The sequence below is a fragment of the Alligator mississippiensis genome, chromosome 6, assembly GCF_030867095.1.
Source record: "Alligator mississippiensis isolate rAllMis1 chromosome 6, rAllMis1, whole genome shotgun sequence".
NCBI lineage: Eukaryota > Metazoa > Chordata > Crocodylia > Alligatoridae > Alligator > Alligator mississippiensis.
Genome location: NC_081829.1, coordinates 6,819,113 through 7,972,545, shown reverse-complemented (window position 1 = coordinate 7,972,545; position 1,153,433 = coordinate 6,819,113). Strand labels below are relative to the sequence as shown.

At 46.1% G+C, this 1,153,433-nt stretch overlaps 2 protein-coding genes and 6 long non-coding RNA genes across 13 annotated transcripts; 3 read left to right on the top strand and 5 right to left on the bottom strand.

Annotated features, from left to right (window-relative positions):
• Positions 1–181,994: 181,994 nt before the first annotated feature.
• Positions 181,995–320,271, bottom strand: LOC132251122 (uncharacterized). 3 transcript variants are annotated; one of them, XR_009462936.1, is made up of 4 exons: positions 320,128–320,271; positions 319,749–319,896; positions 191,995–192,088; positions 181,995–183,069 (listed from the first exon to the last, which is right to left on the bottom strand). It is a non-coding gene; the product is annotated as an uncharacterized LOC132251122 (long non-coding RNA). The 3 variants fall into 3 exon arrangements; XR_009462934.1 differs by lacking the exons at positions 181,995–183,069; positions 191,995–192,088 and adding an exon at positions 294,957–295,259; XR_009462935.1 differs by lacking the exons at positions 181,995–183,069; positions 191,995–192,088 and adding an exon at positions 311,186–314,065.
• Positions 320,272–320,327: 56 nt separating this feature from the next.
• Positions 320,328–442,537, top strand: LOC132251123 (uncharacterized). Its single transcript, XR_009462937.1, has 4 exons — positions 320,328–320,621; positions 326,973–327,046; positions 427,479–427,710; positions 441,739–442,537. It is a non-coding gene; the product is annotated as an uncharacterized LOC132251123 (long non-coding RNA).
• Positions 415,740–438,888, bottom strand: C6H1orf94 (chromosome 6 C1orf94 homolog). Its single transcript, XM_006267951.4, has 6 exons — positions 438,582–438,888; positions 422,936–423,606; positions 421,554–421,723; positions 419,344–419,418; positions 417,365–417,549; positions 415,740–416,038 (listed from the first exon to the last, which is right to left on the bottom strand). Exons 1-6 carry the CDS (start codon positions 438,824–438,826, stop codon positions 415,966–415,968), a joined length of 1,419 nt encoding a protein of 472 aa, XP_006268013.3. The 5' UTR covers positions 438,827–438,888; the 3' UTR covers positions 415,740–415,965.
• Positions 442,538–444,421: 1,884 nt separating the features above from the next.
• On the top strand, positions 444,422–1,095,939 carry CSMD2 (CUB and Sushi multiple domains 2). 4 transcript variants are annotated; one of them, XM_019487966.2, is made up of 72 exons: positions 444,422–444,854; positions 500,269–500,485; positions 557,229–557,341; positions 639,352–639,546; positions 669,489–669,696; positions 788,237–788,349; positions 789,644–789,712; positions 800,473–800,550; positions 809,794–809,881; positions 811,066–811,190; positions 820,669–820,790; positions 832,453–832,556; positions 839,891–840,003; positions 862,077–862,259; positions 882,742–883,068; positions 887,590–887,784; positions 892,083–892,221; positions 893,261–893,448; positions 895,138–895,326; positions 896,236–896,352; positions 905,345–905,560; positions 908,999–909,187; positions 920,736–920,905; positions 925,119–925,275; positions 925,898–926,089; positions 928,528–928,654; positions 939,244–939,446; positions 943,976–944,167; positions 949,430–949,568; positions 949,955–950,142; positions 965,233–965,427; positions 966,414–966,530; positions 970,197–970,310; positions 972,178–972,273; positions 981,139–981,342; positions 981,673–981,797; positions 987,155–987,251; positions 989,077–989,181; positions 996,736–996,854; positions 996,994–997,063; positions 1,001,279–1,001,395; positions 1,002,386–1,002,595; positions 1,005,765–1,005,953; positions 1,011,580–1,011,757; positions 1,013,575–1,013,720; positions 1,020,671–1,020,751; positions 1,022,091–1,022,204; positions 1,023,942–1,024,130; positions 1,025,049–1,025,195; positions 1,027,924–1,028,112; positions 1,037,329–1,037,514; positions 1,038,459–1,038,653; positions 1,040,158–1,040,331; positions 1,040,776–1,040,949; positions 1,045,101–1,045,274; positions 1,046,698–1,046,886; positions 1,050,742–1,050,915; positions 1,054,587–1,054,769; positions 1,064,473–1,064,649; positions 1,065,205–1,065,384; positions 1,067,929–1,068,102; positions 1,068,937–1,069,110; positions 1,076,206–1,076,279; positions 1,077,599–1,077,710; positions 1,079,956–1,080,135; positions 1,080,799–1,080,864; positions 1,081,617–1,081,778; positions 1,082,530–1,082,642; positions 1,084,361–1,084,448; positions 1,089,722–1,089,860; positions 1,091,420–1,091,597; positions 1,092,649–1,095,939. In XM_019487966.2, the coding sequence occupies exons 1-71, from the start codon at positions 444,698–444,700 to the stop codon at positions 1,091,577–1,091,579; spliced, it is 10,863 nt and encodes a 3,620-aa protein (XP_019343511.2). In that variant the 5' UTR covers positions 444,422–444,697; the 3' UTR covers positions 1,091,580–1,091,597; positions 1,092,649–1,095,939. The 4 variants fall into 4 exon arrangements, with proteins under 4 accessions (XP_019343511.2, XP_014460500.3, XP_019343521.2 ...); XM_014605014.3 differs by lacking the exon at positions 789,644–789,712; XM_019487976.2 differs by lacking the exons at positions 809,794–809,881; positions 811,066–811,190; positions 820,669–820,790; ... (1 more) ...; positions 839,891–840,003; positions 862,077–862,259 and having other exon boundaries at positions 444,424–444,854.
• LOC109283300 (uncharacterized) lies at positions 715,595–717,036 on the top strand. Its single transcript, XR_002090413.2, has 2 exons — positions 715,595–715,900; positions 716,318–717,036. It is a non-coding gene; the product is annotated as an uncharacterized LOC109283300 (long non-coding RNA).
• Positions 1,095,351–1,103,703, bottom strand: LOC132243299 (uncharacterized). Its single transcript, XR_002090411.2, has 3 exons — positions 1,102,719–1,103,703; positions 1,096,578–1,096,638; positions 1,095,351–1,095,511 (listed from the first exon to the last, which is right to left on the bottom strand). It is a non-coding gene; the product is annotated as an uncharacterized LOC132243299 (long non-coding RNA).
• Positions 1,103,704–1,108,251: 4,548 nt separating this feature from the next.
• On the bottom strand, positions 1,108,252–1,111,699 carry LOC132251246 (uncharacterized). The gene is made up of 2 exons (XR_009463202.1): positions 1,111,482–1,111,699; positions 1,108,252–1,109,112 (listed from the first exon to the last, which is right to left on the bottom strand). It is a non-coding gene; the product is annotated as an uncharacterized LOC132251246 (long non-coding RNA).
• Positions 1,111,700–1,126,975: 15,276 nt separating this feature from the next.
• Positions 1,126,976–1,129,333, bottom strand: LOC109283299 (uncharacterized). The gene is made up of 3 exons (XR_002090412.2): positions 1,129,222–1,129,333; positions 1,128,400–1,128,687; positions 1,126,976–1,127,853 (listed from the first exon to the last, which is right to left on the bottom strand). It is a non-coding gene; the product is annotated as an uncharacterized LOC109283299 (long non-coding RNA).
• Between the last annotated feature and the right edge of the window lie 24,100 nt (positions 1,129,334–1,153,433).

Here is a 1,153,433-nt window from a genome sequence, read left to right as displayed (position 1 = left end):
TCTTGTTGAAAACATTAATTTTAATTAAACTATATATTTTATTTGGAAGTTCCATGCCCCCCTGTCCCTCTCCTCCATGAGAGATATTTCAGCCTGCCTTATGAATGAACATTTAGGAAAAATAAAGTTGGTTTACCAGAGTTTTTCCAGCCTTGCAAAACACTCGGATCAGACTCAACTTGGGGGGTGGAACAAAAAGAAGCAGAGCAATTCGTATTCCATTTAATCTCACCATTTGGCATGAACTGTACTATTTATACCAGGCATGAGCCACTCAACTTCGTAATTACTTAAGTTGTGCTGTTGCCGCTTACCGCCCTCATTAGCTAGATGAGATTTACAGCCTCACTCATTATGCCTAGCTGTAAATGGTCATCAAGGCAAAATTCCTCTTTTGTCCGCTGATTGGAAGATCAATTAAAGCAAACATATAAAATAAAGGTGATCAAGTAGCTTTGGACAGGATCAAATGAGAAAGCAAGCGGTGCCTTTCAAGCACAGCGTTAGCTGGGATGGTGGGAGATCATAGAAAGTTAGGGTTGGAAGGGCTTCAGAAGGTCACATCTAGTCCAACCCCCTGCTCAAAGTAGGACCAGCCCCAACTACATCATCCCAGTCAAAGCTTTGTCTAACTGGGTCTTAAAAACCTCCAAGGAGGGAGATACCACCACTTCTCTGGGGAGCCTGTTCCAGTGCTTCACCACCCTCCTAGTGAGAGAGTTTTTCCTAACATCTAACCTGTGTTCACTTCCTAAATCTGCCCTGGTGTGACCTTCAGAAGTTACTTATGCTCTCCAAGCCCACGTGTACAATAGCAAGAGACATTCAGTGGACTGACCAGCTCCATACCAAAGGGCAAGGCAAAATGCATGATCTGTTCCTGATGGAGAAGCAAGGCAGAGAATGAATTATCTATTCAAGATCACAATCAGGTCATAGCAAAAGTAGGACTGGGGGCTACATTTCCCTAAGCAGTGAATAACCACAGGATCATCTTGCTTATGTGCACAAGAAGCCCTAACACCCACATCACTGATGAGGGTGGGGGGGGGGGAAGATTCTGTCCCATGCCTGAACATTCACGTTTTAATGGATCACGAATGACCAAAAGGCTGGTCAAAGCCAGTCTCTTGTGAGAATCTGTTCTCACCAGACCTCCCATCCCGATCTGCAGAGCCAAGACGTGCACAAAGAAAAAGAGCTCTGACTGCCAATGGCATTGTCAGGGATGCTTGGATAGGTTACGTCTGTCTGCATACAGAGTGCTGACACAAGTGGCGGCCCTCCAAAAAGAGGTGAAACTATAATGATACTGAATACTATGCAATTGGTAGTCACATCAATGCCTGAGGGACCAACATGGACCCAAAGTCCCCCTGCAGTTACAAAGGGGTTGTAAAATCCTTCAGAGGGATTGACCGATATCCCGTCAAACCCTCGGGTGTGTATTGCCCATTGTAAAATCAAGATGATGCACAGAAGTCTTCATGTAAAAGGATCCTCACACCCCAGCACAGCACCATACCTAGACTCCTGCTGGCTCTGGGTGAACTTTTAGTATTGGGCCCTCCTTCGCCAGAGATAATGATAATAATAATCATAAAAAATTTACCATTTTCAGGCCTCCTTTCTATCTGGGTCCCAGGCAACTGCCTGGTTTGCCCATGCTTGTGTCTGGCCCTGCCCCAGCAGGGCTCCCTTCCCCTTGTACCATGCAATATGTTGACACCTCTAGGGCATATCCAGTGTCAAGCCATCCCCATCTGCAAGTCAGCAACAGTAAGACAGGAGAAGGAAACCACCCATCTAAGTGAGTGAGGCAGAGAAAGGGCACTTGCAGTCATAACCACAATCCCACAGCTGGGATCAGAGTCTTTAATCACTGGAGACATTTGAGGCCTCATCAACCCATTGCCTCCCTTCATTTACCCATGTGGCAGCAGAGGAAGAACTGATGAAGCCACCATGACACCAGCATCCAGAAGCCCGAGTGAGTCACACAACATATGACACATCTACCCGCCCTTTGCTGAACTGGCCCATCCGAGAGCTGAATTCTTAACCCCGCTTAATGATCTCTCCTCCGCTCACAGCACAAGAAGTTGAGAGCCAAAGGTGCAATTCTTGTTCTCAGCTATAATTAGCAGCCAACTGGTAGAGACATTGTGAAAAGGTCTCTACCATCTGACCTCTGCTGCCAGTTCTTGCATCCTTCATTTTCTTGACAACCCTCCTTCCTGCTGGAAGAGCAGGTTGGAGGAAAACATCAGGACTTTGGATGTTTTAGGTCATGCCTCTATTGCTTCCCTTGCCAACCCCAGGATTGCAGTCAAGAAAGCCTCACCTACCCCATCCCAAAGAGGTGCCCTGGCACAGGAAAATTTTTCCCCTGAATGCACATGGAGAATTATCCCCCCTTAAACTACCCTTTGAAATAAAAACATCTGTTTCAATTTAAAACAAGAGGCGTTCTGAGTGAAAACAGGATGGCTTTCATCCCAAACCCCTCCTGTTCTCCAAAAGAATCCCCTGACACACAGCTCTGTTCACAAGAAGTAGTGTTGAATTAAAGAAAAAAAATACTTTATAATTGATGGGTGCAGTGTAATGTGCAAATATAGTCTCAGAGGGCCTGATTTTCTATTGCCCTGCAATTCCCCACACCCCATTGTACCGGTTTGTATGACAACATGGAGAGCTGGAGCATGCAAAGCCAATCTGGTGGAACAAAGGCTAAACTCTGGAGTATGTCAAACTAGCAGGGGTTCATTTAAAGGATTTCCTAGGCAGACACCAGATCTGTCCATATTACTAGCAAGGGCAGCCCAGTTTTTTGGCAGTACACTGAAAAGGATTTGGAAAGCAGAACAGATTACAGCAGTGCTGGGACAGTCTTAGCATGGCACGTGCCGAAGAGCAACACAAATGTTATTTTGTGGTGTCGCTGCTGTCATTCGTGAAAGGTTCATGTGAAGGAAGCGCCATGAGCTCATACCACCCAAGTTAACTCCGCAACATGGCTACATGCTTCACCAGCATACCCACCCTGCTTCCCTAGTGCTTGTGATAGCACCACCAAGAACCATACCCTGGCCTGCCCAAACCCTCTATATGCTGGCTAAACCCAGAATCCTGTACTCGAGTATGCCATTTAAAGCAGCATTGAGGACGTGCCCTCCAAGGGCTTTGCTGCCTCATTTTTAGGCTGAATTTGTTCAGTTGGAGGGGAGTGAGCAGGCCTATGCTGCCTGGTGGCACACCCAGGATTATGAAGTAAGTAGTATAGGCATAAACTGACTTGTGAGCCATTCATTTCCAAGAAGTCCTGCTTTGCCACCAGCTCAGGGACTGAGAACAGTGGTGGAATGTAAGTCAACTTGGGGTCATGATATCTCCAACTCTAATCTCCATCTCCAGTCTGTGATGGTGCATATCTACCCAGCCTTCATATGGACCCCAGTACAGCCTGCAAAACTCACCCAAGAAGCTGGGCCAGCACTCAGAGACCTAGTCAGCTCTGAACTCTGCTGTGCTGCCAACTCGTTTCAACTGAGCTTCAGCACATCTACACAAGCTGCCAGTAGTTTAGTGGCTGCACCACAGCACTACCCTAAACTGGACTGAGAGCCAATGGCTCTACAATACAGATATCACTATTGAAAAGGGCACTTCAGCTTCCAGCAACTCAGACACTTTGAAAGTACCACCCTGGAGATTTTGGCCGAGAGGAGTTAAGCCGTGTAGATATGTTGGTGCCTGATCAGGAAGACAGGTGCCTTTCCGCAACATGGCCCTCTTGCTTTTAAAGTTTCCTGTTCTTGAAGGGTCACATACATCACTGTCAAAAGACCCCAGCTGTTCAGCAAATATCTGGCTGCAAGCAGGCGCTTTAGTAAAACCTTCTCCTAACCCCCAACACGTAAGTTAATACAAAGCACTTTTTTTGTTTTTTGATCACAAGAACCAGAAAGCTGACCTGTTAGCCATCTCAGTCCCTCTATTTGATAAAAGTAAACCATGCCAGCATTATTCTGTCCTCAAAAGTTTCCATTGAGATGGGATATAAAAGTTGGCTTGGCTTCCTGCCTTGTTGTTTCTCAGCACATTTGGTTCTTCATTTCCAGACTGCATTTCCCTGCACCCCCCTCCCCTCCTTATCTCCAGAGAGTCTGAGACTTTTTTTCTCCCTTTTTTTTGTATCATGAAAAATCTCTCTTTCTTCTTCTTCTTCTTCTAACTGCTGCTCTCTTCAGTCACTCCACTATCCCCTCCTTTGGATTATGCCTTCCCTTTTTCTATAGAACAGTGTTGAGGACAGCAGACCTTAGCAGATCTCAGAGGATGAATTAGATGCTGGCTCCGTCCTTCTGCTAATCAGGATTGGTAAACTGACGCATAAGCAGGCTATGTTTACTCTGGAGGAAGTTAAAAGAAGGCTGGTGATCTTTTAAGGCAAAGTATAACTAGTCTCAGGTGACCATGCGGGACTGAAAGCATATGATTGTCTCTGATCTTGAAAGCTCAGCATCCTCTCACCAGTGGTACTTGGATAAGATAGCACCTTGGCATCCCAGATGCCGTAGGTACAAGCCAAGGAGTTGTGGATGAACACTTGGCAGTTGTAGGAAAACACATGAGAAGTGAGGCTTAACTTGGTCCCATGGCAGGACTGGGGCATTGCTTAATGAAAATAATTTAATTTGTGTACTGCAACATCCCTCTACCTGCTTGCAACCAGGACACCACAGAGCTGTGCTACTGATTAGAAACAAACCAGTTTGGCTTCACTACCAATGTCCTGCCAAGCTGGACAGATGAACATAGCCTCATTGGTGTTAGTGGTAGGATTCCTGGGCTTTACTGCTTTGCATCTCCAGACTAGTGCCAAATCTTCCCACTGAGCTCCCAACCAGTAGACACTGTGCTTTATAGTGATGATTGATAAAACAAGACCCAGCTTTTGCAGAAAGTTTTTTAACCCAAGAATCCAGTGCACTGAACCAGAATGGACAACCTGGCAGATGGGATCTGGTTCCTGCTATCAAAGGCACTGCATTATATCATCCTCGCAAACGTATCAAACTTCATCTTAAAAAATTTGGGCTTTGTCACTGGTGCTGTGCCAACCAGCTGTGTCACCCAGATTGGGCTTGTCAGCCACAAGTGGATTCATCAGGCATCTGATTAGACCTCTTATGTGTACAACAGGATCCAAAGGATCAATGGCTCCCTACTATACCAGCCAGAAGGCTGTTCCAAGACCTCACTACTGCTAATTAGTCTTCTAGTTTCCAGCCTAAATGTATTCATGACCAATTCAGACCCAGGTTCTTGTGCTAAGCTTTTTCTTGAGTAGTTCTTTTCTCTTCCTGGTTCTGGTACATTTGTGGAGAGCAATCACATCCTCCTCAGCTTCTCTTTTGCTAGGCTAAACAACCAAGGTCTTTTCATCTCCTCCCATATGGTAGACTCTGAACCTGCCTGTTCATCCTAGTAGCCTTTCTCTGGAGCTCACAAGTGATACACAGACCCATGCAAAATAAGAAACACCTGTAAGCCAGGTTACTCGCCACATCTGAGTATTTCTTGAGCCCTCTCAGTGTCATTCAAGAGCCCAGATCCCTGCACACCTTCAGCTCAAACTTCTCCTCTTGTTCTGGCCTGTAAAAGAGTGCTCCTCCTGCTACACCTGATCCTTTTATAACTTCCAGTTCCCTCTGTCATGTGATTCTCCTGATCAGCCTCAAAGACCTGACTCCTTTCAGGTGATAAAGGTCCTCTACCAAGTCATTTGTTGCTTGGTTGCCATCCACCTGGAGTCCAGATTTGGAAAACTGGGTTTTACCTAAGCAGAGGGTTTTTTTTTCAGTAGTTGATGATCCTTCAAGGCTGTCCTGCCCAGAGGCAGCAAGCCTAGAAGTTACTCTTCCTCCTCTTGCAACAAGGAGCAAGACAAGAGTTACAACCACCGTATCATACAAAGAGCTTATCATCATATCAAATATAATTCACACACCATACATGGACAGTACCCTCAGACTCTCCCAGTGGCATGAGGAACATCAGGTCCACCACCCATTAAACTGGGTGTCTAAATCACTTCAGGTCCCATGACAGCCTTGCTGCAGTCTGATAGCTCAAGGAGGGAGCCCTATGCTATGAAGCTGGAAGTCTTAGGGTCAAATCCCATTTGAGGCATGTGGTGGGTTATTGTGAAAAGTGAAGGTAAGGGGCCTAGGTCTGTTTTTCTACCAGCATAAAGGTCTTATAGATGATAGAGCAAAGCTGTGGAGAATAAACCTAACATGGGAAAAGATGATAGTTTTGTGGTATGAAGGCTACAGGTTGCAGTCCTGGGGCTAGAGGCCTCTTGGTTTGTGCAGGTTAGAACAGCTGAAAAGAAAGGTGAAGGGGTTTAAACTCCTTTCAGCTTTATCAATGACTTGTGCATATGTACACACATACAGAGTCAGAGCCTATGCCCTTTGGCATTTTCCAGCTCAAGAAAGGCAGGTCTGTCCAATGGTTACAGAGCTGATGTGCTGCTAGATTCCCAAAGCTCAATTCTCTGCTCTCTCTCATATCTCTTGTATGGGATCCAGGGCAAGAACTAAGGCCCTAAAGAAATTTAGGCACCAGAATGTCCATGGAAATCAATGGGACCTGAGCATCTACAACACCACCTCCAGTCTCTCTCTGGGTCCCAGTTTCCCACCCATACAACAAGGTAAATAGCCCTTCCCCTCCCCATCAAGGGTGCTGTCAGGATAAGTACCCTAATCGTGACAAGGAGCCCCATGCTAGGGCAAAAGGCCACATAATCCCTTTCTGTGGTATGAGACGATTCAGAGGCTGTTTTTCTAGCTGCAAAGAGGAAAGCTGCATATAAATCAGCCTAATTTTCCCCAACATATAACAAGGCCATAAACTCTGGGGCTGAGTGGTGATGACATTCGAACAAAAATAAGTGTGTGTTGCCTGCTGACTGTAACTAATGCACAAGAAGCCTGGACAGGGATTTCCAGATGTTCAGCCCAGATGATGACGCCATGTGTGGATCCATGGTGTAGTATGCAAACATGGGCGGATCTGTGGTGCAGATGGCTAGGGATAATGCCTTAATAATTCATAAGCCGGCAGCATCTGGTCCTGTCCTTTGCTTGACATAGGAGTTTTTGACAGATTTGATGCTTCCCCTCCTTTGCTGGGGATGGCAGGTGTCCCAAGTGTGCTCAACGACAGAGAGCCTGGAGCGGTGGCTAGAAGCAGTTCAAATGCTTGGCAGCGGATCTGAAATGAACCCCCACCCCAAATCTTCAGAAGCTGACTAATTACTGCAGATCAGCAATGGGGAGTCCACAGTCAGTTTTGGAGCTTCAGTAACGATCTCTGCTTAAATGAAGCTCTAACAGAGAGCCACGGAAGCAAGGGGGTGTAAGAGGAGATAAAAAAATACAGCTGTGCAGTCTCAGCTCTGCCACGGACCCTCCCTGAGATCTATGACATGCCACATCCCTTCTTTGTACCTTGGTTGCCTCCTCCCATTCTTTGTCTTGATGCTTTAGCCTCTATACAACACATGGGTTGCGCTGCACTTGCACAGTAGGGCCCTGATCTCAGCTGGGACCATGCGATACGCTGGGAAAGCAATTAATAAATAATTTCGGGGAATGTGGTGTCATTAATATCCCGCATTTTGTAACCTCAGCAGCAGCGAGAGGTTTAGCGCATTGTCTAAAGTAAGCGTGATTTATTATGACAGTGATCAAATGATCTTAATGACTTGTCAAGCAGCCGTCATATCCAAAATCTGTTTATTATGAGGACTGGAAAGTGAAAGCAATCTATTTAGTTTGTTTACCATCCGGCTGGTCCGGACGCCCCAGAGTCATTAAAAGAAGAAGAGGCATCTCGGAAGAGTTAGAGCTGTTTAATTATAGCAGGCGGCACGAGCTGGCTTTCTCCAGCACAGCAAAGGACTTTCAAAGTGCATAAATCAAAAACTGCAACAGCGTGAAATTTGACCAAAGCAAACCAAATTAAGTGTCCAATCCTGGACATGAGGGTTTTTCCTTAATAGCCTCTGTGGAGGGGGCTTTTTTGCATAATTCCCCATGGGAGCAAGTCCTGAGATGCAGAATGCACAGGTGGGTTCAAAGGAAGGGACTGGGTGGGCATGAGGTAGCAAAGAGGGGAGGTGTACTTCAGCTGTGTCCCCAGGGGAAATGCAATCACAGGAAGGCAACCTGTGAAATCCAATCCATCTCTCCTGGGTGATGAAGGCCTGTGCTGGAAACTGGAGCATGGTCTTGGGAAGTCCAGAATGAAGACAGATGCAATCAACGGTCAAGGCTCAAGGAGGACTTCAGCAGTGGTGGAGTCGTGACAATTTGGTGGATGTTGTACTCACTTGGATGGTCACTCTGGCCATCATCATCACCTCTCCTATCGCTATAATGCAGATCCCTGCTCACATTTCCACTTTATCTAGACACCCCACAATCCCCCAGGGAGTCAGAGCAATGCTACCAGTGGTCACCAAGAAATCGGGTCACCAAGCAATTAAGTGACTCCCCCAAAGTCCCACATACAGACTGTAGCAGAGCTGCAAATTGAATACGGGTTGCTGGAGCAATTTGCACACGTGTGTGCGCGGTGGAGGGGCAGGATACGTTTGCTAGCAGATTTGCTAGTACAACTCCCTAGCCACAAGAACCCCCCAGCCACCATTGCAACCTTCCCATTACCTTGGCTGTGGCTCCCTTAGATCCTGGCTTTTGCATTACACACTACAAGAACCGAGTATCTTCCCGAGGATGGACACACTCCAGGGAACATGGACCCTAAGCACAGAGTCCACTCAGGTCTCCTTCTGGTTTAGTCAGGCAAACAGAGAGAGGTATGCAATGCATAGCAGGTGCAGGGGAGTAAAGGAAGAGGGTCTGGAGGCCCAGAATTGAGTTGAAAGCCTGATGTGCAACACAGCAGAGCCAAGCAGGAAGCTATTTCTGCATCCTTTGAAATTTTCTCAGGTTTCCAACATGCTTCCATTCCCCGTCAGGACAAAGGTGGGCTTTTAGTGAAACATCCCAGAGAGACATGCCCACTCCAGCAGTCAGGACCTTTGCCTGGGATGCTGGAGGCACACGATCAGGTCCCCGCTCTGTTGATTTCTGCCCATGGATTTCAACCCAAGTCACCTACCTCTTGGATGAATGGCCCTGCTGCCGGACCATTCTGGTGCCCTGCCCCTCCACCACACACACACATGTGCACCATGAAGATCTGATAAACCTTTACAGATAGATGAAAGTTTGCTGGAAATAGCAAAACCCGATACAAAAAAATCTCTCAGTTCCAATGAATTGCCATCACCCGGCATTAAAAAAAAAAAAAAATAATCATTTTGACAGAAAACTTCCGAGGGGCTCAGCGACACAAGTCTGACCGAGAGAAGGTTCATAAATCTCCACCTCATCTTATATTCCTTATAAATGATCTACCATCTTTAGGCAGGCTTAGCACCTCCAGCGCTGTATCCACGGCAACAGGAGCTGCCTGGGGGGAAAAAAATGGAATCCAGAAAGATATTAACACACAAAACACTTTCTGAGCAAGGTAGAGCTAATGAGAGCATCTTGCACCCATTCTCCAGGCCACGTGGTGGCTGCCAGCCATCTCCTTCCTGGGTGACGCTCACTGGCCTGTTACCAAGGGCTGTGCTTGGAAATGTATGAAGGCACCGAAGGATGCAGAGAACCCCTTTTAAAAACCTGATCCAAAATCCAAAGCCCTGAATGGTCAAGAAAAGCAGCCTCTGTGAGCCAGGGGCCCTCCTGGATGGACTAAGAGCGATCCTTGGAGATCTCTGAATTTGATGTTTTTATTTGCAATGTTTTATTTTTAAAATCACAGTCAAACTGCAAAAAAGACACACTGCAAAATGCCCTGTTGGCTTTGAAACTAGTTTTGTTTCAAACACAGCAGCACCCCTGATGCCACACGGAAGAGCAAAGCCTTATGCACGGTGAGGGACAAACGACAAAGGTTGGAAGAGGAAACGTGGACAAAGAGGGGTGAAGCAATTCATCCAAAGCCTCACAGCGCAGTAGCAGCAGGGGATGCAATTGGCTTCCTCACTCCCAGCCAGTGCCCCATCTACCAGGCAACCAGACTCCCATGGGAGGTGAATATAGAAGGGGGAATACAAGTTTGCTGGGACCACAGCATTACCTCCCATATACCTCCCCTCCCATACAGAAGGGCGAATACCAGCTTGCTGGGACCACAGCATTACCTGTAGCAGGCCCTCACCACACAGGAACTCTTGCCCACATGCCCATATGGCAATATTCATTAGGATCATAAAGAATACCTTTTTCTCAAGGCTTTTTTTTTGCAGCTCATATTCCTTGATTAAAGAGACACACAGCTCAGGAGCAACATGAGCAGTCAGTATTAGCAGAACTGCAGCAGTATATGGGGACCTAAGGGAGTTGTGGCAAACACTCCTGTCAATAGAAGAAAAAGCTACAGTGCACTAAGAAACAGATGCCCAGACTAACAAGGAAAAATACTTGAAGGGTAGTAGGCTGTTTCAGTGTTTGCCAAATGTAGATATGTGGATGCAGTACTAATAAATAACTAAATAAATGAAACAAACCTTTGATAACGTTTTCTGCAAAGAACCACAGATAAGTTTAAAAGCTACTGGTGGCTTGGGAGTCACAATTTGAGTATCACCAGTGTGGTATTCACTCCATTTTTCATCCAAAAAAACCATAGGTACATAAGACCAGAAGGGGCCTCTCAAGTCACCGGGTCTAGTCCCTTGAGTCCTGGTGGAACGGTCTTATGAACTGTCTACTCCAACCCCACACATTCATCACAGCTACACGGCACCAGGAAGCCACCCCAAAACAGACCCCAAATACAAAGTTGGGCAGACAAAGGCACCACCAATGTGGTGCTGCTGGCTGAGAAGTGTTTTCCTACATTCATAGACATTAGGGGCTAAACGGGACCTCGCAAGAATGAGTCCAGCCACCCTGCCATAGATACGCATCCGAACGCCATTTGAATGAGTCCAGAGTAGGTGCTTGCACCACCTCTGGGGGGAGTCTGCTCCAGACCCTGGACACTCGGACCATAAAGAAGTTTTTCCTTATGTCCAGTTTAAATCAGCTTTCCAGAAGTTTATGGCCATTAGACCTTGTTATCCCTTGGGGAGCCCTGGCGAACAACTGGTCTCCCAGATCTTGGTGCACCCCCCGCCCCGATGTACTTATATGCTGCCACCAAGTCCCCCCTGAGTCTTCTCTTTGCCAGGCTGAAGAGTCCCGTGTCCCTCAGCCTCTCCTTGCTCTCTAGGCCTTTGATCATGCAGGTGGCTCTCTTCTAGACTCTCGCCAGCTTATCCACATCCCTTCTGAAGTGGGGGGCCCAAAACTGGACACAGTGCTCCAGCTGCAGTCTCACTAAGGCTGAGTAAAGCGGGAGGATGATGTCCCTGGTTTTGCTTGAGATGCATCAGTGGATGCACGCCAGAGTTTGGTTTGCCTTGCCAGCTACAGCATCGCATCGGTGGCTCATGTTCATCCTGTGGTCAGCCAAGACCCCCCAAGTCTCTTTCGGTCGCGGTGCTAGTGAGCGTAGCACTACCAAGCCTATAAGTATGATGCTGGTTTTTCTTCCCAAGGTGGAGCACCCTGCACTTCTCTGCATGAAATGCCATCAGGTTTTGGTCCGCCCACCTTGCGAGCCTGTCCAGGCTGGCCTGTATCCCCAACCTGCTCTCCACTGTGACCGCCTTCCCCCATGGTTTAGTGTCATCCGCAAACTTTGCCAGTCTGCATCCGACACCCAAATCCAGATCATTTATGAAAATGTTGAAGAGTACTGGCCCATGTACTGAGCCCTGAGGGATACTATTAGTCACCTTGCTCCACGTTGATTTGCTCCCATCAACCAGTACTCTCTGGGTCTGACCCCAGAGCTAGGTCCCCAGCCATTGGACCGTGAGATGGTTGAGGCTGCAGTTTTCCAGCTTAGCCATGAGGACATCCTGGGAGACCAAGTCAAAAGCCTTCTTGAAATCCAGATATAGGAGATCAGCCTAGTCTCCCTTGTCCAGGCAATGCATCACCTGGTCATAGAAGAAGTAGACGAGGCTGGTCAGGCAAGACTTTCTAGCAACAAAGCCATGTTGGGTGGCACTCAGAAATTTGCTTTCCATTAGCCTGTTGCTGATGGAAACCTTGATGATTTTCTCCAGGATCCTCCCAGGGATGGATGTCAGACTGATTGGTCTGCAATTCTCTGGGTCTTCCCTCCTTCCTTTCTTGAAGATTGGGACCACATTGTCTCTCTTTCAGTTGTCTGGTACCTCTCCCGAGCACCCTGAGATCTCAAATACCTTTGCCATAAGGCTAAGCCACACTGCTACCAGTATCATACAGGGGCTTGATGCTCTGAATGCCTATGATAACAACACAGGCACTGGCTTTGCAACAGGATCACTGATTGGAAGTTATAGGTGAGGGGCCAAAGGGAATAGGAGTGATGGATCATAGTCTCTGCTCTGCATACTAGGCTAGGCTGTAGTGCTGCAGTAATGAATCACTTCCAAGTGTGCGCAGGTTGCTGGAAGTTTTAGAAATCCCAGGGTTAGGACAACATGTCAGAGCACTCGCTCTCTGCATGTGCCTGATGTGAAAGGAAACCTTCCTGGCATCAGAGTGAGAAAAATGATTTCAAAAGGGATGCGTTTTGCCTACCCCGAGCCAAAATCCTATAGACCACACACAGGACAGTTTCCTATTGAATCCAGCAAAGAACAGAAGTGCCCAGCAGGCCCCAACCCAAGCTCTGGATTTGTCTTTCCTTTCTACCTCTCCAGAACACAGGTTTCAAAGGATGGGATTTGCAAGGAGACAGACTCCCTCCCCTCTCCCCTGAGGCTTCCCTCCTACCTGAGGAAATTACATATTACACTTAGACCATAATACATGCACTTACAATGCAAGCGTCTGCATGTTAGAGCTCATGAACTCACATTAAATGCCCTCTGAGCATCTCGAAGTTATGCCACTTCAGGCAAGGGCTACCTTTGGGCTGTGCGAACTAACTCCTCCTAGTGTAACTTCAGTCTACTCCATGGAGATAAAATGAGCAATCTGCCATCCTCCGGCATCCCAGGATGCACCACTCCCCCCCACCCAGATCAGGGATAGAGCCCAAGTGTCCTAGTTCCTAGCTATGCTCCTGCTTGCCAGCCCTTTAGTGTCAACTTAGAGCTGGGCTGTTGGTTGTAGCCATGTTGGTCTAAGGATATAGGCAGGCAAGGGTCTTTGGGTAGATGTGATCTCTTTTATTAGACCAGGTGAATAGCTGGAAAAAAAAGTTCTTGGCAAGCTTTTGGGTGCAATCACCCTTCTTCAGACATAGGGAGTCTCTGTGCAGTATTAACCCTTAACGTGCAACTGCTCACAGCATCAGCATCTACACATGCACTACTACACAGTAGCTAACATGCAGCTAATCTACTACCTGTATTTACACCCCCCCTCAATTAGCCTATTTTACTGTGCAGCAGCTGCTGTGCATGGTTACATAGTGAGCTTTACTGATGTGTCCAGCATGTTTTAACTTTAACACAGCTTAACATCCCTGATTTGTCTAAGTGCAATGTGCAACTTCACCCCGAGTGTGGGGTTTCAGATCTCAGGACAACCTGCCAAGTTTTCTTGAGTCCCAGCACTTCCAATGAGACATCATGTGCTTTGAGGCAAATCCATCAACTTCATCTATGCTTACTCAAAACCAAGGCTGGTTCAGGTGAAAATGAGCCCAGGACTGGGGTTTGCTTCAAAGGCCACTGAAGTCAGTAGAAAATCTCCCCAGTGGATTTCTGTGGGCTTTATATCAGGCACTGAGTGACCACAGTCTGAGTTGCTAGCTTTCAGGGGGTAGACATGGTGGGATGGAGGAAAGTGGGATCAAAGGGGCTATTTACACTGGGCCATCGTTTGTTTGAGCCAAGAAGCTGAAGGTACCAGTCCACAGCACCTTTCCCTAAAGCGCACTACCCATAGCAAAGTCCTCCCCCCCCAACCAGATATACCTCCCCTGTATGGGAGGGGACATGAAGAATTTGCTTCATTTCTATGAAAACTTCTCTACTCCCCTTCCACTTCTTTAGGTTGGAGTTTTGTTGCAAATATTTCCAAGTGTTTGTGTTACTTAAAATTACCAATAGCTCAAATTAAGTACGAGACCTCAAAAAGGGGATAAGGCAAAATGCCATGTTTATTGATTACAGGAAACAGATACATGAGCTTGGACACATCAGTCATACAAACAGACATACCCAAGCATACATACAAACAGTAGTAGACACACACACAGACAAAAACCACTCCAGTAAGATGTTATAGTTACCAGCAGATGTTACTCAATATTAGCACTGGAAGGCCGGGTCCAGGCTTATTGAGGATATGAGCTTATGGTGCTCCATGGGGTTGCAGAGAGTGGGTTCCCCATCTTGGCTTGTCTGCATCCCACTTCTATAGGGATTTCAAGTCCTGGTTCAGCATTGGGGTTTTTCCATGCTCAGTCTTTAATGAGAGGTTGTTTCTTCTTGTTATCTCAACTTGAAGTCACTCCAGTAAAGTTGGTTATCTCCGCTCAGGTCATTCCAGTAAAGCCGGTCATGTCCACTGAAGCACTGTGTCCTTGATCTCTGTCTGGATGCATTGTGTCCTTGATCTTGAAGTGCAGTTCAAGTGGCAGGATATGCAAAATTCCTTCTTCTTTGCACCAGATCACATAGTTCCTCAGCCATCCACTAATTAGCTTAATTAGTTTACTGTCTGGTAACTTATACATTGGTGCCTTGTTGCTTACACAATCAATTAAATCTTTTTCTGTTTCCATGCAAATAGTTTCCATTCTTTCACCATTCCCCCTCTCACACAGACACTGGGTACGCAAGGCATACAAAGTTCATCTACCCACGTCAAGCAGGGAAACAAGCACAAAATGGAGTTTCAGCTGTTCATAAAATCATAGTGGTTATATCATCATTTAAACCTAATAACTAATATGCAAAAAAATCATACTACACTTGCCTAGTGACTAGGATCCCAACTGATTCTGGTGAGTATTGTCTGTTGAGCTATGTTGGTTAGAGGTGTTTGCTCTCATACTAGTAAGACCCCTAGTACAAGCACACTTATACCATTAGAAAAAAAGTGTTCTCTCTTTCACACACATTTTATTCCAGTTTAGGAACCAAAACAAAGCATTAGCACATCTTTATACTGGGATAACTGGATCTATTTTTACTCATATAATTGTCAGCGGGGGGAAAAAAAATCACATATCTAATCAACATAAAGTCAAAGCAGTATTTTTTTATTTTTTTTTTTAGAGTAAGCCAGCCTCAATTCAGAGATGGCAATCGAGTCATTTACTGAGTGGTTTTCAGGACACTTTTGAACAAATTGTTCAACAAAGAATACATTTTCATTCCTTATCCAGCTCCTGCTGTGAAGACAATCAAATTCAAACTGAAGTTCATAGCTAGAGCTGGTTAAAAACAATAAGGGAAATGGCAAACATGTTTAACATCTTTTCCCTCTCCTTTTTTTTTTTTTTAAATCAAATATCAATATTTCACCAATATTTTTGTCAACATTTCAACATTCAGGACATGCTGCTGGTTCGAAAAAACAAGGACAACAAAACCAGATTGGAAAAAAAAAAGCAGCAGTTTTTTCCCTTGGTTTTTCCCTCTTTTGGAATTTAAATTGTTGGTGAAAATCTTTTCCAAATCCACATCTCATTTCATTCATACCAAGGAGGGGTTGAGACACATCCCTTGGGAAGTTCAAGCTCAGCTTCCCTTATCATAAGCTCAGTGGTCAACCCATCTCAATTTGCTCTGATGACTGAAGGATTGAGGAATGGAAGCAGTCTGTGATCACACAGAGATGCTCTGAAGGGTCAAGCCTATGTTTGTCCTTTTTTTTTTAAATCCTCCTGGACATGGGAGCAATTGCTGTGTGTGGGTGCACACCCACACACACACACACATACACACACACACATGTGCATGGCAGTCTTCATCCTTCCTATTTCCTCAGCATTCTCCCTTGGCTGCTGGTTTGTACGGCGGTTTTCTCTCTCACCCCTCTGGCTCTTCGGGGAGGAGACAGGCAGTGGCAAAAACTTGGGTAAAATCGGCCTTTTGCTCTTGTTTGTTGATTTTTTTTTAAGCCAGCTTGTCCAAAAGAGATGGCAGGAGATCGACTAAGCCCCAGTGTTGCCAATTCCCATGATTTTGTCTCTCGGGGTATCTGGTGTCTTTCTTAAAGCACCTGCTGCTAGAGTCATGGGATTACCTGAGATTCCCAGCCTTTGCTTAAGAAAAACAGATCTCTAGATGCCTCATTTTTTCACTCTTCTGCCTTTAAGGCCCTCCCCTTACCCCACTGACAATGCAGCACCTGATTGCTAACTTATTCATTGCTTCAGCAAAACATTTCACCATATGCTTAAAGTCAAGCACGTGCCTATGTGCTTGGCTGGCATAGCTCTGTGGCTTTTAGAGAGATTACATTAGCACAATCCAATAGTCAGTCTGACCTCTTGATGCAATTTGAGGGAGGGCAGCTTCCACGAAGCCCTTGGCCCCCCAAAGAGATGCATTGAGGACTGCCCGTTGGTGCTCATGCATGGCTGTTGGTATCAAAGCAATGAAGGCCTTCTGGGCACTGCTATAGCTCACCACCAAGAAGAGAGCGCTGTTGTTTTAGGAGATGGCACAGGGGACACATTTCAATTCCTTTCGAAGCATCACATTTTGAAGTTACAAAATAGCATTTCAGAGACGCTTTCCAAAGCTGTAATGAAGCTTCCGCTCCATTCAGCCAAGCCCCTGCTGTTTCCATTTCAAGGCGAGCGAAACAATAGGTAAGATCAAGTAATGGGAGTTTATGTGTATCCAGGACATTATATTAAATGAAGGATCTAAACTCAAGATATAGCGTCAGTGCAGAAACATGAATCCCTGGGAGAGAAACAGGGCCCACTGCCAGGCTGTAGGACTCAGGCTGGCTACCAGGATGTCCTTCCTAGCCAGCCACTGGGCAGTAGGAGAACATTTGGGGCCAGCACATCCACTCCCAGTGCTTCTGTCTTCCCCAGGGGGTTTACACAGAATAATCTGCTTTGTGAGCTGCTCAAGATCTATTGAGTACAAGTGCAACATAAGAAAAGGGATTATTAGTAGCTGGTTATTATCCACTCCAGGGTCTCTTCCTTTCCTTTATTTCATATTCCTCTTATAGGAACTTCCCTCCCCGCCCCCCACAACTCCTTTTGCACAAATCTCAGCTCTGTGCTTTTGCTGCATGAGAAATTTGCCTGATCCACACATAGTTGCACAAGAAACTCAAAAGAGAGACACAAGAAAAGCTGTATCGGAATCCACGGGCTGTATCAACGGACCTTATCAAGCACAGATCATCCCTATTAATGCTAATAAATGCATCGCTTGTCTACACAAGGGCACCTCTGTAAGTACCGAGCCACCAAAACTGCTCGAAAGATGGACATTTGTAATACCAGCAAAGGGGAGCAGACTAACCTGGGAACAGTCAGTTCAGAAAATCCTAAGGTGCTGAATCCTCCTGACAGCAGGCAACTGAACTACAGCATGGTCCCAGGGAAAAACCTCTTTTTTAAAGTTTTATTTGTGATCTTGCTTTTAAACCTGATGCTTTGTTTCCAGCTGAAACTGAACAGCCCCCAAAGCGATGCATCACGCCAGGCTAGAAAGGACAATCCTTTCATTCAAGCCCCTTCAGATCCTCTCCCGCTTCTGAAAGCGAGCACCTGACAGCTGGCTCAGCCTGCAAACAGATGCTCTTTTGCTTCTTTAGACTTGCCCTCAGACGTATCAAATGGGAAAGGTTTGTTTAGAAGACAAGCTATGGGGAACTTTCCATTTGCTGCTGCAAAATTACCGTCCCCTTTGCTGTTTCTTGCAGGAGACCGTGCCAGAGTAATGCAAATCAACCTCTCAGCATTATACTAGGTCTGCCGCAGCCTAGCATGGTTTGTATCCCAGTGCATGGGGCTCTTTTTCTGCATTTTGCCCCTGAAGCCTTTGCAGTGGGCTAAGGCATGCAGTAGCACTGCAAGGGGGCAAATTGGGATCACTTATACCTTAGTATACCTTAGCTTGATTGCAGCACCGAGATGACGCATGTCCATGCAACCCTAATCAACGTGGAACAAGCATTGTGCCTTTAGGGGACTGAAGTAGGAATGGGCTCAAGGTCTTAACTCCCAGGTGGTCACAAGGCATGGGAAGCCCCTGTGACTCCAGACAGCGTGCTTATGTGATCCAAGCTATCTCTGGCCATGTCTTGTCCCTTCTGCTCTCAGGGCTGCAGGAGGGCAGGTATAGACTGGGCCGGGTCCTTGCTGGAAGAGGCTGCTTAATTTGCATCTTGAATGAAAAGGAATGACACAACCTCTTAAACTCTGCAACGAATATGTAGGCTACTGTGCTAGGTAACACGGAGGAATGACCAGAGGAAAGGGATATCCCAGCAGTCCAGCTCTGCTGGACCACCATTGCAGCAAGATAAGGAATGGGGAAAATAGCAGGCCCTAGGCTCGGCACACAGGCACAGGGGCTCCCTGTGGGTGACAATCCTTTTCCAGCACATCCTAGGGGACTCATGGGGCTTGGGGACTGAGCAACTGCAGGGAATGCACTCTCTTGCTGTTCCTCCTTACTCTGCCCGGTGTCTAGCCCAATGCTGTTTCCCCACACACGCACTGCTTGAGTTCATACTTCAGGCACCGGGGAAGGAGCAGAGGGCAAGACAAGTTTCTACCAGCGGGTGAGACAAATTCACTTGACAGGGCATGTCTACACATGCATTTGCACCCGCTTAAATTTACTGCACAATAAGTGGGAATAGGCTGGCGTCTACATGTGCAGGCATTAAAGCACATTAACGTGATGTGTGGGCTGACGTAGGACTAAAGTTAGTCCCACATCAGTCCACACAGTGTTACCACGCAGTAAGGCTTCTACATGTGCGTTACTGCGCAATAACTAATCAGGCATAAATTTGATGCAGGTATCAAATTTACGCTCAAGTTGACATAAGTCACCATATTTACTGCACAGCCTGGGTGTGCATGTGTAGACATGCACTTGTACTGAGCAGTGATTTCAGTTACTGCGCAGTAAATGTGCATGTGTAGATGCACCCGCAAAGGCCACAGTTGATCACTGCTCCACCAGCCCCTATCCGGGTTCATTCCCACTCACAGCCAGAGCCAGCATCAGCCTCTGCAGCGCGCTCAGCACCCGAGCTGATGTAAGCTCGCCCAGCTTCATTGACTTCCACAGGGCAAAGCTAATTTGTCCCTGAGGCAGCTCGGCCACTGGATGGGTGTTTCAGAATGAGGGTCTGGGTCTCTCCTCTGAACAAGACTACTTGCTGCTAGTTCCACTGGCAAGTAGGTGTATACAAAGCGGTTAGTATTTGCTTCGGATTCGGCGATTGATTTGGTGATTTGAATCACTGTCCTGATTCGATTCGTCCGAATCTTTGAATCAGCCAGGCCAGGCCCATCCTCCACCCCTCTCCCAGCCAGCAATGGCTGCCCCACCTGCTCCAGCTCCCAGCACTTGAGGAAAAAAAAGCTCTGGCTCAGCAGGTGCTGCCGGGAGGGGGGCGATCCCCACAATGCATGGGGGGCTCTGCATGAGCCCCTGAAGCCTCCCCCCACTCCTCCAGCCCCGCCACAGGTGCCCTGCACGGGCCAGCTCCAGCCTTTTAAGAAAAAGAAACAACCTGAAGAAACCCCGGGACCACTCCTACTAGCGGGGGGCGATCCCCGCTGCCCCACGCCATGCGGTGGGCTCTGCACGAGCCCCCAAAGTTGCACCAGGAGTGGCGAGTCCCAGGGCCTTCCTTGGCTTTTTTTTTCCTTAAAGGACCAGAGCCCTGGCAGGTGGGGCAGCCGTAGGGGGACTGGGGGAGCGGGGGGTGGGTGGATCGAGGGGGCTTGTGCAGAGCCCCACCATGCAGAGTGGGGCAGTGGGGATTGCCCCCCACCCGGCATCACCCAGTGAGCACCAGGGTTTTTTTTTAAAGGACTGGGAGCTGGGGCAGGTGGGGCAGCCATGGGGGGGCTGGCAGGGGTCCCCCCATGGTCCCCTCCCCACTCCTCCAGCTCCCCCTCTCCCACCCCTAGTACTTACCAGCTCAGAGTGGCTGCAGCTCCCTGCTGCTGCCACTGGGGACTGCCTGAAGCAAAGCTTTCCGAATCTGTGCCGAAGATTCGGAGAGCTTTGAATCGATTCGGACCTTTAAATCAGTCCTGATTTGATTTGGATTCGGACATTCAGCCACCAAATCGGGCCGGATCTCCTCCAAATCGAATCACCACCTGAAGCTTCTCACAGCCCTACTGGCAAGTCAATGAAGTGCCAGTGAAACCAAGAAAAAAAGATGCGTCCATACCCTTCCATTGCATGTCACTGAGGTCCCGGGAGAAGTGTTTGCTAGTCAAGACTTAGGGAGGATTGGATAGAAATGAAGCCTATTTTTGTTGAGTTTGAAGCCGGAAACACCAGGGGCAGCTCTGCGGAAAGCCTAATGTCTGGGAGAATGACCGGAGTCATCCTCCTGCCCCACATCTAGGAGGCTCCAAAGGAGCCAGGGGAACTTTTTCCCCTGCCTCGTCTCTGGAGAGAAACAGGAGGGGAATGCATTTTTTTTCCAGATGTAAATAAGGCAGACAGGCTAGCAATCAGGCTGCGATCCCTGGGATGGCATCTTTGCAGCTTATTCCCTTCGCTGTGGGGGTCTGATGAAGGCAAACTTTCCCGACTTGCTGCAGCGCATGCAGAAAGAATATGTTTCCAAGGAAACGAGGATCTTTTTGCATGTCCAGCATGTGGCCGGAGCCAGGCAAAGATGGTGAAATCAGACCTTGGCTTTCCGCACAGCTGATCTCTCCCTCCTGACTAACCCCCACTTCCCCATTCTTCCCAGTCTGGCAGGCTAAGCTCCTCTGACACATCCCTGTTCTATTCTTAATGAGTATTATCAATCTGGAGGCAGAGACTGTGTATCCAGAGCATCTGTCTGTGCAAATACATTCAAAGAAAGCAGCTCACAGAGAGTCCTGCAATTTTTATTTCAGTTTGGAGAAAGGAAGGGGGTTGGGGAGATTATGATGAAGATTATTTACACTGCAGTAGCACAATAGGCCCTAGAGGTGCTGTTGTGGCAGGAACTTTATCCACATACAACGTGCAAAGGAACAGAATTGTCGCTTCATCCTGGACTCGGGCTAGGAACAGACCTTGAATTTGTTCTGGGACAAGTTGTGCCTGCATTTGTCTTGGGCCAGAAAAATCCCAAGATTGGAATGTAGTGAACAGCTGAATGAGCTGCTGCTTTTCTGCCGTTGATTTAATGCAAGCCTGGAACCATTCAGACACGTTTTGCAACCCTCCCCCCCCCGAACAAAGTGTTAGTATGCCTAGCCCATGAACCCTTTTAGGACAACAGACATAGATGTCTGAACAATTGCATTTTGTCTTGAGATAAAACAATTCCTCCTGGGAAAATTTGATGTCTGTTTGTAGCCTGCGAGTTGTCCATGCAGCTTAGAGACCAAGCTTCTCCCCAAGCCATGAGCACATGCCTGTACAAGAACTGAAATGCAACCATGCACATGAAGCGGTCTGGTGTCTGCTAGCATGAGGCTTCCTTCAGCTTGAGGACCACGGGCTGCTCCTTTTGTGTCCTCAATGCCCCCAGTGGGCCAGGTAGAAATCCTCAGAACAGCCACCTGGAAGCCTCACAGTTTCCCAAAGGATTATTTTGGGGTGTGCTTGAATGAGAACATGCCCTTCATGTCCAGATCATAGACTGCCTCTACAGGGACTGCACTTTCAAGGGATGTGAATGCCATTCTCCCAGAGAAGAGAGTGGTATGAAGGAAGAGGAGAAGCAGTTTGCAATTCTCCCTGCCCACACCTCCATAGCAGTTCATGGAGCTACCCTAAAGAGGAGGGAGACTGCTCCCATGGGTCAGTCTCTGGCCAGGCTCTCTATTCCTGGTGCAGCTTGGGCACATGCCTCAGTTTCTCTGTACCTCAGCTGCCCCTATTTGTAAAATGGGTTTAAACTACAGCTTTTTTGCTGGCCATGACTACAGAGCCCATGCAATCTCTTAGGCAGGAACTCAGAAATCAGCTGGCACAATGGAGCCCTGCTCATTGCTCACAGCTGAGACCACTCAGTGCTCTCTGATGGTACAATTTTCTTTACACTTTATAGGATGTCTACAGATGGGCTCAAGCCATGAGAGCTGGGAGCATCCCTGGAAGTCCCCAGGAGTTCTCTTATTTATTTCAATGAGGCTTAGGCTATATAGCCTCAAAGTCAGGCCATTATACACCAAACGATTCACTGCAGTTTTGGAGCCAGATGATTGTTGAAAGCCCCCTAAAGTCACCGAGGCTGGTACCCAATAACAACAGACTCCTTTCATAGGGCTTTCCTCCCTCTTTGTCTTGCTTGTCCTCCACAGGGTATGGTCCAAGAGCTGGCCTTGAAACAAAGCCAATGTGTTCCACTGAGAGAAACGAGCAGCTCAAATCTCCATCTTCCCTCTGAGACATGCAGCATCCAACCACTCTGAGCACCAAGGGATCCAGGGGAGAATGGGATAGACCAGACCAATCTAAAGCAAGTGAAAATATGCTTTGCTTTGAGCAAACCGCACCTAGTAGACTAAGTAGAATGCTAGATTCATAGGTTGCAAGGCTGGAAGGGACCTCAGAAGACCACCGGGTCCAGCCCCCTGCACCAGGAAGGAAAGACAACTGGACTCAGGAGCTACTTCCCCTCTTATTTCCTAAGACTTGACGTATGCATCCCGATCTCTCATGCCAACTTTGAGTATCTTCCATGATCTTCTGTACTTCAAAGGGGCTTGCCTTTTGTTTTATATTAGCCAGGGGTGGGCAATTATTTTGGGTGGAGGGCGCTTACTGAGTTTTGGCAAGCCAAGGGCCACATGACAGGGAGCCAAGGGCAGCTAGATATTAATTTTCTAAATTTTTTAGGGGCCGCATGGGCTGAATAGAATGGCCTGGCAGGCCGCATTCGGCCCATGGGCCGCATTTTGCCCACCCCTGTATTAGACTGTAGCTGTAATATAGGCAGAACAATAGCAGGCTCATCAGCCCAAATATAGCTGTCCATGGGTTTATCCGTGGTGCCGTTCACTCCGTTGCAGTGGAGGGCTTGGCATCCCTGCTAGAAACAGATCTTTTTAAGGGGGTTAGAACTGAGATCCAAGAATTTGTTCCGCATTGGAACAATCCATCTGGCTGAAATTTTTTTTTTTTTAAGTCGGAAGAGCATGAGATGAGAAACAGATGCCAGTTTGCAAAGCTAGCCTTCTTTTCTGCTGCATGTGTGGCTCTCCTAAAAACCAAAAAACCCCCGATGTGCATTTTTGAAGGAAAATTTAATGACCATTGACATATATTTAGAACTTTAGCTTGAATGGTTTGTATTTGCGGTGGCCCAACCACGAGGGAGACCTCAACGGGCCCATAGCAGTGCAAACACAGCAGAGCAGAGCACCTGCCCCCCCACAAAAATTCACCATCTATATAGACAACAGAGATGGGAAGTAAAACAGTTGATTTGCAGCCCCAGTAAGAAAACCAAGAGTAGGGAGATATTATTCACCCTACGTTACAACAGGGGAAGAGAGGCACACAATGTGACAACACAGGTCTTCAAACTCCCACTCAGTGTATTAACTACACTCCCACTCTTCCTTTTGCCTGTGGAACAAAACAGAGGCACTCTATTTTCTCACGTATCACATGTCCCCCAAATAACACCTGCACTCTGTTTTGGGAAGGCAGCATGAAGCAAAAAAAAAAAAGATGTTTCCAGGATAATGGCTGAAAGCTGAGCATGTGAAACAGCTCGCTTGGGTTGCCCACTACTTGCTTCAGGCAAAAGCTGGCTTTAACCCCCTCACAGCTGCTGCTGAATTGGCAGCAGCTTTTGGCTGCTTAGTCAAGAGCTACAGAGGCTGTGAGAGGGTTAAAACTGGACTCCATCCCCAATGAATGCTGGTCGCAGAGCAATGGGAGGGAAACAGAGCCCTTGGCAGCCATTACAGTGTCTTCATGCTTCTATTCCAGTGTAAAAAAAAAAAAATCAGCCTCTCAAGACACACCCTGATTTTGGAGGGCTAATTTGGGTTGGGGGATGGTGCATGTTCTGCACGAGTAAATTAACCCTTCCAGAGAAGACAAGGAATAAAAGGTTTCTACCACAGCTGTAGAAAGTGAAGTGCAGGGAAGGAAAAAGACTTGTCCTCGGTCACATCAGGAGTTGGGGCAGTCGACCCAACTCTCAGGCCATACACTTACTACTTCCACATACACAGGTTCTCTCTTTACTCATCTTTCATGCCTACTTTTTCAGGCCTCTGATTCCTTAGAGGGTAACTTGAGACCAAAGCTACCTCTGCCTCCCTGGGGGCTGAAGCAGCAGTGATTTATGTTCTCTTGCACTAGGAGATTCTTGGATGAAAGGCTCCGCGCATCTCTGAAGTGGAGCCACATGCTTCTGCAGCTACACATTTTCAGACCCTGCCAGTAGTATCTATAATTAATTAATGTTTGCACAGTACTTCGAAGATAAAGTGGTCTAAGTGCCAAGTATCATCATTATTAGATCCATCCTGATTTAAACCCACTGAAGTCTGGAAATTGGGAGTTAAAAGTCTGATGGTCTGGACAGATATTGCTGCTTTAACTCATGTATTTGTGTATTGCGTTTCTGCTCAGCGGGTAAGTGAAATCGCAAGCATCAGCGGTGGATTTTCAATCTTCCTCCTGAATGTATTGGCATTTGTGCTCTCAGAGTCACTCCGTGAAGGGCATCAGAGGGGCTTGTAAAAAACCCTTAGGCAGCATCTAAGGCACATTTTTGCATTGCTCCCCGCCAATCTGGACTGTACTTATTACCCAGCGCCCCTAGGAGGTAGAGGAGAGATATTCTTTCCCTTTCACAGATAGGAACCAACAAGCTAAGTGATTTGACAGAGATTACAGAGGGCATTGGTGGCAGAGCACAGAACTAAACCTGGTTCTCTCAAGCCCTGGGCTAGCATTGTCACCAGCCTTCCCCTTTGAAGGCCTTGAGGGTGGGTCGTGCACTAGCATGGGAGAGATTCATATGCATGGTAAGAAGCCCTTGCTCTTCCACTCCCGGTGCAAAAATCCACTGTGACCGCACAATCCCAGACCATTTCAATTGTCACTAGCACCAAATACTTCTTCACTGAGGGAGCAAAGGCAGCATCTCTCCAGGCAAATTAAAAGGATGGGGTTTGGGATTAGTGGAAGAGACTGTGGCTTTGAGGGTAAAGAGGCCAGGTTTATTCCAGGTCAGATGGTCTTGGGCTTTGAGTTGCATCAAACAAGGCATGGAACAGTGATTTACACCTGCAGCTTGAATGGCAACGAACTCAAATGAGCCCAGATAGTGGCTGGAAAAAAGTGTTGACTCAGATATACTACAGAAAGTTAGTGAAGCAAGGGGCTTGCATGGGATCTCAGAAGAAAAGACTTTGTCCCAGGAGAAATCCAGCCTCTGTGTTTTGCCTCACTCATAGATGGCTTCCAGTTACAGAGTGGGCATGTCTACATGTGTAATTAATGTAAAGTAATAAACTCCAGAGCTTATTGCCCCAAAGTTTATTGCTCTTAAATATGCCGTGGGAATGTGGTCCCAGGACTGCAGCACATCGAGCCAAGTTGGAGCAGCCCCAGCTGGCAGGGGGCCCTGGGGGCCAGTCTGCAGCTGCTCCCCACTGGTTCAGTATGCTGCAGAGGGGCTGGTTGGGCCATGAGGGTGCTTCAGTGCAGGGCGAGCTAGCAGGCAGACCCTGCACTGCAGCGCCCTCATGCCCCGCCAGCCAGGGCAGCATCTACACATGCACTGCTGCAGAGTAAAAAACTCCACAGCAGGCAGTACTTGTATTTACAAGTATGATCCTGCTGTGGAGTTATTGAGTTAACGCCAACCTAATAGAGGCACACATGTAGGCACATGTTTACTGTGCAGCTAATTAGTCTAATCCACAGTAAACGTCTTGTGTAGACGCGCCCAGTGTCTCAATTCTCACTCTGTCAAGTGGAGATGGCAGGTCTTGATCTCTCTTGCCTAGTCCAGCCACAAGGTGCTTGGGATGGGAGCTAGCTATTACCATGAACAGCATCCTGCAAAACAGAGGCCTGATCTTGCTGGGGCTCTTAGGATACTGCAGCATGAATCACATTAACTACCTTTAGACAGAACAGCGAACTGACTACATTTGGGCTGCTCTGGATACAGAGACTTCTTTTTTTTTTGCCTCCTAGGGTAATGTGCCCACTAGCCTGAGAAGCAGAAGAGATGAGAGATGGCTTGGCTGGCACGGCAGGGAGCAATAGCATCCCGAAACAGCTTCCGAGTGGCTGGGGATACTGGTACTCAGAGCAGACCACCCTTGGAGCTGGTTGCCCGACTACAGAGCCCAATGGCTCTGTGGGACTCCTGGCCTGAAGTCTCCTTAATAGCATAAGTAACCCCTGAATCAGCTACCTCCTTAGCTGGCCTAAAAACACAGAACTGGATGATGCTGGATGTGCCAGAGTCCAGTTCTCTATTGTCATATAGTCCCTTGTGTCACCCAAGTAGGTGCCACCTTAAAACTAGTGATGGGTGTTTTTGCTCCAACTACAATTAACCTGGATGTTGTTCCAGACCATCCTCCAGCTGGAAGCAGCAAGGGCAAAAAACCCAATGTTGTTTTAAGATGGAGCTTACTCAGTGTCTGATTAGTATTACACGACAGGGTTGCCAGCAATAGTAGGGGTCTAGAGGCAATGGCCCGGTCTGGCATCCCTATCAGTCCATGTGAGGTGGACTCAGTCACTAGCAGCCATCTATTCTAGGGCCAAGGTCCTGTGGGGCATCACAGAAGATGAGTTGGGTTGCAATGATTGAGCCAATGCTGTGAAGCTTTTCCTCTCAGGGATGCCTTCCATCAATGCTACATCCACCCATCAAGAGGAGAGAGCATGGGCAGGGAATCAGGAGTGCTCCAAAAGAGACCAACCACCCAGTATTTCTTAGTTATCCCTACCTCCCCCCAGGCAAGTTTAAACAAGTTTAAAAGACCAGTAAGAGAAATATTTATTTTCACAGAGTTCATTTTAAATGTCATCCCTTGTGGGTTGGGAAAAGCTAAATAGCAGAGGGGGAGGGGAAGGAGGATGTAGGAAACTATAATTTCGCCTGGTGCAGCCAACCCTGAAGTGAATTCAGCACTTGCCATTAGCTACATTGCCTTAATTTGACTCCAAATGTTAGTCAATAAAGCTAACAAATGGGGAGATGCCAACACAGTGAGTATTCACACTGGCCAGGCCCCGTCGGCTCCATGCAGACTGATAATTGGGGGCTAACTGGGTGATGCAGTGGATTAATGGCCCTCTGTCCAAATAGCCGCTGACAGCTTGTTAGGCTGGGACCCAGACCGTGGCATGCCGCTTGGAGCCTCTGCTGCTCCCATCGGCATGCCGGATGATTCATGGGGTGCAGTAAAAGCGTGCCGGAGACTTTGTGTAACTGCTCTTGCAATCAATGGTTTTCCTCCTCGTGCCAAGAAAGGGCTGGCTCAGGACTGAATGAAGACAGAGGCAGTGCTGCCCTTCCACCACAAGCAAGGTCAGGAGATATGAGCTGCAAAGCCTTGGGAGCTGGTGCCTGCCTTGTGCCTCGCATGCTATTTCCACCTGGTCAGTCCGAGAAGAGAGCAATTTATTTCCTTTGTTTCCAGAGCTGCTTTTTTGTTTTGTTGTGGGGGAACATCAAAGGCACACGGGCATCACCCATCTCCCTCTTCATCCCACTGCAAGCCTCAGATCTGCAGCGACTTCTCATCAAAAGGAACGAAACGCACAGCTTTTTTCCAATACTGCATGCTCTCTTCACAAGCTTTTCACCTGTTGCTGGTTGTGGCTCATGAAAAAGACATTTCTAGTGAACTTTCTTTCAAACAATCTTTTTACTTCCAGGAATCCTGTGGGAAAGCCAACTCATTAAAGCACTGGTGGTTCTGACCAGGGCAGAAAGTCTACCCCAGACCAAGGCAATTTTGTAACTTTAACACTTGGAAAGAAACTTTTATTTTTGCTGTGACATTTGTGACGTTTGCCATGCGACTGGACCCCTGAAAGTGCACTACAACCATGCCCTGACAGAAGTGCTCAGCTGCAGAGAGCTTTCAAAGTGCCCGATCGTGCGACAAATTAACTCTCATGGAATGAGAGTTCAGATGAAGACACTCCAAAATAGAGCACCTTCATTAACTACTGTCAGTCCCATCATTCCAGCCCCACCCCCAGTGATATCTGTAGGATGGAAGAGGGGGAGAGGGAGGGGAGGGAGCTCCAAGCTCAGGTTTTCCCAGCCTGAGCTGAAAGGGGGTGGGGGTATATTGGAGTCCCTCTCCAATTTTGGAGCCCCCTCCCCAACTTTATGCCCCTCTCCCTCCAGCTCAGGCTGGGAAAACTCCAGCCCAGAGCTCCCTCCCCTCCCTTCTCCCCCCTCCCATCCTGCAGATATCACCAGAGGTGGGAGTGAGGCAGGGGACAGAGCTAGGAGAGACAGACTGCAGACAAACAGTTCCTCTGCTGGACTGGTTCCAAAGTGGAGCTTGAAACCCATCCCCTGATCCAACAGTGAATGTCTGTTGGGTCAGGGAGTTGCTCTAACTCCTGGCGCTTTCTGTAAAGCACCATGAGTTAGAGCAGGGAGCTGCACATCTGGAAGTGCCCGAAGAGAGACTTGTCCTATCCAGGCCTGGGTGGCATTTTAGTCAAATAGCTTCAGTCACATTTTAAGGATCCAGTACTGGTCCCTTTTTTCTAGTTAGTGAAATTTGGTTGACACCAAGACGAACATGAGTCGTCAATGTGATGAAGTGATCAGTAAAGCTAACCGCACTTTATCATGCGTTAGCAGGTGCATGATGAACAGGTTCAGGGAGGTGATATTTCCCCTCTATGCAGGCCGCAGTTGGAGTACTGCGTCCAGTTCTGGGCACTGTACTTCAAGAGGGATGTGGACAACCTTGAGAGGGCTCAGAGGAAGGCCACTCATATGGTTAGGGGCCTGCAGGCAAAGCTCTACGAGGAGAGATTGAGGGACCTGGATCTCTTCAGCCTCTGCAAGAGAAGGCTGAGAGGTGATCTTGTAGCCACCTACAAATTTATCAGGGGAGGGGCTGGGCAGCAGGGATTAGGAGATACTCTGTTTACCAGGGCACCCCTTGGACTAACTAGGAACAGAGGCCACAAACTGATGGAGATCAGATTTAGGTTAGACATCAGGAGGAACTTCTTCACGGTAAGGGTTGCCAGAATCTGGAACGGGATTCCAAGGGAGGTGGTGCTCTCCCCTACCTTGGGGGTCTTCAAGAGGAGGCTAGACATGCACCTGGCTGGGGTCATCTAACCCCAGCGCTTTTTCGTGCCCAGGGCAGGGGGTCAGAGTCGATGATCTACTGAGACCCAAACATCTATGAATATGTCCTGTCACTGAAGGAAGGGGGCACGCCTCAGGATTCCTGGGCCCTGTTCCTACTTCTACTGTTGACTTTGTGGGTGACCTTGGGATGGTACACTGCATCCACCAGAGAGGCTCCTAGTTTGGGATGCTTTACATCTTGAGGGCTTGGACCCACAATTCTAATTTTCAGAGTTTTGCTCCCGTTAATCTTGACAGAGTTCTCAATAGATGCTTGCCATATCATAGGCATTAGAAGATGCCACACAATTTTCACAAGGCCTGGAAGTACAGGCTTAGGAGCAGAGGAGTTTCAGGTGTACTGATAGATCCATAGGCAAACCCAAGACAGGGACAGCAGGTGGACAGTAAGTCTGAATTGCAGTGCACAGGTAGATCCACGTGGGGAAAGCTTATTCTATACCTGTCTTTACTGAGGTCAGGCTCCCTGTCGTTCTAGGTCTATGTTCTCTACCTGGCTGCACTCAGGCCAGGTCACCACCTCACATCTGACCCTTGTAACAGCATTTCAATGGGAATTATGACACTACTTTTAAATGCTAAGAGCCCCACTTTGGGAAACATAGACCCTCTGCCCCTTCCTTTCCTGAACACATCATTTACTTTCTTTTAAAAACAACTACCATCAACACCACCACAAAGAGAGGTTGGCTGATAACCCCTGCCATCTGCTGATGTCAAAGTTATACAGTGCTGGCAATTGGGAATGACTCAACCTATTGACAGATTAGGAAAACTGAAGGTATGGCTGGCTGCACTGCAATTTAGATAATGCATGAGCTAAGCCTGAGCTCCTGGACGTATCTAGGTGCCTGCTAGCCCTGCATGATACAAGGCTTGGGCTAATTCCCCATGTATCTTCCCAGCCTTGTGGGTAGGTTTTGCAGTCTGTTATGAACCCTGTGCTGTTGCAACCACACTGGTGCTGTTGCCTGAGCTAGCATGTGAGCTTCAGTTGCTGCAATGTAGATATGCCCTTACACGCTGCTTCCCCACGCTGTACTCCAACCACTAGGAACCAGATGCTATTACATCTGAGCATTACTTAGCCACCCTACAGCCGGTGGTTGGGTCCTGCTCCTCCTCACTGCCCTTTTGTGACTCTAGGGTCAGATGACTGTGTGTTACAACTGCTGACGCCACTAATGGATGGATTTTCAGGACTTGAACAGGCTGGGATACGAAAATACTTAGGCACTTCAGTCCACTTAGACACCCAATAGGCAGAATAGAATAACAGCAGCTATTTCTCCTTGCACACTGGACCTCTTGCTCTGTACTTTTACCTCCCTCATTCAATTCCAGATACCATCCAGGAGGCCTGGAGAGATGCAGTTTCTTATAATCTCTCTTAACACTTCCCTGAAACTAGCCATTGTAACACAACCGAGAACTACATCAGACAGGCAGAAGAGCTGACATTTAAGAAGGCGACAGTGTCACCAGGTAATACGTTCCTCTGACTCTCTCAGGCAGGCTGGAAAGGCCGATTGTAACCCAGGTGACCATGTTTTCTTAAAGAGGGGGAAAAAAATAAACCAACCCTTATTCATTTTTATGCACCTGATTGTGAAATACAGCTGCTAAGCTGCTCACTGTCATTAGCTCTTCCATTAATAGCTTCACAGTGACAGCCACAGAAGCCAACACCTTTTCTCTGGACATGCCTGGAACCGTTCAGCATCGAAGGGCAGTCTGCCCTGTACAGATGGGCCTGGCATATTACTTGAATGTATCCAGAGCCTTAAGTATCACACAATATGAAAATACCTGGTACACAAAGGGATCTGAGGAAGGAGGACGGTCCTACTAGCACCTGCAGCTGCTGGCTTGCATGACTAGGGTAACCGAGGCACAGAGAAATGAACCGAGTTGCCCAATCAGTAAACTGAGGGTGCAACGGTGACCATTCTCTCACCCTTCAGCTGTCTTGCCTATTTAGAGAGGAGGTGTTTTATGGCAGAAAAAAAAAGGCTCCTGCTGCACTTTGCACAATGGAATCATGCTCTTGGGTTGGGCAGCTGGATTGTGCTGTGTGGGAAATAGTTACACTTAGCCCTCCTGAGCTTGCACTCGGTCTGGAAGTACCAGCGCAGTGAGCAACCACGCAGTCCCCAGTACAGGGGCTGGAAGGGCATCTAAGGATTACAGTCAGGGAGTGAAAGCCAGGCTGTCTGGCTTCTACTCCTACCTCTGCCATAGGTCATCTCCGAGAGAAGCACAGATCTGAGGGGCAGAAAGGCCCTTGCAGTTGTATAGTTTGACCTCCTGCAGTAAAACACAGCGCACAGAGCTTGACCCTCTCATACTTGCACTGACCCAGACAACTTGCGGTCAAACCAGGGTCCAGCTTTTAGAAAGATTGCAAGGTTAAGTGTTGGAGAAAGAGGCACAGTCCAGGATTAATTGCCCTCACTGTTAAAAAAAAAAAGCCATTGCATCTTAGCTTGGGGCAAATCATTTAAATTTCCCCATTTATCTTGCTACCCAGCTGGGGAACAGATCTTTTAAATTCCTACCTATACACCATGGGTATGAAGTTTGCCTGCCAAACACTAAAATCCTTCAATAAATGTGTGACTTATTGCAAGCACAAAGCATTGTTATAGTGGCAGCTAGATTCATGTCAAGTCTTCTTCCCTCTCTTTCTCTGGCAAAGGCTATGTTCTGCTGATGCACCTGTTTTTGTCTAACCTTTTATCTGCTGGAGGGTGGGAAATGGTTTTGGATGCAGGATGTGAAAACTGTTATAAAAGTATCAATACAATATAATTTTATCTACCTGCAGAACTGACAGGCATATTTCAACAGTGGTATATTATCAATTATAAGCCTAACAGAGCGTGGTCTCCCATCTGATTGTTGGAGAAAAATCACTTGTCAGAGGCTGCTAAAGACCACAGCTGTCTTCTTCCTATAGACAGCAGTGTAAGAGGTGCACAGCGTTGGAGTTACAATGCTTTTTTTATTGAGAGGATAATAGAAGAGAATAGAATAAGGCAATTTCTATAGTCTCTTTTATACCTAAGGTATTTTACAAAGCAATGAGTTAGATACTGGCCGTGCAGTGACAATGTTAATCGAACAACGCAGTCATTGTGGGTGCAAATACAGCTCACATCCATCAGCTGGGAAGAGATTTGCTTAACGCAGCAGGAGCAACCCCCTTCCCCAGACACCTTTGAACAGCACGGCAGGACTTGTGTCACTTCCCATCTCAGCCATGAAGGGCCCCCAGTTTGGAAGAGTCCTCTCCGAGTCCAGTCCCTCACTTCACACAGTGCTGAAATGGGCTAGAGCTCGGCATCCCCAGAGAGCGCTCATCCCTTCTAGTTAAGAAACATGGTGCTGAGATTAGCAGCACATACAGAGCCTAGGGGAGGAAGCACAAAGGAGGGGACTGGGAGACCAGGGCTCTATCCCTGGCTTGGCTGTAGCCTCCTAATGTAACCTCAAACAGGGCACATCCCACCCTTTGCCTCAGTTTCCACATCTGCAAAATGGGAAGAGCAATACTGCTTTCATTTATTTTTTTTAAAGTCAGGGGTGGCAAAGCTGAGACAGGGCAGAACTTACTCCTGTCAGAGAGCACATGTGTGTTGGGGAGCTCTTTTTGATTTCATAAATGAACCACTCACAGCTCCCAGAGTCCCTTGGGCAAGGTGGCAAAGAAAGCAGAGTCAAGGTCGAATCATGGTGCTTTTCCCCATGCCAAGTTTCCAGCCTATTCGCTGGCTCATAAACCTACGCCTTGCCTGGCCTCACCAGCTGAATCGTCCTGCGCTCGGCAGCAGTTTCCCCCCAGCAGGATCAAAACAGTTTACAAGCTAAAAGTGCAATAAGATTTTCCCTCTGAAGCTGGTTAGGTGTCAAGTTATACTTACCCCTCCTAATGGCCCTTGAAACAGCAAAACACCCTATTCATCTTACCTTTCCTCCCCTTGGACCCATCATGTCTCATTTACCTGGAGTGTCTTGCCTTTCGAACCACAAGTGCTTTGGTGGAGAAACCATCACTTGTACAGCACCTAGGGGCCCCAACATGTCTTGCCCCTGCCTGCTATTTGCACTATTAATAAATGAAGCATCTAATACTTGCTGTTCTTGGCAGAGGCTGAACTAAACTCTGACCATTCCCTTAGTCCACTTTAGTTAGTTGCGCTAGAGGAGACGGCTCAGCGTGTAGAAAAGCAGGCTCTGTACCTCGTTCCATTTTATAAAACCTCTCCTCAAACCACAATGCATTAATGATATAATAAGTCCATCCCTGGCGTTTCATTCAGAGGGAACTAATGAGAATAAATTTGTCATAAGCACAGGTTCACTTATTACCAGCTTGCTGCTCTTACACACGAACACTGGAATGTGTTTAATGCCAAGTACAATTATTTGCAGATGGGACAATTATTTTTATTTAAAAAAAAATGCATCATGGTACAATAAAAGGGACGGGGGAGGGGATCGGAACAAGTGTCGGAGTGGCCTTGAATTTGTAAATCTGTTAACCTTCCTGTAATGGCCAGGATGGTGTTCTTGAGATTCACAAGAGGTTTCCAGGGGCTATAACCTCGGAGAGATTTATTCCTGCTCCCTGCAGCAGCTTAAGTCTCTTTTGGAAGCACAAACCACCAGCCCTGCCCCTACAGTGTCCCCGAGGAGATATTAATATTAAAACAATTCCATTACTGTGACTTGTTGAAAACATGGCTCCTGCTTGCTAGGCCATGCTGTGCTGGCCCTCTCCTTGTGAGCAAAGAGGTGCCTGTCCTCATCTCCTACAGCTGTTTTTCCCAAGAGGCCTAGTAGGAAGCACAGCTGATCAGAAGGAAAGTATTTTGCTTGTTCTAGCTACCTGGCCCTCATTGCAGGTGTATATTTGATCATCTCAGGTATTAACCCCATTTTACTTGGGCTCTGACCTGCAGAAACCGGATGCATCTACACAGGACATTTACTGCGGAGCTGGCTAATTAGCCCCGCAGTAAAGTCTCAGCATCTACACATGCGGTCCTATTAGGCTGCAGTAAAGTAATTAACTCTGGCGTAGATTAGTACTTGTAAGCACAAGTACCGTCCTATGGTGGCATTCTTTAGTGCACAGCAATGCACATGTCAGTGCTGAGGGGGCTGGCTGGGGCATGAGGATGCTTCAGCGCGAGGGCTGCCTGTTGGCTAGCCCCACATTGGAGCACCCTCATGTCTCTGCCAGCCCCTCTGCAGCACATCGAGCTGGGTCGGAGCAGCCCCAGGCTGGCAGGCTGACCTCCCAGGCTCCCTGACACCTGGGGCTGCTCTGACCAGGCTCAACGCACTGCAGTCCCAGGCACACGTGTAAATGCGATGCCTGGGAATAATAAACTCCGGCACAATTTGCACCAGAGTTTATTGTGTTACATGAATTCACATGTAGATGCACCCACCATGTTCTGCACGCATGGAAGTGGCCCTAGGATCTGTCTGCTTGGGTCTGTGAAACACATGCTTTATGGAAAAAGCTGGGGAACCCTCTAGAGCAAGAGCTTATCCATTTGCAAAGGGCAGAAAATTTTAAAGGATCCACACATAGAAGGGGATGGGTGAAGAGAGAGGTGCTTTGATCATCTCCGCGGGGCGGGGGCTCCCACATTCTACCACTGATAAGGGAGAAAAGGATACGAGGCTGCCAGGGTCCCCCCTTCTCTCAGCCACCATCTCCCACTCATGACTATCCTCTCAAGGCCCCAAGCCTCTGCTCTTGCACCACCTGGCCTATGACCTGCAACCCTCCCCTTTCTCCTGTCAAATCTCAGCCTCCCTATTATCCAGGGGTGGGCAATTATTTTGGGCAGAGGGCTGCTTACTGAGTTTTGGAAAGCCATCAAGGGCCGCATGACAGGCAGCCCAGGGCAGATTAATATTCATTTTCTACATTTTTTAGGGGCCCCATGGGCCAGACAGAATGGCCTGGTGGGCCACATCTGGCCCCTGGGATGCATTTTGCCCACCCCTGGCACAACCCCATATCCCACTGTCCTTCCCCCACCCTTTCCCCAGTCCTCACGACCACAATGCTGCCCCGTCACTGCTCCAACTTATTGTCCTCTAACTCCGCACCAAAAGAGTTACAGGATTGCAAGGGAATGACTATGCTGCAGTCATGGCCATTCATGTAGACACCCTTGAAACAATTTATGGACTAGCGAGCTTGGTTACATCCCCAGAAATGGCAACGATTGCTGCATAGACATATCCAGCGAACGTTCAGATCTTCTCCCGTTACGGGGAGGTCTGTGTATCAAGAACACCTTGACCTTCACCATGCTCAGGTCCATTGTTCTGGAAACCCAATTCCATTATCCATTATCTTTCATCCTCCCTCTCCTTAATCAATGTTAATTGATTAAGCAAGGCTGGAGCTCTGCTATAATACCACTCCAGGTGGAAAAGCAGCAATATGCCCAGCAATTATTCTCACATAGCTGAATCAAGGATGTGTCGTTTATTATGCTTCAGAAAACAGACTGAGCCCCTTCTAAACAAGCTGTACAAATTAGCAGGGCATGTTTCCCAAAAGGGAAAAAAAAAACCCTTGAGAAAGGCAGACAGTAACAACATGCTTATGGATCCTGTGCTGATGCCTGCTAATGGCAGAAATACTTTGCATGGTTCTAGCTCACATTTAATGACATCAGCATGCCCCCTGAAGCCACCAAATTACTGTGACGACAAACTATTTGCAACCCCCCTCACCCCAAACCTCAGGACCTGAGCATTTAGCCCATATTATTGTGGGGAGCCAACTCTTACTTTCATAGCATTGCAATGCTAAGGAATGTGGATGCCGTGTATTAGCTGAGATAAATTATGAGCCACTCAGATCATTTGGAAACTATTCAAAGCCATAATCTGAGATGCAGGTGTGCACAAAAAAAAGGTTGGACGAACCCTTTGATTCTATAAAAGGGATGCTGTTATTTGGGTTGTAAGAAGACCCCCTTACCCAAATGACCCCCATAGTGGGTCCACTAGTCCTATTCAGCACCAGTTGTTGAACTAAAGGGAAACTAGTCTACAGTAGAGCTGGGGCCCGACTATAATAATGAAGTTCTTGGCACCCTCATGTCATGTACTTGAGCAGGATTTGCAAAAGAGTGCCTTGACCAGCCACAAGAAAATCAGAGGGCCAAAGACCACTGGGTTACAGAGAAAAAGGAGGGCTTTGCACTTCAAAGGGGACATTATCTCCTTACTTTGTGAGATCATAGAGAAGAAGGAATAACAAGGCTAGAGGATAGATTAACCTTCTCTTCTTCCTCCCGGTTCCTTGTTTCATCTAACCCATCCTTCCCTCCTGAGTTTGATTAAATACAAAACAAGAAGCCTAAGCAGGGAAGATCAGTCCAGCCTGACATAAGAGATTTTCTTGTGTTTCAAACAGCTCAGACTCCACCTACGGTCACTTTGTTTTCCTGGCTCTACAGTATCATCGCATCTGATGACATGCAGCACAGAAGAGAAAGAGAATGGTTTGAACTAGTAATTGTGACTCATGGCCTAATTCTCTTGATAGCTACAAGCCCTTATAGCTAGAAATGCCCTTTCAGAGAAGGAAATAATTCATGGACTGATTTAAGTCTCCTTCAAACTTTCCCTTCCACGCTGCCCAGTAGGCTCCCCTGCTATTTAATCGTGTCAGCCAAGGGATCTAGAATACAGCGATGTGTCCTGAAAGCCCACATCCAAGCATCACATAGAAGGAAAGAAAGTTTATTTTCTATGGCAAACTCATTGCCTACCACTTTCCACAAAGAGCACCCATAAAGACAAGGTCATTTCTATCGGGTTTGTTGTCAGGTTTGTTGTATAACCTGAGATCTACCAAAAAAAAAATCCCACCCTCTTTTGAAATGAGGCCTCTGAGATTCTCCAGAGCCCCAAACCCACTGAGGATGGGAGTCTGAACGATAATGGATTAGAGATGACACCAAAAAGGGGGCATGTCTGTTTTGGAGGTAGGAAAGGGGTTACCCACACGCAGAATTGTCCCGCACAACCCTATGTCTGCATCCATAGATCAGCACCTGCAATATCCAGGGCTCTCAATATCAACAGCTGTACATGAGAGAGGGGGAACGGAACAAAAAAACCAACTTCACTTCAATAGGAGTGTTTTATCTTTTTCTCTGCCTCTGAGGGATAGGAGAATGAAAGTTGCAATGTGCATAGAGAAACTGCCAGCAGAGGGAAGGAAGGTACCAGTGAGGGAACATCTAATTTTCCCTGAGGACATTGTTATTTTTCCAGCCTTCCAGCCCAAATGAATGCCTAGGGTATGCGCCAGCAGTCTGCAAAAGGATAAAAGACACCTAGGAATAATCTTTCGGCACCGTGACAGAAACATCTAGATGGCAGGAGCAGATTCAGGGTGCTCGGCCTGGGAAAGGCACAAGACGGTAAGGAGGTGAACTGAACACATCTTCAGACGCATGTTAAGGCATGACTGACCGCAACCTGAGTGCAGTCATAAGAGCCAGGCACCATCCTGACACGGACTCCTGCGCTCTGCCTCGCCTTCACCTGTCTGCTTCTTCTACAGGTAACAGGCAGGGGCGTTGCTGAGATGTAGTGGAGATGGGCTCAGCAAAGACATCTGAGTGAATCAGGATTGTGCAAGTTCATAGGTGAGCTCTGTCCTGAGCCACACTGTGGTCCCATTGTGGTGCCCCTGTGGCACCCCAAGCGAGGAATCTTTCACTACCCAATCCAAATGTTACACTTGCATCTCCTCCAAGGATACAAAATCCTCATCTCACACAGGAGAAAATGGAAGCAGAGAATAACAGACTTGACCAAGACTACATGGCGAGTCAGTGGCAGAGCAGGGAAAGGCCCCTAGGCATCTTGACTTGGAATCATAGAAAATGAGGGTTGGATGGGACCTCAGGAGGTCACATGTAGTCCAACCCCCTGCTTGAAGTGGGACCAGCCCCAACTAGATCATCCCAGCCAAAGCTTTGTCTAGCCGGGTCTTAACAACCTCCTATCTAACCTAAACCTCCCTTGCTGCAACTTGAGATGGTTTCTCCTTGTTCTGTCATCTGCCACCATGGAGAACCATCTAGCTCCATCCCCTTTCAGCCCTCCCTTCAGGTAGTTGAAGGCTGCTATTAAATCCCCTCTCAGTCTCCTCTTCTCTGGACTAAATAAGCCCAGTTCCTTCAGTCTTTCCTCATAAGTCATGTCCCCAGCCCCCTGACTATTTTGCTACCCTCCACTGGACTCTCTCCAATTTGCCCACATCCTTTCTGTAGTGGAGGGCCCAAAACTGGACATGGGACTCCAGATGTGGCCTCACCAGTGCTAAATAGAGGGGAATAATCACTTCCCTTGACTTACTGGCAACACTCCTACCAATGCAGCCCAGGATACCGTTAGCCTTTTTTGCAACAAGGGCACACTGCTGGCTCACATCCAGCTTATTGTCCACTGTCACCCCCAGGACCTTTTCTGCAGAGCTGCTGCCCGGCCAGTCAACCCCCAGCCTGCATCAGTGCATGGGATTGCTCTGTCCTAAGTGCAGGACTTTCTACTTGTCCTTGTTGAACCTCATGAGATTTCTTTTGGCCCAATCCTCCAATTTGTCTAGGTCACTCTTTATCCCACCCCTCCCCTCCAGCATATCTACTACTTCCCTCAGCTTGGTGCCATCTGCAAATTTGCTGGGGGTGCACTCCATCCCATCTTCCAGGTCGTTGAAGACATTGAACAAAACCAGCCCCAGGATGACCCCTGAGATGCTCCACTGGATACCGACTGCCAACTAGACATTGAACCATTGAGTACTACCCTCTGAGCCCAATGCTTCAGCCAGTTTTCTATCCATCTTGCAGTCCATTCATCTAGCCTGTACTTCCTTAGCTTGGCTGCAAGACAGTTGTGGGACTTCCATCCCTGAGCCTTAACTGCAGTCTGTGCTTTCTCTTTTAAATCTAAGTGCAGTGCCAACAAAGTAAACCAAGTAACCAGCTCTCAGATGGTCAATACAGTGCGGAGAAGAGACTCTCCCTCTCCACCAGGGTCCTTCCAGCACTCAGTTGGCCTTTCCAAGCAAGAGCTCTGCATCACTTCGAAGGTTTGACTTAACTCCCATTAAAGTCCATGAGAAATCTTCTGCCTTCTGCACAATGCTTAAAGTTCCCATCTGCAACTGTGGTCTCACTGTGTTTCTTTTCTTGAACTACTCCCTACACAAGACAAACAGTGGGAGGGAATTAAATGAGAGATTAATGACTAAGTCTAAGTCACACAGCAGGTAAGCAGGAAGAGCTGGGACTAACGAGCTGCATATCTTCTGAATCCTGGGGTCAGCGTACCATGCTAGATCAAGCCCTGGGCATAGCTGAATAGCCAACTGATCACTGGTATATGGTCTGAGCAGGAGAAAGGAAGTTTGAAGCTGTTTACTTGCTAACCGTGAGCTATCTGTTGTACAAAATCATTATCATCAATCATCTTTGCTCCACACAGAAAGGTCATTCTTTCAGAAGCCAGTAACCACAATTATAATAATTTTCCCCTGTAAAAAAGCCCAGTCACAGCAAAATAACAATAATTAGATAAAATCAAAATCCAATTAGAAATGATTGAGAGAGTTATTGACCAAAAAAAAAAAGAAACCCAACAAAAAAACTTCTTTTCAATTCCAGTGACTCCATCAAAAAAGCCTTTTTTTCAAACACAGGAGTGCAGTGCATTTTGATCTGACATTATCATTTGCCAGCTCCTCCTTGATCCACTTGTATAGCAGGCTGGATAGCAGAAGTGTGTGTTGCACAGGGTCCCACTGCAGACAGTGGGAGAGACTGCAAGCCAAAAGGGCTCGGGTACAGGGTTCCTGAACTTCCAGGCCATGTGGGTTGTGGGGTTGGGAGCATTCCCGGTTCCCTGGTCTATAGTTTTGCACCAGCATGGAGCAAATAGCTCCCTGCATTCACTAGCTCAGTAGGGTTGCATCTGAGGATTTGCTGCCCCAATTTCTACCAGCCCAGGCAGAAAAATGAGTCAGGATCATACATTAAGCCAGCCTTGAATGCTGCAGCCAGGGATGCTGTTCTGGGAAAGCTCCACGAATTACATAAAGGCTCCCTGAGTTTTCTGAGCATGCCTTTCCTCACCATTTCTGATACCCCGTCTTCTCCCCCTAGCCCCTAGGCTGGGGCTTTGGAGAGCTTTATTCTAATCTCAGTTCCACCCTCGACTTGTACAACGACCCTGGGCAAGTCACTGCTCCTCGGTTTGCCTTTGTTCCCTTTTCACTGCCTTGCCCTTTTGGGCCTCAGTTCAGAAAGCACTCAAATGAGCAATTTAATATTGCACACATACTTAAGTACCACTGACTGCAGACTGAAGCGTGTGCTTAAGGCCTTTCCCAAACAGCAATGTTTTCCGGAGATGAGCCTTAGACAGTAAGCATTTTGGGCCAGTGCCTATCTCTGATACATGTATGGCTCCGAGCACGATAAGCATCCAGTTCTGTTATGGTGTTTGCACATGATTCGGGAATATAGAAGAGTGGCTATAACAACACTGGCTCCGGTCCCATTGCACAGATGTCATCTGCTGAGCTAATTCTGCTGTCTTGGACATTGCTGTGACTCCACAGACTCTAGCAGTGCTGCTCCTATGTTCACCGGCATTAGGGAATGCGGAAAAAGGCCCATTGATTGCAATGTGGCATGAGTGGGTCACCGAAGGTTGTTACTGGGAAGTTATGGCATGGAAAACAAATGGCTTGATATTGGTATGGGGGGTGGGTTGGAAGGACCTTGTCTGGCACTGAGACAGAGGTGAAAAAACCCACCGAAAACTGGGAGCAGGTTGCTTATTCATCCTGAAGGTCTCCCTCTCCACTGCCCTGTCTATTAAAGACTCATGCAGAGTAGGCGCGATGTGCTACCAACCCAGATCAATTAGAAATCTTTGTCCCCTTTGTGCAGATAGATACCTCAGGACGGAGGGCAGAATCTGCCCTCCTATGCCTCAGTTTCCCCACCTGTAAATTGAGGTAATGATGCTTTTTGAAAGAAGTTTGTGACCTTTGGAGAAGAAGATTTTCTATGGAAGTGCAGTATCATTTCTGATACAAATGCAAGCACGCCTTCCCTGTGTGCTGGCACTTGAGCCATCTGGCTATTGTCAGGGAAGCCGCTCCAGAAAAATGACCTCTCCCCTTTTGGATGAGATCGTGCTTATTTATGAGCCAAATCCAGAGTTTTCTATCATTACCATTCAACCCAGGATCTCCCGTTTCAAGCTGTGCTTCAGACCAAGGCTGGAGCTTCTGAAAGGCACAACAGGATTGAAGAAGCTCTGCTGGCTCAGCAATGCTGATAGCAACAACTACAAGAAGATCCGAATATGAAGACCCCTTTGCAGAAGCAGCTTGTCCTTGCTTCATCTTACCCCCCTCCTACAAGTCGCTTTCCCTGCTCATGTCTGCTTTTCTGCCCTTTGCAGAATGTAAATGATGCTCTTTTGCACACCTGATGAATGCCAGATTGGTATTAATTACACTTATGCTCTGTATAAATCACAGCTAAATTTGTCCCAGAGACTTATTATTAGTTGTATTTTCATAGTTCCTACAAACCCCAGCCCTGAGCAGGGGCCTTGTTATAGATTCATAGGTGTTAGGGTTGGCAGGGACCTTAGCAGATCATCCAGTCAAACCCCCTGCCCTGGGCAGGAAAGAGCGCTGGAGTCAGATGACCCCCCAGCCAAGTGCATGTCTATCCTCCTTTTAAAGACCTCCAAGGTAGGGGAGAGCACCACCTCCCTTGGGAGCCCATTCCAGATTTTGGTAACCCTTACCGTCAAGACGTTCTTCCCGATGTCCAACCTAAATCTGCTCCAACCTACATCTAAATCTTATCACTGTACACCCTCGACTCCAAAGAACAGACTGTTTAAATTGGCAAGTGAGAGGTGCAGAGAATGAAGTGACTTGGCCGAGGTGACATAACACAGTATTGGTTGAGCTAGGGATTAGCATCTAGGTCTCCTGACACCCACCCTTGTTCTTGATCCATCCTGCATTTATGGGGTCTTTATGAGCTCACGCATTGTGTTTCTGAATACAGCCCAGAAGAGTCACCAGATTTGACCCTGATCTTGGGTGATGCTGGTATCCACCAGGAGCAAACCCCCAGAAGCCAACAGATTCAGACCCAGCCCTCTCTGCTTGGTTGGAAGGGGGAGCTTTGCATGCGTCTGAATGCATCTGAACTGCCCCCAGCCTCACCTAGAGGCATTTGCTATTTTGAGTCATCTTTGGTTATTTTGAGCCTCTCACACTAACTCACATGAACACGTACAAACCATTCTCACAGTTCCCCAGTAGGTGAAGCTGTGATCATTTCTATCTGCAGGAGACACTTCCCTTGCTTCAAAACCAATCAAAAATCCTTCCTTGAAGAATCAATTCAGTTTCTGTTAATTAACCTTACCTTGAAACCTCAGATATTCGCTTTATACAAAGATGGTATAGTCCTTCAATAATATTTCCTAACTAGTCCTGGATCCACAACAGTCCTAGAAACACAAGTGCACTTGAAAGAGCTCAAAAAATCCATCTGCATTTCCAGTGCTGAAAATTAAACTCTTCAAACCCTTTCTCAATGGCTACCACTGAAACGTGATCCTGTTTTATCCCCCGGTCCTCAGTGGCTTCCCCTGACTATTAGGCATAGATAAATATATTTAACACGATTGCCTACCACAGACCTTCTTGCCTTCCAACAGCTCATGCTTTTGCAGATGAATGATGCTCTAGGTTTTCTAGAAAACTTCACTGAGGACCTGAGCCCAGGTCTGTTAAATGTAACAAGAGTCTCATAATTGATTTCAGCCTGGTTTGGACCCAGGTGACCAAGGTGTGTAGATGAGTGCATAGATAGAATAAAATCAAAGACTCCCAGGACTGGAAGGGAACACAAGGTCGTTCAATCTGAGGCCTTGCAAAGATGCAGCATGCGCTATCCCACCATGGACAGATAGTTTAGTGGTGACTTAGTTTGATAGATACACAGCTGGGGCTTGTATGGAGGTAGATGGATCCCACGCTGCGATTCAACCAGAGCCCACGGTGGTTAAAAGAACTGGTACAAGTTCTAACCAAAGTTTTCCTACCTGTGTGTCTGAAATTGAGACCTTGGATTCAAAATGAGGTGCCTCCATGAAAGGATCCTCACTATGGCGGCAGGTCTACACCGCAAAATTACCCCAGCAGGCAGCGTGCTCTGATTCACCGCTCTTCCCCTTGCAGACCAGAAGCACTGTACCCACTCACGTGACCTTGGGGGGCAGTCTAATAGCTCTGCCTTTCAGACGTCTTGTTAGCCTGCTTATCTGCCTACTTGGCTTTCTACCTGTTGTCTCTTGTCCTATATTTAGATTGTCAGGTCTGGGGCGAGAACCACCTTTTAGCAGCATCCTGGTTCATGACTAGGGCTTCCAATGTGCTTCTGCAGTATCATAACCCATCTACCCATGTATCCAGGTATGCTGCTACCCATCACAGTAACTTTGAGGTGCTCTTGTGCCTTGAGAGGGCCTTACACACACAACTGTTCACCATGCAGCATCTGAAAGGCACCTCTGAAGTCATCTTCCCTGCCTCATTTTTGGGTTTGGGGTGGGCGAGCACAACGTGCTTCTCAGTGGTGCTCCTAGGAGTAGCAATGTAGACAGAAATGCCATTGTCAGAGACAGGTGAACCCCGATTGATTGAGGTATTTCCTATGGTCCACACTAGGGGTTAAGAACTTAGTTGGCCCATTGGGTCACACCCAGGCTTGCTTGGCCCAGCATCCCATCTCTAACAATGGCAGTGGTGTTCACAGAGGGCTATTTAATAGGCAGGACGTCATGGGGGGCAGTATAACGCAAGGACTCTGCAATGCAATATGGCCATGCTCAACTGATGCAGCATTGATGGCCGCCAGTAAAAAATCCCTTTGCAGGCCGCATGCAGATGTTTCACAGACCACTAGCGGCCCCTTGGTCCCCTGTTTAGAAACATCTGGCCTGCCTAAAGACAATGCTTGCTCCAAATGTCTGGAAAAAAAAATCAGGCTGCTTTCCTTTTACTGCTTAAATGGGGATGTAACAGCCCAGCTTCCAGAGGCATCGAGCACCTTCAGCTCCTGCTGAGGTCACTAACTACAGGTACCACGCTTTCAGTCTCAGGGTAGACTGGGAGAGGCATTGGCCTGTATATGCCTAGGACCCCTCTTCACTGTCTACTCTGCCCATTGCCAGGGTTAGGTATACACAGAGCAGGAGCAAGTGGACAAGGATTGATGGTCAGTTGAGGCAGGATAGGCAGGGAGGCACTGCAGGGATTTTAAGTGCATAACTTCAAGCCCTGAGTACCTGACCCTTCTTTTCACCATCCTCTCCCTATCTGTGCTTTCAAGCCCCTTATTGTTTTCAAGGCTTGCGAGTCTCTGTAATGAATTCAACCTCCAGCTGATTTGGTTCACAGCCTTTCTTTAGACAAAATGTGTTTTATGATGCTTGACCTTGCTGACAGTAATCTATCTCTGGGATCCTTGCTACACATCCCATTTTCCTCCCCTGCTTCCGGAAACCCCTTGCTTGTAGTTGTCATCAGCTCTAGTTTCCCACCAGACAATGTCACCAGTGAAATGTTGAGCTCCCTCCTGGTCTCCGGAAGATGCTTGCCAACCTATTTGGAGGCTGGCAAACAGAAAAAAAATTGAAACAACTTTGGAAAACAGATGAAGAGATTCTTGTCTGCACTAACAGGAGTCTTTGAAGTGCGGGAGGGAGAGCGAAGCACCGTTCCGTCTTCCAGACTCAACAGCTGGAGCCCGCCGCAAACATCTGGGAAGTGACAGCATTGGTTTTCTGTGAGATGAGTCACTATTTATAGACAGCATCTCATCAGTTAGTCACTAAAGAGAGACTTTCGCTCCGAGACAAACCTTCATGAAAAGGGCGCAAGATAGTTGATGCATGCATCTCGTACTTACTTGGTTGCTTACCTACCTGGCTTTCTGTCTGCTGTATCTCATCTTATACTTAAGTTGTAAGCTCCTTGGAGCAGAGAACTATTTTTTTTTTGTATTTGTACAGCACTCAAGGCAAGAAGGTCCTAACTGATGGCTGGAGCTCCATATAATGCATCTTGTCTCTACTGAACTCCCTAACAACCTGTCTTTCCTCTTTCTTACCTGTCTATGTACATATTTAGCATCTACCTACCTTACCTATCCTATAACATGCAGGATTTGAGTGATCAAGCACTGGAACAGGCTACCTAGAGAACTGAGGCATCTCCATTTCTGGAAATGTTCAGCTCAGACTGGACAGACACTTGGCTGGGATGATTTGGTCAGGGATGATCCTACCTTGAGCAAGGGACTGGACTAGATGACCTTGTGAGGTTCCTTCCAGCCCTACTATGATCCTATGCCTCTGTTTGGGGTACCTGGCTGGCAAAAGTTACAAGAAGCACTAAACCAGGGGGAGGCAACCCCTGGCATGGGTGCCAGTGTGGCACGCAAAGGCATTTTGCTTGGCACGCGCATTGCAGGGCAGATGGCAGGGAAGGGGCCAGGGCTGCACTGCCACCACAAGGATTGGGCCCCTTGTGGCTCCCCCGCCATGCACCCCTGGCATGCCAACATCTTACAAGATGAGTTTTGTACTCTGCCCCAAAACGTTGCTGACCCCTGCCCTAAACTATGAGTTTACTGCTTTGCTATCACAGAAGGTGTGATAGCACTCCATCCCCATTCAAAGCCGAGGTGAACCACTGGAACCAGTTTCCCCATCCCCTCAGAGTTTAGAAAGCCTGAGCCCACTAACGATGCCGAATCATTAATGAGGATGGTCTCATCTGTGAGTTTGTATCATGCCTAGAAATGCAAAGGCCTGAGGCAGATCAGGGCTAAATACCATATTTTTTTGCATACCGTACACCCCCAAATGCAACACACACCTTGTTTTAGGAAGGCAGCATGAAGAAAAAAAAAAAAGAGAGATTTCCAGAGTCACAGCTGAATCCTGATGGCAAGGGGACCTGATCCCATGGCTGAATCCTGACGGATGCTGCTCAGCCACTGGCATATAGGCAGCAGCTGTTGGCTGTGTAGTCAAAAACTATCATCACGTCCCACAGCGGCTGTGAAAGGGTTAACAAGGGTGACTCTGACCCTGAAGGGTTAACTCCACCCCACTGTTTCCTGAGGTTAGCAGGGGAGAAGCACATCCTTGCTTAGAAAAACACCTTGTCTGCTTTGGACATGCACCCGATTTTGGAGGGCTGATTTTTGGGGAAAGGGCGCACGTGGTACACGAGTGAATAGGTACGAACTGTAAAATAAATAACAACAGAGCACGCGTCTGTGCCGATGCACGTGTGCGCCAGCATGTTTGAAGCTGCGGGTATTGGTGTTCAGGGACACACAAGACTGCCCTCTAATGAAATGCTAGAGAGAAAGAGCCGTGCATGCCCACGCTCATTCACTTCACTGGGGCGACTCACCTCTGCAGCTTGTTAGACAGAATCTTTATTCAACAGCTTTGCTGGAAGATGAAGGACAATGAGATATTTTAAAAGCAGAACACATGCTTGATTTGGCGTTGCTGGAAAAAGCAAAAGGAACTAAGTTGAATCACGGATACCCAACGTCATAAAAGACAGAAATCTTGGCTACAGATAAGTTCCATATCAGATCACAGGTGGGAGCTATACACAGACCGATATAGGGAGAGAGAGATACAGATATAGGTATAATTTTATAAACAACAAAAAAATCCTCCCTCAAAAGAGCTTTTGGCCTTTTCTTTGTACTCTTCTCTCTCTACTGATTTCCTGTAGAAGACCAAACCAAGATACAGGACCTTATCTTCAGGATACTCAATAGTCTGCAGCCAGGATACCTAATAGATCATTGAAAGCTCCAAGTAAAGCCTAAATTAACAGCTTTGCTTCTTTAGGCAGTCTGGGATTTTATTTTATTTTTTATCAGAAGGGAAAAAGTCATCTTGGGAGCTGGTCTTATTGTGTGGGATGATGTCCCCTAAGAACTAAGGAGTAAGGACTTTTGCAAACCTAACCATCTCAATACAAGGCACACTTTTCCAACATAAGTCTAGCATAGACAAAAAAACCCCCATGTCAAAACAAATCACTCCCCTGCAATACTATTCTCTTCTGGAGCAGGAGGACTGAGTGAGAGAGAAGATGAGTGAACCGCACTAACCATCACTTCAGGCATTACTGAAAGGTGCTCAGATACTGTGGTGATGAGGGCAATATCCAAACCTGCACAGAACAGAACAAATTCACAGGATAGGAGCCTGTGCCAGCAGCACATGTTTCCAAGGCCTATACCTGGAGACCAAGGACAACACTTGCTATTTATACTAAGATTTCACCTTGAAAGTGAAAATCCGATTGCTCCGAGATTGCAAAACCAAACTGAAGCAGGTTGCACGATGCCATTGCCATCCATTATGGTGAGATTCACACCCAAGTAAGGAACAAGTGCAAGGCCTATGCAAACACATAAGTCCTCAAACAGGATGAAGAGACAGTTGAGTGTTTGGGTTGGCCTAGAGCTTATGTGCTACGGATGATCAAGGAATTAGACCTAGCCTGGGGACAATAGGGAGCTTTATATACTCCTCTTGGTTGCATGAGGGCAGAGATATTGCTAGCCACAGTCACCTCTTGCGAGTGGAGGGAAGGGCATGGCCTGCATTATTGATGCTAGTATCATTTTTCTGACACTGTCTGGGTATACTGGAAGAGTCCAGTACTGGGACCCATGGTAGAGAAGAGCAAGAAAGGACAGAGGAAATAACTAAATCAGCTTAACCTCTTGGGAATTCCTATGCTGTGATGATGAGTGTAGCTTGAACACGCGGACGACAGATTAGACAGACAGAGGGGAGTGGACGGGGATGAATGAATATCATTCAGCAAAAGTAATGCCTCAGTGTTCAGACTGGAAATATTATACATTGGAGGCAGGCAAGGTTGCCTGTCTACAGCACTGGAGGAAGAAGAGCAGCGAGAGGGGGTGGTACGGATAGCAGAAGGCCGTGGGAAGAGAAAAATCAGTCAGAAAGAGGGCACAAGGGGAGAGAGGCGAGGCTAGAGGGAAAACAGAGCTGGCTCAGAGGTAGGGGGTTGTGGGTTGGGCAGGTCAGGGCTGGCCGATAGAGAACAAAAAAATCAAATAGAGCAAGGCTCTTATGACCTTCATTGCTGGTTGACTTAAGAATCACAGCTTTTCATTCCTCCCCGAACGACTTCAGCGCAAAATGGCCCGTTACGAATGAAAAATGGGGATTTGGGGATCTTCCTTATTGTTACACCAAAAAGGAGGCCAGACTAAGCAGCAGGACAGGCCTGAATATCCATTTCAATTGCAGTGAGCTGCCTCCTTGCACTTTTGCGCTTGTTGTTCCTTCGCACTTTGAACAGATGAGGGTGGTTTACAGGGGTGAATCCTAAAATCCTTTCCCCTGAACAAGGAACTGAAGAATTCAGATGTCTCTGCTACGTGGGTGTAAGGGAACAGGCCACTTACAGGGCTTGGGGATCTCAAGAGCTAGAATCGTCCTCCCATTTTTGGCACAAGCCTCTCTGTGCTGGGTGTCTGATATTCAGGTTTAGAACTCATGTCTACACGCACAAATGCTATGAGCTGGGTTTACTCTAGAGTAAATTATTCTAGAGTAGTTTACACTAGAGTAAACCCACCCTGGGCAGGTGCTTACACGTGTAGGGATGCAGGAGCAGATTTGCTGCTCCTGGCAGCAGTCTGCTCCCCCCGCCACCAGCCCCCTGCATCAGCCACAGGGAGCTCTAGACTTCCCCTGGGTGCTAGCAGGGAGCAACACACAGCTAGGAGACAGTCAGCTATCTCTAGGCTCTGCCACTGGAGCTTGGGCAAGGACAAATGTCCCTCTGCCCAGCAGCAGGCAGCTCTTGACCCCAGCTCCCCAATCAGGGGCAGGGCAGGGGGCTTGGAAAGAGTGGCAGGGGAGGAGTAGGTCCCAGCCTCCTGCCCCAGTCCATCAGTGGGGCAGCTAGCAATGAGCCCCCACAGACTGGGGCAAGGGACTGGAACCTGTCTCTCCCCCGCAGCTCTTTCCAAGCCACGATTGCCCGATTCCCTGCCCCAGACCAGGGGATTCGATTTGGATTCATAGAATCGGCCTCCGAATCATTCGAATCAGGAGACGAAGGATCCTTAGCTTCTGAAGAACAGATATGAGTGCCTAACTGGGAATGTAAGGTCTCTGTTCAGGTCCCTAAATCTGAGAGGAAAAGAAAGCCTGATAAAGTTGTGGACACCTTTCCCCATTAGTGAGAATTGGGCGCTGGAATCTTGTAGGCAGCTTTAAAAAGCTCAGATGGAAATACTTGCCTAAATGGCCCCCATAAGCTAAATTCTGCATTTATTTATATCCTCTGGAGGCCCAAAGCCAGTATAAGTCAGGGCACAGGTGAGCCCAATCAATACTGTGCATGGTAGCCCATTAGACAGGATCTATATTTTAGGATTTCTGCTCTTTGCTTTCAAAGCAAGTCCAGTCCTATTGCCCTAACTTTCCACACAGCCTCTTCAGAAGAAACAAAGGGCCTGTCTATAGCACTTCCACGGGTGGGGGGCAGACACAGCACTGCCAACAAGCATGTCCTGCCCTCTCCCTCCCACAAGGCATAAGCCAAAGCCTGGAAATGAGGTAGTGCCACAGGTTGCATGCAGCCCTATCGTGTCCAGAGCTACTTTCAAGCCGTCTTGGGAGTGTTTCCTGGAACGTGCTTAAGGCCACATTATAAAATCAGTGACACAGTGGCTGCGTCTACATGAGACACTGACTGCGCAGTCATTTAGTACTTGCATCCCCAAGTACTAAATGACTGCGTGATGACCAGTGTTCTGTGCAGTAGTGTCCCCGCACGGCTTCCCGGTGACGCTGATGGCATAGTAGCTCGTTACTACTGCGCAGCAGCATCACGTCATGCTCCGTGCCCTGTGATACGACTGCCCAGAAATAACGAGCTACTGTGCTGCCGTAACGAGAGCCTGTGCAGTCAGCATCTCATGTAGACACAGCCAGTTTCATGTCCAGGCTGTGATGCTGACTGAGACGAACGATTGGGAGGGCCGTGTTTCATAGCAGTGCCCCACAATCTGCCACATAGACAGTGTGGATCTATCCAAAGAGATAGATCGCTGAGACAATGGCTGATCTTGGATGTTTTAGAAGAAGGGGTGAATCTGCTGCATAGCACAATCTTCTTGTACATCGCCTCTCCCATGTGGGAAAACTCAGCTCAAGGAAATTCAGCAGCAGGGCATCCTAAGGGTATATTTTACAGTGGAGGAAAAGTACTCTCCTTGAGCAAAACCAGGAGGCCGATTTCATTCAAGCAGCTTGCATGAATCCTTTGTATGACGTTTCTTCCCCCACTCCACCCCCTCCATGTACAATCTGAAAACAAGGTAATTTTATTTAATTCAATAAGTATTTCATTAAACTGATTAGCAGGGGAAATCCTATCTGGTAGGCTGATACTTCCACATGCACAGAGCATCTACGGCACAGGAAAACCTAGTGGTCTCTCTGTGAAAACTTCTCTTGGTCAACACTTTAGGCTGAGCGTTTCAAAGGCTTCAAAGGGAAGCCAGCACTGGACCCCCATTGGAAAGCAACTGGAAACGGTCCCTAAACTTTTTTGGAATTTTTTTGAGACTTTTAGGCTTAGGACAAAGTCCAGGGAGGCACTGGTCATGCCTCTAATTTAGGCAGCATAATGCCTGAAGGTAAAGTGCCTGGCTTTGGTCCTATAGTTCAAGGATACAGAGTTAGGTGCCTGAGCTCCATTTAGAGTCAATGTCCAGATGCAGGTGAATTTAAAAGACAGACAATGAACAGAGAGAGAGACTGAAAAGCGGTGCCATCACTCACCTTTTATGTGACAGCTTCGCGATTGATTACAGCACTTCCCCAGCAAGGGGAAGACCTAGGTTCATGGATGTCCTCAGGTGAGGGGATTTAAAACCACATCTCCCATCTTCCAGGAGCGGTCTCTGACTACTGGGTCATGGACTAGGTTGGGTGGGGGAGCCCTACACCCCCCTGTTAAATTTGGGTCACTGTGCAGCTAGAAGTGCAGGAATCTCAGGATAGGATGCAAAGAGCGCAAGAAGCAGGGATGGTGGGGCAGGGTGAAAATAGGGGTGAATGACTCTGGTATTGGGTGTTGCTCTGGTATTGCTTGGGGCACTCAGGTGGAAGGAGAAAGACCTGGCCCCTGCTCCCAGGACTGGCTATGCATTTTACCATAGCCACTAGGTAAAACCGGGAAATATTCCTGAGAGCAGGGATGAAACCAAAGCCTCTCTTTGCCTTGCTTTTAGTTTCCAAAGTGGAAAGAAATTCATCACACACTCATTTCGGGGGTGCATAGATTCATAGATATTAGGGTTGGAAGGGACCTCAGCAGATCGAGTTCAACTCCCTGCCGCGGGCAGAAAAGAGCGCTGGGGTTGGATGACCCTAGCCAGGTACATGTAGAAGACCTGCATCACTCATCCAGTTGGACTGGATCATCAGTGATGGCCTGGGAAGATGCAGACTGTCCAGAGCAGTTGGGACCACAAGTGGGGTGATACGTGGCTGGCAACGGCACGCTGCACTCTGAGCAGCCTCGAGCAGTCAGCATGCAACACCTTGCTGCAATCAGGGTTAAGAGAGGCAGTGGTGGTGAGGTTCAACGATAGCTCAAAATCCCCTTCTGATATTTGTATTGAGAACAATGAGCATTTCACACCGCATGGCAGGCCGCCACGTTTCCATCCCTCTCTTGATGAATCTCCATACAGCCCATTTCACTTGGAAAGGAGGACGAGATAATCAATTGGGGCCTTAATCAATAACTTCCAGAGCACTCCCTCAGTTGGGCTATTTAATTGGCATCTCAGAGACACATGGGAGGTGAAACTAGGTCTTTGAAAGGGAAGGGAGGAATAATTCCCTTGTTTTAGACAGAAGAAAGGAAAAGCAAATCCCAAAACTGAGGTTTTGCTCAAGGCTGGAACATAAGGTAGTGGTAGGAGATTTATAGAGTTACAGACTTTCCCATCTGGGATAGCAGTTCTGGTCCAATTCTGGTAAAAAAACCCCAACACATCTGAACTGTTTCCACTTTCAGATAGCTATACAAGTGCTTAAAAATTTTTTTTTTTTTGCAACTTTTATCACGGCATGTTCTTAATCTGGACCTTAACACCTGCACGTTGCTTGGTAAGATATTCCCTTAATAAGTCTAGCTGTATTGAGAATCTTTTGTCCACGAGGACTCATAGGAATTTCACAAAACTGCTGCTCATTTCAATCAAAAAGTCATTTTTCTTCATTGGAAAATAAGCTTTAAATAAATCAGGAACCATTTCATTAAGACATTTAAGGCCTTAATTAACTTTAAGAAAGGTTGTTAAGTCCCTCCTGGTCTAAGTAAGCATTTAACCATGCAATTACCACTAACTTGAATGCACAGAAGGACAAGCTTAAAATTAAGCATGGGCTTAAGTGCATTGCTGCCTCCAGGCTTTACAAAACAGAGCAAGATCCCCAAGTGGGTGTGAATTAGCCTAGCTCCACTGGCTTCAAATTAGTTGGGTAGCCCAATTTATACTGGCGGAAGATGAGGCTCGAACTCTTAATGAAGCAGTAAACCCAGAGTAAGCCTTTCATTCATTACCAAACCGCAGTACTTGACTGGCAGCAGTGGAATGAAGATGCTGGTAATGTTAGCAGTCCCTAGTTCTCCTAGTTTGTCTGTACCTTCTGATTTCATTGCAACTTCATTAAGAACGCACCTGCCAACAGCAGTGCCGAAGACACAGTCCACTGCCCCTGTATTTCCACCAAATCACGCTACAACCTCAGCTCCCAGATGATGCAGTGCAGGAACTTGTCAAGGTGGCAGAGTTTTTAGTGTTTACAGATGCCTTGCTCTGCTTAGCTTGTCACTGAAGACTCCACCTGGGAGATAAATAGGCAGAAATTAGAGGCAGATAGAAAAAAAATATCTTAATATATCAACTTGCCATTGGGAGGCAGGTTTAGAGGGCCTGGAGACAGATTGTCAAAGGCTGTCCCTGGGTAAACATACTCCATTCAACTTCTTTGCACTGATAAGTACGGGGGGAACTCGATCTGTCGCCGGGAGGGAATCCGAACAGCTGGGTCTCATGCAAGACTATATTAACTCCTCCACGATGAGGGGAGGAAACGGAGGACATTATACAGCTGGGGACATCTAGGGTGGGGAGGGGCTGCACATCAGCACTCTCATTTGTAAGCAGCACAAGGCTGTGTCCCTGATGCTCTGAAAATCGAGCATCTGAAAATTGATGCTCTGAAAGGGTGAGGAACCTTTTAGGGACTATAACGGGCAAGCAGGAGGTATAAAAGGGGTGTGCCCAGCTGCTCAGCTCTTCTTATGGGACAGAAAATCTAGGATGGGGCATCCTGCTTCGATGTAAAAAGCATAGACATTAGCAGGGATCCTGGTTTTCTCTGATAAAAAGAATCCCCAATTTTCAGATTTAAAAAAAGTAATCACAAATCCATATTTTTCCATGATTAAAATGAAACGCCACTGGTATATATCTATGCATATAGTGGCGCTTCATTTTAATGATGAAAAAATGTGGATTTTGGGTTACTCTTTTTAATTTGAAAATTGGGGATTTTTTGTTTTTTTAATCAGAGGAAACCAGGATCCCTGGTCATTACTCATGTCCCTCCTCCACCTGCCCCGTGTTTCTCTTCTCCCCAGCCAGTATGCATTAGGGATGTGCGAGGCTTCGGACAGAGCTTCAGATACGGAGAAGCTTCAGACGCTTTGGGGTCCAAAGCAGCACGTTCGGGTCGAAGCGCTGCCTTGTTCGGCTTCCCGAAGCAGTTCGGAGCCGCCTCTGAGCCGCCTCCGAGATCCGGCCATAGGGTATAATGGGGAAACAATAAAAGATCTATAACTTTGTTGTTTTTTTGTCCAATTTGGATGAAATTTTCAGGGGTGGTAGACTCTGCAGAGAGGATGAAGCCTGCCAAGTGTCAAGATGATCGGTGCAGGGATTTGGGGAGAACGGCACCCCAAATGCTTGAAAGCAAAACTCCTGTCACGTCCATGTGTTACAACACAGGGGGTTGAAAACTGCAGGGGTGGTAGCTCTTACTGAGGCCACAAAGCCTGCCCCGTTTCAAGAAGATCGGTGCAGGGGTTTGGGGGGAACTGCCCCGGTCCGGAGCTCCGGATCGGATCGTGGCCATCCGAAGCAGCTGGACCTGAAGCTGGATCAGATCGCTGCCGACTCGCACAGGCCTAGCACACATCTGATGACCTAGGGGAGGATTTTCCCTAACCTCCTGTTCACTTCTCCCCTCACCCGTGTTCCCATGGCTGTATGATTATTTGCAATTTTATTTGCTTAAGTTTTCATCACAGTGCACCATGTAGATACAAACGGCACAATGAGGATACAGGTAAAAATGAACAATAAATACCCAGCACTAATTGTACTTCTTTACAGAGACATGCATTTCACCCCCACTGAGAGAATGCTTTTCTACCAAGGGCGCCTCTGTCTTGACCTAGAGGATAATGGTCTCTTAACTTGAGGCACTGCCTGCTCATCTGCCAATGCATGTCTAGTTAGAAAGCCCTTAAAGTTTGAGGAAAAGCAGGAGTTGCAGGTTCCAATTAAGTTGTATAATCACGTGGTGCATTTTGTGATGGAAACAACAACCCATTGAGGAGTAAGATGGGGAGGTTGTTAGGCTAATGAGATCCATTTGCAAATGAACTGCACATGAGCGTATTCTCAATGAGGTCTCTTTGCAAATGAAGTGCACATGCACACACTCTCAAGGAAGTCAGTGGTTGGGATGTTGTTTTAGTTATAATAATTAGTATTTGTATCGTAATGCCTCAAGGACTCAGCTTCTGTGTGCCACACAGGGCCCTGCCCTGAAGATTTTACAAACCAAGGGTAAGATGTAAAAAAATGGATGAAATGCAGAAGTCGAATTAGGAGAAGAAACTGGTGCAATGACCACGATAACTGTAAGGTGCTGTTCCCACTGCCCAGACCCTCAAAAGGTAAAGGAGGTGCCTAACTCCTACTGAAAGCCAAAGGATTTAGATGCCTGAATACTTCCAAGGGCCTGGGTGTAATCGGCTATGCCAGCTTTTTTATACCCCCGAGGCTGAAATGGGTTTTAAAGTGAGATAAAAAATGGATTTTTTTGCTGGAAGCTTGACCCAATGCAGAATGGTTGTTACGGGAGAAGACATGAAGGGGTTTGCTGCCTGGATCAGTGGCAAAACAGAAGAAGGGGTGGATGGCACTGTAGCAGAGACCAAGCAGGATGGGGATAAGTCACAAAGGAACTTAGGAGTGAAAGCAGCCGTGTGTGTGTGACGGGATGGAAAAAGAGGACCTGGGAGAGGAGCAACATAATCACTGTAGTAGGCCACTGGGAGGAATTTTGCACAAGTATTTAATTGGATTTAAGAGGGCACAACAAGGTTACTTTTATCCAGGTCAAAAAGACATGGATTGTATTAAACAAGACATAAGGTAAAAAGAGCCTAGGTAAGAGCTTTGTTTGATGTTGTTTCCCAAGTGCTCGAAAGGATACAGTCTAGCCCAACACTACCGCATACCGATTTAAATGACAGGGATCATTAAACTACAAGAGAATGAGTCAAAATCATTAACCAGCCACTGCATTATTTTTAGTGGTGGAGCCGTCTATCCAAGGAACAGATCTGGGCAAAGCGAACAAGGGATACTTTAGGAATGATTCATGTCTTCTCACTGAGTTCATACTTAATAACACGCATGTGAGTCTGGTTCAAAACAAAATCATGGCTCTGCCTGCGTAGGTTGGTCCTCTCTCAGTTACTCTGGTATTCAGCAGCACCGTGTTCACAGGTCCACTGAGAGATGGCACTGACTTGACCTTGAACTCCTAAATTTAAAAAAGGCCTAGCTGTGGGTGGAAGCAAGCTTCTTTGCCTGTACATTACTTCTAGGATGACTGCCAATACAGGCCACCGGCCTAACAGCAAGAACAATATTTAATAGGAATGAAGGTAGGAGGATCTGGTTGGGGAGTCACAACCCCATGTTCAAATTCTAAGCCTGTGGTGGGTGACCCTCGGCAAGTCATTCAGGGGCAGAGTCTGTAAGATGTATTTTTGTCTCAAGAGGTAAACTCCTAGAGAAAAGCTTCATCTGAAGCTTCATCCCCTTGTTGTGCCCTCTAATTCATCTGAAGCCCCAGGATGGAGAGTTGCGGTTGTAGGATACTTGCCAGTGGTAGCACCACGCAGACTTGAGTGATTGAGCTGTGCTCAGCCGATAGAATTTGGAACTGATTTAGCCCAAGATACGATTTTTCAGCTTCATTGGTGCTTCACTGCTCTGGGAAACCCTTTGAGGCATCTGCCCACCTCTTTAGACACCTAAATAATTAAGAAACTGGCTCTAAATCCTTTTCTTACTTAGTTTCCCCATCTATAAGACAGTGATATAGTGACAAATCGTGCCTCAATGTTCTACGGTGCAGGAACACTTTTCTACTGTGGCATAACAATCCTGCCCTCAACTATAGTCTTTGGGCAGTACTGTAATATGAACACTGCTTTTTTGTGCATGGCATCCGGGCATCTCAAAGCTCTTCACAGTCACTGAAGCTTCATAATACCTTTAGGCAGTAGATAGTCATTTCTTATTTTCCAGATGGGGAAACCGAGGCATAGAGACTTGACTAACGTTAGGAAAGACAGGCTGTCTTTCCGGTCGTGCTACTGAGTCCCAGGCCATGCCTCTTAACCAACCCCCTGTTGTAGAAGCTTATTGCCACATGCCTCAGTTTTTGCCTTGCTGAGCTCCAATGCAATTTTAACAATTGGAGAGAAGGAATTATTTATTGGTGAGCCTATTGTATGGTCTGGCATGATTTATTTTAATTCTCGCCATTAAACATCAGAAGGGGAGTCTGTTTTTCCAGCACTCACACCGCGGAGCACTACAGGAAACAATAACAGACCCTGTGATTGTTATTGTGGGACTTCTCCTGCCAATTACGTTGAATTATAAAGTTTCAGTTAGGGAATATAAAATAATTAGTTTCATAAGGTCAAAGAAAGATTGCTTGCTCTATATGAAGAATCTTCTTTCTTTGGGTTATATGCCAGTGCTGCATGTAACGATCGCAATAAAGAGAATCTATGTATTATGCAGACTCCGTGGATGAGCTGATTCTTTGCTTTTCATGCTTGCTGTAGCCTTCTCTCACTGGGTGGGAAGAAAGGGCCGTGGCAACGCAGGGGAAGGTAAATTTCCGCTGCCCCTCGCATCTCAGTGACAAAAATGCCGATTACCCAGGACGACGGTGTCATGACTAGACATATTTAGCAAAAGCTGCCCGAGTCCTGGCATGAGAGCCTTAGCTTAATGCAAAGAAAGGAAGATGTGGGTGCCACCAGGTATTCAAAACTTAAATCAGAAACAACAAATTCACCTTGAATGGACCCGAATGGAAGATGCAACTAAACAGGTCTCTGAGAGCAGTATGGCGACGCATCAAAAACCAGATGGAGAAGAGGAGGAGGAAGAAGAAGGGACTGTGGGGAAGCCTCAGCAGCTGGTGCTTTTCCAGGATGTCTTTTGCACTCTGGCAAGCTCGCTCCCCTGATGCAGCTGTGTGGAGTCATCAGAGATGTTTGCATGAGCCCACGCTGCGGTGCCTGGTGTTGGTGGCAATGGTCTGCCAGATCTTCTCTTGGCATGGGCCGAGAGGTGCATCGCAGGATGAAAAGATCATTTTCTTAGGAGTTGCATTTGGCCAAAGCTTCCTCTGCACCTCTCATCCCTTGCCTAGAGAAGATTGTGATGCAGTCTCTACACAGTCACGAATCTCCCGAGGTGACTACCTGCGATAGCAGTAGCATCGACTTGATGACCTAGGAGACCCTTTGTAGTCGTATGACTTGCATGTTTTAAGGAAAGGGGGGAGGGGAAGACCCACAAAAGGCCATTTTCTTAGGACTTGCATTTGGCCAAAGCTTTGTGCACACCTCTTGTGCCTTGCCAAGAGAAGATCTGGCAGACCATTGCCACCAACACCCGGCACCACAGCATGGGCACATGCAAGTCATAGGACTACAAAGGGACTCCTAGGTCATCAAGTCGATGCTGCTGCTATTGCAGGCAGTCACCTCGGGAGATTCGTGACTGTGTAATTAGAGACTGCATCGCAACACATATACACACCATCCCTGCCTTCATTAATTATGAATTCAAGTGGGCTAATTTTCAAGTGCTTGACTTTTGCATCATGAACATCACTTCCATATAATGCAGGGGTATTTGAGCCTGGGACCTACAGAGTAAACACAGCTGAGCTCTTTCAAAGCCCTGCTAAAATTTTGAAGTTGCCTAAAGTTTTAGGTGAAGGTTAACTATTGTGTCCAAACTGGGTTGCTTAGCCATTAAAATGGAAATAACCCACCTCCCCCACTCTCTTCTTCCCGCATTAAAGGAAACAATAGAAGCCACTCTATTTATTACCGTAAAGTATTCTCCTGCTTGATGTACTTTAAAGAGCATATTTCCTTTCTTGCAGAAATGTCACGGCAGCACAGGGATTCAGGAGGGGAGGGTTAATATGATAATGTTCTGCAAAGGGAGGGGGGGAAAAAAGATCAAATAAACCCTGAAATGGAAATGCTGGCATTCATTCTCAACAGCACAGTGTCAGAAAAAGATGTTATAATTACCTTTAAATCTCACAACAGTAAACACACTTCTCCAAGGGACCTTCACCTCCAGAAATTAAAAATAACCTAGATTAGCGGAGGTTGCTCAATTAACCTTATACAGCCGATGCCTTTATCAAACAAATACTGAAGAAATATAATACTAAGCCATGCAATTGACTTTGTTTTCATGGCATTTCCAACCTGATCAGTGGCAGATATTTATATGGAAAGTAAGTCATCTCTTTGAAACCTGAACAATATATGAGAAATAGCAAGGACAGGTGAATAGTGGTACTTTGCAATGCCGTCAATCTGAGGATCTTGAACCAAATTATAAGCATGTGAGTGACATTCATCCCAGGCAGATGCCAGCATGAAGACCTATGGATCATCTGCGTTCTTCATGAAGCCCAGAATAAGAGGTGAGTTTTTCCCAAGCCTGGTTCTAACCCTGTTTGCTGGATTGAATTTCACTCCCTCAACACACTGAAGCATGCAAAAGAATTGACATTTCATATATGCAAAAGAGTACGTGGTCATTCAGACATTTTTCCTTCATTGCTTCGATTAACTGGGGGAGGTGCGGGGGGAGGATTGAAGGATTTCTCTACCTCCCCTGCAAAAAAAAACTAAGCAGCAGAAATGGAGTTTGGAATAAAACAGGCACACCGACAAAGCACACTTTTGCTTTGATAATGAAACAATGCTTCTGGAAAAGATTAGGGCCATAAATTCAGTTTTTCCAAGCCTCAAAAACCTTGGCTGTGTGTCCACAGCTATTCAAATTCTTTCAGCTGGAAAAATTGGGAGAGGAATCAGGGGAAAAAAAATAATCCTGGGAACTCAGCAGGCACTTCCTATTCTGACCTGATACAGGGAAAAAGTCTGGTTTATAGGATGCTTAATAGGCTTCCAGGGACCAGGATCCACGTCTGGTTTAGCTCCAGTCTTGTTGTGTGATCTTAGACAAGTCAATTATTCTATTTTGTGCCTTCTGGGCGATGGATATATAACACTCACTGGCTTTTCTAGAGGCATCGTGAAGATAAAACTCCTGCGGGACTGTTGTCAGGAAGGGGAGTCCTCACCCCATCTAGGAAAAACTCAGTTAGGATCATGGCCACAGATGTACTTAGCAAGGGCTGCTTTTTCACTTGGAGGTCCAGCTGAAACCAGGCAGCATTACAGGCTTCTGTTGAAACATTAAAGAAAAACTCCCTTGAACATTTCTGAGCCCTAAAAAATGTTGGTTCCCCGATCTGGTTCCAACAATGAAATGATTCATAAGCAGCTTATTTTTTCCTCAATCACGTGCACACGTTATCTCTCTCATATCTGTCCATCCACAGTTACATTCTCTCCTATTAGGAGATGTCCAGAACTGGTGCAATTCACCTTGTCAGCTTTGAAGAGGTCTCTCTACCTCTCCTTGACTCTTTGGATTCCCAGAAATTGCTGCATTATGAATCTGAGCAGGCTGCTTTGTCTTCTACTTATTATAAAGTTCATGACAGGAACAGCTACACTAAATGGGCTCTGTCTGGTTTATTAAAGCCCTTCAGCATTGCAGATATAATTGAACTGGCATTGCCATACCTCACCTGCATGCTGGAGGAGCACAGGAGTGGGGGGTGACGGTGCATCTCTGATGCCCAGCCATTCAGCGCACTACATCTGGTTGCAGATTCTCACGGTGTTATTTGGGGTCTGGCAGAGGAGATACCACCACGAGGTGTTTTTCAACCTAGGTGGCTTTACCTACCTGGCTGGGGTGACACCCTTCTTCTTAGCCTTGAATGACTTTGTATAGTTAGAGGATGGAGACCTGTCCATTGCACTAGGGGCAGGCACCCCTGCAAGAGGCACCTGCAAATAAGGGGATCTCAGCTACACAATTTATGGTGCTGGGGGATCATTTTGGGGCTCTCCCTCTACCTTGCTCCTTCAGTCTTTTGGCTGGGGGCAAATGAGACTAGGAGGCATGTGAACTCCAAAGCCTCCAGGCTTGGGGCTTGCATGTAGGATGCTTGCTATGGAATTGGGAACATCTGAAGCCCTAGGATGAAGAGTTGGGGAGGTAGGATACTTGCCAGTGGTAGCACCAAACAAACTTGAATGACTGAGCTCTGCTCAGTCGATAGCATTTGGAACTGATTTGGCCTGAGATATGATTAGCTTTTTTAAACAAAGTTGTTATTTGGGGCCCTGAAAAAAGTCTAGAATATAGTCAGTAAAACAGCAACAACAACCCAATAGTGCCAGCATCAGGTGTTCAGAAGAATGAGCCGAGTCCCCAGAAAAATAATGAGACAAACTTAAAATCATATATATATATATATATATATATATATATACACACACACACACACACACACACACACATTCATATGTATATACATACCTATACATATATATACATATAAATACATTTTTGAGGCTTTTGTCCAGGCTTGCATCATGTTCTCTAGCTTTTCTAGATTAGGAACGTGTTTTAAAACCAAACAAGGTGTTTACCCAATTACATTCTTCCAGGAGCAAGAGCTTTAAGAAACCTTCCAACTATAAAGAGGCACCAGAAAAACTACAAAATTGAAAATGTGTGGTACCAATGATTATGCAAGCTGAGAAGGAATCCACAGACGCTTCGAACTTGGGGCATGGCTACATTGTTATTGGGAACTAGGACTGCAGCAGATGTATGCCTATCTCCTCTTGCTTTCATCTAGCTTCACTGGCTGTCCAAAGCAGTAGTGGCACAATGGTACGGACCTCAGGATGGGGTGCTAAATCAGGCAGCCAGCCAGTGCTAAAGACTAGGATGCCATGTTCTTGTTTTGCATAGGACTTGAGCTGTTTAATAAAAGGAAAAAAGAAAAAAGATAAAAAGGAGGCATCTATGAGTGAAGGCCTTCAAAAGGTATGGTGTGTACGATGAAAATATTTCCACAACCCGTTTTAGATTCAGTGACAGCTGCAGTAGATAGAACACTGGGCGTGTCTACACATGCATTTACTCCGGTTTACATTTACTGTGCAGTAAATTACTGCACAGTAAGCAGGAATAGGTCGGTATCTACACGTGCAGGTGTTAAAGCATATTAACACTGTGTGTGGACTGACTTGAGACTAAAGTTAGTTCCAAGTTAGTCCACACACACACAGTGTTACTGTGCAGTAAGGCGTCTACATGTGTGTTACTGCGCAGTAACTAATCAGGTGTAAATTTGATATGTGTATGATGCAGGTATGAAATTTCCACTCAAGCTGGCATAAGTCACCATATTTACTGTGCAGCACAGGCATGCACATGTAGACACATTCCCGTAGTGTGCAATAATTTTGGTTAGTACACAGTAAATGTGAAATGTGAACCCGCAGACTGGAAAAGAAAAGAATCCTATAGACAAAAAAGGATAAAAGTTTCTTCCCTCAAAGATCTTCCCATTGGGAATCTAGAGAACAACCTAAGAGACCAGAAAGATTTTCAAGAACTTGTCATATCAAAAAACTTTCACTAAAAGAAGTATGTATGAATACTCTTAGCCCTGTCATGAAACCTCAGAATGATAGATGCAGCTCTTTATCTGCTGAGCCCCCAAGGAACATGTTCATGTTACATGGCTGTTTGTCAACCAAAACAGTGTATTATTCAATGGCAAATCTACAGAGGTTATTTTTTGTGGCAACAACATCCCTATGATGTTAGCAGTAGCACAATGAAATGTTCCTATTGTCATTATAACCAAGGCTGAGTTTAACTGATTATTTGATGGTATTCTTCTAATAAATTATTTGATGAATACTTTATCTTGCAATTCCCTCATGGAGAAAAGCTCGGGTTCTCCTACCGATTCTATAACTTAAGGCAGAACTTTTAAGATCAGCAACTGTGAGGCTGTTTTTCCCTTTTCTGACTCAATTCCAGCCACAAATGTGGTGGTGGAGGATAAACTGTAACCCTAATTTCCATCTTCAATGCCTTGTGTGAATTCTAACTCCATTAACACACATACCAACGGATGTTTCCGGGAACTGGTAACCTTCATAATTTCTTACATATCTCCTTTGACTTCTAAGCCTGGTCAGTGAGTTAGGGCACATCTACATGTAAAATTAATGCAACACAATAAATTCTAGCACATATCAAACCAGAGTGTATTGCTCCCAAATGCCATGTTTACGTGTGTGCCTGGGATCACAGCACATTGAGCCGGGTTGGAGCAGTCCCTGCTGGCCAGGGATACAGGGGGTCAACCCGCCAGCCTGGGGATGCTCCGACCTGGCTCACCATGCTGTGGAGGGGCTGGCTATTGCACAAGGGTGCTCAAGTGCAGGGTTAGCTGTCAGACAGCCCCCACACAGAAGCATCCTCATGCCCCAGACAGCCCCATCAGCAACTACACACGAACTGCTGCGCACTAAAGAACCCCATTGTGGGATAGTACTTGTGGTTACCAGTGCTAACTTAGGGCAGAGTTAATTAGTTCACTGCTGCCTAATAGGAGTGCATGTGTAGATGCAGAGACTTTACTGCTGAGTTAGTCAGGCAGCTCCACAGTAAATGTCTTGTGTAGATGTACCCTTAAAGTGCTATCTTGGGCACATATCACAGATTCACAGGAGTTTAAGGTTGGAAGGGACCTTGTGAGATCATCAGGTCCAGCCCCCCTGCTCTGGGCAGGAAAGACGGCTAGGGTCAAATCGCCCCAGCAAGGTGTGCGTCCAAGTCTCCTTTTGAGGATCTCCAGGGTAGGTGCCTGCACCAGCCCTGCTGGGAACCTATTCCAGAGTCTGGTCACATGAACTGTGAAGAAGTTTTTCCTTATATCCAGTATGAAACCTAGGAGTTTATGACTGTTGCTCCTGGTTTTCCTTTGGGGCACTTTGGCGAATAATTGTTTGCCTAGCCCCTGATGTTCTCCCCTGATATATTTGTAAGCTGCCACAAAATCCCCCCGAAGCCATCTCTTTTCTAGGCTGAACAGTCCCATATCTTTCAGCCTTTCCTCGTATGGATTGCTCTTCAGGCCTCTAATCATATGGGTGGCTCTTCGCTGCACTCTCTGAAGCTTCTCCACATCCTTCTTGAAGTGCAGCGCCCAGAACTGAACACTGTTCTCCAGCTGCAGCCTCACCAATGCCAAGCTGAGCAGGAGAATAACTTTCTTAGTTTTGCTAGAGATGCATTAGTTGATGCATGCCAGCATATTGTTTCTTTGCTAACTGTAGTGTCACACTGGTGGCTCATATTCATTTTATGGTCAATTATGACTCCCAGGTCCCTTTTGGATATTGTGCTAGCTACTGTAGCACCACCAAGAACATCTATAGGACTGTTGAAAACCAATATTTTACTTGTGGGTTAATACAAATGCATGCAAATGGTCTGAAGCCACATGACCCCCATGTAAATGACCAATAAGGCAAAAAAATAGCGTTAAATATTATTCAGGTGGTTTCTGGTACCCGCAGTGTTAGAAACTCATAGGAAACTGCAGTCCTCTCCATCAGAGGTTGCACATCTATGGAAGGATCTGGGATGAAATTGAAAAGGCAGCATCATAAGCATGGACCCACCAAAGGCCACACCTGGCCCCTTATGTGAACACAAAGCTGCAACTTGCATCTTTGCAGCACTCAGCTACACTCTCAGAAAGGTCTTTTGGCTGGAATGGAGAAATTGGCTCACTTTCCTGTCCTCCCCCAACCAAAAACTTTGCTCTCTTGCCTACTATTGGTTTGAACAAACCAACAGGCCTCCAGCCATTTTCTCATCCTGGGATGCATCTCCACACATCTTCCCAGTCCTGCACTTTTCCATGAAGCCTCTATGTATTTTTCTTCTATGGCTTACCTCTCTCTACTTGTCACTACTGCATGCCCATTGTTGTTATACAACCTGCTGCTGTAGGATTATGTGAAGGCAAATAGCTTGGGGAGTTGCAGAAATGAATGAGACAATTATATGAATAAGAACAAAATCTCCCGTTACACTTGTTAGGACCAAAGCCAGGTGGGTCATCCATTCCTGTGGATCACTTAGCTTGTTTATCGTAAGTACACAGGTTTAATCCACCCACAATCAATAGTCTATTGAGGGGTGCTTGGGTCTAAAAAGACTGAGAAGCACTTGTCTGGAAGCAGGAATTGATTTGGTATCATGGCCAGATTTCTCATTAAAATACAGTATAATGTATTGTAGTTTGGCCCAGTCACTCAACAAATGCATCTTAAGATGCCTGCAGGGTTGTTGGTTGTAGCCACATTGGTTTAAGGACATAGACAGGCAAGGCTCTTTGAGTGCCTTTTTTATTAGACCAACTAAATAGCTGGAAAAAAAATTCTTTGCAAGCTTTCAGGCACAAACACCCTTCTTCAGGGATTGGGAGCCTTCGCTGCTGTTCTGTGCTCTCCAAGGTGGAAAAGAAGCTAAAGTAAACAAGAAGTCTGTGAAAATGCAAATGAGTGGAACAAGAAAATCCCCACAAATTGCACACCGTTATTTATGACATACCATCCTTCCCTGGAACCTATATGGAAAATCCTCAACCAATTGCAACCCATACTAGAAGACCCAATTATTAAGGAGATCTTCTAAGAACCACTCATCTTAGGCGTTAAAAAAGCACCAAACCTTGTTACCCTCATCACCAAAAGCAAACTTCTTATGACCCAGACCACACCATATGGATCCAGACCATGCCAGGACAAGAATGTAAAACCTGCCAACACATCTCCACCAGTCCCACAATAAGCACACCCCAAACAGAACTATTACCATTGCTGGCTCTTACACCTGCACCTCCAGAAATGTTATACATCTCATCCAGTGCACCAAGTGTCTTGATGGAAAACATGTAGGAGAAACCAAACAACAACTGCATGCCAGAATGAATGCACCCCGAAAATCCATCACGGACAAAACATTTCCAATGACCTGTGGGTGCCCACTTCTCACAAGACAACCACTCCCTCTCTGATCTCAGTTGTAATCCTCAAAGGGAACTTAAAACACCTTTCGTAGACAAGCCTATGAACTTCACTTCATAAATCTACTGGATACAAAAAATCTTGGACTAAATATAGACGTTGGATTTATAACATTACAACCTGCCTGATATCTGACACACCAGGTAACCTGCCTCAAGCTGACCACTTGTACTCCTTCACACATGTCCCTCCCTTCTCCCACTCCAGGGGTGATTGGTGCTTCCTGAGTCGGGGTGGGGGGGAGGAACCATTTATGGGTGGGCCTGGGGGCAGGCCAAAAGCCCCATATCCAGTCCTATACTTCTGTGCTGCGGCTTAGTGCCCCACCCCACAACATGCCACTGGCCCACGCAGCAAACAAACTGCCCCGTCCTGAGTGGTGTCAAGTCAGGGGCCAATCTTAGGATGGGCACGTGCCCCCGCTACCAGTTGCCTGTGTCCCCCTCCCCTCCTAGCTCTCTCAGGGGGGGCATGTGCCCCCTGTGCCCTCTCCCTACCAGTCGCCTGTGTCCTCCTCCCCTCCTAGCTCTCTCGGCAGGGGGCATGTGCCCCCCCCCACCAGTTGCCTGTGCCCCCCTCCCCTCCTAGCTCTCTCAAGGGGGCATGTGCCCCCCCATGCCCTCTCCCTACCAGTCACCTGTGTCCCCCCTCCCCTCCTGTCTCTACCCGTTGTCGTCCTAACTTCCACTCATTTGCATTTTCACAGACATGCTTATTATAAATTACCTTCTTTTCTACCTTGGAGAACACATAACACCAGCAGTCTCCCTATCCTGATGAAGGGTGTTTGTCCCCACAAGCTTGCAAAGAACTTTCCCCCAACAATTTAGCTGGTCTAATGAAAGATATCACATTTACCCAAAGAACCTCGCCTCTCAAGATGCCTCAAATTACAGAGACATTTGTGGACGAAAAGTGAGGCTAAAAAGTGAAGGTGAGAGACAAAGAAATGCAAAAACTCCAGAACTCTTGGTTCAGAGATGAGAAAAGGGGTTTCTAGACCACTGTCCATGTGGCAAAGAGATGCAGGGAAGCTGATCTGGACCTTTAGGCCTGCAGAGGAGAAGGCTTTCTTGCCGATGTGGACAGAATGAAGGAGAGAGAGAAAAAGCCAGTGGTACAGGAATGGAAAGAGGATGGCCATAAGAGAATGTGGAACCTGTCGCTTCATTGAGGTATTCAGTTCCTGCAGTAGTGGAAGGCAGTCTGAAACCATCCGGAGACAAGGAGGCAGATGAGAACAAAGCTATTCCTACTATCTGGAGCAACTTTGCAGAGAACTTTTAACTACCAGGACAGCCATTCTGAACCGGATTCCCTGGTGTCTGACAGACGGTTGAGACGCCTAAGGCCATTATCAAGATACCATCCCACTGCATGCAACAGCCTTTGTCCCATTTACAAACAAAAAAAATCATTTGCTCTTTTGGGCATTTCTTCTTTGCCCCAAAGTTTCTGGCAGATGGGAAGTATCCATTTGCAATGCAGCTTTGTTTCCTATTTAGGGTAGCATCTCAGTTGCATATTTATTGGGTGCTTTTGTTTTCTTTTTACTTCATAGTTTGCAGGCACTCGGCACATAAAAATGCTGCCTGCCTTCTCGCAGCTGTGTGTATTCTTCCCCCCACCCTCTGACAAGCTAAAATAATTATTTTCTTATATTAAAACAAAAGTTTAATAAAATGTGTTTTATTTTTTATTTTTTTTTGTACCCAGACACCTGCTCATGTTCTGCTATTCCACAGTATGAAACAAATTCCTGAGAGGGTTCTTCTGAACTCCAGAGCCTGAGAAACTTTTCATTCTGTAATCATTTTTCAGAAGTAAAGGCAAACAAAATACATAAAACAGACAAATGGAAATATCACTAATCCTATCATGGCCACAGAGGAAAGGGTAATAAAGAGAAATATGACTGAGGGGAATTTTTTCCTGTTATGACTTCGTTCAAGTTCTTTGTCTCCTGAGCCTCACGGACCAAATCCTCAGCTAGGGTAAAGGGATGTAGCTTGAATGAAGTCAACAGAACACAGCTGATTTATACTAGCAAAAGATTTGATTCTCTCTGACTTTATTGCACATTACATTTTACATTTACATGCAAATAAAGCAAGAATATATTGGGGGGGGGGGGGGGGCTGGAGGGAGGGAGGAGGAGATAGAGACTGTCCAGGCTGCTTTCTTTGAGCACACACAAAGATTTGTGGAGCTGCTTAATTATAGAAAGGTGTTGTTTTGGGGTTTTTTTAAAGTACGAAGGAGATAATCTAATTTAATAATGACTAACCTTGCTAACATGAAAACACAGAATGTCAAATGTTAAATCTATATCTTGCTGTGCAGAATAAATGGTGCAGGACTGCTTTTTTAAGCTCATGTTGTCTTATTTTATTCCTAGGTGCAAAAGTTATTGGAGGGGAGTGGGGTGCGTTAAAATTGGTGACACAGGATAGGAAAGCTGCTTCCTTTTCAGCATGCACAGATCAATTCTGCAAGCCCACCCTGAAAAGCCAATGTGAATTTTGCACGCTAACAAAATTTTGGATCAGAGCAAAGAAGATGTTTAAAGTTAAGGTTGCTTAAGTGCATTAGGGCCAGCTCAGCCAAAAATGTAAGGAGGCACTTACATCTCATTGAAATAACACTAAAGTTTGTTGCTCAATAGCACTGGATTTAAGCAGAGGGTGACCCTTCATCCTGGACTGGCCGGGACAGTCACAGATTTCATAAACCATCCCAGTGTCCCAGTGGATCGGTGTAAATTGAAGCAGAAGTCCCAGATTTGGGTGCTGCAGGCAGAGGCAGACACTGCTGCTGCCTGTAGTGCCTGGCCTGGCTCCTGCTGAGCAGCAGCCGGAGGCTGGGGGGCTAGGCTGGCCATCTCTTCTCCTGCCTGGGGCAGGGATCGGCTGGGGCTCAGGCACCTGCACGGGTTGAGCTGGGATGGCCGCCCACTGCTGGCAGCCTGGTTCTCAGATGCTGCAGCTGCTGCCGAGGCCTGGGCTGCACGTGGTGCCCCAGGTGGCTGCCAGCCACGAAGGTGAGGTGAGGGCCAGCTCCTAACTAGGTCCAGCCTTTGCACATGGGGAACAGTGCCCAGCTGCAGGCCTCTGCATTGCATGTGCACGCTTGCATGCAGGGGCAGTGCCGCCTCTCCCAGACTCCCTGTCCCAGATTCCCTCCACCATGATATGGTCACCCTATTTAAGCAGGTATGTACAGCGAAGCACATAGTAAATTGACTTGATGAATTCAGGGCCTACAGACAAACAATGCATCAGAAAGGGATGCACATTATTTATTTCTTCTCTACTAAAATGCTTTTGGTTCAGATGACTCATATAGCAGAGCTTAGGATTCACTCTCAAAAACTGGCATCCAGAAAACATAGCAGGGGCGCACAATAATGTTTTAGAAAACCCAAAGATCTTTATACACCAGCGGTCTCCAACCTTTTCAAGTAGGAGGTTACTAGGCCTGCGTGAAGTGGCTCATATTCGCTTCGGGTTTGGATTCGGTCAGTTTGGGGGACAGTGATTCGATTCGGTGATTCGAATCACTGTCCTGAATTGATTCAGCCAAATCTGATTTGGAAGTTTGGCTGCTGCTAAATCAGCCAAGTCACACAGGCCCATCCCCTGCCCACTCTCCCAGCCCCCCCGTGGCTGCCCTGCCCGCCCCAGCTCTGGCCCTTTAAAAAACAAAACAAAAGCCTCGACTCACTGGTTCCTGTACGGCAGGAGGCAATCCCTGCTGGCCCCCACTGCCCCATGCTGGGGGGGAGGGGTTGGAAGGGGGCTCTGCATGAGCCCCCAGAAGCCCCAAGGCTGCTGCAGCAGCCAGTGAGTTCAGGGATTTTTTTTTTTCTTAAAAAGGGCCAGAGCTGGGGCAGGTTGGGGCAGCTATGGGGGTGAGGGGGGGGGGGCTGGGATAGCGGGTGGGGGTCAGGGAGCTTGTGGTGGAGACCCCCACGTGGCGTGGGGCAGTGGGGGGGTAGTGGGGATCGCCCCCCACCTGACAGCACCTGGTGAGTGGGGCTTTTTTTTTTTTTTAAGAGCACCGGGAGCTGGGGCAGGCGGGGCAACCATGGGGGGCAGGCAGGGGCACCCCCATGGTCCCTACCCCCCTCTTCCAGCCTCTGCTCCCCCACCCCCTACTTCCCAGCTCTGAGTCCCGGTCCAGCTTCCTGCTGCAGCCACCAGGGACTGCCCAAAAATCGCTGAAGCTCTCCGAATCTTTTCCAGATCAGTTTGGAGAGCTTTGAATCTATTTGGACCTTTTAACTATTCCCCAAATAGATTCGGATTTGGGGATTTGGCCACCGAATCGGGCAGAATCTCCTCCGAATCGAATCAGTACCTGAAGCTTTGCATAGCCCTAGAGATTACCTTTGGCATTTAAAAGCAACCCAAGATCTAACATGCAGTGCTGCCACTCCCCCCCCCCTCCCCGCAGGTAAGTCTGTGGGGAGGGGGAGCAGATCGAGACAGAGAGATAAAAAAATTATTTGGGGCTGCACCTCCCCAGCAGGTGCCTCCCACCTGGCCGAAGCCCAACTCAACTTTACCCCTGCTCCTGCTGCAGATCCACTGGTTGGCGACTACTGTTGCACACACTTTTCCCACTCAAAAGTTCAAAAAGGGGGGAGGGGGGGAAGGACTTCAATTTTCTATGCAAATTACTCTCATAATCCCCAAATGCACCCACAACACTAGCCAGGTATTTTAGCTCGGATTATAACAAGAAATCTTTAAGTATTATATTTAATCTGGCCTCAAAAGGAAGATACTTTGAAATAAAGTTAGCTGGGAGATATTGTACAAACTTGGTCATTAAAGGGATCTGTTTCAGTGGGTAAAAATTAACATTTTATCTGATGCGAGAGAAAAAACATAACTCTTGCTTCAGAAAGTACATAAAAATTCCCACGGGTACAAGTGATTTATTAGCCTCTGTGCTCTCTCAGACTCCTCGTCTGTAGAAATGAGTGAAGTTTTAGCCCTCTGAAAATTAACTGCTGACAACTTCCTCCTATGATGTATATCTCCAGAGGTTTTTTTTGGCAACTAGTATTGCAGTACTGCACATCTGTACTAAATACTGCCTGCCAGCCATAAATCCTGTCTGCTCCCTTGGGTCATACGCACTTCTGTTGTCCCATATATTTCCAAATGCAGATGCATGCCAATAGGGAAAAGATAACTGTACAGAAGTGCCATCTTTCTATGCTCATCAGTGATAAAACAAGGCCCCGCGCCATGCTTTCTGCAAAGGAGGGAGGGTGGACAGGATAATGAGAGACATTTGTATTGATCATTGGCACGTGACCATCAAAAAGCTCATGAGCAAGCCAAGCCCCATGTCAGCTCTACAAGGTTTACAGTACCACTCAGGGTATGCACAGGGATGTTTTACACCCTTGTTAAATCAGCTGCTGCTAAGGGAACAGATAAAGGGCATCATATGGGACCAGACAAATTGTCCATCTCCCCCAGTATCCCATCTCCAATAGTAGCAGCTGTGGATGCTTTAGAGGGGGAGGCATATGAGCAGGGCATATCTAGAAGAGTGGGGGCCAACCTTTCAGCCAGGCGTGCCACAGATTAAGCCCCACGCCATTCCTACATGTCATTTCAGACCCCTATGCCTGCTCGATCCCTGCCTTGTACTCCCTCCCTCAATCTGCTCCCTGCCTATGCACCACTGTGCTGCCTGCCCCTCCCTGGCATGCCATGTGCCACACACACAGGTTGCCCATGCCACGGGTCGGCCACCCCAGTCTAAAGCAACCTATCCCTTGCTGTACCCTTCCCAGCATCGACCATCATTGGTTTATTGAATCAATCAATCATCCATTAATTTGTCTAGCCCCTTTTTGAACCTGGCTGTGCTATCTGCCTCTACAACTTCCTGTGGCATTGCCTTCCACACACAAAATATTCTAGTGTATAAGATATCTAGAGTGGTGTTGAATGCAAATAATACAAAAGGCAAATCACTGAGATTTAGAAGACAGCTCACTCCCCCTGGCTCCCACATTGTGACAAGGTAGAAGTCAGTGCCATTTTGCAGAATAAACTTGCCACATTGTGATATGGGGGAAACTGAGGCTTAACAAGGAGGACTTGCCTATGGCCGGAGTGGCAGCGCTGGGACTACAGTGCTTCACCCACCAGGAAACATTGCCTCTAGTGTTTACATGATGCACATACCAAATTCCTCCCATGAAAGCCACGTCAGTTCGAAAAATTAAATCCAAAGATGCAGAGTAAATCCACATCAAAAAGAAAGAGGTGTGAAGAGTCATAGGAAAAGATTCATTAGCGATCAGTCCCTTGATATCTAAAACACTACAGACCATTAGAACTTCCCAATCATTATAAGAAGTTTTACATTTCAATATTTTTTCCATAAAACACGTCCAATTTTGAGAAAGGGGTTGGTGGAAATTATGAATAATGCATCTAATTGGAAATGTGGTGGGGAGGGAGGTGGGTGGAACGTAATGAATAGACATGAAGTATGGGGAAAGAGTTTTCTTTTGCATAAAGTTGTGTGAAATGGCAGAATGCTGTCCCCCACTTGTTTTTACTTCATCTGAGTTTCCCTCAGATATTTCTGACATTTCAGATGTGTCAGAACTGAATACTTTTAGCACACACTTTACTGGAAGTTATACACATCCTGTAGGTGAGCACTTTGTTTTTATATATTATTAATGCTGATGCATTCTCCCAATTTAGAGCAAATCTGAATTTCTAATGGGAATTTTGGCTATATAGGAATTTGCCCAGAGTGCAAAAAGAATTAGATTTAGTCTTGAAGAAAATTCACCATACCATACGGAGGACCACAGGCGTTTAAGATTTTTGATGACTATCTAAAAGGTGGTGCAAAGAGAAACCCAAGGACACAACTGCCAAACATTGTAACCACTAGCTCTGTGCTAACTCAAAAGGTAAGAGTGCAACTTGTTAAATATATGAACCAGGCTCCAGAGTCAGAGGGGAGGTTTTCCCAGGAGCTTTCATCAAATCTATTATCCCCTGCTTTTGATTCTGAAGTCAGCGTATGGTTATGCTCCTTTATTTTAGGAGTGTGAGAAAACAGTAGCAGCTCGAAAAACAATCCACCTCCCAGGCATCCCCAAAAAGAGACAATTTCTGGCAGCTCGGGCTCTTATGTTCCTCCATATTCTGAGTTTCAAGGCATAGGGCCATAGGAAAGTGGAAGTGCTTGATGCACTGAATATTGATACAAATATGGCCCCATGGACTCTTGAGAGACCCTTGTAAAGTTTGAATTGTGGACATGGCTTAAGACTTTCCATCTCTGTCATAATTTCAGTTCACTTTCTTGTCCTGCTGTCATGACAAAAGCCATTTCTGACTTAAGGGGGAAAAAAATATATGAGCAAAATTCTGCTAAATTCCCTGCTCTGAAGTTTCAGACACCTTCTTTCATTCCTTTGCATGGGGCACAAAAGGAAGCAATCCTTTGCATGGGGCACAAAAGGAAGCAATAAGTGAAAATGTGCAACACAGACAGTATTGGTACCCAGGAAGCCAAGGTGAAAGTATAACTACTGGATAATAGCTTCAACCAGTTCTGCTCCTCCAGAGCAGACATCTTTTTTTCTCTTTCATCTCAATCACATTATTGGGCAAGCGTAATCCCTATTAATTTGATGAGAATCTCAGAAGCTAAAGAGAAACCAGGGTATAAAGATTTTTGGAGTCTGGAGGCCGTGATAGCATCCATCACTTGCATAGATTTTAGCTAACCCATTGCATCAGTGGGAATGGGCTTGATGGCTAACACTCAATATTTCACCCAGTCAGAAGGAATTGGGAAGTCAATACCAGGTATTCTGACACATCGGTATCCTGTTGCCTCCAAATGCTATTCTAAATACATTGCCAGCCTGCACTTGTAGCTCTGTAGTTCCTTCCTAGTGGAAGCCAAACCAAAATTTTGCTGAAAATAAAAGATCTCTATATCCAGTTAGGCTGCAGTCATCTTTCGTTTTGCAAGTCAGCCATGAGAAATGAAAATCTTCCTTCACTTTGAGCTCATTCTAGGGATAAAATTTTGCATGGAAGTCTTTTGCCTCCAGGCAAGATACGTCCCTTGAAAACTACATGTATCTGAAATGCGGAAAACATCAAACAGCTCCTCTGATTCCTTAGGTTGTAAGCGGGGCAAGGAGATGAAAATCATGCCAACTTTGGCAGATTACCAGAGCAAACTGAGTGGCGTGATCTGCTGAGCTGTGGCATAGCTATCATTCAAGTCATTTAAAAGGAAGGTAAGGAAATGCATCTAGAATGATGTAAGGACAGCCCAAGACTGGGGGGGGGGGGGCGGGGAATTCAACGAGACAACTGCCCACAGGTCACTGCTATCTAGTGATAATTCAGTGGGGTATGTTGATAATCTCTAGTCAACCCCTTATGGTTCAAATTCACAAAATCCACCAGGACAACTAGCATTGTATGGAGCCTTGGTCTCAAGATCATTTAGGGCAGGTAAGAACCAAAGGGATAATACAGATGTCAAGTGCATGAAAGCGCTGTTACTGTGCACTAGGGCTGTGCGAGGCTTCAGACCACGCTTCAGATCCGGAGATTCGGACGCTTTGGACACCGAAGCAGCATGGCTGGATCTAAGTGCTGGCTTCTTTAGGCTTTCCGAAGCAGTTTGGAGCTTTTGAAGCACTTCGAAAAAGCTTCAGAGCCGCCTCGGACATCCGGCCATAGGGTATAATGGGGAATCAATGAAATATCTATACCTTTATTGTTTTTGCCTGATTTGGATGAAACATGCAGGGGTGGTAGCCTCTTCTGAGAGCATGAAGTCTGCCAAGTTTCAAGAAGATAGGTACAGGGGTTTGGGGGGAACTGCACCCTAACTTCTTGAAAGCAAAACTCATGGCACGTGTATGTGTTACACCATAGGGAGGTGAAAACTGCTGGGGTGGTGGCCCCTGGTGAGGCCCTGAAGCCTGCCAAGTTTCAAGGTAATAGGTGAAGGGGCTTGGGGGAACTGTACCCCAAAGTCTTGAAAGCAAAACTCATGTCACTTGTGTGTTAAGCAGCAGTGGGGTGAAAACTGCAGGGGTGTTCACCCCTGCTGAGGCCACAAAGTCTGCCAAGTTTCAAGGTGATGGGTGAAGGGGGAGTCTGGCTTCTGAGGCCCTGCACCTCTGGCTGCTAACAGGCAAAACTCGTGACATGGGTGCTTGTGGGAGTGACTGTCTCTGTCTTGGGGCAGTTGATTGTATTGATTCTTTCCTCTCAGTCTGTGGTTTTGCAGGGGTTAATCCTTGCTCATTAACTGGCTACATTAGCTAGCTACTGCGTATTGAGCGGGTCCCTGAGCGAATCATGATTGATTGGTAACTGGTAACATGGTAGCTTAGCAGCCAGGCCTGCAGTAGTCTGTCTCCCACCGCTGCCCATGCCCCAAGACAGAGACAGTCAGTTGCACAAGCACCCATGTCATGAATTTTGTCTGTCAGCAGTTAGGGGTGCAGGGCCCCAGAACCCAGAAGCCTTGCACCGATCTCCTCAACAGCTGGCAGGCTTTGTGGCCGCAGCAGGGGCTACCATCCCTGCAACTTTCATCCCGCTGCGCCTTAACACACACAGGGTCATCTATGTCACGAGTTGTTTGTCTGCAGCTTGAGGGGCAGTTCCCCCCAAATCCTGCACCAATCTCCTTGAAACTTGCCAAGCTTTGTGGCCTCACCAGGGGCCACCACCCCTGCAGTTTTCACCCCCCTGTGGTGTAACACATACACGTGACATGAGTTTTGCTTTCAAGACTTTGGGGTGCAGTTCCCCCCAAACCCCTGCACCGATCTTCCTGAAACTTGGCAGACTTCATGGTCTCGGCAGAGGCTAGTGCTCTTACATGCTTCATCCAAATCAGATAAAAAAAAACAAAGTTATAGATATTTCATTGATTCCTCATTATACCTTATGGTCAGATCTCTGAAGCAGCTCCAAAGCAGATCAAAGCAGAAACCCGGTCTGGAGCTCTGGATTGGATCACTGGCATCTGAAGCAGCCAGATTTGAAGCCGAATTAAATAGCTGCCTACTCGCACAGGCCTACTGTGCGCTGCTCACAGTGGACAACAGTAGACACTGTCAGCCTGACGGATGCTGTTTTTCAAGAGCACCAAGGAATATATCTATCTATTCAGTTTACACACACAACACACACATCACTCTTAACACAGTAGGTCCTTCACTGAAGGAGACGTGTCTAAATGCCCATTGCCCACCTATGGGTCACTCCGTAGTTGCTGACCTTATTTTGTGTAGACATAGGTTGACATTTCACAATGTGCTTATGGACACAATGCACTCAAACAACATTTCAGATGCAGAGGCTGGGTCGTTACCACTGCTGGAACATGATATCTGACTAATTTAAGAGGAAGTGAATTAGAAAGACTGCTAAAGCACTTAAACCAGCTTGCAGCATGGAGCCAGGATTTCTTGATTTAGCCAAGCAAGAACTTAAGCACATACTTAAATATAATGAGTAGTCCCCTGGTCACTTCTGTTGTTCTGCACTTGTACAGTGCCTCCCACGATCGAAGCCCCAGTCTGGGCCCCATGCATGATTGCTACACTGATAAATTATAAATAAGATTAAATGCTTAAGTGGTTTGCTGGATAAAGATAGACATTCACTTAAATATTTTGGTGTACTAAAGCAAATGCTTAACTTGAATTCATTTTTAAGTTTTACTTTGTCCCATTCAAGCATAAAACCAGGACTAAAACTTGTATTGAAAAGGGATGCACCCGCTGATTTGATTTACTAGACGGCCCAGAGTGTTCAGCACTACACAGGATGTAGCCCAAATAGAATTTGCCGGCATAAAGATAGAAATGTGATGTATTAACCCTTCCAGGCAGATTTAAAAAAAAAAAATGTTTTCAGCATTCCCAGAGGGGGGAATCCAGGGAGGATTTTTCCCGACAAAGAACATTATTTTCATTAGTGCAAGGCTCAAGACATGCTTTAAAAAATATGATTTGATGCAGGAAACCTAAGGTCCCAGGACATTACTCAAAGGGAGATTAAATGGTAATGTATTAAGGAGTAGTGGGAAGGTAAGTATGACCCACAGTTCTCTCTCTGTTTCCTCTGTTCTGCCCTGACCTGAAAAGACAGCACTTCAGTACCCAAGAAAGACTACTTGGCTTCCTAACTGCAAACATTGGCATGATATTCTCCAGCACAGTTATGTCAGGAGTTGTAAATTAAAACATGTGATTAGAGAAAGAAGAAACACAAAATGGTACATTTAATTTTATTTATTTAGTTTCTCCCCCTATGCAATGGCAGTACATCAAAAAAAAAAAAAAAAAAAAAGCCAAAGCAGAAGACTGGAATATGATTCCTTAATAGAATAATAAAAATAGGCAAAATTCAATGCAGAGTCAAGTCATTTCAAAAGCAATAGCTACAATTATCTCTCTACCATTATGAAAACATGCATAACTTTAGAATATAGAAATGCTAGATTATTTTGTGGGCAAAGTAATAAGAAAGCAGCTGGCACAGTCTATTTGCTTTTTTACTGGTTAGTTTTCAGAACCAAATGAGTCAGTGTGACGAGGTTAATAGAGCACTGTTCATGCTATAGGATGCCAAAATGTTTTGCAAACTATGGGGAAGGGAGATCATACACAGCAAGGTCCAGAATGTGGGGATGATACCCAGAGAGTAATGTCGCTCTCTAGAATCTGATGCAGAATCTTTTTTTTGTTTTGTTTTTTTTTTAACTCTGAAAGGAGCAATATCAAGCCTAAGTTCAGTCCTGTATTGAGTATTAAAAACAAAACAGGCTTCTCGCAAGCGAAGATCTTTTAAAAGATGAGCTATTGCTCAAATGGAAATTAGAGGCATAATGTAAAAGGTAGCTCTTTAAGACTAGAAAGACCATTATGGAGTATCTAGGAAGCAATATAGCAATTTGCATTTTTAATATTACACATGTTCAATTTACATAGCTACTTTCATCAGCGATCTCAAAACCAGTGTGCAGATAACAATCCAGCCTTGTGACTTGTACCTGCTCTGCAAGAAGGGAAGGGCTGTTATTTCCCTTTTACAGCTGGGAAAACCCAGGGTCAGATATGGATGTGAAACTTGCTCCCTGGTATAAGTGATTGAACCCAGGTCTCCTGCCCATATACTTCTGTAGGAGTTACTCTCTGCCTGAGCAGGGGCGCTGGATATGTGAAAGTTTGTGATAAGAAACAGTTGCATCCAGCCCAACTTCCACACCAAATATTTTGTTGAATTTTTTCTTTCAAGACATGGGAAAATTTGCTTTTTAGCTTTTCACAGTTTTTTTCTTACTTATCAACCTTGATCTCCTTCCCAAACTTTTGACTCTGCTACCTTAAGGTGTAATGCCCGATTCGACACCATTGGAATATATGGGAGCCGTGCCACTTGACTTCAAGAGGGGAAGTATTAAATGCCCTTGGTGCATTCAAATAGCAGTTTATCACCTCCCTTCCTGCACCTTACTGAAAGAGAGAAGAAAGTGGATGGGAAAGAAAGAGGTAGGGGGAAACACACACAACTGCCCCTGCACACATTAGCAAGTGAAAAGGAAACACTATTTCTTTCTTAACAATGAACAATTGCAAAACATAGAACGACAGCAACAACCTGAAGAAGAGTTATTATTTTGAGTTTTTTCTATATCAATATCTTTGCCGTTCTTCCTAATACTTCCTTCAGGCTTCTTATAGCGTTACCTGTGGGAAACAAGCCATTACCCCTGCTCTGATTGACAGCTTTCTTTCTAGTCTAGGAGGTCCGGACTCCTCCGTCCATTCTGTTCCCCGTGGAGTGTGTAATAGGCCAACGCGGTTTAAGAGCTTGGCTTATTTATTTGGTTCAAAATCCAAAGGAGTTACAACCACTGCAATATGCTTAGTGAGAGAAAGCAGAGGCAGCCGTAGCGTGCTGTGGCAGGAGTTTTAGTAGCAGACACGGCCAGCTCTGCTTATCATAGGGGTTCTCTGCAGTGCACCAGGCTTGCTGCCATTTTGCCTTGTACAACACTGCAGGAAGAGAGGTGATAAACTGCTATTTGAATGCGCTGAGGGGGTTTAATGCTGCCCCTCTTGAAGTCAAGTGGCACGGCTCCCGTATATTGCAATGGCGTGGAATTAAGCGTTCATACCACGTTCTAGAGCAAACCCGAGAACTGCAATGGCTTTGGAGAAAATTTCACGTGTCCTAAAATAAGTTTTTCCTCTGCTGATTTTGAAAAGGATTCAATGCAGGAACGTGTCAAAGGAAAAAATGTTTGGGTGTTTTCTTCCTTTTTCCCCCTACCTTTCCCTCCCTCCATGTTCCATTTTGGTGTTGAAAGAGCGGCAAGGTGGCCAAAAAACCCGAGTTAGATTTACGGGTTTCCCTCGCTTGATGCTGTACACATGCTCCTGGAAAACAGTGCATAACTTCAGTTTGCATAAAGGGAACCCACTTTACAACGTAACAAATCAGGATATGCTCCAAGACCTCGACTGAACTGACCCTCGGGGCCCATTTCTCCCACTATTACAAGACAATTTTGGTACACACCATCAGCAGACAGTACATACAAGCAGAGCTGCAGCTCCAGAAGCACCAGTACCAGCTGCCCCGAGTGGCGGGTGCGGGTGCTGCTGCTGGACAGCTTCATGGCTCCCAGCTCCCAGGGCGCCGCACTGACGGGACCGGACCGAGCCTGGCTGCAGGGGCCAGTGCTGCAGCCCAGTGTGGGCACCATCACCCAGCTCAGCCCCGCCAATAATTTTTTCTTCCTTTGCCTATTGCGCGGTGCATTGTGGGAATCACGCCAAGCAGCTCACTGTGTGCTTCCACCACACCGGTCGCATAAGAGTGAATTTAACTCGCATATAACAAAAGTTTGGTATAAAATGGGTCACCGCATCAGAGCGAATTTGCATTTACAGAACCCACACAAAGTGAGGGAAACCTGTACTTTGCTACAAGAATCATTTGAAAGAAAAAAAAAGAAAAAAGCCAACTTCAGTGACCTCTTTATGGGGGGAGAAGCAGGGACTTTTCCATTATAATTATGCATTTCAGAGCGGCTTAATGACTTTTGATTTTATTAAAATCCACAAAAAGCCCTGTTTGAATGACCTAAAATGAACAAAGAAACAAGATTCAGAACACGTCTTTCTAGAAAGGCTTAAACCTTGTAGGGCTTTCACTCCAATGAGAAATTATGCTAAATCTCAAAATCTTTTGGGAGGGAGGGGGAACACTTCCATCCTCTTCTACAGCTGCAACGCGGGGACACTTCAGGCCTGCAAACTGTTCGCTGCAGCTCAGCATCATACGTCACTGTAATGCTCCAGCTTTCAGAGTGTAAAAGAGCGGGGGTGGGAAAGGCCTTGAATTCCTCTGAAACCAGGTGCTCCAGGCAATTTATTGCATTTCAAAAGGAACAAACTATATCAAAAGTGGGGTGGGGGGGTGGGAAAGAAAAATCAATGAACCTAATTTGAGGAATGGCCACAAGTCATAAATCCTGTCTTCCCAGGAGAAGTCAAGTTTGCAACTGTTCTGCCCCTTTCCACCTTTCTTCACAGTTATCTGGTTCTTGGGCTCCTCTCCTAGAGATTGGGAAGAAACTGTAGCCACAACAGGCCAGTTGTGTCCTCACTCCTCTCATTACAGTCAGGTTTAAGGAAAGCCAGGCTGACCACAAAATAGACCACTTGTCTCCATGGTCAGAGCGCCACTACGTCATCCAAACAGTACCTAAGGCAAAGGGCATGTTCCTCAGGACAGCAGCAGCAACCGGCGTACGGCAGAGCACGTAGGTTGCCATCGTGTATTTGTAATTAAACTCCTAGAGCAGGGGTGGCCAATTTGTGGCTCTGGAGCCACGTGTGGCTCTCCAGAAGTTGATATGCGTCTTATTGAATCTTTGCACAAGCTCATGGTGACCAGCTTCCAGAGCCGTTACGTCACATCGTGTGCTTGTGCAAAGAGTTAAGGAGATGCATATTAATTTCTGAAGAGCTGCGTGTGGCTCCGGAGCCACAGGTTGGCCACCCTGTCCTACAGCAAGCTTTTCATAGACGTAGATATTAGGGCTGGAAGGGACCTCGGAAGATCAAGTCCAGCCCCGTTATCTGCGTTATCTGTAGCTGTCCACTCCCCGCTCTACACTATCTTCTTGGGTACCGCTGTTCATTCTTTATACTGCAGTAGCACCTAAAGGCCACAGTAAACCCCATTTGTCAGTCCACAGAATATTTTAAGAAGCATTTTATAGTTTCATTAGCAGTTGAAGATCTCACAAGACCAGAATTAGAATCCAGACCTCCGGTCTCTACCCCGGTCTCATAACCGATTCCCAAGGCAACCCTCTCTTTCCATTTTGCTAGTTATCCAAAAAGATTTGCATGTTTAAAAGGACTCTCTCCCCTCCTCCCGTTTTTCTCCTCCGTTCCCATGCAATGAGGCCAAACATGCTGAACATGCTTATTGTTACCCAACAGGCTACACATGGTTTAATGGGCTTTATTACTGGATCTAGCAGAAATGGATTCTGGAGAGGAGTTTCTTGAGGATAAAGTACTTTAGTGAAACAAAATATTTTCAGCTACAATGGAGAGAAAATGAGACACTTAAAAGCCCATAAGACGTTCTGCTAACTTTGTATCATCTTTAAGTGACCGAGCGTGCAGGTCCTTTTATCAATCCCCCTTATGGTTGGTTAACTAGGGTATTGTCTTGTCTACACACAAAAGCACACTAGTACAATCAAGGCAGTTCAATGCCTTCTATCCCAATCCCTTGTGGAGGCAGTTACACAGGAACGCCCAATGGCCAAAGGATGCTGGTATAAAGTACTGTGTATTGCTCCATATTAAGACTGGTATTGGTATAATATATTACTAAAAGGTCACAGTCCCACCCAAATTGTACAGTGTAACTCAGGGCGACTATAGCTGATCAGAAATTTTCCAACACATTACTTTGTTCACCCTAAATGAACGGGAAGTTGGTGAGGGGAGGGGGAGAGGAGGTGGCATTTTGAAAAACTGCTGAATGGCAGTTTTGATAAGAACATTTTACAACAAACTTTGATTTGGAAACACTGTGTTTTCCTAATACCAAAGTAATATACTTGTTGAAATGAAATGAGAAAGTCAAAGCAAGATACTTATCTTCGAACAGTTTCAAAATTTCTCGGGGGAAGTCAATGCCTGCTGTATGTTAATACCTTCCCACAAATCATTTTGATTTCAACAAAACAGCATTTTTTTCAAATAGATTTGTTCTGTTGCGTATTTTTTTCCACCAGCTCTAGCAGCAGTGCTACCTCTGTCACCTGTAGATGTGCATGCATTTTTTTTTTAAGGTGCTCTCTTAACTTGAATAAAGGGGGCAGTGACTTGTCAGTAAGGCAGAAGCTTTGCTTGAGTAAAGCTATAGCTAAAGACTTTTGAGATGGCGACCTAGTCAGACTAGAATGTATCATAGGAAAAGGAGCCATGATATGATTAAAATGCTTGTTGGCGGCTCTATTTCTCATTGTAAGACCTTGCTCATAAGCAGTATAAGTGACCTTCCAAAGGCTTGGTTGAAATCAGCACTGCCCTCCAAGTCCAGGCATACTGCTTTGAACTTGCTGGTTTGTCTGTCCACCAGCTATCCTAAAATACCCCTTGCAATGCAATGCTTACTTCTTCCAGATGTCAGGTATCAGGTTGTAGCCATATTGGGCTCAAGGAAAAAGCAATCACCTTTACAATCTTTTCTGCAATGCCTGATGGAGGGTGTTTGTGCCCAAAAGCTTGCAATGAAAGAATTTTTTTTGCAAAAATCTTGTTGGTCTCATAAAAGATATCATCTCTACTATGAGTCCTGATTACTTCTCCCAGAGGTGCTCAGAGCAGGGAGTTAGTCCACATGGGCAAGCCAAAAAGGGATAAGGTGCCCAGAGCAGCAGGGGAAATTTCAAGCACGCTAACATCCTCTGCCGAGGTCAGGGAATTAGGGACCTTTACAGAACGTATGAAGGGCTGCGCATGCAAAAATCACCCATTCTAAGAGGTAACTTTTAGAAAGCTCAAACCACTCAATTTCTGCATTCCTCACATACTTGCAATATCTACAGCGTGTTGCCAATCAGTGTCCAGGGAGAATATACTTCTGCATAAAGAGTGGCCCATTTCCAATGAAAAGTTAATTCCAATATGGGAAGCATCTCCTCTGGAATGTGAATTTTTATATTCTTCATTAAAAAAAAAAATCCCAAGTCCCCAGATTGAATTTCAGGGAAAAGCAAGAGCAGATGTCACACAGTGAGCACTTAGGCAAAACAACACCAGTTTCTCAGAGGCAAATTCCTCAATTTTGCAAGCAGGGAGGCAAGAATAAGAGAACATCCCCTATGCCTACTAATTCCTAGTCCCCTCTATGCCCATTAGCTCATTCTCTGGCTCTAAACTCTGAATGAAATCAATTTCAAGACCTCTGTGTGTGTCTCTTAATGGATAATCTTTGACTACAGCTAAAATAAGAGTTACAGGGAGCTGGGGAAGGGAGAGTAAAGATGGAGGTAAACAATTTCTCTGCCAATGAACCACCGTGAGAAACTAGCTGAAAAGGAATAAAGTTGAGAGGCAATTATCAAGCACCCAAAAGCATCACAGGTCATGTGAGAGGTGCCACTTCCAGGCTTGCTATGGGCAAAGTGCATGGAAAAGATAAAGGATTTGAAAGGAAATAAAGTTGGAGACAGTGACAACCCACTATACACCACCTTTGCAGCTGAATAGTTCTGTACAATGAGACTTCAGCTGGAAATAGCTGCTAGGCAGGATTACAGGGGTTTTTTTTGCAGGGGGAATGAATAGGGGTGTGTAGGACTTAAATGCACTTGTCTTTGATAAAAGGCTTTCCTACTTAAGCCAAGATGCTGCATTGTAGGCTCATGGATTGATGCAGAGGAGCCTCCTTCCAGGATGGACCCTGCCTGGGGAGGAAGAGAAATGTCTGGAGTGTTACTCCTTAAGAAAAAAAAAGCTCTTTGGAGGCTTCTCATCACTGGGTTTATAAAGATACAGTCAGCATGAATGAGAAGAACTAAACAACAGCTTTTATTGTGGAGCAGTAGGCAAGCTTCGGAGGGCCCTTTCTCTTTCTCTAACTGGCTACTACTTGATTGAGGAATCATGTCTCAATTACCAACTTCCTCGGTCTCCTCAGTTAGGGAGCATCTTTAAAATTAGAACTTCTTTACTATATCTGGGAAGAAAATTTCTAAAGGGAGGTCGGGGGAACAGAAGGGCTGCATTGCAAAATCTTTCCCTTTCCCACTGTAGGTAATAGGAGATAATGGTGTTCAGCATCTCATAGCTTTGGGCAGTAAAGGAAGGTCACCAACTCATTTAAAAACACATCAGCCTTCCTTAATGTCAGGCTGCTTTTATGGATTGGTCTGGGAACCTGGGAGCTCTCATGCTTACTAGATATTTTCCCTAGAGCTGGGTGGTTTTAGCCAGGACAAAGTAATGCTGAGAGACGTGATAGTTTGTTGCATGATCAGCCACTGACAGAAGAGCATAGCTGCAGAGTGCTTCAAAAATGCCCGATCACATGACAATCTGAACCCTCATTATATGAGGGTTCAGATGAAGGTGCTCCAAAGTGTAGCGCCTTCATTAATGTCTGTCAGTGTGGCTGGGAGCAGGGCTTGGCTGACACAGCTCAGCTCTGCTCTGTGCACTATCTTCAGAATGGGAGAGGAGGGAAGGGAGGGGAATAAATTAAGTCTGGGGGTTCCTCAGCCAGTGCTGGAAGGTGGAGCAGATAGATTGGAGCCCCCCTGAGGTGGGAGGTTTCAATCCACATCCTCCTTAGCACATCTGGGGAAATCTCAGAACAGACAGACCTCCTTCCCTACCTTTCCCCCCCTCCCATCTCAAGAGAGCATGACAGCTTGGACAGGGGGGCAGGGCTAGGGGATACAAGCTACAATCCCACAGCCTCTCTCCCTGGATCAGCTCCAAAGGGGAACTTGATCACACACCCTCCCGATCCAATAATGAATGTCTGCTGGATCAAGAGGGGCCATCTAACTTGTGGCACTTTTTGAGAAGTGCCATGAGTTAGATTGGGGAGCTGCATGTCTGTCAGCACCCAAAAGAGGTCTCTCTGCAGCAGCTGAGCTGAAGCTGCATTGCAATTCCTTCTCTCCACATTCTGCAGTAAGCTATAGTGGCCTCACAAGTCTGCAAATTGTCATGAAGAGCCATGCTTAGTCATATATAACAATGCAAAATGCTGTAAGCTACAGTTAATCCTTGGTCTCCAATAAAAGCACCTTCTTTTTTTAGGAGACACCACTTTTCCATTACAACACTGACATTTAAATGAATAATAACAGACTGCATTACGTTTTATAACTGGCTTTGCTTTCAGTAGCCCCCTGATCCTCCAACCTTGTGCTCTACTATCACCTTCAATACACGTGCTCGCTTTCCCCATTCTGGTCATATTCAGAATACACTTTATTCTCACAAAGGCTATATAACATCTTCCACCTCCTCGAGTGTGTTGCCAGCCCCTCAATATTTTTAGGACTCCTTAACAAACAGGAATTAACAAACAGGAATTATACCTCACAACAAACTGGATGTTCATGGTTGAATTTCATCTAAAATAAACTGCAGCCCCCTCTGATGTGGGATACTACAGCTGTTTAACCCCATGTGGTGACACTGAACAATGTTTCAGCACTACTACCTGCAAAGGCAAGCTCAAGTTAGTCTCATTGAAGGACTTAGGTAGCACTGATTCAGTCGACTTGTGTATGTGGATAGGCAGGTGGTGGTTCAGACCTGGTCTGCTGTAGTTAAAACTTGCCCTGTCTTTCAAAGTACGTGCAAATCCTGGCCAAAGAAGATGAAGTCAAGCTTATTAAAGCAAAACAGCCTTTGCTGATGACCCACTCAGCATCAAAACCACATCACTGTTAACACCACACATTTTGCCCTGCACTCTTGGATCCAACTCCTACAGCAAGCATATTGAGACAGCTGATTGTTCCTAATAACATCATACCCTGAACAACAGCTCATCTAAGAAATTAAAGAGGATTAAATGAAATTGCAGGATCTTGGGAAGTAGAGAGGCAGACTGTCATTACCCCAGTTGTATTTTGCTTTAAACATCACTTAAACATCCCAGATGACTAGGCGGGTTAACAACCACAAGCCAAGACGAAGGAGGTTTTACATCCCAGAGGCAGAAGCTCCTAATGCGCCTAGCTCATTATGAACTGAGGGTGGAAACAGACATCATCTGATGCCTCATTTGTGCCACTATAAACATTTTTACGGGGGCGCAAATGCTGAGCAAATAGACGTTGATCCCTTTTGTCACTCCACATGAAAGAAAAATCCGTGGTGTGACAAAAGGTGATACTAGGCTCTGCTACCTTATTGCAGTTTGCTTCTCTGTGGTCCTCCCCTATTCCCTGGACAGTGAAAGCAGGGAGATCTCATCGCCCTCATCATCATTGACAGGACAAGGGGCAATGTGCGTTTCACCCAGTGAAGTGGATCAGCCGTGCCGTGATGTACCGCAGCACGGCTGATCCACTTCATTAGACGACTTCTATTTCTAGCCTCATGAGAGGAGGCTGCCTTACTTAACAACTCACCCACAGAACTACCTTACAGAAGATTTCCCTTTAGTTTACTCTAAAGGATGCTTCACTTCAGCTTAGGGAGAGAAAGAGTTAATTGTGCATGAACATGGTTAACAAGCTAAGTCCAACTCAAAATATTTTGAGGGGCTTGGGTTTTTTTTTAAGTTTAAGCTTACTTAGACATCTCTCCCACCCTCTTTCCAGCAGCAATCTCTCAGACTGCTCCTGCGATATGCTGGGTCAAGTCACCCTCTGGTAGCCGTCAAAAATACAGGGCAGACTGATTCCACCTAACAGAGTGACCGAGATGGAGACACAATAACATGTGCTGAGGGAGCATAGGCCCAAGGTTTGATTCTTGCAGGGCTTTATGACATTATTTCAGCTCTCAGCCCATTTATGCATTCAGGAGATACGGTTAGCTTAGCATGAAAATGTGAGATCGGTGTGACAATGTTTCTTCTCATATCTCCCTCCTCCATTATCTAAAAACAACAATAATATTCAAACCAGCATTGCCTCTGTCCACAGAAAGGGCCCTGGGTCTATTTCTGGAACAACTGATTGCCTCTTTCTCCATAAACCATGAGCTAGCCCCACAATTACATCACGTCTAGGACTTGATTTCAATCACAGACCTATTTTCAAGTACAGCCTGAGCTATTTTTAGAGGCTAAGCAAGTAAATCGTACATAAATAGCTTCTTGATTCTCAGCGGTTTATGTTGATATCATATGCCCTACTTTTCTTCTCTAAATTTTGCTTCTCCCTGGTGTTAATATGCCACATTGCATTCTGCCCTTACAGGCTTTATAGAAGTAACAGCCTTTAGTTAAAGTGCAAGAGGCAGATGAGAACTATTATAGGCGCTGCTGCCGCTGCAAATATGGATGTAAGAAAAACAGCATACCTCTCGAGTGCAGCAACTTAGTGGTGCCCACTGCAGCTCGAATGGGGTGGCATACTTTTTCTTGGGCAAATAGTAAGTTTGTTGGAAAAATGCAGTTGTGGTCACCCTAGAACTATTCAAAAACTTCAGGTTGAGTTTGCCTCTTGGTTTAAATTGGGGAGAAAGATTTGGGGCAAGATTCACTCTACCAACACTTCTTTGACCTAGCATCCCACAAGTTAGGGGGCTCGCTCAGGAGGTGACATTCCCAGGTTCAAGTCATAGATTCATAGATGTTAGGGTCGGAAGGGACCTCAATAGATCATCGACTCCGACCCCCTGCATAGGCAGGAAAGAGAGTGCTGGGTTCAGATGACCCCAGCCAGATGCCCATCTAACCTCCTCTTGAAGACAGAGGAAGAAGCCCTTCCTCTTCAAGGGCATTTGCAACCATGAGGAATGTGTCCCAGCCACCCTTTGAGAGTCTCTCTCCACAATGTCCCAACCAATCTCTGGAGAGGTGCTTTGTTGAAACAAGCATTACCTAGACCAGAGACTAGCACCAAGGTCTTCCACCTTGCAGATAGCAATCACAACCCTCAGGCAATAGCAGGGTCCCTCATGAAGTGGGGAGAAGGGGATCCCTCAATCTGACCTGTTGAAGCCATCCCACTTTGCTGGAAGTCCCTGCCTATTCATGGAGTTAAAGCACAAGGTCTCTCTACCCACTAGGACTGTCCACGGGCAGTACAACGTCTATGTTCCAGCCTCTCAAGAAGCCAAACATTTTCCACAAAACGAAACACTTTAGAATTCAATTCAGATCAACGAACATGCATTTTAATAAAAGACAGAAATGTTCTCCTCTGCCTCCCCGCCCCAGCATTTTGGTATTAATAACAAGTTTCCAAATTAAACGAACAAAAATAGTTCTAGTCCAACCATTTCAAAACAGGACACTGGCATTTTGGAAAAAGGCTCCTTCCCCTTAAAAAACTAAATTTTGAATCCTCCAATTTTGCAAAAATTGGCTTTCATTTAAGTGGCATTTCCCCAAAGGAAAACTCATCGTTCTCAAGAGACAATGGTCAGAAATCTTTTTTCAAATCCCTACGGGCATGGAAATAAGCTCGAGGGCCTTGGTTTATTTCTGTTACCTTGCACATCACATTTGTACAACGCAAGGCATATGAGTGTTCCCCCCACCCCACTTCATCAGAGCCGTTGTGTGTTGGCTGCAGCCAAGACTGGAATGCAATCAAAACTGATGCCAACTGCATGGCAGGGCAGAACATCCCAAACTTCTTGTGGGGTGGGGGGGATTGACTTTGATATGTCAACGTGTCAAATCTTTTCTGGAATACAAATAACAGTGGACACCTTGCCACAGCCTCGCCAGTTAACAACCATGAACTGCCACAGTCTCCTGTTAATACCTTTAGAGCATCCTCCCCTCTTAGTGCTATGTATATGTCTTGCAAAAGAAGGCAAAAAAAAATCCTTCCCAGCCCCCATGCAGCAACGAGCAAAGCCTAAAAGCATGGGTGATACCTATAGGATAGCATAGGCATGACTACTAGATCATCCCTGACCAATGCTTATCTAACCTCTTCTTGCTCACCTCCAGTGATGGAGAGTCCGCAACTTCCCTAGGCAGCCTATTCTGCTCCTCACTGCTGTAACACTGAAGAAGATTTTCCTGATAGCCAATCTAAATGTACTTTGCCTCAATTTCAAGCCATTGGTCCACATCCTGCTTTCTGCAGCAAGACAGAAAAGGAGTTCCTCTTCATCTTTGTGACAGCCCTTCAGATATTTGGAGATTCCCATCATTTTGCCTCTTAAGCACCATTTTTGCAAGCTGGATATGCCTATTTCCTTCATCCTCTCTTCATATGACATGCTAGTATTAATCCAGTCACTTCGCTGCAGTCTGTGAAGTGCTTCTGCTTTTTCACACATGTACCTGGCTTTACACTCTTACTCCTAACCTCCTAAGTACCAAGCAGTCCCCAGCCCCTTTATCCATCTTATCTCTTCTTATCTACACGTGCACCTTAATCAACTCCGCAGTAATTAGCTCCGCAGTAAAACATCACCATCCACACGTGCACCAGTATTAGGAGGCAGTAAATTAACTCTGCTATAAGATAGTTGAGTAATTAACTGCAATCAAACACTCATGTGAATGGTGACCACCAGGCACAAATTGTGCCTGGTCAGCTGAGCCAGCTGGGGACCAGACCCCCAGATCCCGCCAGCCTTTCCACCACCTGCCGCCACCACCTGGAGCCCAGGGCTGACCCCCTGTCCCCTGATAGCCTAGGGATGCTCTACCTTGGCTCTAATTGCTGCAGTCTTCAGTGCACGTGTAGACACTGCACCCAGGAGCTATTAATTCCAGCACAAACTGCTCCTGAGTTTATTGTGTCACCTTAATAGCATGTGTAGATGCATCCACTGCATTCAAATGAATCCATTTTTAACATCCTCTTTAAATATCCATGAGTAAGGAACAAGTCACTTTTCCCCACTGAGAGCCATTACTCTAAACCAGCCAGGGTTCGGCTAGGCTTGCTACTGCTACTTCCTCAGGAAGGAAGAGCCAATAAATGCTAACCAGCCTCTAGATTTGCCCAGAACTGGTCTCCTGCTGAAGACACATGTGATGCTTGTTTAAGTTCTCTATCTGTATTGTCATCATCCCACCTTTTCACATTTGAAGAGGGGAAAAAAAAGTACAGATGTAAACAGGACAATAAAAATGTAAATGCAGCCCTCTTTTTATTCTTCCTAGCTGAGCAGATTTATAATTCCCTTTAGTTAAACAGTATAAGTAGGTGATGTTCTCTATGAGAACAAATGGAAAGATGTTTCCCAGGGTCACATGAGTGACTCATTATATAGAGGAGCAAAAGCAGGGGCTTCTCAGATATTGCTGGCTATCCCCAAAGGATAAGATTTGGTCCAAGTCGCACACTCTCTAGGCAAGGAGACAAATGGGACACTGGGGAGGGAGAATAGCCTTGTAGTTAAGACACTGGTGTGAAATCCAAGAGCTCTAGATTCAATCCCTTACTGCCCTAGACACATATTGTGACTTATTTAAGTCACTTAATTTCTCTGGGCCTAAGGTTTTCCCCAGGTGTAAAAGATAATAATTCTTCCCTACCAGAGCTGGCAGAAATCCTTCAGGATTTTTAATATGCTCTGACTTGTCACATAATATAAATAGTATAGAGAATTCTCGTTACCACATTGACATATATTTATGCAAAAATAGGCTTGAATCAACACAGGGGATCCAAGCACCACAGCTCTAGATTTTCCAGCGTGCTCAGCATTTAGTATTTAAATGTTGGCCCTAAATCTCCCAGGCTGTCATAAGATCTCATCATTTAGCACGTCAATGCCTCAAAGGAAGCTCAGAAAAAGAACTCCTAAAACTACGGAAAAAAAAAAGTAGGCTTGATCTAGGCTTGGATTCATCTCTAACCCTAAACTTCTTATGGGACTTTAAAAGGGTTCGGACCAAGAATCAAGACTTGTTACAAACATAGATATGAACCTGCTGCTTTGCTCCTTGCATTCATCGAGACCAAGCTCATTGGCTTTCCCAGGGATATTCATGCATTCAATAAGTGGATCATGAGAACGAGGAACACGGGTCAGATTCACATGCAAGATTCATGCCTGTAGGATTGTTACAGGCAGAAAAGATCTCTTCCTCTTCCTTACATCACTGGTTCACTGAGGAAGTAGAGAAGAGTGATCTATTTTTTATTGGACCCAAGCCTCATTAATTCAAAGGCAAGACAGAAAGGAGCACAATTTGGGAAACTGTACACCATGCACTATAGAGGGCATGAACTTGTTGTGTGGGTCCATTACTAATAAATGAAAATCACTCCTCCCTGCAAAGGGGCCATAAAAGGCCTATTTGCCACCCAAACCCTGAAAACAGCCTCGAGGCAATCCCATGGTGCAGTCTCTACAGTTCATTGAGAGAGTCTGCAGTGCCCAACAGCAGCATTGCTAGCTCTTTTTTGGTGAACGCTTTTCCTAAAAGGCCTCGGAGTTGGAGCCACACAAAAACAGGAGAACTTGACTTTGAAATGAAGAGTGAATAGATTCCCAACGTTGTGGATGTCAACAACAACTTTAGAAGCTCCAAATCTAGATGGCAAATAAGCAGAACTCAGACGTAGAGATGGTTTCATTAAAAAAAACAAAAACATAGTGGGTGCATCTACATGTGCACATTTACTGCGCAGTAACTGAAATTACTGCATGCTGCAGGCACACATCTATACGTGCATGCCTGTACTGCACAGTAAATATAGTGACTTACACTAATTTCAATGTAAATTTGATGCCTGCATCATGCAGGCATCAAATTTACGCCCAATTACTTACTGCACAGTAATGCACATATAAATGCCTTATTGTGCAGTAACACTGTGCGCACTGACTGATTTAGGACTAACTTTAGTCCCAAGTCAGACCACACAGTGTTAATGCTTTAATGCCTGCACATGTAGATGCTGGCCTATTCCCACTTAGTGCACAGTAATTAACTGTGCAGTAAATTTAAGCTGGCGTAAATGCACGTGTAGACATGCCCACTAAGTGTTATTCCCTTCTCAGGACATTTGAGACACTTTGGTCAAGCTCTAGATAGGCAATTCAGCAGACTTCGAATCTGCATTGAGTTTTTATGAACAGCTACCCTGTGTTGTTCAGTGGAAACCCCTTCAAAGGCAGGGAAACATCTGCAAGCTAGACATGCTTGCAGACAAGCAGGATAGCCATCACTCTTTTTGTCTGTACCTTACTTCATGTACACCTATGCAAAGCGAATGAAAAGACTCCACCAAGCCAAGCCACTCGCCTGTACGCTGGGACAGCACATAATGATGGAGCAGTAGGCTTTGGAGTTAAATAAAACAGCAGCAGGATTAGGAGTGCTACAGACACATCACTGCTTTTATTTCTAATCCAAGGCTCCTTCTGTCCCAGAAAAGGGTTATCAACAGCGCCAAGTGACACAACTTTATGTATTTATTTCTAAGTAGAAAGCTATCCAGGAGAGGTGGCAAATGACATTTTATTTGGTCTCCTTCTTAAGCTGTAAAGGATCCTTCTGTAGTCTGCAACTAAACGGAAGACATTTCCTTGTCAGTGAAGGGTGCAAGCCTATTTAATTAAAAGCTGAAGCCAGGGACTGACAGTTGAGTGGAGCCGCCTTTTTTTTTTTTTTAAATACCAAATGGAGCCTGCAATGGGTTTAAATTTTCGATAATAGTCCCATATTTATCTCCAAGCAGGAAAATAGGAACAGCTTTAAATTGCATTTTATACGGTGACCACAGGACAACGGACTTAAAGCAGGGAGGTTTAGAATAATTCCACGTTGCATTAGCTCTTCTCTGGGATGTTTGTTTTTACAAGCAAAATGCCTAAGGCGCCTTCTACCCGTGTCAAGTTTAAGAAGCGCAAACCTCTCTCTCAAATACCAAATGCATGAAAGTCAATCAAACAAATGTATGGGACAAAACATCTAGTAAACTCTTTCCCAACTCACCTAGTGAAGTATAGGATGTGCCAGGCTGGGCATTAGTGGCTGGGGGTGTTGCAGGTGGGTCAACAGTCCTGGAGAGGGGCTATGACATTTGCCATAATCACAGACCGGGTCAGGTGTTAGAGCGAAGAATGACACTTGTGTATCCCCTTTTAAACTCGTTTATAGTAGTAACCATCAAAGCTCACTGCCTTGTGCTTGTACAAATGGATGCTCTGCATTTCTACAGCAGCTCTCATCCAAAGCTCCTAAGGCACTTTGACAATAAGAGATGGCATTCTTACAGATTTCCCATTACAGTAGAAATAAAGGCTGTGTCCAGATGAGCGGGGACGTTTGCAGTGGTGGCCTTAGGGTTGTTGGGGCCCTGGGCAAGACAGTCATCTGGGGCCCCTTAAAGGTTTGATTTTGATGACCTACAAGCAAGTTGGACAGTTTCGATTTCAATTTCATTGTGCCCTCTCCATGAAACTGCAACGAAAGTATCTTAATACAATACTGATAATACAAATATTCAGTGTAATTAATTTTTATTTTTATAAAGTGTGGGGCCCCAGGCAGTCCTCCCCTAAAGCCACTACAGATGTTTGGTTCCCCGGGCACAAGTAGTAGCAGTGCACCTTGCACCACAGCTACTTGTCCGCGGGGAATGCCCGTGCCACCTGCACTTTGGCACGCAGCAAGTTACCCCGGGGGCAGTAAGGGAGGCTGGGGCCAGCACTGTGCCCCCCAGGGCTGTAGCAGTGGCAATCCTGCCGGGCAAAGCCTGGCTGGCAGCTGTAGCGTGGCTCTGGGCAGCCTGACTCTGCTTTTCAGTGGCATGCACTGCTCTGTTTTTTCTAGGGATCAAAAAAATCCCAGAAAAGCACACACACAGGCAGTGCACCCTTGCAGAGTGAATAATACCTGACTGTGCAGTATGTGTTACCGCAGTCGTGTTTGCAGTGCCACATACCGCACGTCTGCTCTCATCTACACGTGCCCAAAGAGCCTTATGGGTATAACCTCCTCCTCCTCCTCCATGGTTCAACCATAAAAAAGGATGGGAATGACTGGTTTTAAGAGCCACAGTGGTGGAGACATACCTATTCAAAGCAGAGGTTCTAGGTTCAAACCCTGTTTCTAATCCAGAGTTGAGAATCATTAACCCAAAGAACCCATATTCAGGTGACCAGCCCTATGAGGGGAAAACAGTCTACAAGGTTTTAAGTAAGATGTTTCTCTAAACTTGGGAGCAGTTTAAAGTCCATATGAGACAGAAAAAAGTATTTACCACGCAGCTCTACAAGAGCGACTGAAGAGTTTTCCTATTCTACACACACACACACACACACACACACACACACACACACAGAGCAAGATCTTGACTTCCCATGATCACAGACCCTTCAGTCTGTCTTAAATTGTTTTTTACTTAATTTTGTTTTGAAGTGGAAAACTGGATTCTCATTTTGAGATTGGTTAAATGCACAAGTTTGCATTCAAAAAAAATAAATTAAAATCAGAAGCAAGCTGTCCCTGCAAAGGGTCTGTTACAATGACCTGGTATTTTGGTGCAGTGGGCTTGGGCTCAGAAGAGCTTAGGCTATACCTCTTCAATTTAGTTTGTTAATATGGAAAGATCTACTTTGCATTCTTCAATATAACCACCTTTAGTGGGAATATTCTCTGACCAGTCCTAGTCCCATTCTGAGCTGGAAGGCAAGGGGAGAGACAGTATATCAGGACAAAAAAAAATAGCTGTGAACTCTAGCTGACTTGTGTATGTAGTACAGTTTGGCAACAGGCACTTGCAAAAAGGCCTCTTGCAACAGCTCTCTAAGTACAACCTAATTGAAACATAAAACTGTATTTCAATTTTTTTATAGCACATACAAATATTGTTTCTCCTACTGGAACATTTGAACACCCAGAATGGGAAGGTGGATCGATAATTCTTCTATTAGATAATTGAAACATGCCTCTTGATTTACACTAATGCACTTGTTAAGCAATAAGTAATCAGGCCACAGGCAGGTCTGCGCTACTGAAGCACAGATTTGATTTAACAGTCTGAGAGCAGCACAGGGCTGGGTCCGACGTTGGCTTTGCCCACTCTTCCTTCAGGTGGCTTTGCTCGTCTGAGGTTTGTGTGAATCACATCCAGGGCATTTACACCACATTGTAAGAAGGGGCGGAGGGGTAGGGGGGTAACAAATCATTAGATGGCAGAGATTTTCAGGCAATTAGTGCAACTCAGATGCGTCAGTCATGGTTAGAGAGTAGAGACCCAACTAGACACTACTTAGTGGAGGGAGAAGGGGCTGTAAAGGGAAAAAAACCCAAACTTTCAGCATCTCTAGCTCTGAGATCTAACCAGAATCTCACAAAAAGCCCATAAAGTTTTGCCTGAAAGTTTAAGCTAATGTGATTTTTCTTCCAGCAGCCAGGAGGAAGAGGAGGAGGCCACCATTGCAGAAGCCAAGAGACAGGGTCCCAACTGCAATCCTGACAGCAGCTTGCATGATTATGAGCATAAACAAGGTCACACGGGCACTGTGCCTCAGTTTCCACATTTGTAAAAGATACAACCCATCCCCTCTGAAAGGCTGAGTAAGTACAACCAATTTACACGTGCAAAGCAGTTAAAAAGGCACTTGAGAAATTAAGGATTAAATCAGATGCAAACCACAGGTATGGACAGGTGTTCTGTAGAGAGCATTCCCCACAGAAGCAAACCAGACTGCTGCCAGGCTGCCTGCACAGGCTTCCTGCAGAGCCGTGGAGCTGTGCGGAGCCCGATGCTTCGCTCCGCGGCTGTAGGGGCAGCAAACTAAAACTCCTCAAAGGAGTTAAAGTTTGCTGCATCCTGAGTCATTTAAGGTGCATTACGCTGCCGAATTTCCTACAGAGGCTGGAATTAATATGCAATACACTGCCGAGACGTGCAAACACCAACACTATTAAAACGGTGCAAAAGCATTTAGCCCACTTTACAGTGTCGTGCACACATGCCCTTCATTTCGTCTACACACGATCTGTGTCTTTAAAGATGAAGATTGGAATTATTTATCTTGAAATTAATTCACGGTTTCAGTATGCCAAGCCTCAGGTTCCTTACTGCTTCACTCTACAAATGGGTCCCTTGAGCTCCACCACCAGCTGGGAGGCCCAGTACAAGTCCTGCCTGTCCACTGCTTGAGTGAGTTTCCTTCTCGATTGTCTCTCTCCCCAGAGTGCTTGGGGCACCCTGGAAGCTATAACTTCAAGGGCTCAAAACAGTCTGTTCAGCTCAGAGTTGCCATCATTGGAGGGCCAACACGCGGTAACACTGCATTGCATTTATTGCAGACATCAGTCATCCAAATCAGCCCCCCTCAGTTCTTTATCAGGCAGCTTCACCCCAAATGGCAAGAACTGTAGTGAAGGTGTGAGCAAGCCATCAGCCAAGGCTCTTCGGTCGAACAAACCTTGGAATAATCAGCCATCGCCATAGGGGTCCAGTTAGTTTAGAGACAGAAGCCAAGGCAAAATGCGGTCAGATAAATTTGTTGTAAATCATTCATTCAGCTCTATTACCTGCCACATTCAGAAACCTGGGGAACTTCAAATAGTACAAGGCTGAGAGGCCTTGGCAAATGCATTTACGTAAATAAAGTTGCTAAGATCAGATCCAAAAGGCTATTTCAGTCACTTGGGTTCACCCTGGGCTTCCTTTCTCCTTGTTTACCCAGCAATTTCCCTGTAATCGAATTGGATAATGGAGTAAGTCTCTTTAATTACGCTTGTTAGAGCAAAGCGTTAGTGACCTGCAGTGCACAGCTCTCTCCCCTTCGCCTGGAAAGTTTGTCAGCATCTCCTATGGAAGAACGGAGTCCAGCCACGTGAGACACGCCACAGGCAACAAAATGAGCAGAGACTGGGGAAGCATTACTGCGCTGCCCTGTGACTAATGAAGTGCCAAAGTAGCTGAGCATTAAGGTGAGGCTGCAAAAACAAATCACAAGCAGCATAATTAATCCCTCACTTGTTAAAATGGTGACACCTTAAGGAAACGCTAATAGAATTCCATAAGCTGTATTGACCAGTGCAGCCAGCGGTACAGAGTCATTGCTCAGGTAGAGGATATCACCCCACCCTGCTTTTGGCTTGTAATTTTACGTCAAGAGCAATTTTAGAGTGCAATGAGTCCTCCTCCTTCTATTTTCCCTGTAGCATGAGGACGAGACACCATAGGTCTGTTCACACCAGCTGGAGAACTGACTCAGACACCCAACCCCTTTACCCAAAGCCAACAGTGAATGACAGGCTCTGCATCTAATCCCCTTCCTCATCTCTCAGTATGGAGAATGAAATGACCGATTTTGCTTTCTTTTCCTTGTGTGCTTCTGCCCAGGTTTGCTTGCGGATGCTCACGTACTCTAGCAACGCTGAAGTACTTGTAACTGCGAGCGCTACAGGTGAAGTTTCTCTGCTTAAAAAAAGAAGTGGGATGGAGGTAGGGTCGTACTCCACTAGAAGAGACTGACACCACTCTCAGAAGTCAGGCTCAGGGTATCTTTAGCAGGCTTTCTATTATGCTGTCAAGACCAAGGACCCCGCTGGCTTAAGCAATGGGAGCTCTGACCTGGACTACACACTTATATGCATATAAGCAGATATCACTTCTCCCTTATTTTCTTGCCATCCAGGCCTTGGTGACTCATATTCCCAAGTGAATGCGACTCCCTGAAGCATCTTCTGTTACTAGAATTGCACTCAGACTTTGCCCCCAGCCCATCACCCTGCTCAGCTGCAGGAGTAATTCAGTCTCCAGTGATATAACCCTGAATCTTCACCTCCTGCTGGCTGCTGCCTTGTGGCAAGCCCATAAAACGGAGGTTTGTGGAGGGTATAAACTTCAGACTGGAGCGCAAGCTCATCTTTTGAATACTAACTAGCTATCTGCACCCCCTCCGTAACATTACAGTTGCTCTGACTGGGAAAGGAGGTGGTGTTTCCAGGAAAGCAAAGTGATTAATGAGAAGTTTCTTGAGGTTCATCTCACCAGAAGGCCTTATCTTTAAAGCTTCCCATACAATGACTCATTCACACAAAGAGTGTAGAAGCATTGAGTCACGAGGAAATAAGGCTGTGATTAGCCCCTTTCAAAGATCCTCAGGTAAGAGAAGATACAGGAGCAGGGAAATACACCCCTTCATCACAAGATATTTTGCAGAAAAACTGGATAGCTCCAAGACTGCGGTTGTGCAAGGCACTGTGTCCAAGGGAGAAAGCCGAGCAGAGCTGGGAGTGTAACGGAGAAACCTTGGCCTCCTAGGGAGCATTATCCATGAGGACACCTCTGCCTCCTGCTAGATGCCAAGTAAGGATCCCTTGTCATGAAAATAAGAGGCCAAGTAGACTTGCACCTTACAGCCAGTAAGGCCAAATGTAACACACAGCTCTCTAAAAATAAGGACCTTAAAAACAGCCTGATTTTCAGGTGTCCAAAAACTCCAGCATCCTCTACACCTGGGGCAAATGTATGCTCAGCACTTTGTCACCACCAGGTCAGCCCGCTGCCTTCAGGAACTTGATATCATGGACAGACTTGAAAGGGTGGAATTTCTTCTGTATTTAATGGGATTTGTGCACACATGTGCACACACACACACACACACTCATTTTGACACTTCATTTGCTGGAGTTACTTGTAGTTGGTGAGGAAGCACCACCTGCCTCTCTGCCAAGGGCACAGGGTCCAGAAATAGCTGTAAAAATGCAGTTACTCTCTGGTCATCCATAAGATCTGAGCATGGTGTCCTGCAAGTAAGACAGGCACATAGGTCTGTCCTTCCAGTGGTTTATAAAAGCCACGCTAGAGGATCTGATGAGCAGACAGAACCAAGGATCTTCCAGCACCATTGTCCCCAGACGCTCAGTTTCCTCAGCACTCTCCTACAAGGATTTCCCACAAGGTAGCAAGCCCAAAAAGTCAGCATGGAAGACATTATGATGCCTACCCACAAGGCAACATGCTTTTTGCCAATTCAATTAGATGCTGTGCCAGTGCCTTGTCGTCACAAGCAGGCAAATGCGAAGGCACTCGACGGGTTAGCAGCGGTGCTAAGCTGACCCATGACTGGTACAGCTTTCCCATTTTATATCCAGTGGTCACATGAATTCAGTTCATCCCCTGTATTAACACATCCTTAATGTTACATTTGCTTGTTGTATCGTGCACTGACCTGATGTAACCAGACTTCTGCAATCACCCGGATGCTGTTTCAGCAGCATTGCGTTCTTGCCAACTATGGGTGTTCAGCTCCTGGTAGCCTTGAAGTCAAGCTCTGCTCACACAAGGTCCAGAGACAGATGGCAAAGGTAGAGCCAACAAAATGAAGGTGGTTACAGGTCACAGCTCAAGGAGTGCCCAGAGCTGGAGTAGCAGGGCATGTGGCACATCAGGTCTGAGATGTACCAGCACCTCGATATTTTAGTTCAGGGTTGTATATTTGAGAAAGAGGGTGTCCAGGGTCCAGAATGAGGTGCATCAGCAGACCTGTATGTCCTGAGAGTGACAACGGGTGTGAGGGGGCCGTACATTTACTTAGATGGGAAGATCTCTAGAGTGATGAGCAATTCAATGGTTGGTGTCTATACAGTGCCAAAGCCTGGCTCCTAGACATCACTGCAATACCACACTGCTTGGGATCAAACTGCCCAGGCAGAGCTGTAGGAGGACCGAGCCTGGAACAGCAGGCTGGCATTGCTCTGGACTGGATGCTGCTTTGCCATGCCCCTCCTGCTGTCCAGTGCCACCATCCAGCAGATGGAAAGTGCTGCTAGATCTCTGCAACTCGCACTGAGGTGAACAGTGACATTTGGTGCAGGGGAGAAGACGTTCAAGCCTTTCTTGCATTTCAGACCCTACTCACTACATCTCTCCAGCTATTTCTGTTAAAATATACCAGCCCTTCCTTGCCCTCTTCTTTCTGCCAAATCTGGCAGGGCTTGGCCAAGCCCATGTGCCACCTACCTCAATCATTCCTGCTTTAAGAGTCTTGTATTCCATGAACTTTCTTCAGCATGGCCACTAGCTTCTGTTTGCAGATGCTGGGTCTGTTCCTGCGAACTCACAAGCATCCCCAGCTTTTCCAAAGGCCAGGGGAGGGTCAAGTTGCCCGAAGCTCCTCTGAAACCTTTGGGTGGTTTGTTCTGCCACCTTGATCCCTACCAAGGAGCTGCCCCTCCAAGGAACACTGTGTGCCTACCTTTCACGTGGGAGACTAGCTGAATGCTTCGGTCCTCGGAGGTCTCCACAGCTCATTGTGGAAAGGAGGCTCTGTCAAGACCTGGCTGCTCTCCCCACTCAATGCGAGCTGACATTGTGTCTGCCCACATTTTCCTCCCCGCCACATTGACCGACCGAAGGATAAAATGAATGTGTCAGGCAGCACAGAGCACTGGGTAAAGGGCAGAAGCAGGAAACAGCAACCAGGCTTCTGATTCCTGCTGCCTTCATCCTCCTAATACATGCTACCTCCCAGCCTTATCCTAATAGGTATGTCTCCACAGCCCCATTCAATGAAAACCCGCCACCTTAATATCATGGGAGGCCATGGGTAGCTGCGGTCAAGCCACGGTTTGCCAGCATGGGGTCAGATCGCCAACTATTGCATGATAGCTTACATCCTTGGATTTCAATGGAGTGCTGCTCATTGACCCCAGTTGGAGACCTGGCCCAGGGTGCCCATTACACTTTAATACACAGTCAGCCTATGCTCAAAAGGTAGTGGGGTCCTGCCAGGCTTTTCTACACCATGCAGAGTGCGAGTGTGAGTGTGGGTGGCCTGATTTGTAATAGCCAGAAGCTCCCATTTCAATACTGAGGTCCTGAGTTTCCAGAGAAAACCAAGTACCTGGAGTGCTACATTGTGGGAAAAAGACTGGCCTTAAGTGTCTCTACCTCTGAGGTCAAGGCCCTTGTTGCTGGTAGCAGTACAGCAAGCTGTGCAAAGAAGACAGCTAGACATAGAGGGGAAGGCTCAAGAAAATAACTCCTTCAAAACAGCCCACTGTTGCCAACCACTATTCCCAAGAGTCACCGCCGAGAGCAACACGGAGCAGCAGTGTGAGGACAAGGGAAGACAGCTGCCACCTGTGTATTCTCTGCAGACACACTGATGCCAGCTTGACATTAATTGGACTCTGGTTTTTTGGGGTTTTTTTTAGGGACTGTGCTGCCTGACATTGTGGTGATCTGAACTCACTAGGGAGCAAGGAAAAATAACACATGAACCTGGACGAACAAAAAACCACGGACACAGCAAAGCAGGGAACCAGGTAAAGCAAAATGAGCAGAGAGCAAAAAGAAAAAGAGCAATGGTTTGCTGCTACGTTTTCTGCACTGGACAGCGAAGGCTGCTAGACACCCTGGCGATAGGGACCTTCCCAAACAAATCACACAAGAAGACAGTAGTAATGGTGATCTGAAATAACTTCACCGGTGGTGGGGAGGAGGGGAGAAGGGGAGAAAGCAGCTGTTTTTTTCCCTTCCTCAAGTAAAGGCACAAGGCTTATTCGTTTCAAGGTTCTGCTTTTTTGGTGCACAGACATAAGGCACAAACCTTTCTCCACCTGCCCTGGGCCTTGCACAGCTTCACACAAGAGAAAGCAAAAAGGCTTTTCACCCCACCCCGGCTCTATAGAGCCTTGTACCATGTTCACACCAGGAATAGTGTTTTGCATCCTCCCTTGGTTTGCTGCATTTTTATCCAAGCCATCTTTCACCCTTGTCCTCAGGGCTTTTCCAGGGACTCCCATTCTTCCTGCCAAACCTTCTCTAATAAGCCACCTTAGGCTTCTTCCAGCACCTTCTCCCTGTAACAACTTCCCCTCAATCCACCCAGCTGAGCCTGCTCACTGACTGCAGCTATTCCTCATCCACCTAATTATCAGGGCAGAGAATCAAAGGTGTGCTGGACCCCTCTCCCCTTAAAGGACCCAGCAGGAGCCTAGGAACACAGGCAAGTTCAAAGATACTGGTGCGGAGAGTCATGTGGACGCAGTTACACAAAGCAGGATTATTTGATTTAGAGCAGGCCGATAGGAAATAGGTTGAAGCTACAAACCCTTCCATAGCCGCAAATGTTCGCATTGGTTTCACTGGCCTGCTGCGTGTTTGTGTGCAGATGAGGCTGACACACCTCTGCAGTGCCTGGCTCTTACAAACAGAAGTCATCTTTGGCAATCCCTTGCAGTTGAGGATAATTGTCTTCTGTAATTGTCTTATACGTGGGTCCAAAGATGGCTGACGAGGCTGATTCGGGATCATCAGGCTCCACAGCAACTTGGGCATGTGTTTCGGTGTAGGGTGGGTGGCTCCGGACACTTGATTCGGTCCACAACACGCTGTTTCTGCTGCTCCCACTTTTCCATCTCCTGTTGTCATCATAAGGTTTCAAAGTACGGAGATTCTTGCAGCAGACTCTTCCTCCATTTGGGGTAGTCCTGGGCAATAGTCTCCCACAAGTTGATGTTGATGCTGCATTTTTTTCAAGTTGACCTTGAGGACGTCCTTGAAGTGCTTTCTTTGCCCTCCTCTTGAGCATACACCTTGACTGAGCAGGGAGAATACAACTTGCTTCAGGAGGCTGGAGTTGGACATCCAGATGCCGTGGCCAGCCCAGCAAAGATGATGTCAGATAATCATCACCTCGATGCTCATGGTGTTTGCTTGCAAGAGGATGCTAATGTTGGTGCATCTCTCTTCCCACTAAATTCAAAGGTTCTTCTGCAGGCAGCATTGATGGTACTTCTCCAATTACTTGAAGTGTGTCCTGTATGTTGTCCACATCTCATCTCCATACAGTAAGGTGGGAATCACTACTGCTTGATAAACCATGAGCTTGGTGTCAGATCTGGTGTCACAATCTTCGAACACCCATTTCCTTAGGCCTCCAAAGGCTGCACTTGTACATTTGAGGCCATGTTGCATTTTTTCACTTCTGTCAGTCTTCTGGTGGCAGAGCTATACTGCTACCCAGTGCATCCACAGGTGATGGATAGTGGAATGACCTTCAGGGAAGGTTAGCTGCAAAATTAGCAGGGGTAACTAATAAGCAGTCATGGACCAAGCAGTGCCAGCACCACCAGGATGTGATGAGGACAGCAGATGGCAAAGCTTTCCCTCCTGGGAAGCCACATAGATCCTTTGACAGCGCGGTGACATGGAGAGTACAGGTTGCCACTATTATAAGCCAGGACAGCCCCCAGCCATGGGCCTATGAGTCCCTAATGGCGAAGCAGGCAGATGATGCCCGAATCTCAACAGCTGCAAAAGTGGATGAAGGCTGCAGTGGAAAGAGATCTCCAATTGTCTTGGCCTTCTTGCCACTGGATTAAGATCCCGTTCGGTCAAGAGCCGCACAGAAACTGATGTGCAGCAGCTTCTCCACCATAAAATGAATAGAAATATCAAAGGCTTTTCAAGAGCTGGCTAGAGAATGGGGCCAGTTGCCAGGCCAATTAAAATTAATAAGAAAGGCCTGTTGTCTTGGCTGGGCTTTGGCTCAGACCACAAGGCCCTGAGGAGTTTTCTGTGGACGTGGTATAGGAAGCTCCCCCGCCCAAGGCTGACTTCCTTCGAGAGCCTGGATCCTGCAAGGACTCATGTGCATGAGTATTATTACTCCTGTGAGTCGTACCAAAGGAGTAATTTCTTGTCTTAATGATCTAAAGCTCAATCTGTTCAGTCACTTGACAGCAGGGGTGCTCAGCCCCCAGCCTACGGGACTCCCCATGGGTCTGAAAATTTGGTGGTGGAGGAGAGGTGATGGTATGCATTTGCCCTCCGCTGCTGCCAAAACTGTGGACCTGTGAGGAGTCCCGTGGGCTGGGTAATGCACAATACATTGCACGGCTGAGTCAGAGCAGGGATGGATCTGGCAGCAGGTTCAGGGCCTGATCCAAGCATAAGAAGCCCAATCCAAGTGCATGGGCCCAGCGGGTCTGGTCAGCACAGAGCTCAGCTGGCATGTGGGATCCAGCCCACGTATGAGCCATGCACCATTCATTCAGCCCACAGAACCCTGAGGTTGGTACCACTGCTTTACAAGATAATAAAACAGGGGCTAATTCAGCACAGGGCAGGAGAGATTCATGCAGGATAACCAAAAGCACACGATTCCCTCCCTTCCTGCTTTACCGTCATTCATCTCCTGTCCAGAGCGGCCCCCACGCAGCGTTGATCGCTCAGGACATGAATGACAAGACAAAGCATGCTCACAGCAGCTGGTGGCAGCGAAGGTGAGTGCTTTTCCATCTGCGCAAGCTGGGCGAGTAGGCGCCTGTCAGTAATTCTTCACCCTGGTGGGGTGACCTGAAATGCTTCTGCGCCCGAACCATGTTGTTCAGCTCACTTCATAAGTGTTGTTTGCATGATACTGTCTCCGGCAGGCATATGGAGGTGCAGCAACCAGAGACCAACGCAGCAAGTATATCCTTAACTGGGCTATGATACTGTATGCGGGAGCCAGGCATGATTGGGATGCTAATGTGCTAGGCACTGTACGTACCCATGGTGAGTGACAGGTCCTGGCCAAGACAACATTCAGTCTAAAATGGGGGGGAGGAGGGGCGGGGTGTTAAATTTACCCGCCCCCCCTGGGCTGGATCTGGATCTGGATCTAGATCTGGATCACAGGGCTCCTCACAGGCTGGATCTGGATCTGGCAGCTGCCACCTAAAGGTATCCCCTTTAGATAGCCTCAAATTCTATGGAAGCCCCTGAATTCCCAGACCTGCCAGGAACCTGCAAGCAAGGGTATGGCTCCATGGGCCAGATGTGGTCCACAGGCCACGTGTTTGGTACCCCAGGTATAAAAAGACAAAGACAGCTTTGTGAGCTCTATTATCCAGATGTGAAGTGAGGCATAGCGAGATTAAGTGACTTCTCTGAGGATGCAGCGGGAAACTGCGGCACAGCGGCAAACAGAAACCGAGCATCCTGCATCCTAGGCCAGCTTCTCGCTGCAAAATGTATCACGAAGGAACTGTAACATGCTCCTCCCCCAGATCTGAAAACAGTGCTGGTGCCCAGCTCCCTGCTGTATCCAGTAAGCCAGTGGTACTCAATCTTTTGGTCCCACCGGCCAGGTGAGTGGCACGGAGCTGGTTCAGAGACTGGATCAGGCCCCTTGCAGCAGGACAGGATCCCACACAGCCCTGCATGCTCAATCTAGCACACAGGGCCATGCTATTCATCCCCTGGGGCCCCACAAATGTGGACATTTGGCCCATGGGGCCCCACAAAACTGGACATTTGGTAGCAAGGGAGCAGTGGCACTGTTCCCCTGCCACCAAATTTTTGGATCCACAGGGAGTCCCACAGCCAGAAGACACAATGCCAGGAGCTAGAACTGAGCACCCCTGTATTACACTGTGTCTCTCTCCCAGATCTAGAGCCCAAAAGTCTTAGCTCCCAGCCCCTGCGTTGACGACTAGCCGATCCACTGTCTTCCAAGAACACGAGGACTTTATATAAAGAAGTGTGAAAGCATGGTTCACATTGCTTCATTAGGGCATATTTCTTTGAGTTAAGTAAGCGCATGCTAATGAAGCAATTTGCATGCATAAATAAGCAGGTCTGGGCTGTAATCAAATGGTTGGGTATGGGAACAGTCTCATCAAGACTTCTTTAGAAAGTCATCTGGTGAGCCATGGCTTTGTTTCGTGCATCCCCCTGCTTGATCAAGTGGCCCATCAGTTCTCTCTCCCACTCTAAAGATATGATCATACTAATAAGCAACAGGGAGTCTATTAGTGGCCTAGTTGAATGGCACTGCGGGGGAAAGCCAGCGTATTACTTCCAGCAGGCAACAGAAGAACGGATCGTCCTTCCCGGAGACCACCTAATGACAGCAACGGCCCACTCTTCCTGGGCTCTCTTTATTAATACAGCAGCCTGAGAACATCTCCTATACTCATTACACTGATCAAGAGCCTAGAAGCCTTACAACCTTCACCCTCCCAATTTGACATGTCCCACCCAGAACCCTTGAGCAAGTGGTAGTCAACATCTGCAGTCAGACATGAGGAAGTCTCCCTTCTCTGATGTCTAGTGGCCTTCTCTGCCAATCCTCCAGGCTTTTCAAACAAAGCCAACTCCCTCATTAATTGGCACAGGCATCTCTCTGGTACTGAGCTGCATCTCTCCATCCCCTGTCCTTCTATTTGGTCCAGAAAAGCCCAGATCCTTTGAGTTTCAGGGCCAGATTCTGCTGTGGGGCATGGGAGGAGTGGAGGCCACGTGCATCTCTCTCATGCTGGAGAGAGACGGAGAGGTTTCTGGTATAGGCTAAGGCAGCCAAAGTTGCACATCTTGCTTCAATTTGGCAGCCTCTGTTTCCAGAAGGGCAGGACAGAACATCTGGCCACACCTTCGCTAGCATCCCCCACCTTCCCCTGCCCCGTCGCAGCACCTGAGGATGTTGTGAAGATCTTTGCACCAGGCGCTACGGCTCTTATCCTTTTCACCCACCTAGTTGTTCAGTGATTAAACAAGGGACCTTACAAATTCCTCCCAGCACCGTCTTCCTGGACAGGATTTTGACCTTTTTTCATTCCGCACATCTTGCTTGCATTTCTGTCTCTCTCTCCCTGTTAGAGAATTTTACAAAATAATAGCTAGCGGAGTCATTCATAAAATTAATGAAGAGTGTGTGAGAGTGGCATTGAATCACTCTTATCCTCTGCACACAGCGATAAATCAGCCGTCCGCTGTGCTGATCCTCCAAGAAAACCCCATTTCTAGAAAGCCTCTACTAGCATTTTTCCTGCTGAACTCAGGGAAAGAAAGGGGAGGAGAGAGCGGGGGAAACAACTGATCTGAAACATATTCCAGGGCTCCTGTTCTTTGTGGGTTCACTAACCCCTCCTGACCGAACGCTGAACCAAAGCTTGTCCATGGGGTGGGGAAGCAAGAGATGCAAAAAATCAGACTCTTCAAAGGTAAATAGGACATCAATTAAACAAGAGTGCACTCACCTGGATGAACTGTGCAGGGCATCAAAAGCAAGAACCATTGATTCTGCTGTTTGATGGTCCTGACCTGTTTATCACGTGCTGAGGTTATTATCGTCCCCAGAAGATAAGGTGCCTAAAGTCTTCAACGGAAAAAGCCTGTTTCCTGATGGGTTGTCTGTTGGTTTGATTAAAAGGAAGAAAAAAACAGAGACACTGCACTTGGTAGGCTGAAAATGTATATGATGATGAGTTTCAAGAACAACCGTAACAAAAAAAAGTGCTTTGCAGCTAGCCTAAATTTTAGCTGGTGGGTATCGTTTTAGTGGAGCAACACTGACTTATACACCAATTTATACCAATTAATGCTCTACTTCCCAGGGTTTCAAAACCCTTGCTTCTTCTGGAATAGGCATGACTTCTTCCATTTTTACACATAGGGAGCAATGGTGGCTTAGAGCAGGGGCCGTTATGTGGTGATTCAGTGCTTGGGACATACCCCAGGAAGCCACACATATGCCGGCCCTTTCCCTAGTCACCCAGCTGATGAATGCATGTCTCAAAGTGCAGGCTGAGTGCGCTGCTGGAGGTCCCAATATCATTGTGAGCACAATATTGCACAGAAATTGTGTGTTGCATCTCTTCTCCGAAGTCTATGTGGCCGCCCCGTTGCTTTGGGGTATGACTGTAGGTGGAGCTGTTGGTTGAGGAAGCTCTGCATGAGTTAAGACCTAGCTCGGGAGTTCTGCCTTTCTTTCTATATGCTATTGCAACAGTTAATGCCAGCTAAGGAGATCTTACTAACAGTCCCTGGATTTCAATTATCTGGGGACTGGAGCTAATTGTTCTAACCAAAAACATCTCTGTTCCCTCCTGCTGATGGACTAATATCTATTGATGTTTAAGCACTGATTTTCAAAGCTTGCTAAGGGATTTAGCCCCACGTCTTAATTGGTGGAGTCAATGTGTCTAAATCCTTTAAATGGCTTGTGAATTCTAAACCAACCTCTCTGGCCTGAGTCGGGATAAGATTGAATGCCAGGGATTCAGGCCCAGCTTGGGTACCTGAGCATAACTGAACCCGTACTTAGGGTGGTAGCACCCCTGGAGCTCCTGCTGACCTCCAGCATCTCTGAAAACCAGGTGGTGTCTTATTCTATCTGGTGGAAGGGGAACCTTTGAATGTTAATGTTGGCCAACCAGGCTTTTTTGTAACCAAACTCTGAGCAGAGCAGGAAAGGGCTAGGATTTAGCATAGCTAGACTTTGTTACTATAACTCTGCCATTGCCATTTGACCGTGTCCATTTAGACCAACTAATCCTTGGGGCAGAGACTGTCTCCTACTTTGTCAAGCCCTACCATTGGGTCCCTAGTGTCCGCTGGTGCAATGACGTGCTACTGTAAGACTCATTTTTAAAACCTTAAGGAAGTGGTTTGCATTGCAATTGCTGATGGCAGCAAAACGTGCCAGGGGTCTGATCTCAAACCTGCTGACGTCAACAGAGGGACCTGAGAGGAGTTCAGTGGGTTTCTGAATATGACCAGTGACAGCCCCCTGTCTTCGGAGAAGTAAAGGATGGCAAGTCAGGAAAAACAGTGCATTTGCACATTTCCATCTGCTCGCAACACTCGATAGGGCAGCTCCTTCTCAGCTCGCCCGAGATCAATCATTGCAAATGCTAAAAGCTTTTACAAGGCATCTCCTTTAAGTCATTCATCAAGTGGGGATCCAGCCCTTTTCAGACCTTTTACTAGTTCTGCTTATGAGTGAAATTTCTTTGGAGCCCTTCCTTAATGTGGTGAGCACGAGCGCAGCACATATTTCTGTGGGAGAGATACCCATTACTCACCCCAGTGAAGAGATGTGAAGGGGATTTAATGAAGTCCTGGGATGTGAGGAAAAGTGCTCCCCCCCCACCTCCCCATCTTCCATTCCTCATGGGTGCATGGATTTCCCTGCCTTCTGCACTTCAGGCTCAGCTTCTTTTCAAAATGACTCACTTGAAATGGATTGAAGGTCACTATAAACCAAGCCCATGGGTTGCAAAGTGAAGAAAAATGTGCATTTAGCTCGACACATCTGTCACTGGACTGAGTCCCCCGTTTCATCAAATAGTTTCAGGTATAACAGGATGGAAAGTACTGAGATGCTCATGCTGCTTTGGTATTGATTGGTTGTAACCAGGGATCCTCGTTTCCTCTGATTGAAAAAAAAAATCCCCAATTTTCAGTTAAAAAAAATGTAACCCCAAATCCATATTTTCCCATGATTCAAATGAAACACCACTATATACATATATCCACATATTAGTGGTGTTTCATTTAAATCATGGGGAAATGTGGATTTGGGGTTATTTTTTTTTAACCAAAAATTGGGGATTTTTTTTAATTGGAGAAAACCAGGATTCCTGGTTATAACAGGGATCTCTCATCCCATTCTCGTTAATAAATTAAGTGACTGCAGCATTGATGCCTGCACAGTTGGATGGGTAAAAAACTGGCTGATGGGGCGCACCCAGAGAGTAGTGGTGGACGGGTTGTACTCAGCCTAGTGAGATGTGAGCAGTGGGGTCCCCCAGGGCTCAGTCCTCGGGCCTGCACTGTTTAACATCTTCATCAGCGACTTGGACGAGGGGGTGGAAAGCACGCTGTCCAAATTTGCTGATGACACTGAGATGTGAGGCGAGGTGGACACACTTGAAGGGAGAGAGAGGCTGTAACTAGATTTAGACAGACTACAAAAGTGAGCAGATGAGAATAGGATGGGGTTCAATGTAGACAAATGCAGGGTGCTGCACCTTGGGAGAAGGAATCCACAGCATACATGCAGGCTGGGGAGTTCCCCTCTTGAAAGCACAGAGGCGGAAAGGGATCTTGGAGTCATTATTGACTCCAGGATGAACATAAGCCACCAATGCCAGACCGCAGCCAGCAAGGCCAGCCATACCTTGTCATGCATCCAAAGGTGCATTTCAAGCCAGTCCAGAGAGGTGATCCTCCCCCTCTATGCGACTTTGGTCAGGCCGCAGTTGGAGTACTACATCCAGTACTGGGCGCCGCACTTCAAAAGGGATGCGGCCAGCCTGGAGAGGGTTCAGAGGAGTGCCACCCACTTGGAGAGAGGACAGCAGGACAGGCCCTACGAGGAGAGACTGAGGGACCTGAACCTGTTCAGCCTCAGCAAGAGGAGGCTGAGGGGGGACCTGGTGGCTGCCTACAAGCCCATCAGGGGGATCAACAGCAAATAGGTAGAGCCCTTTTCTCCCCAGCTCCACCTGGGGTGACCAGGAACAGTGGTCATAAGCTGATGGAGAGTAGGTTTAGGCTGGAGATCAGAAGGCAATATGTTACAGTTAGGGTGGTCAAAATCTGGAACCAACTTCCCAGGGAAGTGGTCCTCGCCCCTACCTGGGGCAAATTCAAAAAGAGGTTAGATGATCACCTGTCTGGGGTCTTGTGAACCCAGCATTCATTCCTGCCTGTGGCAGGGGGTCAGGCTAGATGATCTGTTCAGGTCCCTCCTGACCCTAGCTACTATGAAACTATGAAACAGGGCAGAGCCCAGAAGCTCAACACAAAAACACGGCTGCATTGTACTAAGTACTGCACATAAGCAGAGCCTGCCCTGAAGGGCGCACAATCCAAAGAGGCAAATGATGATTCCTCAATTCATTGTTGGGAAACCGAGGCACAGGGAAATTAAGTGACTTGCCCAAGATCATACAGAAAGTTGGTGGCAGAGGTAGGACGTGAACCCAGATCATCAAAGATCCAGGGTAGTTCTTTGATTGCAAGTCTTCTGTCCACCTGCGCCTCTATATTTCTTGTCTACTTATATTGCAAGGCTTTTAGGACGGGTGCTTTCATTTACCACGTGGTTATACAGAGCCTAGTACACAGGGGCCTTGGCTTTTTGGGGATCCTTAAATGCTATCATATCGAATCACAGAAAATGAGGGTTGGATGGGACTTCATAAGGTCATCTAGTCCAACCCCCTGCTCAAAGCAGGACCAGCCCCCAACTAAATCATCCCAGCCAAGGGCGCACGCTACTGTAATGCAAAATGAATACGAGATGGTAGCGGGAGGGTGGGAGGAATGCAAAATACAGGCCTCATCTGCATGAAACTGTTCTTCAGTTGCTCATTTATGTCTTTGTAGCTCTTGTTGCTGCTTGACAAGGACACACATCTCTCTCCCTCTTGCATGTCAAGATCAGATGACAACTGAATTGTGCTGATGAGACCTGCAGGGACAGGACACATGTTTGTGGTCGCTTTGGGCAACCAGCTGCTGAGGCCTTTAACTGCCATCTCTTAATATTCCTACAAAGTCAGCCTCTCAGCCTGCCTGGCACTTTGAATTGTGCTACCCACAGTGTTTCGCCTTCCAATGATTTACGTGTTTGTGTGGGTGTAGGTCGCTCTAACCTTCTCTACTGTCTCTTTCTTGACTGACATTATTTTTTCCGAGGCAAATAACAACTGCTGCACAAATGCAATGGGAGAAAGGTGTTTGTGGATAAGTGCTAACTTGGGGCAAACAGCTACACCTGTCTGCAAAGGACTTCTGCAGGGCCCGTTCTTCAGCTCTTGCAAATCTGTATAACTCCTTTACAGGGAAGACGAGCTATGCTGCTTGATTTCACCCAAGTTGGAGCCCTGCATATCCCTCTAACTAAATTAGGAATATCTATAAAATGCCCTATTGCATTTCATTTCAGTTCCCAAAAGCTGGGAACTGTGATGCCCTGCCTTGCAAAATATGACTCCTGTGAATTGTCCTTTCTTGTGCAATTATCTACTGAGCTGCATGGGAGTAAGTGTGTGAGGAAGGGCTGTGTATATGAACAAGATTTGCAGTCAGCTCTGCCCAGCTAAGCACTTAAGCAGGTGCTTAAATGCAAGCATGTGAGTAATCCCATTGAAATCAATGGGACCACTCACCTGCTTAATATTAAGTGGTGCCTACTGAACGTCAGTGTTTTAGGGTGCATCTCTAGCATGTCCCTGGTATATTCATGAAGGACTCTCTCAAACATACTCAACTCAACCACCCACTCCCAGCGTGTGCTTCAATGTGGTAGTGAAGCCATGCAGGGGTTCTCTTTGGGGTTGATTTTGAGCATACTGGAGAATCAGGTCTCAAGAGGAGCTGCCAGAGAGGCTTCATCATCACATGTCTAAGTCGGCATGTGTAAGGAGGAATGAGAGGTCAGGTTGCTTGGGAGCAGCCTTGAGAGGACATAGCATAGACAGAGGCCTGCCTCATGAGTCTTGCTCCCTGGGCAAAACCCCTCTGGAGACGGGAGTGAGTCCTGCCCCAGGGACCTGCCCCAAGGACTCAAAGACCCTGGCTGCTGCTGGTGCATCGCTGTCTGCCTGCTTCTGCATGTTAATACCACAGTGCCCCTCTCTAGTGCCCTGCTTACTTACCTACCCCTAGCTATGCTACTGGGTGCAGAGTGCAGACATACCCTTGGGGGCATTTGCATAGGAGGCATGGATGGACTCCCAACTCTGACTCTCCTCTGCTTTGCTCACATCCCAGTACTCATTTACAGTTGTGCAAAAATGACAACCAAGTACTCACTTAAGCCCTGCGGTAATACTTATGCTCGCTTTGCACCCGTGTAGATGCCTGTGCATGGTTTCAGGTGGAATGGCAGGCCCTTGTAGATGTTCCCTAGCGGGAACACTTTGCAGATCACTCCATAGCTTGGCTGGAGACACACTAGCTTTGGGAGAGGAGGAGGTCAGGCAGCTCCTTTAACTAAGACAGTGGGAGCCAACCTTTTAGGCAGGCCTGCCACAACTAAGCCCCGTGGCCTCCCCAGGTACCACTCCAATCCCCTACCCTGCCCAATCTGCTCCTCTGCTTTCTACCCCCCTGCACTGTGCTCCCTGTCTGAGCTGCCACTCTGCTTTCTGCACTCCCTGCCTGAGCTGCCGCTCTTTCTGCTTCCCTTCCTATTGGCAGCTGTGCCTCCTCCCTGATCTGCTGTGCGCCCCACACGGAGGTTGCCTGTGCCACTGATGCCAATCCTGTCACAGGTTGGCCACCCCTGGTCTACGAGAGCAGCAATGTGCCCTGGAGAGGTGGTTTTTATCTGCAGTGGGAGGCTGGCCACCCCAGTAACAGAAAGATGAAAGAAACAGCCTTTCAGGGAGAGGTTACAGAGCAGTGACATGTAGCAGCAGTAAGAAAAGGGATCGGAACAGCAGGTACTAATGCACACGCTTTAATCAGAAATAAAATCATGAGATGGAAGCAGTGCCAGGGGCGCTCGGAGCAGGTGGCCTGACTAGGCGAGGAGAATAGAGAGAGATGAATAAGGTCCTCATCAAAAGGTAAATCCATCACATCCCTGAGAATGGAAAACTGTCAGATTGCACATGCATCAAGAGAGAATAGAACGGCTTATTATTTTGTAGTGGACCGTGAAGGGACCATCATGAGGGTATTAGTGACGCATTTATAAAATGGCTTAGCATGTAAGCATCTGAAAGTAGAAACCAGGAGTCCTAGCCGTTTCCGGGCTCTGGTTTCTAGATCAGCGGTTCTCAACTTTTCTAGACTCGCAGCATCCTTCATTAGACTGACATCCCTCCTTTTTTGACTACGGAAAAATAATAGAACAATGTTTCTGTTGCAAAGACCTCAGGAAGCCCAGAGAAGGGCAGAATATTTTTGACAATGTGGATTCCTGTTTGAAATCTCTGGGTTTATCTTGTGAATCATATGTAGTAGGCCCGTGTGAAGCAGCTAGTAATTGCTTCAGATTTGGATTCGGCCGATTTGGGGGACAGCGATTCGATTCGGTGATTCGAATCACTGTCCTGAATTGGTTTGGCCCAATCTGATTTGGAGATTCAGCTGCTGTCGAAACTCTGAATCACGCAGGCCCATCCCCCGTTGGCTCTCCCAGCCACCCAGTGGCTGCCCTACCTGCCCCAGCTTTAAGAAAAAAAAACCCAACAAAAAAATCTGGTTTCACTGGTTCTTGCCTGGTGGGGGGTGATTCCCGCTGCCCCCACTGCCCCATGCCATGTGGGGGGCTCTGCACGAGCCCCCTGAAGCCCTGAGGCTGCTGCAGGAGCTGGTGAGTCAGGGGCTTTTTGGGGGTTTTTTTTGCTTTTCTTAAAGAGCCAAAGCTGGGGTGGGTAGGGTGGCCATGGGGGGTGGGGGGGGGGTGCCTGGGAGGGGGGGAGATTCAGAGAGCTTCAAATCAATTCAGACCTTTTTATTGGTCCCCTGATTGGATTTCGATTTGGAGATTCGGCCATCAAATCGGGCGGAATCTCCTCCAAATTGAATCACCACCCAAAGCTTCGCACCGCCCTAATATGTAGGCATTTGGCAGACACAGTTCTCTGGGTAATTCTGATATCTTTTATTAGACCAACTCAAATAGTTGGAAACAATTTCTTCTTTGCAAGCTTTCAAGCAGAAACACCCTTTGTCAGGCTGAGGAAGCATCTGCAGTTTGATCTGTGTAGTTGGTGTACACATGCCGGCATTTGCACACTAACAGAGCTGCTATTGTGCAGCGGCATGTCTCACCCTTTAAGGGATCTCAGAGCAGCTCCGAGTGCTGCAGCACCTAGGTGGAGTATCACTGCTCTAGATCACTTTCCCTTTCCCACAGCAGCAAACCGAGGAATCCTAACAGCTATCCTCCAAGCAATTTCCCTGAGGTGGAGGAAAAACCCAGGTGTCCTGCCAATTTAATTCTTACTCAAACCATCCAACTTCTCTCCATTATTGCATTCAGCTCCCATCCAAAAGGATGCAAAAAGCCATGGTTTTAAAAAAAGGTAAGCTATCCTAGGCCTGAGACATGGGCACAAAACATGCCATGCACAAAACCCATATGACTGTCTTGCATAGGCTAGCTTGTTGATTTATCCCAGGGTGCACAGCGTTCTTGTCAGGCTGTGAACAAAACACTTAGGCCAATTAGAGAAGTGAATCGGTTACTCTAATTATTATTATTAATTACATTTGATTACACATACTTAATTACTAAATAAGCCATCTACAGCATGAGTAATCCTTGGATATTTCATAGATTCATAGATGTTAATTGGAAGGGACCTTAGCAGATCATTGAGTCCGACCCCCTGCCCTGGGCAGGAAAGAGCGCTGGGGTCAGACGACCCCAGCCAAATACCTGTCCAGCCTCCTCTTAAAGACCCCCAGGGTAGGGGAGAGCACCACCTCCCTTGGGAGCCCATTCCAGATTCTGGCAACCCTTACTGTCAAGACGTTCTTCCTGATATCCAACCTAAATCCGCTCTCTGTCAGTTTGTGGCCATTATTCCTAGTTACTGCAAGGGATGCCCTGTTAAACAGAGCATATCCTATTCCTTGCTGCGTCCTCAACCCCCGATAAATTTGTAGGCAGCCACAAGATCACCCCTCCCCTTTTCTTGCAAAGGCTGAAGAGATCTAAGTCCCTCAGTCTCTCCTCGTAGGGCCTTGCCCGCAGGCCACATGAGTGGCCCTCCTCTGAACCCTCTTGAGATTGTCCCCATCCCTCTTGAAGTGCGGCACCCAAAACTGGATGCAGTACTCCAGCTGCGGCCTGGCCAATCCTGCATAGAGGGGAAGAATCACCTCCCTGGACCTGTTTGTCATGCGCTGGCTAATGCATGATAAAGTGCGGTTAACTTTACTGATCACTTTGTCACCCTGACAACTCATGTTCATCTTGGTGTCAAAAATGACTCCGAGATCCCTTTCTGCTGCTGTGCTGCTGAGAAGGTCCTCCCCCAGCCTGTAAGCATGCTAGCGATTCCTTCTCCCCACGTGCAGCACCTCGCACCTGTCCTTGTTGAACTGCATCCTGTTCTGTTCTGCCCACATTTCCAACCTGTCCAGATCCACCTGGATTCGTTCCCTACTCTCTAGTGTGTTAATTTTACCCCATAATTTAGTATCATCTGCGAATTTGGACAGAGCGCTTTCCACGCCTTCATCCAAGTCACTGATGAAGACACTGAGCGGGGAGTTCAGCTGGCTGGGTTCCTGGAGGGCTATATACCTTGGACCTGCAAAATCCCCCACTTATGCTCTTATAAAAGAAAGAAAGAAGGCATTGAAGGAAATTATTATATTATATTATATTATATTATATTATATTATATTATATTATATTATATTAGGGAAAATAAATGTATTTGTGGTTCCTCTATAAAGTCGTTTTGGAGATACCTGAATGTATTGTCTCCTCACAGACATTTGATCAGCACAATAAAACAGCAGCCCCACCTTCCCCACCAGCCCCATAAATCAGAGAATGGAAATAAGAGGTTTATTGTTGCTGTGATGATAGTTACTGAAGGATTTTATGGTGCACTAGAGAGATGGGGGAGCTTGTTTATAGGCATGTGGTGCTCTTTTGAAGGACTGTGGGGCTGTGAAACTCCAGCTGCCACCAAGCCCCTGATTGAAACAAAAACTGTTCCCCTGACTCGTTCTCTTAGCAACACAATCAGAGTCAGCGATGCTCCTGCCCTTTTGAAATAGCCCAGTTCATTAAGAGACTGATCCAACCCCTATCAAAGTCAATGGGAAGCCTCTATAGATCATTGAGCCTAGTCAAGAGAGCAACAGTTTTCCGATCTGCATGCAAACACAAGTTCATGCCATTTAGTTCACACGCCTATACCTGAGGAAGCTCTAAAGCTCTGATCTCTGCTTTGATATTTTTACTACTACTACTATTACTGAAGATCTGTGTTATAAAGAAACACCTGAAGATCACAACCAAGCCTGCGGCCCTACAGCATGCACTGAACATACACAGCACTGTCTAAAAGACCTATTTACCAACTACCTACCCTCCCTGAGAGAGTTGGAGAGCCATCCATGTCCTGGCTGTCTGTCTCAGACTGCACACATCTCTGTGTGCATCTATGTGCGTGTATGCGCATGCGTCCATGTATGCTTTCACTCCATCTTTCACCAACACATTCCTTAATGACCTTTTTTCAGCTTCAGAACCTCTAAGGAGATGATGTCTCCTACCTGGGGCCATAAATAATGCTGGGATGCATCAGGCTGGGCTGTATAGCAGTAATTTTGAGCGATGGCTTTTAGGTCTAAATGTTCCTTCGAAAGCCTATTCTTTTCCAGACTGGTGCTAACACAAGCCATTGGCTGCTGTATTTATGTGACAGCAATCAGCAAGAGCAGGGAGCTGGGCGCATTAATGAAGGGATGTTTCATGGGTATTTCTCTTGGGCTAACACCATTGCCTACACTGTTTTTCATCCTCGCCCTTTTGCATTCAGGAGATATGTATTTCCCTTCCTCCTCCTTTTTCTTCCTCCCAATAGGATTTATGGCAAATTAGCATTTCACCCCTCAGAGTGATTCTCTATAGTAGATTGTTGGGTATCTTACCACTTGGACATGACTTTTATTTTATGGGAGCCTCCTCTGTTGTTTTATAGCTTCTCTGCTGACTGGAATCGCAATAAAGCTAGAGGGGGAAGTGGGGGGTGGTTTCGGCAAGGTACTGAGCTGCATTGATTTCCACTGACTCAGCATTTTGCAGGAGGGTGCTCAGCCTCCGACAGGACTGAGCTTTCCATTTTTCTCCCACTCTCATTTTCTTATGGCATAAATTAAGCCTCATACCAGAGGAAACGTGCAATGTTATTCAGGGCAGAGCAAGCCGGAGAACAGAGCATCGTACGGGGAGAATGGCTCTTCCCACCTCCTCCCTTTTTGCATTTTAATATTAGATCTTTTCCAAAAATAGCCATCCTTCTCAGCCCTATTAATATGGCCTTCACAAAAAAATGCTCTTAATGAAAAGATCCTGAAAGCTCTGCTTTGGATTGAATTACCTGGGCAGAATGGCAATTGGTCTGAGATACACCATGGATAAATGATCACCTTCCCCCCCTGTGTTGGAGCTGAAATGGGATTCACTGGTGGAGAACACAAGGCAAAATGGGGGTAGAAACAAAGGGAGAAAGGGCATCTCAAAGAACTGCTGGGTTCAGGGCACTGACTTGGGAGTTAGGATGCCTTAAATAAGTTTTCCCCCTCTCTGTCCCATAATTCCCCAGGTCCCTGTAAAATGGAGGGTACCCAGAATTCCATTCTCCGTCCTGTCTATTTATATTGAAAACTCGATGGGCAGTAACTCTCTCTTGCTAGGTGTCTCTACAGCCCCTAGCACACAGCGGCCCTAGCTGCCTTTAGGAATTATTGTAGTAAGTATTACGACTCCTTCTGTGGCTACAATTATTACTATTACTACTACTAAAATATTAGTAAACATGGGTGTTACAATAATAAGGATAATAAAGTACATGGCTCTTGGGTAATTCATCTGCAATTCACAGTAACTGTTTTCCAACCCGGACCACTACGGGAGAAATGAAGGGAAAAAACCCCACAGAGGGATGTTAGATGAACTGAGAAATATGCACAGTGAAAAAGCATTTGAAATCCAGACTTGCAAGGAAGGCTCTGGCTGCTTTCCACCAGGCTCATTAATTACAGCTTTGTGTTAGCAAGATGCCATGGCAAATGAGACTTTGTTTCAAACACACCTAGCGCTTCTTACAGTGGGGTGTTTCTTCCCTGCCAAACACTATCAATCCTGCTAGGATCTCATGTATGTTTTAGGCTTGTGTATCTCAATGGTGTTACTCTTGACTTACGCTGATATGACTGGGGAATTGGGCCCAACAGTCCCTCTTCCCACTGCACCGGGCTGAACTGACATGCATGAATGCACATAAACAGGCCCACACCCACTGGGAAGAAGGATCAAATGCAACCCTGGTGTAAGGTTGAAGTGGTGATGGGGGGACACCTACCATATTCACTTGCATACAACACACCCTCAAAACAAGTTGCTGGGTGTACCAGGGAGACTTGTGCCCTGTTACTCTTAGAGGAAAAGAGAAAGAAACTTAACGTAGACGGACAACGCCGTCCGCCGTGGATGACGGGCAGACGACACCTGAAATAAATTAATTATAATTACTTACTGGAAATGAAGAGGATCCCATAAAAGGGACACACTCCTGGTAACCAATCTTTGGAAGGGGCTTGCAGTAGAGACCGTGAGACGTGGTTGAAGCAGCCTGTGTGGAGGCACGGGAATCGTTGGGGATCATTGCAGATCGTCGGAGAAAAGCCTGGGAGTGCAATGCACCAATGTTACACTCAAGGTATTTGCCAGTTGGACTGTGAAAAGTAGAATCTCTAATTTTTCTATAAAGACTTATTGATGGGGAGTTTGCCCCAGTTTGTTTTCTGTGGACTATGTGTTGTGTTTTATGAGACGTGAGGAATAATCGCTTAAGGTGAGACCGGCTGACTGTTGCTCACCAGACAGAGAAACTGAAGGAGTGATTTCTGCTGCAGAGAGACTCTAAAGAAGTCACAAGCATTGTTTATGTTATCCTTATTTTGAGTTGTTGTAAAAAGGGGAAGAGGAAACCCAGCTGATATAGGTTGAGTTTGATCTTAAGTATTGTCTTCATACGCTTATTTATTTACTTCTCCCATCAAAGGTGTGGCAGGCGGGTGAGCGGCAAAGATTACTTAATTTAAATAGATCCCTGTAACACCCTACAACACCAGGAATCAGAGTGCACATTATATGTAAGGGAATACGACAAGAGCACTTTCTGCCACTTACCCGGCAAAAGCAAAAATAAAATCTGCACAGTCCACAGAAAGAAGAGCAGGCTTAGCTCCCTAGCAGCTGCTACTCAGTTGCTTACTACAAGGAAAGATCTTTTTTCTTCATTCTGCCTTTCCAAAATAAGGTGTGCCTTTTATTCCAGGATGTGTTGTACATAAAAAAATATGGTATATTGACTTCAATTTGGAGGAACATCCAAACTTTTTGGGCAGACTTTTCACAACTTTTTCTTCCCTGAGTTCCAAACTTCACAAGAAACCAAACAGTAGAGACAGAGATGTTAAAACTAGAGATGACTATGCCGATCTGCTTAGCAGCTTAGCATGGGCCAGAGAATTTCAGCCCATGGTTCTTGCTATCTTTAGGTTTGAAAAGTACACTCACATGCAAATTTCTATTCTCAACAGCATTTTTCACTAGTCAAAAATAACAAGAGATGCTTTGGGGTTTTGAAAAGTTTTCTCCTCCTCCCCCACACAACCCAGTTTTCGGAATTCCAGTGGGAAAAAAAACCCATACTCCATGAAGAAAAGGATGAAACAATAAATACCACCCTGTAAAACAAAAAAAAAAAAAGCAAACCTTGCCACACAATGGTTTTTGTTTTGTTCACTCTGGAATTTTTCACAGAAAATAAATTAAGTTTCCCAACCAGCTCTGCTAGAAATTCCCAACCAACTCTGGTAGAAATTCCCAAAAGACTAAATTACGCCCAATCTTTTAGAAGAACTTCTGCTCCTGACATAGAGACATCAAGCTGTGGAGAAGTCAGCCCATCCCTTGATAACTTGTTCCAGTGATTTATTATACATAATAGTAAAACTTTGCATCTTCTTACCGATTTATTCCTATCAAATGAGGCCAATGCTGAAATACTGTCTCCAGTTCATCATTTTTAAAATGTTGTGGAAAAACTGGAGATGATGCAGAGAAAAGCCACAAAAATGATTCGTGGGATGCAAAAAATGCTTCAGAGTGAAAGATTTAAAGTGCTCAATCTGTTTGGCTTATCATAAAGAAGATCAAGAGAGAGCTTGATTACAGTGTAGAAGTACCTTCACAAGGAGAAAATGCTAGATTCTAAGGACTCAATCATGTAGCAGAGAGTGGGCATGTCTACACATGCAATTAATGCACCTGAATTTTCTGTGCAAAAAATTCAGGTGTGTTAAACTGTGCCTGGGTACACATCTGTGAATAAACTTGCTCCCGATGGGAGCAGTTCAATCCAGGCCCGCTCCAGCACTGCTCTGCCCCCCTGCAGCAGCCAGGGGGAGCTTCAGGGGACAGGGGGCACTGGGGCCAGCCCCAGGCTGGCAGAGGGCACTGGGTATCAGGCCTGAGCTCCAAGGTGCAGGAGGAGGAGCTGGGGACAGCTCCCTGCCTGCTCTCCAGAGCACCTCCAAGCCACATGGAGCTCAGAGCTCCTGGGGATGGGCAAGGAGCTGAGGACAGTTCCCCACTTGCACCCTGGAGCTTTGAGTTCTGCTCAGCTCAGAGCTGCTTTGGGGAGCAGATGAGGAGCTATCCCCGCCCACCCCCCAGAGCTTGGAGCTAAGCTGTGGCCCCCTGCTGCCTGGGCTGACCAGGAGCAATGTGCTCCCGGTCAGCGTCTATATGTGCACTTCAGCACCTTAGTTAAATGCACCATTTTATATTACCTGCATCTACTGGTACTAGAAAACAGCACATTAGACTAATCTACCGTGCAGTAATTGCTGCACACATATAGATGGTGATGCTTTACTACACATTAGATTAGGCTAATGCACAGTAAGGTATCTCATGTAGAGGCATCCATTGGGCATGTCTATATGTGCATTTAATCCAGCCTAAGTTTACTCTGGTGTAAACTAATCTGGTGTAAGCACTTTCAGGCAGGCGTCTACACATGCAGGAATTAAGAAGCAGATTTACTGCACTTTGAAGCCCTTTGCCTGAGTGCCATGGGCTTGGCAGCAGTACAGCAGAGTGGTTGGCCTGCAGGAAGAGAGGGGAGGCAGGTGCTGCCAGGATCCTGGCCTATCCCACCCTGGGGATGGGGTGGGGGAGGCAGGCTGCCTGTGGCCAGCACCCAGAGGCTTGCTGGCTGTATGGGAGCATGTGGGGTTGAGGGGCTCAGCTGGCACCCACCTGGGCCCAGGCCTGCCTGACCAACTTACCATGGTCCTTGGGTACCTGTGCATGCCCAACCCCAGATCTGAAGCCAGGCAATGCATGGCTCCTGGTATAGAGCATCTTATCTCTGAAATGTTGCAAACTCTCACAAAAAACTTCTGTCTCATGGCTATGCAGGGTCTGCATCTAGATACAGGGAAGAGGCCATACTTGGCAACAGGGATGCAGCCTCAGGGACATTGGTGCCCACAGTTGGGGTGCTGCAGATGTGCCAGCTCTGTCAGAGGCACACAATGATCTGTACCATCCATAAATGACATAGACTTGTGTGCATGGCTGGACTGATGACTGTGGTCAGTCATGGTGACTCACTGTGCCCTCAAGTCCTTGACCCTTAAGTAGCAGTGCTGCGCAGATCACTTGTACCCTTGCTCCTCCATTTGGCATGACAGTGCCTCATTAATATTCACACTGGACGCCCACCATGCTCAAATTTGCACTGCACTTCTGCCTCACCCTACAGCACCATGAGGTCACAAGTCTCCTCCTTGGTCCATTTGGGGCCCCGGGTAGAGGGCATGGGGTTGGGCATGTCCATGAACAGAGAAGAGGCCATGGTGGGTCCCGCAACGGCTCTCTGGGCCCCTGTGCGGCTATCCCTGAGTTGTTGGGTCTGGACAGCTGCCAGCAGTGCCCAGCACAGGGCCATGGCATGGGACAGTCAGCTGCGCAACACAGCCAGTGCCCCACAACAGCTGCAGGTGCTGGGGATATGCTGCAGACAGGTAGTACTGGCTCTGTTGGCCAGAGGCTGCCTGCAGTTGGGCCTGGGGGCTGACAGTTCTGGCCAGAGGAAGCAGCCTGAAGCACTCTGTTGGCCTGGATGGCACTGTCCTGGCAGCTGCACAGCAGTGTGGTTCCAGGCAGCAATGCTGGGGTGCTGGCAGGCAGGCACAGTTAGGCTGTAGCCTGCCCAAGGGGACACAGGGGCCTGCAGTGCACTCAGGTTCCCTATCTATGTGCCCCAGGGTTCAAAAAGTCTGCAGACTTTTATAGCCTGAAGACAGGGGCTGCCATAGAGGCAGCCCAGCCCTGGGCAAGAAGATGCTCCTGACCCATAGCCCTGGAACTGGCAAACTTGCTCCTGGGTTGAATCTATACACGTGCTGCTATGCAGTAACTAATCTTGCTTAAATCTGCTATTTGCATTTTCAAGTAGCAAATTTAAATGAGATTAAGGATTTTTACTGTGCAGTAAGTGCACACAGGCATGTAGACATGCATGCTTCCTGCATAGTAAATTATGCTAATGTTTATTACCACATCTTGTGTTGATGCGCCCAGTGTGTAACAAGAAGCAACTGTTGGAAGTTAAAGCCAGACAGCTTCAAAATTAAAATCAATTTTAAAATGAGGATAATCAATCACTGGAAAAAAACACCAAGGGAATTGCCTTTCTCAGTGTCTTCAGATCAAGACTGAACATGTCTGTGCTACAAAGGCAACTCCTGTGCTACACAGGTCAGACTAGATCATCTAATGGTCCCTGCTGGCATTAAAAATCTATGGATCTCTGAATGTTTCTGACTTTTATCTTGGAGCCATTGGCCCTTACCATGATAAAGAATCTCAAAAAAACATGAGGAAGAATGAGCTATTGGGCAGAAGAACCCTTCAGGACATAAACAGTTAATTCCTGACGCACTGCTCCACTATGGCCAGATTCGATATAGCATAACAGAGAAACAAAGACAGCTTGACAACAGATGAACGCTCTTCACATCAAATTAGCAATTCTAGTTTGGATGTTCATTGGCAGGAATAACCTTTGCATCCCTTGTAAAACTCCTGGGTGTCTCTCCCTTGAATTCAGATATCATATCATTTGTTTAACTTACTGAATAAAGTAATTAATACCAGGGAGCCCGGACTGCTTGGCAGAATATATTGTTACAGCTAACAAATTTTATGTCTTTAGGCTTTGCAGAAGAATTTGATTTAATTTGTCCCAAGGTTAAGAAAGACAGGGAGAGAATTTGATGTCTTGTAGATCACACTTTCAGCATAATTTACTATCCTTGTCATGTGGCGCAGACAGACACCATTTCCAAATTAAGTCAGCCTAAGTTTACCCAGTTGTCTTTGCTTTACAATCCCATGCATTTCTTGTTAGCATGGCATGCCCAAACTCCAATGAGTCTTGCTGCCTTTGGCAAGGAGAATGACTTCTGCATGGCTCATAACACTTGGCATTTGGATAGATCCCTTGCCATGGGAATGTCCTGGTCTTACAAGCACTGGTTAATTAAGACTGAGAACACCTCTGATGGAGGCCAGGTACATCTCTCCACTAGGGCTGCTCAAAAATGTCTGCCTCAGTGCTGGTTTGACAAGAAACAGAAATTGGGTAAAAAGATGTTTTTGGTAAGAACATTTCCTATGGGAAAAATCAGGTTTAGTTTTTCTCTGGTCTGTCTGAATGCCCCAAACATCTTTTCTTCAGATAGCTGCTGTGGGACCTCATGAGAACAACAGTGGGATTGTCTCCAGTCCCCATTTTTCTTTACAAGCCAGACTCCCCTGTTAAACTATACCCCCCCAATCCACCAATATCAGGAAATACCCACTCATCTAGGGAAGCCTGTGATTCAGTATGTGATATGTAGTTGAACCAGGGAGATTGGCCAGCAGAGAAGAATGACCTAAGCTCCCTCGAGGCAGCAGGACAATATCTCCACATCAAGTGTTTTGGTCTTTTGGCCAATACATTTTAGCCCTGGAAAAAAAAAATGCAGGAAATGTTTTGGTTTCGCCCCACATCTGTCATGACTACAGCACAAAAGGCATAATGATCTGATCTTTCAGAAGCTCTGAACACCACAGCTCAGCTCATATGGGGTTGCAGTCACACCTGCATTGGGGGTCACAGCACACCTGTGCCTACTGAAGACCTATTAAAGCCCTGCTTTGAGGACTTGCACAGTGCAAAGACTTCTGCATGGGGGCAACTTCCACCCAGCATAGCAAATGAAATGGTGCTCTCAGTGCTACCTGTAATTCCTCCACGACTTCAGAGCAAGTTAGCAGTGAAGCCAGAAGCAGAAACTAGCTACTTTGTTCGGGTAATGGGAAACATGGCTTACTGGTCAGAGGCCAGGCTCTAGGAAGAAGGATTCTTAGTGTCTGACCTCTGACCAGTAAGCTATACCTCCCAAACATAACAGCTACAGCATTACCATGCAAGCTCACAAGGGAATGGATTTAAACACAATTGAGGGCATGGCTTGCAACCAGTGTGATGCTGTAATTACATTCCAAAGAAGCACCCAGACGTGCTGTGAATAAGGTAGCAAAATGCCCCATCTCTTTTTATTTGTTGTCGCCTTTTCAGGAAATGAATTTTAAGCCTGATGCTCTATTTTTAGATGTTAAAAAAAGGGAGGAAATAAGGTTAACAATTTTCCAGCATCCTGGGCTGGGTTGGCCTCTTTGCTCCTTCTCTCGCTATGGCCTCAGGGTAGGGTCACCCTGCGGGTGGAGTGGCAATTCCCTATCCCTGGTGTGTGCACTGTGGAGGAAGCAGGGTTAAGTGAATGGGGAACAGGTTACAAGTCTGAAGAGGGAGTCAGAGCTGGAATAGGGCAAATAATTCATGTCTCAATTTGGTGTCAAACAGAAAAACGGTGGAGAAAAATGGGCTTGGGTCAAACCAACACAGAACTCAGGAAGGTGAAACACAACATTCATTTTCGTGCAGACCGCTATGAGCTGGATCCAAGTCTCCACGAGAAACAACAGACTTCAATGCACGGGGCCAGGCCACATCACAATGATGCACTGCTTGGACAAACAACCTGCACAGCGAATGAGTGGGGACTGTGGGCAGATCCTACTCTCCTTTACCCCAGTGCCAACGTGGAGTAACTCTGCTGACTTCAACGGTGCCAGTGGAGATTTACCTCTCCAGTAACAGAGGTCTGCTTTTGGCCCTGTTCTGTCTTTAAGGCAATTTCTTCATTCCTTTAGTCAAGTTGTCAATAATTCACTGGATGCCTGGAGAGGTACATGGCACCTACTGGTGAGATCTGTCTAAAGGTTTATTTTGTTCACAAGGTTGTTTTCTGCAGTGGACAAGAAATGGTTTCCACACAACAGGGCTGTACATTGAATTCCTCTGAACCACACTAGGAATACAGTTATTATTATAGATTTGTAGATGCTGGGCAAGAAAGGAAGGACAAATACTATAAAGCACAGAGCAGAAGGTCATACAAAGTGCCCTGAGAAAACTTTTGGGAGTGGAATTTGAACGCGGAGCCTGGAGCTCTGCATATAAACAGGACTAGTGGCAAAATGCAGGCGAATCTCTAAAAAAACTCTTAAACCTTGTAGTTTCCAAACAAAGGGCTTGCTCCTACATTGGTATAAGGAAGGGGTGATTCTACCACACTTCTGGACAACTGGTGTGAAAGGAGAATTTCCCCCTGCCCCCAGACTGCCTTGGGTGTCTCTCCGTCTGTTCCCATAGTTACACATTTATCTCCGTTACTTCCCATGACATCCCTCCATCTCACTCATCTCATTTTAAATCAAGACTAAATTTGCTGAAAGGAAAGGATTTAAACCAGTTAAAACTGCTGAGATGGGAGCATCAGGCTTTCCCTTAGTGCTCCGCACCTGCCTAATACTCTTCCAGTCACCTCTTCCTTTTATATTCTCACTTTCTATTCCTTCCCTTGGTTTCTCTCTCTCTTCATTCATTTTTTTTTCTTGTCTTTCATTTTTCATTATTCTCTTCTGCTCTGGTGATGGCTCCTGTCCTTTCTTCCAGGAAAGGCCTGAAAACCAGATGTCCCCATGAGTTCGGTGCGTTAGTGAAGCGGTATAACTAGGGGTGGACCAGGGGGGCACCAGCCTTGGGCTGTGCTTTAGAGGACTGCCCTCTGGACCCTGCATGCCAGCGGTAACAGGAACAGTGGGTGGTGTGCGGGGAACCTGCGTGACAGCAACAGCAGCGATACCAGCTTGTGTGCGGGCAGCCCACGTGGTAGGGGTGGTGGTGTTGGTGGCAGCATCCCTCAGTGTGAAGGGAGACTGCAAAAGCTGAGTCTCTGAATCTCTGGTAAGACCTCCCCACCATGCACACTCAATACTGCCCCACTCCAGTCCTGTGCAACCCTCCAACCTCCCCGCTCTGGCATCTGTCTGGGACACCAAATTTGCTGGTTATGCCTCTGACCCGCAAGCCCTTGAACCGTAAAGCCCCATGATGAGACTTCGCGCCAGTGAGGTAGCACTTCTTCTCTTTATAAATTGAAAGGCTAAGCTTTTGCTGCTGCAGAGCCCTGAACAAGTCCTCTACACGTGACCTCCCAAGCGGTCACTCTGATACTGCAACAGAAGATCAAGTATTTCATCAGGACTGCAGGCTCCATAATTCATACATGCCAGAGCCAGTGGAAGCGTGGGCTCAGGATCCTGACTCTAATTACTTACGCTGCTCAGATAAGGGAGTTCTTAGCATGATTTATTCGAGAGGCTATAGAAAATGACTATTGTTGATCACTTAAAATAATGGTCTTTCCTAGCTTCTGGAAGTTTAAATGTAAAGGAGGGTGACTGTGGTGCTAAATCCTCAGCTGCTGTGAAAACCAATAGCCATTCAGTGGAGTTATGCCAGTTTATACCAGGCAAGGGTTTGGACCAAGATAATTTACCTCCCAAAAAATAAATGCCCATTGACAATCAGTGCAAGCATCACTTCCAGTGATTTGGAGAGAGCTGGGTGCCTGCCATTTGCTTCTGACTCTTGGCATCGCATGAAAGAGGCGGCTGGCTGGCACAGTGGATGGTCTGATGCAGAGAGAAACAGGTCATCAGTTACTGTAGAAATTCTCTGCAAATTGCCTTCTCCTGAATCTCTTGCAGAGGACGAATGCTCAGCGGGACTACGGGGAAGGAAGATGTGAAGGGGCATCGTGAGAAGGAAGCAGCAGTGTATGCCAACAGCCTTATTAACTCAGTTCTTTGTCCTTCTCTAATGACCCCCTTCTGGGGTCATTGCTTGAGATAAGAGCTTACATAGATGTGAGTTTGGATGTATAGAAATTTGAGCTCTCTTCAACGGGGCTTTGTTATCATTGCCCATTAGTCCAGTTTTCCCACAAGCCCCTTTGTGTTTTCTCCCTAGAGCCTTCGATAACTCCTCTCCCCCTCCATGAGGAGATGCTAACACCAGAAAAAGTGAAGCAGCTGGTGTACTATGCCCACAGCTCATCGTTATAATCATGTCACTGTTCCTACTCACCTGTTGGCTTTGCACTGGTAGAAACATGGGAGGCATACACCACGAACAGCCCTGCACTGGTGCAAGTCACTCTATTCCAAGGCACAGCTATCTCTTGGAAAAGCAGGAGTAACTACACAATTATTGTACCCCAAGTTACTTGTGTGTATGCATGTCCTCAGCTCTATCAGTTTTGTCTTGGAGTATCTATTTTGTCAATGCAAGCAGGCTATTACAGGCTTTTCTACTGGCAGACATGCTACAATAGCACATACTGTGGACGCCTACAGAGCTGGTCTCTGTATGCTTCAGACATTACTGTGACTTAGGGACAAATGCAGTGGTGCCCAACCTTCCAACCCCCTGGGCAGGATGAGTGGTGTGGGGTCAGTTTGTAGGCTGGATCCTGTGCAAGTTTGGTGTGCATAGTCACTCTGTAGGTGTGATCTCACACACTGGATTCGGGCACATGCCAGCTTGACCCCACATGCTAGATCTGGCCGTGCATTGGCCAGATCCCACTGCAGGCTGGCCTGATACTGCACCAAACCCTACATGTCTGGATCTGGCTGGTGCCCAGAGGGCACCCCACATGTCCAGAAATTTGGCAGCAGGGGAGCAGCAATTAACACTATAACCGCCCCCCCACTGCTAATCTTCTGGATCCCTGGAGAGCTCTGGGCCAGATGACATGGCTCAGAGAGCCAGATTTGATCCACAGGCCTGAGCGCCACTGGGTAAACCAACCTAAGTTACACTGGTGTAAGTATATCACACGCCTGCCACCCTTACACTGAAATTTATTTGCAGCAAAGAGTGTCTTTTATGCATATGCATGTACAGCACCTAACACCGTGGGCCTCCATTGCTGGTGCAGACAGCAAATACTAATAATCAATAGAGCTGGGGCTTGCCTGGCCAGTTTCTTCCTAAAAAGTTGGCGCAGCAATGCTACATGGTTGCGGATAGCCATAAAATACTAACTCCTCCAATACATGGACTTGTCTCAGCTTGTGAGGCTAGGAGGGAAGGAAATGTTAGCAGTGAACAGTATTTTATTATCATCATAAACCCCAAGAGCAAAGTTTGTGTCACTGGGAACCACAGATGCATTTGAAGGCTTAATTTATGTTTGCTATATTTTTAGCAAGGGGACAATATTATCCATGGATCATGATAAAGTCTCCTGGTGCCTCTAAAATATGTTAAATACACTTTCGGCAAAATCCACCCTTGGGCAGAGGGAGAACCCATGCATTGGTTAAGTCTTATGAACTAGGGCACTGTGAGATTTAAATGGTTTTCATTATTATTTATTATAGCTGTGCCATGAAGCCCCAGCCCGGCTCTTTGCTGCGCAAGTGCAAAGTAACGGTCCCTGTCCTGAAAAGCTGACTGTCGACATAAGCAAAGGGTGGGCAGAGAAATAGGCACAAAACTGCAGCATAGTGTAGAGAAGCAAGGTAAATTAGCCCAGGTTGAGGAACATGCTGCTGCCAGTAGATTTGCTTCTGGTGCTGGAGCTAGCGCATTTGAAAGGAGCTGGGGTGTCTCTCTGCAGCCCCGCACTGCACAGGGGCGGCAGAAGTGAATATGGAAGTGATGCATGGAGTTTGGTGCAGGCTCTCCCTGCAGGGGTCTAGTTCTCTATGGGCCCAAAGCCTCCACCGCTGTGAATCAAAATGGCCCGTGGGGATACACTGATTTACACTGGCCAGCTCTCATTGTGCTTGTTACTGAAAGCCAGAAGAAAGCCAGAGCCCAGACAGATGCCTTTGCGCTAGTGCTGGCCCACCCTGGTCTAGCTGCAACAACACTGTCATTTCACGTGATTCTTTTTTTGGTGATTGTTCAGGCTTATGATGCGGTTAGGAAATGGATACTGTAATAAGATTGCAATCAGCCATTGTTCACCAGCAAATTACAGCTTTCCCTGTATTACAAAGCATTTAACTACCAGCTGCTTATTATGGTATATTTATGTGGTAACAACTCTGCAGACCAAGTTCTGGGTCTATTACAGTGCTGTTAAACCTCCACAAATACGACCTTAATGACCAAGTGGCATTTACTTAAGCTGCTGCAACCTGTCCTTTACAATGGATCAAAATGAGATGTGTAGGTGAGCGTGTTGATGGCATGTTTAAGACAGAGCAAACAGAGGACTGTGTGCTGACCCAGCTGCACGGGTGGCTTTGGGAGAGCTATTTTACAAAGCAGAGGATAATACACGTGTGTATAGTGGAAGCTTTTGTGCAGCTTGTGGCTAGGCGCAGATTGAGCAGTATTCAGGGCTCTGAAAGTTCAGGATAAATAAATCTCATGCATCATGGCATAAGCAGATGCCTGCAGGGGTCAGGAAGGAGTTACTTTCCCCAGAGGAAGTTTGCCCATGAGCCTAGACTACATAAAGCGAAGTCCAGGATGATGCCAGTGCAAGCACTTCTTCTTTCCTGGCAGATCTTAGAGGCAGCGTAGCTAGTGTATTCTGCTTCAAAGAGGAAAGGAAACAAAAAGGCTTTAGGCAAACTTCTTGTATATCAGGGAGCTGAATGCCTTTGAGTCTATGAAGTGGAGTGTCTGGGTAGGACAAGGGATGGGAGATTGGGGAAACAGCTCAGGACTACAGTGATGGCTATGGAGCAAATGTGCTGCCCTGCCTCGGCCTGTGGGGAAAGGTGTTTCTCCTCCTTGTTCTTGTAGATCTGCTCTTCACCCCGCCTGGACCAAGTCTCAGTGGGATCAGCAAGAGTTGGGCCAAGCTCTCAGGATGCAATTCTCTGAATGCAGGGCCCCGACACTGTGTAAGCCCTAGGAATGATCATCAAAGAGGCGCGGACCAGAGTGTGCATTGCAGATTTAGAAGCTACTATTGCAGGATACAGATGTTGCCCAGGATATCAGCAGGTCCTCTGCTCAGGCCCGAATGCCATCAGAGGCATAGATATAGGAGGGCAATGGCCTCAGATTCACCCACCACTGCAGGCACCCCACTTTACTGCAGGGCACCCACCTAGTGGAGGGAAGCATGCCTCACCCCAGAATACCTACCCCTGAAATGCAAGCTAATTCTCTCCAAAATCCACAAAACCTGCTCCTCTTCAATCAGTTCTGAATCACACCTCTCCATGGGCCGTTCTAGGGATTGAAATACCGGATCTGTTCAGCCAGCACTTCAGCCCACCGCATCCAGCCTTGCGCTGCCTGGGGGAGAAGGCCACCGTGAAGAATGGACCAGAGCATGTTGAAGCTTTCTTTGTATCATCAGTAGGGGTAGGACTGCCCATGACAGACCAGGACCCTATTCTTCTACTTTGTAGGAACAGAATAGAGAAACAGCTCCTGCCCTAAAGAACCATGCACACCCCCACATATCCCCACTAGCTCTCCCTCCCACATCCACCCCCCAGCCACCCCGTATCCACACACATAAGTGCTGGGGCAGACCTGATGATCTGTAAGGTCCCTTCCAGCCCCTAACTACTAGGAAACTCTCAGCCCATGGGCAAGAAAAGCTGCAGCAGGTGGACTCAGGCAAACAGGGAGCTCAAGAAAAGCGTGCAGCAGTGCTGCCCAGCACAGTGGCCTGAGTGCAGAAGCCATCTAACTGTTTTCAAGGGTTTTTTTCTGTAGGCGCCCCGGCAGAGGAGTGTTCGAGAGAGCGATTTGCAGGAGAACAATGGAGTAGCTCTGCGGATATTAACGGGATGCTCTTCCCAAGTGTGAGGCGCTTTCAAGCTGATCCATTTTCATGGCCGCCAAGCTGGGTAACAACAAAGCGATTTAGGTCAGCTTGTTCCTTTCTCCCGTCCCAAATAAGAAAATAGCAATTTGCAGCATTTCTTTAATCTATAACTCAGGGGAAGAGGGCCAGGGGGTGGGGGAGAATTAAACGCACTTTTCTCGCAGCCTGAAATTGCCAATAATGTTCTTTTTTAAATGCCTCATTGTGGAAAAGCATCTTCTCTCACTTCCATTTTCCTCCCTTTATAATGTTAACGTCTTTCCCTTCCCTTCTCTCTCTCTCTATTTCACAGCTTTTAACCTTGCCCAACTGTCCCTCTTAAATACTAATTAGCTTCCTAGCTCAGCCAGGGAAGTGTTTTAAAGCTTTAACAATTTTATTTTCTAAATGCTTCCATGGGAAGAGGGGATGGGGGGGGGGGAGGGGGAGGAAATAAAAGGGATCCTTAATAATTGCCCTCCAGAAGAAACAATTTCTTTCTTCTCTCTGGTAAAAGGCAAGTTTTCTTACCAGATCAGCAGAGGGATCCTGCAGTAATTGATGGCGGTTACAGAATAATTAACCAACAGAGACAAATTTGAAAAATTAACTAAACAAATGCACAAGGCCATTCTGCTATGCTACTGGAGAATGGACTTTCCCAACAGATTCAGGACTAGAAACTGAGCTTTCAGTTTGTTGGCCATCATCAATACATGCACACATTAGTATACACACACACCCACCCACAACAATGCGTGTGTTATGTATCACCAAAAATCACTCAACTGTCCTCATGACAGCAAAGTGCAGGAATAACCTACTGGGACCAGCGGCAAAACAGGGTGGCTTTGCACCCTGGACTGTGGCAGTGCAGAGGGCACTGCTGAGTAGGGCCCGGGGAGCTGGAGAGCAGTGGTTTTCAGTCTTGTGATTAAATCACTGGACTAAGTTGTTTCGGGTATCAACCAGCCACTGCTTGAGGTGTCACTGATTGTGTGACTCAGGGCAAGTCATTTAAGAGCTAGCTTATGGCACTGTCTCCATTCTCCTATGGCAGTGTAAGACCTGCTTTCCTGATCTCTGGGAACAGGATGCGTGACCCAGTAGCGAGCGTATTTTAAAGGCTCACCACCATGCTGGATCTGCAGAGGACAGGGGGGTTACATGCAATTAGCACGTACCAATGAACTCCAGTGCAGTTCATGCTGGATTTTATTGTTCCCAGGCACAGGGTTTACATGTGCACCCAGGACTGCAGCACGCTGAGCTGGGACAGAGCAGCCCCAGCTGGCTGGGAGCCTAGGGGGTTTGCCTGCCAGCCTGGAGCTGCTCTGCCCACCAGCTCAACGTGCTGCAGAGGGGCTGGCTGGGGCATGAGGGTGCTACAGTGAGGACCTAGCTGGCAGGCAGCCCCTGCACTGTAGCTGACTTGTGTCCCAGCCAGCCCCGGCCACAGTCTACACCTGTGTTTCAGTGCATTTAACTACTCTGCTGTAGGATGGTACTTGTCCTGGACAGTATGATCCTACAGCAGAGTTACTCAAAGTACTGTGCCCTAATACAGGCACACATGTAGGTGGTGATGCTTTACTGCAGAGATAATTAGTCAGCTCCACAGTAAAGCACACATACAGATGCACCCTTTTACTTCCCCAGCCAGGGAGTCATAGCAGCTCAGGCTTTTACCTTCAAAGGTGCCCTGTTTGGTCTCCAATGTGCCAGCTAAGGGAAGCAGGATAAACTTTATGCATCCTCTGCCCAACCCTTCCATGCAGAAGGAAGCCGAAAGCATGGATCTTAGCACCAGGCTAGGAAGGGGGATATCCGTCTCTCATAGACGGGGGCCTTACCAGCAAAATGAAAGGCAGCAATGAGCAAGGACAAGAATACTCTGAATGTTTTCCATCATCCCTGGTGCTCAGAAAGGAAGAGAGAAGGGCGATGGAGTTTAAACACCTCCGTGATGGTTCAGAGCAAGGTGCCACCCACCGAAGAGACAGTAGAAATTGAACTTTCAGAGAACTGCCATATAATCTCAGCAGACACTGGAAGAAAATTAGGATTTTTTTTTAAACTCAGTGAATCAGTAAAAAATGATGTCACTCACAAGGAAGTGACCTCATAACTCAGATACTGCATAAGGCAGGTGCGTCCTAACATCAGGTCGATTTTATGCCACGGCTGGTTCCAAGACTGAGCGCTGAGCCAGACAGTTAAGCGCTGCTGCAGATTTGCACTGTGCAGGGTACGGGGAGCTGAAGTCTAACACTGAAGCCACACGAAGAGCGGTTGCCTTGCTAGCTCCTCAGGGCTAAGTGCAATGTCAGATATTTCCAACAAAATAAAATCTGGATGCTGGTCAAAAAACCTAAGAGCAATGGTGTGGGGCCTGCAGCCTCTCTGTCTCAATGTGCCTTTTTGAGAGCATACAGCAAGGTTGCCAGCCATAAATAATGGAGATAATACTTATTTTAATTATAACTGGACAGAATAAATTATAAATTCAATTACAATGCCATTTCACTGAAGAAGAATTCAAAACATTTGGGCTCATAGTTACAGAAATTATCTGCAAAGGACAACAATGTTCATGGGGATTGACCTCCCGCCCTAGTTTTAATGAAAAAAGCCAGGGTCTGGAGCTCGACAGAGCTGATTTATGCAAAGGACTAACCCTGCCTCCTCTAGCTAAGCTCTTTAGATAAGGTGTCTGCCTCCACTTTAGCATTACACAAATAACTAACTGGCACCCGTGAAAAATTCCTGCCTTGGTGGATATAGGACAGAGGTAGCTCCTCCTTCCCATGCCATTTATATACCACGATTCTATTGGTTAAAAGACCTTTATTCACACATCCTGGAGATATTTCCTTCTTTCTCAATGCTTTTTGCATTCAGTTATTCTACTGGTTAAAATAAGTCACATGGCCAGCTCTGCCTGCTGTTGGGTAGACACTTATAAAACTCAGAATTTTTTGCCTATCAAAATTTAGCAAGACCAGGATTCTGCAAAGCTCCCAACCAGCCTGTTTCAGAGCTGGGCTGGGTTTAGTGAATTGTGGCTAGGAGGAGGGGAAGAAAGAGGTGGCATTTTTTTTCCATTTTGATTTAACTCTAGAGTAGTGGCTTTCAACCTGTGGCCCACAGACCCTGGGGGATCCACAGACTGGGTCTAAGGGGTCCACAAAAGATGACTCTGATCAATCAAAAGTATATGAATGCCCACACTTACAGAACCCTTTGAATTGTTCCACCATTCAAATTTATTTAGGGGTTCGCAAATGAAAAAAAGGTAGAAAGCCACTGCACTAGAGCACTTATTTTCCTTTACCTTGAACCTTATGGGATTCAGCCTCCAATCCTAGTTACAGAGTCAAGCAACCCTCCAAGCCAATCTTCTTTCCAAAACAATGGTTTCAGAAATGCGCAGAACCAAACTTCATAAAACTACCCCAAGTTCACTCAGAGCAAGGCCCTAATTTGCTCTGAGATCCACGAACCCCAAAGACTCATCATAATTGTGGCCTGAGTTTCATGCACACTTTAAACTTCCATTACAAAAGCAGCTCCTCATTTCACATCAGGACAACGTAGCCCAGATAGGCATCCCTCCCCCACCTAGTGACACAAGGACAACAGGCCACTGGTGCAAGTATTTGGGGGTACAAACGGGCAGCCTGTTCATTGCCACAAATTGTCATAGCTTCATTGAGTTGAGAGATGTAGCAACCAGAAGGTCAGTCAGGGTGGTACTTTAGAGACTAACTGGTTCAGAGAGGCATAAGCTTTCATAGACAACAACCTGCTTGGTCAGATGCTGGGTGTAACAAGCTATTTTTATTGCCCTGGGGTACAGCAGCCGTTCTTGCACCCCTATCTAAATAGGTGCTTGGAGCTGATGCCCTGCTTCCCCGCTCTGGCTAATGCAACAGAGTGATTTTCATCGAGCGGTAACAATTTGCAGCATCTTCAGCAGCTTCTTTACATTAAAACTGGCTAAAAAACAGGAATATTAGCAATTCTTTTTCTTTCTTTTCAAGCAAAATCTCAAGGTTTATTATCATTTTTTTATTTCAAACCTGGGGGGGCAGGGGGAAGTGATGGCCAGTTATACAGCCAACTGGAAGAAACAAACACACATGACAATTTTGGCAAATATATATTTTCCATGGGTTTGTGTGTTGGAATGTGAGAGTCCAACCAAATATGTCACAGAAAAATTGAATTTCAGAAAATACAGACCTTCTCTTCTTTACAAGTATCCCCAAGGTGTCCGGCTATATTGATTTTATTGTTTAGTGAAAAACACACCCCACAAGCAATGGATTGTGTGTGGTTATTTCTCTCCCGGTGGGGCTAGAGGAGAAGACCAATGGCTTTGGACCAATATAACTAAGAGCAAGATCTCAGCCCCTGATTTTCCACTGTCTTTTATCTAGCGGCTGATAACCCTACTAGCTATTGTTTATTAAAGCACATTTCTCCATGTTTCATCCCCTTACGGGGTCATGTCCAAAGAGTTTCTCTCATCCGTTCTCAAGACCTGACCCAACATGAATAATGCACAAGTTACCTGTGTGTCAGCTGCTTATTGAACTGTGGCCAGCCAAAGGGCTCTCTCAACAGACCAAAGCCGAAGCCAATCAAGTTCATTTCAATATTTATATTAATCCTCCATATGAAAATGATAAATATTTAAATCTCTGCTCTTCCTAGGAAAGAGAAGCTGAGGGAGCGGATCAGACAGGCGGACTCTTTCATGCTAATTGGTACCCAAACGTACATTGCTGCACAGAGCCATTAATATTCTCCTATGAGCATGACTTATCTGCACGCATCCTCTGAGACCCTGCAAGTCCAGAGGTCAGAGCTGAGATCCACAAGTAAAGCATTAAAGCAGGTTTTATTCCAGAAGATTGGGGGGGGGGGGGGGGAATCTTCCAATCCTTGCGTAATGTTGAAGGGACAAAATCTATGTATCCCAATATGCTTCTGACAGGACTCCAGTATCTTGACACCCTGCTATTCAAGCCCTGGCTTTCAACACACACCACCACAATCCTGGCCTGCAGCATCTCTAGCTATTCCATCCCCAGACAGCACTGCCAATTAGGGCTGTGCAAAGCTTCAGATCATGATTTGGATTCGGAGATGTTTCGGAGGTCGAATCTACAAATCCGAATCGAATCGCAGGAAGCTTTAGGCTTTCCGAATTGAATCGGACAAAACCCAACAAAGTTACAGATATTTCACTGATTTCCCATCATACCCTATGGTCGAATCTCCGAATCGGCTCCGAAGCTTCAGAGCCGATTCAACCGAATCAAAGTGGGAAACCAATTCGGAGCCCCGAATCAAATCGCTGGCACCCGAATCGGCCGAATCCGAACCCAAATTGAATAGTTCCCTATTCACACAGGCCAACTTCTAATGCCCTCCTAAGACTAACTTTCACCCCAGCAAAGCCAGGCTTGGTTGTCTTCATGGGCAAACATCCCTAAGTGCCATGCTCTCTCTCATGCCACAAGGCAGAGGGGTAGGCAGGTATGTAGGGCCAGAGATAATTCACGTGATGCATCAGAACAGGATGAGTTTCCCAACCATTGAACGCCTACTCACGTGCAAAAAGGTGAGGAGGAAGGCAACAAAGGAGGAGGCAGAGATGGATGGAAGATCTAAGAGAATAAGCTGGACTGTAACTCATAGCTGTGAGCAAAACCCACCTGCAGGTTTCCTTAATCATGATTTAAGGACACACGGCCCATTTTGAAAGCACAGCATTAATAACAAAGACTTTTTGACAGCGCGTCTGTTTTCCAGGTAGAGCCATTCAGTAAGTTTTACTCAGGAAGTCTCTGTTCCCAATAAAGACTTAACAAAGTTAATTAGACTAAACAGTAATTATCGTGTCTCTTCATTGTTCAATTATCTCACTGAACTGGTGTTTCCTGATTAATTTTCTGATTAAAATGTATTAAACTGAAAAGAGCTTGCAAACACAAGATGACAGGGTCTGCACCATTCAGCGAGATTTCAGGCATCCAGGAAAGTGGCGACAGGGCAATGCCAGTTTAGGAGCCAAACAGTTTCTGGACAGGATGTGGAGGGTATTTCAGGCTGAGAAAGCACAGGGATTGGTTGCTGGGAGTGTGAGAGAGCACCACAAAGGTAAAGAGGGAACCCTGTTTTATGCTGCTCAGATGAACTCAAGTGCAAGTGAAAGAAATGGGATGATAAAAGAAAGAGACTATGCAAACTTATCCTCCACCAAATGCACCTTGCACCAAACCTGTAGTAACTCAGAGCATCCCAACGAAATCCATCATCCCCTGCTATTGCAGTTTTAAGCCCAAACACTACCTAGGTCAAAGCACGTCAACCCTGAACCATCTCTTGCTTGTGTGGTCCATGCAGCTCAGCCAACTCATCCATCTCTGCCTCCCCTTGCTGCCCCAGCTCTGGGTCTTCACACCGTTCTCCCAAAGCGCTTCCACTTTGGGCTGACCCACTCGTTCCAACAGCACCGCTCTCCCGACTAACTTAACTGCACCCCCTACTCCAGACCTCAACAGCCCCGCAGTCTCTTGATGAGCCCAATATATCACGTCCATGTGTGACCCAAACAATAGTCTGGATGTATAGCTCGTCCCTGGAGGTGAGAACCTGGCTCCTTAATCTATCCGCGCAAGACATCTCCACAGTCATTGCTCCGAAGCCTAAAAAACAATGCTTTCCATGGGAACTGTTTTAGTATTCACTCTTAGCAATCTGGTAATCACCAGCATTTTGATCAGCTGTTGATACCATTTGCATATCCTTTATAAGACAAATCAGAAAATGGGATTAATTTGTCTTTCTTTGCTTAAATATCACCTGTGGCTGGGAGAAAATAAACAAATTCTTTGCCTCCTTCCCCAAATCCTCATGATTAGGTTATTAGAGCCCAAGACTTATTATAAATTATGGAAAGGATGCTGCTGAGCCCAGGTCTCACAATGGGCTTATTTTGTCTTCCATAATGCTTGTAATTCTTGATTAATTCACCTCTAGCATGAGACAAGAAGGATGAGAGGAATCGTGGAGGCTTCTGGCATGATTAATACAAGAATAGCTAGTTTAGCCGGGAATGAAATATTCAGATCAATGCACAGTTGTGCATGGAATCAACACCCTCCCTGCAGAGAGTTTAAGAGATACAGGAGAGGGTAGGTTGTTTTTTTTTTCGTATTTGCTTCTTTGGAAATGTCATAAAAAACCAATAGCTGTTAGGGATAGATCTTCAGCAATCACAAAACAGCAGGATGTGATTGAACTCAATGGACTGGTATGAATTTAAGACAGCTGAACCTTATAGGTGAATCCAATGCCAGTGAAAAGAAGGATTTGGGGGGCACCTGGTGTGAAATGCAGGGATGCACAGAGAACCGGCACACGGCATAAGGTGGACTCTGCTCATGTGCAGGACTTCGACCTGTCCTTCTGCCAAGGGATGCAGCGTGGGCATAAACTCAGCAAAGTCTCCTCCCGTGCTGACTGTCACAGGGTGTTGGCAAGAGGCAATTTCATAGTTGTTAGGGGCTGGAAGGGCCCTTACAGATCATCGGGTCCAGCCCCCCTGCACATGGGCAGGAAAGACTGCTGGGATCAGATGCCCCCAGCAAGATGGGCATCAAGGTACTTTATGGAGATCACCAGGGTGGATGACGGTACCGCCTTGGGGGAGCCTGTGGGTGAAGTTCTTAGGAGTCGGACACACTCAGCACCTTGTCAGAAGAGGCTCGGCAGTTGAGAGGTTGGACAAAGCCTTTGTCGATGCCTCCAAAAAACATCAGAAGTGACAGGTGGTCTTGTGGAGAAAGTATTTGGCCAAAATGCCCTGGGTTTAATTCCTAGCTCTTTTACAGGCTTTAGGCAAGCCATTCAGCTTCTCAATGTATAAAAAACAGATTGGTAATGCTAATGTTGTCTTATCTTTCAATCCACCTTTGATCTATTTGGGCCTCTTGATGCTTCTATAATGCACAGAATAATAATAGGGTGGGGAACTGGGAATCGAGAGTCTTTTAGGTTCAATTGCTGGACCTGTTCCTGGCTTTCTGTGTGACCTTGGTCGAGTCACTTTGCCCTTTTCAAATCGTTTAGTCTTTTACATTTGCATACTTTTAAATTCAGTTTAAAGGGACAATGATGTACTTGGAAATTAGTCTTGAAAATAAAAACCCAATTCACTAAATTCTTTCCAACTTGACTTGAAATTACCGATATTAATTTTAAAATAGGTTGGTACTCAAAATGCTACTTGTTCCTTTTGCTAGAGGCAAGGACTTCTTAGGGGGATATTTTTATCGGACAAGCTTTCCAAATGCCAGACATTCATCAGACCTGAAGAAGAAAAAAGCCAACTTTCAGTCATTTTGCGCACTGAAGCCAGACTAGCAAGTTTCTGGTTTTCTTGTAATCAGTTTTTAGCAAGTTTCCCTTCCAGGTTTTCACACACCTTCCTGGCATTGTTTCAGGTTACAAATGCTGCAGGGAAACGCTCACTTACAAAAATAATTTTCCATGAGCTGTAATATTAAAATCTCGCTTTTGCTATTCAGCTCTGAATAAGAACATTAAGAGTTTCAGGGAAAATTCATCTCTGTCCCTTTTATTCACTCACTACCATAGGCAGCATCTCTGTGCTTATGAATGATTTTAGTCAGTCAAAGGGAGACTTCAGCAGAGATTCAGATAAAGAGCTAACTTTGTCATATTCTCGTCTTGCGAAGAGTGCTACATCGCAGTTAAGAACAAGTATCTGCTTATTCTTTCAGATAAAACCGATATAGAAAGACCATCTGCAAAAGGGCTATCCAGTAATGTTACGCTTGATACACTTTACAAGCATTTCGCATTCAGAGCGAGTTTAGCTTCATTCAAAAGGCTGAACCCCCCTCCCCTCAAACTATTAACCAGAAGAGCTGAGATTTGTTTTTATTAATAATATAGTTAGGCAATGAATCAAACTGCCTTGGAGTCCTTGAATATCAAACTATTGTTTAGCAAACTACAATTATGAGAACCCAAACTAATCACCGCATTTTAACATGGCTCCGTGCTTACTAGCTTACAGTAACATTCATTCTGCATCAAGCTGAAAGGAAATGTCCGTAGGGAGCTAGCTGTGAAATGTTTGATTTCAAAAGCCTCCGGCAAGTTGATTCATGTCTATTTAATTTTTCCAGGCAGTTTCACTGGAATGTTATATATAAATCAAATGCAGTGCCAGCAGCACAGTCTAACCAAGTTGTGGAATACTGTATGATTTTAATTAAACCCCATGCACATTTTGAGAGAGAGAAAAATCCTATTAGCCAGGTTAAGCCAATTTTTTTGTGTGCAAAAAAGACCCCCCCCAAGTATCTATTCTCCATTAACAATCCACTTCTAAAACCAGTGTTTTTTTTATCTCTGCTGATATTCACTGTATAATCAATTTAAATCTGCGTGGAAGAGTACTTCAGCACAGAACACAATACACACTGCAGCAGAAGTTAATTAGACTGAAGTAGCTAAGCTCTGTCTTGCTGTCCCTGACTTTACGGGCTATATGGAGCAGAGTTCACTCTCTGACAGGTTAACTATGCTATAAAGACAATATCACTATACAGTACTCAGCTAACAGTTCCAAGGCCTTCTTCTATATCTTCTCAGTAGGGCTGCAATGCAATAGTCAGCCAGCCTTTGACAGAAAAATACGGGCCCTGATGCTCCAGTCTAAGCTACCCTCATCTCTGGACCTACCTAGAGCCCCATTCAAAGCGCTGGCCATAGGGTCTGCCTGTGAAGATCCAGATACAGGATGGAGAATTTATTGGGAGAAAGACAACAATGCTACAGGAACGATGGGACAGTAGGTATGGTATGCAGGACCAATCCAGCTGGAGTCCAATTCTCTACTGCATCGCAGACATGTCGTGTGACTTTGGGTTAGCCACAAACCTTCCCAGCTTCAGTTCCCCGTCGATGTACTGGGATAACAATACTTATCTTCCACAGAAAGCTGTTGTAAGGATTAAAGGCCATGAGATGCTCAGACCCCATGCCAATGGGAGAACATAATCACCTTCCCTCTCTTAGATCAGATCCTTATGAGTGAAGTGGCACACAACAGGACTTGGCGCTGCTCAGCAGCTGCGATATCACACTTCACTGAAGACTCCAGGCCGGCCCTTCTTTTACCATGCTTTCATGTTAAACTGGGATGAGGCACTATGGTGTAATTCTAAAATAGCTCCTAAATGCCTGTTGATACCTGCAATTTGAGGCATCATAAAACACGTAATAAGGGAAGGTCCCCACACCATAGAGCATATTGTGTAAACAGGAAAAAAAGAAAGCAGGGGGGAGAGGCATGCACAGACTGTTGACACTGGAGTTGGACCCAGCGCCTAAACCTCTGCTGTGGGCGAGCACAACCCACAGACCGACCACAACAGCTGCTAGTTGATAACAGGCAAAAGCAACAATACAATCAATAAAAAAATCTGTATCTATCAATCCTAGGGCTGTCATCAAAGTACATTGGGTCAGGATGCAGGCTCCACTCTGAGCCTCTCTCTTAGGTGTCAGCAGTCTGGAGATGGGACACCAAGACCCACAGCCCCGCTTCAGTGGGGTGCATGAGACAGGCTGCTGGTGTGTGCTGTCTGTCCATGGTGACCTCAGGGACCCTTCCCAGGGGATGGGGACGGGGACCCCTCTCAGGGAGCAAAATGGGGAAGGACGGGAGGACCTGTTGGTAATCTCAAATCTCTGCTTTTGCATTCTCCTTCCCCCTCGATAACTCCTGATGACTCTTCATCCGTGGCTATCCCTGGTTGGGTCCTCTGTGTGGTCACACATCCATGTAGCCTTCCGGGCCTTGTCCTAATTTGGTCTGTTCCCCCAAAGCCGGGACTCGGCTCACCTGCAGCTCTGGTGTCACTTGTGTTATGGGACAGTATGGTACGTACTTCTTTGGTTCCCAGGCTGTGTGTCCTTGTTTGCCTTGCTGTGCTAGACACCCTGTCTTCCTTGAAGGCTGTGATCTTGCATTATGGGATGCCCCCACCCTCCAATTCTCAGGCTGTGTCCGTCCATTGGCCTTGTTGTGCTAGACAGCCCATCTGCTCTCAGGGCCATGAGAAGCTGTGTGTGTGTCTCCCAAGCTCTTTAGAAATCCATTTGACCCCTGCTGTCCATCTTGACCTCTTATAATGCATATATCTATACCTATAAGCCAATTCCCCCCCAAAACAGGCTTTTAAATACTGTTTCTAAGCCAACACAGATCAGGAAGTGATGTGGACAAGGCCATATGGCACATCAGTGGCAGAACTAGGAACAGGCAGACAAAGTTCTTTGGGTAAACCCAATATCTTTTATTAGACCAACTCCAATAGTTGGAAAAATTCTTGCCTGCCTATGTCCTTAGACCAACACGGTTACAACCAACACCCCAAAACATGGAAGAACTAGGAACAGTATCTCCAAGTATCCCATCTACCTGCCCATGCTGCCGCCTTGAGAAACTAGCAGCAACTTAACAAAATCATTAGTACATCACCGATGTTCACTTCCAAAATGACCTCATTCATAAAATCCAAAGTTTCCCGAAAGAAGCCAAGTGAAATCGTTTCACAAAACTTCTCACATACTCACAAAGCCTTGCTCTGTAAAGGCTCACCAATCTTGTGTGGAAGTTCAGAAAGAAATATATTATTGATCCATTTTGAAGTTAAAGGGCATGTTTTTCATCTCTTTATTTCGTGACACTAACTTCATATGCAAATATACCCATGGGCTGGCACCCAGGAGAATTTTTTCAGTGAAAAATGAAGCACTCCAACATGTTTTGTGAATTCATTTTGGCTTTGCCAAAGTATTCATGCAAAAAAAAATAAAAAATGGAAAATAGTTCTCAAAGTCTAAACATTTCTTTTTAGAGAAGATTGAAATGAAGACTTTTAATTTTTTTCTATTGGAAAAAAGTCATTTCAACAATTCAAAAACATTTTTTTTAATTTGAAAGTTTTTGTTTTAGAAGGTAAAAACTTTTTTTTTTTGGTGAACTTTTCAGTTTTTAATTTCCTATTCATCAGAAATCTTAAAACTTGTTATTTGCATAGCTTTACCTGAGAGGTTTTTTTGAGGGTCTAAACAAGCGGATATCAACCTTTTTTGGACTCAAGGCACCCCTCATTGGAATTGAGGCACCCCACCATACCTTTTCTAAATTAAATGGTGCCCAACTTAAAAAAATAATATTTTTTATATAACAATGGGAAGTGGGCAAGGGGGATCGTTTAGGCAGGAACAAGTCAGAGACTTTAAGTTTATCTGTTTAGCTCTCTGCTTATCTCCTCACACTTCATATATCACCCTTCAAAGGCTGGCAGCACCCCAGAGATCCCCAGCACCCTGGCTGTGAATCCCCATTTCCCAGCACCCTGGTTGAGAATCACCAGTCTAAGCTCTTGTACAGAAAGGACACAGACCAGAATGGAAAATATTACTTCTAAAAAAATATATTCCAGTTTTTCCAAGGAAGCCCAGAGCAAATGATGAACCAAAGTAAAAGGGATCCCACCGAGAGATGTTTTGTCTTATAATTATACCACAATTTGCTGCATTGTGTCCATCCGGCTTTAGTAAAACCTTACTGCAGTGGTTCTGAACCTTTTTCAGTCGATGTACCGCTTGGTCTCAGAGTGAGACTTCATGTACCCCCTTACATGACTGAGTGATGGGTGTTCGGAGCAACGTTTCTGGTGAGAGATTGAGGCATGGAGCAGGAGTAGGTTATCTACAGCAGTAAAACCCCGGCAATTTCAAATTGTCAAGACTTTTTTTAGGCCCTTTGACCTGCGTTAGACAATGTATGAAATATATCTCATGTTCCTTCTGATGAGGCTTCACGTACCTCCTGGGGGTACATGTACCCCCAGATCAGAACCGCTGCCTTACTGCATCATCAATACTCCAGCCATGATCCCCTTTGCATTTATTTGCTGTATGTTCATGGATCTATCTTGCCCAGACTCTCATGGCATATTGGCAGTGCACGACAAACATCAAAGACATGAAACTCTGTTACACCTAACAATACGATCTGGACACGAATAATGCAGCGTTTTATTGCCTATGATTGTTGTTGTGTTTTCCTTTAACAAATGCATTCGAGGAGGGACTCATTAGAAGGGGTCAAGTAGCTTAAGAAAGGGCACCGTGGAGCTTAGAGTCTGGAACGAAGTAGGATGTGGAATTAAGAGCACTGCTTGTAAGCTGCTCAGCACCCCGTATCATCACCCCACATCAACTGCAAGCACCAGTGCCTGTGTCTCCCATTCACCGCAGCACCAGAACACGTCCGAGAGCCTGGGCTGGTGCTTGTGAATAGCGAATAATACTGCTCTGTGAGGTGCTTTGCTATCTTTACTGCGAAAACAAATAGGGCTGTAAAATAGAAGAGGCTCTCATAAAAAATACACTATTTGGAACTCTGTATTTTTTTTTTTTTTACTCTTAAAATAAAACAAGCCCATCCCCCAGAATGCCTCCAGTTGGTGGGATGGAGTGGAGCCAAGCTGCCTTCCAGAAAATGTTTGCAACCACTACGAAAAAAACCCCAACCAACCCTATTGCTATAGCATAGCAAGGCCGAAATCCTGAAACAGGCTAGAGTTTCAAAAGAGCATTTGGAAAGCCTAGCTACCTCTCCTCCATGTATTTTTTATAAGCCCTCTGAAAATTAGTTGAACTATACAAGGGGGATCTTCCATTCTGGAGCGCAGAGCAGCTTGGTTTTACAAGGGGGTTTCACCCACTATACAATTCAGTGGGCCTGATTTGCATCTCAGGCCAATTCTACGCAGGTTGACAGAATTACCCCCAGTTTCCACTGGCATAAAGAGGAGGGGAATCAAACCCAGTGGCTTCCCACACACTTCAGAAGTCAATGCCTGCAGCCCCCTTTGTTTGCTGAGCCATGTCTCAGTTTCTTCTTCTATTCAAGGGACACGGTACCTTTGTTGGCCCGTTTAAATAGTAAACTCCTTTGGGTAAGGACAGCCTCTTATTTTTGTGCAGCACCTAGCACAATCTGTGTTGCCCCCACCCCAGGTACTCCTGTAATACAAAAAGTACAGCTGCAACTAGAATGATCTTACAATTTAAAAAACCCCACTTGCTCCTCTGACCACTGCAGTGCTGCATGCCATAAGCCACAGATACGATTAACAAGGATAAAGGAAGAAACGCTATTTAATAATGGAGTTTCCTGGTGGACAGAGAAGAAGAATGACAGGTAGCCGTGCTCCATCCAGAGAAGCCATTAGACAAAGGAATAGCTTAATAAGGAACAAAACCTCAAGGAATAAAAGTTCCTAGTGTATTTAATAATGATGCTCCAGCCTCCGGTGTATGTAAAGAGCAAGGCAATTAATAAGGTATATTTAGCATACTAAGCTGAGGTGCATAGCTCCCATAGCAGCTGAGATACAGCAATTTAAATAACATTTATCTTAAAGATCAGCCTGGCTGTGACTGCAGCTGGAAGTAGTCTGCTGCTCTGCTAACAGGCCAGGCTACTTTACCCCCCAAGACGACGTTTCACTCCCAGCCTCATTAGCCTCTGGAATACCTGTGGTATATAGGACCGCCCATGACTAAAGGCAAAACCCAAAGCTGGGGGTTGGGTGCAAATGGTCCCACTCTGGGGGCAGCTGGATGGGGAATGATCTGCTGGCAGATGCGTTCCCGTTCTCGCGCTGAATCAGATGGAACCAAGGATACATTTTCATGGCATGCTGCAGAGATACTCAGAGCTAGCTCTGCACATGCTAATGCCAGATCCAGAAGCAGGAAAGCCACATTAACAGAGCTGTATGGTAGAGACGTACCCCAACGCCATTCCCTTTCTCTTCCTCTCAGCACCCCCCCAGCTGCTCAGGGGTGAGGAAAAAGCAGGTTCCCAGAACTCATCTACTTTATAGTACCTAGGATTGGCACCTGATTAGACCTCCTAAGTGTACATCATGATCCAAAAGATTGACGGTTGCCTAATGACAGCATGGCAACCTCTACATACTAGAGATGCAATGCCTGCAGCAGAAAGTTTTCTTATTGGCGTTAGCTACATCACATCTGCAAATGACGTCAGCAACACCAGAGGAGGTGCTCTTGCAGTAGCATGGTTGCATCTGCCTTGGGCGTTTTGGAAGTGCACATGTGCTTCTATGCTTTGAGGCGCAAGGTGACCACCAGTGCGACTCAGGAAGGAATTTCTCCTAGATTATTTATCATTTCCCATCGGGACGTTTTCTTGCACCTCCCTGTGAATCACCTCAACGTGGCACTCTCGGAAGATAATGAAGACCTCTTATCTCACAATGACGACAGATGTTCAAAGCCATCTAGGGGAGGCAGGTACCCAAATCCCATTCATTTTAGTAGGAACTGGACATCCCAAGTCTTCAGATTGCTTTGAAAAAAAATCGCAGCCTCAAGCCTTTTAGTCAATTCTTTGAGTCAATTTTTCCTCCCCTAGGCTAGCTAGCACCACATCCGAAAGGGACCTGGGCGTCATAATTGACCATAAAATGAATGAGCCACCAGTGTGAAGCTACAGTTAGCAGAGCAAACAATACGCTGGTGTGGATCAACTGATGCATCTCAAGCAAAACGAAGGAAGTTATTCCTCCACTCTACTCGGCATGGGTGAGGCCGCAGCTGGACAACGGTGTCCAGTTCTGTGCGCCGCACTTCAAGAAGGATGTGGAGAAGATTGAGAAAGTCCAGAGAAGAGCCACTCGTATGATTAGAGGCCAGAAGAGGAAAGGCTGACAGATATGGGACTGTTCAGTCTAGAAAAGAGAAGACTTCGGGGAGATTCGGTGGCAGCTGACAAATTTATCAGGGGAGAGCATCAAGGGCTAGGCGAACAACTATTCACCAAAGCGCCCCAGGGGAAAACCAGGAGCAACGGTCATAACCTCCTAGAAGAAGGTATCCGACTGGATATAAGGAAAAATTTATTCACAATTTGTGTGACCAGAGTCTGGAAGAGACTCCCAGTGGGGGCGGTGCAGGCACCTACCCTGAAGATCTCTAAAAGGAGACTGGACACATGCCTTGCTGGGGTGATTTGACCCCAGGCGTCTTTCCTGCCCAGAGCAGGGGGCTGCACCCGATGATCTCATGAGGTCCCTTCTGGCCCGAAACATCTGTGAATCTGTAAATTCTCTTCCTATATGACATTGCATCCTGGAAATCAGAAGCTGCTGTTGACTGTGGTTCATAGGTGCCTGTCCAGCAGCCCCGAACCTCACCTTGCAATCTGTCAAGTACGCCTATCTAACATTAGACTTCTTGAAAAGGTAATCAGATGTTGTATGGGAAGTGAAAAACCCCCAGAATCATCAACATGAGTGACAATAAGCATTTTAAAAGGGATAGGAAACTTCATGCTTTGGGACTGCAACTACTATCTCCCTTGGAGGAATTAGGAAGAGATCTGTATATGGAATAATTAGCCTATGTCTATCTATGGCCAGGATCTCCCCCCTTCCCTTTACAGTCTCTGGTTGTAGCTGGTGCTGGAGATGCAATTGTGGACAAGCCCAGCCAGTGCACTGTATCCAGTATAGTCCTAGGCTTTGCCTCTACAACATCACAACCCTCCTCCATCCAACAATAGCAGCTGTTCCACCCACACCGATACCCCACGGCCAGCTTCCTGATCCAGCACGATCCTTCCTTTGCCCATATGCTCTTCCAGCAGGTTCTGCCCAGGAGAGTCAAGCACTGCAGAGGTATTTATCTCCTCAGTAATTTTGCCCTTAGGTCCCTTGTGGGCTGTTTATACCAGAGCTGCCTTTTTATTGTTTGCAAAAGAACTGCTTGTCCCTCATGGGTTTCCAAGTAAAAATAAGTACTGTAAGTAAATAATTTTTTTCAATTTAATATCGAGTTATTGGAGCTGGAATAGCCTCCAGGATGACGTGACTTTTCAATCTAACCTTGCCCACTGTCCAGTGCCAGCCTGCAGCCTTCCCATCTAAGAACAGTGCCCCAAGTCTCAGCTACATTAAAGGAAGCCTTCTTGCAGCTGGCTAAAAAATAAAAAGCCTGTTCAAATAGGCTTTATTGCAAGCCCCATCCTAGAAGGGGAGAGTAGGGAAAAAGGAAAAGACCTGATCTCAGCAAACTCTGTATGCAAATGATTGGTTAAACTCCCAAGTCTTGACATTATGGTCCTGGAAGCAAAACATATGGGAGTCATCGTACCAAGCTTGGTTTCTGAAACAAGATTAAGGCCAGAAATGTATGGCTTTGGGGTTGTTTTATTGTGATTTTAACTGCCTGGCTTTCCAGCAATAGCAGAGCCTCGAGCATGACTGATAACCCATTCTTGGTTTGTATAGCCTCAAAGGCAAAAATCGGAAAACTGGCTTTGGCAGGGAGGGGTAAAACTGGAGAAATGAAAGGAGGAAGGGAATGGACTTCAGATAAATTGAAGGAAGGGAATGGTGTCAGTGCCTCATTTTAAGGCCAGCTTTAAATTGCAAAGTCATTGGTTCTGGTCTTTATTAAAACTGCAGCAGCTGCAAGTTGACAGGTGTGTCTGATCCACCATGTTACCTTGTGTTGGGATGGTATGAGAGCTTGCTAGTAAGGCCAGGCTGAGAATGGCAATGAGAAATACTGCAAAGGTCTTAATCCCAATCCCTTCCATGTGCTGTCTAGTCTCATGGTAGCAAAGAAGATTTGAAACAATAAGCTTCAGGTAGATGACTGCAGGGTCCCGGGTTTAACCCACCTTGGAAATCCCTCTGTTCCTATTAAGGGATGGAGGTTAGTTTTTCCTCACTGGTCAGCTAAAGACCTAAAACACTGTCCACTAAGTCTCACGATCATAGGATCTTTGGAAAGTAGGGCTGGAAGGGACCTTATGAGGTCGTCTAGTCTAGTCCCATGCTCAGGGGCAAGATCATTCCTGAATAAACCATCCCAGCCAAGTATCTGTTCAACCTCCTCTTGTAAACTTCCAGGGATGGAGAGTCCACAACTTCTCTAGGTAGCCTCTTCGATGCTTAACTGCCCTCAAGATGCACAAAGGCTGATGGTGGGAAATGCACTCTAACTTTTACAGCATAACTGGAAGGTGCTGGTCAAGCCAGCTGAGGGATCATCCGTTGCTTGAGAGATGCCTGAGGACTTTTCCCTTCTGCAGGAATATGCTAGTAGTTATGAAAACAACCCCAAGGTAAGCTGGGATCTTGCACCCAGAACCCTGGGTTCAAAAAGCAGCCAAGTCAGGTTCACAAGTCACAATGTTTTAGGTCCTTCGTGGCATATTTGGACATTGTTCCCATCGGGGTTTTAGTCACCGGTGATTTTGAACAGTTGCAACCCCTGCACCTGGATACAATTTAAACTGGAAAGGGGGTGAGGCTCTGCTGGCATAAATCACAACGTGCCCTGTAAACTGCATCAATCCCACAGGTTTTGCTTGCACAAATACATCTACAAACCATGAGTGAAACCCTGGCTCCACTGAACTCAAAATCCTACTGGTTCTGATGAGGACAAGATTTTACTCCCAGTGCAGGGGACATCCTGCTCTCTGCAGCATCCTTCCTATTGCTGGTTGCCGTGTGGGAAGTGCTCTGTCCTGCTGCTGAGGCTACTCGAGCGCGTTACCAAGGCTGTCCCCACGTGCATCTTTGCTCAGGCTTGCATGCAGCTTTTGCTCCTTCTCCAAGCACTGTTGCAAACAAACCTTGGCTGGCCTCAGCCTTCATAGGCCTGTGATAAAGGAGGGTCACAAAACACCAGCCAAGTTAATGTGTGGTTTTTATATCAAACAAAGAGTCCCAAATATTTTCTTTTGCCTTTTGAAGTATTTTCCCCAGCTGTACCCGGTGGAAATGAACAGCCACTTTTCTTGTGTTAAAATCACTCCTGCAGCTCCCGAGTTTGCAGTCTGTGGCTGACCTTAGCCCTCTGTTCCCCCAGATCTAACAAAACTATTAGACTTCCACTGAAATTGTAACAAAACATCTGTCTGCCTTATAGCTGCTACCACCTGGAGGATACAGCGCAGCGAAGGCTGTCCTGACTTGCCAGCTATTAGCGTTGGGGGAAACTATGGCACATCTAAAAGCAGCAATAAGGCGACTTTGCACTTTTCCAGCACCATTTACCAAGGGATTTTCAAATGTCTTGCCAGTAATGAACTAATTCCAGAACCCTTGTAAGAGATTGCGTCCATTTTACAGCTTTGAGTACTGTGACATGGAGCGGTAAAATAGTTTCCCCATTATCTCCAAGCAAGCACATGGGAGCTTTGGAAAGAAAACCCAAATCTCACAATTCCCAGGCTGCTTGCTCTAGTCATGACGCGCCATTTCTCATCTTGGGTGAGGGAATGAGAGTAAGGCATCCTTATTCCCTTGCTCTGGTGCTAGGGGGGAGGCAGGCTGGTTCGCTAGGTCTGACCTGGGGCTTTGGGTTCTAACCCGTATATAACAAACAGACCAGCCGTGCCACCCTTGGCAAACTGTTTCCTCTCTCTTTCCTCTCCTGCCCTTAGCCTACTCATATTGTAAGCTCTTTAGGGCAGGAGCTGCCACATATCATGCATCTATATAGCACCAAGCACAATGGAGCCCTGATCTTAAGTGGTGCTTGTGGGTTCTACTGAAATAAGGCTATATATATATACCCTGTCCCAGCTCTATGAAATGATTCTTGATTTCCAATCCCTTGTTCCAGTCACTAGCTATAAGCCTTTCACTTCTCCTGCAATACACTTACAATATAGTACTACCACTGCTACAATCAGTGCTGTCATATCCTCCTAATATTTAACCCCTGGGGACTAGTTGGAAAGCAACAGTGAAAGAACAGGGTCTGCTACTTCATAGGAATTAGCTTTTTAAAAGGAGGAAAGAACAAAAAGAAAAGAAGAGAAGAGAAATCTCTAGGTAAAAAAAAAAAAAATCAACCCATTATAAAGGAAAACAAAAACAGCTATAGTTTAAACAACCAAATAGACAATGAAGACCAAAAATATTCTTTACGGTGCTGTGACAGATAGACAGGAGGCTGAAATAATTAATTGTGTCCTACTGTAGCTGAATGAGCGACCAGATGCAAGTGTTGACAGAACTATCTTTTTTTTTTTCCTTTGGGTGGCAAGTGGCAAACTGCGTAACTCATCATTCCTATAAATTTAAGGGAAAAAATTGACACATTTTACTGCCCTATTCTACTCCCGTGTTATAGATGGCAACTTTTCTAGGTATGAGGTTATTGCCAGAGGGAAAGAAGATCTGCTTTTAGAATAGAGTTTGGAGTTGTTGTTCCATTGCAAAACTGGTGAGTTAATTGTGCAGAATTCGGGATTTTTCTCGAGGGGTGAATTCACATGAGCTGGGGGTGATTTTAGAGACACCCGTTTATTACTGGTACCTCTGGGAAGATGCTATGAATGCCCCATGAGAAGACTTCAGCAGGGCAAGCTTTAGTGAAACTAGAGAAGTCCTGATGTTTCCCATATTCAGCTGCCAACTTCCATCACTAATCTCTAGAGATCTGCATTCATAGATTTCATAGACATTAGGGCCGGAAGGGACCTCGTGAGATCATTGGGTCCAGCCCCCTGCCCCAGGGGCAGGAAGTCAGCTGGGGTCAGATCACCCCAGCAAGGTAAGCATTCAAGCATTTCTTAAAGGTATCCAGAGTAGGTGCTTGCACCACTTCTAGGGAAGTCTATTCCAGACTCTGGAGACTTGGACGGTAAATTTATTCTTCCTTATGTCTGGTCTAAAATGGTCTTCCAGCAGTTTGTGACCATTAGACCTTGTCTTCCCTCGGGGTGCCCTGCTGAACAGACATCCTTCCAGTTCCTGATGCACACCCCTTATATACTTATAGGCTGCCACCAAGTCCCCCCTGAGTCTTTGCTTCAAGCTGAAGAGTCCCTTGTCCCTCAGCCTCTCCTCATAAGACCTGTTCTCTTTACCTCTAATCATGCACATGACTCTTCTCTGGACTCTCTCAAGCTTCTCCACATCCTTTCTAAAGTGTGGAGCCCAGAATTGGATGCAGTACTCCAGCTGTGGCCTCACCAAGGCCAAGCAAGGCAGGAGGGTGACTTTTTGGGTCTTGCTTGAAATGCATCGGTAGATGCAAACGAGAGTTTTATTTGCTTTGCCAGCTGTGGCATTGCATTGGTGGCTCATGTTCATTTTGTGGTCAATCATGACTCCCAAGTTTCTTACGGTCATGGTGCTAGTAAGTGTAGCTCTACCAAGCCTATAAGTATGATGTAGGTTTTTTCTCCTGGGGTGGAGCACCTTGCATTTCTCCACGTTGAATGCCATCAGGTTTTGATCCACCCACCTTGCGAGCCTGTCCAGGTCAGCCTGAATTGCCAGGTCAGGCTGAATTGAAAAACTATGCTCTAGTGCAGTGGTCTCCAACTTTTTAAAGTAGGAGATCACCTTTGGCATTTAAAAGCAACCCAAGATCTACCGTGTGCCGCCATCACCCTCGCTCCCTCTGCCCAGCAGGTAAGTCTGTGGGGAGGGAAGGGGGCAGGGCAGATTGAGGCAGAGAGAGAAAAAAAATATTTGGGGGCATGCCTCCCCAGCAGGTAAGGCCCACCTGGCCAGGGCCCCACTCAACTTACCCCTGCTCCTGCCTTTGCGGCGCTGTCCCTCCCCCATGGACTGACCTGCTGGGCTGGGGTGCATGCATGCTTGTACGCGGGCACTCAACCACCCACTCCAGCCTCGGATTGACTCCAAGAGGCTCCAAGTTCTACCGCAAGAGGCTCTGAGATCTACCGGTGGATTGAGATCCACTGGTTGGTGACAACTGCTCTAGCATGACTGCACTTCCCTATAATTTGATGCCATCTCCGAACTTAGCCAGTCCACTTCTGACACCCGAATTCAGACCATTTATGAATATACTAAAGAGTACTGGTCCGAATAGTGAGCCTGGGGGATGCCACTTGTCACCATGTACCATGTTGACTTGGTTCCATCGACTATCATTCTCTGGGTCCGACCAAGGAGCCAATTCCCTAGCCATTGGACTGTAAGCTTGTCGAGACCACAGTTCCCCAATTTTACCATGAGGACATCATGGGAGACCAAGTCAAAGGCTTTTCTGAAATCTAAATATATGATGTCAACCTGTTTTCCTTTGTCCAGGTGATACATCACCTGGTCACAGAAGGAAAAGGGGTTAGTTAGGCAAGACCTACCAGCAATGAAGCCATGTTGGCTATCTTTCAGAACGTCGCCTTCTGTTAGCCTGTTGTTGATGGTCTCTTGGATGATTTTTTCCAAGATCTTTCCAGGGACCAAGGTCACGCTGATAGGCCTGTAGTTCCCTGGATCTTCCCTCCTTCCTTTCATGAAGATAGGCACCACATTGACCCTCTTCCAATCTTCAGGAACCTCTCCTGAGCACTACGAGTTCTCAAATATCCTCGCCATTGGTCAGCTATGATGCCAACCAACTCTTTTAGCACTCTTGGGTGCATTCCATCCGTTCAACTTCTCATCTAGCTCACCAACAACGTGGAGTCCCCTTCTCTCTCCCTTTCCCCAGAGATGCAAGCTCAAAAGACACGTGGTGGTTTAGAATGGCAGGTTCTTTCCATGCCGGAGCAGCCCAAGGCAGCGATAGCAGGAAGGGCTAAAGGAAAGAAGGCTAAGAGTCACAGGTAGGCAGGTAGCCATGGAAATTTTCAAGCTTCTTCCACAGGGAGGCTTGAAGTGCTCTAGCAAAGTTGTGTCTTGGGGCTAGGGATGCTGCAGGGCCAAGTGCATGTAGTATTGGGTGTGGTGGACCAGAACTGGAACAGGAGTTGCTCCATGGAGGGGTTCATGGAATTGGAATAGGAGTTGCTCCATGGAGTTGCTCCATGCATTGGCAAGAGCTGTGTAAGAAAAGCTTGCACAATTCTAACTGGCAACAGCACTCTGGCTTTTCCAGAGATCAAAGTTACTCAATGCATGTCCCATGTCAACATCATGTAACTACTGCCCTTGAAACAGCTAAAATATAGCACCCACAAAGCCAAGAACTCTGCCAGAGTTATTCCAGATTGACAGAGATGAATTAAAACAAACTCAGGGAAACAGGTCTGGGCTTACTCTGGACATTGCTCCAAAATAAATCCATTAAGATTACTCCCCGGACATCAGGTGTGTTGTGCATCCAGACTAACAGCACTGGGCTTGATTTCATTTACACTGATGTAAATGCAGAACCAGAATGTGGCCTTTGGAGACCAGCAAGTTTCTGGGCTTGTTGAACACACACACACACACACACACACACACACGTCATTCTGCTCTCCTTCATTTGCATTTCATACAGTAGAAACGTCCGCTGTCAGTGCTCCAATCAATAACAGCCTTAAACCCACCTGCCACCTGCCCACCTACATCAGCCCAAACGCCATTCACCAGAGCCAAGACAACACCTTTAATTGCAATTAAAGGGGCAGCGGCAGGGAAATGCTGGAGCTGTAAATATTCATCTTGCCTCTAGAGCCTCCTTTGCTAAAGGTCATTTGAGATTAGATAAACAGGCTGTCACCGATACTGAATGATTCTGCCTGCATTTGGGGGCATTGTAAGACACGGACTTAATGGACCCAGACAGGGTAGGTGATTCACAAGTGCCGTGAGTCTACCCATAATGAATTCCTTTCTTGCTCCCAGCCCTGTTCCTTCCAGGACTACCCCTAACACCTTTAATTTAAAAAGTGCTGCAATCTATTTCCCCAACTCTTAAAATTGAGCTGATTTCATCCTCAGTGCTCTGCAAATACACCGTTTGCCACTGCACTTGCTTTGCTTTTTGTTTGCCTGCCTTTTGGCAGTGGAGCTGCAGGTCTGTGTTTTTGCTCTGTTCTTCCTTTCTGTCAAGGTATTTACATGGTTTTCTTTTTCTTTTTTTTTATTTCCCCTAATGCACAGGAGAGGCAGAGCCTGCTGCTGCTTGCTGGCACGCTCCTATCAATCCCAAGCAGCACAAGGGTGTCGGTTCCCACCGTGCAAAAAAGAAATTAAAACAACACAAAAATCAAAATGACACCGGTGGATTTTAGCAGCACTCAGGAAAGAACAGGACTCGCGTCCCTGGGATAAGTCACGCTGATCACACCGAGCCAGGTCTGCAGATGGTGAAAAGAGCAGAATTTCAGTGGTTTCTGATTCATGCCCAGCTGTTGGTCAATCCCGATCGGGTCCCCAAACCCTTGTTGAGGCACTTGAGCACATGGCTTGCTGTTCTGAATACCTGCAGCTCTGATGGACTTCTCGGATACTTGTGGGTGTTCGGCACTCTTGGAAAAAAAAATCAGGCTTCTGCTAACTTAAGAGCCCAACCGTTGGCCTTTGAGACTGTCCGGTGCATACACAGTGAGTCAGTAAGACACCTGGGTTTAGGTCTCAGGAGTCCGAGACTCCTCAGCTCCTGCCATGACTGCTCGATCCCCAGGTGGTTTCCCAATCCAAGTGAATGGGGCCGGGCAGGAAATGGCCTTTCTATTCCACAAGTCTTAATTTGGAAAGAATAGTCAGTATTTTCAAGGCTTTTGCAATCCAAGAAGATGGAAATAATGTTTAGTTCATGGCTACTGATGCATTTCACTGAAATAAATCAAAAAGAAATGTGTTGACATGTGAATTTTTTTTTGATAGCGGTGGCGGTGAGGGTAGGGGGTAGGGGGTGGCCAGTCTCTTTTTTCCTACATGTTAGGACATTTAGGAATAAGACATCACGTTGACTCAAATCCAAACCTTTGTGTTGAAATAAGTCAAAATGGGACATTTTGATCATTTCTAAACAGCACCCCTCCGTGTCCTCCCCAAATATTTGCAAGTCAGAAGAGTTGTCAAAAGTGACCCTATTTTTTTATGTAGCTTCACTTTCAACAAATTGGCATATTTCAGAAAGAGAAAGTTAATTGAAAATTTCCCAACCAACTTTACTGACAGCTGACAATAACATTTCAGCTCCGTTGGGAGGCTGAGCTCCTAATCTCCTGCTGTAACCACTAGATGCGACATTGTTCTGGTATCGCAGCAGAAGGGAGCAGGCTGTAAACAAAGAAAACTAGAAAGAACTTTTTTTCCCCTGATTGAGCATGCATTACCCAGTGGAAATCATGAGCTTTCGTTACAGGGTGGCTATCATAATTGATGCCATGTAAATGGGTTTTGACGCCACAGAGAGAAGATTGCTCCCTCCAGTTTTGAATAAGCAGTTGGAACAGATAAACACTTTTGAAGCAGAACTCTTGTTTCCATGCAAATATTCTCAATAATGAAAGGATTGGGGAAAGAGATACAGAAAACCCCATTTGTCAATACCTATGTAGAGTCCCTATTACATAGAAAATGGTTTTGTAACCTCAATGAGGCATCTAATCATTGGTGTTTCTTCCTAAACCTCTTTTAAAATTGCTTCAACATACTTGGATCTTTACCTTATCTTCTCCAAAGTTAGGATTTACAAAACGGCTCAATACACTCCACCCGAACCAGGTTTTCCAAAAGTGCTGTGCTCCTTCATTAAGATGTGCAAAAATAGAGGCCAGATTTCTGGAGGGTCTTAGCACGTTAAGAGGATCATGGGTGCTGAGCCCATTGGAAATTCAGGCCCCAGTTCTTTCAGAAATAGCCTCGTTGGTTTTCAGAGATCACTCTTACAACAGCTTTAAGGAGGGTGCACCAGACCCATCAATATTCTTTGGCTATTTTGGAGGATTTGGACAAATTGGAGAGAATTATGGACAAATTGGAGAGAGTCCAGCGGAGGGCAACAAAAATGGAGAGGGAGCTGGGGGACATGACTTATGAGGAAATATTGGGGGAACTGGGCTTATTTAGTCTACAGAAGAGGAGACTGAGAGGAGACTTAATAGCAGTCTTCAACTCCCTGATGGGGGGTACAAAGAGGATGATGCTGGACTGCTCTCAGTTGTAGCAGATGACAGAACCATGGGCCATGGGCTCAAGTTGCAACAAGGGAAGTTTAAGTTAGATAAAAGGAAAAACTGTCTCACTAGGAGGGTAGTAAAACACTGGAACAGGCTACTCAGAGAGGTGGTGGAAGCTCCATCCTCGGGGGTTTTCAAAACCTGGCTAGACAAAGCTTTGGCTGGGATGATGTAGTTGGGGCCGGTCCTGCTTTGAGCAGGGGGTTGGTCTAGATGTGACCTCCTGAGGCTCCTTCTAATGCTCATTTTCTATGATTCTATGATTTTGGCCAGGTAAAATGGTCTGAAATACAATTTAACCAATCTCACTTTAACTGTTTCAACCATGGGTCACAAACTCATCTGGCTCTGCAAACTGGATGAGTGGGGTGGGACCAGTCCATGGGCTGGATGACCAGTGTGGGGGCAACCCTGTGGGCTGGATTAGGCACATGGACACCCTACTTCCCCGTATAGCACATCTATCACCTGCAGCGCCAGCTCCAGATAGTCCTGGACTGGTGAGAGTGGGTGCTGGAGCTGGCATGTGGGGGAAGGACCAGGAGGGAGTTCGCAGACTTGGGCACTGTATGCAATGCATGTTCTGAGCCCGGCGTGCAGGGCCACTCCAGTGCACACCGTGCGCTGAGTGTAGGTCACATCAAGTCCTAGAGCCAGCATCGGAGGCTGGATGCTGGGGCTCCATGGGCTGTACCTTTGACACTTCTGGTTTAAGCCCAGCCTAAGCAGAGAGAAAAGAAGGCAAATCAAAGTGCTAGAAGGCAATTCAGAAGTAAAGGTGGGAGATCACATTTTTGGCAAATAAAAACTCACTAAAAATGCACTTTTGGGTAAATGAGAATGACATGATCATGGCTGAACAAAATGAGAAAAATTAAACAGTTCAACAGTTTCATCCTGGCATTTCTAAAACAAAGCATTTCAAAAGTAGCTGTCTTTCATTTAGGACTAAATGACCGATTTAGCTCCCGTTTACCAGGGGGGTGAGATTGTGCCCATGGGTAGCTACCCTGGGCAATAAAGTCTGGCCTCTTTTAACTCTGAGCTAAACTGTTTAGATGTCCTATCCACACTTTCTCTCTGCCTTAGACTCTCAAAGATATTTGAGTGAGTAACCTTCACTGAATCAACACAAGGTCAAGGTATATGTACTAGGGCTGCGCGAAGCTTCGGGTGGTGACTTGATTCAGAGGAGATTTGGCCCGATTTGGTGGCTGAACCTCCAAATCTGAATCAAATCAGGGGACCAATTCAAAGGTCTGAATTGATTCAAAGCTCTGTGAATCTTTGGAAAAGATTTGGAGATCTCTGATGATTCGGGCAGTCCCCGATGGCTGGCTGCAGCAGGGAGCTGCAGCCGACTCTGAGCTGGGGGCAGAGGGGGGGCAGGGGGAGGGGACCATGGGGAGACCCTGCTGACTCCCTTGACCCCCGCACTCCACCAGCATCCCCTGACCCCTGCCTGCTCCCCCAGCCTGCAATGGCTGCCCCACCCTTCGACCCAGCTCAGTACTTAAAAAAAGCCCCATTTCCCTGGGTGCTGCCAGGCGGGGGGGCAATACCCACTGACCTCCACTGCCCCATGCTGTATGGGGGGCTCTGCATGATCCCCCTGACCCCCCCTCCACCCCCAGCACCCCCACGGGTGCCCCATCCAGGCCAGCTCTGGCCTTTTAAGAAAAAAAATCAAACCAAGAAAAGCCCTGGACTCACCACTGCTGCAGGAGCCTTGGGGCTTTGGGGGCTCATGCAGAGCCCCCCACATGGTGCGGGGCAGCGGGAGGCAGCGGGATCATGCCCCGCTGGCAGAAGCGGTGAGTGCAAGGGTTTTCTTGGTTTTTTTTCTTAAAGGGCTGGAGTTGGTGCAGATGGGGCACTCATGGAGGGGGCTGGGGGAGCAAGGGGGGGTTGGGGGGCTTGTGCAGAAGCCCCTATGCAGCATGGGGCAGTTGGGAGCACCGCGGATCACCCCCCACCTGGCAGCACCCACTGAGTTGGGGCTTTTTTTCAACAAGTGCCAGGAGCTGGGGCAGGTGAGGCAGTCATTGCCGGGGCTGGGAGAGTGGGCAGGGGATGGGTCTGGCCTGGCTGATTTGGAGATTCGGCAGCAGCCAGATCTCTGAATCAGATTCGGCCAAATCAAATTGGGACGGTGATTCGAATCACCGAATCGGCCGAATCCGAATCTGAAGTGAATACTAGCTGCTTCGCACAGGCCTGATATTTACCTCTGAGAAGACAGGTCACTCTGCCTCAGTTCTCCGTAAGTTTTAACAAAAGTGACTATTCATATCTTCTGTTTCCCACCTTTTTTTTTTTTTTTTTTGGCTTTTCAGATGGTAAATTCTTTGGTTCAGGGGTGGTGCCTCACTATGCATCTGTGAAGCTCCTAGTACTAAGGCTTCAATTGGGGTCTTTAGGTCCTACCATAATACACATGCTAAGCAATAATAGTACCATCTCTCTATTTTATTGCAATTTTGTTTGTTTCAGTCATTTTACAAATTCTTTTTAATTTAAGCTTGCCTTGATATTTTAGCCAAGTTCAAGATTTGCTTTGTCCAGACAGTTCAAGATTTACATTGAGACCTTCACACTTGGAGCCAATCTTTCCAGCTCCAATGTAAATCATGTGAAATTAGTGTTAAAACAGAGAAGAATCAGGACTATATAAGCTGATGTACCAAATTTTTGAAACACTTAGTAATGTGGGAAATCCATCATGCAAGTAAAAGACTTGTCCACATTTGAAAAATGGAAGGAGTGTAAGCGTGAATTGATAGCACCGCAGCTCTTCCAGATTTCCTCCATGTTACTGCAGAATGATTCTGTGCATAGAGAAGGTATTGCAGTTTATCCTTCAGATTTTTATATAGAGCTGCCCTGGGTATTTGGGACCCGATTCAGCAGTCACTCAACTCAATATTGCCCATGACTGCCAGACTGAATCGTTGTTCTTCTGTGGCACAATCCATCTTTCTAAATTTCATCTTGAACACTAATAAGGAAAAGAGACAATTGTGATCGACACAAGCCCTGGTATTTCAGTCTTCATCTGCAAAGTGTAACCAGCACATTGTACGATGTGAAACTCCATCTGCTCCCCAACAGGGAGGCAAGGTTCTTGCTTTGCACAGATAAATCCAAGGTGCCTACTTAAACTTCACACTGAATGTGGCTCGTGTCTTTGGGAGATTATTTGAAGTGGTTATTTTTATGCCCAGAACCTTCAAAGACGGAGTTATTAAGTGTGTTTAAAAGGAAGGACTGGTCCCGATAATGCTAGGATGTAATTAGTTACAAGCTACTGTACTTTGATGACAAAGCAGCGTTTAACATGGGGAATGCTCGCTAACGGGCTCTGTAGGGTATGCTAATTACTGATAGCAGTCGTAGAAAGGAAAAGTCTGACGCTGTTCTGATAAAGGCAGAGCTGATACAAGTCAACCGCTTGGATTTAACTCCTTGTGTTTAACTCGCCCGCCTAAGCCTGGACGTTGGCAAATGCTCTTTACAGTTAACGTTTTATTTTAAAGCAATGAATATAGACTAGAACCGCACGGAAGAAGCCAAGAGACTCCAACCTCCCTTGCAATAAGGCAGCACAATGGAGATCTTCCAGAGCCCGGACATCTGGCGAATAGCTGCAACACAGGGGCAGATATCATAAAAATAAATTGGTTTTACTGTGCCCCCTTTCTGCTGCCTGCAGTTTGGGCGTTGGGAAGAGACATCAAGCCAAGGACTGCAGGATCTGGGGGGATTTGCTAATACCTAGATTTCTGACCACTCTGTTAAACATCATTTATTGGATCAAGGCCTTGAGCCAAAGCCTACTGAAGTCAGGGGGTGTCTCTCCATTGGCTTTACCTCCAGGCCCTAATGGTCATATGCTGTTTTGACAAGGAGAAGATAAGCCATGGAAAAAGTTTGTATCTGGGAGGGAAAATGGAAATGGGTAGCATAGTGGGCAGTCCAAGAGAAGGTGTCTGGATAGGGAAGGAGTGGGGTAAGCGGGAGCATAAAAGCACACGTTGCTGGGAAAGCAGCAAGTAGATGGGAACGGGGGTGATGCTCGCTGACCCGGATAGAAAGAGACAGCATTTCATGTCTCATGAGTTATGGACCGCAGCCCTATCCCTCCTGAAACACTGCAACCTGAGCACAACACATGACAATAACCATCCCTTCATCAACTGCCAGGCTCCGGCTGATGGATGAGGAGCTGGTGACAGATGAGGCTTTATTCTCATTCTCCATTATATCTCCTCAGTGTGCTATTAATGCCATTCCAGCATTGCCACGTTCATCCTCTGTTCCTCCCTGACCTTGGCTTGATCCCACTCAAGTCTGTCACCTCACTCTGCTGACAGGCGGCTGGACCCTGAAATGAGGTGACACCTCAAGATAAGGCAGGACTCTGGCATAGCCTCGTGGGTCGTAGTAACATCTAGGCGGTCCACAGCACTTTGCTCCTTCAAAGCACCTTGCAAACTTTATATAATCAATAGGCAACAGTCCAACCAGTCCACAAAACAACGGTGGACATGTATTAAACTTGGAAACAATTGTGCCATGGAGACACGGGGACATTCAAATGATCAGAGAAATAAAAGTCACCTCTGCTTTATTAGAAACAAAAAAGCTACCCACCTTCAGGATCGATATGACCTTATTTTATTCCCAGGCAGGGCAAGGTAGCATTTTGACCCCTGGAACCCTTGCTCTCAGAGCTGATGACCACAGGGTGATAAAATGAAATGATATTTCTTTTCTGATGTAGGGGTGATTTTTCTACTTATCAGAGCCAAGGGCTCTCATTACATTTTTTGATAGATCTGAGTTTGTTTGGTCCCTTGGGGAAGACCTGAGGGTCTAAGATGCATCTTATTACTCAGTTTTATGTCTTCAGTTTGCTCTCTGTGTCTCTCTTTCAAAGTTTCAGCTGGTATTTTCTCTTTCAAAGCTAACTTTCTTGCCAGCAGATTCAGGTAAAATGGCCCTCCTTTGAAAACAGTGCTATCTAAATCCTCCATCCAAACCCCCCCACCCAACATTTAAGGCCAAATTGGCAGCTGGTCTACATCCATGCCACTCCACTAATTTTAATTAGGCTATACTTATTTAAACCAAATAAGGATCAGGCCCTTGGACTCATAAATGACTGCTTTGCATACTGGCAGACTGGATCATTCAAATTCATTGCACAATTGGAGAGATGCATTATGGATGTCTTTTTTTTCCCTCTTGCTTCTCTACAACAGCTATTGATCAACCCGTACCCCTGATCTGATCAGGGCAAGAAAAATACATGATGCTAGTATTTCCATACACCATCTTCTATGGCTTTGGACACGGAGAGAAGCAGCAGGGTACAGAAGATCCACGGTTTTCCATGGGTCTGAGATTTTAGGAGGGGGGGAGGCCCTGTACATAGCGTAGAGGTGGAGATTCTCAAATGTTGGGGGATTTTCTGGGTCATGTTTGAATAGGTTTATGAGACATTAAGATTCAACAACAAAAAGTTTAAGCTTACTTCTTCGGTGAAACATGAAATAATTTCACCTTCAGATTGACTTGTGTTATGGACCTGACTCTTTCTGTTGTTATCAAAGGCTCAGGCTGCCAGATGCTCTTGGACAAGTTTTACTCTCTCTTCAAAAGTTTTGCGTGCTGTCTTTTCTGGGGAGACCAGACTGTGCTGCCCATCAAAGTCACCGAAATAGCTATGTGTTTCCATGAAGAAAATCTCATGTCCTTCAAAGAACTGCTCCAGTTTCTCAGTATTCAAGGCGCCCCCGGGGGTTACAAGAAATAATGGCCACAAGCTAGCAGAGAGCAGATTTAGACTGGACATTAGGAAGAACTTCTTCACAGTTCGAGTGGCCAAGGTCTGGAACGGGCTCCCAAGGGAGGTGGTGCTCTCCCCTACCCTGGGGGTCTTCAAGAGGAGGTTAGACGAGTATCTAGCTGGGGTCATCTAGACCCAGCACTCTTTCCTGCTTATGCAGGGGGTCGGACTTGATGATCTATTGAGGTCCCTTCCGACCCTAACATCTATGAATCTATACATGGGCCAGTCTTCCTGGGCACAATCAAAAGCCCCAAATGCTCTGATGTAGCCTACCATTTCTCTTGTCATGATGGTTTCAGCAGATACAGGACCCACACTTGTGACCTTTGGCTGATCTGACACAAGCCCCACTCCTGGCATAACATCCTTGTCATTGTATTTTCCCCAAAGTGTAGTAAGAAACAAACAAAAAAACCCCTCTTCCCTATACCAGTGGCTTGAGTCATTGTCTTGCTTCCTACATTCGGGGAGAATATGACAACTTCACTTTTGGCTCATTTGATAGAAATATTTGTGTAAGCCGAAGGCCTGCGATTCACATGCTGGTCTCCCATCATTCAGAAATCTCCAGGACAAATACAAGTTGCTCTCCATGTCTTCTTGAATTCCCTAAATCCAATTACCTCCTCCCATAGCCTGCTCCTAAAGAGGTCGCATTGTTGATCTCGCTGATGAATGCACAATTAACTGGCTGATCAGAGGCAGTGACAATAGATGTTTTTGGAAAATGAGCAAACATTAACAACAGAGGCAGCAAGCGCCAATAACCCCTCTTTGAGACGCTGATGACATAGAACAGGGATGACTAATCTCAGGAACGGTGAAGGAAGAGAGGGCGGAAATGGAATCCATTTCCATATTTATTGACAAATTTAATTTACACCCTGAGTTTTCACTTTAGAGAGAATATATTTTCACTTTAATGTATCAGTCTTTAACAGTCAGCCGGGCAATAATGATTTCTGTGCCTGTAGACACTAAAACTGGGATCCTGAATTTATATGTAACACTTTTTAAAGAAAATGGTATTAAAATTCACCATTTAAGATTAAGTTGTAAATTAACTGTAACCAAGAATGGGGAGGGGGCAGGGGGAGGGGGAAGCAACTTTTTAGGATAGCTTCTAGCATAAAGTTGCATTAGTACAACATGTCTCAGCTGAGTCCTGTATTAGCAAGCTTTTTTCTTCTGATGCTAGCCTCGTGCTGAGTTCTTAGGGATCCGTGTCGAGAAGGCTACAGTGTCCGGCTAGGAGATAATAAAGTTGAAACCTAGTACTGTGCTTATGGTTATTATGGCACAGGGGATGTCAAGACGTCCCCTGTGTTATACCAAGGAAGGATTGAGGTGCAAGAATCTCAATGGCAGGTACAGAGCTAAAATGAAGTCAGGCCACCCTCTTGTCAAACTCACAATTCCCATTTTGAAGTGAGTGAAAACATAATAGAGAGGAATGGTCTAACGTCTGTCATCAGCCCATCTCAAAGCACTCGATGACCAACAATTATTAAAGAGACACAACCCGACTGTGAAACAAGGAACAGTCTCTGCTTCCACCATATCACCCCGAGGACGGTCACAATCGGTGGGAATTTACTAGCACAGGGAGGTTTTCCGGGGACAGAGTGAGAGTGAGTACCTGTGAAACAGGAATTTCAATCATTAAGTTAAACCACATTGGAAAATTGAAGAAGTGGGGGAAAGCAAAGCCCTGACCCGCCTTGTACCCCAAAAGCAGAGTCTGATACTTTTTAAGCAAAACCGATGTGAACCTTTTTAGACCTTTTTGTGGCTGTTTTTTTATGTAAACACTTCTTTTTCATCCAGGTATCCACACAGGATCAACAGCCCATTTCAAGCAAACCCATGGGGATGAGTCAAAAAGTTCACAAGCAACTGCCTGAAAACAAAAAAGCATATATCCAATGGAAAAAAACACCCCAAATTACCTGGTGCACTTATGTATGAACAACCCTACAATCACACCAGTGCCCCAACTAGCAACACTACAATAACAAATCTCAATGAAGGCAGGGCCATAATCAACCCTATAAAGAAAAGACTACATAATGGGGCAACCCCACCTACAACAAACTAATATGCACGTGCAATGCTGAGCAAACAACCTAGGTAAGTGGGTAAAGGACCTGCTAAGAAGACATCTATGGGTCTTGTGCTCTGCATTGTTACCATCTCAGGACCTTAGTACAACTCCTGCGTTATTTTGTTCTTCCTAAAGCAACAGCTCCTGCATTATGTAACATTCGGGTCCTCACAGCTGCAAATCAAACTCAAAAGCAGGAATGAACCCCAAAGACCACAAGGCAAATAAAGAGAAACCTGATTTAGGCTGATGTCTTGATTTTGGGGCTTAGACTCCTGATTTATGAGTGCTTGGGGTAGCCAGGAATGAAACCAGATTTTATATATCTATAGCTATATCTAGATCTAGATATATAGATTTCATATATATCTATGAAAATAGATTGTATATATCAATATCTAGATCTTGATAAGCTATAGAGATATACAATCTGTTTTCATGCCTGGCTGCCCCAAGCACTCATAAATCAGGACTCAAAGCCCCCAAATAATATATAAATATAGATATATCTATATACATCTCTATATAGGTATCTAAATATCTATCTATCTATATATAGATACATAGAAATCTATATATAGATACCTAGATATATAGATAGCTATCTATAGAGATATATATGAGTACTGTGTCTATGGTTATATAGTTATACAGATATATAGATATATGGAGAAAGAGAGAGATTATATCTATAGATATAAATGTATATAGCTATCTATAGACATAGATATCTAGATTTATAAATATCAATACATATATATCTATATCTAAACAATAATGGGCAGATCCTCAGTAGGTGGATGCTGGCACTGCTCCTGCGAGGTCACTGGAGCCAAATTTCACTAGCTCAGGATCCACTCCTGTGACAAAATTACCCTGTTCATTTCCATCATGCTTCAGGAGGAGACTTTCATGCATCTTTCTGCCCACACACACTGCAATTTATAGCTCCTCTCCCTGTCCTGGCTAATAGCCATCTCATTTCTAGAACATGAGTACAGTACTTCAAATTCCAACAATAACTGTAAAAGCTGAGGTCACGCAGGGCAATCCTAACCCACTCTGTTTCCTAGAAGTATATCTCACTGCATCCTTCTTGGCGCATAAGAGGCCTATGGAGAACAATAACCATGGTGAGCTAGAAGCAAAAGACTCATCATAACAAACAGGCCTTAATGGAGATGCGGTTTTCTCTTCTAGGGGCTGTTCCTGAAATGGAGGAATCCATCACATGGACACATGGGCACAGGAGGAACGAGGCCTCAGGCACCACTGATGCAACATGCCCTATGACGCCCGCTTCCCAACCACATTCACTGCTTACTGCCCCATCTTACCTGCCCTCACTCAGCTAAAGGGCCAGTGCACACTTTGCTGGATAGCCTTTCTGGCAGATACTTCATACGTCATTAGGGCAACAGCTATGAAATACATTTCTCCTTCACCTGAACACCCGTCCTCACTTACCCTGGTATAAATGGGTAAGACTGGACATTAGGAAGAACTTCTTCACAGTTCGAGTGGCCAAGGTGTGGAACGGGCTCCCAAGGGAGGTGGTGCTCTCCCCTACCCTGGGGGTCTTCAAGAGGAGGTTAGATAGGCATCTGGCGGGGGTCATCTGAACCCAGCACACTTTCTTGCCTATGCAGGGGGTCGGACTTGATGATCTATTGAGGTCCCTTCCGACCCTAGCATCTATGTATCTATGTAAATCTACAACAACACCATAAATTTGCAGTTAATGAAACCTGAAGTACTAATAGCTCTTCCCTGCCCATTCTGTTCTCAGTTACATTCATGTGAAGCCCAAAGCACCTCCACTAGGTCTGGAGTAACCTCACTCGCAGTCACACAGGTGTAAACTACAGCAACTCTATCAGTCTGGGGTAACGTTATTCTTAGATTCAGCAGTATTAATCTGGTGCGAGGAATACAGACCACCATCTCTCATAGTTTCATAGATGGCTGGGGTTGGCAGGGACCTTGCAGATCATCGGGTCCAGCCCCTCTGCACTTGGGCAAGAAAGACTGCTGGCATCAGATGATCCCAGCAAGATGGGAGCCCATCTCCCTGGAGAGCCTGAGAACCAAGCAGGCTCCTATCCAGCCACGACTGCCACCAAAGGAGCATTTTTCAATAGCTTTGCTTATGACAAGCATGCTTGCAGCAGACATCCCTTCTACTCTGTAAATGCTACCCTCTCTTCGGAGGTATCCTTCCTCAACAAACGTTTGAAGCATTCATTACCGCTGCATTAGGGCTCGAAGTGCCTGTTCCTCTATTATCATGGGGCAGAGAGGAGGCTACAGGAGCACTCATGGTTATAAACCAGAAAACAAGTTACCCAGGTTTTACTAATCAGGACCGGTGGAAATGTTCTGGTCTCGGAGCCTGCCATTCTGAGGCACTCAGAAGGAACTGCCAACATGCTCCCTGTAGCGTTTCCTTTAACTGATAGCGAGATGTATTGTATACATTTTAGCAAGAAAGCAATTATCAGGTAACCTTACCACCTACTATTTGTTTCATATCAGTATTCATTTAGCTGTCTCTTTGATGACTGGCCATGTAGCAAATACAAAAAGGAAACCTTAAACCTACCAAGAGATTAATGACAGGCTCCAATGGAACAGATGTATATGAATAGCAAATGAGGCCACTGAAAGCTTCCTATAAAACTAATGACAGGAGTCTTTGCTGCAGTAGAATATACTAGTGGAGATGTGAAAGCTCGTCTCACAGCTTACCAATTAAGCGTGGCTTGGAGCAGGTTGAAGGTAACCCTGCAATTATGTTCCACAGGCGAACCTTATTTTACATTAGGGGCCAAGTTTCCTCTCTTTCTTATCCATTTATGGCACTATATATTCCCAAACCCTCCACCCCCAGACTGTTACGTTCCTCCTGTGAGCTTCAATGTGCTGGTCCTGCTGTTCTCGCCTGGCTCCTCAAGAACGTCCTCAGGGACTTGGTACACATTGCACTTTGAGCTGCTTAAATGTTGATCTATGTTAGTGCAGGCGTGAGTTTGGAGCACCTTCAGGCTAAAAACCTTTTTCTCTGACTGTCCCCCACCTGCACAGCTGTGAGTTGCCGATAGCGGGCTGGTGAGCAGGGGCTGGACTAGGAGCCGTAGCTGTGAGTTGCCCCTAAAGAGCTGGTGAACCAGGCCGGGCTCCTATCCCTGCTCTTTCCAGGTGCAGGTGTGAGAGAGATGGATTGGGGGGCAGGAACATGAAGTTGGGAGACGGAGAGTTAATGGGATGGGGTAGAGAACTGAAGTCAGCCAGCCACTGAAGCATAAAATAAAAAGAAGTAAAAAATAAAAAGTATGTAAAGAAGAGGTGAATTCAAGAAAGTCTCATGTTTTAATAAATTAGGATTTGGAATTGGGGTGCAGGTTCTGCTTCCTGGGGAGGCTGGGAGGTGGGAGGGAAGGCACTTTTGGGGGAGCTATTGCTCCTTCCCTGGAAAGAAAGCCCCAGCTCATAGGGACTTGATCTGGCCCCCTGCTTTGTTCCCCAACCCCCCAAGGCCCTGCTCCTAGACCCATCCGTGCCCTCTGACCTGGCGAGCTGGCATATGCTCTGCATGCTGTTTGCACAGGATTGCATTCCTGGAAGTGGGAAGGACGTACTCTCAGGGGTAGGAGGGAGATTTCGCTTGGTGCCAGACCAACCCCTGGGCAGTAGAGCTCATGGAGTGGAAAGTTTGTCCATGCAGAACAGGAAGATGAAGGAAGACACACTGCATCCTGGGATGCTGGAGGATTGCAACTTGGGCAGCTCATCTGTGGGGAGTAGCCACACATTACTGGAACACAAGCTGGGTAACCTGGATCAGAGATAAACCTGCTCTGCATAACTTTAAGGTGCCTCAAGTGTGCTTACAACTGGTTTCAGTGGTAATGTGTGGACAATCCAGGGGTTAAAAGCTCCAAGAACCACCTAAAATTAATATGTAACAAAGCCTTCAGGCTGATCTTTGCCCCCACACAGACAGGCTGCAGAGTACCCGGTCCTGTCTTTGCCCTCCAGAATTTTTTCCAGCCCATCAGCCATCAGTGAGGAGAAAGCAGCAGACTATATGCTCAAGGATGAAGGGAAAGAAGATGTCTGCCATGCTCTGAAGAAGAAACAGAAAAAAGTGCTTTGCTTCAGAAATGAGCAGCTGAGTTTAAAGACTGGATTGCAAAACATAAGGATCCAGAGTCAGGCATGCACGCACCACATGTCTCGGTGTCATTTTTTGTTAGAAGTAAAGAGGTCAGTGCCGTGAGAAAGCACAAGAACACGTAGAAACATCAATTGTCAGTGCAAAGAAATCAAAGATTGCTAGCAAAAGGATGCTCCTGGCAAGACAGTGGTCACGGCTGATGAAGGAGTGGGTACCATGCATATGTCCATCTTCACCAACAAGCTACTTGTTGCTTGATTGGGGGATTAAAAGTTCAGTCAAAGAATGACTAGCTGGAGGACAAAATCTGAGCGCGCTATGGAAAATGTTTTGGCACCCTATTCACTTGAGATGCTGTTGGAACATCTCAAAGACAGTACATCATTTTCCATTGGCATTGATGCTTTCCAGATGAGGGCAACATTAAAAAATATGTTTTTCCATTCATTGGTGTCGGATAAAGTTTGCTTGATTTTTTTACAAAGATCCTGAAGAAACAGCCAATGCTTTCAGCAAAAACCCCCTAAAACGAACAAACAAACAAGCTCGCTTTTGAATGACAGTGGTCCCAAATGGATAACTTAGTGTCCTGTGGGGCTGACTATGCATCCATTAATTATGGGGGAAATTGTTCCATATTTTACACCTTGAAGGCAAAACTTGCTGCAAGCAAACTAATGCCCATGTGCTGTATAACATAAGCAAGGCTGTAAGGGAATGAAATATAGTGTCAGGAGCCTGATGATCAAAATGCATCATTAGTTTTCAAACTGCTAAAAAGAGGATGTTTTGCATTCAAGGAGGTAGATTACAGCAGTCTTTTGCAGCATACTTCAGTAAGATGGCTGTCACTTCTCTCAGCTCCTGTGAGCTTTCTGAAGAGCTAAAAAACTGAAGTGTACTTCATTTCACATAGGCAAGAAAATGCCACATGCTGACACAGGGCTTTATCACTGACCAATAATATGAGCTGACAAGTGACAATGTTCTCTCTCTCTTCCCATATATAATTTGCAGCAAACTGTTTGGAAGTGATGCAACTCAGGCTACAGATATATCTAGATACAGATATACAGATATAGCCATATCTGTACAGTTATCTATCTATGTATCTATCCGGAGGAACTGAAAAGCTGAAAGTTGGAATTGAAGTTTAAAGACCAGGCTATGAAACAATTTTACGGTGAACCAGAATTTGAGGAAGTTGGCTGCTATTCTTCACCGCTTTTAAAGGAGATGCACTGAGTGCAAGACACAGTGACTTCTTGGAGAAATAGTTGATTGAAGTCTTTGGACCATTTGTCAGTTCTTAGCCTTTGTACCCAGTTTATGTCTGAAGATGGACCACATCAAAGTTGCAAAGTAGACCTGCATGGAGAACGTGGTACAATGAACTTTGTATAACATGAAGAAAAGCTTCAGGACAAATAGATCCCAAGTGCAAGTATCATGATCTTCAGGAGATAGTGGGCTGTGTGTTAGCCTTTGCCTGAGAGCAATCCTCCAGCAGAAAGAGTATTCTCCATGAAAAAGACTCTGTGGACAAATAAGAGAAGTAGGATGAGAGCAGACCTTCTTGATGGTCAATTATGTGTTCAAGGCCACTTCAGAAAGTCATGCACTGAGTTTTACAAATTCACCCTTGGAAGAAAGGACCTTCTTGACAGCAGAAAAAAGCAACAGAAGGAGGAAGAGTGCCCAGCTACTACACGTATTGCCAGCTAGGAGGCAAGAGTGAAAATGCTTTTTACCATCTTCACTGGTTGGTGCATTTACCACCGCAACCTTTACTAAGGGGCATTCAGTCATGCCTGTTCCTTCTTTGGCAGGTAAAAAGGTGGCAGCCCTAGATGGAGCATGAAGAGGCCCTAATGGGGAGGGCTAGGGGCTGCTAAAACCAAGGGACAGGGAAGTGACCCCCAAGAAACTCATGGGGGAGAAAGCCTGGCTGCAAGCAGTGTTTGAAATGAGCTCAGCCTGCTGAAGCTATGAGACATGCAACCCCAGCAGCGTAACAAAGGACACCTTAAATTTATTTGAGCTTGCTCAGGCACTGTAGGCAATCTGAGTCTGTTAAGGAAGACATAATGGGTAGTAGCAGGCATTTCCAAATCTGTGCCTCTCTGGCTCATAGCTAAGGGCACCGACAGCATAAAAAAACCCAAGAGATGCAATTTAACAGCATCCCAAGCCCTGTACACAACGCCTTGCTTTTACCATTGCCTGTGGAAAGCATAAAGTCCCTCCTGGGGTAAGGGATGGGAGAATACACTGAAGCCTGGCCTATGCAAGCAAACGCTGAATGCTTCTCCAAGGCATTCAGTTCAGAAAGAGATGAACAAAAATGTCAGCAGTTAGCAAAAGTATCATCCCCTTGCGGATCATCATGGCTACGCGCTTTGAGATCTTTAGAAGAAAGGCCATAAATATAAGCACGGAGTAGTAGATATGGCTTTTGAGAGCTGCACTAGCCCCTTCTCTGCTGCAGGCTTTTTGTTTCTGTTTCTTAAATGTATACGTTGTGCATGTTCGCACAAACTAGCACAGAAATGCATTCCCACTGAAATACAAATTCGCGCACACGGAGACTCTGTCTTGCATGTCTCAGGCACCCGTGATATCTTTATTCCACAAGTCAGTCATTCACACATCATGCTTCTGGTAGCAAATACACTTTTGGAGCATCCTGCCATGTACTGAAGATGATATTTCCCTTCTCAAATGGAGCCCTATGTGAATTTGAATGCTGACAGGTTGGAAAATGAGTGAGCACGGGGAGAGAAAGAAATGTGTGTGCAGTTGCTTTGTCTGGATCCGTGTCTCCAATGTGACACCTGAGACTTCATTTGCAGTCACAGTAATTTCAGCCCCATGTCCCAAACTCACTCAAATGCCACTGCAGCAATACACCCTTTTGCACACTCGGTGCTTTAGCATCTGAGAAAGACATTCGAGGCAGGGCAGGGATGTGGATTTGTTACCGGAGCTTCCCTTTTCATGCTGTGTTCAAAGACTGAATAGGGTATATTCATCCCTCCATCTAGTGCTGGAAAGGAGGCAGAAGGAAAGGGCTTAGTGGTCTGGAGACAAAGCTTTTAAAGCATAAAGAGATGAAACATCAGGGTAAAGATGTCACCAGGTGCCTGGCTGTCTTGAACAAGCCGTGACTCGGGAAGCAGAGGGAGTCTCTACTCAGACACACCAGCATAAAACTGGCATAACTCCTCCGAAACCGTGGACTTGCCTTGCATTTGAAGCCGCGGCCCTGCCAAATGCTGCAGTTTTATGGGGTTCTCACAATATTTGATGGGAGGTTTTTGTTGTTGCTGTCCTCATCTTCCCTTACAACTGTGGACTGTGGAGTCAGGGGATGAGATGAGAACGGGGCTTTCACTCCCCATAAAAGCGAGCTTTCCAAGTCTGCTGGTCACACAGGCAAGCTCCAAAAGGCGACCCCTCCCTTAAAGCCTCAAACGTGGATGGGAAATATTAGATAAGCAACTGTGCCGATTTGAAAAGCAACAGCGTGATTCCCCGGACGGGGGAGGATTCACGGTTTCAAAACACCAGGGGGTCGGCGATATTGTTTTGGCATCCCTGGGATCAGAATGGAGGAAAAAATGAGAGAGAAACGGAGAGAGAGAAGAAGATGATCAGTGTTGGGTTATGTCCTTTCATTCAGCTGTAAAAGGTGAGGTTTAAATTGCAGCGCTCCAGGAGGCATCATGGTCCAGGGTTCAAATTCCTCCCCCATTTCTCCTTTACATTGAGCAGCAGCAAATTACAACCCAGCCCTGGGTTGGCCTGGGGGCTCTGGGCAGTGTAAGGAGCAGCATGGGAACTGCTGCATTCAGGAAGCCCTTTAGAGAGCCCATCACCTGGCAATGTTATTGGGTGTAAAGCCCAGAAGCAATGCTGCATGGTCTTGAGTGCCATCTTCTGGTACCTCGTCTATTAACTAGTTACCAATGTAAAAGACTTGGCTATTACCAAGCCGTCTTGTAACAAGGGACCCATTGGAAAGATAGGGCCGAGCCTCGATTTGCTCCACTCACAACTCTGGGTTAAAATTTCTTACCACAAAAATTGACCCTATAGAAACTGGGATTTTTTGTGTAATGCAGCCTTGCCTTCCTCCCTTCGCCACCCCACCTGCCCCGCAGGAAACTGTCTTTTTTATTTTTTGGGTGTGCACATGTCAAAATGAAATCAAACGTTTCTCTTTGTTTCGTTCTGAATGGCTTTGGACCGGTTTCGATTCTGTTTTCAGAACATTTTAAATAGTCAGCTTGCGGGAAACAAAAGAAAAAGGGAATGTCTATTGAAAACTCAGATGGAAACAGGAAACACTTGTTGCTACACTTGGAAACATCCTGTTAAATCAGGGTTTATTTCTCACAAGGAAAACTAATGACTGGTTCAACTTTCCAAGTCTGCACTCCCTTGAGGAACAGAGGAAAGGCGCACAGCTTTCACTCGCTCCAGCACAACTGTAGTTCGCTGATTGGTGCTGTCTTACCTCCTCCGTGAGATCAGACCACTGGCTTTTCATTGACTTTTCAGGTCAATGGCCAAGAACAAGTAAAAATCTCAGATGAACTACAAACATTTGTTTTTCCTGGTTTTCTCAGAGAAATAAAACAGAGAGCAATAACAAAAAATAAGTACAAATTTGAAGTGAAACAAACATTTTCTTTTCCCCCAAAGCTGAAAAGTTCTATTCTGTTTGCAGTTTTTTCCCAGCCCTTTCCTAAGCCTTTTTTCTCATGAAATCTTAGAAATGTTCAAGTCAAAACAAGTTCAAATGCAAAAATCAGTGCTGCGGAGCAAATGTTGGAATAAAACGTTTTGACTTTTCAAAAATATGACTTTTTCAGCCAAGTGGCAAAAAGGTCATTCTTCCATCCCACGCCTATTTTGTGGCAAAATACACTGTCCTGCATTGCTTGTGACAGTGAAGAAGCACATGGGCTAAGGAACAGGCCAGCCTTTTAGTTCTCACTCTGCAAAAAAACCCCAAAGGTGATGGGGAATGAACTTTCTTAAGTGAAAGAAAGAAGAAAATGGTTTCAGTGAGTGGTTGTAATGCCATATAGGTCTGTTTTCTTTGGGTACATAGAGGTTGCACCTCTTCTCCCCTGAAGAAATATGGCTGAACTTAGCACCACACTGAGGCTGTGTCCTTTCCCTAAATTCTTTCTAGAGGAGTTGGAGCAAACTGCTAGAACGAAGATGCTAGCCCAGAGCATCTACTGCTCGAACTGCAGTTGAGCAGACAACGCTCAAACTACAGTTCACATCACTGGGCAGCTGTTGGGGCATCCAGCATCCCAGATGGTCACAGCTCTACTAGTTTCAGGGGAGCCACATTGATTTACACCAGCTACGGTTGGTCCCCAGGGCTCGGATAATCCACTGCCACGCGATTTGTGCATCCATTACACCGTGAAAACCAGCAAGTTGGATCCAAGTTGAAATCCTCTAATTTGCTGGCTTCCTCTGGCTCCCACTTTATCTAGACATCAGTGACCACATGCGGTGCGTGGAGTGGAGAGTCAGGCCCTCTCTCACACAAAGGTGATTATGCCCAGATGCCACGGATAGGAAATCATCGGAGAAAAGCCTAAAATGCAACAAGGAGCAGTGCTGGTGTTTTGGTGTATAGAGCTGTTTTTTTTCTTCTCCCTGGCTGTCATAAAACTAAGCACCATCTGAGTACTTCAGATACTGGAGAAGGTTTCTAGTACAGCAGGGACAGGCAAGGTAAGGAAACCTAGATGGACATAGGCAGACAAACTGTTAGTGGGTATTTAGGAACCCGCCGACTTTTTCAGCTGGAGAGATCTGTAAAGTGCAGGGGGTGAAAGCTGTTAAGTGAGAGATTTTGCTACAAAGTTAGCTGGAGACAGCAGGCTCCCCTTCAGGACAGGAAGGTAGATAGTAATTACTAATTAGCAGACTCTCTGGCCAGTTCCACCCCGGCCCCTATAACCTTCTCCTTTCGAAAAATCAAAATAAAGAGGAGCAAGTAGTAACAGGAGGGAAAGAAAAGGCTGACACATTTCGCCATTAGACTGAAGGTAGTTTCTGGTTATCATAAAAGATGTTGCCCTGTGAAAATCATCTCTCGGCGTTTCACATTTATGGCCCTGTCGCTGACTTGTGTCTCAAGTCGATTCCGTTTCAAAAGTCAAAACGGGATCTCCCTGCCCTAAAAATATTATTGATCACATTATAGCAAGGACAGAGCAAGACCTTAATTAGATGCCTGACACAAGACCTGGCTTTGCCCGTGCATTTCCAGTCGGAGCTGACCCAGTGTTGTAACGCCAGTGGTGTACGCACTGCCCGTCTACAAAGGGCCGGCTGCTCAGCTGGGTTATACTGGCACGGCTCGGTTTACTTATGAGCTCTGCTACAGTAACATCTGCAAAACCCAGCAGGATCACAGCCCCATTGTGCTGGGCGCTGCACAAACACACAATAAGAGGCAACCAAAAGCACAGAGATAAAGTGGCTTTCCAAGGGTCACACGGCACGTCAGTGGCAGAGCCAAAATTTAGGACTGCAGAGTTTAAATCCAGTGCCCTACCTAAACAGTCTTCCCTGTGGGCCCTGCCTTGAGAAGTTGGGCTCTACCTGAGGATCCAGGATCATGCATGAAACGATTTTACGCACATCCCCCAAATCCTTCACCTCGAGGTCCCTTCTCACCAAACAAATATGTGGGGCCCCATGTTTAAAACAGCCTCTGACCGTATTCATACAAATGATTGAATGCATGAATGCAGCAGCCCGGATGGGGGATTTAAAAAAAATGTCAGCCCTAATTTATTAAGCATCAGCACTGCTGTGCGGTACAAAAGGGTCATTAGCCCCTTCCACTAGACTGAAACAGAGCCAGAGAGGAAGGGATAAGAGACGTACGGTAAAATATGAGAGAGAGCGAGCAAAACCAAAACTAGTCCCATCAAATGGGACATGTTTATTGATTACTGTTTTAACTGAAAAGAATATAAAAGCAGAGTCCTTTGTGCTTAGACTGAATGGAAGAATTGCTCTCCTGTAACAAGATGATCACAGTGAAAGATCCACTACCCAGGGTTTTCAAACCAATTATTATTTGGGGGTGTGAATCACCCCCCCCACCAGACTGCCTCCCTGCTGGAAGCAGGCAGCTCCTTCCCCCAGCTGTTTCCTTTAGCACTGAGCTGAGACCTGGGCTGGAGACATTCCCGAGGCAGGGGGAACCGGCTCCCTTCATCTCAGTTTCCCATCCTTGCTGGTCATGTCACTAGTTCTCCTACCTGGTCAGTCTTATGTCATTTGGAAGCACCGGTCAGCAGCCAATGGGACTGCTTCTGGTGAGAACTTAGTGATGAGGTCACAGCAGAGATCTGCAAGCAGAGATCTAGTTCCTGGAAGCGGAGTGGACGGAGATATGCTGGGACACTTACACAGAAACGTGCACGTCTGCAGCTCTCTTTCTCTCTCAAGCTGCAGAAGTGAGTCAAGTACCTACAAGTTAACTAGAAATGTAGTTTACAGTAATCTAGAAGTGGATCAAATGGCTATCAAGCCAGTTCTGATTGCTCAGGGTTGTTCTGTTGCTACTTCTCTGACTCGCACCCCTCCCCATGCCTACCCCATCTACCCAATGAAGCTATCTACTTTAGCAAGCTTCGTGGTACATGCTTGAGAGGGATTGGGCACGCCTATATGCTCCCTTTGCTCAGATGACTAAGGGAGGCTACTTTCTGTGCTTCAGGTTAAAGGAAGCACCCCAAGATTTCACAGTGGGTCAAGCACCCTCAAGGTCTACAAGGCCTGTGTACCCTGCAGGGGCACAGGGCACAGACAAAGACCAGAGCCCGGGTGGTGGCAGCTGTTACCCCAGACTTGCGGGTGTGCTCGAGGAAGGGGACCGGCCAGAAGTTGGTGCCCCTGGGGAGGCATCCGAAACTTGGTTTTCAATGGGCGCAGTGAGGCGGGTGGTTCAGCACAGAAGCGCCCCCTACTGGCCCACTACAGAGGGTGCCTCAATTTCCAGGTTGACAACCCAAGGTTCCTTAAATACGTCTAAGTCTCAGAGGGCAGGGGCTCGGCACTGACTGAAAATCAGGCCCACAGATGACATCTCAAGTTGGGCACCCAACATCACTAGTCACTTTTGAAAATGGTTGTCACCCCTTTTTTGTACCATGTCAAAAAGCCACCCCTCATGTAGACCTACAACGAATTAATGCCACTTACGGCACTCTTTGATGGAAAGCCATGGGGTGGAGCCTCAGCTGATTTAAGTTAATGTACCTCAGGTCCTAAACCTACTTTGATAGAAATGTTAAGGGCCTGCTTCTATTCTGAGGTAGCCGTTTGCTCATGAATAGGCAAATACTGGCTCCTTGGCACCTAGTTTGAAGATGATGGAATAGCACCTACTGGGGGGCTACTCTAGGAAGGTCATCATTATTGATGTACAGACCACTGTGAGTAACACCAGCGTTCATATATCAGGTCTCCAGACCCTCTGTTGACTTCAGTGATGTGATACCAGGCTACAACAGCTGACAGTCTGGCCCACGGTACCCCTAGATCTTCGTTCAGTTCCCATCACAATACAGCACCAATCCTTTCTGCTATGACATTACAATGGATTCTCACAATTTCTTTCCTCTCCGAGTCTATCAAGCTCAATGTAAGACCTGAACATCAAGCCAGGTTTTATCCACCCAAAACACATTTACCAGCAATTATGCTGCTGAAGTCAGAAGTTAGCCTTCAGTTTTGCTGGTGATGAATGAAGCACAATAAAATGCAGCTCTCACTTCTGCAGCTAGCAGGGCTCTGCAGTGCAGGCAGCAGCAAGGAAGCTGCCCTTGCCCATAACCTCCGCTGAGAGGCTGGGGAAACACACAGGAAGCCTGAAGAGCTAGCAGAAATACATGCATATATTAGTGATGTTGGTTTGCATGGGGTTCATGCCGATCTGTGATCTGCTCTGACCCATGGAGATTCATGAATCACCCTGTACATTTTAGAAAGAACCTACAACAAAACCTCTGCCTTTTTTTCTTGGTGAAGATTAAAACCAGGTGTAAAATCAAGCATGCTGAAGTCAATGGGAGATTTGCCAGTGGCTCCTAAGGGAACAGACTTTTTACCACTCTGAGCAAATTCTAGCAAATGTATGCAGAGCTAGGACCCAATGCCTGCAACTGGATCCATTCTCATGGCTGCGCAATGCTCCAGTGGGATCCAACTTCAGGATCAGTCTTGGCCTCCTAAGCAGTTGGCATGCAGCTAATCCTTAGCATCTGCCAAGCTGGGAGACCATGTATTGGCCGTGCCAGATGCATGACAGGGAAAAGCAACATCCAATTATAACATCAAGGTAAAGGTGAGCACGGTCCCGGGGCAAAGAGCCTGAGAGTTCTCTAAAGAGAGGGAATTTCTCACCCAAATATAAGAAAGAATCGTAATGTATGGGCCCACTCAATGAGAAGTACAGCAACCAGCCCTCGAGGAGGCAAGGACGCCTGGCTGTAAACACGTCCATGATGCAGGCGCTGGACTTCTATGTTACTCTTGAGAAAATGGACAAGAGCCGTTCAAGTGGGGAGGAAGGAAGGAAAATACAATGGTTCTCTAAGAGGGAGAAAGAGAAAAAGCGGCTCTCAAGAAATGAAAATTACATTGCTCATCGCCTCTTCTTTCATGGCAAGAAATAGTTTTGCGCAGTTATTTCACCCGCGTTTGTGTCACTCTTGTCTGAGCCAAAGGAATCTCAGCACTTCAGCTTGACTTGGCAGCGTATTACAGGTGTTGTCATGGCAATGATTTATGCAAGAATTAGTCACTGCAGCACTTCTACAATAGACCAAAGAACAATGGGAAGAATGTAATGTTTGGAAGCTCTTGTGATACCGAGGTTGAGGGTTGGGGGAGAGATATCGTATTTCCTTCTCCCGTAAGATTCTCTCGGTGACATTTATACAGCTCTGAGAAAAAAAGTTAGTCCCCGATCAGAAATGTTATTAATGGTAATCTGACAATACACTCAACTTCATATTAAACCTTGCCAGCAGCTGCCATTGTCTATTCTCTAATGGTCAATTTTCATATGAAATTTGGACTGGGGAACACGCAGAGCTGGGGAGGAAATTATAACACTGGCACGGCTGTAGAACAAGAGGAAATTCAAACTCTATCAGCAGCGTGCAATTAGGGTAGGGCGACCGAGGCAGCCACCCCGAGCACTACTGGTAGCTGGAAAATTGTGGCTGCCACCATATGATTGCAGCAGTGGCATGATGGCATCCACAAGTCACCGCTTCCCCTGGGTGTGGCAGATGGCCTGGGCACCTGGCTGTGTTGTTTCACCTCTGCACATCGGCATGGTTGACAGAGAAAAAGCAACATGTAATTGCAAAAGTGCCTTTGTTATTCACTGGTACAGATCTGTCTGAACCCCCGACTCCTGGGGCTAGCAGGGCTTTGTTGGGATATGTCTGCAACCCTTCCCCGGTGCTCTGCCTTCCAGCCTCACATACTTCAAACTCAGAAAGGAGGCAAGGAAGCCTCCCTGAGGTAGGACCTGCAGCCGCTACTCTCAAGATCTCCATCTCCAGCATACTAGAGATTGACAGTCAGGTACCCTCCAGCTGGCTGCACCACTTCAGTTCAGGGTTTGGTGCATCTGAAGAGGAAGTATATGGAGGGAGGCTTTACGTTTGAGACAGATGCCCCAAGGAGCACTGGGGAAGCTGCACGCAGATTTGCCCTATATGTGAGCAAGTAATAATTAGCAATGGGTGAGCTGCAAAAATGCTTGTGGCTTTCATTTAGCTCTAATTACCCACCTCCAGTAAAAACACAGCTGTAGGGAAAGAAAATCATGGATGATCAGGTGAATGCTGCATTAGAAAGTGATTCAACCCATGCTACCGGCAGTGCTTGCTTCTTTGCGTCTGCAAAGGGCCAGATCTCTAGCTGCTGTAAAACATTACCCATCCATTTTTTTTCAAGGGAGCTCTGCTAATTTACATGAGCTGAAAGAGGTCAGTTTAAACAACAACTGCACCAAAAAAATGGTAATTAAAGGAATGTCAAGGTTGCAAGAAGGAGACCTCCAATATTAGGAAATGCCAGAATGCAAGCTTTCTTTGCCACTTAATTTGTCCCCCTGTGTGTAAGCATTATAATACAATTTTAATGACATAATCAAATGCTATTACAGCAGAGTCATAAGAGCCTGAAAACAGGGTTTTTATCATGGGACATACAAGGCAAACCTTAATAATAGGCAGAGCTGCCAACTCTACCTGTAATAAAGAGAGTTCCACTCTCACATGCACCGGAGTAAAATGTCACGGCACCAAGACTAGACATAATCCCCAGAATTATCGTCTTTATTGCGCCTGTCTCTCTGGAGCTAATGCAGAAATGTATACCCATAGAGACAACATCAACAGTGGGCCCATGGCATGGGAAGTGAAGCAAAGAAAAGGTTGTTGAGTGGCCAGGTTTAAAATCTCTGTCTCTCTCCCCTCTGCCGTGCTCTGCTTTTTTTTGTGTGTCCTCAACAAGTTAAAGCTGTGTTGCCTTCCTAGAATTCCCTGCCTCAAATGGCATTATCCCCTTTTTTTTCTTGTGGGTTTTGATCAGACTCTGATGGCTCCATGTACACATTTATCCTGCAGCTCCACTCACTGTTAAGACCTATTTCAGGGGAGAGAAACCCAAGGAAGCCAGTCCTACCCCTTTCTACTTTGCTGTCAAGCCACAGATACCAATAGCTCCCCCAAGCACAGCCCCTTCCTGAGGGCAGATTTTGCAATTGCTTTCCTCCTCTTCCCCTCTTATTTTATTTTGTCTGCCTGGCAGTAAATCTTTAATTTCATAAGAGTTTTTAAACACAAGCGTTGTCATATGGGCTTTACCATCACCCGCTAAGCCTGGTTTAAGCCTCAGAGACACAGAAAGGATCTGCACAAATGATGTCGGTTTGCATGTCTGTCTTTGGAGACTAACAGATCCATACCACTTGCTCCTGCTCCGAGACAGTTTTTTTCCTGCCTGTTCATAATTCGGTTTGCCTCGGATCATGCTGAAAGGGGCACACGGAGGCACGCTGTCATTGAAGACATGTGGAGAGGTGGCAGGGTATGCCCAGGCTTCATCGCTGTAAAATTCAGGCCAGAAGAACATGGCATGGAGTCAGAGGTGTTAAGTTTTGTTCTTCTCCATTATTCAACTCTCATGTAGACTTCGGCTCTTCTTGGCCTCCCGTCAGCGCTCTGGCAGCAAGGAAAATGTGAAGACAAGTGAGCAGCTGCCGAGAAGGCAAGAATCAGAATTCAAAAGGGATGCAAAATTGACTTTTATTTTTATTTTTTTTCCCTTGGAAATTTCCCAGCTCAGGGGTTTCCAGGTTTTCAAGAAGAAAAGACCCTGACGTGCAACAGAGGACACAAGAGCAAGCATGCAAGTAGTTATGAATTCAAGTATGCATCCAGGAGAAATATATCCCTTACTGAGCGTTCTCGGAGACCGTTACCTAGAAGTCTTTCAAAACTGATCGCATAAAATACCTATTTAACATTTAGATTGCAGGAGCTTCTACAGGTCCCATTTGGGTTAGAGTCATTGGTCTAGAAATTGCACAACCATAACACATGCAAGTCTCCAAACCAAGGACTTCATAACCAGAACTCAATGGAGAACAGCAGTTTCATTGCACCAGGGATGTCAGGATTTGAGTGCACTCCTATTCAGAACGAAACTTCCAAATTCTCCCTGAAATGCAATGGGAGCCCTGACTCCAATGGGCCCCCAAAGACCCATGGACTAGGGCAACCTGGGTTTCCAGGTACTTACTTTTATATCAGCCCATGAAATAGGCTGCCAAAAGGGATGTGGATGGTCTGGCCAGCAAACCTTGTCTGGGGCTGATCAAAACCTGCCTGGCAGACAGGCTTCAAAATCCGCCTGACCTTCTGCAGGATGTTGTCAAAAACCAACCATGTGAAACATTTGTGATGAATCAGCCAAGTCTGATGAAAAAAGAAAATGTTCCAGAGTAACTTCGCTCATCAGTACCGTTTGCAATATAGAAGACAAGATGCATAATGAAACGTATCATTAGCACCAGTGTACGAAGATCCATAGAGAGGGCCTTCTGGCAATGAGAGACACATGCTGGCCATCTCTGATAGAAAATGCTGGCCGTGTCTGGTGTGGCGTGCGGTTCCGCTGATGGCAGAAGTCCCATTGCTAACCAAAACCTGTTGAGGAACTAGCCCTATACAGTTTGCATGTTTGCATATATTAACAGCAAGGCATTGCACCAGAAAACATTTGCAAGCAGCAGGATGGTTTGCAAAATTGTTGGCCACCCTATAGCTTTCAAATGCCCGGGAAAACCCTCTAGCAGCTGATTTACGCAGTGCTTATCAGCTCCTAGGCAGCATCTTTAATGGGGCTGATGACTAGTACAGCGAGAGTTAAGCCAGGGCCATTCCCAGGCTTTGTCTCTGATGAGCTGTTTAATAACATCTTGCATCTGCACTTGACTGATTTTTAATGTTTAATGCGTCAGCTGAAATATCCTTTATTTACCTGCGAATTTCATGCTCAAGGAAGTGAAGGGATAACTCGCATCCTCAAAAGCCAAACACGATCCAGGCAGGGGGCTGCATAAGCTATCCACACTGCACAAACTCTCTCTGCATGCATTGGCTCCAGTTTAGTTAATGCCAAGCAAACCTCTGTGTGAACACTCTTATTTGTTATTTGGCTTAAGTACGGCTAATTTCAGCTTAGTTTAAACATGTTCCTAAACAGATTAAGCTAATCAGAAATAAGCCTAGGTTAAGAGTGTCCATATGGCTTTCACCACTGTTTTTAAAAACCCAGCTAGACACAGCCTTGGCTGGAGTGATCTAGAGGGGGATGGTCTTGCTTTGAGCAGGGGGTTGGACTAGATGTGATGTCCTGAGGTCCCTTCCAACCCTCATTTTCTATCATTCTGTGATTTCACTTCATTAGTTAAAAATGACCCCATTTGTTAAACCGGTGCAACTATGCACAGACAAGCCCTCTGTCCTTAGCTGCAGCATCCAGCAATTCCAGTCCTGAGCCTCGGTGCAGTTTCGCTGATACAACCGAGCGCTGGTCAGGAGCTGGCAAGAATCCCCTCCCTGACTTCTTCTATCCACCCCACCGGTCTTTGCAGCCTCAACATCTGTTAATGCACACAGCTCTGCTCATGCTCTTTCCTTTGCCCCTGATTTCCTGCATCTCTGCCACTCTTGCATTCTCCTCTGACAAAAAAAAGCCAGCTTTCAACTCCCACCCCACCTTGTTCCTGCTGTAGGTTTCCTAACCTGTCCCACTAAGCTACTTCTGTTCTGATTTTGTTCCTGTCCTGACTGTTGTTCCTCTGGGATCCCTCTGCTTGACTTTCCAAGTAAACCAACATGAAAATGCAGTAGCCCAGCACTCCTCATGGGGGGGAACAAAGGTGGATAAACTCCCAGGCACTCCCGTCTCACAACTATCCCCAAATCCAGCAGCCATAGACATGCTGTCAGTGGGCTCTTTTAGGATTTTTTTTTCCCCAGTTTCATTAGATGACTTTAGCAGGTGCCCTTTGTGGAAGGGCCCGGGGATGTTTCCATGCTGTGTTCCCAACCAAGCCTTTCATTGACTGTAAGGCCAGAAGGGACCTCGGAAGAGGTCAAGCCTTTTGAACCGCCAAACAAAACTCTTCAGTCCCAGGTTTTAGATGAAGTCCAGCATTTGTGGGCACGGGGCTTTAGGAGTATAGTCCGTGCTGACAGACTAATTATGCAGTGAAGATAGGAGAAATTAAGCTCACAAACCTTCACCTTGCTATTCATTCCTACAGGACAGTGGCAGCTATGCACCCTGACCAACCTTAGGTCCCCGTTGTGCTGAGTGTGATACGCACCAACAGTACGTTTCAGACACACAAGTCTGGGTTAGCAACTTGTTTAAGCGATGGGGAACTGGAACGCAGGAACAATGCAGCAGAGTCAGGCGGCAAGCTTGCGTCCAGGTGAGATCTGACCCAGCTTGCCCAGGTCCTAATTCCACGGCTACCTGCCAGACCGATCTTTCGTCCTTGCAGTGAATGACTAAGCGTTTAAAGAGTTTGTCCTGCGGCGTGGTTGGGCAGAGATGTGTGCGCTGAACCAAGCATCATCAGTCCTTTAAGGATTTGCCAGCCTGATTGGGACTTCAGGGGACATGAACAGAGCGTGCACTTCACGGCTGGTTCCATCCACAAAATAACAGCTCATCTGGATTTGACCTATATCTCAGTTTCTCATCTCATCCCTGTTCCTGAATATGGGTAGGAAGGGGAAGGTGTAACCAAGCGTGCCGAACTTTTAGCTTTCTAAGTTGCTGCTGGATGAGGCTCCACGTCGGCGTCACAAAAGATCCCCTGTTTGTCAATGGGTCCCAGACAAGCATTACTGGTGCGGTGCCCTGGGGACTTCAGGGGTAGGAAACCTTTCTCCTCGTGTGGTGTCACAGCCACTTTGATTCTCCCAAGCTAGTGGCGAGGTGCCTTTTCGAGCAGTGGGCTAGGTGTCTAATATGACCAGGCTCCATCACAGGCCCCCATTCCCCTTTGATTGAGGGGGGAGAAATCAGGAAAGAGGAGGGTGCCCATGTCAGAGGGAGGGGAGAGAGAGAGGAGGGAGAAGGAGAAAGGAAGATAGCGTACCTCCTGTAAGCAGCACCTGCCAAGGGGCGCGGGGAAGGAGAAAGAGAGGGAAAGGGTACAGCACCTGCCGTAGGGGAGAGGGAGAGAGCAGGGAGGGTTGCAGAGGTATGGTGCAGGGCAGGGAAGGGGATGAGCCAGACCGAGATGCTTGCTGCTGGTCCCCAGTGCCACGGGCTGGATCCACTCACTGCAGGAGCCAGATCTGGCCTGTGGGTCATAGGCCGAGCATCACTATCCTACGCTGCTTTAATTTGAGTGACTTCAGGACAAATCTTAAGTGACAAAGGTGAGAGAGGATCAGCGAGAAAGCCCAAAAATATTCCTGGGGCTAGCCTTGAATGACACTTATACATCTCATGGCACAGCCCAATCCAGTGATTCTCAACCAGGATGCGATGGCACCCCTGGGTGCTGTGAGGGTGCTATGGAGTGCATACGCTTATATATGATTCACAAGAAAAAACCTAGACATTTCAAATAGAAATCCAAAACGCCCCAAACTTTTGTGACCTGCTGTGGTCTCTCTCCATAGTTTGCTACAGAATCGCTCTATTCTTTTTTCTGTATGCAAGCAACTAGTGAAAGCAAAGAGCTGACATTTTCTGATGGGGTGCCTTGAGTCTAACAAGGGTGAGACTCACTAGTGAGCAACCCATGGGCTCAGATAGCTCAGCATAAACCATTTGCTGAGCAACTTTAAGCAAAAAACTAGCTCCTTAAAAAAAAAAAAAAAAAATCAAAGCTTGTTCTCAACTCATTTTCCAGCAGAAATCAAGGCTGATTTTATGGATTAGCTTTTCATCAGCAGGTCACCCAGCTTTTTCTTTGTCACTCTAAGCACCATTATTCTGTTAATCACCAGGGTAAAATCACATGTCCAGTGATGGAAATAGGAGCTTTTGACACTCATTTCAGTGGGGCCAGGACTTCAACCCTAAGGCCTTTGGCCTTCAAATTTCTCCTGTCCTGTTGGAAGGGAGTAGGCTTTTTTGTAAGTCTGCCTTGAGCATGCGGTAGAAAGCTTCCTCACTGTGGAAGCGGATAGACAACACTGAACTCCGTAGTGTCAGGGCTCAGTGGTGCCATCAAAGATATAAGCATAAGTAACTATGGAGCACTTCCAGGTGGCTTTATGCCTGACAGACCCCCGACCCCAGGCACTCCTGAGCTCCCAGCAGCCTGCTACTTCCCTAAGCCAGCTGCAAAGTCGCCCTGCACTGGCTGCTGCATGGGGGCAAAGCAAAAGTTATACCCTACCTCCCCCTCCCCACCTCAACCACCTGCTCTGTGCACAAGATGCTTATTCCCGAGCGGTCCAATCCCAGCTATAGGTCGTCCCCTTCCCCCTCCATGTGGGTGTGTAGCCAAAGTCCCGGTGTAGTCCCATGGCACTTCCTACAATACTCAGAGAAAATGTTTCCTCTTCATCCTTGACTGTGTGACGGGTCACCTGAGACGCATGGCAATGCCGTGGCTCTTTGGCCAGATGCTTGGAAACACTTACGAGGCAAAGGACTCTGCATTGGGTTGTCTGGAAAAGAACAAGGGAGTATCCCAGTGTATTTTTTTGCCTTTAGGAACAGCACATCATAGGAGTGTTTTGAGACATTAACCACAGTCCTTGATGACACCCATTCCCTGCCACTGCCTTCTGAAAAAAAGCCTTCTCCTCACTTTGGCTAAGTTGGGAATAACTTCCTTCCTCACTTACTGCAACAAATCAGCATGCAGCTGATTAGCTTCAAGTATGGCACCTTCCGCCCTTTGATATTACTCTAGAGAGGAATCGGCATCGGAGGCCCATTTCTGACCTTCTTTGAGTGCTCGAACCCCGAGTGCATCAGGCTGATGGAGGGCAGGGATGCGCCCCACTGACAACAGCAGCTGTGTTCAGCGGTACCAAGGAAGGATCCTTAGCCTCTCTCTCTTACATAACTGCTTCTTACATAGTGGTGACCGCTGCAACCAGCTGCGTCGACATTTGTTCATCTACACGAATAACAAGTAGCCGAGTGGTGGGGTAGCAGCCATTGGAAGGCAGAAGAAAGGAAGGCTTGGCTGTAAAGACTGACCAGCAGGGTTTTTATCTTGTGCCTGGAAACCTGCAGTCCCAGACATGCCTGAACAGACAAACGAAGCCGTTGATGCAAGCAGCGCATTCGGGTGGGAAGATCTGACGTGCACAAATGAAAAGCTTTACTTTGCCGGGCAGCTTTCAGGGATGGCTCTGGGGCAACATCCTAGGGCGAATAATTGTCAAGGAAAAGGCAAAAGGACTGTAATGATGAAGCAGATGAGGCTTGGATGTATTATGCATGGACTGTGAATGCTTCCAGGAGGCTTTTCTTCCCCTTCGTGCCCTTGCCTCCTTCTGAACCTTGTGCACTGGCATTACGTGACAAACTGTCAGCTTCTCAAAATGGTAGGTGAAAGGGAGGCCTTGCAGGCAGCCCGCTTCCTGGAGAAAGCATTTTGTCTCTGGACCATCAGCTAATCAGATAGCTGTGGGGTGCAGAGACAAACTTCAAGTGCTGGCCAAACAAAAAGGATCCTCTTTGGAGCTCCTCAGAGCCGTGGTCAAATGCACGCATCTTTGGGCAGCAGCCGAACTGCAGGCTGCCTTTGCAAGAGAGCACAGGGCTGGTACTAAGATATTTCATGGCCTTGGATTTGCCTGGCGCATGTCAGACAGTGTTCAGATGCAATCTGTTGCCCAGCTGTTCCTAGGCTGAATGCAGCAAAAATGGGCAACAAGGTAAACCAAACTATACTGGCATAAATCAGCACATTCCCATTGATGCCAATTTACCCCTGCATGGACTCTTCCTCCTTATTGTCTTACTCTAGTCTTCCCTCCTCAATCCTTTTGCCCTATCTTCTTTCTCTGCATGAATGTTTTCCTTCATTTCCTATGCTTCCCTTCAACCCTATCACCAAAAAACTCCCTCCAAAGGGGTGCATGTGCATGCACAGACACAGAATACCAGACATTTGACTGTGCAGCAGTATGCAATATAGGCTTGCAGGCACTAGAGGGGGCAGAGAAAGCAAGCTGGAGGACGGTTCCTATATTTATGTGAACTTGCCTAGATAAAAACTAGAGCTGGGCAAACATTTTCTACCAAAGCTAGGGTTGATTTTTTTTGTATTTGCTTCTTTGTTTTGGGGTGTTTTTTTTTCCCCCTGGTGGAAACCTGAGTTTTCAAAAAGCAAGTTTAGGGTTTTTTTAGAGAGAAGTTCTGGCTTGCACAGAAAATTAATTTTTTCTCTCCCCAAAAAGGCCAAAAAGCTCCACACAAATGAAATTCTGATTCTGCAATACTATTTCAGTGCCTTGTAGGACCTGAAGTTCAATCATGGCATCATTCAGGCGGAGTAATCACACAGTCCTTACCCTCCACACCCATTACAGAGGATGGACACTACTAGGGAGACAGTACCGGTAATAAGGGCAGTCAGCCACTATGGGAAAACCAAATTACAATCAATGAAATGGCTGTACGTCTCTCTTTCTCTCTCCCCTTACACCACAGCTCTCTTAGGAGCTGTATCCTGCAGCTGGACTTCATCTCCTATGCTTCACCCTGGCTATGCAACTTCCACCGTGCACAGCTTGCTGTCTCCAGGAAGGAAACCATGGTACCATGGTTCATGATGAGAGAGAGAAACTAATCCTGCAGCCCACCCGGTAGAGAAGGGAGCATAAAGGCACCTGACATAGACTTCCCAAGCAACACCGTGGCAGCATTTCACAACCTGTGCATGCACGTATGTGTGCACGTGTATGCACGCGTGTGTGAGGCAACATATTTTAAAATTGTGGTGTCTAGCGGAAAGCTCAACATTTATGTGGGAGCAGGAGAAGAACAGGGGAATGACATTTTCCAGACAGCTCTATGAAAGGCTAGTTGCTTATGTGATGCTCTGTTGTATTTTTACTGATCTAGATGGTGAAGTTTATATACTGCACTGTAAGAGGTCAAGGTCAAATGTCTGTCCAAGAGTAGGTGGCCCACCAGACTGATGTGATGGTAAGGCATGCTATTTTCTGTGTTCAGTAGCACACAAGACTGTCATCATTTGACAAGGATTCAAAGCCCCTTTTGAACCCTTGGCCTGAACAGCCAGGTACCCAAGGAGAGCTGGGTCGAATGGAGGTGATCTTTAGCATAACTCCAGACAAAGGCTCAAACCCACATCTCTAGATAGGTAGCAACCTGTCCCAACCATTCGGCAACGGTGTCATACATTGTGCTGTGAATGTGTGCACGGGCGTGTGCACCCATGTGTGATGGGGGTACATCTCTTGGTATGCAAAGAGAAACACTGACACAAATGCAACAGAAATGTCTCCATGAGGAGACACCTTTGATGGCGGCAGTATCTGTGTTTTGGCACAGAAATAACATGGCCTGGGCAGTGGCCGCATGACGAGTAAATCTACACGGGACAACACAGTGCCCTGCAGGAAACAGGGCTAACTCTGAACAAGCTAGGGGAGGCAGCAGAAGCAATACACAGCACTACTCTTGTGGTCCTACACCAGGGGTGGGCAATTATTTCGGGCGAAGGGTCACTTGCTGAGTTTTGGCAAGCCATCGAGGGCCACATGACAGGCAGCCAGGGGCAGATAAATATTAATTTTCTAAATTTTCTAGGGGCCCCAAGGGCCAGATAGAATGGCCTGGTGGGCTGCATCTGGCCCCGGGGCCCCATTTTGCCTACCCCGTCCTATACCCTACCTCCTGAAGCTCTGTGCTTATATGTTCAAGCTACTTCTAGCTTGTTCAGAGCTACTTCAGGCATCCCTGCAGAGTGCTATGCAGCCATACCCTACATTTTTTTTACGTTGTCCCTAATTTTGCTCTCAGCAAGGCTCAGTGGAGGAGCACCAGGCTCTGTTGTGCCTCATGCTAATGAAGACATTTCTTTAAGGACAAAAGATCATTTCAGTACTACTGCAGTGTTGGTAGGATCTCGTAGTACTTCCAAACTGGGCAGCTTCTCATCTGTAAATCTTTCTGCAATTTACTCTTGGGCAAAGTTGGAACCAGCCTATCACTTTATGAATGTGCACAATACCACCCACGCAGGTAGGGGAGGAGATACCCCCACTGGAACAAGCCAGCTAGCCAACATTCAAATCAAGTTGGAAAACTTATCAGCCAGCTTCCTGATGATGAACTGAATATCATGTGAGCAGTCACATGCAGAGCTGCATTCAAGAGAAGAGACCAAAGTGTTTCCAGACCTGGGAAATACAAACCTACCTTCGGTGGTGGGTGCAGTCTGCACATTTTGGGCTGTAGTGATTCAGGACTAGTGTTTCATATGGAGGGGAGAGAAGGATGTATATATAATAAGGCTCCATCTTTGAGCAGTGCTCAAAGGTTTAGTTTAAAACAGGGTTTATGATCTTGCTGGGTAGTGTGTAACCACGGTTTGTAGTCCACGCTCCATCTCTTACCGTGTTCACTGGCTGGATTCTGAGCCCGTGGCATGGGACTTCTGTCAAAGCATCCAAACGCACATGGAAATCATCCTCACGAGGCTCCCAACCACTGAAAATTAACAAGAAAACAACTGGTCTAATAAAAGATATCAAATTCACCCAAGGAACCTTGTCTGCCTATGTCCTTAGACCAACACGGCTACAACCTACACCCCTGCAACAAGAAAACAACACATTTTCCTGTTCAATAGTGGGACAACAATGAGAAAATTGTCATGATAATCCCTTCTGTCTGGCCAGTCAAAACATGTAATTTTGATCATTCCAAGATACTGAATATTAAAAAAATAATAATTTCTAAAATGGGATTTACTATAATTAGCTTTCATTTCAAATAGGAAGGTTTTTTCAAGACGAGAAACTTTCATTTGGAAAAATGTCAAAACAACATTTTTTGACAGTTATGAAATCTTCCCCCCCTCACATTTGTTCAAGGTAAGAAACTTGTTTAAAGCCATCTTTTCCCACAAACTATTTTACTTTCATGAATTGGCATTTTTGAATGGAAAAAGAAATCTTTAATTCAAAAGTCTTTAGACAGCTATAAGTACTATTTCTTTCCCTATCCTACCCGTCCCCTCTCTTTACTGTCATTTTCATTAAAAAAAACAAAACCCAAACCATGCATTAATTGTCCATTTTTGACCGTTTTTAGAAGCAAAAGAACAGACCTGTGACTGGAGTGACTTATATAATATAACTCCATAGAAGACAACTGCTGGACACCATAGTTGCATTTGTTGATCCAAGCAGGAGGCAATGTGCAGGAATGGAGTCAGATCTACAAAGGCCACTTCAGTGCAATTTTCTGCCAAAGGTGCATGCCCTTTTACTAGAGCCCTGTGTTCCAGTGAGCTAATTATGGACACAAATGTATCGAATGTATCTTTTGCACCCTCCATGTCCTAATTTGTACGGGCCATCCAGGTCATCGGGCACACTAGGTGCATCTACGCGTTGCACCTACGGCGATGTAGCAATGCACTACATCGCTGGACGGCATGCTATAGCAATGTAGTGATCATGCAGGTCTACACATGATCGCTAGCTACGTCACCGTAGTGGCGCGCTACCTGCTTATTGCACGCCGGTACAGTGACGCAACAGAGAATGGGTGGTTACTGCACCGAGCTTTCGTACTTCCAGAAGGTACTGAATTCATCTCTAACTGCTTCCAGAAGGAAGTAACAAATCACAGCACGGTAACAACATCCCCATACGGCAGTGTGTAGACGTGCCCACTGTGTTTGAAAACCTGCATCATAGTTAATTATTTATTCTGGTATTTGCTCTGTAACGAAAAAGCAAATGTTTGCATATGATGGCTTCCCACTGTTCCCTTAGACAAAAAAATAATGACACCTCAGTACCTCCTATACTTCCCTGTAGTCGAGGGATACCCCATATATTAAGATACACAGTTTTTATTGTTACTGTTATTATTATTTCATGTCATTCAAATTTGCTAGACTTTTTCCAGACACTTGAAAAGACAAGTCCTGGGGTCTCTAGAAGTCATTTAGGGAACTTCCTATGCATTATTATCCAAGGCACTGAATAAATTCTAGTACATTGACTGTACAATATACAGTTGCATATGCAAGGAAATGATACACAGTCTCTAAGGATAGACTAGATTATTAAAGCAAACTTCACTAAACCCTGGTAACATATTTTCTGAAGCAGTTCATCTTTCACCAGTGTCGCTTGGGGTAGCCCCCTATTCCATAAGATATGAAATGATCCCTCCAATACAGAGGAATGTCTACTCGGCAACACCTCCTTAAACTGCTCCTATTTATTTTCCAGCAGCTTACTTACCCCTCCATCTGTTATGATGGGTAATGATCAGCCAGACCTTGAGTAATTCCAATTTGAATTGCAGAACCACCTACATTAACCTTACTTTATATTGTGCCGGGGGGGAAATGCCACCTTGCACCAAGCAAAGAGAAGTCAATAAAGTGATGGTCCATCTTAGCAACACAGTGGTGGTGAGTTGTGCTGCAAGGTGTTCACTGCACCTACAAGACCCTCTTTAGCCAGGCTGGGTCAAGGAACCTGCTGTTGCCCCTAAATAGCTGTTGCACCTGTCAGTTAGAAAAACTGCACATTTCCTTTAAATCTTACCTTAACTGAGGGCTGGGGACCACAGCACAGTTCAATGCGGCTAGAGCCAGAAATGTGAAGTAGCATTTGACACACCTTGTACCCAGAGGTCATGCAGATAGGAAGTTTAGAAATGGGTGGGTGAGTTGGGTAGGTAGGTAAATGAACAGATGGATATATCTCCTTGCTGACTGATCTGCATGCTATCCCTCAACATTATTATTATGACTCCATGGTGCAGCTTTTCCTTACACTCAGACCTGAAAATACCCTACCTTCAAGGAAAGGTGGTGCCTCAACTACCTTGCTAACAGGGGATCATGCGATCCACATCTATGGAGAAGGAAACAATTGTTCCTATAGATGTACTGCTCATTTCCTTTTTTTTCTACTAATACTGCTCCCTTCCCCTCTCATTTCTCTCTCTCCCCACTCCCTTTTCTTTTGTATTTTAATTTCTCTCTCCTTCTCATACTCTGCTTTCTGCTCGCCCTTTCACAGCATCTAATGAAGTGAACTTGGGCCCATGAATGCTTGTGCTCTCTCTATATTTCTTATTTAGTTAGTCTATAAAGGCACGTATCTACCCTACCTTGTGACAAACATGTCAGTCCATGAACTTGATTTCCTTGCATGACTCTGTTCATGGTGGAAACTGGATTTCCAGGCTGAGCAGTGGAGAGTGGCTTAGAAGCCTACCTTGAGAAGTCTAGCTCAATGTGGCCCCATTCAGCATCTGCTTGCTGTCTCCGCGAGTGAGATCCTGAAGAATTACTGTCTGCACGAAATGACCCTGAACTCAGCGGGCATCTTCCCAACACTTTCAAAGAGCTAAGGATCAGGCCCAAAGCCTGGCTGCAGACAACACTAAACCTGGCTCATCTGTGTGATCACTGAATTCATCCCGAAGTGAAGAACAGAGCTGGCAAAGTGTTCAGTAGCTGCCTGGGTAATTAGCCCTTTGCCTTTTCCTGCCACTTTGCTGCCCTACAGTCAGCCAGCTCTCCCGCTAGCTGTCTTCAGGGGCAGGTTCCCGTTCCTGTAGCAGTGGTGACACTTTACCCTTGTACAGCATCTTTTCACTTGAAAATATGTTAGAAACACTCATTTGGCTCCACGAGTCCCTGGAAATGATTAGCCCATGTCAACAGATGGGGAAAGTGGGATGCAGAGAGGTTAATCAACTTCCCTGTGTCTGCACAGAACATGCATGTACTCTCACCTCACTTCCCTTGAAGCCGCCAAGTGTTTTATATGAGCAAAATCCAGCCCCAGGGTCCTGATTCAATTTGTACTGAAGTCAACAGGAGTCTTTCTAAAGACTCGAGACAGTCTGGAACAGGCCTCCTATTTGTAGGAGATATTCTGGAAGTCTTCGTTTCCCATTTCCCATCAGACACCCTTTCCCAAGCTGGAAACAGACTGCAGAAATCTGGCTACACTCTAACTGATTGCCCGCACTCCCTTTCCAGAGCTGGGCATCCAAGAGCTTCACCTCTCGTTCCTTTGTTAAATCACTCTTCCAACTTGGATGAAGAAATGAGGCTGTCAGCATGAAAAAAAAATAATAAAGGACCTGTTTGCTGAAGGAAAACATATTTACCTTCCTTTCACTGAGAAATAAATCTAATGTAATCTATACAAGCGATTCAAAAATTATACAAGCTATAAAAGTATAATTACATTTGTATTAATGCTTGAAACTCAGCCCCAGCCTTCAGCAAGACAGGCTGGCATTGGACCAAGAAGTTATAGCAGCAAGGTGATTAGGGGCAGGTAATTGCTAAAAATATATAGCGGTATTAATTAATAATTCATAGTGTAGGTAGGACTCTGCAGAAAACATAATTAACACTGAGCAAACCTGGTGGAACTCTGTCTTGTTAAAGGCTAATGCAAGCGTTCCGGTATTCTCTAAGATATAGTTAGGTTTTAAAAACTCACATGGGGTCAAGCTGTCTACTGGAATAAATCTGTATAGCCTCAATGACTTCAACAGAGCTATGTCATCTTACCATGAGAAGCTAATTTCGTGGTATTTTCTGAATATGTAGAATATAGGTGCCATATATATATACCAATATCTACACATACAGACACATATGGGTGTACATACACTATATATAGCCTTTATCATTACAGTAAAAAATGTCATTAAAGACCTCACAGTCCTTTATGAACATAAGTTATTATTATTAAATCTACTTCATTCTGGGTGACTGGAACCACAGACAGGTGAAGCAGCTCACCTAAGGGTAATACTGCAAATCACCGAAGAAATAAGAACCCAGGAGTCCTAAAGCCCAGCCACTAAGTAGTATGTCATCTAAAAGAAACTATTCATTCCTCTAAGTTGGGTTACTGCCTATTAAATCATTGCAACCTATATTCACAACCATCCCTAGAGTTTTCTTCCGGAGCCTAACAAACCTTAATAGCCAAAGGAAACTTTCTAGTGGTCATGAAACTCTTCAGTGTAATGGAGCTTTTGTCCCTAGGAGGAGATTTGAGGTTGGAAACCACAGGCCACATCCTCAACTGAATTAAATAATAAAGAACAACAAAAAATACCCAGCTCTCATAAATCAATATAACCCCACAAAAGTCACTGGAGCTATCCTGATTTTATCCCACTGAGTATTCTGCATTATGACAAAACTGGAATGAAATGACTGGCAAAATCACGCAAGCATCACCATGACCCAGAAATCACCCAACAAGGGGCCATGATGATGTGCGATGGATATGGTAGAAGTCCCAATTCAGTTAATCACACCAGCTGCTCAAGCAATACAAAGCCAGCCCCCTCATGCTGGTGGCACACCCTGGAAGGCTTCTAGTAAAGATAAAATCATATTTCTCTCCTGATAGGAAAATTAGACAGGGCGCTGTTACAGCAAAACGTCAAAGGGCTTTCTTTTATAGCCAATGGAGGCATCTGCCATCAGCATGTGCTTGCTGAATCCTATAGGATTTAAGAACAACCTTCTTGCTCTCTCTGCTCCAACTATGGTTGTAAAACTACTCCAAGAGCACCCCCAAAACTGGAACTTGAACGAGTGTTGAAAGGAGATATCACCATCCTTTAATTTGCACAGGGCAACAAAGAGAAGGAGTCCTACGTGCCACTTACATTTCTGCCAATGACTTTGCTTCGTCCTTGAATGGAACTAATTAATCCTCACCACAGCCTTGTGAGGTGTTTATTAGGTAATGTTTGCAAAGTGATTTGAACATGAAAAAAACGTCAGCTCCCGTGTCTCTGTTTACACATCTGTTAAATAAGTATCATAATACCTACCCTAGAGGGGTGATGGCAGGCTTAATTATTTCATGTTTGCAAAGCACTCCTAGATCCTAGATAAAGGATGGTACAGAAACACCCAGCATTGTTATTATGAGCACTGCAGCAGGCAAAAACTCAGAAGTTCCCAGCCACATCTATGTTTCTGGGAAGTTTGGGGGGAATCCAGAACTGTGATTTTGATTTGGGTTAGATCTGCATCCATAGAAAGAGATCAGCGGAACCCATATGACTGCATCATCTCCATAATATAGGTACAAATAATCTAACAGCATTCTACATTTGGTTTTCTTTTTCATCACTTGCAGAAAAAAACCCCATCATGCATCAATTGACTATTTGTGGCATATTAGCAGCTCCAGGCTTCACCCAGCATCAAGGCCTCTTTGTACTGGGCGCTCTAGAAACAGAACTGAGCTCAGAGAAGGGAGTGACAAAGGCCGCACAGGGAGTCAATAGCAGAGCTGGGATGCCATGCTAGATTTCCTGGATCCCCAGCCCCTTAACCGCAAGACTTCACTTCCTCTCATCGACGAACTGTCTGGTTCCATTCTTCCCTGATTAAATGAATAACACCAAGTAAACCCATTTCTGTCAATGCTGCCCTGAAATGCACCTCTTGGGGCACAATGCAAATTATCATCAAGCTTCAGCAACACAAGCTCTGGTGTCTGTGCCATTAGAAGGGGATAAAACGGGACATCTGCATTTGCTCCCTTAGAGTAACATGGCATCTGAGCCATGTGGCTTTATTTTAATTACCGTCAACAAATGGATGCCCAAAGGTGTTTGTTTCCATCATTTGGCACAGCCTTGTGCCTCTGAGCTCCTGGAGTGACCAGTGATAAAATTAACCATGGGAGGTGAGTGGCTGGCTGTCTGTTGTTCTCTCTCGCTGCAGTGAAATGCATCTCTTTGCTGGAGCCATCTTATCCCACTGAATTCTCCTCTCCTCGGCATAATAATTAGGGCATTGCTCTATGCAGGGAGTTTTTTGACAGGAGCTAATTATGCTGCACAGAGGAAAGGTAGCACACATTGTTCGTGTTTTGGGTGGTCCGAGAGGGTTTAACGGGATGGCATTAACTCAGAATCATTTAAAATGATCTTCGCATCAGACTACATCTCCTAATAGTGATACATTCTATATGATGCATAGGGAACTGCTGGGGGAAGCAATGAAAGGTCCATTTAAAGCAGTCTGGGTAGCCAACAATGAGTGAGGATATCACAGGGAACAATCCCTCAAAGGCAGAATAGTTCTTATTCATCGCTTCAGCCTCCTAAGATCAGTTCTTGGGGTCTTATGTTTCAGAGGAAAAGAGTGACAACACATGTGTGTGTGTGTGGGTGGGAAGAAAAAAAAAATCTGGGTGCTATATGCATAAAGTGAACGGCACCCCTGGGTGCTTGAGACAGGAAAGAAATGACTTGGGAAATAACTGTCTTGTGTTCAGCACCACGGAGAAGGCTCTGTCCAGACTTGGAGCCTGGACGCGCAACCACCCGGTGAGCCGAAAAAGAGCAAGGGATAGTTTTTGTGTTTGCCAAATATTTATTCTGGACACCCAAGGGCATGGTTTGAACAGGGAAGGAACAGGAAGCCTCAATCCTACTCCCAGCTTTTAAGAGTCTGACCTAATGGTTAGCATAAAGCAGTGGTTCTCAACCTTTTTGGACTCAAGGCACCCCTCCATAAACTTTTTAGTGTAAATGAATGGCACCCAAGCCTAAGTCTGCACTTATCTGATTTTCTACACACCCCTCACTTATCTCCTGGTGCCCTTCAAAGGCTTTGGTAGCACCTTAGGGTGCCACAGCACCCAGGTTGACAATGACTGGCATTGAGGGATGGGGAACTGAATGCCTGTGTACTATTCCCAGTTCTTGTCTAGAGTATTAAGGAAGGGTCTGAGAGACAGGGGTACACAAGTCAACTAAGAGAAAGCGGTGATGGGTGTTACTGAAAACACACGAGAAATATTAGGAGCCAAATTAGGATAGGGTTCAGGAGTCTTGACTTCCAGTTGCCAGCTCTAGTTACTCCACCATGTGCCCCAGTCCTGAGGAAAAGGAGGAAGGAAGACTTGACTAGATGACTCGAGGGGTCTTTTTCTCTCTTCAGTATCTCTGGATCCTTGGGAGAGATGGATCCTTTTTCTTTTTTTCCCTTTGCTCCCATTCTCTCTCCAAGTCAGGTCACTCTCTCTGCTCTCAGAAACACATAGTCGTCTAGCTAGTAATAATTGTGCAGCAGGAACAAATCCCACCTATTGTTCTCTTGCCATTAAGCATCTCTTGACAAACTCCTTTCCTTCCTCTTACAACTCACAAAAGCAAATCCATGCACTGGAACCACTGTCCCTCTGGCTACTTTATGCAGGGCACGTAGGTCATGTTGATCTTCTCTTGTCCTTTAATGAAAGTGCTTTAGAAACACTTTTACACTTCTCCCAGGTTTCAGATGAACTGAACCTCCATAGGAGCTTGCAGAGCGATGTGAATTTAAGTGATCCTGGGACAGGCTTCCAGAAAGGTTGGGCCTAATCAGCAAACAGAGACTAGACTTTTTATGGCTTTTTTGTTTGTTTGCTTGTTCCTGTGTTTAATAATGAAAGACAGAGCTGTGCATTTGGATAAGGGAGGATTAGAAGGGATCAACCCAACAAGCACCTCTTAATAATCTCACCGCCACACACCAGTATCAACTTACCTACGGGCAACTTTTATGGTGTCAATGAATATGGATTCCTGCTCACTGGCTAATGATGTGACATGAAGAAAACATTATTTCTTTGTATTGCAGCATCCCAACTGGAATCAGGGTCATCTTGTACCGGATTGCATACATATGCATATTATAAGACAACCCCCTGAGCCGTACTTTCTGCTGTGGACAGGACAGGCCTACAGCAGAACACAGTGTTACCTCCATTTTACTCTGTGCGTAGCTGTGGCCCAGAAATATAAAGGACCTGATTTAGGGAGATCCCAAACACCTTCTTGAAACCCTTCATTGGAAAAGTCCTCACGCGCTAAGTTGAAAAGATGTTTATCTGCAGCCCTACACTACAATGGGTTGAAGCATGCACTGAAGCAAGGGTTTGGCACCTACAGGCTGCAGGCCAGATCCGGCCTGTGGGCCTGGGGGATTTCAGCAGTGTTAAGCAGCAGTGGTGCACTGCAAGGGAGGCTGGGGTGGTGATTGTCTCCAGCTCTGGCTCCGTTTTGGCTCTGGCCTGGCTCCAGCTCCATAGGAGGCAGTTCATGCTTGGCTCTAAACTGTATTCAAAAGCAATCCCCTGCTGCAAAATGTTGTCAACCCCTGCTCTTAAGTGTCCTCTGTGCATAAGGATGCTTTCCTGTGTCACAGCCTCAGGGGTTTCTCCCAGGTCAAAACAGGAACACATGGCAGGGAAACGAAGTGACCCCAAACCTCCTGACTCCAAGTCCTTTTAAACAAAGGGCCACCACCTTCATGCATGAAAGGGGGTCTGGTTGAATGGAGGGCCATCAAACACCCCTGTTGCTAAGGTGAGGTTTTCACAGGATAAAGGTGAGTGTGGAGAGGCATCCAGGGCAGCAGCCACTTACCTGGGCATGGGCAGTGGCCCGAGTGGGTGCAAAAATAGCTACCATTGCAACTGGTTCCTGGATGTGCCACCACCACTAACAGCCCTCAAATCAGTGATCCCCATAAACCCGAAATGCCCATGTTACACCTCTGATAAAGATGGGCAGATGAACCAAAGAGGTTGTTCTCAGGCTGTGTGCACCGCAGTGCAGGCTTTTTGCCCGAGGTTCCCCAAGGCAGTCTGCACGGATGTCTAGAAACCCCCAGCGTATGTTAGCAGCTGCCAGTCCCAGCGAACAGCAGTGATCATAAAGAGTCTAAGTGGAAGAGTGAACTTTAAAAAAAGAAAAGAAAAGAACAAAAAAGAAAGAAACCTGGCTGGCAGGGCCCCGGCAGTAGAGTCAGCTTAAGACAACCTGACAAAGGGAGCAGAGTTTGAATCCCAGCATGTCCTTCTGCGGCAGGGTCTCAGCAAAGGCAGGGAAAGCTGCCTCTCATCCTCTGTGGTTAGAAGCTGACACATGCAGCGCACAGCTCTGCAGAAAGGTGAGTGGTGCTTTTATTATGGAGGCGCTCACACACACACACAGGGACCTGCCTTCATCCGAGTTGTGTGCTGTCCTTAGTCTCAGCCGGGCAGAGCAGGGAGGGAGTGCCTCTCTGCATTTCGGGCTGGAGACGGGAGCAAGGCAATGAAGTCCCCTCTTCATGGTCAGCACTCTGCAGGGAGGGAGCGGAGTTGGCAAGGGGACAAATATTATCTCAGGTACTTACCAGGCCTCATTACTGTAGGACCTGGCTCCTTACCATATTTGCTGCATTCAGCCTCATGATTAGGGACCTTCCAAGTTACGGTGAGAAAAAGGGTTTTTTTGCAGCCTGCTCACAGTGCGCTGCGCTGATTTTGCAGGCATTTCGCGGCAGCCCCCGCCCCTTGCTGCTGATTAGCAGAAAGTGTCTTCACTCAGTCTATGTCACTGCCACTTGTTTTTTTTTTGCCCTGCTTCTCATTTCTGATTGGTGGAGGGTGCCTTCACTCAGTTTGTCATTACTGTTTTCTATTTTTTGGTTGATTTCACAGGAAAATACAGACAATGCCGGACACGGGTGGGCAAACTGCGGCCCGCGGGCCGGATGCGGCCCACCAGGCCATTCTATCCAGCCCGCGGGGACCCTAAAATTTTAGAAAATTAATATTTATCTGCCCCTGGCTGCCTGTCATGCGGCCCTTGATGGCTTGCCAAAACTCATGAGCGGCCCTCCACTCGAAATAACTGCCCGCCCCGATGCCGGATTTCCCGGCGATTGCGGTGATGGTGAACAAAGCTGTTTTTTGCAGTTTCTGCAAAATGCACAAAACTGCGATTTGGGTATGGCCCTACCCATAATCCCCCTATGAGACAGGGTAAGGCTATTATCCCCATTGTACAGATGGAGGAGCTGTAATTTTTCCAAAAGCCACGCGAGAAGTCTCTGATGGAGCACTACACAAAACACAGGTGACCCCAGACTGGGACCAGTGCTGCAACTACCACCCAATCCTCCCTCAGGCTATTAGGGTATCTACAAGACACCGTTTTGAATACACTCGGTGGGACAGGACTATACATTTCTGCCTAAATAAGAATTAATGATACTAATAATGAAGAGAACCCACAAACCTCCAGCGAAACCAGTAAGTATTTTGGGAGACAAATGACTCTATTACTGAGGAAGCTCTGAACCAGATCTTCAGCAGCCACAAATCAGCCATGCACCACTGAGGTCAGTGGAGCTGGGCCAACTGAGGCCAGCAGGGATCTGGCTCCTTTCTGTCCATTCTGCTATGGTCACTCCACTCAGATTGCATTTACCATCTCGGGAACTTCACAGCGAACAGGAAGCATCCTAATTTCCTTTGTACAGGCTGGAGAACCAAGGCAATGAATGATTACAGGACTGGAACCTAAACTTTCTTTTTCCCCCCAAAAGCCTAAGTTATAATCCATGCACCTGATGTCACGAAAGCCACCAAACACCATCCAACAGCAGCAACTTTTGAATCTACCTCTGTTATTTCAGACCCAAGAAAGGTAGGCAGATTCTACGGGGTCTGGTTGAGTAGGGAGGCATAGGAAGGAGCTAGTACTCCTTTCTCCTCATTGCTTTTCTCCCCCAACTCTCTGAAAACTTTCACATGATGCATCAAGCTCAAAGCACCGATTCAAAACTCACGAGTAAAAGCCTCCTTGCTCTTACATCCCCTAATAACCGGAGAGGTTTTGCTTTAAACTCTGCATGAAAGCAGGGCTCCAAATGCATGCTATGTTTCCCCACGCAGAAAATTATGCAAAGCCACCTCCTTTTATTTTATGCCGCTCTCCGCTGCTTTGTCATGCAAGTCTCTTGATCGCCAGATAAGTGACAGGCCAGCCGAGAGACAGGTGACTGCAATTGAGCTCCTGTCCCCTCTGTTGAAAGGGAGGTTGTGGTGAACAGGGTATTACCCTGGGGTTTCAGCTACGAGATCCGCTCTCCTTGCTGAAGTCAGAGGAAGCCACAGAGGCGTTCGCAGTCAAAAAAAGGTCCAAGGTCATCTTGAGCCTAATGGCCTATGGGATTAATACGATAGTGTCTGTGTGTGCTGCTGGCTATAATGTGGCAGGTATCACACCTAGCTTCCCTTTGATGCCCCAAATCAAATGAGCAAGTATCCTCTTCCTTTCACACTCAGGGAGGAAGATGGCTGAACCATTCTGCCATATGGGCTTGGGAGTGATCCTGCAACAATATATTTGCACCACGGTAGCCTCTAGCTGCCCGAACAAGGAAGGATCAGAGGGGTGGGATGGGCGACACTGTGCTGGGCATCAGGGAGAGACATAATCTAATATGCAAGAACACGGTATGTTCTTTGGCCCTGCTCCCAGGCGGGTAGGCTGTCAGGGATGCTCCGAGTCTGTTGGATTTAATTCCTGGTGGCAGAGGAGGGATGGTTCCCACCTGTGATAGACAGAATTTGATCCTCACCATTCCTGTAGCTTTTCACCCAATTTCCAAGCACTTTGAGGGCTCGTGATCACAGCGCAGATTGTACTGAGAGCTCAGACAGAGACTCAGCCACAGCCAGTCCTGCGGCAGGAACAGAGCCCCATGCCCCGGCTCTGTCGTGATATACCCATCCCATCACTAACCACCAGCATCCTAGAAGGGGCTGCTTGCCTCTTGTGGCAAAGGGGTGGGTGGACGGCTGTTTCTCCCTTCAGCCATCCAAACCTAAAGGCAAGTAGCCACCGAGCTCCTCCTTTTTCGACTTGCTAATGCGCCTGCCTGTGTAAGGGACCGGCAGGGGAGGAGGGAACCTGACCGCTCTCTGTACTGTTATAAAAATAACAAAAAGTGATGAATGACCCAGCCCTGCACAGAATGGGAAGAAGCTGCTTTTTTCAACCCGAGATAAATTGCTCCTGTCACAGTAGGTAGCGTAGCGATTTACCCGCAATATACCTAGGCCAGCTCCTCGGTGACCTGGCTTTCCCTGCCTTGCTTTTTTCATCACCCAAGATTTTGTCTTGCTTAAAAGCAAAATGAATGCAATTTGGGTGCAGGAAGGGGCGGGAGGGAGGGCTACTCTAAATGACATCGGGGGCTGTGCAGGCCCAGGCGGTGAGGGGCTGGGATCACTGGTGCCCTGCTCTCAGTGCAGCTATGCACGTTCAGAGCTGATGCAAGGAGCTCCCAGAGGAAGCAGTTAGCAGTGCACGGTAATGACAACAGACTGCAATGCCCCTACCGAGAGCCAAACATGGCGGTGTATTCAGAGAACCATCTATTAGCATCCTCTCCTTGTTACCAACCTACAAGGAACTGAAGACCGGTCCCTTCACCATTCTCTCCAATGCAAAGAAGGGGATACATGTATCCCCGCTGCCCTGCACCTTGCACAGTCACATTGCCTGGTGGCTGCAAGACTTCACCAGATCAAGGCAGCTTCATGCTCCTTTTGCCCCAGAGCAAAGCACAGCAGAAGGCATGCAATAGAAGAGAGGTGAAGCCAGGGAGCACCATGATGGGGCATATGAGAATGGACCCCACGTCTTCCCGAGAAAAGGGATGTCCCATTCACCCCTCAAATTCCCAGCTCCCCCACTCCTTGACTTTTTATGGGTACCCCATGAAGATCCAGCAACTGTTAGCTAAGGAGCTAAGCAAGACCGTATCAAATAATTATTCACTATTTGCATTGCCTCAATACCTTAGTTGTGGAATACAGCCCTACTGGATTAAACCCTGCACAAACACAGTCCTTATCCCAAACAGTTTATACTCCAAATATATAATATAAGGGATGACAGATGGATCCAAACCAGTGATGGATGGATCTCAACCAGGGTACTTGGAGATGCTGGGGTGCCATGAAATCTTTTGAAGGAGGCTGCAAGTGCAAGCTTAGGCTTATCCCTGCCTGGCTTCTGCTCTCACCCCACTGTCTGGCCCCTATGCAAGGAGGCTTACCTGTAACAAAGACATTATTTGGGGGAATGGGGTGCTTCTCAATTCACAAACATTTTGGAGAGGTGCCTCAAATGTAAAAAAAAAAGGTTGAGAATTACCGAGCTAGACAGACAAAGAAACATTGGTCAGCATGATAGTATTTAGAATGGGGATATGAGCAACCTAACCATCATCATATATATATAATTATATAAATAAGGAAGCTTTTGTGGATCTTTGCGGATGTTTATAGACACATCTTTCCAAACTGTACAATTGTGGGTCTAGGTTTGCACAGCACCTAGCACAGTGGGGTCCTGGCCCATAGCCAGAGTTGCTAGGCACTCCTAGACTACATATGCTGAAGAATAATAATAGTAAAAATTGAGCAGTGACTGTAAAAGCTGTGACTCAGGTGGAAGGGCCAGCAGCTCACAGCAGATGCAGAAAAAACCCCTTCCTACCCACCCCATTCTGGATTTAAAAGCGTTTTAGGTTGCACTTGGAATACCTATTATCTATGGTCTCCTCCAGGCAGCCGGCCCACTGTGCTGTCTAATGGATTCATATATGCAAGATGGGGGATTGATAGCGGCTTTTTTGGATAAGCCGCCTTCCCTGAGCTACAATTCTCTTTTCATTAACATGCTGATGAAGGAATAAACTTTTAACTCCAAGGATCAATCCTGTCAAATGAGAGACTTTCTCTCCCTCCCAGTCTAAAAGAGAAGTGAGCCTGGATCTGCACTGGGCTCTGATGTAAGGCAGCAGGCCTGCTGGGCAGCTTTAATAGGCCTGTCACAGCTGATCAGAAGCAAGAGGAGCATTGTTTTCTTGCTTTTGAACCTGCCTCCCATGGGAAGCTCCTGCCATTAGGATGCGTTGCTGTGTTTTTAATTTATTAACCCACCACATTCAACACCCGTAATGTAGGGCAAAGGCCCAGAAAAACGATGCTAGGGAGTTAAACAGAGGAAAACTCTAAAGGAGGGGTGGAAGGCAGAAAGAGAAAAAAGAAAGAGCATGAAAGAGAGAGGAGGAAGGAAGGAGTTAATTCTGCTGTTCAGCTGGGTTAATAGGGAGAAACTTAGTGGGGAAGAGAAGGGCACAGGCGGATATGCTAGATGGCAGCCTTGAAAAGGTTAATTTGGATGCCTGACCTGGCCAAGACCCACTGCACTGTAAATCGGGAGTAGCCTTTTGGGAGTCTGAAGCATTATACAGTTATGAAAGCAAGCATGGACTCTGCTGCAGCTAGAAGCGGTGGCCTGATCCAGATCGCAGTCATCCCAGATCAGACCCTGTGTCATCCCACCCACTTCCCGGAAGCTACGTCTTGCTCAGGGAGCTAGTCAGAGGCTGTGCTGATGAATAGAGGGCCTGCTTCATTGACCCATCAAAACCAAAAGGAAGAAAACCAAGTCCTGTATTTCCAGCCGGTGGGAGCCCTGCAATGATTTTCCCCCTCTGCATACCCTCGACTCCCCAGATGTCTACTGAAAACTACAGCCTTAACACCAAGTGAGGAGACCAGGGTGATTTACTGCAGACAGAGCGTGACAGGCAGGACAGTTGCTTTATATTCGGTGCCAAGCATGAGATGCAATGCTCAATAATTTATTGCCCTATTTATCTGCTAATTCAATAAGTCTCCATCAACACCGTGGCTGTTTCCTATTTTTACTCTGCATCTGCTAGTCTTTATTTTTGTCAATAAATCCGGTTGCTTGTAAAAGTATAAAATAAAGCTGTGACGAGGTAGGCAGAGTGAGGGTAGCTGGCAAAGGGCACACTCCCTCCCAGCCAGGGTCAGGTTAGGCTCGAAAGCAAGCAGGGCAATTGCTGTGAGGCTCAGGCCTCGCTTAAGCTAAAGCAAGTCACAGTGGTGCAAGGCAGTCAGCATCTGAGTGGGAGAAGAGAGAGACCCACACTTTAGCCTCTGCCCAGGACCCCCTCCAGTCAAATCCCATGGGCTCCTCTGCTGACCCACACTGCTCTGGTTCCCCTGCTTCTCCTCCCTTGAGTCTTCCCCTATAGACACGGCTTTACTAGTGACCCTCAGCCTTGACCTACAACCTTGTGCCACGTCCATGCTCAGCTCCACTCTGCAGCTTGACCGAGAAACTTCAATCCAAACCGAGATCATCCCATGAGCTGTCAGGATATGGCTCTCCACCCAGATACACAGGGCTCTGTCGACTCCAAACTACGCTGCTTGCTATTCCAGTCTTCGATTTGCCCCGCTGCCCCTCAGTCATGACCTGTATTCCTCTCCCAATCACTTAGGCCTGTCCTGAATGGAGACCATCAGTTGTAGTTACTCTTACTAGTAACTACGGCTCAAATGGATGCTTTTCTTCGGCAAATCTCAAATAGGGTCATTGAGAAAAGTAAGCATTAACATTACTATTATATACAGAACGGGAAAGTGAACCCTAAAGTGGGAAAATCACTTGCCCTGAAGCCTGTAGAAAGTGGGGGTAGAAGTATCAGAAGTGGAGCCAGGAGCCTTGAACCCCAGGCCAGCTCCCAATGCAAACCTCCTGGGCGCTCTTCTTTTTTTTTAATGAGTCTATATACTGGCAAAAGAGCAAGCTAAAGACCAGCTCCACAGTTCAGTGAAGTCCATGGGAGCTCTTCCAGGTATTTCACTGAACAAAGTCAGGCCCTAAGAGACCACTGCAGTTGTTCTCAGAGGCAGAGTTTGATGACTCAATGGAAGGTCAGGCCTGCCTCCCAACCCTCTCCTGTGATCTCGCAGCAAATGCATGGACTTTATGCCTCATTACAGTAAGCAAACAAAAAATCTGTTAAATTAAGCCATCCAAACTGAAGATTCTGCACAACCAAGCTGCTCCATCCAACTTTCCAGCTATTCATAGATGCAAATAGTCCTTTTCATGCCAGGCTTGAGCTGTTTCCTGGCTTTTACTCATATACAGAGAAAAACCTATCTCCAATTTCCTGCCTTTTGCATATATATATAAAAAAAATGACTTTCCCAAGTTTACTTTCACGTTTCCTCCATTTACCTGTACACGTTATTTTCCTGGTCTACACACACACACACGTGCACACACACGTGCACACACACACACACACACACACACACACACACACACACACGTGTGCGCATACCTTGAAATAATTTCCTTCCCTTATCCAAACACACCCAAGTTATTTTCCTGACTTTCACTCCTAGGTGCACACTGGTACACACAAGCTCTGCTCCTGAATCTGCCATACACATGCATTCATCTTCATAAGTAAAATATAGCGTGCATCTAAATCAAGTCTCACTGAGATCTATCAATGGTGCACACAGTCACTTCTCAGCCCTTTCTCCCTGCTAAGAAGGTACATGTAGGTACCACAGTGAGTCATCAGGAAGGCAAAAGATTCTTAGCATACAAAGCATTTAACTTGTCCTTATGAATCCAGTACCCTCCCTCCCCACCGCCAGCTCTTTTCAGATTAACATCTTTAGGGCCAGATGATGAATATGAGTGCATTTAGAGACCAGCCAAACTTTGATCGATAGTACTGTTTGACAATAAACAAGCAGCTCATTTCCAGTTTTGCTCCAGACCTTCCCATCACTGGGCAATAAGGGCAAAACCCGCAAAACCCTCTCCCAAAGGGTACCTGGAAAATGACAGTGCTGCTACAGGCTGACATCTTGCATTTGGTTCTCGAGAGCACATAAGGGACACCCCAAGAGATGTGGGGTGCAGTTTCAAGAAGTATTTTAAACCTGATTGACTTAGGCAGAGTTGATTCAAATTATTCCCATGCCTTGGGCCTGTAAGAGCATTCTGGAAATCTCATTCTTTTTCTGGGAGGCGATATGAGAACCATGTACCATGAATGTCCCAGTGGTTCTTAAGTGATGCATAGCCCTATTACTGCTGTCCTTGATACTTATATAGCTCCCAGTAAAGTAGCATTTGAGCACTTGAAAAACACTAGTGCATTCTCTGTCCAACTTCATGTAAGGCAGTGATATCATCACCAGTTTACAGATGGAAAACTGAGGCAGAAGGAAAATAAATGACTTGCCCCACAGCGCACACCCCAAGTGTGCAGTGGAACAAGGTTTTGTACCCAGGTCTCCCAAATTCTAGGTTAGTGTCCTAACTGCTGGAACATCCTCCGTGCCCTCTGCAATAAGGAGGTATTTCATTCCCAGTGAACAGGTTTAGTAGCACAGTCTCCAATGGTTCTAGGCCCTGGCTGGAAATGCTACAACCTACTGAAAGCTAAGATGATTCGGGCAAGAACACAGTAGTGAGCAAGATAGTTGGGGAGAATAGAGCTTTTTAACTGATTCCAATGGATGGTCATGCCAGAAGTGGGCAAAGCTCCTTGTTAGATCTGTGCAAAACTCAGCAAGTTGCAATTCTCACAATTTCAAATTCACCCGGACGCACTCCAAGTGTCTGCGTAAGATATGGGTGCTGTTGATATGCAAAGCAAAGAAAGAAAGAGAGAGGCCTGTGAGCAAACCTAGACTGCAACTCCTTGAACCATCCCTGGGGTCAGGTCGAAACCCAGTTCAATTTTTGCTCCATGACAAGTCTAACCCAACTGCCACAAATTGTGGGGAAGCTTCAGATTTGCAATGCCTGTATTTAGGGGAGGCAGGGGGAAGGGGTATTCATTTGGTGTCCTGGGTTTGGCCCCTTATAGACGTACAAGGCCAGACCCTCAGCTAGCATCAAGCAGAGTAGCTCTACTGGAGCCAGGAAAACTGCATTGAATTAGATGAGCTGACAATCTGGCCTGTGACGTTTGGCTCTGACTTGCCCAGGCTTTGACTTCTTTGATAAGATGACCACCAAGGGGAAAATCAATGCCCAGCATGGTGATGGTTCCCTGGTGCAGACATCTCTCCAAGAGGAACTGCTTAGAGGCCACTAAATTATTGTGCATGGGGTCACTGAATGGCTCCATAGATCCCAGCTGCTGAACCAAACTTCCCCACATTACTCTACAATTCAAGCACTCTCCTAGACAAGTGCTGGTTTTTGCATGCATCCCTGGACCAGCACAGCCTCCGACTCCACAGGTAACTTCATCCGTTAGTTTGTTCTGAAGTGCAGAGCCCCAAGGCTTTATCATGCCTCTCTCAACCTAGCAGGGGCAGGAAGTTCTGACTCTCTTCGGTGCGGCAGGAGTCACCAACGAAAACAAATCGATTGCCTGAACAGAGATCTAACACATCAGACGTGGCTCCAGGTTGTGTGATGTATGAATCAGAGGACAGGGAATGGAGATGAGGCCAAGGAGCAAAAGACTAAGGAAGAGAGGACAGCAGGTGCCCGTTGAGATGCAACAGTACCGGCAGAAGGGCAAGCCAGGAGATTTCAAATCAATGTCCTAGTCGAGACAAATCCTTCCTGCTGGAGGGAAACAACGTCCAGAACAGGACAGAAAAGGGGAGGGCAACAGAAATCTTCTTTTTGCTGGGGGCCCACAGCTTGTGCAACAAATAAAGAATGGACTGGATAATTCAAGAAGGTCGTGTCTGTCTAACAGATTTCAGAGAACCACTGGATTTATTCACGCACTCCATGGGGAAGCTAAATGCAAGCCCCTCCAGTTTAATCAGCCTTTTCGTGCCCACTGTCAACCCTCATTCCTCCTGAGCAGCAAGATGGTTTTCTGGCACCGGTGCATCTAGATACTGAATTTCAGTGAGTAGTGCCCACAACATTATTATAGCTCATGCCAGGAGGCCATTAATTGATTAGGCCAGTGTACCCAGGAGTTTGAGAGACAGACTCCATCTCCCTTATTCAGAGTAAGGAGTACCATAGCCCAAGAGGAACCCTGATGAAACAAAGGGAATTAACTGTAAAGTCTGGGGTAGAAGGAGCAGGGGATGGAGCCTGAGCAGACTCTGGCCCTGGGATCCAGACAGAATAACTTCCTCCTCCTTGGCAGAATTACAATGGACTTGAAATGTCAGGACTGGGAGCAGAGTGTGGGGCCTGATCCCACTATCGGGGCTTCGGTGGAACTCGCTCTGCTCAGGGATTGCTACCCCAGTGCGTATGACAACATCATTGCCCGGGGCAAATAACGTCTTGGCAGGGTAAGAAGCTCACAGTGCGGTCCATGACTCCGCCAGCACTCCTCAAGATCTCAGCAGAGCAAATCAAGCAGTGACATAGCTTGAAAGTTAAGATTCCTCATTGCCCTATACCTTGGGCAGTTATTCATTTTTTTAAAAATTACAAAAACCCAAATCATTCCCAAAAAAATGTCAATCAGAAAAGTAGCATTCTGCATTGGTAGAAAGGACTGCATAAGGCAAGGGGCTAACGAGGGTCCAGACTGGGAGTAACAGTGACAGAAGTGGGCTCTTTTGCAGCTCAGCAGACCCCCACTTATGACAACCTCTGTTTTCCAAAACTCTCCACCTTGGGTACGAGGTATTTAGCCAGATCCAAGGACCAGAGCGCCTTACATCAAGGGTCTTTACATTTGGTGTAGTTCTACTCTTGGTATCACTCTGAGGTACTGCAATGCTGGTATCCCCATTTTCTAGGAGATGAACTCGTGCCCCAAGAGACTAAGACCCAGATCCACAAAGGTATTTAGGCACCTAACACCAAGCTGGGTGTCTCGATCCTGCGGGAATCAATAGTAACTTGGTGCCTTTGTCAAAGGATGGAGGGGAAGTCTGACGACCTGAACCCACATTTCCTGAGTCCCAAGCCAGTGATATAACCCATAAATCATGCTTCCTCCCTATGACCCCAAGCCTTTCAATAACATGAAATCCGTGGGAGTCATTAACATGGGCAAGCAGGAGCTTCCTTTGCCTAGACATCATGTTAATGAATTTGATATTTAATCTCATTCTATACGCCATGTCACTGGGAGCCAGATTTGACCGTCCTACGATGGAATATGAGTACAGGTGGAAAAGACGTCTATCCACAGCAGGTTCTCCCAATTCCCTCCTATCAGGGCTTAGGATCCAGGGTGGGTTTTAAAAGGAACAGCACTAGATGGCAGCATCGCAAGCTTTTCTGGGACTGACTGCCAGCAGCTTTCGTCCTCCCTTCCTTGCACTGTGCCAGCATGCAACCCCGGTTGCAGGAAGAGCTGGGGTGATGAACTGGGAAGTGACAAGCTTAGCAAGGGCTGAGTAGTTTTCTGCCTGTTAATATTGCAAAAATAAGGTCAAAGATAAATCAGCCTCAGGCTTCAGGGCATACACCAGTCACCACGAGGGTCAGAAATGGAGCTATGAGTATGGTAGTATACAGTTAGTCATAGTCATGTGTGCTATAGTGGGGGGAGTTACAGCTTTCACCCAAAGCACTGAAATAATAGCTTTGGACACTGTGTTTCCAGGACCATCAGCATCTAGACTGATAGATTACACTGTTTAAATATTGCTAATTAGGATTATTTATATTGCCTTAAGCACCCCAGGGCTCCTACCGCAAGCCTCGCAGTCCGGCGTTGCACAGACTCATCACAAAAATCCCCTGTCTTCTCCAAAGAGATAACAGCCCAACCATCACTGGTTGCTAAACCTTCCTCCTGCCAAATCTGGAAACACTTTTGGGGTTAGATGGGGTTAGACCCAACACTGATGGGGTTAGACCCAAGAATCCTTGCATGTTTTGGCCTCTGGGGTCCCACGAACTCTTTTATTCCTGCAAAAGTGGGAATGACAGAGATGCTGGAGGAGCTGAAAGCCTGATCTTCCTGAGGATATTATGCTGCAGCCTTAAGCTGCAGGGTGCTTCTACATGGCTTACTGCAGTGCCGTGCAGAGATACAGAAGCTAGCTCAGACACCAGAACTAATATAGCCATGTGAGTGTGGTTCTCTACTGAGAACTATTTCACAGTGTAAACACACCATATATGTGAGACCTGACGAACCACTCACATCCCCGTAAATGATGGTTTCAGTGGGTTTTTTTGTCCCTGTACAAAGAATGTGGAGAAGGCTATAAAATCAGAGGGTTTTGTAACAAGTGTGTGACAGTGTAAAATACAACACAAGAGGAAAAGCAATGGAGAATCCAGCCCAGTGCAATTATCAAACCGTGTTGCCCTAGGAGCTCTTTGAGAGCAATAAAGAATTAGTTTTGATTAAAGGAAAAATTGTACTAGGCCACACGGTCACGAGGGAAAAATACAGCGTATGATCCAACAAAAAAAGGCCCCATAGCTATAATTAGGTACATATAAGGAGCCATAAGTTGAAACCCTGCCATGGGATTTGTAAACCTCAATTAAATGTGCAAAGCAAGCAACAAGCTACTGCCCTGACTGGCCCATAAGTAGCCAGAGTGGGACAGACCCTGGTGAAACTTCTTTGCCAAATATTTATGGAACGTTTCTTGGGAAAAATTTAGCCGGAGCTTCTTGCAGGGCCAGGCCTTCAACTGATTTATGCCTGGGAAGTCAATGGACTCTGGCAATTAATTCCAGCAGAGAATCTGGCCCGTAATCCAAAACGTAAAGCAGGATCATATGACACAATAAGGAGATGGGAGGCATTAAGATTTCCCTTGAAAAAAGGGAAGAAAAAGCAGCTATGCAAATATCAGCCATGCACCCACGTTACACCCCACCCACCCATCACCCTGGTATATGTAGGGCATGGAGTCCCCACTGGCATTTTGTCACTTGGGCATTCATTGCAGCTTTCTTCTGCTTCACAGCTGCCGTCTGCCCTGCATTGTATCATGCAGACATACCCGAGTGCTTATTAAAGACATGCTGCTCACATGGCACGAGCTTGCTTTCATTTCAGCCACAGCAGCACAGAGCCTGGCACAAGTTAATGGTGCAGATATATTCCCAGCTTCTCAGGTGTGTTTTGGAGCCATGCATGGTGCCATGTTATCTCCTGAATCCCTTGCTGGTAATATTCAAGCTACCTACTTTAATGAAGCGTGGGCTGCAGTCATTGCACTAACTGCAGCACGGCCGTATCCTTCATATGCAGTTAGTATATAGCAGCCAGTGCCTTGGAAAGTCATATCTGAGCGTATTGGACATCCATCTCTTCATGCCAATAAGGCAATGAATACAACCACCATAGGGCTGGAGTTCTGGGAGTCCCTCCCTACCTCACTGCCCTCTGACAATCTCTGTCCCACCTCTCATGATGAATCTTCATGGAAAGCCTCCCCCAGGTTTTCTTCAGATGCATTTCTTGCCTTATTTACCTTTGTTATAGAGCCCAAGGCCAGGTGGGACCATTGCAATCACCTAGTTTGACCTCCTGCCAGTGGTGTAACTAGGGTGGGGTGAATGGCACAATAGCCCTGGGCACCCACATAGAGGAAGAGGGGGGCACAAAAAAAAGGGCTTCTTTTAGCAGCCTCTGAATTACAATTAGGACCATGCAGCGACCAGAAGTCAATGCTGTCCCTGTGTCCCAGCCTCCCTGCTGCATCCCTGCACTACAGCCTCCTGTATAGCCTAGGAACATGGGAATGCCTTCTATTAATTCCCATTTGCACTAGAGCAAACCTCTTAAAAAAAACATGTAGTCTTAACTTAAAAATTGGCAGTGATGGAGAAGCCATTGCAGCCCTAGTAAATTAGTCCAAGTGTTAATTGCAATTTACTGTTAAACATGCACACCCCATTTCTGGTTTGAATTTATTAAGATTCAGTTGTTGGAAACTGGTGCTAAATGTACCTTTCTCTCCTAGATTGGAGACCTCCTTCCCATCAGTTTTCTGTCGAGTGTGTAGCTACTCACAGCCCAGGATCAAGTCAGCCTCTAGCCTGATCTTTGATGAGCTAAATCAGTGGCGCTCAACCTTTTTGCCCAGCAGGCTGGATTGGCAATGCCCAGTTTGTTTGCAGACTGGATCCAGCTGATGTTTCCAATCCAGCACCTGGGTGGGCATGGAGGGCACCATCTGGCTGTGTAGATGGGGCAGGTTGGTCCGAACACAACCCCACAGGGGAAAGGAGCTTGACCCAGCACCATGGAGAGGGAAGGGGATGACCCAGCCCTGCAGAGAGGGAGGGAGTGTGGCCTGGCCCCAATGGGAGGGAGGGGACATGGCCCAGCCCTGCAGGGGAAGGGGGCATAACCTGGCCCCAACCCAGCATTGTGGGGAAGGAAGGGGGCATTGTGCACCCCAACCCAAAGGCAGGGGGAGGGAGGTGTGGCTCATCTCTGGGGGAGAAGGGGGTCACTGCCCAGCCCGGCCCCAATCAGCCACATAGGGCTTAGGGTTGGGGAATCTGACAAGAGAGAGCCACCAGTCCCCTGCCACCAAATTTCCTGACCCATAAGGAGCCCTGCAGTCCAGATGTGATGGCCCTGTGGGCTCCATCTGGCCCACGGGCAGGAGGTTTGAACACCCCTGAGTTAGACAAACCAAGCTCTTCAAGCCTTTCACTCCCAGGCATATTTTTCAATCTTTTAATCGTTCCCACCAGGGCTTTTCCCTGACCCCTCTCTAATTTTTCAACGTGTTTTTGGAATGGCGAGCACCAGACTTGGACAAACTATTCCCCCATCTGTCACACACAAGCACCAAACACAAAAGTAATATACTGTCCTTACTCATACGCAGCGCACCCATGGTCCTTGCAGCAGGCACTTCAGTTCACGGAATACCCTTTGCCATCCAGCAATAAGTAAAACAGAAGTTGACACTTCCATCTGGTGCTCGCTTGATATACATCAGTCTGGAAAGCGGTGTGGGGGAAAGAGTCTCTTGGGCAGTCATCTAAAAGGGAGACTTGTGGAAAGTCGCTTTGTTTGTAAGCACTGAAAGTCCTTAGCACAAAACTGCAGCAAACGTGGTAGCCACCAGGCAAGGTCAAAGCAGCCACAACATAATTAGATGAGTCCCAGAGTCCTTGCAGTGAAATGTTTAGGAGAAGAAACCAAATTAACAGCAAGGAATTGCTTCAGTTAAAGCTTAGCTGCTTTCCTATTGCAATCACTGGTGCTGTGCAGAGCAGGGAGAGATGCCTGATGGCTTTAACAGCTCAGATGGCAGGAGAGAAGAGGTGATATGGGCAGTGCCTCACAAGAACATCAACCGAAGGCATAGGTACTTAGACCTGGCTGATAAGAAGTCACTAGGTGCATGTGCACATCGCCCTATGGCAATGTAGCAATGCACTATGCCACCATACGGCATGCTATGGCAATGTAGTGATCATGTGGGCCTGCACATGATTGCCAGCTATGTCACCACAGTGGTGTGCTCCCCGGTGATTGCGTGCCAGTACAGCGACGTAGCAGTGAAATCTAACCATACATTGCATGAATGCTGCAGTAACCACCCATCCTGCACCAGGCTTTAGTACTCCAAAAGAAAGTACTAAAGCATGGCCCCAGAGCAATGTCACCATACAGCGCCATGTAGACGTGCCCAAAAGCACCGATTCAGAAGACTGAATGCTATCAAGAGCCCGTCCATACTGTATGACTGTAGTTGATCCAGTGTAACGACTTGAGCGTAAACTCCCACTGTACAGACACTGCTGTTGTTGGAGGATGTTTGCAGCAATGAGAAGTTCCTTTTGATTTGAACAAGTAACGTAAAAAGAGAATTAGGCCAGGTGTATAAAAGGAAAATCAGCCACATTGGACTTACTCCCGATTTAGTAGGTTAGCAGGAAGAGAATGAATCCCTCTGATTTATAATGGACTTACTCTCGATTTATTCCAGGCATATACATATAAGGGGCATGTGCTCAAAGGTACTAAAGAAAGTTAATCTAAATTTGTTTTTAAAGTGTATTAGTTAAAGTGCATTAAACCACCACGTGGACGAGCTGACTCAGAATTAATGTTCCATTAATTCAATTCGATTCTTAATTCATTTTCCAAGGGAGGAGGAGAATCAGCCCCCTTGGTGCTTCTTCTGGTTAATATTAGGTAAGTAAGGAGAGAGTTAATCCCGTTGATTTACAGCAGAAAATGTTCCCAATTTAAACCAGCATAAGGGGGAAGAGAATTGGACTATTGACTCCGGGGGAGTTACTCTTTAGGCATAGTAGGTAAGTGAGAAGAGACTCAGCCTCCGAGGCTTGAGTGGAGTTACCTCTGATCTCCAGCACCACGAGGGAAGGCGGCACTTGCAGCCTTCATTTGATTCAGAAACACTTGCCGTTCTGGGGGGAAACCGGAGTTTATCAATGCATGAGCATGAACGTATCAGATACGTACTGTTTCCTCCCAGTTTGTTCCCTTCCTCCCACTCCATCTCTTGGTGTCCCTGAGGCCATCCCAGAAGGCTGGGGAAGGGGAAGGCAAGGGAAGAGGGCATTAAGTCTCACTTGCATTCCCTGTCTATGGCCTTCTCTGTTTAGCTGCTTGTTTTCTCTTCGTGCAGCTTTGCTTTGTATTTGAAGGAATAAAAAAGCTGTGGGAAGGGACAAAGCACAGAAGAACAGTAACCATGACAGGGAGCTGACTGAAGGCCCTTGGAGAACAGTTGCTTCAATGGGAAAGGTGTCCACAAGCATGTCACATCTTTGCCTCCCCCCCACATTACAAAGATAATGCAAATGGGAATCAAATCTGAAGCAGGGGTTGGGCAGCTCTGATTAAATTCCAAAGGGAAATACTCTTTGTGTGGTCCTCTCCATTCAAAATTCATCAGTCCTGGAAAAAAAACAACCCAATTATCCAGCTGCCTCCAGTTGCTCTCCTTGGGGCAGACCGAGAGTAAAATTCAGCCTCGAGCAGAGATGTCCTGTGCAAATTCCTTGCCAAAGGGAGAAGGTCAATGTCTGGGGCCACCAGTGATATTCGTGTTTGGAATGAGCACATCTGGAGCGAGCCGTCGCCGATGGCTGGTTACTCATGTGAAAAGCAAAGCCCTGGCAGCAGGGCCAGGGGTCAAACTGAAAAGAGAGACATGAGACATCTGAAAGATGGAGCCCTGAGCCCTGGCTTCCTACTGAGTGTGTGAAATAAAGGGCTTTACTAAAGAAAACTACCCTTTTGCTCTCTGGCATACATGTTCTTTTGCTTTTCACATGCTCGCTCTCGTGTTGGCATGTAGCTGGCATGATGGAAAGCTGAATTTCCATAGGGATGGGTTATATGCACACCCATCCAGACCTGCCTCTGCCGGGTCAAATTTGGGCACTTGTCCAAACAGACTGTCAGAATAACCCCTAGAGTCCCTTAGACCATTAAGTCCCTGCCTAAAGGACAGGTTATGGACCCTGATGGAGGGCACGGCTGAGATCAATGCAATGTCTATTTTCCCGTGAAGACAAGACTGATAGTGCAGCATGTGCTGGCATAACACACCAACTACCAGGATGGGATTGCTCATTGCCACCTCCTTTGAAAACCTGGCCCCAGATAGGTCTTTTCCCAATGGCTGAGCCACTGCACAACCATCTCATCCTCATCTTGCAAGGCAGCTGCACAATTACACACTGTCTGATTACTAACACAGTGGGTGCAGAGAGACAGAGGGATCCAGCCATGTGTTAATAAAAGGCCTGGTGAAAAACAAGGCAAACTTGCCAGTTGCCATGAGGAGATGCTGCTAGATAAATAAAACATGAAGTCATGAGCCCATCTGTAGCTGTGTATGGATCGGAGGCTTCCCATTGTCCTTCGCAGAGGTGAAATTAGCCCTTCCCCAAAACGGGTCTAGCCCCTGGACTTGCAACATAGGGCGTAGATGGTGAGATGAAAATGAAAACTCAGTTTCTTCCCAATCTGCAACATAGATTCATGCAATCTATGGGCTTCAAGAGAGACCACTTCCCCTACTCACTCTCTTGTGGGGATGCCAGGGCCCAATGAGCAGAGCTACAAGAGTGAGAGACTGGATGGGCATGTAGTGTCCTGTATTTCTCCCACCAGAACTGCTGTAGGCTTTTCCTGACTAGAGACTACAAGCGGTATTCACTCAAACTAGCAACCAAGAGTCACGTGGATACTTTTCATCAGCAAATCTCAAATAGGTTCATGAAGGAAAGCAAGCACTAACATTCCTATTATATAGATCGGGAAAGTGATCACAGAATGGGAAACAGAATTGCCCAGGAGCATGCAAGAAGTGGGGGCATAGGGATGAGAATGAAACCCAGGAGTCCTGAACACCAGGCAAGTAGCTAATGCAACCCTCGTAGGTTGACTTTTTTTCTTTTTGTTTTTTTTTGACCAGGATAAATGTTGACCAAGCCTTGTGAAGTCAAAGAGAGTCTTCCCCATTATTTCAGTGAGCACTGAATCATGCCCTAAGAGACGGTTGGGATCACTCTCATGTCTGCTGAAGGACAAGAGAAGACCTTTAGAGAAAGACGCTAAATCAATAGTAAATCAAGCCTGCCTTCCAGTCATACAGAGCAACCTTCTCTATGGCCACACATGAGCCCCATGCCTCAGTACAGGTAAGTGGGAAAAAATCTGCTAAGTAATACAATCCAAGCTGAAGATCCCGAATGATCAAACCATCCCATCCAACTTCTCAGATGTGAATGCTCCTTTTTACACCATGCAGGAGCTTTTTCTTACACTTAAAAAGTCACAGATATTATCACTTTTCTTTTGTTGTGTATTAACACATACAGAGGTGCGACTGAACGGCTGCCTGGCCTTGCATGGTCCCAGCTGCTGATCTGGAGCCTGCTGCATTGCTGTACAAACCAAGCACGTGTAGACGTGCCCACTGTTCATGAACTGCTAGAAGATATTTCCTTCCATATCTTCTCCCTCACGCCCAGTAGTCCCCAATCTTACTTGTATCCAGTATTTTACTCCACTGCATACAGTGACAGTCTTTCAACTGCCATTACATATTTGGACTCCTTCTCTGAATCATTACAGCAGCTAGAAACTGAAGTCAGTCCCTTTGCCTTTTGTGCCGTGCAAATATTGAAGGATGCGGCATTCCCTGCCTCGGTGTTCCCCAAGCAGTTAGGCAAGATAGGCAAATTGGAAAGCGGGAAACAAGTGAAATCAGCTCAGATTTACCGATGGGGTACGGAGGCACAGAGGAATTGAAGGCCTTTTTCAAAGCCCAGGAAACATCCTAGTTCCTTTTCAAAAGGGACTGATCCGAGGTCATGCAGAGAAGCTGTGAGAATGGGAACCAGTGGATCCCCCATGCCCATGTTTTACCACTAACTCAACCTGCCAGGATTAGGGAGGAAGGAAAATGTAAGGCTCAAAGCAGGCAGATAACACCCCCGCACACACACACACTGCAACACAACACAACACAACCCCCAAACCCTCCCATAAAGCCTCTATTAGAGGAACACGCCATTCAGCTGCTATTTATCCACGCACATCCAGACCTGCACATCTTTGCTGGTGTGCTGGAAAACAAATGCTGGAAGAGGCCACTTTATTGCAGAGGAGAGGATGAGTTTTCATCGGGGTTTCTTCCTTCTCCCACAGCCACATTACTAAATGGTCTTCTGCGACTTTCAGTGACTCTGTGTCCAAAGCAAATTACCTCCGCGAACAAGCCACGGGGAGAAATGGGAACTCTCCTGGAAGATATAAGTGAAGCCTTCTGAGTCCCTAGTCAGAATTGGTTTGTCACATCTTTATGACCGTCTCATTAATGGCTCAAGGGTTTCACTGACTCACAGTAATTGCTCAATCATTCCAAAGTTATGAATTCCAAATTATTAGATATTAATTAAAACAACCTTTTGATCTCAGGGCAAGCAGCCATCTGGGAGCTTGGCACGGTTGCGTAGGGATCTTGAGCACCGCAGAAAAGCAGACCACTCGTTACTCTGCAGAAAGCTGATGTCAAGGGATCTCTAACTGGCCTGTTTGCATTGGCTTCAATCTGGTTCATACTGGAAATGGTCGGTTTAGGCAAAGGCTTTTTGGCTATTAAAAAAAGGGGTGGGGGACTTAAATGAACTATGTAATTTTGTTGCCTTGCTTACACAGCACGGTATATGCACATTTCTCACGTACAGGCCACGTACCCCAAGTACCACAGCATGTCTGTATGATTTTAAGGCTATCTTCTCTCAATGTGACTGTGACCATGATTAAAATTAAACCTACACTGTTGCCAGATTCAAAGTGAATTCATTTGTGAAGTGTCATGACATTCATTTTTTTTCTCCTAAAGCTGCAGTTCCTCAAGTTCTCTTATTTTTGTGAGAATCTCAGCTTTCATGGAGGCAAAATGAAGTTCCTATCCACTGTAACTGCATTAAAAAATGCTCAAATATATTCTGAAGCTCACAAAAATTAGAAAGCAAATACAAGAGACTAAAATGCTTTACTTTTTTTTTCCCCCTAAAAAAAACCCCTTTCACTTTTTAATGCCAAATGCATGATTCTTAGGGTGGTCTCACTCATAGATTTTTAATGTGTGATACCAAACCTGTTTTTGAGAGCTCTGCTAGATTGAAGCTGGATAATATGCCAATGGATCTTTTAGGGCTGAACCATCTTTTTATCCTGTGTTTGTGCAGCAACCTGCCTAGCGGGGTCCTGACCCACGAGTGAATCTCTTAGGTGCTACCATGCTTGTAAAAGTAGCTAATAATAAAAACCAGAGCACCTTCCCCTTCAGGCTTTGGATAAAATGGAGCCCAGATCTTAACAGCAAAATCCTCCGTGTTTGTGGTGCTCAAAGCTTAAGTAGGACTTCAATGTTGCAAAGGCCATAAGGGGCTTATGAGGGGTGTTAATGGTGCATGGGTCTTGTTCTGCTCCACTGAGTTGGGGTGAATTTCACCTTCATTGCATTATAGCACAATTAAAATGTGTCTTTTTTTTTTTTTTTTTAAATATACTGCCTAATTGCAATCCAACTGCAGTAGAGCCCAGCAGAAGCACAGCCGCCCGGCAATATCTCTCAGCATTATCTGTTGGGTTATGAGCAACAGCGACATTTATGGCCCCATCCATTTCCAGGATAATCACATAACTGACTCCATCCATGCACCATACTTCCTCAATAATGGTCTTAAGTAGCACTTATTAGCCTGGTCATCCCTTGTAAATGGTGAAGGCAAGTAGTTCATGATGTTCTAAGGGGCTACAGCCTGCTCTTATGGGGCTGTCCATAGGGGAAAGACGTGTGAAAGCTCTTGATGAGTAATAGTTCAGGAGGAGATTTGCAAAGGTACAAACAAAAACGAGACTTCAAATTCCAATCAGATTTGAATGGGATTTCAGCTTCTTAGTCACAGTTGTTAATAAATGCCCTGTGAATGTCACAGGTGCTTAGGGGCATGGATATCCTTAAGAGGAACAAGCCATACCAGCTCAATAAAAAGGTGCGTCTTCAAATTGCTGTGTTCATCCAAAGGCCGCACCAGCTTCCAAAGTGCAATTGAGCCTGATTCTAGACCCCAAACTTATGCAAGAAATCCATGCTGTGATAACCAAGTAAAGCTGGGGAAACTAAGGGGAGAATCAAGTCCAACATGTCAAAATGGGCGTGTAAAGTCATAGGAAAGTTTCTCTGTGGAAAGAGGCAGCACAGCTTCCAATTACCAGTTAAGTGGGGCCTCCCTGGTTTAGAGGCAGTGCTATTGCCCCACCATATACTATCCAACAGTACAGGACTATCCTGAAAAGTTTCCAGCCTATGGGCTTGACCATTGGCCATGACTGATGCTCTTTGTCACCCAAGATCACCTAGTACTGCTTTTGCTCCCTGACTGTATGAATGACCCTCCCCTCCCGACACACACCCTTTAGGGAATAGCAAATGAAGTATTGCCTGGATTTAAGCACCATGCCAAAAAAACATGAATGTGACTCTATGGATTAAGCGTCAAAATGGGATTCAGGTGAGCTGGGTCCTATTCCAGCTCTGCAATTGGTCTGCTGGATGAGCTTGGGTGAGTCCCATCAGTTTTTTTATGCCTCGGTTTCCTCATGGGAATAACTGCACAGACATGTGTTGCAACTAGTTAAAAGCTTGGCATTGTTACGATTGATGCTTGCCTCCTAGCAGCACAGAAGAGTTTCTGTTTGACGACCTCCTTTATCCCAGGAACGCTGTAGGGCCAAAGGACAAATCCTTGAGAATATCTAAATCTCCATATTCCCTTAATTTACTTTGGTCAAGAGTGATTAATACTGACAAACACAGGCATGTTTTGGCTGTGGGAAGGGGAAGTGTCATCAACTAGCTATATCAGTGGACCAGTAGCTCTGACATGAGCTTCAGTCCTGGTTCTTGGAGACTTTGAACCAGTCCCTTCCCTGCTCTGTGCCTCAGCTTCCCAACTGAAAAAGTGAAGCTAATACCGCTCACCACCTTTCAAAAAGGGCTTTAAGAACTACAGATGAAAAGTTTCATGCAAAAGCTAAGTATTCATACTGTTAATGAGACATGGCTTCCCTCCGTGGTTTTGAACTTTGTCCTTGGGAAACAAACTCTATGGCAACAGCCCATTGGAATATGTGTGCTGTTAAAGGCTGGGTCTCCAGCCTGCTTGGCTGCCCAATTACTGGAAGCAACACATCCCAGGTGGATCCTGTTTAATTAAAAAAGAAAAGTCATTTGCAATTCAAAATGAATTGTTTGACCTCAGTGGCGGCTCCCTGGCCCACCTGGTGCCTCCCCTTCCTTTACAGATTAACACATGGAGAGAGAAATGTTTGACACGGTGCTCTGAACGGAAGATAACGTTGCCACCTGCTCACACCACCAATTAGTTGAGGGTCGAGGCACCCCTTGTTAATGGCAGGCAAACAGCTGGTGTTGTGTTTCACCCATTGCTGTGGCAATGTTTCACCCACTGTCCTATCCTAATGGTTCCACCCAACGTTTGGTGCGTGGCTTGAGACTCTGGGCCCTGCTCTGACATCCCTATTACCTTCTGCTGGAGTTGTGGTCAGCCAATACCTCCATAAGTCAGGCACCAAAATCCGAGCGCTCAAAAACTATAGCATTGGGGTATGCCTGACTAACATTTGGTGGCAAGATCTACGCATGTCTGTGAGACTTAAAGATGTATACTAGCCTCTCTACATTGGGGTGCATTCCACTCCCTGAGTGTGTCCCGTCTGCTATCAAAGTCAATGGCACAGCAGCTTGCATGGCATAATGGTCTCATCTTTTTAAGTGGAGTTTTAGACCAAGGGGCTGGACCCCCCAGCTGGTCATAACAGCTTCATTAAAGCCAATGGAACAACAGTGATTTACAGCAGTGGAGGGGCTGGAAGGACTTGTACAGTTTTCTACAGCACCGGTGGGGTTGTCAGTTCTTAGCCAGTAGCGTACAACAGTACTAGAATCCATGCAGTAGTTACAAACTGCGTCTACACTGCCTCCAGACCAGGTGACAGGGCTCCATACAGATGCATAGCACCCTCGCTCCATGCACACCATCCCCTCCAAGCATACCATACTGATTACAGGTCCAGGCTACTTATTGCCCCAGGCTGCACTAACGCACCTAATTCCCTTCCACTTGAGAGTGTTGCCTTTAATCAAGCAGACATGCAATGTTTCAAAGTAGCACCCCCTGCCACAATCAAGATGAGGGCTGCACTGTGCTAGGCACTGCACAAATTCACAGTAAGAGCCAAGCCCTGCTCTGATGAGCTTAGAGTTCACATAGAAAAGACAGGCAAAGGGATGGGGGGGACAGGGGGGAAGCCAGGGAATGAGGCAAAGTGACTTGTGTCACAACAGGTTAGTGGCAGAGCCAGGAAGAGAACTATTTGCCCTATTGCTAATGTTGGTGCTCACTGGCACAGTAAACAGGCTGCACAAAAAATCTGTGCAGGGTCCAACTCGACTTGTTATTAAAATTACATTCGGCAAACCCTCAGTGTAGGGAACAAGGGGAAGGAGTGGTGCCCTTCTCCTTTTATCTTAATTGCCTCATAGGCTTCCCACTGCACCACTGTCTCCCTTGATTCAGTCTCTGTTTAGCCTCTGTTTTGTACTCAGCAGTTCTTGAAGCCAATTGACCCACTGTCCCGCACAGCACTCATGCATGGGGTGAGCACTTTTCCTCTCCCTGCTTGGCATTTCCTCCTGGAGCGAGGAGGATGCTGTTTGCTTCCCATTAGCAATAATCAGCTCAGCCACACTTGCACATCATTAATCCAAAGGAATATCAAGAGAAACAGCGAGCATAATTATACAGCCATGCTTGAGGTTTAACCCCGTGTTAATTGATAATACAGAGCTCCACCCTTGAAGGGCTTGGTGGTAGTGTTTGCTGATGTTATAGTCCTTTTCACCTTGAGAGGGGATGATGGTAGGGCTCATACGTGGATGGCTGTTAGTTTATGAATGCCTGTTGTGGAAAAATAAAACTGAAGAGATTAATCTCAGCAGAGCAATGACTATTTTTGAGGAGGATTCCCTGCTAGGCTTACGAACAGAGTGAGACAAAGTGCTGTCACTGCCAGGGAGCGCGCTCTTTAATTTTTGGTAACTTAAGGGTAAATGCAGAGAAAAAACAGGTGAAATCAGTAGTGTTGCCCCAGGTTAAAGCTGGTGCAGAAGAGGGGAGTCCAGCCCTGTGATTTTTGGGAGGTTTTATATTTAGTGAAGTACAGTATCCCATTATGTTCACAAAGAAGAACCAATCCTACTCCTGCTGAAGTCAATAGCAAAACGTCTGCTGTCTGTGCTGAGAAAAGGATTGAGCTTAAAGCCAGGTGGAGAGGAAGCATGGCCTCGTGGTTAAGGCTTTATCCTAAATCTCAGGCAAAACCAGGCTCAACTCCCAGCTGTATCATAGGCTGCCTGCGTGACCTCCAGACAGTTGCCTCTCTATGCCTCAGATCCCCATCTGTAAATCGGGGTAATCCGCTTTCCTTGCTTCTGCCACATCTGTATAGATTGTAAGCTCTTTTTGACAAGAACTACATGTAGAGAGCAGGCAGTGCGGTGTGCCCTGATCTCTGGTGTTAATAGCAATAACACAAATGATTGCTCAATCAAGGGGTTAGATTTGCAAGGAGCAATCTCAGCTGGCTCAGCATGGCACCCCTTAGCTTCCAGGGAGTTACACCAGTTTAGACTTTGCAAAACAACTGATCTGTGCTTTCCTTCTCAGCAGAAGGAAGAAGAACAGAGAGGGTCACGAGGAAGAAGCTGCCTCCTTCTCCCTGTGTGGCAGTGTCGGCCGCTACGTCAGGTGGGCATCTCCTGCATTCCCCTGGGGACTATTTCTCAGGACCATTACTGTCCTGGCAAATCTGACAGCTCTTCAGTGAGCAAGCCTCTTTTTCTGCCGCCAGAACTGTTTCTTTTCTCCTGAAGCCGCATGATAAATCAACCTGACACGTCCCAGCCTCCATGAAGCCTCCTCGGCCGCAAGAGCAGTGCCACGCAGTGTGTTGTCTGCCTTGCTCCGGTACGTTCTCAACATTTAACTTCTATCTGCGATATAGTGACTCGCACCAGCCAAGATGGATGAGGCTGGGTAGCTGACCCCCCTCCCCGCCATCCACTTGCAGCTGGGAAACCTGTCCTGTCTGCGCCACTCAAGAACATCACAGAGCTTGCAGGATCAAACCAGAAATACTCCCACGGGGAGATCTGTGCTCTGACTCTGCAACCCTGCATATAATTCTCTACATGAAGCAGACTACACTGTCTCTGGAAGCACTGGGCCAGGTTCCCAGTTGCTGTAAGGTAATGTAGCTGCTTTGACGCCAGTGAAACCACTCTGATTTCCCCCGCTGAGGATCTGGGCTAACAAATCAAATCCTTCTTTCTTTCCTCTGGAACACATCTGCGAATAAGGCCATTGGCTCTGCTATAAATATGTAAAGGACACAGACTGTTTGAAGCAGGGCAAAAGTGGTGCATACATACAGGTTGCATCAGGCTTGGGCATCACATTGCAAAAAGGCAGGATTCAGCTTAAAAGACTTTTTTCAGAGAAGAGTTTCAGTGGTTTTTTCTTCAAAAAGCAAGCAAGCGAGCAATCAGTCAATACATTGAAACTGAACCTTCTTGTGTGTTGTGCTGAGCCCACCAGGGCCCTAGGAAGAACCAGAACACAAATATTAATAATGCAGCAAGATAGCGAGCCCAATGCCAACGTGCGCAGCACATCAGAAATGTTTCATTCGCAGAGTTAGCTCTCAGGCAAGCCTATCAATAGCAAGCCAGTATTCACAGTCCTGCTTTCCTAAGCACTAATGAACCATTAGGTCAGGCATGGGCAATTATTTCGGGCGGAAGGCCGCTTACTGAGTTTTGGCAAGCCATCGAGGGCAGCATGACAGGCAGCCAGGGGCAGATAAATATTAATTTTCTACATTTTTTAGGGGCCCCGCGGGCCATATAGAATGGCCTGGCGGGCCGCATCTGGTCCACAGGCCACATTTTGCCCGCCCCTGCATTAAATAGTACACGTATTCAGATAGTGTGGACAGGCCCATGGGCAGGAGCCAATACAAGAACTGAGACTGAAGAGCTGAGGCTAAACAACTGAACCTCCAATGCTTAGGCTAGTCTTTCAACGTTCATTTTTTTTTTTCCAAATTGAGACAAAATGTAAAAGAAGATATATTCAGAAAATAAGTAGCACAAAAGAATTTGCAGGAAAAAAAGAAAAACCAAAATGCAAAGCTCAGCGCTCTGGGTTGGGTCAATGTTAGAGCTTGCACCTGCCTGAGCCATTGAAGTGCTTCACGGAAGGACTTCATGGGTGTGCTCATTCTTCCCTGTGGGTCCCAAGCCCCAGCCCTGCTCCCTCCCCAAAAATGCACTGCAGCCCCTCTCTGGCAGAGCTTTTGTGGTGAATCACAGGACTCAGACAATGCACCATGGCAGCAAGGAGAGAGCCCACCGTGCACCATGAGATGCAGCCACCGGGGAGCAGGGCCCGTAGGAATAATGGGAGCTTGTGGGACCCCAAACCTCAGTTCCCATGTGACGCCATCGCAGTTCAGACTGCTACAAAGACCAATGCTGACCTGACTCACCTGCCTGCTTACTTACATATTCCTGAGAAAAATCCCAAGAAATAGTGATTTTGCCTGGAAAATTGCTATTGCTATTAAATTCCATTTCTCAATATGAAATGCAAAACCCTAGCACTCTTGCTTCAGAGATGATACCTTTATTGGACCAACTAAGACATTGCAAAACCACCCACAAAGACACTATACATATTTTTTATTTCTTGGTTGGTCCAATAAAAGGTATCATCTCTGAACCAAGAGTTCACGAGTTTTGCTTTTCTTTTTGTCTCAGACCAACACGGCTACCAAATATATTCCATTTCTCAATGAGAAAACGTTTGCTTCAACATTTTCCAACCAGCACAAATGTAGATAGACAAGAAAGAATGACGGCGTGAATGAGCAAGCTAAGAACGGACAGATAAAGGGAGAGAGGGAGAGACAGACGGACAATCTCTCCTGGGCAACCCTGGAGCAACAAACCCATATACACAGTCAACACAGTCTTGATGAGATTCCCTTCAGCAAAGCAACTATACAGTCAGGCATTTAAACAAGTCTCCCCAGACCAGCCGAGTTTCACTGCACTGTTTCAATGATACTGCCCATTCTGGGTCCCAAGGGGCTTGATGCACAAAGTTACCAAACTTTCTTCTCTTGTTCTTTCCTCAACCCATGCTCCAAAAATATAAATTAAACAAGAACATTGTTAAATCCAGCACGTGCATTTTAGATTTTTCCCCCCTCTACAGTCCCACCTGCGATACAGAATATTTTCTCAATAAATCGGCAGCTGTGTGTTCCCGTAGTCCCTTAATCCCCTAGTGGAAGATCACCATGATCAATCTAGTACAAGGCACATTATTAATGGATTATATCTGCAGCAGGTAAAGGTCATTGTTAATGCTTTTAATGATGTAAACCCAGATTTCCCTTTCAGATTTGCTGTTTTCAAGGAGCCTGGCTGTGCAGTCCCCACCAGATACATAATTTGCATCCCGAGGTGGAGACACATACCTGTTTAATTCTCCAGTGTAGGGATGCAGCATCAACAGCATAAGCAGCCAACCCAGAGTTTCCAAATAAAGATGTAACAAGCCAGCCTGGACAGAAATTAGGGGTCAGATTTTCAAAAGAGCTCTGAAACTAAGATTGCACCAATTTAGAGCAATCTCCTGATGTCACATCATCTAACCCTCTCCTAAGTATACGGTGAGCTGCTTTACATGGGCAAATGCCACTCTCTGATGTGCAAATATTACAGAGCATTTCCTGAATACGTTTAGGCAGCAAGCGGCAGTCCGTTTCCCTGCCCTGCCTGGTGCTTGGATTATGTATGACGTGTAATAAATATCAGACCCAAAAGAAGATTCCCTGCGTGTGCTCAGCATTAGCAACCCTGCTGAAGCAACACGCTATTGTAGGAGAAACTAGAAAAGATACTAACTTTCTAAGCCTGGGTCCTGTGATATAACCCAAAGTAGTCTTCTGATGCAGCCTTTAGAGCTGAGCAGAAATGGGGATTTGTATTCTCTGGGCAGTTTGCTTTTCCCCCCAAACTGGACTCATTGCAAGTCTTGAAATGTTCTGAAGTATTCCTAAATACTTCCATTCAGATGTGGTGACATTTCATTCCTTTGTTTCCCCAATCAAAAGGAGACTTCGGCACTTCTCTGTCATGGTCGTATGCTGGTTTGTCAAGTTACCCTGAGGAATTCCCCCTTGCAAAAAGCAGAAATGGTGCTTGGGGCATCCAGGTCCACCCCCCAAGACGCCTACAGAATAAGCCTGCCCAATGCAACAAGCAAGGTGGCTTATAGGCCACTGTCGTACTTCCCCAGACCAGATGGACTTGCCGCCACGTCCGAGTCCGTCTCAAGGTTTTGTTTTTAGAAGAAAACCATGGCTCAAGGAAAACATGAGATCTAATGGTTTTTCCGCATCCCCTCCACCTCTCCCTGAGGGTCCTTCCTTCAAACCCTGGCCTATTTCAGGATCTACTGCAGGATCCACCTATAAACCTCTGCTGCTGCTCTTTCAGTCCCCCTTGGTTATAGCTCCATCCGCATGATTAAGATGCAGAGCAGCTCCCAGACTCCCAGGCATTCAAAGGGGCAGAATATTATTATGCAGCCAAAAGTTGAAGTCCTCAGGGCTGATCCAAAGCCAATTTAAGTCTACAGGAGTTTTTTCCCCCCCATTAACTTCAGCCAGCTATGAATTGGGTCCACTCTCTGTTGGCAAACTTCAAAACTGAAGGATCCTACAAGCACCGAGGACAAACAGCACATCTTTCAGTGACAGGCACTGCACTGAAGTGACTCATTAATAGGAACCATGCTTTTCAGATTCTCACACGAGCCGTTAACTTGTGAATGTTGAAGCACTTTGCTTTGTAAAAGATTTGAATTTTTTTCTCTCTCTCTTTTTTAAACTTTAAACCCAGCTACAACTCCGTTCTAAAGGCAGAGACAGAGAAACAATCTAGTCTTTATTATCAGGCACCACACAGCTCCCCTAAATCGCACTTGGTCTTTCAAGTATCCCCAGTCTTTCTTCTGGATTGTGTGGTACTTTCACTGCTCCAAAGCAATAATAGGAGCTGAGTCTTTGATGAGGAATCCTCCTGCTCCTCATTATCGCTGCTGATGGAGTCAGAGACATTAGCTCTGCAGCCCAAGTGACCTAGCTGCCAGATGCCAGGAAATGACCATGTGCGTGTTTAAACTGGGAGCACTTTCAACTCTGCACTCTGCTCCATTTCTTGTTTCAATGGCAGAGGACACCAGTCTCAGCGGAGACTTTTGCCTTTCTGAGATCTCGGGATCAGCACCTCTCGCTCACCGAGGAGTGCTGGAAAGGCCCAAGTTTCACTCCTTGCCCCATTGCTGACATCCTGTTGGACCCCGAGCCAGTCATTTAGTCTTCCTCTGCAAGGCACATGGAGGTGATGCGCTCCAAGTCGGTCCGACCAAGTTACTTGTAACCTGTAATGCCCATCAAAGCCATTGGTGCAATGTTTGTTAAAGGAACGAATGAAAACTTCAGTGAAGCACATCTTTTGCAGGGGTGGGGATAAATTCAATTTTGATTTACATCCTGGATTCTGCAGCTGAAGGCTGTAGCAGACTCAAGCCCTCAATGGAGTGAGCGCAGAGGGGGGACATGTCATGCCTAAGGACAGGTGAGTTCCCATGTCATGCTGGAGTGGTACACTGCATCCGTGCCACTTATTCTACAGTATGTACACCAGGGGGTTGTAAGAGCATGGCACCAGTGCCAAAAGCCATAGCGTGGACACGTCCCATGGCGCGCTGCATACTGCCTGGGGTAACCGAACCCAATCGAGAAGCAATGAAACAACAGCAGCCCCTCCTCAGCCTCCGCACACGTTAGTATTTGATTGCATTCCTCAAAGCATCTGCAGCCGAGCATCAGGGCTTCTCTTTCTTAATTGGGCACTTCGGCCCCCTCCCCATTCAGGGGCATCCACTGGCAGCACGATTCATGCGGAGTGACTGGAAAAGTAATAACAGGGGAAAAATAATAAGACGACACTCTGGGAAAATTACCCTGAATTGGAACAAAGCAAAAGCAAAAACAAAAAGGAAGGAGGGAGAGGAATTGAACACCGTGGCTCCGTGTGCTCTGTGCCTTTGAGAGCACACGCCACCCACTGCACAACTGGAAAGCAACAGAAAAGCTCATTAAAAAATCCATCTCCAAGTAACAGTATCGCAGCCGCTTCATGGCACCTTTTTATGGGCTGAGCCAAAGGAGGGGGATTAGCTACAAAGTAGAGCCGGGCGCCCTGCCTGCTCTCCAGGCTTTGGAATTGGTGGATTATTGCTGCTGGTATGGGAGCATCATAGGACTGCAGTCAGGACTTGGGATCCCGCGGGCAAGATACTTTCTAGGCTAGCAATAAAGAAGTTAGTCTCTGCTCAGGACAGCTCACAGTCCCAGGGGCCTTATTCATGAAGGTACTTCTTAGCATGTTAACTAGAAGCATATACTCGAGTGCCATCAGCTTTAATAGGATTGAGGCACGTACATCCTGAATTGAAAGACTAGGTGGGATTTTCAACAGTGCCTGTGTGATTTGGGAACACGAGTCAATGGGACGCATGCCATTAAGTGACACCATGGACAATCCCACCAGTTTTCCCCAAGTAAGGCGCATTTTCCATGGAGACTTTGACAGCAATACAAAGTACATGGCATGGTTTAGCATTTTATTAGCTTCAGGTGAAAGTAACTCTTTCGCAGACATGGTCTATGAGCCTGTGACTACTCTAGCACATCACCCAGCACATACCAAAGTATCAATTCAGCTTTTTCAGATGAGACATATTTACAATTCTGTTCCTCCCGTGGCCCTTGCATTTTCCCCCATCTGCCGTGTTCCTCCAAACCGTGCCTGATGCTCCCTGCCAGGTGCCCATTCCCCATCCCACCTTCATACCCTCCCCAGCAGATAAAAGTGTAGAAAAACCCCCAGTTTGTCTTTTTTATTTATTTATTTATTTTAAAATGCATTCCCTCCCCTTCCCCAACCATTTCTGACTTTTTCTCTCCCTCTCTATTCCCTATAGATAAGTACAAGTAAGCTAAGATGTAGGATAAGCTTTAACATTTTATTTTAGGTAGTAAGTTTTATTTTTGCCTCCCCTCTTTGCAAATAAGTTCCCTGCTATTTTGATATTGATACCCACTGTTTTATAAGTGATAATTATTATGTCTGTATTGCTTTTATAGTGCGTGATTACTGTTTTAGGCCTATATATGTAAGTTAGCATAAGCCATGACAAGTTTCCATTTTGTAGGTCAAGCCTCCATCTTGTGTCCTCTGCCTGGCCATCCCCTGTGTTGTAACTGTATGATTCATGTACCCCTCCCATGTAAATTGGTTCCCGGATGAATGAGAGTGATTGGGAATGACTGAAATACAATGGTAGCAGGCCTCTACTGAATGGCCTGTAATAACCAGGCCATCACCTCGCATTGATTCATCCAGGAACCACGGACCTCACCCAGGAACAGAGACAAGAACCAGCATTTGCAAGACAAAAGACCCTGCAGAGCCAGCAACTCTACCATTGTACCCCACCATTACAGACACCCGAAACTGCACATCCCTGCATGGAGCACACATGCTCAGTATATATATATGTCATTGTGTGCATGATATACGAATTAGTGATCTGCGTCTAACTTTTGGGGTATACAGTGTATGTGCTTGAATTGGTGATAGGTATGCATGTGCCTAGGCTGGTTTGGATGTGTATGCGCCTGAGCTGGTAGTGTGTGTGTGTGTGTACCTAATTGATTTGTGTTTGTATATGTGCAATTGTGTCACACCCTCCTGTCTAACAGCGCAATATTGAGAGCCTGAGACTTGGCCTGACCCACAGGGCAACATAAGAAATTCAAGTAATAGACTGTGAGTGACCCATCTGTCTGATGGCCTGCTGCTTGATGCAGTGTTGAAAAGGCCGAGAGCAGACACTCAAGTTCCAAAGAAATATGGTTATCCATTAAGTTGCATTTAAAGTTGAAACCCAAACCCTTGCATCTGGCAGTGAAAATGCAGGGTTACTACAGGAGGGTGAACACACCCACAAGGAGGTTACTTGCATGTCTAAAAAATGGGCAAAAACTGATGTGGCTAACAGGATAACCAAGGACATGGTATCAGTACAGAAACAGAGATGGGAAAAATGAGGCTGTTCCACAGCTCATTGAAGTCAACGGCAAACTCTCTTGCACAGGTTTCAAAGGATTTGTACAGGCTTCAAAGGCCCCTGGATCAGGCTCGAGTTGCAAAATCCTCCCCAGTCAGGATTTATATTGCAGAACCAAGCACAGTAATGGTTCAGAATCACCTCCCATTTTGCCTCAGCTTCCCAACTCTGATCCTAATAATATGAATTTAACAGCACCAGACAAACCCAACTCTGCTAATTCCTCTGGAGCTATTCCTGCTCTGTGCAGGTATGGCTCAGAGTGGAGCATGGTGTGAAAATTTCAAGCAGGCAGAGCAAGTAGGGCAAATGGTTGAAGCTCATCTTTGCTACAGGTGCTTTGTCGGTGGAAAACTCACCAATGCTGCCTGGGGTGGGGGGCTAGATTTTTAACGGGTGATTTCAAGGAGTTGCATTGATTTACACTTGAAACATGGCTATCTAGTTCAAATGCAAGAGGGTAGATTCGGGTTTTCAACAAAAAAAAATGGAAACCAAAGAAAATGTAGCCTAAGCGCTCCATTTAATCCTAGCTAATTAAGTTCAAGGAGGGTATGCACTAGCATACCACAAATAGAAGTGTGAGATTAAATGAACATGCATCGCTGTCAGACTACAAAGGTCTTTCTGCCTTCTCAGCTCAGGCAAATCCCCCTCACCCCCACCCCCAATTTAGGGGTCCTTTACCCAGAGACAGCATCTTCAGACTGTTATAGGGAGGAATAATTGAACTAGTATTCAAAGCCTGAATGGACTATCATTAGTTTTTCTTCCAACTTTCTGCAAGCTATTGTAGCCCGGGTGTACACGGGTTTGTACTTCCCTCTCCAATTGAGGGGATCATTGGCAGGGCAGCATACTGTGGAGGGACACAACAGCTCAGTGGCCGCCTCCATCCCCTATAGAGTCAGGTCCAGTCAATCAATTACTCAACTATATACAGATTTATTATCACAGCAAAACCATTAAAGGTAAGGACATATATGTTCAAATTTACAAAACAATAAACCCTATTATATATATACAGATATACACACACCCAGTTATCATTTAAAGTACAGATGAACCATAGCAAAAAACAGACCAAAGTATATTTGATTGGGCAACCATATAACTCTGTTCATATACAAACTATTACTTCAGATTATTCACATAAACTGTAAGGCACAGTCCACAACTATAATCAGCAGTCCTCAGACTACCTGGGTGCCCTCCAGGGCAGGGGCCCCACTCCCAAGGTACCACTACAGGAAAGGAGGTGGGGGGAAAGAAAAAGGAGAGGAAGACCCCAAAGACTCCTAAGCTCCTCCGCTATCATCCAGGAGCGGCCCACGTGGTGTCCCTTCGCAACCCTCAGGGGGTCCTTTCCCTGTGGGGACCCTCTCTCCAGGGCAACTTACTACTGCTCTTGTTCTCCGGGTCGAGCTCTGTTCCCTGCCGGGTTTTCCTGCCGTCCGACTCTGCTGCCACATGCACCGCTGTGCGTAGTGGGCACTTCGCCTTGTGCTAGGGGTTGGAGGCCTGGCCAGCCTTGTGCAGCTCCAGGGCTCAGTCTGCTCCCAGACCCTCTGGGCAGCGTCGTCTGCACTGAGCTGCTGCCCCGTGTCAGCAGCTGTAGACCCGAGCCACTTCAAGCAGCTCCCGGGGTGTCTCACCCTCCGTGCAGCGCCTCCTGTACCGAGCTCCCATCCTCGTTCTGGGGGTTGCGGACCTGAGCTGCCCCAGGGGCTCCAAAAGATCCTGCTCCATGCACTGGCCTGTGCATCGTGTCTCTGGTCGCATGCCAGAGGTTGCAGACCCAAGCTGCTTCACGCAGCTCCCAGGGTCTGGATGCCATGCTGTGCACCGAGAGCCTAACCGCTGGAGCCATGCCCTGCTCCCCACTGATCAAAGTCTTCAGGGGCTCTTCCTGGGCTACTGCTTCGCCTTGCTGAGCTCCGCTCTTCTAAGCCCCACTCTTCTCTGTTCTCTGTCCCCCAACCCATCTGCCCCTGTGCTGGGCACGCAGCTCCTTTTATACACTCCAGGGCTCTGCCTCTGAAGTCTTCCGGACCTGACAGTTTGCAGTCTTCAATCAGGTCCAGCAGAGCTCTTTGCCCACCCCTCCCCACAGGAAAGGGGCGAGATGTTATTTCTCTTGCTGCCTCCTGATTGGTGGATGGGCTCCATCAATCAAAACAGCAGCATCTCAAGCCTAGGACTCAACCCCAGCTCTGACAGCTAAGCCTGCCACACTATTTTGCTTGTACAGACCAAAACATGACAGATTAGGCCCCAGGACAGCAAAGATTTTGCTAAAGTCCGAACATAAATTACAACTAATGGCCAGACTTCACTCGGAGGTGCTTTTGGTTAAAGAGTCTTCGACATATTAGTTAAGTTGTGAATTCAGAGCTCATAAAAGATAAGAGCTCAGTCCTGCAGGAGACCAACTGCTCTCAGCAGAAACCGAAAATACAGAGCGCCTTGCAAGGTTGGACCATGACAGCAAAGCCCATGGGGAAAGCTTATCCTGTGGACCAGCTCTACTGATCCAGTTCAATCCAGACCTGCAACACCCGCTGCTATTCCAGTGCCTGATCCCTCTTTAGTGTTGAGCCAATGCCTCTTAATCCTGACCTGAAGGCCCTCTGCAGTTATGGGGTCTCCACACAGCTCTGCTAATGCATTTCCAACCACCCAACAAAGCCCCGTTATTCCAGCCCATCTCTCCCTCTCCATTCAAAGCAGCTAGCTATGTTCACTAACACCTGCTCAGGTTCTGGCCCACAATAACTACCACTTTGCCTAGCACAGTCAGTGCATTACCAGTAAATTTACCCATTATTTCAAAATGCTTCAGAATTGCTTTATAAAGCGCATTGGGACAGCTGGACCATGAATAGTGCTGGAGAAAGAAGCTATGCTGTTTTGTTCTCGGCTATCATTTTCTATTATTCATAACAAAATCATTTAGTATTAAGTACAATTGTATGCCGTTTTAAATGGAAGGTGTTTTAAAGAAAATGAAATCTTCTTATTTAAACATTTTCTGGCAAACACTATATAAAAAATGGTGTAATGCACCATTTCTATACAACAATCCTACCGGCTATTATTCATGTTAAACTATCGCAAAAAGAGGGATCGTTTGAGCACAGGTATCTCATAAAAATAAAAATACGTTGCACTCAGACAACTTCTTTTATTTTACAGATCCCAAAATGCTTTACAAGGGTTCATAGTCTCGTTGGGTATTGGCCAGGATTGAAAAGACAGTGAACAAGCAAAGATTTTTTTTTTTCTGAAGACCAATGGACACTGCAGACAACAGGGCCAAACTAAGGTCTAAGACCATCAACAAGGCTTTCCAATGGGCTCAGCTCCCTTTTGGGCTCTTAATTCAGTGGTCAAGTTTTCAAAAGAGCCAGTGGCATGGGACGAGGACCAGCATCTGTCTATTAGGGTCACCAAGTGACCCGATGTTGTTTTTTACTGGCCTTCCTAAATGGAGGCAGAACACGTGGCAGTCTGAGAAACCAGGGGTCAAGCAGGATTTCCCACTTGTGAGTATGCAGAATGCCAAACTGCTTCTCTCCATGCGCATATGTCCTTAAAGGGAGCCAACTCCCAGGAAACTGAAGTTTGGAGGGGAAAAATAGCACAAAGAGACCTAAAACAGGGTCCAGATCCTCAACTGGTGTAACCAGGTAGAGCTCTTAGAAGATGCAATATAAATATGGCCTCTTTCTATAGCATCACTCACTATCCACGTGTCTCTGAGCTTTCTGCAGTGCAATTATTAAGCCCGTTGCTGATGTGATGCAAGTCACCCCTGCAGCGTAAAGCAAATACAATAGTGAGTATGGGCCAGATTCTGAAGCTGCACCAATTTACATCAAGTGATGATTTGGCCATATAAATTTAGCAAACTCATATATAAAAAGAAAACTGCTTCCCTCAAACTACTTATCCTTCTGCCTCCGTCACCCAAGCCAGATAGCAGAAGTCAGAAAGCATCACGTTTCCTGACAGAAGAAAAGTTACGTAACAAATCTGTTCATTCCCGTGTCCTATACTTGGCAAATAACCATTGCTTACTGGATGCATGGTGATAAGGTTACAGGGGGAAAAGAAAGAAACCCAGCGGTTCTGTGCCGCAAATCACATGGCCAATATTATCAACATGCTGCGGATGGGAGTTCAAACCGGCCCCGATAATGAGTTTTCTCCCTGCGTTCAGATTTGTCACTGCAAAAACCTTTTTTCCCCCCCTTATTATTTATTTATTTTGAAGCTGCAAAGAGAGATTTTTCAGGACTGTGGGTTACTGGATGTGAACTTTTCAAGACGGATGAAGGGGCTATTTGTAATAAGGAAGCAGCAGCAAATGTTACCAGGAGGATTGCTGGAGTGACAGTGCAACCAGCTACGGGGCGGTATTTGTCTTTCCTAAGGGCCTTGTTAACATGGTAATTTGGGGAGGCTCCTGGAGCTCTTAACCCCTGGACTGCCCACACATTAACACCTTAAAGTGGCTTTAAGCACTCATTATGTGGCTCAAAGTTACACCACTCCATGGCAGGACTCTCTGATCCAACTCCTGTTCCATTAAGGTGTGAACACTCCCCACGGATGTGTGGCTCACCTTGAAGTCCTCCAGTATCCCAGGAGCTCTCACCCCCTGCCTGCACGGCTCATAGAGCAGGGACACAAGCCTGTCCTGGCTCCCCGGTCGTCTAATGGCAACTCACATCTCCAGCTCCTAGTCCAGCCTCTAATCACCAGGCCTCTCATGTCAAGTCACAGCTGTGCAGGTGGGGGACAGTCAGGGAAGATTTCTAGACTAAGGGTGTTTCTCCAAACTCCAAGCTAGCACTAATCAATATTTGCATGGCTCACATAGTAAGGTCTAACAAGGCCCTAAGAGTGCTGATGCTAAGCCCCAGGTTAATACGGTGTTTCTAAACCCGTTTGGTCCTCTAACTCCATGTTTTATAACTATAAGGATTAAGGTCCCTTTCATGCAGCCACAAAAGGAGTATAGTTGCAACTAGGGCTGGATGAAAAACGACTGAGAAAAGGTTCCCATTAAAAAAATTATGAAATAAAAAACATTTTTAATGTCTTTGCCAGCATTTCCACTGTCCCAAATTATTTTTGAATTTTCTTTAGGAAAAAAAAATCTGTTTTTTATTTGATCTGCTGATTGTCTTTGGAAATGGGACCATTGCAGTGATTGGGCAAACACTTCCGGTTCCCTGAGCACTCTCACGTGGGATGCTGACATTTTTTTCAGATTGCAGCTGCTAAAAACAAAACACAAGTTCAGGTTGAGGCTCTTCAACCAAACCCCTCCAAAAAATGGCAGTTGTGCTTTGATGTAAAATCTGCGGAGGGTTTTTTTTTGGTTGGAAGAAAAAAAAAAAAAAGTGTTTCCCATGAAAAATGACTAGCACTTGTAGTTGTGATTTCCTTTTTGCCATCCTCCGTAAGGGTCAAGCCAGCCCTAAACTGAGAAACCCACAGTTTGGGAGGGCAGAGTTGGATAAGGCATCCCAGTGAGAAGCTGGGTAAATTTTTTTTACATTTGTCCATATGGTGTGGCTTAACAGAGAGCCACCAGACAGACAGATATCCAGTGTCGACCCCAAAGAGACTTTGGGGTGGTCTCTAAAGGTGAAGTGCGGTTGGGAGACTCTGGGGAAAGAAAGGACCCCTCTCCATGCCTTTACTAGATATAGTTACAGGCCCAACCATCCAGCCACATTTATTTACCAGCAACACCCCCTCAGCATCCCAGCTCATGAAAGAGTGATGAAGGCAGATGATAAGTAGGATGCAGAAGGCGCCGCTGGTTATTTAAAGGAGTATTAGCCAGACAAAGCAGAGAGAGATTTCTCAGAACGATGCCTTCTGTTCAGAGAGCTGCCTTAAAGAGATTTTTATAACCCAAGCACAGCGAGCAAATCCATATTTGTTTGCTGCAGAGCAAAAGACCCAATGCCAGACAGCTATCTATAATAAGTACTGCCAAACCACATTCAAGGCCAGTTGATTCCCGCAGACTTGAGACAGTGGCCAAACATGACATGTCATAACCTGGACTGTCTGTAATGGTTTGAAAAGCCTTTTTAGGGTCTAACCAACTCACAGGTTCAGCACTCCCAGTGACCCTGAACAGCTAGGGTTTTCTTAGGTCTGTGGCTTCCTTATGCAAGATGAAAGCTATAGAAAAATGAAGTTAATGAAAAAGAAAATCATTCCAACTTGTGTGAGCATCATTCAGCAAATGTAGCTTTTCCCTTCCCTGCAGCAAGCGCTTTGCTAGGGTTTTTTTTTTCCCTTTTGGGGGCAGGGGTTGTGGGGGGTGGGGGCTCGCTTGGGGGGTTTTTTTTGTTATGTCTTCTTTTTTTTTTTTTTAGCAAGTGTTCAGGAAAGAATGTCGACAAATAATCCTCTTTGCAATCATATACAACTGTGCAAGTGTCCTGTTCACCCACCCCACACTTATGCTTTCTCTTTTTGTAGAGCTTACACCTCTCAACAGACACTGGGTCACTACACTACGTGCTGGACAAACGCATAGGAAGAGACAGCCCTTGCTCGGAAGTGCTGAAGTTCATAGCAGACAGGTTTAAAACCAACAAGAAAAAGTACTTTGTTATGTAACGTGTGGTTAACTATAGGAATTAATTGCTACAGGAGACGGTAGAGGATAGCATAGCCAGGTTCAAAAAGAGACTGGATAAATGCACAGATCATAGATCTACGAACAGCTACTGAACAGACTGATTGGAGATGATTTCTCTGATATCTCTGCACCACTAATGGTGGATGCCAGGGCGGGTATTGAATAAGGGATAGATCGCTCCAGAGATGTTCGGTTCAATGCTCTCCCTCTGTAGCATCCATTTCTGCTACTATCAGAGACATAATACTGGGCTAGATGGATCATTGCTCTGACCCGGTATGGCACTTCTTATGTTCGTATTTACAATCTAAATAGACCAGAAGGACAAAAAGTAGAAGAAAGGCAGGATTATTTGTCTCATCTGCCAGATGCAGAAGCGACTCAGAGAGTTCATAGGACTCACTCAAATTCACAGCTGGAGCTGGTAGCAGAGTTCAAAGACGACCCCAGGCTTCCCGAGCTCCTGTCCTGGGCCTTAGCAGCAATACCATCCCTCACATTTATAATCCTTCCTCGATACGTACTTCGTTCAAAAGGGTCCCCACTGCAATGCCTTCAGTCTAAATGGAGATAAATCATGACCCCGACACTTCTCTGATTCATCTCCAAGTTGCTTTACTTTCTGCAATCTGTACATGGACATACCCCAAGAGCAAAAAGGAAGCTTGCTCTGTGCAAGAACCTGGGGGTCTGACTCACTGATGCCATTGCTCTTCACGTGGCGATTTACACCTGGGAGAAGGGGGGTGCAGAACATCGCTCCAGGCTGCCAAGAATCTGATGGAGACCTGGGGGAAGAAGTGGGTGATGGTGGTACAGTCATCAGTTCAACACCAAAGAAACCAAGCTCTTTGCCCAGCTCTGAGCCTGCTGCATGAGGTGGGCAAGACCCTTCCCCCCCCACCCCCCGTGCCTCTGTTTCCCTTTGCATGCTTTTTTGTCTATGTAGACTTGCAAGCTGTTTGGAACAGCCCAGCACAGAGTCTGGATATCAGCCAGGACCTGTAGGCTCTAGAGCAATGACAATGAGTGTGTTGGAGCTATCCTGCCTGCTCTGGAGTGAGGACAGCGGGAACTAGTTGATTTAATGCTTCTCTGTTTCTGCTGTCTATCGTTTATTAACTCTCTCTCTGTCTAGCCTGACTCTCAAGGGGAACCGGGAGAGCACAGCACCATATAAGATCATGTCTATACACAGCTGTGTTTAACACAGCTCCCCATAACAATTACATTCCCTGTATAAGGCACAAAACCCATCAGAGCAGTTTCAATGAAACAAAAATACCTCCATGGTGCCAACAATATTCCTCGTGAGTCTGGTACTTGGACAACTATCTGGTAGTGCAAGGTTTAATCTGAAGAAGGAAAACACTGAGAGAGAGGGCAAATGTCATTCTTTCCTTGCACTCAATGTGACAGAGGCTCCAGGAAATGTAGCATGCTAAGAGGCAGTCTGGGTGGACTTCCCAACAAGAAGAGCAGTAAGGCTAGACCCCAGACCCTCGGAAGGGCAGTTGTAAGACTGCTACCTCTTTACTGAACATAGTCCTTTATGCAAGCTTTTGTATGCAATAGAGCTGTTTGCACAACCCTCAACAAGGTACTGCAGTAAGTGTGATCACAGCTGAGAAGTGTGTAAATCTGTGTAGCCAGGGAGTGGGGTGGAAATGCTCAGGACAACTGGCGCTCCTGAAAGAACAACGATCCCCTTCCTTCACTACCTTCGAATCAAGCCCAAATTCCTTCTGTGGACCAAAATCCAATGGAATATTTTACCTTTATTACTGGTATCAGCGTTATGGAAGCACCGACTGGCCCGAGCAGGGCACGTATGGTACATACATGACGTAAGAAGCTGCTCGGTGAGCAATGCAGATAAATAGTACAGGAGGAGAACAATGAACACAGAAATGATGGATTTATCCTAGGCCCCACAGCAGACCTGGGCAAAGCCAGCGACAGGTCCCCATTCTAGAGGTACACGCAGGCATTACATTTAGATTGACCTCGTGAAAAAACTCCATCCCAGCCCTTCCTTTTGGGTTGTCCATTTTCCTCCTCTCTCTCTCAGCCCATGTGTCTATCAACCCGGTCGCTAGGCAAGCACTTGCTTGCCTAGGGGATCCCCTAGGGAGGGGGAAATGCCCTCTCCCTGTGGCCAGGTCTACTGTTAAAACTTCCCACCGCTGCCAGTCATGTGGTTGGTCATCTCACCTGGTAGGGGCTGAGGTCATTTGAAAGCACTGGTCAGTAGCCAATGGGGCTGCTTCTGGTGGGAACTTAGTGATGAGGTCATGACAGGTGTATTTAAGGTCCCTCCATGAGGAAGGGAGGCAGAGATGTTTTGGAGCACAGCCAGCAAGCCTTGCAGCCTCCAGAGCGAGCTCAATTACACTCTGGATGTAAATGTGAGTAACTTACCTAAATTTTAGCTAGTATCTTAGGATGAAGTGTTTTAGAAACGTATCAAAAGGCCACCAAGCCACTTCGGTTAGCTCAGGGTTATTCTTTTGATACTTCCCTGACTTGTACCCCTCCCCTCCATCTCTATCCAATAAAGCTATCGGTTATAGCAAGCCTTGTTGCACATGCTTGAGAGGGACTGGGCAAGCCTTTTTGCTCCCATTGCTTGGCTGATTAAAGGAGGCTACTGTTAATGCTCCAGGCTACAAGAAGCACGCCAGAATCCCATGGTGGGTCTACAAGGCCTGTGTACCCTGGGGGGGCACAGAGCCCTGACAAAGACCAGACCCCAGGTGGTGGCAGTGGTTACCCCAGGCATGCGGGTGTGCTCTAGGAAGAGGGTCGGCCAGATGTAGGTGCCCCAGCGGAGGCACTCGAATCTTGGTTTTGGTCGGGAGCAGCGAGGTGGGTGGACCAGCACAGGAGCACTCTCTACTGACCTCTCCACAGACCTAACCCTGATCGTGCAGGTGTTTCAGGTGGTTCAATTTGGCCAAAAAATGGTGCACCTGATCTAAGTTAGTGTACCTTAGGAGGTATAGACTGAGAAAGGGTTAACTCAGTCTTGCAAACACCTGCATGACTTGGTAGTACAGCTCCAGGGCTGAGAAAGTCCAGCCACTCACCCCAGCCCCAGGATTGTGTTATTCCTCCCTCCCATCCCCGCCCCCACAACAGACCCTGACCGGCCTATTTTTAGCTCCCTGACCAGACAACCACCCCACCAGGAGCCACTGCCACAAACCCACTAGTCACCCAAGACCCACCAAACTCTTTGCAGACCTGCCAGCCCACCCTAAGTCACTTATATTAGGCTCCCCGAATCACTCCCATTAGCAAATGGCTGCAGCCACTGCTCCTGGCAGCAGTGAACTTCTGTTTGTACTGCCCTTAGTCAAAGTAAGCCACCTAGGTGCAGCAAATGTCACACCCTAGGATATCAAGACAGTGCTGCTACTCATTAGGACTGCTCTGCCATCCTACAACCAGTCTCGTCTCCCAATTAATTCTAGGACAGATCCTGCCTCCCTATCAAGCTCGCACTGCTACATAAACGAGAGTCCATGCAGCATTGTTTATGACCTTGCATCTCTAAAGAGCCAGCTGTGTGAGAAAAAATAATGGTGACCTGGCCTCAAGTGCTTTGTTGAGACAGGATGCTGAAGACATGGATACGACAGTGGCTTCCTACGGGATGCTGTCACAAACAAAGGCAGCCTTGGGAACTGCTTCAAAACTTCTACTGGGGGATCTGGACATGTAGCTGGTGTGGTTTCCCCTATCCCCGGCAAGCCAGACAGTAAAGGATAACAACACGGACCAAGCCTTCCCCCCTTCTATAGGTGCTTTTAAGTTGTGGATCCCGCTCACATTTCCTGAATGAGAGACTGAAGAGATTCTGTTAACATGGATGTGACCATTTTCTGTAGTGATGACATCTCATTGCTTCATTATCACCAGGCAAAAGTCCAAGTTACAGGAACTCACTGCTCTCCTGGAGAGCCGTGGCAGATGGCGGATGAACCTGTTTTGCCAGGTATGCCACAAATCAGCCCCACACCTTCCGAGTGCCACTCTGATCCCCTTCCCCTGCCTGATCTACTGCTCTGCCTTCTGCTCCCTGCTCCCTCCCCAATCTGCCGCATGCCACACACAACGACTGCCTGTGCCAGTTTTGGTATGCATGCTGTGGGTTGACCACCACTGCCATCAGCTTCTGATGGCAAAGAGATCTGGCCTTTCTGAGGGTAACAGACACAAGAAAGTAAGTATATCGTTCACTCCCCTAATTATTAGGGATGTGCGAAGCGGGCCCTATTCAATTTGGATTCAGCCTGAATCGGGGACAATGATTCAATTTGTTGATTTGGATCACTGTCCCCGATTTGATTCAGCTGAATCCAAATCTGAAGATTCGATGCTGATTTGGAGAATCAGCAATTCAGACAGGCACAGCTTTAAATGTTTTTCATACAGACCTTGAGGTATGCAGCTCATGAACACTGCGATGCTGGGGCACATGGAGCGTCCCACAGAAGCGCGGGGACGACTCCCCACGCGCTCTTTAAAGGGTCCTCCGATTCGATTCGGATTCGGAGATTCGGCCATCGAGTTGGGCCAAATCTCCGCCAAATTGAATCAGGGATCGAAGCTTCGCGCAGCGCTACTAACTATACATACTGTATTTTCACAGAAGCCTCCAATTTACTCAGGGCATGCACTTCCATTCGTGCTTTCAAACTGAATAAACAGAAAAAGAGAAACGTGTTTCCTTCAAGAGCATTTTTTCCAATTGCTTAAGCTCTCACCTAAATTGCTTGTTCTTCTCTGCATGCCCCAAGCAATCCATATAATCTGCATGTGAAATGAGATGATATCACCAACCACACTGTACCCCAGCTACCTGAACTTATCTGCCTCGCTAAGGAACTCTTTAGGATGATCTCAGAATAAAGCATTTAGGGTCGCTGGAAAGAAAGAAGTAAATTGAACCTGAATTACAGGCTCAATCTTCAGCTGACGTAAATCAGTGCAGGCCCAGCAAACATAAGCTGAGAAGTTGACCCTATATTCCCATTTCATTACTTTAGTTTCTTGTACCAAAAAATCCTGCAGCAAAGAATCCTGATGCTGAATTTCAGGCAGTATTTCCCTTCTGGCCAGAAGGAGCTGTTAATGCTTCAGGTCTAGAAGGTCTATATACAAGGAACATCACCGGTATTAAGTGCATGAAAATTGAAATATCTTCTCCTAGTATCTGGGATTTTGTGGAGATGTTTTTCAGCACTCCTTTTGCTTTCTCTTCCCATTCATCACACTAACTTTATGAACCCTTCAGCTCAGCTTCCTCCACATTGTACTTTGCAATAAACAACAGTGAGCAATAATGCAACATTTCAGACTCTGGATGTTTTACGATGAACCATCTCAGGCATGTGTATTTTCAGCAGTTGTGAGAGATACTCAGTCAATACAGTTGCTCTTCTGACAACCAGACAGATATTTTAAGTTTATTTTATGGCTAGACAGAAATCAGTTCTCGGTCTCATATCAGCAAAACAGAAAGAGATGCCTCAAAAATAAATGCACTACAAGATCACATCCTTGGTCTCTCTTCATTGAAATACATACAAGATATCTGACCTGTCTGTCTGTCCTTCTACCCTTTGCTCATTTGTCAGACAAACCGATGGGTAGATAGTCTTCCTAGATGAATCTTAGAAGTTTGTAAGGACCTGTTCTTACAAACCTTTAATCTATAGTTCCTCAGCCAGGCGTGCAATTCCCAATACCATCAATGGCATTGATGTTTCTCTAACTACTCCAATTCTCTCCTGTCTATCTACATATATCTCCTACCTCTCTACACTATGCCCCTTCTATCTTGTAATGCTGGTCACATCACTGCCTCAGGGGCCACCTCTTATGAAACTGGCATGCCTTAACCATTGTAGTCCGGTGGGTTGTTCATCTCTCAATGATCTTTGATCTACCTACCTACTTTCTCATACCTGAACAGTGCCACCATACCACAGTCCAACAGTCCATCACTGCTCCTTCCCTTCATACACTTGATGCCTCTCATAGTGCCCGTACCAGCTACACCATCTTACGTCTCCTTCTGTAGCCGTGTCCTCTCTCCAGGGGAGAGAACAATGCAAGGTCCTGACATCGCTGCAATTATGCCGTGGCATGACAATAAATACCTTTGACTGTGTTTCCCATCCTCACTCACTCCATGTCTGGGAAGAATAAAACTTTACGATTTGCCGGTAGTAGCATTCGCTTGCATTTTGGGCTGGTGTGTCAGGTTTTCAGAATAATGTATGGGATTGGCATAAGGTGCAATCCTGGCTCAGCATGTGATTAACAACTGTTTCTGCTGCTATGAAAACAAGAACTTTGGTGAGTAATTATCGAGCTAATAGAGATGTTGGATGTCTCAGCAGGAGAGGGTAATTTATTGCATTGACACTTTAAAAGTAATCGCCTGTCTAAAACAAAGTGGTCGCTAACATTCAGTACCTGGAGGACAGGTGTCCACTCCACGTACGCACAGAAAACTATGCTTACGCCTGTATGCAGGTGGATTTTTTAGCCAGGTCTAGACATTGGATCAATTCCTTCCAGGGAGGGGAGTGGAGGGGATGTGGGGCAGGGGTGTAGATCAGCATAGACCCACTGGTTTCTGATTGAGATTAGTTGAAGATTTTGTTAAGTCCATCTACTCCTACATCAAGTACCCTCCTGGGGATGTACCTTCACTTGTAGCTTATGTAACATCAGAAGAATATACTCTCCCCTCCCATCCTAAACTTTCTTCCCACACCTGGTTGTCCCCTTCAGGACCCTCTTGTGTCTCTAACCTTTGATTCCTCTGATTTTGAGGCACACATACCTGAGCCTTTAGTATCCTCATTGGAATTGATACTCCTGGTCTTCTTAGATCCCGGCCGAGTTCAATCCAGGTATGGGAATTTATGCCAGTTAAGGACCAGACCATAGGATTGCTGGACCAGCAATAGTAAGAAGGTCTCTTTCTTGGATTAATGCAGCATTGCTGAAATCTGTTATTAACAAGCCTCTGAGCCATGCTTTCTACATTTTTTGCATAAGAGCATAATTTAGAGTGAGGTGCCTTCCCTGTGAAATGCAGTGTCGCATTGTTTACGGGGCAGTCACATCATGGAGCATTCATTACAAGTAGCTCTACCCTACGCTCGCATGATTTAAACCCTTTTAGAAGTGGCCATGCATTGAATCACTTGGAAGGTGGAAAAGCCAGGTTGATATATATGTTTTTGGAGAAAGAGGAGCACCTGGCTTCAAATAAAATCTATAATTGCCATGTCAAGAGTGACACGTTGTGTAAGAATGAACATTCACTGACCTTAATGTCACTTAAAAATGTATGAATACTTGCCTATGTCACTGAACCACTGTTCAGACGCTTGGCGTGTCAGCATCCCTTAGCACAAAGGTCCTAAGGGGGGGATGATGGATTGGAGCCACTCCTCCTCATCTAGTTATTTTTTTGCCTATGGACTCCATGAAAAAAGCAGAGGGAAATCATGAGATTTTTGTTGGTAAAGGATCTCAATTTCAAGCCCTAATAAAGAGAAGACATCACCATGATAAAAATCATAAACTAAAAATGAATCCTTGGGAAAATTATTTCACTTTTTACTTCTGGGCCTTTGTGCATGTGTGTTCATGCGTGTGGGAGGGGGAGGTCCTTTAAACTTTTTTGTCCATGGCTCCTATCAGACTAAAATTAAACATATACTATTTAGTTTTACTTACTGTTTCTGGTTCTTATGCATTAGCCTCCCAGCCTTTTTTTCTGTATTTGGTTTTTTAGAACTACAGGGGGAAAATGTTGCAATGGAAAGAAGGAAACTTCCTTCGAGTCAGCGTGACCTTGGATTTATACCAACAGAACAGACATCTAAATCCATCCAGGTATCTCAAAGGTACAGAAAGCACTGCCGAACATCTTGTACAATTGTCCACGCTCTTATTCTCAACACCAACCGCTAAAAATATTCCAGCAATAAAATACCACTTTCTGCTCCAAAATAAGAGCAAAATATTTGACCATCTTTTGAAAAGAATTCAACCAACCAGACATCTGTCCCATTTTAAATTTGTGATATACAACTGCACTGGCCCATGGTGGAGACTCCTACATTTTGTCCTGTGCCTTCTGTAAGATCTGACATGGTGAAACTTTCAAGAAGCAAGCCATTGCCTTTCTTCTCCAGGAGTCTAGATTTCATAGCTTTCATAGACATTAGGGCTGGAAGGGACCTCTCAGATCATTGGCCCAGCCCCCTGCCCAAGGGGCAGGAAGTCAGCTGGAGTTAAACGATCCCCACAAGATAAGCATGCAAGTGGGTCTTAAATGTCTCCAGAATAGGTGCTTGCACCACTTCTGGGGAGAGCCTATTCCAGACTCTGGGGACTTGGGTGGTAAAGAAGATTTTTCTTGTGTCCAGCCTAAAATGGTCTTCCTGGAGTTTGTGACCGTTAGACCTTGTTTTCCTTTGGGATGGCCTGCTGAACAGACTCTCCCAGTTCCTGGTGCACCCCCCTTATATACTTACAGGCTGCCACCAAGTCCCCCCGAGCCTTCACTTCTCTAGGTTGAAGAGTCCCATAGCTCACAGCCTCTCTTCGTAAGACTTGTTGTCTTGCCCTCCAATCATGCGCGTGGCTCTCCCCTGGACTCTCTCAAGCTTCTCCACATCCTTCCTAAAGTGTGGAGCGCAAAACTGGACACAGTACTCCAGCTGCAGCCTCACCAAGGCCAAGTACAGTGGGAGGATGACTTCCTTGGTGTTGCTCGAGCCAGGGTTTTGTTTGCTTTGCTGGCTGCAGAATCACACTGGTGGGTCATGTTCATTTTGTGGTCAATCATGATGGGGGTCAATCCGTTTCAGCTCTGGTGCTAGTGACTGTAGCATTGCCGAGCCTATAAGTACGATGTGGATTCTTTTTCCCCAAGGTGGAGCACCTTGCATTTCTCAGTGTTGAATGCCATCAGGTTTTTGATCTGCCCACCTTGCAAGCCTGTCCAGGTCAGCCTGAATCACCAGCCTATCCTCTTGTGTGACCACACTTCTCCATAGTTTGGTGTCATCACCGAATTTAGCTAGTCCGCTTCTGATATCTGAATCCAGATCGCTTATAAATATGTTAAAGAGTACTGGTCCAAGTATGGAGCCCTGGGGGACGCCACTGGTTACCATGCACATGTTGACTCGGTTCCATTGACTATTGTTCTTTGGGTCCGACCACGGAGCTAGTTCCCCAGCCATCGGACCATGAGGTTGTCAAGGCCGCAGTTCTCCAGTTTAACCATGAAGGCTTCATGGGAGACCAAGTCAAAGGCTTTTTTGAAGTCCAAGGAGATGATATCAACCTCTTCTCCTTTGTCCAGTTGACGCATCACTTGGTCGTGGAAGGAAATGAGGTTGGTCAGGCAAGACCTATCTGCAACAAAGCCATGTTGGCCGTCTCTCAGGATGTTGCCTTCCATTAGCCTGTTGTTAATGGTTTCTTTGATGATTTTTTTCCAATCTCTCTCCAGTGATTGAGGTCAAACTGATTGGCCCACAGTTCCCTGGATCTTTCTTCCTCCCTTTCTTAACTAAATTATTCTTTGACATATTTATTTTAAAATAAAGCACAGAAAGAATTCTCTGAAATGTAAAGAAGTTGGACTCCTTCAAACCGAGGAGAGCGAGGTAAGAACGAAGATATACTGCAGATCTTTTAAATGAACACCATAAAAAGCAGGTAAAGGAGAAAATTTTATTTGAAGCTGCAGCTCAGTTGAGTAGGAATAATGTACTAAGTTATTAGCGGTGCACCATCTCAGACAAACCCCATTGCAAGTCAGGTGGCAGCCGTCTTCATCTAAAGCACAAGGGACCCCTGACTGGCTGCTGTAACAACTCACGTCCTCTATGGATGGAGCACAGAGGAGGATCTGCAACGTACTCACTAGCGGTTCAAGCACACACACTACACAATGGACGCAATCCAAGCACAGGAACTGGTTCGTGCTGAATTAAATTCACCTCTGCTCATAGGCCCAGTGCAAGGCACATGCAGCAAGTTCCTCACAGCCCTCAAAGAGCACAACGGTGCCCTTGAATGGAGAGGACAACACAAACTCCATGCTGTTTTTCTGTAGTAATGATTTTTTTTTTTTATTTTGGATCTGAAGTAGAAGGCAAGTTCCAAAAAAAACCCAAACCCCCCAAACAACCCCCTCCCCAAACCCCACCCCTCCCTGCCCCTTCCCCCCCCAAATCCTCCAAGCTTTAGAGGTAAATATTGCATCAGTCTCTATGAAATTAATAATATTAGAAAGAAATAAGACTACAAGTGAGACCTGGTCTGTACTTGAATGTTACACTAGTTTAACTATGTCAGTTAATGGTGTGATTTATCCAGGTACAAGCATTGGCATGGTCTGTTATATCATATTAAAGGTGCCTGACAACAATATTGATATTTGATTTGTTAGTATAAAGGATCTTTGTAGCACAAGGGCTATCTTCATACAAGTGGGATTGTATTGCTACAACTTTGACTGTCAAGGGTAGTCCAGATCCTGAAGATTGGCATGGGACTCTTCAGCCTGGAGAAGCGAAGGCTCAGTGGGGACTTGGTGGCAGCCTATAAGTATATAAGGGGTGTGCACCAGGATCTGGGTGAACGTCTGTTCACCAGGGCACTCCAAGGGAAGACAAGGTCTTACGGTCACAAACTGGTGGAAGACCATTTTAGACTGGACATAAGGAACAGCTTTTTTCCTGTCCGAGTCTCCAGAGTCTGGAATAGACTCCCCCCAGAAGTGGTGCAAGCACCTACTCTGGATGCATTTAAGAAACACTTGGATGCCTATCTTGCCGGGGTGATCTGACCCCAGCTGAGTTCCTGCCCCTTGGGCAGGGGGCTGGACCCGACGGTCTTGCGAGGCCCCTTCCAGCCCTAATGTCTATGAAATCTATGACCTCGTCTCTGTGCTGCTTTGTGCTTGGAGCCTTATTCTTGGTTGTTCTCTGGGTTGTGCTGACATCAGCATAACTCATATGAATACAGACCACCAGGAAACATATGAAGGGAAAGAAGAGGGAAGAAGAAAATTCCTGCATGAAAATGGTTAACTATTTTACAATTAATTAAGACAGTTTTACAAGAGAGAGAGTTTCTCTTATTTCCATGTGAACACAGGGCCTGGGTCAGATACCAGCAGGACCTAAAGCACATGCATCAACTACTTGAGCTAAGGAGCAACTGTATGATCTACCAGCAGAAGGAAGCTATTACACTGCTTCTAGATCAGCCACTCCGCGGCAGTAGGATGAGTTTGGCCAGTGAGATAAACCACAACCTTTGGGCTGCTCTAACTTACGCCATTTCCTAACTTATGTGTTTCCTACAACCTCGCATGAGACTTCAGAGGCAGAAAACCTCCATAATGCAGAATACTGTGGCCACTCCCCTAGGACACCGATATCTAGAATCTCTTCCATTAGCTCCACACAGCCAGGGAGGAGTCCTATAGAGAAGTTACCCTCAGTGGGCCCTTTTCATCTACTAGTAAATCCCTTTTATGCTGTCAAAATAGAGGTCATTAATTTACAACATCTGGGGCTGCGATCAGACTGGCGAACCAAAGAAGAGAGAATATAAATCCTTTAAGGACACATTAAAAGTCAACAGCAGAGCTGGGAGGAGCCCTGACACCAGACCCAACCAATGCTTTTATCACTAGACCTATCAATAGAGGGACCCTATCAACAGTGATGCTGAAGGGAGATGAATGAAACGCGTTACATTTTCAGGCGGTGTAAATCAAGTCAAAATCAAGGGAATTGCACTGTTTTGAACCAGCTGAGCATCTGGCTTTCTGTCATGAGAAATTAAGGCTGCAGATCGGCTAGGATTAAACACCTCTTTTTCTACGCGCAGGATTCATGGGCCAGGTCAGGTTGAGGAAGTTATGCTGGTTTAAGCCCATTAAGACCTAGACTAACACATTTTGTTCCAGGTAAATACAGACACTGGGCCCAATTCACCTCTTATTTGGGCTGGTGTAAATCAGGAGCAACTCCACCAACATTAATACAGTTATATCAGTGAAATTTGTTCAATCCATTTTGTTAGGTAGCACTGTGGAAACACAAGGCCGCATTCACCAGTGTTGCCCTAGTTTCACAATCATTTGAAAGCAATGGAGGGGAATGGCTTCAAATTAGAATAACATGGTAAGTAACCTGGCCTAGAAGCTAGGGCACTAAGCTGGCTGACCTTCTTTTTCCCCACAGGTTTTTTGCACAGTCCACATTTTCCAGATTTCCAAAGAAAAAGAAAACCCAGTAGATGTTTCTCTTAGTTGTAGGTCTTTTATAAAATTAAAAAAAAAATTAAACTTCATGCAAGAGATTTTCCTCTTAAAAATATAAATTTTTTAGTTACCAGTGGGGGGGGGAAAAACAGATGGCATTTTGGAGGAATTCTGCTGTAGAGGCAGTCTTTTCCAGTGAACAGGCCACCGGAAAGGGGCTCAAATGATGTAGGTAGTCTCAGTTCTGCCACCTACCTCCTTCAGGACCTTTGGACAGGTCCTTCAAAGTCCTAAACCCCATTTTCCTTTGTAAATGGGGATGCTGCTGCCTCTCTCAAGGCGTGTTGAAATCTGTTGATGGATTGAACAGGACAAAAGTATCGCATGAAATTAATGTGTACTTGTCACCCTCTGCATTGACAATGGGATTAATTGTTTGGTGGACAGGGAGGGGGTTTTTTTTTGGCATTCCAGTCTGCTTAACTCTTGACCATAGTCATGTTTCTTGTTTGAACTAGAACTAGGCCTGTACGAAGTGGATAGTATTCACTTTGGATTCGGCAGATTCGGGGGACAGTGATTCGATTCAATGATTCGAATCACTGTCCTGATTCGAGTCAGTTGAATCTCTGAATAAGCCAGGCCCACCCCCCCCAGCCCCTCAGTGGCTGCCCTGTCCACCCCAGCTCCTGGCTCTTTAGGAAAAACAGCCCCGACTCAGCGGGTGCTGCCGGGCAGGGGGAAATCCCCACTGCCCCCCACGCAGTGGGGGGCTCTGCACGAACCCCCCAACCCCGCCCTGCTCCCCCAGCCCCGCCCATGGCTGCCCTGCTCGCTGCAGCTTCAGCCCTTTAAGGAAAAAAAAGCTGAGAAAAGCCCCAGGACTCTGCTCCTGCAGCTGTGGGGGAAGGCCGGGAGAATGGGGGAGGGGTTGGGGGGCTCATGCAGAGCCCCCCATGCAATGTGGGGCAGTGGGGGCAGCAGGGATCACCCCCCCAACCAGCAGCACCCAGTGAGCACCAGGGCTTTTCTTTAAAGTGCCGGGAGCTGGGGTGTGCGGGGCAGCCATGCGGGGGCTGGGGTCCCCCCATGGTCCCCTCCCCTGCCCTAGTACTTATCAGCTCAGAGTGGCTGCAGCTCCCTGCTGCTGCCACCGGGGACTGCCCGAATTATCAAAGCTATTGGGATCTTTTCTGAAGATTTGGAGACCTTCAAATCGATTCAAACCTTTTAACTGGTCCCCCCATTTGCTTCCGATTCGGAGATTCGGCTACCGAATCAGGCCGAATCTCATCCAAATCAAATCACCACCCAAAGCTTCGCACAGCCCTAGTTTTAACTTAGCTCAGTTATGTTAAAGGGCAAAAGGAAAAGCCTTGTGGAGGCAAGATTTCTCTCTTTGCCTCGTGTGCACATAAAACAACTGTGTTAATACCAAGGCAAAAGATAATCTCCCCATTCATACAAGTCATGATTTCTCTGCACTTCATTTCCCATTGCATAAATATGTCTAGCGTTTCCCCTTCTTGATCAGCACTTGTTTTGCTTTCCTTGTACTTTCAAAATGCACAATGTGGAAAACACCCCCACAGCCCCTAGACACCTGTTGTATATTATTAAACATCTTGAATTCATACCATTTCTCTGTGGGCTGTCTCTTCCTTAACTGGCCAGTTTATCACACCGTTCAAACAGCCCTATCCCAAATGCATTGATTGTGTTACTGGCATTGTAATACACAACTGGACAATTTAATCCGGCTCCCCTCTGATGTGTTATTCTGTGATACCTCCTGAACTTTGCAGACAGCACAGAGAAGATGACATGTTGTTCTTGGATTGCATGATAATGATACAAAACATCCTATCTTTACATTTATTTCAAAACAGCTGCTGAATCTGAGAGGCTCCGGTATTTATGAAAGCAACCCAAGGAGATGAAATAATTTTATCATCTGTCTTTTGAAGAGCATTTTTTTAAAAAACAAATATCTAGACAGCTCCTGCAGACTGCAAAATATTCTGTTGTTCCTGTCAAGTTTTGGACAAACTGACTTGATTTTTTTATTATTATGTTTTTATTTTTCAAAAGCAATTCTCTTCCCTTTCTAGTTTTCCTTTTCTTTTATGGCATTCGCTGAAGGAGAGGAGCATTATCGGTAATAGGGTCTGCACGTGATGAAATCTGATTGATGGGCTGTAATAAAAGATATTATAATTCAACTGGTGGCTCTGATAAGGTAACCAGATATATCAAAAGTGCAAGAAACAGGAGGGAATATCTGCAGAAAATGATTATAGCTTGTGGCTATATTGCTGTTTTTCTCCATGCATTCAGTGCAGAGATAGTAGATGGTATGTAAGGGATATACAAACTGCTTGCATATAGAGGCCATCTCTATCAATCACTTTGTAATATTACTAAGGAAAGCTAAGCTGATATTTTTTTTTTTATAGAGCCGTCGTCATTAACATGCACCATAGACAGTAACTGGAGAGCTTGGTGGGGGTAATTGTAAGGTTTGGGGAGCCCTAAATCAGTAGCCATCTAACCCCTTTGACTCAGGACTTTGAGACTTGCTGGAACTGTAGACGGCCTCATTTACCACCTTTTACCCATCGCACCTCCCAGAGCAGCACAAAAAGGGGGATATCGTATAATCATCAAGTGGTCACCGAACACAGCACCAGCAGGTTTCTCTACCCTGGAGTGATCTTTCCAGGCAGCTGTAGGACCTGGGCCAGCATCGCCTAACCCCTACTTGTAGTCACTTCATTCTGGGTCTGGAGGACAAAGCCTTTGCTTTTCAAAAGTCACTACTTCACTTAGCATCAATCATCAACTTGGCAAGGAGTCTTTATGGAAAAGTTCTTTGGCTTGCCAAAGCCAGGTCTGAAAGCTGAGTGGAAAAGGATGCAGGAAGCTTGCACATGGTAAGCAGCACTGTATTTGCTCTATGGAAGGCAAAGAGCTTCACTCCAGGTCTGCCAGTACAGGAACACTAAATTCACATCCAGTAATACTATCAGAAAATAATAGTGGATGATCTGCTTGACCATGGCAGCTAGTCAAAATTTACAAACAGACTCTCTTTGCTCTTTACCTTCAATGTGCTTTTCTTTTGGAGACAAGGTGGACATTTCTAGGAGAGAATTCTGGTTGCATCGGACAGCTTTGATGTCTCATAAAAAGCTAGGATACCAAAGGTGGCTTTGCAAGCGGGGTTATTTTTTTAAATTCCCAAACTTGTAAAGACTGTTTTCATTTTTGTGGAAACTTTTTGGAAGTGGGGGAAAAAAGTTAATCATTCCAGGTTGGCTGTGCTTACTCAGCTCATCATTATTGAAGCCACATTTTCCAAAAGGCTGGTATGCCAACGGATCACACACAGACACCCTGGGCCCTGAATAATTCTCAATCTGCTTTGGTTGAAAGGTGGGATGCAATGCTTTATCAAGGCTCAAACTGGAGGGAGGGGAGCAAAGATTAGGCAAGCAGAAAACTTCAAATGCTGTGGGACTCTCTTCTCTAATGCCAGGGTATTCCTCTCCTCTCCATTCCTCTCATGTCAGGGTATCAAACATACTACCCAGGAGCCAGATCTAGCCCTCATAGCTGTTTCCTCTAGTTCGAGGGGGCTTTCTTGTGGGCCCAGGAAATGAGGATGAGTGGGGCTACCCAGCACGGGGCTACCACAGAATTGAGGGCTATGGGGCCCTCGTGGGGGTGGTCTTTGGTGCCACGGATGTGACAGCTGTGCCACCACCGGACCACTCACCCCTGTCATCACTCCCACTCTCCGTGATACCACAGCTTGATCTTCTGCCATGTCCAGATCTCATCTGCAATGAGCTCCATGGTTCAGATCCAGCCCTGAGGAGTTGGGCAAGTTTGACACCCCTGCTATAACATCTCGTCCTTCAGAGAAGCACATGGTAGATAGGGACCTGAAGGACCATCTAATCCAACCTAATGCACAGATGCAAGATTTGCTTTTCTTCAGCCCACAGACAAATGTCCAACCAGCCTCGTCTTGAAAACCTCCAATGAAGACGATTCCAAAACTGCCCTACATCACGTGCCAAGGACGTTCAGTTGGGATGAAGGTTTTGAGCCTCTAACTTCTGCTTTGCAAGGCAAACCCTCAGCTGTCTCAGCCACTGCCTCTAGAGCTATTGCTTTCAACCTCAGTTGTGTGATTCCTGGCACTTGTGATTCTTGTAGACGCAGGCAAGCAAGGTAGAAAGCAGCCGGCTCAGATACTCGTGGCAGCACAGCTGCAATAGCTTGGAGCTCAATGCAGACTGGACACCCACATATAATATTTGCCCGGCTCACATTGAATCGCACGCTACTGCAGCTCCACTGCTCTCGGTACCCGTGCTCAGTAGTTTTAAGCGACCTCAGAGATGTCTGCATACATTGCACTTACATTGACCGCAGCATAGACATGTCTGTGGGCATGGGAAGCAAGACTTCTCAGGAAAGGCTGAAAGAACTAGGATTATTTAGCCCAGAGAAGAGAAGACTGAGGGGTGGGGAGGGGAGTTGAGTTGATAACAGTCCGCAAACACCTGAAAGGTAATTAGGAGATGGGCTTTTCTCTGCAGCCACAGGAGACAGGGCTAGGAGTAATGGCCTCAGCAAAGGGGAATTTAGGTTGGAGAATAGGAGGGACTTCCCAACCACGAGTGTGGTCAAACATTGGACCTGGCTACCTAGACCCACTGAGGAATCTCCATCCCTGGAAGTTTTTAAAAACAGGTTAGCAGATACTTGGTTAGGACGGTTTAGTCAAGGATGATCCTGCCTCGAGAATGGGACTGGATCACATAACCTTCCGAGGTCCCTTGCAGCCTTGCTTCCCTATGCCCTTAATTCCCTACACAATTAACTTTCTGCTGTGGAACTGCAGGCCCAGCAGATACATGGGGACTGGAGGTAACCCGGCAAACCTAATGCAAGACATCCTCCCAAAATGAAGAATCCTCCCTAGTCTGAATGCCAGGTAGGTTAGCAGAGTTCAGGGCATGGTCTAATCAAGTGGAGACGGTGCGAGAGTTGGTTTCAGAAGAGCTACCACCTATCCTTAACCTCCGATATGAACCCGATGCCCGACTTCCCCTTTCTGCGCCTTTTCCTTTCCTCCCTTCTTTTGTCCATCTTGCCTCTTAAGGCTGCCAAGAATCCCAAGGCAAAGACGATCTCTGTGCCTCGTCTGTGGCTAGCACAACCGGACCCTGCTCTCTGCTTGGGCACTAGAGGCAACTGTAATAATGACAGAGGGCTAATTTGTTTCAGAGGGCTGGGGAGAAACCCAGCCTCATTATTTGTGAATTCCTCCTCAGATGAAATGAAGGCAAAGATCTTTTCACACCAAATTGCCCATGCGATGCTGAACAATCCCCGCAAGAGACTCCAATAGGGACATCATTGCAGAGCCAGGAGTGGCGCACGACCGTCGCTCCCTATGATTTGATATTAACTTAGTATATATTAGCAGATTTTATAACAAAAAACACATCCAGATTGGATGAGAAGAGAATGAGTTTTGTTTCACTTGTCAAGAAGCACAGAGAAGAAAGATGTGCCTGAGCGCTGCTTCTTACCTCTCTGCTGTTCTCCCCTGGCATCCTGTCCTTTCTCTTTACGCACACAAGACAATCGCACAGGGCCTCCCTTCAAGCCTGAATGCTCATTTTTCTTCTAGGACATTAGCTTTATACAAGATTTTTCTTTTCTTTTCTTTTTTACTTTACAGTGGAGAAAGAGCACTGAGCAGCCGCATTTCAACTGCACCAGGATTTTTTTTTCCCCCCCTATGAAAAGCAAATTGCACAACAGACCTCAGGTTGCAAAATTAGTGGTCTACAGGGAACCCACCAGATGCATTCACATCTCTTAACTGCCAGTGCCCCAAATGTGGGACAAAATGAGTGATGAGTCATAAAGTGGAAAAAAACCATCATCTGGGGAGCTTAAAAGGCTAAGAGAAGGTAGGGGGAAGGGGACTCCTGCATGTAGCTCTTTTCATAACTGCCAGTGTGCCTCAACTAAGATTAGTGTCCCCCTGTGCAAGGGGCTGCACAAGCACACAATTTCTGCCCAAGAGAGCTACTGATAAAGAAAAAGGAATAGGGAAAGGAAGAGATGCATTGCCTGCAAAGGAAGGGTAGCATAGTGGCTAGGATGCTCCTTAGTGAGTTAAGGAAGCTAATGCGACTCCTTGCCACAAACTTCTTGTGTGCCCTTAGGCAAGTAACTTCGTCTCTGTGGGTAGGTTTACACTTGGGGCACCCACCATACACGCTCTTGAGACTTTTGTCTCAGGAATGCTTGGGAGCAACCGAGCAAAAGTGTTCCCAGAAAAGCATCAGTACCGTAGTTTCCAGGTTTGGGGAGCATGAATGGACTGGGGTAGATAGGATGTATTTTGAGCTACAGAAGCAGTATAGTCGCACCCTCTGTGCCTTCACTCCTCTATCTGCAGACCAGGGAGAACAACAGTGTTATGAGGTGTTCAGGCAGCCCAGTGATGCTCTCTTCTCAGCTCTGCCACATCATCTAGCTATTAAGAGAGAATCAGTTGTTGGAGATTGCATCTACACTGCAGTCCTAACTGCGCCGGCAGCTTGACTATATTAGAGTAGCCTTAGTTACTGAGGCAGTGCAGCCATAACACGGGTGCTATACAGGCTGCAAAACCACCCAGGATCCTGGGTAGGTATCTAGGCAGCTAGCACACACGGAGATGTGGACTGCCACCGTGGCACCACCAGCAGTCTCTGAACTAGGTGGCTTAAAAATAACTCGGGTATCTCCACTGGAGCAGCAGACTCCCACATGGGCATTACCCGAGTCAAAGTTCAGCACCTTATTTACAGGGTCGTGCTGCTGATGCAGCCAGATGTTCAAGAAATCCCTCCGTATCAGTCAGTCATGCATTACACCAATTTATACCAGCTCTGAATGCCCTCCCTTCCCCTTTACCACCCAGAGATGTTAAGAGGCTCAGTTAAAGCTTCCAGCAAGAGATGAGACCTGCAGATAAAAACTGCAAACTGTTCTCCTCCCATTAGCAATTGCTTCCTTTGTATTTAGTTATGCACAGAATAATTGGCCTGCAACCTCCCCTTGATACGCTGGCATGTGTTTCATGGACGATGCAGGGAGTATTTTGATCCACTTGCTTATTATAATATTTTAAAACCACCAGCCCCAGCTGGACACCACGGAGTCTCTTCTTTTGCAGAAACAGTAATATGCCTTCCTCCCATCTTCTGTAATTGGAGAGGCTTGGCTATCATTATTAACCTCATTACTCTGCCCAGGAGTGGTTTCATCCGCATCCTTTCCTAAGAGACTATGGTAGAGCACGTTGCTTTCCTATTCCCAGTCCACTGGCGGAGGACTAACTTGTACCAGACTCTGTAATAAAGAAGCCTCTTTTCATTGCTATTGCATTCTAACTACCTGCTTTGATTTACACCCGATTCCTCTAGCAGTGCAGCTTGCCGTCTTCCTCGCATTGCCCGCCGCAGCTATGTACTGAGCTGCAGGGAATTTTCAATATAATGATACTTCAGCACCAGGCTTGGTCAGTCTGTTATAATTTGGCTGTCTCCACGCCGCCGCCTTCACGGTCTTCTGTCAAACCCTTTGCTGCCTTGTTCCACTCTGAACTCCCACCTTAAGAAAGCAGTCCCTATTCAGAGGAGGGTGGCCATCGTAGAGGACAGTCCCGTTATCCTCTGTTGATATGCAACCGGACACTTTTATGTCCTCTATTTTTCCCTTTGTAGAGAAAAAAAAAATAGAGGACGTAAAGGCGTTGAGTTTTGTATCAATAGAAGACAGGGGATCACCGAACTGTCCTCTATGATGGCCACCCTAATTCAGGCGCAGCATTGAAGAACATTGAAAAGACTACTGAAAGTCGCTGGGACTTAAGCACATGCTTAAAGATAAATCAGAAACCAACTACTAGTTTCATCTTACAAAAACGTACTAGAGGAGTTCAGTTTATTTAGCCCAGAAAAAAAAATTAAGGCTGGGGTGATTGTTTTCAATAAATACACTGCTTAAATAAACAGTTTAAGCGACAGAACAATGTTGGCCCCAGGACAAATGGTTATAAATTGGCCCCAAGTCAATTTAAGCTGGAAACGAGATGGATCTTTCTAACCGTAGGAGGTTCTGGAGCTGCCTTTTATTAGCAGTTTCAAAAAAATGAAGTTTTAAGGCAGAACGCGATCTGTTTATGCAAGGGATAGTGCGACGTGGTGCCTGTGATAACAGGGGGCTGGATTTGACTTCTTGACCTAAGACCCCCCCCCTTTCAGCCTCATGTTCGGTCCTTACAGGTAGGGGACCCAAGTGAGAGCAACCCAGCTGATGCATATTAGCAAAGCTCCTTTGCCCTCAATGGATCTGTACTGATTTCTGCCTGCTGAGAATCTGCCTCCTAGACATCAATCTTTGCAAAAGGTACACCGAACTTCACAACCTTTGTGGAAGAGGTGATTTGATCACAGTCTGCAAGTCTCGACATGGGGAGAAGGGCTCCGATAGCAGACGGCAACATTAGTTCAGCTGGAAGCAGGGAGAAGGGGATCCGGTGGGAGCAAAATGTAGGCAAATCTGCACTGCAGACTAGGTGCAAATAAGCAGTGAAGGTAGCTAACCGTCAGAACAGCCACTGGATGCTCCAGCACCTGAAATGAAGACTAAAGAAAATGTTACAGCTCAACCAGAGCACATCCCAAATTACTCCTGACACCAGCAGGTGTATAACTACTTTACGTTCCTTAATAGGAGCAGCCAGGGCCAATTTTCTCCATGCTGTAGCACTCCTGCTTGCACAAGAGCTGGATTTGGCCCAATATACATTATCTGCTGCAGAGGGTTAGTGCAACGGTATATCCACCTCTGAGGATTTTCTCCCAGTCACAGCTGCAAGTAAATGTGGTTCTGTTCTAGGGAAGATTTATGCTCCCAGCTAACAGCAGAATCTGTTTAACAGAAAGGTCCCTGGGCAGTTGGGACTGCAGTCTTGGCTGAAATAGCAGCAAAAGAGCAGTGCATGACCTACGATTCAAAACTGAAGACCGTCATCAGAGCTACAGTATAGGGAGCCCCAGCCTGGAATATCAATAAGGGCTGCAATTTAGCCGCGAGGTGCACGGGCAGAGTCGTGAAGAGAAGGCAGGACTTGAACAGGAGTGGGTGCTGCAGGTCAGGAGTGGCACAGTGTGCGTCAAGAGCCTCGGACCAGAATTGAAGGGGCTGTTCTCCATATAAATCTGCATTATATTAACAGAGCTACTGCACAGCGCCTGCCTGTACCATGTTGGGCAATTCCTGGTAGCCTCAACTCCTCCCTAAATCTGCTGATAGTAAAATGTGAGTATTTTGCCATCGCCTACAGAAAAAGCTGGACAAAGACCTTTCCGTTGCCAACATAGTCAGCTTATCAACTCAACCAGTAATTTTCAACCTTTTTAAAGTCAAGGCACCCCTCGGAAAATGCTGCCTCTTAGCTTTCACTTGTATTTTGACTATGGAAAAAATAATATGGAGTATTTTCTGTGCTGCAAAGAAATCAAAGATGCCAATGGATCAGTATGCTTTCACACTATGGGTCCCTATTTGAAATCTTTGGATTTAGCTTGTGAATCATGTTTGCACACCTAACAGGGCTAATTCGTCGAGTGGCACCCTTGAAAGGATCTCAAGGCATGCCCTGGTTGAAAAGTGCTGCATTAGATAGCCCAACATGGGTCTTACATTAAGTAAACCTTCATCCTGTAAATCTTCCTCGGGTGCCAATCAGGCAAATAGCTTCAAGCAACTGCAGAAATAAAAGAGAAACTCCCAAAACAAAAACAGCAACAACGAAACCCGGGAAGCAGCAAGTAGGAAGGAAAGCGGCTTCCAAAATTACTGATTTTTTCCCCTCGATCTAATATTCTTATTTATTTTCTACAGAGAACATTTTCTGCTGGAAAACAATAATGAAAAAAAATATATATATATCCCAAGCAGCACAGCTGCATCAATTCTATTTCTCCAGGAGATTTCTTCTGTAAATCTCATCGAAAAAAAGAAAAAAAAGAATATATAGTTCTACTTTAATGACTTCGCAGAACAAAACTTTCCCTGTAATTCAATGAATTTTCTTATCCTTTAACGTTCCCCAGTGTTGATGATGGCGGGGGAGGAGGGGAAAGGGGAGAGGGAGGATCCTTCCTCTAGAGCGTCTACAATCCTTCTGCTCTTCCACCATTGCCCCCAATTGACTCTAGGAAGCAAAACTGTATCAAACTTGACACTTGCACAGTCATAATCAATGAAGCATTTGTGCACCTCATGAGTACACTATTGACTCAAAACACAGGACTCATTAAATGCTTTGTCAAGGATGTTGAAGGCTGAACTAGGGGTTGGATGCATTACTCTTGAGCTGCAGCCCAAGAAACCAAATAACTGGACTAGAGCCCGAGCTGGAAGTGGCCAGCCAAACTGGGTAGCCCCGAGCTGGAAGTGGTCAGCCAAACTGGGTAGCCTTCTTTGGCCAGTTCTGTACTACACCGGCAGTCCCAACATGCTGGGTGCAGGATGGGCCTTTAGGTCAACCAACAACTAACCGAAGCCAAATAACTTTCAAACATAGTGTACACTGCATGGGCTGTGAGATTTTATAAATCCCTCCCCCCCATCCCAGCCTATTCCAACATTCACATCACTTTAAAAGAAAAAAAAACCACCCAACTATGGTCCAGATGCAAGATCTAAAAGAGAAAATAACTACAGTTGTGTGGAATGGGATGGCAGTTTGAGACGCATCTGTTTTTTTCCAATATAAAAAGGGATCTTTATTTCTGCTTTAAAGTGCCCATAAAACCTTAAGGATCCATGAGAGGCTAAGATAAATGCAATAGCCCTCTCCATTGTGTGTATGGAAGGATTTTTAAGTGCATTTTTAATTATTAAAATCATGAAAGTAGCATATTTATCACTGCAGCAGCATCCTTCCGCTGCTACAGTATTTCTCAGGGATACGGTACAGAGCCATTTCAGTCACAACCCAATTTTCCTCTTTGATGGAGGTGAGCCCCTTCAGTAAAAACAAATAAATAAAGCACACAAATGAATCAGTTCATTATTTTGTGCAATTTAAAAAGGTTTCCTGAAGCGGTGAGACAGGGCAGCAAATGACCCACGTTAGCAACAAAAGCGAGGTTTCAGAAAGTGATAGCAGCCTTGAGGAACAAACAAACAATGCAGATGGAAAATACTGCCAGCACCTCATCACCCTTAAAATGATCTGTCTGTGGGTAAAGCATCCATCAGCAGCAGGGAACAGATACAGGTGCTAGGAAAATTACCCATCTGCACAAGTAGGTTGGGATGAAAACTCTGCCCAAAGAGAGAGAGACCTTTGGCACCTGTACTGAAAGTAATCTTCCTTGTTTGTCACGTCCATCATTCCTTAGGAAGGTCTGATACCAATGGCAAAATTCACCCTTGCACACACACTGATGGGTTGGTTTTGTGGGTTGTTTTTTTTATAATTTACATCCTTTTTAATTCTACCTTTCAAAAACTAGAGGCTAAAATATTTTCACACACATGCACCCCTTGCACAGGCACATGCAAGGGATTGGTGGGCGCTGATTTTAGCAGGGGACTGGACTGGATCATCCTGAAGGCCCCTCCCAGACCGGGTAGACGTCTACCACTTGGTGAGCTCACACAGTTTTGTAGGGTTTTTCATGAGAAACATCCCACAAGTATTTTTCCTTTTAACTGCAGCAGTGTTTTCTGCTCCAAGTCAAAAGAGGGCTCCATTGTGCTAGATACTTTATATATATATAAATAGGAAGAGAGAGTCTATGCCCCAAAGAGTTTACAACCTAAAAGAGAGGAGGGAAGCGTCCACAGGTTCATTTTACAAAGGGGAACTGAGGCAAAGAGGTGCACTCTCTCCCATGGAGATCAAAAAAAGCTGTAGTTGAACGCTGAGTTTTGATAGGCAACCAAGAGCTACAGGAGATGCTGTGTGAAGTTTATTATTCCTCCACGTGAACTTTGCTGTGCTGAGGAGTCACCATGCAATCGTTTGAAGTAGCGCACATACTCATAATGGACCGTCTTTAGTCACTGTTTCTGCATCAGGCATGTGCATCTGTCAAGTGGCACCCTACAGAAAGACAGGATGAAACAGTGGCCTCGCTACTAGCCTAAGGCATGGCGGACTAGAGGAGAGGTCTGTGCTGTGCTAGGGTTTAGTAGTGCAACCTTCCCCAAGGTCTACCCAGAAACAAAAAAGATCCGGGTGTTGCAGAGGCAGCCATAGAAGTGATAACTTTAATCTAGTTAGCAACAGCAGCAGCAAGAGCACAGTTGCACAGTTTGACAACCAGACTAGACCATGAACCAGCACTCGGTGAGCAAGATGTGGAAGCACGGACTAAACTGCTACCATACTCCATACTAGTTAGCCGAACAAGTACCTTCATTTTATTGTATAGACACAACTCAAACCTGTTGGCTCCCTACAATCAAAATACTACAAGTCCCCAACCTCAATGCTGGATGGTGAGTATATATTCGTGATGGTCTAGAAGCTGTTCAGATACATTAATAATAAAGGCCACACAAGTAATATTGGTGGATAAGTTTTCCCAGTGCCATCCCAGGAATCTGTGGCAAGCCTGGGTATTTGTCCCCTTGTTTCTCAGGCCAGGGCCTTCTGCAGAAGGATCTTTCTTTTATTAAAAAGGATTTTTTTTCCCCTTTAAAAGCAGAAAAGCATTGCATTCATTAAAGGGAAAGAACACACACACACACAAAATCAGGACAGCACAGACTTTATAAATGGACAGAAGAAATAAAAGAGTGTTTCCTGGAATGAGAATTGTTTCTTGTGGCTAAAAACCATAAAGGGGAAGGGCAACAGTTGCCAAACCAAGAACACAAGCCCTCCCGTAGCAAAGCATTTTTTCTCTGCTTAAAAGTAAAATGCTGTTTGAAAAGGTTTGGCTGAACGCATTTTGCGGATAATGCACGTTACAGCTTTCCAAATGAATTTGGCATAAATATTTTACATGACACTACAATAAGCTTTGTGCAGAAAGCCTGGAAAATGCGGGGTTTTATTTGCCATCCTTCTAGAGGAATCAATTGCAATTGATCAATTTCTACAGTCAAAGCCATTGTGCTTTTTTTCCCTTGTCGTCGCGGCGGTTGATGTACTCACTGCCGCTGTTGTTTTCAGTTGATCCGTTAAACTGTGGAAATGGAAACGGTTCTTTTGTTGTATAACTAACGCGCTGCAGTCACTTCTCTTCATATCAGACAAGGGGACATGCATAATATTTCCTAGGCGCTGAAGTAGTGGAAAGCCTTTGAACGGACTGAGGGCTTGGTTCGGCAAGCTGCTTGGTCGCAAAGCACAATGAAGACAGCGGGCGCTCAGCGCCCTGAAAACCAATCCGGCCTTGAACCTACTTATCCCATGCAATGTTATTTACAGGACAGTGACCATAAGGCCCCATTCAAGACACGACGCTCTCACTAATGCCAAATCACTAGTGCTCTACAGACACCCAATTTTTTGAACTCCACTCTGAAACGACTCCCAACACCAGAAGGCAGCTTGGCCCTCTATTACTTAGAGTTTGGCCCGGGGAGTCACTTTGCACATGGCATTTTTCCTTCACCCACTTCACAGATAAGCTTTTCCTTTAGGCTGTTACAAAGCTAGAGACATACCGGGTGCATCTACATGTGCTATTAGGGTGAAGCACTAAACTCCAGAACATATTGCACCGGAGTGTATTACTCCCAGGCACTGCGTTTACATGAGTGCCCAGGACCACAGCACATTGAATTGGGTTGAACAGCTGGCAAGAGGCCTGGGGGGGGGTCCGCCTGCCAGCCTGGAGCTGCACTGACCCAGCTCAACATGCTGTGGAGGGGCTAGCTGGGACACGAGGATGATTCAGTGTGGGGTTAGCCAGCAGGCAGCCCCCAACGTTGAAGCACTCTTGTGCCCCGGGCAGCTCCATCAGCATCTACACATGCACTGCTGTGGAGTAAATGGAGTATCTGCCCTTTTGTGCTTTTAGCTCCCATGCCCCCTTTCACCAATTCCCTCGGATGGCTGAGAGTGCTGCACTCCTTCCTTTTAGAGTCAGATCTGGCCACCATCCTCCACCGTCTCACAACCTCAAAGCTAGACTACTGCAACGTGCTCTCCATGGGGCTACCCTTGAGAGCCACGTGGAAGCTGTTCCAGAGTCTGCATGGACATCCAGTAACCTTTTCAGTGCAATTCGAGGTGCCGGTCTTGACTTATAAAGCCCTACAAAGTACATACTTCACGGACTGCCTCTTCCCTTATGTTCCAGCATGATCCCTAAGGCCAACCGAGAGAAGCCTTCTGCAAGTACCATCTGTGAGCCAAGTTCATTTGGGAAAAACAAGGGGGGGGTCTTTCTCACTAGTTGCTTCTCTCCCCCTTGCAGCTCCTCAGAGCCCAAGCCAGGACTTCTTCAGGAAGCATTGTGGGATCTTTCTTTTTGCTCAGGCTTTTAGCAGAATAGTTACATTTGGGGGCACTGGGGTGTCTCTTTTTTTTATTCTGTAATATCCTATTGTAATACTTTATCTGTTTTTTTTTTTTTTTTTTTTTATAAGTGTGTGTGTGCGTGCACGTGCACTACCCTGAGCCTCTGTGCAGGGAGGGTGGCATATAAATCTAATAAATAATGACAATAGGAGTCTATCCCCCTTCAATTTACCCACACCTCATGCACTGCAATTACAGGATTTTTTCCAATTAATCTACTTGTGTAACTGGTATGAATATTAAGCCGGTCCAGTCTCCCTTTGATCTCTGCAACTGGTAATGAACTGAGCTGACAAGAGATGGAATGAAGAGAGTAGATCCTGTTGGCATTAACAGTAATATGTGCCTGCAACCGGGAATCCAGAGATCTGGGATATATGCTCAATTCAATCCTTTGGGGACCCCAGGCAACTTCCACTTCCTGTTCCTCAGTTTCCCCATCTGTACTGCACTAGAAATAGTGCTCACTTGGCCCTTGGGAGAGCAGTATTATTTATTATGTTCATTTTACTGAAGCAGAAAGAGGCTGGCCACCGTCTCCTTTCTATTTACCTAAGCTTTTATACGACCGACCGCCAAACCAATAACCTATGGCAGAGCTAGAAAAGAACCTGGGATCCCTTCCTCTCATCCCTATCACCTCCCAGAGAGCACATCCTTCTTAGCCTTACAAAATATAGTTGCTTAAACAAGGATGGTTATTTTTACATTTCAACCCATCTTGCCAAACGTCTAAGCAGGGAAACACGAACAAAAAGATCCTGTCGGCAAGTGATCATAATGCCATCAAATTAAAAGTTTATGTTCTTTAAACATGATAATGCCTGTCTCACTGGCTGATGAGGGGGGAGGAAGAGTGTGGCGTGAAAAGGGAAAACACAGAGGGTGTTAACAGGAGTGGAGGTGGAAGCCAGGTGCATGAAAAGGAGTCAAACAAGCAGAAAGCTAATGAGCACAAAGACTTTGACTTGGCTGAGTAGGATGTAATTTGTCATTTCAAACGCATTATTTTCAAGAGAGAATAATGGAACGTTTCAAGGTTGTTTGATTTTTTTATTTATTTTTTTCCTGCAGCCAGAAGCGATTCTTCAGAGAGATCATGGGCAGGAGAGTAGCCACCTTGCTAGCCAAGTTGGGGCCAAAGTCCCTTGGAATTTGTTCTGGCTATTTTGGCAAGCCGTAGCAGAAGTACAAAGACTGCATTCATCCTGGATTTACTTATCTGGAAATGGAAGCTTGATAAATTAAGGCTTGAAATATGGCACTTTTTTCCCCAAGCAGTAAGAGTTACTAAGTATTGAAGAACTTGTCAAGAGATGTGGTCCGTTTACTACCACTTGCAGTCTGTAAATCAAGAATGCATGCATCCCTAGAAGACATACTCTAGCTCAGCCACAAGATACACACTGTGCACAATAATCAGGGAGTGACTATGGGCTGCGTTAGGCTAGAGATCAGACTTGTTGCTCTTCTGGCCCTACAGACTCAGAGTTCAGGGACCTGACTTTGCAAGGCCCAAGGACTCTGATTTCTAGAAAAGGAGTGCTTTCATCTGAAGTCTCGACACAAACCAGTGATTCTCTGGATGTTAATCCTGAAATGTTATAACCTGGAAATCTCATGTGGCTACAGATGTCTAATACATCCTGTGGCTATTTAGGCTGAAGATGCATATTAGCTCATGAGATTGGAGCAACTGAAGCCAGGATGCGCAGGTGGGGGTAAAAAGTTGGTGAAAAGCAGTTCAACAAACTTTGGAAAAAAAACCCTGAGATCCCTTTAGGCTTCCATTAAAGATCTGAGTTTGTCGTCAACTCAGGACAAAGATCTGAGTTTGTCCTCAAACCCCTTCCCCTATTGTTAATGCAGCCCATTGACAAGGGAGTGTTACAGACCCTATTTTCCTGCTGAAGCCACAAAGGATCATGGTCTATGACAAAGCGCAGAGTGAGTTGCGTGTCTTTAGCCCAAGCTCTAACAAATCTATGCATTTAGCACCGAAGGTCATCTGTCCAAGCCCGGACAGGCCAGCTAAGTCATGCTAACATACCCAAGTAGCCAGATTCCCCCAGCAAACACCAGTGCTCTGAAAGATGGTGTGGGATTGTTTTAATCATTCATTTGAATAATCTCCCTTTAAAAAACAAAACAAAACAATGAAAATAAAAGGCAAAATAAATTAAAGGCAGAAAGAACAAGGCAATGGAAACCACCCTGATGATCAGGACCCCAACCCCGCAACATCACGCTCCCTTTTAATTTATTAAAACAGCGTTTTTATTGCCGATCTGCATTAGGAAGGGAAAATAAAAAGGCATTTTATGGTGCTGCTGAGTTTTATGTCTGCCCCGAGGGTCATTTTTTACACCCACTCCTCTCATTTACTGATTGTACAAAGAAGTGAGGACGAATCAGCATATCTAGTATTTAATAGCACCTAGAAATCCTTCCAGTGCACGTCTAGTCATACCACTCCCCCTCTCCCTTCAAATCAGCTCTCAGGGCACAAGCAGTATTCGCAAAGCACAAAGCTAATACATAGGAAAATTAAGCAAACAAAACATCACTTCACTTGAAGGACTTATTTTTTTAACCAGCCTTGTGAAGTTGCATTACCCCAGAAGCAACACCTGGAGCCAGCATCCTTTAGGGAGTCACCGCTGCCCACCGTTCTGTGCGCTGGGGATACTTGTCCAATGCTAGAAGGTGGAGCATGTGGTCCTGTTGCATGACTAAATGTGCTTTGGGTACAGGAATAATCCCAGAGGGTAGAGGATACGATCTCTGGGCTCAGTCTTTAATATCATATTTACCTGCATACCACACACACCTCATTCTCCAAAAAAAATCAGCCCTCCAAAATAAATAATAATAAAAAAAAAAAATGTACCTGAAGCAGAGCTGAATCTTTTTGCCAGGAGAGAAACAGAAAAATTGACAAGGTTCTTTGGGTAAATGTGATATCTTTTATGAGAGCAACTAAATAGCTGGAAAAAATTGTTCCTTGCAAGCTTTCGGGTACAAACACCCTTCTTCAGGCAGAAGAAAGGTGTTTGTACCCGAAAGCTTGCAAGGAACAATTTTTCCGACTGTTTAGTTGGTCTCATAAAATGCATTACATTTACCCACAGAATCTGGTCTGTCTGTGTTCTTAGACCAACACAGCTACAACCAGCACCCTAGAAAAACAGAAGCATGAAGATGTGCTGCCTTCCAGCAATATGGCATGGATCTCATTTTGGGGGCGTGCTGTATGCAAGAAAATGTGGTATCCCTAGCATAAATTAAAGGTGATCATGGCCTTTAAACATTTTGTGAGCTCTCAGAAGGTGCTCACCATGTTTATGATTTAGAAGCTGCCAAAAGAATAGCGCATACATATACAGCAAGGCTTAGCTGGTGTGCATGCAATAAGTACATTTATTTAGACCCCACTGTGCTCATATGGTTTCTTCATATTATGTTGTATAAAGGGGTGGGGGGGGGGGAGCTATAACCACTGTGCTGGGAGCTGTACATTTAGCAAAATATGTCATTGGCATACAACAGAAATCTCTACCCCAAAGGGCCTGCATTCTCCATAGGCTTGGGAAATGGTGGAGAAAGTACATGGAGGAGATAAACTATCCTAGACATCATGTACCCTAAATATCTGTAGTGTGCAATGCAAGGTGAGCCAGCTGCAGTCCAATCCATAAGAATGTCACCTTGATAGGGAACATATTGTAACTGCTCCCCCTGCGTATCCCAACCTGGCTGCTTCCCTCACTTTAAATAAAAAAAAACCACCAAACAAACACGTTTTTCCTCCCACTCAGCATTGCAGAGTTCAAATAAACCACAGGGCTGCATAGGACACTGCTTTATTCAAACTCAGTTCAAGTTGCTCCATGCCATACTAGAGGCTCAGGTGCCTCTGTAAGCAAATCTGCTTGGCTAGCACAGGTTCTCCATTAGGTGTCTTAGGTTTAGGACACATTGGTTGGCTGCCTGCCTAAAGGAGCCAGGAGCACAAGTCCTCTTGACTTTTGGTGTCCTGCTTCTCTCAAAAAACACAAGCAGGCCTGCCATTTCCTCCAGTTGGTAGCACCAGGGCTTATTTAAGCAGCCACCAGTGCACTGAAGTTCCCACAACTCTAAATATGGCTAGTAGGGTGTCCTATTTTTGACACACTCCTCTGATACAGAGAAAACTCAAGGCTAGCATCAAGGGAAGGACTGATTCTCAGACGGCCAACACTAGCAATCCTCAGGCCCAGTCATCAAAAATCACCTGCTTATTAGAAACAAAGCAGCAAGCAGAGGGTTAATGTCTGCTTACAAGATAGGGCTTGAAGGAGTTAATTCATTTGGGAGGAGAGGAGAAAGAAAGATTTGGAGGTGAGATCCTACCTGTGGGCTGGAAACTAGGAAGGAGAAGTCTTGAGGATCTGCTTTGGACTTCACCCCAACCCTACACACAGAAGGACCAGGAAACCCAACATACTCTACACACTTAAGATTCAGAAGTAATGAATGGCATGTAAAAGTCAACACATATAAAAGTCAGCCTAGCTTTCCATTGGGCTGTGACTGGTCTTTGCAAAATGAGAATTTTATTTGAGATGGGTGCGTGGTACTAGAGGGAGACCACAAAATTGGAAAAACATCTACCCTATTTCCTTCTCTTTGGACAGCTGCCATGATTAAAGTTGCCCTGATCATTGATATGGCTACAGATTTAGATTGTAACGGTCCCATTATGAGAAACAGTAATCAGCTGAACTTTCCAAGCTGGTGAGAAGTGAAGTCGGTCCCTTCTAAGGGTCACCCAAACCACAGTAACAGGAAGCACGAGTCGACCTCCTGCATAACTGCATGGCTTGTACCAGTGGTCAGCAACATTTCAGCCATGGGCTGGAAGATAGCTCAGCCCAAAGCTGGCTGATGTTCTGACCTAGTTGCTGCTGGCACTGCTGTGCTTCCCTGCTATCGCTTCCCCCTGCCTTCACCCTTCCTCCTCCACCAGTAGCATAACTGGAGGGGAGAGGACAATCTTAGCAGCAGCTTTGGAGGGTGAGATGCAAAAATAACCGTTGCCGGCAGCAGCAGCTGATTGCTCTAGCACAAATCTGCTCAGTGACAGCCCATGAAGCCCTGTGCATTTTGGCTGCCCTGGGTGCACAGCTACCCTGCTATGCCTCCATCCCCAGCTGCGGCATGGGCGCAGCTCCTTGCCACCTGGCTCTGGCATGGACAAAGACCCCTGCCACGAGAACTCTGCTGAAGCCCCCTGGCTCCATGGCCTTAATCAGACCCATAGGGCATATGCTGCCGACCCCTGGTTACATCATCTCCTTAGACCTTCTCCAGGCAATTCTTGTGTGATAGGGCATTTGTAGATGACACAGGGGTTTGATTCTCCCTAAGTTGAAGCAGTGATTTTTTTTTTGATTTTTTTTTTAAGAACACTGCTTCAATTTAGGGCAAAGTAAACCCCTATGTTGTGTACACCCATGTCCTTACCTGCCTCTCCGGTGGTGGGGAGAAGAGTGAGCCGCCGGTGGGCCAAGCAGTCCCTGAGCTAGAGGTGGGGGTGCTGGCGCTTCCCTCCATGGCAGTGGCAGCCTCCCCAGGAAGCACCTGCCTGCAGGCTCAGGTGGTCCCAGGGGTACCAGAGTTATGGAGGAAAGCACTGGACCCCGCACAACTCAGGCAGGCTCCAGGGAAGGAAAAAAATAGTCAGGCTTGCCACTTTTTTCCCCCCCCCCCATTCAGTGCAGTCTGCCTTCCTGGGCTGCTGCCAGGCTGGCTGCTGGGGCTGCCTGCAGAGCCCCTGAGCCGCAGGGGGCCCGGTGATTCCCTCTGCGGCTGTAAGGGAGCAAACAAACTCCCGGGAGGTGCTTTAGTTTGTTGCACCCCAAAGTCATTTGCTGCACCCCAAAGTCATTTGAGGCGCATTACACCGCTGAATTTGCTACAGTGGCGGGAATTAATGCACAATACGCCACCGAATTTGCAAACTCGTGCAAACAGCAATGCCATTAAAGTGATGCAAAACAGCATTTAACCCACTTTAATGCGTCGTCTGCAAAAGCCCATAATGCTGAATTCAGTGCTATGAATTTGCTCCGCTGTAACCGAAGGTTGCTGTACAAAGCAGGGTAGATTCCTGAAACCCTAGCTATACCTCTAGATGGTCAACATCCTGGGACAGAGGATGTTTTTTTTGTTTCTCACCTGCACAGTGTCCAGCCCAATGAGACTCTGACCCTTAATTGAGGTTGCTAGGCAGTACTATAAAAGAGAAACTGCAATGATGCTTCCTTTGGGATATTTCCCACCCCTCCTCCCCCACCAAAATGCTTTGGTGGACTTTTCTGAAAGCTCTCTAGTGCTAGGATGGGGTCCTTTATCAAAAATGCAAAGTGATACATATTTGTAGTTGATGTTGCACTGCAGTGCATGCCCTACATCTCACCAAAGGCCTTCCAAAAAGAGAAGTGCTGTAGGTACTCCCCCCCACCATGCCCACCCGCCAATCCAAATACTTAGACAAACTGCTAAAAAGTTTGAAACATTGAAAACAAATCGTATCTGCGGTCTTGTCTCCCAGGAACCCATGGGGGGAAAAGGCCCCAAAGGTTGGCCTGCCAGCATGCAGTTTGACATGACTTCCTTTAGTAGATTTTAGAAAGAAAATCACATTCAGCTTTAACTGTAAAAAATCAGCTATCATCTTAAACAGAGCGCTTAGCAGCCACGCTAAAATGCCCGTGATTACTGTGTACCACTCTGTGAATTGTATTTGTTGGTAACATTGTTAGCGTGCCCCTGATGTGAGTCTGTCTGTACTAACGTTACAGCAAATGGCTTAATAAAATATTCATTCCAAACAAGGAAAAAAAAAACAAACCCTAAAAACACTAGCTGCTTTCCATCCTGCCTCATGCATCATCAGCACGGCTGCCGGCTTACTCTCTGCTAACCATGGAGCCGTATGAAGCCGAGCTCGGGAAAGACCTGCAACAAACCTCCCGCCTCATTATGTTCCATGTTTTACTGCATCACCAAGATTTAGACCCAGAAAACCCATCACAATTTTTTTTCAGAGACCCTGGAGGTTGCCTCAAGGCCAAACGGAGAGTATGGGGATCTTGCTAGAATAAAAGAGTAGAATACAATGCAACATTAATAGGGTCACGTAGTAATGAAGCTTGTCAGGTGAGCTCGGTTCTTTTACCAGCGTCTCCCTTTTGCAATTCAGACTCCAAACCCAGAAGCGAGATTCACGCACATGGAAACCTCGCACCAATCAGATGTGAAGTCGCTAACCCCCGCTAAGTGAAATAGATGAGGTTTGCTCGGCTCCGCTACACACCAGAAGGAGCACAGCTTGGTTCTCAGCTCCCAGTTTGAAGCCGGCTGGGCTCTCAGTGAAACCAATTTTGATTTCCGCGTGCAAAAAGAGCGGTGTGCTCGAAAAGAAAAATCGAAGGAGAATTCACATGGACGATCTGGAAGAAATGACCTTCCGCAGCGTGCTCCTCTCTCTGCTCCCGACTCGGCAATGAAGCTTCAAATGAACTCTTACAAAACCTTGTAAAAAGAGGAGCCATGGAATAATTGCAGGCTGTGAGGAGCCGGGGTGTGATTAACATTTGCCTATCAAAATATAAGAGCAATTTCCATTAGCAACATGTCGCCTAAATCTGTTTAGGTTCCTACTGGTTTTGGCCATTTTGTTTCACGTCCTATGCTTTTCACCCCCCCAAAATCAGTCCAAATAAGTTCCAAGGAACCAACCCAACAGCGTGACCTATAAAGAGAGCTGGCTCCAACAGCAATCAGGCTGGATTATGAGTGGGACTATCCCAGCTGTCACTATGGCATCTTTGATGGATGGGTTTTGATTGGGGCCAGATTCTAAACCCTCATCCTTTTGCTGTCATGAGAGAGTTCATTGCATACATCATGGTCACTGCTGGCTATAATTCACAGATACATTGATGTGATGACAGAAGCTCAATGTTTAGTATTCACAGCTGCAACCCCAGAGCTGTGGAGGCAGAATATTAGTCCGATGCAGGAATACTTATGCATGTGTCTCTATGGCTGCCAATTGGTAGGAGCAGTGGGAGGGGGGGGAAAAATAGCTTGGAGGATTGTGGCATGTGTCCCCTAAATGTCAATTAGGCCTCAAGTCCCCACTCTCGTAGGTACTGTAGAATCAAGAGAGGCACTTACAGCCTCTACAACCAGTTTAGTTGTTAAAATGGCCAGTTTTCCTCTTTATAGCACATTATAAATCTTAGAAAATGAACTGTTTGTACTTAATCACATTACTTCCTTTTAACGGAAAGGGAAAATCAAGACTGCTCAAGTCAATGCCAGTGGCAATACCAAGGTTTTGCCCCTGTTGAGTCAAGGGAAGGGGAGGGGATAGAAATGGGCCAAGTATATCTGTCAGCAAGACTAGGACCTGAACTGGAAATCATATTGTATCATGGCAATGTCTTCGCATCCCACATATCAAAGCACTTTGCTAACTTTAATGAACTAAACCTTGCCATGCCCAGTGAGGTCCATATAAACCCCAGTTTATGCATGGAAAAACGGCAATGCCGTCGATGCAATTTGCTTAAAACTTGAAGGGTGTAGAACTAGGAGGACTCCAAAAGTCAAACACCATCTCTTAGCCCCATGGCTCACTTCTGCTCACCAAACCTCTCTTCCATTTTACACTGCCTGCCTGGGTTTTCCTCTCTGCAAATGGTCTTGGCATATTTTATATCCCTTACAGCTCCAGTCACGGCTTAGCCAGGACCTCCCTTCTCATTATAGCTCAGCTTAGAGTTAATAATCCCTTTATTTATGGAGAAAACATTCCAGGCCATAGCCTGTAACTGATACTGGAAACTATTCACATCCAATCCCATCCCTGTATTCAGCCACACAAGCAGTAGGAAGAATCAACGGTACCAACAGATTCACAGCTGAGCCCCTCTCTAGCCTTACCCCTCGATTTAATGCATCGGCCATGCACTGTAGGGCACCGTACCAGCTAGCTCCATTCAATTCCAGACTCAGTGTGGGATGCAGGAGGTAGATATAATACACTAACAAACTACACACTTCAGCCATTGCAGTAGCCAATTTGAATTTTATTATCTCCATTTACTTGCATTACAATAGAGGAGACTAAGTAAATTAATGTTCATTTTGCTGTCTGCTTTGCTAAAGATCATAAAGAATCCCCTTGAGTGTAACAATTTGGTTAATCTCTCCAATTCGCTGCAGCCAGCCTCCATGTCTCCCAGGCTGCACAATGGCAAACAGGGTTTCTCATTAATAAACTGGTTGGTGAAAAAAAATAAATAAAAGCAAAGAGAGAGAGAGAGGAATTTGTCAATGTTTGCTTCAATATTTTATTCATGCAGGTTTGCAAATATGGGCCTGAGACAACAACAAAAACTTTAGCAAGATTTGCTGTGAGCCACTTATTGTTTGGTCTCTCAGCTCTTCCAAGTAGGAAGCAACCTCCGCAGCAACAGCAGGAAAAACGAGCGGATAGCAACCAGTTTTCAGAAGCTAGTTTTGTTGGGCAATACCAGTTACCTAACAGACGAACACCTCAATGAAGTTTCCCCTTGAGAATCGGTTCCTAATGCAGAAGGCAGTGAGTCTGGACCTTAATAACTTGTGCTGGAGTTTGTTATGAAGATAGTTGAGGAAAGGGATCCCAAACTTTTGCTGCCTGCGTGCCAATTCCAGTAGCATAATGTGGAGTGGGTGAGTGGGGGACGTGCCCTGGGAACCACCCAATGGGAGGACCGCCACTCTCCCATTCCCCCTCCGCTTGCACCTCCTGCCTACAAATGAGTGGCAGGGGCAAGGTGAAAAATGGGGTACAAAGTGTTCTGGGAATTGTAGTTTTGTAGAGCAGTAGTGGAACTGACCCAATTTTTTGCCACCAAAAGTCAAAAATATCTTTTCCCCTCTTGACATGGGTTTCGGTGGCAAAACAATGGGGTGAAAGTAAATCACCAGCAGCAGCAAATGCCACTGACACTCTAGAGAACCATACCCAGAATGCCTCGCATACCATGGCACGTGGTGCCTGTGCCTGCGGCTGCTGTGTGCAGCCTCACGGGGAAATGGGAAAGGTCTTCCCCAGGCACTTTATTGGCACGCTGTGCCTCTATCCATTTCCAGCAGTTGAGTATCTGTCCCAGTAGATACAACTCACTGAAAAGTGTCTTGGGGCCTTGTCACTCGTTGCAACATTCACTTGCAACAGCTGCAAATCATTGGACTGTTGCGACGTATTAGAAGTTAGCATGTGTTAGGAGATGCAAGGGAATAACTATGCAATGCTACAAGAGCACTTAACACGTTTTAAACTGTGCGAGTCTGCTTGGATTTTGAATGCAGGTAGGATGAAATGACACATTGCACTTAGCCCATACTAAATCTGTGGAATGATAAGCAGCGCTAAAGTCAGAACGGGCTGTGAACAGTCACACATTAAGGGTAGGGACAGAAATGACACCAATTGGTATAAGTGATCGGAAACCAGTTTGAACCTGTAACGCAACAGAAGTTCAGTGCACATAAACCACTTTCAAAATGCCCAAAACTGGTTTAAGATGAACCTGGATGGATGTGGTACCAGACATCACTGATTTAAGTTAAATTGGTTTATTGAACTTCTGTTCCAGATCCCCTCCAGACTCAAGCTAACTCACAGTCCCCCAGCATCCCAGGGTGCTTTGCACCCCCTACCCCCCCCCACACACACAGTGGACAGGCCAGCCTTGGCCTGACCTGTCTGCTCCAACTGAGCAGGTAGACATGCTCTAGCACCCCCAGGTCTGCAGGCATGTGACTGCATTTCAAGAATCAAAAGTGAATGTCTGTTCATTTGCTTATTGGATCAATCTACGCAGTTTAGACTAACCTGCAAAGACTGAATCGATTCAGCCTTGGGCTTTTTGACTGTCTGAACTTAGCCCAAGAATAAAGACTGTTTTTCCCTGCACAGCCCTGATGTGCCACCGTGGGCAGGGGCATAGCTAGGAGGCAGAACACTTGCTCTGGGTGGGGAGAGGAAGAGGGCTGTGAGCAGTGCATCCTGGGATGTTGGAGGACTGCAAAATGCTTGTTTTATCTCCATGGAGCTGACTGAAGCTACCCTAACACAAGCTAGGTAGCAAAGCCCAGAGTTAAGCATCACCTGAAGTGGTGTAACTTTGAGATGCTCAGAGGGCACTTAGCACAAGTTAACCAGCTTTAACATACAGATGCTTCCATTTTAAGTGCCCTCCATATGGTCGAAGTGTCATTGGTAATTTCACCCTTAGTAAGTGTTAAGTTGAATGTGTGACACCACCCTTATTGTCCCTGTAAAACTACAAAAGAAAAACAACAGCTTTCTTGGCTTTGTCCAAATTTTCCGCAGGATTTTTGCAGTCTTTCATGGAAATATACCAAACCTCTAAGCTAAACACGTGCTGGCTTTTATTTGATCTCCAATGAAAAATTTTCTGATGAATCAGAAATTCCCATTTTTCATCAAAAAGGAGGGTGGGGGTAGGTAGGGAGTCCTAGGGAAGAAAAAAAAATCAGCCCTCTTTAGCAGGATGGTAAAAGTCAAAGTGCTTGGAAATGCAGCAACTCTGGTAATGCCACTATAGAACAGGATCTGTGTAATAACAAGTCAAAGGTTTTTTCCAGGAGTTTGTGACCTTCAAGGGGGTACCAGTCATGAACAGGCATCAGGAGTTCATGATTATCTTTTCATATATATGTGGCTGAATAGGAAGTGGGTCCTGAAAGCCCCAGTGGTTTCCAGCTATGCAGGAAGGGACTGCCATTGGAACAAGAGAGAAAGACAGACTGAGGTTACCGATTATTTACACCATCTGCACTATATGCTGCCATTATTTTAGGCTCTTATTGACAGGGGCTATGAAAAAGGTCTAGAAAATATGACCAGGGCAAAGAGATGTCCTGCTACACCTCAGTTCTTGTGCTTCATTCTTCCCAAGCACAGGCATGTGGGCCAAGTTGATTTCAATGGACTACACCAGGGATGCATTTGGCCTTGTGCTGCTAGAATGGCAGGCTACAGTTCTCAATGTAAAGGTTATGTCTGATAATACTATATTAAGTAGGAAGCAACCAGTCTGTGCATCAATGTATTAGGTGTGTGTGGGGGGGGGGGGAACATATTATAAAGGTTACATTTAATTAGTCCAGTTTTAATTACCATGTAAATTGGTGCTCAGAAACCATGGTGATAAGCATGGTTTAAACAACAGGTAGAGTAGAGTAGAGCGAGCCTGATAAATTAACAGATAAGTAGCTAGAAAGCCAAACAGAGTCCCAGACATATAGGCAACAGAGACAGATCAGACATCTGGTTTCAGGAACAACTAGTAAACCATTAACAGTTTTGATGGTTACTTCTTTAAATGACAGCTGCCCAACAGGGTTATTATTTCTCTGGCCATAAGACAAGGTGGGGATCTAGACCTCAGGATATGGGTGATTAATACGGAGGTATTCTCACAGGAGCAGGCTAGGAGGCCAGATGACTGCAGTTAGCTCTGTAGCGGCAACAAACCTAATCCTTCTGTCCCTCCTGTCATCAAACAGGTGTTTGCCATGCGTAGAAGAGGACTACTCTGGCTCAGGAAGCTCCAATGAATAATTACACTGTTGCTGTCTGGTATTTATCAAGTCATTAAATAATCACTAGTTACCTTGCAAGAGAGCTTCCCATTGCCTCTATGCATCTATATTCTGCAAGCGTCCTGCTACCCATATATCACTGGATGCCGCTTCTCACTGAGACTAGACTGGCACACTCCAGTTTGCTCTCTAGAGCCCTGACACAATAGCCTTTGGTTTTAATTCACTGCAAACTAGTGAAAAAATAGTTTCACTTCACGATGAGGAACTAATAGATATTTATCTACAAGACATTCGAGCTGATGTTTTTTCCTTGATCTACAACTTGTTATGAACTTTCTCCATGACCCTATGGTGGGTTGTTTCCATTGTCAATCTGCTGACTCACTTGGAGAGTCTGCAGTCACATACCTTTTAAATGCGTTCCTCTTTCTTCACGTGAACTTCCTTTTCATCCTCCACATGCCTCAGTGGCCTCGATAGCCAATGCATTAATGACTCAGACTAATGAGATGCTAAGTTGCTCCTCATTAAGACACCTGCCGTGGCGCATGAAGTGCCGACCTCCCCGGTGAGGTCTAAGTTCCCCTTATGTACAGATATACAGCTATAATGGAGCTGGTCCCTAAGTGCATGTTTATCCCTTTCTTTCATGCCAGCTCACTCTGCTAAGGAAAAGCTGAATGCTGCAGTTAAGTTTTGCTCTTACACATATGCAAGTGAACCCCCGCCCCCACCCAGGTGGGCCATTTAAAGGGTTTAAACCAGAGATCTTCAGTAGTGAAAGTAAAAGCATCTACTACAAGGCATAAACAAGTACCGGCCATAGGTAGAACCACTAGAAGACTCAAAAGCCTCTTACTGGAAATCAAGACAGGCAAATACCCACAGTCTTGGAGCTAGAAGGCATGGGGTATTGTATAAGTGCCCAAGAACAGAATTGGGCGGTGAGGAGGGGAGGGGGGCAGATACAAACACATAATTATTAGTACAAATGGCAAATAGCTGAACAGAAATAGGAACTGCTCACTCATTTACACTCCCTCTGCTATTCCATCTAAAGCTGGAACCTATGGACCAGCCTCAGGGGAAGTCACATCCCTGGAACGAGAGAGCAGCATTTGGTCCCATGGGAGACTTCTGGTCAGACCAGTAGGCACCAGTACTACACTCAGAAGGTTACAGAACTATTTCTAAACACCCGTGCTTTTGCAAACACCCATCTGCCCTCAGAACCACTCCTGTGGAGTAGCTAAAAGGTTGCATTTCCTATTTCACTGACAAGGGACAGAGATGCAAAGAAATTCGGCACTGCGTGCTATGCTGCAGAGAGAATCATTGTCAGAGCATGGCCGCTACCACCATGGTCAAGACCTAGGGAGAAATTTAAAGCTCATGCACCGAGGACATGGGAGTCGGAGCATTCGGTAGTAAATGCTGCGTGCATGTGCCCAGGAATGGATTTCAGCCTGGATGAGTTTCTGTCATCAGAAAAAAGGAGCTCCTAGCTCTTGGCCCTGCTCTCAGGCAGCCAGTCCATGCTTGTTTTCTGCTCCAATCCTCATGGCTTCCTCTGGCTTTTTTCTGGCCCATGCTGTGTGCTCTTCAATGCCCTTGCCAGGATGCTAAAATCTGGGTGCTGTGAAAGATGAGCCCTTCCAACAGCTGAGTTGGCTAAATGGGGGCTGTGGAGGAGGGGAGGCTCTCCCCATCCCAGGCAGAGCCGTAGGGCTGTTCATTTTAATCTCAGCTGTGATGCACTTCCTGGAGGAGGCTAATACATATTTATGCACCTAAATGCTCCGAGGTGAGGATAATCAAGTCTTCGGCAAATGTCATGGAACGAGGCATTTTCTAAGCCGACCGCCCAGGCTCTTGCTGTCAGAGAACAAGGAGCAGTGCCTGTGCACAGGGGTCGGAGAGAAGCAGTCAGGTGCGTTATGTACCCTGGGGCCACCCCTGCTCGCAGCTGCTCCCACACCTCAGGAATGACATTCCTATTGTTGGCATGAAAGCAGCCCCCAAGAGAGACACTACACAATACCAGGACTTTCTTGTGATGAGCACAGCAGAGACATGCAGTTAAAATACAGCGCTCACCCTGGAAAGCTTGCAATCAAAATAGACAGGAGGAAGATTATCATTCCTGGTTCTCAGATGGCACCAGCAAGACAGAGGCCAATGTCTTAAAGGAAAAAGCTAGAGAGAAATCAGAGCTAAGCCTTGAGCTCTAACTAAGCATGTGCAACAAGAGGTTAAACTTCTTTTCTTCACTTGATAAATCATCAAATCCTGATTTGAACCTTACATTGCTAGAGATTTTGCTGGTAGAATTTGTCCTCTAAGAATAATATGTTGCACCAGGTTACATGTTCCCATCCTGTACAAAAAAAAGCATGTGATCTAATCCCTTTCAGAGTGCCTATACATGTGGTCGGGGCGGGGGAGGCATTTTAAAATTGGAGCAGCTTCTGGAGACCCGCTTTAATTAAAACGCCACAGCATCATTTAAAAATGACCGCAAGAAGCTTTAACGAAAGCTATTTCGATGAGTCTGCTCTGATGTGTTCCAATTAGAACACATTGGAGCACATGTATAGGCACTAGGGCTGTGCGAAGCTTCAGTCCCCGATTCGATTCATTGGAGATTTGGCCCGATTCAGTGGCCGAATCCGAATCAAATCAGAAGACCTTTAATCTCTCTGAATTGAATCAGAACCTTCCAAATCAATTCATAGAGATTCAGAAAGATTTGGGCATAGAGACAGCTTTAAATGTTTTTTCTACATACCTCTAGGTAGCAGGGGCTCATGAACACTGTGACACTGGGGTGTATGGAGTGTCCCACAGAAGCATGGCAGCAGACCCAGAAGTGGAGCTGAAACACTTCTGATCCCCTCCCAGATCCACTGGGGAGTGCACTGGGGCCCCCCCCGCGCCTCTGTGGCTGAGCAACTGGTGCCTCCTGGGTCAGAGGGGGCACCCAGGGTCCCCCTGTGGCTGATTGCTGAGCATGGAATGTGCCCCAGCATTGCAGAGATCACAAGCCACACTGGTACCTCAAGGTACGTAGAAAAACAACTTTTAAAGCTGTGCCTGTGTCTGAATTGCTGATTCTCTGAAATAGCATCGAATCTTCAGATTCAGATTCGGCTGAATTGAATCAGGGACAGTAATCTGAATCAACGCATCGAGTCACAGTCCCCACTTTGGGCCGAATCTGAATCGAATAGGGCCCACTTTGTGCACCGCTAATAGGCACCCTGAATGTCATCTCCAAAAATCAGGCCTCTGCCTCTTCAGCTGAAGGAGGAACTCCCTAAGCCCCAGCAGGGACTGGGCCACCCACGGGAGGAATCACAGCACACCTCTACACGCCCTTGTGTCCCAACTGTTCACAAGACATGGTGAAATTCATTCTGACTATTTTTCCCAGAGTTGTAGCTATAATCATGTCCTGCAGGGCACCAAGAACAGCACCATGTCCTGCTGCCACTCCCCATGCTAGCTCCATCATAAAGCCTAGTCGTGGATCTAAATGGCAACACATGGTGTCCAAATCAGCCCATCGCTTTGATGCCCTCCCATCCCCCCAGACAGTCAATCAAGATTCACTATTCTTTCGATTGCTGACAGCTGCTCTAACTTCTCCAGGGATGAGATGCCAATAACAGAATGAGCAGAGTTGGCAAGTGTGTTAATAAACATTTGAAAGCACTTCTCAGATCAAAGTTTCAGATTAATGTCTAACGTTAGCTTTACTCTGCCTGGCTGCAAACCCCGCCTGTTGTGACTAGCTGACCAAGAATATACCTCTATTTCTCCTAAATTAGTCTACCATGATACCCGTGTTACCTGTTGTGGTATCAGAGACGGTTTCATGGGCTTTTTCATTACAGGCAACTCTCACAATAATTGGTGTTTTTCTTAAAGCCTCAGATCCTGGAATCATATGATTAGGTAGAAATTTCAGCTTTTATTTTTATTAAGAAAGGGAAGTTTCTAGCCCTCCTGGTTACAGGAGCAGAAAAAAAAAATTGAAAACACAACCCAAAAGGCATATTGTCAGTCTGAAAGCCAAACAAGCATAAGAATGATTTCTATGATTCATGTGTTAGTCTCAGGATTTCAAGAGCTCAAGTTGGGGGTGGGGGTTGTTTCTTTACTTTAAATATTTAGGTTGGCAATGTTGCTTTGCTCCATCTGCCCTCTCTCTACCATCCCTGCTCAGGAACAGTTCAGGACTGTTACTTCATTGCTATGCAGTATTTGGATGAAGCATGCTTTGTTTCCCCGACGTGAAGGAAACACTGCTGTAGCTCCAGAGGTCCAATTCTTTTCCTCAAAGTCTCTCCATACAAGGGTATATTGTAGGGGATTTGTGCCATGAGGGCTGGGGTGGCGCAGAGCTGACAGCCCCAACGGTCGCAAGCTCAAGGGCATAGCAGAAGCACCCACTGTGCAGCCTGGCAGATTCCAATGAAATCTGTGAATTCTGCTAAACACCTTGGCACAAGGATATGAAAAAAAGAAAGGAAAGGATCTACCAGTATCAATGGAATTGCTCTGCTGACTTCAGTGGGGTTTGGGATCAGGTGCTTTGAGACTTGTGCATGTTTCATGGGCACACCTACATTCTGCCTTAATAGTAACCAACCCATTAATTGTTTTTTGTCTTGTCATAGTAAGGTGTCCTGTAAGTGATCTGAGCTCCATTAGCAGCCCTCCTGCACGCGGAAATAAAGGAGAGTCTATAACTCTCTTATATCTTTGCATGGGTGTCTCAGGGCACTAAGATGCCCTGCTCCTAGAAGAGCAGGAACTGCCTGGGGAAAGCCCAAAGACCCAGGCACGAGCCCAGGTGCAGGTTGGCAACAGGCTAAGGCAGAAATTAGTCAACACCTGCACCCGGTCAGCTGGCAGGAAGGGGCAGGGCCTTGGGCCCATATAAATCCCAGGCTGAAACAAAGGGAGGCAGTTCCCTGCTGGCAGCTAAGGGGGAAAGAGCCCTCTGAGAATGAGAAGGGACAGAGGTCTGACTAACCTCTGCTTTGGGTAATGGAAAAGGGGCAGAGCACACCTTCGGTAGCCTATGTTAAGTTATAGCCCAAGGGCTTATGTTTTGTTTGTAGTTTTACAAGACTGGTGGTTTGGGTGAAGCTATTTGGGGAAGGAGGAGGCCTCATTGGGGCCCACTACAGAGTGGAGGCCTTGGCGCCAGAGAGGATGTGGCATTTGGGGTGCAGAGGCCCTGGTACCAGAGAGGGCACAGAGATAGGGCTGCAGAAAGCCCAGTGAGGACAAAGGGCCAAATTATGATGAGGCCGAGGCAAGACCACTCCAGTACCATCTGCAAGGCTTGGGGCATGGTAAAGGGGTGGTTGGAGCCATGCATAAAGCCCATAAAGCTAGGGTGTCCCCAAAACACCCACTGTGAAACAAGACCCACAAGATGCCTGAGAGCCCATGGGGTTCAGTAAGTTCATCAAACTGTGTCCAAGAAGACTTAAAGGCAGGCTCCCTATTTTCATATTTCTCATCAAGGACGTGGCAGGCGAGAACTGAGGGTGCTCATCGGGCCATATTGGCATGGTCAAGGGGCCTTAGGAGAAACGGCCATCCTTAAGAGCCCCATCCCATGACCGTGGGCTCCCCAGAGTGCCAGAGATCTCAAGCAAAGTGGTGGGGACTGCAGACCAGGAGAGTGCTACAGCTATGTAAGAGTCTCACATGAATGCAGAGAACAGGGTCCACCTTGGAAAGATCTGCAGTCCACATCAGGCTCTGGTTGCTTTGGAGCAAGAATTATTTAGTGGTTTTGATACAAAAACAATGGGGTTAAATACAAGCTCCTATTGCTTTGGTAACAAAGACCCTCCTGGCTGCAGCCCTTTCTCCAGACTGCACTGCTGCAATCCAATATAGTCACATTTTGGTGAAGAGATCCTCATACCCTAGGATCATCCAGGCTTAAGTGGGAGTCTGTGCCCAAAACGTCTTTACAGAAACAGCAGGAAACCACAATGCAGATTGCTGTCTGTTGACAGGTTTGTAATATGGATCCAAAGAGCCACAAAAGGAATCCAATGGCTCCACTGCGCTATGTTATTTCAAACAAATCAGTCTGCCCATAGTTCCTGGCAGCAAGGGGGGTCATCTATATGCCAGAGTGGTGAGCATCTCCTGTTTGCCTTTGAGAACTAAGAGTTCTTCTACGTGGGGACTGCCCAGGAAAATTAAGTCGGAATGAATTTGAGGCTTTAATTTACAAATCAAATAGGTAAACTGCACTGATTGCTTGTATGGACACATTTTTTTAGCAGATGAAGTAAGCTCAAATCAAATTGGGGGCCCATTTTAAATTCCCAGTAAAAGGGTCCACCTAGGTTGCGATTCACTTCAAATAATCCATTAAAAAAATCCAGATTAATTTATAAATTCCTCTGTGGACAACTCCTAAAGTGGCACACCAAGTCTTTGCTTGGGTGAGACAGGAGTGGCGGTACAGACATATGCACGCAACTAAAAACAATCTCTTTTAAGCAGTGATCCATTTAAGCCAACATAAGCGACTAAAGGAGTGTGCTTGATTTACTGTAAGTGTAGCATACAGATAGTCCCCAGTTTGTAGCTGCATTAAGATCTCAAGCAGGACATGAAGCCTGTGGATAAAACCACCTCCTACAGAAAGTTCGGTTCATAGGTGCTGCTCTTGCTATCTGCATGGTTAGTTCAGAATTACAGGGAAGTGAAGGGCCCGCTATTTGGTTACCTGAATTAGAGACCTGTAGTCTATAGATGACATCTCTAACATGGAAAGTCATGGGCACTTTGCAGTGGACAGCTATGATTGGAGGGATAGAGAGAGAGAAATTGCAGTTATTCAGTGAACAAGAAAAAAAAGAAAAATCTATGATCTGATAAAATGACCTCTTCCATGAAGTCATCAAGGAAGCTGATACCAATGTTTGTGACATAGCTTAACTAGTTATTCAAGTCATGGTCCACTTTGCACGGAAAAAAATGATCATTTCCTCTGTTTGTCTATTTGGCAAGTTAGCATTAACAGGAAGGAGAAACAAATCCTGCCTCTCCCCCTGCTCATTTTGGGAGGGTGTTTTCTGTGGCGCTGACTCACACTTTTTGTCACTGTCAGCATAGGCCATAAATAAACGGGAAGAAAGGTAAGCAAAAATCATCCAAAGTCATTTGCATCTTAGCCTGCGTGGAAAACTGTAGTTGACACTAATAGATTTATTGTTTCCAATTTTTTTGTCCTGAGGCTTTTGAAATGGAAGGACTTTTAAATTACTGCCAATTAATTGCACTATTTGTATTCCCTGTAGATCTAAAGGAGAGATTTAGTTACTAAAGGTTTTAAATGAACAGAACAAGTGTTACAGCTTTTTTTTTTTTTTAACACCCCCCCATTTAACTTATGAATGCCATTTCTTTTAATTATTTAAACTCATTTGAAGTGCATGCTAAACACCATACGTCTCAGTAAATGACACCAGTGCTCAGAAACCGTTTCTGATGTTGCATGAAGATGTATTAGGACCCTTTCCCTCCCCCAACCAAATATCTCAGCCTTGACTGCCAGCCAGCAAACCCTGAAAATAAATAATAATTTTAATGGATTCAATTTTTAAGTTTTCCTGGAATAGTCAGCATGGGTAAGCCCCGATTCCGAGGGGAATGGTGTGGGAGGGGAAAAGAGGAGCCAGAGATTTCTGGCTGACATTGGGTGCAGCCATGCTTACAGGCCAAGCCATGCTTATATTAAACAACTCTCTCTCTCAATTCCCTTGACCAAGTTTTAGTCGGTACACTGCTAACAAAAATAAGTGACTACGTGGCATCTGCATGGTGCTTTTAGAACTAAGTATGTGCCATGAATCCTGCAGCCAGCTCTATCAATGCCCCAATTCCCAGTGACACCAGAGCAACATGAAAAATAAAACCACGAATCCCAGATAGCAGCATGCACATTTTGGTCTCACTCCTGTAATCACTGGGGCAATGCCAGCCCTTATACTTCTGCAAAGCCCTGTGGACTTCAATTAGGCTCCACATGGATGCAAAGGTACACGCACAAAGATTCAGTTGCAAACCAGTACTTAGAGCAGTGATTCCCAGTGAGCGAGCCATGGCGCATGAGCGTACCACGAGAGTGGCAGAACTGTGCTGTGAAAAAATGATGCATCATCAGCACCAGATTCATCCCACAGAGTCATGTCATCCAGCCTACGGGGCTCCCCACGGGTCTGGACATTTGGTGGAGAGGGCGCGGTAGCCATTAACACTGTCACTACTCCCACGCCGTCAAATTTCCAAGCATTAAGTGGCCTGATCAGGTCCCATGTGGAAGGATCAGGCCCACAGACTGATCCGGGACTGCTCATCTAGCCTAAGAAAGAGGCCAAAAGGCTGGACACCACCATCTAAATCTTACATTACACACACACAAAACAGGAGTAAGAGTGAAACATGCTGGCAATTTTAATCCAGGGGCAAAAAAAGTGTTCCCCAGAAAGTTTGGGAAACACTGACTTAGAGGATATGGCACGCTGTCATGTTTGGTATCCTGTCTCCAGCATACCCATTACCCAGAAGACAAAAAAAAAAAAAGATGAGATTTAAATTATTAAGATCCTTACCTGGTCACTGCAATGAACAGTGTATACCTAGAAACATGACATTTGTGTGCATTTATCCTGAGCGAACACTGAGTAAGTAAAGTCAGTGGACAAGTGCAGCACCTTCTCAAGCACAGAGGCTGTATGTTGCAATCCGGCATCCCTACCACCAGTCTCTACCGATGCAAGCCTTCCTGTGGGACTCAACCAACTAAATTATGAGCTGAGAGCTCTTGCAACTCCCATCTACTTCAGTATAATTTGGGATGTGGCCCAGTGGGGATACTTGTATACAGAAGGATGTGCAGATTAAGGTCTATCTAGGTATCTCTACTGCTTTAACTGACAAAGTTCCCAAGGACTTCAATATGCTATGGGATCAGGCTTTAGGGTTTAAGTTACTGCAGTGCAAAGGACCACCACATAACTCATACACCATTTGAGTCCCTAAGGGACAGAATAAGGGGTGCATAGAGACTAGGACATTTCATGCTCACACCCTAATCCAAAATTCAATGTCCACTGGATCCTCCCACTGCATTCGGGGTGCTTTGAATGAGATCCATATAGCATAACTCTGGATGCCAGAACTGCCCACTAAACGATACAACCCTTTTCAAAATTCAGCTGCAGAATTACCTCTTCCCAAAGCAAATTCCAGTGGGCAATCTTCAGTAGCGATCGCATACAAAAAAATATCATCCTAAAAGAAATATTGTTCTTGTTATTTTTTGGGCAGTATCGCACAATTGTATTCCTGTGCGTTTTAGTTACTGAGTTACCAACGTCTAGCGGCGGTGGCATAGCTTTTGGTTTTTTTTAAGCTGCCTCCCTGGAAAAAAGCCAATGCTATTTACTTCTTGTACAGAGAATATGGAATTACCGTAAATTATGTTGAAAAATTAGATTCATTCACCACTGTGATAATTGATCTCCCAATCTGTCTTGGAGACTTAGCAGCTGGTAAGAAAATAAAATGCAATTTAACATTTTATTTATTTATTAAAAAAAAAAAAAAAAGAAAACTTGGATTCAAGTTTGGCAAAAAGAAAGGATATGAAATTTACTGCTTGCCAGTCAGGTATTTCAGTAGAATGTCTTAATAGTAAATACGGATTAAAAGGAAAGACCAAGAGAGAAATTGCACGCTTCTTAGCAAAATGCAGCGTATTGGGATTTGATGTCAAATGCACTGTGAGCGAGACTTATGCATTTGCAGAGAGCTACTGGCATGCACACCGTACAAGCCCTCCAAACAGGGGCATAAAAGGACTTTAATGATGCATACACATTTCATCGGGCCTTTGTTCAGGAGCGATTCGCATCCTTTAATTCCAGAGGAATCCATTCTAATCCCTACCAGGCTGCCTCTATACTGGTACAGGGGCAGATCTGGCAGGGGGGTGCAGCAAGTCCTGCTCTCCTCAAACTTTAAAACCAACTACCTGGGAGGTACAGAGACATTTCTATTCAGGCAGCACTGAGGGAGACAATCGACATCATGGCTCATTATCATTTACCGGATCCCTGCTAATCTCTCTTCACTCCACTGGTGTTAGTGACCCTCTCTCCTTTTTAATGGTCCTGAGGTTGCATTCATCAAACTGTCCTTTCTTCTGCAGTGTTGCTACCTGTTAGCCTGGCATTCCTGGCAATTTCTCTCTTCTTTTACGGCCCTGCAGACTGTTTTTAGCTCTAGCTAAAAAACTTTAACTGAGGTGTGGTAATATTAGCTCGGGTGCACGTTAAATCGGGCGTGGAAATGACGGAGAGTGAACTGTGGGATGCACTGTCAAGATGCTCAAGAACTAGATTTGGTTTCACAAGCCTAAATAAAGGATGCACAATTAACTATAATGACTACAGCACTAATAAAATGATTCTTCTTGATTATATTTTTTGCCTAGTTGGTGTATTTTTTAAACTATATTTGTATAGTCTAGCAACTGAGTGCACATTTTAATAGTTACATTGGTTTTTGCTTTGATCTTATAATTAAATCATATAGTGCTAGGACCCTATCAAATTAGTAAAGCTCCCAGTTCCATTTCACTGGACAAAAATGCATTTTCTTGTGTGTTGATGATGCACCACTCCATCTGCACCTCTCCTTTTCAAAATCCTAGATCTTCTTCTATACTGCTGTAACCCCATTGATTTAAAATAGAGTAACACCTCTGTAAGTAGGGACCTACCTAAATCGTAGTTTAATGGATTTCACTCAGAGTAAAAAGAAACGTTGCCTGTGATCACCAGAAATTGCAGGGAAATTTGACATTATCACGGGAAATCGTGGCCATCAACCCCCAAAAAGTGGTGGCGATGTAGATTGAGTGAAGGAGCGCTCCACAATCTGCAGCAAGGGGTGGGGCCACTGGGTTCTTCTGTCAATCAGCAGCGAGGGGTGGGGCAGAAGCTAAATGCCCACAAAAATCAAATTCTGCATGCTGTGAGGCAGGCTGCAAAACACCCGTTGTCTTGTCGCAACTAGATAGGGACATACTGAAGAAGGACTTGATAGGAAAGACCTATTGTGGTCAAAGGGATCCATCGTCTTCAATGGCACATAGATCAGGCCAAACATGAGACAAGAATTTTGCCCCAAACCTTGCCTTAGTAGCTTCCTTTCTGATCCAGTTTCTCCCACAGCCATCCCTCTTTAGATCCTGCTGGATTCACACATGGAAGAAAAGTTTAAGTTGAAAGGGTCAAAGGTAGAAGAAATCATGCCATGATTCACAAAACAAAGCAAGGATTTGAAGGTATGCAGGAGAGAGGGGTGAGGAAGGGCAATCTTATCCTGTCATGAGCATTAAAATAATCATGGTAATCATCTTATCCTTTGTAAAAAGTGGACCATTGTGCGCAATGGGATGGAAATAGTGCCATGAAGCCAATGAGATCACTTAGATAACTATACAGGGCTGAGAGGTGGGAGTCAGATGGACCCAACTTGGTATCGGGCCCCATTGCAAGTGGCAGGTGAACACAACAGACTGCACATAAATCAATTCTTCTCATCCTCTGAAAAGTCTCCTGGAGCAACTTCTACATCCTTATCCCTTCCCTGTGGATGAGCTGCAGTGAGGTTATGAAGAGTGCGACTCTAGCAAAGAGCTCGGTTTGACAGCTTTCACCCTTCCATAAGCACTGATCTAAGGGGGATTCAAACAGGCATCTGCTCTAGAAACAGGGCTAAGAAGAATAAAAGACCTGTGAGAAATGAAGAGATTGAAAATCAGACTCTGATGTCCCCCAAGTACTTCTGCCGAAGTCAATTAGTGTCAGTTGTATTAGAGCAGCACAGGGATGTCTTCCTCTGATATCCAGACCCCTAATGCAAGGTGTTGTACATGCACATAGGAAAAAAGACAGTCCCCAATTTGAAGAGTTTACAGTCTAATGATGCTACACTGTTCACTACAGGGATCACGGTCCAGCGATGCAGAGGGGTCCATCATCATAATGCCCACTTTATTGATAGAGAGGAGAGAAAGGAAGCAACTGATCCAAGGTCGCACCCAAAGTCAGTGGCAGAACCAGGAGCCAAAATGCAGGTCTCCTGAACTCTAGTCTCATGCTTTAATTAGAAAGCCTCATTAAAGTCCATTCGGTTATTAAAACCAAAATAAATACAATGCAAATCGGCTGTGTAGTTCCTGCCAGAGGTTAACAAGAGATCTGAGAAGAAAGGTAAACCAAATCGAGCGAGCCGATTAAAAAACAGTTAGTTGATGTAAGTAGTGTTAGAGCGAGTTTAGCCCTACTCGGGGTTTGTGCAAACAATGTAAAATATTCAGAGAAGTGTTCAAGTCATCCCAGCTCCATTGTCGCTCAGATGACTCTACATAATGGAGCCTATAAAACATTTCCAGGTTTTAATATTTCAATGAAAAATTATTATAAAACATTCTTGAGTGTTGATACCTCCAAATCAGGGGGAGAATCATAACTGAATAAATGTAATATGTTATTACAAATTCATAATAATGATGTTCAGATTGATCCAAATGCCACTGAAGACTATAAAGAGAACTTCTTCGACTGTTTGGTGGGGTTTTTTGTCCAGCGATAATGCAAGACATGAACCAGTTCTTCTTTACACGCTGAGCTTAATGAGGCTAAGAGTCTTGGTTCACAAGTCTAGTCCCAATCTTCTATCCTTCACAACAAGCCTCCAAATTCTGGGAAACAAAATCTTGCTAGAGAGCACCAGCTCATCTCCAACTAAAAGCACCAAAGAAAAAGCTCTCTCTCAAGACAGACTGTTCCACATTGGTCCAATTCAGGGTTTCTTGCACTTTCCTTGGAAGTTTGTGGTTCAGTTACTCTTATAAAAAAGATCCCAGACAAGAGACCTTGGAGCTGATCCAGGTTGGCATCTCTACAATGGGACTATGAGATGCAAGCAAAATGGGAGGCTTGGCTCCGGTACTGCATTTCGTTCAATATCTCAGCAATAATTGATGAATATTGATAAGGTGATAATTTTGTCCCTGTTGTGCCGGGAATTTCAATACATCACTGAACAAATGATTAGTTAGAGTCGTCTTGTGTTCTGATCACACTAATAAATAATGCCCTATAATTTAAGAAATAAAAACAAAGAAAAAACAACCCAAAAAAACAACTTCCCGGTAGACCCATTACAATTAAGCTATTCTGACAGCACAATTAGGGTTAATCAGTCTCGAGATTCAGATTATTCTCTTCTGCATCTGCTCAGTGGCAGAGGCAGTGGCAAAACCACATGCACGTAAGTTTTAGCTTGTGCCATCGCTACACCCAGTTTTCAAGTCAGGTTGCCAAAACCAGATGTTCACATACCCTACCTGTTACTACGCGTGCTATAATTGAGCCAGAGGCCTCAGGATCATGATAATTATGTTATGGAAGGTGCATTACATACCACACAGAGGAAGAGTCTTTACTTTAAACGTCTAAACAGAAGGATGAGCCAAATGAAGAATTACTATACCCATTGTTACAGACCAGGAATCAAGGCTTTGGGATCTTGACACGTTCAAGATCCAGGATGAGTGTGTGGTAGGACTTGGGGATGAACCCTAGTCTCTTGGCACTAATTAGATAACATCCTTCTTCTGTCCTTCATGCTGGCATTGCACTTCCATGGATAAATATACGACCCTGGGTGCACCCCAAGACCCAGCCATGGATTAGGCTCCCAAAACTGACCTGAAATCCCAAGTGTGGAATTTATAAACCCTCTTGAAGAACCGATTTGGAAATCTGTGCCTGTAAGTGGGCAGCTCATCAACTTATTTGCTTATTGGGGGTTGATTAACAAGCATTATATTGCTGAAGCACATTCTGCTATTGGTTTGCTGCTTTTTTCTCATTGAGCTGTACAGGCCAGAACAATCGCATACAAGTGCCTGGGGCTTAGCAGAGGTTTTTTTCCTCCCTTTTGTTTTATAAATCCCAGAGAAATTAAATACATTTTGGCCTGGCAACATCTCTCCAAGTGGCTTTTCTTTGCCATTGCTTTGAATGGATTGTGCCCTTCAAAATCCACTCATGTAGGGGCCAGGATGATGCATGTGGAGCGATGAATTCACTGACCAGGGATTTGATAGTGGCCAAAACACGCTCGACACAAGGCCAAATCACAAGATTCAAACTCAGACATTCCCGGCTCTGCAACTGGCCCACAAAAGTCACCTCGAACAAGTTGTTTCACCTTTCTATACTTGTTTCCCCCTCTCACCCATGGCTCATAAAGCCTATTTACACTGCAAGCTCTTTAGGGAAATGGACTTTTCTACCATGTGTATGTACAAGCCCTAGGATAACGGGGCCTTACTGTTCATAATATCCACAAGCCCCACGTGAAATTATAAATGATACCAAAAACGACAGACAAGTGGGAATTTCACCTATGGAAGGACTGAATAAGTGGACCCTCATGGTCTCTTTATTTATAGTTTTTTGGGGTTTTTTTGTTTTTATGAATAGGACACACAAGTTGTTTTAATGCAGTTTCTGTGCTCCTGCTTTGTCTACCGGTACAATGACACGCAGCATCTAAACAGCATCTGACGGGTGTGAGGTTTTTCTTCTCTTCCTTATCCGCTCTAGGTAGCTGTTACAAAGACTTGAAGGTAATTATCCAGCAAGGTCAGTGCACTGTGAAGTCAGGCAGTAGTCAGTCATTTCTCACTCTGCTCTTGGTATAATGCCATCTGGTAAAATAATTGATGAAAAATTCCATGGGGGCTTTTTCTCCCCCTTTTCTCTACACATCTGTGAATGCTTTTTCCCCCCCTCACCTCTCCCCTGCCTCCAAACTGATTATCCGGATACCGTTTATTACATCTTGAGGAGGGAATAAATTGGTGGCATAATGCAAGATGCATCTGTGCGACTGTACTTCACGGACACCTGACAGCAACAAAGGACGAAGGCATTGAATAGGGAAGCACCTTGAAGGGTCCTGTGAAATCTCCACTGAACAAGGACATTCACACTTAGTAGTTGGGTGGGTGTCTGCTGAAGTGTAGACTGAAAGCCATTCTCATGGAAATACCCATCTTGATATCCAACTATTTCCGATACCATTTCAGAACCTAGGAGCCCAAGACACCAATTAAGATCTTGCTGTGCTAGGTGTTGTACAAATATAGAAGAGAAAAGAGAGGGTCTCTGTACCATAGAGCCAACCATCTATACAAACCACCTAGCACCAGCAAGTGGCCTGAGCGAAGGCAAGCCATGGCCCTTCTCTCAGTGTCAGGTTCCCCGTCTCTACAACACAAGTGACGAGGAGACACAACACTTGCAAAGGACTTTTGAATCCTTGGCTAAAAAGGCGCCATGCAGGTATCAAGCACAACTATTTAGAAAGCTGTGCATCACGCTGGGGAACCTGCTTGCGTCAAAATGGAAATCAATCTGTCACCATTATTTCAGGGCCTTGTTTTACATGACAGCCTCAAAAGCGGCACTTGTTGCTTTGCGCAGGGGGAAAAAAAAAAAAAAAATTAAAAAAATAAGAAACCTTTTCTACCACTACAAGGAAATGATTAGATAATTACTCAGTGGGTAAACCAGAATGTATAGGAATGGGCTCCTCTTATCATCACTCCTTGAAACATCTTGTCTATATTATTAGGAAATGATGTATTTGTGCCATGCTAATTCATATGGATTGTAATTTCAGGACATAAATTACCCCCTGTCATATGTGCTTTGTACAAAAGGAACAGCAGCAGAGCTAACAAATGTTAAAATGTGCTCTGGTAGCAAGTATCTCTCTCTCTCTCTCTCCAGCTTCTTACCCCAGCTTTCAACTGCAGGGTAGTACAAGGAATAGGATGACTTGAGGAGAGGCAGAAAAGCCTGGATTACTCTACATTTGTCCACTTTGGGCAGAGGAAATACCATGGGAGGGCAGCAGGAAACAAGGCGAATAGTGCCTTTCAAGATGCTGTTAGAGCTGTAAGTTGTTCTGCTGCCCAAAAGGGGCTGAAACAGCTTTGTGGCAAGGCTTCCTGTAGAGGCAGAAAAATACAGTAAGGGAAGGTGTTGTAAATCCAGATACAACAGGGCCTTCCTGCAGCCAGAGGATTCAATCATAGGACACAGCTTAGGTTTGGCTTCAGCCTGGAGAGGACAAGGGAGCTGCCCCAGGTCCTTCTTCAGCTCCATCTTCCCACACACCCCTTCTCCCTGCCAGACTCCACTCTGCACAGGACAGCCCTCCAAGGGGATGGCCAAGGGAAAAGGGAGTCCAGCAGCACCCTACAGCTGACACAACTGGAGACACCTCTTAACCCACACCAAGTAAGTTAATGCCTTCCCTCCCGTCCCCTTTAAGAAGTCTGGATTCTCCATCATGGATGGGTGGAAATGGGTGCTCAGGCCCTGCCAAGACAAGCCAGATTGACAGACTCTTCCAAAAGAACCCAAAACAGGTAGGGATGAAGGGAAAAGAAAAGAAACAGGGCAAGAGAAATACTTGATCCAAAATACTTTCATAAAAAAAAAAGTCTGAATGACATGAACATTTTCAGAGAACTTCAAAATAAGCTATGGTTTTACAAGACACGCAGCCACCATTTGGGATGAAAAACCTTGATGAAGCCTAGGAAGAACTTCAAGGGGGAGCCCCTCTGAATTAAACATGCATCATATGATCTCAGGGCCAAAAGTTATTTAGTAATATCTGGCCACAGCTTATTCTAAACAACACTTTAATATAGGAGATAGAGGGGAGGCAGATATCACTTGCAGGGCACCCCTCATTTGCTCCTACACATTATTTATGTTCCTTCATATATTTTTATTGGGTCGCACCTTAAGTAGATGTCAAGTACACGGACATACACATATATTTATTACAAGGAGCTATATCCAGAACAGTCATATCTTACCCCTTGTAACTTATTCATAAGCTCTGTCATTGGGAGAATAGTTTAATGGTGCAAGAAATATGTATCTAAAGTTGTATACATTCTGTTTTACAGGTGATAAAGGTATTATGGTCCATTGAGTAAGTAAATTAATGTAATATATATATGGGGGGAAAGGACAGGAGCTTAAAAGACTTCCCCTTGTGAAACATTTAGCGTTTGAGCACTAACCACATCACACTGCACTAATCCACTGCAAGCTAATACATTTTATATAGCTCCCATCAGCTTCTTTTGAGCGATTCGACACCTCCCATCCTCCATAGACCACTGGACAATGGACAAACCAGTTCAGATTAGAATGAAGTCTCTCTTCCTACAATCTCAATTCTCAATGGGCACATCTACACATTCATTAATGCACTTTTGCTACTGCGGATTGAGTAACTCTAATATGAGGTACTACATAAAGGCGCATTAGGCTGCCTTAATGCGCAGTAGCAAAGCAGATGTCTTTTCGTGACACTTAATGCATGGTAGACTAATTCTACTGCGCATTTGTGTATTAGCACTGTTTGTGATGCGACTCTTTAATGCACAGTAGAATAAGCTACTGCACAAACCACACATACAGATGCACCCAGTTACTATGTTCCTGCACTTGGGAGGAAGAGCAAGTGGGAGAAAAGCTGTTTTTGAGGTCAGGAGCACATGCTTAACTCAGAGCAGCTTCGGAGATTCATAATCATGGAAGGCAGGATGCAAGAATGGTAGAGCTTGCTAAGTTGTAGAGCAGGGGCTGGCAATTATTTTGGGTGGAGGGTCGCTTACTGAGTTTTGGCAAGCTGTCAAGGGCTGCATGACAGGCAGGCAGGGGCAGATTAATATTAATTTTCTTCATTTTTTAGGGACCCCACAGGCCAGATAGAAAGGCCTGGTGGGCCGCATCTGGCCCCCAGGCTGCATTTTGCCCACCTCTGGTAGAGGTGGTAGAGTCTGGTCCGATTCCCTGACACTAGCCACACCAAGGAGAAGCCAATCCTCTACAGTGTCACTCCTCTACAGATTCTCTGCACTACATTATGACTTTCATAGTGACCCACTGCTGTAGACCAAATCTGTTTCAGTTCTTGCCCCGGACCAGTTAAATCTCCTGGCATCCACGGTTTACCGTGTCACAAGCCAGAAGAGTAAGGGATAGGTATATAAAAAAAAAAAAAAAAAAAGTTAGGCCAGATCTGCTCAGTCTAATGAGGCCCAAATGTCAGGTAGCCCCTCATTTTAGAACAGCATGGGGCACCTGTCCTGTATTACATAAATTGGTGGTAAAGCAGTTGCAAGAATCTCAGTAGGTTTGCTTTGGGTTCATAGTGCAAGAGTTGCCCCCCAGTCCAGAGTTTCCACCACAGTTTTTTGCTTTATATGCTAGGCTTCCTTTAAGAGTATATTTATTATTCCTGCAGGGAGGGAAGCAATGTCTCTTCAGGCAACAAATGGGAAGCAGGGAAAAGAAGGGTCCCTATTGCTTTAAGGCAGTGAAAACAAGGGTGGACACAGCCCTGGAAAACACACAAAAACATATATTAGGGAAATAATCTTTTTTTAAAAGTAGGATGCTAGATGGGCCTTTTCTATCTCCCACATGCATGATCAAACAGCTTGTGCGCCATGTAGGACACATCTGGATCTGGTGGAAATTTCTAAAGAGTTCAACAACTTTTGGGGGATAAAATCCCCCCCCCCAAATTTTCACTCTTTTGGAGTTCTTTTTTTCCCCCTACATTGCTCACCTACACCTTTACATGCTTTAATGATGCTGCTACCTTCTTAATTTGGTGCCAGAAGGTATGTCTTTTTTCTCACATTTGAAACAGAGAAGTTACAGCTCTCAGCTCTGGACTTTTACTTTTGGGTTGGTTTGTTTCTAGTTCTTCGTTTGCAAAGCCGTTTTGGATGCAAGATATCATTATTTATTATTGCATTAGTAGCACTGCAGGTCTAGTCTGTTAGGCAAGACACAGAACGTCAGGCTAGGATAGCAGTATTGCATGTCACACATTGCCACTCGTCTCCTGAGGCTGCGGGCAAGATGTGCTGGGTATATCACCATCACAGACACAACACATTCAGTCTTGCTGCCAAGTAAGTGATCCCCACACACCCAGTCCTGGAGGGGAGTCACTGAGGATTGCCAAAGCCACCACTCTTGAGCTTGCTAGAAATACAAATCTTGAGTGAAACGCCAGAGGGATGGCCAGGGTGTCCTTACTGCTTTGCTTTCACAGTTGAGCACAGAGGAGCAGCTGACCCTACATGCAGGGAAACTCACTGAATGGGGGAAATAACCTAGTGACAGATGGTGTGGAAGAGGCTGGAAGTACTCGATGCCAGTGGTTTTTAAAAAAAAAAGGCAAGGCCAGATCCCAGACTACTGCACCTGGCAGCACAGTTTGGGTAAGGGGTGAGCAGCCAACAGTGGTGAACAAACAGGTTAGGGACTATTTAGAAAAGCTGGATAAATACAAGTCAGGAAAGGTCCCAGGTGATTGGAAAGTGGCAAATATAGTGCCCATCTTTAAGAAAGGGAAGGAGGAAGATCTGGGGAATTACAGACTAGTCAGCCTCACCTCAGTTCCTGGAGAAAAACCCCCACAAGACTCATGGAGCAGATCCTCAAGGAATCCATTCCTAATCACCTCCTCCTCCTAGTGCTTAGAAATAATTGGCATGGATTTACCAAGGGCAACTCATACCTAACCAACTTGATTGCCTTCTATGTTGAGATGACTGGCTCTGTGGATGCAGGGAGAACAATCAGCGTGATATACCTTGAGTTCAGCAAGGCTTTTGATATGGTCTCCCACAACATCTTTGTGAGCAAGCTAAGGAAGTAGGGGTTGGATGAACAGACTGTAAGGCAGATAGAAAACTGGCTGCACTGTCAGGCTGAAAGGGTAGTAATCAATGGCTTGATGTCTAGTTGGCAGCCAGTATCAAGTGGAGCACCCTGGGGGTCAGTCCTGGGATTGGTTTTGTTCAATGTCTTCAATGACCTGGAAGATGGGGTGGATTGCACCCTCAGCAAGTTTGCAGATGACACCAAGCTGGGGATGGGGGAAATAGTAGATACGCTGGAGGGTAGGGCTAGGATTCAGAGAGACCTCAGCAGATTGGAGGATTAGACCCAAAGGAATCTCGTGAGGTTCAATAAAGACAAATGCAAAGTCCTGCACTTAAGATGGAACAACCCCATGCCCTGGCACAGTCTGGGGACCGATCGGCTTTGCAGCAACTCTGCAGAAAAAGACCTGGGGGTTACCATGGTCAGTAGACTTAGTATGAGCCAACAGTGTGCCCTTGTTGCAAAGAAGGCTAGTGGCATACTGGGCTGCATTATTAGAACAGCTGCCAGCAGATGGAGGGAAGCGATTCCTCCCCTCTATTCAGCATTGCTGAGGCCACATCTGGACTACTGCATCCAGTTATGGTCCACCAGTACAGAAAGGATGTGGGAAAATTGGAGAGAGTCCAGCGGAAGACAACAAAAAATGGTTTGGGGGCTGGGGCACGTGACTCATGAGGAAAGGCTGAAGGAAATGGGCTTGTTTAGTCTGCAGAAGAGAAGACAGAGGGGATTTAGTACCAGCCTTCAACTACCTATGGGTGGTTCCCAAGAGGAAGGAGCTGGACTGTTCTCAGCGGTGACAGATGGCAGAAGAAGAAGAAATAGGCTTAAGTTGCAGCAAGGAAAGTTTAGGTTAGATATTAGGAAAAACTCTCATGAGGAGGGTATTAAAACACTGGAACAGGTTACCCAGAGAGGTGGTGGAATCTCCATCCTTGGAGGTTTTCAAGACCTGGCGGCTAGACAAAGACTTGGCTGGGATGATATATTTGGGGATGGTCCTGCTTTGAATATGGGGCGACTAGATGACTTTCCTTCCAACCCTAATTTTCTATTATTCTCTTCCTTACATGGTGAAGCCAACCACTCTAACGCTGTGCTGTAGACATGCCCTTCTGCTCGACTGCCTCAGTTACTCCATCTGGAAGTGCCACCATCTAAAATGATGCAGTTCACCGAGATCTTTCGGGGTAAAGTTCTACTGTCTGCGAGCATTATATCTACTATTCCAACACTAATGTCCAGAAGTGACAAGAAACATAACTCATCCAGCAGCTTCTTTTAAAACAGCTGTGCTGCCCCTCGAAGAAGTCTTTGAAAATGAGAATAGTTCTCCTCAAGCAAAGACATTGTGGAAAACAAGTGCTTTCTAACAAAGCCAGAGTTGGGAACTACGCTGCCCTTAGTGTGCCTGGGAGCTACTCCGGCTTTTTGGAGGGGTTGAAACACCGAGCAGGAAGTCAAGAAAGGAGAGGATCATCTCCAGTGTTGCATAACAGAAACTGCCATTTAGTTGAGTGATTAAAAAAAAAAAAGTCTCTTTAGGAAACCAGATAATCCAGAAACTAGTGCTAATAAGTTATTGACTTTCCCACAGTTCTTCCAGTGGCTGCTGATGGCTTCCGGTAATCACTTTGCCTCCATATTCAAGGAATCCAGCTGTGTCTCTTAGAAGAGCTCATTTATGGCAGCTTGTGATAATGTGATATTTTAGCAGTGTCAGCTTTTGCTCAAGATATAAAAATCTTCTAATATATTGCCTCTTGCTCCCATTGCACACAGAGAAGGGGAAAGAAACCCATAAAAGTGTCTCTCTCGCTCACGTTGTGGGAAAATTACTCGCTCTCTCTTTTTCTATCTTGTAGCAAATTCCCTGCCAACAATGAAGGAACTACATGCTTCCCTTGTTCCATTATAATCATTTAGATGTTGACATCAGCTGAATTACCCTAAAGTGAGAATGGCTGGGCTTAAAATGCAATACCTTGATGGTAGCATTGTTTAGTAGGTAGGACACTAGCCTGGAATTCATGAGGCCTGTGTTTTACTTATGGCTCTGGCCCTGATCTGATAGGTGACTTCCACATCTCTTCATCTCAGAGGAGAAACGGACACTGCCAAAAGTAGTGGGTCGGCTGTGCCAGCATGTGTCCCAGCACAGCTGATCCACTTCACTGGGCCTGATCTTACAGGACACCACTTGGGGTGCATCTCTACAAACAGGGAAACCAAGTCGAATTCCCCAGGTGTACATCTCTGGAAAATTTCCAAGGCTCACAGGATCAGTCCGTGAAGCCCTGGGAGTCCCTGCAGGGCTGCTGGAGAGCCTGGACAGCTCTGAGCAGCTCATGCCCTCCCACCATAAGGCAAACCGGTGTCTGCTGCAACATGGCAGCTAAAATCTTTACCATCCATGTCATCTGTGGCATGACAAGGGGGTTGGCCTTTGCGCTGCCGTAAAAACGTTTACGGCAGCACAAAGGCAACATCCGATTTCAGCTCCAGATCATGCCTAGAAGGCATGTAGTCTGCCCGAGTTAGCTTTAAGGTAGGTAGCAGAGGTACTAACAGTGCAACCCATGAAAGTATAGTGTACAGGACAAGGTGGTAAACCTGACCAAGGCTTTAGGTGATTATTCAAGAGGCTTTTGCTATAGAATCAAGCAGAATTAAAGTCCTGATCTCCATGGTAGTAAAATCATAGGACTTATAAAAAGGTAGTAGGACCAGATCTTCAGCATAGAAGTCACCCCACTTCCATCAACTCCTGTGGAACATATTAATTTGGACCACAAAGGGTCTCACCCATAACATGCAAGCAACTACTTTATACTCAGTAGGCTTGGGGGGGGGGGGGGGGGGGCAGGTCTTCAAAAAGGAGGCTGGACGAACACCTTGCTGGGGTTGTTTGACCCCAGTACTCTTTCCTGCCAGGGCAGGGGGTTGGACTTGATCTGCTCAGGTCCCTACCGACTATGAAACTATGACTTGGTCTCAGAATAAGAGTCTGGGACCACTCATACAGAGCAGTAGGCGTTTGCTACACAGACCTGGACAACTTTGACAAGACTGGCTCCCCTCCCATTTCCGCCACCAGAGCCCCCTGGCAAAAGGTGTGTCCAGAGAAAGGTAGCTGTGGCCGTGTGGGCCCTGGGGGCTAGGACTGGAAATCAAACCTGCAACTTTCAGGGTGCCAAAGTGGCGCCCTAACAGCCACAGAAGCTAAGATAAACTCATATGAGGGAGAGGGAGTGGATTCTCTTTTGACTTGTACATTGGGGACAGAATTGCTTTTGCAGTTGCAAAACAGCTTGCCTTACTGTTGAATAAGCATCAGCTGTACAGAACCCAGTTTAACTTTCAGATTCACAAGCGAGTTTGCAGGGCGACCACTGCATTGATCACCTGGTTGAAGACAGTCCGGGCTCCACCCTATTCAGTTCTGTTCCCAAACTCCTCTAGCAAAGCCAGTCAGTAACTTCCAGATTTGCTGTGATCTTCCTCACTTGTGGCAGCACTTTAGCAAATGCTTAACACTAACAACATGTTTAAGTCCCATGCATTTAAGTGCCGTCTTATCCCTACAGACATCAATAGCAGCCTTTCCATAGACTGCGGTAAGCTACCAGTCTAGCCCAGCCTGAAATGCTATTTTGTCCGTATATGCCAACCGCTTTTGCAGCCAATGCCAGCACATCTCTCTACCCGAGCAACAGCAATCACACTCCCATTGATATTTTAATCTCTGTACAGTATTTCTTCAATGTGGGATTTACTATATTAAGAACAATTATACAAAGCAGCACCTCGTCTCACTGGTTCCAAGAACCGACGGAACAGTCTATGAATGACACACGCCTGCAAAGCACACGCAGGCCTCCTAAAGCAAACACTGTTGTGTACCCAGTCCAAAAGGGACCTGCAACTTCAGCCTCATGTCATAAATCTCAGCAAGCTGGAAGACACTGTGCTATGCCCATCACTCAGGACTGGCAAAGTCACTCAAGGTTTTAGAAGTGGCAATAATTCTCGCCAAGATTAAATATCAAAACAAATCGTTGCATGCAATACTGTTGTCACCAAGCCCTGCCACAGTTCAGGCCAATTCAATTTGTAAATGAGAGAATCTCAGTGGTCCTTCACCTTTTTAGCCTTGGTGTCCATAGTGTACAGCAAGGGGAGAAAGAGGTCTTAGGGACAGACCTGCAGCAAGAGCTCACCTTTCTAAACTGTTTTTGGCTGGGGGAACCACCTGGTTTGCAAGCCTGGAAAGGCCTTAAAAATCCTACCCATGTGCTGCAGACAAAGAAAGTACAGCCAAAATTCAAGGGGGAAAAAGAGCAGAGAAAGGAAGTGAGAGTGTAAAGAAAAGCCCCACACTCACAAAGGAACATGTAGCAGGTTTTAATCTGAAAACAATTCAACTGCTTGGCATATGGGAAAGATGCTTTTCTGTCTTAATGGTAAGATGCTTCCAAGTAGACGCACCAAGGCACCTGTGCAAGAGAGCAGGTGCTGCAAAAGAGAGCTTTAAAGAGAGCTCAGTAACAGTTAGTACCACAGGCCATGTCCAGATGAGCGTGGCCACGTGGTGTGGGGCACTGCAGACTCATCTGTGGCACCACACCACACATTCAGAAATTTCTCATGCTGCTACCTTGCAGTGCAGGGGTGTTTTGACCCCAGGAGATCCCGGGGTCAAAAAAAGCCATGCACAACCCCCCCAAAATGAAAAAAAACAACAAAAAACAGGGGAGAACATATGGAGGCAGAGCACGCTGTCCAAAACCAAAGCCTGGCTGGCCGGACCTATGCTCCAGCTGCCAACCAGGCTCCCAGCTGCAGGAACAAGTGTGGCTGCAGCTTCCCCAGCCCTGGGGACCCCAGGTAAGGCTGCTGGGGCCAGCACAGTTGCTGGCTCCAGCCTCCCCTACCCAACCTGGGGTAACCTGCTGCATGCCAGAGGGCACATACCATGGGAAAATTCCTTGGGGACAACCAGCAGCAGCACAAGGTATGCCACTGCTAGTTGTCCCCAAGGAAACAAATGTCCACATTCATCTGCATGTGGCCAGTCTCAAGTCTTCCTCAACTAGCCTGAGTGTCATGCACTCAGGTTAGACTCATCCCTCAGCTGGTGTAAACGGGCTTCATGCTTTTCATGAGGGAGTCTGTTGAAATCAGTTGAAGCTCTGCCAGTTCTCAGAGAAGGATCTGGCCTACCATCAGCCCTGCCTGCAGAATGCTTGCCCCAGCCAGCCCTGCTCCACCTGCTCCGTGGTGCAACAGTACTCTTTTCACAAGAGCTGTAAGCTCAGCCCTTCCTTGCGTCACTCTTGGCACGAGTGAGGCTGAAGATTTGGGTCTTATGGATATTACTGATGATGCAAGAATGACTAGATGCCCCACGTTATGCAAAAGCAGAAGTGGGGCAGGAATGTCGAAAACACCCCAGCAACTATGGAGCACCAGGGAAGATTTTGAGAACATGCACGGGAGTTAGGAATGTATTTGGTAGCCTTGTTGGTCTGAGACCAAAAGAAATGCAAAACCCTAAACCTCTTGGTTCAGAAATGATACCTTTATTAGACCGACTTAGAAAGTGCAAAAATGTATACTTTTCTGCAAGTTCCGGGTACATGCACCCTTCCTCGGGGAAAATTAAAGATGGTAAACGCACGGCTCATTGAATATCAGTGGGACTTCTCTTCAAGCCCACAGACACACTCCACTGCAAGCCCTACTGACATGTTCACGTTAACTCCCCGTGGTGCTTTTTTGAAGTCTCTCTTTGTGGTGCCAAGTCATTTAGGTGCTCTTGAAACCCCCCCTCCAGATCATCACCATAGGCCCATTTTCAGATGAAACGTTTTTGAGCGATCCAAACGAGTTGAAAGAGTTATTTAGTGGGACTGAAAGGAGCATGAGGGAAGCAGATGCTTTTTTAAACCAAAAAAGAAAGAAAGAAAGAAAGAAAGAAAAGCTTGCAGTATAAAAGTAGAGCATCAGGAAGCCTCCTGGGGGAAAAAAGAGGAGGGGGTGCAGAGAAATCAGCTCCTGCTAAAGGTTCATATTTCATGGCTGACCTTTCAAAGGTTAGGGCAGCATATTTGTTAGGAGATGAAATGATAACTTTCTCCTTCAGACTGAAACAACAGAACAGGGTTGGTTTCTGTGTTTTTTTTTTATTCAAACAAGAGCAGATTTTGTAGGATAAAGGATGAATGGGTCTGCATATGTTCACTAAGGGGGAAAGAGTTGAATACAAAATCCACAGTACAGTGCCACAGCGGATCATGGAGGATATTGTGCGATCCAGACAGTACACAATTGGGATCTGCTCATTGTTTAACCTCTGGGGCTAAAGAGATATGAGAAGCCCAAGTGGGGAAGCTCTATCTGGTTAGATGCCCTGTAAGTACATTCTGGTGTTTTAAAGTGCATTGCACAAAGAGAGGCTACCAGAGCAAGGGAGTTTCTCATATAAATATGACTACTGTGGACATCAAATTGCTCCATCCAAGTGAGAACACCAGGGGAGAAATCAATAACCCAAGCAAGATACCCTAATAACAGCTGACATTTATACAGCATCTTATGCCCAGGAGTTCCCAAACACTTAACAAATATTATAGACTGAACCGACCTACAGATGCTGGGCCAACCCCCCCGCCCCTTGCCAAGAGGATCAATTCCTGCACCAAGGCAAGGGGACTCTGGTGGGTTTCCTATGGCTTTCTCTACCCAATGCCCCAGTGCTGGCACCTTCGGCCCCATTGTCAGCACCCCATTATGTTTCAATAAGATTACACAGTTAAGTGACAGCAGTATTGGAGCATCTGTAAATTATGAAGGGAACTGAGCTGAGTCAAGAGATTTTAATCCCATTCCCAGCTCTACCAGGGGCCTGTAAAGAACCTTGAGCAAGTAGTTTCCTTTCTCTGTGCTGCTTTCCCCTCTCCCGCTGGCTATGTACAGGCAGTCAAAAAACCTAAGGCTGAATTGATTTAATCTTCACAGGTTAGTCTAAGCTGCACAGATTGAATTGATAAGCAAGTGAACAGACATTCACTTTTGATTCTGGAAATACAGCCACATGCCTGCAGTGGTTTAGGCCAGAAGCTAGGGGGTGCTAGAGCCTACTTCCCTGGGCCAAGTCTAGCCCACTCACCCTGGAAACATGGGTTTGCAGGGGAGGTGCAAAACATCCTGGGATGCTGGGGGACTGAGAGTTAACTTACATCTGGAGGAGATATGGGACAGAAATTCAATAAACTGATTTAACCTAAAAATCAGTGAAGTCTGATACTACATCCATCCAGGTTTCTCTCAAACTGGTTTTGGTCAATTTGGAAAGCAGTTTATGCGCAATGAACTTCTGTTGTGTTACAGATTTGAACCAGTTTCCAATCACTTGTGCTGCCTTATGTGTAATTATTATCCCTAGCCACCATCTCGCCTCTTTAGTTAGTTAACTCTCCGTGACAGGGAGTATGCCCCCCTATGTGTTTGGAGCCCTGTTTTTGACAGGGGCTGTACAATCTCATTGAGCCCTTTTAGATGCTACTGGAATATAAAATAATTATAGCTCTTCAAAAGGCAGCAGAATTAACTTACTCCTTTGAATAGAAGACCCACAAGCACTGTGGCAGGTAGGGCTGTGCAAAGCTTCAGGTGCTGATTTGATTTGGAGATTTGGCCCCATTTGCTGGCCTAATCTCCAAATCTGAATTGAATCAAACGACCAGTTGAGAGGTCCGAATTGTTCAGAGAGCTTCAGATTCGATTCAGAAAAGATTTGGAGAGCTTTGGCGATTTGAGCAGTCCCTGCCCACTGCAGCAGGGAGCTGGACCTGGATTTTGAGTGGTAAGTACAGGGCAGGGGAGAGAGGACTGGAGGAGGGCAGGGAGAGGAACATGGGTGGACCCCTGCCAGGCCCCATCCCCTGCCTGCTCCCTCAGCACCCGTCCCCCCCAACCCATGGCTGCCCTGCCCACCTCAGCTCCTGGCCCTTTAAGAAAAGCAAAATGCCCCCTCCCCAACTCACCAGCTGCTGCAGTGGCCTCAGGGCTTCTGGGGGCTCATGCAGAGCCCTCCACAGTGCAGTGAGCAGTGGGACTCACCCCCACAGTGAGCAGCCAGTGAGTCTGGGGTTTTTTTTTTGTTTTGTTTTTTTTAAAGGTCCAGAGCTGGTCCGGGTGGGACAGCCATGGGGCTCATGGCAGATATTCCCCTCCCCCATGGTACAGGGTAGTGCAGGGCAGCGGGGATTGCCTCCTGCCTGGCAGCAGACAGTGAGTGGGGCTTCCCCCACCCCAGGAGCTGGGGTGGGTAGGGCAGCCATTGAGAGTGGGTGGGGGATGGGGTCCCGTGTGATTAAGAGATTTGGCAGCAGCCAAATCTCCTAAATGGATTCAGCTGAATCAATTTGGGGCGGTGATTTAAATCACCGAATCGAATCACAGTCCCCTGAATCCAAATCCCAAGCGAATACTAGCCACTTCACTCATGCCTAGTGGCAGGACTCTTTTAAAGGGTCCTGAAAAAGGCACAGGTCCCTTGCTTACTGCAATCAAGGGCAATGTGTGTACTCTTTTTCTAGAGTTTATGCAGCTCTAAAAATTGTTCACAAGTGCTTAATTTAGATGTCCAGGCTCCACTGACCTCCAACAGGATTCCAGTTTGCTGTAAAAATATAAATGGATAAATGGAGGGGAAACCCTCCCTTGTTTAACTGTTTTTCTCTAGTGATAACTTGTACAGCTAAATATTTTGAACTGCCTAAATGACTCAAAAACAAATCTCATTAAGAGTAGTCACCACCATTCTTTCTGGCCTTCAATCCTAATTGTATTGTTGCACAGGCTTTTTGAAGACAGATCAGCAAGAAAATGTGAAACCATCCCCTACCACTAAACCTGATGCCTGCATGTAGAACATACATTTCAGCATAGCAAGTTCTGCAAAGGACATGTGTGGGGGAAATGGAGACTTATAGCAACAGAACGCGACTCAGAAGTGACAGAATAGAATTTCAGCGGCAGAACCAGACAACAGATGGCCGACATCAGATTAAAGGAACAAAAAGAATAGAAGTAGCAGCAAGTTGGAAAGACCTGGTAGTTTAGAGAACAAAGGAACACAGGGGGAGAGAGTCAAATCAATCAATGAGTTCAAGTTTTTACTTAAAAAAAAAAAAAAAAAATCTCAAACCATTAGAAGAGAGCTATATTTTTCCTTGATGTTGAAATCTCAAGGTAGAGTTGCAGATTGATCTGGTAAAGTCAAAACTTTTAACCAGAGCTGATCTGCACTTGAAAATTTCTTTTTGTACTTCCACAGCAGGGGCAACATTGATTTTTTAGTTCTTCAGAAACTTGGTTGGGCCACTGAACAAGCGATTGTTTCTTTTCCTTTGTTTTTCCGTGCGTGTACATGCACATGTACTTATAACAAATCTCAAGGGCTAGGGACAGACATTCAAGAAGCCTGGGCCTGAATTGATTCAATCTCTGCAGGTTAGTCTAACCTGCCTAGGTTGAACCAGTTTGCAATCACACAGATCTCCCCTCTAGGCTGAAGAAATGCCAGCACATGCCTGCAGTGATTTAGACTAGAAGCTGGGTGGGTGCTAGAGCAGCCTTCCCTTCCCTTTGACAGTACTGAGCTGAGGGGGGGAAACCTGGCCAGGCCCCAACAGGATGCTCTTATTAGGGAGGGGTGTAAACCCTCACCCTGCCTACACCATCCCAGGTTTTTCCCTGCTCGCTGCTCAAGGGGTGGGAGCATTGCCAGCCCCCAGCTAGCACTGAGGCAAAGGGGTATGTGTGCAGTGTATGCATCTCTTGATGATACTGAGCTTTTCAATCTCCCTCTCCCTGCTTCTTCATATGTTTTGCAAACCTGACAGGCAAGGGAACCAGCAGGGGGCTGATAACACAGTGTTTAGCAGCCCATCAACAAAACAAAAGCCAAGTTCAAGCTCTTCTTCAACAGCTTTTTCCAAGGAAAGAACTGAGGGACATTACCAGCTGACCTGTTGATTACCTCCAAAAAGCCCTAAACTGACACTGTTCTTTTCGCCTGTCCCAGTAAAATTGGAGCTACACACAGACACCTCCCAGGATTAGCTAGCATACAACATGCCTAGGGTCCGTGGGGCTGGGGTCCATGCTGTGGGAGATGGGAGGGAGGGAGGCAGCTCCCTCCCCTCAGTGGTTTACAGCGACTCTTCAAGGATGATATTGCACACAGTCAATTCTTTGGGTCCAAGTCTTGAATGATTTGACTTAAAACACATTGAATGGGAAAGGATTGCTGACAAAAGATGCACGAGACAGAGATGCTGGCTTGAAAACGTGTTTTGGGGACCCTTAGAAGCATCCTTTTCAGAGCTAATCACATTGTAGAGACAGATTTCCAAACTTATTCATGGTGCTGCGTTCACATGGGAATCTCCTTAGATCTTCACATCAGCACTCAGGAGTGCAGTTTTGAGAAGCTCGGTAACTACCGCTTTTCCCTTGGCCAAGTTATCCAGCATAGCCCATAATGGAGTTGAAGAGACATCTCCTTGCCATCTCATTCACTCACCATTTAAAGCATGTTGAAAGGAGGAGGAAAATTCTTGAAGCTTGCTAGTATCAGTTCAGCACCAATGGCATTAGGAACACTAGGAGCCCTTTTAGAGGTTGGCCACTGCTCACTACATGCATTTTTACCATTGTGTGGGTTCCAACATTAGATTCATAGATTGTAGAGTCGGAAGGACCACAAAGGATCGTCATGTCCGACCCCCTGCCCCTGGCAGGAAAGAGGACCGAGGTCAGATGACCCTAGCCAAGTGACTATCTAGCCTCCTCTTGAAGACCTCCAAGCTAGGTGATAGCACCACCTCTCTTGGAAGCCCATTCCAGATCCTGGCCACCCTTACTGTGAAAAATTTCTTCCTAATATCTAACCTAAATCCACTCTCAACTAGTTTACACCTGTTATTCCTAGTCACTCCCTGGGGTGCCTTAGTAAACAGCACGGCACCTATTCCCCGTTGACCTCCCCTAATAAACTTATAGGTGGCCACAAGATCTCCCCTCAGCCGTCTCTTGTGAAGGCTGAAGAGATTCAGCTCTCTCAACCTCCCCCTGTAGGGTCTATCACGAAGACCACTAATCATGCCAGTGGCCCTCCTCTGGACCCTCTTGAGATTCCCTGCGTCCCTTAGGTGACACAGTGTCATGTTTGTCTGCAACGATCTATGCTGGAAGTAAACCGATGTTAGCAATAATGAGGAAGCTGTACGAAAACTTCTTTACTGTAGTAACGACCAAATGAGAGAGAGAGAGAGAGAGAAAGTTTCCCCATGAGGCCTACACTTACGTGGAGAGCATAGGTGGGTAGGCAGCTTTCCTTTAATGGCAGAACTAGTGTTACTACTGTCATTCACTGTTTTAACAGTGCACAGAGATTTCAGTTATGGATCATAACTTATCCATATCCAGCAAAATGACAACTGAAAGGCATCAGCTGTTCTGAAGCCTTTAACACTTTGCATAATGTCAAAGTCACCAGAAAAATTAAAAACTGCAGGGGTTGCTCAATTCTGATCCGATTTATGCTGCTGTGGCCAAGTAGCGATCGCACTTATGCCAGCAAAGTTACACCAACGGAAGACTATGCTTTTGTATCAGGTAGGCCCCAGATTTACACAGGTACTAATTTCCAACTAAGAATACAGAACTGGATTATGGTCTCATTTATTCTAGTCCAATTCCATTGAATGCAGAACAGCTGATTGTTTACTATTAGTCTTACAGGTGTACCCATGACACACTCTGCTATGGACCATGTATACACACCAAAAAAAAAAAAAAAGGGCTTACAAAGTAAGCAGGTTAGAACGAAGGAATATCACTGAACCCATCCACGGGAGGAGAAAAAGCAGTGCATGGGAAGATTAATCATCAGGGGTATTTAGGCACCTGAGAAACTTGGAAGATCAGGGCCTGAAGGACTTGTGCACATTCACATTGGGAGTCTTTTGCGGAGCCACTGAATTTAGATCAAGTCCTAGGCCTGCAACTAAGGCAGTGGACACTCCCCCTCTCTAAACTGCCGTCATTAGCCCTGTGCATGAAGAAGGTTGCATTTAAAACTTGCATGGGATTTTTCAGCTTCTCCCACTCGTGGCATCTTCCAGCTGAGGCCACCGTTTGGTTCTAATAATGTAAACATACCGGGGATTGTATTGTTAATAATAAAAAAAATATATATATATTCCCCCTGAATTTTTCATGTGGTTTTCATCTTGTGTTTTCTTCCTCAGGGCATCCCACCCACGCTGCACAAGGAGCGTAGGAGTGAGAGAACAGAACCAGTGTAACTAGCTGGCCAGCCTGTGGCTAGCAGCAGAGCCCCCCTCTGCCGTCACAAGTGACAGCTTCAGCAGAGCTTTCTGCTGCAACCCGAGGTCACAAGGAGAAAACAAGGGGCAACCCCTGAGCCATGCTTTCCCCTCCAAGCAACACTTCTTTTTCCTTTCCCCCTCAAAAATGATGTCCCTTCCAAGCATCAAGCTTAAACTTCTCCCCAGCATAAAAAGGGCCAAATCCTCAGCTGGCAGGGAAAAATAATAGACTGATTTCAATTTACATCAGCTGTGAATTGAGCCCTTTAAAACTTTTGCTTGTCAGCTCCCTTTCTTTGTACAGTGGCAGCGGATCTCACTGAGCTTGCAATTCATCAGAATAACTATGCGAGGTATAGGGAGGTACAAAGGAGGAGTAAAACTGAGCAGACTTTTTAAAGAGACTCAATTTCTTTCCTCCCTTCCCCTCCAACTCGGTACTGCTGGTGCTGGTCGTCCCTGCCACTCTAGGATGAGTGACAATTCTTCTGCCATTCCCGCAAGCACCGGGAGAATGACAAAGTGCTCATTTGTAGACTACTGCAACAAAAGTCCTTGCCCCAGAATGGGGACAGTGCACAGGGTTTAATGGGAGATCATCCAGGCCAGCTGAAACCTCAGACAACTGACCTGTCCTTTGATGGCTAGATTGTGCCCGAAATGACATAATGCCTGTAAGTCAGAGAAGTCTCCTTGGGGGATTTCTGAATGTAGGTAGCAGCCTATACTTTCTGGAGCGATTAGGGATTTTGGAGGACAACCGCAAGCCACCAGCTAGGTGTTTATACACATGCTCCGGGAGTGGGGCAGGGGTGTTTTAATTAGAATGGCTCCAATTAAAGCACCCAGTGCATCTTGTGTATCAGCATCCCTGCATTTCCAAATGGCAGCAGAGGCACGTTATCTAACACCTGTCAAATGAGCTTTAAATAAAAGCATCCAATGCCATTCTGAAGCACGGGGACACTGATATGCGAGACATGGGAAGCTGCTGGAGTGCAGCAATTGCCACGCTCTGGCAGACTCGATTAATCAGTCTGCTACAACATGCTGGAATTACAGCACGTCGGAGCAGCCTCCCTGCTCGTGTATAGGCTCTGATTAAGAGTCAGGTTTTTAAGGTCTCTTCTCTTGGGCTTCCAAGAGAGGTGGTGCCATCACCTAACTTGGAGGTCTTCAAGAAGAGGCTTGACAAATCACCTGGCTGGGGTCATCTGACCTCAGTCCTCTTTCCTGCCGGGGGCAGGGGGTCAGACACGATAATCCATTGGGTCCCTTCCGACTCTATAGTCTATGAATAAAAATAGTGGTGTCCAAAGCCAGTCACACTAGAAAAAAAAAAAAAAAAAAATTAGGCCAGTTATTTACAACCCAATCTAGTCCTCGAGATGCCATCACAACTATAAATTAGTCTGCACAGCCCGACACCCCGCACAACTCCCCGGTGATAAATGGAGTTGGCTCAGAGCACATAGGCAACCCTACAAACGAATACCTGCTCAGCCCAAATATTGAACTCAATCCCAGAATTATGAACAAGCGTCCATAGCCAATCTTACATTAATTGGAAAGCCAGATTTCAGGCAAGCAGCTGATTTCAGTTTGAAGCTGGAAAAAATAAAAGTCATTACAAATAATAGCGGAGGGGGGCAGGGGGATTATTTGGAAGACTCAAGGGATGCAACAGCTTCTGTAGAAGCAAGTGCATGAAATGGCACAACAACCACACAAATGAATGAAGCTGAGAACAAGCAGAGGCGTGCTCAGTAAAGTTTTCCAAAGACCTTGGGGTCGCGTATTCAAGGACGCAGCACCTACAGCTGGAACCAGGTTTTGAAAAGGGGTCAGATTGTGCAGTGCTCAGCAGCTCCTGGTGCAAAGCATCAAGGCAGGCTTTCTACACAGATTAGCATCAGCAGGCACCTAAAGGTTTGAACTCTTGCAAATTTGACCGTTTGGTTTGGTGCCTGAACAGGAGCAGAGCTTTTCGGAAAGTTGAGTCTCAGCTGGGAACACTGGACTCTTTCAGAGACCCTGGAGGGCACAGGGAAAGCTGGTCCCTGCATCACCTGCAATCAGATACCTGCCCCAGCAATAGACTTGAAGGCAGATACAGGTAAGTTTGCTAAGCTCAGTTCAGGGCAGAGCATTTTTAAATGCCGGATTTCTTTCACACCAGCCTCTCTCATTGCAAATATTAGCAGACTCTTAAAGCAATTCAAGGAAGCAGCAGAGTAACAAATAGGAGAGGGGGGCAAGATGACCAGCGCAGTAACTCCAGGTGCAGGGTTAAGGGGGTCAAGAAGGGAAGACAAAAAATAGCAGCTGCTGGCCAGCTGTGCCACTGCTAGCACCTAGGAGCCATCTCTGCCCAGGGTATAAAACTGCTTTGCTACCCCCTCTACAAGGGAGTGTCATACCTGAGTTTGGGAAAGAATGATGGTGCCCAACAAGTAGCAGAGGAAATTGTAGAGGAAGAAAGGCTAGCTCCGATTTAATTTAACATTTAATTTATGATGTTTTAATTAACCAGCTTCCGAGAGCACGCGACTCATGGCTCTACAGGCGGCTTTTGAAAACCCCAACGAGAACGGGCAGTGGGCGATTCTGGCGCTGGATTGATGAAGGCCGTCTTACACTGGTTATTGCTCTTTGCCTTTCAAGGGGTCATGCCCGTCTCCTGCAGGGCCAGAAAACATTACCGTGAAGAACTCCCTTAGCTCAACCTGCTGTTGCCTTTTCCAATTGCTGCTAATGCTCCTGCTGTACTCGAGCTGCTTAGCTATAAACAAACCTGAACGAAGGTTTCTAGTATTACAGACAAATTATTGTGGGAGGAAATTAAAGACCCAATGGTATTTAGTGTTGTAAATGAAATAAAATTTCCTCAAGCCTAACAAACAGAATCGGTGCCAATGAAAAGCTTTTCAGTACGACACGGTAACACCGAGTCTGAACTTCCCCAGAAAGGTAGCTAGCCCACCTGGGGTCAGGTTCCTTCTCTCCAAGGTATGGGTTAGGTGGACCTTTTTCTCACCCCCAGCAATCACTGGTCTCAGGGCACAATTCACTTCCTGCCCCTTGGACAGGGGGCCGGACTTGATTTTCTGAGGTCCCTTTCAGCTCTAATGTCTATGAAATCTAATGGGAGCCTGAAAGCACAGGCAACATTATTGTTTTGCCAAGGTCAAGGTAGGCAGGCCATGCCCACTCTTTTCAGGAGCACAGAGGGGTGAAAGTCTCCTGGGCAAGAGTCAGGAGGAACCCCAAGAATGGCAAGAAGGGAATTTGGAGGGACAAAATCTGTGTATTCAGTCCTATCCTCCCTCTGTTAGTATAAGGACTGCAGGAAAGGGGAAGCAAGGCAAAATCCATTGCATGCAGCCTGCATTAAACAGGGACTGGGGCTACAATAATACAAGCGACTCCAGACCCACTCTGCTCGAAGGCGGCTGGATTTCTGCTGCATTAAATTCATCGGTGAGCAGCCGAGTCTCTCCAGGAGCTCCAGAAGTCATCACTCACATGTTCCAACAGCTCTAGTGGTAAACACCTGTCTCACATCAGGGAATATTTCTAGGAGACGCCAGTTCCTAAATCCCTCCTTGTTAAAATTTACTGCATGAGAGATTTGTCACTGCATAATAAAGAAGACTTGTTGTAGGAACAGTTTGTCAGCTTTTAACTCTACTACTCTTAGTGTCTCGGACTCCCAAGCTTGTCATCTCATATAATGGAGCTGTTTAATGAGATGTCAGACGCAAGCAGCCCATTTCTCTGCCAAGGTTATCATCAGGGCTCCAGGAATCCACCAGCCTGCCCTTCCTGACTTGCTTTAAACATTTATCAGGTTTCCCTTCCACAACAACTCCTTCCTTGCAGCTATGGTTTTGCTTCTCAAATTTTAAAAGGAGAAGGGGGACTGGGGATACCTTAAGATGAGCACGCCTGTTGCCGAAGAAAGCCAAGAGGACATGAAACGCAGTAGGTCTGAATGGGTGTTTATTTTCCCCCCCTCCCTGCATCCAAGCTAGAGTTTGGCTGCCTTCCTTAATAGATTTAATCAAGGTTTCTCATTCATCTGCTGCCAATTTAGTTTAAATGAAGGTGAAAGAGTTCAGGAAATCTGCCTGTGAAGATTTCCTTAGGCCCATGATGCATTTTAAGGGTCCTGTGCTTGTGAACATTATTTGTTTTACTGCAGTGTTTAAAGGCTCCATCGTACATACAGATAAGAGAGAAGTCCTGTTTCTCAGAGCTTGAAGCATATATATATATATTATATTAGTCAGTACAGACAAACAAGATGGGGGGGAATAATCCTGAGACAAAGCACCTTATCACTTAAAGCCTACTGCATGGCTTGGGTTTTTCAGAGCCACTTCATACATTTGAGTGCTACTAGCAGGAATAGTCACTAAAAGCAAAGTGCTCAAGATACTCACTAAAACCAAATCATGTCAGATCATCAGTTCTGCTGAAACAGGATCTGCAATTATTTGCCTCAGCTACCCAATCAGGGAAATGAGAGCAAGACCACTGCAGTCATACATCCTGACCCCCCTGACAAACACAGGCTGGGTGACCAGCTGACGCAGCATAGGTTTTGAAGGACAAGCAATATATTCTTACGTCCTGTTCAGGATTCAGTCACAGACTGAGAATTTTGACCCTGATTTTAAGAGCTGGCATGGGACTGAAGTGACAGACAGGCCTTGCAGAGGCTCTGGGTGTACAGATGCAAAGATTCCAAAAATTGTACCAATTCAGACAAATGAGACAAAAAGCACCCATCGTCTATGCCTCTGTTTTGGCCCCGTCCTATGAATGTGCATTAGCCCAAAGACAGCCCCACCAAGAGTACATTGATTGCACAAAGCACTCAGTACAGGCTGCTCTACAGATGCCATTTCTCAGGTTATGGAGCAATTGTGAAAGCACTCAGTACGGGCAGCTCCATTTACATGCTTGCCAGCCCAAGAAGCAATGGCTGCAGGACACTGATGGTAGCTGGTACAAATCCCCCTCCTCCGACTCAACACAAAAAGCACCCCTCTTCTATGCCTCTGCTTTGGCTCCATGCTACAAGCGTGCATTAGCCCAAAGAGCCCCACCAAGAGTACATTGATTCAAAAACCACCAGCCTTCAAAAGGATGCTTCTTGTAACAAGCTTATATAACCTTGAGAGACTGTTTTGAGCTAATATTACTTCCCGAGACTAGAGGACACGGGGTTTCTTGGACTCCGAAGTGCTGCTAACAGCGCTTCCAGGTTAACAGTGCAAATGACCTTGGTGTGGTGCTAAACCATCTCAGCTCATGCAGAAAGAGGCAGCAGAAGGCAAACCAGACTCAATAATCCTTGCTCCGAAGCATTTCCAATTTAGCACGTGATGCAGGACCCAATCACACCACCCGAGGCCATTTCCAAACAGCAGTAAAGTGTTGGAACAGGGCTGTCTGACTGGCAACCCACAAACTCCTGTCTAGCTGCCGCCCTTCCTCGCCAGCCCCCAAAGTTGCTCCTGCCCCAGTGGCCAGGAAAGGGCTGAAGTGCTTGAGCAACACAGAAGAGAATGCAGCTGGGCTATGCACGCTGCAGATGGGTGGTGTGCGCAGCCAGGAGGGGGAAAGGGGGACAGTGGCAGGGAGCCAGGCTGCCTGCCTGGCTCGGGGTAGGGGGCACTGCCTGTGCTGTGCATGCAGCAGTGGGAACAGTGCTAGGCAGCCCGTTGTGGGAGAGAACCAGGGGGGCAACCACCCACCCATGTAGCACATTGGCCCAGGCCTGTGAAGCATGCAGCCCTGGTGGCTACCCAGAAGCTGGATGGCCCTGCTTTAGGAAAACATAAAATATATATAAAATTTTATTTTATTTTTTTCTACTAACCCAATATAGCAATAAGCATTTGTTTGACTAGGGACAGGCTCAAGGCACTGAATTCAAGTCCACATTTAGATCCCAAACCAAGCCTGACCGTCAACTGAAGGTATTTGCTCCTGGGTCTTGCTTCCAACCTTGGTCATCCCCAACTTCAACTAAAGTAATGCCCATTGTATTTCAACTGCATCACACTCAATGCAAGGCTCAGGATCAAGTCCATCATCCTTCCCCAAACAGACACGTTTGATTAAGCCAGTCTCACTTAGGGGCTCCATCAGAAACTCATTTCTATAAGCATTTCCTGTAACATCTTGCATATAACTGATGCACTAATCTGGCATAAGAATCTGCCCCACTTCCTCCATTTTCACATAATCCAGCAAATTAGTTCACCAGCCCATATCAACCAGCTCCTTCCATCTAGAGCATTTATGTCTCTTTTCCAAAAGATGCACATATGGCTCGTTATCAGAGAAGAACAACTTGATGATGAGCCTGGCCTTACAATGCTCCTTGGGTCTCTCCCTCAAACCTGCAGCTACCCATGTCATCAACCATTTCACCCATTTACTGCAGCTAATTTGGCATCTCCTAGGAGCTTCTCTTGCAGCATTCACTCTCAGGTAAGGTGCATGCTTGGTTTCATAAGCACCAGATAATTTTCCTAGCCATCGCCTGGTCCTTGTCCTGACAGCACCTCCTGGAAAGCCACCAATCAATCACAGGTGGGGTTAACCCCTGGCAGCTAGCCCAGCAAAAGCAATAAAGGGGAACAGACAGGCTAACTCAAAACATAGGGTATAGTTTCCTAAATCCCTACACTTTACTCACTCATTCGCACAAGTGCAAAGTTTGGTGCCCTTCCAGCAGCAGCATTCATCTTTTGGGGACCCCAGGACAAAGGTTTAATTTCAGGCCCCTACATTTTGCTATTTCTTATAGTACCACAAATCCCCAAAGTAATGCAGTGTAATAGGGGCCTCACCTGCTTGAGCCCCTTGCAGTAAAACAATTCTTTGTAAACTACCCAATAATGTTAGGACAGTGCAAAAGAGGTCCCCAAGCTACAGACTAGTGACAAAGAGCAATCTTCTTAACCCCACAAGTTCAAAACTCCCCAGACTCACCTTCAACTACTAAAAAGAAAAAAAAAAAAGAAAAAATAGTACACCGTAGCTCTGTGGTCTGGTTTTCAATATTTGAACTCCTTTTGCCCAGTCCCAGGCTGCCAAATCTCCCCCCAAAATAGGGTATGCATAATTTTGACCTCTACTTCTGCAGAGAGAGAGAGAAAAATCAGAGAAAATAATTCTCCTAATGGCACAAAGCTTCTATCTGCTCCCCAAGCCCCTAACTTCTATTTAATAGTACATCCCCTACTGAACCTGGTCTCCTTTCATCCCCCTCAAGCACTTCAGCTCTTACATCACCCCAGCAAATAATTATATGCCTCCCCATCACACACCACAATTTTACACCGGCCTGAACCTCACACCTGCTTCTTACCCCTCAACGTACTTCTCCTTCTCCAGCAGCTCTAGAGTTTCTTCAGTTCCTTTCTTTTTAACAACAGAAGTGGGGTTGAAATAGAGACCTCCCCCTTTTTTGCAGGCTTGTGTTAGGGTTGTATGTAGCTTCTCACCTCCTAATTGCCCTTCCCAGGCCAGGTGATGCACAGGTGGAAGAAATTAAGTGCTGGTTAGCTTAATCTTCACAGTCACCTTGAGTGGACAAGGAAATATTCAGACCTGGAAGTTAAGTCCTTCCTATTCCCCTCCAAGGTGTATAGTATTATCTACTCATATTCTTTTCTTAGGGGAAGGATGTAAGGTCTCTGCTTTCTGCAGCAGCTAATGGCAGCGATCTTTTTTTAGAAAAGGTTAAAAGCTGCATGTGCCTGAAATTTCTCCTTTCACAAAATCTTGTGCCACCAGGGCCCAAATTATCCCTGTGGCCATGATTTAATAGAGAGCTGCCCTGCTTGGAGCCTGAGGAACAGAGTAAGTAACATTTTGGGGAATGACCTACTATGGGTGTGGGAGCAGAGGGTGGTAAATGCAAGCCTGGAGGTGTTTGTATAGCTGAGCTCCTGCACGTTCCCTGGTCTTTGCAGCATGTTCATTAAAGTCCTGTCTTGTAGCTTTGCCTGGGTGCTAGCTGGATTATTGCTAATGAATCAAGCTGGCTCTTCTGCTATTCAGACAGCTCTATTTCATACCCTTAATTCTGGACTTGCCTGAAATTATCCCACATGCTTGAAGCTCTAGGAATAGATTCATTTTATGAATCAGAAACGCCACAAAAGAAGGTGGGGGTGGTATAAATGTATTAAAATCAAACATAAAACTTAGTTAATAAAATGTTATTTACGTGGGTACTTAACTGGCTTTCTTTGCCAGCGCTTCTGAGCATCTCGCCATCATTAATGAATTTAGTTTCTAAAAGATTCATGGAGTTTAAGGGCAGAAGAGGCCATTATATTAACTGCTACGACCTCTGGAATACCACAGGCCATTAAAATTCACCCAGTTACCACTGCAGTGAGCCCAATAACTTGTGTTTGACTTAAAGCATCGCTTATGTTGAACTAAAAATATCTAGCGGAAAGGCATCCAGTTTTGATGTGAAGACATCAACACAAGGAGAATCTACCATTTCCCTTGGTAATTTGTTCCAGTGGTTAATCGCCCTTGCTGAAGAAATTTGTGTCTAAGCTCTCATTTGAATGTGTCTGGCTTCAGCTTCCAGCCATCGGTTCTCGTTATGCGTTCCTCTGGTAGACTAAAAAGCCATTTATTGCTGGGTATTTTCTCCCTGTGAAGGTGCTTATGCACTGTAATCAGGTTGCTTCTCAGTCTCTTTTTCTGATGAGCTAATTTTCTCACTGTCGGGCACTTTCTCCAGCCCTCAAATCATTTTTGTGGCTCTCTTCTGTGCCCCGTTCAATCTTGCAACAACCTGCTCAAATGGGGACACCAGAACTGGAGCCAATGTTCCTTGATCCATCTCATCTACACAGAAGGACGATGCTCGCCTTATTCCTATGCACTCTGTCCCTGCTTGCACGTCCATGGGTTGGGTACCACAATGTTCTTGTTTGCTTGCTCTGTCCCTTGTGATAGTCACCATTTCCTAGGTATGGCCTGCGTTCCTTGATATAAAGCATTTGTTGAGCTAAAAATCTATCTAGCAGAAGGGCATCCAGTCCTGGGGGGGATGGACCCAATGATCTGCAAAATCCCTTCCAGCCCCTAACAATCTATGAATTGGCTGCATTGCATTGCATTCATTGCATTGCATTGCATTTAAATGAGCTCTGGTTACCTCCCAACCCAGATTTGCTTTTAATGACTGCCCCATCATTGTTATCAGTCATTTGCAAACAGTGCATTTGTCTTTACTTCAAGATCATTGACAAAATTGTTAAGTAGTACTGGGCTTCATATTGACCACCCCTGGAACTGCACTAGAAACCTCCTCAATTCAGTAATTCTTCTTCACTGGCCACTACTCTTTGAGAGATGCCCAGCTCTTATTCCATTTAACCCTAGCTCTCATGTTAGTGTTTAGTGATTATTTATTTATTTATTTTTAATTGGAGAATTGTACAGTACTGAATCGCACACTCTAAAAAAATCTAAGTCTAAGGGCAGAATCCTATTTCACTTTATGTATCCCAAATGGCAGCCTTCCAGCTGCATAACTTGCATTTTTGGCACTTGCATACTGTTTGTGAACCTGCTTCCCCTCACCGCTGCTGTACATGCTCACTTGGCTGTGCTCTGGCTAGGCAGGCACGTAGCTCTGTACATCTCATCAGCTCCGATTCACACTCGGGTATACTGTGGCCTGGTGAAAACCAGAAGTAGGAAGTCTGTCTTGCCATGGTTCTAGGTATCCCTTGTAATTAAGGAGTTTGAAGCTGTACCTCACTGAGTCTCCAGCACATGGTATTAACCTGTCTTCTTTCTTCATCTTGCCTTCCTTGCAGCTGTCTCCAGGAGGCAGAGGAGGCACTGCATCTTGCATTTCATATTAATTGGATGGAGAGCAGTGGGAGACTTCTTGCCCCTTTGGGAGCAAGGGCCACCCAGGAGCTGCTCCCTTTCAGTACAGCATCCATCTCTTGATTCACACCTTTTTTATAGTTTTTTTTTTGGGGGGGGGGGGGTTGCCTCCTGGAAGGGCATGTGTTGGGGGTGGCCAGCTTCAAAAACCAGCATTGGAAAGGTGATGGGATGATGCCTATTGACCATGGCACTATTGGGAAGTAAAAAAAATATGGCTTCAAATCCCTTATGGCAAGGGTGAGGGCTAGAACCAGGGCATCCCACTTTCTAGGCAAGTGCCCCAACCTCTCAGCTGTTTATGCTAATCCGTAAGAGGCACTTCTTCCTCCTGGTTTTCATCAGGCTAGAATTTCAGGACTCACTTATGCGAGAACCCCATACCTGATTGGCCAGAGCACAGCCTGAGCATGCCCAGTAGCTTGCGCGTCCACACTTCCCAAGGAATGGGGTCACAGACTGTGTAAGCGCCAAAAATGGCAGTTATGCATCTGGAAAACGATCATACTAAGCTCTTTTTATTTTTGTGTCTTAATGCAATCATTTATAAGGCCTGTCTTTAGACATAGAGGCTAGGGACAGAAGTTACACACAAACCAGTCTAAGTGATCAGAAGCTGGTTTAAACTTGTAACAGAACATTAGTTCAGGGCACGTAAACCAGTTTCAAAATGGCCAAAAGTGGTTTAAAACGCTCTTTGTTGAAGGTAGTATCAGACTTAAACCTGTTTGACCCAAATCAGTTATGGAACTTTTGTCCCAGACCCCTTCCTGGTTTAAGGGTCCTCCAGCATCCCAGCATGCTCTGCAGCCTGAGACTGAGCTGTGCTGTCTGCTCCAGACAGCAGGGCTGGCCCCGCCCCTCTGCTCTGTAGCTGGAGCAGGGGCGGGGCATGGCCAGACACCAGCCGGGCATGGCCCCCTAAGGCTAAGGGGGCAGGGAGGGGGTTTATTCACCCACAATGTGCAGGCGGCACAGCAGCAGTGATGGCTGCAGACACACAAGCCCCTGCAGCAAGTGGCTAAAAGGCTCCATGCCTGTCACTGCCTATGAGCCAGCCTGTGCAGCTGCAGGCACGATTAACGTGTCCTGTGTGGCCAGCCGGGCTGCCAAGGTGCCTATCCGCAGCTGCAGCAGTGTCACCTCCATGCCCCTGCCTGACCAGCCGCTGCCTGTGCATGCCAGGCCAGGCCAGGCCGTCGTGGAGTTGCGATCAGCTGGAAAGGGCCATTGCCCAGCCCACGCTGGCCCTGCAATCTGCCTGGCTTAGCTGGGACTGAGCAGGGCTGGCTGTGGATGCTGCTGAGGGTGGGCATGGAGGGGCTGGCTCAGGCCAGCGGGGGAAGCAGGGCCCTTCCCAGCCAGCTGCAGCTCCACAATGGCCTGGGCATGGGAAGCCAGGGGCGATCTGGCCACATAACTCCCACGGCCCCAGACTGAGCCGCAGCTGGCTGGGAAGAGTGGCCCTGTGGCCCAGCCCCACCATCTCTGCCCCTCACCTGGGGCTGTGGCTGGGGCTGAGGTGGGCTAGCCCATGGGCACTGCTGAGGATGGGCATGGAGGAACCAGGCTGTTCCCAGCCATCTGCAGCACAGATTGGGGATGTGGGAGCTGTGTACCCAGATTGCTCCTAGCTCTCCATGGCCAGGCCAGGCTGTCGGGGAGCCACTGCAGTGGGGAGGGGGCTGTCCATGCCCCAGCTCTTGCTGCTTGGTCCTGGCTGAGGTCTGGCCACACTCCTTTCCTCTTCCCCCCAGACCCCCATCCAAAAAGTCTGGTAAGGGCTGGGGTCCCCACAGGCCAGGGTGGGGGTTTAAACCCCTTCCCGATCATAGCTGGGCGTGCTGCAGCCTGGCCATGCCTGCCTCCTGCCCCAGCTCAGCTCCCCTCTGCCACTACCGACGGGAAGGCTCACTCTACCGTCCCTCTGGCTTCTGGTCTGAGCCACTGCAGGCATGTGCCTGCATTTCCAGAATTAATAGTGAATGTCTATTCACTTGCAAATCGGTGCAGTCTATGCAGGTTAAACTAACCTGCAAAGATTGAATCAATTCAGGCTCCGGCTTTTTGAATGCTGTACTTAGCCAGAGAGCCTTTTTGTTTTCTTTTACACGTTGTTGTTGTAATAATAATAATAGTATATATACTACAGAGAAAGTGCTAGCTCTCAGGTAATTGGGTCTATTGTAGCTGAGAGTCAAATGAGAATACATACCAATTACTGTCAAGCTTTATTCTATGCCAGTGTTCAAGTTAAACTCACTAGCACAAAAGCAGACAAAGGTGTGTTTAATGCCAGCTATAAAGAGAAAACAGAAACAAAAAAATAAAAACTTCCACGAAGCCTGACCCCGCTGGAGAGGCAATGGAAGCAGATTATTGTGCAAAGCACAGGGAAATTAAAAACAAACAGAAGCTGTTTGGTTACAGAAACCTAATTAAATTCCCATCGGTCTTAATATCAAACCCCTCAAGGTAGGAGGTTGTGTTTGCTGTGGAGTTAGGGAACATGTTTAGATGACGCCGAGGTTTACGGTTGCTAAAACCAACCAGCCAATGCTACATGAAGGTGAGGGCCTGGTTTAATTTACAACAGTTCCTATAAAGTAGCAGAGGTCCACCTGAAGGGGTGCTGATGCCTGTGGCTGTCTTTAATGCGCTGTATGTCGGCCAAGGAACTAACGCTCCCAACATTTACCATGTTCGGTATCAACAGCATCAAAACGGAACAACACTGTGCAAAGTCTCCCGAGTCCCTGTGGAATATACCTCCAGAGTGGAAATCTGGTCCAGAGCAGCTGTGCCACACCAGAAATTAGATGTAGTCTTTGGTGTTGGAGAAAATTGCTGCCCTGATCCTTTGCTGGGTTAAGTTTTATGTGTGTAAAGCAGCTACCGTTATGGGGCAGTACTCTCCAATGAGGGAAGTGGGAGGCTTACTCCCAGAACGAAAGGTAAATCTTCTGGTTAAAGTCTTGCCCTGCAACTTAGGGGTCCTGGATTCAAATCCCATCTCGGTCAGCACTGTACCTAGACTCTTGGTGGCCCTGGGCAACTTTTTAGTATTGGGAGGATCCCCCTTTGCCAGAGATAATGATGATAATAATAACCAAAAAATTACCATTTTTGGGCCCCAGGTGGCTGCCCAGTTCACCCATGGCTGTGTCTGGCCCTGATCTCAGCCACAGGTTCCCTCTGCTGTTGTGTAAATCAGGGGTGCTCCACATCTGTGGGCCAGATCCAGCCTGTCGGACTCCCCACCACCAAATTTCTAGACCTATGGGGGAGTAGAAGCAATTAACACTGCCACTGCTCCCTGGCTGGGCCCTGCCCCTTGCACCCAGATCAGGGACCCAGCTGGATCCTGTTCCACTCATCCTATTGGGCTCAATAACCAGATCTAGTCCATGAGCTGACCTGGCACTGCTCATAGAGCCCCCTGGGTGGGCACCACTTGTCTACATCACTTACCTGAAAACTGTTCCTCCAGTAAAATGGGGACAACAATATTTCCAGAACTAGCAACTAGGCAGTTTGTAGGCCTAGTTTCTTCTTGTCTTTTTAAACTGTAAATTCCTTGGGACAGGGACGGTGTCTTGCAGTAAATCTGCATTAATACACAAGGGCTAGATGTTACTTAAATCTTTGTGGTGGGGCACCTTTGGTGCCTGCCACTGACAGCTGTCCCCAGGAAAGATTTAAGTAACATCTAGCCCTTGTGTATTAATGAAGATTTACTGCAAGACGCAGTCCCCAGGAAATGCCTCACCAGTGCCTCCCCAGCAAAAGCTAAATATGGGGTGCTGAGAAGCCTCAGCCTCTGCCCTATGGGTGACCCTATGGAGGAGAAAGTCAAGGGGAACACACCCTAAATTAATATCGAATTTTGTATAATGGCAAAAGTGCGGCAGGAGAGGCAGGGTAGACTGTCCTAGACGGGGCAGGCCGATGTTGTGACCTGCCTGAAGACAGCCCCCGTTACACTTCTAAGGCAGCATGATGCAAATTTTATAACAATGAGATAAAGAAAACTCCTTCTGTTTCCCACTGGATGCAAGAACTACTTTAAAGTTACAGGGTAGAGAAAAGGAAGAGAGAATCTTCCTTCATAGTGCCTCTACTGCAAACAAGTTTTGCAGGAAATTATTTAATTAGCATATACAATTTAAGTGCATGGGCAGATGTGGCTGGCTTATCTATCTATCTAGACACTCACGCTCACTATTTAGAGGGGAAAAAGCATTTGAAGGATACAATAATAACAATGCTAATTTTCACTTACAGCTCTTTCTGCTGTGGCACTCAAAGTACTTCAAAAACATTAATGAATTAACCCTCACAACACCCCTGTGAAAAAGGTAAGTGATGTTATCCCCTTCTTGCATTATACACAGGCAGCTCTGCTTTGCTAAGAGGAAATGACTAGGCAAGATTTTTTTTTTTTATTATTATTATTATTATTATTATTATTATTATTATCTTTTTTTAAAGCCTACCTAGCTGTTAAGTGATGGATTTTCAGAGGAAAGTTCCAATCACTGAACAGGAGATGAAAAAGCAGACCCCAGTTCTGGCATGCTTTCCCATTCCTGTGTGGATCCCCTATAGCATAAGCAAGACTGCAAAGCTCCTGCGGTATTGTCAGATCCAAGCAACAAAAAACCCCCCGTTTTCTTCCTCTGCCACAAAACAAAAAACTTTAGAACTTGTATTTTGTCTGACGCAAACCAAGATTGTGATGTAACAGCATGACAGCAGGAGCCAGAGCTTTATGAAGAACATGCAACTATTGCAATGAAAAATCACCCTCCCTGGCTATACTGAATTGGATCTTCCTCCTTGAGAAGCTTATCCTCAGTGGAGTAGGTTTGGCATAACAGCCCTACCCCACCAATCTCATAGCCCATCCCACAGATGGCAAAGATGGGGGTGCGGGATAGACACAGCTATAACACACTGCACCCCATTTATTCTGGGTTACTGAGCAATAAAGAAGGTTCTTTGGGCTCGTTTCTCAGCTAGCAGGCTACAAAAGGGGTCGGACTCGATGATCTATTGAGGTCCCTTCCAACCCTAACATCTATGAATCTATGAAAAGAGAGAGGGCAGCATCCCACCTGGCTGTTTTTGACTTTCAAGCCTGAATGCCCAAGTACCCATTGACAGCCAGGGTCAGCTTTTGGCAGGGTTGAGAACTCGTGCTTCCAGAGCAGTAGCAGGACACCATAACAGCTCTGCTACCACATCCCTCTACCAGATAGTGGTAGTGCTCCACTGATAACCCCAAGCAAATGGAGATGTGTAGCATGAAATGTTTCCTTGAATCTCTGTAGCGCGTGCATTTTTTGGCTCTGAGTTCACAGATGCTCAGGCCAGAATTGCTTAGGAGTCTAGCTCCTGTTCCGGCACTTAAATGAAGTGGCCAGCCTTTTTTAAAGTACTCGGCACCCAACCTATCCTATATAGATCACTGTGTTCCCAAGGCAAATGCAGCCAGTCCATCTCAGTTACTTATTGTCTACCTAAGCCAGTGGTTGTCAGTCTTTTTGGACTCGGGGCATCCTTTGGGCATGCTTCTAGCTCACTCTTTTTTTACTACAAAAAATAACGGAGCAATTCTTCCTCTGCAAAGAACTCGGGCCACAATGAGTCAGAATGGTTTAAAATGGATTCCTGTCTGAAATCTCTGGGTTGATCTTGTGACTTGTGCTTGCACACCTAACAGTGCTAACACTGCATGGCAGCCCGCAGCACCCTTGAAAGGATCTCGAGGCACCCTAGGGCACTGTGGCACCCTGGCTGAGAATCACTTAGTTAAGTATTTGCCAGGCAGGTAGTTCCTGAGGCTAACATTAATCAATGAGGCTTATTAAGCATCTGTTTAATTTGATTCCTTTAAGCACATACCATGGAAGTCAATGGGAACTAAAGCTCTGCAATTATTTATGTTTTGTCAAATGGTGCCCACTTATACATGCATGGAAATTTGGAGGGTAAGGGTGGTGTACTTTTAGCTCTGGGTGGGTGAGAGAGCTGTCTAATTAGCACATCAATTGGAACTTTTTTGTCTGCAACTTTAGTTTCTTTCTTCCTTGCAGTCTTCTTTTATTTTCCTCCTGATCTCTACTTCAGATGTCTCCTTTCCTACCAACACCCAATATGTAATGCATCAGTAAAGACTAACAATGAGCGCTTCACTTTCACTTGTCAGCAGGGTACAGTAAACCTTCTAATTCGAGCTTATCCAGTTGGAAATGTAGGTAATTGATGTGAACTCAAAAAATATATAATTTGAGAGGGGGGCTCTCCCCCTCGTCTCCTTTCCACACAGCCTGCACCTCAGTCAATCATGCAGGCTTGGTTAATCTGCAGATCTATTATCACCTTCCATTGCCTGCATTTACTCGAGCAAAACTTCCACCAGGAAGGAGGTTATATGTGAACAAGGTGTAAATATATATGTATTTCAGTTTCTTGGTCGGCGCTGGTACCTGAAAATGAAATTGCGGTGAGGGGGAAACAAAAATATTCAATTATAATTGAGACTCTGCTTGGTTGAATGCTGGCTCTGCCTGCTTTTGGGGGTGATGGAAGGGCAAACGCACCTTCTGTTTTCATGCATATTCCTTTCCCTTCATGCACAGCTCCTTCATCTGACAAACAGAGCTGAGCGTCCATTGTGTGTGTGCATGTGTGTATGCATGCGTGCAAGGGCTTTAAGGAAGTTGCTGGCACCTTAGTCATGCTCATGTCATCCATGGGAGGAAAGAGGTAAGGATGGAGAAGGGGGCTGGGGGGAAGCATAGGACTTCAAAGGTTTGAGCAAAAAGGAGGCCTGAGAGCTGATTTCCATATAAAGTACAGTCACTAAAGGAAGACAAAAATCACACTGTGGCACAATTGGGCTTATATGGTTTTTGGACATCCCTCTCAGTCATAGCTCATTTTTTTTTTTCCTTATTATTATTCAGGCCTATTATGGCACTAATTGAGATTAGTGCCCTTCCTGCTAGGCACTACACAAACACGCAGGGAGGCGTACTCCCTGCTGCAAATGGTTTGTGATATAAATAGAGTCCTGAGTCCCCCTCCAGAGCTGTGTCTGGGAGATGATGCTGCGCTATGGAAGTGCAAAGCAGATCATTAAAAATAATTGGAGACAACATTGTTATTTATAGTATGGCAGAGCCTTCAGGTGTACCCAGGACCATGCTGCATTAGGTGTTGTGCAATCTTTACCTTGATGCAAGAGGAAAAGATTGAGGTCTGTCCAAGGCCATGGATACCCTAACATAACTAATTATACAATAAGGGCAATGAGAGTAAACCTCTGGAGCACTGAAATTCAACCTGCAGGAACCCAGCTGACCTACCCCTTCAAGGCCTTTCCATCTTTCATGGCGTTTTCCCAGCCTTCCCCAGAGCCCCTCTCAAAGCCAGCTAGACTTCTGCAGCGTGCCTTGAAAGTCGCCGAATTCAGGTTATTTCAGACCAAGGAGAAGGTCGAGTCTTGGACCCCTGATGGAGGCCCCAAGCTGCATGCTCATCTTTACAATAAAAAAGGACCCATCCAAAATGCCCCTGATGACCCTAGTGTGCGACAAAGATAAAGTTGATCCCTTGGACAGGGTGAGTTGTCCTATTTGGACATGGCGTCTTGCCTAACATCAGGCAGGAAGCCTGTGGCAGAGTTGGAAATGAAACCCAGATCTCTTGTACCCCAGACTGGAACACAAATCACGGGCATATCCTTCTCCTCCCAAAACAGCTAAAATCTACTACCTGAGACCAGCAAATCTTTCCTCTTTCTTTTTACCCCCTGTGCTCATACCCGTGCATGTCATCTCCCCTCTGTCCTTGGAGGACAATGGCAGGATAAGCATACAGGCTTTCCACCCTGTCCCTTCCTTAGAGCTCACCCAGCAGCCTGCAAAAGGAGCACCGGCTTGGTATGGTTTGAGCAAGGGCAAGGCTGCTTTCTTTCTGCTCCCCGTTCGATTCACCCGACAGAAAACAACCCAAGGTGCGTGCACACCAGTGGCGGGGAGAGGGCAGGAGAGATCTCGCAGAAGCCAATCAAAAGCAGTATCAGTCTCAAGCTGACACATGCATCCATTATTCACGCAGGCTTTGATTCTGAGTTCAGTGCCAAAATGTAGCAATGTCTGTGCCTCCTAAGTAGGCCATAATCTCCAAAGCTCAATGATTGAAGGTTTTTGTAATCCTAATATCTACAATGCTTTGTACTTTCTAAACTGTGCAGAAAGCAGCCACTTGGTTATCAATCTCCCCTATCCAGGCACATTCTCTGTCTCTCTCATCCTTTCCCTGCATTTCTCTCTCAGGCTGTCTCCTGGCCTGATTCACGGCCGCAATAGCGCACTTAAAACACATGCCTAATTTCATGTAAAGCACATGCTTTCCTGCAGTAGGGCATGTGCCCCTTTCCATGAACCTGGCTCCCTCATGCTTGGCTCCTTGGAGAGCAATCAAATGAGCAATAGATCACGCCCACTTTGCACAGGTGTGCAGCCACGGGCACAGGGACGAATTGATTCTCCACTCTCCTACATTAATTTTGCATGGCTTATGCTTGCCGTTAACCCAGTTGGAGAGCTCCTTCTGCGTGGGAGAAATCTCTGCTGGCGGAAAGTTGGAAAACAACTTAACCATCTCATGTGCCAGCTGCAACCACTGGCACAAGGGAGGTAGTGGGGTGGAAAGCAGCATGCTGGGAACAGAGAGGGATTGCTGGATCTGTGCTCCATGTACCTTCTCCTCTCCTCCTCCTCCTAGCTCCAACACTAGAACTGCCACTTGGAGGTAGCTTATTGCTGGTCTAAGTCCCAACAGCACTGGGAACCAATGATTGGGGAGCTGTATTTGGGCCTTTGCCACATCTCTAGTGCACAAGGGGCCACTAGGTGCAGGGCAGTGGAGAATCAAGCAGAGGATCTTTCTGAATCTTTGGCCTTGTGCATGCTGAGCATTTGCTATGAGTCCACCTGCCAGCACTGCTACACTAGCCTGATCCCACAGTGAGCACAAGAACTGCTGTTTACTGGGTCAGATCACACTGCCATTTACTGGGTCAGATCACACGTCATACTCTTGCCCAGTATTGTGTGTCTCACAGGGGCAGAGAGTATTGAAAGGGAGAGTGGATGCGGCATGGAGACAGACAACCGTTCTCTTTGCACCTCTGCAGCTTTCTCCTGCGTAACAGCGGACCGCGGCAATGACTGCATGCACCATCTACACCAGGGCTGAGTCTGGGCTGCAGCTCTTGAGGGTGGATCACAGGGCTCACAGTCATGAATAGCTTTATGACACCTACACATACCGTACTACCCCGAGCGAGAGGAACTGAGAATTGTCTGGTGCTGAGCTTGCACACAGGAATAGGTGCTCTTGGTTACGGGTGCTGGTACCCAGGAAAGGTAGCCTTGTGACTAACACGTATGACATGGGAATCGCATGTTTTGGTAGGTAACCACCCCTGTGGTCTCACTAGGACCAGACAGTAACGCTTCAAATCAGATAAGTTGCAAAACAGTTGAGCTGAGCACTTGGTAGTGATTTTTAGGTGGGGCAGCTCACTTAAAAGAGGGAATGCTCAGGCATGTTCTGAAACTCTAGTCCTATCAAGGCATCCAAAGTACTCTAGACCAGCGGTGCTCAACCTCTGGCCCATGGGCTGAATCTGGCTCACAGAGCTGTGTCATCCAGCCCAGAGGGCTCTCCTCACAGGTCTGGAGCTGCGGCAGTTAACATTGCTACCATTCTGGATCCATGGGGTGTCCCCAGGATGGATGATGCAGTCCCAAAAGAGGGCTGGGCTGGTGGAAAGAGTTGCACCCTGGCCAGATCTGTCACATAGGGCTGGACTGTTGTGTAAGGTCATGCTGGATCTGGCACATGAGGCTTTACCACAGCTGGATCCAGCGCCTGGGGCTGGATTGGTGCATGGGGTCACACCCACAGATCAACCCCATGCACTGACCCCACGCTGGGTTAGGCCCATGGACTACCCCTGCCATGGGATCTGGCCCACAGACCACATATCTGGCTCATGGGGCTTCATGGTTGAGTACTGCTGCTCTAGACTCTGCCTGCGATGCTGTCCTTTCCTGTAAAACCCTATCCCTTGGTAGGAAGTGGCTCATGAAAGAGCATGCATGTTGAAAGCTCTCTTTTTTTCTTTTTTCTTTTTTTTTTTTTTGTAAGAGAATGGAATACAAAATAGGAAAAAAGGTAGGGGTGGGGAGGAGCAGACAGCAGCTGCAAGATGTCAGCTCTGCTGTATATCACCAAAACCCAAAGCCCTAATGGAAGCTGACAAGAAAAGATGTAATGAGTTTGACAACCGGTGTTTGAAAAAGATAAGTTATGTCAATTGGCCTTACAGTTCTAGGAACATGGATGGGTGAAAGGAGGAGTAGGGACAGGAAAAACGATGTTAAGAAGTGCAGAGTGTCATGCTTACAGTGTCAGCGACTGCAGTCATTACTGACATGAAGATGAAGAGCTATCCTGAATATGGGGAGGGGACAGGTGGCTCAGCAGAGCTCAGAACTGCCTACAGGCAGTTCAGTTTGGTCAAGTTTTATCGTGATGTGTTACCTTCTATTATTATCAGCACATATACCGAAAATGCTGATGGAGCCTCCTGACTGTGGTAGAAGCTGCAGTCAGGTGTAAGAAGGGTAGGCAAAATGTAGAATATACAAAATAAACCATGACTATGCTCAGTCACATTTGAATCCAGACCCTTTGGTGTTAAACACCTACTTATTAAAAGCAAAGCAGAAAGTTTCCAGTAAGTATGCAGTAGGAATGTACCTTAGTCATCTTAGAGAGAGATATATGATGTGGGGCCAGTCCACGGACTGGTTCGTTCATGGGGTCATTGTGTGGGCTTGGGCCCCTTAGGCCCTGTGCCATGACAATCAGTCCTGCACACCCCATCTACATGCAGAGCTATGCTATCCAGCCTGCCTTGTTCCCCACAGGTCTGAAAATTTAGCAGCAGGGGAGCAACAATTTACGTGGCTACCAGATTTTTGGATTGGGGGAGCCCAGCAGTCCAGATGGCAACTCCACAGACTAGATGTGGCTTACAGGCCAGAGGTCAAGCACCCCTATCCTATAAAATTAAGCATGAGGCTTAACACTGACTTAATTAGGGGCTGGAACATGTCCTAAACCATTACATTTACACTTGCACACTTAGACTTATAGCAAGGAGATGTGCAAGGAGAGAGATTAACTGTAGGCAACCAAATGCTAATGGAATAATTAAGAAAGATGTAACCTAATAGAGAAAGACATGAGCTGGGATATATAATACACAATCGGAGGAAAGCAAGAGTCTGTCAAAGCCAGTGGATCCACTTAAATTTATTTGCAAATGTCTAGATAACTGTCTGTCTTCCACAATGTTCATTTGTCCCAACTAAATCTTATGAGGTTTGCCCACAATACCTACACTGACAGCGTATTTGTAATATTAATAGACTTCTTAATCTAGCAGAAAAAAGAAGCAGGATCAAACCTAATGCCTGGAAGATGAAGCAAAACACATTCAAACTGGAAAAATAAAGTATACATTTGAAGCAGTGAGGTATTTAATCACTGGAACGACTGCTCAAGTGATGGAGAGGATTCATTGTCACTGGGAGTTATTAAATCAAGCCTGACCATCTCTCTAAAAAAATCTACTCTAGTTCAGTGAGAAATTTTGGCCTTGATGTAGGTGAAATTCCTTGGCCTGTGCTATCTGAGCGGTCAGACTGGCTGATCATAATGGCTGCTTCTGGCCTGAGTACCCATGAATCACAACTAAAGGCTGATCTGCTGCCTCACAAAAGGATTTTCTTTGCCAAGGAAATGGCTTGTTTGAAACACTGGCAACAGAAATTAAATGTGAAGCTTTCTCCTCTGGAATTGGAGCATTCTAGCCCTGAAAAGAAACCAGCTTTGTACTTTTCTAGCCAAGGACGGCAATGACTTGAATCCATCCAAGATGGATGAAACCATCTTTTAAAACCAGGCTTGAGATGACAGTTCATAATGGTAGTGTAAGCACCTACTCAGCAGGACAGCTAGGCTGGTTCTCAGTGGTCCACATACAGGTCAAGAACACATTGCTGGGATTTTTCTGGCAACTTGCCATTGAACACAGTTGTAGTTACCCAAACTCCTTTCTGAACAAGGCTAAATTGACAGGAGTGGAAATAAATGTATAGTCCATTCCTATACAGTAGGCCAGTTCTCTGTGATGTGTTCTTCACAGCTTTTGGTGATAATGATTCCTAAATGTTTGTGTAATAGGTCGTTTCAGAGGAGAGAAGGCTTGGAAAGCAACTAGGGAAGACATCTTACTGGAAGGGGACTGGGCTTGAGGTACATATAAGCCTAGGGCCTGAAGTAGGTAGGCAGTCTTATCCTGGCAAGGAAGGAGTCTTATCCTGGCAGGGAAGGAGCTCCTGAACAGGTGGCTGGGGAGTGACTCTGGCTCACACCAAGTATGTCTGTGGGTTATGCAGCCTTAGGGCTGGGGAACATCTGGTGGTTTGTGGAAGGGACTAAGGGAAAGTAAGAAGGTCCCAGCTGGCCTATGGAGAGAAGGGCCCAGAGAGAGAGCAGGGGCTAGAGGGCTTGGAAAGGAAGCAGAGGGCCAGAGGACTCAGGGACCAGATAGGGCCAGGGGCCCATAGATCTCACTGTCCTTGGAGTAGATCCAGGGCTCAGGAAGGGCTGACGGCCAAGAAGGGCCACAGAGAGATTGGCAAGCCTGGAGCGTCCATAGGTCTCAACTGGCCTAAGACTAGGGCCAGGGTCTAGGGAGAAAGGCTGAAGGCCAGGAGGGCCACAGCCAGAGACCAGGGGGAAGGGAGGTGCAGAGTATCCATAGCCCAGAGAGGGGATAATGTAAGGACGAAAAGAGCCAGTAGCCTATAGGGAGGGGCAGTTATGATTTGATGAATGTGTGTGACATCTTCAAGGTATAGGTGTGGGTACTGGGGAGGACAGAGCTCATGTAATTAGCCCTTAAGGCAATGAGCATGGACACCTGGGTTCGTGAATATAAGATCAGGCTTGGGGAGCCCTGGGGCAGCCTTTCTCTTTTTAAAAGATAAATACATTAAGGCATGGCAGGAGAGGGGAAGAGGAGATTGCCCCAAAAAGAGCGATGTTGATAAGGGCTGAGGGGGCTCCCAGGGCATTGAGGCCACCCCTGGAGTGGGACCTCATTACAGATGGAAAGAAATATTTTGCATCTGTTATATGAAAGTTACCAGAGATGCAACTAACATAGATGCCTTTTGTCTCCATGCTGCTTACTGAGCAGACATGACTTTCAACAGGACAATTTTTGATCAGTCTTACAATAATGCAATCAAAACAGGTCAAAGTCTTCCTGGGCCCGGCAGCCCACGGGGCCAGTTTGGCTAAGGTACAACAGTATCTAGAGCCAATGGTACACAATGAAGTGATGTGGACAGCATCATGTCTAGTTGCTTTTGAGTCCCAACTCAATTGATGAAGTGTGGTACCCATTTACAGTTGGCTCAGCTGAGAGCACCTTTTCATGTGGATCTGAAGCCCCATTCTGGATCTCCATAAAGACACCTTAACCACGCTGCCACAGCAACGCAACAGTGGACCAAAGAAGTCCCTCCTGTCTAAATAAATCTATGCAAGTTGAATACAAGTAATATATCACCCCTGGTGCACTTGAATGATATTTGATTATATCTCAGACAGCAAAATCGGCAACAAAGTCACAAACCAATTTTGTAGTATAACAGCTGTACAACTTGTTTGCTGCTTTGGGATGATAGGTCACATAAGGATATGAGCAGGTTTTCTCTTGCACAGGATATTGTTGGGCATATTTTAGAGTGCTAATTTGAAAAAAAGGCTGCACAAGAAACTTTCTGCTACCTGGAGAGAACGATAGACTGGATATTGCTTCTTAAAGCAAGACAACTCATTTGATAGTCCGAGAAACCAGCCTCTCAAAAATATATAGCCTTGTTGAGAAACTTGGGAGTAATTGCTTTTCTACCTCAGCTCTGCAATATGGAACAGTGCACCAGCTCGGATAAATAAATAAAACACAGTTCAAATTCCACTCCCGCATTGTCAATAAAAACATATGACACTTCGACTAAGGATCAAGTCATTCTGGATGGAAGGCAGCATTTACGAAGGCACGATTGAGTTTGATTTAAGGGAGGAATAGGTTGGAAGCTATAAAGCTCAACACTAAAATGTCGTCGTCGTCGTCTTCTTTTATTTTCCTTAAAAAAGAAAGGTTTTTTTACAGGAGAAAAATGGACAAGATGAGTTGAAGCCAATTTCATAGCAGCCCAGGGAATTTTTCAAAGATGAGTGTTTCCATAAGCTAATTGGTGCCCATTATCATGAAATTAAAAGGCAAAGTCAGTGGAAGCAGTTCAGCTTAGTGTTCTTTTTATTATTCTTTTCTCCAAGAGCGATCTCAATTTTCTAATTCCACTGACCCAAGCAGGTCTATATGATATGCTATTGGGCAGTCCTTCAGTTGCTACTCCATACGCCTTGTCAGGGGAAGGTCATGTCACAAGAAGGTCCAAATTGCTTGCAGTGCTGGTGCTGACAGGTGAAAAGCATGAGCTTCTGATGAAAGATCCCACAAGTAGTCAACAATCCACTGTTAAAATGCACTCCCTGTCTCCTGTGAGAGACTGGGGAGAATAAAATCCTCACTGGGAGGTGACACTTGTTAGTTTTGTGCCTTGTAGCTTCCCAAACCAATTTACTGCAGCCAGCCTCCAGAAATGCAGTGTCAAGTCCCAGTAGACTGGATCCCAGAAGACGTCCTCCAGGACTTATTCAGGCAAGTGGGGGATTTGGCCCCTCTAGGATTGGTTTGCTAAGACAATGATCTAGTGAGATGCCAGGAAGTTGTCTCAGATAGGAGCTGTGTCTTCCAATTTGTTTCTACAGCTGGAGCCCCAATTCTGCTTGTATAGACCTTGGCACAGAGGGATTCTGGTGCCTCACTGGGCCTCTAGGCAGTGCCATAACACAATTAAATAATTTGTCACAGTCCAGTTTCCCCTGATAGAGGAAGCAATGATAGATGCCAGAAGAGAGTGGTTTCTTTATTTACAATATACACATGTACCATTTACGCTCAGCACATAAATTCTGCTGGTCTTCAGCAGAGGTGGCCTTAATTGCATCTAGAAAATGCTAGTCACCCCATTTTGGTTGCTGCTGTCCCACCAATCTCAATAACTGCCTTCACCATGGATCCCCCAGCGCCAAACACCTTAAAAGAGTCCACGTCCTTTCGAAACACCTTGTCACCGACTCCTACCCAAACCCTCATCTCTTTAGCTAGGAGAAGTCTGGCCCAAAGCTTCTGCTACTATTAATTACAGATTGACTCTGCCTCTTCTGCCTGCAGCAGCCATATAGATAATTTATTGAATGCAGTATTTAGGAAGTTGACTTTACACCTACTCCTCAGAAAGTTCAGCCTTTAATTTTACAGGTTGGTTGAAAGCACTCAAACCTCTCAAAGGAAGAACTAGGAGGGAAACACGTTTCTTTAGTGAGATTTTTTGGTTCAATAACACCGAAGAATTTGAAAATGACCAAAAAGAAAAATATTGGCCATTTTCATACAAGACACTCAATGCTACAATGTATCATGGCTGTCAAGAACGCACTGAGACTCCAAAAAGGGTAAGAAGGAGGAAGGAGCTTTCCTTTAGCTTGGGTGGTATAGGCATATGTTACAATACTGGAAGATTAATAGATACAAAAAGCCAGAAAGACAATTATGGTGATGGACCCTGACAGCCCATACACTGCAGGCAATAGCATTTCATTTAGTCGTACCTGAGTTTCATTATGTGTGATGGCAACAGCATCTCTATGTGAATGCGGTCACGATTCATTACACTTGTGCATTTGATCCAGGCACCTAATTCCTATACGCCCCTTTTGAAGAGCCCAGTGTCCGCTTCTGGAAAGCGCAGAACAGGACCATTAGTGGTTTCCAAGTTTGGGACAGGAACAACACGTCTAACACACCTGCAGTTGGTCAGCAGCGCCCGCCCCCCCAACCTCTCCCACCCCCATATCATTACAAATCACACAAATCCAAGGGCCTATATTTTTTTCTAAAGGCTGATGTTTCGTTCCATGCAAAACCAAAGCCATAAGGAATACGGACACACAACAGCTGTTTATTTACAGTACAGCCCTGCAGTGGGTTGGCACCTCTTGCAAACACTGTCAAAGAGAACAATTTGTTACTCATCTGTAAGAATCCCAAGGAAGCCTTGTTGGCTGAAACATAACTTCTTTCCTTTACGATCTGCGGTAGGGGAAGGGAAATAAATCAGCTCCCGTAGATAGTTCCCTTTTATTGTTGCTATCACTAAAGGGGTGTGCAGGGAATTGCATGACACAATTAAGTGCATTAAGGGAGAGTTTTATACCTCTGCTGTCCAGCATCAAGTATTGGTCGCTGGATACCAAGCTAAATGGGCCAGTGGTCTATTCTGGGGATTGCAGCTCCTGTGGGAAGGCAGTTCATTACCGAATTCTCATTAGCAGTGATAGACAAGTCTCTGAAATACTCCTGACTGGCAATTATAAGGGAGACCAGTCATTCCCCGTTTAAGTCTCCCACGCAGAGCTTTGTGTTCACTTGTTGTTCATGGTTGTAAATTATTAACATCATAAACGCTGAATCATAAGGCTGAAGTTAAAAGAAAGGATTCCTGCTTTGTCTTTAGCTCTCTCTCCTCTGCTCTTTTTCTTTCCCTTTCCTTGTAGGTCTCACTTTGAGTACATGTCATGTGTGGAAGTCTCAGAGGTGTCAAAGCTATGACTTGTGCATCCAATCCCTGATACAGCATGCTAACAATGTACCACACGGCATTGCATTTGCTATTCACAGTAACCCAGTGAATATAAGTGCTTTTTAGACTGCTGCACCCTCCCTCCAGTTTAACTTCAGTGAAAAAAAAAATCTACTAACTTGTGGAAGGCAGAAGGTGGGGACTGGACATCTTACAGATTCTGTTACAGAGATTTTCACTTCCAGGTCGCTGGTTCGGTCCTCTCCATTAGGTAGTAAAGTCATTAGCTGCATGAATAGGGTAAACAACACTCATTCAAGCCCTTAAATGTATCCTAAAGCAGTGGTGATGTGTAGGGGGTGCACGTTCAACCCCTGAGAGTGCCGGTGCACCCCCTAACTTGCCGCGCTCCCTGCTCAGGCAACGGGCAGGGGGGGCAGGTGGGACACGAGTCTGGGAGTCAGGAGCCCTGTGGACTGTTCCAGCCAGGTGCATGTTTAGCCTCCTCTTAAAGACCCCCAAGGTAAAATTGATCTCTCTTGAGGTCCCTTCCTGCCCTAACTTTCTATGATTGAACGGGAGAAAGAAAAGATTATCATCCCCATTTTTGATATGGGAACAGAGGCACAAAGAGACTAAAGGCCAGATTTTCAAATGTATAAAGCCACTAACAGATGAACATAGGCCTTTAATAGGATTTTTTAAAAGGCCTCTAGATACATAACTGCCACTGAAATCAAGGATTTATCTCTGAAAATCCCGCTATACACATCTCTGTGTTATAGACACCTAAATACCTGTACAAACCTGAGCTGCGGCAATTTGCCCAGTCATACAGAGTCAATGCCAAATCAAGGAACAGTCCACAGGGTTCCTGACTCCCAGACTCGTGTCTTAACCACAAGGCATATTCAAAAACAGTGTCAGGAAGTGAATATTAAATTTGAAAATTTTTACACATGTTCCGGGAGTTGGGAGCGCTCTGAGAGCCACTCTAATTAAAGTGCCCAGAGCATCTCACGTATCAGTGTCCCCCCCACTCCAAAATGGCAGTGGGGACCAATGCAACTCAAATTTGGAGTATCAGTTGCTAAAAGTTGCTGTTCGTACACACTGCACAAGTGAAGAATTATATCCTAAAGTGGCATAAATGCATTGGTGAGCTGTAGCTAGCCTGTTTGCACCAGATGAAAATTTGGCCGCACCCATTCATTATTTGCTAACACTTCTTTGACATATAATGTTGAGATGTGGATAGCTGGAAAAACTCATTGATTACCCACGGGCAGATGAAGCAAAGGACTAACTTGATATATGCTTTTCACCCAGCCCTAAGATGCGGATTAATAACGGGATTCAAAGCTTTTTTCCTTTAGGACCCCTGTTCAAATCCAGTTTAGACTAGCTAGGAATAAATGGCTTTGTAGTGTGAAAGTTAGTGAATGTGAATGAGCTTGGTGGGTCTCTGTCTGCTTAGTTGCAGCTAGATAACCATAACTTCTCCATTGCTCTCAGTCTCAACAAGATGAAGAAGTACAGATAGTTACTTGCTCTCTACTCAGAGTCATCTCTTCTAGGTCAGGTCAGGGGCATATATAATCCAAAGCCCCTTCAATTCAGTAGAAGGTTTGCCATTAACTTTGACCAGCCTTGGATTAGTGATGTTGGCAGTCCAGCCTCAGGGAAGTTTGCCTTGCTGTCGCCCATACTGTACCTTTTCAAGGCACAGAGCACTTAAATCTGCCAAAATTCAGCACAAAATGCATTTGTCTCCCCCGCCCCTGCAGCCAGAAATAGAACATCCAGGCATTAGTGAGAGCCAGATAATGGCAGATTTGCGTGGGCCAGAGTTAAATTTGGGTCTAAATTAAAGAACATTCCTTTGTAATTAGAGATGGATTTGAGAGACATAGTAATTAGGGAGGAAATTAACTGGACTGATCAGATGGCACAAAGAAGAGAGTGGCATAGAAAAAGGAGGAGGAGAAACTGAGATTGGGTACCAGTAAGCACAGGAAAAAAGGAGGCGGCAGAGAGCCGGCAGGGAGATGCAAAGGCAAACTGAGGATGTGGTGTCACTCTATAATAGCACAAACCTTTACGGGCCAGATCTTCAACTGGTGTCAATCAAGGAATGGAGCCAAGTACAATCCATGATGCTGAAATCATTTACACCGGCTAAAGACCTGTGTCACTGTTTTAACCTGGTGGGAATAAGTGCAAGTGTCATGTGTTGAAAGAGTTAAAAAAATGGAGGAGATGAGACTTGATAGACCCTAGGAGGGGACTTAGGATCTACACAACTTTGCTAGCCTGTTTGCAAGCAAAAGTGTGTTTCACAGTTCTTGGGTTTTCCTGTTTGCAGTCCCCCTATGAAACCGGAAGCGCAGAAGTGGTGTAAAATGAGTACGCAGTGAGAAAGAGGCGAGCAAAAGGTTTTTTTAAAGTACGTGGAAGGTTTGGGGATTTAGTTTGCGTTAAAAGTTCACCAGGGTTTTACCTCATTTCAGGTTGGAACCAAACTCTGGTCCTCATTGCACACTGACCTTAAAGTAGGGGCGGGCAAAGTCTGGCCCGTGGGCTGGATCAGACCCAGAGTGGACTCCATTTCCCAGCAGCCCCTGCCTGCGTCGCTATGGCCGGTTTCCATCAAAACCCCAGTTGTGGGTGGCACCGTAACAGCGCGTGGCCAGGGTTTCCATGGAGACCGGCCCCAGCAGCACTGGCAGGGTGCACAGCTGGGCAGGGAGCTGCTCCAGGGCTAGGATCTTGTGGCACTGACAGCATGGTCCAGAGCTGGGGCAGAACTGCCATCTGCTGCCCGCACGCCCTGGGCAGGGGCATGCAGGCAGAGGATCACGGGTCTGTCCTGACCACACTGTCACCATTGCAAGATCCCAGCCCTGGAGCTGCCTCTTGCCCTGCTGCGTGTCTTGCCAGCGCCGCTGGGGCTGGCCTCCATGGAAACCCTGACCCTGCAGGGTCATGGTGCTGCCTGCTTTTGAGGTCTCCATGGAAACTGGCCACAGTGGTGCAGGCAGAGCTTGCTGGGAAATGGAGTCTGGCCACTGGCTGGATCCACCACTTTGCCCACCCCTGCCTTAAAGGATTGGAAACCTGGCTGTGGCTTTGTGGATTCAATGAAAGATTGCATGCATAATATCATTTTCCATATGTAGCCTTAGCAATGCAGCTTGAACCTAGAACAGCTTCTGAAGGACTCGTCTCTATTAACTCATGCTGTAATAGGTTCAGCTGCTTCTGTCTATGGTTAAATTATTTCCTAAGAGGGATGGAAAGCTACACTAGATACATATGGGTTACAGAAGCTCTATTGAACCAAATGGAGTGATGCTCCATTTACTCGAGAATGGTCTAGCCACTCCATTTCTTCCTCAGGGCTACCATTAACTTGCAGGGCTAGGGGAATAAGGACAAATGGCACATTTCTGTTGCCAGTCATGGAAAGACGGTGGCTTCTAGACCAGTGACGTTGCAGGTGACATAGTCAGACTGTTAAATCCGAAAAACATGCAGCGCAAGGTCAGACAGGCTGGGGACTGTTTAAAAGTTGAAGTCAAACCATGCAGCTGACTGCATGTTCCTGTCTGTCGGATACAGCTCCTGTTGTCCAAGTCTTTCTGCTCATCAGCAAGTGTTTGTTGGCTTTGATTCGAAACTATTCTTCTTCCTTTCTGCCGTGGATCTTGAACTACCTCTAGGGACACCTCATTGGAGGAGATTACAGAATTGTTAGTATGCGTTCACCATAGCATCCTCTCCAAACAAAGGCCCCCAGCATTAATACGCAAAGTAAACAGCTAAAGCTTCCATGCCGAGCCGCTGGAACTCCTAATAACCGAACCTTTCAAAGTCAACATTTACCATCAAAACAATCCGCTAACAAGGGCATGTCGAGTTTTTCAGCCTAATTGATGAACTGGTGACTGCTGCTGTTTACTCCACATCCTAGTCTTGCCAAAAAATAGCTTTTGAGGGTTCAGTTTAACTTCATTAATGTGGCATCAGGCATTTAGCAATTTGCCCAACAACTGAATTCACAAGTGAAGGTGCAGAGGGGGCGGTTGGTGGGGAGGGGGGTGGCTGTTAGTTTCCAAAGGCTTAAGTGATAGGGTTTGTATTATTTTGTGTTTTCCCCAAGGTATATGGTAAAATTGATTAATTTTTTTAAAGTGTCCCTTTAAAAATCCATTGTATGTGAAACAGATTCTCTGTAATCATGCTGAGGACATCTTGACCATACTCCTAGGTCAGGCCTCAATCATGTACCATTAAAGTCAATAAAAGGTTCATGCCACCGATGCAGGCTTTGAATCAATGGTGAGTGGATAGTAGACTCAGATGGTAAACCCTGCTCATCAGGCTGTAGGTGGAAGAAGTTCCCCGCACAACTGAACGGATGTAAAGCTGAATCCACTAAGCAAATGTCGTTTCAGCAACAAAGCCTTGGTCACTCCAAACAGATTTGGATTGGATCCAGTGGCCTAGAGGTGAACATCTTTGTGACCTCTCATTACCTCATCATCCCTGATTGGATTCCAGCTTATATTCCTGGATGTGGGAACCAGAAAAGATCATGGTTTCCATCCACTTTAATAGTTTTTTTTTGAAACATTAGTAATTCACTGCACTGCTTGGCTCTACTCTACTCGCAGAACTTTTGTGGAGAACAGCACAGGCATCAGAAGGAATGCCTGATGGGTGTTTTATTTTGCATATCACTATGCAAATAAGATGGTTCATAAGGCCGTAGGTAGAATCCCACTTTATTCGGGTTTCAGCCAAATATCATTATACGTGATGTTGGCAACCTGTAATTCTAGCAATAAGATGCATCCAGCAGATGCTCTGTTTCTGCAGTGTATGCGGTGTTGTTCCTACTGTTCTTTATATAGATTACATATTTCATTATTATTTATTTACATTCAGGTAGTGCCTACAATATAGTAAATGCTGTTGCACGCACACCCTGAGAGGCTTAAAGTCGGATTTGTAACAGTATATAAGTGACTTAAGGCCACAGATCTCATTGGAAGGGAAAAGCTAGGATTCCTCAAAGAGGATTTGGGCACCTAATTCCCCTAAGCTCATTGACATTTTAGGAAAAGTCTATCCTATGGGTTTTGTGCTCTTAACTCCCCTAGGCTCAGATCCTCAGTGGTACAAAGGCACACAAGTGCCTAAAAATGCCTTGGGTTTTGGACCTTAGGCACTTTTGAAAATATCATGGCTTTTATTATTTAAGATGTATATCGTTTAAGGGGAATCTGTGTAAGGTTAGATATCAAGGCATAACAAAACGGATCTGCTCCCTGGGCAGCAGTGGGGGTAGGGGCAGCAGTGGCAGCTGGGCTGACAGCAGCTCTGTTCTTGCACTTTCCAAGATGGTGAGGAGTGTTTGTGCCCTGGTTGTTCACCCATAGTTACACGACTTCTTTAGGTGTCAGTTAAATGCATCACATCTCAAAATGGGCCCAGCTTGCCCAAATATCTGCTCAGCAGGGTTCTCTTTTCAGCAGTGCAGTAGGTACAAAGTGTTTGCCTCCCAAGCAAAAAATGCTCAGAAGGGAGCAATGAGTTTATGGAGAAACAAAAGAGTATGTCTTGCACTCTTGTGCTGTTGGGAATTGTGCATGTGGTGACTGATGGGCTTCAAAATAGTTTGAGTTCTGGCTGCTCAAGGGGTTGTTTCTCTCCGTTTCGTAGTTTCAACAACAGAGGTGCCCAGGCAGGCTGGTATGAAGCTGTCTGGACAACTCAAGTCATTTTTAATGGTTCAGATGTATTTTCTGAGTGCTTTGCAGTCTTTAATGGGTTTATCCTCGTAGCAGTAAGGCGGTGCTACTGTCTCCATTTTGCAGATGGCAAACAGGAAAGTAGAGGATAAGTGACTTGCCCAAAAGTCACAGCAAAATTTAGCACCAGAGTGGGGATTCAAACCCAAGTCTTCCAAGTCCTACACTAATGTGCTGACTGGTGAAGAGTCTGTTATCTCTATAAGCAGAAGGGGGCTCTAAAATTGGCTGTCTTTCCAAACTTGGTCACCAAATCCCTGTACTTCGGTTAACCAGGGATCCTGGTTTTCTCTGATTTAAAAAAATGCCCAATTTTCGGTTAAAAAAAGTAACCCCAAATCCACATTGTTCCATGATTTAAATGAAACACCACTAATATGTAGACATATATGTAGTGATGTTTCATTTTAATCACAGAAAAATGGGGTTACTTTTTTTCACTGAAAATTGGGGATTTCCTTAAATCAGAGAAAACCAGGATCCCTGGCTATCACACTTGCCTTTTTTCCAAAGCTTGAATTGGGATTAGAGGATTGGAGTTTGATGAGGGGTATCAGTGGATGCACCAGCTCCCCGAGTTGGGGAAGTCTATGCGCTTCAGGAGACCACTCTTTCAAGATGCACTTCTAATGTGTTTCATTGAAAAATTGTGCGTGATCTTGATATCTGCTCCTGCAACCTATGAAGTACATTGACAAATTGTTGGGAAATAAACACTGCCCCGCTATAGACATGCAGTTTTCAAGCCTATTTGTAGTCACATTTGTTAGTATAGTCAAATTAGGCTCCAATTTGTTCTCCACTCGGGTTTCTGCTTTGGATTGACCTTTGGCAATTTGCAAACTTCACACTCTCACTCTCTCACACGGTTAATAAAATAACACACCCAAATTCACTCTGAATTGTGTGCTTAATCTGAATGGCTGCCACTGTATGGGTAAATCAGGAAACGTGCATACAAGCTGTATTTATGCGTAATTAATTGTTCTGTATATATAGTGGTGCTAACTATATGTGAAAATAGGCATGCTACTGTGTAAGTGATTTATATGCATACTTACACACTCAGTAACTTTGTAAACAGGACCTTTAGTTTTGAGATTTAGTGTTAAGTGTGTGATTATTACATCTGGGTGACTAGTGGAAAAAACCCAAAAACTATAAATGTTCACTTACTTTTTTTTCCGGAATTTGCATCAGGAATGCTTACGTGCATTTTGTGTTCTATTTTATGATCAACTGACATCTACCCGAATATTTTCAGAAAGCAAATTTTGAAGCTGCAGTGTATAAAGTTTTTGGTAGATTTGTGCATGTGAACAATCCATAGAGTTTGGCAAATGTGTCAGAAAGATTTGTAATAACAAGAAAAAATAAAAGGTCAGGGGAACTGTGGTTTATTCTGGTCATGCCCTGACAAAGCGAAATAGGCTTATTTATTTCCTAATCATTGCCCCTACACTTTTATTAATGTAATCCTACCTCCTAAAATAGTGTTTCTGCGACTTCTAAGAGTTGTCTGTGCAACCCACTGACCAGTACGGGTTTCCCTTGATTTATGCGGTATGTGCGTTCCCAGAAAACTGTGCATAAATCAAATTCCCATAAAGGGAACCCAGTTTAAAATGTAAGAAATAGGGATATGTTCCCACAGCAGTGAGGGAGGGAGAGACTAAGGCTAGGACTAGAGGAGGGGTGGTGGGAGGAGCATGGTGCAGCCCGTCAGCCACTCCCGGAGCTCCAGCAGGGAGCAAAGGGGAGGGAACTGTAAGTGGGGCTGTGGGCTGGGGGGCTGTGCCAGGCTTTTCCCAGGGGATGCGTGCCCCTGGGTCTGAGTGCGGGATGAAAGCAGGCTGAAGCTGCGGGCTGGGGCCATTGACAGCACCAGGCACTTCCTGGCATTCGGGGAGGGCAGCAGCACTGGTAGGGGGTGGTAGCCCCCTGTGGCAGGGCACTGTTTGTGCCTGCCACTTTAAGACCTGGGGCCAAGCAGCCAGCAGGTGCTTAATTGCAGTGACCATTTTAGAGCTCATATAAACAAGGCATTTTGCTGCTGGCTGGAGGTGCAGCAACATCACCTGGCTGCGCCCTGGAGGGAAGGGAGGAGCTGTAGGGGATGGATAGGAGGCTCCTGGTCCTGGGCATGACTTAAAACTGCACCCTGCCAGGAGTGGGTGGCCTGGTGGGGCTCCCAGTGGTGCAGGAGCCCCCAGGAAATGCCAGGCCAGTTACCACCCCGGTGAAAGGTGGGTTGGGGAGCTTTAAGCCCAGCTCCCACAACCAGGTGGGTACCCCCTTGTAGGGTTTGGAAGTTGGACCCCAGTGAGAGAGTGGGGCAATAGACTCAAAAAAACCTGTCTTGACATCGCCCAACTGGTCAGTGCTGGGGCCAGGACCGGAAGGGTCAAAGGACCAGGGGCCCACCGCGAGGGATGCCCAGAGCTGAGGACCAGGGGTTCCTGACTGGCCTGGAGGCGGGCCAGGGCCAGTGTAGCCAAAGGTCCCAGGGGGGTCCACATCTGTAAGGGGGAAGCAGCTCAGGGAGCTATGTAGCCGAGAATGAAGGTGGAATAGGCTGCCTGAATGGAGGGATCCAGGTGGGGTTCAAATAGTAGGATTCTGGGGCCAAGAGTGGGGCTGGTGATGTAGACAACAGAGGATGCCATCTGTGAGGCATGAGCTGAGGTGTAGGGGGGGTATGGAGCTGCAGATAGCGCCCCCTGGCATCAGGGCAAGAAATGGGCAGCCTCCTGCTTATTAAGATCAGTAATGAATTAATTAACATCAAGGCATGGCAGCTGAGAAGGTGGGCAGTTGGGCCAGAACAGGTGGGTGGGCCAAAGCTAAATCGGCCCTGTTAAGACCCCCTGTTACACCCCCCCAACCTGTCCTTCCAGCTCCACCGCCAAGTGCCAGGAACAGCCCAGTGCTGTCGCCAGCCCCAGCCTACAGTGGCAGCCTGCTCTCGTCCCATGTGCAGATCCGCGGGCACATGTCCTACCCGGGAAGAGCCTGGCGCAGCCCCCCAGCCCTCCACCCTCCTGGGGTGTGCGCCTCCCCTGTCCCGCACCCTGCACCCACTGACAGTTCCCTCTGCTTTGCTCCCTGCTGCAAGCCCGGGCCTCCGCTTGTCCCCACTCACCCCAGCCCCTGCTGCAGTAGCCCCAGGAGCAGCCAACGCCAGCTGCCTGCAGGTGCTGGGCTGCACCGTGCCCTGAACTGTACGGGGCTCCGCTTGTCCCCACTCACCCCAGCTCCTGCTGCAGCAGACCCTGGAGCAGCTGATACCACCTGCCTGCACCATGGCACAGCACAGCCCAGGAGCTGCAGTGAATGGGGACATGTGGAGCCCTGGGGGATTTGGGGCACGGTGCAGCCCAGCGGCTGCAGGCAGCTGACCTCGGCTGCTCCCAGAGCAGCTGCAGAAGGGGCTGGGGTGAGTGGGGCCCCGGGCACACGGCCCTTTCCCTCCCCCCACAGACTTACCTGCTTGGGAGGGGGTGCCTATGTAAATCGCATAAGAGTGAATTTACCTTGCATATAATGAATTAGGGGTATAAAAAGGGTCTTTGCATAAGGGAAATTGCATTGAAGAATTTCCACATACAGAACCCGCATAAATCGAGGGAAACCTGTATGCATTAAGGTTTCTTTCCCCCCATTGTGACCAGTTCAAGTGAATGCTGCAGCTCTATCCCAGGTGTTGAAATTCATTGTCTATGTCTATGGACACTATAGAAGTCTGCTTCCAGTGTGGAAGCTCAACTAGTCTGATTCTTTGCATAGTAGCCCTCAAATACTGAGCCAGATGCTTGCTTCCATCAGAGGGCTGAGAAACACCAGTTGTAATTTGTGCATTTCACAGCTTGGATGTGATCTGAAAGTGCTTCACCTTCTTTACATTTCCAGGGGGGCTATGGTGAACTGAGCAGAATGGAAGGGCCTGCTCTGAAATGGATGTTCCTTTGGTTATACCCTGGGACCAAGATGTTGTGTCTCCACTGACCTGACTGTGCACCTGTAGAAAATGGGAGTGATATAATACTGGGGTCAGTTCTTTTCCCTTTCCCCTGCTTCCCACACTCTCTCCCTCCCCAGTACATGTAAACCCTGAGGGATTCTCTCCAAAGACCTTTCACATTTAATCTTCCTTTTTTTTTTTTTTTTTTCAATAATAGCTTAATGGAGTTGTTCAAGCTAACGCACCAAGATGCAATCGATCCAGGATACAAGGGGCAAATCCAGATATGGGAATTGGGAACTGATGTTTGGATAGGGGTGATCCTGCCTCAGGCAGGGGTTTGGACTAGATCAGTGATTTTTCATTTGCGGACCCCTAAAAAAATTTAAATGGGGGTGTGGACTCCTTTGACTTGTAAACGTGGGATTCACATACTTTTGATTGACCATAGTCATTTTTTGCAGACCCCTTAGATATAGTCCGAGGATCCCCAGGGGTCTGCGGACCACAGGTTGAAAACCAGTGAACTAGATAACCTCTGGAGGTCCCTGCCAGCCCTGCTTCTCTGTGACTACAACATAACTGAAATTCTGCCTCATTTTGCTCTTTGAAATGCACACATGATGTTTCTTTATATACCAAGAGTAGCCATGCGCTTTCAATCTGAACAGCTTTTACTTCAGATGGGAACAAGAAATACAGATTTTATTTCCTTCACCGTATTTTTATAAAAGTGGCAGGCTGTTGCTATGATGGTCCAGGAAATATGAAGCAAGGATTTTCTTGTGATATCTTTTATTGGACCAGTTGGATAGTTGGGAGTGTTGCTGGGCACGTTTTCAAGCATCGAGTGCCTTTCACCAGGTCTAAGCACTTTGGGTCTAAGCCCCTAACCAAGTGCACTCAATGCTTGAATTATGCCCAGAAGCTCTCCCATCTATTCAGTTTGTCCAATAAAAGGTAGTACAAGTAAGTCTTCACTTTTCACTATATTTATTAGGGGCCGGCAGGTTGTTCTTTATGGTAATGAACTGCATTATTCTGGCTGGCAAAACCTGAAGCTGCCTCAATGAAATGGAGATTATTAAAACTGCAAAGGTGCCATAGACGGAAAAGAATCACAAGCTGTAGAGCAGGCTTTTGTAGATGTGTCAAACTCACCCCGGGTCCCGGCCCCTAAACCAACTCTCTTAGGCCAGGATACAGCTCTGCAGGCCATACATTTGACACTCCTGCTTTATTGGAGATTAGGGGATTTAAAGATACACATTTATTTTAGAGATGTTTCTCAATCGTCTAGGCAACCTGGGAACCTTAATTCATACTTGCACAGCATGACTCCAGCATCTTGAACAGTGATGCAGGCAAGAATTTAAGGGAAAGAAAGAGGTGAGAGGAAGGGCAAAATTTGTATAAGAGCAGAACAGAAAGTTAAGCAACATTTCTATTATCATCACTTCCACAGGTGTGCACACACACACTTACATGTTCTTTGTTCTTTGCCCTTTCCATTAGAAGGGGAGCTGCGGGGATGCCTAACTACCAGCCTTATACACAGACTAATAGCAACTTAAGGCTACTGCAATTTTTAGTGCATAGGTTAGATCCCCCTTCTGCCCTTGCCAAATAAGAAAGGGCAAAACTGTGGGGAAGGGGTGCTGACCAAATTTCATATGTTTTCCACTATTTTTGGTTACTTAACTTCAGTGTAGAAGATGCATCTTAATTTTAGGATGACCTCCCCCCCTTTTCTCCCCACCTTTTCGGGGAGAAAAAATGCATTTTCTGCACCAGAAAATATAGCTCTTTTGTCACTTCCTTAAGATGTCTAGCCTGCCCACCCTATGAGAGGTGATGGGGGAGGTGCAAAGCATCCTGGGATACTGGTGGATTGTGAGCTAACTTGAATCTGCAGGGGATCTGAGACAGAAGTTCAATAATCCAATTTTACCTAAATCAGTTAAATCTGGTACTATATCCATCCAGGCTTATCTTAAACCAGTTTCAGCCATTTTGAAAGTGGTTTATGTGCACTGAACTTCTGTTGTGCTACAGATTTGACCCAGCTGTTGCTCACTCATACTGGCCTGTATGTCATTTCTGTCCCTAGCCACAAACAGCACGAAGTAATCTGGCACAGTTAGGCCAAACATGGTGAAGTACAAATGTGAAAGACCCCAAAGGGAGAAATGTATCTTTCTTCCTCAATCAACTAAAATGAGACTGGTGCTTTGTAATATTTTTGGATAAGTAGCCTGCTGGCAATGCAGGTCAATACTTTCCTAAAATACATCTTTTTCTTTGAATGAAGTATTTAATTCATTCACAGTTTGAAGTTTTTGTTGCTTGATAAAAATGAATTCACTTGCTTGCATATTACTTCTAATACACAGGTATATGTGTTAAGCCTGCATCTTTTCTTTTACCCATTGTACGGTTTGTTTGCTTGAATTCTCAGCTCTTTGGGTCATATTCTTGTATCGCATGCTTGCCCAATGCCTAGGACAATGAGATGCAGTGCCTGACTGAGGCTTGTAACCTAAACTTAATAACAGCACAGTAAAATATGCAGCAAGTGAGCTTTCTTGTCATTGGGAAAGCTACCTGTCTCTATACCCAGAGAAGAGTCCAGCAGATGACTCAGAAAAGAGAAGGGATTTTATTTTGCAGCTTCAGAGCAAAGGTGGCATGAGCAGTGGAAAGTTCAATGATAATATATTTTAGAAGCTGCCCTTGCCTGCTCGCAGGCATAATCTTAATTTAAATGTAATAAAAACCTAAAAGGGAAAATTAAGCTGCAGCAGGCAGTTAAGACGCCTGTCTGGAGACATCTGCAAAATGTTTTTACTCCCAAGCAAATATAAGGAAACTATGGGTTTGCTGTTTTTTATTGTCAAAGAATAATAATGCCTCCCATTTACACAGTGCCTTTTTACAGCCAAATCCTTTTCATAGATTACATCCGAAGAGGCAGAGAGCTTGATTTATTTTTAAGTTCTGTCCTCATAACCCTTTTTCTCCCAGCAGCATGGCATCTTTTCATAATGGCAGCAGGTTAGCAAGAACTGAGTCCAAGGTTATACTTTAACTAGGGCTCTGCCTGACTGCAGCAGGGCGAAGTGAGAGCAAGATTTTTTTTTTTGCTAGATTTGAATCTCTTTTGTACATCAAACCATTCCCTTCTGTGATCCAATATGTATTAAGCCTGTTGGGAGGCTTCCTACCTGAAGCCTTCTTCCTGTAGACCCAAGTGTAATCCCTGGTGGATTGGCAGGATGGAGTTAACCAGGGGATGAATTGTGCCTGCTATGCTTAGGGCACCCTCGGCATTGGTAGGTGTTCTTTTGCATTGTCTGGCATTTCCCTTTGATGCCTTTGTGTAGTCTCCCAACTCAGAGCACATCCAGATGCTGACAGATGTTTTCAGTGCATTCACTGCTCACTTTGTCTCTTGCGATCACTTCAGTAGAGCAGAAAACTCCCTGAGAGGCTCGTGGATTTAGCTTCTCCTGGCTTCCTCCAGTGGACATGAAAATAAAATGATCTGGCTGTTTCCTTGCAGTGCAAGATAAAAATGAACGGACATCCGCTTCCTGCATGTAGGCTTTGTTCTTTGCAGGAGGTAAAAGGGAATTTTCCACTAAGCATATGGTTGTGCTGCTATGACACTTTGACATAGGCGCTTCATAGATTTCATAGACGTTAGGGCTGGAAGGGACCTCAAAGATCATCTAGTCCAGCCCCCCGCCCCAGGGGCAGGAAGTCAGTGAGGGTCAAAGGATCCCAACAAGATAAGCGTCCAAGTGTTTCTTGAACGAGTCCAGCGTAGATGCCTCCACCACCTCTGGAGGGAGTCTGTTCCAGGTCTTGGGAGCTCAGACCGTAAAGACATTTTTTCTTAGGTGCAGCCTTGAGATAGCCTTTTGTGCGAAGGTCTGGAAATGCTTTGCAAAATATAGGCAATGGCATTGTCTCTCTGTTTTTTCCCCTACATAAAGGTAAATTGAGGCTCAAAAGCCTGTAGTTCAAATCAGTGGGATTAGCACTTACATGCTCAAGTGATGAAGAATGTAGAAGAGTTGATGGGGAGATGACTGTTTTGTATTAAATGTTCTAAAAGCCCAAATATTATATTTAATATGGAAGTGTGGTGTGTGTGTGTTGTGGGGAGGGGGGGATAGAGATGCAGAGGTATTCTGCTGACGTGCCACAGCTCAGGTGGGACTTCTTGGCTCCGATGCAGATGTGTAAAAGGGTTGAGAGAGACCGTCTGGGGGTTTGGCAGGGAGAACCAAGCAGCACACCAGAAAGCTCAGCCTTCAGGGTTTTGGGGCGGGGTTTTTTTGCTGTTCCTATGAACTATTATTTGTTTTATGGTGGCACGTTGGTTAGCGCCTCTCATGCTAGGCAATGTATACATACCACGAGAGAGAATTGGCCCTAGAAAGGGTCCATCCAGACTGCAGCAGAGGAAGCAGAGCGCAGGAACTTGCTTGAGGCCAAGCAAGTCAGAGCCAAGCACAGCGCCCAAGTCCCCCTGATTTCCATCCCAGTGCTTTATCCACCAAACCCCACTGCCTCAGCAAAGGATAGCAATAGGGCTTAAGAGGGGGCTGGAGTTCAGATGCAATTTAAGAGGCTGCTGCATGAGGGACCGGGGGCGGGTAAAAAAGCTATCTCTTCAGAATGAAATAGCCCAGCCCCAAATGCTGAAAGTCCAGCTTTACTCAATGTGGTGGCATTTACTGATCCCACTCAATAAGCATAAACCGGGAGCGGGAGCAGTCTGCTGCTGATTTCTGGGGAGTTGTAGCAGGCTGTGTCAGGGACGCCTGCCAATTGCTTTGACAATCTGTTATCTCTTAGGTATCACTGTTGTCTACCCCAGCCCCCCGCTGGGGCAGTCAGCTGGCTGAACAGTAACTAACCACTCGACAAAAGCAGAGAGGGAAAGCAAGATGGAATTCGCCTTGCAGGCCTGATCCTGCTTTTGCTCGCACCTGTTTGAGGCTGATGGCAGTTTTATTCCAGATTTGGCGTATAAGAAGGAAGGTTCAACAGCAGCAGCAGCAAGGAAGTCTGCTGTCAAGGACATTGTAGGCTACAGAAGGTCTCAATGCCTTGCAGGGACCCGCCCTGTTGCACTCTGCCGGTAGATGCGACTGCGTACAGGTGGCAGGGCAGCCGCGTTGTGCTGAGCAAGACCTTCTGCACCACGTGGGTAGCACATCAGATGTGTTACCAGTGGATTTTTACCCTTTGGCTCAGCTGTCAGTTGGACGCAGGGTTGGCCATCGCTTCCCTGTCCTTAAGTGCACTTGTAGATGTGCTGTTAAGCATCTGCCACATTCAAAGCCCAGCGGTGGCAGGTAAAGGGAAGAGAAATTGCTTCCCTTTCTTGGTATGCACTTGGTCATCCTCAGGGAGGGGCAGCATGTTACAAGAGACTAAAAAGGCCTTTTTGCTACTTGAATTCACTTTCTTGTGACTTTAACCCTCCGGGATGCAGTTAATTCTTCAGGGGGTACCCAATTCTTCACTCCACCTACCTTATATTTGCAAGGGAAAGTCAATGAAAGAGGGAGAGGGGATGAGAAAGCTCTGGGAATTGCCTTGTGGGGCTTTCAGGTCCTCTTTCAGAAGGATGCAGAGTGAAAGGTGAGCATTGCTTCCCAGCCACATGGACCATGGGCTTGTGGATGGCAGGGGGGGGGGGGGTGGGCATCCAGGTAGGCAACAGCAAGGCAGGCTACCCCCTCCGTGTTCCTTCTCCTTCCAAGCCGGTGCAGTGACTCCAATATACTCTGGTGTAACCGAGGAGAGTATTTGGCCCTCAGCCATCCTTTTTTGGAGGGACTTAAACTGGTGGGGTGGTGGGGTTAGAAATGGATTTAATTTTGAAAATCAATGAAGGAAGGTGATAGTTTGATCCTGGAGCATCTTCCATCTGGGGACCTGTAAATGGCCTACTGTGAAATGCAGCTGCTACTGCTGCCTCAGTTTCCCTTTTGCTATATAGCAAGTCTCTTTACCAGCATTCCCTTGTAGCCTCTAAACCTTTTAGCCTCTAGCCTTTTTGAACCACTGTCCCTTCCCTAGAATCCCTCTGTCCCATGAAGTGGATTATGAAGACTAGGAAGTGTTCACCTTAGTCTTTTGTCTTCCTGGATGCCGCCTTGCAAACCCCCTGGGTGAAAGCTGTCCGTGACTCCTTTCCCCCATTCTTCTGGTGTGGAAGGCTGAGGCTTTGAGAAGCTAAGTGACATGCCTGAAGTCATGAGAGTGAATCATTGGCAGAACCCAGAATGAGAACCCCGTAGTCCTCCGACTCCAAACGTTGTGCTTTAGCCGCAAGAATTAAATTGCTCCCTGGATGAAGAACTTGCAACCAATTAATAATCACTACCAAAAAATAATACTTTCCCCTAAAAAAGCTGACAGAGCACTTATGCACCTCATGGAGGGCAGGGGGTTGCAACATAATTAATTTAGATTTGGAAAGTGTGGGATGCTTGGATGAAGGGCTCTGTATCGATGCAACATATGATTATTGCTATTAATGTGAGCCTTGCTGATGGTTTTAGCTGTGGGGCTGGTCCTGTTGATACTCAGGAGTATTGCTATCATGGCACCTTTCCAAAGAGAGAAAGTGGGAGCCAGGCTCTCAGCTGCACCAGAGGCCTCAGTACTCCACACTGGCAAAGTAAAAGGGCTTCCTGCTGTACAGGTACATAACTGATGTAAAAGCTGGATGCTGATCCTGCACCCTGCCGTCAACATGAAGGTTAGATTGGGTGTCGGGGTCTTCTAGAGGTGGAGCTCCTGGTTTCCAACCTGGGGGAGCTGACCAAGAGGACAGTCCTGGGGTTGCCCTGCACTTCCTATACACAGCTGTGTGCTCCCAATGCAGGACTGGGGTTAGTGTAGGTCTAGGTAGCAAAGTCAGCATCCATCCAGAAGCACCTTACAGACCAGAACCAGTCTGCATAGCGTCGAGGCTGGAGGAACTGGCACCGCTGCTCGACCATGCTAGTAAGTCTACCCTTGGTGTCACAAGGCCTGGTGACATTGCTTCTGGATCCAGGCAGAGCAGCAGAGAACATATGAGAGCTTTACAGCTGGGAACAGAAGTTTGCAGCCTAGACGTGGTCCTGGATGCCTATCCTCCCTTGGTCGGTGTAAATGGGGCAGAGACAGGGGACTTGGATTCCCCTCCCAATGCAGGGACTAGCTCTCGGGTTAATGAGTGCACCCAAAAAAAGAGCCTTGCTACTTTTTTACAGCACAGCGGCCAGTTTGTCATACTTCATCCTCTGCTGGTGTGCCTGGCTTTGAAGGAGCCCGAATAAGAGTCATATGCTTAACTTCAGCCTCTTCCTTCTTGTTGAGCATTGGCATGTGGACATCACACATCCACATCTGGACAAAGTTTTGGTGCTCTTTTGGCAGCCAGGCTGAGGCATAGAGAGATCTGGGCCTCGCTCTGTTCTCGAGAGGATTCCTCATCTCCAAGGATTTGGCACAAAAAATGTGCCATGAGCATAGGGTGCATCCTGGAGCCACTTGGAGGAAGGGAGTGGGAGCCGACATGACTTCCCAGAGCTCCTCACGTGGGATCGGTTGAAGCATATGGCCCTTGCATGCATGGATTGCTGCTGTCTCCTGTTCGATTTAATTGCTCATCTGGCTAACGGGCTTTCCAATTCCAATGTTGAAAAGGAGCTGCTGGCAACACTTCCCAGGCTCCAAACCTTCTCCCCCCCGCGCCAACCTAATTAAGTTAAATATTAAGGTAAAACATTTAAAGACATTATAATAGGGGCTTTAATTAGACCTGTAAACACCTCTTCCTCAGCCACTGGGGCAATCATAAGGCAATAATAAATAAATAAAAATGAGTCAGTAAAGGATAGAAAGCTTGAGGCATGAGTAATAAGCAGATCTTTATTCCCCCTCCCCTATCTCCCTCACTACAAGTGGGTGCCTGCCATCCAAACCTCATTTCTATGGCACTACATTGTTTATAGAGAGTGTCTTTAATGCTCCAAAAAAACTAGTGTTGGCAACCTGTGATTCAGGACATCACACTCATGAGATGTTTAAATGAGTACATTTGAATTTCTCATTTGCCTTCTGATTTCTGGTTTTGAGTGCTCGCGTTGTTCAGTCGTGCTTTCAAGCTCTTCTCTAACCACGAGGGTTAAGAACTCACTCTCTCTCCATCTCAATGAAAGCCGAGATGAGCCCATCATCGCCTGACACGGGAAGCTAGCGCTTCACACGCCGTGCAGCCAACAGAGCAGGCAACTGCATCTGTGGCAGCACAGGCAGCAGCCGTTTTGCTCCCGTACCAACCCCAAATGCAGTCACCACGCCAGAAGTTGCCACTGGATTGTACCAGCCGATTGCCCTTGAAACTGGTGATGAGCAGAGGCAAATATTACAGAACCATCCAATGGGTCTGAACCAGGAACCTGGATCCTTTGTCCCCTTGTCTGGGAACACACATGGATATAGCAGGATGTCAAGGGGACTGTATCAACCCATGCATCCTTAAAACTCAATGCATTTTCTTCTCCTCTTCCCCTCCCACAGGAGCAAGTGGGCAGAGGAAGGTTGGACTTGCAACCAGGAGAGTGAAAAGGAACTTGGGAGGCTGTCGGCTCAGATTGTAGTTCTGTCACAATTTTTTTTCCCCTTGGACTTGTCACTTCCATCTCAGTGCCTCAGTTTCCCATCTATACAATAAGGATAAAGTCTTTTCATTTCTCTCCTCCCTTTAACTTGTAGGGTGTTTGGTTCAGGAACTTTCTGTCCATACGTGTCTCAACCTGCAGCTCCTGTAGACTTATCCAAGTTAGTTTAAAACTACGTCGTACTGCTGCCAAGCATAAATGGACCCCTGGGAGGATTTGGCCCCTTGGGTGGGTTGCCCAGCCTGTGCTGTGCTCCGTGTTGCTGCAGCTACACTGGTCGCTGTGCCAGAGCCAGAAAGTTAGAGAGAGCAGGGGTACATCTGCAAGAGCTGCAGTCACGGCAGTAGCAACTAGCCCAATGGGCCCTGATTGCAGTGCTTCCAGGTTCTGCCCCCACACAGGTAATAATAATTAAGCTCCTGTGCTATTTCGGCAGTCACTGAGCAGAGGTTGCTTGTTTCAAGACAGAGCAGCTCTGCTCCACTTGCTTTAGATCTATGAACCAAGCCTTCTTTTTTATGCCCCTCACTCCTTTTTTTTAGGGCATCTCTAAAAGCGAAGTCAAATTACAAACTACACTGTCAAGAGAAGCAGGTGCTATCCATTGTGCCTCTCCTCTGACCGGCTCAGCTGGTGCTGCTCGTCCAGGTCCCGGTGCTATAACACCTGACACCCCATGCCCTGAACAGCAAGGATTTTTTGTGCATCCTTGAGTGGCCACAGGCTGCTGCTTTTTACTGGCTTTAATACAGAACCAGCCGCAAGATGAAGGCAGAGGGGGGGGAATGAGCATATTATAAAGACAGCACTGGGGAGCAGAAATACTTCTAAGCCCAGCCAAAATGGGGCTGTATATAGTGAGTTTCCCTATGTAGCGTCAATGTTTGAAGGTGTTTTTAAATATATAATTTTCCCTGGGTAGTCCAACTCTGCTCACCTGATTCAAGTTCCCATGCAGAGCTCATATGCTGCCCAAGAAAGGTTCACCCAGGTCTCCTACAGCTAGCTCTGAGCAGCCTTCACAACAGCCCCAGGTGAAATGGGAATCCTGGGTATGAAGCCGAGGAAGGGCAGGGTCCCAGAAGGGGCTTGGCTGCAGCCGTGCGGTGCTTTGCAGCATCTTGAAGGGTGCAAAAATACAGGGCCCCTCCAACACACTCTGGTTACTCCAGCTCACATCATCCCTGAACCAGAGATGCTTCAGCACTGCCTGCTGTGATTGCCCCTGCAACAACAAATCCCTTCTGATACTATCTCCACTCTTATTCTGGGCACTAAATGGCTGCATTCAGGTTAAAATCCTTAGTATATTAGTACACAGAGAGATGCACGGGGCTGGAAGAGGCACTGACGTTCTTCAGAGACGTGTGCTTTAATTGCAGTGACAGAACCAAAAAAACCTCCCGCCACAGCACTGGCTTGGTGCAGAGGAGTTTTACAGAATGAAGTATATGAGGCAATTTATTTCCCTCTTGTGTTGTTGTCCTTTCAGTTCATTTTCTTGTTTTTTGTGTCAAACAATAACTGATCAATGAGCATCTGCTGTCGGCTCATCAAGTTAATGGCAACAAGCAAAGTTAAGATACCAAAAGCCAGGACTGCTATGGGAATACAAAATTGAGAAGGAAGAAAGGGAAGGAGGGAGAGGAAAGAGTTTTGTGTTCACTGGAAGACGCTGAAAATGATTAGGAGGGGCATCAAGGTAACCTTTGAGCAAAGTACTGTTCCAGGAGCGGTGTCAACGGAGAGCAGGCGAGAGCAGCTAGAGATCTTTCACAAATGAAAGAAAAGGCTGGAGTTGCAGAGCCGTGAACCATTTGGGATTGATTAGGAATGGAGGACAGGGAAGGTCTCTCTCACCCTTTTGCATTAAAAACACTTTCAGAAGCAGAAACCTACCTTGCTTCTTACCTTTGCTGCCCTTAATGTAAATCTGTTTTAAATGGAACATCTTGTGTAACTTGTGGGTCAATGCAATTATTTGTAGGCCTGTGCGAGTAGGCACCTATTCGATCTGGCCGCCTTGGATGCCAGGGATCCGATCTGGAGCTCCGGACCGGGTTTCTGCTTCGACCTGGCCAGAGCGGCTCAGAAGCTTCTCCAAATCTGAAGCACAATCCAAAGCCTTGCACAGCCCTAATTATTTGGTATCCAACTGCATCTGTGTTTATTGACAGTATGTGAACCTATAGGTCTAGGACAGACATTGCATAAACTGGTTTGACCCAAATCACTTAAGTCTGGTACTACATTCAACCAGGTTTATCTCAAACCAGTTTCAGCCATTTTCAAACTGGTTTATGTGCACTGAAGGTCTGTTCTCTTACAGGTTTAAACCAGTTTCTGATCACTTAAACCGGTTTATGTGTAATGTCTGTCCCTAACCATAAGGTCTAACTACAGATGAACTGCTCCTCTATTAGGTTCTGATGTCCTCTGTGGTAGAAGACCTGGAGGACCTAATAAGGGGCTCCCAATCTGCTACCCTAAATACTACAGGAAGCAAGGGAGGTCTTTCTCTGAGCCATTCTTTTCAAAGACAGGACAATGAATGAGGTTAATTTAGAGCACAGATGGACAATAAATCACAGTCTCCTTTGTACCGCATAGGAAACTTGCATTTAGATCATTAGTTTGTACATTTTTGCAGCAGGGACTGTTAACCATTCTCTTTGCACAAAGCCGACAAAATGCGGTCTTCTTCTTGTACAGGACCTTAGATGTCTCTATAATATAAATAAAAATAAAGATTTGGATCCATACTTTGTGCCTGGCTCCTAAATGGATGATGGATTGGATCAAGCCTCTGAATTCAAATGCAGTAATCCCCCTGACAAGCCATCAGCTGGATTTAACTCGGGGACCTCAGAACCAAGCACAGACCTCTGCTACATGAGATACGAGTATCTCCTTTCGGCAGCAGCAGCAGGCTGCTGATGTGGTCTAGCCGGTTAGTAGAGAGACACATAACATACTTTATCTGCCCATTGCTGTCAACTTCAGGATAGTTCAGTCTGAGGCCAATTTTTTTTGGCTCTGATCCATCTCTAGCACTGAAAGAATATTTTAAATATGCAGGTGAAGATCTGTTCGCCTGAATTCAGTGCATCATTGTTTCTGCTGTAAAAGCTGGGGGGATGTTTTTGAGGTCAAAGAAGAGAGCCACATGGACCCTTGTGGGTCCTGTTCCCAATATAACTTCACTAGGACTGTTCTCTTTGTAGCTTGGTTTCCCTTCTGTGGAATGGAGATAATGATAACCTTGTTTCATAGGTGGCTGCAAGATGTTTGGAGTTGAATGCTCATATAAACGTTTCATAGTTGTAGGGTCGGAAGGGACCTGAGCAGATCATCAAGTCCGACCCCCTGCCCTGGGCAGGAAAGAGCATTGGGGTCAAATGACCCCAGCAAGGTGTTCATCCAGCCTCCTCTTAAGACCCCCAGGGTAGGAGCCAGCACCACTTCTCTTGGAAGTTGGTTCCAGGTCCTAGCTGCCCTGACTGTGAAGTAGCGCCTCCTGATGTCTAGTCTGAATCTATCCTCTGCCAGCTTGTGACCATTATTTCTTGTCACTCCTGGGAGTGCTCGGGGGAGCAGGGACTCCTCCAATGCCTGCTGGTCCCCCTTGACTAGTTTGTAACAGGCCAGTAGATCCCCTCTCAGCCTTCTCTTGTGGAGGCTGACAGGTTCAGGTCCCATAGCCTCTCCTTGTAGGGCCTGCCCTGCTGACCCCTGATCATACGAGTGGCCCTCCTTTGGACCCTCTCCATGCTGTCCACATCCCTCCTGAAGTGCAGAGCCCAGAACTGGATGCAGTACTCCAGCTGTGGCCTGACCAGTGCCGCATAGCGGGGGAGGATCACCTCCTTGGACCTACTTGAGATGCATCTGTGGATGCATGACAAGGTGTGGTTAGCCTTACTGACCGTGTCCCCACACTGTCGGCCCATGTTCATTTTGGCATCAATAATGACTCCAAGATCCTTTTCTGCCTCTGCACTGCTGAGGAGGGAGTTCCCCACTTGTAGCTATGCTGCTGGTTCTTCCTCCCCAGGTGCAGCACCTTGCACTTGTCAGTGTTGAAACCCATCCTGTTGTCATCTGCCCACCCCTGTAACCTGTCTAGGTCTGATTGCAGCCTATTCCTCCCTTCCAGCATGCCCACTTCCCCCCGCATCTTAGTGTCATGTGCAAATTTGAACAGGGTGCTTTTTACCCCCTCGTCCAAGTCACTGATGAAGATGTTGAACAACGGGGGTCTGAGGACCGAGCCCTGGGGGACCCCATTGCCCACAGCCCTCCAGGTCGAATAAGACCCATCCACCACCACTCTCTGGGTGCGGCCCTCCAGCCAGTTAGCGACCCAACTGACTGCGTAGGTGTCAACACTGCAGTCCCCTAGTTTTTTAATGAGAATGGGGTGAGAGACAGTGTCAAAGACCTTCTTAAAGTCCAGAAAGACTACATCCACTGCTACCCCCGTGTCTAAGGATTTTGTGACCTGGTCATAGAAGGCAACCAGGTTGAACCTGTGTTGGTTGCCCCTAAGCATAACCTCCCCTGCCGGCCTCTCGCAGACATGCGCCAGGATAATTCTCTCAAAAAGCTTCCCCAGGATCGAGGTAAGACTAACTGGTCTATAGTTTCCTGGGTCCTCCTTCCTCCCTTTTTTGAAAATGGGAACCACATTGGCCCTTTTCCAGTCCTCTGGCACCACACCAGAGCACCACGAGTGCTCGTAAAGCCGTGCCAGGGGTCCCACAATGACCTCTGCTAATTCCCTCAGCACCCTGGGGTGAAGATCATCAGGACCAGCTGATTTAAATGCACCCAGTCCCTCCAGAAGTTCCCTGACTAGGTTCTCACTGACCCTAGGCCTGGGTGCACCTCCCCTGGGGCCTACAGAGGTCCTGGTGTGGGGCGTGACCCGGTCCTTGCTCAGGAAAATGGAGATAGGCGTCCTATTTTCTAGATAGGCATCCTAACATCTAGATAGGCATCCTATTTTCTGTTTCATATCCACAGTGTTCAGACCTTCATTTCTAAACTATCCCCTCTGCAGTATGTTGGTAGCAGGATCACACCAGGAATCTCAGTGAAACTAGGCAAACATATTTAAAAGCCTCATTTTTTTTCTATTAGGACTTTAAGTGGCAGTCAGATATAGCCCTATGGTTCTGCATTTTAAAGGCAGAAGTGATGCTCTGACATTCTGAACAGATGTAGAAAGTGGGGGAGATGGCTGAGAAACCATTCACACTTTAATTTTAAAAATAACTCAGGCCCTTCTGTACAGGTTGTACTAGCCCGAGGACTATCTCTGACAGACTTTGTCAAGCTCTCAGCAAAGGCTGAGCTTCAGGTACAGCTAGGTTCACCGGAGCTTTAAAAGAGCTAAGGATTAGAAAGTCTAATTTACTCTAGTTCAAGAGAGGCCAAGATATCTGAGATAGGTTATGAATCCTGATAGATTAGTCTGTCCGTTCCAGTTAAGAGTGGCATGGGGTTGGGGGGGGTGGGGCATTCAGGGGAAGGAATCTGTTCCCTCTTATCTATCCTGGTTTGCAAAAACAGTAGGGTTTTGAAATGAAAAAAATATAATTATGTGATTTAATGTTAATATACCGCTAAGTGCATAAAACTGCTCTGGAGGGGTTGCAGTTTTGCAGGTGCCCTGCTGCTAACCAATCACTGTGGTTATAATTATCATAAAACTTGCAGGAGGAGGGGGGTTCTTTCCAAAAGCTTTGAAATGATTTCAGATCAGCTAATGCATCCTTGTTTACCTCTGAACCAACAGATTAGTCGTGTGCTGTTCTCATGCACAAAGGTGCTATGAAGCTGCTAAGGCACACACCTCCACTGTTAGCGACTGAAAAGGTTAAAATGCACCTTGGTCTTGGCATTCAGGGGGGGCCAAAGCCTGTTTTAGATGTATGTCTTCCCAAATCATTTTAGCAGCCCAATGATTATCCACTTTCTTGGCATGTTTGGGAAGTGTGGTTAAAACAGGCTCAATTCTATTTATAAGATTAATTCTTATTTTAAAGTTGCTGGGTGCATCTATTTTTATAACCTGTCACAGAAAGCTACTGTCTTGTTAGGAGTCTAGGTGGGAAGCGAACGTAGTGATGGAAGGCAGAAGTGAATGGCTGGTTAGTCCTACTCTTAGAGCATGCCAGAGACACTAACATTATACACAGTAAAGAAATATCCTCCTTTTTCCTCTGTCTTCCAGTGAAAATTCAACTAGTGAAACTTTCAGCTGGAAACCCCGTTCTTCATAGGCTGGGCTCCTTGGTGATACCATGTTTCTCATAAAGTAACACATTGAAGAGAGGAGATGGCACATCATGGGATGTACACCATAACTGATGTACTCTAGCCAGGAAACCTAGCTCAGGATTCAGTTTGAATACCAGGATAGGGATGTAATACAAGCAAACTGCATTTCCCATAAGATGCTGAAGCAGCATGGCCAATAAAAAAGTTGGAGAGTGTTTTTTTAAAGTTATGTATTAATAAATCCAACCTATAAAATGACAGATTTAACCTATATAACTACCCCACAAAATATACACAAGGACAGACATTAATCTTTTATCAGCAGTGCCAACACAACTCAAATCAAAAGTCCACAAAACTCTTGTGTTCCCTTGATCTCCTCCCACCTCTCTCCAACGGTTCCTCAGTGTTTCTGTCCATGCCAGACCTCAGTCTGTCTTCATCTCTAAACAGTAATTCACTGCCTCCTTTTCCCTAGAATTCTGCATGGCTCAAATCTCATTATCAGTCCTGGGCAAAAAAAAATGCACAGCATCCTGGGTTGTATTAACAGGATGCAAAGTGAGGGAAGCGATTCTTCTGCCCTATTGAGCATTGGTGAGGCCTCACCTTAAAAGACAAAAGTATGAGGGGAGGCTGAAAGAAGTAGGGTTATTTTGTGTGGAGAAGAGAAGATTGAGGGGGATTTGATAAAAGTATTCAAATACATGAAGTAAAGAGGATGGAGATGGGCTTGTCTCTGTGGCTGTAGGGACAGGACTAGAAGCAATGGTCTCAAGCTGCAGCAGGGGAAATTTAGGTTGGAGATTAGGAGGAACTTTCTGACTGTGAGAGTGGTCAGGCATCGGAACAGGCCACCTAGAGAAGTTGTGCAACCTCCATCCTTGGAAACTTTCAAAAGCAGGTTAGACAGATGCTTCGCCTTACGATGACCATATGATGTCCCTTTCAGCCCTACTTTCCTATGATCGTCTTTGATGGCTAGAAAATGCTATTTAGAGGTTTGCTTTTGGGAATCGGCTTGTAGGTAAAATAGATATTGTATTAGAACAAGGGTCCAGGGCAATGGCAAGGGTTAATTGATTTCTAAAAGCCTGTTTGTGACAAAGTTTCCTTCAAAGTCCACTTAGTCTGACCCAAGCAAGCAGATACACAGGCTGGAAAATTGAAGATGTGTACCACGCTGTTCCATAACATGAGATAAGGTGGCATTAGGTCACAGTGCCCAACTGAAGAGCCCTTGAGATTTCTGTTTTTGAGGAACAGATCAAATTAGAAGAAGACTGGAGAAAGCCCAAATTAGGATGTGTGCATGTGATGGGTTTGTGAAACAAAGGAATATGCTGACAGGACAGAATAGGGACAATACTACAACCACGGGGAGACCAATCAAAAATGCCCAGAGATGAAGAGTCATCAGGAGAGGGCAAGAATACAAAAGGAGGGATTTCAGAGCACCAAAAGGTCCCCAAGAGAGGAACCCAAGGCCACCATGGACAGAGGGCACACCACCAGCCCACCTCACCCACCTCACTGGGGGAGGGTGGGTCTTGGCCTCTGACCTCCAGGCTGCTGACATTCAAGAGAGAACCTCAGAGTGAAGCTCATTCACGTACTGGCCAGACGTATTTTGACTCAGTAAACCCTGGAACTGGTAGATATAGAATTGTTTGCATTATTCTTACCTGCTATCACTGCTGTATCAGTAAAATTTGCCTCTTATTAAATGGAGAGCTCGTGGGTTTTGGGCCCACCTGGAACAAGGTATCTGGCTCTTAAATCCAGTGCCAAGAATCTTCTCATCCCAGCTGTAATTGTAAAATGTATCTTAAATTTATTCTTAGGTGCTCACTCATAGAACTTGCACTTCGATATTTTAAAGCATTTCTCAAGTTTCTGGTTTGGAGGCAGGAGAAGATTTGTTTTTAGCAATTTCCTCCAGATTTCCAAGTAAGCATCTTTTTGCTTTCTCCGCTGTAGGACACTGACTTGATAAAACAAATTTTCCATTACTAAGACATCCCAAGCTTCTTGAAACCAGTAAGTAATTTTAGGGATGTCGCTTCTCTTCCAGGTTTTTGCAACTGTAATTCTTGCAGCCACTAGAAGATGAGTGATCAATTCCCTATGACACTTATGCGGCAGATTTTTTAGGAAGGTTCAAGAGGAATGGTTATCTGACAGTTGTCATCCTGTTATTTCCTTTATCATGTCTCTAACCTTTTCCCAGAACAGTTTAATTCTGGGGCACATCTACCATGTGGTAGAATCCACTGAACTGACCATACTCCCTCCAACATTTTCCTGTTCCTATACCATAAGTGCATGTCATGTTAAGTAATGAAAAGTTAAAACGTTGTTGAACTGAAAATACAATTATCTGCTGAGGATGGGAGAAGAAAGGGGGAACAGCTTTCATGGAAAAATGTTAACCAGTCCTGCTCAGAAGTTACTTGCTGTTACATCTTGGCTTAGTCCAGTTATCTGTGCTGCTTTCCAAATAATTTCAGGGGGTGAAGGGCTGTCTGCATGGGCAGTCTGATGCACAGAGAAGTAAAAAAAAAAACCCACAAAAAAACTTGTGTAGAAGCTGTGGCTTTGCTCAACACTTCTTTTCACCATATGTTCACTCCTGCAATGGATGAGCTACTTAATGTGTTTGAAGGTTATGACAGACACCTGTAAACAGACAGATATTGATAAAAATGTCACTTGGAACCAGATAGCTGCCTTTCTTGCGATCTAATTACTGCAGGTGGCAAAGAGCCTAGTGCTACCAGCAAAATGCAACAAACCAAACATGGCTGGGGTGCCATGAGAGGGAGCATAATCAGGGCCCTATTTACCATTCTTTCACCCTATCAGTCAGTGGGGTTATTCCTGATTTAAACCAGCGCAAAATTGGAGCAGGGGAGAGGAACAGGGAATTCCAGATTTCCTTCCGTCTGGTTGATAGGATTGCTGTTTGACCAAAAGTAACAGCTGAATAGTGCGAAGGCCAGTAGCTAAATGCTCGAGACTTGCCAGCTTCTTTATTCCCCTTCTAAGAGGCTTGCTCCAAAAGAGGCCATTGAACATGAAAGAGTCTTATGCTTTGGTGCGCTGTAAATCATTCTGGAAAACATACCAGGCAAAGTGGACTAGAGACTTGCTAATTTCCTCAAGATCTTATTTTACGGCATGGGATGGGCTTTCAAAGCAGGAAATAATATAGGACCCTTCCATTTTTTAGGTCAGTCTTGAGACATGGGTGGCCCCGATTTTGAGAGGATGCATGTTCTATGGTTTCTAGAGGCAAGGCCCCATTAAAAATATATCCAAAAATGTAGGCACCTAAAATCCCTAGCTTCTTCTCCATCCCCCCTCCCCCATCAATGTACCACATTTTTCCTGAGGTCTATGCTCTGAACCTAGCTACGTTTGTGTTGACTAGGACTATTGAAACTGAAGCCAAATAGAATTTACTTGGCTTTTATTTCATCCAACCCAGTTATGAATTGTCTACTGTTGTTTTATCAATTTTAGTTCAACATACACAGGTTAATGTTGCATTTGGTTCTGTCTGAGAGAACAATGTTATCCATTAGGGCTGTGCGAAATTTCGCCAGGTGTTTATTTCAAAGCTGTTTCGACTCATTTCGAGCTCGAAACAACGAAATCGAAATGATACAGAGGGCTTTGAAACAGCCTTGAAACAAAACGAGGCCAGTCAAAACATTTTGAAAGTTTTGAAACATTTCCAGTTTCGAAGCAGCAGCCAGGTAGTGGGAGGCAGGGGAGATCCAGGGCTGCACTCCGAGTGGCTCAGCGCCACGGGGGGGTGCAGCCCTGGCTCCTACCGCAGGGCTGCGCTCCAATCAGCACCACCAGCTCCACGGAGCTCAGCCCGGTGATGGGAGGCGGCCGGAGTCGGGGCTGTGCTCCACCTCCTGCCACGGGGCTGAGTTCCATGGGGCTGTGAGCCGCTGGGTGCTGATCCCAGTGGAGGGAGGCAGAAAGCAGCCCCGGGGCTGTGCCCCACCTCCCTCCACCAGGCTGCAAGTGCCTGGGAACCAAACCCTGTTGTAGGGGGCAGAGTGCAGCTCTGGGGCTGTGCCCTGCCCCCCACACCAGGCTGAAAGCCACTGGGGCCTAAGCCCAGTGCAAGCTGAGCCCCTCCCTGCACTGGGCTGCAAGCGGCTGGGACCCAAGCCCGGTGTGGAGGGGGGGCAGAGCGCAGCCCCCATGATATCCCCACCCCCCACACCAGGCTGCAAAGCCCCCCAGGCTGCGCCCCCCATCACACACACCAGGCTCAGGTCCCAGGTGTTTGCAGCTCTGCAGAACTGAGCCTGGTGGAGGGAAGCTGAGCGCAGTGCCAGGGCTGAGCTCCGCTTCCCTCCACAGGTTTAGCTCCCAGCGCTGGTGCTAGGCATCGGCAGCAGCCTCCCGCTCACACCCCAGGAGGTCTGCAGGCTCTGCCAGACTCCTCCTGGGGTGTGAGCCCCGATCTGCCTGGGATCACAGGAGGCTGCTCCTTCTCCAGTTTTGTGCTTCCCCATTATAGGCAATGGGCAAAACATCAAAACACTGTGGAAACAGCAAAACTGCTTTGACGAAACAAAACAGAACAGTGCTTTTGAAACGAACCCGAACTCGAAACAAAACACTGTTCCATCGAAACGTTGAAACCAAAGTCGAAGCCCTATTATCCATGCCTCACTTGCCCACAGCCTTAAATGGATTGCTGTCACGGTGTGTCTGGGTGAAATGCTCCTGTCTGTTTTCCAACTGTTGTCATATTTCCTATGTGCAGGAAGATAATTCATAGGTGGCAAGACTTGGGCTTGTCTTGATCTTTATCCTGTGGTTCAAAGTAACAGATAAGGTATGTAAAGGGATTGGAGTAGCAGAAAAAGGCAAAAATAGAAGGCTTTGAAATAAGAGAGCAGCTTGGTTTTCCAAGCCATCAGCAGTTCCTCATCACCCATCTTTGGACCCACTGATAAGGTAATCCCATGATTACCTTATCAGTGGGTCCAAGGACGGGCGATGAGGCCTATCCAGGATCAACAGGCTCTACTGCAACTTGGGAACATATTTCCGTGCAGGGTTGTTTGCTGCGGGTCTTCGTTCGGTCCGTGACAAGCTGTTCCTGCCGCTCCTGCTTTTCCATCTCCTGGGGTCATGAGGTCTCAAAATACTGAGATCCTTGCAGCAGGCTCTTTCTCCATTTGGGGCGGTCTTAGGCATTAGTCTCCCATGAGTTGATGTCAAGGGTTTCCTGGTGTAGATGGTGTTGTAGTTCAGGCACTGGGCTGAGGGTTCACATCCTCTGGGCCATTTTTCCAGCTCTAAAACAGGCTCCAGGTAATGGCCATTTCATCTTACTCTGCCTTAGTGCTTCACCTGTGGGATAATGCCTCCTCTTGCTCCCTTGGTCATTTAGCTAGCAAGTTCCCTTGAGCAGATACCGTGGTGGAAAATGCTGAGCCTAATGGGGGCTTTTAGGGCCTGTAGCAGTACAAATAATAATAATAATAAAAACAGTTGTTTCTCAGCCTACAGAGAGCTAGTTTTATTTGGTATTTTGCTACCACTATTGGCTTCACTCGTTCTCCCATCACTGCAAGGAGCTAACGTGTCTTAACTTTCCATTGTTTCCTTAGCACTTTGCAGAACAGCTTCACTACTTTGTGTCAGCTAGGGAGATAATGTGTTTTACGGCTGCATTTGGAGTAACTTGCTAATATAATATCCTTTAGAAAACACGAAGGCACCTTAAGAGGATGCTATCCTGGCCCCATCCATCACTGGAAATAACTTGATGACAATGCAGAAAGAAATGTCTACAGTTTGATGCCCTTTATTGTGCACAACTCAAAATAAGCGTAAGAACATGTTCTTGAGAACAGAGCACTCCTATCTTCAGGGGATATATAACTATTAGCAAATGAATTCTCTTCCCCAATAGTCCCCTCTGAGTGCTCCTCAAAGCTTGAGAATATGATATCTTTGTTTGCTGTTAGGAAAAAATAAGCAGAACCACTTGTTATGCCTGTAATGCTTGGATATACCAAGAGGTAATTTAATCTTTTTGTAGGAAAGGACACATCGAAAGGCCCCCAGAATAATTTTTTAGCTCTTTGTATTTGTCAGGATGAAGCAAAAGCTTATGGGCTGATTCAACTTATTGGTTGGAGCCCTCCACTCAACGATCTCCCCAAGATAGAGGAAATAACATTAAAGACAAGGAAATTAGAAAATCCTTTAGTATGCCTAAGTACAGAGCAGAGCATGATGCATTGTTTGAATGCAAATATGGCTTTCAGAGAAGAAGAAAAAATGAGAAGAGGCTATGTCAAGTCTGAGTTCACCCAAGTTTCCCTTTTTCCTTGTTTCTGAGTTCCTGTTGCGCTTGGCTTGTATCCTCATGCTGTCAATAAAAACGCAAAGTGTTTGTAGCAGTTAGGGGATTAATGCAGATTTTAAGGACTATATTTAGAAGTAATTTAGCTATCATCAGTCAAAGGGGTGGGGAGATATGTGATGGTTATTCATATCAACTGAACAGTCTATTGATAGAAATACTTATTAACCCCAACCAAGCCTCATTCCATCCTGGCTTCAGGCCCGAACAAAAATTGTCCCCGGAGCAACAAAGAGAACGGGGCGTTGCATTTTAGTGAGGCGAAAAGCAAGGAGGCAAGTAGCAAACTTGCTAATGAGACAGACCTCTAAAGTTGGATTGATTGTGCTGGAGCTAGTGATATACATCATGATAAGCAGTAAAGCAGGAGGAGGGAGGTGGACAGCTGGGTGACAGTATTTTTTTTTCTTTCTTTTGATGACACAGGTGTTCGATGTATTTTTTAAGTTCGTTTCCAGTGCAGGCAGTGAAGCACTCATTGGAAGTTCACTTAATTTATCCCTAACAGTGAAAAGACAACGGGTTTGTTGGTTTAGATTAATCAATAGCCTGTTTTCTGCGCATGCCAAATTGAGGCAATCCTTTGCCATATTCTTACTTATTTTATTAATTGTTCATACTAAGGAGTTCCCTTTTTCGTTGCACATTGTACATGGCTTCATAGAGTTTCAGGCCAGACGGGAACCTGAGATAATCTGATCTAATCTCCTGGACATCACAGGTCATTAAATATCTCCCAAATATACTATGTCAACCTTAGTTACATGACAGCCCTCAGGATGGTAAACTTCATGCCAAAGGCAAAGTAGGGCTGGAAAGGAAGCAGGAGTGGAAGGGACTTCACAAGGTCATGTAGTCCAGCCCCTTGCTCAAGGCACGATCATCCATGACTAAACCATCCCAGCCACCTGTCTGTCCAACCTGCTCTTGAAATCTTCCAGGGATGGAAATCCTACAGCTTTTCTCAGCAATCTGTTCCAATGCTACATAATCACCATTCTTTCTATAATCGCTTTTCAGTTAATTGAAAGCTGTTATCAGATCCCCTTTCATTCTTCTCTTCTCCAAACTAAATAACCCTAGTTCTTTCATCCCTTTCTCATAAGACATGCTTCCCAGACATCGAATCATTTTTTTTTTCATTCTCTGATGGACTCTCCAATCTGTCCACATCTTCCCTCAAGTGTAGGGCCAAAAACTGGACACGGTACTCCAGGCTAGGCCTCGCCAGTGCCAAAGAGGGCGGAAGAATCAATCCCTTTGATTTGCAAGCATTATTTCCTAAGGAGAGATCTCATTTCAAATTGTACTGCTAGTACTTTGCATTTTAGGAGCCTTTATAAAATGGAATTACCAGAAATAATCATGGTAATAACATGGAGTTATGAGGAAGAAGATTAATTACAAAGCTGTAATTCATCTGATGGAGGATATAAACCACGAGAGGGAAGTCTGGACAGTTCAACAGTTTAGCACTCATAATGTGCACTTGTAATAGTACTTTTGGCTAAATGCACTTTTCATAGTCACACTATCAGGAAAGTGTCTTAATAGACCTATTTTGCTGGTATGGAAACTGAGGCATTAAGAATGAAAGTGAGTTGTCCAAGACCATAAACCAGAGCTGAGAAGTGACTTGTTCTGATGAAGAAGTCCACTGCAAACCTTCCCTATTCGGAGAACCATCTAGGACTACTGCCTCCCAGTCCACCCCAACCTTCCCAAAACTTTAGGTTCCAACTAACTGCTGAATTTAACTTCTGAATTTACTCATTGTTAATGAATACAATTGGGACTTTAAATAATCCTGACATTTTCCTAGATATGCCTGGTGGATAGGAGAGGCAGAGCAGATTTCTAAAGACTTAATCTTGTTCATAGGCAGACAAGGTTCTTTGGATGGATCTGATATCTTTTATTAGACCAACTAAAACAATTTTTAAGCAAGCTTTCGGGTTCAAAACCCCTTATCAGGCTGAGGAAGTTTCAGCAGTTGGTGTGTGCTCTTCCTGGATGAATCTTGTTCAGGTGCTCATGGCTAAACTCCTCTCTTTCTTGGGCTGATAAATACAAACCCTTAAACTCTCTGAGCCAGACTCTCAGGATGGATCCAGATGTGCAGGCAGGTGCAGTTTGCAGTTTGCAGCGCTGGGGCAAAATTTGCTACTGAGATTTCCCACTAGCAAAAAAATAAATAAATAAAAGCTGGAAAAAAAAAACAGTGGTGCAAAGCATGCGAACAAACACAGCCCCTATGTTGAGGCATCCTGCACCCTAGTCAGCCGCTCCTCACCTGGCTGGGGTGCAGCGTGCCTCAAAATGGGAGAGCAGGCATCCCTGGGCTGGCTGCTCCCCCATCTCACGGCACGCTTTGCCCCAGCCAGCTGCTCTGCAGTGCAGCCCTTGTGCTGAGGCACGTGGAGACGGGAGCAGCCAACTCAGAGCTGCCTGCGCCCCCATCTCGAGGCACTCGGTACCCCAGCCAGCTTTCCTTGCAGTGCATGGAGCAGCGAGACAACGTGTCCTGCTGCAAAGCACCCGAGCAGGGGCATGCACTGCAGCACAAAGTCGTGGCACAAATGTGTGCTGCTACTCTTTGGGCTGCTGCAAACGCATGCCTCTGCTCATGTGGATGCTTCCTCAGCGGGTGTAAACGAACCCTGCTTTATTCCTATCTTTTTTTGTATTCCCCTAGCTCTAGCTGAGGCCAGCACCCCATGTTCTGGGCAGTGTATCCATATTTATAATAGTTACAACTGCAATAGTTGAGAATAAGCTGAACTAGTCTACCTTAATATCATGAGACGGTATTAAATAATATGTTTTGATGACTTTTTAAAATTCGCATTCCAGTTTCTGGCCCATGACTGCACCCTCAGTTTGTTCCCCCAACTTTTCTCCGTAGCCTTGAGGCTGACTCGCTCACTTTTTAAAATGAAAGCTGTCTCTTATTATCACGTGACTCCAAGAATTGGGGCTTTAAGAAGAAAAAGAGACCCTGTGTCATCATGAGACTTGCAATAAAATGGTGAGAGTTGATAATACTGCAAAAATGAAGTGTGAACACAAAGGGAAGATATTTAATCCTACTGCATAAATCAGGGGCGGGCAATTATTTTGGGTGGAGTGCCGCTTACTGAGTTTTGGCAAGCCATCGAGGGCCGCATGACAGGCAGCCAGGGGCAGATAAATATTAATTTTCTAGATTTTTTAGGGGTTGCACGGGCTGTATAGACTGGCCTGGCAGGCCATATTTTGCCCACCCCTGCTATAAATGGACCTGCCCAAAGTCATTACAGAGAATTGTGGTACTGCCAGAAATTGAACCCACATCTCCCAATCCTCCTACCTAGTTCCTTCTCAGCAATACTGTCCTCCTACTTCACTAGCTGCTATCAGTCTATACCGATGCCTTCTCTATGCCCCAGCCTGTGAGCTGGCCTACTAGCTGAATTGCAGTATGTTGAGCACCTCTGAGTCAGGGTGTCTAAGTCACCTAGGGCCGGATCTGGATGTAGCAGTGGAGAACAGGGTGGTGGCAGCCATAGAGGGGTTAACACAACCATCCCTTACCCCTCACCCCTGACAGGCATCCCCAGCAGGGATCTGCACCCTGGACTTCATTTTCGGGTCCTGCACCTGAATTCCCAATCTCTCTCTGATCCCCGTAGGTAAAATAACAACATGCCGGCCCATGGCATCTGACACCCCTGCTCTAGGTCCTCTTATGCAGAATATTGGGGAGGGGGGACATGTGGAGCTGGCGGATGACACCAGCCCAAAGACGATTATTCCTTCCCAAACAGGGGCTTCTTGTTTATAACAGTGATTGCAGGGGAGGGCTGATTCCTACAACTAATTGCAATTTTTTTTTCTGTAGATGTAAGCAGTTGATTAATGACAGTCAGTAATTAACACCATGGAAACAAGGTCAAACCCAAGAACGTTACCCAATAAAAGTCACTTTCCCAAAAGTCATGTCAAAATCATTGCCTGGGAATAGCTTAAAAAAAATAAATAAATAAAATAAAAACAGAAGCAACTGATGATGAGCTGTTTGAATTATGTAAATGCTCAGGTATCCGTGGGGTTTGACCTTTTTGCAGATGTAATTTAGCATTCAAGACACTGCTGTCTCGCTGCCAAAGTCAAATTAGATGCTTGCTACTGCAATTGATAGCTGATATCCGATCTGGTTGGAGAACAGGCAGTACAGAAGGTAGGCAAGGCTGTTTGCTTCAGGAACAGGAAGCTGCATCTGAAATATAAAGAGCTAGAAGGGTTTGGGATTCATTTCAGATTAGCAATACATCCTTATAAATGTGGGAGCCTGATTCTCAGCGACTTTGCATCCCCTTTAATCGTGCAGAGTGGCCTGAAAAAGGGTGGAAGTGCCTCTTTGTGCATATCTCCCACCGTCCTAGCCTTGCTGGCTTAATACTACCATACAGGCTCTCTTCCAGACCTGGTCCCAGCCCCTCAGAATAGGTGCAGGTTGAGGGCACAGCCGCATTGTGTGCTATTTTTCTCTGTCGTGGGGTGGCAGGGGAGGCGTAGCAAACATAGTCAGCACCCGGGGCAGTGGGGTGGTGGCATGGTGAACACTGCTGGGGCAGGGGAAGGGAAGTTTTACATACCCAGCCTCCCTGCACAGAGAAGGCAGTCGCTTTTGCACCTGTAGCTGATGCTGCCTTCCCTGTGCAAAGAGCCTGGGCAGCAGCAGTGGAGACTTAGACAGCAGTCCTATGGCATGGGCTCCCTTGGAGCCCCTGGGGTGGCTCACCACCCCTCCATCCCCAGATATGGGCGCAGGGCTGTGCCTGCTCCGAGAACCCCCCTAGGAGGGAGCAGAGCCATTCCCCGACATGCCCCAGATGCATTGCTGGGTGGGGGCTGTTCCCTACGACTGGACCGGGGCGGCACAAGACTGCCTCTGTCTGGATAGAGACTCCCAGGGTGGGGAGATTCTGGCTCTCCCACATCGTTGGCACCCAGGGCTGGTCACCTTGCCCTAGTGACATTACTGCTACAGAATCGAATCTATGTTTTCCCACTGATTTTAGGGCACCGTGGTCATGCTCCTAAATGGAAACTATTAAATGCCTTGTCTCTGGAGCTGGAGGAGTTGCTGTTGCATACTCTCAGGATGCTCGGTTGGGGTACTCCATCCTATACATGCGAGGGATACAATAAAAGTCTCTGCTCTGGGGACAGATGTGGTTCACAGCTGTTTGCTGGAGGTCCCTCTCATTTTCCCCACCTTGTCTTGATGTGCCAGGCAGCAAAGCCAACACACATTCCTACTAGCCCTGATTCAAAGAGCCCCATTGGCCTCCCTTCATGTTGAATCAGTCCCTGTAATGGTAAATGAACGTGACTCACTGGAGGAACGCCTGCTTTTCTTGGCCCTCATCTGACCGCAACATCTGAACACATCCCCACCATAGGTCCTTGTCTCTGGAGCTGGAGGATTTGCTGTCGCTTCTTCTAATATGGACCTGATGCTCCGTTGGGCTAAGGTGTTTATCCCTGTTTTTATGCTGAGAGAGCAGCCTTGCTGAGGTTGGGATTTTCTTGTCCAATGGGTCTTCCTGGACAGCACGAGGCTGACCCAAGACTTGTGCATGGCTTCTGTGCCCAGGGGCTGGCAGCCACTCCATGTAGCACTCCAGTCCCATTTCGAGAGTGCTTAAGGAGTGCATCCTTCTCCGATGGGCAAAGTTCCTCTGGGATGCTGGTGTGAGAGAGGCGGAGGTTTCTTATTTGGAAGCTCCTCCATGCTTTGTCTGATGCCCATTTTCCATGGAAGGTAGAACCAATACATGGGGGCTGGGTAGCTGGCATTCTGCATCCAGGGCCTGGAAAAGCAGTGCATTAACTTTGGTATAACTTTGCAGTAATATTGTGTTCAGACCAGACATGATTGACTCACCACTGGGTGGCAGGGAACCCAGTAATCACCTGTCTACAGTGAGCAAGCAGCTATGCCAGAATAGAAACAGATACCCAACACCTTTACCAGTATAATTTATTCTGGTTTTACCCCTGATTTCTACCCCCCCACCAGGGTAACTCTCCACCAGATGCTGGTGGGGAGCTAGACATTAGGTATCGGCTCCTTCTTCTCAGTGGTGTGACCTGCCTTTACCCTGGTATAAAGTATTTTATGTGTTCAGACTCTTAGCTGTTCACCAGCATCCCAGTGAAAAGTAAGGGACCTACCAGTAAGTGACTGTATAAGCACAGCAGTGGAAAATCATGCTATATGTCTCCTCTTACCTTTACCATGAAGAATGTTACGTGTGGCTGCTTTCAGATCTCATTTACCTCTGGATGAATGCAGTCACTTTGCACTTACGCTAATACAAGCCAGAGCAGAATCTGGCTCAGTGTCCCAATTCCTGTTGATGACTTGTCCCTCTCGCTAGGAGGTAAATTTTGGAATTCCTGAAATTATTTGATGTAACTCAGTATCATCTGTCCATTTGCCAATGCTCTCAGCCTTGTTAAGTACTTTTTTTCCTTCCATAGAGCTTTTACACCAGCAGAAAATGTGGCTTGTGCTTCGTTTCTTCACTCCTCTGAGACCTTTTTTTTTTTTCTCTCTTTGTATCCCAGCTTCCAAATCAAGTGCTTTTTATATACTTTGAATCTGGCTAAGAGCACTTGAACTGGATCCAGCTGTGACTCCTTCGCTGTTTAATGGTTCAATTCAAACGCAGGTTTTGTATTTCATGCTTCATTATTTTTTTGCCATTGTGTGACCATTTGTAACTAGAAGGTGAATTGCGTGATGTATTTTCCCCGAGCTTGAAGAGAGGACAAACATTGTAGGAGGGTTTGAAAACTTCATTCCTTCTATTTGGAAAAAAACCCAACACCACGTTTCTTTTGTTTCAGTGGCTTTTACAAATAGAGGTTTTGACCACTTGCAACTGCTGGGTGCCTATCACTCATCCTGATCTCAGCCACCCCGTATACGCCATACCCTGGGGTCCCCAGGTTGTAGTGCACCCCAACCCCTGGGTAACACAGTCTGCAGTACAGAGCTACCCTGCAGGCATAACTGGTAGAGCGGGTCTTCTCTGCTGTATCACAGGGCTGGAGGGGACATGTCCATGGGACATCCCTAGATACCTGCAATCTCTCACGGGGCATGGACAGTCTGAGCATAAATTAGAGCATCCCTGAAGCTAATCTAATTTGAATCAGTGGGCGAAGCTAATTCTGGGACAGCTTTAGCACGTGGGAAGGTAAGGTGGTCTAAAACTATCCCCGCTCCTGTGCTCAGTCAAGAATGAAGCAGAAGAGAAGAGTAGCAATGCCTGTCCCCCCACATCCCCCCTCACACATGAGCTTGCAGTGTCTCTGTCCCAGGCTTTGGTGATTCACTTTTGCTGGCAGCCAAATTTTGAGATGGAGAAAACATGTTGCATTGACTTGCAGGAATGGTAGATGCTAAGTCACCGTGCCTCTCTCTCAAGCGGACGCTAAATATTTAAATAGTTTAGTCATCATCAATATTTAACTGTTAAAGAAAGGGGCCTTCGCATTAAGGAAGCATTTCAAATCAACCAGGCTTTAAGGCGTAAATCATTTTCACCTTTCACACATTCTTCGGAGTGTTTCCCACTCAAAATCTATTTTAAAAAGCCTCTTGTTCAAACCTCTATTTTTCTCTCTGGAGACTTATCAAAGGCAAATAAATAGGAAATAAACACTGAGTTGAATTATAATAAATATTTTTTAAAGAATGAAATGGAAATGGGACCTGCCGGAAATCAACATTTGCAAGCAAAACGTCTCTGCACATAGAGGCAAGGAAAGCCTGTGCTTGGTTATGCCATCGTAAGTCATTAATAGTAATATTTTAATGCATCATGGCTGCAACTATGGATCTTCAAGGGGGTGCCTAGTCCGTATCCCAGTGCATTTGCAGGGCAAGGCTAGCTGATGTTTCTGAGGCTAATAACTGAGTGCACTTTATCCATGCAAATGCAGATCTGTTGGGCAAAGTGCAGTTTGTATGATTAGAAATTTTCTATAGATGCCTAGCTCCTGGGCATAGTTGTTTTTATGACCCCACAACACAATCTTTAATGTGTTTGCCATCACCGTCCCCTTACGTGGCAGAGCAATGCTGGCATCTCTGCTATATTGATTGGGGGTTGAAAGCTGAACAGATTTAAGTAACTTGCCCAAGGTCACATTGGGAATTGGTGATAGAGCAGGCTGATGGCACCCTAACCACTGAACCAACCCATTAGCTAGCTGAGGGAGAAGGAGAAATAGGGTTGTCATCAGTTCAAGTATTGCTAGGAAAACTCTAGCTTTAGTAGGGAGATCGAACTCCCGTTGCATTGTATTATGGTGCACAGGTCTTGGATCATCCCTTTAGCAGTCTACACCTAATTTCCAAATGATTTTTACCCATGCAGAGGCCCTATTTCAAAGCAGGAACCAAACCCATGCACCCTGAATCACTGGGTATCCTTCTGCTCCAAGCCCGTGAACATCACCCAAATGATTATTGGCCTATGGACTCTGCTCTCCACAAAGCACCTTTGCAAGAGGAATCTGCTCCTAACAAGTATTTATTTGCAGTACAGATGTACCTAAAGCTTTCAGCCAGGACCAACAGCCCACTTTGCTGGAGATTACACAGGTGGAAAATGAAGCAGCTCATTCTTAAAGGACTTACAAGCTAGATGGTGATGATCTGTGACGGGGTGTGGAAAATAAGAGAAGGGGGAGACATGGGTATCAGTCATGGGACTATAAGGTTGCAATTCTCAGCAGCAGGATACAATGGAAACTGAATCGGATCCCTCTCTTTTTTAAAACCAAGTAGGGAAGTGGGCATCAGGCCTTAAGAAAGACTCTGAAAGAGGACATGGTAGTAGTCACAGTTCCTCCATCTGCAAGACATCAAATGCCCAGGGCTACACAGTGACAGTGTTGCCAACTTTTATAGTTTCTATTTGATCATGACAATCGGTGTTCTTTCAGAAACCCGTGCTGGTAAGTAGGAGGCGAGGGAGGGGGGAGGGGACCATGGGGGGACCCCCACCAGGCCCCATGCTCTGCCTGTTCCCCCAGTCCCCCCAGACCCCTGCCAACTCTCCCAGCCCCCCCCCTCCCCCCCATGGCTGCCCTGCCTGCCACAGCTCCCAGCACTTTGAACCCTCCCCCGCAAACTCACTATCTGCTGCAGTGGCCTTGGGCCTTCTGGGGGCTCATGGAAGAGCCCCCCTGCAGAATAAGGCAATTGGGGGTAGCAGGGATCACCCCCACCAATGGGAATGGTGAGTCCGGGGTGTTTTGTTTACTTGTTTTTAAAGGGCCGGTAGCTGGGGCAGGCAGGGCAGCCATGGGGGTGCTGGGACAGTGGGCAGGGGTCAGGGGGGTTCATGACCCATGTGGCATGGGGCAGTGTGGGGCAGCAGGGATCATCCCCCTGCCAGGCAGGAGCCAGTGAGTCGGGGCTTTTTTTTTTTTTAACAACCAGGAGCTGGGACAGTTGGGGCCACCATTGCTGGGCTGGGAGTGGGGCGGGGGGGTGGGCCTGGCTGATTCAGAGATTCAGCAGCAGCCCAAACTCCGAATCAGATTCAGCCGAATTGATTCAGGACAGTGATTCGAATCACCGAATCGAATCACTGTCCCCCGAATCAGCTGAATCCAAAGTGAATACTAGCCGCTTTGCACAGGCCTAGAGAATGCCGACTTTCCTCTTTTTTTATTTTTATTTTTTCTATAAAAGACATGAGCTATTCCTGATGACTGTGAAGAAAAATATGACCCTTAAACTGGATAAATAAAATAATCCAATATACAATGGCTTTGTTACAGAGGTTGCATTTTAACATGTTGGATACAGCAGTGCATTAAGACTCAAGAGATTTGTAGCGGGGGAGGGTGTTGTGTCTTTGGCCCTACTGCTGCCCTGATTGATGGCTTTTGGCAAGTCACTTTGTCTCCTTGAGCCTCAGTTTCCCCATCTGTAAAATGGGGCTAAAGACAGCGACCTCCTCTGTGAAGCATTTCTAGATCTAGTGAGTAGGAATGAGATATAAAAACTTGGTATTATACTTTGTTGTTCAAAATAACATGGGTTTTTGGTTTGTTTGCTTGCTTTTTAAGGCATCTCATGGGTTTGGGGGGCCTGGCTATGTATTCTTTGGGTATTTGGCCTTGGTTGTGCCGCTGAGACAGGGACAGACTTGTTAAGGGGACCCTTTTATGCTGACTGCCACCCCACTGCTCCTCCCAGTAGCACCAGGCCTTCCCTAAGACTAAGGGAAAGAGGCCAACATCCCTTACCCTCCATGAATTCAATAGCCTCAAAGGATACACTTCCCTTGTAAATGCAGTACCTGTGATGACACACTGTGCTCTTGGAAGAATGTACTAATTTGTATCTCCTGACAAAAAAGCTATTACTATACAGGCAAGCTTCTCCCCGTCTTACCCAGAGGCTTCAGCCTCATTGTGGAGGCACGAGCAAAATGGGTTTTCTTGTTAAAAAACAAATGTCTGAAAATAGTGTCACCTCACCTCCTCTCTGGAGGGATCCACTGAATGCAGAGAGGAATCAACCACTAGCCCATCTGAAAAAATAAATACATGTTTGATTATGTTTGTTTGTCACTTGCTCTCTCAGCAATTGCCTTCCAGAAGAAGCACATTTAATTTGCAATACCTACTACAGCATAGCAACGTCTACTTGTGTTTCTGGATGGCTGAGTCCTTATTTACTGATAAAATATCTAAGAAGATACATATCTTGCTCCCATTGGCTGAGCAGAGTAATGCCTCTTTGGAAGGAGGCCTATCGTGCAAAAAGGTTATTGCCTTCTAACAGTCTTGGTGACTAGCCAACCCAAAATGCATGGAGGGGAAGGAAGGTGACAGCACTCAGGTGGTGCTTGAGTAGACCTGCGTTCGGTTATCAGCTCTGTCATAAGCTCCTTGCATGACTTTGAGCAAAACAGCTTTGGCTCCCCACTGACAGCAGGTTGTGTTAACTTTTGGTCCTGCATCTAGCTGCAGGCAGTTTGAGGCAGGAGCTGTTTCTTAAGGTGAATAGACAGCACCTAGCACCCGGCTGAGGTCTGGAGGTGCACAACCGTAGTTGGTACAGGGTTGCCTTTGGATATGAAACATTATCAAGGCAGGCAAAGTTTGCAAGAGTGAGTGAAAGTTATTCCCTCTCTTTCCTTGTTTTGGTCTCAGTCCCATTCCTAGTGGAGACATGAAGCCTACAGCAGTTTCCTGCAGAGAGCTTTATAACGAGGGATAAGTCTCATGAATGACACGGGGAGCAAATTGCCGAAGGTCCCATTGCGGATGGGTTTTCTACAGGGTAGTATGACCCTAGTCTACCATTGTAGCCTAACACCCGGTCAACTGCATCAACTGTCCATAGATGTAGGCCCAGATACATCTTACAAAGCCTGCCTCCTCTGCTGCATCTATGTTGGGAGCAGTCCCAGCAATCCCAAATAGGCCCTAGAGGCTGAATTCTGGTTTTATATTTCCAGAGATGGCACTGCTAGGTTGTACGAGTCTGGCACTTCTCATTTTCCATGAACATGGGGTGCTGGCGGGTGTTTTCCTCTTGATGTCTCCTACTGAAATGCTCTTGTGATCAATCTCTGATGTAATTCTCTCCCCCCCCCCACCTTTTTTTTTCTTGGTTTGCATTTATAGTTGCTTGATTTAGTTTCTGGTTTTGTTCAGCACATCATCTAAAGGGTGACCAATGCGTTGGGCCATTTCAGCTGGCACCTTCTGTGCTTCAGCTGTAGTCCAATATACTGACTCCTTTAATTTTTTGCAGAGCAGGGTACGCTCTCTGCACTGTGTTTGCAGAGGGCAGTCTGCTATATCCTAGAGCAGGGGTGGCCAACCTGTGGCAAAGGTAGCCTCTGTGTGTGGCATGCAGTAGATCAGGGAAGGGACAGGCAATGAAGCGGCAATTAGAGCAGGAAGAAGAAAGCAAGTACATCGGGCAGCGTGTGCAACAAAGGAAGCGGAAAGCAGGGCAGCAGAGCACAGGGCTGGGAGCAGAAAACAGAGCAGCGGAGCAGGCAGGGGAAGGGGATTGGAGTGGCACTGGAGGAGGGTGCAGGGCTAGCTTGGTCTCCACTGCTCCAGACTCTGCCCACTCCTGCTTCTCTTTTCATGTCACTTGATGAGCCCTGATTTTTGATTGATCCTTCTTTTTAGAGCAGCAGCATCCCGGGATGCTGTTAGGCAGCCCTACAGCTCTTTCCCCCTCCTGCCCCTTAGGGTGCAATCGAGTTATTAATCTTGGGAAGACATGGTTGTGGCATTTGGACTGTGGGTCTGCGATGCTCTGAGCAGGAAGTGTTGTGCAGGTGGCAAAAAAAAGAGTTAGTCGTCTGCCTTGGGCTCGGATGAGAGTCAGTTCTTGAAACCGAATTGCTTCTTGGGAACTTGGCATTGGTGTTGGGTTGAGGCTCCAGCAGAAGGGGACTGCCCTGCATTTTTGTTCCAGGACCAATGTATATGTGTAAGCAAAGCGTGTTAAGCTTAGAAATATATATTTTCCATGGCATTGATTTCTTCTCCACTGGGAAGCTGCACTGAAAGGCATCAAAAATGTTACTACTGCTCCAGGGCGGGGTGACACTCAAAACAGGACTCTAGTGCTGATATGGGGCAAACCCCTCGTGTTCACCCCTTCTCGGAGGACCTTGACGGTTCATCCTTTCTGAGGTTAAACTAAACTCGGGGGTTTCAACTAGCTCTACATCTGCAGCCCTAAGAAAGTTGTTACATGTAGCTGAAAACTTCTGATTATGGGGCTTTTATGGAATCTGACTCAGCCCCAATACAAGTGGAAACCTTGAAAGGGATAAAACAATCCAGACATGATTTCATTTGCAATAACTGAAAATCCCTGTCTGAGCCTTGCCTTGAATTGCTTAACAAGGAGCTCAGAGTGGTATTCTGTATCCCCCCAGGCCTGCTAGAGTTGTAGCAGAAGGCGCAACAAATTCAGAGAGGGATTTTGCTGAAGGAAATGAAGGGCCTGATGATTGGAAATCATTTAAGTAATTGTTGAATCATTAAAGGCAGCTTTATGCAAAGGCCACAGCTAAAATAAAGAACCCAACCCTACGTTTTCTTTAGGGACGCTGGCTTCGGCTGCTCCCTCCTTAAGCTGCGATTGCTCATCGTAATGAGAGCCTGCATCTGAAAGGATATGTTCTGACCGACTCCTGGAAAGATGAATAATGGATGCGTGAACAGACCTGCGTGTGAATAGCTGGAACAGAGCTAGGCTCCGATTCTACGGCGAGCGCTGTCTGGGGCTGGCCGGTGCAGGCACGGCACACCCTGATAATACAGAAGTCTTTCCACATGGCGCTCAACGAAGGCTCTCAGCCATGATATCTGATGGCGAGTTCTTGATCTGGTATCAGTGCAGCTAGGTGTCTTGCATGGGGGATTGGCGCAGGGGTAGAGGGATTTGTTCTGCAGATGCCAAAGCAACCGTGCATCTCCTGAGTCTTTGGCGTTCGCCTCCCATTCAAGTTCAAGTGGCAGAGCAGTTGTGAAGAGCACGCTTGCATTCAAGGGGAGCAAACGGCAAATCTGATTACGAACAACCGCGAGCTTGCGCTGCCCCGTCAGAGAACAGACCCTGAGTCGGGTGACGTGCCCAGGTTGCCAGATCAGCACGTCTGTTTGCAATTCAAGGTTGATCTGAACAACCTGACCTGCGGGCAGGAGAGCGGCGCAGTTTTGAATAACAACGAAATGAAAGACTTTGGGATCACTTTGCCACAGATCCGCAAGGAGAAGCCAGCTACAGCATATAGCTCCTTGCAACTTATTACTGACAGGCGAGATTCGGCCCTATGCAGAGGGGCCGCTACAAGGCCGGTGCATCTCTGCAGTCCCACGTCAGGCCTCTTTTGAATTTTTAAATGAGACAGGCTTCCACGGGGCGAATTTCACCCTAAAGAGGCTATTACAAAGCAGCTCAGGGAATGCACATATCCACGCACACGTTCTGTGCCCTGGCATGTCTTTTCCTATCTCTTCTCATGGGTCTGGCATCTCTGTGCCATGTGCTTTCTTGCTATGCTGATGCACAGGCCCAGTTCGAATCCAGCCCATTTCTCTACAGAGCTGGGACATTATCTGATAAAAGTTTGGCATTTTTTTCTCCCCATGGCAATTATGACTGTAGAAAGAATGACAGTTTGCTTCAAATTGGCTTTCTTACCACCAAGCCAATTCGCTCTCTCATGCGATCTGTCACTCACAGTGTGGTAATAACCTATTTTGTATGTTTCCTACAGATTTTCAGCTGAATTATTTGCAAAATAGAATGACACACAGGAAACTGTAATTGTCTACACCCAATGCAGTTCTTGTCTCACCTCCTTTTCTCAGAAAAATGGCTCTTGGCCTTGAAATACAAGAATGAGAGACGTATTTGAAAATGGGCTGTCAAAAGACCCTATTAAGCTTAAACATATAAATTCCTTATCTGTGTTGATACTAATATTATTAGGAGTCCCAGCGGGGTAAGGACTCCGTTATCCAAAGTGCTGGATGAATAAATGTGTGTATATATAGGGCCTGTCACAGGAAAGCTGAGGTCTTATTTGCAAAGGGTTTGAAGAAATGAACAGTTTACCATGGGATAAAAGGGGGCGGGCATTACTGATTGTCAGCTGCTCTGTGGTAACTGGTTATGTGCATGCTTCTATCGCTTGAAAAGTGGAAGTTAAATCCCAGCTGCTTCACCATCAGAGACAGCTAGATAAGCTGCTGTGGTTTTGCTTCCATTTATTGTAGGGTAAGAGCATTCACGTGGGCAGCAAAGGAGTAGCAAGCCCCTCTCCCTTTTACCTAGCGGTAAATTTCTTATGTGGCCAGACCCAAATTAGCCTGGATTTCTGCAAACGTTTTGGAATTACTGGCAAACAGTTTAACCGCCTATTTTCTCGGACCCGGGGTAGGGTTTTTCAAAGCATTTGCACGATGTAATAGGATGAGGTGCAGTGAAATTTAAGTTCCTAAGCTTACACGGCTAACTGGGAAAACAAATTGCTCTGTATTGCTCTCTCAAGTCCTTCTTCAGCAAAGCATCTGAGCACGCACTTAACTCTAAGCACGTGCTTACGTCCCACTGAATCCTGCACATGCTACGTGCTTGGCTGGAGCAGAGCTCAGCTGTTTATTTCGGCAGGTGGCGGTGGGCAGTTGGCTCCCTGTTTCCCAGCCTCTGCTCCCTGATTGGATAATGAATCACTTTTAACAGGAAAAGTAATAACTTGAGTCACACTGTCTGGTATGAATATAAGATGCTAGCGCTACAGTTAGATTTGAAAATGCTTTCTTGAATTGTCCAGCAGCGTCTGAACAATCAGAGACAACAAATTATGAGTGGATGTGCCAAAATGACAGGGAGTCCAAGCTTTTATTCATGAAATGAAAGCACTTTTTTCTTTTTCTGTCCCCCATGTTCCTATCTGTCGAGCTCTGTTGGATATTAGTTTCATTATGGGCACTTCCACTCTCCTGATTTCTCGCAGCTGCAGTGGTGCTTTGTTTGCATTTTCATAACAGCAAGGGGACAGCTTTAATTTGTTTTTAAACAAAACGGCTTCAACCAACACGCAAGGACGAATTGGAGACGTTCTGGGCTGATCTTCGGCTTGTGTAACAACACTGATTTCTACCAGATGAGCATCTGGCTGCTTATTCATGACATTTGTTGCAGTTCCTCGCTGCACCTTAATGGTGGTCCTCGCTAAAACTGAATGTTGGCGCTAAGATCGGTTACAGCCGCTTCTCTCGAAAGACTGAAAGCCACCCTTTTTTTCTTCGCCCAGAGAAGATGAGCACACTAATTGGGTTGCCTAGGCTACTGGGCTCGCCAGATGAGTTTTGCTTCCTGAGGGGCTCCTCAGCCCGTCCTCTCAGACCAAACACAGTCTGGTAACCAGACAAAACAAGTAAAACAAAACCCTGCCATCCTGTCCTGGCCACTGTGCGCTTGTACACATGACAGGGGGTTCAGTCCTTAGGGATGCATCTGCGCCCCTAGGTTGAAAGGGTGGGCTTTTAATGGAAACCCACCATTTCAATTTAGGGGTTTCCATCACTGTTAGGGTGAGGGGCCTAGTTCTTTTTTTTTTTTTTCTTGGCAGAGCTTGGGGGGGCAAGTGGCCCCTGAGGTGCGGAGGACCCTGGTCCTTCCTTCCGTGGCAATGGTGCTCCCCTGGGCTCCCCAGGTGGGCTGCTAGTGGGCTGGGTGCTGCCCCATCTCGCAAGCAACACCTGGCCCAATCCAAGTCTTCCTTGAACCCGAGCTAGGGCAGCACCCAGCCTGCTAGTAGCCCACCCAGGTGACCCCCGGGGGCACTGCTACCATGGAGGGAAAGACTGGGGCCCCCCACAACTCAGGGGCCACTCAGCCCGCTGGCAGCTCAGCCCCATAGCCACAAGAGATGTGGGCAGGCACTGTCGGTTCCTGCTGAAGACAGAAGCAGCGAGGGATACAATCTTTTTTTTCTGCCCACCTCTCCTGCAGCCAAGGCGTGGGCTGACTAATAGCTGCAATGCATCATTGCAAACTAACCTACATCAGGATGTAGTTTAGTATGCAACAATACAAACTCATTTAAAACCCCCAGCACTCCTGCATGTGTACAGTGTGATGCCATTAAGCCACACAAAGTGGCACTTTTGTCGTGTGTACATGGTAACGGCATCACTTGTACCAGCACCCTGGGAGGGGAGCCCCTTATGCCCTGGATCCAGCACAGCAGCTAGGCCCCTCTATGGTTCAGCTCCTAGTCTTCTTCCTGCCTCCTTTTGCTTTCTATCTGCTCTCTCCCCTAGGATTTTAAGGTCTCAGTGGGATAGTCCTCCATTATCCAAATGCCTTACTGCTGGGCTTCCTCAACAAAGCTGACTGTTCCCTCTTAAAGGGACAAACCATCCTGTTACAAGCACCAACTGCTTTTCATGGATGCTATAAATATTCACTACTTCTGTATACCGGTATTTTATGAAGCAGGAATATATTCAGTAACGTGATCCAGTGTCAGGGGTACTTGACTAAGGCTTGGAATACCATTGATATGAATGGCAAAGCTCTTGCTGATATCTGAAATGAGGATTTTGTTGTTATTCACTCCTACCTCTCACTAAGACTTTCACGTGGCCTTGACTGCATCTTCTGTTTCTTGTCTAGATAGATGATAAGCTCCTGACATGAGGACAGGGATGTCCTCCGTTGAGGCATTTGAGCAGGAAGTAGTACAATGCGTTCCCCGGCTGGGGCCTGGAGAAGCTAGTGTAATATAACCGCAGTGCTACCAGCATCTCGCACTAATCAACACGTAGGTTTAAAGTCGGTCTTTAATCTGAGCCATTTAAGGGGAAGCAATAAATAGCACACTTTGTCTTTGTTCCATGTTTTACTTTTTCAAGTAAGGACCTTTCTCATGTTATTACTTAGGCGAAAAGGTATAAATGGGGTGAAGCCCACCTGATGGCAAAAGGCTAAGAAAGGCAAAGTGTGGATGCCATGGTCATGCATCACAACTAGAAATTGCGCTATACATTTACCTTAATTTCCCAGAAATTTAAGGAAGAATTATTGGTGTTCTTTTACTGGAAGCCGTGCACTTAATTGGCACCTTAATGGATACAACTGATCACTTTGCTTCTAAAACTGATTTAGCAGAAAATTGGCTTTTTTCAAATTAAACCATCAAGGCCTAGCATATGGAACCCGGTAATGAATTCCCCTTCCCAAACCATGCTGTGGCTCTTCCCATCTTCAGTGCATCATCTGAGACAATCTGCGAAAGAACTAAAGAGTCCCTGTTAATAATTTAGACTTTTGTTTAAACATTTATCAGTTAAAATGAACAGCCCTATCCGAACAAAATTGATTACTTAAGTTAATATTGGAGTCTGTCTGGGGGACGGAAAGAAGAGGAGTAAAGGAAAAGTAATAGTGAAATCTACTGCTGGTTATTAAATCTGAGGCTAGAGAGGAGAGGGAAGACGTAACAAGGTACAAGAGATGCTGGATCCTACCTGAAACTTTCCAGTCCTGTGACAGATGAGAGCATGCACTGCAATTCTTCATCCCTGTACACCATTTTCTTGCATCTTTGCAGAAGCACAAAGCAAAGGCCATTTGCAGAGTACCCGATCTGCGCTCATTTGCAGCCCACACCAGGCTATGAGAGGCTGATCCTACCTGAAGCTTTCCAGTCCTGATGTGTCCTGTCGTTCTTGTCTGAGTCCTGCACCTTCTCTACAGCACAAGAGGCAGAGCAATGGGGAAATCAGGCCCAAAGTAGGGAACAATGGTTGATTAGATCCCTTGATGTCCTGCCTGCAAAACTTTACTGCCCTAAAAAGCTTCATTGTCTCCCTTGGGACTGCTTGGGTGTATAAAAGCTTGTGCAGTGGTGGCCTTAGCAGAGGGCAAACCGAGCAACTGCCCCACATTTTAGGGAGCCCCAAAATTTTGCAACAAATGTCCAACTTGCTTATAGGTCATCAAAATCAAGCCTGTAAGGGGCCCCAAATGACTCTCTTGCCCAGGGCCCCAACAACCCTAAGGTCACCAGAGGCTTGTGGGGTCCTGAACTTCCCCCATGCCAATGTTAAGTGGGGATATAACCAGAATACACCTATTCAGAAAGGTACTGGATTGCATCCTTATATAACCAAATACCTTGTGGCATGGTTTCCATAGGGTTGAATGAGGTCACGGCAGTTGCACTCACATTGCACGGGTTTGAAATGAAAACGGAAAGCTCAAGGCAGAGCAGAATCAGACCTCACATGTAAGGTTTTGGAATGAATCTCTTCAAAACAGATGCGTGTGTCATCCTGTAGGAGACAATTTTCTTGACTGGATTGAATTCAGCTAGCAATATTAGGGGGGGGAAAACGTTCACATCAATAAATTCTTAAGTCGCACACAATTTATTCCCTAATATTGATAATTGGCATGTTTTTGAGAGTGAGGCAAATGGCAGCAATAGTTGAGCAGTCATAAAAAAAAGAGCTTGCAAAAAGTGAAGTCCTATTTGCAGGACTCTGTTCCTATGGTTAATAAAGTCATTCGTGAAATCACGCAATAAAATCCAATAGCATCTTCTTCTGTGTCAGAGTGACATTGAAGCACACAAGTGATGCATAGCAGGTGCTGAATACACCTTGGGACTTTACAATATTTTATACAGAAGCTGTTTTCTTGGGTTTTTTTTTTTTTTAAGCAAGAGACTAAATACATGCTGGAGAAAGGGAGAGATTGGTAGCAATACTGTGAGAGCAAGACCTTCAGGCTATTAAAACTGTACTTAGGCAAGATCAAATGAATATAGCTAAGTGTCTTAACATCTTCCTGATTCTCATCTATAAAGTTTTGGGTCTTAGAGCACCATTCACATGATTTGCTGCATGGATAAAGGCCACTGCTTTTGTCCTTTATCAGAAATACTGCCAATTGTCAGGACTGAATTCTTAGGCCGTGGCATTTGGTGTTTTTTCTACTTAAACCATGAGATTATATTAGAATATTAGCTTTCTTTTCTTTACAAAGGAAGCTGCAATCTTGTATGATTGTGAGGAAAAGCTGGAAAATGTGAAGGGACTATAAAGACATAGGAACCAAAAGGCAAATACAAAGAAATCATGATTTATTGTTTACAAAAATCTTGATTTTTTTTTTTTCAATTGATCACATAGTTTTTCAGGGTTTGCCTCTTGATTTTGTTGTTTGAAAGGTTAGCCCCGATAATGTGCTATCGATCCCAAAAGAACTAATTTGGAAAGCCTGCTCCTGCTTGAAAATTGTTAGCAATTGTTTCCTTGTACTGTTAGACTTCTACTTCTGACATTCATTGCAGATGCTAGGGTCTCATCTACACTGCAAATGTTGCTGGCATAGTTATATCAGGCATGGATGTGAATTTTTGCTAACTTAGCTATGCCTGCAAAAGCTTTTAGTGCAGATGCAGTTATATCAGCAAAAAAATTATATCGGCTGGGTAGTTTTTGTTTGGGGAAGTGGTATAAGCTATATTGGCAGGAGGAGTCGGTTGATGTTGTGAACTGCATCCATGCTAGCAGGGTTTGCCTTTACAGCTATGTCAGCAAACCTTAAAGAGTAAACAAGGTCTAGGTTGGAGGTGGCTAACCTGCGTGCCTCATGTGACACAGGCAGCCCATGTGTGTGACATATGACAGATCCTGGAGGGAACTGGGAACATAGGGATAGATACAGCAGGAAGCAGAAAGCAGAGCAGCAGTCAGGCACCAAGCAGAGAGCAAAGCAGTGATTTGGGCAGGGAGCACAGGGCTAGAAGCAGAGAGCAGAGCAGGTAGAGGAAGGGGATGAGTGGCATTCAGGGGGTCTGGGGCTAATTTGTAGCATGTCTGCCAAAACGGTTGACTCCCACTAGTCTCACTCATAATTTTAGGCAATTTTAGTGATTTGCTTGGGGTTGTTTCTTACAGCTGCTCTTGGAAAGGTACATCTCTGTCTTCTGTTATAGCTGACAGGTTGTGCCGTGAAGTCTTTTACCTGATCTTGTGTTGGAGTGCCCCTGATCAACTGCATGCAGGTCTGGGAGCTCATGAGCGTTCCCCCTGGTGCTGCCTGTGGACGGGGGATCCTAACAAGAGAAGTTCTGCAAGCGGCCTCCAGAACTGGGACAAAAGAGAATGGATTTTACTCTGTTACTTTCACATGTTAGAATGAGACAGGGGATGCTAACAGCCATGCAGCTCCCCTCTGTAACTCATGGTACTTCACAGGAAGCGCCATGAGTTACAGCAACTGCCCTGCCCCCCGCATAGATGTTCTCTGTTGGGTCCAGGGGAGTAGGGATCAAGCTTTACTTTGGAGCAGGCTGCGTGTCTGCAGCCTCTTTCCCCCAGCCTCGTCCACCCCCACTCCGATGATGTCTTCAGGATGAGAGACAGAGAAGGGAGGGGAGGGAGCTCGGTCTGGGGTTTGCCCAGCCTGTGCTACAGGAGAGGACAGCTGGACCAGAGCTCACTAGACTGACCTTTCTCCCCCTCCCATGCTGAAGATGGCACTGTGGGGCAGGAAAGGGCTGGACTGCATGAGCCCAGCCCTGCTCCCAGGGAGACACGGACAGAAGTTAATGAAGGCGCTTTGCTTTGGAGCACCTTCATCTAAACACTCATGTAATGAGGGTACAGTTGTCACGTGATTGGGAACTTTTACAGTGCTCTGTAGCCATGCACTTCTGTCAGGGCCTGGCTGTAGAGCACTTCCAGGGGGCCAACCAGGTGACAAAATGTCACTTCTGTCAGTGCCCAGAGTCTCTTGTATCCCCCTTTTTTTTTACAGTAGGTGCTGTGTGGCCAGGGAACTCACCAGCCTACAGTATTGCCGGCTAGTTTAAAAAGTGCCCATACCTTGACTTGCCAATGAGTTTGTGCTCCTAAATTCCCAATGTTAAGAGTCAGGACAGCTGACAGGCTGACTAGCCTCTGGCTGGCCATAACTACTTAAGAGGCCCTGGCTGCTAGCAGCCTACCTATTTCCAGCTGGCCCCCAGTTATCTGCATGGATGTAGCTGCCTGCATGTAATGAGCAGCCTTTCAGGGCTTGGGAGGCTACTTAACAGTACAGCTGCCTCCCTGGGCTGCAGGTGTCTCCTTTAACAGCAGTCTTTCCCCCAGCCCAGCATGCAATGTCAGACTTGATGTATGGTCAGTACTTCAGTAAGAAAAACAAAGTATGGAAATGGGGAGCTGTGCTTCTGCAGAATAGCCATCAGCCATGGAAAGTGAAATGCACTCCTATGCTGAGCCTGAGCCCCTCCTGAGCGCTACCAAAGCTGACGAACTAGGGCTTTAGTGGTTTGCATAGGCTCTGTGCTGACTTTCTGCTCAGGAGTTAATGACTCTCATCAGTCCCAGTCTTATAAATATTTACCATGTTTTTAACTGTATACCTGTTAATTGCCAAGGAACTCAGTGGGAATATTCTTGTGCATGAAGTAAATCGTGTCTTTGAGACTTCCCGGGACCAGAGACTAAGTAAGTCAAAATCATTTCTCACAAAGTTTTCTACATTCACGCGCATTTTAGGTTTAGCTGAAAACCATTTCCTGTGACCTTATATTTAGCCGAAGACTTAAACCAGTCAGCTTGCTGAGCGTCTAGTTGAAGGGCTGGTTTTACAATCGGCCTTTAACACCTCACTCACAAATTTTGGATGCATCCTAATAAACACAACGGTCGATTTTTTACAATTTTTTTTTGGCCTCTGATTTCCCAGTATGCTGGGCCCACTTTCTAATATTTTTACATTTACGCTTTTTCAAAAGGGCTCTGCAGTTTGCTGTAGCCATAGCATGTTTATTTTCTCTTCCCTCTAACAGATGTTAAGCAATTAAAGAACATGGCGGAGGAACATATTTATACAAATGAAAGGAAGTAAGGGGGAAAAAAAAAACTGCTCTGAATATTATACTTCCTAATAAGATTAATTCAGCAGCATATGAATGGTGAAGCCCAGCAGCCGCCACAAGTGAGCATTTATCAGTGACTTACTGCAGTATGCAAGATATCTTATTAAAGTAAGGAAACAATTGTGCACATGCCGTGGGCCTCCACTCTGTTCTTTTAAACCAGCATAAATGAGAACTGATTGGACTCCCACAGAAACGAACCGTCGAAAAACAAGTGGAACCAACAGCATGCCACAGAAATTAATGAGGGTTAAGTGAAACGAGGCTGACAGACTCTAGGGTCATGTGTGTACCATCTGAGGGCTGTGCTGGTGAGCGTGGCAGTGAGACACCCCAAAGGAGATGCCATACCCAAGAGCAGTGATGGATGCATGCAAAACTGGATGCATGCCATCTTAGGGGCACTTATGGCTTACACTTGCTGTTTGAAGGCAGTTATATCATGTGAGGAGGTGGCATGCCATGCGTCACAGCACTGCTGCCCGGTGCAGGCCTTTGATGACTGTCCTAGAGATCAGTCAAGTCATCTGCTTGACTGAGCTCCTCTCTGCTGTATCAGAGGATCCTCAAATCATAGCTTGTGGTGGTGCTCGTTTCTCATTTTGGGGATGTCCACGTCTCTCCAAACATGCTCTGCAGTGGACCTTACCCATATGCTGGTTGTACAGCATGAGGATCACTGCTGCTCAGTCTTGCCTGGTATCTTCAAAGTGCTCGGTAGACGATGGCTCTCCTTTAGGCTCCCTGCTAAAGTCAATATTGGCCTTGTTCTTCAGATGCGCCAGGGATAGTGGGATTAAATGGCTTCCCGAGGCCACCGAGGAAGACACTGTAACAGCTGGAGTCCGAATCCAGCACCTCCTGGCACTTGGCACTGCATGCAAGCTCCTGGGTCTCAGGGCTTCTGCAGCACCTTCTTCAAACTAGGGAAGAGAGAAATTGCTCTCTACTCTTCCATGTGGATGTAAAACAAAAGCGACCTATTTTCTCCCTTCCCCTTCCTAGCTAGCCCTCGCTTGCTGTAACCTCGCTGCACATGGGCAATGCAAGCACTTACTTTTATTTCATTGGGTTAAAGTGTTCCTTTCAAAGTTAGTCGGTTTGGCCCAAACTCCCTGCTGAAGTAACCTGACGGGGCTCTATGGAGGGAAGTCGGCAGACAGCTCAGCTCTTGAATGCCAGGCATCTGAAAAATCGAACAATTCGATCGCCAAGGAGCAGAATAGGTGCAAATGCTCGGAGTGCAAACTTTGCTAATCAGAAAAGGCAAAGCTTCCCGATCAACCCTTCAGCTCCGTTTCCCTCCCAGCCCCCTGATCTCTCAGTCAGCCTCTCCCCACCCCGCTCGCTCTCTTCTCTCACACTAGATTTGAGGTCACACGTGGTATAAAATACAGAAAAGCAATAAGTTACCAGAAGCCCAGCTTCTATCACTGGCTTTTTCTGTATTATTAGTCGTGCTCCTTGTCTTCAGCTGCAGAGTCTGAGAAGCCCATGACAGTAAATCACTGGAGTTCATCTCTTCCATTCTGAGAGAGGGTGGATGGGTCAAACTGATAACATTAGAGTCCCTATCTGTGTATGACAGTGATGGATAGCTGGCAGGCGCTGATGAAGCTATGGTTACTCGGTTCCTACAATTTCTAATCAACGTACAGATTTTTCCCCCAGGCAATTTTACTTTAAACACAGAAAGAACTATTGCTTTTAGTAAAGCAGAAGGCAGGCAGGGTGGGACTTTAAAGACTGCAGAAAGGCATAAGCTTTCATAGGCAACAACTTACTTCATCAGCTGCTATGAATGGACTGGCAGAGAGCAGAGGTCCTAAATAGAAAGGACTCCATAGCATCTGACAAAGAAGGCTGTTGCCTGTGAAAGCTATGCTTTTCTGAACAAGTTTGTCTTTAAGGTCCCATCCAGCCCTGCTTTCTGCCTGACTTCAGACTAATGTAGAGGTGCGCTGATACATCAGTCCCATATCGGATCAGCACTGATATAAGGAAAATTGACAGTATCGGTAATCGGCTTTTTTTTGCTAATGTGGCCGATAATGTCACCAATAAATGCACCCATGCATGTGCACAACCACAGGCGGCCAGGAGCACATCCCAGCAGCATCCGGCTAGTAAGTCTGTTGTGGGGGAAGAGACGTGCGGGGGAAAGGGCAGATCAAGGTCCCCACGGTGAGGGAGGGAGTGGGGCTGGGGCAGGGGCAGGTGCTGCCCAGCTGGGGTAAGGCACAGGACAGAGCCACGAATGGCTCGTCCAGAGGGCATGGGAGGGGGTGGTGGCTCCCGCTGCTGCACGTACCCAGGGAGGGCATGTGGAGCATGTGCCCCCAGAACTGCGTGCAGGGCCAAAGGCAGGCTGTTGCTGTAGGCTAGGGACGAGGCTGGGGCTGGTGCCAGGCTCTTCCTAGTGGGGGTGCTTGGGGTGGGTGGTGGTGGTGCTGGGGGGGCAGCTATGGCAAATTTTGTGGTGGCTGCAGCCCCCCTCGGAGCCTGTCTCCCACCACCACCACTGCCCACCCCGAGTGCAGCCTGGCCCATCCCTTCACCCCAGCCCATAAAAGCAGCCCACCTGCGCCCTGCGTGCAGATTCAGGGGCATATGCCCCCCATGCCCTCCTAGGGTGCACATAGTGGTGGAAGCCACCCCCTCCCCGCGCCCCTGGATGAGCCGTTTGCAGCTCTGTTCCATGTCCTGCTCCACCCTGGCTGGGCATCGCCTGCCCTTGCCCCAGCCCCTCTCCCTCCCTTATCATAGAGACCTCAACATGCCTTCCCCCACCCCTTCCCCTCTGACTTACCCACCAGATGCTGCTCTCCAAGGTGCCAGGCCGCATATCAGCAACTGGATCGGTATCTGCTGATATGGCTTCTTAAAAATCGGCCATTGGTATCAGCCCAGAAAATCTCTGTCGGTGCATCCCTACTAATATGGCCAACTACTTCTCTCTGCGTCTGTGTTACAGCAGTGCCTAAGGTCATGTCCTAATCAGGCTCCCTTTCTGTGATGAGCCACTCAGAGCACCAGAGTCCCCTCTTCAAAGTGCTTGGTTTAAGAGGGCATAACCAGCACAGAAGGGAAATAAAAGGAATCAAAGTAAATGGGGCAGTGTCTGAGCATCAGGATACATGAGTTTTATGGCCTCTGCATTGTTATATGACCTGAAGTAGTTACTTATGCACAGAAAGGTTGTTTTCCCACATCTTTTGTCTGTCCTGCTTACTTAAATTAAAAAATGATATACAGCACCCAGAGCAATGGGGCTGCTAGGGGCTACTGTTATAGAAATCATAGCATAATGGTAATAAGGACCAGAACAGTTTCCCATCTGGTTCCTTATTCCCCAAACATAATGGAATTTGAGGGGGGAGGGAAAGAGACTTTTTGAATCCAAGCTAACTCTGGTTTGCAGAATCAACTTCCCAACTGCAATGGGGTAAGACACTCCTCTAAGTGCCAAGATCTCTGGACTGTGCATCCCTGTTTGACTTCAAACCCCCAAAGTAAAGGGTCAGGTAGTTCCTGGAAAGGAGCTGCAGGAAGGAGCACAGCTGCTCTCAAGCTCTGGAGCAGAGCGTGCAATGCTCAGGAAAAGGAGTTTGCAGCCTGTTTGGATTAGAAGACTAGTCTCCTTTTGTGGTCTTTGGCAAGTCTTTGTGTTTGCGCTAATACACCTTGAGACAAGGACCTGAAAGATGATTGGGGTGTCATAGGATTTTTTCATGGCCTGGAGAAAGGGGCTAGCTGTGGACCCTACAAATCATAGTAAAATTAAAGGCATCACTTGTACTCTTGTACATCCCTTGTACTCTTTGTCTCTTTAAAAGAGAAGACTCTTAGCTAAACTCTCCAGAATTGATGGCAGCACATTTCCAATAATTTCCAATGAATGCAAAAGCTTGGCATCTCAACCTTTTCCTTTCTTCCTTTTCCTTCAAGAGTGAAGAAGCAGAGCCAGGAACATGTAATCTTTCTCACACAGTGTGGCTGCTTCATTTTGTATAGCTCTGCCACAAAGTGTAAGGAACTGCATTCATTCAAGAGCAGAATCTAGACTGCCTTGTTCTGCAACCGTGACTGCTGTTTTGCAGTCAAAACCGTCTTTGGCTAGGTCAGTGCTTGGATGGGAGACTGTCTAAAACAGAGTATGTAGGAAATGGTGAAGGCAGGGGGATTCTCTGTCCTCTGTGTTGAACCATAGTCATGATGCTGGAAGTCCATTTCTGAATGCTAAAGACCACTGGTGGTGTTTGCTGTTCAAAGGAGATGTGGATGCAGTATCCAATTCCAGTAGGGGAAGCTCCATACCCTGCCGCACTAGTTCTGTTCTTGCTCTTTTTGCAATGGAGGCTCTGCTATCCCAGCAGAAAAGATGGGGGCCTCAAGCAAAAAGTTACTTGAAAGCTACTATGAAACTATGAACGTGTACAAACTCCTACATTATAAAGAATGTATAATTCCTACATTATAAAGAAGGATAGCACCATCGCTTGGCACAAGGCTTTGATGTCCTGCATTATAGGAGCCGTAGGATTTCATTGCATTGACTGCTGTTTAAACTAGGAAGACGGTCAAATCCCGATTTAAAAAAAAATCTGGTGATAGAGGATCTCCCATACCACTTGGTAAATTGTACCCATGGGACTAGGTTGGCACTCTGTCTTTATTCTAGTAATGGGCAAATTACAGTGTCCTCTGGGAAAAATTGCATGGACCCACTGATTTAAGGTGACACGCACACAGTATACGTCAGGAAACTATTTAAAGTTCTCCAATATTTGGATGGAAAGTAAAAGGCTTTATTAGATTACAAGGAGAAAACAGGGGTGTGGTAATGTGTGCGTGCACACATGCATGCATATATGTGTGTATATGTTGCAAAACAATTTTAAAGCTCACCCATAAAAAAATATCTCTGTGCCAATCACTTATTTCAGATAGAAACTCAAAGGCTGAAGCACGGATGGAAAGCGGTTAGGTAGTTTTAGCCCTGCATGGTTTGCAGTATGACAGCCTCGTCTTCATCTGCTCCTTAGCCTGAAATACATCTCATTCTTTCTGGTGCCCAGCAAATACATTCTCCTCGGGAATGAAACGTTCTCGCTCGGGTAGTACTGAGCAGGCAATGTAATCTAAAGATTTCAAAAGAAGAAGTACTTAACTTTTAATCATAAGCTATAAAAAGGCATTCCTGTCCCAGAGGAAAGTGCAGTTAAATGGTTTAAAACCACACATCTGTAGCAGATGGTGTCTTTTAAATACAGAGAAGTAACAAAAATTATCCCCTGGGCCGTATCAGAACATGTATTTTTGCCCAGTTGTCTTTCAAAGAGAATTAAATGGGATGCCAACTAATAAACAAGTGCTTGCTTTGTGGGACCTGGCATTTGTAACTAGAACTAAGTGAATCATTTTTAACTATTCCCATTTTTCCAGTTTGCAAATTGCCCGCACAACCATTGCAACATTCACCTGTGTATTTTTTTTTTTAATTTGAGTGAAATTTCTTCAGCCAGTGATTCTTGAGCTTTGCAAATTATGTTCTGTGAGTGCAATACACACATGTACAATCCACACTGGGCGCGTCTACACGTGCTATTAATGAGCCATAGGCTTACTGTGCAGTAAAAAGACACCCAGGGGACAGCTCCTGGTACAGGGCTCTGCCCTGCTGCAGCGGCCAAGTGGAGTTTCAGGCTCCCCGGGGTGCTGCTAGTCCAGGGATCGGCAGGGGACACCAACCTGGTCCAGATGCACATGAGGCTAGGAGAGCTCTGCCAGCAGCAGCTGTCTCCTGGCCCTATGCACATTGGCAGGGGTCCTGATGGGCACAAAACTGGAAGACCGCTGCAGCTACTGCTGCAGCCAGCAATGCTCTTCCACCCCATGCACTCTGGACACACCACTGCCAGTCAGCCCGGTGCCCGGGGGGCTTCCCCACCCAGCAAGGGGCTGGCCAGGAAGTACCCCACTGATGGGGTAGTTGCCAGCGAGGTAATCTAGTTCCTGTATTTACAGGTATTAGCTAACTGTGCAGTAGACTAATTTACTGTGCAGTTTTTACTACGCACGGTTACATGATGACACTTTATTGCAGAGTAGTTTAGTCTACTGCGCAGTAAATGTCATCTGCAGACGTACCCACTGGGACTTAAATTATTATTGGTGTTACAGTAATTCCCAGAGGTGCTAACCATGAGCAAGGTCCTCTGCATGGTTCGGACCCATGCCCATGTAAAGTAAAGAGCCTTCTCAAGGATGAGATGAGTCAAGTGCGTGCTGAATGCAAGGAAAGTTTTTATAGAGGGGAGAATACAAGACTGATAGCTATGGAAGCATGCATCCCATGGGTAAGTGCTGTTTGGGAGCGGGGGAGATTGATTGAGTATACTATATACACTTATCTGTGCAGTTTTTGAATGGTATGTCTGCTGTGCAAGTTGGAGTTCACCCTTCATAATTTTCCTAATCATAATAATGAGAAATCACAGCATGACTTCTCAGTGGCATCCTGTAGACAGGGGTATCTTTGCTAGTCAGCAGTGACTAGCCAGCTTCTTGTCAAAACTCTACCATTCAGCAACCACGTTTTGATGCACGCCATCCCCTTTGGACCCTCCTGAATTGTTTCAGCACTGGTTAAGACCACTGTGATCCCAGCAGGTGTCAATGGGATTTTTGGGGCCATCCAAACTGCAGAAATGACCAGATGCAGACTATGGACCTGGACAAGTAATACAATTACGTGAGTATAAGTTACATTGATTTTATATGGTGATGTACATTACACCAGGATCCAAAGCAGGCAGATGACCAGTTATCCTGGGATAACTGCATATGGAAGGTGCTATTACAGCATCTCATCACTAGATAGTAGTCTTGAACAAATGGCTGCCCTGGGGTAGATGTGGCTATGCAGTACCTACTCCCATGTAAGTTATACCTGTGTAATTTTAGTAGTCGGGGTAGATCACCACTAGATTTAAGTGAGTTGCCCTGTTTTAGGTCTGCCTTTTCTATTCCAGTGTAAGAACTAATGTCACCAGTGGAAACACTTTGTGTCAAGGGCCTATAATTGACCATCCTCTAATCAGATCAGAAGGATATTTAAGCACACTGAATTCTGTCACTGACCCTACTGTGGCTTGGTCCTAAGACCATGCATTACTCAGTTATTTATGAAGGTCATTGGTCGTTGAATAGATGCTGTACCACATAGCTTATTCAATCCACACCCATAAAGAAAACTGAAATTAATTTTGAGCTTGTACGTAGGGAGATTCAAGCTAAAAAAAAAAAAAAAAAAAAAAAAAAAAGCTCTTCTCAAGTATTTCCACGGGAAAGATGAAGTATTTCAAACCTTGTGGAAAAGGGACATAGAAGAATTGCAACTGTGATCTATTCACAACTTGTGTAGACCATCTCCTGCTGTTCGCTCCACTCAGCTGGATACCTCTCTCCTCCCAGGAGATGAAATCTTAACTCTAAGGTGAGAGTGAAGCACAAATTCAATGAGACACTTAATTTCTGATGAGCCCTCTTTTTGCATAAGCATCCGGCAAAGATTAACTGAGGCATGTTTGTAAAACGTGCATATGCAGATGGAATTAGATTTTCATATCATCATGTCGGATACAATCCAGGGTGTCTGTGTCCCGGCTCTAACCCTGGGTTACCCCTGGTGACAGCTTTCCCTATATCTCAATCACAGAGATGGATTTACCTGCTGAATCCCATAGACAGTCCCCCTCCCCGTGCAATTATACTTACAGATTGCTAAATAACTACTTTTTATGTGATCTGGTCCCGAGGGGCTGCTAACAGTACAGTATACTTATTACCTATGTCTGTCATGGTAAGACAGAGTGTTAGGAGGTTAATGTTTAAAGCATAGCTAAGAGACTGAAAGAATTAAAGGCAAGGAGGCTGGCTTCCAATTTATCAACATAAATAAATGAGATGCTTTTAAACTTGCAAGACTTATGGTTTACAACATTTTAAACTGTCACCGAATTCTCTTTTTAATAGCTGGGAAATGACTGCATAATGGACCTTATTCTCCTCTTACTATTGTAAGTCTAAATCAGGAGTGTCTTCCGTGAAATCTATAGGCTTAGCTTGGTTTAAAACCACTATGAGAAAAAAAAAAAAGACTGTAATGTCTTAAAGGGAGGCACTGTTGCTTTTAATAACCATCTTGATCTGTACGCTCTCACTCACTAAGTCATCCAGTTTCTCTTCTCTTGGTGAAGAAGCTATTGGCTTTGCTGACAGGTGGGCGTGGAACTAATCCTCCTATTTTCTTATTGCTTCCCAAAAATGCAGCACAGGATAGAGTGTCGAATTTGTATTGCTTTGTTTTAATGACCTTTATACTGTGATGTTCATCCCTCAGGATCCCAAAGTACTTTTACAAGCTCCATAGAGAGAAAGGACAGCTCTGGGGAGGAGCATGTCAGATGTTTAACAGCTCAATGCTATAGGGGAGCAATACGCCATAAGAGTACCGGACAGGAGGCGGTGAATTCAATTGAAGCTAACTTCACGGGGAATTGACAGTCCTTTCCACTTAGGCAGCTAAGGAGGGATTGTAAGTGTTTATTTTCTTATGCAATAACCTTTGTGGAATATCACTGAGTTCCTCTAAATAAATCAGATATTTTCTACCTTGGAATAGAAGGAATTGGACATGCACAAGGCTGGAAGATGGAAGGTGATTACCCAGGTTTTAATTTCCCTAAGAATGCTGGCTCCAGCCCCCATTACTTCTGTAGAAAGCACCACGTTTTCCATAATGAAAATAGTTTATTCTACAATTTCACGTATCATCCCAAGAGAGATCACCCCTCAACAGCCCAGCATACCCGGGTACTATCCTAGCGAGTTGCCTTCCCAGAGACATGAAAGTCAGCTGCTGAACTGTCAACATCACTTTTGGATTCTTCTTAGAAGTCTCCTGTCCAAATATTACCGAGCATCAGCCCAGACTGATTTGTGAAATCCACTGAATTCATAGCCTGGTATGGGCTGGAACCAGAACACATACTTAATTTTATGATATTTTATTAATTTATTCCAAGATATAAATGAGGGAGGACATCTCGGGCACAGACAGACATGACATTTGTTACAGGATTGGCCCCTTGAAAGCACTTTAAAGCCGTGCCCAAACAGAAGAGCATGGCTCCAGATCACTCTGATCATGCAACAAATTAACTCTCATTGTATGAGGGTTCAAATGATTTTCCAAAGCAGAGTGCCTTCATTAATTTCTGTCTGCTTCAGCTGCAGCCCAGCCCAGCCCCAGCTGCTGGATGAGATGGGGGAGAAGGCAGGGGAGGAAGGTCCATTCTGGGGTTTTCTCAGCCCCACTGGAGCAGGGGTGAGGGTGGATTGGAAACCCTCACCTTGGGGACAATCGGTCTAACTCATGGAGCTTTCTAGGAATCGCCCTGAGTTAGACCCAGGAGCTGCACTTCCAGGGTACAGGGACTTCCAGTATCATTCAGCAAAGCTTTGTCATGCAAATAGATGTCACAAAAATCTGCTGATTGCATTGACCATCACAATAGCTGTGTCCTTGACTCTTAGTAAGGTGTTCTCATCACAGGACTTGGCACTGGTGTTCTTAGGGCATTTTTGTCCTCCCTTAATTCCTGGGCATAGTAGAAGTTGGGTTCACCTTCCAGCTGCCTCCTAAAACCTGCCAGATATTGAAAATGCCCAGAAGCTTCCTGGCCATTCCCCTCCCTTAGGCTGCAACTGTTAACCTAGTAATTAAGCCATCTCTTCGCCAAAGAGACCCCCAGACACTGCATTGAAATCCCTAGCTGACCAGCAGTACCATTTTCCAAGCATCAGGCAACACCCCAGTAGAACAAGGAGTGAAAACAAGCTAAGTCACTGGATCCTTTGCTCAATGAAAAGAAGTTCATGCTTTTAGATACAGAAGGGGAAAAAAATCAACTCATAGACTTTCCCCACCCTCTGCCCTCATCCTCTGTTGTAGTAGCATCCAACGATAGCAGCAGTATAAACTTTTGGGCCTAGAATAAATGTTATCGTTGCAGAGTACAAAGTAAGAGGGCTTGTTTGGGGTTTTTTTTCCCCTTTTAAATTGTAATTTTATAAGGTACGGAACTTTTTAATTCTCCTTTCTAAGTTACGTATAAAAATATAACAGATAGGCAAAATGTATTATTAAAGCTATCTATTTTTCTTGGCATTCCTATAATTTAATAAACCTCTGGAGCTCTGCTACAGCATTTTATGACATCACTAGAATAAAACCCATCCTTTGATTAATAGCTGTTCAATCAATCCCTCCTTCCCCACATATTAAGTGTAATGGATTTGGGAACCGTGCAAGCTCATTTTTTTTCAGTTTGTTTTGGAGAGAAGGGGCTAACCATTGACTTTGTAGAAGTGCAGCAATGGCCATGTGAGCCAATGGGAGAGGTTGAAGGAAAAAAGGGGGGGAAATTGCTTTGTGCCAATAGGTGAAGATCATTATCTCACCAAACTCACATTGCAACAAATCTGTAGGCACAGCAGACTTCTGATTTCATCCTGTGGTTAGACGAGCTCAGCCAAAGCAGGGGTGACATTTGTTATTATAGGCAGAAGCGCAGCTGCATCAGGAGTAGAAATAGTGGGAAGTTTTGAGCTGGCGCTGATAAGACCATTTGCAACAGTCAGTTAGGAAGACATTGTGGTATGTAAGAAGAATAAGAGTTTTATTGCATCTACTAATTTGTATCACGGATGAGGTTAAGTGCACATACAAATACGTTCCTCCTATAGACTTCCTATAATTTGCTCTATGAACCAACTATATTGTTTCCTCCTCACTCATCGGTGTGGGGGGAGACGACTTGGAAACAACCAACCTAAATTGTTCTTTGGGGTGATTATAAGGACTAGTGATACCAGTAAAATGAGATTGTCAGCTTCTCTGCAGTCACAACTACCAAGTTTCCAGTTCCATTATCTTCTATCAGTGATGAATTAGGAGTGATAAAAACCTCAGCAGAACATTAATCTTAAGAAGGTTTTGAATGAAGTCATGTAACCTCCGAGAATACCTGGAAATGTTTTTAAGCAGAAAGAGGCTGGAGACAGAGAGAGAAAGCAGACTTAATCCATACAGCCAGGCTTGGTGTTTCTGATTCAAATGGGGTTTACCACTCTTGAAATAATGAAAGGTTTTGCTATGGCAGCTTGTATACCTGTTTATATGCATTGGCTGGCTGTCTGAGCAGCTGCATAAACCTTTCCAAGGATACACAACCTTCCTTGAGTGTTTGAGAACAGACAAGGGGGAATTCAATCAAAGTAACTGGTAGAAAGAAACAATAAGCCTTTCCTTGGAGATTACTCTCCCTTTAGGAAAGCAGCGCTCTTTAGTTGACAAAGGAGGCAGTTAAGAGTTTGGAGAATAGACGGTGGTGCTGGGATATTAGAGTTAATTGTTCTTATAGGCCTAGTTTATGCTAAAATTAGCACTCATGGCTCTATAATGCAGTGGTGGAAGAAATGGAGTTATGTCGTGATTGGTTCTTAATGTAATTCAAACACAAATTGGGAAAAAGAAATAGCACAACTGTGCTCAGCCCAGCTATAGCTACAGGGCAAAAAATAAAAAAGATGAGAAGGAAGGAAGCAGGACTCTTTGGCATGGGGTGTGCTGTTGACTCCGTGTGTGCGTGTGTGTGTGTGTGTGTGTGTGTGTGTGTGTGCGAAGAGACAGATATCCAGGTTGTAGCCAGACTCTTTGGCATGGGTATACTGTTAACTGTGTGTGTGTGTGTGTGTGTGTGTGTGTGTGTGTGTGTAAAGAGACAGGTATCCAGGTTGTAGCCAGACTCTTTGGCATGGGTGTACTGTTGATTCTGTGTGTGTGTGTGTGTAAAGAGACAGGTATCCAGGTTGTAACCATATTGGTCTAGAGGCAATAGGGATCAAGACTCATGGTAGAGGTGATATCTTTTATTAGACCAACTAGATTTTTGCACAAAAAAAAAAGGAATAATAATAATTGCAAACTTTCAGGCACAAACACCCTTCTGTCTAAAAGAAAAGCTTGTCAAAGTGCTCCTTTTAAATGTTTAAAGAGAAAGGGTTTTTTTGCATATGTTATGGGAGTCAGATTGCAAAGCAGGGACTCCAGGGAAATCCTGGACTCTTGATACCAAGTCTTTGACCACAGTGGGGCAGGGTTAGACCCCTTCTGTTTTTTACCAGCTTAGTCCTTCACTGATAAATACTGGCTTGTGAAGATGAACTAATGGAAAGAAACACTAACAGCAAATCGCTCCTTTTAGTAAGTATTTCCCAAGCCTTGACTAGTAAATAAAAAATAGAAGTAAATGAAACAGACCTTTGGTTCATAGGCAAGGGAAGAAAAAGCCAGAGCACAGCAACTGTGCTGTTCGCTCCCTGCTGTGCTAGGAATCTGAATGTGACTGCATGTGTAACCTATCATATTTTTACTGCTGACTGGGTTTTATGGACTTCAACCAACAACTTGGAATGAATGTCCTGAACTCTGACTCCCCAGCTGAAGTCCATGGCTTTGGATAATTGCTGTCTTTATGACTGAATGTGCAAATGAGTAGGGAGTGCAGCTTTTCTATCAAGCAGATGAAGTAGATGGCTAGAGTGAGGCGCTGTGATTTGGGGCTTCAAGGCTCCTCCCCTGAGTTTGCACATACTGTGCAAGGCCCTGATTGTATCTGAGTTTGTTTCCTTACTCAAAGCTGGGAGCAATCATACTTCCTACGTAACCTTGAGGCACTGTGGGATTTCATTCTTGCACATTGCTATCATAGGAAAGTAGGAAGGGACCTCACAAGGCCATCTAGTCCAACCCCACATTCAAGGCAGGATCATCCCTGACTTAATCCATCCCAGACAAGTGTCTTTCCAACTTGTTCTTGAAAATGTGCAGGTCTGGAGATTGCACAACTGCTCTATGTAGCCTGTTTCTATGCTTGATCACCCTCATAGTCAGAAGGTTCCTCCTTAATTTCCAACCTGAATGTTCTCTGCTGCAACTTGAGGCCATTGCTCCTAGTCCCACCCTCTGTGGCCACAAACCCCGCCCCCCCATCTCCATCCTCTTTCTAATCACCTTTCAGGTATTTGAAGATTGCTATTGAATAGCCCCTCAATCTTCTCTTCTCTAAACTAAATAACACTAGTTCTTGCTTCATAAATTGTGCTTCCCAGGCCTCTGTTATTTTTGTGTCTCTCAACTGGGCTTACCAATCTATCCACATCTTTCTTGAAGTGTATAGCCCAGAACTGGACACAGTACTCTTGGTGAGGCCTCAGCAGTGCTGAATAAAGCAGAAGAATCTCCTCTCTTGATTTGCACGTGATACTGCTCTCATCCAGTATAATTTTGGCCTTTATTACAAGACCACACTATGTCAACTCATATTCAGATCATGGTCTACGGTTACCCCAGGTATTTTCATAATCAATGGGGTAATCATATTCTCAATCCCATTGTCCAAATCATTCATGAAGAAGTTGAACAACACCAACCCCCGGACAGACCCCTGGGGAACCCCACTTGATATGTTCTCCCAACTAGACGTTGAGCTGTTGATGACTATTCATTGAGCACAATGATCCAACCAGTTATGTATCCACCTTACAGTAATTGCATCTCATCTGTATTTTCTTAGCTTGTCAATGAGAATGTCATAGAAGACAGTGTCAAAAGTCTTGCTAAAGTTAAGGTATATCCCATCTAATGCTCTCCAACACCCACAGGGACTCATGAAGGACATCATGTTGGTCAGGCATGGCTTGCTCTTGGTGAATCCATGCTGGCTGTTCCTAATCATCTTGTTCTCCTTTAGGTGCTTTACAATAGTTTCCTTGAAGACCTGCTCCATGATCTTCCAAGTACTGAGGTCAGACTGACTGGTCTATAAGTTCCCGAATCCTACTCCTTCCTATTTGTCCTTTTCCAATCATCTGGAGCCTCGCCCAACGTCCATGAGTTCTCAAAGAGGATAGCCAATGGCTCTGAAATGACCTCAATACCTTCAACACCCTAGGGTGCATCCCATCCGGCCCTGCTGACCTGAAAGCATTTAGCTTCTCTATGTAACCCCTAACCTGTTCTGATATGACTTTTGGTTGTTTAACGCCTTCCCTATCTTTGCTGCCAACTGCACTTGTCATCAGGTAGCTGTCCCTGCTTGCAAAGACTGAAATACAAAAGGCCTTAAATACTCCAGTTTTCTCTGCATCATCCATAACTAGGCTGCCTTCTGCATTCTGTAGGAGACCTATAGTTTCATCATCGGATGCAAGGTCGCAAATCATAAGCCTGGCTAATTGACATGCACCAAAGCGAAGGGGGTGCTCATTCTACCTAAGGTACGTATATGGTACCCATTACTATAATCATGGAGAGCCTTACCATCTGTAACAGATTTACTCTTACAACCACCTCCGTGGGGGAGAGCAATGGTATTATTCCCATTTCACAGCTGAGCAAACTGAGGCACAGAGTGGTTTATGGCTCATACGACAGAGAGAATTGGACCCCTGTGTCTTCCGAACATCAGCCTAGTTTTCTAATCACTGAGTTACTGCCCATCTCCCTCCCTTCCTGCTGTCCTGTTGCCCCCTTCCTCCCCACTGCTGGCCACTGTTAAATGTTTGAGCTGTAGAGTGCTCTAGAAAATAACCCGCAATTTTGTCAGGAGGACTTACTCTATTCTTCAAGCTGGTCGACAATGATTTTATTACATACTGTTACTTAATGTACTCTTTTGTGGCACATGTAATTCAAAGAGATTCGGATTCCTAGTTTGTCATCAATCCTTTACCAAGGGAGAAAAATGTAATAGGACTTGATGATCCCTTTATCTTGTCACATTAATTGCATTAGGGATATTGGAGAAATCAGTCAGAGAACTTAAAGGCTGAAGGACCCTGCAATGTGTGTGAAAGCGGATGCGAATTAGTTGACAGAATAAGCTGATTTAAATTGAACCAAATTCAGACCCTGTTTTCAGGGTAGAAAAAGTTTGGATGATGTTTCTCTTAGCCCTTTTTAATTTTTCATTTGCATCTTCAGTACTTGGTGCTGGCCAGCACTGGAAGTGGAAATACTATGAGGAAGGCCGTCTGAGTTGGCTGAGACTGAGTAATAGTAGAAATCTCATGGGATTTGCCTGCCCATGTTTGGATAAAAGCATCTGATTATTATGTGAACCAAACCTCCTGCACTTTTCAAGTTACTCTTGTCACGTAATCAAAAATCTAATTGCTAGAATATGGGATAATCCTTTCAAAGTTTAACATGGAAAGGAAGGAAATATAGTCAGAGCAATATGCTTGAGAGATCGGGATTTTGCTTCTGGCTCTGTTCCAGGCTTGCTGGTGGTGTTATCTTACCAGTACGTGTTAGGACGCAGGCACATTTTTAAGGTATATGGAGGCTCAGCATTCCTATCTGTAAAAAGAAGCTAATATTATTATAATATATTATTATTATTATAACTCTGAGGGGTGCTAAAGTATCAGAATAGAGGTAGGTGGAAAACATATTTTCTCACTGTGGAATAAACTGATAAAAGTTCATTTTTTTTAGTAGTTGGTCAGAATTTGTTTCTTAATTTTCTGGAGAGTTTTGCTAAAAAAAAAATATTTTTTTTTTCCAGAAGAAAAACCATGTGCTTTGACAAAAAGGGCTTATTGCAAATATTTTGTCCAAAAAAAATGTTTCCTGCCCTTCTCCGGCCCAACCCCACCCTGCAGAAAAGATTTCAACAGAAAACGTTGAGATGGTTCCACTTAGTAATCTACTGTTTTCTCAAGCAATTTGGGACTCTTGGATGTAATTTACTGCAGTAGGGCAAAATGAGCTGTATGCTATATGTGAAATAAAGGATTTAAAACTACATTTTAAAATAAGTCGGTGACATGAAGCGAGAGCCTACCATCAGCGGGGAAAGTTGGACCACTATTTTACTAGGTAGAAAATTGCCATAAAGTACTCCTAGCCCATTCTCAATGACTGATCTGCTTGTTGTTTCCAGTACAGTCCCTGATCCATGTACCACACTCCTGCTGTGACCTACCAGATCTTAAAAGCCTGGCAAGGCATGACGACTACTTGGGTGGGAGACTGCTAATGAAAACCTAGGTTTCAGCAAGAAGTGTTAAACATTCACTTAAGTGGCGCTCTTCCTCCAGAATAAGGACAGGGCCAATGTCACTGCATGGCTTTTGGAGGGCAGATTATATTGCAATAACACCCAACAAAAACTGCAGCCCTGTTGTGTGCTCGGCCCCGTGCAAAAATGTAGTGAGAGTCCCTGCCCTAAAAAACCTTACAATCTGAACAGAATTAGACCAAGCATAAAAAGAAAAGTCACAGTGATATAGGGCGCTTGTACACATGACGGGGGTCTAGTTCTCCCTAAATTGAAACAGTGGGTTTTTAATTGGTGGGTTTTCACCTGTGTCATTTAAAAACCCACTGTTTCAATTTAGGGACCTCCGTCAGGTCACGTGACGTCACAGTGTGTCACGGCCCCCCCGTCAGCTCACCTGCCTTCCTTCCCACCCCCCGGGCAGGCTCTACCAGAACAAAAAAAGCAGGGAGGGGCCTTCCCCGCCTCCCCGAGCCTACCTGCCTCTCCCACGAAGAGTGGGGTGAGCTGCCAGCGGGCTGAGCAGTCCCTGAGCTGCGGGGGACACTGGACCTTCCCTCCATGGTGGCGGCTCCCCCCAAGCAGCACCTGCCTGCTAGCAGCCCACTCAGGTGGTCCTGGGGGGCATCGCCAATATGGAGGGAAGCATCACACTCTGCACACCTCAGGCAGGTAGGCAGGATCTGGGAATAATAATAATAATAATAATAATAATAATAATAAAGATCAGGCTTCTCACTACTTCTTTCTTTTTTTTCTGCAATGGAGCCTGCCTGCATGAGCTGCTGCAGGGTTGCACAGCCCCTGAGCTGTGCGTGGCCCGGTGCTTCCCTCCATGGTGGCGGCATCCCCTGGGACCACCTGGGCAGGATGCTAGCAGGTAGGTGCCACCTGGGGAGGTGCCACCACTGTGGAGGGAAGGTCCAGGCAGCTCAGGGGCTGTTCAGACTGCTGGCAGCTCATCCCCCCAACCCTGAGAGAGGCAGGTAGGCTCCAGCACCCTGTGCACCTTCCCTGCCACCTTGCCGCCACCTGGGACCACTGAGAAATGAGCTGGCTTGCCCCTGGGACAGTGTACCAAGGTGGCAGGAGGGCGGCTGGGTGTGCTGGTGATGGGAGAAGGAAGCGGGGACGAGCTTCCAGCACCCTGTGCACCATTGCAGTTTGTTACATAGCAAACTAAAATACCCTGGATGGGTTTTACCTTGCTATGTAACAAGGTTATTTAAAGTGAAATACGCTGCCAAACGGATACATCATCACAGTATTAAAGAAAATTATGCTGCCAAACGTGTAAACAGTGATGCCATTAAAGCAGGGCAATTGAGCCACTTTAAAAGCCAATTGTGTCACGTGTACAAGCACCCATAATGACTCCCCAGAATAGAGTAAATTGGTGGTACAAACCAATTTTCTTGACTCCCAGGCTAGCATCTTATGCACAGGACCTAGACCTTGTAGGCAAGGCCAATAGCATCACTTATTAATAAGGTTGTCCAACATTTCCTACCACAAGACCCAGTTTTCATTTGCTTATAACTTTACCAAACTTTGTAACTCTTGGGGAGATTTTCTGTGCTAGGTTTCTGTCTTGAGCTGACCGATGTTTAATTTCAGCCAAAGTGGTTCATCTATTTCTGCAGATGAGGCTACAGGAGAAAATGTTGATCTGCCCAGGCCATACTGTTCTTGAGACCTTTCCTTTCAATAGCTCCTTACGCCGTGGAGCAAGGACTGGAAATGATGTGGAGGGAAGTCTGTTGTGCCAGAGAGGTGCATTTTTGTCACCTCATTTACTCCCTTCGCTCTAGTGGTCCAGTCCTGCTGATGATGCATGTGGCATTATGAAGACACCCATATGATGGGATGTGTTTGGTTAGTTTGCTCTTTATAAAAAAAATACAGGCCCCACAAAATAAGGAAATTAAACATCGAGAACTATGTTAAAGAGCATTATGGGAGTTGCAAAATTAAGCACTCAGAAGTTAGTACCAGAATTAAACTCCCAAGTGGGTCCAAACTTCTGATTCTGGGGTACCTTAATTCAGTTCCCTTGTGCACCTGCATTATGAGCCTGTCTAATTATTGCATGACTACTTGCTATTTTTACCTTTGGGCTTGTGCTACATTCAGTGTACAGGAGCGACTCTGCTCTAGAAATAGATTGCTATTATGTAGCTAGCAAATGAAGCACTTGCCTGCAGGACCCTGACTCCATTAGGGGAAGAAGATAAATGAATTTGCTTGCAAGGCGCTCACATGCCACAATGGTGAGCACTATGGAGCAGCCCATTCAGAAATGGGAAAATCTGTTTTCAGAGCAAGGTTTAAACAGTGTGCTGTAAATAAGACCTAGGCCCCTGCATTGAACAATGAGGAGAGAACCAATACTGAATCGCTGCTCGTTAATTTAGCATCTTCCATCTTGTGCACTGAATCAGGCAGGGCCTTGTGAAGAGAAGAACCCGTGGCCTTGTCATTAGGGGATGAGTATCACAATGCAAGATTACTTGGTGGAAGCACAGCACAGAAGTTTGGACCCATTTAGGAGTTTAATGATCCTGTAGCACCTTTCTCAAGAGAGCTGCAGATGCAGGACTTGGTGTCCTGGCTGCTTTTCATACAGAATAATGACATGCTTCTGATCCCAGCTTCCCCAAAGCAGGAAATGGAGTCTTTCTTCCTATCCTAAATTGTTGCCTGGTATTAGAAGAGGTCACATAACTTTCCTAAAAGGGGTGAAATGATCCTTATGAATAGTCCCTGTATCGCTGTGCTCAGCGTCTCTTTGGATGGAAGCAGCTCTAGAAAGGCAGGATCATTGTTGCTGACACCAGTGGGACTTTTGAGGCAACATATGGCCCTCAGCTTTGATTTCTCCTGGCTGCCTTGGCGTTACTTTACTGGTCTTTCAGCTTGTGTTATATTATCAAGCTGTCATGTTCCCCACAAGCCACATACAGCTAAGAACATTGATACTTCATCAAAACACTGGAGATTTTTAATTGTTGGTCCAATTGTGCTCTAGCAGAGGCTTGCTGATGTGATGGAGTATAGAAAAAAGAGGCTAAAAATTACCCCGTCTAGCTCCATGCATGGCTTTCCTAGCCTGGCTTCTCCTAGACTGAATCCACTGCCTGAATTAAAATGCTGACACTCCATTGAGACATGGAGAGAAACGCTGTGTCCCTGGCATGTTTGAACAGTCAGTGGAAGGGTCGTTGTGAAAGGAGATGTCAAGTTTAGCCTGTAAGCAATTGGGACTCTCAGATCTAAGTTACTCTGAAATCATTTATACTTAACCCGTTAATGCTCACCAGAACCTCATATGGCACATGTTGAAGGGAATTAAAGGGAAGAAACAGTTGAATTCCTTGAATAACTAACCAGGAGGTTTTTTCCCTCTATCTGGTACCTGATCTTGCAGGCTACTTAGCAGCCCGAGCCAGATCCAGAGTCCAATGGAGTCAAAGGTGTTCAGTCCTTTCTTAGCATCTAGTCCAAGGACTACGGAAGTCTACAAACTTCTTTCCATTGTCTTCCAATGGGCTGCAAGAGCAAGCCCTGAGAAAAGGTAGCAAGAGAGCAGATTTAGATTGGACATTAGGAAGAACTTCTTCACAGTTCAAGTGGCCAAGGTCTGGAACGGGCTCCCAAGGGAGGTGGTGCTTTCCCCTACCCTGGGGGTCTTCAAGAGGAGGTTAGATGAGTATCTAGCTGGGGTCATCTAGACCCAGCACTCTTTCCTGCTTATGCAGGGGGTCGGACTCGATGATCTATTGAGGTCCTTTCCGACCCTAACATCTATGAATCTATGAATCTATAAGGCTGAGGCCCCCTGAACTCTCATGGGTTTTGACAGGAGTGAAGGATGCTCTGGGTCATATAGGACTAGGTGCTGCCCTGCAAAACACATGAGCTGTCACTTTTTGCAAAGATGGGCAAGAGCGAAAATCAACTTTGTTCAGCTCGAGATGGACCTGGTGTTCACACCACTTGTGCAGCTGCTCCTGCATGACCCCGCCTGGGAATTATGCAACCGTTATAGTCCAGGCTTGATTTGACATCCCATTCCTCCTTGTATGTTGTGGATAATCTGAATCATCCTTCTTCTCATTGCATCAATGTCCCACATTTTTCAGCAGCCCTCAATGCCTTAATACAGGGGTGGGCAAAATGCAGCCCACGGGCTAGATGCGGCCCTCCAGGCTATTCTATCCGGCCCGCGGGGCCCCTAAAAAGTTTAGAAAATTCATATTTATCTGCTCCTGGCTGCCTGTCATGTGGTCCTCAATGGCTTGCCAAAACGCAGTAAGCAGCCCTCTACCCGAAATAATTGCCCACCCCTGCCTTAAAAGAATGCAGAAATGTGTTGTAAATTGTATCAGAGTCCTAGTCATAAACCAGGACTGTATTGTCCTAGAAGCAGTATATGTATTATACAAAAACAAGGTCCTTCTCCCAAAACTTTACAGTTTTGTTTATGTGAGGAATTATCTTAGTGTAATTGTCCCATTCCAGTTAAAGTGCTATAGGTGGATGTTACATTTAGACCACACTAAGGGCACTTAAAAGGTCAGGGCATTTATACACATGCTCCGCGAGTGTGGGGAGGAGGAGGTGCTTTAATTAGAGTGGCTCCAAGAGCTGCTTTAATTCAGTGGCTGAAACATCTTGTGTATTAGTGTCCCTGCGCTGAAAAATGGCAGTGGGAGTGCGTTAACTAAAGCTCATCGAACGAGCTTTAGTTAAAGCAGCCCTGCCGCCATTTTTCAGCGCAGGGATGCTGATACACGAGATGCTGGAGTTGGCTGGAGCGCAGTAATTACCACACTCCAGCAAACTTGATTAATCGAGTCTGCTCCAATGTGCTGTAATTAAAGTGCATCGGAGCAGCCTTGCTGCTCGTGTATAGGCACTCTCAGTGTCTGCAGGTTAAAGCTCATCAGCTTGTGCTACATGCCCTCTGAGCATCTCAAAGTTACACCACTTCAGGCAAGGGTTAACTCTGGCCCATGCTGCCTAGCTCAAGTTAGGGTAACTCCAGTCTACACCACGGAAATAAAATGAGCAATTTGTAGTCCTCCAGCATCCCAGGATGCACTGCTCCTGGCCCTCCTTTCTCCTCACTCCAAAGCAGGGATAATGCAGAGGTGTCCTGACTCCTAGCCACTCCCAGCTCACCCACCTTCTAGTTGCAAGTCAGCACCGGGCAGGCAAGAAACAGTATTAATCTTTAACGTATGACTGTTCATAGCATGGTCTAACTTTAGCACTGCGTAATATCCCACCGATCTAGCATGAGCTAGGTGTAATGTATAACTTCGCTCTAAAAGCATCCCCTCAGAGGGGTTTAAATTCACATCTCTTACATGGGAGAACATTCTGCATAGACAAGCCTTAAGTCCACCCTCCCCGTGCGCCACTTGGATCCCCTTCCCCTGCCTGATCTGTTGCTCTTATTTCTGTTCCCTGTCCTGTGCTCTTTGCCTGATCTGTTCCTCTGCCTTCTGCTCCCTGCCTTATCTGACACTGTATTCCTTGCTCCCTCCTCCATCTGCTGCAAGCCATAGATGGAGGTTGCTCATGCCGACACTTTTGCTAAGGGGTAGCCACTGTTGCCTTCAGTGAAGACCTCCAGACTTTAGTGCACGGAAGGACTGCTATACTACCAGCTCCAGCCTGGTAACACTGCAAATTGTAGGCTGTGACGGGGGCTTCATTTACAGATTTAAAAGACAGAAGAGACCATTATGATCGTCTAGTCTGACCTCCTACACAAACACAGGTTATGGGATTCCACTCTTGTTCTGCACATAAGCCAACAGCTTACTGGTTGGTTGACCTACAACAAACATCCATCAAAATCACCTGCAGACAGCCTACTAACGGGCTCTGCATTGATGATATAGTATCAAACAGCAGCAGGTTCGTTGCAGGGACAAAAGCTCACTGTTTGCACCCGAATCTCTGAATTGAAACAGAGGGAACGTAGTCGAGTAAACTTCTTCATACAAGCCTCCATGATTTGATCTTCCGTAGGGCTAAAAGTTAGATTAGCATCAGGGTTCCAGATGTAAGATACAATCATGCCAGCCACAGAGGCAAGCAACCTAGCTATTGAATGCCTTGGTGTTAATCTCATTTTGAACACACAACTAGAGTTATTACCTCTGAAATGCGTGGCCACGCTCTTGTTCTATCAGCCATCTTTTTTACAGGAAAAATTCAATTTTAAGCAGCTCACGCATTTGTCATAAATAAAACATTTTTATTATTTCTCTCCATCTTACAAAAAGAGAAAACTCTCGTTTTCTCCCACTAAACAAAACTCCTTCTTGTGGATGGATTTGTTGTGTAGGTGTTTTGTAAGTTCTTAAGTCATGCAGGATCATTATAGACAGAAATCTTCACGTTGGGGAAAATACAAAGGAAGTCCTTGCTTAAACAGAAAATTCCCAACAGTCTTTGAAGCTTTCCTTTCCACAAGTCTTGCAGCAGAAACCTGACTACTTCAAAAGTTTATACCACTCACAGAAGAGAAATATGGATTAGTCCTCAGAGATCCACCCAGCGTAGAATTAAACCTAAAAAAACAAAATTTCAAATTAAATCCATCCAATCTTTTTATGTCTTTCTTTGTATTCTCCTTCTCTTGAACTTGTTCTCTCTCCCCCACCCCACCCTGCCTTCCCAGCCCCTCTCTCTGTGACATTGAACTACATTTAACCCTGTTCTGAGGACAGATAAATATGGTGGAAGACCATGGGAATGGAATATAGATAAGTACGTTTTTGCATCTTTTGGTATCTAAATATCTTTAAATTCCCAAAGCGAAGAGACTAAAGCTTTATGTAGATATTAGATTTTTTTCCTTCCCAAATTTTTCCCATTAGTATTACAGACCAGTGGTCTTCCACCATATCTAGCTGTCCTCAAAGTACAGTTAAATATGGTTTAATGACATTGCCACAATAAGTGAAACTATAGCATCAGGAAGTGTTAACTGAGGGTGGAACAAATTCTGTAGACCATGAAGTCCTCTCCTCAGAGGAAAGGAAGAGTCTTCTCTCTTCCTCCTCCTCCTCCTCTCCTCTCCTCTCTTCTCCTTCTCTCCTGTTTTGCTTGCTGAGCATAGCAAGCAAATTGCTTTGCACGGTTCTTCCTTGGCACTACCTCCTCAGGCAATATTTCTTACGATGTCTTGACTGGGGGATCACTATTTGGCAGCCTTCTAATAAAGCTCTCCTGAGAGTTCAAGAACTTGAATAAACATGGAGACAATAAAAATCAGGACAGAGGCTTATAGGTGGGATATGAAGAGGTGGTCTATGGGCAACCTGTATCATTGCTGCCATTAGTGTAACTTTTTTGTGGCAAAACCAGAACTTGAGTCTTTGGAGATATTTCCCACTCTGCAGAGACCTGTTGATTTTTGATGAAACTTTTGATGGGGAGGTGTCAAGGAGAATTGTTTAAAATGTATTTGTTTCAACAATATCAACACAATTCATTTTTTTACCATTGGAATGTGTTCTTTTTATCAGATAAAAAACATTTTGCTGTGCCTTCTTCTTACAGTGCCTCATTTTTCTTTACTTTTCATCTTCTAATTTTAAGTACAATATGTAGATGTCATGTTTTAGACCACAACGTTTCAACTTGATCAAAATAAATAATTCTAGATGTCCTCAAATCAAAATTGAGTTATAATTTCCATTCTGGGATAATGTCATTTTTTTAAACTCTAGCTTGGAATGAAGGGAACTTTAACATGCTAGCAGTCCCCACAGGATGGTGATCCCATTTTTTGACCATATCTAGGCAGCAAACTCCATTTGGTTTTGCAATAACTCAACAAACCCTCCTGTAAACTGCTAACCGAACTATTCAACACGTTTGCATGGACATACCCGTATAAATGTGGGAACTGATACTGTGGTCCATCACCTGCCATTGCTGGTGGATCACGTACATTGCTAGATGGCTTGAGGAGGTTCCTCTGCTGGTATGAATAATTGGGATGGACCAGAGGGACATAGTTCAATAGAGGGGTGTAAGGTGACCGAAAAAGGTGCTGCGGATTGTAAGGAGTTACCTGTAAGGGAAGGAAATGTAATATGAGAGATGAGGTGAAACAGAATCATTGGGCGCAGACATGTTATATTTGTCATGTGAAAGCACTCTACAGCCATGCCCTTAGCTCCAGTCCACCTGCCCTACCCTCCAGTGCCAGCTGAAAAAACCCAGACTGAGCTCCCTCTCCTGCTCCCATTCTGAAGGCAGCACCAAAGTTGGGAGTGGAGAGGGGAAGGGCTAGAGGAGAACAGCTGCAGACTCACAGCAGCTCCAAATTGCTCCAAATGTCTCTTGGGTCCGGGGGATCGCTGTAACTCATGGCGCTTCCTGCAAACCGCTATGAGCTACAGTGGGGAGCTGCACTTCTGTCTGTGCCCATTTAGAGCTTGATCTTATAAGTGACATTTGGAATTAGAAAAGGCTGAAATATTTCAAAATTGTTAACGAGGTTGTGGTGGGGGGAAGTTTGCTATGTCATTTTTTATAAAATCTTTCATTTTCTTTATAACCACAGGCTGGTTGTAATGTGGGGGGGAGGGGGGAGAGATGACTACATGCCTATATCTCCTAAAGCAAGGGAAAGATTCTTTGGGTGAAAAAGCTTATGAACTTCCCCACCCATATCGGGTTAATTTTGAACAGCTGAACCAAACCTTCAATTCCTCCCAGTGGCACAAGTGGTTGAGAGTACTCAGCACCTCCCAGTATGCTGTTCACAAGACAGTTAAGGCATTCATGTTATTATAAGTGCCAACAAGAACAAAAAAAAATCTTGGGTCACTTCCTGAAGAAGCCTTTCCAATGGCACAAAAATCAAAGATCTTGTACCAGACAAGGGTTCCTCCTCTTAACTGCTATGGATTTTTTTTTTCTGCAAAGAAATAGTGATGCTATTTAGGTCTGTCTCATCAGGCTAAGTGGGAGAAAAGCACTCCTTAGATACATCTTTAATTGGATAGAGAGCTGCAGTGATGTTTGCTATGATATGCATAACTATACAACTTTGACCAAAACTGCCCAACAGAACTTAAACTAGTACCTTGGACTTCCTAGCTCTGTTGAGTTAGCCACTGGAACACACTGGCCCACATGTATGGCTACAGTATTGTGTAACATTTCTGTAGGATATTGCACTTTTTTTTTTTACTCCCCACTAGGGATAATACTGTAGTGCTTGTGAGACACTGACTGTTATGCTTTCAAAGTGATGGCATGTTAACTTCTTTCTTAGTTCACGTTTTAGCTTTTATAACTACTGTGACTACTTCTTCCTCTTTTTTTTTTTTTCCCCTTTTCTTCTTTTTTTAAGTGTCCAGCTGGAGAAACTCGCTTTCATCTGACCAAAAAAGTTGCAGTGACATGTCAGATCACTTCTGCTGAGGCTCTTCTCATGACTTTGCAAGCCAACTCCAGCTCTCTGCTGTGCCTCTTACTGTCGGAAAATATCTTGCAGCAGCCCATCCATTGTTTTCATCATTCATAAATTAACTTAAAATAGAAATGCACATTTCAGAAGGCTGATTGCGCTGTTCTTTAAAAAAAACCAAAAACCCTTTCCTGAGTTAATCTATAATGGAACATAAGCAATTTGTTTTTTTAATTAGAGATTTGGGGCCAGGTCCTTGACTAGTGTAAAAGGTGTAACTCCGTACAGCTATACTTATTTACACCATCTGAGCATCTAGCCCCCAAATCTATTTTTGCGAAAGCATCAACGTCAGTCATGCCACATGACAAACTGCTCTGACTAATCTATTGTGCTTAGCATCTGTGTACTGCAAATTAAAGCATATCCATAACCATTTAGACACACCTGTCTTGAATAGCATCCTAGAGAAGGGTGTATAGTCTGCTGATATGGCATCCGCACTCTCTGATGATACAAGCCCTGTTAAATATACATAAGACACAAGTATGAAACAGGCTGACTTGGTATATTAATTATTGCTGTGCAATACTTTGCTTTTTTTAAGGGATGCTATCTGTTCAAAGGAGTGACATTTATTCGGTACATGTAGGCCAAATTCTCTTCTTTACCTCCCCAAATATGGGTTTCTTTTACTGAATGCTCCACCATATTTGGGAAAGAGCTCATTTTTCTACAGACTTCAGTGAGAAATGAGAAAATCATGAGGGCACATAATAGCTTAGTCCCCACTATGCATTCACCTTTGAAGGAAACAGCTCAGCTCTATGAAATGCAACTGCATATAACAAGGTACAAAAATGTACCCACAAAAGGAAGAGCTGAGATGAGGCCTACAAAAGAAGTTAGCCCTAAAAATAGGATTTTCAAAGGTATTCCCGGTGTTTAGGTGCTCAGAGCTAAGGTGAGTGCTTCAGTCTACTTCTGAATAAACCAAACTCATTTTTCATGGACTGAGATGAAAAATGCTATTATGAGGCAAAAAGATCTGGGTCTAGTTGAGGATCTTTGCTTCTTGCACAAAAGGAGATGACACAATGGGATCTCTCGAGGAAAATGAGAATGGCACGTGCAAATAAGCCAAAGGGTGATGAAGCTCAGCCAGGTAGGGGGGGACTCGTGTGGTTTGAGCAGGTTCTAGGGTGACAGGCAATGAGCTGTGGGCACGTAAAAGACAGAGGACGGACCTGCTTTCACAGGCCTGTTCCACCTTGCACATGCTCAGTTAAAGAAATGGAACAGGCCTAATAGAAACTTTTTTCTCACAAGATGAATTTCATCTGCTAAATGCAAAATCAGAGATTCGAATGAAGGGATAGAGAGAAATCGATCAGTCACAGAAACTCGGAGTTTGTCGTACATGACCCACGGATTGTATCGTTTGGCAAACACGCCATGAAAGCTTGTGGAATCAGTACATCTGTCTGCTCTAATGAATGTTAATAAACCTCAACATAGCATCTTTCATGCACGGGTCCTAAAAGTCACCATATTCAGTAGGAATCTGTGTCAGTCTGAGGATCCATCTAAATTCATTTCACTGAAGGACCCAGGATCACAATCTGGGGTTCTGCTGAGATACCTTCAAATTCAGGCGTTTGATTTATATGTGGACATGGGATTCCACTACAGAATCCTACAGGTAAGAAAAGTAACATCCTACTAAAAGACATGGCTATAGGTTGGCAAGTGAAAAACACACATAACTGCAAGCCAGAAATAAGAAACTAGTGAAATTCTGGATAGGTTACAGTTCAGTGTGTTTGTGTGTGATATATATGTATAGATAGATAGATAGATAGATAGATATAATCTATAGATATCTATCTATATCACAGAGATAGATATAGATAGATATATCTCTAATCTAGAGATATCTATCTATATCACATCTATCTATCTAGATAGATATCTATAGCTATTGATATAGAAATCTATATCTACAGATTATATTTGTAATAGCTATATATCTAGATAGACATATCTATCTATAGATGTAAATATATAATCTATACATATAGATAGATATTATATATATAATCTATAGATATAGCTAGATAAAGATAGATATAGATATCTATCTAGATAGATATTATATATATAATCTGTAGATATAGATAGATATCTATAGCAATAGATATTATATATATAATCTATACATATAGATAGATATAGATATCTAGATAGATAGATATTATACACACACACACACACACACACAAACACACACACACGTGTCTATACACATACACACACTGAACTATGACCTATCCTGAATTTCACTAGTTTCTTTTGTTTTATTTTTGGCTTGCAGTTATGTGGATACACACACGCACAAATAAGATAACTCCCAGTGCAGTATGAACATACCCAGTTCACTAAACTACAAGCACTTGGCGTATGTTTTTTGCCTCACAAATTCACTTTTTGTTTTAGTGTTCATAGCTGGACATCGGTCTAGTTTCTACACCACAAATCACAAGGTAGGTTTCAAAGCAATGGCAGCTAGAACCACAGCTTTGTCAGTGCAGACTGCAGTATATCCCAGACCTCACACAGCCAGAAAAAGGAAAGGGGTATTTTTATTTTTGTATTACCTGGAACTGTGGGAAACCCGAATGGTTTGGAAAGATGGGAGGTGGAGGAAAGTTAAGGTTAAGCCAAAAAGGGTGGTTTAACGTCGCAGTTGTTGAATTGGTAGGAAAACGTGGTGCGAAAATGCTTCCACTGTATTTAAAGCTGTTTTTGTCTGGTGGTGCGGTAGTTACTGTAAAACAAAATGAGGTTAAACACATTGTTAACAGACACGCTGCACTTTTCTATGCTCAACTGCCGATTGCTCCAATTAAACAGGTTGTGCTTCACCCATAAACACAATCTGCTTAAGGTCTCAGCTACTTCTCCTGGCTACAGCCCTGCAGTGCTGAGACCCAGATTCAAGAATTTGCAATTCAAACTCACTTGTCAGACCATTAAACTCTGACCTTAGAAGACCTGGATCAGACAATTTAATTGTCTGAGTCATAGGTATGAATGAAATTGCTCATTTAAAGTAAGAGCAGAACAGCCCCTTTTGCCCCCAAATCAAGAAACTTTGCTCCAAGTTGAAAACCCTTCTTGGGGTTAGGAAACAAACAAGTGGAGTTTTGTTCGTGTTAATTTTTGAGCATCTCTGAGTCGTGATACAGCTGGCCCAAGATTTTGAAAATGGAAAAGCAAGGTGCAAACATAACTGGTTTTGCCTGTCCTGAGTCATGCAAAAGGATTGATTTTTTTTTTTTTCAGCACGTTCCAATAAAAGAGACTGTCTCAGGTTGGAGAGTCATTTTAAAATACAATAATTTCCAAAAGACTGTAACCATTTCTGGAAAATACTGGCCCAGGAGGTTAGCTGAGCCTTTCAAGGAGTTCAAGCTAACGCAACATGGGGTGAATGGAAGGGCCTGTTGACTTTCTTCGACACGGGACTACATTATTCATCATTCATTATCATTTATCCATCACTTTGTTTATCCCAGTGTAGCCCATGAAGTTAAAGCATCCCTTTGATGTTATACAAAGAGAAGGAGACCTGCCAGGTTTATCGCTAAACAAAATGGCACGAATGCAGTAGATATTCAGCGGGGAATTGTTTTAAACAGCATTTCATACTGGCTTCTTTGAAAAGGATTTAGTTAATCCATGCATTCAGAGCTTGATAGTCATGGCCATTCTGAACCTGCAATATTACTACTTGGGAGAAGGATCCTGGGTTGATCCCAGCAAGATGAGAGAGGGAGATCAGGTCTGACAGGAAATACAAAGTCCCAGTATGGAAAAAGTTGAGAACCACAGAGCTAATCGGGTATACAAGGCTTTGGAAGGACACCACTATACGGCCACACTTGTTCATGGCCTCTCCCTCTAAACAGCTCCTTATTTGTTTTATTTTTGCCCATCGTTCCTAAATCCCATTCACCCACCATCTCATGATACATACCTGGAGTCTGTAGCGCCTCAGTCACTAAGTCAGGGTTGGTCTTCGGGCAGATCTTGGAAAGCCCTAGGATCTGCTTCTTCTGTCCTGGAGCTTGACTTTCCGCGGTTGTGGTGGTTAAAGGGGTTGCTGCTGCGCTCTCCTTCTGGCCAAGGGAGCTGAGTTTGCTATTTTGTAGGAAGTCCTTGACCGTCTTGGCTTTCTCTGCCACTAGCTGCTTGTCGGGAGCTTTGGCGGTCTCCGTGTGCTTCACTGGAAACTGCACCAGTAACTTACTGATCTCTAGGTTAGACGCTTCTATGTTAGTGATGCCATTGTCCACCCCTCTTGAGTTCTTGCTGCTGCATTTTGCAAGGCGTGAACTCTCTGCGATGGTGGCTTTTGTAGACAGCTGTGCATCACAGAGAGCTCTTAGCTTCCTCTCCCTTTCTTTGCTTCCAATCATGGCTTTGTACACACTTTCCACTCCTTCTGTTTCATCTAGTAACTGGTCCCTGTTGGAAGGTGGAATCAGGCTGCTGTTTGAAGCTGTCTGACTTAAGGTAAAGTCTGTTTTCTTGCCTTCCTTTAAACCTTGCATTTCTGTCTCATTAATGGTCTCCTGTGTAAGGCTCAAGTATTCCTGTTCCACCAGAAGAGAAATTTCATCTTTGACACAGTTCTGTTCCAAGGATCTACATGAAAGAGAGAAATCTAACATAGATAATGCACATCCAAAAGGGAGAGCTGAAAATCACTTGGATGAAAATGCATTAATGGAGGGCAAAGAATTATTCTAAGATATGTGCTTAAAATAAAGAGAAGACATTTGGATCTACAAATATATACATATATATACACACATATACATATACGTATATAGATGTATGCATGTATGTATATATATATGTATGTATGTGTACATATGTGTGTATATATATTATGTGTGTGTATTATGTGTGTGTGTATATATACACACACACATACGTGTATGTGTGTATGTATATATACACACATATACACACGCACAAATATATCTCTCTGGACATTTGGATCTACAAATATATACATATATACACACAAATATACATACATATATATATATAAGTGTATATATATGCATGTATATTTGTATATATATACAAATATCTCTCTCTATATAGATATATCTACATATAGAGATAGCTATATCTATATATAGATCTATACACATATCCATATATTCCTATATCCCTAGCTATATCTATATTTCTATATATATAGGTATATCTTTGGAGATATGGATATATGGATATGTGTATATATGTATATATATATAGCAAAATGAAGCAAAAGCTTTGTCTACAGCAGGGAAATGATCCATGGCTGATCGTGGGGGCCAGTAGCAGAAATAGGTGTTTTTCTTAGCATAGATGATCATCCATCAAGTGATGAAAGAGAAGAAAAACAATATCGTCTTTTATCAAAAAATTTCTTCTCTGGTGCTGACATTTGAAATGTTGATAAAATTGGATCAAACCTTGGGGGGGAGAAATAATCCTGTTTTTTACAAAGTTCAACTGAAGCCTATTTAGGCAGATAAATGACCCTTATGATAGGAACAGAGCACGTAACCACTAATGAACTTTTATTCTTAAACTAGTCTGAGGGAGGGAAGTTGTATTCTCCAGTTATTCATCAACATGAGACAAAAGAAAGAAAGATGAGCGACTTGCTTCATGACAGAAAGAGATTTCACAGCTAAATGAAGTATTAAACCTAAACCCTTACATTCCAGTCCTGGCTAAAAATTGCTCAGACTATCTTTCCTCCCTGTGATTACTTAGGGGACCAATCCTTTAGAGAAGGAGTAAAACTAACAGCAACACAAATGTTTGCTGGAAACTTTGGGGATAGTTTAGAGGCTGATTAAGGCTGTTTTAAACCAAATGAACTGGACCTTCAGTGCAGTCTGCAGAGATGTTTGCTGGGATGGGCTGGAAGAGTCAAGCGGGTGTTTTGAGGATGGAGCCCTGAATTTGAAGGCACGTGGGAAGTCTCTGTCATCTGCCACTTGCAATAGTTCTTTCTCTCCAAAAGCACTGAATTTTTATTTTTAACCAAACTGAACACTCTGGCTGTAGCTTTCAAACATAGGCACACAAAGTCAGGCTCCTAAATCAATACTGCTGACCTAAAAGTGTCTGATTTTTCCAGAGGGGCTGAAAACAGTAGAGCTGCAGCCCAGGACCCCTTTCTTGTTGGAGGTGTCTGGATGGGAACCCCCACACCAAACCCTAGTGAAGCCAACAGGGCCAAAGGAATTTGCACACCCAGAACTCGTTGCAAGATAAGGGCTCTGCATGTCAGCTTGGACCTCTGTTCACTCAGCATTTCTGGAAATCAGACCACTTCTTTGTGTCGAATCAGGAGGTTAGGAGCTTAATTTTAAGCATCCTTGTTTGAAAAGCCTAGTCCTGTGTGTTTAACAGGACCAATGGGTTAAGTCTCAATGCATTTTTCTGTGACTGACAACAAGCTGCAGGCCGCCACTCCAGCTCCTAAACTGAGCTCCCCATCTCTACTCCATTGTGTTCACCTGCAGCTCCTTAAGTCACTCCTCTGCAGTAATTTTGACTTAATCCTTCAACCCTCTGTGAATACCCTGCACAGTAAAACCTGATCCCTCAATCCTGGAAGTAAAAACCATCTCTGCATTATATGCTGTGCTCTAGGGTCCCTAACTGCAGCAATATCATTTGTCTTTCAAGGCCCTCATTTTATAAAGGCTTATCCGTGAGCCTGGTATTACAAGCATGTGCCTAAACCTTTGCAGAAGCAGGACCTAAATTTAAAGTCCACAGCACATTAGAAAAGAGAGCTGGAAAGCAGGGGAAGATTCATGGAAGATCACTTAGGACCAAGCTCTTCAAGATATTTTGGGACCTAAGTACCATCCATTGAAAGTGTGGGACTCAGAGCAACTCCATGGCAAAACCAAGTAGTTGATCCATGCATTAAGTCAGTGTGTTGCATGGAGCTGGGTAACGGCCCCACCTGGGATGAATTAGCGGCTTCCCAGGTGTTGAAGTGCTTAGTGATGAGGAGAGGTTGTGTGAGGGCTTGGAATAGGGATAGGACTAGGAGCGGGGTTTGCTATATGAGTTGGTATTTGCTGCACAGGTAGTAGAAAAGTCCTTTAAGCCAGATAGTAAGACCTGGTTTATATATCTTGATTGCCAGGTTAATGCAGCTGTGTTGGTGCTGGACCAATGAAGGCATCAGGGGTGGGAGTGGAAGGAGGGACATGCTGATCCAAGTGCAAGCTTCCTCAAGGCCTCTAGCTGGTGAGATCCAAGCAACCGGGCAAGCTAGGGTAGGGACAGGGCCTGATGCTGGACTTGGGGAGACCCTACTCAGGGCCAGACACAGGCAGGAACAAACCGAGCAGCCACCCGAGGCCTGGACAGAAAGGGAACCCAAAAATGGTAATTAAAAAAATTATTATTTAATATCATTATCTCTAGCGAAGGGGGGCTCTATACTAACAGTTCACCTGGGGCCACCAGGAGTCTAGGTATGATGCTGACCCTACTATGGTCTAATTATTGGGTTGGTCTAATAAAAGATATCAAATTCACCCAAGGAACCTTGTCTGCCTATATCCTTAGACCAACACGGCTACAACCTAAGACCCTACTATGTGGCATTTAGGATGTTGCAGCCTCATATGATTACGGTCATACACCCCTGCTTAACCCTACCCCTCTCCCCAGGGAACAGCCCCACCGAAGTCAAGGGTCTACCTGTACATCTAAAATGGGGATTCTCAGCCTCTTTAGACTCAAAGCAGCTCTTGATTGACTCGAGACATCCCGTGGAAAATGCAAGCTCTTTGTTTTCACTCATTTTTTTCACTACAGAAAAATAATAGAGAATCCTTGTGTTGCAGAGAGCTTAAAAAGACTTCGACGGGTCAAATTTTTTTTTAATATTATGGATTCCTATTTGAAATCTCTGGGTTAATCCTGTTTGTACACCTTGTAGCACTAATGTTTTGTGGCATCTGATAGCACCCTTGGAAGGATCTCAAGGGTGCAACAGGATCCGGGCTGAGAATCGCAGCTCTGGAGTTAAGCAAACCTGTTTGCAGGGCTAGGATGGAACAATGCTGTTGCTATTTATCTATTTAGATGTATACCTGCCCTATCCTAAAAGGTTCAAAGTAGCTTACAGAAATGGACAAGCAACCCACAGATAAGAAATAACAAGCTCCCCAAATGATACTCCAAAACTTCAGACCTCCTCCCTACCCCACTCTCAACTACCGTGCCCCAGCCTAACACCCGTAAAAGTAAACTCTTCAGCCAGCCTCGACTGTGCTTCCCAACTGGTATTTCCATCCAGGTATATGAAACCTCTTCCATTACCACTACATAGCAAAACTGAAGATGAGTAACATGCTTTAATCTGTATGTGTAAAGTCAAAGGTGAGAGGTGGGGACATTGGAAGGGGGAGGCTTTTTTTTGCCTGGGGCTTTGACAAAAAAAATCCTAAAAAAATCTTTTGGCCCTTGTTCACCAATAGACTGCATCTTGTGCATCTGCAAAGTGAGTGTGAAATACTTTGGAAATTTAGGATGACACTGCTTATCCCTGCTTCGTCCTGGTGTGTGGGTCTCCCTGTGCCACAGCAGCGTCTGAGTGCCACAGTCCAGTAGTGCGACACATCACCTACAAGCCTTGAACACAAAGGATATTCCTGGCCGAAACCGCTACATGCAAGGTGCCTGACAGTGGTGAACTGGAGCCATTTCATGGTAAGAATATTTTTCTTTTTCTTTTAAGCACATTTTAATTATGGATTTGCCCAAAGTAGCTCCCTATTCCAAAGTGCTACTTCCCTCTTTTGCCTCTGGCTGGGAGTGTACCGCTCACTCCTTTCCAAAAGCAATTATAACTTAATGCCTCGTCTCTTCTTCGTTTGGGGGCTTGGGTGCCTAGGCATGTGCTATACATGTACCTGTGTCTAAACAGGCTGCTATACTTCTGAGCAAATCATAAATGATACATTTTCCTAATTATCTTTGCTTATGGAATAACTCTATAATTAGGGTTTTTAAACTGCATGGCTCTTCCCCTTCCTTTAACACCCCCCCACGACTAACAAATTTCAGTGCAATACTGCAGAAATTAAATGAACAGATGGCTCTATGTGATGTATGTGTACTTTTTTTTTTTGTATGAAGTGCAGCCTTTTAGTACAGTATTTGAAGTGTACAACCTTCCCCATCCTCAACCCCTGCCCTCCCTGACTCTTACTGGTGTTGCTTTTAGCATTTCCAGTTTCACAGGCTGCAATCTTCATCCTGAAACTCTTCACCCATATACTTGTATTTGTGTGCCATCAATGTCTGTGTAAGTTTTGGGGGTTTCTTTTGGTCAAGCACACGCCCTGCCCCTCTCCCCCTCCACTACAAACTGGCATGGTCAATGTTGGCATCCCACCAGGCTTGGGGCGAGGGAAGAAGGGGAGAGCAAGGAAAGGTGGGGGTTTGTGAGCTCAGACTTGAGGTTTTTATCCCTTTGGAGAAAGGGAGGTGAAGAAAGTAGACTTTGGAAAGAGGGATGGTTACCGGGATGTTAAGGGCACCAAGCTGCCTGTATCCCCATTAAGCAAAAAGAATAACTGTTTGAAGGCAACATGTGAAGCTAACTGCAAACTGGGTTGAGTGGTAAATAGGAACTGTTTAGAGGAATCTGGATGAGCAAAAACACAGGCCACGCTCCTAGGATGGAGGACTGTATTTCCAAGACAGCAGTGACTCAGAAGGACTTTGAGTCATGGTGGATAATCAAGTAAACCTAAGCCCTTAGAGCAACACGGTATCTAAGACGGCGGATGTGTTACTTGGATGTATAAGCAGGGGAATGCTGGATAAACGTAGACGCTGATATTGAAGCCACGGCACACGGCGCACCAGTGAGAGCATTTACTGGAGCACTCTGTCAATCTCTGGTGTTCACACTTCAAAAAGGATGCTGACAAATTGGAGAGGATTAAGACAAGTGCTACAATAATGATAGAAGGGATAGAAACCCTGCCTCATGGTGAGAGACTAAAGTTCACCCGAGAAAAGGTGCAGAAGGGACTTGATTATGGCCTAGCTACATGGGGAGGAGTCTTCTAGCAGGAGAGTGGTCTTTAATTTAGCCGACAAAGTCAGGCTAGAAACAAATGATGGTAACAGCTCGCGTGGGGGAGCAACTTGCATCAGGATGTGATGGACTCACCTGAAGACTTTAAATCAGGACCGCGGTGGTTAACAGGAGCTGCACTAGTTCAATCAGCAGCTATGGCCTGGTGGCAGGGATCACAAGGTCAAACTCTCTGACTTGTGCAAGACGGAGGAGATGAGCAGAATGGTACCTCTGGGCTCAAAGTCTATGAAGGCTTGTTGCTGCCTATGATGCTGGATGCATTATTAGGAGTACTGATAATAAGCAAAAACATCCCCTTCTAGCATCCCCCACATAGCACAGTGTTTTTTAAACTATTATATGACTAATCCCTGGATGTATAAGGCCAGCTTCCACAGAGCATGTGAAATGGAGGAAGGAGAAAGGAAAGTATGGGGGCAGGAGGGAAGGAGAAGGACCAACTCCTCTATGATATCTCAGCACTACTTTATTCTCAAAGCAGAGCGTGGCACTATAGCAAACTTAAAGGGATACATAACCAAAAAAAAATGTTTTAAGAACTACTGATGTGGCGGTGTAGCAGTTGTTGGTTGGCAACAGAGAAGGCAAGCTTTAGCACGAGATCTTAAGAGTGCAAAAGGATGAGGAAGGTATGGTGAGCCAGTGATAAGGCACCGGGGCAGTTGTCAGACACCTGGTTTCTATTCCCAGCTTTTGGGGCAGTCACTTTACTTCTATAACTCACTGAAGAGGGTTATATTTTCCTCCTCTTGGCTTGTGGCTGAAGAGCCTAAATGCTAGGTTTTGTAAAGAAGGGCACCTAGAAGAACATAAAAGTTCAAGCAAACATCATGTGCCAGCACAGAGTTGAAGTGCTAAAAAAAGAGACCCAAAAAGATGGGAAATTCCTTTTCCATAGGAGAATCCCGAGTTATAAATACTGTCAAGGCTTTCCTCTCTTGTGTGACCTGTTTCCCACTCAGCTAGCTGCAGAGAAATGAAGAGCCACGGGGCACACCTGTGTTATCAGGACAGCATGTGTCTAAGGGTTGACAGTAGCATGCAAAGGTCACAATAAATGATTTGCATTTCTATAGTGCCTTTCATCCACAGAGCTCTAGTTTTACCATGAACATTAAATCATGCAACCAGTGCCTGAAATGCCATCATTCCTGGGGAAAGGACAGTGGGGAGGGATGGAGATTGAAGTTTGCAGTCAAGACCATGCTCTACTCTGGCACAAAAGATGAGGGCAGGAAGTAAAAACTATGTTGTGCCCCCTGGAAATCATGGGAGGCAAATGATGGAAAGAGGGAATGGAAATTGCACATTGGACTTTAGAACCAAAGCTATTTAAAAAGTGTGATTAGCCCTAAATGATAAGGGGTTGAAGCCTCCACGGTTACAGCACATTCTCACACCATCCTGTGTTTTGGGGTTTGATACTGAGCTGGGCTTGACATTGCAGATACTCAACATCATAGGCGAGAAGACTGGCTTCATTTGCAGTTTCTAGTTAATTTTACACATTGTGTTTTTGTAGCATCGTGATAATTTAGGGAAATTACCGCACCCATCTGATCAGCAAACCATGTGTGATCTCTTTTTTGGAAGGTGCTGGGCATGTGTGCATCTCGATGCTACTAGCAGATGCACTTTTCTACTAGTTTTAACACCATCCTATGCCGTTCATTCCTGAAACAGCCCTTCAGCATGCCTAACTGTAGAGGAAAAGCCAGGGCAACGTATGAGTTGTCTGACTCAAAGGAGAAGAACGTTGTTAGTGCTGGGTGCTGACACAAACATGAATCTTTACTGAAGAGTTTCTGGCCTGCTGGAAAACAGAAATTGCACTGAAAGCCCTCCAATGTGGTTTGCTGCACATAAATGAGAGCAGGTGGAGAAGAATGCCCTGTCTGAATTGGCTTAGTAGAGAGAGAAACACTGATGCTAGTGCGTGCGTGTGTGCACACACATGTGCACACACACATGTACGCCAGTGCCCTCTACTGGCCAGAGCCTTTCAGCTCTTTGCCGTAGTCCTAATGCTGCTAAAAAAATTGCTGCTTTTGCTCAAATAGGAGGGGGTCGGTGCATTGGGAGAGGCAGCTCTGGGTTCTCTCCCTGCTGTTATGTTCTGGGTGATTATACCAAAAGTATGAAGGTTTGGGTTGAAGGCGAAAGGTTGGCTGGTTTTAATGCTAAAATGCAAAAAAGTTGGAAGACGGCTGCTCATAAGTATCCTGTGGGATGGAGATGGAAGAGAAAAAGCCTGGAGGGGAAAGCAGCTTTAAGGCAGACGCACACCAATATCCCTTTCATTCCAAATGGGAAGGAATATTGATCTGGGAGGATCTTGAGGAGGTTTGGAAAGGGGGTGAGGCTTGCACAGAAAGTGCAATGATGCAGAAGCAGAAAGAAATGTAGAACTGTCAGTGGCAGAAGATCCACCGCACGTGGGAAAAGCCTGTGTCGAGGAAGAGGAGGAGGTGCTGTGGCAGAGATGAGCTCTTTGCCGCTACTGATAGCGGTCTGCTGGCAGCTTATGGCCCATCTGTGCCGCAGCTACCATGAGCTAAGGGGCAGCGCTGTCTGCTGTGTACAGCACGGGCACCTGAGACGCTCCAGTGGCAGCTGATGTCAAGGTTTTGGGGATTGCAAGTTTGGATTTAGGCACCTCTCTGTACCCCCTGTAAACAGTTCAGGGAACTAAGGTGTCTCTTATGTAGATACAACACAGCTAACAAAACAGGACCCTGATCTCCTATGCTCCTATGGATACTTCTAGTGATGTGCCATCTTCCTATGTCTAAATAGTCCAATAACAAAGCTAGGAGAGTGAAAGTGTCGTTGTTTGCTCAAAAGATTGCATGTGCATTCAAAATGAACTCGGCAGCAATTTACATGAGTCAATATTTTAAAATAATTAAAGTTTAGTTGAATCAAGTGAGGTCACCAGGTTTGATCTGTGACTGCAAATATTGTTACAGATGACAAATTAGGTATTGCCTTAATTTGTGCACTGCAAGGGCTTGGGGTTTGTGTTTTGGTTTGGGTTTTTGAGGGTTTTTTTGTAATATGTAAATTTGCTTTGGGGAGACTGGAAGCCCGCACATGGGATATGGATGCTTTCATCTCCAAGTTCAAGGGTAAAACTTTCACCCACGGATCAGGTCGTGCTCACCCTACTCATGTGAGTAGTGGACTTGATTTTGAAGAGACTACTTATAGTGTCAGCAGTCTCAGCATTTGATTTTTTTTTTTGGAGCGGGGTGGGATCACTGACTACCGTATTTATTTGAATATAAGACAAGGCTTTTTCCACCCCAATCAGCATGGTGAAAAATAACCCATCTTAAATTTGCAACAAAGGAATCTCATTAAATGCATTGTCTATTGTGCTTTTTGATCTATTTAGTTTCTCTCCCATCGCTTCTCCATACTTTGAGGTATGTTTTAGCACCCTTTCCATCCAAAGTCTGTCTCTCTCTCTAGCTACAGGGGTGTACTTGGTAGCCCAGTTCTAGTTTTTTGTATGTCTCTCTAGCTACTACATTGATATCATCCATGTACAGGACACAATTTACCTCCCCCCTCCCAGGATCTTGACTTCCCTTATGACCTTATTTTTGCTTATTCTTTGTGCTAATGGTTTCATGCCGTGCACAGATAGTGGTGAACGGGAGCATCCTTGTCTCACCCCGTATGAATTTTAAAAGCCCCACTTGGGCACCCACTAACTTGGACTTGACTCTGTTCTTTATACAATAACCTTATCCAATATATACATTTCTCTAGGAACCCCATTTTTTCCTAGCACCTTGACTTGTAATCCTGATCCACTCTGTTATATGCTTTTTCTAAATCTAGGTTTACAGTAAATGTGTTCGTTTTCCATTCTTGAATGCAGGATAGTGTATCTCTGATCGCTTTGGATATCCTTCTACCTGGTCCTGTGCATACTTGGTCTTCATGCATTATCTTTTGAAGGTTTTTCTTCAAAGCCAGTGTCTTAGCCATTAACTTATAGTCCACATTAAGGAGTGTAATCAATCTCCATTTTTCAGGAATTCCTTCTCCCCTTTCTTAAAGAGTCAGATCACAACATCTCTTGTAAAATCTTCCCCTGCCTCTCCTGTTTCCGCTGTTTCCTCAAACACTTCCACTATATCCCTCCCTTTTCCACGCCCAAAACGTCTCATAAAATTTCATAGGCAGTCCGTCTGCTCCTGGCGAGTTCCCTCTTTTGTAGGTTTTTAAGCACTCCTCCACTTCCTTTAACCTGATCTTTTCTTTTATCTTCTTTGCTGCTTCCTCCTCTACTTGCTCTTAAATCTCTTTCAGCAAAACCATCATATTCTTCCTGTCTACTTCTAGGGCCTGCTTTAAATCGCAGGCCCAGCTTACCGATATTGTGGCCTGATCATGGTGGAGGCCACCATTTTTACGCCCAGATTGTGGTGCCCCACACCCCCTAATTGGTAGAGGGTGCAGATTTAGGGTCCGGTTTAATTGCAGCAGCAGAGGCTTTGCTCCCAAGGCCTCTGATTGCTGCTGAAAAGCCCTGCAGCAACAGCCTAGCAGCCCAGGGGAGGGGGAAAGGGGTCACAAAAGGGGCAAGGGGAGAAGAGAGCTTGGGGATGCGTAGGGGATGGGGTGTCTTCACCTATGGGCAGGAAAACGGGTGCAGGGTGATTGGGGGCTGCCTTGGCTCCGCACGTGTGTTCTTCCCTGCCCAGAGGAGCAAACACCCCTTCCCCTACACACCCCCAAGCTCTCTCTTTCCCCCTGTCCCTTTTGCTATTTCCCCCCACCCCCCCGGGGCTGCTAGGCTTTTGCTTCTAGCCAGGAATGCAGTGGTGACAGCGTGGTCTGGAGCCAGGGCAGAGCCATGATCTGTGCCTGCACACACCCCTGCCTGGAGCATGCGGGCTGCAGATCACAGCTCTGCCCCAGCCCCAGCCCACGCTGTCACCGCTGCAAGATCCCAGCCCGGCCGCAGAGCAGCTCTGAGCTTTGCTGCTCATCCTGCTGGGAGAGGAGTGGGGGGTGTGGTATAGCCACCCCACAATTCCCCACTGCCTCACCTAGGGTTGGGGTTGGGTGGGGGACTGGACTTGAAATGGGTTGGGCTTGTTTTTCAAGGCAGTGCTGCTTTTTTTTCTTCTCATGAGACTTGTCAACACTGTGCCTGACTGCCTTTGCATTCAGGAAGGCTTTCGTTTTCCCACCTCCCTGCCACTTCCAGCCTCCAGCTCGTCACTCCAGGCTGGAGCCCAGGGGAGTTAACGGTGGGAAGCTGCTTTCTGGCTCTGACTCCAACTCATTCCCCTGCTTTTCAAGTTTCTTTTTCATGATTTTTTCCACCCCCCTGTGTTTTCTTCCTTTTCCCTCCCTGGATCCTGGGCTCATTTATTTGCTCCACCTCCATTTCCTCTGCTTGTTTGACTTCTTTTTTTTTCCCTTTCCTCCCCCTACCTCTATGCCTGGGTTCTCTCCTGCTCCCCACCTCCCCTTCTGTTTCTTTTTGAGCCACCTCAATTACAGATATTAAACCCCCCTCTTTCTCCTTTCTTCCTTTCGGTGGGGCTTTTGTCCACCGTTTCTACTTCCCTTGCCCTCCTCTTCTCCCCACTGTCCCTTTCCGAGTCACGATGTTCCTCAGGGGATCTGACCTTGCTTGCACAAGCTTTGGGACACCTGCAGAATAGGTGTGTCCCCTCTCCCCCCACACACACAATGTTCACCTAGTGCATTTTAGGGACTCATGGCACTCTGCAGCTCTATGCCCCTTTCCTGCACATCTGTAATGCACCATGAGGAGACTGTGTGGACAGATGCCCTTCCTTGCTGTATTGCTTTGGTTGCCCATGGTATATTATAAAACCTCGGTGGGGCCCCAGCTGGATCATAGATGGGAGGTGCTGCATCCCACCTGGGCTGCCACTTGCCGGTTCTCAGCATAACTCATACCTGCCATAACCCCATTCAACTACCATATGAGTCTCGCACCTTCTCTACACACATGGCTCCTTGCACATTCAATTGAATCCACTGTAGTCTTCTGCCTCTAAATCCATAGACATTCTTACTATAATCACTTGTTCTCTTGACTTCTTTCCCCTCTTAATTTTTTCCTCCCACATAACTTGGCCTGTTTCTTCCAAAAATCTTCACACCCATGCCTGTTCCAGTAAGTAAACTCCCAAGTCTTTAAGTTTTGGAAAGCAATCAGGCTGGTGAGATGATCCTCCTGCACCTCCAGTATCTCAAACAGTACTTTGTCTGTGAACTCGGATCTGTTCCTCTTTGATCCTGTCTTCATCCCATCGTGGTTTGAGATTGCTTTTATCCGCAGTCTGTGATCCTCCCTGACATCTCTCAGTGCGTTTGCTGTGCTGTCCCGCCGTGCCGCTCCCGGTGGGCATTTCGTTGTGCTCCTGCAGCTGTCTGCCTCTCGTCTGACGTGCCTTCTCCTCCTGTTCCTGCTCTATCTCCCATTTTCCCGTGCTCCCGTCTTCCCCCAGAGCCAGTCACGACACCCTTCCCTTGGGGCCAAAAGTGCTTGATCTTGGCCAAAAGGGAGATGTTAATTGGAACCTAGAAAGATAGATCAGTACAGCCCATCCATCATAGTGCCCTTAGCACTTGTCTGCCCTTAGCATTGGCTCGTTTTGGTGAGCCACTATATTAAATACCCATTTACTCTCTCTTCACCCCCACATCTGAGCTGTGCCTTTCTTTCCCATTTCCAACGATTACTGTTCCTTCACCAGCCTTAAATGTCTGGCAGACCTCACCAAATAGGACCCCGAACACTTCACCCAGAATCCCTCTGTCACCCCCCCCACCCCGCCCCCCAGCCTGTTGCATATGATTAGTGTGCCCCCACCCTCCAGGAGGTGGAGCTGGATTAGGTTCCCCTGCACCTCATCTGCATATAGGCTTTGGAGGATCCTTTATGCGGGTGTATCTTGGAGTACACACACGTACTAAGCCGTGCCAAGCTGTGTGGTCACCTTGGCTTGAAACACTGTTGACTCTACTAGGGCCCAGTCCAATGAACTATGTGGCAAATCATGAGCCTTTTGGCTGATATCATGCATAATTTGTAGTATATCTAAAGAGGCTTCTAGTCTCTTGTGAGCTAAGATCAAGTGGGGGCATCTGAACCCCCAAGTCGCTGGGCTTGGGCCCATACATAGGATGCCTACCAGTGGATCTGGAAGTATCTGAAGTCCTAGGGTGAGAGCCTGGGATGGAGGACGCTCACCGGCTGTAGCATCATACATGGTGTTTAGTACAATTGAGTTCTGCCTGCTCAGTCAGTATGGTTTTTGGAACAATTGAGCTCTGCTCCATCGATTTATGATTTGAAACTGATTTGGCTAATTTGATCTGGAGTTAGAAATTTATAAAAATATCTAAATAGGTACAAAAGTGCTGCTTAAATGTGTTTATGGAGTATCTGTGCTAAAACTTGCAGCAGTTTCCAGACAGGCCAAATGCATATATTCTGGATGAACTAAGTCTATGGGTATGAGAATCTATAGTCATCTGCCTATATGCAAATTGATATCAAGGTTAGCATTTTCAGATTTGCCTCTCACTTTTGCATGTGTTTAGAGAGAGCAGTGTCTGATGGTAAGGGGTTTCAGGGGGAAGAATTTGGGGGGCAGAGGGCAAGGGGGCACTTTATAGACACACACACACACACACTTATTTTCCCTGCTCTTGCAGTAGGAGGTGGACAAATTCAAGTCGCATCTTCAATAATTAGTTTCTATACCTGGAAAATTATTATTGGGGGGATCATATTCGAGTAAATTAGGTACTTGAAAGACCAGTTGGCTGTTTGTAATGAAGCTTCTGTATGCTAGGAGCTGTACAGACATAGAACAAGACCAGCCCTGCCCCAAAGAGCTTACAGTCAGATAGACAAGAACAGAAATGACTTGCTGAACGTTGCCCAACAAGTCAGTGATAGAAGTATGAGTAGAATACAAATCCTATGGGACCAAGGCTGGTACCCCATTTACTGGACCCCACTTTTCTTTTCTTTCTTTCTTTTTTTTTTTAATGGATAGAAAATGAATGTGATGGGTCACCCCTGTTCCTAGGCATCTCCCATCATACGCTGTACCCTCTGGACAGCCCGAGATTGCAAATGCAAAAGGAAGAGTATTGCGGTATCCTCCTGTCTCCTCCCTAAGTGTGACAAATTCGGTGCAACTGCGTAGCGCGTGGGCAAGGAATTACGAAAGCTGGCTGCACTTGCTGTACCTGCTACATCAATTATAAAACTCAAAAGTATGTTTCTTCTAAAAATCATTTCATTTCTTAAAAATGGGGTTTTTCATTAAAATTCAGATGAATATTTCATAATTGCATGTAGGGTCTTGTACTGCCCATACTAATGGAGCATCTTCCAGGAGTGCATTATTGAGATGTACATGTTTCACATGTCCATAAAGATGTCTGGGCCCAGTTCTGTCATGTCATCTATGTGCTGGTGTGACTCAATTGACTTCAGCAGATGCTAAAGGAGAACGGTGACTCAATGTGCGATACCGTCTACAAAGTCCATACTGCATTTTGGATAGAGAAGGAAACGATGCGGAAGTTGGGACTCTTGGCTTCGAGTCCTGGATATACCACTACTTCCCTGTGTGCCATTGATCCAAATACTTTCCTTTTATTCCTCAGTTTCCCTATCTGTAAAATGGGGATGGTGGTACCAACTTGCCTCTTTGGGAGGCATCATGAATTCTGGTATTAACAATTATTTACTGCATCAGATTAAGATGGACCAGGTCTGTACAGCTGTTACTGGTATGTTGTGTTTTTGTTTAAGACCTGGGAAGTTGCCAACATGAGCTAATTAATTGCTGGGTTTGTTAATTTGACAATTTTTTTTTTTCCTGCTGCAGGAATGTACTATAAATATTGTCCTTTTTAATTTAAAGAGTGTACCTTCTTTCCTCCCCACAACTTACCCTCTGGAGCGAGACTTGGCAGAGAATTTTTTTTCTGCCAAATCCAGCTTTTCTTTGTAAAGATCAGCTGTTTACAGTAGTTTCCTTATAACACTTTAATTTTCGGTTCTGCTCTTTTGAATGCTTCTTTTGCTTCTTCCTGTAAATATTTTGATTTTTTTTTTTTTAAAGCTGCTGTGGGGAACTGAATGCAGCAGCTGCTTACTGTGCTTCAGAATTAGATGTGGCTAGACATCACAGGACGTCATTTTGCATAGAGAAAAAGGATCCTCTTCAGCTTCTGTGATTTGGGCTGTGAAAATAAACCCCTTCTCAATCCTCTTCCCCTCCCACCCACACCTCACCCCCTACCCCCCAATTTCTCTTCTCAACCATGTTGAAAGAACATTTCATGTATTTTTATGCCGGATCCCAACCTGCTGTGGGCCACAAAGCATAAGAGGGGGGAGAAGCCATTTGAATTGGAGAGGGGGTGGCAATTTGAAATCACTCACTCTTGGGAGGCCCTGAGGGTCTCTGGCGGCTCTGGGGGGCAGGTAGGCTGGAGGAACAGTGGTGATGTAGGCTGGAGATCTTCGGAGAGACCTTGAACCCTCTTCCAGATGTCATGGCAAGCTTTGTCCAAGCTGTCCTGAGGAGTGTTGTGGTGGATCCAGATGTGCCGTGGGAACGGCCCCAGAGGGAACGGCCCTTTGGGGCTTACTGTCGGACCCTGGGGCCCGTTTTCACCTGTGGGCATCTCTTCGTCTCTTTGCACCCAGAGACCGAAGGCCAATTTTTTTTCAAAGAAAGGTTTCCTGCGGGTACGGAACGGAATGAATAGCAACAAGCCGCGGTAGCTCGGTAACCGCAGAACCCCCGGGCCCGGCAACGGATATGAAGGATAACAACCAGAAGCAGCTGTCGAGGTCCCAGCAGCACCCACCCGACCACACGTAAAAGGGAACGCCAGGTCTTTTTAGGAAGACTGAGAGCAGCAGCCGCCGAGGCGTCTTGCAGATTCGGCCAGCCCGCATCTTAAAACAGCCCTGATTCCTCCCTTAGGTTGAATTAATTTCATATTGTATCCTGGTGCCCAGGGGGCTCCTTCATCCCTGTGGCCCTTGACATTTGTGTCTCTTCCCAGATGCCTATGTTGGGTCCCCTTCTTATCCTCGGCAGTATAGGCTGAAGCAAAGAGGTGGGGTGGGCATGCAGGGGATGCTAGAAGAGACAAAGGCAGGAGGTATGGATGTCCTGTAGTGCCTTGATCTCTGTGGGGGGAGCAGTGCGTCTCCCTGGTGCTCCTCACTAACCTCTAAGCCCTGGATTGCGCCAGGTCCTAGCAAACAGTGGGGTCCAGTGGAGAGCCCTTTGGCATGAAGTCCAACCTACGCTCTGCGCTTGGCTTGGTTGCTATTTGAGCTTAGACAGCCAATGTAACCCTCTTTACTGCTCCTCTTCCCCATCCAGCTGTTTGTCTGTTTTGGCGATTTTTTTGGATTCTTCTGATTTGTCTGGGACCAGGACTCAAGTGCTAGCATAATATCACTAGCTGTTCCTGCCATTTTCTCTTACCATCGCTACAAACCGGTCCAAGGCATCCTTTCCCTTGTCTTCATTGAGTCTTTTGCATGCTTGGAGCCAGGAGTGGAGCATCTCTCCCACTGTCCTGGACTGTGCAAAAGAACTAGCTCCGATTCTTTTTTTTTCTTGGCGTTTCCAGCGGAGCTGGAGATGTATACAAGTTAAAATGGGTTTACTGCACATGGCTCCTGCTGTTTAGGTTGATGCATTTCCACAAGATAGACTGGCTCCTTGCAGAACTGTGCGTCTTTCTACAACTTCCCCTCCGTGGATGCGGCTAATGGTATGGCGGGGGAACGTGGGGCATCTATTTCCCCTTCCACTTGCCTCGAAATTCAGGGAAGATGTTGCTGGGAACTCAAGCGTTTATTATGGTGTGACCAATAGAGTGTCCTTTGGTTCTCATGGATGGGTCTGAGCTATGACATTTTGGAGCTTGTCAGCATTGATGAATATTTGCTTTGTTTCTTTTTAACACTTTTCCTATGCAGCACCAGGCACTAGCCATTTACAAACACAAGATACTGGAACATCACTTTCTATTTTAGTAATATGCTGCCTTCATGCACTAGCCATTTTTGCCCTTTACTAGCTCGGATGTTTGAGTGATGTCACCCTTTGGTGCCTGGAGCACAACAGAAGAGAAAATCCTGAATTCTGGTGCTCCAGTGAAGATGACTATTCATCCTACATAGTGCGAGTCTGCATTTCTGGAGCAGAAGCTTTGGAGTGCCATTTCTGCTGCAAAGGACAAAGCATCATGACATTATCATGGGCTCATTTGGGGGCAGGCGTGCTGGCTATAGTTAAAACTTATCCCATTTCCACTCGGTAAGGGGAGGGCAATCTGAATGGAAGGTAAGAAATAGTGCAAACCAAATTTTAGAACCGCTATTTACATTCTTAAAATAAAAAAGCCCCCAAAACACTCGCCCAACTCCTCGGACAGCTGTGCCCACAATGCCGGACTGTACAGAATCAGCAGGCAAGCCAGGCTAAAGCTTGCATGGGAAGGTGCATGATGCTGCCAGCCGATCACGTGTATTTATCAAATGAGGCCTGTCCCTTGTACTCCGGGCAGGCTCACCCCTGCGAGCTTCCTCAAATGTGGGAAACTCAACTGCACAACGTTGTGGAAATGGGGGACTGTGTTCTCGCTTTCCTCGTGGCTCTCTCGTCGGCCTTTGGCTAGGAGCAAGCAAGACCAGGGGGCATTGTCCAAACCCCAGGGCCTTGGGGCTTCAATGCAGGATACCTGCCATGGGGTTGGGGAATATCTGAAGCCCCAGACTGATGGGTCTGGCAGATACTTGCCTAGTGGTAGAGCCATACAAACTTGAATGATGGCGCTCTGCTCAGTCAAAATTTGGCACTTGACTATTGGGCTTTGGCCAATTGAATTCAGAACTGATTTGGCCCTTGAAACTAAATTTAAATTAAAAAAAAAAATGTACACATTCAGGTGAACAATTGTGCTCTTCTATTTTTTTTTACTACCAGAACTATTGCATCTTTCTTTAAACTCCCGACTTGTGCAGAACCTCCCCTCAGATCCATATAAAAAGTGGACTCGTATGCTCTCTCTCTCTCTCTCTCTCTATATATATATATATACACACACACACACACACACTAAACAATAATGACTGCAGCTTCTGTGTTAATAGAGAGATTATTCATATATGTGGCTGTTGCCTCCTAGTTATGGCCAGATTAAAACAGTTTTTATCCAGTGTTTGGTTAACAAAGGATAAATAAAATGCATCTCAGCACTTACCAACACATATGTCCCTATGCAGACTTGTTAATTGTAGCACTTTTAATCGCGAGAAATGCTGTAATACTCGCCAGCCCAAGTGAATTCTAGGATTCCTCCTTCCGAGCTGCACTGACAGCATAGAAAAACAAGTGCTGTGTAGGCAGTGGAGTAAAAGAGCCTGGTGTCACCCCTCCTGGACGATGACCCGGGTTTTGGCACCAATTTATCTGTGACCTTGGACAAGTCCTTTCCCCTCGTCTTGTCAAAAGGAGGGTGAGACACTCAGGGAATAACACATCGGGATTAATATTCTGCATTGCTCTCAGGACCATGGACGGAAGACATTCAGAAGCATTGCAACTTGGATGATGGACGTTTACAGGGAAAGAAATAAAGGAGTACCTCTGCCCTGTCGCTGAGGCTGGGGGAGGAAAGCGCATGACAAAGGGGACAAAAGAAGGGTGCTGAGTGTCTTTCTTGGGATAATGTGTTGCATGTCTTTGCAAGTCAGACTCCGGCAGTTGGAGCCCTGGTTCTGACGGTGGGTGGCAGTGCAGAGCAAATATTCTCTGCTCCTAGTGGGTGCTTTGATTAGACACAGGATTTGCCTTTCTGAGATAATTTAGCAAGCGGAGAAAGTACCTGAGTAGTGGAGGTTAAGAGCAGACGGTTAACCAGAACCTCTGCCTCCCAAAGAGGGCAGGAAGAAAAATCTCTGCTGCAAACTGTCAGGAATTGCAACTGCTGAATTCCTCACTCCTTGCCCATTTAGCAAAGGCATGCCAGTCTTTTGAGAGGCTGAGACCCTAAACCCAGCAAGTCAGGGGGGAAGCCTTAAAGACTGATTTGAAAGAGATATGAACGTTACTAACCTGGAATAAAGTGGGATTATGTCTTCTCAATGGCTTTATTATGCCTGCATATTGCTCTTGATCTGGTGTCGGTTGTCTTTGGCTCGCCCTGTAGTCTGCTGCATGCAGCAAGCCAAACACATCTTCCTCTGAATGCAATTTCAGGGATTTTTTTTCTTTCCTCCCTTTTGAGGGGAACTAGCTGTATAAGAGAAAAGCGATGTATGGAGCTGAGCAGTATAGTACCCTGCTCTCTGCTCCTTTTATATTTGGATCTATGCCTTTGAACAATCAGATCTATTTGAATAGGACACTGCAGTTTAAACCGATATAAAGCAACTCTTTCATGTAACAGCCCTGGTTGCCTTGGCTCTTGGCATCAGTTCACAATGTAGGCAGTGGAGGGATTGAAAAGCAGAGGGGACACAGAAAGTGAGCGAGTGAGAGCAAGCGAGAGGATTGATTCGGGGGTGGAGGGAGACATTTGCAAGCCCTCTGTATAAATTGTTTTTTAGCTGTCAGATGAGCTCATTCAAGGCAACCGGAACAAGTCTGAAGAAGGGGGTTTTGCAGCAAGAAACTGCAGCAAATGCAAAGCACCAACGTGGGGGGAGGATGGGTGACTAGTTCATTAACACCCCCCCACTCCAGACCAGAGGGTAGAAGGGATGGCAGCTCCTTCTGGACCAGCAATGCACCTGGCACTATCCAGCCCCCTCTCTCCAAGCTCCCCCCACCCTGTGATGCAGCTCCAGAAGAGGTTGCACTGAGAAAGCAAGCAGCATCCCTTCCTCTTTCGCAGTGCTGCATGTTCTGGATGCCAAGGCAGCGAAAACCTCAGACCTGCTGTGTCTCTCCTCGCCTTCTCTGTGCATCTTCGTTGCTTTCTCTTCTTAAAAAAAAAAAAAAAGCAGAGAGGAGAGCTGCTTAGCGGTGGAGGGGGAGAGGCAAAGCAGCAGCACCTCCCCCCCCCCCCTTCCCTGCCCTCCATCCCCTCATTTCAGCTTGGACCCTGTTCATACCCCCCCCTAGGTTGAACTGAGTCCCCACATACCAGGCTGCCTGCCATGGGGAGTGGGTTGCAGGTAGCTTTACAACCCAAAGACACTGAGATGAAAGCCTTGCTTTAATGCAACCCAAAGAGGAAGGTATAGGAGGGATATTTTTTTTTGCTTTGAATGCTTGGGGGGGATGTGGGGGAAGTCACGTATGAGAGCCCCGAGCTGATTGGGGTCACCCCCCATTCATGGATCTGGACATCATTACAAAGCTAATGAAGTTCCTGAGTGTGGCTTTAATAGATCCTCCCCTTCTTTGGAGACGTAGGTGCAATTGTGCTAGTGGCTGCAAAGGAAAAGGGCTGCGCTCCTGCCAGCTCTGCAAAGGCTGAGCAATGGGGAAGGGGAGAGACCATGGCTCTCCTACCTCCCAAAATCTACCCCCCCGCCCCCCTACTCTCTTGCCATGACCAACCCCAGCAGTGACAGCGCCTAAATCCGTCCCCAGGACCACAGGCTGGTAGGAGAAGTAGCATCATGGCAAAGCTGGGGAGGGGGGAGCTGTCTCCATGCAATCCCCCCCCCCCCTTGTGTTTGTAACACAATTTGCTTCCTCCTAAAAATCATGTCAACATCATCAAGTTGTTTACAGAGCCGGAGGGAGGGAGGGGAGAAGCGTAGTGTCCCTCCATTGAGGGCTATGCCTACATTTATCCTAGCAGATGTCTCTACACCCGGGCGATCTGTACGTGGTGTTGCGAGGAATCCTTGGGAAGTGCCCCTGGACCAGACGGGAGAGGCTGTGATGCGCAATAACCCTGCTCAATCCCATCCTCCAGGCTCGTTTCTGGACTGGGTGGGGGGGAGGCTGGGGAAGGGGGACACGCAGCTCTCATCCCACTGCCCACACATCTGCACAGACACACAAGCCCCTCTGCCCAAATCACCCAGACAACCCCCCCCCCCCCCCCCCAAAATGCTCTTTCTCAGCATTTAAGAAAGAAAAGAACAAGGATGTGATGGTGATTAATCAACTGGATAATAAAAGAGAGAGAGAGGGGGGAAAAAAAAAGTATAATTCCCTAGGGACTTTCTGCTGCTAATCCTGAAAAGCTTGATCCAAGATAGTCATTTTTTAAAGTGGGAAAGGAAAGAGGTGGTGGTGGGGGGGAAGCAGAACCAGCCCTCCTCTCCCCAAGCCAGCGAGAGAGTTGGTTCATTCCAGCTGCAGAAGCTCAGAGCCTTCCATGCATTGGGATTTTTTTCTGAGCTAAAATAATAATAATAATCATCATCCTGACCTCCTTCCCCCCCCCCTTCCTTTCTCCCCTTCCTCCAGCCGAGCCCAGGACCATCCCAACTGCAAAGGGGGAGGGAAAAAAAAAAGCCAACAACCCCCAAACCCCCCAACACCCCCAACCCCCCAACCCCTTGACATGCAACCTGCTTTGGGATGGGACAAGACGGGATGCAGCTGCGGCTTTAGAAGGAACTGGGGAAAACTGGGGATCTTTGCTCTCATGACGGTGGAAGTGAGCTACTGGAGCCGGGTTCTGCTGCTCTCTGTGGGGCTCTTGGTTGTATCAGCAACCGGTAAGTGGCATGGAGGAACTGGTAACTTTGGGAGATTTTGGTTTTCTTTTCCCCCTGCAGCTTCATTTGGTGGACCCCCCCCTGCCCCGCAATGTTCTTGTATCTAGGGGGAGTGTGTGTGAGTGTGCAAAAGGGGAGATTCTCCTTGAGAAAGCATGGAGCTGGGGAAGGGGAGGGGGGGGATGCTTGCTGTGTGCCAGCTTCAGAAGATAAAGTTTGCAGGTATATCTTACAGGAGCAACAATGCTAAAGGATGGGTTCATAGAAAGGCTTTTTTAAAAAAAAGAAAAAAACCCAATGTTACTCCCCTTCTTCAAAGGATCAAATCCATTTGCCCAGTTGCATGGTCATCTCACATGCTGGAAAGTAAAATGCCATCACGTTTTCTCTCTCTGTGTTTTTTTTTCCCCCTCTCCTCAGCAGCTTAGTTCATTATTTCCCTACCCTAGTGATTCTCTACAGCTGATAAAATAGATTTAGGACTCCTTGCATGCAGATAGAAGCACTTTGCTTTTCTCCTCTCTCTTAAGTTGCTGTGCTTTTTAAGGGTTAGCTTTTTGGCTTCAGTGTTTTTATGTGTGTATATATATATGTATTTTAAGTCAAATATGTAACTATGGAGAAGCTTAGGAGACATCAGTAGATTTAAGGGACATGTTAACAGCCTTAGGGTTCCCTTCTCCGGCTCCTGGAACTGCCTTTGCAGCAAAATGCAATGCAAGGATTCGGTCTGAGACTGAAGTTTAATTTCTGCTGTGATGTTATTTAGGGTCTGGCTTTGGGGTGGGGGAAGTGATTATTTGCCAGCTTCTTGCTCTAGCTTGGTAGGGTTCCCCATTTCCATGTGTTTCTAAATAAGGCTTTGAATATGTTTCTTGCCATATGGGCAGAGGGGACCTGGTTTGTGTGTGTGTGTGTAGGAGCTAATTTGTTTTTTTGTCAACTTTATCTTTGTGTCTGAAATGCAACCCTGATTTTATTATGTAAGGCAGACTTCCTCCAAGGAGACTCGTGAGCTGCTTGTCCTCCTTAGGTTTCTAGTGGTAAATCCCACTGAGTTTTCCTTACTGGGGACATCAACTGGAGAAGGAGGGGGGGGAACCAGTTCGTGAGCAAAGATTTATTTGGAGAGAAGTTTTCCTGTAATGATTTTGTTCCTCCCTTTAGCCAAAAGCACTTTTAATCTGTCTGAGTCGATAAGAAACCTTCCCATTAGCTTGATGCTGCGCTTGGCTGGGATGACCAGAGTGCTGGGCAGATGCCTTGTTGTCTGGTGTTTTATTTGGGGGTTTTATGGTTCTCCTTTTTTTGCTCCCCTGTGTGATCAGACTTTTTCGTGCTACGCCTCGATTTAATTTCTGTGCCCACTTGTTCTGCCTGTAGTCCTTCCCTGGGAACACAGCTTCCCCTCTTTATTCAGTTTCTTGCCTATTCTTCTTTTTTTCTCCCCCTCCTTTATTTAAAATTATACCCATTCTGGATCATTCACCCTTGGCTTTTTAATTGATTGTATGCGTCTTTCTTTACTCTTACTGGCATTCAAAGTCTGCAAAAGCTCCCCCTCTAAATGTACCACATTTGTCCTCCCTGCATCAGGACCAGGAGGCAGGGCTCTCCCTCCTGCCGCCTCCTTCACGAGATTTCGGACCTCCAACAACCTTTGTGTCGAGACGAGGGATCAACTCCTGAGCATACCGACATACAACTAGTTAGTGGTGGTGCTGGCATGACGCCTCCTGGGAAACTGGGTCTGTCACTCGCTGCGGGCCGTTGTGCATGTAAGGTTATTCTAGGGTTGGACTTACAAGACTTAAAAGCAAATGATGAACCTCCACAGGACCATGTCCTCAACACGCTGTCGTTCCAGCCTCGCTTTTTCCTAGGGGTTGTGGAGGTAGTAGTAACCAAAAGTACCCATTGTGTGGCACTAGAGCTGTGTGTATAAAAGGATCAGTTAGTACTTCTAGCCAGTCTTAAAAAAAGAGGGCAATCCCACTAATATTGCACTGACTTCATTGTAGCTAATTACTGAGAGCTGTCCATATTCCTATTGCCAGTACTGTTCTTTTTCAAACAATAGCAAGCTGCTTCATGCAGCTCTTCAGATGGTACTGTATTGGAGGGAATAGCAAACACGGTCAGGCGGCTTAAACTTGTGAAGAGAGTCGAATCAACTGTGGATAAGGTGTTCTCTGTATAAGATCTTCGGCACTGAAAGGTACAGGCGCTTTTCTCCAAAGAATAATGGATTTCTCACCTATTCGTGACTTCGTTTTGAAGCCACAGAGATCACCGGGTGGAGTGGTCAGGTGCCTGTTTCCAGAACATACTGATTTTATTATGGTTGCGAGTTGATGCTGAGAGGCGCACAGCTCATCAGAGATAGCACAGAGCCTAATAGGTCTGAAGTTTGTTTATTAACTCTAAGCAATAACTGTAACATTTTTTCCCCGCTTGTAATCATTAGCTAAGTGTAGTCACTGAAAGATGCCTGTGAGATGCATTGGTGCGTGGGCTAGATAACGCTGCATATGTGCAGTAGATTTAAGAAAAAGCTATCACAAGGGGGTCATTTACATTATCGCTGACCAAAGTGCCGTCTTATTTTATAACCGGATTATACAGAAATTCACTGGGTTGGAACTTGGTTAGACAACTCGAGCCTATGGTTATTTTTCCCCCATCTGGAAAATAGTTTTGGGTTTTTTTTTATAACAGAGAGGGAAGCGTGGGAGAGGAATTAGGTACTGATTTTACTGTCTTATTTGTGCAACTGTTCCTTTTCTTGATGATGTCATAATGAAGAGAGATCCTGCTGCCTTCACTACTGCTAAGAGAGGCCCCTTGCTCATAGAGTAGCCTCATTGATTTCAATGGGATTGCCCGAGAAGAGGGTTATTGCTCCTGCTAAGAGTGGCTGGATAGCTGCATACTTCAAGGGTGGGAATGAATCGCGACCGACGTGACACAGTTGGAAAGTCAGCTTCAAAGAATACTTGAAAGGATTTTTTTTTTTTTAAATTTGCAATGAAAGTAATGCTGGAATACTACATCTTGCAGTTGAAATCCTACGTACGATAGGGATGGAATGAGCCCTTAATTCCCCATGTTGCTGCGGTTTGTTCCCTGCGCTCTCCTTAATGAAGGTCCCTTATTGCTTGTGCAAGGAGAGCTTTTAATAAGCATCTTAGTCCCACTTTCACACTGGGTCAGCTTTGCCCTCTGTGCACCAGGGGTTAGGGAAGGGGAAAAGGCTCTTGATTTCTTTGTCTTCATTGTCTTTGGGGTGGGGAGAAAAGATGGGTCACGTGGCCTCTGCCCTCCCTTCACCCTACAAATCTGGGGTGGTCTGATAGGGATGGACTTTTATTCCCCCCACCCTTGCCTTATGTGTGCACACTTCCAGCACATCTCTCCACGCTTGGCTGGACCACTATCTGGCCTTGCTGTTTGGTCAGGCTATAATAAACTTGCTTCCTTGTCTTTACCTGTGCCTTGTCTCTAGCTCTTGGTTTCTGGTTAAGACTATTGGGCTTTAGACCCAGCTTCTCAAAGGAAGATGTGAAGAATAATATTGAGTTTAGCAGAATGTAGTGCTATGGGAGTAGGTGAGGGAATGGGGTCTATGCACAGAGGAAGTAGGAGCTGTGTTGGGAGAGACCAGCATTAGGCTGGAAGAGGTGGTGGGTCTGTCTCGTTGGTAGCCCAGGAGCAGACCCTGAAGGCCAAGAGTGTGCAGTAAAGGGGGGGACCTCCCTGAGTCATCTTTGCCCAGAAGCCATGGGAAAACACTGATGGAGGGCACCAGCCTCTATCAGCCTGCAACCTGGGGGCAATTCATTCAGGCTCCCTTTGAGCAGCTTCCATATGTCTGCTGCTCCTGGGATAGTCAGGCCACGATGGCACGTGTTTCTCTGCACACCTTCTTTGGTATGTGCTGTTGGTGGGTTTCTGTTGGGGGGATTTCTCATACCTTGACCTGAAGTGTTTGCTTTCCTTTGTACTTGGGAGATCAGGATGGAAATGGTAGACTGTAGCTGATGGGAAGGCAACGTGAACCAGTGTTTAGGACACTAGGCTGTACCTGACCTTTAATCCAGGCCCAACTCTTGACTCACTAGATGACCTTGGGCAAGGCACTTGGCTTCTGCCATCCTACCCTATGGTTTATTTTTTCCTCTATTTAAGACTGATTTGGGGGGCATGAGGTTGTCTCTTGTACAAGACGAATGTCTCCCAGAGCGCTGATCTCTCTGGGTGCCTCTCAATATTGCCGGAGCACAAATAACCCCAGGCCTTAGTTTGCTTTCTTGACATTAGTCCCGTCTCTGGGATTCCCCGTGAAGTTCCTTGCTCTCCTGGTTGAACTGTGTCCTGGATGAACTAGTCTGCAAGTGCTGCAGAGGCGTGGGGATGTCTACTCGATTAACCAGGACTGGCTGGCGTCCGATTCTCTTGGAGTCTGTCAAAAGGAGACACGGATCAAAATGGGTGCAGGCAGCATGATCCAGGCAGCCTGCCATGGATCTGGGTTGCTGCGCTCCGTGCCAAGTTGATTCAATGCTGAGAATGTAACTAAGCAATTTATCAAGGGGGTCATTTGTGCTATTCCAGTTTTATAAGGGACACTTTTTTTCCTCGCCTAGGCAAAAGTGGTCACCTAGTACATCTGCTACCGGGTTAAAGGAAAAGTACCGTATACTTTATTATTTTAATTTATTCATGTTCGCAGTTCACCACCTACATCTGCACCCCTGGGAACTGCAGCCACTGAGAGACTTCTGTCTTGCTCATTGTCTCTTGCTGTCTCTTGAAAAGCCAAGTTATTTATGAAAGGCCGAATTTCACACTTTTATAGTACAGCTTGTAGTGTCCTGGTGAGTTCTGGGTACATCCAGGATTGTCTCTTTTAAAAAAAAAAATGAAACAACCCCCCCAAAACTGGACCCCCCCCCCAAAAAAACCCCCACACCAAGACAAAACCTGAGGCTGAGAGTCAGGAATCAGCTTCACCACATCTCTGTCAATGAATTAGACTTCAGCCTGCTGGATCTTAATGGCCTGAACCTGTTGAGGTGTGAGGCTCTTCTGAAATAACTTTTATTTGCAGTGAGATAGGAAGCAGTCTTAGGGAGGAGCACTCCATTGTGCTAGGTGCTGTACAAACGTGGCACAAGATGATCCCTATGCCCACGAGCTTTACAGTCCATTTAATGCATCCTGTTGGGCACCAGAAGAAAAATGTGATGTATTACCTGGCCCTTATTATCTATCAGTAATTTTAATGGCTGTGCCCTCCTGAAGTAAGGCTCATGTAGCATATTTTAAGTTGCTACTTATTTTTGAAGTTGCAAGCTATTTAATATGGGCAGAATCCTAGAATTTGTCTATTGTTCTAGTATCTCAATGGCTTCCACATAAAACCGTGGCTTGATCTTGAATACTTGGTGAGAGGCCTTTTTGTCTGGCTTGATCCTGAATATTTTGTCAGAGACCTTTTTGCCATTACAGTCAGGCTTAAGGCGCGTTTCCTGAGGTTGGGCAGAACTTGCTAGTCTAGAAGAGTAATGATTTTACAATAAAAAAGGTTTTTTTGAAAGGGATACGAACCCTTATGCCTCGGGGCAGAAGGACCAACCACTAAGTCAGGCGCAGTTATCCTCTAACTGCAGGGATTCTTGAACAGCCGTCTGAACTGGCGCCGGCATGAACCCTGCAGGCCGTGGCTTGGATGACAAGTCTTATACTGTGTGCAGGTAGTGGACGATCCTCTCAAATGGGATACTAATATAATATTGTCTTTCCTTTCAAGACAGGCTAAGGAACTACTCGGGATACTTCCAAGTCCTGCAGTTACAGGGTTTAGGGCTGCGCATGTTGTCACTCGGCATGGTGGAGCTGCCCGCGGTGCAGCAGTACCTTGTAGACGCCCAGGGGAATTTTACCCCAAGGGGTTAAAGACGCATGCTGAGCTCCTCTTTGATGTCCCTGGTAAAACTCCCAGTGATTCCAGTGGGAGCCGAGGTAGGCGGGCACCAAGCGCCTTTGCAAATCCCACCCTGGAGTGAAGGTAACATAAACTGCACAGTTCTTCCCCTGGAAATATCAGTGGACAGATGTATCTTGGGGAAAAGACAGGCCGTCTAACCTCATTTAACACTGATTGAATAATATGTTCCCTGTCTAGAATTAGTAGCCAAGTGCTTCTTGAAAGCTGACCCAGGTTTGGCGTTTGAGTCTTGCCTCTGAGCTGCTGCCTTCAGTTGAAGGCAGGTCTTCTGCAGGATTTCTAATGGTAGGGTATTCAAAGGAAAGAAGGAGGGATTGCTGTCTCATGATTAGGTTGGGGATCTGTTAGTCAAGACTCTGGGGCTCTACTTCACCTCCATGGCTGACCTTGTGCATGACAATTCCCTTCTCCCATAACAAGTATCGTTCTGCACCATCCTACCCATGCAACAACAGTATAGTGCATGCATTAAGTGCTTTAAGATCCTTGGAGGAAAGATGCTATAAAACAGCAAAGTATTATAGGAAGAGGGCATAAGACTTCAATGAAGTCTTACTAATCTGCAGCGCCTTTGTGTCAAGAATATCCCAAGACAGTATGCTGGAATCACCCTTCATTGGCTTCAGTGGGATTATATCAAGGATGTATTTGGCCAAGTAGATTTTTTGAGAGAGATTTCTCATCTGTCCTTCACATTAGTAGTCGGTAGACAGGGTGTAATATCCTGAATGATCCAATGAACAATGTTCATTGGGTCTGCAGTTATTGCAGATGCCACAGATTATTTAAGATGACCTGGGTGTGCAGGCAGAGGGAGCAGTCCATATCTCCTGAGTATATTCTTTGGGAGGAAACCTGTGCTAGGAAGGCAAGCAGGAGCACCAGGCAGGTTGGAAGATATGAAAAGCAGATTAACTTTGTACAGCTAGTGGAACCTGGGCTATAAAAGTGGAGATGACTGTTAATCCTATATGTTAATTGGGCTTCTTTGCTCCAGCTGAGTAGTTTAATGAAGTGCATCTATTGATATAGTCCACTTACAAACTGTATTTATTGTAAGGAAGCTAGAAATCTGTGAGATGGATTCAGAAGACATTTACCTTTGGAGATCACTGAGCAAAAGCCTAAGCCTCGTGGCTTATTTAATACCCTCAAACAGCTTGGGACCTGCTTTCAGAGGTGATGCATGTCTGGAACCCAGTGGCTATTTATACCTGTTTCTTTTCTGTCCTTCCCCCTCTTACCTCCATGAGTGAAACTTTGTGGGTGAATTTTGGGCTTATGAAAATCATCGGAGAAGTACACTGGTGCCACACCACTTCCTTCTGTACATTTGCAAGGCTCCCGTGTCTGCCAGTAGTTTTATTTCTTTGAATTCACTGCAAACCCCCATTTCTGCCTTCTGTGATGAAAGCTAATTCATACAAAAATGCTTTTTGTTCCCTTTCCTTTTAGACTTTGTGCTCCTCAGGCCAACAACCATCTCTCCTGGACTATTGGAAGCACATTATGCGTGATAGGAAGCTTGACTCTAATCATTGCTATTCTATGAGTGAATGAAATGCGGGCTTCCTTGTTCTGCCAAAGGACCCTATTCTTACCTTGCAGCACCAGTACTTCCCTTGTGGACTTCTGTGCAGCAGTGGTAGTACGACAGGTCTTGACCAAGATGCATTATCTCTAGACCTTGCAGCTAAATTAAGCTGCGTGCTGCAGAAGTGGACATGAGAAGACTCCCTGAATCTTCTGTCCCCCTTCCAAGCAGCAATGTGCAGTGGCTGTACTTCGACTTTTCAGTATCTCATCCAGCATTGCTGTTTTTGGGGTAGCACTTAGAGAGCTCAGCCAAGATTTGGGTGCACCTCATTGTGCTGGGTGCTGTACCTACCTCTACTAAGAGATACTCCTTCCTTCAGTAAGCTTATATTCTAAATAGGAAAAATAGGCAAAGGAGGGATTATCATAAGCATTTTGCAGATGCAACAGGGAACCTAAATGACTTGCCTGTGGCCATGGAGGACATCTGTAGTAGAGACAAGAGTTGACTCTAGGTCCTGTGAGTCCCAGTCAGTGCTTTACTCCTAAAATCCTCCTTGTCTAATTTGATCAATTTAAAATATATTTTCAATAAAATGGGTGTAACATATGCAGGTGGCATGTATAGATGGTGGTTTTGATTGCACATAGTTATTTAGCCCAAGAGCTCCGAGCCGTCCATCACCTGAATACTTATTATCCGGAGTCTTAAATATATCTTCAATAAAATGGGTGTAACATATGCAGGTGGCATGTATAGATGGTGGTTTTGATTGCACATAGTTATTTAGCCCAAGAGCTCCGAGCCATCCATCACCTGAATACTTATTATCCGGAGTCTTGCTATGCCACTTGTGCTCCCATTTTTTTTATGGAAATCAGGGCACCAGGATTATTTTTTTTAACGGTTCTGACAGTAGACCTCCTAGTTACGGTATTTACATTGTACTTCTGGAAGAGTGAACCATGGTGCACTTATGGAAATCAATGCACTTTGCTTACAATAAATATGATGCAATGCAGTAATCTGCAAAATATATATACTCCAGCCATGCAGTGCAATGGCAGGCTGATCTGATAGTGGTTAATGTGTAATTGAGAAAATCCCATTGATTAAAGAAATCAAATGAACTCTGTTTCAGTTTTTGCTTGCTGCCATGGACACAGCCAACTAGAATGGAGATGTTAGTACTACAGTGAGATCAAGTGTGTATATATATATATATTTTTAAACTCCCTTGCACAGAAGTACACCAGAGGGATTTTTTTTAAATGCATGACTTCTCGGTAGACTGTATTTTGTGATGTTCACGTGTGGTTACATTCAGCCACGTGTGTCCGTTTCCCTCCCTTTCCCTGGTGGCAAGAATAGTAAGTAATCTGTCTTTATGAAGTGCAGGCTTTATTTCAAACGATACGTGATGCATATGCCAGTGCCCTCTGCTGCCTGCCATCCGAATGGGTACCTGTACCGCCAACACATCTTGGAGATCCTCAATTAGGCCAGGACCAGGAGAATCTGAGTTCTGGGAACGGGGTGGCAATAACAGGCCCTAGCTGAGTTTGGGAGTGACTGAAAATGCAAGTAGTTAGAAAAACAAGTGTAAAAATACTACTGGAAGCTGGTGTAGCGCCTACTTGCATGGGAGGGAGGGTTGGAAAATTGCACTTTCCTTCCCCATCTCCAGAACCAGGCACGCAGTGCTGTATTAATGTGTATTGTGGTAACGTTCATAGGCCCAGCATGGGGTTGAGGACCTTAATACATGTCATAAGAGGCAGCACTGCCCTGAAATGCATAATCTAAGGTAAGAGAGAACTGAACTTGATAACTACCTAGCTGGGGTCTTATGAGCTTAAACTTAGTAGGGGTCCTATGAGCCCTGTATTCATTACTGTCCAGGGCAGGAGGTCGGACTTGATGATCTGCTCAGGTCCCCTCTGACCCTACATCTATGAATGAACAAGTGGCTGTGATGTGGCAATGCGGGAAGGCAGCTGGGATGAGTAGGGACACAGATGGCTTTTACAGGTTTATAGTGAACTTCTCTATGGGTAAAACCATTCAAGAGAGAAAGGTGACATCTCTAAACCCCACCTGGCTGTCCCCACATGTTACCTGTTGTGGTCGACAGCGAGGTGTCTGTCGAACTGTCAAACTAGAGTGAAAGCTGCATTACTCCATAGGTCTGAGAAGTATCTCGACTAGTCTAGGGCGATGTGGTTAGCTGTTGGCACTCGCTGCTTGGCCTCCTTTCTCTTCCCACTAAGCAGCGTTAATAAGGTGAACAATACCTCTGAATAGTTTCCTAGTTTCTTTTTCTATCTAAAGAGCTGCTATTAACCGTGTACGAAGTGCTCTTGTGCTAGGTGCTGTATAGGTGCTTGTGCAAGGTGCTGTGTGAGAGAGGCTCTGCTTCAAATGATCCGAGGGTAAAAGCTGGCGATGACCCTGCAGCAGGTCCTTGGTAGTATTGGAACGGGATCCCAAGCTTTCTGACTCCAACATCAGGATCCTATCTGCTAGATTACTTCAACTCGGGGTTACTGGGCTGCTGTTGATGAGAAACGAGATGTGTGAGAGATGGTGTCTATGAAGATGTGACCCGCACTATATCGGCGGTAGAGGATCTGAAGGTATTTCCAGGAGCTACATTGAAACAGAACAAATTCTCAATCCATTTATCAAAATGTCTGCAGTTCCCATTTCAAGCCAGATAAAACAACTCTGAATAACAAGTAAAGATGTCTTTTCATCCCGAACACTTGATAATAAAAAAGGGAGAAGATTGCTGCCGTTAGCTCTTGTTTGTACCAGTTCTATGAAATGTTAAGTTTATTTTAGGCCAACAAAATGGTATTGGTGTGCCCTTCACCTACCTCTAAAGCCATGAATGTTTCTTTTCGTAGAAATTGTGCTGCTGCCACTCAGTCGCTTAATGCTGGGAATTGCTAGTCCAGATTGGATTGCTTTGAGGGCCATCCCTAACACGGGCCAGTACCAACTGTTTCAGAAACAGGTGCAAAAAACCTTGAAGTAGGTAATTACAGAAGAAAATTATCCAGAGAGGAGAGGTGACCCATTAAGCACGTGAGTTTGGGAGCTGGGAGGTTGATTTAATTCACTACTCTGCTACGGCGTGTTTGTATGACCTTGGGCACGACCCTTAAACCCAGATTCTCGCAGGTTAAGCGCCTAACTCTGCAACTGGGTGCCTACGAGGATCGAAGCCTTAGTCCCTCTGTGCCTCTTCCTCTTATAAAATCAGGGTAGAGGCACTTGTGAAATTCTAAATCAATTCACACATTTAATTTGCAAATGATTTTTAGGCTGTTTGTGAAAAGCTTTCTGCAGATAGTACAGATTTTTTAATTGTGCGTGTGTTGATTAGCCACGCAAGTAATACTCTGTTTCTCTTCCCTGATTGCAGGGACTGAATTATGAAATTGCAAAATTCGCATACAATTTGAGATTCATTTTGGATGAGTAACATGGAAATTTGCTGTATGCTGCTGAAGCCCGAGCGCTGAAATATTTGCAGCCAGCGAATGGGAAAGGGTCATAGATGGAATACAGGCAAAATTCGATTAACATGTCAAAGAGCATGTGAATTTTCCAGTGATGTTTAACTTTTGTTTGTCATACACATTTTCACCTTTACGGTAGAGCCTTAGTTGGAGGATCTCAAGGTGGTTTTTAAATGCCCAGTGGGCATTATTATACAGGGCAAAGTAAGAAAGCTATAACAGCAAAAGCATGACTTCAGAAGCAGAATGTACATTAAGGACAAAGGTATCCAAGTCATAGCTGTATTGGCCTAGAGGAAAAAGCAATCGGGGCTCATGGGAGAGATGGTAACTTTTATTAGACCAACAAGATATTTGCAAAAAAAAAAGAATTTGTTTTTGCAAAAATCTTGCTGGTCTAATAAAAGAAATCACCTCTATCATGAGCCCTGATTGCTTATTAAGGCCAAAGATTTTTCTGCATCAGAGAATGGGGTCCCTAAGGAAACCTCTGCTCAGTTCTGCTACAGACTTCCTGTCTGACCTTGAACAGGCTATTGTACTTCATCTCGCTGGACTTCTGTTCCCCTATCTGTAAAATGGAAAGAATAGCACTACATGTGTGGTGAGAACAAATATATGATAGTGCAAGGACCGAGCAGGTAGATAGGAGAGGAGGACGTTTCCTTATACATAATGGTGAAGGCATAGAGGTTTAGCAAATGCAAAATATTTTCATTAAGGTGGTATTGAATACAGTCTGATTGTGCCAATCTGATTGTGCATGAATCTCAGCTTCTACAGTAGACGGGCGATGGTGGGGGACGTCTGCATAAATGAAACTACAGAAAAAGGTTATGTCTTTCTGGCACGCAGAGATGCTAAAACTTCTGTGACGTCTGTGAGATACCGTTCAACTTCTTTCACAAATTTCCTTTTCGTTAGGGTGTAAATCAGTGTTCCCAAATTCAGAGATCTAATCGCCCGTAATGAGAATTCTCCGTTAATGCTCTCCTAGTGGAAATTTAGCACTCAAGCTTGCTTTCGAAGCGCCTTTGAGAAAAGCTGGCCCTGCATTTTCCAAATGTAATGGAGTAACGGGGCCTCACTCTCTTCCTGTGTTACACCTGTTTTATGTTTCTATAACTGTTGGCTTCGGTGGAGTTATCCCAGCTTTAGGCTCCTGTAAATGAGGAGAGAATCAGACCCGTTGTTAGAAAGAAACTAGATCTGACATTTGATGAGCAGTTAATGCCAAATTGTAGGTACAGAAAAAGGGAAGCATATATCTATTCCAAGAAAGACACAATTCATTGTTCCATTCCCACTTGATATACTGAATAATAGTATTGAGAAAATTGCATTCCCTTCCAAATAGGAAGCATATTTCCTGGGAAGGTTAATGAAACCAAGTGCTTTTCCAAAGCCTGCATTATTTTTAAAGATGCTGTTCACATCAGAGCACATATTGCTTATGTCTCTCTCTTGCTTTCTTTGTACCCATTATGCAAAGGTTAGGCACTGATTGTGGACACTGGACATCTGTCGGCAGCCGTCCTGGAATATTTTCATTAAAGATAAGCACCGTTCCGAGAAAGATGAAGTACGTTCATAAAATGGTGTCATCCACTGCAATGTTTGGTGTTGGGGAGGCAGGGAGTTTTTGCTTGATGATGACAGTTTTATTTCTAGTGAGAGGTTTTAAACTAGATCTCCAGGGGACCAATATGGAAGAGTTGTAAAGATGTGAGAAGTCCATCCCATGGCATGCATCTTAAGCTTTTGCAGAATTGGCCCTAATGAAATGCTGTATTCTTTTTAGTGATATACTCCAAATCAATGGCATCGTCTAGGTAGAAAAATGCTAAATAGATTTTGCAAATGACACTCATTTGCTGCCTTCAGTGGGACGCTTTAAAGGCTGGCTGATTGAGCATGAGCACTAGGATGCAGAAGGACAGTTGGAGGCTGGTCCATACAAGAAGATATGGAGAGAAGAAACCAATGGCAACCACATATTGCTTTCATGTCAGTGAAAGGCTGAAGGAGCAATTAGGCATAGGGAGCGTTTCATCCTTTGCGTTAGCATCCACGCCAGCTGAAGAGTGTTGGAAAGGCCACACAAAGTAAGTATATGCTGTCACTTTGGTGCAGTTCCTGTGCAACTGGTGTCCACATCACATTCATCATGAAGGTCCACATCACATTCATCATGAAGAGCCAATACCGGGCTCTTCTTTGTTTCCCAGTAGCATCATTTTAACCACTTGGTTGTCTAGACCTACTTTGAGTAGAGCTGGGCAGAAAGGTGCTTAAAACAGTGCCCACCCTACCTGACTACCTCCTGTATGGACCCTGGCGGGACTGCTGTGATGACCAGGTCTTTGAGAGACAATCTTATTTAAAAACACAATGACTGACATACTTCTTGATGGATGAGGGTCTTTTGTGATATCTTTTGTTGGACCAGCTGTGTGGTTGGGAGAGATGTTGGACAAGTTTCCAGGCACAAAGTGCCTTTCCTCAGGTCTGAGCATTTCCTAGCCCATCACAACTGCAACAACATTACAGCCCTGCTTCTTGATGGTCCTGCTTCTGAAGCCCTGACTTTGGACTGTTGACCCCAAATGACTGACATGAAGGTAACAAGTTTCATGCCTTTTGCTCGCTCCTTTGTTTCTCCCGAAGTCCATAGAGTCATAGATTCTAGGGTCAGGAGGGACTTCAGTGGGACCTAGTCCAACCTCCTGCCCCTCGCAGGCAAAGTTGATGGTGCCCATGTATAACATTGATGGTGCCCATGTATAGGCTAAGAAGGTTAGCCTAGACCAGTGATTCTCAGCCATGGTGCTGTGCCGTGGCACCCTGGGGTGCCACCAGATCATTTGAAGGGTTTTGCAAGGTATGAGGAGATAAGCATAGGTGCAGGCTCTTCCAAGCCTGGCCATTCCCCCAACCCCTCTGCAAGGAGGTAAGCATTGCAATGAATTCAGTTTTTGAATTCACAAAAATGATAGTGGGGAGGTGTTCTTTGAGTCTAAAAAGTTTGACGCCACTGCCCTAGAGGCAGAGGCGCTTCCTTGTGATTTGAGATATGTGGCTTCAGTTCCTTGTTGTGCCACAGACTTCCCATATGGTCTTAATCAAATCCTGTAATCTCTCTGGGCCAGTGATAATACTATATTTTCTTACATATAATGCGCTCCAGAATGTACCTTATTTTTGAAAGGCAGAATAAAGAAAAAATAAAGTTCCTTGTAGTAATGAACTGAGTCGCAGGTGCTGGGCAGGTGAAGCCCATTCGTTGCTCTGCTCCCTGTCGATCGGCGACAGACTTGACTTTGGTTTTGCCCATTAGGTAGCAGAAACTCTGCTTCCCATAGTTCCTCCCATCTTTTGCACACTTCAGTTTTCAGGAGCTGGTTTTTGTGGGAAAGCTATGTGCTGTATGTAAGAAAACCATGTGAGGGCTTCTCTAGTTCCCAGAGGTGTGAGAGGAAGACGGTGAAGTCGGTGAGCTCTTCAAGAACTGCAGTAATGGTGCGGGGAGGCATATCCATGCTCTAGGAAGAGTCCAGTTCAAGTAGTTTCTGGGGCCCCAGACCTACAGCTCTCTGACTGAAGTGGCTTTTGAATAAAGTCCTTGGGTCTTCAGCACTAAAACGGACTACCAGCCTGCTTGATCGAGGCAGGAGGAGACCAGCTGACTTCCATCAGTCTTGCAGATGGAGCGGGTATTTCTACATGGCATGGAGTGGACAAGAGATGGAGTCTTGCACAATTGTCCAGGCTTCATTGAGAAGCAGCTGAATTAAGTCCTCGTTGATTGTCTCTGGACAAATTTATTTTACAGAGTTTTGAGAAAGCCAGAAGCTAATACGTTTTAGAAGGGCCTGCCATTTGTTTCTGCTAGTTGCTGTGGCAATCTGAAACTAAAAAGCAAATTATAACCTTTTCCCCCACAGTAATATCAACCGGAGGGATATTATTTTGATTCTTTCCAGGAGGGGAGATAGAAAACGAGACCATATACAGCTCCCCCCACCCCAGTTTTAGGCTGACTCGATTCAGTTCACCCCTTGTTAACTCTTCGATCGAACGTTATGTAGACTAAAGAAGAGAGCTATTGATCTGCTTTTTGGATGGAGATTTGTGATTAAACAGAACGTGTCTGAGGGACCAAATGAGACCTGAAATTAGTAATTCTCAACCAGGGCGTTAGGGTGCCCTGGGGTGCCCTACGATCCTTTGAAGGGTGCCACGGGAAGTGTGAGGAGGTAAACGGATAATCGCAGGCTCAAGCTCCAAGGGCGAGGAGGAAGGCAGATAAAGGCAGGCTCAAGCTCTCTTTTCCGGGCTGCTCCCCCGCCTGCACTGCCCGGCTTCTCTGCAAGGACATAAGCACTGTAATTAAAAAAATTAAATAAAAAAAATGTTTCTGAAATGGGGTGCAGCTCAATCCAGAAATGTTGCAAAGGGGGAAGGGTGCTTTGAATCGAAAGAGGTTGAGAACCACTGCCTCGGAGGCCTGGGGGAGCTTAAAGGAAAATAAAACTATAAAATAAATGGGTAAAAAGCAAACAAAACATTCCAACAGCCCATTTGTATTTATATCATGAATCTGCAAACACCATTCGTGAACTTGAAGTTTGTGCATATGAGTTGCTCCATTAAACTCAAAAGGGATGTTTGCATGTAAATTTACTGAAACATCCAAGTGTTTTGGACAAGAGAACCTAAATTGACCATTTCCCTATACAGAATCACAGTACGCTACAAAGGAATTGGCTTTCATAGCATCAGTTCAAAAGGCGTTTGCACAGAGGGTAACGTGCAGTTACAAAACAGCTAAGTTTGCAGTGAAGAATTCAGCTTGTTTTCTAAATCTCAAAGACTTCCCTGAGAAGACACTGAAATGCTGACATAAAATCCGCTTTTTTTTTATTTTATTTTAACACTTCACACATTCATCCTGCAAACAGGCTGTTGATGAAAAGGAATTCAACATTTTCACTATATTGATTATCTGTATAGGTTGCGTGGTCTTGTTTTTCTTCCCTGAATAGACAGAATGAATTATGAATATTGCAATTCACTGTACACTTTGATATTCGTTCTCTGTGACTATTCAAGATAAACTAGCTATTTTTTGTTAGTAAAGCTCAAGTGCTGCAATACTTGCAGAAAGTGAATGCAAAATAGCCATGAATACAATCAAGTCAAAATGTTGCTCCATCTCCCAGCAAATGTGTGCTAGAGCTTTTTTTTTCTTCTTCTTTTTTTTAATTTTAGCTTGGCTCTTTTTGTAATTCCGGTGATTTTACTTGTATTATAATTTGCATTTGTATCCTTTCTGTAGTGCCTTTTGTTGGAAGAGCTCAAAGTGGTTTTTAAATGCCCAGTAGAGTCTTGGACAGATGGGGAGAATAAGAGACTTGTAACAATAACTCTGTTTAGAGGCAGTATCTCTTACTAAGAGCAGGAATTTTACATGTCCAGGAACTGGGTACTAGCCACTGGTAAATGTAGGATAGCGAGAGGACAAATAGTTCAATGGTTATAACAGTAACCTGGCACATTGGAGCCCCTGCCTCAATTCCTTGCTTTGCGATAGGCTCCCTGTATGGACTTGAGTGAGTCACTTATCTGCGATATTATAACCTCTGCCGTACAAAACAGATTTGCTAGGCTGATGCTCCTATGTGGCGGTCTACACGCAGAAGCAAGCAATTGGATTACTACTCTGAAGTTTAGGGACACTGAGCAGAAGTTATGAATGGAGTTGGAGTAATGCCTCCAACCCCATCTACTCTTGGGTCAGGCTCTCTAAATAAGAACATGCCAAAAATGAGGTTGGAATGAAGATAATATCAGACGATGGAATTCATAATCATTTGAGACTTTCAAGTTTTGAAGTGGTTGGTGTTATACATCATTAGATGGAGAAGGGGAGCTGTGTCAAAGATCTCTCTCGAGATAAACTCCGTTTCTGATGATCTGAACCTCATAGACACGTTGCTTCACAGTTATTATAGAGGTGCATGCAATTGTAGGTAGCTTTAAATGTGTCCTTCTAGGGTGATGTTAGCTAGGGAAAAGAAAGCGTGAAGCCTAAATAAGAGTGAGATTTCAACATGAAAAAAGCTTTCAATAGGCCTTGACATCTCACAAATGGGTGATTTGTGAGATGGATGTAATTTTGAACCTATATTCTTCCCTATCCTATTTTTTTTTTTTTTTTTTGTGGATATAAAGCAACTTTTGCCACCTGAGATTAAACTGATTTTTGTTTTGGAGTATGATGCATAAACTATTTCAATGCAGATATTCTTCTGTTGGAAAATAATCGAAACACAAATTGAAAATTTTGCTTAAGCAATAATAATTAGCACTCCTAAAAATGAGTCTGAATTAAAATCCCTCACTCCATGAGCCCTGTTGGTATGTAAAGGGGTTATGCAAACCTTTTCTGTTTGGTTTTAATGCGTCTCCAGGATTTGAGACAAAACTTGGTTGAAATTGGATTGTATTTATTTTGTTTATCAGCTTGTATTGGGGAAGTGCCTAGAAGCTCCCACCTAGATTGATTACCTCTTGCATTAAGGGCTGTACAGGCACCCAGCAAATGGACTTAAAAATTAAATGAATGTGCTACAGACAGTGAAGAAAGGATGGGTTATTGTCTCCGTCTCTGGTTTACAGCCTATAGTGACAGAATAGCGGCCAAATTTTTTCAGGCATTCCAAAGCCATTCTTGAGACTTAGGGCGCAGACAGAAGTGACAGTTTTTGCCCAAGTTGGCCACAGAAAACAGGTTATAGCTATGATCAAACACAAGTGCACGACTACAGGCAGCTTAAAACAATGGCTGACTGGGTGAAAATCTGACCCCTCACTGGATGAAGGTTCAGATGAAGATGTTTCAAAACAGAGCATCTTCTGTAACTTCTGTCTGCGCTGTTGGTAGATCTTTGGCTTCTGGAGGCCAGATTTACATGAGTATTTAGGCCCCTAAAGGTGTAGGACACACATATGCACACTTTACCTAAAAACACGCACGCACGCACACACATGAATGCACATACTCTTTACCTAAAAGGACTTTCGCAGGTTTGCACAGTATAATGCTGGTTGAGAGAGGAACTGAATTCAGATTCCCAGAGTCCTAATCTAGTGCTTTTACCATAGCTGAATTCTGACTCCCTTGGGCCAGCTGCTGGTTTTACATCCCAGATCTGTGAACTCGGAGACAAAGGCAGGAGGCAGTAGCTTTGTGCTGGCTTTGGCGCAGTTCTGCATTGAGCCATGCAAGAAACTACACAGGAAGTTGATGACAGTTGCTTTCAATTAGAGGATAGTAGGGACAACTTAAAAACTATGAGGGGATGTCATGAGAAAACCCAGTAAGGATGTGAATCTCACTGGAGACAGTGTGGGAAGAATATGCATTAATTGGTTAATGCTTGTGAAGTGCTTTGAAGATGAAAATAGCTATATAAGTGCTTGGTATTATTATTATGCTGACAATGGCTATGTAGGAAGGAGTCATGGAGCTCAGGGAGCAGTCGAAATTGATTAAGAGACAATTTTGAAAGAGAAAGTTTTGAAGGGAGAAAATTACGTCCCTTGAGAAGAGGCCATTCCGGCTGAATATTGGAATAAGTGCATTACTTGTCAGGAGCTGAGCAAATAATTCATAGCGAGTGATTTTCTTGTATGTGGCTGGTCCATGGAAGTCTCTCCGTTTCATGAAAATCATTAGTCTGTGAACTTCTGCAAATAATTACTGACCTGTAGGTAGCTTATGGGTGGGTGGTTGGTTATGAGAGTCTAAGTCATTGCAGGGATGTGGAGGCCAACCAGTGTTGGCTTGTCTTGATTGGGCATGTGACCCATGAGTCAAAACAAATAGTCAATCCTGACTCATTTTCCCAAGAGATAGGGGAATACTAATGCTGTCGTATAAAGCACTGGTAGGACCTTACTTGGAGTACTGTTCTCCATTTTGGCCGATTGTGCTTCAGGAAGAAGAGCTCATGGTGGAAGGGAGCAGAGAAGGGCTAGCTGATTAGTCAGGGGAATGAACTGTCTTAAGAAAGGAAAGTGTAAAAGAGTTTTTGGCTTTTTTATTCTAGCACATAAAGGCTGAGAGAGGGCACAACTGCACTATAAATATGCAGAGTGGCTAGACATAAAGAAGGGAGAACTGTGTAAGCTAAAGGACAATGCTGGCACAGGAACAGATGGGTACAGGGGCAGTGGCATGGTTGCAGCTCCCTTCCACAGCGTACCTTGCATTGTGCTGGCCGCTCCAGTTCCCAGTGGCTGCAGACACCGGGATTCCCTGCAGAGTTTAAGGAGTGGCGGGAGCCTCGGGCTGTCGTGGGACGCCTGTAAGGACCAATTAGGGAACAGATAAGGAAGGGAAGATGTCACTTGCCCATGCCCCTCATTGTCCCCAGCTGAGCTGTGGGTTGGGGAAGTCCCAGGACTACCCCTGCCCCATTTCAGCTTGGGCTACAGGGAGCAGCAACAGGTGGTTCCCTGATCCCTCCCTCTCCACTGTCAGCCTCAGGGTCCCAGTTGCAGGGAGCAGTTTTGTGGGGCTTGACTGGGGACAGCAGCGGTGGTGGCTGCTTTCCCCTTCCAGCACCTGCTCCTGGCTACTGGAGGACACCTGGGGGGACCAGGCAGGGAGCAGGAGTGCCTGGAAGGAGATCCCTGTCCAGCACCACTGTCCCTGGCCAAGCCCAGCACCTTGAGCTGCCACAGAAGCTATCAGCTGGAGTGGGGCAGGAGTAGCTCCTGGTTCAACTGGAGACAGTAGTAGTGGGGGAGTTGTTCCCCCCACCCCCGTTCTTGCATCTAAAGGCAAAACATAAGTAGACCCTTCTGGAGAGAGGGAAGGGAGAAAGGTATGGGGGGGAAAGGTTTTATCTGCTTTGGGAACTCCAAAAAAGCCACCAGTGAGGTGCTGTCCACATCCCCTACACACCTCGTTGCAAATTCCTAGATGCCTATATGAATAGGTACCAAGTGAACATGAATAAATTTAGGCTGGAAATTAGAAGAAGATTTCTAACTGAGTAGTAAAGTCCTGGAAGAAACTTCCAGTCAGAGACGTAGGGGTGAACACTTGAAAAAAAATTATCGAAGGAATGATGTCACGTGGTTTACTTGTGATAACAAAACAACTCGATTTGACTCAACGGATCCCCTCCCTGCCCGTGTCCGACTTCCGCTTTTTATGAGCTTTGTCATTTTGATTTAATTTCCAGTACTGTATTTGCTTAAAATATAAGCAAACTCTACACCTTATTTGCAGAACATTTTTGAATGTTTGTCCTGCTGCTTCCACAAGTGATAAACCTCTCAGGCTTGTAGCTTGGGCTCCAATGAGAATGCCGTGTTAATGCTTTTCTGCATCTTGTCCAAGGTTTCTGAACCCCAGTTTCAAGTTGCATAAGTAACGCTCCTCTGAAAACCCCACGAGTGTTTCCTGTTGGACTAGAAATAGAACAAAAAGTCTCTTTTAGCACCAGTGAACTCCAGGGATTTCTGTCTGGTATCAAGGGTTCTCAGCTTGTCCTTAACATGAATATTGTCTCTATAAAATGCTTTTAACTTCCATCTAAGGATATGAATGTTCAAAACACATTAATTAAACTGAACCAAATGGTGTGAGGTAAGGAAGACTATGTTAGAGCAGCTTATCCAAAGGTGGGGGGTGGTCATTGGTCCTTTTCTATACCAGACCATCCTGTTTTTAAATTCTTTGTTCCCTGTCTTGTCTCTAAATGAGGAACAGACTGCAAAAAGCCCTGTTTTTCGGGTCACTGCTGGTAATGCATGTCAATCATTTGTCCTCACAATTCTATTGGCTGTGTCTAGAGGTAGGGCAGTGCACACCAGGAGGAGAGCAGGGCTCTGAGCCAGCCAGGGAGGGAGGGAGGTTGCCTTTTTGTGGTGGACCTGCCTCTTGCTGTTGATTGGCCAAGGGGCCCAGTGGCCCCACCCCTCCCTGCAGATTGGTGGAGGTGGCAGCTGCCCCACCCCTCACCGCTGATTGGCCAAGGGGGGCAATGATCTCCCCTTCCCTACCCACCAATGGGATGTCCTGTATTCTAGGGGTGTCTCAGTGGCCACCCTATCTAACGGGTCACGGAGGTTATAGATAGACCTTGGCAAATGAATCCAAATGGCAATGTCCCACACATCGATCATGATGGACAAAGCGGGGTGTTTCCCTGCTTACAGCGACGTACCCGGGAGATCCCGATGCTGTGATTCCCTGCTTCCAGAGAAGTGCCCCAGAGAAAGCTGAGCAAGCACTCCTGGGGCTTTGAGGGGTCAGATCCTACATGGGAATTTATGGGACATGCAGGACCAGGCCTCTCAAACCTACCAAGGGAGCGCCTGCCCAGGAAAGTTGGACAACCCAGAGTTGCCCGCACTCTCCAACCACAGAGCAAATAAGTGTCTGCTGCAATCGTCGTGAAAATTATCGCTACCTTTTGTCATGGCCACAAGTTTGGGTGTTTGTGGTGTGGCAAAGGGTACAGAGGTCTATTTGCTTTTGCTTTGTGTCACCCTACAAATTATTAGGGTGGCCCCAAAACAGCATCTGTTTCTAGCCTCAGAAATTTTGTGGCTGAACTGTCAACAGAGAACTTTTTAAGAACAAGTCCGTGTTCCCCCACTTCATATCTTGTAGGAGCTGGTGAAAGCATACGGTGCCTTGATACTCTCTTGCATCTTTCCACCAGAGAATATTATTGTCAGAAGAAAATATTAGGAGCGCTAGTCTGATTTCTTCAAAATCGCAAGCCAGTGAAACTTGTGCAGCAGCTTGTGCATTTGTCCCAACTTGTTTTTGAACAAGCCCCTGGGCTCTCATATATATAGACTTACAAACTCATCAGGGACCACAAAGTGATTTTGGAGGCTAGTAACCACTTTCTCTTTCTCCATGGATGGATGGCACTGGAAGAGATGACTTAACATTTGCTGGTAGCATACTCTAGCCTGTGGTCACTATAGGGCAGAAATTGAGAATTCCTGACTTAGTGGGATCCAATGGGGGGTTTAAAGGTTTAATGTTTTGGAGAATTTGCTTAATGAGGTGGACTAATGGTTAACTGACTCTCTGAAGCAGTCGGTATGAGTGTCCTTTCCCCATCCTGTTTCTGGATACAAGAATGAAAAATTATGATGCTGAAAATGGGAAGGGGTGGGGAGTGCTAACTGGTGATCTCTTAAATTTGTTAGTTAAAAAGAAATAATTTTTTAAAAAGACATTGGAAGAGAAGGCTTGGATGGTGGGATGAAGAAAAGTTTCTGTTGCTTGCTTCTGTTTATGCTTGAAATATTCCTGTGTTTTTCCCAGTGTTAACACTGCTGCAATAAAGTGCTTGCAGCATGCACCCTAAAGACATGCAAAATTATGACACTGCTAGCTTAGCTACAGTATTACAGGTCGCGGCAAAGCAAAGCCCTTGAGCTGGGTGCCTCCGCTCTAAGTCCAGGTCCAAATTTATAGCCCAAGTCGTACATGCTTGCTTTAGGCTGGCGCTCCTGCTTTCTCTCTCTCTCTTCCCCCTGCTCCAATCCTAATCCCCCTCTGTGCTGTCCTTGGTTTCCTGCAATGGCTGAGTGCCCTGTGGTGCAGCAAAAAGCAACCTGTGTTGCTGAATACCGATGGCATGAATGCTGCAAAGGAAAGAGGGCAGTTATCTGTGACTCTTAGTGAACCCAGGCAGCAAAAGGTTGAGTTCATTTGCAGACACTTCCCAGATCATCACTAGTTGTTATATTAATTTTTATTTTCTAATATCTGATTTTTAAATCCTCAAGGTTGTTTTTTTTTTTTTTTAAACCAGCCCTGTGATGGAACTGCAGTTAAGCAATTGCATGTGTGCCTTTGCCTAGCAACCATGCCTAGCAACGTCACGGCATCACAGCGAACCCAACATTAGGGACCGAGCTGCTGGCTGTCAAGGAGCTGGTTAGAATGGTAATTTGTGATGAAAGATACTGGGGCCTCTCTTTCTGAGGCGCGCAAAGCCTTGTTTCCAGTTCCTCGACCTTCAGGCTTCCTTGAGCTGCCTGCAGACGGCTCTCCCATGCTTTCCCTCAGCAAACGAGACAGGCCAAGAACAGCCCATGGGTTAGACCTTCACCAAACGTTGGTTGGTCACTTTTAAAATCACGAGCAGTTAGCAGGAAGGCTGCCTAGAAAGCCTGGGAGTTGATCTTTTCTTCTTGCGGACACAGAAGTGCCATAGAAGATACCCTGTAGAAAAAAAGAAAACATCCCTTTCTTCTGGATGAATAAGCTCTAGCTCCCTTGTTATTTGCTGCGTGCAGACCTTTTATAAAGAGCATAGCCTGTTCTCGTCTTGCAAGAACTTTTTTTCTTTTCTTTTCTTTTTTTTTGCAGCTTGATGCGAGTAGTCTGAAGTGAGAAAAATGTTAACATTTTGGCATTATAAAAGCCTGTTCAAACGGAGACTGTTGAGACTCGTCTGAATATAAAGGTTGTACTGCTTTAATATTCCAGTATAGGTAAAATGGTACAACTGGTGTGAGGCAGTTATACCAATCTGAAAGTGCTTGTTGAAGCAAACTAATGTTTGGACAGAAGGAAAATATATGGCACTAGCAATTGGGCACTTTTTATATGGGTTTAACAACTCCTGATATAAGTATGTAAAGAAAATAAATAGGTGCACTGGTGCATGAACCTATAGAGACTGGGTTTCGTTCTGCCCGGTCTCATACCTTGCTGGCACTTACACCAGTGCAAAACTTATTTAGGGCTTATTTAGTTTGGAGAAGAGAAGAGGGAGGGGGGATTTAATAGCAGCCTTCAACTCCCTGAAGTGGGGTTGAAAGAGGATGGAGCTGGGATGTTCTCAGCGGTGGCAGACGACAGGTCAAGGAGCAATGGGCTCAAGCTGCAGCAAGGGAAGTTTAGGTTAGATATTAGAAAAAACTTTCTCACTAAGAGGGTAGTAAAACCCTGAACAGGTTACCCAGAGAGGTTGTAGGCTCTTCATCCTTGGAGGTTTTTAAGACCCAGGTAGACAAAGCCTTGGCTAGCATGATGTAGTTGGGGCTGGTCCTGCTTGGAGCAGGGGGTTGGACTAGATGTGACCCCCTGAGCTCCTTTCAACCCTTATTTTCTATGATTCTGTGAACATGTGTGTAATAACGCTCGCAGCTAAGCTCTGTGTTAGTGGAAGTGCGAGCCTGCCCATGAGGCGGCATCTCTATATTAAGAAAGCAAGTTATTTTCAAGTACGTTGTCTGATTAATTCATATTTACAGAAATAAAAATCATCCCACTCAATGAAATATCATCACTGATACAAAACCTGTGCGCAGAGTAGGCCTTGAGTTCCTCTGACTGTAGGCTGCATGTTTTACTGTTCAAATCCAGACCCAAAATTACTGGATTTGTTTAGCAGTTTCCAGAGTAACCTAGTTCTAGCAGGCAAGGAAAACTGCTAGCGGATTGTAAATGGAGAAGGCAAAGGAGTCCTGTTTTGTTGTGCGAGGGGTTTGGAGATCATCGTGTTCAGGCTTTCCACGAAAAGGAGAATTTCTAGGTAGTGTCTGAATAGTTAGCTGCTTTGCTATTGAGGCTTTTCTTGCTATTCAGAGGTCAGGTTCCCATTATATTAGACACTCTAAAAATGTGTCACGCGGGTCATGGGGTTGCTAAGGCAGGGGCTGTCTAGGATGTACGCACTCTGCAGCGGTGAATCAGCCGACGAGCGTGCAGCAGGGAGAACAAGCAGACGGCAGGGAAAGAGTGTCTTCTGCTCTTCATTCACCCGCACCTTGTGGAGTCATTCATGCCAATACAGTTGGCCTAAAATCCTGTCTGATGGAAATGTGTGAGCACATCCTTGCTTTGCCTGGCTGCAAATGGTTACATGGGAAGCAGGGCGATGGAGAATTGCAACAGGGGATGTTTGCTTCAGTCAGAGGGGGTCTTATAAGCTCGGGGCAGTTTTAGCGGTATGCTGTTTTAACTGTATGGAGATGCAACCCCTCCCCAAACGAAGAGCTCCAACCGTAGAAGCTGACTTCCACCCGGCATCCACATTGAGAGCTTTGCCAGGATACTTGTGTCAGACCCTGACCTTTTCACACCCTGAGGTGACATAGATGTACCAGCAAAAAAGTGACGTGCCCATCGTTTGGTGAGATAAAGCAAGCCATATTTGTCGACCTAGTGCAGCACCGTATGGTCAGATCCTTCAAGGTGAGACACGCAAAGAGCAATGCAAAAATGGACGATGCCCTACATTAATGCAAAAAAAAAATAAAAGCACTGAGACTTCAGCACTGCAGTAGTGGCTGTTTTAATCCGAATACCTGAGCGTGTGCATGTAGCAGGGGAGCAGCTTTTGGCCTTCATAATGAATGCCCACAGCAATGGGTGGCAGGTGCTGCTTCAGATGTACGGCTCTTGAAATGAATGTATGAAACTATGGCTCTCCTTCAGACAATTCTGCCTGTATCATTGGTCCTCACAGGCTTTCCCCCGCCACCCCTTGTCAGCCATTGACTTGGTTACCAGGCTTTTTTATTCTCCCCCGAGCCAGGGTGACAAGCGTTGCAGAGAGCAGCTGTCATATAACCAGTTGCACAGAAGACAGAGGGGCAGGGTACCCCTGTGGTCTAATCCTGTCCTGAGTTAGGCTGGTCTTGGACTGCTAAGGTCATTTCTGTTGGCCTCTGTCAACGGGAGCGACCTTGGTCAGAAGGCTGTTGGGGTTGAGTTAATGACTCAGTAACCCTTCAAAAATGCCATGTGCTATAAGAGGGTGTGTTGGATTAACCCTTTGGAAGACATTGAAAAATTGGCATCTGGGCTCCAGCAATCATTTGGCTCACAGACTGGCTCAACAATCATTTGGCTCAGATCGTTGAAGTTCAAGAGAAAATGTCAAAATGCTAGCATGGAGTTTGGGAGGCTCTGTACAGAGGACTGCTTCTTATCATCACCGTTCTTTCATTTCTAACTCCATGAGATTTCATTTGATGTAGCCTGTCCTAAGTCTGGGGCAAAATGTTGCCTGAAAACATCCATGGGGAGGGGACCCAAGTGGAATTAAACTCCATGTGTTTATCAAGAGATGAACGCAACCATAAGCATGAGTTTTTATTTTTCTATGCAGTTCTCTTCCAAAGGTATGTAACAGCAAACGCCGTGGAGAAGCTAGCTCCCGAATGGAGAGCCACGTAGACTGGCTCCGCTGGATGCCTCAGCAGTGTGGACAGTCCTATGGAGAAGGCACAAGGCCGTGGCATGTCTACTCTGGGTTTAGAGGTGTTTCCTGGGTTATACCGGTATGATGGTCAGGGCCAACACAAATGCCCAGTGTAACGCCTTTCACACTGCAGTGGGAGGCAGGACAAACCCACAACCAGCACTAGTGCTCTTTATTCCAGCTTCAAGAAAGCTCAGCGGTGAAGGTTGTGGGTAACATTGATTTCTCTTGCCCACATTACAGGGGTTGCACTCATGCAGCACAGCCTCAGGGAATGATTGGGGAAGCCACAGTACACCTGGGCTTGCTGCCAGCCTGCCTGTACCCTTCATTGTTAAAAGGTCCGGGGGTTTTATTTTCTCCAGTGCACATTGCATCAGTGACCTTTCCTTGCCCGGCCAAACTCAATCTGTGTAGATCAGTAGAGAGGAGAGATGATTTCTCCTTATGCAGCGCAGTGTGCATGAGCAGAATCCATTTCACTGCTTCAGGGTGCGGTTTCACATGTGCTCGTCTTATGAGCTTCTCCAATGAAGTGATCAAGATGGTTTCTGTCAAGTTGCCATGTCCAGTGTGTAAAACTGAGGTTCAGTAATGATCCCAGGGCACATTTCTCAATAGGGGTTTCAACCTGGGTGTCCTAGCCCTATTCTAACAGGGAATCATATCTTGCCTCCTTCCATTGCCCCTTGCAGCACTGGCAAAAAGTTTTCTTCATTATCCTCCTAAACTGTCTTCTGGGAGTTGTGTGTGCTGCTAAATGTCTTTTGCATCTCACCCCAGTAGCGGATGAAGTAGTGTGTGTGTGTGTGTGTGTGTGTGTGTGTGTGTGTGTGTGTGTATGGGTTTGTGCTGTAGTCATATGTGTATATAATAAACTTGCGATGTGAATGGAGAATGTAATATCCTTTATGATGCATGGGACAAAAGAAATAGGCATTGCAATATCCCATGCTTGAAGTTCCTAGCGTGTCCTGTGATACTGTTTGAGTTGTCAAGCACGTATAAGCCGAGATTTTTCTTGGATGGTTGTTAGAAGTCAAGTGCATTCTTTCCTTGTCCATCAATGGGTTTTTATAATGAATGAACCTCTGCATGGTTCTGTCCTTCTCTTTACAAAATGATTCATGGATACTGTGTTTTAAGGAAACCACTATGGTGATCTAGTGTAGCATAGCAAAGGTCATGGCATTTCACAGCATTATTTTTAATGCCAGTGGAGATGAGGAATATACCGTTTATCTATGCACACGGGGTGGACAAATAAAACAGTAGTAAAATCCCTAATAAAAGATCTACCAAGCATTGGGACAGTCTTGGAATTTCAAATCCTGGAAGCAAAGCTGCTCCTGCACTAGTAAAACCACTCTTTCTGCTCAGGCTTTGCAAACTGTCACATAAGTAGGAGGGGAAAAAAAACCTAGCCTAACTTTAACACCTGTCCTCGTTACTTGAGCAAAGTCCTCAGCATACCAATATGCTTTGGCATAGCATCCATGTATAACGCTTGTCCTTATTTGGGGAGACTGGGGACAAGAACATGGGAAAGGGGTGTTGTATATCGTCATGGCAACGGGATCTGAGGTTCATTCACTTTGATTGGAGCATCCTTAGCTGTTCTCATGCTTACAATCAGCAAAAAGAATCTGTTTACGCAGGTGATTTGCCGCTATATGGTGCGTGCTTTTTTTTTTTTTCCTCCCCCTCCCCCAGGGTCGTCTCATCAGTATGCTGAAGGGAACATTTAAAGCCTGCTTGTGTCTTATGCTCTTTGTGCACACACACAAATGGAACCGAGAGGGAGGATTGTAGCCCTGTTGCATTCCTTTTTTTTTAAAGAAAAAAAGCAGAATTGCAAGTTTTCTCTCTCTCTTTCTAAGGGCCTGGTCCTGCAGTGTGCTGAGCCATTCCCACACTGAAATCACCAAATGAGGGGGCTCAGACCGCAGCAGGATTTGCCCTTTGCCAACTGGACTACTGCTGAAGCTTAAGGATTGCAATCTCTTATTGCAGTTCCCTCCTTCTGGCTCTGCTTGCACGGGTATGCCTTTATGGTGCAAGGCAGGGCTATGCTATGACATACCTGTGCATGTGTTAGCTCCCTAACTGGAAGCCATGCAGCTGTGCTAGTGCAGTGCGGCTCGTGGACCAACAAGGGCTCCCGGGAAGGCTATGCTAACTGATGAATGCGGGTGTGCTGCTTCTGGGTCAGAAACTAGCATGGGGCATCTCAGCCTTCTCCTGTAGAGAGAGAGCAAAGTCTTGTTGCTGTTGACATTGCTGTGTGGCAGCACTTGCTTATCTGAGGTGTAACGCTGCGGTAACTTGAGTGTGGTGCATGCGGTTCTTGAGCTAGCTTGAGTATATTTATTTGGTGCTGCCTTGCAACATTTAGGACTCTAGTGCGTGAGCTAGCATCTTCAGCACCAGCTCAAAAGTATCTTTGCCCAGCACTTCATTGCACTGCATGCACGTACAACAAACAGCTCCGCCAGGATCATGTGGGCAGTCTACCACAGGGCTGAGAGCACTTGCACCTCATCACCACGTAGTGCAGCCTTATTCTTCCTTGATTATGGGGTTAATTATGCTTTTTACTTCTTCACATAGCGTATTTTCCCTTTGCTTTCTGATTTGTTTTTTTGTCTATATAGTTCATTTTGACGTGGTACATACTTGTCTGTTAAAGATGGGCCCCCTGCTAAATTGCTTCTTGGATGCATTTCAGCTTCTAACCTTGCTTCAGCAGCTTTAATGCAGGCAGAGGCACTTTTTGCCTTTGAAAACCTCCTCCGACGATAACAAAGATTGCTCCGATGTGAATGTCTCTAGTCCTTTGCAGAATATCTTAAGGCTTCTTTGAAGTGGAGCAATGACTTGGATAGGGTTGCAGGAAGGGGAAACTTGGCAAAAGAATTAGGCATATTGAAGTTTTGGCTTGTGAGACTTTCCCAGCTGTATTTTGGAGGCACATTACTCTTATTTGATATAATGTTATTGTTAGCTGTTTCACTAACCCTCCTTGGTGTCTACAAAAAAAGACCTCTATATTTCTGTGCATCCCGGCCCCAGCATTACTTGGAGCCGCTAAGGGGCTTCTGTGATTTTCCTCAGTGGAAAATCAGCATAAAGAAGTCCCCGGTTCACAGATCCATGCACTAGTGCAACAGATTGCAAGGCTTTGCATATCTCATCAGACTTGGCTGCTAGTTGCCTTCTGTGCCTGGTGACTGGCTACAGTGCTCTTGAGACAACTCTTACTTATTATATAACAGTAATAATGACTGAATATGTAGCTTGAAATCCATTACTGACATTGCCCAGGCCTGGCCCAGTGGGAGAATGATGCACTAGAATTATAGAATCATAGAAAAGTAGGGTTGGAAGGAACTTCAGGAGGTCACGTCTAGTCCAACCCCCTGATAAAGGCAGGACCATCCCCAACTATGACCCCAGCCAAGGCTTTGTCTAGCCAGATCTAAAAAACCTCCAAGGATGGAGATTCCACAGCCTCTCTGGGTAACTCGTTACAGTGTTTTACTACCCTCCTAGGCTAGGAACAGACAATCAAAAAGCCGGAGCCTGAATTGATTCAATCTTTGCAGGTTAGTTTAACCTGCCTAGGTTGAACTGATTTGCAAGTGTACAGACATTCCCTCTGGACTGAGGAAATGCAGGCACATGCCTGCAGTGGCTCAGGCTAGAAGCCGGGGGGCATTAGAGCAGCCCTTCCTCCCCTTCCATAGTGCTGAGCTGAGGTGGGGCATGGCCAGGCCCTGGCAAGATGCTTTGATTAGGGAGGGGTGTAAACCCTGACCCTGCCTGCACCATCCCAGGTTTTTCACTGCTCAAGGACCAGGAGTGTTGCCAGCCACCGAGCTAGCACTCTGAGGCAAAAGGGGTGTGTGCAGTGCATGCATCTGTTGATGATACTGAGCTTTTCAATCTCCCGCTCCCTGCTTCTTCATACTGTCTGCAGCAAACCTGACTGGTGAGGGAGCCAGCAGAGATCTGATAACACAATGTTTAGTAGCCCATTAACAAAATAAAAGCCTCTCTCATTAGTTCAAGCTCATCTTAAACAGCTTTTTACAAGGAAGAAACAGAGGGACCTTACCAGCTGACCTGCTGATTACCTCCAAAAAGCCCTAAATGGACACTGTCCTGTCTGCTTGTCTCAGTGAAATTGGAAGAACACATAAACACCTCTCAACATTAGCTAGCATACCACATACTTAGGGTCCGTGGAGCTGGGGTCTGTGCTGTGGGAGATGAGAGGGGGGGTTCCCTGCTTGAACAATGAGTGGTGAGGGGAGGGGTGGGGCAGGGGGAAACCAGGCAGACTCTGCTGTGCCTGCGGCCTCTGCTGGAGCTCTGGCTAGGGAGCAGAGGACCAGGGCCAGCCCTGTTCTCTGGAGCAGACAGCACAGCCCAAGGCTGCAAAGCATCTGGGATGCTGTGTGTGGGGGGGGGGGGGGACGGGACAGGGGGGACTCTGGTTTAACTTAAACCAGGAAGGGGACTGGAACAGACAGTGCATAAACCAGTTTGACCTAAATCAGTTAAGTCTAATACTACATTCAACCAGGTTTATCTTAAAGCAGTTTCAGCCATTTTGAAACTGGTTTATGTACACTGAACTTATGTTCTGTTATAGGTTTAAACAAGCTTCTGATCACTTAAACAGGTTTATGTGTAATGTCTGTCCATAGCCCTAGTGAGAGAGTTTTTCCTAATATCTGACCTAAACTTCCTTTGCTGCAACTTGAAGACTGGCTTGCTTTCCTGCATGATGTCCTGGTAGACTATACCAGGAGAGTGGACACCAAATCCTCAACAAAGACTGTTATACAGAGAAGCAGGGTGAACTATGTTCACATAATCTGAATTTTCTGAGGTACCTTGTTGTCACTGGAAGTACCATGCTTGGTGAGAAGGTTTTCAAGCCTAGGAAGTGGCGGTAATGTCCAGTGTTGCAATAAGAAGCTGGTAGTTGTGTGCCCTGTCTCTTCTCCAGGTGTATTAGAGAAGATAGGTTTATCACTTTTCCAGTCCTGCTGGGCATGTAATATCTGACGTCCATAGGAAATGCTATGGCCTTTCCTTGGATGAGCATATAGCCAGGCCTTTTGTGGAACTTGAGTACGACGGTATCACCACATCATACTGCATTTCAGGTAGCTATGTGTTTGGAAAAAACTACAAATACATGGTCAAATTCAGATCTCGTTTTCACAAGTCCAATTCAATTAACTGTAATGGAGTTACTGTGGATTGTATCTCAGTTTAACAGGGAATAGAATTTGGCCTTCTGCTTGCTAAAGACCAATCAGTTTAACATCTTATTTGCTCAGTGAAGTATATTTTGCTATCAGTCTGTATGTAAGAGGAGCTTTCTTCTCAAGTGTCTTTCAACTTTGCGTTAGGTTACATTGAACAGGATGCACGTGGAACGGACTATCTTAATACAGTTGTTGGTTTGGCTCATGTGCCAGTTGCATGCGATTAACATTTTGTTTTTAAGGAAGCTTTTCACAGAAGCAGTCAGGGTTAAGGTATAGTGGAATACGCTTAATTTTGGCTATATTTATAGTTTAGGTAAAATAGCTGTTTTAGCATGGAAGGTGCATGGAAGTAATCTTTCCCGCGTTTCAGTGCAAATTGTTCTTTACTTAAGCAAAATTAGACCTATTTCTGCTTTGTGCTTAAAAAAGCGCACACTCAAGCAAAATTATCTATAAAAAAAATTAAGCTGTTTTTAAAGCTCGTAATGAAAGGTGAAATCCCTTGAATTCTGAGTAGCTTTGCACTTCATTAGCACCATTTCAAGTTCCAGGAAGGTACTGGTCACATGAGGGGCTGCACAACTTCCACTCCAGCTGCCTTTGACAACTGACCATGAGCAGCACATGACAAGTTTGTTTTGGACCCCAATTCTGCAGTTGGCTCCAGTGAAACTACAGATGTATCTGTGTTGAACTTATCGCAGGGCTGAACTTCTTGGCTGGTCCAAAGCTTGTTAATGGGCATCTTTCAGTGGCTTCAAGGGCTAGTTTCAGTGGCTGTGGGTCAGGGCCTAGTTCAGAGGCATCCAGACATCCTGCAGCCATTGTAAACTGCCTTGGCTTTACTGAACTAATGGACAATTTGCATGAGCTGAGGACCTGCCTCCTTGTCTTATTAACCAAACTTTAAGTCAGAAAAATCAAGATGGAAATGTTTCAACAGATTTCCTGCTGCATTTTCTGGCACTTCTTGGTTTTCTTCATGCCTTAGGGGAACTATAAAAGCAGTTTCTTTATTGGTAATACACTTCCCAGGCAGAACTAAGAAATGCAGGGGGGGAAGGAAGAAGGAAAAACAAATTGACTAAACTTTTATGGACCTAAGCAAAGAAGAAAAAAAGTTCCCTTCAAGTTTTAGAGTGTAGGTTGGGAAAGAGGAAAGCAGGATGGGGCGTCTCCTTTATCCTGACTAGGTTTGCCCAGGTCCATGATAATCGTCAGTGATATGTGGGTGTTTGCAGAGAAAACCACGAGATGAATTTAGGCCCAGATGTGCACCATCACAGCAGTCTGTGGCAGTTTGGGTCTGGTGCTGTTTGATATGGGCTGCTCTTCAGAAATGACCATTATGTCTGGCAACGGGCACGCTAACATCTGGCACAGAAAAAGGCAGTGCAGGCGTGTGTGAGTGATAAACATGTAATCAGTACATCTGTGGGTTTCTTTGAGAAGATGGTTATTTTCCCCTTTGCATCTGCTGGCTCGCGCTTTGTGTGCATGCATGTGTACATCTCTGGAGTGGGCCGGAGAGCTGCCAGTTACCTCCTCCATTTTATTTTTTTTGGCAAGTACAGAATTTGTCTAGATGCCTTCCCCCCCCCGCAAGTTCACAGCCAGTTCAAGATCAGAGAGCTGTCATCTTTTATCATGGGTAGACTCTGTGGTGTACCACCTGCTGCTCCTTGGTGCCATTTAAGTACCTGTTTGAGAATCTATTTAATGCTGCCTGTGTACAAAAAGCTCATCTCGGAGTCTGTCCCCCCCCTTCCACAGTCCTTGATAAGCCCCGGCTTTGAGTGTTATATTATTGGCATTGCAATAGCATCTAGAGACCTCGCCTGATACCAAAGCCCTTTTGTGCTGGTTCTGTATACACACATGGTAAAAGTGAGACAGACCAAGACAGGGGGCGGGTGGGGGGGCATTCAAAAGAGGTACAGAGGTGAAGTGACTTGCCCAAGATCAACTGCACAATCGGGAACTGCACCTATGTCACCCAACTCGCAGGTAAGCACCTACCAGCTTTGCCTTGAGCAGGTTGACTGTACTGATCCGAATCTCACAATACCATATGGTTGCGGCCATTTGAATAGTGATAGCAGAGGGTATTACTCTGTGCCTTATTGTCCTTATCCTGAAGATTATTAATGAGACACGGGTATTTCTGTAATATGCATAAATAGGACACCTCAGTGGATAATTCACCTCCCATTCAGCGGTACCACACAATTTAAAAAAAAAAAAAAAAGGAAAAATCCTTAATCTTTCAGTTGGTTACACAAGGCAGCCTTGTTCCACAGTAATTTTGGGCAGCTCCTGGAGCTCTTAACCCTTGGACTGTCTGCACATTAACACTTGGTAGTGTTTTTAAGTACTTGTTATGCGGCTCAAAGTTACATCATTCCAATGTAATGATTTAAGACTTTTGCAAATGACCTTTTGAAATAATCATTTTTGCAAGTGTAGCACTTGGTTTTTATGCTGTGTTAACTTGAGTTACCTACAGTCAAGTTTTGGGGGTATTGGTTGTAGCTGTGTTGGTCTAAGGACATAGGCAGACAAGGCTCTTTGGGTAAAGCTGATATGTTTTTTTAGTTGGTCTAATAAAACATTTCAGATTTACCCAGAGAATCTTGTCTGCTACAATCAAGTTAACACCTGTCAAGTTAACCCAGCTCAGGGAGGGTGGTCACACTGCAAAGCAGCACTTGAGTGGCACAGAGCAGGTGAATCCTCATGCATTATTTATTCTGGCCTCAGCAGCACTCAGACTTCAACCCATCACCCCTGGTGGGCTAGTTACCTTGAGTTTAAGGTATCACTTAGTTCCAGCCAGAGACTTGTTGTTTTGCGTGGGCAGACGTGGATTTAGGGTGCCATTCTGTTTATGCCCAAAGCTAGCAGTGCAGTAGAGAGAAGTCTTGAGAAGTGAAGTTGAAGCCAGAATGTTATAGTGCATCAGGAGCAGAGCAGGGATTAGGCTCCTAGAGTGCCTGTACACAGCATGGATTTTAATCCTCCTAAAATTAAATAGGTTTATAAAATTTAAACTGGATTATTTTGGATCTGTGTTTACATGCACTAGGTTTTCAAATGAATCAATCCTTGGAGCGTTGCATCTGTGTTTACATGCACTAGGTTTTCAAAGGAATTAAGCCAGGTCCCTGGCTGGCGCCACAGGAGAGCAGGACAGTTCAGCGCTGTCCCCACGCTGCCTCCCGCCGGCCCGGGACTCTCCACTTACCCCATGCCCTGCCACACAGCTGTGGAACAGGGAGCCGGCAAACCACACAAGGAAAAAAAAAAAGCAGAAGCAATTCAAAAGTGAAAGGAGTTTGAAGGGGTGAACTACAAAGAAGTCACAGTGCCATCTGGTGGACAAAGAGGCTCATTACATGTCTTTGAGTGCCTTTGTGGTTGCACGCAACAAATCCATGGATGCAATGTTTTAATTCCCGGTGAGCCAAACTAAACTAAGTCCGAGGAGTTTTAGTTTAATGCACAACAAAGACTTTTAAAGCTTCGAGAAATGGACAGACATGCAAAAATCGTGGCGTGTACATGATCCCCTAGTCTCAAACTCTGATCGCTTTGGACTATAGTTCCTCCACATATGACATTGCCTTTTCTCTCAGTATGGGATAGTCTCTCTAAAAAAGTGCCTTGGGTTGGATGATGGACATGGTTTGCCATAGCATTAGAACAAAAACTCTCTCCCCTTTACTCCCCTGCCTATGTGAGGCAATTATTTAACGCAAGATCACCTGTTTTTGAGGAAACACACTCAGAGGAGTGGAACCTTTTGCCGGGCTATCAAACAGATACAGCTGGGCTTAGAGTGCAACTAGCTCTTCTGCTTTCTCCCAATGCTCTCCTGCCATCACTTACTTGTCTCAGTCCTTGCCTAGGTGACTTCATTACATGGAAGAATTCCTTCAGCCTCAGCGGTCAATTAACTCTTTGATTTCTCTGCTGTGACAGTATGTTAGTCCCAGTTGTATTTATTACTTCCTCTGTGCAGATCACCTTGAGCTGAAGGTAACCTCTTGCCTTCCACCCCCATTTTTGTGAAGTCAATGTTTGAGGAGCTTTCCTAAGACCTCATGCCTTTTTCATAGAAGCTACTAGAGGATGGTTTGCTGGCAGTAACTTTGGGTCCCCACCCTGCTTTGAATGTCGCATGGTGCTGGGGTTCCTCCAGAGCAGGCGTGATTTTAGGTGGGACTGGACCAGGGCCTTGTTACAGGAATGGAGCTTGTCTCCCATGGGGTTGAGTAAGTAATTAGAACTGTTCAGAATCTTGTTACTGACTCATTTGAGAAATGGGGCGAGGTTCCCATCTTTTATTTCTTCCCCCTCCCAATAAAGCACTGAGAACTTCTTCCCTGCATACCCTTCCTTCTGTTCACAATAGGGAAAAAGAAAGTGGGGAGGAGGGAATTGTGAAACATTTAGAAAGAAACAGGAGAAAATGATTTAGTTCGACATGTATTTATAGAAAATATATGTAATTTTCAACAACTCTGCTGACAACTGGAAGTAATTCCCCCTGCTTCTCCCCCCCCCCCTCCCAACTACCCCCATATTCCCTATTGACAAGCCTCATATTATCCTGTTTCTCTTATACAAAAGGGGAGATTCTGGGCAATTCAAAGTTTATGGCAATGGTGATTGCCTTTTCTTCTTAATGCTTGATCAGATTTTCCTTGGAGGTTTTTTCTCTGTGACCAAAAAAAAGGAGTCTCCTAAACAGATTTCCTGTCAAAAGTGTGTGTTTTAAAGCCATTCACCAGCCTTCCTGATTGCCCTGCTTTCTGTCTTCAGATGGGCCAATTTATATCTGCTTGCTTGTGTGCCTGACAAGAGATCAGTTTAATGCAAGAAACTCAATAGGATAATGAAATTACTGATGAATAGCTTGCCCCTGCAAATAACTCAGTTACTTTTCATAGCAGGCAGCCCTGCAAGGAATCACTTCTGTGACAGAGAAATGCTGTCCTTACCCACTGGAGTGATGAAAAGCTGAACACCTGAACTCTTCATAGAACAACTGACCGTGAAACATTACAAACCTCATCAATTATTTCTCGTTGTAGAGTGGGGTTTACGTGCTCAAGCATTCTGGTTGACCATGGCTCGCAATTAGCCAGCCAGGCCCGCTGCAGCAGTTGCCACGGATGAGGCCATCAAGCCAAGCTGGGCTCTCATGAAGCAGGGTTTGTGTGTGTGCGTGTTCATGTCTGGGAAGTGCTTTCTTTTTATCCTTTTCCTAAAGTAGCTTCAATAACGATTGTGATGGGTTTGTTTATAATCTCAAGTAAGGCTAATTCAAGTGCATGGAGTTCAACCACAGCAGCCCTACTTTGGGCAGAAACTGAAAACCTTTTGGGAAACTCCAGTCAGGGATTAGGAGCTCAGAGTGGTGCTCTACTGGCTTCTGATAGCTTTCAGGGTGCAATTCAAGGTCCTGGTTTTGACTTACAAAGCCCTAAACCGCCTCAGACCACCTCTTCCCTAATGCGTCATTATGATCCTGAAAGTCAACCAAGAACATCCTCCTTCAGGTTGCGCCATTTGTGCGCCAAGTCACTTGGCCAAAACATGTGGGAGGTTGTTATTGGTTGTTGCTCTGAAGCTCCTTCCCCTTGACCAGTGCCTGAGCCAGGCCATCTTTCAGAAGCAGTGCAAGACCTTTTTATTTGGGCAGGTTTTTAGGAGGTAGGGGTAAGCTGGGTAGTTACGGGGTGGGGATGAGATTGTGTTTTATTATTTGATCTTTTTTATGACTTCTTACTGTAAGCTGCCATGAACCTTTTGGGGAGGGTGGCATAAAAATCAAGTTAAGTAAAATAAAGGAATAAATAAATACATATGCAGAGCAAAGAAGATAGTCCTTGTTCCAAGCCATGCATAGTTTAATGCAGTTTTGTCCTACCAACTCTGTATGGTCTATATGTGGAATATCTCTTTTCTGCTCGTTGTTCAACATTAGCTTCAGTGGTATCCCCCCTGTAGTGATCGCCGGATTCAATAAACACAGGCATACAGGAATGAGATGACTTAAAAGAAAGTTTTATATGTGAGCAGTAGGCTCTGCAGTCCTTTAGTCTCTCTGACTGACTGACCTGAGGAATCGTATCCCAGCCTCCATAAGTCATGCAAGTAAGGGATTGTGTCCAAATTATAATTTTGATTACTATGCCCCTCCTCCCCTGCTTAAAACATGCTCCATGCCTGTCTCATCCCTGGAGATTCCCTCTAAAATCTTGCCCCAGGTCATTTCTTGTGTTTTGTTATGATTAAATGGTAAATTCTTTTGTTGGCAAAGAGTTTGATCTGATCTGTTTTTTAGGAGTCTCAGGGCCCACGATGGGGATCCCCACAACAATCGCTAAGAAACCTACAGAAGAAGAGATGAGCGTTTTATGTTGTAACTAATGTTTAAGGACTGCTTAATGGTTTTTGTGAAGTGGGTAGTAACCCGACCTTACAGACCAAACAGGTCCTCACCGATGACACCGCAGTTGGTAGTAATTAGACTTGCTTGTTGACATGCTCAATAAAAAGAATAAGGATTGAATGGAGTCATGGAGACTGAACTCCCATGTCCCCCATCTGAGGGAGTTCCTTGAGGCCAAGGGTGAAGTGTGTCGGCCAGGGTGTGGGTGTCAGGTCATCTTGCCCCGTGGCTGCCAATCCTATCTTTTTTAGGAGCGGAAGACTTTAGACTTTGCGGGGTTGTCATTGCAGCCTCTCTTTGCAAATGATCTGTTCATCTAAAAGTCAATCTTTATCTGTATCAAAATAAGAAGTTATTTTCAAGTGGCTGAAGAGAAGGACGCCTCTGCCTCTCAGTATGCTCCAGGCCTGCAGTTCAGCTGTAAGACAAGTCATACGTGCGGTCTCGCGTAACTTTGCTTTTAAGTGATGCCCTCCAATGGTTTTTGAACATTAGCTGAGATTGAGCATCTTCATTCTTCTTTACAGCGTGTCAGTAGTCCCTTGACCTTGCTAATATTGGCGTACGCTCCTTCCAGGCTTGATCATTAGACAGAAAAACAGAGTAACATAAAACAAAACTCAACAAATGTGACTTTTCTCTAAGGAGTAGCTTAGCCTGATTTTCAGAACGAAATAAGCTAACAGAAAGTGACAGTTGGCATCCAAACTACTGAAGAGCAAACATGAAAAGATGCTGGAGTTTTCTGCAGTGGAGAAAGCGCCCAGCTATCCAGCTGCTGCTTCTGACTAGGTTAGCCTTTTATAAGTTATAAAAACAGACTTAGAAACCTAATGCAGTTAATAGATTTTTAGGGCCAGCAAGGGCCTTTATGTTAATTTTGTCAGACTCCTTGTGTAACACGCAACCTGTAAGATTTAATCTAAAAGGGTGTTTGGTATCATTCTTGGAAGACTCCAAAGGTAAGTACAGACAATCAAAAAGCCCGAGGCTGAGTTGATTCAATCTTTGTAGGTTAGTTTAAGCTGCATAGATAGAGCCAATAGGCAAATGAAGAGACATTCACTTTTGAGTCTGGAAATGCAGTCCCATGCCTGAAGTGGCCCAGGCCAGAAGCCGGGGGGCGCTAGAGCATGCCTCTCTACTCCACTGAAGCAGACAGCTTGGGCTAAGGCTAGCCCACCCACCCTGTGAGAAAGGGGTTTGTGGGGGAGGTGCAAAGCATCCTGGGATGCTGGGGGACTGTGAGTTAACATGAATCTGAAGGGGATCTGGGACAGAAGTTCAATAAACTGATTTAATCTAAGTCAGTTAGGTCTGATACTGCATTCATCCAGGTTTGTTTTAAACCAGTTTCAGCCATTTTGGAAGTGGTTTATGTGCACTTACAGATCTGAACTGGTTTCTGATCACTTGTACCGGTTTATGTGTAATTTTTGTCTCTAGCCCAAATGACAGAGCGTGCACCCCACTTGCAAGGAAATTCTAATAGTTAAGGTTGAGATGAGGGGTTTGGGCACTTGTGCTCTTTTTTTGATGCAGACCGGAGACACGTGAGAAATGCAGATCTTGCAGAAGAAGAGAACATGCTCCAGAACCTTCGAACTTCCACAACGAAATCTATTGAGCTTGTCAGTTTGGGAAGAAAGTGTTTTATTTAATCCACGTAAAGCCTTTTTCTTCTCCCTCTTTCAAACTAAGGACAAAAATACTGGTATTACCATTTCATTTGTTTGTTTTTTTTCATCTCCTCCCCCTTTTCTTTCTACTTGGGAAGTCCTTGGAAGGGATGCATTAATCTAGCTGTTGGAATGGTGCCCACGTGTAGCAGGCGTCTCGGCAGGTAGACTCCGAGGGCATGGGGCCCGTCCTCAAGGGACAGGCAGCAGAAAATGGGACAGAAAGCAGTGACACTGAGTGGGAGTGAAAGCCTGATGGGATGGAACGGAAGTAACCTTTCTCTGGAGAACCCATGGACAGCTCGGTTGACTTTGGCGAGGGAGAATATGTTTAATTTACAGCATCTCTACACACTATTGTGGTCTTGAGGCAAAACAGTCTGTCACAATTTATTGCCGACTCCAATGGGCTGGGCATAGGAATATATCGCCCAGCATGCAGAAAAAGAAAAACTGCATTCTTTGCTGTACATGCATTCTTCTCTATGGAGAGATAAAGCCAGGCGCTGGCTATCTGAGATGTAAATCATCTCCTTGATTTGCTCTTCTCAATTCCACTGGATTTTGATTAAAAGTTAGAGTAAATGGAATCTCTCTGCATTATTTATTACCCAGAAGGGTTTGGCATGAGATCGTAGGCCCAGTTAAGAGGGCTGTGGGAAGCCTGAAGTTTACAGAAAAAAGGCTTAAAAGTGTGCATGTCTTTTCTCTGTGTATATAAATAATGTGAGCGAGAGAATCATGTGCAAGCAGAAAGCTCCCATGCTAGTTGTGTCTGTATTGTATGTTGATCCAAATGTCTTCTTTGAAAGTTAGAAAAAATCATTGCTGATAAGCCTTTCAAAGCAAAAATCTTTAAAATGACCACCAGGTAAAAATGTACCTATATAAAAGGTCAAATTGAAGCAAGTCTTACTTTTCGTATTTATAAAAGTGAGTTCTGGAGGAGGCTGGCAACACTCTTAAAAGCGGGTAGTGATTTTTAGGTGCTCAAATTACATCACTTTCGAAAAGATCTGAGTTTCAGATATCGGTGCTAAGCACTGTCTGAAAACCAAGCCCGTTTTTAAAGTGCCTTTTGTTGGAAACCTTTAAAGTATCTAAAAGCTTTAGGCACTTGAAAAATTTGCCCATAAGCTCTCTCACATAAGGACATAAACCAGCCTCCTTATCCGTTCTTCATTGCTGGCTTCCTCCTGCCATGCCCATCTGTGCGTCTGTGACTTCTAACAAGAAGCGAGGAATTTGCTGGCATGCATCAATTGATGCAGCTCAAGCAAACGTAAGGACTCCCAGAGGGGCTGGTGCAGGCACCTACCATGGAGATCTTCAAAAGGAGACTGGACGCACGGCTTGCTGCGGTTATTTGACCCCAGCCATCTTTCCTGCCCAGAGCAGGGGGGCTGGACCCGGTGATCACACGAGGTCCCTTCCAACTCGAAACTTCTGTGAATCTGTGAAGTTTAAGGAATTCGGTGCCTTCAGCCCGAGCAGAATATGAATGCAGTAATATGGAAGCTGCTCCTCTAGGCTACGTGGCTTTAGCTTTCTAAGAGTATCCTCAAGTCAACCAAGTATTTCAGCATAAGTAGAAGTTCCTTTGGAGACAAAGGGGCTTATGCAAGTAGTTATGTACTTAGCTGAATCAAGATGCAAGGTCCTGGTCCTGCGAGCCTTTATACAGTGTACATGAGGAACTCGGCACATTAACAAGAGCAGGCCTAGTGAGAAAAGTTATTCATGTAACTTAGTGCTATCGAGACCTGACCTTTGTGTATGGTTGATTGGGGAAAGACGGCGATGGGGAGACCGAGTCTGCAGAATGACGTTTTCAGCTTTACTTACTGCCCCTTTTTAACGTTCACACATTTTATTGAAGAGGGTAGAACAATGCAAGGGGAAAAAATACGAGCAGAAACATCAATAGCTAAGGAAAATCAAAACATAAAAAGCCTGCTGCTGCAAGGAGAAAAGATAGCTGTGTATCCCCAATAGATTAAATTGCTGAGAGCAAGTCAGTGAATATGATTTTTTTTTTTCCCCTTTTTAAAATTGAGCCACTGTACGTCAGTGTTTGTACATTAGCATTTAGTTCTGCTAAGGAATTAAGTGCCTCAGCTTATGTGTTAGCGGAAGCTGCAGAAATAAATTGTGTTTTCTGCCTCCAAAGTCGCTCAGACCATCAGCTGGTGTAAATGAGCTGTATAGTTAATAGAGCTACACTCATTACATCAGCTAAGGATGTGTCCCAGGAAGTTTAAGCACCAGAAAGAGATTGGAAAACAATAAAATGTGAAGGAAATTGCACTTTGTGCCTGCTCTGTGCATGCTGGCAATGCCCGGAATTGGCTCTACCTGTGCCTTAGCTGGATCTGAGAATGAGGGGGAGATTCATAGTGATTGTGTGAAGATGCGTAGGCTGCCTCGCTCTGCTGTGCTGCCTATCCTCTAAACCAAGTGAATGAAACGGTGATGTTGAAGATCAGCTTTATTGCAAGGGCACAAAGCCTGCCATGCGTCTGCTAAACCATATTTGCTGCTGAGTTTCATGTTAGTACTGGAGTTGCAAGAACCTCTACTCCGTGAGCTGTAGCCTTAGAAGTTGGAAATGGAGTACACAAATATTTACTCAGCCACACGGGCGTTGCTGTCAGATGACATCCGATCTGTTAGCTTTGTGTATTTACCTTTTTCATTCGACGTGGAGGCTCTTGAAGAAGGAATGGCAAAGCACAATATGGAATGCAAGAATACTGGAAGGGCGCTAAACCCTCGTGGTGCCAGGGTTTAAACCAACCTTGAAGTAATGGGCAGCAGGAAGAACCTTCCTGGGCTCGGGCCTTCTGTTCTTTGTTCCTTTTTCTTGATCCTCTGCCAACGCCACGGTTGGAGATGGGATATCCTACTGAGTTAGGGTGGCCACTGAGGCATCTCCAGAATACAGGACACGCCCTTGGTAAGGGGCGGGCCCTCTCAGCCAATCAGCGGTGGGGGGGGAGCAGCTGCCTCCGCCAATCAGCAGCAAGGGGTGGAGTCACCATAAAAAGGCCACTTTCTCCCTTCCTTCTGCTGCCTGGAAACCCTGCTCCTCCTGGCTGTGTGATGCCCTAGCTTTAGGCACAGCCAATAGAATCATGAGGACAAGTGACTGACATGTATTTCCACCAATGAACTGAAAAACAAGACTTTTTGCAATCTGGTTCTTATTGACGTAACCTGGAAACACCCAAGGGTGTGCCCGTCCTCAATTAGAAGGGATAGATGAGGCAGGTGCCAGTGCTGTGAGAGGGACACCGGTGATTTGAGCACGGGTCCCTCTTTCCTCTATAGAGTCAACTCCACGCCAATGCTCTTAACTATTTACAGTTTATTGAATTATAATATACATATTATTTCTTGGTCGATATATAGAGATAGGTAAATATTCTAATAGATAACAAAGGAAAACTTTCCAAAAATATTCTTAGCAGTATCTTTTAACAACAACCCCAATTCCATAACATTTTGTACAACATATTCATAATTATGATAATTATACAAAATATGAGGTGCAGTTTTACGCGATATAAGGCATGTTTACCCCTGGATCCCAGCTAGCAAGGGGTGCTTCCACTTCTATGGGTCTAGCTGGGAGGAAAACTTTCACCTGGGGCTTCCCTTTTGGGGGAGGTGGATGGGGAGGGTTGCCTTATTTCAGGAATGCCTCTCCTGCGGGACCCAACTCCACCAGCAACTTATCCTTTTCTTTGAGGAGCTGTCAACTGGGCCTCAGAGCCCTTTGCTCAACCACAGGCCTCACCAACGTTGTCTGCGCCATTCCCAGACCTCCCCTCTTGGCCCTATGCCCCGCTATGGGTACCAAGGGTTCTTCCAGCTCTCTTGGGGGGGACCTAGCCGCTGCTGGCTGGGTTTACCTAGTCTTATCTCTAGGCCTCCCCTTTCCTGGGCCCTGCTCTAGGCTCTGGGACTCTTTTAGTTCTTTGGTTGGGCCGCACTGCGGGGTTTCAGTTATCTGGCTTACACCGGGGCTAACCTAAGTAGCCATGAGCTGCTCCCAGGGCAGGTTCTCTGTGTGCTGGACTGTATACCATGTGAGGCCCAAGCATCCTGGAGCTGCTCGCAGAGCCGGCTCTTCGTGTGCCAGTCTGCATATCGCTCTGTCCAGCCCTCCACTGAGGATGCACGCTTGAGCTGCCTCGACGTGGCTCCCAGAGCCTGAGCCCCAAGCATCGGTCTGTGCACCACTGGGGTGAAGAAGGGATCCTGTGGAGGCTCTTCCCTCTCTGACATCCCCCCCATCTCTGCTCAGCTTGCTGAGCACACTGGGTTTTTATTTACACCGGAGGCCCCGCCCCTGAAGTCTGCCAGACCTGCAAAACGCAATCTTCAATCAGGGCAAGGGGCTTCTCACCCCCTCCCCCCCGAACAGAAGCAGGGCAAGCCCCTCCCAGCTGTTACCTGATTGGTAGAAATGTTCCACCAATCCGAAGTATCTTTCTTCAAGCTGGGCTTGCCGGGCAAAAGAGGTGAGCCTACCATGCTGAGAAATGGACAGGCAACTCAGGGTTTAAAAACAGGATGGTCTTGTACAAAACAGGACCAATAGCTACCTATAGTGAATAGACTACTGGTGTGTTCCAGTAAGGCAGAGGTGTAAAAGCCATCTGGCCCGATGGGCCACATGAGGATCACAGGGCCAGCATGGCACATGCTGCATGCAGTGTCCTGACAAACTAGTCCTGCATGTGTGCTGTGGCATGGCCCAATTTGGGCTAGCCCCAGAGCCAGTGTGCAGAGCCACTCCAGTGTGGACACAGGAGGCACTGCATACCCCTGACTGCCCCCCTGTGCTGCATGGAGTATGTGTGGTACTAGTCTAGTCCTTGCACTGCAAGCAATGGGGCTGGGGCTAGCATGTGCCCCATGCAGCATGTGGGGTCCAGTCCAAAGACCCATGGGTTGGATCCAGCCTGTGGGCCATATGTTTAACACTAGGGGTGTGCAAAGCAGGTCTTATTTGATTTGGATTTGGCCTGAATCAGGGACAGTGATTCGATTAGTTGATTTGGATCACTGTCTCTGAATCAATTCGGCCGAATCCAAATCTGAAGATTCAACACTGATTAAGTGATTTGGACATAGACACAGCTTTAAAAGTTTTTTCTACGTACCTGAAGGTACCAGGCACAGCTCATGATTGCTGTGATGCGGGGGTGCACTGAGCATCCCATAGGAGTGTGGGGGTCCCTCCATGTGCTTGGCAGTGAACCCAGAAGTGGTCTGGAAATACTTCTGGTCTACTTCTGGGTCCACCAGGGAGTGTGCTGCCCCCCTCCCCCTCCCCGGCTTGGTGATCAGCTGCAGGGGGACCCTGGGTGGCCCCCCTCAGACCCAGGAGGCAACAGTTGCTGAGCCAAGGGGTACCAGAGGGCCCCCCAGTACGCTCCCTGGTGGACCCAGAAGTGGACTGGAAGTGCTTCTGGTCCACTTCTGGGTCTGCTGCCAAGCACGCTGGGGGAGCCCGTCTTGCTTCTGTGGGTCTCTCCATGCACCCCAGCATCGCAGCACTCATGATTCTCTGCTACCTAGAGGTATGTAGAAAAAACATTTAAAGCTGTTTCCTTGTCTGAATTTCTGAATCTTTCTGAATCTCTTTGAATCAATTCAGTGGGTTTGGATTCAATTTGGATTTGGAGATTCGGCCACCAAATCAGGCTGAATCTCCGCCGAATCGAATCAGGGACCAAAGTTTCGTACAGCCCTACATCTCAGTTTCCTCATTTCCCTATTTGATGCTGTAGTTGTTGCAGTCAGCTGAGACACAGGTTGCAATACATTTCTCTACCCAGATATAGAAATCTATAGGGCTTCACGCAGCCCTATTTGACACCCCTGCAGTAAGGCAGTTCCTTTGTTGCAGTGTGTGTGTGTGTGTGTGTGTGTGTGTGTGTGTGTGTGTGTGTGTAATGGGGCGAGGATTCAAAATTGGACTTCCAAGACTTGGGATGGAGAAAGATAGTCCATCCAATGAGAAATGTTCCTGTGTTCAGAGAACTTTCCTTAGGCCACAGCTACACTTGATGCTGATGTATCACTGACTACATAGGTGTTCTGTTGAATTGAATGAAATGCAGACACCTAGTTCAATAATTGACATTAGTGTGGCATGTGGCTGTGCCCAGGATTCGCAGGGTGGGCCTGATTGCTTAGCTCAGAGGGAAGGAGTAGGACATGGATCCTTAGGCTTCAAAAGCACAGTCCCTCAATGCTAGTTGTGGCCAAAGGCAAGTCCTCCTTTAGCTGCGTAGATGACATGATGAGGGTCAATGGTATTGCAGCCATGGGAGCATGAAGTTCAGTGTGGATAAGCTGCCTGGCTTCTTGCTAAATATTTAATCATGTTGCCACAGCTACACTGTTAGCACAGGACCTAGTTAATTGAAATCTAGGTCCAGTGTGTCTACACAAGCTGCCATCACACCTGTTGTGTTGTAGATGCGGTCCGAGATGAGCAGTTGTGATTTTGTTTACCAGAGGGTAGCATTGAAAATGCATGCTATCAGGTTCATCTTGGCGGTTGGTGCATTGGAGAAGTCTTATCACAGCTAAGCACAGGCCTATTCCAGTATATGCTTTATGGAACCTAGGAAGAGGGAGCTATTAAATTACTTTTCACTTTTTTAAGTACTCTTTGCTGGATTGTCATTTAGAAACTGGCCTGAGAAGGGGATGGGACATAGCCCTGCTGCCCTGGGTGGGTGGAAGGGCACCTTTCAGCCAACCTCCTCCTCACCAGTGCACATTAGGAAAGTACACACCAGAGGGAGCACCGAAAGAGATCAGGTCTTACCCTTTCCTGATGTGCATGCTTGATGTGCGTTCCTGCTAACACCAGTATTGAAGTTTGCATGAGGACTGAGAGATTTCTTCATGCCTTCTGACTCTTCTCATCAATGTCCAGTATAAACAAAGTTCCCTGCTATTACAGCTGATGAAGCCAGCCAGCTTGTCAGCTTTGGGGGAATTTAATTTTTGTCTGCAATAAGCAATTTTCTGTTAGCTGTGTCCCTGAGATGCAAAAGCACATCTTGGTCAGAATCACAAATGTATAATTATTTCAGTAGACTGATTTGTATGATACAGGACTGCGTCCTATTTTCCCCTATTTGTTTTTCCTTCAGCTAATCTCAATTTCAGAAATGGATTTTTTTTTTCCAACCGTTGTTGGTTGTTCTTTGCGCTTATCTCTGATTTTTCAAAGACAGGACTAAACTATGGATTTACATCTTGTTGCCCTTCAAATGACCTTGGAAGTGATTAGAATACAAGGTCTCTCACCTTGAATGCATTTAATTAACTTGGTATCTAGCAGCACCAACTGTTCTTATAGCAGCAACAAATATGCTTATTACAGCCTCTTTAATTTACCAATTTTCTCAAATCGTTCTGATGACATTTACTTATGATTAAAATTAAAAATGTGCTGTAGAGACAAATTACATATCCACACATTGCCTATTGAATACTAGTTTCTGTAAAGAAATGAGAAAGGAAAGAGAATGCGTTTGGTGGTTAGGGAAGAAGAGATGAAACTTTTATAAATCTACCTGTTTAGCTGTAACCTTGTCGTTAAGACACTGCCTCGATTTACCCTTTGTAATCCAGAAATAACACAACCAAACTCTGAAAGTGATTGTTGTATTTGCTTAGAATCAGACGTATTCATCATTTGAGGTAGACCACAAAAAAGTAGAATTTAAGTCAGATGCGGCGATAAACTTCACTCATGTGCATTGTGACTGGTATTTGCGATGTACTTTGTTAGCAACAGATGCTAAGTGCATAGAAATGCAAAGTATTGTTGCCTACCTCTGTTAATGAGTCATATGTAGCTCATGTCTTTCTCCACCATTCTGGACTACAGGGCCATCCAAAATCTATTTTGTACACTAAATGTATTTAAAAAAACCTTGTGGTAAATCTGACTGCCTTAGATCCATAAAGGCATGAGTTCCATCTCATAGGCTAAGTACAGATGGTCAAAAAGCCTGAGGCTGAATTGGTTCAGTCTTTGCAGGTTAATCTAAGCTGCAAAGATTGAACCAATAAGCAAGTGAACAGACATTCACTTGTGATTCAGGAAATACAGCAACACACCTGAAATGGCTCAATCCAGAACTTGGAGGGGGTGCTAAAGCACGGCTCTCTGGCACACAGCCAGCATGAGCTGTGTATTGGCTTCCTCTTTCTGCTGCACCCAGGGTCTCTGGGATTGCTGTCCACAATCACATCAGCAGGACTCTGCAGGGTTGCTCATCGTTTCCTCTTCCTGCTTTCAGGTGCCTCTGGGATTTATAGTCCACAGTCGCAGCCAGCACTAAGCTAGCAGGGCAGGGCAGCTCTGTATTTGGTGGGGGTGGGGTGGGGGGAGTGAATTTAACACCCCGACCTGGCCCTACCCCCCAGCTGGGGTTTGCCTGGGAGGGCCAGTGAACCAGCCCTCATTGCTCCAGCCAGAGGGGTGGGGCCAACCCTGCTCTCTGGAGCAGACAGCACAGCCCAGCCCAGGGCTGTAAAGCATGCTGGGATGTTGGGGGCCTCTGATCTAACTTGTACCTGGAAAGGGGTCTGGGACAGAACTTTCATAAACAGGTTTGACCTAAATCCATTAAGTCTGATATTGTATTCAACCAGCCATTTTGAAACTGGTTTATGTGCACTGAATTTCTGTTCAGTTACAGGCTTAAATCAGTTTCTGATCAGTTAAACTGGTTTATGTGTAACTTTTGTCCCTAGCCACAGAGACAGAATAGGTTCTGCCAAGCATTTTGGTCCCAAAGTAGGTCAATCATATTATAATTGGCTTTAATAGTGCTACTCTGCAGTTCTTTACCTGTGGCTGGTTGGCACTCAGAAGTGCAAATGCCGCTACTGCCTTTGAAAACTGCAATGAGAAATCAAAGAAATGATTTCTGGTCTCATCCTTTTCAACTTGAAAGGCTCAGTAATCTGCATAAACAGGGATAAACAATCTAGCATCAATATGAGAAGCCAGATTTGCTTCATAGTGCTGATTGATAGCAACAGGCAGCGATCAGTAAAACTGACCTTGATCATAAGATAACAGTGTAATGCTATTTTTATTTTGCACAGCAATCCCCTTGCAAACTCTGTTTGGAATTCAGCTCTGATATAAACAGGAGCAATTCCACTAAAACCGGCAGGAGCTGTATCTGTTTACATTAGGGGTGAATTTGTCTGTGTCTCGAGCCTTTGGAGTCAAATCATGTAGTTACCAAGTTTAAAATAACAGCAAAGGGAGAGAGAAATAGATTAAGGAGACTTTCCGTGTTATTTAGCCTCTGTTTCCTCGTATTTATGTGTCTCTCCTGAGAGAAGAAAATCTTACACACCTAGAAATAGTAGGTCATAGCAACATATCTTTATCTTTGGGATAGTGTGTTCAAAGGGACTGCTCTGGGGAAGGACACATGCATTTGATAGAGAGCGCTTGACATCTCTTGTGGAAGATGCAGTTTCCAAATCAGTTTGGTGCCTTGGGAATGCTACATGGAGGAGTTCGGCATTGTGCTTGGGCTGTGTGATGGGGTGAAACTCTCAAAACCGGAATAACGGGAAGGAGCTGCTAGGCTAGACAAAATATCTATTAAGCGAGACAAAATATCCATTAGGCTAGACAAAATGTCTATTACCCAGGGAGAGAGCGTCTCTTCTTGGAGAAGAATCCTGGTCAGGAAAAACCTGAAAAGCCCCTGGCTTCTTGCCAGTTAGTAATCAGCTGTAGAGTTTGTCAGGAAGGGTCTCCAGGAGGAGCCCAGGCCTGCTATAAGATCCAGAGTACCTTGAGTGCGGGAAATGACTGAAGCTGTGGAAAGCAGTGATGCTCAAATTTCCAGCCCCACAGGCTGGAGGTGAGTGGTAAAGAACCAGCCTGCAGGCCTGATCCAGCATGAGATTGGTGCACGGGATGAGACCACAGATGCAATCTGGTATGCCAGATGCAGCCCTGCATGCCAAATCCAGCCATGGAGTGACCCTGTATGTGAGGTCCACTGCATGCCAGCCATCATTGGCAATTCCTCGATTCGAGGATGATCTCTACCACGGCTCGTTGATAGATCTTGTGGTGACTTAAGAGTCCAATTCTTGAGCTGCAGACCCATCCACAGAAGTTGCAGGTGTTTTTGCAGGACAGCGTAGACCATAGGCTAGGATTTCTCTCCTTCTCCTTCCTTCACTCTCTCTTCTCTGTGTTGAGGGCAAGACACTTTACCACAAAACAGGCTACCACTTGGTTGAGGTTGCAGCACCACTGGAGTTGATCAGCAGCCAGCTCGTCCCAGCTCTTGAAGTCAGCATCTGTTTTCTTGAGAGATATCTTCAATGCGTCCTTGTAGCATTTCCTCTAGGCACCATGAGATCTCAGGCTGTTACTAAGCTGGGAGTAGAGCACTTGTTTTGGGAGTTTAAAGTCTGGCATCCACACACAATGTCCAGGCCAGTGAATTTGGTGCTTGAGGATCACCGACTTATTGCAGGTAACATTGGTTGTAGCAAGGATGTTGGTGTTTGTGCAACGATCTTCCCATTTGATGTGGAGGATTTTCTGGAGCCATAGTTGATAATACCTCTCCAGGCTCTTGAGAATGATCTAGCACAAAGAGCCATGTCGTTTAGTGCATGGGGCTTCTCACACTCCCCGACTGCCAAATTTCTAGACTGATGTGGAGACCTGCAGGCTGAATCAGACCTGTTGGCTGAATGTTGAATACCATTCATGTAAAGGTATCATCATCTGCTGTGTTCATGACTTTCTCCTTTTTTTTTCTTCTCTAGGGTCTAAAATACATCTCTGGGGCACTTTTTGCTGAACCCTCATGAATGGCATTTTGCTAATTAGACAGCCGTACTTTCGGCAGCTAGCCACAGCTTCTAGTAAAAAAAAAAATAGTACTCGTATGAACATTTCACTAATGGATTATCTCTAAAAATGAGGCTTAAGTAACAGGTCAAACCCAGTTTTAGAATGATTTAGCAAGCAGGATGCTGGGTCAGTTAGAGCGTATCTGTTTGGGTCCTGGTGCTGCCACCAAGCCGCAAGGGACTGAATGTCTCTGAATGAACAAGATTCAGTATGAATGTGAATGCTATCCTCCAAAGTGCTTGCAACCTCTGCCAGCTTGGTACTACCTCCAGATATGAATAAGTGTCCCAATTATCCAATCTAAGTCATTAATGAAAATATTGAATAGTTACTGGATCCAGAACAGACCCTGTGGAAATCCACTTGATGCATCTGTCCGATGTGTCAGACCATGCAGTAATGGCTCTGAGTGTGATTATCCAATGAGTTGACACACCTTGTGGTAGTTTCATCTAAACCAAGGGTGTTAAACTCACCTGGGGCCCTGGGCTGGATCCTAACCATAGGGTTCCTCCCAGGCCGGATCCAGCCTGAGGCACAGGGATGACCACTGTGGCCACCTTAGTAGTGTTGATGGCAAGGGGCCTGGTGGCAGCAGCAGGTCTAGGAGCAGGGATCTGTAGGTGACAGGAGAGGACTGGTAATGGTGGGAGTCCAGAGGGAGCAGTGGGCCTGGGGGTGGCAATGATTGTGGAGGTGGGGAGAGGTCTGCTGGCAGCAGGAGTCCAGAGGGAGCAGTGGGTCTGGGGGGTGGCAGTGGCAGGCTAAGCTCACAATCAGTGGCCTTGGCCAGTGGGGCCAAAGGACCCTGCATTCTGGGGCAAGCCACATACCCCCAACCTCTTTTGGCTAGGGTAGAGAGGTTCTGTTGGCTGGATCTGGCTCACGGGCCCTATGTTTAACGCTACTGATCTACACCATACTCCTTGCTTATGAGAATTTAATTTGAGACGATCTCAAAAGCCTTGCTGAAGTTATGGTATATTGTATGGACTGCTTCTTCCTCTGTACACAGCATCTGTTAACTTGTCACAAACGTCACGTCCCCTTTGTCTGCCTCAGTTTCTCCTCCCACCACATCTGCCTCCTGTCTGTTTATACAGTGAGCGCTTCAAGTTGCAGGTCACCTCTTGTGCGTACAAGCAGTACTCAGAACAATGCAACCCGGATCTCAGTTGGGGCATTGTTTGTAATACAGACAGTAATGTGCCATGCCACTTGACTTCATAATAGTCCTATTAAATGTTGTTTCCTTGCTTACTGACAACAGGCATGTCTGCCTCTCCAGTCGCAGATACAAGTGCAACTCCCTGGTGTAACTGAGAAGGCTTTGCAGGAAGTGCTCTGAGTTACAATGATTCCCCAGGACCGAACAGAAGGTCAAGGGAGAGGGGAATCTAGCTGCTGGCTGGGAGCCTGCAGCCCATTTCCCCTAGCAATAGACCCCCTCCCTGCGCGGCTGCAAAGTTTTTGGAATGGGAGGGGGGAAAGGGAGAAGAGGGACCTTGTTCTAGGGGTTCCCCAGCTGGCGCTGGAGGGTATGGGGACGTGAAATGGAGCCCCTCCTACCTTGGGGGGGGGGGCTCCAATATACCCACCCCACCCTCCAGCATGGGGAGGTGGGGGGGCTGAAAAAAACCCGGACCAAATTCTCTTTGCTCCCTCTCTGCCCTCCCCTTCTGAAAGCAGCTCAAGGTTAGGAGGCAGGCAGACACAAGTTACAGAAGAAGCTCTGTTTTGAAACATTTTCATCTGACCCGTCATGCAGTAAGGGTTCAGATTTTCACCCGATCAGCCATTTGAGAAGCAGTCTGTAGCTGCGCACTTGTGTTTGGTCACAAGTATAGACCACTTTCTGTGGCCAGATTGGGTGAAAATCATCACTTCTGTCTGCAGCCTCCATGACCTAGGTCTGTTCCATGACCTATAAATTGAGGTGACACACGGACAATTTCACAGGATGATCACGGGACCAGCTGCAATTTTCGTAGGCTTATTATATTGACCCCCCCCCACCCCAACCCCCTCCCGCTGATTGCTGAGGGGCCCTGGTGGCCCCACCCCTCACCACTGATTGGTAGAGAGGGACAGGGCTGCATTAAAAGCACTCCTCTTGGCCAATTGGGCGGTGGGGGGGTGGAAGGGCACCATCTTGGCTGCTCCTCATGCTGGCAGCTTTCCCCCCTTTCTCCCTCAATAGGCTGCAAGGCTGCAGCAGCTGCTGGCTCACACTTTATTTTTAGTAACACTTTTTTTTTCCTGATGATTCCATGCAAAATTGTGGAAACCACCATTTTTTGGTGGAGTTCGTGGAAACTGCCGTTTTTCACAATTTCCACAAAAATTTCAGAATCACAGTTTAAGTAGGTCCCTACCTATAACTAATACATACATGACTGTAGTTTTGCATTTGTGTTTCTAACTTTGACAAATGTTATTCTGAAAGACACTTTGCACAAGCACAGAATTGCACTCCACAGCTTTGGAAATCTCTGCCTTCTGCCACATGGGCAATAGCTCTGCAAATTGTGACGCTTGCCTGTTTTAGAACGTACTTGGGGGAAGGACAGAGATCTTGTGGCGTGTGCGCCAGCTGGGATAGTCAGCAGCGCTCTCCGTAGTACAGCAAGGGGCCAACCTTTTTGGCAGGCATGCCACAAATTGGGCCCACGCCTTCCCCGAGTGCCACTCTGACCCCGTCCTCCACCCAGTCTGCTGATCAGACAGCTTTGCTTCTGCAGCTAGCCACAGATTTCTGCTTCCTGACTCATCTGCTGCTGTGCTGCCTGCCCCCTCCCCAGTCTGCTGTGTGCCACACACACAGGCTCCCCATGTCACTTGTGGCACACGTGCTGTAGGTCAGCCACCGCTACCATGGTAGAAGGTTGTCTGCGACTCTTACTTTCAACAATCTGTATTATAGTTTTTGACTTCCAGCTCTGTGATTTATTGATCAACTGCCAAATAATTAGTCTTGGCAGGATTTTATTTTTTTATTGATAAATGTCGATTTTTGCCCGGCACTTGTAGACTGATGGGAAACATTTTCATCGGTAATGATCGAAAATTATAGATAGAGGACAAAAAAATCTGGAGTGGGGTAAGGAAATCTGGGGCAGGGGGAGCTGCCTGTGCACTGCTTCTCTGGCAGTAGCTGGGACAGGTGCTGCAGGACCTAGGGGCCGTGCTGGTAGGACTGTGCTGGGCGGAGGGGTTGGAAGGGCAGAGCCGTCGGCAGCTGGGAGCCCGGTGCCACCAGCCGCTCGCTCTGTACAGGTCCTAGCTGGGAATCAGGCGCCAAACTCCCAGCCTGACCCCTGCATGATTGGGGCAGGGACCGAACTCCTGCCAAACCCGGCCTGGCCCCTGTATGATCAGGTATTCTTTATTGATTTATGAATATTTACTTTTTATATTTGAACATATGATTTTATGACACTTTTAGCAGTATACTGCCATTACTAAATGGTCTGCCCCCACCCCTCTAATTCTGCACAATCCTGAACATTTAAATACCTTAAAAATCAAAAGAAATGCTTAAAAATGAACAGCAATTCAGAATTATTAAAAAAAAAATATTTTTTTTGAATTCTGCCATGCCGACAAATAATCCAGATATCATGTAGGACTGAAAGGGATCTCTTGAGTCATCAAGTGTAATTCTTAGCTGTCGCAGGCAGTCATGTCATATAATCCCTTTTATAACTTTTTGCTGTGTTGTTGCAGTAAGCATCTGTACTGTTTATGGTGAATGACCATGGGGCGGAGGGCCTCTGAAACCCAGGGCATTCACAATTTTGACCTGACCCTCCACTGTGAATGAACGTTGTGGGATGGGCACACAGGTGAAGAGGCAGAAAAGTGGTGTTTGTGCTAAGTGTCTCCTCCCCGCAACTTTTTCTCACTACTTAGCTCTGCGAAGTGGAGGAACGCTCTGGGTGGCAGTGATAAAAAAACACGTGCCTCTGGCTTGTATTGAACGGTAATAGTGCCCTGCACTATTCTGATAGCACTATTGAATGCTGTGAAATCAAACCAAACCAGGCCCAATTCTCTCATTGATGGTTAGGCCCTTTCGTGCTGCTCTGATAATGCACCGGTTCATAGACTGGACATAAATGTCCTCCGAAATTGCCCCTGTACCTGGGGACCCCCCTTCCTGATGGAAAGTTGCACAACGGCCTTCCCTTAACACAGGGGTGGGCTATTATTTTGGGAGGAGGGCCACTTACTGAGTTTTGGCAAGCCATCCAGGGCTGCATGACAGGCAACCAGGGGCAGATAAATACTAATTGTCAAATTTTTTAGGGGCCCCGCAGGCCAGATAGAATGGCCTGGCGGTCCGCATTCAGCCTGCGGGCTGTATTTTGTCCACCCCTGCTAACAGCAAATGTAGTGGATGGTTCACTTGCCTGTCGGGTCTGGATTGTGCTGCATATAGGCTGTTCCTGCGTCCAATGGGAGCTGAACTTTAGTTTGGGTACCTTCAGTTTGTCTAACTTGAATCATAGGTAAGTAGTACCTTGCAGAGCTTTAGAAAACGCATAGGTGGCTTAAAGCTATCTTTGATTTTGCCCCATGCTCAGGCCGTGAGGATTAACTCAGAAGGAACTGTGCATTACATGCTGTATTAAACTCCTGTTTTAATATTAATCATGTCCCATCCACTTTATTAACTCATCTGTTTGCTTGTTTTTTCTCGTTCCAGCCCAGAACTGCAGTCACATTTTGCAAGGCCCAAACGGGACGATACAGAGTCCGGGATTTCCGTATGGCTACCCAAATTATGCAAACTGCACGTGGACAATCACTGCTGAGGAGCAGAACAGGATACAGCTCGTGTTCCAGTCTTTTGCATTAGAGGAAGATTTTGATGTACTATCTGTCTATGATGGACTGCCACAGCAGGGGAATCTGAGAACCAGGTAGAGCCCGCACCATAACAAATGGTGGTGTTTATAAAGCTGTTCAGATTTCTGCCCCTGGGATTAAAATGCTTAGGTTGGAGGTTTATGTTGCAATAAACCAGGAGCTCATTTTTATGAGCAGTTCTCTTAGCTGTTTTGATTTCTTATATTTGATAAGGTCCTAAATATTGCTGTGCGTGCCTGGCAGTTGTGATTTATCAATACAGTCATTCTAGACATTCAGAGAAGTTGATTAGAAAAATGGAGCAATGAGAGAGGAAGTCTAACAGGAAAAGATCTTCCTGTAAACCCCCCAGCTTTGGTGTCTGAGAGGGAGGACAGAATTATAGTTTAGGCATCATGCTCCGAAAACCGGACCGGGGCAGGCAATTATTTCGGGTGGAGGGCCACTTACTGAGTTTTGGCAAGCCATTGAGGGCTTCATGATAAGCAGCCAGGGGCAGATAAATATTAATTTTCTAAATTTTTTAGGGGCCCTGCAGGCTGGATAGAATGGCCTGGAGGGCCGCATCTGGCCCCTGGGCTACATTTTGCCCGCCCCTGGTTTAGACCCTAGCTTTGTTGTAGACTTCCTGTGTGCCCTTGGGTGAATGACTTAATCTCTCTGTATACGTTCACCACCTGTGAAATGGGTGTTGGTGGTTTTTTCCACTCTCTCGTCTGTTGTAACTATAAGCTCATATGAAGTAGGAACTGTTGCTTAGTATGCATTTGTACAAAGTTTAGTTCGGGGGCCCTGATTTCCAGGTTTTTTGCTGGCATAGTAATAAAAGTGCTCATTATGGAAAAAAAAAACATAGCCTCGATCAATATTACACGTCGGCTTAGATTTTTAGCATTCCATGAAAAATTATTCTAGATTCACTCCTAAGTGGTGGATAGTGGTGGGTTGAGAGCAGCTTGGCTGCTAGTTGTGTGGCACATAGAGAGGCTGTTGGATGGGTAGGTTGCAGCTGACATACTAGAAGAACAAATGCAGAAGAGCGATGGATGAGCAGCTGCCTGTCAGCGTTGGCACCACACGGTGAATTCAGTAACAAAGTTGGCTGCCTAGTGCAGGACTTGGAACAAGGACTGTTAACTTGTAGGGCCCAGAAGGGAGGAGGGAGGTGTGATTTTTATTTATTTAATTTTTTTTTTTTTGGTTTTTGCTAAGCCATTTTGTTCACTGTGATTTAGGACAAGTCTTTTGACCTCTTGGTGTCTTGCCTAACTCAACTGGAAAATCTGGGTTAAAGAAGCAGAAAGATCAGTGAAAGTCTGCTACTGTATATGGCTGACATTAGTCGGGTAAATAAATTATGTTTTCATCTTGCTTCTGTGCTTGAGAATTGTCCCAATTATGGGACTTCATCATTTAATCAAGAGGCAGGATATATTTATTTATTTTTTTTGCTCTTGGTAATATTTAAAGGAGAGCCACCTCTCCTTGTCTGTCCTATATTCCATAGGAGGTGAACTTTGCAGAGATGAAGAGTTCATTCTGCTATGCCTTAGTCCCCAGAGACCCCCTAGCAAATTGTTCTGTTCATCTTCAGCATTGGTGGGAACTGCCTCTTCCCTCTGGATGTCACTAGGAGGTTCTGCTGAGAAAGCAAAATCCATGGATGAACTTAGAGGTGGCGTCATGGTCGAATGAATCAATAAGGATTCTGTAGACCGATTGCAAGAGGGAAGTGCTTTTAGCTGCTGCTTGCAACCAAGTATGATATGACTTCTGGTAGAGATAGCGGCAAGGAAATGTAAGTGTAGGCCATCAGTACTGACACGTATGAGATCATAGTGCTTGCTTATTATGCTGATAAGAGCCATACAAATACCTGGATCAATACTATCATTAGGACTATGGGAAAATTTCCCATTATAAAACTTGAAAGCATCGTTTCACGTGGGCTATATCAGGAAATCTGCTTTCTGGCAGTGTTGTTTTGCTGAGCACATTGTTGAACTGGAGGTGAAGGGGAAGAGAGGTAGTGATCTTACTGCAACTCTCATCTGTCCCTGGAGAGCGAGACATTAAGCCAGCCTGTCCATAGGAGTTGGAGTTACGGTAAAAGGATTTTCTTGCAACGAGGGTGTCTTGCAGCCCATTCACAAAGGCACTGTGTGTTTGGACAGCTGAACCAGCTTCTGTGAAGGCTAATAGAGTTTGTGTGGAAAAGGCTAAAGGTTGAGATGGGTTAGAGAAGGGGTGGGCAAGATCCGGCTGGCAGCCAGACTCCATTTCCCAGCAGTACTGGCAGGGGTGGGGAGCTGCTCCAGGGCGCATCTTGCAGTGGTGACAGCATGGTCTGGAGCGGGGTAGAGCCTGGGGCGTGTGGACAGCAGATCATGGCTTTGGCCCAACTCTGGACCACACGCTGTCACTGCTGCAAGATCCCAGTCCTGGACCAGGCCCCCACCCATCAGTGCACCCGGTCAGCGCTGCTGAGGCCAGTCTTCATGGAAACCCTAACTCTGCGCTTGTCATGGCCCCACCGCTCCTGGGGCCTCCGTGAAAACTGGCCTCAGTGCTGCAAGCAGGGGTGCCTGGGAAATGGAGTCTGCCACAGGCTGGATCTGGCCCACGGGCCGGACTTTGCCCACCCTTGTGTTAGAGCCTATACAGGCTAGGGGGCTATTGAACAGCACTCAAGGCCAGCTTGATGGGACCCAAACACAGCAAGCTGGTGGGTTTCCAGCAAAGGAAGCCTTTGTAAGGGTGTAACAGGGTAGCAATGGTGGGATGCAACACTAGACACTTCAGGAGAGAGAGGCAGGTTGTGCTGTGAGCTACACAATGTAAGCTTTGCATTTCTGTTTTAATGCAAGGATCCCATGTCATTTATGCTACTTGGCTAGCCAGTGCTGTCTTGTTTGCTGTGACCCAAGACAGCCTTCTCAAGACATTTGATGGTTGATTGGTGTGCAAGAGGATAAGTCTCTGATGGGAGGAGGTTTGGGGTGGGGGGTGGGTTTTAAACTCCTTTGTACCTGCTGGAGGAATCATGGTGAGAAACAAGTGCGGAAGCCAGAGTCATCGTATTGGGGCAGCGCAGTCAAGGAGCATGCCCTATATAAAGTGAATTTGTAAGGGATGAGCTGCCGTGGGATCTGAGAGGCATGTGGGGTTTTCTTTACATATCATCACTGATCACTCAGGCCCAATTGAAGGTGCTGTTAAGCATATCTAAGGTGGGATCGAGGTATGTGCTCCCTGCAAAACAGTGTGTGATATTTTCCCCAGATTTTATTCTCTTCTTCTTTCAGGTGGACAGCTGTACAGCTGTCTACTCAGGGATTCATTACAGAAGTAAGACTGATGTCATTGAAAGCAGAGTAAAATTAAAGTTGAGGTAGTGGATTTTCAGGGGGAGACATTCAAAAGAGATGAAAGGGATTTAGGAGCACACATCCCATTTAAAAACCAGTGGTGCCTGGGCCTTTCCAGAAGTCTTCCACTCTGCTTCCAGAATAGCTATTTGAAAAATCAGAGCTCGCTGCCCAGTTTGCTGTTCGGTGTCATGGTCTTTGTGTGGCTAATATTTTGCACATCAACCTTTCTTTGCTAAACTTTGCAACTCTTGCTACCATTGGGTCTTTGTCTTCTCTCCCCCCTCCCCACCTTCCCCTAGGCTATCAATTTAATGTTTTTCCTCGGTCTGCTTTCCAAATGTATTGCATTCATCATCTATATGCCACACTAGGAGATGGATGGCTGTATGTCATTTATCAAAGCTCATGCTACCAGGCTGGCCACAATAAGCTAGAGGCAAGAGGAATGGGGGAAAGAGCTTGCTTCTGCGGAAAGGATGTTTTGTTCACTGTGTCCATCAGTAATGCAGTTAACAAATGGACAGGAATCTTATCCTCATAAGATTTTTTGCCTTGATGGTAAAATTGGGATGCCTTTCAAAATGGAAGCAGTTGGTCTTTCTCACTGAAAGCAAAAATTTGTACTCAGACGCCTTCCTACAGCTGCTATCAAAGCTAACACGTATTGGTTAAGAGATATAAAGCATAAAGGGTGAGAATTGGCTGAAGGGGTGGTGTTATATCATTTTAAAGATGCTGGATTGTCTCCTGTGTCATATTTTGCTCAACTTCTTGGTGCAAAAGAATGAGTATGGTGGAAAATAATGTTTTATCCATTGGTGAAATTCATCCTGGTACAGAGAGGTCTCTCCGGGCCCTTGTACACGATGTGCATTGTTTCAATACGCATTATGAAACAGCACCAAAAATTGTTGCTTCATTAGGTTAGTCGCATGCAAAAACACCCGTTGACGGTTTTTTATCATGCTAGGTTTTGATTTATCATGGCAAGTTAGACCACCTCTGACCTGTTTTATATTTTACCGTGGGCAATTGTTCCACCAGGTTTAATTTTATCATGAAACTTTTGTTACACCTATTCTCGCACACAGCTAAAATCGCCATTTTCCCTGTTCTGACACGATTTGTCCACCAAATGCCCTCTAGTGCTTTTTACTAGTAACAGCACATTAACCAGTTCTGAGTGTTAAACACGCTATGTGCAAAATAGTAACGGGAATCAGCGTGGTACGTTGTGAGAGTGAAATAAACCTATAGATTAGCTAGAAAAAGCCAACGTCGTGTACAGGTGCCCTCCAAGACCAGGTCCTTTACAAATCTTCCTTTGCTCCATCTGCTCCTACGTTCCCTGAGTCACATTGATGACAATTTCTGCGAGGGAGTTAATAATTCCACGCCTCCTGTGTTGGCAAATACCCTATTGTGTTGCAATGTAATGTTGTGTGAAAGTTCCCTAATACAATAAGAGCAAACTTAATCCAATGAGACATTTCCTAATAAACTGCTTTACTGCATATTAGGGAATTTGCATTGTGTCCGCGCGTGTGATGAGTATGTGAATAATTAAATGCATCTTGGTGTTGTCTTAATTTAGGCATCCAGAGCTGTCATCGTCATTAGACATCACAACTTCCCCTTGATTGCTAGGAGCAGAGCTGACGTCTGGGAATAGTATGAGCTCCTGTATGCACCCTTAACTTCTTGTGCATGTGGCCTCCTTAGAATCCAGGCTTGTCTCTGCTGCAGAATATGGAAGCAGAATATGGAAGCAGAACAGGCACGTTAGGTAAGGGGTCAGCCAGCCCCGGCACGTGTGCTGAGCATGGCACGCAACACCATTTTGCTCGGCACACCACCGCCAGCCCAGGCTCTAAGCAGCTGCTGCCAGCCACGGAGCCCAGGCTGCTCCCAGCAGGCGTCTGGGAGGCTGCAAGCCCTGCTGCAAGCAGACCAGGCTCCAGGGGCCGGCTGCAGCCGAGAGGCTGCAAACAGCTGCTCCGGGCTCCAGCATGTCAGCGCTCCAGCACCTTCCAAGGTAGACATTGTGGTTTTTTTCGGCACTCTGGCCAAAAAGCATTGCCTACCCTTGTTAGAAGGTGGTAGTAACAGACTATTTTCACCCCTGACCTGAAGGAGAGGGTAGCATGCTTTCACAGATTCTGACTAGCGCGCCATGTCCCCCCTCCGATGCATACCTGTGACGTGTTGGTGTCATCGAGAGCCATGGCCATGTGTAGACGAAATGAGGGGCATGTGTGCACAACACTTTAAAGTAGGTTAAATGATTTTACACCGCTTTAATGGTGTTGGTGTTTGCATGCGTCGGTGATGCATTGTGCAGTAAGTCCAGCCACTGTAATAAATTTGGCGGCGTAATGTGCCTTAAATGACTTGGGGTGCAGCAAACTAAAGCTCCTCTGAGGAGTTTTAGTTTGCTGCCCTACAGCCGCAGAGCCAAGCACCGGGCTCCGTGCAGCTCAGGGGCTCTGCAGGAAGCCCGTGCAGGCAGCCTGGCAGCAGCCCGGGAAGGCAGACTCCACCCAAGAAAAGCGGTGAGCATGATCTTCTTTTTCCCTTGCAGCCTGCCTGTCTGCCTGAACTGCACAGGGGACCGGTGCTTCCCTCTGCGGCTGCGGTGCCCCCCAGGACCTCCCGAGCCAGGTGCCGCCTGTGGCGGGGAGTGCCGCTGTTGTGAAGGGGAGCACCAGGCCCCCTCCCCCCCCCACAGCCCAGGGACCACTCTGCCCACTAGCAGCTCACTCTCCCCGCTGCTGGAGAGGCAGGTAAGTCTGTGTGTGTGCACAACACGGGGGTTTAAAGGGCCCTAAATCGAAGCGGTGTTTTTAAAAACCCACCACTTCAATTTAGAGGCCCTGTTTCATCTGCACACGCCCCGTGTCACTATACTGGACCAGACCCAAGAGCCAGTTGCCTGAAGCTGGTCTTCTAAGGTCCAAGTCCTAGAAGGTGCTAAGCCTGCTAAAGTCTTGCTGCATTCAGTGGGAGGAAAGAGAAGAACAGTGCTTTTGGAGTTTGCTTTTACCTAGGCATGTCCTCCCCCCACCCCAGCTTTCCTATCCTGCTTTGCTGATTGCATCATTGTTAAAGGGATATTCCAATCAGCTTAGTTTGTAAGAGTTGATTTCTTCCAGTACTGTACTTTGACACCCTGCGGGGGTGCAGCCCAATCTGAATAACAACTCTGAGCTATTTATGGGGTTGAAGTCATCACAGAGGTTGGGGCGCGCTTTGGTACGAGCTGCAACCTGGCACTCTTTCCATGGCTTCCCCAGACAGCGATGCACAAGAAGAGGCAAAGGAGAGAGCCAACCTGTGTAAAGGCTTTTAAAGACTTTGCATGGGTGCCAGTAACTCCTAGCAGACTTCCAAATTTACATCCAAAATCAAGTAACAGAATCCCACATTTGAATTTTTAGATTGGCTCTTGGAACATGTGTTTGCTTATACGTGCTGTCAGTTAAAGAGCCATTCTTCAGACTGGTGTTTTAAAACTGAATCCAAAGGGAAAAATTGGAAACTGAAGAAAATTGGGTAAAAGATAACACTTTCATACAGCTCAGTTGTAGACTAGATCCCCTTCTTGACGTGAAGCCATTAAGATCCAGTGACTTCAGCAGAACTTTGACTTCATGAAATCTAAACCTCCCAAACTCTGGATATATTTGAATTCTGGGGTTGGTTTGAGAACCAACCGGTTTTAGTTTTCCAGTTTCAAGGACCCAACAGTTGCATGAGTCGGGATGGTCTTGCCAGTAGAGCATAAGCGGCTCCGGTTTTTCTCAGGTGTTGGGGTTCCTCGTGAGTAACAGCAGCATGCTGTGGGTTTGTTGAATGCTGTATCTTATAAAAGAAGTCTTGTAGTTAAAAAAAAAATGCTGTTTTATATTGCAGTAATGGCTAGTGGGCTTAACGCCCATTGCTCTGAGCGCTGCACAAGCATGTCATGGAAAGACAGTTCCACCGAGAAAAACCTTATCATCTAAAATAGATGAGGATGGCAAACAGAGGCACAGTACAGGGAAGTGGCAAGCCCAAGATTGCTGAGCAGGCCAGTGGCAGAGCTGGGAATCAATGCCAAGTCTCATCAGTAAGGGGAGCTGGGTTAGAAAGAACCTAGGTCCTACGTCTGCTAGCCCAGAGACGTATGCAATAGTGACCTTGATGTTAATAAAGTGGCGTTAGACTCCCTAAGAGGTACAGAATCTGTGGTTTTATGCCTCTTTGAAGACTGTCTAGCGCAGTGGTTTTCAACATTTTTTTTTCATTTGCGGACCCCTAAAAAAATGTCAGATGCAAGTGCAGACGTCTCTATTCAACGTTTCCAAAGGCGAATTGTAAGTATGGGTAGTCACCTACTTTTAATTGATCATAGTCATCTTACGTGTACCCCTTGGGCATAGTCTGTGGACCCTCCCAGGCGTCTGTGGGCCCCAGTCTGAAACCACTGGTCTAGTATATTGTGTCGGGAATCTGGATGACAAGGACAGTGAGAAGGAAATGTTGCAAGAGGGCATGGACTGTTTTTATTACTCCCTTCAATAACAATGTAAGCAATTGGAAGAACATTTGTTTTTGTTTAAACATTTAAACATTTGCTTTAAATATTTAAAAGGAAACAGTTTCTTTTGATTGTTAAGTCAGTAAAAGTAACTTAGCAAAAGGTCTTTTAAGGGAAAGTGCAGTGTGCCTGTTGAGTGCGTTTTATTTGTAACAGGCTGTTGTGATACGCACCCTTTGGATAAACCTGTGCATTTTAAAGGATGTAAACCATATGTTATCTATATTCCTCTAACGTGTAGAGGTCCCAGCTGAGATCAAGGCTTCAGCAAGCTAGGTGCCGACTGTCTGACTGACTGACTAGGACAAGACTTTACACAGTAACTGAAAAATAAAAAATGTGAAGGGGAAACAAGTGAACGAGCAGTAGAAAGAAGGACTCAAAGTCACCTACCTACAGTAGTGCCTGCTGGGCCTGAAGCAGAGCAAGGCCTTGCTGTGCTAGGTACTAGGCAGACATTTAGCATGAAACAATCTCTGGCTTCAACAGACTGTGGTCTAAGTAGACAAAGGATGGGATGGGAGATGGGCAACGAGAAGGGATAATGATGTGTTCGCTGCCTCTGTCCTGTTCTGTGGCTCAGGCAATGGGCTGCTGGAGATGACCACAAACCGGCCTTCCACAGGGCAGCGTATTAGCATCAATCCTTTTTGACAGCCATACCAATGATCAACCCAAACGGAGCAATACGAGGTTCTTCATCTATGCTGATGATCTACGTATGCACCATGACACAAGAGAAGGACTTTGCCACTGTTGAGAGTAGACTAACATGCACCAAGACCTCTCAGATCAATAGCATATAAACCAGCTTTGTGCCAACCCGGCCACGATGCAGGTCACAGCCTTTCACCTACACTGTAGAAAAGCCAAGCAGAAATTAAATACCATCTCGGATGGAATCTAATCACCCAAACCCTGTGTACCCGGGGGTTACGTTGGACTGAACGCTTACCTTCAAAGCACACGTAGAGAAGGCGAAAGGGAAAGCCAGCACCTGCAACAGCATACTTCGAAAGTTGGCCATCTCAAAGTGGGGAGCAAACCCAGCTACATTATGAACCACCGCTATTACCTTGTGTTATTCCAGTGCAGACTAGGCACATCCAGTACGAGAATGATCAGTTCATGCCAAGAAACTAGACCCGGTTCTAACGACAGTCGCCATGAAATAACAGGATGTCTAAAGCCAGCACCGAAGGATATCCTGCTCTTCCTGGCTGGCATTGTACCACCTGATATCAGAAGAGAAATGAGCCAGAAAAAGAAAGATCTCAGCAGATGGAAGACCTCAGGCATCCACTTTATGATCACGCAGAAGTAACCAAATGACTTAAAGAGCAAATGAGTTTTGTGATCTGTGTTGTGCCCTTGGACATGATGGCTTGCAGGGCATAACTGAGGTTATGGAAGGAAAGATTATACACAACCTGATGCTCTGAAATGGACCTGGACCCCTTGGAGGACCTTCCTAGAGGGACTGCTACAGACTGGTCAATATAGCGATGCCTAAACCGCCTATGCATGCAAACTGGAAGATCAAAAACAAACCTGGTCAAATAATCATACTATCATAGTAACCTAGGGACCTAACCAGATTATCAGGTCCGACCCCCTGCCCTGGGCAGGAACGGGTGCCGGGATCATATCACCCCAGCCAAATAAGGCTACTTTCGTGACATCCATGCACACAAATAAGGTGAAGTGCAAATCGTTGACCAGATGCTCATTTGTCAGCTCCTTGGTGAGACCTGTATGAAGGAGGACCTTGCTGCAGCAATGGCAAGAGCTGTTTTTCCAAGGACACAAGAAGCAGCAGGAGCCCCGGCAGAACCAGTAGCAGTACCCATGTCTCCTAGTTCATGGTCTAGCTCCATATATCATGTTGTCTTTCCTCTATATAGCAGCAATCTTTAGAGATTATATGCCTGGTTTTCAAATGGGCTGAGCATCAATCCTGTACTGAAAGGGGCTATTCCCTTTTGTGATGGATTTCGGGATCTGATTTTGTTCCAGGTTCAGGTGGAATTCCAAAATTTCAAAATTCCACCTGAAAAAAGGCTGAAGGAGGTGTTACTTTCATGGTCAGGGAAGACGGTTGAGGCTCACCACCTTAATCAAGTATTAAAGTCACTTGAGCACAAAAATCATGTTGATGTGGTTGTGATTTACCTTTAACAGAAATTTTGCAAGATGACACCATTTCCCAAAAGTGTTATAGATTATGGAACAATTTTCTGGTGGGAATTGCCCAAGTGCCCTCGCGCTCCTCATGAGCTGTAGTTAGCAAATCATAGTTTCCATTGCTCTCAGGTTAGTGAGAGTTATCTTCTGTTCACACCTGGAGCATCCAGGCTGTTTAGTGCTTTGGAAAATCAAAGTTTATTTACCCATTTCTTTCCATCAGTTTGTCCAATAAAAGATATCATCCACAAAAACCCCCTCTGAGGTCGGAAGAATACAAAACAAAACAAAAATCATCCATTGTGATTCTGAGGATCTTGAAAGCATTGCGTGTATTGTTCTGAAAAGCCAGTTAAATTTAATTCTTGTATCCCCTTATTAACCAGAAAAGTAAACATTCAGAATTTCCCCAAATGCCAAAAGGCAGTATCATGATCTTCTCTCTGTCAAATCTTATTACCCAAATCCTCTTCTCCTTGCTGCTAGAGCTTTCCAAAGAAAAAAAAAGAAAAAAAATACTGCAAGAATTTTTCTTAATGGAAAATGTTGTTAGTCTTTCAAATAACCATTTCTCAGACACTGCAAACTCTCTTATCATAGCTCTACCAAACACATTTGCTTCCTGAGGCCCTGGCAGTACCTTGTTTGGCCCAAAGAGGATATTGGTTTACAAAGCTGCAGTTTCTAAGAGAAGTCCTTTATAAAGGAAAATATCAGGTCTTGCTCCACTTTCTAGCGTCAATATAGTTACCCATCAGTATTATCATTGGTTACCTGCACTTTTGCAGTCAATGCAAGCGTTCGAATGGATATTGCGCTTGGTTGTGAAAAGTTTCCTTGAGTCAAAGTTTCAAAATATATATATATATATTTTTGTTTGTTTGTTTGTTTGTTTGTTTGTTTGTTTTGTTCTGTTAATGGGCTGGAGTACACGTGGTATAAATCAAAGTAGTGCCACAAAGTCAAAGTGGTGTTTGAATTTATACAAACTAGCCTGATACTTTTCTTTCCTCCTTTTTAACAGCATTTTCCAGTTTGCAATGTGTGCAGTTAGCAAAGGTTGCCTCTAGCAGTTACTATAGCATCTACCTATTGACAGAATAGAGGAAATACGTAGCTCTTTGGATACAGTGTGGCACCAGTTTCTAGTTTAGTGGATTCTAGAATTCAGAATACCAAAAACTGGGATGACTTCTTGTATAGGTGCATCCATTTGCTAAAGGGAAGATGGCAGGGTTTTTTTTTCCAGTTTGTTGTAACTGTGTATACCCATTGCAGTCTCTGGGCCTTGTTGCACTTTATGCTGTGAGCTGCATAAATGCTGATTGGTGTTAGTGCTAGCTTGGAGTTTGGAGCAGTCACACCCTTAGTCTAGAACAGGGATGAGCAAAATAGGGCCCCTGGGCTGGATGCAGCCCACCAAATGACTCTATCAAGCCCACGGTTGCTCCTCTGAAGGAGAATTGTATCCGGCCCACAGCTGCCCTGGCTTTTGGTGTCTCTAACACTTCTCCATGCTGCAACCGGCTGCAGCAGCAGCAGAAGCTCCAGCTTCAGTGGTCAGGCAGCTACTCCCCTCCCCTCCCCTCCCTGGCCTGGCCTGCCCTGCCTCCAGCCCCCAGCGTATGCCCCAAGGCATGGGGTGCTGAGCTCCTGACCAGGCGTCTGCCTGGCAAGTCTGTCTGCGTGCCACTCCACCCCTGCAGCCCTTCACGGACCCGACAGTGCAGCCCCCGGTGAGAATGGATGCTCAGGCGTTCTCCTAACTGGCAGGGGAGGGGGTACAAGAGGAAAAGAGACAGGAGCCATAGGTTATCTGGACCCTGTTGGGCAGGGCTGGGGCCTGGTAGGGCAGGGGCACTGCTAATACAGTGGCACGCAGTGGCCCTGCGCCATGTGGGCGCAGCTCCTGCCTGACCCTCATGCTTTGGGCTGGCGCAGCTCCTGCCTGACCCTGGTGCAGCTCTGGCTGACCCCAGCACAACTCCTGCCCGACTCAGAGTCTCTGGCACATAGCCAGGTCAGGCAGGAGCCGTGCCAGCTGTGTACCAGCTATGCCCGCTTGGCCCAAAGTTATGCATGGGAATGCGGCATGGCACCAGCTTGGCCTGGTCTTGTGCTGGAGACTTGGGGCAGGGGAGGGGGTGCAGGGAGAAGTGGGGAACACAGCAAAAGCCCAGCTAGACTTGAATAATCCCTGGCTCCCAGCCCCCTTCTCCCTGCACCCTCTTGCCTGCCCCGAGTCCGCAGCACACGACCAAGTTGGGCTGATGCTGCCCTGTGTTGCCGTGCACTGCTTGGGGACACGTGGGTGGAGCTGGAGTGGCTGGCACAGCTTCTTCCTGATCTGGCCACGTGCCGGAGACTTGGGGACGAGGTACAAGGAAACCTGTGGGGAGCTTGTGCAATTGTGCACGAGTGTCTGTATGCATGCATGTGTGCAAACGCCTTAAGTGGCCCTCCAGCCCAAATAATTGCCCACCCCTGGTCTAGAAACTGTCCCCCACCCCCCACCTGCACAGGTGTGACTTGCTGCTAGAGGCCTGGTGAGCAGGGGCAGGATTAGGAGCTGTAGGACTAGAGGACTGATGAGCCAAGACAGGCTTCATTCCCTGCTGTATGGGCAAGGGTGTCAGAGGTCCTGGGATACTTGGGGACTTCAGCGTGGGCAGCACAGCTGTGGGGAGTGACCACAGCTCAATGGAGCAGGAGCTGGGTAGTGCAGATCGGAGGTAATCCTGCCATGGAGTGGCGTAAATTGAGCCGCATAACGAGTGCTTAAAACCACTTCAGCGTGTTAATGTGCTGACAGTCCAAGGGTTAAGAGCTCCAGGAGCTGCCCAAAATTACAGTGTAATGAGGCCGCCTTGTGTAACCAACTGAAAGATTAAGGATTTTAGGATTTCACCCCCCCCCCCCTTTTTTTTTTTAATCTTAAAATTGTATGGTACCACTGATGGGAGGTGCATTACCCACTGAGGTGTCCTATTTAGGGATATTACAGAACAACCCATGTCTCATTGATAATCTTTTAATTAACTTTCTGAAAATTGGATTGGGCAATTTGTACGTAATTACCAAGAATGAACACAAAGCTTCTGCCCTTGTTTAAGTAAAGCGGTAGGGGAGGGGGAGAAAAAGGAAGCAGAAGAGTGAATCTTCCCTTCTTCTTTCCCCCTTTTGCCCCCCACTCCCGCCCCTGATACTAAACCTTACTAAAATAGGTGGATAAGCTATGCAAGTGTTATCCGCAGAAGAATCCAGATATGAAAAAATCACTGCTGAAACAAGGGGTAGACTTTGAGGTTTTCTTATAGGTGCGGCTGCTGTTCTTCTCCTACTATTCCAAAATTGTATGTGCAAGGCATTTGTCCCCATTTTAAAGCCGGGAAAAGTGAGGTGCCGAGAATTTACGTGGACCATGAGACCCGGGCAGGGCCAGGACATAGAAGCCCAGTCTTCTGACTGTTGGCCCCTTTTTACTCGGCCGCTCTGCCTCTTGCATGAGCCGTGCAGAGCATTTTGCATTGCTGGGATTGCCATTTCGGAAGCTGCTCAGACACTGCATTGATTGGGACATCGTGTTTTCTAAGACAAGTAGCATTTGTCTTTGCTGTTGGACAGAGTACAGGGCCAGGTGATTGCCCTACTTTTCTTGTTGAGTCACTGCTTGGTCCCATGGCACTGTCCTGTGCAGTCACCGCCAGTCTTCAAGGTCACCTCCGTTTCTTCTATTAGAAAATAACAATACCAAATTAGTACCAGCTAAATCCCTTTGCCAGTCCTGGTGAACTTGCTTTTTTTCCCCTCCAGTTGCCTTTTTTTGTCACATTATATTAACCCGCAGAAAGAAAATGCACTTTAAATCTATGCCTTCTGTTGAGGAGAAAGTGTGCAGGTTGGTTTTTTTTCTGAGATGATGTGCCCTTGAGCTGGTCCAGCGATGAGAGGAACCTTTTGCCAGTGCCCCCGTCATGTTGCTTTCAGGCTAATGCTGAATATTTAAAGCTCATCTCTACTGCCAGGCTGAGCAAGGTGTGAGGGTCCCAGCGGGGTCCAGGGAAACTACTTAGACTAAAAAGTTGGCCTCGCTTGAAGAAAACAGATTTAGGGATTGTCTCTTTGTTCTTGGTCTGTTTGATAGCTGGTAGTGTAAGCTCCTGGTTCATGGCCAGAGCCTTTGGCACTGCCCAAGAGTCTCAGTAGTAATTGGGCAAAGTCGGTTTCCCCCTGTTTCTTTCCTGCCTTTCGCCTACTAGCTTGAAATGTCTTCAGGATGGGGAATGTCTCGTGTGGAGTGTTTAGCTCGGTGGGGCATTGATCTGCGCTGGAGCCTCTAAGCACTGCTGTTACGCAAAATAATAAGGGTAAGGCTGATGCATGGGAACCGTTTCTCCTTCATCCTTTCCCTGTCTACAGCATAGCTCTATGTTAATGGGTAGAAATGACTGGCAGGACCCTGCCCAGGGTGCTTGCTTTGTACTAAGGTACACCAAATAAGGAAAGATTTTCTATAATTAGCTAGCATCCGATAGACTTAATTAAGGCTGTAAGCTGAAATGTTCTCAGTTTGAGTGGATTGTCAGCTCGGGATGCTGGAAACAAAGGTACACGGAAACAAGGGGAAGGACAAGGAGTATCCTTAAATTCTCCTGTGACTCTAAACTATTATTGATGTAGGCTGAGAGAGACTGATATCACTTGGCTAGTTAGCAATTGCTCAAGATTTCAAGGGGCTAGAGAGGGCAGAGACGCCTATAAAATGTATGGTGTACTTCCTCCTTTTGTAGGAGGACATGTTTCTGGTGCTCATGGAGGAAATAGAGTCTATTAGGTAACATAGATAGATAGATAGATAGATAGATAGATAGATAGATAGATAGATAGATAGATAGATAGATAGATAGATAGATAGATAGATAGATAGATAGATAGATAGATAGATAGATAGATAGATATTAGGTCTATTATATAGTCTATTAGATGTATAGTCTATTAGGTCTATTATATATAGTCTATTAGGATAGATAGATAGATAGATAGATAGATAGATAGATAGATAGATAGATAGATAGATAGATAGATAGATAGATAGATAGATAGATAGATAGATAGATAGATAGATAGATATTAGGTCTATTATATATAGTCTATTAGATAGATAGATAGATAGATAGATAGATAGATAGATAGATAGATAGATAGATAGATAGATAGATAGATATTAGGTCTATTATATATAGTCTATTAGATAGATAGATATTAGGTCTATTATATATAGTCTATTAGGTGTATAGTTGATTAGGTCTATTATATATAGTCTATTAGGTGTATAGTTGATTAGGTCTATTAGGTAACATATATAGATATATTAGGTCTATTAGGGGACCTGGTTTCTAATCTCGTTCTCTACTACTTAACTGTTGCATAATTTGGGGCAGTCACCCCATCTTTATGGTATTCTTTCCCTGCATTTGTAAGCCCTTAAACAGATTCTCTGTCTTGTTTGCTTGGATTGCAGGCTGTTTGGAGCAGGGACTGTCTCTGTGTATCTAGTTTTTTTAGCAAAAAAAAAAAAAAAATTAATTAATTAATTAGTCTATCTAGATATCTAGATAGATAGATATATCTATATCTATTAGAGATAGATAGATAGATAGATAGATAGATAGATAGATAGATAGATAGATAGATAGATAGATAGATAGATATCTCGAATGTAGTGAAATTTGATGATTATCTGTCTTTTAGCTTTGTGAAGTGCCCATCACTGTAGTCTTCCAGGTGATCTGCATGGGGAGGTCTCTACTAGATTTCATGAGACTTCTGCTTTGCTGCTTTTCCAGGTTACAGGAGGTCACCTGATGAGTTGTTAACTGCTACCCCGCTAAATGTGTTAGGCTGAGATGAATGTTATCCCCTTGTTAGTTTTTAATATTTTAGGAGTGTAGTCGCACATGTTTAAAGCTCAGTCACTGTTTATTTTAGACAGCAAGCTTCTTTCATTCTTTTATCAGAAGTGGCAATTTGCAAAGCCAGTTGGTGAACATTTGGGGTCACAGGAAGTGAAATTAGATTTCTAGCACTAGAGAGAAAGAGATGGAACTAATAATACATGACACTTGTATGGTGCTTCTTACAAAGCACTCTGGGGCTTACAAATGAAGGAGCAGCAGTACTGCATTATCTCCGTTTACAGACGGGGGAGAAATGCGGCAGAGAGGGGTAAAGTGACTTGCTATAAGCTGCATGATCAGTTATTGGCAGCTGAGGCTAGAATCCAGGTCTCTTGAATCCCAGCCCTGTATTTTGATCTGCCAGACTGTGGAGGAGAGATGGCCAGGGGCTTTGTTGGAATGGATCGCAAAAGTCCCTTTTGTGCTTTTAATAGCATGGGATTAGGTGAAAAAGGAGAGCTTTTCACCCCAGGAATCTCAAGTGTTGGCCACAGCTTGCGCCAGTATCAGGAATTTCTCAGCAGAGTGCCTTCGGAGCAGTGCAGCAATCCACGGGAAATGCATTTCCATTACAGGAGACTTAGGCACAGCATATAGGTTCATAGTAAGAAAAGCAGTTGGGCAGGTCTTCTTTTCTGTTTCTGGGACACCCCTTCTGTGACCTGGATCTAGTCACTTAGCTTCACTTTTACCATCTGTAAAATGGGTCTAATAATATTTGGCAGTTTTGCTCTTACCCATAGTTTGCAAACCACTTCGACAGCCTCGACTAAAAGGCATAAGGTAATATGAAGTTTGAAAACATGTAACAGAGGTGCAAGATGGAGAAAATGTGTGACCAGGAATTTGAACGTCCTTTTCCAGAGTTAGGGAAATGGTGGGGGGGACCTTCTGACGCAGTTAATCTTTAGGACCATACAGCTTGTTTGTCTTCTTCTAAGGCATGACCTTCAAAATTTCTCAAGCAAGGCACCTCTTTAGTCAGTGTATTTCCCTTTTTATCAAAATTAATGATGGTCTACAAGTAACGATGCAATCTTGCTAGATCATTGAAGATACAATGAAATTTTGGAGTGCTATTAGGAGAGATATCAAATAGAAAATTGGCAAATCTTCAGCGCCCATTGACTTTAATTCATTACGCTCCTGCTGGGCTGCAAGAGGATGGCGAGTCTCTAAGGACAACTGGAAATTAGTATTTCATGTTTGGGGAGAGTACCTGCAAATGCTCGATCCTTTTCTGAAGCAAAGAATTCAATTGTCTGGTTTTGGTTTCATAAAGTGCTTAGAAAACAGACTTCCTGCAAGCCCGAGAATGGAAAAGGGCTCTAAATTCTTAACTCTTTGATAAGCTAGTTCTTCATTATACCCGCCATTGGGTAGCACTGCATTGAAATCAAAGATAAAAGTTGTAATGTTAAGATGTGAGGGGCAAATCTGATTTTCCCATAATTTGGTCATTTGAATACATAGTGAAGGACAAAGTAAGGCCCAGAGAGGAAAAGCTACTGGCCCAAGGTCAGATGATAGGTCAGTACTGTTAGGGTGACAATATTTGGATTTGGGGGAGCACTGGATTTGCAGCTGAAACCAGGCTTGTATCTGTGTCTCAGCAAAAGCTGCTGGTCACAAGGCAGAAGGATGCATTAAAATACCTTTGCAAATGCTTAGGCAAGCAGTTTCCTAACAATGGGATGGTGTGTAGAATATATGGTGTAAGAAGAACAAGATGCAGCCCACCAGCTATCGCATGGCGTCGGGATTTAACATCACCTTAACAAATAGCAGATCCAGTCCAAAGCACAGGTCTCTTGACTCCCCATTGAGTGCCTGCCTGCCAGCCCACCCTGACACAGAGCTGTTCTGGTAGGATTTTGTACCCCTTTTTGCAATGGCAAATTGGATCTGAAACATTCAGCAGTGCAGCTTTCTTCCTGGATGTACCTGCCCAGGCAGGAACAAGATGTATTTCTGATTGTCAAACAGACCTTTATAATGTAACTTCTCATTAATCTAATTTCCTTGGCTGTACTCTGAGGCGGGAGAGGAGCAGGAGATGCTTAAAAGTGCCTTCCAGTTCCTGTTTGTTCCTTGTGGGTGATCAGAATCCCAACTACGTTGAGGAGCAATATATAATATCCTGGGTTGTCAACTGCTCCTCGCCCTGTGGGGCTTGGGGACCCACACCAGACTGGCCTTGCGTGCTGGCTCTGGCATGGCCCGATGTGGCCCGCAGACTGGCCCGGTGATCCCATCCCCCAGGGCTGGCTGAGATAGATTTATTTTAACCCGGGGATGTCACCAATTTAATCAGATATCAGTGTAGCTCGTTTAGACAGACCTACTTGAGCTAGCTTTAAACTTGCTAGCCCCCGCTGACAGCTTGCCCTTCCCTCCCCGCCGGAGAGGCAGGGAAATCCGCAGGGTGTGTGCACGCCACGCTGCTTCAATTTAGGACCCCTGTTTCATCTACACGCACACCCAGACCCTAAGAGCTATGTAGCTTTGGCAACACATTGTCCTAGCCACTTTAAGCATTTTAGGGTCCTAGACAAGGCTTACAGCCTTCCTTAACGCTCGTAGTGCTCTGGGCTGTACTGCTAGCTAGTTTAAAGCTACCTTGTATATGCCCACATAAGCTGCAACCCCACGTTCAGCTTGCAGCACAGACATAGCTATAGCTTATTTTGCAAGTGTATAAACCCAGCAGTGGAGCCAACAGGGTCACTTAGGTTATGTTTGCACTGCTAGTTAGGACTACCATCAAGGCTGCCCCCAATCCTATACCTGCTGACCATCTTCATTAAAATCACCCTTAGTTCAACCCGTAGAAGGAGTCTAATTGGACTTGGGCAGCTCTGAACTTCAGGGCTTGAAACGGAGCCTTTCTAATACTATCCCACTTCTCCCTGCAATGTGGTTGCTTCAGGCTGCAACCACAGGAGACTGATAGCAGTGAACCCTGTTTCTAGAATTTGGTTCGTCTCCATCCCTCACTTATTTTCCCAACTACCCATAAATTAGAGCCAAGTTCAGGTGGAGAGATGAGTAGGCTGCAGACTAGTTCCTATAAGGACTCTGCTCTTGTAGGAAGGCTTTGGTATGGACTGCAAGGTCAGATATAGAGAATGAGTCTCAGCTCATATGGCTCAGATAGATGGAGGTTGAGCCTCAAGGCTAGTGAAGATATAACCACAGCTGTCTTCTTAGGTAGAACACAGGTTCCTGCGTGTTTACTATTGGTGCCAGGGAGTGAGAAGCAAAGCGGAGCTGGTTTGTAACTTTGGAAGGATTTTTTTGACTGAAAATACCATGTCGCTCAAAGGCAGACAAGGTTTTTTGGGTGAATCTGATATCTTTTATTAGAGCAACTTAAATAGTTGGAAAAGAATTTGTTGAGCATTTGGAAAATGAAGTTGGTCTAATAAAAAGTATCAGATTTACCCAAAGAGCCTTGTCTGTCGCTGTCCTTAGACCAGTACGGCTACAGCCTACACCCTTGTTGCTCGAATAATTTTTTCATGGGAAAAATTTAACTTCATTGCATTTTTTTTCTTTTCTTTCCCCACGAGGAAGATTGTAAATCTTGTGCTTGGCAGTGTAAGATAATCTAGGTCTCACCCTGATATCCAATACTTAGCAATTTCCAGACAGCAGGAAGTTTTAATGCCGTGTGTGCGTGTGTGTTGGGGGGGAGGGTGGGGGTGCATTTTATTTCTTCTGTTCATTTACCTGCCCACTGATTTACAAGCTCCAGTCTGTCACAAATCTTTTGTGGCTAAATGGAAGGACTTCCCAGTCCAGGGTTGCCGACCATACATTTTTCTGCCAGCACTAAATTCATAACAAAACCAAAGTGATCCCAGCCTGTACAGCTTTAGGAAGCTTCATTTTTCATTGCAAGGGAAGGGTCAGTTCAGGTCTCCCCATGTCAGAAACAGTTTGTCCCTTTGTTGCCTTGCCTAACCCACTGTGGCTTTTCACTCACCCTGGTGCCAGACAGGCTTTGTTTGGGGCATTTGCCACCTATTTGTGTCAGATTCTGGCTGCTGCAGGGCTGCGAACTGTGAGCGAGTGGGGGAAAAAAACTGAACTATTTCTAGATTTTGAAGAAACAGCTTTTCAGAAGCAGGGTCACCAGCCAGTTGTGGAGGAAGATGACATTTTAGAAATGTCCAAGGTTGATATTGCTGTCTGCTTATTCTTAATTTCTGGAGGGTCTGTTGTCATCCTCCATTCTGGTGCCTTCGTGGTAAGGCCTATATGAAGTGACTGATGGGGGAATGTCACGCTTTCTCTTTGGGGGGTGAGGGTCTGCCTGTAAATGAGGCTTTGGAAAGAAAGGAACCCCTCTCCTCCACTGCTGCCGTCTTTAATGCAGCCCAAACTCCTTTTTCCAATGTGATCTGGATTGCAGAGTCACTTGCCCTGGGAATTGTAATGAATTCTGTGATGAGATGACTGGCTCTGTGGATGCGGGGAGACCGGTGGATGTGATGTACCTTGACCTTTTGATATGGTCTCGCAAAACATTCTCCCAGGCAAGTTAAGGAAGTACGGGCTGGATGAATGGACTGGAAGGTGGATAGAAAAGTGGCTGGAGCATCAGGCTCAGAGAGTAGTAATCAGTGGTTTGATGTCTAGTTGGCAGCTGGTGTCAAGTGGAGTGCCCGGGGCTTGGTCATGGGCCCAGTTTTGTTCAATGTCTTCATCAATGATCTGGAAGATGACATAGAGTGCACCCTCAGCCAGAGCTGTCCCTAGAGGTGTGCAGGGCCCGGGGTATATCAGCCTGTGGAGGGCCAGGGGGTGACGAGCGGGGGGCGGGGTGTATGGCACTGTCCGTGGGGCACCCCAAAATGCTCCAATTTGCCGCTCACTAAGGGATGGCCCTGCCTTCAGCATGTTTGCAGATGACACCAAGCTGGGGGGCAGTGGTAGACACACTGAAGGGTAGGGCTAGGATTCAGAGTGACCTATATAAACTGGAGGATTAGGCCAAAAGGAATTTCTTAAAGTTCAACAAGGACAAATGCAAAGTCCTGCACTTCGGATGGAGCAATCCCATGCACCAGTACAGGCTGGGGGTTGGATTACTGGGCAGCAGCTCTGCAGAAAAGGACCTGGGGGTTACAGTGGACAATAAGCTGAATATGAGCCAGCAGTGCGCCCTTGTCGCAAACAAGGCTAATGGCATACCAGACAGCATTGGTAGGTGTGTTGGCATTAGGTCAAGGGAAGTGCTTATTTTTTTTCTGTTCAGCACTGGTGAGGCCACATCTGGAGTCCTGTGTTCTGTTTTGGGGCCCCCACTGCAGAAAGGATGTGGACACATTGAAAAGAGTCCAGCAGAGAGTGACAAAAATGATTTGGGGGCTGGGGCACATGACTTAAGAGGAAAGACTGGGGGATCTTATTTAGGCTTATTTAGGAGACTGAGGGGAGATTTAATAGCAGCCTTCAACTACCTGAAGTGGGGTTGAGAGAGGATGGAGCTGGACTGTTCTCAGTGGTGGCAGATGACAGAACCAGGAACAACTGTATCAAGTTGCAGCAAGGGAAGTTTTGGTTGGATATTAGGAAGAATTTTCTCACTAGGAGGGTAGAAAAGCACTAGAATAGGTTACCCAAAGAGGTGTTGCTCCATCCTTGGAGGTTTGCAAAACCTGGTTAGACGAAGCATTGGCTCAGCTGATCTACTTGGGGGTGGTCCTGCTTTGAGCAGAGGGCTGGACTAGGTGACCTCCTGAGGTCCCTGCCAACCCTCATTTATTATGATTTTATAAATGTGAATCTAGACTTATTCAAGAATCTTTCTTTTGGTTTTGACATGTGGAGAAAGGAAGGGCACATGCACAAAAGATGATGTCCCTTAGACTGGGCCTAGGACCGTAAATTAGGGTTCCGAATTTTACTTTCTTGAGTAAAGGAGGTGCTTGGCTTGAGTAAAGGAGGTGTTCCTGCAATGTAACATGTTAAATAATAGTCCTTGCTTACTTCAGCTCTTCAGTTAACCGTGCAAAGGGGTGCTGACTCATGATGCGTGGCCTGGGAGAACCCTGCAGGGACATGCTTGAAGAAGCATCTCGTCAGGCTTGCATGTATGCTTCTTCTACCTTTTAACAGCAGAATGACCGTCGTACACGGGGATTGCCGGGGAATGTATGGTGACCATTTGAGGCAGGAACAACCTTTTGTAACCACACTGAAACCAGATAGACACCAAAGACATCAAAATGGCTGAGTAGTTAGGCCTTTAGACCAATGTTCTTCTTCATCAAGCCCTTGGGCTTGTCAATATTTGCTTGTCTCGCAGAGAGCAACAGTCTCCTCCTCCTGGAGGAACCGGTAATATTCTGTAGCCTCTACTGTGCCTGTGGTTATCTTGGGTTAAATGGTCTCTTCTAAGCCAGGCTTGATGTACTGGCCTCACTAGAGTCGGTGGAGGAACCTAGGAGTTGATTTATCCCTAGAACATCAGGCAAAGACATGCTTCTTTATTATCAGGCAGATGCACAATGTCCTCATTTTGCTCCCATCTATTTCTTGTGCACAAAACATATTTACTGTGGCCGACACAACAGAGAGGGGAATTGTTTGAAAATGGAGATACTCCCACGCCATTCAAATATTTATGGAGAGAGCCTGTAATAGCAGGTGAAATCCTCATTTGTTGTGCAGATTTGTACTGTCTATACATATTTATATGCTATCAGCTGCAGTTTATCACTGCTAGATAGCATTCTCTTGTCTTAATCCTACTTCTACAGTTAATGGCCTGTGTGTTCGTTTTCTTCCCAGCTTAGAAGCAGAGTAAACACACATTTCTCAATTTTGCATCTAATCACCCAAATGCCTGTGAATCACAAAAACTCGCTGGGTAAGGGGAGGGAATGTAATTATTATTATTTTTTAAAATAAAACCCATCCTGGTGAGTTGTCATTTTTTGGGCTGCTGATCATAATGGCTTAAGTGCGATCTTGGCTTATTCTTCCCACTTCTGTTACAAATTGGCACCAGGCAGGCAATATACAGCTTGCAAATGGCCAAAATGCAAATAGCAATGACAAAAGATCAGCCTCAGTTGTCTACATCTCCCTTGGTTTCCTTTGCCCTTTTTCCGAGGCATCTTTCTCCATGTGTCTTTACTTAATCAGGAGACAAGCCCCTCATTAGACTTTGCAGAGCCTTATCCTCTCTTGTATCCATCTTTATTGCCTACATATGCAGTGATGGTTGCAAACTGCTCCCCTCTAGCACTGGCTGGGCTGGCAGCCTCTTGCGACTCCCTTGATCTTTGGGGGCAACTAGCTGATACAAGCATACCCATCTTTGCAGGCTCTTTTGCCCCATATTTATCTGTTTGTGTAATAGTTGTCTCATCACAATCCTAGATGGTGCGAGTGGTCTCATTCAGGGTTGAGTTGGTTTCCTTGTTGAGATGAGCATCAGGAGGAAAATATTTTTGCAGGTGCTGATACATTATGGGAAAGAACCTTTTTTTTCCTGTTCATTTTGGCCTCTGCTTCCCTACCCTTCCCTTGCCCCTAGCACAAGGGAGCATGGAGATATGGTAGGTGTCATTAGATGTTACCATAATGTTAATTAATCTGATCTCTGAGACCAGTTGTGTTAATAGCAAAGCTCCCACTTGCTTCACTGGTACAGGGTCAAACCCTGTGAGGCAGGATGCTATTATTAGGGATCTACCCAAGCCATGGTGAGCGAAAGCAATTTTTGTGGGCCGCTTGCAGCACACAGAGCCAATTTTGCGGCCTCTTTGCAGTGAGCCCATCCTCACCGCTGATTGGCCAAGATAGCTGTTATTGTGCAGCCGCACCCCTCAGCCACTGATCATGAGCCGTGCCCCTTGCCACTGACAACCAGAACGGGACAAGGCTGCACAACATGCAGGCATCTCAGCCAATTGCAGTCTCCAATATTGTTTTTTGGTGAGAGGGACTTCTTCCACATCTATGATACCGAATGTATCCTTGATATGGGGCGAATAAAGGCTCACGGGGCTCATGGTCTCAGCTGTGGCTACTGCTCTTGCTGGGTCTGCTCTCTCTGCAGCGAGAGGAAGTTAATATTGACATGATATTCCAGAAGTCACAGCTGTGACTATCGCACCTTGTCATCGGTGATGGACAGGTCTGGGGAAATGAACTTTAAGTACTGTTGTTGCAGATGTACAGTTCTGGCAGGTTCTGCCTCTGCATGGTTTGTGAGTCAGAGAAACTTGGGTAGCAGAGAGAAACCCACAACAGCACGCAGCCACCTACTGTTTTCAGAAGCGAGCTGAGAATGGTTGATGCAAGCAAACTAAAACGTAAGAGGCTGCGAATATGAAACATGCTTGAATACACCCAACTTTAGGCAGTGGAATTTAAAAGACAGAGGTAGGAAATTATTAACATGTTGTATAAACTGTCAGCACAGCTGAACATCAGCTGGAAACCAAGTAGTTGATATACCGAACTTAGACAACTGGCCGTCATATAGTTTGCACAAGGTGAAAAGTAGCAGCTGGCTTTGAACTTACTACTTTCTTCTGTTGTACGGAGTAGGAGGTGTCACACTTTGTATTACAGGGACTGTATTGCTAATAAGGATTCTCATTTTTCATAGATTCATAGACATTAGGGCTGGAAGGGACCCCGGAAGATCATTGAGTCCAGCCCCCTGCCCAAAGGCGGGAAGTCAGCAGGGGTCATAGGATCCCAGCAAGATAAACATCCAAATGTCTCTTGAAGGTGTTCAAAGTAGATGCTTGAACCACCTCCGGCGGCAGTCTATTCCACACCTTGGGGGCTCGGACAGTAAATAAGTTCTTCCTTATGTCCAGCCTGAAACGGCCATGGAGGAGTTTGTGACTGTTCGACCTTGTCATCCCTTGGGGCGCTCTGGTGAACAGACGTTCCCCCAGATCCTGTTGAGCACCCCTTATAAACTTATAGGTGGCCACCAGATCACCCCTGTGCCTGCACTTTTCCAGGCTGAAGCGTCCCATAGCTCTCAGCCCATCATCGTAAGTTCTGTTTTCCTGACCTCTGATCGTGCATGTGGCTCTCCTCTGCATTCTCTCAAGCTTCTCCACATCCTTTTTGAACTGTGGAGCCCAAAACTGGATGCAGTACTCCAGCTGTGGCCTCACCAAGGCCGAGTACAATGGCAGAATGACGCCCTGGGATTTGTTTGAGAAGCATCTTGGATGCAAGCCAGCGTTTTGCTTGCTTTACTAGCCGCAGCATCGCATTGAAGGCTCACGTTCATCTTGTGGTAAATGATGACCCCAATTCCCTATTGTCCGTAGTGCTAACCAGCTAGTAGGGGCAGAAGTATTGGACCAGGAAGATGCCTGTTCTGCTCCTTTGGTCTCCTTGCATTTCCAGGTGGCCCAGGTTTGTCATTCTGTGCTCTGACCCACCTCTCTGCACAGCATTGTTACCAAACTACTTTCTGCCAGCTAGTTACTAGGGCTGTGCAAAATGGCACTGTTCCATTCCAACTTCAGTTTTGAGGTCTGGACCGAACAGTGTTTTGTATCGAATATCATTTGGAGTCGAAACAGCCTCACTGTTTTGATTTGTCGAAAGAGTGAGGCTGTTTTGACCCTGTTTTAACCATTTTGCCGGACCGTGGGGCTGGGGAAAGGAACTCAGTGCAGTTGGGCTGAGTTCCCGACCCCAGGTAGGGGTGGGAAGTCAGTCCAGCGGGGCTGACTCCCCAAATCACACTGGGGATGGGAAAGCAGCCCAGCTGGGCTGCCTTGCCATCCCTCACACTAGATCGTGCTGGGGGTGGAGAAGCAGCCCAGGTGGGCTTCCTCTCCATCCCCTGTGCTATCTAGCGCAGGGGCAGCCCATCCCCGAATCTAATGTGGGATCTTGCCAGAGCTTGCACCGGGGATGGGAAGTCAGCCCAGCTGGAGTGACTTCCCAACCCTGCCTGGGGTTGGGAACTCAGCCCAACTGCGCTATGGTTGAAATGTTTCGACTTTTGAAATATTCTGGCTAGCCTCGTTTTGTTTTAAGGCTATTTCGACGGCCTTTCTTTCATTTTGATTTTGCTGTTTCGACCTCGAAATTAGTCGAAACAGTGTCAAAATGAAACAGCCATTGAAATTTCACACAGCCCTGCTAGTTATGGACATTTTGGTGTAGGAGGGGGTGTAATTTAGGGGTGCTGGAAGCCTGGCTACCCTGTGACAGCACTACTAAGCGATAGATCATGTAGTACAGTGGTTGTGCTAGTAATGTGAGGACAGAGGGAGTAGAAGATATGTGCTACTCACTTGTAGGCTTAAATTGCCCCTGTGCTTTTGTGTCGTGCACTGTGTGTATGGGAGCTGTACCTGTCTCACAACGAAGTACTTTTTTAATTAATTTCATTATTCTGTTTGGGCAGCCGATCCTTATATAGGCAAACCCAGTTTTAGCTGCACTCCAGGTACTGCAGGGAGAAATGCATGGTAATTTGGACAAATCAAAACTAAAGGTGCTTTTAGGATAGAAAATGGCTCTAAATGAAACCATTATAAAACCATTAAGTAGAAATGGAAGGAAAACTAGAGGCATTAAAGAAGACTTAAATTGACACTTACCCCAAACTGCTTTAAATTGTTGATCAGAATGATTTAAAGAAATATCTTGAATGTAACTGAACTGGGGTTAAAAAAAAGAGAAAGGGAGGGGAAAAGAAAGACATTTGTAGCGGTGCCCCGAAGGGAATAATATTCTCCTTTGACATTATTGATTGCACAGTGCATATTCTCCTGGCTAGAAACATAATTAACCATTCTGTCATGCCCACTAGATGGAACCGGCTGTCAAAATCTTTTCAAACTGACATTTTGTTGTTGCGAAAAGGAAATAGCCATGCACAATAAAAAAAGACCTTTTGCATCGCACGCTGTATATGCCTAATTGAATATACTCTCGTTACACGAGTTGCCTGGTTCTCCTTATTGGTGTGTACGGTTACTGTAGACTGACCCCACATCCTTTCACTCAATTTTCTTATTCAGACCACTTAACCTTTCCTTAGATGTGAAGGCTCAGAAATCATTCAGCACTATCTCGTCTTAGGATAGCAGATGCTGGAAAGGAACCTGTTTGACTTATGCTGCCTTTGCATCGCCTTGCTGTTGACTTGATGTAGGGTCTCTGGGAAAACCGTGTGTGTTTCCAGTAATGACTCTTAATTTACTATTCTTGTAATACAATGCTTACCTATTGAAAATGAAGTTGGGCAGCTTGGTCCTTGTGTTTCTGGGAGCGCACTGGCACTGCAGGATTTAAAACTGGTAGTGGCTTTGACTCTAGCAATAGACATTTTATAGGCCCCGTGCGAATCATAAAAATAATACTTAGCACTTGTATGGCACTGTCCATCCAAAGATTACAGAATGTTTCTCCAGCATTTATTGGCCTGCTCAGCACCCCTGCGAGGTACATATGGTTGGTATTGTCGCTCTGCTTTATAAATTGAGGGAAATGGTGGCTCTGAAATTATAACCATGAACTTACGACACCCTCACTTTGCCTTTAAACACAAACCCAGACTGCTTCTTAGGTGGAGAAGATCAAATAGGAGTGTGGAGTTTCTATGTGGAAGGCTTTGGTTTGGGGGGTTTGTTGTTGGAAACCTTGAACTTTTTGATGGAATAGAAATTACCTTGGTAAAATTTCCATTTAATTGAAAAGGTACGTGTGCTGTTAGGGAGAGAAAGTTAATGAAAATGTCTTGATTGTTTTTCTTGTCTCCTGTTTAGCGTGTATTTGAAGCTGCTAGGTACGATTAAGCAGAGGCTTGTAGTGAGCCCACCATCAGCATGCTGATCTCTTCCATCTGACCTGAGCCCCGGGGTCCTTTCCCAGTGCCTGGATGTAGCTGGGAGATTGGAAGTGGGTGCACCAATTCAAACCGAATTGAGACAAGGGGAGATGTGATGGTGGGAGGCGCATTGCTTGACCTGGGAAGGTGGTAGGGATTAAGACAGCTATCATTGGTGCAGTTCAGCCCCACTTTATCACTCAGCTTTGAGGGTATTCCTGTATCCTAACCTGTACTTAGGTCTTGAGGTAGCAGCAGTGACTAGGGGTACCGTTCACCACCTCTGTCTGGTAAAAGAAAGGCGTTGCAGCCTTCTCAGAGTTAGACCTGGCCACCACCATCCATGCCTTTGTAACCTTGAGGCTGGACTACAGCCTGCCTTCTGATCGGGGTGGTCTGCACTGGCTTCCAGAAGCTTTCTGGACACAATTCAAGGTGCTGGTTTTGACCTGTAATGGCACATCCCTACATGCAGGGGCATATGCTTGCAGGAGCAGAATTTGTAGCAGCACAAATTCATGCTTCTACTTTTTGCCTCGGTGCACATCCCTGCACATGCACTTTGGTGTAGGGCAAATTGTCCCACTTCAGGGACACTGCCCTTTCCCCACTCATCCTGGCTCCCAGGGTGCTGGAGGAGCCGGGGGACAATTAAAGGAGTGGAGATGCTCTGGCTGGCACTGCACTGCTTTTTTTCTGCACCTTTTTTTTGCTACTTGTATTTCCTGGTAGCAAAATTTGCCCCTGCATGGCAGGTTTGCAACACGGAGCATGTTTTAACATTCTGAGTGTGCGAGTTGTGGTGCTGCAAAGAAGTCTGTGGTGCTACAAACTGCATGTGGCTGCACATCTGGAGGTGGCCTAAGGCTCTAAATGATTTGGTCTTCATGTACTTCAGGAACTGTCTTCTTCCATCTTAAACCCTAAAGCACCTTAATTTAGCTGGGGTCATCTAGACCCAGCACTCTTTCCTGCCTATGCAGGGGGGTCGGACTCGATGATCTATTGAGGTCCCTTCCGACCCTAACATCTATGGATCTATGAAAGTCAGCTGAGAGCAAGCTCCTGCAAGTACCATCAGTGTGCCAGGTTCACCTGGCAAAAACACGTGGCAGTTCATTCCCAGTAGTCACACCTCAGCTCTGCAACCACCATGCCCTCTCCAGGCTCATTAGAGCCCAAGTTTGGACGTCTTCTGGAAGCACCATAAGATCTTCCTATTTAGGCAGGTGCTCAGCAAGTAAGGTCGAGGTGGGATGTTGTTCAGGGATGTTTTGTTTTACATTTTATTTTAATATTCAACTTGCTTGTATAAGTTGTTTTGTGTCTTGCTGGAAGCAGTCCTGACTCTTTTTGGGAAGGGCAATGTATAAATCTAATACATAACTAAATCAAGTAAGTTATGTAACCAAACTATGTTAATGAACCCTAATATTTAGAGATTGGCTACTTTGTGCATCTGAGTTGTCACCTGGAAAATACTGACTTTTACATGACTTGTGTTAACAGTGAGAAATACATGCGGATTCATTCTTCTCAGCACAACTTGGATTAACTGGCTTTATGCCCTGGATTTATTCACCCATCTTTTCTGTAGTAGTCTTTGGTTTATGCTACTATTTAATAACAATATAGTTCCAATCTGTTTTAAAGGGCCTTGTTATACATTGCACTTAAAACACATTATATTTAGTTTGCAGTAAGCATTAATACGACTTCGAAATTTTTTGGAGAAGGCGCAGGTCAATGTTTCTGACTATGATCTAATCATAGTACTGCAGTGAAGCCTTGAACCTCCTCCAGGCAATCCCAGGGCTGAGACCAAAAATCATCTGATTGAACCAGCTCCTGTGTGGTGGAGGGGTGGATGCCGGTGTTGCTCCCAGTCCCTCACTGCGCTGGAGCCTTACATGGAATCGCACTAGAGGCTAGTTCAGGATGCTGATGTAATCCCAGGGCTGAGACTGAAAACCGGTTGATTTTTGGTTCTCAGTCCAGGGACCTACTGGAGCCAGTTGGAGACTCCTGTGTACCTCTGGACCTCAGTTGAGTTAACTGCATGGGTTAACCGGAGCATCCTAGTGTTCAATGTGCTACATGCTCTCCTGTCGTAGCAAAGTTATGTCTTTCCAAGGCATATTGACCAACACATGTTGAGCAGTCCCATGTTAATTCAACACATGTTGCTTAGTATGCCTCAGAAAGGCATAACTTTGCTACGATAGGAGAGCATGTAACACGCTGAATACTTGGATGCTAACATTTTAAGTGCATTTAACCCATGCTAAGTGTAAGCTGTGACAAGGACTTTAGCCTCTTTTCTTCCACTTGCACATACTACATGACTTGTATAAGCATGTCTTACTCACAAGTATTGTTAATGTAGTTTTTTCAGTTTGTGCCACAAGACATTTTACTATACACGCTGACTGGAAAAGGAACAGCCCTGTCCATTAATCTAGTCCCTCCCAGTTTTCCTAGTTATGTATTAGAAAGAGTAATCTTTTTTGGGGGGGAGGGAGGTGTCCCACCCCCTTTCTCCTTTTCCACTCCCTCCATCCCTTTCCTGTCCCTGGTCCCCCACCTCTGTAGGTGGAGACAAAGATTAGCGTAGATGATGATGTTAGCTGCAACCTTAGGCAAGCTGGCCACTGCTGAGAACAGTTGCATTTGTCCTGCAATAAAGAAGGGAGAGTACAGAACGATAAATTAAGGACTGACCAGAGGAAGTGGGCAATGTTTTGTCTTTGGGTTTTCTAAGGTCTTAATGCTCCAAGCTTTGGTTGCATTCAAACTGAATTTGGAAATCAGGGCATCTCCTCTTTCTGTAATTTTATCACACTGAACAATGGTAGTAACAGTCCATATTTCTGTTGTGCCATTTAACAGGATAGGTGGCTCATGTAGCAGGCACCGAGCTAAGACTTGGGAGATCTGGGTACAGTTCCTGGTTCTGCCTTAAGTGACTTGCCCCAGGCCAGAGATCATTAAATCTTTTACTGTGCCTCCAGGCCAAGGTCTGGAACGGGCTCCCAAGGGAGGTGGTGCTCTCCCCTACCCTGGGGGTCTTCAAGAGGAGGTTAGATGAGTATCTAGCTGGGGTCATCTAGACCCAGCACTCTTTCCTGCTTATGCAGGGGGTCGGACTCGATGATCTATTGAGGTCCCTTCTGACCCTAACATCTATGAATCTATGGGTCACTATGGATAAAATGGAAAGATAATTTGTTCCAAGCATTTTGTGTTGCCTGTTCAAACTGTGAGATTTTTTCAAGGCTAGGAATATAGTTGCTTTTTGTAGCACCTAGCACAGGGGTAGGCAACCCCCGGCACATGTGTCAAAGCATGACACATGAAGGCGTTTTACTTGGTACGTGCACCTGGGGGCGGACGGCAGGGAAGGCGCCGGGGCTGCACTGCTGCAACAAGGACTGGACCCCTCAACACCCCCTACACTGTCCACCCCTGGCACGCCAACCTCTTACAAGTTGGCATTGCAGGTGTTTTTGGCACTCAGCCCAAAAACATTGCCAACCCCTGACCTAGCAAATAGTAAGCCTGTGCAAAATGGCTAGTATTCACTTCGGATTCAGATTCAGCCGATTTGGGGGACAGTGATTTGATTCGGCGATTCAAATCACTGTCCAAATTCGATTCGGAGATTTGGCTGCAGCGAATGTCATTTGCTTCCCTATGCATTCAGTAATGATTTGATATATTTTTTAAGAGTGTTCTGCTGTATGTGGCTTGCTTGCTTTTCCTCGTTCACAATGAATATCATTTTGAGCAAAGTCAGAAAAACATCTAAAACTGCCGCTTTTAAGCTGACATGACTGAACTGTGCTTGATCTCCATCCAGGTCAGCTCTGGTTTCATGAATCTCTGAAGATTTGGTTTGCCTGTTCATTTGTAGCATGCCTGGGAACAGGAGATGTTACTGCCCAAGTTTGGTACAGCTTGGCTTCCATCTCCAAGACAACGTGGAAAAAACGAGCAAAAGAAATGGAAATAACAGTCTAAGTCCGAGTTTCTTGTACTCATTTGGTTTCAGGATGTGAAATATGAGATTTATTGATAGTTGATGCTCAGTGTTTGCTCAATCAATTGATCTGTCTGGCTGGTTGTCTGTCTACAAGCTTTTGGGAAGGTCTGATATATCTGGTGTGGCTGTTCAGACTTCAGACCCTATAAATAACACTTTTCTAACAGGGATTCATCCAGAACCCATTTTAAACAAACACAGAAATTCATCTAGCCTAGAAATTTATGAGCCTTGTAACTGTCCCAAGAGATAATTATTTAATGAAGTCTTCATCAGTGTCAGGCAGGTAAGCAGAGGAGTCTTGGCTTGATTGATTGTGCTCAATATGGAGAAGAGAGGGAAGTGAAGGTGTTTCCAGTGCTGGAAGGTTTTGTCTCTGTTTCCAGTGCCATAGGTTTTGTTTCTGTTTTTCAGTTTTGACTGAAATGTTTTCAAAGCTTTAGGCTGGGTTTCCTAAAGAGCCTAAGGAATGCATGGTTCCCATTAGGGGTGTGCAAAGCGGGCCCTATTTGATTTGGATTCGGATTCAGCCCGAATCAGGGACAGTGATTCGATTCGTTGATTCGGACCACTGTCCCTGAGTCGATTTGGATGAATCCGAATCTAAAGATTTGGTGCTGTTTTGGAGATCAGCGATTCAGACATAGACACAGCTTTAAAAGTTTTTTCTACGTACCTCAAGGTACCAGCATGGCTCATGAATGCTGTGATGCTGGGGCGCATGGAGCGTCCCACAGGAGTGCCGGGGGGCCTTCCACATTCTTGGCGATGTACAGAAGTGGACTGGAAGTACTTCTGATCCATTTCCAGGTCTGCTGGGGTATGTGTGGGGGGCCCCCCTATGCCTGTCCAGCTTAGTGATTGGTCATGGGGGGAACCTTGGGTGCCCCCCCATACCCAGGAGGTTCCAGTTGCCGGGGCACGGGGGCACGGGGGTTGGGGGGCAGGGGAGGAGGCCAGGTACTCTCCCCGGTGGACCCAGAGGTAGACCGGAAGTGCTTCAGGTCCACTTCCGGGTCTGCTGTCGAGCGCATTGGGCAGCCCCCCGTGCTTCTGCAGGTTGCTCCATGCACCCCAGCATTGCAGCACTCATGAACCCCTGCTACCTAGAGGTATGTAGAAAAAAAACATTTAAAGCTGTTCCTATGTCCGAATCTCCGAATCTCTCCAAATAGATTCAGAGGGTTCCAATTCGACTCGGAAAGATTAAAGTGTCCTTTGATTCTATTCAGATTTGGAGATTCAGCCACCGAATTGGGCCAAATCTCCGCTGAATCAAATCAGGGACTGAAGCTTCGCACAGCCCTAGTTCCCATTATATTCCATTGCAAATTCCAGCCTTCATGCAGGAAGCAGGCTGCTTTGCTGGCTCACAGAGGCGTGTTATCACAGCCCCAGTCTAATCAAAACCTGCATTGCTTTGCTATTTTGAAACGGGCTCCATGAAGTCCTGTTTCCCATCCCCCAAGGCACAGATTATTATATAAGCCGCGCCAACCAATAGTTTTTGCAACTGCACTTGAAACATCAAACAAATGGCACGGATCAGCTCCATTATAGTAATTTGCTTGCATTAGGTTTTGTATCCATCATCAATACATGAAAGCGGATATTACTCCAGTACTTGGGGACCTGTTTATGCATTTAGGGAGGGAGAGGAGGACATTAGGGGCTAGATTTGCAGCTGATGTAAATCATTGCACTTTCACTGAAGTCAGTGCAATGACTTTAACTTGTGTTCCTAAAAATTTTGACATCCTATTGGAAGACCATTGAGATCCTGGGTAAGACCTTCCATGTCGTATTCCTGAGCAATTGTGTGTACCCGAGACAAAAAGCGGTGTGCTGCCTTACTTTGATTTAGGCTAGATTAGTGGTTGCTGTAATTGCTCTTTATGGTTTAGCAAGGTTGTCCTACAAGTGGCGCTACGCAAGGAGAAAAAAGTAAGAAGCAAGTAGTTACAGCAGTAAAAGGATCTCCTTGTACAATAGAACATATATCTTTAGTTGTAGCTGCTGCCTCTTGGAAAAACCTGGTTAATTGAACAGTAGTGGTGTAATTTCCCAATATGCCATCCTGATAGCATGCCTCTCTGAACTATAGGGACCTTTCAAGGTGAGAATGGATAGCTCAGGCTCCATGGCTCATTCTGTCCTTGGAGTTTCCTCTGATCCTACTCACAAGAGTGCCAATTGTCAGGGTGTGATGTTTGGAAACACTGATACCTATCTGCTGAGAATTGCACAGAGATCACAGCTCATTTCCTAGGGACTGCTGAAAAGTAACCAGAGCTGGATGAAATCGTTCAGCTTTTCAAAAACGTTCAAATTGTTTTGAACGTTCAGACATTGATTAAAGTTTTGTTTCCTGCCTTTTTTTAATGACTTGCGGTAACAACTTTTTTGGTCCCTAACAAGCCATGGCTGGATTTGAACACCGAAGGGTACCATTTGTTTTATCTGCTCCTATGAGCTCTCCTGTCTGTCTCGAGGCTGATAACATTTATTTTTTCAAAATACATTTGGGGGTTTTTTGTTTTTAATTAAATGGTTTATTTTGTCGTTTAAGCTATGATTTGTTCTTTTTAAAAATAAGCCTCTTTAAAATGACATCTGCATTTCCTGCAAAATATATTATGGCATGGCATTTTATAATCTTTTAGAACATCAAAACTAAATATGTTAGATCTGCCACTCATTGAAATCTGGTCTGATTAAAAATGAGAGGAGTGGGGATGACATCTGCTAATGTAAAAAGTGTGAAGGATAGGCCAGCTAAGTGGTCTAAGGGGCAAAGGAGTCTAGAAGAGTGCATTTTAAAGAAACCTTACTGACGGTTCAGGAACAAACAGTCCCAATGCGCAAGTATGGCAGAAGACCAGCTTGGCTTAGCAGGGAACACTTCAGTGGGCTAAAATACAAAAAGAAAGCTTGCAAGTGGAAACTTGCACAAACAACTTGAGAGAAGTATAAGAATATTACTTGGGCATGCAGAGATGAAATCAGGAAGGCCAAAGAGCAGTTGGAGTTGCAGCTAGCAAAGGACATGAAGGGTAACAAGAAGGGTTTCTACAGGTATGTCAGCAACTAAAGGAAAATCAGGGAAAGTGTGGGTCCCTTACTGAATGGGGGAGGCAGCCTAGCGACAGATGATGTGCAAAGGCTTAATGAAGTGCTCAATGCCTTTTCTACCTTGGTGTTTACAGACAAGGTCAGCTCCCAGACTACTGCACCTGGCACCACAGTTTGGGGAGGGGGTGAGCAGCCAACAGCGGTGAAAGAACAGGTTAGGGACTAGTTAGAAATGTTGGATGTGTACAAGTCCATGGGGCCAGACGCGATGCAGCAAGGGTGCTGAGGGAGTTGCAAAGCCACTGGCCATTATCTTTGAAAACTTGTGGCAATTGGGAGAGGTCCCAGATGATTGGAAAAGGGAAAACATAGTACTCATATTTAAGAAAGTGAAGAAGGAGGATCCGGGGAACTGCAGACCAGTCAGTCTCACCTCAGTCCCTGGAAAAATCATGGAGCAGGTCCTCAAGGAATCCATTTCTAAGCACCTGGAGGAGAATAAGGTGATCAGGAACAGTCAGCATGGATTCACCAAGGGCAAGTCATGCCTGACCAACCTGATTGTCTTCTATGATGAGATAACTGGCTCTGTGGCTGTAGGGAAACCAGTGGATGTGGTATACCCTAACTTTAGTAAGGCCTTTGATGCAGCCTCCTATAACATGCTCACGAGCAAGCTAAGGAAGTACAGGCTGGATGAATGGACTGTAAGGTTGATAGAAGACTGTCTGCAACATTGGGCTCAGAGGGTAGTAATCAATGGTTCAATGTCTAGTTTGCAGCTGGTATCAAGTGGAGTGTCTCAGGGGTTGATCCTGGGGCTGGTTTTGTTCCAGTATCTTCATCAATAAATTAGAAGATGGGATGCAGTGCACCCTCAGCAAAAGTTTGCAAAGGATACCAAGCTGGGAGGAGTAGTAGATACACTGGTGAGTAGGGGTAGGATTCAGAGAGACCTAAATAAATTGGAGGATTGGACCAAAAAAAATCTCATGAGGTTCAATAAGGATAAGTGCAAAGGACAGAACAACCTCATGCACTGGTACAGGCTGGGAGCTGACTGCTAAGTAGCAGCTCCGCAGAAAAGGACCTGGGGGTGACAGTAGACAGTAAGGTGAATATAAGCCAACAGTGTGCCCTTGTTGCCAAGAAGGCTGCATTGGTGGGCGTGTTACCAGTAGGTCCAGGGGAGTGATTATTCCCCTCTATTCAGCACTGGCAAGGCCACATCTGGAGTATTGTGTCCAGTTTTGGGGCCCCCACTACAGAAAGGATGTGGAGAAATTGGAGGGAGTGCAGCGGAGGGCAACAAAATGGTTTGAGTGGCTGGGGCACATGACTGCTGAGGAGAGGCTGGGGGACTTGGTCTTATTTAGTTTAGAGAAGAGAAGACTAAGCGGGGATTTAATAGCAGCCTTCAACTCTCTGCAGGGGGGTTGCAAAGAGGATGGAGCTGGACTGTTCTCAGTGGGGGCAGATGACAGAACAAGGAGCGACGGGCTCAAGTTGCAGCAAGGGAGGTTTAGGTTAGAGGTTAGGAAAAAACTTTCTCACGTGGAGTGTTGTAAAACACTGGAACAGGTTACCCAGAGAGGTGGTAGACTCTCCATCCTTGGAGGTTTTTAAGACCCAGCTAAACAAAGCCTTGGCTGGGATGATCTAGTTGAGGCTGGCCCTGCTTGGAGCAGGGGGTTGGACGAGATGTGACCTCCTGAGGTCCCTTCCACCTTCATCTTCTATGATTCTGTGGGTGTTTATACATGTGCTCAGGTGTGTGGTGGGGAGAGCGGGGGGGAGTGCTGCAATTAGAGCAGGTCTCAGAGCAGCATCACATGTTTCAGCATCCCACGCTTCAAAATGGCAGCAGAGGCACTTTAACTAAAGCTCGTTTGATGAGCACCCCTGCCGCCATTTTGAAATGCGGGGACGCTGTATGCACGTGACGCGGAGCCTGCTGGCGCATGCTAATTAGCATGCCCCCGCAGACTTGCAGCAGACTCAGTTCATCGAATCTACTCTGGTGTGTGCTAATTAGCACACAGAGCAGAGGCCAATCACGTATAGGTGCCCTGTGATTCTAAGTGGACGCGTCATTTAAGAGAGATCTTGGTGAACAGGAACCTAAGTTGCAGCCACTTCTCCTTAGACCGTGGACATACTTTACGTTTATGTGATTGTCATCTGCTTCTACCCAGCTTCAAAGCAGAGTGAATGAGCAGCTGGGGTACCGTAAGTCAACGGGGGCTAACCTTTTTGCGTGCGTGCCACAAGTTAGCACCACACTCTCCCTGAGAGCCACTCTGATCCCTTTCTCTTACCCAATCTGCTGCTCAGCCTTCTGCTCCCTGCCCAAGCTGTTGCTCTTCTTTCTGCCCTATCTGTCCCTGTGCTGCCCGTCCTCTCCCCAGTCTGGAGTGCACCCCACACCCAGGCTGCCAGTGCCACTTGTGGTGCCCCTGCCGCTTGTTGGCCACCCCTGCTGTAAGTTATTCTGCTCCAGTGCAAATTCGCTGTGGTGCTTCGTGGGAGTTTGGCAGAGTAATTAAGCAGGGGTAGGTTACACTAGTAAATATGGTATATATATAGCTTTATTCAACTTTGACTGGCTGCCCCAAGATAGCTTTTTACACACCTCTTACTCATTCCCCCCACTTAGTGGTGTGATATGCTGTAATAGGGGTGGCAGACTGTAGGTTATTGGGATAACTGTTCATTTGCTCCTGAGCGTGGTGTAACTTGCACCCATATGCACAGAACCAGAATAAATTACACCAGTGTAAATATGTTGTATCCTCACTCATAGGCATATTTGAACATTTTCCTAAGCCAACCTGAATTAAGCAATATATCAGGGGTGGGCAATTATTTCAGGTGGAGGGCTGCTTACTGTGTTTTGGCAAGCCATTGAGAGCCACATGACAGGCAGCCAGGGGCAGATAAATATTAATTTTCTAAATTTTTTAGGGGCCCTGTGGGCCGGATAGGATGGCTTGGAGGACCGCATCTAGCCCACGGGCCGCATGTTGCCTGCCCCTGGATAATTTATTACTTACGGTGAATTCCTCTGTTCCATAAATCATTTGGTTATAAAAATGCAACATGTATCCAAAAGTGTTAAGAATGGTGCTTTGCTATTTTAAATAAAATATATATTTTATATGCTGTTTCTTGAGTTTAATTAAATTCCAGTTACCAGCCTAATGCAGCCGCTTGACACAAATCATAAGCAAAAAGTTAATTATCTAGTAAATAAGCAATATATCATTCACCATTTTCAAACATACTACAAATGTAAAATGAATAAAAATTTGAAAATATTAAGATGTATAATCCCTTAAATGAATATAATTATAGAGTACCCACCTAGGTAGCAAGATGATGTTCTGAATGTAGTGTAAAATCTCTGTTTAGTGTAAATTTGCATATTTAATGGTATTATATGAAACCTTTCTTTGGAAAATAACTAAAATGCAAATTTTATCTGGGTTTTTGGATGTAGCTATAGTGGCCTAAGGACCTCGGCAGGCAAGGTTCTTTGGGTAGATGGAAATAGAAAGTTGATTTAAATTGCTTAAGTTACAATCAGGGCAATTTTTAAATCGGCCCATGATGGTCCCTCTACAGAGATTAAAAAGAAAAACATCTCTTTGTTTTCTTTATAGTTGTCATGCTTTCTACACTAGGGGAGAAAATACTATGGGACTATCTACATGAGACAGCTATAGTATGTGTGCAAGCCCTATTCAGTGCAGGCTTATGTGTTTGATCCACTATGAGAGAAAACTGAAATGATACTGCAATGTATTTTTGGTGCTGCGAAGAACTTTGCCAAATACAGTGCCCCACAGTGGCTACAGGGAATACAAAAGAAAGAGGCTATTGAGATCAAGGAGAAAACATCTGCTGTAGACCCAGGACGGTATCTGAGCTCCGGAAGGGTACTTACACATACATATATTCTTAAGCTGTAGTAAAGTCAGGGAGACTGAATCAGCTACTTAGATTTAACACGTGCTTTAAATGTTTTCCTGAACTAGAGCCATTAGAGGGTTTCCCCATCTGGTGGAGAACTGATCTGATCAGAGGCTTTCTCCATAATGACAGCATGATTAGCCAGCATAAATCTGATCTCTGCACCAGGAAGCTTGGCTGCTATATCTGTGGTGAAGGGGGGTCATGGGCTGTGGTATGGAAAATAAAAAGTTGCAGCATTGTGTGGATATTTAGGATAGAGCTTGTTAGGAAGAGTATGTTGGCTCCCAAGTCTATCTGGAATAGCAAGACTCTAAAGTTTCTGGGGCTGAAACATTCAAAAGAAGCACCTTCTTATTCAGGGTATTGGCAGATAGCTTGTCCTCAAGAGTTGATTTAAGTAACATTTAAAAATTAAATAAGGTCATCATCATCATCAGTTCTCCATTCCTTCACTCTCTTGAGTATTAGACCTGTTTACAGATGAGGCAACTAAGGCAAAAGAGTTTCCTAAAGTCATTTCCAAAGGTAGGAATAGAAGCCTGATTCCCTACACAGTGACTGGCCCGCTGGATGAGAGATGTTTCCACCTAACTAATTTACAGTGACTGTTTTTAGATCAAATCCTCTTTGATCTGTTAAAATTGACCAAACGTTTGCAGTGACTCAGTGCATGAACTTCTAGAGAGGGAACAGTTTCCTGCTGCGTACTGTAAATACATTAAAATATTCTACTTGGAAAGATCGATTATGGATCCGCCTCCACGGAGAGAAGGTTGAGAGGCGACCTTGTAGCTGCCTATAAGTTCATCACGGGGGCACAGAAGGGAATTGGTGAGGATTTATTCACCAAGGCGCCCCCGGGGGTTACAAGAAACAATGGTCACAAGCTAGTAGAGAGCAGATTTAGACTGGACATTAGGAAGAACTTCTTCACAGTTCGAGTGGCCAAGGTCTGGAACGGGCTCCCAAGGGAGGTGGTGCTCTCCCCTACCCTGGGGGTCTTCAAGAGGAGGTTAGACGAGTATCTAGCTGGGGTCATCTAGACCCAGCACTCTTTCCTGCTTATGCAGGGGGTCGGACTTGATGATCTATTGAGGTCCCTTCCGGCCCTAACATCTATGAATCTATGAATCTATGAAGGAGTGAGTATAAGGGAAAGAAAAAGAGGTCTTAGTATCTGTTGCTGTCCCTGCAAGGAAAGTGTATCATACAGCTACTCCTCCCTTAACGTCATAGTTACGTTCTTGAAAAATGTGACGTGAAGCGAAATGATGTTAAGCAAATCCAGTTACGTCACAATAATTACCTAGTAGCAGGCTGTGGCAGGGCACTGTGTGTGCCTGCCACTTTAAGAGTCTGGAGCTGGCAGCCACCAGGTGCCTGATGAGGGCGGCCATTTTGGAATCGGGGTTGCCCATATAAACAGGGTAGTTCGGCTGCTAGAGGCCAGGCAACAACATCGCCTGGCTGAAGGGCTGCTGATATCATCTGGAGGTAAGGGAGGAGCTGTAGGGGATGGACAGGAGGCTCCTGGCCCTGGATACGACCTAAAACTGCACCCTGCAAGGAGTGGGTGGCCTGGTGGGGCTCCCGGTGGCGTGGGAGCCCCCAGGAAATGCCAGGCCAGTGACCACCCCAGTGAAAGGTGGGTCGGGGCGCTTTAACCCCTAGCCTTTACGACTGGGTGGGTTACCCCTTGTTTTGGAGGACCCAGATAGAGGATCCTCGGAGAGAGAAAATGGCCATAGATTCAGGCCTGTCTGACTTTCCCCTGACTGGCCCATGCTGGGGCCAGGACCAGAAGGGTCAAAGGGCCAGGGATCCACCGCGAGGGACGCCCAAGAGCTGAGGGCCTGGGGTCCCGACTGGCCTGGAGGTGGGCCAGGGCTAGAAGAGCCGAAGGTCTCAGTGGAGGGACCACACCTGAAGGGGAAGCAGTTCAGGGAGCTATGCTGCCCGGTGTGACGGTGGAAGAGGCCGCCTGAAGGGAGGAATCCAGGTGGGGTTCAATAATAGGGTTCTGGGGCCCAGCGTGGGGGCTGCTGCTGATGAGAACATCTAGATGCCATTTGTGAGGCCTGGGCTGCGGTGTAGGGGAGGAATGGAGCCCCAGATAGCGCCTCCTGGCATCGGGGCAGAAAATGGGCAGCCTCCCGCTTATTAACATCTATTTAACTAAATAACAAGAAGGCATGGCGGGCGAGAACGCAGGTGGTTAGCTCAGGAACAGGTGGGCGGGCCACTGGGAAGTCGGCCCCGAGCAGACCCCCTGTTACACAGGTCAAACAACGTTATAACCGAACATTGCATGACTTTAAACGAGTATGTTCTCTAATAGATCAGCAACGTAATATCAAACAACGTTAACCGGGGCAACATTAAGTGAGGAGTACCTGTAATCAAATTCAGAGCAAGTAATTTGATGCTTTCTTTAAAAACAATGTAACGATCAACCAGGGTATAGACAGAAGTGACAATTGTCACCTGATTAGGCCCCTAAACTGCTAAACAGCCACGGCCAAACAGCTGTGGTGCTTTAAAAGGGCCTGATCCTGCAAAAATCTGAACCCTGAGGGTTATATAAAGATGTTTCAAAACATAGCGTATTCAATAACTTATGTCTGCACTGCCAGCGGGGCAGTGCATGGAATAAAATGGGACACGTGGCTTTGGTTGGCAACAGAGGAGGCCTGAGCTGGTCTTTGAAACATGAACAGAGAAGGTACAAGGCATTAGTGTTGGTGTTTGCCTGCAACACGCATACGATTGAAGGTGCTTGTTCAGGGATCTGTTTGTAGCTTGACTCAAAAATAAAAGCAGCCTGATTTTGATCATATATCATTCCAACGAGCTAGGTTTAATCAGCATTCATCCCCCTCATGCTTGTGGCATGCTCCTTATTCAGAGCCGAGGGCATGGGTTGCTCATAGAATAAACTAATACAGCTAGGAACTGGAAGACTTAGGGTATGAGGGCCTGATGTTGGAAATGAAGGCTTTTGCTTCTAGGTCACCAGTATGAGTGTGTTAGCAACTGAAGGTTTGTATGGCAGCCATGTGTGAAGTGGATCCTGATCTAAGTTCAATTTTGAAGGACAAATGTCCATGTTAACCGTATATGCCAATCATCTCAGAAATGAAATCCTTTTCAGAGAGTCAGTGGTGAGTAGATGGAAGGGAATGATTGCCATGCAGTCTGTGACTGCCCTGGGACTTGAGAGATCTAGGTTCAGTTCCTGGCTTTGTCAAAGAGTATCTTAGGGTTTTACACTACTGTGATGTCTGGGCATCTTTCATGTAACCGTGGGCTCCTTTGTGCAATCTTGGGTTAGTTACTTGAACTTCTCTGCATGTCATATGTGCATCTGTAGAATTGGGATGTCAGTTCTTCCTTTCTTCTACCTTTTGGTATCTCTCGTTCCTTTAAATTGTAAGGGCAGAGACTGTTTCTTGCTATCTAGGTGAATTTACAATATCTATTACAATAAAGACCTTTTGATGTTGAGATGTCGATGGAACCTACTGATGTTACTGTAATATCGATCATAATAGGCATGGTGAATGAGCTAATTTTATGCCCTAAAGATAAATCTCTGATGCCTTGAGGAGACTGATAGCGACAGGGCATGTTTGTATTGATGCTGACCCCCATAGATTGTCATAATTTGGGTGGAGACCACCTTTCTGAAGAATGAAGAGCTTACCAACTGTGCTCTCTGCTTATTATTAAACAAAACTCACAGTCTGGATCTTGCTTCTTTAACAGCCTCAGGGTTTAAGTACTCCTGGTGCTAAATCCGGACTTTGGCAAAATGCTTGGTAGGGCTGTGCGAAACGGCACCGTTCCATTTTGCCTTGAGGTTCGAGGTTTCGATGGAACAGCGTTTCGTATCGAATTTCATTTTGATTCACAACAGCTGTTCCACTTTGCTTCGTCAAAACAGTGAGGCTGTTTCAACTCTGTTTTGACATTTTGATAGATTGGCTAGGGATGGGAAGTTAGCCGAGCTGGGCCCTGGCCCGATCCAGCACTGGGGATGGGAAGTCAGCCCAGTTGGACTGACTTCCATCCCCAGTGCTATGGTCGAAACGTTTCGACTAGCCTCGTTTTGTTCTGAGGCTGTTTTGAAGCTCTTTGTTTCGTTTCAATTGTGCTGTTTCTACCTTGAAATGAGTTGGCCGGCAAAATTTCACACAGCCCTAATGCTTGGCATGCTTGCAGTCCCGGTGCTCAGCATTTTGCAGAAGTGAGCCCTGAATTCAACCCATTTGATATGAAAACCCATTGGAAATAATAAGGTAGCCACTTAAGAAGCAAAACTTCCGGTTCTTCCTATGGAGTTAATTTGCCTTTGCAATAGGATAGGGAGGGATTAATTTAATCGTGAGAACATGGGATGAATGCCACTGAGCTAAGATAAATGGCTTCCAATATTTGAAGAGAAGCATGCTTTTGTATGTCATTACAATATCATTTTAAGTTGGTTGAAGTTTTTTTTGGCCCAGAGTGCAGCTCTTGCCTCGCAGGGACTCAAAATTAAAGGACAACTGTCTAAGTAGTGCGTGCGAGTCCTGCCTCCTAGACAGCCTTGGCCTTTAAATGTTGGACAATACGGCGTGCTGCAGAATTGTCCTTGGTTTACACACAGCTCATTTTCTTTGCTGATTAATGAGGGTGTTTAAGATATCAATTATTTCTGCCAATATGAAAAATGTCAGACTAACATTTCTCATTGTAATTGCTTGTTTTATTAAAAATTAAAGTAACAAGGAGGAAGGGAAAAAATGTTGATGGCAGAGATGCTGGGGGAAAAAAACACTAAAATGAGAGAGCCAGAGCAGGTGTGAAATGTTTGCAATGAACCTGTTCACTCCTTCCACCCAAGCACAAGGAGAGGGAAAGGATCTTTTTGTGCAACCGGTAGAGGACCCCATAATTCCCACAAGCAGGGGAAGAACGCAGCCTTGAAATCAGAACAGGATGAGATGTTCTGGGATGAGAGGTGGAAATCGGAGGCAGCAGCCAGGGATGTAGGAAGCCTGCATAAGGGAGACACACACCGTGTTGCTGTGACTCTGGTAGGCGGTTGTATTCCAGCAGCCTGCAGGAAGGAAGATGATGATGGGAACACAGTGAGAGACTTTTGCACCCCTATAAGCAGTCCAGGGGCTGATCTAGGAAGCATTGATTTGAGCTGCACTGTAACCGTGGCAGACTGTGTGTTTAGGGCAGTTTCACCCTTTATTCAACCAAGGGAATATTGGAAATGTGTGTGAGTGCCCTGCTGCACATTCAAATTAAAGCTAGACAGAAACCAGCAAAGAGCTCTTACACATTTTCAAACACTAACTTTGTAGCTGGTTGTCACTTGTTATAGCTGGATAATCATTTCTATGGTGATAATTACTTTGCACATATGGCTGGTCTAAATTTATCGCGTGATTAACCAGTTAATTGCGTAATATATGTAACGTGTAGCAGGGGCCTGAATGTCTGTGGGAACCCATCAAGGGCTTGTGGTGCCTACCGTGCTTGCAGTCTGCAAACGTCTAGCAGGGATAACACTCACAAACACACCCTGCTGTAGTGTTAGCTACATTATGTAATGCATTCATCTCTGGAAATTCATCTCCCAAAGGGGAAGAGATGCCCCTGCTGGCAGGTTGCTGATTTGCTGGAGGGGGTCATCTTGTAGATATTTGACCCAACCTAAGGTCTTCTGCCGGTTGAAAATGTTAAAGGTCCCTTGGCATTTTTTGCATGCAGGGATAGTAGCTGCTGAATTCCAGTTCATGGGACTTTTCCCCGTGTCACTGTATTCTTGGCGAGCTGTTGTACATTGTGTGTGGCTAAGCAGACTTTTTTTTAAGTTTTAGACAAGGTTGCATTATAGCAATTAGAAGGCAGGCTAGATCTGCACCTTTTTGACTAACCAAACAGTGTGTGTGTGCATGTATATGTATATGTATAATATAAAATATCGCACATGCTTTTGTGGGCTGAAGCTCACTTTATCAGAGGATGTGCAGACAGCAGCATAATAGTCAGGAGTAACTACTTTATATAGGGCCAAATTCCAAGAGGATCTCCTGGGACTTTGGCTCCTGATTTGAAAAGGGGATTACGTTCCTTCAGTATGAAAGGCACTTTATAAAGGAAAGGTACTTCTAGGAATGATAAAGATGTTGTTTTCTCCATAAAGTGCTTCACCCTTCAGAACATGCCAGTGACGGTCTGTAAGGAAAAATTGGCTGCCTGTTGTGAGATCTGAAGTAGGGTGGATTGATACAGATAAATTTCCTTCTCTCAGTTGCATCTGCTCGTTCTTCTTTTTCATGACATACTCCCCAAAGCAACCTGGAGGAGGACATTTATGAGCAGACCTTGCCTTTCACACCTGGAGCTACTTTTTCCAGCTTCTTTATACTCTTTACAGGGGCTGTCCGTGTCTTTGGAAGCAGTGTGCCCTCATCAGTCAATGTGCAAGGACTGCCTGCATGTAGAAGAAGGCTATGCCTGGAAGATGTGCAAAAGCTCCAAAGCTGATCAGTCACCTTCCTCGTGTATTCTCTGCAACACAGGATTACTTGGTCTTTCTATGCTTCCTAAATAGTGATTGTATCCAGGCCGGTGTGAAGAGCTGCTTTGATGAGCACAGATCTAGCTGTCCTGTTGAAAAAGTGAGCTTGCAGTCTCAGGAGATGCATATAGACTTCATTCTTTTTCATGTTCCATTTGTCATCCAGGTATTTTGGGGGCAACAGTCACTACTCTTGTCTTAGGAGACCTCTCATCACCCCTATTCTTGCAGCATGTGCAGTGGTAAGACAGCAGCACACCTCTGGTTGATCTTTGCTTCCCAGACATCTGTGGGGCTGATGTGCTTGAATCCCAGTGCCCTTTTTTAAGCTCCCCTTTCTCACCAGAAGTCACTTGGTATAATTTCATTAACTTCATCTGTCATTGGATCAGACTCATTTTTGTGGCTGCACATTTCAGATATCATCATTTTGGATTCATTGAATAATAGGATATGAGGGTTGGAAGGGACCTCAGGAAGCCATCTAGTCCAACCCCCTGCTCAATGCAGGGCCATCTCCAACTGATCATCCCAGCTAAGGCTTTTTCTAGCTGGGTCTTGAAACCCTCCAAGCATGGAGATTTCACTGCTTCTCTGAGTAACCTCTGTTCCACTGTTTTACCACCCTCCTAGTGAGAGAGCTCTTTCTGATATCCAACCTAAACCTCCCTTGCTGCAACTTGAGATCATTGCTCCTTGTTCTGTCATCTGCCACCGCTGAGAACAGCCCAGCTCCATCCTCTTTGGAGCCACCCCCCTCCTTTTCAGGTAGTTGAAGGCTGCTATCAAATCCCGTCCCCATCTTCTTTTCTGCAGACTAAATAAATCCCCCCCCCCCCCCATTTCCCTCAGCCTCTCCTCATAAGTCTTGTCCCCCAGCCCCTGAACCATTTCCGTTGTCTTCCGCTGGACTCTCTCCAAGCTGTCCACATCCTTTCTGTAGTGGGAGCCCCGAAACTGGACACTGGACTCCAGATGTGGCCTCACCAGTGCCAAATAGAAGGGAAGAATCACTTTAGTCTATCTGCTGGCAACACTCTTGCTAATGTAGCCCAGGATGTTGTTATCCTTGCTCGCAACAAGGGCACATATCCAGCTTATTGTCCACTGTCACCCCCAGGTCCTTTTCTGCAGAGCTGCTGCCCAGCCTATACGGGTGCATGGGATTGCTCCGTCCTAATTTTGCACTTGTCCTTATTGAACCTCATGAGATTTCTTTTGGTTCAATCCTCCAATTTGTCTAGGTCCCTCTGAATCCTAGCCCTACCCTCCAGCATATTTAATACTCCCCCCACGCTAGGGTGGGTAGCTTTTTGACTCATCTCTAGTCTTTTCAGTTGAGAAACTGCCTAGGATTATAAGGGAGAACTTTGTAGGCTAATTTTCAGGCACTTGATTTCTTTTTCCAAAACCTTCTGAGCTCCATTTTTGCCACACGTTGCTGTCTTTAACCCTATTTCTTCCAATTGACTTAATTATCCATTTGTCATAGGAGAATACATCAGACACGAGTGTCAGCTTGGTCCTTATGACACCATGTCATATTAACTGTATGGTTAAAAGTAAGAGTGGTTAATTTGCTGGGGAAATTCTCTTTTAATAGGATGCCTTTAAATTGCCTGCAGGAAAAAAAAAATTGCTGAAGTACGATGTAGTGTAATTTAATGCTGGGTTAAATGATGCAATCCAATGCATTTTCATTAGGTGTTCTGAGACTTCTCTAGCATTTGTGCTTTTAAGGGATGTTGGATTGCCAGCTGCAATAACTTTTTTGATTACAGTCAGAGCTGATGGTGGGCATCTTACCAGAAAAATAATGTGTGCTCTTTTTAATTATGGCACCTGCATTCCAGAATGGAGCCTGCATCTCATTACATGACACACATTTAGATTTGGCACACTGGAGTAGCAGAACATGCAATGCAAAAGGCTGGGCACACTTGAAGATGGGCTGGGATGAGCACCAGGACCAATGGCTCCTCGAGCACAAAGGAAACAGCCCATTGAAAGAGTAAAACTTTCCTGCAGCCTGAAAGGGGGGTGATGCCGGGCAAGTCCTTTTTCCATCTGGTGCCTCTGTTTCCTCATCTGTAGCACACAGATCATGCTGACTTTTATAAAGCACTTTGAGATCTATCGATGAAAAATGCTATGGGAGGATCTTCCAAATGACATGAGATCCAAACAACATTGCTTGCACACATTTTCCAATGGGGCAGGGGTGAGGGAGGAGAGAGCAAGTACTGCTCATGGCAGTGTTATGTTGCTTTGTGCTGTAGTGCAGAGGGCTTGTTGTTATATTTAAAAGAAGGTAAAAGAACTCGATCCAAATATCCCATCCCTATATATAATGTGTTTGTGGTCATGCTGCATTGGACTATTGTTAAATCTTGCAAGCTGCAAAGCAGTCATCTGTATGGGGACTGGGAGCATTCAGACTTTGCACTCTGTGTCTCCTCTATTTACCTGATGTCTAGCACCCCAGCTCCTTAGCTTGGCTGGAGCTTACCACAATGCAGATTTTCATTGAGGTGATCCTGCCTCTTTCCTTCTGACAAGGGAGGGCTTCATGGCAGCTGGGAGGATGAGAGCAAGTCAAAGGCAAGGTGTCTTGAGTATCTGTGAGGAATTGAAACTATTTGCTGAGGAGTATATTGGGACCTGCCATATGTCAAGAGCCCTAAGCCCTGACAAATGAAGCCCCTAGCATTGCCATGCTCCTGGGAAATGGTGCATGTGGCACTACAAAGGGACCATACGAAAAGGCAACGGATACGGTAGTAACTATTTTGTGTTGAATCTGATGCTGGGAGAGCTGTCTCGTGAAGCAAATCCTACCCTTCTGCTGCAGACAGAGCCTGGCATGCCCTGAATGAGTTTGTTTGAGTTGTGTTGTGTTGCGCTGGCCCAGCTGCCAAGGTACAGGGAACAAGGGAAAGAATGAGGTGTGCATACACATGCATATTTTATTTTTGCCCTAACATTTTGCAAGGGCAGCGGTACAGAGTGGGATTCTCAGCATTGGACGAACCCTGCTCCCAGCAAAGCCAACAGGGACATTTCCATTGATCGCAGTCAGAGTGGAATTAAGCCAATACTGATCCCTTTGAAAATCTCACGCATTCGGACTTGGCCCCGAGCGACTTACGGGGCTTATCTGTCAACGATCCATTTGGCTGGGAGGTTGCGATAGAAATGGGAGATGATTATCTGTGCTGTTGTTCCTGGCCCCCATCTTCTTGCTACGGCCCTTAATGATCACAAGGAACAGATTTATGAGGCCTTTTTCCCCCTCATTAGAATATATATCTTTTTATTGCTACAGTAAATAACAGGGCTGCTAGAATTATTGTTTTGTGCATGAGGCCACTGGGGGATTACTGTGCACTCTGTCTTCATGCTGATCCTCTTCCTCGCGGGTTGCCTAGGATGCAGACTTGGGGAGAAATGTGCGGTGAATGGGAATAGACCAGCCGGTTAAGTCATTTGACATCGAAACAAGGCAAAGTAGCCAAGGAATGTATCTATCGCTGAGTCTCTGAATCCTAAGTGCACTGATGCTTTGCTGTCATGGGAAGGGCTTTTGACGTGAGCGGAAACTGGTCTGAATTAACCATTCGCGTTGTTACAGCGTCATTAGTCTTGTGGGTGACTTTGGATTTGGGGCTGATTCATCCTTATGCTACTTTATAGATTCATAGTCAGAAGGGACTTTAACAGATCATTGAGTCCAATCCCGTACCTGGGCAGGAAAGAGTGCTGGCCTCGGATGCTGAGGGTAGGGCATCCAGCGTGGTTTGTAGGGTTGGGCACGCTAATGCTTGTATTAGGCATGTCATTGCTAGGGCACTAGCTTGTGCTGGCTACTCCTCTACTCGATTTGGCGTCCAGACCTCCTTCACTCCCTCTGTGGCATGCATCAGGACACCTCCGGTCTTTGTTGCAGGGTTGGCTGGATGCCCATGACAGGGTCTTTCTTGGTTGCAGGGAGGAGGGAAATTATGCAGCAGCCTTACCCACGGCAATGATGAATCAGGGCTTCTGTGTTCACATTGTCAAAAGAAATGTGGTTCTGTGAGTTAAGAATCCAGGACACGATTCACTTGGGGAGCTAATAATGCAGCTAGCATGAGCAGGCAGCATGGGAGCTCACATAAGCAAGGCAAGTTGTAAGCTCAGAGCCTAGCATATCACCCAGGTCTCATTGTACTAAGAAGTGCACCGTAAAGACACATCTGTGTACCGCAGCTGTGCAGAAGAGCCATTGTTGGTGCAGTTTAGACCGCCCCAAAACCCGAGGCGCCTTTTCATTTTCTGTATACCGCACCTTTGCCTTTCCAAGCATGTCCACGGTGCGTGCTGAGTTCAGAAGTCGGTCTGTTCTTGGCATCTTAGAGGAGACGCACAAACTGTGCTGTGTCTTGAAGACTTTTTTTTTTTTTGTCATGTACTTTCTTATTGTTTTGCCCTTAATCTTAAAATAGAAGCCATTCAGATTGAAAGTATGAGGTCACCCTTTCTGTGGGGGAGGAAACGGGGAAAGGGATTTTAATTGGGCTGCATCCTGAGATGTTGCTCAATTGTCTACTTTGTCCTTACGGAGGCAAAACTTCCCGTGAGATCACCGCAAGCTTTGCCTGTGTGAGACCCGAAGAAGGAGCCATCAGGTTTTATCCTGCAGTAAACTCAGTGATTATGAGTCTTACTGAATATAGAGGTGGAAGGTAAAACCTGCATGTAAAAGTAATGTGAGATTTTCTTTTTTCTTTCTTTTTTTTGAACACTGACAGTGCTCTTCACTCCTAAGGAAGTGTCACGTGAATGCTGTGTTTGAGGTTGGTGATTAATCTTGTCCAAAAAAGAATATCACTTTTACTTTGGCTAAGCAGAAGAGAGGGGAGGTGACGATGCCCTGTGTATGAAGAGGGCTAAGAAGGGAACTCCGGGCTTTGGTTTGGTTGCACGTGCTTCCTATGGGGAATGGAGGAGAGATGTCTGCTATTGCTGTCTTGAATGAACTGAGGAAGCTGGCCCGTTATCTCCCTGCAGGGGCCATTGCAAGCAGTGGGCAGGCTCATGGCATAAAGCATGGGAGTTGCCATGTAGATCCTCTCCCATTATATCAATGTTCTGCTGCTGATATTAAAAAAAACCCAACGAAACCCCCCCCAAAACTTCCTCCCATGTGGGTTTTGCTGCACATTGTTTTACCATTAATGAAGATACAGAGGTGTCAGAAAATATTGCTGCACAATGGCTTGTACTGCAGTGCGTGGAAGTTGCTTAACAAATACATTGTATTGACAGAATATATCTGTGACTCTGATGTCCTTCAGGTGACAGAAACGTAGGATCTCTGTGCATTGAGCACTGCAGCAAAGAACAGTGATGGGCTTTTGCTTTTTTAAGGCATTTACATTTTGCCGGGCACAGTAATGTGAGAAATGAGCATCGGGGTACAAAGCAGCAAATACACGCCCAGAACACTGCAGTATTTAACACAAGAAAATCCACTGTGGAAACAAACCTGCGCCACCATCCTATGCATCCCTGATGCGGTTAGTCGACAAGGTGCATCTTTGCCCTGCCTTGTGCCACCGGAGGTGCAGGGGTCTGGTATGGACGACCCGGTCAGGTTTTCCTTTCCATTCTTTGATTCTATGAATTATTGCAGAAGTGTGTATTTTTGTAGGAGGATGTGTGATCTGGTGAGTGAAGTCAAGTCCTAGGAAGCAGGAGTTTAGTATCGTCTGTCCCTTTTCTGCTACAAACGTCCTTTGTGAGCTCTAGCAGGGCATTTTGCCCCTGTCTTTCTCCTCTGGTTGCCTAAGTTTAGGGTCTCTATTTCACAAAGAAGTGGCCTGATTTTTTTTTTTTTTAAGTAATTCTGAGAGCCCACAGTTTCCAGGATCCCAGTGAGAGACTAATCATATCCACAGTCAAGAGGACCAGAACCCATTGCAGGCTTAGTCATATGCCTTATCTGCAAACTCATCCTTCACCTTTTAAAATCCTATTTTGGGGAAATATGGGATTAAAGGAAGCTATCTGTATTTCAGTTCCACTGACTTCACTGGGACTTACACACTTGCTTAAAGAGACGCATGTGCTGAAGTGGTGCCCTGAATTGGGATGTGCTGCTGAATTGCGGCCCGCAGCTGCAAGCTGCACTGATTTATAAATTGAAATCCACATTCAATATTGCAGCAGCAATCTGCTCTTTCCATGTACTAGAAAACACCACCCAAACCAGAGTCACACTGCATTGCCCACATTATGATACAGTGAAACCAGGAAGGATGTATTTCTTTAGGGATCCAAAATTCCCTGTGGTGTGTTGGGCCCCCCCCAGACACGCCAGTGTATTTCCACCATTGGCAGTTCATTCCCAGGCCAACATTTCTGCATCCTCAATATGAAAAACCCATGAACTGGAAAACAGATGCAAGGGGACTTTGGGGAACTTGGCACTGTCTGAAAATTACCATTACTCTGTGCGCTGATCATCCTAAGTAATGGGAGGAGCTCGTCAAGGGAAGTGTAATGGTCATATATGTTTAGTGGGGTTGGTTAGAGAAATTCAGTGCATGATAGCTGGTTTATCTAATACCTTTTAGATGTGCATGTGTTTAATTTTAATGGCAAACATTTAGGTGTTCTGGCAAAGAACAGAAGAAAGAATAATTATGCCCCTCTTGATATAGGATCCGGAGTCATCCCAGCTGACTAGTGAACTGTGTCAAATGAGAAGGTGGATCTAAGTCCACTTCTCAGTGTCTTCATTCCCTTATTCGATGTTGTAGTTGTTGCAGTCAGTGGAGACACAGGTTGCAATACATGTCTCTACCCAGATATAGAAATCTGTTGGCTTGATGCACAGTCTTCATCTCTACCACTTCACTCTGAGAGTGACCAGAGTTTTTGAACCTCGGAGGATATTTTTTTCCTGTGTGTCCCCTGGGACCAAACTGTGTGCAATGCACCCTGTGTGATATTGCACTTATGGCAGTAAGGGGGGGACACTTTTGGCTCAGGTGGAACAGGCCTGGAGATGCAGGTGTAGGGTGTCAAGTCCTGAGTCCGGGCGTGCACTGATGCATGTGAAGTATGTATGAAGCAGTCGTTTCATCTACAGTGTGCAGCTTCATTATAATTAGCCCGCAGTTCATGTGTGCATTCATTTAAAAAAAAAAAGAAAAAAGTGCCTGGAGGTTTCAGTAAGCACTTTTAATTAAATCTAAAACAAAATACAGGTGACGACACCTATTTCTTCTGCTCTGTACCTTGTAGGAGTATACAGTTCCTCCAAAACAAATGAAAGTTGGGGGTTTTTTTATTAAGCAGAAATATTTCCCTGCGTAAAAATCCCCCAGACAATGAATTTTATCCCGAGAGCTTGTGCCCCTTGGTGCTTTGTAGCTAATATTAAGGGTTAACTCTTTTATTCAGCAACTGCAAGAACCCAACTAGCGACTGGAGAGTTTCTCTTTTTGGTTCCTAGGTAATATCATTGCTCCATGCTCCGTCCTTTTGGCGTACTATTTAGGCATACCAAGTTGGGGGGAGCAGTCAAAAAAAGGAAGCCAGGGATTTTAAATTTTTTTAGATTTGAATTTTCAAAGGGGCCTGCAGGAGTCAGCACCATTGCTGCCTTGCAAAGTCAGTCAGTTGGGTAGCTGCCTCTTTTAGATGCCTTTAAAAATCCCAGTCCTAATATCGTACTTCCCATGATCAGACACAGCGGGGGACCTATTGCTGTTTGCTTCCATGGAGAAATTTTGGTTCAGTTATATGGTCAGCCCCAGATTTCCTTTGTGATTCTGGTCAAGTCACAACTGCTGAGCACCTCGATTCTTGATGTGTAAAACAGGGACATAGCAGTAGCGGCATCTGCCCTTGCAAGAGATGTCAGGAGGATAAATCCGTTAAACAGATACGTTACTTTATGGTACTGGGGACTGTGCTATCTCATGGCTCAGGAAAAGGCAGGGAGACTTCTTGCTCTCAAAAGGGCTTTATTGCGATAACTAACACGCGCACAAAGTTGACTGACAACTTCCTGGTGATGTCATCACGTCCGCCGTCAGGGAGGGAGTTAACCCCTACTACTCCAGGGACCAGGTGAGCATTTGATGTCGATAGAAAGATTAGAAGCTACATGCGACTCGCTCCTTGACAAACCATGCCAAACAGGAGACTTTACCACACCTCCAGCTCTCCCGCGAAATATGAATTTTCATTTCTGCCTAGGAGAACTTTTACAATCTCTGCTCCCTCCTATGCCTGATGAAGGGTGAGCATGCCCGAAAGCTTGCAAATAAATAAAATAATTTGCTTGCAAATATCTAGTGGGTCTAATAAAAGATATCACCTCTTCCACGAGTTTTGATTTCTCTTGAGGAAAGAGATTTTAAAATATCTATGGTTGTAAGGAGAGAGGTGTATTTAGGAGGCTGGGGTACAACATCTAGAAGACTGCTGCTTAAGGCCCTTATCTTACGTGAGACGGGAGGACCTGCAAAACTCTGTTGCCTTCATAAGAATTGGCAGCACAGCTTGGACTGGTCTGGTTGATCTGATCTCTCATCCTGCCTCTGAGAATCGCCAGTAACATCATAGATTCATAGATGTTAGGGTCGGAAGGGACCTATTAGATCATCGAGTCTGACCCCCCCGCCTAGGCAAGAAAGAGTGCTGGGGTCAGATGACCCCAGCCAGGTGTCTGCCCAATCTCCTCTTAAACACCTCCAAGGAAGAGGACAGCACTACCTCCCTTGGAAGTGTAGTCCATATTTTGGCAACCCTCACTGTAAAGAGTTTTTTCCTGATTTCATAGTAGTTAGGGGTCAGAAGGGACCTGAATAGATCATCTAATCTAACCCCCCACCACTGGTTGGAGCACACGCTGGGATCACACGACCCTAGACAGGCATTCATCCAACCTCTTTTTGAATTTACCCAAGGTAGGAGCGAGGACCACTTCGCTAGGAGTGGTGTCCAATCTGAGTTTGCTCTCCATTGGTTTGTGTCCATTGTTTCTAGTGAGGCATCATATAGCGAGAAAGTTTTCAAGTGCGTGTTTAAGAAATAAGCTGCCTTTACAATGGAGAGAGGAAAGGGGTTGAGTTTCTTTCTAACCTCATTAGTTAAAGATTGTCTTATGCTGCGTAGCAATAGGATTTATTCCCTTCAAAACTTCTTAATATATTCTATATATTCTCACTCTGGATGTTCTTACACTCCATAAAAACGTTGGATCCTTTTTGAGTCCTGCTAAGCTTTTCACCTCAACGATATCTTGTGGCAGGAAGTTCCACGGGTTAATTGCTCCTTGCTACACTTTTTATAAGAGTCACATTTTTTGGAGTGTTATCAGGCAGCGGGCGGGGGATTGTGTTTGGCTTTTTGTCCTTGGAAATGGCAGGCAAAAATGTAACGAGAGATTGGTTAAAGAAAAAAATTCCTTATGTAAATCTATTAAGTAAATCACCTGAGCCAAAAGCAAGGGGAAGGATTAGAAGTTATAAAACTGTACGTGTTTGTCTAAAATGTACATTAGATTTTTCTTGGGCTGTGTCAATATAGTATCAGGGAATTAGTGCTTAGGATCCTAGCATGTTCCTTCAAAAATATTCCTGAACAAACTTATGTAATAAAATTAACAGTTGGTATTTTAGCTCTGAGAGTATATGGCTACGATCTCAAATAATGTTATTCTCCCTTCATTTACTCTATGTATATAATTCCTGGGTCTTTTATGGAGAGGAAGGGTTGTGTCAGTTTACCACGTTCATTCCTCATGAGGAGGTGATGTGTTTTAGCAGATAGTAGACAGAGATAGAGGAGATCTCAGTGTTGTTCCTGCCCCTGCTGTTGGCTGGCTGGGTAACCTTGAGAAAGTCAAACTAAGTTCCTGTCCCCTTAGTTTCCCTGTCCATACAATGTGGCTGTTGGTAAAGACCTCCATTGGTACAGCACACTTCTGTCTTCTGACAGCGATGAGGAAGAGCTATCATCTCAGTCTTGTAGGGGGAAGTTTGCTTTGGGATCACCAGGTAGGTTCATTGCCTTAGCGATGCCAGGCTCCTGGTTCAAAGATACTCAATGAATGCATGATCAATGCAATTATCCTGCTGGACTGACTTTGAGGGTCAATGCTGGTCTTCTTGCATGTTGTCTTCTGCTAATTTAGTCCATGCTTTTTAGTCCTAGTAAAGGATAAATGTTAATTCACATAGCCTCGGGACTTTCAGAGGTTGAAATATCATTCCCTCTTCAAGGATGGAGAGAACAGACACAGAGCATGTCTGTACCTCCTTCACAGTTTTTTGAGTCCTTCCCAGATCCATGCCCTGCACCGAACCCAGAGAGGAGACAGTGGACCCACCCTTGTGGCACCTGCTTCGGAGATATGCTGCTGACACGTTTCACAGGGGCCGCGGGGCCATGTTCAAGGCGGCTTCACTCCCTCATTTCCAAGTTTGGTGTGTATGGAGCAGGGGCGGGCGGGTGCTTCTCAGCAGGGCTCTCAAGAGTGCCACAGAAGTGTGATAGTTGCACTCACAACTAGGTGAAGTGACTTGCCTGAGGCCACAGAGCAGGTCAGTAGAGATGGGAATTAGCAGAAATCCTTACTCGGTTCCTTTCCCTGACCATGAGATTATTGCAAATGGAAATGAATGCATGGTGTACATGGCTACTGTAGCAAAGACTACTTTTAAAACATCAAAGTTCGATGATGAGATGACTCCTACGCTCCCTTTACCCATTGGTAAATGTGGATTGCATTTCATGAAGCTGTCCCCAATGAGCAAGGTGGTTAATACAAAATCTGATGTCGTTAGGACAATTAACATAGGTAGTGCAGGGATTCATAGATTCGTAGGCTCTATACATAGGATGCGTTAACGGCTAATGTAATGCAGTGGTGAAGTGCACTTCCAGACCCCTTCGTAGCTGTGCCCAATGAACAGAGCGCGCAGGTCTGTTACCTCCTAGGTACAACACTTCGGTGTGAAGTTTGGCAGTCTGTTCTTCTAGCTCTGGTGCCCCTGGTATAATCTTAAATATGTCAACCATCATGTCATGACTGTAAGCAGAGGTGCATCAAAGATTTCCAGAATTGCCATCTCATCCTGTAGTTGCCAAATGGGTGAGTGGAAGTCGCTAAATTAATTTATCCCTTGTTCTCTTTCAGGTTAACGGGTTTCCAGCTTCCTGCTCCTATTGTCAGTACGGGGGTCGTGCTGTCTTTATGGCTCGTGAGTGATTATGCTGTAAGTGCCCAAGGCTTCCAGGCAAACTATGAAGGTAGGTCTTCCCTCCTTGGTGGCATTGTCTTTGTTGAGTTGGCCTACCCTGCGATGTAACGTACAATAGCTGTCCCTGAATAACTCCAGATGTGGACCCTCTTAATCTGGAGCGACATTGTTTCTGTTGAGCTGAATTCACTTTCCAAAATCAAAGTCCTGAACAGCTTCAGGCACAGCTAAGTCCTTGATGCATCTGGGACCAGAAATTAGAGCTGGTTGTATAATGTCAAAACAACAAAACACCTTCCTGAAATGTTTTTTCCATCAGCTCTACTTGGGATGATAGACTTGGAAAGGAAAGCATAGTCCTGCTTTGGGATCAAAGAAATGTAGAATTCAGCTTTGCAGCCTTACGGTAATAGGAAGTGCAACTCAATTTTTGGTGAGTGGGACTTGGAGGCAGGCGGTGTTGGGAACACAGTGCTGTGTCCAGAAGTGACACTGAGACATTCAGAGCTTTGTGATTTATTCAGTGTGTGTATTCTCCCCTCCCCACTCTTGTGCTCCATGTGTGTGCATATGCACGCACATGCATGCACAAACAAACACACACACACAGAGTCAGGATGTGCACGTGCACACAACTGCACAAACACACACAGAATCAGGATGCGTACGTGCACGCACATGCATGCACAAACACACACACACACATACGAGTCACGATGTGTTTTAAGCTGCTGTTATGCCTTTCTTTTAGATCCTGCAACATGTGGTATGAAGTGTCCTGTGTTATACAGTCTCAGATGTGGGGGAAGTGATCCTGCTCCAAGCATGTTTGAGCTGCAGTAGTTTGCTTGCAGTAGAAGAGACAAAACAATAAATAAGCACGTTAAAGCATGGTCTTGACTAGGTCCAGAGCATGGTTGTAATATGACTTGATCCATTTGGGCACAGGGAAGACCAAGTTTGAGCCCATCTGTGCAACAATGAGTAAATGCCAAAACAGGGTTACAATAAACTAAAATATGTTCCTCCTTCTCTTTGCTTTGGGAATAGACTGCACAAAGTATCCTCACAGGGCTGTGTGTCTCCCAACAAGTGGATCTCCCATCATGTAGGCAGGGAAGTGTTTTAAGTAGTAAAATCTGGATGCCACGATCGCAGAAGCATCCTAAATTAAATGCCGCTGAGCTAGGAATAGATCCCAGGTTTGCTGACAGGCAGTACGTGGCCCTGTGTACTAGACCACAGTACCTCCACGAGTGACATCTGCATTGGGACTTCCTGTCCTTTTGAATTGGATGGATATCTTAGTGATCTCTGAGGCAATGTGCTGGCTTTTCTGTGGATCCTCCACATGCATAGGGCAGGAGCGTGTTATCCTAGCAGAGAACTGTCAGACAGGATAGAAAAGGGGTATTTTCCTTTTTACCATTGCAGTGAAGCTCAAGTGAGCAGATAGGAAGTGCCAGTAGGCACCATCCCTCTTGTATGCCTTTCCCCCTACCCATCTTTAAACAGTTTCTGAAGAAGTCATGGGAAGAACTGCTCACACTTCTTTTTCCTAGAGATTTTTACAGAATTTGCCCCCATTTTGTTTTACAAGTATTTGACTGTCTTCCAGTTGGCTCTGGCTATTGGAAGTCAGGACCACCTTTTGTGTTGTCATGTCACGGGGAGTTTATAGGAGCATATCGATCTGCTTGAGATTTGCACTTCTTTTTCCAGGCTGTTTGAGTTATCGTTCACCTTTGAAAACACCGAGTAAGTTATTTTGTCATGAGACCCACATTTTTAACTTCTTTGGGGAGTGACTTTTTTGGGGTGGGGAGAAGACACAAAGTTATGCAGAACAGCAACATTTTAGCTGCCGTCTGTCTGCTTCTGATCTTCCCTTAAGTCCAGGCTCTGTGATGCACTCAAACGTATTTGCAAATCGCAGCTAAGCTTCTTGCAAATGCAGCTTGGGTTCGAAGTTTCTAGCAGGACCAAGAAGTGCGTGGGTTATGTTTGGCAGTGGCACTTGTAGCAAACATTTCCATGCAGCTCTGGCCCTGGAGCTCCTGTCTGAGTGTTTCTGCGAGAATCAGCATGCTGTGAACGTCAGAAAAGTGAGGTCACCTCCTTGTCCCGCATATGCTTTGAACATTACTCAGGATGGAGAAGTAATGATAGGTTTTTATTTTAAGGTTTAGCAGGCCACTTAAGCGGGATAAAATGTATATAATTTCCATTTTTATAAGGCTATCTTCTACTTGTATGAAGTCTTCTGATACCTTTCTGCCTAGTTGCTGGTTTTATATTAGCTTGATGCAAAGGGTGATTTTTTGTGTAGAGCCTTGATCCAGGCCTGTTCTTTGCTTGCATATATTTTAGATTACCTGAGGGACATTTGACAAGAGGCAGGAGGGTTTTATTTTTAGGGCAGCTAGCTTTCATAGTTATTGGATTTTCTGGAACTCAGAAAATTCAGGGCGATGTGGCATGGCAGGGACATTGGGGTTAATTGAAGCATTTCAGGGCCTTTCATTTTTGGAATCTCAGATTCAGATCTTAGCTCAGGCTCCAGGAAGAAATGACTTTCAGCATCTTGCTAGGAGTTTGTTTGTACATGTTGCAAAATTGCTACACAAATTGGTACACTTGGCCATCTCTGCGCATGGGACAGCTGGATAATACAGCACTAGAGTGGCTGAGATGGCTATGAGAACATGACTTGGAATAATAGATTAAGGCTAAGGAGTGAAGGGAGAATGGTTGTAGGAAAAAGTGAGCGGCAGTGGTAGGGTTGTATGGGGACAAGAGGGAACTTTGACAGCATTTATGCAAAACTGAAGTGTTTTTGGTGCATTGGTGAATAGAGACCGTAGCTGAACTAATGCCTTTCTCTAGGTACCATTATTTTCACCTTAAGGTCTTTATAAAGTGATTTGTATCAGTAGATCTCAAAGTGCTTCATAAAGGAGCTCAGTGTTACTGCCCCTGTTTGACAGGTGGAGAAACTAAGGTGCACAGAGAGGAAGTGGCATGTCTCTGGTCAGCAAAACTAAGAATAAAACTCTGGTTCTTGAGACCTAGTCCACTGCTCTAGTCATTGGAAAACAATGCCTTCCCTGACAGCCTAAGTTTCCAGGTTTCAGTTGGTTAGGGACATAGATTTGTAACTCAGATCCATTAAAATAAATGGGAATCGGGGTTTGGGTTCCCTTTGAGGGATGTGAAAATAACGTGCCTGAGGTCACAGAAATTCTGTGGCCGAGCTGGGAATAGGACCAGAGTCTCCTGAATCCCAGTGCTTATGTGCAAGCACAACCCTTGTCTCAGTTGTAGCGCTCGCCTATGAGCGCTGCATCTTGCCCTGGAACTTCTGCTTTGCCCCCGAACTCCTAGGCATGCCTTCCAGTAGATGTTCAATGTACTTAAAAAATAATGCAGCCACCTGGTTTTCTAGGGCACGCTTCACCTTGCCTTCATACCTCATTTAGCATTATTATTGTTGTTGACTCATCATGCAAAATCGTTGCCATTGGGGAACCTTCCTGGGAGTTACCTGCGGGCTTCAGCTTTCAGCCGACATTTCACTGTGCACTCCCGCTTGCTAGGAAATGTGTTGCTTGCCCTGGCTGTTGTTTCGGTTTCTGTATAAATTTCCCATTTTGTGCCTTGTGTAAAGACTTGGCTCATTACATATTGCAGGCAGGTTGTCTGTCTATCCCAGTGGTCTCAGTGCTGAAATCTTTAATTCAGTTGTTTTGAATTCTAGAAACAAGTTGTTTATTGTTAATAATAATAATAATAATAACAACAGTGGTGAAGTTACAGCAAAAATATGACTAGCATTGTAAAGTGAAGTGTGTTTGACTCCCCGCTTTCATTTTTAAGAATGGGTCTGGAATAGCATTTTAAATCTATTTTACAACAGACTGAAATGCATGTGCATTTTGCCTTCACCATTGGATGGGTATATTAACCCCAGTTTGTCATAACAACAGTGGTGAGCTCCAGAGTGAGAACAGGTGTATGGAACATCTGGAGCGTGTTACAGCTGAATTCTCCTCCCCAGATGTTTTCCTCTTCAATAAAAAAAAAAAAAAAGTAATATCCTGAGTCATCCACTCCCAAGGATTATTTCTTTTAGGAGGATGCCTATTCCACTAATAGAAAATATAAAAACTTATGGGCTCTATTTTGAGGTTGGAAATGGTGTGTTCGGGACTAGCAGATGAAACTGGTCTGAAATGTACAAACAGCTTTTACAAGCATGTTTCTGACCATGATCATGAAAGGTATAAATGAGGGAAAAGACAAAAACACCCCTATTGGGTTCCTTCCAGGCTTCTTCCCTGAAAATACAAGGTTGTTTCCATGACTGGCACAACTCTAAAACATGTCTTCCCCAGACTTGCTTTCCTAGGTTACAACCTGGGCCCTGCCGTCCCCCATGGGGCAGGGCTGGTCTCACAGCATCCCTCCACCTCACATGCCTTTCTGGAAGGGGCTTGTTAAATTTACCAGAGGTAAATCTGCAACCCTATAATGCAGGGGCGGGCAATTCTTTTGGGCGGAGGACCGATTACTGAGTTTTGGCAAGCCATCGAGGGCCGCATGACAGGCAGCCAGGGGCAGATATATTAATTTTCTAAATTTTTTAGGGCCCCTGTGGGCCAGATAAAATGGCCTGGTGGGCCACAACTGGCCCACGGGCCGCATTTTGCCCACCCCTGCTATAATGGCTCCTTTGTAATAGTCAGATTTTGGCCTCCTCCCTCCCCTTTGCAGCTGTTGAGTATCTATTTTGATTTGTTTTTTTCTTTCCCTTTCTCGTATTTTGAAGTGGCAATTCTCACTGCCCGTTTCAGTGCAGGGATCTATCTGGCCAACTCCCACTTGGGAGAGTCTTCTACTCTCTCTTTTCTTTTTATGGGTAGGGGGCTTTTTTTAATTGTTATAAACATAAATTTGTCAACAAGAATAGCATTAAAAGCACTGGTTGAGAAAACAAAAGGTACCTTTTTGGTCTGTGTGTGACCTTGGGAGAGCCACAGAGCATGCTTTATATTCTTTTTAGCCACGCAGCAATCCCCCAATTTTCAGCTTCCCTATGCTCTCAGTGATACAGAGCCCCCATTATGCTGGCTTTCTCAAAGACATCCAGCATCCAGTCCCACGTGGATTCCCATCCAGCCACTCGATCTCTCTCTGCCTGTTTTCTATTCGCAAACTTAGGACAAGGCATCTTTTTTTCCAACTGTTTATCTGTCTTACCTATATTTCAGGGTTTGAAAATGTTTCAAATGCTAGGCCTTCAAACAAGTTGTTCATGGACTACAATTCGTCATCTAGTAGTAATTTTATTTTTTAATTGGAATAATTATATAATGAATTCTCTCATGGATGAATTTATTAAGGCTGTGTGAGGCTTTGGACAGAGCTTCAGATCCAGAGAAGCTTCAGACGCTTTGGGGTCCAAAGCAGCACATCCGGGTCCAAGCGCTGGCCTCGTTCGGCTTCCTGAAGCAGTTCGGAGCAGCCTTAGAGATCCGGCCATAGGGTATAATGGGGAAACAGTAAAATATCTATAAATTTGTTGGTTTTTGTCCTATTTGGATGAAATTTTCAGGGATAGTAGACTCTGCAAAAAGCATAACACCTGCCAAGTTTCAAGATGATCAGTGCAGGGGTTTGGGGGGAAAAACACCCCAAATTCTTGAAAGCAAAACTCATGTCACGTCTAGGCAATTACAACATAGTGGGGTGAAAACTGCAGGGGTGGTAGCTCTTACTGAGGCCACAAAGCCTACCAAGTTTCAAGAAGATTGGTGCAGGTGTTTGGTGGGAGCTGCCCCTCAAGCTGGGGACAAGCAAAACTGGTGCCATGGATGCTGTGGGACTGACTGTGTCTGTCTTGGAGGTGCAGGGGGGACACTGCTGCAAGCCTGGCTGCTGAGCGCTGTGTTCCCGGTTACCAATCAATCAGTCATGATTCACTCAGGGACCAGGGACTCAGGGCCCAACTCAATACACAGGACCTAGCTACTGCATAACAACTTAATGAGTATCAATTAGCACCTACAAAACCAGGGTAAGGAGAGGAAAGACTCAATACAGACAATCAACTGCCCCGAGACAGATGCAGTCTTGGCATGAGTTTTGTCTGTCAGCAGCTAGGGGTGCAGGGTCCCAAGCCCCCCCGCACCGATCTCCTCCACAGCTGGCAGGTGTCACAGCAGGGGCCACCATCCCTGCAGCTGTCACCCCGCTGCACCTGAACATGCAGTGTCGCCCATGGCACGAGTTTTGCTTGTCCGCAGCTTGAGATGCAGTTCCCCCCCAAACTCCTGCACCGATCTCCTTGAAACGTGGCAGGCTTTGTGGCTTCAGTAAGAGCTACCATCCCTGCAGTTTTCAATCCCCTGTGGTGTAACACATAGATGTGACATGAGTTTGGCTTTCAAGAATTTTGGGTACAGTTTCCCCCAAAGCCTTGCACTGATCTTCTTGAAACATGGCAGGTTTCATGCTCTCAGGAGAGGCTATCATCCCTGCAAGTTTAATCCAAATCGGACAAAAAACCAAAGTTATAGATATTTCATTGATTCCCCATTATACCCTATGGCCAGATCTCCAAGGCGGCTCTGAAGCTTTGGCCGGATCAAGGTGGAAACCCAGTCTGGAGCTCGGGATCGGATCGTGGCCATCCGAAGCGGCCAGATCTGAAGCCGGATCAGATTGCTGCCGACTTGCACAGGCCTAGCACTTATACCAATCTAAATGTACTTACATAGCAACAGATAATGCCCCTTCCCATGTAGGAATAACAGTGTCAGTAGGAACATCTGCAGGAGGCAAGGCCTAAAGTTAGTGATACAGCACTTATACGTAGGCAATGAGTTGTAGTTTCAGCATTCTTGTTGGGTTGAGGTATTGGGCCATACATGTTTAGAATTACAGAATCATAGAAAATGAGGTTGGAAGGGACCTCAGGAGGTAACATCTAGTCCAACCCCCTGCTCAAAGCAGGACTGCCCTCAACTACACCATCCAAGTCAAGGCTTTGTTTAGATGCGTCTTAAACCTCCAACGTTGGGGACTCCACCACTTTTCTGGGTTACCTGTCCCAGTGCTTTACTACCCTCCCCCTGAGTAAGTTTTTCCTAATATCTAACCTAAACTTCCCTTGCTGCAACTTGAGCCCATTGCTCCTGGTTCTGTCATCTGCCATCGCTGAGAACAGCCCAGCTCCATCCTCTTTCAAACCCTGCTTCAGGTAGTTGGAGACTGCTATTAAATCCCCCCTCAGTCTTCTCTTGTCTAAACTAAATAAGCCCAGATCCCTCCACCTCTCCTCATCAGTCATGTCCTCCAGCACCCTCACCATTTTTGTTGCCCTCTTTTGGGCTCTCCGATTTGTCCACATCCTTTCTGCAGTGTGGGGCACAAAACTGGTCACAATACTTCAGATGGGGCCTGATCAATGCCATATAGAGGGGAAGAATCACTTCCCTTGATCTGCTGGCAATGCTCCTACTAATGCAACCCAGTATGTTGTTAGTCTACTTTGCAAAAAGGGCATACTTTTGGCTCACACTCAGCTTATTGTCCACTGTCACCCCCAGGTCCTTTTCTGCAGAGCTGCTGCTTAGCCAGTCGGTCTCCAGCCTGTACCAGTGCATGGGATTGTTATGTCCTAACTGCAGTCCTTTGCACTTGTCCTTATTGAACATCATGAGATTTCTTTTGGGACAGTCTTCCAATTTGTTGAGGTCTCTCTGAATCTGAGCTCTAGCCTCCAACATTTCTACTACTCCCCCCAGCTTGGTGTCATCTACAAACTTGCTGAGGATTTGTGCCATTGCTTTGTTCAAACAGCAGTGTTTGGTGCCCGCCTCACTTTGTCAAGGGTTAAAGCTCTCATATTTTCAGTTAAAAAAATTAAAACCAAAAGGCAACCTCATAGAAGGGCCAGGAGACATAAAATAATTAGAATTCACCTGGCCATTGGATGGCAGTGTCCCTTCATGTACATGCAGGGGAACCTGCTTTCCTCGGATGGAGTGACGTGTGGTCAGAAGAGTCACAGGACCCTCGAACCCTTGTATTGCTCACTGCTCTCCAATTCCTGAAACAGTGCTGGGAAAAATGGACTGGGCTGGCTGGATTCACATCTGTCTCTCTTAGGGTCTTGTCCTGCATTATAGTGTTAGCTGCACTAAACTGCTAGCTCCTGAATGTTCAAGCAGTACAATGTGCTAAATGCCATCATAGCAAAGTTAGGATTTTTCTGTTGAGGTGTCTCTCCAAAGTGTATTACCTAACATGCGTTGAGCTAATGTCCGACTGCTCCTTGGAGTTAATGCTATCAGGATATTCTCGTGCGGGGGGTAGTCGTGGGCTGGGAACAACAAACAGCCATCTATTGCTTCCAGACTGGAGTCTTCAAGGGTTCCAGTGCTTAGGATGGGTTTTATTGAGATCATAGTAAGCATTAGTGTGCAACTGCTCAGAAGACTTTTTAAGATCTGAATACAAAGGCACTTACTAAGATCTGAATAAAACATATTCTAAGAGTAATGTGAAACACGGCTCTGAGGAGCAGGAGCAAAGGTGACATCATACTCTACTTTGGCTTAAAACACCCCCCGCGGTACATTCGAGTAGTCCTGTGCTGCTCTGTCTTATCCTTAATAAGACGCTGCCTCATAAGCCAGTAGTACCTGCTGCTACGAACATATCTCCAATCCACCTGTGCTGTAGCTGTCCTCCGTTTGGCCCTATTTGGCCATTGCACAGCATCCTTGCTGTTTGTGTTCCTGTTAGTTGCCAAATATATGGAGGTGGGATTTCGTTCCCTGCCAGCTAATTCCTAGAAGAACGATTTTAAGGATTCAGGACCTATTTCCCTTTCCCAGCACCTAGCAGTTCATGAAGATCTGTATATACAGATCCTACATGAGTTACTGGTGTTTTGTAGGGTCATCTCCAGACAATGTATATACTGGGGAGAAGAAGAGGATAAGATACCAGAAGAGGTCACTGCTGAATGAGTGAGCTGCAAGACATTCTTTGACAGGAGTTGTCAAGTGTCTGATGGCTAGGCACAGAGTCATAAGATTTGTGGGCCCTTTTGATCTCTTATGGGTAGGATGGACCCAAGATCTCAGTTGCCTGAATAAAAACACTGAAGTTTATATAGGTATGGTACAGCTTTGCTAATTTATAGGTTGAAGGGTATTCAAGGGACAGATTTTGAAATGCTTACTATCTTGCACACTGACAGAAGTGACATTTGTCACATGATTGCCCCCCTGAAAGCACTCTACAGCTGTGCCACAACAGAAATGCATGGCTGCAGAGCACTTTAAAAGTGAACAATTGCATGACAAATTAACCCTTATCTAATGAGGGATCAGATGAAGGTGCTCCAAAGTGGAGCACCTTAGGGGAACTTCTGTCAGTCCTTCTTGTGATTGAGACTGGGCTAATGCAGCCCAGCCCCAGAGTTGTCTGCAGTAAGGGAGGGGGAGTGAGCTGCAGCCTGGAGGTTACCCAGCCTTAGTTGGGGGGGGGAGGGGAGGGTGGATTAGAGCTCCCTACCTCATGGTCTCCCTCCAGCATAGACCCAGCAAACCCCAGCTGGCATCTCCCTTTCCCTTCCTTCTCCTCGTCCCTTCCTGCAGACAGCAGCAGAGCTGGGAGGGGGGTGGGGGGCAGGGCTAGGGGAAGGAGGCTGTAGGCAGGGTCCTCTGCTAGATCAGCTCCAAAGTGGAGCTCAGATTCCTCCTGCCCCCCTCTCCACTTAACAGACAAACATGTGTTGGGTTGGGGGAGGTTGTTCTAACTCATGGCACTTTCTGTGAAGAGCCATGGGTTAGAGTGGTGACCTGCACATCTTCCAGCACCTATATAGCCAGTTTATTTACAAGACAGCTTAACACCCACTTGCTCCCAACATGGTGAAAAACCTGGCTACTTATTTTGATGCCTAAACCAGATACTAAAAATCTGGGCCCAATGTTTGGGTGCTAAACATTTTTCAAGTTTTAGCTTATATATATCTACTTCAAAGGTACAAACACTAGGGTCTGGGAATAGATATGCTGTTATAGAGGAATAAAAGTAGGTAAGAGCCTACCCACAAGTTACCTGTATGTTTTGCTGAATCAAGGGCTAGACGACTTAACAAAGGGTACAGACTGGTGTAAAGTTTATAATGCTTTAAACAACTTTAAAGCGCTATATAAAATGGAGCAGACAGATAACACAATGTTATAGCACTACAAATTGCCCTGCACCATATAAAAAATGACCCTGGATGAAACAGGAATAACTGAAGTACTTCACACTGGTAATCCAGGCAGGAGGCAGGTGTAGGTTTGTACACTGTGAAAGTGCTATGATTTTAAAGGGTGGAATTCAGAGGAATTTTTATTTGCATAGCTTTCTGTTAGGGGTGCGTGCAACGGGCCCTATTTGATTTGGATTCGGCCCAAATCAGGGACAGTGATTTGATTTGTTGATTCGGATCACAGATCCCAATGCAATTCAGCCAAATCCAAATCTGAAGATTCGATGCTGATTCAGAGACTCAGCGATTTGGCTATAAACACAGATTTAAAAGTTTTTTCTACATACCTCTAGGTACCAGGCACAGCTCATGAATGCTGCAATGTTGGGGTGGATTGAGCGTCCCACAGGAGCGTGGGGGGGCCCTCCAGGTGCTTGGTGGTGAACTGGGTCCACCAGGGAGTGTGTTGGGGGGCTCCCCTGCACTCCCCTGGCTCAGTGATCAGCTGTGGGGGGACCCCAAGTGCTCCCCCCAGACCCAGGAAGCACCAGTTGTCGAGCCGGGGGGTGTGGGGAGGCCCTGGAATGCTTCCTGGCAGATCTGGTCCACTTCCAGTTCTAGTGCTGAGCATGCTGGGGAGCCCCCCGCACTCCTGTGGGATGCTTCATCTGCCCCAGCATTGCAGTGTTGACAAGCCGCCTTGTACCTAGAGGTATGTAGAAAAAACATTTAAAGCTGTGTCTGTGTCTGAATCACCAAATCTTTCCGAATCTCTCTGAATTGATTCAGAGGGTGCTGATTTGATTCAGAGAGATTAAAGAGTCCTCTGATTCGATTCGGATTCGGAGATTCGGCCACCGAATTGGGCCAAATCTCCGGCAAATCGAATCAGGGACCGAAACTTCACACAGCCCTACTGCCTGTCCCCAAAGTGCTGCGTTTCCCTCTGGCTCTCCCCAGTCTGCACTCTTTTGCATTTCTGGTATCCCCTGATGGAACTAGTATGGAGTTGAAGTTGGTGGCGTTAACAGGTAACTAATCTGAAAGAAAAAGACTGAGAAAATGCAAAAGCCAAAATTAAGTAGAAGTGCTTTTGAAAAACCCAGCATAATAGCACGCTGACAGCCACTTGTATAGAAGAGATCGAAACAAGGAACTGAGCCCATCTCCCAAGGGAAGAAGAATAAACCACTTAAACCCATCTCAAGCCACTGAGTAAGGGAAGGAACTCACATATTAATTAAAGTTTCATCCTGAGAGGTAAGAGGGAAACACCCACTAACTCTTCAATTACAGGCCTTTCTCAAAGTAAGCTACTCGCTTACTATTTTGATGATTGTTAGTTAAGAGTGAAGACGACGAAAACTGTGTGTGTGATCAAAGGGAACATGCTGTTGCTGTAGTGTGTTTTCACTTCAATGGTAATCTACAACCCAGTGAATAGCCTGTGATGCGATAATTCACGTTTAAAGACAGAACAATGCATCAGAGTCCTTGCTGTAAATGGCTCTTTTATGATCTGCTATCAAAGCGTGTTCATTATCCTCCTCCTCCTTTAAACAATCAGTGGAAAATGTACAAAATGAAAGTTGGGGGTTTTTTTTTTTACAGTTGGAAAAAATCTTCTCAGCTATCTTTATTATTATTTAAAGAGGGAAACTAATGTTACACACACACACACACAACCAAATACAAAGATTCATTTGCAAAAGCAATTGGGTTTCTTTGGAGTCTCTCCACCATGATCCTTTGAGAAATAGGTGTATTTTGGTTGTAATTTCTTTATTTTCCTCTATTTAAAAATATTTCTGTAGTGCCAAATTCTGCCACTTCAAGTCCAAGTCATAAGACACAATAACATTAGACTACTCACAAGTAGTCTCCTTAATGGCAGTGGTGGCACAATCTAACTTAATCTACACCATAGCCAATTTTATAAGTTGAGAGGGGAAAAGTGAGAGTTTTAGTATTCCTCTAACCCACAGATGAGCTTGGTGTCAGCATGGGATACCCAGCTCCCATGTTCCTAGTCCATGACACTGGGTGTTTTTTCCTCTTTCCTTTTAGCTTCCTTAATACTAAAGTCTCTTTTTTTTTCCTTGTTTCTTCCTATCTTTTTCTAAGGCTAGCTGCACTGTCTTGCATTAGCAGGTGCATCACGAGCAGGTCCAGGGAGGTGATACTTCCCCTCTATGCAGCACTGGTCAGGCCGCAGCTGGAGTACGGCATCCAGTTTTGGGTGCTGCACTTCAAGAAGGATGCGAATAACCTGGAAAGGGTTCAGAGGAGGGCTGTTTGTATGGTTGAGGACCTGCAGTTAAGATCCTATGAAGAGAGACTGAGGGACCTGAATCTCTTCAGCCTCCGCAAGAGAAGGCTGAGAGGTGATCTTGTGGCTGTTTACAAACTCATCGGGGGGGTGGGGGTCAGCAGGGAATAGGGGATACTCTGATAACCAGGGTGGCCCTTGGTGTTACTAGAAACAACGGCCATAAATTGAAGGAGAGTAGATTTAGACTGGATATCAGCAAGGAATTCTTTATGGTGAGGGTTGCCAAAATATGCAATGGGCTTCCAAGGGAGGTGGTGCTTTCCCCTACCTTGCAGGTGTTCAAAAGATTAGACAAGCACCTAGCTGGGGTTATTTAACCCCAGCGCTCTCTCCTGCCCAGAGCAGGGGGTCAGACTCGAAGATCTAATAGGTCCCTTTTGACTCTAGAAATTTGTGCACTCTTTGAAATCTTCCTTTATCTTCTTTCCCCTTGACAGCTGCTTTTAATTAATTTCTATGCTTAGCTGCTTTCTGTTTTCTGATCTTGCTTTTCTTGTGGTTCTTGTGTTTAATGCTGGATATGTTATTTGTTAAGTACAACGTGAGGTTGTTTGGGACCAATTTTTTAACTTTATGAATATGGCTTGGGTGGAAAGTAGAGAGAGGCTAGGCTAAAATCCACCTTTGCACATAGAACAGGTGGAGGCAGTGCAAGGTTCCCTACAGCTATTACTTGTGCATAATGTATAAGCTAAACCTATCCTGCGTAGAATAGGATGAGATTTTGTAAAATAGTGCGTACATTTTTTTTATGTCGAGCAATGAAGTGCCAGTTGCTTTTAGTCCAAAGGGGGTTTTTCATCATCCAGCTGTGAAGATGAGCTTAACTTGCATTAGCTTTCTTTTGTACATAGCCAAGTGCATGCATTTCAGATGTGCTCTCTACCACATTTTTGATAATACACAAGGTTATCATGGTTGCTTTTCATACTCTTTTCCTTTTCAAAAATGCATTGACTTCAGAAGTCTTTTATGGCATGTTTTTCCTCCCTTTCTTTTTCTTGGATTGAACATAAATAATATTTCATGCAAACTTCTCTTGGAGGCCGTCTCTCCAGGTGGTGATCCTTTCAGTAAATTGATCCCCCTTAATTTTCTAGCAGTCTCACCAAGCTGGTTTTGTGTCTGCTGTTAAGATTCATACTTTGTAATCTCGTGCAAACGTGTACATTCAAATTGAAATAAAGGAGGTTTTTATCTTGGGCAGGAGGAGATTTTCTAAATACCCAGTACTTCCTGCAAGGTCATGCTTCTTCACATATTTGGTAGCCTTCTCTTTCCTAATAAATATTTGGGGCATGATCCTGTGCACAGTTTATTACCAGTCTCAGTGCTTACATTGCCAATTAAATTTAATGGGACTTCTTGGAGTAATAAGGGCTGGAGGCCTAGTTTGTTTTGGAGTTGTTGATCCCTGCTGCCTCCCATTGAATGCTGTTGAATTTCTGTCGCCCCCTCCCATGACTGTTCTTTATTATGCTATGCCTGGCTTGTTGTGGTCAGACCTAACGAAGAATGTCTTGCATTCAAAAACTTGTCTAATTCTATCCCAGCTACTCAGTTGGTCCAATGAAAGATATCACCCTAAGGAATCCTTGCCTTGTTGCCACAATACAAATAATTGTTGTTTAGGTTAAGGCTAGAAAGAGAGGATGCTTTTTTTTTTTTTGGTTACTGTAATATTGGGATTAGAGAAATTTGGCTTTAGTTCCCAGCTCTGACATACATAGCGTGTATGATCCCAGTTTTATCATACAGTCTTTCTGTTCCCACCTCCACTCTGAGATAGGGCCAATAATATTGTTTGCCTCATAGGGGTGTTGAAGTTGAATTCATTAATGCATGTAAAGTACTCAGAAGCAAGTGTAATACAGATATGTAGGCAGAGCAAATAGAATACTTACTGTATCCTTGCTTTACATGCATAGCAGATGATGATAAAATAATGGATTTTGGGAGGGGGGGATAGTAAAGGGAAAATAATCAGATAATTCACGACACATCAATTTGCAAAATCTCTTGGATGCAAAGTAAGACCCTGTGTTTAGCCCTCTTTTTTAGATGGTGGTCCCATTTATGAATGGGGAAATGCAAGGCCAGGAATTAATAACTTGTTTGCTGTCGCGATATAAACCATTAACCGAATCCTTTAGAGTGCCTGATTCCCTGCTTAATGGCCCCACTTAGGGAGCAGACAGAAGTGACAATTTTTGCCCAGTCTGGCCACAGAAAGTGGTCTGTAGCCATGACCAAACACTAGCGCGTTGCATGAGGGTTCAGATGAAGATGTTTCAAAACAAAGTCTCGTGTAACTTGTGTCTGCGCTGCCTCCCAGCTGTTTTCAGAATGGGAGGGGGAAAGGGAGCAGAGGGAGATCATTCTGGGGTTTTTAAAGCCCCTGGTGGAGGGTGGGCAGGTGTACTGGAGCTCCAGTTCACCCAATCCCATCCTCCAAGGCCAACTGGGGAACCCCTAGAATAAGCTCCCTCTGTTCCCTTTCTCTCCTTCCATCCTGAAAAGAGCAACAGGCTTAAAGGGAGGAGGGGCTATTGCTAGGGGAAATGGGCTGCAGGCTCCCAGCCAGCAGCTAGATTGGAACCAACAGTGAACTTCTGTTTGGTTCGGGGCATTGTTGTAACTGAGACCGTTTGCTGCAAAGCCTTCTCGATTACACCTGGAACTGCACTTCTGTCTGCCCCCTCATTGTAACTGCTGTAAGAGGTGTGACAGGTCAGATAATTAAAAGCACCTAGCACTATTGTAGTTTTAGGCAGGGAGAAAAGAACAGAACTGTGCAAATTACTGACTTTTGTTAGGTCAGTGGCTGAACTGAACAAGGGAAAAAAATTGTTTTGAGTCAACCCAAAACCATTTATTCCTGTTGAAACAAAAACCTGGAAGGGATTTTATTTTTTGGTTAAATGATGCATTTTCTTCAACCTGAAATAATTTCACTTTCTTTTTTTTTTAATTCAATTTTCATAAATTTAGTCTGAACGGTTCCTAAATGCAACAGTTTGAAAGCAAATGTTCTTTCCAAACTTTAGTGTCACTTTGTTTTTAGCTAAAACCATTCACTTATTTAAACATGACTTCAAAAATAATTTCAGTCAACCCGAAACTGTGTTTGTGGAATAATTATGCATCCACAACATTTTGCCTAGCTCCATTGAAGAATGCTGCATCCATCTGTAACTTCAGGAAGACGTTCAGGGAGACTGATACTTATAGATAATGCAGGTTAGAAATTGGCTTGAACACCAGTTAACCTTCTTTCCTTGTATAAAATGCCTTGGGATTATTAAAGAACACCAGTGATTAGGGCTTTAGTTTGATGTCTCATCCGAAAGATGGATGCTAAACTAATGTTAGGTCACAATCATGGGACTACATGGGCTTCTGGTATAGTCATATACAACATAAAATTAATTACAATCAAGGCTACAGCATACCCGACGTGTACATAGCGAGTTGACATTTAAAATAAATTGGGCAAGTCTTTACAGTAAGTGGAAAATCGGTATGAATTCCACATCACATCTTCAATAATACCAACAACAGTTCATCATGTATTGAGGGTGTTTTTAGTTTATTAATGTGGATGTAAGATGAAATTGCATTATAATTTAAACTGCTACCTTTCTGCTGTCTTGTTGTTAGTGCTGAGGGCATGAAAAACAATCAAGGGACTCAACAGAATATTGCACACACTTGCTGTTCATCATGTATGAAAAAAAGATGGAGCAGTGCTGTAAAACACTTAGCCGAGCTTAATAAAACTTTTAATAATACTTGCAGGGCTGTGTAGTGCCTACTGTCTGAGGCTCTTTTAAGTGCTTAGCAAACATTAACTGAGTAGCCAGGAATGGAGTACCTTGCATTAAATTTGTTTCTCTCCTGTCACGTGGATTCTCAGTTCTGTAGAGGGTGAAATTTTCTTGGTAGCTAGCAGTGATGGGTGGCCTTGTCAGAGTTCCCATACTGCAAAGTGCCATGTCTTCCAAACTGAAGCATGTGGCAATCAGGAGGGGCTGAGCATTCTCAGAGTTTGCATTTGAGTTTTGATTGATAAATGTGAGAAATTCAGGTGTTTTTAACATTGCCGAGCTCCTATAATCTGCATGATTGAAAGAGTTTTTTGTAGGGGAATCAAATGCAGTAATTCCATGGCAGGGTCAGGAGTCAGCAGACATGGGTTCTGCTCTTGGCTCCACCATTCATTAGCCCTTTGACTTCAGTTGTGTCACTTTTTATATCCTCTAAACTCGTATTTGCACCTTAACTTGCTTGGCTCTGTCTTCACTTTACTTCTTAGCACTCATCATCTTCTCATGTTCCCACTCTTTCATAGCAGGGTGTCACTCCTGAGATACTCGAGCTGAAGCCTGCGTCTTGTTCTGTTGCACATCGCGTAGCAAAATACAGCATGTTTCCCAAAGAGCTTACAGTCTACATACACAGCATAAAGGAAGGAAAGACAGTTTATCCAATCTCAGAGGGCGCTTACAGAAGTTAGGCTTTTCATGCAATAAGACCCCGAAAGCACTCTACAGCTGTAACGTAACAAAGGTTCACAGCTGCAGAGTGCTTTTAAAATGGCCGATCACATGAAAATTTAACCCTCATTCGATGAAGTATCAGACAGGGGCGCTCCAAGGCAAAGCGCCTTAAGGAACTTGTAAAGAGGTTCCCTGCGAGGGTTAATTTTGGGTGATTCTGTCCACAACCAATGCAGTTTTCCAAGGCTGTCACAGAGAGGAGACAGAGTCTCCTCCCTGCACAGTGGGGGAAGGGAGCACCCCAGCCATGTGTGCTCCCCACAACTACCCTTTACCCCTGCTGGGGTCTTGCGGGGAGTTGGGCCAAGCCCGCAATGTTGGGGGGAGCTCCCCTCCTCCCCCGTGTGAGCATCTTGATAGCAACAGAGGCTACTGTGCCAGAGCTGGGGGAGGGGGTGGGGGTTAGAGTGGAACAGAGCCCCCCCACCCCGCATTGCAGGTCTGGCCCAGCTCCCCCCAGAACGCCAGCATGTAAAGCGCCATGAGTTAGAGCGCCTCCCCGACAGGCTACCTGCAGTTGTATAAACGCCCATAAAGACCAAATGACATGACTAAGTAGTAGTCCATGGCAGAATTGAGGATTAAACCCATGCCAGTGCCTAACCCTTCTTTACTATTGTAGCCCATATATTGGCTTACAGGTACAGCAGACAGAAGTCCTTGCACATTAGAAGTAAATAGCTTTCTATCATAGTCTTGCCGTATGGGAGGGTGGGGAAGTCTGTTCACAGTATAGTTCAGGGGGTAGGATGCTGGGGTAGGCATTGGACTAGAAGACCTGGCTTTTAGTCCCAGTTCTGCAACTGGCTACTGTTTGATTTTGATTTCTTTCTTGCTCTATGCCTCAGTTTCCCCAACGTAGACTATGAAGAGAATGATACTGACCTCCTGCCTAATACGCTTTGTGACCTACTACTGCTGATAAATGCTGTGTAAGAGCTTCTCTGTACAAGATTGTTCTAGGAATCTGCAACTTCCGTCACTTTTAAGAGAAGGCAAGGTCTTTGTCAAGGCAAAGTTCAGCTTGCAACCAAGCTGATGGCGTGTACTGTGCTATTACAAACACCAGGCTCTTTAGCTACAGAAGCACTAGTCTGTAACGCAATAGGATTTAACAGTAGGTGAAGATTTCCCTTTCCAAGACATCGTGTTTGATTACAGCTGCGACAAATTTGATAGCTGCAAACACTAAGTGCCTGATTGAAAAGAAACAATTATGCTTAGAAGAACACTGCTTATTTTAAGAAATTAGAAGCGTTTAAATACAGAAAGAAACAACCCCAAGTAAATGGTACTGTTTTCCTCCCTAATAAATACCCTCCTCTTTCTCAAGTACAAATATCTCATTCTTCATAGGGCTTTTTTGTAGAGCTAGACATGCCTATTTCAATGGAAAAAAATGGGCTCTGGTCCCTTCTCCTCCATCCCTTTCATCAAACCTGAATTGGGACTCCTGCATTCCTTCTGCTGCTCTCCAGCTGATGCATTGGCACCCTGAGCAAGCTACTTAATATCTATGCGACTCAGTTTCTTCACCTAGCAAATGCATATTTGCTTCCAAGGGAAGTGGTGCTCTCCCCTACCTTGGGGTCCTTTAAGAGAAGGCTGGATTGGCATCTGGTTGGGGTCATCGGACCCCAGCACTCTTTCCTGCCTATGCAGGGGGTCGGACTCAATGGTCTGTTGAGGTCCCTTCTGACCATAGTATCTATGAATCTATATAACAGCACTGCTTACTTTCCTCAATTAAATCATGTAAAGATTGCTTTGGACTTGTCTTGGGGAACATGCTAGCAGAGGTGCTTTCCATATCCTCTCTAATAATGACTGCATGGTATGTCTGTTTTGAATAATCTCTCTGAACAGATGGTACTGATGAGTTCATTCCTTGTACATCAATGATACAAGATCTAGGATCAAATTTTCAAAAGATTGTAGTTGACATGGGAGCCAGAGTCTAAAAGAGATGAATGTGTCTTTGACTTTGAAAATGGGACTCAAGATCTTAAATCAGATAGGAGTGTTTGCAGGTTTGACTCAGATCTGTCCATGAATGTCGAGTGAAACTATGATTACATGGGTTGGACTATGAGGAGTCCGGTAGGCCTTGTTCTGAATAGCTCGTTAGCTGGACTGAACATATTTTAGTCGGAGCTTTAGCCCTTAGAATCTAGGTCATCCTCTATTAGCCCTGCAGAGCCAAAATGGATGAGAGGTGTAAGGAGCAACTAAAAACTATCTTAGTCATAAAGGACTTGATCCAAAGCCCATTACAACCATTGGAAAAAGCACTTGCTGACTTTGGGTCATTGGACCAACTAAGCAAGAATGGGCTTATGTGATAGAGTACTAGCGGGAACAGGACTGTGTGAAAAGGAGATATAATTTATACAGAACTAATTTTTTTTTTAGAGCAGATGTGCATTTTAAATCCGGAGGAGATTTCTCTTTGTTCTCTTTGATTCTGTGTGCTCATCTCAGTGGGCCTTGAGGGCAATATGCCTCATCTTTAGGGGCTAGATGGCTTACGGAAACTTGAAGTGGCACAGAGAGCCCTTCTCTGTGAGATCTAGTGGTACAGGGGAAGTTTTTTATGACAGATCTTTATACTATAAAAGCGAAGCTTATCTGTGTAGGACATGGGGCTGCCTTAGGGGCCAGTCCCAGACTGGAATGAACTTCTATATTATAGAACCTCACCCTCTTCCACTGCAAGTTCAAAATGCATTTCTTTGGACTTATCCTTACTACCTACGTAGCAACTTGAGTCTATACTAAAGAAAAAAAATCAAAAGCAGCACACTCCACTGTGCACAATTATCCTCCCGGGGAGAGGGTAAGAGAACAAATATGTGACAGATGAGTTATCAGGCCCAGCATGATGGAAAAAACAGTGGACTGAGTAGGCAGTTGGGATGAATCCTACCCCCTTTACCCTGCAGAGACAGTCTGTCCAGGCTGGGTTTGAGATTCCCTTGGCACACCAAGCTTGTGCTGTGACTGTTCATAGTATATATACACCATCTGGATAAACAGAAAACTTCAGAGCTGCCAATCTCAGAGTAAACGCTTACCACTTTAAAGCAGTAGCTAACTGTACTCTCTCTGCCAGTTTCCCAAATGAATGAACATCATGTTGGGTTCATTTAAGCTTCCTGCAGGTCCTCGAGTCTTTCAGTGCCTAAATCATAATCTGCCACATGTCTGGGGTTTGGTAAAAATTTTGCTGGGTTGGTATTTTTCTCCTTTTCTTCTAATGAAGGCAGCTGCAAATGAAATCTGAGTTACAGCAGGCTACAAACTTCAACCTATGGTTGGGTATTTGACCAGTCAAAGTTCGGTCGATTGACCAGTCAAATATCAGTCAAAAATTAAAAAAAAAATTACAAGTTGCCAATACATCCAAATAATACACAGAAAAAGCACAAATTTTCCATTAAGAAACATGTCAAAAACAGTTTAAAAAATCCTATTTTTGTGAAGAAAACTACAAAAATGTTTTTTGGGGGGTTTTTTTGTTTGTTGAAAATTGCTATAATCTTTGACCGGTTAAAAAAACATGCAATCCGTTGACAATATTTGACAGATCAGTTGACCAGCTTGCCATCCCTAAACCCTCATTTTACTGGCGCTAGGAAGACTGGGAGCTCAGATGATCTCGTGTTTTCTTATAGCAATGTGATGTTGCTTTATTGGTCAGACGGGTGACCAGAGGCAGGTGAATGGGGCAGTAGCCCCGGGTGCCGATTCAGAGGGAGATGCAAGAATGGCAGCAGCTGCCATTCCCAACCTAGTCTACCCTGCTTGGGACCCAGAGCTACACCTCTTTTCTGGTTGAATCCTTGCAAGAGGTAGCTTAAAAGCAAATGAACTGCAGCTTCATGCATTGTTCCTGGTATTGTTAACGTACTTTAGGCTCAAGGAGTTCCTTTTGCTTTGATCTACTTAATATCAGCCTTAGCAAACATATGGTGTACAGATTTGAGGAGCTATATGCAATGCCTTTCAAGACTAGTTCAGGGCTTTCAGTATACAGCTCCATGGAGGTGAGTGTTTCTATGTTCTCTATGCTTTGCTCTGTGGGTCATTTCAGTAATTGCCTGCTGTAGCCAAGATGCCGTGCCCCAGTTGCTTAAAATGGAAAAAAAACAACTTTTTTGAGGCTTCCCACTGTTTACTAGGCACCCTCATTTTAGTCTAATCAGGGAGAGCTGTGGCTCTGCCTCCCCCTGGCTATGATCTATGTGTATCTCATAAGGGAAGCAAGAGGTTCATGCTGGGGCGAGGACTGGGAAGGAGGAGGGAGGTCCCATGATGCCGATGGAAGGAGTTTCGGTAAGTCAGCAGCTTGCACTGAGTCAGTATCGAACCTTATGGCAAAGCATGACTGTTATAAAGGAGAATTTTATGCTGTGGTATAGCTGCCTAGACTGTGGTGTTGCAGGCATTTTCTTCAGTTTCAGATATACAGTCCAATCTTCGGCTCCTTTGAGTCACTTTTATGATCCCGTGACACGTTACACACAACTTGAGGTGGGGGGGAGCAACATTAATTGCAAGGTGACCCCAGAGTATTGATACTAATTTCAAATTTTCAAGCTTTTCACTTGTATAATGTCTCCTGAGTTTCAGATCGATACTTTATTTCTTTCCCTGGCCTCCATTGGGAATCATGGTTTATTTGTGTTGTTGATATAGGTTTCAGGGCCCACTCCGGGTGTAACTGCGTTCCTGTATTGGGTAAAGTCATTCAGATATATGTATCAGACAGAGTCCTGAACACGATGCCTGAATGCACCCCATTCCACATCCTTAATTCTGAAGTTTGCTCCAGTATATCTCTTTTTCATTTAAACAAGTCCTAGCTCTCATGGGATATAAAGGGCTCATCTTTTTAATCAGGGCCATCAGACTTGTCTTGCTTCCCAAGCTAGATCCAGGCCACAAAGCTCCTTGCAGGCCAGATGTGGTCACACCTCTGGTGATATGCATGGTGAGAGCACATGGTGACACCCTTCATATTAAGGTCAAAATGCAGCTTTTTCTCAAAAGGGCACTGCTGCTGAAATGTAAAAATGCTGGTCAAGTTTTAAACTGAACTTGGCTGCTTATTGTGCTAGGAGAGACATTCAGCTAGTTGGCTTCTCTTGGCATCATCAGCTGCCTCTCGTCTGTCTTTGCCACTAAATGCTTACCTCTGCCCTACTTATCTGTAAAAAGAAAAGAAAAAAAAAGGCAGATAGATAGATGTAAATCTATCTATCTATCTATCTATCTATCTATCTATCTATCTATCTATCTATCTATAAATAAAGTACAAAACAAAACCAAAAAACCCTCCCCCCCACCTACTTCTGCCTTGGTGCCTTCTGCTGAGTGATTATATATTGTTTAAAAAAAACCAAAAAAACCAAAAAAAACCGTGCTGCCTGGCTGAAAACATGGGGATAACATTAAATTGAATTTGTGATGATATATTAATATAGGAACTGCAGTTCTCATGATTTTATTTTATAGCTAATTCATTAAAAATTGTAATGAAATGAATTTGGAAAGTTTCCCATCTGCCACGCTACAGCGCTGCAGAATCCAGCCACCTTGCTACAGAATTGAAGTCCAGCTGGCTGCACAGGAGGTGTGGTTTTATAGATAAAGCCGGCCCCAACTGCAGGGTGGGGACATGGGATGTGTCCGATCCGGTGGTGCCACAGTATCTACTAGCCAGTGGTGGCCCTCTGATTAGGCGAGTACACGGTAGTTGATTTCTGGTATTCTAGGAAGTGTTGGGTTTAGCTACTGGTACCAAAGGGGAAGCCTACTGTAAGAGAAGTGGAGCATTGGCATGATGGTAGCCTGTAAGAGTGGGGCCAAGCCTTCTCCTGTTCTCTCTTCATGCAGAATTGAAGGAAGCAATGTGCTTTGCACTGAAAGGGGGAAACTACATTAAAAGAAAAAGCATGTTTTGCTTTAACTACCTGGCAAGGCAGAGGTCCATCTTGACCCAACATCCCATTGGGCAGGTCTAGTTGAGGCACGCTACGTGCCTATACGACTGTGCTACCACCCGGTGGCAGTGGTTTCATCCACAGCACAAGGCGCCGTTCCAAAAGAGACTCCCTTCCTCCTTCATTTATACCTTTCCAGTTCAGTTTAGCTGCAAGTGTTTGTCCCTGTATCCATTCCTCAATTCCTTTAAGGCTGGAGATTTTGGCAGCTGCTTACATTGGTGGTTAATGAAGACAAGCTAGTAGTTAAACCTGCAGAGATGACCCTTGGACGAAGCTGATGATGCTTCACAATCTAAGGCTGTCGCCGTAGTAATGTGCTGCTGTGTGTGTTAAAGAAAATCAATGAATTCCTCATTCTTTAAATAGTTCTGAGCCAGACTGTTCTCGCACATGTAACAGCAAACAAGCAGAAAGACCACATAACCGTGTACTCCCCTACCACTTGACTACATTGCTCACATGAGTTACCACGCGAGTGTCGAGATCTACAGAGAATACCAAAACAGTCTTGCTTTTGTCATAACAGCCTCCATCACTGACTTAAGCATCCGTTTTAAAAGGATTTCACAAGCTGCACATGGACTTTCTGCTTCGTTATTCCACAACTTATAATATTGAAAACCTGGGCAGGGGCAGTCAGGGGCTGGAGGTGATGTTTGTCTGATGTACACTCCAGCTTTCTGTCCCAAATTCCCTATCCCTAAGGAACATCCCATTAGACCCTATTGAAGGGGAAGTAAATTCTCCCCTAATGCTGAGCACCACAGAGCTTGTTCTTTCCCACTGGGGTGGAAAAAAAGTGTTCTTGTTCCAAGTTCTTCCTGGTTCCCAAAAAGAAAGGTGGCTGGAGACCCCCATCTTGACCTCAGAAAATTAAACACCTCGGATTCAGAACATTTGCTTTATCTGCTCTAACCCCTTCAGGAAAAACCAGGAAAACTGGTTTTTACAGATTCTGGCAACTGCAGCAGTCTACCTACCTCAGTAAAGATGCAGGCGTTGTTCCTTGCCCTATAGGATCTGCTCGCAAAAGGCAACTCCTTTAGAGCAGGTTCAGTGCTAGTCGGTAGATGAAACCCACGCCCCGAGAGTCACGTTAAACAAAAAAAGTTGACACAAAGCCTCCTCATCAACTGTATTGGAGTGGTTTTAAACAGTAAAGGTGAAAGCTGTCCTACCCATGAGAGAGTCTAGGCTATTTTAGCTTGATAAACCAATTGAAATCTTGTCCTTGATCTCCAGCGTAACCTTGTTGTTGCTTCGTAGGCTTTTTAGTCTTGGCTCAGATCAGTTTAGCATCCCTTGAGTGTGTTTTACCTAGGACGTAGTTACTATTGCTTCAGAGGCATGTGCATCTCTGGGATGGTGGCTGGTTTGCATAGGAATGCTCTTTTATTTTTATTTTCCACTCCTAATTAAAGCAAGTGATAGGTGCGTCTCTATTTGGGCGGGAAGCCCACGTGCCCGGACAAATGATTCAGGGCATCTGGACTCCACAGGTGTAGCAACTCCACATCATTTTAATGAAGCTAAGAGCAGTGCTCCAAACCCGTAGAACTTCCTTCTCGTTCAGATCTAGCCTATAAAGATTACATCTGACAATATGACCAGAGCCTCGTGCATAGAGAAGCAAGGTAGAGTCCAGGCCTTCCGGTGATGTACCAAACTGTTAAACCTCTGGAACTGGCATAAGGGGCAGTCTGATGGCCCAAATACCTCTTCATTTACTAAGATCCCAGCATACATTCATTGAAGGTCTCAGCAGATATTTCTACAGGAGTCACAAATCGGAAGTTCTGCCCAGGGCAGAGGGTCGGACTCGATGATCTATTGAGGTCCCTTCCGACCCTAACAGCTATGAAACTGAATGCAGCAGTATACCCAGCATTTCAACACCTAAAATGTTACCTGTCTGCACAATTGTGTATGGCCAACATGAATGACACGTTAGTTTTTTATGCCGTGAACGAATGGAGTCGAGGCTCAGGAAGGGAAGCGTCCATGATCTGTGGTCAGGGCAAATGCCATATGCATTTTCACCCACACTACTAGAGTCCGGAGAGAGGCTTTCAGTAGGACTGGTCAATTCTCTTCTAAAGTTAATTAAGTAAAACCAAATGAAGGCCACTTTATTCTGAATCTCTGCCTCCATGGAAGAATTTAATGCAGTTTAACCAACCCACCTTGTAAATACATTTGGATTTAACTGTTCTGCATGTGTGAAAAGTCCTGGGATGGCAGGAGACTGGAGCAGTTGAAATATGGACATCCCATCCAGTCTTGTGCTCCTAGAGGAAGCAAGGAGGAGAGCATTGGGATTTGTTTCATCACAGTACCCTGCTCAGAGCAGCAGTTGGCAACTTGTGCAAGTGGCGGGCTGGAATGTCCCAACTCAGATCCAAGGCAAGCTGATGCCACCACCACTTGTCTCCACTGCTGTGTCTCTGCATTGACCCATCCCAAGCGTGGGCAAAGCCCCCACTACCAGAATGCCACCAAACCCCATGCCTTCATGGGCCGGATTCAGTGCCTCTGTGGTCCGTGGGTTGCTGGCCCCAGACTCACAACATTCACACCCATTGAGGAGACACTTGTGACTGTTCATATGCTAAGTTAGTTGTGTTGCCTACAATCACTCTCTAGTCCTTTCAAAATCCTGTATATCTCACTCTTCCTAATACAACAGGATTGTATGGCCCTGGGATGCACTGATTTGCGTTGGGTTGCATTATAGTGTTAAGCTAGAAGTAAAGCTAGAGCTCTCTCTCGCTCTCTCTCTTGCTCACTCTATCTCTCTCTTAAAGTACAACAAACAATTACTTTCAAATTTTACCATATCCTTGCCCGCAAATCCCGCATTGCACCTTAATACACATTGAAACATTATGCCTCCCGTGCCCTAATAGACGTTATGCCCAAAATAAAGAGGAAGATCAAAATGATACCATTCTCTCTCTTCACTGTTCTCACCTGCCAAGAGGCAGTAAACGCTGTGTAGATTTGGAAGAAACCCAAAGACACTTGAGCGTTTCCTAATAGGGATGTCTTGGTGTATACGGCAATACCATAATAAAGAGGAAATGTTTTTCCGGAAGAGGGCCATTTCTCCCTTCTCCCTCTGCCATTGTGTCTGCGATCATTTTGCAATGTTTAGAGACTGTGCAGAAGAGGTGGGATAGCAGGTGAGCTTCTGCAGGAGAGGAACGAGCTATGTGAGCAAAGGTAGTTTATAGATTTATAGATTCATAGATGTTAGGGTTGGAAGGGACCTCGGTAGACCATTGAGTCCAACCCCCATGGTGATGGTGGGGGCAAAACTCTTTGCATCTCTGTCTTTACATATCATCTTTACATATACCTGTCTCCCAATTTTTCATGAACTAAAAGTCTTTCCAGCAATCTAGTTTTATTTTAGTTATTTTGAACCTTCACTGTGTCCTTGTATGTTGTTCAGGTATGAGAAATCTGGTTTGGTTTGTTTCTCCGTCTATGAGGAGGAACCATTTTTAACCATGCAGTAATTAAAACAAGATCTTCGGCTGAGGAACAGTGGTAGTCTCCATCCACGATGAAATAATAGAAATCTACAGAATCAGCATTCATATCATAAAAGACTTTCTCATTTGATTTCCTGGTATCTTTTGGATGCCAGCCTCTTCCAAGCCCTTCCCCATCTCGTTCTCCGTAGTTCTATTTTTGCTATAGATTGATATTGCAATGCATTGAACTTATTTCTGTTGTTGGAGCGATACACTTGTACTTAAAGAAATGGAGATTTTTTTTTTGCATGGATGTATATATACCACAGTTTGTAAGTGCTTATATTACAGGCTAAGCCGTAATAATTTCTTAGTTCAGGTTGCATTAATGCCTGCAGCTATATGGGAGGTTGAACCTCTTTTTGCTATATGGAAAAAAATGTGTCACTTAAAAATTCACAGCCGTTATTCCTGGGGTAGAATGAATTTCCAGACAAATGAGATGAAAACCAGATAAATCTAATAAAAGGCAATCCCTAACATAAGATTATGCAGGGCCTGCGTGTAATGATTTTTTCCCCAAGCTTATTAGAACATCCTAATTATTGGAAATTTTTCCCCTGTAATTTTAGGGCTCACAATGTGATTGTGTATTTTCTGCACGTAGTGCTATTTGGAGCATGCACAACCCTATAACTGTGCATTAAAGTACAATATATTTACATTTATTGCTTGCTTACAAAGGAATATTATCTGGGCCATGTGATGAACAATGTTACTAAATAAGCAGTAAGGTAATGCAGTGTTGTCAATATTATTGAGTGACATGATTACATAGTCTAGTATCTGAAAGAGACATTGCTGTAAAATTAGGTTTAAAGCATGAAATGATACGTCTTCAATTAAGTATTTTCTGCTTAACCTAAAATTTTGGTTGGCAACATGTTTTGCCTATCACAGGTCTCAGCTCCTTTCACCACTGCTTTTGAAATGTATCCAGAATATCTCCACTCTGTGGTTGTGTCCCTTTCCATCATCTGCTATTTACAAGATGCAAACTGTTTCATTTACTATACCATATGCATATTAGAAGCTAACAGTAATTTCTCTCAGTCAACTGTTCTCTTCAGCTGTGTGGGTTTGGATGCAAGCTTGACAAGAATAAATCATATGGTTGCTTAGAGTCAGTAGTGGGGTTGCATAGCCTACATTTGGCTACCTGGAATGAAAACCAGCTGTGGGGCTAAGCCTCTACCAACAGCTAACTCCAGCACTGGAAAGCTAGAAGGAGAGTTTTCAACAGATTTATTAATATTTAGAATCATAGAAAATGAGGGTCAGAAGGGACCTCAGGAGGTCACATCTAGTCCAATCCCCTGCTCAAACCAGGACCAGCCCCAGATAGATCATCCTAGCCAAGGCTTTGTCAAGCTGGACCTTAAAAACCTCTGAAGATGGAGAGTCCACCACCTCTCTAGGTAACCCACTCCAGTGTTTCACCACCCTCCTAGTGAGAGTTTTTGCTAGTATCCAACCTAAACCTCCCTTGTTGCAACATGAGCCCATTGCTCCTAGTTCTGTCATGGGCCACAACTGAGACAGTCCAGCTCCATCCTCTTTGCAGCCCCCCTTCATGTAGTTCAACACTGCTATCAGATCCCCCCTCAGTCTTCTCTTCTGCAGACAGAATAAGCCCAGTTCCCTCAGCCTCTCCTTAGAAGTCATGTACTTGACCAACAATGGGTTATGAGGTTAAAAATGTGGTTATACTGAATCTGATGGTAGCGCCAGAGTGATATAGCCACGATAGTCTAGAAATTATGTGAGCGGTAAGGCTGTCTTAGGGTCCAATAAAAGATACCACGCTAAGAAATCCTTGCCCCTCGCTGAATCCAATAGCATTTCAGAATAGAGTTCCCTGGTTCCTACAGAAATTCATTCCACTTAGAAAGCTGCACCTTTTTTGCCCCTGGAGAATAGGACTCTAATCACATTCTGAAATTTTTACTGTGTAAGTGCACTACTGGGCAGATGTTCATTATTGTTGAACTTCTTAATGATGCTGTGGGTATGCTCTTTGCAATAGTTAACAAGCATGTATTGGCAACATATGGGATTCTTAACATGGCAGTTCTTTGTGATGGGGAACAGTCTGAAAAAACTGAGCTGCGGTTTTGGGAGGAGGGAAGCTTTCTTTCGTGGGAATTGAGGTTTTATAATTAAAATGTGTACCTCTAAATTAGTCTGCAAATCCTAATTCATTGCTAAATGCTCTCTCTTTGGATGAGCACACCTGTACGTGACATGTGGGTACACAGGGAGAGCGCAGCAGCAGCGTATCAGCCCCAAAGTAGAACCGAGTAATAAATTGGCAAGATCATGGTGAGGCAATTATTTCTCTCAGCCCTGGCAAGAAACTAGAGGTGTTTTTGAGTTAAATACTTGTAGATGATGGTTAATAAATTTGCTGAAGCAAACTCAAACAAGGCTTCTGTCCCTTGCACCAGTATGAGCTCAGCAATATATCAAGGAGTCAGGGACATGTAAAGCAAAAAATGGGATTTGGGGATTTAAAATAAATAAATAAATAGATGCAAGTGGCTGCAATGACCATGCTTCTCCTCTGTACTTATGATGCGTGACTAGATGTGCTCACCCTTAGTTATGAATATATAATTATCTGCAGATGCAGGCAGTGTTCAGGTGTGAGTACTGACTGATGCACAGAACTGAAATTAGCTCTATTAAAGGGTAAGATGCTTTAGATAATGAGAGCTTCTCTTGATTGTTGCAAGGTCAAGTAGCTTGCAGGGATGGTGTAAATTGTGCTGTTGGCTTAACACACTTGCAAAAGCAGCCTGGAGAATAACAGCGATGGGCCAGATCCTTAGCCTGGAGTAAGTCAGCATCATTCCTTTGACTTCAGTAGTGGTGTATTGAATTGCATCAGCTGCAGATGCACCTTGTTACCTGTTTGAACACTCAACATTTCAAAGCACTGTGGCATTTTAGATAAGAAGGTGGCAGGTGGGGCGTTACTACCCATGCAAACAGTTGAATCCAATGTTTGCGTAACGGCAGTTAGTGCCATCAGAAAATCTGTGTAATATAAAATGCAAAAGCTTGCCATGCTCTTTAAAATATGCCTTTTCAACGCACTTTGCAGCCAACTCTTTAAGTCTGTTGGAAGATAGCTTAAATCCAGAGGCCACCTACAAGGAGGGAGGAGGAACAGGCCCCATTTACAAATCCACAGCTTCAGAGGAGAAGGGACCTGTGATTCCCCTTCAGTTCCATGTTCCAGACAAGTTTGCCATACACCTTGTAGATGTAAAACTGGGCACAGAAATCCCAGCAGGTCACGCAGGCTAACCTTGGACAGAAAGCCTCCAGAAGAGACCTCATGAAGCAGTCTGGGGAATGTTTTGCCTTTCATTTTTATATTATGTCGTGTGATTAGAGCTGTTTTTCAGCCTGATGTTGCTAACACTGGAGAGCTAATGTGATTCAGGGAGAAATGCTTTGTGCTGTGGCAGGGTCAGCCGCCTTGAGAGACTTCTCTGTGAGGGACATATCTTCTCTGGACTGTCAATAAAGACAAGGGGCATTTGGAAGCAAGGGGAAGCAATGGAAGGCACGACACAATGGACCAAGGTTTCATAGAGGGGTATAAATTGCTCCTGGTTCCTATTTCCATGTGCTTTCCTGACATCCTTCACCTGTTATCCAAGTGGAAGGTCACATGTGGCATGACCAGTTCACTGAGTTTAGCTACATTAGAGCTTGGTCGCGGAAACTAATCATACAAGTGGGTATTTTCCAGTTATCATTACCATTTTTCCCATGCAGTCAGCAGTTGTGCCAGGGTAACTCCCTATTGCAATAAACCTCCAAACAGATGCATTGCTTTCCATTACGACGCCAGATTAGAACAACTCCCAGGGGACCCTCGAATGAGGAGCCAAGCTTCCTACTCCTTTTTCTTGTTTCTTTTTTTTTTTTAAAGCTATACAAAAGATTTTTATTACTTAAATGAGCTCCCAGCAAGTCTGACTTAATAAACTACTAATTGATTTTAAGACTTGAAAGCAGTGAAGCTTATTAGCATTTGCCAACTCAGCTAAAAAAATAAAAAAGGGCTGGGTACTAGAGGAGGGAGTGAGATACTGACCTTTGCTGGTGCAACACCAAATGAAGATAAGAGAATATTCAGGGCATTGTATGATTGTGTTATTTGCATATGTAAATGAGATTGATCTGTGCATACACAGGAGAGCTGGAATTGTAATGCTTTGCAAATAGGGACTAGTGCTAAGCATTTTGAACAAACAGCAAGTGACGTTTCCACAGCAGCGATCCGCAGACAGCCTGCTGTCCAGAAGGTCATCATGCCACTTTTTCTATAGCAAAGAGGCAACTAGAGGTAGAAATTAGAGAAAATGGTGTGTGAATTTTTTTCTGGTTTTACCAAAACCCCTACCCCTCCTTGATCTGTTTTTTTATAATATACTAGCATTAGGAGACCTCACTTGAGGGCACAGTCCCATTATGCTAGTGACCTGGTAGGTGAGAGTCCCTGCCCAAAAGCACTTGCATTCTGTAAAGACAAAGGGGCATCTTTACCCCTGATTCTCAGTAGTGCTTAGTACAGACAGTCAAAAAGCCCAAGGCTGAATTGATTTTATTTCCGCAGGTTAGTCTAAGCTGCGTAGATTGAACAGACAAGCAAGTGAACAGACATTCATTTTTGATTCTGGAAATGCAGCCCTATGGCTGCAGTGGCCCAGATCAGAAGCCTGGGGCTGTTAATGTACTTCTCTCTGCTCGGCTGGAGCAGACAGCTTGGGCCAAGGCTAGCCTGCCCACCTTGCAAGGGGGAGGGGGAAATTGTGGGGGGAGGTGTAAAGTATCCTGGGATGCTGGAGGACTGTGAGTTAACTTGAATCTGGAGGGGATCTAGGCCAGAAATTCAATAAACCAATTTAACCTAAATCAGTTCACTCTGATACTACATCCACCCAGATTTATTTTAAACCAGTTTCAGCCATTTTGAAAGCATTTTATGTGCACCGAACTTCTGTTGCATTGTAGATTTGAACCTGTTTCCTATCAATTATGCTGGTTTATGTGTAATTTCTGTCCCTAGCCCAGGAGAACAGAAGCATGGAAGTGACTTCTCCGAGGCCACAAAGGAAGCCTCCAGCAGAGCTGGGAATTAAGCTTGGACTTTGGAGCTAGGGGATAAACTGCAGAACCATCCTTGACCTCAAGCCTGAAGGGTTGGGTTGAGGTGGAACCAAAACCCAGACAAACCATTTTTCTGAACCTGAGGTCTGTGTTGAGTTTCTCCAAGAAAAGTGCTTCTCTGCTTTCTGCACCCTTACTACCTGCCTCAGCTATTATAACCCATCAGTGGCAATATCATAATAGATTCCCATAGTCTGAGAGTGAAAGGGAAGAGCTAGTTGTTTATTTCCCAGAGAGATGAGGATTGGTTGGCATGGTTTTGGCATGCTAATGTTGAAAGCCCAGGGTTGGGGAAAGTGATGAGTTGGTGGTATTGAAAGCTAGGGAGGAGGTGTACTAACAGCCAGCTATTAGAAGAGGGCACCGTGGGTTAGGATTGAGGGGTACTGGCAGGGAACCATAATGAAAGCTTGTAACTGGAGCAATGGGGGGATTTGGATGAGATGACCAGAAGAGAAGAAATGAGAGAAGACTTAGGACTGAAGTAAGAGGGCTGTTGAGTTCCATTCTTGATGCCTTAGTTATACCTGAGTGTGGAAAACAGCATTAGCTTTGTGATAGGGGATATATAAGTCAGGACCTAGAGGCCTTACCATAGCAGTCGAAAGGAATCATGCAGAGGTCCCATGGTCTCGTTGCCTTTCTCTAGTGCAGGGGCAGGCAATTATTTCAGGCGGAGGGCTGCTTACTGAGTTTTGACAAGCCATCAAGGGCCGCATGACAGGCAGCCAGTGGCAGATAAATATTAATTTTCTAAATTTTTTAGGGGTCTTGCGGGCTGGATAGAATGGCCTGGCGGGCTGCATCCAGCCCACAGGCCGCATTTTACCTACCCCTGCCTAGTGACTGCGTTTGATATTTTAATTCCCTTGTTCTCTCTTTCTTTCCTTCTTCACCTCTCAGGTATAATAGAGATCCATGTTCTTTTCAATCAGGGAATCTATTTGCAGATCATGTAGTCGTTAGATGCGTTTGGTTTTGTTTCAGAACACATTTCCATAAAAAGTCACCACTAATGAGCTATGAGAAAATTGCAGACTCTTTGCCAAGCCAATTTGGTTAAAAGGCTTGTCCGTCCTTTATTACCAGTTGATCCTTCCACATGCACAGCGTGCTCAAACGGGTGCAGCTGCTGTGACTAGAGAAAGGAAGGTGAGGTGTGCCTACAGTGACATCTCAGATCTCTAAAAATTCTCCTTGATGCTGTGCAGCTGGTACTCTTGTTTTTTATTTTAATTTTATTTTATATTTTGCTTAATCTCCATATGCTGGGTTCTTGGTTGTAACTCATCAATGGAACTGGGCAATGAGCACTAAAAGCAGCTTTTCAAAGCCTGTGGAGCCTCTTTTCATAGTTAGAATTGGCTGATTTCTCTCCTAATTATAGTCAGTGTTGAATTATTTTTTCAAAGTCTTTTTATTTCACTTTTTATCGCTGAAATTGACAAAGGTTGAGAGAGGAAAAACACGACATCTTGGGTTTGTTCCAAAAAATAACCTAGGAAATGAAAATTCCTCTTGTGGGGGTTTCTTTTCTTTGCCATCTCTTTTATCAAATCAGGGGGAGTTATCTCAGCGTGGCGGTACAGGAGCTGAGTTTGAATCCTGATCTGAGACCTTCCTTCCCCTAAATATTAACCCAGGATGTGAAGGGGTGCACACAAACTAAATGAGCTCATGCGGAGCCCTGTGCTTACATGCTTATGGTACTTGAGAGTTCATTTCCAACCAGGTGTTTCTTTGCTGCACCTCTGTGGGCTGCACGTGCCTTCTCTAAGTCGTTTCTGAAAAGCTGGGGCCTCAACTTCTAAGCCAGTTAGGCCCTTATGAAAGTATTATCCTTAAACTCTCTGTGGGTTGTCTTGGACTTGCACGGTTATCTCTAACTATGAGCTCTGGTATCACGCTGGACATTACCTTTGGCTTCTGAATTGCATTGACTTTCACTGACAGTTATGGTAGACTCTTGGAAATCTGGGACCTGAGCTCCTAAGTCCTTCAGGAGCTTTTGAGCTTGTTCACCTTAAGTGGTGTGGCTAAGCTCTTAGTCTGCCTGTTGCAGAGGCAAGACTCGACTGCCTGAAATCGTTTGCTGCCCTAATCTGTAGGCCATTGTTCCAGTTGCCTGATGAGGATTTGTTCAAGAATTACCTCTCTGGGGCTCCACATTTATTACCGTAACCCAATTTCCTTGTTCTTGCTTTTCAAACTCCATATTGTAGTTCACTATCTGTTTGAATTCCATGAGGAGGCTTTGTTTAATTATGTTTTTATCATATCTTAATTTGCTTTGATGATGTTGTACAGCACCCTGAGCACTTTGGCGGGGGCAGGCACTCTTTATAGCTTGAGTTTTTATTATGCAGGTCTCTTGATGTGTCCAGTGCTTTCAGTATTTGTTCAGTCCCAGAGCTCCTAGCCCAAGGCCACTGGTGTGGAAAATGCTCCTTGCTTCAGAGGACTCGGAAATGCAGCTTTAGAGGTCAACTTTTATGAAAAAATCTATCTTTTGGCTTTGTGCTGTAGAGAAGAAGCATTAGGGTGAGCTGGGGTAAGCCGGTATAGTTATGACTGCTGTGCACCTGCAATGACTTACACAAGGGGTAGGCAGCTTTTTCTGGTTCCTGGCTGGAGTGACCCTCCTTGGGTCAGTCGTGGGCAGGTGAGTGGACAGTAGGACCCGGCTGCCATTGCCATTTCTTTCCGTAGCAGTATATGAAGAGCAACTGCAACCAGTGCTTGTCCCCTTGGCAGGACATGTAGAGCACCTGCACCTGAAGCCCCCACACCTCTAAGCTCAGTCTCAGAGTCCCCCCATGCCTCTGAGGCTCAATCAAATGATTCGCCATGGGCTGAATCAAATGGTTCTGCAGGTCAAATTCAGCCCACGGGACATAGGTTCCCGACCTCTGACTTAAACCACCTGAAGCTCTGATCCGTGCAAAAGCGTTCATAATGTAATTTGGTCTCAGTGGCTGAGTTTTATAAAATAAAAATGGATTGATTTTGCACTTCTAAATACTGGTTTAACCATCAAGCATAGTGGCCTACCTACCCCATTTTGAGGTACTGTTGAACTCCTGGAGTTGGGCCTTTCATTGCTCAAATGAGTAGGATATGTGTGAGTTAGCAGAGAGATTGTTCAGAGGGCTGCCAGGTGCAGTGAGTCATGGGAAAGCTATCCCATGAAATCCACTGACATGAGCTGATTGGATCTAAGCTCCTCTGAGACATCTCATCCCAATCCATTCAAATCCTCCTGGCCTGTGGGTAGTAATTCTTTTCCTCTTCCTTCACCCGATGGCATTTCTTTCATATTCAAGATTAAAATGTCATCTGTCCAAGTCAACCTAGAGTATAAATAAGTAAATAACTTCAAAGCAGGTTGCGAGGGCCTGTTTGATAAGCTGTAGTTTCCATTTTGCTTCTTGTGTACATGCTTAGGCAGTTCCCTGGCTTCAAGTCCCAGGGTGATTCTCTGGGTCTTTGAATGAAGAAAAGTGATAGGAAATCTCAGGGGGTGATTTGGGAAGCCATGGACACCAGAACTGAATGAGTCCTGGAGATGGAGTTATGCTCTCTTCTCTTGGCACTGGTGTTGAGGGCTGAGCACATTGGGTAGAAAGGATGCCCTCTGGTTGAGGGCCCAAAATATGCTCAGTAGATCTATGTTCAGCACTTGCCCCAACACCTGATTTCGTGTTGACCGTGGGTAATCACTTAATCTCTCTGTTTTCTTGGTTTCTCATCTGTAAATGAAGAAAATCCTTTCTCCCAGCTTTCTTTGCCTAACTACATTGTAAATCCTAGTGACTCTCTTTTATCCTGTACTTTAGCATCTAGCAGCATAGGACAAAGTCAGCATGCTGACTTTGTGAAGGAACATCTTGAGAAGCTGGATACCTTCAAGTCAGCCGGCCCTGACAATCTTCACCCCAGGGTACTCAAGGAGCTGGCGAGCATCATAGCCCAGCCTCTAGCACGGATCTTTGAAAACTCTTGGCGCTCTGGTGTAGTGCCCGAAGACTGGAAGAAGGCCAACGTGGTGCCTATCTTCAAGAAAGGGAGGAAAGTGGATCCGGCTAACTATAGGCCCATCAGCCTGACTTCTATCCCGGGGAAGATCTTAGAAAAGTTTATTAAGGAGGCCATCCTTAATGGACTGGCCGACGCCAACATCTTAAGGGATAGCCAGCATGGGTTTGTTGCGGGTAGGTCTTGCTTGACCAATCTCATTTCCTTCTACGACCAGGTGACCTATCACCTGGACAAGGGAGATGAGATTGATGTCATATATCTTGACTTCAAAAAAAGCCTTCGATCTGGTGTCCCATGATCGTCTCTTGGAGAAACTGGCCAATTGTCGCCTTGGGTCCTCCATGATCCACTGGCTGGAAAATTGGCTCCGGGGTCGGACCCAGAGGGTAGTAATTGATGGAAGTCACTCATCGTGGTGTCCTGTGACCAGTGGGGTCCCCCAGGGCTCTGTCCTTGGACCCATACTGTTCAACATCTTCATTAATGATGTGGACACTGGAGTCAGAAGCGGACTGGCCAAGTTCGCCAATGACACCAAACCTTGGGGCAAAGCATCCACACCAGAAGACAGGCGGATGATCCAGGCTGACCTGGACAGGCTCAGCAAGTGGGCGGATGAGAATCTGATGGTGTTCAACGCCGATAAATGCAAGGTTCTCCACCTTGGGAAGAAAACCCTGCAGCATCCTTATAGGCTCGGCAGTGCTATGTTGGTTAGCACTATGGAAGAAAGAGACTTGGGGGTCATCATTGACCACAAGATGAACATGAGCCTGCAATGCGATGCTGCGGCTAGTAAAGCGACCAAAACGCTGGCTTGCATCCATAGATGCTTCTCAAGCAAATCCCGGGACGTCATTCTCCCCCTGTACTTGGCCTTAGTGAGGCCACAGCTGGAGTACTGCATCCAGTTTTGGGCTCCACAATTCAAAAAGGATGTGGAGAAGCTTGAGAGAGTCCAGAGAAGAGCCATGCGCATGAACAGAGGTCAGGGAAGCAGACCCTACGATGACAGGCTGAGAGCCCTGGGGCTCTTTAGCCTGGAGAAGTGCAGGCTCAGGGGTGATCTGATGGCCACCTACAAGTTTATCAGGGGTGACCACCAGTATCTAGGGGAATGTTTGTTCACCAGAGTGCCCCAAGGGATGACGAGGACGAATGGTCACAAACTACTACAAGATCGTTTCAGGCTGGACATAAGGAAGAATTTCTTTACTGTCCGAGCCCCCAAAGTCTGGAACAGCCTGCCACCGGAGGTTGTTCAAGCGCCTTCATTGAACACCTTCAAGATGAAACTGGATGCTTATCTTGCTGGGATCCTATGACCCCAGCTGACGTCCTGCCCTTTGGGCGGGGGGCTGGACTCGATGATCTTCCGAGGTCCCTTCCAGCCCTAATGCCTATGAAACTATGAAACTATGACCCTGAATTCAGCTGCAGTCTGCAGGTGCTACTGGACTAGAAGTAAGTCAGGATGATGAATACTGATGGCATAGCATTGGGCAAGCTTACCTAGCCTCTTTGTGTTATGTAGATCAATGGAGGGTTTCACTGTTTGGGACCATCAATCCAATACTTTTCATTCAAACTTAACTTTCCATGCAGGTGAATTAGGATGTTTTCCCCCCAATTATACAGACCTCATGCATATGTTCAAATATACTTTCTTCTTAATATTAAAACAAAAAGCCAGCTCTTTCTCTTCTCACCATCACCATTTAATGGCTGGCTGACAATGGGTTGACACGGGGGTAAAAAGACATATTGTGTAGTTAGTTTACTCAGCACCCCCCATCCCTAGTGGAATGGTCCAGACCCATTTTGGCCAAGTGTCTCTGAAGTAGCATTAGACTAGGGGTGCTCAACTTTCTGGCCCCACGGGCTGGTTCAAGGGCCAGATCCAGCATGGGACTGGTGCAATACGGACTATTGCACTCCTCGTGGGAGCTAGGTCTGCCTGTGTCCTGCAACCTCAGTAAAATAAACAAATCAATAAATAAATCACTTAAAATAAATTACAGTTGTGTCTTGGCGTTTCATTACTCTGTGGACCAAAGGGGTGAAGTAGCCTTGTTTCTTAACTTGATTTTACAGTAGAAAGGAGAATTATTATTGACTTCAAGGACAAATGGAGGCAGTTTCCTAAATCTCTCCTGGGACATTTCTTAAAAAAAAGAGACAAAATTACAACAGGAATGGTGTTGAAATTGGTGCAGAGGAGCAATTGGAATAGGAAACAGAAAGATGTTACTTGCTAGTAAGCTGATTTTAGACCTCAAGTATATGAAATCATATATTTTTAAAATAAAATCTCGTGAAAAAATATTTTTAATGGCTGCAAAAAGCCATTGCATCAAATTTTCCAACTTGAGACCTTAACGTTAGGCATGTGCCTACCTGCTTCCACACTGCTCCCTGTCTCCTTCAAGCCAGAAACTACTGTGGAACAGAACAAGATAAGACCTTCTATAACTTTTTCAAGCTACTGAAGTCAAACTGTGGTATGCAGTCAATAGTGGATGAAGGGCAGTTTAGTGATGAAGTCACTTTTCTGGGACATTAGAGGCCTTGCTTCAGCTCCTGACTCAATCACAGATCTCCACTCTGGCTGCACTAGTAAATTATAGATATTAAGAATCTAGGTCCCTTTGATCCCTGTTTTAATCTCTCTGGCCTGATTCAAAGCCCATCAAAGTTAGCAGGAATTTTTCTGCTAACCTCAATGGGACTTGGGTCAGGCCCCCTCCGTGCCTTGCTTTGCCTTCCCCACCTGTGCAAGAGGATTAAAATACTGCTGGGGAGGATATTGTAGGCATGGATCATCAATGACAGAGGCATTCAGACACTCCAGTGATGAGGCCTGTAGGGTGGTATATGTAGCTAGAGGCTTCCAAAAAGCCTACAAAAAGGTGGGGAAAGTTCAGGGTTGTTGGTTGTAGCCGTGTTGGTCTAAGGACATAGGCAGGCAAGGTTCTTTGGGTAGATGTGATCTCTTTTATTAGACGAATTACATAGTTGGAGAAAAAGTTCTTTGCAAGCTTTCAGGCACAAACACCCTTCTTCAGGCATTGGGTGACTCTGCTGCTGTTCTGAGATTAGATATCTGAGATTAGATACCTAAGAACAGTGGCAGTCGCCCAATGCCTGAAGAAGGGTGTTTGTGCCCAAAAGCTTGCAAAGAACTTTTTCTCCAACTATGTAATTCGTCTAATAAAAGAGATCACATCTACCCAAAGAGCCTTGCCTGGAAAACATTCAAACACTTGGATAAACACCCAGCAGTTGATACACCCCTAAAGTTTTTTAAGTGTTTATATATAGACTGTCCTTATATGTTTTGGGGCCTTCTTCTATCTGCCCCATTTCCCCCATGCCTTGCCTTACACATGAAGAAATTGTCCTTTCTCAGTCTAACCTTCCCATTTCCCCCAGAATTCATAGGTGTTCTTTGCCTTCCACCCCCAGAAAAGCTTGAGTCAGCAGCCTGCCAGTGCCTTGAGACGAGTCATTAAGCTTGTTACTTAGGTGAGCATGTATGTGTGCTCTTGTTTGCTGTTGAAGCTTTGCAGGTTGTACTGAACAGTGAGTGGGGAATGTGCAGCGAGGCTGAAGTGCTGTCTCTAGTGACTGAGTGTAGATCACATATACCAGGTAAAAATGTACTTGTGGTCTTGGCTGAATCTGTTTCCCAGAGTACCTGATTTTTGCTGGATTGCTTTAGCCTGCGGGTACCTGACTCTCAGATATGTTAAGTCTGACTTGTGGATGCTGAATGCGTCCCAAAATGGCTGAACTTAGAAGATGCTAAAGATGTTCACTCTATGTGAAATTTAGATCCAAAGCATTTTAACTTGTACTTCTCATAAATATAGTGGAGAGACTGAGCTCAAGTGAAAGGGGCTGTGGGGCCAGTGAATGGGGCACCAGGCTGGGAAGTCAGGAGGTCCAGGTGCTAGCCCTAAGTTCTTCAACTGAGAGGTTTGGAGTCAAGTCGCTTCTCCTGGATTTCCTTTACCCTCTACTGTCTGAATAAATCAACACTCTTTGGAGTCAGGGATTGTGTACTCTATGGGCTCATCTACACGTGCATTTACTGTGTAGTAACTTACTGCGCAGTAAGTGGATTTTAGCCCAGCGTCTACGCGTGCAGCCCTTAAAGCACAGTCACATTGTGTGTGGACTGACTTGGTACTAAAGTTAGTCCCAAGTCAGTCCACACACAGTGTTACTGCATAGTAAGGCATCTACACGTACGTTACTGCGCAGTAACTAATTAGGCACCAATTTGATACCTGCATAATGCAGGTATCAAATTTATGCCCAAGTCAGTATAAATCACCACATTTACTGCACAGCAAGGGCATGCACATGTAGACACATGCCCTTACTGCACAGTAATTTTTGGTTACTGTGCACTAACCTAAATTCATAGTTTCATAGTAGCTAGGGTCAGGAGGGACCTGAACAGATCATCTAGCCTGACCCCCAAATTACTGCGCACACTGTGCACATATAGACGCACCCTATATCTATGTCTGTCTTGCTCTGTGTGTATATAGTGTCTGGTGTATTGCAGTCTGGATCTTGTTCAGAGCTTCTAGATGAAGAGGTAATAATAATACAGTGCCGTGCTGGTCCCTCAACAATTTGGTGTCAGAACTAGGAAAATAAAGCAGGCATGTTGCTTTTACCCTTTGGAGCACACCTCTTCCTACCAGGAGGGAAGGAGCTGACAGCTGAAACGGAGGATGTTGTGAGAGAAACTCTGTATTAGTCTACACGATTAATGCATCATGAATAAAGTTTAAATGACAATGGGACTACTACTGTAGGAGGTATACTATTCCTTTTAGGTTTTGATCTCCTCGAGTAGAGTGAATCCATCTTAATTCAAATTAAATTACTATTTAATTAACTTTATCTCTACTTCCAGAAGCGAGTTCACATGCTACGTATTTATCTGCATGTCTGTGATTACCATACATTCTCACCTTGAATAATATTTTGATTAACAATGCAGTATGATTAGCTGTCAGCCATTTAAGATAAAAAACTTGGCCAAAAAAATAAAACTTCTCCATGTAGGCAGTGTTCAACTTAAATGTATAATTATAAAACTGAGGAACATGAAACTCCCTGTACATTTGACAGCTGTTTGCAGCTGAAAAGGATTCATACTGCTATCTGTTCACTTGCTCCATTAAGCAGCCTTGGTGGAGGACTGAAGAAGAGCATCCAAGCAAAGCAGGACTCTGGTCATTCATCCCCGGCAAATATAATGCTGGTCAAAGGAAGTGAGAGCAGTGATCATGCCTGCAAGCCAGGTGAAGGACCCAGGACTGCCCTGCTGTGTCTCTGCCCTATGCTTGATTATTGTTTTGCACCATTTTTTTAATGTGCTGCCTCAGTTTTTCCTCTAAGTCATACTCCCACTTTTATCTAAGTGCTCCACTGTATTTCGGCACTGTTGTTGGGGAGTTTCAGATAGAGCCAGGGAAGAATAAGCGGCAGCTCCTTTCGCCTTGAGGCACTAAGAGGTCGTACCCAACTTGAGATGGCCCAACAAGTCCGATCAGAACTTGGTAGGAACCGACGTCTCACGTCCCTCAGCCCGCTGCCTTATCCCTAAGGAGACTTAAAGTGAAGTAAAACATATTAATATGGTGTTTTGGCCATACATTATCAGCAGAAGGAACCTGCTGGTTTTATTTGCCTTGCAGTTGTGAAACAGGAAGGCAGACGGCCCGTGGGAAGGTGAGATCTCCATTGGCTCCCTAGGGCACAGTACTTCAAAGTGCACCATGTTGGCCTGTCCTCCCCTGACTGGCAGTGGGAGTTTTGCCCTGGGTTTCCATGGCTGTAGATTTAGGTCAGCACTGACAGCTCTTGTGAAAATCCAGCTCTAATTAGTGTCTTTGGGCCATATTTGTTGGCTTGCCCTATGGTCATAAAGTGGAGAAACTGCTGGTTCTGCACAAATACATTTGATCATGACGGGAAAGAAAGCACAGGGGAAAACTGTTTGCCAGCTTTTGGAGGATCGTGAGCACAGTAAAACTAATCATTTTAAGCAATGTCTTTTAGGTTGGCGAGGTCAACATGCAAGTTGCACTGGTTTATATTTATATTGATTTTAGAAAACACTGCTGGCATCTGAGAGCGCGCACATCTGTTGGCTTGGAATTGGTCCTGTTGATTTACCTGGTACCTGTATATTTCCAAAGACAAGTAAATTAATCCATTTAAACCCAGTGTCCAAAGGGAGGGTTGTGCTCATGTAATAAAGTTGGCTTAAAATCACATTTTTAATTCAGCTGCTGCCAGGCACTTCCTAAACAAGGCCTCGGTGTTTCCGTGCTTTGTACTTTTTCTGTGAAGCAAAGAGTCAGATTTGGTAAGCTTCCTTTACTCCCATAGATAAAAGAGGCCACGGACCTAAATTTCTAACAAGGTACCCTTGGTTGAAGGCCTGTTTTGAGGGTGGGATCTTCAACAGCACCTGATGAGTCCCACTGGCTTTCATTTAAAAGTATGCAGCTTACATCTAATCATTTAATTATGCTCCAAACATCAGCCCGGCTTTTTTTTACGGTTCTTTCTATTATTTACTTTATCTAAAAAACTAAAATAAATGCAAAAGCATTTACTCATATAATGGTGCAGCTCCTGTGTCTGAAAAACAGCCATATAGACATTTTAGGCAATGCAGATACACTGAAACTTTTGTTCAGTGTATGAGCTACTGAGATATAAAAGAGAGCATTAATGATCAACACTTTCTGGGCGGCAAAAGGGAGCATCTGTAACCCTGTTGGTCTTGAGCTGAAAGAGCCATTTTACGTGGTTATCTGCTTTTGCCATTCAGCTTTGTGAAATGTTATGTTCAGGTGTGTATATATAGCAGCTTGTGTTTAAGCGAGTCTCAAAATGTGTAACTATCATGGAAAGTGTAAATTGGTTCTTTTTCCAAGTATTTGAAAAGACCAGAGGAAATGCTGTTAACGGGTGAGGAAAGTGGGGTAAAATCACGACTCTTTTCTTGCCGTCAGTTTGTTGTTGCTCTGAGCATTGGACTGATGTTTCTGGAGGTAAAGTGGCAAGAACATTATTTCAATTACCTCCTTTTTATCAGCTCTTACTTTTTTTGACAACTTCTTTTCATGTATGCAAGGTCACCAAAGGTTTCAGGTCCTTCAGACTTTTCTTTCTAAACATTGTGCTGTCATCCAAGAGAGTGAAATGAGACCGTCCTCATTGCTTTTTTTGTAGATTCATAGTTGTTAGGGGCTGGAAGGGACCTCTCGCGATCATCGGGTCCAGGCCCCCTGTGCTTGGGCAGGAAAGATTGCTGGGGACAGCTGACCCCTGCAAGGTGAGCATCCAGATGTTTTTGAAGATATCCAGAGTAGGTGATTGCACCACCTCTGGGAGGAGTCTGTTCCAGACCCTGGACACTCGAGTTGTAAAGAAGTTTTGCCTTGTGTCTAATCTAAAGCGGTCTTCTAGCTATTTATGAGCATTTGTCCTAGTGTTCCCCTGGGGAGCCCTGGTGACCAGACGTTCTCCTGAGATGTGCCCCATATATACTTATAGGCTGCCACAAGTCTCCTCTGAGTCTTCTCTTCTCCAGGCTGAACAGACCTATGTCTCTCAGCCTCTCATTGCATGGCCATACCGCTAACCATGCATGTAGCTCTCCTCTGGACTCTCTCAAACTTCTCCACATCCTTCCTGAAGTGCGGTGCCCAAAACTGGACGCAGCGCTTCAGCTGTGACCTCACCAAAACGGAGTAAAGCGGGAGGATGACATCTTTAGTCTCATTTGAGATGCATCAGCAGATGCATGCCAGAGTTTTGTTTGCTTTGCCAGCTACGGCATCACATTTGTGGCTCATGTTCAGTCTATGGTCTATCAAAAATCACCTTATACAGTCCTGTCAACATGTGGAATATTCCAGGCCTGGATTTTTCTATTTATCAATGCTTTAATTTTTAAAGAAATCTTAATTCCCTAATATTACTCAAGTATTAGTCGGTCTGGGCTTGATATCAGTAACTACTGTAGTTGCGACCTCTGTCTTCTATAGACGTTGGCTCAAGCTGTCATAGCGCGTACACATACATGTCTACACCAAGCATCTAGAATAAATTTTTAATGAAATGATATACAAAAAACTAGAACTCTTGGTTCCAAAATGATACCTTTTATTAGACCAACTGGAAAATGGCAAGAAAATTGTCCTTTTCTGCACTTTCGGGAATCAAAGTCCCTTCGTCAAGCTCTGGGAAAACTATAGATGGTACAAGATGGTAAAATGTTCCCATAGGTCAGAAATAAACTTCATTTTTGCACAGAGGGAGCTGAAGATGGAAGTCTGTCCCTCTGGGTCCATGAGAGTGTCTTTGTGAGCTGTGCTGAGTAGCTCTTTGATGTGTTGATCAGGTAGAATTCCTTCCCTGGAGGTGTCAGATGGTAGGTAGGGAGGCAAAATGATGGCACCCAGCCTGAGTGACCAGACATGATGAATAGTCATATAAGCCAGAAGGACCATGAACATTAGTTGCATAAACTATAACTCGAGAAATCAGAAGAACCATGTACATTAGTTGCATAAACACATTTCAGTGCGTTTTGAATCCTTTACTGCCAATCTACTGGCTATCCAGTTTGCGCCGGGTAAAATGTGACTCATTTGTAAAGAACAGATTTTTCTCATGCACTAACCCCAACCACAACGATTTACACCTTTGTCTGGTGTAAAGAGACAGAGTTATATATTTTTTTTTTAATTGGGTTTTCTGATTTATGATCTGGTGTGATGCTTTGTTATATTCTGTATGTGCCTGTAGCCTGTCACTCTCTTAGCTTCTGGGGTAAGTATATGGTGTTTTACAGATGCTGTAAGTGAATGTGTGTTACTTTCAGATGGAGCATGTAAATACTTAGTTTTGTCTAGGTGTACATTGTTATTAGCTATCCAAGAGTGTGTCCTTGCTAGAATTCATTGCAGATGGCATTTTTGTAATAGCAGACTATGCATCCCCTGGCATACGAGTAAAAGGAGATGAAAATGGCTTTGTAGCTAATGGTGAAGAATCAGGTTGCCTGCATTTTGTTCCCAGCTCTGTGGCTTGCTTTGTGTATGAATGACATTTCCAGACTTACGTCTTGCAGGAAACTGGCCCAGTTTTCCAGTGGTGCTGAACCTTTAGCTGGGCTTTCAAGCCCTTCATGCCAATGGATTGGTTAAGTCCGAGGCTGTCTCACTGATTTAGTTTTTGAGCCTCTGTCTGTGCTCTAAGGTTAGCTGCCTTTTAAGATAAAGAGAATATAGCCAAAATCTTGGGCAAGCTGCAAGGGTTCATGTTTGCTTATGAAGCACTTTGAGATGCTTGGGTGGAAGATCCTATGGCAGTAAGATGCATTAAAATTGAGAGAGAAACATTTTATGGCTGTGCCATGATGGAAACCAAAGTGGCATTGCTTCAACAGATATTGTGCTAGGATCTGTGGCAATCTCAAGTGTTTCAGTGGTCTTGCTTGTCCTTCAGGCTGAAAAAAATTGCAAAATTGGAAATTACACTTGGGCACAATTGGTACAAACTCCTCTCTCTCGCCTTTAATTTTGACTTTCAGGTATAAGCACTATAGGGAAATGTAGAAGTTGGATGTCCCCATACACAAAGCTCACCTAGAAGCCTCGGGATAGTTTAAGTGAGGCTCAGCAAACCTGAGGCGGGATTGGTTTGTGCTTTGAATCTTGTAGTTTCATCTCTTTCAGAAGTCAGGAGTGAAGCAGGTTTCGTAAGATATTTGAGCATGACTACATACCTTGGTCCCCCAAAGATTGGCTCCAATGACAACCTGCAGGCTTCCACCCTTTCTACCATAAGCACCACCAGCGGTGGATTTACGGGATTGCGAGGGAGGAGGGTTGTCAAATTGCCAGGGGGCAATAACTGAAACACTTTGTATTTGCCAGTCATTCTTACTGTAAGCTGAGCAGCTTGAGCCCTCCGAACATGAGGTTAGTTAGAATGAGTTTGAGATTGGAGGTGAATATTTCAGTTTTGGTTTTGTTCACTTTGCCACTGGAGTTCTAGTTTGCTGTTCTAAACTCAAGTCTTTTGTAATTCTACAATAAATGCGTGTAAGTTTCAAGATCGGTTGTAATTGTTCACATGATGCTGGATTATTAGCTAACCAGCCCTTAAGTTAATTACTCACTTGCTTTTATGTATCTCATCTATAATTCCTGTTTGTGGCATGAACAGTAGAGAACCTGGGCAGGAAAAAATAGCCACTTAGCCTCAGGGTTCATTCTTCCTCTATCGCTGCAATTATGATATTGTTACATCTTTTATTTCTTACATCATTAATTATGTGTTACCATGTTTGGTGACAGCAGAAGGTAGAAAATCACGTTTAAAGTAATTATATTTATGCCTTTATTGTTTGAACACACGTCTTGCTGCTTCAGGCGATCAGAAGAGGAACATCTTCAAGAGCCGGAGAACAGGAAAGGGCCTAATTATGAACGGTTTTGCAGCTCATGTAACCATTTACAGCACTGTAGAGTGCATTTAAGATGCTTCTGTTCTGATATGAGGATGCTTTGCATCCACTTTATTCTGATATAAGGGACTAAACGCAGGGAAGAGTGAGGCAGAATTGAGCATAAACTGTTTTAGAGAGGTGGGGAGGGGAGGTCAAGAAAATCATTTTGAATTTCTTTTCACCCAGAAAACATGTAGCTTTTCCCCCCCTTCGGCAAGAGACACTCTGAAGATTTGTAAATGACTTATTACAGATAAGTCGAGCTTTTGATGTAATTGAACCTCAGCGGCCCGGGTCAAGCTGAGCTAGAGGTTTCTGAGGCTTTAGAGAAAGGAGATTAAGTATTTTGTGTGTAGTTCGCTTGGATGCCTGGGAAGGTATGGAAGAAGTGAAAGGATTTTTAGAAGGGCACCTCAGCAGAGCTGCTGCTTCGGGACATCACCATAAGATGTTTGCTTGTGCCTTAGAGTAACACCTTGAAGCTACAGTCGAGGCGAGGGTCCTGTTGTGGTAGGTGCTTTGTATAGTAAGAGACAATCCTTGCCCTGGCTCTTTGAGCAGACCAAACAGAGTAGTTACTAATGGGGAGACTAAAGCACAGGTACATTTAAGGGCATGTCTGCACCTCTTCTGCACTGCTCGAGGGAGCGTAGCGCTCAAGCATGCCTTGCCCACTAGTTCTCGCTCTGGACATGCCAAACCCAGAAAAGAGAGAGTGAAGCCACTTTGTGAACATCCTCTTCCTCCTTACACCACCGCTCTCACGATCTGCTTGTGGGTGATGTAAGAGCATAGGCCAGTGATTCTCAGCTAGGGCACAGCAGCACCTTTGTGGCAGGATCATAGGAAAGTAGGGCTGGAAGGGACCTCACAAGGCCATCTAGTTTAGCCACCGGTTCGAGGCATGTGCAGAAGTGTCTGACTAAACCATTTCAGCCAAGTGTCTGTTCAACTTGCGCTTGAAAATTTCCAAGGATGGCGATTCCACATCTTCTTTAGGTGACCTGTTCCAATGCTTGCTCTCACCTCAGAGTCAGAAAGTTTCTCCTAATCTCCAGTCCAAATTTCCCCTGTTGCCGTTTTAGAGCATTGCTCTTAGTCCTGTCCCTGATAACCAGAGAGAGAAACCCATCTCCAGCCTCTCTATAATCTACCTTCAGGTATTTGAAGACTGTTATCAGATCCCCCCTCAGCTTTCTCTTCTCCATACTAAATAACCCTAGTTCTTTCAGCCTTCCCTCGTAAGTCTTGCTTCCCAAGCCCTTTTGTTCCTGTTGAATTGCATCTGATTGATTGTGGGCCTTTTCCTTGTCTATCCAGATCACTCTTGATCCTAGCCCAGCCTCCGAAGTGTCTGCAACTCCACCCACCTTAGAGTCATCTGCAAATTTACTAAGCATGCCCCCTATCCTGTCATCCACATCATTAACGAAGATGGCGAACAATACCAAGGCAGAACAGTAGGCCTGTGCAAAGCAGCTAGTATTCGCTTTGGATTTGGCCGATTCGGGGGACAGCGATTCGATTTGGTGATTTTGAATCACTGTCCCGAATCAATTCGGCTGAATCTGATTTAGAGATTTGACTGCTGCCGAATCTCTGAATCAGCCAGGCTCATCCCCCACCTGCCCCGGCTCCTGGCTCTTTGGGGGAAAAAAAAGCCCCGACTCACTGAGTGCTGCTGGGTGACGGGGGTGATCCCCACTGCCCTGTGCCATGTGGGGCGCTCTTTCACAGCCCCCCGAAGCCACTGCAGGAGTGGTGAGTCCTGGGGTTTTTCTCTGTTTTTTTCCTTCTTAAAGGGCCAGAGCTAGCCCAGGCAGGGCACCTATGAGGGGGAGGGGAAGTGGGGGGGGTCATGGGGCTCGTGGCAGAGCCCTCCATGCAGCGTGGGGAAGTGGGGGGGCAGCAGAGAGTGCCCCCCCCACCCAGCAGCACCTGGTGAGCACTGGGGCTTTTCTTTAAAGGGATGGGAGCTGAGGCCAGCAGGACAGCCATGGGGGGACACTGGGGGAGCGGGCAGGGGTCAGGGGGGCTGGCAGAGCAGAGGGGGTAGGGGGGGCTGGAAGGGATCCCCCCATGATCCCCTCCCCACTCCCCCAGCCCCCCCTCCCATACCCCTAGTACTTACCAGCTCTGAGTCCGGCTGCAGCTCCATGCTGCAACCACTGGGGACTGCCTGAATCATCAAAGCTCTCCAGATCTTTTCTGAAGATTCAGAGAGCTTTGAACCAATTCGGACTTTTAAATTGGCCCCCTGATTCGATTCGGATTCAGAGATTCGGCCACTGAATCTAAAGTCAATGTATATCACATCCATTGATCTCCTACATCCACGGTGCCTGTCACCTTATCATAGAAGGAAATCAGGCTGGTCACGCGTTGCTTGCTCTTGGTGAATGTATGCTGGCTATTTCCAATCACCTAGTTTTTCCTCGAAATGCTTCAAAATGGATTCACTGAGGACCTGCTCTTTGATCTTTCCAGGTATTGAGGTCAGGCTGACTGGTCTGTAATTCCCCAGCTCCTCTCTTTAAGATGAGCACTATATTGTCCTTTTCCAAGAATTTGGGACCTCATCTGACTTTCGTAGGTTCTCAAGGAGGATAGCCAATGGCCCAAAATTACCTCACCCAATTCCTTCAGTACCCTAGGGTGCATCCCGTCCTGCCATGCTGACTTTAAAACATCTACCTTCTCTGTTTTTTTGTTACTCCAGGCTGTTTGTCTCCTTCCCTATGTTTGCTGCCAACTGCATTCATCATCTAGTAGCTGACCCTATTTCTGAAGACTGAAATAAAAAAGTTTTTAAATACTTCAGCTTTCTCTGCATCATCCATAACTAGATTGCATTCTGCACTCCATAAGGAACCTATGGTTTCTTTGATCTTCCTCTTATAGATTCATAGGTGTAGGGTCAGAAGGGACCTTGCAGATCTTCTAGTCCAACCCCCTGCCCTGGGCAGGAGAGAAAACTGGGCTCAAATGACCCCATCTAGGTAATCATCAAGCCTCCTCTTAAAGACCCCCAGGGTAGGAGCCAGCACTGCTTCCCTTGGAAGTTGGTTCCAGATCCTAGCCCCCCTGACTGTGAAGTAGTGCCTTCTAATGTCCAGTCTCAACCTACTTTCTAACAACTTATGGCCATTATTCCTTGTTACTCTGGGAGGCGCTCAGGGGAAAAAGATCTCTCCCAGTCCCCTCTGGTCCCCCCTAGTGAGTTTATAGACGGCCACCAGGTCCCCTCTCAGCCTTCTCTTGTGAAGGCTGAACAGGTTCAGGTCCCATAGCCTCTCATTGTAGGGTCTGCCCTGCTGTCCCTGGATTATGCGAGTGGCCCTCCTCTGGACCCTCTCCATGTTGTCCACATCCCTCCTGAAGTGCAGCGCCCAGAACTGGATGCAGTACTCCAACTGTGGCCTGACCAGTATCACATAGAGGGGGAAGATCAGCTCTTTGGCCCTGCTTGTGATGCATCTGTGGATGCACAACAAGGTGCAGTTAGACTTACTGACCGTGTCCTCGCATTGGCGGCCCATGTTCATCTTGGAATCGATAATGACTCCAAGATCTCTTACTTTGGACATACTTGTAGAATCCTTTAATATTTCTTTATGTCCTTTCTAGTTGCGTCTAAAATCGTGCCTTGACCTTCCTATTTTTCTCCCTGCATGCCCATGTGATACTGGCATACTCTTCTCTAGTACTTTGCTAAAGTTTCCACTTTTTGTAGGATATTTTTTTGAGTTTCAACTCATTGAAGAGATTACTGTCTAGCCAGATTGCTCTTATACTACACTTCCCATTCTTCCACCACCCTTGCTCCTGGACCCTTAAAAGGGTCTGCTTAAAGTACAGCTAGCTCTCCTGGACTCTTTTTCTCCTCACACTTGGAATGAGGTACCATGAAATCCTTTTAGGGGTGTCATAAGATGCCATACAATATTACCCCTGTTAGGTATGCACACCTACACATGATTCACAAGCAGGGTTGTCAATCCAAGAACTTTTTTTTTACTGATGATCTGCAAACTTTTTACTGACAACCACATTTTTTAACTGACATTTGTTGTATATAATGTAAATGTAACCCTTCTTCCAGGCCTATTGGTTATCTTCTTTGAGAACTTGTTGAGGCCCTAGATGATTGGATAAGGGCAAACATATAGGCTGTCCTGGGTCATTTCCGATAAAGGTATTCTTCATTATGGATTCTGTGTACAGGCTGTAATAAGTGCTGACCCTTGTGGGTGTCATGCAAGTAATGAGTCTTTAGGAGGAGTTTGACTTGGGACCAAAATTGGGTGAGGGAAAGGCAGTAATGGAATAAGGCACAAAAAAGTTTGGAAAGAGGTGGAAGGAGTGGGAAAAAGCAAATAAACGGAACTTAGATTTGCACCTTTGCTGTCCTGATGATGCCAGTAGATTGATCAGAGCCAAATGCTTTTGCTGCTACAGCCCACAAAGCTGAGGTCGTGACCAGTGTAGAAAGACTAAGCTTTACCAGCTGAAATAGCAATAAAATAAGCCCTCCAACATCTGAAAGATCAATCTGGAATGATTTTATCCTGAGGCTTTGCAATCAAAGGAGATAGGAAAACAACCTTTGTTTTAAAAAAAAAAAAAAATCCTTGCTGATTATTTGATCTTGTCATCATTTGTTTAACGGCTTCATCCATTCCTTAACACAGAGCCTCATCTGCTGTTTTGCCTTGAGCGATGGCAAATGGCTTTTGCATGTATTTTGGTGCCAGCAAAGATTAATTGAGTAACAAGTAAAATAGGAGTTCACATGCATGTATATATGCCCCCAAATATAGACCAGTACATTTAATGTGCACTCATAGGAAGTTATTCTTGACATACATAATCATTAGCAGACGCTTCCCCCAAAAGTTTCAAATTACAGTCAGCCATGCCTGTCCTGAGATGTAATTCTTTATATTTTAGCTCATGTCATAGTAGAAGAATCTCATAAGGACAGATAACACCATTAATGTGCTTCCTATGAGGTCAGCCCCTCTCTTTGATCAGCTCACGGATGTTACTTTGTTGGAGCTGACACAGGCAGAAAGTGATTTTCCATTCTTATTATTTGCATTAAAATTATAACTCGTTACTTGATAAAGTAACAGCAAGAACCATCTGCCCCCAGGGGAGAGATGTACTATCCTTTATCTTGGAAACTTTGCAGGGAGAGATCTCATCTTGAAGGCTAGAACTAAACAGTGTATTTATCCTTTTTGCTCCCATCCCTGGAGTCATCTCCTCGCCCTCACTAGAACCGATTGACAGTTCTGTTCCGTTAAAAAATTTCCCCCTTCAAACGGGGACCTCACTTGGCATTCCTGAGTGGTGTTCATCCTGTCGTCCCGACTCACTGTTTCAATTATGGGCCCTGAAAAGATCAAAGTACCACTGTACTAGGGTGCCGTCGATCTATGTATATGTTGTCGGAGCTGCTTTCTTTGCCAAAGAGCTTGTCTAAATTGATGAGGCATAAAGAAGGAGGATTATGATTTCCTTTTCATAGATGGGGAAATTGATGCATGAAGGGATTCTAAGGTTTGCATCAATTCGCACAAGCCAGAACCGAGATTTGAAGTCAGATCTCATGACTTCCCAGTCTCGTCCTCACTATAAAATCCACTTTCTTTTCTGTACAGTAAGTTTGCAGAGGTTTCAAACATCTAGAACTGGATCCTCACCTATTTTGTCCTGTCCTTATATTCTGGCAAGTTCTTTGGCAGAGGGGCAGCCTCTCCGAGTGTTTGCCTGGGACCCAGCACAATAGCTCTCTGACTTGGCTAGGGCTTGAAGGCACTGCTGTAACACAAAGATTAATGTAATTAATCAAATACAGCTCTTTTTACACTTGGTTTTCTATTCCTAGATCACTTTACCTTTGCTTGATGCTGGCATATATCCTACACCAAATCACAAATTGTAAATTGCTCAAGTTCTTATGTGCGGAAGAGGTGACTAAAGTCTCAAGGCTTTGCATCAAAGGGTTCTGAAATCTGCCGTGAATAGACATCGAAAACTTGAGTGCCAGAAAAGTAGACTTCTACCTTTGAATATCTGTATTGAACTTTGGCTTCAATTGTAAATATGCAGTATCCCTGCCATAGCACTCTTGGGGGTTACAGGGCTGCATCACAGGAGTATCTGAGCATGACCCAGATTCTAATAGATTGAGATATCAAGACTCCAGGGGACTTTACCACTTAATATCTTCATCCTTGGTCTGTGTGTGCGCTCTCCATGGCAATCTGAACCAGACTGTCTCTGAAAAGAATTCTTTGCTCATATGTTCTACCTCCCATGTAGACATCTCAACGTACTTTGTGCCATTCACAAACTATGATAACCCTCCTTGGTAAAGCAGGAATATTAAGGCATAGAAGGCAGCTGGTGATGAAAACTAGTGATGAAGTTGGGAATAGAGCCCACATCTCTTGGATTCTCCTCCTGTGCATTAGCTTACAAGATGATTTGGGATTTCACTTCCTTTAGAGTGCTCAGCATCTCTAGGAAGTTCTGCCAGATGCATGTTGGATACCTGTGTAGATACTTTACTTTAGGGCTGTGCAAAGCTTCGGGTGCTGATTTGATTCAGAGGAGATTTGTCCTGATTCGGTGGCTGAATCTCCAAATCTGAATTGAAACAGGGGACCGATAAAAAGGTCTGAGTTGATTCAAAGCTCTCTGAATCGATTCGGAAAAGATTCGAAAAGCTTTGATTTGGACAGTCCCCAGTGGCTGTAGCAGAGAGCTAGAGCCGGACTCGGAGCTGGTAAGTAGGGTGTGGGGGAGTGGGGGCTGGAAGAGCGAGGAAGGGACCATGGTGAGACCCCTGCCAGGCCCATCCCCTGCCCGCTCCCCCATTTCCTGCCCCCCCAACCCTCACCCGCTTCCCCAGCGCCCCCACCCCCATGGCTGGCCCACCCGGTCCCAGCTCCCAGCCTTTTAAAAAAAAGCCCCAAATCACTGGGTGCTGCCAGGCAGGAGCGGTGATCCCCGCTGCCCCTCCCTACCCTATACTGCATGGGGGGCTCTGCCATGAGCCCCCCGATCCCCCCAGCCTTCCCACGGCTGCCCCACCCACCCCAGCTCCAGCCCTTTAAGAAAAATGAAGTTCCTGCAGGGGCCTCAGGGCTTCGGGGGGCTCATGTAGAGCCCCCCAAGTAGTACAGGGCAGCAGGGGGCAGTGGGGATCACCCCCTGCTGGGCAGGAACCAGTGAACCTGGGTGTTTTTGGTTTTTTTCTTAAAGGGCCTGAGCTGCAGTGGGGGGGGGGCAGCCATGGGTGGGGGCAGGTTGGGATAGCAAGGAAGGGTTGGAGGGGCTCATGGCAGAGCCCCCCCATGCAGTGTGGGGCAGTGAGGATCGCCCTCCCCCCTGGTAGCACTTGGTGAGTTGGGGCTTTTATTTTTCAAAGTGCTGGGGGCCAGGGCAGGTGGGGCAGCCATTGCTGGAGCTGGGAGAGCTAGCAGGGGATGGGCCTGTGTGACTCAGAGATTCGGCCAAATCGATAAAGAGACAGTGATTTGAATCACTGAATCGAATCGCTGTCCCCCCGAATCGGCCGAATCCGAAGTCAATACTAGCCGCTTCGCACAGGCTTACTCTACTTCATATTATGAGTGGAAGCTCAGGTGTATTTGTTCAATTTTATGTCCAAGAGCAAAACTTAAATGCCCACCGTAAGTCCTCTGGGTTCCGACATCATCCTTCTGTGTTGTTCTACCCAAGGTGCATCCGTCTCTGCTTTCTCTTGTTCAGGTTCAGATTTCTCTGTTATTCTTATCCTCCCCCTTTCCCCGCTCTTTAGTGATGTGGTGTTAATGGTTAGGTACTTATTCTGATCTCCTACCTGTTTAAACTTTTATGTCACTGAAGTTGTGTCAGTGTAACTCTGCCCCTACCAAGCAGACTGGGGTGACCTCTTATCCTGTGCCCCTTGAGAGTTGACGATTTAAGCATGTTTGGAAATATCCATTTCTGGTACATTTGTCTCTGTTGCCTATTTGCTAGTGTAAGGGTAAGCTTTCCTTTTTAATAAAAAATGGAGGGACTTACAAATTGCCCAGAAGATGAATAATATATATCTGCTGCTCGTGTGCAATTGTACAAGTGCCTTCAGGATATAAGTTACAAGCTGTGACTTGAACCCAGGGCTAGAGTAGTCAAGAGATGTGTGTTGGATGCCAGCATGCTTCAGGAGGTGGTTTGTTCACTGGAGATAACATTTGCACATGGGAATAAAGTCAGAGAGAATACAGGTGGTGGTGGTGACTGGAACAGCTTGGTTTTTGTGTCTACCATCCTGCAAGAGAATTGTAGCCACGCTCCTTTGTGCATTGAGAAGTATCCCTGGAGAAGGCCCTATATGAGAAGCACCAGAGAAAAAGAGACCCCAAGGCCTAGATCTAGAGAGTGATTTAAATGATGCAGAACCCACCGCCCCTGAGCCAAGTGCCCAGACTTGCCCCACGTGCACTGGGAGAGGTAGGTGCTCTTAGAACGGGATCTGCACCTGCCAGCTTGCTGAATGAGGAACAGATGCGTATCCTAAATCCTACACTTTGCCAGGGCTTATGCACCTTATTCAGTTTTCCTGGGAGCTGCCTCCCTCCTCTCGGGATCCATAGCCTGCAATTCTCTCTTGAAGGTAATACCTAGGCCCGTTTAGAGTGGGGATCAATGTTTTCTTTCAAAGGATGGCAGGGAAATGAGGAGATGGAGGTGATGTCAATAACTGCTGACCTGCGGAGTAAAGGGGATCACACTTCTTCCAGGATGTGGGAGACTTGGGTTTAATTCTTTCCTTTGTGAAAGACCACATCTCCCACTTTACACAGGTGCACGTACTCCTGGGATGACCGTAATGTCCAGCCGCTCCTATTGAAGCTCTGTCACTTTGCAGTACAGCATTAAAGACTCATGATTTAGGGCCTACCTAAATCATGGGAGGACTTACCAATTTTCTTGGGTTCGTCACGGTGTAAAGTTCTCACTCCATGGTCATTTTGTGCTGATTGGTAGAGAGGCCTCACCTCTCAGTGCTGATTGACAGAGAGGTCCCGGGGGGAGGAGGGACAAGGAGGCAGCCACCATCTTGATGGCTGGCCTCGATGCTGATTGGCGAAGATGGCTCGAGAGCAGGGCCGGACACAGGCATGGGTGAATCACGTGGCTGCCCGGGGTCCAGACAGAAAGAGGGCCTGGAAATAGTAATTTTAAAATTATTATTATCATTATCTCTGGCAAAAGGGGGCCTGATACTAAAAGTTCACCCAGGGTTGCTCAAGAGGAAGGAAGAACAAGAGGTTGGCCGTCAACTTGATTGTTGGTTGCCCTTGTTGGTTGGTCATCTTGATTGTTGGTTGTTGTGTGGCCCTGCCCATCTTGTGCCACCCCACCAGCTGGTGCCTTCCCCTCCTGGCAGCAGGGACCACTGGCTCGCCATTTTATTTATTTATTTTTTTTCTTGATTTCACGGGTTTCGCGGGCAATCCTGGATTTTGCATTTTCCACGAAACCATGAATGAAGTAGGTTGCTGCTCATTGGGTGAGAAAGCAAGTGAGCGAGCATGGCCCCTCTCCCTCGAGCCTGGTGGCTAGTGCACTCGCACAAGAGGAAGTGAGACCTGTATTCCAGTCCCTGCTGCGAGGATTGCTCTAAGTAAATGTTGGGTAAAATAAGTCATGTAAAATACCAATAATATTCACTCTCTTTCCTAACCAATGGATTTAAGCAGAGGAACACCTTGTTTGTGGATTGGGACAGGACTTTCATGTGAGTTATACATCAAATGGCTCGACAAAGTTCTTGATGCTTGGGAAATTTTAAAATTGAAAATGTAGGTGGCTGCAGCCTTTAGAAATCTCTGGGATTATGCAGCAGCTGAGCAGGAGTTTTGAGGATCTAGATTTTGGACTCGGATGCCGAAGTCCCACCTAAATCCCACTTTAGACAGCCAAATCCTTTTGTGGATCTAACTTTGTTTCCTTCACCAGGAGAGCAGAGCAGCTGATGTTCAGTTAATAAGGGGATCATGCATCAAAATCCTGGCGGTTTTTCATCAGGTTTACTGTTTAATTTATTTTGTGGCTCATTTTTTACAGCACTTATCCCAAGCTCAAAGCACTTTGATAAAATATATCAAACAAAATACATAACAGTATTGCAGGAACATGCACTGGAAAGGTTTCGAAGAAGAGGAGAAAAAGTTCTAGGAAATTATTTGACATTCAGAATACAGTGAAGGGGCAAGAATAGCCTGTTGACTTGACTGGAGTTGCACGTGTGTATCACTGTGATTTTGGTCTAATAGGCAGTATACTAGCAGAAGTCTCTTTGATTTTCTTTCCAGTTCAATTCAGAGCAATAGCCCCCTTTGAAAGGACAGTGGGCACACCCAGGCAGTACTGGAATTTAAATTTCTGAAGTGAAATACATAAAATGCATATGAGCATCTGTCATTGGGTACAAAAAAAATTGTCTTGAACTGCAATCTGCAGTTCTGTTAGATTTGAGCAAGGAGCTGAAATCATTCTTACGTGGCTTCCAACAGTTCCCAGTGAGGAGTTCCCCAGTTAAAGGGATTTTTTTTTGACTGGTACTTTCTCTGAACCCAGGTCTTTGTAGATGCAAATAGCTGCAGTACATGATTTAATTAACAAATTAACTCCTTAATAAGAATGAACAAACCAAATAGGATCATTTGGGTTTCTTAGGACCATGCAGAAGCTGTGCCTTCTATTTAGGCAAGTGTTTCTCCAGGGCTTTAGGCTCAAGTCATCCATCATTACGCTCAAGGGTCCCCTCAAAAAAATGCCAGCTCTTAGTTTCACTCATTTTTTTTACTACAAAAAAAAAAAATGGAGCAATTCTTTCATTGCTGAAAACTCAGAAAGCCTGCAACAGGTCCGAATGTTTTTAAGACTATAGAGTCCTATTTGGGTTTATATGAATCTTATCTGCACACCTAGTAGCGCAAGCATTGCATGGCACACCACAGTACTCCTGAAAGGATATCAGGACAACCGGATGGAGAATCACTGATCTAGGTCTTGCAGTTTTTTGGAAGGTCCGGGCAACTTGGGTTTTTTTCAGGCAAGCTTATGAAGTTGTCATTAACCCCATTAAAGAGCCTTGAATTTTTCAGTTTTCCTGTTAAAGGTTTTGCCTAGAGCTGGGGATGCATTGGAGTCTTGAAATTCAACTCCAGATACAAATGCACGGCTTCCTTATCTAATGGGTCCAGCAGCAGCCCAGGTTAGTATTCTTCTCTAGTGGGAGGTTTAAAATCCAAATCAGTGCTGCGAATTCACCATTGCCATGTATCTGAGCCCTGTCTATTTGTATGCCACCTAAAAGGTGCCAGATACTTAAAAACGAAACAAAAGCAGTCCTGTTATAACAGTGACTGCAGTGTGAAGGATGCTTCCAAAACCTTTTCAATCCAAAGAGACTTTCTTTTTAGTACCCTAATTCTAATCAGGTCCTGCCGTTTATTAGCCTTTGTGATAATGTATTGCAAAAACAAAATGAGCTCAGGTTACTATATTCACCTTCATCTCTTAAATCTCTCCGACTTCAGGATGTTGGGACTTGTTCAGATCCATTTCTAAGGGGGAAAAAAAATATGAGCCTCATTCATTCAAAATAGATCTTTCTGCCAAAAGGATATAAATGAACATTGTTTCTCCAATATTGTAGCTTCCATTCTTGCTAATAAGCAATTGAGAGCAGAGGGTGGGAAATTTGGCAGCTCTGTCATTACTTGCACAAACAGGAGGGCTGCATAGATATTTTCAGCTTAGCACAAAAACTCGAGGAAAGAAAGGGATGGGGAGGGGGGGGAAAGAGAAGGAGGAAAAAAAACCCAACCCAGTGGTTCCAGCTAATCCATTAAAGTTTATTGCTGTGAACAGAGCTGGCTTCTGAGCAGTGCTCTGCATTGTTTTCTGTTTCTGATGATTTTTAAGGAGATTAGTCTTCCAAGTGCTTATTTATGCACTGCGCAGTTTCTGAAATGCAACTCATGCGTTCATTCTGCTTCCCGGTGGACCTACGCTTTCCAGCAGCAGCTCTGGCAGCATCCCGCGCCCTCCGATTTGCAACCTAATGTTAGGCACAGGAAGAACAAATATATGCAAGAGTTTGATGGCAGGGAAGGGAAGCCTCAAGTAGGTACCATATATCCGTTGCTAAATCCCAACATTCAGCCCCATAAAATGATCGCAGAATATGGTAGTCACTTTGAAATATCCTTATGCTTTTATTTGCCGCTTGATGCTATTAAATGTTTCCAAAGAACAATCAATACCTTCTTATAGTTGGGGAGGGCAATTCATAGCGCAAATAAATTTACAAAAAGGTCAGCAAACAAAATGCAGCCAAATGCTGCTTTTTCTCCAGTAAACCCAGATTTATAATTAAACTTGTTCACAGTTGTTTGAAGGGATACAAAAAAAATACAAAAAATAAATCCCTGCCGTGTAATGTGAATGATGCTGGAGAGAGGCTACTATAAATTCCTTTCAGCATCTTGGCCGTCCCATGGCTCGTTTCGAATGCTTTGCCTCTGGACAAGTAACTTGTTCAGTTTAAAACAAAGACCGGAATAACCCTTTGCCTCTCCCTCAAATGGAGCTATATTTTGCTCCCCCTTGAATCAGGGTTTTTTTTTTCCTTCAGGTGTCCCAAGCTCCCTGCTTATGGTAGGAACATGGAAATGGTGATTCCTAAATCTTCTACTGGTTCGACATATTTCAGGCTCAGTCTTCCCTCGAGTAGGAAGACCCCTTGCAAAGATGCGTCCCTCTTATCCCGCTCTCCTTATTCTGTTTCCCAATCACCAAGTCAGATGATCTTGTTTTGACACATTTCATTGGACTTCAGGATGTTGGGATTCACATCATTTGTAGAAAGTTTCAGAGATGCAAACTCCGATCCAGGTCTGGGTTTGGAAATGGGTTTATTGTTCAGGTCTGATTCTTTCTCATTTGTTACACATTCATTGGGAATTTATCTCCACCAGCAACCCGGGTGTTCACTGAACTACCAAAAGAGACTTCACTGACTCTCGTGATGGAAATGTGCAGAATACTATGAGATCTTGATTATATTGGTAATTTTAGACTCTCTTCAAAGGTAGGACCCAGTCTTGCAAAGCAGTTCAGAGTCACTAGTGCTGTCTCTGGCACCAGACCACTACACTTAATAACACTGGAAGTGATTGGATGCTAAATCAGAAGAGTGATCCCCTAAGTGGCAACTAAACTGTCTTTTGCATCCCAATGTACATGCCTCCTGCTACTAGAAAGAATATTGGAGCTGAAGATAAGAATCAACATATTGCAAAGTTTTTGGTTTCTCTTGAATATAATTTTACTGGTTATTATATATGTGTGTGACACTAAATGCATGTGATATTCTTTATATTGAAAGGTATAAGGAGAAGTTAAGCAACCAGAAGACTTGAATGCAAGTTTTTTTTTAAAGGAAATTATTAAACAATTAACTTGGAGTGTTTCATTAGCTCTGAGCGAAGGGTGGCTTAGATGTTGTGGACTCAAGCAGGAGGCTGTATGAATCAGAGTTATATTTGAGTCTCCTGGTCACCAATGCTGCACTATTTAATTGAATGGGGGGTTCATTATTGGTTTCATTGAGTGTAGGATCAGACCTTTACTTTGATGGGAGGAGAAAAGTTACTGCTGTCCCCTTCAGGCTCCTCGAGTCCTCCGAAGTGGAGACATCCACCACCACACTCTACTTTTGAAAACTTGAATGGTCTCTGCCCTGCCAAGATTACAATCTAGCAGGAAAGAAGATGCAACCATTGAATGTAGTGGACAACAGAAGGCAAAGAGAAGACAAGGGTAAAAATAATAACCATGTGTTTGTACAATTGTTCAATTAATCCAAATGATTTCAACTTTAATAGGGCTGGCTATGTTCTCAATTGCCAGGCTCACTGCTGTGAAGAGTGAAGGAAGACTAAATTGTATGTGTGGGAACTATCATTGTTATACATAATGAAGTATACAGCATATGGGGTGAGGGCATAATGTGGTGGTGATGGATTGTATTGTCTGGCAGGGCTTGAAACCCCCTTCCCCTGACAATCCAAATCAACAAACACCACCACATCGGCAGGCCCGACCGGGATGAAAAACCAGGTCTTCTCCCAAGTTGGTGGAAGCTGTCCTGTTCTGGTCTGTCTGCTTATTCCATGGGAATGCTGGGTTGCAGACTCAACATTTCAGCCTATAAGACTCAGGCAAAATGAGGAAGAGTCTGTGATTATATACACGAAAGAACTTTTTTAACCTGGAGCCCAATGTTTTTCCCATCTCAAATGTGATGTTGGGTGAGTTCCTTTATAGAAACCACATCTACTCCTCGTGGAGCCAACAGCCTGCTCTGGACGTAGATGCTCTCTGGGCTCTTTTACAAGCATGTTCCTAACCGGAATGACAAGGACGTATCCCAGACCTCTAGAACAGTAATTCTCCAACTTGTCCTTTGGTGACTTCCACTTCCAGGCTTAGGACCCCACTACGATTTGTAAGCCCCATTTCTATTGACTTTCAATCAGGCTTAACGACTCATGGAGATGACTCCTAGTTTGGGTCCTGCTCTAGAAGGAGAATAGGTTGCTACAGCATAATGCTATGAAATCTATTGAGAAAGGCACTTTCCTAGGTACCAGAGACAAGGTTTGCAACTCAAGGTTGGGGTTAACCTTGCAACCATGGGGTGGCTTTCTCCTTTTTGTCTTCCTACTGTGTTAAATGATCTCCAAGGAACTTTTATGCTAATTAAAGTTTCCTGTAATCATGGATCACACTGTTATCCTGGCCTTCCCACACTGCCTGTCATCCTATAAAATTAGACTAGGTTTGCAGAAACCTACAGTGGGAGGAAAATGAATTTGTGCTAGCATATTTCCAACTTAATCTCGTTAGTTCTTGTGCTCTCTTTTGACTCTACAACCAAGATGCCTGTGCATGCGCCTGGCTTGGCTCTTATTTTAAAGCCCTTTCCTGTATTTCTTGCTGTCTTTCATGCATGCGTGTCTCCTTGTCCCAGCTAGCTGTTAATCCAATCATGTGTTCAAAGCAACACAGTAGGAGAAAGGGAGATTGAAAGAGGCCAAGGTTGAAGGCACACACAGTATTGGGATGTAGGGTGGCTGTGTCAAACCTGAGAGCTGGTCCTACAAAACTAAGGTTGTGTCTGAGCTACTTGTGTGCCATGAGTGTCATTGGCCTGATTGTCCTGTGTGCCAGAGCCTACAGTTGGAAGGATGCTATCGTGGTTAGATCACTGTGCCAGGCCTCAGGGGACCTGATGTCAACTCCTGCTTCCAACACCAGCTGTGTTGTGATTTTGCGTAAACCAAATGATCTTTTTTGGCCTCCGTTTTCCCTGTGTGTAAAGCAGACATTTCCATACTATATTTAATCTCAGCCTCTGGAGGCTTTAATGCAGTTTAGGCGAGTCATTTAATGCACAGACCCTAATACACGCAGTGGACCGCCAGTCGCAATAGCCACAGAAGATAATGCAAGAGGGGTGCATGGCTTTGATTTGGAAATTGCAGTTCTGTAGGTGGGTACTAGTTCCTAGCGTGACTCGTGACAGGAGCATCTGCATCCTGAGAACATCACACAGAGAGCATTGCCACCCACTGTGGTCCCACTAAATAGCATCAAAGCCACTGCAGCTGTCACACATCACTGGAGGTGCCATGCGCGGCAGAAGGTCTCTGAGCAGATAGTTGCTCACCTTCTGATGGCTGCATTTTCATTTACAGTGCAGCTTCACTTACCAAACTCCAGTTAGCTGTGGTGCTGTTCTGATTACAGGATTTTATATTTCAGGATGAGCATAGCCTACGCTACAGACAGGCTAGCTTTAAGAGGGTCACACTCCAGCTAATGCAGACCCTTTGAAGCCATTCACTCTGAAAGCTGATTGACATTTGTTCACTGCACTTAGGAGAACATTAAAGTGCATTTGTAGTTGGAAAAGTGACTAAAATTATATTATTTATTCTGTCTCAGTAACTCCCAGATCAGTGGCTCAGTTTACACATCAAAAGATGATTTTTCTAACTGCCAGTGCCCTGCTCGACCCGAGATCTGGAAACTAAGGTCTTTCTTCCTGCCTCTGATATCAGGACCTGTGATAAAGATTCAGCAACAGAAATATAGCTGCTAACTTTGTTGATGCACAAGGCAGACTCTGACTTTCCCTCGGCTGGGATTCGGCCTCTGCAGGAGTTTGTCTTGGTCCGAAGAAAAAAAATCATGCCAGTGTGCGCCAAGTTGGCTGTGTTTACAGTGCCCTTTCATTTACAGCACAGCTCCGCTCACTCACCAGCCTCCAGTTGGCTGCAGTTCCATTCAAATTTGGGGATTTTATATTCTTGGATGTGCTTTACTGCAGACCAAGCTATGCATGTTCACACAAACCATCTATAGCCGCTATAGCTAGGTTGCGTCTGGATCCTGTGCTCGCTGATTTAGAGGTAGCTTGGGCACCTCTGGATGCCACTGCGGTGTGCATTCTGTCTTACCTATAATCACTTGACTGCATTGCACCAAGAGCAGAAAGGATAAGTGGAAAGGGCTGCAAAGGGACCCTAACAGCAGCAAGAACTCAGATGATGCACGGATAGTTTAAGGGCCAAAACATCCTGTTTTGCTTAGCCAGGGGGCAGTTATAGGTGCGCCGCAAATCCCATGTAGAGCCAGATGAGAACTATGCAATGACATAGAGCCAGGAGCTGCCACTCCAGTGGGGTCCGTGTCCCTTTACCCTTCCACCATGCAGAGGTGCAGTATGTGCGCTGGAGAGTTGGGGATAAACTCTCCTTGTTCTGTCAACTCCTTTTTCACTTGTGTGGGGTGCAGGAGGTGGGGAAAGAGGGAGCAAAGATCAAAGCAATCTTGTAGAGTCATCCCCGGGGATCCTGTTTTTGTTTTTGTTTTTATTTTTAAAAAATCCCCAATTTTTGTATTGAAAAAAGTAACCCCGAATCCATGTTTCCAATAATAAAATGAAGCACCACTATATATATATTAGTGGTGCTTCATTTTAATCATGGACAAATGAGTGTTTGGGGTTACTTTTTTTAATCTGAAAATTGGGGATTTCTTTTAATCGGAGAAAACCAGGATCCCTGGTCATCATCACCTCTACCATCTGCAGGTTGTGTAGTCAGCACAGGGCTTCGAGGGGGTGCTATGCAGACCCGGATATCTTTGTATGGATGCTCAAAATGGGCCACTGACCAGCGCCTAAGTGCACAGAGATTCATAGATTGTAAAGCCGGAAGGGGTCTCGGAAGATCATCAGGTCCAGGCCCCTGCACCGGGCAGCAAAGATAAGTGGGCTGTGTTTGCTATCGTGTTTAATGTATTAAAGAAACCCCCCCAAATCTGGCTGGTATTGTGAACTGAGTCCAGTGCATTTCTTCCTTCTGTGCTTCATCACTGGGGCAGGGGGGACCTGTAAAGAGTCTTATCTCCAAAAGTTTTTAATAGCCCAAAAGGAAGTTTTCAGTGGGTAAACCAGTTGTCGTTGTCTCTGCTCCTTCTACAGAAATCTTTTTCGTCTTTAAGAGGAGGCTAGATGAACACCTTGCCAGGGTCGTTTGATCCCAGTGCTCTTTCCTGCCATGGCAGGGGGTCGGACTTGATGATCTGCTCAGGTCCCTTCCAACCCAACCAACTACCAACTATGAAAGCACGCTGACCCAAAGTGCTCAGCCCAGCGTGATGGTGGGTGATGCAAACGTCGCCAGTACTTTGCCGACGTTATTTCTGTTTCAGAGCAGCGGTACACAGAGAAAGATGATTACTTTGATATAATAGGGAAGGTCACAAAACTTCACCTAGAAATTAAATTAAACGGAAGCATTATAGAGCCTGAAAAAATAGCTGTTCCCTTTCTCGTGAGAATCTGCCTTCTCGACAAAACGGCACACGGTGGGACACCCCAAAACAATTCTTGTTTTATAATGTTTGCTTCCACCCGAGTCCAAAATAGCCGTCTCAGGGGGACACTTATTTTAAAGAGTTCCAGCTCAGGTTATCAGACCCAGGAGCCCCAGTTAAAGTGTGAGTGATGCTTTGAGCACGTAAAGCATTATATAAATATGAAGTATTATTATACTTCCAGTAAGCATTCCCATATTGTAGAGCGAATCCAATTTGATCTCAATCTTGGAGTCTTACTAGCACTAATAAGTTTGCCACAGCTCAAGCTTTCAACCAGATTCTGCAGCTCAGCCCAAACCCATTAACTTTATTAATGATTTAGCTGCTGAGGTTTGGGGTTTTTTGGTTTTGTTTTGTGCTGTGTTGTTGTTCCCTTACTACCTTTAAAGACAAGTAAACTATGAGCTAAGTACAGTATTGACACTCTCATTTTCATTCTATCCGAGTCCTTTATTTATCATTCGTACCAAGTAACTGCCAAGGCAACGGTTATAAAGGAAATGGAATAATAGTAATAAAACTTTGGGGAAAGATCTGAAGCCCGCGTAAATCAGCACGTCTCCATGGATTTTCATCGTTGCGGTTATGGACTTTTTGTTCCTGTATTCCTTTCCCTAAGGGAAGGGAAGAAGTACTTCAGACAAATTAATGAATGAATTGTCCTTACTCCTGGGAGAGAGGTAATTAGCATGACCCCCATTTGACTATTAATGTAAGGGAGGCACGGAGAGCTGCAGTGACTTTTCCCAGCTCATTCAGTTGGTCTCTCACCCCAGTCCTGTACTTTTTTAACCATCAGGCCCACTGAGAGTTCAAGGTGGAAGAGAAACTATTACAGTTGTGCTCCAATTATACTAGCCTTTTAATGAGGGCTGAGCTAAGCACTACCTGTGTCTGGATATTTGCCTTGCAGGTAGGAGGTTTGGGCTTTAGACCATTGGCTGGCTCAGGTAACCGGGCGTCACAGGGTGGTTATGCAGAGCGGTGCCTCCTATCAGAAGGAGCCTGCACTGTCCAAACCCCCCCCCCCCCCCCAAAACCCCTAGACTTCCCAGAAAAAAGCTGAAAAGGAAAGACCTGGAGGGAGGTCTTGCTGCAGGGGCTTAAATTAATGTGCAATTTCCTGAAAGTGCCCAGAATCAAGAGGATCAAGGAAGAACCTTTTCCCATGTGAATGGGGCAGCCTGGATAGAGTTGCCTGTAGCGAGGAGCTCGAGCAAAACCTATCAGAGAAGCATGAGCGGTATAATAGTGAGTTTAGAGATGATGGCTGGGATTTGCTGTTGAGTTAAACTCTTAACAGACCATGTTTTTCGCTGTTGCTATCATGCTGTTCTCTGTAGGATTTGTATTAACACAGGAGGATGAATCAGCAGCTGTAACATGGTCTATTAATAAGAATATTTAAATTCTCTGACCTTGGTGGGGGTGGCTAGGTGTTGGACAGGCAGAAGGTCCAGGATACCCAACATTATGTAGCTGTAGTAACGGTTACCATCAAGGATAATTTAGTATTTCCTTATTAATAGCATCCTTAGGCCCTAATAGGCCACGTTTTGCATGCATACATTATGAGAAGCAGTCTTTGCTTTGAAGAGCTATATCAAGTCCACAAGACGGACAAATTGGACAATGGAGAAAGGAAGGGGGTTACCTTATTGATTCCTATGCTCCTATTCCTTGGGTATGCTGCAAAAATTGCGGGCGGGAGCACTGTTGCCTGCGTGTTGCTGGACCAGCCTGTGGGGCTCGATTGCCTTTTGGGTCTCATCAGCTTCACACTAATGAGACTTCATTGACGTTAAGTGGAATTGCTCTCAGTTGACACTGGGAAGTGAGTGGGGAGTTAGATCCGGTGACTAATCAAGAGAATTACTGCCGCTCTACACTACCCCAAGTCAAGACCCTTGCATCTAAGTCATTGGCTGATGCTAGAAACAGGCTAACTGGATGGAAGAATGGTCTCAACCAGTAAAGTCCAGTTCACCCTTTGTGGGTACCAGAGTTGCCTGGGGGTGTGAGATGAGTGTGCGTAGTGCTGCTTTGCAGGCAGCTTACAAGATGCTGATGCTTCGAACCATGGGATTTTGAAACTCGGAAAGCTTCAACTAGCACAGTGAAGCAAATCAGCACTTACATACTTGGCTTTAGCAGGGGGTGACAAAGGCATTCTGCAGCATAATGTTAATAATTGAAAACGTACTTGCATGGCTTTCTTCATCCTTTGCAGGGTGCATTTCATTTCCATGAAGCAAATTATGGTCCTGATTCCCTTTCAAATTGGAGGGGGAGAGGAGGCTGAGAAATAACCTTAATCCTTGATATTCTCTGCTTCACTCCAATGGTTGCTTTGTGCTTTAGGAGCAGAGAGGTTTAGTACATGATGGCTATTCTGGTTTTCTTTCCTGTTGCTCAGATCTTTAGCTTACTTAAGCCACAACCTGCTGCACTGCCTCCGAATTTGTTTAATAGCTCAGTTGCTTGGATGTGATTAAAATATCATGAATGGAACAAAGCAATAATAAGGCGAGCAGCTCAGGGTTTTGTTCTAAAAATATCTGCTTCAGTACAGCTAGTGTAGTGAAGTCTATGGCAACAGTCACCGTGAAGTCCATTGCAAGAGCCTTTTGCAAGCCAGACCGAGCTGCTGATGTATACTTGGCTTGCTGTGTTACCTCTCTTTTTGTTATAGCAAGACACATTTTTCCACTGGGAGTCATGTTCTGTGATCCTGGCATTTCTCTCTGCGCAGCCTATTCCTGATTCCAAAGAATGAGGGGTTGCTCATTAAAATGCACATCAGATGCTTTCAGAACAAATGTGTTTTGTTCTATAATGCAAGGATTTTAATAGATGCAGGGGGTCAGTCTTATACTCTGCACCTGGATGGTTTTTAAAGGGCTTGGCATCTGAGTGCTCACATGTTTAGTTATCCATGGTAGAAAAAGATAATCGAATCTCATGCTTCAAGGCATAAATTGATGGCTGTAAAGGTCAGGAAGGATCCCCCCTCTGCCTTTTCTTAAGGTATGCAGGTAAGGAAATCTAATGCAAAGGATGAATCTCACTGTTGCCTTGCTCCTTCCCCTGGTACTGTTTAGTGGAGTAATCAAAACTAGGCGTGAGGTTTTTTTAATAGGAGTGTCCTTCCTCAGAAAAGCTTAAGTCTTGGATGGTGTTGAGCGTGTGTGTAGGTGTGTTTGTGTGGATGCGTGCCCTGACCCTGAACGCTGGAAGTCCAGAAAGACACAGAAACGGGAGAGATTTGGGGCTGCTTCACTTCGGTTGGTGGACTGAAGTCACGTTTCTTGGTAAACCTCTACCGTGGCGATTCGGTCGTGTTGTTCCCTTGCATGTCGGGAGGTTGTATGCCGTAGCAGAAATGCTCGTGGCATGGCCTGTCGGATTCCAACAAATCTGCACGTGCTGCTAAATATCTTGTCACAAGGATGCAAAAAAGGAAAGGAAAGTAAGAACTGGATTTACAAAGGGCCAAAACCTCAATGTAAATTGGTGTAAGCCCGGTCACATCAGAGGGCTTGTGTGGACTTAAACCGGAGGAGGGTGGCAGGAGCGGGAGGTCTGCCTCTTGCAGCCTAAGAAGCTTACAGGCCTGCTTTGAGATCCCTGGTCTCTTCTGTTCCCAGAATCAACCCCCGTCCTTTCTCTTTCCATGAATATACATTCCTTATTGGTGTCCTTTTTAAAGTAAAGCTTCATGCTCTGTTTCCATGACAACATTCATAAAATATCCGTCTTTCTTTTTAGAGTTTGTGTATGGATTTTTCATCTATTACCCATCTTTGCAGCAATTACAGGTGGATTTAAGGCCACACTGAAGTGTTTGGGTCATGATGTAACACTGCAGTGACTCAGTGGAGTGTCTCTGGATTTCCAAGGGTGTACCCGGGAGCAGAATCTAGCCCTGCCCTTTTAAGTGTTCATAATGTTGTGTGTCATTTTTATAGATTCCTCCATCTGGGATTTCAAGGCACTTTATAAGCTTGAATTACTTAAGCTTCACAACCTTTCCCCTAGGGAGGTAGATGAGTAATAAGTGAAGTAGGTAAGTGTCTTGATTTTTTTTCCAGCTGGCTAAAAGAGAAGGAAAAGGACACGTCCAAGATTACACAGACAGATAGAGACTCTAACCAGACCCTGTCCTCCTCCTCCTCTGTGTTAAGCAGAAGGCAACTCTTAGTCCATGATAACCAACATTATGTAGCTGCACTAATAGTTATCATCGAGGATAATTTAGTATTTCCCCCACAATAACATCCTTAGGCCCCGATCATGCCAAGTTTTGTACACGTACGTTATGACAAGCAGCCTTTGCTTTGAATGAACCAAATCCACATGACTGGCAAACTGGAAGATGGGGAAAGGAGGCAATGAAAGCAGGTGCAGAGCTGGGAATCGACATCCAGTCTCCTGACTCCCAGCTTGGTGCCTTCTGTTGAATTCAACACCAAAACTAGTCTTCGGTGCTCTTAAGATGGGGCGGGCAATTATTCTGGGCGAAGGGCCACTTACTGAGTTTTGGCAAGCCATCAAGGGCCGCATGACAGGCAGCCAGGGGCAGATAAATATTAATTTTCTAAATTTTTTAGAGGCCCCATGGGCTGGATAGAATGGCCTGGTGGGCCGCATTCGGCCTGCGGGCCGCGTTTCGCCCACCCCTGTCTTAAGATATGAGATGCCCAGAAGCTTAAAGGATGTACTGTATGTATCAAAATGGGTCATATTGTTGACAAAATGGGTCATATTGTTGGCAAAATGGGTCATTTTGCATCTTGGGGACTTGGATTGTAACAGTGTTATTAAACACCGGAGCTTGTGACACCAAGAGTAAAGAAATATGAATGATACAGCGGTCCTAAACTTACGCTAATAAAAAACCACCAACACCATCCCAAACTACTTACGCTACCCTATCAAGTATTCCTTCCAATGTTTTATCTCTCTCGCTATCATTAATGATATTTTCTCTTTTACATATGCTGCTCTTGACACAACCTGGTACTGCAAGAAACTCTAGGCAAATCATTTTTCTGTTTTCGTGAAGTCTCACAAATCCCACAGGTTCAGTTAGAAGCCAGCTGAAGGCAGGTCCTAAAGAATGGCTTGGATCATAGTGAGAGGAAATGTATTGCACGGTTCATGCAGATAAGTTGAAGGTCACAATGCGAACGTTAGCAATGTAGATCCGAAAGCTGGTTGTGGATGCTCTAGAGTATTTGTCTTGAAATACCCCTGCTCCCCCTACCCCGCAATTAGGCTGACAGCTTATTGAAGAGCTATAGTGCGATTCAACTATGGCTCGTACAAGAAAGGCGTGAAATGACACCCATGTTTGATAAGCCATATGGCTTATCAAAGGCAGAAAGCTCATCTTTCAACTTAAGCATACTTCCAGTGACTTGCCTTCCTCCCACAGAAAGAAAGACTTAAGTGAAGAGAATGGAGGTGTGTGGTTATTTTTCAGTCTGTGTGCTAGTCTAGTCCTGAATATACTCTTGTATTTACATGATGTGCCCATGAATGTCACTGCATTTAGAAAAAGAAAAATTAGCAGCAACTGAGGCTAAATGGGACATTTTCACCAGGTTTTGAAAACTGCTATGTAGTATTATTTTATGCATTATTATTCAAATTATTATTTTATAACTTATCGATTATCCTGTGCATTTCCCAGAGAACCCCAGAATGCCACCACCTCTACCCAGTTGACTTTCCTTGGGTTGATTCCCGTAAAGCTCTCAGTATGAATTTTGATAGTCCATCAAGAATGCTGGTATTTGACAGTCTTTCCAATAAGTCGATGGCGTGAACCTGATTCTTGACTTGCAGCTGCATTTGATTCTGAGAGTTATGGACTCAGCACATTTGTTGGCATGTTCTCCCGGCCAAAGGCAAACATATGGCACGCAGACCACACTGCATACATTTTTATCTCTATAATCTAAGGTTCTCAATGTTTTTGGACATGATGGGAAACAAGGCACCCCTTCATAACTTTGGGGAATTGAGTGGCATCCAATGTTAAAAATTAATTAATATATTATAGTGCTTACCTCCTGACACAGGGGCTGGGCAATAGCTTGGTTTACCTGCTTAGCGTATCTGCTTATCTTCTCGCACCTCACTTATCTCCTCACATCTCATGGCACTGTTCAAAGGATCTGGTGGCACCCTAGGGTGCCCTAGCACCATGTTTGAGAGTCATTGATCTGAGGGTTAGCTTGATCAGGTTTTTGCTCATTGCTAGACCTCAATATGATTGTCTCCAGCAAATTAGCGATAGGGTAACCAGGTATTTATTCAATGAATGGACACCATTTGACCTCAGTTCCAGAACAACACAAAAACCCAAGACAGAAGACCTCAGCTTCTCTGTACAGGCTATCACTGACCTCCGAGCGGCTGTCCTTCAACAGACAAACAAACTTTAAAAACCAATTTGAACACAATTTTGAAGCACAAAATTACCCACAGACTAGATTGTGTTAACAATGGTCTCAACAGGGAATGTGGATTCTTATCGGGACCAGCTGTTGACTCCCATGTCCCTCATGGTATTAACTGCCTCTTTCATCTCGATTGATCTAATCAACCCATATTTTAGAACTGTCCCTTCCTCTTCTATATAAAATCCTTTCCTTCTGCCAGTCCATTCACAGCATCTAATGAAATAGGTTGTTGTCTGCAAAAACTCGTGTGTGTCTGAACTAGTTGGTCTCTCAGGGCCACCCTGCCCTGCCTTCTGCCTGACTTCAGACTAACATAGCTAACCACCTCTCCGCTTGTGTATATATTTGAAATTGTTCCAGCTGTGAAGGTACTTTCCTATCCTTTGTTCCTGAGCTTCCCACCGCAGGGACCATCTTATCTGAGTTTTTGAAAAGGTAGTTGGTACTACCGCTTAAAAGTAAGAGCAGTGATGGAGCATTTGAATCCACTTGCGGTCTGCACCCTATTATTGCGCTGTCATAGTTACTACAAAACCTCCAAATCAGAGTTCCTCATCCTTCCTACTCTTACCTAATACGTTTGCCAGCTTGGAGAATGGTAGCTCATGGAACCCATCCTGCTAGCGCAGAGCGGGGCATTTGAGAAGAGCCCGTACATTAGGTGGTTGCGGAGATTTCCCATAGGAGACACCAGAATTGAAGCCAGAGATGATTTGCACCCAGATCAGCACTTTAATATGTCATCATATTGTGGGCATTAGGATCTATCTATGGAGGTACTTGGATAGACCCCAGTACTTGACTATAGGTGCCTACAGACATTTAGGGGCCGCACTATAACTCATGGCACTTTACAAAAGGCGCCATAAATTAGAGCCCTCCGACCCCACCCCCTCATCCAACAGATGTTCCCCCGTTGGGTTGGGGGGGGCTTCAGCCTGCTTGGCCCTTGCCCTGGCCAGCAGGCAGGGGCTTTCCAGCAGCCTCTGAGAAGGCTGCTGAACCTCCCCTCTCCCCAGCTCTGCCCTCCACCCCCCAAACCCTGGGGCTGTTAGCAGGGGAGGGATGGAGAGGGAGGAGCATGCGGCTGCCAGCTGGGCTTTGCCTGGCCAGAGCTGGAGTGGGAAGGGGGGCAGAGTGGAAAGGAACCCCCTTGCTTTGCACCCCCCCCCTGCAGGGAATTGGGGGTAGAAGGGCTGGGCCTGCAAGGTGGGGGGACGTCCCCCCAACCCTCCTTCCCCTCCCCCCCCAGCTCCAGCCACAGCAAGAGACCTGCATGGGGTGCTGTGGAAGGGAGCCCCCCTACAACTACCCCACCTGGGGTATTGCAAAGAGCCAAGCTAGGCCTGCAAGGTGAGGAGTGGCTCCCTTTTCCCACCCACCACCTGGATCTCTCAACTGTGGCAGCAGCAGCTCCTGGCTCGGCTTTGCTGTGCCAAGAGCTGGGTGGGTGGGCAGCGGGGTGCAACGGTTTCTCCCTCCTCGAGGGCCTGGTGTGGCTCCCCCCAGCACCCCAGCTGGGGTAGCGGAGGGGAGGCTACAAAGTAAGGGGCTCCGTTGCACTGCACTCTCCCCACCTCCGGCTCCAGCCGGGCAAAGCCCAGCCAGCAGCTGCGTGTGCTGCTCCCTCCCCACTGACGGCCCCGGGTGCAGGGCTGGGCTAGCACTCAATGGTGAGGGCACCAACCCAGCACTGCAAAGGTGCTAAAAATGAACCCGCGAGGGAACACAAGTTCCCTAAGGAGCTCTGTTCTGTAGTGCCGTCAGCTAATAGCTGATTTGACGAGGGTTCATTTTTCACTCAATCGACCATTTAAAAAGTACTCCGCAGTCACACGCACGTGTTACGTCACGGCTGTCGAGCATTTTCAGGGGTCCAATCACACGAAAAATGTAACTTGTGTAAGCACCCTATAATGTCGGTCAGGTCAGATGTGCCGCCTTGCAAAGACCCAGCACAAAGGATAAGGAGCTGCACTGATCTTATGGCTGCGGTGACTTTTAGCTTGAGTTATCTTTGCCATACTGGTCTTAATGGGGTGAGGGGCTTTTTCTTCCAGGTCCCTCAGAGGACCACCTAATTCCATGCAGCATGAGCTTTGCTTATCTTACCTCATCCCTTAGCTCACATAAATAGCTTGGTTTTTGGTTCAGTCCTGATCCTAGGAAGAAAAGAGAGCAGGCCTGAAAACACTTTTAATATTGATCCACTGCATCTGTGAGTGGCAAGCAGAAAAGGATTTGAAAATAGGCTAGGATCAGTGTGCTTGTGCACGAATGTCTGCAGGCAGTGGGGAAAACCCACGTGGGGCTCAAACTTGTTCTCAGATACGTGTGCGCATGTTACAGCATCGCTTACAAAATTATGCTTGTGGGCGAATTTGGCAACATAGGCACCTGTGAATTCAGGAAACAGGACTGAGCCCTAGGCGTGTTTTTATGACATAATTATATCTTTTTAGCTTTGTTTGCAGTAGACTATAATAGAATTACGTTCTGGAGTTTTTTTGATCGCTTATGACCATGAATTAATAATAAATCTCCCCAGTGCCAGAAGCGCAGGGCTCCAGAAGCGCCACAGCAGCGCAGAGGAATCCTGGCCAGTTGTGTGAAATTCAGCTTCTGCATCCTGGCAGAAGGTGTTTGCACCCTGAGCTCAGCACTTCTGGCGGCTCTTACTGATGACTCTCTTCCTCCACAGTATAATTTTTCATCGCTTCCCATATCTACGCGCTCCCAGATTAAACATAATGTGCCGCTGATGCGGTATTCAGCTAATGCAGCAATTTTAGCATGTGCCGCTCAGGTCCCAGTTAGCAACGTCTTCCATTTTGCCCATTGCATTGCCTGAAAGAGGCTTTCAGCGCATGAAAAAGCTGCATGGAAGGGCAGCTAATGGCTAATTAGCGAAGGGCTAATTGTGGGATTAGAGAGGATGAGTTATAAAGACAAGCTAAAGCAAAAACATCAAACTGAGCTTAAACCAGACAAACAAAAAAATACTATTGAGAAGTCATATTGTCACGGACCACTTCTTTTTTTTTGGAAACAAAATAGTTTCTTGGACTAGTTACTGGAATGGGGTCTAAATTAATTAGATCTGTTGGACTGCCCTACTTTTGACTGACTGATTGATCCACATCCCAAAGGTGGCACAGACTATGGGAAAGCTTAACTTGTGAGTCTCAGGTTGACAAGTCCATTATCGCACAGGGACTGCAGGTAAGGACTGAGCGTGGGACTTCTGCAAGAGAGGTAGGCAGCCCAAGCCTGGATCAGAAAGGGCTATGGCAACTCAGGACTGAAGTGCAATGGGAAAGCTAAGTGAAAACTAGTGGTTAAAATAGCACATGTGCTTTGTAAGTCTGAAGGGTGGCAGCAGAGCTAGGTGTGAGGAGCTGTCCCCTCTGGGAAGGGCAGAATTGAGGCATCTCCCTAGGAGTCTCTGGCTGGAAACAGCAGTCAAAACTGCAGCTCAAGATTGACAGGCATTGGCTATTCTGCCTTAGAGGAAGGTTCACGGCCACCCACTCCTCCATGCCCAGCTTTAGATAGTATTTGCTTTCTCATGCATGCACTATTCAGCCTCCTTAGTGGCACGGAGGTAGGAGAAAGGGGTTTAGAAATTCAGATCCATGGCACCCATTACCCTTTTGTTCAGTTTGATAAGTGTTCATACCAATGGACTTGGTAGGGCATATTGTTCTCTTAGTTCTTGAGCAAGGTACAAGTTGGTAGCCCTACAAGTGAGGGACTATTTTTGTAGATTTTAACAAAAAAGAAGTGTTCCTTGTCAAGGGGAGACTCCTCTTTCCAACATAATAGAAAGTGGATCAACACTGGCACCCAGTGTCTAGAAAAAATCATTTCAAATATGGACTTTCCAGTCTCCCACCCTTTTTTCATGCTGGGTGATACCAAACTCAGGGTGGGCAGCTGCAATCTCGAGGCCTGGCCTTTACAACAATACGATTTTGATTCCTGCAATCTTTTTTTCTGGCAGCGTTAGCCCCTCCCTTCCCTAGAGCTGCCTTTTGTCCCTGGCCCTTTTTTGTATACAAGTTCGTTGCCTTTGAAACTTTTGATCCTCATCAGGGCGGAACAAATTAAGTTAAACAATTCAAAGACACTTCTTAATTATCTTGTATGCAGATCCTAGATCATCAAAGCATTTAAACACAAGCTTAAAGCCCTTCTGATGAAGCAAATCACATATTTCAGCTTGTATTTAAGTTTCATTGGAAAGCATTAGGCTCAGAATCCATTTTTAAAGTTAACTTCGTTCTTTGCCAGTTGGTGCCCTGGCATCCCAGTTCAGGAAGGCTCATTAAAATCACTGGGAATTAAGCATTAGCTTAAGGGTAAGTATGTGCTTTTGCCATTTGAAGCCTATGGGTCGACTGCTGAATTGGCCTCATCTTTCTTTTCTGAACTCAGGCAGCTGATAAAATGTTAATCAGAGGAGTAGACGTCCCAAACGTATAGGAACTGTACTCGTACGACATCTGAGAGTCTCTGTATATGTGCTCTAACTTGTACTTAATTCTCTCCAAAAACTCAGGGGTAAATTTTGTTGCAGAAAGATATTCTTTGTTGCTTCCTCCATGACAAAATGTCATACTGGACTTAGTAAAATTAAATAAATAGAAATCTGAAGACACAGCCCTTTCAGTGTCTAAATAGATGACAAGGAAGAGCTTTGAAGAATAGATATGGGGAAATACAGGTCCTGATTCAGCAGATCTGTTGATCTCGAGTCTTCCTGATGGAGCGTAGTGTGTTGCTGAGCTGGAGTGAAGTCTGTAGTCCTGGAAAACATACAAAGAAGAAAGGCAAAGTGAGCAGGAGGCCCTTCTTCCCCCAAATATGCAGGATGACTGATGGAGAGCTCCGTACTGCTATATATTTGCTCTGTTGCAAAGACATCAGCTGAAAATGGGGGTGTCTTGCAGTTGGACTGGGGTTTGGGAGATGGGAGTTCAGCGTGAAGCTTGGCAGCGGCTGCCCATGTGAATGCAGGTGACTCAATTACTTTGCATCCATAAAATGAAAGTAATAATCCTTCTCTAGCTCAGAGGGGGGTTGTGAGGATAAATCTACCAATACTTTGATGCTGCTATAATGATGGTTGTTTAAGTGGCTAGACAGAATGAGTTAACACTGGGTGGGGAATGCAGCAATCATTCTTCAAAGCAAAGGAAAAAGATGTAGTATCTTGGACACCCCAGCATGACAATACACTGGCAGGTCCTGCTTCTCGGGGATGGCAGCTGTCCCGTTCTAGAGAAAGGGCCTGGGAACAGTTAAAAACACAAAACATGGAAATGATGGGGTGGGAGTGGAGCTTGGTGCCCAGCTGAATTGTATTTCCATAGGAAATGATTAAACTGCTATAACCAAAGAAGTAAAGCCTTTTTGCTGCTTCTGGTTCTCTTGGAAGATAATGGCAAATTTGCTCCAGCACATTCCACGAGGAAAATTGAAAACTGGAAGTAGATTTGCAAAAAAGCCCCAGAACTACTACCGCAAATAAGATGGATGATGAGCCATCCCCGTCCATTATTATCCAAAAGTATCTATCTGACTATTTTTTAGCGAACAAAGAAATATTAGAAGGAGAAAATAGTTTCCATTTAGCTTTATCTCTGTTGGCTGCACTGAAAATGAATCATGACATAAAAAAGGATAAAATGAAATGAAAAAGATACCATTTATTTCCTTTTTTTCTGGAGCACACGCCGGACACTTATTCTGAAGGTTAAAACTCTTCTCCTGAACTAAAACAGATTGTACTAAAACACAGATAAAAGACTTTTAAGGGTCTTAGAATATTCTCAGTGGCACTTAGCCCAAAAGTTATGGGCAAATAGAAGTGACAGTGATTTTTTTTTCCCCACCTAGGGTGAAAATCACCCTTATTTCCTCAAAAGGCCTATGTGTTACTTAAGTGGAATAAGCTTTTCTGCTATTCCTCTTATCAATGAGGCCTCAACGTCTTATTCAATTTTCTGAAGCCAACAAACCCATGCCTGTTTCTTTTGGCTTTATTTAATTTCTTTAAACCAAGAGTAAGAATTAATTGAGACAGAGGAGAGGAGATCATGTGTCACCCCGCATTATAAAAAAATACACTCCTTGATCAGACTCCAAGGTTAAAACAATAGCATTTAAAATATCACTGTTATTCATAGAGTCATAGAAGTTAGGGGCTGGAAGGGACCTCAGAGATCATCGGGTCCAGCCCCGAATTATCTATAATAGTTATAAACTACTATAGATATAATTCAGGCAATAAAAATGAGGTTTTTAACCATATAAATAGGGTAATAGGCTAGGATGGGATACTTGGGTCTATTGAATGCTGGAATTATTTTATTTTTGAGCACTAGAGAGAGAGAAAATAGATCTGCCAATTAATTTGAGCAGAAGCTGGCAGAGACATTTAATCTGAATGGCAGATAAGCAAGGGATATGTTTTGTTGTTGTTGCTGTGTGAGACTACCTGAAACGGTACAGTCACTCAAGTGTCACTGAGATGAAGAGGATGGGAAACATCTTTTTTTCCGAGCCAACAACGGGGAGCCGTGAGGTTTTAGGGAAGGCTGATGCAATTAGCCTGAATGCGCCTTGATGATGGGATGCTGTCCAAGGATGCGTTGAGTCACATCTAATGACTTCAAAACTACTAATTAATTTTGAATGAACTGGATTGAGGAAGAGAGGCGGTGAGTTGTGGTTGCTATGACTCCTACCGAAAATTGCTGTTTTCAAAAGTGTCCACCCTGACCCTGGGCAGGGGTGAGATGGGATGAGAGCTCAGAGCCGTGCTTGTGGAAAATGAAGAATAAACACACAGGAGGTGTGCAACCCAACGAAGGAGTGGAGATGGCGAGAGGTCTAGAGGCACCTGAAATGGGATGGGTGGGTCACTGGGAAATGGGGTAGGAGAGGAGAACTTTGGTCGCGTTTTTGGCAAGGGCGTAGCTGGTGGTGGGACTGGACAGGAAAAGACAGGAGTCTGCTTTTGCTCTCTTCACGCCTGCAATGGCCCCTTTTCAAGCCATGCACAGCCTGAACCTCTAAAGGACATCCTAGAGTACGGGTCTGAGATACGATAAAGTCTGCAGATGCTGGCTCTGCCCAGGAAGAGGGCTTGGAGCAGGAGAGGAGAGTTTGAAATGGGGAATGCAGGATATTTAGTTGGAGGATGCTCCAGAGGTAAGAGCCAAGCACAAAATCAGGAGTTAGGTAAGGAGGTGAAGGGAAGGATGTCCCTACTGCTAGGTGAGCTCTACAGGTCTTGTGTTGGGTGCTACACATGTAATAGCACTGGGTTGAGGTCTCGCCAGAAACGATAATAATCCTTTGTGCTGAAATAGAGTAACATGTGGCAGTAGTTAAAATCAAAATATGGAAAGAAAACAGGTATCAATGCGTTGCCCAAAGCAGCAGACTTTTTGTTAAGGACAAATAAAAATAGCTTCTCTTCAGCTGTATCAATCTGGTGTGTGGCTGCCTGCATTTCCATACAGTCGCTTGACAATATTATGCTGATTGCTAGGAACAAAACTCTTAAGGGGAGAGAAAAAAAAAATCCGTGCCGCTAATCTACAGCAGAATTGGTAAATGGGTAAGACAAAGCTTTAATGATATTATTCCATCCGACATCTGATGTAAATAATACAGTTCTATTAATCTCACAAGCAGTCAAAGAGGCTGGCTGTTAGATGCAGCCAAGTATGAGCAAGAATATTATCTCCTCTAAGGGACATTGGAATAGAATAGCAAATTCAGTTCTGTAGAAGTATTTTTTTTGTTGCGCTGGGCCCAGGAAGTCATGCATGAACTCTGAAACAAGGAGTTTTCTGAGATCATTGTAAGAACGACCGGGTTGGGAGGCCTAAAAGACATATTCACGTTAGGCATCCTCAAGGCTTGGGTTGTCACCTTGCAGTACACACCCCTTCAAGCAGGTAGGTTCTGGCCTCTGCTCCTTCCTCACTTGTTTCAAGTCAGGCAGTCTACACTAGCCCACATCTGGGAGCATATTAACTTTCTTTTGTGACCAGCCTGGAAGAAAAAGGACCCACTCACATTCCCCATCTGTTGCCCATGGCCTCATCAGCTTGGATGTACAGAAATGCAGCAGCCTTTTTGACAGCTGCCGCCTGCACAAACCCCAGCAATGTGATATGACCTTGCTCAGACATGCAACAGTGTTCCCAGCTGCTTCCAGAGTGAGCAAGGAGTTAACATTATCTTGTCCCCCAACCCACAAAAGGCCCGTGCGCATTGTCTGTCCAGTAACACAACATTAACTAATGTAGCCAAAAGAAGTAGAATTTTTAAATGAGGTCCCATTTTTCAAATATGATCTTCAGATACGATGCAGGTCGGGGTTGTCTGATTCTTAACAGTTCATTAAGTAGAGAGCAGCTAGTGTTAGAGACTGACTTTTAAAAATGATAGATTTTTATTTATGGTGAAGTTCCAGCCATTAATTTTAAAGGAAGAAAGCACAAAAGCAAGGAGTGGGTTCATTAAAAAAAATTGACATTAGTAATTTAATTAAATTGGGTCTTTGAGTATCATTGCAGAAAATGAAACATTAGTTCCATGCCGATTCTCAGCCCATTTGGGATAAATAACAGTCTCCCCACCTATGAGTTTAGTTTTATACCATTAAAATTGGTATCCCCACAGTTGTTTTGCATGTCAGTTGAAGTTGTCAGTGACTATCAATTTTGTGCAAGTGGTGTTAATTTATAGTGCTTACGGCAATTTTAAGAGCTGTACCGACGTATGAAAGCACCTCTATTTCCAGTTTGTATAAGGTTAACAACAGTGGCATTATTTGAAGAGCCACCCAGGGAAAACTAAGGCACAAAGACATGAAATCGGTGATGGCAGAAATAATATTTATGTTACAGTAGCCCCTAGAGGCTGAAACAAAGATTGTTGCCCCTGTACTAGGTACTGCCCAGATGCATATTAGTGAGAGCTTGCCCTGAAGGGCTTTCCGTCAGAATGGACAAGAAGTAGAAAGGGAGGGAGGGGAAAGAGTGGCACTATCGAAGTTTTTCAAAGTAGTCCAGGTTGAATCAGATGCATCTTCCATTTAAATGAATGGGACCCACGGCAGTGCATTGGGTGTGTACAGAAGTGCTCCATGCACATATTGCAGTGCTGTAATTTAGAGCACTTTTATAACACTATAATGTTACAGCACTTTTAAACATGACAGAAGTGCAGCGTTTGGTTTAGGGGAGGAGGAGGGGAGGTCTGAGCCTCCCTGCACTTTCCAGGCTAGGAGGCAGGGGGCACACAGCAGCCTCCTGGGGCATCTCTGCTGGTCAGAAATGTAACAAGGGTTAATTTAAAGCACTGTATCCCTTCTTAAAGTGCTGTAAAGCCATACACTTCTGTTAAGCCATGGCAAAAAAGAGCTTTAAAGAACAAAAAAAGCAACTTCTGTACAGACCCAGTTATGCCTGATCTGGGCACTTGACCACCAAGGCACCATAGGGTCAGTCTGCAGCCAGTATATTATAGTAATTACAGCCAAATCTTGACTCTCTTTTGCCACAAGCGTTGTTGCTCATTTGCTGATGGAAATATGTATCCTCTTCCTGCGGAGAGGTCTTTGGCAGCATCCTGACTCTTTGTGATGCACTGAAGTTTAAAGGGAATGGAGACAGGTTGTACTACCTGGCTGTGGGTTTTTCTCATGGTATATATAGTAGAATATTTGGAGTCACACTTCTGAAACACGGCCCATTGCACAGCACCATTGTACCAGTTACATTAACCACGTGCATCCTTACAAACATTCACTTCATTTCATTTGGTTAGGAGCAGCTCTGGCTTTGCTCTCTTCTTCTACGTGCCTTGGCTACCTGGCATATCATTTTGCTGTTCATCTTGCCTGTTTCTTTGGCAGAACAAGAGCCTGAGCTTCTTTCTACTCCCAGGAATTTATCCGTTTTGTACGTGCCCTTGACAGAATTCCCTTCTATGCAGTAAACACTCAATCAGCTCTGAATCAGAAGCTTTTTTCTTCCTTAGACTTCCTTTAGTATTTCTGCATGGAGGAAGGGGGACTCCTCTTAAAAGAACTTGTGTAAGAACCTGATTCAAAGTTGATTAAGTCATTGTTAGTTCTTTCATTGTCTTCATTGGGTTTTATATCAGGCCCTAAAAAGTTGAATTTGAGTAGGTCCTTTTGGAGTGGTTTATGGGAGCCTGTAGCATTTCAGACAAATAGGCTGAGGCTGCTTTACAGAGGCATTAGCAAAACTATGCAAGATTTATTTGTGTTACAGTTTATACTGCTGCCCATATCATATAAATAAGGTATTTTAGGCTGCATCTGTTGATGATGCAACTTAATGCAACTCGGTTCTCTTCAGTGGAGCTATGCTTAGTTACTGTATGGTCAAGAGCCTAGCTGTATGTACCCCATGACTTGTGTATGAAGTTGCTGGATGATAAATGCTTGTGTACCAGGTGAACTAAGAATGCTAAAGTGCTGATATTTGGACTTTTCTATCTAAATAGTAATTGCCACTTATATGTGTGTCCATTTTATATACCATTCCAAAGGCTTACAGACTTCCCTTTGTGCTGCAGAAGATTTTGTCCAAGACCCGGTGAATTCCAGAGTTAAATGTCATGTATCTCCTTAAACTACATAGTATGTGCAATTTTGTGCACCATAAATGCATCAAATGAAAAAAGGAGGAAAAAACCCCCATAGGGTATAGGATGATTCCTTGGAGGGGTAAGGAAGGGATGTGTTTCTCCTGATGCTGGTGTTTAAGTGCTCCAGTATCGTAGAATGTATGACCACCGCTCTTTGCACTTTCAACGATACATTTGCTTTGGCACTGGGTTGGCGTTGATTTCATTCTACTTTCATTCATTTAATTACACAATTGATGCTGGTACCTGAGTAGGTGAACTTTGTTATAATACTCTGGGAAAAAATAGGAGAGTGTCTTAACTGGAACAGGAGAGAAATTTGCATTCCTTGGCTAACTGAAGGCATCTTTCTTTCTGGCAGTTTTACCGAGTCATACGTGCGGAAATCCAGGAAGACTCCCGAATGGGATCCAACAAGGGACAACGTTCAGCATTGGAGACAAAGTGAGATATAGCTGCAACCCGGGCTTCTTTTTGGAGGGGCATGCATTACTCACGTGCCACGCCAGTTCGGAAAACAGCGCCTCCTGGGATTTCCCACTGCCCTTCTGCAGAGGTAACTTATTCCTTTGTGCTCGTTTCCGGACTAAGCAGCCTACATTAATGAACAAGACAAAGCTAGTCTTTTGATCCCAATTGCACCTTAAAAAGGTAGGACTGAACTTAAGGGTTCCTCAGGATTGGGGAAAACTTCACACGTTGGGAAATCGGTTCATCGAACTGACAGAGAGCAGATTTAGGTTAGATATCAGGAAAAACTTCACGGTAAGGATGGACAAAATGTGGCATGGGCTTCCAAGGGAGGTGGTGCTCTCCCCTACCTTGGGGGTCTTTAAGAGAAGGCTGGATAGGCATCTGGCAGGGGTCATCTGACGCCAGAGCTCTTTCCTGCCTAGGCAAGGGGTTGGACTTGATCTGTTGAGGTCCCTTCTGACCCTAGCATCCATGAATCAAAAGTGAAACCCAAACATGAAGTGCTTGAGATCCAGGGAAGTTTACACTGCTTCCTAAAACTGGAGGTGAATAATATTTTCTAAAGCACTTTAATTATTCAAAGCAGGATTTAACTATTTAACACTCAACCCCTTGTTGTTGTCCCCTGATAGGGAAACTGAGGCAGGGATGTTAAGTGACCTACTCAAGGGCATAGAATTTTTTTCATGCTCAGCACTGGGAACCTCCCAATCCCCAGACTTTATACTCACTCCTCCAGTTGCATCTTCCTGTGCATCTCCAGCACTCATTCATCTCTAGGAGTGCATCTACACGAGATGTTACATTGCCTTAGCGATGCCATACGGCAGCATTGTATCGGTGGTCACAAAGCAAGATGCCACCACTACATCACTGTAGCAATGAGCTCCCTCACTACAGTGCATTGCTATGATGATGTGGCGGCTAAAAATAACCATATGCCGCAGGGATGGTGCAGTAAGGGCTGTTACTGCACCAACATTAAGCACTTTCAAAAGGAAGTACTAAATAACTGTGCAGTAACAACTGCATCGTGGGGGTCTGTGTAGACTCGTCCTAGAAGAAATCTCCATAATTTTAATTATGCCACTCAGTCTGCTCTGTGCTCATAGAGCAAAACTCATCCCAGTGCTGAGTGCCTGCACAAGATCATATATATCTTTTCAAGCCGTGTCCTGGTTGCTGCACAGATTCATAGATTCATAGATGTTAGGGTCGGAAGGGACCTCAACAGATCATCAAGTCCGACCCCCTGCATAAGCAGGAAAGAGTGCTGGGTCTAGATGACCCCAGCTAGATGCTCATCTAACCTCCTCTTGAAGACCCCCAGGGTAGGGGAGAGCACCACCTCCCTCGGGAGCCCGTTCCAGACCTTGGCCACTCGAACTGTGAAGAAGTTCTTCCTAATGTCCAGTCTAAATCTGCTCTCTGCTAGCTTGTGGCCATTGTTTCTTGTAACCCCCGGGGGCGCCTTGGTGAATAAATCCTCACCAATTCCCTTCTGTGCCCCCGTGATGAACTTATAGGCAGCCACAAGGTCGCCTCTCAACCTTCTCTTGCGGAGGCTGAAAAGGTCCAGTTTCTCAAGTCTCTCCTCGTAGGGCTTGGTCTGCATAGTACAGCCTATAAAACAGACTTGCAAATGGTGGGGACCTACAGATGGGTTTCAGACCAGGAGTCCCCTTTATGTAATGGGTATCCATTGAGACCAGGGCCATCCCTAGGGTACAGTTAATCGGGGCGACCACCCCAGGGTCCGTGCATTGGGGGCCCCACGGAGCTGGGAAGCGCGGCCATGGACCCTTCCACGGGACCTTCCTGGAGCTGGTGGGTCAGCCTTGCACCACAGAAGAAGCATGGAGACCCCCCGTGGGAGTACCACAGCCTCACGCAGTGTTAAGGGGGCCCTGCACAGGCTGATCTGCCCCGGACTCCACCCTGCATTCGGCTCTGATCGAGAGTCATGCTTTTATCATCATAGTTAATTGCAAAACATTGTAATAGTCTCTTAAGGGAAACAGTAGAAAATCCATAATGTGCCTTATTTCAAATTGACTGGGAGACTAAATGTGGGGAATAACTGTGTCCTGGCATGGGGAATGGGCAAAGTAATTTAAGTTATTTTCCAGCTTGAAGTTCTCTGATGTTGGTTGATGGGCTGTATTGTGGAGTCTTCTTTTTCACACTTGTTCCATATTCTGTTTTGAAATAGATTCAAATGTCTTTTTTTCCCCATCATCTGCTCTGACCAAATCAAGAGCTCCCACAGGGTTATTTTAACAACCCCGGTTCCCTTGGCATGACAGGCTATATGACTCACGGGGGCTACAGGCTGAGTTTTGTTTGAAGCCCACAGCAGGGCAGCTAGTCTGCTACGTTAAAGGGAACTTAGAATCTGGGAATTGATTCAGTGTGCTGATTCATTTGTTCTTACCTCCTTCCATATATTTTAGTAAGAAATATCTAACACAGTCAGTCTTATTAGGCCAGCTTTAACAGCGTGACAAGTAAGTGAGGCCAAGTAGGGACAAGCTGTCTTAAGAAGCCTGTCGTTGGATTTGATTCTCCACTGCTTTGTGCCTCAGGCTAGTTGCCTTCCATCTTGCTCAGTTTATACCTGTACAAGTGGGTGCAATATGCTGCCATTCCAGCTGGGTTGAGTTTGACACTCGCTTTGCAATGTCAAATGCCGGTAGAAGATGCAGAACAGCAGATTTTGGCTCGCAGTCTCAGAGTTGGAGGAAGTTATACAGGAGGTGAAACCTAGACTTAAAGAGCTACTAAGTGATGGTACAGCATCCGTAAGCAAGGGGATAAGGGTGGCTTCTTTCTGAGTATGGGCTATCACTGCTTGATAATCCTGTTTGGATCTGCGGGACTTCAGGGAATTAGGCAGTCAGTAAATATACAAGTGTCTGGGTTGTTTTACCCAAACAGTTTGCTGCTCCTTGACTACTTTTCTGCTCAATACTTTGTGTACTTCAGCAGAGTATCTTGCATTGATTCTTTTATTGACTCTCCACTTGTGTAATCAATTAGCAGGCCCCTGCTAGAGCACAAATCTTGAATTTAAAATGATCAAATATTGTTTGCCTGATGATATATGTTCCCAGCACTTCCTTCAATGAGTCATACAGTAGCGATGTATTTCATTTATTGTATTTATCATACGCGTATCTTCTGCTGCTTGTGGGCAACTCATGGTCTGAATATAGGAGAGCTGATGTGGTTAGGCTGATACTCAAGAGGGATGTTTATCATCATCGTTTTTCATCTCCAAGCGAACATTTTCAATCTTGATTCTTTAATTTCATGCTGAGTCAGGGCTTCCATCATAACCTTAATTTTTCAATGGGTTTCTATAAGATGGCTGGAAAGAAAAAAAAATGTCAGATAACCTTTCAAATAAAAGACACGCTACGTAAGAATAAACCAAAGCCCCTCTTTTATAATTTGTCTTTTTTGACAGTGGCCCTGCTTCAGAGGAAGGCTAGATACATCAGTTGTCCTACTATTATGAAGGTGTTTTTGCAGTGCCCTGCTTGAGGGGAGAGCTTGCCTCTTGACCTCAATCAGTGTTAATGCCCTGAAGGATTACCCAGGTGTGCTCAGTCCTTTTGGTCTGAGAGCCGCTCTAATGAAAAGGCCCAGAGTGTCACATGTATCAGGATCCCTGCTCTGAAAAATGGCAGCCGGGGTGCTTTAATTAAAGCTCATGGAACGAGCTTGAGTTAAAGCACCCCTGCCGCCAATTTTCGGTGCAGAGACCCTGATACACGTGATGCTGGAGTCTGCAGGAGCATGGTAATACCGCTGTCCAGCCAATTCGATTAATCGAGTATAATTACAGCACATCGGAGCAGCCTCGTTGTACGTGTATAGGCGCCCAATGTTTTCAAATCTATAGTCAGAGTGGAAATATATACTGTACTCTTCTGATTACAAGCCTGCAATTTTTTTCCCCTCCAAAATAACAATAAAAATGTGACTCTGACTTGTATACAGGGTCAGTCTATAATCCAGTCCCTAACAGTTTCATCCTTAGAAGTTGTGGTATTTTTATTACCTGCACAAGGATACAAAGTCAAAATGCTCTTTTATTGGTGCATGGCTTGTTTGTTTTTTTTAACATTTTTAGTGTTTTCATCTTCCGGGTCCTTCCTCTTGATTATTTGGCTCTCCTGTAGGATTTTTTAAGGGCAAAAGCATTTCAAGGTTTTTATCTTCAGTTAGCAACGTATTTTTGGGTATAAAGCTCTTTCTTTTTTTCCTCTGAAAGCCGAGTCTGAAAATTTAGGGTCAGCTCATGTGCAGAGTCCATTTATGATCAAAACAACATAGCATAACTTTCTTGAATGATAGTGTAAGGGTGATGTTACATCTGTGATGGTCTAGAAAGGATGTGAGACACAGCGATTTCTTAGGGTGATATCTTTTATCGGACTAACTATGTAGTTGGGATAAAGTTAGACAAGTTTTGAATTCGAGACCTCCTTTGCCAGGTCTCTGATCACAGAAAGCAAGCGCAGCATAGTCAAAACCAGTAGAGGGGAGAGGGTGAGAGAGATTGTCAAGGGCAGCAGACACAATTATCTTTTCTTTAGTCACACAATTGGGATCTGTACCTGGTCACCATAATTCTGCATCGTGCCGTGCACGTGGACCATGGCAGCATGCATGATTGTGGGGATTGAGGATAAGATCCCATCATGGGATAATTTGAACATCGTCCATGAGCCTTGGGAATGTGTGCTTGTAGTCTATTAAGTAGTTGCCATTTGTGGGTAACTCAGTGCACTTATGATTAAAGACCTACCCAAATCGAGGAGGCAAATGACCAATATCGTGGGCTTATTGTTGATTAGCTGAGAGGGCTGTCTGTCATGCAGCCCTACTCTTTGCTGCTGATTGGTGGAGAAGGGTGGGACTGCACAACAGGTTGCTCTCTCAGCCAATCAGTGGTGAGAGGTGAGAGCAGCAGCCACCTTAGCTGCTCCCCTTCCTGCCAGCAGCCCTCTCCCATCCCAGCCCAGCGGGCTCCATGGCCTGCCCATAGCGGCCAGCTCCTACTGGGAAGCCAGCATTATATTTTTAGTAAGTTCTTTGTTTTTCCCCACGGATTTTGCTGACATTACCCAATTTCACGAACTCCATGAAATTGTGAATTGAGTAGGTCCCTACCTATGATCCCACCTAGTAAAGCAAATCTTGCTGCCCTATAGTACTGTGTAGCTGCTGTGACTATTACGGCATTGATTGATCTCTGAAGGAATGATTACGGCTGGAATTGTGAGCGAGTCTGAAGAAGCTGCCAGATGAGTAACGCGTTAAAAAACCCCCCAACAAACTGTGATTGCCATTAACAAGTCAACATATGCAAATGCATGCCAAACAGCTCTTGAGGTTGTTACAATTATTTTGTATGACAGTTACAGAGAAAAGCTGTAGCTATTTGAAATGTTGCTTTATGGTTGCTGTGACAAATGTTGGGTGTTTTTTCTTAAGTCGGGGACCACTTTACCTATTCACTTGAGTGTAGCTGTGGATAAATATGACAGACATCAGAGAAAAAAAGGCCATTTCTCTCTGCTGAGAGCTGAATGTTCTGCATTTCAAGGACACATATTTCAACTACCTCTTGTTTCTGTGCTCCTACAGTGCTTAGCACAGGGCAGCCCTAGCGCATGAATGGGGTGTTCAGGAAGTATTGTAATAAAGCTCATGATTAATCATTTTATGTGATATATGAGCTCTTAGCAGTAAAATGATTCAAAACAAGATGATTGACCCTACCCTAAAGAATTCGTGATCTACAGCATTTCTACGTGCTGCTGAGTCCAGTTCTTAGACCTTTCCATTTAATAACAAAAAGTTAAAATAATAGCTCTGCATCTGGCATTCAGAATGTGCTGTTGCCTTGTTCAGTGGCTGATTAATGTAAAAGAAAGCAGACAGCTGCCTACTATGGCCAAATACAGAAATTCGCCTTCTTGCTTAATTGGCAAAGGTCTGTTCTTTGGCGCTGAAGATCCCAGCTTCAGACCTTGCAGATGACTTGGTGGGAGTGAGGTGACGGCCTTAGAAATACTCTGATTGTCTTTCACCAGTTTTTATGTAAGTGCAACTCTGGTCATGGGCAGACACAATTTTTAACTGCCTTAAAAGCAGAGAAGGGGGAGTTGCTGCCTTGGAGTACTCCTTTCAGCTGTTATTGATTGTCCCATAGTGGTATAAGGGAGCCAGATAAATGCAGTTTTAACCCTGAATGATTCAGGGTTAAAGTTATGGTGGGTTTGCTCCATGCATACCACTAAAGATGCATGCAGACTTAAATTACCTTGTTGCACCTTGTCCGCCACTATAACTGTTCCATCTGTTCGTGCCCTCAGTGTAAGTCTGGATCTGTCTTGGTGGTAGAAAGGTGATGATGCTACATAGTCAACATTGTTAGCTAGCAGCAAGCACACCGTTACCTCTTATTCTATGTTTCACTGGAAGTAGGACTCTAGCAAGCGACAGGAGAGAAGGAACAACAGCTCACATGGCTGGTTTGACTTTTTTGTTTTGCTGATGCCATCTTTTATGTAAACCTCAGTGTTTTTGTTCTGTGGTTATAGCAACTTTGAGTATAAACTACGTAACAGCACCTGCAGCTGTATTAGGAAGCCTGGAATAGACACAAGTAATGCATTATGGACTGGAAAATAAGGTTACATCCCAGCACAGTCAGGACTGGAAGCAAGTTGCTGGAGGTCAGGCGCTGAGGATGTGTGCATGTGCACATGCATGCCCTCTTCCCCTACACTTGTTTTGATTTTTGTGCATATATGTATAGATATAGATGTGTGTGTGTGTGCGTGTGTGTGTGTGTGTATAGATATAGGTGTGTGTGTATAGATATAGATATAGATATATATGTCTGTGTGTGTGTATAGATATAGATATATATGTCTGTGTGTGTATAGATATATATAGATATAGATATATATGTCTGTGTGTGTATAGATATATATGTCTGTGTGTGTGTGTATAGATATGTATGTCTGTGTGTGTGTATAGATATATCTATAGATATAGATATGTATGTCTATGTGTGTATAGATATAGATATATATATAGATATAGATATGTATGTCTGTGTGTGTCTGTGTGTGTGTGTATGTGTATATATATCTGTGTATATGTATCTATTTATTTATTTAGCTTCCTTCTGCCACATTCCCTCTTTCATTAGCTCTGTGCTGCTGTAGATCTGCTTGCCTTAACTCTCCCCACAGCAGGAGATAAATACAAATGCATCGTGGCAGCTGCACGTGCTTATTGGGGAGGGCGCCTGGAGGATCTGTCGGTCTTGCAGCAGCTTCGCACCAATGTTTTAACTGGGGGCATCCATAACATGCCATCCTTTTCTTTTTGCCCTGAACTAAGTCCACTGCACAGAGAAATGGAGGGTGGGAATGTGGGGAAATCCATTTTTAGTTTCCCTTTATAGTATTCTCTTGTAGCACGAATGGCAGCAATTCCGCTTGAGATGCATACAGTCCCTCTAATTCAGTGCATTGAGGGACGCAGGAATGGAAGAGGTCTGTGGAAGTATCTCTTGCATTTGCTAGCAGCCATTTGTCCAGTGTCTAAAAAACCCATCCATTCCAGCCATGCGCATGCATTAGAGCCACAACTCATCCTGCGAAAACAAAGCCCAGACAATCCACTCTACAACATGCTACAGGTTTAAAAAAAAGCCAGGAGACAAGACATTAGCCTAGATGTTATTAGGCAGTGCATGCTTGAATGATTCAAGGAGAGAAACATGCTTCATGCTACAGGGGAAGGCAAAAATGTCCTTTCTCACACCAGATTTAGCTGTCTGCTTAGCCCTGGGTAAAAGAGTAAGACCCATCAGTCAGGTATGCAAGAAGCTTCCAAATATAAGCAGGAGCATCAGTGCATCCCAGTTAGAGCTTCCAGCTCCTGCTGCGGCATGGGTCTTCCTGTTTTGTTCTCAGACTACAACATTCAGAATCAAAAGTGGATTAAAATGATGGGTCAGCACGCTAATTTTGGGAGCGACTATTCTGAAAACAGGCTTGTCTTGTGCAATGGTGCTAGTGGTGCTCTCTGCAATGTACAGCGGATGGATCTCCTATGAAGAAAATACCCTGGTCCCAGAAAGCCTGGAACTAGAAGGTCTGAGGGGAGTGTGGAAATTAGAGAATAAATCACTCTCTGTTACAGTGCATCAATGTTGTTTCACCACATGCTCCTCCGTTGTACGTTGTTCTATGCTTAGATGATACAGGGTTTAAGGCACGAGCATCTTTTAGTTCTGTTGTGTACAACAGCGTCTAGCATGATGATGATGTCCTCAAATGTGACAAGTTTCTAGGTGCTACTGCAATACAAATGGATAATGCATGCTAATTTGGATTTTCTCTGGACTTTGCATGGTCTTCGGGGTTATTTGAGCCCTTCCTCAAGCATTAGTGGGTCATTTCTCTCAGCATCCTTGTGAGAGTGCAAATTGATGTTATTCCCAATTTTAAAGACTGACAAGGGACAAAGATTAAATGATTTGTCTAGGATCATGCAAGAAGCCCATGCCACTGCTGGGGACCAAACCTTTGCTTTTTGATTTCCAGTTTTGTTCTCAAACCACAAGAACACTCTCCTTTCTTGAAAAAACAAAAAAACAAAAAAAAAACTTGTTTTAGCAGTCTAAAGTGTTGCTGCTCTAGCAACAGACATAACCCAGCATCTGTGAAAATGACTTCTCCTGACAGTATTTTGTTAAGTGACTAGAAAATGAAAAGCTTTTTAATAAACATATCATTATTTTGGCTTATTATAGCATCACAGCTTAGAATGAGAAGCCCCATAGCTTAAATTGATCAAAACAAGACCGGAAAACCACTGGAGGAGAATGCTGTATCGGAGGGGTTACAGCGTCAGCGGATGGGATTGCTGGGGGGCACAGGTGACGTGGCGGGGGAGCAGAGGCAAGGTGGCAGAGGGGGACCAAGGTGACATGGCAGAGGGGGTATGTGCCCCCCCACCCCCCAAGATTTCTGCATCCATAGTGGGGTGTAGGCTGCAGCCAGGCTGGACCAGCAAAAAACAGGAACCGCCTCCATAGCCCAACGGGCAGGACTTGGCATGAGAGGAAGTGGTGCTGCCAAAGTGAGGCATGGCAGGGACAGCACAGAGTTGTGCCCCTGCTACTGCTGGGCAGGCAGGGGGCACATCTAGTTTGTCAGTCCTGGTGGTGCGGTGCTCCCTTCCACACCAGGTCCCTCCAGCTGGGCCACAGAGCCCCCAGAGGGAGGGTAGCACCTTGCCACCCCCAGGGGAGAGGACAGGGAAGGGAGCCGAGCTCTGTGCTCTGCTCCAACCACAGCAGCTGTCACCTCCCCCGGGTGGCAGCCAGGGCCCAGGCACTGCTGTGGGGGACAAAGGGATGCAGGCTCTGGCCCTGGGGCACCAGGGGTGTAGGGGGCTGCGTGTTGGGAGTGAGGAGCACTGGCAGAGCCAGGGGGGCTATGGATGGGCAGTGAGGGGCACCTGGGGGGGGGGGGTGGAGGGCTGCAAGGTGGGAGTGAAGGGCTGTGCTTAGGAAATGGGGTCATGTTGAGGAAAAGTTTGGGAAGCACTGGTCTGTGGGGTTAGCCAAATTACGGAGCTTATTAAATTAGCATACATTTCAGATATTCTCAAGACCCAGAGGTGGCTCCCGAGTACCCAGATTATTAGGAGAGATGCTTCACTGCACCTTGCATAGCAGAAAAGCATAGCAATGGATCTGTTTGATATGCTAGGACTCTGCTCACACCAGCAGAGCATCATTACTTTATAAAAGGGGTATCGACCCTGCGACTCTTCTCTTGTGTGAGCCGTCCTTCCTCTCACCCGTCGCTCCAAGGAGGTTGTTTTATGATGGGTAAGCATTACTTTCACGAGCAGAAGCAGGTTCCAGACACGGGGAGGATACTTTGTTGGAATGTCGTTGTGTTTTTTGTGGCGATCACCTTAAGTAGCTAACGCAGCAGCTTGCCAGCACTTCTGAAAGCACAGTTATATTAAGATTGATTCTTGGACTCTGAGCTCCAAGAGGTGGTAAATTTGCTCCTTATGGAATCTTTTCCAGGGAATTACAGACCCTTGCTCATGATGAAGCAGAAAGTGTGTGTGTATGGGGGGGAATCAGGACACTGATCTCAGTTGTGAGCAGCAGTGAGTAGCATCCTCTTCCAAGGACATGAGGATGACGACTTCTGCCCCTCCAAGTTAATGATGAGGTGAGGAAGGCTGTGTACCAAATGAGGAGGGATCAAATGCGCTGCTCTCTGTCTGGAAGAACTGGATGCTCACTTGGAAGAACTGGATGCTCACTTGGAAGAACTGGATGCCTTTAAGTCGGCAGGCCCGGATGGGCTCCATCCGAGGGTGCTGAAGGCACTGGCCGACGTCATTGCAGAGCCACTGGCGGGAATATTTGAATGCTCGTGGCGCACAGGCCAAGTCCCGGAGGACTGGAAAAGGGCTAACGTGGTCCCCATTTTCAAAAAGGGGAGGAAGGAGGACCCGGGCAACTATAGGCCAGTCAGTCTCACCTCCATCCTTGGTAAAGTATTTGAAAAAATTATCAAGGCTCACATTTGTGAGAGCCCGGCAGGACAAATTATGCTGAGGGGAAACCAGCATGGGTTTGTGGCGGGCAGATCGTGCCTGACCAACCTAGTCTCTTTCTATGACCAGGTTACGAAACGCCTGGACACAGGAGGAGGGGTGGATGTCGTATACCTGGACTTCAGGAAGGCCTTCGATACGGTATCCCACCCCATACTGGTGAACAAGTTAAGAGGCTGTGATGTGGATGACTGCACAGTCCGGTGGGTGGCGAATTGGCTAGACGGTCGCACCCAAAGAGTCATGGTAGATGGGTCGGTCTCGACCTGGAAGGGTGTGGGCAGTGGGGTCCCGCAGGGTTCGGTCCTTGGACCGATACTCTTTAATGTCTTCATCAGCGACTTGGACGTGGGAGTGAAATGTACTCTGTCCAAGTTTGCAGATGACACAAAGCTATGGGGAGAAGTGGACACGCCGGAGGGCAGGGAACAGCTGCAGGCAGACCTGGATAGGCTGGACAAGTGGGCAGAAAACAACAGGATGCAGTTCAACAAGGAGAAATGCAAAGTGCTGCACCTAGGGAGGAAAAATGTCCAGCACACCTACAGCCTAGGGAATGACCTGCTGGGTGGCACAGAGGTGGAAAGGGATCTTGGAGTCCTAGTGGACTCCAAGTTGAACATGAGCCGGCAGTGTGACGAAGCCATCAGAAAAGCCAATGGCACGTTATCGTGCATCAGCAGATGCATGACAAATAGGTCCAAGGAGGTGATACTTCCCCTCTATCGGGCGCTGGTCAGACCGCAGTTGGAGTACTGCGTGCAATTCTGGGCGCCACACTTCAAGAAGGATGCGGATAACCTGGAGAGGGTACAGCGAAGGGCAACTCGTATGGTCAAGGGCCTGCAGACCAAGCCCTACGAGGAGAGACTAGAGAAACTGGACCTTTTCAGCCTCCGCAAGAGAAGGTTGAGAGGCGACCTTGTGGCTGCCTATAAGTTCATCACGGGGGCACAGAAGGGAATTGGTGAGTATTTATTCACCAAGGCGCCCCCAGGGGTTACAAGAAACAATGGCCACAAGCTAGCAGAGAGCAGATTTAGATTGGACATTAGGAAGAACTTCTTCACAGTTCGAGTGGCCAAGGTCTGGAACGGGCTCCCAAGGGAGGTGGTGCTCTCCCCTACCCTGGGGGTCTTCAAGAGGAGGTTAGATGAGTATCTAGCTGGGGTCATTTAGACCCAGCACTCTTTCCTGCTTATGCAGGGGGTCGGACTTGATGATCTATTGAGGTCCCTTCCGACCCTAACATCTATGAATCTATGAATCTATGGAAGAATGGACCTGTTGCTAAGCTGTGTGGTGATGGAGGGTAGGAGTGGAATGGGTGGTAGCCAGGGCCACAAAAAAGAAACCTCTGCCTACCCATCACAGCCAGAAATGTGCAGTCCTCATAGAGATCCTCAAAATAGGCATCCACACACCTCTGCCAACTATTTCCAAGGCCTGAAGCAGCCTGGGCTGAATGGAGTGGATGCTTATCCTAGCTCTCAAGTTGGCATCTTTAGATAGGCATGCATAGGAGAAAGTCATGCTCTCTGTTAGATAGTGTGCAATCATTTGCAATGCACATTGTGATCTGGTAGCATTTTACACTGACTTCAGCTTAAATGGCTTTCCATAAGATGCAAGACAGCAGGCAGTACAGGAAGGGTCATGGAGAGAAAGGCTAGGATAAAATGCATTCGGCCAGCCTAGTAGCATTCTGCCTATAGTTAAGTGCAGTGATAATAGTTGTTTTCCTTCTTCATTACATAAAGGGAAACTCAGGCACCAGGGTTGAAAGGGTTTTCCAAGCTTTTTTGGGTAGCTGTGATATCTTTCATTAGACTAACTGAGTTGGAAAAAAGTTCTTAGCAAGCTTTCGGGTGCAATCACCCAGGAAATCTGTCTCCCAGTTCTTGCCTGAAACCAGTAAAGAGCACTTCCTCTCTTGGTCTGTGTCCTTATCATGAGCATTAGATAATAGCACCTACTACAGAGCAAGTTTGTATATTTAGATCCCAAGATAGAAAACAGGCCTTTAGAGCATAATTCAACACTTGGCTGCCATAAAAATAACACCATTTTGTACAGTTGTTTTAGTTTAGCACTCCAGATGTGTTTGTTGGCAGGGCAGTGGTATTGCTTTCATCCACCACTTAACAGGGCACCTTCTGAGGTTTACAGACTTGGAGCAATAGGATGCAAAGCGTGGCCGATAGACTAACCCAACTCGGATCCAAAATTGCACAAGTAGCAGCTGCTCAGCGCTTCAAATCTTGCTTTAGGATAACAACTTGGGGCTTCCTCAAACATGTTGGCTGGGTTTTAGCAACTGAAAGTCTTTAAGGACAGGGAAGCTTAAGTTTAAGAGTTTGTACATTCCTGTTATCTCGATGGGGTTGTGTGGGGAAGGTACATGGCATTGTACTGCTATCATTGCAGTATGCACCCTAGGCCCTCTTTCAAGTTAAAATCTCTGCTGTCTTGCAGAGAACCACATGGATGACCCTGTGTCAGTGTATAGCTCCACTTATGTCCGTATGGTCCTCAATGGAGGACTGGGGTCTTACCTGTCCAGGTCGCCCCATTTTGTATGTTTGATTGTAGGACAGGACTTCTATGAAGCAATGGGCTTGAGGATTTTCTTGTGGAGATTTTCTCACAACCTCCAGTTGAAAAGCCTTGTACAGGCTCCTCCTGACTGCGCGCGTAGTCTTCCTCCTGATTCTGAGTCACGGGGCCATTATTTCGGCTTTATCTGGTTCTCTTCCCAGCTGCATTGAATCCAAAGACCCTGGAAGAGGGGTTGAGAGCTGTGGGAGAAGTTAAAACAGTTTGGGGTTGTGGTATTAACTGGAAGTGTGGTGGAGCTGGAGAGGAAGAAGGGGTAGGATGCACGGGTCTCCTCGTTCCTCTTGATCTGGCCTCAGGAATCCAGGACCCACAGGGAGACGTCCAGCCAGTATGATATGGGGGAAATTTTTTGAGATGTTGGAGCTTCACATTGCTCCCACAAAAGTTTGGCACTGTGACTTCCAAAGTGCGCGGTGATTCCAGGGGATATGGCTCAATCCGGCCCCAAAGCTCTGGAGCCCACCTGAGATATTTTCTCAGGTTATTTCAACACTTTGATCGCCCATCCTGCTTGGGACTCTGCATCCAGTTTGGATAGCTGTCTACCAGATACGACCAGCTCCAAGAGACAGGTATGATCAGCCCCACGCGACTGTTGTAGTGTGGTTGTAGCCATGATGGTCCTGGGAATATGAGAGAAGGAAGATTTGTTGGGTCATATTTACTGGATCAGCTTTATAGCTGGCAGAGGTGTGCCCAAAAGCTGGACTAACCTCTCTTCCAAGTACGTAGTTAGTCCAGTAAAAGATACGACCAAATAAATTTGGGTCCCCGTGTCATTTGCTGCCAGGGAAGAATAATTCCCATCCAATATGGGAAATGTGAGGTGAAGCTCTACTGGCTTTATTATGCAGACTACATTAGAGCAAGTATTCTTCAATGCACGGGTCCTTTTTTGTTCTGATTTATGCAACACGTGCATTATGTCCCTGGACCATGCCTAGGGTTTCTAGATTCTGCTACAATTCTACTTTTAATTAGGGTTGGCAAGCTGGTCAATTGACCAGTCAAATATTGTCAATTGACTGCATCTTTTTTGACTGATCAAAGATTATTTAGCCAAAAAAAAAATTTTTTTTTGTAGTTTTCTTAACAAAAACATGACTTCTATTGTTTTTTGACACCATGAAACATGTATGCCTTTTCTGTGCGTTATTTGAACCTATTATCAATTTTTTCCAATTGTTGACCAATATTTGACCAGTGAGTTGACTGAACTTTATTTGACTGGTCAAATACCTAACCTTACTATTAATAATAAATGGTCCCTCTACTTCCAAGACTATGATACATTCAAGTAGCCAGATCTCTTTAAAATTCAATAGTGTTGGATGTCTTAACTCCTGTAATTTTTTGCCTAAGATTCCCCCAAAAAAGCCTGAAAGCAAAAACATTGGGGGAAAGTGTTAAATTACTCACTACAGATTTCTTGATAAACATACAAATCCAGGTTAGATTTGGTTCATACTTAATTCTAAGGGCAAATTTAGGTCACTTCCTTTCATACAAACCAAGATATCCCATTTGTAGCTCTTGCAGAATATTCTGAAATGTGTCTCCATGGATTTGGTTTGCAAAAATGCAACCATGCATGCCGAGGGAAAAGTCTTGCCCAGATTGTTTGCTGAATTTAAGTAGAACTGATAGGTTTATGACTTCAGTAGGCAGCTGAGTAAAAATTCACTAAGCCAGTTGAAGAAGTTGAAAACATTTGTGATGCTGTGATTTAAGCGTATCAAATATGCATTATCTCATTAAAAGTGTCCTGTCTTATTATAACTCAGACAGATGCTTGGAGTGCATTATGCCCAAAATAGTTTTAAGGGCTGTTCAAGAACATATTAAAATGTTTTAACAATAACAAGCTCGTCAACCTGTTTGTTTGAAGGCTGTGAGGGAGGGACGTTTATTTATATATACATTATTCATGGTAAGAAGTTGTTATTTTTTTTAAGGATTTTTAATTAAAAGGTTTTTTTTTTAAATTGAGGGGCTGTGTGTTTCAATGGAGTGACACTGATCTGCACCAGCAAATGATCTATCCTAGAGTTTTTCGAAGGGAGAATGCATTTAAGACAATTGTGGCTTCAAAAGTTGGAATTTGATAGGACTTGTGCCTTCCTTCTCCCCCTGGAAAAGCATAGCAGCGACTTTTTTTCATTTTCATTTTGTTTTGTTTTAATAATTCATTAGGAATCGAGGCACTGTTAGAGTGGATTCGTTCCTCTAGTCTAATAGTCTGCCTCTGACAAGGTACAAGTTGCTTCAGAGAAAACTACAAGAACATCCCACTAGGCAATGTGGAGATAAACTTCTCAGGAGGTTAGCTTCCTCCAAATCCCAGTTGGCTATAGGCAGGTTTGAAATATGAGGATCGCATGCAGTCCCAAGCATAGCATTTTCTAAAAGTATGGAGCAATTAAGTGATCTCCTTGCTTTTGCATGCCTGAAAAAAAAATGCTTTTGAAAGGGCCTGGTTTTAAGAGGCCAGAGGCTTCACACCTTCATTTAAATTCAACCTTAGCAAGTCTTGAGTATTTATAGAGGTCTATAAACTCATAAAGGCTGTGGACCAAGTGAACTGGGAGCTGTTGTTCACTAAGTCCCAGAATACCAGAACTAGGGGACACCTGCTGAAATTAGTAGGTGACAGGTTTAAAACTAACTAGAGAAAGTACTTTCTTTTACACAACGTGTAGTTAACTTACAGAACTCATTGCCAGAGGAGGTGGTAGACATACGTAGAGACAGGTTCAAAAGGGGAGTAAACAAACTCATGGATGATGGATCTATTAATAAGGATTGAACAGAATGGTTGGAGATGTTTCCTCTGGCATCTTTAAACCAGTAATTACGGTAGCCAGGAAGGATATTGAATAGGGGATAGATCACTCTAGAGATATCCCGGTCAATGCTCTCCTTGTATTGCACTCTTGGAGAGAGGATAGTGGGCTAGGCGGACCATTGGTCTGACCCAGCATGGCACTTCTTGTGTCCTTATCTATTAAACTTGGGCCTCCCCAAATCAGTAGTCACTTTAGGTTAAAAACAGATAACCAATTTAATGTGGCATTGATTTGCCTGGGGTATGATTTGTGTCCCAACAGACACAGCACAGTCACTTACACACCATGCTTAAAAGGCAATTAAGTTGAATTATCCACTATTGTTCCAAGGAAAAGTGTTGATTTGAATAATTCACAGGTACTTCACATGGGACAATGGTCTTCCCCGTCTGTAAGTTCTGCCAAGTTGCTGAGAGACAAGACCCTCAAATGTGAGTCAAGCTGGTTGTCTGTTTTAGGCCTTATAAATGGTAGGCGGCTTGGTGCCATTGAAACTGGCTTTAAATAAGTCTCCCCCAGTACACATTTATTACTGTGGAAAGGCAGGGAAACCAGGTATGAAAAAGCAAAGCAAAAAAACCCTCCCCTTGCATGTTGACTACTGAATTCCATGTTATCTTTGCTTTGTAACCGCAACATCAGGAAAGAGTTGTCTTGTGTTTGGCCAGCTTGACCTGTGCCTCCAACCAAAGGTATTTCTGCTACTTGCAGAAATACGTTTCACCTTTTTTTTAATATGCATCCTTTCCTGATGCAGGAGCCGCTGACAATAATAATGTTTAAAGGCAGCCTGTGCCGTGCTGGCAGTGGCTGTCCTGGAGGAGGGCATTCTTACAATAAATTGCCTTTCCTCAGACTTTCCATGCATTATTGAAGCAGCAAATGGCCTCATCCTGTCTGCCTTTCTGCTGGCTGTGTGGCTCACAGAACACTAGCTGCCTGAGAATAGATACCTCTCTTCCACATGCATTGCTTTTTCAGGGGTTATTAAAGAAAAGTTTGAAATAAGTTTATGTATATCTGCACCTGCTAGTAAATCCAACCCATCCTTTGTGGCCAGAACTTATTCATCTTCCAGGCAGCTAGACATCTTCCTTTACCCTCCATGTATTAAGAGGAAATAAAGAACCATCCTCCCCTTCTTCCATTACTTTTAGTACACTGTCTTCTTTTCTCTGGCGATAGGAGGTAAGATGCTCATGTAAGGACGAGGGCTGTTGAAGCTATCCCCACTGCCTCCGTCTTACAAGTGTTCATAGTTTGAAGCATCCTTGGGGGTGAGAAGGTCAGAGGCAATCTAGTGTTGAAAGTTGGGTGGTATTATTCCTCAACACGGGGGACCTTGGTGTCTTTTGCATTTGTTCATCTGTGTTATTGGTATTAGAGTGCACCGAGAATCCTCCAGTAGTATCCTTCATGTGCTCAGTATTGCCTGGACATGTTACATGATGACTGCTGCTTTCTACTGCGGCGGTATTTCCCTGTCACAGAGCACTGAGGTGACCTGTGCCTGAAGAGGGGAAACCTGCTAGGGAAGGAGCCCTAGCAGTGACTAAGGAGCACAGCTGTGGGTTGCCGGGGCAACCAGGGAAGGTCAGCTGACCAGAAGGGGCAGGGCTTGATCCTTATAAAGCCCAGGAGCAGAGGCCTGAGGCAGTTCCCTGCCAGCAGCCGGAGAGGTAGGAGCTCTCTAAGCCAGGGTGCAGGAAGAAGCCTGACTGCAGGTACAGCGTATGGCAGCTCTAAGATGCTTGAGCAATGTTGTCTTAGCCAGGCGGCTTCAATTTATGTTACAGCCCAGGGGCTTGTGTTTTGTTGTTGGTTAAACCGGTGGTTTGGGTGAGGCTATTAAGGGTTGGAGGAGGCCTCATAGGGGACTCACAGCGGAGTGTGAGGACCCCAGCTCCAGTGGGCTCAGCACACAGGGTGCATAGACCCCAGCCCCAGAGAGGGGTGTTTGAGAAGCCCCAGTGCAGGCATGGCGAGCCCCAGAGAGGGGAGTGCTATTGAGAAGCTCAAGTTGGGTGCGGCGAGCCCCAGAGAGGGGGCCGCATTATTGAGAAGCCCAGGTGTGGACATGGAGAGCCCCAGAAAGGGGGCAACATGATTGGAAAGCCCAAGTTGGGCACGGCGAATACCGGAAAGGGGGGCTGCACTATTGAGAAGCCCCAGTTGGGCACGGCGAGCCCCAGAGAAGGGGGGCAGCATTTTTAAGAAGCCCAAGTTGGGCATGGTGAGCTCCAGAAAGGGGGCAGCATTATTAGGAAGCCCAAGTGTGGGCACTGGGAGCCCCAGGTAGGGGGCTGCATTATTGGGAAGCCCAAGTTGGGCATGGTGTTTCTCAGGTAGGGGCAGCATTATCGAGGAGCCCAAGGATAGGCACGGAGAGCCCCAGATAGGGGGCAGCCTTACTGGGAAGCCCAAGGGTGGGCACGGAAAGCCCCAGGAGGGGGCAGCATTGTAGATAAGGCCCCAGAGAAGTGGGCACAGAGCGAGAGAGGGCCAGAGGGAGCCCTAGCACCAGAGGGAGCATGCATTAAAGGAAAGAAGGGCCAGGGAGAACAGTAAGGGGCCAAATAGCGAGAGAACTGAGACAACAGCAATTTCCATCGGCGAGGTGTGGACTGCAGTGTAGGGGAGGAAGCGGAGCTGCAAAAAGTGCCCCCTAGCGGTGGGGCAGTATAAGGGCAGCCTCCTGCTAATTAATACTAATTAATTAATTAAGAATAAGGCATGGCAGACAAGTAGGCGGGCGGTTGCCCCAGAGACAGGTGGGTGGGCCACGTTAACGGCGGTCTAGAGGGGGCACCTGTCACACTCCCCCATTATAGACCCGTTACCAGAAGTGGGGCAACACTATACTCTTGCTTTCCTTATCAGCTCTACTTTTAACTCTTTAATTTCTGGTGACCAACAGCACTGTAGGGTCTCGTGTTGCCTGCAGATTTCGAGGGCTGGGGGCTACTGGATCACCCACAAGACTGTATGGCTCGTTCTTGTTCTTACCTACTTGACTTCATCCTTTAAGGCACTGATTCTTAACCAGGGGACCACAAGATCCTTTGAAGGGTGCTGTGGTGGCCAGCTCCTTTGTGAGGAGTCAAGCACTGGTTCCTCTACCTGTTGGAGCAGGTATGGGGTGCCCAGTGCCAGCAGGACTCCCCGTGGCCTCGCCTCCTAGCTCCAGGAGCATGGGAGAAGCAGAAGGAAAAGCTGTGTTGCAAAGTGCAGCCCCTGCACCGACCACCCCTGTGCTGTGAGCAACAATGTCTGCTATGGATGGGCAGACACAGGGCTGCTTTTTTTATCCAGCTGAGCTCCTTCTCCTGCTGTTTCCATGTTCCCAGAGCTGGTGGGAGGGACCACAGGTAGTGGTCCAGCATTTGAGTCCTTGGAGGAGCACCCTCAGCAGCAAGGGCCTTGTTTATCCCCTCAAGTAAAAACTGGGGGCAGGGACAGTGGAAAGAGCAGAGCATGGACAGGTCCTACCACCACCACCCTCATGTGGCACGAGCCTCTACACCATTGGTCACTGTCACCCCACTTCTGCTTCCTTCAGGGATCTAATGATTCCCCCCGACCAGGCTTCCCAATCTACCCCACTAAGCAGCCCATGCCACTATGCACCACCTCTTCCCATGCTCTCGGGGTCCCCTGCCTGCCCTGCCACCCCGTGGGAGCCTTTTCAGGGCATCACAAGATGCAAGAAAGTATAAGCACTGCAAGAAATAAATGAGTCCTTAAATAGGGTACCAGTTGATTCTGAAAAGTTATCAAGGTGGGCTGTGAATCTTAAAAGCCTTTAGTTTGAGACTGGAGGATCTCTGTCCTATCACTGCAACCAGAGAGCATCTCACCTTATTTGCTTGGTTAGACTAAGTAAATCCTGAGCATGGGATTAGGGAAAGGCTGAAACTTTAGAAAAGCATCGTGGCACAGTGAGTAAGGCAGTGGGAAATGTTTGGGAGGTGTGGGTTCTCTTGGATGTGCCTGCAGCGTGACTTTGGGAAAGTTGCCTTTCCTTGCTATGCCTCCAGGTCCACTCAAGCCTTTGGTCTGCCTTGTCTGCGTTCAGACTCTTGCGGACAGGTGTATTAGCGGAGCACCTCTCCCAGGGGGGCTTTGCTCTCCCTGGGGCTCGGAGGTGCTAATGCAACGCACATAGTACGTTAATGTAACACAACAGCAACTTAATAGCCTAGGTGTTTAATTTGATTGCTTGCCATCGCTGGCTGGGAAGCATGTGTCTGCACTTTTGCATTCTGTGTGTTCGGATGACTGGCTGCAGTTGGATAGCAGATGGTCACGAGAAATAGGAGCTGGCGCGAATGAGAGGATGGTTTTGACTTTTCCAGCTTTGTGAAGGAGAAGCTGTGAGTCCCAGCCCTGCGGGCAGTGGCTTGTACCATCAGCAGGGCTCGTCTTGTCTGAGAAGCAGCTGATTCTTCTGTTCTAGACCGATCTTACAAAGCAGTGCTCCTAAATCCTACTTTCCCACCCCCCTCCCATAAAAGCATATCAGTGGATGTGACACACTTCGGAGAACCTCTATGATATATTTCATTCAGGAAGATTTTTTTTTTTTCTTGGAGTTATATCTTGGAGTTTTAAACACTTGAAAGTAGGTGTTTTTACTGTAAAGCCCAAGAGCCCCTGACTAAAGCATCGGAAATGGTATTTTATAATATGCATTGTAAAGTTAACAGGCTTTTCATAGTGCCTTCTAAGTAAATACCAAGGAATCTTACAATGCCGTACATGCAAAAGTGCCACAGTGCCACAATACAAGTCAAATTAATTCTTGGTTTCCTTTATCTTCCTGCCCATGTTTTCTCTTGATCCTCCTACTTTATTTGCTCTAATAGCTTCTGCTAATAGAGTCTAGGTGTAGAATAAGATAACCTGTAGCAAGCAGCAGATTCCATTTCTAACTGGTAAATGCCTTCAGCTTTAGTGGCATATCAACTTTTTTTTTTCTAGGTTTCTTTTTTTCTTCTTTTTTTTTTTTTTTTTTTTTCCAATAGCTGGAGCTCATGGCTCATTATAGGAGGGCAGTGTGTGTGAATTGCTGCATAATGTTTTGCTAAGCTGCAGACTGCATGCATTCCTATCTCCTCTGCTTGGATTTTTTTTTTTTTTAACTTTGATTGGTAACGCTAAGGCTGAAAAGATTTAGGGCCAAGATTTTTCGAAGGGATTACACCAGTCTCTAAAATTGCATTTTTCCGCACCAGAGTTTTTGACATCCCAGAACAATGACTTGCATACGCAATGTTTCAGTTGGGGGGCAGATCAGGCAGGGTCTAAAACTGCTCGTGTCCCTTATATAGCTGGACATCTCCCTTTTTTCCTGGCTCATGCATCCACCACCCTGTACACCAAAATAGGGGGGTTGAATTCAGAAAACATGGAGAATGCAAATTTATGGGTGCAATTATAACTTTGGAAAATCTGACCTTTAAAGTCAAGAGTCGATGGTCTTAAGTGTCATAATACTTCCTTTTAAAGCATTTTGCTGGATGTTTCACTGGAAAAAAAAACCCATAAATGAGCCTGTATTATAGATAACCTGGAACTTGAAATGGTTTAATCATAAGTATGATGGTGTCTAGCTTGCCATGTACTGAACTGGGGAAGAACAGAAACCCATTATTCAGGTGTCGAAGTTGTGGTGGGCTGGTGTAATGAAGGTTGAGTACTTTGAATATGTGTTGGTGTAGATTGTGCTGCGGGAGTGCACATGCGTGTATGGGGTTTTTGACTAGCAGTGTCTGCTGGGCCTGTGTACGTGTCCTTTTTCTGCTCGGTTGTGTGGGTAACTGTGACCCTCCATTACTTCCGTCTTATCACCTCTAGTTCCATCTTGCTGCAAATCTGCTGTCTAACCTGCTAGTTCTTAGTTCAGGCTGAGCTCCTTCAGACATTTTCTCAGGAGTCAGAATCACTTTTCATCTGTTTTGACCTCCCTGAATAAATCAAGCAACTATTGGACAGAAGAGCACTGGCTAGACATTATATACGCTCCCCCAGTTCCTAGTCTCCTGCAGTGAAAACAGTAAAATACAAAATAATAATTAAAAAAAACCCAAACCCATGGGCTTTTATATATAAAATATATTACAAAAATATATCAATAATATATACTTCACTTGAATATATATCATTCAATTAATTTATGTTCATTATTTTAATTTTAATGATTCATTGGTTGATATAGCATTTATTATATTATTATATATAGTATATATATATTATTTATTATAGTAATATTAAGAAGATATTGTAAAACATATTACATGTACAAATATTTAAAAATAAAATACAACTATTTAGAGAAAATACAAAATCATAAAACCCGCGGGCTCCAGGCTTTGCCCATCCTGCAAAGCAGTTCGTTACTTTTAAGAACAGGAAAAGCAGGCACCTTTTCTGCCTGGGAGAAGCCCATGTTTCAAGAGGATGCTTTGTCTGAGAAGGCTTGCATGTTGTGAGATCATAGGAAAGCAAGGCTGGAACAGACCTCACGAGGTCATCTAGTCCATTTGCTTGCTCAAGACAGGATTGTCCTTGATTAAACCAAGTGTCTGTCTAACCTGCTTTTAAAAGGATGGAGATCCCACAGTTCCTCGAGGTAGCCTGTTCCAATGCTTGACCATCCTCACAGTCAGAAAGTTCCTCCTAATCTTTAACCTAAATTGTCCCTTCTGAAGCTTGAGGCCATGGCTCCTAGCCCTGTTCCCTACAGCCACAGAGAATATTCTGTATAATTGCCCGTCAGATATCCCAGGATATCCAGCATCACTTAGACTGCTTACAGACATTAAAAAAACAACACGTTTTATCAGAAGAAGCAGCGCGTTAGTTTGACGCTGCTCCACCCTCGATCAGGTGCTTTAGTTGGGGCTTTTTGGCTAAGCTCATTCAATCAGCTATTAGATAAAAGTGTCCCAAAAGCCCCACTGAAGTGGCTAAACTATACAGACATTGAGTGAGTTGGGTCCTACGAATGGGGTGCATCTTTTGGGCATGTGCTGAGCTACATCCAGGAGTGTGCCACGTTTAAAGTAAGGCGCCGTTTTTGTTTAACATCTGTAAGCAGCTTTAGGGAGTAAGTCTAGCTGTCACAATAGCAAGGTTGTTAGTCGAGACAGTTTTAACTGTGAGATCTTCTGTATATTTTCCAGAGACTACTTATCCATCTTTCAGCCTTCTGAATGTCCTGTTCTAAAGCCAGTAAGCCACGGGCAGGCAATTATTTCAGGCGGAGGGCCACTTACTGAGTTTTGGCAAGCCATCGAGGGCTGCGTGACAGGCAGCCAGGGGCAGATAAATATTAATTTTCTAAATTTTTTTAGGGGCCCCACGGGCTGGATAGAATGGCTTGGCGGGACACATTTGGCCCATGGGCCACATATAGCCCACCCCTGCAGTAAGTAGAGCTGGCCTTAGGGATGGGTGACTGCCCAGGGCACCATGGTCGGGGGGGTACTACACACGCACACATGCGCATGCGTGCAAACAAACCGTGCTCACAGGAGCGCTCTCCCCCCGGCCCCTCCCCAGCTGATCCCTGGCAGGAGGGAGCAGTGCCCAGCCCAGCCTGTCCCCGCACCTGCAGCCGCTACTCAGGAGGACCCAGACTGGGCACATGCTGGCGGGTTGGCACCTGTGCCAGTCCACTCACCTTGCTCCCACAGCAGCAGTGCCTATCCGCCCACCTGCCTGATGCACCATGCTGCCCCACCACCCTGCCAAACTGCACCCCACGCCCCTGCCCGCCTGCATGTGCCTGCAGCGGTGCCAGTAAGATTCCTATATCCTAACCCATGCTCATTGAATCTGATAGACTCCGTGTTGGCCGGTTGAGTAACTCTGGCAGAGACTGCTTTTGCTGGTTCAGAGAAATCTTATTTGGAGCAAGGAGACATACTGCTTCAAATGGAAATATTTTCCAGATGGACAACTGAGACAGTTACTGACCTTGCAAGGGCTCTAATACCAAAGATATTAAACTACATCCCACTCCTGAAACACATAGGACATCTCATTCCTTTAAAATTCACCTTGCTGTGATGTTAATGGGTCATGCCCCAGCTCGGTCGCACCAGATCATCCTTCCATGATCCAGCCATGAAATTCCTCAAGGGAAGTTGTTCATATTTGCCCTCTAATCCAGCTCCCATGTGGGACCTCAGCATTGTCGTTCTACACAGATTAGACATCAAGAACAGGAGATCAGTACTTCAGCCATTGCTTGGCTTAAGATGAAGCATCTCATGCTGCCATCCAAGGTATGGATGCTGCTTACTGGTCACCCACAGGTGGATCCCTAATGGCACATATGCAGGGAATAGAGCAGAGATGTCCAAATCCCCCCCCCCCCCCCCCCCAGCTGGATCCTGATTACAGGGCTCCTTCCAGGCAGGATGATCTGGTAATGGTGGTGGGGTTCCGGTGGTGGCAGCAGCAGGGATCTGGTGGCAGTGGGGCCAAACATCTGCAGGGTAAGTAGACCCTTCACTTGCCCCATGTGTTGCTGATGGCCTTGTCCAAAGGGGCTTTGGAGGCCTGAAAACTGCAGCAGACTATGTCTCCCAGCCATGCCCCTAACTCCTGTCCTCCTGGTGGGCTGCCTAGACTGGCTCTGGGGGTTGGATCTGGCTCATGGGCCATATGTTTGACATCCCCTGTCCTATAACTATGGTCTTAGAAGTACTCTAGTGAGCATAAACCTGGTGTGCACCCTCCCTCCCTGCTTTTCAGAAGTCCTCAGCACCCTGGCCTTTAAATTGCAAGGGGACTGTCAACCCTGCCCTTCGTGCCCTTACATGGAGCATGAGTCTATTGTGGCACTGACAATCATTGCTAATCAAGAAAAAAAATCAGTCTTGAGCACATGTGGTGCATGCACAGTTAGAGTAGGGCCCCTGCTAGCTACCTGTAGACAAATAACTGTTATAAAAGTAAAGGTCTTAGGAGTGCATGGAATACCCACATTTCATTAATTTTAAGGGATTTTGATGACCACTTTCCCCTATGCATCAATGAAAATTTTGCCCATAATCTTAAATATGTATCAAGTGTGTCGCAGGGCACCTCGGTGCCCTGCTCCTAGAGAGGGGAAACTGCTGGGGAAAGAGCCCTGGCAGGGAATAAGGAGCACAGCTGTGGGTTGCCAGGGGCAACCAGGAGGTCAGCTGACCGGAAGGGGCAGGGCCTGGCCCTCATAAAGCTCAGGGGCTGAGGCCAGGCTGGCAGTTCCCCGCCAGCAGCCAGAGGGGCAGGAGCTCCTGGAGTTAGGATGCGAGAACCGCCGGTACTCCTCAAGCAGAGTAAGGAAGGCAGCTCTAAGATGTCTGAGCAACATGGTTTTAGCCAGCTGGCTTTAAGTTATGTTACAGCCTAGGGGGTTGTGTTTTGCGTCGTTGTTGTTATGTATTGCACGGGTGGTTTGGGTGAGGCTATTAGGGGTTGGAGGAGGCCTCATAGGGACCCACAGTGGTGTGGGGGCCCCAGCGCCAGTAAGGGCACAGTATCCTCATAGGGGACCCACAGTAGCATGGGGACCCCAGCACCAGTAGGGTGCGGCGTACGGGGTGCATAGACCCCAGCCCCAGGAGGGGTACTATTGAGAAGCCCCAGTGCAGGCGTGGCAAGCCCCAGAGAGGGGACATTACTGAGAAGCCCCAGTGCGGGCACAGCGAGCCCCTGAGGAAGGGCATAGTACTGCAGTAAACCTCGGAGACAGGCATAGCATTGTGGTAAACCCGGGAGAGAGGGGTTAGTAGTGCGGTGAGCCCTGGAGAAAGGGGGTAGCAGTGCGGTGGGCCTGAGAGACAGGCGGCTTGACCAAGAAGTCCCAGAGTGGGCACAGAAGTCCCCAGGAGAGGGACGGCTTTACAGAGAATGCCCGGAGTGGGCACCGAGAGCCCCAGGAGAGGGGCGGCATTATAGAGAAGGCCCAGTGTTGGCACAGAGCACCCCAGCAAAAGGGCGGTATTCTTGAGAAGGCCCAGAGTGGGCACGGAGAGCCCCAGGAGGGGGCGGCAGTACAGAGAAGGCCCGGAGAGAGGGGCGTGAGAGTAGACCAAGAGACCGAACAACGTCTAGTCCAACTGCGAGGCTTGGGGCATGGTATAAGGGGTGGTTGGAGCCACACATAGCCTGTAAGGCTAGGGTGCCTGGGAAGCACCCATCATACAGTGAGACCCATGGAGAGTCCGGGAAACCACGGGGACGGAGGTCCCAACAAACCATGTCCAAGAGGGCGTAAAGCAGCCTCCCGAACCTATATAAACATCAAAGACGTGGCAGGCGAGAATTGGAGGGTGCCCTTGGACCGGCTTGGCACGGGGAAAGGGGCCTTAAGGAGATCACGGCCCTCCTGGAGGACCCCCTCCCGTGACAAAGTGGTTAAGGGTAATTTTTTTCAGAAGCTCCCACTCTCATTTTCAATACTGGCGTTGGAACCAAAGAGCTGTTGAGAGCTAAAGGAGCTTAGGCTTCAATGTACACAAGTCACTTTTGAAAATAAGGCTCAGGCTCTTAAGTTATTTAGGCCCTTGTGATGTTGTTGTTGTTGTTATTATTTAACCTTGGGCTTAGTTGGAGAAGAAGGTATCTGTAACAAATAGCAGATCCTGTTTCTTGTTTGGAAAATGTCTTGAGCTTTAATGACAAGTCAACTTGGTTTCTTAAGGATGACTGCCTTTTAAGCATCAAAACCTGAAGCTCATTAAGGAAATGGAAGGGAAGAGAAGTTTGAAAAGTGGGGGGGAAAAAAGAAGAATTATTTTTGCTTAATTTTCAGCTTGAATGTGGGTTTAGCATTTTAACTGTAGCATAAACTCCACGGCATTTTGCATTCTGCTTAGGAGAGATTGTGTTGGGAGGAGAGAGATGCAGATGAAGGGATTTGGAAGCAGAGAACAGGCAGAGTGGAAAAGCAGACTGCAAGTGGAAGCAGAGAGGTGGAAACGATTGTAATGAGTAAGAGCAGCATTTGTGCTGTGCCTGGTGTACCGACTTATGCCAGCTCTTGGGCATCTCTCTGCCCTATAGGCTTGACCAACAAATTCCTTCGGGCTGGAAATTTTTTGTCTATTTGAAACAACTCCCTTTGAGGAAAACAAGGACTCGATTGACAGGGGGAGGAGGAAAAATAAACTTTGAACTGCCTGTGGTTTCTCCATCCTTTGAAGACAGCAAGGAGGGGGAAGAAGCTATCTAAGGGGGTTATAACTTGGGAGTGCAGGATGGGATTTACAAAGAGAATTTAGGCAAAAAATGTCAAGAAAGTTTTGGGTTTTTTTCCCCTTTGACAATAAGATGCATTAGGCTATGGAAGCACTTCCCCAGGGAAGTGGTAGGACCTCTGCCACTTGGGATGTTTAAAATTAGGCTAAACGCATCATTAGTAAATGCCCAATAGAGAATAAGCCTCCACTCACAGGGAGATGGACTGAATGACCTAATACAGCTTTGCTTCCCTCAACATCTATGTTTCTTAATAGGCATAGCCCAGTTTCCACTGCCAGCTGCTAAAACAGAACCGATTAATATTTCTTGGCTATGATGTCACCTGAAGGCTGCATTTTAATGGCTTTAGCATAACCATGAAATATGACTTTAAGTGCAATGTTCCCCCAATAATTCTTACAGGGCTCTACACAGTTAGCGCGTCGGGGTGAAACCCAGTCAACTGTGCTCTGAGTCACAGAGTTGCCTCTTGTTTTAGTCCTGTCCAGACAGTGGCTCTTGCCCTGCAATGGACTTTTTGCAGGCAGGTCCCTGTGCTCAAGCTGACCTCAGTGGCTTTCCTGCCAGATTGCATGTGCCTGTAAGAGTCGACCCAGTTGAGTGGACTAGCAGGATCAGGGCCAGCGGACGGTTACATAATTCTTGATTGCCACGTACGGCAGTGCTCACGTGTGCAATATGTGTGAGCATGCCAATGAAGACACATGCGCACACACATGCACACGCTAGCTGAGTTGTAGCAAGACTACAGTTAAAGTTGCAAGAGGGTTTTAAATCCGGGGAGACTCATACCTATGGCCAAGATGTTGCACCCAACTAAGCAAACAAAGTCCTCTCTCCTCCTTAAAATTTGGCTTCTAGTGACAATTTTTAGCATCTGTCCTAAAAACTGAAAGACCTCCGCACCCCAGCCTTTCCATTAGTGGATGCGGAGCCACTTTCAGAATCTGGGAAGTGCCAGAGGCATAGATAATATAGAAGATTTAACACAAGACTCCTACAAGACCTATAAGAATACTCCTAATGTCAATTCTGATACTGGAGGGTTGCAGATAATAACCCAAGAGGTAAAAGGCAGATGGGTTTTAAAGGGTTTAACCAACCAAATGTACAAATGTCTAAAACAACTCAGAAACCTTGGCAGTGTGCATGGCTAAGCAATGAAATTCCAAAAATGTATATTGTTGTAACCCCTGTCCTTCCTTTCCTTTGCCCCTTTAAATGTTTCTCATTTGTCATCTTTCCTCTGGGCTTAGACTGGGCTTAGACTCTTCACTTAGACAGAAAAAGGTTGTGATCTATATTATCTCATCATGAGCCCACTCTCATGGTGTCAGGACACCTCCAGTTTTTCAGTGCAGGTGTGTGTCTTACCTGCTATTAGTTGGCTGTGCAATTTAAATCATGGGTGGGCAGTTATTTGGGCTGGTGGGCCAATCAATGAGTTCTGGTGACCTACCGAGGGCCACGTCTCTCTCCTCCTTCCCATCCTTCCCTCCCAGGGCTGTGACCAGTATGGAAACCTAAACCCACCTATAGCTTTAGCATGCCCCCCATTCACCCCACAGTCCACCTGCCCGCAGTTTTAGCATGTCCCACTGCCTCGGTGTGCTACAGCTGTTTGAATCTACTTAGAGCTGTTGCACACCCCATGCCAAGAGCCCTGACCTGGAAACTGCTGGCCACGATTGGGCAGCTGTGAATGTGGTCAGCAGCTTCCAGATCTGGACTTGGGGGCAGGGTCGGGGGTGCAGAGGGTCATGCTACAGCTTCAGGCGGGTTCATGCTTGCAGGCTGGTGGCAGCCCCAGCCTAGAGAAAGGCAGAGCACCCAGCACACCAGGAGCAACAGGAGCTTCGAGATGGGGTAGGGAATGCAGTAAAATGTGACCAGTGCTCTCTTCCCTAACATTCCTGCATCAGGAACCATCTGCTGGCTTGAGAGGAAGAGTTGGGTATAACACCAAAGTCATGCTTTCCTCTTCCTGTGCTTCTTCCCCCTCACCTGCAAAGGTCATGCCAGAATATGGCATCTGCAGGATTGCTCCGTGTGGGGGTAGAATACGGGCCTTGGACGTGTGATGTGTATAGCAGCTCTTCTCCTTGTCTTTGGGTGATGCTTCTCTCCGTGTGCAGCGGGAGTTGTGCGATTTCCTTGTCTGATCAAATGCCAGTACAAGGGTAGAGTTCTCAGAAAATTAAAAATAAACCACTATGTAGCCGTCTAATATAACCAATATATATATCGGCTTTAATTGTTCAGGCTTGATTTTGCCAATCTGCTGTTAATTTGGTATTATCCTTTGTATAGCGCTTGTTGTTTGATTTATTCCTCTTTCTGCTGCCTGTAGTGAGTTGTCATTATGTACCAATCAATGACCCTTTTTTTTTTTTAACTCTCTTGTCCCCCCTTTGGATTTGGGAGAGAATATCAATCATCATTTTCCTGTCATCTCAAACGTGGCATATGAATCACTTTTTGTTCCTCCTGAAAGCTTTAACATATTAAAGGGAAGAACAAAAAACAAAGACCCTGTTGCTTCGGCTCCTTGCTGGCGCAATTGTTTCCTGCTCCCCTTCCAGCAAAAGGCTCATTATGTGTGTTTTCTACCTTTCAGCTGATGATGCTTGTGGAGGGACATTACGGGGACAGAGTGGAATTATCTCAAGCCCCCATTTTCCGTCGGAGTATAGCAACAATGCAGACTGTACGTGGACTATTCTAGCGGAGCCGGGAGACACCATTGCCTTGGTTTTCATGGACTTCCAGTTAGAAGATGGATATGACTTTTTAGAAGTCACTGGAACGGAGGGATCATCACTCTGGTCAGTGATTTGCATTTTTTTTTACACGCTTGTGTATGTATCTAATTAAATCTGTGCACATAAATTTTAGCTATGACGTTAGATATTCATGGGATAGCTTGTGTTCCCTTTGATTTGTGCCTGAGCAAATAGCATGAGGACACTTCCAGGAGCTGAAGATTTTTTTTTTTTTTTTTTTTTCCCTAATCCACAGTCATGACGCATTTTACATTTGGGTTCCCCTGTCCCAATTTCTTGCTTAAGACTTACTACGATTAGTGCCTGTTGCACTTACTGTGATTAGTGCCTGTATTTTTGCAGCATGCCCAGGAAAAAAAGGGTTCTGTGGTGTGTCTTTGGGTCACTGAAATAATAAAACCTGGACAATAGTGGCCTTGACAGTCTTTTCTGAACATGTTTTCTGATTATGACTAAGTACATTGCCAGCAATTTAACTTTATTGTCACCGGACCTGTGGCAAATGTGCTGCGGTTTGGTTTGTTCTGTGTCCAGGAAGGTACAGAGGAAATGTAAATATTCCTGTTCTCTCGTTCTACTAAGTTTTAGCCTGACTGCTGCATAAATATGCATGCTTTCAGGAAAAGGGGTGTCTTTTATTGGTGAGGAATGTATTACTCTGCGTCCAGTTCGGTCGAGTTCCTCAGTCTACCAGTAATGCCACCATGGTCAGGGCAGTGATATCACCAGGGAAAGAAGGAGTGTGTCCTTTGACTTTGACAACTGTCTTTTGAACACGTAGCATCCAGCAAAACAAAACCTCCAGAAGTATTAGAGGACGCCCCACGGGGGTTTGAAAAGGTGTGTTGAGTCCTTGTTCCATGGTTTCGGAAGTTTATAAAGAAGCTTGTGTTTGATTATTAATAATGTTTTGCCGAAAATTGGGTCTACTGAGACTTTGGTTTCATCTTATATTCCCTTGCTACTTAGTGGAAGGGAATGAAAATTAGAGAGGAGGCAGCCAATGATTTCACCGTACAGTATGCAAAGAGAGATGAACCCATGTGAAAGTCCCCGAAATCCCAGATTGTCTTGCCTCCTATCCTTGTTAGAATCCAATTCTGGGGCTCTTGAAATGTTCTGAATTAACTCCAGGGATCCAAACACCCACATTTTTTCAGTAATTTCGATTGAGGTTGGTCTTCTGTTTTCTATAGTTATCTTTAATGTAGCTTGAAAATGGGTGCATGGGGGGGGCAGGGAGGGAGTAGCTACATATATATATATAAACTAATTGGTTTGGCATTCCTTTTCACGAATGACTTGGAAAGAGAAAAATAAGCATAGTTAAGGAAGAGGAGGACTGAAAGAATAACTGAAATGGGTGATAGGAAAACAGCCGTGTTGTGTATTGGAACAAAAGTGATCAGTTAAGGATCAAGGGAGTTTACTGTAAATGAAGAGGCTTGGTTTGGAGGGGCAAGTTCATGCCTCTGAGAGCGAACTCTGCATAAGAGGGGGGAGATCCCAGGGTTTGGGCACTGGCAAAGACATCATCTAGTCTCTGCAGGTTTCCTCGGTTGTGGTGTGCGTGCGTGCATGCATGTGTTTCTTGCCAGCTTACTCATCATACCTCTGTCTTCTTACCAAGGATCAAATAAGAAATGGGTTGTGTGCTCCTCCTAGAAGGAGGGAATAACCAAGTTTACCCAGGCAGAGGACATAATATGCCCTTCCTGTATTCTCAGATCCCTGATTCTTTTATTTCGGATGCAAATCCTCAGCAGTTAAAGTGGTGGAAGGGCACAAGGATGGGAAATGTGTATGTGCCATAGAGGGAATCGGTACACTGATGTGAATGAAGTCCTGCCAAAATCAGGGGATGCTTGAACTGGCTAGTAGTAGTAGAGACTGAAAATTAGGGACATCCTAACAGATCTTTTACAATGGAGGGATGAGCGGAGAGAAGTAACCTGCTTAACAAGTGGAAGACATTTTTTGCAGCATTATCTTGTGCTTGCGAATTTAGCGCTTGGGAAAGCGTGTTTGACTGACAGCAACAGAAGTCACGAGGTGCATCCAGTCTCAGGAGCGGCTGGTTAGGACAGGCGCTGAAACGAAGGAGGGTAGCATTTTGATACTAGTTGAAAGGTTCGTAATGGCAAAACATCACCACTGCAGCTGCGGAAGGGGAGGCTGGAAAAGATGACAAGGGGAGTGATGCGAGGAGCATCATTACAATAGACAAAGGGTCACGCTAGCTCACCCAAGCCGTCACTCCCAGCCAGGTCCTTTGCAGCACTACAATCCCTTCAGCTCCTGTAGGGAAATGGGTATCTCCATAGCATCAGGCACTGTGATCCTCTGCTTTCTGCACACCCTCAACGTCACACTCAACTTCCTGCTACTGCTAGATGTTCTCTTAGACCCCAGCCTGCCTCAAGAAGAGGAAGAATTAAACCTTGGAAACAAGTGAAGGAGTCACCTGGGATTACTGGCTGTAAGATTAAATTATAATTATTTACAAGGCTTGTGCCACTGCTGCAAATAACATTCATTTAAGTAATTTATATTTGCCCAGCAATTATGAGGGAATAAGATTTAAGTGTGCGGGATCTAGTAATATGAAGCGGCTTCCAAACCGTATACCAGTTGTTTACTGTTCCCTGGACCCCTTTGAAAATTAGATGTTGCAGTTTTATGAGCAAACTGTTTTTATCAGCGTGCATTAATATTTTAGGGCACCATTACTTCTTAGCTATTATGTACTGCAGTAAGGATCAATGGGCTGTGGTGTGTACGGTAGGGCTCAAAGCAGTTGGATAAAAGGAAAGCACTGGGTGTCGGTAAGGCAGTGTTGCCTCTTGGAAGCCTGTGGAAAATGAAATGTTGCTCATTTAAGGAAATCTGTGTAAAAACCAAATATTAACAAGGAAGTTATTAATAAATGCTGGGTAGAAAGTTTGAAGCCAGCCAGCTAATTTAGGAGTTTATGTGCTGCTGACTTTCAGTGCTGTATTTCCAAGGGCTTTGGTTCCTTTTGAGAATGAAACTTGCTTTTGGAAAAGGTTGTCCCAAAATATACTTCCTTGAGAGTGAATTCAACCCTGTGACAAAGGCTCACATAGGCTACGGACAGAAGTTACACACAAACCGGTATAAGGGATTGGAAACCGGTTCAGATCTGTAACACAACAGGAGCTCAGTCCATATAAACTGCTTTCAAAATGGCCAAAACCAGTTTAAGGTAAACCTGGATGGATGTAGTATCAGACTTAACTGATTTAGGTTAAATTGGTTCATTGATCTTGTGTCCCAGATCCACTCCAGATTCAAGTTAAGTAACAGTTCCCCCAGCATCCCAGGATGCTTTGCACCTCCCCTGCAAACCCCTTTTTGCAGGGTGGCTGGGCTAGCCTTTGCCCAAGCTGTCTGCTCCAGCAGAGGTGTGCTCTAGCATCTCCCAGATTTTGGCCTGGGCCGCTGCAGGCATGTGGTTGCATTTCCAGAATCAAAAGTGAATGTCTGTTCACTTGCTTGTTGGTTCAATCAACGCAGCTTAGACTAACCTGCAAAGATTGAATCAATTCAGCCTCGGGCTTTTTGACTGTCTTTATTTAGCCTTAGCACTTCTGCTCTGCTGATGTCCTCCAGATAGGTCATAAGTGGCTCATAACATGCGACTTCCTTCCCTGTAATTGTTCTGCAATGAAAGACTAATGCGATGGGCGATTAGCAGGAAGTTCTTAGGTGGATCAGCCACTATGGTAGCACTGCACGGGTGAGTGAAACACGGGGCATGGGCAGACTTTTGGTGTCCGTGGCAGGAGTCGCTTCCTACACCGCACATCTTGCCCTCCTAGTGCCTTCCTGACATGCACATCAATTCCGACCAGTTTGCAGGACCCAGTTAGGTCTTCTTAAGAAATAAACTTTTCAGCCCCGTAAGCAAAATTACAAAGATTCCTATTTAAATTTCACTTTTCAAAGCTAGCCTTCTGTACCCGGAGCCTGGTAATTAAATTCAGATGACTCATTTTTTCCATTTTTTTTAAATAATTTTTGCCTGTGGGGGGTGGGAACAAACTGAAGCTCATTTCTACTCTTTAAATATGTTGATATGATTCAGCTTGAAAATATCGCTGGGAACTCTTTCTTTTGTCTCTCTGTCTTTTCTTTATGAAAGCTGAATTCTAATTATTGGTAATGTGGCAGACTCGTGGCTAAATAAACCATTCCGGCTAAGTACCTTGCAGCGACATATTTCATTTAATGAGTATTATGAACAGTTTTAATCTGGTCCAGAAATGTACACAAATAAACAACATCTGATCTTGTCCTGTATCCTGCAGTATATCTTATGTCTCCCTGAAGCAGCAGAATATTGCATGACAGAAATATTTACAAGAGCACCAATCCACGCAAAATAAGTGAATTTGGTTGGGGCAAGTATAATTAAAACTACTGTTTTCCTTGCAAGAATTGATGCAGCCTCACGTTGCAAGCTAAATTCTCCGGTGCTCACGCGCTGATACGTAAAGAATGAAGGGAGTGAAATTGTACCTAAAACATAAACTGCCATTTATTGGCTGGGCAGCAATAGGTCCATCCTACCCAGTGTCCTGTGTCTTGCAGTGGCAGAGAAGAGACGCTAAAAAGGAAGTGTGGTCTGGGTATGACTGGGGTTTTTTCCACTGTTCCTCCCCCATTTGCAGCCTCCAGCATTTAAGATTTAGGGCAGTATTTGTAGCAGAGGGGAGACTTGCCCTCTGCAGGACGGATTGTCTTGCCACTTGTAAAGAAGTGGGAGGAAGAGAAGGGCAGAGCAGAGCGTCTGAGAGGGGATGCCAAACTGGCTCACTCTCCCAAATACAATTGTGGGGTTGTGGGCAGGATAATTTTATGGATAATTAGTGCGTCTGCACAAGATGCTACTGTGCAGTATCTCATTGCTACTGTGGTGGGCAGAGCTGGCCCTAGTGGGGTGCAGTGCCCGGGACATCAGTCTGTGCGGGGCCTGTGCAGGAAGGTGGGGGGTGGCGAGCAGCCAGAGTGGGGGGTGGGGGGAGAGGGTGGTGAACAGCCAGAGCATGAGGCCGGTGGCTCACGGTGGCTGCCCGGAGTGGTGGCACCCTCAGCATGTGCCCATGGCACTGTCTGCAGGGCCTGTACAGCACTGTCCATGGGGCTCCCAAAAGCGTGGGGCCTGGGGCAGTCACCCCGATTTGCCCCCCCCCCAAAGGAACAGCTCTGCTAGTGGCCATTAACCATGACGTGACATTACTGTGCAGTAGCTCGTTGCTAGCGCGCAGTAACATCTGAAAAAACCATGCAGCAACGATACTGTGCAGTAACACCGGCTATTGCACAGTCATTTGGTAGTACTTATGCAAGTACTAAACGACTGCGCGGTAACAACTGCACAATCTGCTGCTTGTGTAGATGCAGCCAATGTGTACTGGATCTGGGTTCCTTCTACAAGGCCCGTGTTTTGTGTGCTGGTGATACGTACTATGCAGCAATACTTGAGAAACGTGGCAAAGCCTAGACTTGGTTATATTTTTAAATACCACCCAGCATCGGTGAGCAGGATTGCCTGCCTTGTCTGTTCGTACATGCGCTTCAAGCACCTCTAGGATCTGTGCAGACAGAAGGCAAATAATTCCAGTCTTTACTGCTGAAACTGCTCCGTTCCTTCAACCCCTGAGCAATCAGTAACTCGGTTGCCACGTCAGTCACATCTACCAAACTGTGTCCGCATCTTGACACGTGAAACTGCCCACTAGAGAATGCAATCCAAACTCTCATTCTGCTCGTGCCCTCCGTCGCTCAGGCATCCACGGCGAGTTTAAAGTGAAAAGATATTGCAGTGCCAAGCATCTGTATATCAAGTGGAGCAATAGAAGCTGAATAGCTATTTGAGACATTAATAAAATAACACGTTTACAGCTCTTTTAACAGCTGTCGCAGGTTTTGTTTGGGACCTTGGGTCCAGATTTCCTTGAAAGGTGAGAAATAAAATTCTAGCAAGCAGAGATGACAGCACTGTTTTCTTACACTGCAGAAAGATGCCTGTAGCTGCCTCAATTCTTCTTGATGTGGTTTGGTTGAACTGGTTGTCGTAACCCTGGGCTCTGTCTACTACAAAACAGATGAGCATATGGTGGGGAAGGAATAAGAAATACCTGTATTTTCAGCCATGTGTAGATTTGAGCTTTTTTTTTGTTTTGTTTTCAGTTAAAGCTTTACATCTAGGTTCAACAGCTATAAAATCTAAAATGAAAGGGGGTCGGGGGGATTAAATTAGCAGCTAATCCCTAAAGAAGTCTCCTTGAGCATGTGTGCATTTGGTTGGGTTCTTTTCTAGAGCTGACGTAAGGTCCTTGGCTGTCATTTCCAGACTGCCCATTTATTTTGGGCGTACTGGCCTCCAGTGCCCAATTTGAATCTCTATTCTCAGTTGTAGGGGTCCAGCTCCCATAAAAACTTTGGAGCCCAGGAGTCTCTAGCCAGTATCTCAAAAACTGAACTTCCAGACATTTAGGGGCCAGAAGGCAGCCTTAAGTCCTGTGCACTTGTCGCAATGCTTACTCTAAACCTACGATGGATTCATTAGCGGAGCCGAACCATCTCTTCCAGGTAATCTGGTTGAGTATATCTCAAAGGGAATGTCCCAGGATATTACACAGCTGTCCCTATAATATTCCCTGCCTGGCATTGGATATTTGAATCTATCTGGACAAGATTCAATGATAGCCTGAATTATTTCCCCTCTTGAACTTATGCTCCTCCTTCTGTATAATCTCATGTTCCTTATACCAGCTCTCTTTCATCCATGCCAGTATATTTTACAGCTTCCTCTCCTCCACCCCCTACAAAAAAAGAGGATCCCAAGAGGTTATAGCAAATCTGATAACTTAAACCAGTACTAACCTATTTAGCCTGGTGGATACAATACCCCTGCAATTTTATTTTCCTGGTACATCACAAGAAGAGATGCTTCCCGAGTGATTATGAGCTACGTTTCTCTTAATAAGAAGGGTTGCCCAGAAGGGCTCAATAGCTCTATACTATTTTCCTATATAGTCTGGTAGATAAAACACTGGACAGAAGCTGAGAGAGAGGTTCAAGTTTCTGTTCTGTTTTATATGTATCTTAGGATAAGTCACGTTAAGAGTATTTCAGGCCTAGAGACATGACTTAACAGTACTGCACTCAGGTGCCAGTAACAGGCAAGCTGTGGAGTACAGAAACCAGGACAGGCTACTTTACCCAGGTTATGTCTACAGTATAGAAGTACCTTTAGCTTCTCCTGCCTGTCATTTAAAATATGAATGATGCTTCCTCCTCCACTCTTATCTCTGTCATGTCAGTTTAGATTGTACCTTATTGGAGCAGGGACTGTCATACCCAGTACCCAGCACACTATACTGCTACTGTAATACAGCTAATAAAGAATAATGATAGTGAAGGAAACACCACTGAGTAATACAAGTTAATAACACTATGTCTGATTTTATTATTTTTAGATGTCACTAAGGAGTGAATTGGAGCTGATAACCTTCTGGGAGGGTTCTTGCAAATTAACAAGATAACTCTTGATATGTGAGAGTGCCAACTAAACTAACTTTTAATAGGCAAACTACTTGGTCCGATGGGATGTCAAGTACAATATAAGAACTTTGAAGGATCTCTGCTGACCCCCCCCCCCCCAAAAAAAAAAAAAAAAAAGAGCTCAGGAGGAAAACTTGAAGTATGCATCATCATAGCCTGGCTGGGAAAGCAATTAAGCTAAACCTCCCAAAGATAAGAACAGAAAGACAGGAAATTAAAACTATGTCTTTTTTTCAGTTGTTTTTACAGTCATACTTAAAACCTCAACTGAGCTAGGAGCTTCGTTTTGCTGGGTGCTGTAGAAGTCCCTGGCCAGGGAAGTGTGTACATCAAAGAGCTTGTGATCTAAGTGGACAAAATAGGTAAAGGGTGGGCAACCTTGTGTTGCATATTTGTACAGCACCTAGTGCAGTGGGATCCTAGTCTGTGGCTGAGAAGCCTACATGCTGTGGAAATACCAATAGATTCATAGAAAGTGAGGTTGGAAGGGATCTCAGGAGGTCATCTAGTCCAACCCCCTGCTCAAAGCAGGACCAGCCCCAACTAGATCATCCCAGACAAGGCTTTGTCCAGCTGGGCCTTAAAAGTGTCCAAGGATGGAGAGTCCACCACCTCTCTAGATAACCTTGTTCCAGTGCTTCACCACCCTGCTAGTAAGAAAGTTCTTCCTAATATCCAACCTAAGCCAAAACTTTTCTTGCTGCAATTTGAGCCCATTACTCTTCGTTCTGTCATCTGCCCCCACTGAGAATAGTCCAGCTCCATCCTCTTTCAAGCCCCACTTCAGGGAGTTGAAGGTTGCTATTAAATCCCCTCTGTCTTCTCTCCTCCAAACTAAAGCCAAGTTCCCACATTGTCTCCTTGTAAGTCACGTGCCCCAGCCCCCAAACTATTTTTATTGCCTTCTGCTGGACTCTCTCCAGGTTGTCCACACCCTTTCTGCAGTTGGGGGGGGGAAGGGGGGGGCAAAACTGGATACAGGACTCCAGATGTGGCCTCCTCAGTGTTGAATAGAGGGGAATAAGTACTTCCCTTGATCTGCTGACAACACTCCTACTAATGCAGCCCAGCATGTTGTTAGCTTTCTTGGCAACAAGGGCACACTGTTGAATCGGATCCAGCTTATTGTTCGCTGTCACCCCCAGGTCCTTCTCTGCAGATCTGCTGCCCGGCCAGTGAGTCCCCAGCCTGTACCAGTATATGGGCTTCTTCCATCCTCAGTGCAGGACTTTGCACTTGTCCTATTTGAACCTCACGAGATTCCTTTTTGGCCCAATCCTCCAATTTTGTCTAGATCACTCTGAATCCTAGGCCTACCCTCCAGTGTATCTACTATACCCCCCCCAGCTTGGTGTCATCCACAAACTTGCTTAGGGTGCACTGCATCCCGTCTTCCAGATCTTTAATTAAGTTATTGAACAAAATAATACAATTGGCAGAACAGATGTAGCCTAGAGTGTCTGCCCAAGCCTCTCCTTCCTTTTACCACTTGCTAACTCGTAGACAGCTCTTTTAGCAGTGAAAGCAGATGCTGCAGATTTTGTGTCCGTGCAGTCTTTGCTGGGTGATTGAGTACTCCAGAAATGGTGTCCTTTACTGCACTACCATATCCTGAATCTAAATATTAACATGTCGATTTTCTTAGAACCAAATGACCTGTCACTCCATGAAAATTCATTTTAGTTGTGAAACCATTTAATAACCCTCTCCCCCTTTGCCAAACAAATTAGATTCATCTAATAAAACTGACCAATATCCTATTTGTTTGACTGTGGCGTAATGCCTGCCATGCTTGGATGTTCATTAGGTGTTCCTTGATTGATGTGTCTCTTGCCAGCCTAATCTTCAGCTGAGAATTTAAGCTGAGATGTAAATAGTTTTGAAAGATTCATTATGAAAAACAAGCTCCTATCTAAAAGCACATCAGATGGCTACATTTTCTAGATCCTAGAAAATCAAGGTGGCAGAAGAGTGTAATTATCCAGATTGGAATTTAGCCAGACACATGTGCCACTGTTGCCCTCTACTGCTGCAAAAAGTAATGTTTTCTTCCAAACTGAAAGTCATCCCTGTGTGGCTAGCACTCTTTACATACCACCTGAACCTTTAAGGCAGGAGCAAGGTTTTGCTTAGCTCCATGTTCTTTGTGCAAACGGGTGAATTTTGCCCACACTGACCTCAAGGCAGAAGATGTTGCATCTGAGTCCTTCCTGAAAAACAGACCCTTAGATGGTATAGTGCCTAGGGCTGTGCGAAGCTTCGGGTACTGATTTGATTCGGAGGAGATTCGCCCTGATTCGGTGGCCGAATCTCCAAATCCAAATCTAATCAGGGGACCAATAAAAAGGTCCAAATCAATTCCGAATAGATTCAGAGAGCTTCAAAAAGATTCGGAGAGCTTTAAAGATTCAGGCAGTCCCTGCTCACTGCCGCAGGGAGCTGGACCCAGACTCCATGCTGGTAAGTAGGGGGCAGGGAATTGGGGGCTGGAGGAGGGGGGAGGGGACCATGGAGGGGATCCCTGCCAGGCCCCATCCCCTGCCTGCTCCCCCAGCCCCCACAACCACAACCTGCTTCCCCAGTCCCACCCCCCACCATGTCTACCCCGCCCACTCCAGCTCCGGCCCTTTAAGAAAAAACCAGAAAAACCCTGGGACTCACCACTCCTGCAGCAGCCTCGGGGCTTCAGGGGACTCGTGCAGAGCCCCCCACGTGGCGCAGGACAATGTGGGCAGTGGGCATTGCCCCCTGCCTGGCAGGAACTGGTGAGTTTGGGGGTTTCTCTTGGTTTTTTCCTTAAAGAGCTGGAGGTGGGGCAGGCAGGGCAGGCAGGCAGTGGGGATCACCCCCCTCCTCACCTGGCAACACCCCCTGAGTTGGGGCTTTTTTTTTTTCTTCAAAGTGCCAGGAGCTGGGGCAGGCAGGGAAGCCATTGCTGGGGTGGGAGAGTGGGCAGGGGATGGACCTGGCCTGGGTGATTCGGAGATTTGGAGATTCGGCAGCAGCCCAATCTCCGAATCGGATTCAGTCGAATTGATTCAGGACAGTGATTCGAATCCCCAAATCAAATCACTGTCTCCTGAATCGGCTGAATCCAAAGCGAATACTAGCCACTTCGCACCAGCCTAATAGTGCCCATGGTGTCAGGGAAGGGAATTCTTAGGACAGAATTAGAAAATGGCATCCATCAAATGGCAAACTTTACTTGCAACTGGACCTCCCCGGTCTTGAATGTTGTTCTCTCTCCACATTGTTATCCAGCCCAAACAAAACTGTTTGGCTTGAGCTATGAAGTCCGTAGCATGGCTTGGAAATGAACAGCAGTACCAATGCTCATCCTTTCCTTCTTGCCAATCTACTTAGTGTCTGTACCTCTTTGAAATCCTGCTCATCATGGTTCATTTCTCCCTTGAACTTAATTATACTACTTTATTTCTTCTTATAATTTTTACTGATTCTGACTACAGGTTCCGAATTTCAGCTACTTTTAGTCGTTAAAAGAAAAGTAAATGATGCTTGCAGTTCCCTAAAGGTACCTACTCCCTTTTTATTCTCCATCAGCGGAGGATTTCTTTTTAAAATGACTTTCTCCCTTGGATGCCTCACTCATACTTGATTTCAGTGGGACTTAAGCATGAGCTTAACTGCTTTGATGAATTAGGGCTGTAGGCTCTTCTGTCTGTTCCCTTCCTGACGGGTCTTTTTGTATTAAGATCTCCTATTTCAGCATAGCTCTGAGAAAGGAGCTTCATATCATCTGTCGTACTACCCTGGCTGCCTGCTACAGCTTCCCATTCTTTGCCCCTGTCCTCTGAGCCCTTTTCCTTCCTGTTTGGTTCCCACTTGTTAATGTTCCCTTTTTCTTATCAGTAACTCTTACTTTGGGCTCTTATCTGAGGCCCTGTTCTGCTATCGGAGCATGTGAGAAACTACCACAGATATGGGAAATTTTGCTCATATCAGTTTGGAAGACTAGGTCCTCAGCATGTTTGGTGTCTTCATTTTCTGCCTGGAGGGCAAAGTTCTTTAGTTTGATTGTCTTTTCCCATGCACATCAGTAGGATTATTTGTGAGCTTAAACCAGGAACAAATTGTTCTTTGGTCCGTAATCTCCTGGGAGCAAGGAAGCGTATTGTAGAGAGCGCATAGGCGTGTCTCCCCGTGATCAGGAACATGTTTCCCTGGGGACAAATAGCACTAGTATATATTTGTGCCACTGCTGCTTGTCCCCAAGCATGCCCCTGAATGTGTGCTCTGGCGCGTAGCAGATTGCCTTGCATGAGGTAGAAGACGCTTTACTTAGGGACTGCCCAGGGCTGCAGTGCTAGCGATCTAGGCATGCCAGGTCTGGCCAGCAGCCGGAGCATGGCCATGGCTGGCCAGGCTCCAGTTTCAGGCAGCACACGCTGCAGCTTCTTGCATCACACCACTTTTTTTTTTCCTTTGGTGCATTTTTTTTTCTTTGATACTGGTGTCAAAGGAAACCTCCCAGTGTCAGAGGAAATTGCCACACTGCAAATTAGCAGACGGGTTTGTGGCATCGCAGACCGCACGTGAGCACTCATAGGGACGCACCCTGTGTGTGCACGTGTCACGCTTGGTGCTATTTCTGTTATATAGTTGTGTTTGTAATGCAGGTGAAGACATTCGTTTGGAGACATGATTTTGTTCCCTAAGCACAAAGAAAGAGATTTCTCTGCTACTCCTGCCATGTCCTACTTCATCAGTAACCCTACTTATTTTGGTGGGTTGACTTGAGAAAGGGGCAATAGGATCTTTCCCTAAATGGAGTGAAAACTCTCTCAACAACAGAAGAAAAGTAGAGGCCAAATTCACAGGTTGTCAATTAGGGTTGATGACTTAATGAATAGAGTGCCAGACTTAGACCCAGGAGACCCGAGTTCATTTCCTAGCTCAGCCTTCAACAAGTCACTCAATCGTTTGGTGCTTCTACAGACACGCGGTGAGGGTAAAACTCTATTAATGATTATTAGGTGGCTTGATATAACAATGTTGCTAATGAGCAATGTACCCAGAATGGTTTGCTTCCAAAATACGAAGTTCCAAATCTTTGGAAGTTTGACAGTCCCTGCCTTGTTTTTCTTTTCCTGATGACTTCTTGTGAAAAATGTAAAGCCTCAGGCTTAATAAGAAGCCAATGAAAAATGAAGGGGAAGGGAAAAACCCCAAGAATTCCGTGGAAAAATTATTTTTAATGACAAAAGCAAATGAATAGATTTTGAACTCTTTTGATTAGCAGTTTTCTAAAAGTGGGTGGCAAAATTTAAAAAGTTGCAAGTGAGAGAGAGAGAGAAACAGAATGAGGGCTTTCTTGGTATATGAAGATGAACGTAGAAATATAGGAAAAAATAGCTATGCTAACAAATAGGGCTGTGCGAAACGGGCCCCGTTCAATTCGGATTCAGCCCAAATTGGGGACAGTAATTCAATCTGTTGATTCGGATCACTGTCCCTGATTCGATTCGGCCGAATCCGAAGCTGAAGATTCGATGCTGATTCAGCGAATCAGTGATTCGGACACAGGCACAGCTTTAAAAGTTTTTTTTTTTCTACATACCTTGAGGTAGCAGGCATGGCTCGTGATTGCAGTAGTGCTGGGCCGTGTGGAGTGTCCCACAGGAGCATGGGGGGCTTTCCATGTGCTTGGCAGTGTAACCAGAAGTGGACCAGAACTACTTCCAGTCCACTTCTAGGTCTACTGGGGACCCCCCCCATATGCCCTGGCTCAGTGATCAGCTGCAGGGAGACCCCAGGTGCCTCCCCAAGACCCAGGAAGCACCAGTCACCGCAACAGGGGGGCACCCCCCCCCCCTCACGCACTCCCCAGCAGACCTTGAACTGCTTCTGGTCCACTTCCAGGTCTGCTGCTGAGCACGCTGGGGAGCCCCTCATGCTCCTGTGGGACACTGCATCTGCTCCAGCACCACGGCATTCAGAGCCCCAGCTACCAAGCGGTATGTAGAAAAAACATTTAAAGCTGTGTCTACGTCTGAATCGCTGAATCTGTCCAAATCTCTCTGTGTCGATTTGGAGGGTTCCAAATTGATTTAGAGAGATTAAAGGGTCCTCTGATTTGATTCGGAGATTTGGCCACCGGATCAGGCCAAACCTCCGCCAGATCGAATCAGGGTCCGAAGCATCACACAGCCCTACTAACAAAGTGATACCGTGTGCTCCCCACCTCATTGTGGCCCACATGCAAAGAACCGTGAGTCTCCTTGCACTTTAGTGAAGTTTTGGCCTTTTCAACGTGAGAATACAGATACGTATTTGGTACACAAGACTAGAATTCACCTTTGCACAGAGATTGTAATTAATAGGCATTCTGGCATAATGGTAAAGAAACCTCACTGTTAGTTTTAATAAAAAATATTGTCCAGGAGGAGTTTAATTATTTGTCAGGGAGTTTTTTTTATTTCTAAACCAAGTGTTACAATTAAAGAATCATAGTTATAATAATAAAGGTATTGTAGTTTTTAAAACACTCAGTACTGTTATTTAATGGAGCAATGCTTGGACATTTGGAAGATGAATTTAGTGTTTAAAATGGTGATATGTTGTAAATGGCGTTTTTATAACATTGGCCAATTGTCATTAAGTGTTTTATTTCAAGGAAAAGTTCCTTGAATTATACGTTTTTACAACTGTTCCACCCCCAGGATATGAATCTATCCATTTACTGCAGCTAGTTGTTGTTTTACAGCCAAATGTCCTCTGTAATGGTTATAAACAGCTTTTTGATGTTCATGTTTAAAGTTCAGGTACTTAACGTGGAGAATAGGAGATTTCTGCTGTCAGAAGAAGACGGCAAAAATGTAGCCTTATGCTCAGTCATGAGATTAAAAACAAACGTGCCTTTTCTTTGGATTTGAGAGAGTAGTTGTACATCTGGAAAATAACAGATCCTAGAGAGTCTCAAGCAAATATCAAACTACTTTGAGAATTAAAAAATATTTAGTGACTTATTTATGGCCTGATTTTGCACATTTTTATGGTGGAGGGTATCCCAGTACCTATGACACTGTTGTCTTCTGATTCAGGAGATTTGGGGTGCATTTTCAGTTCAGCCATTGACATGCTGTACCATCTTGGTTAGCACACTTTACCCTTCATACCTCACTTTCTCCTCTCTCCCTTTATCCGTCTATCATGAGAGCTCTCCAAGGCAAGAATGGTCTCTTATTACATATGCACAGTGGTGCCCTATGTTCATTTTCAGGCCTATATGGTGACACAGGGCATATTATGTCCAGACCAGTCAATGTATAGACTAGGCCTGTGCGAAGCAGCTAGTATTCACTTTGGATTCAGATTTGGCCAATTCAGGAGACAGTGATTCGATTCGGTGATTCGAATCACTGTCCCAAATTGATTTGTCTGAATCTGAATCCAAATCACCCAGGCCCATCTCCCTCCCGCTCTTGTGACAGAGCCCCCCATGCAGTGGGGGCCAGTGGGGATGGCCCCCCACGCAGCAGCACCCAGTGAATGGGGCTTTTTTTTAAAGAGCTGGGAGCTGGGGCAGGTGAGGCAGCCATGGGGGCGGGGGCTGGGGGAGTGGGCAGAGGTTAGGGGGGCAGTTGGGGAAGCAGGTGGGGGTTGAGGGGGGGCTGGGTGAGCAGCCATGGGATGGCGCCTGGCAGGGGTCTCCCCATTGTCCCTTCACCCGCCCTCTGCTTACCAGGTGCGAATCCGGCTCCAGCTTCCTTTTGCAATGAGTGGAGACTGTCCGAATCATCGAAGCTCTCCGAATCTTTTCCGAATTGATTCGGAGAGCTTTGAATCGATTCGGAGCTTTTAATTGGTCCCCTGATTTGATTCGGATTTGGAGAGTTGGCCACCGAATCGGGCCAAAACTCCTCCGAATCGGATCAGCAACCGAAGCTTTGCACAGCCCTCGTATAGACACTATACACTGCTTCTCATTTGTGGTTCTCAAATTACAATGAAAATGATGGGTAAGTGTCCATTCAGCGAAAAAAGATTAATCTTGTGGCTAAGGCGTTTTGGTAGTACTAGTGTGCTGTTAGGTCCAGTGAGCAGACTAATTCATTAAAGATGCAAATGAAACACATGTGGAGAGCACTAAGCTACTTATGTCTTCCTGAAACATATGCTAATCTAAACTCTCAGTGCCAGCAGTAATGCAAAAACCTATTGGGAGAGCTGGAGGCACAGAAATGGAAGCTCCAGTAGGACAAGCCTTGCACATATTAACGTAGAGAGCACTTTGGGTATCTCTTCTTTCCACAGAGACAAATGCAGTAGCTCAGAAGTATTTAAGTAACATGCACAGCCAAGTAACATCAGGGCCATGAGAGGATACATTGCTGTGATGCAGTGTTGTCATGATATGTCTGCTTAGGGCTCCATGTATAGGTAATTGTAGCCTGTGCTCTGACATAGCACATGCCACATAGCTATTACATAACATATAACCTACCATATATGTGACATGCCGGTTGTATGTTAGATATTGCAGCCCCTTTTATTCTGGCTGTTCTGTTTCATGCCAAAGGAAGCAAAATGGCTTTAAAAACTTACACTGTAAGGTAAAACTACACATTTACTTCTGCGTAGATCTTCTCACCTAGAGGTGTCTGTGTTTTACCAGGGAGTCTTTCAACCCCATTGAGGGTATTCTAGTGAGAGGCAAATGTTAAGTGATGTGCCTTTGAACCAGAAGTGAACCTGAGACCAGAATTCAGGAGTGCTGAACCCTGCATCCCTTTTCTTAACTTACATGATTTTGTTGCCCAGGAGCTGTCAGCTGAACCCAGGTGTCCCCAGCTCAAACTACAAACAGTATTTTAAATCAAAGTGCCTGCATGGTGTTTCTTCTGTCCTCTGCATACTTTAGGAGAGTGGGTGGAGGCAGTTCGGTCTTCACAGCCCTGTAATGACTGAAGCAATAACAAAACCAGGATGGGATGGGGGGATCCCTTCTCTGCTCCAGATGTTCTGGATGATGGTGTTGGGTGTTTCAGGTGACGTCAGATGCTAGATTTTGCCATCTCTTGTGCTTTTCTCTCCACACCTATGGCATTAAATAACCTCTGAAATGTACTGGTTTGGATCAGCTTTCCAGTGTCAGTTTGTGTTCACCTTTTAATATCAGGAAGAGCACACACCAACTGCTAAAGCTTCCTTAGCCTGACAAAGGGTTTTTGAACCCGAAAGCTTGCTTAATAACTATTCTCCAATCATTTGGGTTGGTCTAATAAAAGATAACAAATTCACCCAAGGAACCTTGTCTGCCTTTTAATATCAGACATTTCAAACCAATGACCAGACATCCGTTAACATCTGTCACGTGCAACCTGTTAGAGCGCTTGTTCTTTAGGGTTACAAGTTTACATGATTTAGATTAGATTTCTTAGTTAAATCGCTGCCGTTCTGTGCAGCTTTTTCTAACGAATTGCAATGGAATTAGCTTATTTTCTTATATCTGCAGATCCCTTCTAATGGCCGATTTTACCATTTCTAGGGCTTTTAGGGGAGTTTGTGTTTGAGCTGTCTTAGCGCTTCTTTTGATTGTTGAATTCAGTTGGAAGACTTGGGCTTCAAGGGCTTTGGATCAGGGTTGTAGTTAAACAGTTAATCCATTGCCTGTTATATCTACCGGTGACACAGTTCAAAGGGCCCGCTTCTGAATCTGTGCCAGGTATACTCACTTGTGCCAGGGCAAAGTGGGTATAAAGTGCTCTTAAATGCCAGGAGTTTACAGTGACCATGCACTCGCTTTACACTACAGGAAACAACGGTAAAAGACAAGTGGTCAACAGAAATTCAGGTCTTTCCACCGTGCTCTGCTTTTAGCTCCGAGCCAGATGCCAGTCAGCAGAGACGGTTTAAATCATCCAACCCTGTTACTGGATAACAGTGTTTTGCATCCCCCTATACTGTACTTCCCTTTGGATTTTTCCTACCAGTAATTACCTTCATTTGAAAGTTGACAAGCATTATATTGCCTTATTGCCAGCATGAGGCAGAAGACTTGAGAAGATTAGTTATTGTACACCTTGAAATAACCTATTTTGTCATTGGTTAAAGTCCAGATAATGCAAGCGTGAAAGTTTCCCTTTTCTATGCAATGAATTAGGTTTCCTTGTTATGAAGGCCAGTTAAATAACAGATATTTTATCTGCAATATTCAGATGCTCTTCTTCCCCATTCCTATTTTTCAGAGGATTGGGAATGAATAAAAAATGTACAGGCGGTGGCTTTTTTTTTTTTTTTTAATCCATATTTAAATGTCAGCTACATCTTCATCAGGATGTGGAAATAGATTTCCTTGTTCAACTTGTATGCCAGGGTTGGGGTTTTTCTTTTCTTTTCTTTTCCTTTTTTTTTTTTTTTTAAGAACTCCTTGTAATGTTTCATACTGGGGACAAATACTCTACAGAGGGGTCTTCTTAGCTGTGATATTTAAAATGCTGCTTGTACAGGAAAATAAATGCCTCCTGGCAAAAGCCCCTTTTTCATGGAACCTGTTTTCTGTTTTACTTTCCCTTGAAGGATCTCTGAGGATTTGATAAATAGGAAGGAGTGGTTTAAAAAAAAAAAAAAAAAAAAGTAAGAAAATGTTCTGTATATATTTTTTTTCAGTTGGGATTTTCCACATATTTTTCAAACTACTTTACTTGCAGCTCCACTGTGTGAGATGAATACTATTATAGCCTCTAAATGGGTATAAAATGAAGGATGGCAAGAGACTGCAATTGCTAGGTAAGGCTTCCTATCCCCTTGCACTCAAAGGATGCAACGCTTCATGCTCTTGCATCTGGTTCATGCATTTATGCCAGTCTCAGTGGGTGTCGGTAGTGCTGTCACGTATGAACAGCAACCTTTCAAATGTGGATCATGCCTACACTAGCAGTGTTTTACCCATACAGCAATTCCTATATAAGCAAAGCACTCTGTGTGGGTACAGCAGTAACAACTTCTGCTGATATTGGTCAGTTGGGAAGTATTAGGACCGATGTACAAGGCACTGGGAGAGCGCTCCTAGAATACAGTATATGATTCTAGTTACCCATATGTAACGGATGACTCTAACTGGAATACATGGGCCCCTGGGAGAACGAGGAGCCTGGGAACCTTATACGAGGAGATTAAAAGAACTTGGCTCGTTTATTCACCAAAATGAAGGCTGAGTTAGAGATGATGAAGTGAGTTTCATCCCATGAAAGACTGCACTATGTGTGTGTATGTATGTATATGTACACGCGCGCACACACACACACACATATATTGGTTAATCTGTAAGGTGCAAATCTACCCTTCCATCTATCTGACTGCAAACTAACATGGCTAAATACTAGGGCTGTGCGAAGCTTCAGGTGATGATTCAATTCAGAGGAGATTCAGCCTGATTTGGTGGCTGAATCTCCTAATCTGAATCGAATCAGGGGACCAATTAACAGGTACGACTCAATTCAAAGCTCTCCGAATCTTTAGAAAAAGATTCAGAGACTTTCGATGACTTGAACAGTCCCTGGTGGTTGCAGCAGGGAGCTAGAGCCGGATTTGGAGCTGGAAAGTAGGGGGTGGGGGATGGAGGACTGGAGAAGCAGGGAGGAGACCATGGGGGGGGCCCTGCCAGGCCCCATCCCCTGTCTGCTCCCCCAGCCTCCCTCAACGCCCCCCTCACTCCCCCAGCCCCCCAATGGGTGCCCCACCCATCACAAGCCCTTTAAGGAAAAAAACAAGAGAAACCCCAGGACTCGCCACTCCTTCAGTGACCTCGGGGCTTCAGGGGGCTCATGAAGAGTCCCCCACGTGGCACAGGACAGTGGGGGAGCAGCAGGGCTGGCAGGAACAGTGATACCAGGGTTTTTCTCTCTCTCCCTCTTTTTTTTCTTAAAGGGCCAGAGACAGGACAGGCAGAACAGCCATGGGGGGGGGGAGGCATTGGGACAATGGAGGAAGAGGTTGGGGGACTCTTGCAGAGTCCTCCACACAGCATGGGGCAGTGGAGATCACCCCCCACCTGGCAGCACCCGGTGAGTCAGGGGTTTTTTTTTTGGCCAAGTGCTGGGAGCTGGGGTGGGCAGGGCAGCCATTGCTGGGCTGGGAAAGTGGGAGGGCGATGAGCCTGGGTAATTTGGAGATTCAGCCAAATCGATTCGGAACAGTGATTCGAATCACCAAATTGAATCGCTGTCCCCCGAATCGGCAAAAGCACGAACTAGCTTTAGGGCAGGGTTACTAATTTATGAACAGGATTAAGTGACGTTCCTGCAATAGTAGGGGACTTCACTCGGTGACCTAGGAGGTTTCTTTCATTGCTCACTTCCTGTGTAACTGAATGCACATTCGTGTCTCCTTCACAGCTCATCAGTGCATTGGGATAGAGAGCTCCACGTTGCTTGTGGTAGCTTTGAAAATGTGGCTCTTTCCATTGGCTTTGGTGCCAGGTTAAACAGTCCTTTCCTTTCACGTTTCTCTCCTATTTCCATGGGAATTAAGTTTCCATTCTCTCTCTCTTGCTTCCATCATCTGTGTAAAATACCTGGTGGCAGAGGAACGTGCAAGAAATGAGTGTCCTTGCCGTTGGAAAAGAAGAAAAAGAAAGACCCCGTTTCATCCCGTGTGTGCACACAGGATGAAAAACACTCTGTGTAGAGGCCTAGGCAGCACATAAGTCCCAGTTAATCCTGGATTTATGGGCTTGTGCTGAATCTCGCTACACAGGGGTGACTTACACTAAGCAATGGATCTTTCACGTTGAATTGCTCCAGACAGTTATCCTTGTCTGCCTAGAGCTCAAAAATCAGAGACAGACCCGACATAGACACGTTATTTTGCTATTATTATAATAAGACTTTAATCTCGTGGTTTTTAAATATTTGTGTGTGTGTTGGGGGTGTTTGGTCTACAGCGTAATTTTGGATTCTGTGTCATTGAGATGGAAGCCATCAGGAAATCAGGGAAGAATGTTTTAAAACGATTATGGCAGCGAGATGGTCAGGAATGTTATCTGCAATTGATATCATCTCCGGGCATGCAGCCAATGTTGGAAATGCTAGTAACTACCCTCCTTGGCTGTGCTATTGTGTTGTTCCCTCTCTGCCTCTGGCATGCATGCATCAGCTCTCTGTGACGTCCCAGTCTCCGCAACTTGCTGTACTATGCTTTGGTCCTTGTTCTTCACATTGCAGATTCATGTTAAAATCGGAATTGCAGGTCAGTGAGCTGATCTCTCCCCAATGGGAGGCAGCTGGCACAGCTCTTGTGCATGTTCATTTTACTGGCTGCGCGTTGGAGTTGGAGTTCGTCTAAAACGTTCCCCCCTGTGGGTGTGAAGGACTCATACGACTGAGCCTTCTGTTCTCAATTCAGAAACAAAGTTGGGGGAAGGGAGAGAATGGTAATTTGGATTCAGTCGATTCAGGCTAGCTAGAGAGTGCACTTTTTCACCCTGCCCCGTTTCACTGAATGAATATTTGAAGTTTGTGGGAGTTTTGCCCAAGTAAAGACAGCAGCGTCAAACTTGCGCCAAGTGTAGGGGGGAAATTCAAAGCCTATCCTTTGAGATAGGGACAAATAGGGAAATTAAGGCTGCTTTTACACTAGAAAGCTTTTTTATGGTTAACATTTCTGCTGGCACAGGGCTGTGCTATGTTGCTAGAATACATTTGCACTTGGTTGCTGTTGCTGGCAGAGCCCATCATCACAGCGACAGGTTTTATTGGCAAAAAGCACCCTGCGCTGTAGGTAGGTATCCTGTTTTTTGCCCATGCCAGTCTGGCCCACTACTAGGAAGCTTTTTCAGTGCACCATGGGATGCCCCCATTGTTCTGAGAGAACTGAGAGGTTCCTTTGTCATAACCCATCTCTGCTCTCCCTTGTGTTGGTTTTTTGGCCTGTCTACTATTATGCACTCTACGCTCAAATACTGTTGACCCTGGACTTATGACACAGTCCTGATACCTTTCTCTGGGCGGACCCAAACCCTCAGACTGACCATGACTTCTTCATTTGATAACAGGCAAATGTTACTGATACACAGGGATAGCAGATAAGAGTAATGCAGGCAAAACAAACACAATAACATCCCCCACCCCTCATTTCTACTTATCTGCCAGTCCCAGGGATTCACAGAGGAATGGCATGCCTGGCCAGTACATGAGTGCCACTCTGTGGTTCTTGCTTGAATGTCAAATGTCAGCAATCTTGGAAATCAAGGGCTGATGCCCACCCCCACCATTGGACTGAGTGAGATGGGCTGATGGTGCACCCTCTGCCCATGGTGGCCTTGGGATCCCCGCCTGCCCTGCTCCTCTGAAAATCCCTCCGTTTGTATTCTTTTTCTCCTGATGACTCTTCATTTTTGGGTACCATTGATTGGTTTCCCTCTGGTCATCATACTATCCACGTTCTGTTTTATCAGCATAATCCTTTGTTTCTCAAACATATCACATGCATACATCTTAATTTGGTCACTTACTGGTGTCTTAATTTGGGCATCCCTAGCCTCCTAATTTGGTCAGGCCACTAAAACCGGAAATCCCAGGGGCTTTCCCCAAGCCTGTCACTGTGACCTAATGCCAATTCTTCAGGTCCCTTATCTCTTGTTATAGGTTTTCGGGGCATGTTTTCAATTTCCCAGCTAGTTTATCTCCTAGCTTTGGACACAGTGTCTGCTAAAAGGCTGAGGATGCGAATCTTTGTCACAAACAGACTTTTAGAAACTAGTTAACCCTTGCCATTTCCCCGGGACCATTGTTCTAATGCAGTATTTATGCTACCTACAAACCAATTCCTAAAGGCAAATCTCTAAATATCATTTTCTGGCCATCAGACAGTTATTCAGGTTGGAGACAGAACACCTGGCTTTTTCTGTGTTTGCAGAAAAGCAACCATGGCAGCTGCCTGTGTAGCAATGCAAAGCAGGAAACTAAGGAACGGATGAGCTGGGAAGTGAATGACCATCACCAGCTACTACAGGTATTTAGTGATCATCTGCACACAGGGTAGCTGTGGTTCTGGGCCCCTGGAATGAGCACTGCGTGGTAGAATGGGTTTGGAAGGCAAATTCCTACTGAATCAAATATGTGTTTCTTGCCTTTGTTTTAAAAGCCACCTTTCATGGTTTCTCCCCAATATACTTCTCTTTTCCTGATTGGCATCAAAAGGTCACTTCTTGCTGCTATTTGGCCCAAGACACCACCTTCTGCCACCTAATTACATTTCAAACAAGTAATTTTATGCTTCCCTCTGTCCACACTTCATGCTTGAGAGGAGCCCCATGTAAATGTCAGCAAAGCCATCTCATTATCCGCCTTCCCATCTCTGTCCCAGTGGGGCCCACAAAAGGCTTGATGAAGGTTAGGTCACTGGAGCACTGACACCACCACCTATCCTGCTCAGTAGTGTTTGTTGCTGTTTCCTTATGCTCCCGGCCACCTGCATGCACCTCTTGTCTTATATGTAGCCTGTCACTTCTTTGGGGCAGGGGCAATCTTCCCTTCCCTCAGCTACATTTATACAGCAGTGAGCACAGCAGGAACTGGTCCACAACTAGGCGGTCCTAGGGGCTGCAAACTTGCAAATGCCAAAGCTAGAAAGAGCAGCAATGGCTGGAGAATTTTAGGACACAAAAGACCACGTCCCTGGAGTTGTGTGCAAAGCTTGGCTCAGCACTTCAGTATGGTAGTACAAAAATGAGAGGTGCTTTTCCATGGTTGGGGGAAGTGGGGATTAGTGGTGGTTGCACTGCAGAAGCTTGGTTAATGAATGATCAGCTCACCTGGGGCAGTCATGGGTATATGAGGCCATTAACCATGCTCTTCTATAAAGAATTGTGGCTCTTGTCAGTGAGCAGGAACTAATCAGCAGTTTCCCAAGTTATTCTAAGGATCGATGGAAAACCCACCCCAATCCTGTCTCCCTACCTTACTTCTCCAAAGAGGGGTGCTTTGCATTGCTACCCAGACAGCTGCCATGGTTGCTTTTCTGCAAACACAGAAACAGAAAGATGCTCTGTCCCCAACCTGAATGACTGTCTGATGGCCAGAAAATGATATTTAGAGATTTACTTCTAGGAATGGACTTGTAGGTAGCATAAATACTGCATTAGAACAATGGTCCCGGGGAATGGCAAGGGTTAACCAGTTTCTTAAAGTCTGTTTGTGACAAAGATTCACATTCTCAGCCTTTTAGCAGACATTGTCTCCAAAGCTATCAGACAAACAGGCTGGGAAATTGAAAACATGCCCCGAAAACCCATAAGAAGAGATAAGGGACCTGAAGAATTGGCATTAGGTCACAGTGACAGGCTTGGGGAAAGCCCCTGGGATTTCCGGTTTTGGTGAACTGACCAAATTAGGAGGCTGGAGATGCCCAAAATAAGACATTGGTAAATGACCAGATTAAGATGTATGCATGTGATATGTTTGAGACGCAAAGAATTATGCTGATAAAACAGAACGTGGATAGTATGATGACCAGAGGGAAACCAATCAGTGGTACCTGGAAATGAAGAGTCCATGGGTATGTGGGCATTGGGGGCCTCTGGGGATGTTTCATTGACCTTGGTATTGGTTGATCAGTGAAGTGCCACCACTTCTTATAACGTCGAACAGTCGCATGCAAAACTCGTTCCTGTCTGCCATTTTGCAATTCACACCACTAAACTGTGCTTCCTCTTAATTTGGCAATCTAATATTGCAACCTGCAAGGTACCATTGTAAATAGCAAGATGGACATCAAGTAAAAAGTGTGATGCCTTGCTGTTAAATCCATATTCACTCAGTGAATGCCGCAGCCCTGGCCAAACTTCCCTGTTGACTCTGACAGATAGGGACGCTTTTCTTTGAATGCTATCTTTGAAGTGCTACCCATCCTTTCCCCTGTTAGCGTCTCGATCCTCAGTCTGACCTTTTTTCCCAGAATTTCTGAACCCCCAGTGACTGTGTCCAGAGAAGGAAGTCCTCAGTGCTTCCAAAAAACACAGAGGACACTTTATCTGGCAGCATAGTGTTTAGAGATTGTATTTTGAAATAAATTACTGTGAACGGGTTCCTTAACCTCCCACATTGTTACATTCAGCTACTTTATTTCATTCAGTAAAAGATGATGAGATTTCATATGTCATTTCCTGACTAATCTTATTTTTCTGTGTATTTATATGACTAATTCTATTTGCCAGTGAGTTAAAGCATATAGCCAAGAACATCTAGGCTGTTTTTTTTTTTTGTTTTTTCTTTTAGCATAACAACATATCACATGATTTTAAAAATTAAGTTACTCCTACTACGTTCGTCTCTATTTTTTTTTATCCCAGTTTTGTCCTCCTTTCATTTAGTCCTTTGTTCATCTTGTATAAGCCCAAACAATTACTAGAAAAGGATCGTTCTAATAGCTGGAATTATCCAGCTATTAAGAGGACAGTTTCCATCTAGGGGTGAGGTAAGACTAGACTCATGACTTTAAGCTTCCCAACATGAAGAAATTCCCTTTGGCTGGCTGTAAATGGTTTAGGGGATGCAGGGAAGACAAGTCTGCTTCCAAAAATACTCTTTTCTTCCAGGCCAAAGGGGGAGTTGATTCTCCCCTGCTTTGCACCATGTCTCACCTTTGGAAAAAAACAGATATGAAGTGCTTTGGGGAATGGTGGAGTGTACTTCAGATTCACTTTGTATGAGTGGCAATGACTACACCATTCACATGCTAATGGAGAATCAGGCCTCTTTGTCCTTACAGAGTCTCTTCCCTTTGCTTCTGAGTTTGATATAGCTCTCTCAGAGTCAATAGAGCTGTACTGAAGTCCACCACATGGGGATATAACTTGCAAAATGTTTTGGTTTGGCATTAGCGATAAAAAGTCCCTATTCATTTAAGGTAAAGATGCTTCCAGGGGATGTCCTTTGGGGAAAGTTTGGATCAGTTCTTACGTGATCCAAATTGGTTCACATCTCTGTATCCTATATTCCACCACTATTTAGCTGGTTGGAGGTTTGTATATGCAGAGGGGTTTGTGTCTTCGCAGAGAAACTTAGCTGTGTTGTGGGAAATGGGAATTGTGCACAAAAATCTCAGCCCGACAGAACTGTGAATAGTCATATTTTCCACCTGATAAACCTTATCTATAGCTTCAAAGAGGAAGGGAGGCGGGAGACTTCTACAACTGTTTCAATACCTTCAAAGTCCTTTCTGTTTTCTTCTGTGGTTCTTTTGAAGGACAAAATATTGATGGGCTGTTGCCTATGTTATTAAAGCCATGATATAGAAGCTGTACCTCTTCTGGTTTTAGACGGCAGCCATTTTGTTAGGCATTTTTCTATGAACTCTACCTGTTGTTTTTCCCCCCCGCTCCCTTGATTTATTGCAACTTTTCCTTTTATTTTAAGCCCAGGAGACTGCTGGTTTATATGTATTCTGTTCCTGTAGCAGTTCCTCCCTGCGTCTTAGTTGGAAGTCACAACTAATTGATTCAGTTTGGGGCTCATTCATATCGGTATTGTTGTTTAAATTTATTTTGGATGTCAAATGCTAATGTATATCATGTGCCATGATTAAGTTCTAACTTCCCTCTAATTTACATAGTATGTTAATTCATGAAGTCAGGGGAAGAGCTGCATTTACCATGGTTTGCACAGGCTGAAATGGTGGAGAGTTGCCATTAATTTTCTGGCAGAATCTCTTGGGTCTCATTTGTTATTCATATGCATCTGTCCCGTGTGAGCTTTACAGTTGTCCCTGGAAACATGTAAGTGTGCAGGAGCCAAGGAGGGCAGATCTGCAGAGTGTCTACAAGAGAACTCGGTGGTGGTGCGAGTCTGTATCGTTTGAGTCCTTTAAGCAGAAACCAGCATTGGTGTTCAGTGCAATCACATGGCCATGAAAGACAGTGATTCTGAGAAACAGCAGGATGCTCATCAAAAGACAACTGCAAAAACTGACACAAAGGAATATCATCAGATGTTCTCAGACAGTGGTGACTTGGGCCAGACTCCCACTGAATTCCAAGTCTCTTCTACGTTTGTGGTAGCTGGAACAGCATCTTAATCAGCAGCAGCAAATCAACAGCAGGACAAAATCCAGGGAGTAGAGGAAAGATGGCCTTGCTTTTTTTACAAATGGGACCGAGACACAGAAGACTTAGACTGAAGTCCTGGCTCTGCTATAGATTTACCATGTGATGAGACAGGTGACTTAACATCTCAGTTTCTCTCTTTCTCTACCGTCTATCCCTTTGTCCAAATTGCGTCTTAGTCCTTCATGTTGCAGGGCGTGGCAGAAGTTGGTAGCACCTGAAAAGGTGGGAACCATTTTCTTTATGTATATATAAATACACACGCGCACATACACAATGCATATATTAGGAAAAGACAATCCAACAGGGATAAAATAAAAGCTAACCTCTTCCTGCTCACAACACCTTTACCTGTTTTAAGGTTCATCTAAAAACAGTTATCTCCTAGTTCTGGTTCCCTTTGGGGGCTGTCAGTATGAAAATATGAATAAACATGGTTAGTCATATTTGAATTATTCAGGTAAGGCTTGAAAGCATCCTCCTCCATAAGGACTTCATTGATTTTGATGCTAGAGGAGACCTCTTGCACTGCGGAGGAAGGCCTGCCAGAGGCAGCGCTAGAGAAGGATGAGGACGTGGGCTTCTAGGAAAGTGGAAGCTGGAAGCTTGTCATCTCTGGCAGCAAGCAGAAATCTTCATCTCCACCTGCAGCAGTTTGTCTGGAAGACAGATATGGAGCCCCAACAACAAAGGAGGAGGAGCATGGTCTAATAGTGGAAGAGGCCAGGCCAAGCATCTCCAAGGCTGGGAGGATCAAGACCATTGCCACCAAGAGGAAGTGATGGGTGGTGGTGGATGGAGATTCCCTTCTGCAGGGGACAAAGGCATCTATCTGCCAGCCTGGCCTGTTATCTTGGGAGGTCTGCTGCTTGCCCGGAGTTCAGATCTGAGATGTTATGGAGAGATTACCAAGACTCATCTGGTCCACTATCCCATGCTGCTCATCAATGTGGGCAACAATGATACTGCCAGGGATGACCCTGAGCACATCAGAAGTAACTGTAGGGCTCTGGGTTGAAGGGTGAAGGGGTCAATGTTTTCCTTGGTCCTTCCAGTAAATAGGAAGGGCCTGGGCAGGAGCAGACGCATCCTGCAGAGCAGTGCATGGCTGTGCAGATGGTGCCGCCAGCAGGGCTTCGGCTTCTTCAACCACGGGATGTTGTTCCAAGGAGAAGGATTGCTAGGAAGAGATGGGATTCACCTGACAAAGAGTGGGAAGAGCATCTTGACAGACAGGGCTTGCTAACCTAGTGAGGAGAGCTTTAACCTAGGGGATGGAGACCAAAAACATGAGGTACATGGGGAAGTGCATGACCTGGAGGAAGAGACAAAAAGGAAGGCCGCCTTCTTCTTGAGAAAGTAGGACAATTGGCTAGTTACATCAGGTGTCTGTACATGAACGCATGGAGCCTGGGAAAGAAGCAGGGAGAATTGGAAGACCTCTTACAGTCGCAGAGCTCTGATGTGATTGGAAGAACAGAGACTTGGTGGGAGCTCGCATGAGGAGCACTGTCATGGATGGGTACAAACTGCTCAGGAAGGACAGACAGGGTGGAAGAGGAGGAGGAGTTGTGCTTGATGTAGAAGAGCTGTATGCTTGCGTAGAGCTCCAGTATGAAGCTGGAGATAGGGCTGTTGAAAGTCTCTGGATTAGGGTCAGCATGGGTGGTGTTGTGGTGGGGGGCTGCTATAGACCACCAGGTCAGAAGGAGGTGATAGATGAGACTTTCTTCATAGAAGTTTCCCGTTCACAAGCCTTGGTTCTCATGGGGGACATCAATCACCCCAATATCTGCTGGGAGGGCAATACAGCAGTGTGCAGGCAATCCGGGATGTTTTTGGAGATTGCTGGGGACAACTCCCTGGTGCAATGCTGGAGAGACCAGCTAGGGGCCATGCTCTTCTTGACCTGCTACTCACAAACTGGGTAGACTTGGTGGACAGTGTAGAAGTGGATGGCTTGGGGAGCAGTGACCACAAGATCATTGAGTTTAGGATGCTGAGGAAAAGATGAAAGGAGAGCAGAAGAATAAGGACTCTGGGCTCAGGGAACTGATGGGCAGGATCCCCTGGGAGGCCTGTCTGAGGGGGAAAGGAGTCCAGGAGAGTTGGTTGTATTTTAAAGAAACCTTGGTGGAGGAACAAACCATCCTGATGCACAGGAAGACTAGCAAGTATGGCAGAAGACCAGCTTGGCTTTGCAGGGAGCTCTTCAGTGAGCCTAAACACAAAAAGACCACTTAAAAGAAGTGGCAGCTTGCACACACAATGTGGTAAAAATATAAGAGCATTGCTCAGGCATGCAAGGATGAAGTCAGAAAGGCCAAAGCACAGTTGGAGTTGCAGCTAACAAGGGACATGAAGCCTTTCTACAAGTATGTCAGCAACAAGAGGAGGATCAGGGAAAGTGTGGGTCCCTTACTGAATTGGGGTGGTAGCTTAGTGATAAATGAATTGGAAATAGCGGAAAGGCTGAAGTAATCGGTGCCTTTTTTTTACCTTGGTCTTCACAGGCAAGTTCAACACCCAGACGACTGCACTTGGCTCACAGTCTGGGGACGAGGCGAGCAGCTGAAACAACAGGTTAGGGACTATTTAGAAAAGCTGGACATGTACAAGGCCATGGGACCAGACATGATGCACCCGAGGGTGCTGAGGGAGTTGGCTGATGCAATTGCAGAGCCACCGGCCATCATCTTTGAAAACTCGTGGCAGTCGAGAGAGGTCCCAGGCAGTTGGAAAAGGGTAAATATAGTGACCTTCTTTAAGAAATAGAAGACGGAAGATTTGGGGGACTACAGACCAGTCAGCCTCACACAGTCACTGGAAAAATCATGGAGCAGGTCCTCCAGGAATTCATTTCTGAGCACTTGGAGGAGAAGGCGGTGATTAGGAGCAGTCAGCGTGGATTCACCAAGGGCAAGTCATGCCTGACCACCCTGATTGCCTTCTATGACGAGGTGACTGGCCCTGTGAATGTGGGCAGACCAGTGGATGTGATATACCTGGATTTTAGCAAGGCTTTTGATAGAAAAGGTGATTTTGGGGGGGGGGCAGAGAGGCAGAAGGCAAGGGCAGAAATGTTGCCTAAATTAAATATCCTTAAAAAGATTGTACATAGAAGGTGAGAGAGGAAAGCAGTGTGGGAGCATTTCAGTGTTAAAAGAGCTACTTAAGCGTTAATGAAATGCATCAGATGCAAAGCCCTCTGCCGTAGAGGAGGTGAAACAAAGGGATGTGTTATCATAGTCATCTCTGCAACAATGGAGACAGAGGAACTGTTAAGATTAAGAATCAGAAATGTATTTGGAGCCAGTCCATTGTACTCATTTCAAGATCTTTTAATAGGTTTGTGTTTTTTCTCTTGCCAGTTTTTTTGAAGTTTAACTTGACAAATGTACTGTAAATTAGGAAGGACTTTGTCCTTGAGTAACAACCTTTCAGCTGGAGTGAAAAATTATGCAGGTGGTACTGCTGCTCACTTTCCTCAAGCCTGAGCTGTTACTTTTTACTAGGAAGACGTTCTGGCAAAGATCAACCAATTGGGTGGAGGAGTGTGGGAGTTTTCTACTCCAGCGCGTGCTTCTGAGTGCTGCCGCTGGTGATTTGGAAGAGACAAGTCCAACTAGAATAGAAGGAAAACTCAAAAGGAAAATATGAAATGTGGAAAACAGAGACCTGTTTCTCAGCTGCAGAACACTTATGGATTCCCAGTCGGTTGCTTTATTAATTACGGCAGCATCCATTAAAAAAAGGCCCCTTCTGAGATCACGACCCCCACTGTGCCGTGTATTGTACGCATGCCGGGTAAGAAAGTTCCTGTCCTGGACAGTCTAAGTAGACAAGACAGGAGCGGGTGGACAAAGGCAGCGGCTGCCCAAGATCATCCAGGAATTAAATCTCACAGAGCCAGGAATTAAACCTCAGGTCAGTGGCATCTCAGCCCAGTGCCCTTCTGGTTTTAGTTGAAAAATCATCATGTGGTCTTCTGGCTGGATTTATTCTCTGGCCAGCTCCCTTTTCACCCAGTTATTAACCAGTATGTCCACTATTCACACTGTTTTTTCAGGAAGTTGAATGTGCACATCACAGATGCAGGTGAACAGCCCTCCCCATCCCTATATTTAGATAATTTTTTCCCCACGTAGAAATAATAGATTGTGAAGTACAACCCCCCTCCCATCACCCATGATTTACAGCTGTGGCTTTCAACCTTTTATCATTAGCGGACCCTTAACATTTTTTGAATGGAGGTGCAGACCCCTTTGAACTGTATGTGTGGGCATTCACATACTTTTGATTGATCATCGTCAGCTTTTGTGGATCCTTAGATCAGCGGTTCCCGATCTGTGGTATGCACACCACCAGTGGCATACAGACAACCTGACAGTGGTACGTGTTAACAGATTTATTGTAATTCCTTTGTATGATAAAAACATCTGCTGGTGGTACTTAAGGTCGGATCGTTTTAAATTGGTGGTGCGCGATCTGTCAGAGTTTAGGAACTGCTGCCTTAGATATAGTCTGTGGACCCCCAGGGTCCGTGGACCACGGGTTGAAACCCACTCCTTTACAGGAAGTGCCTAAGGGTTGTGCCAGTCCATGTTGATGCAAACAGTTCTTGGACATGCTGCCAGCCACTAGGTGAGCAAAAAGTGGAGAGGTGAGATGCAGCTGTGCTTAAAAATGGTATCTTCTTCATGGTTAAGCTAATTGACACTGATGTTCATCAGTGATGGAGTGGATGACTTCCCTACCTTTTATTCAACCACACGTACATATGTGTGTCCACCCACATGCATAGCACAAATCCTAGTAACACTATTAGTGGTTCTGTAGACAGCGCCCCACACTCCGTACTAGCACAACCTCCCCACACCACAGGTACTGAAGGGAGAGGTGGTTTAATTCGCGTGTCCTTTCTATTTGCTGCTTTCTGCTGGTGCATGTGGGGGGTGGTTTTTCTGTTATAACAGATCATCCTTCCACCCCTGCTGGGCTTGGGAGTTTGACTGTCCCGACCATTATATACCATGCAATATTTGATGCCTCCACATAGGAGGCCTCTCTCACTGCCGAGCAAGAGGATGACAAAGCAGCAATAGACATCCAGGGTTTCATAACAGGCAGGCATAGTGGTCTGTAGCTCGTGTCCAGCATCTCGGATTTGCTTGCAGCTGGTCTGAATTTTCAAAGTCGGTGTTAAAAGGTCTGATGGGTAGAGCACCACATCCTGGTGTAAAATTTCTTCTTCTCTTGCAAGTTCTGATCATGGTTTGAACATGTAAGTGCAGCCCAGGGCCAACAGGTCTGTTGGCTGCATGAGCCTTCTGCCCTCCTTACTTTTCTAGCCAATTGTGGGCTTGCATCAACTTTTCCTTTCTTTCTTCTTTGCTCTCAGCACTTTGTTGCTTTCATCTTCTTACTTTTACAACCTAGAACCCTATTTCCAGCTTCAGCCTTGGACAGGGAAGGAAGGGTTAGGACTTTTCAGTAGCTGGCTGGGAGATACCCCCTTCCTGAAGCACTCACAAAATTAGAGGTGGAGCAGGGCAGTGCTGTGCCCTGGGTAGTGTTTCCATCCATCACTGCTTTTGTGCCTCCTCCCCCTCCAAGAAAGGTGGCACCTGGGGCTGCTGCCCTGGTTGCTACTCCCCATCCCCCTGTTACATTATTGGTGGGGATTGATTCACCACCAACCCTGGTGCAAACAAATCATCACTTCTAGAATAGTGCTGAAGAAGTTCCCTTGCAAGGATATGCAAACTCTGGGAAAATCAATGCAGTCAAGCACCTGATCATTAAGTAGTCCATGGTAGTTTTCATAAGAGCAGATGCATCGGCCGCAGCGTACAGGGCAGATTTTAAGCCTCAAATCTTTTTTGGCTAAACCCTTAAATTCCCATTGGCTGCAGTCCTTTTGCAGGGTTTTTTTTGTGTGTGTGTGGAAGAGACCTGTTCATTTTGAACATTGATCCTTACACTGGGATTGTACGTGTAAGTCACCATCTTATTGCTATGCTCATGGCTATAAAAGGAAGAGTAAATTCAGTGTTGTCAGAATGATGTCTGTACTCTCAGAAACTTGCTGGAAGAGTAGAAAGTTTTTTGGAGGAAAGATCAGGAGTTCTGCTCAAATTACCAGCAAATTGTCCACCACTAAAGCTTAAAATTGTTGTACTGCCTGGATTGTGGGTGTGGGGAGAAGGGGTGGGTGTGTGTGGGTGGGTGTGTGCAATCATGTGTGTGCACATGAGCATGTGTGTGGGAGTGTGTGTGCAGACAGCTTTTAATATCCCTTTGAAACGCAAACTCAATTGGGAAGCATGCCTTCTTATTTGGGACTTTTGTCTTGACATTTGCTATGGCAAACAAAAAGACACTCTCATGGACCCAGAGGAACAGACTTCCACCTTCAGCTTCCTCTGTGCAAAAATGAAGTTTATTTTCTACCTATGGGAACTTTTTACCATCTTCAATTTTCCCTGGGGAAGGGCATGTGCCTGAAACCTTGCCCGAAAAAGATAATTATTTTGTGATTTCTAAGTTGGTCTAATCAAATGTATCATCTCTGAACCAAGAATTGTAGAGTTTTGCATTTCTTTTTGCCTCAGACCAACTCAGCTACCAAGTACATCCCTGTGACAAACAACACTTTCCTGTGCCCTTCATGCATATAGCACTGTTGAGAGAGATTATTTCTTCTTCCCTGGTGAATTCTGGCAATAAATAGTAGCTAACAGCACAAGAGCTTTGCTACAGTGGCATCCAGATGCCAGAACTAATAACTGGTTAATGCTAGACCAGGCATTTTATGTTAGGTGTCACAGATGCCACAGCAGGTCAGCGGAAGTCAGGTTGCACTCCAACATAACCAGTCCGAGCGCGGTCCCTAGTTACAAAGTTAGGTGCGGTGGCAGGGGTTGTGCGGCTGTGCCTGTGCTCTGGGGAACACTGCAGCAAATCGCTGGTGCTCTTGTCATGATGATTTCTACCACAAGAAGTGATTCTGGTTGTGAATAAATATTTGGAGGTGAAGACAAAGTCAAGGAAGCCAGGGGAAATGCAGCTAAAGTGACAGCGGTCTTTAATTCAGTGTTTTTTCTACTAGGATATGGGCTATAGGAGTTAAAATCCTAGCTGCATGCGATGTAAGAAGTTGTATCCATTCTCCAGTGTCTCAAACTGTATTTAAAAAAAAAAAAAAGATCAATAACACCACTACGCACACCAATCAATTAGTGGCTCGGATTTGGATGGACAGGGCTGGACACAGGCTTGGGAGAACTGGGCAGCTGCCTGGGGCCTGGACAGAAAGGAGGCCCCAAAATGGTAATTTTTAAAATTATTATTATCATTATCTCTGGCAAAGGGAAGCCTGATACTAAAAGTTTGTCCAGGGCTGCCAGGAGCCTAGGTATGGTGCTGGGGATGGAAACCTTGGAAGCATGACAGAAGGCCCTGATGGTTGCCTCCAATTATCATAGTGTCTGAAAGGATAGCTATGAAACACTGCCCCATTCAGCTCAAGGGCTGCTAACTCAGGTTCCCCTACTGCTTTATTTAATGTCAGCATGGCTAGTTCAGTGCAGAAAGCAAGTGAGAAGGGAAAAGAAAGGTCAGGTTATGAAGATCAGCACCACCTAGTCCTAGTGGCTGCTTATATTGAGGTAGATTTTAAACGGGTCGTATGGTTTCAGGATGTATGATTGGCTTCAGGTCCCTGAAGGGGAGAGGGAGCATAGCTTCCATACGTTCTGGAAACTCCATCTCCGCTGCTTCATTCAATAAATGCAAGACTGTGCCCCATCTGCCTGCCCATTTCAAACACTACATTATGGCTAGAATCCCAATGCGAAGAGCGTGTCCTAGATCTGAGCTGCCTGGCTTAACTTTTGATTTATTGTAAACATGGGGGAAGAGAATATCGAAGGGAAGGGTGGGTGGGGAAGACAGATTCTGCCAGGGAAAAAGAATTGCAGATTTTGCTAATTGGGGTAGTGTCATTTTTACAGTGCTTTGAGTGCCCCCAGCCTCCTTTGCATCTCCAAAGCCGGTTCTCTCAATCATGCTCCGTATTGTGAATTCTAATGCAGCCCAGGTATCCTGGCCTGTTGTATTTCCGAGGAGGCAATGAATTACTGTCATAGGGATTTTTAAATTGGCCTGGATTTGAGATCTTCACTGGAATGCCTTTTTCTTTTTCTTCCTTTCTGTCTTTACGGAAAGGTCTCTGCTCCCCCCCCCCCCCCCCCCTTTCCATCCTCTCCCCCTGATAAAATTTAATTAAAAAAAATACTGTGAATGGCCACAACCCAAAGATAGAGCTGAGTCTTTTTTCTAAATTGATGAGTAGTTGGCATTAGTTAAAATGCCACAGAAAATTAAGTAACCCCCCTCGGTGAGCTTGGCAATTCTGAACGCAAGACTAATGTGCTCAAAGTATCTACGCCATGTGTGTTATGGTAGTGCTGAAGGCCAGCAAAGGACACAGCCCCATTGAACAAAGGCCCCGTATAAAATGCAGAGTAGCAGACGGTCACTGGCCTGAAGTGCTCGTAATCGAAGTGTGTACGGGTGTGGATATGTGATACAATTACTACAGAATCATTTATCGCAAATTTTACTGCATGCTAGAAGTAGTGTAGAGTAAGAGGCAGATGTATGATCAGCTCACCCTAGCTAGCCATCTAGTGTGAGCCACTAGGTCACCTGTTCTCGTGCCTCTGGCCCTGTGGTCAAAGTCCCCCCAGCCACAACTCCACTAGCTCCCAATGGGCCAGATGAGTGGCATGGGGCTGGTCTGCGGTGCAGATTGAGCCCTGCATGCTGGGATCGGGCCCTGGACACCCAATCTAGTACACAGGCCCTGAGTGCCATCCACTGCCACATTTTCAGACCTGGGGGGAGTCCCGCAGTCCAGATGACAGGGAACCCAGGGGCCAGTTCTGTCTTATGGCCCAGGAGTTGAGTTCCCCTATTCCAGCAGACACTGCACCTGGAGGCAGAAGAGGTTTTTGGCTTTTTTTTTTTTTCCTTTTTTCCTGCAAGCTCTGTTATATCACCTCCATGAATAAAAGAGGCTTTGCTGGAAGAAGCCATCTTTTGGAGGTAGAGCCAAATCCAGATGGGGAAGTCACAGAGCCACAGGCAGGAATACTCTGAAGGTGCTTTGGCCCTTCTGCAGATAGGTGGGGTGGAGGCAGTGTGACACTTTCTGGGGGCAGTGACCATTTGGGGACGGTTACAGTGAGGGGGGCTTCCTGTGAGGGGGGGGGTGGGGGTTCCCAGTGGAGGGAGCTGGTTGTGGCTGGGGTGGCCAGGTTGACCACAGGAGATTTTTCACAGGAATTTTGTATACAAAACCGACTGGGTTTTGTGTGCATTTTCAATACATTTACATTATTTTATTGCAAATAAATAAAATAACTTATTTGCAAATATCTAGTTGGTCTAAGAAAAGATGTCACCTCTTCCATGAATTTTGATTCAATTCATTTTGACATTACTGTTTTTTACCCCACCTCTTGAACCTTTAATAGCTATGATAAGCTATCTCTATAGGGGGCAATGTCTGAACAGTCATTTTTTTTCAATGACTTGTACAACATAGATACCACAGATCCATGCTTCAGGGGAGCAACCCTGTATTTTCAGTAGGAACTGCATGGGAAAATCATGGCTATTCCCCACTCCCTCCCCTGTGCCCCCTTTTTTTAATGAAATATGTGTTTTCTAAATTAATTCTGATAATTGTCTTCCAAATGATGGAACAATTCAAATTAGTTCTTTTAGCATGAATTACCTGCATTAAAGGATCTCTGTTTAAAGCAAGAGGGGCATAAATGAAATTAATTGCATCAATTATAATAATGTGGCTGAGCTTGTGTTAGTTTTCCCATTATAAAACCTGATTTTGATAAGTCAGCGGTTTTGAAAGGAGCAAAAGAAATGCTCCGGGCTGGAAGTTGGAATGGAAGAGCCTTTGAAGGGAAAAGATGTACGTTGACAAGATGATAATAGGATTGCTGCTGGGCTGTGGAGCCTTCTCTTCTCTTCTGCTAGAGCGGAGCGGCAGGATGTGGTTACTGCACCAGGTTGGCACGTGGAAGTGTTGGCTTCAAGTTCTTGTTTGGCCACAGGTTCCTTGTATGACTTTGAACGAGTCATTTATGATTTGACGGGGGTGGTACCGATAGCAGGTACATACCTTGATCCAGAGACCGAAAGGGCCTATTCTTTCTGTTCGTGAAATCTATTTAGATTTTCTTAAACAAGTGCACATGTGAGGTTCTGGGCAGTCTGACACCTTCTTAGGTTATGGCCAAACATCCCTTTTAACTTGGGTGACCCTGTTATTTTGAAGGAAATCGGGAACAGGGTAAGGAAATGCAGGATGGGGGATGACATGCATACATGGTCACGTGCATGCGTGCCCCAGCCCCCTCCTCTGACCAGTCCTCCACCCCAGGAAGAACAGTGCTTAGCCCAGCCTGTCCCGTCTCCCCCAGTCCCCATCAGTGGAACTGACCCTCAGGAGGAGCTGGGCTGTGGGGACGCTCTCAATCTGGGACGTTTGTTTCAATTTTAACCAACTGGCTAGGACAGCCTTTGAAATCTGAGCCTGTCCAAGCCAAACTAGAGGTATGTTCACCCTTCTTTTAATTGCTTTAAAAAGAAATAGGGAGTTGCCCCTTCTGAGCACACATGAGCTATTGTACTCATAGATTCATAGATGTTAGGGTCGGAAGGGACCTCAATAGATCATCAAGTCCGACCCCCTGCATAAGCAGGAAAGAGTGCTGGGTCTAGATGACCCCAGCTAGATACTCATCTAACCTCCTCTTGAAGACCCCCAGGGTAGGGGAGAGCACCACCTCCCTTGGGAGCCCATTCCAGACCTTGGCCACTCAAACTGTGAAGAAGTTCTTCCTAATGTCCAGTCTAAATCTGCTCTCTGCTAGCTTGTGGCCATTGTTTCTTGTAACCCCCGGGGGCGCCTTGGTGAATAAATCCTCACCTATTCCCTTCTGTGCCCCCGTGATGAACTTATAGGCAGCCACAAGGTCGCCTCTCAACCTTCTCTTGCGGAGGCTGAAAAAGTCCAGTTTCTCTAGTCTCTCCTCGTAGGGCTTGGTCTGCAGGCCCTTGACCATACGAGTTGCCCTTCGCTGTACCCTCTCCAGGTTATCCGCATCCTTCTTGAAGTGTGGTGCCCAGAATTGCACGCAGTACTCCAACTGCGGTCTGACCAACGCCCTATAGAGGGGAAGTATCACCTCCCTGGACCTATTTGTCATGCATCTGCTGATGCACGATAACGTGCCATTGGCTTTTCTGATGGCTTCGTCACACTGCCGGCTCATGTTCATCTTGGAGTCCACTAGGACTCCAAGATCCCTTTCCACCTCTGTGCCACCCAGCAGGTCATTCCCTAGGCTGTAGGTGTGCTGGACATTTTTCCTCCCTAGGTGCAGCACTTTGCATTTCTCCTTGTTGAACTGCATTCTGTTGTTTTCTGCCCACTTGTCCAACCTGTCCAGGTCTGCCTGCAGCTGTTCCCTGCCCTCCGGCGTGTCCACTTCTCCCCATAGCTTTGTGTCATCTGCAAACTTGGACAGAGTACATTTGACTCCCTCGTCCAAGTCGCTGATGAAGACATTAAAGAGTATCGGTCCAAGGACCGAGCCCTGCGGGACCCCACTGCCCACACCCTTCCAGGTCGAGACCGACCCATCTACCACGACTCTTTGGGTGCGACCCTCTAGCCAATTCGCCACCCTCCGGACTGTGTAGTCATCCATGTCACAGCCTCTTAACTTGTTCACCAGTATGGGGTGGGATACCGTATCGAAGGCCTTCCTGAAGTCTAAGTATACGACATCCACCCCTCCTCCTGTGTCCAGGCGTTTCGTAACCTGGTCATAGAAAGAGACTAGGTTGGTCAGGCACGATCTGCCTGCCACGAACCCGTGCTGATTTCCTCTCAGCATAATTTGCCCTGCCGGGCTCTCACAAATGTGGGCCTTGATAATTTTTTCAAAGACTTTACCAAGGATGGAGGTGAGACTGACTGGCCTATAGTTGCCCGGGTCCTCCTTCCTCCCCTTTTTGAAAATGGGGACCACGTTAGCCCTTTTCCAGTCCTCTGGGACTTGGCCCGTGCGCCACGAGCGTTCGAATATTCCCGACAGTGACTCTGCAATGATGTCGGCCAGTGCCTTCAGCACCCTCGGATGGAGCCCATCCGGGCCTGCCGACTTAAAGGCATCCAGTTCTTCCAAGTGACTCTGCACCACCTCAGGGTCTACGCATGGCAGTCTGGCGCCTTGCTGCTGCCTCTCTACAACCCCAGTGAGAGACTTGTCTTGCCCCTCGCTTAGGAACACTGAGGCAAAGAACTCGTTGAGGAGTTCAGCCTTGACCCCCCTGTCTGTCACCAATTGTTTCTGCCCATTTAGCAGCGGTCCTATTCCTCCCTGGGCCTTCCTTTTACTCCCAATGTATCTAAAAAACAATTTCTTGTTGTCCTTTACTTGGGTTGCCATCCTCAGCTCCATGGTAGCTTTGGCCCGCCTAACTGCCTCCCTACAAGCACGAGCAGAGGAGGTATATTCATCTTTAGTGATCTCACCCTGTCTCCACTTTTTATGTGCTCCCCTTTTGGCCCTTAGGCTGCCCTGGATTTCTCTGGTCAGCCATGGAAGCCTCCTGGCCCCTTTCCCTCTTTTGCCTCGCTCGGGGATCGTCTTGCTTTGTGCCCGAAGGATCGTTTCCTTTAGGCACAGCCACCCTTCTTGGGCTCCCATCCCTTCAAAACTCCTACTCTGCAGTGCTTCCTTGACTAATCGCCTGAGTGCATTGAGATCGGCTTTCCTAAAATCTAGCACTTTCACCCTACTAGTTGCCTTACCCACTCGTCGTCTTATGTTGAATTCTATTATAAGGTGATCACTGTCTCCCAAATGGCTACCGATCTGGAGGTCCCCTATCATGTCATCCCCTGTTGCCAATACCAGATCCAGTATGGCATTCCCCCTAGTGGGACCATGCACCTCCTGTGTCAGGTGGAGGTCCTGTACACAGGTTAGAAACCTGCGTGAGCGATGGGACCTTGCTGTCTGCGTCTCCCAGCAGACGTCCGGGTAGTTTAGGTCCCCCATGACTACTGCCTCTTTAGCTTTTATGGTCTCTGAGAGTTGCCTCAGGAGCCCCGCATCTATTTCTTCCCCTTGGTGTGGGGGTCTGTAGCAGACCCCTACCACCAAATCCCTTTCTCCTTGCCCCCCATGTAGCCTAACCCACAATCCTTCTACTTCCTCAACCTCGGATTCTGTCTTGATGAGGGTTGATGTATATTGCTCACTGACATAAAGTGCAACCCCCCCCCCCTTTCTTCCCCGACCTGTCCTTTCTATACAATCTATAGCCCTCAATATGTACCGCCCAGTCATGGGATGAATCCCACCAGGTCTCTGTTAGCCCCACTAAGTCATAGGTGTTTAGTGCAAGCAGGAGCGCTAGTTCATCCTGCTTGTTCCCCATGCTCCTAGCATTAGTATATAGGCACTTGAGCCCTGCGACTGGTGCCTTTGCTGCCCCCCCGCTCCCAGTCCCAAGGGGCCCATTGTTTCTTACCTTCTTGTTCCTTACCTGTTCTGTAGTGCTGGCCTCCCCATGGCTTTCAGGTTCCCAATGTTCTCCTTCTTCAGGCTGGGACTACTGTAACTGTTGGGTCTGCATGATCCTGTAGATTTAGAGTGAATTAAATTGTTGTAAACGACCCAGAATGAAACAGGATTCATTGCTATATTTTGCTACTCTTGTACTGCTACAGAAGTATGCAGACTCAACAGTTGCATCGTAACAGCATATGTAGGTGTCATTCAGTATCGATACGAGCGTTATGCCTGTTTATATCCTTACAACAAAATCCCAAGAGCATTAATCATTTGGCCATGAACATGGCTTGGCAACCACCTCTCACATACTGTTCCTTTCCACCCATTTGTTTCTGCAAGAAGCACTGCCCTGGCCTGAAACAAAAACCAAAACAACCCTCCCCCCCCCCCCCAAAAAAAACAAAAACAAAGTGTAGCTCTTTTATAGTGGATCACGTTGTGGGTGGTTGTTGGGGTACGTCACCTGGGTGGTGAGGGCAGAAGCCTGTAAGTTCAAAAGCCAGTGATCGCAAGACACAAATCCAGACACTAGGCCTAGGGACAGAAATCACACACAAACTGATGGAAGTGATTGGAAACTGGTTCAAATCCATAACGCAACAGAAGTTCAGTGCACATAAACTGCTTTCAAAATGGCCAAAACTGATTTAATATAAACTTGGATGGATCAAACATGTGATTTAGCTGAAATCAGTTTGTTGAACTGCTGTCTGAGATCCCTTCCAGATTCAAGTTAACTCATAGTCCCCCAATATCCCAGGACGCCTTGCACCTCCCTTGCAAAGCCCCCCTCTTGCAGGATGGGTGGGCTAGCCTTTGCCCAATCTGTCTGGTGTAGCAGAGAGGCAAGCTCTCGCGCCCCCCGGCGGCTGGCCTGGGCCACTGCAGGCATGTGACTCTATTTCCAGAATCGAAAGTGAATGTCTGTTCCCTTGCTTATTGGATCAATCTCTGCAGCTTAGACTAACCTGTGAAGGCTGCATAGATTCAGCCGTGGGTTTTTTGACTGTCTGTACTTAGCCTGGGGCTTTAAGCAAGGATGCAGACAGGAATGTGAGACTAGGGGCTAGGTGGTAGTTTGTGAACTGTCCAAGGGCACAGCAAGGTGGTCTGCTCTGAGTTTATAAGGGCCAGTGTGAGTGGAGCCCTCTTCCTGAGGGATGACTCAGCCTAGGTCCCTGATTACTTGCAGCTGATGCCAGGGATTGGCTCGGCTCCATTTGGGCCTGGGCTCTTTCCTCCTTGTAGCTGTGGGGTAACCTGCAGGGAGGAGCTAAACAAGATGCAGAAGCAGCCAAAGCAGGAGTCCATGGCCATTCAGAAGATTTCCTACAGCCCTGGCTGGACTTCTGGTGCTCTGTGCTGACCAGCTGTGTCCTTCCCCTCCTGCCCTTCTCCCTCTCCCTCACCTTCACTGCAGACCTGCCCTCCTCCTCATCTCCCTTTGCTTCCCCTCCCTCTCAGCGTCCCCTCTCCTATTACATTTAGCTTCTCATAACAAGCAGAAGTAGCTACTGTTTTGCCTCTGCCTATTCTGTCTGTGGGTCTATCCCTTCCACTTCTCTGTGGATGTTTTATTTATTCAGACTGCAAAAAGTACGGGGCACAGACTGCCTGCTACTCTGGGGCCATGTCTCTACCACTTTGCAGCACCTGTGAAAGGGCTGTAGAGAAGCATGACTTGCCCGTGCCACCTCCCACACACTGTGCATGCAGCAGACCCAGAAAGGAAAAGGTGCCACGTCTCCAGATGATGGCTCCTGCAGCTGCTCTCAAGCATTCCCGAGACAGAGCACCCTCATTTCTCTGCTCTGGCTGGAATTTCTCAGATGCTGTCATCTAGGTTGAATGTACATTGAGCAGTTGTCCTTGCTCTTGTCGCTCTAAGGCCATCGTGGCTGGTTTGTTCTTGATTCCTGTGCTTGCAGCCAGGCTGTGTCCGAGGCGCCATCAGTTCAGTGGTACCATCAGTGCAACTTACCCTCACAGTGGGTTACCATATTTCCCGTTTCAAAAAAGAGGACACCTGTGGTGGTGGTGGTGGGGGTAATAGGATTGTGGGAAAGGGCAGTGATATACCCATGCTCTGCCCCTGCCCCTCACTGCAAACCACAGCGCCCCCCAGCCGTGCTGCTGCCCCTCACTCCCAACCTGCTGTACCTTGTCCCCCAGACCATGCTGATACCCCTTACTCCCAACCCTCAGCACCCCTGTCTTTGCTGATACTCCTCACTCCCGACCCACAGTCCCCCACCCCCCTGGTGCCCCTCGCTCCTAAGCCATAGCCCCTCCAACCCTGCCAGTGCCCCTAACTCACAGCCCCTTGCCCCACTCTGCCCTGCTGTTGCCCGTCACTCCCAACCTGCAGCCCATTGCCCCACCAAGCCCTGCCAGTGCCCCTCAATCCCAACTCATAGCCCCTGCCTCCCCCTGCTCTGCTGGTACCCCTCACTCCCAACCTGCAGTCCCCCCCAACCCTGTTGGTGCCCCTCACTTCTGACCACAGCCCCCTGCCCCCCCACAGCCCTGCCGGTGCCCGTCGCTCCCAACCTGCAGCCCCGTGCCCCTCCAGCCTTACTGCCCATGCAGCTCCTTGCTGCCCCTGAGGAACCCCCCAGCCCCTCCCCTACCTCCCCACCCTGTTGCAGCCCCAGTGCCGGCAGACATGCACATCCATGCACGTGCACATACCCACCTTGCCCCCAACCAAGTCCTCCAGCCCCCACCCTATAGACTTTCCTGCCTGATCTGCAAATAAATGGGGATGCTTAAAAGCATGTTGGGGCTTTTCTGGCAATGATTTTTCAGCAGAAATATTAGAAACCAGAATTCTTCAGGGAAATGTACCAGTTTAGGTGAAACTTTCATTGCAGGAGGATTTCTTTTGTCAAGCGTGAAATGTCTGGCCAGAGAAAGACCAAATTTTCCCAAAATAACCCATGTTCCACTCTGTTCCATCACTGATTTGAGGCTCATTCTTTTTTTACTGCGATTAAGGATTTTACTCTGCCTCCCATATCCCAGGTAAGTGCCATGGCTACAGGGCTCTCAAATTGGTCCCTGTTGGTGTCCCAATGATTGTTTAATTGTTTATGCTAACTGGAACAGCTTGCAATGGGAAAATTCAGAGACACCTACCCAGAATAGCCTGTGTCTGAGGCACACACCTGGGATGTGGGTGACTTGGATTAAAGTCTTTTCTTCGCCTGGGGAGGAGCAGGCACTTCAGCCTATGCCGCTCACAAGCCGGATGAGCGTTTTGAACAGTGGCACTTGGCCCCTCTCTGCTTTCATATGAAAGTTCAAAAGATCTCTGTTCAGATCCGAATGCTGAATAGGAAAGATTTTTCATGACAGATTTTTTTCCCCTTCCCAGTTCTACTGAGCGCATGTTGTAAAGTGCTTTGAAATCTATGAGAGTTGACCATTAAATGTTATATAACTTTTCCTTCTACTGGCCATTGTTTTATTTTTTGCAATGCTGTCTATAGTTCTTTAGTTTACTTTGATCCAATTTTCTTTAATTAATGTTATGCTCTTTTTTTGCAGCATCCCAGATTCTCTTTGGGTGCTGAAAAGCAACTATTTTTTTTTTTTTAAAGTATTAATTTAAGCCAAAGAATACAAAGGTTCAACTTGATGCCATCTCAAATGTTTGATGTGCTGCCCCTCTTCTGACCAAGACAATTAGGGGAGCAAGGAGTTAATGGAAACACAGCTGCGCTTGCTGTTGTAACAATAACAGCAAAACAAGAGTTTGTCTGTGCCGCATATTAATAATACTTAGGCCTTAATGATGTTTTGAATTTGCAAAGTGCTTGGCCAACGTTAACTAATTAATTCTCACAGCCTCCCACTCCCTGCGAGGGATGGAAGGATTAACTGTATTTTACAGATGTGGGAAATGGAATCAGAATGAGGTTAAGAGACTAGCCCAAGGCCACAGGAAAGAATCAATATCAGAGCTATGATTAGAGGTTGAGTGTTTCTGGCTCCTGGTTCAGTGCTTAGATCATGGGGGCCCCCTTCTTGTGCTGTCAGATGCATATCCACCATTTCATGCCTGTGATGGTACTAGATCAATCTCTATCACAGGGCCTTTTTCCCAAGGAGTAGCACAAAAGGGCTGGCAGATGCAAGGGGCATATGCTTTACAGCAGGATTCATTTCTAAAACGCACCAGCCTAGAACTTGAGGCTGAAGGCACTGATGCAGTGTCATCCTGTCAGGCCACTTCGGGACCATGCAAGTTTTCGGGATGAAGCACAGGGTGGCTGGAAGTAGGTTCTCGGTCTCTTCTTCCAGAACGCAGGGATTGTCCAGGCCTGACACTGCCCTGTATTATGCATCCATGTCCCCCTGGGAGACGCAGGAAAACTGAAGTGACTCTACTGACGGTGCAAAGTCCACATGCATCGATATAGCTGTTCCCATTCAAGAATAAAGTTGCAGTTATAGACGAGACAGCCACAAAACTTGTGCGGGAGAGTGTTTTTGTGAAGGGGGTTGACTTATGCCTACCAACCTCATGTATTCATTTGATTCACCCTTCCTCTCTTGGGTGTCCCTGTTTAAACATGACCTCAGCTCTGACGTTTTGCTATACTCGTGCACTCTGATCAGCATAACTGGCTTAGTTAGCTGTGGTTTAGCAGCTCTGTTTTATTTCCTGAGTTCCAATGTGAAAGCAAGGTTGAGTTTATTCTGCGCACTATTGACTGGGGTCAGAAAACTGAGCAGAGAACATGAGCTCCTTGGGACAGGGCCATCTTTTTGTCCTCTGTTTGCACAGTTGTTAGCACAGTGGGTTCCTGATCCAGGCCTGCTGCTCCTAATTGCTATTAAAATATGAATAATAACCAGGGAAGGGGTGGAGTGGCTAATATAGGTACCCGTAGCCAAATAGCCAAACTAGTTGAGCTAAAGGAGAGAGATTTTCTAAGGGAAAATGCAGAACACCTGAAAGTGGGTGGTAAAAAGCAATTTTAATGCACAAGGGATACTTTTCAGGGTGTAACGAAGCAAAACATAACAGCAAGTTGCCAAAATCTATTAGCCAGCAGATGGAGAGACTGGTTACTAGCACTTTAAGCAGAGTGCAATGCATAGCACCACCATGGTCCCTGCCTAAGGAAGCCTTATTAGCATTGCTGGATCCTGGAGTGGAAGTAAGAGGAAGAGAGTGGGAGAAGAAAAGCCTGAGAATCTGAAATGGCAAGGCCTGAAAGTCATTGAGTTGGGGCAGAGGGGTAGGAGAGAAGGGTTATGAATATGTATACGGTGGCTTTCAGTGCAAATCAGAGGGGAGCCCAGGACATCAAGTTTGCATCAAAGTCAGGGGGCATTTAGATCTGGGGTCTTTGGTTTGACTATCTTTCTACTATAGCATATGTTTCCAGTCGAACATACACATTTCTGGTGGTATTCATAAACCATTCTGCTTTGAAGCAGCAGGTTGGGGGTGTTTCAGTTTAAAACTTGTTGAAATATTTTACCAAAATGAGGTCAAATCCCTGAAGAACGATCAATCACAGGGCCTCATCATTTTTCTCCCCCTTAATCCCTCTTGAATAACTTTAGACTTCAGCGTGAAATTCATGTATTTGACTTCTTGTGGTAGGAATAAAATACTCCCTTAAAATACGCAATCCCAGAATATATATAAAAACCGTAAAGGCTTGCATTTAAACGTCCTTTTGAAGCAAGTTTAGGAGCAGATTTGTTAATGTTTAACATCTTCATCAGTGTCATTCTTTGTAAATTTGCACTAATTAAGTCCAAAGGGACGAAATGATAGATTATGCATGTGTCGTGGTGCCAGAACGAATAAGCCAGTGATCAGTTTGCTTTTGGCATTTTTTTCCTGTGGTATAAGATTTTCTGATTTTAATCAATTTCTGAAATAAAGGTAAGTAATTAAACTTTTATACCAAGCTATCAGGGGACATCTTTTTTTTTTTATTTTTTTTTTTATTTTTATTCTTTGCTGCAAATGGACTACAGCCTTACCCATTTTAGGGACCCAATCCAAAATCCATTGAAAATCAAAGGAGAGACTGCTGTTAATTTCCATAGTCTTTAAATAAAATCCTAGTGGAATAGTCTGAAGTAAAGAGTAAAGGCTGAATTCGTACAGCCTGCTTGATGATATAAAAATCACAGGATGGAATAGGAGACGGTGGCTCTAGTTCACCATTTGCTTTTGGGTTTCGTTTCTCATCTGAAATGTAACCCCTTTCTTGTCTGTTATCCTAACCCCATTCTTCCCTTTGTTGAATCCTCCCATCAGATCCCCATTTTTTTTTTTTCCTTCATCAAATTCAAGGGGCCTTGCAGGTGCTGTGGAATTAAAAACGGAGAATCTCTTCAAACGTGAAGCCGGACGTAATCCTTCGGAGATCAGAGGCTGACTTGCAAGCATTCATTTAGCTTGCCGGCTGGAAGATACTGGGTCTCAGGGGGTCATGCAGCACACAAGCACCGAGACCAGATACGGACATTACATTTTTCCTGGTAGAAGTGATCGGGAACTGGTCTATGCCCCTAACAAAACAGAAGTTCACTGCATGTAGACTGCTTTAAAAATAGCAGCCCCCCAGTCTAAGATTTGCTCCCAAAGGGAGAATGTGTGTTCAGTTCACTACCGATCCCAACCACACCCCTTACAGAAAACTATATAACTTCGATTGATCTCCGCCTCGGGCTTTTTGAATATCTTTATGTCAACCGAGAGACTGTCTGCAGCAGAAAGTGGTGCCGTGTTACAGTTTAATACAATTTGAGTGAGAATATCTTTAATATACCGCAGGCAGTAACACGGCCGTGTCGAATCTCTAACAGTAAACACAAGGCCAAACTCTGAGCAGATTTTTAATGGCTTTTTATCGATTGAAAGGGGGGGAGGGGAAGTTCATCGAAACTGTAGCTAATTTTGGTCATTTTGTTGCAAATTTGACCGCAGGATAGAAGTAATCACTGCTTCAAGCTTAGACATGGCTTATAAGTATTGATGCTAATAAACCGATTAACATATGTTTTTCCTTGGCATTGTAAAGCTGGGCTGTTCCTTTGTAAGGCCACTTGATGTGGTAGTCATTTGGGCTAATTGGCTCAAGGATAACATTGGATTTCTGCAAGGAAGGCGCTCAGTTCCCCACAGGGCAGACAGGATTTGAACATGCCGGTTCTCAGCACTGCACCTATATTCATCCCGCTCTGCTGGTTTTCTCCCTTTATTCTGAATAATCCTTCCAAAATAAACAAGTCTGGGATTTTCAAAATGACCTCTGGGGGTAGGTGCCTGTTTCCTCTTGCACTTCTGTCGGGACGGGGTTGTTCGACCCAGTTCAGCCTTTTTGAAGATTGCTAAGCAGAGTGGAAAGTGCAAAGTCCCAAAAGTCAGATTTTGATTGCACCAAACGTCAGTTGATAGCTAAGATTTTCATTCCTTCATCCCGTCATACACATAGATGACAGGAAGTGTAAAGTGCTCCATCTGGGAAGGAAAAATCCGCAACCAACTTACAGGCTCAGTGCTAGGCTAGCTAGCACCACATCCGAAAGGGACCTGGGGGTCATAATTGACCATAAAATGAATATGAGCCGCCAGTGTGATGCTACGGTTAGCAGAGCAAACAATACGTTGGCGTGCATCAACCGATGCACCGCTAACAAAACTAAGGAAGTTATTCTCCCGGTGTACTCAGCATTAGTGAGGCCGCAGCTGGAGAACGGCATACAGTTCTGAGCGCCACACTTCAAGAAGGATGCAGAGAAGCTTGAGAGAGCGCAGAGAAGATCCACTCGTATGATTAGAGGCCTGAAGAGCAAGCCGTATGAGGAAAGGCTGAAAGATGTGGGACTGTTCAGCCTAGAAAAGAGAAGACTTTGGGGGGATTTGGTGGCAGCTTACAAATATATCAGGGGGAGCATCAGGGGCTAGGTGAGCAACTATTCACCAAAGTGCCCCAGGGGAAAACCAGGACAGGAGCAGAGGTCATAAACTCCTAGAAGGTTTCATATTGGATATAAGGACCCACTTCTTCATGGTTTGTGCGACCAGACTCTTGAAGAGACTCCCAACGAGGATGGTGCAGGCACCTACCCTGGAGATCTCCAAAAGGAGACTGGATGCACACCTTGCTGGGGCAATTTGACCCCGGATGTCTTTCCTGCCCAGAGCAGGGGGGCTGGACCTGATGATCCCACAAGGTCCCTTATGGCCCGAAACGTCTGTGAATCTGTGAAGCCACAAAGCAAAACTTGCATCCAAATCTAGAACCAGAACTAGGGCTGTGGTTACTTTTTGGTGTGGAGGTGTGTGTGTGTGCATGTGTGAATAGCTGCGTGTTTTCTTTTTGGCATCGAACAATCCCTAAAAAAATGACCGATTGAATGCTTGAAAGCAGAATTTTGAAAAAGAAAATAGCACCAAGTCCTCACCCTTCTTTCCAAATACGACTATTTTTAGTTTATACGATTAGAAATAGAGGCCTGTGGTTGACTAAATCCTGTATGATGTATCTGTTGGGATGTAAAGGTGTGAAGGAGATCTGAGTGTCATTACGCTCTTTTTAAGTTCTCCAGCAAAATCCACAGGGCTGGAGCTTTCAAGGAATTCAGACAGAAGGGATGTGAATGGAGACATTTAAAGCATTTAGGCCAAGGAGGGGAATGTGCTGTGGGAGCAAGGAGCTGCTGCTGGTTTCCCTCTGAAGGTGATAGCAAATGGTGACAGGGTGATAAAGCCTTCGGGGAGACCATGCAAGAGGCAACAAGCCGCAGTGCTGAAGCCTTCATATTGTCTGAAGCTCACCCGAGCAGCTTGCCTGAAGGTCAGTCGTAACATTAGTTTTTGCCCTTACATGCCTTCCATCAGCATTCGCTCAATGGCCCTGTTAATGTGCGTCCACTCAGACGTTTGTTAAAACTCACAGTTTTCCTAAAGAGAAAGAGCAAATAGCGTTATCCTCAGGGTGCAGATGGCTGCAGTGCTTAAAAGGATCTATGTACGCTTTAAACCTCAAGAGGCTAGATGGGCACACCACTTAAGACCAGTTTAAACTTCCTGGATTATTTCAAAAGCATACTGGGAAAACAGTACTGTTTCAAGCTGGTCCCCATTGAACCATTTCAGTGTTACATAGGGACACGCAGGACTGTGTGGCCCACGGCTTGTGGTGACCAAGGGGCTGGGTGCTGTGGACCCTCTCCCTGGATGTCTGCAGGTCTTGGCCTCTGAATTGAAAAGAGACTTGCCAATCCAGCACCTTGCTAGAGCCCTGCACTCTGGGGTTCACAGGCTCATCTTCTGCACTGCCACTCCCACTCTGAGCCTGGGGTCCTGCTGAGTAGGGTCCATTTCCTGCCATCGGATCCAGCCTGTCCCCCAAGTCTCACCCCAACACACCTCAGCCTCAGGAGGGGCTAGAGACAGAAGTTACATATAAACTGGTTTAAGTGGTCAGACACTGGTTTAAACCTGTAACAGAAGATCAGTACATGTAAACCAGTTTTAAAATGGCTGAAACTGGTTTAAGATAAACCTGGCTGAATGTAGTATTAGGCTTAACTGATTTAGCCTGATTGAATGCTTTGCAATCCTGGGCTGGGCTGTGCTGTCTGCTCCAGAGAGCAGGGCTGGCCCTGCCTCTGCTCCCTAGCTGGAGCATTGAGGGCTGCCTCACTGTCCTCCAACCCCCAGGCAAACCCGTCTGGGGCCAGGGAGGGGGGTTACACTTACCTTCCCCTGAGTACAGAGCTGCCCTGCCCTGGTAGTTTACATAGTGCTGGCTGTGACTGTGGACTACAAATCCCAGAGGCACCTGGAAGTAGGAAGAGGAAGTGATGAGCAACCCTGCAGAGTCCTGCTGCTGTGATTGTGGACTGCAAATCCCAGAGACCTCGGGAGCAGCAGGAAGAGGAATCGAGCACACAGACCATGCTAACTACTTCCCAGAAAGCTATGCTCTAGTGATCCCCAGCTTCTGGCTTGAGCCACTGAAGGCTGCATTTCCTGAATCAAAAGTGATTGTCTGGTTATTTGCTTATTGGTTCAATCTTTGCAGTTTACAATAATCTGTAATGACTGATTCAATTCAGCCTCAGGCTTTTTGACCGTCTGTACTTAGCCTTGTAGGCTAAGATGAAGCTGATGTAGTTGAGGGTGGAGACCTGTCCCTTGCACTTCAGGCAGGCCCCCTTGCAAGAGTCTACTATAGCCTCCCCGTGGGAGGATCTCGGCTATATATCTTATGGCAATGGGGAATTGCTTTCGGGCTGTCCCTCTAGCTTGCTCCTTCAGCCTTTTGGCTGGAGGCAAGCAAAAGTAGGGGGCATCTGCATGAACGACTCATGCCTCCAGTGGCTGGGGGGGCACGGTGGCGGCAGGAGTGGTGGGAGCATGGTGGCAGTAAGCTGGGGAGCTCCCGCAGATGCCACTGGTGCTGTTAGCGGCCGGAGTGGGGGGGCGATGTGCCGACCAAGGGTCAGCGATCACCCGCAGCAGCTGCTGGCAGCGACGGCAATGGCCAGCAGGGATTGCAGACCATCCATAGGCACCGGCAACCGCCACGCACAGGGGATGCATGTGCACCCACGTGCACCCACTATGCGTCACCCCTGGGCATCTGAACTCCAAGGCTTCTGGGTTTGGGGCTTGCACATAGGATGCCTGCCATGGATTTAGGAGTATCTGAAGCCCCAGGCTGAAAATTCTGGGAGAGAAGATACTTGCTGGTGGTAGACAGATGTGAACAATTGAGCTCTGCTCAGTCAATGGAATTAGAAACTGATTTGGCTAATTAGGCCGGAGACGCAAAATTTAATAATTACCCCCCTCAAAAGAAAACCACAAAAAACCAAACAAACCCATGAACCCATTCAGGGTATACCACATAGCTTTGGTAAAGTGGCGTTACATTTTTTTTAAATGCTTTAAGTCTTTTTAATTTAATTTAATTTTTGAGAAGGGGGAGCAAAAATTGCAATTGTGGGCCGTGACATCTTGCTCTTTCTCGGCCAGCAGCCAATCCAGCCTCTCTAGGGGAATCTAGAGAAATTCCAGATTGAGGAAGGCTTGATAGTCTAGATACTCGACCACCCCCTTGTAGCGGTTTGGTACTAATGTAGTCTCTAAAGGGTGGCGGTTCTACTTAGTACGCTTAGAAATGCGGATACTTCTGATCGGTGATGCATGTGAACCGGTTCCCCCTCCGTGACACTCTTGGAACAGGTTGAGGCAGAGACATGAAGTCACTTGGCCAAGGTCTCAACACAACTCAATTTCTTAGCCAGGATTTCTAAATCTCACAGCTCTGCTCTGACTCTTGCAGGGCAAGCTGTAATCTGATAAAGCTGTTCCTAAGCACAGAAAGAAGGGATTAATATGTTTGCTGTGTTTTAGCAACACTTGATGAAGGCTTTGTTTGATTCAGCATCAGGATTAAGTCAGACAGAGAACCCTGGATTGATTTCTGAAGAAACCAGGCTGTCATAAGATCATCTTTTTTTTCTTGTCTTTTAAAACAGAAGCCTAGTTAAAAAAGAGAGGCATATGTTCTCTTAATGTTTCCATATTTATAACATCTTTTATTAATAATGTTCATCACACACCCATACCTATAAGGACCTTTTCATTCTCTTCAGCTCCAGGATTTAGCTAATAAAGCAAATCATCCAAACCCGTTAATCTGTAGTATTGGACAGTTGTGAGATTACTGCTGCTGCCCTATAAACCATCCCAGCCTTAGCCAAGTGGCACTTTATAGGCAAGCAGTGGGATTCTGTTGCTGACATTTCATTTCAGATCATATTGAGTGGTTTCCCCTACGTCCTGTAAATTCAGGAATTAATGCTAATTCATTTAACCCTCTGTGAGGTCACTTTTATGCTGCTTGTTTTATGAAGGACAAAACACTTTCAAATAAAAAGCAACAAAAGCTTGAGAAAAATTATGCTTTACAGGGAGATCAAGATATAACCATATCCATAACCATTCACCATATATATTGTCTAATCCTAAACGAACTATTCATAGGGTCTGCTTTTAAAGGCTGACTTTTTCTCTCCTACCCTATATGGGAAGGGAGCAAAGTACAGCCATCTGTATTATTGCTTTTGCATAAAATACTTCACTTCTTGCTTAGCGTGCTGTGCATAATCCTGTTCTACTATAAGAGGAAAGATGTGTATATCCACGTTAATAATGTCTCTTTACTCATCTCTTCTACCTTGATGTGGTTTTTATTAAGACTGGAGGAAATGCAACAAAATATTTATTTTATCCCTCTAAACAGGAACGTCAGGGGGAGAGAGAATCAGATCGGTTTAAAAAAATGCTCCTCTAATTGCACTTCTAATAAACTAGCACCTGCCTTTTCCTTGTTGCCGGTGTTGTCATGTAAAAGAAACAAGCAGATGGCTCTGGGGTTAGGTGACAAGGACACACTCATGAGCGTACCTGCATTTCATTACCCTTACTCAGGATGCTTTTACATCAAGGACGTTTACATCAAGGACTGCAAGGACACCTGAAGAACTGGTGCTAAACATCTTACCTTTGGGAACAGGGCTGTTTAGGGTTCATAAACTCAGGGGTGAAAAATATTGTATTGTCACCAAGAAAACCAGGGCTCCATTGTGCTGAATGCTGTATAAGCATAGAGAGTGGTCCCCGGTTCCTGCAACTTGCTTGCAGTTAAATACGAGTATAACAAGGGGTGTGGGCACATGATACATTTACAGGTCATAAATTGATTTAACCGTGTAGTAAAAGTGAAGTGGACACATCGAATGCAGTCCGAATATGTAGTAAATCAGTAAGCCCTAGAATCCAGGGTAAAATAACCCCTTGAAAAATATACAAGAACATTACTACCCGGGGAAGCTGTTATGGAGAGCCTGCTGGGCATCCGAGCTCCTGAAGCAAGGATTTCTTAGGATCATATCTTTTACTGGACCAACTATCACGGAGCCCTTTCATTTAACAATTTCTGTCACAGAGCCCTACCCCGTATCCTGCAGAAGCCATCAGGACTTATGGTAGAGGTGATATCTTTTATTAGACCAACTCAATTTTTGCAAAAAAAATTAATTGCAAGCATAAAGTGTTTTTCGTTGTGTTTTTTTTGCAAAAAATCGAGTTGGTTTAATAAAACATATCACCTCGACCACGAGTCCTGATTGCTTTTGCCTCTAGAACAATACGGATACAACCTGGATAACTACCCCATACCGTTTGCTGACGTGGAGCCAAGCGGTACAGCCTGGCAACCGTGGCAGATCACCCCCAATCTTTTTGCAGATCCCTTGATGACCTATCACAGAACCGCAGGCTTCCACGGGACCGAGCTTGAAAACCACTGGTTTAATACAAACCCGCTCCCCCACCGTCTGTCTGACAGGTGCTCGTTATAATTGTGCCTGTTTTGGGAGCGGACTGTGTATTTGCTCTTGGCGATGGAGTCAAATCAGGGGTAGATTGCTCTAGCAACCGGCGCCTATCTGCCCCGGAAGAGTCTGTGATATGTTCCTCTCTCATGTCTCTGCAGACAGATAAAAACATACTGAAACCCGGCGGTCCAGCCTCACCACAAGATACACCGTTCAGTGGGTTTGGCAGAGCTTGATTATTGTTATTAAGTACGAAGCAGGCCTGCCAGCACCATTTCGTAAGGAAGATGGTGATAATTGATACCTCATGGTTATATTGAAATCCGGCTGCCTGCATGATACAATATTGATCCTTTCCACTAAAAAAAAAAAATAATAAAAATTAGCAGGTGCTTTGTGAGCCAGCCAATGCATGTAGGAAACCTAAGCCACCCCTTGTAACTTCCTCTCTTTCTCTGATTGCAACAGATGTCAATTAGCTTGTGGGAAGTAATTTCCTAAAGGGTTGTGCAGAGTGAATATTAATTGCATGGTTTGGGAGAATGAATCTCTCTTGTAGTGCATTGTTTCCCTGTCTGTATTTGTCCAGGGTTTTGTGGTTTTTGGTCCCTCTTCTCTTTATAAAATAACTCCCCTAATTCTTTGGACATGGCGAACAATATGATTATAATTTTTCCCCCCTTAGTGGCTGCTACGTCCTTTAATAGGGCTAAATATTAAATAATGTGTTTAAGTGCTTTGATGAACTGGGTCTGGTAGGGGCGGGGAACTTCCCACAGGTCTTGCAGTGAATCAGTAGCAAGGCGGAGAGATGCAAGGGTCCTAGATCCACTAGGTATCTTTTTCTGCTGGGTCTCAGCCTGGATAGAGCTTGTTCAGACTGTGCTCTTAAAATCCTTGACACGACAGCATTTTGGTAGGGAAGAGAGGACAAGCTTATTAATGAAAACTGCTGATCCAGCACTAGCTCTAATATTGGTGATGGACACGGCTAGAAATAACTTCCATTACAAGCGTTGTTGGGGGCTTACTGGAAGGCCCGTCTAAAGCCAGCTGAAATGTGCTCCTCTCTCCTGCTGAACTAATGCACCTTCTGCCCAGACCGTGGGAACACAAATCCAGCCAACAGATTACTTCAGCTGCAGCACCATGGCCTCTTTTTTTTTTTTTCCCTCCCTTTTAATCTGTTGTTAGAATTTTTTTAATCTTTCTTTTTGTCTCCCTATTTAATACTTATCATAATGTGCTGAACTGGCAATAAGACTAATAGAATTTAGTTAATGAATATGCCAGGGGAAGCCTAATCTATTCTGTGTAGTACCAGGAAGGCGTTTGACCTTCAACAAATAAAGCAAGCACTTTGAGAAGCGTGCTCGCTTGCTGGGTTTGCACCATGTAGCCAATATCCGGATGTTCAGCCTTGGAAGGTTTTATCTTAAAAAAAAGAAAGGGGGGTGGTGAGGAAGGTAGGATATGCTGTATCAAAAAGCTTTTTGTGAGACTGGATTTTTTTTCCTGTACTTGCTTTATTCGCATAGTGGCCAGTACCATACCCTGGTTACTGGTGGCACAGGGTGCAGAGGCAGCAGCCAGACTTTTGCTGCTGGGGGTGGAAATGTCACCTCCTTTTCTTCTGGCCATTGACCTGGATGTTGAGCAGCCAGAAAACCACCAATTTTCAGTGGCAAAAAAAAAAAAGAGTGGCTTTTCCCTTCCTTGCAGTGGTGAATCTCTGGCTGCTGCGGCACGGTGCACCGTTCTGGCACCCCCACCGCCTTCGCCAGCACAAGAGCTTGTGCCCGCTCACACACCCCTTGTTACTAAAAGCATCAGAGTAGAGAGCCCCAGCTAAATAGGATCTCTTTAAGAAAACATTCCTGAGCTGAGATGAAACCAAGGCCACTTCATGATCTGTGCTGACGGTAGTCGCTAGTGGCCCCAACAGAAATCGGGAGGGGCGTGTGACACCTGGCATCCTACAAACACGGAGCAAACAATCCCTGACCCCAAAGTTCATGGAGTCCAAATCAACTAGACAAAGTGTGCAAGCAAAGAGGTGTCTTTATTCCCTGTTTGCAGATGGGAAAACAGAGATAGCGACAACTTAGATGACTTGGCAAAGGCCATGCTGAAAATCAGTATAAGGGTCAGGCATTAGCATCCAGCTCTTTGCACTTCCAGTCCATACATACCCAGTTCTGACCAGGACATTACAGAAAAGCACCTGGGTTTTTTAGTGTGCTCATTTTTTTCCCCTAGAGGTACCTTTTTTCCCAAAATGTTTCTAAAGTTTAGCTAAATTTTTGAGGGCTCTGAAAATAGTCAAATAAGTAAGGAATCCAGAGTCTACAGTGTATAGGTACTGCGGCAAAACTGGTAGCAGCCCTGTATTTGTGCCTGTAGTAGGAGCTGGACTCACTTCCAACATCACAGGGAAGTGGACTTCTGAAGATGTGACATTTGGATAATGGTCTAAGACTTCTGGTCACTTCTCCGGCCTGAAATCCAAACCTTTTGATATCCCCTCATCAAGATGACAGGAAAAGTAAGCACGGTCTGTCTCTATTGCTGCCAGCTATCCAGATTAATCCATTAAGTTGGCTCGCTAAGGGAAAGTGGCATTCGAACTAATTTTCTTCCGCAAAACTGAAAAGGGATTCTTTCCCCATCTTTCCCTTAGCAACAGTAACAAAGGCTGCATTAAGCAGTATAAAAATGATATTACGAGATCTATTATAATGTCATTATCATTAGTTTTGAGTATATGAAAAGCATGTGGAACAGCTTTCATGGTAAGGCTTGTAATGAGCCTCAGCTGAGCTGGCTTGTTCCAATATTGAAAGAATGCATGGGCTTCAGATGCAATTTCATCATCTGCTTTTACTGGCGCATAGGAAGTGGGTGGAGAGGGAATCTATCCATGGCCTTCAAGGTTACTATTGCCCCCTCATTACAATGAGACTAATAATACATGGTCCTTTCACCTTCAAATCCATCAACAAACACTAAGAACAAACCAATGCTCTATTGACGTTTCAGTTAGGCAGCTAAGAAAGTGCTTGGAGTTTTGTGTTAACAGTGATTAGCTTTTATATCGCGCATTTAATCTGTAGGTCTCAAAGCTCTTAATGAAGAGAGACACACATCGTCATTCTCCTCCTTTCAATTAGAGATGTGAAATGACTCACCCAGGGTTACACAACAAGACAGTGGCAGAGCTGGGGAGTGCAAAACAGCTCCCGTAATCCAGTGTTGCCCTTGTAGATCACACTGCTTCCCTTAATCCTGACTGCTGAGCAGGGATGCTATTCCAAAGGGGTATGCATGCTGTCTGATAAAGCAAACCAGCTACATGGCTCTCTAGTGCTATATGGAGCTCTGAGTCATTCAGTGTACTAAAAATTATTCCTAGATATTTCCCCTTTTGCCAATGACCTCTAATAATCTGTCCTGGATCACACTTCCTTAGTATAACTATTTTACTGCAACGAGTACCTCGGCGCCCTGAGCAAAGATCCCAAAGAACCAGGAATTCCTCTTGGTCTTATAACAGGATTCTTCTACTAATCTGTCATTGATGTTTCTTTGGCCACATCACCCAAGGAATCTCAGGTTCGTCTTCTAAATAAATGTGGTCTGACTTGCAGAGCTTCTGAGCACAAATTGATGCCGCCCCAAATTCAGGCGACTTCTTTAGGTAGCCAAGTTTTAAAAAAAACATTAGCCTTGACCTGTCCGTGCTTCACTTTTCCCATCTGCAAAATGGGGGTGGTAATAATAATAATAATAATAATGACGAGAATGAGAATGATGAGCAGCCATCTGAAGGCAGCCGAGCGGGTTGAAGGTGGCCAGGACCTGGAGCCCAGTGCAGGGGAGGAGCTGCTCAGCTGCAGTTTCCCCCCTGCCTGCAAGGCACAGCAAGGGCAGGAGGAGAGGGAGTTAGGAGGAGGGGAGAGGGAGGTGGAGGTAGGGAGAGCCGAGCAATATCTGGGTGGTTGCAGCTGCACCAGGAGCAGCCCTGCTGGGAAGCTGGGCATGCTGCTCGTAGCCAGGTTTGGAGCTGGTGGGCACAGATGGGAGCACGGCACAGGCTGTTCTGGGTGGAAGTGGGCCAAGCTTGGCCCCACGTGGAGCACTATGGGGGCAGCGTTGGGCTGGATGGGGTCTCAGACTTCACCTGCATTGCACCGTCAGGGTGAGCTCTGCTGCACGCACCCCTACCACTCCCTTCCTCCTTCCCTCCCCTTGCTCCTGGCTGGCTCCTGGGACCTAGTGTGCAGGCAGCCTCCCAAACACACACACACCCCACATTCCCACCCGCACCCACACCTCCCTACACAATTTACAAGAGTTAAATTGAGCTATTGTGCAATTGCCTACAAACAGCATAGATCAGGACAAAAATGATTGTTTAAAATAAAATTAAAATATGTTACAGTAGATGTTTGAGTTTTAGTGTATACTTTTTTTTTTTTAATCTGTACGTTGTTATAATGATATCTTCTAAAAGGTTTTATGTGCAAGGCCTTCAACAGCTCACCAAAACTTGTTAAGTGGCCCTCCAGCTACAATAATTGCCCACCCCTAGGCTAGGGGAAAATAGTGCCCTCTGTTTATCACAAATCCTTTAAAGTTGCAGTTGGTCAGCAGTGCAGGAGGCTGGCAGGATGCATCTCGGTGGAGGAGGGTTAGTGGAAAGAGCCATAGTGAGAGTTTATTGGAGTGTGTGTGTTTGCAGCGAGGAGTGTTTTTTGAGGCACCGCTGCAGGAATATAAGGGCATTACTCACGATCAGACCGTGATGTGCTAAATTGAGTGGAACCTGTGTGCCAACTTCACAGAGCATGGTTTTTGCCTGCATAGCAATCACTTGTGAAATGTGCAACACAAGGAAACGGAGACGCACATATGTCATTATTTTAAAAGCCCAATTGGAGGGAGGGTGCCTTGTGCATTTATGCGTCTGCGTGCACCTGTGTGTTAACCTCTTTACTATTTGTAATATGTAATAAAAATAACTAAACAGTCTGGAGTCACCCTAACTAGTGCAGCTGGGAATAGATTTTAATTGATGGATCCTGTCAAGCTGTTAGCGGCCATGCAGTTACGAGGACCATTAATGTGATATTTCTTGTCCCTGCTGAGTTAAACACTCTGCCACCAAGTCATAGCCGAGAATTATTTTTCACTTAATATGCCAGCAGTGTCCATACTAACGACTTAGAGGGACCAGGCCTTGGAGATTTAACTCGCTCTGCAATGAAAACTGCTGACCACAATGACATGTTCTCCGGGCACTACAGCAGATGGTGCTAAGACCTCCCCCCAAAAATGCCCAGTTGGTGGAATAAAGGACAAAGATTTTATCACCGGCGGAGTTTGCTCTAACCAAGAGTTTAAAAAGAGGAAAAGATTTTTTTAGGGTCTGTGGAAGGAAGGTCAGGCGGCTGGCATTTGACCCAAGCCTTTCCAACAAACAGAGACCCTATCAGAATGAAATACGGCACTGATAATTGTCCCCCTGACAGAGGGTGAGAGAGAACAAGAGGCCACATGAGATGGACGTTAGTCATGTTCCTTAGTATGTCTTTCCTGCCCTGTCTGCTTTACCGTGGCTTCACTGCCTCTGGGCTCACCAGCAAATCTGTGACTTCATCAGGGCTTCTGATGCCATCTGCCATGACATTCTCATTAGCAAGCTATCAATCAATAGCTCACAGTCTAGTTGTGAAGAAGTATCAAGTGGCCTGTCCTGGGTCTCGTATGATCGGATGGCTCCGATATGATTTGGAAGGTTGGATTTGAGTGTACGCTTGGCAAATTTGCAGATGACACCGAGATGGGTGGAGTTACAGGTACTCAGGAAGGTAAGGTAAAAGATTCAGAATGACTTTGACAAATTGGAGAAATGGTCCAAATCAATCAAATGAGATATAGGAAGGACAAGTGCAAAGTCTTGCACTTGGGACAGAACAATCTCATGAAGAAACAGGGACTGGGGGAAGACTGGCTGCGCTGCAGTACCTCCTGAAGTCCCTTTCAGCCTTACTTTTCTAGGATTCAGGATCACCCCTGACCAGTACTTACCGAATATTCATGAAAACCTCCAACAAAGAAGCTTCCACATCTTCACTCGGCCGTCTGTTCCACTTCCTCACTGCTCAAGCCACAAGAAAGCATTTCCTGACAACTACAGGCTTTATGTGGGTTCTGTATATGCGAATTCACTCTTATGCGATGACCCTTTTTGTACCCCAAATTCATTATATGCAAGGTAAATTCACTCTTATGTGATTGGCAGCAGGTAAATCTGTGGGGGGAGGGGAAAGACTGTGGGCAGGGGGGCAGATTGAGGCCCCAGCAGTTAGGGAGGGAGCGGGGTACAGGCAGGAACAGGGGCTGGGGTGAGTGGGGTACAGCCGGGACGGGGAGCGCAGCTCCTGCTGCTATGGGCTGCTGCTGTGGGCTGGGGCTGGGGCTGCTCCAGGCTTTTCCCAGTGGTGGTGCTGGGCCAGGCTGTGCTGGGGCGGGGAGGCTACAGCCACCCCAAAATTCACCCTAGTCCCCCAACACCCCTCCCAGTGCTGCCGCTGACCACCCCGAGAGCAGTCGGTTCAGTTCCCACGCTGGAAAGAGCCCGGTGCTGCCCCTGGCCCTAGCCTACAGCAGCAGCCTGTAGCAGCAGAAGCCATGCCCCTCGCCTCTAGGCCCTGCTGACTTCAGACTCATCAAAAGCCCTCTGATATGTGCATGACCCTCTTCCTTTCCCCTTTCTTGCCCATTTTTTTATTAGTTGCTTGCTCCACCTTCTTTGCATCCTCTGTTAAGAGCTCACCCTAGCTAGTCAGTAGCGGGCCCACAACTTCCTAGTCTTTTTTCTTTCTGGCCAGTGTATTAAAGGACCCATTTGTGTTGCCCTTAGACACCCCTTTCCAATTGTAGCTTGCTTAATACCTTGTTTGCCTTTATCCTCATTTCAACGAGTGGGGAGTTTTCAGCCTGACTTAAACTAGAGCCTGGGTTCAAAGCAGTACTTCTGACCATCGAAGTTAGACCAGCCTTCAAGTACTTCAGCCCAGGTCAGAGGATCTTCTGTGTGGATGGCCAAAGAGTTTGGGTTAACAACAATACCCTTCTTGTGGTGATAGAAGTCATGGCATTGTGGTAATGACCTTGTATAAAAATATTCAATATTTATGGGTGCTAAGCAGTACTCTCAGGGCACGTCTACATGTGCACATAAGCATGACTAAATTTAATGTGCATTAAACAATTTTTGGCAGGTGTCTACACATGCAGAGACTTGGGTCTAAAGTTAGTCCCAAGTCCCTCCAGTCTCGCCACGTGTCCCTGTGGCCACCGGGTGAAGCTCCAGCCTCTGGCCATCGAGCTTCCAGCACTTGGGATTAACTTTAGTCCCAAATTGAAGTCAGGAGAGGCTGCCAGCCAGAAGCCGTGGAGCTGGGCTCAGGCTCAGGCCAGCCCCCTAGTGGCTGGGTAGACCTGGCAATAAAGTTAGTGCCGGGTCACGTCTACACGTATGTTAATGAGCTTTAACGAATCATGCCTAAATTTGATACCTGCATTTGTAGGTATCAAATTTAGATGTGATGGGCACTTACATACACGTGGGGGATCTGCTTCGACATGCAGGAAATCCAGCACCTTTGAGCAGACTCGTTTAATCAAGTCTGCTGGAGCACGTACATTGACCTGCTCTGGCAGCCTCTCATATCACACTTATCAGTGGCGAAACACATCTCCGCACTGAGAAAATAGCAGTGGTGTGCTTTGAAATAAAACACATTTGATGTGTTTTAGTTCAGAGCACCCTGCCACCATTTTCTGAGCGGGGAGACACACTGTGCTGCTGATACATGTGACACATGGGCACTATTAATTAGTGCGGCTTGCTAATTAAAAGTGCCCGGTGCCGCATCAGAACCACGTGTAAAAATGCCCTGCTAGCCAAAGTTAATGTGCATTAAGGATGCGCACATGTAGATGCGCATCTGTAATGTGCATTAATTTAGGCTGATGTGCATTAATGCATCTTTTGCAGACATGGCTTCAGTGTCTTATGGCTTCAGTGTCTGCCAATTTGACCTTAGTCCTGATAACAGCACCTCCTGCTTTCCAGGCCAGATTCAAAAGCTCATGAAAGAGTAAATCTTACTGTCTTCAGGCAGTACTGGATGGGAGCTCTTCATGCTAAAAACCCATCTCCAGCCCTCAGATAAGCTCTGTAATTTAAATTTGTAGAGAGTTTCAAGAGCTTGAAGCTTCCTTGCTATGCACTCCTTGCACCATTTCAAGTCTGTGCTCACACAGCTCCCCCATCCTCTGCTAACACAGTCTTAACCTACAAGTGCCTACTGTTATTCCTTGCCCTGAGACAGGAACTGCCAGCTCTTCCGAATTATGTACTCATTTAAGGATGTTGAAAAATGGAATCAAGAACAAAATAATCAAACTTATTTTCCCTTGGGGAGCTGAGCAGGGATTACATCCTTGGTTTTGAGAGGTCTCCAGTGTTTTAAAAGGTGGTTTATTAACCCAGTGAGTCACTGAACTTGTACTCAGAAATGAGATTTTTCCATCTTTAATCAAGCCAGCAGGGTTGACTGTGTTTAATCATGGGTGGAAGAACACGTCTACTGCCTTGTCAGAATATTGGCACCCTTCTTAGCAGGGGGACATGCTGAATATATTCAGATTCACAACCTCACCCCTCCTTACCAAATGAAGAAAATATAAGCACCGTTCAGAGTAAACCATAAAGCTGAACCCAGTTCTTTTCAACTGTCCAGGGCAAGGAGAACAGGTGTACCCAAGCAAAAGTGCCCTTCCCTCTGACTGGGCATGGCATTAGAATAAAAGGGCATAGAATCATAACCGCTCTGTTCTGTATATAGGTTGTGCCACTGACTTTGAGAGTCCTAGATTAAGGCATTTAAACGCCCCGTGCTTAAGTTTCTTCATGTGCAAAGTGGGCTCTGAGTAGGTGATTAGAAGTCTTTTGAGATCTTCAGGTGACTTAGTGTGAGTTGTGGGAAGTGTGGTGCTTTTCTCCCCACTCTCCCTTTCCCCACATCCTGTAGTTATTAGAACCATTGTTTCATGTAAGAGCGGGTGCATCTACACGTGCAATTAATGCAACACGATAAACTCCGGAGCAGTTTGAACCAGACACAACTGCTCCCAGGTGCAGCATCTACCCACGTGCCTGGGACAGCAGCAGTTTGAGCTGGGGTCACCATCTACATGTGTGTTTTGGCACAGTAAAGTACTCTGCTGTAAGATAGTACAGTCCCCAACAGTACTATCCTATGGCGGAGTTAATTAGTGCACTTTGCCTTAATATTGACACACATATAGACTGTGATGCTGTACTGCAGAGCTAATTAATCTACTCCGCAGTAAAGTGCACATGTAGATGCACCCAGTTTTAGTCAGAACAGATTCCGTCCCCCCTAGTTTATTTATGCTGCTCCTTGTTCATATTTCTTTTTAAAAAATTCACCCATATTGTCATAACGTGTTTTTTTAAATCAGGTTATAAATTGCTTTTCTTATGCGGGAAGGTGGGATTTCTGTGCAATGTGCATGGGTTTTTAGCCCGCTGAAAATGATGACGCAGCAAGGCTCTTAACATGACCTTCTTCGTAGCCAGAGCTCTACCCTGATAAAGGTTTTGAAATGAAGGAAGTACCTTGGTACCATGCTCTCCCAATACCAGGAGCCAGTGAGTTTGGCAAAAGGTGTGTGGGGAGACATTTGTCTTTTTCCATCAGGAAGCTGGAAGGAAACTACCCTTGAAGCTTCCAGAATTGCAGGCTACTGACCCGTGCCGTTGAACTTGTTGCATCTCTCTCGTTTTCCTATGACAATTATTGACTGAATAAATATCCAGATTCCCTATGGATCCTTGGATCGGTTCTTTGCAGGGAATTCACTCAAAAAGAAAAAAAAAAAGCCATCGCCTTATTGGGTTGTATTAACAGGACTTGCAAATCCAGGGAAGGGATTCTTCGGCTCTATTCAGCACTGGTGAGGCCGTACCCGACGTACCATGTCCCATTTGGTGGCTCACACTTAAAGATGGCAGTGTACAGTTTGGAAAAAGTCTGGTGCAGAGAAGCAAAAGCGATTGAGGACCTGAAGAATAATTAGAGAGAAAATAGAGATGGGCTTTTCTCTGTGACTGTAGGGGACAGGGCTAGGAGCAATGGCCTCAAGCTTCAACAGGGGAAATTAGGTTGGAGATTAGGAGGAGCTTTCTGACCATGAGGGTGGCTGAGCATTGGAACAGGCCACCTAGAAAACTGGTGGCATCTCCATGCTTGGAAATAGTCAAGAGCAAGTTGGACACCCTTGGCTGGGATGGGTTAGTCAGGGGTGGTCCTGCTTTGAGCAGGGGGCTGGACTAGATGAGGTCCCTTCCAGCCCTACTTTTCTGTGATCCTGTCAGATCATCACAATGTAGCTTGTTTCCTTTCCATCCCATATTGATTTGAGCTTTTTTCACTCTCGTTTTCCTCACAGCTGTCTTTATAAGACGTTCTCGCTTACTCCATCCCTTTTAGCACTTAGTCCAATTTAGTTTCTACGGGTCAGATTTTCACCCCTCCCCCCAGTATCAATAGGCATGAATAAGATTGCAAGCCTTTATCATCGTGCCATGCCCGATAACGAGAGTCCCTGCAAAAGAAAAGGCGATGTGGGCCAAATCCGAACTTTCCGCCTTGAATCTTCAATATTGCTGGATTATTTAAAACCAGGGGAGGCCTTCAAATGTTGCTGTAGATGAGAAGCACTCACCTATTGGCAAAGTCACAACCTAAGTGAATTGGAACAGGAGAGGGGTTGAGAAACAGAATGTAACATCTCCTACTCAATACCCTAATTGTACTTTGTTCCCAATGCCGGCCATTCATTACAGCTGGAATTCACTTGCTCAGCAATCGTTCAGCCAGGCTGAACTGTAATATGCCATTACCTCCTCCTCGTCCTGCTGTAACTTGCTAGTGTAACCTTTCCCACCTCCTGCATACTGTCTATGAATACAAAAATCACCGGAGATCTAATGATAAAACTAGCGCACTCTTTTGGTCTCTGATGTAAAGCTGCTGACCTCAGTGGGACACACGGCAATGATAAATGTGTTCCTCTGTATGTAACTCAGTTTGGTTAGACTAACAAAGTTGTTTCCATCTGATGACACCTTAATGGCTTAAGTGAAATGAATTGCTGGGTGTTTTCTAGTGGGCAAGAGTTCACATCACAAAAGCCGTGGCCCCGCTAAGCGTTAATTGGCATACCTGCTAGTTGGTAATTCTCTGCGGAAATGGAGCCAACTAACCAGAGTCTTTCCTCCTCTAGACGGGCCATTTAGTTTAAGTGATGTTAAAGACCTCTGCCCCCACCAGCCATCCTCTGTGCCATACCTATACCTAGGACACATGGAAAACGTCATTCTCCAGGCTGTGCCAGCTCCTCATGTCTCACCAGCAAGGTTCATGTTAAACTGTCCTCCCTGTAAGGAATCGCACTTCATTTGAGTCTGCATTTGTTTTTACTTAAGTTTTAAGCTGCAGCCAAAGGGCATGAGGAGATGGGCTCCGATGGGCCTTATTAACAAAACACACGGTCAAAGTCACTGGTTTCTTCTTTCATCTTCTTTCCTCTTCTCTGAGAGCCTTTCTGGCTCCCTCCCATCCCCGTTTCCTTTTTCTTTTGTGTTTTCTGCCTCATCTGTGCCGCCTTCTGTTTGTACCTGTCTTTGTCCTTTTCGGGTTGCTTATGCCACATGGCGCCCAGCTCCTTGGCAACGTCCACTACTGTCCAGCGTGGGTTTGATTTCTTAAGTGCCGGGCGGTGATCAGCCATGAAGAGGAAGAAGGCAGGCAGGGGCTTCTTGGTCCGGCGGCTTTTCTTCCTGTCTCTCGTATTCGGGACCCTCCTCACGCCCCGCAAAGGATTTGATTTTTTCTTCTTTGCGTACTGGGCATTATGCTGCTTTGCCATCTCCTCGTACTTCTTCTTTTCCTCGGCGGACATTGCCTTCCATTTTTCTGAGCACTTTTTGGATAATTCGACGGCGTTCGGGCTTTGTGCTGCTTGGGTGGTTTTGTATTGCTCCTTGAAAGTTATGAAGAAGAGCAGATAGGAGGATAACTTCCCCTTCGGTTTTTTCCCAGCCGTCCGGGCCATGGTTTCAGAAGCTTGGTCTTACATAATAACCAGGTTCGACCCAGGGGTGGTTCGGCTCCGAGCTCCTTTGGTGGAAATCAAGGGAATAACCATGATTTAAAACCATAAGCAGACAGAGGTTCCTCCTTCTTGTGGCATGATGATCACACGGGAGAGCTCTGCCCGGAGAGACAGGATCCAGTGTTACAGGAGGCAGATACGCATTCAGGTTTGAAGGCATTGTGTGGTAGGCAGCTGGCTTGTGACATCAGGTAAGACCTTGTCCAATCACCCTTGAAGCTGGTTTTGGTCATTGAGATACTAGAACCCTATTGGTTCATAGGTTTGGATGATGTCATACTTGCCGTGATGTAACATAGGGCCTTTGCTGCCCTCCGAGCTATGGCAGAACGTGTCGAGCTGGCAGTGGGACGTAGCTCTGTTTAATGCACAGTATGCAATAAATGTGTGTAATACTCAAAGAGATAACCGGATGGCTCTAATTCTTTGTCATGATAAAATGCGAAGCCACTGTTAGCTGCTGAGAGGTGGCAGCTCATAATGTGAAAATGGTTTAGTAGCAGCCCTAAAAATAATTGTATGTGACAGCTGTTTCTTGGTTCCTGTCAGGATAACTACCGTAATTTAAATCTGCAGCACTTGGACTACAAGTCTAATTTACTTGGGTGGACTTTTCATTAATTTGAAAGGTTCCGAGGGTTTAAAAGCCTCCATTAATTACATTTTAGCAAATGAAAATATAATAAGGTTCGGCCAGCTTGTGCGGGCGCACCACTAACAAGTTTCCTATGTTTGCCTTTTTTTTTCCGTTAAGGTTAAAACAATTGTGTCGCGAAAATAGGCAGCGCTTCTGACCTTGTCAAAACTTTCGATTGTGATTGTGACAGCTGCTGAGGGCAAATCTCTGAACGCTTTTAATGAAGCAAGTTGAAAAGTTGACCATTCGGTTCTGGTGCAGGTTGCTATTTATTTTACCGTAGCACCTCCCGGTGTTAACGGATGGGCATACCCTGTTGAGCCCAGACATACCGGGGACAGTTCATGCCCCAGAAGAACTTAGTTTAATCGGAGAAGGCAAAGGATAAGATAACGGAAGCCCCATTGCTCCTTCATTACAGACGGGTAACTGAGGCACAGAGGTCCCGATAAAACTTAAGCCCATGTTTCACGCCCTTCAAATGTATGGGATCTAAAGCATCTACTTTAAACGTATACTTAACTGCTGTGCTCTGCCTGCATTAGACAGACTAGGGGACTTGCCCACGCAGGTAACTAGTCTGTCAGAGTGGGAAGTTGAATCCAGATACTCTGAATCCTAGCCTTAAGTATAAGCTGATCCTTCTGGAAGCAGTCAAACGTGACATAATTATGGGTATGCTGATATCAAGCAGTTTCTTTCTTCATTGGGATTTTTATTTTTTAAAGCACAAGTTGAGATGCTTTGGGTGATCTATAGTTTACTGCGTTTCTGTGCTTACGTGCGCTTTTTATCAATAACCTTACAGTAGCAACTAAAAATGGATTAAACTCCCAGTCACTTCAGCGGCACCGTAAGGCTTGCAGCTTGCATGTCATTTTTGTTCCTGTGCATGCGGTGCGGGAAATTTGAACTCCACCTCTCCATCCTGGTTTTCCTTCTGTCGAGTCTTCGTTCTGAAAAGGGAACCTGCATTTTTGATTATTCTGGGGCAATGAAATAATTTGATTACTGCACTTGGAGGTCTCTTCAGCAGGTGCTTTATCATCACCATAATTCAGCCTGGGAGACTTTCTGAATTCCCCAATTCCCGGAGTTCAAGAGCTGCAAATAAAGGTTTTCTGCTTCTTTCTGATTTAGTTTATTTAGCCTCATTTATCTGACTCCTGTCCAAATCCTCCCCAGGAATTTCATTTAAATGAGGAATTAACAATACTTCATTTGAGTGTCTTAGGGAGCGCGGTGTGTTAAAATGCACATGAGATGGACAAAGTCATATTTGGCTTAGGCCATTTATAAATTGCATTTGGAGTTGAGGCTGTTAATTTAATCCCAGCAGAATGCTTGTTCACGTCCCTAAATTACCTACAAAATTGGCAGCTTCTGCTTAAGCAAGAACCAGGACTGGAATATCGAAATATGTGCAGTCCGGGATTGTGAGAGACTGGCAGCGCTGCCGGAGAGGCAAAGAAGAGCATAGCATGGATATTGTAGACAGAAACCGGCATGGATATTGTAGACAGGAACCAAAGTGATTGGCAGAGCTGGGAGAAGGGCCGCAGGAGTGAAGTGGCAGATGGTCATAGCCACGGTGTGCGGATAGCTTGCTGGACTGAGTGCTGCAGCAGAGCAACTGGAAGGCTACCAGCAGTCTGACTCCACTTCCGTGTGTTTATTCTCACAATAAGACTTCCGAGGAACCCATCCTTGGACAGGGCATGCCATGTGCGTGTCCATAGATTTGTCTGTGTGGTTAGAAAAGGACTTTAAAGAGATATCCCGACCTTCTTATTGTTCAGCTGCTCTCCAGAAATTTAATTTCTGAATAGCTATTTTAAAGTTCAAATAATGACCTGAAGCTTTCTTATCTGTGTGACTATACACTGGCCCCAGGTGACCCTGCAAGTAAAGATTAATAGAGCTTAAATTGGTTAAATGCAGTTGATTTCTTTTTATACTTCTATCTCCTGTCTTGATCTTGACCCCCGATGCTCATGTTTTTTGGGAGGTCTGTGGGAGATACTGGAGCTTGCTGATATCATCAGTGCTGGTCATTACCCATTTTGTTCATAAAGGGAGCTGATTAGTACCTAATCTTCCAGTTCTGGAGAAACCTTCTCCTAGCTTCTTAGATTTCATAGACATTAGGGCTGGAAGGGACCTCGCAAGATCATCGAGTCCAGCCCCCTGCCCCAGGGGCAGGAAGTCAGCTGGGGTCAGATCACCCCAGCAAGGTAAGCATCCAAGCATTTCTTAAAGGTATCCAGAGTAGGTGCTTGCACCACTTCTGGGGGGAGTCTATTCCAGACTTGGGAGACTCAGACAATAAAGAAGTTTTTTCCTTATGCCCAGTCTAAAACAGTCTTCTAGCAGTTTATGACAATTAGACCTTATTTTTCCTTGGGGTGCCCTGGTGAACAGCCATCTCAGCGATCTAAGATCACTTTCCCTTTCATAATGACTGCATGTTAAACATTTTCAATCTAAGAGAAGTTGAATAAAATAAAAGCATGTTGGTAAAGTGTCTGCTGAATTAGAAACTGGGTTTTGACTATGCATGCTTCTAACCTTTTATTAGTATTTATCCAAGGAAAGTTTTGCCTTTTCATATATGTGTAGGCAGTGAATTCTGGGCCTGTAGCTGAGATCTGTCTAATTAGAAAAATGAAATGAATTCAGGGTGGTATGCAGCCTTCTGCAAACGGGGCAGCTCATGAACTGTACAGAATGAATGGCCTGCTCCTCATTTGAGGTCTTAAGAGGTGCATCTGCTTGCTGTGCTGTGTCCCTCTTCAAGCGAGTGAATTTCCCCGTTGGGCTGAACAAAATTGAGTTTGAAGGGAAATACGAGTGGTTCAATAAAGGTTGTGTTTACCCAATCGCAGAACAGAAGCAATGCAGCGCGAGCTCCAGTAGGCACTTCTGCGTGCAACTTGAACAGCGAGCTCCAACTAACAGATTGGGAGGTCAGCGCAAACAGATATTCATAATGTTCATGCTCGGATGCATTCATTGAAGACCATACGTCAAATGATTTCAGGCAACATATTTATTAAACCAAAAATTGTGGTTTATTTGTGTGCAGTTCAATGCACAGGGCCAAATGGACGAGATCATTTCATAAGCTATTGGCAATGAATAATCTGACCGTCTTTAAATTTCCTAGGATGGCTACTTTCCTTCAGACTAAAGCAGCGCATCTTTTGGGTGGTGGCAATCATCTTGACATTCCCATGGTGTGTTGTCATCTCCTGTATGTATTGTATCTTTTTGTCCACGATTCAGCTTTTCTTTCTTCCCAAAAAAAGTGTTTAATACTTGTCTTAGCATTTCGAGAGACCTGTGTGGCTAGCAATGGTTGCAATGTTGTTTTTTTCCCTCTTCCTGTCATATATGATAAGTCAGTAACACCACAATAAAATAGAACAAGAGTTATCTGATAGCGGTTTATAGGGAACTATAATTTAAAAATGACTGTCCCTACCTGATAACAAAATAAAGTACATTGAGTTTGCTTTATGTTCTGTTATGGGGAATTGCAAGTGCAGAAGGGGCAAAATAGTCGGGGCTGTAATATGCTCCCATTCACTATTTCATTTTACGGCATTTACTTAACCGCTCAGCTCTATCTCTAACCAATCCAGCCTCTTATTTACAGAGTAAATGGTTTCCTGGGCTTTGGAAAATGCCTGCTCCCTTTCCTGTCTTCCAAGAGTACACATGAGAGGGGCCAAATCTTGCTTCAATCCCTGGTATTAGCAGCATGCAGACAATACTGTTATCGGTTTTACGGGGAGGCAGATGAGAAGTGGTGGGAACACGGGGATTTGGTAGGGCAATTATTGTGGCCTGAAAAACAGAAGCTTTAACTAGGGGCTAGAAGTTGGAGGGTGCAACGGATGGCTGTTTTCTATCCCAGGTAGGGTTGCCAACTCTGACTGAAGCTATTCCGGGAGATTTTTTTCCCCAACGTGACACATTTTCATTAACCTGTTCATATCCTATTAAAATCTCCCAGATTGCTTTCAGTAGTCACCAAGAGACCGATGCTGATTCCAGTAGACTCCCGGCCAGTCCGGGAGGGTTGGCAACCCTAATCCCGGGTGATTTAACAGAACTGCCTGTTTCTTTGGTGCTATTTATACCATGCAGGAGAAACTTTGCAGTTTCTTATTTTGCTTCGTTTTATGAGGTCTGGTTGGAAGATGGTTCTCATTCTTGTCTTGCATTTCATTCCTACGCTGAGACGGCACCGAGTAGCATTTCGACTCTTGTTAAAACAGAACATGTGCCCTTCCTGGATGGTGTTTATAAACCTCCAGGACTGTGGATGGCACGATTGTGCATTTCTTAGCTTCCCAACACAATTTCCAATACACGATGGGTCTGCGTGTGTTCGGTTCCTTCAGACTGCGACGTGCTGTTGAGGCCCCAAAGGTGACCTAGGACATCTCTGACCTAGCTCATGCCCAGCAAAGTGGGAGTCGAATGTAGTTTCTCCTAGCTGGCGAGAGAGGACTGGGCCAGCCTGAGCCTCAGGCTGGTCTTTTGGCACGGGCATCCTGCACACTAATGCACCTGGCACTCCAGTTTAAGGCACCCGTATCTGAAAGTGCTGTGTGATACTATGGAGCAGCCTGTCCCTTTGGCTGAGTTCAGATCATCTCAGGGAGAAGTTATCTTTTGAAGGTGGTTCTTCTCTTTCGAGGATCTCAAGGCAACGTAAGAATTATCGTTCCCATTTGATGCGTGGGGCAACTCTGCTGCCCAGAGAGGGGAAGCGAGTACATGCCAAAGCATACACAGATGATGCAGAATACAACCCTCACCTTTGATTCCCCCTCCCCCTGCTCCAAGTACTTGGCATGCTGCCGTCTCAGCTGAGGATGAGAGCATTGGACTGTGAAGGCCTCTTTATCTTGATGGATGTGCACAAGGGCATGTCAAAAAGGTTCAGTTAAGAAAGTTTAAAAACAACCCAAACCCTTCTGAATCTTTGTCCATGTCAGAAGTGAACTTAAACCAAAGCTCCTTGGAGGGTCTAGACTGTCTGCCCAGCACCTTATTTTAGCCAATTCCAAACTTGCAGGGACATTTCAACACCACGAACGTCAACCATCGTGAAAACAGTGTGCCATCTGAGCCTCGCCTCAGGAGATTCTGCAGTGAATGCAGCTCGTTCTCGTTAGATTGCCAGCCAAATGTTTTAAATGCCAAGCGATTCGCAGAAGGTGGGCAATAAATGCAGATCATTATCCGGTGAAACTTTTAAATTGCGGCAGCAGCCTCTTAGTTGGTGAATGCAAAAGAAGTTGTGAAATGTGCCGTGCTTTGCCGTAGCGAATGGAAAGTGCAAAGGGAAAGGAACGGCGTTAAATTCAGTATGGGAGAAGATAAAACAACATGAACAGTCTCGTGTCCCCTCTTTGGAGACTGAATGGATTCTAGGCCCTGGGAAATGTGACAACCAGTTGCTGTCCCGTTTCCTGTACGATTCAAAGGTCAGCAGAACTAGCTCTGACGAACCAATTTTGAGCAGTCATTTTATTACAAAGGAACCGGGAATTAGAAGGAACTGGTTTTGACGATTTCTTTACAAAAAGAAGCAAAGTTTGCGAGAGAAAACAGCCCACTGACCTGACACAAGCCATCAAGAACCGAAAATGTAGGAAGACGAGAAAAGTGTCTCCACTGATAATGATGTTAATTATAAGGTAAATGAATGTTGACATTTGAGAGTTCAGTTGAAAAGATCAGACGCATACTTAGGCGTAGCGGATCCATGTAAAATATGTTGTAATGCGAGTCGGGGTTATGTAATGTCTGAAACCTACCGCGCTTCGTTGTGAGTAGTGAAAAGCGAAAGGTTCTTCACAGCTTATTTCAGTATCTCATAATTTAATCATGAACCTCGTGAATAGTTGCATGCGGTGCAGAGCGGTTTGCTTTTTAATCCTCAGCTCTTGGAGTCATGGGATTAGATTTCTGGTGGCAGGAGGATGATTTCACGTGTAGCCTTTGTGTGACCACAAAGTCTCAGAAACCAGGTGAATAAGAGGATCTCTGGGCAACTTGCATGTTTGTCTCGGGGTCTATGAATTCTTGGACATAATATTTTCATCAGATGATAGAAAGTAGAGGGTTAGATGCACAGGTGGTAAAGGTCAGTTTATACCCTTGATGTCAGTAAAGTTGTACTGATTTATGTCCAAAGATCTGTCCTGAGACTGAAAAGGCCAAGAAACCAGGATGGCCTCTGCCATAATACACTCTTACTCAGGTTTAGGTGCAGTTTACCTGCGAGCAGAGGATCAGCGTGAGTTTTATATACCACTTCATTCTCAGTGTAAACCCTGAAGTGCTGCCTTTCAGATGGGGACTCAAGCGCTGCATAGGCCTTTTGCTCAAGGGTAGAGGATAAAAGACGTTCACTTCATGGGTCCCATCTGGGAAGGTGCTTCTCTGTAGGTGGAGCTCAGCACCACTGAAGAACCAGTGGTAGCAATTAGGTTGGTGTGCAGAGAAATGAAAGCATTTACTGCAAAACCTGGACCTTGACGTTCTTAGCAAAGATCAGGCAGGCATCAAGCTCAAAAAAAAAAGTCCTTTTCCCAGGCTCTTAGTTGTCGTACCTCTTGAAAAGTTGACAAGTTTCCCTGTATGTTTACATAAAAGATAAGGCATTTTGGGAACTGCGTGCACTAATGATCATGAATTATCTCTCTTCTAAGGACTTCAGCTGTTAGAGCAAGGGATGCGAGTCGGTGTACCTGGGTTCTATTCCTGTCTTTCCAGTTAGCTCCTTGTGTTCCCTCGGGGAAAACATTTTGGTCCCAGTTTGACCAAGTGCATGCTGTACTGTCATCCTCTACCAACAGTGGGTCAAAAAAGCTCCGTGTTATCTGCCTATCAGAGGGACACAGGCTTGCAAACTTGTGCGTTGCAACACATGCACCCCAGTTAACAGGCTGCAAATTGAGGCTTGCAACAATACACAATCTCTTTAAAAACAATAGCTTTTGTCTTGGTTTCCCCATGCATCCTCTTTTGTCTGGATTTCCCCATCCATCAAAGGAGGATTATCACAGGGCCGTATTGTACCTTATAGAGAGGTTGTGAAGCCTAATGTATTCAAGCACTTTGAGAGCCTGGACCAGGTACCTAAAGTCAAAATGTGGATGATATACCATATTTTCTCAAATATAGAGATGAGGCTTCCCCTTCCCCCCCCTCCCCAATTGGTGTAGGGAAAACAGCTCTTTGTCATACATTTACATACAAGAAAACCTTATTAAATACATTACCGGTCATTAAACTGCTGCCAAAAGCAGTGTGTGGCACACTAATAGAAACCAACTATGAAGTTGATTAAACGCAGCCAACAGTGAGCATAACTATAAAGCACGTGGCCCATACTGGACAAACGTAGATATATATTTTTTTTTTAATAAAATTTTATTTTAGGGCAAAATCAGTTCCAGATTTAGTTCCACATTTTGACTGAGCAGAACTCAGCCCTTTAAGTCTGTGGCACTACCACCAGCAAGCATCCTCCCTCCCTGTGTCTTCACTCTTGGGGCTTCAGATGCTCTCAAATCCATGACAAGCATCCTACATGCAAGCCCCAAGCCCAGAGACCTTAGCGTTCAGATGCCCCTTAGTCTTGCTTGCCCACAGCAAAAAGGCTGAAGGAGCAAACTAGAGGGAAAGTCCAAAAGCAGTCCCCCACCACTATTAATTCTGTTGCCAAAATTCTCACATTTGGAGGCATATTTAGACTCCCACAGGGATCAGTCTGCCTACAGTGCAAGCAACAGACCTTTGTCTTCTACCTATACCTGAATCATTCAAGGCTGAGAAAATGGTATCAGGAACCTATCACAAGAATAGATTAGTTTGGTCTATCTCAGTGATCTATATGGTAGTGCCCATTCCACTCAGCTCTTCTCAGTGCTAACAGTTTTCCAAGTCATGGTGAGCCACTATATTGCATACGTTTTTACTTCCCCTTCATTCTCACAGCTGAGGTGCACCTTTCTTTCCCCTTTCCAATGATTTCTGTTTCTTCACCAACCTTACATGCCTGGCAAACATCATGGAATCAGCCCTCAAACAGTTTACCCAGAATCCCTTTACCAAGAATCCCTCTCTTAGCCTGTCACATATGATTAGTGTGGCCCTGTGCTCCATGAGATGGAGCCTGACCAGGTTGCCCTGTGCCTCTTCCGCATATACGGTGTTTGTACACATGCTGTGGGGTGGAGAGGGGTGCCTTAATTAGAGCGGCTCTGAGAGCCACTTTAATTAAAGCACCCACAGTATCACTTTTATTCAGCATCCCACACTTCAAAATGGTGGTGGGCATGCTTTAACCAAAGCTTGTTTGGCGAGCTTTAGTTGAAGCACCCCCACCACCATTTCTAAATGCAGGGATGCTGAATATACATGACACAGGGGCTGCTGGAGCATGCTAATTAGCACGCTCCAGCAGACTTGATTAACTGAGTCTGCTTCAACATGTGCTAATTAGCACTCGTTGGAACAGGGTTCCATCATACGTCTAGGAGCCCATAAATTTTGGGAGGATCCCAGGATTTGTGACAAGAACACCCTGTTTCAGTCATGAGTGGAGGGCTAATTAGCACACAGATCCTTTGTGGGGGGTATCTGGAGTACACGCACATACAGAGCAGTGCTGAACCGTGGGGTCACCATGGCTTGAAAAGCTGCTGTCTCTGCTGGAGCTCAGCCCAATGAGCTATATGGAAAATCATGAACCTTTTGACTTTGGATTAATATCATGCCTAGTTTATACTATATTTAAGCAGGATGTGGTAAGGGTAAGAGACAGTTTGTTACCCATGGATTTTCTACTTGGTAACCGCTGCCAGGCTGCGTGGCAGCAAATCTTTCACAAAAGCCTGCAGAAGGGGCATAGAGATGTGACCTGGCAGGTAACCCAGTAGGCACTTTGCGTGGTTGTGGAAAAACAAAGAAGAGCAGAGAGGCCCATCAGGCTGCCCAAGGCAACCCTGCTAGTGGAAGGTGGAAACCACCACCTTTGGTATTGTTCCTTCATTAGGAAGGTGTGGAGGAGAGCAATTGTACTTCTCCTGATGGTGACAGGGGTTAAGACCTTGACCAGAGAGGCGGTGATGCTCCATCACGTGACCAAGCATCAGGGAACTCTGATAACCTGGTTCGACCGGGTCGTCATCTGCTTCCAGAAAACCAGGAACCTGCTCATAAACAGACACACGAACCCATCGGTAGTGGAATACATCAAAGTAGGACTACAGAGAGATGAAGGGATACTGCTCATAAACAGACACAAGAACCCATCTGTAGTGGACTACATCAAAGTAGGACTACAGAGAGATGAAGGGATACTCAATAAAGAGAGTTGAAGATGATGCGGAGGAGATGGTGGAGATCATATAGAAGAGAAGGGACTGGTACAGATTGCGACCACCACTGGAAAGGGCAGTAAGAACGACGGAAGTGATTATAATTATGATGGTGAATGAAAGGACTGGCGAAACAGATGGGGAATTGGGAGAGGATGGAAGGAGAGGGAGGGGGGGCACTGAGGTGGTCCTTTGTGTGATTGTGATGGGTAAAGGTGATGGTGATGGGCATGTACACACGGGTGCGTAGGTGCACAGCATGAACATTGTAACGGGAATGTGAGTGGTGTAACTGTAAAGGTGTGGTTTGGACTGTCAAGTAAACCATGCTGGTCATGAGATGGATTTGTAGAGGTATAGATGTGTATATATAAATTTATTTATAGATATAGAAATAATTTTGCAAAAAAACAACAACCCCCCCCATATTTAAGTGGGTACAAAACTGCTGCTTCTGGAGTGCCTGTGCAAAACTTGCAGCAGTTCTGGATGCATCAAAATGCATCAATTCTGGATTAACTAAGTCTATGGCTACCCATAGTAATTTGTCTCTATGTTTATTTTAAAGTCATTGTTTTCAAATTTGCTTCTTACTTCCATGTGCTTAGGGAACGTAGTGTCTAATGGGGGTGCAGGGGTTGCAGGGAGCAGTTTGGGGGGCAGAAGGCAAGGGGGCCACCTGACCCTCCCCCCACAATTTACTTCCCCTGCTGTAGCAGTGGGAGGGGGACAAATTCAAGGCAAACCTCCAACAATTCTGTAGGTTGTGTCCTGGCAAATGAGAACAAATTTATAAATTTTTCATATATAAAATCTAATTATTGGGGGGGTCATCTTATCTTCAGGGTTGTCTTATATTTGAGTAAATATGGTATAAGCTTGTCTCATAAACAGAGACTGAGGCTGTAGTCTCTTGCAATGTTTTGTCCTTGACTTAATAACTACATGTGTGAAGCTGATTTATCAAAATTCGCTGAGTTCCTTTGAAGGGTGTATGTTTAACTTTCATTTTTCCTTCCTTGTTTCCCCTTTTATTTTCCACATTGTCAAAAGCCCAGGTGGCCAGGGGAGGAACAGTCTCCTAAGTGCTGAATTGCTTTTTCAACGGCTGCTTAGATATGTCAGATTTTTCAGCTTTGTGTAATAAAGTATTCATTTTCTCTCTCCAATGCATGGCACTTATTCCTGATTCTATTTTTTTTTATTATTAGCAGTTACTGGCATTTTCCACTATAATGCCATTGCATTACACTTAACTTCGCGCTATTGCAGGTTGCTGACAAGTTTGTTCACCCATTACCCACTATGAAATGAAGTAATTGCAATATAAAGTCTGTTCCTCCATCCTATAAAGAATCCCATTAAATAGCGAGTGGTGTACACCACCTAAAGAATTGTGTTCCAGGTCAGGTGCTGTAGCAGAACAGTGGGCTGCTCCGGGCTGCTCCAAGCTGTGTGAGTATGTTGCAGGGACTGTACTAATTTAATGACCTCTTAAAGTCTGATCTTGTGCAAAGGAGACAACACGGGTGTTTTGTTTCCAGGCTCTCCTGCGATGTGCTTTCTAATTAGACAGGGAGTTGATTGATCAGATGAGCTGCGCATCCTCCCACTCCAGTGGGAGCTAAAATTGCTCAGCATCAGCTGAAATCGGCTCCCCAGGTAAACACACGTCCCTGTGCTAGGGAAGTAATCCCTAGGCATAGCAGGGCTTTTCCCCGTTCAGCCAAACCTGCTCCCTGCAGGATTGGGTCTCGCTGAACAGGGAAGGCAGGGAGATCACATCACCTGTAGTCCCATACCATCGTGTGTGGGACAAGGGGTGACATGTCTCAGCCAATGAAGCAGATGAACTGAGCCACAGCACATCATGGTGCAGCTGATCCACTTCATTCGTGACATTTGTTTCTAGCCCAGACAGTTACAGAGGCAGCACACACATCTCTCTCTCTTCCTCACGCTGACTCTATTTGTATCCTCATACTAAGCCATAATTGTGACTCTGTGGGTGCGTCTACACGTGTGCATTTACTGCACAGTAACCGAAATTACTATGCAGTACGGGTGCACATCTACATGCGTGCCCATACTGCACAGCAAATATGGTGACTTATGCTGACTTGAGTGTAAGTTTGATCCTTGCATCACGCAGGTATCAAATTTACGCCCGAATAGTTACTGCTCAGTAACGCACATGTAGACACCTTACTGCACGGTAACAGCGTGTGTGTGGACTGAATTGGAACTAACTTTAGTCCACACACAGCATTAATGCGCTTTAACGCCTGTGTATATAGGTGCTGACCTATTCCCACTTACTGCGCAGTAAAATTTAAGCCAGTGTAAATGCATGTGTAGACACACCCCGTGTTTAGGAGCACCTAAGAAGCAGACATTGTAACTTGTGAGGAAAAAGGATACTGAGAAAGGACAACCAGTTTATTTTAGTGGACTCAACAAGTAAACGGCGTGGAGCTAAAATACTCTGAACCTCCAGCGAGATGCTGATCCTAGACCAGAAATCCACAATCAGGGTTAATGCATAGGTCTGGGCACCAAGGCTTCTTGAATCTCTGCAATACTGAAGGCATTGTCCTTGAATTGGTTATACTGCTTGTATTTTAATAGCAAGTAGATTTCCTTACTACAGCTTACCTGAGTGTATCGTGTTTGGGAGGTTGTTTTGTGCTGTCCTAAATGATTTCCATTGCCCTTTTGTTCATTTCCTTTCCCAAAAGGGATCTGTTCGAAAGGCTCAAATTTTGTTTCTTCTGCCAGACAGTCCATCCTTGGAAACTGGGAGACAGAGAGGAATGAGGATGTGTGCATGTCTAATTTGCTGTTCTAGCTGTGGAAATTCATCCCCCCACCTCTGTGTTGTTAGCAGTTTAATAGTGACACAGCAAATATTAAGTGGCCCAGCTCAACCTGAATGGATTTATCCTAATGAAGTGAAAATGCACAGTGCCAGCGAGAGTAAGTTACTCTGACTTCATGCAGCTTATGAACAATTACAGCAGTAGCTTGTTTTCAGTTATTTTCTTGTATTGATTTTGCAAACATTAAAAAGATTTACCAAGCTTATAATACCACGGATCTCCCCCCCCCAAATGTGCCTGTAGATCAGATTGCATTTTATAAAGGGAGTGAGTGGCATGATCTCGGTTTCGCGGAGGCAGGGAAACTGAGGCGGGGCAGGTGAAGCATCATGCCCAGGACAACTGAGTCAGGCCAGTGACAGTGCTAAGTGCAGAGCCAAGCTCTCTTCAAGCCCAAGTCAGTGCCTCTGAAGAAGTGAAATGCCACTTGATGTCACTGTTGTTCATGTGCCAAGGTGATGCATTGGAGAGAATAAGGAGCTGATAGAGCTGGGTCACAGAAAATGTATTGCACCTATTTATGATTAGGGTTGTAATTAGACGTTCATTATGCAGGTCACCTTCCTTCCTTCCCATGTCCTTCTCCTTGGGACAGGGTATTTAGCACAGATTCATTGGAAACGGGCATGGCCGTGCCATGAGCTCTTCTGCTGTGGCCTCCAGCTTGGAACCTCTGGGCTGTGAACCATGCACCTTAGCACCCACATCACCCCAGCTCCCCGTCACCTTATGGCATCCCTACTGGCACATGAGGAAATAACAGGAAAGGGGATGTTTCTGTGTCGAGTGTGTTCAGGAATGGCACGGCCGAATGCCAGGTGAGGGTGTGTTTCGGAGAGAGGCTGAAGGATGAGCGGGCTGGTGGGTGGCTTCTAATTGTGTCTGGACAGGCTCAGCTGTCCCCAGCAGCCATGCTTTCTCTGCCCTCATCAGACAAGTTGATTGACTTCCTGTCTTGCAGTTCTACTGCCCACTTCATCTGCAAGAGATGTAGATTGGAGAGCTTGGAGAGCTTTACAGTATAGGGATACAGTTCTTGAAACAGTGAGCTCCCGCAATTACAATTCAAATCAACAGGAACTGGAAGTGCCCGGCACCTCTGCAGATCAGGTGTTGCATGACCTATGTCTATGCAAGCGTGAACAGGGCTTTGTGGGGCAGGCAGCATGGCAGGCATCAGCCCGGGGTCTGTTCCCAGCACTGCTCTGTACTTCCCATGTGATCTTGCATGGGTAACTAGTTTCTTGGTTCCCTCTGATTAAAATGGGGAAAACAGATCTCCCTTTATCTGCTTTCTTCCTCTGGATTGCAGACTCTTTAAACAAGGAATTTTCTCCTGGGGTGCAGGTGTAAAGGACCCCATTTCTGGGTGTAGCCATTAGAGCACTGGCCCCCACCTCTGTCTGGCCCATTACCCAGAACAAGTAAAGGGCTGCAAGAAACATCATCCCAGCTCTCCCTGTCAACCTCAGTTGTAACTTTGTGATTTCCTTCAGAGGATTTCAGGCAACTTGTTGCCTGCGGGTTGGGGATTCAGTAGCTAGGTGCTACTGAAATATGAATAATAATAATCCACATCAATCCATTGCAGCTTCAAACAATTCCTTTTACTGTGGTTAAGAGACTACTTTTGTGCCTTTCAGGACTTTTATTCCAAATGTCTTACGGTATAATATTCCCCTCTCAGTCTCTGCCCCAGTACAATTCAAGGTAATCTTTGATATCACAGTTGTGAATAAAGGTGACAAATGCTTTGTTTTGTTAGTGCCTCTTTGGCAATAGCCAGTTTTAATAGTGGTCTGCTGGGCTGTGTTCAGACAAAAAAATCCAGTGATGGAGGCTTTCTCAGATAAGATAATAGAATTAGCGTCACAAGTGGGGAACAAGGGCTGGGTTATTATTATTTTTTTTTTTCATTTTTCAAAAAAAGAATAGGAGGGAGAAAGAGAACAGAAGAGAAAGAAATCAATTTTGGAATAGGCATGATGTGCAGGGAGGAGAGAGAAAAAGTCTAGTCCCCTGTGATAAAGGATAAATTTCTCCGAGGACTCTCCAGGGCTCATCTCGCACTTCCATAAATTGTTTTAAGTGCTTTCACAGTTAGGGCATTGATCTGATCACAGGCGGGTTTGGAAAGTGCAATTAAAACCTTCAGGGATTGGACATGGATCTGGGTTTCTTGCTGTCGAGTGTGGTTTTTGTTTTCCCTTCCCTTCCTCATGGAAGATGGCATTGATTCGGATTCGGATACTCCATCTTTTGCAGCAGTGTTGAGGGGTTGTTAGCTCAGGGGTGTATATGGAGGGTGGCAGGATGATTAAGAAAAACAAAAAACAAAGACAGTGTGCGAGAGCTACCTGTTTAAAAGCCTTTGCAGTCCATATAACCTGCCTGCTGTGTAGTAGGTTGGAAATGAAGAACTGGATTAGTGCACGGGCATCAAAGATACAGGCTGGATCTGGCCTGTAAATTGTGGGGCTGCCTGGGGGTCTCTGAGCGGCCCCACACAATGCATGCAGCACATCCTGGGCTGGCCCTGCATGCTCTCCAGGATGCATGCTGCATACAACACCCATGCTGACCTGGCCCTGTGTCATGGATCCAGTATGCAGGCCTGTCTCTGGGCCCGATCTGGCTGGCGGGCTAGCTCCACTCCGCTCATCCAGCCTGCACCCCTGAGTTAATGGCACCTTTCCAGATCCTGAGTAAAGGCAAAGGGGAAAATGCAGATCCCACTGAATCCAGAAGTAAATAAGATCCTCTCATTAATTGCAGAGGTTTCCAAGTTAGTTGCCTAACACCTGTGTGAACGACCCCTGCCCCTCTCGCCCTTCGTGGCACCTCCAGTATCGCAGCTTCCAGTAGGCTGATTGTACCGCTGTTGTGACTGTGATCGACCATTTCTTTAGCCTGACAAACAGCGTGAACATGTGGACACTCACTTTTTCACACTAAAACAGCATCGATAGTGCAACAAATCAAGACATGTGACATGTCTAGGGCCTGAGACTAGCATACCCACGAGCAGGGGGCATCATCGACTCTCAGGCCATTCAGCGAGTTAGGGGTTTCCTTGCAGCGTCTAGCCAGTGCTAGACAGTGTACCCGGCTGAGAGGCTTGCCAGGCACTCTGTGAAGAACTCTCCATTTCTTTTTCTAATCTAAGGTGTAGGCCATACCCCAGTCACCGTCGCGTCTAAGTGTCTGGGCTGTACAAGATGCATCTATCTCTGCTCTGCCTCTTTGCCTTAAATCTCCGGTTCCCACATGGAGCGACACTGAGCAGTTATGAGACAGGCAGGTCAGCGTAGAATTAATTAGTTTTAATTATTCGTGGAGATGATGCAACTAATTTTAAACGTAAAGCAACATTTAGTCAACCTTGATGCGTGTCCTATGCAACAGCTCCACAAGTTTGCCTGCCGGGTGTTTGTAGGAAACGGTCTGACTCCGGTTATGGTCAGACATGCCGTTATGCTCTGACATGTTATCGGGCAGCATTGCTCTTGGCCCTGCCTCTGTGCCCCTGGGCCAGATGAGAACAGCTTCCTGCTGTCAGAGCCCAGGGTCAATTGGGCTCGTGCCATTTTCAGAGTGACTTGTGGATCCAGGTTCCCATTGCCTCATTAATGGTGCAGACAGAAGTTATTGAGAATACACTGTGTTTTGAAACATCTTCATCTAACCCTCATGCAAGGAGGGTTCAGATTTTTGTGGGATCAGGCCCTTTTAAAGCACTACCGCTGTTTGGTCATGGCTGTGTAGTGCTTTTAGGGGCCAAATCAGGTGAAGATTGTCACTTCTGTCTGCACCCTAAGTGTTTGCATGTGCAGATCACCCAGCCAGCCAAGCAGCTCTTCTGTTTGGCGGCAGGCATGCCGTTTGTATGCACAGCTGAGACCCAAATCATGGAAAAGCCATGTGGCTGGTATGCGAGCGGCTGTGTTCGAAAGCATACCCCCAGGCGCGTAGGAAGGGAGCTCTGTGTCTTGTACATTATAAGGACATGAGCAAACACAGTCCAGCTTTAATAAGGCACTCGGTATGACCTTTCCCAGGAGGGGTAAGGCTTGAGATGACAGCATTTCAGCGAAGCAGCCTGAGAAGGGCTGTGATTAAACCCATGTCTCCTCTGACCTGCCAAGTCTATCTTTTTGTCTGAGCTAGCTATGTGATCCCTGATTATCTTTGAGCCTGAGAACCCTCCAATATTTAACCTCTTGTCCTGGTTGCACCCTGCTGAGGTACGTCAGTGCGGTTATGCCCATCCTACAGTGAGGAAGTGTGGCCCAGGGAAACGGGGTGCCGGGTTCAGGAGGGAGTTTAGATCCCTGCCTCATTGATTTCAGGCAGTACACTGAGCAGATATCTTTGAACAGGTGTAGTCATCCTATGGTTCATGGACCAGATGCCAGGCTTTGGTGGAATTTGGCTATTGCAAATGCTCTCCCCATGCCTCCACAGGGAGAAGGGCCGGCTGCAGGCACTTTCCCTGGGCCACAGCTGAGAAAAGTGGCAGTGGCACCAGGGTCCTAGCATCTGCCATCCCACCTCTGATCCAGGGTGGATCATTCCTGCTCACTGGGAAAGGTTGCCTACCGCTGCCTTTGAGGATTGGCCAAAGCAACTTGTCCAAAACCTAGGAAAGTTGAGCGTTGGTCTCTGAAGTCCTAGACTAGGTCCTAAGCACTGGCTCATCCTTTCTTTCCACCATTCCCTGCCAATGATCCTGTGTCCTCCTTGGAAACACGTGCATTTAAGAGTAAAGGAACGGGCTTTCCAGGGCCTTGACATCCATTACTGGCTGGCCTAAAGGACCCATACTCCTTAGCTTCCTCTTGTGCCTGCAGTGGCCTGTAACACACTTCGCACTTCTTGCTGTGCATCCAGCAGAAACATGCATTTCCCTTGACCTCTTGTTTTTTCCGTGTGTTTATTTAAGTCAAAGTTTTGGGTAGCCTGTTGGGTAAGAAATGCATCAGACAAAGCTATTTGTGTCTTCTATCTCCTGATATTACAGGGCATTCAAATAGAAAAACAGCGAGAGGAAAAAGCCTTCCCCCGACAGATAACAGCTGTTTCTGACAGTCTGCCTTGGGATTCAGACCAATTAAAGCTGTGTTGCTCCCCTCTCTCTGGCTGTACAAGAGACAAGTTAAATCCATTGCTATTGAGCAGCCAGCATGAAACAGCCCTGATGTGAATAATGGCCAAATTATTATTTTTTTTAAAAGATGATGATGATCCTAAAAGTAGGTTATTTTATAAGCACCAGGCAAATTGCATGGGGGCTTTGTGTGGCTCGTGTATGATTCTTGCATGAACTGGCTCTCACGCGCGTATTGCTGGACCGGGTCTATGGCCAGCTCTGCCACTGCTGAGCTGGGTGCCCTTGGCCATGTCACTTCTTGTCTCTGTGCCCCTCTTAAGCTTCCCATATTTTGTGCTGACTACAAAGTCAGCTCTTTTCCACTACATATATGGCCCTGTCTTCCCAGTAGACTTGCTGTGTATGCCACTGTGCTCTATGCAGACTGCCTCGTGCACCGCATATGGCATAGTTACTACGTGCTGCTTGAGTGGGCTAATTGGCATGCTGAGTTACGCTGCCAGCTAGCTCGCTGCCATGCTAATGAGTGCAGTGACTACGCTGACTCCAGGTTTGGAGGCAGCACGTGTGGAGCAAGCATGGCATGCTTGAGGGGCATGCTTGCAGTATGGACATGACAAGTGCATGGCAGGCGTGGGTACGTAGCATGGTTCAGCCTGCTGGATTTGAGTATCAATAATACCTCCAGTTGCACCAGTTGTTCAGATTGCCTCGGCATTATGGTCATAGAAAACAGGGCTAGAAGGGATCTCAGGAAGACACACTAATCCACCCCAATGTTCAGGGCAGGATCACCCCTGTCTAAACGATTCAAAACTCATGTTTGTCTCATCTGCTCTTAAACAACCAATGATGGAGATTTCACAGCCTGAGACACTTGGCAGTATTCATACAGCCCCAGTCCTGGTGTCCAGGGGAAACTACAGTGAAAATGACATTTTCACTGGGGAAGGATGGAGGGAAGGAGCAGGAGTAAGTTTATAAACCTCATGTTTGCTTGAAAATGGGGATCCAAATGCACCCCACCTGCTTGCAAACCAGGAAGCAATTAAAGAGATCACTGAGTCTAATTTGTTTTCCAACTGCATGCTTTTTAAAGCGAGTCTCATGATTTTTTTTCATTCCTGACTCATGGCTTTTGAATGCTTGCGGTTGGCGGTACTGCAGTAGTAGTATCATCCACTTCTTCCCTCCGTGGAACAAATACAACGATGCCTTTGGCAGCAGTGATACAGGATGAAAAGCTTTATCTTTCTTAAAGTGAATGTATTGCTCATGAAAGGGGCCTGATTGACAGCCTTGGAGACTGAAGACCTCAGCTTACCCTAAAGCCAGTACTGTACAGACAATGGGTCAGCAAAATCTCTCAATGGCATCCTCAAATGTGGACACAGAGGATGGCCGTAAGGGCAGGTGGGAGGTGGCAGGAGAGAAAGTCCTGCTTTCTAAGGGCACAAGAGAAATCTAGTGTTTCCTTTCTTAGGGCAAGTCTGTTACAGTCGTGCAGTGACTCCAGCTTGACTTAGCTTTAAGCCAATTTTCATTGGTACTGATGCCTGTATTGGCACAGAGCAAAATGCTAACTGCACAACCCACCGGAAGCAAATCCCTGGGAGAGGGGAAGGAGGATGAGTCTCCACTGAATTCTCTATTGCCATTTCTACCCTGCTATCAGCCCCAGAACTGGCTAGTTTAATGTAGGTCAGTCGTGCCCACTCAAGATGCAGGCAGGGCAACGGAGAGACAACCTCAAACAGTAAGCGCAGTTTAAACATAACAAGAAATGACTCGGCTAGATGACCGGTGGTCTGTTGGACTGCTGGCTAGATGACCCCCTTTCCAGATTTGCAAAGAGCTCTCTCCAGACTTGCAGAGTTGCAGCCTGCAAGGGGCTGGGGGGAGCAGGAAGAGGGCAGTCAGGCAGAGAGTACCATGTTCATGTATATGCCGCTTGGAGAGTAGCTCCTGCAGGTAAGTGTGTGTGGGGGATTGAGGTCCCCATAAGGAGGGAGTGGGCAGGGCTGGAGCTGCTGCCCAGCTGGGTGGTGCATGGGGCTTGGGGCCCTGGGGCTGCAATGATCAGCCGCAGAGACCCAGCAGGGAGCAGGACAGGGCCATGGGCAGCTCATCTGGAGGGTAGAGGTGTGGGGCTGGCTGCGCACACTTGGTGGGGGTGCGTGTATGTGCGGGGTAGGGGAGGGGCGGACATCCCACTGCAAGCTCAGGCTCCCCCGGGGCCTCCGCAGCCTGGCGTGTGCAACCCGGCACTGCAGGGCTGTGCAGGAAAGCTGCTTGCCGCTGCGAGCTCCACGCTGCCCTGGTGATGCATCCCCTGCACGCAAGGCAGCAGCAAGGGGCACAACCCCACGCCACCGCCCCCACGGCTGCTGCGTGCATAGGGGACGTCTCTCTAGGAAAGCGTGAGCTCGCAGCAGCAAGGGTGAGGGGCCTTTCATTTTAATCATGGATTTGGGGGGTTTATCAGAGAATTTGCAATTTGTTTTATCAGGGAAAACCAGGATCCCTGGTGATGACTGTGAAACTCAAGCTGAACTGGGCCTACTCACAAAAGCTAAAATACACAGTTTTGATGACATTTGCATCATGCAAGGGGATGCGAGTTTGTGGCTGGGCCTTGTGAAAAGAAATAATGAGGCATCACTGCTAGCTTATCTTGCTATATTTATGATGATTTTAAGCAGGATCATGTTTGTCTGGTATGTAACTGTGTGAAATGTCTATCCTTGATTAATTAGTATAGAAAATATTTCTTTTGCAATTAATTCGTGTTTGCGTGCGGAAAGAGACAGTCTCCATACGGGCTCCGATAGGTGTCTCCTCCGGATTTACTCGTTTTGCCCCAAAAACGCTCTTCCAAAAATGACTCCTCAAAAACCTTGTGTTTTTCCTGGTTTTTAATCAATTTCTGGGTATGTTCCAACTTAGTAGAAATGGATAACTTCTTGATATTGAGGAAGGGAATTCATTCAAAATTGTGGCTTTCTAATAACCAGTAATGAACAGTTTGATTAACAGGATTTTCCTGTTAATTACTGCTTGGGACTCTCTCTTGATTTACACAACCCCAAGATTGCTTTGACGAGGCTGGGCTAAAGGGTATAAAGAGGAACAAGACAGCTAGCAGGGCACGCGTGCTTCAAGAATGAAAGATCCTGCTGACAAGAACTGCTGCTGCGCCCAGCTGATCTTCGGGTGATCGGATCCACACCTTAGAGCAGCTGATAAGACAGATAAGACACCTGTGAGGATGAGATAACTATCTTTTTCACAGCTAAATACTGGACTTTGTGTTGCTTTAGGCTCATTCAACAGTGAATGCTTGCAGTAAATACAGCCTTTCTGTCATTCATCGAAAGAGTTGTCATGTCAGTCCTGGATATACTAGTCCTGAATCCCAGTTCATGACATAACAGGATGCTGGTCGGGAGAAGAGGGATGACTGGGATAGCCTGTGCCCCTCTGCAGATGGAGTGGTTTGTATTTGACTCGGGGCTGACCAGCGAGAGAGGACAGCCATGGAAGCTCAGTCTGGGTCTTCACCAAGGAGCATCCAAATGGCAGCAAGGCCTGTTGGCACAAAGAGGGGTAAGGATACATCACTCAGACCAGCCCAAGCAAATCTGGGCATACAAAAATGCATACAAAAATCTGGATATACAAAAAGGTATAGCTAATCCTGATCACTGAGTGTCGAGAAACTCCATCTCACCTCTTCTCCTTCTCCTCCCTTGTTCCATCACCCAGGCCCAAGCATGGTCGCAGCTTTTGAGCTTCTGTAACCGTTGCAAAGAGCAAAGGGAAGAGGAAGAGCCGTGCTCCTCCAGTCCCTGCAGCAGCCTAAGAGATGTGGCCACTGGAGACAGGAGAGCACGTCATCCTGCCTGAATGAGCCCGGAGCTCCACCTATAGCTCAGCAGCATAGTCTGGCACTACATAAGGTTTCCTATGGATTTGGCAGCCCAGGAGGGAATTGCCCCATTTCACTAAAACTCCTTCTTCCCTGTTTGAAAACTTTTGGCTAAAACACTCCAAAGTGGACGAGAGCAAAGGAGCTGCTGGATGCCCTGACTCATTCGAGTGGCAAGGCAGGAGTCCCCATTTCTGCAATGAGGCCGTGCCGTGGGATGATTTATTTACTCGGATCAAATGTTCAGAGTGCTCTGTCAACAAAAAAGCATTTTGTTGCACCAGCTCTTTGAAAATGGGCTCTCTAAATAATTCACTGGAGAGTTTGGCGCCGGGCTTTGTCTTACGTTCTTCTGCTCTAATTATTCAACTGCTTGCTGAGTAAATATACATGATCTCACGGGCACCTTTTCAAAATGCATGTCTTGTCAGGAAAACTTAAATCCATTAACGCTGGCTTGGGCAGGAGGGCTTATAAAGTTGGGTGAACAAAGAAAGCATTTGATGCTCTTAGAGATGCTTGCCATTCTCAGCCATGCGACTCCTACCCTTGATTTACTGGGATAAGGGTGGGGACAGGGAAAGGTTGACTTAACGTGAGAGAGCCTTATCTTCAGGCATTAGCCTATAGGTAAATGCTTTTCTAAGGGCAGATGAAATTAAGCACGTGCTTAACTGCTTTAGTTTGGAACTGGAGAAAATGAACCCAGCAGGATTCTGTTATCCAGATAATCAAACATTGTCATTTATTTGAGGGGTATCTGGGTGGTGTGCCTGTTTGCAATGCTTTTTTTGGTCTATTTTTTCAAAAGCACTGAGCACCTGACTGAAGGCAGGGTGCTCATCATCCTCAGAGTATGAAGGGCCCGCTTGAATATCCAAAATTGAAGGCCTCCAAGATGAGTGGCCACTCCTGGAAATGTCCTGATCTTGTTCCTTGAGCTATGTGGCCCACCATGACTTCTGTTTCTATTCTTGCAAGGATCTCAAAGCACTTTCCTAACAGTGCTTTAAATTCTCCCCTGCCCGGTAGGCAGGAATTGTCTTCATTGCCATTTTTGACAAAGGTCAGCTCAAGGCAGTGGTTTGGCTTTCCCAGAACTGTATTGCTAAGCATACCCAGCCCAGGATCTCTTTGCTCTCACCATGCACTAGCACTCCCCGTCAGTTTTAACGCCCTGACAAAATGGGTATATATTATTTTATGGACCTCACAGTAGAAAGTGTGGTTTAAAATAACCATGTCAAACCAAGTGAACAACCAGCTTCATTATGAGCATTCCCAGTGATGATCCGATACGTTACAGCCCTGTAGTTGCTGCAGAAGTTACCACCGGGACTGCTCTTTTCAAGCTATTTCTTCTTCAGGATTACCGATGTTATATCTTCCCGCCCACATAACAAGTCCTTTTGGCCATCCTATAGATGATCTTTGATTGCCCATTTTGTGTTTTTTATTCTAAGTGGCATTAGCATTAGCGCTTGAAGAGAAGGAAAAGGCACGAAAAAGACTTGCCTGTGCAAGAATGGGAGGAATATATTTGCCTGGAAAAAAGCCAGACAGAAAGAAGCCCTGGAGACTGACTGGTCTCCTTTATCTTCAGAGTAGTTATAGTAGTTTGATAGTAGTTTAGGGTCAGAAGGGACTTGAAAAGATCATCTAGTCTGACCCCCAACCCAGGGTGGCCAGCGTGAGGAGTAATAGTGCTGGAAGTGAGAAGCAGTGCAGCTTCATGGGTAGGGCTAATGAAGGACGTGACGGTCTAGACAATTTAACAAAGAAGTCTGCGGTATCTAGAGCTCATATGTTGGATTGTCCCCGTATCACACACCATCCTTCAAGGGCAAATGAAGCCCTATGCTCTTCTGGCTCTCAGTGCCGCCATCCATATACAGATTTTGCCTTCTTCAATCACCCTCTGCATACAGGATCTTCCTCCCAGCCCACTTTATCCTGGATTTGTTCAGTCTGAGCAAGTTCCCCCCGTGGGTAGATCACTGGACCAAGTCTCAGGAAAAACATGGATTGTATTCCTGATTCTGCCCCCCCCCCCCCCCCCCCCCCGGCTTGTTGTGTCATCACGGATAAGTCCCTTCACCTTTGTGCCTCAAATAATGATCCCAGACCCCCTCGGTTAAGCACTTTGCGGTCTACTGATGGAAATCGTTGCAAAAAAACTTGTAGCCGAGGCAGCGTTTCCCAAGCCACGGCACACGGCCCATCAGTGGTGGATCCACCACAAGTGGGTTGGTTTAGTATCTGGTAAGAGAATAGGAGTCCTTTGTACCTGCAGCGATTTCCATTCTCAAGAGCGACAAGTCAAGTTCTGACATTTCCATGGGCTGTAATGCGTTTTAGCCGTATGCCTCCTGTTTTGCATCATTTCATCGTTGCCAGTTTTCCACCTGCCACCTTTTTTCCCACTCATTATTCCCCCTTCAGATTTTTAGGGATTTTTTTTTTTGGTGCCTAGTTTCTGGGAATTGTGCCCAGCTTTTGTTCAGTCGTGTGCATGGTCCTAGACACCTCACAAAATGGGAACTTTGTAAATTAATAAACTAGACAAGTGTCCACAGTCTGAAACCATCTTTACTTGTACAGTTTTTCCTCCTCCCCTTTGTGTGTCTTGAATTTGACCCAGAGAATGAGGCTTAACTCTGGATTCCTTGCCTTTTATGGCTTTCATTCAGAGCCTGAATAATAATTTGATCTCTCTCTTAGTTTACATTTTAATATCGAGGAGACATGTTTTTTCCATTTTATGACTCGTTAGGGCGGCCTCCTTTACTGAGAACCTGGTAGAATGACCTTGGAGGGCAGTTTAAAACCTTTCCCAACCTCATTTCCCTCCCCAATACCTGCTTAGAGGCTTTAAACATTATGATGCTTCCTTGTCCTTAATAAGAAACAGGTTTTTGACACCTTCTTATTAAAGCAAAGGGGATGCCCATAAAGATTTTTATTGGTGTGAGTTTTGATGCAAGTAAGATTTTGCTGATGTTGTATCTGCAGTTCTGTGTACATATAGAGATGAGTCTCTGTTTCCTTTCTTTTTGTGTGCTTTAGCCAACCTTGAACTCTTCATGATAGATACTTTAAGCTTTATTGAATCCTCAAGTTTGGCTGAAGGCAAGTTGGAGCAAAAGGGATGACTTAGAGGGAGGCTCTTAGGGAAGAAGAGTCCAGAGAAGTGAATGGGAACTGGGAATACAGCTGAAAATCCAGGCCTCATTTTAAGTGTCTAATGCAGATTGATGTGTCTGACTTGAGGCAGTTAAGCTGGTAGGCTTTGTCCTTAGCGGGGGCAATTCTTCTCCCTGCCCATATTTTCATTGACACTATGCCAGTGACTTTGGAGTGAGCCCTAATTTGTCCCTCTGTGAGTTTGGAGGGATCATTCAGTGCTCAACACATCAAGCTACCGGAGATGATGAGTTCGTTGACCTTGGTGGCCATGGATGGCCATAGCTGTAGAGGTGCAGTGCTTTCTGTAACCTTTTCTGGACACCTTTTCAGAACATGCTGAGTTTCTGCACATGGTGGGGTGTCTTGGAGGTCAGCCCAGGGATCCTGCCTACCTCTTGTTGGTACAATGTTTGAAAGAAGAAAAGCAAACCAAGAGGAGGTTACTGGGGAACAATTGCATTTAGGGCTAGAGGTTCACTATAGTTTTCCCTTCTGCAGTACAGTCACGCCGTGACACTGCCTGCGGTTCTGGCTTTTAGCTTTAGGTTTTTCTTAAGAAATTGGTTTTTGCACTTGAATCCATACATAAAGATGGAGCCCATGACACCCCACAGCCCTGCTCTTTGTTCTGTAATTCATGAAAAGCAAACAGAAGACCTGTTGTTGTGCTTCCCGCTCTCCATTATACCTTCCAAGCCAAGTCTTCCTTTCCCCATCGGTCTGTTTAATTCCTTTCACTTTCCCCTTTGGTTTTTACCTGTCCCTCTGTCTGTGCCTTTCCTTTTAAGACCCCGCTTTCCCTGCAAAGTCTCAGTTCTTCACCCTCCATGGTCGTCCCAACATCGCAAACTAGGAATTAAATATTACCCGATCAGAACGGCAGATATTTGCGGTGACTCTACTGGAGTAAAACACAGCATGGGATGCCGGAGCGGTAGAGAACCGTGCTACCCACCTAGATTTCTCACCCTGTCTCCTTGCCAGCTCTATGCCCTTTTGTCTTCCCATTTTTCTTAGTTGTGTCTCATGCTCCCAGCGTGCATGTGATGGGCTTTGCTTACCTCTTCCAACACGAGTCCCAACCGTCTTGTTTTCCCCCCGCTAAATCCAGGCTGAACAAGAGTGAGAGTGCTGTTTTGCCACTCTGGGCATCTCAGTAAGCCATGCATGTGAAGGACCCAGGGTATGCTCTGCTTACAGTGTCCAAGTGCCGGAGGAGTTTTGATGTCCACGACTTTTGTGGCAGGACAGAGAGTGGCTGCGCAGCGTGAGATGGTGATAGTGCAAGATAATAGTCCTTGAGGCTTCAGTACCTGCTTGTAGCTCTAGTTTGCTTCTTAGATGTCAGGATTCCCATGAAAGGGTGAGGCTGTCTTTTTGCCACCTGGGTGCAACACTTAGATCATCCCCATTCCCCTACCCCATTGTCACAGGCATTAATGTAGTTAACTTCACAGAGCTGGAAGTGTGTTATCCCTAATTAACAGGACACGTGACTGGCCTAAGAACTGGAAGTTAAGGCAGAGCAGGGAACTTGGACATCAGTCATCTCAGTAACAGGACACTGCCCTTAATTACGAGGGAATTATTCCAGCATAATACAGAAGGATGCAGTGGGCATGGTTTCATGTGTATAGGGGTGGTGGCTCTAGAGGTAAAAACCCCCAAAAATTGTCATAACCGATGAGATGATCCGTCCTTCTGATCCAGTCGTTGATGGACGTCGGTGGCTATTGCTTCTGGGGAAAGCACAGGAGGCTCGCGAGGAAGCAATTACAGGCTCTCCGCTTGTAGACAAAGCTCTTTCCTGATGGCATGAACATTGTCGGTTATGCTCTGGGTCTCTTTCTTGCCAGACTTTAAGAAGAAGAATCAACCTTGATAATATCTTTGGGTATCATCATCTCTGTTGCCTTGGTTATGGTGTTTTCATTGCTGCTTAAAAAAATAAATAAAGGGCAGCAAATCTCATTTCCATCTTCTGCAACCAAGCAGCCTCTCCACATCTGTCAATTGAGAGCACCCAGTAAATGGCACCAACTTTTCACATTCCTGACATGCATTTTCTGTTGAGCGTGGCAGAGATTCAGCACTGGGTATAAATATTTTGGAGGCCGTTAATAGCATTTGGCTTCCTTGCACTGTCTAATCTCAAGGGAATTGTTTCCCAGGAAGTGTATTTGGTTAAACATTCAATATTTAGGAAAGCATTCTTTTACTGGGCTCCTATGGCAGGCTTTCTGCAACTGTTTTGAGGTCAGGCAAAGAATTTGTAAAGCTTGAGATTGGGCAGCTGTTAGGGCAGGAGTCGTTTTTGTGATGAAGTAAGCCATTACCGGAAGCTAATGTCTAAGGACAAGCTTTAAATGCTGCTATTAGGAAAGAGCAGGCTGGAGTTAGTTTGCATGCATTGCAGGGCTCTCTGAGAGATGGAAGGTTAGCTCCTGTTTATCTGAAATGCCAGGGAGGATCTTAAAGCTCCACTTGTTACTTATGTGAAGCTTAATGCAGCATGTTTTCTTTAAAACAACAGCAGCAGTAGCAAACCATGCTGAATATAATAAGGGGGACATCTCCTGCCCAAACGAAAAGCAGAGATGAGCCTTAGTAAGAACTGAGATCCAGGTTTTGCAGCTGTCTCATCTACCTGGGCTGTTCTCCAAGTCCATCTCTGCTGGAAGTCATAACTGGAATATCAAGGTGAATTGTGTGATGGTGTGCACTGGCACAGTCCTATTGAGTCCAGTGGAGCTGGGCAGGTTTGTGCCAGAAAAGGGCTTGGCCAGCGCTCTGTAAGACACCCAGGGGTTCCCGTGATCTTGTGAGAGATGCAAACCAAGCAGGCTTGGTCCAGGATAATACCAGAAGGGGAAGACTGCAGATTTGAATAAAGAATTATGGTCACAGTTGCTCTGGAAACACCCCTGTTTGTATATTAATAAGGAAAAACACTATACACAGGCAGTCCTCGACTTACAACGTTTTGCACTTGCAATGGTTTACACTCACAACCTTTATAAATTGACTCCCTGTTTCAACTTTCTGACCTCAGTTTTGACTTTACAACACTTGATCCAATGCAGTGCCATGCCAGTGAACAAGTTCACTGCATCGCCCATCTCCCTGGAAAACATCTGTCCAAACTTCCTTGGACGCTTTCTTTAAGAAAGCAGACAAGACTCCAGAAAAACCCACAGCCAAGACTCCTGAGAAGACTCCAGCCAAAAACCCTTCAAAAGGTCCAACCAAGAGCCTTCAACAAGTCTAACAAAGTCATCTCAAAGAAATCCTTCCAAATCAATATGATTGCTATTTACGATAGAAATACATTGATGTAGCTCTGTTACTCATCTATAATTGATTGAGTGCAAAATTCTGGGGTATTTTTAGTGAAAATAGGGTATCGGGCCTTGGTTCAGGAACCAACCCCCCATTTATAACATTGTTTCTAATGAGAAAATGGGTTCCGGGTTGCAGCGTTTCGACTTAAGACGCGGTTTTCAGGAACCGGTTGTGTCGTAAGTCCGAGGACTTACATATATAAAATGTATATATATAAAATATATATTTAAAATGTCCGTATATATAAAAAAAGCATAATCATGCTTAAGATTATATTCCTGCTTGGTGCAGGGGGCTGGACCCGATGGTCTTCCAAGGTCCCTTCCAGCCTTACCGTCTATGAATCTATGAATGTTTGGATGTTTTTCTTGTTTGGGCTGTTTTCTTTGGCTGATAGGATCCTTGTTGAAATACCTGTGACAAGTTAGAAGAAATGAACACAGTGAACTTATTAGCATAGTTGACTTTACGCTGCATGATCGAAACAATCCTTGCATGGGATATTAGTTTCCTTTTAAGGGGAAGTGATGATGGTTGTTCAATATACAGTGGTCTTTCCTCTTTCAGTCTTGAACCAATGCCCCTTGGTGATGCTGGAGGCGCTGCGTTTTGAATGCAATGAAAAATAAGGACCCTTGAAAGAAGAACGAGAGACCTTATTGCAGAAACAGGTCTCTGCCTTCACAAACTGGGTTAATCCCACTTTTGGTAACTCCAATTTTGCATTCCTAGGATTCTGCACAGTTTCAGGTAGATACGGTTAAACAGCTGTTGCTTTCTACCCCAGAAGTAGCTGAGTGCTGCCAGTGAACTATATGCAGTAGATGAACTTTATTAGTTTCTTCTTGTTTCAAATTCTGCATCCTTCCCTCCATCCCTCTCCCCCCTCCTCTTTTTCAAAATGTGCATCAAACTCATTTTGAACTTCCAACAGCTTTCTTTCTGGGAGAAATATTTAAAGCGTATCTGTTGTCTACAGCCGGTAGTTTTTGAGGATGAAAGCCGTATAGCTCTCAGGGATTATTCCAGCAAAGAAGCAGCTGGAATTGTCCTTAGGGCTTGCTATTGGAGTCAAAATGTGCTAACGAATAAAGTATTAGGGTCGTAGTGGCTCTGGAAAATGGCCTGTCTTTATAAATTGGTACTTCGCACTTCATCCCCTGCCCAGAATGCGAGTTTTACTTCCCAGGGGTATTCTCTCTGTCTCTCTTCCAGGGAGATTCAGGGTTTGAGGCCCTTTTCCAGTATCCTGCCTTGTGTTCAGGGAGGTGTGTTAGGTGAGTAAGGTTTCATTTGCTTGCTCAAAGACAGCTCATAACTGGTTGGTATGCATCTTGGGCCCACTGCCTCTCCCCATTGAATTAGTAGTGGGTCATTTTTAAAGAAATGAAGGTAATGAATTGGGACAAGTGTGGGTTGGCTTATGTGCATCTCAGCTAGAGGCAGTGTAGACCCGAAGCAGGGGCCCGCTCTTCTCTTGGCGCTCCAGCAGAGCTCAAAGTACAATATCAAAGGCCCACATCAGTGAAAATTATAGGCCTCGGAGACTAATTCCTTTGGGATTAAGTTTGCAATTCAAAGCCATCCGTGGTTCTTCCCAACTCCATATCACTCCCCAGATGTTCTTCTGGTGCACAGCTGTTCTTGAAGGGTTGGGGTTATTTGCCCAAGATTCACTGCTCCAAAGAGGTCAAGGCTTTATGTTCCTAATTCATTGCATGTGGATTCCCTCTCACTAATGATTAGGGAAGACATTAGTGCTGTTAATTTGTTTGCCCTATTGAGTTTTTTTTGGTAAGGCATGTTTGCCCATATTGATCGAACGTGCTTGCACTGTGGTGTTGCTGATACGGTGTGAGATCTACCATTGTAAAGCTCCAGCATAGAAAGAAACACCCTGGGTATTAACTGGTACAGAGTAGATTGCACTGTGAGTGGGGAAAGACAAGAAGAGGAGTTGCAGAGTAGGCGCCATGCTACCATGAAGTATGTCACTGCATGCACATCCCTCTGGAAAGGGCTTAACAAAGTCCGTCTAAAGCGGGACAGCAAAGTACAGCTGGCAGCACTGCACAGCTCTCTCCACACCAAGTATCTCCTAACTTGTTCCTATCATGTGTCAAGTTTGAATCTCACCATGAGAGCAGATAGCTCCTTCCACTATAAGTTTGCAAGCTTATGTTTGGCAAACTTTCCAGTGCTTCTGTCCTGCCCATCAGATTCCACACGCTCACTGCGGGATTATCATCTGGGATATCATAGCAGTTTTGCCGCTGACCTCTTGGCTTTGTTTTTCAGCTTCTCAGATGCAATATGAGTTCAGATAGATGAATACCTCATTAAGCTGGATGAGAGCACACAGGTTAAAAAAAAAAAGCAGAATTTGGAAAATCAAATAAGTATTCCCACTGAAGCTGGGCTTTGCACAGTGGCTGATTACAATTATATGCATTTTTATACCCAAAGCTTTGCCATTTAACCATTTCTTGGGCTTTTCAAATAGGAAGGAATTCTTCCCACAGGCAGACTCGAAATGCTGCCTGTGGTTCAATTGCCCGTGCTGCTGGGTTTTGGGGTCAGGATTTTCAGTGTTCAACAAGATTTTGTGTCCAATTTGAAACACAATAATGGGGCTCAATTTTCACAAGGCATGTGCTTATCACTTTCTTAACATCAAGCCCCGAGTAGGGCTCTCAAGTTAGACACCTAAACAGTTTTAGGAGCATTTAGAGTTGCTGGTTGTTTCTGAAAATCTGGGCTTTTGTCTGCATTTTTCTGGTGGTGGTGGGGTGTGTGTGTGTGTGTGTGTGAGAGAGAGAGAGAGAGAAAGGTAAATGGAGACTAATGGATGTAATTGGCTTGGCAAAGATATTTGGAGTTACTTGGCTCTTTGGGATTTTAAGTAGACAGCAATAAAACTTCACATTGGTGAGTCTCCATTTTATGTCTGAAACTGTTTTCTCCCAGGGGTTGGCAGCTCATCAAACTAGTCCTGAGCTGAATGTTCGCAGACCTGTTTTCCGTGTATAGATAATGAATAGCTAACAAATGAGTGCTGGAGAAATGGTCTCAAGTGAGACATTAATAACCTAGTCCAAAGAAGTCAATGGAAAGACCCCCCTCGCCACCATGCAAAGAAAGTCGATCAGTCCCAAATTTTAAATGGGGTGCTGGATTCAGAAGGGAGGGGGGGAAAATGTGGTGCCGGGTTCAGGAGGGAGTTTAGATCCCTGCCTCTCATTGATTTCAGGCAGTGCACTGAGCAGATATCTTTGAGCAGGGGTTGGCATCCTATGGTTCATGGACCAGATGCCAGGCTTTGGTGGCATTTGGCTATTGCAAATGCTCTCCCCATGCTTCCACAAGGCACTTTCCCTGGGTCACAGCCGAGAAAAGTGGCAGTGGCACCAGGGTCCTACCTTCTGCGTCCCACCTCTGATCCAGGGTGGATCATTCCAGCTCACTGGGAGAGGTTGCCTACCCCGGCCTTTGAGGATTGGCCAAAGCAACTTGTCCAAAACCTAGGAAAGTTGAGCGTTGGTCTCTGAAGTCCTAGACTAGGTGCTAAGCACTGGCTCATCCTTTCTTTCCATCATTCCCTGCCCATGATCCTGTGTCCTCCTTGGAAACATGAGCATTTAAGAGTCAAGGAACGGGCTTTCCAGGGCCTTGACATCCATTACTGGCTGGCCTAAAGGATCCATACTCCTTAGCTTCCTCTTGTGCCTGCAGTGGCCTGTAACACACTTCGCACTTCTTGCTGTGCATCCAGCAGAAACGTTTGACCTTTTTTTTCCGTGTGTTTATTTAAGTCAAAGTTTTGGGTAGCCTGTTGGGTAAGAAATGCATCAGACAAAGCTATTTGTGTCTTCTATCTCCTGATATTACAGGGCATTCAAATAGAAAAACAGCGAGAGGAAAAAGCCTTCCCCCGACAGATAACAGCTGTTTCTGACAGTCTGCCTTGGGATTCAGACCAATTAAAGCTGTGTTGCTCCCCTCTCTCTGGCTGTACAAGAGACAAGTTAAATCCATTGCTATTGAGCAGCCAGCATGAAACAGCCCTGATGTGAATAATGGCCAAATTATTTTTTTTTTTTTAAAAGATGATGATGATCCTAAAAGTAGGTTATTTTATAAGCACCAGGCAAATTGCATGGGGGCTTTGTGTGGCTCATGTATGATTCTTGCATGAACTGGCTCTCACGCGCGTATTGCTGGACCGGGTCTGTGGCCAGCTCTGCCACTGCTGAGCTGGGTGCCCTTGGCCATGTCACTTCCTGTCTCTGTGCCCCTCTTAAGCTTCCCATATTTTGTGCTGACTACAAAGTCAGCTCTTTTCCACTACATATATGGCCCTGTCTTCCCAGTAGACTTGCTGTGTATGCCACTGTGCTCTATGCAGACTGCCTCGTGCACCGCATATGGCATAGTTACTACGTGCTGCTTGAGTGGGCTAATTGGCATGCTGAGTTACGCTGCCAGCTAGCTCGCTGCCATGCTAATGAGTGCAGTGACTACGCTGACTCCAGGTTTGGAGGCAGCACGTGTGGAGCAAGCATGGCATGCTTGAGGAGCATGCTTGCAGTATGGACATGACAAGTGCATGGCAGGCGTGGGTACGTAGCATGGTTCAGCCTGCTGGATTTGAGTATCGATAATACCTCCAGTAGCACCAGTTGTTCAGATTGCCTTGGCATTATGATCATAGAAAACAGGGCTAGAAGGGATCTCAGGAAGTCACACTAATCCACCCCAATGTTCAGGGCAGGATCATCCCTGTCTAAATGATTCGAAACCCGTGTTTGTCTCATCTGCTATTAAACAGCCAGAGATGGAGACTTCACAGCCTGAGACACTTGGCAGTATTCATACAGCCCCAGTCCTGGTGTCCAGGGGAAACTACAGTGGGAATGACATTTTCACTGGGGAAGGATGGAGGGAAGGAACAGGAGTAAGTTTATAACCTGTTTGTTTGCTTGAAAATGGGGATCCAAATGCATCCCACCTGCTTGCAAACCAGGAAGCAATTAAAGAGATCACTGAGTCTAATTTGTTTTCCAACTGCATGCTTTTTGAAGCGAGTCTCATGATTTTTTTTTGTTCCTTACACATGGCTTTTGTATGCTTGGTACTGCAGTAGTAGTATCAGAAATGCTGTCTGTGGTGCACTTGCCCATACATCTGGGCTTTTGGGTCAGGATTTTCAGTGTTCAACATAATTTTGAGTCTAATTTGGAACACAACAACGGGGCCCAGTTTTCACAAGGCACGTGCTTATCACTGCCTTAACATCAGGCCCCAAGTAGGTGTCTCAAATTAGACACCTAAACGGTTTTAGGAGTATTCGAAGTTACTGGTTGTTTTTGAAAATCTGGGCTTTTGTCTGCGTTTTTCTGGTGAGGGTGGTTGTGGTGGTAGAGTGCATGTGTGCACATGAGAGAGAGAAGGGGAAATGGAGACTAATGGATGTAATTGGCTTGGCTCAGATATTTGGAGTTACTTGGCTCTTTGGGATTTTAAGTAGGCAGCAATAAAACTTCACATTGGTGAGTGTCTCCATTTTATGTCTGAAACTATTTTCTCCCAGGGGTTGGAAGCTCATCAAACTAGTCCTGAGCTGAATGTTCGCAGACCTGTTTTCAGTGTATAGATAATGAATAGCTAACAAATGAGTGCTGGAGAAATGGTCTCAAGTGAGACATTAATAACCTAATCCAAAGTCCAAAGAAGCCAATGGAAAGACTCCCCCCCCAGCCCTGAAGAACTTTGATCAGCTCCAAATTTTAAAGAGGACCCCAATGATGTGTGTGTAGAGCAGAGGCGATGCATGGGGGGGGGGGGGGCACATACCCCTCAAGATTTCCATGCTGAAAGCAGGGTGCAGGGCTACAGCCTGGGCAGAGCCAGGGCCTGGCAGCAGCGGGAGGGGTGGTGGCGGTGCGACGTTGTGCCCCCTGCACTGTCAATACGTATGCATCGTCATTGGTGTGGAGGCTTAGAGGACTAATGCAAACAGCGGGCCAAAAATCTCATTTAGTTCAAAGGAGTAGAGAGCTACAATTCTTTGGTTTTGTTTTTTTGACCAAAGGCCTGAGGAGTTTGGGGAGGGGGGTGGGCTGTTGTTCGGGGGGGACAGAGGGATTTTTTTTTCTGTAGTATATGTACCTTAGTTTAATACAGACAGCATATCTTTTTGTATTTATTTATCTAGCGCATTTATTCAGCCATTGAGCCATTACAGGTGATTGCTTCAATCTGTCATCCCTTTGCAATCAGAGAATTAAAAGGCAAAGCGTTTCTACTTTTCCATTCATTGTGTCAGTTAAACAAAAATGTTTTGCTTTGAGCTTCTGTAAGCTACCATGCAACATCTTCTCTCCCTATTCGCCTGGCGGAGAGAGAGTTTGCTGCAGCGGCATACCGACAGCAAACACAAGTGGCACCTATCGAGTTATCAAGAGCCCTGCAAAATATTGCTTGTTATACCGCAATTGCCACAGAGTGACAACGTCAGCCTTGTTCCAGCACCGGATTTCTTTTTATGTTGGAAGACCTTGGGGGCAGGGGGTGCTGGTGAGTCTGTGCAAACACTGTAGGCAGCACTATCCTTGAGCTGAGAGCGACCACGAGCACTGGGTTTCGGTTGTGAGTACAAAGGCGGTGTCGGTTGTGAGAGCCTGACCTCCAGTGGTTGTAGGCTAACTGCAGCAGTACAGTGAATAAAAAAGAGAGAAGGGATGAATGAAGCTGCAGATGAATGTGAAAGGGGAGGTGAGCAATGTGAAAGGGGCAAATGCGGGGTGGGCGTGGAGGATGGAGTGGACTGTGTGTTCCCTTTCGTCTCAGAGCTTCCCTGCTCCGGTTGCTGCAGGACTTTTCCAAGAAAGGAAATATCTTTTTCTTGTGCCCCCTCACCCTACAACCAGGAGCCCGGCAAGTTTAATGTCCAGCCGACCCCGGATTCCAGTTTCCAGCAAAACTCTTCAAGCTTTTGTCTGTAGGGTTTTCAGGGTTTGTTGTATTATTTGCTAAAGGGAGTCTCTCAGCTTCCTCCGTAGCCATTGCGCAGGGCAATGCCTGTTCTGGATAAAAGATGGAGAAGAAATTCCCAGAAAGGTGAAAGAAAATGTTTAGTGGTGGAGGGGGGAAGGATCTCCACCGAGATGGATGTCAAAGATGATGGAGGCAGACGCAATAACTATAAGAACATGTGCAGCTATACCAGCGAGGAAGGGAAAGGTGCTTATTTTCTGTGCTCGCCGAAGGGAACAAGAAACAATTCTATAGCTGTCATGACAATTATTAGGCAACAGAGTGAACTGCCAAGGGGCCATGTTGAATCACCATCAACTTGGAGACATTCAGGGCAACAAGACGATGCTTCCAGGAATGAAGTGAAAGAAGAGATGAAAAAACTTTCCGGTGCTGCCAGCTGTTGTTTTTGTGCCATTGCTTCTAAATAGAGGACCACCATTTGGTCCTGAACTTTTTTGGAAGGTAGAACTTATCTTTTTTGGTCATATAATACTCAGAACGTTGATGGAGAGCAGATATAGGACCTGCACCTAAACCCCCTGAAAGCCAGTGGAAAGATTCGCAATTTTAATATATTTATTCTCATTTACATTATAGCAGGACCTAACAAACTTGATGAGATCAGCTATCAGAGCCTCATACAGCTCTAAGCACTGCAGGGGGAACTATTTAATAAGTCTCTCTTGCCAGAGCAAGCCTACCATCTCGGGGCTTGCGTCAAAGAGAGATGGGTTTATGGCAGAGGGGACTGTAAGTAATGTGGGCTTTCAATAGCACGTGTTTAGGAGGTTTAATATACACCTGCAGGATCATCAAACGCTTGCACTAGAGCTTTCAGCATCTCTGAAAGCAACTCAGGGTGCCAGTTCTGGATGGGAAAAGGGCTAGTTAGGTATCGCTGTGTCTGGGTAATGAGCAATATCCTGCTTTCCTGTAGCTGGCCTGTCAAAAATGCCAGAAAGCCTTGGTCTGAGCAATCTTGTTGCTTGAGAGAGGAAACAGTATTACTTCGCATAAGTGACAGCCTGCTGTACACATTATTTCTGAATGCTTCCTCCCACGATTTGGCGCTCAGCAGACCGGATCTGTATGCCCACCATGTCTGAGTTCATAGACAAGGCACGGCCAACGAATGATCATGGCTCTGCCCCTGCTCCAGACCGTGCTGTCGCCACAGCAAGATCCCAGCCCCAGCCCTAGAGCAGCTCCCCACGCTGCCACACGTCCTGCCAGTGCTGCTGGGGCAGGTCTCCATGGAAACCCCAGCCCCCGGCTGTCACAACCTGGCTGCTGCTGGGGTCTCCATGGAAACTGGCCCCAGCCATATGGGAAGGGGCTGCTGGGAAATGCAGTCCAGCTGCTGGCCAGCTCCACCATTTTACCCACCCCTGCATTAGATGCTCTGAGCCTGATCCATGTTACACAGTAGTCAACGGCAAGATTTCAAGTGGATTTGGATTAGGCTAGCTGGGACTCCAGGAGTGTGTTGATAGCCTTGCTTGGCACCCCCAGTGGTGAATATCCTACTGAAAAGTGAAGAAATGGAAGGGTTTTGGACCTCAGCATTTTCCAGACTGCAAACACTCAGGAGGATTAATGCAAGCGAGTCTGAGAGCAGAAGCATCTTAAGTGAATGGCCCTAATCCTGTTTCTAGAGAACAGCTATCCCTAGCATAAAGGCTACCACCATGGCTGACACCTTTGTTGGTAGCCAAGTGGAGAGGTTGAAGACTGATTAGGTTACAGAGACTGAATTTCCATCCTGCTTCTTGGGGCTGATCCTTAGAAATCAGTGCGGACCAGTGGTGCTCAACCTCTGGCCTGCAGACCAGATCTGGTACATGAGGCCAGGTCATCTGGCTCGTGAGGCTCTCCACAGGTCCAGAAATGTGGTGGCAAGGGAGCGGTGGCAGCATTAATTGCTGTTGCCCTGCTGCCAAATTTTCTGAACTTGTCTGTGGGGAGCCCTGAGGGCCAGATAAGTTGGCCTTGTGTGTCTGATCACATCAGCATGTGGCCGGATCCAGCACATGGAGTTGGACAAGCCTGAGTGGCAAGGTCAACATGCTGGATCACACCCACACACCAACCCTGGTTTGGATCAGGCCCCCTGTGCCGATCTCACATACAGGATCTGCCTGGCCTGTGAACCAGCCCTGCACCACTCATTTGGGGCTAGAAGGTTAAGCACTACTGGATTAGGCAGCTGCGTGACTTCTTCACTGGCATCCATCCTGTTTCCTGATCTGCAAATAAAGAGCGAACTCCTGATTTTAGGGGCGTCAGTCCGACACCAACTCTTCCAGGCCTGCAAACCACTTCACTTTCAAGCATATCCTTCACTTTGAACATCTCAATGAATCCTGGTGAAGTTGCAAGTAAATGCACGTACACAATAATTGTTCCTGTTGTTTATCGACTAATGAGCATAGTGGCTTTTTGCTAACAACACATCTAACTGTGATTGAACTGAAAAAAAAAAAAAGAAAAAAGAACAATCTCTGTAGCATTGATAATAAGGTGGAAAGGAGTTACAAGAATGTGTAACAAAACTAGCAAATTTCTTCGGGGAATTTGCAACACGGCATTAGCAACTTTCAATCACCCAAGCCATTTTTCTATTGCGGTGAATTAGTGTTTGTGTTTCTCCCGAGCAGAGTAAACATCATTGTGTTCGTTACCTTTTTGGGGGGGGGTATAACTGAAACAAAATGTTATTGCAGTCGTAGAAATACCATGCCAAGCACCTTTATATAATAAGGCCCATCCATCTTAGTAGGTGACTCTTTCCAACTATTCTAATTGCAGCCTGTGGGCCCGTTGCATTCTGCAGATTTACATTCCCTATCTGTTGTAAAGACCACTTTGCATTTGCATGCACTGTCCTCTGTCGGGTTAGGGTATGGATATTTGCATAAAGGTTAGCTCAGCTAATGTACAAAGGGGTTGGTTGCTACATTGCACCGTAGCCCAGGGTCAACGAGAAAACCATCTCTTGTCTGTCCAGTGGCTCCAATTCAGGGGTGCAATTAGTTGGACTGGAGGGCCACTTAAGGAGTTTTGGTGAGCTGTTGAGGGCTGGGGGGGGAGGCAATTAATCCTATCCGGTGACTGCCACCACCAGGAGCCTGAGCTGGGAGGGCTGCACCCTGCACTGCTCCACTCTACTGCGGTTGTAGCTGGGCTGAGCCATGTAGCGTGCAGACTTCGCCACCCCCCTGCTCCGTGGCCACCGGTAGCCATGCCCGCGTGGGATGGGGTGTGCTGCAGTGCACTAAGTAGCTGTTCTGCCTATCTGCCCACCTGCTGTGATGAGCTGCCGACACTGGCCCACCACATTAGGGAAGTCAAAGGCAGCTGCCCCAAGCCAAACGCCCTCCTCGCTACAGTCGGCTCAGACTAGGGGTGCCGTGGCAGCAGTGGTTCAGCGTGGTGGTCAGGTGGGGGCAGCTACCCGGCGTGCTGCATTGTGCTCTGTCCTGTGTGGGCCCGGCCACCAGCAGCCACGGGGCCAGGACTGCACTGCCACAGCGCCAACAGGAAACTGGGCAGGATGGATGTGGGTCAGTGGGAGTAAAGGAGTCTGTGTGCAGGGGGCTGCACCCTGCACTGCTCCACTCTGCTGCAGTTGCAGTGGCCCCTGCCCCGTGGCCATCGGTAGCCATGCCCGCGTGGGACGGGGTGAGCTGAATGTGGCCCCTTGACCATATTTTGCCCACCCCTGCTCTAACTGAAACGAGTACATGGGACCTTATCATTGAATGCGTTTGATGCACATGTCTACAGAAGGAGATTTTACACTTACTCGCTTTTAGGATCTGAGCCCAGTTTGGGGGCTGAATGTAGCAGGGTTTTATCATCGCTTCATTTAAGGTTGAAACAAAGCTTGCTGTTCAACAGCCAATGTTTTCAAATGCTGCAGATCTATATGCAATCAAGCCTTTCACCTATCCCTGCTGAAAACCTTCATGTAGAGGAGAATTACACCTTTCAAATTCCAGTGTCAGTGATGGAATTTAGATTAGTATTTATAGGAGCAAAATCCACCTAAAACATGAAGTTGTTAGCAGTAAGCTGGGCCATTTGCTTTCATGAGACACATCTGTGTGTAGGTGGGTGTGTATGTACACACATACCATTAAGTGAAACAAGAATTCTTCACCATCCAGTCTGTGTACCTTGTTAAGTCACTTCATTGTAGCAATTTCAGCAATGCTAGGAGGCATGTAAATTAATTAATTTGAGTCATTTTAAATGGAACACTTTTGTCTGAGGGGTCCAGCTGAGTTCAAGCTGAGGGGGCGTGAACTAATTTTGAAACCTTTTATAGGTACAGAAAAGTAAATAGCAGAGAAAATAGATAGTCAGATCCTCAGCTGATGTAACTCGGTGTGGTTCCATTGCCTTCAATGAACTTGCTTCAGTTTACATCAGCCAAGGATCTGTCTTACCATTTTCTAAAGATGAGCTGGGGAAATGAAATCTCGTGTCATTTAAAAATAAAGAATTAAGAACTTCAATATAAGCCTTGGGTGGGGGGGAGAGGGGGAATATTGATTGCTTTAGCCAGCAAATCTATCCTGGACCAGATGGTAATTAAAGTTGACAGCCATGGCTGAATTTTGCCACTATGTGGAAATGCTTTCATCTTTCAAGGGAGTACAACCAGGAAAAGAGTGCAAACAGACGGATAAAAGACCTAGGCGTCATTTTAGCATCGCTTTTGTCAAGGGATCCAGCGGCAGGTTGTGCTCAAAGGCTGGAACTTTTGTCTAGGGACGACTGACGGCTCCAGTGGTGGATCATCAGTTGGTATACATGGATGAAGCTCTATGTACATAAAGGGGATGCTCGTGGTGAGAGCATGAAGGCAAGAGAGCTATGATGAGTTAAAAACTGTGGGAGATTTCGCTCTGGAGGTGCGTCCACGGTGTGAAATTCAGAGGTGATATCCTAGCTGTGTTGAAGTTAGAAGGCTTTTTGCTATAGACTTGAATGGCACCCAGGATTCCCTCCCCCCCCCCCCGATCTGTAAGGATGTAGTAGTCCTTTCTGGCTCTGCTACTGATGGCTTGAGCATGTCATACATAGAGGCTTCCCAGGGGATCAATGAGAGCCACTTCCACGTAGTGATCCCTGGTAATGTCTCTGATGGACAAGGGCTCCCAAATGGACAAAAACGCCAAAGCGCACAAAGATGAAAATACAGACATCGTTTTTGTCATACGAAAGAAGAAGAGGCTTCCCTTAGATGCTGAGCTCCTGTTAACTCCACTGAGGTTTATGAGTGCTCAGCACTTCTGAAAATCAAGGCAGTAACTTCAAGTTTCTGTCTTCCTCCGTCCCTAAAAGGCAAGGGTAATGTAATGTAATATAATGTAAAGGTGTGAGGGACTTGCAAGGCTCTTAATATTGGTAAAGTGCTTTGAAGCCTTGGGCTAAAGAACAATTAATGGATACTGTTCATCTTTTCCAGGTGTGGCATGTGGATTTTTTCCCCTCTTTCTTTCATAGATGTGCCATGGGCAGGAGTCCACAGTCAGTGATCGTTCAAGGGGCTTTCAAAAACTCAAGCTCATGCTGAGAACCAATGTCTCATTGCACTCATTCAGAAAGCTCTGAATCTCAGAGATCGTATAGGTATATTCAGAGATGCATGTTTGCTTTTCCTCCCCGTGGCTTTTACTTTAGAAGAATTACTTGACCTAAATTTGACTTAGTCTCTAAAAGTCTTTTGTGATGGGATTTTTTCTGATGCTACTGGTACATACACTGGTTTACTGGTTAAACTGAAAACTTGGGAACTCCTCTGTCTCGATGATACTCCATGCCCAACATAGACTGAAGTCCCAATGAAGGGTAACCTCAGCATGGTGCAAAAGGGCCTGAGGTCCTGGAGGTATCATCCTTCAGAAGTAACATGGAAGATAGATTCCCCTGATAGTTAGCAGCTATTAGACATCCTCCGGTGCTTCTCACAAGATATAGCCTCTTAATCCTGCTATAGCTAAGGCAACTTCATTCGGTCAGCCAAAGCACACCCAGGGTGTCTAAAGGATGGATTGCATTATTATTTGCATGATCGTAACACCGACAAGCCCCAGCCATGGACCCATTTGTGCTAGCTTCTTTGCAAACAAAGATGAAAAACAGTTCTTCTCTCCAGGATTTCACAGCGTAACGCAAGAGACAGTGAAGGAAGCAGAGAGATGAGGAGCAGACAGAGATAGCATGGGTCAGCTTGGTTGGCTGTGGTTTTGTCACAGCAAAACCTACCTGTGATTGAGGTTTTTGGAGGCCTCACAATCAAGGAGGGCTTGAGGCAAGTCAGTGTGGTGACTTAGTAGGTATTGGTGTGCTGCTTCTCCCCAGTATGAGGGGCATCAGTTGAGAAAGCAAGAAGTTGACGATTTGACAACTTAAGCAAGAGATGGAGACTGGCCCATGGACCAACCAGAGGGAGACTCCCTGGAGGATTGGCAGCTTTGCTCCTCCGTTGCCCTGGACTTTCCTATCCATAAGGACAGATTTCATCATAGTGGAAAACAGACAGTCTTGGCCTTGGGGATAGTCCCAAGTATGGAACTAAGAACCATCACATCCCTCCCTACCTTCCTCGCAGAGATCATGCCCAGTCATAAAATCATAGAAAATGAAGGCTGGAAGGGACCTCAGGGGGTCACATCTAGTCCAGCCCCCTGCTTGGAGCAGGACCAGCCACAACTACATCATCCCAGCCAAGGCTTTGTCTAGCTGAGTCTTAAAAGCCACCAAGGATGGAGATTTCACCACCTCTCTGGGTAACCTGTTCCAGTGCTTTACTACCCTCCTAGTGAGAAAGTTCTTTCTAATATCTAACCTCAACTTCCTTTGCTGCAACTTGAGCCCGTTGCTCCTTGTTCTGTCATCTGCCACCGCTGAGAACAGTCCAGCTCCATCCTCTTTCGAATCCCCTTCAGGGAGTTGAAAGCCGCTATTAAATCCCCCTTCAGTCGTCTTGTCTCTAGACTAAATAAGCCAAGTCCCCTCAGTCTCTCCTCACAAGTCACGTGCCCCTGAACCATTTTTATTGTCCTCCGCTGGACTCTCTCCAATTTGTCCACATCCTTTCTGTTGTGGGGGACCCAAAACTGGACACAGTAACTCCAGATGTGGCCTCGCCAGTGCTGAATAGAGGAGAAGATTCAGTTCCCTCAATCTTCTGACAACACTCCTATCAATGCAGCCCAGGATGTCTTTAGCTTTCTTGGCATCAAAGGCACACTGCTGGCTCATATTCAGCTTATTGTCCACTGTAACCCCCAGGTCCTTTTCTGCAGAGCTGCTGCCCGGCCAGTCAACCCTCAGCCTGCACCGGTGCATGGGATTGCTCCATCCTAAGTGCAGGACTTTGCGCTTGTCCTTATTGAACCTCATGAGATTTCTTTCAGTCCAATCCTCTAATTTGTCTAGGTCACTTTGAATCCTAGCCCTCCCTCCAGTGCATCTACTACTTTTCACAGCTTGGTGTCATGTGCAAACTTGCTGAGAGTGCACTCTATGACATCTTCCAGATCACTGATGAAGATATTGAACAAAACCAGTTCCAGAACTGACCCCTGGGTACTCCACTTGATACCGCCTGCCAACTAGACATCGAGCCTTTGACTACCACCCTCTGAGCCCAATGCTGCAGCCAGTTTTCTATTCACCTTGCAGTCCATTCATCCAGCCCGTACTTCCTTAGCTTGCCTGCGAGCCTGTTATGGAAGACCGTCCTTTGTCCTGCCTTTTCTAATGTCTATATTTAACGTGTACATGCAATTTATGTATAATATTCCAAATGAAAACACTCCGCTGCATACATTTTTCTCCATAGGGAGAGAAGGGGAGAACAAATGCATTATGGATGTTAGTCATATTGCTTCAATGTGCCACTGCTTGGCATTCAGATATGACAGCGATGAGAAAGTTACTAGAGTCAGTGTAAATGAGAATAGGCTCCTCTTTGCATTTTGTTCAGGGAGTAGATGCTCCCTCCGCTGTTCAGGTGTCTGCTCGAGCAAAAGCTGTGTTTCGGTACAAGTGACTGAGGGCTACACGGCATTCCTCCCTTAGACTGTACCGCATGATACCCATGGTGTGGAAGCACATGTCAAGCAGCACCATGCATGCCCTGGGGGCTCCAATCCAGCTGCTTCTGCCAAATGAACAGCCCGGCAGTCTCTGAGCAGAAAGGCAACAACACCATGACACGGTGACTTGGCAAACCCACCTTCAACCTATATTTTCCAAGGGTGCTGGAAAAAATTAATCTCAGGGACAACATTGAGGCTGCACTATGAGCCTTTGTGCTCTGGACATATCCATTTACATGGAGAATTCACAGTCCCCTAGAACATCCTAATTGAGAGCAGGGGTTGTAAAAGAAAGTCCATTAAGGACCTCGTCCAGAAGAAACCAGGCTGTTAGAAAACAAGAGTCTTGGCTGAGAAGCTCATTATGGACCTTTTGCAAGGGACAGTTTCATCAAATTCCCTTCACATTTGTAGTTAAACCAATGAAATAAGGGAGGAGGAAGAGGGTGAAATACGTCATTTATTCAGAGCAAAGGCTGACAGCCTAGATTGTCTCTTCCCTGATTACCAGTGTTTAATTACTTATGCTTTGACCCCGCTTGAATGGGGCACTCAGGATTAGGAGCCCAGATGTCTGGTTGAAGTGCCGGGGTGTGCTCCTGCAGGTTGGTCCAGAGTGGGATCCGCTAAAACCTGTCTCCTGTCAAAGAGGCGACGTTGGCCAATGACGGAGGAAGGAAGGTGCAAGAACCCTTGGGCAAGCCAGTCATTCAATAACCTGTCCGTAGAGAGTTTCTTGCAAAGCCCTCTAGTTCTTGGGAGGTCCAAGGCCGGGGTGGGCAACATGCTTACACTGATACAGGTTGCACATTCGATGGGTTGAAAGCAGACACACTATCCCTAGACCGATGTAAACTTACAGCAGTGTAGCTTCACCCCAGATTTTTCCAAGACTACTTCTATATGAGATTCAAGCGAGTTACCCAGGTGCAGAGGTCTGTCATCTGTCCTCTTTGTGGTTACATCAGGATAAATGTGTTCCTTGTCCACACCATTGAGTTTAATTCCCAGCTCTGCCACTAACCTCAGTGCTTTTTGTTCAGAGCTCTGTAACACGGGGTTAATGCTACTCCATTTGTCCAGCCATGTGTTTATACTCTGACTCGGGGGAAAAATTAAGTTTGCATTCAGTTCTGTCCTGGGACAAGGGCGTTCTTAATTGCAAGGATGTGCTCCTCTAATGTGTAGGTAACACTTACTTAAATTCTCCCTTAGGCAGAGTTTGTTTCCTACATTGGCTGTTAGGTGGCAAGCTCTTTGGGCCAGCAGCTCAGTCTCATCTATTTCCATAGCACCTACATAACAGGTTTCTGATCTTAATAAGGATCTTTCGGAGCCACCAAAATATAAATTAGAAATAATATCAAGTCAGTGCTTTGGAGAGAGTTAAATTTATATTTGTCTTTAAATACGTTCCTCGTGGAAGTCTGGTGGCACTAATTCACTTTTTGACACGCCATTGATTTTTTTTTCTCCCTTTAAATGGAACCAAAGTAAAACGGGAATCGGGGATTGTAAATGGAAAATGGCGTGTAAATGCAGGAGATTAATCAATGCAGTACACATACAGCAATGCTAATCATGCTGAGGTAGGAACATCTGAGTGAATGGTATAAATATTTAATGACTAAGTCCAGGGTGAAATACAAGAATGAAAGAAGAAATCCAGTAAAATAGTTTAGTGGAAGTGACCACACTTCACTGAGTTTTCTCAAAAGGGGAATTTTGATAGCATTCACCTTTCTGTAGTCTGCAGTAAAAGATGCTGATGAGCTATGTTTAACTTGGAGGCTTCCAGTCTGGCTGAGGAAAATGGCTTGAATGCTGTGGTTAAAAAACAGTACCGAAGAGCTTCTGGGATGAAAGTGGTAAATTTTTTTTGAAACTGTTTTTTCTTTAGTGCATACATTTCTTGCAGCAAACAGCTACAAAGTGCGGAGGGATTCTTGCATAATGTTGAGGCTTCAGTTCTCCTCCTCCTGCCGGTGGAAGTCATAAGCAAGAGAAACTCTGATACTCCTTCTAACCTTACCAGCTTTAGTGCAGCTATTGCTTATCATTTCTTACATTCGTGCTTAGATGCGTCGACCGAGTTCAAGACCTCGGTCTGTTCGGTGCTGTGCATAGATGTATTAAGAGAGTCCCTGTCCCAAAGACTTTGCTGTGCGAGTAGCTGAAACAGAAAGCCATGGAGCAACTGTCCTTATTTGTGTCATAAAGGGGACGAACCGAGGCAGAAAGAAAAAGCGAGTGCCAGATGTGACACGAGGAGCTCTCGTGTCAGAGACGTGGGTTTACATGCAACAACAGCAGCCCTCTTCGAGGGTGCTAGTCCTAATTGCCACTCTTGTGAGAGCAGAATCAAATCCTGGGCATCCTGTGCTCCGCTCCCGTCACTTCTGGGAGTGTTCGGTGTTGTCTCAGATGTGGCACCTTCAGGCACAGGCTAGCAGGGTATCGGCATGTAAAGCATTTAGCCATATAAAATGTAAAGCATTTAGCTGTGCAGTTCCAAATCAAGGTTGTATTTTCAGTCCCTTACCTTAGGTCCTTGTATTGAGGCATAGCAAAAGCTAAACAGTCTGAAGCTATAACCCTCAGGGGACTAGAATGAAACAGTGATGGCAAAGGTGATTTAAACCCCCCCCAAAAAAACCCCCAACCAAAACCCAAAAACAAAACACGGCTGCTCCCAGAATTTTTAAATACAACTGAAATAATAGATATGGAAATCTACTTTTGCTCCCAAACCGAACCAACACAGGTTTCTCCCTTTGCCTTCACGCTGACTTCAACCTCCTTGTAACAAAAGACCCGTTTAACTTTTCTTGAGCTTCACGAAGTGTTTGCCTCAATGTTAAACATGTTAGAGCTGAAGGTTCAGGTCATTTTCTCGGTCAAACCCTGATCTGAAAGCCCCTGTGTTGGGGAAAAAAGGGCTTCATTTCTAATGAACGCTGAACCTCCATGAGTAATGATTATCGATTTTCTTTTTTAATATAGCCAATTAGTCATCCAAAACCTTAGAGTTTCCAGTTAACATGTCACTGTATTCAGGAAGCTGAATACTTAATCAGGTGATTCATGTCTCTTGATGATGCCAAAAGAAAAAGAAAAAACCCCACACTTGGGAAGGGTTGAAAAGGTTTCAAAGTTTCTAATAGGCTTCTCTTCAAAGCAAATCAGATGAAATCCTGAGAAGAACAGTACTGAAGATACAAAGTCATTTTTTTTTGTCCCAGGAACTCATGGCTTATTAGAAATACAATCATATATTGGCCTAATGGTTGTATCTGGAAATGCATTGAACATTGGACAGCAGAAATGTGCAATTGGGAGTATAGAAAGGAAAGCCATCTTATTGGGAGACAGAAAGTCTCTACAATCGACTTGCTCCTTTTTAGTAATAGATAATGACACCATGGTCTGTTAGAGTTGTGCTGTATGCAACAGACTTAACGGGGTCTGAAAAACTCGGGATACTAGCAGTGCATATCCTCTACCAGCCTGACCGCGCACCCACCCTCTGCTCCTGAAAAGATGCTCGTCTTACCTGTATCCCTGTCAGGATGCCAGCTGGCCAGGACCCCACCGCTCAAATTGCACCCACTCACCCATCCTCATCATTGCTTTTTGCTTGTATCTGTGACACTGCTCTCAACTGAGGTTTGGGGAAAGCACAGGTGTTGGCAGGCTTAGCATCTGCTATGGCACCTCCAGGTGCCACTTCAGTGCGAGCCAAGGCAATGGTTCTCCTGAGCCAGCCTGCACATTGGGCTAGCGTGGTTAAGACACGCTTGTAGCCACTGGGGCGTGAGGAGCAATGTGGCCAGCATCAGTTCTGGCTGCTTATGATTCCCCAGCCCCAATGACCAGGTGCCCATTTACAGCTGGGTCAACTGAGAGCAGCCTTTGGCATGAGTCCACATTAGCAGGGCTTGAGCTCCTGCCTCGGGGGGGTGTGCCTCAATGTCTTAAATGCTCTGGCACTATATAAGTGCTAAGTAATCATTACTGAAAGAGATTTGAGGCTCCTGCCTTGGGGTAAGTCAGCGTAACTCCAGTGAAGTCAATGGAGCTCTGTTGAATCATGCCTGCTAAGCATCATGCCCTTTCCATCCAAGTTTCCATAGCTGCAGTCCACTGGTATTTGCACTCGGGGCCTATGCAGCTGCTTTTGGTTCAATTGTGCCTATCTGTGATTAAATATTCCATTATCAATTAACCATTAATGCTGCCTAGTGATGATTTAAAATCGGGCAGGAGAATTATGGTACCCATTGAATTGTTTAATGCTGGGAAGCAACATGTTTTGCATTAAATAATTGTTCCCATGTATTTGTTCATACAAGGGTTTCCCCACCCTTTCTCAATGCTTTTCTTTCCCATTAGACATTTGCTTAGAGCCTACCACTCTCCTCCCATGCTGTGCTATCAACCATGAGGGATAGTAGTGGCTTTCGGGCAGTTGTACAGACTTGGGACCACCCCATGCATGCACAGTTGTGATCAGAAATGGGTAAAGTCTCTGAGCTGCCCGCAGGGCCATTTGTACAGCTGTAAGGGCCAGAGGGGGCTGCATTTTAGAGGTGTGTGAAGTCGGAGGTGGTGAGGACCTTCCCGATTTTAAAGGGAGGCTGAGATCTTCATTGTGGGGTAGAGATGAACTGAATATAAAACATCAGGTGGAGGTATTTTCACATTTTGGATCCCAATGGCACAGCTGGCAGGAGTCATGCAGTAGTAACACGGCAGAACAGAACGGCGGGCCCAGAGCTGTCTACTGGTAATTTTACAAACGAAGTGCTTTCGTGATGCAAGGCCACAAAAGGCTCGGTCGAAAATACAGTGAAGCCAGAGATTCCCATAGGCTCTCTGGCTTTTAAATGAGGAGAATAAAGTTTGCGTGCAATCGCTTCATGCCACAGAAGCTTCGAGCCCCAGGGTGATTATAAGTAACAATAGCATCCACACATTAAATGCCCCCTGCTCATCCTGAAGAAATATCCCTCCTTTGGGCTGTAGGTGGGTGTCGGGTGTAATGCAGATGTATAACCTGAAGTTACATCTCTGTAAGCAATTAAACTAATTAAAAGGCAAGGCCTTTATTTTTCCTGAGCCAGATTCCATTAACAAAGCCCCATTTAACTGGAATCAATTCAAAAAAATAACTTTAATTGCTTAAATACTCTTTATGTGGTGTTGAAAAAGCAATTTGATGGTGGGATTTTAAATGCGCCTCACCTGTTGAGAAGTTAATGTGTTCAAAAGTGCCAGTGAAGGGGGGATTATTGCTCTTTGTTCTAAAGAAGAGAGAGGAAATAAGAAGAATCCTTCTGATTGATGTGCAGCCTCGAGATGTAGCACCGCTGCCTCTCGCTTGCTGCAGCCTAGCCAAGAAGATGTGCAGCCCTACACAGCTAACGGTTTTGGAAGGGAACAAGCCAATGGTTTTGTGAGGATCCTACATGCTTGGGTCGTTTCATGGCTTTGTGTGAATGGTCATGCACCTATAGGAACATGCTCACATATCATTTGTGCTATTCTTTCTTGCAGTGATTTAGTACCTTGCTAGGCACACAGACCCCATGCCTTACAATGGGGACTACTCATGTATTAAAATTACTGTTTTCTCTTAGTAAAGGTGGTAGAGAGAGTTCCTCCGATTCCAGCCCTAAATGCACGGGCTGTTTCAAAGAGCAGCTCTCTATTATGTGTGAATAGTGTCTGGCTCTGTAAGGCCCTGATCCTTGGTCGGTGCTCTTGCGGTGCAAGCCCTAAATCATGATCGTGCTCTTCAGCAGTAGCTGTGATCTCTTACGGTGCTGCACGGGGGCCCGTCTTGTGATATGACACTTAAATAATGCTTACGTTTCAAAATAAAAAGGAAGGAAGGGAGATCTGAAGAAAAGCCGGAGGAGCAGCAGGTTGTATTCTCCAGGGTCCCGGCCATGCATTTGCAGTCAACCGCTTTTAAGCAGTTGCTTAACCTTTAAGCCTGTATGTGATCTACTGAAGTCAGGGCCTGGTGCTTTGATTCCCATGATGATTAACTCCTTCAAAATCCTGTCAGTGCCTTAGATAAAAACGCCCCGCAGTAATGATTGTAGAGCATTCGTTGTAGGACATGCACAAGGCCAGATTCCCGTCACCTTGCATCTTTCATAGTATTTGACAGCAATCCCTACCATCACTCGCTGACAAACGGATGCCCCATATATATCTATATCTATATATATATATATATATATATACACACACATACACGCGCGCGCGCCACAAAACACTATCATTCCAATTTAGTTGCATTTTCCACTTTACCCTGCACTCGTGTAAATAATGGCACAAGTTGAAATCAAGGCGTCCTGCCTGTTCATTTGTTTCAATAGATTGGTGGAATCATCATTAATTAGAATATATATACCGATAGGTATCTAGCATTTATCTTTATGGTTAAAGTCTGCGCTGGAAGTCAGGAGAGAAATAATCAGGCGCCGAAATGTAAGCATTTGCATAAGTTGGTGGCTGATTTGGAAGTTGCCGGACCCAGGCATCAAAGGAGTATGTACATACAAATTAAATGCGCCGATGTCTGTTTTGTTAAAGGAGGGGGGATTGGGTTCTTATATAAGGCAATTGGTTTACCTGGGATTTCCGGCATTACAAGATGAACATTTGGCCCAGCGTATGTTAAGATTATTTCTAAGAAGTTGGATCATGGATTCAGAATGCACAGTAATAAATATTGTAGCCTTTGGGGGTAAGATTATTACATTTAAACCTGTGCTGTCATAGCAACCATCCATAGTAACTTTCTAAAAATTAGTTTTAGACATCGCTTGTTTGATCTGGGCTCAAAGAATATTATGTTTATGCCTATTTATTTAGAAAAGTTTTAAATTAAATTGGTTCAGCTGTCTTGGAGTTATCCAACGGTGGAAAAATGCCATACATGATTCATTTATATAACATCCCCCGTCTCAAAGGACTTTACAAAAATCAAATGAAAAATAATCAAGTGCCTGGGAAAAATCGTCACAATTAGTGAGCAAGAGACATTTTCTGCCACGGTTCATAATTATGCAGAATTGTGCCACACGTGTAAAGACTAAACATGGTTTAAAGGCTGTACTGTAGGTGGCAGAGATGCATTAGTTATGCAGCAAAATCATCTCGCTGCTTCATTAACAAAAGAGTGAGAATGTACTGATGTTTCCCCATCATTAATAAATACACAGTGTAGTGCTATCCTGACACCCTGCTGCTTACTAGAAGAAAGGTTTGAGTTAACTTGGTGTGTTGAGTTGGTGAAGGACTTCTTGATGTTGGTTTGATTATTAGTTCTGTTGTTGGAAATGACTGGTTATAAAACTGGAGGCATCTTGGAGAACTAAATTGATTTACAGAATTCATTTCCCCTCATCCAGAGCAGAATTTGTTAGAATACAAATGGTTTTTAAATAAATGACATATTCTGTAATAAAATATTGTAAATGGGTTTGGTTAAGAGTAATTGGATTTCATAATAGCTCCTATTGTGGAAATGTTGTTTGCACTGCTGTAGTTAATGCTACTCATGTATATACCACAACTCAAGGATGCATGCGACATACGTAGCTAGATACTTGTACCAGCCAGTAACTTTTGAAGTGTCTACTTAGCCAAAAGTTGTGTGTACGTGTGTAGTTGCATGCAATTTATTAAAGCAAACAGCATAACATTAAGAAAAAAGTTGGTGGGATGACTAGCAGGTGAGCCAAATATTGTTAATGGGCTCTGGAGCATTTTGTCCCAACTTCGAGGCCTTGACCTTCTTTGCTGTGGCACATAACTCATCACTTCTTGATACTGTTTGGTGGCCTCTTTCCCACTCTTCCCACCAGTTCCCCCTGACCTCCAATTTAAAATCAGCTTTCTTGCTAGCAGTCTCCACCGAATGGCTAGGAATTAAATGAACATAGAAATCAAACCAACCTTACCTGTCGGAGAAGCAGCTCAGCTCTTGGACATGATGGCTCTGTAACTTTCTCTGCAGCTCCTAAAATTTCAAATGTTCACATATTATAGAAACCTGGAAAGTCTGAGGTCATGAATAGGGCAATCCCAGCTTAGGATCCTGGCACTTTTGCTGGTCCGGTGATCTTCAGGGGGGTAAGGGGGGTTCTCTCCAGGGTCATTGTTTCCCTGCTTCAGGTCCTTACACCCAGAAGATGGCCTGCCTTCTTCAGACTGCTAAATTATTGTGTGTCTTCTATGTTTTGTGCCATTAAAAGTAAGAGAGAAATGGAAAGAAGTCTAAATAAGAATGGAGCCCTTGTGATAGAAAATGGACAGGGGAACATAAGATGTAAGGAAAGCATTTTTAATGGTCAGCTTGGAGAAAGCAATTCTGAAATATTAACAATCTTCCCCGTTTATTTCAGACAGTAGCATTCGGAAATCACGTCCGAAGCTGAAAGAGCAGGAGAGGGGAGCTGTGTTAGCTAATCAATGGGTGTCTCTGGGTTGGGATTTTGGAAGCGCTCTGCTTCTTTCCTGGCTGAGCTATTTGCTTTGAAAAGCATCCCCTACCCTCTGACTGCTGCCTGGTCCCTTGAAGCAGGCATGCTTTTTCCATCGGGTACCCCTTGTTGAATGCATGCGAACCAGTTTGGGGAGCTGCCCTTTCAGCAGTGCTTGACGTGGAAGGTGCTAGCATTGTGTAGCGAATACCGGACAGGCTTTCTAACCACACTTTCTTCAGTGGGGCATCATGCAGCGAAGGGTAATGGTCCCTCGGGATAATGGCTCTGCCTTATGTAATGGGACACAAGCCCTGTCTTACCCATGGGTGGTGCTCAAAGAAAGCAACTTGAAGGCCAGTCTTCTGGTTAGTCGCAGAAGGTCATTTCCACCTGCACACATTTGACTCTTGCCCGTTGGTTTCTTACAGGTTTACCGGAATGAATCTGCCTGCCCCAGTAATCAGCAGTAAAAACTGGCTGCGACTCCACTTCACATCAGATGGCAACCACAGGCAGAAGGGGTTCAGTGCACAATATCAAGGTAAATGCTCACTGAGCAGATTGCATCATTAATGTTTTTAGCACCCTTTCCTTCAGCTGGAGGGAGGCACGCTTTAGGCCCAAAGCTACCCACAACAGGCAACGTTTGATCTGTCCCTTACCTAGGACACGTTAGCTTTGCCTTCCTAGCAGGCTGCCCAGTTTTGCCACACAGAGAGCCACCTTGGCAGCTTGCTGAGAGCATGAAAACTTGCACTTCTCTGGCAAATAAACCTGCAGTTTAGACTTTTTTTTTTTTTAAAACAGAAGTGCATCTCCATTTGCTCCCTTTGCACTTCTCTCACCCAGACTTTATATTGACATCCCATACAGGGGTGTATATCAGGATGGGTTTCCTAGGCTGCCACTGATAGTTGAGATGCTAGCCTCTCCCTCGAGTCCCCAGACTCAAATCCCTGCTCCACCCCAGAGGTTTCTGACAAATCCCGTAGTTTTGCTGTCTCATTTTCCCATCTGTAACTCGGGGATAGCAGCTCTGCCTTTTGTTGCAAGGGTTTTATGAGGACAAATACACTAATGGTTTTGTGCCGCACAGATGCCACAGTAATGGGGGCCATTTAAATAACTAAGATAAATGGAACGAGATCCACCACTGTAGCTCTAGCATAGCAGGATGCCCCCAGGCTGTGCAGTGAAAAGGCAGGATTAATAGTTAAGAATGTGATATTATTACATTTTGTTGCGGGGCGTTTGTACGGTTGCTAGCAACTGCGGTGGAGGAATATGCTGTGAAAATCAACGAGAGAAGTTAATGGGGAGAGCGGCAGGTCTTACTTACTTTTACACTGTCATTAGGCATAGGCACGTGGTTAGCAGGAAGCTTGCAGAGTTAGATCTGTACCGATCCCAAGGCAGTGGGGTTTTCCCATTCCTGCTAACCGCATTGCATGTTCTTCCACCGTTTATGAGAGATTCAAGTCAGACAGTCCTCAGGCTTGCCTGATATTCAGGACAAAGCTGTAGTGCTCAACTCTACTTCTTAAAAGAGCGATCGTTTCTGAGTGGCAGACTTCCACCTGGCGACCTGGGCTTGATTGAAGCCCAAAGTATCTTTGCCATCACAGGAACATAATCCTGTTAGAACCAAAAGTCAGTTGAACATCTGTGTTGAGGAAGCTGCTGGTTTACCTGTTAGCACGTGCTTAGCTGCCATTCAAGCCAAGCATTTTGTGCATGCTCAGGGTGCTCAAAGATGTCCTGATTCAGGGTTGGACTTAAGCGTGTGCTTTCTGGAATTGGGGCCTTCGTTAATTAAAACTACCTCCTTTTTACAGATGGGAAACTGAGGCACAGAGAGATTAATGCCCTTACTCAAGGCCACAGAGGGGAAGTCAGAAGTAGAGGTAGGAATAGCATCCAGATCACTAGTCTTGTGATACAGCTATGAGAAAAGAAAAAAAAAAAACAAAAAAAAATTTCTTTATTTGTCACCCTAGCAGCCACTCTGGTGGCCTTAACTCAGATGTTGCCTTGTGAATCAATTTTAGTTCTTCCTCCACAGAGTCACTGTGTTGCATATATATATTTTTTTGTTTCTAACATAGATGACTGCACACCACTGATGACTCTTGATATGACATTTTCCTTCTGCAGTCATGATTGCTGCTTTCTATTAAAACACCTGTCTGAATCATGCTTTTTTTTTTTTCTTCTTTCAAATAGAAAAATAAAGATTAATGTTATAATTTCCTCTGATTAGATAAATGTCGGGGCGGGGGGGGGGGAGTCTAATCTGGCAAGCTCCTTGAAAAGTGTTTTGTGAGATATAATGAGCTGTGCTTTTGTGTGCAGGGTGCTTAAAGGATGAATTTATACATGCTCTCAAAAGCACTGAGGCAGGACCTCAGTCTAGTGGGCAGAACAGAGTGGCCCGTCTCTCCTGCATGTACCATGCTGTCTCTGTCTCTGAGTGCATGTGCCACATGTAGCACGTGGGAGCCACCGCCAGTACTGATGGTGCTTGGTGAGCACCTGTTTTCCCGATCCGCTCAGCGCAGAGAGATTCTGCAAACGGCATTTCAATGAATTTGAAAAATGGGTGCATGGAGCACGTGACAAAATTGCAGGCCGACTAAATATGCGTGGGGAGTCCCGAAAACATGGGAAGATCTCACGGACCAGGATTTTGTTCCAGATGCTAAGTGAGCTTCCATGAAACATTCAGCTAGCCTTCCAAAGAAATGTGATGTAGATTTCTTTATGCAGCTAGGAAACATTGCTTTGCATAATACCTTGCTGTGTGTGTAGCCTGGTCTACACTGCGAAACAGGCGCAGGCATAGACAAAACAAGGCTTGCGTTAATCTAGCAGGTTTAGGAACTTGTAGCAGTGAAGCCACAGAGAGACTGACTTGAGCCACTCCACATGTGTCCGTGGCCTTGGGTGGACATACCCAGTCTATCCAACAGCCAACATGGCTTTGCTGGTGCAGATGCCCCGACCAGTTAGATTCATGCTAAGATGAGTATTGCACCTGCTGCAGTCATACCTCTGATAGCATCTTGGGCATAACCATGTGTTTGTACCATTGTAACGCTTACTGGTTTAGAAAGTGGTAGCTCATCCTAGGATAAAGGTATGGATATCACTACCCAGCTATCACAGCTGCGTAGGGTATACAAATATCTTGAGTTTCTAAACCAGAATAGTGATCATGGTGCAAAGCCGTGCGTGCATCAGCCCATAGCAAGCAACAGAGAGAGTGGGCGCATCTACGCATGATGCCACATCGCCGTAGCAATGCACTATGGTGACGTAGCATCGGCGGGCCCAAACCGCGACACCGCAGCGACATCACCGTAGCAATGCGCTCCCTCCTTATAGCATGTTGCTATGGCAATGTAGCAGCTAAAAACGACTGTGCGCAGTGAGCATGGCACATTGCGGGCTGTTACTGCGCTGTCATTTAGTACTTCCGAAGGGAGTAGCCATTGAGCACTTGCTAATTTTCTTCACGGGTCAGGTCTTTAAAATTAACGACAAAACTTATGAAATGTTGGGAAGTGCTAAATCCAAAGGGAAGTACTAAAGGATGGCGTGGTAACAAAGGTGCCATAGGGACACATGTAGACGTACTCAGTGTCTAGCTGCAAAACTAGAAAGAGGGAGAATTAAATAACATCCCCTTTAAATACCTGTAAATACCTAATAACAGCTAGTTTTCAAGTTAGCATCTTGTTCTCTCTGACTGTCTAGCTAGTTTAACCCATCTAGGTTTTGCACTGCACCCTCCGTCATTAGTATCGGGGCTTCATACAAATGATAAAATACATACAGGATCAGAGATCCTTCCAGGAGCTCTGTCCCGTCCTGTAATTTGGCATCAACATCTACTGGCTCTTGCCCCTTTTTTTTGCATTTTGCTCGGTGTCATGGAGCTCATTCATCATGCATCTTTGGTGGTGCAGATTGCAAACACAGTGAGATCCAAAGAGGCTAATGACAGAAGCCCCTGGGAAGGAAATCTGAGGATTGCTATAGGTCTCTAGCCATCAAGCACTTGCTAATTTTCTTCACAGGTCAGATCTTTAAAATTAACGACAAAACTTAAGAAACATTGGGATTTCTTTATTGGCTGTGTGTGGTGGCTTTGCTAGGGTCATGAGAGCTGACCACCGTGCTGCAACCTGTTTGTCATACCGGGCTGGAGACATTGCAGAGATCTTGCCCTTGCCCCTGTAATGGAGGAGGCTTGGTGGTCTGGGTTTTAGGGGAGCACTTTGGGGGGCTCGGTGCGAACAGGCTTCACTATAAATGATTCGTGGAAATAGCTCAGTGAGCAGGACACCTTTATGCCCTTTTCACCCAGCAGTCTAGGCCTAACAGCAGGCTGTTGAGGCTGGTCCCTATGGCATAATGATTCATTGTACTGAGCAAGCGTTGTCCCCAGAGTTTTGTTGCAAGTGTGGTTGACGGGGCTTGAGGGGAAAGAGTGAGGCTCTGAAAGAGCTGGAGGGAGGACAAGGTGCTACAGGTCACTGGGGGAGCCAGGTTTCAAAGCCAGAGGCTTGCTCATCCAGAAGCCGTGCTAGGGTTAACTTCAGGGGTCCTCTCAAGAGGGGGGAAACCGAAAAAGGTTGCTTCTTGGGAAGTCCCAAGGCAGGGCACAACACTCCCTAATTGTAGTCTGTAAAATCATTTTTCACAAAACCCTAAAATTGCCTATGTGGCCAGTCTGTTTTTCCAAGGGAACAAATGCCATTTATGAACATCCCCTGAGACTGTATCTCACTTTGCTACGAGATGTTCTTCTCCTGTTCCATCTGGTTTAACTTAATACTTAGCTTTTGCAGAATGGGGTGGGGGTTTTTTGTTTGCTCCAGTTCAGAAGTTTCTATCCATGCCCTAGAGTTGACATCTTTCTCTTTACGAATGTAGAAGCAAGATGGCGTGCATTCGTCCCGTGTACATGTTCTATCTGCGTTGATATACGTATGGAGAATAAATTCTCCCCTCCCCTCGAAAGTCACCATGTGTTTCCCTTCTCCAGTACCTTTCAGTAGGAACAACCCCCAAATATTTTACAAATATTAATTAGATCTTCCAACACCTGGGAGGAAAAAAAACCGAAGCTTCAGAAAACTCAGCGGGGTGATGCTTGGGAGGTACGAGGCACTTACAGCTTTGAAAATTAGGCCACAAATGACTTGCCCAACATCAAGGGTGGATCAGGGATTACAACCCAGGCGTCCCAACTCCTCATCCTCTGCTCAGTGCTGAATCGCTGAAAATGAGCTAATGGAAAAGCTGCTGAATTTAAAATGATGCTAAGCAGATCTACATGATGATCTGGCTGATGTAGTTCATTTCTCCAGCATATACTGTATTACATGTAGAGGACCCTAAAGTGCCTTTTATCTGATTGTGACCAACACATAATTGCATCCTATATCGATTTCCACCTCCTCCCCCCGCCCCATAAGAATATGAATGTGGGTCTAGTATCAGCCCTATCAGGCCATGGTACTGCCTTGAAAATGAGATAGGCTGTGTCCCTCACTAATGGGTAGATAAGTTTTTCTGCAAACAGTGCACCAGAGCAGGGATGTTTTGGGGATGGTCACTGGTTTTTCAGATGCGTTTATCAGAATCGCGGATAACTGGGTTAGGCTGTTAAGGGGATACTGCATATATTGTATTGGTTTGTCAAGCCCACTTTGGACAGGCAACACTCTCAGTGGGGGGAAAAACCAACAAAAAAAGCAATTCTAATCACAGCAACTGCGGCTGTTAAATCCTGAAGGAAAATTAATTATTGTACTAGCCATTCGAGGATGCAGGACCCCATTGTGCTTGACACTGTGCAAACACGTCGCCCCTGTCCCGATCAGCTTGCAGTCTAAGTAGACACAACAGAAAAAGGTGTGACCTCTTTGTGTCTTGGAAAAAAAGAAATCCCCTCGCTCCCCCAACTTTTCCCCTCACCAAAAATATCTTCCAGTATGTAATATCACAGAATTATGAAATCGTGAATCAGGCAGTCGCAAAATGGAGCATCAGTACGATGCTCAGTAACTGCAGGAACGGGGGAGTCAGGGACGATATGGGCACTAGACATGCATTTCTGCAGAAGAATACCTTTTTTTATTCATTCAGTGTTTTCTCCCCTTAAAGTCTCATTTTAATCAACATGGAGTGGTTTAAAAAAAAACAACGCATCTGATTGTTTTGCTGCTAAAACTCGGGAATGTCACCTTTCAATTTGCCTAGACATCGAGTATTGTGGCAGATCTAGCGGATGTGTTTGTACAGCAAAATCCGCCAGAAAACACTTTTGTTTGGCCAGTGGGTTTGATGTAATCCTTTTGTGGTACTGCGCCACATTCAGATCTTGAAGGATATGAGGCTTGGCACAAGATGGGCTTGTGTTTTGTGTGGAGGAGCAGTCAAATTTGCTTTTGTTTCATGTTATCTTTGGGGGGGAAAAAAAAAAGAGGAAGAAGGAGGGATCCTTATCTTTTTTGAATTATCTTCCCTTAAATTGGTGCCTTTGTTACTGGTAAACTTTACATCTCTGCAGAAATCGCTCATGAAACTTGACTTACAAAATTCTGTCTCCACATAATGAGCAAAATAAAGGATTAGCTGGAAAGAATATAGTAATCTTTTTTTTTTCCAGTTTATTATCACTGAAAGAGGCAGAATGCAATTAGAATAATATAGGGCACAGGATTCATAAGACACAGCACATGACCCACCAGCTAGGACATGGGAACAGCCTTAGAGGTGTTGCCATAGAGTCTGCCCCTCCAGTGAGGCATTTAGGCTTACATTTTCAACAGCATGCATGATTTTTCTGTATATAGAGCCCTAATTCAGGACAGCACTTAAAGATATCCTTGCCTTAAAGAATGTGCTGACTCTTATTCACTTTAATGGGATTTAAGCACATACAAAATGCTTTCCTAAACTGGACCTGAGTACCCAACATGAGACATCTAAATGCCTGATGTGATGAGCTTGTGAACATCTATGGGGGTCTATGGACTTGAGCTGTAGTGGTGCGTATTGAGCTGCACTTGTTCAGCTCATTAATAGTGAAAAGTGTTGATAATCCTTAGTATCCAGTATATATATCGGATACAAAGTTGTTTTCAACTGTTTATCCCACTGATGGCAGTAGGGTGGGAAATGAAAGCGTTTTGGGGATGTCTGCTCTACACAGGGCCATACAAAGATATCCAGGATGGCTGTACATAAGACAGCATGGGTACCAGAAGCAGTGTAACCACACCAGTGCAAGTCCTCCCTTCTGGGCTGCTTAACTCTGCTGGGAAGCAGGGTATATTAGCTCAGGCAGAATTGCATGCTGACATGGCTACTACTACCTGTGCTAACCATATTGCACAGCCTCTAGCAGGGTGGGCATGCCCTTACGGGGTCATAGGATCATTGGAAAGTAGGACTGGAAGGGAGCTCATGAAGTTAGGTAATCCAGCCCCCTGCTCAGGTAGGATCATCTTGGTTAGAAGCATAGAAACTGAACCATTGCAAGTAAAGCAGAAAAGAAAACAACAGAAAAAGAATATTTTCAATCCGTCAATCAATTCTGCATGAATATATGACAGCAAAGAGAGTCATTTTTATGTATACATGGTATAAAGCCGTTCAGAGAGTAGAACCAGAAGTTGATTTTTATATAGCTTCTTTTGTACTTAAGGTTCCCCAAAGCACTTTATAAAGCAATGAGTTAGATACTTCAAAGTCAGGAGCCATTAGACATCCCATAATAGCTCAAATGTAGCTTTAGACACTTGGAGATGACTATATTTTATTGACTGAATGTTGGCTGGGACTACGGGGTTATCCCTGGCTTGCTTGGGAAGTGCCAGAGGATCGTTAACTTGCGCCTACAGAGTCAGCACGGGCAGGCAGAATGGGACCTCGTTTCAGTGTCTCATCCAGATGACAGCGCTGCTAGCAGTGCATCAGCCCCTTAAAACCGTCCCACCCAAGAGTTGCTTTTCTAGATTAAAGTGCACTCCTGCACCTCACAAAGGTCCTGATGTAGGATCCAGCTTATGGCTGTAATGCAAGGGGCACCGGGAAATTATTTGTCTAGAAATCTTGACGCGGCACAGGACTGATTCCTTCATTCTGAATCAGTTCAGTTTAAATGAATCTACATTTCTGATGAGAATGATGTGCAAGTTGTTTGGTACTGCCAGCTTTTGTAGAACGATGGTAAATCTGGAGCTGTAAAGAGGTACCTTATAAGTGGGTTATTATCAATTCCTGTAGGTAACAAATGTCTTCAAATTGCTAAGCTTATTTCTTAGTCATTTATGAAGGTATTGCTACTAGGCACTTTGCAGTGTTTACCTGTACTGTATGCTCAATGTGCAGTTTTTGAAGATATTCTTTGCTCCCTCCCAGTGGATTAACATCCTTATGGCCTTCTTCTATAGGGGGAAAAACTGCACTTGGCAAACCCAGACCCAAACTGAACACAACTTCAGTCACTTCTGCATCAGAACTAAATTTGCTCTCAGTCTTCAAGACTATTTGACTTTTCTCTAGCTCACATGTCAGGATATCTCTTGCTCCTTCTAAGTTTCCATGTGTAGTTAAAATAGAGCAAACCTTTTCCACAGGACAGTTGTCCCACCAAAAATGGGATTTTTTTTAAACTATTTTTTTAATGGAGCCTTTATAAATGAAGCCATCTTTGTTTGTTTCTAACTGAAAAAATGTAATTTAAAAAGTAAAAGAAGTTGACATATCCAATTGTCATTGTCCATTTCTCCTTTTTTTTTTCATTTTTTGGTATTTTCTTCCTTTTTTGCTCGTAACATCAAGTGTATGGTTTTCGGTCACATTTTTTTTAGTATTTTTATTTTTCCCTTTTTCCTGTCACTTTTTTCCAAGCTCATTGAATTTTGTAAAACCTCCCCAGTGACAAAAGGATAAATGAACCGTGCTTCTTTTCGATACAGGATCTGTTCCAAAGTTAAGGATGTTTTTTGGAGAGTGACCAAGAAGCAGAATTAGTTTAATCTGTTCTTTTACCATCTCAAATGAACCCATTTCATTTGAACTTTTTTCATGGGATATGGAAGGGAGGGAAAGAAAGAAAGAAAAGCTCTTTCAGCCAGCTCTATATCTGGCTGAGCCAGAAATAGCGTCTTGGTTTCCCAAAAAGTGTAGGCTTTTGCAGCCAAAGGTCAGCATTTCAGTTCCCTGATGCAGCATATTTGCTGCTAAATAATGCCTCTGGAGACAGCAGGTTGCATATATCTGCAGATCATTATACTATGCCTCTAGATGAATGCGTTGCCAGCTTAAGGCATTCAGAGACCTTCATATTCTCTCCTAGCTGGTGTTTAAACAAGATGTGTGCCTTAGGTTTGCCTTTGAAATGAGCATACTGTTAATTATTCCATTAAAAAAATAGATTAATAGCAGTAATGCTCCAGGAAAGACATGAGCTGAGCTGCCTAATCCCATATTTATATATACCTTTTAATGAGTATGGACCTTAGTTTGAAGTTTTTTAACTCCTGTATTTATAAATAAGACAAAACCGTGTAGCCACCCGACAAAGCAGAAAGTTGCAAATAAACATTCAGAGTAAAGAAAATGTTAGTTTGGTTAAGCTTCAAGGAATAATATTTGGCATCTCCTTATCTGGACCTCCTGCAAACGGATGCTTTTAACAGATTTTTTTTTTTTCCTTTTAACTGAAAGGGTATGATTAAAAAGAAAAGGGGGGAAAAAAATCCCCCCTATTAATTAAATTGATGATTTTTCTTGACAAGTTTGTCTTAGAAATGTGCTAATTTAGAGATGAAAGCATGACATGATAAAGTACAGAAAGGGACTGTTTGAAGTGGAGGATGGACTGGCTTCCTTGGGAGATTAAAATTAAACCGCGGGGGAAAGGCTCATCTGAAGCAGTTATGGGAACGCTGGCTTTCCTAGCGGAGCTGCTCTTTAACCTTCGAAATGCTATGACGGCTGCCTCCAAACACCAGGAGCATAACCAGGGGGTGAGGGGGCCAAGTGAGGTACTAGACCTGGGCACTGACTTAGAAGGGGAGAAATATTGGCAGTAATATTGCCCCGACTACTGCCATTGCCCAGAGCATAAAAACTTCTTGGATCACTTCGGCCAAACACTGCACAAATCCAGAAGCAGAGGTGATGATCAGTTCGGCTGCAGGACAGCCAGAGTCCTTAGGGTATACCTACATGTGAGTGGATGGAGGGAAGCACGTGTGTCTTCATTGATGTTGGAGTAATTAATATGAGCGCAGTTGGGGAAAAGCAGGCACTTGGCCTACTTCCATGCAGACTTTCATATGCCCTTTGCTCTCTTCTTCCCCGCCCACCCTTTCCTATTTATGCCCCTTTAATGTGCAAATTAAAATGGCAAAAGGTCAACTATGCTTATTTAGTCTAGGCCTACACTTAAAAGGCATAGCTACATTAGCAAAAGTCTTAGTATAGGTTTCAGGGGTAGGCAATTATTTTGGGCAGAGGGCCGCTTACTGAGTTTTGGCAAGCCATCAAGGGCCGTATAGCAGGCAGCCCAGGGCAGATAAATATTAATTTTCTAAATTTTTAAGGGGCCCCGCAGGCTGGATAGAATGGCCTGGTGGGCCGCATCTGGCCCCCGGGCTGCATTTTGCCCACCCCTGGGTTAGATGCTGGTCAGAAGAGCATCCCTGAAATAGCATGGCAGAATCCAAACCAAGTGTTAGTCTTCCTATGATGTACCTGATACAAGGAAATCTAGGATGATGGCAGATTTCCACTGAATGGGCTGGAAGCTAGAATATCTCCCATTCCCCTCTGCCCGTGGTTCTTTGGACCGCTGTGTTAAAAGACTTCAGTATTTTTATATAAAGCCTAGTCGAGTAGAGAGAACTCATTTGCCTGTAGCTATTATTAGGATGTCTTGTAGGCCTGTTTTTCTGTATCCTGTGCACATAATCTGTCTTAATAGTGCAGCCCCTCTTTTCATTGCTGAATGGATTGCAAAAAGGCCCTCTTTCCAAATGTATGACTGTATTGTTCATAAATATTTTCTGGATGGTTTTGTGTGAATCATTTTCAGGCTATGGACTGCTTGGTTTGAGTGTAGTCCTCCTGATGAAGCAGAGTGTTTGTGTAAAATGCCTCCATTTAACAATTATACCAGCAACGTAATGAATGAAACTTGATTCAGGGTCTGGCTCTCAGATCCTCAAACTGTCTCAGTATTTCCCTCTAGCCTGCTGCTTGCAAAACATACTTATGGTCCCCAAAAAGGCACTGTCGAGTTATTCACTGTTGGCTATTTATACTGTGCATATGTTGTTGCCGCAGGCTGTGGTCCTTAAAGGTATTTGTGTCTAGCTCCCATTGAAACAAATGAGGATTAAGTACCTATCTGGCCCCAAGTCATTTGGTGCTGATTTTGATCCATTACTGGATGGCTGAAGCTAATTAAACATGAGACTAATGAATAGCCAATACTTCATACCTTTAGTGGGAATTCTGGGGTTTGTAATCTTTTTTTTCCCCCTCTTCCTAAAAGATTCCCGTTCAGGAGGGAGGAGCTATGCAGACATGTAAAAGAGATGCTGACTGGCGCAAGTTATAAGTAATAAAGTCAGTAGTGAGAAACTGAACTCGTGGCTCCTATTTGTGATTGTCATGCATATTGGACACGGCTTCTATAAATCACATTTTCGTTTCACTGAAATACGCTTTCTGAGAGCGGAAGCACTTTGCAATGCCCCTACTTTCTTTAGACGTGGCAGGGAGGCCCTAGCTGGGACCACGAACCTAAAATCTCAGCGTCTAAGCCAGTGGTTCTCAACCTGTTTGCTATGGGGGCGCATACTTGCAGCTCTCAGTGTACTATATGGGCTGCACCCACACAACTTACTTCCATTGAACAGGATGACACATGGGCCGCTGTAGTGTATTGATCGGGTTGCGTGTGGCCTGCAGGCCACAGGCTGAAAACCACCGGTCTCAGCCATTGAGCCTTTACTTTCTGAACTATAGGGCCAAGTGCCTGAACAGCCAGGCACTAGCAAACTTATAAATCCAGTAGCCTAATAGGGTGGGGCAAGCGGGGCACCAACCCCAGGTGCTGGCTATGAGAGGGCACCAGAATCCTCCCCCCGGGAGTCTTTACCATGGCAGGGGCAGCCCTGTATTGCCCCGGCCTGGCCATAAGAGTAACACAGCCACCCTGCACCCTGTAGCATATGGGGTGTGTGGGGGAACAAACAGAGGTGCCAGGGGCAGCTCTCAGGGAGGCCCATGCCATGGGGCTGCTGTGCCAGCCTCTGCACAGGGAAGGCAGCCGGGGCTACAGCAGCAGCGGAGGCAGTGGCAGTAACCGCTGTGTCTCATGTGCAGAGAGCATGGGTGGGTAAGACTTCCCTTCCCTACCCTTGGCCCCCTCTAGGCATTGACACCCCCCAGCCCCAGGCATTGAATAAGCTTTTTACACCTATTCATCTCTATATTTGTTCAGTGTAGTTGGGAGTCAAAAGGCCACACCGTGTAAGCATGGGAGGTATAAACTTGTTGCATCAAAGTCTGTAGCAAAGCCCTCACGACTCTGTGTAACCGTCTTCCTCTTCTGTTTCAAATTTTTCTCCAGTCAAGAAGCAAATTGAGCTGAAGTCCCGAGGAGTGAAGCTAATGCCCAGCAAAGACAATAACCAGAAGACATCAGTGTGTAAGTTTCCCCGCTCTTACCGCCGCGCCTTTTGTAAGATGATCTCTGTGAACATCTCATCCGACTTCTCAATAATCTCTAAAACTTGGTCACTCTTGAAAGTTGTAATGCTGATTCTCCTTCCCCCTCCCTCCACATTACTGCATCACCTTCTTCCAGTGCTCTATTCACAAACATATACTAACTCTTTAAACTGGGAATGCAGGGGAACTGGTGTGCCTGTACAATATATACTGTATGCCTGTTTCTGCAGCTAAATGCCAAGCGAGCTGAGGGTTCTTTACTTCTGTGGTTTCTTCTACTCCGGAAAGCATCAAAATGCAAATAGTTTTGAATACCATATGCATTTCTCGAGTATAAAAGTAGCAAGCGCTGGAGCTGCAATAAGGAAATTATAGACATACAGTTAAACGAAGAAGTAACGACAACTCCAGTGATAATAGCATCTTTGCTCTCTCTTTTGCAAGTGCCTTGACATAATCATGCCTCCCTGCAGAAAAATCATGCCACCTTACCGCGAAAAGACCAGTCACTGAAATGCGGGCTTTAACCGCGTTCCTATCAGCTACTTGTGTAAAACATACATAATGGATTAAATCTATTAGAGAGCTGTTTAGACTGTTGTTTTGTTCCCGGTATATTTTCCTACCAGCTTTGCATTAGGTTCTTGTGGGATTCAAAAGTAAGGTTCTTAGTTGTTGCTTTGCTCAGTCACACGATTCTGTAAAGACGCCTGGGTTCTTCTCTTAAGATGAAATAGGAAAGGTTTGGGTAGGAGTAGGTAGGACAAAATGACAAATGAGCCAAAGTCACTCGTTGCCTGCCTGAACGAAATTCCACCCCCTGGCTCACTTCTGGCTGTAACATGGGAGTCTTGATTGATGCTCGCTGGTGGCTGAGAAAGGCCTGACGTAGGCTAGGACATGAGCAGCAGGATTCCCACCGAGAAAATTGGCTGGGGTATGGCCAAAGAAATCAAGCAGGGGCATAAGGTGCGGGGAAATCCAAGTACTCAAGATATTGCTGGCCCTGTGAAATGTTCTACTCTAGCACAATTAAATTGATCCAGTAAAGCTATGCTCAGTTCGAGTCCATTTACTGACGGCTAAAGTATGTTGGGAGGCACCTTGCTATTTATGCAGATGCTGGAACGCTTCGAGATGGGAAGATCAAGGATACTCCTGGGCCCAGGGGATGCTTTTGTTCTGGGTATCTCAGGCAGGAGAGAATATGTATTGAGTCAAAAGGCCTTGGCTTATGTTGAATAATAATTTGCTCACGTCCAGCTATTTGAAGGAATGAAACAGTTTTCTTAACAGGAGGGTATGAGGGCTTCTCTTTCACATGCCGGGACACTAAGGTCCTCCCTCTCTTTGGCTCTTCCAGTTGGCAGTGCATGTTAAAAGTTGGGAGAGACAGTAAAATAAAGTAATGAAATTGCAATGCTTACAGAGGCAGGATAAAAAACGTGGACGTGCTTATGGCTTTCAGTTCAGACCTGGTTTCTAGGTGATAAAATAAGCCCACCATTGGTCTGGTAGCAGATCCCCTCAGAAGAAATGCTAAGAATTGTGTGGGGCCTGGGTTGCAGGTCTCTAATCCTGCTCTTCGGCACATCTGTTCAGACCTGAAGCACCTTAGTGGAGCAGTGGGAAGGAAGGTTGTGCTGCCTTGGCCAGGCTGTCCCTATCTGGTGGATAAAAGATGACTAACTCCAGGTTAGTCCAGGTCCAGTATCTTATTTAGTGCAAACCTTGTCATCATATTTTATAAATCTGGCCCAGGAAGCTGTGAGAGGCAGCATAGCTTGCAAACTCTTGAACTGCAATGGACTGGGGAGAGGGAACTATAATACACATTTCCTTTCCGTCACCAGCCAGATCCTCCCCCAACCATCGTGTTTTCAATATAAACTTGCTCTTGACTGTGCCTCCTTCATGGACTCAAACCTACCACTTCCATGCATGGCTGATGCCATCACACTTGCATCAATCTCTCAACAGCAGAAATGCACCATAAGAAGAAGGGGGACTACAGGAAAAGTGGTTCATCTTCAGGGAACATCTCCCAAAACTTTATAGCGCCCCTGCTTTGCTTTTCAGCTTGTGTGGCTCACCATGACCTGGAAATATACTCGTGTGTCTACAAACACACATGTATTAGGGGCTACAGCACAGTTGAGAAGGGGTGAGTAAGGCATCGCAAGACCGGTGTTGCGGGCTGGTACCGTTCCGTTTGACCTGTGCATTAGGTGTCTCTAGGCATTTCTCTTAGTCCTAAACCATGAGTCTTCCCCAAAGCCTTTCTCCCTGGTAACGTTTTTATGGACTTTGCACCTGTCCAAAAAATTCTTCCTTATTGAACCAAGGAATATGGCAACTTACAGCTACATATTTAGTATCCTGCAGGTTTTTCATAAAATTGTTGCTTTGTTGAACTGTAGCCATGGGAGGCTGCCAGATTCCAACTGGCGAGATTAAAGCCTGCATGTTTCGTATGGAGGCAAACTGTATTTTGCGTCCTTAAACAAGTCTTTGTGTTTGCGTGTTGGGGGGAACCATGGAAAATAATTATCTGGGGGGTGGGGAGGCTGGTGTAAAATTTCTCGTATGAAATTGTGGTCAGGCATTTTTAATTTGAAATTTAAATCAGCTACTGCATATTGCTCACCTTCCCTAAAATTAATTGGACATCTTGCTTAACATTTGTTTTTAAAGGACTTGCTTTTTGGAGAATAAGCTGTAAGAAATGTAGTTTAAAGCTGGGACTGCACTTAGGGGATTATGTTTTAGGAGCAGCTTATCATTTGTGGATATTAATTGAGAGCGACTGTCAACATTTTCAGTGTCCCTGAAATTAGAGAGTTAGCTTGGATATTGTATGCAATGTTTGTATTTTTTCCCCCAACTACTTAATGCAGTGTGGAAAGTAGAACACGTTTTTCCCTCTCCTGCCTGCAATGCAAAACTATTCTCTGGTCTCTGAATAGGATGTACCTGATCTGTTGGTGTCGAATCTTATTGGAAAGAGTTGAAGAATTTGCTTAGAAATGCATCAAGCACCCAACTAAAGGAATTACAGGGGTGCTGAAAGGTTGCAGTTCCTGGTGAGCTCGGTGTGAGTTGCAGGATCTTCAGCACCTGTGCAGTCCATCCAAGAGGGAGACGGACGGCTGAATTTGGAAGTCTGGGCTCCCATTGTGTTGCGCTTCTTGCAATCGTTTTACAAAGGTAGTGCAGAAGGTGCTAAGTAATGGAGAACCAGGCTTTGGATTACTAGCATCAGACGCATGGTTTTGAACATGCAGGGCAGAGGAAGGAATGCTTCAGATGAGTCACTTCTTCGCTCACAAAGCTTCTCAGCAGGACCAAGGTCCTGGAAGCACTTTTAATTAGGAGCTGGGTATTGGATGAGACATTTGGATTAGCGTTCCTGCTTTGACCCAGAGGCCTCCAAGGTTTTAGGATTGTCAGCTTTATATGATTTAGCACTTAAGAGAGGCTCCTTGCATCAGATGAGACTTAAGATTTCAGGCTCCGCTTCGATATTGGTGGCAAAACCCACCCAAGCAATGAAGTCTCCACTCTGAGAACAGGGGAGAGGAGAGGATCTTACTTCCCTCTTCCCTGCTTTTAGTGCTCTTGTTTTTAAATCCATCTCTTCTACATGCTACAATCTGGCAGCTCAGCAAATACCTTCTCTTGACATGTATGTATGAATATGTATGAGCACAGAGCCCCTGGAGTCCAGATGGGAACGAGAAGAGTGTCTCAGAAGAGCTGAAAGTTCCCACCACTTTGGAAGTGCTCAGCTCTAATACCAGATCCACGTGCCCCAGACCTACAAATCGACTCGTGCTTGTAGGAATTCAAGCATGTGAGTAAGTTCATGTTTGCTGCACCCTTGAAGTCCCTGGAACCCGCTTATACGCTTAAAGTTTCTTGGTGTGGTGAAGCACTTGCCTGCCTTGGGATCACAGCCAACATTACTTTTGTTAAGGTACAGCATGTGGCCAGTCAATTGTCCCTTTATACTTTAGGAATAAATTCTGCATCCTGTAAACCTCACAGAGGCTAGCATGGGAATAACTGGAGAGAAAGTCAGCCTCTTAGAGATCATAAAGCCTAATTTAATCTCTTAGAACAAATGGTGGCTGAAATCTTATTTTTAACTAAAGGAGACTGTTTCAACTCCTGCCTTCATTCCTCACACTGAGAAACTTTGATTTTTTTTTTTTTTTTGTACTTCTCTTTTAGATGCTCCTCTTTTATCTTGTAGCTCATATTAAACAATCCTAAATTCAATAAAATGTTGCCCCCAGGGGACCCGTCAAAGAAATTCCTTTATTAACGTGGGAAAAAAACGTGGAGGATCATCCTTTTTTAGCTATTCTTTCAGTAGACAAAGTAAATTACCTCGGCAAATAAAGCAATCGCAATTGGATGTTCCTGAATAGGGGGTGGCAAGACATTGGAGTTGAGAAAAGAAGAGGAGGAAGGGCAGGGGGAAGCCATCGCTTTGGGGGAAACTCTTCAATTTGTAATTTATAAAGTCAACAGTTCATTAGGATCTTAATTCTTATTGTTTCCCCTGTAAGCTTGAGGAGCTCATTTTGGGATGCTGGAGCCCTGGGCTGAGAACAGTCAAATCTCTTGTAAGATGAAAGCAGATCTGCCAGCAGATTCTCAGCGTGACAAATGCAGTTTGTAGCCTTGTGTGCAGTTAAGCTGAAGTATTCGTTTCTTTTAAAAAATAATTAACAGGAGAGGGAAGGCTTGTGCTTTTCATAGCCAGCCCCAATACTTTTGGCTGAACCACCCAGTGCACCTTCCCTCTTCTGCACTGCAGTATCCCAGGTACCAAAGCACCTAGGTGCCTTTCTCTCCTGTCTTCCCCCTTTTATCCACCTTCTTGCTATCAGGATCCATCCTTGCTGTGTGCAGACAGGTAGTTAGCAATTTTGGTTTGAAGTCAGGCAGAGGCCGAACAGAGATGCACCTTAAAGGCTGGCTACATCAGAGATACATGAGATGCTGGTGACAGCATGAGATGAAGTGAGCTGTTGCTCACAAATCTTATGCACCTCTGATGTCGCTGATCTATAAGGTGCATTTGTACCCTGCCTTCTGCCTTGACCATGTGGATGTTAATAATACATGAACTTACTGCTACCAGTGTTGACAAGCACGATGGTTAACTGACCGCTGGTCCTCTAGCCTCTTCGGGCTTTACCTGTTTCCATTTGTCCTGCTTCCTTATGTGACTGTAGGTTTCGGATGCACCGTCCTTCAATTTAGGGCTCGGAAAACTTAGTGGAATGGATTTGAAATAATCTTGGCATCACTGATCCTGGAGGATACCCAGATCTCATAATAATCTCTTGAGAACAAGGGAAGGAAAGCAACAGGGTAAAGCAAGATCCTTTTTTCCACACTGCAGTTGACTCTACCAAGAAACTGGAAGGCCTGATCAGTGCTTAAATGCTAACCCATCCCACATAGAAGTTACAATGCGTGGGTCATGTTGTACAGATCAATGATCTTTTTGCTCAGGAATGAAATGTAGAAATGAAGGGAGAGACCTCCAAGTTTAACCCCTTGAATGCCAGTGAAATGCAGTATGCCAATAAAGTTGACACGGCCTCCCTTTCTTTTATAGACCGGTTGTCGGCAACCTTTTCAGACTGTGGACCAGAACAACCGAGCTTGGGTCAGAGGTAGGCAGGCAGACGCTAGGACCTGGCCACCACTGCCACTTCTCACCACCCTGGCACGGGGGAAGTGCTTGCTGGTGCTGTCCCCCCCAACCCTTGCAGCAGTGTTGGGGAAAGTGCCCACCACTGAACTTTGCTGAAGCCTCACATCTGCAGGCTGGGTCTGGCCTGTTGGCCCCAGGTTGCCGAGCTCTGTTTGAGACCATTTCTTTCTTTTTTTTTTTTACTGTAAGACATTTGTTAAGATGAATGAACATTGGGCCCGACAGACTTTCTTTGGAGTAGGCCATTCATGTATCATCCAAGTGCAGAGAGGTGGAGCTTGCTTCAGAAACCCCAAAGAAGGAACGACTTAACCCTACCAATGACCTGTCTTTTCCCAGAAGCGATGCACTTCTTTCAGCCTGGACATCATAACCTCGGACATCACTGACCGGCTAGATGTGGTGGACGAGGCCATTCATAGAAATGCCTCCCCCATCTTTAAAGAGATAACGTCCTATATTATAGTTCATGTACCAGGCAAATACTTGTTGCTTCCAGCAAAACTAACTCCTTTCTTCAAATGAGCCTCCATTATACCTGGATTTGGGAAGGATTTTTTATCTTGAACTTTGTCTCCACTATGGCCATGCCCATTCAGCATCAAATTGTTGGAGCCCCATGTCCACGCTGCCAATTCCAGGTGATTTTTTCCAGTAATCGGTGTAACACTGTCACGATGCACTGAACCTGGGGAGATCAGCAGCAGAGGCTGAGCATGATCTATTTAGTGGCCTGGTCATAAGTAACATGTAAACTGTTTTAAGGGAAAAAGAGCCTGTCCAAACAGATTGCCTCCTGGGCTAATACATCAGCTTGCATCTTAGTATCAGGTCTTAATCATTCCTCTGATTGTATAGGTTGGTACCGAATATATTTGGATACTTCCAGTCCTCAGATAAGCGGTCAGAGCTGTGCCAAATGGAAGCACCAGCGCTCTTCTCCTTCGAAATCTTCTTAAGAACATGAAACTCGGATCAAATTCCCAGAAAGAGCCATTGAGGCTGGCAGACTCCAGGCCTTCTCTGTGACTTCATATCATAGCTATGCTAGTTTTTGAGGCTCACTTGATTATTGTTTGAATCCTGGTAAAAAGTGGAGTCTTCCCCTGGAGTTTTGCTTTGAGCATCCATTTATCAGAGCGTGAAATTTGGGGGTGGGGGAGAGGACAGGGGAGAGAGTGCAAATGGTCACGTTTCAAACTGAAAGAACTATTCACTAGTTCGCTATAAAGCAATACCTCCAAGTATCGTATAGCTCTGACACCGAAGGAAGGCGCCCATTCATGGAACTGGGTATTTTTGTAACAGCTGACTCAATTATGAGAGTCATGGTGTCAAATATGATCTGAACAGTGCGCTCTTCTGCTCAAAGGAGGACCTGAAGTCTTCCTGTCCAGCTTCTCCATGCTTTCTGACTCCCCGAGTGAAATGGAAGATGGCAGCGTTGTTTTGTTAGAAAAACGCAGCCATTGGAAAATGAAGTGCATGCCACATTAACGGCTCTGTTTCTTTGTGTGCTCGTCTTCCTGCCTGCTCAGGCGGTCCTCAGCCTGTGTCTCCGAATTCATCTGAGGTGCTGAGGATGTTATGGTATGCCCGTAAGGTGGGGAAAAGCCAGATTCCTCCTAAAGCCCTGTCTCCCACCTTGCCGAGACTTGGCCGGGGGACACAAGAGCCCCCAAACCTCCTTGCAGGGTGCAGAGAGCAGTGTTGCTCTTGCTGCTCTTTGAAGGCGGTGTTGTGGGGGTAGCCTGTGCAGTTTCGAGGACGTGTCTGAATGCTGATGGCAATGGAGGTGCTGCTGGCTTTCGGTGCAGATGAGGGCAGTAGTTTAAAGGAAGCGACTGGTACATCGGGGCAGCAGGTAAAACATTTTTTCTAGAGCAGAAGTAGCAAAGGGCATCAACTGGTTCAGATGGAGAGGGAGAAGCCAGAGAGTGGCGACGGGTGTTACTCTTTTCATGTCTCTCATTTCAACTATGGTACTTGGATATTACGGTGATGGGCTGCCGATAGCGCCAGTCCTCAAGGGCTTGCCCGGAAGGGGCAGCTGCTTTCACACTAATATTATTAAGGCTTCTAGCATTTCTTGGCAGCAGCAACTTTTAGGCATTGGGATCAATGCCGTTCGCTAAGAGGAGCAGATCAATCCTTCCATCCATGCGAGCACACCAATGTCTCGGGTGCTTGGCTGTTGTAGCACCTACCAGCCAAAGCGGGCTTTAGTTGTGCAGTGAATAATTGCTATATTGAGCTGCCTCGCACTTAGCATGCTCAATGCTGCGCAGTCCCTCTTCCCATAGCCGGTGTGCGTGCGCATCTTTTCCCCATATTAATATTCACACCCACCCACCCCTCTTGTAGCATGCTCCGCGCTGCTCCGCTCTGAAGACAGGGAGCACACGTGTTGCGGGAAGGACGCGCTCCCCGTCATCGCACCCTCATCCGGCCTCGTGTGTTCTTGGGAGTCCTGCTCTAATTGCATACATTCGGGAGCGTAATTGAGATTTTACTTTTCATTTAGCGAGCGAGGCAGAGGTAGGATGGAAGCATGCTCATTTATGTTTCATGCTCCATCGCTTCAGCATCATTGCCAAGAAATGTCACACTTTCCCTGCGCCCTCCCCTCTGCGACGTGAGAAAATTGAATCATATAAATTTCAAGCGCTCCATGACAAAACCGTCCCTTTGTCCGATGTTATTATGCATGAGGGGTTTTTTTGGAGAGGGGGTTGTTGTTGGAATACAAAATCGAAGTCAACATGTTGCCAGCTCTCATTTCATCCTTGTCAGGAGCCATCCAAGTTTTATCCATTCAGTGTCTATGCTTGTTTGCGCCATTTGACAGGCTGGAGGGAAGAGGAAAGCAGGGGAGGGGGGTGGCAAGTCAGGCTCGGCGATGTGTTTATCCAGTGCTGATTACCTCTTTAGATCTCCTGTTTATAGGCAGCTCCATCAAGGTTGCTCCATACAACTTTTCATATTCAAACTAAATTACCTGCTTTTAAAATCCTAGACTGGCTGCTTTTTTTTTTTTTTTTTCCTCCCCCCCCCTCTCCTTTTAATCACACATCTGCCTTTATTGAGTTGTTTTCCTTCACTGGCATCAGTCAGATGGGTTTTGATGGGTGCTAGGCACTCACCTTGTTATGTCACAGGTGGCCTTTTTAATAGCAGGCTTTGGAAATGTGCTCTTTAATTGGTGTAATTTTGCAAAATGTAAGAATCCTTTTTTTCCAAAGGTGCTTCTGTAGTGGAACGAGGGAAAGCCATGTCACTAGCTGTACTGAGCAGTAAAACACTTTGATACCAAAATTGAGCTGAAATGATTTCAGCTATGCTTGTTTCCATAGTTTTTTTTTTTTTTAAAGAAACGCATTCCAACTAGCAATTGCCCATTTTCTCTCCACATCCACCAAGACGATTGATGTAAGAATATGTTTTCTGTACTATTCTTTCTCTGTATGTGCTGTTTTTGCTTTGTAGTAACTCAGGTTGGTGTGTCCCAGGGACATAATATGTGTCCAGACCCTGGGATTCCAGAGAGAGGCAAAAGAATAGGCAACGATTTTAGGTAAGAACCTTTTCTGTATGTGCTTTGCATGCAATTAAAGATCCTGTTTATAACCACCGTCAAGTCTCTTTGGCATTATATGTAGCCTGCTTGCTTAGAGACCCACTCTACACCTGTAAATGCATTATATTGGGAAATCTTGCTCTGATTTAATAGCACAGAAAGATAAGCGCGCGTGTGATACCATGACAAGCGAAGATTATAATGAATTCCCCCCGGGAATGTTTTCTCTTGTCAGAGTCAGCCTCCAAACCAGGATTGTGCAACCAGGGTTCATTATAATTCATTTTCCCTCCCCAGCAAAGTGCGGAAAGAGCGGTTTAAAACGACAACAATAACAACAGAAAGCCTTCTCGTGTTAGTGCGAGTCGCTGCACGGTCGCATCCCCCGTGGTTTCTCAGGCGACTTCCCAGAGCCCTCGTGCAATCTTTTGTCAATAAGCATATGTGCTGCTGGATAATTGTTCTCTCTTTCTAAAGTTTAAAACAATGCTGTTGCCCCCTTCGTACTCGCTGGCCTTCATTTAAAGTGCGTAAGAATAAATCAGCCCACTGTTAGCAACAGCAGATCAATATTTAATCTTATTTCTCTGTCGATGGCTGTTTTGTTCCCTAAAATATACCTATCAATTTAACCTGAAACCATCAAATTCCCTTGAAATCCACAAAAGGGATTTCTGGAAGGGGGGTGGGAGAGAGATAAGGCATTGCCAATATAGTGCTTAAATACAAAGGGCTGGATCCTCAGCTGGGGCAAATGGGTGTCACTTCATGTCACTGGAGGGGCGACACTGATTTATGCCGGCTGCAGATCTGGACCTAAAGCTGTAGAACAAAGCACACGCATTTTGGCGTGATGTAAAGATTTTTCTGGTATAAAAATGTGGAGCATGTAATCTCTCGGGGCCAAACTCTGTACTTCAGCATTTAGTAAAATTCTTGCTGAGGTTGTACTGAAAGACGTACGCCCACTGTTAAGCTATGACCACCTTAGGCCAACACGAGCGAACGCACGAGAAAAGCATGTGTCCTTATTTCATCCCATGCCGTGCCCAAGAGGCCAGCGGACTGTCTCTGCTCACCGATTAAAGAATCACGAGTGTAGTCAAAGACAGCAGGTGACAAATGTGGTGCCCTGGCAGCATTTCAGGTACTAATCCCCCTCCTTTGGTTCTGTCTACCAGGTTAGGATCCAGCATCCAGTTCACCTGCAATGAAGGCTATGATTTGCAAGGGTCCAAAAGCATCACCTGCAAGAGAGTGAGCGACATGATTGCTGCTTGGAGTGATCAGCGGCCAGTGTGCAGAGGTTAGAGACTGGGGGGGTTAACCTCGGGGATGAGGATCAATAAGAAACCCTCCTTCCTGACCCACCCTCCCTACTCCATCCTTATGTCTGTCTTTAGCTTGGTCCCTTGGCTTCCTTCTCCCTGTAGGGCTGCTTTTTTCCCAGTATTTTGAGCGTCACCTCCTGGTTAGCGGTCTCAGAAAAGGGATGCTTTAAGTTTCTGGAACCTGAATCCTCCTTCAAAGACCCACTTTTTCATCTTCTTCTGGCACGCTGATTCGTTCAACCACTTTGCTCTTTTGCCTCATTGGGCGACAACCAAACTTGTTCGGCAACTGGGACCCTGGAGCTATGTGCCAGGATTTCTAGTTCTGCCTCCCGCCTGTTGGGCACGTGACCAGTTCCCCAGCTCTACGCTGGGCATCCTGGTGTTTGCTTAGCTCCCCGGGTGGGTTAAGTACAGGTCTGGTGCTTCGTGGGAAAGGCACGAGGTATAAGTCCAAAACATTGTCGTTAAGGTGGCAAGCCAATGCCAGGAGCTTAGCTGGCCCATTGCAATGGTGGCAAACCTAAAATTGGTTAAGAAATTGGCTTTCATTCCCACTTTCTTGAGGGTCCAGTATAAGCAGCAAGTAAAAAGTATAATGATGGCAGGAGCTGCGTGCGGTCCCCTGATGAACATCTCTTTCAAGTCAGCAGCCCTGATACTTGCCTGCTGGGAACCTGCGGCTGGCGATCAGTTCAGCAGCACATGTGCTGCTTTCATGGGGTCAGGGGCACTCCTAATTGCTTCCCTCTGGTACACGTGTTCTTCCAGTGGGAGATTATGTCCTCAAGACACTTGCCCCTTTTATAAGTTATCGGCTTCACTAATGAGTGTAATAATAAAACAGATACCTTGTTACATTGCCAGTAGAAGAGAGCTCTTACTACTTAAGGATGCAAAGCCAAAGAAAGGTCACTCCCTGAGCTTTTCCCATAAGGCTAAATGTGCTAGCCAGCTCCCATCTGAGATCCCACTTTTGTCCCAATCCCGTCCCCCTTCATGGCAGCTTGTTGGAGAGAGGTGGCTAGGAGGATGTCCCATGCATGGCCAAGCTTGGTACAGCTGATAAAGACCTTTTCACATCATTGCGGGGGGGAGAAACCGATTTTTCCATTAACTTTGTGCAAAGTGAGCATAAAATGCTACCAAATTGGAGTGGTCGTGATGTGCATTCCCTTCTTCCCTTTGGGCAGAAATGGTAGCAGGTGCTCAATGGTGAAGTCTCTGGAGAGTCAGGCTTAGTCCTTCCTTCATTGTGAAAAGACTTGCAGCAAGGGGTAGTGCTGTCCTTCAGATCATTAATGTCTTATTCCTCCGCAAAATGTTTATCCTTGGTGGACTGAAGCTTGGACAATCCTGATCCCGACACCGCCCCCCGCAGCTCCTTCCCCCTCCAGCCCAGCCCTGATCGCGCACAGGCACAGACAGAAGTTAATGAAGGTGCTCCACTTTGGAGTGCTTTCATCTGAACCCTCATCACATGAGGGTTTATTTGCCATGCAATCGGGCATTTGTTAGGCTCTCTACACTTCTGTCAATGGCTGTAGAGTGCTTTCATGGGGCTGCTGGCATGGCAAATGTCACTCCTGGGAGTGCCCGATATGTATATTGCTGCCAGCAACTGGCTAGAATGGGAACAACACAACTGTGTTTCAAAAGCCCTCTACTGCTGGTAGCACTGAGATGTCACAAACACTTAAATAATGATTACTCTCTTGCACTTCTGTTCCTGCTGTCACTCTTTAAGTTCTGAGTAGCTGCGGCATACAGCACGTTGACAGCCACAGAGTTATAGATAGGCACGGATTGGTTCAAATCCAATTAGTGAAGAAATTATGTTTGTTAATTAGCATAATTTCTTTGAGAACGATCCCAATTAAAGTCAACCTTTCAGTTTAGATCTTAAACAATTGCCGTGCTTGGAAGGATGTTAGAACAGCTACTCTTCAGAGGGGCTGGGCCTGATGGAGTTCACCCTGCATAGTACACAGAATTCACAGAATCAGAGAAAAGCAGGGTGAAAGGGACCTGTGGAGGTCATCTAGTGCAAAACCCTGCTCAAGGCAAGATCATCCCTATCCAAACCAATCTATAAAAGTCCTTGATTAACCTATTCCTAAAACAACACAATCGATCCTGTTGTACAACTACAAAGCATATTGCCTAGAGACACCAAACCTGCCATAGGTGAAGTAGGGGGAAGAGAGCTATACATGTCCCACTGCTGCAAGGGTTATTAAAATGCATTCAAGAGGTACATGGGAGCCTGGCTGCAACAATTATCTTTGAGATCTCACAGAGGACAGGTGCAGTTCTAGGAAACTGGGGTAGGTCAAATGAACTGCTTCTCTTTTAAAAGGAGCAAAAAGAAGGATCAGGGAAGTATACATAACTCAGCCTTAGAGAACTCCTGCAAGGTTGGATGCACTATTAGTTGGATAAACACACCTAGAGTAATTAGTGCTTTACCATCAAAGCAGACATATATATGGGTTCTTCAGAGTCTATTTTGGGTCTAGTATTATCCAATATTGATATTAATACCTTAGATGATGGAATAGAGAATATACTTGATAACATTTGCATGTGCCAAAGTATGCAAGAAGCAAGGGTGTCTGAGGGTGATATATCTTTTATCAAACCAACAGCATAATGGGGTGCTGAAGAATGTTTTGTATTAGAAAGTTTGTCTAACTCTGTCCTAACTATGCAGTTGATCTGATAAAAGAGATCACCCTTAGAAGTCCTCGCCTCGCATAATTCCTGGATTTTCAGGGTTACAATGTCACCCTAGCCCTACCATATACCAAATTGTAAGGGGTTGCAAGTACTGTGGAGGACAAAGTTAGAATTCAAAACGATCATAACCCATTGGAGAAATGGTCTGAAATAAATAGGATGCAATTCAGTAAGGAAAAATGAAGAGTACTACCCTCGGGCAAGAGTAATCAATGCGCAAACACAACACAAAGGATGACTGGCTAGGATACAGTTCTGCAGGGAAAAAAGGTTATTATAAGGGATCGCAAACCAAACATGAGTCAGCACTGTCACAATATGACAAATAAAGCAATCATTGTACTGACACAAATCAACAGGAGTATCTTGTATTAGACACATGAAGTAATCTTTCCACTCTACTCCTCCCTCGTAATGCTTCCTCTGGAGGACCGGGTCCAATTTTGGGCACCTAACTTCATGCATAGACCAGTTGGAAAGAAACTAGAGAAGAAGAAGGATCAGAGGTTTTGAAAATCTTGGTTATGAGAAATGATTGGAAGAGCTGAGTTTGTTTAGTCTAGAAAAGATAAGATTGACTTGAGACCAAAGTCATCTACTATGTAAAAGATTGCTGCAAAGAGGAAGTTTAATGAACTGCTCTCCTACTTCAGATCATAAACTAGCCTTTAACTGCTTTAGATTGGGGGGTGAGAGAGAGTATTATAGACAGGTTATTTCATAACTGTCCATTTCCAGGAGCTTGCCTACACGTAAAAGCTATATCGTTTTAACTATACGAGTATAATTAAAACAATGCAACCTGCCAAGCAGATGCAGTTCTAGCATTATGAGCAGTTGTGTACTGCTACAGTGCGTTGTTACCATACCAAAAGAGCCATAAATCTGAGTCTCTTTTAGGAACATTGTGCAAGTGTAGGAGTACCAGCATTCACTAACATCCAAGTTGTAGTGTGAAGGCAGCTAGGCTGGCAGAGCCGAGTACTGTAAAACCACAAGTGTTACAAGTTGAACTGGTGAATACGTAGATTTGCCGTGATTAACAGCATCTACGCTAGGCGCTTCTTTCAGCTCAGCTACATCAGTCCCCTCTTCTCACTTTTGGCCAGTGTAGCTAAGTCAGCTTTAGTCTTTGTGTCCTACATTGCACTGTATCAGCACTTTATACCAAACAACTGCATCCACAAAACTTTTACTGGAATAACCATACAGGTAAAAAGACCACATCCCGAATCAGCTAGATTTTACTGATGAAAATATAGGCCAGGCTCAGGTGCCAGCCAACGTGTCTGGTATTAGGCAACATCTGCAGTGAAATGTAGGGTGAAATGTGCGATCACTTGGCTCTGGTTTGGTGACCCCATGTAACTTGAGCCTGTTTCAGACTGGTCAAACTGGAATACCCCCAAATTTGGAGGAAGTACAGATTTCAGTCTGAGTGTGAACAATGGCCCCAAGAAAAACAGACCCCAACATTAGATTTCCCCTGAAATAAATGATGCTTTGCATCTTGTATAAAACAGCCTGCTGTCCTCCTGCATGTAATCCTATCAAGCATCCATTGTAAACACAGGCAGAGGTATACGAGTTGTTTGCGTTTGAGGAAACTCCTCCATTGTTGTTGTTCCTTCTCCTGCCTGGAAATGAATGCCTCCAGTTTACATTGTTCTCTTAGAATACTTGATTGAGTGGCGGGTCTCTGATGAGCAATGATCTCCTCTGTATTTTCCTAGTGATGCTCATAAGTCTGCCATTGTCATAACTCTCAGCAAACTATAGCCCATTATAGCGTGCCTTGGGATGTTGCATCAAGAAACATAGAAGCCATGTAACCTCTTCCTATTAACTGTTCCCCTTATGTGTAGTGAGCTCTTTTGTAAATAGCTGCTATCTAAATTGTGGGGGAAGGCACAGATTCAGTAAAGGTGCCTGGGCACGGATGGCTTTGAGAGGCTGTGGTTTGCACTGTGGCCAGGAGAGCTGTCCCTTTTGCTTGGCTCAGAGTGCAGTGGTCTGTTAGAGCCTTGTTACACCTTACACGGTAAGCCGCACAAATGTTAATCCGCTTAGTGTTGTTCCGCTTAGTGGAGCAGTCACACCCTAAAATGAAAAACCATCTCCAACTATCCTTCACCTGCACTGGTGTGACTTGCCATTAAAGGCTTGGTTAGCAGGGCCCGGATTAGGAGGTAAGAGCAGGACACCCCTCCTGCCAAGCAGAGTAAGGCCACAGTCCTGGAGCACCTGGCAGCTGCAGTGCCTCCCACTATCACGCAGACTGGTTTGCTCTTCCTGGCAGGAGCAGCAAGCTGGTCCAAGTGGCTTGCTCTGCCTGGCAGGAGAAGAGCTGGTTTGAGTGGCAGCGGGAGGCACTGCAGTTGTGGGGTGCTCCGGGGCTGTACCATTCACTCTGCCTGACATGCCCAGGAGGCAAGGCACTGTGCCTGGCCTCACCGCGTCCTGTTATCCCTGCTCACCCTGACTCAGGAGGGGCCACTGCATCCTGGGATGCTGGAGGGCTTCAACTTGGGCAGAAGAGCTGTAGAGAGTGCCTGCACCTTAATGGAGCAGATATAAAACATGGCAGATTAGAGATAGTCCTACCCTGGAGTGGCATAACTTTAAACTGAATAACAAGTGCTTTAAATCGCTTAATCCCTAGACTGGCCACACATTGACACCTCTTAAGAGCTCCAGAAGCTGCCTAAAATTGCTGTGTAACAGTGACACGGCCCTTAGGTCATTGAGGCTGTTCTGCAAATGGAGCTTGACTGAGCTGCCTGGAGATGTCTTAGGTTTTGGCCTTGGCTATGATCTATGTAGTGGCTTTTCAGGGCACAGGCTGTGCTGTCAAAAAACGCCTCAAACACAGTATGAGCATTGGTAGGAAAGTAGGAGCAAGTTGGTCAGATTGAAATACAGAATCAAACCTGCTGGTAGCTTAAAACCACAGCATAGCTTTAAGACATTCAGCTGAGCCTTTCTAATGCGTATGCATTGAGGTGCTAGCTCAAGCACTGATGAAAGCTCATCTGTGCCTACACATATTTAGCACATGCCCATGAATGTGATGGGGCTAGAGTGAGTGTGAATTAGAGGTTCTTGCTTACAAGAGGTGAATTTTGCAGTGTGGCAAGCCAAAAACATTAAAAAACCATGAGTCAGTTCCCACCCAAAAATCTATAGATTGAAAAAAAAAGAAAAGTTTGTGTTTGTTCTCAGGTTTACAGGCCTTAAGGGCTGCACTGGGGTCACATTTGCAAGGTCTTTCACATACCTGAGAGCTATTTTTTTTAAAGTTGAGATTCTCATGCAACCTCTTGATTCCAAAGTGGGTGTTTTAAGAATAGCCTCATGTATCATGAGATGCATAGTAAAAAATTCAGTAGTTAGCAATACTGGTTTCAGCCCTGTAGGTGATTCACAGGGCTGAAGTCTTTCGTGTTTAATGTAGACTCCCTCGTGTCCCCTCCAGCCCTCTGACAACAATTAACCTGTAAAGGAAAAAGAACCACAACTCTGGACTTCACTAGTCTATTTTGTATGAAAGGTCCTCAGATACTATGGTGGCAGGTGGCAGTTCAAAGCATTGACTGGTCAATGAAACCTGGATATTTACTTGTTATCCACATTGCAGGCTTCAATCTATAGCCAAGATAGGAAGAAGTGAGTAGCATTTCCAAGGTACCCATCTTGAGATCCCTAAAGGTGGCCTTCCTTTTAAAGGACTTCAGGCATCCAGTGTTTTTTGAATATCGGGCCCCTTGATTTGGGTGATATCTCAGGTTAGGTACCCCAAAAGCACAAGAACCATAAGAAATACACACTTCTGGAAAGCTCATTCTCTCTCTTGTAATACTATTGCCACCTGGACTTTTGCGTGCCAACAATTGCAGTTTGACAGACATAGGTAGTCTGAAGTCAAGTGGAAGACAAGGTAGATTTTCCCCTATAGACAAACCAGAGCAGATATATCCAAGACTTCATGGGCTGAAGCTCACTTCATCAGATGCTGTGAAAGGATATACAAAAAGCGGAGTATTTTGCACAGGATTTTCACATTAACCAGAGGTTCACAACCTTACTTTTTGTGGTTTCCATGGTGGCCCAGAGGAAGTAGGCCAGAAATGACATAATTTGGATGTCCTTCAACCCAGTAGTGTGCATGTGTGAACTGAGACTAGCCAATATTGGTGCCCATTCTGCCCTTGGCTGTTTTTGGTTCCTCCTAAATTGGCATGTATAATCATGATATTTGTCATGCTAATAATGAACAACTTGTAATATTTTTAATTAAATCCCTCTAAAGCCCTTAAAGTCATAAATTGTTTTTTCTTCGGTTCTTTTTTCCCCCTTTAATTTCCTCTGCAGAGTTTTGCAAAGCGTTAGAATCCCATCTAATTCTTTGAAACAAGTGTAGAATAAATTGAATCAGCGTAAGAGGATATTTGGCATAAATATGTGACACTATAAAGGAAATTTATAGTGTCCTTTCGTTTGAGATAAGAAAGGATTTGCCTGCGTTATTACTACTCTGTGAATCAACTTGATTTTTTTTTCATTCCAACGTCGGGGGAGGGGAGCGGTTCTTTTTGGGACAAAAATCCCCCCCCCCTTTGCCTTTTATTCCTGTTTTAAATCATTTTTATCCTTCTTGCTGTTTTAACATTTCCTTGTTTAAATGACAAATTCCTTAGACATTCAAGTGTCCAGTTGTCCATAGGAGCCATGCATATGGCGAGAGGTTGTTTGGACCCCATGGTCTGTGATGTGGGACATCCCAATTTTCTGCTCTGCCACCGATTTTATTTGTGACCTGCAGCAAGTTGTGTTTAGCCTGTCGGTGCTGCAATTCCCCATTTGCTAAATGAGGCTAACGGGACGTTTTTGTCCTTTATTTGTGGTGAGGATCAGCTCATCAAAGCTACGTAGGCATTCAGATGCTGCGGCAATGGAGGCCTTCTGAGTCCCACAGGCGTGTCTTCTTGGGTCCTGGCCAAGGGCTTCTTGGTTGAGTCAGAAGATTTGGCCACTGGGACATTTACCATTCTTTGCCAATTTTTATGGGTAAGCAGCAGCCGGTCAGCAGCTAGTGGGAGCATGGCCAGGTACTCTGAACCTGGACCAGGGTCCAGTCAAGTCACTAGAGAGACTTCTGCTGGTTTGCAACTATTCCTACAATGCTCTTACTTCGCACCTCATCACCTTCTCCCTGCCATAACTATTTGCTTTGCTATCTGAGTGATGCAATGATACCTTTCCTGTTCTGGATGAGTTCAGCTGGGTAGGTACAGGTAGAAAACTGGTCCTCCGCACTGCAACAGCCACTATTTCAGCACAGCCTCCCCTGATAGTCCTGCCTTGGGCTTCTAGCCCACTCCTTGGTACTATCCAGTTAAAAAGGAACAACCTCAAGCAGAAGAGGCGAGGCAGATAGAAAATGTACTCATTGGGGTTTTTTTTTAAAGATGCAGCTTTCACATCAGCAGGTCTAAATATTATGGAGTTTAGGGGGTGAAATAAAAACTTGAAAGGCCTGTCTTGGCATCTCGCCTGGCAGTAGAGATTCATTTTGTCTCCATGGTTGCCTGATGCAGGGTTGCAATGTAAATGCATGGACTTGGGAGGGAGGGAAACGAGGACAGAGGGGCGAAGCTTCAGTTTGAGAAGAAGACAGTTCCTCTGTGTGGGTTGTCTTTAAGTGAAACAGGTCAGATGAAGCGGGGGTTGAGGAGAGGGGGCAAATTTGGTCACTTCTCTTGCTGTGCTTTCTATTGCCCTGCCTTCCCATTGAAAAGCAACCCCCCCCAAAACCACCACTCACATTGAAGTGGGCTCAGAGTTGGTTGTTAGATGCATAGACCGGGGAGAGCTACGTGAAAGAGCAGCTGTTGAATTGTGTTTCTCATCCCATGTGACAGAGCCCTTCATCATCAGCTCTATCCAGCCTTATGTGTTCTGGTGAGTGATGGACCCATAGTAGACCTTTGGATCTGATGGCACATGTGAGCATGCGACATGTACGCACACGTATGCACGCACACCCACCCACTCCGTGGGACTTTGGGACAAGTTCCAAAAAGGCTACTTCAGATCAGAAATTGTGGCCCGGGTCCTTGTCTCACTCAGTACTTGTCTCAAAGATACCTGCAGGCAAGGCTCTTTACTGCACATTTGCCAAGGGAGAGGGAACTGGTGGACAGCTGTGACAAAAGGACTCCTCTGCTTGACTTAAGATGCTTTAAGGTATGGAGCAGAGCTGCCGTCTCCATATCTGTTTTTCCCGGTCCTTGGAGACATCAGCCTCTGCTCATTAAATGTTTGCTGGCCGGCTTTTGATTAGGTGTATGTAGAAAAGAGAACAAGGCCTGCCTGGCAGGTTGGAAAGAAATGATATGTCCTAGCTGAAGTGCTCAGCCTGCGAAGCTGTCCGTGCACCAGACTTAAGGAGGTTTTTATGTAGTAACGGTAGGCAGCACAGGCTTTGCTAAACTAACCCGAGAGCCACAGGGCCCATCAGGCTCCATAAATAACCCCTGTTTTATTCATCACAGCAAAGTCCTGTTTCTTTTGTACTGCAAAGGACACAACAGCCCCCCAGCTCTGCAGCAAATTGTATGCAAGCGCCACTACCTTCCCTAAGAAAGGGCCAAATGGACATGCTTGGACAAACGAACCTCCCAAACATGCTCTGTCTTATTTTCTTCTTCACAGCCAGGATGTGCGATACATACCTCCGTGGCCCCAGCGGAGTGATAACTTCTCCCAACTACCCTGTACAGTATGATAACAATGCCTACTGTGTATGGGTGATCACGGCCCTCAATCCAGCCAAGGTAGGTCTCGCAGATGCATCTCCACGTTGTTGTCTTTCCCCTCACTCCTTGTTGAAGCAGCTGCTCCCCTTCTTCCTTTCCTACGCTTGCTTGCTTTCTTCTAAAAGCTGTCTGAGTTTTTGTTGCTGCCGTGTCTTCTGACTGAATGCATCTCAGCCGCTTACGGAGGCCATGACACATCACCTTCCTCCCTGTTTAGAATATGTTTCTTTAAAGGGTGCAATTAAAAGTGAATGTAATTATTTTTAATCAGAACCTTTTGATATCTTGATGTGAACGGCTCTGACATGCCAAACAGCTTAGCAAAGCATTTCATTAAAACTGGCTTGCAGTTAAGGCACAGGGGGGCCGTGCCAGGAATGCTGATTTTCATTTTCTCTAGGCTGATAGCGGGTCCCAAGCAACCAGGGTTTATACCCCACAGGGTGGAAGAAAATTGAGACAGCAAAGATTTGCTGTTGGGTTATGATATGCCATTTTGTGCCATATACCAGCCAGACCGCCCTCCCTCCTCCCCCCGCACCCCGGTCTAGTTGGGTTTGGAGCAGGGAAAAAGTGTGGTTGGGTTTTCTCTACTCTCTCCTTCATGTGTCTGTGGGGAGGAAGGGTCTTAAACCTGTGGTCTCCAAACCAGTGAGCACTGAGGGTGCAGTGTCCTGTCTCGGTGGTGCTGGCCCATGGGAGCCTAGCATCTCCAAGTGGTGATACCAGTGCTCAATGTTTCCCGTCACTCTGTCTTGCAACTCAAATCGCAGCCCCTTTTCCATCCTCAGAGAGTGGTCTAGAAACATGGTTTGGAGACCTTCCCGGCCTTCCCAAGATCTCTTACACAGGACAAAAGCCATTGGCCATGGGCTGGATTTCCAAAGGGGGCGGCGGATGGGGGACAGGGACTCTCTCTCCTTCATTTCCTTTGTTCGATCCATTCATCTTCAAGGCTTTGCACCCCCAAAGCTGGCAGTTCTGAAAAGTTCTGAGTAACAGAGCTTGGGATTGTCTCATCCCCTCTTGCGGCAACATTTCATTTGCATTTCCCCTTCCCCTTGCCTTGCCCGCATGGCAGAATTTGCTTGTTGAATTGTCCACTTGTTTGCGTACAAGAAAACAAGATGTTGAGATTGCTTTTAAATGTTACACGTGATAAGAACCCGCCCTGGTTCATAACTGCATTTTGGGGGAAGGTGGTGATGATGGTGTTGGGCTAAACCACTCAACAACAGCTTTTTACAAATTGAAGATGTATCACAGGTGTGTGTCTAATTCCCAAGCCTTTGGCTTTATTAGCATTTAGTGAAATGGAAGGAGATGGCTCTAAGTGTATGGGTATTACTGACATGTCCAAATGCTCCTAAGCAGGGCAGCCTAGCCACATTGCCAAATAAACTATGCGCATCCAAGTGAAGTACACCTGGCGTGGCAGTGAAAGGACAAGGTGTTTTCAGATGTCTTATAGCTTGTGTGTTGCTGAAGGAACCAAGGATGTTGTATGACTGTGACCCAGATCGAGACAGTCTTCTTGATCAGACTAAGTGATTGCGGCAGTCTCCCTTAGCCTTTTCATCTGATTTCAGCAGAGTATCAGTGGAAGGTACCAGTCCAATAGGCACGGTGAAGAACCAGAAAAGCAGAGAGGGGTCAAGGGTTAAACCGAAAGAAAGGAGTTGCTCAGAGAACGGGAACACTTTTTTAAATCAAAGATGGGAACGGGCAGAACCGAAGCTTGACTCCCATCTATGATGCCGAGGCAAGAAACAGTCACCTGCTAGCTACTCAAGTGCGTCTTCCCAAATGGCACTGCCAAACCCCAAGGTGTCTGTCTGTACAAAGAGCAAAGTCTGGGCTAACTCTATCCATGCATTTTCATGGTGAAAATACTCTGGTATGGCTGGAACACAGGCAGGTGCTTGCCATCGGTACAACTCACTGAGGTATCGAATGCATTATTTGAATTGGAGGAATATCCTGCGGTTGTAGGAAGATAGGTTCAATGATTTTTTTTCCCCTAACTAATATGACTCCTGTTAGTTCATGAAAAAGTTTACATTTCAAGCCATTAGTCTCTTACACTTATTCAGTCAATTATTTCTTGGCTGTTGCCTCTAGACAAGCTTGCATGTTGGCTCTGTGCCTTCTGCAAGTGATCCAAAGAAAGCACTTCATCAAGATGTTAATTTTCCAGAATCTTTTCTCTGTGGCTTTTATCCAGTCTAGTTGAAACACTAACAAATTCTGCTATTGCAATTCCCAACAGCATGGACCAGTGGGCGGTCTCGAGCATGCTCACCTACGCTGCTTCGCCCTAAAGCATTGACACCAGGGGCGTGGGGCTGGCTGTAAAGCTTACTGACTCCCACCAGATATTCCAGTGACTGCAGGAGGGTTTGGCTCAGGCCTTTTAAGAAGAAAATGTCAATGAAAAAGCATGGCTTTAAACAGCCAGGTATCCAGGATGTAGCCATATGGGTCTAGAGGCAAAAGGAATCAGGAGTTGTGGTAGAGGTGATCTCTTTTAGCAGACCAACTGGATTTCTGCAAAATCTTTCGTTTAAAGATTTTTTTTTTTTTTGCAAAAATCTAGTTGGTCTACTAAAAGAGATCACCTCTACCATGAGCCCCGATGACTTTCAAGAGTGCTGTTTCTGTAAACCTTTAATTGCATGACTGTTTTCAGGGCGTCTTCCATGACTGGAGGGGTCCCACTAGTCATACATTTCATAGAGTTGGGTATCTTGGCCTGGCTCTATAGAAGGGTGATATGTCCCAAATTTGAGGTGAATTGCTCTTTTTTTTTCTATGCCGACTTAAGTCATTTTTCCTTCCTCTCAGAGGTGCAGGCCCTTCCTCATCAAGCTAATGTATCCATGCAGAGTTGGCTCTGGATAACAAGAGCCATCCCTGATGGTGTGTCTAGTGAAACTGTAACTGATATTTTGACATAGAAAGATCTCGTCCAGATCTTGGCGGCTGAACTGAATCAAAGCTGTCTCCATAACATAACCTGTGCAGAGTGGAGACACAGAGCCAGATCCACGGCTGGCAGAAATTGGGATAGCTCCACTGATTTCTGTTGTAGGTTGTTTGGCCATGTTAAGGCTCCTACCTTGGAGCTGGATTCTTCCACCGAGTGTAAATGAGCATGTGTGGAAGGAAACCCATCCAAGGGTAACTATCCTCTGCTGGGCTAAAACAAGTAAGCCTATGGGCTATTGCTTAGGTACTCAATTAGATCTAAGTCCTACTGTGCATATTTCTACCTCCTCTTAGTCCCAGATCGGCATGTTGACTGGACTGGCAGGGAAGGGAGACATATGAGGGGAGTGAGTCCGGAATAAAGTTGGTATTAGAAGAAAATGGGTTTTCTTTCAACCAAGGGAGGGAAGCTGAAGATCCCATGTGGAATAGGAATAGAGGTGAAGAGAACTGAAGTGTCCTCATTGACAAACCCACAGGCCCAGGTTCCTGTGCAGGTTCTTGGTTTGTGCAGCAAATGCAGCCAGTCTGGTTTCATTTTAGCTGGGGCTTCAGCATACGTCTCTGTGACCTCTAAAAACCCCTACCTGATATGTCAAATAACTCCCTTTTGGGTTCCTGATAAGCCAGCATCTCTAACCACTGCAAAAAGTGATGCACTGAACAAGCCAGGGTTTCAGAAGTATCAGCACCTTTAACTCCATTTAACATTAATGGTAGACACAGGTGTTCAGTCCCTCTGAAAAATCAGGCAATAAGCATGTGTTAGTCTCCTCTTGCTTCCAAAACCTTCTTTTTAGTAACCGCACTGAATGCTGCTGAAGCTGGTTATATCAGACCAGTGTTCGGGGGTATCCCAGTCCAGGAGTGCAGTTGAAAAGTTTCTAGCAGGAGCCAGTAGTCTTTAATTCCCCAAAGCCAATTCCATAAGCCACATTTTCTCAGGGAATATATTGCTAATGTTACCCTGAGCCTAATCCTTTAAGGCCCTAATAGAAATGGCAGTGAAAGGGGGGAGAACCTATTTGATTCCTCCTTGTTAATCCCCCCCTCCTATTATGTATCTTTTTGGATTTAAGAAATGGGTGTAGAGTTCTGGTGAATAAAACCACTCCTTGTGTTTCGGAGTTTGAATAAGGCATTTGCAGGGAGTCAGGGAGTTTTGCTTTCAAGCTTGGGCGCATAAAAATGCTCAACTAAATCCATGCTTAAGCACCTAAGTGAGTTGGATGGGTTTTAGAGGTGTTTCGCTCCCAGCAGCTGCCTTTGACTTGGATTTTCTGGCACCATCCACAAAGGAGAAGGATGGTAATTCCCGTGTCGTGAGATGCCTTCTGCAGCACAGGACCACGTCCACCGCGTCAGCGACCCCAGACGAGAGAACTGCCTCGTGTCACTTCTCCTCCGTGTTTGAATATGCAGACTCCAACCTTCAACCCTTCTTGTTTGCTTTTGTGCCAATCACACGTTCAGTCTGAAGAGCCAGGAAATGATTTTTTTCACTGTTTCGCCAGAAGTACGGCCCAGCAGGTTTCCCCCGTGCTGCTTAAACCTGTTAGGCAGTGACCCGTCCCACATTTCTAAGACTCCCTGTCCTCTCTAGATTGGCTCCTGCTCTTTCTCCACTTGGACTTTTCCGCTTTTAAGAATCCACGGGGCCAACTCCTCAGCCGGCATAAGTCCTTGGAGCTCTGTTGTTTTCTTTACCTAATGACTTCCCACAGAAAATACATGGCAGAAGAAACTGTAACCTGTGTAAGATCCACAGGCTTGCTGGGTTTAAGCCCCATTGAAGCCAATAGAGCTACCTTGGCTTATGACAGCTGAGGATTCAGCCCATGCAAAACAGACTGTGACTTCTTTCTTCTTAAGTGACAAGTCATTAATTATGAGCATCAGTTTATGAAAGGTTTCCGTGAGCGTTTCGGAGGGTTGAACGCTTTATTTCAGAAGCATGTCTTCCGGGGGGAGGGGGGACCTCTCTGCCTTTTGCAGCCCAGGGTTGAGAAAAAATACTCTAATGGGTTTGGAAAAGCAGCTGCTGTGTCTGCTTGTCACTTGCAAACTGTTTAGCTTGTTCACGTTAATTTGAGATGTAGTTCAAAACCAAAGACTGATGTCTTTGCCCTGTTTAAATGGCAGAGAGTGCTCTGCATGGTCCCCAGGGTCCACGCAAGGAGTGGGCTGACTTTTGGCACTCCTTGGGAAGAGAGGAAACAATGAAAACAAATCAATTGCATTTAGCTTTCGCTGCTATTTAAGGAATCTGTCAAGAGTGCAGAAAGTCAGAGCGCACAGAAGGGCCCTCCTCTGCCTGCTGAAAACCCGTGCCACCAGCCCCAAACCCTTGCGTGCCACAGCAAAAAATAAATGTTTATCGGAAGAAAGATGTGCTTGGAGCAAGGGCCCAATCCTACATGTAGATTCATGGGAATGAACTGTTCCCTGACCCTATGTAGTTTGCTAGCTGGGTTGGTTTAGCTAACCTGTTGACAGTATAGGCAGTAGGGCTGTGCGAAGCTTTGGTCCCTGATTTGGTTTGGTGGAGATTCGGCCGATTTGGTGGCCAAATCTCCAAATTCGAATCGAATCAGAGGACTCTTTAATCTCTCCGAATTGAATTGGAACCCTCCAAATCGTTTCGGAGAGACTTGGAAAGATTCGGCGATTCGGACATAGACACAGCTTGAAATGTTTTTTCTACGTACCTCTAGGTAGCAGGCGGCTCGTGAATGCTGCAGTGGTGGGGTGGATGGAGCGACCCACAGGAGCACGGGGGCGGGGGGGGCAGTCCCCAGTTTGCTTGGCAGCAGACCCAGAAGTGGACCAGAAGCACTTCTGGTCCACTTCCAGGTCTGCTAGGGAGTGACTGGTCCCGGCTCAGTGACTGGTGCCTCCTGGATTGCGGGGGGGGGCACCTGGGGTCCCCCTGTGACCGATCACCGAGCTGGGGCGGGCGTGCACTCCCTAGCAGACCTGGAAGTACTTCTGGTCCACTTCCAGGTTTGTTGCCGAGCTTGCAGGGGCCCCCCTGCGCTCCCGCGGGACACTCCATGCGCCCCAGCATCACAGCGTCCGCAAGCCATACTGGTACCTCCAGGTGTGTAGAAAAAACATTTAAAGCTGTGTCTATATCCGAATCACAGATTCTCCAAATCAGCATCGAATCTTCAGATTTGGATTTGGCCGAATCAAATCAGGGACAGTGATCCGAATCAACGAATCGAATCACTGTCCCAGGCTCTGGCCAAATCCGAATCTGAATTGACTATGGCCTGCTTTACACACCCCTAATAGGCAGGTGGTTGTATAGGACTGGGAGCTACTAGGACCTGTGTTGGACTCTGACCTTTGTCACTGATATTTTTTGGAGTCTTTGGAGAGACATTTAGACTTCGATTCAGAAAGGAGCCCCCAGCACATAAGAAGACAATGGGCTTCTTCTTATGCTTAAATGTAGGCATGTGTTTAAATACATTTCTAAATTAGGCTTTTCACCTCCTTGATTCACGTTTCCCATCTGTAAAATGGGGATGATTTCCTAGAGAGGCTGTAGAATTGCCATTCTTGGAAGTTTTTCAGAGTAGGCTGGACAAGCACCTGTCAAAGCTCGTTTTAGACAGGGATGATCTTGCCTAGAGCAGGGTGTTGGACCAGATGACCTTCTGAGGTCCCTTCCGGCACTACTTTTGTTTGATTCCATGAAACCCATTGAAATCAGGATGAGACTTCTCATTGATTTGAAACGGCTTTGCCTCAGGTCTTCCGTGAGCTCCTATTGTTAGGGACGAGAAAACCATCGATCTAAATTTAGAGCTCATTTGAAAGTGACCTGTTCGGCATATTTTCATGGGACTTTCATAGCCCCAAAGCATCCTCAGGTGATACAAATCAATATTGCTCCATTGCACCCCATAATCTTTTACCAGTTTATACCAGGCTATGATCTGGTCATATGTTTTCAAGTTTCAAGTGTCCTTTGGTAGTGGGGAAAAGAGTGTTGAGCTGCTGCATTTTTCCTCATTTTATTTTTCTCTTCTAAAAGCAGAGCAAAAAACACTTTCTAGCCAAAATTTCAAGTATAGGCAAAACTCACCCCTATGCAGAGACCCAGCACCTGGCCCATTGTGCTATGGCCACCAAACAGTAGCTCTTCATCCACTGGTAGATCTCGGAGCCTCTTGGAGTTGATCTGAGGTTGGGGTCGGGGGCTGAGCGCCCGTGTGCATGCACGCGCATCCCAGCCCAGCAGGTCAGTTTGTGGGGGAGGGGAGGGGAGGGGGCTAGATCAATCCCCCCAGGGTGAAGGACAGTGCCGCAGTGGCAGGAGCAGGGGTAAGTTGAGTGGGGCCCCAGCTGGGTGGGACTTACCTGCTGGGGAGGCGCACCCCCAAATAATTTTTTCTCCGTCTGCCTTGATCTGCCCCCCCCTCCCCACAGACTTATTTGCTGGGCGGAGGGAGGAGGGTGTCAGCGACGCACGGTAGATTTGGGGTTGCTTTTAAATGCCAAAGCTGATCTATTTAAAAAGGTTGGAGACCACTGTGCTATGTGAACTCCACTTTTAAGGCCTTAATTTCCCCAGGGGTGGCCCTTTGTAGAGAGCTGAATTTTTACCCAATGTGCCCTGCCCGGGTTTCAATGTTATGTACATATACATATAATTTCACCTTTGATAGATATAGATATAGATAAATTTCCCTTGGGTGGTGGAGGGGAATAAATGAAAAGGCAATCTTTGCTCTCCCCCATAGAACTTGAAAGGCTTGCATTTATGTTGGCGAAAAAACAACCCACTAATAAACCACTCTGGTGCTCCTGTTTTTTCTCCCATCCCTCCTAAGTGATGAGATGTGTGTTTACTCCATGATATGTTGCAAACCAGCAATATCGTCTTTCAAAAGCTGCCTAGACCAAGCATCCTGCTGGCTTTTACTGTGATGATGGATGATAATGGGGGGAAAGGAAAATTATAATAAAAGCCCTACCTAGTATACTCAGCCATCAAACAGCTGCACTCCTTGGACAAATGGGGCAGTAGAGTTTTTCAAGGCTGATATGTTTGTAGTAAACCCAGTCCACTGAGCTACATAATCCTTTCTGACGCTCACTCAGAAGCCCTCGGTAAACAGTGTTGAGGGCAGAGATCAGGTTGGCTGACAGCCTGAAATTCATTGCTGTACAATGGGCTCACCACACGGCCTGTGCACCACACAAGGGCTATGTAAATCCTCTTCTGAGGACCATTCACGGTGCCTAGACTTTGCATTGGGAGCCTGTGTCAAGTGAATGAATTGCAGCAGAAGTGGGAAGCATTGCTAACCAGACCCAAGCGTGAGAAGCACGCATGACCATTGTGGGGAAGTAAAACTAGCATTTCTGAGATCACCCTCTTCAGATAAGGGCAAGCTCATTTGTCCATGTTTCTTTTGACTCCTGGGATTCAGCCGCAGGCAGTGGTGAGGACAGAGCACTTGCAAGCTTAAAAAGAAGGGTTGTCCTAAGGGCTTTTCTGGACTGAGGCCGTCTTGTAGAAAGGAGGCTCTATATCAGCCTTTGATTCCCAGGGGAGAAGGGACCTGGGTTTGGATAGTCTGACCAGGGCAATTTGACTCTGAGGAAACTGTGGATTAAGTGGCTTGGGTCAGAAACGCCCAAGTTTTGATTCTCATCTCTGCTGCTTCCCCAGTCCAGCTGTGGGCAGGTCCCCGCACAGCTTCCTTGTCCCCCGATGCAGAAACACCACCTACTTTGTAAATGTATTGTGTGGATAGCCATGTTTACTGAATGACTTTAAAGCAGTGTTGGGGGGCTTAATTAATATCCATAAAGCCTTTGGAAATGAGTTCGTTCGAGGTGCTATACTCCATGGACAGTATTAGCATTGTAATCTTAGTCTCTAAATGTAACCTTCATTCAAATCAGAAATAGCAGTAGATCAAGCTATTAGATCATGAGACAGACTCAACCCCATTTCTTTGACATTGCTAATTGCTTCCTGTCATTTAAATGACTTTAAAACGAGGTTTTGTGCCATGAGTGTATCCGCATACGCCAAGAGGTCCCTTGTTATTTAATGATTCATTAAATAATTTGTAGTCTTCAATGAAAAGGAAAAAATAATGTGGAAAAATACATAAATAAATATTACACTCAGTCTTCCGTTCCTATGCAACAAGGTGACGGTCTACAGTATACTCGAATCTAATTAGCTATTTAATTAGGGTCAGAATCTTTAAAATGCAGTTTACTTGAATGACTGGTTTAACTAATGATGTGTGCCATTTTACAGCATGATACTCTTTATATTAATTACATTATTTTGCCTTTACATGGTTTAAGATTTTCTACAGGTTAAAACTGCAGCACTGCGACTAATATTAGCAGTGTTATATATATATTTTTTAAATATATAGGGATTTTAAGAGTGTTAATGGAGTGGCAGAACCAGCAATTGGAATTGATCATTACTAAAATGTACACCAGCTCCCAACTCCCATTATGCCCTTATATTAGATCCCATCAGCTTCTGAATGCGCTGTTCTTCTTTGGATGTTTTAGACACAGTGCCTAGTTTTATTAGCTTATTCTCCAGATTTAAACATATGTATAAGACAGTAGCACAGAACATTCAGCCTGAATTATGTATATTTTCCTAGTTTTTAGAAGGGAGCCCACAGTTTGTATCTGATCCACTTAAAAATAAATATTTGAAGTTGTTCAACATGCTGTAGCTTCCCCTAAACAATACCTGTGGCTTTGCAATTGTATAGTAGGCTGATGAGAAGCAGGTCTATACCTTAGTATTGCATGAGATGGGATGGGAGGCAAGGCTAGGGCTTGAAAGGCAAGTGATCTTTAAGCATGCCGCTAGTGCAACTGAAACCAATTGCCGTTGAGATCTGTGGTTTCTTTTGATTTCTGTGGGATTATTTGCACCTTTAAAGTCATGCACATACTTAAGTCTTCATAGTGTTGGAGCATTAGATTCTGCTTTTGTCCCAAGACTTTTCACCCCATATACTGAAGTCTTTATCTTTTTATTTTTTTGCTAGTGACCCTCTTTTAGGGAGATGCTTCTCAATATAGATAGTATACCCATAGCTTGTAAGCAGTTACTCTTTCTGCATTTCAATATGGATAAAAATGTCTAATAGAATTTCATTTTAAATTCCAGTGTTGATTGATTTAAACAGTCCTCCTACACCTTGCAAAACCAAGGTTGGTGCGTGAATGCGATGCTGGCAGGAGTCGGAATGAAACTGGTGCAAATTGGTGAAACCTGGTTTTAGTGCCTCTTCCTAGGGAAAGTGGACTATGGGCCACATTATTTGGGTGGTGCAAGCAGATGTAACTCCACTGAAATCCATGTAACTATGTTGATTTGGACCCAATGAGGATCTAAACACCTTGCTGCTTCTTTCCATTTTGGATTAAATTATTTAGTGGTGCAGTGTTTGTGTAGTGCTGTGCAGACATTTGGACTGGCAGGGTCCATCCCCTTACTATCTTGGATTAGTTTATTTCTAATCTGACATGCAAATGGAATAAATAAAGAAAAGCTAGTGGAAGTTTGTTTAAAAAGGTAAATTCCTATTTGTTCATTTATGGTGTTATGAGTAACGTAGTGATTGCGTTTTTCTCACACACCAAATGCATGCTTAGGTTTTGCTCTGTGCTAGGGCTTTTGAGAAACTGCCGAGCAACATCCTCTCCTGTTGATTTTATTGGTGTCATGGGAAATCCCGCTCGTGCAAACAGACATGCAGTTGCAGCACATGAAAGGGCAAATATCGTGGCGTGTACATGGACAGTCCATGCTAAATACTGCTTACTCAGGGCTGGATAAAGGCTCAGGCACAGTAGGTTTGTACCTAGTGCCCCAAGTCTGAGAGTGAAGTTGTGTGAAAACAGAGCACTCGCTGGGGAAAAAAAAATGGATGGAACTTGGAAAAGCACCAACTGTCTTTGCACCAGATTTTGGCTTTCATTGGGTCTGCACTCCTAAATCACATAAATACTTCTGAGAAACCCCATCTAAAGCTTATGTGAAACAGAGCCTGAAACCATGAACCCAATTACAAACTAATGCAGTAATGTCTGTCTGAGTCTGCAGGGAGCCTGAGATGATCACTCTAAGCTACCCAGAGTATAACAGGTACAGTGATGTCTGCAGGGAGCCTCAGATAGCATCTGCCAGTAATCATTGGAGCCAGGGAAGGGAACCACCTGACCACACACCTGCTACCAGCCCAGACCAGCTTATGTTCCCAGGTTGCTTTAGGCATGATTGCAGTGTTTAATAAATGAATGACACGTGTATGCACATCCAAATCCATTGCCTAACTCCAAATGTAAAAGGAATAGCGGGGTGACAGTGCCCGAACAGCACAGCAAACGCAGCCTACATGCTGCACCCTCAACATACATGTGCCTGTATCAATAAATGCATCTCACATCTATAGATGCAGCACAGACATCCAAAAGGTGATTTCAATAACAACTCCATCCGCCTGGTGGAGAAATGCCACAGTGCTATAAAAAGTGAGAGCAGCCACCATTCCCAGCATGAAGGAGATATAAAACTCATATAAATTGCTCTTCGATAGACACATGAATAAAGAAACAAGACAAGAGGAGCCACAGGCTGCCTCGGTGGTTGATTCATATTAACACGCTGCATCTTTGCTAGGTTATCAAACTCACCTTTGAAGAATTTGAATTGGAGCGAGGATACGACACGCTGACAGTGGGTGATGGAGGGGAAGTTGGAGACCAGAAAACTGTGCTCTATGTGTAAGTAAAATGTCTTTTGTCACTTGGGAAATATTTCAGCATCATGATACTAACCATAGGTAATTGAAGGCTGGAGGGTCAGGGAAGTGCTGGCTAAAAGTTAGCGAATGTTTTCTGTAATGGTCTAAACCATGGAGTGAAAGGAACATTATTGACAAAGGTATATTTTTTATTTAACTAGACCCTTTATTTTTGTTCCCTCTGGAAAAGCCATTGCCCCATTTCCCCCGCCTGTTCTTTCAAGCTGTCTGTATTTCAGAACACTTTCCAGAAGAGGAGATTGACTGTTGAATACCTAGGAAATTGAATGTGGTGATATCAAATTCCAGTGTAGAAACGAGTGCCATCACATATGTTGAATACACAGGGATTGAAAACTTGATTGGGCCTGATTGTGCTTAGCCCAGCATCTTGTCCAAAGTGGGTGTAATCTGCTACCATTCTGATTTGGTTTTCTGCCCACTTTGCACTCACGTAAAAGATAACACAAAGTCGAAGGCAACAGGGAATCTGTCTCGCTGCATTTATATTATTTAGATGGCAGGCGTAATGTGCCACGACAGTTCCCTTGGTCGAAAAAACGTTGTAAAACATTCTAGTTTTACCAGGCTGCGTGGATCTTTGTTGTGCATGCAAAAGTCCCTCTAGTGCCTATAGGGACTCTGCTCAATTTGCAAGGAAAGCAGTTGGTTTGTGTGATGGAATAAGCCATTCCAGCCATGTCAAAAGAGATTAGGTTCACCAAAGTGCCACAGACCTGCAGAGCAACCAGTTGTCCTAACCAGAAGGGTCAAGCTCAATGGAGGTAGTGGGCCAGATCTGGATCTTCGGGCTTCTCACGGGCCAGGTGACCCATCTCTGGATCTGGCCTGTGAGGCTTCTCACTATAGTTGCCAGAGCTGTTGTGTCAGTGCCAGCATCCAAGGAGTTAATGCCACTGTTGTTCAACCACTATCAGTGTGGCCAACGCGTGGGGGTTATCTCTGACACTGTTCGCTGTCCTGCCACCGATTTTTATGCTGAACAGCAATCAACAACTGGAAATTCAGTAGTGGGTCAGGGATGGAGGAGTGTTAACTCTTGGGATGCCAACCACAATGCTTCTGGGAGCACCGGCTTAGAAGCCTTGTGGGCTAGACCCCGAGGTGAGTTGTCCGGCCACAGACAGGCCAGATGAGCCACCTCTGCAAGCTGTATGTTTGACGCTCATGATCTAAACTACAGTGAATACCGGCCTAAAAAAGCAAGTGCATTATGTCACGTTAAGGCTATCTTTGCAGTCTTTCAGGGAGTGTAAGATAGTAATTGAAGGGACTTCTTTCTTTTAAGCTGAAGGAATAAGAGCATAAGAAGTACCATACTGTGTCAGATGGATAGCAGGTCCATCTAGCCCAGTGCCCACTAGGGGAGAATAATGGCAGAAGTGGATGCCATAGAGGGAGGACACTGAACCAAATATATTTAGAGTGATCTGTCCTCTATTCAGCACCTACCCTGGCATCCACCATCATAGGTTTAGAAGGACCAGGGGAAACATCTCCAAGCTTTCTGTTCAATGGCTAATGATAGATCTATCATCCATAAACGTATCTAGTCCCTTTTTGAACCTGGCTCTGTTATCTGCCTTGGACTGTGCCTCATGGAGTGGTGCAAATGAATGGGGGGCTTGGCAAATTGCTGAGCGAAAGAGACAGAGAGAAACCTAGAGGCATTTTCTGCATCAGTTCCCAGAGTCCTTTATCCTGGTAAAGTTCTCATGGAGGTGACTTAGATCCAGTGAGAGAGATCTCCTAAGGGACCTTGGAATTTGGACTTGGGCAAAAGCACCTATATAGTGTTGAAAGGTTTTTGATGTCTTTGGGGGATGGCAGTACTTTTTAAACTGTGGATTGCATGGCTAAAACTGCATGTATTGTTGAAGAAATACCCCCGCGGTGGGCTTGGACCGCCCTTCTGGACAATGGGAGTAAGTCAGAATCTCTGGGCTCCTTTACGCATGCGCTGGACATTCAGCATGTTGGAGCAGACACGATTAACCGCGTCTGCTGGAGCATGGAAATCGATGTGCTCCAGCAGCCTTCCGCGTCACGCATATCAGCGTTCCCGCACGTCTCCGTGCCGAAAAAACAGGGGCAAGGCGCTTTGACATGAAACACGTTGGATGAGCTTGAGTTCAAAGTGCGCCACAGCCATTTTTTCAGCGCAGGAATGCACGGGACACTGATGCACGTGATGCGCAGGGGCTTTTTATTCTCATGGCTAACTAATTAAAGCACCTGGCGCTGCATCCCACAATACGTGTAAAAATGCCCTCTTAGATATCCATTAGAATGGGATAAACCTGAGAGAGGAAGCAAGTCCTGACATTATCTGAATAGGTCTTCCTTAACCCCCATCTCTGCTCTTTTTTTGATGGCCTGCTTTTGGCCTTCTTCATTAAATTCCTTCTCCCATGCCACGAAAGGCCGGAAGGGCACCAGTCTACACTGATGACATCCACTCAAATCCAAATCCAATTTACAGAAGAAACAGTTGATCTCGTGTCGTGTGATGCACACAAGTAGCATTCAGTTTAGTTTTGTAGAGAGAAGCAGCGTACAATGGCGATTACAGCAGGGAGCTGGGAGCCAGGTGCTGGTTTATTGTGCTGGTTTTGAGTGAATTGCTTAAATCCCAGCACGGGAATTTGCTTGGAGCCAAACACTGAAAAACTGGCCATCTCACTCGGGTGCCTGTATAGGAACTGGTGCTCTCTGCTGAAAGTTTGGTCGTTAACCTTTCAGACATTTTTTTTTCCTAGCTGTAAAATGGTGAGGCTAACACTCGGCCATTAGGGGCTAGTGAAAATTTTTAACTGCTTCGGGGGGGCTTACACAACAAACTTGTTTGCAGTGGGAAAGGAGGTGCTTGTGTCCATTTACCAAAGGAAGAAATGAGACAAAGAATTAAAGTGAAGTGTTCAAGTCCACACCGGGAAATCTGTAGCAGCACTGGAAACTGCACCAAATTTTCCAGAGTCCTAGGCATTTCCAGTGCATTAGAGAGAAGATCAGCTAGACCAGGGCTGTCAAAGATACGGTCTGCAGGGCTCCTGAAAGGGCTGGGGATTCAGGAGGCAGAGCGAGCGGGGGGGGGGGGGGGGGGGATCACGACTGAATTCCCAAGTACAGACATTTGGGATGTGTGTTAGGGGTAGTGGGGTGAACGAAGGTTGCTTTAACTCCTGTGCCACCTCCTCTCACCCTGCCGGGTCCAGATCCAGAGCCTAGTCCAGTTTGACAACCCTGGTCTAGATCTCCACAGCTGACTTCCTGCCCCCGGGGCGGGGGGCTGGACTCGATGATCTCCCGAGGTCCCTTCCAGCCCTAATGTCTATGAAATCTATAATATAGCCAGAGAAAAAAGTTTTCCAAGTATTATAACTAGGATAACTCTTTACAGATTTTCCCCTCTCTGCTTATTTTGTCTTGTGTGCTATCTCTCTCTCTCTCTCTCTCTGTTGCTCTCACTCTCTTTTTGCTCACAAATTGGTCCCCAGCTCCTCGTCCTGTTTTCCTCTGCCCCCATAAGCAGCGCACAATCCCACCGTGTTGCTTGGCCCAGAATGGCTAATGTGCAACGTATGTAAATGGGAAGTGTGATTATTGCACAAGGGTTTGTAATTAAAGTGTCACAGAACATTTCACACCTGATTCATCTGAATGTGGAAATGAAAGCCAAGGAAACACAGCATAATCATTTATTAAGCAGATTTTCCTTCTTTTTTTTTTTTTTCTGTTTGTGAGATGTCCACGAACACACTGTTTTTATCCCGGAGTTAGTTTTATTACTCAAATCGCTTCCCATTTGTCATTAATATTAGTGACTCAACATCGTATTGCTTCACATTTGGATTGTCTGGTGCTTAGCTGTAATTGGTCACACAAGTCATGTAATAGCGTTTCTATTGTCTGTTAGGATGAGTGTCACTTTTAGCATCCAATTTCTGGTACCCAGGGAGTGAATTTTCAATTAATCTTGGAGCGTTGATGCAAAATTTGCTAGTGAAACACATGAACAGCTGCCATGAAGGCTGCAGAAGCAAGTCCATTTATAAATGTGAATGAATGTCCTCGTTGTGGCACTCTGCTGCCTTTTCCAGCTCTGCCCGAACCTGTGGCCCAGCATCGCTGATGACCTTGAGAGCTAGAGTCTTAAAAGTGGCACTGCCCTGATTTTTTTTTTTTTCATTAGGAGCTCGATCTTGCATCCGTTGAAGTCAAAGGAAAAGATTCAGTTGACTTTAATTGCAGGGCTTTGAGGAAGATGAGGAGGAGGTGGGGGGAGAGGAGGAGGTTACCACCCAAAATTAGTGGTATAGGCTTGTTGGCTGCCATTCTTTGTACCCCTGTAAAATGCATCTCTGCTTCAGAGAGGCTAATCTTCTCAAAGCTGGCCGTGGCATTGTGGTACTCGGTTCCCCATGGGGAGTACCCCTCCAAATCCCTCGTTCACTTTGGTTCAAAGGGAATTTGAAAGCATGCATGCACTTTTAAAAAATCAGCCTTTTCCTTCTGTGTACTTTCCCCTTCTTCCTACCTCCTACCTGCTTCTTTCAATAACAACAGAGAGGAAATTATTATTATTATTATTATTATTTATAAAGAGCCCTCAACCTCTGCAAAAGGTTTCTGGCTGCTGAGCAACCAGCATAAAAACAATTTATCCTTAATTAAAACCAACGCAACCTCAATAAAATTAGAAAGAGATGGATCAAGAAATATTTAAAAAAAAAACCCAAAATCCAGCAGTAAAACAACACAAGCACCCCTAGGAAGGAGATGAAGGAAATGTTTTTAAATGCTTTTGAAAAAGCGCGATGAAATGAGCTGTATTTCAGGGGCGACTGGGACCCGCGCTGTCAGGGTCGAGATGACAAGATATCCATCGTTGCCAGTGTCATATGTGATGGGGCCAAGCAAGAATGCCAACTTCTGTCAAGGAGGATCTGAATGGAACCAAAGCCAATCCCATTCAGGGCTTTGTGTAGCAACAAGGCTACTTTAAAGTGAATCTAGCACTTAATAAGCCACCAGGCTTAAGGAAGGCAGAGCAGGTTGACCATGCTCAAACGGATGAGCAGTAGGGCTGTGTGAAGCTTTGGTCCCTGATTTGATTTGGCAGAGATTCGGCCTGATTCAGTGGCCAAATCTTCAAATCCAAATCGAATCAGACGACCCTTTAATCTCTCCGAATGGAATTGGAGAGATTCAGATAGATTCAGCCGTTCGGACATAGACACAGCTTGAAACATTTTTTCTACATGCCTCTAGGTTGCAGGCAGCTCATGAATGCTGCAATGCTGGGGCTCATGAAGCGTCCCACAGGAGCACGGGGGGCTCCCCAGCAGACCCAAAAATGGACCAGAAGCACTTCCAGTCCACTTCCAGGTCTGCCAGGGAGTACGCAGGGGGGTCTCCCCATGCCCCCTGGCTTGGTGACTGGTGTCTCCTGGGTCTGAGGGGCACCCAGGATCCCCCTGCAGCCAATTGCCGAGCTGGGGAGGTATGGGGGGACCCCCCAGCATGCTTCCCGGTAGACCTGGAAGTAGACCGGAAGTACTTCCGGTCCACTTCCCGGGCTGCCACCGAGCACATGGAGGACCCCCCGCACCACTGTGGGACACTCTATGCACCCCAGCATTGCAGCATTCACGAGCTGCACTGGTACCTCGAGGTATGTAGAAAATACTTTTAAAGCTGTGTCTGTGGCTGAATCACTGATTTTCTGAATCGGCATCGAATCTTCCGATTTGGCTTTGGTCGGATCGAATCAGGGACAGCGATCCAAATCAATTAATCGAATCCCTGATGCAGGCCGAATCCAAATCCGAATCAAATAGGACCCACTTCACACACCCCTATTGCTTATTGCTGATAACCCAGGAAAAATGAATGAATCTTTGGGTCACAAGAGCTGGCATTACTGTCCTAGGTTATCTTGGTGCTCGGCTGCTGTGTTTGCTGACAAGCAGGATTGGTTTACACCCATGCTGTCTCAGGAGCTCTGAGTTCAAGAGCATTTTCAGACACCGCTGCTGTTGTATCGGAGGGTGATGCGAGGCATAAACTATATCTGTGCGTATGCAGCAAATGCTGCAAAGGAAGCAGGCTATAGATGTGCTCTTATTGTAGTATAAAAATGCATCACAAAGAAGGCTCAAAGTAACTCAGAACATGTAACACCCGGTAAGATGAGTCGCTTGACAAAACTCTGGTCCCCCTCCTCTCTAATGATTCATTACTCTTCTTCCCCCTCCCGTTTCTGTTTTCAGGTGCCTGTTGTGTGCACATGTGTGTGTGCATGCATGCATGTACACACAAGGTGAATGGTTCAAGTGGCTGGATAAAGGGGCCTTGCATCTGTTGTGCATACATGCCCCGTGTATCTATTGGTTTTTATTCCTGGGAGTGTCACTCCAGGGTGCACTTGGCTTCCTGAGGCCATAGCCTAGCCATATCCTCAAGGGTCCTGTACAGTCAACAAGCTCCTTAGGGCTTGTGCCCCATCTATGGTTGTATATTGGGGCTCTTGTGAAAACTTTCCTTTTCAGCAGAGGAAATGTTCTGCGGGAAATGAGATTAATGTATTTAATTCTAATATTAGGCTCCATTTTTGCTTGTAACTGCAGGTGAGGGTAATGGGGAGGACTCATTCATCAGCTTCCCTCACGTCCTTAGGCTGCCTTTTTGCATCTTGATTTAGTGACAGTGGAAATGACTATTATTTATGCTAGATTGCACTTAGAGTCCCCGACCAAGAGAAGAGCTTCGTTGCGCTAGGCGCTGTACAAATATACACCGAGAGATTGACTTTGGTCCTGAAAAGATAGAGTAGCTGACTGAGGTCGCACACGAGGTCACAGCTGGGAATAAACCTCAGATTTCCCAGTTCCCAGACTTTTGTACCATGATATCTTCTGATAAGCATGTTTCTAGTTGTTCTTTTTTTAAGGGGGAAAAAGAACTACCGCAGCATTTGGCCCTGTTATCATTTCTACCGTTAAGTGGCCTGGGATAAGTGCAGGAGAGCCAGGGGTGCTGTGAGTTAGGAGTAAAAGCAAGGTGATCTAATTGATGTGATCCAGTTTCTGATTAAACTAGGCCTGGATCCTGAAAGGCATATCAATACTTGAGTCAGCACTAAAAACCCGCTCCATATTTTTTAGGAGAGAGTTTTTTGACATTGATGCCTGTCATTTTCCGTCCAAAAAAAGTTGCGTGTGGTCTTTGAAATGGACAGTAAGCTAAGTACCCACGTAGGGAAATTACATACGTCCCGTTTTCTTTTGACAGTTTGACAGGCTCGACGGTTCCCGATCTGATTGTCAGCACACACCACCAGATGTGGCTTCTTTTCCAGACAGACAGCGTCAGCAACTTGCTGGGATTCAAAGCCACCTACGAAGGTAACCCAAGTTGTGCTCTCGGAGCTTGCTTGCCCTGGAAGAATCAGGGCCGCGGTCTTGCGTAGCCATCTCAGGCGTGCGGCCCTACTGTGGTTTGTGGCAGGCATTCATTCAAAGGGTTTGGACTCCGAGCATTTGCATATTATTTACTTATTGCCCAAGTGCATCAAAATATGATAGGCACTTAACATTAGGCACTAGCGAGCCGTGAGCTAGGCTTTCAAATGACTGACTCCAGAAAGACAGCAGCTATATATTTTGAATATGTTAATATGCTCCGTAACATAAAAGGAAGACATGCCAAGAAAAAAGGAAAACTTACGGCAAACCGAGTTCACAATAACAAAGGCATTATCCCGCGAGTCGTTGCCGTCAGCTATCTTGTCTTGCAAAGTGTATGAGTTCTGAGGACTTTTCTCTTGAGTGATCTTATACAGCATAATTCTGCATGCAAGGAGACACGGGCTGCTTTCCTGTAATTTTCTGTTTTTGGGGGTTTTTTTCCCCTACTTTGAAGATTCTGTTCTTATTTCCTTGTTTTATTTTCACTCCTTTCCATAATGGATATCAGACTGCGGCATTTTTAAAGATGAGCTGCATTGCTTAGGTTTGGGGGATTTTTTTTTAAAGCACGCTGCTTAACAAATGCAGCTTCCACTGTATACATAAAAATTGAAGGGAAGAGAAAAAGTTATGACATTCACAGAGATGCTGGGAACCTGTGGCCCTTTTTGAAATGGTGAGTTTTTCCTAATAGGAATCAAAAAATGTTCAGGGTCTTGTGTTTCTGTGCAAGTTGTCAGGGAGGTGTTGGGTTTTTTTTTATTGGGCATTCCTTTTTCTTTGATGGCAGCATAAATGCAATAGAAATGAGGTAATAAATTTCAGGAAAAGAAGTGGAGAGGAAAACTAATTGGTTTAGTGCTTCTTGTGCAAATAATAAATGACACCAATAGTGCAAAATAGATTAGAAGTATAAACTACTTCAGGCTTTAAGAGTCCAAGGTCTCCCAAACAAAAGTTTGTGTTTAAGGCTGGGATTGTCTTCCTTAGGTTTTGTTAAAACGCCCATATTTCAAATACATAATCAGGTTTCTTATCTTTGTAGCAGTGACAAATGTTTGCAAAATTAAATTGAATCCATGTATCTGGTATTAAATGGAGTGCCCCGTGGGTTGGTCCTAGGACTGGTTTTGTTCAGTATCTTCAATATCTTCATTAATGATCTGGACGATGGGGTGGAGTGCACCCTCAGCAAGTTCACGGATGACACCAAGTTGCAGGGAGCAATAGATGCACAGGAGGGTAGGGCTAGGATTCAGAGTCACCTAGACAAATTGGAGGATTGGGCCAAAAGAAATCTCATGAGGTTCAACAAGAATAAGTACAAAGTTCTGTGTTCAAATGGAAGAATCCCATGCACCGCTACAAGCTTGAGACCAAGTGGCTAAGAAGCAGCTCTGCAGGAAAGGACGTGGGGGTGACAGTGGACAGTAAGCTAAGTATGAGCCAGCAGTGTGCCCTTGGCGCCAAGAAGGCTGACGGCATCCTGGGCTGCATTGGTAGGAGCGTTGTCAGCAGATTGAGAGAAGTGATTGTTCCCTTCTTTTCAGCACTGGTGAGGCCACATCTGGAGTCCTGTGTCTAGTTTTGGGCCCCTCGCTGCAGAAAGGGTGTGGACAAATTGGAGAGAGTCCAGCGGAGGGCAACAAAAATGGTTGGGGGGCTGGGGGACATGTCTGATGAGGGTAGGGTGAGGAAACTGGGCTTATTTAGCCTGGAGAAGAGAAGACTGAAGGGTGGGGTGGGGATTTAATAACAGCCTTCAACTCACTGCAGGGGGTTGCAAAGAGGACGGAGCCGGAGTGTTCACAGCGGTGGCAGATGGCAAAAAAAGGAGCAATGGGCTCAAGTTGCAGCAAGGGAGGTTTATGTTCGATATTAGGAAAAACTCTCATGAGGAGGGTGGTGAGGCACTGGAACAGGTTGCCCAGAGAGGTGGTACTCTCCATCCTTGGAGGTTTTTAAGACCCAGCTAAACAAAGCCTTGGCTGGGATGATGTAGCTGGGGCTGGTCCTGCTTTGAGCAGGGGGTTGGACTAGATGTGACCTCCTGAGGTCCCTTCAACCCTTGTTTTCTGTGATTCTATCCCAGCTCATTAGAAGAAGGGTAGCAAAGAAGCACACCCTACTCCCAAATTGCTTTAGAGACAGTTCCTCCTTTTTAGTTACCTTTTAGCAGTCCTGGGACAGTCTTCTGAGATCCTCTCAAGGTGCCCCCCTGCCCTGCCTTCTGCCTGATTTCAGACTAACAGGGTTAGCCACCTCTCCCACTTCCAGCGGCACGAAGGCATATGGACACACAGCCTGCGGAACAACCGTTGCTTCAAGGCTGGTACTCAGGTGTTAGCAAATAAAATGCATTTCCTTTTAACTTCTTTAAAACAGTTTTGTCACTATAAGCCTTCCTGAATCCAGTGGTAATAGCATTTCAGTCCCCTGTTAAGCCGTGGAGCCAACACTTTCAACCATGCTGTCTGAAAACAGAGCTAGAAATCCATATACAGACACCCAATTTTAAGAGATGACAAGCACCTGCTGTGTCCATTAATTTTGGTGGTATTTTTTTAAGCCTGAGGCACTTCTAAAACATTATTGAGTTGCCTAAATGTTCACTATAGATTCATGCAACTTTAAAAAAATGTTTGCTTAGGACCTTGCAGGGTGCAAGAGATTGTCGTATTATTTTCAGACAGAGAACACCGTATGGCAGAACTGCTGATTGATTGCACAATAATAGCAATTAAATAACTAAAAAGGAGCCCAAAGGAGCTTTGGCATAAAAGCAAACCTAAAGGCCAACATGTCCAGCGTGGCTAAACAATACCTTGAGGGGTTGGGACATGATGACTTATGGGTATTTTCAGGTGACTGACACCAACTTTGCAGAAAAATTATTTGGAGAGGTATAAAGAGTAATGCAGTTAAATCATAAAGGTGAAATGGCTGCGAGTCAAAGGGGAAGTCATAGTGGTAAGATTTCCGTGTGTATAATAATCTCATAATAAAAGTGGTATTACTCCTACTTGGGAAATTAAAGATGTGGATCAGGTACTGCAGAGACCGTGCTGCGCTGGGAGACAGGTGATCCTGTCTCATCCTCTGTCCATCCTGGTTCAGCCAGGACCCTGGTATTCATCATAGGTTCAGTGACTTCCTTAGACTTGCTTTAAACATTGCAGACTATAGGATCATAGGAAGGTGGGGCTGGAAGGTGCTTCACAAGGTCATCTAGTCCAGCCCTCTGCTCCAGGAGGGATTATCCTCGACTAAACCAATCCAGCCACGTATCTGTCCAACCTGCTCTTGAAAATTTCCAGGAATGGCAATTCCTCACCTGCTCTCGGTAGCCTGTTGCAGTGCTTGGCCACCCTTGTCGTCATAAGGTTCCTCCAAATCTCCAACCTGCATTTGCTCTGATGCAGCTTGAGTCCACGGCTCCTATTCCTGTCCTCTGTGGCCACAGAGAAAAGCCCATCTCTGTCCTCTCTACAATCACCTTTCAGTTATGCGAAGACTGTTATCAACTCCGCTTTCAGCGTGGAAAGGAGAAGACTGAATAACCCTAGTTCGTTCAGCCTTTCCTTATAAGTTCTGCTTCCAAGACCTCTAATCATTTTTGTTGCTCTCCGACGGACTTTTTCCAATCTGTCCACATCCTTCCTGAATTGCGGGGCCGAAAACTGGACACAATGCTTCAGGTGAGGCCTTACCAGTGCTGAACAGAGCAGAAGAATCACATCCCCTGATTTGCAAGCAACATGCCCGTTAATATAACCCAGTTTGCTGTTGGCTTTTTTTGCAACGAGAGCACGCTGTTAGCTCATATTCAGACTATGCTGTGACTATGTGATTATGTTTATAATCCACCCAATCGACTGTGCCCTGCCTGTGGGGTCCCAAGCCAGACTCGATGGAGAAGCTGCCTACCCTCCTGCTCCATTTGGCACCCCTGGCAGTGCCAAATTGGATCAGTTGCCAACCCCGCTGTCCTGGACCAGGTCAGCACCACCCCACTTCCCCGCTGGGCTGCATCAGCACCCCTTGTCACACTGAATTGGCTTAATACCACCCCCCACAACAGCTCATCAAAACTCCTTAAGTTGCCCACCAGCCAAAATAATTGCCCACACCCTGCCGTAGACAGACTTCCTTTTATGCCCATCATAACCCCAACTCAATGCAAGCCCCACTTTATGAACCTAAGAGTCTTGGAGCCCTGGGAGGCTCCCATCCTAAACTGTCCCCAGCTGTATGGATGAAATGTAGAGAGACATTTGTGCGTGAACAGCAGAATATACCTCTGTCTGGACTCCCCCAGGTCTGCGGTGGCACCATCCCCCTAATCAGCCAGCTGCATAAAATTCATTTCATTCTGGAAATGCTCTGAGCCAGAGTACAAAGCAAGAAATGTTTAAGTAAAAGGTAATTAGCACTTGCCAACTACATTATGAAATTATACACAACTTACTAACAAGTTTCAGCATCAATTTTATAGCCATCCTCTTTCCTAATTGCAGGAGGAAAATTATAGTTAATGGAACTGCATAAAGTCAGGACCAAGAATTTGCCTAATAGGAGGGCAGAATATTGCTTACCTCGTAGGTTTAAAGAGCTGAATTTCTATAGTACTTCTTGGTTTCATTTAATGCCATCATAAACCTTGTTACCAGCGTGGAAATGAAATTGCTAATCTTATGCCTAAGCAATTTGTTGAAACTCAAGTTTCAGGAGTTGGAGAAAGGTACCTTTCGAATGCAGCAATGCAGTGCCAATATTTTAAGAAAGGGCTCTCTGAAAAGTCACTCACCTTCTTAGCCATGGCTTTGGGGTGCAGGTGCTTGCCATGAAATAAAGTGGGGAATGTAAGGCATCTAGTCTAAGATTTGGGGGTTTCTTTCAAAGCTATTTAGGGGAATTAGTCACAGTGAGGGCAAATTCTCAGCTGGTGCAGATTGGTGTGATGCCATTTTTTAGCAGGAGTGTGCTGATTTATAATAGCCCAGAGTCTGGCCTGTTTATAATCATGCAGCTTCTTCGAGAATCCCCTAGATAACATCGCAGATTCAAAGCACGAGGCACCTCTTTTTCCACTGAAACAAAGACACGATCATAGCTTTGAGTAAGGATTGTCGTCAGAGATGTTAAACTTCACTTTGCTGGAAAAATCCTTTCTGGCTGAAAACTATACCAAACGATTGCTGAGTCGAGCGCTCTACCTGTGAGCAGGCTTAACGTCCGATCCGGGGATCTTGGGTTCTCTTCCCTTCTAGTCAGGTGCAAAGTACCTTCCATTTACGGTGCCCTGTTGTATCCCAAAGACGAAATATTTGCTCCTTAGAGCTCTTTCTTGCAGATGCCAAAGAGAAATCGCTTCTTGTGCGGATGAGTTACCAATATTTAGAGATGTCTTTGATACCTGTGTTAGTCTGAGACAAAAAGAAATACACAAATCTAGAATTCTTGCTTCAGAGATGATACCTGTTATTACCTTCTATTATAATTACTTATTAGTTGTTAAATTATTAACATTCTTTTTAATTATCACTATTCAAGTACTATTATTACAATTATTAAATTATAATGACTATTATTTAAATTATTTATCACCTTTCCTTAGTTGGTCTAATAAAAAGTATTGTGTCTGAACCAAGAGATCTAGATTTTTGCATTTCTTGACATCTAGAGAAGAGCTTTATGAACGGTCTGGTTATCCTGTTTTGCTTCTCGTCCGTCCTTCACTTTGCAGGTGGAGTTCTGCCAGCTGGCTCCCTGTCGCCTCTCCTGAATACCCTACCTAAGAACTGTGGATAGGCAAGGGCCACGTGTCTGACCTAACACACGTTGAAGTCAGCAAAGCACACCTACTGACTTTAACGGATGTTGGATCTAGCCCCGTTCATAGCATATCCCTGCAGAACTGGGAACAAAAACGACATGCCAGTGCGTGACGGAGAGGTGCACGGTGATGCAGAAGTAACCCTGATGCGGGTTTAACTATGGACAGAGAGGGAAATTCTAAATAACCAACTGGGGGGAAAGGTAACTTCACAGCACTGGTGGTGCTGTGGACCAGGGAGAGGCACTGAGCTTGGGACCCATAAACCAAGGTTCATTTCCCGACTCTGCCACTCAGAGTAGTTGGAGGAAAATTGCTTGGGGTTGGGTTTTCAAAAACTCCTAATGAACGTAGATCTTGAACCTCAGTGAATAGCAATGGGACTCATGCTCCTTGGGTGCTTTTGAAAATCCCCGCCGCCACGGCCTCATTGCCTGTAAAAAGAGGAATAAGAGTCTCCATTTCACAGAGGCCCTAGGACGTGCTGGTTCCTACCATGAAGGGAGCACATCTTTGAGCCGAGAGAGAGACATGGATGAGATTTGAGAAACTCATGCCATTACAATAATATGAAGAAATGCTGGAAATGGAGGGTAAGGCCATTAAAAAAATAAATAAATAATAATTTCATGATGACAGATTCCCCTTAATCTTGAACTTTAAATTAAAGCTAATTATCACCTCCTCCCCCTTTCCAAATGCGGCCGTTAGAGCTCCTTGGCTCTTTAATTATTTTTTATTGGCATTGTTGGAGCTTTCAAATGAAACACAAATATCAGCTTGCAATATTTTCTTTCCTGGAATGAGTTTGTGGGTGATTTGACTGCCTCATCTCGCCCAGCTGGCTCCCTGAACCAGCGAACAGCCGGGTTTGCCAGTTCTGCGTCCTGCAAACCTTGGCGCTTTCTGCATCATCCCTGACAGCCTCTCTCCAGTAACTCCAGTCCCCGTATGGATGTCACCTGCATTTAATGCAGTTTGTCAGTCTGCATACCTGTTGTTCTTTCTGTCAGTTAAAATCCAAAGAAATCCTGCTGGAGATGTAGAGGGGAAAGTCCTCGAGGAAGGAAGTCTCACAGTGAGGGTCCCTGCTTCATCATCCTAATCCATTATGATCAGCCCTCATGGCTGGACTTCCTTCTGCTTTTATTTAATCCCCTAATTAAAGTCTTTAGTGGGCTAAATTTCTAATATCAAATCTAATTGGATAAATAATTGACTGAAGTAAACAGGCCTTGAAGGGTAGGAGCTGTCATGTTTCCCTCTGTAAGATGAAGAAGGCAGAGGCGGTTGTCATCTTTTTTTTAACTGTGCGTCTCGACAGAGCCAAGCCAAAGCCCTCACCCATCCCTTCCCGAAACAGCTTATTGTTTAAGAAGCTTGATGGACAGGAGCAAGGGAAGGAGGTCACTCGTGCAAGGTTGCATGCAACCTCGATGACAGAGTGGGGAGTAGGACCCAGGGATGTTCGGGTTGCCTAACCCTTTAAATCAGAGAAGGCTTTTGTGACTTTTTCACCCTTGAGCGAGTTCCAAGATCCCCCTTGTTCAGAGCAGGCTTTCAAAATTGTGTCCCTGAGCTAGAGAAATGCCTTTTTTTTCCCAAGGAAATTTTGTTCAAGAGAGACAGACAGGCAGACCGACAGAGACAGTTCCTTCAAGCAAATTCATATTTTCTCCTCTTTCCTTAAAAATAAATAAAGTCCCAAATAATTACCAGGAAAACTGCTTTAAAAGAGCCTTAGTTAACTTGCAGTATTGAGCACCGCAAAGTTAGAAAACTCCAGATTTTAAGTTTGCATTACACTACAGCCCGTCATTACACGAGCATGGGGCTTTTTCCCCACGGAGCCCTGCATCATTCAGTATAAATGACAGAGCTATGAAGAGGCAGATTTAAATTTCCACAGCAAACCATAGTCTGGCATTTCTAAATTTTTGAAAGCTGGTTGTGCAACCTAAGTAAAAAAAAAATTGGGTTTTTTTCTTTTCTTTTTTTTAATTTAGATATTACATACCCATTTCTACCCATGCATACACATAATATAGAGCCCAGTTGTCCCTTGCTTTGCACCTTGTGTAAGAGACTGCACAAGGTGGTGGGTCATTGCACCCATAAGACAAGAGATGGGACCTGTTGGATGCTAACCATTTTTTGGCCCTTATCTTTAGGTTCTTGGATGAGAGCACTGGGTCATGCTTGAAAATCTGGCCATTACTGTTTAAGTGGAGAGGTACAGAAAAGGAGAGTCCTATATAGTGACTAAAATACTTAAAAGACCCACAGTCAGTTGCTAGCCCAGGCAAGATTTCCCTGTGTGGCCTTGAGGCAGTCACATAGGCTCTCTGTGCCTCAGTCTCCTATCTCAAAAATGAAGATGACAGCACTTTCTTACCCCACCCAGATGAGGATGAATACATTGATCTTTGGGAGGTACTCAGGTATCACAGCGACAGGGGCCATGTCAATACCTTAGATAGACAGGCATATATCTCCGTGGATGCAGTGCCAATGTATCCCAAGGATCAATAAGCTCTCTTCCCCCCCCCCCAAGAGTTTTTATGTATCATCCTTCTGTAACGAGCATTTATGTGCCAGGATTAGAGCAACCCTGTTATGACTGTTAGTCACAGATCCAACCTGTCCTACACTTCAGAGTCCTTGCCTGGTAAGAAGCCGTTCCTGCATGTTGAACCAGACATTGTTCCTACGATGGGAGACGGGGAATTGAAGGTCATCTTCTTGATGCTTACCTGGCTCTTTGCAGCCCCTGCCAGCGCTGCTTGCACCAGCCAAATCCTTGGGACCATCAGTTTCCATAGATTCGTTTCCCTTTCTTAATGCTTTCCATTGATTCCTTGCATGTGTTTGTTTGTTTTAATTGGGTCATACATTATTTGATAACCCCACTATCACTGGTGTGGAAGCCTATCAAAAAAAAGCTTTTGCTTTCATCTCGCCTTCTCCTTTTCCATTAGACATATTGACTCCTGTCGTAAAACACTAGCATCGAAGACTGCTGAACCAACAAACAATCCCGCCTTTTAGCTCACCGCACGCTGACCAGAACTGTATTTGAGGGTCACCTTACTCATATCTACCTTTAAAGACAAGTATAAAACATAGCTGGAACGATTCAGTGGTATGCCATGGGGATTTTAACGAACAGTAGCCTGGGAAATAAACATTTTGCATTTGCCTTGCTGCTGTGATAGAGATAGGAGGTCTATGGGGGAAAGAAACAGGATGGGGGAGGATGGAATATCCTTCCTGCACCACCCCCCTTTTTGAAACCAAGACAAGAAAATATTTTTTGATACTAAACATCGTGCATCAATTCATGAAAATAATATCCCTAAATTCAAGATGCCCTCAAACACGCACTTGACTCCCACTGGCTTCAATGTGAATTAAGCATGTACTGGAAATGAAGTGTAGGCTTAAGTGCACTTGTGAATAGGGGTATATTTAAGCCCATATTTAAGTATTCCTCCAGCAACTTCTGAATCCTATGTCCTGTTGCAGCTCTCTCCAGTGAATGGTTTCTTTTGCATAAATCAGTGGTTTGCTCTTCGCCCTCCAGGTTTGCCAGGCCCAGATAGGTATGCCCTTCACCCTCCCCGAGTGCCACTCCAGTCCCCTTCCCCCTGCCCTGTTTGCCACTGTGCTGCCTTGTCCCCTCCTCCATCTATCATATGCCATGAAAAAAGGCTGTCCATGCCACTTGTGGCATGCATGCCACAGGTTGGCTACTCGTGGCATAAGTGGTCCGACAGCTGAGACCTTGATCTATTTTGCACAGTGCATTAGCATCCTTTACTTTTACTTTGCAGTTAAGACAGTGGAGAGGACTCCCTTGGGGCCTTGGATTGGGCCCTGAGAAAACTATGACCTAAATATTGTTTAGTTCAATCTTTGCATGCTCAAATGGAGATTCCTGAAAGGATATGTACTGAGCACTCATGCTGTAAAAATCAGGCCCTTTTTACTTATTGCAAGTTGGACTCTCACAGATTGAAGCATCTGTTATCCTGAATCACTTTGAAAATGATCTGTCTGCCTGATACCTCACCTGTCACCAAATGAGTCCCAGAAGTAAAGTTGGTTTGAAAAAAATTGATGGGACAATTTTTTAGTTGTTTTCTTTTTTTTTCTATACCAGCAAATGCCATGCTGTCTGCTTTTGCAGAAATGTGTATTCTGCTATAAAAAAAAATCAAAGGAAAAGTTTTGAAACAATTTGTTTCAACCTGTTTCATTTCAATCAGTGTCAAAACATTTTATTTAGAAGTTCTTGTTTAACTTTCATTTCGTTTCGAAACAAGCCGTTTTCAACATTACCGAAACAAAACATTTGGTTAGGTCATTTGGAGATTTCTGAATGCGGTATTTTGGAGTTTGTTCTGGGAACCCTTTCTTCAGTTTGCTTTAAGGATGAAGAGTAATTTGGCAAAGGTGGAATTTAGCGGAAGACAGAAATTCCACTTTTTTAACCAGTTCTAGCATAAGGAAACGTGCCGGTTTTGTTTGCACAACACTTACCCTGAGGCTCACACCTTGTAGAATGGAAAGGCCGCGTGAGCAATAAACTTTCGTTCCACTTCTGTTCGTAAATCAGTCACTTGGCTTTTTCTCTGCTGGCTTTTTTATGCCACTTGGGTTCATGCTGCATTGCAAGAGAGAAATTTTTCTGTCCAAGTGAAGAAAAAAAAAAAGTGTGAGTGAGAGAAGCCCCGGAAAGGAGACCTTTTAATCAGCACCTTGCAAGGTGTCTGCATTGTCTTCATTCTTTCCCTTCACTGAATCAGAAGACAGTGATTTGCTTTCTTTGCTTGGCTATGCCTTGCTCTTTTTGTCCTCAGTATCCCATAGTGTAATCATAGCCTGATTTTTGCTAATCTGATGGACATCTCCAGCTCCCATTAACTTCTGCAGGAGGTGGAGTTGCTTGATACCTCTGAAAGCAGCACTTTTGGCTGTGTTAGCATGCCCGAGACACTGGCTTGCCAGTGCCAAAGAGCTTTCAGCAGACGATACAGAAATCTCTGATGACGTTCTGGCCCCATTGGAATCAGTGGCAATATTCCCATTTTGTAGGGGCAGGATTTCACCCCTGGAGTTGTGCAATGTCGTTCTCTCCTGAACACTACCACAGCTGCAGGGAGCACAGCAAATCGTTTCAGCACATTGCATAACAGAGGCAAAGGGGGGGGAGATTTCTAAATGGACATTTAGATGATTGCCCATCACATAAAGATGAGATTAAAGGTGATTTCAAAGGCCCTGCCCCAGAGGGACCTGTGGAGAAGAACAGCAGCCCCAAGGTCACTTTGTGGCTTTATTACATAGCCCCAATTCAGCAGAGCATTTGAGGTATGTGTTTATGTGCAGTTGAAGTCCAAGATTGTGCTTGCTATAGAGGGCAGGACTGAAGCTTATTCTCAGATTAAGTATACTCTTATGTGCAATGCTGAATCTGGACCCTTCATTTTGGCAAATTGCTTGAAGAGACTGCTAGATGAATTGGCACTGATATTAGAATTTAATGAATAATAATATTGTGCTCATGTTATCTTAGGGTGACTGAAGGGTCCGTGGAAGAGGTTTTCGGACAAGGGTTTGAATTTGAGGGATGGGTAAGTGAATAGCAGGGGAGGGGGCATCTTTCATGGGTTTGGGGTATCATATACTGCAAAAAATAAATAGCAGGAAGGGATGGTCTTATCTGTAAAGGTCAATTTTGCACCAGCAAGTCATTAAACCCGCCCAAACTCACTCAAAATCCTCAATCCTGAGCTATTATATATTCTCTGCTTGCATGTTTAAATGTGTGTATGTACAAACATACTCGTGAGAGTAGGTGCGTGTGTACATCTGTAGTCTGTGCAGCATATATACGTGTGTGTGTTAGTTCATGTGTAGATATATCACTGTAGTAGGTGACATATTTGTGTTTATTTTGTATAAATAAAACCCAGAGCCTCTAAAAGGTTGCACCGTTCAATCTCAATGACTAATAAGGGCAAAATACATTTTTATGTGACGTTATAGTCGAAGTAGCAGAGGATTCTGTTGAGTCTGTCCCAGCATCACAGAAATAGCACATCCAACTGATGACTGTCTTTTCCCCTCCCCCTTTTCTCCCCTCTTCCCACTAGGACTGGTGTGTGTGTTATTAATGCATGTATTTGTTTCACACAGTCTGCTGTTACGCTGTGATTAGGTGCTTCCTCTCAGTCAGACACTTCCCATGACCAGGTTTTAAAAAGAACCAGGCCATCACCGGTTATTCTTGGCATGTTATGTATTTTCCATCCGCTATTTGTAGACATCAGGTATAAGGTTATTCACTAGGGCTGTGTGAAATTTTGCCGAGTGTTTCGTTTTGAAGCTGTTTTGAACTCGAAACAGCAAAATCCAGATGAAACATAAAGGTTTGAAACAGCTTCAAAGCAAAATAAGGGCTTCAAAAGTTTCAAAATGTTTCGAGTTTTGAAGCAGCCCAGTGGCGGGAGGTGGGGAGAGCCAGGGCTGTGCTCCGAGTGGCTCCGCAGCCCCATGGAGCTCAGCCTGGCAGTGGGAGGCAGAGCGCAGCCCTGGCTCTCTCCACCTCCCACCACCAGGCTGAACACCATGCCCCTATCTCCTTGAACCTTGACAGGCTTCATGCCATCAGAAGGAGCTATGCTCCCTGAAATTTTCATCCAAATCAGGCAAGAAATGACAGAGTTGTAGGCATTTTCATGATTCCCTATTATAGCCTACGGGCAAAACATCGAAACGCGTCGAAACAGTTTCGACGAAATGAAAAGGGACAGTGCTTCGAAACCAAATGAAACGATGAAACAAAACACTGTCCCTTTGAAACGGCTTAATGGACGTTGAAATGAAACTATGGTGTTTCGCACACCCCTATATTCACCTTCATAATGGGTGTTTGCAAGACATTCAAAAGGGGGTTTTGGTGATGGAGTCCCTCTCTCCCCCACCTGTGCTATTTCTCACCCCTGACCAGGGGTGACGCGGGTGCACGTGCACCCCCTGAGCATGGTTGTGCACCCCCTGCAAAAAGGCACCGCCGACAGTGTCGGTGGCGCCTGCAGACAGTCGCTGCTCACCCCGACACTGCCGGCGGCGTCTGCACGTGGGCCACGATCCCCGCTGGCTGCTGCCAGCGGTGCCTATGAGTGGTCACCGACCCTTGGTCGGCACTTGCCACCACTCCCTCCCCTCACCACCAACAGTGCCGGCGGCATCTGCAGGAGCTCTGCACTCACCGCCATGGGGCTCCCGCTGCTGTCAGTGCAGCCGTGTCCCCCCAGCCACCGGGGGCACGCGCCATTCCTGCCCCTGACCACCTATTATTGACCTTTGCTTACAACTTTGGTGCTTAACAGTATAGTCTAAAAACAAATATATTTTAAATTGCCAGGGTGACTGAGAAACACCAACTGGAGCACACTCAATTGGCTGCTTTGGATGAATAAGGTTCAGAGCCTTGCATAAGTCCTACAGAGTTGTGTCCTAAGCAGTGTACTTTAACAAGGCAGCTATACATTTAAGTGAAATTTTGCCGCATTTTATGGGGTTTTGGAAACGTCCTAAAACAGAAATAATTTCTCCATTTTTTTTGTTATTTAAAAAAAATCCCTGATAGGAAAAGTAAACCTTTCTGCTAAATTCTATAATTTTCCGTAAGGCTCTGCATTTTGGCTAGTTGGCTTTGGCCTCTTATAACAAACCTGGCCACATGGGCATAATAGTTGTGAACAAGGATAGAATTTGGGAAATTATGTCCTAAGACAGCAGGCCTTCACCCGCTATTCTCCAGGAGGCTTTTCCATCAGCTGTAGGAGGATTCAAGGCTCCTAGCTTCTTTGGCAAAGCCTGTCAGTAGGTAATTTAACATCACATTTTCAAGCAGACCTGACCTGCCAACCTAGTGGGGCAGCTGCACGAGCCAGTGAGTTTGTTGGTTCTGTAGGTTTTAAAATGCTGTAAATGTGCCCTGAACTATTTGACCAAGCACTTTGTGTATGAATATAAATTTCATATGACTTTTTCACCTCTGGCCTCATCATTAGTACATGGATGCCTGGAGGAGACGGTTGCCTCTAAACTGTCATTATCAAGGGATATTTATTATGAAGATACTTATGAAATGCTGATTCTTTTGCCATTGGCACGCACCAGGCTGACCCTAATACTGTAAAGATGAGAACAATAAAACAATTCTCCAGGGTAGGACGGTTCTTCCCACTGATGCATGATCTTATGCACTCTCATTTCCCTGACTTCCCTGCAAAGTAGTTAGGATAAAACATCCCATCCTTCCTGGACACTTTTAGTTTCATATCAGCAAAAAGAGCTTTTCACCCCTGGTCTTTTCTGCTTTGCATCAGAGCTTGGTCATAAGCTGATGCTTGCCTAATTTTGGTAGGCTGAGAATTCATAAATCTTCCCACAGTTTACGGGAGTCAATCCAAAACGGGTTGTTGCCTCCTGAGGTTTGAGCATAGGCATCTAGATTTAAGAAACTAAACAAGGCCCAAGATATTGTTTTTTTATAGTTATACTGTGACCTGACTTCAGAAAAGGAGGATTGAAGAGTAAGTATCGTCTAGGTCTTTGAGAGCCAGTTGCCTCTGTGCTTATTTAGCAGATCTCCCTAAAAGTTGTTATGCCTCCTTTCTGTGTCTGGACCAGTAATTTTTCTATGTCTGGACCAGTATCTCCACTTAACTAATACATTATCTATTTCTTCCTATAGCCCCTATCTCTCACTCATATCAGGCATACTGAAACCTCATGTCTTCCTAATGATCTGCATATTATTGCAGTGTGCAGTCTCCAAAGAAAGTTGCAGGGGAGCAAGGTTTTCTCTGATACTCTGACTTGAATCCCCTGACGTGTACTTGCATGAAACATGTACAACAAAATCTGAAGGTTTGTGAAAACTTACATCCTTTCAGGTTTTATTGGAGATCTTATCAATGAGCCCAGGCCTAGTGTTGCATGATCTGTGAGTTTAGAGGTGCAGCTTCTGGCTTTGCCTTGGCAAAACATTCACAAGATATGGCTGGGCAAAGTATTGATGCTGAATTATGGCATCACTGTTGTGGCTCTGACTGCATTTTGCTTTGCTTTGGGGCTCATTTGCACCTAAAACTCAGTGCAACTTGGGGAGTGGTAACAAAATTGCCAAATCCAACCATTCAAATATTGTGCTCAGACTTTTAAAAAAGCAAAAAACCACATGGAGTCCTCTCTGCCTCAGGTGTTTTGAGACTTTGGGCTCATAATGCTGACGGTGGGGTGTCAGACACACACCAAAAACTGGGAAACTCACGACAAAGTTATATCAGTCTAGCTGTGGTCTGAATGGGCACGTTTACACACGCATTCATGTGCTTTAGTTAATGCGCGTTAAATCTAGTACATTGTGGGGTTCTAGAAAAATGCACGTTAGCCTATCTTAAAGCACATTAATTAAAGAGCAGACAAGGTTCTTTGGGTAGATGTGATATCTTTTATTAGACCAACTAAATAGTTGGAAAATTGTTCTTTGCAAGCTTCCTTGCAAAGGAAACACCCTTCTTTGGGCACAGGGAGAGTCTGTTGTTGCTTTGTGTGCTCTCCTGGGTAAAAGAGAAGCCAATATGCAATTTTAGGTCTGTGAAAATGCAAATGAATGGCAGTGAGGATCAGAGGGATGGGAGACAATAGGCTTGAGACAGGTAGGTGAAGGGGTGAAAGGGGGAATGTTGACCTGGTGATAGGATGTAGCTAGTAAAATGCAGACAGGTTACCTGGTGAATTGGATGTCAGGCAGATTATAATGTGCCATAAATCCAATGTCTATATTTAGTCCATGATTTTTTGTATCCAGTAGATTTATGAAGTCAAGTTTGTAGGCTCACCTACAAACGATGTTTTATAAATTTCCTTGGAGGATTAGAACTGAGAGATCGGAGAGGGAGCAATTGGCTTGTGAGAAGTGGGCACCCACAGGTCATTGGGTATTTTTGTCTTCGGTAGATTTTTGGTCTGTGTCATTCTGGTACGCAGTTGTTGTTTGGTTTCTCCTACATATTTTCCATCAGGGCATTTAGTGGACATATAACATTTCTGGAGGTGCAAGTATAAAATTCCAGGAATGGTGATGGTTCTGTGGTGTGGTGTAGGTATTGTGGGAGTGATAGAGATGTGTTGGCAGGTTTGACATTTTTTGTCCCAGCATGGTCTGGATCCATTCAGTGTGCTTTGGGCTGTAGGAAGTTTGCTTCTGGTGATGAGGTTGGTAAGGTTTGGTGCTTGTTTAAAGGCTAGCATGAGTGGTTCTGGAAAGATCTCTTTGAGAATTGGGTCTTTTTCTACATGGGTTGCAGGTGTTTGAGGATTTTGTGTATCGGTTCCAAGGAAGTGTGGTATGTCGTAACTAATGGTGTGCAATTCATGGGTATTTTCTTTTTGTACTGCAGCAGCTTTGCGCCTGGTATCTGGGTGGCTCTTTCAAAAGTACAATCTGTGTCTCTGTAGGGGTGTCCTTGTTGAGTGAAAACCCTTTTGAGATTTGCAAGGTGACAATCACGGGTATTCTCCTCAGTTCAAATTTACTAGTATCGGAGGGCTTGGCTGTATATTACATCACGGTTTTTAGAGACGCTTTAATGTGCATTAAAATAGGCTAATGTGCATTAAAGTGCACGTGTAGACGCACCCAATGAGAACCAAAAGGGATAAGTTCTGAGTCGCTTCTCACACCTGCATAGGCAAGCATAGGCTTCACTACCTTGCGGTGGGGCCAAGGATGGGGTACAGACTTAGTAGGGACATTTATTAAGATTTGTGAGGATGAGGCAGAACCTGGACCCCCGTAGTTTGGCACAGCTGAGCCAGTGCGAAGTAAGAAGTAAGCTGTGCCAAGGCATAGTCCAGGTGCTGAGCAGCTCTGCCTGAAAACAATCTCTTTTGAGCCATTATCTGGTTTCCATTCTGCCTTCTGGGCAGTTTAATTTACTGCTGCCCCTTTATCCGGACATGGATAAACCCAAGATCTACACCTAGCTTTGTATGCACCTCTGTACAAGAGAGCCCATCATACTTTGACCTCTGAGTAGGAGCCAAATTGGAGAGCAGTATGTTTTCATAAATGCCAAACACGGACACAGTACGAGAAAACCTGTTACACCACTTCTAAAATTTTAAATGCTGTTGTTGTACAAAGCAAAAAAAAACAACCCAAACCTGTATGTGAAAACACCATGAGAATTTTGTAATCCATACTGAATGAAACACTAGTAACCTTTGGAGATCCTCGAATGAAAGGTACCTTCTAAGAGACTGATACCATTAGTATTATTTATTAACGCGTTTCAGGTTTTTAATAGATAAGAAGGAAAAGCCAAATGAAAAATGCAGTGGGTCTTTAGGAAATCCTGATGGCAAATTATTAATAGCAGCAAGAGTTAAAGCAGCTGCTGGGTCCCCCGTCTGGTTATATTCGTATATGAATAAAATTAAGTAAGTGCCCTTCCGTTAGCTTTGTTAATTTTTTTTTAGAGATTTAATGTAGACTTTCCTTTCAATAATTTACACTGTTGGTCTCACACTTCCCTCTGTTTGGAGAAGAGAAATCTGCTGCTCAATTTCATGTTAGTATCGAGTCTCTCCCACTTCCTGTCTCTCATAAACAAACACCATGCTTCATGACTTGGGTTCATAAAGCCTTCAGGGAAAGGTTTAAATCCAGAGAAACTATTTTCACTGGAACGCAGACAAGAAATATCCTCCATGAAAACTTTTCTATTAATATTAAATTATGTTAAGCCATTTTTTTGGACCCAATTACCTGACAGTGACTTTTTAGTACAAGATGTATACAGCAATAACAGAAACCAGACACCCTGTTGTGACTTCTATTGAAACTACACCTGTATCTGAAGTTGCCTAGAGTCAGTATAATAATGAGGGGCTTGTTGTTATTCAAGCCGCATCAGAATATTAGATGGATTAATACAAATCTTGGATTATGTGATTTCCTCTGTAAGGAAAATGTCATAAAAGAAGTTTCCAATTTGGCGTTAGAAATTGAAAACGGGGAGAAAAGACAGTGAAGTTGATCGCAGATGATGGGGATAAAAACCAAAGAAAGAAGATGAGATGAATGCGACACTTTAATAGCACTGAAGCACTGAAGAAGGCTTTAAAGGAATAAAGTCCCATAGCTAATGGTGACAGAGGGAGAAGGGGCTCTTTTGAAATGAAATTGTATGAAAGCAGATAACAGAAAACCACAGACACGATTTTCCTGAAGTCAAAATACGATTAAATTCTTGCTTGCCTGTCCCTCGCTACATGAGAGGGTGTCATCTCTCTACTGTAGAAGTGCATGGGGCAATGGATGCTGAAATGGAGCTCAGAACAGCAGACTTGCACACCATAGGGATCTCTTTGCACCACGAGGTAGGCTCAGGCCCTAATCTCATAGGCCACGTCCAGATGAGCGTGGATGCCTGTTTCCCCAAAGACAAGCAGCAGCGACATGCCTTGTGCCACTGCTAGTTGTCCCTGGGGAATGCCCCTGCCATGTGCCTTCTGGTGCATGGCAGGTTACCCCGGGTGGGCTAGAGGAGGCTGGGGTCAGCAGTTGTGCTGGCCCCAGCAGCTTTACCCAGGGTCCTCCCGGGGCAGTCCAGCCATAGCAGGAAGCCTGGCTGGCAGCTGGAGGATGGCTCCGGCTGGCCAGGCTCCAGTTTTGGGTGGCGCACGCTGCTGCCGCATGCACCACCCCGCTTTGTTCAGCACAAGTTTTTTGGCCCCAGGGTCAAAAAACCCCTCCGTGCTGCTAGATAGCAGCATGGGGAATGCCTGCATGTATGCTCTGTGGTGTCGGGAATGCCTGCATGTATGGAGTGTAGTGTTGCTGATGAGTCCGCAGTGCCACATACAGCACATCTGCGCTCATCTGGATACGACCACGGTGAGCAACACATGGATGAACTCCTGCAACGGGGACTCTGTTCACACCTTTGAGGCCTTATGATGCTGATTAAATTCCTGATCATTGTATTTGGGCTGTGTTGGCACTGAGGTCCTGGTGCACAGGGTGCTGTACAAATAGGAAAGAGAGGACTCGCATGGTCTTTGTGAAAGGAACATTCGTAACATAGGAATTGCCCCAGTAGGTGAGATCAATGGTTCACCCATCCTAAATCTGACAGTGACCACTTCCAGAGACTTCGGGGGAAAGTGGAAGAGTCCTCTAATGGGCAGTATTGTCCCCATGAGTGTAGTTTGTGTTGACCCACAGGCCTTTGGTTATCCCAGGTCATGACGAATAACGGCTGATAGTAAAGGCATTTATCTTGGCTCCGTAAGTAGAGATGGTATTTATTCCTATGAATGCCTGATCCTCTTCCTTGACTCCACGCCTCTGGTGTGTTTTCTCAGGGTGCTAGAGGTGACGTTTATGCCGTATTCAAACAATCTGTACGTGTTAGTCCTAAGAGAGTTGCCTTTTAATCTAGTAGGTGCCACCTAGTCCTCCTGAGAGCCCTTCCATGTCACCCAGTCCGTGTTGCATTGGTTTGTAGCGGGGAGGACGTTTGCTTATAATACAGAGCTAATGAAAGGGAAGATAGTATAAAGCACTGGAGTGAAGAACTCTGGATGTGAGTCCTGTTTCTACCATATATTTTCTGTGGCTTTTGTTTGGCAGAAGGTCAACAGTCTCTTCCTGCCTTCAAATCTATGAAGTTACATGGACTGGATTTCACTCCTGGTGGGTCAGTTGGGATGTGTTGCGTTTCATGATGTCGAAGGAGAAGGCACTGGGCGTTGTAAAGACATCAGTGCAGTATGAAGCATCCCTCACCGCACTCTGAATCACGAGCGATACTGTGTCTTTTGAACCATAGCATGCTAAAGGAAAGCTGGTTCTTGTGCCCAAGCTTAGGTGGGTTTCGGAGATCAGTTTTCATAGGAAGAGACTCAAAGTACTTCTAAGGAAGGTAATACTTGATCTTTGTAGGCGATGCCTGTATTTCTTTTCAGACACCCACACCTTGTGGGTGGAAAGCAAAGGGGAGAATCTCATCTCATTCAGTCTTTTACTGAAGCAGCCCTACAAAGTTTTTTCTTGTGTATTCATTACCAGAGGCTGTTTCTGAGGAATTAAAGTTGTCCTGTGCACTAGTGTGGAGGAGTGCCATTAATTGCATCAGGAGATGGGATTAATTTTCTGATTTCCCAATCTGCTCTTTGTTGTGCTGCTCCATCTGTGACCTGGAATGCAGCTTTTTATATTAGATCAAATTAGAAAAACAGTGATATATATATATTTTTTTTTTTTTCCTTTTCATAAAAGATTGGTGAATGGAATAAGGAGCTTTTCAGCTCCAGGTCACTGTTTTGTAACAAGCAAGGTCAATCGCTCATCACCATCTGTTTGTTAGGCTCTGCGAAATGAGCTGATGGTCTCAGTTGCATCTGTGGGTAGAGCTGATAGCCTTTCATATAATATAACTTCCCATGCGGTTGGCATTCTTGCTACCTTCAGCACGGGGCCTGAGGATTGAATGTTGTATGCCGAGTCGTCACAGGGTGAGCTGGCCCCTTCAAAGGACTGAGATTTCATCAAAAAACCCTCAGTCTGGAGGTAAAAATAGTCTCCAGCGGAGGGCTAGCTCATGTTGTGATGCTGTGCTATAGGCGTTTATCCAGAATATAGGTGAAGCACAACCAGAATATAGGTGAAGCACATCCAGAATATAGGTGCACCCTGACAGAAGGTTGGACTGCATCTTCCAGCGCTGGGTCTGACGTACGGATCTGGAAACTATCAGTCTCCAGGGTGATCAATCCATAGCCATAAAGACACCCAGTTTAGGTTCCTATTCAGCCTCGCTCCCTCACAAATGATAGCATTTTACCTCATTGCAGTGGTGTATTCATGGACTAAATAACTACTCAGTGTAAGTGTGACAGAATCTAGCCATTAAGAAACACATAAATGTCTTCGGGTCAAATGTGAATTTTAATTTCGGAGGAACAGCGTTTGACATGTAATTTGTCAACTGACTCTTTGCAGAGGCTTGGGTACTGATTTTTAGCAGCCTTTTCTTTTACGCCTGAGCTAAAATGTGAGTTGATGGAGACAAAGAGTGCCTTTACCTTCGATTCATAAAGCTCTTTTTTTATTAAAATAGATTTGTAAATCCTTTATTTTATTTCCTCAGTCGTGTTCACAAATTATCTTTTTGTTATAAAAATGTACTTCACATTTGCAAGGTAGTCTCGCATCTGCTTTGCACCTCGCGCGGATCAAATATTCAGACGCATGGGAAGTCGATGCACGAGTCAATTGTTCTCTTTCTGGAGCCCTTTCATATTTTAGATAGGCAATTGGAAATAGATCAAAATGACGAATGAAACAGAATTAATGATTCAAATCAGTCTTAGATTGTTCTAACTGCTAATCAGGAAAGTCATCACCATGCCTGCAAATACAGCTATTTATTACGTTCTTCTTGTCCAGCAATATTGCATGTACCCCGCACCCACGCAGTGTAGTATTGTTGTCCCCTTATTATGACAGATAAAGATTGACGATCCTGCAACAAACTTGGCTAATAGAACGGGGGCTTTTAGCTCAATCATCAATGACTTATGCAGGAAGAAACTCCAGTCTTAGATTCATTGGAGGTGACTCATAAAGGGATGAGACATGATGGCTAAGTACGGACAGTCAAACAGCCAAGGCTGAATTGAGTCAGTCTTTGCAAGTTAGTCTAAGCTGCTTAGATTGAGCCAAAACGCGAGTGAACAGACATTCACTTTTGATTCTGGAAATGCAGCGGTATGCCTGCAATGGCCCAGGTCAGAAACTTGGGGGCTCTAGAGCATGCCTCCCTGCTCAGCTGGAGCAGACAGCTTGGGCCAGGGCTAGCCTGCCCACCCTGCAAGCTGGAGGTTTGGGGGGAGGTGCAAAGCATCCTGGGATGCTGGGGGACTGCGAATTAACTTGCGTTTCATGCATGCTATCTCTTGGAGACACGATGCTGTTGTCAGCGAGGGTGATTGGATCCCATGTGAGTAATACTTTAATAGAAACCTCCCAACCGAGGTTGTAAGAACCTTTTCTCCCCACTTTTTCTGTTTTACTTTCTTTCAGAAATTGACCAGGGGAGTTGCGGCGATCCCGGGGTGCCAGCCTACGGCAAGAGAGAAGGGTCAACGTTTCGCCATGGGGACACTTTGAAGTTTGAATGCCAGCCTGCCTTTGAGTTGAAGGGCCAGAAAACAATTACCTGCCAAAAGAGTAGCCAGTGGTCCGCTCAGAAACCAGTCTGTGTTTGTAAGTCAGTGAGGAGACTGCTTTAAAATGTTTGCAATGTCCAGTGAGGTAGCTACATAGATCATATATATTCATAGATCATATATAGTCACGCTGGATTTAGTTCCTGGAGCAGGGGTAATACTGGGGAGAGGAGAGATATTGCTAAGCTGCAAAAGTTGGATCAAATGTTTAAATGCCCGCAATGATTGGGGGGCGTCTGTAATGCCGCAGAAGCTGGGTTTGAGTGTGGGTTCCCAATCGGATCTTGCTCTCTTCCAGGCCCCTGAAAAAAGGAAAAGAAACAAAACCCCTGTTTGAATTGGAGTCTAGGACTTTGATTCAGGTTCATATTCAAAAGGAAAGGGAATCTTCCCCGTCTCAAGAGCGGAGGGAAGAAATTAAATTAGATTCCACTTTTGGCCTTTTAAATTTTCCTTATTATCTGCCAGTTCTTTAAGGCCCCCTGCCTCACAATCTCAGCCTTTAATTTGTTGCCTTGCATCTCAGCAAGAAATAGGGTATATTTCTCTCGGCATTGACTTAGGGGAGAATTTCAAAGGAATAAATGAGAATTGGGCATCCAATTTCCATTGGCTTATAATCTCTTTTGAATATCTCTCCTTTAATCCCTGGTGTTAGGCAACGATCTGAACCTTCACTCAAATATGCTGCACCCAATTCTTAATGAAGCTCACAAAATTGTGTGTTGGGGGCGGGGCGGGATTTAGATTTCTCTGCAGCGTGGGGTAAGTGAAGCCATTTTTCTTATCTTTTACTCGCTGAGCACTCTAGGTCCTGAATGGCCAAACTGATTCTGCGTTCAGCAAGAAAACCACATCTCTAAAAAGGGACAAATCAGTTAAATAAGAGGTTGATGAATGGAGCAGAGAGCATATAACGGCTGCAGGGGTAGCAGATCATGCAAAAGAGCAGACATTTCCCTAATGGAAATTTAAAACAAATATATGCTTATTATAATGTGAATAAATGTATACACGTGTGCCCACACCCCCTGAATACCTCTATAAGCTGCTCGCTCGTAGCTTCTGGTTTGGCTATGCAGCACATTTACAGTGGTATAACATACATTGGCTGGTATACTGATATATGTTACAGCGGTGTCCGGAGCAGGCGGATCAGCATTCCTGAGATAATTGCTTCTGCGATAAGTGGTGTCTTAGCCCCTCGTCATTAAGACCAGGGAAATTAATAGCCTTTTTGTTTTGAGGGGAGGGCTGGAATCAACTGGATGTGGGGACACACGCAACCTCTACACCAGTTTCTAGCTACTTTTGACCTTGCAAAAGGTAACTGTGCCCTGGAGTAGAATAACTTACTTCAGCGTGGGGCTGAACTGGGGAGAAATCTGTCTGCTCCACATTTGCACCAGTGTAAATGCGTCACGTGCCTGCATGCTTCCATGGCAAAGGCAAAGGTAGGGCAGGATAGCACTTAAAAATGATCTTGTTTCCACAACTAGTGAGCTTGCCAAAGGAGACAAGGGTCTTTCCCTGGCAGAGCCGTAACTCTGGAAATATTTCCAAAATTCAGAATAGCATCGCTTTTGCAGAAAACCTTGCTTCTCCAAAATGTGTCATGCAGTCCTACCTGGTGAGCTTTGAAATCATTCCTGGTGACAATTCACAGAGGCAACTGTCACATAACAGCAGTCCCAAAAAAGCAATCTTTCTTTGAAATGACAGTGAAAATGCACGCTGTGTGCAAGAGTTGCAAAACTTGAAGCAATTTGCAAAATTTGCAAAGAGATTTGAGAAGATTAAAATGAGAACGGCGGGAGCTCATTTTTGTGCTAGTCCTCAGCCTCCTATTGTATTTTTTTCCCCTAACTGTGAAGTCCAGATAGCTATTGAATCTTGTAGATTCTTAACCAAACCTTCAGCTATCTCTGAGACTCCCCTGATACTAATTTATCATGATCATAAAGATGCCTGCTCTTTCTGTCCTGGGTTCTCAGAGCCAGATAACTCCATCAAACTGCTATTAGGGCTGAATTTTTTCCATTGTCAATCGAGTAAAGTTCGATTTTTCACGTATTCTGTCCATAGATACGGTTTATACTGTTGGTGGGGGAAGACCGGAGGGGCAGGGGTGGATGGCAGAGGAAGATTGATAAAAGACCATGAATCCATTGGTTGAAATCGTGCACCAGCCTCTGCCTGCTATGATACAACCATGGATGTTTATTAAGCAAAAGTCAACAAGTTTGGGGAATGCAAAGAAGCCTTGCTCCCTTCCTTCCACTGTCCCGCCTTTGCATTTGCTTATTCTGGATATCATTGTGCTAGTTTGCATCGGTTGGGAGAGGTGACACACCAAAAAGGTGTCAGATTTGTAACTCTGCGTGGAATCTGTACCAGGATTAGTGACAAGTCTGTGAATGCTGGGAGCATGTTAAGCGTGCGGGGCTTCTGGTGGAAAAATAAGGGAACCTAATTTATGTGCCGCTAGTTGGAATATGCAAACAATTCAGTGCCTCCGATTCTGGCTGTGAACGCATGACAAATGCAGAAGGAGATTAAACAGCATGCCATGGTGCGTCCTGCTGTCCCAACCAAATGATTTATGGGTTCATAGTATTTATTGTGGAGAATTCATTTCCTGGAGCTTCAACGATGAGGCAACACCGAATGCTTAAAAAATGCAGCTGCTTTATGGCAACGGGTCCTTGAATCTGTGGGTGTCTGCGCCTTCACGATAACAGACCTTCCATCTTCATCGTTCTCACTGGTGTCATTACATTCCTTAATCATCCCTGCTGAGTGCATAGGGCCTTTGTGAAACTTTGCCAAACGGTCTCATATATGCATTTTGCTGCTCTCTAATGGGTGGGGTATGTCTCAGCTTCTTGAGTGTGGGTCGTTTGTATCAGACTGGCCGAGCAGAAACTGAATCTAGGACCTTATGTCTCGGTAGCTGGGACGGATGAATGCAAGTATCCATCCACATGTATGCTGGCAGCTGATATTTTTTGCCTGTGTACAGTATTGCTCCCATGATCATTACCAGACAATGAAGATTTCTCTCTCTCTCTCTTTTCTTCCTCCCTCTCTACTTTATAGCATCTCGTAGATCTCAAGCCAACTGCATGGTTGTGGTTGTTCACCCTGACATACCATTTGCATTTTAGAAGCTGCAAGTTTGAAAAATTCATCTAGAGCTAGTGTTGGTTTAACAGCAGGGATACTCCACGTTGCGTAGCTTAATATAACTGAGATTTTAACTTCCTCGTAGAGTTGTGGTCATCCTTTTGGAGCTTAAAAGCAGTGAAACCGTGTTTCAGAGGAGTCCAAAGGTGAAACCTTGCCTCTCAGGTGCAGGACTGTGTGAATTAGTTGGATAAGGTAATGCGTCTTGCTGCGCTGATGGAACTGGATGTTGCATACGAGGCAATCATCAAAGCGTGGTCCTTCGTTATTGGTGAATGAGTAGATGAGGAGGCTTAAGAAGGGAAAGCAGCTCCATGGTAACAGAACTGTCACAAGGAGCGAGTGAATTGTTTGATACCACAGTGACGAGTGTGGTTGAAATGGCTGGATAGCAAGGACAGCTGAGTAGGCCATTTCAGTCCTACCTCCGTTTATAAATGCGTGTCCATATTGCTGCTTAAACCAAAACCTTTCTGTTAGGAAAAATAGAGGGTTTGGTAATCCATTACCTGATTTTTTTTGTAACCTGGCCATGCATTTCATACTATATTTATTGTGTCGTGTGTAAGTTCCCCCCTAGGGTGGTTGGAAGTTGCTCTGAAAAATTCCCACAGTTCTCTGTTCCAAAACACTTTTGGTGTTCGCCTTCCCATGATCTTGCTAAAATGCTTTAAACCAGATCCACAAGTCCTGATTCATCAGGCCTAGGCCTATACATGAGTGAATTAATTGAGCCAAACTGAGTGGTGGTTTTATGTTGTAGACCGGAGGTTGGCAACCGGTCCATAGAACCACTGGATCTGGCCTGCAGACGTGAGGCTTTGGGGTTGGGGGCCTCAGCTGCCGGTAGTCTCCCCATGCTACCACGAGAACAGGCAACGGTGGCCACCTCCTCGCACCTGCCCTCTGCCTCTGATCTAGGGTGGGTCATTCCAGTCCACAGGCAAAAAAGGTTGCCAACCTCTATTGCAGACAGTCATGGAAAAGCTGTCGGGACAAAGTAATGTCTTTTGAAACCAAGTCACAGTGAGCCATGGCGATGCTTTTACTTTCCCCTCATCCTCCTCTATCAGTCACACGGGTAAGTGGCTCGAGGGAACTATTTCTGAAACAGAATCACTTCCTGTGCGATCACTACTGGACCCGTCAAGTATTGCGAAGGTGTAGACTGCATATATATAAATTACTGCGTGTGGTTTTGAACGGTTATCACCCTAGCTCCATCAAACAATCCTGGGGGCCATGCTTGGTGGGTTTTCCATTGAAATGATGCAAAGATGCCGTAAGTTATGCATGGAACCCAGTGAAGAGTGGCATTTCGTATTAGAGGATCTGTCAGTTTTGGAGATATTTTAAGGACCTGCCAGAAAACTTGGGTATGTGTCCAAAAACAAACTTCCCCAAAATTTTTGGGATAGTTCTGATCTGAAGTTTTAGTTCAGGCCCTTCTCTGCTTTCCAGAATTTTTTGCTTAAGTTGTAGCTGATGATGCCCGTACTGCAGTAACGCTTAGAAACCTCAGTCAAATACTGCGCTGGATACTGCTAGAAACACTCAACCGAAAGAGCATCCTGCCATGTTGCTTTCATTCACATCTTTTCTTTTTACTTTGCTTTGTTGTTTTCTTCTTCTTGGCTTCAGATCACGTAGTAACTTCCAAATAGGAGTCATAGTTCGAGATTTCAAGTTGGAAAGAACCTCTTAGATTTAAGTAATTTTTTTTTTATTAATGAAGTTTCAGCCATCTGGAGTTGCAGTGTGCTAGTTTGCAGCAGAACATCATCTGGTCGGGTCATGGGGGCGGGTGGTTTTTGGGCTGGTACAATAACTTACATTGCATTCTTTTGTTTTATCGAGTTGCAAAATTGGACGTGCCCAAGTCCTGGAGCTCACCAGGGTAGTTGACTCGGGGCAATACTTTGATTGTAAAGTTTAGGGTTTTTTCCCACCCAACTTTAGTTTCTCCAGTTTATTGCTTGAAATTGCCCATGACTGATCCTACATCCATAGTTGCCTTGCCGAACATTTATCCTGTCAAACTAGCATTAGCCTGACAGTGGAGCATACTTTTCTTGCAAGTTTTAAACCTGGTCGGTCACGTTATAAATTAGCACAAAGTAAATCATCTGTATCTGTCGATGGTCACTGCATTTGTGAATTTGTCCCTCCAGAAAACTAGACGGTGCTTGTGCATTCAGTAACTTGGCTCCAAACTTCCATTCAGTTACAAAGCATTGCATTCCCTTCCTGTGCTGGAAGTTTAATGATTTTGTTAATCCTTCCCACCCTTCTGTGCACCTGAGGTTTTATATCTCTCATGACTGCTATCATCCCCCTTGGCGGTGCTTACTCGTCCCTGTTAATCCCACATTGGCCTATTATGCCTGCTGAAGGCTCGTAACTCCCCATTGCAAATGGTCTCTTTTCCAGTATAAAGCTGCTTGGCTGACCTTTTGCACACCCCTCATGATACACACATATAGGATTGCAGGCGAGTAAAGCAAACTGCGATCGCTGTCTTCCAAGGAACATATGCAACAGCACCGTGTAATTTTATATAACTTGACACGTTTTCATGTAGCTCCAAATTAACCTGTCAGTGGGTCATTATTTTCATTCTTTCTCTCCTTCCTACTTTCACTGTCCATGACTCATGGAAGCAAATGGAAACCTTTCCCAGGGAAATGAGTTTGGAGGAATGTGTGCTTTGAAGTACCGGTGGCAGAAGGAAAAATCTCTGTGCACTTATTTTAAGTGATAGAAATTTTCTTTTGAGAACAAAGAACCCTGGAAACCAGATCCCAGAGGGCAATAGAGATCTGTTGAATAAATATTGATAGGGCTCAATGTTTCTTCCTCTTCCTTTAGGGCATCTGAGTGTTTTCACTGGACTCGGCAAGATCAGAAGCTCTGTAGGGGTGGATGGGGTGGGGAAAATGCAGCTCTCTTCTGTTGGCAGACAAGGTTCTTTGGGTGAATCTGATATCTTTTAATCGTTGGGGGACAAATTTTGCAACAAAAAAACAAAGTTCTGTTTGCATCCAGAAAAAAATTTCCCCTCTGAACTTTAAAAAAAAATCTTTCTTCCCATGAAAAATGTCACGTTTTGTTTCATGAACATGTTTATTGGTCTCTTCCCTTTCCCTCTCCAACTACTTGAATCTTCTCCCTGACTCAAATAAATCAATCAAGTGGGCCTGAATCTTAGAAAATACTCAGACTAGAGGCAGGTGCAAGTCAAAACATTCGGCTCTGGATTCAAACTTTCTAAAAGCTCGAGTGTGCTCAAGCTGGAACTTGTGGCTTAAGTCCTACTGCAGATCAGGTATCTGCTGTATAATATAGGCAATAGCTGCTATTTTTGAGCACTTCAGTACTTTTAGCCTTTCACTTGAACTCGAAGGCCTAATGCTAACTTGGAGTTTCCGCTGGCGTAAGTATTTTGGTGCGGGTGTGACTTTGAATTAGTTATTGAAATCACAGTGTTTGCTGTAGCTGCAGTTATGTCAGCACAAAAGTGCTCATATCCATATACTTATTTCCAAACAGGTAGCAGAACAAAGCTGGATTGCTTTAAGCAATGCAGCTTATATGCTTATATAAATGTGTCCATCCTAGGGGGCTTTTACCTCTCTAATTTTACCGGCAGTATAATGCTTGTGAATAAATAAGGCCCAAGAGCAAACTTTCGAGGTGGAAATTAGTTTCCCTACAGCCACATTAAATTCCCTTGGGTCTGTATACTTACTAATGTGTGACAGTCTCTGACAGAGGCCAGCGCCAGCTGCTTAGAGTAGCATTGCCCACTTGTTAGCAGTTGGCTTATGCCTTGTAGCCTGGGGTGTGAGGGGCAGGGAATTGTAACTCTTCCAAAACACTTTGAACACTCAGATAATTATCCACTGCTGATGTATGAATTCAAATTTAGAAACAAAAAATGAGGGGTTATAACCTAGGACTCGGTGACTCTGAAAAGGACTCGGAATAAATAAATGGATATGAACCCCCAATGTGATGGTGAATAATATGGTCATTGGTTGTATAAACAGAAGTACAGAAAGTCAGGGTGGAGAGGTTGCATTGCCTCCTTAATTTGACACGCAACCCCCGTGTGGGAGCTGGCTCAAGGTGCGGTACGCAGGCTGGGAGCAACATCCGTACAGCATGGGAGCTTGTCCCAGCCCCTGTACTGCATGGGTGCAGGGTGGAGGCCATGAACAACACATATGGCACAGGAGATGATCCCAGCTCCCACACTGCACAGGAGCCTTGAACTGGCTCCAGTATGGTAGTGGTGCTGGTGGATGGGGGTGTAGGAGACTGACAAACAGCTCTGTTGGGCTCCTAAACCCATACAACTGCACCAGAGTCCCCTGATTATATTACCCTGGTGGAGCAATCAGCCATTAGCTCAACGCATGTTAGGTGATACGATCCGGGCATAGTCCTTGCTGGTAAAGGCCAAACTTTACTGCTCTAGGATGGCACATGTTTCACTCCTCGAATGCTCAGACACCAGCATTGTGAGGGCAGTGAGTATAAGTGTAACACATGGGAGTAAAAATTTCTAATAGAGTGTCCTTCCACCTAGCAGATGGACACATAACAAGATCTGATGTTGCACAAATTCAAACCAGAAATAAGGGGCATGTTTGCTCGATGAAGGCAGTTAGCTACTAGAATAATTTCTCAAGGGCAGCAGTGGATTCTCCATCAGTAGAAATGTTTAAATCAAGATATGGGATGTTTTTCTAAAAGATAAGCATTAAGTCAAGGAGGAATTTCATCATGTCCCATACGAAGCGGGAGATCAGACAAGGTGATCGCATCATCCTTTCTCATAATCCTTCCACCAAGGGCATGTCTGTAGTGTGTCCTCGGCACAGCTCAGGCAGGATGTGGGTAGCGACTAGCCTGGAGCACACCAGGGACCAAGGTTGGGGAAGCTGTCTCAAGCTTCGCTGCTGCTCCTCAGCTGGGGGCACATGTGGCTGGAAGCAGGTTTGTCGGGGCCTGTTTAGGAGCAGCCCCTTCCTGGCGCATGATGTAGGCATGCCCTTTATAGTCACACCCCAATTCTTCACAGGGTTAGGTTACTTAGCCCCCCGTGAAGATGGGGGTTTGAGACTTAGCCACAGCAAACAGCTGTGTGGGACTGCTGGAGAGCTCCAGCTGTTTGCTGCAGTTTTGTTTCAGGGCATTGCTTCTCCCGTCATGGTACCCTGATGAGCTGCCACCGAGGAGAGAAAGATATCCTTTGAAATAAAAAGCTGCAGGAATCAGCTGAGCAGCTCATGTTCAATTCAGCAAAACTGCTGCAAATTAAATGAGCTGCAAACCACCCAGAGATGAAAAAGCTAGGTCCTTCTTCAGTGGCACCCCGTGGGCCAGATCCTGTGCAGGGTCAGCACATGTGGCCAGTCTGTGGATGTGATCCCATGCACTGGCCCAACCCTGTGTATTTGGATCCCACCACAGACTAGTGACCCTGTGCATCAGCCCGACCACATCCTGACACAATCATGGGCACGGGCCACATTATCCAGCTTACATGGCTCAGCCTGGTTGCAGAAATATGACAGCATGGCATGGCAATTAATGCTCCCACTGCTCCCCTACCTTTCCATTTCCAAGCCCATGGGGAGAACTACAGGTTGGATGCCACAGCTCCATAGGATCTGACCTGCAGGCTACAAGTTAGCACCAGTTCTACTGTATTACCAGAAGTTGGATTTTTAAAGGCGTTTGAATTTTTGGCTTTTTTAAAGTTCTCTACATTTTTTTCTTTCTGCTAATCCCAGGATAGGTTCTCTATGCCTGGTATCTAGTAAGATCTGTTGCAGTGGGCTTCTCAGTTGCTTCCACTTTATCAGCTACTCTTGCTCTTTGCAAAGGTGATGAAATATTGTGCCTCCAGTAGGGTTATCTGGCACTCCTGGAAGCTGCTTCTCTCCTCCGCTGGAAAGGGGTGAGGCTGTTCTTTTGGCTCAGGGATCAGTAACAAGAGTGTGTGAAGCTTTGGTCACCGATTTGATTCAGAGAAGATTCAGCCTGATTCGGAGGCCGAATCACCGAATCAAAATTGAATCGGAGGAAAAAAAAACAACCTCTGAATCTGTTTGGAGCCTCCAAATTGATTCGGAAAAAGATTCAGAGATTCGGCGATTCGGAAAGCCATCTTGCAGGAGAACAGAAACTGAGAAGAGGGAGGGGGAGCAAGAGGGGAAAGACTGACATCCGTCACCGGCCAGTGACTGTGATCTTTCCCTGAGTCCCCTTCCTATCACAGTGCTCTGGGGGAGGGATGTAGAAACAGCCTATAAGCCTCTGTCTGCAGCCTTTCTGTCCTTTTTGTGAACTGTTTCTACCTGACCAAAAGAGGGGTGGGCGACTGGCCTAGAAACAGGTGGGTGGGCAGCAATCTAACCGGCACCAGGAGGGTCCCCCTGTTACAGGCTACCATCCCTGCTGTTCTTATCCTGCTGCGCCTTAACACACACACACAGTCACATGTCACAAGTTTTGCTTACAGAAGCTTGAGGCACAGTTTCCCAGAAACCCCTGTGCCCATCTCCTTGGTAGGCCTCATGCCCTCAGAAGGGGCTACCATCCCTGCTGTTTTCATCCAAATCTGCCAAAAAATGAGAAAGTTATAGGCATTGCAGTGATTCCCCGTTATAGCCTATGGCCGAATCAACGAAACTCTCCGACTCGGCACCTAATCTTCCAAAGCCGATTCGGGACAGTGATCTGAATCTCTGAATTGAATCGCTGTCCTGCAAATCGGCTGAATCTGGATCTGAATCAAATACTTCCCTATTCGCACAGGCCTAATCAGTAACCCCCAAGAATGGCAGGCTGCTTCTTGCACCAAGCCATTGCCATGGGCTGCTAACCTTTGCTGCAGTGCCCTAGCTCTCCCTGCTCCTCTTACCCTCCCTACCAGTTGCCATCATTTTCCATCACTGGTGACACTGGAGAGACACAAATTTGGCACCGTGGGGCAGTAGTGTGGTAACACAGATGCATCAGCCCAGGGCAGGGACACTGGGTGCTGTAGGCAGGCTCAGATGCCTGTAGCAGGAATGAGCAGTACAAGGCAGGGAGGGTGTCCCTGCTGCCACATGCTGTTGATCCCCACTGCCGTAGACTGCATCCAGTTTCTTTGCAGTCACTAGAACCCAGCCTATAGGCCATAAATTGCAGACCCCTGCTATAGCATACTGTTTAGGGGATGCTCATCTCCATGGCTCATCTGCACATAGTTGCAGTTTCTTTAGCGCTTCGGAGGCGGCAATAGGAAATTTGTCATTTCAGCTTTTGAGCCCTTGTGTATTGCTTTTTTTGCCTGATGCTCTGATGAGAGATGCTGGAGTGATAGCCTTAGAAACAGAGCCTTGCTATTATCCACCAAACAAATCCAATAAAAAGAATTGGCAGCTGAAAGGCTCCTACCAGTGTACCTCAGTTCTGATCTCTAGGGACCATCAAGGCGAGTTCTGGCTTTGTACCGTCAAAAGATTGCCAAGAACGATGCTAATTATTACTGTATGTGATGCCAGGATTTTGGAGAAGGGCAGAGTAGGGCACAGGGGGATTAAATGGGCATGTATCCACTAGGGCCTGTTAACTTGTGGTTACTCTTGACCTGTGTCAGGTTCAAAGAAATAAATTATTGGTAAAATGCTGACTGATCCCTGAGCTGTTCAGACCCATTCTTTCACTTCCACAAGAGAAGCAAATTTAAACGAAGGAAGGATTACTGTGATCCCTATATGCATGTGGGATTTGTAGCTTTTTTGTTAACAGCCTTGTTTCACAGCTGTAACCATGTCGAACCATTCTATTTTTAAAATTAAGCAGGCCACTTTACTTCAATCTTTGTTCTGTATTACGGCCCCACTTCAGCGCAGGATTTAAGCACATGGTGAAATGTAAGTACGTGCTTTAAGTGCTGTGCTGAGAAGGGATGTGCTTAGGTACTTTCTTAAATACTTTGCTCAACCTGGGCCTGGGCTGTTTGTAACCCATGCCTTGTGCATTCCCTAGCCATTTCGTATTGCAGTCCACGCAGGATGGGATGATCCTGTTGCCTGGCTGATTGGGTGACCAGACTATTTCTGGAGAGAGCATGAACAACGGGGTGGTGCTTTTGTATTTGCATTTAGTGTCCATCCAGCAGGGAAGGTGCATAGCTTCCAACTCATCAGCACTCGCTTCGGTTGTGTCGTCTATCGTAGCATCTCTCTACAGTGGGGTAATGTGTGCACAGACCCAGCTGAATCCAAGTCTCGTCTGCTCTTCATAATGGCAGGAAAGGGGAGGGGAGGGTTTGCACTTTTTATTGGCTAATTGTATAGTTGGGATCACTGTTGGACAAGCATTTGGGGATCAAGTATTTTCCTGGAGTATCATGGCTGCAACACCACTCCAACTCGACTTCACGCTTCATACTGGAAGTCCTCATCTTCATTCTGATCTAGCACCTTTAGAGCTCAGTGCAGCCTCCAGCGTCCCCAGGGCTGTTTTTGTGCTTGAGAGTGGAATTTGATAAGTCCACAACAAACCATTAAGGTCTTGGACCATTTAGGCTGGTTGTTTTTTTTCCAAATGTCCTTGCACCTGCCTTATATCTACCTTGAGAGCTGTTCAACCTAACATATAAAAGACCTCTTTAAAGACGGCGCTGTTAGTTGCAGGGGAGCAGCTGAATTACGGGGCTCTAAAACACTTATTTGCCAAAAAGCTCTGCAAGGTTGTGACAGCCGGGAGCACCCCCACTGGGTGCTCAGCACGATTTCGTGAGATCGTTTTATGGGCCAAGCTCTGCTTTTGTTTATGGCTATGCCTTAATCTGGGTTAACCCCTTTGACCTCCTGGGATTCACACCGGTGTGAATGAATTTATTGCCCCTTTATCCACACCCAGATCAAAGGAAAGTCTTTTGGGTTACATTCCTACCTTTCCTCTGGATTTGAGGAGGAGGAGGCTTTCTCCTGCCTCTTGGTGGTCCCATTTTACAAGCTATTCTCACCTAGTATTTAGCCTGTTCTGGTATAGTTTAAACAGATTTTTTTTTTCTCTGCGCTGATGGCTCTGCTATGTGGGGGTCCAAGCAGGAGCCTCTCAGGATTTTTGTTACTTGACGTTTGTACTGCGGCACCTGAATGTCTTGCTAATTAAAAGATGGTCAAGGACTAGCTCGGGAGCTTTCAGACTTAAGGCTGAGTCCTGTCCCTGCAGAGACTTATTCAAAGATACGGAGACTCTCTTTGCTTCTTTTGCTCATTTGTAGTACGGCGATAGGAGTACTGCTTTTCCTCACAGGAGAGCTGTGAGGATAAATGCATTAAAAGACTGAGACGTGCTCGGAGACCTACAAGAGGCAAGTATTATTAAAGGGGCATCTTTGATTTCTACACGTATCTGCTCATACCTTCACTTCAAGCTAGCCTGCGCTGGGAGGCAGCGTATAGTTGCACAGTCCCTGGAGCAGACCAGGGAGGTTATAACTTGGCATCATACGGTCCTGTTTTCCCTGCTGCTCCAGGGCCTCTGTATCCAATGTTGGCTCTATCGCTGGCACAGCGTAAGTCACCCGGCATACCAGAATAGCTCCACGCACTTCTTTTCCACACACCCACCCATCTCTCACCTATTCTCAGCAATGCAAGTGGGTAGACCTGAGCCACCGTCTATTGCTGTTGTAAATCAGTACATCGCCATATACAGCTTGTCCACAAAGGCTGGGGGAAGCATTAACCTTTTTTCTTTGGATTAAAATGTCTCTCCACTGAACAAACATCCTTATTCCTGCAAGTTGGGTAGCCCACTTTGAAAGTGGATTGAATTCATTCCAGGATGGGTTAGTGGTCCATGTGGCTGCATTTGTACTGTGAATTATCTTGGTATTCCCTGCAGTCACAGATTCACGGACATTTCGGGCTGGAAGGGACCTCATGGGATCATCGGGTCCAGCCCCCTATTCTGGGCAGGAAAGATGGCTGGGGTCAAATAACCCCAGCGAGGTGTGCATCCAGTCTCCCTTTGAAGATCTCCAGGGTAGGTGCCTGCACCATCCCCGCTGGGAGTCTGTTCCAGAGTCTGGTCACACAGACGGTGAAGAAGTTTTTCCTTGTATCCAATCTGAAACCTTCTTCTAGGAGTTTATGGCCATTGCTCCTGGTTTTCCCCTGGGGCACTTGGGTGAATACTTGTTCACCTAGCCCCTGATGCTCTTTCCTGACCTTTCCTTGCTGTCCCCACACTCCATGGCTTCACATGTGGATCAGCTTGGCTGGTTTATCTGTGTGCCCTTGACTCATTTTATGTCATTGCAACCAGATGCCATCTCCCTGTTTAAATGCTGGAGGGCAGCTAGGTGCACCCATTGGCACTCTCACGCATCTAGAGTCACACGACCTTCTTAGCATTGTAGCAGCCGCATTTTATGGAGTCACAAGGACATGCTTTGGGATTGTGCGTTTTCTCCCGACTTGGAAAGAGGAGGTAACTGCTGTTAAACCAGAGCGAGACCATCAGCGTGTCAAGACCCACCATATCAATGCACCCATCAGACAAGCGCCAGTGTGGCAACAAAGGCACCACTCGTATATAAAGGGCAGCAACAAGGCCTTTCATAGTTCCCCGAGGAGCTTCCTCTCCTATCATGAGCTGGATCTGATTTTTGCCAGTGAGACCACCATCAAATGGGCTGTCTTGTGGGCTGCACCTTGAGCACCCAAGAGACTACCAGCCCTGGCTCTCATGAGATTTCCATGAAGAACCCTCCTGCAGCAAACCTGGAGGGAGACAGAGTCTGGGCCCGAGAAAGACACACGGCATCAGGGTGCTGCGGAGTGGACATCCACCAGTAAGTGCAACAAATTTCCATTTCGCTACCTCTGGCCACTGCCATTTCGGGTGAATGTGAGCTAGGAACATTGCCAAGGCTGCTCCACTCTTCCTGAAACTCCTTCCCTCATGCTTAGAGCAGCACTTGCCTTGGAGAATTTAAGTTCTTTTATATTTTTAGGCCACATCGATGTTCCCTGACCACGTCTGAACATGCCCCCTTCCCTTTTAATTGATTCTCTCCTCACAGGCTCAAATGGGCATTGAAATGGGAGCTGCGCAGTGCTCATTGCTCTGAAATATCTAAAATAAATGTCTCCCTCCTAGCTCACTGCTGATCTTGCCCTCCTTCCCAGCCTCCCCGGCTCAAGTTGCTGGTTGTGAAGGGGTTAAAAAGCAAACACATTGTATAGGAGCCATCTTTATTGAAACAGCAGATAGGAAAAGAGAAACTACAATGTGAAAAGTACTTTGCTTCACAGTGTGAGCATTACCTGAGGCTGCCAGGCACCTTAAGCATTTAATAAGATATATTTGCTAAAGTGGGACATGCAACTATTCACCCACCCTCTGTGCGACCTCATCCCCTCCCCAACCTGTCGCCAACTCAGGGTTGGTCCTGGGTTTTCTGCAAAGAGAAAATGAAGTGGAAAAAAGCATCTTACCCTGCCTCGTGGCCGCCCCAGACTAAGAAGGCACTATGGGAAAGCTATTCTAGAAGTGAGGAGGAAACACGGTATTTTAGCATTGTTTCCATGGAAATGGAATTAGTACAATAACTACTTGTTCTGTTCTCAGCTTCTGCATCTGATGTCCCTTCCGCCCCCGACAGAAATGTTATCAGCTCCAGAATGCCTGACAAATATCTGGGTCAAGAAAAAGGGATAGCAGAAATGAGCCATCCGGGGTCTTCATGTCCGTGTCCCAAAAGAGAAGGGATGTGAAGACTGCAGAGTATAGAATAGAGATCCACCGGCGGGCTGAGTGGAGGGGAGAGCATCGAGAAGAAGATAGAGATGTGCAGGAACAGCTCCCAGAACTGAGGCAGGAGCAAACACGCCTGCTGGAGACGGTCTAATACAACCTTCCTGCCTGGTACCCCATCACCAGCCCGGCCCTGCAGCCCTTAGAGAGTAACCGAGGCTGTGGGATTGAACGGGCGCATCCCTTGCTTCTCCACACCCAAAGACATTGAAACCAGAGAGCATTTGGGACCTCTCTTTCACATGGATTGACTTCTTTCCCTGCCCTTCTACCTCCAAGGTGAAGACAGCAGGCATAAACCTTGCACCTGACGATGCTTGTGACTAGGACAGTGCACACATGTGCACTCAGCACTTTTAGGTGCGTGTGCCTCATTGGCACCGTTACGTTCCATAAAGCCTGCATGGTTGTTTTATGGTAGTTTATGATCTTCTGGTTTAAAGTTAGCACTCTGGTGTTCAATAAAGGGGTTTTTTTTTATTATTATTTGTGTTGTTTGATGCTCAGTAATGGAAGTTATTGACAAAGATTCAATCTCGTTTCGTAAAGTCACGTGCCTGCCTTGCACAAAATAAAAAGCCCTTTCATAAAATGCTCCTATGGTGCTTAAAAAACCCCATAGTAAACCTTCATTTTGACACTTTAACTCCTTGCCTCAAAGTAGGAATACTAGGCTTCCCAAACTCTGTGCCTGACAATACCTGCAATGTGGAGAGCTAGTCCGTCTGTCTGACTATTGAGCATATCCCACGTGGCTCTATACTTCTGCCTCCTACCTAGCAGTGAGGATCTCTCCCCCTTGCACTCTCAGATTTCCTGCAAAACAGAGCAAGTAGGCATCACACAAGGCAGAAATCACTCAGTTGCCTCTAGCCTTGACATTAGGCGCTGCCCTCTCGCCTCTAAACTCATGGCCCACTGTCATTCTGCATCTATCCACCTATCTCAGGAAAAGGCTTCATGATCCAGGGGAGCAGAGGTAAGCAAGTCTCCCAGATTGACAGTGGGAATGGCAACTCCAGTAAGGTCCACTGTAGTCTTGGGAGCAAGGATTTCTTTTCCCACTGAAGAAGACATTTCCAAAGGTCCTAGCATCGCGGACCAAGTCACATTTGTGCTAATGTGCTGTTACCAGTCAATCCAGCCTCGGAGCACTATCGTGAAATATTCCTTCTTGCTGATGAACTGTGAAGCCTAGTGTGAAACAGCAGGCATGTGGGCTTTCTCAGTGGCCTCAGTGCAATAGAAGACCCCCAGCAATACCTTCCTATACAGCCAAGCCTTTTATGACTCTCCTTCCCTCTCTCCCGCACGTCTTTGAGTGCCTTTGTGTTTGCATGCAACAAATCTATGGATGCAGCATTTTAATTCCCAGCAAGCCAAACTAAAGTACATCCGAGGAGTTTTAGTTTAATGCACCAGAAAGACACTCAAAGCATCCAACAATCCTGTTCATGCAAACAGTCACGCAGTTGCAGTGCAAGAAAGGGCAAAAAACGTGGTGTGTACAAATGCCCTGGGACCGTCGACTCTTCCTTGAAGCTGGCAATTCCTCAGTGCCAACAGCCTTGACGCCTGATTTACCCACAAACATTGATGAGCTACTGACCAGTCATGATTCAGCATGGTGAGCATCCTGATGGCAGGGGACATTTGCTGAAGGGAGCGCTCGTGTCAGTGAGACACTGCTGCAGAGATCACGGAGAACGTAGCCTTCATCATCCTGACATTGTTCTGCTATCCCAGGCCTGTATCACTGAGCCCCGGAAAGGACCACGTGAAGCTGCTTCAGAAACATTTCACCCATAAGTAGCTGCTTAATTTCCTCATCCTCCTCTTCTAAAGTCAATTCAGCAGTACAGCAGCTGAGTCCCAAAACCACGTGGTGACAACAACAAATGCACGTGTGGTGGATGCTGCATGTTCATGAGGATACAGTTTGTGACGTGCAGCAATGTTCACTTAGTGTTTTGCAAATGGCATTGGCTTGGGAACTATGCCCAAAGAAGGGTGATGGCTCCTGAAAGCTTGCTAAGAACTTTTTTCCAACTACTCAGTTGATCCAATGAAAGATATCCCATCTACTCGAAGAACCTTGCCTGCCTATTGGCTTGGGGAAAAAACAAATCAGTCCTGAGATGCGAGGAGAGGCATCATGGGAGTTTATTAATTTGTTCACGAGTCTCAGAATTGCAGTGGCTTTTGGTAGGTGCCCTGCAGCACGCTGAGAAACATTCCTGGATGGCATACAGCCCAGCAAAGGGGCAGTGTGCCATGGGGTACATGCTCAGAGCTTATTCTGGAAAACACACGGTGCCAGACTGATGCACTGAATCAAGAGCAGTAGCATAACATGGGGTGGGCATACGGAGCACCAGCTCCAGGCGCTAGCTTAGAGGGGCCACAAGAATGGCAGCCACCGCTGCTTCCGCTGCCCCAGCTGCTGCTGCCACCCAGGGCACACAACCTAACTACCCCTCTGGTTAAGAGGGGTAGTTAAAAACTAGATGCGTGGCTGCTGGTCTTTTGGATTAGTAGTTTTTCTGCAAAGGCTTATACCTAAACCATATTCCACACAACTCACCCTATGTGGAGTTGCTTTGATTCACAGTAGATGAAGCTCTGCCCCACTACAGTGTGTAATTTTATTTTTTTTCGGTGTGTGGGTGTGTTTGGAGAAAATTAAAAACTGCATTTATTTCCCCGCAGGCTTCATTTGTTTCTCTTACATTTAGCAAAGGTTAATTTGGCCCTCCTGCGTGTTTCCCTTCTCTCCCCTCCCCTCCCCAACAACCCTCCAACACAGCAAAGCCGCTTCTTCCTCCTGTGTATTGCCTTGTCACGTGTACCCGTGAGCGTCGTAAATGGTAGAGGCATCAGGCAAGTACCGCTTCTCCGGCTGTTGACGGCTGCATGAATCAATGCAGTTTGGGGAGCCTGTAGGTCCTATATAAGTATTGATTTATTTGTTTGGTTTGATAAAACCACAGGAGGTGCCTACCTGATATCCTAGCAGCAGTAACTCACAGGTCTCAATGTCGTTAGCATGTTTGTTTTTTCATAGATCGGTATTCCCAGAAAGATTATAAGGAGGAGATGTTGTCAGAATTGCTAGACGGCGTCCTCTTAATAAAGATTTCGACTCACGCTGAATCCTGAATTTATTCGCTGTTTGTTTGTTTTCCCTTTAATCTAGCTGTCTATTTTCTTTGTTATCAGGAGCAGGAAATGGCTTGTAGCTTTTAGCCTCAATAATGCCTGGTAATGTCCATCTTATTTGATCTAAGATGATTATGTACAGAAGATAAAGGAAGCACATAATAGTGGGAAGGCAATGGAGAAAGAGAGAACATCAGACCACAAAACTATATAAATGCCAAATTAAAATCGCTCTCACCCTCTGAATTATATCCCCCTGCCAGGAATTAGCATGACGAGTGTTTTAAATAATAGAGTTTAATAAGGGTGAAGTGGTAGGGGGAAGAGATTAAACAATACATACATAACATGTAAAAATCATTGGGCAGGTACCAATTAGACAGCAGCATTGCAGTTTTGAACTAATGGACCCTGTCAGCTGAAATACAGTATATATTGAAAACAGTCACCTCTGAAGGCTGTGGGTTTCTCATACACATCATTCCCCACGCCTCTGATAAAACTGCATTTCATTATTTTCACAGGGGTGGGAGTCCAGTTGGATGCCTCTTCTTGACACCATCCCAGTCCAGTGGAAGTCAGTGATTTATTCTTAATGGGAAGGGAGCTGCCCAGTGCTCTCCAATCTGCAGGCCGTTGCTTGCCACGTACATGTTCTGCAGGCAATACGTGCATGCATGGCACTTTGCAAAAATAAAATATAAAAAATGCAGGCAGAGTGCCATGTGCTCACAACCTTCTCCATGCAGTGGTTTCCCCTACGGCTGAGTGGCTACCAAACCAGAACATTGGTTTTATAGAGATTTTGAAGTACTTTGAATAACTGCACAGGGTTCATTGCAACGGTGAATTGAGTGCATAGCCCCCTTTCCCCAAAAGCTCTGTCCTGAGACATGCTAGATGGGGGAGTATTGTTACACATACAAAGAGCCCTGTTGAATTGTATATTTGCAAGACTGCAGCCTGAGTAAAAATGTTGGTTAACAAATGATCAAGCAAACATATAACAGCCTGCAGCCTTTAATTACCTGCTGCCCTGAAGGAAGGGGAGAATTATGTATACACTGAAAGAAGGGGAGAATTTGGGGTGTTTTTTTAAGCATCTCAGGATATGTCTACACTGTGATCAAAGGTGCAGTTGCAGCTCATATAATAAAGATGGCTAAACTGGCAATAGCATGGGTTGGGTGCCTGAGTTTTACTTAGAGACCCACCCAGGTTTGCAGTCCTAAAAATCTGCCTTGGCATAATTGATGCCATTCCCCACCCCCCTTTTCTTCAAACAGAAACCATTAGCTGCAAGCAAAGTGTGCACAAAAGCAATTAAGCACCAAAATAGTGTAAACAACTGCTGTAGGCAAAGCAATGTGTAAATAGCTGTAAAATGGGAGGAGGCAAAATAAAATAAAAAAGCAAGTTAAAAAAAAAAGAGGCTAAAGGTAACAAAAAATAACAAATTAATTTTAAAAACAAGCTATAACTGGCCATTAGTAAAAATCTGGAACATAACCACATCAAAATATACAAAGAACGGCCATAAAAAAATCATAAAAGCCTTAAAAAAACCCTGAAGTTTAAATAGCTGTCATCAAGCCAAAAATAAAACCAGGCCAGTCAAAACTCATCAATAATGTCTAATCAGCTAAGTTATCATGCACCATTGCAAGGGCCTGCAACTGTTTGGGGTTTGCTTAAGCCGTGGTATTGCTTGTGCATTCAATAAATTTAAAGCTCAAATAAAATCACCAATCATTTCATTCTGTTCACACCAGCCCTTTAATCAAACTTAAGTTGTAAGAGCCCCTGCTGAGCTCCCCTGCAGTCGCCTGTCCCTGAGCTGCGGCAGTCGCACTGTTGGCAGCAGTGTAGACTTATCCTCAGTCCTCTTCAAGGGGATTCACCTTGCAAGGCACAGCATCCCTTCCTGGATGTATCCCACTGTATCCTACAGCGCTCATGTGAAAAGGTCCAGTCGCTGCTTTGGAGATGTGGCGTGACATCCCTTACAGGAGTCGTGAAACTTGACAGTGCCAGAGCTTCAGATATTACAGGAAAAATATATAATAAATAAAACAATATAATCTCCCATGGGAAAATTTATTGACTTTTTGAAACCGAGGACAAACCTGAGAGTGAAGATGTTTCTTCCTCCCCTCGTACATAAATCACTGACCTCCAGCAGTGAATGGAGCACTGGTCTTTTCTCTCCTTAAATTGTCTCAAAGGAAAACGTATGCTGTATTTTCATGGAGAGTGTAGCCTGGGGGGGGGGGATGTGGCAAGCACAGTCTGTAAGAACCAGGTGTGCCTCGATTGATGGTGATTTCTCATTGCAGTTTCCTGCTTTTTCAACTTCACCACCCCAGCCGGGATTGTCCTCTCGCCAAACTACCCTGAAGAATACGGAAGCAGCTTGCACTGCGTTTGGTTAATTATAGCTAAGCCCGAGAGCCGGATTCACTTGGCTTTCAATGACTTTGATGTGGAGCCTCAGTTTGATTTCCTAGCTGTGAAAGACGGCGGGACAGCTGAATCCCCGGTGCTGGGGACCTTCTCAGGGAACCAGATCCCTTCCTCGCTGACCAGCAGCGGTCACGTAGCCAGGCTGGAGTTCCAGACAGACCACTCCATGGAGAAAAGGGGCTTCAACATCACCTTCACCAGTAAGTGCAGAATCCTTCTTTTCAGGTCCAATCGATCATCTTGGGTAGACCACCATGGGAGTAAGTCTAGTCATATTAGTGGGGATTTCTTTGGAGTTGCATTGGATGCAACTGAGATCAGAAAATGAGCTGTTACATTTAAGCTACAGAGCGAGGAGTCAGGACTTAAAGGTTTCTTTTCTGCTGTGGTAGTATAGTCTAATGGTGAGAAGAGTGGACCGAGAAGCAAAATTAGTTGCTCAGTTCCCATTGATGAGAACTGGTGAGTAGAGCTATCGGGGTGCACTGTGTGACTCTGGCTGTGCCACTTTGCACCCTGCCTCAGTTTCCCCGACTGGAACGTGAGAGTACTTACCTGACCGAGTTTTAATCGGTGGAAACTTGTGAAGTGCTTTGCACTCTTTTGGCTGAAAGGTGCTGTATCAGTGACCAGGAGTATAATTTTCTACTTGCACCCTGACTTTTGCAACAATGCCAAGGTAGAAGGAGGGAGAACACGCGACACAACGAAGGACTGGAATAGACACGGCTATATCTGACAACACACAAATTCAGGCCTTCAAAGTTCAAGTGAATGCAAGCTGCCATAGCAATTTACCCTCACATTATCCCATAATTTTCTAAAGAACATTATTAAACCTATTCAGCAGAAATGATAAATGACTTAAGTTATAACAGCAGTGAGCAGTGCGGCTAAATTAATAGTCTTTCTAGCTGATGATTGCAAATCAGCTATTCTAGAAAAAAAAAAAAAAATTGTAGAGCTTAAGAAATCATTTGCCACAACTGATCGGGCTGTTGGCTTAGCAGGCAGGGTGGCCTGCTTTGGCTTGATACCTCCAGGGGAACTGTGCCCATGCCCTCCATAAATGTTGCTTTTCATTGCTGTTCAAGATGTTGGGAGGGTAATTTCTGCAGCAACCTGGTTGTGCCTTGAAGCACACGATGGGTATCTGGGATGGGGAATTCCACAAATCGTCTTCACTGCAGGAAGAGGCATTTGAACCAAATGTTCAGCTGCTCGAAACAAATCCAGCTCTTGCCTGATTCAATTTTCCCCATGTACACCGGCAAAGAATTTGGCCTTCTCTTTCTCCCCCCCCAACGCCTCCTAAATTGCCAACCACTCAGCTTTCCCAAGTTCATGATCTCCTGCTTTTTTTCCCATTAGCTGGCAAGGTAAAAAAAAAAAAGCAGAGACGGGGCCCAAGATACAAAGCCCCAATTTGAATTCAGCTCAGATATGGTTCTGCTTAGCTTTGCTTTGAGGCAGGATCGTTCCCTGTAGCTTCTTGGAGTTGAAGAGCAGAAAGGACCATTCAATCACTCTGTCTGATCTACTGCATACCGCACGCCATTAAGTTTTCCCTCCCCGATATGCTACATTAAGCCAAAGACTTTAGCTGGAACGAGCCCTTTCAGGACTCAGGCAAGCTCAGCTGTGTGCTACAAGCAGAGAACTGAAGAAACCACGGTGCCACCAAATCTTTTGATGTGGCAGGGGATTGATTCGAAGGGCATTTCTTGGTTTTGTCCAATCCCCCAAGTGTTTGCTACTTCCCTTGCAAGACCATTTTGTAATCCCAATGATGCTATTTTATAATCATCCTCCAGGGATACCCAAGAGCCCTGGATGTGGCCCAATGCCCATAGCGTTTTGGGTGCTAGATAGCGACGGGACTGGAAGGGACAGAAAACTCACTCCCCTGCTGTTGCTGGGAGCATCCAAATCTGTCACCAGCAATCAACCCCTGCCCCAAAAAGCTTGCAAGAGAAGAGACAACACCTTGACCCCGCAGACAAATGTGAGCACCGAGCCACACAGCTGGACAAATCCATTTAACTTAAATGCACGTCTGAGCCATTAACTTGGGTGCTGTAGCTTTGCATATGCTGCAAACCTCTGAAGAACCTCTCCACTGCGTGCTAAGAGCAGGACACAATTATAAACTTGATGGAATGTGAAGGTTAAAGCTTTGCTTTCTGATTGGTTAATTGTCCCCGTTTTTTAACGGCTCGAAAAGGCCAGCCTTGTAAACAGGACCTTGTATCTATGGCTACATGCAATTTTACTTTTAACTTGACAACAAGTAAAAAGGTAATTACTTTGTTTCTGTCATTTTATAATAGCAATAGTGACAGGTGAGGTCAGATACCTTATGTCAGTCAAACGGAGACTGTGGTTTAAGGGGCCCCTTCGATTTAACCTCTGGCCCTCCATCCTTTTGTGTTCTGTCATTAACTGGAAGTGTGTAGCCCCTTTGCACACTGGCCTGCGAGCACCTCCCTAGTTAATCCAGCCAGGTTTCTGGGGCTTCACAAAAAACTGTTTTGGAAAAGCCCTAGTTCCATTTGAAATATTTAAAAAACATTAATTAATTAAATTAATTAATTAAAAATATGAAGATGAGACTTTGTTGTTGCTCACTGATAAATACTAAAATTTTTATTCTCACAGCATCTCTGCAAAGGGCAGAGTCACCATATTATTCTGATCATAAATCAACCCTGCTGATCAGGTAACTTCACATGTTCAGGTGCCATTTGAGGAAAAACAGGGTGGTTTTTTTTCCTGAATGTGAGTCGATCGCTGCAGAAAAGACCTGCAATGGTTCTTGACTGCAGGCAGGAGCAGATCCAGGAGTAGGGCAGGGGGTGCAGCACCCAACTTTGGCTGTCTTGCACGTGTACGGTGAGTTCAAAGCTCAGCGTCTTGTCAGCACAGGCTCCTGTTTGAGGTCTGTGGGAGCAGTGAGCTAACCAGCCGATCAGGACAAGATGTAACCAGAAGTCGGGGGGTGAACACTGCTACTGCTCATCCTTCCCCCTCTTTCTGGGGAATTCAGCAACTGGAGAAAGAAATTCAGCTGAATAACTGCAATAACTAAATTCAGCAATAGGAGAAAGGAGGGAACAAGCAGCAACACTCATCCTTTTTGCTCCCGAAGTCATGCAAAAGCAGGGGTTTTGGGCAGACCCCATACCGAGAGCTCACGCACAGCACAGCCAAGGGGGCGTGCAGCCGTGCTGCCATGCACCAGCTGAATCCATCTCTGCCCACAGAAGAAACTAATATCCATGCAAAAGATGAAATTCATTAGCAAGGCTAGAATACAAATTGCCTTGAAATAAATTCTGGCTTGGTATTTTCATGGCAGTCACAAAAATATGCAAATGCAGAAGTCAAAACCGTAGGGGGCTGGATTATAGAAGGGCCTTGCATCTAAGTGGAGTATGATGTTTCTGGTTCTTTTGGGGGAGGGAAGGGGAGGTAGATAGCATCAGGACAATGCAGGTTCATCTTCACTCTGCACAGAAACTAAACCAATGAGAAATTAAGTGGCTTGACCAGTTGGATGTGCGACCACAGCCTATGGAGGTGTACATCCAGATAGCTTTAGTGTGGCTAGCTTACGTACCAGTGCAAGTGAAGGTGAGGTGGCATAGGTTTTGGCACGTAGCAGAGTGCCTGGGAGCTGGGTTGATTGCTAAGGTGTCTAGGCCATTTTTTAAAATCCACCCCATTATATCTTCATTGCTGTTGAGGTCTCAGTTAGTTAAAGGTAGCTCAGTTTGATCAACATGTGCTATCAACTTATCCATTGGCTTCAGTACAGATGCCATAAGAGTTTTGCCACTGATTTCAATGTGGTTAAGAGTTCAACCTTGATCTGTCTTGTGCAGGGACTTATCCATTCCCTTAAAACTGGAAACTAAAAATTTATCCTGGGTTGAGAAGAGTCAGGTGCGTGCACAGAAGATGGAGGGCCATGGGACATAGTCTCTCATCCCTAATTAAAATGCTCCCATGCGCTAGAGGGACTTAAATCCTATTCATTGATTCTAGTGGGTGCTTAGACACCTACCGTGGAGGAAAGCATCTCAATACCTTTATTAATTCGGTGATTTGTCAGGGGCCACAGAGGAAGTCTGTGGAAGAGAGGCTTGGATTCAGGTCTTCCAAGTCCTAGGTAAGTGCTCCAAAGACTGCACCATCCCTCCTCTTAGGGAGCTACGTCCCCTTGGCGCTCCTCCCATTGTGTCAATGGCCAACCTTCCTATTCCTTTAATGGTGCCGGATCAAGTAAGTGAGGGTAGGAGCATACATTGCATTTATCCCTGGATAAATTGTGTCTGTGTTTGTCTTGGAACAAAAATATCCTGTGATTGGCACATACACACGTGGCCCTTCTAATCAGGGTTTAGTAAGCGACTGAATGCAGCACTGCTTTTCTGCCATTGACTCATTGATGCAATGCCTTGATAACTGTACAGATATACTTTGCAGTATCCTGGGATAAATTGTTACTACCTCTGAACCAGAATTTTTTTCTGGATTTATTCCAGGACAATGGACAATAAAATCTGTATGATTGCACTTTGTCTCCAGATAGAAGGGTTTATCCTGGGATAAATGGGACCTTTTTCAGCCAAAGTAATGTTTAGCTCTTTGGTTTCCATGGGCTACAGCAGCAAAGGGAGAAATGTGCTGCTCACCATTCATCTTCTTGCATCTTCCAGCTTTCAGGCACAATGAATGCCCTGACCCTGGAGTGCCGGTCAATGGAAAAAGATTTGGTGACAGCCTTCAACTGGGCAGCTCTGTCTCCTTCCTTTGTGACGAAGGCTTCATACGGACACATGGGTCAGAAACCATCACCTGCATCTTGAAGGAAGGAAATGTGGTTTGGAACAATGCGGTGCTGAGATGTGAAGGTATGCCAGGGTTTTCTCCCTACCCCTAACCCTGTGTTAAAGGGCTGACCAGGAGCTGAGGAGGCCTGGCTCCAGGGAGAAACTACTGAAAGAAGCAGGGCTCAAAGTTGCAACAGTACTCAAGCCCTGATTCAGCAAAGCAGAGATAGGAGAGTATTAATTGCCATCATGCAAGGGCCAGGTAAGACCTCACCTGGAGTACCGTGTACTCTCTGGTCACTAGGGGTGTGCGAAGTTTCGGGTGCTGATTCCATCTGGAGGAGATTCAGCCCGATTCGGTGGCCGAATCTCCAAATCCGAATCGAATCAGGGACCAGTTAAAAGGTCTGAATCGATTCAAAGCTCTCCAAATCTCCAGAAAAGATTTGGACCGTTGATGATTCGGGCAGTCCCCGGTGGCTGCAGCAGGGAGCTGGTGCTGGACTTGGAGCTGGTAAGTAGTGGGCAGGAGAGGGGACCATGGGGGGACCCCTGCCAGCCCCATCCCCTGCCTGCTCCCCAATCCCTGCCCACCCCAGCTCCTGGTGCTTTGAAAAAAAAGCCCCACTCACCAGGTGCTGCCAGATGGGGGGGTGATCTCTGTTGCCCCCCACTGCCCCACACTGCATGGGGGGCTCTACAGGAGTCCCCCAACCCCCTCGCTCCCCCAGCCACCCCAGCTCTGGCCCTTTAAGAAAAAAAGAAAACTAAGAAAAACCCTGAGACTCACCACTCCTGCAGAGGCCTAGGGGCTTCAGGCTGTCCCACCAGGCAGAAACCATGAGTCTAGGGTTTTTCTCGGGTTTTTTTTTTGTTAAAGGGCCAGAGCTGCAGTGGGCGGGGCAGCCATGGGGGGGGGCTGGGGGACTGAGGGGGCTCATGCACAGCCCCCCGTAGAGCATGGGGCAGTGGTGAGCAGCAGGGATCGCCCCCCACCCGGCAGCACCTCTGAGCTGGGACTTTAAAAAAAAAAGTACCAGCAGGTGGGGCAGCTATTGCCAGGCTGGGAGAGGGGCAGGGGATGGGCCTGGCTGATTTGGAGACTCAGAGATTCGGCAGCAGCCAAATTTCCGAATCAGATTCGGGACAGTGATTTGAATCACCAAATCGGATCACTGTTCCCCGAATCGGCCGAATCCGAAGCGAATACTAGCCGCTTCGCACAGGCCTACTGCTTAGAAAATTTCGGCACTTAGCAAATTGCAGGATCAGACCCTAAATACACAACTACATGTATTTTGTGTCTGCAAATGAAAGGGGTAAGGGTGTGGAGAGAGGGCTGCCATCTTTTCATGTCTGCATCCTAGGCAGAATGAAGATGCTACTGCTGGGTCCCAGTCCTGCAAAGCAAATTTAATGACATGCTCAGCTTGTTAATACATTGGTATGCCTTACTGTGTGGAAGTCAAATCAATGCAAAATTATTTGCAGCGCTGGATCCTAAGGGAAGACCCTCGATGTCTTGCAGGGTCAAGATCTAAGCTGTTTAGAGCTGTGAAAGACTGGCCTTCTAACCCAGGGGTGGGCAAAATGCAGCCCACGGGCCAGATGCGGCCCACCAAGCCATTCTGTCCGGCCCATGGGGCTCCTAAAAAGTTTAGAAAATTAATACTTATCTGCCCCTGGCTGCCTGCCATGTGGCCCTAGATGGTTAGCCAAAACTCAGTAAGCGGCCCTCCGCCCGAAATAATTGCCCACCCCTGTCTAACCCCACCTTCGCAGGTGCGCATATGATTTATCTAGCTCTGGGATCTCATCTCTACGTGCCACGTGCTTAACATTCAATAACAACCCAATAATCATTGAATAATTAATTTAATTAATTTTGCTTCTTTTTTTTTTTTCAAATGAACGATGGATTTTTATTATCTCATATACAGCAAGCAGGTGTTTGTCTAATAATAACAGTAATGAAAAAGCTTTGATCTGCTTATCACAAAAGGTTCTTTGTTACCAGTGTTCTCATGGGATGCAAAGAAAAGAAGAAAAAAAAGGAAAGTGTGGAGAATCTCTTCTTTTCCAGCCCTGACTCTTTAGACCAACACTCATATGTATTCTTTAAATAATACAAGAAAGCAAAAGGTCCAGATCTTTGCAGTAAAAAGAGCAATGAATTGCTTGCTACAGAAATTCAGTCATACGTGTGAGTCTTCTGTGTATCTTTGACAATGTAGTGCATCAGACTTTTATAAAAGGGCCCTGGAGTTGCATATTTTTGTGGTTCACAGCTCCATGCCAATATGTCTGTGATTGCACCCAAAAATAAAGTAAAAAAGGAGGTAGAAATAAAGACTGACATGGATTTCAAAGCAGCTCCTAGTGCTTTAAAGTTTCTAGTGTGGAAAAGAGAAGTGAAATGAAAAGAGATCGTTAGGAATTAAAAGGCCTCTTTTCCCCTCTGTTCTCAGAGAAAAGATGCCAGAATGATATTTACAGGCGTTTGAATTACAGATCCGGTAGTATTGAGAAATAATTTCAGTAATTGCCCATCCACATTTTAATGCCAATCGGCAAAAAATACATAGTCCACTTTATTGTCTTTCCCATTAAAGAGAGAAGAGGGTACTTGCTGTCCTGAATGATTATTGTTCAGGATGAGACAGGGTTGGGTTTTTTGTATTATTGTATTTTTGCAGACAACTGACAAATGAAGTAATTTGGGGACCAGTTCAAGATTTCAGTTCCCTTCATAAGCTTGAACCTTTAACTTTGCATTTTTTCCAGCTGGTGGAGAGAAATAAATAACGTAATCTTTGTATTGGCTTTTATCTTTGGAAGCTTTTATAACCCCATGCTATTAACTTGTGTTCCTTTATCTGTGATCTTTGTGGCTTGCCTTTGATTCACCCTCCAGTATGTGCTTGATTAAAGGCAAATTATAATTAGCCCTTTAAAAACTAGAGGAAAAGTATCTGTATCAAAAAATGTTGTTTAATGTTTGAAAATTAATGGGCAAGAAAAACACCTGAAAAAGAGCATCTCTGCTTGCAAAGATGGCAAGCTGGAAAACGAAGGAGGGGCTCGAGAGAGCCCGAATAGCTCAGGGCTACTGCCGCAGTGGGCGCTGTTTCTTGCTAGAGATTGAACCGGGCAGGGCAGAAATGGAGACTGGAATTAGGAGGTATTCTGGAGCAAGGAAATTAAGCAGAAGCCTTCAGGCTCCCAGAATATGGACTTTCACAAGCCCTAAACTTACCGTGAAAATAAAGTACAAACACTGCTGGTCTCCGTACTGACGTGCCAGTCTAGAGACCAATGTGTCCATTAGCAGCTTACTGTCTGAATGGGACTTGAGGTGCTAACATGTCTAATTATAGCAGTGAAACGCCAAGCGAAGTATCCACAGTCGTTTAGGGCTGGAAGGGACCTTGTGAGATCAGCGGGTCCAGCCTTGCTGCTCTGTCCAGGAAAGACTGCTGGGGTCAAATCATCCCAGCAAGGTGTGCGTTCGCTTAGCCCCTGATGCTCTCCCCTGATGTTTTTGTAAGCTGCCACCAAACCCCCCCAAGGATACTCAGCAACACATAGGATTAGTCAGGGGTGGGCAGTTATTTCGGGTGGAGGGCCGCTTACTGAGTTTTGGCAAGCCATCGAGGGCCGCATGACGGGCAGCCAGGGGCAGATAAATATTAATTTTCTAAATTTTTTAGGGGCCCCGCGGGCTGGATAGAATGGCCTGGTGGGCCGCATCCAGCCCGCGGGCCACATTTTGCCCACCCCTGGATTAGATGCATTTTTTAACCTATTTAGTTGCTTATGGGATAATGCATTCCAGCCAGTTAGGACTATTGGATTTTCCACAACTGATCCGCCCCAGCAAATATTCTGTGTCCAGGAGCGATCAATAGTGTATTTTCCTCCACTGCTTTAAGTCGTAGGTATCTCCCAGGGCTCCACTGAGGGACAACAGGACAAGGCCAGCAGCCCTAAAGAGATACCATAGTCTTGTGGGTGTTTGTGGCTCTGGGTTCCAGGTAGACTCGTATATTCTGTTGCTTAGGCAGACCATGAAGTCCCGGCTCGGATGCAGCAGACATAGAGTTGTTGGCTCTGTGTAGATTAAGGAGTTATTTGCTGCATGTCTAATATTCATTGGATGTAGGAGTTTCTTCCTGGTTTTCATGACTTCATCCGTTTTTTAATTATTTTTAATTAAAGAATCAATAGCACCTGAGTGAAACAGGCATTCTTTGCAGTCCCCTGTGTTGCATTAATGGGCAAATTGACCCTTTTGCCATTTTTTTCCCCTCAATTTAAATTGAAAGTGCCTGTCTGTTTTCTGATACCTTTCACTCGATTTCCGTATCATCTTTTCCTAGCTCCGTGCGGTGGGCACCTGACATCTCCGAGTGGAATGATCCTGTCCCCAGGCTGGCCTGGTTTCTACAAGGACTCTCTGAACTGCGTGTGGGTCATAGAGGCTCAACCAGGATATCCCATCAAAATTACATTTGACAGGTGGTCATTGCAGATAAAAATAACAACAGCTTTTCTTTTCGATCAATATTTTGTATGGGTCCAAAGTCATTGCACGGATTTTCACCAGCCTCCATGGCTGCTATATCAGGGCTCATATGTGGGACTAAATAATGGCATGCACTTACAGTTTTGTGCTACAGCCAGTCATTTTTTTTTTTCCCTATATTCATATAACAATCCAGAATAAAAAATAGAAGCAATGCACGGTACAGTATTTCCCTTTATTTATTTAACCAACTGTTGAGCTGCCTGAAAATTGCTGTTTATTTTCTGTTTTTGTTTTAATTTATATAAAGATAAAGAAATATCTATCTATCTATCTATCTATCTACAGATACACACACACACAGATAGATATACATCTATATCTATAGATATCTATATCTATATATCTTTATCTATAGATATCTGTATATCTATAGATATAGCTATCGATCTATCTATAGATATAGATAAAGATATAGATATCTATAGATATAGATGTATATCTATCTGTGTGTATGTGTGTGTGTGTGTATAACTTGTTTTTAAGTGGAATTTTTAACTTCTTTTCTCAGTTGATCCTCCTTCAACTAATTCTCACAACAGTTCAGTCTGCAGATGGATTCAGTCTTATTTGAAATCTTGGGCTCCTGTCTTCCAATACTGCACTCAGATCGCCTTTCACTAAGATACAGGGGGCACTGAGCACAAATGAGAGGAAGAATATCATACTAATTTTGGACAATTTCCAGGGACTTGAACCCAAATCCAGTTCTCTGTTCTAACCTAGATTTTCTACGTGACCTAAAGCAAGGTGAAATCAGAATAAGGAGGTCACAGGTCAGGCCTCTGCTAGAACTGAGAACAGACCTAAATACTCAGTCCCGTGTATTAGCTGCCTGCTTATAACTAATAAAAGATATCAAATTCACCCAAGGAACCTTGTCTGCTTATAACTACAGCCTTTTTCAGAAACATAACAGAAAGATTTTAAAAGTTTTTTGTTTTCACTGATATAGTCTTATGTCCATGGCAGGTTTAAGACCGAAGTGAACTACGACACCCTGGAGGTGCGAGACGGCAGGTCGTACTCTTCCCCATTGATAGGTGTCTATGATGGAACTCAAGTGCCCCAGTTCCTCATTAGCACAAGCAACTACCTCTACCTCCTCTTCACCACCGACAAAAGCCACTCCGACATCGGCTTTCAGATCCGATATGAAAGTAAGTGTAGCCTCCAATAATTATGCCCTCTCCGGCAGCACGAAGGATTCAGTCAAAGGCCCGTTGGCACTTCTTTTCCCCTTGGCCATGCAGTTAACACTTTTACTGTCAAGTGTTTTGAGGCCTTGGACCTATTATGAGCCAATAACAGCCTCTATGTTATGATCATAATTATTGATTTTTTTCCTTAACAACTAGAAATGTCTGCAGAATAGAATTATTTTAGAAGCAGCAGATCAGACCTCCTCCTTCCATTGTTCCCAAGGTGATGGGATAAAACCGGCAGGGCCATAGACTGGGAGATAGGATAAATGGAGATTCTCACAAGCGGCTAATGTTGCAATGGCCCCTCTGCAGTCAATAAAATAGTCCAATGGGGCCTCTGAGGCTTGCTTTATAGGGAGGAAATCATGTTTGTTAAGCATTGTGATTATTAGGTGATGGCTGTTACTTGACTGAGTTAACGTGTCCAGCGCAGTTGTATTTCAGTACCCGTCGATTGAGTGAAATCATTGATCTTACAGGCAAGCTCTGTTTTCAGATGCTATCTATACAAGGCAGTCGTTTGCCATTGCTTCTTTGGGAGTCTTTCTAACCAGCCATCTTTCTTCACTGGAAACACTGGAATGGGTTACCTAGGGATATGGTGGAAGTCTTTAACAACAGGTTGCAAACATCCTTGTCTGGAATGATTTAGACAGATGTGACCTTGCTTTGAGCAGGAGGTTGGAGTCACTGTGACCTCCTGAAGTCCCTTTCAGATCTATTTTACTATGGTTCTGTGATTTGTGTGGCATATCAGTAGTTCTCCGTGTAAATAATTACATTTTTCTACGTATCCCGTACCCATGCAGGCAAATTCAATTCAGAGACAAAAATGCAACAACAAAAAATAAATGTAATTTTCCTGTCCATCTGGGACCGAACAGCCCTGAATAAATAATCCCAGCATGATGCTTGTGAATTTTTTCACTCACCACCTCCATCAGTGAACTGTTCAACGCCCTCCCCTTTCAACAGGTCGATTGGGCATACCAAAGTAGATGCAAGCACCAAAATAGAACAAAGTTAACAGAGAATCCCGCTTCCTGATTAAATCAATGATGTGAGAGGGATCATAGGACCATAGGGAAGTCAGGTGGAAAGGACCTCGCAAGGTCGTAGTCCAGCCCCCTGCTCTAGGCAGAATCATCCCTGACTAAATGGTCCCAGCCAAGTGTCTGTCTAATCTGCTCTTCAACATTTCCAAGGATGGACTTTCTATAGTTTCTGTTCCAAAACTCAAGTCTCCTCCTATGCAGCTGTGTGATTTCTCTGGGTGATCTTCAGGCCTAAGGCAGCATCTGCCAGAGCCCTGTGGGCCATATCTTGGCAGCCGTCTGCCCTCTTCCTCCCATCCTTGGTATCTTGCATACAGCACAGCCCTTTCATTGACACTCCTGAATTGCCCTGCGACACCAAACCTCCCCACTTCATGGGCTGAAGACTGATGTCCTTGTGCTTCCCAATCCATGGCTGACCCAGAGCTGATGAATGTAACCAGAGCCAACCCAGGTCTTGCCTGCATTTCTTAGATGATATGAGAGCTATATAAAAGTTCCCGATGAATGTTTGCCTCCCTGAGCAGCTGGCCCATGATTTGTGGGGCTGGTCGTTCCTGCTGAATGTCTGATGGTTTGTTTGCCGCAGCTGTGAAGCTCCAGTCCGACCATTGTTTGGACCCTGGGATTCCTGTGAATGGACAACGCCATGGGAATGATTTCTATGTTGGAGCGCTGGTGACGTTCAGCTGTGACTCGGGGTACACCCTGAGTGACAACGAAGCCCTGGAGTGTGAGCCGAACTTCCAGTGGAGCAGGCCTCTACCGAGCTGCGAGGGTAAGTGTTTGACAGAAGACTATTTGCAGGAGAGGAAGCGAGGGCAGCGAGCGATCAGCACCACATCCCGGGCTGACTTGAATCTCATGGCTAATACCCAAGGCAAGGCAGGATGATTTTGGTGCACAGTCAGGGCCATTAAAAGCTCTGCAGTGACTGCCATACTGCAGTGCCTCCTGGTCTCACTCGAGGATATCGCGGCAGGTCCTGCAGGTATTTAAGGCAGTGATTACAATCCAGTGGCGTTCCTTTTTCTCAGTGCAGGTTTTTACCACAATTTACCCTGGAGCGGTGATGACTGGCTTTTTAACAGCCTCAATTCTGGGTACCTTCTTTATGGTTTCATTAAGCAAGAGCTTTCTATGGGATCAAGGTGTGTCAGCTTTTACCAGGGACGAATAGCCCTCCAGCTGTAGAAACTAGTAGGTTGAATTTGGGATGCATCAAAGGTGTCTAGTTTATAGCCCTGGAGATAATAGGTCTCCAGTGAACCCCAAAAGTGAGAGAACAGAAGGCATCCTTTCCCATACTGCCTTTTCTATGTGCCTCATCTGTAATATGGTTCAGTCTCTGAGTGAGCTCAGCCTGTGTGGTGTTAGTACTTGGCCATTGGTCATAAAAGTAGACAGCCCATGTAGCTCCTCTGAAGTGCTATCGGCTGTCTACGTGCTGCTTTGAGAGTTGCTTGCTTTAAACATCTGAACTGTTTTCAGTTGGGGTTTCATCCAGGTGCCCCCCATGCTCTTTTATTACGGGAAAACAGAATGGAAAGGGTCAGTTTTCATTAGACCCTGCATTGCCTCCAATTCCCCAGCTAAGCCTTGTGTAACATCTCTCCTTCCTCCCAGTTAATCCAGGGAGTTCGGGGGGGTTTATTTTATTTTATTATTTTGTTCTTGATTTGTACAGCTCTCTGTGGAGGTTATATCCGTGGCTCCAGCGGCACCATCTTATCTCCAGGTTTCCCTGATTTCTACCCAAATAACTTGAACTGCACTTGGACCATAGAGACTTCTCATGGGAAAGGTGAGACGGTTTTAAATTGGGGAGGGAGGGGGGGGAGGGAGATGCTCTGTGGGGGAGTGTGAAGGATGGCGCCCCATGTAAAGGTGGGCTTGCAACAGAGACCAGGGTATCCCACAAATACCACCACGTGCCACCCATTTTTTGCATTGGGTACTGGTTTCACACACTGCCTGAAGCAGAATGCTATATCCAAACCTGTCCGAATTGTGGAGGGTCCAGCTCCTCTGCTGAGCTTTCCTGCTCAGTCCCATCTCGGTGAAGATAGCCAGGATAGTTCCACTTCCACATCCTTACAAAGGCACTTGCTCAGCAACTACTGATTCACCACTGTGTCTGAGGAGGCAGCAGTGATGTCTGATGCTTACAAGAGGGGACTGGGAGCGAGGACTCCTGGGTCCTGCATGAACTTGGGCTAATCGGTCTAATCCCCTGTGCCCCAGTGTACCCACCTGTGAAAACCGGAGCAAAAAGTATAGCCACCTTTTTTGAAAGCATCTTGAGGTCTTCAGAGGAAATCCATTGCAGGAAGATGAACCATGACCATGGTTTTGACTCTGACTGCTTCGCATTCAGCCATTCCCTTATGGATATTATTCAGTCTTTTTCCTCTTACTGACGTGGCAGCCAGGAATCAATCCCTCCACCCCTTGATTCCCAGTACCACGGTGCAAGCAGCTACCCCCCGCTCTCAGGTTGACTGTGTGAGATTGTGTCACAAGCAAGCGGATTATACCGGACATCCCCCGCTCCGCAGGGTCAGGGAACGACATAAGGCTTACAGGCACCTGAAATGGAGCATTAAGGCTTCTCTTTGCTCCTGTTTCTTGTTTTTTGTACGTTAACGGTTGATAGCAAATGACCAAAGACAGTCAAGCCAGCTAGGACTGCTGTTGCCATAATAGCAACAGTATTCCACATGTGTGTGCATGGCACTTTCGCCTGTAAGAATCCAAGTGCTTCACAACGGTGCATTAAGTATCATTCTCCTGTTGCGTGAATCTGAGATGCAGCTGGAGACCTGGGAGCAGAGCTCAGGTTCTCCCGACTCCCTGCACCTTCCCCAGTTTTGTAGATCAGAGATACCCTCTAATTAAGAACAAGTGAACTGCTAGACTGGATCAGGCCAGTCCGTCTCTGGCCAGTCCCACGTGTTTCAGAAGAATCGCAAGAAACTCCATAACAGGCCATTAAAGAATTCATTGCCATCAGAGGAAGATTTCTTCCTAAGCCCATCCCTACCTGCCTAAGGTTCAGCTTGAGCAGTTTATAGTCCGTATACAATTTTATGCTTTCTCATATAACCCTGTCTTTTTAGTTATACCAGAGAGCAGTACAATAGGAGTTATCATCTGCCAATTTTGTGATGCCTGTTTTTATTAAAGCATATAAACTTGTCAATGAAAAGCACAAGTGCATTAAGGGAACTTTCACAGGCTGAGAAAAGTATTTTGTTGAGAGAGGCAATCCACTCTTTATTAATCCACTCTGCCTTGGATTTGGCTCTTCTGATGAGACACATTATCCTGTTGCTAAGCTGATGCACAACATAGAGAACTGATACCCTCTTATAAAATACAATTCAGATGGTGTGTGCACTTTATTTTTCCCTAACATCAAAGGAATGTCTTTTAACCACATATGGGGAGCTTCAAGGCAAACTTCATGTGCAAGCAGTGGGGCTGTATGGATGCTAGTCTGTATTCCTTTTTTCTTCTCCAAAAGTGTCCTATTGCTGCCACAACCAGTTCACAAATGCAGGTGGCTGCTAGCTCTTTATCCAAGGTAAGAAGGCGTGACGGCAGGTTGTCCACAGAGCTCAGCTCCATTGATGATGGGGCTGAGATCTTCTGAAAAGCTGGTCCCTTACTGGAGTTGGGCTCTTAGGAAACTCTTTTGCTGCGTATCAGAAAACACAGCCATCTGGTCTCCTGAAAATCCACCCGTGGTACTTAAAATCCTACACTTTTCCTACATCAGACTTCCCACCATTGCAGGAAAATTGAAAGGACATCAATCCTAGCATAAAAACGGTCTATAGGCTAGCAGGAGGTCACTGTTCACGTTAGTAAGAATATGAGTTATTTTCCGCCGTTGTCTTGTCCTCGGCTAGGATCTTCCCTTTCGAATTATCACCAGCCAACTGGAAATACATGTTAGCATGCATTGGACTCTCTCTCCTTATTCAAGCATCCGTCTGCGTATCCAGATTTCATCGGTTGTCCGCAGTGTGACTCAGCAGTTTGGTTCTCGACGCCTCAGCTCTGCCGAGTCACCCTTTCTATATTTCTGCTGCATCCCGGGTTAGACAGGCTCAAGCTATGCAGCCACGCTTGCAGGAAAACGCAAAACCCAATTAAGAGTTCCCCGGGAAAAGAGCAGTTAAACAGAGGACACGGTGCAATTAAAATAAGTTGGCACCAAGCCAAATGTCATGTCAAAAAGTCCTCTTCTCCCTTGTTCCTGGAGTTCAGAGGAGCTCTGTTTATTTAGCAGGATAATGAAAGAGGGGCACGTACAAAGATCTCCTTTTATCTAATGCTTTCCGAAAGGAGATGAGATGTAGCCAGACACCGGACTACAATGTGTTGTAGATGTGTTCTGATTGTATTGAAGCTGAGCTTTCTGCCTTGTTAATGATCTGCATCCGACTGGTCCCAGCTGCATTAAATCACAGGCGAACGCCTTACAAGATCCCCCAGCCTTGTTCAGTAACCTCTCTCCTACTTAGTGTAAGAAGCAATACAACAAACCGATGTCAGGAGCGAGCAATAGAGATGGAGATGGGATGAATGTGGCCTGGTGGGAACAGAGGAGGATTACAGAAGCAAGACCAAATTCTGCCCCGTTGCCCCCCTTGCAGCCTCACTGATTTCAAGGGAGGCGCATCTGTCCTGCAGGATTTTGTGCGTTGTAATGTGTTCCTCTCTGAGCTCCCCTTCCTCTAAAATTGTGGTGAGACTTTGGTGCTCATTAAAGACAGAAGACTAGTCACTGCAGTGTACTAACAAGACGTGTGGGGTCAGTTTGCCTTTTGCAGCTCTCGTGTACGTGCTCGTGCACCTCACAGTGCCCTGGGTTATTCTAGCTCGAGGCCCCTTCTACATACAGCTCTACCAGTGCAGGAATACCGGTTCAAACTTCCAGTCCTGAGTCCTCATACAAAGCCCCCAAGAATATTTCAGTCTGAGCATTCATTGGGGGATCCCAGTGCTGAGAGATGCTGGCAGAGCTGCAAGGAATCTCAATCCAGACCTTGCTGTTTTAGGCTTTAACCTCTGCCAGGGCATCTCAGTCCAGCTTCCTCTTCAGTGCCAGGATCAGGCCTGACACAGTTTTCATTGTCATGTTGTTGGACTGGTGGCACTGGCAGCTGGGAACTGGTGGAGTCTCCACCTATTGAGTTGTGAATCTGTTAGAGTTTATTTTGCCAGTCCAGGTGAGGCTCGTTGGCCCTGGTGGGTGCAATACATTATATTTTCTGAAGCTTTGCATTGGGTCCCTGGGCAGGTTCAACCTCTGAGATGCTAAGCAGGTGGGTTTTCTCTGTGCTCCGTAGCTCATTCCTTTTGCTCTTGAGCTTTCTAATCCAGGACTGATATTTTGATCCTAATGTTGCCCTCCCTGCTGAGTCTCATGTGTTAGATATGTACTGCTCCTCTTCTTCCTGACAGCAGGGCTCCGTGTTTGGTTGATGGTTTGAGCCCTTTGCCCACCTGCCACACTGTGATTCCCAGACTCTCCATCTTCCTGTTTCCAATGGCTTTCTCAATGTTTTTGCATGCCTCTTCCTGTTGCAACAGGAGCTACTTTGGTCTCAAGATCCTGGCTGTGCTTATTGCCTTGGTTTCTCTCCTGGTCTGAGAGTGAGCATTGTCTTCCCAACTTGCTTTGTTCTATCTTGGTTTTGTTCTTTCCTTTTCTCTTTCTGTCCTTGTTTGCATCCTCTGCTTTTCCTCCATTATGAGGTGAATCCTCATTTTTGGCCAAGTTCTGGCATACTGAGAGCAGCTTGGAAATTTAATTTCTTGCAGCTTGCTTCTTGATGAAGTCAGCAGTGAAACTACCATTGACTTCAGCAGAGCAGAGTTAACCTGCAAGTGGACAAGCATCCCCATCTGAGCAGCTAGTATTTCAAATGGATGATTTATCCTCCATGTCGGCCATCTCAGAGGGGAGACTGAAGGTTTAATGGAAATGAAACTGGGATTCCCCACCCTAACCTGATGCTCTTGGGTCAGGGCTCCAGCACAGTCCCAGGCAGCTTGCCCACGTCCTGCACATGCTATGCTCCAGTGGGTTTGCCCTCTCTTGCAAGCACTAAGCTCTTAACTTTGCTGTTCATGTAGCAGCTCTTTATTCTTCTTGCTCCAAGACCCCCTTTCCCACGTCCCTGTCCACTCTGCACCAGGTCCTTTAGAGCAAGGCCCTCGTCTTCCCTCTCAAATGCTCTCTTAGATTAGCTTTGACTCTAATGAAATATTTATGATGGGCAATTCTTAATTGACTTATCGATCCTTTCTCCTCCTCCTGTCTGCTGGCTGCTTTCACTCGCACGTTGCCTGGGGCTTAATCGCAGTCTCATTCTTCCTACTCACGTCTCCTGAAAAAAGCCTTGATCTTCCAGTCTGTCATAAGGTTGATACGTTCTAATCTGAATATCAAGGATCTTACTGTATCTGATCACTGAGGGGTTTTTTAATATAACAATGTCTCCTTTGAAATGGAACACTATTCCCCATACCTAAGCAAATCCAAGCTTAGCTCTTCCACTCTGCCGTGGAACGATGTGATGCTATTTCCCCCCCAACCGTGCATTATAAAACATTTGCTCTTGACAGGCCTGCTTGTATAAACCAGGATACTGTGTCGTTATACAGTGCACCAGCCATAAACGCGAGCATTGATGAAAAGTGACTGAGTCTTAAGGTCATGTTCAGGTCCTACAAAAACAGGTGCTATTCTTGCTGTCTTCAGTATTGTTCTCAGCAGCTTCCCTCTAAAAGCCTTGCCCTTGCTTCTCCAAGGGCATCCAATACGCTGCTGTGCTTCCTGCTAATCAGGGCTATCTTAGATAGGGAGAAACCATGTTTATGTGGGCCAGTTGTGGTCTAGGCAGCTGAGGACATAAAACATGCCCGTGTGCCTTGCCAACATGTCTTTTGAAGCTGCATTCTTATTCTCAGCTTGCATTTTTAAAGAAAGTCAGTCTCTAACTTCAGACCTTTGAACCTGGTAAAATCCCTGCAGAGATCCTGGAACAAAAGAGGTGTGAACTGATCTATTCACCTTCATGAGGTGATGCCCAGAAACATTTGAAGATCCTCGTTGTTAACTGTTTCCTGGAAGGGATGAGAGGGGAGTTGTGCAGGGTTGACCTTGAATGACAACTCGTTTTGGCACTACAAGCGCATGGCATTTGGGACGGGTCACCGTTCCCACGTGTACACACTGGATTGCCTTAGAAAAGTGAGGCCAAGTAGTTCAGCTGAGGGTCTGGGTATATTTGGACCCCATCAGAGTAACATGTGCAGCCGTTTTTTAAACCTCTACATGATCTACTGTCACATCTTGACAACTCACAGCGATGGAGCCTGCTCAGTGGATGGAGCTGGGAAGAGTGTCATGCCAGCTCTTTCTTTCAGTCTGTTGCTTATGTCCCCCCTTTTCTTTGGGTCTGCATGTTGGGACAGCCAAAAAAGTATTCACTCGGGTCCAAGTGTGATAATAATGACCACCTTGCAGAACCGGCACAAGGAAACAAGTCCTTTGGCAAGCCACAGGACAGATGCCAGGTGTAGGCGTTTGGTTATTCTAACTGGGCCTGGCTCTTATACGGTGACTTTTTCTGTAGACCTTGAGCACTGTGTATTATGCCAGTTTGCAACTGGGAAAGCAGAGGCACACAGAAGTGAAGCCATTTCCAAATCCGCAGCAGAGCTGGGAAAGGGACCAAAGAGCCCCGACTCCCAGTCTGTTGGACCGAGCACCTTTCCAAGCCAACGACCTTCTTGTTAAAAGTTCTGCATCACAAAAACCAATCTCACAAGTCATCTGCTCCCCGACCTTATGAAATTTTGTTCTACTTACTGCCCATGAGCAATATACCAGTTTCCAAAATGAAGTAATTTGGCTGCTAAAATACCCTTTTTCATGGGCCCATAACCAGTCATTTATATTATGGACTAATGGGTACATGATTTTTTAAAGAAATTTAACTGCTAAAAAAAAAAAAAGGAAGGACCCTTGCTTTTTAATCTGGTGACTTGAAGCTGACCAAAGTGATTTCTTTTCCCCCTAATTAAGTAAAAAAAAAAAGGAGGCTTGCTTTCATATCAAGACATTTTGTGCTGCAGTGAATTTCCTGAGCTGAGCAAAAGTTTAGTCACAGTTGCAAATCCTTTAAAATGAGTTCAGAGTCAGCCCTTTCAGCTGTAGGGATAATGCTGTTCACTGGCTCTGCTTGTTGTAGATGAACCAGGGCAGGAGTGAATTTGAAAGCAGAGGAGGAAGAGGTAGGACTCCCGGGTCCATTGCTCTGAGGGCAGGTGTGGTCCAGAAGGTAGACCCGATAAATCCAGGGAATCTGGATTCTCCTATCAGCTCACGTATGGCGTGGCATTGCATGAGCCTATCACTCCCCCATGCCTTGGATACGCCGTGCTTTCTGCAAAATGGTGACTTAATTCTACAGCTGGTTGAAAAACGGGAAAATCGAGCGCGAACATTTTTATTCATTTCACCCCATCTCATTTTCAATCGGAAATACGTTACAGCTGTTTCCAACTAGTCATAGCACTGGTTGGAAAGATAAAAGTTTGGAACCATTTAGCCATTTCAGTCATCCTGATGACTTCATGGGGAAAAAAAAAATGACTACAATTTTTCTGCCCAGACGGATCCAATATTTCCTTTTCCCACAAGGGGATTTTAATGCTGATTAGATAAAGTGTGATCCCTTTATTCACACATTGGTGAGCAGTTACTCACACAAGTGGTTCCCTTTGGGAAGTTGAGGATCACCAAGGTGTAGTGAAGAAGAGGCCAAGTGGCAGGGTTTGACACAAAACTGAGGCGTTCCAGCTCCCACGTTGCGTCCGAGTGAGTGACTTACCGGTGAAATCCCCTTTACCAGCCCATGCATCCTCTGTTCCTGATTCATAAGTGTTTTTATTCTACTTACAGGTGAACAATGAACTATCAAAAAGGGGTTGGTTCCTTCCATGGATACTGAAAGTATTCATAATTATCATAATTGAAGCAACAGGAACTGAGCACTGCAGAGAGTAGATGGACCTAGGGCAGAGGCAGGCAACTATTTTGGGTGGAGAGCCGCTTACTGAGTTTTTGCAAGCCATCAAGGGCCGCATGACAGGCAGCCAGGGGCATATAAATATTAATTTTCTAAACTTTTTAGGGGCCCCGTGGGCCGTCTAGAATGGCCTGGCAGGCCGCATCTGGCCCCCGGGCCGCATTTTGTCCACCCCTGACCTAGGGTATGATCCAGTCTGACAAGTCATAGGTTGCTGACTTTTCTTGGTTTCCTTGTACTTTAAATCTGTAGCGCCGCAGAGCGTTGCTTGTACAGAGAAGGGCGTTACGCTCTGGCCATAATAGGTCCAGATGGTGATATCCCTTGTCCCCTGGAATCATGTCTTCCTCTGCAAGATTTTGGTAGGGTGGTGAATAGGATAAAGTAGAATCCAGGGTGAGTTAGGGTGTTGCAGTCTGCCCCTGAATATTTGGGAAGTGCATCAAAAGCTTTGGATGAAAGTAGCCCTATAAATGCAAAGGGATCAGTCCATTCCTAGGTAATGCTGCAATTTAACTTCATTTGAAGGCTGCATGGCAGGGTCCATGATTCAGGATCCTGCTTTCTTTTGTTTTCTTTTTTCCACACAAATTGCTGCTACCATTTTTTTATTTTTTTTTTGCTGCAGCAGATCTTTTGGCTTAAAACAAGGGTGTCTGATTGTGTTTGAATTCCAGTGTGGAAATCACCCAGCTGGAAGCTTCTGTGGAAGTTAGAAATAGCTGCTATTTTATGAGTGCGTAGGTGAGAGTGAGGTTTTAAGTAATCCATCACTGCTTCTAAAGCCATAACAAATGAAGTGAGGTCAGACCCTTCCAGCTTGTTTAAAATATTGAAATCTAGTTTCAGGAGAGGGAAAAAGAGCTTCCTTTTCATCGGTTTTTTTTTTTTTGCTGGTCATATCATACTTTAATGATTTTAATGCAATTATTGTTTTATTTTTTTAGTTATTGTTCCTTGTTAATAGTAGTAATCGCTAGCGATATTGGTTTTAACGATGGTTTTGGCAAAATGCTGTCAAGCTAAAAATGCAAGATCTTTCTTGCTCGCAGGATTTACCGTGGCAGATCAGACCAAGCTTCATCTAGTCCACCATCCTCTCTCCCCATCACTGCTCAGCACTAGATGCTTCAGAGCGCTTTCTACCATTGGCAGTTGGGAGATAAGTTGTTCCCAGTGAATGCACCTTCCTAACTCCCATGCGTTAAGAGGTCAGCGCGATCCCCTTAAGTACCTGTGTTCGGATCCCTTTTGACACACTTGATCCTTCTCTTATCCTTGTGATCCTTTTCAATTTGCATTCTTGATCCTCTTATTATCCATATAAATGTATTGCCCTTGGCTTTAGTGACAACCTATGTCTGAGCTCTGATGGTTAGTGGTGTATTGTACCCTGCTCCCTTCGTGGTAGTGGGGCATGAATGGAAAAACCTGATCCATCTTCTCGATCTCAGGCACTATCCTCTGTACCCTTATCCTGCTCTTTATCTCCTCTACCTCCTGGACTTTTCAGTTTCCTTTTTTTCTTCTCAGTTGAGCTGTTCATTGAAGTCCTGGAGTCGAATACTTATGCCCATCCTGTTGATTTGGTGCAGTGGTGATGGACACTGTAAATGGACCGTCTGCTAAGTGGGGTGCTCCCCTGTTTGTTTGTTTTTTTTATTTTCCCTCCCCACACTGCAGGTGTATTCTTCACCTTTCACACCTTTCACTTGGAGAATGGCCACGACTACCTGCTGATCACCGAAAACGGCAGCTTCACCCAGCCTCTGAAGCAGCTCACTGGTTCCCGCCTGCCGGCCCCGCTCAGCGCTGGGCTCTTTGGGAACTTCTCTGCTCAGATCCGCTTCATCTCAGACTTCTCCATGTCCTATGAGGGATTCAACATTACCTTCTCAGGTAAGGGGGAGTGTGCAGAAGTCTACTTTTGGGGGTGGGGTATTTTTGGAGCCTTCCCTCCCAGATGTATTTATATAGTTCTGAGAAGAGATGCCCACATCAGATCGCTGGTGATCAGTCCCTTAAAATACCCCACTGAAATGTCTAGCCCTGAACTGAAAGACGAGGTTTCTTTTCTATGTATTTCCTCCAGTCCAAGGAGCACTACCCTCCACCATGCTTGCCATTGAGGGAAGCAGCTTAGGGTCCAGCTGTGCCCATGCTTTTTGTGTTGGGAGCATTTCTTCACTAGCTGAACCCACTGACTCACTTTGTTCCTTGGCCATTAAACGGATATCAGATGGTGACACATCCCGGTCATGGTGACCTAAGCCAAAATCAAACAGATGATCAGGCTGTCAAAGACCAATTCCCTTGATCGGTCTACCTATCTTTCATTCCAATTTGGTATTTTAAGTGTGTGGGGTTTTTTTTTTAAGTTTTATTTTAATTTTTCCTGGTCTTCTGATCCTTGCAGTCATAAAAAATGCATGTGGGCAATTATAGTTCTCCACCTTTGCAGAGGCTCAGCCAGTGGTCTGAATCTGCTGGAATGACATCCCTTTGCATTGGTCTTTATTGTTCCTTCCCAACTAGCTTGGTGTTTTTTCCTCTTCTAGTCCTGGGATGCCTGGCTTGCTTCCTCTCTCACCTCCTGCGGGTTTGCCAGAACCTCATTACTCCAAATACCGTTGCTCCTTATCCACAAAAAAAATCCCCACAAAGGTGCAGCAGTTAATTCCCTTCTCAACCCAGGAAGCTGTAGCAGCTGGATTCCCTTGGACATTGACTTGAAGCAATCTGGACTTTTTGGACAAGGAGCAAAGCAGGACTGGTCATTGCCACTGCCAATCCGGTCCCCTTGACTCCTTGTGCCTTGGTCCTGTGCCCTGCACCTAAGCCAAGGGCAGCTCACCAAGCTGCTCATCCAGCAGCCCAGCCTCTGCAGCTGGCTTCAGTAAATCCTAGAGAGAATGCATGCATTGCAAAGCTCCAGCTAGGTTTAGATTAGCCTGATGGCATTACTGGGGAACTGGCAAGATCCTTTCTTTCTGGAGTCTCTCTGCTTGAACTGCTGCAACGGGATAGTTGGTAATAAAAGCAAGCAACCTGGAGCATTAGAGGGTATTAAGGGATGTACAGGTACAGCATTTAATACGAGAGAGCCTGCGGCTGTGTGTATCAACTCTCTTTGATCTTAGTGGATTCTGTGGGTGCCCAGGGATTTGCCGTAATATTTGCATCACAGTAGCACCTTCAGATCCCACCTAAGCCTGTAGCCCTATTGCACTTGGCTATATATGAGTAAGACACAGTGCTTGCAATAAAGTCAGGTCAAGGGAGAGAGAGGAAATAAAGATACAGAGAGAGCTGAAGTGACTTGCCAAGAGTCACAAACCAGATCACTGCTTGAGCTGAGAATAAAACGAAGGTCTCTGGAGTTCAAGTGCCAACTCGTCCCGTTCAAGGTCAGGGGTAGAGACCCACTCAACCATGCCATCTTCCTTGTAGGCTCAGCCCCATCTACAAAGGCAGCGTATCAGAGTCTCAAGACCAAGTTCTAAATTTTCAAGTTTGGCTTTGCAAAAAGAGACTTGGTGTAGTCAGAGCGAGGCCCATGCAAATATACATTTGCATATGGAAAATAAGGGATGACACACATACAGAGCCTCTGTGCTTGTGTGAGCTCTTATTACAAAGCACAGTCGGATGTTGTGTGCTCACAGCCTGAACGCACATTCAATTGCCTCTCGAATCAAAGATTTATCTGTCCATTCACATGGCTGTATTTGTCCATTCACACATTTGGATAGCACAACATTGTGCAGCTACCATCCCAGTTGACTGGGCGCCCTTACGAGTCATTCACTGTGGTCGCCCATGGATAAAACAAAGCCACGTCGTTGTCTTGCTGTTCCCCTGTGCGTTTTATAGGTGCCTCCCAGGTCTTGAGCTGAGCACGAGCAAAATCCTGCCTCGTGGGGTGGAAAAGTAACGGCAATTGTGACGACAACTAATGCTGCAGTGTTTGATGCACGTCTGATAGACACAGCTATTGCCAGAAGCCTAGATAGAGAGATTACTCTTTTAAGCTCTTGGGAATGGTTTTAGTAGGCTAAGTATTTGGTTTCAGACACCTTCTTTGGGACCTCAGGAACCAAGAGTTCAAGTATAATCAGCTTAATCCCCGCCGCTGAATAGAGCTAGTCAAAGACTGCTCAGTGCCATTCGACTTAAAGGAAAAATCACTTTTTTTGACAAAACAAGGTTTGTATAAGGAAATGACCGTGTCTGGCTAATATTTTCAAAAGATGTTGTAGGGGGAAAAAAGTATTTTCTTCTTGTTTGGTTTTTTTTTGACAACTGAAAAGCAGAATTGACTCTATTTTTAGGTTTTTTGTTGTCACAAACCAAATAACGTTTGCATTTTGGAGTCTGGGCTTGCCGGCTTTCTTTCTTTTCTTTTCTTTTTTTTTTTTTTAATCTAAAAACCAGAACAATTCTGTGAACAATGTATTCCTTCCAATCATTTTGGTGAAGGGAGTTCATTTTCCCACCTGCTGTAATTGTGACTGACTTTCCCTCGGAGTCCGTCAGCCAGGATGCTGCATCTCACTCACTTTAAGGATTAGCAATTCAGGGCTCAATCCACTCTCATGCTTTCAAAGCAAAGAATGTGAATATATCAAGAGGTTTATTGCACATGGGTCTTTTGGGATGATATTTTGAACAGCTCAATCCTAAACAGAGGAGGCAGGGAATAATCCCACCGGCATTTTTCAGACTGGACAATTGTTGCCCTTGGTTTCTTTGGCCGAGATCTCTCCCTCCTCCTGCTCTGCAGGGAGAAACGTGTCAATTAGCTGCTGGAGGTGCATTGCATTGGGGTTTTCCAGCTGGTCCGGCACTTCTCAGCATCATTTTGGGATAATGAATGTGACAGTGATGTGGGATACGGGTGGTCAAGAAGAGCAGAGGAGGTGTGAAGAAGCTGCGCTCCTCAGGAATGTGAGGAGATGGGTCCTGACGTCTCATGTCCTTTCCACCTGCCCAAAGGGAGAGCAAATTGCTACTGTTCTGATTTCTCCCCCTGGGTATCTCTTTGCCCTCGTTGGTGAATATACCCAGTGCATTTTGAACCAACTTGGATCCAGAGGACAGCTCCAGCCCTCTCCTAGCATCCTTAGCGTAAAACCCCATGTTGTTGCAGCAGTGCAAGCAGAATTGGGGTCTCACGCTGGCCACGCTGCAAAAGGATGAGCTGCACCTCGGCTTTAAACAAATCCCTGAGCCACGTTATAATCATTGCATCTGGCTTCTACATCACCCGGGGGGGGACAAGGGAACAAATTTGACGAGCCGTGCTGTAACACAACCTGTCGTTGCGACCCTCCCTAGAGTATGACCTGGAGCCTTGCGACGAGCCCGAGGTCCCAGCCTACAGCATCAGGAAGGGCCTGCAGTTCGGCGTGGGGGACGTGCTGACCTTCTCCTGCTTCCCCGGCTACAGACTGGAGGGCGTTTCGCGCATCACCTGCCTGGGGGGTAGACGGCGTGTGTGGAGTTCGCCTCTGCCAAGGTGTGTTGGTAGGTGGTCATGTGCTTTCATTTTGCTTGGTTGATCTATTATATTGTAACGTTAATGGGGCGGGGAAGTGCGGGGTCCCCACGGGACCACATCTTTGTGCTAGCGGGGTGGAGCCGGGAGGGAAATAAAGAGCTGGAATGAGCAACCGCTCTGGAGACTGCTCCCGAGTGGGCGAGCGACACACGGGGTGTGGGGGACTTCACATCCCTGCAGGGAAAATTCGGTGTCATGGGATAGACGACAATAGTCTCCGTCTAGGATTTTCAAACCAGCCTCCCTTTGAACCACAGAGCCCAAGGGAAACAAGTGGCACAGACAGATGAAGGGGTGCCTCAAACCTGGCATCCTCAACCAGTGCAAACTTCATCTTCAGACAGGGATGCTGTCTTGGAAACTACCTCTGTTGACCCATGCCTTGCTCTTAGCCGAACTCAGCCACCCCACTCCTTTGCTTGGCTCCACTTGCCACTATTCAGCCACCGGCTCCTTCTCCTGTGGTCTGTTTTCTAGCATGCTTATTCCCATTGCCCCCCACCTATGCTCCCTTCTCGTGGGCCATTGCCTACTTTTGTGGTCCTCCGTGGCAATTGCTCATGTAGAAAAGTGACACTTGTCAAGTTTGGGATTGTTTGCTGGACTTCGGGGGAGGCCACGTGGCAAGGGGAAAGACAAAAAGCAAGCAGCAAGTTACGAGCTAGCATTTCGTGGTCTGTCAGAAAGTGCTTCAGAGACCATCTATGAAATGCAGCTTGAGAGCCCCTTAGTATCATGCAGCCCCGCTTGGTCCATTTACCCAGCTGTTTCCGGTTTGTAAATCTGGGCTTTTCACATTTATCCATGACTGTTGCTCACCCATCAGAGCCAAGGCAAAAAGGCATTCACGTGAGAGCAAGGCCGTTGCCTCCATCTGTAGTGATTTGCTTGGGAGATCCCATTTTGCTGACTCTGCTTTCCAGGACTGTTTAATGACTTGGTCACAAGGTCACTTCCGCTGCCATGACAAGCAGCCACTCTGGGCACGAATAATTATCAGCTTGAAGGGAGAGCTAATCAGGAGCCTTGAAATTTAAAAAAAAAAAAAAAAAAAGTCTTATCACAGCTTTAAATTTGATCCACAGACATCGGCACGAAGCAGATATAATGGCTTCCACTTACCCAATTCCCCACTGCACTCGGTTTTAAATTAACTTGTTGGTTTTATAATAATGGCTCAAATTTATTGTCTAGTGGTTTGCAGGGAGCTCCGGTAATAGGGTGACAGCTAGTTCCAGGATGCTGGCATATGCTCGTGTCACTCTGCGTGTTAGGCTCTCATCTTCAATCATCCACTACATTTCAGCTGTGGTTTCAGTGTGCCTGCAAAGGCCTTTTAAAGAAATAAGCATTGAAATATTTGATGCCTGAGGGGGAGGAAGGAGGATTCGGGTGAGTGGTTAGACCTGAGCAAATACCACCACACTTTCCCCAGGAGTATTGGCTGAAATGAAATACCAGAGTTGCTCTGAGTCAGCTCGCAGAGCCCTTGCATGTTAGAAGTAAAGAGGAGCTTGTGCCATGGACCAGCCTTCAGTGGGGCACAGTTCAAGTGCTTCACAGACTTTTGTTGAGGGGAGGATGCCCAGCATAACTCTTCAACCTTGTGATAGGAAACCGGGATAGCCCAAGAAGAGTCAGCTTCCTAAAGCAAATGCATGGGAAGACCAGGAGATCTTTAGACCCTTGAGTGCCCATCCCTGGTTCAGAGCATGGCACCATGAAGGGGTGAACTTACATCATTAGCTATTCCACAGCGATTGCCCATTGGTTTAATCACAACACACACACATTTCCTAACCACAAATGACTTTTTCCAGCGTGAGGGGATGTTGCACTGTCTTCTTCACCAGTCACAGCCATTCATCTGTTGCTCTGTGTCATCTGCCCACTCCAAAGCTGTTTGCTCCCTTTGGAGCATGGCTCGGCCCTGCTGACTTCAAGAGATGTGATGCAGAGGCATCACTGCCAATAATGCAAAAGGAGCACAAAGGATCATAGTTGTTCATAAACAAAAGCAAAGCAAGTGGATATTGGGAGTGAAGAAGCCAGTGCCCTTGAGAAAGGGCAGTCTTAAACATGCAGGATGAAGCTATTTCACAAGCAGGCTAGCCTCTGAATCAATATTTGCTTAGCCCATTTTATCTAAGAGTCTTGGCTGATTTGAAGGCATACTGATGGCAAGGCATGTTGTTCTAGGGCAGCGGTGCTCAACCTCTGGCCCCCAGACCACATCCAGTCCACCAAGGCATGTTATCCAGCCCGCAGGTGGCAAAGAAGTGGTCTCAGCATTAAATGCTGCACCCCTGCTACCAAATTTCTGGACCTGTGGGGAGCTCTGTGGGCTGGATGGCATAGCCCAGTGTGCTAGATCATGCCTGTGCAGAGTCACACAGGCATGTGCGGTCACCCCATGCTCAGATTGGGGTGCATGGAGTCAGCTGGCATGCAGGTGGATTGGGGTATGTGGGGTCAGACTGGTGTGTGGCTGGATCGGGGATATATGGGGACAGGCTGGCCCATGGCTGGATTGGGGTATGCAGGGGCAGATCGGCACACAGCTGATTTAGTTTGCACAGGGTTGGGCCAGTGCATGACTGATCGGGGTGCACAGTGTCAGGCCAGCAGGTGACTACATTGTGGTGCATAGGGTCAGGCCGGTGCATGGATGGACTGGCATGTGCAGGATCAGGCTAGCACATGACCAGATTGGGGCGCACCAGGTTGGGGCATGCAGGGTGAGGCTGCTGCATAGCCAGACGGGCGCAGCACCTGGCGTCACACCTGAAGACTGACCCATACACTAGTCCTGCAGGGGATCTGACCTTCCCACCAACACCATGCATAATTTAAAAAAACCCCAAGCAAGGTGTGACATACTAATGAATGGACATCACTTTTTTTTCCCCTGAAATCCCTTTATTTCAGTTCCCTCTTTTTAAAAAACATGATCTTTTAGTTTTTGGGGTTTTTTTAAATGAAGCTCATGGAAATAAAGCAGAAATACTGCTTTTAAGGCAGTTGAGAAGTGATGGCAGAAGTCAGAGACTACAAACTCTTGAGGGTTCCCAGCCCCATAGGTGCATGGGTGCAGTGGTCTGGCTACAGGGTAGGGACCGAGGTTTGTAGCACAGTTGGGAGGAAATGAAACTTCCTTTCCTTCCCAGCCGAGCAGCTGGACTGGCAGCAATAGTCTCACACGAACAATTCAGCAATGGAGACACTGGAAACAAAGCCCCTCTTCTTGCAGGGTGGATGCAGGAGCTGGCTACTGGGGACTACTTGGGAAGCGGGGAGCAGTGAGCGTATGCTTCTCCTGAGCAGGAGAGGCATCGCACAGATGATGGGACCTGCCCCACGCCCCCATGAGGATGCGGTTCACCCATGCTCCCAGCTAGGTCCTGCAGCGATGGGTCTCTGTGCCCTCCCACTGCTCACTTTGTAGCTCCCATGTTTTCCTATGCTGCTTTCCTATCTGCAACTGCAGCTCGTTCTCCACTTGCTTGTTCTCCCCAGGCCTCTCCACGGTTACTGGGGGATGCCAGCACCATCCAGTTCAGGCTGGGCTGGCTCAGCCAGCTCCACAAGACCCTGATGCAAGGCAGGGACAGGTGCTTCTGGGCTGCTTCTGGGAGGATGCACACACCTGTGACACCCTTAAAAGTGTGTTGTGGCATCCTGGTCCAGAATCACTGTTCTAGGGTGAATGCTGGTCTGCAGTGTTGCTTACTGCTTTGAAATGTGTTGAGGTGCTGGGGAGGAGAGAATATAACAGTTTAATGGTTCCCACTGAGAACATTTTCAGATGCCTCAATTGCAGTCTGTACAATAGATGGTCCTTTCTTATCGTTCTTTTAAAGTCTGGGGATGGATGGGAAAGCCACTTTGAAAGATGCATGCAGTGGATTACAATACAACCAGTGTAATACAACTGAAACCTACTGCGGCTGCTTCCATGATCGAGCAAAATTTCATAACCATGCACAGGGATATTGTGCTACGCTACGGGTGGTCAACCTGCGACACATGCCACAAGTGGCACAGGCAGCCTCCCATGTGTGGCACATGGTACATCAGGGAGGGAGTAGGGAACACATAGCAAATAGGACAAGGAGCAGAAAGCAAGGCAGCAGATCAGACAAGGAGCACAGGGGAGGGAGCAGAAAGCAGAGGAGCAGATCAGACAGCATAGGGCAGAAATTTTATTTATTTAGCGAATGCAAACCTGCAAAGCCAAGCAATAGCCTCCTCATTAGCTGAGTTCAAAGTTATTAATCCACTGTTTGTAGAAGAGATATTCCTTGGTGATGCGCGGCATTATTTGTATCTCTCCACAAGCACACAGTGGGTTAGCACTGAGGCCCCGGCAGTGTAGGTTGGCTGTGTCCTAAACCTGTTCAGCAGGGACCACTCTCACCAGTTCGAAGCCAGCAGGTTGACAAGTGGGGTTTGGCACCAGAACCTTGTTTGTGACTTCCTGCCATTCCCATTGATCCAGGGGGCATCTGCAGACAGATCCTGGCCAGGGAGGTTGCTCCATAAGGGGCATCACAAAAGAAGGTGGGCCATGGGTGGATTAAGCAGATCACTGCAGGGTGGTAGGTAAGACGCAGCACGGATAGTTTGGACCAATTTTCGGGTCATCATCAGTCAACGGATATGCAGGGGAGTGCTATTTCCAAGGACGGGAAACCCGGGGAGGGGAGTTGAGCGGAGGGCTCCAGGTATGATGCACATGGTTATGCAGTTATGATACTCAGGGCAGAAATCAGAGCAGCAGATTGGGCAGGGAGAACAGGGCAGGGAACAAAAAGGGAAGTCAGGAGAAGGGGATCAGAGTGGCACTCGGAGAAGGTGTGGGTCGAATTTGTGGCACACCTGCACTGCACTAGAGCACGGGTTAGACAGCTGCCAAAGCACACGGGAGTATGGAGGGGTCTGGGAACAGGCAATAGTTGTATAGACCTTGAGTACTGATAGCATCTCTGAGGGTCTGAATGCAGTACATTAGAGCATAGGACTAGGAACTGGAACTCCTGGGTACCGTGTCCGATTCCTGTTAGGCAAGCCAGTCACTGCCTGTTTTTTCAGAGATGCTTGGTTTAGTCACTAAAAGCTCAGATTTAAGCTCTTAATGTTTTCACAGTGTCTTAATTACTCAACTATTGTTATTTGTTGTAGTCAACTTAACCCTCGGGTCTCTATTGTGCCCTGGTTACGGGAGAGCGTGAGCATACTCACCCTCAAAAAGCTTATAATCTACCCAGATACGGCAGACTAATGATGGGCGGAAGAAAGCATCTTTAGCCCTTCTTTGCATTTCAGGAACTATAATGGGAAGATATTTGGGGTGTGGACAGCTATAATTCTTGTTTCAATATCAAACGGTATCAATTTAAGCTGTTACGGTGTAGCTGTTATGTCTGTACCCTGCAGAAGCAGAAATGTTAGCAGGCTTGCAACTTTAACTCCGTTTCATTCAGGATTAAATTTACAGTGAATTAATGCCCAGAGATTGCAGACATCATAATTGCAGCACAGCAGCTCATGCATGCTCCCAAGTGGCAGTTCCCTTCCCCTTTTAATGTGGTTATAAAGTACATGTGTCCATAGCCTTAATGGGTTATTGAAAGTCATACTATCCATCTAAATCTGATTCTATAGACTCCCTGTGAAACCCTGAGTAGGCTATTTCATTTCTCTGTGCCTTAGTTCCTCCACTTTTAAAAACAGATCATGACTTTTGTGCGAGACGCACATTAGAGAGTTATGCTGAAATTACAAGTTTCACTTAGACCATACTAAAGGCGCTTAAAATGTGAGTGTCTTCACATTAAAGCTTCTTAGCTTGTGCCAAGTGTCCCAAAGTTACACCACTTCAGGCAAAGGTCAACTCTGGGCTGTGCTACCTAGCTTGTATTAGGGTAACATATCTGCCCCGCAGAGATAAAATGAATAATTTGCAGTCTTCCAGCATCCCATCCTGCACTGTTCCCAGCCTGTGTGTTCATTTGGTCCAACTTTTGTCAGTCAGGGCAAGGTTGTTCCCATGCAAACAAATTCTCCGGTCTAGTTTCAAATATCCCAAATTCTGGTGCCTGAACCAATGTCTCTGGGGACTTTGAGCGTGCTCAGAAAAGATCTCCTGTCCTCGGGTCGTGTGTCTCTGTAGGGCGTGTGTAGAGAGATCTCCTCTGACACACTTGCTCACCACCAACTACAAGCTGCCTGTTTTCTTACTCTGCTCTATGATGAGTTAAGGGGTGGCCATGCTGGCATTTTGAAATTGTTGCCAGGTAGTAAGAAGGGCTGTATTTGGTGCTTCCCCATCTCTGCTTGCAATGAGTTCCCACAGTGTGCAAGGTCTTGCAAGAATGAGAATTGCAAGATAATTGGCAAGCTGTTTCAACTGCAAATTGGAGCGATTCTCCTCAGCTGTACATGCAAAGCACTGAGACGCAAAGTAATGGCAATGTTTAGGAAAGGAAATATTTAGGAAAGGAAAGCCAGTGTTTAACTGCTGAAAATCTTTCAGAGTAAATAAGCTGCCAAAACACCCACTCATCGATTTGCTTGCACTGGAGATAATCAGGAATGTACTAGGAATGCATAAACACGTGTAAACTCGCACAACGTAACTACGCATGTTGGGATACTGTCTATGTATGTTGTGAGACACAGACTGGGAGGACCCTGGCTCACATCAGGACACAGACAGTCATGGGTGGATCTAGGATTTTCAAGGTGGGGGGTGCAGATGATGTGGTACATCATCACTTAGAAAACAAGGCATACATTTATCAGGTTAAAAAACAACTAGAAGCTCTACTAAGAAACTAGTGGCCGAGGGCTATATTATCCAGTTTCAGATTAAAGCAAAAGCAAATATAAATCGGCAACATCACATATTATGTATCAAGCAAACACAACACCCAAGCAAAAAATATTCAGTCTATGTTGTTTCATTAGTCCTCTAGTTCTTAGGAAGGAATGGATGTTTCTTTTCCAGATTCATAAAATCTAGCCTTTTTGAGCATCTTGACAGTGCATGCAATGCTTCACTAAAAGTTATTTCCATGCACAGTTATTTTTAGTTAGAGTTAAAAGCAGTCTGCAGGGTGTGAAATAGGAGCTACATTACCCAGAGCAGCTAACAGACAGCAGAATTACACAATAAAGAACAGCTTCATTACTGGGATATTAAGACCACTTAAAAAGGAGAGGAGGTCATTAACACCTGTGGAATGAAGAGTTTAGAAGGAATCGCGTGGAGTGCAATGAGCCATGAAGTCAATCGACTCGGTCATTGCTGCCTGAATAGAAATGCTACTATCACTGCCAGGCAGTTGGTTTTAAACTTTGGGTGGTGCAGGAATCAAAGAGGGGCACAACTGCCCCCCAGATCCACCCCTGGACAGAGTTAATTCTGCTGATAGTTGGCACCCATGCGTAATGGTATCTTTTTTGGATGCCTTGTTACCGTTGTGCAACATGGCTGTCGACATCAGCCATTGTGGCATTTAACTGTAAATATTGCACGCTTCTTTCCCACGGTTTTATTGGCATTTTAAGGAAGGATAGATTTTTTTTGGCTACAGTGCCCAATGCAGCGCGCATTCGCACAGACAGTGCATGTATGCATCTTGATGCTAGACTTTGTTGTGATGTCGCCATACCCTTGTAGGCGGTACTGTACTAGAAAATTTCCACTCCCACGAGAGATGAGCTATGGTGCAAGGAGATTACAGTCTAAATGGACAACTCAGGAGACACCGGAAGGATTATTATCCCCATTTTTCTGAAAGGGGTTAGCGAGCAACATCATGATTCGCCCAGTGTTGCATGGGGAGCCTGGAACCCAGCCGGGTAATTTAAACCCAGATCTGGGTAGCAGCCTGTGCCTAAACTTAACAATCCTTCCTCTGTATTGGAGCCCTTTTCTCTCATGTGCAGTCTTGTGTTATTTATCACTCTCATCAATTTTCGAGCTATCGAAGCCATTGGTCGTTGCACCTTCCAAAGGTCAGAACTCAAATGGCGTTTCAATTGTGTTTCTCTTAGAATCAGTGTAGAGAAAGGAGCAAAGCAAAACAGACAGAGGCGCAGAGCGAATTGGAAAGCATTGAAGAAATTGCAGCAAAAGAAGCAGAGAGAAATCTGAACAGTAAAATAAATCTAATCTATAGACAGTTTGAAGTTGAAGCCATTAGTGTCAGCGGAGCATTGGAGGAATTCTTTTCTCCCTAGCACCGTCTGGCTTCTCTCTAGAAAAAAAAACATGCTAGGAAGCTACTTTAAAGCATGCATGTGTGAACCAGGAGAGTTTTTGTGCTTAAATTTTGGGGCGAAACCAAGAGGTATGAACTGGAACTAGTTTGGATACCAAAAAATGAATTGAAGGGAATCTGAAAAAAAAATCCCTCTTCACAAGATTTCTCCCATTCCTGGTTGAAATGGCTGCAGCTGTCAGTTGTGGGGTAGGGGTGGCAGGAGAAGGAAGTTGTAAGACATCCAGGTAATAAAAAGACCTTAAAACAGGAGTGGGCAATTATTTCAGGTGGAGGGCCGCCTAATGAAGTTTGGTGTGCTTTCACGGGCTACATGGGTGGCCCTGCTCCTTGCAGTTGCACTGCTCCTGGTCACCATCTTGGGACCAGAAGTCCCACTTCTTGCCCCTGGAAATACTCCTTGTGGGAGGTGGGGTTGCCATCTTAGAACTGGGAAAAAAAACAAATCATACACTAGAAGTCAAACACCTGCTATAACATATAGTAATTGTATTACAAAAATATTTTTGGCATGATTTGTGTGTGCATAGTGTATATAGAGGTGATTGCATAACTCAAAAATAAATTTGTAGTCTTGTATGTTGTGTGGGGGGTGTGGTTGGGGTGTGGGTGTGTGTGTGTGTATGATGGGGTGTGTGGTGGGGTGTGGGGTGTGTATGGGGTGTGGCAAGAGTGTGTGTGGGGGGGGGAGTGAATGCCCCCGGCAGCTGAGGGGGCACAGCTGCGCTGGCAACGGCGGGAGCACTGCGGTGGCAGGAGGAGCAAGGTGGTGATAAGCGGAAGAGCTCCTGCAGACGCTGCCGGCACTGTTAATGGGGGGGGCATGGCAAATGCCAACAAGGGGTCAGCGACCACCCGCAGGCACAACTGGCAGTGTTGGCAGCAGCCAGGGGCGATCGTGGACTGCCCACAGATGATGCTGGCAGTGCCTGCAGAGGGGTGGCAAGCAGCGACCCCCCGCAGGCACCATCAGCAGTGTCAGCTGTGCCTTTTTGCAGGAGGTACACCATCACACTCAAGGGGTGCGCCCACATGCACCCCTTATGCATCACCCCTGGTGTGAGGGACGTGGGGGGGAATAGGGTATGTTGGGGGGTGTATATGCAGGGGGTGTGGGTGTATGGCATTTGTGGGGTGTGAGGGAGGGTGATGGAGGTGTGGGGACACCCGCACTCCTCTCATGGCACAACAGCAGCAGGTGGGGGTACCTGGGGTGCTCGTGCCTGGTGCAGGCACTGCTGCCCAGCAGTGCATGGCTCCAGCCAGCTCTCCACATCTATCACCAGCACTCCCAGCTGTGCGCACAAAGCCCCCTGCACTTGCACGCCACAGGAGGGAAGCCCCACGCACTGGAGCCGACTGCCTTTCCTGCCCCCTGCCACGCAGGTCCAGGACTCCATGGGGAAGCAGGGGCTGGGGCTCCCCTCCACTTAGTCCCAGGACCTGCGTGGCAGGCGGCGACAAAGGCAGCCAGCTCCTGTGCGTAGGGCTTCCTTCCCGCTGCATGCAAGTGCAAGGGTGCACCTGCACAACGAGGAGCACTGGGAATAGAGGTGGCCCGGTGGGGCTGCAGTCCTCACCACGATATGCAGCACTAGCCAGAGCCACATGCCACTGAGCGGCAATGCCTACACTGGGCACGAATGCCCCAAGTGCCCCGCCTGCTGCCGCTGCTACTGCCTGCCAGGGCTGCACATACTCCCCCACACACTCCTGCACACCCATACCATACCCACCTTCATGCAGCTGCTGCCCTCCTGGGTGCAAGCTAAGCACTGCTCCACACTCCTACCCAGCTGCAGCTCTGCCCCTGCCCTTACCACTTCCCTACCTGCTGCCCAGAGCAAGTGGGATGCCAGGGAAGCTGAGCAGGTTCCCTGACAGTTGCAGCAGTGGCAGCAGCTGCCCCACCTGAAAGCCACGTGATGGTTGACCCGGGCCCTTCTGCCCATGCAGGTGGGAGCAAGGAGCAATAGATATTGGTGGTGGTGGGGTAGGATGTATACATGGGTGCCTCGCTCCTACCCTTGTGGGTGGAAGGGCTGGGCAGGGTACAATTAGTTGGTGAGCACCGCAGACCAGATGACAGTGCCTGGCAGCCCAAATGCAGTCTGCAAGCCAGATGCAGACCACAGGCCGTATTTTGCCCACCTCTGCCTTAAAATATCATCAAGCAGAGAATTTCCCAGAAAGGCGGTGGACAAAATTAGCCGTCAGTAATGGATTTTGTCATACTTTGCCATCTTTTCCTTCTCCCACCTGTTCCTTTTAAAAATTTGCAATTCGCAGAATTCTTTATTCTTTGAAACAATCTGCGGACGTCACCCGAGCATGCAGTCGTACCAGCTCGTTACCAGGAGTCAGCGAAGATATTTGTGTTGGGTTTTAGTTCAATAAATGGCGTGGCATTGTTTCTTTTTTATATATATGGCTTGTGTAACTAAGCAACTCAGGACAAAGGCAAATGTTTAAATATTACAATCTGAGATACCCCTCACAACATTGCTTTTCGGCATTGATCCCTGGAAATGTTTGGCGCCTGCATTATTTTAAATGTGTGCTCACCTCCCATTGATTTCAGTATGTTTTCCTGAATTTGAGTCTCAGTCAATAATTGAGCAGCCAGTGTTTTTCATTGTGCTGGTTTGTTTTATTTTGCTTAGGTTTGATTTTGCTTGGTTGGTTGGGATTTTTTTTTCCTGCAAACAGCTGTGCCAGCAAAGCCGGGCAGCTTGAACATTCATAAAAAGGAAATGCTTCAAGCCCGATTGTGATGGGACACGTGACTATCTGTTGACATTTATTAAAGCTGTTTTCTCGGCCCAACAGTATGATCTGCCTGCTGAGAGGACTGGACTGGGTCTCAGGACCCGAGTTCTCTTCCCAGCTGTGGCGGTTAGGTGACCCTGTGCAGATCCAATCACCTCTCTGTGCCTCAGTTTCCCTTTCTGTACAATGGGGAGAATGATACTGCTCTCCTTTTAAAGTGCTTTGAGATGTGCTAATGGAAAGCAGCACTTAAAAGCTAGGTGATATCGTTACTATTTGATTTACTACCTGCTTTTGAAAACAGAACGCACAAAACCATTGGCATGTAGGGGTGGGCTTGAGAGGGCGAGTGTCTCCATATGCCAGCATTCGGGAATTAAGACGTGATTATGTGCATGCACTGTATTGCTCGTATTTCCACATGGTTATTAAAATGTTTCTCTTTGTCCTTCTGCAGCTGAATGCGGTTCATCTGTAACTGGAACACAGGGTGTTTTGCTATCTCCCAACTATCCAATAAACTACAATAACAACCATGAATGCATTTACTCCATCCAGACCCAGCCAGGAAAGGGGATCCAGCTGAAAGCCAGGACTTTTGAATTGGAGGCAGGGGATGTTCTTAAGGTAACAACTTGCTTTACTGAGATGGGGGAGTTCAGAGAATTTAGAGATGGATGCGCATGCTAATAAAGGTTATTTTGAAAATCTTATCTGGGTTATTCCTAGTGTACTTTGAGCCCAAACTCCTTGACAGGTAAAGTGCAACTTTATCATAGAAGAAAATAGTTATCTTGCAGTTTATCCTCTATTGCTATTATTATTATTTGTCTAATGGAGCACAGAGCACCTCACCCCCTAGTTACAGATCCTGAACCTGAATGCTTGGTGCCGTACAGGCATTGGATAAAAGCAAGACCTCTTCTCCCAAAAAGCTTACACTTTGAATTGTCTCAGTAGCGTCTCTGGGAAATAGTATAGCTGTGCGTCTCTGATAAAGTTGGAAATGCCATACAGTAATGTGGGGACAGATGTTTAGAGCAGTGCACATCTGGGTCTGTAAAAGCTTTGCGTTGCTTGTGGCCATTAAGTTTTTAATGAGGTTTAACACGCAACAGAGAGCTACTCAGACTGAGTCAGCAGCACCAAGCATGAGGAAATATATGTAGGTAAAGCAGAGTACCTACTTCTGATTCTTGAGTGATTGCTGAAATGCCCAAATGCTGCTGAAGAGGCTAGTCTAGTGGCATCTCCACTGCTGGGTGGAACTAAACTGGTTAATACTGAGAGATCTTGTTCTTCCAGGCTGCATTTAGATAAGAATTTGGAGCATTTGGCCTTTTTTTCCCACCCTGCAGATGTGTCCCCAAACCTTTTGAGATTCAGATCTCAACCCCTTGGTTGTATACTTGCCCTCTTTCCTTTGCTGTCTGTTTTCAATGTGGATTTGTTCCTGGTGAAATATAGCTGATAGTCCTGGAGACTGAACAGGCAGTGGCAGTATGGGCTTCCACCAAACTGTCCAGAAACTGTCCTCTCTGTACCACACAGCCACAAGGAGTAGGGTAGCAGAGGGCATTTGGTCTTCAGATCTGTCTTTCAGCTGAGGTTTCCAATAAAGCAGCCCTTCAATGCTAATACTGCTCTGGTTTTAAGGTTTTGAACACACCTGTCTCCGTAGAAATTGGACTGTCTCCCAAATAGCTTTTAGATATGTCCCTTCTTTGGCCATCCCTAGCAGTCGAGGATGATTGTCTTCAATGATTGTCTTATCTGTGGGTCTGAACAAGGCCGATCTGGTGCAACTCAGGCACATGTTTCCACGCGTGGGGGGTGGCTCTGGGTACTTGACTCGGTCCACAACCCACGGTTTTTGCCACTCCCACTTTGCCATCTCCTGTTGTCATCACAAGGTTTCAAAGTACAGATATCCTTGCAGCAGACTCTTCCTCCATTTGGGGCAGTCTTGGGCAAGAGTCTTTCACGAGTTGATGTCGATGTTACATTTTTTCAAGCTAGCCTTGAGGATGTCCTTGAAGTGCTTTCTCTGCCCGTCTCTTGAGCATACGCCTTGACCAAGCTGGGGGAATACAACTTGCTTTGGGAGTCTGGAGTCCAACATCCAGGTGACGTGCCCGGCCCAGCAAAGTTGATGCCAGATGATCATCACCTTGGTGCTTGTGGTGTTTACTTGTGAGAGGACCTAATGGTGTTGTGTCTATCTTCCCACTGGATTTGAAGGATCTTCTGCAGGCAGCCTTGGTGGTACTCCTCCAATGACTTGAGGCATCTCCTGTACATTGCCCATGTCTCACCTCCATACAGTAAGGTGGGAATCACAACCGCTTTATAAACCATGAGTTTGGTTTCACATCTGATGTCGCGATCTTTAAACACCCGTCTCCTCAAGTGTCCGAAGGCCGCTCTTGTACATTCAAAGTGAAGTTGGATTTCTTTATCAATGTCAGTCTTCTGTAAGAGATGGCTTCCAAGGTACGGGAAATATTCAGTGTCCTCCAGAGTCTCACCAGGCATCTGAATTACCGGAGCTGGGGACTGCTCGTGAAGAGCTTGTTGATGGAGCACCTTAGTTTTCTGAATGTTAAGCATCAGTCCCATTTTCTCGTATGCCTTGGTAGAGACGTTGGCAATTGCCTGAAGGTCTGCTTCTGAGTGAGCATACGCTACAGCACCATCGGCATATTGGAGCTTGATGACTGAGGTCAGGGTGGTCTTGATTTTGGTTTGGACTCGGCTGAGATTAAACAGTTTACCACAGTAAGGAAGAGTGTTGGAGTGATGATGCAGTCTCGCTTAAGTCCCATCTTAGCCTCAAAGGGATCTCCAAAAGATACTATAGATGTATAGCTATCATGGTAATTACCATGATGATAATTAAGAGATGTAGCTGGCTGATCATGAAAGACCTGACCTGTAACTCTTGGAAGCCAGTTGAAAGACTCCCATTAACCTCATGCTTTAAAATTAAAAAAAAAATGCAGCTGAGCCATTGCAATATCTATGGTTGGCGGCCCCATGTGAGGTTAGTGAGGTGTGAAGGGTCCTGTTATAGTGGTGAAATAATATCTTGTAGGCTGTGGATACCAGATAATTAACTTGTGTCACTGCTATGCCATCATTTGCAGTTCCCGGAAACAGGCTAGCAAACATATTTTAGCCAGTCAAAAGCCTCAGGACAGCTGAACTTCACCAATTCACACTTCTGTCCGAAAGAGTCATCGCCCGTGCCTGAAGCTTATATGCTGGAAGTATGTGTTGCAGAACAAGGCATTCCTGAGCAGAGTTGGGAAGTGCAGAGCGACCGCGAACACGGTGCTGCCTTCTGCCATTTAGACCTATCCATAATATTTTCTGTGATGTCTCCTCAAATAGTCACGGTTAAGCCAACATTTACACAGTGCAATCTGCTTGTCTTCTTCTAACGCATGTCTCAGTAAATGCTATATTGTGTAAAATCCTAAAAAATACCAAAACAATATTAAAAAACATTTAGTAACAATGATGTCACTTCTGTTCAGTCGTCTCAAAGAGGTAGGGAGAGACCTCAGTGTTTTCTGCGAACACTTTGGTGGGCTGTTTAGATTAGCAAGAGTCGACTGAACTCACAAAAGGGAGTAGAAATAGCCTCCGTGGAAAACTAATGGGCTTTCTTCTTTTTGTTCTTTAAAGGAAAATATTCTTATCTTGGAGTAAGTAAATAGCTAGAGAGGGGCTTTAATCTGGCAGTTTTAGACACCACACAGAGTAGCAGAAATTGCACAATGAGCGGATATGTGTAGAAATGCACATTAACGGAGGGAAAAAACAGCTTAATCTCAGCGATTTGCCGAAACGCTATGGGGGCCTTCCTTGCAGCAAAACTTTCATTCTTATCAGCACCGTTGTACAGCAGAGATTGTGAACACAAGGTCCTCAGTATTATTTGTGTGCGTCTAAGAGGCCAGGTTGATCTGCCAAAAAATAGATTATTTAAATGCAAAACTCTCGAGCTCTTCAGCATCTCGGCACCCAGCGTTCAATTAATCTGTGCTTACAAGTTTCAGAGCTCTCTGTAGAGAGAGGCAAATCCAGGCCGCGTTATATTACCCACAAAGAAATGCTTTTCGTAGGGACTGTTACTACAAGTTGTGTGCTGCTGTGCTAAGCCATCTCCCCTGAAAACGTCTCGGTCCTTATTTAAGGGCTGTACTTACACAGTGCGAGGTAGGCTTAATCCACGCACCGTCTCCTCGCAGACTTGCTGGCAAGAGAGAGATTTCCAGTTAATGCAAAGAATGCATTGGGCGGCCAAGTGCTTGCCTTGTCTAACCCGGTCTCATGCCACTTCCTGTCGGCTCCCAGGGAAAATTTCCTCCAAGCCTTCATTATTGAGAAAGTGGCTTGTGCCCTTATTCAGGAGGGTTCATTTCTCTTCAAAAAAACCCAGTCTTGCTAGTGTATTTATTAGCTTTAATAAGATCAGGTTTGCAATAGAGCAGTGAGCTAGTCAAAGGGGCATGTTCTTTCTGATCTAGACTACACCCATTTTCAGGAGAAAAGACTTCTTTCAGGTCATTCAACCCTGTGATGAGCCTGCTATAAGCACCTAGACAAAATAACAGGTATTTTTCCTGGGCTGCCAATCCACTACCACTAATCTACTATAATAGACTAGTTGTAAAAAAAATTAAAAATAAAATAAAGAGCCCAGTGGTTTAGGGGATGTATTTCCAGCAGCTTCAAAGGAGTTGCTTCCATTTACCTGTGCAGAGGCTTTGGCCTTGCAGCTCCTAAGTGGTATGATGTCTCATTTTGTTTTTGGTGTGTTTTTTCATTCCAGGTCTATGATGGTAGCAATAATTCTGCTCGCCTACTGGGCTCCTTTAGCCGCTCCGAGATGCTGGGCACGAGTATAAACAGCACTTCCAGCAGCATGTGGCTCGAGTTCATCACCAACAGCGAGAACACAAGTAAAGGCTTTGAACTACAGTTTTCAAGTAAGTCCCAGACCGCTTGCTCATGGAATAAGCACCGTTATTTGAATTATACTGGCACCCAGGAGCACAGTAGAGACAACGGTCCCATGGTGCTAGGCACCGGACAAACACTTAGAGATGGTTCCCACTCTAAAAGTCTTGCAGTCTAGAAAGCATGGGAGATGACCATTATTATCCTCTTATTACTAAGAGGCAGATGAAATGCAAAAAGACTGGTCTGCACTTTGAAGCTTGCCAGGATAGCTGTGCTGGTGAAGGGCATTGGTGGGGGGGAAACGTGAAAAATGTGCTTGGCATAACCTACATCTCCAGTAGGAGGGATGATGGGATAGATCTTTCCAGAGTAGATCTACAAGAAACCTGTCCCAGTATCAACCCATCCTTAGTGACTTTCTGGCTTGCTCATAGGAAGTCTGCAACAAAGCTGGGAAGTGAAGTGTTCAGATTCTCAGTCCACTCTCTAAATCATAAGGCCACCCTTCCTCTAATGCTTCTTCCCTGTTAGAGAAAAGATGCAAGGCAGAAGGAGAGCAGTCCCATGTGGGCCTGCAGCAGCTCTCTGCGTTACCAGTTATTCACATATTCCAGTTATTGAGAACAATTCCCTCTTGCCTTGTACCAGGTTTCGAGCTCATTAAATGTGAGGATCCCGGCATCCCCCAGTTCGGCTACAAGGTCCACGACGAGGGACATTTTGCAGGCAGCTCTGTGTCTTTTAATTGTGATCCTGGCTACACGTTAAGAGGCAGCAGGGCGCTGGTTTGCTTGACGGGTGAACGCAGAGCTTGGGACCAGCCACTGCCAGTGTGTGTAGGTAAGACGCCGTCATTTTGGTTAGGGCTGTCTTTGCAGATCCCAATACAGAGCCTTGCTCCGACTCATCTGAGACAGACCCCCGTGGATGCAAACACAGACAATAGCAAAGTTCCCTTGCTACTCATCCCTTTATCAGACCTCGGTCTCATGAATATAGATCAGGAGCGTGAGGCTATGTGAGCTTCCTGCAGGTGTCTCAGGCCTGACCTGAAGCGCCCTCTGCTATTGCTTTCAGACTGAGCCTTTCAGCAAAGCTCTGCTAATGTCTCTCATTCCTAGTCTATATTCCTGCTATTCCTTAAATACACCAAACTGGAGGGTGGTTTCCCTGTGGTGGCAGGCATCATCTGGGAGTTGCTTTGGAAAGCACAAAGCTGTTTTCATTTGAGAGTTGCTGAAGGTTACATCCCATAGTCTCCGTCGCATTACTTCTCTTATTTCGTCTCCCCACGCAGTTCCCGAGGCATATGCTCATTCTCTTACTACATCACTTGCCTGAGCAGCACAGTCTGAAAACTCATATACACTCAATATTAAACCTTAACACTCCAGCATTCAAGGGCAATTCTTAAAATCACTTGCAATTTAATCTGTTGCATCTTGTGGTATTTTCAATTACATCCATTTGCTTTTGAAGCGGGGATAACGGTGTGCATAAATGGATGATCGCTGATGATATTGAAGTGCCCTAAACATGCCAAATGGCATACAGACCTCCTGAGAAAACAGTAGTCTGCTGCATAAGTGTTTTAAATATATAAAGGTAAAGACAGGAGGCTGGAAAAGCAATGTATGCAAAGTGCTCAGAAGATAACTGACAGAGACCATGCATGCCAATGGCTTTTTAGTATTGCCCTTATTATTTCCTCGCTTTTTGATTTGCAATTGCAGATGTCCATGTGAATGCATAAAAATGTGCTCTGTGCATTCAGATCAGGAGGCCTTTCCTATTTTTGACCCTAGGAATGACATTTTCAGACATTTTCTTGGTTGGCCTGGGCTATTTCCATCCAAATTAAACTTCCAGTGGTGATGACACTCTCAATGGTTGTGATCAGAACAGAGTTCAACTGGTGCTGACTGGTTTTCAAAATCTTCCCCCAGTGAACTCCCAGCTCTAATGAGAATTAAGCCCTGCTCAGTCTGCCAAATGCAGGGAGCTGTTTTGTCCCCAAGAAAGTTGGCTGCTTATCATTGTCAAGCTTATCTTCATCAAAAGCCAGATGTTTTGGACTTTAGTGCCGTCACAGCATATAGACCAGATTGTGCACCACAAGAATTGCAAGCTCTGTCTCTAGAGCCTGGAAAAAAAAAAACTATTAAAAAAAAACAAACTGCAACAAGCTGAGGCCCAAGAACAGATGTGCACATGTGGACAATCATAGCAAGCCATTTAAACAACACAATAAAACAACAGACCCATTTCTTAATGGCAAGATTGGTATCCCCATCTGCCATTAAAGAAGACATACAGCACTGTCACAATTGACTGCATAGCTATTGTGAAGGTTATTACAAGGTAACTCCAAGGTAACTCGGTTGGAAATGATAGCAATTAAAAGTGCTATAGACACTTATCTAAAGTAGACAAAGCACCAAGAAACGTACAGAAGGGATAGTCTTGAATTGAAGACGTAACGGATTATTTTGCCCTTTAGCTGATAAGCCATAGAAGCTATGACATATCAACGAACTGTTCACTGCCGTCTTAAACTCCATAATTGACCAGCATTTTCAGTGCATAACTAAGTTCTCAGACAGTCCCTGAGTCATTTTCAAGGTCAGAAATATCACATGAGGATTATGTTGGCACAGAGGTCTCATTAGCCAGGAACACGCTGCCTTCCTCTTATTCAATGACCCTGTGCTGCATCTTAGCTCTTGTAGTCAAGAGCTGAAGTCCACATGGTTATAATCCAATAATCTTCTCAACCTTTACCCTTTCTGCAGGGGCTCTGTGTATCTCTTGCATGTGCAGGTAAATTCATAGGATTTATGAAGTCACGCTATAGGGTACAACAAAGTTCTTTACAAAATCAGTTTGAAGGGGATAGATGAAGTGGCTCTATGATGCTTATGAATAAAGATTTTGGACATACAAACAGAGGAATCTCAACTCACCCCACAGACTGTCAATTAAGGACAAGTGAATATAAACGGCTTCTCCACCGAGGCACTGCGCAGGCAGAGAGTGCAAATATTTTGTTGCCTGCTGTGAAAGTGCATTGGGTTTGTAGGGACCTGAACAAGCATGCAGAGCAGCCAGGCCAGGTGACTCTCATTAATACTCTGTAGCAATCACAGGCTGAGGTCTGCATCTGTTCCTAGTTGCATTGCCAATTAAAAGTTACCTTTGGAGAAAAGCAAAGCGCTGTATTTAGAGTTGCCGGATACATGGGACCAGAAGACACTGAAAAATATGCTTAATTTTTTCAGCTGAGTGCGGGGGCACTATCCGAGGAGATTCATCTGGGAGGATATTGTCTCCGGGGTATCCCACTCCATACGATCACAACCTCAACTGCATTTGGACAGTCGAGGCCGAAGCTGGTTGTACGATAGGGTGAGTTTCAGACCAAGTACTGAGTCTGTTTTACGGCTTGCTTTTTCCCCTGTTGCTCTTTGTGGGTGAAGCATTGGCTACAGTGTTTAGGCTGTAGTCAAAGTTGGCTTAAGGGTTTTGGATGCACAATTGCTAGTTGGCATCCAGACCCGCAAGGCATCACAGAAGATCCCACCTCTCATTTTGCTACAAGGAGGCTGGGTTATGCACAGTTTTGCTAAATTCATGCTGGGTGTAGGCCGTGTTTATTGCTTGTTTTTTCCCTTTTGCTGCGTCTCTCTTTCTAGAAGCAGATCGCTAATTATGTAAAGAGGCTAGAGAGAATATAATTTCACTTGGAGAGTCACAAATGAGCCAGCCAGCACTTGCTTACCTCCCTGCCAAGACAGGTGGAAGCAGCATCATTTTTTCCCCCCACTTTGGCTTCCATTACTTTAATTTATATCCTCTATATGATCTGTCTCAGAAACATGGTTTATTGGTAAAAACATCTGTCGTGTCATGCTGTGGAGAAGGCCGGGTTATTTGCTGCTGCTGCCTGGCATTATGGCTTTATTAAACTTTCATCTGTTAGCCTTCAATCCTGTATCTGCGTGCAGGGCAACAGCTTCTTCCTTTTTTAATTTCTTTTGGGACATAATCCAGAGTTGAAACTAAGGCTCTGCTCCTGAGAACTGCACTGAGATTTCCCAGTAAAATCCAGCCTGCCTCCAGGTACATTATTTTACAACAAGGATTTATTCGTGTGTCCAAGAGCCTCTAAGATTATATCTTAGCCAGGGATAATGCTAAGCAATTATAGACTTGGAGCAAGTCGAGTGAAGTCGATGCAGTTGCACAGGTGTAACAGTGGGTTCCCAGATGTGAGCCGCAACTGGACAGCTGGAAGGAGGCAATTGCAGCACATGTCTTTCTTTTATTGTAACTTCATTGTTTTATGGCTTTAATAATAAAAAAAGAACATACCAAATGTAATTATCTTCCCTACGGGAAGGTTTAAGATGGTTTCCCAACACCTGGCCGGTTCAGAGTCATAAGAAAGTTTCCTCCTTCTGCTTCTCTGACTTTTCTTATTGCTCTCTTACCACTTTGCTTTTGTTAATTGCAATTTAAAATTTAATTTGCCCGAGTTTTTAAGTTGGTATACAAATGAGGCAGGGTACTTGAGAGAAGGTGCTGAGAACACTGCCTCGCAGGCTTTGTGCAGCCACTAGCAGGCGTGTAAACTTCTGCTTCCCAAAATACTGTTTGAGATCTGTAACACTCTGCATTAAATTTGGGCATTTCTGAATTTCTCAGATGGAGGCCTTGTCAGACCAGCTTAATATAGCCCTGTGCTGATGCGGATATTCCTATCAAGCTGGAGCAGCGTTTTGTAGAAAACCAAAACTGCTTGCCAGCACACATTGTGTTAACTAGCAGGAGGAGAAATAATTCCTGGAGATTTATGCAGTGGTATTATGTTGACCAGCTTTTCCATTAACGGGTCATTTTGATTTGCACTCCTTCTTCCTGTGGCATTTCTGACTGCTTCTCCTAATGATACTGCTGTCCGGCTCTATGAACACCCCTGTTATTCCAGTTCTGCATTCTCCTTCTGCTCTCTCCTGACCTGCAATATCCCCGCTACATCAGCACTGATCTTCTCCGCAGCAGAGCCTGTTAATCCTGTCGAGCTGCGTGCAGTGCTTTTGTTCGATAGATTGATGCCAAGGTGAATATGGTCCAGGATTTTTAAATGCAGAAATTCCCCGTGTTCATTTAGTTTTTGTGAATTGATTCAGTGATGGATGGTCTCTGGAATCAGCATACCAAGCAGAGTTCAGCCAGTGGTCTCCTAATTGGATTCATGGGAGACTTTCCATGGAAACTTTTCAGCAAAGGCTTTTCTACTTTTTCATCCTTTTTGTAAAAGCCTTGGGAGACCTTTGGATGCCCCCATCAGACAATGATGTCTTTTCTTTGAGCTTATCTCTGCTGATGTCTTTCTAGCATCCTTGTTGCAGTCAATACATTCCAATTAACATGTACATGCTCCACCACTATTAATAGCACCTGTTTGCTTCACCTCTTGCTGATTTAGATGGTAATCGCTGCCTGTGGCCCTTCTTTTAAATTAGCACCAGTAGAAGCAGACATAAATTGCAGCAGTATCTTTTTGCTGCAAAGTAACCAGTCTAGGTGGGAAGTAAATACGTAAATGTGAATTTAGAAAACCCGTAAAGGCACCGGCTTGATGCCCCAAGAGGCTGAGGTGTGCTATACTCCTCTGTAGAACAGACACAGCCTATCTAGCTAGCATGATAAGGCACCGGAGGTGAATATGACCCTCTAAAGACCCAGTCCTGCAGCTGCAATTACACAGGAGGACCCAGTCCTGCAGCCTCATCCGTGCAAACAGATGCTCTTCCACCTTCATCTCCTAAGCCTTTCAATGCAAATCTACAATCACAGACCTCTACTTCCACAGAAGTCCAGAGGCCTGATTCTCACTGAACTTGGAGCCCCTTTACATCACTCTGCCAGTGAAAAGCGATGCTGACATGGGACTACATTGAATTTACCTGTCTGGATTTGGTTGTAGAATCAATAAGGGAGACATGGGGCCCAAAGAGTGTCGGATGCCTGACTTAAAGCATATGTCGCTTACTCGCATTGAATGGGAAGGACCCAAATGGGATATGTTGTGTGCATGTATGGCAGGAGCCGCCAGTGGTTTGCCAGGGGGCAAGAAAGAGTGTGAAACCGCAGCAGGCAATAATATGATAATACACCTTGTAACCCTGCCTTTCATCCCACATGAAAGCACCCTCTTCTGTTCCTTTAACCACCTTTATTTTGCAGCTCAAACAGAAAGTGATGATCTCTGGGTTGTTGAGAGAGCAGATTTCCAGCAACTTCATTTTTATGGTAATCCATTGGAAAAAGAATCCTCTTCATGCATGATACAATTGTATAAAGTCCTCATTTATAACTTCCATTAAAATTAATCACCAAAGCTTTTGAATAAAGCTGTATCTGCGCAGCAAGAGGAGGAGGAGGATGGGGAAAAAAAAGGAAGGCAAGCAGGAAGGAAGGAAAGAGCCTGCCCGTTATTTCAATGAACCTACAAGGATTGCACCTCAAAGGGGGATGAATCATATGCACACACAAAAATACTCTGTAACGTGACAACTTAAAATGCCTTTGCTCTGGTAAAACAGCAGGGGTGCGTATTGGAAAACAAATGAAATGTTTCTCCAACAAGTGCTCGCCTGGCTGGGAGCGGCCTGTGAATATACTGAGTCAGAAATGGCAGCGGTGCTTTATTGTTTAGCAGCAACCTCAGTGTCGTAAGAGAGTTTATTGATATTGCTAACCCTGGCTTAATGAACGGTGCTGTATTGACAGGTCCATTTTTCAAAGTCTCATCTAGAAATATGAGTAGAAATCTCTGGATGTGCGGCTTTGCTTCGCAGGAGGCTTCTGGGGGCACGATATTTAACCATGCTTATTTATTTAATTTTTTTTTTTGGCGCCGTGCTGCACGGGAAATAGAAACCGCCCCAAACTACTGAGTCGCAAGGCTCCAACCTTAATCTGAGGCTTGAACCTTTTGTTGGCGGGCTATAAATCATTAGTGTTGCTGTTGATCTGCATTCTGCTGCCTCGGTCACCCCAGGAGGTGAATTAATTGAATTGCCTAAGCCGAGCAGCATTGAGTAGGGCATGTGTGAGGATGGGAGACCTAGAAAACTGCAGCCCGTGAGAGTGCGAGTTGAGTAGGTGGCACGCCACTAGTGCCCAGAGGCCACATCTAAGATCAAGGGTATGGCTTTGTGGGTGCTTTACAATGCACGAGAGACAGTCCCTGCCTGCTAAACTAGTTAAAACAAATGGGGGGAGGAAGGGGGAATAGACAATATTATCCTCAATCCCCAGGTGAGAAGCAGAGGCACAAAGGGATTAGGGGCCTTGACCAGGGATACATAAGGAGACCGCGGTAGAACTGGTCTCTGCCCAGACTGGAGGACCCTAACCCACTTTCAGCATAGGCAGAGCTCTCCCAGCCCTGCGTTTCCCCATGCAGTTTGAGGAAGAGGCTGGCTTTAACATCATATCCACTGATCACCTCCCTACCTGTTCCCATCAATGGTGCCATTTCCATTTCCGACCGTGTCTCCAGCGCAGCATCTCCGGGCAAGGTTCCTTTCTCTTGCCGAATCAGTGCCTCGTCTACAATTTCCTGGTACCCTTAAAGTCACCTAGGCTAAGTACAGATATTTGGGGAGGTTAAATCGGGTTCAAAATGGCCACCTGATTTAAACTTAGTTCACCCCGGTGCTGACCTTATAGTTGCAGGCTCGGTCTCAGTGACCAGCAATCAGTCTCAACCTGTAACCGTACAGAAGTTCAGTGCACGCAAACTGGTCTAAAAAGTGCAGAACCCGGTTTAAGACAAACCTTATATGAACAACTTATTCAATTTTGGTCAAACTGGCTCCCCTGGCCCATTGTTCCCTCCCCATCCTGACCAGCCAGCCCTCTTAGCCCCCATCCCACAAGCCGCTCTGGGTGCAGCTGCTTTTATCAGTATTTGCTGCTGCCAGAGCAGAGCAAGTAAGTCCCAGTGGGGGAGGAATGGGGCTGTAGACTTGCTGGGTGGGGGGGGAACCCCACCCCACCTATGGGTCATGCCTGCCCCCCCCCACTCCTCATGGGTCATACCTCCCCCCATCCTTCAGAAGACCCCTGATCCCCTTCAGCCTGCTACCCCCCCCCCAAGCTACCCCTCCCATCCTGACTTACCTAATATTGGGCAGCATTTTGATCCAATTTAACCTCCCCCAGTGCCCCCAAATGTCTGTACTTAGCCCTGATGCTTTTGGATGTCTGGGGTAACAGTAGAGCAGGTTGCACTTAGTTAAAGGACTTATGCCAGGGGTGGGCAAAATGCAGCCCGCGGGCTGGATGCGGCCCGCCAGGCCATTCTATCTGGCCCATGAGGCCCCTAAAAAATTTAGAAAATTAATATTTATCTGCCTCCTGTCATGCGGCCCTTGATGGCTTGCCAAAACTCTGTAAGCGGCCCTCTGCCTGAAATAATTGCCCACCCCGACTTATCCTGTAAGGGTGTGGAAAGTCCCTTACACATGTGTCTGTAATTCTGACTGTCTTACACACCCAGCTGCAAGATCCTTTCCATGAAGGGGCAAAAAGTCCTCAGCAGACATCTGGGGCAAAAAGGGGCATACCTGTCCAGTGTCTCCATGCTTATTGCTGGCTTGCTGCCTTATTCTTGCTAGCAACAGCGGTCAAGGGAAAGGAGGAGGCAGACAAATGTAATAGCAATTCTCAGCTTTTCTTTGGTGTCCTTCCTCTGTGGATCTGCTGGGCTTTGGTAAATGGGATTTGTGTACCTCACTGGGGGCTCGTTAATTGTGAATCCTATTCTCTGGCTGAGAATACTGATGTGCCTGAAGGGTAAAGCAAAAGTCTGCCATAGCGCACTCTCCTTTGGGGTGCTTGAATGTTGCGTTGCCCCACTTGTGGTGGTTAGGGCCTGAATTTGAGAGGTCCTGAGTCCCCGGCGCTCCACTTGAAGTCGTTACAAGCTCTGGATACTCAGCATCGTTGGAAAATCAGGCCTAGCATGTCTCAATGTAAGTGCTTTTTTGAAAAGCTCCGGCCATGTGCCTCACCCAGGATCACGCTACAAGTCAAAAGCAGAGCTTTTCTCCCTCTCCCATCCTTTCTCGAAGCTGTCAATAACTGCTCTATGGTTTATATATATAGCTACATTGCCTAAACTGATCTTAGCTACATTTGTATACATGTAACGATGATTGTCAGAGTGCAAAAATAACTCTCCTCCTTCTATTGTTTCTTCCACCTACTTGTTGTGTCTTGCCTTAAATGTATGCACTTCGGAGCGCGGGAGGAGGATGGTGTAACTACAATGTCATTCGGTTCCATCGGTATATGCTTCACAGCCTGCCTGTTCCTGAAGGATACCGCATCTCTTTAATAACACGATTTCTCCCTGGTTGATTCGTAAATGAACCAGCTTTGGTCAGTCACTTCCTTGTCATCAAGGTGTCACGTAGACGGGTTCCTGCTTCGTGGTTAATCATTTATGTTTTCTGCATCTTAAAAATACATTAGGCAGTGAGTCACTCTTTCCTGCAACGAGACGACACTCGTTGGGGATTCCCTTCAGCAGCTGGTAGGACAAGATGTTTGCAGGGATTCCCGGTCTTCCTTTTGCCGGCTCTATCCTTCTCCCATCTAATGCTTCCTTGTGTGGAAGGACTTTCCCCTTGATCCGTCTCCCGGTTGTCCCTGTGAACTCAACGGTGAATGCGCAGGGGGAGGAAGTTTGCCCTCAAACAAACACAAGGGCACAAGAACTGAGCGAAGGACATCAAAGCGATACGTTCTTGTTTTTCTGAGCCTGGTTTTTTTCCACTTTGCTCAAGGTCCCAGCTAGATAGATTTATGATTCAGCTCTTTTGGCTTCTGCCCGTTTTTATGGATGTCTTTTTTGTTGCCGAGCACATTTCAGCATTTCTTCCCCCCATCCACTACTTCTTTATTTTTGTCCTGGATAAATGGGAAGGCAGCCAAGTGAATATTTCCTTGTTTTCCACCGTGGATTTTCTGTCAGGACTTTAAGCCCGGTATCTGATGGTTTGCTTTCCAGAGGTTTCCTCAGCACAACGCATACATCTCTGTCCCTCTTTCAGAAGGTGTTTCAGCGTGGCGTATCTAGAGTTACTCCTGTTTTTAGCCTGATTTCGGCATGTCATGTGGTGTCCTCCCTGGTGATAATGTGGCAATGAAAAACAGAGGCAATTAAATGACCTTTCTTAGGTTGGCATTTTAAGTGCCGGAATAAAAGGGACTGAACCCTGATGTATCGCAGTTGTTAGCTGACAACTCCCCTGGGTGCAACAATAATAATATCTTCTGCTTAGATAGCACTTCTTCTCCAAAAGAAACCCAAACTCCTCGCAAATGCGGTGTTTGTGCAGCAATTCTTTCGCCTGCAAAAGACAGCGGTGGTTGCAAAGCACACTGCCATGCTGCCCAAGAGTTTGGGACAGGAAGGGCTGAGGAGCCCCACATCTATTCACAGTGGCCAGAAGGGAATTGGACTGGTCCATCAGGATCTCCCGCCTGTCCTGCCCCAAACCCTACAGGACATTTAATAAATGTTGAGTCTGTTCCACCTGCAAGACAGACAGCATCCCCAGCAAGTGCTCTGGCCATTAGCTCAGTGCAGACTGTAAAAACGAATGCCATCTGAACACTTCTTCCAGTGCCTTTGTGCTGTCCCTCAAGGGTCTCTCCTCTAGGTACTGGCCAGGCACGACTCGGTTTAGTTTAAAGAACAGGCAAGATAACAGCACAAGATGATTCTGCTGCAGGCGGTCATGAACCAGGAAACCTCTGATGCATGAACTGAAGCACCTGCAGCCCTCTCTTCAAAGCAGATGGAACAATAGACAATACAGGGTAGAGAAATGTAATCTGCATTGAGAGCGTTGTAATAAAATACAAAGTGGAGGGCATGCTGTAATTTCCCTGGCTGTTGCGAGTTCTTTAGCTGCTCTTTCCTCTCCCTTGCCTCCTTATCGCATACTTTAGAAAGCTGCTCATGCTTTCTTAGCATTCATATATTTTTCCTTCTTAGCATTCTGCACTTTATTCTGCCAGCCTGTTGTGTTAGGCATTAAATGTTATGAAAGATGATGTCAAAGCAACCCCCGGTTCAGGAGAGAAAGGCACTTCACCAAATGCAGTGGGTTCTGTCTAAAACACGTCTAGAAGTAGCATCTTAGTACCCAGTCAAGTCAGGCGGTACAGTCCACATTGTATACAGGTGGGGAAATATAGTCATGGAAGTGAAGGATACAAAGCCCACCAAATTCAATGGAAAGATTCCTCTTGGTTTCACTCCAGACCCCACATCCTTTGCTGTAGTCGTACAGCAGAACCAGGCAGGAGACCCAGATCCTGAGACCCTCCCCCAACCCCATGTCCATTGCCCGTAGCCATAAGACCATCCTTCCTCTTCCAGCTTCTAGTTGCCTATGGAAATGATCCTCCGCAGAATGAGTTTGCTCACCCTCCCAGCAAGTCAAGGTGAGAGGTGGTGTCCCTCATCTCACCTTCTATCTCTGGGATGCTCACTGGCTTCAAAAGGGGTCAGTTAGCCTTCTCGCTAGCTGGTGAGTTGGATCCTTCAAAACTGACGTAGATGGGAGGGAAAACAAAGAAGGAGGAATCAAAAGTTACATCTCGGACCTCCATTTGGGGTGGAGAGAAGCCAGGAAAATGGTTGGCGCTTGCATTAATAGAAGGTAAGCGAATCCTGCTGCCTACTAAGTAGGTAGGTGAGCCCCAGGAGCTGAATTTCCTAGCACTCTTGTCCTTTTTACAATCAATATTTCATTGCCTTCCCAGCACAAAATTATTACACCAAAACAATCATAACAGAATAAACAAAAGCCTAACGTACCGAACCCTCCTGCATAGTCAATTAATAATATCAAATCACTGGCTCGCATATATAATGCAATACTTCAGTCCTGATTATCTTGCACAGCGAATTTAAAATATTAAAGTATCAGGTAGGCGCCCGTGCCTTAAGAAGAGGGAGTAAAACAAAATGAATAAGTAAATAAAGTCAAGCCCTTGAAGATCAGTTGTCTCCCCCTTCAGGGAGCAAGTTCACCTCCATCAAATGCCTCTCCCTGGCTACATGTGGGGCAAGGGCCCACAAGGCTCATGCATCAGCTTATTCTTGATTTTCCATTTCTCTGCTCTCCTGTTATCCAGATCAGATCCAGGCTGCAGTGTCCTGGGAGCTCCTTCACTAGTTGGTGTTTCTCCTTCGACCGCAAGCTGTGGCACTATGAGTCTTGCAGGCTTTCCTGTTTCTCCTGTTGGTCTCCATTGCTGTTGGAAGGCCCTTGCTCATCCTGTCCTTATAGTGGCAGGACATCGGCAGTGCCCTCATTTCCCCCGCTTTTACCCTGGGCCGGCTAGGGCGTTCTGGATGTTTTCGGGCATTATGCCTGGTGGTTGCATGAGAGAGCTTGTGTAATTTTAAGAACAAGTTAGACAAACATTTGTATAGGTTGGTTTAGACTGGGATGATCCTGTTTTGAGCAGGGACCTGGACCCAATGAGCTGTGAGGTCTCTTCCAGCTCCTACGTCTATGAAACTATGAACTAGATGCGACCTTCTGAGGTCCCTGCCAGCCCTACTTTCCCATGATTGTGTGATACACTCCTGGACACTATCCACGTCCCCCCTACAGCATCGCTGTTTCTGTTCCTCCCCTTCCCCACCCTGGTGACCTGCTACCCCACTCAGTCCTGACCTGCCCTGGAGCCTTACAAGATTTCCTATTATCTGATCACTTATTTTCAACCTGCCCTGCAGCATTCAAGAAGATCCTGGCTCCTCTCACAGGCTCTGCCCTGCTCCCCATCTCAGACCTGTTTCCCAGCAGTCAGGATGCTCCCTTCCCCTTGCATTAACCTTTGGAGCATTAGGCCCTATAGTAAGAACCATCCACCCAATGCTTCTCTTCTAGGTTGAGCTTGCACTAACGACATACTGCTTTAAATAAGCTTCACGGGATATTTTGTTTCCAAGTGATTAGTTTGGTGCCAAGAGCATACACTTTGGTCTGAGCACAGGTTGGGGGAAATGAAAAAAAAAAATCAATGCCTTTTTATCAGCAGATGCAGGCCCATGACTAAAAGCTATTCTGTGGAGAATGTGAGGAAGCAAAAGGACAGTCAAGGTTGTTGCCTCTTGCAGCAAGAGGACAATACGCGAATTAGGTGGAGGCACATTAGTCATCTTAAAGGGTCCCAATGTAGTTCTTGTTTAGTTTTCCTGCTGGAACAGGTTTACTGGTTCTGCTGAATTTGTCTTTATCTTTAATAATAATAAAAAGAGCTCAGGAAAGTTAAGGGCAAGCTTTTCAACCTCGCCTTTACAGCTCCTACAGTGCTCCATTGCAGGCGTATTGTGTGCACGTGATTAATCTGCCCATCTGTCTGTCGGTGGAGGGGTTATCCTGGTGCCCATCATGCTACTATCTGAGCAGCTTCCATGGAAAATGAACTGCAGGGAGACCCTTAGTGGGACCGTTCTCCCTGATTCCAGTGTGATTTGGATCAGGCTTGTAACCTCTCTGACTATCACTTTTAGGATCGGCTAGGCATCGGGGGGGCATCCAAGTAGGGGCTGGTGTTCAGAGAGCACTGAGCACTCAACCTCCTGCAGTCACTTTTCTTTCCACCTGTGAAACTGAGCATTTCGTGAAGGCGGTAAGTATAATCACCCTTGTGTTGCAGATGAAGACACTCGGGCAGGTGAAGTGACATGCCCATGGTCACCCAGCGGTGCAGTGGCAGACCTGGGAATGGCACCAAGTCTCCTGAATCCCAGCTCATTTCCTTAGCTGCTGGGTCACGCAGCCTCAAATTAATATCAAACACTATTTTTTTCTAACTGCATCCAGGAAGGGCCTGGCATTTCTTTTTAAAGGGCTCCCAATGGCATCTGGTTCCTTTTCTCCACACAGGCTCCATTTCATTGTTTTCCACACGGAAGAATTCCACGACGTCCTGCGAATATGGGACGGTCCGGTGGAGAACGGGATCCTCCTAAAGGAGATAAGCGGCTCCAGCTTGCCCAACGACGTCCACAGCACCTTTAACTCCGTCATCCTTCAGTTCAATACCGACTTCTTCACCAGCAAGCAGGGCTTCGCCATTCAGTTCTCGGGTAAGCGCCGTGGTGATGATGTTGCTTTCTCGGTGCTGTTCGGGGCTGGGCATGGGCCGAATGATCACCCATCCCTCCGTATTCACTTGGCAGCCTTGAAAACGCTGCTCTGTTGAATGCAGCTCATCTGTGAATAGCTGTAGCAGCACCGTTTTCACTGGTGCAGTCATGCGCTGCTGAGTCTGTCTGAATGCGAAGCCGCTCCAAATAGAGCAAAATTGTACACCTTGGCCTTGTCCCTACAACAGAGAAGAGCACTATGTTCTTTGGTGCTTTGTCCAGATGGAGAGCAGGGCGCTTGTCTGTGTTGCTCAAGGGCACATGATTGTGGGTAGCATGAGTGACTTCCAGCCCTTTAGAGGAATTCCTCCCTGCCCAAATACAATAGTTGCTGCTGGACGGTACAATGAAGATTACCCCCAAGGCAGAGCGCGTGGATGCCTCGGGGACAGTGCCTGGGCACCGTGACCCAAGGGTGCATGCACGCCACTGAAATCATGTTGCTACTAGAAAATTGCCACTAGGACTTGTACCCGGGCAGCTCCTGTGCCCAGGCACAGCCTCGGAGGTCACTTCCAGCCTAGAGGCGGCAGCTTTGGTGCCACATACAACAAGGGCGAAACTCTTCCCAGTTCGGAGGACTAGCAAAAGGCCACTACCCACTCTTTTAAGGTCGTAAAATAATGCAAAGTCTCATACCTGGGAACCAGTACACCACCTGGGCACCAGAGGAGTGCTCTGTGATAACCTTACACAGGCGCAAACTTCCTTACACAGGACAGACCTCAAGGGGATTTTGATTTGCTCAAGACATGTTAACCGCTTGATTGCATGGAGCTCGATTGCAGGGCACCTCTCTGTGCAGGACATGCAGGTGCCCTGGCCCTCTGAGAATCAGACTACGAACGTATCCTCTGTGCGCGCTCTTGGTACACTACACCTTATCTGTAGATGGGCAGGCAGGCCCAACACTTTCAAATGACCAGTGATTTTGCTGCCTCTGTATTTGGAGGTCCAACTTGAAACCCTTGAAAGGAGCCTGATTTTTCAGAGGATGGGCGCCGAGTATTTTCTGAAAATCCGGTTCATTTTAAGATCTCAAACTGGGCACTTCAGAATTTGAGGCATACCAAATCCCTAGTCACTTTTAAAGATCTTTGCTTTAGCCTGTGTGTGGTCTGGCAGCGTTCATGTATACGGTGCCATTGCATATAACACACAGGGCCTTAATAGCTTTATTGCTTAGAGACACTAAACCCTCCAAACCTATTGACTTCAGTGGGACTGTGCATGGCTGACCATTTAAACACACACACATTTTTGCAGGGTCACGGCTAGTTGGCAGGTAGCGATGGGTAGCTACCCAGTTGGCAGGTAGCGATGGGTAGCTACCCAGTTGGCAGGTAGCGATGGGTTGATTTTTTGGAAGTGTATAGCCAGGCAGTAATGTTACCAAATAGCGGTAGAGAGATGATGGTATTGAAGCTGCAGTTCTTGTTACTGGTCCACTAGCGGCAGATAAGAGTCTGTTCCCGGTTCTTTCTTTGCAGCCTAGAGAGGAAGGAGCCCTCCAGATTTCCAGCCAGGCTGTGTCAGTCCTCCCGGGAAGCACAGAGCAGATGGAAATCATAGGTGCCTTTGGAAACAGCACTGCTCTTTGCTTGGCTAGCTTCAAAGGCTGGCATGGAGCAGGCCCAGAGAGCGCATGCTTTCCTCATCCATTTTCAGCACCAGGAGGGAGCAAGCACTACGCTCTTTTGGCAAGTTTCTGTCCAGTCCCCGCTCAGAGATTGGGAGTGAGACAAAGACGTCTAACTCTTTCTGCAGAAGCTGACTGTAACTTCCCTTTTTGCTCAGCTTTCTGGTCTCAAGCCATGTCCTTATTGCCTGTGACAACTGACCACCATGCTGGACAGGATGTGACCGAGCAGTCAGAGACCTGAGATTAAACCTTAGCTGAAACGCCTGCAGCTAAATAGTCCTTGTGGTATGGGAACATGGTGGACCAAGTCGTCAGCTGGCGTCAATCAGAAGTGAAGTTAGGGACCTGGCTGACAGCAGCAGAAGATCTGGCACCTTATATTTCTTTTGCTGAGATGGGTGGAAACTCCACAGAGTTGACCAAGGTTTCATAAAGACAGCAGCCAGACTGCAAAAGGCTCATGTCTGCCTCTTACAGGTCAGGCTTGGAGCTTCCCAAGAGTAGGGACTAAATTCCCCTGCCACTCGGGGGGGAAAAGAAATCTGCTTGCATTAGCGGTTTGTTTTACACCATCTGTTTGACATAGGATCCTATAAAAATGCCACGTAAGATCAGCGGGTGCCGGGGTTTATTAAGTAAACATGCATGTGCCTGATTAGAAATCACACTTGCACTCTGCATAGCACACTTAAACTTGCCATTCCTCGGAGCCTTTTCCAGCTGGAAAAACAGATGCTCGCTGTGAAGAAGGAGGCAGCTTGTGCGTGTGCATGTGTAAATGTGACAATCTTAACAGGGCACAAAGGAAAGATGGAGAGCAAAAAAGTTGTTCTTTTCCCCCCTTGTACCTTTAGTTATTAGCAAACGAGGCATCCTCATGAGGTGGATTTAGGAGGAAGCGTGGTTTGAGAGCCAAAATGCCAGTCCAGGGCTGGGGAAACTGAGTTTCGGTCCTTGGCTCTGCCATTAATATTCGCTGGGGCATTTGGCAAGTCATTTATTCTCACTGTGCCTCAGATTCTGCACTGGTAAACCATGGCAAGGATAACTCTATGCTGCATAGGAGTGACATGAGGAGATTATGGGCTGAGAGCCATATTCCAGCCAAGCAAGAAAATCAGTATTTGCAGCCCGTGGAGTTCTTTGCTCCACGAATGCCACGTGGTTAAATTGCATCGTTAAGGCTTTAGGGCGTTCTGGATAAGCCTCTGGCCATTTCTTGCACCTCTACAAGTTAGGAATGAGTAGGGACCACTGTAATTCAGGCTCTGGCAGGGGAAAAGATGAGCTCCCTGCAGACTTGCTGGAGCCAGTTTCAGGTGTGTTTTCACGGTGGGCTCTCCCACGCGTTTGGCCGAGGGAGCCCGCCGTGGAGCCGATTTACCATTGAACAGCAGCACACAGGCTGTTCTTCAGCTGTTTTAAGAAAGTAAAGCTCACCACTTATTAGATGACAACTTTTAATTAAAAGCTCATCACTTGCAATTCTTAATGAATCCATAATAAATCAACTTTACTAAACAACGACTCTTATTGTGGGAGCAGGCACCCAGCGTGCCTATGCCTGCAGCCCGTAGGGCAGGGGGTGCTTACCTGCTCTGCTCTAAACTCCCTGCCGAAGCGGGGAATTGAACAACCTGATTGGCTGAGCCCTGGCAGGGGCCGCCCCTGCAACACAGTGTTTCTAGTGGTCTCCCACCTTTCTCTTCCACACTTCAGGTAAGTTTTGGTTTGTTCGGTGTCAACTTTTTTTCCCTGGCGTCCCTCTCCCCCCACAGTTTCAGGCCATTTCCAGCCAAATCTAAGTTTTCTGGGGCTTTGGAGGAAACATTAAATTTTGGGCTTTCTCCTGAGCTCTTAATTACAGCAGTCCCTAGGAATGAGCAAAAATCCTGTTTCTGAGAGCAAACAGGTTACCACAGAGAGGTGAGAAGGAAGGTTTAAAGTCACACTCTCGTCAACACTTATATTCGAGATGGCCAGAAGAGGACGGGGAAGCTGAGGGCATGGAAAAGTATGCCCGTGTGTTTCCCCCAACGTTTGAAAGTCATCCTTTTGAAAATTAAAATACCTATGACTAACTCAGTGCTTGATAGGAAAAGTGAAGAGTTAATCGCCTGAAGAGTTGTTTGAAAGGGAGCCGTTTTAAACAAAAAATATTTGGAAGCTTTTACCCCCTTTTTACTTATTCTCTATGCTCCACTGGCAAAATTGAAAAAGGAAGAGGGGAGGAAAAAAGGGGTCAGGAAGGGAGGAGAAAACAGACAATTGAGCAAAAAACCCTGAAGAACTCCAAATGAAAGACACTTTTGTGATTTTTAATTTCAGAATAAAATAGCGTGATTTCTAATATAGATAGCATTTAATGCATTTCTGTAGCGGCAACCCTGTTTTCTTCAGCTACAAATCGGATACCGAAAATCATGAGACTGTTTGAACAGACACACATTTAAGAGGAAGCGAGACATACCGGGTTATTTTTTCTTTTGCCTTCTGGTTTCTGGCTCTATCACAACGAGCCAGGAGGCCCCTTACAACGTGCCTTACACCTTTTCCGTGCACCTAGGAGGGCTTGGAGCATCCTTTTTTATCTGTGAGACCTGGGGCATCACATGACTCCAGGCGCTCAGGCTTTCAGGAGAAAAACCAGGCAGCACAAGTATCACGAGCCAAGCACAAGAGCTGCTTATATTGTGACGGAAATGTTTTTCCCAATCAAAGCATTTCTCCCGTGAAAGGTTTTAACTGGTTTGCACGCTTAGAAGAATGAGCTCATTCCCGGAGGGTTGCCAACCTGTATTTGCTTGTTTGTTTTTAATGCTCCCAGTTTCCACTGCCACATCCTGCAACGACCCAGGGATTCCTCAGAACGGGACCCGGAGTGGAGACAGCAAAGAAGCCGGCGACTCCATCGTCTTCCAGTGTGACCCAGGGTACGCCTTGCAGGGGGAGGCCAAGATCACCTGCGTGGAGATCGAGAATAGGTTCTTCTGGCAGCCAGACCCTCCTTCCTGCATAGGTATGCTCCATGCTGTCATTTCTCCGCGTGTCCTTTTCCTGGTTTTAGCCACAAGTTTTTGCAGTTCCCAGCCTGTTCATGATTGAGCATAATCGTGCAAGTCTAACATAGCCATTAGCAAACATGGGGTAAAAAAAGACCCGAGGGAAGCATCGGGAGTCTGCTGAGCCAAGTCAGTGAGGCCTGGACCGTGGCTGAGCTAAGCTAGAAATCCACTGGCTTACCAGGATGGGCCAAAAAAGCAGCTTGGCCTCTAAGACCAGGTGTTCCCAAGAGCCCGAAAAGGAGGAACCTTAGTTAGTTGGTTAGGAAGCGGGGAACTCTCCGCACCAGCCTGTTCTGTCCTGTGTTGGCATTGGGTTTCCCAACGCTTCTGTTCTCTGATGTTTCTGCTCAGATCGTAAGCACTCTTGGAGGGCAGGGTTGTTCTGGGGTTTGCACAGCACCTGGCACCAGGATTAAGACTTCAAGGATGCTTCTATACCAGGGCTGGGCAAAATGCGGCCCTGGGGGCCAGATGCAGCCCGCCAGGCCATTCTATCTGGGCCGCGGGGCCCCTAAAAAATTTAGAAAATTAATATTAACCTGCCCTGGGCTGCTTATGCGGCCCTCGATGGCTTGCCGAAACTCAGCAAGCGGCCCTCTGCCCAAAATAATTGCCCGCCCCTGTTCTATACCATGTTCCCAGAGAGAGAGATGCTCCCAAACCCATCTGTTCCTGCTCCCACATGCCAAACCTAGAAATTCAGTAGCGGCCCCATTGCAGGGGCAGGGGACAAAGGGATAATGCATTGCAAGCCCTCTCGAGACCTCTTTCTCAAGCAGGCTGGAGACTGGTCATGGAGAAACCTGCCCCCCTTCAGTGGTTTTTTACCATCTCGCTGCTGGGTTTGGACCACGAGGGCATGCTGAGAGCATCCCTCCTTTGGGCGTGGTGTAGACATGCCATGTATAGGCAGTAAAGCCTAAGTAGTAATTCTTAGCTGGAGAGCTCGAAGTTAAACGAGGCACAATTAAAGCCCAGCCTTGGAAGGGGGACTTAGGATCTTGGCTGGATGTCTTCTGCACAAGAATGTAACAGATTTTGATCCTCAGGAGATAACTACCTGACATTCTCCTTGAGCTCATAAAGTCATAAAAGAAGCTCATAAAATTGATTTTTTGTAATACCTCCGGAACATATAAAAATTGTCATGCTAAGCACATAAAAGCAATAAACTTTAAATTTCCTGGCTAATTAAATGTTAGCCAGATATTACTCATTCTGTAACCTTCATTCATGTTTATGCAATGTTATCCCAAGCAAGTCAAATTAATTAATTCTGTTTCTTAAAACTGATTTAAAGCCAGCCAGAAAACTTTTACGGCCTGTCCAGAATTTATGCTTGCTGCAGGACAGCTTGATTTTTTTTTTTTTTTTTGAATGACTGTCTTGCGAATCTAGAGAGACATCATTTCAGCGTGATGCAGACAGCCCTTTTACTTGTCCCAGAGCTACAACTAAAATCACATGGCTGTGTGTTGTACCCACTCTCCCATCGAGTTCTCATTCACATTGGAGGCTGGGATCTGAGCTTTTCTTTCCAGAGAGACGTAGCTCATTCCTTGAGATGATCTGAGCTCTGACAATTCCCCTGGGTTGTCTTCAGCGGAGCTGTTTTATTCAAGGGAGGCCATTATAGTGAATTGTTTTTGAACACAGCATTGGCAATCTTGTTTTAGAAGCGGCGAAATCACCAAGAGTCTGATAGCAACAAGGTTTTCCCTTAGTAATAAAGGACTCGGGGAATTGTTGGTGGGCAGATAATGCAAATAGTCATGCGCTTGATGCCTAATGACAACTTGTTTGAAAATGGAAATTTCCCCACCCACCATAGAAAAATTGAGTTGTCATGGAAAAATTCAAATCAAAATATTTGATCCTTGAAAACGGCTGCGGTGCCTCTTGAGAGTTGCAATTCGGGTAAAACTTTAGATTGGGCTCCCAGGTTAGATGACATTTCTCGTGCTGATGGGAGATGGACCGTCATGGGAGTTGCAAGGCTGCAAAGGATCATGGGAGATAAAAGTCCAACTGGGAATCTTTGCCCATTGAAGAGAATGAGAATATGAGATGAGCGCACTGCAACTACCATAACGTGCCACGGCAGTGTTTCGGCATCACAATTTGTGGAGGCGGGAGAGGGGTTCCAGCTATCTACAAAAAAATAAAATCTCTATCTCCCTTCCCCGGGAGGCGGACACATGCTAAAAGATGTCAGTTCAGTGGAAATTCAGTTTTCCAACCCAAATTCCAGTCGTCAGAAAACTTTCAGCTGGCTTCATCTTCCTGGCAGAGAGGCCGGGCAACGTCCTCTTTCCTTGGACGCTGATCAGGAACATGCCATTTGAGGGAGGGACACCTGAGAGCTCGTCAGCTCTGGGAAATGCAAGGAAACGTTTGCATCTCCTGTGGTTGCAGCTTACAGATTCTGAACAGAGGACCAGCAAAGGCTAAGGACAGAAACACATTCATGTATTCACAGGAATGATTTTTTATTTTTTTTTCTTCTTCAAGGAAGTGCCGTCAACACATGAGCAAAAATCCCCTTCTCCTGGCTCCTTGCTCTGAACGATGTTGGTTCATGGAGCAAATGCGTTATGTGGGGGTACGCCAGCCATCAGTTTGGCTCTGATCGCCCTTCTTTATAGCAGCTCGAGCTCTGTATTATCATGCGGTGCAAATCAGAATAGCTTCATGGCCCTCCTTGGATCGACACCAGGTTGCCCCAGCTGAGCATCTTGCCAGCTCATTTCTAGCAATAAGAGTTAACTAGAGGGAGAAAGCTGGAAAACCAGATACAACCAGGAGCGCTTTCTTTTCCCCTCTGTAACTGGGGTTTGTATGGTAGCTCTGCAGCAATGCATTGCTTATGCATACAAAGGGTTTAACCCAAATGTTTTTTAAACCTGACTGTGACGTGTGAAGTATCTTGGGAAAATGACAAGCACATTTACTCCCTCTCTGTCCCGTTGGTTCTCTTCATCTCCTGCACCCCTCTGAAAAACAGCCCAGTTATGCCTGGCAGTCACATAATGGCAGACGTCCTCCTTTCCTGGGCCTTTTCCTCCTGGAAACCACAAGTGACAAGAGGAAAGGTCATGAGAAGAAAAGCTTTTTCTCTTGATTTTTCCAGCTGGGAGAGGAGAGGTGAAATGCATTTATCTTAGTGGTAGACAAGGTTCTTTGGGTGAATCTGATCTCTTTTATTAGACCAACTAAATAGTTGGAGAACAATTTTTAAGCAAGCTTTCAGGTTGGTTGAACTATTTAGTTGGCCTAATAAAAGAGATCAGATTCACCCGAAGAACTTTGTCTGCCTATGTCCTTAGACCAGCACGGCTACAACCTACACCCCTTTATCTTAGTGGTGACATTTATGTAGTTTCCGGCCTGAGTTCTTCTGGTCTTAGGAGAGCTGGAGGGTTGGGAGAGACCCTCCATCCACATTCAGGCTCCTACAGCTTGTGGGAAGGAAGAAGCAACACTGAACCTTTACAAATACATTAGTTTTTAGGGTTAATTAGAGAGAGGCCCAAATTAGACCCCTAAATTAGAACATACCAGGACCTGAGCAAAACCCAAACTGCACAAATACCTGCTCTCCTTACAATGGGTTGACCTTGTTACAGGGTTTCTTATTTATATACAGCTCTGCTTTCATCTTGCTACCTTATCCTTAGCACTGACATTTTTTTTCCCCATCTGTACTGTAGTACAGGTGCTTTCGCTAAATTATACGAGCTAATCAAAACTTCAGCTGCAAGGAACCCCTGGGCGCTGGGGCTTTTGATGTCTGCTTCCCAAATCAAGTCCAAAGTGTGTGACTCAAACCATACTCTGGCTTAAATCCTTTGGAGATTGGATGGGATTTTCAGTGGAGTCGAAGGGCGTTAGGCAACCAACTCCCCTAGGCTGCTTTGAAAATCCCAGCCTTTGAACTCTTAAGTTTCTCCTAAGTTTCCCTTGAACATAAACTCTGGAAAATGAAAGCATCTTTAAGGTTAATTCCCAATCAGTAATACCAAGGTCAGTCTTCTGTATAAGGCACAAGTCCAGGGCTCAGAAGATCTGTGATCTCCTTCTTGCCCCTCCATGCTATTTTGGTATCACCTTGGGTTAATTGCTTCACTATTCTCTGCCTCACTTTCCTCATCGGCTAAATGAGGATGATAAATTCTCATCACCTGCATTAGCCGGTGACTTCACTCCATGGTCTTTGGAGGCTGTTTCGAGTCCTCGTGTCCCTAGCTGCAAGGGAGAGGGAGAAGAAAGACTGCATTCACTGATGTTTAAAAATGCTTAGACACTGCAGCAAGGAGGTCTGCATAAACACCCACAAGATACAATTTAAAAGTTCTTGCTGAGAATTGTTCCCCTAATCTGGGTGTTACCCGTTTGTCTCCCAATCGGCGTCTGCATTACTGCGGGGCTAGTTATTGCATCAAGCACACAAGCTCTGAAAAGTCAAGGATTGCTCTACTCCCCCTGGAAATCTGGAAGTGTAGGTCAAGCCAAGCAACAGAGGGAAATCCTAGAGGATCTACCCCCAAGAAAAGGACTTCAAGAGTTTGACAGTAATAAATTAATCGTGGGCAATTGCCACTGTGCAGAAATGTTACGGGGGCACTCTCAGCTTGGAAAAAAAATGGATTTTTCAATCAACTTGGCATTTCGTGCATTGGCAGCTGTAATAAATACAAACAAATCATTAGTCCCTGACAATGTGCGCATTCACTTCTTTAGCAGGAGTTTAGGATGTGACTGGGAGCTGTCTAGATGCATGAAATAAGGAGGTGTAAGGCATCCTTTTCCTCTTAACTGTTTATCTGTATGTCTCATCTTATGAAGGCTGCCACAGCGTCTGGGGCTCTCTTTTACTGGATGTATGTGCCATGCCCAGTCCGGTGGGACCTGAGCCCCAGTTTAGGCCGTGAAGCAGTACTGTACAAGTGATAATCGCTCACCTGGCAGCCTAGCTCTGGCTCCATATTTCTCTGTGTGTCCCCATCTACTCATTTATATTCTCTATCCACGTCTTCATCTGTCGGCCCGTATCTCTCAGCCGCTTATTTAAATCTCCTGCCTCCAAAATTGCTAGGTAACCTTAGTCCAGAGCTTGACCTTTAAGTCTAAATTGGCCATCATCGCTTTGTTTTTCCTACCTGGCAAGATATGCAACTTGTGATTTTTTTTACCCTGTTGGTTGCTTGCTCCTTCAGCTCCCTGCGGAGGGATTTTGACGGGACCATCGGGAGTCATTTTGTCGCCGCAGTATCCGGAGCCCTATCCCCCGGGCAAGGAGTGTGACTGGAAGTTGACTGTCTCTCCTGATTACGTCATTGCCCTGGTCTTTCATACGTAGGTATCCAAGAGCAAATTGGCTGCTTGATTTTACTCCTATAAGGACCTGTGGGCAACAAGGGATGGAGCTAGTGAGGTTGGCATGTGTTTCTCATATGGTCGCCCTGAGACTCGTTGAATCCATCCCCTAGCAAAGCCCTAGCCCAGTGTTCCTCAATCTTCCCTGGCCCATGGGCAGCATCAGCCCAGAGGTAACACTGAATCTCTCTGGGCCTCTGTTCCCCTCCTTTTCTTCCTAATGCCTGCTTGGCCTGCTTAAATGTTAAGGTCTGTGGGGCACGAGATCTCTCTTTGCCTGGTTTTGTACATGGGGCTGTGCTCGCTGCGGCACCTGGAGACGCTGCTCTTGCAAATACAATCATCTGAGCGCTGTTGTTTTCCAGGTTTAATCTGGAGCCCGGGTATGACTTCCTTCACATCTACGACGGGCCGGATTCGCTCAGCCCCCTGATCGGGAGCTTCTACGGGTCCCAGCTGCCCGAGAGGATCGAGAGCAGCAGCAACAGCCTGTTCCTGGCTTTCCGAAGCGATGCCTCCGTGAGCAATGCGGGATTCATCATCGATTACACAGGTAACCAACCGGGCATGGTCTATCTGTGCCCACCATTTGTCAGCCTGCCTGGTGCGTTGAATTAGCTTCTTAGGCCAAGCTGCCTGGTTGCACCGTATGGGGAGGGGGTGCCCCGTGAGATATAGAAACCTCTTGTGCCAGCATCCATCCTGCATGGCTAAGCCCTTTAAGGGCCCATCAGGGAGAGAGCTTCAGGAATGGATAGGAATGGAGGGGAGAATTAGTTCAAAGTTGACCGGATGTCTCTCACCTCCCTGATTTGTAGTTTTACTTACCAGAATATGGGAACAGCCCTGAGATCCTGGCTGCATTGGAGGTTTGGGGAGATGACCGCTCTCAGAGCTCACCAAAGAGCCAGGGTTGCACTGAGTTTTGGTACTGACTCTGGCATCTGTAGTTGCACCGGTAGCAAAGGGAGGGTGGGGAAGGCTGTGACAGGGAACATTTTCCCATCCGCTTTGTCTCAAGGTCTTCTCACCCTGTAAGGTGAGCTGGTCCAAGCAATAAGGTCACAAAAGGAGCAGCTGATAGAGACCTGGATTTTTTCTGGCACTAAGATCTGGAGGAGGCTGAGCCAGGACTCCTGGCTTCCCTTCCTGGGCCTTTCAGGGATGCTCTTCTCTTTGGACAGGCCACTTAAGCTCTTAAATTCTCCATTAGTAAAGCACAGTAATGATGACCTCTACTTACCATTGTCAAGTGCTTTCAGATGTAAATGAAAAGCCCCAGACGTGAGCTGGTTGTGATTGTTGTGCTTTATTATTCGGTATCTCACTGCAACAGGCTTTTCTGTTAGATTCCCAGGGTAAAATATGAACTTTGATGAAGTCAGTGTTCAAATTCCCATTGATTTCACTGGGACAGGCTTCCACTCCCGCTGCTTCCCGGTTGCCCAGTCTTTGGTCTGCGGGATGGGAACAGGTGGGCACATCAGGTCCTCAATTGTCTTATTGCTGAGAAAACAGTTAATGGACTGGGTTCCCACCAGTTTGCCTTCAACAGAGGCTGTATTTGGCAGGTGCAACCCTTGCTGTGCATTGATTGTGGGATTGGGTCCTTATTATTATTTCCATCATACTAAAGAGACCCTGCCCTGTTGTGCTGGGGTCTCCACACGCGCATCCAGAGAATAGTCCCTGCCTCCAAAACCTCCTTTCTTAGCTTTGCACATTAAAACGGGTCCAAAAATTAAAGAAAAGAGACCTCAATAAGCTGAGTTTTGTCTGACTCCATTGGCACTGGATCGTCCCTTCATTTCCTCAGCCTAAATTGATGTGATATTTTTTTCCCCCAGTATGTCTTACCTAGTACCAAACCACTTGGCTGTTAGCTTGCCAGGGTTTCCCTTGCTGAAACACCTGCCACTTTGAATTATGTACAGTATTTACCTATAATAAAGTGTGTGGGCCTAACACAAACCGTCCCTGTTCCGTGGGCAGCATGGCTGCTGTTCAAGCAGATGTAGATTGCCTGATTTGTGCTCTGCTGACAATGAGGGACTCATCCGTATGCTGCAAGTGGCTGGGTGTTTCTCCAAGGCTTTGCATTGCTTTGTTTTATTCTACATCTGCTCCCCATGCTAGGAAGTTTCACGTAGCGGCCAGCTACATTGGTCTTTTGGATTACGCTCCTCTCTGCCAAATGCAGGAAAGCTAGGCTGGCTTTCCGTGGGCCTGCAGGGGCTTGGAAGGGGCGAGTTGGCAGCCTGTTCGGCCCCTGGGCAGATAATGAGGCGTGGAGGGGATTCTTCACAATGTTTAGCACTAGTTCTTTGTGTTGAGCAAAGCTCCAAAAGTTGCTGCTTTCTCAGCTGGAAATATTGGGCTTGATGCTGCTGGCATCAAGGTGAATCTTAAGAAGCTTTGTTTTCCACATGCTCTGCCATGGAGGGATTTCCTCTGTTTCCAGCTCCAGGACTTCCCTGGGAAGAAGTGAACAGCTATCGTGCAAGGCTCAGCCACACCTCCGTTCCCCCCTTAATAATGCAGGCTGAGAGATGAGTCAGTGTAGCGTCTTTAATCCCATACCAGCAGAGAAGGCCACATGCACGGGGAGAGGTGGTGGAGAGTCTCTGCTTACTCGTACACCTCTCTTCACCTGCCAGACCAGCAGCAAAAGGTCTTGCTGCTATAGTGAATTGGGCTCCCAGTAGCTGTCTTGGGTGCATCCAGGCGAGCATGGCCGTGTGGTATGTGGTGCTGCAGACATGTTTGCAGCGCCATGTACAGCACAGTCTCTGAGGGCACGCTGCCTGAGTGTGTGCTGCACCAGGTATTTTTTGCCGTGGGTTTTTTTGACCTCTGGATATCCAAAGCAATGCGTGCTCGGCCAGCGTGCACTGCTGAAAAGTGGAGCCGGCCCACCCAGAGCCGTGCTCCGCTGCCAGCCAGGCTATGCGTGGCAGAAGCGCTGCAACTGCAGCCCCGGAGGTGCCCAGGACCCCAGTACAGTGCTGGCCCCAGCCTCCTCTACCCCACTCGGGGTAAATGCTGCACCACAAAGCACGTGTGGCATGGGCGTTCCCTAGGGCAAGAAGTGGCAGTGCACCCGGGGAACCAAACTTCCACGCACGTCTGGATACGCCCCATGTGTCTTTTAGGAAAGCAGATAGAAAAGGTAAGAATCATTTTTCTTTTCAAGGTGGATACACAGACAAAGTCTCTTGGGGAAAAAAAGGTATATTTCCATCCACATTCCATTCTGTGTAATCTTTCTCTTTCCACACTGAATTTAAATAAACCTGTCTCGTCTTCTCCGCTTTTCAGTGAGCAGAACATGCTACTTGCCACTTCATTTCTGATTTCAGCATACAGAGCACTTGAGGCGGTTGAACTGTGAACAGGGTGTTAGGAGTGCTCCATATTGCTGCAAATTACAGATTTAATCCAAGAGGCAAGAGAGGTTTTGTCCAAGGAGCCAGGGACATGCCTAAGTGATAAGGCATCTGAGCCTTAACGGTTGGCACCGCCATTCATAGGTTTACAAAATGAATGGCGCCACTTTCTCAAGATGAAGATCACAGAGAAACATCCTCCGTTGGTACCGGCAAGCACAGTGTGTGCAATTGTGCTCGATCTATTTAAAGTAATCCACAATGCTGAGTGACTTCATGAGCCGTGTTCTGGATTGCAGGAGTCTGACTTACTTGTCACAATTCTACTAGTGTGTTGGTGGTGCTACAGAAACAAGACAGGTTGGTGAGAAGAACTAGGCAGGTGATCTTCACATTTGGCTTTTAGTTGATTTAATTTGCTGGTTCTCATAGCCAAATTCAGGCCTTCCCAGAGGACTCGGCACCCATGGTGGAGGGCAAATTGTCAAAAGCGCAGCGTGTATTGGGCCCTAAGTTTCCTTGGAGCTTCCATCCAGGAGTGTCACAGTGCAAATTGCTCTTTGCCGAGCCCTTGACAATTTGAGCTGTGTTTAGATGTCCCAATGGAAGCTGGACTCTCGGAAAATCTGGCCTTAAAGGCTAAAGTCTTGCCTAGTACTGCAGTACTGTTGTGGTGCCCTATGTACTCTCAGCTGGTCTTGGCAAGATCAAGTCCTAAGACAATGTAGTTGCCTTTGCATTTCCGGCAGCATAGGGGCATGTCATTCGCGCAGATTTTCCTCTGAAAATTTTAGTTCATCAAATGTTACTGGGTTGTTGGTTGTAGCCATGTTGGTCTAAGGACATAGGCAGGCGAGGTTCTTTGGGTAGATGTGGTATCTTTTTATTAGACCAAGTGAGCAGTTGGAAAAAAGTTAGAAAAAAGTTGGACAGAACTTTTTTCCAACTACTCGGTTGGTCTAATAAAAGATACCACATCTACCCAAAAAAACCTTGCCTGCCTACATCAAACCTTATGCACTCACTAGCTGTAAATCACCATGGTGTCACTGAAGACAATGGAGCGGTGTCCGTTTACTGCAGCAGAAGATCTGACGTGGCTCATGTGCCCGAGGGATCGAGATTCCATCTCTTTAGCCCTTAGTATCATAAACCTTCGAGCAGCCCATGAGGCCTTTCAGGGCAGACAAAATCTAAAATTCCCTTTGATTTGCAAGAGAGGTGATTTTTCTAGACTGCCTTTTACCATAAGAAAGCAAAAATAGAACAGGGGTGGAGGGGGGGAACAGTAGTCCAGGTTCATGTCTTTCCACCCTTACTGGTCACCTTTTAAAGGGCATGTTGCAGATTCGTCTTTTAGGCAGTGATTCAGGAAAGCATCTCTTTGCAGGAGGGCACTTTCAGCATTTACCAAGGCTTAAGGACATGATTAATTGCTTTTGTTAATCAGGGCCTGAGAGCCTGAGTCTGCAGGGTCCTGAGCATCTTGAGTTCCTGGATTGAATTTGTAGGCACTCAGCGACTTGTTGGATCTGGCCTTTAGCCCTGGATGAATTTTTGTCTCTCCTGTGAAACTTCTGATATGTCTGCTTAGGTGGATCAGAGGGAGAAGCTTGGCCACCGCTGTACTTAAGGGGATCAGTCGTCAAGCCAGGTGGCCTGCATTATTGAAGCAGTTGCTTTGCATCAGTCAATGTGTTTCGTTCTCCAGAGAATCGAGGGGAAAATACAACTTCTGGAGGTTTCAGTTAAGATGAGGAGTGTAAGAAGTGATTGAGGTCACCAGCTGGTCTGCCTAGCTAGCTTTTGCAGATGGGGGCAGCTAGAAAGTGGCAAGTGCAGCATGATTATTCAACAAGGACTGAGAAACAGGGTGCATCTTGACAGCCAATATATATTTTGTGGACAAATTGGGGAGAGTCCATTAGGGGACAACAAAAATGGTGAGGGGCCTGGGGCACATGGCTGATGAGGAGAGGCTGAGGGAACTGGGCTTATTTAGTGTGGAGAAGAGAAGACCGAAAGGGGATTTAATAGCAGCTTTCAACTCCCTGCAGGGTTGTTGCAAAGAGGATGGAGCTGGACTGTCCTCAGCGGTGGCAGATGACAGAGCAAGGAGCAAGGGGCTCAAGTTGCAGCAAGGGAAGTTTAGGTTGGATATTGGGAAAAACTTTCTCACTAGGAGGGTCGTAAAGCCCTGGAACAGGTTATTCAGAGAGGTTGTGGGAGCTCCATCTTTGGAGGCTTTTAAGACCCGGTTAGACGACCCTTCGCTGGGATGATGTAGTTGGGGATGGTCCTGCTTTGGGGACGGGGTTGGACTAGATGTGACCTCCTGAGGTCCCTGCTGACCCTCGTTTCCTATATTTCTATGATTTTCTTAACATGGTTTGTGTCAGGGTGTGGTGAATGGATAGAGAAAATGAAATACGTTTGGAAGTTTAGTAAGCAATACAGCTTGAGAAACTGAGTTGGAACGGTGGCTGCACAGATTTGTTCTGGACAGGCAATGCAGCGCGTAAATTGGAAAGATTCTAGACGCTGGCTCATGCTGAGGTCAGCATGGTGGCACATGGCATAAGATACAACACGTACCCAGTGGGTTATTCTGAACATGAGACAGTCTTTCTAGGTTGCCTTTTTTGGAACAGTTACCCAAGGAACAGTCTCTTTTCTGTTTCTCTCACTCGTGCTTGCATTGCCACACACACACAAATAATATCCATTGCAGGATATGATTGGAACTTGAAGGCAAGATAAATAACTCATACATCCATTGGGTTTAGTTTGTTGAGGGGTAGAGACAGCCAAAAAAATGCACTGAAAAGACACTTTTGATCTTTTCTTGTCAGTTAGAGTCTTTGGAATACCAATGTGTTTTCTCTCTTGCAGTTTTGTCAAGCTGCCCATCACACAAGAATTTATTCTTCTTTTGCCTTTCAGGGATTCTGGGTTTTATCCACTTGGTTGCGAGCTCAGTTATAGAATTTATAGAAGTTTTACTTTCTTTTCCAGAAATGGTTCATAACCAACTAGTCTGATACAACTCAAGACAAGACCCACGTGGGCCAGCGTGTGATGTATCCTAGGGCTAATGCACTATCCTTGTGCTGGGATTTGGAGGTGTGGTGGCTGGTTGGCATGCTGACATGAAGGGAAATTCCAAAATGTTTCCCAGCAGTTATTTTCAAGCACATCGGAAACAAGAAGTTCTGTAAATCTAGCGAGTCATGGGATTTCCAGTGTGGTTTGCAAACTCGAGAGACTTCCAAAGTTTAGTTAGGTTTCAAACAAGTACATGAACTTCTCATAAAATTATAGGGATGAATTCACTGCTGCCCTATACCCCATGCACTTGTTTCCACCTGTACAACACCAAACGTGAAAGGGTCCCACACCCTGATGGGATAATTTTGGAGTCTCTTTTGTAAATCCCATAGTGCAAGCACAGATGACTGCTCAAGAAGCCGTGCAGTAATAACTTGGGGCCCATAGTCCTTCACGGCTCTTGTGCGTCATCCATCCGAAGTGCTAAAAGCAGGCATTGAATAAGACCCATCACAGTTTCCCATTTCTTAGGTGAGTTTTATCATCTGAAAACTCCCCAGAGCTGTTGTCCACCTTAGAGGGGAGCATAGAGAGACAGCAGGCTGAATCCACACAGGTATTTAGGTGCCTGAAGCCCCATTGAAATCTTTTGAGTTAAGGCACCTAGATAGAAATTAGACACTTACATTCTTTTGTGGTTTAGCCTGATTCATGGTTTTGCACTGAGCATTGACAAAGCAAGCACTAGAACATGGGTCCTGAGCCTCTCAAGCTCCTAGATTGAACTTGAAGGCACTCAGCAACTTGCTGGATCTGGTCTTTAGCCCTGAATGAACTCTTGTCTCTCTGATGCACGAGCAACTCCCATCATATCTGTGGCCTTGCTACCAGAGGCTTCTTCAGGTCACTGTGAAATATTTCATCAAACCAGGTTGGATTTTAGCTGAGTTTCAGTGGGAGGGGAAAATACACTCGCCTGCCACGCCAAAGGCAGAGAAATGGTGTGTTGTCAAGATGACATGTTCCTCTACAGCGTGGAGCCTGGGAGACGGGGAGTGTGTTTTCCCAATTACTTCAGTGCAGGGGAGCAAGGGGCTTGCAGGGCAGCGTGAGGAGCAGATGAGGGTGTTGTTGGGAATGCAGCAATGTTCAGTAATTTGGCGCACACAACCCCTGAGATTTCTCACTGGGAGGCTGTCTCTTCCCATCACTGCCAAGATGTTCTTGTCATCAGGTCAGCTGTCTAAGATGAGACTTTGTTTGGCAAAGGATGAACAGCAGGCCTGATCCGTGGGAAGATGTATTGATCAGCCTATAGTGACTAAGAGGTCTTGGACTGCCAGTATGTTTTGTGTACCCTATCCATTCCTTTTGCTGCTCCAGAAACACCCTTATTACTCAGTCACAGGAGAGAATACTTGAGGACTAACTCATGAAGCCTAGCATGTAAAGGGAGTGTAATTAGGACCTTCCAAAAGTAGGGTCTAGTGAAAAAGGTTGCAAAATTACCTCTGCAATAGCGACTAGGTGTACCCACTTAAGAAGTGGGCTTGCCTACATCAGGCGTGGGTCACCATGGAAGACAGGATACACAATAGGCTGATCCAAACCTCTACCTCTACCTATGTGCTAGTTGGTCACGCTCTTCCTTGGAGGTCACTGGACCTGGGATCAAGTCCCAGCTCTGCCCGGACTTGCTGACTTTCAGCAAGCTGCTTTCTCCTTTCTGGAGGGGAGAAGTGAGGATGAAGTGACTTTCCCACCTGTAAGAATGCTAAGGAGTAATGCTATAGTCAGAAATGACAAATCCTGTTTCTCAAGCTGAATGAATAGATATCTCTCCAGAACAAGCCATCCTATAAGGCAGAAACAATTAGTGGTGCTTGAAATTCAACAGATTGAAAAGTTTGCAGCCCTTAATTAGAATTCATTTTACTGCAAACGAGAAAGTCTTTGTTTTTTGTTTCTTTTCCCCTCATTTTTTGGCACTGGTAATATAGTTAACAAATGGCAGCCTCATTAAATGAAGGCTGTTGTGTGCAGTGTTATTTTTTTTTCCTCCCTAAACATACCTACAGAGTTAATCGCGCCTACGTACTTCCCACGAAGCCAAACTGCTGGGAGAAAAGAATGAGGCTTTAACTTTGCTCATTAACTTCTCCACACATTAAAAAGAGCCAGTGATTCAAGTCTGAGAAGCTGCAGAAAATAGAACTTCAGGGAATTGAAGGAAGAAGAGGGGGGAAAAGAAGGGGGGGAAACCCAAAAAAACCCCAAACCCCCAGAGAGAGTAAAATAAGAAATAAGCATCTAATTCAGATTACTGCCAGTGCAGAATCCCAAGTATAGTTCAAAGGCAAGGGCTCATTGGGTATGGTCAGCCCTGCAAGCCCATGTGCTCTGTTGCCGCCAGTTCCCCGAGCAGCATCTCTCGGCAATGTCAGCCTCGTCTGAAATGCTATAACCACCCAGGGCTTTGGAGTGCTTTGGTGATGTGCAAGGAAAGACAAAGCAGCCATACACTAGTCCCTTTTGGAAGTCCTGCATCTTCCCTGGGACTGGGATCAGATTGTTAGCCTGGAGCTACAACATGCCTGATGAATTTCAAACAGCCCCAGCTCTCCCCGGTAATTTTTTTTCCAAGGGGCAACAGCTCTTAAATAGGAACTTTTGCTCTGGAAAGAAAGAATGGGGAAAAAAAGGCATGGTGAAAAAGAATAGTTGAGGTTTCAATTTTGCCGATCTATGCACAGAGCATGGCACAGAGGGCAAAGTGCCAATGCTGTTATGCTGTTATAAAGTTGTCTTGGGTCGTGTCTACAGTAGGAAAGCTTTGCCAGCATATACTGGTGTCCTATACCACTAAGCAGGCAAGGTTCTTTGGATGAATTTGATATCTTTTATTAGACCAACTTAAATAGTTGAAAAAAAAATGTCATGTATCAGATTCACCCAAAAAACCTTGTCTGCTTGTGTCCTTAGACCAAAGTGGCTACAACCTACACTCCTAAACCAGTAAAGCACTCCTGGTATGGACCCAGCTGATGTGGGCAAAACTCTGCTTTTTAAGATCTATCATTCCAGCCTCTGACCACCAAATGAAATAGCTCTGTCAGGAGGTAAGAAGTTTTGCAAGCTGAAGCTACATCCACACTTATGCAGCTGTCTTAGCAAGTGTCCTCAAGTCAGAGATTTCTTGTCCTCACACCCCTGAGTGACACAGCTGAGCTAGTAGAAGTCTGTAGTCTTCATAGCTTTTTTACTCTTCATTCACAGGCACGACCTAGAGCGAAGTTACACATTACACTTAGACCACACCAAGGCACTTAAAATGCGAACCTCCACATGTTAAACCTCATTAACTCATGTAAAGTGCCCTCTATGCATCTTAAAGTTACACCACATCAGGCAAGGGTTAACTCTGGGCCATGCTTCCTAGCTCATGTTAGGGTAACTTCAGTTTGCTCCATAGAGATAAAATGGGAAATTTGCAGTCCTCCTGCATCCCAGGATGTGGCCCTCCCAGTCTCTGGTATTAAGGGTTAATACCATTTCTTATCTGCACAGCTCTGACTTCAACATCGCTTAACGCTCCACAGATTTAGCACGGTCTGTGTGTAACGTGTAACTTCAGCCCTGCACTAGGATAAGCACTTCATGCCGGCTTAGATGCATCCACTCTGGTGTGAGAGTATAAGTGCGTGGTATTTGAATTATATCTTGCAATTTTATGCATGTAGACAAGACCTTGGGAACAGAGCGGACTCTTCAAAAAGCTGAAAAGACAGGGTCGAAAGGGACTTCTTCATCCCCATGTTGTGCCACTCTGCTTTACTTTCTCCACGCTCTGTTCTTGCGCCTGATCATTTGTTCTTATAAACATGGGAGCTCTGTCTTCCCCATGCTGCTGTCCACACTTTAGCTTACTTTTTTTTAATATGCAGAGCCCAAATTTCAGATAAAATCCAGAGCAGGGTTTTGAGGTCCAGCTACTTTCCTTAGGGCCATATTCTCAGAAGATTTCAATGTCATATGCTGAGCAGTTTTGAAAATTAGCTTACGATCTTGCACGCTGAACTTCTGTAACGCTGCTGTGCGGAGCAAGGTGCTTTGCAATCAGAGACGCTTGGTATGGTTGCTTTCCCCCCAGCTGTTATGAATGTGTTTATTGGGTCTTTTCCCTCCTATTACTAAAATTTAGCATGTGACTACGTGTATTGTTTTTACGTGTCTCCTCTGTTTTTTGAAGACCTTTTCTGAAGTCAGACTGTGCAATGGAGAGAGCCTCACAAGCTGTCAGTCTGAAAAGGCTTTTGTCACCGGTTCAGTATTGTGATGACTTCTGGAGAATTCATGAGAATACATGCTAGGTAGAAAATTTATAGAAACACCATTTTTTTGGTTATTCATAGCGGCGGTGAACCTCAAGGAAGTCCAAGACTGGTGGGTTGGAAGGTACAGTCCACTACTTTTGGATGTATCACTGAACTTTCCGAACCTCTTGGGCCTGTTTGGTTGGTCTGGAGACCACACAACAAGCCATCCTTGTGGGCATCCTGCCTCCAATCAAATATCTCTCCTTTCTAACTCAGTAGCATTTTTGCTTTGGGTCCCAGTAAGTATAAGGAAGTGCCAAGGAGCAAAAAAAACAAAATGAAAAAAGCACAGTTTGGAAGTAACCAAAGTGCTTTGAACCTTAGAAAAGGTTTGATTTCGAGTCTGAGAAAAGAGTTCTTTCTTTATATGTATGCTTTTTAGCTCATCTATGAAGATGGCTTAAATCCACGATTCCCAGCTAAAGTGCCCAGAGATCTTTAAAGGATACTGCCTTGAAGTGCTGCCCAAGGTGAGCACTGTTACTTATGCAAACACCTACACATAGTTTGCACAGATGTCAAGTAGAAATCTTGGTCGGGTCTTCTTGAGTTCTGTGCAACAGACTTGCTCTGTTTTTTTTCCATAGTCAAAAAACCACCCCAAAACAAAAAAAACCCACAAGTGAAAGCTTAAAAGCTGGTGTTTTCCAAGGATTGCCTTAAGTCTAAAAAGGTTGAGAGCCACTGGCTTAAGTGCAGCTTCAGGAATAATAAGAGGAGACTTCCAGCAATATCTTTGAACATCAGGAAGAAAGTTAATCGACAGAAAAAATGTGCCGTGGATTTAAGGGGGTTTATGTTTTAAGCTGTATTTGGTTCCCAGTGATGAAATGGCTTATACCCTTTCATGGCCTCTTTTAGTGCCTCTTATTTCTGTTTCTGGCCTGAATCTACAGGCAAAGAAACCATGAAATTGAAAGCAAACGCAACAAGAGTGAGTTGTTATTTACCGTCCTTCCAAAATTGGTCCATTTTGAGTCCGTTGTTAACTTGTTCCGTAACGCATGGCTCGCAATGCTGCGGCTCAGCGAAGGATTTCCATCTCCGGAAAGGAGCGCAGAGATTGCTGAAATAATAATCTCGTGTGTGAAGATGGACAGAATTGCCGATCAGTCGCAGGCAAGATTGGGTCTAGCTTGCCTTAAAGTGCCACTCCCCACCGCACACGGTGTACGATGTTGGAAACGGAAGACCCTTTTCCCCCGGAGGAGATTCAAGCTGGGAGGCCACAGCACGGCACCCCGTGGCACTCCCCACCGCATACGATGTACAACGTTGGAAATGGAAGACCCGTTTCCTCCGGAGGAGATTCAAGCTGGGAGGCCGCAGCATGGCACCCCACCAGCATGCCCAATCTGTGGTCTAGCGCACTCATCTCTAGGTCCCCACTGACTCGTTCATCTTTGTCCCTGTCTGCTACAAGGGATTCAGCAGTGGTGTCAGGCTGCTGCTTTTGAGTGCACAGGCCTGGTGTGGACTGGCTGTCCCCTTGGAGCTGGATGGAGAAAACCACGCTTAACTCAAGCCAAATGGTTTTTCAATTGGCACCAGGTACCATGCATTTTGAACACGTCACCACTGATTTCACAGATTGTGAGTTTGTGCAGTGGGTAAGTACACATGGGGAAATCTGAAGTCACAGGGGCAAGGGCTTGTCTATAGGCATGCCTATGGCCACTCAATGAGCCTGTCATCAAAAGTTGGATCTCCTGGACTTCTGCTGCTACTATTGCACCACGTTCCTCCTTGGGCTCGAGAACGTCTCATCCCCTTGCTACACTCAGCATTAAAAGGTGCTGGTAGCTTGGGGTGGGCATATTATTGGCATCATAATGTGCGTCATCAACTGAGGAGAGTGCTGTACCTGAGGACGCAGACTCTCAAGGGAATGGAGAAACAGCCAAGAAGGAAGAAAACACAACAAAAGCAGCAGGGCTGCTGTACAGCAATCAGCCGCCAACCCCTTTCAGCAGTCGGCAGAATGACTCGGGCACTGAACATCATGATTTTTCAAAGCAGGAGCGGAGACTGAGATCAAGCGTATGGCTAAGACATCTGACAGCTGGGTGGGAGGCTGATTGGCAGGTTGAAGCTACATCAACTTGTTAGATGAAAGGCAGCGCGCCTGTTCAAAATAACGAGAGAGGCATAACATGGTCGTAAGGAGCCTGTTGGGTGCAACTTCTGTATGGAGGGGACTAATAATGAATATTAGCTTTTCAGAGACCTTGAGGCCTGCAGAGCTGGAGAAGTGTTTTGGATAGCAGAATGATGCATGTGTTCTTGCAAAAAGCATTTGGGATATTTTTGCACTGGTTTTGCCATACAGCCTTGCCATCGCTTTCTTTAGGGCACTGGAGGCACTTCATGAACTGCCCGAAATCATTCAGTATGCAGCTGATAAAGTGCATAGCGGGGTGGTCAGCTTCCGATCTCAGATCCAAGTTCTGGTTTTCGAAATCCAGGCCTGGTCTGCGGGTCTGGTCTTTGCCTTTATTCCGGATCAGGATGGGTGGCAATGTTGAACCCTGAGAGTGTTTTATTAATAACCACTTTACAGAGGAATATAAAGGAAAAGGGTGGTACCGATGTTGACCCCAGTGGGCAAAATGTTAAGCATAAGGATTAAGGAGGGCAGAGCAGCACGTCTGTCCCCATGGCCTTGTGCTCCTGCTCTCCATCGCTGTGGGTGCAACTAAACTTCCTGGCCCTGGCTTCTTACATATTGGTACTCACGGTTTCTTTATTATCTCCAGCTTCTGCTCCAGCCAGAACAGGCATAAGAGCACACACAGCAAACAGTGAAATAAAAAAAAAAATCCTCATCTTCCAAGAGCAAAACTTCATTATTGTCTTGTATCTGAGCATCCAAGTTCCTGTACAGTCAGTGCATTAATTCTCTCTGGCTTTGCAGTTTGCATGTGCATAGAAAAAACACTCTCTTCTCCTCTCTCCAAGGCATCCGAGTAGGATTGTCCCATTTGACAATTAGGGGAAGGCATGGAGTGGGGAAGTGGGTTGCCCAGGATTACACAACAAGACCACGGCAGCTGGAGGAAGGACCTAAGGTCAGATCCTTCATCCCTGACAGCTAAAATTATATGGGCATTGCCTACCCTGAACCACTGGTGAATGGCACAGCTGTCGTATAAAGGAGACGATGAAGCTACTCCTATTTTTGGTGCAGACAAAGAAAAGAAGGCAGGACCTAAGGGTCTGAGTTTTACCTCAGCGCCCCCCCGCCCCCCCCCAAAATATAGCCAAACCCCACGATCGAATTTTCAGGCACATTGTAATTGTTCACAGACCCCAGAGCTCACAGAAAAGCCCTCAGCTTTAATGAGCAATTTCCAAATGACAAAAGCACAGGATTAATCAAAGCCCCTAATTATATTTCATACTGGAAAAGAAGAGAAGTGCTCAAAAGAACAGGGGGAAAAAAATCCACACCCTGACAGTCTGTAGTCTTTACTAGCATTTCATATGTAAATTGGGATTTTAACTCTGCAGGGCATGGAGAACAGAGAGAAAAAGTGTCTTCATTTTGTGTGTACTCATTGTGCAATGATCTCTGCCATGCTGCACATCTGGCTAAAGAGCCAGCGAGCACATGGCACTATATAATACCATGGTGAGAGCGCTAATCTGTCAGCTGTTAAAGTGGGAGATGCCAGGGATCGCTGTGGCACATCTAAAATGTGCTAAAGGGAAAAAAGTTTCATGACTCTTAAAGGCCCGGTTTACCTGTATGCATTCTGGTTTGCAAAGTTTCCTTGTCTTCTGTCCCCAGTTCAGCAAAGTGCACAAAGATGTCATGCACTGAGTTCAATCAAAATGGTGTATTCTACTGACTCCGTAGCAGCATATTGTTGTATTGCTTGCGGTTGATAGCACTTTTGTGCTATTTGGGGCTTTCGGTGGTAATTAGACAATGCTCAGAACCAAAATCTGGGATCTGAACATTGCTGCCTCCCGCAGCATAAGCCGTTAATTGGGGTCCAAATCTTACAAATGGCCTTGGTTTTTATAATGAGCTGAAGTACAATCCCAGATCAGGAAAAAAAAAAATCCCAGGAAATGTGCTGAAGCTTGAAATTGGGATCCGACTGCTTTGTGGCACAATACAGCTGCTTGGAAACTTCTAATGGGGCCAGGGCAACATTTTCCATAAAATCGTTGTAGGATTGTATGGGACCTTAACTGCTCTCTAGTGCAACCTCCTGCAGCCATGCGGGATGCCCTATTCTTTACCCATTCTGGACAGATGCCCGCCCAGCCTCTTCTTAAAACCTTCTAGTGATGGAGTTTCTAAAACTGCTTTGGACAGGTCCAAAACTACTTTGCTCTTTTGGAAATGAGCTGTAACCTCTTCTGCTGCTCTAGGTATTTCCAAAAACATTGTCCTTTTTCTCTGTCTACCTAATTAGTTTCAATTAGTCTCATTATATGCATCTATAATTTACAGTAATCACAACTGATCGGGGGTGTGAAGTAAGAGGCCCAGCTGAGATTCTGTCCAAATGGTCTGTAACCTCAGCCATGGCACACCAGCCCCTGAGTTTTTGTTTCATAAATGCTCTTCTTCTGAGGATCTTCAAGCACTATACAAACATTAACTAAGGCTCAGAGCATCTTGGCAAAGTGAATGTTGTTCCCATTTTACAGGTGAGGGATTAGAGAAATTATAAGTGACTTGTCCAAAACCATCCAGTAAGTGGTAACAATCCCCTGCTGTAGTCCGTGGGCATACAACTCATATACAGTTATATATGATGATGGGTATTTTAATGAGTCCTCAGCATAATAAAGTACATCAGCAATTTTATTTTGCAGAAAACCCCAGGGAGTCGTGCTTTGACCCGGGATTGATTAAGAATGGTACCCGAGTGGGCACAGACCTGAAACTCGGGTCGACGATCACCTACTACTGTGATGGAGGCTATGAGATTGAAGGCGTCTCCACCCTGACGTGCATCATGGGAGGGGATGGGAAGCCTGTCTGGAACAAACCTCGACCAACTTGTACAGGTAGGGCTGGTGAGACAACCTGAGAGACCACAGCACAATATCCGCGCTTGCCCCACTGAGTTTGGCTGCCGTGCCAAAGTACTTCCCCACACAGGCACTCCTTTCAGATGGAGCTTCTCAAAGCACATGGAGCTTTTTTGCCCTCACAAGTATTTTTGAATGAAAAATAAAATGACTTGTGGCCCGATATTGGGAAAAGACTTCCTCTGCATGTACACATCAGTTCACTGTTGCCCCTTTACAAAGTTTCTTCCATCTTTCTATGAGGCATCTGCCAGAGAGAATGCATTGGAATAAATGCATCACTAGTCGGATCCAGCATGATGGAGGCTGTATTCTTGGCATAGGATCCAATTCAATCTTTTTCCTTAAACACATGCTGAACACAGTCCCCATTCAGGAGCACGTGCTTTCCTATGTCATGACCAGAGCTGAAAAGAGCATAGGAAAAGTTTATTTCACAACCCATTTCTCTATTTTTGTCCCCCATCAAAAACGACTTTGACTAAAAGTTTCCAGCCAGATCTACTTCCAAAGAGGAGTGCGGGACGAGGCTTGGACAAGCTGGGAATATGTTGCATAGCAGGAGAGATCCATGGCTAGAGCCAAGACCCCGCTGCTGAAAACCGCGGCGAACTCAGCCCTCCAAGTTCTGTGCGTTAGGATCAAAGGAATAGCAGTGGAAATCACACATTAGGCAACATACCCTACATGGCACCCACCCGCCTTGGCGGAGTGTTAATAATTCAATGTGAAGCAGCCATACGCTTTACTTAGAATAAACTGTGTTTTTCTTAATAGGCGCTTTCAACGAGCGCCGCAGTGCCTGAAGTGTAGAATTGATCACAGATCGGGGCAGCCAGCCCTGCACAGAATTGCAAACACACAGCTGGACCCATCTCAAAGCAGCGGAGACAAGGGCTGATAGCAGGATGCAAGTCTTTGGCAACAGCTGTTCCAGTGATTTCTTCTCTTTTCTCTTTCAGCACCATGCGGCGGCCAGTACACCGGTTCGGATGGAGTAGTTCTGTCTCCAAATTATCCCCAGAATTATACCAGTGGACAAGTCTGCCTCTATTTTGTCGTTGTGCCAAAGGACTATGGTATGTCTCTATGGGTCAGATTCTCAGCTGGTGTCATTCAGCATAGCTCCGTGGACCTATTGTCTTGCAGAGCCTGTGGAGATAAGTCTGTTTCCAGCGGCTGAACATCTGTCTCTCCCCCCCCCCCCCCCCCAACTCTTTTTTGTGTATGGCTGAGTGTGGATTTATTATTGGAGGAGAAGGAAGTCGAGGGAAATTACAGTGCTATTGGCTGTAAATTGTAGTCACTTAAGGAGACAGCGGATATTTTTAATATAAGAATTAGAAAAGATAGCGGCCAAAAAGGAATAAAGTGTTGGCAACAATTTTGGGGAGTATTTTTTTCCCTTGCTCTCTACTGAATTTGAGCGCCACAGTGAAAGTAAGTGCCGTATCTTGTCACATACCACGTGCCTCCAAATAAGAGGAAGATCACACACCAGCTGCAGGTGCTTCCTCAGCCTGATGAAGGGTTTTTAAACCCAAAAGCTTGCTAAGAAAACATTTTTCCAACTATTTAAGTTGGTCTAATAAAAGAGATCAGATTCGCCCAAAGAACCTTGTCTGCCTATGTCCTTAGACCAACACGGCTACAACCTACACCCCTCCAAATAAGACATGCACTTTGTTTTTGGCAAGAGGGAATGAAGAAAGAAAGATTTTCCCAGTTATGATTGCACAGAGCAAGGGTGGAGCCTGATCTTCAGGTTCAGGCAAAACCCTTTCTTTTCTGCTTAAGTAGAAGCTGAAGCTAGAGCTGCTGCTGAAGGCTGGTCTCTGTGAGTGGTTCTGCAACTTTGAAAAGAGACAGGAGCAGTCTGTACGGCTTTGAAATAGGAGGAAAGAGACCAGCAATAGCTAGTGGACATCAAAACGGCTTTAAGAAAGGTTAGCTTGAGTAGTGGAACAGCAAGACCATGAAAAAGGAGAGATGGTCATTAAGACCTACAAAGAGCAGTGAGTCAGTAAGTCAATTGACTCCCCCAGCTGCTGGACTAGAAACATCACTTCTGCTCTCTGGCACTTGATTTAAACTTTGAGTGAAGCAAGAATCAAAGTGGGGTACTTCTGGGCAGAAAGACCCCTCTAAGGACACACACCCCAGTTTAGGAAGTCATATTTTTGGAGAAAGGTAATGTGGTATGTCAGTAAATATGGAAAATAATAATTAGTTTTAGCAATGGGAAAAAAGACAGTGGTCTTCAGAGGAGCAATGGGAGCAAAACCTGTTCAGCCCAAATGTACAAATGTGTGCTTGACTTGTGCATACATATGTCCCCCACATCCATGTGTGTACTAAGGGTAGCAGAGAAGTGTGTGTGTGTGTGTGTGTGTGTGTGTGTATAAAATACACGTGTGTGTGTGTGTATATGTATATAATACAGGGGTGTATGTGTGTATATATAATACACGTGTGTATATATAATACAGGGGTGTGTATACGTGTGTGTGTGTGTGTGTGTGTGTATATAATACACGGGTGTGTGTGTATATATAATACAGGGGTGTGTATACGTGTGTGTATGTGTATATAATACACGTGTATACGTGTGTGTATACAGGTGTGTGTGTGTGTAATACACGTGTGTATACAGGTGTGTATGTGTGTGTGTAATACAGGTGTGTGTGTGTGTATATAATACACATGTAAGTATGTGTGTGTATGTCTGTATATAATACACGTGTGTGTATGTGTGTATATATATAAAATACACGTGTGTATGTGTATATATGTGTGTATGTTTATGTATATATAATACATGTGTGTGTGTGTCTGCGCGCGCACGCGCTTATGGACACGTACCTATAATTGCATGAGTGAAAATTAATCTGATGACCTAATTTTTCTAAAAACAAGTTACATCTGTATAGAGACAACATTTATATTAACAGTATCAGCCGTCAAAAGCTGCTGAAATGTTATCAAGTCTTAAAATGCCATAAGCCCTAATTCAGCAAAGTGCGCGGGGCTGAATAAATACCCTGTTGTTCGTGTAGTTAAGTGCTTTGCTGTATCAGGGCCTAGATTAATTACATGCACCACCATTTTTGTTACAGACTTTGATGCTGCTTAATTTTGTGTGCTGTTTGGAGACCAGCATGATAGGCACGTTGCAAACCCCTGAGACAGCGAGCTGGATGGATATTAATATTGTTTAACATATTTTCTAGCTTAAAGTGCATTTAGGGCTCATGAAAAGCACTGCCTTGACAGCTCTGGAGAGTGAAGCCCTTTAAATTTTATTGCATAATATAAGCTTCTCCAGGCATCATCTTGATCAACCATTGAGTCCTTCCACATCGCCCTTTCAGTCTCTGAGCTTTCTTCCAAGGCAGCAGAGTATAAGGATGCTACTTAGTACCAGCTTAGAGCTACTCAGTCTTTCCATTCAGTGCATTGAGCAGCTATTCCACAGTCATCCCCTTCTGTTCCCACTGATGGGGGATGGATTTGAACTTTGGAAAACAGCCTGAAATGGTTAGTAGGCTCATACCATTAACCTGCTGCTATTCACTCTGATAATCCTAGCGCTTGTCTTAGCAAAAAAAAAAAATAAAGCAGTGAGGCAATGCTTCCTGATAGAAGAGTTTCATTTTCCCTCTGCAGAACAATGATGGCCATGATAAATCCGTTCCTCCACCCACCTCATTTCAATAGCTTTATCAAAAACAGTCAGGATACTGGTAGGAGTAGCTATTGGACGTTTCCCATCTCCTTTCTTTTCTGGTTCCACAGGCAGCAGGTGTCGGGGGCGCGGTTCATCCACCTTGCAGCATTCGAGTATCCAAGCCATGCTGCAAGTCCTGGATTTGCAAGTAGCAAATGTTGCAGGTTGGTGGCTGATGAACTGCACAGTGAGAGACCTCCCAGCTTGTGAATCCGTAACTGGGCACTTACGATTTGAAAACACGCAGATCAGGGAAATAAAACATCAAAACCTTTGAGCCTCCGGTTCTGGAGGAAGAAAAGCCACTGTTGCATCTTGCAAAAATAAATGTAAAGAGCACACAGGCCCTCCTGCACCAGTTAAAATATGGCCTAATCTTTTTTTATTATTCTTCCCCTTTATAAGACCTGCCTGGTCCTAGATGCATCCGTAATTTAAGGCAATAAAACCAGGAGCACAGGGGTTGCCTTGTTGACAATCTCAATAGAGGTGTTTAGGACTGACTGTTAGAAGGAAATTCAAGTATCCTCTCAGCCCGAGCCGTTGTTCAAAAGATCAGCGGCACTCAGGGCAGGAACGCAGCTCTTCAGAGCAGAGACCATCTTTCTATTCTGTTTGTACAAGGCTCAGCACAGCGGGGTGGCCTGGTTTACAACTAGAGCTTGCAAGTGCTATATCAATGCAAGTAATAATTATCACTGGGTGAAATTATACACCCTGTGTTACGTAGGAGGGCAGACCGGATGATTCATAATCTAATCCCTTCTGGCCTATGAATCAGTGATAAAGCATGTTGGGGAAGGCTGCTGCTCATGTTTTACCTACTTTATGGATAAATACAGGGCTTCTGACTCCAGAGCTGTCAGTCAGGCACTTTTCACTAATGCCAAGTTCCCGTGAAGGACAAGAAAAAACTGAAGCAAACAAAGCTGAAACTTAGCTTGGAGGCTTGGAAGTAGAGACAGTGCCGCTCAGCCCCCTCCACCTGTCCTGCAATGTGCTCCCTGTCTGTTCACAGTGGTCTTCGGGCAGTTTGCCTTCTTTCAGACGGCACTTAATGACGTTATAGAGGTGCATGACGGACCCAACCAGCACGCCCGACTCCTCAGCTCGCTCTCCGGCTCCCACACAGGTGAGAAGCTACCCCCAGTTCTGGCAGGATCAGGGGAACCCACTGATGAGTGATCCTCATAACACTGACTGCAAACTCATGAGCGAGGGTGGGTTATAGGGAATAGGGCTGGTGCTGCTGAGTTGGGCAAGTCACAGAGTAGCATAGTGTGCTGGTGGGAAGTGAAGGGTACAGAAATGAAGGGTACAGCTGTTTGTGCTAGTGCGTGCTTAGCCATCCAGGGAAGCTTTTCACTACTGGAGGGGCTGCGGTAAACTGTGGGAGGCTGCCCCTGCAGGTCCCTACACAGCCCCTTGCAGAGAGATGTGCCACAGCCAGGAGGGAGAGGATCTGTGGCGGAGTGCTCTTATGGAGCTGTCCACAAACATGTGGCTCTGCTTGGACTGACTTAGGCCGTGTGTAGACGAAATGGGGGCCCTAAATTTGAAGCGGTGGGTTTTTAAAAACACCTCCTGAATTTAGGGCCAGGTCAACCCCCGTGTTGTGCACGCACCCATGCATTTACCTGCCTCTCCGGTGGTGGGAAGGGTAGGGCGAGCTGCCAACGGGCAGAGCAATCCCATGGCTGCGGAGGGTGGGGGGCTGGTGCTTCCCTCCGTGGCAACGGCAGCCCCCCACCCTCAGGGCTCAGGTGCTCTCGGGGGGCACTGCAGCCATAGAGGGAAGCACCAGGCCCCCGTGCATCTCAGGCAGGCAGGCAGGCTCCAGGAAAAAAAATACAAGATTGTCGCTTTTATTTTTTCTTGGGCAGAGCCTGCCTTCCCGGGCTGCTGCCAGGCGGCCTGCATGGGCTTGCTGCGGAGCTGCGCGGAGCCCAATGCTTCGCTCCACGGCTGTAGGGCACCAAACTAAAACTCCTCAGAGGCGTTTTAGTTTGCTGCGCCCCAAGTCAGTTAAGGCACATTATGCCACCGAATTTGCTACAGTGGCTGCAATTACTGCACAATACGCCACTGCCACATGCAAACACCAGCACCATTAAAGCTGTACAAAAGCATTTAACCCGCATATTTGCCCCTCGTTTCATCTACACACGGTCTCAGAGTGTCTTCCCAAAGTTACATGGGGCTCATTCAGTTCCCAGCCAGCAGACAAAGGTGACCTGAAGTCCCTGCCCAAAGTGATGTGTCACGTCCTTCCCCTACTGGCACATCAAGGGGCTAGAGGTTACCTTCCCTTCACTGCCCCCAGTCTTCCAGCCCTTGACTTCCCCCCGGTAGCATTTTGTGGCCTGGGTTCCCTGATGCTGTGCAAAAGAAGCCTGTTGCATGTCATATGGCCTGTTTCATATAAAAGAGACGTGCATGCATGCATACCGTGTGATCGCTGCAATTAGGGTTTATGCACAGGCGTGAGATTTGCATCGTTAACCGGTGCATCTGAATTCTAGTTTTTTGCAGCCCAGCTGGAGCTCTTTAAAAAGTGCTTTCACGAGTCCTGATGAAATTCTGAGCCACGGACTAGCCCTCTCAAGACAAGATGTTTTTTGCCCCCTGCTGCCTTTTTTCTACTGAAATCTGAATTCAGCTCTTCCACATTTGCTGTCTTTTCTGAAAGAACTGCTGGAGGCAACCCTGAGCAGCCAGAGCCACATGCTCTTACAACTGGATTCTTACTGGTCCCTCTATACTGGTTCTCTCCAGCAAAATGTCATTGCGGGATCATTTCTCCTGCCTCTTTGTTCTGGGAAGGGAGTAAAATGGCTCAGAGCCTCAAAGGAAAATGCGCAGCCTTCCATTTAACGCCTTGCTGCGTGTGCAAAGGCAAGACGCCTTCATGCCAGCCTTAGTAAAATGACCTCTGTAAGTCACTTCCTCGAATGATGCTGTGACCCATATATGCCTATCATCTGCTTTGTTCTCCCTAGGTGAATCATTGCCCTTAGCCACCACCAATCAAATCCTCATCAAATTCAGCGCCAAGGGTCAAGCCACTGCCAAAGGGTTTCATTTTGTCTACCAAGGTAGGTACAGTTGCAGGTTGGAAACGCCTCCCAGGACTGGCAAATATCTAGTTGAAATAGATGCATAATTTTTTTTTTGCTTCTGCTGCTGTTTAAGAAAGACCTGCATTCGGACAATATTTTGCAAAGTCACGAGCACTGTCAACTCCTTTTGGCTTCAGTGGAAATGAGGGCTTTTATCATCTGTCCCAGCTGGCCTTGATTTCCAAAGGCAGCTGGGTGCCTGTTCCCCTAGATCAGTTTAAAAATGTTAGTCCTTTGCCTAACCGATCTAGGTTCTTTGAAAGCAGTGATTCTCAACCATTTGAGACTCCAGGCACCCCTCATTAGAGTCGAGGCACCCCTTGGAAAATGCTGGCTCTGAGCTTTCACTCATTCTCGGACTATGGAAAAATAATAGAGCGGGTCTTCTGTTGTAAAAAATTCAGAAAAAGCACAATAGGTCAGAATGGTTTTTGTCACTATGGCTTTCTGTGTGAAGTCTCTGGGTTTACCTCGAGAATTGTGTGGATCTTAGCACACCTAAGAGTGCTTATATTGTGTGGCACCCTGAAAAGGATCTCGCGGCACCCCAGGTTACCTAAGCCGAGAATTGCCACTCTAAAGCCTCTACTCTTTCTGCTCCCATGTCCGTAATATCTGAGAGACTCTCTCCTAGCACCTGACTCAGTTTTCAGAAGGTTTTCCCCAGTGTCCCTTCAGTCCCTTTATCAGTATAACTGATTGATCTGCCTCTCCGTTCTGCAAACTTCCTTGCTTCCCCCCTCTCACCCCCTGTGACAGCCCCCAAGCCTCATGCAGACAAACTGATTCAGATGCATTTAAATAGGAAATATTCTGATGTATTTAAATAGGAAATATACCCATAATGTAGTGGGGAAGTAAGTGAGTGGGCATTATGCAGGAACTTCTCTACACAAGATGGATAGGACGTGGGAGCTGGTTGTGGGGGAGCCTTTACCTTCCCCAGGTAGGAAAGGGAGTCAAGGTTTGACTCAGAGTAATCAGAGAGCCCTTCAGCTGAGTTTCATCTAATTATTGTTAAGCAACTGTCCAATCACTAATGAATTCACCAAATCAAGGGCTTTGATGAAATCAATAAAGATTACCTCCTTCCCTCCTGAGCGCGTTTTAATTACAACCCTGGGCTGCACAATCTTTAATGATTACCACATGGTGAGTGAGAGTCAAGGAACGAAATGCCCCTAATCCAGACTTGCATAGCTGGTATCTAGTGGCTTTTGTTTTCATTTAACGTATACAGGGATCACCTCCTCCCCCGTCGGCCCATATCCAGCCCTTTTGAATGTTAATAGCATTTAGCAATATATGAGTGTTTACCATCTCAAAGCACTTCACCGAAGTAGTCGTGAATGATCATTGTCCTTGGTTTACAGGTGAGCAAACTAAAGCGTGGAGGTGCTGCTCGAGTCTGTTTGTTTGCTTGTAAATGGTAATTACGGATGCCCATTTAGAAAGCTCCAGGCACTCTAATAATTTAATTAAGCTTAAGATGGTAGTGATTTAGCATTCAGGACTCGTGTACAGCCAGCCTGCGAATGAAAGCAACCACGGGCCCCTTTGGAACGTACCGTTGGCTTCCCCTACCTAAAATCCTGTCTGATAAGAGGCTTTTGCAGACTTCCTGGAACAGCATCAAGTTTGCACTAGTTCGGGCTCATGCTGTTGGGAAAATATAGAGGTGATTATGATTTGTGTAGATTTTCAAGGAACAAGGAAGTTAAGCAAAAAGGTGCTTCCATGGTAAGCCCTGTATAAATTCCTGGGGGAGGACATCTGTACATCGATGGTACACGTACATGTATCTATGAGTTTCTGTGCATATGCGTACTATTGAGACACACTAATGCATTCTGTATATCGGGCCTTAATATCTGGAGACTTGCTTTTTTTTTAACTTGCTGATTATTTTGCACAGGAGGCCCCGGGGGTGTGCAGGGTCCTGACCTTGGGTCACGAATAGGGACCTTTTCAAATCACGATTTTGCAGATTGCACGGAAATCACGAAATGTGACGTTGTCCGTGAAATCGAGCAATGCCTGCAAAATCTGCGAGAAAACAAACTTAGCAAAAATAAAAGGCTGGCTCCCCAGGGGAAGCGGGTGGTCCTTGTGACTGCTGCAGCCCAGCAGTGCAGCCCGCCAGGTGGGGGCTGCCGGCATGAAGGGGAGACCAAGGTGGCGGCCACCATACCTTGCCGCTGATTGGCTGAGAGGGTTTCCTGTTGTGTGACTCCACCCCTCTCCATCAATTGCGATGAGGGGCGGAGCCACTGGGGCCCCTCGGCCAAACAGAAGTGTGGCGGGGTGGGGGGAGGAGCCGCGATAAGCCCATGAAAATGCCAACTAGCCTCTCGATCTGCCCTTGACATCGGCCTCTCGATCTGCCCATGACGTCGGCCCCTCGATTTGGGTAGACCCCCTAGTCGTGAAGCCGCAAAGCATGATTGGCTTGTAACACCATGCGGTTATCACCACTCGCATTCTGCTCACGCTCTTCCCCACGTTCCCCCAAGTCCAACAGGCAGGAAACTTTAAATAGCATATTGAACACAGCCTGAATTCAGCAGGAGAGCGGTAGGGTCAGGCACGCAGGTGCGGTTGTTTCAGGAGCTTGGAGAGAGGCCAAGCACGTGGTCCTTTGTCTGATGCAAAAATGATTCAGCCCAGCTGAGGCCAAAGCTCTCCTCTTGAGCTGCAGTTCAGATCCGTGGATAGCAGCGTCACCTCTGATTTGCACGAGGCGGCAGGTACCCAGGTACCCGGCAGCAGACGCCACTTTCAAAAAGCACAGATGGGCTTTAGACTTTAACCCCTCTGTACTTTCCCAGTTCCTGGCTTGTGTGTATGCACGGTCATGGGGTTGCTCATCTCAGGTCTGTTTTGCTGAAGGATTTATAAAGCCTTACAGGTACAGCACAACACAGGGCATTGACATAAATCTCTCTGAACCAAATTGAAACCAAACAAATTAGCAATATTATGTGCTCGTACTCTTTCTGTTCGTTCCTCCCTACCCAGCAGCTTGAGCCTGGAGTGCTAATAAATCTTGGAGCAACTAAGAGAAAAATATGCATTGATTTCCTACTTGAAAATAATCAATTCCTTGACTTCTTTATTCTCGGGGGGGGGGGGGGGGGAGGCATTTCTTCCACATCCAGGGATGAAGGTCTGAAAACTGGTCTCTCGCGTTCTCCGTGAAGCGCAGATGTTTCCAATCCCCGACCGCTCGCGAGAGCATCCATTTTATGGCCGGAGCTCAGGCCATTACAGCTGCGTGAGCAGCACCCATAACCCCATATCTCTTCCTTCCCTTTCTCTCTCTCTTTGAATTGAAATGGTTATATTATTATAAATATAAATCGATTTTCAGTCTTATAATGAGAGGCCTAGTGGTCTGAAAGAACTGAGCCTGTTTCCCCCCGGTTCCAGGCTTGAATTCACTTGTAGCAAGTCACTAGAGGTGTATCATTTGAGTTAGGCGCTGGGGTTCCCTTGGTTCCTTAACCTTAACCTCTTTGCACTTTGGTTTCCCCCTTTATAAAATGACCTGTCTCGTGGGAATATTATGTGGATTCATAATTTGGAGAGACAGCCTCTTTATGAAACAAATGTCATCCAGAAAGGTCCCAGTTACTGGTGTCACAAGAAACACCTGGGTAGGTGCATGGAAGGGTAGGTATAGACCAAGGTCGTGGGAATGACCATACGGTAGCATGGAGATGCTCGAGCTAGCGTAAAACTACTTATAACAGGTACCAGTGACAGTCTAGTCAAAGCAGCATGTCACTCGTGCAAACCCATCTAAGAAGCGGGGTCAGTTAGCCCATGCCGGGCTCCACACTGCTGCAGGTAGCCAGTGCCAAGCTAACTGCCCTATAGACCACGGTACCTAGGGAGGGTTAAGTAAGAAATGCAATCTCTCTCTCCTTTTTGTTCACGTTCGGATCTGACAGCATTTTGCATCTACGCTTGCCACCTCCCGTGCGGTTCTGTTGTTCGTGTGGCTCTTTCACGCAGCAGCAGAGGAGAGAGGAATCGGCTGGAACAGGAAAAGGTGGTTGTAAAGCAACCAAAAATTGTCAAGGAGACTCGGGACTATGCATACTTCCAGGAACCACTTGTAGCATGTTAAAAAATGGCTGGATTTGCAGCTGCTGGTGATGTTGCAAAGCCCATGCACCCCTGGGAACAAGCTTAGGGATAAAGAAAGATGAGGGTTTAAATACTGATGATTTGTGGGAATTAACTGGTTCTTTCTCGGGGTAGATCTACACTGCTAGCTAGAACGTATTAATACCCGGGAGTCCAGACACATGCCCCCAGGCCTGCTAAGCCTGCCTGTGAGCTTACATGCTGTGGAGCTGCTTGTGACCCATATGTGTATAATGATATCCATATGATGTTGCTGTCCTGCAGGTTTGGTGCAAGGACTTTGACGGGCGCTTTGCACGTTCCCAGCAACCCACTCACCTGAGTCACTTGTGCAATAGTTTATGGTGTATTCCAGCAGAGCTCACCGGTCCTTCCTTGGACCTGTGTGGAAAGGTAGAGCATAGACTCATAGACATTAGGGTTGGAGAGGACCTTGGAAGATCTTCAAGTCCAGCCCCCTGCCCCAGGAGCAGGAAGTCAGCAGGGATCATAGGATCCCAGCAAGATAAAAATCCAAATGTCTCTTGAAGGCATTCAAGGTAGGCACTTGAAGCACGTCTGGCAGCAGTCTATTCCAGACCTTGGGGGCTCAGACAGTAAAGAAGTTCTTCCTAATGTACAGCCTGAAATGGTCATGGAGGAGTTTGTGACCGTTTGACCTTGTCATCCCTTGGGGCGCTCTAGTGAACAGACGTTCCCCCAGGTCCTGATGCACACCCCAATAAACTTATAGGTGGCCATCAGATCACCCCGAGCCTGCAAGCTCTGCACACGCACATCGATGCCAGTCCAATGCCAAGCTGTGGATCTGGCATAGGTAGGTGAGCTGTTCTTGCCGGTAGCTGCAGTGTTGTTGCAGCTGGAAACAGATTGGGAGGGTGGGGGACATCTCAGGAGCTGTTTCTGACCCTCCAGAAGAAAGGGCAGATCTTGGTGGGGAGAATCATATCTGATAGATGCTGATATGGCAGAGTGAAGATGCCCGTTGCATGGTGTAGTCCCTGTGGATTCCCCCTACATAGACCGGGGCTTGCCTGCACAGTAGTTCCTAAAGGATGGTGATGTAGCATCATTAAAAGGATGATGGTGTAGCATCATTAAGGAAACCTGGGACAGCCAGCTGTGCTTCCAGAACATCCACATAAGGACACAGGACTTCATGAAGCCACTTGAGACACTTGCCCCAATCCTCCAGAACTAGGGCATACAAATGTGGCTACATCAGACTGCTGTCAGCTTGTGACTGACTTGCTTGGTGCTTGGAAGTCAGTGCAATGGCAATGGAGGTGTTTGAGGAAGTTAATAAGGTGTTTTACAGGAGGTGGACATTGTGAGCATGCCTGAAATAACTGACTTGGAGAAAGCAAACTTCCAGACCTGTGCAGAAGCCGTCAGTGGTGCTCGTGTAGCCATAGCTTTCCTGCTACAAGAAGCATGTGAATATGTCACTTGTAAAAATTGTGCTTGGTCAACTAGAGAGAGATAGGTTCAGGACCATCTAGGTATGCCAGGGCACTGAGCATTTACCTATCTGGAGAAAGCAGGAACTCTGTTTCCCCCAAATAACCTGATTATGAATTTATTCCTGCTGTAATTCTTGTGCTAGAGGGGCACTGCTACCTTCTACCACCCTGATCCAGGCTCTGACATCAGGGCACCTGGCAGAAAATGATTTGGTCACAGGCTGATCTCACCGTGTGTGTTTGGCAGGTAGAAGGCAAGATGGAAACGCTCCCAAATCTCTTTGGATTTCAGTCTGGCCATTCTGTCTGGATGATTGGGCATGACGCATCCTGCACAGCAGCTCTGAGAAGGGGTAGTCATTTTTTTTCTGGAAATGAGTTTTCAACATTGTTTTCAGGCCCTGTTTTGGAAACCAGGGTGTAGGCAAGCAAGAGAAATCAGTAAGGATGATAACAGTGGCCTGGTGTGCCCACATCTTGGATTTGCAGGGCGTCATGAAAGAAGAATTGTGATGCCGTGAGTGGGGAACACGCTGTTGCATGCTTAGCATATTCACAATTGGATTGATGTGATAAGAGCATGATATTTTATTACATCCTTTGGATGCAATTTCCTGCCTGTTCCATCTTTCCCAAAGGCTTGTGCGCCAAAGCATTGTGCGACCAAGCTCATTCACAAACAAATAAGAAGGTTTTCAAATAAGTAGCGTTTGGAAAGCTTTGCAGCATCCCTGCTGCCTGCAAATAAAGAAGTGTTAAAGTAACTAAAAACTAAGCACAAATATGCAAAATTCTTCTATCAGGTCAAGTGCAAACACTCTAGTTTGCTAGTGGAGGTGGCTCATAGGAGTGTACCTGTTTTCCTTAGCCCCTTTCAAACTGGGTTAGCACAGCTGCACAGGAGTAAAAACAGGAGACATCTGTCCATTAGAGTCCATGGAGTCATTCACGGCTCATCCAAGGGCTGCATTGCCCAGTGGTTACTAAAGTGCCCTGGTGTAGAGAAGAGTGCTGGGCTCCTGCTTGGCTTGTCGGCCACACGTGGCGTTGAAGGGGTGAAATTCTGCTGCTGGCAAAGGTTTGCATCCCAGCTCAGCATCCTGTTCACGCTTTCCAAAATGTTTTCTCGCTTCAACGACCGAGATTTAGAATCTGAAGCAAGGCCTTCAGTGCCATAATGGTGTGACTGTGTGTAACAGTCTGCCTGTATATATAACTCTGTCGCATGCCGGCATTACGTGTGCGTGCATGCTAAACCTGTAATCCCTGCTGCGATTCCATGTTTCTTTCTTTGTCAATCAAGGAAAGGTCAATACAACTGAAACACTAGTTGGATTTGGGGTTTCTCTCCTTCCCCTCACCTTCTTCTCCTTGCACCTCGCCTTGGATTATATGCACTTGGGGAGGGGGTAGAATCGAGGAAGGGGAGAATAGGGAAATGGTGCTGCTTCCCCCTTCATATGAAGCAAAAGCCACTCCATTGCCCGTAAAGTAACCACCATGTTATAATTCATGACCCTGCAGTCCCACCATGCTGCAGTTTCTCCATGATGTTAACAGTTGGCAGCTGCACTCACCCAGCAGTAGCTCCTGTGATGCCCGTGCTCTGGAGCCAGCTGTGTTATCTGTTCCAGCTGTGACATCCCCAGCTGTGTTATCTGATCCAAGGCCTCTTCCAACCCTGGGTCTGTACTGAGGTCTCTTCTTGTGACTTTCCCCAGCTCTGGTGCTATATCCCCATCTCCTCCAGCTCCGGGCATACAGGACTGTAGCCTGCTTTCAGGGCATTGGTGAGGACTTGGTCAAACTCCTACACAGTAGGGACAATTAGCTGGGGAGATGCTGGACTTGTGGTTGGCTGCCTTTAGGATTTTAAAGTGATCATTGTATTAGATAGTTGTCCACTGGATTGCCTCCTGTACCACTGTCTTTGAGATATGAGGATACGAGTCCCAGATTTGCGTGCTTGTCCACAAACAGTGTTGGCTGCATTCATACCAGAGGTCAGCCCACTCGGTGTGGTTTTCCAGCCAGCTTGTAGCAACCCACTGAGCTGTCATCTTGTAGAGCTATTAGGTTGAGGTGAAGTGAGTGTCACATTAAATACAGCCAGCCCCATGGGATGACAGGCTAAACGTTGACCATGTGTATATGAACCAGCATGTAGTCTCTGATACATGGGAGGCGAGTGAGAAATGAGTGAACAGAAGGATCAGAAAATACAGGCTCAAGTAATTGAGAGATAGTACTGAAGGACTCTGAAAACCTGGAGTTTGCTATCTTGTATTAGACCAACAAGAGTTTTGCCAAAAAAAAAAAAAAAATTGCAAAAATCTTATTGGTCTAATAAAAGACATCATTCTCTACTATGAGTCCTTATTGCCTTTTTCTCTAGACCAATACGGCCACAACCTGGATACCGGGACTTTGCTATGCAGTTTTTCTCTACATTCTCACTTGCAAAGTCAGAGTCAGTCTTAAAGAAAAATCTGTGCTCCAACCTTGCATCTCTACCAAGTGAGCTTGGGTTCAGAGTACCAAACCATGGGTCTGGGTATTTTGTGTGAGGTTGTCTGGGGGGGGGGGTATTGGGCTAAATTACAGATAAGAGCTTGGCAAAAAAACAGGCAATCAATATGCTTTGTGTGCATCCTATGTCTGCGCTGGAATTTGTACTTTTGTTGCCAATTCCTTGAAGTATTTAACACACTTGTGAAAATAAGTCTTGGGCACCTTTTGTTCTAGCTCATGGACGTTTGTGGTTTATACTAGGTATCAAGTTAGGGTGTTGCAGTTGTAGTTTTGAAGATGCATTTGGAGAGTCTCCATACTTTCCTTAATGAAGGCATTAACGACTTTGGGTTTATTGGCAGTCGGCTGCAGGTAAAAGTTCCAATGAAGATGCATCTTGAAAATGCTCAGTAGAGCATAAGGCCGATGGTTAATTGGTTTAGTATTAAAATCCTAGGAAAAAGGGTCCCTGCTTATTATTAGTGCAGTAGGGCCAAAGAGGGTTAGGCCCTATTGCGCTAGGAGCTGTACAGACATAGAACAAAAAGCAGTTCATGACCCAGTGAGTTTTCTGTCTAACTATGCCTAGTTAATGCATACTTTTAAAAATCAGGATGTGTGCTCCTGTGGCTGGCTATTTGTTTGCGCGCTGTTATGTACATTCCCATTTTGCAGCTGCATCTGGGTCTAATGTTTCCCCTGTCTGTGTTCAAAGCGGTTCCTCGCACCAGTGCCACGCAGTGCAGCTCCGTCCCGGAACCGCGCTACGGCCGGAGGATAGGCAGCGATTTCTCCGTTGGAGCGATCGTCCGATTCGAGTGCAGCGCCGGATACGCTCTGCAGGGATCCCGCAGCATCGAGTGCCTGACGATGCCCGGAGCACTAGCTCAGTGGAACGTCTCTGTGCCGACCTGCGTGGGTATGTAAAGCCGGTGAGGCGAGGTCCTTTGAAAACCTGCTTCTCTCATCCGCATGGAAAAGTCTACAGAGTCATCCTACAGAATAGAGAAATAGCACCTGCTGTAAATTAGAGCAGCCTGGCCAGGATTGCCCCAACATTGCACTGCCATCCCCACCTCGCCATTGGATTAGTGGCCCCGTTGTCCTAAGTGCTGTGAAAGCAGGAGGAGATCTGCCTCCCCAAAGAGCCTAAAATTATCAGCCAGCTCTTGTTGCTTTTCTGCTGCTAGATGCATTAGTATGACAGCCAAGTTCCTCCCCATTCAACGTCTCATTTGCTTTATTTCAGTGCCTTGTGGTGGAAATTTGACTGAGCGCAAGGGTACCATCCTTTCCCCTGGCTTCCCTGAGCCTTACCTAAATAGCCTCAACTGCGTGTGGAAGATAACAGTCCCTGAAGGCGCGGGAATCCAGGTATCATGTTAACAGCTGTCACTTCAGTACGATATTGAGAAACAGAGCCCACGGTGCCTGGTGCACTTATACAGGGCAAGTACTATCAGGTTGCTGCTTGGAAGGAAATCAGTCAAATGTATACGTCTATTCTGCAATCAAATATTCATTTCCACCGTTGCTACCAAGGGTGGGGGACATTTCAGTGGGATGTTTGTCTTGGGGACTTCTCTGCTTGGAGAATTGCCCAGCCCAGCTACAGAAGCATAGAGCTCTAAAAGCGAAATAATTGTTGCCTGCTTTGGGGGAGCTTCCGCTGCTTACATTTGCAAGCTGAAAGCAACTTAAACCGTGTTTCAAAGAGATTGAGTCTCCTTGAGAGGAATGACACAGGCCAGAGCGCTAGCAGTATGTGTACGGTGTTTTGTTTCTGCATAGAAGATCCCTGTATTTTGGGTTCTGTACAGAAGCCACATTGCAAAGCCTGAGGATGTCCAGTGTGACGCCCCGTATTGCAGAGGCCAGGCCCTTTGCTAAAGTTCCCATTCTGTGCGTCCAGGCTTCATTTTGGTAGGAAGGTGTTTTCACTGTGCATTTACTGACATCCATTAAGAAAGTAAATACAAGAAGTACCACGCTGCGTCCATCTGGCCTGGTATCCTGTCTCCAACAGTGGCAGAAGTGGTTGCTATAGGTCTCTCGAATGATCTATCCTCTATTCAATACCCTCCATAGCATCCACCATTTATTGGTTTAGAGATGCCAGAGGAAACATCTCCAACCGTTCTGTTCAATAGCCGTTAATAGATCTGACAGGGTTCTTTGCGTGAATCTGATACCTTATTAGACCAACTTAAATAGTTGGAAAGACATTTTAGCAAGCTTTTGGGTTTAAAAACCCTGCGTCAGGCTGAGGAAGTACAACCTACACCCCTGTATTAATAGATCTATCACCTATGAATTTATCCAGTCCCTTTTTGAAGCTGGCGGTGCTCTCTGCCTTCACCACCTCTGACGGCAATGAATTCCAAAAGTGAACTAAACATTGCATTAAAAAGCACTTCCCCTTGTTACTTTTAGACCCGTGCCATCCTCATTTCCGTGGGTGCCCCTCATTCTCGTATTCTAGGACTCGATAAGCAACAGTTCCCTGTTCATTTGGTCCACACCCTTCATGATCAACTGATGTAGGTAAAGTGAATTCCCCTAATAGGGCAAGGAATCAGGACTCGTGGTAGAGGTGATAGCTTTTATTAGACCAACTAGATTTTTGCAAAAAAAATAAATTCTTTAATTGCCTCCTGACAGTTTTTTTCTTTAAAAAGGCAATTAAAATTTTCTATAATTTTTTTCTAGGCAAAAAAAAAAAAAAATCTTTAATTGCTACAGCCTGGATACCTGACTTAATAGGGTGACTCATTCCGTGCATGTGATAATTTCTGGGCTTCCTTCCTCTTCGTGCTGTTTTGTTTCCAGGGGACTTGTCCATTAAATGCTTTTATTTTTCCATCAGGCATTTGTTTAATAGAGTCCCCTCACGCTCTCCCCCATTCCTCACATGACACTTGTAGCTGCCGGCACAATACAGCAGCTGTGTCTTTTTTGACGGGTTTATCCTGACATCAGGTACTGTTTTATTACGCTGGCCTCCGGGGCTGCGGTTCAGCATCTCGCATGAAGTGACCGGGTCAGATCCTGGTCGTGGTGACAAGGCCATCAAGCTGAAGGCCTTTTGGCTTCTGAGTTGTTTGCAGTTTGCAATGGTGCAGCAGGCAAGAGCAGGATCTGGCCAGCCTGTGACTTGTCACTTTGGTGACAACTTGTTAAAAGGCAGAAGGTGGGAGGGAGAAAAGTGTCCCATGCCCTCTACCGAAGCTTTTGCTACTTCCAGACTGGCAAATTCCTCCCTCTTGTTTTGTGTTTGAAGTCCAATTAACAGAGTGTTTTGGAAAGCTGCAAAACTCATCATAGATTACTTCCCACTCATTCACAATTGTAGCCATTAAAAGAAGGAGAATCGCAAGAGGCTTTGTTTAGCTCAGCAAAACATTTGAACAGTTGAGGCATTTTGCAAATTGTTTGGGACTCACAGGATCGAGAGGTGATAATTAATTAACTTCAGGGTTTTTTTAAAAGCCGATCTCAATAGATATCTCTATTCTTCTCCCCTCTGCTTTGAGGGCCGCGTTTCAATGGGACTGTTCTCAGCGCATGTCGTTGCTAACTGTTTCTACATATGTACACTTCGAATGGAAGGAAGTGAATAATAAATCAGGCTATTAAGGGGGGAAAAAAGCATGCTTTTATTCATACGTGCTCTTCCCCATGACTGCCTGCTCCATATTTCGACGATGCATCTTAGAAACCTTTGCATAAACCGTCAGAGGAAATACAACACGGGTCAAAGCAGGAGACCATCCAAATGCTTCCCCCCACCTAACAGAGGGGCATGGACATAGAGAACAGAAAAGAAGTGCTCGAGTTTATGGACACAAGGGATGAAATCATCTCACTTCAAAATGAACGTCAGCTCAGTTATTTCCAAATTCTTCACCAATACGGCTAAGCCAAAAACCAAAGCAGACCGTTTCATTCTCCAGTACCATGGGGATAAGTCGTCTCTGAGGGGCTGATGCTTGGGCCTTCTGCACAGTCCTCTACTGCTTGCGGGGCTGGGGTACCCAAAGGGATGCTAGTAGCAGTCTCCACACTATAGCGAGGAAAGGATGCTTTAGCCAGTGGTGACAGAAAGCAAGCTGCAGCCCCTTCGACTTTGGCCCATAAAAAAGATAAAAGGAAGCCAAGATGCAAATTCACATGGCTTCCCAAGAAAAGGCCAGCATTGATTTGTCATGTTGTTTTTTCCTTTTGGAAGTTTTGGGGGGTTTTGTTGGGTTTTTTTGTTTTGCGGAAGAAAAGATGGCCAAGAGCGGACAGGTGACCCCGTCACCTTATGAAATCCCCCCCGGTAGCAACTGAGAACAGGGACACACGAAGGCAGAAGCAGTCGAAGGCTGTCTGTTTGGCCCACGTCAGAGTGGAGCTATATTATCCAGCTGTGCTCGGGGCACCGTACTCCCAAACGCCGTCTCTCTGCTCAGGTGGGCCACGACTCTGCTCAGGTGGGCCACCATGGAACCAAGGCCCCTTCCCCCGGCCCACATCACACTCACCATTTCCCCAATTACTCGCTTTGTCTGCAAAATGTTCTGCGTTATTAGATACTAATTTAAGCATCAGTTTACCCTCATTTTGTACAACAATTAAAGGTTAAACAACTGTAAATCAGAGGAGGAGGCGAAATTAAAGCCTTCTTAGCAGCAGCGAGGCGGCGACAGGGTTTTTATGTAATCAATGCACCAGCTAGCACTTCTGCCATGAATTATTCATTCATGGAGCGAACCTTCCTCAGTGAATTAATTTATATACATGGCAGTAAATAGATGCAGATCCCTTGTGAATCCACACGTCAGCCTAGAATTAGAACCTTAAAATGTTTATGCCTTTAAATAAAAAAGGGGGGAAAAAATTAAATAAATTGCAAAAAAAAAAAAAAAATTAAACTCAATAAAACCCTCCTTTGTTCTCAATAACGTATATCACAATTGGGGTGTAATTATGCCTGCTGAAAGGTATTGACTTGGTCAGTGTGATCGGTAATGGCTCCATAGGGGTCATTAGCATGCTGGCTAGACGGAGTCCATTTGTTTAAAGAAGAAAAAAACCAACCCTGCAAAGTTCTCTCAAAGTTCTTCTATTATTCAGAGTAAATCAAGCAGGAAACAAGGTTAAAATGCCAGAAATTATTGTTTGGGGGCTTTTGTTTTAATTATTATTATTTTATCTTAATGGGGAAGAAAAGGAGGCAGATGTTTGGCATGGATTTGTCAATGCAGCCTTGCAGGATATTAGAAGAAACAGCATTCACTTAAGAGTTTTAGAGTGGAGAAAGGCTGTGTGTGAGTGCATGCGTGTGCGCACGTGTGCATGCACATAGGTGTGTGTGTGTGTGTCCATATGTGTAATCAAGGTTTGCAGACAACAAAAGTAGCTTCAAAGTGCTCTGTCCTGCTGCAACCAAAAAACCCTGTCCTGCAAATGCTTCCTGCTGAGCTCTGGGCTTAAGAGAGCCATCCTGTTGACTTCAACAGGGCTACTTTTGATCAGACACATTAGGGTTAGCAGACAGCATTTGTTCACCGTGATCTCAAAGAACCAAGCAGCTGCAATAAGCAGATGCAGGAGGACTGAAAAGAAATAGGAATTTGTTCGCCGCACTCCTGAGGGTGGTAGGGACTAGGGAACCCCGATTAGGCACACCAACTCCCATCCCGCATTCAGATTTTCTCAGGTGCTGAACAGGCATTGAATGTAATGGGAATTATCGGTTCCTCTGAAAATCCACCTGCTGCTTTAAGAGCCTAAATAGGGTTTAAGTGCCAAACTTCAGGTCCCCGTGGTTGACCATTGAAGCCACAGGTGAAAAGGGAAGGCTGCTATTGGCAAGGATGCATAAGGGAGCGAAGTGTTCACATAACACTGACTTCCAGTGGCTGTTTAAAAATGCCAGCCTACATATCTTAGGGGGATGCGAGGGAGAATATTTAGCAAATACTGTCCGGATCTGTCTTTGCAGAAATAAAGAAACAAAAAACCCACTTGACAGTCACTTCAGGTGTCTGCGCTGAAGATGGTGTCATTTTTGAGTGCAACCAAGAAGATGTCCACCCTGTTGATGTGGATGATTTTGGTGATTTCCTTATAAGTCCAAGCTGCTACATTCGAGAGACAGCCCAAAACGCTAAGCTTTTGTTTCTTTAGAATAAAGTCCCAGCTGTCATCACTGAAGAGATAAATAGAGGTTAATGTACAGAACTTAAATGCATAACCTCCTTTTTTTATTTTTATTTTTTATTTTTGGAGCCAGTCTCTTTATTTTTGAATGCTTAGAGGTGGCGATGCTGCGCAGGGAAGCATCGTCCTTCTGGAAACATCCTGTTTTGGAGTGTAAACCTATAGAGTTTTGCCTGAGTTTCACAATTTTGCAACCCGGGGCCGGATCCTTTGCTAATGTTAGTCAGCTGCGAAGTCAAGTGCTGTGTCAGTTGGCACTAGCGGAGAATACAGGCCATTAGACGAGCGGAGACTTTCCAGTTTCACTGTAAACACTTCACAGAGCCCAACCGGTGACTCTGTGACAACAGTTGTGTAATTTTTGCAATGCATCATCACGAACATAATAGCAGTTCCTAGTGAGATTAAACCCTGGGACGCATAGTTATCTTTATTAATGGCTCTGTCATTGGTATTACTTTCGCTTAACAGCAGCCTGATTTCACAATGAATTATATTTGCTCTTTCTTTTTTTAACGTTTCAGATTCAAGTCATCAGCTTTGTTACTGAGCAGAACTGGGATTCCTTGGAAGTGTTTGACGGAGGGGATAATACAGCCACCATGCTGGGTAGTTTCTCTGGTAGGTGCCACCGGAAACTCCTACATGCAGTATTGAATAAAGCATTTAAGCACATGCTTAAATTTCCCTTGACTTCTATCAGACTTGAACATATGCTTACAGCTCAGGAGATGCTTAAGTCAGTGATTCTCAACCAGGGTCCCAGGGCAACCTGGGGTGCCATGAGATCCTTTTAAGAGTTTTGCAAGGTGCCACGAATATATTTGCATTGTTAGGTTCATCAGCACCTACACAGGATTCACAAAGTAAACCCAGAGATTCTCAAATAGGAATCGGTAACATCAAAAGTAGGCTAACCTCTTGGGATTGTTTTGAGTTCTTTGCAACAGAAGAACTGCTCTGTTATTTTTCTGTAGTCAAAAAATGAGTGAAAGCGAAGAGCTGTTATTTTCCAAGGGCTGCCTTGAATCTAAAAAGATAGAGAACCACTGCCTTAAGTGTTTCGCAGATTAAAAATGAGTTTAAGCATGTGCTTAAAGAGATTTTTTTCTGCTTTATTAAACCAGGCCCTTGAACCTATGTCTAGCTTCAGGAAATACCAGCAGGGAACTTTAAACATGGCAGCAGCTGGCTGGGTCTGTAGTCCTAGTATGGCATTTACTGTTAGCAGTCAGATTTTTTTTAGAGAAATTGCAGGAATGAGGTCTTCAAAGTGGGATCTGGGAAGGTGGACTCAACTTACACGCCAGCAATAAAACCAGCTTGTCACACCGTGGCGTGGGACGGGCCAGTTTCTCTTGTGTGTGTGTGTGTGTGTGTCCACACTAGAAAATGTTTTGCCTGTTTTCCAGCAATTGTGCAGCATCGATGGTGTGGGTGCGAGTACATACATGTCTCAAGTATTTTTCACTTCTTTTCATCAAAATTGCTCTGAGCCCTGTCTAATAGCACTTTTTGCCATTGCTGGAAATGAGAGAGGATGTTGTAGTAAGGAAGGCCCCACAGTCTCATTTTTACTCACCTGAAAAATGGATGCAATACTATTGCATTTTCCTTAACCTGTAGAGTGTTAGGTGCAAAACTGCCTCCTTCTTGGGATCCAGCTTTGCTAATCGTATAAATAGTGGCTAGAGAGCATCAAGACCAACTCAATCCTTTCCCCTAGATTGCCTGCACCTAAGGTTCCTCCCTGGATACAGCTCAGCCCATACCCTAGATCCTCTCTATACAGAGGGAGCTTCTCCCACCTGCTTTACATCCATGTGAGATAACAAGTCACCTGAATCACAGAGTCAGCAGGAGCCACATAACTTTTTCCATGCAGAATCAGCGCTGGGTGGAGGGTTCGTGGCAAAAACTGCCAACCCCCGTCACACACAGTCATGAGATCCGATTCGACAAATGTTTTTTAAAATGCTTCGAGAGCCACAGATGAATGGGTTTGGGCACCCTTCATAAAGCGTGGCAGCCTTTGATTGCACAGTTGAGCTGGGTCGTGGCTTTTCAGCTCAAAACACTGGGGTCTGCTACTGTAACAGCAGGTGAGCACCGGGGGACACGCTCTGGTGTCTCCAGCGACTCGAGCTCTATTCCCTTCTGTGCTCATCATCAAATCTCCCCCTCGATCCCTTAGTCTGCCTGAACTCCACCACATCAGACTTTACATGATGAAATACATTGCAAGGCTTTGAAAACATCTTTGCAGACCAGCCTTGGATATTCCTCTGCCGGCCTCATTAGGACCTGATCAAAACAAGCAGGGCTGTTCAGTTAAAGGACTTTCTGTTCTCAGACTCGTCTCAGATTTATGCAGCAAATCTCTGAAGACAGAGGGGAGGAGAAAAGAGGGCTCATCCATAGCCATGTACACCTCTTATTTTCCTAGGTACCACAGTGCCGGCATTGCTGAACAGCACCTCGAATCAGCTCTATCTGCATTTCTACTCGGACATCAGCGTGTCTGCTGCCGGTTTTCACCTGGAGTACAAAAGTAAGAGCAGCTCCCCCGACGTGTTCCTGTAAGGTGCATGCTATAGCTTTGATCCCACTGCTCCTTATGTGCTGGGTTTATGGGCCAGGGTGGGTGGGCACCAGTCAGGTCGAGAGTGTAGTTTTGACCCTGTCCTAGGAAGCAGTGAGCTTCAAGCCTGCCATGTGTCTGTTCCCTCGCTCTCAGGCATACAGGGTATAAAGAGATATAAGTGCAGCTGAAGGAGACCTGGCTGTAAACATGGTCCTTATCCTCCTGGCAATGCAGTTACCTATGGGCTGCCTCTGTTTGACCTCCGTTCTGCTATAAGGTGGGAGTATCTTAGCAGCCAGTGGGATGGATCTGCACAATCCTGTCCTGCTTCCCATGTTAGGCCTAGCATTTATACATGCAGTGCTGTGCTGCTGTGGCCTCGCTCTTCCATGTGCAAATAAAGTGCAGGTGACCATGGCAGGGCCACATTTGGCCAAGATGCTCATGCATCAGACGTGGGGAAGTGTTGTGATAGGAACTGAATAGAAAGCCCGTGGGAAGATGTTCTGGCTAAAGCAGGTGCTGCCTAAGGCAGTCCAGGGAGTGTCTTTCCAGTCCTTTCTCCTGTTCAGGTTTCTTGGAAAGCTTCCATGGGTTACTGCTCAAACCACTGCATCTTGGAGGTGGTGCATTGAGCAGCTGTGATGTAGATGGAGGACGCTGATGGGATGTTTGCTGCCTAGTGGGCAGGCTATGGGAGCCTCATGTGGATTTAGATTGGAAGATATCAGAGCAGGCCTGAGCTGTATTCATGGGTTGCTGAAGGAAAGTGGGTCTTACTAGTGTTAGAGAAGCTAAAGTGGGAGATAGTCTCTTTAGGAAGGGCTGGTGGGGTTTCCTCATAAAGCTTCCTTCCCCCATATTTTGATTCCTCATTTTGGATTGGCCCTAGCCAGTCCCCGAAAAGGCACTGCAGTGCTTAATCCACAATAGACCACCATGCAGTGCTGACCGCTGGCAGCTTCCAAGTAGCATGGCTTTGGGTGGAGGAATGATAGCTACAAGGGCATCCAGCAATCCCATAGATACCGTATGAGTTCAAGGCTGCCTCTCATGAGTTTAAATAGACATGCAACAATAGAGGAATCAATGCAGCTTGCGCACATATGGATGCGACACCCCCAGCAGGAAGGCCGAATTCTGTGCTGATGGCAGAGTGGCGAATGTAGAGAGAGTCGGACTCGCTGGCTCCTTCCCTGTGTGGGTATCAGCAGCACTGAGCTGATGAGAGATGCGCTGGGACTGATGTCTCCGTTAGTTGAATCTTCCTGCAGGCGATGTGAACATAATTGTTTTTTGCTGGACACCAAATCTGACAAGCGCTCACAATCATGAATCTTGCCTTCAGCTCTTAAGCCAGACAGTTGTTTATTTGGTTTTATTGTTCAAAGCAGCAGATAGTTTTAAACCTGTATTTCACCTGCAAAATGGTAGAGGACCCTGTTGTGTGGCTGCAGGGGCTGTGCGTACTTGCTTGCCAGGGTGCTTTCTGTGTTTGCATTTTCAGAGCCTGTGTGCTGTCTTGGTAAAAGCAGAACTGATGAAGATAAGGAGGACTTTGGAGGGAAGCTGTGGTCCGGCAGACTGAGCATGGGTGCAGGGCCTAATACAATGTGTCCCTGATTTCTGTAGGAGCCCATGGACACATTGATCAGGCAAATAAGTTATTCATATAGTAGCAGAGAGGCCTAGATCAGGACACGGAGGCCCTTTGTGCCCGGTGCTGTACGTACAGACAGTACGAAGACAAGCCCTGTCCCAAATAACTTGAGAGTCTAAATAAATCTAACCTTTAGCTGAGTCCTGGATACATTATAGCAGGTGTGCCACAAGGTAAAACTTGCCCCCCTCCCTGAGTGCCACTCCGGTCCTCTTCCCCTGTCCGATCTGCTGCTCTGCTTTCTGCTCCCTGCCCTATCTGTCCCATTTCCCCCTGTTTCCTCCCTAGTCTGCCACATGCCACGCAGAGGCCGCCTGTGCTACGTGTGGTCCCCCCTGCACTAAATTTCATCGAGCTGGCAGGATCGTCGTGGTGACCCCCTCCTCCCTGTCTGGAGAAACTATATACTCTTTTCTTCATCGTGACCTGCAGGAAAGGGGGGAGGCACTTAAAATTTTCCTTGTCCCAGATTCCAGCTGTAATGGGGTGGGTTGATAGTTTTCATTGAGGGTCAACTGATGCCTGTGTTGCCTGTCAAAGTTGTTTTATCTCCTCTTTTGGATACCAGTCTGGAGTCGGTGGGAGTCTTGCCCTTTATCCCATGTTGCCAGTTCAGTGCAATGGTAACCCTTCTCTATTTTATGCTTGCTTGCAACAAATAGTTAAAAGAGCAGCTTCTTTATCTCCTTGTATAGCACTGAGCAGTAAAGCATCGCCATCAGTGTCTTGGCCACCACAGCACTGAAGCTTGGTTACTGTGATCTGGGGCCCACTCATCCGTTCAGTCTGCAGCCAGAGATGGATGCTAGAGCAGCAGATGCCTTAGTGCTCCATTAAGCACAGTAAGGGCTGGCTGAGATGGGCTGAGCAGCTACTGATGAGCTAGGGAGGGTGGGAGCCAACAGCTGTGGGGAGCAAGGAGCAACGGGAATCTGCATCGGAAGCAGAAATGCCCCCTTTGAGCTGAATGTGGAGTCAATTATGTCAATCCCAAATGTTCAAAAAAACATATGAAACCTCTCCCCCTCATACTCCCAAACCACGAGAGGTTAATTTTGGTCCTTTGCACCATTCCCGTTCAGTGTTTTGGTTTGGGGAGGTGGGTCATGTTATGACTTCTGGTCTCATGTATATGAGCAGGGCCTTCATCCCTGAGAAGCCCCTGCCACTTGAATTAAAGGAGAGCTTCTTACACTATAAATAGCACTATAAATAGTGGCCTTAGCAAATATAACCGCAGAGACCAAGCCAGAACAGTCTGCAGTGGTTTGCAGCCTATCCAGACTCCTAAGCATCAAAGCCAGGAAAGGTCATTATGATCATGACAGCTGACCTCCTGCATTGCGCAGACTATCAGATGCCGTCCAGTGATTCCTATCTCAAGCCCAGAACAGCTACGATGCCATTTCATAAGGCTTCCTAATCAGAGAAACAGAGATACCAGTGCTGTGAGCAGACACCGGACCCTGAGCTCCCAGATGCAAATGTATAGGTCTTTATCAGCGGAGCTGAAAAGTTCCTTCACCTGTAATTGCTCTAGTGTTGTAGTTCCCAGGGATCACTCAGTAGAGGGAGATATGGTCCTTCCCTTGGGAAATCTTGTCCACCATTGCACCCACTGTTGCTGTTCTAGATGAGCCCAGCCCTAATGCATCCTGGTTGGAGCAGGCAGGGGTAGCTTGGAAACCCTCCTGACACCCGGGACAACAGGGAAAGCAGCAGTGGCAGGTGGGGGAGGAAAGAGGACATGTCTTTGAGCACATAGGGAAAGTGAGGCACGGGGGAGGGGGGGGAGTTGCATGCTTTGGGGACTTTGAAAAAGTCCCCAGAGGCTCCCACAGTGCAGTCTGCTTGCATCATTGCATCAGTGGGTGGGGTGGAGAGGAGGCTGGGAGTGGGGGCGCGGCCACCCCTGTACAACAGGTAGCTGCTCCTCTGCCAAATCCTGGATCTGCCCGTGATGCCCACCAGCTACCTGGCAGGGCTGTGCTGAAGTAGCCAGGCACCTTCAAATTTAACAGTGCTTTCTTCTTAACCATCCACCATGAAGATGGCCCATGACCTAAGGAGTCCATCTGCCGTAGCACCCCCTTCCCCAATGGGACTTTCTTTCTTTGCTTGAGGAGACTGGCTTGAAGAGAAAATCTTATGACCTTTTGGTCAGAATTATTGCAACAATTACTGTTGTTTCTAGCAGGTTTGCAAGTAACCAAAGCTTGGTTATCACGGGTCTGCGTGGAGTTACAGCCTGTTTGAAGGCTCTAGCAGCCATTGAGCATTTGCAGTGAAGGCTTTAATTAAAGGCAGTTGGTTCAGCACAGGAGGCCAGGAACTTCTGGGTCCTAACTCTGCCTCTTCTACAGACTCAACATGTCACCTTGGGTAGCCATCTCACTGCTGTCTGCCTCAGCTTCCCCTTCTGTGAAATGCAGACAATAGCATGTTGCTTGGAGAGTCTGAAATAGTATAATAGTACTCTAGGGTTTCATTGTGTTGGCCCTGGATTTAGGACCCAGATGCCTTGTTCTGAGGGAGATGGGAAAACCCACCCTCAAACCAACCATGACCTTTCCATTAGATAATAGGCAAATTTATTGATAAGCTGTGATAACAGAAAAGAAGCAATACAAACAATTCTATATATCTACCAAATCCTAAGGCTGTCATTAGAGTCAGAATACATTTGGCCAGGACACAATCTTCACTCTGAGACACTCTCTTAGATGTTAGCGTGTCAGGAGTCTGGAGGTGGGACACCTAGACCCACACCCTCCTCCGGCAGGGTGGATGAGATGGGCTGGTGGTGTACCCTCTCTCCATAGTGGCCTCAGGGACCCTCCTGCGGGGACAGGGATGGGGAGGAACTCAGGCAGAGGACCCTGGGAGGAGGGACAATGAGGAGGGATGCAGAGGAGGGAACCTTTGTTACTCTCAAGTCTCTGCTTTTGTATTCTCCTCCTCTCCTGATGACTCTGTCCGTGGCTATTACTGGTTGGTCTCTCTGTGTGGTTGTCATACATCCACATAGCTTATCACCTGTACACATACTAATTTAATCTTTCCGGGCCTTCTCCTACTGTGTTCGGTTCCCCCAAAACAGGACTCAGGCCCCCCTGCTCTGGGGCCTTGTTAACTGGTGCCACCATATCTCATGTTATGAAACAGTATGGTACATGCCCCACTCTTTCCCAGGCTATGTGTCTTTGTTGGGCTTGTTGTGTTAGACAACCTCTCTGCTTCCAGGGCTACGTGAAACTGTGTGTGTGAGAACCAAGTGTTTAAAAATCAATTAACCTTTGCTGCCCATCCTGAACCAGTCTAATGAATATACATATACCTATACGCCAGCTCCCCAAAAGCAAACATTTAAATACCATTTTCTAAGCCAACAATTCTCGCCACTGGTTTTACATGGAAGGGTCCCGAATACTACAGCGATGATCAGTGGTATAAAATCCTAAATAAATAGATAGTTTATTGGTCATGGTTGAGTATCAATCATCAAAAGCAAAGTGTCCTGTTCCAAGGTTGGGTTTCCAAACTGGTCTTTTTTTATGGGGCGAAAGATTTTCTTTGCCATTCCTGGAGCTTTGAACAGACTGGAGCCATTTGAAGACTCACGTGAAATTTTGCCAGCAGATTCCACCAAGGGGAAGAAAAAAACTCAAACACATTTCAAACAAGCTGACACGTCACATTTTCGACATTTTCAAAACGAAGCGTTTTGATTTTTGTTTGCAAATGTTTCCGTTTTGAAACCTGCCAAACCTTTACCAAAAGATAAGAAAATAAAAGGGGTTTTAAAAGCATGAAAGAGAAATAAAACATTTAGAGTTACATGAAACGGTTTCTTCAGTTCAACCCCTCTCCCTCAAATGTATGTTTTCTCAGGGAAATAAAAAAAAATAAAAAATCAAATTGCCTCCCAATAAACACCGAGCGTTAGTCTTAGGAAGTTGGATTGTCAGCTCACTGTTAGGGCTGAAAATCAATTACTCACAAAGGTTTAGCCTGGAAGTTGGGGGCTTGTATGTGTAAAGCCACTGAAAGGACGCAACAAGAGGTAAGATGACATTTGTAGTGCTTTCTTCTTCTCTTCCCACTGATTCGACTCCTCAAGGAAAAGCCCTTATCTCTACATTATCAAAAGCCAGAGTGAAGTGACTAGAATCCAGCTTCATGAATGACTCAGTGCCCACTGATCTGAACGAGAAGTTATTTCAAGCTGTTCTCTCCGTTCCTTGAAGGTCAAGTGATAGTCATGCATGTGGCAGGAATACGTGTTTTCAAGCAAAGCCACACGACTCTGCTTTCAGGAGAGTCTCCATCGCACCCCATTGAGCCTCCTTGCTGTTATTTCCCCCCCCCCCCTACTCTCAGCCCTGCCTCCAGATTGTAGAGCTGAAACAAAACTTGAGCCCTTGGAAAGATGCTGAAGGTTATCTTTTAGTGGCAGCTGCTAGTGTCGAAAGTGAGGGTGGTTCTGGCAGACAGCTAAGCAACCGCGGGCATGAGGTGACTGCTAACTGCTGTCTTAGTTTTATTTCCATTCAGTGTCATAGAAAAGGCAGCTGGGGAGGGGGGAAGGTGGAAGGCATATAGAGGAGAAGGTATCACCTGGCCTGAGGTCTCCAATCAGGGTTGCGATATAACCTTAGCCAGGAAGGAAATGGGAGCGAATGAATGGAATATTCATAGAATATTCAGTTTGGCTGTATCGAAGACCCACACCTCTTCCTATTGCATATATCACATCATACATTCGTTCCTTAATTGAAAAGCAGGAGAGGAAAGGAGAGCGGGGGCTGGAAAAAATTGGAATTGTGCTGCTCTGTCCCCCAAGAGGATAAATGACACATGACAAACAAAAAACCGCACTTTTTATTCTACAAGCACGATGCAAATAAAGCAGAGCTTCTCAAGCAAGGCGGAACTGGTTCCCTCTGGCCCATTCTGCGCTCTTTCCAGTTAGGTAGCGTCTGACGGAGAATAGCATGCACGATGACCGTCTTTGAAATTCTTCAGGAATGGTTAGTAGGGGAATAATTAAGATACCAGACAAAGCAGTCGAGCCCAAGAGTGCGAACAAGATAATGCAGTTCTTTCTGAAGAACGGCAGGACTGTAACGGTTGGAACGGCAGATGCGACGACATAGAAAATCCTTCAAGACACGCCGCGCAGAATGCACTCCAGAGATTCAGCTTTGCTTTTGGTGGCCCCTGGAATGGGATGCTGACAAGTACCTGCAGTGTTCATGCCTCAGGGGTACAAAGCTTGAGCAGAGGGGTTTAAACCAAGACCGGTGAGATGAGATTAAAGAACAGGTAGTGTTGGGGTGACATGGTCGCCAGGATAGTCCAGGAATTGTGCGAGAGGCAAAGATTTTTTTTTTTTTAGGGGCAATATATTTTATTGGGCCAGCTGCATGGTTGGAATAAAGTTTGACACACTCTTGAATGCAAGACCTTCTTCATCAGGAAGAAGAGAGACTCTAACTCAAATAGTATGGTAAAATATCATAGTAGCAAAGTCTGTCAGGCTCTGCGATGGCCTCCTGATGGAAGGAGGGAAAGTCCTATTGCTTCGGGCATTCAAAACTGGACTGTGCAACGCATGGGAAGATTTAGTGTGCCTTGCAGTAGTTTCCAAGGGAGATGACCAGGTGGCTCTTGTCTATCTGATTTCTAGGTATTCTCCCAGTTTTTTTGGTCTTGCTGCCCCTGTCTCTCTTAAATGCAATGCCCTTGTGTTAACTAGTTGTGTTAATGAGATTCAGGGCTTCCCTTCTGCCTTTATCACAGCTCATCAGCTTTATCACCATTCCCCAGGAGCTTTCAGCCTTGCTCTTTCTCTCTCACAGCCGTCGGCCTGTCCAGCTGTCCAGAACCGGCAGTGCCTGGGAATGGCCTGAAGATTGGCGAGAGGTACTTGGTCAACGATGTCGTCTCCTTTCAGTGTGAACCGGGCTACGCACTGCAGGTACTGCACATTACAGATCAAGAACCGGGTGGCGTGGGGGCCGGGGAGGTGGGTTCTTCCGCTTGACCCCAACTTTGCTGTAAGATGAACGCACAAACGAATCCCAAATCCTCTAAAAATCCCACGTTGTCTCCTTCAGGGGCACTCTCACATTTCCTGCATGCCGGGGACTGTTCGACGCTGGAACTATCCACCTCCACTTTGCATAGGTAGGATTCTTGTCGCTGTTTATTCCCCTTGTTAAAGCGCCCTTTCATCGTGTGCATGGACTAAGTGCCGATGCAACACGAAGCACCGGGAAACCTTGGGTTTGAGTTGCTCTCAGTGCTACCAAGGGCCTCTGAAAGTTTTTCTGGCAGACCCCCATCTTGACTTCCAGCACTTCTGGTAAACTCCTCTTTCAAGACAACACCCAGGTCTGCCACGGGATGTCCCGCCTGGGCTCTGCATACATAGCTCTACCCAATGTACCTCCATCCTGACCAGCCGCCCTTGGCTGTTCTCGTTTCGGGCTCTCGCTTCTCTCTCTCAGTCTCGCCCCGCACTGTTCCCTGGTTTTCTGGTGCTCAGGCCCCAACACAAACTCTATCAGCGCCCTCAGTACAGCCCATTACCCCATCAAGTCCCATTAGCTTCCTCTGGTCCCAGCCAATATCAGATAGTTCAGAGCAGTGATATTTAAACTGCAGCTTTCAAACTATAAGGAGGTTTCACAGAAAATATTATTGAAGTGCATGTGTGTGTGTGTGTGAGAGAGAGAAACTGCAAGCATTGGCTCTTTCTTTTTTGTAATCATGATTATTCAAAATATGCTTGCCACTGTTAAAGCATTTTCCCCTGTGGGACTATGCAAATATTAACTAATGTACTACAGAGGGTTCTTTTTCTCCTTTGCAACTGGAGTGTGAGTGCCACCGTTCACTGGGGGGAGCAGATGATGATGTGCATCTTTGATTAACACCGGCAGCTCCCGCAGCTCCTGAGCTGGTCAGGACCAGCGTCACCGAGTCGGAGAAATGCACAACACCGAACATAACGCGCCTGACCAGCCATTCACCTTTACACATCGCGAGACACTCTGCGATGAGCAGATTATTTCGGAAGCTTTTGTGACCTTGTTGCTTTTTTCTTTTACCCAAAGAATGACTCTGGCCAGAATAGGAGCCGGCCGGATTTGAAACCCATATCCACCCCTTTTTGCTCTCCGGCCACTTGGGACAATGCGAGGAAGGAGAGGGGATTTTCCCCAAAAGACCCTAACCTACCTGCCTTCTTTATTCAGTAAAACCAAGTAGCTGCCTGAATCCAGCTTTCGGTCCTCCTCGCTGCCTGCTTCACTCGAAAAGCCATTGGCAAACCTCTGCCATCTGGAGAGCTGCCCAATATATAGTGACAATTACTGCCTCAAATCCCACGCTTTCCAATCTTCGCCCACGATGATTCCTGTTTCCAACTTTTTGTCCAGGCCGACCACATTTGGAGCGGGAGGTCGGACTCGGGGTTGATGGACCAGCGTGGGATCAGGGAGGGGGGATCTTCCATCCCACGGTCTGTGCAATCCTGAGCAGGCTGCCTGTTTTGTCTGTGCCTTGTTCCCCGTTTGTAAAAAGGGGATCATGGTACAACCCCTTCTTCCCTTCTTTGTGTGTGTTTTTTTAATTTTTTTTATTTCAGCCGTAAGCAGTTTGAGGGCTGGGGGTCTGCTCATGACTCTGCATAGATCTAACCTGCCCCATCTTCAACATGCTGTTGTAATACATGGCACCAGTTACAAACCTTTTGCCAGTTTAAGCACCTGAGCAGATTAGCAAGAGAGCATGCTATTAATCTTTTCTCACCTAAACCTCACCTCGCGGTCCCATCTCCTGTGATGCTTTATTCCTGAATACATAGCCCAAGCTCCGTTTGTCCAGTCCCTGATCCCACGCTAGCGTATGAATTCATGCCTTGCAATTCCAAAATAGCTCCTGCCACTCAGAAACCCATTTACAGCCTGTCTCCCTGAAACCAAAAAGTACCTTCAAATGCAGCGCAGTGCCTTTATCCCGTGCCATTTTGACGTCGTCAAAATTCACCCGTTTTTCTTCCGAAACAAAATTCTGGAGAAGCGGACCTCATGTTTGAGCAGCATTTTGATGCTGTTGGAGCTGTACTGTCCAGCAAAGATTTCTCCAGCTGCTACTACGCGCTACTGAAGAAGGTTAAGTTTGGCAAGGTAACATCTCCGTAGCCAAATAAAAGTCACCATCATCTCTTTTGCTTGCGGTGCCACCTGCTAAGAAGGTGCCAAGAGCTGTGGCTGGTTGTGGCCTGGTGCTGTTCCCATGCAGGAGAAAAGGTTACTCCTTTCTATAGGGATAGGAGCAGTCTCTCAAGAAACAGATGCATTGACAGGAGCTTTCAGGACTTTGGGGGGTTATTTTAAAGCAGTGTTTTGTTTTAGCAACTCTGGATGTTTAATATTCATATTCTTCACTTTATGACTTTGTGAGAGAGACATTTATGCATTTAATAGCATGCGTTAGTTAACAGTTATTTCAGGCTCCTGCTGTTCCAGCTCACATCATTTAGGTTGAAAGTAATTATAGTAGCTAACAGCTCTTTTATCTGATGATCTCTAGTCCAGAAATAAATACAGACATGGTTACAGCAGAAATAAGTGAGCAGATAAGGCTCCTGCCAAAGGGAGCTGCTTAGAAAAGAGCCCGAAGCCCTTGGGCTGAGCATCGCAGTCAAGGAATTGAGGTGCAGAGAGCAGGGTATTGATGTTAGTGATGGGGGAAACCATGACGGTTGTCAGATAAGCAAGTACAAAAGTTTTTTTTGTGTTAGACACTAGTGTTATATGGCTCCCAGCTCATGGAGGTTTTGGCCTATGATTAAGCACTGCCACAACACAAATAACAATGGGGAAAATAATGAGGTTGGAGTGAGATGGTCCCTCTTGAGCCCTTCTGTTTGTGACAGCTAGAGCAGTAAAAAAGGCCTTTCCACCTGTCTGTCTGTGCACCTCTAATCATTGATACCACCCTCATGGTATCACACTCGTGCTTCTGAAATGCAGGGGGGGAAAGCATCGCCGTTGTTTGCACTGTGTGTTGTTGGGAAGGGGCTGCGGTAGGCAGGAATGGGGAAGGACCCCATGGCAGGGCTGAAAAATCCTGTTCTCAAGTCTTTGCTTAGGAGGAGGAACATCAGGGCCCTATGCTGCAAGGTGCTAAGCACCCCTAAATACCACTGACACCATTGGGGGGGCAGAAGGACTCAGCAGTCCCCCAGGAGATCAGGCCCTCCCTGGTTTAGTAAAGGAGCCTGGCAGCTAAAGTTAGATGCCCTAAATCCATATCGAGGAACCTTTGGTAGTTACTCGGTTCTCAGAGACGCTGAGCACCTGCACTGCCGTGTAAAATCAAATGGCCTGTTTCAGTGCCTAACACATAAAATTTGTGCGTGTGTATATGTGTGTGTATATATATATATATATATATATATATATATATATATATATAGTTCCCTAATGGCTCCAAAGGAGGAGGATTTTTCACTTGAATGCTAAGTCAGACATTACCTTCTTTTTTTTTTTTTTCTTTCTTTTTTTTCCTCCTCGTTTTTTTGGTGGGCGGAAAAGGGGGGAGGAGGGGAGTGTTCGCGTGGTTTGGAACCGAAGAAAATTGCAAACCACAAGTGAAAATGGATTAAGTCCCAGGCAAGGTTGTGCTGGTTTCTTCTGGTTTATTTAATCCAGGTGTTTGCCTTTTAAATAATTGAAGAAGAATTACATTAAGCTGCCATTAAGGGAGAAAATTTACAGGAGACGCATTGTCAGCAGCAAGAACATGCATAATGAGAGGCTGGGCAAAGGGAAGCTGTGCCTTCAGTGTCAGCCTGGATTAAGACTATGAGTCTGTGCATTGAGTTGGAAGGTATTATTTACAGGAGCAGCTCAGGAGTCCTCCAGATAAGCCATGTAAGATGCTGAGTCCTCAATTTTATTGGGCATCTTTTGTAAATGTCTCGTTTGCCGTGACGTTTATGAGCCACTAGTTGAGGGTTTTGTCTGAGTCAGTGCATATCCACAGCCTTCTGCATTCCTAAGTATTTGTCCAGATCTTGTTAAATCTGGTCGGGAACTCTTCTACCTTGACTCAGAAAATAGAAAAGTGATTTGAGTAGACGGAAGAAGACAGATGAATAGGTTTCTTAGCTGATTTTGCTCAGAAGTACAGCTCCTGACTGAGGTTTAAGAGATTAGACATAGGACGGAGGAAAAAGACGTAGCGTACAACGGAGTGATCAAAGCCATGAGTGGCAAATGTTAGATGAGTTTCCTTTTCTAAAAGACATTGGTGTTAAATAAAGAGGTGGCCCCTGGGACTTTTCAGCAGGGCCTTTCCATTAACATCAAGCCCCTGTTAATTTTACAGCCCAGTGCGGTGGGACTGCAGAAGAGATGGAAGGAGTGCTCCTGAGCCCCGGGTTCCCAGGAAACTACCCCAGCAACATGGATTGCAGCTGGAGGATATCACTGCCAGTGGGGTTTGGTAAGGCAGCTGGTACTTGAGAAATCAGCACTGCTCTGCTGCTATCCCAGAATAAGTGGCATCTACTTGGTTCACTGCTAATGTCTTGGTTCACTGCTAAATGCTAGCTTGGAAAGCATTGTTTGTTATTCTGAATAAGTCAAATGATGTTGTTTGAAATCCTGGTCATGCTTCATATTTCTAACAAGTTAAAATTCATGAAGATCATTCTGGAGTCTAGCAGGTCAGCTGCATCCTTGTAGACTTTTTTTCTTTTTTTAATTTGTATCCACAGCCAAATTAGCCCAAACTAATGCCAAATCCAAGTGGCCAGAACCGTAAGTGGCCCTACTCCCGGCAAACATCCTCCACCCGCACCCGGGGCTTCAGGTGTTTCCAAAACCTTTGGTGGGCATCCTACGTGCAGGCCCAAGCCTGGAGGCTTGGGGTTCAGACTCCGCCGCATTTTGCTTGCCCTCAGCCATAAGGAGCAAGCAAGGGAATAGACTCCCATTTCCACAAACGGCTTAAAGCCACTGCACCTCGTCGGGTACTGAACCATGCCAGAAGAGCAGTTCTCCTGCACGGCAGTTCAGGAAAACTGCCTTCTTGGACACAGATGCATGGTATTTCCCCCGCCAGGTTAAGAAGAAGCTTTCTTCACCCTTTGTGGACCTTTTCTAAATGGAGCCTTAATGTAAGAAGACCTTTATCACATCATATCCTCACTCAGCTAGAAGTCCTGCTGGATCGGTGCAGGCTGGATCACCCTCTCCACCATTAGAAAGGGGGAAGCATGTGCGATTCCCATTTCTCCAGCCCAGCTCCCTTCCAGCCCCAATCTGGCCCCTTCTAGGTGTCCGTTACCACTGGTAGGGGACTAATCCCCAAAGGCTCCCTGTTCTTGAATCTGGTGCATGTCTGGTTCCAAGTTTCCTAAAGAACAGCTCTTTTCCATCATTGAATGGAGCAGACCTGAGCACCGCGTTCGTGTCTCCTCCTCCTGCTCAGGGGCGCACGTCCAGTTCCTGAACTTCTCCACCGAGCCGAACCATGACTTTGTTGAAATCCGAAACGGGCCCTACGACACCAGTAACGTGATCGGCAGGTTCAGCGGCACTGAAATCCCAGGCTCCCTGCTGTCGACATCCCATGAAACTACTGTCTACTTCCACAGCGACCACTCACAAAACAAGCCAGGGTTTAAGCTGGAATACCAAGGTAATGAGGCCACTGTGCAAGCAAAAAAGGGGCAATCCTTTCCCCGGGGCAGGCGGAGGGGAGGTGGAGAGCACAAGAGCTGCTCCTCTGTTGAGTTAGCAACCTGAAGACTTAATCTAAATGAGTGGAAAGGTGTTACATGAGATCCATACTTAATCCTAATAGCCGGGGCCTGTTCTCCCTGCTGTATGCCTGAAGCCAATAATAACACGGTCCTAGCGTGCTTTGTGACAGCGACATGCATCAGAATTAATTCCAGCCAGATTCACGTAGAACTTGGCTCTCTTGAGTATCATGGGCTTAGAGGAAGTCCCTGGGGAATGCACTGTCTCTCTGGGATTTTGCAGTTGTTTTTCTGAGTCAGAGGCCAAGCTGGGCGCTGAGAGGTCATCCTTGTTTCCTGTAGCCATAACGCGTTCTTGTGTCATGCTGAGGCAGCCTGCCAGAGAGGGGTCAGGCATTTAATAAAATAGTGAGAGACAGAAGAAACACAATGGTTTAACCCAGTGGACAGCATCCTTTCAGAGCCATAGGCTGGAACAACCTGCCTTGGGTCCGAAGCAGGCTGGTGTCCTGGCTCGGCTGCCACGGCTGCTTCTCCCCACTGCCTGACCCCAGTGCAGGCACCCGCAAAGCCCCCCACTCCCATCCCCTGGCTCTCTGGGCTGGATCCAAGGGCTCCTCAGGCTGTATATTGCCAAACTCCCTAGTTTAATCAAATACTCAGATCTTGCAGTAACGGGCCAGATGTGAAAACTTCAACAGAGAACGGGAGAGAAGCACAGAATGACTTCTAAAGGGAAACCTGGCATATATTTTTAAAAGTGCCCCATGTTTCATGGTGCCCCCGTCTTTCTATACTTGCCTTCAGGCACAGACTGGCCCAAAAACGAGAATTTTGAGTTGTGAAAAATGTTGAAGTCTTGTCGGTTGGATTTGTTCTTTATCTGAACAGCACTGAATCTTTTGGAGGGTTTTTTTGTGCAAAAAAAGCATGCGAGAAAGGGTGTCATCCCAGAATTATCAATAATTAAAGGTCAGAGCACTCATGAGGATGTGGGAGATGTAAGTGCTGGTCTCTCCTCTGAATTAGGCAGAACAGGGCCCACCCCTCACATCACAATTGTATTTATGCCTCGACCACTGAGAGATCAGCTGTCATGAGATGTCTTTGGCACACGCTCACATGTCTGCTCAGAAATTTCATTTGGGCCATAAGGAAACCTCCTGACAAGAGGATCCTTGAAGCCAGACCACTGCTGCAAAAGATTTGGGTTTGATAAACCAGCAGTTGCCAACAAAGGATTGTTTAGATCAGGGGCAGGCAAAATACGGCCCACGGGCCAGACACAGCACGCCAAGCCATTCTATCCCGCCCACGGGGCCCCTAAAAAACTTAGAAAAGTAATATTTATCTGCCCCCCGGCCACCTCAATGACTTGCCAAAACTCAGTAAGCGGGCTTCCACCCAAAATAATTGCCCGCCCTTGGTTTAGATGAAAAATGCCTGGCCATTTCTTCTTCAGACATCTTGGAGCCAGATTTTCTGGGGTAGAAAGGGAAACAGGGCTTCAAGTTCAGGATCTCAAGTTAGACACACACAAACCAGGCACTCCAAGTTATTGGTCATGTTGGAAAACGTCAGCCCCTGAGCAATGAAAGCCCCTTGGTCTATGAGATACACTGCTCTGGGGCTCGCTGTGTTTCTTCTAAAAAGGTCTCTTGGTGGATGTCCTGCTCATGCTAAGTGCTGGATGGGTAGTGAACTCCTCTGTCTGCCTGGGTGCAGCCTGGCCAGAAGCAGGGCAAGCGTTTCCTTGTGCCGTCCCTTGCTCGGAGTGCTTTCAAAGGGATATCCTGAAGTTGATCAGCTCTTACAACCTATCCCTTGCCCTGTCTGCTGAGGGGTCAGTTCATCCCTTTAGTACACTGGCAGCTACATTAAAAGAAGTTAAGCGGTTAATAGACCAGTGAGGCTGACACCCTCGTGTATACCTAGAAACAGCCCTGTTGTGTCTGAGTCGAGGGGCCTGAACAAGCATTTCGCTTGCAGTAATACTGTCTGTGACACACTTGATGCCCAGGCAGAGAGCTCGAGTGTCCCGTGCTCTCAATGCAGAGTTGCGCATGGGTCAGTATGTTCCCAAAGACATGTTGGCCTCCTGTGCCTACCAGTCTATGGTGCCTGTGAGCATCCACAGACTGGGTATCCTATGGGAATAGGAGAATGGGGTATCCTTCTCTATAATGACGGAGATGACAGTGGCATGGTGTGCAGCCACTGGGCGCCAAGTGATCTGCCACCACATCAGAGGAAAACCTTTGGAGTGAGAAAGGCAGAGTGTATATCTTTGTCCGGGTGATATAGCCAAAAGCTGGAAAAGGGCTGACTCCCCAGAAATAGCAATAAAAGCCACTACTCAGACCTAATTGAAAACATTAATTTTGCCTTGGCTTCCCTGTGTATGCACCATATAATTCATGTGCTCCTGTACAATTTAGAAAGAAATGCATGCTCCAAGGCACCATGGGTAATCTCATGGAAATTGCTATGCAAATTAGGTCTAGCAGGGCTGACCAATAATTTATGATGTCAGGCAGAGCATGTTAGCCAATTGCCATCCATTTGTCATCAAAATCATATGCGTTTGGTTGAAAAGGAGGCAGATTTCCTCAATTAGAAGTGAGCTGCAGGGTGACTTTGAGGACACAGGCTACTGAGGGACGGGGAGGAGAGGAAAAACTGAGAGCAGGGCTCCAGCTCCATGAATGCGGCTGTTGAAAACCTGTCAGGACATTTGCAGTCACTGCATCTCCAGAGGGGTGTGTTGCTCCTCAACCCCTTGCGGTCCTGTATGGAGTCACACTTGGAGGGGAGGAGCTAGGTTTTATACCTAATTAGACCGCTTCATTTAGCTGCAAGCCCTCCTCATTCTGATTTCCGACATAATGGGGTTTGATTGATTGCTATGAGCCATGCGTCAAGGAGCTTGAGCATTAAGGAACCAAGTGTCCTATGGGGAAATTGTGTCTGTCAGGTTGCTGACCATGATCTAATGAGGATGGTGTCTCTTAAGCCTTAGCTGGGGTAAATTGTGACTACACCTCTTTCAAAACAAAACAAAAAAAAGCTTGAAGCACAGGTTGTGTCTCCTTATTTTATTTCCAGCTTATGAGCTGCAGGAGTGTCCTGACCCCGAGCCTTTTGCAAACGGTGTCGTTAGGGGAGCCGGCTACAACGTTGGCCAATCCATATCTTTTGAGTGCCTTCCTGGATACCAACTGATTGGCCACCCTGTCTTGACATGTCAGCATGGCACCAATAGAAATTGGGACCACCCTCTGCCCAGGTGTGAAGGTATGACTTTATTGGGTCATCTTCAGAATGGTTTGGGGGGTGCGGGGAGGGAGGCGGGGAGGTCTTATGGGTAACCCAAGGACTTCTGCTCTTCCTTTTGGGCCTTTATCAGCTTCCATCACAACCAGTCACCTGGAGGAGACCTCCTAGGAAAACTCACATTTCCCTGGTGTTGCAAATCCACCTTCTTTCTAGGCCAAAGCCCAAGCTGCTAACTTGGACCTGCTTCAACTTGGTGGATTCTGGCTGTGTGCTGATGCTGGGTAGCAAAAAGGGATCAGACTTGTGATAGCTGTTCAGTGACCCAGGAAGAAGCAATAGGAGGGTTAAAAAAACGGGGAACTGAATTTTCCATATAGCATATTCGCGTAAGCCTCTGAGGCATCATTCTTCCTGTTTTTTATGTCACTCCGTACTGTTGCTCTGCGTTGTTTGACAGCCAATTTGTCACACCCCCGAGCTAGATTCATCGCCATGGTGGACAAAATGCAGTTTGTACAGCTGCAGCAGTTCACATCTGTAAAACACTTTGTGATCCTAGGGACTACAAAAGGACCTCTGGAAACAAGCGCCGGTAGAGATGAGTTTGAGCTGTGCTTTGTATCCGTGGGCCACCCTGGAGATTTTGGGGTACATTTCAGATCAGCGAGTTCGGGGCTCGCCAGAACAGCGTGGGTTTGTCTTTCCGAGTTAGGGTCAGTCTCATGCTGGGATTGGGGATCAAACACGTTGCTCACTTCTTTGCTTTCTGCTCGTTCCACTGCCGGGAACTGTGGAATTGGTGCTTGGGCAGCAAGGCAGCATATGGCCTTGAGAAGGGCTGAGCACCCAGAGCTCCCATACCCTTAGCACCTCCGAGAATCTGGTCTGCGTGGCTTGCTTTACTGACAGGGACACTGGCCGTGTAGCTGAGCTCTGAGCCCCACGATGCAGTGAGTTACTACTGACCACCCCGCTCTTAAGGATGGGGAGACAGAAGCCTAGAGGATGAAGTGACTTGCCCAAGGTCACCCAGTGACGTGCTGACACGGATAAAAAGAGAACCAAGATTTCATCAACTCCCAGCATCCTACTTCTTTGGGCCATGGGGACCCGCATTGCCAAGACATCGATTGCTCTCATCTGGGAGCTGCTTGCAGTGCCTGTTTCCCCAAGAGCGGTCTCCCTGCTCTCTCACATGGCAGCTGCAGCCTCTGTCCTCCCCGCTTATGCTAAAAAAAACCATTATTGTTGCGCTGATTTATGGACCCGGAGAAATGACTGCTGGCTCTTGGACAGCTTTATGATTCTCACTGCCAGCCTTCTCTTCCTGGTTTTCATTTTTTGTTCCCTTTTCCCGTTTCCCCAGCCTGCTATTTCATGCTGACACTGAGCATGATTAGAACAATGTTTTATTGGCCTAAGTAAGTTTTGCCTTTTACCAATTCAGACAGCCATCAAAGTCAAAACTTTATGATGAGCTGGAGCGGCTGAATAAATAAGGTTGGAGGGGAAATGGGGCGGGGGGGGCTTTGATCATCTCTTCTCTTTGTGTTTGTAACATCCCACACTGCACTGAAATGCATTTAATCAGTGCCGCCGTGCTGAACCGCTACTAAGTGAAGACCCTGGCAGCTAATGGGCTTTGTGGCGGTGGTAGGAGGTCTGAGCGCCAGCTTCACGTGGCTGTGGCTAGTGCTGTTCTGCCCGGTGGGATTCTTTAAAGACCCTGGCAGTCTTCGTTTGCGAGACCCACAGTCTCCGTGACTCCCCAGAGCGTTTTGGAGGGGGTCCGTGAGCCAGGAGGGGCTGTCCAGCCTTCCAGACGTCACTGGAAAAGTTAAGATTTTCTGTTCAGATCTGAGCAGGGATGATGTGGGCTTCATCCTGCTGAAGCAGCCCAATGGCGTTCTCCGCTGTTGGCTGCCAGGAGAGGCCCCTTTTGTGTGAAACGTGAAAAAGCCAAGCTTGCTTACTGCAGATCCCCCTTGGTACTTTCTCAAAGCAGGGAGGTTTATCCCAATCTCTGTGGACCACCTGGTGCTAAAATAGCTTTGGGCATTGTTGTTTTTCTCCCTTGATCCACGAGTCCTGGAAGGTCAGAGGGCATGTAAAATAAAGAGCCAAAGCTTCAATTGGGGTAAATGGATTACTCCAGCAATACGCACCAGCTGCAAATCTCAGTCTGATTAACACCACACATACCATGCTTCATCCTACAAGGTATTCATCCTGATCGCTGCTGTGCAGTGTGCTTTGCCCTCTCCTAGCTGTTGAAGGTAGCAGGATCAAGCCCTTGTATCCCTTAACCAAGTTCACCCACATTTTCCAAACATCCCTTTTGTTCTTTAAGTGAGGACTGCCCCGCCTTCACGTAAAGAAACTTAGAGGAAGTATAAAGCAGTCAGCATGTCTTGCAATGCTTTTAAACGTGTGAATATGCTTCCCACATACTTTAGTATAGGAGCAGATGGCTAAGTACATTTTGGGGGCTTTTTTTCCCTGGCTGTGTATCTCCCATATACAGAATTATTAGCATTCTTAAGATTGCTGCAAACATTTCCTTTCTTGATATAATCCTCCTTAAATGCAACCAACATTTGCTATGTATTTTGCATGAAAGCTGCCCCTGGGAAGTCATTGCCTTAGGCTAACAACCTCACCTTTTCCATGCAGGTCACAATAGAAAGCCCATTTAATTGTAAGAGAGGTTGTAATTTTGAAATAGATACATGTAGGCTGAGATTTCCAAAGCTGCTTAAGGGGATTACTGGGTTGCCCAGCTCTTATTAAAATTAAGAGGAACCAAGCATGCCGGTCTCCTTGGCTGTTTCAGAAAATCTTTTCTTATTGGACCTGCTCACCTGGGTAAGCATTGCAGACTGGAAATGAGTTTTAGGGCAAAGCCTGACTCTGCTCTGACTTGCAGAAGTTAGGGAGGATGTTGTAGACCTTAGCAGAGATGCTTGGATGTGAAGTGTGCATAAGCTAAAGAAGACACTGTCTCTCACCCCATCCTCATCAATAAATTAAGCGACTGTGGCACTGATGCCTGCACAGTTGGATAGGTGAAAAACTGGCTGATGGGGCGCACCCAGAGAGTGGTGGTGGATGGGTTGTACTCAGCCTGGCGAGATGTGAGCAGTGGGGTCCCCCAGGGCTCGGTCCTCGGGCCCGCACTGTTTAACGTCTTCATCAGCAACTTGGACGAGGGGGTGGAAAGCACGCTGTCCAAATTTGCAGATGACACTAAGATGTGGGGCGAGGTGGACACACTTGAAGGGAGAGAGAGGCTGCAACTAGATTTAGACAGACTACAAAAGTGGGCAGATGAGAATAGGATGGGGTTCAACATAGACAAATGCAGGGTGCTGCACCTTGGGAGAAGGAATCCCCAGCACACATACGGGCTGGGGAGTTTCCTTCTTGAAAGCACAGAGGCGGAAAGGGATCTCGGAGTCATTATTGACTCCAGGATGAACGTGAGCCACCAATGCCAGACTGCAGCCAGCAAGGCCAGCCATACCTTGTCATGCATCCAAAGGTGCATCTCAAGCCAGTCCAGAGAGGTGATGCTCCCCCTCTATGCAACTTTGGTCAGGCCGCAGTTGGAGTACTGCGTCCAGTTCTGGGCGCCGCACTTCAAAAGGGATGTGGCCAGCCTGGAGAGGGGTCAGAGGAGGCCACCCGCTTGGTGAGAGGGCAGCAGGACAGGCCCTACGAGGAGAGACTGAGGGACCTGAACCTGTTCAGCCTCAGCAAGAGGAGGCGGAGGGGGGACCTGGTGGCTGCCTACAAGCTCACCAGGGGGATCAACAGCAAATAGGCAGAGCCCTTTTCTCCCCAGCACCACCTGGGGTGACCAGGAACAGTGGTCATAAGCTGATGGAGAGTAGGTTTAGGTTGGAGATCAGAAGGCAATATGTTACAGTTAGGGTGGCGAAAACCTGGAACCAACTTCCCAGGGAAGTGGTCCTCGCCCCTATCTTGGGCAAATTCAAGAGGAGGTTGGACGATCACCTGTCCGGGGTCTTGTGAACCCAGCATTCATTCCTGCCTGTGGCAGGGGGTCAGGCTGGATGATCTGTTTAGGTGCCTCCTGACCCTAGCTACTATGAAACTATAAGAATTCAGCCCAAAAGGCGCGAGAGTTAGAGTCACAGAGGGTCTCCACGGGGCCCGTCAGACTGCAAAGTATAACAACACTGCTCCAAGCAAACTTGGGACAGTTCTGTACAGAAATCTGCCATCCTGGAGAAACCCCATGGGTCAAACCTGCGCGGGAGTCCAAAAGCCTCAGCTCCATCACTAGCTCTATCAATGATCTGCTGTGCAAGCAGGTCACATCAGGTTTCTGTGGAGCGATTTCCCTGTCCATAGTTGGTTGAACTCTTCTGTGTAGCTTGCAAAATCTACACAATGTAATGAAGGGCCAATATCAGTATGCTCATCCTAGTAAAATTGAAGTCACACAAGTAGCTGTAGTAAAGCACTCCAGGACCTTGGATGCATACTCTGGTTGATAGCACATGCTAAAGCCCATGCCAGTGTACCTTCACTTTTATTGTCACATGAGCTAGCTAGATTAAACCAGCACAGGTCTGCTGGTGTGTGCTATACCCATACCTTCATTCTGTTATGTAGGCAATACCTCATGCGCCTGATCAGCATATAGCACTACAGGACCCTGACTCCAGTTAGCGAATACAAAGTGTGAATATATATGTGGGTAAATCCTGTATCTTTTATTAGACCAACTAAAATAGTTGGAAAAATTCTGCTTTGCAAGCTTTTGGATGCAAACACCCTTCTTCAGGCAGAGGATGCATCTGCAGTTGTTTTGTGCTCTTCTTGGATATCCTATTTCCCATATATCCTTGCTTCAAGATCCATTCTGTGAAACACCAGCTACCCTGCCACATTCATGCTGGCCGAGGTCATGCCATACTTCCGTTTGGATAAATACTTGGGGTTGATCAAATCAGGAGCGGGGTGTTTATTCATGGATTAATGCTCCTGGTGAACCCAAGCCCATGCTTCAGTGCATGGGGTGTATTTTTTGGCATACGTGGCTGTCAGCCGTGTACAGGAAGCCTCCGGCTGTCTCTGCATGGTTCTGAAGCCCTGAGCAGGGTTTGTTGCAACACGGTTGAGTTGAAAACTCAGGTACCCCATGTCCCTGTAGTTCCCACTTGGCTTGGGTCCATGGCTTCAGATCCAAACATAATGATAGTTTCTGCCTCGTCTGTCTGACCTGCCTCTTGATCATAATGTGTATGGGCTGAGACCAGTCACTTGTGCTTACACGATGCTCCTTCATTCCCATCAGATCATTCGTGTGACCAGAAGCAGTGTGATGCTGCTGGGGAAGTTGACTTCAGACTGTAACTTTGTCTTGAGTCCTCTGTGCTAGCTGGAGCTCTGGTTAGGCAGCTGGCTTAGCCTCTGATCAGGGGCCTGAATGCTCTTCTGGAGCTAAGGAGCAGAGGGACATTGATGGATTTGGGAGCGAGCTGCAGACTCCAGCTGAAGGGATCAAGGCTGTGGAAGGAAAGGGAGGAATAACAGCTTGGAAGGGGTGGGATGAGATGTTATAGGCAGGACTTTTTTTAACTGGACTGTGTTTCTCTTTGTTACTGATGTCTAGTCCCCTGTGGAGGAAACATCACCACGCAGAATGGCACCGTCTACTCCCCGGGGTTCCCCAACCAATACCCCAACTCCCAGGATTGCACCTGGATCCTGACAGTCCCTGTAGGATATGGGATACACCTCAACTTCACCCTGCTGCAAACAGAGCCTTACAATGACTTCATCACTGTCTGGTGAGTGCATCAGGAGGCAGCATGGTAGCAACCTATATTTCTGCCTCGGTGCTTAACATTGGGTATTTAGACCTTGTCAGTGGTCCAATATACATGCTTAGAGTTAAGCACATGCTTAAGAGCTAATACTAGATGAAGCAGCAAACAGAGATCTGTAGGGAACGAAGCATTTGAAAGCAGAGAGGGAGGTTGCTTTTGGACAGACAGGTTTTGAAATAGAGCTAGGCTTGGGATCTTTCATGTTAATGATCCTGTCGGTATCTGATCGGCTCTTTATCTAGAAGACCGTGAGCTGCATTATAGGAATGGGCGAGGTGATCTGAGAGATTGTCTCCAAGCTAAGCTTCAATGGTACTCTTTTGCAAAGCAGGTTACAGTTCCAGGGACATGCCAGCAAAGGGAATGAACCAGTGAGTAAATTGGTCTTCCAGGGGTCGTGTTGGAAGCTGATGATTTGGGACTGGAAACGGATTTATAGGCAGGTCCTCAGTTGATGTCAATTGGCCCATAGCTCCATGGGTGTCATCCCAATCTTGACTGAATAGCGATGCCTCATATCCCCTCTCAGATCTGTCTTAGTGCTAATTCTGCAATCATCAGCTACTAAAAATAAAAGAGATTGACCTTCTTCCAGTGTCTGGTTAAACAAATGCAAGCCCCACTGAGGATCTGTGAAGTCTGGCTTGCCTAAAGGCTGGGTCTCTTTTGGGGGAAAAAAAACAAAAGACAGCATTGTAGCCTGTGTCTGGACACGGTAAGACTACAGGTCCTTCTTCCTCCTGCTGGATTTTCTCTTGTGTCTGTTCCTCCATCTCTGAAACACTGCAGAAAGGAATAAGAAAACGTGATTTGGGGAGCCTTGGAGGCTTTATCGAGGAGACTATACGAATGGTAAAATGGGGTCTTTATCTCCAGCTGAATGTAACTGAAATGAATCTTGCTCAAGCTAGCAAAATAGGAATTGCCTTTCACTTCTGATTTCTCCAACAGTCATGTTTTAGGGGCTAGTTTATTCCTTTGCTGAATGGCTTTATTGTACTAGATAGATATTGTTTGGTAAAAACCGTTGGTAAATCTTTGACATTTGCAGATGTCCTCTTTGGCTTTTGCTTTGTCATCAGATATCAGTAGCTCCACAATCCCAACTAAAATCATAGAACGCCTTTGTTGGTAGCTTAGCACCATCTCAGGTGCAGAGAGCCCAATTCAAACCCAAAGGTGCTTTGTAAACTGGTTGAGCCTTTGGGAGCCCAGTTCTCAGCTGATGTTCATGGTCTTAACTCAGCCAAAAACAGCAGAGCCCTGTTGATGGACATTGGGGCCAAGAGTACTGCAGGGTGGGGTCTTCATTTCCTTTATGGAGATGGAAGGATAAGTCATGCATGGCACGGGAGTAACCTAGTTGCATTGCTTCAACAAGGAGGATGCTAGAAACAATTTTGTTTAAAGAGCTTTGGGCTAAATGTGAGATGACATTTTCAGCTCAGCACCCAACCCAGAGCTCTTGGGGAAAATCTGGGCTTAGTTTTCCATGTGCAGACTCCTCTATTAAAAAAAAAACAAGTCACTGGTTCGATCTACAAATGCATGGGCCCACCCTGCCTGGGAAGACTTCACTTGTACCATGATGGAGGTAAAGCTGGCCACCCAGAATGGCTGCTCCAGGGGGGTTTAGGGCCATGGTGATGAAAACAATGCTAGGACCAGGGGGTGGGGGGTAAATGTATCTGCATGCAAAGGGCTAGTCTCTATTTGGAATAACAGGAAGAGAAGTGTCTTGTCTTTGCAGTCTTCCATTTCTGACTTGCATTTTTTAGGGATGGGCCACAGCAAACAGCCCCACAGCTGGGCGTGTTCACTGGGAACTCGGCAAAGAAATCCACCCAAAGCTCCTCCAATCAGATCCTGATGAAATTCCACAGCGATGCAGCCAACGGTGGAATATTTGCCATCTATTTCTACGGTCTGTATATCTCTGCGACCACCCCGTGCTTTAGCGCCTTGCAGTGCAGCAGCATTGCAGGGTATGGAAAGGGTGCAGCCTAGTCGTGATGGACCAAGAAGAGAAGTAATGCTCATGGAAGGGGGATGTATTTGGAGGTAGGCTAGAGGGTGTGGGGGGAGAGAGGGAATACAAGGCTCTGCACACGCCATGCTGAAATAGAGGTATATCTGCAATGCCTCGGTAATTTGACCACCGCCCAAAAGCCTGCGAACAGGCAGCCGTGATAATCCCAGGGCATGTCTCACAGCACTTGGCAATTTCCATGTTGGGTAAACCCATTTTGCTGTGAAAAACTCCCCCTCCCTGCTGTTTCAGCTTGGATACGGTATCGTTCGTCCAATCCCATGCTAAACTGGTTGGCTAATCTTGCTGTTTTCCATCAGCCGCCTCCACACTCCAGCCCAGAGGTGGCTTCATTTCTCCAGCGAGCAAAATGATTCTTGTAAATCCCTAAATTATTTGGGGATTCATTGGTATGAGCACAGCACACGCTAGGGGAATGCTAGGTATTACATTGTAATGAGAGAGTTTTCTCTCCATCGCTAAACAAGAGTCCGACTTGAAATTGGATTAGCTAACAAGTTCCTGTGGAAGTACTTGGGATTTCAGAAAGTGCAAATGGAGACCTCCTCCCGCTGCAGTAATTCACATGTAACAGGTTCAACAAAGTCTACCATCAATTATGTGCCAGTCTGTGTGGTGTGGTGTGCTGTAGCTTACGTTCAGTTATGAAAAGGCCAGTAATATAGGGAAAGTCGAGGTTTAAAGAATGTCTGCTTGGCTTGCAAAAGAGTTGTTATTAAAACACTGGAAGGTGTATGGGTTGTGTGTGTGTGTCTATATATATAGAGAGAGAGACACACACACACATATATGAATGCACAGCTGTGTGTATAACAGGCAAAAATAAATTCAGTTTAGGAAAATTGACAGGGAAAGGTACAGTACAAAAATCCATCTGTAGCTCAGTCGATGCTTCCTTTGGTGAGAATTAGACAGTAGGGTTAATGTCCACCAGCATATAGCTATACTCTCCAATTTTGGTCCCACTTGATATCAAAGTTCCTTTTATAAGTGATTTAAAAAAGGCCAGTAAGTAATCACTAGATGTTACTGGCATGAATGTCTGTGCATAAGCACCTCAGCAGAAGGTACAATAGGTAGCTGTAAGTCACAGCTGCTTCTCTTTTTGGACTATGCGGCAATTATTTAACCATCTGGTCAAGCATCTATTAGTTAGCCTTGTTAGCCTCTTTGTAAAATATTTTCTGTAAATGTGATGATCTGCTCACATCCCTTTGATCCTACCAACTATGAAACCCATAATTAACAGTGTGCCTGAAAACGCCATTGTTTAAAGCAGGTTGAAGAGGCCAGCAAAACTTTAGGTTATTTTATTGAAATTCAAAATTTCAGTGAAAAGTCGTCATTTTAAAAGAAATAACGTGTCAGAAAGTGTAACGTCGTTCTGTTGGTTAACTTTCAGTTGTGGTGGCTTCAAATGTGTATCCCGTTAGTATTGACCATAAAAGAGCAAGGAAATAAGCAACTAAGAGATCCATATTCCCAAATCTAATCTTTTTATCCTTTTCAAACTTGGGCACCTCCCTTTTGCCACTGCTGTAGCTTAACCCTTATCCTGAGCAGCTGATGCTGAGTGTTTCAAGGACAAATGCCAGTTGTTTCAGCCCCCCACATCACTCTGTACCAAATGGTAGCCTTCACTTGGAGGGCAAGAATGACCCTCATTTTAGAGGCAGGAGTCAAAAGACCTCTGTTTTTCCAAGCTCAGACAGTCTTTCTCTGAAACAAAAGACCGCTACTACTATTCCTCCTCCTCTTACTATTACTACTAATACTAGTGCTACTACTACTGCCCAGCCACAATTCTGCACTGGTACTAAATACATATATATACATTAGCCTGATCATCAGAGACCTCTAGGGTCGTTTGTACATGCGCTCACTCTTTTATAAACCGTATTAACTGATTCGCATCCCACAGTTTGAATTAAGGGTTAATAGACAATCACTGACCATCAGCCCCTTAACAGACCCAATTTGCAGCCTCTGTGTATGGGCTTCTGTGCTTAGCACTTGTGGTTGGAAGTAATTAGGGGTGCTTACAAATATGTGGGAACAAAAACCAGTGCTTTGCTTTCAGCATGCCAAACAATGCATGCCCAAAAGAGGAGTCGCATCAATTTGACCCGGTTTGCCCGGTATCTGTATAGCTCACACACTTCAGCGGGACGTTTTGGCTGTTTTATCTAAAAAGCCCTACTGAGGTGTGCAAGAACCGCTGAAGTGCACAGCCATATGGACGCTGGGGAGTCAGGTCAAACTGATGTGATTCCTCTTCTGGTAATGTACTATTTGGGGGTTTTTTCCCCATGTCTGTCAGCACCCTAGGAAGGGATAATAAGCTTGTTTAAGCACTACTGCATTGGTACAAACCTACTGCCCATTATCTAAAGTGCTGTTCCAGAAGCCTTAATGGGTAGAGTTGACCTGAGCTTTGATGACCATGAGCTAACATGTTGGGAGGGATGCGGTGGGTGGCAAGGGAGCTCAGACCAGGACTGTGCTTGGGCAGGGCTGGGGACTTAGGATACTGATGCATAGTCATGGTGAGGTGTTGTTTGCACATTTGACTATGCAAAGGTGTTACTTATGCCTCATAGCCTCTGTTGTGTCGCAGAAACCCAACTGAGCTTCCCTTGCGAGGACCGATATTTGCAATGCTCATCGACTGAGTTTCTAAGGACATTTTTTCCTAAAAGCAACACCATACAGACGTGTTAATTAATAACGTTTAAATGGCCTATTTTGAACTGCCCTAGTCCACATTAATTTGAATCCTCATTAGTTCATTCAGACTGGAGCCAGTTTTAATTCGGATTACAGACATCCACGTGTATATAACGACAGCTGTAGTCCAGATTAAAATGTAATGTCTATCGATGGCCTGGGAGACCACAGGTTGACTTCAGCTGGTATTACAGTTACACACACCCTTCTGGAAAATCGGACTTAACGGGACCTGTGTGTTCTCTGTGCACACAAGTGGGGATGATCAGGTTTGGGGTCACATTTTGCTCTGCTCCGGTTCACTCTGACACAGGGCTAGTCTTCTACCAGTGTAGATCTGCAGTCAGTCCCTTGAGTGCCATTGCCTTTGTCTTGGATCTACATCCGTGCAAGTGAAATCAGAATGGTTTCGCTTGGTGTGTGCTCCAATCTGGGGCACACAAGGCATCCCAGCAAAGCCATAGGAATTGTGAACCAACAGCATCTGCTTAAAAGAACTGCTTTGAAGGTACATATCCTGTTTCAAAAAGAGAGAGGAGGGGAAAGAGAGAGAGTGGACGCACTCCAGGAGCCCTAAAAGGCAGATAATCCTGGTGCAACGTCCTTGGTTTTCCCATTATGAAACAGGTGGCAGCGTGGTTTCCTGTGTGGACATACTGGGGAAGGGTATTGTTGCTACAGAAACTCTTGGTGGGTCTCTGTGGTGCTCCAGAGTCACAGACCCTGATTCCTCTTGGTGCAAACAAATCAAGGTGCTTTCGAAGGCAGCTTTATTGGCACCCTGCTATCCAGATGCTGAAACCATCTTAATCATAGCCCTGCATTGAAATATGGCCCATTTAAGGAACAGAGACTAATGCTCCAAATGCTAGGTTATCTCTCCACTTAAATAGATGCTGTCAAGCACTTTTTAAATAGCATTTAATTCTTTTTTTTTTTCCTACACTGTCAAACAGCCATATAAAAGCTTGCAAATGATATTTTTCTCCCTACCAACAGGGCTCTTTTTGCTATTTTGGCTTTTCACTGGTTTTCTTATTTCAGAGTAAAAGGGATTAATTCACAGCTGCAGTCTCCAAGCCACTTTATAGTTGTCTGGCCAGAAAGAGCTCGGGTGGGATGGGGAATTATTTGTATTCCAGCGACCCCTGGAAGTCCCAGCTGAGATCAGGGCTCTGTTATTCTGGGAGTGTGCAAAGACAGTATCAGAGGGACCCCTCTCCCCAAATGCTTGCAGTCCCTATATAGAGAAGGCAAAGGTTGCAATAGGAAATGGAGATGAAGAGACTTGCCAAAGACATCCAGCAGGCCAGTGGCACAGAAAGGGGCCTTGTTCTCATGCTGTGGCTATTTTGCTCTTTCTGAAAACTGGGTATCTTTAAGGAGGGTCACGGTGGGATCCTCAAGGTGGATTCCCATCTCACTGCCAAGGGCCCATTCTGCCACTTATCTTGGAGGTCCTTCTGTCAGCCGGTGGCTTTGGCCATTGAAGCAGAGGTCAGGTGCACATTCACAGACCTTTGCTTTTTTTTTCAGAGGCCTTTCCACCCTTTGTTTTCTGTCAGGCGTAAAGGAAGCATCTTCTCTACATCTAGGGGCAAAGCATACAAGTGAAGGAACATATGGGGTCTTAAAGCATCTGCTTATCTCTGAGAGCCGGGGAGAAAAACCCGAGTTAACAGGAAATTCCCTTGCATTTCCTTCCCTTCTCTCCCCCCTGGTCCAGCGTGACCGAGAAAGCATGGTGGGAGGAGTGACAGGTTTGCCTGTTAAACTGGCCCAGATCCCTGCAATATGCCTTCTCCTCTCGCTCATTAGTTCATCCTCTCATTGTGCTTTTGCAATAGGTTGCAAAGAATTTGTATGGAAGCTGTCTCACAAAATTACAGGCCTGACAGTCCCCTATGATCTCCTCTGCTTGAATTTAGCTCATTACTCTATTGCTGGTTTTTAATTTTGCTAACGTAGGGCCATATGCAGCCTTTAGCCTGTGCACCAGTTGAAAAATAAAAATCACCCCTTTCATCCAAGTCTTCCTAAGCACTTTATAAATATTTATCAGCGGTGCCAGTCTCCACCTCCCTGGTGAAATAGGACATAGCTCTTTTGCCCCCCGCCGCCCCTGCTTTATAGATGGGGAAACAGGAGCACAGAGACGTGCGGTAAGATTTCACATATAGACGTTTGAAGCTAAGCTCCTGAATTCATATTTAAATATTTAATTAAATTATTAAAACAACAAAAAAAAAAGTCTCCGGAGTGTCATTACAGCCAGCCCTGCTGTTGCACATAAAGTTTGAATTAGTGAGATTTAACACGAATGCAGATGACCAGTGTCTGGGATTAATAGGCTGAAATACATTGCTGAGAGATTTACACTTATCTGGGTTAGGAGAGTGTAGGAGTGCAGATTCAGAGCAGAGCTGAGCAACGAACAGTAAATGCTTTCATTGAATATTCATTCAAAACTAGATGGGTGCCTTCACCACGCTCACCGTCCCTGCGAGTTTTCTCTAAGCAGCAGCGGCAGAAATCTTTCACCCTCATCGGCTTCTGTATTGCAGATTTGTTTTATTGAATTGTCTGGATTTTTACATATAGTTAATTTTAGGCTGGCCGGTGGATGGCAAAATTTGCTCTCGGCCCAGTGTTTGGTCAGGTGAGTGGGGCACACGGTGGCGTTTCTATTCCCTGGTTGGAGGAGGCGTGTCTTACGTGTGTCCACACAGCACCGGCGGAGGACTGTATAATTGAACAAATCGCTCCAAATCCGCTCTGTGGTTTTACATCAGGTACAGATAGGCGACTGACATCCGTTTCATTGTAAATTGCAAATTCGATGGCATTTGAAATTCAAACTGCCCGCACCCCAGGAATTATTTGCAGAAGAAACTAATGAATAATTCCAAGTTAAAAATAAACGAGTGGGGTTTTCAACCTCTGTTCCAGGATAAGAACAGGCAGCAAAAAATGCAGCGCCTGAATAATGATTCATCGAGAATTATTGACTTGGCTTCAGAGCAGTCTAAGGTTTCCCTCTTGCAGGATTGACCTAATTCCCATGAGATTGCCTCGAATCTTCTACCGAGTTTCGCAAAATCTATGCACCGCGTTCACATCGCAGCATGAGTCACGCAAGCAAACATCGGTTGCCGCTCTCTGCCCGTCGAATGGGGATGACCCTGACTGGGCACACAAGGGCTCTGCATGCTGATTACAGACTTGCTTCCCAATGGCTTTGGATTCTGGAAAGCTTGCAGTCTGCTACAGATGGGATCCTATGCAAACCAAAGCCACTCAGGAAGAAAGCAAATAGCAGCAGCCCAGCTAGGGAGGGTTCCTTGCTGTCCTCCTTCCAAGGCTTCTCCCATCGTGGTTATACAGCACGTGCTGTCCATGGTGGGAGCACAACACACTTCCCAGGAACCCATTTTGCAAAATCAGATGAGGGAGGGATTGAGATTTCCTTGTCCTCACCTGTACTTTTCCAGCCTCCAGGTATGCTGGTGTCCATTAGCTATCTCAGTGCTCGCCCTGGCCCTGGCTGAAATAATGCAAGTTGCTTGATTGGCAGCTGGATCATACTGTTTCTATGCTGGGGGCATAAAGGCACAAAACTGACCATCAACTGGTACAGATGGTTTCTCTCATAAAGCACCAGAAGTAACATCATTCCTATCCCTGGGGCTACCAAGGAAGAGGAAGGATGGTCTAGTGGCTATAGCCCTACCCAAGCGCTTGGCAGACGTGTGTTCAGTCCCCTAGCCCACGATAGACTTCTTGCACGACCTCAGCCGAGTCGCTTCATTTCCATATCTCTGATCTCACCCTGAAAAACGGAGTTAACAGCCCTTTCCTAAGTCACTGAGATATTGTGAGGTGCCCAGATATTATAGTAACTAGGGCAGAGCATGATTTCTGGACTCCCCCCTCACTCCCTCTCAATTCTCAGAGCAGTGGCAATTTATTTTCGGGAGATGGATTCTTGCAAAACATTGAGCTGTTATTAGGCTTGTACGTGCCTTGTCCGTAAAAGGCTCATCTCCCATTGGAAGCAATTTCATGCACTGACATCTGCTGTTCTTTCCTTTTTTCAGCCTATCAGCTCTCCAGGTGCCATCCTCCAACCATTGTTCCCAATGCTGAAATCATCACGGCGAATGAAGAATTTAACATAGGTAGCATCTTCCAACCTCCTCTTTCACCCTCCACCCGCACAAGCTAGGCAGCATCAATGCATCAGTGCTCCCTGGAGACCGGTCCCTTGTTTCCAATGTCGTGCGATTCAGAAGAGCCTGTTAAAGCATCTAATTATGCTGTTTCATATGATTTGCTGTGGGGAGGCTTGACCCTCTTGGGTGCCTGGCTTCTGCCCTGAATGAGATGGATTTGATAGTTCTTGGAATTTCTGTCCTTTTTGGTATAGCTGCAAGGGCTCATTTGTAAAAGGCCAAGTCTTGGTTAGAAGCTCACAGAGCTATTTGCCAGAGGTGTAGCAGCACAAATCTGCACCCGGGGCAGGCCCGGGGCAGTGCTGTCTGCTGTAGGGTCAAGTCAGTCACTGCTGGGGTCATGGGTGTTTCTACGCTCCCACCTTAGTTACACCACTGCCATTTGCCTCTGTAATATCCTGAAGCCTTAAGATATTTGAGGCATTTAGGATAATACACTGCGTGGAAGGTGGAGACTTTTTGTTTTTTTAAGTCCTTTTGTCTCCTGTGCCCTGAGCTCTTTGCATTTTCTGTTCTGCCCAGCGCTGCACCTGCTTTGAAAGCCTGGCTGCAATCAGAAAAGCAGCCACAGTAAAAAAGCCACTGTTCTCACAACATCTGCTTCCCCTGGCCCAGATCCTCCACTGGAAACAACATAACCCCATCAAAATCAGTGGAGGGGGACACCAGTTTAATGCCATCTTGAGAATATAGTCCAGGGGTTTCATATACTTTTACCTCCCAATATTCCCACATAATTTATCCATCTGTAATCCTGCATGTTATCCCCATAATGTTAAGGAGGAGTGAGCTGGATTTGTGTCTGGTGTGTGCATCACGGATGCCCACCCCAGGGTTTATGGTGGTACATGAGAAGCAGAAGGAAGCCGGGAGCATGTGGCATTGGCTTTTTGAAAGGCCATGACATCTCTGGGCAGGTGTTCAGCTTGGTTGAAATTCAGCCTCATGCAGGGAGCATATAATATCGCTTCCCTCCTTAAAACCATGGCCTAGGATGGTGCAGAAGGAAGGCAGAAGTGATGCTGAATAGGGGCAAATGTCACCCTCGTGGATTTGTATTTCCACAGCATAAAATAGCTGGATTGTGCAGCTCTTGTGCACGGAGACCCCAGCAGTCTACACATGTGAGCCAGCTCCTGTAATAGCAGAGGGAAGACCTTGGGTCACTCAAGGACTAGAGCCCAAGTGCAGCACTGTCCCCTGTGCACAGCAGTGCATTTACTCCTTCGTGAGCCACGCCTTCTCCTTAGCTGAGACCTTCTGCCTTTCTGCTTTTCTTCCTCAGGTGACATTGTGAGATACAGGTGTCTCCCTGGCTTTACTCTGGTTGGAAATGAAATCCTGACCTGCAAGCTAGGCACTCACCTCCAGTTCGAAGGTCCTCCACCCACCTGTGAAGGTCAGTGGCTTCCGACACATCAGCAAAGACTTTCTCCCTGGGCTGCAGGGAATGGGTATTCTCTGGGGGTGCGGTCTCCGTCCACTTCCCAGGCTGGTTATAATCAAAATATATATCTTTGGGCTGATGCAGACTGCAAAATCTCATAAATGCTATGGGAAATCCTCCGTCACTGGTTTCCATCAGCCTCCGCAACTTCATGGGGTGATACGGGCGCTCAGCACTGACCGAACATATTTGTCTGACATTGGAGACACGCTCGGAGGCTGCAGTTCAGGAAAGCACTTGAGCACTGTCCTGAACAGCAGCCAGGATACCACCTTTGCAGGCACTTCTTGACATCAGCATCTGGCTGCACAACCCAAGCATCCTCGTGCTAGGAGAGAAGAAGGCCTCTCTGACCGTTGGCCGGTGATACGTGAACAGTGGCAGCAAAGAGGAGCTGACGGCAGCAATGGGGAATCCTCCTGAGGGCCGAACCTGTGAACGACGGGCTCCTTATTAGTGTATCACAAGGGAGGGAAAAAAAATGCCCTGAGCATGGTGCATTGCACAGCTCCCCCTTGACGAAGCATCTCAGAGATGCCTCCATGCTACAATGTTATTTTCTTTATCTTGCTGATGTCTATTGACGGGTTTCCTTTTTTTTCATTCCAGCTGTGATTATCTCATCTTCTTTTTATTCCCCCATCTGAACATTTTGACATATAATGGGAGATTTTTCTACAGCTCTATTCTCTCTCTGGGATAGGGTGAGCTGAAGGAGAGAACAGGAGGTCATTCAATTATTTACTAGTGGTTGTTAGCCCTGAGGGTAAGGAGACTGCTTAAATTACATCTGGTCACCAATTTCTGGATGTCAAAAAATCACTGAAGGGATTAAGGATTCGGAAAGAATACACTGTTCTTCTGGCTGACACTGGCTTTTTTCTTTAATCTCCGTTCAGTGCTCGCTATGGTTTAAGACGCAATCTCTGGATGGATGGATAGATAGATGACTAAATATCCTCTCAAGCAATGCTTTTCTGCTTAGTTTTTTCAAGCTCTCTTTCTTGGACTAGATTTGGGGGGCGTGTTTTGTTTTTTGTTTTTAAACCCAGGGTCTACAGACGTTTCAGCTGTATTGAGATGGGGTATGGTCTCACAATTTCTCCAAAATTCAGGGCTCCTGGCTTCTAATCCCCCTTCTCCCACCAGCTCAACAAGTGTTGTCTATGTCTCACCTGGCCGCTCTGTAAAATAGGCATAATAAAGTTTGCTTGGTCACAGGAGGGGTGTTGTGATGGGAACAATTACACCAAGCTTCAAATCCTCAAATGAAAGGTCCCTTGTGTAACGAGGACTTAATCCAATCCTACGTTACTCCACTTTCATGCTGGTGCAACTGCACTGACTTTGACAGTCGTCGGATCAGAGCGACACAGATGTGCGTCTGGGCACATCTGGCTTCCTCCAAATCTGAATGTTGCTGAGCACTGTGCTAAAACCAGCCCTCTTCCTTAGGAGCCGAGGTCCAACTGAGACCTGGACATTTCAGAGGAGCCCAAGGAAATGAGGTGCTCCAGTCTGAGTGAAAGATAGTTGAACCCAGGAGCTTCAGTCCCATTTTGAAGACCTCCCCATTAATTCCCCTCACCTATTTTTGAAAGGCTTGGCCTTGGCTCCTTGTGATTGCTTCCACCTGGCACTGGAAAGGAGACCTTATCTTCTGTGCCCTCTTGTTTCTATGTCTTTTAGTCCACTGCCCGATGAACGAGGTTTTGACAGACTCCACCGGTGTGATCCTCAGCCAAAGCTTCCTGGGAAGTTACCCACATTTCCAGACCTGTTCCTGGGTGGTCAAAGTGGAGCCCGGATACAACATCTCCCTGATCATCGAGTATTTCCTAAGCGAGAAGCAGTATGATGAGTTCGAGATCTTTGACGGTAATGACTCACTCTGGCAATGTCTTTTGAGGTTTAGGAAGGGGGGTGGATACAAGGGGAGTAGTAGGAAGGAGCATGGTCCTTCATGTGTTCCCACAATCCTCCATTGAATTTTTTCCACCGCAGTGCCCATAGCCCTCTGCCGTGCCTCAGGAAATCTCTCCCTAAGGGCAACTGTGCTTGCTTAGCACAGTAGTCCATCAAGAAGCTAGTGGTTGGGTTTGATTTCCCGGGGGAGGGAAGAACAGTGATTTAATTGGGGTGGGGGGACTTTCTACCTGGGGAAGGGGAGCAGTTAAAGGAGGTCGTAAAGAGAAGAGCGGTGTGGGGCAAGGGTGCTGGGGGGAGATCGATTGAGAGGAGAAATGAAATTATTCCAAACCAGTCCAAGGCTGCAGCCCTGAACCGTATGCTAGGCAGATCTGCTCCTCCTGTTAGGAGCCAATATTTGGGTTCTCAAGAGTATCCTAGCTGGGTGACTTTTTTCAGGGATCACAGAAATGCAACCTTAACCCACAACGCTGTACTCACTGTGCCTGCAACTCCGTGCAACCCACCCTACACCAGACAGTGCTTCTCAGGAGCGGTGAGGCCCTGGCCCTCTTGCATTTGACTCTGCTACGGCCAGAATTTCACATCAAGGCTCTGGCTCGCATACCTGGAGCAGCAGTGATGTGCGTTTTGCAGAGGGGATGCAGAACCAGGAGCCATGCTGACTTCAGAGGGATCACTGAACTGAGTCCCCCTCTGTCTGCATCTCTGGGCGTCTCCAAGGGGTGTTTAGATGTTTTATGCCATGGGTCAAAATGGATCTGGCTTCAGGTGCCAGTGTGTCAGACAGGGAGGGACCTCCGTGGAGTGGGAGGGTTGTTGCTGTGGACTAACCCTAACTTTTAACTTTCCACTCCTTTCATAAAGGTCCGTCTGGCCAGAGTGCACTGCTGCTATCTCTAAGTGGGAATTACTCTGCTCCTCTGATGGTCACCAGTACTGGAAACAGAGTCTACCTCCGCTGGTCCTCCGACCATGCCTACAACAGAAAGGGCTTTAAAATCCGCTACTCTGGTGAGTACTGAGCAGAAGCCAGAAATAACCACCTATCTGGTCCCTTGACTGCCTCCCTTCCCTTGCTTTTAATAGTTAAGTCAGGGGTTGGTGACCTACACCCATGGACCACATCAGGGGCTTCAGCACCTCTCGTGCCCGGGAGCTTTGTCAGTGTTGAGCAGCGAGAGGCTTTGCATGTACTGTGGTGCACCAGGCCACGGCCAGAGATTTCAGCCCAAAGCTTGTCTCATTTTGAGCTCGCTGCACGAATCACCGAAGTTGGAGAAAAACAGGGTCTGTGTCTGGTTCCCAATGCAAAGTGGGCTGTTTTGGCTGGGGTCTACCCAAGAAACATGAACTGTGCAGGAAAAAGGAGGGGATGCAAATTCAAGGCTCTCACACACGCCTAGGGGCCCCTTCTACACATTTACATATATTATACAATTAACCAGCTAATCGTGCAATAAATATAGACCGGCCACATGTGAAAAGTAAGACTGGCCACAAGCGCAAAGTAATAATCATCACACGATTAACTGGTTAATTGCGCAATAAATTTAGACCAGCCACACGCGCAAAATAATTATCGCATGATAAAAATGACTCTCCAGCTCTACAAAGAGCCAGCCAGCTATAATAATAGCACTCGAAAATGTGTCCCGACTCTATAGCTGGTTTTTATCTAGCTTGAATTTGAACGTGTAGCAGGGCCCACACAAATCCGCACAGTCAAAACGAGACAAGGGTTGCACCGTCTTAAATGAAGTAAGGCGGGCTTTTCACAAATGGAAATCCTCCACTCGTGGAGGGGCCTGCCTAGCCTGTGTACTACTCAGGAGCTACTTAGTCACTATTTTATGGACTTAAAACTAACTACTGCTACTACTACTACTACTGAGTAGTAGTTTGATATTACTCAGAATCTACTTAATCACTCTTTTAAGGACTTAAGGTGAGCGTAAGCTTTTAGCTGACTTGCTGTGCAGGTGAATTTAACCTAAGGGAGCACTACCTGATGTACAGGACTAAACCATTGATTTATATGTCGAAGAAGTGATGTAGTCCCCAGAATAGTGCCCTGTCGACCTGAATTCAATTAAAAGTGGCTCGGATGCCATGTTATTAGATTGTAGAATAGATTAGGTAGTACTGAGACACCTGGTGGTTAACACCGCAAGCATAAAACCTCTTAAAACCTGTTTGGTGCCTGAACAGTGACTTATATTACGGTGCTCAAAGTGCACTATTAGGGTCAAATTCTCCTCCCATTCAAGCTTGATGGGTGTTTTTGCCCGTGCTCTCAAAGGAACCAGGTCAGGATCTTAAGAGAGGAAGCTTTAATTACTCTTTCGGCATAAAACACTTACTGGATGCAGTGTGTTTGCTAAGAATTCCTAAACATTAATGAGTATTTTTCTGGAACTTAGCGAATTTCAATTAATGAAAGTCATAAAACCAGAGAGGGAGCTTGCTTGCATGCCATAAATAAGTAACAGCATTACTGAGTAAATGGATTAATTAATATTTCAGTACCAAAAATTACCCTGAATTTCCCAAGCCCAAGTGAAACCTGGAAGTTTTGGTTGTCTGGGGGTGGGGAAGCTGGAACTTTTCCCTTTAATTTCTATCCCTGATCTCCACTGAGGACTCACAAACCCAAAGCAGAGCTCCTTTGGGCTCATTGAGTTTCATCTGATTTGTCTCCAAATCCATTTCCAAATGGTGCATTTTGCTTATTTTCCCATATAAAGAGAAATCCTACGGGAATCGCTTCAGCCCCTGCAGCCCCTGGGTTGTAATCAGCAGGATTTTCAACACTTCAGAGTACTGCAAGGGATTTTTTTTTTAAATAATTTTCTTTTATGAAGCCGTGATCTGGCCCCAGGTTTGATCATAGGGTTTGCGTGACCTACAGGCTGACAGTTCTTGCTCATAACAAAACCTGCAATCAGCTGAGTTTTAGATGCTTTCAGGTATTCAAGGCAATTTCTCCCCATCGCTGTCTCCACAGAGCTTTGGCAGGGCTCAGTCCTGAGTGGTGCTGAGAGCCCGCAGTTCACAATGGCTTCAACAAGAATCCAGGGCGCCCAGAACCTCGCAGGACCAGGCCGTTCACTATTAGGGGCAGGCCAGGGAAGGTGGGACTGTTGCAAGAAACAGTGCAGGAGAAGAAGCTATGTTGGTGCCTTGCTACTGCCTCTGCTCTGTGGAAGAGTAGAGCCTGGACTCCGTTCTCCTGTCATGCCAGGCAGCAGAGCTAACCCGCTGCAAAAGGGAGAAGGCACCTGGCACAGACCAAGAGCAAATTACTCCCCCTCACCCACCCTTGCACAAGGAGGTAATCACGGGTCAAAGGGTCTCACCTTCCCGCGCACCCCCCTACCCCAGATCTGCTGCTGGAGCAGCACAAGTGTGCACTGTGGCTTTACTCAGGACTCATTGCAATGTTATAACCTGGTCCAAATATTGCTGGAAATCACTAGCAGGGACGGTGGGTTCTCAGCTGGTGCTGTGAGTACCACCAGTTCCTGACTCTGCAACATTACCTCCTTTTCCTTTATATATATATATATATATTCTGCAACGTTACCTCTTTTTTTTCCTTTGCAACCTCTCTGTTTCCTATCAGACTTTGGCTTAAAGCAAGCATCATGTAACCGCGGGACGTGGAGGGGAGAATCTGTCTCGGCATGCTCCCTCCTTTTGTTCTGAGATGTGTGTTTTATTTCTTTTCCCCTTCCTCCAGCTCCATACTGCAGCCTTCCTCCACCCCCTCTCCACGGCTCGATTCTCAGCCAGGCTGGGATGCAGCCAGGCAGTACCATCCGATTCGGCTGCGATGCAGGCTACCGTCTCGTTGGCCACAGCGTCGCCACCTGCTTGCGGCACCCTCAAGGCTATTACCACTGGAATGGAGCCATCCCTCTGTGTCAAGGTGGGGAAAAGGCGAACGCATTACTCTTGGGATCCTAAACCCTCACTGTCTTTTTCAGTTGTAAGTCAGACAAAGCGCTGAATTTAATGGGAGTTGTGACTGCGTATAGACCAAGAAAAAAGAAAGGGCTGCACTGTTACCGCCTTTGTTCCCCTGCTCTGAGTGCGGCTGGTTGCAGACAGCGGGGAGTGTTCATCTCATCCAAACGTGAGTCAGCAGGCAGGGAGAGGAGAGGCAATTGCTCTGGCCAAAGTAGCCTGGGAGGTTTTCATAGATTGTAGAGTTGGAAGGGACCGCAGTGGATCATCGTGTCCGACCCCTCGCCCCTGGCAGGAAAGAGGACCGAGGTCAGATGACCCCAGCCAGGTGACCATCTGGCACAAGGGACCAAGCTAGTACCCTCCCCTGATCCTTATAAATGGTTACCTATCCCATCAGCCATGCTGAAGTGATGCATGCAACTGCTCACCAGCCTGAGAACGGGGGTCACCCTCTGGGGTTGTCCTCTGGCCTGGGTTGATGGATCAAGCTAACCTGTAAAAAATGTGGTGGTGTCTCACCTTCTCCAAGGCCCATTGTGGAGGAGTGTTTGTTCCCTGGAGAAAGGTGCAGCCCATCCTGGATGGAGCGACGCAGCGGGCTTTTCAAATAGCCTTCGGACAGTCGACCCTCAGTGGAAGCTGCCACCCTTGATCTTATTATATCTTACCAAGGGGGTTCCTAAAGTCCAGGCAGGGAGAGAAGCACCCAATTTCCATTGTCTTTCAGTAGGTGGACACACAACTGCCTTCTTTTCAATCTTCTCCTAATTTGGCTGTCATTAGCCCCCTGACGCTTTGCAAACAAGTAGTCTGGAGGGCTCCTACCCAAGGCGCGTGCTATCCAGCTGTGCTCCAGGCTCTGAGTTTTACCTTAGTTCTCGCTTGGTCCCCACTTGCACATTTGCTTTCTGTTTGCACCTGTTTTCAATCCAGTCCCTGTTTCTCTGTTGATAAAATATTCATCTCCGTTCTGATGAAGTTTTTTCCAATTGCTTTGAATGTTTCTTTGTGGAACGTTCCAAGAGAATTTAATGCCGGGGATTAAACATCGCCTTGACTGCTCTGGAAACCGGCACAGCTTGGGCAAGCTGCTCTCACGCCCACGTGCGTTGTTCCTTCACCTTAATCCAGGGGAGTTTACAAAACAGCCTAAATGAATTAGGAACAAAAGCTGAACTTGCGCTCCCGAATCTCTTACGCTCATGTATAGCCTCCACCTCTAGGGCTCTGCATTCGTTTGTCCCATTTGGGACAAAGAGCCGACTGTGGTGACAGCTGAAGTGCTCTGCGTTTCATAGAGACAAGTTGAGACGACGGTGTCACTGATGTGTCAATCAGGGGGAAAAGGGGAGGGATTTCACAAAAAAAATATATATATATATATTTTTTTTTACAACAGTTTTACAACAAATTTTATAGAACAATGCTTTGAAAATGCAGGGTGATTTTCTTCTTGGTTGAAGCTTTGAATTGCAAGGCAAAACATCCCATAAGGAAGGCAGGAGATCACAAGAACGATACGAGCGGGTTTCCCTGATTTTGTTGAGCAGCCTCAGAAGGTGGTTTGTGATGTGGGCGCTCCTGTCAACTAGTCAGCTTCGGACAGTTGAAGATGCCCCCCCTTGAGCTTATTATATCTTAACAGGGGGGTTCCTAAGGTCTAGGCAGGGAGAAAAGCACCCAATTTCCATTGTCTTTCAGTAGGTGGATGCACAACTGCCTCCTTTTCAAGCTCCTAATTTAGGGTGTCATTAGCCCCTGGCACTTTGCAAAGAAGTAGTCTGGAGGGCTACTGCAAATACGCAGTCTGGATCTCCACCGACTCTGATTTGAGGGGCAGCTCGCAGTTGGGTTGCTCTGCATTTCCTGGTAGAGTTGGTGCTGGCAGATGGGTGCGTGGAGCAGGGCGACCCGAGCTACGAACAGCATAAGAGGCTGCACCCTGTGCCGCTAGCAGGGCACGGGCCAGGGACAGAGTGGGGCAAAAGCATTCAGCATAACGGGGGGGAAGAAAGAGCACGTGTCTGAATGGAGCCGCTGAATCGCACTGCAAGGCAGTTCCCAGCACCGGGCTGTCATGGCAACTGTCGTTCGTGAGCGGTGCATCAAGCTTGCCGTAAAGTGTTTCTATCGGGTACCTTAAGAACCAAGAATTAAGTGTTGGGATCTTGTTACAGCAAAGCCACACCCCAGGTAGTTAATATTTCTGAGCTTTAAGGGCCAGATCCTATTGCACCTCTTAGGTGTCTAAGCGCTACTTCATTGTCTTGAAATATTTAATTGCAATCCTGTTTCACCCTGCTGGAGTCCACAAAAAGCCCATCAACAGAAAAGGTGGGTCGTCCTTTCTCTTTCTCCTCACTTCTCAGGATGGCTGCTTAAGGTGGGGATGAAGTTGCATTACAAAAATAGCAGATTTTCAGGGGCTGGAGTTGAAAACCACATGGAGACTTTGATGCCTGAGTATCACTTAGATACCTGATAGGTGAGCTGGGTCTGGCTTTTATCAGCTTAGTCTCATACTTGGCCACCAGCTCAGTGTCGTTAGACACGGTGCTGCTGAGAGAGAGAGAGTGTGCCCACACGGTGGGAAGGCTTGTGGTTGGGAGATAACATTTCCTGTACTTGCACTGAGGAAGACCTCCGCAAGACAGGGATAGTTAGAAGAGGAATAAGTCCCGCTGCACCAGTGGGCAAATGGACTTCCTTGCGAGGAGCAACTGGGCATCCTAACTGTGCCATCCTGGGTCACTGTGACGTCTGTCTAAAACAGCAGTAGTGTCGACACAGGGGAGCGCAGGGAGACCCAGCAAAGATGGAGCTCAAGGTCAGGTCGCTTCTTTTACCAAAGTGCAGGAATCCCTGAATCGCTGCGAATTTATGCAAGGGCAGAATATCAGCAAGTCGCACAATAGGCGGTGAATTTGGGAACCGGTGCCCTTGGGAAGAGTGCATCAGGTGTAAGGATCGGACTCAAAACTTCTGGCTTCTCTCCTTGTCTTTGCCACTGGTTCTTCCATGTCCTGGTGGCCGTCTCTTCCTTTCTCCCTCTGTTTCTGCTTCCCTGCACTTATAAGAAGCAGCATGGTGCTTTCCTGCTGTTCTGAAGTGCTTTGAGATCTACCGTGCCAGATAACGGGATAGTCTTGGCCGGGTATTATCAGGATTCACAGTGGAGCAGCTCCCCCATCTGGCCTCAGAGAGATCAGATGCATTGCCGGCTTGTGTTTGCTGCCCAGCGCGGCTACATAAACTCCAGCATGTATTTTTTGTCACTCTCTTTAAGCCAACTGGCAACCTTTTGTTTCTGGCTGTACTCCGCTCCTCTTCTTTTTTCCAGTAGCTAACACCACATGGCAGTGATTTGGGAACTCAACCCACAACACGGGATAAATTGCTCATACAGTCAGCTGTGTCAGGAGGATGGGAACCAGGGTCCCCATAAACACATGGCCTAGTTAGCAAATGACATTTCCCATAGCTCTCTTCTGCCAGCTCATAATCCTTCCTCCCTTTCCCGATCCCCTCCAAATAATCTTTATTGCACATTCCATCCTCGCTGACATTTACGGAAGTGATGGAAAATACTCTGCCGGGAGCAATTGTGCATTGGCATGGGAGAGGGGGAGATGCGAGATGGTCTAATATGTTTCTTCTGCCTCTGCCATCTATTTTTAAGCTCTGCCTTTCGGGTCTTTTTGGGCAGCTGCATGTTTGCCATCGGAGCCTTTCCTGGCATACAAACGCAGTTCTCCAAACACCCCCCAGCAGCTCCCTCTATCCTTCTTGTTAGGCTCCGGACGAGTCTCTCCCAGATAAATGTTGACTTAGCTTTCCTTGGAAATGAATCCTAGATTTCATCCACTTCCCTGTCTCTCCTGGCTCGTGGCACTCGCCAGTGAGCCTGGGTAATGCACTTGCAGAGCAGATGGCGAGTTTATTGCAGAAAACCGAGCCACTCTGCCGTGTACCGGACCCTGTAAATAAAGACTTAATAATCCTGCTGGACGATGCCAGATTTGCAAAGAGGGACATCGTTCTGCTGCAGAGCGCAGGGCTCAAGAGCCCGTGTGGCAAAGCAAACAGCACTGGAAGGTCCGGCTAGCCGTCTGTGACGGGCTCCTCTTTGCATTTCAGCCTGGCCATCTGCATGTGAAGAGGCGAGGGTTTTGTGGGGGTGGTTTTAGTAGCTTAATGAAGTTTTGAGTTAACTACATCTGGCGTGGACAGCCTGGATTCTTCTTAACTACCCTCAGCATCAGCATTGGGTTTAGGCAATGGAGAGTCTCCATATAAAATCAAATGGACTGCTACAGGCAAAGTAGCTTGGGCAGCTGGTTGTAGCACTGCATGTTAAGGATGCCTTAGGGCAGGGGTCTCGACCATATGACTCCTGGAGGGGCCAGGACTTCTGGATGATGGTCCAGGGGCAAGGCCTATTACTGAATTCCAGCATATGAAGCCGCTCCGGGGATGTGTGTTGGCAGTCAAGGGGTGAGCGTCAGGTCCTTAATCTCTGCAGCTCAGGAACCTGCCGCAGGTAAAGCTGTCGCTGCTTGCCCTACCATTGGAGATGGGTCTGGATTTGGACCTCAAGGAGCCTCATGATCCAGATCCCAGGGAGCCCGGGAAATGTGACCTCCCTGCCTTAGCTGCGTGCCCACATTTCACTGGCATTCAGTGGAAGGTGGGCATCTAGCTCCTTTCAGGCCCTTTGAACACTCCTGGGCTTCATCTCCCCGTGCCTCAGTTTCCACATCTGATCAATGGGGATGATGATGTTCTCATCATAGGGGGCTTGCGGTAGAATCAGGCTCTGCTGCATCCCAGGACGTTGCCTCAAGCTCAAGGTCAGGCCTTCTTGGAAGTGGTGTCAATACTCCAGGATGCCTGAGCCGATATGAAGCTTTGCTCGGGCTCGAGCTGCCTATCTGTAAGGCACCAAACAGTTTCTCTCGGCGGTGGGGAACATCTTGGTTTCACTCTCACTCGCTGGCTTTGGATCAGACCCTTAAAAGCAGTAGTAAACCTCTGCTGGCTGTCGTGGGCCTTGGATGAGTTTTCTGAGCGATTTTGCTTTCGACAGCTCTCTTTTCAGTGAAGTAACTAGACTCCTCCATCTCTTGTCCCTTCTTTTACGGGTCTACTTATGTCTGGCCTGTTTAGATTTTCAAGTCGTTTAAACTTCTGGAGGCAAACAGGATGAGATGGAAAAAGGAAGGAAATCAGCTGGGGTAGAGGATACCTCTTCACAATTGCTTTGATTGGCTATGATAACCAAAGCAAGGATTGTAAAATGACAGTTAAAAGGGTAAGGATTTCCAGAGCCCGCTTCTTTCACCTCTGAATGAAATTTGTATTCAGCGAGGCTGCTAGTCTAGACACCCAGCCTTGTAAAAGATTCGCCAACCTCCTTAGCTTGCTGAAGTGACATACATGTGATTATCATTTCAACCGGGGATATGCCTGATCCTGCTAATAGCAGCCTGCTGAATTACTCACACCTATTAGCAAGACCAGTGCATGCTAGGTGCTGGGTAATTGCATTCGGAGCTAAGACGCTGGCCGGCCTAAATGGTGGTAATGCGATAAAAGCACCTTGCATCTCTAGTGGTGGAAAGCCATGCCACCAACAGGAAACAAAATGACTTTGGTTTCCCCATTTGACGCCGACTGGGATCCGTATTGCAGCTGGCTCTGTCTTTGCAACCCTATGTGACCTGTAGAGAGAGGAACAGGAAAGGGGGAGGGAGGGAAGGGGCTTTGTGCTCGAAGTCTTGGATTCTGACTCGCCAAACCTAGGTTTATACCTCGGCTCTGCCACAGACGCCGTCTTTGACCGAGTCCCATCCTCCTCCTACGTTTCAGTTCCTGCCTCTGTAGAACGACGACAGAGCTTCTTCCTCCAGAGGTCCGGCCTATTAGCTTTCAAGCTCTCTTTAACTACACTGTGTTCGGACAGACCTTGCACCGTGGAGTCCAGCTCTCCGGTGAGGAGGACTGAACTTGCCTCGAGTGATGCTTCTTTCCAGACAAATAGTTTGTTCGGGTTGGGGGTTGACCCCCATCCTCAGCTAAAAAAGCCCCGTATTTCTTGTCCCCATCCACCGCCACAGTTTGCAGCATAATGAAACGGGGAGGGAAATTGGGGGCTTGTTATCCATTTTTAAAAACGGACATAAATGTCAACATCGTTTCGATTACAAAAACACAGAACCGTTCCTTTAGACAACAACAAGGGGAAATACTTTATTTTACCAATTTTTGTTTCCCGATCAAAATCATGTTGGCAAATGTTAGCACCCAATCGCAAAATGTTTAAGTTCACCCAAATCTGCAGATTTTAAGGGGGGGGTTGTCAAAAATTTCTCCCAAATCCCAAGATGACTGTGTGTTGATGTGTGCATGCATGCGTGTGTGAGTGTCAAAAATTTCTCCCAAATCCCAAGATGACCCTGTGTGTGCGTGTATGTGTGCATGCATGTGTCAAAAATTTCTCCCAAATCCCAAGATGACTCGTGTGTGTGTGTCAAAAATTTCTCCCAAATCCCAAGATGACTCGTGTGTGTGCATGCGTGTGTCAAAAATTTCTCCCAAATCCCAAGATGATGCTGTGTGTGTGTGCATGTGTGTGTCAAAAATTCTCCCAAATCCCAAGATGACGCTGTGTGTGTGTGCATGTGTGTCAAAAATTCTCCCAAATCCCAAGATGACTCTGTGTGTGCATGCATGTGTGTGTGTGTGTGTGTGTGTGTGTGTGTCAAAAATTTCTCCCAAATCCCAAGATGACTTGTGTGTGTGCATGCATGTGTCAAAAATTTCTCCCAAATCCCAAGATGACGCTGTGTGTGTGTGCGTGTGTGTGCATGTGTGTGTCAAAAATTCTCCCAAATCCCAAGATGACTCTGTGTGTGCATGCATGTGTGTGTGTGTGTGTGTGTGTGTGTGTGTGTCAAAAATGTCTCCCAACTCCCAAGATGACCCAGGATAAAGCAGCCCAGTGTGACCTTGCAGAGGTAGCCCCAGGCTGCAACCCAAGGGATCCTGGTTCTGTTTGCAAGCTCTGCAACTGGCTCACCAAGAGATCGTGAGCAAGTCAGTTCTTCCCCTGCGCCTCTGTTTCTGTTTCTTTAGCATAGGAACGATGGCACTGACCTCCTTTTGTGAAGAAGCACTTGGGGCCTGCTGATGAGAAATGCCATTTATGTGTGAGCTACCCAGGGTCGTTAAGGGAATTGTGCCTGGACAATAAATGAGCTCAGCCTTCCAGCTGTCACTTTAAAACCTTCCAAAAAGACTGCCACCCCTCCCCTGCAACCCCAGTGACACAGCATGGTTCAGGGGCTTGCCCACCAAATCAGCAGTTCATTAAGGCCCCTGAACTTCTTCCGTTGCCGTAACCTGTAGTGACATTTGGCAGGGTGGCCTCATTAGCAGTGTTGCAATGGGCAGCTTAACATTTTGCAAGCTGTCGTTTCCCATTTGCCACCTTGCACCACTCCAGATGGGTGGGTTGGGACTTGCTGTCCGAAACAGATGAGCTGCTCTCTTCACCGGGGCTTCAAGAGGAGAGGGGTGGGAGCCCGCTTGTGATTTTTGGAGGCAGGCACAGGCACACTTTTCCAGCCGTTGTGATGGCAGACAGAGACAAGGGAGCTCACTGCTCTCTGCGGGCAGTGGAAAATCTTCGTGCGATGCTCAGTGAAACATGGCTCTTTCCCTTGGGTGACAGGCTGGTGCATCCAGGCTGCTCTGGTCACCTCACTTTTGTCTTGCTTGCCCTTTCTTACTCTGTACCATTGCTTCCCAATTAAGCAGGATACCACTAGTGCCTTGAACTGCAGCCCACTGCCCTGCAGGACCCTCCTGCATTGCACAGTAGGTAGGTGACCAGAAGTCAGTTGTAATAGATTAGTGGGGTCAGGGAAAGGCCCCTTGCTCTGCTTTCCCTCAGCTGTCGCTAGCATCCTCACCTCTAAAGCTGATGCCAAACCATTGTGCTGAGCAGGCAGGGTGAGAGGCCAGCCACAGTGCTGCTGCTGGTCGTTGTTTTGCTGATGCTCTCTTCGTCCTGGGAGCCGAGACTGTCTGTGGATCCTAAATAGATGAGTTCAGAAGAAACTACCCTTTCACCTGGGCTAGTAGCGTAAGCATCTAAAGCAGGGGAGGGCAACCTGCGGCACGTGTGACGCAGGTGGCACGGGCAGCCCCTGTGTGCAGCAGATCAGGGAGGGGGCAGATATGTCAGGTCCCAGAAAGCAGAGTAGCAGATTGGATAGGGAGCAGAGGACAGGGATCAAAAAGCAGAGCAGCTGCTTGAGCAAGGAAGGGGGTCAGAGTGACACTCCGGGAGGGCATGGGGCTAACGTGCAATGCGCCTGCCAAAAAGCTTGGCCTTCACTGACCTAAAGAAATCAAGAGGGCTTGATGTGCCCCAGTCACGCATGGTGTCTCGGGATGGACAAGCTAACAGCCTCCATCCTGTCTCTATTCTCAAGACATCACTGACCACCCGGCCCTTCTCTCTTGCCACTATAGTGAGGGGTCCTCAGCAGAGACAGAGCTGCCTTCTTGCCTCATCGCAGCTTGTTGGCACTTCAACTAATTTCACCTTTTACCTTCTGCACTGTTTTTCCTTCTAGCCTGCAACTCTAAATTTAGGTTTCCTTCTGCCCCAGCACAATTTGCCGCATTATATAATCCAAGGGTCTTGGAGAGCTTAATTAGCTAATGCTTAGCAACTATTTTGAGGTCCTTGGTGCTATGATATAAAGACAAAGTAGTAGTTTTGTCTCACCCTGCAAATCTCTGGAAGAAGAAAAGAGTTCGCTTTGTGATAACTCTAGTGATTTGGGCACTGTATAAAGTTTAGCAGAATTAGCATAGCACCATTGACTTCGCTGGAGTGACACTGTGTGTGTTGAGGATCTTTATTCATTTGAGAGAGGCCTGGCTTCCAAATTTCAGTTCGAATCTGGATACAGAAACATTGGCATTAGGAGCGGTTCAGATTCGCAGTGTTATTTCTGGCTGTCGTGGATCATCTAGAAAATGTCAATCTGGGCTTTTTATCCTCCGTTTCCGGGGAGGTTTTGGTGGGGGCCCAGCTGTGTTATTGAATGGGTTTATCAATACTTTAGCTCAGAAGGCAACCTTACTTTTTCTCCTTCCCCAGCTGTCTCCTGCGGAGTACCCAGACCACCCAAGAACGGGATTGTCTTCGGCAAGGAGTACACCGTTGGTACCCAAGCCGTCTACCATTGTAACCAGGGCTTCCACCTGCAGGCAGGGGACAAATCCACCACGGAGTGTCTCCCAACAGGGCAGTGGAGTAATGGCAACACCCCTCCACCTTGCGTGGGTGAGTATACGTGCCTGGCCTGGTCCCATGGCCGCAAAGGTGGTTAGCAAGTCCTTCCTCCTTTCATTTCTGTTCTGGGGCATAGCCCAGTGACTAAAACACCTAGGTTTTATTCCTGGCCCTGCCACTGGCCTGAATGCCCTTCAGCATGCCACCTTACCCCATTGTGCCCCCATTTCCCCACCTACAACGGATGGGAAAACTGATATGGACCTCTGTTGTTAAAAAAAAGAAACTCTCTGCAAATTATTGAGGCACAGCCCTCTCTCTAAGTAGTGGTGGTATTAGTGGTACTAACACTAATAAAATATACATCACTGCCTCCTTCTACTGGCTTGACTCTCAGAGCACCCAAATCTACGTGTTATGGGGCAGAAATGTGGGGAGAGAGTGAGGGTTGCCACCCTGTAGTCGCATGGCCTAGAAGATGTGAAACCCTGACACTGCCCTCTTCCAGCTGATGTTATCCCTGGCTGTTTTGCCGTCAGCTAACAAGGCAGAAGCCACTCTTTAAAGGTCACACCAATGTTTTTGGTGGGGGGTGACAAGCCCCAGACAGCCTCTTCCCAGGTTCAGTCCAGATGAAGGAAATTCTGAGAGGCGATTCCAGGAGGCTGGAGAGCACGATGCACTGGAGGATGGTGATATGAAAGAGCGTCCTTCCCTTTAGGGGCTCTCTTTCTTAAATGGAAAAGATGATAACCCCTTGATGTGCCTTCCTGCCATCGACTGCTACCAAGCCTCGCTTCCATTGATCCCAGAAACTTCATTCCCCTGTCTTACGTGGAAAGTTGAAGCAGGCTATGCTGCTCCCGGTGTCTCCGGCAAGGGGCTAACACAACTTGTTACAAGCTCTAAGATGTCTCAAAGTTCAACTGTTCATTAATTCCAGTCTTTCTGCTTTCTTTTCCCTCCTCCCCCCTTTCGATGTGGCCGATGCTCAGCTGTCACATGCCCCGATATCAATAGCATCGCAGTGGAGCACGGCAGGTGGAGGCTGACTTATGAGATCCAGTACCAATACAACGCCCAGCTCATGCTGATCTGCGACCCTGGATACTACTACACGGGCCAACGTGTCATCAAGTGCCAGGCCAATGGGACGTGGAGCATAGGGGATCCTATGCCAACCTGTAAAAGTAAGGATGGTGAATCTTGGTAGCCAGGCGTGCATGGCTGTTCCCCCTACAGACGTGCACCTTAGCTGCTGCGTTTCCCTACAACATGTGAGAGCAGTGCTGCAGCCTTGCTCAGGGAGATGGAAATTTAGTCATGGCATAGGTCAGAGGCTGGCCTGAGTCATGGTTTTAAATCAGAAGAGTCTATATGAACTCAAGCCCATCAGCCCATCCTTTGCTTTCAGTTCCCAGCAACCCAGCTGCTGCTAGACCCAGGTGGTCTGAAGTTAACATTAAAAAAAAAATGCATCTCCCACTTTCAAAATCAAGCCTGAGTTTCCAGCCTGACATAAATGCCAAGTTTACAATGGCAAATTATGTAGAGCTGTAAATCAAAATGCTCTTGACAAACAAATTAAGTGACTCTTATAGGCATCCTGCCTGACCTCACTGCTGTGCTTTGGACCTTGCCTTTTGTGAAAGGTATTTTTCTCGCTCTTTCTCTTTAAACGCAGATATAGACAGGAAAAATTGGTCCTTCAGAATAGTACGTTTGCTCACCCTCCCGACTCCCTTTGTGTCTAGAGATGCAGCTGCTGACTTCACTGACAGAAGCACATTTTCACCCCTCTTAGCTTTTCAGAGCTCAATCTGTTCTGGGATTGCGAGCCTGCTCCCATTCTAACCTCATCAACGGCTTTGTCAGCTAAATTCTAATTACAGAATCGTGGTGGTGATAGAAGAGACACAAAACCCCCAGCTTGAGGCTCAGCTATCTCCTGTTGAGCCTGAGGCACCAAGGGAGCTTGAAAATAATGGAGACTGGCTAGACAAAAGCTGGGGGAAAGTCAGATCTGATCTGGAACCTCGGTCTACAGCAAGCGATATCTAAATGTTGGGTCCACGCACCCACAAGCATTGGGCCAGTTTGGATTTGTGTCCAGATTGTATTTGGGCGCCTCTTTTAAACTCCTCTGGGAGTTATTGGAAGAGGAGAAGTATGGGACTCCCTTGGTGCCACTTTTTTCTGATGATGAGACGGAGTCGGGTAGCAACTTCAGTGTTTCTTTGGAAGCCAGGCTGCCTAAACGTGTCCTAGACAGTCACCGGATTCATATTGATAGACTGAATGCAAGAACACAGGGACTGTCACGTTGCATCAGGCCAGGCCAGCAGGCTGTTTGTGACAGGGACAAGCACCAGATGCTGTCGAGAGAGTGCAATACTTCTTGTGGGGGGGCAGTTATGGAAATGCCCATCCACAGGGAAGGCTGCTTCCTCCCCATCAGTTAGACGTTAACTGATGCCCTCAAGCATGAGGGATAACAGCCGCTGTATTTTTCATCTTTAGTAATGCAGCGGTGGCTATTCCCATTCCCCATGTAGATAGCTAATGTTCTTTTCAGCTCTGCTCATTTCTTGGTCCCTCTCGTAGCATGTGCCAGCGAGTTGCACACACTGCACTACATTGCTACGCATCCCCCAGGCAGGTCTCTCCTATTGACTCTTTTGGGATCTCTTTCAGTTATCTCTTGTGGAGACTTGCCCACACCCCCAAATGGGAACAAGATTGGGACTTTAACCGACTACGGCGCTACGGCCATCTTCTCTTGCAATACCGGCTACACCCTGGTAGGGTCACGCGTACGGGAATGCATGGCTAACGGACTGTGGAGCGGAGCGGAAGTGAAGTGTTTGGGTAGGTGCTCGAGCGGTATCTGTGTCAAGTGATGAAATGGCCCTGAAGTAGGTTGCACAAGGAGGCTATCCTACCGTTCAAGGAAGAACTTAGGCATGTGCTTAAGTCCTACTGATTTCGTAGCGGGGAAAGCACACATTTGAAAGGAAGCAGGGTTGGTGGCTTAATAGATCAGTGGGATTTGAAGAAGGAAAAGGCTTATCGAAGCAATATGTTATGTTTATTTGCTGCTACCGTTTTATTTCGTAGCAGGGGCTGGGTCCTTATAATGGTATAGGAGATGCCCACAAGCCAGGTCTCAAAGCATGTGGCCACCAGTGGGAACACTGACCTTGGTAGATTTGGGGCCAAGTCCTATATGCAGGAATTGCAAGTCCTCCTGTGATGCCACTGGCACAGGCAAGCAGACAGCTCTGAATGGCTTTCCTTGTCTGCCTCATCCAGCTGGGCACTGCGGCCTGCCTGACCCCATTGTCAATGGGCAGATCAATGGTGAGAACTACAACTACCGAGGCAGCGTAGTGTACCAGTGCAACCCTGGCTTCCGCCTCATTGGGATGTCTGTGAGGATCTGCCAGCAGGACCACCACTGGTCTGGAAAGACTCCTGTCTGTGTGCGTAAGTATGTTGTCAGGTTTATTTAGCCCTGGTGTTGGGTAAGGGGTAGAGGTGCAAGCAGAGCCCATCGTTCGTGCAGAGACTACGAGCAGCAGCAGAAAAGAGGCACTCAAGCAAGCAAGAACTGGTTGGGTCAGGAGAGGAGGGAGGGGGTTTTTCCCCCCATTGAAGCGATCGGTCCAGATTCCAGGAGAGGCAGTCGACCCTTCGTGTCTGTTTGGCAGCCTGGAGACATAGGTTAGAAAGAATCTGCCTTGTTCTAGCTTCCACATTAAAAAATCCAATGTCATAAGTGGTACTGGTGTGCTAGCTGGCTCAGATGATTTGCAAAGACTTGAGTCTGTCTGGAAACTATTCCCCTTCCAGTCCAGCACATGGTCCTTGCAACTCAGGGTTGAGACCCATCGAGGCAGATTTCAGCACCAGTGGCCCTCTCCACTACTTGAACACCCACTTCCCCGGTGCTTAAAACTCATTTCAAAAAGGGAGAAAACTAAGTGTCATCCAGTTTCTCAAAGGGGCCATGAATCAGGAGGAAACATTCATTCTTAGCATGTTCCAATGAGTTTCTAGCCTGGTTTGAGCCCCCCTGGTGGGAACGAAGCAGGGCTGGTGAGTCCTGGAGGCAAGGATCCTCATTTTCCTCGCTCGTGATTCACAGACTTGCTCGCGAGCTGTTCCCCCGTTCATTTTGTGCTTCCGTTGCACCACCTGCTCTCTCTACCGGGGTGTAGAAGGACAGACAGTGTTGGCATTCATTGCCTGCTTCAGGAGGCTATAACAGCCCCCCTGGCCCACACACAGATAGATGAAAGGCTAGGTCACCAGCCATAAGCCCTGCCACATCTTGCAGCCTCTGGATCAAGGGCAGTGACAGCCACGTGCATTGAAGAAGGGCAACTAAAGTGCAAAGCTCTCCCTATCTGGGTGCACTTGGCTTCCACTGCCAGTAGAAATTACCCTTTCTATGGAAACCGTGACCAGTGGTGGGGGATTTGTTGCTTAAATCACAATGTTTGCTTTTGCCGGTCTGATCACATGTGGTGATTCCAGTGTCTGTTGGAGAGATCTCTTCTATACAGAGAATTTCCCCCGGTAAACTATCCAAATTGCCACTGCCATTGCGCCCTTGAAAAGCACAGAGCTGCCAGGACCACAAGTATCCCTGCATGCTGAAGTGCACAGTGAGAAACAGGGTTTGAAATCTCAGCCATTCATTTTCTGTGCGTATTGGAGCGAATAAGCAAATCTCCCAGTTTTCGTTCTATTTTTCTTTAAACAATGTCGCCTCTGACTGGGGAAGGTGCATCAGGCGTGTCTGTTATGCGCAGGGACCTTGGCATTGGCGGCTGCCTTTCTGTATTCTGTCTCAGTTCTGCGGGCTTCGGTATGGAGCGCTTATGTATTGAAGCAAATGGTAAATCCTCTCCTCTCCCCGTCACTTGAAGTCTTTGGAGCATGATTGACCTCTGCTTAAAAGAGATGCTGCAGGTCAGATATGAATTGCTAAGCCTGAATGCAGGAGATTCTTGGAGAAAGCCCCTAGCTGGCATGCGGTGGAAGGTCAGATGAAGTGATCATCACTGGCTTCTCGTCTACCCATGTCTATGAAATCACTTTGGGTTTAGGCCAGGGTTACTGAGGGCTTAACCTGGCACCAAAATATCGACCCCTCTCTCGTGTGTTCCAGCCTTACTTTATAGGCTTTATCACTGGAGCTAGTCCCGCTTTACACCGTGTTAAGCAGCAGGAGAATCAGTCCTCCCGCTGTGATATACTCCTTCGGGTCACCTTGCCCAAGCTGCTAATTTATCTTTTCAGTAAATAAGCTAATTAAATAACTCTCTGGAGTTCTGACTAAGGCGTTCATAAATGTTGAGCATCTCCTTATCGGTGGACAATGCCATCCGGTTTCTTCGTATCGCAGTTTGCCAGTTGTTCGTTTCCAGCCTCACCTACCTGTGCCTGGGGTTTATGCAGAGAGGCGTAAGAGCAGCATCCACTTCAGAGGAAGATGCAGAGGAGGAGATGACCAGCAATAAACACAATGCAGGCCTAAAAATTAGACACAGACGTAAGCTGCCGCTCTGCAGAGACATACGCTGATGCTCTGCGGAGGCTCCAGAGCTCAGGAACGGGGGTCACCATTGGTTTTGCTTGTTAAGGGGATCTGATGCACGTAAAGTTTTGGCACTTAGTGCATAATTTCAGATTTCAAATTCATCCAGAAATGAACAGGTGGTTCATCTTTAATAGCCAAGATGCCAGTTTGGCCAGCTAGTCGAGTAATGTGCCAGGCTTCCGAAATCCTATTGCTGCAGAAAACCCAGCCATCTTTCACTGATGGGAGTTTTTAAACCAACTCAGCCAATTGGACTCGTTCAAACCCAAATTTTTGAAAGCTTTGGAGCATTTTGCCGATCAGCTAGTTTCTCTTGGGATGCTTCAAGTGGCAGGTCTGAATCCCAACACCATTAGAACAAAGCAGATCAGTAGAAACATTTGTCGACTCTGCTTGCAATCCACCTTTCATATTAGAGGGCCGGAACAGGAGTCTAGTCGCTTGGCTCTCCAGAGCATATATTTCCATTTCTGGCAACGAAAAGCTGATGTGGACCCTCACCTCTGGATTATGAGCTTTCTGCAGAGGTGTCAAATGTTCAGAAGTTGACCTTGATGTAATTAAAACTACAGCAGCCTTTGGGGATAACATTAAATGGAAAGTCATTAAATCTGAGCATTGTTGGGCTCTGAAAATAGATGCCTTGAGGCTTTATTATTTATGTAGGAGCTCAGGGTGCTGCAGAGATCCCATTATTATTCTGGGTTCTGTTGCTGTTTTCTCTTAAACCTGTTGCAGAACAGTCATTGTGCTTTGTATGAGCTGATTTTTTTTCACTCTTAACGCTTGCAAAGAAGCTATTGTCCGGTTCAAAAGTTGCGTAAGAGTGTCTTAGCAGTAACTTGCAGGCGTCTTGGAGAGAGGCCGACATCTTCATCGATGGCACCACAAGGATCTCCGTGCTTCAGGTCCTAACCTAGCCACTAGCCGGGGTTAGGAAGGAAGCTCCCTTCCCTTAGTCTTGCCCAGGTGATGAGAAATATTTTGGATCTTTTTTCCACCCCCTTCATTTCCCCTGTAGTTTCCACCATTGGCAGGTGGCAACACACTGGGCTTTTAATGATGAACTCACCCTGTCCCACTGTGCCAAGGCCCTGTATACTTCAATCAGTGTTGTTTCGTCGTGGGCCATCGAATGATGTCACGTTCTTTAAGTGGCCCAAATAGCTCAAAAAACCTCGACTTGCCATCAAGGGAAGCGACTGCCATGTTCAAGAGCAAAGGGCCCCTTGTAGGGGCTTTAAATCCCTCTGTAAGCCTTGCCTCTGCTGGGAGGCTACAAGCAGCAATCCAGGCAAGTGTATAACACATCTTAGCCTTTTCCTTGCCACTGGTCTGGGTAGTTGTGTCAGGCTCCAGTTTCCCCAGCACCCCCAGCTCCCCATCATAGTACTGTCATGGGAACATAGAAGTTACCAGCCTGCATCCAACCCATGATCTCGCTGGCCTGGATCGTGCCCTTTGGGCAGCAAGACTCGCTTCAGGGAGAGATGTGAAGGAATCCTTCTTCCCCCATAAGGGAAATATTGATTTATACCCTGGACCAGGAGAGTTTATATTCCCCTAGCGTATACTTCCTGAGCTGCATATCAAGAGCCAGATTTTCCTTTTATGTTTCAGATCTGTAGTATAACAGTATAACTCTATGGACTTTGGTACTTTTACTTCTAATTGAACACCAGACGGACGGAGAGTTTGGTGTGTTCATGAAGCGCCCAGGGCAGCTAAGGGCACCCAGTGAATACAAGAGTATCAGCAAGCATTTCCAAAGGTGCCAAGAGAGGTTTTATGGATGCAGGGTGCTGAACTCTTTAGGATTTTCCCAAAATAGTCATAATGGTACAGCTCCAGCTCCTCAGGGGAAATCAGGGTAGTACCAGGGATCTGCCCACCCCGGTGTTTGCAGCAGGTGACGTGGAATATATTATTTTCTTTGGTGGCCCGTTTTCGTGAGTGCTCCTTCCAGCCCGAGCGTGCACCTTCTCCATCCTGGAAGCCAAAGAGGTAACATCTGGATTTCTGATTGTAGCCATCACCTGTGGCCACCCTGGCAACCCAGCCAACGGCCTGACACAGGGGACTCAGTTCAACCTGAACGACGTGGCCAAGTTTGTCTGCAACACCGGATACCACTTGGAAGGGTCTTCCCAGTCGCAGTGTCTGGCCAACGGCCAGTGGAGCAACTCCCTGCCCACCTGCCGCAGTAAGTCATCTCCCCCGAGACCCTTGTTCCACCTCGGGCGTCCTGGCCGGGGGGGGGACACATGCCCCAGTTTCTTCCAAGAGGGTTGGTGCTAGGAGGGGAATGGAGTGGTAGATCTCCAGGGCCCACGGAGATGTGGGGCTAAAGAGATGAGGGACTAATCCCCCCACCCTTCCTGTGGAGACTGCATTTGGGGAACGGCAACCTCCACCCTCAGGGACAGGCCAGTCCTCTGCGTAGCCCTTTCTTCTCATTGTGAATGTACTTGGATCTCTAGCTCCTGACAGTGGGCCGGTTCCTCCACTGATGTTAATGAGTGCAGCTCCGTCAATGCCAACGCTGTGTCAGGATCTTGGCATCGGAAGAACTCCACCAATTGACACTGGTGGACTATCCAGCCCCCAAAAATGCCTTCACCAGCTTCAACCATGCTGCATTTTTCCTGCTTGGTGGAGCTAGCAGCTGCTGCAGCCTCATTGAGGTGGCAGAGGAGCAGACCTGGGATGCACAGAGGGGGAGCAATGCTGGTAGCTGGGGGGCATTGCTGATGATATGGTATAAATGCCACACACAGTCATCCAAAAAAAGGAGACTTCATTTCCCTGGTGCCATCTCTGCTTGCTCCAGGTTCCCAACATCCAGCTGAAGCAGAGCAAGTTAACACACAGCTTTTAGCAGCTGAATGGGAACATATGAGAGGTGTTTAAATTGGCATCTGGTATAAGCGGGCACCCCCACTGCTGCTGCTGATGGGGGTGGGGACCCGGGCCCACTAACCCCAGAGCAGATATTGGCATCCGAGGGGTTTGAGCTCCCTTGTCTCCACCACCCTTCAACCTATTGAATTGTGAATTGCAAACAGGAGAGGGGTGGAAAAGGCTATAAGGCCAGACGCTTGGTGTCCATGAGGGCAGTCCCGCTGAAGTCCGTGGGGTTGCACCAGTTTTCCCCAGGCTAGGGGAAGATCCATCCCATTCGCATCTCTGACATCCCTCACCCCCCTCCCCACTTTGAGAGCTTCTCCTTGAGTGCCAGCATTAAAATTCACTTCTCCGACCCCCTCCCTGCTGTCCCTGCACCCCCTTCCTCTGTAGTCCGTGAGCCCAGTATCTCTGCCCAGACTGCTACCCCCGTGGGACAGGCTGCTCTTTGCACCCGGGTGCTAACTGGGGTGGTGGAGGTCCCGATCCTGCAGTGAGTTTACACACCATGTGGCAGGATCTGGGCCTGGAGGATTATCCCCTTCAATGTCCAACTCTTTCGCTTGCTTGTTTAAAAAAAAGAACGAAGGGAGGAAAGCAGAAACCAAATGTGGGACGCATGACTTGAGAGCTCTCCCCCTTTCTCCCCCTCGTTCTGGAGAGTCCTTTGTTATTTGTTACACCCTTTGTTTTGTATTTTTTTTCCTGTTATCTGTTTGCAGTTGTAAACTGTACTGACCCCGGGCACCTGGAAAACAGCATCCGTCAAGTGCAGCCAAGTGGGCCTCACAGATTCAGCTTTGGAACAACTGTCTCATATCAATGCAGCCATGGATATTACTTATTGGGCACACATGTACTTACCTGTCAGGGGGATGGCACTTGGGACAGGCCCCTCCCTCAGTGTCTCTGTAAGTTGTTCAGAGCAATACCCCTTTGCTTCGAGCATTGCTGCAGCTTTCAGCTTTTCCTCTTCGAGGATTCCTGTTGCTTTTGAACTGAGCGATAGTATATCTATATCTATATATAGAAGACTCGATCCAAAGCCCTTTGAAGTCCGTGGCAGTCTTTCCATCCACTTCACTGAGCTTTGGATCATGCCTACCGAGGGGAAAATGTATGGTCTGGCGAGAGATTAGATTACATAGGGATCGTTTCACCCACTGATGAAAGGCAGTCACCTTTTGAGCTTTGCTGACCCCATTCTGCTCCAGCAACAATATCTTAGGTGGAAAAGAGAAGCATCGCTTCTCCGGCAGATACCACAGAGGGAATTTATAGGAAAGCAGCATGTAATTAGCCAGCCTAAGGACACAGCAGATTTAGTGCTGCTCGCACACATCTGAACTTCCCACACACCCACTCACTTACATGTCTTCAGAGAAAGGAAATGTCAGTGCAGAACCAGAATAAACACAACCTCATCGCCTTTATTCTGTTTCAAAATGTATGTTACAGAGGACTCGCTTCTTGACTCTTGCCTTAGATTTTTTTTTTCCCCCTCCTTAAAGCATCCTTGATGCTCTCTGCCTTTCAGTTTGTTGCGTTCATTTGTAACCGTGAGCATGCTGGAGAGAGTTGAGGTTCCCGGCAAAGGCTTGGATTAAGGGAACAATTTGATTTAACAGACAGAAACTCTGAGCTGCGCGGTTCTGAGATGGTAACAGCGCTGCTTACAACTCATCAAAACACCCATCTGAGTAATGTGCTCTGTGATGTGCCATTGCTCTGTCCTACACGCACACACAGCTCAGATATTAGAAAGCTCTTTTGCAACCATGCACCCCATGGCGTAGTATGCACGTGCACACAGGCATGCATAAGCACCCAGAAGCACACACACACACACACACTTAAAAAGTATAGTAGGTCCATGAAGTCTATGAAGCTCCAAAGATTAATGTTTGTAACCCCGACAAGGTAAAACCCAAATTAAGGAAAACATTTTATAATAGCAACAGCAGACTTCATGTCGTACAGCATGCTTCTCCCTTCAGCACTTGGAGACCCTGGAGGAAACCCTTGATAGATAGAAATTATTCATGCTTTTCTGACAGCTGGGGATGCAGACATATACCAGTAGTAGCAATATTATATTCATACTGCTTTACAAACAAGGGCTGTGTCATTATACCTGTTTTACAGATGGGGAAACTGAGGCACTAACATGGGACCACTTGTCCACGGCCACCCAGCAGGCCAGTGGCACAGCCAAGAACAAGAACCCAGGTGTCTTGTATCCCAGTTTGGTGTTTTAGCCCCAAAGCAATAGCGTGCTCGGAGCCAGACTCAACTCAGAGTCTTTGCATTGACTTCAACAGAGGCTGGATTTGATCTTGAGAAAATGTCATCGGCTGCTGTACATACCTAATGATCTCCAGTTGGGAGCTCCCAAATAGTCAAAGCATTAAACAGAAAATCAACACGTTAAATAGAAAAATGTGTCATGAACTGCTCCCCCTGCTTCCCGGTCATTCCAGCAGCTCAAGCAACCCAAGAAACAACCCCTGTTTAAATGCGCTTCCTTGCACAGCTAAAGAATACCTTCCAGTTTAAGCTCTTATCATATACCCAAGAGATTTTCCTTGAAAACAGCTGCACATCTCAAGGAAGAGATGCTACTATGGGGGGCTTTGGGTGGGAGCCTAACACGGCAGGGAAACGTACTGCTTAGAGACAAGCCACGTTTCTGGGGTTTTGTGTTTGCATTCCTCCTCAAGTTTACATTTTATAAACCTATTTAATTGAATGAGGATTAAACCCCGCGACGTGTGCAAGCGCCCCAAGCGTGCAATAATTAGGATCTCCTCTCAGGGCAACCGGTACCTCTGCCGTTCAGAAGTTGTACCTCGCGTGACAAAGAGGTCAAGCAGCCGGAAGCTGAGCAGGAGAGTTTGAATCCCCTCCCTCGCTCCTCCACGTTGAATCCGCCTCGCTGTTCCTAAGCCTCAGTCCTCCTTTCTTTTCTTTCTTTCTTTTCCTGTCCACACCCAGTCACAAACAACTCGGTTTTGGCACGTTTTTTCTCTTTTCCTCTGTTCCCAGCATGTCACCATCGCGCATTCACAGCACCCCGCACAAGCCAGGGAAAATCGGCAAGTGATAACCACATACCTTAGCACCTCTTGAACAAATGAGGTACCATTTAAAAACCTTTTAGGTGCCTCAAGTCGGAATCCTTCCAGCTGGCGTTCAGCAGCTAAAGCGATGCGACCTATTTTAAAAAAAAGTTGTGTCTTGATCAGCGTCCATTAACTTCAGAGACTTGTCTAAGTGTTTTCACCATCTTCTGAAAATCAGGCCAGTTTTCATAGGTGGTTGACTGGATTTATGAGCTTAATTTTCATCAAAATAACTAATGGATGCCTTAATTTGGGGGTGCCGAATTCGAGGTGCCTTAATGGGGCCTGATTTTTAGAGGAAGAGCACTTGGGACTTGCTGAAAGTCGGCCTCCTTTTAAGAAGTCTCAAAGTGGGCGCACACATTATTTAGTCCCTCTCTCAAATGTAGGCCGTTCTGGTTTGGGAATTTTTAGCCAGGGAGTATTTGAGAAGAGGAATTAAAAAGAGCTGTTGTTCCTTAAAGGGTGGGAGAGCTGATGTGATAAATAAGGTGCACAAGAGCCAAGTTGAGCACATCAAAGGGAAGTTCTGCAAAACCTCTACTGAATCCTTGAAAAGCTGCAGTATCACCGCAGATTTGGAGCTGAAGGGTATCTGCTGGAATATCACTTATTAAATTGTTAGTTACCTTGTGCGTTTAAGCATCAGCTATCAAGCCCATTTCTTTTGAAAATGTCCTTGGTTGTAGTCACAGCTCCCTGCCAGGATCTCTCAACGCCCACATACACAAACATTGGCGCGCTCTTCTTTTTTATTGAAGAATACATCATGTATTCCACCTAACGTCATTATTTGTATTTTTAGAACCTAGTAGAAGGCAAGAATGGGTCCGCAGCTGATATTTCCCTTCAGAAATTGTAATGGCATATGGCCTTGGCGTTGAGAATTATTCCGATCAGATCCTATTTAATAGCCATTAGAGCTGTCAGCTTGTTTGTCAACAGCCAAGCTGCATCCACTCTAATTGCAAAGCTAAAATAAACCAATTAATTATTGTTAACGGTGTTTTTACTAGCAATTTTAGGGTGAGCAGCGCTGAGAAGCTGCCAGATGAATTTCATCAGGTGTGACATTGCATCTAATATGGGCATGTGCCGGCAGAATCCTGCGCTGCCAGGGGAGATGTGCATGCGTGCACGCATGCGTTTGTGCTTGTAAATAGTCACTGTTTGCAAGGGATGGATATTGGAAGGAACGTGGGAAGTGTCTGTCTGCAGCCTCGCTGTTACTGCGTGCTGGGCATTTGCTTGCATGCCCCTGGCCCAGACGCTCTGCCCATTTTTATATGGCTAGCCCCACTGAAATTAGTGGTACTGCTTGCAGGAGACATTTGCTCTCATGTACAGGATTCAAGCACTAGGAAAGAGCTATTTTGAGCATGTAAGGGTCTACTCATGCTCAGATCACATGGGACCAGTCCTCAGTTGATATAAAGCAGTGAAGATCTGTTGATTCAGTGGAGTGAAACCCATTTATACCAGCTGAGGGTCCTGGCTCATAAGTCTGTACATGCAAGTTCCCTTCTGGAGGTGCAAGTAGGTAGTGTTTCCTCTGTACCCTGAGCCCCCTGTATCTTCCTCTGAACACCTGTCTTGGGCAGTACAATAATGACCAAAGCCATAATGCCTGTCTCTTCATTTCAGTGGTCTCCTGTGGCCACCCCGGCTCCCCACCCCACGCCCAGATCTCAGGGGATAAGTACACGGTCGGCTCCGTGGTCCGGTACAGCTGCCTCGGGAAGCGGACTCTGACTGGCAACTCGACCCGTATGTGCCAGCTGGATGGGCGCTGGAGCGGGGCTCTTCCTCACTGCTCAGGTGAGAAGGTGGGAAGATATGGGAAGGGTCGGGCTCGATGACCCTCTACTCCCTTGCACATCCGTAAGGGATTGCTCAGAAACACTTTCATTCCAGGTTTTTTTTTAGCTGAGCTGGATGAGAGAAGCCAAGAGGCCTTTCAAATAGGTGTCCTTCCAAATGGACGGTTCTGGATCATGCCAAGCTCGGAGCCCATCTCTCCAGGCTCCTGCACCTTGGATGGAGAGTGCCATTAAAGAGTAAACTTTCCCCTGCAGCACAGGCAGAATAAATCAGTACAAAGGATGCTCTAAATGTAAGAAATACCCAGGGAGAATCAACACCACAGAGTACTATTTACTGTTTAATGGCTCCTACTGTGCTTCCATGCAGGAGGCTGTGGCTGGGGGGAGGAGACGTACTCACAAATAGCTCCTCACCTTATAACTCAAGGTCCTCGCTGGCTTTCTCATGAATTCAAATAAGTCTTCCTGGCACAGCTCCCTTGGAGGGGCTGCCACCTGCCAGGTGGCACCATGCAGAGGCTCTCTCATTAACGCAGGATGCAACTCTGCTGTGCTGTTCATCACTTTTGACATTGTGCTTATACAGGGCTGTCCTGTGTCTGAGCTGGGCAGATGCGAGCCTACAAAATGGATCTGCCGAGGCTCGGTGTCCATAATAGAAGCCAGATGTCCCGTAACAGCTCAGCTTTTCTTCTGGTCCCCAAAATGGGAGATGGATTTACAGAGACCTTCAATAGCCAGCAGGTTCCATCATGGTATTCCTGGGCAGATGGGTTTGGGGTTTTTTTTTTCCAAAATTGGATGGCATTGCTTAGTCTACATGGGAACCAAGCTTTTCAGCAAATCTGGACCAGGGGTTCTTCAATCCAAACTGTGAAATGTCCAAATAAGCAAGCACGACACACAAGAAGGTGCATAGGGATAGGGGAACAGAGGTGGGAATTGTTCCTTGCCGGTCTTGTTCCGGATCCGTATCAAAGTCTCCTAACTTTTGGAAGCAACGGATCCACTGGTGGAGCTGAAGGTGCTGAGAAACTTGAAGAGCTCAGTAACAAGCCTGTTCCCTTCTGCGCACCCCTGGAAGCCAGATGCAAGTGGAAGGGGAATCGAGAGCAAAAGACATTGGGGTGAGGGCTTACTGTTTAATTATGCCTCTTTTAGATGTAGCAGATTGGCTTGACCAAATGTAGACTGCATCTTAAAGGGGAGAAAATGCATAGAGGAGACATCATTAGACATGGAAGATATGCCCACCAAACCATTTTTCGTGGCCATTTGGACAAGTTTCTTCTCGGGGTCATGTTTTCCCCCCACCTTCTTTTTTCCTTGAAACTTTGGTTGGGTTTTCAGAAATGCTCATTGCTGAACTGCGCCTGTCCATTGAAGACAAAGAGGTGGGAGCCTGCTACCGGTTTCAGAAGGAGCACAGTTAGCCCATCGCTTGCGAGAGTCCTTTCCTCTGTGCTCAGACTCGGAGCCAGTTGGGCAGCATGACATGGGTCAAGCATCGCCCAGCCGCCAAGGCGTGCACTTATTGCGACTGCCATTCTCGTGGCAGGGTGGGTCGAGAACATGAAGTGCAAGCATCGGGCCCTTTCCTTGTGCCTGCGCTCTCATGATCAGAAAGGCAAGCTGAGACATGTAATGGTGTGAGTCTCCTGCCCGGTATGGTGCTTTGCTCTGCCTGGCACACCCTGGTGCTTGGACCGAAATTAGAGGATGCCACAGAGCGCCAGTCTCTGCTGGAGAGATTCCCCTTCAGTGCTATCATAGCCTTTTTGCAGCTGGGGGTGGTGCCAGAATTCAACCCAAAATGCTTCCGAAACAGCTTTTCCCCCGCATGCAGGGAGTTTGCTAATTGTGACTGCAGCTTTCGTAAATCAGAACTAACCACTTTGAAGTAAGTCACTGCTGAAGGCAACCAAGGAGCCCAAATTCTCCCCCTGCCCTCCTTTCAAAATAAGCCTTTCCCTAGAAGGCAAATGTCTTCATTATTTTCTGTATCAGGCATAATACTGTGCAGCCTTTAACTGCAAGGAAAGGCAGGCGACTCAGGAGCCAGGGGCTTCGGTGATAACTGCAGGAGCTGAAATGCTCTTCCTTGGCTTGGGGCTGATGCGTTTTCAGAGATCATTAGCAGAGAAAGCCAAGAACAGGCAGACTCAGCTGGAGCCCGGGATGGAGCAGGCAGCGCTCCAGCATGCTCTCAAAGAGCCCCTGGGAGGCATCCTTTTCAGTTGTCTCCCTCCTCGGGTCCCCCCAAACTTTCGGCCAACAGTGACGAGGGTTCACAACTTGTACCAGCGGATGTTTCTCAGCTGGATCCCTCGCGCTCCTGTGCCGCAAAGCCAGCAGCTCCTTGCTCTGCGAGAATGACGGGGCTGGCGGAGGTGGCTCTGAACCTCGCATTTCGGCATGGGGAGGAACCATCCACGTGATCGATGCCGCCGAACAAACCCCTTGCTGCCTAAACAGCTGCTACAGAGAGCGTCTGCATCTGGCTAGGACCCCATCTCGACGTTCTGGAGTAACGGGGCCAGATTTTGCACATGCTTAAAAAGCAACGGGCTCCCGAAGGCAGAAAGTACCTGGGGTGACATTTCTGCAGGCATGTGCATACACTCGCACCTCTGCGTGCACACACATGCACATAGTCCACGCAGAAGGCCAGCAAATGTGCTGGATCCAAGGTGCTCAGCCTTTTTTTAGACTCAAGGAATTGAGTCCAGAATTGTTGACAATTGAGTGGCATCTGATTCAATAGTGAATTTTTTTTATTATAGTGTATATTCTTGTAAAGGGAAGAGCCTGAGCATGCACTTATCTCCTCGCACCTTGTAGGACCTTTCAAAGGAGCTCAGAGCACCCCAGGGTGCCTTGGCATCCTGGCGGAGAATCACTGTGCTCGAGTAAGAGGTGCATGGTTCAGATCTCAAGGAGGGGGGGATTTTCTCCCTACATACTGTGGTGATGGGTGCAATGCAAGAACCTTTATGTAGAGAGAGACCTGCAGCTGCATAGGCATCGGCAGGGCTGCAAGGGCACTCCCACTTGTAGCTTAACTGGCATGTGTGAGACTAGTTCTAGGTTGAGATCCCTGGCACCATTTGGGGAGCAGGGGGGGGCAGAGGTGGGGATCTTGATGCTCACTGCAAGTCTGTTGTTCTGCTGCATGGTACCTGAGGGAATCCCTACGAGCAGAAAAACAAAACTGAGAGGGGAATATTACAACTGGATATACGGGAGAAACCAGCAGGCTATAAGCTAGTGTGGGCTGTCTCCCATAGGAAGCCCTGTCATGTAGGATTATCAAAAGATAACAGACTGGGCAAAACACTAGTAAACATCTAGCCCAAGCTTGGCAGGGAATGGAGGTAGATGAGTTAGTAGGTGGCTTTCCCTCTTCCCAAATCAAGTCCATGGGTGCTGCTAGGTGCATCAGGCTGCCAGATGGTCCATTGCCACCTGGAGACCTGATGCTCCACTTGCAGCAGATACATGGGTTAAGGCGATGAAGTACTCATGGGCTGGTAACTCTATGGCAGTTGTTTCTATAGTATTTAGGACTTCTCTGTGTCGGGATGAGGGCAGAGCGGCCAGGACCAAGGCCTGTACTTCTACCCGCAACTCGGTTGCTGATGGCATTTTTTCTTCTCTCTTCATTAGGAGGCAGCCAGGGAGTGTGTGGTGACCCAGGGATCCCATCCCATGGCATCGGACTGGGGGATGAATTTGGTGTGGATAGCATGGTTCGATTCAGCTGCGAGCCGGGCTATACGCTCCGGGGCTCCTCGGAGAGGATCTGTCAAGCCAATGGCTCCTGGAGTGGCACCCAGCCCGAATGTGAAGGTATCGCTCGTCTCCTTTCCAGGTGCCCATTGGGTGTAATCGGAGGAGTGCTGTGCCCAGCCTTGCCATGCGGAAAGGGCAGGGGTCTTACAAACACCATCCGTTCCCCTAGCCGTGCAGGTGGGGGGCAGAGCTGACCTCCTCATCAGTCTACTGAGCGAGGCCAGCGTGACCTGATTCATAAGCCGGATCCAGGGATCCCTGCAAGTGGTGGGGATGGGAGGAGAGCAGTGGTTCATAATTGCACACCTTGAGGGGGCTCGGAGGACGCCTCCCAAAGGACAACTTCCCAGTGGAAAAGAGGGAGCAGGTTGCAGAAGGGAAGCAACCCTTTTCCGTACCCAACGGCAGATCTACCCGCTGCATGCCCTCGGAGGGTGTCATGGGAGACCCACGATGCTCAGATTCATTTGAACATCTGGGCTCAGACATGAGCTGCAGGGGCGGGCAGTTATTTTGGGTGGAGGGCCACTTATTGAGTCTTGGCAAGCCATCGAGGGCTGCATGGCAGGAAGCCAGGGGCAGCTAAATATTAATTTTCTAAATTTTGTAGGGTTTATTAATCCAACCTAATAAACCCCAAGCCATCTATCTCTGAGCTGCTCTGTCGATGGTCACTATTACAGAAGAATTTAAAAATCAGTCAGGGAAAGAAAAAAACCCAGGCACAAAATGAGGAGGCCTGAGTGAACGTCTCTCTCCAGCTGATTTGAAAGCTCAGAGATGGTGAGAGTTTGCAAATGAATTGGAAATTTATTCCGAATTGATGCAGCCCTTGATTGGAAAGGCATTGCATTTCATTTATTAATGCACTGGGGGTCTCAAGGTTTGGTTTTGTTTTTTCTTTTCTGAGTTTATATGGGCTTTTTTTTCTTCTTTGGTGGAGAGGATGAGGTGGGTCTGTGCGTGCGACTCCCAGGATAAATAACCCATCAGATAAAAAAGTTACCGGAATATCGATCCAAGCGGCGGGGGGGTTTTTTAATCACAGTTTTATGAATACTGGTAACATTATGCCTATAACGTGGCTGCATAATGTTAGGTGCTCGCCAGCCGGCATAGGAAAAGCAAATTACAATGAGTAGTGTGCTGTGTCTGTCATTTGTATTCATGGCAAGATGCGTGCTTGACAAGGTATTCTTAGACCTGTACTCTCTGAGTGTTAGATTCAACTTTCTGGCAGAGGTATTTATAGTGTTGTTTAGATGTAGTGAGTGAATTCAGGACAGATGATGGGGCTGAGCTAATCGCACTGGTAGAGCTTGGGCAGGTGTTATGCAATCGATGCACACGCTTTCTTTTTTCCAGATCTTCTTAATCCTGACACCAAAAATAGTCATCTCTTCTAGCCCCAGATTCCTAGTGCCAGTGAATCGTAGTCCAGAACTACAGCAAGCCCGGCTAATCAAACCCTAGGCTGCCACAGGCTTGGCTTCCCACACGCAGCTCTGCCAGGGCTCATCAATCCCGACCTGCATTTCCACCCACCTCCCACCCCCATGCTATTGCAGATCTGACTTTGGGGGTGAGGCACAGGGTCACTGAGACTGAGGCCATTGGATCACTGTCACTTAAAACCTGAGTCAGGATTTGAACCCAGGACTTGAACCAGCAACCCTGAGTGTGTCTACATGTGCTGTTAATGCAAAGCACTAAAGTTTGGTGCAGTTTGTGCCAGAGTTTCTTGCTCCCAGGTGCAGTGTTTATACGTGCGCCTGGTACTGCAGCACATTGAACTGCGGTAACGCAGTCGCAGCTGGCAGAGGGCCCAGGAGGTCGGCATGCCAGCCCGGAGCTGCTTCTGCCTGGCTCAGCGTACTGTGGAGGGGCTGGCTGGGGCATAAGTGTGCTGCAGTGTGGGACTAGCTGGCAGGCAGCTCCCACACTGTAGCACCGTCATGCCCCAGCTAGCCCCATAGCCATCTACACATTAGTGATGCATAGGGGGTGCATGCAGGTGCACATGCACCCCCTGCAAAAAGCACCGCTGATGCTGCCGGCGGCATCTGCAAGCAGTCCCCGATTGTCACTGGCCGCTGCCGGTGTCATCTGCGGGTGGTCGCTGACCACTGGTTAGCACTTGCCCCCCACCCACCACCGCCAACACTTCTGCAGCCGTCTGCAGGAGCTCGCCGCTCACTGCCAACACCCCCCCGCTGCCGCTGCCTGCGGGAACTCACTGCACCCCAAGCCTCCAGGGGCACACAGCATTCATGCATCTACACATGGGCTGCGATGCACTAAATAAGTCTACTATAGGATAGTACTTGTGTCAGGCAGCACTATCCTATAGATGAGCCGATGAGTTTACTCCGGCCTAATAGCACCTCACATGTAGACGGTGACGCTTTATTATGGAGCTAATTAGTCAGCTCCGCAGTAAATCATCTTGTATAGATGCACTCCTTTTCTCTGCTTCCTGCCCAAGCCTTATCCACACGTCTGCCCACTTTTCCACTTATCCACATCCAGGCCTCAGTTCAACCAAACAGGGGTTTACAGGCGACTGCCTGCTCCATCCCCCAAGTTCCATGTTTCTTTCCTTGTTTAAAAAAAAAAAACCCCACCAAAAATACTAGTGATTAAAGGTCTCAGAGGCGTGGTATGAATCAGAGTGATTAGTATGTTCCATAGCCCCAAATCAGGACTAATCATGTTTAAAAACCTGCTAAATTGCATCTCCCCTTCAATATTTCTACATTACTCAATTTGAGTGAATGGAAGTCTCCCTGGGAGCCCCATTCAGTGTCAGAGCAGAGAAAGCTCCAGCGTGGCAACACAGCTATTCATTGCCTCTGCAAGGCACTCTCTTCCCCTGACTCATGGCGCTTGCCTGCTAGCCAGGCACAGAAAGCGTAATCAAGCCTGACGCGGCTTAAGGGTCATCGGTTCTGTCTTGCCTGGGGAGCGAGGGAAAATTGTTACCTTCAAATTAGCTGCTATGCAAAAATAAGCATGGAGGTTGTCCCAGGCCAGTCTTGATTAGACCTGGGTCCACTGTGCAGAAAGCCCTTGTGCATTAGTTGGCCTCCTTGTTAATGCAGCTGGAGAGGGGGCTGAGTGATGGGGCATGGCTCAAACCACTTTGCCCCTTGTGCACAGCAAGGCTCTGCTAGTGCTCTGCCAGGGCTTTGCACTGCCGCTGCCAGAGCGGGCATATACTCCAGGATCACTCAGGTGGTTGCTTCATACTCCAGGATCACCTTGAGGTCCCAGCTGAGATTGCCAGGCCGAACATTACACACACACATGTAATGAGAGCCCCATGCAGCTGACAGTCCAGAGAGACAGGGGAGGGGAAAAGGAAGGCGTTGCTTCCCCGTTTCACGCAGGGTGAAGCAGTTCTAGCGTGCGCTTTGCTTTGAAATCGAGGCACCCGAGGCACAGGCTTTGCTGCAGTGCAACTTTCCGAAAGAGAGGTGTGGCAGACCTGGCTCCAGATCTCCCTGGTGAAAAGGAGCCTTTTATTTCCCTGCTTTGTTACAGCATCTAAGGTGCCCCAAGGGTCGCAGCGGCCTCGGGACTGACTTGCTTGTGACTCTTCAGGGCTTTCCAGCTACTTGGAAATTCAGGAGAAAAAGAGGTGAAGAGTGATTGAGGAGTGGGGGCCACAAAATTGGTCCCCAAAGGGACAAAACGGGGTGAAATCGCGCGAGCAAAAGTATCAGCAGGTGCTGGAAGTCCTCAGCACTCAGCGTGTTTCGTGGAGCTCCAGCCGCATCGGATCCACTACACCCAGCTTCTCCAACTTCCTGAGATCACAGATTTCAAGCCTCATTTAGCTTTAATTTCCAGCAAGTTTTAAAATGTAAATGAAATCCTAAAAGCCTGCTTTTTTTTTTTTTCTTTTCCCTCCCCCGTCATCTTCCTGTCTGAGCAGACGCAAGAGCGAGAGTGGGGGAGGCTTTTGATTTCCCTTCACAATGGAAGGCACAATTGCAGCGCTAGATGCAGCCCAGCTTTTTATATTCCTCTTCCCCTCCCCGCATCGTGTGGAAAAGCTGAATGGACCATTTGCATCTATAATGTTTATTATTGCACCAGATGAATTCAACAGCCACTGCATCCAGGAGGAGCAGGGGCCCTGGCTGCTGTTTCCCTCTTTTCTAAGCAGAGAAACGGTGCAACAGGAGTAAAAAGCGGCCCCGATCCTGAGGATCTGTTTGGTGATGGGGATTCCCCCCTCCCACTCCTCTTTTTTTTCTCCTCCTTACACATTCGGTGGACTGTAGGTTGCTGTTTAATTTAAACAGCGTGGCAAGGACCATCCCCAGAGCAAAGGCGCTAAGACCCCCCCGAAGGCTCTTGGCTGAGTCTTATTCCAACAGTGGATTTGGCCTGATAGGTCAGACAGAGTTGGGAAAGCCTTTCAGCCTGCCTGGTGAATGGCAGCAAAACCCAGAAGAATGAGTCTGTCTGCTGCAAGGATTAGACCGGGGGGATGCGTGGGACCGCTCTGTTTACATACCACCTCGACTGGAGCCCTGCTTAGCAAACAGCTCTGCAAGGGAAAGAAGGGGAAGCTTTGTTGCTCTTCCTCAAGGGAATGGATGCACTTCTAGTTCTGTGATCATAGACATTTTTAAAATGCCACTAGCTGTGAAGGAAAGGACCTCATTGTTTTGGTACCTGCAGGTGCTCTGCGTGATTTGATGGAATTCACCCGGCAGGGCAGACGGGGTTTTGAAGCCTGCGTAATAAGTAAAGAGATGCTACTCACCCGCTGTTCTGACACGGCCAATGCTGCCTTTGCTTGAGTGGTCGCAGATTCCCAGGGCTTTCATGGCTTGTTTTTCCTAATAGAGGATGAATCAGTGCAGTAGAGTTTGGGCGTGCTCAAAACATCGCTTGCCTTTACTTACACAATGCCTAGTCCTGAACCAAGCAGAAGTAGCATGCACAGAAATTCATCACTTCCCAGGTCTGCTCCAACCATGGACTCTAATCCACGCCCAGATCAGGCACGCACATCTCCTGGCTCCACAACACACATGCACGCACACACGCGGGTGCACATGGACACGCGCACACACACAGACACGGATGCAGACACGCACATACAGCCCCCCCCAAAAAAACTCATTTGCACGTTGAGAAAAAAAAAGGACCGGGAAGTCGGGACGTAACGCTGCCAGCTGATGAAGCCTGCTATCACAGGAGCTACGCTCCCACTTACCTTCGTTTTGAAGTCACCCTTGATTAATAGTCATCCTGATTTAATAACTGCAATTTTAAGAGGTGGAAAGCAATCAAACCTGCTCTCCACTTGATAGCAGAGAGCGAAAGCAATGAAATGTTGAAAGATGCTCCGGCTTCCAAACCACAGCCATAGCCAAATTTCTCAGGGCCAGATTTGCAAGTGCTGAGCTCTCACTACACAGAGCCCAGCACTCAGCTTGTAGGTCTTTGTGACTCGGTTCTGAGCTCTTGAAAATCCTGGTCCCTAAGTGCATCTTAGGGGACTTCCAGATTGGATGGGTTTTGGGGGGTTTTTTGAGGCCAGAGGGGTTGTGTTTTTAATCTGGATTCTTTTTCCTGGCACTGCTTCCTTTCTACTGGGCGAGAGGGCAGAGCTAGCAGCCCACTCACTCCCCAGCCACCCCCATGGGGATGGGTAGGGGCAGCCCAAAGGCAGCTGAGCAATGCAGGCAGCCCCTCTACAGGTGTGCAGCCGGACCTCCAACATTATGCCTGTCCCCCCAGACTAAATGCATGCATCATGGAAAGGCTTGCTGGGCAAGACTGACTTTAGCTGCCTTTTTTACTGGGATTTCCCAGTCCTTGAGTGAATTTTCCCACCAGTCCAAAATGCCATAAGTGAGAAAGAGCTTCCCCCTCCCAAACCCCCGATCTGACTTTTCAGTGCCCAAGAAACACTCATTTCTTCTCGTAATTCTCTCCTTGGTCTCCCCCGTTGTCATCTTTGGCAGCGATTGTGATTACATTTAACAACCCCATCTGTGGTGTTGGCTCCAAGAAGGACTCTATCCGAATGCAGTAGGCACCCCGTTTAGTTTTGGTAAAGAAATAGAAAAGGAGCCAAGAGATTGAAGCAATCTGATTGTAGGGGTTTTTTATTATTATTATTTGCCATTCCCTTGTGTATCATTTAGTTATAAGGAGGGATCCTGGTTTTCTCTGATTAAAAAAAATCCCCAATTTTCAGTTAAAAAAAAGTAACCCCAAATCCACATTGTTCCTCGATTTAAATGAAACACGGAAATATTACACAATGAAATATTTCATATAGAGATCTAGATATAGTGCTGTTTCATTTTAATCATGGGACAATGTGGATTTGGGGTTACTTTTTTTTAACAGAAAATTGGGGATTTTTTAAATTAGAAAAAAACCAGGATCCCTGGTTATAAGCATCCCTTGCCTTACTGGGGAACCAAGCAGAGCATTGTGGTACCGTCACAAGACAGGACGGATGATTTGGTCGTTAGACTATGAGATGGGAGTCAGGATTTCTGGCTTCTCTCCCTAGCTCTGGGAGGGGAAGGTTGCCTAGTGGCTCGAGCAAGAGGGCCAGGAGTCAGCACTGCTGGGTTCGATTTATGTCTTGGCGCGGGAAGGGTGTTCTGGTAGAGAAGGGAGCTGGGAATCAGGACCCCTGGTTTCAGTTCCCAGCTCTTTCACAAAGTCATTACGCAATGTTGGCCAAATGACTTCACCTGCCTTTCCCTAATTTTCACCGTATGTTAAAACTGGTGCATTAATGCCTTCCATAAGAGCTGAATCCATGCATCATGTTAAAGCACGTTGAGATCCTCCACCAAATGGCACTATATAGAAGTGCATGCTGCACAATACTGCATTATCCTTGCTAAAAAGCAAAAGTGGTATTGACTGCACAGCTCAATCCGATTTCGCTTGCCACGGCTGAGGGAAGTTCCCGAAAATAATCAGCAGTAAGGAGGGAACGGTGAACGAGTTTGTTAAATACCTTTCACTTCCAATCGTCTGCAGAGCTGTCAGGTAGGCACGTGCAGGTTTATGAGCCCAAATCTGGAGATGCAGTGGGGCCACTGGACCCCATTCCCAGCAAAGATCCCTCTGCTTTCCACCGCCGACAGTGGGATTGGTTGTGGTGCAGAACCAGTGCCAAATCCACCTTCCTGCCAATGCACAGGGGTCAGTGGCACAGGGGATAGGACAAGGGCTTTCTCATCCCTGACTGCCATCTCTGTGGGGCCATTAGCAGCAGGCATGATTTAGCCATTCTTCTTCCCCATTTTGGGAAGACCCAGTGCACAGGTCCTATAATTACGGGAGCATTTCTGCAGCTCGAGGATCAAAACTTCCTCTTTTTTTAAAATCTGTCATTTTCTTTGGCAATTGAGCATCCTCTCTTGAAATATTTACTTGTAAAAGAAGAAGCAAGTCCAATGAGATCCAAATAGGTACTTGGTTTCTTGATACCCTTTTTCCCCGTGGGCGGGGGTGGGGGGAGGGTGTCTGTTTTTGATCTGCCTTCAATCCAAATGCCAGTGCCAATCCATGTTCTTCCAGGATTCAGTTCAGCATGATGCCTGCAACTCGCACCAAAGCCTGGGGGAGCTCTTCACCTGGATCACTCCTTGGTTGTGGGACAGGGCACTAATTTATTTTAAATGCAACTTGAAGGCTTGATCGCTTACCATAAAAAGCCCACATCCTTTTTAATATCCAGAGCAGGCAAACTGTGGCTGACGTCAGCTTGGAATTAGACCACCAAATTCACACGCCCAGCTCTGCTGGAACATTGCCCCATTCTTTTCCCTTCCCATTGCAACCTTTTCCAAAGTCACAATTAATTGTGGAGCAGGCACGTGATAAATATTGTAGAATTGGCTGCATCTGCTTTATCGGGTACATAGATGGGACCGGTGCGGGGTGAGAGAGAGGCTGGTGCATTGATGGGACAGTGAAATACTAAATCCAGAGCTTGTCCTAGGTTGATAGAATCTGACTTTTATACCAGCATCTCCTGGAAATGACACCATGTATCATTGAGGCATTGAATGCATGAGGAATCTGTAACTAGAAAGCACCCTGAGTGATTTTAGTGCCATGCAAAATGTCTGTACGCACAGTCCAGAATGGTTATTAGTTTCCCCCTGCCAAACAGATACACATCTGACAAGCTCATATGTTAACCTGCTGTCAGCAAACTGAGGAACAAGGAAGGAGAAGGATACTCTTGCTGCATTGCTGAGCTGTGCATGGGGCGTTTCTCTTGCCCTGTAAGCGGGTCTCTTTTCCACATGCAGGGTAGCAGCCCCATCCTTTGTGCATGCTGTTGCCCTGTTTGTGGGTGGGGAGGGGGAAGGGGGAAGCAACCGAGTGAGGAGAGCGGGCATCTCGTAGTCCCAAACGGATGCTCTGGCAGAGAGACATCAGTGCATTGCCAAGGGGGAATTTCCTTGTCAGATAGTTGGAGGCAAGCGGTGTAAGCCTTTTATTGATTCATCTGATTTTCTTTCATGTACTGTAATTCCACAGTAAATGAGGGCTGGATGCAATTATTGCAGGTGCTTATTTTGTCATGACAGGGCTGCACGTACCACTGCTTAGGCTGATGCCCTTTTATTGCAGCAGCACCGAGGCAGTTTAGACATAAAACTTGAGCAGTGACAAACCTATAATTGTATCCTCGCAATATTCTCCCCCGTTTGAAAGCATAATTGGATAGACACGAGCAAGAACCGAGCGCGGCTGCCATTATGAAAGGGTAGCCGAGTCCCCTGCTGCTTTGATTCCCTTGAAGTCAGCAAAGCTCTTGGCTTTCAGAGCAGCAACAAGCCAAAGATTCAAAGCTCAGATCCAGATTACCGCACTTTTTAAAGATCCTGGGGCTCCAGGGGTTGGTCCAGTCCATGCAGAGATTATCTGAGACCACCATTTGAGCTCCAAGACAGATGAGGGTCCAGATTTCTGTGCTCAGAAGTGTCTCTCCCCTGACCTTTAAGGACTATGCCATGGAAAATGGGATGATTCATGGCTCAGTTGGACCTCTCTTTGAGACTGTTGTGATGGTGATTGTCAGCAGCGGCTGACCCAGTTGCTGCCCAGCCAGTTCCAGATGTGGCACTTCATTTTGCACAGGCCATAGATCCCTGAAAAGGTGTCACCTGGCATTGGCTGGCCCCATCTGGGCTGGATTCATAAAGATTGCAATAATCTGTTGACCCCAAACTGCCTGGGATCTTCTGGCTACCAGCTGCCCCTATTCTCCCCATTTCATCCACGGTGCATCTGTATTTGAGATCAGGTTTGCATACCTTAGTACAACTTGCGCCTGCAGTGGTCAGCATCAAGTGACAGAAAGCCTGTCCCGGCTTCCCCTCCGTAAGACCAATAACAAGGATGTTGGCTCTCAGGGTTGGGGTACCTTTTTGAATCCCTGGATGAGGCCAACATGGTAAGTATTTTGTAGGCAAGAGGGTTTCAAGGGCAGTGAATCCCTCATGCAGATGTCCCTACTGCATATGGAAGTTGCACATCGGCCGCAGAGGTCCTGCCCGGCCATTTGCCCTAGCGATTGAGGCTGTTGCTCTTGGGATGTTTTTTCCTGTGCTGCAAAATAAGTGGATTTGACCCAACGCATCTTGAGATCCATTGATTAATCCAGAGGTCTCTGCAGCTCGGTTTGCTTCTGTTGAGACTGCGGTGGTGTTCATTCTTCTTTTTTTTAACTTTGTTCTTTTGGCTTTTTTAGTTATATCTTGTGGAAACCCAGGAACTCCCAGCAACGCGAGAGTCATGTTTAATGATGGCTTGGTTTTCTCCAGCTCCATTATATATCAGTGTCGGGAAGGGTATTATTCTACAGGGGTGCTGAGCAGGCACTGTACTGTCAATGGGACCTGGACTGGGACCACTCCAGAGTGTACAGGTAGGTGCCCGGAGGGGTGTTCATGGAAGATGAGATGAATAATACACGGGAGACTCCCAGGCTAGGCTGCCCAGGAGCACATGCTAAACACCTAGTTAGGGAACTGGATGTGTCCACAAGCACAGGGGAAAGACCATTAAATTAACTAGTGCTGGTCGAAACAGTTCTTCACACAAACTCTTTGAGGCTCCTGAGCGCCTCCTGCAATGAATGCTCTGGCTTCTGCTTTGTCTTCCCAGTCTCCAATCACAAATTTCACAAGCAGATGTGAGCTGTCCCGGAGCCTCACTCTCTTGGCTGCCTTTGCATGTGATAGTCCTGCCCTTTGGCGTGCAGGCACCGATGAGGCGGTAGTTCAGAAGCCAACGATGTATATCATATATATGGAGCACATTCAGCTCCTTTAATCTGCAAGTGAAAGGCGCTGCCTGAGTCCACAACTAGGTCAGGAAAACGTCTTGGGTTAGAAAACACAATCTTAAAATATGTGCCCGTTGTATCATCCATGTGGTGTGTGCACCAGAAATGTAACTACTGTGTCTTCTCCTTTCCCAGTGATAAACTGTGGTGACCCAGGTGTGCCAGCCAATGGCATTAGGCTAGGAAATGACTTCACCTACAATAAAACGGTAGTATTTCAGTGCACCCCTGGCTACATGATGGAGTCGGACAGAGCATCCTCTCTGACCTGCACAAAAGACCGGACCTGGAACGGCACCAAGCCTGTCTGCAAGGGTGAGACCCTGCTTTGTCAACTGTACATGTTTAAAGATGTTAAGTTATCAGCCACACACTTCCTGCAGCTCCTGGGACCTTATCCCCATTTTACTGATAGTAAACCGAGGCTCAGTGACTTTCCTGGACTCCCCTTGGTCCCATGCTTGTCTTCTGACAACTGGGCCATCTTTCCTGTAGGACTGACCTGCATGAGTAATTACTCAGCAATGCGAGGGGACAGATGTATGTTGGGGTGGAAGCCAATATGCGGAGCAGACCCAAAAGTAACTGCCGCGTGGCCTGCATTGTGGTTTAAGAGAGAAAAACACTCATCTAGTTCTCCCGCAAGGAGTCTGTTGACTCTGAAATTATCCCGGTGCTGTGTAATACGTTGCAGCCCCATTGTCCCCACCTTGTTGTCACCATTTACACCAGGGCAAAGCATTTCCATTCTGATTTAGTAGCATGTTGGGCTCCCCTACCCACACGTGCTTGGCATTTGGCATAAAGGCATCAGGCACCAAGACAGCAAAGGGCAGGTGCTTTATCTCTACAGCAGTCACTGTCTTCTGTGAACAAAACCGAGGTTCGATACCTCTTGCCATGTTTGGCCCATTCATAGCACTGTGCGCACGGCAGGAGGGAGACATGCAGCAGACGTGGAAGGCTGGCAGAAGCACACTTGGTAAATTATTGTGAAAAGGTAGCACCTACTCCATCTCGTAGGGAGAGGCGGCAGAATCCATCATCATAAACAGCCCAGTGCACAAGCAGATCAGCAAGTAATGGCCACCGTTTTGAACCTCTGCTGTGGTTCACTAGATATAAATAATCCATGCCTTTGCTTTGCAGTGACAGGCTTACCCAGCTATTACCCAGCTCTTGTATACTATTTAACCTGTATGCTTTATGGTTTCTTAAAGTGTGGCTTACGGTTTACTAATCCGGTGGCATTAATGTTTTGGGGTTTGCTAGCTGTTGCATTACGCTCATAAGTGTTTCTTATGTAAATGAGTGAAAGTCTAAGAGCTCTGCTGTATGCTGCAGCACTCCAGCTGGGCAAGCACTCCCCTTCAGCAGAGGATCTGCCATCCCGCGTCTTTTCTCCAGCCTCTGCTGTAGCTTCACATTTAAAGATCACTTGGGTTTTCACATATTTTCATTTGTTTCATCTTTGCATGTTTGCTCATCGTTATATTTTCAGCTTTGTGTTTCTTCCTGGGATGCGTCTCCTTCTCCACCATGATATTGCACTGACCTGAGCTCTCAACCCCACCGCCGTCCCTCGGGCTTCTGTGTCAAAGCCTTGGGATGGTCCCTAAATACACTAGTCCTCTGTAATACTTTGTTGCTTGGAGGTTATCCATTGATTGCTGGCCAGTTAACTGGTTGATCAGCCTGAATAATTCATCCCTTTGCTAATTAATTCCATTTGAATGAGTAGGAAAACTGTTCAGACAACCAGAATAGACTTAGCATAGCACTAATAATTCATCACTTGAACAGAAGGTAAGGAACGGTAGAAAGCACAAGATATATGTCGCTCACAAACTTTCCTCTTCAGGGTGCAGCCCAGAGGGACATACTGTAAAACCTGCTTCCAAAGGGAGTGTTTCGGAGTCTGACTTTTATAGGAGAAATGTTACTGTGGGGGGAGGAATGAGCCTAGAGGTTTTGGAAACGTCCTCGTCTGTGGGAGAAATCAGTTCCTAAGAGGGACTGAGCTCCTTGCTATGCCTCTGACTAGCTACTGTCTGAGGCTTCAGAGCCCGGGCTCAGGACAGTTAGCATAGATAGATACTTCTGGGTTTCTTTACCTGCACTAGAATAGCAAGAGAAGGAAAGTTTGGTCAAGGCCCTAGATGTGCCTGTGCAATACCTCATTCTCTGAATGGTACCGATGCTGTTAAAACCGCAGCAGACCCATTATATACAATTGATTGCTTATCATCTGAGTCAGCGGCTGCAAAGAGCAGCGCTCCGTTCTTTTTCTTCATTTCTTGTCACTTTGAGCTACTAAAGCAAGATCATAGATAACAGGGCCCTATTCTCAACTGGAAACCCTGCCTGTTTCTATTGTTGAGCATCTGGACGGGTCATTGCTAGGAGTTTGAAAGCAAGGGAATGGCAACGCTTCCTAAAGAAAACCCAAACTGCGTGAAATTCGTAGTATTTCTTGATTTAATTGGTCACTCAAAGCGCTTTCAGATTTTCCAAATTCTCTGGATCTTCTAAAGAACCTGGGGCTGAGTTTCCTACCGTCCTGGATCCGATTTGTAATTTTAGGTGGAACCTCGCAAAAAAAAACCCCAACTCCTGACCCGGCTTTGATTTGGGATGCGTTTGCTCATAAAATTCAAAGCAACCCCACACCCTTTGCGAACACATGTATATAGCAGGAAACATTTGCACGGCCCCCTTGCAAACCCAACCCACTGAGAGTTTCTTGGACAGCTGAACATAGCTTTGATCCTAAGTGGATTTACTTGCTAATGGAAACAACTAGGTTAAGTAGTCATCGGAACTGAACTGTGCTTATTTCTTATATTTTTCTTTCCTCAGCTATCATCTGCAAATCCCCTCAAGCCCTCCCCAATGGGAAAGTCGTGGGCTCTGATTTTAGCTGGGGTTCGAGCGTGAGCTATGCCTGCCTGGAAGGATACCAGCTCTCTCTCCCTGCTGTCCTGACCTGCGAAGGGAATGGGACTTGGAGCGGAGAAATCCCGCAGTGCTTTCGTAAGCAGACCGCCACGTTCGTTCGTGTGCAAATGTAGCGGGGTTAAGGCAAAGACACCGAGTGCTGTGCCCTCCCAGGGAATTTGTCTTCCTGGATCACGTGAAGGCACATACTCCAGCATCCCCCATCATGCAAAGCCTTTCTTAAAATCCAGGGCCTTATTTAGGTGGCTCAGGAGGAGCTGAGCTCTTTTGAAGTCCTCCTTGAAGTGTCTGAAGGCCTCAACTGAAAAGCACCAACAAAGGGCACCGTTCGCTACAGCGGGCATTGCAATGCTTCCCCGCGGCAGGTCTTCGATTGGATTAAAACCAGCGTGTCTGATTCAGTACCTATTAGTTAAACGCCTCATGCTGATCAAGCCAGATTTTAGCTCCCTTCTTTCGTGGAACGGTTGGCAACAACACAATACCTATTTTCATATTAAGCGGCACAAAGACCTGACTGCGTCCCTTACCCCTTTCCCTGGCTGTTGTATAATTAGCGGGCTGTGCATGTGATGTGCACCGCGTGGCAATCTGACATTGTACAATTAAGGAGAGGTTTTCATGTTAACCACACCATTATGCAAAAAAAAAGAGCGAGGCGGGGGGGGAACCCCAGAAACCTTCTGTTCCTCCTACCTGCATGGAGAAAGGAAAAGTCGATTAAATTAAACGGAAGTGCCCAGAAAGCAGCCAGCATGCCATCTGCTGCTAGCAGTTTCCTGTGCAATATCAGTGCGGTTGATAGTTAGGGATTCGGGGGGGGGTTGACCCTTAATAGAAGCGAACGTAACCCATTACTGCCTCCAGTCTGTGATGAGCTCCATCGCCATCCTCTGCTCACTTTTCCAGCTGTGTTTTGCGGTGATCCTGGGATACCGGCTCAAGGCAGGAGAGAAGACAGAGGGTTCACGTACCGCTCGTCGGTCTCCTTCTCCTGCCTGGCCCCGCTGGTGCTGGTGGGATCCGCTCGGCGGTTCTGCCAGTCTGACGGGATGTGGAGTGGGACCCAGCCCAGCTGCATAGGTAAGAGCAGCCCCTTGCACCTGCACAGGTAAAGTCAAAGACTTCGAGGTCTCACCCAGGCTGGCTCAGGTGTCATAGTTTCATAGCTGTTAAGGGCTGGAAGAGACCTTGCAGATCATCGGGTCCAGCCCCCCTGCACTTGGGCAGAAAAGACGGCTGAGATCAGATGACCTCAGCAAGGTGGGCATCAAGACAATTTTAAAGATCGCCAGGGTGGGTGACTGTACCGTTCCTCCATAAATCCTGTCTCAACCCTCTTCTTTCCCCTTCCTCCTACCTAGCCCCCCGTGTCTTCTACGGTCAGGCCTGGAAGGAAGATAGGCAATTCCCTTTGGCAGACAAGACAGGCATGCGGCCAGCTCACTTTTCTGGTTTCAGCGGTGCAGACCTCGTGGCCGCCCCAAGGACTAGGAGAACCCGGGGGCCTTTCCCCTAGATGTGGGCTTGCTTCGCGCACAGGTTTCACAGGCCCCAGAAGCCAGCTCTGCTCATTTGCCATGCCCACTGCCCTCGAGCATTTACAACAAAGCCCCAATTGCTGCCAAAATTAACCAGGTTTTTTATTCATGTGACCTCTGTGGTCGAGGGGCAAAGACTTCCTACAAGCTCAGCCTCTAGCAGCTCCCAGTAAGAAATCCCAGGAGGATTTTGCTGGAGGATGACCACCTCTGAATAATCAAATTACCTAAACGGGAGTTAGCCTCTTGAAATTCTGGCCATTTATTCCAGTGCTTGTGGTAGAGCAAGTGACAGAGCTCGGTCAAAAATATGGGCCGCTTCTGGGTTTCTTTTTGCCGCAGTACCGTTTTATTCTTGCCCTGCCCACAAAAATCATCCGTTTTTAGTTTTAGTTTCCAGGAAAATAGGAGCATAACTTTTTCATTTAATTGACAACGTTTTTGTTTTAGTCTGACTGCTTCAGCTAGTGGCAAGAAAGAGCCTCGTGGGGTTTGTTGTCCTAAACCGGTCCATCCATTCCTGCATCCTGCCTCCATAACACTTCTGAGGAAGGCAGTCCCTTCTTTTCTGCCGCAGTCGAGTTGTGCGGTGCTGTGTGTAGCTGGGAGGGCGACGTTCCTACGCAGTGGCTATAGTGACTTGTTGGCAACCAAATGCATAAGATGATAATGCTGTTTTTATAGCTTGTGCAGCTACCAGTATTAAAGAGGCACCCAGTTTGTTTCCATCCACCAAAAGGAGCTATCGCATTCCACTTAGCTTGACTAGTATTTTGTATTTAGGCAAACAACAAAGCCAGGGAGAACAAGGTAAAATCACTACCAAAGGAGGACAGTGTGTGTGCACGTGCACGCATGTGCATGTGCACACACCAGTGTATCCTCTGCTATATTGGAATTGTATCCAGCATGGAAGATGCTCCTCACAGAAGTGCAGCACCCTTGAAAAAGTGAAGGGGCTTGTGTATAGCAAACCGAATGCCAAGAGTGACTCTTCCCAGCTAAGGGGTTAGGATGCAAACTTAGATACAAATTGCAACGCTTCCTCTGTTTGCCAGTTTCCTGTGGCTTCCAAAGCCTCGTGCAAGCTCGAGGAAGCATATAATTATAATTAGTCATAACATTGTCTCACCTGTTTTGCAATCCAGCTACAGCCTTTCACTCTGCAGCAGTAAATTCCCGAAGCGGACTACGTGCTGCCTATCTATCCAGCACATCTATTCCATTTCTGACATCAGGCCCGTATTATCTGGACACTAAGAATAAGAATAATAAATAATAAAAAAACCCTGCGTTATTCTAAATTTACCTGCCACCAGTTCACATCTTTGTCCTCCTGTGTCAGATGGTGTCACTAAGAAAGGACTCGTCGGGTTTTTTTCCCCGTTGTTTTCTACTTTTAATCTAGCTAGCTGGCCAGGAACACGGTGCCGTCTCTGCGGCGCTGGCCGCTATAGCAGCTCTTAAATATCTCAGTCAGAGTTGCCTCTTAATGCGTCATCTCCTCTCCGCAAGGCCTTCTTCAGGACCCCGCCATCAATCCTCAAGAATATGGCACCCACACCTGCGGAGGAGTGCATCAAACCACAGTATTAGCGGGCATGACAAACGCGGCCCTTTTTATCACCAGAGAAATTTACTTTGCTCCTTCAGATGCATCTCCCTGCCGCAAATCACAAGAAGCGAAAAGACTTGTCTGTCTGCAAAACCCTGACCCGAGCCGTCAATTCCCGGCCGAGCGACGGGCATTATTTATTCAGGTCTCATCCATTCTCGCGCCATGTTAGACTGCTGGTGCTGTCAGGCCCCCAAAATACAGCCAGGAGAACCGGATTTTAATGCGCTTCACCCTGCACCATCCATCAACTTCCGCCTCGTCCGCGGGATGGGGCTGGTATGTATTTATTTATTTCTTTATTTTATCGGAGACGCTGTGATTTATCTGGGGGCCTCCATCAGATGCCATGGAAACGGCACCGGTGATAAATGACGGAGGCTCAGCCGAGCCGAATAAAGTGAAATGAATTAGCTGCTGTGTTGCAGCACCAAATTGGCTGCACTTTGTATGCCTTGTTTACTGACTTGCAGTTCCCAAGGACCCAGGGAGAGCTCGGGGAAGCACGTCAGGATGCTGCATGAAGAGGTTGATCGCGCGGGTCATAAGGAATAAAAAAAGTCCAAGCCCGTCGCTTACAGAGCTCATGTTCCCCTTGCCCCTTAGCTGCAGTGAGGAGTGGCAGAGGTTTTTCTATCTCTGCCATACATTGGTTTGCCAGCGGCTCTTTCCTGTACCCGGGTACATCCGATTCATCTGAGTCTTAGGGAACAAATGATATGGAAGAGTTTGGATGTGCTCACGGAGGTACTGAACGTCCCGTGGAGAAGCGGAGGGAGCTGAGTGGGGACTACAGAAGGATCCCATCTGACATTTCTTGCACACGTGCTGGCCTCTGGCTGCTTTACCACTCCATCCAGGAAGGGCACGGACCATCTGCAGACACCTCCTCAGCCTGATGAAGGGCGTTTGTGCCCCAAGGCTTGCTAAGAAGAATTTTTCCAACTCTTTGACTTGGTCGAATAAAAGAGATGGGATTGACCCAAAGAGCTGACATTTTGCAAGCACAGCCATCCTCTGGTGGCATCTCTCTGTGCTTTTTTCAGGGGCGTATTTGTTCGCCGTGTTGGTCTGAGACAAAAAGAAATGCAAAACTCCTGGTTCAGAGATGATACCTTTCACCATCTTGAATTTCCCCTGAGCCTGAAGAAGGGCGTGTGAGCCCGAAAGCTTGCAAAAAAAAAATCATTCTTTTTGCGATTTCTTAGGGGGTCTAATAAAAGGCATCATCTCTGAACCAAGAGTTGTAGAGTTTTGCATTTCTTTTTGTCTTGGGTTGACACAGCTATCAAATACATCCCCAACACACGGAAGATGCTGAATTTTAGCCAATTTTGGATTTGAGCAACAAGAAAGATTTCTATACCTCCCTGCCTTTCTGGCGCCTGACACCACCAGGGAAGGAATCCTGCCGGATCTGCACATCAAAGAGCGACTCACAAAGACACTCTCATGGACCCGGAAGAACAGACTTCCACCTTCAGCTTCCTCTGTGCAAAAAAATAAAGTTTATTTTCTACCTACGGGGACTTTTTTACCATCTGTCATTTTCCCCGAGCCCAAAAGCTTGCAGAAAAAAATAATTTTTTTTTGCAATTTCTTAGTTTCTTTAATGAAAGGCATCACCTCTGAACCACGGGTTCTAGAGTTCTGCATCTCTCTGTCCTGTGCATTTATGCCAGGCCCATCACCATGCTGTATGAGCCCTTGGCATTGCTGGCATCACTAGCATTGCAGTTAAACACGCTATTTTTTATCCTGTTCTCTTGCAAAATGAGAGCCGCGGCTCCTTGGGAGATGGCAACTCACTTCAGCTCAGTGTGGAGGTCCAGGCCTAGCACTTAACCCTGTTTGCATCCGTGCACTGCCTTCTCTTGCACTGGCACACGGCGTGCCAATTTAGCAAGCTAGGCTGCCTGCTGCTCCGTCCATGCTGATTGTTCTCAGCCCTTTACAGGGAAGAGTCTTCTTCAAGGTTGTTCTTGCTGTTTTGAACCTTTTACCTGTTCTCCACTCCTGGCAGAAGAGAGGCCTTTTCAGCATCCTTCTTGTCTACTGAGACTGAGCGGGGATTTGCAAACAGTCTCCAAAAATACCAACAAAAACCCCAAAATAAAACCCACACACGGATGGCAATCACTCAGTTGTTCTCTGTGCCCTTGGAGGATAGGACAAGGAACAGGCTTAAATTGCAACATGGGAGATTTAGATTGGCTGTTAGAAAGAATTTCCTCGCTGCGGAAGTGGTCAAGCGCCGGAACCGATCTCCTAAACGCCTTGTGGAGATTATGCCTGAAAAGCTTTTTAAGTGCAGGTTAGACAGATTTTCTGTTTGGGATGCTTTAAGCAAAAAACAGCCCTGCCTGGAGCAGGGGGCTGGAGTAGATGAACCGCCCGAGGTCCCTTCTGCCTTGACTTGATTCTGGTTGTGTGAGCAGGTCAGAAGGGGGGCTGCATCTTAGGGCTTGCAGGGGTGGAGTACGGATACGATACTCGTGGCTGGTTCTGCTTCCTTATGAACCCATCCAGGATTGTCATCCATCACCCTCTCTCAATAAGACTTGCTGTGCTGCTTTCCTGATAAGGGACTGTAACATCTTTGATCAGCTTGGGACTCAAGTTGAAAAAACCTGTTAACTTTTTTTTTTTTTTTAAGGGGGAGGGAAAGCTTTTACTAAGGACTCATGAGTTGTTAGAAGCGAACTGCTGCATCCACCTCATCCTGCAACTAAACCACCCCAACTTGGACCCTCGCTGAAGCAGGATGAAAGCTGCAGAGGTTTTGCTGCCATAGTTTTCCCTCCTAGATCATGCAGGCTTCTCTATTACCAGCTGATATCAATGGCCTTCGATTTAGCTGCAATTGTTACATAGATCTGTAACCTCATATAAACTCGCTGCATTTCCGCCTGCGTTCGATTGATTCCCAACTCATGTCTGCGCACTCGGGGGAAAAAATAGCAAATGTATACTCTAATGGTAAAGGCAGGTATTCCTTCTGAATTGTGCGTGTCCATCTTCTGATGGACTGGGCCAAACTAGGCATCATGAGAGATGATGTATCTGAGATGCATTAACATCTCCGGTCACCATCTATCACCACAAAATAGCAGGACTCCGAGATGACTCTTGGGTGGCAAAGCAGAATCCAGATGAACAACCTCGCCGCACGGCCTTTCATAGCAACTGCAGTCCCACTGCAACGGGAACAGAGGAGATGTAAAAGAGCCTCTCGCAAGCTAAACCCAAAGGTGGCATGGGACAACAGCATGGCATCCAAGTGACCCAGCGCCACAAAACCCCCTGCATGTGGGACTGGATTGGGATCGTGTCCTTTGCTGATTCTTAGAGCAGAATCCGGCTATTGTGCATCCAGCCACTTTACTGTTTCCCCACTGGGACCCCTGCCTACAGAGCACTAGGGGGTTGAGATACACTCGACCCAGATAACAGAGGACAGTAGAGCAACCTAAGAGAAGGCAGCAGAGCCAGCAAGCAAAGTGGTTCACTCTTAGCATCACCCCCCAGGAAGCAAAAGTTTTTTGTGATACCTGAAGAGCTACGATGGAGGGGAGGCCTTACCAAAATGCACGTATTTCCCACCCACTCCTTTCTCAGCCATACAGCGGAGCAGTCTCTTAAGGGCATGGCCAGACAGACACGCATTTGCACTGTTTTAAAGCGGGAAGACCTATCGCTCGGGATGATATCGGCTGATCCAGTATAACTGTTTAGTCTGTGTGTCTCAGTCCTGCAGTAAGTGAAGCTAAACTATTATAATTGATCCCATAATAAATGGGGTCAGGTATTACTGTGAGTAAAACTAAACTATTATGATTTATCCCATAATAAATGGGGTCAGGTATTACTGTGAGTAAAACTACACTATTATGATTTATCCCATAATAAATGGGGTCAGGTATTGCTGTCTCGCCTTGCTTCCTGTGGGATTGTTCTGTGAATTCAGTGGTATCATGATCAGTTCCCATCCTTCCTTTATGAGAGCGTTTAATCTGTCCATGCCCACAGGGGTGGGCAGCTGGAGGAGCCCTTGGAGGCTGTGGGTTTTGCCTGCCCGTGTGGTGAGTGCCAGAGGATGCTAGTTGGAGCCGATCAAAAGATAGGAACTTTATTTATCGTGTGAATTTTTATCCCCCCAAAATCATTTCGGGGTGGGGGGTTGTGGAAATGTTTCTGAATGTTTCCACCTGCTCCAGCTTCTTCCTTATATATGGTCTAGTGCAGGGGTGCTTGACCTGTGACCAGATGCAGCCCACAGAGACAGTCTGGTCTGTGGGCCTGATCTGGTATGTGCAAACTTTTGGCCCCAGATGGAGCCCAGCATCCAGCCCTGTTCCCAACCCTGACCTCGTGCATCCCAGATTGGGCCTGCTGCTGCTGCCGCTGTTCCAGCCCCACGTGCGCCAGTGGGATCTTGTTCCCAGGGCCAGGACTTGGAAATCCAGCGGCAAGGGAGCAGTGACACTGCTAATTGCCACCGCTGTCCTGCCACTAAATTGCCAGCCCTCCAGGGAGCCTAACAGGCCAGATCCCATGAGCCTGTGGGGAAGGGGGGGAGATTGAGCACCCCATGTCTAGTGAGTCATGAGCCCCTGCTATGGTTTTGCTGATGTCTACTGAAAAATGGTGCTGCCCAGCCTGAGATGCCAGAGTACCAACCCCTGCAGGAGTTTTGTATAATCAGATAATCACGTGCGGAAATGCCAGGCGGATTGTGTCGTGTTTTTTGTCCACGCCGTAATGTGCCCCTGGTTGCCTTGTGTTGGAACAGCCAAGGTGTGAGAGACTGAAATAGCCACGCGTCTTCTTGTTAGTACAGATTATTTAGATAGCGACTGTATCACCCATGGGAAAGGAAAGTGTGAACTATTCTTTTAAACTGTATGATGGGGCTACTGGGCCAAAAGTGGGCATAGAGGCACAGCTCTGACTGTGCTCTCATGAACATCCTCCCTATCTAGGCTCTTTACAATGCTGCCTGTTTCTCTTTTTCCTTTTAAGATCCTACTCTCACCACATGTGTGGATCCTGGTGTGCCTCTCTTTGGGATGCAGAACAACTCCCAAGGTTATCAGGTAATGCTATCTTGCATCGCTCCACACCCCTGGGGTAAGCAGACAGGATGACAAAGTGCACCAGATCTCTGGTGGGCTTTGAAGGCTGAGCCTGCAAAAAGATTCGCGAGCACTATGCTAACATCTGCAAATGCCATACGTGTGCACTTTGATGGGTGTGAAACTGGACACGACGGAGGGGATCAGCTGCAAATCTGATGTCGCTCTGTTTCCCGTGATGCTAGGTGAAATCCTAGCCCTGGTGAAGTTAGTAAGAAAACGCCCATTGATTTGAGTTGGGTCACGATTTCTAGACTATTTGGATGATGCGTTCATCATTTGCAATGCGCATCTCGAACTGCCGCATAAAAAAAGAAATTAAAAAATGCAAGGCCACCTGTAGAAAAATAGACTGAAAAAATGTTTCCAAGGGCACTGATTGTAGGAGTTTTTACATTACCGCTGTGCTTAAATAGCAGAAACCAAATTAAAAAAGATCAGGTTTTAAATTGTATAATTTAAATTTGGAGTCAAGAATGCTTCTGTGTGTGTGTGCGCCACATTTGCTTTTTTAAACGGGAACATTTTTTTGCCATGATGGAGACCTAAATAAAGCAGCATCGTGCTGATGGTCTCTGAGAAACAGAAAGTGAATCTGTCCAGCCCGGTTACATTTCTAGTACTCTTTTCAGACTCCCGAGCCCGCGATGACCTTTATATTATAAGTAACAGATGTTTCCCATGGTCAGCGGTATTTATTTTGAATGTCCGTCTAAATATGTATGAGAAGGTCGAACGTAATCACTGTTCCTGGAGAGGAGAATAATGATTTCTTGGGCATTGGTATGGCTCCTGCCAAAACAGGGCCCTGATCCTGTTGGGGCCTGTGGGAGCACCTCGAACAGCTAATACAAAAGCAGGTAAAGGACTGGACGTGAATGCTAATGCAGTTCTATCCCTGGATTATTTTGGAGGCAAAATGCATCGTTTCGATGGGAAAAGTAATTCCAGTTTTGAAACATTTCAACCGCCTTTAGAACTTGTCTCGCAGGGATGCCAGTTTGGGGGCAAATACATGACATACAGGCTGTGCTCCCCATTGCGACTTATCTTGCCAGTTTGGGGGCAAATATATGCCATACAGGCCGCACTCCCCATTGCGACTTATCTTGCCAGTTTGGGGGCAAATATATGACATACAAACCACGCTCTCCCATTGCTGTATGAACAGTTAAGCAAAAATGAAGGTCTCCCAAAGGTTTCAAATACCCTGGGATTGGCAGCATATCACTTTTAAAAAAAAATTAATTTTTGCTTTACACTGTCTTCCTCTGTGATAGGTGGGAAGCGTTATATTCTTCAAGTGTCAGAAGGGTTACCTGCTCCAAGGATCCACCACCAGAACGTGTCTCCCCAACCTGACGTGGAGCGGAGCGCAGCCCGACTGTGTCCGTAAGTGTCGGAGGGGGAGCCTTGTCTCTCGCCTTGCTCCTTCGCTTTACAAAGTGAATCCCCGGCTGCTCCAGTGAGAGATGTGGAAAAGGGGAGTCTGAAAATACCACGGAGCCGAAGGGGACCACACTGCCACTTCTTTGTTGACGTGGACACACTAGATCTCACGGCAGCCAGCTTGATTTTTTGTTCCCCCCCCTTTAGAGAAAGCTCTTGACCTTGCACTGCGGTGAGGTTTTGTGGCACACTTTGTACGACCCGATGATGTTATAGTCACGACCAAAAAAACAAAAAAAATCTCAGTTTTCGTGAACCAATTCAGCCAAAAAACCTCTAGAGCAGATGATTTGTCTCTTGCTTTGAAAGGTGTGCGATTCCCCAGCTCCCACTCCAGCTCAAAGAAAGTATCTACATACTTTCCTATGTAAGGACTCCATATCTTACATACTGCAGCTCACCACTCTGTTAGGGTCCTAAAGGACCAGGAAGCTCATCATACCCCAGCATGAGTCAAATCTCAGCCCCAAGGTCCTGTTCTCTCCCTTTCTGCTAGGATGTATTCAAATCTGTTCTTCGCCTTCTTCAGTGAATAATTTTCCCATTTGCTGTCCCCAGTCCAAGATGGACTTGCCTAAGACAGCTGAACTGGTTGCGAGTCATTTAAAATCCTTGACATGCAGAATCAAAGCTGCACATATACTGCTCCACTGCGCTGGAAGGGAGCGGCGATTCTCTGTAACTTCCTTTTGTAATTAGATTCCCTGACTCCTGGATAGGAAGATTGTAGGTATAAAGCAGCAAACACAGCTGTAAGTGGTAGTAGGCTGGTGCTCACAAGAGTTGAAACAAAGATGTGCCTGCAGCTGACCTGTGACAGTGAGAAATGCTAAGTTGTCATCTCTTGGTTTTTCATAAAGCTTCCTACATCCGTGCAATTTGCAGGGGTAATATTAGGTGCAGTTATTGGTAATGCACTGAAGACTAAAACACAGTGATTACAGCCTTTGCCACTTGTGCTCTGTGTTACCTTGAGTAGGTCATTGAGACTGTCGGTAACTTAGTTTTACTATCTTTAAATGGTATGATGACGATGGTGACAATGATGACATATCAGGGAGAGCATTGAAGATTCATTGAGGTTTGGAAAAAGGCTTTGAGGTCCACAGAGGAGAATTTAGAGCAAGGATCAGGGGAAGCTTGGCTTTCTGAGTTGCGTAGTCACCCCTCAAGGAAAGTGGTGGCACATTGAACAGGTCGTGATGGAGCCATACAGACTAAAAGGGTAGTGAGCAATGGTGGGAATCACAAGCACTCAGCCCTTCTGAGGATTTGCCCCTGTGATTCTGCAGACAGGCTGGTGCACGGGTTTATTCAGGCAGCCCATCTGAGGGAGGCAAAATAAGGAGAGAATCCATCGCTCAGTAGCTGTCTAGCACTACCGATATAGCTACAGCCTTATCATGATTTAATGTTCTTCTGCAAAGGTAGCAAGATTTGCCTTCAGGCAAGTCATCTATCTGCATGTTTACATGGTGACTTGATGTTGGGGACAAGGCCAAAGAAGGCATAGAGGAGAAGACAAGATGTTCTTGCTTTCAAGAAGAGTCACGTTCAGGAATAGGGACTGCACGGACATGGTTCCTCCTTGCTCGGTGTCGTTCGCTCCCTTTGTGGCTGCCTTGGAGCATAAGCTGGTTTGTCTCAGCCGTCCCGTGTCCTCCAGTGACTCTTCATTGTTCCAATGAACAATGAATCTTCGCCCCTGGCAAGGACAAAAACCTGAGGGGAAACGGTCTTAAGTGTCAGGGAGGTGAAAGAGTTTGAGGCACTGGTGATAAGAGACTATTGACTGATGTACTAATGGATTGGGTTTGATTGGGAAGTTTACATGGTAGCCCAAGTGACTTTTCTGGCCCTACGTGCACGTTCAAGTATTTCAAGTGGAAGCCCATTATTTATTAACATCACCATGGCTGGGTGAACACAAGCTTTGTGTGTGGCTGGATCTGGGGATTCCCAAACAGTTTTAATATTACAAAAAGTAATGGCCATCTAACTACAGAGACAAGTGGGTTTGGCCTGTTGGATTCCCGTAGCATGCGAGCATGTCAAACGCAGTGAGAGGCAACAGAAGGTGTTGAGCAGGAAGGAACTTTATTAGGGAAAACCTTGACCTCCATGGCATTCGCCTCTTCCATGTAGATCCAGGCAAGGCTTCTAATCTAGACCATTGCTCATCTTTCAGCTCACCACTGTAAGCAGCCAGAGACCCCGTCCCATGCTAACGTAGGCGCTCTGGATTTGCCATCCCTGGGCTACACCTTGATCTACTCCTGTCAGAGTGGGTTCTATCTCACTGGAGGATCTGAACACCGGACTTGCAAAGCAGATGGCAGCTGGACAGGAAAACCACCCATTTGCCTTGGTAAGAGCCCCAGTTTGCCATAGGGGGGCGGGAATAGAGGTGTTGGCTTGGGTTTAGTCTTGGTACCCATCCCACAAAGAGATGATCCAAGAGGAATTAGCCGTCTCCTCACGTGTGTTAGGTGGTGCTGCTGTGCTGGTCAGCGTTTTATTTAGTGACCGCGGGTCTAATATGAATAATGTAGGGCCTGATCCAACTCCAGATGAACTCAAGAAAGAGCACCCAAGTCTGCCATGCCAGGTAAATGCAGCTTGCAGACTCCAGACTAGCAGTTAGTGGAGATTATGTGCCTTACCTGCATCAGCCTTTGATGAAATTCCCACTAGAATCAGGCCTCTCACAGAAATGCAAATCGAGGGTGGAAATGCAAATCGAGGATGCTGAACAGGCCCCCAGCTCCCGAGGGCCTGCTCAGCATCCTTTTTGAGGTGCTGCTAACTAGGGATGTGCAGCCGTACCAGCAGGGGTGAGAAATGCTAGTCTGAGACTTGTATCTCTGTACCTAGCTGCTCTTTTCTTCACCGTAACAAATATCTGAGCTTTGGGAAGCCAGTAGGAAGCAGTTCCCACTCATCTATCACGAGCTGCCCCAGGGGAAATGACTTAACCATATTTCAGCGTCCCATCCTATTAATCTGCCGCGGGTTTGCTTCTTCTTTCTAGCTGATATTCGACCTAGTGGAAGACCAGTTGGCACTGCTCGAGATCCACCCCTTGCAAAAGTGTCAGGTACTGTAGTGCGGCCATTCGTTCCAGGGGAGGCGTTGATATTTAACCTGAACAAGAGAAATGTGGAATTACAAAGTGGTAATAAGTGATACCACAGACCCTCTTACAATGGCTCTGGTCCAAAATCTATCAGAGACGTAAGGAGCCACTGAGGCTGCTCCCTGCCTTTCCTCTACGGTGGTAACAACCACAGACACTCTGCTGGGTTCGGAGGTGGCTGTACACTTGGGTTGCTAGTCTCATAAACACCTAAGGGAGATGAGCCCCCCAACCTCTGCTGAATCTCCCTTAAGCGTCTATGAAAATACCAGCCCTGTGCATTCCTTCAAACAAGAGCTGGTTGAGGGTTTTTGTAATGATAAACGTTTGTATTTTGAAAATAAAAAACAACGTGGAACTTTTTTTTTTACTGCCAAGATCATTTTCCTTTGGTTTCTAACTTGCTGCACTTAGCCTTTCTCATGCCATTTTGTTGGACTCAACTTTCCAAACTTTGCAAAGAAAAACCCCCAAAAAATCGGTTTGATTTTTTTCTAAAGACCATTTTTAAATGTGTTTTGGCTGAGCCTGAAAACCAGCCACTGCATCCTTAGATAAATGCGTTCCTTCGCATCTGTCTGTTGTTTGCCTTCTTTTCTTCCCCAGAGACTTTCACAGTATGAAATCATTACCAGTGATAACAGAGCACTAGCCCTGAATTCATTCAACTCTTCTCAAATAACCCTCCTTCCTCCCTTCCTTGCTGTCCCCAGTTCCTGCTGATGTGTTTGCGAAGAATTCCCTGTGGAAAGGCTCTTATGAATACATGGGGAAGAAGCAGTCGGCGATGCTCACTGTCACCAGCTTCGATCCTGCCACCAGTAAAGTCAATGCCACCTTGATAGATCACAGTGGTGTGAAACTACAGGTGTCAGGTAAGCAGACCGAGCATGGCAGTGCCGTCTATTGATCTGTGCTCACCCTGGCAGGTGCAGTCGCTTGCTGACAAAAAGTGGCTGCTGGAGTCGATGAGCAGAGGAGAATTACTGTTTGGTTTTGTGAACGTGTATTGATTGCCAGCTGGTTCTTCAGCAAAACCACAGAGCTCTGAACCCCTCTTCTCGGAGAGGTTCGTAGGGACCCAAGTGTTGGACTTGACTTTGCTTGCCCGGGGCAGAGGCCGTTTTCCAGCTGCAAGCCAGGCCTTGAGCTCAGATGGCCCCATTAAGCTCCATTCCCTTTCTACCGCAGTGACAGATCCACAATTAGTTAACGCTAATGAAGTAAAATGGTGTAAACACCTCTTTGTTCGTTATCCCCTGTTCAGTGCTTTTCTCCTAATGAACTGGTTATAAAGCTTAAGCACTGACGGCTCAGATTTTTTCTTTCCATTCTCCAGATGGTCTATTATCCTACTGGGGTCCGTGGGGTGGTTTTTGTTCGGGTTTTATCACTTCATAGTGACATGCTTATATGATGCAGGAGTTGTTTCTTGCATTGGGAAGACAATGTTATTGCTTAAGCATCTCTGAGTTCAGGTAGAGAGCTTGCTAACGCGACTGCAAACCTCCAAAAATGTTGGGATCTCAGACTATTTGTTGCACAGGTTGGGTTTGAACGGGGTGTGAGGCAGGGTTGCTAGACCACAGATCTCCGGTTACTCTCACACCCCATGTTGTCTTGCAGGTATCTACAAGAGAGAAGATGTCCACCTCCTGCTTCAGGTTTATCAGATAACAGGCCCGGTGGAAAACTTTGTTAACAAGTTCAAGAATGATAAATGGGCTTTAGACGGGCACGTAAGTATTTCAGCACCAGTTCGATGGAGCACATAACTCTTCTGCGCTGAACTGTGGGTTCAGTAACACCTGCTCATCCTCTCCCAGGTATTATCAGCAAGGTTCAGCTTTTAGCAACACACATCTCTGCCACTTGCGTTGGAGTAACTCATTTAACGTAGAGCACGCTATCGTCTTCCGGGAACCCAGCAGCTAAAAGGGGATGCAACGCACTTTCCCACTGCAGTAGACTAGTGTTGCCCCAATGGTCGTAGCAGCCCTTCTGCTATCCTCTTGAGGTCATAAAAGTTTCTCATTATTCTCTGCTTTCAAATGGCTAAATCCTCTAGATAATCCTCTCCATGAATTCAATATTATTTCCTGTGCAGCGTTATATGTCCCGCCAACATCCAGCCAAAAAGAGCTAAGCTTTCCTTTTGAACTTGACTTCCCTGTGTCTCCGGGAGGTCCATACGCCTTTCAGAGGTCTACAAAAGTGGGTCTACAAGAAGCCGCCTTTTGACTGACCGGTTAGAGCACTAGCTGGTTTTAACACTGCCGAGTCAGCAATGGAAACCCTAGTTGTTACAAATAATATCCTGCCCCCCCACCCCGCAGGAGCCGAGTTTTTAACAAGCTGTTGGGTGGCTGCGCCTTCTTCAAAATGCGCTCAGCTTCTCGTGCAATTTAAACTGAATTAATGCTATGCATAAACTTCAAAGAGATTGCAGATATGAAGCAACTTCTGCTCATAAACAGATGGCTAATGGAGGGTCTCGAGTAAAATCCCGCTGCCTCGCTCCTCAAGTTGTTGTCGGGAGCCAAGCGCTAAACTTCATCTGCTGCAGTGAGCGGCGTATAAACAAGAGTTTGTTGGTCTTGTTTTACGGCACAGCTTTCTCCTCCAGCAGGCGCAAGGGTGGGCTATTTAATGCCACTCTACACGTTCAGAAAGGTTCACGTCACAAATGCAAACTTTACCGGGCTGGAGAACTCCGCACAGAGCTCACTATGGGGCTGGGTCTCCCTAAACGGTACTAGTCTATACAATTAAAGCTGGAAATACAACTACAGAGATAGCCAGCACTGGGCTTCGGGTTTCTTACTGGCTTATCTTAAAAGCTTCAGGATTTTCTTTCGAGCCCCGATCACAACTGACTCAGGCATCGGAGAGGCAAGCTGGTTCCCTTTCTGTATCTCTTCTCCTCGCCCTTAATAAATGTTCTGCAGCTTGGAGCTTTAGCTGGTAATTGTATCGATGCTATTCGAAGCCCAAAGCAGCTTGGACTCTGGCTTTTGTTGGCTCTGCAGGACCAGAAGGAACAAAGCGTTGGTTGTAGCCGGGAGGCCAGCGGTGCAAGTGGCTACGGTTAGAGTTCACAAGAGATCTGTGCATTGCTTAAGCCCTCAAAATCAGGCTTAAAGTAGCAGTGTACGGTCCTTGCACTGCACAGAGTTTAATGTTGCTTGCAGAAAGGGTATGTGCTGAGTAAGGGAGAGCATCATTTGTGCACAGGCACGTTGCTAATTTTAACCCAGCGTCTCATTAGTCTTTGTCACGAATATTTTGCTAAGCTGATCTTTGTGAGTAATTGTGCCCAAGTTTCTGCTGCTTACGGTGTTCTCAATATGCCCCCTTCCTTCCCCTCCCCTCCCCTCCACACACATGCATCAGGATACAACGAAACGAGGGAGATCCAGACTTCCTTATAAATATGATTTCCTTTTCACAATTCCAGGTCTCATCCGAGTCTTCAAGCGGCACCTTTGTGTACCAGGGCTTTGTACGCGGCGAAGGGTTTGGGCAGTTTGGCCTTCAGAGATTTGGTAAGCTTTGTTATTATTTTATCATCCCAGATCATTTGAGTTTTGGGCACTGGTGACAGCTTGGAAACTCCAAGCATTTTACTATTCTTGTGTGTGCACTTCAAGTAGGACGGGCCAAACCTGCAGCTGATGTCAACTGGCTTAGTCCTATTGACATCCTTGGAGCTGCACCTACGAGTGAAGTTACACATGACACTTAGACCATACTAATAGCACTTAAAATGTGAATGTGCACACATTAAAACTGTTCACAGTGCCCTCTGAGGGTCTCCGAGATATGACATACCAGGCAGGGGTTAGCTGCGGGCTGTGCTACCTAGCTTGTGTTATGGTAACTTCAGTCTGCTCCATGGAGATCAAGTGAGTAATCTGTAGTCCTCCAGCATCCCAGGATGCACCAATCTCCGTGTCCCCGTCCCCCCCACCAAACACACACAACCTGAGCAGGGAGAGAGCCCAGATGCCCTGTCTCCTAGCCATGCCCCTACTCACCAGTCCCTCTAATGGCAAGACAGAGCTGTGCGGGCAAGAAACGGTATTGAACCTCCATGCACGACTGCTCACGGCATGTCCAACTTCAACACTCCTTAACGCTCCACAGATTTAGCACGGGCTAAGTGCAACGTATAACCTCACCCTAAATTACACCAGGCGGGGAGCTGGCCTGGTAGTCCTCACCGATTCGGTTGTTTGAGATATAGACACTGATGCCGCCTCCTTCCTGCAGCCGGGACAGATATAAGCTCGAGTGATTTCCTACCTACATCCTAGCTGTGGCATCCCTCTAGCAGCGAGACCAGTAGAGGATGAGGGCAAAATGCTTTTATTCAAGGGGAGGGCAAGAAGATAAATATCTGTAATGAACTCAAAGAAATATGCACCCCACAAGGTCTGCTTGCTAGGGGTGCAGGAGATTCCTGGCACCATTGGAAACTGGGACAAAATTCTCCTTTGCCAGCCAGAAACCCAAAGACACAGCATAAAGAGTGTTGTCCAGTGGAGAGAGGACTAGCCTAGCAGTCAGGGTACCTGGGTCTGTCGCTGTCCCTCTATGCAATCCTGAGCCTATCCACCCCACCTATATAAAGGCAATTCTGCAATGATCCTGCATCATGACGGGTGCTGGAAGTTAGTTACCGACTCCAATACACTCATATGCTGTAGTAAAAGGAGGACAACGTGCGAGGGTCCCTCCAGCATGTGAACAGCCAGGCTGGCTTGGAGAACAGCATCCAAGGGGCTCACTAGCATGCTGTTTGCTCGTATTGAGGGCATGATTAGCCATTCTGTGTGCAACCCGTATAAGCAGCAGCCCCGCTGCCCCTCTTCCACATCTGTCTACAGTCATCTAATTACTAGCGGACCAGCACTAACGTGGGAACCCGGGGAGCAGGATGGGGACTGGAGACATGTGCTGCATTTCCTTCTTGCTAAAGCCCAGCACTTTACTTCTTTTTAAAGAGTGCTCAAGAGAGCCATGTGCTATTTGTTTATTGTTATAGCTCTGGTATTCTCCCTGAATACAAATCACCCTTGCAGAGGCTCCTTGCTGGGGTTGTGTGTCCACAAGGCTCTTTGAGTGAAGTTTTAAGGGCACTGAGATTTACTGAATAAAACTGACATACAAGTATCTTGCATTTATATATAATATCTTTCATCCCGTCGATGCCTAGGGTGCTTTACACGCCGCACACGAGCACTTGCCGTGCGCTGGACGTGGGCCCGCAGCAAAACAATGATCTGAATCATCCTATCCTTAAGGGGAGCTTCGATCCCATCTGGACCGTGCAGTTTGGCCAGATCTTTACTATAACCAGACATGCACACAAAGGAATTGCTCATCCTGCCGCTGAAATGCAGCCACCTCTGGGGTGAAACGCATCACTCATTTAATTCAGCTCAGCCATTTGAGACAGAACATGTTGGTCACATGCAATTTAGCGGGGTGGGAGAGGTGGTTTTCTATGTCCCAGCACATAGCTGGCCATGTCCAAGACTCAACCTCTTGGACAGCATCTTCAAATGGAGCTGCCTAAGTCTGTATTGAAGCTGATAGGAAAGTGCCCTCGTTTTGCAATAAAAAGGCATCAAGGAGAAAGGGTAAAAAAAATGTCACACGCATCTGAATGAGTCGGGTGTCCAAGTGTCATTATCTTTCAATGACTCCTGACTCACTTAGGCACTTGTGAAAATTATACCCTAGTGCCTCCTGATCCTGTGGCTTTCAGCGGGAGCTGTAAGTGCTCAACCCCTCTGAAAATCAGAGCCGTTTGATTTGCGGTCGTGAAGCCCCATGACTCCTTTTCAGAGCCTGAAGGAGCAGAGGGCTGGAAGGGCCGTCCTGCGTCACTGAGTCCGACTGCCTGCTATCCCGGGCCACCGTGTGACGCAGGCCCTTTCACAAACGGATCAGGCTCCCACTGCGCCCGCTGGGAAACTGTTCCAGGATTCGCTTCTCCGACAGGCAGAAAGTTTCTTCTAATTTGCAGGCTGGCTTTATACGTGCAGCCAATTTATTCTTGGCCCACGCTAGGGTTCAGCTTAAATCGCTCTTCTCCCTCCAAGGCGTGCGCCCCGATTGACATATAGAGAGCAGTCGAATGCCCTCTTAGCTTTTGTTTCTTCAGGCTAAAAACCAGACGAGTCCCTTTAACCTCTTCTTAACCCTTACCTTGACCAACTCAGCTCTCTTCTGCACCCGTTCCCATTTAAATCCCTCTTTCTGGAGCGTTGGTGACCAGAAGCACGTGCAATATTGCAGATGAGATGTCACCGGTGCCTTCTGCAATGATGTTTCTACTTCATTCTCTCTCCTGGAAGTAGCTTGCCTGATATAGTCTATGATTGCATTTGCTGTTGGTTTTTTTACAGCTGTGCTGGTTCAGAGCTACCTGATTGACTAATGCATCCAGGGTTTTCTTCACTTCTGTTGTTTCCGCTTAATGGAGCCTCTGTTTTTAAGAGAATTGAGTCAGAAGGCAAGACCCTCAGAAAACAAAGCCTGCCTTTAGGGTCCAACCAGTCCAGAGACCTTCTCAAAATTGCTGTAGAAACTGATAAAGCAAAGGGGTTCATGTCATCCAGGCCCTGTGGTGGTGGCTGGGAGACGACAGAGTAATGAAGTGGCATCGGTTCTCGATGAGATGTTTTTCTTCGAAGCTTTTCCCAGAGGCATCGGCCATTTCCGTTTTATAAAGAGTAGCAAACCGACAAGCCGCTGTAATTGTCACCGCTGCTTTATGTGCAGCAGAACTAGAAACCAGCACGTTGGAAGCTGTGCAGTTTATCCCCGTGGCTGGGTGCCAGCTCTTCCTAAAACAGGACGGTGTTGCACGCGGCTTGCATCGCAGGCCCCAGCCCGGAGTCGCTGCCATGAAGCTCGGGAGAGACATCAATAAATTATTTGGGAGCGGGATGGTAGAAGCAGGCTTTTGAGACGTCTCAGGAAGTTCCCCTCTTCCACGGGAAAGGGGGGCCCTTGAAGGTGCCTTTGTTTCGCCCCCAAAATTGGAAGCCGGTTGCTTTTGAAAATGTTGTCCTTTGCACTATTTCATTCCTTTAAGCCCCAAAACCTCTGGGCAGTGATTAACGGTACCTAGACTCCTGGCAGCCCCGGGCGAACTTTTAGTGTCGGCCGTCCCCTTTGCCAGAGATAATGATAATTATCATTTTTAAATTACCATTTTGGGGTCCCCTTTCTGTCTGGGCCCCGGGTGGCTGCCTGGTTCACCCATGCCTGTGTCCGGCCCTGGTGATTAGGGAGACAGGGGACCCCAAATCCTCCAAGATATTGAAGCATCTAACAATAGACATTTGGGATCCAAATCCCTTGGCATGATCTGTGCTTCAGCTTCTCCGTGCATCCCTTCTCCATCGGTACAACAGAGCTAATAGTCCCCACCGCACTTCCTAGGCATGCTGAGAGCACGAATCTTGTAAAGACTGCAGGAAGCTCAGACGCTGTAGCATTATGTCTATGCCGCGTGGGGCAGAGATACTGCCGCTAGCTTCGAACAGCAACCAGAGCAGTGTAGCCACATTCATGTAGCGTTTTGCTTGGGGTGTGATCGGTCCTGCAGAGAGCAATACAGGTAAACGCGGCCTAAGATAACTAGCATCCGAAGTCATTTGAGAATCAGGGATGATTCTGCTGAATGGGGTAAGCTGAAAATTTCAAGCCTGTGTGATAGTGTTACAGTGATGGTCCAGGATGTGCCAAGCTGTGATGGTCCGGGCATCCCACAAGCCTGTGTGATCAATTTTAGCACCTACGCAAACAGCCTTGCTGTGAAATGAGGAATGATTTTTGGTTTTTAAGGCAGAAACGGCTGGTAGTCTAAATGCCCGAGTCCCATCTTTTAAACAGGCTTTTGGGATCCAAAGTAGTCAATGGGGTTTAGGGTCTTAAGAGCTGCTTTTGAAAATGAGACTGAGGCTAGAAAGAGATGTCGCCAAATGAAGCGGACCGGCTGTACCGCGATGTGTCATTTCGCTGGGTGAAACACGTGGCTCCTTGTTTCGCCCTTGATGGCGTGGGACAAGGGGTGACGGTAGCATCTCTGGAGGTGACTCTGCTCGCCCAGACCCATCCGCCACGATCACAGGGCGAGTCTGGGTGAGCAGGGAAAGCCAAGCAGGTGCTCCAGGAGTTTGAGGGGCCCTTACGCTCCCAGAGCACCTGGCCAGCGGGGCTGGAGAGCGTGAGCCGCTGAGGCTGCCTGTACTCTTCCATCACACAGCTAACAGGCGCCGACCCCGAAGTGTGTTACCACCTTTTGCTGAACCACCGATTTTCCTGTGATGTGGCCTGACAAGAAATAGGGGTGTCTATTTGTGCCCCCATAAAAATTGTTGTGGCAGCATAAATAAGAGATCAGGCTATGCCTGTTTCCACCCTTAAGTCTCTGAAAATCTTACCCCTAGACCTCCTGTGGCCTCTATTGGGAGTATTGTGTCCTGCCTTGGAAAATCTCTCGTTTGGCCTACCTTTAAGGATTCAGATCCTGAGCACTGGGGCGTTAATATTTCTAGTCTACTTGTATCTCTGCTGGGTTTCTTTTTCCCTTTCTCTCCTTTTTTACCATTGAATAAATGAGGAGACCTGGGCTCAGCAGCCTGCTCAGCTGTATCTTCAGTCTGTCCTGCACGTGAATTGGAGGATTCCCTTTACTGTCCTCCAAGTCTTGTAGCTAACCCGTTCAGTCGCCAAGGAGGTAACATGAATCCGAGGAAGCAGCGGTGGTTTAAACCTATTTACTTCTCTTGCTTTGCAGACATCAGCATGATTGAAAACGATCCGGAATCGATAGGGCATCATTTTGCATCAAACAGCAGCTCCGTGGCAGCCGCCATTCTTGTGCCTTTCATAGCCCTGATTATTGCAGGGTTCGTGCTTTATCTCTACAAACACAGGTAGGTCTCAGGAGTGAGGCAATATAAAAAAAATAATAATAATAATACCGTCGTTGCTGGGTTGCGAGGAGCAGTGTACGGAGAAAATGGGATTGAAAGAAGCTGGGTGATGTTGGAAATATTCATATTTGCAAGCTTGGCTTCAGAGAGTTCCTGATAGTTCTGCTTTCTGATTTGGTTTGCAAGGTAAGGAAATACTGGAGCAGGGTTGGGTTTTTTTTTTTTAAAGGTCTGGGTAATTTTATGACTGCTAATAAGATTTGTAGCAATGCCAGGTGCGATAAGGAAAAGCAAATCTCATGCTACAGAGTTTAAGTTGATTCTGCAGCTATATAGCCAAGAGACATTTTTCTTGTGGTTTCTGTGTTACGGTGGAAAGTGTTACTGTGCTTTGAAACACTTTCTGCATTGGTCACAACAGTCGTGGGCTCAGGACACTGTTGGCCACAAGGTCTGGGCCAGGGTGACAAATGTTAAGGATGCTACCAGGGTGTAGGTTGTAGCCGTGTTGGTCTAAGGACATAGGCAGACAAGGTTCCTTGGGTGAATTTGATATCTTTTATTAGACCAACCCAAATAGTTGGAGAATAGTTATTAAGCAAGCTTTCGAGTTCACTCTGGATGCTGCAACCATGGGAAAGTTAAGATGATTTTTAGAAGTGTCTATGGGGTTTTCGGAGCACTGATCTGAGAATGTCAATTGGATTCATGTTCCTAAATGCCTTGGTGCTTTAGGGTTAGGGTGAGATTTCCAATTTGCTGGTGAGTGGATCATGGTTAGCTGCTTTATGCAGACTGAGAAAAATGAATGCCCTCCTAATAGTGCTGCTCACCCTAGTGTGTTCAGTTCAAACCGTGTGTGCAATTCACTCCTTTGAGTGAACATTTCAAAATCTGGCCTGGCTTGTTGTGCACATTTGGCCTGAATGGCCTAATTCAAAGTAGCAGCTGAATTACCCAAAAAGCCAGTTGCTTGGCACCTTTCAGGATTAGACCCCTACGTCACCTGCTTTGAGGTCCTGCAACATGCTACATCCTGCCACATTTTTTGGTCTCTGATCCTGTGCCATTTCCTGTGGCCCCAGTACCTTAAAATGAACAAAATGGTTGACAGGGGTGTGGGGAGAAAGGAGGTGAATTTGGCCTTGTTTCACTGCTAAGCGGGCAGTGGGATTGCTTCCCAATCCGAGTGCAACTCCTTTTGCAGTTTCCTCTTGCTGCTAGTGATTCTGGGCAGGATCCTCACCTGCTAGAAGTGATCATCGTTTTATGCAAATCAAGGGAATTGCACTAATTTGCACCAGCTGATCATTGGGCCCAAACCGTTCTGAAATCATTTTCCTTCCTCTACGGCTCAATGCTGTTGCGGAGCCACCGAGAAGGTTGACGTTGATGCAACAAGGCAACCTCACATTAGCACACACGTCCCTCCTTGCAGCTAATTCATTAGACCTTCCCATAGCGTTGCCTTCAGCCTCAGAGCTGGGTGAAACCATCCCCCATATGCTTCAAAAGGAGTCCCCAAAACCTCTCTGGTTTCTGTCTGTGGCACCCTGCAGGAGAAGACCCAAAGTACCGTTCAACGGCTACGCCGGCCATGAAAACACCAACGTCCGAGCGACGTTTGAAAACCCCATGTACGACCGGAACCTACAGCCCACGGACATCATGGCCAACGAGGCAGAGTTCACAGTCAGCACCGTGTGCACGGCGGTATAGCACCTGTCCCTTTGCGCGGTGAGTTGGAGAAAAGCAGGGCGCCATCTAAACCCATCTGTTGTTCTCTCTAGTTCAGGGACCCTACCTGGCTACGGCAAGAACCAACAAAGCACCCATCTTAGGAATAAGGTCTCTTGAGTTGACCACAGTCTACTCGACACATCCGTCCCTGACCTGATGCATGTGTGTAGTAACCTGGGGCCTCATTTTTAGTTCAGCTAGCTGGATTGGAAGAGGCAGTGGGCTCTAGGGCCTCTGTGGACAGATTTTATAGTTGGCCTGTGGAAGCATTTACTTTTAATCAGCATTTCTTGCTGGTCAGTCTGCCACACCCATGCTCACCCTGGAGATTAGACATGGAGACTTTCATATCCGTAACAAGCTGCCCATCCTCCTTATATTCCTTGCGTGTCCCGTCCCCGCAGGGAGACCAGTCCCTCGATGGGAAAATATCCCTGAGCCCAAAACTCAAAACTTGTGTCTTCCATTGAATTAAATGAGACGTGATGCCTGGTAGGAAAAAACTCACCGTGCGGTGAGATCAGAGGTGGTTTTCTTCAGATGTCTTCTTTGTCTGTAAGTCACTTCACCCATCGTTGCCTCAGCTCCTGCTCTGTAAAATGGGCATAGTCGTTTCCTCCTTTGCCTTACTGCAGTGTGGCGGAAGATGGGTGCACCGAGGGGTGTGAGGCACTCATGTTTCTGGTAAAGGAGACCGCAGAAGTCCCTGAGGCAGGTCCACACTAGAAAAGTTTACTGAAGTAGATAACCCTCCAAGTGCAAAACGTATTAGGAAAAAAACCCAGCATTTTGGTCAGTGTGGTTCAGCGTGGTTCACGGTGCAAAATAAGCTAGCCCAGCAAAACTGCTTCCCGGCCCCCACCCATGCAAACTGCGTCTGCGCTAGAAGGGTTGGCCAATAGAGATGACCAAAGGGAGGGTTAAAATTCACATCCCTAACTCTCATTCCTGGTTTCTCGGGTAGACTTGGACTAAGGAGTGGTTTCTGGTTTGTGCGTGTGTAGTAACTTTTCCTCTGCCTGTCTCCTTTCTTCCCTACCTGTCCCAGAATTGTCCAGGGGCGGGTGTCCTGTTGCCGATCGTGTGTCACTTCGCTAGTCTTCATCCATGACCTCCCCTCTCCCAACCCTGGCTGTGGAGAAGCTGCTGCGCCTTTGTTGGACTGCTGAGTTACTTTGGGGAGAGACCGCGGGGCTGCCGTCCATCTTCACCTTCTTCCCCACCCACCACATCTTGCAGTGGATAATCAAGCCAACCAAAGTGTCTCCTCAGCACAGCTTGGGAGAGCCTTTCCTTTCCCACCCTCTCACCCGCTGAGCCGCTCCTGGCCGACTTCAAGATCTTCTCTTTCGCTGCTCGGACGCTGCCCAGCTGCAGACCTTTGCAAAGCAAGGTGATCTCCTGAATCCGTCTCTGACCCACTGCTCGTTCCAGTTAAAGCCTAACGACGTCTTTCCTAGCGGAGGGAAGTGCCAGGTGTGTCACAGGTTGCTCGTGTCAAACCAGCGCTCCGGGGACGAGTGTAGAAGGCAGACAGGGCGGCGCGGGTGGCGCTGAGCTAAAAGCCTCTGGGGTTTAACTGAAATAGCAGAGCTCTGCTCGCTCAAGTCTGATTTTTCATTGCATGGTTGGCAAGATTTTCAGTTCGTTTCCTCGCTCGGTTGTTAGAGAGAAGTGAAATCTTTAAAGGTGCTGTTTGTTTTATCCCCCCCCAGCAGATCTCTTGCTTTTCTTCTGCTGTGCTTACTCATTTCAGCATCCTTTCCTTGGAAAGCTCACAGGTCATCTTGGGACCAACATGTTACCAGTCTCTGAACCGGTGGTTGCCTTTCTCTGTCTTTGCCCCTTTCCCAGCAGCTAGCCATTGCTCACCTCGGGCAGCAACTTTCCCAAGCATCTGAAAGAAGGGAGACATGGAGACCAGGTGGGGAGGGGAAAGAAGGAAAACTCTTTAGAAATCACCCCTACGACACTGATCATTTTCCCCCTAGTGAGCTCAAAAGCCTTTGCCCTTTCCATATTGATCCTCCAAATGGCAATGCAATAAAAGTTTTAATTTTTCTACCAAGCTGCTCACTATATTTCCCGGGGGCTGAAAGGTTGGTTTCACCTTAATGAGAGCAGATAAGGCCGCTTGACATTTTTTTTTCCCCTTAAAAGAACGATGCCTTTGCGCTGATACTAACCCGCTCTAATAAAGGGAAAAGCTGCCTTTGTTGATTTAGGATTTCATTGGGTTTGCTCTGAGCGGCTCTCTCTCAGACAGGGCTGGAGCCAGAGAAGGCAACTGTGCCGTTGTATCATGTCAGGAGCCAGGCGCATCCGAAATGCAGCAGGCTTTGCCCAGTATTTATGGATCGAAGCAGCTTTTAGTTGCTTAAGATTTAAAGGAGAAACAAAACCTGAAAAGGGAAAAAAAACAAAAAACCACCGTGCGATTTGCAGGTTTGTGTGCAGACAGCTGCTTTTCCCAGCCTCATATTGGCTTACGTTTTGTCTAATTACAACTCTGAGCTAATTCTTTTGCCTTTGCTTTTCCCCATGACTGTAGATGTACATATTTTGATTTCTGTCTGTTGTTCAGACAGCTGTCTTACACTCAGCAGCATCCTCCAGCCTGTTTGCTGCGCAGCCAGCCTGCTAAAAAATGCCACATCCACTCCCCAGATGAGAAACGGTGCGTCCCGACAGAGCTGAGGGGCGCAGGCAGGTGTGTATACAAAACCAAGACCTTCATCCTCCGGCTAGCAGGAAGGGACCGCACACGCCGTGCTCAGTTCCAGATTTGGGGTGGTGCTACCCTGCTGACTGCAGCACGGCACTAGTACCAGCCCACACCACATCAGGGTGACTGTCAAGGTCTAGCGGGGGACAGGAAATGTTCCCCTTCTTCATATGGCTTGAAGTGAGTGAGGCTACGTTCCTCTCCCCTTGGAGCCAGAGGGGATCTGGGTCCCAGAGCAAGCCAGCACAGACAAAATACATCAGAAAAGGCCCCCTTGGCATATGAGTGAGGTGTTGCACCCTTCACCATCACAGTCCCAGGGCTAGCTGCCTCCCTCCTCGTTACCTGTCACTCTGGAACAACTCCTGTGAAGATAAGGAAGTTGCATCCAGTTTTGCACAGATGTGACCAAGAGCAGGGATGGTGCCTGGATATGGGCAACTGGCTTCTGCCTTCACGCTTGAAGCCCAGTCTCCAGCCCCTTTCCAGTTCTCCTGGGACCAAAGGAGAGCCCTGCCTCCTTGCACCACCCACCATCCCATTCCCACCTGGCGTCCACAAATGCAGCAGGAGGACTGGACTCCTCTGCTAGGAAGAAGATTTAGGAGAGAGCAAGGTGGTATTCTTTTGCACTCAAGTCCGTATACCGTGCTGGCAGCCGTCTTTGCCTTCACACGTGCCGTTAAGCCACAGCTATTCAGAACCTCGCAGGAGTGGAGCTCGGCTCCTTTTCTTCTCAGCATCTCGCCCCCGCTGCGACTTGAGCTGAAAGAGGATCTTTGCCCGCTGCAAATATTAGTTTGACACCCCAGGTGTTCAGGTTGTACCCGGCAGAGGGCAGCACCACACGCACACACTAAGCTTGACTCGTTAAAGGATTAGGGGTCCTACATCCTACTTTTCCACCTTTCTGAATCTCATGCAAATTAACACAATAGCACCAGGTGCGTGCGTGTGATAGAGAAACTGTGCGTGTATGCAAGTGGAGGTGTATAAAATGCACCCAGTTTCTTTTACCCGCAAAGCAAAATGAACTGTGGCTTTATTTAAACAATTTGCTGCTTTCAACCAATTACATACCACTTTCCCTTGTTGCTCGGACAGCAGAAAAAGGGTGGTATCGCCCCATTTTTTTGCAAGCTGGCCAGGTCACGAGCCGCGACTTCTCATTCTTGTGCTCATCGAACTTGCATTGTGTTTAAAAAAAGAAAAAAAGGGGGAAAAAAAAAGAAAAAAGAAAAAAAATTAATAAAAAATAGAAAAGAGAAAACCCAACCTTTTGTACAGAGATATATTTTTATGAAGCAAAAGTTTGTACAGTTAAAAAAAAAAAAGACACAATGTAAATTTTTTTTTCATTATTGTAGTAAAGAGTAGTGGAAGATCAGCTTTTTTTTTTTGTAAATGTAATAAAATGTATAAATATGGTTTACAGAAAACTTGTAAATATGTAATCTATACATACACTCGGCTTGTCTGCAGTATATACAATTTAATTTATCTGTCTCTGTATATGAGGCTCCTCATTGTGTCCGGGCATACTTTACGGAATTTGAAAGCTATTTTAAATTTTTGAATTAAAATAAAATATAAATTTTTGCATTGCTTTTCTTACATTTTTTTTCTGGCATTTTTTTCATGTGTCCAAAGATCACTGCATGCACCTCCACAAAGAGCAGCCTCCGCTCATGTCCTGCACAGAGCTTCCCAACATGCGGGGTTTGGGACCGTCAGTCCTCAGAGCTCTCTCTGGCCCGACAGACGGAGAAGGCAGAGGGTTTTCACTGCTACATTAAATCTTTGCTCTTTCCCACCGTGCAATTTGTACCTGGCCTAGCACTGTATCTGTACCCAGGACCAGCAGCATAGGGATGTAGTTGGAGGGCTCAGGACATGGGTAGTGGCTGCTTCTGGTTGCAGTCTCTTTTTATACCCCCTCGCCCCTCAAATCTGTGTGTGGGGTGGTTTCGCTATTCACTGCACCCTAGTTATGGCACTGGCAAGTATATGGGCAAAGCTACTGGAGGAAGCTGGAGGACCGGCACCACAGGGAAGGCTACAAGAAGCAATGAGGTGTGCAGGCAGATTGGCACATACCCCAGGACCAGGACACCCCAGGACTAGGACAGACAGACCCCAGGATGGGGCACAGACCCCAGGACTAGGACATATATACCCAAGACCAGGACGTACCCCAGGATAGAGCACGTACCCCAGGACTAGGAGAGACCCCAGAAGTAGGACATACATACCCAAGACCAGGATGTATCCCAGGACCAGGGCAGCAGTACAGTCAGACTGGCACTGGCAGGGCTGCAGTGCAGAAGAGGAAGAGTGAATGCTTCAGGTTGGGTGGAGGAAAAAGTTAGTGCAACACACCTCGCTTGCCAATGCCTGCCGACCTCCACTTTCCTAGCCCTCAAGTTTAATGACTGGTGCAGCTGGGCAAGGCTGTTATTAGGCTATAGAGTCATTAAAATGAGAGTGCCAGTGTCAAGCTCCTCTAGGAGGAGATGAGGAAGATGGCAAGACAGCACCTTTTGCAATCACTGGTTCTGCTCAGCCTTTGCACATGCCATTAACCTCCAGGTAGTCAGGACTGCAGCCACCACCAAAAGTACAACAGGAGCAAAGTGACCAAGGAAGCAGACAAGGCCAGGCTCCCTCCCCCCTACTACCGCTGACAGTCATCTGGATGCCTTGCAAAGACATCTCCAATCTGGATTCAGTCTGAGCTTCCTGGCCTGCAGCAGATTCACGTGTGAGCTGCTAACCAGAGCTGACACCTGTCCTCTTTCCCCCCACCAGTGCCCTCCACTCCTCTCAATGGCTCTGTGCTAATAGGATGCAATGTTACTCCAGCTGTAATCATGTCAGGTTTTTTATTAGCAAGTCATTGATGGTTCATTCACCAGGGTCAGAGCGGGCATGGAGAGCTTTACACGCGCACGCACACACACACACACACACACACGCACACACGCGCGCACACACGCGCGCACACACACACACACGAGGGACTGATCATCAGGTGCTGTGAACCAGCAGTGCTCCTTTAGGCTGAGGAGTTGGCCTGGTGTTTAGGAGGGGTTCCAGGACCTGCCGGATAAGAAACCAGACACCTTCCTGGATCACCACCCTTTCCCCCACAACACAGACAGACCTGCATTCCCCCACTGCCCTGCAAAACCTGTGGCATGGAGGTTGGTCAGTAGAAGGAGAGGGGGAAAAAAAGGCAACACAAGGCAGGCACGGAGGAGAGAGCAGAACCAAATTAAATTTCCAAGATCAGTTATTTCTCCAGACACGAGACACATTTCAAGGACGTCTCCCTTTGCTTTCAGAGGTGCATTATCATCTGGTTAAGCAATTACTGGTTACCTTTGAATGTCCTACTTGTGCAAAAAGATCCGGCAAGCCAGGTGCTAATGAGTTTTGCTACCTGGTGAGAGCTTTGAAAAACCATATGCATTTGAGTGGGGACAGATGTTCTTCACCTGCAAAAACATCAGGGAAGGAAGAGGTCACCTTGACACCAGCACAGCCACCTGCAGGGTTGAATTTTCTTTGGGTGCTGAGCATTCACAGTGCCCACTGGCTCCTGTGGGCATGGTGGATCATGGGAAAACCCCTGACTACAAGTACAAGAGCAAAGGGTAAACAGCTTGCAAAAGGAGATACCAACATGGGAGAGAGGGGCCAAGTAAGTAGGGCAGCTCTTGATAGGCACCAGGCTGTTGGGTTTTGGAAGCTAAGCAGGGTCAGGCTTTAACCTCATAGAAACTGCTTATCTGCAGAGACCACTAGCCTCTTGCTTGCTGCCGGTGGCCTCATTTAGCCCGGTGTAAAGCTGCTGCTGGTACAAAATGCTACCTCACCTGAAAGGTAGTGTTGTGCACTTGCTTTGCTCAAACACGTGACTCATGGTGCCAGGGAGGATATAACCCAGCCACAGGCTGGCTCAGCAGTGACCGACTCCAGAGGTGGCCCATGCTTAGAGCAAAGTAGAGTAGCACTTCTTTTTTAAGAGGAGACACAAGCAGAGACTAGGAGCCAACCGCTCATACTCATTCAGAGTCCCAGAGCGCACGGTGAGACATCGGCAGCTGGTGGCCGGTCTTCTGGCCATATTACAATACAATCACTTTCTTCCCCGCCTATGTTAAACCCACAGTCTCTTCTGGATACAGTGGTCCTAAGCCAGGAGTGGGCAAAATGCGGCCCGCGGGCCAGATGCAGCCCACCAGCCCATTCTATCTAGCCCGCGGGGCCCCTAAAAATTTAGAAAATTTAACATTTATCTGCTCCTGGCTGCCTGTCATTCGACCCTCTGCCCGAAATAATCACCCGCCCCTGTCCTAAACCATTAGGGAAGCATTGCTGTGCCCTCGTACCTAAGAGGTGACTGCATTTTAAAGCAAGTGAAATGACCCTTATCTACCTTAAATAGTGCTGCAAGACTGAAAGTGCTTTGCAAACAGCAGACAAGGGTCTTTGGGTCAAGCTGATATCTTTTATTATCGGTTTACCTGACTGACACTCACAGTTGAAGAAGTTTTGCCGTGTGGCAAGCTCTGACCCATTTAAGTGTTAAAACCAAGTTTTTTGCAAAACGTTCACCTGTTCCCTTGCCAAGATCCAGTGCCCAGCTCTCACTGATTTCATTCGCAGATGGGGGTGTCCTGCTCTCCAAAGAATCTGGCCCATGGAGGTTAATGTTAATGGTGAAGTTACACATTACACTTAGACCGTACTAAATCGGTGGCATGTTAAGCAGAGTTACAGTGCAAGCATGCTGTGAGCAGTCGCACGCTAAGGATTTATACTAGTTCTTGTCTGCACAGTTCAGACTTGCCACTAAAGGGCCAGTGAGCCGCTGTGCAGTGAGGTGGGCTCTATCCCTGCTCCGAGGGGGCATCTTGGGATACTAGAGGACTGCAAATGGCTCATTTTAGATCTGTGGAGCCTACTCAAGTTCCCCTAACACAAGCTGGGAGCCTGGCCCGGACTTACCCCTTGCCTGAAGCGGTATAACTCTGAGACACTCAGAGGGCACTTAACAGGAGTTAACAAGCTTGAAACGTGCAGATGTTTGCATTTTAAGTACCCCGAGTATGGTCTGTGTGTAACATGTATCTTCACCCCAAAATTAGCTTCCCACGCTGGCCAGGAATACAACTGTGGAGTTACGTGGCATAACTGGCCCTTTGTGGGATGTGCTGAAGCCACCAAGTTTTCAAAAAGGCAGCAAGGCAGGCTTTCTACCATGCTTTGCAGAAAGGTACTACTTATGGACTTAAACCTACCTCTGGCATTGAACCACACCACACAGTCTCAACTGCTCACATGCTGAAACACTGCTATTATCCCATGCACCACTTTTTGAGTCATCAGTGATACGTAGAAATTGCCTTTTCTTGTACCTGGGCAAGAAGTTTACCCTGTTATCATGGCTCAGGCAGAGATTTAAGAGTCTCTGCTGGTATAGTGCTTTTTGCACCAAAGGAGACCCTGCATTATTTTGCAAACTACATATCTAAGAATTGCTTCTACTAAGCACGGGAGTGCAATGCTATCTGTGAAAGAGCACGGCAGCCTCTCCATAGCGTTTATAGCGCTCCTCAGCACCTGAGGTCAAGAAGTCAATCACAGAAGAAAAGTGTGGGTAGGAGACAGGATCTTCTTCCTTTTTTTAACTCCAACCATCCTTTCTTCACCCTCCAAGAGACATAGATAGCTCCAAATAAGCATTTTCTGGTCTAAACTCTAGACTGTTAAGTGAGACATCTGTGACAGGGCACTGATTTAATCTCCCAACACCCTGGAGAAAGGCTTGCCTGAAAAACAAATTAGTGATTTAATTGCAGTGCTGATCAGTCTGGAAGAAAGAGCCCCTTTTCCCTGCCAAAATGGTTCAGCCCATCCATCCTCACAAATAGCATTAAAAAAAAAAGCTGCTTGCTGAGTTGTTCCACATCTCATGCCAGTCTCCTGAACTTCTGGGCCACTTCTGGGCCCCAGGCTGGCAACCTCTCCAGTTTATCTATTCGTCTTCTGCGTGCAACAAGCAAGAGAGACGATCCCTTCCCTGCGCACGATCAACAGCTCTCAAGGGGGTTTTAGTCACCTGCAATGAGGGCCAACAGCCCTGAAGGGCTCTCTCTGGGTGCTCTGCCATTTGAAAAGGTGCAATTAAAGACAGTCTAAGAGCCTGTGCCAGTCTGACCCAGGGAGGTAACGCCTTCCTGACACCAGGTCCGGTCATCAACCTAACCCTAAGCAGGAAAGCAAGGGACCTCTCAGTTGGTTAAGTGCCAGGAGGACCAACGCACAGTAGTCACAAACACCAGGTCATACCAGTGCTTTTGAGGGACCAACAACCTCCCTCTGAAGTCGCTCAACCAAAAGCCACCCGTCAAAACCAGAATCCATACGGGTGGGAAAAAATTCTTCCCAGCCTCTACATGAGACCAGCTAAAAACCCTGATGTCCAAACACCAAAGAGCCTCTACTTTTGCATGAAGATCAACTGCATTCCTTCCCACCCCCACCCTCCAATATCCAAGGTCAATTCAATTTGGGAACTAGTCTCCCTACTTTGATTGCCACTGCAATGTTAAATGAACATTGCATTCATCACTCCCCGTCTTGAGTGGTGCCGTTCAAATAGCGAAGACCCCAAAATCGTTTGCCCTTGGGTGAGCGACGCATTTTGGGTCCCCTAGGATGAAAGGCCCCATAGAAAGAAAAGCTGTTCCCCTCTCACTTGTGCATGCATCACGCCTGCAGTGCTTGTGTGCACACGCGAGGAAGCTGGAGTACATCTCACTTGAGCTGCTAAGTGTCTCATTCACACCGAGCGGTGCCAATCAGAGACAAAGACTCACGGGAGAGACAGACTCTTGGAGATGGGACAAAGATACGTGGAAGAGCCAGGCTGGACTAGTAGGGACGCGGTGGATCATGATGGTGATTGTAGGACTTTTGCAGGACTTTGTAAAGGGAAGGGACCACAGGGCTGGGGTGGGCACGGGGCATCAATAGCACTTGGGCCAAGGAGCTGCAACATCAAAGGGCTTTAGATCAGGACTGAGGAGCACCAGAGGGGTAGGTGGGGTTGGGAGAGCTACAGGTCATGGAGAAGGCCTGTCACTCGAGGCAAGGACCTGGCCTGGCTGTATATGGAACGGGCCTCACACTTTTCAGGTCTGAATATTCAACAGGGTAGTTTGGAAAGCAATGGATATGAACCCTGCCTGCTCTGAGCTTGCTTCTCACCAAGCCTTTCATAAGCACCAGGCCTTTAAACAGCCTCCATTATGATCACAGGCCAGGACATGCACCTGCCAGTCTAGGCACGGAAAATTAAGCACTGGAGTTCAAAGGAAAACCTATAAACCTGAGGCTGCCTTCCATTCAGCCAGAGTAATTCAGTTCCACCTGTTAACCCATCTGAGTCATTTGCTCTTGGCAAGTCTGCAGTATTTGTAATAAGGGAATCGTTTGAATCCCACAGGGAAAACCATTCCCGAACAGTTACCTGAGCTCCTGCAAAACTGCGTGCTCCTTTCAGCCAGATTATCCCGTGACCCTCCTACCACAGTCCCACAGCCCTGGCCCCCGAGCAAGGTAAGACAGTCAGTCCAACAGGCAAGACACCCAAGGGACACCAAGGGACTTGCACTACTATCCCCTTTACAATGCTGGAGCTTGGTAAGTGTGAATCACGGAAGGGCGATTGGGCATAGATAGCTTCTGGCGTGACCTTAGACAAGTCACATCTATGTTACGTGCACCGCAGTAGCACCCACTAACAAGCTGCTGTGCTAGGTGCTGTACATGTGCACAAAGAGAGACAGCTCTCAGCTCCAAAATGTCCACTCCAAGTCCAGAGACAAACAGGTCAATGAAGGACTACAATGAAGCAACGAGACAGCACAGGTCAGGATGAACTTTAAATGCGTTTTTCAAACCGAGCCAGTTGTGCTGTTGCAAACACCTGCAAAAATGCTCGTCTTCAGGTTTAAGCGTGCCTTATTTTATCTACAAATAAAATTGAAGCAAGCTCAGGTTTAAACTGAAAAAACATCCACGTAGCCCACTGTTGGGTAAAACGAATTGAAAAATGTCACCGAGTTAAAACCACTTCAGCAGTTTCCTTTGTGGCGGCCATCCCTTTGTCTCTCCCCTCTGGAAAGCCCCTTTCCCCCAGTGAGTTTAGATCAAGCACTCGAGCCACTGACCCATTTCTGACCATCTGAGCCACAGACCCTCATCACCTTCCCTTTTTATGGAGCTACTAAAAGCTTTTCCTTTCAGCTTTAGTTGTGCAGGGTGGTAAAAGAGGGGAACACAGATCCAACCTTACCGAGGTGTTCACCTTAACTTCTTACCTTTCCTTCTCGTCTCAAATGAGAACCGAGGACCTCATTATTCCTTTGCATTGCCGTCTCCCTCGGTGCACTCGGTTTGTCACCAGCCACGGCCAGTGCTTGCTCCACGCCATTTCTCTGGGCTGCAATTTCTAAGCAACTCCTGGAAAAGGGCAGGTGCCAGTCCTAGCCAAAAATAAGCCAGGAGCAAGCCTAAGGGCCTTCAGTCCTTGCCCATTGCAGCAGATTCGTGTCCTAGGGCTGCAATGCCCCACTTCTCACAGGTGTGTGACTGGTATGCTGCTCAGGGAAGGAGACTTGGTCTCCTCAAGCCTCTCTGCATCCCACTCAGATTTTGAGTTGATGAGTAACGAAGTATATCCAGCTCCTTCCTCCCTGGACTGCATGTCCTGACAGAGGCACAGCAAGTCATGGCTTCAGGCACTGTCTGTGTTGTCCTGGGCTTCAAAGGTGGCTTTTTCTCCCCCTAGAATAGGGGCAATGGAGACTACGCCGTGCAGAAGAGCTTCCTATTCACATCACTCAACTCCAGCCTGTAGCACCCCTGAACAAAGCGCTCTACCAGGATCCAGGACACCTCCGTGTGCCAGGACTGGAGTAACAATCACCCCAGAAACCTCTCAGGTAGTAAAAAGTTCACATCCCCACCTCCAATCCAGGGGCTTGTGCATCCAGCTTTGCTAGTCGTCAGTCCTTCTGCCTCCAGGGCCATTGCTTTCCCTTCCACAAGGATAAGGGCACATGGGTACAGCTCAAGGACCTTGTGTAAAGCAGCTACAGACCATTCCTGTCTAGCCCTCACTGCTTCCTCCATTTCCCACTTAGTGATTTTTCTCTCAAAGCCTGCCTACTGCCCCAGTCTGCCCGGCTTGTACAGCAGCTGTTTCCAATTGGCAGCTGGTCACAGCTGAAGAGGATAATGGAGACCTTTCATTCACCTTGCCCAGGTTGGTCCTGTTTATAGCCCATCATGTTCCCAAACCCCACAGCTATGCCACCCTCCCTCCATCCCAGCTCACAACCCTCCTGCCATGGCTGACCCTGTGCTCCAGCCACACGCAAACAGAAGTGACCAGCATCATGAATCTTCCAGGACAGGTCTGGATTTCAGGGCTGTGTCTTAGTGAGGCTCTGAAATGGGATTTATGGCTCAGATTTGGAAAAATCAGTTCTGAACGGTACCGTCCCCCCCCCTCCAACAAACGTTACCATAGCACAGGGCAGCATCCAGCTGGGTCTGGGGCGAGGAGGTGGCATGCATGGCTTGTCTCTCAAACTGGAAGCAATAAGGCTGTGCTCATATGGTGCTGCACCTGGGCAAACTGGCTCTGTCTCTCAGCAGGGATAACGAGCTGGCAGGCAGGGCCACGCTGAAGCATCTCCAATCAGGGGCACTGGCCGTGGGACAGACGCCTTCCAGGTCTGGAGCTCTGTGCAGCGTCTAAGACGGCATCCCAGAGCGCACTGTGTAAAGCTGCTTGCCGTACACGCGCACCTCTGCCAATGCTCCTTAATCCCAGCCTTGCTATTCCAGCTCTGGACCCCTTTCATACGCATAGCTTCAATCCAGATCTGCCCCATGGCTGTTTGTGGAGCCTCTCCAAACCCTTGACTCTATGCTGAGCTCCTAGCCCCTTCCTGAGAGCTCTGCTAATTCATGCAATTTCTGACATGCCCCATCCCCTTATTGTCCCTGATCTGCTCCACTCACACCTGCTGCACATGCAGCACCCCAGGAGGAACAAGCTGTGCATACCCAACTGACCACCTGTTGGCTAATGCAACCAATAAACCCAACCCTTCCCATTTCCAGCAATCCCCCACAACAGCAAAATGCAGGCACATCCAGGTCGATGTCCTGCATTTGAATTGCATCTTGAAGACAATTGATCCTGGCAAAGAGTAGAGAAGTTTGCAAAGAGCTGGGACTAGCAATGAGTTGGGAAGTTTGGGATTACAGGAGGATGCTGAACAGTTGCTCGGTTGGCAAACGTATAACTGCTGATGTTTTACAGGGCGTACAGGTCCCATGTGAGATCAGGGTGCCCCATGTGCTGGGTTTTGTATGGATACATAATAAAAAGGCAGTCCCTAACCCAAAGAGTTTTCAGTCCCTATAGACAAGGCAGCTGAATCCCTATATAACATGAGGAAACCCAGACGTAGAAATGACTCCGCCAAGTTAGCAAAAAGGAGTCGGAGATGGGCTAGGAACCTATCCCATGTCTGCCTGAGTCCCAGTGCAGCGCCTTAAACTCAAGACCGTGCTAATTTACTTTGAATTAAACCATCATACCCCCAATAATAAGGCAATAAAAACTATATAGTCTTTCAGAGAATACGGGGATTATAGATTGCCATGGGCTGGGGAGGAGGAAGCAGGCAGGGAGAGGGAGAGGGAGAGGGGAGCAGAGCAGCGAGGGGGGGGGGGGAGGAACTAAAATTCAACTGCAAGGTTCGGCCAAGCCCAGGTGCGTTCACTTGTGAATGGAAACCAGCTGACCTCTCACGTAGATCCGTTCTGTGCCGCTGCCCAGAAGTCAGGTCTTCCCTCGCTCCGGGTCACCGAAAATCACAGGGAGAAAGAAAAGCAATTTCTCTGGAGTTTGTCATCTGTGAGATAGGAACAGGCAGCGCTCTCGTGCTCACTCTCTTGTTAACACGTTAGATCCCAGCCCTAGCTTGCCCTCTAAAGAAGACACTGAGAGAGACCTGGGGATAGAGGACCCTTTTGGGGGCGGGGAGGGGGGGGAGGGGTTGGAGGGAGATTTGACTTCCTTGCTGGCTATGAGAACCAAGAAAGAGAGAGAGGGACGGAGGAAGAGGAGGAGGAAACCCAGCTCCTTGGCTGGTGGGAATCGATTGCGTTCTGCAGGCTCGTTGATAGTCGGGGAAGACCTGGCCCCTTGCATTTGCTCTCTCTGCTCCACATCCCTATACCTACCTCTTGCTGACCCCCAATGCACTGGTCATGCTTGCACCACCCTGTCTGACCGTGCACGTCTCAAGCCTCTTCCTCCCACCAGCGCAACACGGCACCATGCAGAGAGGCCCAAACCAGCTCAGAGCGAGCAAGCCCAAGGAAGGGAAGCAGTGGGCCTGCCTTAGCACAGCATTTTACCCAGGCTTGTTGGCCTAACGGAGAGGCAGTGTGCATTAACCAAGCCAGAGCCATGGGCCCAGTGTGGCTACACTGCTCCTGGTACCTGAGCTGTCCCTGCATGCATAGGACACCCCCTGGGTTTCTCTCCCCATTTTCAAAGGGAAAAAACCCACCAGGTTATAAAGGCTCTGAACTGGCTGGAGAAAGGAATAACCAGTGCCAAAGGCTGGCAGCTACAGCCACACAAATTCAAATCTGCAAGAAAGCTCAAGTTTTTCCAGCACGAATGACTGCCCCTGGGGAAAAAAAACATTTAAGGGAAGGGGTGGGGGGTCTCTAACCCTAGAAGGGTTCAAATCAAGCACAGATACCTTGATCCCATTTATTGGGCTCAAGGTGGAAGTAATCAGGCGAGGCTGTATGGCCCGTGCGGTGCAGGGGGCACATGTAACAGGCCCACCTGACCTTAGGGTCTATATCGGGGTGGGCAAAATGCAGCCTGGGGGCTGAATGCAGCCCACCAAGCCATTCTATCCAGCCCGCGGGGCCCCTAAAAAAATTAGAAAATTAATATTTATCTGCCCCTGGCTGCCTGTCATGCGGCCCTCAATGGCTTGCCAAAACTCAGTAAGCGGCCTTCCGCCCGAAATAATTGCCTGCCCCTGGTCTATACAAACTCACTCTAAGCAGAAGAGCCGGCATCAGGCCTAAGTGCCACTGAGTTAAATGAAACTGGGCCTCATACTAGCCCCTGATTACTCATTACAGGGATGAATTTTGCCCTTTGTAGGTAAGAAGGTGGTTCAAAGCCTGTCTTTCAACATCTCCTCTGCCTGCTGTGGCTGGCATCTTCCCCTGGTGTTCACCGATTTCTGGATCAGGTAGGAACATCTTTCCTAAAGGTGAAGTGCAGACAGTGAGAAGACTAATTACCCTTTGCCCGGTCTTAATTCTTTTATCCACGGACCTTTCCAGGAGTTTTATCAAGCATGATCAGGACTACCAAGAAAGGGTCCAAGAGACCAATATGCTGCGCCTACAGAGTGGCACTTTTTGGCAGGTGAGAGCCCCTCACCTTGTAATACTGGGCTCTTGCTATTCCCATTCCTCTTCTGTTCTTTCAAAGTCTGCTTTCCAGGTCTAGCATTTTGATCCTGGCTGCCCCAATAGGCTTGAATTGGTCTGGCACGCTCTTCTGTCGCCTTGCTTTCCCCATTGATTGACTGCAATTAGCTTTCATCCTGGGCCTGCTTGATGAAATTTGCTTTAAAAAGGGCATTGCGCTGCATTTGATAACCCGCTGCCTTATTCTCCTCTCCCCACACTGCCTTCTGTAGATGCAAGCTTGATTCACCCTGCGGGTTTTTTTGTCATTGAACCTGCCATGTGTTTCTTCCAAACCAGAGGATACTTTCTCTTTCTCACTTCACTCACTCCTCTTCTGGCTAGCTGATTTGGAATAAGGCCAGCCATCAAAGGCAGTAACTCCCAGCTTGCTTCAGCTGCTAAGACGTTAGCGGATGGTCTATGCGGAGGATCGGACTGCACTGGAGTTTGGGACAGTCCATCCATCACTTCTGCTGAGGCTGGTATATCTGTTTGCTTTTGCATTTGGGGGTAAGAACAACATCCCTGTGCAAAAGGAAGGGGCACTAAAGGAGAAGAAATGCCACAACCTTTTTGAGCACGGATGTAAAGACTCCTGGACTGCCCCACGGCTCTCCTCTTTAGGGCTTCAGCGGGGCATTCGTCTTCAGCTCCCCTGTCTGGTGCTCCGGTGCACGGTTAACTTGGTTGTAGCTTTTTGAGGGTTGAACGCAGTTGGATCGGGGCCAATGTGCAACAGACTGTATGTCCATTGAGGTTTTTCACCCTTCCTTTTTTTGGCTTTCTCAAGGGCTTTAGGAATTGGAGCTTTCTGAAAGAGGTTTTACTCTCATTTCATTAACGGGGTTGCTCTGCAAGGTACTCTATTACAGAGAGGCTGGGCTATCATGAAAAGCAATCCCTGCCAGACACGGTTTATAGCATAAGAAGACAAGGCAGATAAAGGGTAGGGAGGAAACCTCAGCTCGGCGAGGAGCGACTTGCCCAAGGTCAAACAGCAGATGAATGGCAGAGATGGGACATGGACCCTGGTCTCCCGAGTCCCCATTCAGCACCTTCTTACTTATTATGCTTCACATGCTAACCAATCAAGCAGCGCCGCTAGCCCCAGGTTGCCACCGAACCAGCCAACACATTGAAATGCAGCCAGAAAAACCTGAAGATGAAAAGGAAGAGCTGAATGTCACAAGTCTAATGGCCTTTGAATGCTGCATATTCCAGTCGGCTCCAGACACCTTCATACCCAATTTCCCTTATATTAAAAAAAAAAAAAGAAAGAAAGGAAGGGAAAAGTCAAACAAACAAACACGCCGGCACGTCTACGCCCTTCCAGCAGGTTCTAATTTAGCAAGCACAATAAGCATTTACAGAGCTAATTAACAGCAATTTATATCAGCAATTTGTAAAATGAGTGATTAACTCTTGGGGTATCCCGTATGTAAAATCCACCCACCGATCCGACACCTTCTGCTGCTTTGTGCGGAGTTCAGCATGGTGTAAGGAGATTTTCCACTAATTGTTTCGATTAGCTAAAGCAGCTGCTTCGCAGCCTACGCCGCGCTGCTCCCCAGACTGTGACAAGCCAAGGGGACTGGGTTTATTTTATTGTATTTTATTCTTGATTGCCAGGCTCTGCTGCCTCTGGGAATCTGCACACCTGCTGGGTTCACCACTGCACCCCATTCATCTCGCTGCTGCCATCCTGGAGGGGGGCTGTCACGCTGATGCTGTTCATCATGAAAAAGCCAGCCAGTCGTCCAGTTCGATGGAGCTGGCAAGGGGAAAGCAAGCCAGGTGTGGAGTGAGGCACGTGTTACCTGTCCCTGAACTTCTCCCTTTTGCAAAGGGGCAGAGGCGTTCTCAGTAATTCACCTGCAAAGCCCCAGGTCAAACCTCCTTCCTGTCTTGGCACAAAGGTTATTCCGTTAGCGGAGAGTATGATACTGTTTCTTGAAAGTGCCTGCTAGACATCAGCATTAAGTGTTGTTACCCATGTATAATCAGCTCCCGGCTCACCCTCAGCGACTGGGTCTGATTCACCAGTGTCCTGCTGCCTGACAAGTCACCTCTTCATCTCATCCGGGGTCCTTCAAGAGCTGCTATGGATGGAGATCAAGTATCAAGGCTGCCCAGCTGGGCCTTTACTGGACTTGTAGCTACTCTATATTTGGAGTAGAAGTGGACCTGTAACCCATATTGAAAATACTAGTTACTATTTGGGCACTTCTACACATGCTTTTGTGTAAACTTAATGTGCATTTGCCTAACGCACATGAAGGTGATTTAGGTGTGCGTCTACACGTGCACACTCTAAGGTGCATTAACACGGTGTGCAAACCAACTTGGGACTAAAAGGACAACCTACAGGATAAAAAGGGCAACCTAAAGTTAGTCCCAAGTCAGAGTTGACATACATAGTGTTAATGGGCCTTAGCGCATCTACACGTGCGTTAAGGCGCTTTAGCTATTCGCACCTAAATTTGATACCTGAAAAAGGCGAAATGTAAATAGCCTAATAATCGCCATTTTTAAGGTGCATTAAGTGTGTGCAAGTGTAAACCCGTGCCCTTAGTGCACCTTAAAAACGGCTAATGTGCCTTAAATCGGCACATGTAGATGCTCTCTTTGAACCTGGAGCTCCAAGATGTTAAGGTATACTTGGAGCAAAAAAAGCACCAAAAGTTTCTATTCTTAGCAGTGCAGTTCCTCAGGTGAGTTATGGAAGCCCAGGCATTTGCATTGATTTCACCCCGTAAAACTAGACAGACTGCACCTGGAAATTCATTTGTCATTAAAGGAGGGGAAAACCAATTGAGGTTAGTAATGAAGTGCTGGAATAATTAGCTGCAGAGGTAAATCAGCTGAGTTATGAGAAGCAGAACATACAGGCATGGACAAGCACTGCTTAGATCCGTGTTTCATTGATGGCTTCAGGGTGGACTGAGGTTTAGCCTCAGATGAATCTGGGCTTAAACACTGCAAGATTTCAGTCTGAACAGATGGGAACTGCACCAGCAACAGCTAATCCTGTAGGACCTTTATCATGTTGGACAGACAGAGAAATTTCATCATGAGGAATAGGACAAGCCAGCCCCTTCCAACTTGGGATCTGGCCTTTGGTCTGGATTCACAAATATCCAACTCTAATAAACTCCGAGGTGGCTGGGCTGGTTGTTCTGGTGTGTGTCCTCTAAACGAAGCTGGCAATCTTATGTTTTTGTTGTTTTGTAGTCACCAAGTAAACCTTCAGGTATCATAGATCAGATAAGTCGATTTAGTGGCTAAGAATTTAGTCCTACATCTCTACAAATGACATTGAAACCGTCATCTCCCATCCTTGCTCTGCTTTAAGAGACAATTAAACTCATTAAAGAACAATTCAGAGAGAGATGTCCTTAATGCTGTCCAGGGAGTCAGTGATGCCATTTGAAGACACTTTCCGCTGATTTTAGTGGGAGTTCAATTAGCCCTGAAAGGTGATACTAACCCTTGTGCCAAGAACCAGCCCAAGGCCTCCTCTGTATTGTCTCTTTTAATCTATATCAGTAATTCAGATGGAGAAAAAGAAAGGGTCTGTGCCATACAGCTATCTAAAGACCACTTAAATAGCTGATAAACAGCAGCCTGAATGCTACCTAATTACTTGGTTTACCATTATTTTATACCTTTCCAATTTCCTCATCAATTTTTTAAATTTTATGATCATGATCCTGGCTTGTACACTGCTCCTTCCAGACTCTTTTTATTTTATGAAAAAGGGAAGCTGAAGTCTGTTTAGTCTTTTTAGTCATCATCAACCCACAGTTGATTTTTTTTTACTGCCAAGAGAGGGGACAAATGCTGGCCACTTTTAGGGGTTACCCTGTTTCAAAGTTGTGAGCTCATCATTTCTGTTGCTCATCTCATTTTAGCCCCAAGTCATCCTGGTCAAGCTTAAGACCCTGTTTTTCCATGTGATGCGCTGATATGCACGGGTAGTCCTTGCCCCAGAGCATTACGACCTGAAGAGACAAATGAAGTACTATCCCCATTTGACAGCTGGGACACCGAGGTACAAAGATTTAATGATTTGTCCAAAGACTATGCAGGGCCAGTAGCTGACACTTGCCCTCCTGTGACCCAATCTGGTGCTTTCATCACACACATCCTTACACCTTAGAAGAGATCCTCTTTCCACTGGGTGTCCCTTTTGCTTTTGGACACTTTCTTTCCCCAAGAGAGATGCAATTGTGGATGTAGAGTAGTACCCAAAGTTTCCTTGGGTCCCATCTCGCAACAGCATTCTTGATCTGATGTCGGGGACCATGCTAGAGCTGTGCAAATAATGCATAAATAACTCATTTGACAAATTCTGCCTCCTTTTCTGCAAAGGAAATCTCTAGGAGCAAGTTGGGGTTTCATACTTGTTAGGGGTTGGAAGGGACCTTACCGATCACCGGGTCCAGCCCCGCTCCCCAGTATGCAGAGTGTTCAGCATGCTTCCATCATGATCAAGAAAAGTTCTTGCTAAGTTCCTGTTCCTCGTTACCCACTAATGAAGCCATTTTGCTTACCTGTGATCTAGGAGGCATTTTCACATGAGATTGTTTCTATCTGCTCATTGCATGATTGGAAAAAGCACTTCTACTGCCAATGTCCCGGGGTGCAACTCTACCATCGGACACGGGAGAGCGTTCACAAAGGAAGACAGCCTTGAAATCTTCAGCCTGGAAAACCGCATCGCTCCTGGAAAATAAATGATGCTCTGAATAAATGAGATTGCCCTTCAATGTCCATGCCATACAACAGACATGAGGATTGCTTCAGCTCAAGGCACAGGGGATGAATTTCTCAACTTCGAGCTCCAGGAGTCTGATCCCAGATCCCTGTGTGTTTGTACGTGGGGTATACCCAGGAAGTGTGACCCGGCTCCTTACAATAGCCAAAATGATCGTCTTAAAAACACATCTAGAGAACGCACCCAGCTCCGGCTCACTGATTGAAACCTGTAAAGAGACCATTTCAAGGCATGATATTGGACCCCATGGTGCATTTAGTCTGGGACGTGGAATTTTTTCCTACCGGTGTAGCTTTTCAGACCTCATGCTAAATATTCTGCATTCCTATACGTATACAAGTGTGTGTGTGCATGTGTTTGTGCACATTATCTTGCTCTGTTTCACCTTGACAATGGACACTGCAGTCGGGCACAAGCACTAATCTTCAGGCCTTGCTTGTTATTCCCATCTTGTCAGGCTGATAAGTACAGTGGGCAAAGTACTGGGAGCCTCATTGATGATGATGGTCTGGTCCCTTAGACACTTTATCTCTGCCTGAGCAGTACCGGTACGAAATAAATAATTAAAGGCATCAGCCACATTAGCTTTATCATGCAGATACAGGCTGTGCCTGCTACTTTCCCTTCAACAAGTTATAATGTTTTGCCTGAATTTGTAGCTTCAGACAAGACAACCCCACCACAGGGCTAAATTGTTGATTTTCTTAACTCAGCTTTACCTATCGCATTATCACAGCTGGATGTCACAGGAAAAAATACAGAACAAACCTCTTTGTCTTGTTTCCTAAGGGTTGGAAACAATATGCTTCTCCGCTGGGGCGACGATGATAAAAAAAAAGTGAGCAACATTAAAAGGACAACCTGAAGGAAGGAAATCACCCAGCAGCTGCTGGAATGATAACAGCATTGCATGGGACCCCGTATCAGCTGTCTCACGTCTGCCACCAGCTAGCTTTTTCTCGCCCGCCACCAACCAGGGTGGTGCTGTGGATGCAGCTGTCCAAAGAATAGTGTCCAGTAACGTTCATCTGCTGGATAGTATGAAGCACAGGCGAGCAGCCTGCTTTTAAAGCCCCCCCTGGAGTAAATGAGGCTTCCTAGACATTCATAATACCACCCCCCCACACACACACACGCTCAAATACAGCTCTGCTTTTAATGACCCCAACGCTGAGATCCAATTCTTTTCCTTTTGATGATGCAGCAAAATTAGCATTGCTGCAAATGTCCAGTTTTAATGAACTTTTGGCCAGTCCCATTGGGGCCCATTCTAAGGAGGTGGTACTGCATTTGGCCTAGTTTGGACAAAAATAGGCCTTACCTCTCAACAGGGCTTTTTGCCTAGTGTAGACGCAGTTTAACACCTCCTGAACTCTGGTAACTGATCTTTGCTTAATGCCACCCATTCCCTAGGCTAAATATACCCATGGCTTGGCACAGCGCTGTGTAGCACTGAGTGCTCGTCCCATCATAGACAGTAGCATTTTATTCTTCCTTTTGGATTTTTGGTTTGCTAACGGTTAGGAGCCTACTTAATTCATGTTGTCAAGCGAAATCCAGGGTTTTCCACAAAATCAACAAAAATGAATAAAAATCAAATGCTGGGTCCCCTGTGGGAGCCAGTGGTCCTCCTTACTGGGAGGAGAAGGTACTGGCATGAAGGGCAGCAGATGCAATGGCTCATCCAGCCCTCTCTGCCAATCAGCGCCAAGGGCAGTAGCTTCTCCACCAATCAGCCCTGAGGGGCAGGGCCACCGCAAAACGACTGCAGAGACCTTTATGCCGTGATCAACCCATGTAAATTGGCTGGTAGGTCCCCCTGCAGTTTAGGTAGACCCTTCCCAATGGTTTCTGAAATCCTCTGGATTCAAGCAGTGTACTGAAGAAGTCTATTCATATATTCGGGCTGACCACATGACAAGTCCGCCTTTGGACTTTGTCCATCTGGATTTTTGCTTATGAGCAGGAATATATATATAACACACACACACACACACACATATATATATATATATACACACACATACACATATACATATATACATATATAGACAAAAAATGTCTATACTTATATAGACATATATATATACATGCACACACACAATACATATATGTGTGTGTGTGTGTGTGTATATATATAGACCTATATAGACAAAAAATATGGCATTTCATTTGCACTTACACGGTGAATATACATACACACACACACACACATATATATTATACAAATATATTTCTGTATATATGTGTATATGTAGTTCAGGTGAGAGGAAGCAGCTAGTGTGCCCGTCTTCGTGTTTCAGACCATGGTGTTGCATTGGGTTCCCTCTAGTTAAGCCCGATAGTTTCATTGGGTTCTCTCTAGTTATGGCACATCTGTAGACGGTGGCCATTGCTCATATATTAAATATATGTGTTTACATCCAGATCAGTGTGTCTGAACACAAGTGAGAATTGTCCTTCCTCTCTCTTTATACAATGTGGCCCAATGTGTCATCCAATCAGGCAATAGAAATGACTGCACAAGCTGTGGGTGACTAATCAAATCAGGAACTTAATTACTGAAGCCTGCATGCTGTCGAGCAGGACTTGTGGCCCATTGAGCTTAATGGTTTTCTTTCCTCGATCCTGACAAAAACTCATAGAGGTTTAGGTGAGAGGAAGCAGCTGTGTCCTCCTTCATGTTTCAGCGCATGATGTTTTACTGGGTTCCCTCTAGGTAAGCCTGACAGTTTGTCCAAAGCATTTCTTCCAGAACGATGCCAGGTATGGATGGTTGCCAAATCTGGGTAGGTTCAGCCCGGGGCGCTGTAATGAGGAGATGCATGCTGAGATGGGTGTGGAAGGACCCTGTGCTACACTGCTACGAGATGCTGTTGCATCAAAATGTCATCCGTGGTACCACAGGTTGTTGCATTAACAATGCAATGCCCAATCCAGAAATGATTTAGGACCCCCGGAGAAGAAGGAGGATCGCCCTACGCAAACTGGAGCTCCTCCATAAATGGCTGAGCTGGTGGCAACCCTTTCTCCTAGGCTCTTTCAGCAAACTAGGAGAGAGAAAGGATGCAATTCTGCTTATTCAACCCTAGTTGTCTCACATCCTTCAGTCAGGAGCTTCTCTGGGGAATAAAAAGCCTTGAAGGGGAGTATGGGTTAGGTAGAAGGAGGAAGGGAGAGCCACCGGGCTGCGTCCTTGAAGAAGGTTGCAATACGGTGCATTTGGCTTCTGGAGCAATATTGCACTTGACACCTTCTAACGCTGCTGATGTGCTGTTCCCGCTCAGAAGAGAGAAGAGGATAATTGGAGATGGCACGATGGCCTGGGGACAACAGTGCTGCTTCCTTGAGGCTCGCTGCCATTCATCGTATGACCCAAGTTGACTCAAGATGACTTGCCCGAGAGATCAGTGTGGTTTAGGACCAGAAATGAGTCCTGAGAGCAGCTAAGCGGGCTCAGCCACGTATAGAGGGAACAGGGCTAAAATCAGCCAGAGCTGCCTTCAGCCTGGTTTCATTTGCTACAGCACTGAAGTTGCTAAATTGCTCCTGCCCCGCAGAGCCAATTCCATTGATTAGGACTGAGGGCCTGTAAATAACAGTCCGTCCTTTCCAACGAGGCAGATGGGATTTGAATGCTGGAGGTCTGCGGGCATGCAGTTATTGTGAACCATAACAATTTACACCCGCCCTCTGGACACAAATAACCGTTCATTTAACAGATGGCAGCCTCGTGGATCAAAACAGAGTCCCGGTTACTGCATTTGCGTGTAGACCTGCCAGCTGAGATCAAAGCCCCGCTGCACTTTGCAACCTACAGACACGTTGCAAGAGAGGGCTCCCCCCCACCCCAAGGTGCTTCTCGTCTCAAACATACAGGGCTGGTTCCTTGCTTAGGACATTAAACTGGAACTTGGAAGATGCGAGTTTGGTTCCCAGCTCTGCCACAGATGTCCTGGGTGACCTTGGGCAAGCCACTTCATCTCTGTGCCTCACTTCCCCCCTGTGCAATATCAAGTTAGCAACACTGCCTTACCTTATGGAGATAGAGTAAAGACAGACTCCTTCCAAAATGCAAGACCCTCAGATCTTATCGTGTAGAAGTGGCTTAGATACATGAACTGAGAATGAGCCTCCTTTTTTTCCATAGGGGGGTTAAGTAATTCACCCAAGGCCACCCAGGGAGTCAGTAGCAGAGCTGCAAATAGACCCCGGTTCTCCTGCGCCTTGCTGCAGTGTCGTGCCGTGTCTCCTTGCTTTGCATTGGTGCGTTGGAATAAACACGCCCTGTCGTATCCCCCGGGAAGATACTAAGGTTATACAAATTCCAGACCGCCTCTCTTAACAGATGAGTGATATAAAATCCATCACAGAGGGCTGACTGATGAGAGGCATCCACAGTAAATCTACCCCTAAATGAAAAACACAGGTATGACTTACTTTCGTAGTATTTAACTGAGATCTTACATCTGGGAGGGAGGTGAAGTGCGGGAACAAGTCAGAGTCCGGGAGAAGAGGAGATGGCAAGGCAGAGCTTTTTTGCCTTCAGAAATGTTCCAAGCTTGAGAAACAAAATTTATAGTTCAGTGCTGGGGGGGGAAGAAATGCATAATTCATTCTCCAGGCTTGGGAAGACAAAAAATGTGGCATTTCATTTGCGCTTACACGGTGAATTATAGACAGCGCCCCTCCCCTCCCCAACCTTCCTGTGTATGACTTGGTATCCAGAATCATTAGTTACCTGCACGTCGTGCAGAGTTTAGCTCAGCGCTGTTGCCCTCCCTCTCCTGTTGGGCCATGAAGTTTGGGGTGTAGGTTGTGATCGCCTGCCCCCCCATATACCTTTAGACATGTCTTTGGGGCTTGTGACTGCCAGCTGGACATTGGACTAGACCACTGCCGTGACCAACTCAGTTAAGATGATCTTGCCATGCTTGCTATGCTCCACCCCGGAGCGGATCTCATGTCAGCGGAAGGGAAAATGAACCCAGAGATGTTCCTCGGCTAAACCCTACTGCGGCTCTGTCCTAATTAGCCAATGGGTGCGAATTGCATGGATTTAAGGTGCTGTATGACAGCCAAGTGCTATTAGGCTGCAAGAGGAGATGTTTAAGAGACTCCAGTTAAGAGAAGCTTATTCCCCTTGTAGACAGGTGAGATAATTAATCATTATCATCTCACCATTAGAGTTAATATACCAGGGTTCTCTGCATTCCCCAGTTAGGCACTGTAGCCTTTATCAGACAGACTTTGACAGCAGCATACTATACTCGGCACTGATTAAACTGCTTCCACTTTGAGCCGGCTTATTCCCTTTTGAGGATGTCAGTTAATTGGGGGCATCCATCTCTGCAGACACTAGAAAGTTTGCTTCTATACGCACACCAGAGCCGTATCCTTCAAGAAGACAGCTCTGTCGAACTCAGTACAGTTATGCCGGTTTACGGCCACTGGGCCACGGGCTTCTACAATCATGCCAGATTACATGGCCCAGCACAATAGTTTTAAACAGATCCATGGGAGAAAAGGGATGGATACTGAACAGTTCAGATGTTGTTGGGGTTTTTTTTTTCTTACCATGCAAGGAAACCATATCCAAAACTTCCTTAGATTTTGCAAAAAACTTCCAAAAAATTTTTTACTTAGATGCATTTTCCGATGAGACGTCATTAAAATGATTCCTCTCCCCTTCTTTCTTTGTGTACGGCACGATGACAAGACATTTGTTCTTTAGGTGCTTGCTGGCTTCTGCTGCTTATTCCCCACTTGAAATCCTGGGTCAAAACTCCGCTTTCTCGGCGTTGCGACACTGCTGTCTGTCATGGACATGGCTGTGATCTCTCCTAGGCGTATTATTTCCTTCACCGGAAGAGAGGAACTGGATGAGCGCCACAGACCATCGAATCTAGACTTCTGTTTTCAACAGTGGCTACTACTGTCTGCTTCCAAAAAAGATGTAAGTAGTCCTGCAGTAGGAAGCAATGTGGTACACTGCCCCTGGGAAAGTTTCTTCCTTTGCCCCAGGAGTTATTTCTGCCCCAGGAAATGTTCTTCCTTTGCCCCAGGAGTGATTTCTGTCCCGAGAAAGTTTCTTCCTTTGCCCCAGGAGTGATTTCTGCCCCAGGAAATGTTCTTCCTTTGCCCCAGGAGTGATTTCTGTCCCGAGAAAGTTTCTTCCTTTGCCCCAGGAGTGATTTCTGCCCCAGGAAATGTTCTTCCTTTGCCCCAGGAGTGATTTCTGTCCCAAAAAAGTTTCTTCCTTTGCCCCAGGAGTTATTTCTGCCCCAGGAAAGTTTCTTCCTTTGCCCCAGGAGTGATTTCTGCCCCAGGAAAGTTTCTTCCTTTGCCCCAGGAGTGATTTCTGTCCCTGAGAAAGTTTCTTCCTTTGCCCCGGGAGTGATTTCTGCCCCAAGAAAGTTTCTTCCTTTGCCCCGGGAGTGATTTCTGCTCCAGGAAAGTTTCTTCCTTTGCCCCAGGAGTGATTTCTGCCCCAGGAAAGTTTCTTCCTTTGCCCCAGGAGTGATTTCTGCCCCTGGGAAAGTTTCTTCCTTTGCCCCAGGAGTGATTTCTAGGCATGAGAGTTTTTATCCCTTCCAAAGCAAGGAGCTCCCTTGCTTAATAATCAATAGGAATTAGCTTTTATATAGGGACATGCCTCAAGGAAACCAGGGGAAGCCGCAGTACGGAGAGTCCCAATTCTCTCTATAGAGGAAATGCTAAAATGTCCTGTAGAGAGGAAATGCTAAAATCTTCCTCTGCTGAGGCCCCTAGAGCCACAAAAAGGTTAAATGTGATCCACTGATTGAAAGTGTTCCCAGGCAGAGTCTGGGGGAGTTTCAATGAAGAGACAGTACCTCGGTGCTTCAGAAATTCAGCCTGGCGGTTTGTTTATCTACCTGGGCCAGTTTGTCCCTTCAGGCTCCAAGATTTAAGCTTCAGTTCTTTCCTTTTTATTAAAAATCTCATTGAAATAACAACAAAGTCAAAAACACAGCAGTGGGAAGCAGGAGGGGGGGGAAACCCAACCCAGCTCTGCTGCAGGCTTGCTGGGCAGAGAGCAGCCCACAGGGATGGTTTTGGACGGCTGTTAGCACACCGCCCTTTGGAAGGGCACGTCCCCCTTTATCAGCCACATCCTGCAGCGACCCAAAACTTCGTCCTTGAAGATACTTGATCCATTGTGACCCCAGGGGTTGCCTTTTAATCTCCCTTGATATCCCCATGCCTCGTTGCTCATCTATCTGTGTCCTGGGCTGGGCTTGGAATAGAGCTGCCTGGGTACAGAGTTTTTCAGCCCGTGGGTCTTGTCTCATAGCCAGGAAATATGCTTGTTCAAAGTGATCTCTGATATTTTTTAGTTTAGTTCCTCCTTTTTCGAGAAGTTCAGGGTATCTGCTCACGATGAGGGAGAGCTTCCTTCTGCCGACCCCACGGCCTGGATTCTGGTCTTAAAGCTGAACCTCGAGGTCTGCAAACCACTCCGCTGGCATGCCTCTCCTCCTAGTCCAAGCCTGCCGTCTTATGGCTCCAGCAAGGACCAGCAGAAGACACTATCCCCACCCAAAGATTTGCCACTTCAGTTGCAGAACCACTGTGCCTTTTTGTGGCCAGCTGTGCATAAACTGAAGAGGGGTCACAAGGGCTGAGATGACGGTTCACAGCCATGTCCCCCTGTTGAGTTGTACAAGGGAATTCCTTCTTCCCCTTAACATCTTCCCGACAAATTGCAGAGTTGATTTATAATGCACAGCATCAGCTCTCCCCACCCCAACCCAGCCTCCGATGGAGGTATTCAGTCACTTGACTGATCTGAGAAGCTGGGACTCTCGTCGGATGTTAGCTTTAGAGAAGGCAATATTTGACTCGGCATATCACTTGTGTGATCAGAAGCGGGGACCCCGGCCAGGGAGGACACTGGTGATATCATGTTCAGTACTGGGCAGAAAATAGGTTTCTTGTCCTATGAGTTTTCAAGGTTTCAAATGGGGTTTTTTGGCTGATTTTTTTTTCCTCTTTTGAACCAGGGAAACCAAACCTGGAAAACTCTCGTGAAATATTTCAGATGATCTGAATCCAATTGTTTGAATTTAGCCAGTTTTTTTATGGTCACTTTTTTTCCCTTTTGGTCTACATTATCTACACTCTCAAGGGGAAAAAAGTACATCAGAACCGGCATATGAGAACTTTTAAATTTGAAATGGTCAAAAAATGGGGTATTTCAACTACTTGGAAACTCCCCCCCTCCCTGGTAAAATGCTTTGGATTTGGGGAATTCATTACGATAGAGCCTTTCCCACAAATAAGTTTCCTTTCAATGAATCAGCATTTTCCAAACATAAAAAAAATGCCTTTTTTGGAAAAATTCCTAAGAAACTCTAATTGTGCGTGTTTCTCTGCTTTCCGTTTGCACGCTCTGGAGGGAGGCTGTCGAGTTCGGCACGCCGCCTGTGCTTTAGATGAGCTGTTTTCGAAAAGAGAGGAACTCTCTTAAATGTCTCCATCAGGTTCTGACAACCTTGTTTAACGCTCTGTGAAGTGTGGGTGAGTGTGTTTTCACTTCTGAGCTCAGTAAATCAATCCCTGCATCATGGAAGAGACCAAGCCAGGTCCCGGAGAGACCCCGTGGGGCGACAGAAACAAGGTCTGGCTGCATCCTGTAGCCTTAATACAACTTCACCCCAACTCGGTCTTATTTCTTTGCACAACGCTGCAAGCTCCTGTCCGTACCAGGGTCGAACATGCTCTCTCACCACGAGGGAGATTATATTCATGGGATGGCCTCTGCGGAAAAGCCTGAAATCTTCCCAAATGAGCCTGCTGAGATTTGCAGCCCTGCTTTGCAGAGAGGGCAATGATCATTCACCCACATTTGCAATAAGGAGCCAAACTTGTATTTCTCAAGCTTGTCTGGGAAAATCCACGTGCTTTTCCCCCGTGCTGTAGCCAGGAATCTGCTGGCGAGTGGCACGAACTGGCAAAGACGTGTCAAAGCCTGAACATCCATGGCTTTAAAAGTCCTGGAGGAGCATGCCAAGTATGTGGCATGTTTCAGAACGGAAACACAGGACAAACAGTAGAGGTGTTACTATGCCATACCCGGGTGGGTCGTTAGCTACAGTGACTATACTTGGATTTCAACTCCATCCTAAAGTATGAATCTCAAATGCCTAAGCTAGGGGACCTAGTTCTGTTAGCTAACGTTGTCACAGGCTATCAACTTTTCTATCTGACCCTACCACCACTAGTGGGGACAAAAAGCACGGTACATGGGTGTTGGGCTGGCTTAGTTTAGTGTCACCCCCAATCGGTGACAGCAGTAGCCTAGAAACAAGAGCACTTAAAAAAATCTCATAGTGCCTTACCTTATTAGATATAAGGAGGCTCACAGGAGGCAGAGCATTATTTTATTCTAATAAACAGAGATGCTGATAAGCAGCAACAAAGTAAAGTGAGCAAAGTAGAAAAATCCACGCAGGGTCCCATCAGAAACTGTCCAGTTTGGGGACTTCATTGTATTTTACTCATTTATTACTTTCAGCTTACAGGCATTTAGCTTACGACCTTGCTGTGTAATGGATGCACGTGTGAACCCAAGCAGACTAAATCCTAACAGCCAGCAGAAAGACAGCTTGTATGCAGAGATCATGGTTTTGATACTAATGAGTAGCTGAATTATAAAATGACATGCTAATAAGCAGTGGAAAAGCTTTTGGCCCTTGGTTGGTTGGGCTGGATGCTAATAGGTGGCTGATTTTCTTCATCAAGATTATAATAGGCAGTGGATATTATATATGCATCTTGATGAGCCACGCTTATCACTCTGTGGCTCAGCCTATCAATGAGGCAAGATTCACCCCTGCCTTAAAACAAGCCTGGGAGGGTTAGTTGGGGAATGGATATAAAGACCCTGGAGATTTCCTGCCCAGAGCAGGGGGTTGGACTCAATGATCTCATGAGGTCCCTTCCAGCCCTAAATATCTGAGATTCTCAAGCATCTGCAGTGGAGAGCAATATTGCTATCAAAGGTCTGGTCCCTTGATGAACCAAGGAGAAGCCAGCCTTTGGGCCAGGATCTAGATCAGCCTGGTTTCAGACAGATACAGGGATAGGAGTGACAAATAAAGGGTGTTGTTCCCATTTGAACTCAGTGACCCCAAAGCCACCTGCAAGCACCCAGAACCTGCAGGCTCCCTGCAATTTGGGAAGGCAATAAAGGAGCTGCCTCTTCAGGGCTGGATGCCATTGCAATCAAAATTGGACACAGAAGCGAAAAAAAGAAAGTTCATTTTGGCTCCAACATGGATCACAAGGTGCTTGGGGGCTGCTTTTCAAACCTGGGCTTTGCATTCCTAGTGCCTCTGAAATGTGAAAGCCGGTAGACCTCCAGTGTTGGATCCATGCGAGTTAAGCAAGGACTTCAGGATCATGCCCATCCATGTGCCTCATTAAGGATTCCAGGCCTTGGTCCCTTCAAATAGATAGATTTGCCTATCCACAGAAACAGTTTACATTTACCCCTTTATCAAGCTACTTTTTATGCTTATTACTGTGTTTACGCATCCTTCCTCCTCCCCACCCCAAGCCAGCCTTAATTTCCCAGTTAATCAGGCAGAGTGCTGTAGTACGCTATCTTATAATTAAAGAATTAAAGCCATACCTAGAGAATGCAGATGTGATGGCAAAATTAAATTATTTAAATAAAGCCAGGCCATTAATTATGCATGTCCTTCAATCTTTCATCTCTTGATAAGCTCCAGCAGCTTTTGGAGGAACAAAACAAAACGTTTAAAAGTCTGCATGAATTAATGGAGCACCAGAAGCCCATACAGGAGTACTGGAAGCTGCAGCTGTTTAAATGCAATTTGCAGCAGGGGCAGATTTCCTGTTGTTCCCATCCAGATTAGGAGCCACATGGATTTGGATATAAAGGACATGAGTTTGTTGTTGGGAGTTAATTATGTTGGGGGGGAGGGTTGCAAAAAGACTCACACTTGCAACTACTGAGCAGGGTAGTGCCCTTTCATCACCATTAAGTGATTGTAGAAGGACATGACACACCCAGCCCACACCTGGGCAGGGAGTTTAGCTAAATCATGGTACACAGCAAATCAGGGAGGGAGCAGAAAGCAGAGCAGCAAAGCATCCAGGGAGCCCAGGGCAAGGAGCAGAAAGCAGAGCTGCAGACCAGGTAGGAGAAGGGGATCGGAGTGGCACTTGGGGAGGATGCTGGGCTAATTTGTCGCACATCTATCAAAAAGTTTGCTTCTGCTGGTCTAACAGGCAGCCTAGTATCTTAGGAGCCAGGACACCTGGCTCCCATTCTTCACTCTACCGCCGAGCTGCTAGCCACAGTGGCTGTCTCTTGTTCTGTGTTTCTAACACTGACCTGATCTTGGCTGGGGCCTTATAATAAAATACTAAAAGATTCACAGACCAGCCCTGCTTGTACATTGGGAGGTGTGCATCTCCTAGAGACCATCTGTTAGCTGTCTAAAGGATGGCATATGACATGCACCCCAAAAGAAGTCCTACCCTCTCCTACCTTGTGGCTCTGACATTAAGGGTGCCTGGAGAGCACATAGGAAAAGCAGAGGTGCAATTTTAAGTCACACTGCCCTTCCTTTCCAACTGTGCCCAAGAAAGCAGCAATTTGAGTCAGGGTGGAGTAGGCCCAGGGTTCAGCAGGCGCTGGGTGGTGGCATCGGGCAGAGGAGGGGCTGGCTGGGGCATGAAAGTGCCGAAGTTTCAGAGTGATGTGTCTAGGCAGCAAGCAGGAGACTGGCCCCTTGCTACCTGGGCTGACCTGGCACAATTTATGCCCATGGTCAACATCATGTGTGCATTTCATCACAGTTAATTACTCCACAGTAAAACAGTATTGTCCCCGACAGCGCTATCTTATCGCAGAGTTCATTAATTTACTGTGTATGTATAAACAGCGACACTTTACTGCAGAGCTAATTAGTCTACTCGGCAGTAAAGTGCCTGTGTAGATGCATCCAGGAGGAGACAACCCAGGCCTCAAACACCTCAATTCTCAACAACAAACCAAAGGGTGGAAGAGGAAAGAGCAGCCCTGGGAAGCAAAGGGTTGTGCCCAAGGTCACAAAGAGAATCAGTGGCAGAGCAGAAAACAGGACTCAAGCTTCTGGAGCCCCAGGCAGCACCATATCCACTGGCGCACACATCCTCTCAAATCTTTCCCTGTAAAAATATTTGAGAGAGCTCATTTTCCCCCAGCATGCTTTTCAAGCAACAGCACCAAGGTAATGCCGCCATGCCTGAGCTGGGACAGAAGCAGCTTGGCAGGTCACAAGCATGAAGGAGGTTGCACTTGGAGAAGCACAAAACGTGGTTTGGGCTAAGAGTATCCATGCAAAACTTGCAGTGCTACGTGGTCTCCTGAGGGCCAGGCGGTATTGCAGGCTGGCACTACTCCATAAACTTCATCCAAGTCGATATGTCTTCTGGAACGGTTTAACTGACCCAGTTCGGGCCTGAGCCTCTCCTTCCAAGGCACCCTAGCAGCTATATTTCAGGATTTCTTAGGCATCTGAGACTCTCCCTTCCAGCCATTCCCTTTGCATGGGATTTGATGCTCGCCTTAAAACAGATAAAGTTCCCTAACTGGCCTCATTAAAAACAAGCCGTCCTGGAAACGGCACTAGTACGTCTTACTCAGCAATTAATAGGATCCAGTCTGTACATTAGGAGCAAGCACAGGAGTGAGCATGGAGGATAATAGACCGGCGAGTCCCCTTAATGGTGCCCAGTGGTATCCTCCAAACAGACTGACTCCGATTGAAACGACAGCAAGAAACTGCTGATGTCCCTGGAAAATCCTGCCAGGCTCACTGGGGCATCGTCAGCGGTTTCTGCCGATGAAAATTAGCAAAGCAATCCCCACGGTGGGCCAGTGTCTGTCTTCCCCCACATGCCAACTTTATGTCTCTCTACACAGTAAATTTTCAGATGCAGCCCTTGACACCTTTACAACCACTGTAACAAATAGGCTAGTTCCTATTATAACCAGCAGCTGAGGACAGCTAAGATTTCGTGCAGACGTCCATGGAGGTGAAGACTGGGTTTCCAAGCCAGTGTCACCAATGTTATTACCACACTTAGGGTCGGATCCTATTCCACCCCTGAGATATCAAAGTGGTCGTTAGTGCAATCCTATTCCTCCCTGCTTGAGTCCCTAGAAAACATGTTACACAAAGTGGGCAAGTCCTCTGAAACCAAAAGGTAAATCAAGGTATCTGCTTGATGATGCAAATATTGGCCCCCACCTTCTCCAAAATGTTGAAGTCCTCCAAAGTCTCATAATTTAGCCAACACAGAAGAAGGAAGCAACTGGACGCATTTCAAACACATGCCTTTGATAGCTTATGACATAGTTATGTGTGGTCTGAGGACAAGGCAGACTGAAGAGATATGGTTAGAAGTTTTCAGCTGGGCTAGCTAACTATTAGTTCTTTAAATCACATGATCTAACATCTACCCTCTGATTAGACGACTGACATTATATAGGAAAGAGAACAAAGAAAACGAAAAGGTAATACAAGTACCTCATTTATCCATATGCCACACACAACTTTTTCCTGAAAAATCAAAAAGGGGGAAGGGGGGCATGGCTTAAACAAAGAAACTGCTTATGAATAGTTCGATTAAAAGGAAAAAATCTTTTTTTTTCCATTCCTACCTTCCTAAAACAAGGTGAATGTCTTATCTGGGGGTGTATGGTATGCAATGAAATATGGTAACTAGTAGTGTATATACTACCGTAACTAAATAACAAGCCTAACTAGGATTGGAGCCTATTGTGCTAGGCTCTGTACCAACGTGCAGGGAAAGGCAGTCCCTGAACCAGAACGCCTAAAGATTTAAGAAATATGGAGTTTGGGAGACAAGATTGTGGAGCAGTCATCACTCCTGATAAAATCTTTGAACCTTTCTGGATTCCCAAATGCAGTCCTGAATAAGCCGGGGCTCACCTAGGTGGACCAACAAACCACATTCGTCCCTTCACATACCCAGAAACAGCTGTCCGTGCTGTTCAGCCAGCTCTCGGTGGGCGTGACTAGTGGCAGTTATGTGGAGGCTTCTTCTCAGTATGGCTGGGTAACTCCAAATAATTAAATCCCTCTTTTTCTTCCAAAAGCTCCTTTTAAAATAGAATGCATTGCAATAGGAGGGCTTACGGGTAAACCGGACCCCTGCTGTGACAAGGACATTTGCTAGGTCGCAGTCTTCTTGGCTGGATTCCCCCAGCACTTGAAAGCCCACATTAGGGGCCTGATCTGGCAGGGTGCTGACAGACCCGTGGCTTTCAATGGGAGCTGGACATGCCTGGGATCCTGAAAGAGCTACTCCATCCCTTGCAGAATCAGCCCTCTCTTTTGGTACGTGTCTTGTAGCATGCATTTTTCTGACCCAGTTGGTGAAAAGGTTAATAGTAGTAGTAACTTCTTGGAGAGGTGATGGATGGTCATCTTCAGGACTTCAGTGGACCCGGGCAGATTATTTACTCTCTCTCTCTCTCTCTCTCTCTCTCTCTGCCATCTGCAAATTGTGGATAACAACCCATCCTCTCTTTCCGTAGTCCATTTGCCTTCTCAGTTCTTTAAGGCCAGGACTGTTGGTTACCCTGTATTTGCACAGAGCTTGGCAGAAAAGTGCCTTCATTGCGGTGGCGGCATCTCGGTGTTACCACAATGAAACAGCCTATAATAATTGACTGCAAATACATTCTAGCAAAGCTGGTCAAATAGTACCAACACGCGGAGTTCATTCAGAAGCTATTACACCAGAAAAGAAATCCATGGTAACGTGTTGCAATGATAATTTCCCCAAATACAAATTCTAGGGGAAAATAATAAGCATTTTTTCCTGCTTGCTACAGGTTTAGATCGAGACGATCCTGCTTTGAGCAGGGGGCTGGACTAGATGACCTCCTGGGCTGGACTAGATGACCTCCTGAGGTGCCTTCCAGCCTGGTTTTTTTTATGATTCTTTGAATCAACAGGTTATGAGCTCAGTTTTATCTGGATTCTTCACTTCCTGACATCCCAAATTAGAAAACCACACAGGGGAAGGATGCACCTAGCTAAAAGAATACACACAATCATATATTTTGATAGCACTTCTCATTTAAAGTCCTCCTAAGGCATTTTAAAGACTATGCCCACATCTGGAGCACTGCCACCTCTGGGACGGCACACAGCAGATGTTTAACAGTTCCAGCAACACGACACTGTGTGGCACAAGAGATGCTGCGTGCTTTGTCCAGCTGAAAATGCAGCAGGTAAGCAAGCAAAATGTAGTGCCCCAGCTTGAGGTTTAGCCAGGTGACAGATGAAAACAGGCAGAAAGCGTCAGCGTAATCTTAAATTACCATCGTTACTGAAGTCGGCCACGCAGCGCCATCAGAAACAATTCTGCAACATCAGTTCAGCTCAGACTCGAGAGAAAAGAGCTCCAGCTCTTGAATTGCTGGTAATGCCTCCTGCACCTCATCGGCCCTGCCAGCAACATACTGCTGATGCTTGTCCCTGGCTTGTGAGAGCTGGTGGGGGCGCAGGGTGGCAGGGCTTTGTAGTCTGCATTCAAAAGCTGAGCAAAGCCATAATTATAGCTTGAGCAATGTAGGGAAGTGACATTGGACATCACTGATGTTCTGGCCCGGATCCTATGCAAAGCAGCTAAAACATTGAGGAAAATGTAGACCTCTCTGCTAATAGCATTGCTCACTCTGGTGGAAAGGAAGATATTTAAAGTGGCTGATTTCCTTCTGCCCAGCAGCGGCATAAATATCCGTTTGGACCCCCAGCTTTCAGAACATGTTACTCCGTGATCTGCAGCTCTCTGCACTGCAGCAGTACCCTTTTAAATGGTTGCATCTAGATACAAGGACACAAAATGCATTTTGCCTTGTAAGCGCCGCACATTCATTCAGCAGAATGTCTTGGCTGGAAAGGGCCCACCAATGCCCTTCGGGACGGACTGGACCAGCCTCAGCACTTGGGTTGACGTTTCTTGTCAACGGTTCCTAGTATCATAGACATAATCCCCTGAGCAGGGGCTGACCAGCTTCCTCTCTGCAGTGCCAATCGCTGGAGATGATTAACCCGCTGCAGTCACCAATGAATCTGAAACGATGAGATAAAGCACCAGGAGGACACCACTTTGATTCTGACTTATTGCATTTGATATTAATTACCACCAATTACATCCCGTTATTAAAAGTGAAACATTCACATGATCAAAGGGCTTTCAGGCATTGGCACTTGAGAGCCTCAAAATTAGACAGGATAAAGGACTAGACGATTCTGGCTGCTTGGCAGAGAATCTGAGTAGCTCCCATTGAGTCCAGGCTGGGGTCACACGCTGGACCTCAGGTCGCTGAGTTTCGGGACCTGCCACACACTCTCGATGCAAGCATCAGAGGTGGTATCAGGCTCTGTGCCTTCTTCTCTGTGCAAACTGCTCAGGGCTACTCCGTCCCCAGCCACTAGCTGCTTCTAACAGGTCAAGGAGTGGCAGGAGCAATGGAGAGGCCTTATGCTGTCTTTAGACAATGTCTCCCTAGAGTATTGTGGCTCTGCATTGTACTCTTGTGCTCTTCCCTCCTCCCCTGCCTTGCATACTGGTGCAACTCAGTCCTTAATAAGAGGACAGATACTCAAAATGCTGACCTGGTCTTCATGACACTACGTTTCAGTTCAATCCTCTCTGTGTGTCCATTGACTGAGACACTGAACTGGTCCATGTCGCGAGTCCCCCGTCTGTATACCCATCTGTAAAACGTATATCCATCTGTAAAATTGGCACAGTGATCCTTCCTGCATCATTCTCCTCTGTTCAAGCCATAAGCTCGTTGGTGGCAGCAGGCGTCTCCTGCATCTAGCGCAGAACAGGTTCTCCATGGGAGGCAGTAGGTGTTGCTGTTGGGAACAGACCTGCCTTGGCCAGAAGTGCATGGGCTAAAAGAGAGAAATGGCTTAGCCCCAATGTAAAAAGTAGACACACAGCATCTAGCCCCACCCTGGTGTAAGTTATTAAAATCCAGCGTGGACGTTGCATGTCCCCCCGTTATCCTGGAGTAGCCATTTGCTCGATACAACAGGGTGTTACTGGGTCCTGCCAGCTAGTGGAGACTGTAACAGCCTCCTGCAGCTGCCACCCTTGGAGAATGGGCTGTCTGCTCACCACGAACCCCAGGTCAGTTCACACCAGCGGGCCAAAAGTGATGTAAAACAAGCCAGCATTAACATGTCATAGGTGCAAGCCCCTAACGAGGCCCATCTCTCACCGACCATCGTGACTGTTACTGCTGGTTTCCCCTTCCATTTGCCATTAACAGCAATGGATGTGACCGCTAACAAACTGCCCCACGGTCCATTTTGTCTAATCCAAAAGAGTCCTAGCAGGTGCCAATTGGGGAAAAAAGGGCATTACTCAGTGGGAAATTATTTCTTCTTTTTAATGCTATTAGCATCCTTGCTAGAGAAAGGTACCTGTGCTCATGGGCTCCGGAAAACCAAAGCAGGTCACCCCCTCTTCTGGGTTGCTGTTCCTGGCTTGTTTTCCTCTGCTTGCTAGATACCTACTTCTTGGTGTGCTGGCCTGACTCCGGCTAAAAAAAAAAGTAGCCTCCAATAAATATGTCAATAACAATTTGAAATCATCAGGTCACAATGCCCTTGGATTGGTTTTATTGACTGGGATGATCTGAAATATTTATACCCAACTGCTGTGCTAGTGAAAGAGTAATAGAATAGAAGGAGGCTATTAATGTTTGACAAACAGATTTACTTGAATGTAATCAAATTTTGGCCTATGCTTAGGGCTCAAAAAAAGTCAACCATGTTAACAAATCGAAGTGCAGCAATATGGGTAGCGGTAGCCAGCCAGTGACTATGCTGTGTAGCTGTTTAAACTGAAAGCCTCCATTTCTAATGATCATTTGCTTAGAAAAGCAAATGATGCTTGGCATAAAATAAGTGGGATAACTCTATGCATGCCAGCGATGCCAGGGGGTTGCATTTATCTGAAAAGCAGGATGGTGTTTTTTCAGTGGTTAGTGCATAGGACAGGAAACCCTGGACTCCTGGCTCTTCTGTTTCCCATCCCTGCTACTGCATTGCTCCGAGCAATGGCTCTATATCTTGGTTTGCCCATTTCTAAAAAAGGGATCATAATACCCCCCACACAGTAGGGTCGCAGCAAGGTATAACTACGGCTTGTAAAATCACTTTGCAAAATGCTGAGGGTTCAGGTTTCTTGCACAAGGCAATGCCACTGATCTTAATACAATGTGAGCACACGAGTCACGGATCTGCAGAGCTGCATTCCCTACTTGTCTAAACGTTTTTAACACAGCCATCACAGCAATATCAAGGTGCATACCTTTCGCTCCTCTATTGTGCTTAAGCATGTGTATAAATGGTCCTTGCAGTACCGTGATGGATGCCTTATGGCAGCATGCATTGATAGATGAATACAAGCAGTTCAATTTTGCAACAAAGTGCACATCTCTGAAAGGATTGCAAATGCAATCCTGATGTTTGGCCCCTGTCCCTAAAGACATGCAGAACTATTGTACTGCTCGTGGTTCTTATTTTCCTGTTTTCTCGTTGGTTTATGAACAAAGATGAGTTTTTTTGAGGATCTAGCAAGTTTGATCTATTCTGGAGCTTTGTCTTTTTCTTTTTCTTTCTTGTTGTTTTTTTTTGCTACACAAGTTTTTCATGGCAAAACACACCTAGGAAGTTGTATGTGGCTATGCTATGTAGCACAGAAACCAATGTGAAGCCCTAAGTGGGCACAGAATATGTATGACAGCAGAGGAAAAACAGCCCTCTCAAAGCAACCCCTTACCTGTGTTCATCCACTGCTATTGACCACTTTAAAAGTGGGGAGAGGAAATAATTGGATTGAATGTCACCATTTGGAAGGACTGGAATAAGGCAAGAAAGAGATTGTTGGGGATGGGGTGCTTTTCTTGGACATTATAAATGCTATGTCTGGGACGACCCAGGATACACGTGTTGTCTGCTTAGGGAAGGTCCATGTTCTCGCACAAACCTATGGACATGTATATTCAAAACTCATAGCTTGTGCCACCTGCCTCCACCAAGCAACTCATCCCATTCCCAGAAGCTCACCTGAACCTCCAGGTGCCCAAGTTTCAGCTTCCCCCTAGCTTGCCCTACTCCCAAGCGTGGTCAGAACTCACCTTGGCTAAAGGTGCACCAATCGCCAACCAATTGGTGCACCAATTCGAATCACCAACCGAAGCTTCGCACAGCCCTAATACGCATGCTTATTCTTGCAGCAAGAACAGAAGTGTTTCTCAACAAAGAGAAAAGCTCAAAAACAAAGTTCATCAGCCCCCAACTTCCAGCTCTCCGTTATGCTACTCACTTCCTATCTATCCTGCTCGTAATCGGAGCTAAGCACAGGAGGAGACACGGGCAGGATTCCTCCTACAAGGCTTGAGTGGAGCCCTTCTAAGAATCAGGTCTCCTACTACTTGTCTCTCTTTCCATGTTTGGGGTTTGGTGACGGGGAGGAGGTGGCTCGTGGTTTAGGCTCCTGAGCCCAAAAGAACAGCAGACACATACCTTGAAGGGCTTCCTCACTGCCGCTGATTTGCACATGACAGGAAGACATAACTTCATGAACAGCGATAAGGATAAAATGCAGAACCTTCTCCTCCAAACCCTACTTGGGCTAAAAAAGAAGTGCTGCTGTCCTGTGGCCATAGGAGACCTGTGACGTGCATGGTGGAGCACATTGCAAATACCCATCTATGAATCAGTTCACTCTAATCCCATGCATCTGCTTGCCCCAAAACAAAAAAATACCTAAAAATGACATATAGGGAAATTTTATGTAGCATAGGCACAGGATGGCGGACGTAAGGTTAAGCAATCATCACTCTGGAAGTGTGTGTGGTTACTGTTATCTGGTCTGGAAAGCTGTCTGCAATCTCAGAAGATGACAGGAACTTTAGAAACATGTTATCCTCATCATTATTATCATTATGGAGAATATGGTCAATACAGTCACTAGCTGCCAGGTTTTGGAAAGGCCATGTTGGGAGTATAGGGCCCTTCTGAAACTGGCTCTCAGCATCTTCCAGGCACTACAAGCACGCTTGAATTCAGCTCTTCTTCTGGTGCCTAAAATGGATCTCGGCTCTCTGGGAAAACCAGCACTTTGCAGCCACTGTAGGATGAATAAGCCAGGCCCAACTTTTTGCCTTTCATTGAAATCAAAAGGCTCGGGGTAGCTCTTTGCAAGCTGAGAGGCGAGCATCCACACATCACAGCGCAAGGCGGCAGAAGCACTCACCCCTATTGCATCGGTTATTCGCCTACAGGGCATAGTTGGAAAGACGGAGCGGGTATAATAAATAAAAGAGGCCCACAAGACGCTGACTTTTCAATTCCCGCCAGTCCCCAAAGGGCAGATCTTCCTCCCCCAAAACATGGCTGGTCTGACCTTAAGTCTCGTTCAAACAAGCCAGAGCTAATTGCCAGCAAAGCGCCGAGTGGGTTTGTGGTTGGGGATCACTGCTGCCCGACACGCAGCATCCCCTGAACTCGCTGCCCTGGCTTCACCTCCGCCTGCCTGCTCCTCTCAATGATACGAGATTGGTGGTAGCAGAGCATAATTATTCAAATGGAGTTTTTCTCTCCCTCTCTACCTTGTATTCCCTACCCTGCATTATTTATCTTGTTTTCTGTTTCCATGTGTTATTCATAAAGCTTTTCGTGTCGGCTTGTTTGCTGGCCAGTTGATGGGGAAGCCTGCAGAGGCAGGCGGCCTGGTTCTGCATAAAAGGCCATAAATAATCTGAAAACTGCCAAGCAGCGGCACATTTCAGGGACTCGCACTTAATATCTGATGACTTCCCATGGCATCATCTGATATTTCTATCCAGTTCCAGCTCACTTTCGGGGCTTTTTCTCTGCACCGGCTGATTTTTCCCTCTGTTAGCGCTCCCTGCGAGCTGAAGGACAGGAGCGGTGACACCTCTCCAGAAACCCCAGAGTGAAACTCATCTCTGCATGGGAGGCTCAGCGCCGTGCCCGCTCGGGGAGGAGTGAATAAGCACCGTGCTGACACCGGCACACTTCACCCGGCGTGAACCAAATGCATACTTCATTACGAATAAAAAATGGCAGTGCCGTATTTTCTCGCCTACAATACTCCCTTGATTTTGAAAAGCAGAACAGAGGGGGGAAAAAGATCGTTCCTTGTAATAAGCAACTGAGTATCAGCAACTAAGGAGCCGAGCCTACTCATTTTTCTGTTCCCTGTGGATCACTGCAGACTTGACTTTTGCTGGGTAAGCGCCAGAAACTGCTCTCCCATATTTATAGCATATAATGCACACTCCAATTCCCAGCTGCTGGTGTTGGGGTGAACGGTACCTGTCGTATGCAAGAGAGCACGGTAGTGTTGGCTGTTCGACCTCTCGGTGGTGATGAAAGAAAGGGCCATTTTAAGCCTTGACGACCAAGTTTAGTTGGTTGCATTTGGCGAAACAAATCTAGTCCGGCCCCGAGTTGGATAAATAGCTGGATTTATTTGAAAGAAGAATCTGCCATAGCCGTGTGTGAGAGCCCAGGACTAGACCAGTGTTCAGGGTACACTGATAGGGCCTGGAGCCTAAGACGTGGTGAGCGATGGTTGCAGATCAGGCTTTCCTGGCACTAGCAGAGCTGTGTGGCAGGGGCTCAGGAAGTGCTGGAGGTTGTGATGGATGAGGGCTGCAGAGGGGCCTTCTGCAAGGAGCCCAAAAATGGACTAGCAGGGGAGGAGATGGGGGACACTGCAGGCTGGGATTACCAGACATCCACAGAGCTCTGCATGGGAGCGGAGGGTCAGGATTGAGAGGCAACAACTGAACCAGGGAGCTTGCCCGGCCCCTGTTTCTGACCACCCATGGCCATTAGTCCCTGGCTTCCACCAGCAAGAAGTTCATCCAGACAGGGGTACACAAACAGCAGCACTTTCTTTGGCTGTTCCAGTGTAATTACCTTAATTAATAATCGTGCGTATGCCAGACAACAGCAACACTAGCAGTGCAGGCGACAGCCTCAAAGTACAGACCAGCTCCACGCAGCGTGAGCTTCGACCATCAGCAGGACGGCATTTGTCTGGGCCAGGGCCGAGCGTGGGAGAGGGAGCCTCTCTGCAGAGTGGTGTTTGAAGCCTGGATTGAATCTCACCCATCAGTCACCAGTGACGATGAAGGATGGGAAACCTGGAAAGCTGTGCATTGTCGGCAGGAGGTCCGTTTAGCTCCTAGGCAATGCAGAAGGGCACGGTGACCCTTTACTGGACTTTCTCCATCACGGTTGTGATGGTCGCCTCTGCACGGCTGTGCTGCTGCTGGTGCCTCTGATGCCCCTTTGGTTGATATATTTTAGTAGTGCTTCAAGGCCCCAGAGGAGCTCAGGACCCCATTGCGGTGGGCGCTGCAGGGACACCCGTCAGCAGAGAAGACAGGCAGCGGAGGAGGAAACAGGCCTGGAAAAGCTAAGTGGCAGCAGCTCCTTTGTAAAGCCAGACAAATCTCTGGCTGCTTCTCTCAAGGGTGAAGGGATTCTTCTTTCATTTCTTTGCCACAGTTATTTGCAGGCTGTTTCCAAGGCCCAAAGCAATGAATTTCCCTGAGTTTTCCCTTAAAGCCAGATCCTCAACTGCTGCAGATTGGCATGGACCCATTAAAGCCAATGGGACATGGCACTCTTTTATACCAGCTGAGTATCTACCCCAACCCGTTTTCTCGTGTCCAGAGAAAATCAGTGAGGATGGCAGCACGTCAAACCTCCAGCCTTCCAGGGCAGGTGCAACGATAACCACGTGCTTTGCTTCATGAGGTCCTTTTGATTGGCACTGTCAGCAATCCCAGGGTCTTTCTACTCTTCATATGTTGGTATGAGTATGGGTTTGCACGAACAAATGTCCGCTCCATCTCCCAGCACAATTACCTACCTGCAAGGATGTGCATTGGTGTCGGCATCCTCCTCTAGCTCCCTTGTACAGATATTTGGGAAGTGTACCCACAGTGAGTAAGTCAGTCCAGAGCAAACACCGGACAGACTCTGGGATGAACTGATTATGGGTACAGGATCTTGGCCTCTTCTTCAGTGTCCCATCAATCCCAGTGCCACGTTGGCCACTCATTGAAAACTAAGTCTCCGGTGCCTATGTCCTGTCTGACGTTTCATCAGAGAGGATGAACCATGGCCCCTTATCACAGCCTGTGGCAGATAAGCCATTACCATCAGAAAAATAGGCAGAAGGCAAGGCAGGGTGGCATCTTATAGACTAACTGGTTCAGAGAGATGTACCTTTTCACAGACCTACTTCACCAGCACTAGGCTTTTGTTTCAAAGCCTGAAGTGAATAAGATTACCCACCGGCTTGAAGATGGGCATGGGCTTGAAGGGGCAGCAATTTACCCACTTGAGGGGAGGAAGCCTCAGTAACAACCCTGGAGCTTGCAGTACCTTAGTTTTTGATTTCCATAGGTGATGGGCACTGTCCCCCCTCCCAGAGAAGCCTGTGCAGGTGGCAGAAACCTAACCAAAGCCTTCCAGAAATCAGAAACTCAATGCCTCGAGGCGGTCACGCTCAGCCAGCCTCGCCTCAACCTTTATGCATGGACTTAGCTTTGAAGTAAATGGACGAGCAATGCACGTGCTGGGATGCTATGCTGGCTTGAGACCAAACTAAACCGGGTTGACTTATGCCCACATGAGGAAGGGCTGGGATTAGAATTTGAGATTTTTTGTCTCATTCTCACTCATGTTTCTAAACCTTGATATTTGAAGTGCTGAAGATCCCCCCAACACACACATGTTGGAAGAGCAGGGGATAAATATAACCCAAGCATCCTGACCAGTGGCCCACCCTGTAACCTCCGTGAAAGAGCTGCTCTAGCTGTTGCTGGGGAATATAATGCAACGGTTCCCACATTGTCCTCTGATGCCCCATTCCTGCCTAACCCTGCCCCTTTTGCAGGTAAATAATATGTCACGACAGCATCTCCAAGTTTGCCTCTCTCAAAGTCACCCCTAGCAGGGAAGGGAGCGGGGACGCTTTGCAGTTGACTTGTAGGAAGACTCTGAATCCTTCTGGGATGATAAATTCATGAGCAACGTAACAGCTTATCAGACCCTTATTCTGCCCTAGATCAACCTCTGCAACCGACTCTTTCACCCCAGTGCAGGCGTATTTTAAAATAAAGAAAAGAAGTGCAAGTCTCTGCGGTCCCTCCTCTTATTGAAATTCCTTAGGTGGCACATTTATTCTTCCTTTCCCTCTTCATCTGCTTTCCCCGATGTGTTAATCGATCCTTTGTGTTCAAGACTAAAATCCCCATCCCCACTTTTCGCCGAGAAGGAACACTCATGCAAAATAGATGTGCAGAGCTCCTGACTACTCCGAATATATATATATATATATATATATCCCATTCCTAAATCTGCTGCTGCTTTGGGATTTTGGGGGGTCGGCAAAATGTTTCCCAAAGGGAAGATTTATAACAGCAGGAGCCCACATCTGCTGCCGCTGCTCTCCCACTCCCTGTCTGTAAAGGGATCAAGTGCTGTCAGTGCTGGTAAAAATCTAATTTTTCAGAAGGGGTGGCCTGACACTTGTAAGAATTGTACACTGCAGCCCTGCGAGCACCTCTCCCTTAAAGACTGTAAAATGGCTTACACGGAGAGGATTTAGTTTCACAGTCACCGCAGTTTATGAACAGCAGTAAAGACAGATTAAGGATCGTATGTGGAATTGGACAGTGAGTCAGTGGTAGAGCCAGAACTAGAAACCCGGAGTCCTGCTATCTGGTCCTTTGCTTAGATGATTTTTCCTCTGTCAAGGAAGGAGTAACCATGAATTGCCTTCCCAAGCGTGTCTGCATGTGCAATGAATGTGATGCAATCAACTCCGGAGCATATTGCGTCCGAGTTTATTGCTCCCGGGCATCACATTTCCACGTTGGCCCGGGACCGCAGCACGCTGAGCCGAGTCGGAGCAGCCCCGGCTCCCAGGAGGCACAGGGGGTTCAGCCCGCCAGCCCGACTCAGCTCCGACCCAGCTCAACACGCTGCGGAGGGGCTGGCTGGGGCACGAACGTGCTCCGGCGTGGGGCTAGCCCGCAGACAGCCCCCGCATTGAATTACCCTCATGCCCCAGCCAGCCCCGTCAGCATCTATGCATGCATTGTGGCGCACTACATACTGCCACTGTAGGATAGTACTTGTGTTTACAAGTACTAACCTATGGCAGAGTTAATTAGTTTATAGGCCTGCACGTGTAGATGCTGAGACTACACTGCAGAGCTAATTAGGCAACTCCACAGTAAATGTCTCGTGTAAATGTGCCCCCTCCCTCCCCCTGGTTACATTGCTGAATTTTGCCGGACCTAACATATTAGAGTCCGTTATAGCAACCTTCACTGTCGATTGAAAATCATTTTTGCTTATCCAGTTTAGATGCAGCCGATAAGCCAGTTGGAAACTTGTACTCCCAAGTGTAAAACCCAACTTTGCGGTTTCAAGCTGGCTTATGGCAGACCAACTAAGCTACCCAACAGCTGCACGGAGATCTACTTAGTGGGAAGAAGGCTTCACCAGCTTGTGTTTCTGCGCAGTCACAGGCAACAGTTGGTGGCAGCGGGGGAGCTTTCAACTAATTCCTTTATCCTGTTTCTTGCTAGGACTTGATTTCCTGAGCTGACGCCAACAAAGAACTTTTAAACCGATGCTGAAACAGTGGAAGGCAACAACAAGCCACGTGCATGCTCTGCAATGTTGAAGCCTGCTGAGACGTGCAGACTCGCCCTCCCTGCCTTCTGCCGTATTGATCGTGCCCTGGCATAGGATGGGCTCTCAGGTGGGAAGGACATGAACTGCATCCTACATTAGGCAGAATCAACCACCCACATATTCCCCAATTCCTGGCATACACGCTCCAGGCTCTGCGTGAGTAATCATGAAAATAAAATAAGAAACGGGTGTTCTCATTTGCAGCAAATTTCTATTTCCACATAGAGGACATAATGAAAATTTTACCCTTGACTTCCAACCCATTAAGTGAGAATCATCCCTGTATTAAGTAATCACAAGTTAATGTACAAAATGAGGTTATACAACTCCGTTTCCGATCAAACAAAATATTATTTCTCTTCCTCATTCTCCCTGGAAGATTATATGATTATACACACACGCTGCACCTCTGCCACCGAGTCGCCTAAATGAACCGCGGCACTAGATTCCCCATCGCAGAAAGGATGGACATTTGCATTTTGCGGCGTATGGATCGGCTGCTCACCGTGCAGTCAAGTGGCACATGATAAAACGGGTTTTCACAGCTGTTCAAATTAATTGATCCATCAAGACTGGCATCAGCAATGGCCCCTATTGTGCTAATTTAGAGGCAAACTGTTTCTCACCCTAATCAACCCAGCTAATTCACAGGACTGTGTAGAGGGAAGCAGACAGGGTTGGAACATGCCCAGCACAGAAGGCATCTGCAAAGAATTTAGCTGCCTCTCGAACACCTCTACTAAGCATGTGCAAACTGGCATTTTAAAGGCCTTCAGGCCAAATTTAGGAGGGTTGCATCCTAGCAATCTTCCCATCTCACCTACCACTTCCAAACTTCAAGACTGTGCTGCAAGGCCTGGAGTCTCCAGAGCTACTCAATTTAAAAAAAAATGCAATGTACTTTTGTAGAGCAGACCAAACACATTCTTCCCTATGAATTTCCTCAGAAACAGTTGGGCAGTTTTAACTGAGAGTTGCCCGAATAACTCCGAACGGGGCAGGGACCTGGCAATTTCAGCCTGAACGGTCGCAGTCTGAGAAAGTTATAAGACCTGTTTCAGGGGCTTATAATGGAAAGGGTTGAGTACAAGCTCTCCCGATGTGTAAATAGCTGGCTGATCATCATAGATGGCATTAAAAAATATGCGCCTGGGTGATATAGGGGCAGCACTTCCCTTCATCAGCACTATACATGTAGCTCTCAACATAAGGGGGACTGCTGCCTGACCGCTGAGCAATGACCTGAAACACAAAGTTGGCTGTCCCATCCCTGAAGCATTTAGTGTCAAGATCTCAGAAGGTACGGCTACTCTGGATTTCTATGGATATAACCGATAGCCAAGATCGGGGACAGTGCTGTGCTCAGTTGCTCAGGAGTTAGTGGCCCTGTCGATGGGGTTAGTGCATTTAGGTCTCAAACCTGTATCCACATTAGAGAGCTCTTCCACCTAGATTTCAGCGGGTCACCTTGTCTGCATACAATTACAGGGCTGGGGCTTTATCAATGAGAGCAAACCCCAGCTCCCAGGGACAGATCCATGACTGGTGTTAAGTCAGCATAGGTTTTTGGCCTCTTAACCCAGTAATGCCACTTGAAGTCAACGGATGCCAAAGAGGATGGAGCTGGGCTGTTCTCAGCGGTGGCAGATGACAAAGCAAGGAGCAATGGGCTCAAGTTGCTGCAAGGGAAGTTTAAATTAGATATTAGGAAGAACTTTCTCATGAGGAGGGTTGAAAAGCACTGGAACAGGTTACCCAGAGAGGTGGGGGACTCTCCGTCCTTGGAGGTTTTGAAGACCCAACTAGACAAAACCTTGGCTGGGACGATCTAGTTGGGGCTGGTCCTGCTTTGAGCAGGAGGTTGGACTAGATGTGACCTCCTGGGCTCCCTTCCAACCCTCATTTCCTATGATTTCACTGGCACAAAATCAGTGTGAAGATTTCTAGAGTTGAGGCCACTGGCTTCACAGGAGGTTTGTTGATGTAGAGCAACTGAGCACTTGTCCCAGTGTGGTTCCCTAACTGGCATTCAAGAGAGAACTGGTGACCAAGATATGAACTTTTGCTTCTGGATGGATGGTGCGTGCAACTGATAGTTTAATGTGTTCACAAATGGTTGATAGGGGGGTGATGCCCAGGGCCTCCATATCATGTCTCTCTCTATTTTTCCTTCTGAATTTGATTTCCTCCTGGCCATAGGAGAGAGGCACTGGAGGGTGCGCACAGCAGTAATGCTCCCTTCTCGCATGTGGTTAAAGTCGCTGAGTCTTCACCTTCATGCTTGGCAATGCCACCCGAGGCTGCCTGTAATTGCTCAAAAATATCTTATTACTTAATTGGCACCTAGGTGCTTCAGTGATGAGCGCGTTTGAGAAATGCCTGAGATGCCAAGAATTAACATACAGAGCTGGCTTTTAAATAAGTAACAGGTAGATAAAGTCATTAAAAGAATAAATTCCCAGTGCACCGAAAGGTAAAATGCGATGGAAAACTCCACTACAGTTACGAGCGGGGAGGGATGTTGAATTAGGCTGTTTTCTGTACACACAACCAAAATACAATTAAGAGGAGAGTCGCACGCTCTCGAATGGATACGTGCTAAAAGCACAGACCTACCAAAGGAACAAAGTCTTCAGTGCCAGAAGTGTATTCACAGGAACGGGTCCCACTCGAAAATGTTGGGGTCTGGAAACACACAGGGGTTGAATGACTTCTTATTTTCCAGACATGACAGGCAGCAAGATGCATAAATAACAGATCGGTGAGTGCCTTTGTAAATACTTAGATGTCTGATGAAAGCAAGGAAGATGTCTAGCAATTCCAATAGGATCCAGGAGTAAGATCTCCTGAGACTGACGGCTACCAATCTGGTGTGCAGTATTGGAGAAATCCCTATTTCCCTGTTCCATGGGAAAGTCGAGGTGACGATCCTGGCCTCCCTGACATTTATATCAATGCTTGTTGTTCAGCATATTGCAATGCTTATTTAAAAGCTACTGTGTGAATACAGAGCTTCATTTCTTCTTCTTTTTTGGCAAAAAATCGAGTTGGCTATCACGAGTTCTGACTCCTTTTGCCTCTAAACCAATACAGCTACAATGTGGGTACCTGACACATGGAAGATATCGAATTGTAGATGGTTTTTTAAATGGAAATGTCATCATTTTACAAGAAAGAAGCAAGTTTGACCACCTGAAACCCTGCTCCAGCCTTGGGTCGGGGTACTTTGCATTATCACAGGGCCCAGAGGTACTTCATCATCGCATCAGACGTGCCTGCCCCAAAAGAGCATTCCATCTTTTTAGTCTTCTGTGAAATATGAACCATCATAACCAGAAGGACATCTGCCTCTAAATCCTGCTTGCCACCAAACAACTTGGAGATAAACAGACTATTCCAACTTTTTCTACCCAGGAGAACTTTTACAATCTTTTCTCCTATGCCTGAAGAAAGGTATTTGTGCCCCAAAACTTGCAAATAAAGATTTTTATTTTTTTTTGGTGCAAAAATCTAGTTGGTGTAATAAAAAGAGATCACCTCTACCGCGAGTTCTGATTCCTTGAGCTTCATTCTAGCATTCGTGTTTTTGCATTTGGTCCCATTTGGGCTCTGGCCGGTTTGGACAAGCCAGAGATGTTTGCAAAGGATGAGGAAGTGCCAAGGGAGAAACTTTCTTCCGTACTCTGAAGGTTTTGGATTCTTCTACCGAGCTGTAGAACGGGAAACGATGAGTTGGATGGGACCTCAAGAAGTCATCGCATTTGTCTCCCCTCACTCAGCATCTGTGGTCCTCTGGCCTCTGTTTGCTTTTCCTTATGAGTGGATGGTGCTGCCTACATCAGCCTCTAATGCCTGGGATTTGCCATTATTCACTCATTAGCTGGAAAAACTTTCTTAAATCATAGTAAATGGAAGGTAGGTATGTACTGAAGGATATGCTGCTTCGTACTTGCTGCCGGGCAAAAGCATGCACCCAGGCTGCTACTGCAGAGTGACCGGCGTGCTCCACCCTACCTTGCTTCAGAGTAATCTGTCTGTGCACCCAAACCCTTAAAACCAGCTAAAGCAGGGAGGGCTTGGGTGGCAGGTTGGCTCCAAACAGCTTTATACCAATGGTCCAGGGTGGCCCAAAAGTCGAGCCATAGTATATATACCAAGCAATAGCGGGCTTGAATCCTGCGTCAGGTTATAGGGGCCATGAAGGAGTTGATGCATGAAATCATACAGCCTGTATAACCCAAGAGTAGCTCAGAATATATATTTTGGCCTCAGAATATATATTTGCATGACATCCTACAGCCTGTATAACCCAAGGGTAGCTCAGAATATATATTTTGGCCTCAGAATATATATTTGCATGACATCCTACAGCCTGTATAACCCAAGGGTAGCTCAGAATATATATTTTGGCCTCAGAATATATATTTGTGAAAATCTTAGCAGTGTGGCATCTACATTTCAAGAAGCATATGGAAAAACTGGAGGGGATTCAGAGATGAGCCAGGAGAAGGGCAAGAGGATCAGAAAAAAAATGTTAGCGACAGACACACATTGCTGAAAGAGAAGATTACGGGCTAATTTGATCAGTGTCTATGTGGGGAACCAAACGTTGACCTCAGAGGGTCCATCCGTCCAGCAGAAAAAGGATATAATGAGATCTAATGGCTGGAAGATGAAGCCAAATGAATTCAAGATAGAAACATGGTGGACATTTTTTAACAGTGAAAGCAACTAGCCACCAGCCACTATGGTGAGTGGTTTTATTGGCAGAGGCTTTTAAGATTGGAGACTTTCCTAAAAAGATATGTCCTAATTCTGCTACAGCGGCTAGGACCTGCAGCAGGAATTAATTCGCAGCAGCCCCACAGCCTGTGTAATGCAAGGTCAGTTCGGCGATCACCACAATTTCCTCCGGTTTTAAAATCTACCTCCCAGCACCGCAGACTGAGCTCAGAGAAACCAACAGCTCGTATAGAAGGAGAGGGGAATGGTGGGCCTGTTTGCATGGCACGGGGCAATGCTGCGCAGACCTACCCACACTAGCAGTGCAGCTGCATGCATGTGGGGCTGCACCTGGGCTAATTCACCCAGCTGTTCTTGTAGCAAGACTGTCTCCAGTACCTGGTCTGGTCCGTTTAGAGCTAGCCTGGGTATCTCCACACCATGCACTATGCAGGGCAACAACCTGCCCCTGCGGCTGTCCCATGAATCCCTTCAATTTTAATTGCAGGCCTGTGCCAGGCTTAGCAGAAGCTGCTGGGGGTTAAGGGCAGAGCGCTGCAGGGTCTCCCCGTGGCTCACCAGCATCTCTAGGGAATGCAGCAGGTCAGGAGGGAGCTGCAATGACATGTGCCACAGGGCGGGAGCCTGAGTCCCAGGCTCACAACAGGGGCAGCGTTCACACATGCAGGTCCAATTTACATGACACCTTGGCTTCAACCAGTCCCTCATTTCCATCGCTGCCAAAAGGTTCACCTTAGAAACTCGATTTTAAAGAAAATCATAGAGGGGGAAAAAAAAAAAACCTTATTAGAGAGGCATCTGAGATCACAGGCACTAAGAGAAACGGAGACAGGGTCAGGGAAGGGCTTTTATACAGCAGACGCTCAGAGACTTACAACAGGATGGTCTCTGCCGGAACCCGGTACGGACCGTAAGGATAACGAAAAGCAGTTTCAAACACTTCTCCCAGCGCTTTGAAGGCCTTCATGCATTATTCCAGGCTGTAATTAAACTTGGTATTTCAGTTTTTTACAGGGCTCGAAAGCAAAGGTGATGAGATGATGGGGACTGAGGTCTGGCCACTGAAGTTGGAGTCTGTGTGCCTCTCCCAAGGTCAGATATGAATTGCTTATTCCCACTTGGATTCAGTCTTATTAAAACACACTGAGCTGGTGCTGCTAAGTGAACTCCCTGTGGGTGGTAAGCGAGGATAGTATGAGGTATGGCCTATGGGAAATCAAATGTAGACTTGCTTAGGAGCTCAGTGCTGTTGTTGCATATGCATCAGTGAAGCCTTCTTTTTCAAAGGTCTACCCTGAAAGATCTGGGGTGGATGTCTTTGCCTTTTCAAGGGGCTGGAAAAGTTGTGTGTTGGATTTCTCTCCTCCAAGTTCCAAGTAAGAAAGATTAATAAAAGCATAGGTAGCAGAATAGTATCTCTGAGCTCAGCACCATAAAACTGGAGTCATTGTGTTGAAACAGAGAGTTGGTCTAGTGCAAAGCAGAGCAGTTTTTCTGGCCACTATATTCTGGCCACTTTCTCCACCGATGGCCTGGGACATGGGGACAGAGCTCCCCTCTCGGGCCCACAGGAAGCAGGTTAGTGTTGATCCTATTGTTTGCTTACCCCTATGGGAAACAGCCAAAAACTTCCTTCTCCCCGGCTGCCAGCCTGGCACTTCCTAGCAATAAAGAGGACAACTTTGGAGAAGAGATGTGATCATCCGAGCCACCTGAGATTAGCACGTTCCGTGTTTGTCCTTGTTGCAAACTAGTTTTGACTTTTTTGTCCTTGCTGCAAACTAGTGAATTTTTTTTTGAAGGAGAAAGCACAGATGGTAACCTGTCTGCATCTATGCACTGGATTACAATTGCTCTGGCTGCACAAGAAAAGAAGAAGAGACCATCACAAAGACCTGGGATCGCTGAGCTAGAGGTAGTATGTTGCCCCAAGGTCAAGATTATGGGGCAATGAAAATAATTAACATTGGGTGAAGAACGCCTTGGAAATGAGGATCCGTCCCTCCAGATCGTGTGCTCTGGGCTCTACCAGGAGCAGAAATCCTAATTCCTGACAAGAAGCAGATACCAACCTGGGGCAGGTAAGGAATCCTAGGATGGGGAAATAGCTGTCCAGCTATTCCCAACCCATCTTTCCTACGGTATAATGTGTCTTCCTTCCACCGCCTTCCTCCCAAGCCCCACGTGGGCAGGATGAGTAACTATCTGCCAAGGGAAGAGAAGGCTAAATGTGGCTAAATAACAGGAGAGCTGGATTCTCGAGAACTGTGACTGAGTTTCTATCTCAACCCAGAATTTGCACCTAATATTAGGCAATGAATTCAGGGGGACAGTGCATGTTGTTTAAAGTTAGCCTGTGCTGGGTCAGAGCTTTAATCTCTTTGTGACTCAGCTTCCCCAACTGTGCAATGGGAATAGCAATGCTGACCGACCTCACGGGACCTCTCTGATATCTTCGGACATGAGATGCCATGTAAGTTCAGAGTGTTTCCCATTTCCAACCCCTCTGGGCTGCTTCTGAGCTCTGGGAGGTGAGAAGTATGAAAGCCAAAAGGTTCCTGACTGAGCCCCACAGCCTGCATCTCCCTCCCCTCAAAGCCGTTTGCAGATCCAGCCATTCGCTGCAGTGACCTTCCAGGATTATCTTGCTCCAGCCATCTCTGACTCTTGACTAGTGTGTCGCTGGTGTAACGGGGTGGCGGGGGGAGCGGAGCTGTCAGCTGAGAGAGCCAACTTGAAAGGCTGCTATACTCTCCCAGGTGATCCTGCAGCGGGGGGAGCAGAGGGGAGCACTTTCTAATCATCAAAGCGTGGGCACCGCAGACAGTTTTGTAGCATGAAGTCTTCAAAGCAGCTGTCTCCATTATTTTCCTCAGCCTGTCAGAGTGGAGACTTGAAAGTTGTTCCTTGGAAATCTCCCCTGCAGGAGGCTATTCAAGTCTCCGCTGTTGCACCACGAGCGTGGGACGAGCTGAGCGCAGCCCCAAGATTAGCACATGGCAGGCTCCTGGCAGGAGGGAAGTCAAATGGCTCCCAGAAATCAGTCACGGTGAGAACTGCTTTCTTGCCACCCGTGGTAGGGATGATACCGGTCGCATCGGGAAGGGAGAAGTAGATGTTGTGTCCAAGCATCCCTCTGCCCTGTGCCTTAGCAGGGATTCTCCCTATGCCTGAAGAAGGGCGTTTGTGCCCGAAAGCTTGCAAAGAACAGTTTTTTCCAACTATTTCTTTGGTCTGATAAAAGTGATCACATCTACCCAAAAAACCTTGTCTGCCTATTAGCAGGCATAATACACATTGCTATACTTGTTCAATAACTGGGCATCAGGGGGAGGCTTTAGCCACTGGGAAGAGATGAGAGTCACTCTAGCATGGCCCTTCCCCACCGACCAGAGAAAGCGATACACTGATTCACCACCTTACCACACGCTTGACAGCACAAGATGCCCTTATTCACATTGCAATAAAGTAGCAGCCCCAATTCAGATCAGGATCCAGTGTACAAGGCATCACATGGAAATGCCGTACCGTGGCACAGCCTCTGCCCTGTAGAGCTCGTGATCTAAGTAGCCACGGCACACGAAGGACCAGCACGAAGGAGGAATCACGTTCCCATTTTACACCTGGGGGGACTGAGCAACATTGCCAAAGGCCTAGTCCAGAGTCTTCACATGCTAAAACATATCTAAACGTAACCCTGGGGAGGTCCCTGATCGCCCTGGACGCTTTGCTGAATGAGAGCACAGAGGAGAGATCCAGTGGAGACCCCCGCTCCCACCCCCTCACTCCTACCCTGCTTTCCTCCTGGCTTAGCCCTTGTCCAGGCTTTAATGGACATCAGCCCCATCCTTTGGCAGTCAAGCTTGCAAACTTGAAGCAAAGCACCAAGGCCACTTCCAGCCTCCCTGTGAGACGCCGGAGCAGAGCAACGCTGCAGGCCGCTGACCGCCGCGGACAATTATGTGCTGAAAGACAGGCACTGGAGCTTCCCTCGGCCAGCCGGGCAAGGGGTCCTGAGAAGGAAGAGGCTGTAATACCCTACAGTGAATTGCTGTGTAGTGAAGGTGAAAGAGGCAAATTAGGGTTGGGGAAGTGAAGGCAGGGGTGGCCTCCTGCCATGCCTTTAATTACTTCTCACTTCTTTAGCTAGTGGATATATGAGGCTTGCCACAAGCAACCCCGGCTACTGAAAACTGTCTTTGTTCCCATTAAAATAAGCTCTTGCTCGGGTAAAAAAAAAAACCCAACAACAATCCATATGGCTTGGCTCTGTAGCAAACAAGGAGGTGGCCAATGTAGGTATGCTAGGTAACACTCTCCTGAGCCAGAGTGGAGTTATCCATCCATCTACACAGAATACACATAGCACAGAATAAAAGACTCCTTTTTGGCCCCATTTGGAGAAGGCAATCATAGAAAAGTAGGGCTGGAAGGGACCTCCGGGGGCATCTAGTCCGGCCACCTGCTCAAGGCAAGATCGTCCCTGTGTAAGTCATGCTAGACAAGAGCTTGTCTAACCTGTGCTCAAGTCACTTAACATTGAAGAGTGCTGAAGTGTGCTGTTTGGCTCCTATCTGAAAGTCAGCTAGGTGTGGGGCTTCCCCTGTGCTCCTTGTTCAGCTTGTATCGCAGGCAGGAGGCTGTTTTAAGAGTTGTTTAAAGACAGCCTAATGCCCCCTCGCCCGGCACCGAGTAAATCTAAGGCGTTTCAAACCAGTGCTCGATCCTAAGGTGGACGTGTGACCTACCTGCAAAAGCAGCTGAGGGTCAGGGAAGTGCAGGGATACCACTGGACTAAGAACTAAATGTGATTTCACCGCCCTGTATGAAACAGCCCCGTTGCACTGAAAGCAGGACACTGCCTGGGCCAGACGTCTCATTAATTAGGAGTTTCTGACCAGCCTCCTCCTGATGGCTTGGGGAAATCGATACCGTAAGCTCTTTCTTACAACCCGTACGTGACTCCTTAATGGAGAGACGGAGCAGCAGGACTTACTCCTAGCGGCAGCTGAGAATCCTTCAAAAAAAACACATTGTCCCTTTCCCTTTTTGTATTTAGCTATACCTGGCTAGGGAAGCTAAGAAGAAGAAGAAGAGGCTTTATAAGTAGATTAGTCAGAAACGTAACACCAAGGAAGCTCTGGATCCACTGCTAAATAGCCAGGGTGAGCTCTTAGCAGAAAATGCAGAGCTGCTCAGCTCCAACCAGACAGCTAATAAGGACTCTCTAAAGGGCCCGGGTGACAAGCTATACAAGGAGACGTTGAGACAAATAAGTATGTTCAAACTGAAGAAAAAGCTGTTAAGGGGGGAGACAAGATAGCAGGCTTCAAATACCCAAAAGAAGAGGGGAAACGCCTTTTCTCCCTTGCTGCAGAGAGTAGGACACGTAGCAATGGCTGGAAATTGCAGCCAAAATAATGTACTTTGGATATCAGGAACAATGTCTTTGCTGTTAGACCAGTGAGGCAGTGGAATAGATGCCTGGGCCAGGTGTGAGATCTCCTCCGCTGGAGGTTTCCAAGAAGAGGAGGGAAGCATCGGTCAGGGATGGTTTAGAAAAAATTAGGTGACTGTGGTATCAATGCCAACATGGTCAGATGGGTTGCAAATTGGCTGAGGGGTCGTACCCAGAGAGTGGTGGTGGATGGGTCATATTCAACCTGGAGGGATGTGGGCAGTGGGGTCCCCCAGGACTCGGTCCTCGGGCCCGCACTGTTCGACATCTTCATCAGCGACTTGGACGAGGGGGTGAAAAGCACCCTGTTCAAATTCGCAGATGACACTAAGATGTGGGGGGATGTGGGCACGATAGTGGAGGGGACAGGCTGCAACTAGATTGGGACAGGTTACAGGGGTGGGCGGATGAGAACAGGATGGGATTCAACCCTGACAAGTGCAAGGTGCTGCACCTGGGGGAGGAAGAACCAGCAGCAGACCTACAGGCTGGGAAACTCCCTTCTTGTCAGTGCAGAGGCAGAAAAGGATCTTGGAGTCATTACTGACTCCAAGATGAACATGGGCCGACAGTGTGGGGATGCGGTCAGGAAGGCCAACCGCACCTTGTCATGCATCCACAGATCAGATGCATCACGAGCAGGGCCAAGGAGGTGATCCTCTCCCTCTATGCAACACTGGTCAGGCTGCAGTTGGAGTACTGCGTCCAGTTCTGGGCGCCGCACTTCAGGAGGGATATGGCCAGCATTGAGAGGGTCCAGAGGAGGCCACCCACATGATCAGGGGGCAGCAGGGCAGGCCCTATGAGGAGAGGCGACGGGACCTGAACCTGTTCAGCCTCCACAAGAGAAGGCTGAGAGGGGACCAGGTGGCCATCTCTAAACTGGCCAAGGGGGACCAGCGGGGAACAGGAGAGCCCCTGCTCCCCCGAGCACTACCAGGAGTGACAAGGAATAACAGCCATAAGTTGACTGAGAGTAGATTCAGGCTAGACATCAGGAGGTGCTACTTCACAGTCAGGGCGGCTAGGATCTGAAACCAACTTCCAAGGGAAGTAGTGTTCGCTCCTACCCTGGGGGTCTTCAAAAGGAGATTGGACACTCACCTCGCCAGGGTCATCTGACCCCAGCATCCTTTCCTGCCCATGGCACGGGGTCGGACTTGATGATCTGCTCAGGTCCCTTCCGACCCTACCAACTATGAAACTAGGAATAGCAAGACCTGGAATGGCCTGTGAACAGCAACCGCTGGAAGCCCAGGAGTCCCCCCCATGTGCACGAGAAATTGGAGAGGATCATTCTCAGCAGCAAGAGGATGAAGCAGACCTCCATAACCTTGTTCAGAAAGCAAGACCGAAAAGCTGAGCCAAGTTCATGGAGGGGATGGGGTGTCAGAAAGGGGAGCTCTGACTCTCCCGCTAGGTTGTGCGCTGAGCAGAGTTGTGTTCGTGGTCCCCGGGCTGCAGTGCAGAGTAGAGGCTGTTTGCTTTTCCCATGCTTTTGGGCTTTGCTGCTTGCCACATGGGCCTGGGAAGCAGCAGCCAGGCACCCAGGGCACAGGGGCAGCCCTGACTTCCGATTGCTGCCCCGCTCATGATTGTGAACCAGCAATTTTGACAGAGGTGTGCCACGGCTTCTACCGGACTTAGAAAAATCCCAGAGGCTCCTAGCTAGAGGGTCTCGTTCTCCTGCTCAAGGTCAGACTGATTACCACATTTGAGACCAGGAAGAAAATGTATTCCACAATCAAAGGAAGGTATGGGGTTTTGCCTTCTTCTGTAGCAGGGGGGTAGAGGGAGGGGGAGAGCACGGTCTTCTTCCATTGATCTCTCAGGTGTCCTTTAACAAAATCATTCCTACCCTTGCAGCAGCGGGATAATGACTTGGCCCTCATCCCCTTGCTTGACCTGTGGCAAGTTACAGCATTCTTGATATTTTCAGGACTGTACCTGGTAGCTGTGGGAGAAGGTTGCTCATGAAGTTTGAAGCACAGGTTAGACAAACACTTCTATAAGAAGCCTGAGATGGGGACGATCCCACCTTGTGCAGGGGGCGAGACCAGCTCACTCCAGGTCCCTTCCAGCCCTTCCTTTCTGGGATTTTAGAAGATGCGGGCTCATTTCTCTTGGCTCAGTGGCGGTATCAGCGATGCTGGAGGGCAGTGCTAAGCTCCGGTAACAGGGTTTGCCATCAGCTGGTTTTGTACAGCGGCTCCTAATGCAATGAAAGAATCCAGCTTTGCAATTCTGCAGGCAGATGTCCCATATTTATGCACAGGACAGGGCAGTAGAAAGGCAGGCTTCTTCTCCCCTTCTGCTCCTACTAAGAATAAGCATAGATCTATAGGTGCCATGGGTTGGGATGAGGATATTTCTGTCACCGGCGCTCATCCCACTGGCCTCTCCAATTAGCTTGCCAGCAAGGGAGCTAATTAGCACGGTAGCTTTTCTGCACCATGAATACCTGTCAACCTGGAACAACTACTACTTCTGGTCACCAGTAACCTCAGCCAGATTTAAACCAGCAGTCTAGGTGCGAGTGACTACAGCTCATCACCAGAGCCATCCAGTCCCCCAACAGCACCTTGTCATTAATACTGCCTGCGACTGGGAGGGAAAGCAAAGCACAATCCGTCTGTATCTCTTTTTTTTTTCCCCCCAGCATTTCCAGGTAAATGAGGTCAGGTCCCCAGAGGCAACCATTCACTAACGGGGGGTCTATCTCTCAGCTCACTGAGCCTGGAGCTGGAGAGATTTGTAATGTCGCTCCAGCTCAGCTGGATTTCTAGTGGTAGCCAGGCTGCCTTTGATGAGCCCATCCATATTCGGATCAGAAGGCGTCAGTAGTTATTGATAGCACCGATAGGCCTTTCAAACCGGTGATTTATCACCAGTGGATTACCTTTCTGACATGCCGAGCGGTGCCCTCAGGCACCTGTGCACAGGAGGAAGATTGGAGTTAAGCAAAAGTTCGTGGTCACGTCTGGTCCTGCTGCAGGGAGAGAAAAAGCACCAGGTGGAAGAAAGGAATGAGAGAGAGAGAAAGAGCTGGGTGACGCATACAGCTTGCTAAAGCCTTGGCTCACAACTGAGTCTTTTGACTTGGACGGCGGGGTATCGTGTTTTACAGAGAGCTTAGATTGAAGTCCCAGCACTGACAACACCTAGGGCAGGGGCATTATTCGTGCACCTAGCATTTAACGCCTGCCACCCCCAATTTAGGAGAGTGGCTCGGAGGCTACACACCAGGTGCTAAACAACAGCTCGGCATCCCTTGTGAGCAACCAAGGGTGCAAAATGGGCATAATTTATGAGAGGGCAGAAAGGGTCCTGTGACACAACCAATGTCCAAAAAAGGGTGGTCGCATGTCATCGGGAACTGAACATGTTGAGAATTTTCTCCTGAAATGGAGAAAAATAGGTTTGACAAAATAGGTTTTAGGCAGGAAATGTCCATTCCCCTCTAATGCATCTGAGGTTTTGACAAAACATTTCAAAGAAAAAATAGTTGACAAGACCATCTCTGTTTTCACTGAAATATTCTTTGAAGGGAAGGAAGGATATTTTCCCAGCCAGCTTGAAACCAGGAGCTGCTCCTTCTTTTGATCCCATCTTTCTGCTTCTCCTCCCAGCTCATCCCAGACCACTGTGGGATGCTTAAGACTGGGAAGGCATTAACTGCTCAGACACGATACATCTATACAAAGTTTTCCAACTGTTCCTCATCTCCATGCTGCATTGATGGGAACTTCTAAAACCAATCTGTGTGTTTTCAGGGTCTGGGTGACGAAGCCTGGGGAGCGTGGGCTCCATCTTCCTTCCACGCTCCTTGCTGCCGAAGCACCCCCTTTTGCAAACTGAGGCAGGGAAGTGCCCAGTTTTGGATCCCACCGGACCACCTGGGTCCATCCGCTACACTGGCATCGTCCACTTGTGTAACCCTTGTTAACAAAGAAGGCCTTTTTGTCTCCTTCTAGTGGCTGGATGACCATCTAGGCCATTCTGTCTAAAACAGTGGTGTCCAACATTTCTGGACTGTGGGTCAAATGAGTGGTGTGGGGTTGAATCCAGTGCACCAGATAAATCTGGCACATGGTGGCCCTGTGTACCAGATCGGGCCTGTCCCCTGGGCCCACACATTGGCCTGATTCAATGCATGGGGCCATGTCATCTGGCCACAGGGCATGGAAATTTGGCAGCAAAGGAGCGGTGGCAGCATGAATTACCACCACTCCCGCATCACCAAATTTTCAGTCCTGTGGGAAGCCCCATGGGCTAGATGACGCAGCTCTATGGGCTGGATCTGGCCCGCAGGCTGTGGGCTGAGCATCCCTGTTGTAAACTAAAACTTGACGGACAAGTTTTGAGTAGGCCTTATCATTGCATTGGTATAAGAGAGGGAGATTGGTCCTGGTTTCCAAAGGCATTTACATGTTGCAACACCTGCTAGTGTCTCCAGAGAGCTGCGGGATGAAGAGGAACATTCAGTGCAATTCAGGCTGTGTCAAGAGAGCAGAAAAAGGCTTATGCACCACTGGAGGATGTGTGTATATGTGTGCGTGATATCCATCTGACCTCCAGCCGTCTTCTCGTGAGCCATGGCTGAGTTTAATCATTGTGGCATATTCCCCGCTGTTCTGCACATACATCAAGAGGAAAAACAAAACCCTGGGCAAAAGGGCTGAAGAGCCACACAGCAAAGGTTCCTCTTGACGAGATATGCTCTTGAGCAAGGTCACAACCAGAAATGGTCTTTCAGGACTGGCCTGGCTACTCCCTGTCTAGCATGCTGTCCCTTGACGTCACTAGGTGACTCAAGATTTTTGCTGGACTTATCACAGAGGAACAGCAGACACGGGCTGGTTGCTATTCATATCCGTAGTATCCAAATGGCCCATAGACCTACCCTGCAAAATAAAACCCACCAGCTACCGGCAACTGTACGACTCAGGCCATCTTCTCATGGCTCCTAGCCGAGAGAAAAACTCCATTGTCCTAGACAAAATTGAGCTGCCTTCTCTTTCAGGAGAAAGCTGGGTTTTTTGGGCTCCCAAGGTCCCCTGTGGCGTCTTCTTAGCACTTGCTTTGTACAGACGTCACCTGGAACCCCAGTGCCTTCTTCAGTCATATTTGAGGACCAAGCTACTCTTGAATGCTGGTCCGACTAGCATCTTGCTGGGCCCAAGCCTGTGGTTTGTGGCCATAGTTTAATTCCCTTTGAGGTTGCTGGGAGCTCAGCCTTGCCAGCTGACTAATGGGCCAATCCCTAAGCAAACCCAAAGTCCTCCCAGCTATGTTGGCAGGATCACAAGAGCAGAATGTCACAAGCCATTTTCTGAGGGTGGTGCTGTGTGACCTGGGCTGAAGCATCAGTGCTTTATTCACCTGTATCTCTCCATAATTTGCTTTCCGTATTTGTGTGTTATTAATGCTTGTTATATTCCCCGAGCTGCAGCCCAGAAATGTCTTAACCCATCTCTTTCGCAGAAATGTAATTAGAGCAAATGCTTTCAGCTTTCTTGTCTGCCGAAGGACCTGGTCATTATCCTTATGATGGGTCACGTGTATTCAAATCGTTCCCAAAGAGGCTGAGATCTCAGTGCATTGGGCCCTGGCAAGATTCGGGGATAGTCCCTATCCCAAAGACCTTACATGCTAACTAGACAAGGGCAAT

What these genes read in the sequence shown, in the direction of transcription:
- CSMD2 (XM_019487966.2), top strand. Translation starts at nt 444,698, where the DNA reads ATGCAACCTGCTTTGGGATGGGACAAGACGGGATGCAGCTGCGGCTTT. An exon ending in GCCTCTGCCAAGGTGTGTTG is followed by an intron (nt 909,188 to 920,735) that starts GTAGGTGGTCAT and finishes GTCCTTCTGCAG; the next exon opens with CTGAATGCGGTTCATCTGTA. An exon ending in CTCTGTGCCGACCTGCGTGG is followed by an intron (nt 981,343 to 981,672) that starts GTATGTAAAGCC and finishes GCTTTATTTCAG; the next exon opens with TGCCTTGTGGTGGAAATTTG.
- C6H1orf94 (XM_006267951.4), bottom strand. Translation starts at nt 438,826, where the DNA reads ATGCCCACAGGTGAAAACGGGCCCCAGGGTCCGACAGTAAGCCCCAAA. An exon ending in TGAGGCGCTACAGACTCCAG is followed by an intron (nt 421,724 to 422,935) that starts GTATGTATCATG and finishes TTTGTTTTACAG; the next exon opens with TAACTACCGCACCACCAGAC. An exon ending in CAGTTCCCACATTTATACGG is followed by an intron (nt 416,039 to 417,364) that starts GTATGTCCATGC and finishes TTGTTTTTTTAG; the next exon opens with GTTTAATTCTACGCTGGGTG.